At 44.8% G+C, this 1,100,752-nt stretch overlaps 7 protein-coding genes and 2 long non-coding RNA genes across 43 annotated transcripts; 6 read left to right on the forward strand and 3 right to left on the reverse strand.

The window, feature by feature from the left end:
• The first annotated feature begins 233,251 nt into the window (after positions 1–233,251).
• Positions 233,252–246,735, forward strand: LOC308058137. Its single transcript, XR_013925677.1, has 2 exons — positions 233,252–233,346; positions 237,055–246,735. It is a non-coding gene; the product is annotated as an uncharacterized lncRNA (long non-coding RNA).
• Positions 246,736–316,066: 69,331 nt separating this feature from the next.
• Positions 316,067–317,683, forward strand: LOC308058140. Its single transcript, XR_013925681.1, has 2 exons — positions 316,067–316,189; positions 316,322–317,683. It is a non-coding gene; the product is annotated as an uncharacterized lncRNA (long non-coding RNA).
• Positions 317,684–339,970: 22,287 nt separating this feature from the next.
• LOC308058132 (uncharacterized protein) lies at positions 339,971–365,062 on the reverse strand (the record flags this gene model as incomplete). 2 transcript variants are annotated; one of them, XR_013925676.1, is made up of 3 exons in its annotated part: positions 339,971–341,420; positions 341,551–363,076; positions 364,115–365,062. XR_013925676.1 is itself a non-coding variant. In XM_080373521.1 (2 exons), 2 exons carry the CDS (start codon positions 365,060–365,062, stop codon positions 363,035–363,037), a joined length of 990 nt encoding a protein of 329 aa, XP_080229647.1. In that variant the 3' UTR covers positions 339,971–363,034. The 2 variants fall into 2 exon arrangements, 1 of the variants encoding a protein (XP_080229647.1); XM_080373521.1 differs by having other exon boundaries at positions 339,971–363,076.
• Positions 365,063–365,300: 238 nt separating this feature from the next.
• FBRSL1 (fibrosin like 1) lies at positions 365,301–913,077 on the forward strand. 20 transcript variants are annotated; one of them, XM_080373488.1, is made up of 20 exons: positions 365,301–365,604; positions 515,258–515,458; positions 610,484–610,585; positions 621,810–621,845; positions 731,857–731,886; positions 811,530–811,583; positions 853,487–853,532; positions 884,148–884,544; positions 886,117–886,370; positions 890,505–890,992; positions 893,196–893,246; positions 894,167–894,262; positions 897,653–897,724; positions 898,309–898,347; positions 899,198–899,269; positions 900,565–900,697; positions 904,805–904,882; positions 906,729–906,812; positions 907,824–908,064; positions 910,124–913,077. In XM_080373488.1, the coding sequence occupies exons 1-20, from the start codon at positions 365,311–365,313 to the stop codon at positions 911,355–911,357; spliced, it is 4,002 nt and encodes a 1,333-aa protein (XP_080229614.1). In that variant the 5' UTR covers positions 365,301–365,310; the 3' UTR covers positions 911,358–913,077. The 20 variants fall into 20 exon arrangements, with proteins under 20 accessions (XP_080229614.1, XP_080229631.1, XP_080229625.1 ...); XM_080373505.1 differs by having other exon boundaries at positions 890,505–890,665; XM_080373499.1 differs by having other exon boundaries at positions 890,757–890,992.
• A 39,441-nt stretch (positions 913,078–952,518) lies between these two features.
• On the forward strand, positions 952,519–978,363 carry CHFR (checkpoint with forkhead and ring finger domains). 3 transcript variants are annotated; one of them, XM_080373528.1, is made up of 18 exons: positions 952,519–952,658; positions 953,063–953,210; positions 955,274–955,373; positions 962,076–962,185; positions 964,446–964,505; positions 964,655–964,867; positions 965,854–966,069; positions 966,642–966,798; positions 967,046–967,200; positions 967,755–967,917; positions 968,825–968,967; positions 969,392–969,511; positions 969,824–969,907; positions 970,640–970,710; positions 971,688–971,775; positions 971,954–972,061; positions 973,040–973,112; positions 975,527–978,363. In XM_080373528.1, exons 2-18 carry the CDS (start codon positions 953,075–953,077, stop codon positions 975,567–975,569), a joined length of 2,040 nt encoding a protein of 679 aa, XP_080229654.1. In that variant the 5' UTR covers positions 952,519–952,658; positions 953,063–953,074; the 3' UTR covers positions 975,570–978,363. The 3 variants fall into 3 exon arrangements, with proteins under 3 accessions (XP_080229654.1, XP_080229655.1, XP_080229656.1); XM_080373529.1 differs by lacking the exon at positions 952,519–952,658 and having other exon boundaries at positions 952,786–953,210; XM_080373530.1 differs by lacking the exons at positions 952,519–952,658; positions 962,076–962,185 and having other exon boundaries at positions 953,069–953,210.
• On the reverse strand, positions 977,295–1,017,373 carry LOC308058147 (uncharacterized protein). 6 transcript variants are annotated; one of them, XM_080373522.1, is made up of 7 exons: positions 1,016,568–1,017,373; positions 997,574–998,565; positions 991,202–991,253; positions 990,999–991,101; positions 989,587–989,750; positions 985,472–985,717; positions 977,295–984,841 (listed from the first exon to the last, which is right to left on the reverse strand). In XM_080373522.1, the coding sequence occupies exons 1-7, from the start codon at positions 1,017,213–1,017,215 to the stop codon at positions 984,107–984,109; spliced, it is 2,940 nt and encodes a 979-aa protein (XP_080229648.1). In that variant the 5' UTR covers positions 1,017,216–1,017,373; the 3' UTR covers positions 977,295–984,106. The 6 variants fall into 6 exon arrangements, with proteins under 6 accessions (XP_080229648.1, XP_080229651.1, XP_080229653.1 ...); XM_080373525.1 differs by having other exon boundaries at positions 997,574–1,006,742; positions 1,012,053–1,017,373; XM_080373527.1 differs by having other exon boundaries at positions 1,009,800–1,017,373.
• Positions 1,017,374–1,024,094: 6,721 nt separating this feature from the next.
• On the forward strand, positions 1,024,095–1,054,352 carry GOLGA3 (golgin A3). 4 transcript variants are annotated; one of them, XM_080373931.1, is made up of 25 exons: positions 1,024,183–1,024,242; positions 1,025,177–1,025,319; positions 1,026,007–1,026,362; positions 1,029,705–1,029,986; positions 1,030,855–1,030,967; positions 1,031,462–1,032,147; positions 1,033,334–1,033,445; positions 1,035,088–1,035,394; positions 1,036,009–1,036,211; positions 1,036,575–1,036,712; positions 1,037,639–1,037,800; positions 1,038,592–1,038,960; positions 1,040,136–1,040,213; positions 1,041,195–1,041,458; positions 1,041,960–1,042,054; positions 1,042,762–1,042,978; positions 1,043,654–1,043,797; positions 1,044,415–1,044,612; positions 1,045,137–1,045,253; positions 1,045,747–1,045,886; positions 1,046,716–1,046,848; positions 1,047,056–1,047,178; positions 1,047,605–1,047,769; positions 1,048,768–1,048,931; positions 1,049,918–1,054,352. In XM_080373931.1, exons 3-25 carry the CDS (start codon positions 1,026,230–1,026,232, stop codon positions 1,050,123–1,050,125), a joined length of 4,551 nt encoding a protein of 1,516 aa, XP_080230057.1. In that variant the 5' UTR covers positions 1,024,183–1,024,242; positions 1,025,177–1,025,319; positions 1,026,007–1,026,229; the 3' UTR covers positions 1,050,126–1,054,352. The 4 variants fall into 4 exon arrangements, with proteins under 4 accessions (XP_080230056.1, XP_080230058.1, XP_080230059.1 ...); XM_080373930.1 differs by lacking the exon at positions 1,025,177–1,025,319 and having other exon boundaries at positions 1,024,095–1,024,242; XM_080373932.1 differs by lacking the exon at positions 1,025,177–1,025,319 and having other exon boundaries at positions 1,024,096–1,024,242; positions 1,029,705–1,029,863.
• A 138-nt stretch (positions 1,054,353–1,054,490) lies between these two features.
• Positions 1,054,491–1,074,998, forward strand: ANKLE2 (ankyrin repeat and LEM domain containing 2). 3 transcript variants are annotated; one of them, XM_080373946.1, is made up of 13 exons: positions 1,054,491–1,054,692; positions 1,059,676–1,060,164; positions 1,061,124–1,061,315; positions 1,062,576–1,062,769; positions 1,063,741–1,063,929; positions 1,064,127–1,064,249; positions 1,064,627–1,064,693; positions 1,065,329–1,065,510; positions 1,066,932–1,067,038; positions 1,067,911–1,068,104; positions 1,069,042–1,069,759; positions 1,070,308–1,070,439; positions 1,071,481–1,074,998. In XM_080373946.1, the coding sequence occupies exons 1-13, from the start codon at positions 1,054,608–1,054,610 to the stop codon at positions 1,071,701–1,071,703; spliced, it is 2,895 nt and encodes a 964-aa protein (XP_080230072.1). In that variant the 5' UTR covers positions 1,054,491–1,054,607; the 3' UTR covers positions 1,071,704–1,074,998. The 3 variants fall into 3 exon arrangements, with proteins under 3 accessions (XP_080230072.1, XP_080230073.1, XP_080230074.1); XM_080373947.1 differs by lacking the exon at positions 1,054,491–1,054,692 and adding an exon at positions 1,055,282–1,055,345; XM_080373948.1 differs by lacking the exon at positions 1,054,491–1,054,692 and adding an exon at positions 1,055,375–1,055,645.
• Positions 1,074,999–1,075,266: 268 nt separating this feature from the next.
• PGAM5 (PGAM family member 5, mitochondrial serine/threonine protein phosphatase) lies at positions 1,075,267–1,088,253 on the reverse strand. Of its 3 annotated transcripts, none has more exons than XM_080374013.1 (6): positions 1,087,897–1,088,253; positions 1,082,062–1,082,240; positions 1,080,627–1,080,752; positions 1,079,385–1,079,473; positions 1,078,897–1,079,056; positions 1,075,267–1,077,046 (listed from the first exon to the last, which is right to left on the reverse strand). In XM_080374013.1, the coding sequence occupies exons 1-6, from the start codon at positions 1,088,163–1,088,165 to the stop codon at positions 1,076,865–1,076,867; spliced, it is 1,005 nt and encodes a 334-aa protein (XP_080230139.1). In that variant the 5' UTR covers positions 1,088,166–1,088,253; the 3' UTR covers positions 1,075,267–1,076,864. The 3 variants fall into 3 exon arrangements, with proteins under 3 accessions (XP_080230139.1, XP_080230138.1, XP_080230137.1); XM_080374012.1 differs by having other exon boundaries at positions 1,075,267–1,077,015; positions 1,078,923–1,079,053; positions 1,087,897–1,088,249; XM_080374011.1 differs by having other exon boundaries at positions 1,075,267–1,077,015; positions 1,078,923–1,079,056; positions 1,087,897–1,088,247.
• Positions 1,088,254–1,100,752: the final 12,499 nt, after the last annotated feature.

The following is a 1,100,752-nucleotide window of genomic DNA, read 5'->3' on the forward strand; positions in this document are numbered from 1 at the left end:
AGGGTGGGAGGGAGGTGGTGTTTTATTTGTTTTCCACTAGCAAAACCTATTGTAATTGGCAATAAATTAATTTTCTCCAAGTTGAGTTTTGTCCATGACAGTAACTCTCTTTTGAATCGACCCACCAGCTTCTTTATCTTATTTTCTTCCCTATCCTTCCATCCTGCTGAAGAGTGAATGAACAGCTGAGTGTGCAGCTGGCCAAGGTCAACCCACCACAAGAATATATCAAAATTACTGCTTATTCTTATTTATTGCAGATAACGGATTTTAGATGGTGAAGGTTTTCTGAAGTTGGGGAAAATAAGGGAGGCCAGCGGCCAAGTGTGCTGCAGGAATTTCCTTGAGAGCTCAAGATGTTTTACAGAGATCACAGATCACATTATACCTAGCTTTGTGGGGGTCCTCAGGGCAAAAATGAGAAAAAAATAACAGCATCCTTGACCCTATCTAGTCACATTCTTAACATACACAGTTCTATAACTGCTAATGGCCAAACATTTGGGGTGTAAACAATAAAAGTTAACACATGTGGTATTCCCTTGACAGACTTGCAGTGGGGAAATAGAGTCCTGTTATCTAGCTTTGGCTCAGGCCTCCCTGGCATCCAGCTGTCAGGAAGCACAGTCAAAACACACTTGGGTGGAATGAAATTTTCCCCAGTTCAGTCTTCAGATGCATTTCCAAACTTCCCCTTTATCAAAGTAAACCAATGCTGTATGTGTTCGCAAAGCTTCAGCACTATGGAGTGGAAAGTAGAGAGAAGAAAAATAAAAGCAATACTAGAAACCATATTATAAAGGAAAAACAGTGCTTTGTGAAACAGAAGATTATTTTTTTTTTAATGTTAGAACATGGGTTTAGGTGAAGAGCTACATTAATCTTACATAGGATGCATGATTAATCGAGGAGCCAATGCTCTTGCTGGTCAGTGGGACCAGCAGAGGCACAATGGTGTCGTTAGGTGACAGTGTTACCACCTGATACATGTACATTTTCGGTCCTGACAAATGCAGCTTAATGTTCCATAGGACATGAAAACAAATGAAGAACAAGCTACACTAAAGTCCAGCAACAAAGTGAGCGTGGAAGAAGCACAGACATTGCAGAGTAAGAGAAAACAGCATTTTAAAGGTAAATTCAAGTTTGGAGTAATAAAGTGTGGCTGGCACAGCTGTTGCTCAGTAAATTCATTGGCACAACTGACACCCAATGCATTATCATTTATAACGTGATGGTGCCAATCTAGATGGAGAACCTGCCTAAATCAGGTTGGGATCCTGAGCACTGAAGAGCTCTACACAGTGAAAGACTCAGGTAATGAGACACAGCTGCCATGTCATGCTGAGAGACAGGGATGTTGCTGTTGTCAATAGAAAAACCTTACTTTAAGATATGTACTGGATGGCTCTGCCTGGGGATGTTCTGGTTTTGTTGTGCAGGATCCCATCCCTACTTTGATTTCTTCATCCCTTAGCTGGGCTGAGACACAGCATGATGAGAAAACTGCAGCCTGCAGGGGAGACAGGAGCACAAGGCCTTCAAAGCACAGCTTCCACCTGGCTCTGCAGGAGTGAAGTATTTCTGTTCTGGATGATCAGGACTTCAGAAATATTTTCCTCCATTTTCCAAAAGGTAAATTTTGTTTTTAAACTGAGATGTTGTCAGTGTTGTCTATGGAGAGAAACAGCTGTGCTCAGACCTTTGCCTTTCTCTAGCCAAGCATTCCTATGACCCAGAGCTGCAGCATCAAGGAAGCCATAGAAAATGAAAGGTAATGCTGTACTTTTTAAGCCTTGCAATGTGCTGGGGAGGCAGGTCACCTTTGCTATATCGATCACCAGTGAGAGCTATGTTCCCTGGAAGGGAGGCAATTCTGCTGGCAATTGCAGAACCCTGTATCTGTGTATCTATTTCTAAAACAACTACAATGCAGATGCCAGAATATTTGTTTGGAGCAGTCACCGTATTATAAAATTTGCTTTGTTGATGAGAAAGCAAGTCACACCCTAGCTGCATGCTATGTAGCTTAAAGAATTTCTCTAGTCACCACTGGCCCCTGCATGCTGTTCCTTACTATCATGTAACAGCACAGTGACTGCTGACAGTGTTTGTTCCTACTGCTGCACAAGTTTCAAAGCAAAAGACAACTGAGCCATTTAACCTGATTTTTTTCTTACTTATATCAATCTGATCCTGTCTCCCACCACACCTGTGGCACTATTCCCTCCAAGCTCAAATCTGCAGGTGTAATTCCTATGACGCTTTATCAATAGCTATTAACTTCTTTCTATGAGTTTCTAAGCCTCCAATTGACTACTAGGCAACAGGATTCATCACTGCTTCATGTCCTAATACAAAAAAATATTGCCTGTGTCACTTTGCAAATGCTTCAGCTGGCCCTGGCTCCACTCTTCCTGAGCTGAATCCTTTAAAAGTTGTTGATGATGAGTATAGAACTTCTGGCACATGACCAAAATTCTTCTGTACAGTGTTAAAGTCTGTCCAGCTGCCAAGCCCCCTTTCCACATACACGTAAATAAATGAGCTGCTGAGAGCATTTTCAGCCTGTTGTCACTGTATTGGGTATTCCACACAGAGAAAACTGGAGCAGCCACATACAACTCACATTTTTATTTAATATGTATCAATGCCAACCAGTATCTAATGGATGTAATGATTGAATACTGACAAGCATATTTTTCCAGCCCAGTTGTCCTTTGGCAATAATGCCTGACCAAGATTGATGACTCTAATACCAAAGCAGGCAGTTTGTTTGTTTCTTCTATAGGCTTCATTTTTCAAATAGGCTCAGATTTCCCTTCCCTCCTCCAAAGAAAAACGGAATGGAAAATTGTGATGACTACTGAGACACTTATATGAGTTCAGTTGCTGTTTCCTCAGGCCACCAAACCACAAAGGTCAGATTCACTAACATGCTAACTTGGTTTATTCTAGCATAATTCACATGGTTTTATATCAGTATAAAACTGGTCTGTCACAGTGACACATGCAGCTCCCCCGGTGAGGGATTTAGCTACTGGTGTGGAACGAAACCTGAGCAGGTCTGATCGGATCTCAACAGGCACATTTCACACATACTTATCAAGTCCCCACACAAGATTCAAGGCAGTTTTCAAGAATAAAAGAAGAGTGTCAGCAGCGCAAACAAAAAGAACAAACCAGACTCCACATGCAAGGCATGGTTTTCCTTTTTATACTGTCTTTAGAAGTCAGCAGCAGATCCCAAGGACATTTGAGAACAGCAAGAAAACATTGACATGCAAAGCTGAGCTAGGAGCCTTTTTACAGCAGGGAGCAAGACCACAGTGTATGTGACGCAAAAATAAGACAGAGTTTGCCTTGCCTAAGGAGAATCCACTGGGAGGCAAAGTACACTGCTGAATGCTACAGATGGCAATTACCTAGAAAAAGAACATAGGAAATGGGAGAAAGCTCTAAAATAGGAACTCGATGGTGTATTTTGCTCTCTAAGGAGAAACCTGGCAGTGTTTTTTGTAGATCAGTTCTGTGTTTTTAGCAAGAGCAGTTTGGACCTGGCCTACTGCTTAGCTTTGTTGTTGATCATGTAATTTTTTATATGCTTTTTACAAAGGAGTCACCTGTGTTTTGAGGTATGTTTGAAAAATGAAGACACGGGTCTTGCTCTTTACTGGCATAGCAGATCCATACAAGAGAGATCCTTGAGGGCTGGACACAGGAACATATCTGCTTTTCCTGAATCCTACCCGTGGCAGAAACTGCTGTCATGTCCCACTGGTGTAATGATGGTGCCACTGTGGCCAATGTAAACTGAACAGCAACAACAACAAAAAAAAGGCAAGGCAGGGGACTGTCTTCTGTGAGCCTCTGAATACTGCACAGTGAATGTGCACAGGCTCAGAAACCAGCTGCCTCTTTCCCAGCTCCAGTCAAGATGCATCACATATAGAGGCAGAATTTCTTGTAAGCCATAAGCAGAAATAGCCTCTCTCTAAAATTTTGAGTCCCATTTATACAAGATCTTAGAAAGAAGTAGTACTTGTACTTCAGAGCCAAAGAGAAAAAGCAATTGTAGAGATGAGTCCCCAGAGGGATATTTGCTCATCCTTAGCCTAGAGAACTTACTAGTCTATTACACTGTTCCTAATTTGAAACAACGTGTGACATATAGGAAAGGTTATATAGGACTGACCAACAGCAGAAAGTGGATTTTACGCTGAATTAGGTAAGGGTAAATAGGAGCCAGCAGCTGTGTTATACAGTAGATCTATACTGTAATGATCCTGTACTCTTCTTGCAAATCCTCTCCTGAATGAAGCACCACTACACTTACATGCCTGCAAAAGCTCACACAATATCACTACAGCACGCATCTTCAAATAGAGATTCATTTAAGTTTTGAAGAGACAAGCAAGAGATTTCATTCATTCTTGATGACTTTGAGGCATGATTCTCAGCCATGCTTCCCTGATACCATTATGAACATTTTTCATACAACCCACAGATTCTACCCCCTTTCTTTGCCTCAGTTTCCCCTCCAGTTCCCCCAATGTTTGCTGAAAAGTCCTTGATCACCTCACAATCCTGTAATCAAAGACTACAGATTAGACAGAGGCAAATTATAAGGTCTGGATGGAGTGTAAGGACATTTGGTAAATGTCATTCAGAAAACACAAGAGCCACAAAAAAAAAAAAAATATCCCAGACATTCATTGCTCTGATCACCCTTTGCTCTCAGCAATACCTACACCTAACTCATCTGCTTCTTGTTTGCTTCTTATTTTATTGGGAGGTTTTTCTCAGAGCAGAGGTGCCTTTGAGCAAAGGTGGATCAACCAAGAACAAAGTCTTACTTGAGCAGAATCGGAGAGAGGTTAAATATTTGGAAAGGGGGACATCAAAGTAGGGGATGCACCATTAAAATATAAATACACAGAGTACCTTATACAGACTGGAAATAAAACCAAAGCAAGCACTTGCTATGTTATGGATTACTCTAGTGAACAGTGATAGAAACATCATGATGGGCATCATTATGTGTCCTTCACAGACACATAGGCCACATGTATACTTACGCAACCACATTTGTACACAGATGAAACTTGAATTTTAAGGATTGAAACCAAATTGACAACTATATTAATAACAATACTAAACATGAATTTAAGTACAGGATCAAAAATCTCCTGTCCTAGAATCCACAGCAGTTGCACCTAATGCTAAGCCCAGATACCTTTCAAAAATGTCATAAAAGTTAACGTAGTTTTCTTTACTACATTGCAGGATCATTTTGAGTGGAATCAGTCTCAAGACTGCAGATGATAAACTGTAAGTGTAAATGCTGTACAACATCCTCCTGAGATGGAGCACTGTGCAGTACTCCCACGAACATTCCATGCAAGGAAAGAACAACTGACCGCTAGATATCTTTCAGGAACATGATTTGCTGACATTTGTGTTTGAACGCTACAATAACTTTCAATGTTCTCAGGTGCTGTTCACAGCAAAGGATACAAGTAACTCCTAAAAACAGAGAGGGTATTTTCCTTGTCTTTAGCAAAGCAAAAGCTAGTCCAAGTTTTCAAAAGAAGCAGATACCGATTTGATTATTTTTTGCAAACTAAAAATGGCATTGTCACTAGCTGCATTTTCTCTTTTTTTTTACTCGCTTGAGCAGATAGATCACTTGTACCTGTAAGATTCTGGGTTTATTTCCAGCTTGGAACTGCGGCAGGGTGGGGAGAAAGCACTTCCTTCATATCATGATAAAAGGCATAGTCACAAACCACCATAGTTACAGAGAGCTTTGTATACCATGAACTTCAGCTAATTCTTAATAATTCATGTGTATAACACATGCCAAGGGCAGAAAAGGGATTAACCACTTCAATAGGTCTACTTTTTAATTTGTAACCTGGATCAGACAAAACTTTGCCTGGAAGCTCTCCTTCCCCAAGTGCATCTACAAATTTGTTGCTAGCAAAACATTACTGCCCACGCTGTAAATAGCCCAGCTCTGTAAGAATACAGATAATTAGCATCTGCTGTAATGTTTGATAAAAATGTAATGGTACAAGAACATAAAGAGACTCACAAGTCACTGAGGAGAGTGACTTGGATACGGTCCTGCAGTGCTCTGGTCAAAAGCAAATGCATGAAAAGAGACTGGAGAAAAAGAACTGACTTTTGTCAGCTTAGGTAGAAGTAAGGAATCAAAAGGACTAGAGAGCAGCACAACGCTCTCAGGGAGCAAACTGAAAACAGAGTCTTGGTATTTGAACAGTTAAATATTAAGCAGAGGCTGAGCCACTACTGATATTTTCAATTCATTCAATACAAATTTCCAAACAAATGTAGTCAAGAAAATACAGATGAAACAAAGAAATCTTTCTGCTTATCAAATGCATACACAGACTCTTATTTTTTTTTCTTTACTTCACAAATGCTTGGTTCAAATTCAAGATGTACTTTTCTCAGAGCAGTAGGAAAGTCTCCACCATTTCTTATCCTTAATGGTTTGCTTTGCACACACAACCTGATACATATCTATATGGGTAATTCACAGGAGTAATTTTGCATCATTACTGCTCCCATTTGCTTCTAAAGCAGTGACACCAAGGTGTTGAATCACAGAGACCCTGCAGTCATACACTGTATGAAACTTACTGAATCCCTTACAATCCAGTTAGAAGAGGCTCAAGTTAGCATAAACACAATCACAGGTAGAAAGCCTCTATGAAAGGCATGTCAAGGGATATCATTCAAGGTAGTTATGGGTGTAGATCACTGCCTCAGAATCATTTGAACCCTCCTGTCATCAAAAAATACACATCAGCAAAACTCTAAACACTGCTCAATCTGCTAAAATTATCAGTAATTCCCTTAATTCCTATAGATGTCTCCGAACTGGGTCTTGAAGATACAGCTCTCATAAAAGATGACTTTTTCCCTCAAAAAACTTTCATATTTAAAATAATTTGCAAAATATGGGGGTGACATGGTTTCAGCTGGAATAGAGTTAATTTTCTTCTTAGTAGTTAGTACAGTGCTGTGTTTTGGCTCTGATGTGAGAACAATGTTGGTAGGACACTGATGTTTGTGGTTGTTGCTGGGTGATGTTTATACTAAATCAAGGACTTTTCAGTTCCTTGGGCCTTGCCAGCCAGAGGGCTGCGGGGGCATGGGAAATTGGGAGGGGACACAGCCAGGACAGGTGACCCAAACTAGCCAAAGAGGCATTCCATACCATATGGCATCATGTTGAGTATATAAACTGGGGGAAGAAGGAGGAAGGTGGGGACATTTGGCATTATGGCATTTGTCTTCCTGAGTAACCTTTATGCGTGATGGAGCCCGGCTTCCCAGGGGTGGCAAAACACCTGCCTGCCCATGGGAAGTGGGGAATGAATTCCTTGCTTTGCTTTGCTTGTGTGCACGGCTTTTGCTTTACCCTTTTCCCCCACTTTTTCATTTTGATGTTATTATTGTTAGTGTTATTGTTATAATTGTTGTTCTTATCTCTTTATTCTGTTTAAATTATTAAATTTTTCTTATCTCAACCCTTGACTTTTACATTTCTTTTCCAATTCTCCTCGCCATCCCTCTGAGTGAGGAGGAGTGAGCAACTGGCTCCGTAGTGCTTGGTTGCCAGCCGAGGTTAAACAACAACAGGGGGATACAGTACAAATTCTAGGGTCCTAGATCTCCAGATCCTGAGAGATGCCTCACTGTTGGCAAAATAATCGCTGATATATTCTAATCCATCTCTGGTTTTGTTCAATAGATACACTCTCTATACAGTATGGCAGGTGGTGATATCGGGTCATTGGGAACTGTAACTCACAGAGTAACTGGCTTCTTAGAGGTCCTTTCAAGTGATGTTACTATTCTTAGGATATTTTCTAAAAGCTCTTGCTAAATGATCCATACCCTCTACTGCAGCTAAACAATAATTGATTTTTCTGTTCTTTCTAAGCACTGTCCCATTGCCAATATATATTTCTCTTTTAAGTTCCCGGAGCATTTTGTTGCCTCTCCAGCTTAATCTCATCTTTCCATAAACTTACTTTATGAGCCTTCCCATCTGTTTCTGTGAGATGCACGTGCATGTTCTCTATGTGTATCTCTATATATAGCTATTACCCAGACAGGTGTATGTTTGCCGGCTGCACAGCATGTACACGTGGCCTGTCAGGAGCTGCTGTGACAATGCTGTAAAATGAGATTCTGAATCTGCTTCACTGCTGATCCTGCTCCCCATTTAATATCTATGACCATGATGAATTATGTTGGACATCCTGGCTTCTCCTTACTGAACCAGAGCCTGCAACATGGACATCTCTCCCTGGTGTTATACAGATTGTTTGGGGATTTCGAGCTCTTTGTGTGCATTAAGACTCCATTTTTGGCCCATTACTATTCTGGGGTTTATGCTGATAGTAAAGCAGATTGTTAGCATCACATTCTTCTTTATGTGTTTACCAATAACATGTAGTATCAAAATATTAAGCGAAGAATCTTACTGCACTGCCCAACCCTCCTGCTTAATACTAGTACCTTGGGGAGATGCATCTTACACAATTAAACAAAGGTCAGTCTTAACTGGGTTTGGTCCTAAATGAAATGGATCCCCTACCCCTTAAAAAAATAATAATCAATCATTAATGTCCATAACACTAATAAAGAGCCTCATATTGGGATGCCCCTGTGGCTGGCCGTGCCCTGGTTGTCAGGCTCTGAAACCTGCCCTACTACAATGTCCAGGTGCGAGCATCAGCTCAGCAGTTGTGCACGGCCTCGGGAGCAAGAGCTGGTTTGAAGGGCTGCTTTGTCATTGCAACAAGCACAGGATGCAAACCTCACAGCTTAGTTTAATGTTCTTGGGATGGCTTTGTGCACTTAGGTTGGCTAAAGAGAGTAGCAGCCAGCTATCTCCTGCTCAAACCACTGGTCCCAGCAGGCAGCATTGTCTGCTGGTAACCTGTCACATTACATCCTCACAGCATTGTACTTGTCACTGCTTTGGCTAGGGTTTAAAGGGAATGTACATATGGCTTTGCTTTCACAGATGCATTGTGCGTGATCACACCCAACAACATGAAACAGCGTGCATGCACTGCATTCGCAGCTGCTTAATTTTGTATGCATGCTAAGGGTTAAAACACATTGCCAGATTTTGTGGGGTTTTTTTCTGCCCTTTGGCGATTTTTCAGAACTAAGGATGTGTTTCTCTTCTTAGGTTCTCAGCTGGGAATTTCACCTCACTAAGCTCCTGCTATTGCAGGGACCTATGACCTTCAGCATGCCTTTGGGCCCTCCTGCTCTTTTCTTAAAGCACAGCATAGCTGTAGCTTGTGATTTTTACTGCAGGTCTTAAATTTGTGCAGGGAAGTATTTCATGCTTTATGACTACATGAAGCCAGGGAGGATGGATTCTTCCAGACATGGCATTTACCCCCACCCCAATCTCTTTCCAAGCTTGTCTTTCCAGAAGTTGAAAGACTCTCGGTTGCAGTGAACAGCTGAAAAGCAAAAATACTGCTCCTGGGAGTTTGCAAACCAACATGCTTTTCCAGGAAGTGAGCATTCCTCTCCCTGCAGATGAAACACTGCTCAGGATCACCAGCAGAACCGCTTAATCATCAGGGAAACATGCACAGCAGCTCAAAAGAGTCCACATCCTCCGAGGACAGGTCAGGTCCCTACTTCACCAGATCTAAATACAGTAAGGTTAAAGTTAGTGAATGCACACATCTTGACACTTTCCGATGAGTATTTGTAGAAAGGTGTCGTGTCCTCCAGTACTGAGACCAGATTGTTAAATACAGCATGGTGTTCAAACGATTGAGACCCTATATAAATTCAAGTATTCCGTGCTTCAAAACACTGAATTTACCTGCCCCAGAAGGGCAAGGTGCAGTCTGTGCCTGCTACCCAAGGCAGGTTCTTAGGGAAACGTTTCTGGATCCACCTACACTCAAATTTTTTTAAGTCAACACTTACTGCACAGAAAAGTAGAGAAAGAACTTGCAGCCAAAGTACCTTTATTTTGCTACAAGACATTTTCCAGACACCTTCTGCTGTTGCTACAGCTAGCCACCTCAGGTGCCACCAGCCCATGTGCCAGGCTGGCAGCTGGGCCACGTGTTCCTGACAGGCAGCGATGGCAGAAAGAAATGGGGGAGAATCTCATTTACTTACATTGGCCAGACTAAAAACTAGAGCACAGATGGGAAAGGGAGGGAAAGCCATCGAATTATAAGGTTTCCTTTGTTGTTGGGCTTTTCCTTCCTCTTAACAAATTAAATAAAAAGTCTAAAGACTACAGCTTGCATAATTTAACATGTCTGTAAACATGGAACATGCATAATTGATGTTAAACAACATGCTAATCACTTCATAATGTGAATAGAGGGGCAACCTACCCTCAGTTTATGTATACGTAACAAGATGGAAGCCTGCTGAGCTCTGTATAATAGGATATCCCTCCCTCTCACATTTGTGTCTCAGCATGACGGCAAGCCACAGCTTAGGCAGGAAACCTAATGTATTATTTAGGCTAAGCTTTGAACTGAAATGTGTTTCTCTATTTTATATAAATATATATATTACTTCTTCAAACACAGTGATTGATTCTGTCAGGTCACTGTAAAAGTTCCCTACTATAGTTAAAAAGGGGACAGCCACGCAGACAACGTCAGTAATGGGGCAAGAGGCTTGTTTCTCAGTGCAGTGCAACAGACATGGTCCCAATCCTCTTCCCATTCCTATAGATGCTTTGGAAACTTCACAGAGGTCCAAAGCATTATACAAGCACCTACAGCAGGAAGCACTACAAGAGATGCCTGCATAAATGACCTGTAATTTTCTACCTCTGCCAATATCACTGAATCCACTGGGGAGTAAAGTACTGCCAAGAGGATCCAGAGCTGTTACTGCTTCTAAGACCAAAGGCCTGATTTTCTGGAAACTAACATTAACCTTTGCCTGAAGTATGCCAGTGCAAACTGTTTGGAAACAAACTCCAAAATTGTCCTCTGGTGGAAACAGATGTTGATATGCAGAGATCCTGATCTACAATCAATGCTGTTGCAAATATAGAGATGCCATCAACAGTGAGATGGAAGTACCTTTCCTCCAAGCATTCCCACTCAGAATGAAGTAGGTCTGTCTGCTCTCACAGAAACGGAGTACTTCTATCCAGAGAACAGAAGCATTATTAGAGAAATAAGGGAAAGCATCAAGGAAATAAAACCAACAGTGAAAATACATGGAGCAGGAATTGCAGAGGGAGAGCAACAGGCATGCCCTGCTCCAGCCAGCAAACAGCAGGTATCACCAGGAAGCCAGAAAGCTGTGAACACCAGGATGCTGAAAGCAGGTACAGAGCTCCTGTTGACTGCAGAAAAAACATGACTGAGTTTAGGAGTAAATTTAACATGTATTTTATCACATTTTCTCTTCCCAAAACGATGCAGATGGGGGCCGAGTTGGACCAAGAGGTATGGCACAAAACCACAGCAATGAATCCACAAGTAGTATCCACCTAGCTAACACAATACATATGACTTTGGCCTTGTCAAAGGTCTGGCTTTGATTAAAATCAATCTTAAATAATTTACATGGCATTTCATCAAATGCGTGCTGAGTGAGACCAGGGCACTACCAGTGCAATTTGATGTATCCAGGATATGAACCGAGAAGCTAAGGTCATAACAGTGCATTCCTGCTTCTTTCTCCTTTTTTTGGAATCTGCTGTTTAAAGAGAAAACACCAAGTAATTTTTAACCTTGCTCCAGGCAGATCAGCTTTCTCCCATGGACTATGTCAGCCAGATAATTAAAAGACCACAGATAGCCACAAACAGATGTGAGTCATTCTGTTTTAATGGCAGCGCTGTTTCTTCAGTGACAACTCAGAAATTTGATGTGAGTTCCAGCATGCCCAAAGTGTGCTCTCAGCTGCACAAGGGGTAAATATTTAAGGGTGTGTATGTGCATGAAAAAAACCAAGGCAGAAAGAGAAACAAAAGGTTGTATGAAATGAAAGACTGAGTAAAAGCCCTAAAGGAGGTAAACAACATAGCTAAGACCAACTGTACTGAAGAAAAAGTGGCTTTTCTGTTTCTGAAGGTATAGGCATCCCTTTAGGGCGATGGCTGTACTGACTGGAAAGGTTAATGGTGCAGACTAACTCCAGGTTCGCTCCCCCTGCCCGCTCATATCTGTTAGGGTGAATCCCCTTTAACTTGGTTCACTTGGACTTCAACATCTTAAGACATTAAATAGCATGTCTTTACTAATTTGATTAATTTGGAGGTGGGCTCCAAAGCTCTTGCACAAGTCCTTGGACCGGCAGCTTGCAAGGATGCAACCACAACAGAAGGCAGGCAAAGAGCAGCAGAGGTAACGGGAGAAGAGTCTGCACTGAAACATGGGCCATTTGCTGCCAGGGAAGAAAGAGCACAGGGGACACTTTCACTGGGGCTCTGAGGACCTTGGCTGTGGAGTTGCAAAGGGCTACAAAGCCAGCTCGGTTTGCTTAGGTACCTTTGTACACAGAATGTCTCCCAGAGCCATGGGATAGATGCAGTAGCTCCACGTCACCTAGAGGAAAGGCTATAACTCTGTCCACCATCAGTTCCCAGCTTCATATATCAGTCCTTTAAAGGAGAAGAGACATACCAGATACCAAGGTACCTTTGCATTCCCTTCCTATCTTATACCAAGCCTTGAGAGACCAGTATCTCCATTATGCCTAGATCAAAACCAGGGTTTTCTCAGTTCAAGTTAATTCCTCTGTGGCAAAACTTTAAATGAAGAAAGGGAAAATTAAAAAAGAAGGAAACTGACCCCCTGCCCCGCCCCTCCCCCCTCCAATCTTAAATAAGATTTTCAACGTCAGGCTCCTATTAGAGATATCTGCCAGATATAAAGGCTTTGAACTGCAAGGAATTCTCCTTGGCTCCTGCCTCACTCCTCTGGGAAGTAGAAAATGCTACATTCGAGCACAAACCCCTACCTTTACCCGCAGTCCACAGGGAAGCACAAAAATCATGGTCAGGAAGAGTAGGGAAGGTATGATCCTTGCTAGCTGCACAGCAAAGCTTTTCTATTTACAAGTCGGTGAAAGAAACAGAGTGTGTGCACATGTGAGAGAAAGATGCATTACATAGAGGGAGATGGGTGCGAGAATTACGTTGCTGGGAATGAATTTAATCTCTAAGCCAGATGGACTCAAGTTTGTTTATGAGTCTGAACTGTGCTATCCGCTCAGTCCATCTGGCTGATGCTGAAGGGAAGTCCTTTCAGCAGATACCCTGGAAGTACCGCTCTGCTCAAGCTTGCATTTCATCATTCCACATTAAGCAGCCTGTTATCTAGACTAGTCGTGAGGACATCATGTAAAGAAAACACCAAGCTATGAAATCCATCACTCTCTTCCTGATCAATATTAACAATTTAAAAAAAAAAAAACAAACCAACAAAAAACCAGAAGAAAATCTCTTGAGCAAACCCTGCCAGATTTCTGCAATGGTATCTCTGCAAAGTCAAGCCCTGAATCTCATTTATAAAGACGGTACTTTCCAGCCCTCTTACAACTTGCCGGTGCCTTATTCTGGCTGTAAATTGTTTTAGCACACCAAAAGCCTTGTACCACTGCCAGCAGATTTACAGATCTGAAGATCAACAGGAATGTTTTTTCTGGACTATTGTTTGTCCTGCAACAGTTGAGGCCTCCTGACTGTAACCACACTGATGTTCAAGAGGGGACATACAACATTGGACATCCTGCCACAAAGGACCAAGAGCCTTTAGGAGACTGTTCTCACAGATACAGTGAACAAGTAGCCAAGCAGAAAAAAAAAAAAAAAAATCCAACAACTTCTTGTTGGAATGAGTTGCTGACATACAATAATAACCCGGGGTGACGTTGGTACCTTAGCTCATGCTCATGTTTCAGAATGGGATGATGGAGGGCTCACAGCTGCCACAAAGAAAGAGCTACATACTAAACTCCACGTATCTTTGTATTTAGTAAAAACATGCTGTGATACAAAAAGCTGAACAAAGACCTCTGAGAAAAGTTCACTGCAATTTACATTCAACTTAGTTTGGCCACACAAACCTTTAAGCAGATTTTATATTTGGAAGGGAACACTTTAGTGTGGTCAAACTCTCAACCTGCTTACACAGTTCTGCCAATAGAGTTTTGCAGACTAGGCATAAGGAAGAAATTGTTCATGATGAGGGTGGTGAAACAGGCACAGGTTGCCCAGAGAGGTGGTGGATGCCCCATCCCTGGAAACATTCAAGGCCAGGTTGGACGGGGCTCTGAGCAACCCCATCTAGCTGCAGGTGTCCCTGCTCACTGCAGGGGGGTTGGACTAGATGACCTTTAGAGGTCCCTTCCAACCCGAACTGTTCTATGAATTCTAGGAATTGTGTATAAGCCCACACATTGCAGAGCTTGCTGAGACCCTACAAACGCTCCCAGGACAGCTGAACATTTGCCAATGGACGGAGAAATAGGATCTTCCAGAATTTTAAGCCACACACCATACAACAGCTTGGTTGTATGGTCCAGACTCTGCCTGGGCTACCCCACTACAACCTTCTACAGATTCACTGGTGAGGGGCTTCACTTTGTCACAAACACGTTACAGCAAACGGGTTGTTTTGCTACTTATTTTCCACTGGGAAACAGAGCATATCCCTGATTCAGCACTACCAGGTAGGGTTCTTGTCAGAGGGCCTAAAAAATCACAGAGGGCTTCCATAAAGATGATTGAGAAATCCAAAAGATTTTGATGTCATTCACCAGGGAACGATAAGGAAACCCAGAGGAGACAGAGTTACAATTTAGGCCAGCCATCTCAGGCTTCTGGGAAGCTGTTTGCTTGGGAGCTTTCCAAAGCGTGCTCTTCCAGTGCAGATCTTCCTCCCACGACAAGTAAGCGAGCTCTGTTGATGTACTGGACAGCTATGTGGGGAATTAAGGATTTTTGCTGGGTTTTGTTTGTTTGGGGGTTTGGGTTTTTTAGGTTGTTGGTGTTGTGTTTTGTTTTTTTTTTTTTTCTTTTGTTAAATCTCTAGGGAACCTAGAGGATTACTAAAATTAGAGTTCAAGCTAACAGTCCATGAAGGCAGGGAAACAAGTTCTTCCAGAGTCACCTTTCCAATGGTAAGACTCTGGAGTGTGTCTCGCACAAATCACCACCTATCCATTGACTTCAGAGGAACAACACAGCGGGAGGAGAGCGCCCTTGGAATAAACCAGCGCCCTGCCAGCATGCTCCAGTTCTCCAGTGGCTCAGGTGTAGTTTTTAGCTTTGTACAGCAGGGCACATTTTGTATTACTCAAAACAACTTTTCATGGTTCAAACTCCTGGTATAATTACTACTAATAAAACTCGGTGAAGGCACTCAAAATATATCCTCAGTGCTGGTGCCACAGCTTTGCTAGCCTCATTTTTCTTAAGCAATGCAGGCTTTAAAATCCCAAATTAAACAGAATGAATGAACTGAAAAGAAGTACCCTTCGGTTTAATATTTGTTGTTAAAACTGCCTCACATTTAGAGAAGAAAACAAAAGCAAAACAAGAAACTGAAGTAGGGTGAAAGTGATGGTTGTTGCTTTTAATGTAGCAGCGGCTGCTCTCCGCACGGCGCAGCCGGATGACAGCCCAGCGCTCCGGGCGCAGCAGCGAGCCCGCGGGGCAGCAGCGCCACCTGGCGGCCACCCGCGCTGTGACAGGGCTCGCCCCGCAGGAGGGGTCCTCTGGTTTGGGACCGCACCTCTGGGGAACCAAGCTTAGCATCCCCTCGGTGGACCCACACAAGAGAGCGGCTCCTAAAGGACCCTCATCCCCTCCAGCACCATCTAGCACACAGCACAGCTCCCTCTGGGCTTCCAGACACAAGTGGTCAGATTTTCAAGGACAGAACTGCCCCATATCATACCCTCCCCTACTAAGTCTCAGATATTTCTTTTTGGCAACCGGTAGAAAGACTCCTTTCCAGTAACAAGTGAAGAGTTCAGGCTGGGAAATAACAGACATCACACCTGGAGGTGTTTGCCTAACTAAAGCTTGCACAGTACAGCAACCTTTGAGATCCCCAGTTAGCGCTGCTGCCCTTTTCAAAACAAAAGCTTTCCAATAAAGCCATAGCCAGGAACTTTTCTCAGTGGTGACGCTAATCCATAAGTAAATTCTCTCTTGGTAGAAAACTATAAAACTGCTGAGCCTAGAAAGGGTGCAACTGCTGAATCGTAGTGTTTAGATCTGCATCCAGGTCTTATTCTGTATGTTCATCACTAAGTCCGTCAGCTATTCAACACTTGTTTCTCCAGCTCAACTCTCCTGCCTTCCTCCAACTCCCCTCCCTGTTTGCAAGACAATATTGTCACCAGGCCCTGCCTTTAGGCTGCTAAGCACTGGACCGTTCTTCCAGAGGATGCTCAGCAGCAGAACTGCCTCCCCTGTCTCCAGCCAAGGGAAGAAAAAGCATCACAGTAATGATTTTTTACTATAGCTTTACATTTTTTTCCTTTTTCTGCAATCCCTCTCAGCAGCATTTGGAGCCTGGATGAGGACAGAGCTAGGGCTGGGAGTGTTATATGGAAGTCACAATGCTTATGAGTTTAATGTGCTGCACCAAGCTCCCGTTTAAAACTGAGTCTTTGCTGTGAAGACATCTGCTTCATTTGGAGTTGTGGGGTTTTTCTTCCACGTTTCCATGCATCTCATTTTTCTAGCAGTCCCTCTTGCCTTTCAGTTCTATGTCCTGATCAAAATTTCCCTTTATAACACAGTTCGCCCACCCTCCAAAGACATTAACCCACTTCATTTTCTGCCTGCTGGCTAAAAAGATAAAAGGGCTCCCTTTGTATCAGTTTAAACTTTCTCATTAAAGGGAACCAGAGCATTTATGCCAGCAACTATTTACCTCATTATGTAGCTTTATAGCCACATATGTGCTTCGAGTTTAAAGCAAGTGGCTAAAATCCATTCTCTGCTTCTTTCTCCAAGAGAGCGAATGCAATCAATTGCTAATGAGACTCCAAATTCTTCACTTGCAGCAGAGGACAGAACTATATTTACAAGTGGAAGCATAAGAAAAGGTGGAGTCTTAATTCTAAAGCAGACCTGTAAAACAAATTATACAGCCAAGGTTAACTGCTTCTCACTGAGATCGTCAAGTTTGCTATGATGAATATATTGTGTGATCCTCATTGGATCCTATGGACTTTTAAGATGCAGGAAGGTCAGACATACTGTCATTGTCCTCAGAGCATTTGATTTTCCATCATATACAGAGAAAACTGGAACACTCTCAAACATCATCTTGAGCTGCTTTTACAAATGCTTCCTTTTGAGGGCTACAGATACTTACTGAGTACCTCCAGGTCTGAAATAGCCAAATTTGTCAGCTGATTGTCTTACTTTCAGGTGGCCCTGCGTATCAAATAGAAACTTCCCCATCCTCTTGAAGCAAGAAGATACCATCACAAATACCAGTTCTTACTTTTTATCCATCCTCTGAGTTCTATCTCTTGCCAAATAATTGACTGTCATTCCCCCCCCCCCAAAAAAAAAAAATTAAAAAAATGCACCGATGCCTTTAGAAAGGTGAAACTTTAGGTAAAGCATTCTTTAAGTTTCAAATCCCTGAATACAGTCAGAGCAGGCCCGCTATCAACCTGCAGAACAGCTGGTTTTCTACTCTGTTGACTGCATACGGGCTCTTCTGTCTCTTATGTTTTCTGCTTTCATCAGATAAATCTGGTGCTGGAAATCCCATAGACACTACCTTTACTTTAATTTTGACTTAAAGTAGCTAAAACCCCTACAAGTATTAGTTTGTGGTGTAGATGGCATCCATTTAGCCATAGAGCCAAGTGTTTCTAAGCTTATATAAGCTTTACCGAAGCTAAAATGATGTTGTGATCCCTGAAACCCAGCAACAGCACCGCAAACCTGAAAAACAAACGTTTCAGCTTGCAATTTTTTTTTTTAAATGGGTAGGTGGGAGGGATTAAAAAAATCAGGCGTTAAAATCCCCTGGCATAGGAGCACTGAGGGCAACCCCCGGTCCTACGCTGTGCAGCAGCCCCGCGCGCCCGCCCCGGCAGCGCCCCCTGCGGCCACCAGGTGTCACTGTCGCACCGTCAGTGGGGGCAGGCGACGGCCGGGGACTTGGCGCCTCCAGCGGTTCCGCCGGTTGCCACCACCCGTGAAGGGAAACCGCCGCCACCTCACGGCTTCTTTTAACGTGCCAGTTCCACCGGGATGTATCGGGCTCACTCCTCCCGTCCGAGACGGAACTGCGCTGCTCGTGATCCAGCTCGGTGCGTGATCTTCTTAAAAGGAACATCGGCTTCGAGATCTTCTTGTTTAAATATTGATCTTATCTTCAGCACTGTGTAATCCTTCTAGAAACGCTTGAAGAAAGCAGTACCTTACGCTCTGTGCGTGTGTTGTGTATTTTTGGGGGGTCATCTTCTGTTCGCCAAAGCCAGAGGTGTAAAATGACATGGTGTTTGTGGAGGTCTTGTTATCTAAGGGAGCGCTGAGGAAGCAAAGCGCACCACTAACCCCACTGCACACTCCTTAAAATTTCCCCTTGTGTAAGAGTACGAGAGGTGGAACAGAGAGGCATGAAGCAGCAGGGTGAGAGGAGCAGGACTGAAGTGAGAACACAGCACTGCAAGCAGACCGAGGCAGGACACCATCATCCAAGGGAATCTGAGAAAAATCTTTCCAGATTGCTAGCTCTGGGACATGACTCCTCAGGGAAGACACCTACATATGGCCATGGTGAGCAACGTGACAGAACTGGGGTGTGCTCAGAAACAAAAAGTGTTCTGGTGTCAGATCCAGACTATGATGCTATAAAAGTTTAAGACTCCAGACAGCGTTATTCTGAGGCCAGGGCTATGAAAAGCCCTTTAACATACACACAGCCTTGTAATTTTTGCCATGAAGGTTACTTAGACGCCTGAATAAGTCCATTTGACCCTTTTTCAAGGTTGATTAATCAACACGCTGGATAAACATCCCCTTGCTAGCAGCAAGGGCACTTAGTGGTGGAGTGATGTGCCCTCCAAGCCGATTCCAGCCAGGAAAGGTCCCTGTGGAGGCACCGCACCACGGCCTCACCCGGGGCCAGGCAGCAGCTCCGGCAGGACCAGGTCTCAGCCAAGCACAGGTCCAATCCTGCCAGGATTAACCTAGCTCCTCACCTTGCAATTCACCTGCATTCAGTTATTTTAGGTAGGGGGCCAGAATGGCCCTTAAAACCAGCAGAGGTGTCTGCCAGCTCCTCCAGTTGGAGTCAGTTCTTCTGGGTCCCTTTTTACTTTCACAGCCAAGCAGGAGTTAGCTGGTCTCAGCCCTCCGTGTTTCTCCCTGCATAACTGAAGGGAGAGCAGTAATCAACATAGAATGACAGAATCATTTAGTTTGCAAAAGGCCTTTATGATCATCAAGTCCAACCTAGTTGACCTAACACTGACAAGTCCACCACTAAACCATGTCCCCAGGTGCCATATCTATATGTCATTAAATAGCCCCAGGGACAGTGACTCAACCTCTTCCCTGGGCAGCCTGTGCCAGTGCTTGACAACCCTTTCAGTGAAGAATACGCTGCCTTCCTTTCACTGAAGTGCAGAGGAAGGAGGATTCCCATTGCCAGAAGGGCCCAAGGTTGCCAATTGTCGGCAAAACAGCAGATGTGTTCCAGCCACCTAAACCCCATCACATTTGTGCTGGCCGCCAGGACATTCCTTTCCTGTTCCACTCCACACAAGGTCTCTACTGTTTAAGCATAAGGAAGTGATGATCAAAAGACTAATACCCACACTAAGAGAAAAAAATGAAAAAAGACTGAAAAACCTAATCCAGTCAGGAAATGGGAAAAAATGGCATCTCACACAACCAAAGCAACCTAATTGCAACAGACTCGCAAGAGAAAGCTGCACGCAATCTTTTCACAGGGAGACAACTGGAAAGTAATCAACAGATCTAAAAAATGCAATCTGTTTGGAAAGAGAGTAGTTTCTTTTACTGAAGGAAAAACACGTATAACATTGAATTGGAAATAATTCACGCAGCATCAGTGAGAGATCCCATTCTAGCACTTTTTCCCCTGAGGGATACCCAAAAGTGAAATAGTCTCATGCAGGGGTTGTTTCATTTATTGCAAGCTACAACCACTAGCCATGGAGAGCCTAGTGACCACTGACCAGTAGCACCACACAAGAGTTCAAGATGCAGCTGAACAAAGATATTTCTCCTGGACATGAAGTCACTGATCTTAAACCCAGCACATTCTGTAGCTCAAGAATCTCCAGTGGTCCTTATGACGGGCACATAGCTATAATTACAGCTAAGCAGCTGCTTGCTCTCAATCTCGACTCAGTCTTTTTTATCATATGAAACTGCTTCCTATGTAAGTAACCAACTTGACAAACCACTCAGATGTTTTCTCCCTCTCCTGCACTGTAGCCACTATGTAAACGATGAAGTTCTTCAGCTTCAGCATTCCTCCTCCTGACCAAGAAATAGGACAACTGCAGTTGGAATTTGGGACATGGTGTTACAGACCTCTCTCAGAGGCTGTCTGCATGTCCCAGTTCTGCTTTGGTGCTGTGAATACAAGGGGCAGAGCAGCCTCAGCAACTGATTAAAGCAGCCGTGATTTATGCAGACAGTAGACTGCAGCTACAGTAAATAGATTTGTAATAACACAACACGACCATGTTACAGGGGTAGCTGGGGATGAGTTCAAGGCAGGTGTTCTGTAGAATTTATAATCCACATCTGCATCACGAAGCAGCAGGCAGCTTACTTAAAAAGACAACAAGGCTGTGGACAGTCTGAATGGTCTTCTTTTTGTTTGTTTTTTTCATGCAGGGGGTGGGGATTCCAGCCAGCCTTTGCACGGAGCCAGTGGTCCCACTGCACTTCTAACAGGCTTAACATAGGGGAAAACATCTTAAGGGAGTTTGAAGTGGTAATGGGCCATGAAGCATATGGCAGTGTTGTGGCATCTCGAGAGCCATATGCACAGGCCTACAAACTGTCGGGATGTGATACGCTACAGATAATATCCATGATAAATTATTCACTTAACCAAAAATTGTACATCAACCCCCAACAGCTGGTAAAAGCTGGATCCTTGCCCAGTACATTAAGGAAGTTTGCTTCCTCAAAGCTCTACTGTTCTTTGGGGGATTTGAATTATGCATGTTACCATGAAAGCTAATGCTGTACATATGCATTCAAAGTTATTATTAACCTCATCAGGCAGAGAAGGAGTAGAGCAGGCAGCTGTTTTTCTAGCTCATGTACTTAGGATGTGGTGGTGTTTTAAAGGACTTGCTGAGAGCAAGGATATAGGAGAGTTTATTCCCACCCCCCCTCCCCTCCGAATAGTTTGACAGTAGCCAGTTCAACCCGAAGCATCTCCTTCAGGGTGGTCGCTGTCAGCACTCAGCCTCCTCTTCACTACTTTTGTACTAGAAGAACTAAAATAACTTTTTTGTGACCTATGTTATAACTGTGCTGCATCTACCATTTAAGGATCCTAAAGTGCTTCCCAAACATGGGGGGGGGGGGGGGGGGGGGGGGGAGGCTGACCCAGATCCCCCAGGGCAGAGCTGTTACGTTTAGTGACAACGCTGACTCCACTGCAGCTCCTGGAGACCCTTGCTTGAGGGGTACGCCACTGCAGGACTTGAGCTTATACAGCCTGACTGTTACGTCTTCGCCGGCAACCAGGTTAGCAAGTAAGGAATTGGACCTTAAACCTTTGGTACACAAAACCAGAGATGAAGACTCAAAATATTATGGTGCATCTTTGGAAGCTGGAATGACATTCATGCAGATTTTGCACACAACTGCAGAGCTCAATGAGCAGGAGAAAAGCCCAGGAGGGTATCCCATGTGCATCTTTGCTAGCTCTAAATTAGCTCAAGTGAAAACCCAACCGCATGGCTCTCAGTCACCTGTGATACAGTTAATGGGGTCGACATAACAGCTTCTATGTCACCAGAGCACAGTATATTAATGGCAAGAGCCAGGAAAAAATCAGGAGAAATTACAGCTACTTAACCCCTCCCTCCACCCCCACAATTGTCCCTGCTTCTCTCTCTTCTCCCATCCTGTAAGGCAGGATGAAAGTTAAAATGGAGCGGGTTTCTATCCAACTTCATACACAACCACCGCTCAGTTCTCTATCCAGGCAAGGTCCAGAATACAGGAAAACATAAAGGCAGCTTTTTCTCCCCACTGCAATAACTAGTATTCTTTCCAGCCACCAGTTCGCCAGTTCCCCCTTTCTCAGCCTCTCCCGGCCCCTGGGACTGCTTCCCCCATCTGCTTTAGGGAATCGTCTCCTCACGGCAACATCACAATTTTTCCCTCAAGGGCCCAAAACCACCAGGCTCCTACCTGCGATGTTCACACTTCATTATACCAATTCTGAGTTGAATTTATTATTTCTACAGATGCAAAACCAATTCATGTAGCTTCAAAAGCCTCTCCTCGTCCACACCCAGAGTTCACTGGAGAAGCCTAGCTTCCCATTAAAATTACTTTGATTTTTTTTTTTTTCCTAAACAGCTTTAGGTTGTATCTTCAAATACTGCCTGCAGGACTGATATTTTTCTCTTGATCCCAAACAGCAGGAGCATGGCTGCGGCAGGAGCTGCAGAAGGAGTGCCCGGGACAGCGAAGGGAGCACCATTATCTTCTGCCTGGCACACACATGCTCTTGGCATTCATTTTCTGTGGCATCCCCAGTCTCTCCTTTCTCTCCCTTTCAAATATTTTGCTCTGCCAAGAGATTCCAAGCTAGGCTATTTGGATAAATGACCAGCTGGTGCTATAGCACGGAGCGTCACTGGCTAGAAATGGGTCTGGACAACAGTTAGGGGGCAGTTCACATCTCCCAGCCAAATTAGACAAGGGAGGCTGACCAGACATGCTGCTGGGACCTGGAATAAGGTTTTGCAGCATTAACTGGTCTATTCTAGCAGCTGCTAGATAGACCAATAATCTTTGAACATGACTTCTTGGTCTCTCCTTCTTCCAGAAAGACAAGCTAATTAAAAGGGGGTTACAGAGAGATTATGTAGACTAAGGGGAGAATTCTGAAAGGCATACAGAGCTGCTCACCAGCTAGATCTCCCTGAAAGTCAAAGTGAATTAGGCGACTAACTCCCAATTGTCCTTTGAAAAGCTCTGCTCACAGCTTTTAAAGTTTGTCCTCTGGTTAAAAATAAGTAAGTAAATCCAGATTTCTTCTGGCAAAGCTATGCGTTACCCAATACAAATTTCTGATCCTTTAGAGGATCGGTGTGCAATCACTGTACAGCAGTTTTTGGTAGTGCTATTGCCTTATCCCATCCCTCAAACGATCGATCCTCTAAATACAACCCACCGAGCTCCGCTCCATCTTTAGAAAGACATGTCGTACACCGCCAGCACAGCCCCGGCCCTTCGCTGCCTACGTGAGCAGTGTTCACTTCGCTGGTTGTGGAAATGTGACGATTCAATCAACGTGTCCCCAGGTTTCCTAGAGACATGCAGGGAGGCACAAGGCGCGGAAGTGAGAGCAAGGCTCTCCTCCCCGCGCAGCAGATGTCCTGGGAGGCCAAAGCAGCACCTGTTGCAAAGGCAGCAGCTCTTTGCTGCGGGTGCTTCTCCTGGGAGACCCTAGGAGGAATTAGCAAGCCGCTGCAAAAGCCAACATCTCATCTTGAATGTCAGTGTCATTTACACAGCAAATGTCACTTAAAGCTAACAGCAGAAGGAGGTTGTTGGTATAATTCAGCAAGAAGTGGCAACAGCAGCTTAGCAGCTTTTTTCCCACGTATATGTGTATATATAAAAATCTATTTATCTAAAGCTGGATTTAGACTCTGAAAGGTTTTCTAGTGTTGACATCAGAGTGCCAAGCTTGAGCTTACAGCAGTATGATCTCCTGAGCGGTACAATCACGTGCCATAACCCAGACATTTTTTAGGCAGTGTTTCTAAAGATGCTGGCAGTTTACAGCCACTAATTGGCTAAATCCTTGGCAGCTCTGCTCAGAGAAGGGGGCCAGCCCTGTGGGTGGTTCTCAGACGAGATAAACTTATCCATCCATAACTGGACTAAGAATCGTTTGCACATTTTATAATCACTGAGCAACAGTTCAACTCAAATGACAGCCAGTCACCGCTAGTCTGGATTTTAGCTGGGAGCTGGAAACAAGAGAAGTGTTTCTCTCCAGCAGACTTCTGCTGCCTGGGCAGGGTGTCAGAGCTGCACCTCAGCGTCTCACACCAGCCAGCATCCTGACCCCAACACAGCAAGCACAGCTGAGCTTACAGAGGTTCAGACAGACACTTGCACTAGTGTTTCTGATAAAGCAAGGGAAGGGGAGGGAAGTCCAGCACAAAGTTTTTATCCTTCCTGGCTCACAAGTGCCAGGGGGGCTGCAGAGAGCACTGCCCCAGCTCATCTCCCCTCCTGACCCAGGCAAGGGAAGCTGGTGCTGTGCCTGGGGAAGCCATTTCAGATGCTTACTGGGATGACTCTGGCTGTACGCTTTTGGTCCTGAATAGAAAATAAAGGTACCTTCTTTCAGTGAAAGCACTTCTTGCAATCTGAAATTTGTGATTAACGCATTCCTTGAACCACTAAATTGTGTTGGTGTCCTTCAGGATACGGCCATCTCCTCTCAAACTCTTTCATGCAAGAGACTTAGGATGTGTAGAGCAAGCACAAGGACAAGCTCTGGAAGCAGATACAGCAGAAGCGTTCATCAGACAATAGGGTTTTGTAACCATACATACATTTTATTGCTCTAACACAACCCACATGCCTGACACATGCAAACAAGGCATGCACCTGTCGAATGGCAATACCTGCGGTGATGTGCAGTACACTGTCATAATGTAAAACACAGACTGGAGTCTTCATTTTCTCCTTCCTTGACACAATGCAGCTGCACAGAATTGAGACATAACGCGAGAGCCTCATGAATCCACAGCTAAGCTGCGGGAGACCAGAAGCAAATAAATATTTCACAAAGTGTTAGCGCAAGACACGACAGCATAAATAAGTGCGAGGATAATGGCTCCAAATGCAATTTGGCTTAAGTCATCTGTGCTTTCAGAAATAGAAAGATGATTTATTTCAAGCCTGAATGACCTGAGAGGGAAGCAGTGGGCTTTTCTTGGGTTATTTATTTATTTTTAATCTTTATCTTTGACCTTTATGCAGGCAGCAAGGGGAGCAGCAGCAGTGGGTCGCTGACACACTATGTAGGTTACCACTGGAAACATCTCTCAGTGGCCTGACAGACACCTGATGAAGTTAGCTGAGTTGTCAGTGCGGTCCCCAAAGCCCCTTTTGCTGGAACTTGTTAACTGTGTGCCTGTGCCATGGCCACTGCTGATGAAAGCTTTTATATTTAATAGTCCTCAATGGACTTTTGTTCCTTGAATTCATCCGACTGCTGTTTGAGCCACACTCAACATCTAACAGACCCTGCGGGAAGGCAGGCCAAGCCCAGTGTGCACTGCGGGAAGGGTGCTCTCATTTGTTCCGAGCTGCCACCTGACAGCCCCGTTTGACACCCCTCGAGTCACATCCTGGAAGAGGAAACGCACGGTCAGTCCCTGTTCAGATTTCCTGGTTCACTCGGGATTTTACAGCCCTCTGTCGCATCCCCTTCAGTTATTGCTTTCCCCAGAGGAGAGTCCTGGCCCTTTTCTAGATCTACCAAACCCTATTTGAGTCAGAGCAGGGCCCAAACCCAAGCACACCTGTCCCGCAGCAGACATCCCACACATCCCAACAGTGGCAGAACAAGGCTGGGCGTGTTGCGGAGTAAAGCGAACCAAGCTGCCGGGGTGAGGAACGCAACGCTGCAAGCAAAGACTTGCTAAAGCAGTGCCCTAGATCTGACTCGCTCCAAGGTCCAGCTCCAGGTTGGAGGGCTTGGCAATTGCAGGAAAGGAAAAGCATCTTTAATGTATTCCTTATCGCGGGGCTTAGCCTGGTTTCTCATATTGCCCCAGTTCATACAGAATCAGGCCATATAAATACCAGGGTGAATCTCCAGCAGTTATAAAGCCTTCATCAAGTATTAGTCCCTAATCAGAAGCACTGGAATATAATAATGAAACAATCATGAAACTCTGGAATTCACAAAATTTAAGTTAGCACAAACTTAGACCTGCAAAATGCTGCAGAATCAGCTTGTGAAGCAGAGCAGTTCTGGGTTTACAAACGGGTAAGCATGGTGGGATCCCCGGGCACACACATGAATTCCCGTGCATCAGAGGAACGAGTGTGCGCATTACGTATAGCTGCATGCTGAGGTCTGCACTGACTGTTTGGAGCCTGACAGTTCCTTCAGGCACCAGCAGCCCCCCCGGCTGCAGAGGAACCGCTCCCGTTTTCCCCTGAAGTGGCGGGCATTGACCCGCTCCGATTTCACCACCAGAGGCTGGGGGGCTGGCAGGGCACCGCCACCCGTGTCAGACAAACCCCTCAGCACCCAGCCAAAGGCACAGCTGCGCTGGCACCTCCAGCCCCCCAGGCAGCAGAAGGTAAGAGCACCATGGGGGGGGAGGGGGGAGGTAAAAGCCACAAAATGCTTTAGGTCGGAGGGGAGACAAGGGTTACGTGCAGGCAGGCTGGCAAGCAAGGCATTTCTAGGGAGCCAGCTGGAGGAGCAGCGGCAGTCAGCCAACACAAGCGCCCCATCTCTGCCCTTAACTCCCATCGCCGGCTCAAGCTTGCTCTGGGAGGAAGACCCCCATGGGGAAGGCTGTGCTTGGCCCTGCAGCTGCTCTGGCAGCCACCTTTAGATGCTCTGTAAGGTTTGGGGAGGAGGCAGGTTTGAGGAAGAAGCGTGCAGGTAGTGATTCCCTCCTCTGAAATCCCTGCATGACTTGCCAATCGTGCAGCGAACGCCTTAGTGAGCGCCCCAGAAGGCCATCCCTTCGTCCGTCTTCCTGCTTTGAGCGACTGGCAGTAACACATCCAAACCCTAAATATCCCCTAGTCGAAAAAAGCAAAAAAACTGAACCAGTACCCACCCTCCTAGAAGCGCAGTGCAGGGTGTGCGAGCGCGGCATGCCCAGCACAAGCACAGGCTGCGCCTGCCCCTCGCACGAACACCAAGCAGCCGTGGGCAGCGACCAGTGCAGGGCTGACACACTACTGGGAAGCCACCAAAGAGCCAGAGGGCTGCCATGTGCACACCCACCAGTCCGTGCCCGCCCAGTAGCTCCAGTGGCACATGTCAAGGCCATGCTGACACCCGCCAGGCCATCAGGAAGCCAGCCAGGAGGCCAGGCTCTCTTCAGCGCTGCGTTGCTTCTCGAGAGCCATCCCAGAGGAAGCCAAAGCCAACACTTCCAGGGAGGGAAAGAAATGCACTACTGGGGTAAAGGCAGCGGCTTTTACTACCTTGTCACAACCTCCTTTTGTTAACACAGCAAGCGGATTGATGGCCTGACCCTCCAGCAGCGGCAAACCAGCCCAGCCCTGCCGATTTCCGTGGGCTGGAAGCGATATGCCTCGCTGGAGGGCTGTGTCCTCGGCGTTGCAGCGGCAGCCTAACTGAATCCAACCCATTGACTCTGGGGCTGGATGCAGTAACACAACAAACAATCCCTGACTGCCAAGGGAGCGGAGTCAGGCCAAGGCTGGATGCTTCTGCAAATCCTGCCCTGCAGCTATCATAAGGGCTGGCTTCGGCTCAGGAATTTAAGAGCATAGCAAGGGTTAGAAATGTGACTCAGTAAAAATGATGGTCACATTCTCAGCTGGTATAATCTGGCATAACTCCACTGACTTCAAGTGGAGCAACAGCTATTTAGACCAGCTGACAGTCTAATCAAATTACCCTGCTTTGGACTGAGAGAAGGTACACAGCTCTCCGCCCCAGAATGCGGCCACATTGATCAGGGCCATGCACAAACATGTAAGAAAACAGGAAACTGTCCAAAAGAAACTAAAATCTTTCATAAGATTACTATCTAGTTCATATGGTCTTATTCAATTAAATTAAAAATATGCTACAAAAGACTCACACTTACCAAGGACTGTAATTTAAGCTCTCCCTCCTCCGTCTCTGCTTGTGCCCCCTTCCCCAAAATACATAATCTCATCCCCTGTAAACATGTCTTACCTCCATACGCTTACATGGCACCAAGTGATGCCATAAAGGGAACCCAGTTACACCCAGGTAAGTTTTAAGTAGAGAAGGAGCTCCACCCAGGCAAATAGACAGCCAAGACTAATTAGCCCTACCTGAACTCTCTTCAAGTTCAGCTACGCTGCCTTTAGCATCCAAGCTGGATCATTTAAAACCAGCCAGAATTCCCTGTGAAGTCCGTGCTTTACAGCCGTGCTGTTAGCCCCCTCCATGAAGATCTACACAAAGTTGCCTTTCATCTAAGGGTGGCCAACCCTTCCATAGTCTAGTGAGCTTCAGGCTGCCTCACTTGCAGCTGCTTAGGTGGCCTGGTTTTCAAAAGAGGGTCGCTAGCACTTCTCGAATGAGGCTCCTTTAAACCATCTCAAATCCTCAGCAAACACCAAAAACAGACTCTTGCTGTCCCAAAAGGCAGAGCCAAATATTCCACCCTTCAGTGGGAAGCTGGGCAGCCCATCACTGAATTAACATACCATATGACATTCCCTCATAGATTTTATGACCCTAAATGAGGTACGCCACAGTCCCACACTACCCAAGCAGTAGACTACTCTGCCCTAGGCACAGAACAAATACATGTAACAAACTTTTGTCTTTGCCTATTTTCGTCTAAAGTTCCAGTTATCTAGCTTCATCATCATTTTATTTGCACATGCTCATTTCGTCTCCAAAGCTAAGAAGTAATGATGAATCAATGGCAGATTCACCACTTTTAAAACTGTTCTTCTACTTCACTCGCACACATTGTCTTGGTTGTTTCTTTAGGCCCAAGGAGAGCCGAGAACATTCCTGGGGAAAGGACTGCTGTTGGGCTCAACACCTTTGGGTAAAGTGCCCATGGCTGGGGTCGTCAGAACACAGAAGAATACGGAGTGTCCATTGAGAGCTGGTCATGCTCCAAGCAGAGGCTGGACCAGGTGAATTCCAAAGATCCCTTCCAACTTAGATTACAATTTCTTTACACGTGGGTGAAATTCAATCCACTGTAGTTAAGAGTGCATAACGGGAGTAAGACTAAAAGTCTTTTTAAGTGGTACAACCTACCAATCTGGTTAACAGGACAACTAAAATAACCCCAAAGCCCACTAGACCAAATAATGCTCAATATCCAAAAATCAGCTGCACTACAAATATTTTTTTATTCGGTGTCACGATTTATTGGTCTCCTCCCCCTTGAGAGCTTCTATTGACCTCAGATTCACCTCAATGAATCTTGATTTTTGAATGAAAACAGCAGTCAATAATATTTACTTCCTATTGACTTCATCCTCAACAGCACAAGGATAAGTCTGAACTATTCTTGACCTCCCTGTCTCAGTTCTAATCACAGCAGCACGATCCGAGGCACCGTCTTTGCAGGTCAGCGACGGCAGTAACACCCAACCGCTACCCCACCACAAGGCGACAGACAGCTCACGTATCCAGCAAGTTTATTTATGCAGGGAGGCAACGAGATTTCCTGAAATCTCATGGCCAGTTCTGTGTGACAAGAACTTTAGTTTAAAAAAAAAAAAATATCCTGCTCCTTGCTAGTCATCTCTGTTCAATCTATCATCAGGGAGCAGCAGGTTCAAACCATGATACGAAGACTTGCGATGAGCATCTGGCAGTCAAATTCACACTGCCGGAGTGATTCAATCTCATGCCAAGGTTACTGCTGCTGTTTGTTTACACCTTTCCTGATGATCCAGTGATTTTAAATGGAAAAGCTTCCTTTTGCTACTCCTCACCCACTAATCCTTACATCACCAGTTTGACAGTCAGGTATCTTTCAGACAGTCAAAGTCACGGGTTAGCTTAACGGTGACTGACAATGGGAAACTCAAACTCTTCCCAGCACACCTAATGGGAGGGCAGAAAGGGCTTGCCAAGTGCAGAGTTGGTTTTCTGCCTGCAGGACCATCTGTAAACAGCCCTGATAGCTCTGATTCGGACTTGATGGGGCTTAAGGAACATGTCAAAATCTCTTGCAAACTTACCCTTTGCATTTATCAGCAATTTCCTTATCTACTAGTCATGTTTTGATTCTTAAGTTTATTAGACTCTCTCCTTCAAATTCACCTTGTTCTTTCCCTGACAAGCCCAATCATTGCATTGACTACAAGTCTCAGCATTGAACCTCCTCCTACGTTCCCATGAACAGATGCCGTGTGTCTTCCCAAGAGCTTGGTAAGGTCAGTCCAGGTGCATTCTCTACCCACCTCCTAAAAGGCTCCTGTTCTCAGCCTCCCCAGTTCAACTGCCATTTCACAAACTGGAGCTCCCAGACCACAAAACATCTTTGCTCAGCTTGCTTCTAAACCACTTGCTTGGGCTTTGTCTTCCACCTCATCTGCCTCTGCAAACTTCTTGTGTAGACACATTATTAGACTGCCTTTGCAGCCACACACACTAAACGCAGCTTATATTCCCCATCCTTGGTGCCATGGGCTGCAGGCACAGCAAACGTCACTGTCAGGGAACGGGCAAACCCCCATGTCCGGCAAGGCACAGCCATGACAACAGAAATCAGCCACTTGCACCCAGCAGGCACCAGCTACAACAGTCCAATCGCCGGCATTTCCCCCCAGTGCGCTCAGGCTCGGGGAAGCGGTTCTAGGTTACCCCTCATTAGGCAGATGCTCTTTAAATGATTTATGCTTCTCCAGCTTGATATCCCCACTGAAGATTGTTAGTGAAAAGCTCTGTGTAATCATTTATAGTGGGATTTATGATGTTTAGGATGGAGGTGGGCTGTGGGCAGTAGAAAGGCGGTCCCCGAGGGACCCCAGCCGAGGGAAGAGGAAACCAGAGGGGGGCTCTGCAGCCTTCGCTGCATGCCAGGGGAAGCAGCAGAGACTTTAACCATCCCTGCCAAAGGCATGCACATGCAGGGAACACAGGAACCAAGCAAGATTTTGCCTCACGTCGTCAAGGCTGGTGGTAAATGTGGTAATGTGGTTTTAGACTGGTTTTGGCTTAATCTTGCCTTCATTTCTTTCTCTGTTTATATAATCTAAGTTGTCTCAATTACAGTCCTGTATTAAACAAGCAGCCAGTCATGCAAATGTTTTTTTTGGTTTGGTTTTCCACTCCACCCCCATTTTTTAAAAAAATGTTGATTTATTTTCAGGCCCCAAAAAACATCTAAACTAGAAAAACAATGAGATGTGGGGTAAATAGCAAGTAACAAAGTGCACCAGGCTTTGGTCTTGCAACACCAGCATACTCGGGGAGGGGGTGGGGGTAAGAGCTGTTAAAGGCATTCCAGGGACATCTGCCAACCACCAGGACACTCTGGAATTAAATTTCAAGTTCTTGTCATCTTCGTGCTTCCCTATTTCTTCCAGGACTGGAAGGTACAATGCTAGAATACACCCAAAAGACCAGAAACAGCACAAGAAAAGCTTGATAACTCCAGAAGCAGGAATTACTGACAGGCTCCCGGGAACATCCTGAGATTTCCTGCTGTGCATCCCCCTCGATGCCAGGATAATTCAGCTGTTTGGACTTTGCCTACCCAGGCTCACCTGAACCATCTGGAAGTGCCTGCTTCTGCAATCCAAGAATCTCATATTTATTATTCTAAGGCATTTTAATTATCCTTTCTCCATATTTCTGACCTAATGACTACCCAGCGCTGACCCAGTGCACAATGAGACCAGCAGCTTGCCATCATGGACAGGCTAGGAACACATGCTAAAGAAAACTGAATTATAGTTCACCAAAGGAAGGAGCATTATCCCAAAGCACCTTGGGAAGGAACAAGCAGCCCTGCATTCTCCTCCCCGATGTACCCAGAGATGCTGCAGCGCTCTGCTGAGCTCAGTTCTCTGCTTTCTGTCTCAGTTTCTTCACCTGTAAGATGTGGCTTTGTTTAAAAACCCACTTCCAGAGCCTGCTGTGAATGCTCCTAGGGTAGCAGCTCTCACAAGGATAAACAGTTTACAAATCTCTTACAGGTTTTACGCAAAGTAGCTGAGAGACGTGGGTCTTACGGTTCCTCACGCAGCGAGGGATGCTTTCTGCCCTGGAGAGGCCGCAGGCAAAGTAGCCTGGGCAGCCCCACAGCAGTGGGGGGGAACAGCAGAGAAGCGAGCAGCGGCTCCAGACAGCACAGCCCTGCTCAGCACCTTCTCCCAGCACACACAGCACAGGCTCTGTGGTGAGGCCAGATCATTAGCAGTGCTACGACTGGAAACCCGGCTTTTCCACAAAGCCTACAAACACCCTGAGAAAAGCCTTGCTGCTTCCTTCCCACCCACTTCTCCCCCAGGCCAGCTCCACTGGAAAAATGCCATCCTCCCTCCCACACGGCACAGAGCAGGGTTTTGACGGTTCCTGGAAGAAAATGTTTTAACCACACACTTGTACCTGCAGCGCCTGGCCCTGCATGTCACCAAATTCAGAATTAAGTAGCACAGCTATTGTAAAAATGAGTTACAGCAAAAGCTCCTTCATCTCAGTCATCACAAGGGCTATATCCCACTTCTGTTTTGGTACCAGATGGCTCAAGGTCTATTTTTCAACAAGTGATGTCTGCTGTACTTGCTGACACAAAGCCCTTTGAGTTACAAGCCAGATCTTTTCCCTTAATATCTTTTTCTCCTCCCCACCCCCCTCTCCTTTTTTTGAGCTCACAAGTATGTCTTTTCTTAAGAAAAGAAAAAATCTATTATTCTTCAAAGGCCCAGTTGTGTCCTTCATTTACTGAAGTAGTCAAAGAATATTATGGGTCATTTTGTCACCATGGAAACCACAAATAGACCTTCAGGGTTTTGGAGAGGTGATATTATTTTGGAGAGGCCACGTAGGGTTCTCTGACAGAAAATAATAGGGATGGCAAATCAAGGAGACCTTTTATACGGACTGTGTGAAATGCAAAGGGTATCAAACATCATTTCTCTGCCACCGAAGACTACTCCAGGCAGCAGTTTAATATGGTATCTGCTGACAGCTGAGCCCAAATGGAAAATTAATGAGGCAGCATGATATATGAGTCTTTTTAAATCTCATAACCAGCCTCCTTTATAGAATAAAAATGGCCAAATCAGTTTAATATTAGTGGAGAGGTTCTCTGGGTGTCTTTCTTCAGAGCCTTGTCAGTGCAGTGGCAAAGAGACAGTTTTGGTTTATTGACTGTGTAAGCCTAGCTGTTTTCAAGTTTTGGGTTGTCTAAATGAAAATAATTCTGAGCTTTATTGGTTTATCAGAATACAGCAAAGACATGAAAGTCTACGGAACACCCGGGATCTCAGAGGTGCCGTGTCCCACCCTGCGGGACCAGCAGCATGGAAAACAGCCCAAGGGGAGTCCTGCCTCTGCCCCCCACCACCACGGCTCTCCCAATCCCACCCACCCGAATACCCAACCTTGCCATTTCTGTCATTTTAAGACATGCACAAAAAGAGAGACTTCTCCACAGCAACAGCGCGAGCTGCTCTAAGAAAACAGAAATGCAGGAAAATGCCCCGAACTGAACATGCCCCCCCTGCCCCGGGTTACTCCATGCCCACGCAGACCTCCAGTTTCTGGGCGGCATGGAAAGGAGCCAATCTCATCAATTTAAAGCACAAGCACTTGGCCTGGGTATATGCTGCCTACCGCTGCTCCTCCACCTGGGATGGAGTTCTTCGTGCTGTGGAAATCCAGCAAGTCCTCCGCCCGTGCAGCCTGCACCCCCCCGCAGTGCTCCCATCTCCTTTGTCAGGAGCCAACTGAAGCCGGTTGGGGTCAGACATTTTAAAAGCTCAGCCTAGCACTAGCCTATCCAAATTCCTTGAGTGTTGCACTTGTTAAGACTTGTTCTTTTCCAAGTAAAACTCTTAATTGCATAATTAACTAACACATCACCCCCCACCCCCAATTCCCGGGTCAGAAGACTTTCTCCATAGGCATGCTGGCGCACATCCTCACAACCGAGGGCCAAGCTAAAGACCCACAGAGGTGAGAGAAGAAGCAATTACAAACAGAGCTTACACAAAAAGATGTTGTATCTTACCTGGTGTTGGATGAATTCTAAACCTAAAGGGTATCCTGACACTTCAAAGGTTGCTGCTACTCTGAGTTCAGACAAAACCTCAAAGCCTCAAGTTGTTCTGCAGAACAAATATTTCAGACTGTTTCCGTTTAGAAAGAAACAACCACTTCACTGAAGTGTTGGAAAAACAGCTCAAATAAAACAAAGGAGTCAAAACAAACATTCTTTTCCAATCTTTTTTTGCCAAAACATCTTTGAAATAGACACCTTCCTGCAAAACCCTTCAATTGCAGCAGAAGGAGAGCTGCCCTTGGAAAACCGCTGTACAAGAGATGCTAACTCCACTGGGCTCCCCCACGGAACAGTTATAAGCAGGTCCATAACATACCGTCACCCACCGCTGTTCAAAAGTTGTGGATCCCCTACCATCCCCCAGCTGGAGCAGTATCATTATCTGGGCACCTTCAGCATCCAAGCCACCAATAAAACACAGTGCTTTAAAGATTGGAACTTCATATCATTCAAGCAGACAGATCAGCAGTCATCAGACACACAGCACTTTGCTAAAATTAAACCCTCAAGATTTATTTTTTTTTTTTTAAAAAAAGCATTCAACATGCAGCAACAGAAGGAAATTGCTGTAGAGTTCATTTTAGTTTCCCACCTTGTTAATACACCCTGAACCCCTTTGAAATATTACATTGGCTAAGGTTCAAACTACCCCGATGGCACTTGGCCTCTTACAACTCACCCAGCTCCAGCAGCACTGCGCCTCTGGCAGGGAACCACACTGCTGGGGCCGGGGGGGGGCAGGAGGGACTGGGGCTCTCGCTGTCCCACCCACAGCCATCCAACCTCACCCAGCTCCAACGTGGACACCGAGCTGTTTTTCTGGCTCCTGTCCCCACTGAGCTCCATAAGCAGAAGGGCTCAGGTAAGTGTGTGCCCCAGCAGCCAGGCAGGGCAGCAGCACCCAGAGGATGGAAAGGCAGGAGCCCTAACGAGCTGTTGGGCATTAGAGGAGGAATTGGATGAAGCTGTGTGAAAAGGGGTGGGGAACAGAGCATCAGCCAAGCCTCTGTGGTTTCAAAGATGCCCCATTTGATAAGTTTAAGCAGGATCATGAGGGGGAAACAGGAATATAAAATTTAAAAAATAACTTTTCATGATCTCCCTCATTCCTCAGCCCTTTTTAGAGAGCGAATGTTTTGTCTTTCAACAATGCTAAAAGCTTATACTGAAATTAGTGTTTGATGCGAAACAGGCTGAGCCTAGCTCCTGCAGTGCTTTGTGGAACCTTCTGCACCTGTGCAGGGCAGGGGGATCCCCACTTTTGCGTAGGCAGCTTTCTGTCCTCGCCCTGGCCATAGGTGCTGTGAGGCTGCCAAAGTGGGGTGCGGAATTCGACAGGCTCGGCCACGCAGCAGGGAGGAGGCAAGCTGGCGAGGAGGCAGGGCTGCTGCTGCACTAACACTCCAGGCATCAGAAACGTTGGGATGCTTGGGATATGAATTCCTGCTTCTTTACTGAGTTTGAATGAAGACCCCGATTGGTCTCATTTCTATAATGAACAACACGATAGTACCAATAAATGTATTTATTAGCTTAATAACACCTCCATTCCTATTTCATCAAGATGACTTCACCCAGTGGGTGAGACTGAAGACTACGAGGTCATTCGGTGTTTCATGTGAAAATAAAGTTCATTGCCCAAAGCAAGCAGTAAATGTGGAATAGTACATACTTGTTTTCTGTATCATCTACTGGTGTGTCGGTTTTGCTCAAGCTGTAAATGCCCATGGCATTCCAAGCCCTCCTGCACTCTGCAACATTGGCTGCACTGCAGTGACTGCAGTAGAGGGGCTGCACTAGGACTTTACCTGCTTTAACCACCCCCATCCAAGCAGCACCATAGCCTAGGAGCAGGACTCTGCATGGCATGAAGTACTCCCCAGTGTCAGCAAGAACACAGCAGCCCAGGGTTTAAGTTCTTCCTCCACCAAGTACTGAGAGACCTTTTCTTCCCTAGGCTCCCTAAATGCTTTATAAACATTTATAAACAGGCAGAGTGAAAAATCAATGCAGAGATACTGTGGGGAGGAAGAGAAAGCAGGGAAAGAAAAGACAAACTCCATGAAAAATGAAATAGTGCCCATACGTTAGCTACCAGAGGATCCCCTTTAGGGTTTCCATTTAGGCTGGAAAAGACCTTTAAGATCATCAGGTCCAACCGTTAACCCAGCACTGCCAAGCCCACAGCTAAACCATGTCCCTGAGCACCACATCTACGTGTTTTTTAAACACCCCCAGGGACGGGGACTCCACCACCTCCAGCCTGTGCCAGTGCCTGACCGCCCTTTCCGTGAAGAAATTCTTCCTAATATCTAATATAAACCTCCCTGATGTAACTTGAGGCTGTTTCCTCTTGTCCTGTCACTTGTTACCTGGGAGCAGAGACCGACCTCCCCCTCCTCCAGCCCCTGTCAGGTGTTTGTAGGGAGCGATCAGGTGCCCCCTGAGCCCCCTCCTCTCTGGGCTGAACAGCCCCAGGTCCCTCAGCCACTCCTTGCTGTTCCAGGGTTTTTTCCTTGCTCCTCCCTATCCCATGCTTTCTGTGCAGGAGGAAAAACGAGACTTTTTTTATGATGAACTGTAAGAAACAATGTGGTTTCAATAACGGGGCTGTTTTCCCCTCCGTTAAGCTACAGTTAGGTTTGGGGACTCTGACACAGTCTAAGACTTCTGCAAATAACTTCATTCCAGAGCCCTGACTGCTCTTAACCGGAGTAATTAGTGCTTAAAGCCTGGCCTGGAGCCCCAGGGCTGTCCTGGGATCCACTGCCATGTGTCAGTACATCCTGCGGGATTCACATGAGCAGCATCTGTGAGAGAGCAGCAGATGAAGGTGGGATGCAGGCAGCACAGCTCCCTGGCTCTCTGGGAACGGGGCCGGTGGGCAGCCCCATGGTCACTGCCTACCCAGGCAGGAGGTGGCCGTGCTGCGTGGCGGTGGACAGGGGCATGGTGGCCCCAAGCAGGGCCAGCACTGGCACCAGCTCGCTGCGAGCCACTTGCCCTATCTGTTACACCTGCAAATCAGTACTGTGCCCTTGAAGGGTCTCAGGTTAAGGGGGAGAAATCTACTGCCTGGTTACAGAGGGCTTTGACTTCCTTGGTCATTCTTAAGGAGTAAGAATTAATGATCAAGTACCGAAAATCAATTTCATTGCCTAAGAAAGGCTTCCATCTGTTTAGGTGTCCTGGTGCTTTCCCCGACCTCTGTTGGTTGGAACCTCCAGTTACCAACATCAGTGACTCCCCATCAGACGTCCGCTTTACCCCAGTTATTCCCTGAGAAGGGGATCCCTGCACGGGGCAACCTCTTGGCTGAGAAGCAGCTTTTCAGGGACATTATCTATCCCCCACTGAGCAATTCCCAGCGTGGGTTGAGACCGCTGTTCTGGTGCTGCAGGTGGGGAAATGGCAGCATTGAGAGGCAAAGTGACCCCCCGCTTGCACTGTGAGTGGGCGACGTGCCTGAGAATAGACTCCACAAGGGCCATACCCCTACATCACATGAGCTGCTGAAAAGCAGGACTGAGATGTGGCAAAATCAGGAGGGCTGTACAAACACAGAACTGGGATGAGATCGGTCAGATCCCACTGCAGCCTTGTTCTGCTGCCTGCCTTTCTCAGGTGAATTCAGAGACTTTTAAAAAATATTATAAATTTAATAACTCAGCCATATTAAGCTCACAGCCTCCACCCAGCCTAGACAAGACATGATCTTGCCCTGACCTCAGCTGCTGGGAGTTTTACTTTTGTCTTTAGCAGGATCAGCAGCAGAGCCTGGAACAACGACGTTTGCTAGGCACATGCTCGGTGCACCTTGCCCAGGTGCTGTATTTTATGTAGCCTAATGCAAACACTGTTATCTCCCTCACCCTGGCAGACTACTAATAACAAGTTTATACAGTTCATCTTAAACAAATATTGGGAAAGTCAGTCCATACAAGGTCTGCTAAATTGCAAAGACGTCTGTGCAATTGCAATTGATGATACAGTGTTGAATTATACAAAGGAAAAGGTCAATGCCAGTAAGGCTATTTCTCAGAGCAGATTGCATGGAGGTCTCATTTAACACTGCCAACTCCGAACATATGCACTGTATAAAGCAGAGCTTTTATTGTTCTATCACAGGTCCCTAATTTGGCTCTAGGAGCCATCTGCTGATTTAATAGGGGATCTGGATTGTGTAGGGTGGTTTGTTTTTTCTTTTCCTTTCTTATAAACACCTAAAGCTTAGGCATTTAATAGAGAAAAATATTGCAGTGAGATAATCCTCTGTGCAGTAAAAAAAGAGGAGAAATAAATGCATTCAGCTTTGTTTAATTTTGTCTCCTAAGCAACCAACATATTGGATATTGTTGGTACCAAACCTTAAGTGTGTGAAAGTCATTAAAGCAGCCCTTCCAAGACTGCTGCAACTATATTATTAGGAAATTTTAGATAAATTACACTGTCAAGACTGTTAAGTATCACCTTGCGCTTTTACCAGCCACTAATTAAGACTGAAACAGAATGTTAATGCCCATCTTTCTCTGGCTAAACAAACAGAGATAATGCACACAATACTACCTATACTTAGATAATAGGCACAACACCCTCTATACACACGTTCTTCCTATATTTTCCCCTGTGCATCTATGTGATGTCTACGTGACCATTAAAAGCCCGCTGCTGCTGGAATAAGGAACCTTGAAGGGGTATTTCACCTACTAAGCACCACAGCCAAGGTTGGTGACATCTCCATTTATCCTCCAAGGTAACAACCTTAAGGCCGCGCTTCCAGGCGAGCCCTGCAGGAGAAGCAGGTTCAGCAGCTCACCAGGCCCCGGAGCTGGGTCTCTCCGTGCGGATGATCTGCTGGTGTGAATGGATTCAAAAACCCGAGCTGACAGAAATGGACGCTGGACCCAGCTGGGATGGGAGTGCCAGAGCGCACCCAGGATGGCGTGGGATTGCTCCGGCAGCTCAAGCTTCGCAGGCGCCGTGGATAACCCACGCAAGGCGCTGCCAGAGCTGCCCTCCCTTCTGGACCCGGGCGCGAGGGCAGCCCCCGGCCCCGCACAGCCGGCAGCCCCAGCAGCTCTGCTCTGCTCCGCATCGCCCAGTGCAGGTGGTTCTGGTGAGATGGGCCTGCAGTGCCCATCGCAGAGCAACTGCTCCTCCAGCCGGGCAGCACTCCTCAAACAAAAGCTCTGCTGCTGCCCCTTGCCCTGCAGTGCCCAGCTGTGCCCGAGACAGGACTCAGCCAAGGAGCCCTGACCGGGAGGGCTGAATCCGGCGGCTTTCCTATTCCCCATGAGCTTCCACCCGTTACCACAAGGTCATCACACCAGACTCTCACCCCCCTGCCCCCCTAAATAATATTGGTTGCCCCCAGCTCAGTCTTCTTGGCAACAATTTGCTGCTTTCACAGTAGCCATCTTCTTTTGCTTAAAAACCCGGGCTGTGTTTGCGCCGCCAGCCTGAGCCCTGTGTCTGGCCCCGCACAGCCGGACTCGCAATGCTGATGCTGCCGCCTGCACCAGCGCGCCGGTCTGCCTTGCCTGCACACCAGCCAGCCGGGGGGGGACGACTCGAACCCCTTCGCTGCCTCCCCCATGCAGGAATAACCCTCAGCCAGCACCGTCCCTCCTCCTGGCCTGCTCAGCATCCCTGCAGGAACGGCTCAGAGCCCTGGCTGGTCCCTGGGGAGCTGAGGCTGAGCCACCCCCCAGCACCCATCCATGCTGCAGGACAGCAGCAGGACACCAGGAAGACTCCATCTGATGCAAAACTAACACAGTGCCACCAAAACCAGCCCACTTTCACCAGGGCTCCAATTCAATCACGTTCCCTCATTCATAAAGAGTCTTGAACAAACATTTCATGCAAAGGTCTCAGATTTCTCATTTCAGAGGCTGTGCATCTCACAGGCAATTTGGAGAGTACAGAAGAGGGTTGGAGCTAATTGCCTCTAACGGGGCTGCCCCTCAATTCCCTTCCAAATTCAACCCAAGGAATGAGCTGGCAGCCAAGCACTTCTCCAAGACATTTTGCACAAAATCAAGGGCAGTTTCAGTGGTCACACGGGCCAAAGCAGGACAGCATGAATGACCACTGCATGTGACAATTCAACTCACTACCAGGATCTCTCCAGGATCCGCTTCAGTAAACAGGGTTTATCCTTTATTCGTGCAGTTGTTTGCAGGTCAAGCAAGTTTATCTGAGTTATTTCCTTGATTTAAGTTAATAGGTAGGAGCACAAATAAGCAAACAAATCCAAAAAAAAATTGGAGACCTAAAGCTAACATGTTTTTGGTTTAGCGGTAAAGATGAGAGAGAAAACAATTTACCAACCAATTTACTGAAAAGCTACGGTACATCTCCTGCTACTTGTATAATGGAAAGTGCTTTGCAAATGGGTTTCCAGATTTCTCATTTGTGGTGTGTTATGAGCACATGTGGATTTAATATCATGGGTAAAATTGTTAATTAGACAAGAAAAAGTGTGCCTTGAGTTCATAATATCTTGTAATCCAACATGATTCCTTCTCATCCTCAGTCCATGGTTCAGACAGAAAGAACCTGAATCATTTCTGGCACGGGGGGGGGGGGAAGAGGATCCATCTTATCCAACATCAGAATACATCCCAGCTGAAGGAAAAGGGGTTAAATTAGTGATGAATTACACCTGAATGAAAGCAAACCTTTTCAGGTTCACTCTAATTGAAATGCTTCTGAGAAAACCTGAATTTCCCAATAGGGCAGGTGTCTCACAAGATGGCTTGGACCACTTAGATGTGACTGGGAAGACCGGACTTCCCTGACAGCTCTATCCTAATCATGGCCCAGCAACAAATGGGTATAATAACAAATTAGCAGGTGACCAAAGGATAAAAAAAGCCCAAAGCAATTGTGCGTATCCTTACTCTAGAATGGCAAGCGTACTCTTGAGATGTTGCTCAGCCAGCAGCACAGCTTTGCTTGGGGTGTTGCGGTTGTAGCCTCCATAAGTTGGCCCATACAACACAACACCTTGGCAGCTGCTCCACAAAGAGCTGAGCTACCGCAGCCGAGCGGCAGCCAGCTCTGGGAGATGGGTACAGCACAGCAGACATCTACATCCAACTGTCCTGCTTGTGAGCATCCCCATTAGAGCTCTGTCTGCTCCTGGAGCGTGTCCAATTCTCAGGGGAGGATGGTTCTCCATATGCTGGATGCAGAAGACGGTCAGCAGCTGACTGCTTTGAGCACAGAGAACACAGCCTCTCCACCTCAGGCATCTGGGGTGGCCACAGCCTTAATAATCATTAGTTATCCTGTAAGGCATCATTCAATGGAGCCAGCGGACCAGCAGCAGATCCCTGACTCACAGAATGTGACTGAAATCTTGAGGCCAAAGAGTCATTGCTGCTTCTTTGCGTGACGGGTAAAGTCTCCCCCTAAGCTCTCAGATAGGCCCAGCTTCGAGACAAGCCTGTGCAGAAAATCCTAGAGAGCTTCTCCTTGTAGTGGTGTGGATTGCCAAGAACATGACCCGGACCCAAGAAGAAAAAAGGTGGGTGGTGGGGAAAGATACTAACCCTTTACAGTGGTGTAATTCCTGCAATTAGCGGACTGCAAGAAGAAAGCCAGGAGAGGTGGGAAATCAGAGGAGAATCAAGCCTTAGCCGGGGAGCTGGGTCTGTAGGTGTGCAGGAGCAGAGCAGAGAAAGCCTGGTGCAAAACCTGGCACTGCATTCTGGCACTCTGATTGACCTCTTGCAGGAGATAACTTAAGAGTCTCTCTGGTTTTGTTCTTTTAAATAGACGTACAACCCGCTCCAGCTGCTTGGCTCTGGTGCTAGCTCACAGTGCCAAGCCAGACATACTTGGCTTTGATACAAAGTTGGCTCAGCCTTCAAACAAACCACTGCCACATTGTCCTGACGGAACAGGAGCTCCGGAGTGGTTTCGCTGGAGAGGTCCCGGAGCCGCAATGCCAGCGCTGGGGTGCAGCCGCGCACCCAGGCTGAGCGTGACTCAGGAGCAGCCTCAGACCGGCTGGAGGCAACAGCATGCTGAGGAGGGATCTTCCATTCTCAACATCTGTTGTTTATTCCTCAGTCTCACATGATTTGTGACACGCTGAAAGCAAGCAGTGTTTGGACAATCTGTATATCAAACGTGACAACCCATTAGAGTTTGGGTTCATTCTAATTTATTTCAGGATTTTTAGGATAATACTGCCCAATCCTATAGCTGGTCACACTAAAACTGAGGTCTTTGATGTGCTTTACCCATAAGCTCTGCTAATTCCTTCACTCAGCTAAACTTGTGTCATCCTTCCAGGCCAAGATTAGCGGCCAGGCTGAGCAGAGCGATGGGAAGATCTATCCCATTGCTGCAGTTAACGTTAGGATAGTCTAAGCATGGGATTTGGGTGTCTGCACTGCACTCATGGTCCTCTCCCACGCTTGGTAGGATCACACCTTACGCACTGGTAGCACCATGTCTCCCTTCTGCTTGGTATGTGCTAGATATGGGACATGCTGTGAGCAGCAGCCAGCTGCAAGAAGCCATTGGGCTTGGGCTGACGAGAAAGCTAAGTTCCCCCAGCACCGCAGTGCAACAGTTGGCACTGGGCACCGCGCAGCCCAGCCCAGGGCATGGCCGGAGACGGGACCTCGCGAGGGCTGACGGCAGGAGCCGGGCAGGACGCACCAGCAAAGCAGAAGCAGAACAGGATCAGGTTAGAAATACTTTCCAGAAGCCAACAGCGATCTTGCTTTCATCTGCTGACAGAGACTCTGACAACTGTATAATCTGCCTGATTTTCTCTAGTCCAAATAGTATTAAAAATAGAAGTCGTTTAGCTTTTACGGGAGCTGGCCCTAGAGAACAGAAAGTTTAGGAGACAAAACAGTGTCTGTGGAGGAAGACTCCTCACTCTCAGCAGCCCAACAGATCCAGAAAAACAAACACAGCCATCAGAGCGTTCCTCTGAAGACGGGAAATGCAAGAAGGGAGGGAGAGAGGGAAAGAGCCAGAGACATCGCTCTATTTTTAAACACTTGAAAATGGCTCCAGAACTACTGAGAACGGCATGGAAAGCACTTAGGCTGAAAAACTCACCCAAGCACACATCCAGACTCTGACTGACTCCATGGGCTTTGCACTTGAGCCGGCTGGGCAGGGATGTTTTCCTCCCCTCTGGCGGGGCTCGCTCACAGCCCACGAGGGGACCCAGACCCCAGTGGGGGCTGCTGCACTGTCCAGCCTGGCCCCAGCTCCGGCCCCTCTCCACCACCTACCTCACCCCTCTGTGCCCCAGTGACCCCCCTCTGCTGGCCCCAGCGGCTGTCCCCTTCTCCTTCACTTTGCCCCCCAGCCCTCAGAAGGCTGGCACTGCTGCCGTGGGTGCCCCGCAAACCGCAGGGCAGCGCGAGCAGGGCGCTGAGGGCAGAGAGCCTGCGGCCAGCAGAAGCCCAGGAAGGATGGAGTCACATCGTTTTCCAAACTGTGGAGGACTTGCTTGCTGGAAATCAAGGGTAAAATGCTGAGCGATGTCAAAGGATTCAGCATTTCTATTCACTTCCTTAAACTCCTAACGTTATCACTACCATCTGGCAAAATTTAGGAGAAACTTATTAAGATGTGGAGTAGGCTTTTTGAATCATATTCTGGGATTTACGCAGGGCTGGGAGCTAAAAATTACAACTGAGTTATGGATTTCATCAAAGAATATTCTATTAAAATGAAAAATGGAATAACTATCCAGATGCTAACACAAAACAGGTGTTAGGCTTTAAATATGATAGCATTTACTGTTTTAGCCACATTAATATTATGGTTAAGACATACTGTACTGATTACAGCTTTAATTTATTAAATGTCAGTGGTGCAGAGCATCATATCCTTTATTTACACATAGCATCCTTCCTCTGCAGAAGAAAGAAACCAAAAAAAAAACCAAAGGGACTTTTACCAAGCGAAGCTCACCTCGGATCGAAGAGAGCCCTGCGAGATTTAAGGTTTTAACAAACAATGGGATACACAGCTGAACTAATGGCAACGCTGTGCGGGCTTTTATCATTCCAAGAAACACCATCAACCTGATTTAGTGATCCTGCACGGGCAGTGCTGCCTTGCCCCTTCCTCACCACGGCTGCTTGTTCATTTTCCCCTTTTTTCTTCCCAGAATTACTGTACAATTTAGTTTGTAAGGACCTTGGGACCTGCTGGTCCTGTCAAAGCGATGCTGACTGCAGTTACTGGGAGTTGCCTGGGACAAGGTTTCTGTACTGTGAATGAGCCGCCCAGCCCGGGGGCTGCCGGCTGAGAGGGAGTGCTGGGGGCAGGGGGCTGCGGCAGCTGTCAGCATCTGCAGTCCCCTTCTCCGTTCATTTTTTCCTTCTAGTTTGCAACAAAAAAGGCAAGAATTATGATCAAAGGAACACGGTGCACTGCTTATTAGGTCAAGAAGAAAAGGCAAAGACCAAAAAGATTCAACAAAAAGGAATATTATTTCATAAAATTAGAGGGAAAAGGTGTTACGAAATCCTGATGCAGTGGATTGAAAACAAAAAAGCCTCGAGAATCCTCAGAAACTCTGGCAAACCTTTAAACAAAAACCAATGAGATAGAGGGAAAGAGAACAAAAAAGAGAACACACAAATAACCTTGAAAAGAAAAGAAGCCAAGCACGGCCCAGGTGTAAGTTCAACCTGCAGCGAGTTTCTCCATGCGCAGCGGCCCCCCCGGCACAGCTGCTGTTTGCTGACGGGCACCCGGTGCCCCCACACCCCACAGTAACCCCCCCGCAGGGCCCGCCAGCCAGCTCCCCCGGAGCTGGGGTCGATAGCCGCTCCTAACCGCCTTGCCAAAGTAATGTTTGCACAAACCCTAAGAACAATAGCAATAACATTCTATTGTCTCTAGGTTTTAGAGCCACTAAGACTAATGAGTTCATTTATGGCCCTGATGGAAGTAATTAAATCTGAAAATCAAAGCACAACATTCTTGTTTAGTGCTCTTTGAAACCAATATTCTAATGGAACGCTATCAACAGCTAATTGAAGCACTAATCTTGCCCAGGGTTGGGCCCATTGCCCAGATGGCTAATATATCATTTTCTAGTCTGGCAAGCGACATACTGCACTGGCTGGATAAAGCTGCGATTGGGTATATATGATACAATGGAAGCAGAAGAACTTTTCCAATCAATATTTTGATAAAATTGACGTTTAATGTCAACCATTCAGTAAAGTTCTTGCTGAAGTACAGGGACACATCCTTGGCTTTATAAATAAAAAATCTGCTGCCTGATGCGAATAAAAGTTCCTACCAACTGGATAGTAATAGCAACACAGAAACACTAGCAAGACAAATGCCCAGTGAGTGCTACAAGGACAACTGGGAAGCTAAACAGCTTAATTTTCCTCCTACGGTTGAACCAATTAACAAATAAAAGTCACAAATATCTGCCGTAACATGTCCTTTCTGCAAGTTTTTGCACACTATATACTCTGTCAGAGGGAGGGGTGCAGAAGGGTGCAGCCATGTGTGCAATACATCTGACAGCAACCTCTGACTATTGCCACTTAATGTGCTTGGGGGACAGCACGCTGCTCTTCCCAGAACTGGAAGTCAAATGTATCAGGGACCATGTCACTGAGGTTCACATCAAAGCAACATGACTGATATGATATCAAATTAGCGTATCAAATTGCAAACGTTTTTTTCCTGGCAGGTTGTTAATTCCTTTTTTTAACTTAATAATGGGACAGTTGTTGGCATCTGTTTTAGCTATTCAGCCACTGTGGCCTGTTACCCCTCTCCCACTGTCTGTGCACTGAGGTGTTTCCGTGCAATGGTACAGTGCTCATTCAGCCAGACCCTCAGCACAATCCTGCAAACATCAGAGGAGCGGTGCCAGCTTACAGCAGCTTCAGACGGGCTTCGGAGCGTTTGGTGCACTTGGAACAGGGAGTCAATGAAGCAAGATAACGAGAAGAGCATCCTGAAGGTGTCCAGTGATCTGTGCCTGTACTATCTGAAAATGCTGTTTGAACTTCAGCCTTGAGCCACGAATTAAGGACTACTTGCAGCACGTGTTTTCTCTTGTCAAGTGCTGCATGCACCCTGGAGTGTGTGGGCAGCACAGATGCCGTTACGCTTCTGTACTTGGACATGCTGCAAACACCAGTTTTTAAAACTGTACAACTGTCTGTGCAAGCACGCAGCCCTCTCTAGAAGACATAAATAATCTCAAGAATATCCAAGAATATGATATTTTTCCAGCAGGCTGGTCAGAGTATTTCAAAAATAACAAATTTTTAAAAACACTAAACAGGATATGGCTTAATGTCGGTAAAAATTCAAATGCAGCATTAGCTGGGGTCTTAGCAGGAGGCAGCAACTGCTGCCTATCGAGATATGGTGCGGTCTTACCTGAGAAGAAAATCTGCCCGGAGAAGTGAGACAACTAAATGTCTGTGTTCATCAGTAACATTTTTTTAATATTTACATCAAATATTCAGCATTTCTGGCTCTCTACCCTTAATGCACATTTCGTGGCTTTACTTGCTGTAATACAAGCTTAATGCTTAGTTCTAAGCACTAGTAAGTATTTTCCTGAGGTGTCCAAGTTAGAAGTGTAATCATCCAAGGCACCCTCAAGGACAGGGAAAGAGAGCAGCAGCTTCCAAGGACTGTTCAGCACATCTAAGATCTGAATTGCCCCTCTCTGCCTCTCTTTCCTTCCACTCAGACTAGGAGTAGCCTAGGACAAGAGCTTCCCAACTTACACATCACTGAGTAATTGTCCAGATTCCAGATGAACTGGAAAATAAAGGTCAAATATGATTCTTGACCCTTAAAAACTCAAGAGCAATCAAGTGAAAGAGTGAAGGCATGCTCAACGCACCAAAAGGAAGCATTTTTTTTGCAGCATATATCTCAGAATCAAGTAAACACGAGCAGCAGCAAACTACAACTTTGGCATCTGCTAATGCCTCAGGCCAGGTGCCCTGTGAATCTGGCATAACAGACCCAAAGCCCATTGTCCCGTGGCCCAAAGGACTACTGACGCTGCCTGGTCGCTTGGTACATGGGCATTTCCCACCACACCAGGGGTCACTGCAGGCACAGAAGAGTAAAGATGGCATTAAATCCTCACCCTGTGCTCCACTTAAAAAGGCGATGAACTCACATGCCCACCCTGACTGGGGCAAGACGATCTGGCAGGTTCCAGACCTGATACTAACGACATGCCTGTGGAACCACATCTGTAGTGCAAAGGAAACTTGAGAACTAAGTTACAGGTTTAGCAGCCAGGGATGTGATGCTGGTTCTTCAAAAGCCCTACTCAAAACAAACGGAAAGAGTAACATCTCTGGTGGATTCAAGCTGCTGGGAAGCCTTCTTCAACAGGCATAAAAACGACCCCATAAAGAGCTGCTTAAAATGTTTGGTTTACAATCCATTCCCTTCTATAGATTTAAGATGCAGATACTACAAGTACCCAGCACTGGCATCATGCCCCAGGAGCCTTCGGAAGATGTCAGAGATCCATAGGCTTTTAATGGCAAAGCATGTAATTGTTCCCACTCTATCCCAAAATGCTGCGTTACCAGGATACATTTCCCACTAGTTTCTTGTTGCAATCTCCATTTAAGTTCTTAATTGTGCAGAATCATTTCACTCATGCATGGAGAAGAAAACCCACACATGTTTTTAACCAATAATTAAAAGGCATGGCAAGCGATCCTTCAGCACAAGCTCAATACAAAAAATATTACAGCATGCCTGAGAATCTACCCACGGGGCTGAACCGTCGGATGAGGTGTGAGCAGGTCACGTGTCAGGAGCCAGCACATACGTGTGAGCATGTCAGGGAAGGGAGGGGGCAGGGAAGGTGTTGCACAGCCACGCTGCTGAGGTGGGGATGCTGAGCGCCTCGGTGATAGCTGTTAAGAATAATGAACTTGACCTTGTCAAAGGCCGTCATTATGGATAATAACAAAGTTCAACAGCATTATTATTGGATTTCACAACTGTTAACCTTTATTGCTAGAGGGCTAATTGTGACCTTCCTTGTGTCTCCTTCACACCTAATTAGGTTTCTGTTGTAAAGAGATAAAGGAGTGTTTGTATCAGTGGGGCATCTTTTTCTGCAGCTGAATGAATTCATGAAAGAGTAGGATTGTTAAGAGAGAGATGGGGGGGGGGGCGGAATACAGAAAAATGCAGGAGGCATTAATAGACTTTAGAATAAAATCCTGACAGATTCAAATTGATTCTGCTGCCTGAGAAAATTGAGTGCGGAGGGAATTAGATTTATGCACTGTTAAATGTAACTGCCTGGCAGTATCCATACAGAAAGCTGTTAAAATGGTAATCTTTAGAGATGTATGAAAATTGTGTGTGAATAGACCAATGAACCATCACTCGGAGCATGCCTCTTCTAGCCGAATAACACAAGACAGTATTATTATTATTAATAATGTATTACAAACACTATGCATTATGTATGTAATTTAATCACAGTATCTAAATGTATAAACAACAGCACAGGCACTCAGTAACTTTTCTGTGCTTGCGGTTATATATTAACTTTTTCTTTTTCAGGGCCCCCTGAGGGAACAGCGTGTGCTGCCAGCAGCCTAGCACCGTGGGGTCCCGGCCGAGCCAGGGTCCCTCGTGCCCCGTGCCGGGCAGCCCACCGGGCACCAGGGCTGCGCTGGGTGTCAGCGGGCAGTGGGTGTCAGCAGGCGGTGGATGTCAGCAGGTAGTGGGTGTCAGCGGGTGCCAGGTGTCAGCGGGCGGTAGGTGTCAGCGGGTGCCAGGTGTCAGCGGGTGGTGGGTGTCAGTGGGTGCTGGGTGTCAGCGGGCAGTGGGTGTCAGCGGGCGGCGGGTGTCAGTGGGTGCTGGGTGTCAGCGGGTGGTGGGTGTCAGTGGGTGCTGGGTGTCAGCGGGTGCCAGGTGTCAGCGGGCAGTGGGTGTCAGTGGGTGCTGGGTGTCAGCAGGTGCCAGGTGTCAGCGGGCAGTGGGTGTCAGTGAGTGCTGGGTGTCAGCGGGCAGTGGGTGTCAGTGGGCGGCGGGTGTCAGTGGGTGCTGGGTGTCAGCGGGTGGTGGGTGTCAGTGGGCAGTGGGTGCCACTGCGCATGCTCAGGGCAGGAGCGCAGCAGGTGGCCTCTCAGGCAGGCACACCGGGCAGACGTGCGCCATCAGCCAGTGTCTCTGATGGGTTTTTTCTGTTGTTGTTTTAACCTTCTCAGCTGGCTGATGAACCTTCTGAAGGCTAAGCCCTAGCAAGAAGCATGAACAGCACATCAGGTCAGTGGGGGTCCTGAGCTACCGCCAAGGAAACGGGGAATGAGTTTCTAATAAATACATCCATAGCTCAGATTGAGGGGAAAATCAAGCTAGAAATAACTTCTTGATTCCCGTATTTGAATTCAGATCTGTGATTCTTATGCCAGGCTTATCTCTGGCGTCAAAGCAACTCAGAGTGAGACGTTAGCACTGATGATGGGGACAATCACTGATTGATCTTTCAAGATCTGATTTAGATTAGATGCCGCTGTAGGCTCTTTTTATAACTCTAATGGTTGTAACTTTGCTGTATCCGTATTTGGAAGTGCACTCCCTGTAGTTACGGAGCTATTGCAGAACACAGTAAGTTGCTTTTTGGTCTTTGCTTCATCCCATCAAGTACAGGGGGCTGAGAGAAGCTGTAAATTCAGAAATACTTGCAGATGAGCCACACAGTTACTTCCTTCGGACCTCTCTGGTGCAAAGCTCAAGCTCCTCACATACTTTCTTCTAGCATGAAAATGTCATTTCTACACAGAACAATTAATTCACTGAAGTTCGGCAAAGAAGCATAGCTATTTCCCAGGTCCAACCCAATAAAGCATCAGCTAGCACCCAGTGCAGGGGTCTGAACCCAGCCTCTCACATTCCCAGCCAACTCTCCTGTTTGCCACCTGTGTGGTTACCTTGAAAGGCGCGCTTCCAGTCGTTTCAGGAACTTTATTCCAGTTTTGTTCCAGTGTGGATACCAACAGAGTTACTCATGTGGAACTTCTGTTTTTCAGCCACCCTGATGATGGCACTGATGCACTAGTCAAGAAGACAGTGTTCCGTGCTCCACCTTGAACGCTGCGTCCCTATCCCTGCCTGGCATGTAGCAGCAGGTTGCACTTAGCATTCATAAAGAGAGACACTGCCAAGTGGCTTCTCCAGAGAGATGTGGCTGGAGTCAGGTCGAATCCTCCCTACACAGAGCTATAGTTCACACTGCTGCAGCAAAACACAGTAAACTGGCACCTGACCAAGGCACTGAGGGGAATCTCAGCATCTACCCATGGGGCCACCACATCTCATGTGCCCCACACGAGTTCCTCTCTGTTTTCCACTCTGTTTGGTGTTGGAGTATCCACAGTTCACCTTCATCCTAACACTGTGCACAGGTCACAAGAAGTACAGTGTAAATACACACAAACAGAGCATTTGATAAACCAGTACGGACCAGCTAAGGGTGCTTCCCCTGCCCTGGCTTCCCAGAACGCCTGCCACTATCTGCACCGGGACATGACCCACATTGACCCACTGCTGAAAAAGTAATGGGGACAAAGCTTCACCTAACACGAGATCACTTTCCCTCCCTGGCCAATTTAATTTTCTCTAGTTCTTATCTTCATTCTTTACGAAGCAGTACTGAAAATAATGTGCTCGATTTGTAAGTGAGTCACCTAGAGCAGTTTTCTGCTGTGCCTTTGAAAAATAGGTGTAGACCTATGCATTTAGCTAGGAACATAATTCATGGATATCTTTCCAGCTGAGCTAAAATGTGATTAATTTGTGTTGAGTTCACACAAACTAGTAGAGGATTTAATCTCCAGCAGACAGGTTTTTCATTCTACTGTGTCTTAGTAAAGGGCAATCCTTTCTGGTCACAGAGTGGTTGCAGTATTGGGAATTCCTGTTATGAGAGCTTTTGGAAGCTCTGAATGTAAAAATATCATACAATCTACACATTCGTTGGATATAAACTGAAACATAGATTTCTGAGGGAGGTTCCTTGTCTTGAACTATTTAAAGAGCTGCAACTAGTTAAATCGCTCGCTGATTATCTGGGAGAGCAAACCAGCAGAGCTGGGCAACAGGCTTGCTTTTCTTGGAGGGTGTTATTCTCCCAGGCTGGCTCAGCTCCTCCCAGTGGAATTTAAAATGCAGGAAGAGCCCTTGATCCTCCCATATTTGAATCCCATATGTAATTGAGGAGTTCAAGAAAATCTGGTCAACACAGGCTCACGTACCTCTGCTTTTGAATTCCCTGAATTCAGGCATAAATCCCAGGAAAGCCAGTGGGATTATTATCTATGATAATTGTAAGCAAGTTCAGATTTAATCTTAAACACAAGAGGAACCAAAGAACAGCAGTTCTGCCAAAACTGACAACATAGGAGGGGTCTGTGTATACTCGTGTCTCATCTACGAAAACCACTGGTGTAAGAAACTGAACAGACGGAACTAAGAGAAACAAAAAAACTCAGCAACCTGCAAGGAAAAGCCATCCCTGCCCAGCTCCCACCCTAACCCACAGCTGGAGTATGCCCTGCAGCAAGGCTGTTTATATCGGCCCCTGGGAGATAAGGTACCTTATCTACCCCATCTGGTTCCATTCCAGTAACTCCAGAGTCAACATACTCCATCACGCTTCCTGAAGCTGCCAGGCGAGAGCAGCAGGAGTAGACTATCCGCACTTTGTCAGATCAAGGAAGGAGCTTAATAAGCAGAGAAAGAACTTTGTTTTCAAACATCTTGGAGACAGCTACTAAATGCATATTATAAACACAGAAAAATACCAAAACCTCTTACTGGTTTCTTACTTCAAAAGTATCCAGAATGCCTTCCTGGTATAAAAAGCTAGACGAGCTGATAAAAGTCTGTCTTTTATGGACTATCCACTATACTAAAGATAATATTTTTCATGCATAATTGTGGGAAAAATGTCTGGAGAGTAGAGAAAATTAGGATCACAAGTACTGACAATTACTGGCTTTTTCTGCAGAAGGATTTCTGTATTTTTGCTACAGACAGCCCTAAGGCATTCTCCACACCTGCCCGGGTTACACCCTCGGGAGCAGTCACCAGGGGAGTCTAGGACTGATGATAGCTCCAGATACCCAAGTCTGCTGTCTTGTTTCATTCGCAAATAAAAAGGAAAAAGTCCTCAAACATTGCATTAACAGCTTTTCAAACAATCAACAGAAACAACATTTTAAATGTATTTTGGGCCAGCTAGCAAAAGCAAGGGGGAGAGACACTCCGCTCAGGCTAGCATAGCAGCAGGACTTGTAAGGGTCTGAAGGCAGTTTGAAGCCACAGCTGATAAAGGTCCTGGCCACACAGTAGGATTCAGTTTTGAAACCTAAATGCTCACATCCAAAAGAACCTCCAGACCAGACAGTGGAAAAAGAAAATCAAATACACAAACACGAACTGGAAGAAGACCCCAGAACCAGGGTAAAGACTGCTTCACCCATTAAAAGAAGAACTGCCTCCACAGACAGGGTGACTGAGCGCTCACTCAGCTGCCAGCCTGCACTCATTTTCATGTCAGAATGCCACTGTTCAGAATGGCCTAGAAAAGGAGAAAGGAGTCAAAACCCAGGTCAGAATGTGTATAAAGTCACAGTGCAGTGAACGCTACCCAGTCTCTGGCTTATAGCATCCCACCGCGGCGCACAGGGCTGCGCATGGTACAGAACGGCAACCCACAGCACAGGAGCATCTGCCCCGCAGCGCCACAGACCACACAGGTGCCCTCACCGGGAGGAGGGTAGCCCCCCTAGGCCTTCCTGATGCACAGCCAGAGGAGAACAAGACACAGAAAGGGGGGCATTTTGTTTAGCGTTTCATTTTTGTTGAGCAGATGTTTTTTGGGCACCACAGACTCCTGCTTTAATTTGCCTTGTTAGTAATACGGAGCAGAGAACCCTGATTAACAGTTAAAATAATTAACAAGCATTTGAAGTCTTTTTTTCCCCTCTTTGGTAGCATGTGTCATTGTAGCAGATACTGTAGGGTGACTCTTCAAACTGGAGGAAAAATTGGGATATGGTGGAAGCAATAACATATCTTGCTCAGCAAAGCTGGTGAAGGGCAGAAATAACTTCAGTCTTTGAGGATAATCCAAGGCATACTTGGAAACACACCTCTACAGTGATCTACCCCCTCCAAAACCTGCTTTCCACTTCCTCTTCCCAGTCTATCCCAAAAGACTCATGCTTTTAACGCCAGCTCTACATGGCCAACACATCCAAGCATGGCCAGCACCACAGCCCCATGCCCTGCCCCTGCAGGTCTCCCATCCCATTCCAGTGCCCCTCAGCACTGCAGGCTCAGGCTGCCCTCCTCTATCGCGCCTCATGCCTCCACCGCTGCACCATCCCACGGGAGCACCAGCCCTGGCACCTGGCCTTCCCGCAGCTCCCAGTGGGACAGGGCGCTGCCTTAGGCAGGGAGAGGATTCGGTGCCAGGGGATGGGACGGAGGTGGCCTCAGTGCCCCATTGCCACCAAGGCACCCAGCCAGGCTGCTCCTGTGGGGTGGGTGGAACTGCCGCACTGCCTCCCACACACCGCAGCCCAAACAGCTTCTCCCAGCACCTGCCCGGAGTCGGTTCACAGGCACGAGACCCCAAGCAGACCCTTGGGCTGCCTAAGAATATATGGGGCATAAGCTTCCCTTCTCCCCTGCACATCCCTCCTGGACTTTAGGGTCAGGAATTACCCAGCGCTGCCCGCTCATGGCTTCCGTAATCCCCCCCCTCAAATCAACAGGAAAAGCAAGTGCTGTGAGAACGTGCTCAGAACTGCTTTACTGCTTAAATAGGCATATGCAATAATGCATTGACAAAAACATATGGGGAAAATATTCTTCGGTATATTGCTCTGTGGAGATAAGTATGCTAGCAAAAGCAAGCATTATGTTTTATTTACCAGGTCGGCTCATTTTCAGACTAGCTTTCTATAACAAAAGAGTTTAATAATATTGTTGAAGGCAAGAAAGATACCTATAAATAGGACCAAGACCTGTCTGTGGAACTTTTACATGAAACTTTAATGGCAAGAGAAATAGCCTTAATGTATTGCACTTGGCAAATTCTTTATTGCATTTCTGCCTACACTAACTTAGTGTGAAAGTAGGTAGCAGAATCAAGAAAAGATTTCTGTAAGTGTTCATGACTCAGAATTCTTAAGGCTTCTGTATCCCAACACCTGGGTACTGGCCCCTGCATCACCCCTCTTGCTCTACGCTTGGATTCAGGGAACGGGACAGTAACAGCACTGCTTACCAACGCTGGCAGTTACCTGTTGACTCAGTTCCCAACCTCATCCAAGCAGCTCTGCCTTCCCCTAGAGCAGGGACAATTGGACACTCCAGCCAAGCAAAAGACAATATTTTCTCCAAAGGAAAAAAAAAACCAAAAAAACACCAACAAACCCAGCTCAGAGCTTTCTCTAGAAACCTTCGCTCACACCAGTGACCCATGGTAGGGCTCCCCAGAGGTCTACCTCCAGATGAGGGTCCCAGCACGTGGGGCTCAGGAAGGATGCAGCTGCCCTAAAGAAGCATCAAAGTCTCAAGCTCACGCCATCCACTATCTCTATATTTAGACAAACCTTGGCCACACACAGGGACTCCTGGAATCAATGACCCGTTCATTTCCCTTCATCTGTTCAGGTGGCCTTTGCTGTATCTAGTAACTACCAAATCTCCAGTCTATTGAAAATGCAATCTGTCTTCCAAGGCTTTAAAGATTTTTATCTACGTGCCCTCTACACATATACCGTTACATGAAAACAAAAGGGATTTCATTCTGGGCAGTTCAAATGTTACATCTAGCCCATCAGGGATTTCAGGTGAAAAAATATTTTTAATAAGAAATGGTAATTTCTACAACTAATTTCCATTTTTATAATTTCATTATGTATATTACATATCAATTGCCAAATATTGATAACTAGTTTCATTGTTTTCATTACTTACGACTAATAATTATTTTAAGCGCAATAATGTAGATTGCAAAGCCCTTTGTCTCTCCTTCCTCTTCCTTCCCTCCCTCTTTAAATCTTTGCAGTGCATGCAATAAAAGAGCAGCGTGCCTAGCCTGAGACTGCCCAGAAAGAGTCCAGAACCACATTTCTAAACTGCTGTGCATGTTTACATGGATGTCTGAGAAAGATTATAAATATCTCTACCTTTTAGTCATTTGGCTTCCCAGAACTACTCCGGAGCATTTCTGGCTGGTGACACCGCCCATCTGCCAGGCACCTTGGTGTCGTTACGGTGTGCGTGTCTAGTCCCACAGCTCTTGTCTTCCCAGAGGTTTGATTTTCCTTTAGACGTACCCCTAGAGAATGCAGTAGAAAGTGTCACAGATCCCAAATTGCTTTTACTACTCCACAGTCCTGTAAAAGACTGGAATTTGCCAAGGGAGCCTGAGGGAATTCAGCACCCAAAGCCTACTGATGACAAATGGGTTTGGGAGACCAGAACTCTCAGCCTGAAGGAGGACGGCAGTGCTGCTGCATGTCCAGGTATGTCAGAGCAGAGCTGAGAGTATTACCATGTCAATTAATAACTGGCAAGGGGAAGGGCTGGGCAAAGCGTGTTTTCAGCTGGAATTCACAATAGACTGGAAAGCCTTTTGCGGAGGGGCTGGGAGGGCTGTGCCAGGCAGGAGCAGCAGCAGCAGCAGCAGCAGCAGGAGCAAAGGGTGTTCCACTGCCAGGGATCTGCACACCAGCAGAGGTGGCAGGGAGAGGCCGGGGGGGGGGGGGGGGGGGGAGGGGAGAGCATGGCCCCCCAGCCGATGGAGAAGGGACCTGCAACAGCTAATGTGAACCTTGATGAGGACGGCTCGGATGAGCCTTTCTCCTGCCTCTCCCTATCCACGATCTTATTTCATGATCAGAATCACAGACTGTCACTACACCCACAGTGTTTAAAAAGCAGCTCATGCTTCAAGGAAAATCACTTCTCCAGCCAGTACACAAACAGCTGCTTCGGCGCTCAGGCAGCCTGAGAAGAGGCAGGCGATGGCGGTGGCTTGCTTAGTTCAACAGGGGTTTGAATCTCGTGGCCAGAGACGCAAATCCCTTGGGTGCCTCTCTGCAGCACCTTCCGCACAGTTTTTCCTCCTGAAGATTACTTCATTTTACAAGTGCAAAATTGCCTGGTAGTTGTGGTGGCCTCGGTGCCTGAGACCACGCTACAAATAGCTGGTTTCTTCCAAAAGAAAAAAAATAAATAATCCAGCACTGCCAACCATCTTAGCAGCACAGTTAGTGCTGACACCCACCCAGTTTTGTTTCCCCAGCCGCTCAGTTAGAGCAGCCCCCCTGCAGCCCTGCCACCCAAACTCCCCGTCAGGTCCTGGACTTCCCACCCCACCGCTTCTGGCCGTCATGTCAGTGGGTCTCTCCAAACCGCAGGCGTGTGGCTGGACAGCCCCAAGGCCGGGACCGCCGGCCGCCAGCCTGGGCCATGCTGCTGGTGTGGGTGATGCCACTGGTGTTCTCCAGGCGGGATGGCCGTGCCCGGCTGGAGACCCCCAGCCACCGCACCCCGGCCGTGGTGTTACCTCATCTGCAGACCAGGCACATCCACTCGGGGAGAAAAAAAAAAATCACAGGCAATTTGTCAGAGCATTAGCTGATAATTCAGACAGAAATGTTAGATCTTACGGCACAGCTTGGGTCTGCAGGGGAAACATTACCGACTCTGACAGATCCCTGATGACATACCCATCCCCTCGCCCAGGGGCAAGGCTGCACTTAGATACACTGAGGTTTTCATTCCAGTTCCAGAGTAACACAGCAAGTGGACAGCAGGGAAATAAAGGGAGAGAAGGTTTAGAGGAGGAAGAGGGAGCCTGCATGGTTGCCGTTCGGCTTTTCATCCCACTCCCGTACCTGTAGCCTGATTATTCCCTTTAAAACTCACCGCTGGAATTATTACTCAAGCTTAGAAATAAATATTCCTTCGGCTCAGAGGCAGCCATTCCTGCCTACTTAACACTACTTACTCACTGCAATAGCTCAGAGCCCAGATTTAGACAACTCTGAATTCTTTGGAGACTTGATCCAATGTTTCACAGCTATCTTCCCATCACCTCTGGTTTCCCAGCCAGCCGCACTTATTCATTGTCTCTCAGGCAGGGATTTTAAGTGCCTTCAGGTTATTTTTTTTTCTTCTTATGTATATTCATAGCATCCAACACAAAGCTGTCCTGAGCCTTCAACAACAGCTGTTAAGTAGCAAATAATAATAATAATTGGAGCATATCTAATTTGGCTGCAGTTTTCAAATTTGGGTGCCTAAGGAGGCTCGTTACCATTGAGCACGGCTCTGTTCCTAACTCGCTTGAGTTGCCTTGAAAATGTCACCTTTGCAGTTGTATTTAAGCACCTAAAGAAACATCTTCATTTCTGGAAAGGCTGAATACTAATTTCGGTAGAGCTTCAGCCTGACACCCCTGAGCATCAGGATAACTTCTCCTGACAGCATAATTTCTAAATGCCTTCTCAGCTCCTCCAGACTGCACTGAGACCCTCCCCTCCTGGGTTCACGGGGAATATGGCTGTATTTGTAGTCCTCGCAGTGGCTTTCAGGTGGCTGCTTCTTCAAAAATTATGGACAACAGCAATTATTTTAGTCAACCCTAGGAGAAGTCTCCTGGCTTGATTGTGGGCTCTTTATCTGGACTTTCCTTTCTTGATTTATGATAAGGTCTGGGTTTATAAAACACCAATATCTTAGTGGGGGACAAGCACGTCTCATTTGCTTTTTCACCAGAACTGGGCAAAATTTTGCATGTGATTTCTTTTTCAAACACATGGTTTGCCCTACAGTTTGTCAAAATTAAGCTTGGTTGACATAAAAAACTTTGTATACTAACTTGAACTAGTTGTGCTGCGGTGGCTCTGCCATCCTGGGCAGCACCTGCCTTGCCCCAGCTAATGCTCCATCCCCTCCGACAGACTGGACTGCCTTTCAGGCTGTATGTTCCTTTCACTCCTGCCCAGGTATTCCCAGTGACTTTGGGAATGCTGTGTGTGGATTCAGCTGGGAGCTGCTTGACTTCTGGCAGGTGACCAGACCCAGCTGCTCCAAAGGGTATTAGTGTGTCTAAAACAGCACGAAGACTTGGCTGTAGCAGGCACAAGTGCTCCCACAGCATCATGTACCCCATGAACCAGGGCCACAACAAGCGAGAGGGAACCAGGATCCCATTTAATGCCAGACATGTGCCATAATTTAAAGACGACCCTCTCACTTCCCCGCCAGCATACACGATGCAGCTATTAACGTTCTACATGCTAAAGGCTAAAGACAATGAAAAATCCAAACACTGCGGAGGTTAAATCAGTGCATCATTTGACAGGGAACTGTGAGCCATTAACCTTTCCACTGGCACTCGCAACGAAGAGCTGGAAGATAAACACATTGGGTAAGGAACAAATTGGTTCATTCGAACACTATTAATGTGCATGCCCTTGGAGGCCGCATTTATGCTTTTGGAAAATTACACATTCATGCATAATGAAGTGAGATATAGCTCACCGATTGCCAACAGGGTGCAAAGCCCACGATAAGGATTTATAGCAGGTGCCTAATTCTCTAAACATTTGCAAATTAAGTATTTACAAGCATAATGCTGGCTATTTTATTGCCAGTTTAAGTTACCATCATTTGAGCTTTTTATTTTGCACTGAAACTGAGCTGAGCATTTAATATCCATGATGTGTAATTTATTCAAGTATAACTTGGTGATGTTATTGTGGGAATTAGGGCAATACCCAGAAACCCTAATTATGGCACAACTACACAGCAACACAGGAAGAAATCCTCTGTCCTAAAGAACTCGTTCTTAGCTGAGAAAAACAGATAAAGACCACAATATGCTATAAAAACAAATTGAATGACTTGCCCAATGCCACATGAAATGTCTCTTATGGCTGGGAAAAATCCAGGCCTCCATCCCTGCACACCTGGGGCATAAAAGTAGATTCTTTTACCCACTCACAGATGATGGGTGACTCTCAGCCTGAAGATCCTGGGCCTCGCTGTTGACTACAACCACGAAATATACCCCAGCTACTGAAATAACTTGTTTCCTTGAGAAGCTGCCACAGCTTACAAGTGAGTAAATATAAAGGTGTCGAGGAATAATGAATAAAGACAGCATGCATAAGAGATGAAATAATGGCTAAAAGAGAACGTGCCAACTAAATATTCTTATTGTAGCTATTTCCCATGGAACATTCAAGGAAAATACAGGGATTCACTCTGTGGCGAGTTCATAAGAGAGATTTTGCACAGCAGTAAAGAACCAGATTTCATGACGCAAGAGATCCCTTTCAGGCTAATGTTACTGTGAAAACACCTTTTACAGTCTGTGTAAATGAACATAAGCATTTCTGAAAGTCACACAAGCAATGTACACAACTTCTTTCTACAGAAAGACTACTTTTCATACCGCACCATTCTGTTAAGCTATTTAAATGAGAAAATGCTCCCATGACTTCTGCTGAAAGACCACCCCTGGGTCTGAGGGGAAGGATCAACCCAAGGCAGCTCACAGCCCCTTCCTGCAGGTGGAACCCGGAGACCGCCAGGAACAGCCCAAAGCCAGAGAGATGTCACAGCCACCAGTGTGGATCATGTAGGTGACATTTGTACCCAGCACCCTCATTCATTCCCCACTGCTTGGTGGGGTTTATCTTGTTTAACCCTTTTCCACATGCTGCACCATGCACAGATCGAGGGGTGTACCTGGAGGAGCACCAGCTCCTCCCCGAAGAGGAGCTGCCAGTGCTCGCCAAAATTCATCTTGATGTCTCCAATGCTCCCCCTCTCGCCCCTCCCTCCGCAGCTACTGCAGCCCAGCTGGGCCATGGGGGCAGAGGGTTTGCTTTGGAAGGCACCAGTTCCCCCTGCAGCTCCGTCCCAAGGACAGCACGGATGGGTGGGAGCTGAGTTTTAGCTGTGGAATGGCTTAAAACTCAACAAAAATGACGCCCAGGAGGAGGAAGGGATGAAATGATTCACACAGCTATTCTCCTTGCAGGTGGAGGGAGCACGTGTGTTTTTCCTGAAGGGAAAGAGCAGGATCTCTTTCCCTGCCCAAGTGGCCAGTGGCACATCCAACCAGCCAACCTCCTACTGTGGACCTGCTGGTCAGTCCTCTGGCTGGAAGGTAAGCAATTTCTCTGCCTCTCCCCTTCATGTTTTGAGGAGCTATCAGTTTAGAAAGAGCAGAAGAGAAAAGATTATTCATTCATTAAAAATGTGGCTTTGAACCACGCTTGAAGTGATATACCAGGACTCTTGCAATGACGGACGTAAAGGCTGCTGGGTTTTCACTCTGCTGAGCAGCCCTGGCACAAGGAGCTCTTGCTCTTCAGACGTCTGCATGTGCAACAGCCACCACCGACGTCCAGAGAAACGTTCTGCCTTGCAGCACCTAGCTCAGCCCCTCTGGTGTAGGTCTTAGCAGGGAACACGTGCCATAGGGTACGTGCAGTAAGACATTGCAGTGCAGCTCTTGGGTATTTCATTCTGCAGTTAGGCTTCCCTCCTTAGTGAGGGCTCTGCTTGCCCACAGGAGTTTCCTTGAAAATGAGCACGGGCATTGGGCTGAAGCCGCTTCCTCAGGCAATATTCCGAGGACCTTACCTGGTGTGAGCACTCCTCCCACCAGCTCCCATGCCAGTACCCGCTGCTGCTGGATGCCAGCAGAATCCTAAACAAATTAACCTAAGGGACATGACTTCACAAAGCAGATTGTGAGATATGAAATCTCTCAGGGCCAAGTCACCTCTTAGACCAAACCCAACTAGCAATTGTATTTTGGCATCACCCAGGCACACGCGAAAGGAGCAGGCTAGTCTTCGCTGCACATAAATACAGGTCCCACGAATCAAGATAGAAAAATCTGACACCTTGCCTACCATAGGGTTTTTAAAGATGAGGATCAACTAATCCAGATGAATTCATGCCATACCCTGGGAGCCACTAAACATATGAAGTATTTCTAGTCTGCTGGGAAGTGGATAAAATTATATAATTATGGGAAAACTGTTAATGCACAGTGGGTCAAGAAAAAGGAGAGGAGAAGAAGAAACCAGATAGGACTGGAACCACTACTAAGTACTTAAGCTGTTTTCCAGCCAACACTTGCTGAGAATGTATTTTCAAGTTAGCAAGGGATGCAGTTAATAATTGGTGAGTAAGCCCTGCTGCTAAGTGCTGTGTATAGGTTTAGAACAATTGACATTTGTAGAGGTTAAAATGAAGATTCTTCATCCATAAGATGCTACTTCAGTTTCTTCCAGAGATGCTGAACAAAACACACGTAGCTACAATGACAGACTCAGAAGAGCTGTTAACACTGGAGCAGCATCTGAAAGCACCTATTTTTCTGTGAGAAGCTAGGTAAGGAAGCACACACAGGTCTCTTAATTGTTTTCCTTAAACCAACAGTGTTGCCTTTCCATTAACTCTCATGAATTCCCTTCCCTTGGGAAAGGCAGAAATAGAAAAGCAGGCAGAATTTGCAATATTTGAGCTGAATTTGGTGACAAAGTGGATAGGTCAAGGCTGTGTGACTTTGAAGATCCCATCCCTTATCTGGGGCTGAAGCAACGACAGGAGAACCAGTGGAGAGATGGAAAACACGAAGTGCCGTTCTGCTCTTCTGAGATCAAAACATGTTTCTGTCCACTAGCAGAAAGCTCGTGGGCTGTTAACAGGCCTCATGCACCACCCCATAGTAATCCAACACGGTGCCTTGAGTTCCCTCTCTCTAAACCATTCTGGGATTGAAACTGTTCCCATGTTACTTCTTTCTGCGGAGCGCTTGTTTTCCCTTCTGCAGGCACTGCTCCCAGCTCCCTGTCACTTCACAGGCATGTAGGCTTGGAATGGTAAAGAGCCTGAGTTTTAACTACAGCGTGCTAAAAAGACACTCTTTTCTCTCTTATCTCCTCATTTCTTCCATTATTAATCCAGATTTCCATGGAACTTCTATATGAATTCGTGAAACCATCTCATTAAATGACAAAACATTGACTTGGGGCAAAAACTTGAAGTTCGGAGTGTGAAGTATGTGCCATGCATCAATAGAAGAGTTCATGCAGCTCATCCAGGTCAGGATCCATACCAGGAGCACTGCTGGCGGGGTTTATCTTCACTTTCAGGATCTTTCATCCCTGTGATATTCAGATATCTTCACAAACCGAGAACACGCTGAAGTCTGGTTTTGGCATTATTTCAAACTACTTGTTTGACTTTCAGGATAGATACAAGCCAAGATAACCAGCAGTACCCAATAATTTTGTATATTATCAGTTCTAAAAAGCCTTATTTGTCACAGTCAGGGTGCTCAGCACCTGTGACATCCAGCCCTGATGAGACAATTGAGCTGGGCAAGCGAAATCCCGCTACTCATCGTTTTTGAGAAGGGAAGGAAGATTTTACAGCTGGCACCGTGCTAGCAAGTGGAGGAGGAAACCTCCTTCACATGTAGAGCAAATACTTAAAACCATGCGGCATATTGATGGCCACAATCAGACGTTTTTATTAACGCTCTCCTCCCTTCAGCTACATGAGTGTGCAGTCATGGCTTATCACCTGTACAAATATTATTTCTGAGTGTAGCTAAGCCTGCGCCAGGACTCTCTTGAGAAATACGCTTAGAGGAACGAGTGATTTGTCACACAAGTCCTGGATGTGTTTATAGGGAGTCTGTATGTGAAGCAAAAGTCATGAATAAGCACATGATTTTGCAAACAGATCTGAGAAGATGTGGCCAGATATCCATAAAAACTATGCAAGACTGGAGCAGACAAGCTCTATAAAACTTCTGAGGAGGTAAGGATGTGATCTTGGAAAGATCAACAGTAAACTGTCACAGAAAGAACTTTTTTTTTCCTCCTAAAATATGACTTATTTGAGACTTGTGATCATTCTAACCTTCCAGACTGAAAAAATGAGAGCTTTGAGGCTGGCAGAAATGTTGGTCTACCCTGTATTTATTCTTTGCATTACAAACCTTTGCCCACTAAGAAAGATACTTTTCTTGGACCAAGGAGATACATGCTTGTTCCCAGTCATACTGTGTACTTTGACTTCTCTTGTGAATGTGTAAAAGAAACCTGCTTTTATTTTAAATCACAAACACAACCTGAGTGGAGGGACACTCATAAATCAGAGTGAGCATGCATTGAGGTGGTCAGACAAAGTGCCCTAGGCTGAAGATATAACACATGAAATCCAGTGATCCATGCGCAATGGCTCCGGAGCAGAACCCGTCCGCGGGCAAACACACAAGACAGGTTATCCTGCCCACCTGGCCCAGAGCGACACGAATGTCCCTCGGTCCCAAAAGCTGAAAATGAGCTTCCATGAGTCGTTACCCAAACATACAGCTGGGGAATGCCAGCTCCTGCCGCAGCCTTGTGGGATTTCCCCATTAGGAACTGGTGCCCCAGTTCAGCCTGCTGATGGGATCCCAGTGCCAAGCTAACGCAGAGCTGCCCTGGGCTAGGACAGCACGGGGGCTTCCAGGAGCCTAAGTGCTGCCTCTCCCTCCCTGTTGGCATCACCTGAGGCAAGGGCCCATTGCAGCCCTTTCAGCATGCTGCCCTCATCATCAAAAAAAAGCATTTGCTGTCACACTGTCAAGAACCGAAATCCAGACTGGCTTACCCTCCACTTACTGCCAGCCGGCACCCCGCTTTAACCAGAGCTTCAGCTCAGGGTCAGGGTGTTGGTTTTAATTGCCATTTTTATTCTTTAATTTCAAAGCAGCTGGGGGAGGAAGCAAAGCGCTGGTGCAGGCCCCAGCCCCAGCACACCCACCGCCGCGGAATGCCCCAGCCGCCGCGTGCAGGATTCCAAGGCTCCGATGCAGGCATGGCAATGCGCAGGGCAGTGCTGCAGAGCGGGGACAGGCACCCCGACACCTGGGGGACCTCTCACCACCATGCACGCTCCTTCCCATCCAGCTGGAAGGCAACAGCAGGAACCTGTACAAGCCTGAACAGAAAACAACCCCGTGCCTCCGCCGCAAAGCCAGCTGCCCTGTGCTGAAGCAGAGCCAGTTGTCAGCCCCAGCCGGGTTCCGATGGCGGTTACAGCTCTTAATTATTACCAGCCCGGCTCCCTGAATGTTCGCATTTTTTCACAGTTACTAAATAAGTTAATCACTTCATGAACAAGGAAATCTGCAGATGCCTTTGAGGCTTTGTTAACATAGTGCCTAAGCCAGCTTTACACTCTCTTCTAATCCTCTTTAAGACAGTATGAGGCAGTGAAGTAGCCTATAATCAGTTTTTAAGGTTATAGACAATATCCCCACTCAAGCTGGTTGCCTAGAGCAACAGTGCAGAAACGGAATGCTAGCAATGAGATTGGATTACTTGCCTTGTTTATTCATCCATATATATTTATCTTCTGCTCTGCCTACTGCAGACACAGGGATTTTTGTAGCCTGTGCCTTACATGTCCGGATGCAGAGCAGAATTTATGTAAAAAAATGCAGACAGGCTTCAAGAATTAATCTCTTTCCATTTCTGATTCTCTCCTTGCCCTCTCCACCTCAATACCTCAAAGTTCAAAACACTCCCAGAATTGAGATTGCTTGCGGTGTCTCAGCAGCAGTAACAGCCTTCCTACTGCTCTGCAGCCACACGGAGGTGGACAGCCCTCCTCCATGGGCGCTAGCATCACCAGCGATACTTGGGCAGCCTGGACCGCCCACTCACCAGAGCAGGCAGCAGGAGCTGCTATTTCACCTTCACTGGGGACCTGTCCCAGCCTGACCTACGGGAGCCCCCAGCTACCATTTGCGTAAAGTAAATTGCTCTGCATTTGACATCCACTGAGGAGCAGTCAGCACGTGTCCCTGTTTCTCTCAGCTACGAGCATTCTGGCTTCATCGTCTTTCCTTGAAAAGCTGGATTTTTCCCTCTGGCCAAACCCACTTCCCTTTGGTACCTCAAGCTTAGGCATTTAGTTTCCACCAGTGTCAGAGCAACTTGTCTGTCCGTTCTTGCCTGCAGGGGCTCTTCTGATGGACCTGCTGTAACTGGGGGTAAATCCAGGCTCTTCCTCAGAAAACCAGGTGATAGCAAAGCTCCATTACAGATGGAAAAGCCATCGCAATGACACTGAGACTGCAGTCAGTGACTTCCCAGCTGTTACCAACAAACTTCAGAGCTAGCAGATGGCCAAGGAGCACCTGAAGCAGCATCCTGAACAGAAACAGCCTGTGTGCTTCCCCCACCTACTGAAGGTGCAGCGCGGAGGGTTAGAGCGACCCACGAGAAGGTCAGATCAAGCTGCTGTGGTTCAGCTTCCAGAAAGACCTACTCCTACTGCAACAACAAATTTCAGTGGGGTTTAGTATCCCACCAGCTTCTTTGGACATCCCAAAGTGCACAGGGAAAGCTTATCCTAGTGCTGCCATGCTTTTGCTAATCTAAATCTTCTGGAGTTCACACCTTGTGCCTGAAATGTAACCAGTCTCTCCCATGCACAGGCCAACATACCCTTCTGGAGCTTTCTCTAACCTCAGCCAATGAATACAAAAACCTCAGCATCAGTTGTTAACAGTGAAGCTGAAAGGATCTTTTTCACCTCTCACATTCCAGAACCTCCCTGGAGCTCGGCTGTGTTTGGTGGCCAAATCAACCCACGGAACTGGCCTCTGCTGCACGATGGACATCATTTACCAGAGTAGCCTCTCAAAGAAAAAGCAATTCAGCCAGCTTCCTCACACACTTGGAGTATCACACCCTTGCACAGCCCCGTTATGTGGCAGTTACTCCTCTTTATTGCAGGTCAGCAGCGAGGCACTGGCACCTGCAGCTGCTGAGGAGCATGGGTTGCGTGAAGGCAGGGCAGAGGACCGAGTCTCAGGAACCAACACAGAGTTTTCAACGTAATCTGGGACACGTCACTTCATAAGTTGGTTCTTTACTAGTAAAACGGCGTATTCATTCAAGAAAAAAAAAAAAAAAGACTAGAGGTTTGACAGATACTATGTTTGCTGAGAAACTGATTTTTAAAGATGTGAGCAGCAGATGACAGTGGTGCATGGCTGCTGTGAAGCAAAGGGGGAGCGGGGCAGGCAGGTTGCTGCTCAGAGGGCAGCCGAACCACAAGCCCAAGGCACGGCATGGCAGGGCACTGCCAAATGAACAGCCGAATCTGGGGAAGGAGGAAGTGTATACCTTCAGTATTTTCAAAAAAGAAACTTCATGGCTTTTCAGTTTGATAGTGGCATTTTTTGTTTTGGGGTTTTTTTCCCCTCACATTAAGTCACCCGAATGAAGAGGAAAGAGGAAAAGCAGGAGTTCATTAACTCCAAACCAAACCAGAACGTTTTGTTTTGGACTTTACTGGATGTTTCAAGTTGACCCACAATGAAAGTGTTGTGGTTTTCTTTTCACTGAAGAAAACCGGAAAACAAAAATGTCTGTCTTAAACTGCCACGACCCACTCCTGCCTGGAACCCGCCTTTGGCTCCTGCACTGACGCCCAGGGTGGGCAATTCCCCCCACTCCTGCCTGACCGCTGGGACCCTCCACCCCGCCGGGGCCGTGCTGCCTTAGCTGTTTGGGACCCTCTACGACGTGTCTGAGAAGTGTCTCCCGCGGGGGAATCCTGCCGTGTGCCACCTCTCTGCTTTTCCGAAACCCTCAGGAAGTGAGCACCCAAGGGTGGGAGCCGTGCTGGTGCCCGGGCCCCGCGGGGTCCCTGCAGACAGCACCCCCCCAGCCCTGCTGCCCACCGCTCCCCTTAGGCCCCACACTCACATCATTTCCTTAGCCTACTTTCTACTTGTCTGGCTTTTCTTTTTCCTCCCCGAGAAATTATTTATTGTAGGGATTGCCAGTGCTTAATAAACATCCCTCCAAGAATAAATTTGTTTATCTAAGGTATTTTATTATGCTGCCTCAGATAAAAGGGGGGGGGGGGGGGGGATCCTCACCAGAATATTTTTGACTGTGCAAACAGTGGAAAAGTGGTGTCCTTGAGCACAGTTTTCAAAGGGGAGGTTTGTCAGAAGCCATTTCAGCGATTAAGGAATGAGTTATCTTCCAAATGAACAAAAAGAGGTGGCAGTGCAGGCCCTGGCAATTGATCCAGTGTGACAGAGACAGATTTAGGAACCTCAGAGCGTTTTGTTCCAGGGGCTGCGCTGGCTGTCCTCCTGTTTCACCTTCTGTTGTCATCCAGACTGGGTGGCGGGGGGGAGGAAGATGGAAGCATTGTAAATTCAGGTTGCACAGGATCGAGTAGCAACACAAGACAGCAGGTCATGGAAAATCAGGACTTCTGTCACTCAGTGCCATGGTGGTCTCTGCCTCTGCCTCATCCCCCACCTTCTGCTGGTGTAGGAGCCTGCATCTGTGCTGATGAGCAACGCACGAGCTAGCAGATCCGCTACACCAGGCAGGCTCCCCACGCCACAAAGTCATCGAGTAACACCAGCTGGGTCCCTGGCAAGAGCAGCCCTGGGCTGTGCGAGGAGATAATGCAGTGAAAGGAATGCTTATTAGAAGCAGTAAGCCTGGCAGTAGGATTTCTCATCTCAAATATGAGGTTTGCAGCAGTATAAATAATGCATGTCATTTGCCAGCATCCTGAAAATTAGTTAAAGTAGGTTAGGGAGAAAAAAAAAATTAAAAATTGCACTCTGATGCTCTCCATTCAGAAGGACTTAGCTGCTTGTAATGGGCCACTACAAAACAAGGGGACGGTAATTAAAACCTCATTGTCTTTTCCATGAGACTGTGCTAGCAAGAGACTATTTCCCCCGTTGTTGGACCTGGCCCTTCATCTTCTTGTCCTGCCTGGGACATGTGTGGCAGATCCTGTACCTGGCGTGGGAGCAGGTCACCCAAAGGTGTGCCCAGATGCCCCTCTGAGAAGGTGCCTGGAGAGCTGCTGGCCAGGCCGCCGGGGCTGCAGCACCTGCTGGCCCATTGCCCTGAGGATCCACCCTGCTTTGGGTGCTGAACCGCTCACGAGGTACAGGGAGCAGGAGGTGGCCTTCCAAAGCTCTGGAAAGTCTTCACCGAATCGGTGCTTCCAGCCTCCAGCATCCTGACAATTTGCCAGAACTGGCCACTCTTCCCCTGGGCAACTGACAGAGGGGAGAGCCCTCAGCTGCTCCTCTCGCCTCCCACAGCCCATCGGGGGGTCCCACCCCAACCTAGCATCACCCACCAAAGCCCAAGCCAAGGCACCAGCAGACACGTGGGGAAGCTGCCCCGGCTGAGTGGGGAAGGGCCAGCTGAAGCAGGACCCGGTGGCACAGCACGGCATGGCACAGCATGGCATGGCACGGCACGGCATGGCACAGCACAGCACGGTCCCACGGGCGCAGGGTACCACCAGCAGCAGCACAGCCCCAAGGAAAGGCACAGCATAGGCCTGAACCGCACCAGCCGCTCGCTATCTGCAGCGTCTTCAGGCAGCTTCATCTTTGGTTTGGGTGACGGAATTTGCCAGTGAAGCGTTCAATGCCCTGAACGCTGCCGCTAGGAACAGACTTTGCTTTCTGCCCGTTGTTACTCAAGTATAACCAACGTACAGAATAAGCAACAGCAACTACGAAGGAGCCCTTTGGATTCCCTACCTTCATCCAGCAGCAGCCTGAGCACCGTGGGTATAACCAGAGTGCTGGGGGCCAGCGGCTCCCTCTGACTCGTCAAAAGCAATTTCGTTACCAGCAGCAGTTCAAGCAATGAGTCATCTCCTTCAGATCTATCCAAATTCCAGCTCCCACTGAAATTCCCCCTCCCTCAGCTGCAACCCTCTCCCTAATCTAATAATTATTCCGCCAGCAATAAAACACAGCCAGGCCGGTAGAATGCTTCCTTGCTAAAATGCCCCTGTGCACATCAACGACGAGCTCTGTGAAGCTGTTACAGTAAAACTAATATCCTAAAGAAAAATTCGGAAAACCTGCATTTTTTCCATTTAATTTTGATCACCATGGCTGGCTTCCAGTTCCTCTGTCTAAGTCCATGGGCCTTTAGAAAACACCAGATATCACGATAAAATGGTCCCCAAGGAAAACTAAGCAGTAAGTCAGTGATTGCCTCAAATAATCACCATATGCATGGAAACATACATCTTTCTGCATATGACACCAAACCTTTCACTCCTGCTGGACCACACATACATCTTCACAGAAGTTTTCCAGGAACAAACGCCCATCCAAACACGCAGGATACCACTGTCTGCTCCACCGGGCAAGAACATGTCTTCAACACGGTGGCTGGTAGATCTGTCAGCATTACAGGAATTAAAAGCTCTGACTCCATTGCAGCTGGGTTCTCCAGAGACTAAAACTCCTTATGGCATGGGAAACAATTTGACTCAGAAAATACAGAAACATCCCCATCTGGCTTCCTGTCTCTCCTGACCCAAATTTTGGACGCCACTCAAAAACACATCAGGGATCCAGAAAACTGCTGGAGCTGCCTCTTTCCCATTGAAACAAAGCATCCATTCAAAACATGGCACTTCCAGTTTTTCCATGTTACTTCTAGAGTATAAAGTTGCATGAAAAACAAATGGGACCCAGGGAGCCTTTTATTTAAATGAGAAACCTATGGTTTTCCTCTCCAAAACCAAATGAGTCAGCGTAAGAGAGGAGAGATGTGTCACACCTTGTAGGCGAGGCAGGACATCTTCCTCCCAAGTGAGGTTCTGACCACTTTGGCCTCTTCCCTGGGGAGGGCTGTAGGTGCTCACTAGATCCCAACCCTTTTGTGCAGCCAGATTAAAAGTATTTTGGTTGGGAAGCCCTTTTCAACTGGGTCACATCCTCTGTGGAGTTTACCCATTCAGGCTGTAATTTGTTTAAAGACTGAGGAGCTCTTAATGAAGACTGCAGAAAAATGGGGCAAAGCCCCTCCAGGTTTTGCTGTATGTTTCCAACCAGAAGGGAGCGGATAACTTAGGGAGTCAGAGGATGCATTTGACGCCAGACTCAGGCAAGGGTTACAAAACCCCTTTTTATGTATTTTTGAAGGATATCTAGAACCTGGTGTTAATATAAGATAAATGTTAATGCATATGATCAACGTAACTACTCAGTCCATCAGCCACACCAAGCGTGGCAATGTAAGACATCACAGGGGCTGGTACAAACCAGGAGCAAAAGTACTAATCAGAACACCAAAAAAACCAGGGATGTGGCTAGAGAAGCACCTGGTTCAGGTTTTCAACTGAATCAAGCCCCATAAGACTAGCAGGGCAAAGGCATGTTTTAGGATGTATTTACTAACTTCCCTAGATATGTAGATTAGTCCTGAACACGCTGCAGTTCACATCCTTCAAGTGAGGCCACACATCACTTCGCATGTCTTACATCACGAGGCAGAGCTCCTGAACTACAATTAAACCTGCACAGAGTGCTTCACAGTCTTCTGTCCTCTGTGTGTGTGTATGCGTGTCTGTCTGTCTCCCTCCCTCTTGGGATGGGGACCTTGCCTGTATCCCATTTCTGAATGGCACTCAGCATAGTGCAGCCTTTGTCCAAACTGGAGCTTTTCCTGGAGAGGAAAGCACCTGGATTGCATCTCGGGAGGCTGCGTGCAATTGCTATGTCAAGCCTCCCAAGTGACTGTGAGTAACCGTATGTCTATGTTACTTCTCTGCAAAATAGCAACAATGATTCCTCCCATGTCCTTTGCCCATTTCTGTGAAGACTGAGCTGTGCATGGTGACAAGCATCCCTCCAAATGGGTAGATACAGCATCTGGAATAATTCACCTTCCCCACTTTCTCTGCTTTTAAGATAAAACTGAATCACAACAGCGTAGCTGAGTTCATTTTCCACTTAAAAGAGAAGTCTCCCATCACAATATGGTAAAGCTTTGTAACGAATGTGCTTCCTGTGCTATTTAATAGAAACAGCACTCAGGGAAATGCATACCATCATAACTACACACGTTAAAAAGCCATTTATACATTACTTTGTGACAAGGTCAAAAGCAGAGATTCTAGCATTAAGACCAGACACATTTCATAGCACAGACTGTATTTACTGGAGTTGTAATCAGCAGATAATTTAGCAGGCTTTGGAACTGAATATGGTTTACCTTTGACAGGTAAAGAAGAAACCAAACCGGCTCAGTGTGGCTGTGCTCACTGCTGGCCACCAGCCACCCTGAGCTGAGCCAGCTCTTTGAAGCTTTTTCCCTTATTTGCTTAGGGTGCCTGGTTTGAATTTTTGATTTACAGTGGTCAAGTGCAGATTTTTTTGCTTAAGCAGAACAAATAAAACAGTAATATGAAAATTGCTCACTTGTTAGAGTCTCACAGTGAGCAGAGGTGTAGGATTGCTCCTCGTTCACTGCGGAGCGGTTGCCTTATGTGCCCCTACAGCGCTCTGCATTGAGCACAGTAATTACACCACTTCCTTCCCATCTGGGATTCAGTCCAAAGACATTTTACCAAGTAACAATGCTCTCTCTATTCGCCCTCCTCTGAACAGAATCGTATTGTTTAGTTTAAGTGGGCTTCCAGCCAGAAGAAGGTCAATCATAACAAAGCACTGACATTAAGATAAAGCCTAAAACTATGCTTTATGAAAAGCATCCAACTCTTGACAGTTGGCACTTGAGTGACAAGTTTGCACTGGGGGCGTTTCATGTACCTACTTAGCTTTTGTAATTTGGGTGGTGTTCAATTTCACATTTCTGTTTATTTATTGCAAACCACAGAATCACCCTCCAGGTTTTCTCAATTTTCTCTTAAGGAAAATACAATGTTCTATTGCAATTAAGTAAACAAAGTCGGTTTTAACATGCACTTTAAAAAAACATTGGTTTTTAAGCCTTCCAGTGGCCCAGCTTGTTTACAGTTCGCGGTCTCAGGCATTTTCCCTGTGGTCCTCTATATGGTAATTTTGCTGTAGAAAATAGCTGGCACTGTCTGGTCTCCTTTTTTGGTGATGTTTGCGAGAAAAGCTGTCTCTAATAAAGCTGTAAGGGTAAGAGTATCTTTCCAGCTATCACACGCCTACAGATTAATACCACTTTTTTTATTTCTATTTTCCTTCCCTAAAACAGTTCCCCTGACATTTGGTCTAAACTACGCCTTGGGTTTCCCCTCTGTGCTTTGATACACACTTGCCTATCGGTCCTCAGCTGGGTCTCTGATACCAAGCTGGTACCCTCTAGAGTAGTTCTTTGAAGTTCTGCTGTGTCTTATCTTTCAGTGTCTCCATAGCAGAGCACTTTTTGCTCTCCCAGTGTAGGATTAGATAACCCTTCTTGGTTAATTTTCCATCCACTCTAATATAATGGGTTTCAAATTAAGATCCAAGAGAGGAGGACAGTTAGGTGTTTAAGACCCTAAACCAGAGTTGGGGAGATAATTTTTCACTATACTTTCTTGTTTAACTTTAGGTGTGTCACTCGACAACACTGTGCTTCCACTCCCATCTATAAAAGAGGACAATCCTTTCATTTATTCCGCTTCCCACCCCCCTGCTATTCAGAAGGTAGGATGTCATACACAGCCCAGCACCGTGGAGCCCCAGGGTGATCTGGGGTTTCCAGCTGCTAGAGTAATAAAACTAACGCAATCCACTTGCAGAGCATCCTTCCACTGATGTTATGTAGCAGTTATGCTTTCTGATAAATACTCCTGCAGACAGACAGAGCCTGTGTCAAGTTAAAATGTTCACGAAGAACGCCTTCACTGGTTACCACATTGTCACTGCCATCCTATTGCCAAAAGGGCTTATACTGAGAACGAGAACATATTTTCAAAAGACGAGAAGGAGACGTTGTGATACACAATGTACTGGCCAAATATTTAATACGTGCCCTCCTTCAAAAATTGCTCCGTTGCCTCTCGTATAACCTTCATTTAAGCACTCCCTGTGTGCTACATCGTCTAATGTTTTTCCCTCCACCGCCAGTAAAAGAGGAATGAACACCTCAGCATTACAGCTGAAGACACACTAAGACCCAGACTGCTAAATAGTTTAGGGGGCAAACTCCTACCAATGTCAAGTCCTCACCCAGGAGCTACAGCCAGGCGAGAAAAGGGCAAGAGCTCCTGTGGGTCCCCTGGGCTGCTGCTCCATAAGCATCCCTCCTGCCCCTCAGTAGTTCTCTTCTGAAATACTGCAGGGTTTAGTACTCAAACCAAGGGTGGGAAGGAGAGAGAGCTGCTGCATCCGATCAACAACAAGACAGGAGAAAACAAACTCCCAGACGTGGAATCTGTTCAGACCTGTCAGATAAAGACATTTCTGTGAGCTGGTCAGGTTTTGGTAACTGCTGTCAGCGGGTTGAGTGCAGGCTGGCATGTTTCTGAACAAACCTTAGACTTCACTTGAAGTGTGTGTGTTGAGGGACAAAGGAAGCGAGGAGGGTGAACACGTGTGCACCAGGGACACCAGACAACACTGAGAACTGCAGTCCTGAGAGAACTGCCCTCTTCTGCCTCGCGCCTGCCTCTCCCCAGCCGTGTCATTGCCACCGACAGCCACAGCCAGCCCGCTGCGCTGCCGGCATGTGCTGGGCTCTGCTCGCTTTCAAGCAGACACAGAATCCTCATCGCAGAACTCAATGCTGGCACTAACTGAAAGCCCTATCGACAGCACGCGCTACGTGCAATCTGGAGAAAGTGAATCACCCTTCATCCCTTTGTACTGATCCTTCCAGAGGCTGGGCAGGAGAGCGTTAATGGGGTTCTACGTGATGCCTTGGATAAGTGCAGCTCATGGCACGCTGCCTGTTGTCTGCTGGCTTCAGTCCCTAAGCTAGTTAAACTGGTTTAATTTGTCAGAACTAAAATTAACTCACACACACTCTCAACGTTATCTTAATTTGCTAAATTCTACAGTTCAACCTAGATTATCCAAACTTCAATTATCCAAAACTCCCTGGTATTCAAAACAGGGTCAAGTCTCTTGACATCCATTAAGTACATTGGAAATTCCCTCAGTTATCAGAGACCTCATTTATATGAACATATTCCATATCCCCAATGGTTTTCATATAATTGAGGCTGAATGTCAGCAAGGTTTTGACTTCAGGATATTTTGACTGATAATTGAAATTTCCAGAGGTAATAATTATTTCAGTATTATCTTCTGCCTCTTTTTTTTTTTTTCCCCCCCTTTCCCCCTCCCCGTCCTGTGAAATCTCTTTTATGCAACACTCAGTCTGTGCCACCCCCTCAGGCACTTGCAGACCTTCCACATCACCTGAAGCAGCACAGGGCAGTGCCGGAGCCCCCAGAGCCCCCCAGGAGCCCCCCAGCCAGCGGGGAGCGAGGGCAGCAGCACCCTGGCAGTCCCCAAGCACCCCTCCCCTGGGCGGCAGGGTGAGTGGGAGGTGGGCTCAGCTCCACCACAAAACTCACAGTCATCCTCCAGCTCAGTCTCACTGCTGAGTGCCTCTTGGAGCACACGCAGCAACTCCAGCTAAGCGCACGGGAACAGTTAAGGTCTCAGACGCAGATCTGATAGTCGAACCTCAAGCTCTGGAATATCAGGCCAGCGCCTTGCCCAGCACCGCTTCTCTGTGCCAAGGTGCTGCCCAGTGCGAGCAGAGCCTAATGTCTGCCTCCTGCAAGAAGAGATTCCACTGATGCCAAAATATTTTTTCTACAGGTAAAGGTGGACAGAGTCCACCTCAGCGTTTTCAACCAGTGAGACAAATGTCACTGGATATATAGCAAGATGTGTTCAAAGCAAAAATCAACAGAACAAACAAACAAAAAAAAATCAAGTAATATGAAGTTCAAATACTAATGACATGAGGCTTATATAAACGTTGCGAGTCAACTACTTCCTATTACAACTTATTAAAATTTACATTCCATACTTATTTAATTAAAATACGTTTCAATCAGCATAGGTAATGCAAAGTGTACATTTTGCACAAAATTCAAATGTTTTGAGCTGTTTTAACATTTCACTGTTGCAAACAATTTGCATAATATACAAACTGATGATACTGATGTGGTGAGCACGTCCCTGACAGGACGTATTTGTGGATGTCAATTTTGGAGCCACTGGCACCGAGCAGAAAGCATCACTCTTTGAACTTCCCCTGCTCCTCACGTGTGATGCTGTTAGGCCTGGAACAGCTCTGCAGAGCTGTGAGTGAGCACGATGGCGATGCTGGGCAAGGGTTATTGCTCAGGTCTGAGGAGCACCAGCTCCTCACCCACACCCCTAGGAAGGAATGGGTGCTATATGGATCTACCAGAAGTGGAACGGGCGCTTCCTCTAGAACTGCCTCATGATTACACAGGCAAACGTCTGTCTTCATAACATACCAAACAATGTTTTCAGGTTTCCAGAGCTCTAAACACACAGCTATACATCTCTGAGTGAACAGAAAGGCAGTTTGACCTGTAACACACAGAATAATTACAAAGATGTCACACAAGGTGCGATGCTGTCCCACAACCATTAGGCTGTACTGCTGGTCATCATGCCCACTGGGTACACACTGCATGCCAAGAGCCCGAGAAGGATCACAACACTGCCCAGGAGCCATAATGAAACACCTGAATACACTTTATGACCTATTTATATAAGGAAGCATAATCTAAAGCACTAAGATAATTACTGGCTGCACTAACAAATTCTTTGTCAAAGTTCCTGGGCAGGTCACAACGCAGAAGACTCAAGACATTGCTCATCAATATTCCTCTCCCCCTACCTGCACCACCTGCTCCTGATGCTTAGAGCACACACATTGCCTTATCTGTAAACATAATAGTATTTGTTAATTGATTGCTATTCCTTCCACACTGGAGCCTTTAGGAGTGATCTTAAGCATTTGGTGAGTGAAAGATTACCATAATTATTGGGATGGAACTGTGCTCTGGAAACTGCTTTTTTTACTGTGTGCCATGTGCATGAAAAATATGTTCCCCAGCAAACTGAACTGTAGCTCCAAATACTAATTCACATGCTTAAACATACACATCTGCGTACTATTTAACTAACTGCTAGCTTTAGCAGAAGCAACACAGTTTAAGATACAAGAGCTGGTAAGAGAAGGTACTGGTATCTCAGCACGAAATGAGCTGATGTGCAGAGCACAGATTGGAGGTGATTGCAAAAACTGACATAATATGTCACCACCCCTCTCATCCTGATGCTCGTTATCTGTTTGTCCTGCATCCAAGTTGAGAAAGGATGCAAAGAGCAGAGGAGCAATGTGGTGCAATCCATGAACAGCCTGGGCTATCTCTCAGCTCACAGCAATTCCAGTTGATATGAAGTTACTACACAATGACAGCCACAAAAATATCCTCGTTAGCAGCGTTCTAGAAGACGGACATTTTTTTTTTTCTTACAAAATCTTTGGTTAAAAATGGCTACCTTGTCTAAGCAAAAAGCCTTGAGGTAGTAAATTTTCTTGCGCTGTAGGAGGACAGCTCATCCTTCAGTATAAAAAGAAGAGAACAAAATGTAGGGACACGAAAGGAAGCAATAAAAGTAGAATATTAACAACAACAATAAAAACTAGACAAGTAAGGCTGAAAAAGGTCTCACGAGGGAGCCCGGCCCAGGAAGTTTTGGGAAGGAGAAAAAAGGACTGACTGTGCTCTTGTAACGGATTCCTCTTGAACACTGAATCAACCAGCATCAGGAGAGACAAACCATAACGCGCCCTGCTTCTCGGGCTCAAGGCAGACAGCTCCCTTCGGGCGCCTTCTGTAGACCTGCCCAATCACTGTATTTCTGACCCTTTAAATAAAACCAAGCTGTGTTCAGAAATTCTGGGAAGGTCCATGAAAAGGATCCCAGAGCTATGCTTGCAGATTTACTTCTTTGAAAGTATTTCAAGAGAAGATGTGTGTTTCGGTGTTATCCCGAGGAGTCAAACCTGGGCCTCTGGGAAGAGGAAACACCAGAAATCAAGTACTTGTGAAGTTCTAGCAGCTGAGGATCCAGACAGCTGCCTTCAACATATACCCAAAGTCAGAAATTTCCAGAAAGCAAGTAATACAGAGGAAAGTGTTTTCCTAAATTTGTACATTTCAGACAACATGATACACGCATCACCTAGGCAAAAAAAAGCCTTCTGGATTATTTTAAAGACATTGTGTCAGGAGGGGAAACCCAATCCATCCCTCTGAATTGGAAAACACCCTTGCACTCAATCGCACTCGACTGGAGAAAGAATTGCAAAAGCAACTCCTGGCAGACAGCAAATCCGGTTGGGATACAAATGACATAGCAGGGCGGCCAGGAGGCATGGATACTTTCCTCTCCCTTAGGTCAGTCTTCAGCATGTTACCCTGACAAAGCTAAAAAGTATCTTGACTTGCCTGCTTTGTGTTCATAGGCTTTACCAAGCCAAGTTCTGTCCCGGCAGCCCACGCCGCCCCAGCAGGAGCAGCAGCTCTCCATGCCGCCCGTGTGCGTGCCTGCAGTAACCACATTAACCGCAAAGCAAGTTTTTATCTTGTTAAGCTGCTAAGCTCTGAAGTGTTCCGTTTAGTATGGTAATAACAAGGCTGAGTGATAAAGCTTTTCGTGGGTAGAGAAACAGCAGCCAAGATCTCCTGTGAAGGGGACATGCCGTTTGTTTCTTTACACAGACTCTTCTGGATGTGCCAGCACAGACATAAGTCAGATTCCATCGGCTAGGTAACACCCTGGCTCGGCATTAAAGAGGCGCTGGTAAGAATTCAGACCGAGAAGCTGACCTGTCAAACCTGATCAGGAATATCATCTACATATAAACCAACCCGTAAAATAAACCCCACTGTTGAGGTACTCGGATGGGTTTTAATACAGCCAAGGTCTTGTCAATATCTGCAGGAGGAAGTTGCATCTTTCCTGTGTTGGTTCCACATGAGTAGCCCCCTAATGACAACAAAAGCAGCCAACACACACACACCCTGGCGGGGTCCTGCCCCCACCCTGCTCTCTGCCACCCACAAGGGGCCTTCTACCAACCCAAAACACTCTCATCATTCAAATTAGGAGACTGGTCAAGACCTTCTCGCTAATGATTTAGACCCAAAATGAGGGTCATGTGAAAGAGTTCAGGGTCTGAGTAACCTCAGTGGCATCGCTGCCCTTCCCTGCGCACGGGCAATCCATGTCAGTTCCCCACCCCGGGCTCCCCCGGGCTCCCAGAGACCCACCTCCCCTTGTCCTTTGTCCCCAACAGTGCTGGAGCACGTTGGTCTTCAGGATTCAGCTCTTTCTACGGGTCTCATCAATGTAAACTGCTTTTAATTTTTTCAGCTCAGGCCTCACTGATTGGAAAGTCCCATTACAGACAAAAGGCGATGTTCATTTGCAACCTGGTTTAAACCACTGGAAAGTTATTCAAGTATTTGCAGATGAAAGAAACCAGGCACCCATCGCTTCTGTTGCTGTCGCACCCCCCTGCTTCAGCTGACCCGCTTCACCCCGAGGCAGCACCTCTGGACGGCTGCACATCAGTGGTTCACTCTTCCCCACCACGTTCGTGCTGCCTCTCCAAAAGGCAGTTTCAAGTCTAAGCCTGCTTATGACCGTGTCCTGCACTCACAGAGCAGTTTCAAATGAAGTTAAAAAGGGCAATTTCTGCAGCGTTTCTTTGTTTTGGTCACTTGCAATAGAAAATAAAGTAAACAAGGAAAAAAAAAAAACCCTCCCAGAAAAGGTAGAGCTCTGGCTGCCAGCTCCTAATCATTACAAACTGTGCAATTAGTGCTCCTCCAGGCTGCTGTGAAACAGGATCCAAAGCAGCCACAGGCATGAAAGGACCAAGCCCACCATCAGCCTGCTGTTAGGGGTGGGATAGCGTGCTCAGTGCCTGCGCCATGCAAAGAAGATCTTACCAATGTTCCCCTTAGCAAAGACCCCTTTAGTTTGCATAGTGGAGATCTGAGGATCATGATGGGCCCAAGTGATGCACAATCTTCCTTCAGATTCCTATTGCAGACTGAGTAAGGAATAAGATCTTTAAAATGGAGGTCTTAGCACTTGTAATCAGCTCCAGGTAGTCTGCATTTGGGTTCATTATTTTAACATCTCGCTATCTTGTTACAAACCGCAGCATCAGTTGCTAATTTGCAGATAACTGTTCCGCCACAGAAGCCAATACCTTCCATCTCCAATGTCATTGCCCTCTGCCTTTTAAGATAAGAGAAAGTATTAATGTATTTTATTTTTTTTTTAGTTTAATCACTGTGAAACAGTCTTTTGGAGTCATAAATTACACCACTTCTGACTTGCCAGCTTCCTGTTCAACGCCATTTTGCAGCGATGCACATTTCCCTGTACTCCTGCAGAAACCAGAAGTTCAGATAACAAAACGGTGCCAATACCTTCAGATTTAAATGAACCATGTTCCCCTGCAGGCAGCAGAGCTCCCAGCAAGTATACGGCCTGCTGCTTGCATGAGCTCACTTCCCAGAAATTGAAGCTCTGCAATACTGGTCTCCCAGTGTAGGCTTACTCATGTATGTGCTTCTGCCTGATGCTTTTCCAGACTTTACAAGAAAAGGATGTTTTACAGCCCCCAGCTGCCTGCCTGCCAAGGCAACTGCCTGTTCAGTGCATGCCTGGTGCTGCCCCTCAATGGCAGGGACAGACCAGAAGGAACAGAAAAGGAAAACAGGTACAAATGCATACCCTAAAATTGTCGTGGCTCTTCAAAGACTAGCAAATCTGGAGCATGCTCCAAACCGAGTGCTCCAGTGGTGGAGCAAGGCCTAGGGACATCCCTGTGCTCTGTCATGCCAGACCAAAGGCTGGGCTGCTTTGCAAATCTACGGGATGGAAACACTCAGAAGGGTCAAGTGCCTTCATCTTGTTTGTCAAGTGCCATAGGATTTTTGGCTGAAAGCAAAGGGTAGGATGCAAAGACCAAAAATAGCAGGGAATGAACTCGGAATTTTTAATTCTTTTTTCTTTTTTTTCTTTTTTTTTTTTTTTTTTGAGGAGAACTGGGGTCCACAACCCCCTTCAGAAACCCATTGGTACTGCTGCCCCTCAGAGCTGTAGGCACTCGTCTGGGAGAGCAGCAGCTGGTGTCGAACTTGCTAAGCTTGAATTATCGCAGTCTGATCAGCAGATTAGGTGGGATAACAGCTCAAAGCCATAGCTGGCTGTTAGTGCTCGCAAGGGGCTGCATCCCTCTGAACAGCTCTGTATGGCACGACTGGTACCTTAGCTGCAGACAGCTGAGGATTAAACCCTGCAGAGTCCACTCAGCTACCTAGGAGATACTTTAATCTCTAAGAAAACTGACTAAGCACTTGCGGCAACCGCAGGAGAAGCCCGTGAGCTTGGACTCTGCAAGAGGAGCTTTCAAGCCACCACCCAGATGCAGACGTGGGTTTCCATGTAGAAGCCGGCAGGCTCCATCCCGCTGCAAGCCAGCTGGGTGAGGAAGCAAATCTCCATCTTTAACAAGCACAAAGAGTCAAAGTGATTTCCAGCCTCCCCCCCTTACCTAATTCCCACTGCAAAACCTGAACTAGAAGAATAAAGAAAACCACTGCTCAAAACATCAGCAATCCTCTGCTGCAGCAGCTCTAAGGCCCGTGTTCTGCACACAAGGCGTTTGGCAGGAACACAGCAGCCCACTGCAAACCACCCCATGGCAACTTCTTTGGTAGCACCAACGAGTAGATTTGCAGGTGTCTCAGCTCCTTCTTCACACTCACTACTGCTCCATTCAAACACCGCTTGGCAAACTGTGCCAGCCCCCTCCTGCTCCCCTGCCAGGCTTCCCAGCACCCTGGCTCCATGTTCACCGAGACTGGTGCAGAGGAACGCACATGGAGCGAGCTCTGGACCACAGCCTCTTCCCTGACTCCCAGTGCCTGGCATTTCTAGTACTTTTATCAACCAGCTCTCTTTACACACGTCTTTTTAATTTCATCCACCAGAAATACTTTTCTTTCCATTCCCTTACTGTTCTCCATCCAGTCATCTCGACATCACATATTTACTCTTTCTGACCTTGCCACTTTGCACCCTTTCTTCTCGACATCCTTCTAAGCACAGGCTGCTCTCCCCGAGACTGTATTTCAAAGAGCCGTGAGTTACTAGCAGTAACCCATGCTGGAGTTGCAGAGAAGTTTATTATCAGCACCCAGGGTGGCTGCCAGCAGATGACAGACTGCTGAAGACACTCTGCAGGTCTCCAGCACGGTTCCGCTCCAACCCCTGTCCAGACCACTACCGACCCCTCAGGCGGGGAGAGCTCACAGAGCAAGGGAACACATTCATCAGCCTGCAGAAACAGCAGCAATGGGCACTCCTGTCTCTCATTCCCCTCTCATAAATGACAGCTTGATGCCTTCTGCCCACTCTGAAAGGGCGAAGGGGCTGAGGCAATGACCATTTACAACCTCTCTGTTACCTGCAGTGGGTTTGCATAAGGACCGATCTGCAACAACAACCAGAGTGAGTAAAACCCCTAGGTATATCATAAATTCTTAGACAAACAGTAACTTGAAAATCGGACTGTACAAGAACATTTTGGCACCTGCAACTTATGAGGCAGATATTCCAGTATTCTCTTTTCCATATTTTAGCTCCCATTTAAGCTCACTAGAATGCCTATCCTGCCAAGGCAAAGCACGGAAACAAAGGCAATAGGCGGTTAAGTCAGTCGAGTCCCAGCTCCCCTGCAGTCACCAGTTCCCTGCTGTGACCTCAGTTAGCTCCTGCTCAGCACCCACAGCCCGCACCTCGGCACCCTCACTCCAGGCAGCCGGCACACACGCCTCGCTCCCCTCGCAGTCACCGCTCCTTGCAGCTGCTTAGATGCACGGGGGTTGATATGGCTTTCTTTAATTAGGCTGTAGAAAATTAGGGTTGCCTTCTACAAGGGCACTTTCTGGTTTTGGCTGCGATAGAGTTCATTTTCTCCTTAACAGCTGGTGCAGTGCTGCGTTTTGGATTTACCATGAGCACCGCGCGGCTGGCACACCGATGCTTTAGTTGGTGCTGGGCAGCGCTGACTCTAAACCAAGGACTTCCCAGTTCCCCGTGCTCCGCCAGCGAGGAGGGCACAAGAAATCGGGAGGACACACAGCCAGGACAGCTGACCCGAACTAGCCAGAGGGACATTGCACACCACAGAGCCTCATGCTCGGTACATAAACTGGGGGGTGCCTGGGAGCCGCCGATCGTTGCTCGGGGACCGGCTGGGCATCGCTCAGCAGGGGTGAGTGGCTGTACTGCGCATCGCTTGGTTTCTTCCCTTGAGTTTTATTCCTCCCTCTCCCTCTTCTCTTCATTACAATTATTATTGTTGTCATCCTTATTATTACTATTTTTACTTTATTTCAATTATTAAACTGTTTTTATCTCAGCCTATGGGTTTTAGCTTTTTTTTTTGACTCTCCTCCCCATCCCACCAGGGGGTGGGAGGCAGTGAGTGAGCAGCTGTGTGGTACTTAGCTGCTGGCCAGGGTTAAAGCATGACAAGGCAACCCAGAACTAGGGTTACTGCTCAGCTTTCCCCTGATGGGGACTGGAAGGGGTTGGATGTGGATCGCTCCAAGAGCTTCAGGAAAACCTCCAGGTGCAGTATGCAAACACCACCAGAAACTTTGGATGGGAAATAGTCTTAAGCCTGTGATTTTGGCTGGGTCTTTTCTCAATGACTGGGCTGCTGCAACCCAATGGCAGTCCGCAGGAGTTCAGCTGCTAAGGCTTTGAAGGATTTGAGTGTCTGGTGAACATTGCTGTCATGGTTAAAACCTCCCACAAATCAAGCACTCGGCTAAACCTCAGGGGACTTGCACACTGCAGGGCACTGTGGCTTCGAGAATGAAGACAGCAACAGAGAGTGGAGAGAAGGGAAGAGAGGAGAAATTAAGATCTTGGGTATTAAGATTTGACTAACTGGAGGAGACAGGATTATTAAAAAAGGGGAGATGGGAGGCGGGAGAGGCAGACAATTTTCCTTAACCTGCCCCATCCTGCCATTAGCATTTAAATTAAAATGATGAATTACTGAAATAGCCATGGTCAAGGCCTCTGTATCCTCCCCCATAGTAAGAGCCATGATGCGTTGTCATGTGCAAACAGCTCCTTCAGGAGACACCAAAAGACTCTTAATAATGGATATTACAGTTCTGCAATGATCGCAGTGGAAAGCACCCAAAATTACCAGCTTTCTTTGCAGAGTAATTTGTTATTTTAATGCTGTCAACCTGCAGAAATAGATTTATTGTTATTAATAATAGTGATTTGCCACATTTTGCTAGTTAAATTACAGTGCTGTATAGTTAGTTCCACAATAAAGGACTGGAAGTGTGCCAGGAGATTGCTCATAGCTCAGTGTAACAGCAGTTGGCACCGTTCCCATTAAGGCATTAAAATTTGAGTCAGAAACATAACAGATGCAAAACAAAACATGAGGTCGCTCGCGGGGATTATATAAAAACAATTAAAACAAATTAATTACCAGTTATGTTAGTGTTTCTCGGTGTACACGTAGAACGATTACAAATCCATGCAGAGGTCTTTTAAAGACCATAAAAGTCAATAAGGATCCCTGAGGGGCTGCAAAGAAACTCCTGGTTTCCAGCATAGCAGTGGGTTTAGGGAGATGAAACACAGGGAGGCACAGGCTGTGGGACAGGCCCAGCTCCCCGGGAACAGAAGCAGCTTCTGGAGGCTCCCGAGGAAATCCAGGAACAAGGGTTACAAGCGGAGAGAGGAGAACGAGCCAGCCCCTTGGTGCTACGGATGACAGAGCCGGCACCCGAGGCTGTGAGCGCTTTGGGCAGCCCTGCCAAAGTACCCCAAGCCCAGCTCAGAAAAGCTGAACGGGGACAGTGAGATAAACCGGTGTGTCAGTGTCGAGGGGATGCTCAAGGGCATGCAAGCAGGGCAGACTTCAAATGGAGGAACGGTTTGCTGGGAGGGGCTGCATCGATTTTCTCCCCATCTCCCCCTAAGCAAGCCTGGAGGTTTCTGGTCCTTGCAGAAGACTCACTGCAAAGTCTTTATGAGGAACTCCGGCGGGCAGTCCGCCCACCCCTGTTTGTTTCCCAGCCGTCTGGGCCTCTCTTCACAAAAAAAGGAATCAGATTATTGTGTCAGAACTCCTCCTGGCTACCCTGCGGCCAGGGGCAGAAGCCACAGCGCCCTGCTGAAGGAGGGCTCAGCCACTACCGAATGCTGCTGAAGACCTTGTCCGAGGGCTTCCCTATCCTCCTGCTACTTCGAAACTAAAATAGTGAGGGAACACTGAGGGCCTGAACAACGTTCTGTGACTGTGCGGCCCCTGTGACTTCAGTATTATTGCTCCTGACAGCTGCTGTCGTTCCCCCCACTGCCTCCCCACATCCCACCTTACCCACACAGCCCAACAGAACAAGTATCAGAGCTGTTTAGCTGTCCTTTGCACCTTAAACCTGTGACATGGTTATTATAATCCTTGCCTCCCTGAAATCAGTGGGGAAAAAAACTGCCTTTGAGTTTTCCATTATTTCTGCAGCCCTTGGACAGTAGGATCTCCAGTCATGTTGGCCCTCCCCATCCCAGTGGCACAGGCAGAACATGCATTTTCTCAAAATGAACAATTCATCCGGCACCACAGATTTATCTGCTATAGTCTGACCAGCAAAGAAACAATCATTTTGCTAAATTCTTGCAGTTGAGTTTGAATAAACTCTCTCTTAAAACTAAAGAGCATTGAACATGGTGTATACACCTGCTTTCTCAATGGGATGCTCAAGGTATTTATCCATCTGTGTGGGTGTGCGCTACGGCTTTTATCTACAGGTTATTCTGTCTCCCTCTTCTTGACACTGTAGGGATTATGTGCTTTTTAATACATCCAGAACTCAACTTTTCCTTTGGAATATTTACTGGTATTTTGTGAGACTGTAATACAGCATCACATCAGAAACTCCAGGCACACATGAACCAGAGAAAGCAGCAGAGAGGTACAGGTTTCCTTAGGAAAACCACAACTTTCTGCACACAAACATACAGCAGTTGCAGCTTTCAATTTCAGCAAAGTTTCCAGAACTGAAAGAAAACTCCTTGGGCAGCATATGAAATGTTGCCTTTCACTGTTGTTTCTAGTTTTCTATTACCAGGGAAAAGAAAAAGTGCATTGGTATTTTAGCATCTGACTAATGGTGTGAAAACAGTATCTTACTGTTTGTCTCCGAGGAGCAACTTAGTTCATATTCTACCCTTTGGAAAGAAACAGGTATGGAATAATCACACCAACTCTACTTATTGTGCACGTATAACATCTAATATTAAAAAAATCAAATACAGCCTCACTGCAGCCCTCTCCCTCTCTCCCCCATGTTTGCACATCCAAACCATCATTTTTCTTGTTAGTTCTTTGTTAAGCACCATTCATATGCCTGATGCAGTACAGGGGAGTACCCCGTCCCTGCCCTCAGCAGCACAGCTATCTCTTTTTTCAAAAGAGACATAACAGCAGGCATCAAGTGTTCTCGTCAGCACTGATGCTAGGAGGTGGTCTAGATGCACTGCCAGGATTTAGACCTAAAGCCACTCATAATCCCATGAAGGGCTGAAATAACCTGATTTCCTTAAAACACCCCATGTATTTGAGTTAACCTGCAGAAACCTCTTTTTCTGAATTGCTTTAATTTGCATGAATACTGGGAAGGAGGGAGAAAAAGAGGTGACAAAGGACTCCGTGGCAGAGGCCTCCAGGCAGTGACGGACAGGTCAGCAAATATCCTCCACCCCCGTTCAGTGGAAGCGTGCCCTTTCTCCCCAGCTCACATCCCCAGGTGCAAACTGGGCAGCGAGGCAACGACAGACCATGCTTAGTAAGGCAATAGGAAAGGTCTGTTGCCACCTTCTGCAGGACACTTGGGAAGGGAGAAGAAGGGAGTCAGAAGTGGTGGCTCTTCTCCCCTTCGCTGCGAGGAGGCTGGGGTCAGCAGACAAGCAGACAACCCATCTGTGCCAATTTCCCTGACAGTAGAAGGACCCACAGGGAATGAACTGTGGCGTTAACCACAGACCTTCCACTAACATTACGCTGTTTGACTTCGGAGCACTGACAGAGAGACCGGCAAAATACTTAAATATTTGTCATCAACAAAGAATACTTTCCCTCTTGTTTAAACAGTTTCCCCCTAATAATTATCCAAACTAGTCCTGCCTTTTAGAAAAAGGCTTTTTTTTTTTTGTTCAGCTTTAGAAAAAGCAAGGCCTAACCAAGACTCGAGCGCTGCAACAGGAATAATGCACTTCCAGCAGGGACTGCAGCCCCTGCCCATCAGGATGCACTAATGGGAGATGCAAGAGGGTCTCAAGAGAAGTCACGGAGATTTATATCCCTTCTTCTCACTTGAGTAGCACAGGGCAGCTTGTCAGTCAGCCCCACTCGGCACACAGCAGCACAGCACCCTTCCCTGCAGGTGGCATCGCCCTGCGCCCAGCCGTTGCCCACCGAACACCAGCCTGCTGCAGCACTGACAGACCTGGGGGCAAGTCCCAGCACCTCGCTCGAACTTCTCAAGCAATCAGGAATTTGCAGACTTTTGACTCCACCCTCTTCAAAAGCAGATGGAAACCGTAAATATTGATGGGTATCACCAGATGTCACTGTTGTACAAAGTCATCCAAGCTGCATTTCTTGGAGAGCACATGGTAGACTTGCAAAGACACCTTGGGCTTTCCCTTCACCCACCCCCCGCAGCAGGCCAAGAAAGTGTTCTACAGGGGAAGCAGCAGCAACGTCTGCTCTCAGCCATGGATGGTTACAAAGGCAGTTTTTTAAAGTAGAGGCATGCTGGGCTGTGGTTTGGGGAAGGAACCAAAGTGCACCATGACAGTTTTTGTTTCAGGTCTGATATGTTTATAGGGAGCTTTATTTCCTAGTCTTGTTCCCATACCTTTCTTTCTGCTGGAAAGCCAAATTGCAGGGCTGCAACCACTGATATCAGCTAGCAAAGAGATAACAATAATTAATACTTAGTAATATTGAGCACAGAATTTCTTTTGGATGATGCTGCCTTATTAGTTTCAGCAGGGATTCTCTGAGATAATCAAACCCAGGATTTCAGAGTTCATTTGCTTACAGTCTGTTTCACATGGATTTTGATGTACTTCTAAGATGGCTTGGATACCAGCATTCGCTTTCCAGTAATAGAGCATTGTTCCCTATCCACAAGATATCTATCAGAAGAGCAGAGCAGTACCTAGATGAGCTTAGGTTTGAACAAGATGTGCAGGAAGCAGTGGCCTTTCAAAAGCAAATCTGTTAAGGAAATAATTTCAGCTAGGAAAATAAACATAACTGGCACTGCATCAGAAGAGCAGAACAATCATGTTGATCCGCTGAAGGAACACACTTGATGTTTTAAAACAAAACAGATCTGTGCAAGGAAGTGCTTGCTTAAAATATGTGTGTATTTTTATTCATCAAGACACATTTAAAAACAAAAAGAAGACAAAACATACATGCACATCAAGCCCTTCAGCCCGGGCATGCTGCCGCCGGTTTGTTACATATTGCTAGCTATTCCCAAGGTGACGAGTGTTATCTGAATGCGGTTTGTGCAGTAATCCAGAACGAATTATGCATAATAGTTCTTCAGCAAAGTACATTGGAAAAATAAAGAAAACACGCTGACTGATAAATACACTTTCCCACATTCAGGCCTCGCGGTGGCACTGGCTCTCCCGCGGCTCGTGAGCAAAACCCGCAGCCCCCAGCAGCTCACGACTGGTGCTGGCCACAGGGCGAGCAGAGGCGGTGCCGAGGGGACCCTGCTGCCCAGGAGCTGGGGGACAGCAAGGTGGCAACCCCTAGCCCGGTGGCAGCCCCTCCAGCCCGCCAAGGAACACACACGCCCACTTGCTTGACAAGAGGGCGGCGTTAGGAGAGACAGGGACGCCTGCTCCCCACCAGTGCCACACGGGCACCGGCCACAGAGACTCACCAGGGTATTTCTAGGGCAAGCATTAACGGTGACTTAGCCAGGCCTCTGCTTTTCACTGTCAAGGCATTTAAAAGACAGCTCGTTCTGCCACTAGTCCTGCTAGGAAATTGTCTGCAAAGTCTGCCTTTGGCGCTATGTGACTGTACAGTGGTACCCTCGTGGTTACAGGCACTAACGAACCCTGGGATGCTGTCAGCCCTCTCCTCGGCGTGCCAGCTGTGCCTGGGCACGTACACACTCCACCCTTCTCAGCCACACAACTTGTACCAACGTCAGTCATCGGGGTGATGAGGGATGCACACACCTATGTGCGACGGCCACGCAGCGGTGGGACACTGCCACAGGGACGGCGCCCGCTGCCCCACGGGCCGTGGCCATCAAGAGACAGGGCTCGTTCAGGCTGGAGATCCCAGCACATGAGCTGTGCTGCACTGATACCTTTCGTACTCACTGACATTAACATAAGCTGACCCCTCTCCTCACAGCTGCTTTTATATTGGGCTGTTTTACTCTACTCCTCATTTTACAAAGGCAAAGCAATTTTCTATTACTCATCAGCTTCCAGTCTGGCCCAGCTACACACACCTCCGTGCCTGTTTAACACTGCCTTAAGCATAATGAACAAAGGAAAAATAAGGACCAGAAATGAATCAGCTTGAAGGGAGAAACTCATAGGATACTACAGGGATTTGTCTGTAGCCTAGTACAACTTACATTATTTTTATTAATGTGCTGAAAGTAGAGCACAGAGCAAATGGCACATGAATTATGTTCAGATCATTCCAGAATGAAAAGTGTTGCAAAGAGGAATAAAAGAAAAATAACAGGCCTGGGGAAGTTCACAAAATATGGGCATGAAGTAGCAAAGTGATATTCCAGCCAGAAAAATGCAGAGCTAATGCGTACTGTGGAGGCTGGAGAAATAAATCTCACGTGCAACAGTCTGAGGAGAAGGTGCTGGTGAGGCACGGTTGGGGGACCCGGGGCTGGGAGCCGGCTCGTTTTCTCCAAGGGACTAGCACAGAACTGCTGCTAAGCTCCCTCCCTCTTCCCACTATCCCCAGCTTTTCCAAGGGTCACACCGAGGGACACAAAGGCAGTTCAGGCTTTTAACAAGAAAGCACAAGGCAAAGAGCTTTGTGAGCCAGACTCCTTGTCTCAGGCTGCAAACCCAGCACAGCTAGCCGAGGCGAGGCGGTACGCAGCCTGCCGTTGGGCTGCAATTGCCCGCTGCAGGATTTCTGACATTTTCATCTTATACAGCTGGTAGCACAGTGGGAAACAAAATATTGTACTCTGATCCAGTCCATGAGTAGACTTAATCTCTCACGGTCTCTCCCCCTGCCATCCTTTGGTAGTATTTTCTAACATTTTGTTAGCTCATACTTGAGCTCCAAATAAAAAACCCCCAATGGTTATTTTTGAAGCCTCGAGCCAAAGCTCAGTAATGCCAGCAGCGGGGTCAGCTGCAGGAGTTGTGCCAAGGTCACCCAGGCAAGCTGGGGCTGTCGGCAAACCAACACAGATCTCCTAAATCCCAGTCCTACCTGCCTGAACTTTTAAAAATTCTCTCAGTCTGACTTTTTAACATCTGTCAAGGGCTTACAGCAGGGCGAGTTTTGCTGGGGCCGTGAGTATCTGCCCCCTTCCCTCCCTGGAGGCCAGAACCCATATGCACCCAGCTGGCACGCGGGATGCTCAGCACTAGTGGCATCGCAGCTAGATGCTCTTTCTCCAAAAGCATGTCTGTCACACTCGCCTTGCTGCGTCCCTCCTGTCCCCCCCTCCCACCTGCTTCACCAGAAGGAGCCTTTCCAGCTGCTGTCCTGGGAAATTACCATCATCATCATCACCCTCCCTAAAGCCAGGGGTGACCTCAGAGCCGTCCTGCGGAGGCACTGGCAGATTCGTAACTTCAGGAGAAGCCTACCAAGCACGTCTCAGCCCAGCTGCCTCCCCCTCCCACTGACTCACCACCGGCTTGGTTGCCAGCTCTCAGCAGGAGTAACACTAACGAGACAGGGAAGAAAAACAAAAAATAAATCACAGCAGAGGAACGGAGGAGAGCCCAAACCTGAAGAGGAGGAGCCCTTTGCATTTGGCCTTGTGCATGTTGCAATGCATCAGTCTGAAAAGGACCGGGCTTCCAAAAGCCTCTGTGCAAAGGAGAAAAGAGAGTATGATGAGGTGTTGCACATGAGTGTGTAAGCCCTTTATGGTTGCTTCTCTGACTACAGCAGCATGCACAGGTCTTGGACTATGAGGTCCCAAAACGCAGCAAACAAAGCAGTGGAAGAGAATGCTGTGTTTTCACTCCTCACTCAGGCAGGGGCTCTTTTGGAAGGGGTAAAGTTAACTGTGGGGCCCTAAGGACAGAGGACTGGGTTTGCTCCCTCATATCCATATACTCAGCTCTAGAATTGCTAGTGAAAAAACTAAGTTCTAAAAAGCTGAGCAGAAATATGGGATAGCATGCACAAAGCTCAGCCAGAACATGAAAATCTGTCCTAGAGGAATCAACAGAAAATCCCGTTGGCTTTGAGTGGATGAGAATACGTGCTAGGCTGCAAAACAATCCCCCCCTCCAGCCGTCACCAGTTCGCAGGCACGTACAGGACTGCCAGGATGAAGGCACCACATCTAAAAATATGCTAGACACTTTGCAGAGACTTCAAATCACTTCAGCTCTCAATAGGTCACAGTAAGAGCCGGAAAAATCCCCCAGAATTTTCTCCAGCTCATGAAGACACCTTCTTTAGCACTACCGCTTGCACACCGGTGCCCACCAGCGCTCCCACCCCCGACAGAACGCTCTCCCCAGCACTGGCACACGGCACTCGCAGCAGGTCTGGCCTTGCCGGAGCCAGGGGCATTCCTGGCCAGTGGCGCTGGGGCAGGCAGGTATGAGGCTGTCAGCTTGGGAGACAACCAGGGAGATGGGAATCTGGGACAGCGGTAGGAAGAGGAAAGAGAGGGAGAGGAAATGCCCTCCCTAAATGCTGGCACGCACGAGGGCGATGGTCACCCGAAGCCAGTCTTTGAAGCAATTTCCCCGCTGCAACTGCACAGATTTTCTTTTGCTCTCAAAAAAACAACACTAAGTGCCAGTACAGATGAGCAGCACAAGTTTAAAAAATACTAACCCAAGAGGCAGAGCAGCAGTGCTTCCGAGCCCAGCTGCACGGGAGGGTTCCTAATGACAAAGGGGTATTACAGAGCTGGAGCAGCTGCTTGTCTTTGCCTCTGTGGCCCTAACCCCTGCAGAAGGCTGGGAGAGCAATCACAGCCTTTCAGAGCTGGTGATTGGACCCTCCCCTGCCTGCCTGCTCCTGGCTCCTCATCCCAATCCCCCCCCACATCACACCCAGAACAGCCCCTCCAAAGGAAACCCCAGCGTCGCTGCTCTCACAAGCACTGGGGACAGCTTGGCCTCGGAGAGAATAGCCAAGTGTTGTTGAGCGGCTGAAGCACTGACACTGGATAAATGCTGTCACCAAGCCAACAGCAGAGTCATCAGGGGCTAAAGAAAAGAGCAAATGTTTGTAACCAGAGCTGCTGCAAACTTACTGGTTCCTTGCTAAGCCCTAAAAAAACCAAGGAGATGAAAAGTTGGCTTTGCTCTTTTTAGTAGGCACTGGAAATGCCTTGGCTCAGCGCAAACCCGATGGTGTTTACATAGCCTCCCCATTGCCTCCTGCCTGCATTCACTCTGTAAGCAGCTTCTGTTTACAAGCAGCAGGGAATGGGATCTCTGTCCATGAAAATGGATGATGTCAGAGTTAATTAATCCGACCTGAGGTGACACGGCCAGGAGCAGCCACTACGTCTCCCAGCAGGGAGAAGCTATATATAGTTCCTTAACGCGATGAGACATATCAATCATGGAGCAAAGAAAATAAAAAGGCACTTTGTTTTAAGAGCAAATTCTGCTTTGTGATCCCAGGAAGGCTGGACAGCTGAAACGGTGCATGAGAGCCGACAACAGCACAAAATGTGTTTTCAGTGGTGGTGGATACTGGTAGCAGTTTGCACCTTGGAAGAAGGGGCTGTTAGAAGATTTGTGCATCTTTAACAGGGAAATTTCCTTATTAGTCTGGAGGTCACAGCTGTGCAAAACACCCAGCAGCTTTGCTTCCCGAGGGTATGTGAATATTGTGCACAGTTCACGCTGCAGACTTGGCCTTCCCCTGATTTCTCTTGCAAATCTGTCTGAGCCCAGAATGCAAAGCAAAATTCAGTCAAATACCCAGGCAAAGCCACACACAGCTATGAATTTCATGTGGCTCTTGATGGGAAGTCATAAATCCATCTAGGGTTGCCCCTGAATGTTTCTCAAAGCTTCAGGGGACTTTTCAGTTATTTATTCACGGGATTTCAAACGCAAGACACAGCTGAGCTAAGGTAACTCTAGCAGGGTGCTGGGCTTGTTCATGTGCCACTTCCAGAGCTGATGGGGAAAAGCAAAACCCCTCTTCAGTCTCTCTTCCTTCTCACCAATTACTTGTCCAACTCCCTGACCAGTGCCTTCAGGAGGCAATTTCAGCAACCAGTTGACATTGGACAACACGATGACTAGAAGAGGCTGACATTTCCCTTTAACACATGATTTGACTGAGTGTGTTGTAGAGGTACCCAACAGCCCCAGTACGTACCATCAGCAAACACCAAGAAGAGATGACCACTGCCTTGAAAGCCTACAATCCAGCACTGAAGGACAGTATTTAAAAAAAAAAAAATAAATCCAGGAGATGGAGCTGGCAGCAGCAGAAAAATAAAAGCCTGGAGCAGCGGTGGCCACAAGGCAGTGTGGGGTAGGTGGGCGTTAGCCCCCCCCTGTACGCAGTACCCCCACAGCACCGGTGTGCTGCCAGCCATGTGGCTTGGCTCATACTGCTCCAGACAGGAGCGGGAGGTTGGATGCAGCCTTCAGCCCCAAGCCGAGCAGGGGGCCCACACCAGGTGCAGACACAGACCGAGGAAAGAATGGATGCTCAAAACCGAGGGAGTACCAAGGGCTAGTAGACATCTTCAATTCAGACAAATCCCACCAAGGGAACACCTGTCCTTGCTGCTGGTTCCTGCTCCGATCAAGAAAGTGGCCCCTGCAGCCCGAACTGCAGCCGGGAGCGCGGGCAGGTTCATTCTGCTGGCGCTGCCTGCAGGCGCTGGGGCTGGGCTGCAGCCCGCCGAGAGCAGGGCAGGCAACGGCGAGTGCTCCCTCTCGGCCTTCAAACAGATTCATCTATAAATATTGATAGCCCTGAAGATTTAAGTGCTCTGTTTACCCACAAAACAGGTGAAATCTTGGCAACAGCAGAGTACCTTCCTGGAATCGGCTTGGCTTTTATGTGCTTTCCCAGCCTGGGGAGAACAGACCTGCAGCGTGGTGCATCACCGGGCTGCCCGGCCATTGCCACCCAGCACCGACACCGCTGCTGGCTGCTCTGGCAGACCCAAAGCGAACAGCCAATTTGTGTTACAGCATAAACAGAACTGTGGGATGAGGGATTTTCCTGCCTTAGCTGAAGGACAAGAAGAAAATTATATATATAAAAAAATAAATTCAACAACCCTCTGTTTCTGAAGTAAGACTCAAGTGACTGAACACGGTAATGATACAGTGCAGGTGCAGCAGGGATTTGTCAATGACAAACATGTGCAGGAAGAGTGTATGTTTATCCTGTACGTACACTGTGAAAAATATAGCCCCCCATCGGTACCACGCCTGAGCGCAGCCCTGCTCAGCACAGCCCGTGGATCAGGACAACCTGACAGCTGGGTATTATTTATGGCAGCTTTTCCAACTAGGTAGACATTTACAAATCAAAATAACTGTCATCTGTGTTGTCTGAACGCAATTTTTGGTGTGTTTTATCCTTCGCTTTCCCCCACCTACCGTATTATTAACAGCTCTTGGCCTCTGCCTGCCAATTTCTGTCTCCCCGTGGATGTTTTCCTGACACGATGCAGCCCCCGGAACAAAGCCCCTCGCCCGGCAGATGGCACTCAGCAGCTCCCAGGAAACCCACACGCATCCAGAAATCCCTGCCCACGGAGTAAATGATGGGGTAATTGAGATTTTGTTCTGGCTGACACTGTCTCAGTGATGCTACACCCAGGGCTATCCAGGGAGACCTGAGGTGCAGCCCCCCGCTGCCAGGAGGGATGCTGGGCTCGAGTGGGGGGTAGGCAGGCACCCCAGCCCCGCCGTGAGCCCACCCAAGCTCAGGGACAAACACAGCACCTGCTTTTCCAAAGCGGTCAGCCCACGGCATGTGACTGCAAGGAGAGGAGTGGTGGGGTGGGTTTCATGCTGCCCCCCAGGAGGTGCTAGGGCAGCCCAGAGGGGAGGTGCGATGGCCACTGAACTGCCAGCAGGGCTGCGGGAAAGGTCCAGCCCATGGCTGCCTGGACAGACTTCTTCCCTCTGGGATGCTTTCCCTGCAAAACCAAGTGTGGGGCAGGTCAAGGTACAGACCTGGACAACACGTGTAGGAAATGCGCTCCTGGAGCAGAATTTGGCCAGCAGCCACTCAGCAGGGGAGGCAACCTCCCCAGCGCGCGGCAGCCAATGCTGAACTCGCCTGCACTCTCCCCAGGGTTCTCTGTGCAGCCACAGGAGAGTGAGACCCGGCGATAACAAAGCAAACTCCACCTGCAGTTCTGCTTTCCCCCATGGCAGTTTCATTACAGGAATAAAAATAAATAGATAGATAAACAAATAAATAAACAAACCCTCCTCACCTCTCCTCTCCAGAATAAAAATCACCAAAAGGCTGCACAGAAAATTTATTTTTATCCCTTTGCTGCAACAGGAACATGCGTTTGTTTCCTAAAAATCGCATCTCTCGCATCGTGACCCATGACCGGCCTGCGAGCAGTCCCTGCCTTGAGCGGTCCCTGCCTCGAGCGGTGCGCAGGGCAGCGCAGAGCTCCGCAGGCTGCGAGCTGGCGGGGGGTTGCATTAACGAGGGCTCGGCAGGCTGCAGCCCTCCCCATTAGCTTTCTATCATGTGCAATAAGAGCAGCCGTCCTACCGCGCGGCCCTTCCCATTCCCATGGAAACCATTGGTACATCCAGCCAGGAGTATAAATAAGCCTCTCGTATGAACTTCATCCTGCGTGTTATTTCACAACCGTGATGTCTAACACCCTTATGAGGGGACACGGGTGCCTCTGTGTCTGTGGTGCACTGGCACTGTGCTCTTCCTCCCTGTACCAAAATACAAGCCAAGGGAGGAGACAGGGGCAGAGGCAAGAGAGCCCAGGGAAGGGAGGGACCCCATCAGGGGACAGAACGAGACATGGGCAAACACCGCGCTTCACAGCCATGTAGAACAAAAATAGCCCCATCACCAGTTTTAATTGTCCTGCGTGAATTTTTAAGGAACAGTGCTCAAGAGACACTTAAAATGCACGTAATGTAATCTTCCAGAGCCATGCAAAACCAGCCCTGCATCCCCCACTCCCACTGTGCTCCCCCCACATCGGGCAGGCCCACCACCCATTTTGTAACTCCTGTGGGATACTCGGGGTGACTGGGAATATCTGTTCTGAACCCATCCACAAGGCAAGCCAGGGACCTTTGGGCAGTGAGTCCAGCACCCAGTCAGCAGGTTTTGCCTCATTTTCAGAGAGACTGGGATAATTTGCAGATGGTTTAAAAAGGTCAGGTCCTGGGGGACACACACAGCACCCTTACCACTAGTTGCAGCAGTCCATCTTTTACCTACACACGTATCTGCTCCCCCCTCAACCGTCTCCTGTCTTTCCATAACCATTTTTTCCAGGGGAAGGGGGTCTGTCCAAACAATTTCCATGTTTGCTTTACAGAAAGGATTAGACACTGCACAATATAAGATCACCCGCTGCTGCACATCAGGATAAAAACTGTAAGCGCCGTCAGCTGCCACGCGGTACTTCTCATCCCAGACTGCAGCCCTTATGTGCAGGCAGAATTAAACATTAGAAGGGATGGCAGCAAAGGAAACGTCACACTGTTCCAGGGCTTTTTTAGCCAGGTCCCCAAAGCCCACTGCCACCTGCACTTTATCAATTATTATTATTATTATTATTACTGCTAATAATTACCAGATTAAACTCCGCGCAGAGGAACTTTTCCAATTAATTACAACCAGAAACAGTAACAACAGAAGTGTTGCCAGACCTCGATCAAACTCCTCGACGACTCTGTGAACCTCTGTTACAGTGGTGAGCCCCTGACAGCAAGGGAAAAAATCCCTGCTTGACTTTGTTGGAGTAATTTTATTAACTCTGGCTGGTTCTGTTAGTTGACAAAGTGACAGGATCCTGGGGAAAATTTCTCTGTGTGTTTAGTACGTCTTTGGCAGGTGTCAAGGTATATTCTCTGGCTTGTCACTCACTGTGCTGCCCTTTAGATAGTTATTATTTCATGTAATTATGATTATTACATGCTGAGATGCCACCCTTATGAATAGCCTCTGGTTGCTGTCACTCACTGCAATGCGGTGCGGGTGGATGAGTTGTCAGGAAGGAGCTGCAGGGTATGAAATTGCCACATTTCTCTATTTTAAAACAAATAACCCCATGCTTCTGCTGGCCATCCCATTCCACTTACCGAGTGCCATGCTCAGGACAGAAACACTGGGGCAGCACAGACAGAAAATCATCTGCTATGAAGCACCCGTGCCAGAGTCACACAGTAAGAGTGGCCACAGCCCACCCACAAAATAAATTGCGACGTGAAGCCACCAGGCAAAGGAGATTGGATAATAACCCCCAAGCTGCACACCAGCGCTGCACGGTGAATTCCCTGGGGCATTTCTCTTGCAGAGTGGCTTTCTCCTTGGCTGCTCAATTCAAAACGACTTCTGCAGCTGCCCATGCCTACCCTCTGCATGGGATGCAGTAGGGCAGCCATCCCAACCCCGCGCACTCACCAGACAGCCGAGCTGCCTTTTGGAAGTGACCCACACTCCCTTTCCTACAGAACGGGCCAATGACACAGCATTTCACAGCGCCGCCTCAAAACTCAGTTTGTTGAGATAAGCCCCAGTTTTGCAGAGGTGGGGTTTCCATAGCAGACATACCCATAACTCCTGCTCGGGACTATTTCATTCAAACCAAAGCATTTGACTTGGACCAAGTCAACTTTGATTCTTTCCCAGAGGCTGCTACAGAGTCTCATTGACTTGGGCGAGTCATTCCGTGCTGCTGAGGCCCTGTTGTAAAATGGAAGACACAGTATTTTCTGCAAACTCCTTGGACCAAGCATTCCTTCATACAGTAAAGTCTGGAAAGTGCAGCATGAGAAGGCTGCAGTCTTGACTGAAGCCTTTTGGAGCAACTGCAATATTAAAAAAATGCACTTACTCAGTTGATGTCAGATACCCAACACCTCAAACAGTACACAGCCTCCACAGGGAGTTATTCACAATTACAAATAGATCAATATTCATAAATCATCTCCCTACAGCAGCTGAACAAATCATTTGTAATGACTCATTTCCTTGATGAATTTTGCCTCTTTTTCAGTTTGCAAATTATGAGTGAACAGAGTGAGATTTTCCAAATTGATTTCTTTCAAGCCTTTTTACATCCCACGTAATTTCCGAGAACAGTTTTAAGCCTTAGAAGAACTCCAGACCTGGCATCCTTGCCTGCCCGGAGCTCACAGTCAGGCCGCGCCATCGTTAGCAGCAACCAGCTCATTATAATCATGACCACCCTGCCTGGTTTAATGGCACGCATGAGCCACTCAGCTGCTTGTGCTTCTTGCCAGGATGAGTACAGCAGTCACCATCAAGTTTCTAGTGCAAATACTTAGAATATCTAGGTCTGCGGTCCTCTTGGAGATTAATTAAACAAATATTTCCCTTCCCCATGAACACCGCTTCCAGTAAACGTGCTTGCTAAAATATTCACAGAAAGCTAACACAAAAAGAACAAAGCAAAGGTAATATCGAAGCCAGGCATGCTGAAGCATTTGCTCAACTTAATACCTGGCCGGGCTCAGGTGCAACGCTCCTCGCTCAGCTCTTCTCCCATACCTGGGGCCACAGGTGACAGCGAGCACCCCAGCTCATGGGTGCTCCCCTCGGCGCTCTGAGCCATCTCTGTGCTTCGCTCCCTCCTCCCCAGGGTGCAGAGCTGCTGCCAGCCACCGCAAGCTCGGGAAGGATGAAGAGGCACCTCTCGGCCCTGCAGTTAAACATTTGCACCGGCTATGACTCCAGACCAGAGTAGCAGGGCCATGTTGGCAGCACAGCTCTTTCTGCAAGCACAGGGCAGGGTGAGCTGCCGCTGGCACGGACGCTCGGCTCAGCAGCATGCGGCATGGCACACCTCGGACACTGGCTCCAGCCAGCCGATGGGAGAAGAACCCCCACATCAGGGCGATGGTGGGGCAGACATGTGCAGCCTGTGCAAGCTGGCACCACGCTGCTAAGAAAACGAAAAGCGGCAGTGTAGAATTGCAGGCGGAGAGCCCAGAGGATAAGGCTCCCAGCTTCCTTCCAGAGCCAGGACCATTTCGCTCCCCCTGCCCAGTCAGCCCAGTTCCCTTCCTCTGGAGCATCCTCAGGTTTAAGGCCTCGCCAGCCCAGCCACGCTGCCGGGGTGACCCGGCTCCCTCCGGCTCGGGGCCAGCCTGGCGCCCCCAGACTCGCCCCCCGCAGCCATCAGGGTGCCTGGTTCCACCCCACAACCTTGAGATTCGCTCTGCTCCATGGGGGCAAGGCAGATTGATAATTACATTGCTATTGAGATATTCACGTTCTGTTCCCTTGCCATTTAAGCAGACATAAAACATTTTATTATTCTGCTGATTTAGGAACCTGAATTTAAATATTAGAGTATTAAAGCGATACTTAATTAGTTGACTGAATGTTCTCCCTTTTATCAGTGTTGACAGATCTTAATTATAGCATGGGCTGTGAAAGCTGACAGAACAGCTGATGGCAGCAGCACCGCCAGGAATACTAAAGTGTGTCAGAATTACTTGTCTGTTTTCCCCCTTCCCTCTTGCTCTGTTCTCCAGGCATGCTCTGAAGTCCTTGGCAAATAAAGCCAATGCTGCAGCCAAGCCTGAGCAGTATGGCATTTACTCTCAAGGACATGAGAAACTGCTCACCCTTGAGAAAGCCATGATACTCCACAGGCCCAGACTTTCAGAAAAAAAAAAAACCAACCAAACCAAAACACCCCAAATGATGGGAAATTATGTCCTGGTTAATCATTTTCCTATCCACTAATTAAACAGATGTAGGGATTACCGTGGAACAAGAGCGCTGAGGTTACTGATTCAGTTAAGCCCCACTTCAAAATGTGGTTTAGACATGTGGGAATGGTTCTTGCAATGAGACCTGACCTTTAGGTTTTCAGTCGCCACCATCCACGGCACGTCCCTGCTCCAGTGGCAGCGGGGGTGGCTCTGAGGGCTGGCCGTGCCATGGAGATGAAGGTGCAGCCCTGGCTCCCAGGACCCCAGCCAACCCACCTGCCCGCCCGGAGCCAACATGTGGTCTGGGCACTGTGCCGTTTGGTGCCACCCGGTAGAGGCTGGTGGTCCAGCCCAGTGACCCGCAGCCAAGGGCTGTGCTCCTCGATGCACATGCGCAGGGATGATGGCTCTGGCAGGAGGCTTCTGCTGGGGTGAATTACACCTCGCAGCAGCACATCCTTCGACCTTCCTGGGATAATAACAAATGTCCCACCTTCACGGAAGGTGGCTGGCAGCAAGCACGTCTTGAAGAACACATATTTTACCTGCCCCCTGCAGAGGCCAAGCCATCCCCTCTGAAGCAGTATTTAACACCGCTTTGCAGCGGTGGCAGTGACAAAACTTGGCACAGGCAAGAAAAATGAAGAAACAGTAACCTGGGTTTGGGCTACGAGCCCACGAAGGTCGGCTAGTCACTTGTCCTGCATTCCTGATTCACCAGCCCGCTTGCCCACAATCTACTATGAAGCCTAGCCTAGGGCAACACCAGTACCTGACTTTGATTTTATTTTCCTGTCTATTTCTTTTAACACAAATTAGGATTTCTGCAGCTTTATTTAGATGCTGGCATCCTGCAAGGCAATAGCAGTAAAACTCTGCTTTGCCCAGGAAAAACATTCAGCCTCGTCCAGTCCCCAAATGCTCTAAGTACAGCAAGTACTGTCCCTCGACTGCTCAGGCAGGGATGGGGAAGGACCAGCACACTCCCGTCTCATTTCTGCGAGTCTTCGCCTTAGTAACTAGCATAATAGACTCTGTTTACATTATACTGCTTGCAGAAAAAACTGCAATGAGAAATGTGAAGTAAATCAGATAGAAGCAACGTGTTGGAGCCAGTTGTCTAGTCAACTGAAGTCACAATTCCAAAAACAGTCCCCAGACACCAGAAATACAGTATAGTTCTTCAGAGTGCTGAGCGCTGACTACATTTCAGCTCTGCATCCCTGCCTGGAATACTTAAGGGTTATTAAGTTACCCAGATTGATTTTTATTCTGGGAAAAAAATGTGGTAAAAATAGTGAATAAAATCACTAATTTTCATCAGTTTGTGTATCCTGCCTTTAGCTCCTTCCTTTTAAGGCTGCACAGGGAGAGAAGTTTAACTCCCTATGGTACATTGATGTGTTGTAAGTTCTTCCAGCATGAATGATCTCAACCTCAGGAATGATGTGCACAAACACTGCCAGAGCAGAGAAGACAAGTGTGGAAGAAGAGACGCTTTGCTGTCACGATCCAGGCATGTGATGGGTCACGACACCTTTTTGCAGAGTACCATCCACCGCTCGCAGGTGTGCCATGCTGCCTCCTCACCAAAGCAGCACTGGATTCCCACTGCTAGACACAGCTGGAAACAAGCCCTTTGTCTCCCCATTATTGAATGAGGTAAGAAATTACTTTGCATTTAGTATGTGCATCACACTGGGCAGGCAGAGGATCTCTGCACTGGCTAAAGGCACCTCTCACGGGTAGCTAAAGGCTACCTGATGTGGTGGCCACTGCTCCTGCAAGTGCAGCCATGTCCTCACAAGAACAGCAGGACACTTGTCCCCTCTCCAGTGATGGGCAACACTCAGCAGGAGCTCAACAGGGAATGCTGCATGCACTCTGGGCTCCAGGGGATGCCCCATCAGCAGGTTCCCATAAACGCCAATGTCCTTTACCAAAGTAACAGGGGATTGTTTTACTGAGGCTGGCGAACAGCCAAGGCATAATTATTTTAAACATCTACAACAATCCAGACAATCCAGCCGTTCCTAAGCTGGCCACCCAGACCACATCCAGGAAAGCAGAGACCAGGAAGTCTGGAAATCAGCATTAGAAGGAAAAAAATAGGCACGGAGTCCTTTCCATATGACTGTTTTCCATTTAGCATTCGGCCCCAATAGGAACACTAGTTCTTCCATTACTCGTGCCACAATCACAGCAAAGCAACAATCATCGATTGCCCTTTAGTAACAGCTTTGCAGCAGCCTAGCCAGGAGGTCAATTTTGCAAGGTATGTTCCTCAGACACCGTTTCTTACTGCCTTCTGCCTCTGGTGGCCCTGGAAGCCCAACTTCTTACCTTGCGGTATTTCAGCATCTCTGCTGCTGGCTGGAACCCAAATAAACTAGAAAATAATGGACTTAGAAGGGAAGAGAGACGTTTACTCAGCTTCTACTAATAGTCCCCAAAAGTTCAGATGGCAGCTTTGACTTGAAGCCAAATGATTTTTCCAGATGGGGTCTTCCTCCGTCAAGGAGACAAAGCTGGCGTTGTCGCTTCCCTCCGCTGTGCCCTAATTCCAGCTGGGGCTGGGCTGGGCAAATGCCACAATACAGCCAAACACCACACGGAGCGAGCAGTTGATGTGGCCATGTGGGTTTGTTTCAAAGGCTCCTTCCCACCCTCCCCAAACCCTTACCGCTAATCTCTTTGGAAAATCTAGGAGCAGGATAGTGGGGAAATGTTTTGTCTTGCCAAGGCCAGGTTCTTTCCTTCCAGCACCACTGCGTCTGATCGCTCTGCTCTCTGCCTCGGCTGAAGGAGCACTGAAACCGAAGCAAGTTCATGAACTTCTGCGAGCAGGTGCTGGCTCTCTTCAGAGCTTTTCTACCCAGCCGAGCAGCGCTGAGAGCCTGCTGCGGAGCACGCTGTTCGTGTCAGCAACAGCAGATGCCAACAGCCAGCGAGGTGACCGGTGTGCCCACGCCCAGCTTCCCGGCACGTGCGCCGTGCGGAGCAGCCACACTCGGCTCCCCCGGGATCCCTGCTGCTCGCTGCCCACCCAAACAGCCTGGACCCGGGGCAGGGACCGTCCTCACAATGAGTCTCTTGTACTGAATTTAGTGCACTTTTTAGCGGACTTCAGGAAAGAAAAATGGTCCTGGTAACAATTCAGTCTGCAGCATGGTCCGTGCTAGGGGAAGGACCACTCTGAAAAGGCTGCTCTCACCAAAAGCCCAGCACCTGTGGGCACCCTGCCTGGCAGCTTCCTGTGCCATCGCTTACCTCCTGGCTCGGCAGACACCACCGGGACCCATCCCTGGGCTGGCCACAAAGCCAGCAGCAGCTGTGCCACCCCAGGGCAGAGCACGGGGCACCAGGGAGGGCACCCCCACCCACAGAGCACAGCACGCCCCATCACCGCCACACTGTGCCCAGCAAGGCACACAGCCAGGCCTGGGACCTGGCTCGCATCAGGCTTGGGTTTAGTTCAGAAGTTAGCCTAGCTGGGAGCAGGACCACCCCCAGCATCCCCCTGCTGCTGGCTCAGCTACCACCGCAGCGCGGGATCAGCGGGGCCCTCCTGGCTCCTGGCCTCGCCTTTATAAACACACTTAATGATCAGCAATGATGGCTTGGCGGCTTCGCCCGCTTACACTAATGCCCATGTGCTGGAAGGGCATTCTGCCTGCTCGCAGCCAAGCAATCCCCTTTAACAGGGCAGAGATTTAAGAGCTGCAGCCTGCATGGTGCAGCCAGTGCCAGGCACCCCCCTCCCCACACCAGCCCCGCTCCCTGCTGCCACAGAGCTTCTTCACTTAATGAACCTGCCTTCCCCGAGGAGGGAGAAAGCATCAAGGAGAGAGCGCTTCTGGAGGTCTGCAGATGCTGGTTCACAGCAGTGCTTGTCGGCAGGCGAGGAGACACTCCACTGCCTCCCCTGCTCCCCCGTGCAGCAACTGGGACACTGACCGACAGCAACAGGCAAGAAGTTAATTTATCTGGTTGAGGTCTGAAGGGCTAAATGCCGTGGTAGCATCCTGCCCAGACAATAAGTCCACCCACACTCAGGTTCAACACACCCCACAGACTATCCAAGGCAAGAGGCTACAGACAGGCAGTGAAGGAAGAGTTCTGCCCCCCCTCCATCCATCAGGGATACCCTAATGCTTTAGGTGTTATTCTCCATCGGTTCCACAGTGACCCCCAGCCCCAGACTGGTAAAAAGGCAGCAGGGTGCAGTTATTCCACACTGCATTTGTTGAGACTGAGCTGTCACCAGTTTGTGCTGCTGGCGTGGGATTTCCATTTTACATCAGTCACACACACACACCCCCCCCATCAGCCCCCCCAGTTTCACTCATGTGAGGACAGCCTCCGACCACCTGCCTAGAGGATGCTCACTGAGCGCAGCTGCTACTCAAGGACTTCCCTAGAGCCATCCAGCCTCTGTGCTTCAAAGGATAATGTCATTTTCTCCAAGGTAGCCCATTACACAGTCATCCAAAGCAAATCTGGCATGTTACAGAAGAGCACATTTCAGAGGTCCACACACCTGGGCAGCCACCTACAGAGGGAGGGGGAGGAGGAACCATCTCAAAATTGGACTGTGTTTGACAAGCCATGTCTCATCACTGACCTCAGCAAGCCCTTCTCCCACCATCATTGTTTTTCTGCTGCTATGATTACACTGAATGAGCTGTAGCATCTTCCTGGTGTATATTGCCTTTCTTTGGCCACCATCCAGCGTCTGCCCCATGAGTTCCCTTTCTGTCTCCAAGAAGCTGTCACAAATGGAGCCACAGCAAATGTAATACACAGACCACAGCTTTCCAAAGAGTTGGCAGGCACAGCCAGCAATGATAAAAGATCAACAAGAATTTCAAGCGTTGTTTTAGATGCCTGTTAGGCTGAGAGCTCCCTACCTTTGATCACCAGCCATGCACAGTGGGTTGTTTCGTTTCATTTCTTAATTTAATTTGTATGCATATGGTGGCCAAGAGGTTTAGGGTGCCACAGTGATGAGGGCACCAGAAACAAAACCTGCTGCCTGTAGAGTCCTTCCCTCAGTGACGTACAGGCTGAAATAGAAATACAGAGCAGGCAGATCAATGAGCAGGCATGGACTAAACAGGTCCCTCCATGAACCCTGGGGAGAGAACCTCTACTGGACAAGAAGTCCATACTATCACACAAAGGAACGCAAATGCCTCTTCTTCCAGATTTCTTTGCACCTAGGGCAATATTTTTCTCAATATCCATCAATAAAAAGGAGCTACACCTCATTTTCTCAGCACACAGCCCCCGAGTGTGTTGTGTTAGTGCAAAGGGCTTCTCACCACGCACAAAATGGGCCATCCGACCCCCCCCCCTCCCCCCCGCAGCACACCAGGACCGGGCCAACACCCGTTAACCGGTGCGGTGCTACCCGGGATTACACCAGCTGAGGCTGTGACCCCTTCTGCTCAGCTGTAACTGGCATTGCTCAGCCTCCCACTGGCATTGCTCTCGGCAAGCAGCGATAGCTTCTGTCACACTGATGTTACAGGAGCTCACTGTCAGAGGACATAAACCAGTTTGCAGCCAGCTGTAATATCATTTCAGCAAGCAGCACAATAAATCAATGGCTGTAAATTAAGCATTTTGTTTACGTTCCATGCAGCAAGGCTCTTTCCTGGATGTGAAACCAACATTAAAGAGCTCTGCCCTTGGATTCCATTGTATCCAGCCTCAACTGTGCCCAAAGAAGCCGCCTGGCGTGCTGAGCTGGTGAGCGAGCTGTGCCACCCTGCAAGTTTTGCAACAGGGAGACACCCCTCCAAGGGACTGCCCCCAACCTGCTCCGGGCAGTTAGCAGTTTGCTGATGGCTCATGCATGTTCCAGCACTGCCTGTGCTGGCTGGAACGCTCCCAGGGACAGAGAGAGGTCTGTGGCTTTCCTGTGTCTCTCCAGCCGCCCTTGGGAGCTGACACAAAACCATGTGGAACGCCTAGGCTTGCAGGAGTGGGGCAAATGGAAAGGGGAGAAGGTTCTGCTGTCAAGACCCATGCTCACTTGCCGTCATTGCTGAGGCTGCGACAGGCAAGAAACTCTCTTACCACCACTCCCAACCTGGTCAAAAGCAGTAGGGATGCTCCAAGCACAAAAAGAAGAAAAAGAAGAGACACAGAGCCTGTGTGTCCCACAGCATCCACACCCAGCTGTCAGTGGCGTGGTGTTTGGCATGAGGCACTCCCTCCCCGGGGAAGGGTTCACCTCTGCAGCACCCATCACCATCACCTAAGGTACCAGTGATCCTGATCTTCCAGCCACCTCCAGCTGGCCCAGGCATTGCTGCAGACCGCTTCTGCCTCCAGCTCTTTGTGGGACTACTGCCGTGGCCCCTTCCCCACAGAAACGCTGTCGGCCCCAGTTCAGCCCGCAGCGTAACGGTGCTGCCCCTCGCTCCTGCTCGCCCGGTGCGTGAGCAACGAGCCCTTTAACGGCGCTTTTTATGATTTCCTGGTAACACGTCGATGTCTCCCTTCTGGCACTTTACTGCAGGGGTGAGACTCCTACTTCTATAAACCACCAACACCAAGAAGTCGAACAAGTCCCTCTCCCCACATAAATGGCACAGAATAAGCACAGTAGTAATTCATCCACACTTTCAGGTATTTCCACTGCCCCTCCTCTTTTTCCTTTCATCTGAGCTGCCACTTTCACCCCCCCAGGGGTCCCGCTGCACTTGTCCTTCCTGTGCTATCCATAGCATTTGCAGGCATTAAGGGAAAAGCACAGTCAGGAGCTTTGCTGCTATTGTCCGTCTCGCAGTCTGTCTCTACATGGTTTAACCATGATAATCCCTGCTTCTGGGTCAGATGTGGCTCCAGTCACACAGGAGACACATTTGAAAGATCTTACGCAACTGATTTAAGCTAGAGCTTTGATAGCACTTGGGTATCTGGGACCTCGGGGAAACCACGGTATGAGACACTGCATTGACACAAACAGCGGTACCCCAAAGATGCAATGTACGGGCACACACAGGGACAGGCTGGGAGAGTGAACAGAAGCACAGAAACAAGGAGGGGAAGTGATATATGCAGTAAGGGGGGGGGGGGGGGGGAATGTCACTCCGGATGCAGCCCTGACAGCCTGGCCAAAAATTGGCACCTGCCCATGCCCTGCTCTGGTTTGGGGATAGAACTGACATGGGCCAAACCAAAGCGCCAGCAGTCCCGGGGCTACAGGCAGCGGATGAAGCACATACATGCACACACAACACATGCATGCACATGCAGCTGCACCTTATTGCCAGAACAGGTTGTGGCTGGAGAAACAAGCAGCTGTGGCGGGCAGTGGAGGGACCATCAGAGGCAGATGCTTCTTCCTGCCCTGTCAGAGGCAAGAGCGACCGTGCACCCTCCTAGCGGGGTGCTGCGAGCAAGGGAGTTAGTGCAGCGACAGGCTGAGTAACAGCACCAGGGTGACTCTGCCTCCTTCTTCCTCTGCAGAGGGTCTTTTGGACACGGGCTCTGCAGGCAAAAGCCCTTCTGCTCCATGGTTAACACGTGGTTGTGCAAATCAGGCACCTGTGCTTTTCCCACTGAACTGTGGGCTTAGCTCTGGACAAGCAACCCTGAAAGTACCAATGTATGTAATTTGTCTTTCCCCCGCACACCGGTCCAGCAAACATTACTTGTATCCTTCCCTAGATGTGGCTTGAAGGTGACTGAAGCAGAGAGAAATGTTATTTCCTAAATCCCAGGCTGAGGAATCACAGGGCTGCAGCCAATGCACAGGCGTGTGGGGCTGAGCCAGCCGTGTAGATCTGTTTGTTCGACTGTGTCACCCTGGTCCCCCCAGCCTGCCTTCTGCCCAGGAGAGTGGATGGTGATCAATGGCCAGATAAAAAGGAGGGAGAAAGTGAGGTTAAGAGGTCTACACACACCCTGTTTCTTCTGAGTGCCCATCCCTGTGCTGGCTCACAGCACGTTAGGATGGAGAGCCTGTAAAAGGAGTTGCTTCTCCCGTCTATGACCAAAAGCTGGTCGTCTCCCCCACAAAACAGGCAAAAAGCTGTTCGCTGGTAACTCGGCCATGCAGCTTCTTCTCTGTACTTAGAAGACAGCTGCATTTTAACAGCAAAGCAATCCCTGCACTTATTTGTAGTTAGCACAGTGGTTGCATATCCTCTGGGACTGGGGACATTACGTATATGAATGACAGCAATATTTCAGGGGATGACAGTGATAGCCAATATAGACTGTTGAGCTCCCTGTGAGGAAGTATTATGAAGCCCATAAAAGCTGCAAAGGACTTTGCAATTGCCATCAATTTAATGGAGAAGATGCTGCGGTGATGGGCAACAGGCAAAAACCTGAAAAGAGATTTCCCAGCTGAGACAGGAGGCAAATGGAGCGTCGCAGCTAAAGACCAAACGAGGAAGGGAGTGGAGCTGAGGGCTGAACACCGATTCCTGCATACCGAGAGTCATGGCCATAGGCTACAACATGATAAAGTTTCCAAGGGAATTAATTCAATAACTTACCGAGAGGGCTTTGTGGGGGTTTTGTGGTGTGCTGGTTTGTTTTGTGGTGGGTTTTTTTCCTGTGGACTGCTGAAAATTGACTACTATGTAATTATTTGTGAACACATCTTTCCCACATTTCCAGCCAGCTCCGAGGAGGTGAGAAAGCTGTATTTACCCTGTTTCAGGTGCTTTGGCTCGCAGTAGAGCAACTGCGGAGTAAGTCCCCACGCCTCCCAAAGGGAGTGCATGGACCACTCTGACCTCCTCGGCCCCTCTGCAGCATCAGCCCTCGATTGCTCCTCAACCCCCCTACCATGGCGACACAGCTACGCTGCTTCACGAGCAGAGAAATAGCCGGGAGCTGCTAAGCCTTTGTTCATACCTCGGATAACACTTCCATTTCAGAGTGAGGTGGGTACAGGTACCCTGGGATGAATTCAACTGTAAATATTCAGAGTGATTCATTGTTTGGCTTTTCTCTCCAATCTAAATAGTTGGAGCTGTCAAAATTGATCTGAGTTTTATGGTACAATACTTTAGAGAGAGAACAAACTGTGGATTAAATTTGCTGTTGTGGCCTAAAATAGCTTTCAAATATCAACACAGGCAAGATACACATAAAAGAGACTATTTCCTTGTGAAGCAAGGCAAGTCATCACATCTCCATTTAACTGTCTTTCTCCCTGGAGGTGCACAGCAGAAAACCGAACATTTGAGCTGCCTCTCTCTCCCCTTCCCCACCACCGGATTAACTGGGAGCCATGTAAAAATCTCCTTTTTCTCATGAAAAGTCCTTGCTTGGGCCTGGTAAGCTGTCCAGGGTGGGAGCAGAGCTGAAAATAAGGAATGGCCCTTGCTTTCTTATTGCATCATTAGCGTAGTGCTTATCAGAACAGAAGATAATTTTTGTTCGGTACATATAAATGCTCTGACTTCTATTTCTGTATGCTACATCCCCTGCCCCCCAGTAAAGAATAAAAAGGAGTATGGATCACCCTGCTTTCAGGTCCAGGGACGTCCATGGGTTTGCACAGCCCTTTGCAAGCACACAGGCCTCCCTAAAGTGTCAATGATCCTCTTTCCTTTTGCAGTAAGAAGAGCCTGGCTCTGCTTCCCGCCCCCCACTGCAGGGAAGCTACAGGCACAAGAAACTGATGGTAGACTGGAGATGAGCATCCCCAACAAGGAAAAAATCAGCTGCTAACAAAACTAAAGAACAGATAAAACCTTGTCTGGTAACTCTCAGATCCCCAGGATCTGACGTGGTGAGTAGCCAGCCTCTCAATGATTTTCCTTCTGAGGTTGCCACCACACCCCAGTAGAAGCATGAGGATACATGTGGCCCAACTGTATATTCTGATGGGATGCATCACTCATCTGGGGGTTTAACCCTGAGACACCACAGACATCAAAATGCTGCCACGCTGAGTCTGTCAAGGTGGCATCAATAACCTTGCTTCCACCGCCCTTCTTTGGGGTAACCCTTCCTCCAGCGATCCCCACTCCCAACAGATCCCCCTCAGGCTGCCGCTCTGCTGCAGGCAGATGCCGGACGTGTTGTGTTACTTTGTGGAGAGAAAGGAGTGCAACGCTCAAAGAAGAGCCCTGTCCAGAAGGAAAATGCTCGAAAGTTAAAAAGACAAATGAAGAAAATAATTTTTTCCAGCTAGAAAAATATCCATGGGTGATTGTCACTAAAGCTTTCTAAACGTGAGCTACTGCTTAGATGAGAAGCAGTCAAAAGTACGGGTGGGTACTAGTTGTAATTCAAGGCAGTCCACATCCCACTACGAGCACAGAAACATTCCAATTACACGAAGTGCTAGAGGAAAAGATAACATTTTCTTTTGTTGGTTTCACTTAAAAAAACCCAGAAAAAGGCAGTTTCTTGAAAGAAGGCCAGCTTTTGCAGGAGACACCTTCCAGCATTTCATGCCAAAAATATCAAGCAAGCCACTGTGAGGCGATACTATATTGAAAAAGTGAAGAAAAAAAAGACAAAAGCAGCATTGGCAGGTGAAATTTTATGGCAAGGAAATTAAGAATTCAGCACACAAATACACCACCATCATCAGCTCAGGGGTTGTGGGAAAGCAAAAAAGGACACCAAAAAAAAGAAAAAAGCAAAGAATGCTTTCAGGTTTTACAAATATTTTTCATTGTTCTGTTTGGATGTCTCTAGTAAAGCTTTTTCTTTGTTTGAGAACACAATGTAAAAGTCACCAAATGTGCCTTTTACCTTTTAATTCAAGGAACGGTCAGTGTTGGAAGGGACCTCTGGGGACCACCCAGCCCAGCGCCCTGCTAGAGCAGGGTCTCCTACAGCAGGCGGCACAGTCTCGCTCCAGGCAGGTTTGAATGGCTCCAGAGGAGACCCCACAGCCTCTCTGGGCAGCCTGCGCCAGGGCTCTGTCACCCTCAAGGTAACGATGGTTTTCCTCAGATTCAGATGGAACTTCTCGTGTTGCAGCTTGTGCCCGTTGCCCCTTGTCCTGTCCCTGGGCACCACTGAGAAGAACCTGGCCCTGTCCTCTTGGCACCCACCATTAAGATATTTGTATGCATTGGTAAGATCCCCCCTCAGTCATCTCCAGGCTAAACAGGCCCAGCTCCCTCAGCCGTTCCCCACCAGGGAGATGCTCCAGCCCCGTCATCTGTGTAGTTCTCCGCTGGACCCTCTCCAGCAGCTCCCTGTCTCTCTTGCACTGGGGAGCCCAGCACTGGACACAGCGCTCCAGATGTGCCTCACCAGGGCAGAGCAGAGGGGGGGGGGATCACCCCCCTGACCTGCTGGCCACGCTCCTCCTCATGCCCCGCCAGGCTCCCACTGGTCCCTTGGGCACACTGCTGGCCCACGGGCAACCTGCTGCCCACCAGAGCTTCCAGGTCCCTCTCTGCAGAGCTGCCTCCCAGCAGGCCAGCCCCAGCCTGTGCTGGTGTGTGGGGTTGTTCCTCCCCAGGGGCAGGACCTTACACTTGCCTTTGCTGAACTAATCCAACAATTAAGTTCAGTGCTGGATTCACAGACTCCACAGGGTGACTTACGTACTCGGTGGAAACAACCGACCTTTTGAATCAGGTGAGTGCACAGTGCTCCTGCAAAGGTTAGGGGCAGAGGCCAAGGCACACTCCTTCGTTAGAGGACCAGCAATGATCACTTCAGGATAAAGCAATTAATGTTCATTACAGATTGGAGATTTGAAATAAATTAGCCTTCATCCAAGACACAACCGTATTGTGGGTCAGACTAAGAATTATCTGTGCAGCCAGTGTGATCTACTAAATATTGGGCATGAGAAGAGAAGATGGAGCAGAAAACCTAGGTGATAACAGGAAAACATTGGCTGATGAAAGAGCTCTTTAGGCAAACTGCTGGCTGGAAGAGAGCTGGAGCTGTGAGCAGGGAAACTGTCCAGTTTTAAACTGGTGAAAGAAATGGGACATGATGCAACCCCTGCTGAAGAGCAAGCTGCAACAGTGATCCGTCTCCATCTTCAGAATTCCTCCCAATGACCAGGATAAGCTCTAACTGAAAAAAATGCTATGGGAAGATGCTTGTTGCACTTTCATGGCCTCTGTATCCATGTGCCACTAACTCTGGCACAAACAGTGCCTTTTACTGTGGGCTTTTGCTCCATGATGCACAGAGTAAGAGCAGTGCTACAGTGACACAGTAAACCAGGACTAGTGAGCAAACTCCTTGCCCTGCGGCTACAGCGCTGTGACCACAGCTGCATGGACGCCATACCATGAAGAGGCGTTTCTGAGGGAGAGGGGCACATTTATAAAAAGCAACCTGGAGGCAGGAGGAAAGGACTGCTTCCCAAAGCACCAAGCTACTCTCCAGAAGACACACCGAGTCCCGCTGGACTCCCAGCAGCAGACAATTAATAATGTAGTGGCTGGCTGTTCCTGCGAGGGACCCAGGGGAGGCATGCCAGCAGCTGCCTGCTGCTCCATTATTGAACAGATCAGAGAATAAACGTAATCTGTTTTTCCATTTACTTTCCAGGGATTACAGCATGCCGTCTTTGTCTAGAAACTGTCTCCACTTTGCCAGCCTTCCTCCATCCATTTGCATATCCCTGGTCAGTCTCTGGCTTCTGAGGGGCTCCTGACTTCATGGCACATCTCTAGATCTCAGATCTTCTAGCCAAGACACACCGCAAAATTAAACCATGAATGCCTAAGGACTGGGAGAGGAGGACCCAGTTTCACAGGGTTCCTCTGCGGAGCGGGTGAAGAGGAGTTGCAGGTGTAACGGCTTGGAGATACAGCCTTACATTCTTTAAATGAAAAGCAAACAACCCAAAAGACACAGACTGGGATTTATCATTGGACCACAGCCATCTCTCCTCACTATCATCTTCAACTGACAGGAGATGCTCCCACACACAGGATGCAGGCACGGCTCCAGTCAAACAGGGGCAGACTGTCACTTTACTCACTCCTGCTTTTTTTGCCTACCTATAGCAACACCTGAGTCCCCCAGGAAAGAGGGACTTTTGCCTTTTGCTTTACCCAAGACTACATGCTGTAGCAAAGGTTCTGTAACAACTCTCAGATCACAACTGCATCTCTATATGTGCCCAAGAGGGGTGGGTGTGAGAAGACAGACTCTAGCAGAATCCTTCTGAAGGGGCTCAGACGATACCTCTAGCACCAAGAACAACAAACATCTTCCCAGCAGACCACCTTGAGCTGGATCCTTACGGCTGTCCCACTAGCAGATCCTCAGAGCAGTGCCACTCCTGCAGTTTATAAACAAGGCTGGTCAGAGCAAGACTCGGATTTGTTACTGCACTAAGGACAGATGGATGATAAGGGTGACTAATCCCTGATCGCCATCCAAGAGGCTTTTCTGCAAGATCTGGAGCAGAAACATGAAATTACCATTCCCCAGGCTATTTCTACACTATTTGCATCTGTCAGCAGGTGGCACAGGAAAGAGAATCTCATCTCTGCTGCCAGAGGCAAGGAGACCACGGATGACTCTTACGGATACAAGATTTTCTGAAAGCAATCTGTAACTTTTAGGTTCACTGTTTTTGCCTCAGTCCCCCCAGCACTCAGTATACCTTTTCTACATGAAGAAACATCTTAAAGTGTATCGTCAGGAGCTAAAAGACAAGTCTTAATGGGTCTGCACATCACTGCCCAACCTGCAGGCAAATGTTCCTCTGCATTAGAGCAGGGCTATTAGAGGAAGAGACATCCTTTGGAGCATCAGCTGGCGCTTCCAGCACCGGATAACGCTTTCCCTGCAGAGACATGAAAACTTAAGAGGAAAGGAGGAAGAAAAGATGAGAAGAAAAAGAAGAAAAAAATAGATGGAGCCTGCCAATGTTGCAAGATGTGCTGGCGAGTGGGCAGTCAGCTTCTCTCTGCGGGAGAAAGGCTGTGTTATCGCAGGGTCAGGCCTCGAGAACACGGCTGTACTTGGTAGGCACCTTCCTAAATTAATCACTGTAATCACTGCCGGCTGCCAGTGTCTCACTGCAGAGTTAGGTCCCCACCTAAGACATGCTGCCCCGTGACAGGACCCTGGTGTTACAGCAAGGTGTTGTAACGTTCAAGTCTCACCTCAAAGCTGAAGGAGCCAGGAGAGCTTCCTTGCCCACACCACACTAGAGACCATTTAAGAGTTACTCAAAGAGGCTTCGTAAAGGCCAGGGCTGAGAAAAAAAGCCCTTTTGGTACAAATCTGTGACAACACTGACATATATTAACCACGGCACACAAACCCTTCAAACAGCACGAAGAAGCCATTAAGTAAAACCCATCAAAAACGTATAAAACCCATGCTTGCAGAGCAGGAATGGGATGGGGGGACATGTGCAGTGCTTTCTGAATGTCTGGCTGGGGAGGAAATGTTTGCAAAAAGAATGCAAAGACTCCAAGGAAACCATTAAATTTGGCATCGCCACAATGCATTACTAGCGGGGAAGGCTTAATTACACTCTAATTGTAGCCTCTAACCCAAAGTGCAGATCCGCTCCGCTGAGATTTGTACCTGCAGAAGATATGCAGTACTTCTTTTCAGAGACACTTGCCTGCTACACCCTCTCGCTCTAACACAAGAGGATATTTGGTGCCCATGTGCAAGGCACTGAACCAGAATGCACTCCCATCTCAGCATCCTGAAGTTATTGAGAGTCCTTGGAGCCAAACGCCGAAGTGGCTTAGCAGCCATAAGGCAGTAGCAATTTGCTCCCATGCTGTGTGTTCATCTGAAGACCTCAAAGCTCTTTAAAAGCATTACAGTGTCACAAGGACCTTGCTGGAGCCGTTATTAAACTCATTTTTCTGGTGGGTAGATGGAGGCCCAGACAGGATAAACACTCCTTCCACTCGAGGTTGATCAGCTCTGTAATGGCAGCCCAAAACAACTCTTGCTTTTCTGACTTATCCCAAACACTTTGCCATTCCAGCGGTAAGGCAAGGGGACATTATTACAAACTTTTGCCTCCCCACCCTAATTTGCTCTTCATCCCTGTCTGCTTTGGGACAGCAGGAGCAAGAGAGTTACCAAGGCTGCTGGTACCCCTGTGCTACTCAAACAAACGCAGTCACAACTGGAATACTCTGCTCTCCATCTGTAATTGTCATGGGCAGACCACCAGCCTGTAACAGCAGGTTTTGGGAAAGAAGAACACTTGTCACACACCCAAGAGCTTGGCTAGCAAGGCCAGATACACAGAAGAAATGAAACATTTGAGCCATCTTTTTGCCACATTAAGGACACTGATCAATAAAAAAGTTATTTTGAACAGGATAATAGAGTTGTTAAAGATCATTGTTGCTTCTTTAGCTAACAAGTCAGCTTCTGAAAAAATCAGTTTTATATGGAACCTAAGAAGATACATAAACATTGGCTGAGATCACCAGCGAGTGTAAATTGATGTAGTTCCACAGATGGCAGTGAAATTGCCTTGATTTAAAATCAGCTTAGGACTTGAGCACATAGTATTACACAGCACTAAATAATACCCGTAAAAATTAGGGGGAGGGGGATTGGTCAGACTAAACTGGAAGCTATTTAGTCTCCATGACACTCGACTTTCAACATTACCAAGATACTCAGAGTCACGTCTAGGGTCCTAGCTGGCACCACTGATCTGTGAGGTTGTATCTCATGAATCAAGCTGTTTGCTTCAGACTGAAAACAAAGGATGACAATAATGCAATTCTTCAGTCCAGACCCGATCCCCCACTCTGTCCTGCTGAGCCAATCTTTCCCACCCATCACTGATACCAACCAGTCCATCTATCCCATCGCACCGTGCAATTACAGAAGAGACAAGCAAAGATGGATGTGCTCTGGAATACTTTATGACCTGCATTCATAAACAAACACGGGACTTAAGGTGGCAATTTCCAACTTTTTACCTTAAAAAAAAAGTTTTGGGTATTTAATAAACTTAGGACTGGCATCAAAACTGTCCTATCCAGTAGAATGTACAGGGAAGGAGAGGGCCTGAGCACTTGCTTATGCTTAGTTTCTTGTTACAAAAAGCACTGGTAGCCTGCGCCCACTGTCACTGTTCTCTCAGTCTGGCTCAGCCCCTTGGCTTTAGGAGAACATCAGTGCAGGGGCTGCCATGTGAGTCTGACCCTCTGCGCCAGTCTTTCTGGCAGCTGCTCCGTCAGCAGCCAGCACGGGAATAAAAGGATCTCATCCGATCTCAGGAGCTAAGCAGCGTCAGGTCCAGTCGGTATTTAGATAGGAGACTGGTTAGGAACACCAGGTGCTGTAGGCTCGAGACCTAATGGGATGCATCAGTGAGTGCTGAGGGACCTGGGCAATGCCATCCATGAGTGCTGAGGGACCTGGGTGACATCACTCTGAGGCCACTCCATAACCTATGAAAGGTCATGGCAATCAGGGGTGGCTCCCAAGGGCTGGAAGAGTCCAAATGCGTGTATCTTGAAGACTTATATCTTCAAGAACGGCAAGAAAGAAGATCCAGGGAACTACACCCTTGATCTCTGGGGAGGTGATGGAGCAAATAATCCTGGAAAATCTTTCCAAACACATGAAGGAATTTCTCCCCCTGTATTAACCTGCCAGAAACTAGGGGGTGGGAGGGGTGGGCAAAAAGGAGGAAAATGCAGGTTTGCTGCTCTTGCCATAGCTAGTGGTATAACCACAACTGACTTAAATCAGAAGCCCTGCTCCAAAAAGGTCTGTATTGAAACAAATATGGCCTCTGTTCGGAGAGAGAAATAGGGTCTGCTTTCACAACTCTCTGTTCTTTCAGAATTCTCCAGCCTGATCCCAGGAAGACCCTCTGAAGGAGGAGAAGCCTTCAGCAAGATAGCAGACTCCGCAGGGACCATGCGCTGGGTGGGCATGAGCGCGGGCTCTAACAGCAGGGCTAGTTTGCACGGGGAGCGCCTGCTATGCTATGCAGCATCAGCGGTCTGTGGAAGCCCTAATCTGATCAGATCAGATTAAGGCCAGTGAGATCATTAAGATTAGTAGGATTCCTAGGCATAATACCAAGCTCGCTTCCCATGGGAATTAGATAATTCAGTCTTTGATATCTTCCCCTTAAGTTCAGGCACTATATTTCAGCTGCCACAAGCAAACAAAACTGTAGCAAATACAATCAATGCAATAAAAAACCCAAATTTTTAAAAAGGAACAATTTCCTGCAAAAGACCCCCTTACGCTTTGCATGGAAGTGGATTCTGAAGACCTGAGTAATACCAAACCCAGAAGAATAAGAAAAGGCAATGCAGCTGCACCGCAGAGAAGGAAAGCATCTCCTGTGATGCACTGAGGGAGGGGACCGCTGTGCCCGCAGGAACACCTGCCTTTGCCAGCACACAGCCGGCTGGTACCCCCTACCCCAGGCAGGTGTTTTGGTACCAGCCCCCAGCCTCGGCCAGCTGAGGAGGTCAGCAGGCTCAGGAGATAAACCCGCCCTCGCTACCCCTTCAGGCACCACCGGCTCTCAGATATTGTCCTAATTATCTCATGGGTCCCAGAGGTCTAAATAGGGGGTTTCATCTTCCAAAGGAGGAAACCACTTCACCGCACAGGGCAACAGATTAGAGGGGGGTTTCAGGGCCTGATCCTTTACACCAAACAACAGGTAAGTGGGGAGAAGGAGGCCTCCCATCCCTCCTATCTGTTCACTCCTTTAAGCACAGCAGAGGTTTTCAGGCTCCTCCGTGGCTGGTGCCACCGAGCACGGCAGATCAGGCGAGCTGCATGCAGCCCTTTGCTGGCACCATTTGCTGTGCTGCCTTCCAGATGCTTGGCAATCAGCAACTTCCCCAGCCTATAAATCGCACAGGACTCAAAGTGAAGTCTCCTGCCTCCACTCCTGGTTTATTAACCCCATGAGGCATGAGGGGACCTTTCAGAAGCAGAATGACAGATAAAGGAAAAGGTAATAAAGCAAAAGTGGCTCCCAGACAAACAAGCTTTTCTCCCCACAAAGGTGCTTTTGGTCGTATCTTTGAAACATTAATCATAGCTATTGGTCTGTCACCCGCCTGCCTCATCTTCGCCAGCTCTGCAATAGAAATGCACTTTGTAACCAGCAGCAGCTGATGATTTTCTAAAGATCCTGGCACAACCATGAGGGAACAAGCAGCAATGCACCACGTTGTCTTCAGCAAGACATTTCAGGAGCATTTGTGCCTTGCCCACAAAATTCAACTCATGTCCCCATGATCCAACACCTTTGACCAGCTCTCCCGGTGCTGGGCTGTTGAAGAAGCCCCCTCTGCCTGACTGGTAGGAGGAAATCCTCCATCACCTTCAGAAGCAACAACATTTTCACCTTATGTGAGCAACAGCTGCACAGGTGCAAAACAAGAGATGCTGCTATCAGCTTGGCTTAAGGGACAGCATATGGCAGGGTCTGGTGTCACTTCTGTCTCATTCCAGCTATGGTCTCCAGGCAGAGAAAAGTACCCCAACACCCATCCACCTCCTTAGTATCACAGCCCCGTCAGCATGACCATGACGAGGGATGTTACAGTGACCTGTATCGCTAATAAGCTGCAAGGTCTCAGCATTTCTTCACCTTGCTGCCGCTGTCTAGCGAGCGACATCGCACTAATCTGCTTATTTCACCTTGCCTCCGCCTGAAGTTTCCTGCCAACAACAACAAAACCCGTTCCGTGTATTAGGTATGTCTCTGATCACAATCACCCAGCCCCGTCTTACATCCTGCTCCCTGGAGAAGAGAGCCTGCAATGTTTTCCCATTCCATGCCCCAATCTCTTCAGACAGATTTCACAGTAATTGCAGAGCGGAGCCACCTGGGTTGCACGCAGTGCCTCTGCCTCAGTGTTTCTCCAAGGTGCTGCACATTTCCAGCTGTGATCTGTCAGTGGTTGTTTCCATACCCTTCACTTCACCCCTGTATGCAAGCGTGTACCAAGGAGCCAGCAGTAATTACAAGAATTGGGGTCTATTTAATTACCTTCTGACACGATAGCATGACGGCTGCCTTCAAAGCAGCGCGACTCCCGGCAAACGGAATCTAACTGCCAGCAGCGGCGCGGGCCGGCATCGCGCCAGCACAGGTTGCCTCTGTTTGGAGAGGGAAGAGCAGCAAGCTGCTCATTTCCAGTTCGGCAGGGACACGCCGCGTTCAGAGCAGAACCTGCTGCAGAAGCCAATGAAATGCAAAAAGGGAAACTCTGAGCGTGGCCTCTAGGCTGCGGCAGCTTTCGGCCCTGGCAGGCTGAGCGGGGAGCAGCCGGCGGTTATTGCAGAAGGGGGTTGTGTGCCCAGATCCACCCACACGAGCCAGAAAGGTTTGGTTTCACACAGTTTCTCAGTAATCCATTCCTCAAGTAGAGAAAAGGTCTCGTCCCACACAACTTTCCGCTCACTCCTTAGCAGCTGTGCCTGTTTTCAAGAATTGCAGCCTAGGAAAGCAATGGGGAGAGGTGGCAAAACCTGCTCCTGCAGCCCAGAGACCCCCCAAGGGCTCTGGAGAAGGACCCAGACCGTTCACCCACAGCCTCTTCCATGGGAAAGATGAACTGTGAACACCTACCACCACACAGCCTCAGGCGAGGCACCTCAAAGCCCCACGACACGAGGGGTCCCCGAAGGAAACTCCACTGGCCCCCAAGTCCCAGTGTGTACTCACGCACTGGGATACTGGGACTGAGCAATTCCACCCCTGCCAGCTCCCAGCATGCCACTGTGTCAGGACATAACTGCTTCTCCTCATCACCCTTTCACCCTGGATCCCATGGGCTGGGTCTCTGCGAGCTTGTACTCGTGAAGGTCATGGCTCTGCAGAAGGCATCTTAATTTTATCTCCAGTTCAGGCAGAGGGCACGGACCCACGGGGAAGGATGCCCGCTGCCCTGCCTGCCAGCAGGTGACCTCAGCCCTCCTGCTGAAGGAGATGGCTTTTAGCAGCTCTTCTTCCCTAACGAGCCTCAAGTCTCACCTCTGAGCTGTACCCTTGATCCTTTCACACATCTTCTGCCTTAGGGCAAGACATAACTCTCTTCAGAGTTCTTTGGAAACCAAGGAAGCCTAGGTGATGGCTCAACCACCGTGCCAGGACCACCACGGCAGCCTCAGGCTCTTTCAGCCCTGCCTTTGGGGATGCTGGTTCCCCACACCCATCCGCTACAAACCTGCGGTGAGGAGACAGGATGCACAACCCACAAACTGTTCCTCTGTAGAAGGGAAATGAAAACCAAGCAGAAAAATCTAACCACACACTCTCCAGCTTGCCAGGAGACAGCCAGAACACAAGCAAGGAAGGGAGATCCTTCCGGACGACAGCAGAGTCCGTGCCACCAGCTCCGGAGGAGCTGTGGGTGCAGAGCTCCTCTGAGGACAACGTGCTTTGAGTTTTGTAAGTCACCTACGAAATACAGGCCAGCCGTTCCTTGAGAAAGATGTGCTACCATTTCCTCCTGAAACAGAAAGCTCTTCCAGAAACTGTCCAGACATTAAGGGGTTTTTTCATGACAAAAATGGAGTTAGGTGAAAATCCCTTCCCCATAAACCATCCCATGAATTCTGTCCTCGCTTCTTTTCTGTTTCTACTGGTGCAAAACAAGGGAAGATGATGCCTGTCTTCTCCTAAGCTGTTTGCTAGACACATTCAAAATACAGGGTGTTAAGGTTGATTTTGGATGTAAGAATCGATGTCACGTCTCTGTTCTGCAAAGGGCAGTTTCTCTCAGAATCCAGTGAGAATGTTCACATTTATGACTTGAAATTCATTCTCTGGAAAAGTCCTCCACGCTTTGTTTAAAATTCATTGTTTCTTGTAAACTCATTCGCTAAAATATTAATAGAAGGAAAACATATAAAAGGAAGAAATGCAGCTGACAGGAATTTGGTTAAAAAATCAAACCAATGTTCAGGACTTTTCAATTTCCCAGCTCTGGGTTGCATAATTTTCAGTGCACAGGCCCTGCAACAAGCCTGAATTCTAATGCTATTTCGAAAAGAAAAGACATGATGAATGTTTTGGCAGATTCTTGATTTTCTTTTTAGTTCACTGTGAAGATATGATTGAAAATGCAAAGAGACATCATGAACAAAAAAATAATAAAAAAAAAAGAGACAAAGGACGGAATGTTGCGCAGGGGGAGAGGCTGGAAGTTGTGTTTCTCTTGATACAGGTTTGGCTCCAAAGCAACCACAGCCAAGACCAAACGGTGCACGAGACCACTGCCCCTGGTGCTGCTCAGGGGGCCAGGAGACCACTGAGGGAGGCAGCTGTTGAGGCCAGTGCCTGGCGAAATGCCTGGGGGTCCCTCTGGCACAGCTGTGAGTTTTGTGGGACTCCACGCACCGGGGGTGGATGGTGACTGTCCCAGTGACCAACCCAGTTGGTCATCCAGATCCCGTAACTAAATTGCACACCACTGTATGTATTCCCATTAGAGAAAATAAATACTTATGAGCAAGAGTAATAGCATTCTAAGTTGCAGAATAAAAGAAATTGGTGGGGAAGCTGGGAGAGAGAAATGACTGAAGTAGTTATTAATGAGAAACTACCCTGTAATTACAGAGATTACCAATACCCTGTCAAAAGGCAGTGCAGCCACACAGAATTAGCACCCAAACGCTTCCGACAGGCATGAGCTATCCCATAGCCAGAGCTCTCTTTACCACAGGCTTGGCAAGCAGAAGAAGCCTTGGCCTCACAGATGGCATCTGCTCTCTGTCCACGCCCTCTTTCTCTCCAGCCGTAATTCTGAACATCTCCAGCCATCAGAGGAAGTCAGCTGCTCCCAGCCCATAATGAAACAGGGCTAGAACATCTGTGCCACATCTTTTTACAATTATCCTTCCTCCACCTCTCTAACTAATAACAGTTTCATGAAGAATAAACCTTGCTACACCTGAAATACTTTGATACGAAGGGATGCCCTGGCTCTGCTTCATCAGCGGCCACGAGGGCACAGCACCAGAGCGAGCTGCCTTACCGGGCCCATTCAGCCACAGCTATGGGTGTTAAAATACCACCTGTAAGAGAAGCTGAGATGTCACCTGGCAGCACTGGTGCAGGGGAAAATGTCACATAACCAGGGGAAAAAAAAAATAGCATTTGACAACGTAAAGGCAGCAAGGTAGGAGCAAAATGAGAAAGGATCCCAGAAATGCACCCTACTCTATAGGAGACACCACATTATGCCCCAGGACCTCCCTGAATTATTGCTTGAATTAAGGGGACACATGCACACAGGATAAAGATATTAATAAGGATGGAAGTAAAACAAGCAGTGAACCAAAGCTCTCTCAAGGCAATTTCATATGTAAGGAAGACAAACTGAGGGAAACCAGTTGCCGAAGGGGAACAAATGACAGTAGATAATGTACTAGAAGGACTAAAAGTGACCAAAAGAACATATTGTAAATGCGAACAGAGACTTTAAAATAGTTATTTCTCCCTTCTGCACTTTGTAACGTGACTGCATCACACCAAATAAAGGAAAAATGGTGATGGAGAGTATCAAGACCACGTAAGACAACCTGGAAAAATGACATACAGTAAACGGGAATCAAGAAAATAAATAGCAGAGGGTACCTAACTCTGTCTTTATCTAAGGACAAGCAGCTAGCCAAGATCGCTGCAACTCTTTTTGGAGCTGGAACATGAGCCACAGTAATTAGGATCACCGCTACAGGCTGGAGGAGCTAATGTCCCTCAAAGGGACCGCAGCGGTGGTTCCAAGCGAGCAGAGCACAACCACCTGCACTGCAGCCCGGCCATGGTTCAAGGCTTCCTCAGACTTCCAACAGCCTTTTAGCCATCTTCCATCTGCCACGCAAAACTGCTCCCAGAATTCAGCCCCCTGCAAGCATGTCGGGGAAAAACAATTTGACCAGTGTCCCCTTAACAGAGGGCAGAGCAGGGCCGCGCTCAGCACCATCCTCGTGCAGTGCACGACCAGACAGGAGCAGGTCAATGGCACTGGGTGAGCGGCTCGGGCAGTGCTTCCCCCACCACACAGCTGGGAGCAGAACTGAGGACCACCACAGCTCCTGGCTTCCCAGCTACGGCCCCTCAGTACTGTCTCTGGCATCACCCATCTCCTGGCACTCACCTCCCTTTCAGTAGTACAGGTCAGTCTTATGAGGAGCGGTGGGGGGAGCTGGGGGTGTTCAGCCCGGAGAGGAGGGGGCTCAGGGGGCACCTGATCGCTCCCAGGTAAGAAGCAACAGGACAAGAGGAAACAGCCTCAAGTTACACCAGGGAGGTTTATATTAGATATTAGGAAGAATTTCTTCACGGAAAGGGTGGTCAGGCACTGGCACAGGCTGCCCAGGGAGGTGGTGGAGTCCCCATCCCTGGAGGTGTTCAAAAAAAAGGTAGATGTGGTGCCCAGGGACATGGTTTAGCAGTGGGCTTGGCAGTGCTGGGTTAGCAGTTGGACTTGATGATCTCAAAGATCTTTTCCAACCTAAATGGCTCTGTGACAATACGAGCACAAAGCAGCAGCAAGAAGGAGCTCATCCAAAGAGCACTGGGCCACTCTGGTGGGCAGATGAGTGTGGGAACGCAGTGTCTAAACGCTCCTAACCCTTGGTGCTTACAAACAATGGCTCAAAAGAAGACTTGGCATCGTACCACACTAGCAACATACGGGTCATAGCTCCAAAAGGAGGTCAGCAGTGTAAAATACCACCCAGAGCAATGTTTGGTGGTGGTATTAAATTATTCTTTCAGCTCCATCACCATGGTACAAGCCCGTGACACCCAGGAGTCCTCCCCGCTGGGCTGAACAGCAACGTTGACACGTGGATGCCAGCAAAATCCTCTCGCCAACAATGGGAAGTGAATCCCAGCCAGCTCGTTCCTTCCCCCCACCCCAGCCACGTGCACACACTTCTGCAGGTGACAAAACACTTCACGGAAAACCCCAAAATTGCTATCACTTTAGTTGCATGCTTGGAGGGATTTTTTTGCCGGTGAGAAGCATTTGCAGAGACTCTTCCCAGGATAAAAACTCTCCAGCACCAGCTGTGTGCTCCCCAGCAGCTAGCCCCCCTGCGCCCAGCAGCCAGGACGGGCCCCCAGGTACGGTCTGCATCAGCCGAGCAAAGTCTGTATAAACCACAGAGCCATTATCAGGGGTAAAATTAGCTCCTGTTACTGACAGCATCTATCACTCATTCCTACTCTAATCTCTACCAGGGGAAGGATTTACAAGCAACAATGATGAAAGAGAAAGGGGAAGGCAGGGGGGGAATCAAAGCGATACAGAGGGGAGGAAAAAAAATCAAAGCAAAGATAACAAAAGCATTTGTGAGGCTGGGAGAAACAAACTACATTATATTACAGGGTCCAAGGGATCCTTATCGTGCACAGATAAGATTTTCATTCAACATGCTGGGAATTTTTTTTTAACTGCTTAAGAAGATTCAAATGCATTGCAGGTACCTCCAGCTCTATAAGGGTTTTCTTCTAGCCATGCATCATTGCAGCAGCTTGCCTCAATAAAAATCCTAGGGAAACACATACAATGGGAAGCGCAAAGGGACACAGATGATGTAAGAATCTTACTGAATGGCTACAAGGATTAAAGGTGGGGAAAGGTAGAGCCCAGATTTTATGTTGGTGTTATTCTTTAAAAGGTTTATTAACCCTTTAAAAATAGATTATTAAAAACCTATTAATTGCAGAATAATCAGTTGTGATGAACCTAACCCATACATCAATGGGTAGTACGCTATTAGATAGCATGTATTAGTAAATGAGTACGTAACACAGAAATTAATGAGCCATTATGAAAATTATTAAATTAAAATATGACAAGGAGAAGAAAGCAATCTACCAACTGTGTTGCTCGTTAGCTCCCAAATAATCTTTGTTTTGTTTAATCTTAATAAACCTCTTCAGTTATTAGCAGAATTAATCACCACAAATAAATGAAACTTCTGGATGCGCTATTCACTGAGCAGCCCACGGGACAGACCTCTTCCTTCCCTGGAAGCATGCAGCTAACACTAACTCTTCTGGAGTCAAAGACAACTCACTCACCCCCACTAACATCATCCAGAAGAACAGGGTGATTAAAATGTGCCTTTTATGCACAGGTCTCAGAGCACCTGATCGATAATTATTAATGGAGCTGTGCAGCAATCCATTCACACAGCCACTGCAGAAATGATGCTACTCCTTCTGCATCGCCACGCCAGAGGGAGAGCCAGCCCTGAGCTTCCAGCCTGGCTCCACTTCACGTAGCCAGCTGGAGGTGTCAGCGGCCTGCCTGAACCAAATTATAGAGGGGGTATTAAAAAAAAAAAAGAAAAAAAAGAAAAAAGTGAAGAGCCTTTCCCCCATCTTTAGAGCTTCACCATAGGCAAGTTTCCCATGAGTTTTCTCTAGCATTACAGGATACTTCTGCTCCTAAGCATCCTTTGGGATGGGAATGCCTGTAGGATACGGGCTCACGGGAGCCGGGAGGTAGACAGCCCAGTGTTCACAAAACACACCCGCTGGAGCTGCTGCCATGCAGGGTCTCATGATGAAAAGCAAAGAGACAATGTGGAGCCGTCTTGCCACCCGATGGCGTTCCCCTCATTCCTCTCCCTCCCCTCCTGGCAAAAGGAAGGCATCAACATCTTTCCTGAAACAACATCAACATGAATGCGAGGAAATTACCCATTTGCTAAGGGAGGCTATATGTATGTGTGTGTTTTGGGAAGTCTAATTTGCATTTCTGGGCTTCAGAGCTCCCCTAATAGAATTTGCAGTGGGTTGTGAAGGTTGCCATCCCAGCTAATCAAATATAATAAACAGCTCTGACAGAGCAGATGACTCTGCTACAGCACTGTGGTTATCAGAGGGATCGGTCTTAATTTGAGACTCCATTCATCAGCCTTGCTAACAGGATTGTGCAGAGAGTGATATTTGACAGAAGTGTTTTCGAAATTCCTAAATGGAGAGCATGCATTGAGAGAGACAAGATGGATGTTTCCATTACAGTGCCTGTGCAGGGCGTCTCGCCGCCCCCCGCTTCCCACCCAGCAACCAACGGCTGATGGACAGGTGCCCTTATGGGGAATGTGGTGGCCACAGGTTCCTTCTTGTTATGTGTATCTAAAGAAAAATAACGAATTCACTCCAGAGATGAAGGGTGACAGGAACCTGGCAGTAGCTTGTGCCCCTTCCTGCCTGTCTTCACACGGACATGCAGCTCTGCCTGGGGAAGGCGGCAAGGGCAGGAGAGCCCCGAGGGACACGCACACGGCTTGTGCAAGGAGTCAGCACCTTCCTGCAGCCCTCAGCAGAGGTGTTATTAAGGATTAAAGGCCAGAAAAACCCTCTTGATTTAGCAATCCGTGTTCCCTGCAGGCAGGAGCATCATATAATCACACATCACCTTAAAACCAGTTTGGTTTTTAGACCCCACCGCTCTCACTGGGCACCACCACCACTCCAGGTTCTGTCTTGGTCTTAACCTGCAAGAGTGGTTCTCCCCCATATGTCCAAGGAGCAGCAACAACCCCTTTTCAGCTTTTCTTTGCTGGGGTGAATATCCCAAATCCTTCAACCTTCACACATACCAAAAACCCAAGTGACTTTTCTGCAGCCATGCCAAACTGAGCTCACCTTCTCTAGTCACCTGGAGCAGCATCTTGGTACAGCAGCATTAACGCATCTCTGCTTCTACTAAAAAAAACAATTGTTGACGTATTTCAGATTTGCATCAGCATAAACCTCGCCTTGGGAACTCTTCCCCAGGCCTCGATAACCCCCAGCTCCATGAGCTGAGCGATGCCCCCATTCACACCGCAGTGGGACGCGGGACCACAGCCACGGCACAGCGTGGAGCTTGGCACCGGTCCCACGGTGGGTGGGTTCATCCCAGGCAAGTGCCTGCCCCTCGCCACCTCCTCGGGCACCTCCAGAGCACTGCCGCTCTCCCCTTGCTCGCTCCCCGGGGGGGCAGGGGCTCTGACGCACGCTCGGAGGAGCGGGACCACGGACCACGCAGGCAGTGTAACAGCCAGAGGTCAGGCTGCGCCTGTTTGCTTTGAGAAAGCTCTCCCACAGCAGATTAAGCCTGTGATGAGGGGTTAATGAAATACACGTTAATTATCACCACCACCCACCCTAGACCTGCAAGTGGTTTTGAGATGTGGTTGAGAACAACTTCCAGCACAAAAATATGCTCTTTCTTTTCTGCGGAGGTGGAGAGTGGGAAGCCGGTTTCTCCCGCCAGCAGCAGGGGCCATGGGGCAGAGCAGACCCAGGGAACTGCTGGTGGGCAGTGGGAGAAGCCCTGCTCCTGGCCCCCTCCCTACAACAGCCCCTTGGCTGTTTTGTGCTGGTGGCTCCTGGCAAAGAGCAGGGCACAGGAGCAGAAAGGAGCAAGAAGAAAAAAAAAAAAAAAAAAGAAAATAGGGAGGAAGAAATAGGAATGAACAAGTGCTCTCAGATCCATTCATTCAGGCAGAACGTTTTGCCCCCAGTTTTGTAAACAACACAGTAGAAAATGGTGAATCATAGAAGTTAAAGTGGTCCCCTATATTCTTCCCATCCTCCTTTTCATTCTCCTCATCTGGAGCCATTCCCTTTGGCAGAAACAAAGGGGACTGAAACACGCTGGAAAAGGCTTCTCAGCTCAAGCCTACTTGTTCCAGCAAAGACCCCAAACAGCCACAGGGCAGAGAGTTCCTGTCCTGGCGTGAAACAAGAATCACTGCGAATCCTCTTTGGAGACAACCCCATGCGCATGGGATAGTGGGGACAGGTCAGCAAGGAATAGGGAAGGAAATAATTAAAAGGAAAGAGGGAAGCTTACTCTGCAAGTCAAAAACACTGGCGTTTCCAAGTTAAATACAAGCGAAGCTTCTGTCCGCAGCTTCATTGTAACACCGTTGCTCTAAATCGCCTTTTATTCCTTTAATTATGCATGAAAAAACCACACGACCTCCCTGCTCGTGTGCTCAGCCAAGCAGTGGCTCACAGTGCGGAAGGCTCATTATACAGCTTTAGCGGGGCTGAGTGCTCTGAATTATTTAAATCTCCATTAAGCCTCCACTATGGCATATCTATGTGATAAACGGATCAGGTGCCGCTGGATTCCTCCCCTGGCCAACCCGCTCTCCCTTCTCCTTCCCCCTCTCTCTCCTTTTCCTCCTGCAAAACTCAGTCGGAAGGGAGATAATTGCCGAGAGGGAAGGAGTTCGCACTTGTGCTATCAAGTGTTTCGTTGTCATTTAAAAAAGGCCAACTGAGCCAAGTAATAAAGACACTTAATCAGGATTAGCGCTAGAGGGCATGGTAAGGTGGCCAATGCATAACTTGTTTAATGGCCATTTTATTGTTTAAATTAAATAAAACTTAAATCATTATGTTTTACTTAAGCAGTGCGAATGCCCTGTCCCTGTTCCCGCAGCACCGCTGCAGGAGCACACAGAACTGGTGTGTTGCCAGAGCCAAGGGCAGTTGTGGCGGTGGGACTCAGCGCACCCAACGCGGGGGCAATCTATTTTGCCCTCCCTGTCGCCTTTTCACATGCCCACCATCCTACAGGCCAGTGTCACAAGGAGAGCAATGGTCCAAGGAGAAGCTAGGACAGGTGGACCAAGGGATCTCAGAGCACAGTTGAAGTGTGAGGGATTTGCGGAACAGCATTCTGTCTCCAAGAAAAAGGGAGAAGAAGAAAGAAAACAAGCAGTAAACCAAAACATAACAGTCCCTGAAGCTTCCCTAGGAGCAAGATCAAGGAGCGGACCTGAATCCCTGTGAAGGGCAAAATCAGTTGTCCTTAGAGAAAGTTGCCTGTTGCCACAGACCTCTTCAAGCATGAAGGGATGGGGGAGAGCAAGACAAAACCTCTTTGTGCTGCTATTCAAAGCACCTCATCATGGCATGGGCAGACCCACCACCAGCTCCCCCAGGGCAGGATAAACTCAGGTTAGCACGTCTGTTTTCTTTGGTCTCTTGCTGCTAAGGACAAACAAGTCCAGGCACCTAGCAGCCACAAAGTTTGGAAAAGAAATAACAGAAGTTGCAGGTAGAAACACTTTCAGAATACTTTTGGATTGGGGAAAAAATCCTTTTTAAGGGAAAACATCAACAGCCCCTGATATACCTCCTTGCCTATCTCAACACCAGGAAAGAGGAAGGATGGTCCTTCCATCCTTCCCATCGCTGGGGACCAGGGCAGGTTGATGCTAAGCTTGGTGACCACTGCCCTCGGTACCCCCAAGAGTCCATGAGCACAGCACTTCCAGCTCACCAGCAGCGGTACGGCACCTACATCACAAGCCACAGGCACCTGCGGCACAAACAGCCACACAAACACACCCCAGCAGAACAAACCTTCAGAGCAAGTCAGTTCACTACAGCTGGTAAGGGAAGCCATAACCCAAAAATCCAGAAATACAGTTATTATGTTAAATTCACAGTTCCCTACCCCCTCAAAAAAAGCGAACAGGACTTAGCTCCTGTTCAGCCATAAGTTTCCTGAGCGAACGTGAGTCAGTCCCACATCTCCATGGGCTTTGGCTCCTCGGCTGCACGGCGCCGATAAGAGCCCATCTGTTGCCCCTCGCAGCTGTGGCAAGGCCAGAGCATCGCGAGGGGCTGTTGGAGGCCGAGATAAGTGGCCGACCCCCCCCCCCCCCCCCCCGCCCCCAGGCTCAGGAAGCACGTGCTGAACGGGGCAGGAAGCAGGTGGAGACAGGGGGCTGCACTAAGTTATTTGTTTGTGAAAGCAACTGGAAAATGTGCTGAGGAGGAAAGAAAAAGTCTTTGGTGTTAAAAATAACCTCTGCCAGGAAAAAAAAATTACAGGCCTCTTATTTTAGAAGTTTCTCCCCATATTTACTTGAGATAAATGGAGGCAGCGCAGTGGCAGCATTTTCTTAAGACTTGAGAAATAGATGACAGGACTCTAGAGACAGGTTTCTCTCATATATCATTCCCTTCCCCTCCCAGTCTCTGGGGGACATGTTGCTGTGGCATCTTTTACCAAGATTTACAGAGCAGTCATCCTGTCAGGGATGTGAAGGCAGCCTTGCTGCCACAAAACTGCTGTCAAGCCTGCACGGTGGCGGGGAGGCAGCAGCTCACCTTGGTTTCAAAGCCATGGTTTCTACCTAGAGAGGTGACAGGGACGAAGGAAAAGCCCAGCCTGCCCCCGTTAGCACTGCTTCTGCAAGGGGGCTATTTGCTGTCTACTTACACCCCCGGTTTTAAACTTGGTATTTATTTTGCTGCTTTAACAGTGCTTATTTCTTCAAGATGCAGGGAAGTGATTAGAGCCTGGCATCCTGTTCCCAGCTCCTCTCCTGGTCCCCTCTGTGCCACCTCTGGGGGTGGCGGGGGAGAAACCTGACTTCGTCCGCCTCACCAGCGCCGGGGCTGCCCTCTCCCTCCCTCCGTGCCTCAGTTTATCTCGCTTTTGCCAAGTCCCATCTGTATTTTTAAAAACAGTATGAGTCAGCCATGAGTCAAAGTCCTAAAATGCAAGGAACTGCCTTTAAATTCAGGCTGCATCTTAAAGAGGAAGGTGACAAGTTTTTTTGTGTGTATGTGAAATCTCCAGCAATGACCTCTAGGTGCTGAGACTTTCTTTTGAAAGTCTGAGATTGATAGTAAATACACAATATTTACAGGCGTGATTCATCTAGGTTTACACAATAGGCGTCCCTTTTGCCGACAGCTCTCAAGCTAACAACTATATCAAGACAACCTTTTCCAGGGAAAAAAACATCCCATTAATAATGAAGCCAGGATGATAACAGTTAGGCCAGGATGATAACAATTAGGCCAGAAGGGGCACTCAGACGTCAGGGCCTCCCCGGGTGCCCAGCCCCGTGGCTGTGCCGACCAAAGCCGGGGGGCTCTGCCGAGGGCCCCCTCCGCAGCCCCCCTGCCCCTTTCCCCCCCGGGCAGCCAGCGCACCCATGGGCTGCTCCCAGCTTCCAGCAACCCATCACACACCAGTGCCTCGAGATGGATAACCAGGGAAACTTCAGTATTAAAAGAAAACCACTATCAGTTTCTAATGCAATTAACAGCCCCCTGCCAAGAGAGCCAATAAGAGCACTTCATCAGACCATTATAGCCCTGGAGGGTATAGAGAGGCTGCCACGGTAACTCCTTTAATTGCCCTTAATGTTTCATTAAACACAATTACATTTAAACCTAAACTGTGCCATTTGTTGTGGTTTTAATTAGACAAAGGGCAAGATAAAAGGATTGGATTAACCCTCCCCTCCCCTCCCTCCTCTCCCAGGGGCTGGCCGCAGCCTGGATCGGGATTGAAATGGGGAGAAAGGCGGCGGTGGGAGCACGAAGCACACCCCCAGCCCCACGTGCTGGGTGGAGAACGGCCGACTGGAGGGTGGGAAGACGGCACTGGGCTTGATGTCACCGGGCTGCCCCGAGGGGGAGGGCTGAGCAGCGGGCATGCCCCCCAACCTCGCAGCCCCCGCCGCCCACCCGCCTGCAAGGGTGGGAGCTGGGAGCCCCCCCGGTGCCAGAGGCCAGCAGGCTCATGGCTTTGGTCAGTGCAGCTGGGGCTGGGGTCCTCACTGCAGCTGAACCCCAGCTCTGGCCAGGGCAGGGTGGAGGAGGCGCTCAGCGTAGGCAGGAGCTCCAGACAGACACTGGCCTGAAGGGAAAGTGTCCTCTACTATAACCACATGGCCACGAGCAAACAACACTCCTTGAGCGCATGTAGACCATATTTCCCTGTTCTATCTGTGTGAAATCACCTCCGTAATTTCCCTTGTATATACCCTGGTTTGCACCACTTACACCATGGATTAAAGTCCCTCCAAGATTGCCAGCTTGTTTCCAGGACCTGCCCTGGTGGCCTTTGCAAGGGGAGCTGGCAGCACTCCTCTGCCCCCAGCCTTTCTTCCAAGTCCAGAGCTCCTTGCTACAGTTGCAGATTATTTTTTTTAAAGGCAATTCTGCAGTTTCCTTGACACAATGAGTAATTCCCATGGCCACATAACCACACTCATCGCTGATGCCTTCCCTCTGCTAGGGAGATGTGTCAGCCCAATGCTTCTGAAGAGATGCTTCTATGCTGGACGCACGCTCAGTCCCACAGGCTTGTGAAGCCATTCCAGAAACATACACGCACACACACAAAAAAAGCATGCAAATGCTTACTTTAGCCTAATAAAAAGGAAAATCATTTTTCCTTTACAGAATTTATTCAGCACTTGCTTAAATATTGCTTCTAAATTAGGTCTAAGTTTTAAATGCTGAAATTCTGCACCCCAGTTTGACATTGCATGTAGCTCTGGCAAACCAGGCTGCCCCCTCCATCTTTTCTGAGCTTTTCAATGACTTAGAGGAAAAAGAAAAGCAGATTTAGCTGCAGTGCCACACACCCAAATCAGAATAAACTGCTGAAATGCTGTTCTGTTCAGAGATTTATGATACAATTAACATTTTCGTTGGTTTCTAATGACTTCATTCTTCCTTTTTGAAGCTGACAAGAGAGGAGAAATAGCCACGGGGTATAATCAGACTGTCTGCAAGGTGGAAGGGAAATGAAGCAGAGCAGAAAGGGACCCTCTGAAGCAGGCGGGTACCATTATTATCTCTTTGTGGGAGCATTAGCACCATTGGAGGGCACTCAGGCACCACTGGAACAAGAGTAGCACAAGAACTTGAATAGAACCAAGGAGAAGATGAAAAGAATGAAACAGGCACTCAGTGACAGGTCTGAATAGTCTCCTTTGTGCCACAAGACTTGCTGAGATTTTGCTATCGCTTCACAAGTGCCAAAACTCAACAAGTCTGATCCAAAGACTACAGTGTGTCAACAGGAAACCTCCCATTAACTTCAGGGAAACTTAGCCCAAGCCAAGGTGTAACAGATCATGTACCACCACTACAGGGAAATAAATGAAAACCATCTTACAAGTCTCACTACTAATTTTCAGCAGTTTTTCACAATATATCTCATCATCACAGTGTCTACTCACACAATAAATCAATGCTTTTGCAGACCTGCGAGTAAAATGAGGGGATGGGGCAGATAAGAAAGGTGGTAGAGAAAACGTGTGCCATTCCTGAGAAGGAAGCAATTGCAGCAAGAGCAAGCTCCCCTTTGGTCCATTAACACAGCTGACTGTGCTGCAGCAGTAAGTGGTGCCCTCATCAGCCGTGGAGACAAAAGTTTGTTACCTCCAGCTGAGGCACAGAGCAGGACACCAACCAACACTGCAGCAGGGCACGAGCTGTACGCACAGACTGGGTCAGCTCACGTATAGAGAGCGGAGACTTGGGGTGGGAACCTGCCTTTGGGGAAAAAGCTACCAATCTTAGGAACTGCTAGGAGAGAGAGCATCCTTGCTCAGCACGGCTCAGCACCACCAGAAGGAGGAAAGAGCTAGAATTCCAGTCTGAGGCTGTGGGCAGCACATCAGCCAGGCACCAGCACTACAGGCTAGAAACACAGGATTTTGAAGCAGTCAAAAATGACAGAGCAGATTGCAAGCTGGCAACTCCCTGTTACTAGATGTGTGCTTCAGTTGTTTTTTAAAAAAACCCAAAGATTCACAGAGGAAACACATCTTAATGTGTCATTTCTAATTGACTCCATCGTTCTTTTAATTTTCTATTTGCTTAGAAATAAAGCTCTAAGTGTAAGAGCAATGCTGACTCTCTGTCATCCCCACGGCAGCTCCTTTCCTCTCTGCTGCGGTACGGAAAGGAACAGCTCTTCTGACCATTGCCATGGCCAAGACAACCCAACACTGGCATGATGCTGTTGCTTAACAGAAAAAACCCGCAGGAGCAAGGGATTCTCATCAGCAGCGGGTGCCTGCCTGCAGCAAAACTCCACCAGCTGCTGAGAGAGCACGTGCACATCCCTGCTTCTGCCTCCAGGATTACAGGGTGACCCTCAGGTTTGAGCTTTGGGGAGCAAGAGGGAGTGAGGGGCAGGGGGGTATGAGGGAGTGGGGAGAACAGCTGTTAAGCTCTTAGAGATAATAAATTGAACAGCTCTGAAATTGGACCCACAAGGATAAAAGTGATTTTAGTGCCTATAAGACTGACTATAAACTCAATCTGTCAGACAGCAGCAGCTGTTAAAGATAATGGTCCTGGTAAATTTAACTTCCGAACTGCCACAAAGGGACTAGTGTGATGTTAAGTTTCTCCCTTCTTTGAAAGGGGGTGGGGAGGGGGAAGCATCAAAACCCATAAGATCTTAAACATGCATCTCCCATCAGCTAATCAAAAAATCTGCTTTGAAGAGCAAGGATGGGCTGTGCCCTCATGGGGGGGAACAGATCCCCCGGAGGCTTTTAGGCAGATGAATACATCTGGGCTGCTTTGATAGGATTCCACAAATGATACCAAATATTTGCTAATCAGCCAAGGTCAGCAGGGAAAGAAATTACTCTCTGCTCCAAAGCCATGCATCTCCTAATTACTTAAGTCCACACTGTGACTTTTTCATAAGCTCTAGGCAAAAAAGCATCTATCTGGACTACCCTGGAGCAGATGGTGACTCAGCGGCAGCCCCTTCCTTTGGTCCTCCCTTGCCCTGGAAGGGAACGGTCCTTCATCCGCACCAGCCCCCTTTGGGACTGACTGTCCTTCTGCTACAAGCTGCCCCGCTCGCCCATCACGAGGTGCAGCGGGACCAGCCACGCCAAGGGAAGCCAGGCTGCCATATCCAGCATTCCACCAAAAAAACAGGGAATGTTATCATTGTCCCCAGCAGCATCAGGGTCTGGCCCACAGGGATCAGATAGAAATCTCTAGATTGGTAGTGTAGTTCTGCAAAATCTATTTTCCCTGCCAGGCAGGTAATACAGCATGACTGAGAACACGTTTCATACAGAGCACTGCTCCAAATCAGCTACTCACAGCAAGTGTTTTTAATACGACAATCAGAACTACTTATGCAATTTTGAAAAGGCAGCAGGATTTGGCTACAAGAACTGAAGGCAGTCCAGCTAATGTCACCTAACAAAGCAACTACTGCCACCACATAACCATCGCCAGCTTCCCACAGAACAAAGCAAACAGCCCTGGATGGTCCTGGTAAGGAGGAAGGAGGAGGGCTGGCAGCTCCGCACCACCTCATCCCTGCGCAGCTCCGAGCAGTCTCCAGGTCTGCAGCATGCCCACTTCTCCAGCCCCGGCCCTTCCCAGGGCACACTGCAGGGGCACGAACCTTTCCTTAGCACATATTCCCCACATCCCCCTTGCTTCAAGATCAGAGGAGGGTTTTGTCTCGAGAGGATTTCTTCGCAGCTCATTTTTCAGCTGCCTGAGCAGTACTCTTGGACTCCTGCCACTCCGAGGGAAACCTATAGGTGACCCTTGCTGAGGAGACAGGGAAGAAGTGGTTCCTTTGGAAATGATTTTACCCTAATGGGGACGAGATTTCTCATGTGCTTGGCGTAACATCTGTGCCTTGATGGATTTGGGTTTCACTGGAGTGAAGGATATGGTGTTTACCAGAGCAAAGCTTCCAATCAAGTCCTTGGGAGAGGACCACGCAACACATTTGGAGCAATATCCTAGAATTACTTCCCAAGCCAGGGATATTTTAAGGGGTTGGAGGACTGACTCCTTTTGGATGCATCCCTGCAGTACTCATCACTTCTAACCAGCAGTTAAAGAGTGTTGGAAGTCTCAAGTCGGAAGCAGAGCAATGCAAACTAGCTTTAAGCAACTTTGAGATGAAAACTCCTGATTTTATTCAACATTATGGATTATTTATCATTGTTGTTATTACCCAAGGATGTAAGAAGAGTCCAATCAAATTTCAACACACAGAACACCTGGGGGGCATTTCCAGGCACACTAATGAAAGAAGGGAGCACCCCAGACCCCAGCGCATCGCCACCCCACAGCCCCGCTCCTGCAGCCGCCCTCTCCTCAGCACTACCAGGGCAGCATGAAAGGCTGTAGGATTAATCCTTGTGAAATGATTCATCACTGCAACCAGGTACAATACGGCTTCTGTCACAGCTGTCCATTGCTTACCAGCAGCAAACCTGGGAACTTTATTCCCAGGAACACCGACGTTTGCGACTGGAGTGCCCCTAAAGCCATTCCCAGCCATCAGCAGCCCCACACACAGGCACACACCGGCGATCTGCTCCCTCCCTCCCCATCTCTTTGTGCTCTCAGAAAGAAAAAAAAAACCAGTAAAAAGGAAGGGGCGGGGGGGGGGGGGGGGGGGGAAGCCTCTCCAGGCCTTCGGGTTAAGCTGTGACCTACTTCAATCCACACTGCTGTCCATTATTACCAATCCAATTATTCCAGACAGGTTAACTCAGCTTTAATTTATGTCAATCCAATTACTTTTTTAAAAAAATTATTTATTAAATAAAAAGATCGCTTCATGCTTCGAATGATTTATGAATACTGGGTCAACGACCCAGGGAAAGGACTTGGGAATGCTCAAGGTCAAGGTTGGCCTCATGCAGGAAATCCCTCCCAGAGTTTGTGGGGAGAGCATCACTCACCTCAGCGCTCTCCTTTTGTCTTTTAATTGGATCTCTCACACAAGAGCCTATGGCTTTCAGGACTCTGTTCAGTGAGCAGGAATGGTATTCTCGTTGTAAATATGTTTCAGCTGAACTAAGAGGCACTTAAATTAACTAGATCTAGCTGTCTGCTGCAGGGTAATGGGACAGCTGAGCACAAAGCTTTCCCCTCCAGAGGAAAAAGCAATCCAGGATGGACATTTTTCGAAGGCACAAAGGGGAGGTCAGGTGTCTAATTCCCACAAATTTCCACTCAATTCCCTTTCCCAGTCTTGTCCAGAAGTCAGCAGCAGGGGTGTTTTAAACAGCCCTGTCACTGCCTTGACTCCTACCTGCAGTCCCTACACCAGGGCTCCAGCGAACTTCTCCAGGCAGTCAACTGCCTTGTGTCACGGTGGTGGTGAAACACCCTCAGCAGCTGCGCCTCAGCCTCGCAGCCACCAGTGTCAGGACCGCGGCATCAGGGGATGCTCTGTCTGCTCTCTGACCCTTGGGAGTAAGAGATGGCCCACCTCCCTCCCAGCAGGAACTCCAGACGACTCAGTTCAACTCCCACTTCTGCCACTACCCCACTTGGTGACCTTGGCAAACTCCTGACTAACATGTCCTGGGTTCCTCTCCCAGAGCCACCCACCCGCTCTCCCCCCTACCCACCCACCTGGCCAGGCCCGCAGCTCCTGCCAGGGACCAAACAGATTTGAGACCCCACAGCCTTTTCACTGAGTATCTCCCTGGCTTCTAGGCAAGCCATGAGCACAGCTGCTTAAGTCTTTAACATGGATTTCTCAGTTATTTTCCCCCAGTGTTTCCAATTAGGGCCAAAAAGGGTTTGCCTTTTTTTTTTTTTTTTTTACCATTTTTTTTTCCTGTCCAGCTGAACTTTCCAGCTGATCTCAGCTGCTATGGCAGCAGAGTCAGTTCTGCAGATAACTTGGATCCCCGGCTATTTCCAAGGATTTGAGTTAAAACTTGAGAGGTACCTTGAAGACAAGGGACAGCCTCTTAGGTGGGCAAGACCCGGTTTCCCAAGCCCGGTTTGAGCCGCCAGGGAGACAGGCTCCATCGGGCTGGCGCTTCCAAAGGAGCCCTGGAGCAGAGCCCTGGGGGTTAAGGCCACAGAGGCACGCTGAGTCACAGCGGAGAGGATGTAAAGCCTAACTGCATCCAGATGGGGAAATAAAGGGAAGAGAGAATTCAAGGATGAGCACTAAAATCACTTCCAAAAAACCATCTTCCTTGTGGAAGAAGAAAAGGGAAAAAATCACCTCAAGTCAAGAGTGCGATTTTAACAGTCTCCTCAAAGTGCTTCCTTCAGCCCCTGACCTGACCGAACCAAGGATTACCTACAGCTCAGCCTTAGCCAGGCAGTTGGACAACGGGGCTATCCAAACCCATCTCTGTCAAGGACAACACAACAAACCCTCTGCCGCAAACCACGAAACCACATCCAGACATCTGAACACCGAGTCACCTCAGTCCCAGCCAGCACGTCCCTACGGGGGAAAGCCAGGCACTCACCTGGGAGAGCTGCAATGCCTGGCACCCTCCTTGGGGCAGAACCTCCTGAAAGCTATGCCATCCAGAGCGAGGATCCCTTGGTAAGAGGTGGGACATTATCTCAGAAGGGGGATGTTACCTCACCCTTTCTCAGTCTCTTTCTTTTGCCTTGTCTTCCTCGCACTACCCAGTAACTCCAACAGCCTCGGCAGCATCTGTCCCCCATCCCTCCCACATTACCTTGGGAATGGGAATGTCCATTTTTCCCAAATACAGCTTTTTATCCAACATCCTAAGAATAGTTGTCTGTGTGCACACATTACTTGCCATTTACTACATATTGCCATCCTACCCCAATTTTACATGAGGACACAGGAACAGGTCAGTAGGCTACTAATAGGGAACTGAGATCCCAAAGGCAACACATTAAGTGGTGAAGGACTTTAGAACTCACTTAGTCCAAAGTTAAATGCTGGGTAAGGAAAGTGCCAACATGCACAAGCCTATTGCATTATTGCTTTCATCATCCTCAGGCTGTGCCATTCAGAAAGTACATGAGAAACTGGAATGTTGCTGTACAGCTACAATAGGTGTCCACATGCTTCTCTTGAGGACTTTTTGGATGCTGCTTTGTGGAATGCACAGCCCAAATTCATTATGTTCTGAGGCAGTTGTTAAGTTGTCTGAAAACAGACAAATGAAAACACAATGCCGACCAAAAATAATAGCTTTTGCAAAGAGGGATTTTTGAAATTCAGGAAACGCATTACTAAAGCCAGAGAACTTAAATGTCCCCTTTTGCATGCCGCCAAAGCAATGTGGATGGGCTTCCTTGGAGAGAGGGGGGGAAAAAGATAATAATAAAAAAAAATTAAAAAGCAAAATCCGTGCCCACCAAGTTGTTTTGAAACTTCTATCCCAAACACCAAGCTGACCCCTTGGGCTGGGACAGCATTGTTTCCATCAGTGCTGCTCTGCCCAGCCTAACTGTAAGGGCTGGAAACGGCCAGCATTCCCAAAGGGCCACGAGCTCTTTTCCCTATTGTTTCAGGCTCAGCGTTGGGAGAGCAAGTGAAGGAGGAGTAACAGTGACAAACACGAGGGAAGCAGCTGTGTTCACTTTCCCTGGAGCTATTTCTGCCAAGTCTTAAAATAATGCTGAGATCCTTCACCCTCCTCCCTCCACACTTTCTATCACAGGGGCCAGGTTTCTGCCCAGCTGCCTGTGACTTGGCGCTGCACCTCCTGCCAGGGACTCCTCCTGCCAGGGACCCCTCCTGCCAGGGACCCCTCCCGCCAGGGACCCCTCCCGCCAGGGACCCCTCCCGCCAGGGACCCCTCCCGCCAGGGACCCCTCCTGCCAGGGACCCCTCCTGCCAGGGACCCCTCCTGCCAGGGACCCCTCCTGCCAGGGACCCGGTCTGATGGGGGCAGGTGGAAGAAAAAGCCTCGTAGCTCCTGCTGTGAGAAGGCTGCCTTTGGGTGAATGCAGGGGAGAGCTTGCTCTCTGCAAACAAGGACTGGAAACACTTTCAGTTCCAGCCTGAGTATGTGCTGAGGAGCACCAGTCCTCCGGAACCCCCTCCCTGCTCTGCATTTTGAAACCAGTCCCTGAGCAGGCTCCAGCTCAGCATGTATTTTCATTTCACTCATGACACGTGAGTGCTGGTTTTCTGCCCACCCTCTTCAAAAGCAAGAAAGAGAAGAGGAGACAAAAAGAAAAAAGTACAGCAAAAAATGATGCCACTCTCAAGAAATGGCACTTTAGGCAGTCTCCACTACATCAGTAATGACAGTCAATAGTGCCTCCGAGGACTTGCTTTCTTCAAGTCAATACTACATTCTGACAGCCAGTTTATTCCTGGGATCCATGAGCCTCTCTTCCAGATTCAATCTTGCTCAGACAATCATTCCTCTGAGGCTTTTATCCAGCTTACAGATAGTACAGCGATACAAGAGCCAAGCAGGGAAGAAATCTTACTGCCGCTCTGCAGAAATGCACTTCTTCACTAAGTGGCTTTTCTTACCTGCCAGGGTCACCTGCAGCACTACGCAAGTCAGAGGTCACTAGAAACAAAGCAGAGATGCTTAAACAAATACCTCATCCTGGATTCCACGTGGCTTAGGCTTCAGGCAATCCTCTCCTACAGCTTTCCCTCTTCAGAGATTTACCACTGCACCGGCTGGCGTACACATGCATGAGAGGAAAGCCAGGCACAGAACATGACCTTCTAAGAAGAAACCACGATTTAAACTCTGCAAACCTCATTGCACCAACTTGGCTGCCTGAGCCAGAGCTGAGGTGGCACCCACTGACATCTGTCACCAGTCCTGGGGTCTCAGCAAGGAAGGCTCTGGGTTTGTTACAGAACTGCCCACCTACATCACTAAAACATCTTCAGCGAACAGTGCTTTTCCCCAGGCACCAGGGAAGAACACAGTCATCTTTAAAGCAGGCTTAGAGAAGAGAAAGCACATACCAAAACAAGGTCCAGTGCAGCAAGACCCTGCCCTTCACCTGCAAAGACACAGCATAACTGCAATATTAGATGCACAAAAATCCTCCAGGTCATCAACGGGCTTTGCAGAGATCTGCAGCGAGGTCTGTGCCCCAACACCACAAGGCAGGCACTTTGTGCCATCTCCATCGCTGTCCCAGTTTCACTCACACCCTCGTGTTTCAGGAAGGCACATCTCTGCTACAAACCCCGCACAGAGCCCTGCTAAGGCACCCTCAGGAGGGCTTGTTCTGCTGCTGCAGAAATCTGTTCCAACGTGCCTCCTGTCGCGGAGGAGCAGAGGGGTTCCTTGCCAGCTAGGGAGCAGCCTGGGCAAAGAAAGCGTGTCATGGTAAATCCACCCACTGCTCCCAGCTCTGGAACCCCACAGTGGGAACGCCATGGCACAGAGTTACAGTGGTGTTCTCACAGTGCACTACTTTCCTTTCTTATATACCAAAAGCCTTTGATGAGATGAAGGCTGTCCATCGAAGAGCATCTCTCCCATCAACAAAACTTAGCTCTGCTTTATACATCACCATCACCTCTGCCCTCCTCCCTGCACATCCAGTACCCAGTGAAGGAGTTAACACGACACTCACTTGTGCTCCTGTGAAGCCCCATCGTTGGTGATGTTCAGTGTGCAGGTGAAGGCGAGCTTGAGAAACAAGGAAGGAGATAATCCCCAGCACCCTACACCTTACACCCCGGCTGCAGCACCAATATCAGAGCACTACGTTCCTGAAGGCGGCGCTTCCCAGCGTCACAGCAAGTTCACCATCCTGACCCGAGAAATTTAGACCTGGTTGGCGACTAATGAGGTCCAGGGTGGTACGGATTACTGCTGTTTGTACAGCTTTATGGAGGAAGCTGGAAGAGTGCTCTGTAGATGAAATCAGTACATATTTGCACATTAATGTAATTTAACCTGAACTCATTCTATCTTCTAAACCTCTGGAGTGCAGGGAAGACCCATGAGCAAACAGGCAAAGAATATCTTTATTATGGAAAGGCTAAGGTGGCAGTCTATAATGTGCCAGACAACTAAGGCTAGCAGGAGCCTGTAGATCCAAGCAAGAACAGAGAACACTGCAGCAGAAAAATACCTTGAACATGTCCACCATTGTGCACACAGAACAGCAGGATTTCACCTGGCAAATGCAGGCAAACACAGCTGAAGCGGTGTAAGCCTCCCCACTCACAAATAACTTGTTTGCTTGGCCATACTCTTAAAAGGAGCTGCTTTACCAGAAACAGATGTTCACACAAAATCCCCAGAGGCTTCTGAAAATCCCCTGCAGTTAGGAGCTGTCACGATTAGTCTTTTGTATAAAATAATGCCAAGGACTGCTCAGCTCCACACAGGGCAAGGAAACTTTTAGAGATTTTGTTGCCTCAGCCCTCTTCTGCTTGTTCTGCTGATCCAGGACAAGCTCACCTCGCTGGCCCAAAGCAATGACAACAGGTGACTATACTGCTTAGCTTTGTACCAGCTCAGCCTGTCCTTCCACATGTGATGCAGAAGCACAGCAACTGACCTCCAGTGTTCCAGCTAATTCAGAAATATGAGTATAGACTGGGTGAGCTTGTAGCATATGCAGAGTCTCAAATATCGATCGCAGACCCGTGACCTCTCACAAAACCTCCACAGAGATAGCCCTTCAAGTGCAGCGGATTTCAGTGACCTGTACCTCCAGCCAGGCTGTGGCCACCAGCGAGCGTGAACAGCCCCTGGGCTGGCTTGCCCACCAGCAGCCAGACGGGCCGGTACGGGCTACCCATGCATCCCAGGCAGGTGTGCCCAGCCGTGCTGAGCCCCTCACTGTCATTGCTGGGCAGATCCCACATCTGGCCCAGGTGCCCACCCTGCTGTACTCACAGCCCACAGCAAAGATCCCTCCTACACAGACCCCTGTGACCTGCGCTGCAGCCTGCATGCAGGGAAAGCACTCCTCAGCCACAGCACTGCTGCTACCCAGCCCTTCGACCAGAGCTACCCAAGTCAGGGAATCCAGAAACTGTCTGGACCGCAAATACATTCTGCCTGGACCCCTTTGGACTCAGATGCACAGCATATCCCATATGCTTGTGATCCTGCAGTGCTCCCCATGCCACAGCCCCAGCTCCCACCAGCTGAAGCCCAGGATGGTGGCCAGCTGATCCACCGAAGCAAGGGGAACACGCTGCTTCCCACCAGGCTGGCTGCAAAAATACTACACAAGGAGCTTCAGTGAATATAAGCAGCCTCTGGTAAATACCGCACAGGCTTGTTTAGCCTGTGGCTCTTTACACGCACCCACCAGACTCTTTATATGTTCCAACATAGTGTTTCTTATGGAGGATAGTGTTATGCAAGGCTGAGCAATGAAAGCAGAGATTGTTACCAGCTTTAACAGGCTTTGGACCATGCCAAGAACAAGTCCCACTCTGTTTTAGTTGCTTCAGTATGATATCCCACATCTTTTCTATAATAGTCAGATGCTCCTACACTGCAGTCAGGAGCAGAAGACAAATGACTAGTAAACAGACAAGCAACAGCCTCTTTAAAGGGCTGAGAGTACTGCCAAGAATATTTGCAATCTGATTTCATCCCTGCCTCCTTGCCTTCCCTGACCTGTCCCTGGACTTCGGTGTGACCCACCCGGTGGTTTTCAGGCTATGGTACACACATTACTGGAGTGGACCAAGAAAAGCAAACCCACTGACAGGCAGAGATTCATTACAGACCTACACCAAGCCATTAGCTCATTTAAGAAGGAGTTTCACTTTGTTACGAGTCACTGAAAAAAAATTTAGTCTGGACGGGTGATATATTTATTTTAGGAAAAAATATCCACTTAGTTGACTATGACCTAAACATCAGTTCCTCACTATCTACAATGCCAAAGACATACCTGAGATGAAACAAACTTCTAATAATCTCTTTGATATAAAGAGACTTCTGTTGAACAACATGTTGGTGGGGTGTTCCATCCTGGACGAAAAAAAAGTTTATTTACCATTTGCTGCCTGCCAGAGCATGCTCTGCTCTGTGCCAGAGAGTGAGAACTGCAGCCACTTGTCACCTCCACTCCTGCCAGCTGCAATTCCAAAGCGACACATGCAGCAGATTTTTTTGAGGCATGTAACATAACACGCAAAAAGCAAAGGGCTTGAACAGTGTCCCTTGCTGGGGAAGAGAAACCCTAGGATATCAGCCTGGGGAACCAGGGCAATTGCTAGCACGTAAGGCTGCCCCAGACAACAGAACAGGTGTCACACTCCCATCCCACATGTCCATGCATGGTCACAAGGAACCCAGCTGCTATCCACACTGCTCTGCTACACCCAGCTTCACAGATCGCCATCCTGCTTTAAAGGAGTCCAGCTTTAAGGGACACAGATTTCCAGGGGCATTTCTGCTGCCCCCACTGAAGTGACTCTGGTTCTGCAGCTGAATAAGGTCACCCCCACCCTCATTTAGGGCTCCAGGCTGCCGCTCTTGGCAAGACAAATTCACCATTTCCTTCGAATTTTTCCTAGGCTGACTTAGCTCTCTTCCAGAAATGGCCAGTGGAAGAGAAAAGAGAAGAGGTCACTGCCCCCAAATGATGCTCCAGCCTGAGCAAGTACTGTGAACAATGACTAAGATGGCACAGCAGGTTGCCCCTGCTCGGGTACCGCGATGAGAACGGGTCTGGCTGGGCTGGGGAGGGAGGTCACCAGCCCCTGCAGTCACACCAGTTGGTTCATACCACAGCTCCCGTGCGCAGCCCTGCAGCTTCTGCATGCTTGGCACCAACACCGAGAGTCCCAAGAGCACACAGCACAAGCAGGCCTGTGAGCCACGGGAGCCAACGGGGAGGAAAAGGAGGCGGCAGAGGGCAAAGGTTTTATTTTCCAACAGAAAGGTGTAAATTATCGCTGGCTTTAACAGCTTCCTGCAGAAGATGGGGAGGAAAAGGCCGTCTACCACGGCCAATGGCACAGCTGCCGACTCCTACACCTCCAAGGCTCCTTCTAGAAGCACCCCAAACCCAGCCGCATCCACAGTGACAAATGCAGCAGCAGCGCGATTTAATGCCGTCGGAGCCGGCTCCCCATGCGAGCAAGCTGGGCAGCCAGGCTGGGGGTGCCGCTGCGTCAGCCATCCCCAGCGTGCAGGGAAGCCGCAGTTTGACTCCAGTAAATTCTGGCAGTAAATTCCCCTTCTCCTACCTCTGTGGAAGGAGGTCATGCCAGCTGGGAGGGAATGAAAAGGAGATAGATGCATTGCTCCAGGCCAGGAGAGATTAATTAATTAAGCAGCACTTATTAGAGTGAAGCAAAACTTACTTCTCTTGGCCTAATGGTTCAAGGCGTAAAGGGACAAGCCGACTCATCCTCTTGGGCAGCTTGCCACCACCACACAGAACACAGCGGCTTTCAGAGGGGCTCGGCGTTAAGCCAGCCGCACCGCCACGAAGCACAAAGTAAGAGCAAAGTCCCTGCCCCTGCGGGGCTCTGCACGGGGCTCGAGGGCCGTAGGGACAGATGGGTGCGGGGTGTCCATCACCTGCTCCACTCCATTCTGCCAACAGGACGTGAAGTTGGGCTCTCCGCTCCTTTCCTGCCATGCAACCTGGAGATAATTCAAAGCAAACCAGTTCAGCTCTTCCAGTTGTCCCTCATGGGGCTGGAGCAAACATTTCCATGGGCCCGGACTGACACAGCTTTTCTATTTGGGGATTTCCTTTATACATGGCAGTGATCAGGGAAATCTATAGTTCCAGATGAGGCAAACCAAAATGAAAAAGATTTTTTTTTTTTTTTAAGTTAAATTAGAAGAAAAAAAACCCAACCCACAAACTACCATGAGGTACTCAGTGTTGGTGTTACTGAGGTTCTGCCTTCAGTTTCAGGAAGGATACACTCGCATGAAGGCATAAAATTAAAAATAGAGTCTGTGATCTGTGGCTCATCCCCAATTAGAAAATAGGACATTTCTTTCATTCCTGCAAATTGGTGGATGCTTTTGTCCCTTCTCTCTCCAGAAATGAGCAATCATCCCACCCCTTGAGCACACAGACCTTACTGCTAAGGAGGAAACAGAAAATGGTATAATCTTCCCAGAGATGCAAGGGAATTGCCGTGTTCAAAGAGATGCAGCCACCCCAGGAGGAATATCAGAGAGCCTTTACAAGAGGAGAGAGCTCCAAAGAGCAGAGGGCTGGATATCCTGCAGCACAGGCGTTTCAGAAAAATCCCAGCCTTCAAAGCCTCATGGAGGCCGGTGACTAAACACAAGTCTGTGAGCAGGTCCCAGCAATTGCCTCTACAGGCCCTCAGGTTGCTTCAAATGCAGAGCCAGCACAAGGCACTGACAACACAAGCCTTTCCTCCAGCTTTCAACCAAACCCCACCATTTCTCCAAGTTTCTGCCCCTCTGCTCTCCACTGGGGTGCTTTCAGCAGCCCCCCAGGGTGGGCGCTCGCGGCAGAGTGTGCCCAAATGCATCCATGTGCCAGAGAGCTTCCTCCACACCGGCACGGCGTAGACACAGAAACCAAAACGCTCCTACAGGTAGACTCCACCCCGACCCCCAGCAAAGCTACTGGATCCTTACCATGCTGGTTTCATCTTTAACTCTGCTCACCACACCTAGTTTGGCAGGTTAAAAACCCAAGGTGTTTATTAGCAGTCAGCAGATCATCACTGTCTTCCCCTAGATTTACATCTGTAAGCCCATCCTGTATTGAATGTTGGTGTTGCCTTTTTTTTAAAAAAAATAAAAATCTACTAGTAAGGAAGCAAGAGACCACAACAATACCCAGTGGCCCAATGGAAGAGAGTAAGCAAGCTGCATAATGAACTCACATGGCAACATGGTTCCAAGCCAGCAGTCACAGTACTTTACATTTAAATTGTTATTTGCCAAAACAAATCATCCCTTAGTCAATGTAGGTCAAGTTGGTCAGGCACAAAATGCCCCATAAAAATTAGCAGTTCCTCTTTCCCAGGAGCTATGCGGAAAACCATCACCAGATGCTAAAGCAGGCATTTCAAAAATCTGTCATACATCAGTACCGCACGTCTGCCACAATGTAGACAGAGGGTCCCTGAATCTGTCACTATGGCACGTGACACTGGAGAGTCAGGACATTGTTTTGGAGCCAGGGATGCGCAGTGGAAAGCAGCCACCTTGTTGAAGGAAGATCTCCGCCTTCACGTGCCATGCTGCCCCAGAACCTGAGGGGGTTGACATTTGCTCAGGGCTGGCATGAGAAAGGGTGTGTAACCTCTGAGCAATGTCCTGGTGAAATGCAAAGGGCAGGCTCTGCACCCGCAGAGTAACTGCATGCAAATTGCTGCAGGAGAGAAAGCTTTTGACAACCTCGTCAGCTACTAAGACTCAGCAAAGCTGAAGGTTTATCTAGTTCTTACTAGCCCAACAAGATCCGTTTCACTCTTCTGAGTGAAAAATCCGATTTACTGAAGACATGCCAGGATCTCAGTAGCCATGACCGTGGCCTCGCACAGGGTGCCTTTGCTCAGCCAGGGACCTTCTCCACAGAGTGCACAGTAAAACCACTGCAACAAGTGACTCAGCGCCTTCAGAGGGACAATACTCCCGACAGTAAAAGTAGGAGATCGGCACAGCTACTTATGCTTATCCACAAGCAAGACACTGTACTAACTTACACTCATTTGCACGTGAAAATTACTTCAGCATTTACTGTACACATTGGGGCCATGAGAACAACTTTGGAGCTGCTGTTCTGTGGCCATCATACCATACAGTTACACGCATTTCATTACTCATTTCAGGAAAAGCATCCACAGTTGCAAGGGAGAGGCTGAAACAGATGACAAGAGTGTTACATAAACGTTATTGATTTTATTTCTCCAAATGCTTCAAGAAATAAGCCAGATAAACATGCCAACCAGTTTTGCTCAACAATATAATGCATCATTCAGCTTTTCAGCAGAATATATCAAACATCAGCTGTGCATAGCATGTACACATGATGCTGCCACAAGGGACCAAGGAGGGGGAAGCAGCGATCAGATAGAGGGTGCACAATCACTCCAGCAGCAACGCAGCAGCAGCTAAATCTCTCAGAGGCAGCAGAAATATAGCAGTATTCCTCATATGGACCTAACATTCTAAAATATCTCTTTGCCCTGGCTTTGGCTGGGATAGGATTAATCTTCCTGACAGTAGCTGGTGCAGTGCTGCGTTTCGGATTTACCATGAGCACCGCGCGGCTGGCACACCGATGCTTTAGTTGGTGCTGGGCAGTGCTGACTCTAAACCAAGGACTTCCCAGTTCCCCGTGCTCCGCCAGCGAGGAGGGCACAAGAAATCGGGAGGGGACACAGCCAGGACAGCTGACCCGAACTAGCCAGAGAGACATTGCACACCACAGAGCCTCATGCTCGGTACATAAACTGGGGGGTGGCTGGGAGCCGCTGATCACTGCTCAGGGACCGGCTGGGCATCGCTCAGCAGGGGTGAGCGGCTGTACTGCGCATCACTTGGTTTTCTTGGGTTTTATTTCTCTGTCTCTTTTTCCTTTTCATTACAACTATTACGATGATATTTTACTTTATTTCAATTATTAAACTGTTCTTATCTCAGCCTATGGGTTTTAGCTTTTTCTGATTCTCCTCCCCATCCCACCGGGGAGGTGAGCAAGCAGCTGCATGGTACTCAGTCACCGGCTGGGGTTAAACCATTACAATCTTAAATCAGCCTATTTCTTAGCATAATCCAGAATGACACAAGGTTCCTGTTCATCAACACAAGAAAAATCTCTACCCTAACGCTATAATCAAAAGTAGTCACAATAAAGGATGAAGGAGAAGGTATCTTGCTCTTCCCACTTTACAGATGGGAAGTGAAAGATCCAAATGCTTAATGTGGTCACACACAGGCATGCACACACACAAAATCTTAGCATTTTTGTGTTAGAGACAGAAAAAACAATGCTGGGAATGAAATATCAGAAAAAAGCGCAGCAAATACTTATGGGCAGATCATCTGCAAGGGAGGGCGTTCCAAAAAACAAACCAGCTCGTGTGGCCAAGTACGTTGATAATGTTGTCCTTGTTTCACCCACACCTTCTTTCCCCAATATGTCTCTTTCCTCATCAGCTAGAGATCTGATAAAAATTTTACATTAAAAAAAAATCCAAGTAAAATTATGTAACTCACAAGTCTCCCATCTGCTTGGCGCCTGTTAACTCACAAACTATGCAAGTGCTTCAACAGCCACGGCAAGGGGTAGATGGACACGCGCAAAAGCGACAACAAAGAGCAGTTTTGGTATGCAGACCGTCTTGGTGATGATGGAATCTGTTGCTGCATATAATTAGCTTTTAAAGCCTAATGGTTTACTTTTCTGGACAGGGGGAGAAGAGGAGGGTGCTGCAGACATGAAATACTAACCATTTGAATCTTTCAAGGCTTTGGGAACATAGTTTGCTCTTTGATACATCTAGTTCCATAAATCTGAAGACACAAGGACAGAAAAATCAATGGGTAGGAGAGATGGATCGCTCACCTGAATGGAGAGAAACAAGCCGGCTTGTATCCTATTTGCCAATGAGGCCCAAGCAATCTGTCAACATGCATTTTTCAGGGGGAATAATCCCTTTAAACCAGGAGGGAGAAGCCACAAGTACCAAGGACGTGAAAACTTGATGGGAAAGGTAAGGATTCCCCAAACATTTTAGACATCTTTTTTTATTTTAACTCAAAAGTCTTGTTCTTATCTCAACTCTTTCACTCCACTCAAAAAGGACAGGCCAGCACAGGCATGTCACAGCTCCACTGCTGTGTCACACACCAAACGGACCCCCTATGGTTACCCAGAAAAAGACACCCCTACATTTCATCTGTTACAAAAGGCAAAACTCAGCATCAGTAGGCAAAAGTCAGAACCAGCATCGGGGCTTCAGACCTTAATGACAAGAACTTCTTATCCAAGGTTTATGGTGGGACACTCAAAAGCATTTCATTTGCTCCCACTAAAGCCAGGTGCAATTTCCTTCGTGTATTCAGAGCATTTAACATGGGAACAGACTGAACCCTTCTCCTGCCCTGGGGGTGCTTAGCAGCTTGTGAAAAAACATGCTGGAAGAACCATCAGATTCCTCAGGTTAAGCCAAGGGACCCAGCAAAGGAAGCAGGAACGTGGCACACAGGAGCTGGCCAGCTGTCTGTGCGCCCATCTCTGTGGGCCAGGGCTGGGTGGCATGTCCTACTGCCCTGCCACCCAGCTGCGCCATCCCAGCTGTCACCAGCCCATGGAGAATGGGAGCAGCACATGCTTTGGCAAGTCATATGCAAACCATTATCATTCTGTCTCCTTCATGGACCACATGCAGCTCAAGTTTCCCCTCTAGTGACTCAGCTGCTTCACCCTCAGATATTTTTAGCATGCTTAGTTAAGATTTTTCTGCTATTTCCTCACGCCAGAATTTCACCTGTCGCATCTTGCAATCAATCTGCGTGGGTGGTTTTTTTTTTTCTTTCATTTTCCTCTCAATGCATTTTGTGGGCAAGTACCTACTCCTGTGTCGGATGGGGGCCACAAGGAGGGAGCAAAGCAAGCAGTAAAGGACCAGAGATGCTTTTCTTCCTGTTCTTCTGTGCTGACAACAGTTACTGAAATGCCACACCAAAGCCACCCTCTCTGAAAAACTTCAGCGGGTACAAGCGCAGCAGCCCATCTGCTTAGCAACACATGGTGCCAGCAAGCACCGTTTCCAAGCCTCAGGCTGAGGTTTGCAGATACGGTGAAGTCATGTTGGGTTCCCAGCTCCAAAGACAGGCATTCAGACAGGGCAGGGCATGAGTGGCCTTCCCACAGCAGGCAGCTGCAATCCACAGGACATATCCACCTTTCCCTTTTGGCAGCATCACACCCCAATAACAACCTGCTTTATGATCTTGTATCTTCTGTAACGACTTTCAGATGCAGCCTCTTCCTCCGCTCCTTTGTACAAGGCTCACCTGTGCAGGCACACCTTTCCTACAGCATAGGTGGGACCCATCTCATCAGACACTAGCGCTTCCTCCCTCTCCTCACTGGCCATCCATCACGTCTTCAAATGTTCCCAAATGCATTTTGACACCTGACCTGCTCTCCAAAAACAGCTTCATAAGAAACGAGTCTCTACAGCATGAGATACACCTTGCAAGTGTCCAGATACTGGGGTACTACCTGATTTCATGCTCTCCTCCTTCCCACCTCCCAGTGAGCCCCTTCACCTTTCTCAGTGCCAACCTGTCCTCCAGTGCTCAGCTCCCAGCAGCTTTACACCTCTTTCCTGTAGCTCCTTTGCTGTGCTGAACAAGGAACGAGGCCCACTGGCACCGGCCCAGGCCAGTAGCCTGCTGACCTGACACACTGGGTCACGGTCGTGTGTGGGGACATGGTGGTTCTGCTGCATCAGACAGCGGGGCAGGAGCATGGAGGCTGCGCAGGGCAGGCACAGCACAGGATGGCAGCACTGCAGAGAAAGAGGTGTCCAGTGGCTTTATGGGCCCTGACTGCAGGCTTCCTGAAGCATGTCATGCTTGATGCCAGCAGCTGCAAAACTTCACCAGGTTAGCAAAACACAAGGAAAGCTACCCTGCGGGTCACCCTGCAGGTCAGGGTGCTGTAGCTGTCTTGTGAGTCGAAGCACTCTGGGGAAACCTAACAGAAGATTAGCTTTGCTTGAAGACATAGCTTAGATAAAATCCCACCCTAGGAACAGCACATGAACATTTTGCTCAAAAATCCTCCCCAGGATAAACATCCTAGGTGTAGCCCAAACCTAGCATCCCACAGCCCTGCTTTGGCCTGGGAAAATGCAGAAGAGCAGGTGAACTGCTTGACTAAGAGAAATCCTGCTTCTTGGCATTTCAAGTGCAGATAGGGATCAGTCAAAAACCCCACCAAATCAATGTAAATAGATGCAACTGAACTCAAAGGAGCTATGGCTGTTCATGCCAATCCAGGCTGCTCTGCATGGAGACCGACCTCGGACACTTGAAATTCTCTGGGGGTCAAGTGGGACTTCAGAGAGGCTTCTAAAATAGAAGAGGAAAACTTAGTGGAAAGTTAACTAAAAGTCTGTGCCAAGCATAAGAAAATGGCACAAAAGGCCAGAGAAAGTCAAGAACAGGCAGAAAAAAATACAAAAGAGACAGTTAGAAACGCTTGAGCGATCATAAGGAAATGATTTTTTGTTACGTGACCCAAAGTCCTCTGCCATGGGTGCCATACAAATAATTATTAATTATGTTGTTGATTATCTGTGTCAGCAACAGAGCTAATGAGCTGGTTCTTACAGGAGATAAATACAGCTCCTAAAGAGCAGGGCAGCCATTCTGCCAAAAGCAAGTAATTAGAACTATTTCTTCTTTGCTGAAAGTTTGCTTTTTTTTTTCTTTTTTAACCTGAGGACAACCAATACACACGGTAGATATTTGCTATTTAAAACCCCACCCCCTCCACAGTCCCAGTAGACATAAACTGAATTTCCCCTAATGACTGGGCCCAATTAACTGGAACCTGGAGCTCCACTTTCTAAGCAGCAGGGTTCCTCTGTGGAGGCTTGGCCCTGATGGGCAAGAGACATCCAAAGGTTGAGGATGAAAGTTGCTGTGTTTCACTAAGCGTGTACACCATATTGCGGGATGGTTGGCATGGGAACACAGCTCTGGAGAAAACTGTAGTACACGATAAACAGTCTCCATAGAACACAGAAGCAAATAACCGGGAAAATGAAGGGGAAACCCTTCAACTGTCATTGGGAGAGCTCAGCAGATGGAGGAAGAAGGAGCAGCCCTTCCAATTCACGGTTCTTTATCCATGTCTGAGAAACGCCTGCTTGCAGGATTTTTGTCTTAACATTACTGCTTTAAGCCTTCAGCCCACACTGAATTATGTACTCAACCCATTTCACCACCCGGTGTCCAAACCATGGGGATTCGGAAGGAAGTTCCACTTCAGCTGCTGTCATCATTTATCACCTTGAATTGCCACGTGTCTCAAAGTGCTGGTTAGTCCCAGGAGAGAATCTGGGAGGAGGACTGCCCCGAAGGGGCAGGATGAGACTGTCGACATTACGTGGGATTTTTGTGGTGAGAGCCATGAGCAAAATCCTAAAGCTACTTTCTGGCAGTGGATGTTCAGGCCCTGATCCGCTAATTATTGGCAAATAGTTCTACTCTAGTCAACAGAAGTGCTTGTGCAGGTTAAAAAGATACATATATACATGTTTGGCTCAAATACTGAGCAAGCAAAGCAATAAACAGTATCAGTTTAGTTGCCTCTCAGTGAGCGCTGTGCACTGGGTAAGTAACCCCGCGTCCGTACACATCACCCCATCCGCTGCGGGATTTTATCCGGCTGGCTGGGCAGTTACAGCACCTCACACAGCGCCATCGAACCACACGCTGGAGAGGCGACTGGCACGAGGTGGCCCACCCAGAGGTGCCCGGTGGGACAGCCACAGCCAGGCACACACCTGCGTGCAGTGGGAGCAGAGCGCGCTCCCCCGCTGCCCCAGGCCCAGGTGCCCGCAGGCGGGCTGGCACGCCTCAGACCACCGCAAGTCCTCGCTGCGGTTATCTGCACCGGGCAGGGACACCGGGGGCTGCCTCCTAGCATCCCCCATGCCGGGTACGGACACCACCAGTGCAAGCAGGGTCCCTTACAGGCACAGTGGGCGGCATACCCTGCACAGCATCCTCGCTGCAGGCAACTACCCACAGCTGGGAAACCTGGAGGCATTTGAGCACCTGTGTTAGGAACTGGAATTCAGCCTGCAAACACCGAGCTCCAGAACGATCTCCAAGCACGCCTGGCTGCCCAGACAGCCGCCTCCTCCTGCGGGGCTGCGAGGAGCCCCTGGCAGGCAGCCCTATGTGTGTGTGTGTGGGGGGGGGGGTGGGGTGGGTGTAGGCACCCCCCAGCAGCCAGCCCCCCACGCTTACCCCAGCATGCAGGGTCACAGGCCGACAGTTTAAATTTCCAGCTGAATTTCTGTCCAAGCTCACACATGACCCTAATGGGGCATTTGACTTGCAGCTAAGGATTAGCACCTCAGTGCTCAGAGCTAAGCAAAAGCAGCTCTCCCAGCACCAGCTTCACTGACGAGCAGCGTTAACCCCCTTCAGCTCAAACCAGGCTGCAATTCACTCGCCCACACCACCCAAACACCTCACGCTCATCCAGCCCTCCTGTTACATCCTTAATACAGTTGCATAATGATTTAAGATACAATACATATTTCACACGGGGAAGGGATTGGCTATTTTACATAATTAAATTACCACTGCAGTAAATACTAAAAATGGTGGTGTCCCAGTAACTAGGAAAGTCGCCTCGGTGCTGTTTTGCTGGTGCACGACTGATTCCCCACGCTACATAACTTTCCAGCACAAAGCTGAAGTTTCCTTCTACTTCCCAGACATCTCTGAACATCTATTAATAAACGGGAAAGGGTGAGTTTCCTCCTTTTTCTCAGAGTCACAGATATAAAAGTAGTCAGACCCTAAGCGACTTAAACGCCAGGAAGCGCAGTATCAAACCAGGAATAAAACTTATACCCTTGCTTCTGCACAAGGGGGGAAATGGAGGGAGAGGGAGAAGAGGAAGATGATCAATAAGCTTTGGAAACATGCAACTTCTAGCACATGCTTTGCCTCTTCCTTTAACAGCAACATGATTTGCAGATGAAACACCACAAGCACTTCTGGAAGTTCCTTTTTTTTCCTGATCTCATCCAGGGCTGTTGTTCCAGCATGCTGACCCTTCAAGCTGTAGAAAAATTCCTGATCCCAACCAAAGCAACAGATAAACCCCCCAAAAACACCAACCTGGGGATTGGCTCAAGAGGCAGGAACGCGAAGACTCAAGTAGCCAAAGCTGGAATTTATGGGCTTGGGGGCAGTCTGGCTACAGGATGGACAACGGCCTTCTGCTAGGGCTGCGAAAAGTCATTCCTTGTTACCAGCAAGACAGACCAGAACAGACAGGGTCTCCTGTAGACCCAAAACTATGAATTCTAAATACCATCCAGCCCCTGTTGCCCCCAAGCAAAAGCAGAGACACATCTCGCACCAGCCTAGCCCGAGGGCCTTCGGGTGCAGCTTTGCCTGTGGTGCTGAAGCGTGCAGTAAGCAATTAGTATATTTTCAGGCCCTCAGGGAACAATTTTTTCTTAGTTTAAAGAAGAAAGCCCATAGTGCACTGAAGTAGGAACTTTAAAAATCAGCAGCCTGGGCACTGTCCTACAGGAGTTGCTTTACTCAGCCCGGCCATCTGCTGCATTAGCCATGACCCGGAGTGCCCTGTGCCTTCCCCTGCACTTCAGAGGGGTCAGACAAGAGCTCCCAAACAGGCTGGGGGCCGCCCCCCAGACCTCACCTGGCCCCCCACCCCCGCCTTGTTCTTCAGCAGCTGTGGGCTGGGAGCAGGGCTCGGAATCTGGGGTTATTACACATTTCTCTAATGGATCCCCATACATAATAAATTAGCTCATTAATGAATTGATTTGCAGGAAGAGTTCACTGCAGGGGCCAGGAACCCGAAGACACATGCCTACGACTGAACAAATAAGTCACTTCTGCAATATCACATGGTGCGTCCCGCTGGTGAAGGTCCCATTAAATCACCTGGCACTTCTGCTGCTTGTTTTCCATCCCCACCATTATAAAAGATATATGGAAACTGCTTTTGCCTTCACAACTACTTATTTGTGGAGGTCTGGTCTCATTCTTTACAGGCCTTTTCCATTTGGGACTGTCATGTTTGCTGTTCGCATAAAGGGAGTTTGTGATTCTGGCACTAACTTCTGCAGTGTTTGAATTATTTGGATTGCAGCTCATTTGGATTGCAGCTAGGGACTGCCGGTCCACCCTGAGGGCTGCTACCAGGCTGAAAAATCCCAAGACTATGGTGTCTGCTTGCCACTGCTGTCCAAAAAGAAGGACTTGAATCTGGAAACAGCTGCCCTGAGCTGCTAACTGAATATTTCCAGATGAACCCAGGAACGTACCTCCATGCTTCAGCACCGAGTGCACCTTGTAAACAAATACCCTTATATAGGTCTGTGTGGGCAAAGTTAATTATCTCCAAATAGCTTCCAGAAGCCTCAAATCAATTTATGAAAACAAAAATTAACTTTCCATATAAACATAATTACAGTGAGACAACAGTATCCAGCCTGGTGCTACTGCTGTTTTTGGAAGCTGGGCAGAAAGCCAAATGAGTTCATTAGGCAGTGTAATTAATAATGGTTTTCCCCTGCTTTAGGAAGCCATTTATGGTCCTAAGAGGCAAAGGTACTGGGGAAAAAACCCACAGCTAACAAGTTTTAAAAGGTGCTTCTGCAATAATGATGTATTTTAGAGTCTCCATGTGAATATATATCATTGAACGTAAAAAGAGCAGGGAAAAAAAATAAAATCCAAAGAACACTGCAGTGAGATCTGTTCACTCTGCTCAAAAAGGTGCCCCAGAAGACTCTTCTTGAGAAGGAACCACCAAGCTTCTTGTCAAGAGCTGAGCATCACCTATTTCACACCACCAGAGGAATGAAGCTAGCACCACATAACCAGCTTCCCAGCTTGGTCCCCCACCTCCACTGCACCACGAGCCTTGAACAGCGCAAGACCCTGAAAACATGAAAGGAGCCTGCAAGCAAACACCATTTCACGGTTCTGAGCCCAGCAAAACACTGAGAAGAGGTTTCTTTGTTTTTTAAGCAAATCTGATTATTTCCTACCAGCTCTGGATTTCATTCTCTGGTGCTCAGACTACAGAGAGAGACGCGCTTCGCAAGCGCCGATGGCTCTGCCTCTCCGAGCGCTCACTGGCAACATGCGATATGAACTGGAGGTCGTCCATGTGTGAGAAAGCCACATCCATCATCCGCTGTACCACTGAGCCCAGAAAGCCTGTGTTGATGCTACCAAGAAAGTGCCAGTCAGTGCTGACAGATACTGTGCTAGATGATAAAGCTACAAGAGCGCAAGAGCGGAGCCACGTTTCGCTGTGCAGCCCTTCCTGCGGAAGCAGATGGTCGGTACCGCACAATCCACCCAGCATCTAGTTAACGGGACAAATTAAAAGCAGATAAAGACAGCACCCGTCTCACGATCAATATCTAAATATCTAGACTTCTAACAGCACACCCTAACTGTTATTACCTTTCTCTATATCTCTCCGCGGCAAGAGCTCCCCGGGAGCCCTACCCAGCCTGCACACCCATGCCATGCAGCGGTAAAGGCACCGGCTCAGCAGTGGTCAGGTCACCAGCCACCGTGCTGTCCCCCATCTAGCAGCAGCACAGCCACGCCAGCAAAGGCACACAACGGAGCCGCAGGACCTCTGAGAAACCGCTGCCATCTCCCACCGGCACTCCTCCAGCCCCCAGGTCTTGGCCGGCGTGGGCTGCAGCACATGGCTCCGAGCCACACGGGGGAGAGTTCAGGTGTGCGTGTCCCAAAGCTGAGAGGTCCAGCACCCCAGCTCGGCTTCTTACTCTGTTGCTCTGCTTCCCTGTAGCAAAAGGAAAATCCCTGCTGTGCATTGCCCGGCGGAATACACCAAGCCACCGCGCAGCCAGGCAGCCTGCCTCGCAGCACACCACAGCACACCGATGTAATCAGTTTATGAATGGCAGCGGAACCCCTAGATTGAATTACAAGGCAGGTATTCAATCAGGCAGGATGTGTAGCTGCTTTCTAACAGACTGGAGGATTAAGAGAGCAATAGAATACATGCTCTCCTTCCACATGACAGCATCTCCCTCTTCTCTCCTCCCCAGTGCAGAAACTAGAAGAGGCTGTACTTAAGGAGAAGAGGATTTGCAATGCTTGGGACCCACAAGAAGGCTTAGAGGAAGGTTACAGAGAACATGCATACAAAGACATTCTCCTGTATCATCCCCAGCAGAAGGATTATAAAACAACAGTCTGTGCAAGACAAGGCAAACACACCTGAGCTACCAGGAGGAGAAGAGGGTGCAGCTGGAGGAGCTGGCAGCTGCATAATGCCACGCAGCCAACCGCTTGCACAGCGTCTAGTATAAGGCTAAGCAGCTGTTTTTAGCGGAGCTCAAAGACAAGCTTCATAGTTTTTAAGAGGCCTGTGCAGAGTAGAGAACTGCAAGCAAGACAGCCTGCAGTTCACTATTTTTTATATTCCAGGAACATCCAAAGTTTGTTATCTCCAACCGCGTGAAATCCTGTGTGATCAGAAGACAGAAGGAGTCCCCGGTCGAAGAAGCACATCACATGCAATAGAGACATTCCCATTTTACCCATTGCTGCCATTCCAAGGAACACACGCTGTAGCACAGCATGACAAAGAAATAAGGGAGTTTATTGCTCTGAGCCTAGAGAAGAGCCACAGTGCCTAGATGTGGAAGCCACCTGATAGAAAAAGACTGCAGCCTAGTACAAGACAGAGGACAGTGTTTCACATGATGCAGGAAAGAAATACTCTATCTGATGCAGCAGGATTACATCATGTCTGACGGCAGAGGCCCATTGTGCTCTCCCTTGTAAAGGAGGATTACTGTATATCTGATCTGCAAGAAGGATTATTGTGTTTGAAGAGAGTCGGGTACAATCTGGATAAACTGAAAGGCAGTAATACGCTGGTGGAAGGTTTTGCTGGATCTGCGGCGGGGCGGATGGAGTGCTGTGTACCGCAGGCATTAGCAGCGATGCACCCACGCGTTGGGGGAGCACCCCAGACCTCCCCGAGGCGATTTCAGCGCGTGACACCGGTCCCTTTCACCACCAGCCCCCAGCTCACTTGGCAGGTTACTGAACAAAATTTATGCCCAAGTTTCTGGCAGATGTCCATTCAGTTCTTGGCAAAAATATGCCACTCGCTCAATTCTCCTCTTGATTTCAGCCCTTCTCAGTCCCGTCTGACCCAGTGCCTATTTTCAGCCCTTTCCTTGCACATACTTCCCTGTGCTTGAATGACCACTTCTTTTTATTTATAATTAAAATCTTAATTGAATTTGACAGTGATAAACATGCAATGCATCCTTTAAAGTCTTACAGTATATTAACTCTGGGACATGTATGTCGTGCATTCTCCATTATCAATACTCCAATAAACCTCCCATTAAACCTTGTTACAAGAAAATTGAGTTTTCATTGAAATCTACAGGACTGGTCTGTTATTGCGGAACCGTATCAGGGAAGACATCATAGCCAGCTTAACACAACACAAGCCAGGCAGGACTTAGCACACCGGAGGGCATTTATCAAGATATTGACTATAAATCACTGCAACTGGCACTGCAAGGGAAGGCAAAGCTGCCTGTGGGGATCGTGCAGGCTTTATTTTACTTTCTGCTGGGTCATGCCTAGTTTTGTCTTCAAGAGTTTGGTTGGTTTCATGTTTTTTTTGTTTTGGATTGTTGTTGTTTTGTTTGGGTTTTTTTGGATACCTTCCAATCAGGAGGGGAAAGCCCTGTGTCCCACCACCTGGCCTAAAGGCTTTGCATTAGACACCACTTCCAAGCCATGGGGACTAGGTGAGACTCACACCACTGCAGAGCATGCAGCCCAGAGCAGGCAGGTAACCCTCACAGCCCCTCATCTGAGCTACTAGGAGGCTCATACTCCAGTTTGGCACAAAAAGGCACCTCTTGTTTAATATTCCCCCACAAACACACATTTCATTCTTTCCTCTTTCACACCAAATCCTCCTGCTAGAATCCATCCTTCAGGAAAAAAAAGAATTCTGCAGCAAAGCAAGCAGATTTGCTGCACTCTCGGTATTTGACAGAAGGGAGAACAGATTGGGACTCCATGAAGAGTGACTCATTATCAGCAAATAGTTTTAAGTGATGATTGTTTCATCACCACCCACCCAGCTCTTCCCTCCGTCTGCAGGCTAGCGCGAAAACTCACTGCAAGAGGATGACAAAAAAATAAAAATTAGGCAGACGACCTTCCCTCTTGCTTCCTCTCCCAAGACTGAGAGCAGACCTGTCTAAAAAGGGAATGCACAACAGGCTTTGAAAACCTTGGGTTGCAGATTGAGGGCTTAAGGGTTCTCTTTTCTCCCAAAAGCAGTATGTAACATTGTCTCCCGCCTTAACCTATCCAAGGAAATGCTGGAAAACACTTTCAGCTATCTGCCCTTTCCCTGTGCAAACATATGCTGAGCCTAACCCTTGGGGACACTAACACCCTTGCAGTCATTTAGCAGATAAGCCCTTGCTGTAGGATCAAAGCGCAGTCCCAACGTGCCAATTGATGTTGCTGTAAATGAGCATTTGGGATCCAGCAGGACTGGTGCGTGAAGGTGAAGAATCCCATACTACCAGTCAAACACATCAAAACTCCATCAATAGCAGGTTACAGAAGGTTATGGCAGCAAAAATGAAACCCTTGCCATATCACGTTGCTCTCAGCAACTACTTCCAGCAGCGAGCTGCGTTTAGAATAGCTGCAAAGCAATTCTAGAGAGAGAAAGAGGAAAATCACCGCACACAGTCTACCTCGAGAGGATTTTTGAATGGAGATGGCTTGAGGGCAACCGTGTAAGTAAAATGGAGTTGTCTTGCTCCAGGCATGATCGCCCGGCTTCTCCTGTCACAAGCAGGAGAAAAGGAAGAAGGCCAGAGGGAGGGAAAGAAGGCAAGGGACGGGTCAGCCAGCCCCCGTGGCACTGTCCTCCCACCTGCGCAGCAGCCCCCGGGCGGGGCAGCAGGTTTGCAGGCTGGGCTTCCCAGGACCGTGATGTCTCTCACCCAGCTCTCCGTACAATAAAAAGCTGCTTCAAGATCCCAAACGTCCTAAAAAGGATGCTCTGCAGCGAAACCTGCTCACTGAAGAGCTATTCCCACCACCTCAGCAGCCCTTGCCAGGCAGAGGCTGTTCCGTTATCGAGGGATAATCACATCCCCGGGGCATTACCCAACACAAAACGCAGCTGTGCCTCCACTCCTCCGGGTGCTGCTACCTCCATAGTCAGCATTCCCACCTGCCCGAGCACTGCCTTCAGTGCCATTAGGAAACTGTTTGTACCTCTGCGCTGCTGTAAATTATTGAGCAGCATTTGAAGCCCTGGCAGGCATTACTTCATGTATCCAAAACAAGTAAAAAACCAAAGCCCTTTTTCCATCAGAACATCCACTTAGATCTGGATGTTCCAAGAACAAACAAGACTGCCACAAAGTCTTAAAAATTTCCTTGTGATATTAGACACAAACCCACACTGTGAGAAATGGCTCGCAGCTCCTATCATTTGGATATCCAGATGAGCTTGCAGGCATTCTGCATCGCAGCTACCAGCGTGGGTTATTTCTTGCAGGCTGCACATTGCTACCAAAGCTGGAGGCAGCCGCCACTGCCTCGTTTGCCAAGCAGCGATACAAACTTCAAATATTCTTTAACTGCTTTCTTTGTTCTGAGGGCTACCGGCTTCATCTAGTTTCTGACCAGCGGGATTTATAGCTTCTGCTTTCTTCCAAGACTGAGGAATATAAAACCAGGTACAGTGGAAAGGAAGAATTTTGCACATAGTTTCTCCTCCAGAATTTAGTGGTAGGAAAATTCAAAGCCAGATGGTTTTCTGAGGTGCTCCCAGCTACCCGTTGCTGAGCGGGAGCAGATCAGCTCCCCATCCTTCCATGGCCTCCTCCGTGATTCAACCAGAAAAATCACAATGCCATACCAGCCCTTGCCACCGCTCTGTCCAAAGGGACTTTAGAAGGGAACTAAAGATTTAATGACTTTCTGCTACTAGCACTCTGCTACTATGCCTTAAAACATCTCTGCAACACGGAGGTGGGAAGTGAGGAGAGAGAAAAACTGCGGTCAAAGCGACAGAGCCGACCTCCCTGTCAGACAGAGGTAGAGTCTGAAAGTCTCCGTTCTCCAACAACCCAGCCCGCACGAGGTCATGCAAACGGCCACACGGGCCAAGGTCACCCTTAATCTCCGTCACCATTAGCCCTTGTTTATTCTCCAGCCTTTACTCCCAGGAAGTTGAAAGCCTGAAGCAGCGCAGGAGACACAATTCCTTTCCCTGGACACTTATTGCATTATTAAACATGGATTTAAACAAGGTTTTCTATCTCTATGCTAAAATGCTCCCCCCTTTCTTCCCCCTCCCCTCCCCCCCCCTCCTTTTTTTTTTTTTTTTTAAAGACAACTTTGCCTGAGGGAAACCACTCTTTGTTTTGGCTTAACTGAACACCCATTAATTTTATAAGAAGGGGTAGGGGGAAGGGCTTGTGTCTCCACAGATTTATAGTCTTTTCATGCCAACTGGGAAGGAAATTCTCACATGCTCGTGTAGCATCAGACTTCTCCCACAAAGCTCATATTTACAGAAGAATGCAAAGTTCCCCAAGGGAGTCTAGAGGCTGATGAGACTGTGAGGATCTGTTATTTATATTATAACAGTGCCCAAGATTTTTGGACGTTACACACATGGAGGGGAAGACGCAGCCCCTCCCTGACCGGGTTCACGCTCATAGCAAATTATTCACTTTCATGGAAATCAGCCTGGGTTTCACGTGTTTTTCTGTTCGTTCACACAGCCCAGAGGCAACCCGATGCCTATGTCTGGCCACTCCAGCAGACAATGAGCCTACTCATTCGGGTCATAGCTGCTGTGCCCAAACTCGCCAAGCAGCAGAAGAGCCACGCTGTGCCAGATGCACCAGTACACCCTGGAAGGAGCACTGCTGAAGTCACTGGAGCCAATTGCGAAAGAAATTTGTGTGCGATCTGACTGATTTTACGAACTTGTTGAATTCCTGAGAGTACACTGCATCAACCAGCTGCCGACAGAGCTGGTGTCATCACTTCTTCAATCCACAACTGATTCATCGTACTTAACGTAACCCGTTTTCCACTCACGTATGCTGGGAGGCACAGAGCAAAGGAAAGCTGCAGTATGGTTTGCCCTACAGCCAGAGAACACAGTTTTCGTTAAAACTCCTTTACTGAAGGGAAGCAAGTTATTTCACACACCTGAAGGCACCCACCAAGCTTACAGAGCCTCCCAGAATGAAAAGGGATTATACAGACATTAACTTTCCCTTAATTCACTTTGGATTTGGGTAGAAGTGGCTGGTGCAGATACTATGAGAGTTTTCTAAAATACCTACTTAAAAAGAAGAAGGGAGGGTAAGAAACCAAAGCACAGACCATTCAGTCTAAGGAAAGGAGCAGGATAGGTAGGGGAAGAAGGGAAAGGTCTAATAAGGGTCAAACACGTTAACAGCCTACTGCAGGCTGGAAAGTCCTTATCCTAGCTGCAATGCACGTGCGGAACAGAGAAGCGATGGACTTACGATTACAGGAAGGAAAATGCGGATTAGAATGAAAAAAACCTCTTTCTAGCAGAAACAACAGAGTTTGTGAATAGGAGAGACCACGGCGCCTCAGCTTCGGAGGTCTGCAAAGCATTGCTCAGGTGCGCATGGCCCCACACAGGCTGGGGCAGAGGGACTGGACAGCTTCACGCGGTCCCTCTTCCAGTCCTACAATCAACAGAGAACTCTGAAAAAAAGTAGGGAAGAAATCCAAACCATTTCCTGATGGCAGAGCTCTGGGCGAGGCCCATGGGGAGTGTCACCACTACGTCCCAGTCCCTCAAGCACATTCCAGACAGGCTGCAGCCGAATGCCAGAGCTCTGGGAGGCAGCTGGAGCCCACTCAGGGGACCAGCAGAGCCTGCCTACCCATCACTAGAGCGGTGCCGCTGTGTCACCAACACGGATCAGAGGCAGCACAAGCAGAAGCAACTGAATTCCCCAAATCTTGCCCGGGGCAATTCTGTGCCCAGGATTCAGTCAGAAGTGCTCTCAGCCCCAGAACAAATCTTCAGGCAGCTCAGGTTCTCCTGGAGGTGATCTGAACATCCCTGCCCTCAGGGCAGCAGACGAGTGCCTAACAGCTCCCTTTCCCCATCAGTTTTAACTTTCTCTTACCACTTTTAACTTCTGATAGGGAGCAAAGCCTGCTGCCATACAGAGGTTTGTAAGTGATGAACATTTGTCTTTCTGCCTACGGAAAGCTGCCAAATCATAAAGCTCCATCCTGTTTGTAAAGCAAGCCCTGGGGTATTATTTTTCCTAAAGTCAATGATGTCACAGAAATACTACTTGAAAACAGAATCTGAAATTACACTCTTGAGTGCAACACATTCTGGAGTTTTCGTTGGCACTGCTAAAATTGTTCTGTTGTGTTTTTCTGGCACAGGCCATAGTCAGATAATTGCTTGGGGCTAATCTTGAGAAGGCAAAAATATACACAACCAACACAATTCCACTCCTGCTCCATCTTCTATTAAGAAACAAATATTCTCCACAGTGTGAAGTCACATTATCTTTGCCAAGAAACTCTACTAAATGGAGCAGAGTGAATTTGGGGAATGGGGGTAGAGCACAATTTTGGCAGGGCTAAAAGCTTTTGTGAATTATTGCATAGCCAAATTGTTACCTTTTCCGCTTTTTTAAAGGAGGGCAAGAGAGTCTGTATCAAGTGGTCAAAGAGTTTTGCTTAGTCTGAAAGATTTACGAATCCCCCCCATAAAAATAAATGCTGAATGAGGGAGAAAAGGGGGCACCTAGGCTATTTACCCTGCTCTGGCTCCAAGCAAATTTCATAACTGTTCCAGACAAGTTCAACCAGCCATTTAAAGACCTTTCCTCTCCTAAATTTACTGGGTTATAAAAGATTTGCTGCCCAGCATTATTCCACCCTATTTCCAGTAGTGGGAACTCGGTGCCAGGAGCCAGAGCACAAAGCCATCGTGGCGAGGTGGAAAGAAGCAGTGCCAAGTCCAGCTTTCAAGAATATGCTTGCAACACCACCAGTGTAATTGAGCCAGATATTGTGTAATTCATCTAGATACTCACTTTTACTGGCAGAAATAACCATCATCCTCAGAAGACTGGTGTTTTCACTCTGACTTTGCTGAGTGAGCTGCAGCAACTTGCTGCACCTCCTGCACGCATCCAGATATTCCTTCACATGAGTGTCTTCGGATATGTGGAGGAACAGCCTTGCTTAAGCAAAGCAACAGACACAATTTGATCCAATACACTATTTTCAAAGGTCTTACAGAGGTTAATACAGCTTTAAAGGCTACATAGTTAGCCTCTGCCTGTGAAGAGATAGTGTATTGGAAGGGGAAAAAAAGTATATATGACCATCAAACCAAGATATTGCAAGGGTCAATGAATTTGAGAACCAGAGCAGCTAACTTAGATCAAAAAAAGTCATCTATAGATATTTCATCTGTCAATACAACACAAGCTGAGGCTGCCATAAGACAGACCAGCCTCCTGGATTTGGGGTGAGCTAACCAAAGAGCTTGGCAAAACCTGGCAGGTTACACTGATTCAGTGTTTCTGGTTGTGCATGGCAAAGGCCACATTCGTTTTTGAACAGAACAGCAAAAGCCTGCAAAGGAGAAAGAGGAGAACAGTTGGGGGGAAATACAGAAGATGTGAGCTCCCTTTGTGGAAACAGCAGGATGTAAGGTCTGCTTATTTAGGTGCACCGCCAGCGCTTCCAGTGAAACCATCCCATTCTCCAGCAAGTCAAGATTTCCAATTAGAATAGGAGGAAATTCAGCTTCAGATGGCAGATAAATGCTTGAATTATACACAAGCCATGGCAACTTGGGATTCTGGTTTCTGTCATCCCCTGCAAAGCTGGGGATGCAATTTCTGCAAAGAAGTGGAGTTTGTTCAAGACAAGGTTCTGACACGGTTTATTTATTTGCAGTCTTCAGGGGCTGTTTAGCAAGTTCTAGAAACAGGCAGAAGAGAGAGCGATGATGCATTTTGGTGATTTAGTCCATCAAGGAGAATTTGCACACAAACCCACCTTCCCAACAGAGCACTCTTCAGATAACACTAGTCCAGGCACAGCCAGCGGCAGTCTGCTTAGGGCCCAGGAGAAAGCGACGGAAAAAGCTGAAAGCTCTTTAACTCTAAGCACCAGACAAAAAACCACACACACACACAAAAAAAAAAAGAAAGTCCGCTTCCTACCCATCAAGGAATGCTGTAATAATTTAACTCAGAGAAACGTTGCTTCTCTTCTGAGGCTCTTATGGCATTTTGTTTGCAAATACCCTAGTAGTACAGTGATACATGTTTCTCAAATGCCAATAACTTATCCAGGTTTCTCTTGAGCACACCTCTGTGAGCTGGCATCTTCCTTGAGAGCCACAACAGCTCAGTGGCTATCTCAGCATCTCTCCAGAGAGAAGAAGAAGAAAAAAATAAATCTTAACGTGTGCTTTCCTCAGCAATTTATCTAAGGGGACCAATGTCTCCAAGACAGAGATTAATATTTCTAATAAAGCCCACTGATTATCTTCACAGAGCTTCCAGAAAGGGCTTAAAGGAAAATGATGCTCTGCGCTGATCTTTGACTGCTGGATTCCTTCAAGGCAGATTGTTTTCTTACTTCATGGTGTAAAAATCCAGCTAACAACAGGCCCTCTTCTACTTTCTTATTTTCTTTGTCAGGCTTGGGAAAAGCCCAAACCCAGCCACTCCTGCTTTATTTTGGCACCTTTGCTATCGATCCCAGCTGCAGCCAAATACCACAGAGCTGCAGACACAGTAAAGAAAAACCGCACCACATTTAGGAAAACTCAAACCCCAAATCTTCACAGTTTGGGCAAGTACTCAAGTCAGTTTTGTTTCATCTAGAGGTTGATCCTGATTAGAAAGAGCAGATGTATTAAAGAAAATAGATAGATACAGCCTGAGTGTGCAGGTACAGAGGGAACACAGAGGTCAGGCTTCAATCACGCGCTCAATTGCTTGTTTATCTTTGCCCATCTTACACTTCTGATTTCAAATTGGGATAGGAACACAGTGCAGAAAATAAAAGCAAATACCTGGTGATCAGCCTCAGCGCAGGAGCACAAGCTTTAGGAGCCTCCCAGGAGAGCCAGCACTCACACGCTTTGGATTCCTATCCTCCAGGTTCAGACCAGCCTCTGAATCTGATGCCAAACCGAAGGAGAACCCCAGCCAACCAGGGCTAGCTCAGGTCCAGCTGATTATAGTATAGTCCTTGTCAACGATATCCCCACACGTAGTCACCCAGAGCTGCTCTGGCAGAACGCGGTCAATCCCACTCAGAGCTGGCATTACTTAGGTTATCCCTGGAGCGGTAAGTGGCATCAAACCGAAGGCAAAGAGCACCTGTGAATATGCAGCACGTGCCTCCTCTCCCAGCCTGTTAGAGGGTACAGCCTGATCTCTGTCTCACATGTGTTTCTGTTGTTCCCTTAAAGCCAGGGCTAAGAACTCTAATTCAGTGCTGGGAACATATTTCCTCAGCAACACAAATGGGAAAATCCCAGGATGCTGCAGGTCTCACTTCCCCGCTCAGCCACACGTTGTACGAGAGAAAGGTTCCCAATCACGGGGAACCGCACATCCCTCGTGGCACACAGGCTGCGCAGGAGGAAAACAGCATTCTCACAAACATGGAGCACCTGGAGGGCTCCGCATCCTCACTAGAAGGTTTTAGAGATCCTCGAAGGATATAAAAAGGTGGAGGGAATACACTAGTGCAGAATAACCACCTAATACTCAATGAAACTAAGAAAGTGAGCCAGCTGTCCCTGCACCAGCAGCTCACAAATATTTAAAAGGCACAATGAGTGTCAAAAGTTTGCTCCCGAATTCCCTCAGGCCAGGGTTTATCACACAGAAAGCAGATTTTTTTTATTTTTTTCTTCTCTCAGACAAATAAAACCTTTTGCCTGTGGGCTACACTGATAAAAGAGCTCTGCCTTGCAGAGTGAACAAGCTGCCCTGGGGCTGGCAGATGCAGGGAACAAAGCAGCTCAGGTTCACCCTGAGGGGGCTGGAGGACTTGGTACCCCAGCCAGGGAGCAACCTCAGCCCCAGCAGCATTTGCCACCAAAGGCCGGCCCAGCACTGCTCAGCCCTGCTGAGGGTCCTGCATCTTCCCCCCTCGCTCCCAACGTGGGCGGTCTGCATGGGTGCCGTCTTCAGCTGCGCTGGGGTTTGAGTGTTTCAACGAAGAAGGGAGGGCAGTAGGAAGAAACCCGGAGAAGCCTTTATAGCTTAGGAAATCCATCCTTGGGATGAAGTTGACACCTTTGCAAGGCTGGCGTGCAAAGTTCAGCTTCAATGCCAGGAAAGTTCTAGAGGGTGTCAGCCTTTCACCGGGAGCTCCCATTATCCACATGTCACCGTGCTGCAGTCTCACATTGGCATTTCCTCCAGCGTTACAAGGAATTTCACTGCAGATGAGTGATGCTTTCAGGAAGACAGATGTGTGGGAAGGCTGCATAAACAGCCGCGTGGCTGCGCCAGCTAACTCACTGCGGTTCCAGGGGCACAGACCAAAGCCGCTCACACGCCTTTCACACCTCTCACCCCCACAGGTAGACAGAAGATACCAGAGAGCAGGAAGGCCACTGCTTTTGCCTTGTAGCCATATAAATCAAGTAATGGCAACAATCTACATGTTCAGCTGCAGCTGGTCAGGAAGTCCAGGCACAGGTTTTTTTGCCTTGCAGTGTCATTCACTAACAATCAAAACTTTGCAGAACAGTTTGAACAGGTACTGAGCTGGCCAAGCCGAGCGCAGCTTGTTATACCCCTCCCCCCCCCCAGGGCAGCGTACCCATCTCACTTCTGTCAAAGCAAGGACTTGAACCTAATTCTCTTAAATCACTGGCAATGCTGTACACACCACATCACTGTTCACATGTTCACTTGCCTTACAGTGCCATCCTTCTTCCGCAGATGACAGCCAATAGGTAGGAAAAAATTAAGTTGTGTGAAGCTCTACAGCAGGGGATGAAAACAAGAGGTGCCCCAGCCTTTCCATCAGAAGCATCCTACCCTGCCCTGTCTCCATCAAGCCTCAGCCAGTTTCTCCAAGATGAGCACTGTGCTACAGCCACCGAGCCCAGGCTGAGAAAGCGAAGTAGGATCAGTGGTCTCCAGGGCTCGCACAAATGGGGCGGGAGAACTAGACGTCACCATCCGCGGGCTGTTGCAGCAGCCACCATCCCCTGCTGATTTGAGTGGGTTGCAGCTATATAACAGTTTGCTCACCTGAGTCCCAGGGGAGCTTGGTCACAGCCAGGTGACAGCCCTACTGCCGACAGGGAAGGCAGGGCACACAACAGTTGAATCTGAATCCAGCAGTTGGTTTCAGCACTGCCCCGAGGGCCCGTGCCACAAAACAGAGACCTGGTAAGCCTCAGGCTGTACAAGCACAAGGCAGAGGCAGCTCCAGGCCCAGGGCACACATTATTTCAGCTGAAGATGAGGCAACAGGGAAACAGTAAGTACAAAATGGAAGTGGGTAGCGTGAAAGGAGCAGTCCTAGGATGGCAGCCACTTATTTGCAGATTGCATCAACTGAAGAACAGGTTTAAGTCTGAACTCTCGCTGCTGTCAGAGATGCTGGCCTTGCTACATCCCGTGGAAGAGCTCTTGTGCAGCCATTCACTGAGCAAAAATAATCTTTAACAAAACACCCACTCCCTCTTCTAGCACCAAAGTAGCTGCTAGAGAGAGACCAGAGGCAGAGGCACACAGGAGAATAGGAAAGCTTCTCGACTGGTTTTGGTTTTAAGACAACACTGGACAAGAGAAGTGGTCCTGCAGGCATTAACTGGATGACAATCCTGTGCCTGAAAGCAAATGGTGAAGATATTCTACTTAAATGTCACAAACAGGCAGTGAAAGCTGCAGCTCTGACCACCAGCAGGGAATGACAGGATGCAGAAAGGGGGCGAGAAGGCAAGCAGCTCGCAATAGAGGGCCAGAAAAAGGTGAGGCAATCAAAGCGACTACCAACTTCTTGCAACAACATCTGGGTATACGTTTGCTGAATGCACTGGTGACTTGTGTGGAAATCCCAGGAAGATGCAGGGACCTGGAGCAGCGATGGAGCCATGATGTCTAATCTGGGGTGACATCTGCCTCTGGCTTAGAGCAGCAAGATTGTTTTTGCCACTATTGGGAAGACGACTGCTGTAGTAAGGCACAGAGCTGCTCAGGCAAGAAAGCGGTAGTAGTGTGGAGAGAAAGCAGAATTCAGTATGGTTTGGAAAGCTGAGGTACAAATTAGACATGATCTGAAGAGAGTAAAGCAAAATGCTATGATCCTTGTGGGTTACACATAGTGACTAAGGAAGGAATGACACTGTTTGGAGAGAAAGACAAAGCACCTTTTGTGTATCGTGCTGATATTCATGTTGTGGTAAGAGCCATTTGGCCCAAATACCCTCCCGAAGTGGGAAGATGCAGCTGCAAGAACTGGAGAACGCTTCCAGTAACACCACCTGCGAGGTGTGAGAGCAAGAGAGAAGGAAGATGGGCACAAGCAGAGGCACAGGATGAGCAGGTCAGATAATTTGGGCTTAAGACAAAAGATAACTTAGAAAGTCAAAATGAAACGTGTCTGTTTATTGATAGATCTTTGAGGCTGAGCTAAATTTAAAATCAGAACACTGGAAAATGAGACATTCTGCAGAGACGTGGTTATTTGTACAGCTTTGGTTAACACCCTTCCTGGCAGTGAAAGGTGCTTTAATGTGGTAAAGACGGTGCAAGAACATTGCTGTCGTCTGCTCATCATGCCTTACGCAGAGTAACCTCTGCAGACTTTCGCCCTGCACGCCTCTGTGCAGCCCCCACCCCCACAATCAGAGAGGCAGAAGGTTAACCCAAGCACCAGAAGGTCTAAATCATCGGTTGCCAGTACACGCTGGTTACATCCCAACCACCACCCGACACAGAGCAGCCAGAGCAGCCTGCAAAGCCTCGAGGCACCTCAGAGCTCCCTCAGCATCACCCAAGCCTGAAGAAAAGGATGCCCCTTTCCAATAAATCCCAAGCATGCCATTGCAGAGGGTCAAGACAAGCTCCTGAGTCACAGGCTTCATGCTGTCACTCATATTAATGATGCAATGCTTTATTAATTGGAGTTTTCCTGAACAGCATGTGTAGTATCAGTGACACTCATAATTAAATAGGCAGGCAGCATTTTTTTTTTTAAATGAGCAGAGAGTTAATTGAATTCTGGAGTCCCTGTGATCAGCTGTGAAATTTATACCTGCAATTTATGCAGGCAGCAAGAACTAGAGCCTTTGGGGCCTTGTTATTCATCAAAAATAGGCTGATTTATTTGTGCCAAGTATCTCTGTAGGAGGCTCTTGGGCCCGATGTACAGTCACTTTCCTCCAATTAACCTCCCTGGCCTAGAGGGAAAAGAGAATTAGACATCTGTTAAAAGCACAAACCTAGTCTTGAGAAAGTAGGCATATTTCAGTGGAAGCCAGCTCTCATCTGAGTTAACCTCTGGCCACCAGGAGCTGACGAGTTCCCAGCATGAAATATGTCAAGAACAGCAGAGACAAACTATGGAGCTAAAGTTACTCACAGATGATAGGAGGCGGAAAGGACCTGGCACGAGTCAGCTGGACCGGTCTGCTTCAAAGAAAGCGGCCTTCACACTGATCTATTCTGTGAGCATCTCTAATGGCTGTTTGAAGGCTTCCACTGATGTTGGTGCCTTAGCAACTTCTACCCCTCCAACACCTGACTCTTCTTTCTCTTGGCTGGCCCCACAGACAGCCTCCACAGGCAGCTGGTTTGCCAAACTGGTTCATCTGGTTCATCGCTGCTACATGTTGCTTCTTGTTTTATTCTTGGCACCAGCAGCGGTTCACTCACTGCTGTGCCCTGTGGCATACAGCTCATGCAGCCCAGAGACCTGCCTGTCAGCCAGTATTTGGAAAGTCAGTTTTAGCTCCTGAGTACCAAATTCTGAGCTAACAGGTCGTGCTGGATCCCAGCAGGGACAGAAAGGAGGCCATGGAGATAAACAGAATTAAAGGCACTAAGCCCTGCAAGCCCATCAGTGGGCAAAGAGCCCCAGCTCTGGGCCAGCTCCCCAGAACCATGCTGGGGTTCAGTCCTGCCGTGCAGGATGGTAATTCCTCTCCTCCTGTTTTGTCTCTCATCTGTGCAAAATTCAGTTCCCAGGAAACTGTGCTTTGGTCAGCCACTTCTCATGCCACCTCTCCATCAGCTACTGCTCGACCTGGGCAAGTCTGTACAAGGATGGAACTGATTCGCTTTTTCAGGTTCCTTAGGTTGGGGCTCAGCACAAAGCTGCTCAGCACGGTGAAAGCAGGCGTTTCTTAGTGTGAACAATTTGTACATGCTTTCAGGAAACTTTCCAGCCACAGGCTGCTTCGTGTCAGCATCCCAAGGACCAGACAGAAGCTGAGCAGAGGTCTCGAGGACTGGAGCTGTATCTCCATGCTGCTTAAGCCCTTTTTGGACCTCCTCTCTGGACCGACCATCGCTCCAGAGCACCCATGAAACCATACGGTAGAGCCAGGAACCACCAATAATACCCTTGCTCAATGGATTTTCCAGTCCAAGGCAAACTCTGCCAACAACATGACAACATTCTTCTTCATCGCTGAAGCGCTGCACCAACGTGCATTAGCTAATCCCCCTCAAGTGTGTGGGAAATAGTTTGGAATTCTGCAGTTGGCTTTTATAAAAACCTTCCAGCAGAAATGGCTCCAAGGCATAGACAGATCTGCCATGCGGACGTTCTGGAGAGCCCACAACATAACTTAGTTTTGCATGGGAGAAATACTGGCCAGCATTTGTTTAATAATGTTTGTTTTTACAGAGAAATGCTGAGATCAAAATGGCACCTTCTAGTCTCAAATGTACACTAGAACAACACAGCCAAATCACCCACCCAGCTCTCATCCACAGTGCATTGCAGCATCGTGTTTTTATCTTCACCACACCATTCATAGCTATGGGACCTGTGACTTTGGTTGGGGCTTTTTTTTGTTTGTTTGTTTTAATGCTTGATTTCCTTTAAAAGGTTGGAGTTTGGTTTGCATTTTATTTTGACTCTCTTGGATATAAAGTTTACTCTGTCCACCGTCCAGGAAATCCCATTACATATCCAAGGCTGCTGGCAATTGTGGGTGGTCAGCATGACATCTGTCCTGAACGGTTCTTCTCCCCCATCCAGTATTACTGGGTGGTTTTGGAAACAGTCACTCAGAAGAAAAACAAGCAAAACCCAAACACACAAACCACAGCATATACACCATATTGACAGCCCAATTAGCTGTTAAAGATCTATCTTTCCTCATGGCTAAATGCAGCCATTTAACATGAGCAGTCAAGACTTGTTAACGACTCTTGTAAAAATCTTCAGTGATGCCCTGTGACATTGACATGACAAGAATCTATTTAAAACTGTTCGTATAGAAACTGGTTCCATGGGCAAACTATTTTATGAACAGTTAGAAATTCCTTTTTGTATTTCAGCTGGTGCTTGTCTATAAATTAGCTCAAAAGTCAAATGCAACTCCACCACCAAGCAGCTTAGGTGGTGCTTTACAAAAGAAACAGCTTTTGGAGCAGCTGCTCACAGAGGGCAGCCTGGGAGCCTCTCAACAAGGACATTTAGCTCCCCAAGACGCTCATCCCTTTGCAGAAATGCAGTTGCCATGCAGCAGTTGCAGCCTGCCTGCATCAAATAGGATCTCCAATAGCTTAAAAGTTGCTCCAATGATTCTGGAGGCTTGCACAGATCTCACAAGAGTGTCTTCTAGAAGCACTTCACAGGAGCTCAACCACGCTTTAAGGTAGGCTGCTTTCAGCAGAGATCTCAGCAGGTACCTTTGCTCATTAACCAACAGCCCAGGTCGTTTTTGCTGACCCTGGAAATTTCCCATTGGCCCACTGCTAAACACACCAACCCTCAGAAGTACAGAGCTTCACATCCAGCCGCCAACCTACAGCACGCAAGTTCACCGAGCGGTAGAAACGCCACAGTGTATTCTCAGGAAAAGACATCATACAGCTATAATTGCAGAGAAATACGTGATGGGAGTCAAATCCTTACGAGCACGTTTCACAAGTCCACAGTTGGGTAAAATAAAACCCCATAGCAAACCACCTGCTACTGGCCAGGCAGGGCTGCTACCCAGGGGGGTCTCGCTAACACATATCAACCAGCTACCAGAGCGCATGCAATGCCGTGCCCTGGGCTTGAGGCATCTGAGCAGTGTTCGAATGCACTGGCCTTGAGCAAGCTCCGCTAGCAGACGTGAGCTCCTTGCACCAGAGAACTGGGCACCGGATCCAGACTCTGCCAGCCAAGGAGACCTGCCACCCCCGAGCCACCCCCCACCCCGCGCTGGACAGCGAGCACCAGTGCTGGCACACAGGGCTCTCCCACACCTCTGCACAGGGGCTGGAAACCACCTTGGAGCCGCCTTCCAGAGGGTCTCGGGCAGCTCAGGCCCACAGGCTGGATCCACAGGTACATTAGCTACACACACAGCAGAGAAGGCAGATGCAAAAAGGAGGGGGGTTTCAAAGCAGTTCATGGCAGAGGATCCTCAGAAAGATTCTCATTGTAAAAAAAAAAAATATATTAAAAAACCCAGAGAGGTATGTGCACACCTACACATAAACACACTTACAATGAAATCAGAACATTTACTATGAAGTTATTTCCGCAGCCTCTCTAGGTTTAGTCACAGACAAAACCACGGCATCCACCTGCCGCGCTGGATGGGAAGCCGACCCCTCACCGCCAGGAACTGCTTCGGGGAGCGGGCAGAGCCGCGCTGGGCTGTGCCCCTCGCGCCGGGGGCAGGTGGGCACAGCTGGGGTCCCACAGACCCACAAGATGGCAAAGGTTTGTCACAGATCCCGTGGGAAACCTCACCCAGTGGGAACCACGGGATAAACCCCCAGAGGCACCCAGGGACCGGCCACCGAGGAGCGACCCTGAAACAAGGGGCCCTCACCAGCGCCTCGTGGGAGGTTATCACCCCAGCACCATGACCACGCACCGAAGCCCCCCACCCCCCGCCACCAGGGCCACCCCAGAGCTCACCCCAGCCCACGGCTCAACCTGATGGCATCGGGCCTTTGCCGCTCCGGCGGGCGCCTCTGCCCCGGTCCGCGCTGGGGGGGGGGGCGCGGGGGCCGCGCGGCACTGGAGCGGCACTGGAGGAGCTGGGCAGCACTGGGAGGGCAGCCAGCCGCCTGGGCCGTCCCCGCGCGCCGGGGGCAGCCCCCACCCCAGGTGCCCCCAATCAGCTCATCAGCCAGCGCTAACGGTCCGCGGGCAGCTGCGCTGATGACCGTTAATTACGTCCCGGGGGAGGGCGTGGGGCAGCCAGATGGGGGCAGGGAGCCCCCCACCACCACGTGGCGCTGGGGGGTGGGGGTGGGGGTCCGGCCGCCGAGGCACCCGGCGGCCCGCTGGCCACAAGAGGGGGACAGAGCATCGCTGTGCCTGGGCTAGCCGCGCCGCGCGCCCCCCGCCGGGCTCACGGCGGCCGGGCCGGTGCCCCCCGTCCCGCGGCAGCGCAGCCGCTCTGAGCCCGCATGCCCCCGGCTGCCCCCACCGCCGCGGGCTCTGGCTGCTGCGGTGCTGCCTCGCCATCTGATCACACACCACAAATAAAGTTGTTTATTTAAAAGATATTTGAGCAGCTCTTTACCATAAGTGACAAATCATTATTTAATTCCTTTGGTACTCGTGGAAATAACATCAATCAAAGTGAATGCATCTGCTAGCTAAATATGAATGTAATCATCCATTAAAATGTTAACATTTATGAAAACTGTTTATTAAAATAAAGTTATAAGAATCTCATTGTGATTTGATAATCAGCTAATGTCCCCTTAAGGCAGAATTTGAACACTTGATGTTTGGAACCAGATAACATTTTAAATGCCCCATCAGTTTGTAACTCCAGTTATTCTGAACATTATGTGAAGCCTTTGAGCTGCGACCCTGGAGACAGATGGCCCTTCTCCCTCCTCCATCCTTGTCCTTGCCCCAGAGGTGGCAGAATGGGCCTTCCCTGCCCCCGCCTGCACGGAACCCACGCTGGGCCAGAGAGGGGAGCATGCGGGGATCAACTGAAATCAAACCGGGGGGCTCTGCCCTGCCTGATCTGGCAGGGCTCAGCTGGCAGCAAGAAGCGCTGCAGTTAGGAGAGCGTCTTTCCTTGGGGCGTGGCGATACTGGGACATGTTGCCCGAGGAGCACCCTTGGCACCCAGCGGTCTGTGCCCAGGGGGATGCTGGTGGGACCAAGAAGCTGTCCGTCTGCCCAAGGGTGCATGCAGTAAGCAGCCCCACAGACCGCACTCCGCTCTTGTCCTTACACGCCTCCCAGCTGGCACCTCCACTTGGACGTGCATGTTGGCATCCTCTGCCTCAAACCTAGCCCTCTTCCTTTTCTGAGGAGGAAGCAGTTATACATTTAATTAGATAACATTTTGCTGTAAGACAGCTGACAACCATAGGCGGGTTTCACTTTGAGTCATACTTGTAGTGAAGCACATTCCGGGTCTGCCTCCCCACAGGTGACCCCGCAGCTCCTGCTGGGCAGGAGCCACCACGCTCCGTGCACTGAGAGCTTCGGCCTTCCCTGCACTGGGAACTCTTCCATTTAGATGCTGATACGACTGTGAAAAATTCAGTTGGCACCTGTTTGCTACATCTAGCATTTCACCAGGCAGCTCCGAGGGGAGCCAGGCTCTGAGCTCCTGCTCAGCTTTAATCCCCAGGCACAAGGTGGCTGGGACATACACCACCACCCCCTGAAACCTCATACCTGCCATTGTCCTCTGACAGGGTGCAGCTTTGTCCTCAGGTACTGATTCTACCACAGTTAATAATGAATCATAACACATATATCTTGCAACAACTTGCTCAGGAACTGAACTCTTTCAGACACCCTCAAAATCGGTAAGCTTAGTCATAAAGTCCTGTGTTGAAATATCAAACCTCCAATACTCTGCGGGAATAAGGAAATTTTGTATCTTGATCTGGTTTAGTGTGTACTCTTCAAAGATCTTGAGGATTCTTAACACATAAATAAGCACTTTCTCTACAAATTTCTGGGTTTCACTTGAATTTAGTAAACAGTAGCTTCATAATTCCCAGCCAGTTCTGCTACAAAGCCCAAATCACTGGCAATTTGTTACTTATTAGCTTTAGAATGGATCAAAATTCCTTTGATAACCACAAGGAAACTGTGAGCGCTGTCTTTGTCCTGCAGAATTTCCACTATCATTCAGCATTAGTCAAGCACTAATGGACATTAAAAAATAAAGAATTGCTGGAGACTGTAAAAAATACATCATTCCTACTCTCCCATGTGACTGAGGCCTTGAGAAATTGACTGGAATAGTTATAACAAAATAATTATCCTGTTATAGCTGTGCCTGTGTAACTTCTCCACGTGGACACTCTATTCTAAAATTTAAGTGACTTTATTACAGAATAATTACTCAAGGATTTTTAGTCCGGAATGAGGTTCTGCACAGGAGAGTTTTGTCAGTGTGGCTCTGGTGATTTAAATTCACCATACTAAGCAGGTGAATTTTGCTGTGCGGACCCTCAGGAGAGCCTGCCAGCCCTATTAGATAAGACATCCCAACTCCTTATTATCTGAAAATTGAACTTCTGCCCTGCCCAGGGCATAGCATCCTATTTGGCATGCGCCCTCCAACAGGCAGGGCTTTGGCCTCCCAGGGGAATGTCCCCTGGCGGCTCGCAGGGACAGACAGACAGACATCACTCAGAGAAAGCAGAGGGATGTGGCAAAGACAGGGTCACGATTTTCAAGGGTGCTATCGCTTCCATTTGCAAACGTGCACTCGGGACGTCCAGCCTTCCCACCCACCTGCCTACACTTTTGGATAGAAAAAGCACACCTCCCATGCCAAATTCGCTTTCCTTACTGGTGTTCCACTAAATGGGCTTTCAGAAATACGCAGCCCTCACGTGGGTTACAGCTGGCCCTTATGACGCGCTGTGCCCCTCGTGCCCGCGCTGTGCATGCTGCCTCCAGCAGCCCTCTGCCCTGCTGGCTGCCAGCCTGCTCTGGCTGACTCACCCTGGCCACGAATGATTCATTAAAGCCACCGAGGAACATCACAAGCCTCATTCTTTTAACAAGACTTCACACGCCTTCATTAACAAATGTTGTCATGATCTGGGACGTGGAGAGGCAGGGGGAGCCTCAAACCTGGAATGTACAAGGGACCCGTAACCTGGTTCTCATCCCACCAGCCAGCTTCCTGACCCCGCGGCAGAGCCAGGAGCCGTGACCTGCCCGATCCCGGCAGCAGGAGCAGCCCCGGCCGCTGCAGAGACCACCCGGGAACCTTGGGTGCTTCAGGCACAGAGTCATTTACCACGTGTTTGAAATTGAACTAGTGGAAAGATCTTGTTCAGTCCCAAAACACAGCTGAGCTAACATGCAGGAATCAAAGGAAACAAGCAGTCCTATTAACAGCGGGATCAGTGAAGCCTGGTTTGCTGCATATTTGTCTTTCAAAGTTGAGCTCCTCTGTGAATTCCCTCATGCCTAAAAGACTGAATTTGTGCCTTATCTTTGATGGACAAGCGCATTGGGTGTGCACGGCAAGGGTTTGGTAGCCGGGGGGCTACAGGGGTGGCTTCTGTGCGAAGCTGCCAGAAGGTTCCCCCAGGTCCGACAGAGCCCACGCCAGCCGGCTCCCAGCCGGCCCCGCCGCTGGCCACGGCCCAGCCCGGCAGCCACGGTGGCAGCACCTCGGGGAGAGCGTGTTTGAGAAGGGGGAACACCCGTGGGAGAACAACAGTGGGGAGAGGAGCGGGGATACGCGAGAGGGGCAGCTCTGCAGAGACCCGGGCAGGGCAGGGGGCAGGAGGGGCTCCAGGCGCCGGAGCAGAGATGCCCCCGCAGCCCGCGGGGAAGACCACGGTGAGGCAGGCTGTGCCCCAGCCCACGGAGCCCACGGGGGAGCAGACCCCCACCCGCAGCCCCGGGAGGACCCCATGCCAGGGCACGGGGTGCCCACAGGGGGCTGTGACCCGTGGGAGGGACCCACGCTGGAGGAGTTCATGGAGGACCATCTCCCGTGGGAGGGACCCGCGCTGGGGCAGGGGCAGAGCGTGCGGAGGGAGGAGCGGCAGAGACAGCGTGTGAGGGACTGACCCCAGCCCCATTCCCCGTCCCCTGCGCCGCTGGCGGGGAGCGGGGAGAGAACCCGGGAGCGAAGCTGAGCCCGGGGAGAAGGGAGGGGTGGGGGAAGGTGTTTGAAGATTTGGGTTAATTTCTCATTACCCTACACTGATTTGATTGGTAATAAATTAAACTGATTTCCCCGAGTCGAGTCTGTTTTGCCCGTGACAGTGCTTGCTGAGTGATCCCCTGTCCCTGTCCCGTCCCACGAGCCCTTCGTTCTATTCTCTCTCCCCAGCCCAGCCGAGGCGGGTGGTGACAGGGCGGCTTTGGGGGGCACCAGCAGCCAGGGTCAGTCCACCACAACAAGGGTTGAACAGCGTCTCCTTTGCCTACACAATGTGGTATATTTTGTTAATTGTGAAGCCCCAGTCACCCTCCAAAACAAATTTGCTCAAAAGTAACCACTAAGCTGTATCTCTGCTGGAAGCTGTAGTTACCATTGGCAAAGGCAAGCAGGCTGAGAGGACAAGAGCACAAGAATGGGCTTATTTATAGAAGGTCAAGGCCTTTGACTCACGTAGTCCCTGGATCAAAGACTTTCCGGGTACATGGGCAGGTGAATTATAGACTGCTGCAGCACTTCCCCATCTGTCAGACAAGGATAGCATCGCCCCGCTCCACAATGCTATCGTGAAATCTGAGTATAATACTCATAAAGGCATCTGCAGACCAGGCTGGGTAATTTATGTTCAAATCAATTTTCAATGGTAGTAAATCTTCTCATTTTAGCTTCACTGGAGAAAGAAAAAAAAAAAATATTCAGGGAAATATATGTCTCCTTAACAAATTCAATAGCCCCACCTGTTCAGTGAGCAGAAATTAGAAAACACCCAGTTGCCCAAGCGGAAGCAGGTGCCCGCTTATTGCTCTTCAGCAGCACAGGGAGCCCAGGACCAGCCCAGCTGTGACCACCCCTCTCTGCCAGAGCCAAACCACTGCCCTGGCCTTCCTCCGAAAGCACCAGCTTTGGGATCCCAGGTGAAGTCAATTTGGTGGGAAAAGCAGGGCAGCGTGCTCCCCCGGCATCCCCGAGTCAGAGGGATAGCTTCTCCACGAGCTGTGAACCGCTCTGCAGGGCAGCTGGGGGGGCACTGGGGTGGAGGGAAGGGACAAACTGTTTTTCTGTGCAACTCCCTTCTCAGTCTGAAACCAAGCAGAGCAGCCTACATGGAATATCCTGTTTCTGAAGAGCTTTCTTGAAATTACTCCTATTTTCCCCAGAAGTCCTGACATTTCCCATTCTGGACTCCTACTGACACCATAACTGGGATTTATTGTCATGGAAAAAAAGGGTTCTGCAGCATTAGAAAGCAAGGAAATACCAAACACTTTATGCCTTGCAGCCAAGTGTGATCCACGCTCTGTCACAATCGGAGCCAGGAGTCCCACCAACATCAGTGGGGCAGGAATTTCACTCCCGGAGGCCTGGGTTTGGTTTTGTGCCGGTGTTCAAGGCTCTGGGAACGTATGCTTGATAAGGTCAGGCCAGCCTAGCAGGGGCAATGCAACGCACTTCTCCCCGCTCCAATCTCAGGCACAGCCCAGACCGCTCTGTGTGTGTCTGCATCTGAATTATTTAACTGTCCAGCTGGTTAAAAATAGCACACCAGCAACTCCCTTTCCAGCCTTTGACTATTAAATGGGCCATCGGGGCCCAGCCAAATGCTGAGGTCGTGGCCTGGGCTGCACATGTGGACAGGGCGAGATGGATGCCAGAGGGAGAGAGAAGCATGTTGCCGCAAAACCTAGTTCCAGCACGATGATATCAGCCTGTGAAAGAAAAGCAAGGCAAACACAGAACATTATGAAGCTGCCAAAGAAAACACTGTCTTCACAATGAACAAAAGTCTGATTAATTATTAATTGCCTGCCAGCTAATTAGCATTCCCTTGGGCAGCTGTCTACAGAATGCCTTATATTTCCAACCCACCCCAGGCGACATCATCTATGCAAATGGCTTTGGATCAGAGTGAGCAACTGATTTGTTGCCTGAAATAAGTTGTTCCCCTCCCGTCTCCCCATCTCCTCCTGTCACCCCTCTTCTCTCCGCCCAGGGACTTGAGCTCATTACAGTGTCAGCTAAGCAGAAAACATCCCTTGCTGATGAATCTTTTTCCTGCAGTGGTTTTCCAAGGCAGGCAGACAACCCTCACCAGGCATCCCAGTGTGCAGCCCCCCGCCTGCCTGGTGGGAGGGACCACAGTGCCCCAGCCCTGGCAGACCCCTGCCTGCTGCACAGCCAGAGAGGAGGGCAGCCCCCCGGGTGGGCAGAAGCTGGCCAGCTGCAGAGGCAGGGGCCACGTCTTGGCTCTAGAGCACAGGGTGGCATTTAGGGAACCCAGCATCAGCTGATCACAGAGCCATTTAGGTTAGAACAGACCTTCAAGATCAGAGTCCAACCGTTAACCCAGCATTGCCAAGTGCACCGCTACACCCTGTCCCTAAGTGCCACATCCACACACCTCTCAAATACCTCCGGGGCTGGTGACAGCCACTTCCCTGGGCAGCCTGTTCCAAGACCGACAACCCTTCTGGTGAAGGCATTTTTCCTAATGTACGATCTAAACCTCCCTGCTTGTGTTCATCTCCTATCAACGTTAATGGGACTTACGCACATGCATCAAGGGCAAGCAAATCCTTTACGAGAGCAGAAACATAAATTACAGCTATGTGCAGGCAGAGCAAGCCTTCAGCTTGCTGTTTTACCATGCAAAGAAAGATGCAGTTTCCATTTTAAGAACTCAACAGCTTTAATTTTTTTTAAATTTTTTTTTTTAAATAATGGAACAATCCAATGTGGTTGGTAAAATACTGCATCAAAATATGAAAGCATCTCAGTTTACCATCACGCTACTTGGCAAAAGCTATCCATAAACTTAAGCAAACTAGGATACTAGTTTAAGATTACTAGTATCTCCAAGATGCACCTCTCTGGGACTTCAGTATGTTGTCATGCTGTCCCTGCAGTACAGGGCAAATCCCCAAAAGGGTTTGACATTTTCCCCCGAGAACTTCCCCCAGTCTCTCCATTTCACACCCGACCCCCGAATGTACCTGCCACTCATATTCGTTAGACGAAAATGTGCTTGAGAGCTTAACAGGAAAGCAGGGAAAGTTTATAGGGAAAGATGGTGAGGGAAACAAGGATCCACCGCCGAGCAGCCTCGGCTGTCAAGCCCGACACCAGCAGCCAGGCACCCCTGCGGCGGTGAGCTCGCCTGGAACGCAGCCGTGGTCCTGGGGATCTTCCCAACAGCCTCACCAGGGTGCAGACCAACGCTCCAGCTGGAGGGACGTGGGGGAGGATCACTTCCCTTGCGGACAATGCCGGGTGATGAAAGCTGCCATGGTGGTCAGAGAATCCCTCATTAGGGGGAGCACAGGATCATCAGGCCGCAGAGCAGTCTCCAGGTCTGTTTACACATTTTTTAGAACAAGGAGTACTGCATCTAAGACTATGTGTCCTTGCTGTTACTGCAACATAAACGTCATAAATGGACTGTTTTCCTATCCCAAAGCCAGAAGATAAGTGCTGATACAAGACAACTGAGATAAGAACAAGTTGTTTTCAGAGTGAAGGGACATGATCTGTGGGAAGTTCTTTGTTTTCAGGCAAGGAACTTGATCTGCTGAGTAAAAAATAAAAATGCCCCGATCACCACAGGCAAATTCTTACTCTCATCCTACAGGTTTACTCCACCTGCTGCCTAGTTCTAACACTCCACTGTGCCAAGAAGGCAGCACATTAGTCAAGTATGAGGCTGTTAAGTTACATCTCTATAGATATGGGATATAACCCCTTGAAATATATAGGCACTGCAGAGGAGCCGAACGCGGCTTTGTAGCACCCCTGTTAACAGTTCTGCAAAGAACCTGCAGCCACAATGCGCAGCCAGATATTTTATTAGACTACATTTTCCTCACGTACATGAGTCATATAAAGTACATAAACTCATGAAGTCCGACTAAGACTGGTATAAATCAGGGATAACACCACTGAAGCCAATAGAGTTGCACTGGGGTGAAAGTGGCATAAATCAGAGGCTGATCAGGTACACATTTTCTTTAAGGTAGACAGACCATTAAGTGGCTTACATAGACTCCTTATCACATTACAGTTCTGTAAAGTAAATAACAGTCACCATGCGCTGTATATAATGAATTGCAGCCTGTAACATGCAGCAAATGGCCATTTTTTTCTCAGGGAATCTCTCAGCTCAGAGCTCCGGGACCAAAAATAATGGGCAATATTCTCCAGCATTCATGTGTGACATTCCCATTAGCATTAACAGGAGGTATGTGCCCAAAGTCAGGATGTATTCATCAGCAATCTGAGTCGGATATTACTGAGGCTCCTGATCAACGTTCTGGTTTCATCCCCAGCAATGATGCTCCTTGGGAGCAGTCACAGCTCTTTACTCACCTTTGCACAGCACTTGCACAGGAAAACATTTACTCAGCGGCAGGTAGGGCTGGAATCAGAGGGAGCAGGGCAGTCTTGCATCACTTAAATCAATCCCCAAAGCAGCCTTGCTCAGCCTCATGCCGCTGGCCCCGTTCAGAGCGGGGTGCCCTGGTGCATGCACCGAGCACCCATGGCGTGAGGCGGTGTCAGGAATTGAAGGCTGGGCAGTGGCTGAAGCCTGAAGAAGGAAAGAGAAGTGACCCCAAAGTCACAGGGCAGGTCAGAAACAGAGCTAGTGCAGCCACCTCTTAGACCTTAGAGTCACATATTCTGTTACACGCTACCACCTTCCTGCTTTCACGCTACAGGGCTGCACTCCCACTCACTTTCCCAGAGAGTTGAATCTATTGACTTCAGAGATGCTTGCACCAAGCTTGTGCTGGAGAAGGTGAAAAAAGAAATCTGGTCTCCAAAGTGCTGTGGAAATAATCAGTGAAAGAATACAAATCAGTAAACTTACTGATGCATTTTACAACATAAATGCCCAGCCTACCTGTTTTCCTCCCCATAAAGCCTGCTTTCTACCCACATTCACATGTCTCACCATCAGCTGCTTATAATTTTTTTCATTACACTTCAAGACTACTCGAATACAGCCCTAAAGCAGGTCTAACAGGCGACCGAACCGCAGGCAGAGCATGTATGTGTACACAGCTTTGTTAAGGAGAACAAATCGCATCCTGCCCTGAATTACACCTAAGAAGAGCCAGAGGCTGGTTCAAAACTAAATGTGTGCCACAGCGTGTGCGCTTGCTAAGGAGGTCATTAGAACATAGAGAGCTCAAGGAGAGCAGTGTGGCAGGAGAAAATAAATACAAAAATAAGATGCGGTGGAATCTGCACAAGAGAAAAGAAGTGAAAGCCGCCAAAGGCCAGGAAGCACAGCTGTTTGAAATAATTCTTTAGAAAAGAAACAGTACAGCTGCATGCCTTACCCTAAACCCCTGCCTCTGAAAGCACGAACCCTGGCAACGCTGTTCCTGCCCTACCCAAGCACAAGGATCTGGCACTGCAGAGCACCTCACGGAGAGCCAAAGGTGAGACTGACCATCCGGTCCAAAGCATGAGGTCTTAAGATTCTGGGGGTGTTGGCTTTGCAATTTAAAAAGCTGGTTTTAGCAAAGGCTTTCTTCACTGCATTACTGCAGACTACTTGGAGCTCTAAATGCGAGGGCTTAATCCCAGAGTTACTGGCCTGTAGACAAAGTGCCCAAGAACACTGTCCCTACCTTTGACAAGCTGTAATTAGTATAATAAGACAATGTAAATAGCACTCTAACTTAAAGATGACGGGCAGTGATACAATAGAGGGGTCAGGGGGAAGCTAATCCAGAAACTCAGCATGCACCCCCTTAAGCAAGGAATTTGAGTGCAACTAAAAATAGAAGGTGAGACTATCTGACAGCTAAATTGCCAGTGGTAGCTTAGCATGGATTCGGTTACATTGCTCGGCGACCCTCAGTGAATTAAATAGATTGAAATGCTAATGATAGAGTGAATTCCCAGTACAGAGGTAGAATAAAGTAGTCAGATTAGGTTTCAGACAAGGTGAGTTCAATGGCAGCAGAAAGATTAGAGTTTGTTTAGATCAAGGTACAAAGGTAATTTGTCTAGATCAGGGCAGAGAGATGCTTCTTTAAAACTTAGGGGCTCCTCCGCACTAAGTAACACACTGAAATCAGTGTAGATCTGACAAGTTATTTCAGTGACTGTTATTTTATGTGATTTCTATCAACATTAGAACATTTTTCACTGGTCTCAATATACTCTTAATGGCATCGTCATTTATCTCCTAATTAGTTAAATGCTACTCTGATGACAGATGCATGACGGTTCACTTGGGCTGTCACTCAGACTGTACTCGTTTCTTCTCAGCAGGTATTCCGACCAGTGCACAGCTTCAGTGAAACCGTAACCGTGGCATTTATCCTCTTTGGTGTTTACAGGCTTACTTATACCATGGCATCACAGCTTCAAAAGCACACAGAGGTTCATCTTCACCACTCCTCCTAAAGCTCAGGAAGCAATATTGCCACAGAAAGGAGACAGGTCTGATGAAGCATCTGACCTGCCATTGCCCAGACCGAGCCCAGCCACCTGCTTAACAAAATTTAAACCCTAGGCTAATGCTAATGCAAAGCGATACCTACAAAGCACACACAAAAATAATAAGTGACCCTGAAACTCCATCCAGGGTTCACCCATTTACAACAGCCCTGGGGGCTCTCCAGAGTAAGTATATTGCTACATAAATTCCAAGATCAATTTAGTCTTAAATAACTGATCCATCCCTTCCCATCTAAGGTCACACAGCAAGTCAATGTCATTAGATCAAAAAAAACCCCAAACACCACACCTTGAAATCAGCTGCACTATCCTAGCAGTAAGGGCAATTAAAGACCTTATTTGACAAGATAGGGAGCCCAGCATCATGCACAGCTTTAAAAATGAGATTAGGCATCTTTCTAAAGGATGCGTTTCAATTCGCTACCCTTGTAATTTTGGGTAGTTATTCTGGCAAGAAAGTGACATTGCAACTTGTCATTCAACTATCAATCAGTAGTGTCATAATACTTCAGTGTTGGTTGTCTGTTTCCATTACAATAAATAAGAATTATGTATTCTAGTGAAGAAAAAGCAATGTAAGCATATGTAAGGTCGGAGGAGGTGTAACGCCATGCCCAAGGGAGTTTCTTTTGCTGTAGGGCTTATGAAGCCGCGAGCAGGAAAGCAGAGCTCTCTGACACCCATGCTTTTGATCTAAGCACCAGACCGCACCATCTGGTCACTGGGATCACTACTATATAGGAAAAAAACCCAAGAAAATAAGATTTTCCAGAGTGATAATTTGATTTAGGTTTCCCTGTTTCAGTGCCAAGATACAAACTGGTTCCCAGATGGCAGCTGACTCTTGCAGGAGCTGGTCCCTCCACTAGACAGGCTGTGTTTCGGGCAGTCTGCTCCTCCGACACCGCACACGGGGTGGGACTCACCTCTGCCTCCCTCCTCACTGAGGGCAGGTCTTGGTTTAGTCTCAGTATTACTGCAGGAGAAAGCCTGCGTGGCTGGCGTGTGGGAACTGCATGAGACAGCTTTGGTGACTGCCCACTGAACCATCATCTTCAGCATCCAACATTAACAAGAGCCTGGGACCCATCCTCCCCTGCTGTACCCGTGAAAATCTGAGTCACTACAGTCCCTCAGAGAGGCTGACAGCAGCGTCTCATCTGTGTGGTTCCATGCCTAGACGAGATTCAGCAAATGGGTATAATTCTTCACAGTCAGACCCCGATGCACTCTCTCCATTCATAGTAACAGTCCACTTTATGCCAAGTGACTCATTACCGTGAGCAGAGGGAACGTGATTCAACCAGAAAAGTACATGTAATTTGCATAGATTACTTTCTCTCTTGGTTTCCGTGCTGTGGGGTAACAGGGACTGCCTTCAAGACAAAAAAAAAATATATATATACATATAGTCCCATGAGTAATTCTTCACTTAAGTATTAAGAGATAATAGATTGCAAAGACATTTGGATATGGCAGTCTAGAAAAAAAAAAAACATCTTGTGAAGAAGGAAGCCTGGTGTTCCAGTTATTTCTAGTGTTGTGGAAGTGAAATTAAACTAGTGTTTGGAGGATGCTTCAAACACCACTTGTGAAATAAGGAATAAATGTTTCTTTGCAGATTATGGAAAAAAGAAAGAGGAGGCAGCCTCAGGCATGAGTTGGTAGGATTTCAAGATTTGCTTTTCTCCCCTGGCTGGGTGCAGCTTGTGTTTTTGTTCAGTGTGACACCACACTCATCAGCCTCTGGGGAAAGAGACACCACTGCAGGGCTGGAGGCTCCCTTCTGAAAAGGGGGTCGGCCCCTTCAGACTCCCACCTTGCTCTTGGTACTGCACCATTTCACAACATGAAGCTCAACGAGAGCTTTCAGCATTCGTATATCAGACCATTAACCTAAAATAAGGATGTGATATCTCTTATAACTCCGCACTGAAATGTAGTAGCTGCAGTGGGTAGTTTATCATCTCTTTTGCTGAAGCCCTGGCTGGCAGAATCACAATGGGAATAAGCAACTGGTTCCAGTAGTCACAGGGATAAACCCAAACTGCTTACATTGTGCATAAATGGTTTAATGTGACAGGGCACGGGGGAAGCAGAGGATCTGTCAGGAAAAATAAATAGGAAAGAAAATATGACTTCAGAATAACTTACCCCAGGTAAACTGAGCTTTCCAAAGAAGCAGCACGCAAATTATTGGGTTTCAAGAATTTCATCCTGACTCCAGGCAATGTATGAGGCCTCACTTAACAAGCCAAGCTCAAGAAAAACAAATTTGGTAGATTAAGAGAGAAAGGAGGGATCGAGGAGAACTGAAGTGACACATGGCTCACCAGGTAGAGGGCTTATTTTTCAGTAAGAGAGCAGTCAGGCTTTGGACGAGGCAGATAAGCATACAGACTTGAAACCCACACAACCTTTCCTCACACTGAACAACGGCCAAGTTGATAACACTATATTTTAAGAAGCATGCAAGGAGCAAAGCTGCACCTTCTTACTGCAACACAAAGCAGGCACACAAATCCACACAGTCCAACTACAAACCCGTGGCTTTACTCAGCTTTCTATCCACAGGCTTGGATCTCATGAAGCCTGCTCCCTTTGCCTTGCTTTTCTGTTCCTTCTGACCCAGTGGCCGAGAGGCGGTTACCTACCTACAGCTGTGCTGCTGCTGGAAGGGGGGCTTCACCTCTGCTCGCCGGAAGGAGGGGTATGTCGCTGCAGGGGCAGATGAAATTACGCCCTCTACAAGGCACTCCATCTTCCAAGGCATTTTTCTTGAACCGCCTTATATCGTTTTCTTGAATGGTATAAGAAACCAGCTGGAAAATAACAGAAGACAGGCAACAGGAGGGCACTGCAAAGAGGAATAGAATTCAGCGATAACAGAACAAAGATTAAATCACTGTGAAGCATCCAAAAATCAGCTCCACATTTTGACCTGGTTCGAATGCATCACATTTCTAGGAAAACCAGGGCTCAGGAGAGGAGAGCAAATACCAAAATCTTCTCCCAGCACAGCAGTAGTCCCAGTTCCCACAGCCCAGATATTCCCAGCAAACCCATTATTACCCTTCCCATTCTTCATGCGCAGCTCAGACTCCTTTGCTTTCCCACAGCACTTCGGCTGGGCTCCCAGCCACGCCGGATGCGTTTGCTCACAGACAAGGCGCTGCGAGTCCCCTCTCAAGAGGAATCATCACCCAGGACCTGAGCACAGGACCAGGACACAAAAAGAACCACAGCTGCTTGAGAGCCTCCTTTTAAATGGAAAAGCAGCCCCCCATTCTGGCAGCCCGTGCAGCAGGAGAGATCCCCCATGACGAGAGCATTGCTTCCAGCTGGCAGGGAAGGGGGGTGGGCTCTCCTGGGGGCTGGCCAAGGCTCAGCACCTCCTTGGGCACCTGCTCCTTCTTGCTGCAAGCAAATTTCAGCAGACCCCCTTTCAGAGTATGTTTAACAGCATGCACTAAAAAATCAAATGATCCACATCAGACAAAACAAACTGGTGAACATGGGTTATTTTAATGTGAAATAAACTGACCTGCAGCTAATTGCTGGTGTAGGTGACCTCTGCTGCAGCCACCTCTCCAGGATTTTGGGGCCAGCAGATCCATGCCTAGAAATCTCCCGCTGCATTTTGACATCCTTCAGCTTGTTCCACCTCCCACCCGTGTGAGACGGCTGATGCTCAGGGTTCACGTGGATGTTCTTGCCCTGGGAGTCCTTTAGTGGAAGTGGGAGGAATCAGCTCTGTCCCACCTCTACTGCAGAAGGGCCCTACGAGGCACTGTCAAACAGGCACACGGCATTTCTCATGCTAACAGCTCCTTCGCTTTCCCTAAGGAAAAGGTTTCCTAGCTAATTTTTTTCTTCTTGTCCTTTTCAGAAGAGGGAAGGGAGGAGGGGAAACCGGCAACAAGCCCTTATAAGCACTGATATGGCCCTAAGGGCTTCTCCACATTAAAGCTGATACAGCAGCATAACTCCTACAGGCTGCTATTGTGGTTTGTGTTTGCGCTCTCTACTCTTTAATTACAACTGTTGCCGACAACTGTTTACAAGACCACTTGCCGCTCTGTCTTGGAAATCAATTCAGATGTCAACAGTTCCACCATGAATGGGCTTAAAGTGAAGGGGTAAAGGCCATAAACTTGACACCAGAAAGTGTAAATCTCCAAAATAGGAAGAGCTGGACTCCCCAAGGCATGTGACAGGGAAGCCCTGTGACCAGAGAGGACACTGGGGGACACCAGCCCCTCGTCACCAAACGGGTGCACACACAGTGGTTTCTTGTTTTCTCCTGCAACAGTGAAATGAACACACAACATTACTAATAATCTGCTTCATAGATAGGATCAAACCCTCCAAAACATCAAAACTTTGGCTTCTCAGTACTTCCCAGGGCCTTTTGCAAGTGGGCCATGGTTACATGTGGGAGTAGCTGGAGAGCTCATCTCCATCCGAGACCTCCTTGGGCAGAGCTCCATGTGGAAACAGGACTCAAAATGTACTAGGTGAGAGTTTACAAATGGGGAACCGAGGCACAGGAAGATTAATAATAATGATACTTAGCATTTTTTTATTGCTTTAAATGGTCCACACCCTTTTACAGACGTTGACCCCCACAATACCCTGGGGAGAGGTGACTGGCTATTATTATCCTGTTTTTCACAGATGGGGACAAAGAGGCTGAAGTGTGGCATTCCCCTGGCTAAATAGTTGACAACTGGTGAGCATAATTCTGTGCTCCCAGTCCAGTCACAGTGCTCCATATCCCTTACAAAAGAAAATACCATAGCAATTCTCCTTCTGAGATGCCCCTCACCACTGCAGATATGCAGAGCACCCTTAGCCCCTTTGTGGAACCGGCTGGTTCAAGGCCATGAGGTGGCTTCACCCAGCGAGGACGGAGGACTCCTTTCCTCAGGCAGCCTGGTCCCCCAGCCCTGCCCGCCACCAGCGCTCCAAGTGTGTGTCCTTGCTGGTCTCGCTCCTCATACACAGCTTAACACACTGATTTTATTGCTCCAGTGCTTCCCAAAACATTCCTCTCCTTTTCTTGTGCTTTTCCAGCTGAAGGAGGACCACACAGGGCTGGGAATGGGGCTGAGCAATGATTTCTAGGAGGATAAATAGAAAGAAGGGAAACAGCTACTGGGCAATGTTGACATAAGTCTGAGTGGAAATTAAACAGTTTCTCACCAGCAGAGTGAGCTTCTGGAACAGACCTGGGAGAGCAGTAGCTGGGGGGAGGTAAAAATTAAGGACAAAAAAAATCTCCCAGCCAGCCCATGTAGTTTTGAGATGGAGCTTGACAGGTCTGTGCGGGTGGCTGCCTGGGACAGACGGGGTCAGACCTGCTGATGGAAGGGCTCTCTCCAGCCTGGGGCACCCTCCAGCTTCCATGAAAGCACTAAGCTGTAGCTCACCGCTGCCAAGGTTCATTTCTTTAAAACCCCGGCTGCCGAACAAACAAAGCTGGGACACTGAAGTAGTATTCAAGAAAATTGCATTGCAACACTCAGCTCCAGCTCCGTTCCCGGCACTTTGGGAATTAGTGTCTTTATTTCCTTCCCTTTGCTCCTGTGGCAGGGGCTGCACCAGGACAGTCCCACCTTGACGAGGTCCTGGGATGTTTTGCCATAGCGCTGGTCCCTTGCTCCGGTGGCACTCAGACTGCCTCCCCCATCACACCTAACTGCTCCGATTCACTTGGCTCTGCTACTGAAATAAATAAATAGCCAGGGCTTCCTGCAGTCGGCGTGCTCTGCAGACATAGAGCATCGCCTTGCCCTGTCAAGCTCCTGAAAAAGTTTGTCAATGAAAAATGAGTAAAATGTTGGGAACTGAAGTTCAGGGAGGCAGACTCTGTGCTCCCCTCCTGGCTTCCGCAGGGTGCAGGCACTCCTCGTCTCCTCCAAAACCAACGATGCAGTGGGCACGCTTCCAGTCCCCTCCAAAACCAGCGATGCAGTGGGCACGCTTCCAGCCGGGGCAGGGGGGATGCAAGGGCCGGGTCAGAGGCCAGGTCCTCCCTCCTGACCCACGGGTGTCAAAGGCAGCTAAAACCCATCCATCAAATGTGAGCACTTGGTTATCGCAGAGGGAGTGCTTGGGGCTTTGTCGCCATGGGAAGATTGTGTCGGTATCATTCAGGGTATGAACACAAATTGCTGCCATCCCTTGCGGCCCTTCTTCACTAGAAAAATGTGAGTCCTTAATGCCCATTAATTAACTCAAAGTAGGCTTTGCGGGAAATGTGTAGTTTTCACATGAATCAGTAGGTTATATTAAAGACCAGCTCTGCATATTTTATTTGCTGTATGATTCAGCAAAACTCAAGCGTGCACTTAAGTTTAAGCATGTGCTTAGAGCTTGGTGAACTCCACGGAAGGCTGCTAAATTGCTTCAGTGAATTTGAGCTAGACTGTTGTGATTTAGGGACAGGCATCAGCAATCAGAAACTTTCAATCCTTAACCTCACACTGTACTACCAGAACAGTCGTCCTTCCCTTTTGGCTGGAAAACTGCTAGCACTATGAGAATAAATAAGAGTCAAGCCTACAAAAGATTCAAATCTGGTTTGCTTAAAACTCAGTAGAGCTTTGTGGTCGTGGTACAGAGATGTGTGGGGTTTTCTGCAGGTCTAAGTCAGCCCCCCTGCTCTAAGGACAGATACCCTGGTTTTCTGCTTCCCTGGAAGCTGATGCACTGGCAGACTGAACTGCTTTGTGCCAAGAGGCTGTAAGACACTGCCCAGATATGTTGGAGAGCTTGTGAACCTGCTGTGTGCGTTTGGAAAGCACTAGCAGCCTTGGAATGACAAGTTACCGCTATAAAGTTGAGAAAAGCATCTTCTGATCCTCTGTGCTTTTCTGCCTGGATAGCAGCAGGCATAAAGCATGAACCACAAGAAGGCACTTCCCATAGCTCTGTTCTCCTGCCAGAAGAAGCCGATGTAGGAGGGTCCCAGAAGCAGTACAGCACTGTCCCTCAACCCAGGGCTGCCTGGTGGCTGGGGCAATAGACTCAGGCTGTTCCCATCCTCTCCTGCCCCACGTAGCCCTCAAAAGGGCTCCCCTTCCTCTGTGCACACCGTGGCAGCCGCCAGCACCCAACAGTTGCTCTTTAACCTTAATATATGACAGCACTGTGCTGCACTGATGTGATCCTGTAATCGTATCTTCCTACAGACACCCTTTTCATGCAGCTTAAATATTTTACAAATACATGTCTAAGTACAAATCTACCGCATTAACTCTTGTATAGAGGGTACTTATTTTCAGCTAGGTAGCTGGGATTCCTATAAGTGTAATTTACCATGCAGTATGACAGAGCTGGGCTTGAATGCACAGCTTTTACTAGCTAAAATACAATCAAATATGTTACACCATGTTTCACAGATGAATCACTTCTAAACCATGCCTTTAAGTATTGTCTGTCACTGCAGTTCCTTATTGTAATACTTTGTGAGAGCTAAGGAAAAAAAAGAGAGAGAAATTGCCCTTTAAATCTCCACAAAGCCTACCATCCAGAAGAAATTAGGGACATTTGTTCTTGGAGTCAGATGGGTTATGTAAGAGAAAGCTATACACAACAGGTTTTATTGGGATGGAGGTGAGGGGAATGTGTTTTCACTTATTTATTTATATTATGTTTTATTTGAAGAATGTTCAAGGACCAGCTCATGACCAAAGCAACACCTGAACTTGGCAAAGAGCAGCTGTAGTCTGAAGGGTGCAGGCAGCAGCCCAAGCTGCCAGAGAGACCCCAAGGGAGAGAACTTCCCGATACCTGCTTTGAATTAGCTCCCGAGAGGAGAGTCAACAGCATGTGGACAAAGCAGAATAGATCAGGCGCATCAGCAGCAGATGGTAAGGTGTTCCCATATTCAGTAGGTGCCAAATGCTCTGTGCAGTCCTTGCTTCAAAGGAGGACGGACCTGCAGAGAAGTGCTTAGAGCACCAGTCCACAGCAGTCGCAGACAACCTGAGGAGCAGGCAGATTATTTGGGAACTGGCCATACAAGATCCATGCCAAAGACCTTTGAACACTTCCCAACATCTAAAATCAAACTTAAGTATGAAAGACCCAAAGTTATAAAAAGAGAGCAGTAATGGTCTCCAATGGGATGCCTAGAGTCTGGCCAAAGGCTTTATATAACTTCTGCGGCTGGAAGGCACGCGCTTCACTTCTGCTACTAAATGCATCTCCACTCGCCAGATCCCCACGTTTTCCAGCGTTCCCTGGCTTTCCCGTGAGGACCGTGGAGCCAAGTGTTGGGTTATCCCCTGGGCCACTGAGCCCTCGAAGCAGGGCTGCTGAAGTCCTTCATAGACCCAAGAGTTGTTCTGTAGATTGTAGCAGGTAGTTTTTAAGCCAGACTCCCCGTGGGCTCTTCTCTCTCTTCTTTAAAGATGCCACTGAAATAATGTAGTAAAGGCAAAGCCAGAATAACAGGGCTGTCACAGCTGGTGGCCACAGCTGTGAGTTTGGGCCAGAACACATTGTTCTTCCTTCTGCAGATGCTTTCTTTTAATAAGACGCTTACTACTGAGATATTTTCTTCTTTGGGGATCTACAGCACAAACCAAAACCAAGGTCAAAGAGAAAATCCATTTTTTCATTTACCATTTTGGCAGGATAAACAAGAAACCAGGAATGCTTCAGTCCCATCTGACATGAATAAATAATGTCCCTGTTATTCACTGCCTGTCAAAAGTTCCATCAAGCCACAAGCTCAGGTTTAGAAAGATATCCAAAGGCCATTAAAATGCTGCATGATAGAATAAAACTTGACCTTCGGGTTGGAGCAGCTTGGCACAAGCACAGGAGCCTGGCACGCCTGGTGCAAGGGTGTGCATGCACCAACGGCCTGATTCCAGCAGGGACTGTCACTAGAGTGGCAGGTGCCAGCCTGGATGTTAGAGCTCCACAGCCCCTTGCCCACTGAAGATACGATCCAGCACGAATCTAACTGCGGCAACTTTCTCCCCCTCCAACATACTGCAGAGAAGCCTCCTCTCCCGCCAGCCTGAAGGCAAGCCTTGCGGGCATGTCGTCCTGAACCACTGCATTCGGTGAAGGTGAAAAGCCACTGGAGTGTATTCCACTGCCTTTCGGTCACGTATATCTGAAAATAATGTAATCAGAGGAAATAACTGAGTATCAGCTCAGTGCCAGTTTTCCCTGCCACCTTCAAGGAAAAGTGTGATTCAGGATCACCGGAGACCTTTTCCATGCACGGTGTCGGTCCCAGGCTTGCATGCAGATCTGTGCAGCTTGGTGCAGCTTCCCGCTTCACTTCACCCACAGGGTTTTGGTTTTCTGTCTTGAGCTGCACAGCTGAGTGTGTCTCAGTACCAAAAAACATTATTAAGTTAGTTGGACTAGTGCCTTCCTGCACATTTTGTAAACAGTTTGAGACCACAGGGTTTCACTATGTCTCATGACTTCTCCAGAAGGAGAGTGAGTCAGAACTGGTCAGTGAAGAAACCTGCTGTGTCTGGGACCCCCCACTTCATTTGTTTCAGAAGCTGGAAGGTGTACATCACACTTTGCAATCATTGCAGTTCACTTTATTTAGTCACCCCATGATCTGGGAAGGGGAGGCATGGAGAGGTGAGATTTTTTTCTTTTTGGCAAAACCAGAAAAAAAACCCCTAAAACCTCAGAAGTACCAAACCACAGTTTTATGTGAGAACCTTCACAGAGCTTCCCTAAGCGTTTGCACCCAGGATAATTCTGTCTCCAGGAGGCTGTAACACCCACCCACACCACTTTCCATGGAGCATCACCAAGTGCTGGCTCACCACACGCCCCGCCGTGCCTGCAGCCCCACATGGTGCTCCCGCTGGCACAGGAGCTGCCTGCCTGCGTGCCTTCCAAGGCGTGCACATCTCCGCCATGCAAACCTGACTCAGGCTCTCTTTTAGCCCCAGAAATTTATGCATCTCCTCTGTTTTAAGTAAACTCTCTTCCAAGAGCATGACTGTAAAGGTAAGTTCAGGCATAAACCTGTGTAAATTACATGGTTTGAGTTCCCTGGGGACTAGCATAGTTTCTGCGGTCTCTCCACTACTCAAGCTCCCCCATATGTTCCATAATCATTTCCAGCTTCCTGCATGCTCCCTGACTCGGCTATAACTCACATTGTCACCTTCTGTGCTTGAGAGTCCTCGTTGGTAGCTCCCCAGCCCGCGTGGGGACCAACCCCATATCGAGCTCCACATCCCGGGGCAGGAGGGACGAGGTGCCAGTGCCACACAGAGCTCACTGCACCAGGGCCCTGCTCGCAAGCCCCCAAGAACAGAAACCAGGAGGCAGAGGTCAGCCTGCTGCAACCTGCCTGAGGTCAGGCCCCGTCACAGAGAGAGAAAAACCTGTCCTGGGCTTTTAGGTACCTTGTACCAGAAAATATGTTTTGGTTTATTTGGGGACAAGGGGCTGTCAGCTGAGGACACCCGTGTATTTTTTAAGGTCATCCTATCTTACATCCACATTGACAAATGAAGTAAAACTTGCCCTTGCCGCATTGACTTTTCTAAAGATTCGAAATGGACATTGCTTATTGCCTATTGATTTCATGAATGAAGAATGGGCACATGGCATGAGAACCAAGAGTCTGCACTACAAACACTTGTATAATTATGGGAGAAGCACACATTAATGAGGGACCGACTCCACTTTCCTTAAGTGCAAAGCGTATTTAAAAGGAAAAGGCGGCTCCTAGAGCTTTTGAAGTCAGAAGTTGTTAAACAGTCAGCAGCTGGAAATTTTAAATTCCTTCACATGAGAGCTCTACAGATCTGTGATCAATAGGGATTAAGTCAGGCAGGACTTTTCAAAGCCTCTAGCTTCATTAACAGATAGGAAACTGAAATAGCGAGGCACTGTTGGAGATACCTGCGAGACCTCGGTGCCAGGGGGAGAGCAGTGCCTCTGCAGCCCTGGGGCAGTAGCCTGAGCCCTGTACCAGGCTGGCTCATCTGCAGCCACAGAAATGAATCCTAGGTGCTAATTTCCCTCCCTCTGATGCTTGCCTGACTATCTCCTGATCGCATGCTGGTCTGCAGATGTTTCCTGCCAAATTTCTAGACACCCTACTCCTAGGCACGCCGTTGTGGTACGTGTTTCCCACCAGGAGCTCCCCATGGTGGTTGGCGCCTGGGGTTTTGCTTCCTCGCTGATGACAGCAGTGTCTTGCTCCTTGGCAAAGAAGAGGCCAGCCGGACACCCGGGAGGCTGCCCATCTCAGCCACCCTGGGGAGAAGGTTCTGTGGGACACCAAGGTCCCCAGGGGAGGGAGGCAGAGGCTGCGGGAGCAGGCTGACCTGCAGTGAAGGGAGGCTCCCTGGCAGTTTGCTGCAGCCCACATAGTCATAGAGTTAAAACCAGTCCTGGAAGCAAAGACACAGCTGCAGGCAGGCAGAGGGCAGGGAAGACAAAGGCAGCTACTTTGCATTTCCTGCGTGTGCAAAATTTGATGTCCCTGGTTTTATTCCAATAAAACCTGGTCCAATCGTTTCTTATTTTTTTCTTTAAGCTTAAAGCTTCTCAGTCTTCTTTGGGGACCTCAACTGAAGATGGAGCAGGTCCTCTTCAAAGCTCTGTCTGAGCCAGGGTGCCATCATAGGGTACTTCTGCAGGCACTTCCAGAACTCTTTGCAGAACTTGTTTCTGATGCTACTTCAAGACCCAAGGCCTTTAAGTTATAAATGAAGCAGGATTCCCTCTGCTACACATTCATATCACAAAGCAAGTGGACTGATTTTTAGAAAAAGCTCTGTATGTTAAACAGAGGTCAGCTGCTCAGATTTCTGCACATCTGGACCCAGCTGAGTGCTTGCGGATCTGCTTTTTCACGGTGTCTGGTCTTCAGCCCACTGGGCAAAATGGTTCACCAGGTTGCACAAGGCATGGGTTTGCCTGTGCATGCCAGCTCAGCAGGTGGGCACGTCTTCTGCACTCAGTGTGCTGCATTTTTTGTAGCTGCACCACTTGAATGCTGTCGGTGGTACTCTACGAGCTGGCCTCAGGGTTAGGTTGCTGTTCATATGGTGAACCTCAGCCACCTAAGGCACACGTGCACACTCGTGATAACTGAGCAAGCTGGGCAATTAGCAACAGCTTTGTAAGTGAGGTTGAAGAGCTGGGTGCATCACAGAGAAGGTCAAGGACTGCAACTTCCAGGACAGAAGGAGTGAAAGATGGGACGTACGTACTATGCCTAGAGCCTCCGGGACCAGTTTTAACCTCTCCTCCACCACACAGTCTTCAAATCTGCTCACTCTGGTTGGGATTCACTCACTGCCACTCTGCTTAAAGCTCCCAGGCACACTGAATAGCAGTCAAGGGGTTGTGCTCATCCATGTTCACTGCCAACTCTCCAAAATATCAGCCAGCAGCTGGAGCCTGCTCCGGGCGATGACCCTGTTCCCCCTCTACGTACCACTGTACGGCTCCTTGCCCTGCCCTGGAGCAGTGACAGCATCAGGGAAGCCACCTCCATGCTCTCTGAGCACTGCTCTTACAAAATGCCTGGTTAGGAGGTTGCAAGACAGTCTTCACTTGCTCCTGTCACCTGAGGAGCACAAAAAGCAAAGGAGAATTATTGATCTGAATATCTCTTTTCTTTTTTCTTTTTTTTTTTTAATCAAGGAAAAAGAAAAGAAATTAAGATTCTTCCCCTTTCCTGGCAGTTTTCTATTTGAGTATGGACTGAATAAAGCATCAGGTCCTGGGCCCACAGAGGCAGCATCCAGGCAGCAATTCTATAAAAGCAGAGCAAAGATTAAGAGCTTTGCTCTGATCAGATCCAGAAATCAATTTCTTCTTCATCTTGCAGGGTTCTTTTTATTTACCAGTTTTACTAGAGTTATAAATATGCTGCCTTTTGAGGAGGAAAAAAAAAAAAAAAGTCTCCTGCAAAATTAAGAAATCCAGTCCTTTTCTTTTTATATCTAGCAGGTGCAAGCTACCAAAAGAGATTTCCTTCTCAGCAGACACTGCGGTTTCATTTACAATATTTCCTGCACGAATGAGCTAAGCCTTGTTGTTGCCACGTCTTTGGATTTACGATGTGGTCAACAGTTTGTTATTTTCTTCTCTGTCTTCCAATTGCCTTTGTCTCGCTCGGGTGACGAGAGAGGCTGAGGTGAGTCATCTGGCCAGTGGAAACTGCAATGCATCTTAACCAAGTGGCAGCTGGAACCTCTGGGAACCCCAGTAGCGTGTCTCAGCCAGAGTTGCATTTTAATGACAAATCACTGAGATGAACACGGCTCAGAGCCCGAGTCTGTTGTCCCCGGCACAACATCATCGCATTGACTAGCAGAGCAAAATGTTTTATGTTGCTGTGAAAGGAACTGACACGGCTGGAGATTTAATCATTTTGGATTCATCTTAGCATGACGCCACTAGCGCGTATAAATGGAGCGTTTAATGTTTAATGTGCTGTTCTGACTGAGCTGTGACCTTCTCGCGCAATTGCATGTTGGGGATTTCCGATGCCATGTCACTACAAGCAGCATTGCCACTTACAGCGTTTGAAGTGGGTGAAAGCCACACAGCCTGACGGCAGCGGCTCGTCCGAGGGCTCGGCACTCAGCCAGGTCTTGGGACCAGCCTGGGGGTGGCCGGGGTCTTCCTCTGCTGGATTCTCGACCCAGCAGCACCCAGCAGTGATGCACAGCGTGGCACTCCAGGGTGTGATTTCACTGATCACATTGGTCTGTACCTGTTAAATAAAGGCAGAAGTTCAGAAAGGGCACCCCTCTGGTAGTGTGTCACTTTGTTTGGGGAAATAGGACAATCTGAAAAATAAGGCAGCACCAGCTGCAGGAGCCTCCTCTGCCCCCACTTCACTCCGGGTCAGCTTTCCCCAGCTGGAGACCAGAGTAAGAGCAGGCTGGAAGTCCTGCACCCCTGTCAAAGCTTCAGGAGACCTGGATCTCTGCCTCACGTTGTGCAGAAGTAGAATAAGTACTAAAATATCACGGGAATCAAATACAAAAGGGGAAATGCTTATTTTGTGCATACATTTTTCTTCCATTCCTCTCCCCAGCCCAGCAAAATGACAGCCTCCTGCAACATGCAAGCTTCCTGAGGATGCCTTTATCAGCCAAAACAGGGAATATTTGCAGCGCTCCTCTCCTTTCCTCTGCCACATCATTTTTATTGGCTTGCTCTGTTTCCGCCGCATATGCTTCTCACTTCTCCACCAGAGGAAATGAGCAACGCACAGGCTAGACATGAGAATGATGTTAAAGAGAAAGAATTGAAAAGCACTTAATGCAAATTAACCTGGGATCGGATTGAGCCTAGCCACAGCTCCCTAATATCAGCATTGGTTTTCAAGAAGTATCTAAATGCTAGAAGGAAATTTCAAGAGCTGCTGTTTGTACTTTGCCCCAGTGTGGGTCAGAGGATACAAAGCAAACTCCCCCACACGCTGCCCCAAGGGCGCTGCACTGATTCCCTCCTGCCCTGAGAATTAGGTATAATTTGTTGCCTGAGCATTTTAAATGCCAAACCTGGAATGATTTGCCCTAGTCAAACTCAGCACTACTGCTGAGAAATCAGCTGTGTGTCTGAGACATGTTCTTTTCTTTGAACATTCCTTCTCTGTTGCTAAACCTGACTCCGCTTTCAGTTTCTGTCAACTTTCTTGCTTGGGTTTCCTGGGACTGGAATGGACCTTAGGAAACGGCATAGTTCATCTCCTTCCCCGGGGCAGGGCCGGGTAATAAAGTCATCCCTGACAAACGTTCACTGTTCGTAAAGACCCTCCCAAGGTGGAAGTCCTGTGACCTCCTCAGGTGAGCCATTGAAGTGCTTCATAATGGTGGGAAATACATGACACCTTGGGAAAATCTCCATAGTATTACTTCAGTCCCACTCTACCATCTGCTTCAGTTTTAGTAATGATCTCTCTCAGCGTCAGCGAAAATCTCTGACTGTGTTTGCAGGACAACAGCGCACACAGTACCATGGCAGTGAGAAAGCTTCCAGGGGCGAATGGATTTCAAGAGATTTGCTGAGCTTTAGTTGTAAGGTTAACTCTGGATATAAGAATAAAACACAAAGGGCCTGTAAGATATCAGAAGAGCTGAGTTAGACAAAGTGGTGTGGAATGGTGTAAGAGCAGAGAAGACCTGTCCTGACAAGCATCATTATCCGGTGGGAGGCACGGCCTTTTGCCAGGCAGCTGGTGCAGTCGGATGTCAGCCGTTCTGGTCAGGGTGTCAGGGTGGGTTTTGCTACAAAGTAGGTGTCAGCCTGCTAGGACCCTGACAGGAGCTGGCAGCTCACATCAGAGCACTGAACACCACCAGATGAACGATGAGGACGTTTGCTCCTTACTAACCGGCTGAACTTGAACCTGCACGATAGAAGGGAAAACACCTCTGAGTCATCCCGGCTCTGTTTGCTGTTAGCAGCGAGCGCCGAGAAGGGAGCAGCCTCCCGGAGCGCCTCCTGCCACAGGGCCACGTACAAACGGCGATGCTCTGCAGAGCAAGCAGAGGCTGGCTGCTGCGGCCAGGAGTTTCCTAGTGGGAAATGGTGCAGAGCAGAGTGAGGCTCGCTGTGGTTTCAGTTTGCATGTTCCATCAGCTTTCTTCTCCAGCAAGCGCTTGTGCCTGCCCAGTTCTCAAGAATATATGTATTGTGATACACAATTTAACTCCTCCGGTAGGAAGTTCAGCTGGGTTCCTCGCTCAGGCACTCAGCCAACCTGCCCAGAGAGGTTGTTGCACCTCACCCAACGGCTCCCAGTCCCAGCTGTTTCCCGTGCGGAGAAGGGTGGCTCAGGTCTCCAGGGGAGAGGCTCATTTCTTCTTTCCACCCAGACCATTCACACAGCCCGTGGTCTGGTCCCATGTCCCTCAGCCCTCACCAGCTCTGGGTGCAAGGACCCGGGTCTCACAGACTCAGAGCTGGACTGGTGGACCCAGAGCTCGAGCTAACCACCTGGGAAGGGAAAGGGAAAGTCTCAGCAGCACCGAGGCAAGAGACCATAGGCACATTGTGTCCCATCTGCATTTGCACAAGGATGCGGCTTGCAGCATTTGAAAGCATTCCCAGGTTCCAACATGTTTTTTTTTCTTTAAATACGTTTTTTAAAAATCCTCTCTCACAGAGTGGATGTTTTAATAAAACACTATTTGGGAAAAGAATAAATTTAGGATTTTGCTGAGGCCAGAGGGCTTAGATAACACCACTGGGTAATGAAGCATGCTCAGCTAACCTGGCTGCCTGGATGGTCTGTGGGTTTTCCTTTGTCTCCCAGCCAAAACTTCAGAAAACACCTGCAGCAAAAGTTTTATCTCCACTCTTCAGTTTTCTCTTCTTCTCTCCTTCCTCTCCAGCACCGTTTTATGAACAGTTTCTTTCCTTCCTTGCACTATCCCATTTACCAGCACAGCACTGGCTTAATTATGCTACATTTCTAGGACTAGGGTCCCAGCCTAGCTGGAAGGATTTGCAAGTATTATATATTCCTTTTGTCCAGCAAACAGAAACAAGACAGGAGTAGATTGGTGAAGGAGCTCCAGGCTGACACCCCTGAGCTCCTGGCTATGATGGTGCACCAGGACGGGTCAGTTAGGGCAGTTCATCTGCACCGAGGTGGCACTGAGCTGCTGTGTGTCCCCCCGACCATGTGCCAGCACCCACCCCAGCAGATACAACAGAAATGGGAACGGGCAACAACCAAAGCCCAGGTGGGGACTCTGGCTGCTTACCAGCAGCTCAAGGAAACTTTGAGTAAATCAGAGCAGGCTGTGTTGGGCTGGGGAACGCGAGGACACCTGCAGTGTTTGCAGATGGCTCGCAGGGAAGGACGCAGCAGTGCGTACCTGGCTGCAGGGAAAGCCCATCGCCAGCAGCGTTTCACCGGAGAGAGAAAGGAGGCTGGCTGCACAAGAAGCTAAAGCAGAGCCCCAGGCCCAGATGTAGGTTTGGAATAAAGGTGACTGCAGCCTGATGACCCCAAGAAGAGGGGAAAAGCAGGTACCTGGGACTCGTCCTTGATGTAACTGCAGCCCAAAGGTACAGGAACCAAATGGCATCTCAGTCCCAGGTTAATTTATCACGGGAAGAGCAAAAAGACGTGGACAGAGGGTGTCAGAAAGATGTGCAAACAGAAGAGCAGCTGACTACACATACCCAGAAACATCTCTGACATGGGATGCATGTCACTGTACCTTAGAGACTTTTTTCCCCCTGCCACACGGTGACTCTGGACTCCCTTTATAGTCACAGAGGAGAAAGAGGCCCATTTACAGAATGATTCATCTGACCTATTTTAGACATTTACTCTAGCATACAATGACTCATGTCCTTGGGGTGCCCATTTCTTTCCTATAAACAAGAGTCTAGACAAGTAACTCAGATGTAGACATCCACAATTAGATGTCTACATTTGGACAGATGAATTCTGCCTCTAATGTTCAACCAGAAATCAACCTACAAGCTATGCCAAAGACAGCTCTGGTTGATAGCCACGATAGGGAAGAGAAACAGGGTCATTCATTCTTTTTGATGGTGCGTAGCTCCCTGCACAAAACGCTTAGAGCACTAGCTAAAAGATTAACCATCCTGTGAATGAATGCAATAGTACTACTGGAACAGCAGAAGGGACCATAAAAGGAGATTCATTATTGCAACTATTTTTCTAACCTGCACCTGTGTCTAATTGGCTGGTGTCAGATCCCTTTTCAAAGGCATTTGGCAAAAGGAAGCACAAATCAAACCAGTTTGTCATGCAGTCTCCTCTCAGGGTGGGTTGGTAATGGCATGGATGGGCATCTGGCTGTGGGCTTCCACTCTCCCAGACTTGAGAGGCCACAAGAAAAGCTGCTACCAAGTCTCTTGCTAATCCCAAGAGCACCTTCTCCTGCCAGCAGAGCTGGTGCAGTACTTTCCAATGTGGGGCTCTCAGGGACCCCTTGGGTCTAGGGTAGCTGGCAGGATCTCCCGAGGCTTTAGGAACCAATCATCTGGATAAAAAGTCAGGTCAGTCACTGGGAAGGCTTTTTGTTTAGGCAGTTTTGAAGTGTTTCTCATTTCAGCCTGTCAGTCTGATTTCCTATGGCTCATACATTCACACCGTCTGTGTCTCCCTTAACAACTTTGAACTCATTGGGCAATTTCAGCCAAATTTGTCAGAGATACAACAGCCTCAGAGACAATTCAGTTCCTCAGATGTTCACAAAAATAACATCTCTCTTCTTTATGTGGATTCCTACGAGTAATCTCAACTGAACGAAAGGCAGTGACGAGTGCTCAGCCTTGATTAGATGCTGGAGGATCCATGATGGAAAAAGCCATTGCAGATCCCCCAGACCCCAACCCTGGGGACAGTTTTCCTGAACTCCTCAGCAGCCCAGACACACAGCCCCAGAGCAAACTAGGCTCAGTTTAACCCAGCAGCCCTAGAGCTATTTTCCAAGTGCTTTTGGTGACAACCAATCAAAGTTTCAGCATGCAAAGCCATCACAAAGATCATAACCCCCAGTTCTGTTCTAATGTTGCAACTGCAGTTCCAAATGCATAAAAATTCAGGATATTTATCTCACTGAGCTGAGTTTTGGAAGGGAAACGTAAGCACTTTCTGATTTAAAGCATTTGATGGGAAGGTTCCGCAGCAGCTCCTGCCACTGCACCCCTTGGGGCAGCAGCTGCCTGGTCAACATGTCCCAGGGAAGCAGTGTCCCTGGCCGAGCCTGGGCAGGGAGCACGCCACAGCCCTCACTGCTGGCAGCGGCAAGGAGACGTCCCTGTCCTAGGGGGGATCCAGGAGCCACTGGCTACCCTTCCCACACATTGCTGAGTGGGGAAAGTTGGGGTGTTTTACCTGGGTCCCAGTGCACTGAGCTTTAGCCGTGCTTTGTGTCCCTCAGAGCTCTCTGTGTGCTCTGCCAACAATTTCCAGAGCCTGGAGGAGATGCCTTGAGGTTGGTAGAGGCCCCAGGGAAGCCCTCTTGCTTCCCACCGATCAGGGGTGAGGGGACAGGAGGCTGCCGGCACCACAGTCACAAACTCAGGCAGGAGTCAGGGAGCCTTGCAGAGAGGAGAAGCTGGAAGGGGGGTGCAGTTCTCAGTCAGACTGGCGCCACGGGAGCCAGGCTAATTGGGCTCACAGGGGTGCCGTGGCTGGGGATGAAAAGGAAAAGCTCTGTGTCAGCAGGGAAATTTGCACGCTTCTGGGCCAAATTCTCCATGGCTCGCTCCCCAGCCAGAGCCAGGTGTCTGGCTGTAAGAGCAGCACTGCTCCGGGAGCCCAGCGATGGAGACAGTCAATGCTGAGTTACAGCGGGACTTCTACAGGGGACTGGGTGCCATTCACTCTGGGTGCCAAAGGGACTTGCCTGCAGGAAAAGTGCAGCTGAAGAGTGAGTAAAAAATGAACCCTTTGCCCAGCATCAAAGCGAGCCATCGGCATTCCCAAGCCAAGGGTGGAAGACAGCAAACCCATAGCTCTGTCATAGGCGGTGGGAGCAGCACCAAGCCTGTCAGGCCAGCATCAGGGTTTCATTACGGGGAAACTCAATTTTATCAGCCTGTACAAAACCTTGCAACATCTGGGCATGGGAGAGGCAAGAGCTGTGAGAACGAAGACTGAGAGGGAGGAAATCTGCAGCATCGGCTGATTTCCCTTCCCACACCACCCAAAGCTGCAGCAGCTGCAGAAGCCCCTGCCCAGCTCTGCTGTCCCAGCCGGAGCAGTCGTTATGGAATGGCAAGCACAGGGCTCTGGCTTCCTCGCTTACTGCCCTGGCAGGAGCACAACACTCCAGCCCTGCGCAGCCGATGCTGGCAAATTCCCCTGGTCTGCCCCTCCAGCCAGCATCAGGTAATGAGTTTTTATTCTCTGTCTGACCTTATCACTTCCACAAGTGGCAAAGCCAGGAAAAGCCAGAAATAGGTGCTTGCAGAGGCCTGCCACAGTTTTGGCAAAAACCAAAATGGAATCAGAAGTAGGGAGCTGACTCCAAGGGAAGAAGCACATAAAAAGTTCCAGACATCCTGAAGTGCTCAGATGACGTGAAGGCAGGCTGTTGCCCACCCTGAGAAAACACAGATAAGCCAGAAGCCCACCTCTCCTGACTGCCAGAGCTCTGCAAGCTGGAGGAGAGCTCAGCTGCCCCACAGCCAGAAACTCCGAAGCAGCAGCCAGGGAAACAGCAGGTGGAGAGGAGATGCTCTGTCTAGGCACCACCTCTATCATCTAGACACACATCAATCACACAGACATCAACTTATTCTCAGTACCTGTGTTTCCCCCCACAGCACAGCTTCTCCTGCAGCTGAAGTAGCATGAGCAGTGCATCTTGCTACCTCAGTTATTTTAAATGGCCTCTACGCTGCTATCGCAGACACAAACCTCTCTCCCCTTCACAGCCATAATGTGAACAGACGGGACCAAAATCCCGAAGAACACCAGGCTCTCACACCAGCTCTACAGCAATGCTGTTCCATTCAAAGGGACATGGGTACCAAAGTTCACACTGCATTCAGCCAAGCTCTTCCAGAGGGCCACCCATGGCCCAGCACTCCCTGCTCCCAGAGGGCATCACCACCTCTGGTGACACGTTGGGGCTACAAAGCGTCCTTTAAAAACCATATGAGAAATGAGCTTTGCTCAATTAATTAAGCAATGGAAGAACCTGCTGGTGGGGTGCAAAGCTCACGTGCATGTGCACATGTGAGACACCGTGTTTACAACAGGGGCTTTTAAAGGTTTCTTACACACTGTTCTGCTGATTGATAGCTTACCACGGAGCTGTTAACACAGCAATATCCCAGCCCTATTTACAGACATCTCTGCACATTTACTTTGTCACAAGTAAACTCTGCACACAGCAATAAAGCTTAAGGTAATGACTTCTTCAGCACAAAGCCAGCAATTTCCTGTCAGCTTGGTTTACAAATGGCTAACTCTGGGGTTAATTTTCAACTGTGGCTTCAAAGATGGCTCTGCAAAGTGAGGTGAGAGGAGGGAGAAACTCCAGTCTGTGTCACTCTGAGCTGTGACATCCCTGTGCTGAAGGATGAACACGATGGGGGTAATCTGCCCCGTGCTGCTGTGTCCTTGCCCACAGGCACACCGTTTTGTTCTTTTTCCACCAGCAGGAAAGCAGCTGGATGTCAGCCCCAAGTCTCAGCTAACTCCCGCATGCTAATGTTTTAGACATCCTTCTCAAAGCTAACTTCGCTGCTATGCAGCTGAGAAGACAGTGCCATGACATAAGGGGAGACCACAGCGGGTTTGTCCTCCAGAGGTGTTTCCCAGGGAGAGGCATGGAGCCAGGCATCAGCACACCTCCTACAGCATCATGCAGCAGTCCCAGTGTGACTAGCTGGGCACTGTAACTCCTGCCACTGCCAGAGGCACTGCAGCCCGCGGCAGCTCCGCCAGTCCTGATGCCATGCACGGGGGAATGGCATTAACAGCAGCAGAGCAGATTGTTCAGCCTGAGCAAGCCCATGAGTACCTGTGTGGGCTTCAGTGCCCTTCCCTGGAGATATGGAAACAGGACAGTGAAGCTGTAAAGCAACGAGCTGGGCCACAGATAAACTGCACACTCGCTGGCCGTCTCACTGCCTGCATCAAGGAAAACAAGGCGGGTATTAATGCTCTCTCCTGCATGCATCAGCCTTCATGTGCTGAACCTAGGAGCTTAACATCTTCAGCTTCCTTCCATAATTAGTGCAGAGAGAGGATATCTGAGAACAAGAATCTTATTTTAGTTGTTGTGAGTCACCATCCAGAGATACCTATCTTTTTTTTACACTGACCATATAGAAAGATCCGAAAGTAGACACCTGAAACAGATGGTATAAATATGCATTGGAAGTTTGGATATACTGCCCTTTAACTAGGTTATGATGTTCTTCCTTAACAAGGGTGTGAAAACACTTTGTCACACTGAAATCTAAACCGCTGCACCTAGGAGGGCTGTCAGCAGCCCACGCAGGCACAGGGGGGACAAGATGGTGCTGATGGAATTTTTGCAAACCATCTTGGTCCAGCATCCTAATCACACTGGAGAAGAGCGAACTGCTCTGCCCTTGTCTTGGTCTGGGCCTGTCTTGCTCTCCGGCACAGACACCAAACCATGAGAAAACAGCTTTGGATAGGGGAGGAAGGGAAAAGTGAATACAATTTAATTGGTGCAAAAAGGGCCAAAGGATCAAGACCTCTTCTTGGCTTGGTCTTCAAAACGTGGCTCTGTATGTAATGTTCTCATTTTTGGCCATGGCTAAAAGAAGAAGAAACTAAAGATGGAAAAAGGCATCCTCTTGATGCAGTCCAGCACATTGGGAGAGGAAAAACATCAGGGGAAAGGAGCTTCAGAGTTTTTCCATACTATAGCCCAAGGTCTGGGGGCTTCTTTTCCACTCATCATCCTAGTTTTTCTTATTTCTTTCCACTAAGCATCCCTCTGCCTTTTCATAAGAATTTCAGAAAGAAAATCTGCATTGTTTGGAGGAATCCCTTCTGTTTGCAAGAGCCCAATCCTTAACTTTTTTGCCTATTCTTATTTGAGATCTCACTTCTCATTGTTTCACTTTATCTAGAAACCCCTCAGTCTCCCATTTCCATGATGAGCTATTGTTCCCTTTTTGTTTTGTTTTCTTTTTCTACCCTTCCCGATTTACCTTACAGCAAGATCCTCCTTTACCCTCCCAGCTTCCATGAAGGTTCCCTCAGCCCCTTCTGTAAATACTTCAGAGCTTTAGAGAACGAACTGCACTTCAGCTCTGCATCCTCTTAAACAGCTCACTGAATATGCTTCTTGTTATTTTTAAGAATCTGTTAGAATTAAACCCCAGTAAGAAATCTGCCACCGTGGTGGGGGACAGCACATTAATCAAAGACACAGGCCTCTCCCCAGCTGCCTGGGCAGGGCCCAGCCTGGAATTGATAAATTGCACCTGGAGGTAACTAATAAATCTGAGAAGTCATTTGCTTTTTATGAACAAGAGCAGTGGGGGATCCAGCTGCCAAAGGAATTTGGGTGGAAGAAGAGCGGTGCCTGGAGCTCCCGACACGTTTCCCTTCCTATTCCCCTGCTCCCTGTTGCACCTGATGCCCACCCGCAGACCTGCTGCCAAGCAGAGCAAGTCCTGCCATGCTTGGATGTGAAACACTGGAATTAGTCACTGGGTTTTTTTCCATGGCACATGGTGGGAGCACAGCCGGTGCATCCTTCTGCTGGTACGGGGCCACGGGCGGCAGTAGCATGGCCAAGCACAGCATCAGCTGCCCAGGCACGGCTGGCAGCAAGGAGGGAGGGTTGTGCCAGGGTTAAAGCCCTGCCCCGGGACACAGCAGCGCTTCAGCCCTGCCAGGGGCTTTGCGGACAGGAGACGCTTTCTCCATCCATGCCAGCCTGTGGATGAGGAATTTCATGGTTCTCAGTCTCAGTGCAGCAGGGCAGCTCCTCGCCAGGGGCAAGGTGGGCTGGGACGTGATGTCCTGGCACTCCCCAGCTCCTGTCACCCAAACACCGCTGTCTTCCCCATCACCGGTGCCCTGAGTACCTGCCCCACTCCCCACCGAGCACAGGCTCTAGAAGACAGGTATCCTTCATGCCACAGCTTCAATACCCAGCACTGGGGACTGCTGTCTACCAACATCACCATGATGCACGCGCCAAAGAACAATCCCATGGGAAACTTTCTCTAACTATCTAAATCATCATTTGAGTATCACCTCAGAAGTCAGAGAAACGTGTTCCTTACCTTCCTTAGTTGGAAACATTGTTATGATGCCCACATGGTAAAAATCTGCAAAATACAAGATAAATCATTAATTACACACCTGGCCCTAGAATACTGCAACCGATTCTGTCCAAAAGCATGTCGGCAAGATAAACCCACCTGTTACAGCACTGCTTAAAATACCACTTCATGTTTTCTCCAGATCACAAACTCCCTGTGGTAAACAGCCTTTCATACCTATGCATCTCATAAAGCTGAACATATAGCTGCTAGCAAACACACACCAACCACTGACGCTTCAGATATCTAGAAGGGAGGATCAGAGACAGGACATGATCACTGGAGAGATCAAGGCAAGACATGGTTTAAAAATGTTTCTTCCCTCCCCTTCCTTTTTTTTTTTCCCATGTGAACACCATTAGGGCAGCCTGGAAGACTTTCCACAAGAAGCAGTTTCTCCAGAAAACCAAGAATGTGCATGGGCAGTGCAGCTCAGCTCCTGGTGCGGAAGGAGCAGCCTGCTGGCATCCACTCAGTCCATCACGGGAAACAAACGTTATTTCCCCGATACAGGGTGTATTAGGCATTACAGCACAATTTAGACATTGAAACTCAAATCACAATGCCGCATTAAAGCCTGTATTTTCCCACCGACCTCACTGCAGCAGAGGATCAGAAACTCATTTGGAAATGCAGAAGTGTTTGGGGTTAAGCACTCCATGCCGAGGAAGAGGCAATCGGTATTCTGCTCCTGGCTTTGCTGGCCTCTCCCGAGGCTCTCATTCACTGGGTATCAAAAAGGATCTCTGCTTTCTAAATGTCCAATCTCTCTCCAGGAAGGGAGGATGAAGAAGAATCTCTTCTGTACCTGTCAGTGCCTGCCTGGGGGATAAATCTGTCCCTCCCTTTGGGGCATCGTGGACTGGGCTGCTTTAGGTGGTGTGACCCCGCCATGCCTACCGCCAGGTGCAGAGCATCGGGCTACAGCACCCGCGGGGACAAGCACGTACTGTGGTGGCTATGCTGATAGATGCCAGTGAGATGGAGCATTCTGATCCCATTGGCCCAGCTCAGGGCAGCGTCAACAGGAACCACGGCAGAGCTGCCGATGTGGGAAAGCAGCCCTCATCGTGGGAGAAGTACCGCAGAGCCAGGGCATCCCTGTCCTCTCCCACACACAAGAAACCACAGTGGTGCTACGCTGCTGATCCCTCAGTCTCCTGCTCTGAGGATGGCCACGGCACCAAGCAATCCAGCTCGCTCATCCAGAGTGGTACAGAGACACAGCAGATCAGGATGCCACATCCAGAGAGGTCTCACAGTGCTCCTGGGCCACGTCCGACACCCACAGCATCCTTGTCATTATGGAACATCAACCCAAAATCCACCCCCTTGGCCACTAGCAGCAGCTGCAATTTTTTTTGCACCCCCCCCTTTCATAAACAGGGTTGCTCTGGTATTTATTCACACACAGGCTATATATAGCATCAGAGGGAGATTACTTACTGCCAATTACTACGTTAAAGTTCAAGTGGAGCAATGCACTAATTGTCTTGTTATAGCTATTAAAGCTATGTTATGCAAGCAAGGCACTCAAGTGGAGTATCTACATGCTGTATGGTGATACATGAGGTATATCATGATCTGCTAAGAAGTGAGTGCTGATACAGTCATAGCCTCTTTAATAATGTATAAATAATATATTTTATATTATATATAATATTATAATGGATACATATATAAGGAATAGAAACTTTCAAGCTCAAGTTTTGCCTGGAGGATCTGCAAGCTACTGATAGCAACTGGTCTCTCACTGCCCAGCCACCAAAGCAAAAGCACTTACACCATGCTGAGCAAATCCAAACTCTCAAAAAGCACCAAATACAGCAAGAAGCACTGCTCCTACAAAGAAAGGGAGAGGAGACATCTCATCTCTTCCCAGCAACATTGCAACTGAGGGCTGCAACAAGCCAGCCCAAGCATCTTAGTCATCCCTGCCTTCCTGGGGTCCAATCCCTCACTGGAGAGTTTTGGATGTAATGCGTGTAAGGGAAGCCCGGTGAGATTTCCTGCAACTCTAAGCTCTCTCTTGCGTCTTTGCTGGGAGTTATTTCACTGTGTCATGGTGTGCTTACAGGCAGCATGTGAGTTGCTGGGGGGATTTCCAGCTGCGGGGGAGCGAGGTGATGTAAACAGCCCCATGGCTTTCTGCAGCCAGGGGAAGAAAGCAGCCTGCTGTCCCCCTACTTCCCACCATCACAACCACAAAACACCTCCTGGATCCTGGTCAGATGCTTAGCTGGAGCCACCTCTGCTGTTCAGACTTCACACAAAGATGTCAAACTATTAATCGGAGATAAAGAACTATTCCCTCATGGCAATGTTTATGAAAGGCAGGGTAAAAGGACAGAATGAGATAAAGTCAACTTTAAGAGTCAGCTGCAAGGTTTTATCCTCAATCCTGTTCATTTACAAGCTCTCTTATAACTGCTTGTAACGTTTTTCTGTAGCCCCAGTTACATCCCTTACACAACTCCTGTAGCCCACCTCTGCGGTAAGGCATTCACTGGGCAGATACATCCCGAAGCATTCCGCAGCTGGGACACAAGCCCAGCTTCCAAACTCACAGTTCAAACCATCAGAGCGGGGTCTGTGGCTAGAAAATGCCTCCCCAAGCTGGAGGCCCTTTTGACCCAGAAAACTAAAGACCTGGAACAAGACGGAGATGAAGGGAAGAGCATGAAGTTCCCAGCCCGAAGGGGGGGTGCCTCCCCCTCCCACACCATTCGGCAGAAGCCTCCATCCCTGGCACAGCTCCCAGCTGGCAGAGGGCAGCTCTGCCCCCCCACCACCCCCCAGCCCTCCCACGGGCTCCAGGTGTGCTGGAATCACCACAGAGCTGGGGAGCCGTCCCGCTGGTCTCTGGGGGTTGCCGTACGGCCAGGGAGGTTTCAGCCCCCTCCATGGACCAGCAGACACCTCACACTACTGTGGGACCAGAGCAAGGACAAAGATCTCAGCCTTTCTTTCTTGAAAGGCTCCTTTGCTGGTTCAGGTTGAGGACACCAGCAGAGCAAACACCGTGGCCAGCAGCTTCCACTGCAGCTGGCTGGAAGTTTTTAGAGATTAAAGGAAATAACTTGGAGAAAGAATCTCCTTTCTGTGCCAGAAAAGCACGCAGCCAAAAGCTTTTCACTGTGCCGGAGAGGATGAGGATTTGGGGGGCCTATTCTAACACCCAGCGAAGTCAGTGAAAATATTTTCTGATTATTTCAGTGGGCCCAACCAAGGAAAGACTAGTGCTTAAGAAGTCCTTTAACCCTAACCCCAACCCTCCCAGAGCCAGCCTGGTCAGATTCCTACTTCTGTGTTTTTCTGGGGAATTGATTGGGAAGAAGAGGCATGTGAGAGCTGGTTTTCAAAGAATAATCACTGTTTTCTTTCTATTTGAAACTGTGGCTTAATTTTATCAGTAGCTGAGGCTGGTGGAGCAGTAGCTAGCAGCGTGCAGGCTGGCCAGGCTCCCCACGGCAGTGTAGTCCTTTCAGTGTTTACAGCATCACAGCGAAGGGGGGCAGAGCCAGGGGGCTCATTTTGGCGTCATGTTTGATAGGATATCTGAGAAAAAGTCTGAGAAGAAAGCAACATTTTACAGAGACAGCAATGAGAGAGCCAGTAATAGTCAGGTCTACATATGAGCTCCTCTATAAACTATTCAAGTTGAGCTCCAGTCTGGATACATTTTATAGAGGCTGTGCACCATGAAGGCATACTTTACAGCTCTAAACAGGCGGCTTTTAGCAAGGAAACAACACCGCGAGCTACCCCACCAAGTTGTCTCTCTGGTCTCCCCCGGCCCAGGCCTGGCCTGCGCCTCCTGCAGCACCGCGCACCTGGGGTGCCAGGCGGGGGCCACAGAGCCCCCCACCCTGCGGCCGCCTGCAGGGCCGAGCTGGCTCTGGCCAGGCCACCAGCAAACCCAAGGGGACCCACAGCACGTGTCTCTGCCAGCCCTCAGCAAGGCCACCGGTCCTCCCCAGGGCAGCAGCATGGTGCTGGCAGTCTGCAGCCATAGATGGGAGCAGCAGGCCTGTCCCAGCCCCCGCCGGGCACACCAACCTGCACCACCGGGCCATGGGCTCCTCACCAACCCACATCACCGGGCCGCGGGCTCCTCACCAACGCATCACTGGGCCATGGGCTCCTCACCAACCCACATCACGGGGACGCGGGCTCCTCACCAACCCGCATCACGGGGCCGTGGGCTCCTCACCAACCCGCATCACGGGGCCGTGGGCTCCTCACCAACCCGCATCATGGGGCCGTGGGCTCCTCACCAACCCGCATCACCGGGCCATGGTTTCCTCACCAATACATCACCGGGCCACGGGCTCCTCACCAACCTATCCCCTCTAATGAACAGACCTGCAGGTTCCACATCTTTAAGGGGAAGGAAAACAGCAACAAATAGATTAGCTCCACAGATGTGCTGTTAATTATGGGTCATTTAGTTCAGTTAATCAATAGGCAGACTTCTTAAACCAGCTAATTATACCAAACTGCTTCCACAATGAGCAGGTTTGCTGCTAGTTGTTAACCGTGAAGGGATAATATTTCACTGTAATGATAAGCAGGGTCCCAGTCCTCAGACAAATGCTTTGCAACCCCTGAGTTTGCACGTCACTGGCTTCAGTTTAACCCCTTCCATACCAAACAGACTTACAGATGGGACAAAAGGGTGCCAGCATCGTCAGCTTCTTGGTGCCAAGTTATCAGGGTAAATTTCTGGCCATCTCATCAAGTGAATTGTTTGGATCATTTACTCTCCAAATCGCTCCTTGTCCAGGCTAAACAGGAGCTGAAAATTTCCTGCACAGACCAACCAGCTGAACTTCCTGGCAGTAGCCCAGGTAAAACCCACCAATCCAGCCTTTCAGGCTGGGGACGTGGTTCCCTCCTGCGCCTGGCCAGGCAGCCGCATGGGACAGTGTGTCCGGCCAAGGCAGGAGCCTGGGGAGCCAGGCCACATCTTCCCCTCAGACCCCGAAAGCAGATCAGCACATGAAGGAGGAGGTCTAGGCCCTCAGTTTGTCAAAACAGATAAAGGGTCAGGACAACCTCCTGTTATTTATAGTTGTTTAGAAAAAAGAAAGGATTTTGTTGCACACTTGGAGAACTGATTACGGGATTCAAGGCCTTTGTTGAGGTCATCAAATAGTTATTGCAGCAGAGCAAGGTAAGAACTGAGAGACAGCAAAAGTTTGGAGCTGAATTTCCTAGATGTTTGTTTTAACAGAAGAAAGCAATCCGTGTGTGGGGTTTGCTAGCAAACTGCTTTAAGCTGAAGGTAACAGCTTGCTGAGCCAGCGTCCTCAGCAGAGCACCCTCAGAGGTGCTTCCTCAGGCAAGCTGGGGTCTCCACTGATGCCGTTTCAGACATCCCCCACCCAAAGGGCTCCGATCCCGGCCCCAGAGGATACCAGCAGCACTGGCACACCAGCTCAGGGACTGTCCTCAGTGCTTCCACTGACTTCCGAACAACTGCAATGCAAGCCACAGTTCCTGTCTTACTTGTATCCTCTATTTTTATTTCCCCATCTTATTTCCCCTTTTTAAGCCCCATCTACTGTCAACTCAGACCTTGGCTTTTGCTGCTTGAGAAAGTCCATTAATGGAGCATTATTGTAATAACAAAATGCAAATGCAAGCCCTGGCGGGAAGCGTTTGCTAAAAACATATCTCCACGGAAAAGCCATGCTGTTGTAACTACACCAGGATGACTAATATAGCTTGATGCTGTTGTAAAAACACAACTAAAGACAACAAATAAGCTATACCAGTAGTATTAGCCATTTCTAACTGGAGGACGGTTCAACGTGTCAGTACAAGCACTCAGAACAACTGCAGATTAAACCACTGGGTGTATAATTCAGCCCGTTATACCAGCACAAAACTTGCATTTCTGTAAACCTTAGTAACAGAGGAAGCTTGAAATGCGCTGTCTTGGGGGGCACAGCAGCCAACAGCCCGCAGGCTCTCTCTGCCACCTCTGGTTGCATCCCTGATGACCTTTTGGGACCACTTCACTGTATTCTCAACCACAACAGACCTCAGTAGCTACAAGCAAGAAGTTTGTTGCAGGCAGAAGTTTTATATTTGCTCCCCATCACCTCCTTTTTGGCACATGGAGCTGTATTGTTTTAAAAGGGAAGCAAGTCTTAACTTCAATGTTTGTGTGCAACCAGCTCTTTCTAAAATATATTGTTGAAGTGCAAGCTTTATGTAAGCTTTTCAGCTTTAGATGCTGTTTTCTAACCTCCTGTGTTTACTGAAACATTAAAAAGATTGCCATATTGACTGGAAAAACTGGAACACAGACTTACCAGGAAAAAAAAGGTGCTTTGCCAAATCACAAAGTCTTAAAGAAGTGATAAGGTTTGTATACTGGGGTGGCTTGTTAAGCAGCTGCAGCATTTTCTTGTTGGAAAACAAGGTGCTATGAGAAAGGGGTGCAGTTGGATTCCAGGGGAGTTTGGGCAGAACTGCAGGATCAGATTCCAGGCTATTTCCAGGTTTAATCTGGAAAAAACACTATCGAGATTTAAAACCATTCCTTGGTAGTACTATAAGACATCATACATTCCCACATGCAGCTGATTTACTGAACTTCAATGCATCTGCCAAAAGCTGGAATTTCAACTTAGAAACTGGGAAACAGAAGCTTAATAGTTTGTGTAAAAAAAATAAATAACAATAACTAACAACTGGTTTTACCTAGATCACTAGAAAAGGAATATTCCTTTGGGACACATGGTGCTAGATTACAGATGTGATTCACAGAGACATTCAATCAGATGGCGCATCAAAAGCAATGGTAAATTACACGTCTTCAATAAAAAAACCCATTAAGTCATAGATACCTGGCCATGGAAGAAGGCAATTAGACTTCAGCAGTATTTGTTAAACAACAGGCACAAGATGATACATAGTGAATTTTTTGCAATAATAAACATCCCTGGTCATTCATTTTGAAGAGAATAAATCTGTCACTTGAGTGAAAACAATTGACAGCACCATTTATTACCTTGCGTGCTTCAGAATAACAGCACAATTTACATGTTGCCCTTTGGCACAAGGATTCTCAGCTCACTTAGAGACAAAGCAAAAATATCTACAGACCTGGTAGCAAAGATTTAAGCAGCAGCTGACCTTATGTGGTTTATTTAAACTTCTGTAACAGTGCACTCTTGTTCAGCCCCTGGTTATAGGAGAAATAGGTTCTTCTGGAGAATCCACAGCCTCGAGACTCTGAAACACGAAGGGTCATGCAGAGGTCTCTGTATCTGATAGTTCAGAGAGTAATGCTTTAGCTCTGATCCTCCAAGAGATCTCCTGGGAATTAAAGATATTTGGTTTCCTTTCAGAGGCTTTAAAGGGCTGGGTCTATCAGAAAGAAGGAAATTTTCCCCTAGCTCGTGGAGATTAATCTTTGCACTAAATCTCAGGTTTATTTTTCATATAAAGAAGGCCAGATCCTTGGTACAACTGAAGCCCACTGAAAAACAAGCTAACAAAACCCAAGGGAAACACTATGTTACTAGAATAGAAAATGCTCAGCCAACAAATACTCTAAATATCCTAAGATGCTGCCCTTTATAGTAACATCTTTGCAGTATTAGCTGTTGACTGGTGTTTAAGAAGGTTCATAGGTTTCCTATGGCACCTGTTACAAATGCATGGGATGCTCAAATTTGGGATCAATTGCAATGGAGGAGGAGTCTGCAGACAATTTTGGAAAGGCATTTTAAAGAGACAGTTAGCTTCTTGAATCCAACAGAAATATTTAGGTTGAGAGCTAGTATAAGCCTCTATCAAGCACTTCTGTATACTGCAGCAGCAAAAAATTGTCCAGAATGGATCAATTGGAAAATATCTTACACTCACCCTTATGGGATTGAACTGGGATTTCAGGCCTATAAATGGATGCTCATCACAATCAGACGCCGGCAAGGCTTTCTGCCTCTGCAGGGAGGTCTCCACAACTCCAGCACACCGATTCAAGAGCCAAAACACACAGCTTTTTCCACTACAAAACTGCTCAATTGAGCGACGTCCGTTCCAGCTCCCAAAGGTTCATGCTGCTCTTCTCTTGGTGACGGCTCCCCAAAAGTCTGCCGAAAGGGCAGGCCAACACCTTGTAACTCACTCTATCTTTACATGAAACATTTAGAGTGGGCTGTTAGGTTGATTTTCATTTCCCCCCACTGTTTGATAGCACACAGCAAAGTAAAGAGACTGGCCATTTACTAAGCAGCTCTATTATTCCCAAGCACTTTTCTATTCATTGTAAAACCCTAGGGAGGTTAGTACGGCTGGTGGTAGCACTTACGTTCTCAACACATGCCTTGTGCCTTTGTGCCTCCTGCCACAGCATCCCGGTCTTTGTAGAGCCACGAAGAAACTCTCACTCTGAGGTGTCCTATTCTCAACATTGGGACATAGTTATAATAAAGAAAAATGAGATCTTGGGTTTCAGGTACCTTAACAGAAGATTTTAGCCCTTTACTCTTACAGAACATTTGCAAAAATCCAGGCTCTGTCTAGTTTCTTAGCCTTTTTTTTTTTTTCTTTCATCTATTCTAATTCCTGGAGATGCTAACATATAATCAAAATTTCTTTTTTTCCCTTTTCTTTTTTTTTTTCCTAATAGTTGTCACCAATCTATAGTTATGTTGTCAAATAAACTGCTGATACAGGTATATCATTTACTGTAATTTCTAGCAATGCTGAGTGGAGTTTCTTTTTTTCTTCTTTTTATAAAGATTGCAGCATAAAATTCCACCTGACTCACATGTCAGTTCAGACCTCAGAAATACCCTAATCTAAAACCTCCATTTGAATGAATTGAATGACCAAGAAACACACCAGAGGGACCTGGACAACCCTTTCTCCATAGCAGCAGAACAGAAAGCACTGATGAACTACAAGCCCTTATTACAAACAGCAAACATCTGGAGGTTTAAACCTTCCATCTCCAGTAAAGTTTAAGAAATCAAGACTCTAGGGAGTGGTTATTTAACCATTCATTCCAATATTCAGAGGATACAGCTTCTCTTCAGAAAAGCCAGGATAAGACACTGTGGACAGTTCTTGGTTTTTGCACCACGCTCTGCACAGCCAAATGTGCAAATGCCTGGGAACTCCATGCAGTAGGATTTTGGGGTGTCTTTGTTTCCTCCAGGCCAAAAGTGTGTGTTCTCTTCCTCAGGTCTGACACGGGGGAACTGGAAAGGAATTACGCCAGGTCTTGGTATAACTTGATAAGATGGAAGTTAGATCTCCTCACATTTAGAGTTCTCTTAACCGTGCCTGAAATTCTTTATCCTGTTCCCTTCCTTGTCTCGTGCTCCACATCTGCTGCCTTCTTAAGGCAAAACCTGCCAACAAATGAAGCAGCACAGTACCAGGCTTGTGGGGCAAACAGAGGTCACATACCCTCTCTCTCTCTGTGGAGTCTACAAGCAGAGTACTTAGTGTTATTAGCATTTCTGCATGACTGATCAATCCCAAATTGGATATATGGATGCTGTGGACAGACTGATAAAAGTATCATTTATTTTTTTTTCTGAATGGGCTATTTACTACTTACTTGTGACTGCAATAATAAACTGCGAGCTATACTTTGGTGATGTGCTGGCATCGTACTTTGTGATAAGGTTAAAACCATTAGGCAGACAATAAATAAGTAAATATTTTTTGAAAAAGGAAAATTGCTCATGTGAATGCTACAGGAATACTTTAAGGCAAGCTGGACACCTGCTTAGAGAGATGGCATCCCTAAATTACACCCTCATTGCCAGGGCTACTTTTCTGCAGGGGTATCTGAAGGTTTAAGAGTCTCCTATATGTTTTTGGTAAGTAACATAAGACCCAGCTCTACCCACAAAGATTTCACCCAAAAGGCCTTACAACAGAGGGACCAAATGCTCCTTCCCTTTCTCAGACACACTGAGAAATAAGAAAAGGTCCCGTTCTTACACAACTTTCCTTCACAGCTCTCAGGGACGGATGACATCTTTTATTTTACAGACGGGGAGACCAGGTCCCAGTCAGGCTCTGCCAGGCAGCACAGCCTGTTTCCCTGTGTACTGCTGTGGGGCTTCTCTCACCAGCAGAATTAAAAAAAAAAATAATCAGATGAATCACGTTAAAGTTCAGATGACTTTCACTGAAGCCTAAGAAACTGGCTCTAACACCGACATCCACGCACCCTGTCAGGTAAAGGGAAGGCACTGCCTGGCTCTGCCATAGCCGTCTCGGGGCCCTTTGCTGTCCCCATCACCTGCGCCCTGGGGAGCCGGGCAGGCACGTGCACTGGGGGGGGCTTCTCGCCACCTGGGGCCAAGCAGTTGTTCCCGAAGGTAACTACAGGGCCCATCACAGCCCTTTTTTGGTTTTCCCTGTTCTCAAGTGTCTAGAAGGAACTGAAAGAAATTGTGTCCTGGGATCAGGGAAATCGGAGCAGGGCACTGCCTTGAGTCCAGTCATGGCCTCTTACAGTATGAACGCGCCACCTGTTTCTTTAAAATACTCTCTCAGCTTCTTTTTTTCTCGTTTCACTTCCCCTCCCTGCTCTACTCTTTGACACTGCAAATCTCATGGCAGGACCTTAAAACCTGGGAGCCAGAGGCCGGACAAGCTGGGGTCCATCTCCCGCCCCCAGCCCAGCCTCTGCTCCGGCACAGCAGGTGAAGCAGGAGCATCCCAAGCAGGCTGGGATTCACTGCTCCACAGATAATTCCCATTACAAGCAGTGCCCTTTTCAGGCAGCAAGCCTGCTGAACTACACTGGTGTGTCTAAGTTACTTTGCTCCAGAAAGGTCTTCTCCCCACCCCCCCACCACTGGGGAACCATTCGGCAGGGGCTGGGGGTTGGGTCCCACCTGAGGACATCGCTCACCAAAGGAGCAGCACAAGGTCGGACCCTGTGCAAAACAGGGCACCGAATTTCCCTTCTCTGGGAGCCTCCACTTATATCATCTTAAACCCACCAAAATCACAGCCCAAGCCAAACAACCCCCTTTTCACCCAGGAGATTTGAGGTTTGTTTTTTTTTCATTTGCAGATTAACATGGGAAAAAAAAAGCTATTTAAAATGAGGAAAAATATTTCCATTTCAGATGGCTTTACAAGTTGCTCCAAGTCGTTTGCAGCCCAGCAATTTGAAATGTCTGCTCCTGCAAAGCTGTCTACATTTTTTGGCATGGCTTAGTTTTCCTCTGCAAATCCCATGCGATTAATCTGTTCATCAGAAAACAAAAGGCAAACGAGGAAGTCCAGCCACAGCAGAAACATATGGGAATCTTTAGTGAGTTTTAATAGGAACTGAGCTAAACCATGGGTTAACTGAAGACATTGGAACATGTCCCAGGCTTGAGACCGACATGCAAATGCTTGGGATGCCAGATATCAGGAGTGGAGCATAACGATGGACCTTTGGTGTCCCCAGATAGCGATACTGCCGGCTCTGGCTGGCGGCGTGGCTGCGTTGGGCATATATAAACAAGAGCTGTACCCCACAAGCCTGGGTCTCGGGGATTTGCGATGGTTAATTATTGTGGCTGCCCCTGAAGGCTGATCGATAAATGAATACAAACAGGGCACGCACGTACCGACCATATGTGCAATGCATCTTTTATGGGAGCCACAGCTAACAGGCGCGCTGGGGTCTGGCAGCGTGCTTAACGCACCCCACGTGCAGACCACCCACACGCTGCAGCCCATCAGACCTGCGCATGCCAACGAGGGCAGCGCTGCACCAGGGGAGATTAGGAAATCTCCTCAGGAGCGCCTGTTCCTCCCAGCTTCATCCTCCACTGCAGAGACGGCACAAACTGTCGGGGACAATGTCAAGGGAGAAAGTCTACCCGGATCTCGGATAAATCACAGGAATGAGACACCTGGCGGGTCACCTTGCTCAGCTCCCTCAACAGCCATGGCTGCCACGACCGCAAGGCTTTTGCCTCGCCAGTGCGGCTGCCTCCAGCAGCCATCCTGCAAGAGCTCGTTAGCAAAACAAGCCTGTGAGCACCGCTGCTCTCTGAGCCAGACACTTGAATCATGAGATCATAAATAGGGCTGATGGAATCATAACTAAGGCACTTGACAGCTTTCTCTGGTCGCTCTCCTTTTGTCTGGCACAACGGGGAGAAAAGGGGACTTGGAGCTGAAGCAAGAAGCCCACCACACATCGTCGCAGCCTCAGAGTGTTGCTGGGAGCTGCTGACACGCTTCTTGTAGCTCATCATGAAACGAGCTGGCTGCACCCTACCCTGCAAGGCCGAGCACTGCAGCAAGGGACACGTGCCAGCAGCCTCCCAGCACAGCAGGCACCGGGAGCCCACCTGGGAAGTAAGATGGAGGGGGCACGGGATGGCGCCGCACAACCTCTGCTGGGCTGGGTCCATGGTGGGTGCAGGAGATCGTGGCGAGAGCATGCTTTTTGGCTGTAACCAGAAAGTGAGAGCCATAGTAAGTCATCAAAACGAAGGCAACTGCTAAAATCAGCAAAAGCTCAGAAAACACACTTCCTTTCTTCATCCATAAAACAAAATTAACAATATTTCCTCACCTGACAAGGTGAAGCATTTTCGTAGATCTTCAGTTACTGGGTCAGGAGCGTCTTTGGGATTCAAGCACCACATCAGTGCTCAGGGGAACAAAAGCTCTTGCCCCAAGGGGCAACAGGCAGGACAGCTGCAGGCCCGGGCCCTTGGCATCAGGCACCTCTATGAGGATGGGTCCAGGCTGAGATAGACCATCAGCCCACAGGTGATGCCTGTCCCAGCAGGGCCCATGGCCAGGCAGAGCCAGAAACACTCGACAGCATCACTGGGGAAGGAGGATGGCCCTGAGCTGAGCTAGGCTCCTGGAGCTCCTGCTGGGGCCCATCAAGGCTTATCAGTGTCCATCAGTCAAGCACAGGTGAAGCTCCTACACAGTTACCCAAAAGCAGCTGCAGTGAAGCCAACACCAGGGTGCAAGAGCCCCCCCAGCCACAGCAGTCACCCCATGCAAGGTCTGAGCCACTGTGTGGCAGGGCCACTTGTCCCATTTAGGATGTCCTACAGCAACCAGCCCAGCCTTCAATTCAAGGGGCAATCCAAACATGCAAGTGGGTTTGTAACCCATGAGCAGGCTAACCAGAAGGAGAAGATGAACAGCTCTACTACATCAGGTTGTAAGAAACAGGCCTAAAACTGCTGATTAGGGTATTTTCATGAATACCAAATTAATGATAGGGTTTTGGCAGGGAAATTGGTATGGGAGGAGATGGATTTTCCAAAATGTCAGAACATTTTGTTTCAACATTTTTTCAAAATCAAAATGTTGACATTTTACAAGGAAAAAAAACTAATTTAGATTTTAGTTTAATGTTAAATGTAGATTCATTAATAGGAAAACTCAAGAAAATAATCCATTTTGTGTCAAGCATTTTAGAACTTCGCTCAAAATTAATTTGGGGTTAGGACTTGTTTAATTAATTGAACCCTTCTGGAAAGTACAAGTTTCAGCTAGCCTGAAGTGATACAACCCAGTTTACACGTTCAGGCATTGAGATAGAAATTCTACGCTCAAATTAAAGGAAGGTGGGAGAAGATAAACTGGCTTAAAAGAGCAGCACTTACTGAGGCACAGGGAACAGGTTGGGAGGGGGAGTGCAATGTACGGGACTGAACAGTGCAGATCACACGGGGAACATTCTAAGCAAAGAAAATGATGCAGAACTGCATAGACCCCACTGGAAGTGGATGGAGGATTTGTCATTATAAGGCAAAAAGCAGGATGCAGAAGACGACAAGGGGTTTTGCAAACATGTCTTAATCCCCATACATCCTCAGGCTAAGCACAGCTTCAGAAGATATAAATGCTTAAATAAACATGAGTCAATTTATTATTCCTCTGCGTTTCGGATCTTCTTCACCTTCTGCCTGCCTCATTTACTGCAATTAAATGCTTGTAAACAGATTATACCCAGAAAGCTACATTTTCCTGGTAAGTGGCCACCTTAACCTCCTCTGCTTTGACTGTGGCTAATATTCCCCAGGTCACACTATAATCACTGAGTAACGGGACCAAAGTGAATCACTAGGTCACTTGGTTCAGCCAAGCTATCTCCAGGATCTGACCCACACATGCAACTGTGCTTTGGTGATTGCTGTGACAAGCACCGCTTAAACAGTCAGGAAAAAATTATTAGTGTCATAATTCTTAATCTTAACAAATCTTGCATAAATTTTAACAACACTTGCCCTGAACACAGGACACATGCTGCTGTATTAAACTAGCAAGCATAAAAATGAACTCTACGCTCATCTAGTTTTGCTTTCTTGTTGGTTATGGCGTTGTACACATTGTGAAACCAGCAAAGTAGAGCCTACTGTGAAACAGTGTAATTTTCTGGAAACCTAGGCAAACTTCTCCAAGCCGTTCTAAGAACTGGGGTTCAATCATCTTGTTTTTAACAGAGCCCAAAATAAGCTTCATCACAACATATACAGGCAGTGGGGAATTGCACGAGCACTTAGTGGAACCTTTAACAAGACTGACTTCTTAATGTTTTGTTTGGTTTCAGTGGCAAGGTCTGAGCTGAAATATTTTTGACAGGAACAAAGTTTATTACAGCTTCTTAGCTGGGAAGGAGGTTTTGAGGTGGTGTAGAAGACTGTAACGCCACTGAATCAAAGTAGGGTTACCAGTTTATAGTAATTGGTAGTCTTAGTCTGTATTTTGTGTCCTCTTCGACACTGACTCTGTCAAACTGCATTGATTGTCTCTACCAGAAAAAAAATAATAAAGAAAAATAAATACATATATACACACAGGAGAATAAACATTCCTTCCACACTCCGAAGATTTTTCTCTCTTCTGCACAGGATTAAGCAGATCATTTCTCTCCTATATTTGTATATCACCCCTCCCCCCCACCCCCAACCACAAACATCTCTGCAAAAATGAGTAAGAAATGTGAAGTTGTCATGAAAAAGAAATACATTGCCTAAAGTGAGCTTGTAGCACGAGTTTCACAGCTAAGTAGTGTGCCCTCACAGACTGATCTCTCTACATCCCTTTGGAGAAGCAAGCTGAAAATAAAGACCGGCGCTCTCCCCCGAGCCAACGCACCGTGCTTTCCTTGACTGCCTAAACCCCAGCAGCAGAGAGGAAAGGAGGCTATTGCATGCAGTCATTATAGGAAGCCAGCTCTTTGTTTTTACATAATCATCTCTATTCTGAGCTTTATGAAAAACTCATAAAAGGGAAGGAAAAGAAAATCACAGTGACAATGCAACCAAAACTCAAAGATGCAGTGCAGTACTTAGCGGTGTTTACCTGCTCCAATAATTCTGATCCCAGGGCAGAGCGCTGAAGATTAGCTCCAGACCTCATTAGGCAGGATAGAATTATGTGGGTTAACAAAGTAATACTCTTGGCTTTCTTTTGCATTTTAAAAGTGGCTTGAGACCTATAAAATCCCTTTGAATTTTATTAAAAGTCTTCTGTAATCATTTTTCATCCTGCAGCCCAGTTGAGCCGAACTAATAAATTAGCATGTTATCTGTGTGGATATCCATTAGTGCTTCAAATGAAGATTATTAGAGCTAAAAAGCTAACAATGCCAGTTACAACTGGGGAGGAAGCAAGCTGGTCCACTGAGTAACGGGCATGGAGGGTAATGAATGAGGGACACATCTACCACATGAGCCCACAGGAGACGGGCAGCATGAGGGATAGCATCCCCAGCTGCCAAAAGGGCAAGATTGGGACTTCCAGAGCTGGCTGCTAGAGGCAGGGAACGCCAGGCAGGATCCCACTGGGACTGAGTATGTACAAAAGCTTCAGAGAAAGCTCACCGGGCTTACCCTCACTGCACAGTCCAGGCCAGCTTCTGCTCACACTCAACCAGTACCAGTTGCCCACATGCAAGTCCTGGCCACAGATAAACTCTGCTTTTCTACCGAGTTGTCTGCCTCAGCTCAAACCCTGCTAAATGCAAAAAGGCCACAACATGAACATAATCGCACAGCCTTCTGGTTGCTACAGCTTCAGGCAGCACAGCAGCAGACATCTTCTGGAGTGACGCATTCACACTCGGAATCAGCTTCCCCCAAGTCTTTTCCTCTTCTTCCTCACACACGTGATTTCTGGCCAAAATGTCAGTACAAGTGTAATACCTTTTTGCAGTTCTGCAAGGCTCAGACAGACAAACTTAAAAAATGAAGCCAGGGTGTGAAAAACAGGTGTAACATGGAAAGTACATGCTGGGAGATTGTCTCTTTAATAAGCATCAGCAGCAGTGCTCTTGGCCCAAGCGCTGTTTGCTCGGTGCAAGCTGGCAGGATGCTGGCCATGCCTCTTGCTGCCCTCGGCAGCGAGCAGAGAGCAGCGGGTGGTTGGAGCTGGCCCCCGTCGGGGTAACTGGAGCCCATCGCCAGGGCAGAGCTGTCGCAGCCCCTGAGCTCCCCACACCAGTCCCAGCAGAGAGCCCCGGCTGTGCCCAGCCACCAGGCTCTGCTGCTCCCCAGGGGCTCTCTAACAAACCAGAGGACCTGGAGGGGTCACAGTGAAGGAAGGGGGGTGGGGGTGTGTGCACTGAAAGGGCTTTACACAAACACACCCCCAGCCTTCAGTGGGCCTGGCCACCAAACAGGACCAAATGCCTCCTTCGAAGGGAAAGGCACCGTGCAAGCATGCTTCCATCTTCCTGGCCATGCTTCTCCACCCTGCCTTATCACTGCAGGACTCCTCTTTCTCCCTTCTTGCCTGCCTTGCCAACCTCCTCCTTTCTCCTTCTCTTTCTCCCTACTGATATATTTCTGTCCCCTCCTGAAGGAGTGCTTGGGTCACCAGTTGCCTGTGTGCGCAGGACCCCGAGGGCTAAGGCACGAAAGGTGTCTAAGTACGTGTAGGCAGAGGAGTGCAAAGGCAGGTTAATTTACTTTCTCTTCAAGGTATTTTCTGAGGATTTTTTCCAGCCTCTCAACCATCTGATTCCCACAGCCCTGTCCCCGAAAGGGCAGGCAGCCGGGCAGCCCAGGAGCATCCTGCAGGGTGCTGTGCAGCCAGCTGCTGCGCCGCTGCCCGCCTTTTGCCTTCCCCCGGAGCAAACTAATCAAAAGGCAGGGATGGAAGGGAAACGTCATCACACTGCCTGGTTCACTGAACCACAGCAGCTTGGTCGTGCTTCCCCAGACTCTTTTTCTTTGCCTTAGATAAGACCTAGCTCCCTCTTCCAGGGCTCCAGCCACATGTTCACTCCTGCAGCCCCCACCTGCATCACCACCACCCCAACATTAATGAGGACACGGGTCGCTCTTCCCCAAAAAAAGAGCTGAAGCTGCCTGAGCTGAGTCTCATGATATGCTGCCCAGAGTGAATTTCAAGATACATCTCCAAGCTGGCGCTCTTCCCCTAGGATCATACAGGCACCATTTTAGTATGTCTTTATTTCCAGCCTTCCCCCTCTTCAGCTAATTCCCTTTCACCTCCCACTCCTAACCTTTATTACTCTCCTTCTATTCTTTTCTAAGAGGAAACTGTTTCTTTTTACTCTCAATCTCTGTTCCTTTCCTCCTGTCGTTCCCTTCATGTCTCATCCACGATGATATTTTTGTTCGTGCAATAACTAGTTTGCTCTTTCTCCTCCTTCCCGCTGGGCTACTTTGATCTACTGTTCCTCTGTCTGTTTTACACATTCCTTTTCCTCCCTCCAAAGACACATCAGTCTGTTTCCTGTCCCCTCCTCCTTACTCTTCTCTCTTTTCCTGCTCTGATCTATTCTTGCCACACCAAACTTGTTTCATGTACAGACGGCTTTAAAACCTGCTCTGCTGCCCCGATAAGCATCGCAGTAATTGCTGGAGGATACAGCCTGTCAATCCAGTCACCCTAAACCAACACAGGATGCCACTTTGACACCCTGCCCCAGCCATGCTTTATTAAGAAGAACACCTGACTCTCAAAGGAAAACCTAACCCGGGGAGCACTGGGGGCGATAATCCCTTGGTCATTTCAAGTTCAGTCGATCACGTTGCAGCACAAACCTGGAAGAGCTGCTGGGGACTCGTCCCAGTCACTGCCCGGATCTTTGGCAGGAAGGGTGCCAGCCAACAGGAACGGCCTTCCCATCATCCATAATCAAGAAAATTAATAAAATTCATTTGCAGCTTCATACGAATAAGGAGAGAGGAACTTTTAGAGCTGCATACTCTTAGTTAAAATAAACCACAGCAAGATTTGGTGTGGAGCAGCAGGGAGCCTGCTGGCCCCTGCAACTGGAAGCTCGAGGCTGAAAATTACTCTTCCCCTCCTCATGACACCCATTTACTAACGTGTCCCTTGCCCTAAGGGTCTGTAAGCAAGGAGAAATGAGAAAAGTTCATAAATCGTGCTTTTCCAACCTGTGCCAAACACGACATTAGCACTTTCTGCAATGTCTCCTCTCAACGAAAACTCACTCCTAGCTGGTCTGGTCACTTTGGGGAGAAAGCGGCTAAACAGCAAGAACAAATGACACAGGAACAGCTGTGGCATCCCCTCCCCAGACCGAACAGTGCTTCCTCGGGGGCAGGCACTGTGAAACAGGGCCTTCTGCAGCCAGAGTGCTTGGCTACGGAGCACAAATGCCATTTGGTGCCCAGCAAGTGTCCCCTGGGCATTTGGGCAGGCTGCCAGGCTGTGTGCCCAGCTGCCTTACCTCCGGGTTTGATGAGCAGCACTTAATCCAAGGTTACAACAGAGCGTTTTGGCCACTTCAATTCACAAAGCATCATCCCGTGATTTCATTAATGCTGCAGAGCTGTGGGACTGGCACAAATGTTGGCACTCAGGCCTGGAAAGGAGATGAGAAAAGAGGCTTACTTCATTTGTGCTTGTTCCAAAACAGAGAATAAGGGAACAAAGTAACGTGCTTGTTGTGATAGGGCTGGTTTGTCAGCAAAGTGAGCCCGGGTTAAAAGACCCCATTGACAGCAAATGAAACATACTGTTAATTTACCAGAGCATTTGCAATGTCAGTCCCAGAAACCTGGCATTGCTTTCTTTCACCTTACACCGCCATGTGAATCAGTCATTCCCAAGGCGATAACTGCAGTGAAAGCCATGATAAGGCCAAGTTTTCCTGCCTGATCTGCAGCCCTGAATCCTCCAGGCATCCTAATGACAGCAACTGCCAGCGAGCTTTGTGTGCACTCAAGCACCCATGAAATAATAAAGCAACCACAGCAATCTTTGTCATTGTAAAGGTCAGGTGCAGGCTGCCCTTTGCATACCCCAAATCCAAACCTGGTTTGTGTCTGAGTAGGAAAAAAAAATTAAAAATAAAAAAAAAATCAAGATGAAGCAAGTCTCAGCAATTGCTTCACACATACACGCAGCGAGTTTTTCGATAGTAATGGTCTGAAACATTATACCTCCACAATGCTATAACAGCATCACTTAGAGTCATTACATGAGCATAATGCAGTTCAATTTGGCAGCATGTGGTTTGCCTTGTTTTGGGTTTTTTTAGTACAGAAAAGAAGAACTAGAAGCCTTATGAACTTTTGCGAGCCCATACAATCTCACTAAAATATAAATTACCATGCCTAAAGTCAGCTCAATCTTCAGGAAATTAAATTAGACCATTTATTGAATAAATATAGTTATTTCTATATACAAGGGAACAGTTCAAGTACCTGACAAGATCTATTGCCACTTTGACATCCAACTGCGCCTGCTGCACGTGGGCACGGGTCTCCTGTGTCCTAGATGTCAAGTGTATGGCCGTGTCTCAAATGCTCTAGGCCATCTAAAATGTCACAAGACACCTACATGTGGGCACCTGATTCACTCCCACATGCCCCTGCAACAGCAGGTGATGTAACATGATAAATCTCAGTGTGGAAAATCTCTTCCCTGCACAATTCCAAACCCACTTCTGACTGTGAGCTCACAAAGGCCTCAGAAAATTAACTCTTGGTACCAAGTTGATTTAACTAGAAAGGCATAATAAATATTAAGCACTCTATATAGGTATGGCATAGATATTGCGCATGTTCGTGCCTCCCTTTTGAGGTTCTGCTTACCAGTAGTGACCAAATTCTGTCCTTGGACGTAGATTGAAAACCTGTGGACTCAGATCAGACTATTGGCAAGGGCAGCATTCGCTCCTAAACTGAAGTGGCACAGGTTAATGGCGAGGAAAGATAATTTCATTACCTGAATCTGAACAGATCTCGTCATATAAGAAAAAAACCTTAATGCGGCACTGATGGCAAATAGAAGTAGATACCTTAATAGCTATCATCACTGACTGAACCGTATGAATACCTAACAATTGCTGTGCTAGAGAACAGCTCTTGACCTGCCAGTAACATCTCATTTTGAACTCAGCACTAGCCACACACCCAAGTCCTGTGAACCTGGGGAGATGTATACATTGCGCAGGCAATGAATGACCAGCCTTGAGGCTGAATGTTGCCTTATTTGGTGAAAATTGATTAGATTTGTCAGGTGAATAAAATTCTTTATTAAATTTGTCTGGTTGAAAGTATGCCTGCGTATTTTAGTTTTTCATTAGAGTGCCGCTGAATTTGTCTGAAGTAGTTAAGAGCACCGTAAGTGATACATCAGTAACAACTGGACCAAGCCACAGCAGAAACCCCTCAGGAGAATATGCTTTGCCTATGAAACGGAAATCTAAATGCTGCTGGTTTCAATTTCTTCCCTCCAGAGGGGAGCAGAAGAGAAATTAGGCTAGAAAATTTTTTTTGTAAAAAAGAAAAGAAAAACCTCAAAACCACCTCTCTTCACTCATACGCACCCACACCCCCCTGCCCCCAGACACTGCCAGGAGGGACAGCACAAGTATTTCAGGATCAGCTGTGAAGTTCAGCGGAGCTGCCCACTTGCCCTGCCCGCCCCCCCCCCCCCCCCCCCCCCCGGCTCCCCACCACCCTCACCGCACAGAACGCGGCTGACATCCTATGCCTGGGGAGTTCATTTCAGTTGCCCGGGTCTGATTTCTAATTATGATGCAGGATGCACGGTGATAAATTTCCTATGGGATACTCATTATATAGAGCATATGAATGTGCTGTAATCAGGCGTATTTGTTGCTATGGGAAAACACAGCAAGCACGCAGAGCCTTCTGTGTGGCATCTTTAGTGTCCCTGCACTCGGAGTACTCTGATTCCTTGGCAGCGTGCGGCATAGCAACATGTTATCTGGCACAAAACCCAAGGACGTTACAAGTTTCAACTGAAAAACTTGCAGGCTCGTTAGCTCACTGCAGCTTCAAGGGGTGTTAGACTCAATGATTTCCATTATTCCCTTTTAAAGCAAAGGGATCAAAGAAAAGTATCACGGACAGCACGAGGTTGAAAGTGTGACCTTTCCCTCCTCCTTCCTAAAGCCTGGTGTCTTGCTCAGATGTACGTACTGGCCTCATCCGTTTTAGGAGCTGAAATAGGATTGTGGACCATGTGTTCACACCTTTATGCCCTGGTTATGCATATGCTCAGCGTGGCTTTCCCTGTGCCCAGGTAAGGGGGTATTTGCCAGGGCAATGCCCAGGTAGGACATGCCGTGCTAAAGAAATAAATTTAAAAAAAAAAAAAAAGGCAGGGAAAAAAGAAAGAGAGTCACTATGCTTATTAATTAAATCCCCTGCTAATCCCTTCTGCGAGTGGCTGGTGGAGGTGGGGAGGGTGCCAAAGTGCAGTCCTCTCTATGCTACAGAATTAAATAGCTCTCGGTGGCACATGGAAACACTCAGCCCGTTTGTTTTATGCCTGCCTTATTTTAAAACACTTAACCCACTGCCCAGGCCCGCCCTGCGGGGGCACATTCCTCAGGGGCTCACAGGGTCTCCATAGAGAGGAGGGGCGATGGCGAAGCCATCTCGGTCCATAGCCTGCTCTTCCAAAGGGATAGGGAGATAGCACTCACCTCCATCATCTTTAAAAAACATCCGGCTCTGTATTTCGGGAGGCTTTGACCCAGAGACAGCTTTTCCTGACGCTGTGCTTGCGGTGAGATGCGGCGAGCTGCCAGCTGCCTGCTACTGCTGGAGCGTCGGCATGTGGGAAGCCGTCGGAGGTGCTGAGCATCGTGGCTGCCAGAACCTCAGTGGCAAGGCAGGCATCATTAGCAGCGTGCTCCTTACTCCTGCAAGAAAATCAGTTGCAACTCTGGGAAGTTCCTATGCCTCCCTTTGTGGCAGGCAAATTAGAATATATTGTCTGGAAATAAAGAGGGCCAGGCAGGTTTAAGCTGCCATAATAACCACTTCAATGTTAAACGCAGATATAATGAAGAGTGGAGTGGGGTTTTTTTCTCCAAAACAAGAGTTTGCTGTTTGTATTACAGTAGCACCCACATTTCTGCTCACCTCAGGCTGGAGGAGAGTTCTGGTTTGTACTTGTCAGTCCTGCTGTCCCTGTGCCAAAAATAAAGACAGAATGAATTAATTATTTTCTTTTTTAAAGTGGACACCAGTCCATTTGATTAAGTGGCACTAAGCAGGGCTGCCACCAAATATTTCTGTGCTTTCTGTCAAAGGACTAGCTCCTACTTCAGCAGAAGGAGTTTGGAAAAACAGAAGCACATGTATGCGTGAGAGGAGAGCTATTAAAGCCGTCAGGCTCAGAGAGATGCTCTGCCTTCTCTGCTTTCCTCTGCTCCCAGTTACCCACCTGCACCCCCCAGCCATAACGCCATGCTATGAAATCCAAGGATGGGGCTGCCCAAGCCATGACAGCTGCATCTGCAAACAGCCAGAGCAGGACCCCACCAGCCTGTTACAGATTTGCACTTGGTCTTCCTTGAAACAGAGCCACCCTTGCCTGACTCCCCTCTACCCAGGAGCCAAGACCCCTTCGATGGGATGAAGGTGAAGGTGGCACCAGGAGCTGCAGCAAGCTGGCACACGAAGCAGACGTGTTCCTATCTGCAGGCTGGAGACGTGCCGGCCATGCAGCTGTGCCCTCACTGCTGGGTTTGGCTGACTGAGCTGAGAAACCCCGTAATGTAGGAAATCCAAGCACGTGAGTAACAAATGAAGACCTTCCCAGCTGTGTGGCCCAAACACAAGTTAACAAAAAGGAACAGTCTTTCCAGCATCCTTTGCTGGAAACCCACCTGAGAGATGTGGGTCCTCAAGAGGGTCAGTCCAAACTGGTGCTGCTGGTCAGCCTTTGCCAGCCTGTGTGCGACAAGCTGGGAGCAGGTCAGTTCTTATGGCTAATACCATACCAACAGGTTTCCTCACAGTGCAAACCCTCCCATAGCAGCCTGAGAGAGAGGCTTGGCTTTGCTCAAAGCCTGGCTGCCCAGAGAGGAACACACAGCTCGTGAGGGTCACAACCACTTGTGAAGCCCCACAGCATCTCTGCCTTTCTTGTATTCTCATCCAAGCATCTTGGGGTACTCCACAAAATCAGATTAACACCACCGGTCCTGTCGCTTTTGAAACCTGGCAGCTGGGGAGGAAAAGCTAACAGGGCTCTTCCAAGTCACAAATGAGGCGGTGAAAAGGACAGGGCTCTGTTCAGGCTTGCTGCCCCACTGGGAGAGGGGACGTTTCCTCCAGTCCATTCAGCCCTGGCCGCAGCCTCCCAACCATCTCCAACACACAGGCAGAACCACTGCAATGCCACACACACACACACAAAGAGTAAACTGAAGGTAAGCAGGAGTTTCTGCTGGGTTGCCACTTTCCATTAATTCTGAAGAAATCTGCACTCAAAGAAGCTGCGTTTCATTTACCTGCTAGCTCGTCTGGTCTACAACGCAATTTGAGGCGGCACCATCACCCATGTGTTTCTACAGCACTTTGCACGATGCCATCACGACATCCTAGATGGTATAAACCATAAGCCTACTAGCTTCATAAAAATTTACCAGCATCTCAAGCTCATAACTCTCTCCAGAACAACTGCACCAATAAAAACTAATGTCTCTACAAAGAGGCTGTGATATAAACCCAAATTGACAACAGCCCGGTGATTGCCATGCTCCTCAGCCCCTGGCAAGCGGGCAGGTTAGTGGTGAAGTGTTACTCATCAAACTTGAAGGAAAACTATTCAAAACATTCTTGGTTTTGTTAGTGCAGCTTTTCACAATGCTTATGAGAAACTTGACAAGAAATGTGCATACACAATTTCTCAAACAAAACACACACAGAAGAGTGAAATTCCCCTCCTACTTCAAGGGAAAAGCGTCTCATTTGCTGATGCCAAATACTGATTTAAAACACTGACAGATACAGACCACTAAAACTTCCCGTAATGAACTGTGGTTTTCAGTGTTGGTAAGAAACCTCAAAACACAACAGGAAATGAGGCAAAGGTTTTGTTTTGTTTCCCCTACTGTTGCTTATATAAAGGAGAAATCGTTATCGTTTATTGCTAAATCCATAACTCAGAAAAAAAGACCTGATGTCCCCATCCCTCCCAGCCCAGCACAAGCCCCTCCACACCCCCGTGCACACAAGTTCCCGGATGAGCAGGCCCGAAAGCAGCACAGGTCTTGTCATACCAGGTGTAAATGAAAGCAGAAGTTCGACTGCTGATTTAAGGTCTTTCAACTGCTGCTTTTTTGGGGTGAAAAATTGCAGAAAGACTTTTCTTCTGTGTCAGTTGTATCTGACAGGCAGTGCTGCCGTCATTGCCATTGGGGGCTTTGGTTTTGATAGTTTTGGGGGGCTTTTTGACTATCTGCTAGATTTATTTTAATCTCTCTGCTGAGGAAATTCTCCCATAGAAAGTTTTGGAGACAGGATTTTTGTCTTGCCTTTTTCTGCATGTGCAGCCTCCTCACACTTCTCATCACCTCCTTCCCATCCCAGGCTGATGATGAGATTGCAGCCTCAGACAGACTTGAGGAGGTGCGGAGAGGTCAGAGCTTCTTACAGCCATGCGGTCACAGGAGGAAGAGCTGGAGAGTGCAGCAGGTTGCTGTGCTACTACCCCCGTTTCATATGCTGGATAACCGAGCATCAATTCATAGAAGTGAAACGAGCTATTGTGAATCCTCCTCATTTCTTGTCCAACCGTGACCACAGCAGCAGCTATCGGAACAGTACCAGTAAGTACATATTGAAAAATATACCCAAAACAATTACTTTAATTTCTGCCTTTAACCTCTGGACCATGCATCGAGACTTCCCTGACTTCAGTGCTTAAAATCGGTGATGATTTCATGATTCTCACAGATTTCTTCAAGTCTGAATCGAAGGTCGATGCAAATATTTGAGGGTGTACTCCCTGTCTTGGGGACCGATCGCACTTTCGAACTGAGTTTGCAAAAACTTCAAGTATAAAAATCTGCTTTCCACAACACTTTGTGGCTAGAAACTGCAGGCAGATTGTTTTAAAAATCCATAGAAATATTGCAGACATTTCCCCAACTGCATCCAAATTGGCTCTAAATCTGAGCTGTCAGCTACGGGCAGTGACAGCCTGCCCGAGCGGCACCACATGCCCCTGAAGGGAGCAGATGCACGGGGTGCTCCAAAGCGAGGGGGAGTGCTGCTACCCCATCAACAGGATTAACCACAGGCAGCTGAAGACTGTGAAGGAAAAAAAGAAAACACACAAAAATTACCTTGGTTTTGGGGACAGAGCCCAAAGAAAGAGCCGTAGAGATCCCAGAGCTGCATCACCTTGGTAATTCCACCCAAAGGTACCATAAATAAGGTCTTCAGGCCAGGATGCATTAAGGAGGCATGAAGACATTTTTCCCAGGGATAGAGATGGTAATCTCTGCTCAGCTGCAAAGGGCTACAGCTGCTGAATAATTGCTTCAACACCAGTGGTTTCAGAGACAGTTTATCAGCCCGCCCTGCCTTGCCCTTGGAGTGGGAGGTTAAGGTCCAGGGACAGAGATAAATTTAGACGGACAAAGAAATGATAAGTAGAAGGAAGAGGAAGCCCCCCATTTTTTCCCCATTACACTTCTAGTTTAGAGAGATAAGGAGCCTTTTCTTTTGGTCAGAGCAATAAAAGGGAAGCACATTCGCTGTGTTGGCCAGGATTTTCCTTGTGGAGCAGAGGGAGCAGGAGGCAGGAGCTTGGGCTGCCTGATGCCTGACTGCTGCTGTGGCATTAACGGTACCAACCGCCCCAGAGGTGGGCAAAGTCCCTTCCAAACAGGGACTCACCCAATGTAGCTACCCCCTGATTAAGGTGAAAAAATCATTGGTTTCTACTACTGTTTTTTCAGATTGGATGGGAATTCCTTAAGCAAGAAGTAGCAGAGATGTGTCAGCTGGGGGCACAGCAGTGACCTGATGCCACTCTACAGCTTCCAGATAGCCATAAAGCAATGCCAAGCGGTTCAGCACACAGGAGTTCGACTGTGTCTGTTCTGGCCTGAAAGAAGACAACTTAAAAGCATTGAAAATAAAAATACACCTTTTAAACCTGCATCCAGCAGCAGTAAGAGAGAGGGCAGGTAGGTGGGAAGAGCTCCAAGAAGAACTTAACCACCCTTTGTTTTGAGGAGGTAAACACACAGCAGTATATTGTGCTTACACAGCACTGCTGTGCTTAGAAAGTACCTTTGCAGTGGATTCCCCTATCCTAGCAGCAGGACTGCACCCCGCTTCTGGGCTAAAAAAAGTTTTGGAGTGACAGGAGCCTCTTGTCTGCAGGGCACACGGAGCAGGCAGCCACCCGAGGGAGCTGGCAGCCCCCATGCCCTTGCCCAGGACCTCCCACTTAGCTTCATCCCTAAGAAAAACCCCATGGAGGGGCACCTTAGAAAAACATTTTTTAGTAGTTATCCATGGTTACACTTGATTTTGTCAGACAGCACAGCGGTGATGTCATTCTTAAACCACAGTTTAGCATAATTCTTAGGTACCTTGATAAGTCTCATTGAACTCACAGGAAATTAAGCAGATGATTATCTAATCAAGAGCACAAACAGCAATAATTTTCCCTTATCTCCCCATCAACCTAGGATCTCAAAGCAATTTACAGAATGAGTAAGTCAAGGCACGTAGCTAATCTCCAAGGGATGGTACTGTGCCCATTTTACAGGTAGGGAAACTGAGGCACACCATTTCCAGGCAAAGATAAGCATGCTTTCCCATCACAGTGCCAGCACTCATTGAAACCAAGGAGATGACGGCTGAAACGGGAGGATTTGCCTCTTAAATGAAGGGAATAGAGATGGCTCCAAGAGCCTGCGTCAAGTTGTAGATGAAAGCACAGATCAGACAGAAGAGACCTGAAGAGCACCAGCTCCTTGGTGCAATGATGGGTCTGCCTTGTACAGGCACATACTAAAAGTCTCTCTCTCTTTATGAATACATACATATATATATATGTATATATGTGTGTGTGTACCTCTTTGAAATTCATTCTTACATTGCACTGTTGACTTACTGGCCCTCTGCAGAAAGGGAGGGGTGATGGATTCACATTAATGTGCATCCCGGGAAGCAAGCACATCCCCAGGGGAGCAGCATGATTCATTTTTAATGATACTTCCCTGAGTCTGTAGGCCCCATAAGCCAAGAATTACAAGCCTTGAAAGTCATCATCACTGACTGAGCTGTTGTTGGTGAAGGAGGGCTTCCAGCCCAAGTGGGAGTCGTTACAGCAGAGGGATCATTTTAAACTAAGTGACAAGAATATATTAGGGGAAGGAAAATTACACTTTTCAACAACTGAAGAAAATAAAAAACCACTTCCTGCCAGAAATTCTGATTCAGAAACAAGACAAGAAGGCAAATTGCTTCCCCCTGTCTACACTGCATGGAGCAAACCTACACACATAGGTCAGAGGCCTAGCAAGAGCCTGAGGCTAAACTAATTATTGTGATTTGCTCGTCTTTTGTAATTAATCTAGGAAAGGCTTAAGGCTGTTAGCAGCTTTAAAGAAGTAAATCTGAAGGACCAATTAATTAAAAACAGCAGTGCTTAATGAGGACCTTTTGGTTCTCTCATGTTGATTGTTATATTTGTTGAAAGTTAAGTTTCCGCTGTCTGTCAGATCTTGTCTGGTCTTGTAAAATAGATCTTCTTACTTGGTGCTTAACCACTTGACACCGGAACAAAAGCTTTCGATTACAAAGCAATTTATGGGGATTATAATGGAATGAGCTACACCCACGCTCCCTGATTTAACAATCAATTTGAAGCAATGTTCAGTTCAACCAAGAAGCCTTTAGGGACCCTGGAACTGCAGTTGGGACCTTCTGGTTCCTCTCCTGCTGGCCGGACCCCACAGGCATTCACCGTGGAGGAGGGAGGTTGAAGCCCACACCTCAAATCTTCTTTGGAAAACAAAAATACAGATGCAGTTATCCTTACTCAGTCTTTTCTTGAACTGGCTATTAAGTACCCACCTCTCTCTACATTGCCTGTGCAAGTGTAAATCTAGTGCAGCCCCGGAGAATCAGGGCTTGCTTTAACCCAGAAGGGAAACTCAGCTGAGCACCACAGAGATAGTCACAGCTTCATCTCCTTACACATGGCATCACAGAGCCAACATCAAACCCTGTCCTGAAAGTGACCTTGCACCCCTGGGGCTGTTGCTAGCCGCGTCCTTCCTCTGGCGTAAATGCAGTTGGGTGCCAGAGGCAGAAGGAAGATGCTATAGAGGTCACAGCCAGCAGCTCAGAAATGACCAGTTCTGTTTCTGCTATGCTCTTGGGCTTGATATGTTTAAGACGTCTTATGCAATTTTCTTTTATGTGTGGAAAAAATGTTGGTGGTTTAGTTTATTTAATCAGAGCAGCAAGTAACTCACCCCAAAAACATCCAATTGTTTGTTTCTGTTAAGCTGGATCTATGAAGTCCTACCAGCAGAGCTCTGCAGTGGAGGGAAACCTGGACCAACGTGTTACCTGCAGACCCTGAACATCCTGCAGAGAACAACAATATTATTCACCAAGTGAATGAGGCACCTGTCATTAGCAGAGACCAGGACCCTCTGCCTATTTGCTGTACTCACGTAAGATATACAGAAGCATTTTGTGCTGGAAAAGAGAAACTAGGAAAGGAGTAAACAAGCAGGAAAGGAATAAAGATCAGGTTAGCAACTTAGCCCCAGAAAGAGCCCTTGGTGGGCAAAATTGGACTGTTTTTCTTGGCAAGACAGAGCAAACATATCCCTGCTATTCTCTTTCAGACACCTTCTCTGTCATCTCTCCCCACAGCTAGCATTTTTCACATGCAGCAAATTAATTTAACATTCTCAGCAGGCATCCTTTTTAGAGACCAGCCAACTTCCTGATATTTTGTGTTCAGTTTTTATATCAGCAGATCTATTTTAAATAAAAAGCTATGTGTTTTACAAAACACGAGTGCCAGTAACACAGAGGAAGAATGTGACATTTTTCTCCCCAGGATATTTTGACTGACACATGAAAAAGTCTATAATCTTACATAGGCTCAAGCTGCTCATGTTGACATCCAAATGTTTGGTGAAAAAGAGCTTGATTGCCTTCCACAAAAGGTGTAGGCTTCTGATTTAGTCTCTCCATCCCAGGGGAAAAAAAAAAAAAAAAGTGACCTCAAGCTCTTTCTCAAGGTATTTTGTTTTATTCATCTGTCACAAATGCAGCCGGTGAATTGCCTTCCCACTGCCTAACCAAGTCTCCACACAGTATCTTGTTTATTTTCATCACATTCTCACACTAGCAGCTGCTCATCTGAGCCAGCTGAGCCTGTCCCAAAAGCCATGTCAACTCATTGCTCAGCTCGGTGGAAACACTCCCTAGCTCTCACAAGTACTTGTTCCTTAGCTCAATAGCATCCATAACAGCTCCACAGCTGTGATACCTCACCCGTGCCTGGAGATCTACCATCCTTCCAGAGAACCAGTCACCCCCTGCAGAAAAGAAGCATCCGACTCAACCATGGAAGCAACGAAGCCTTCCTCATCCCACACAACCACTGTACTGCCTCATCTCAACATCACTCCGCTTCAAAACCCTCCCAGACAGCAGCATGCAGTCCCCTTGGAGCCTGCTGGAAAATTAGTCAAGCTCCAAACAAGAGCTAGAGCAAGACCTTGTTAAAGTGTCCTTATGGTTCTGTACTTAACTGAGAGCACTCCAACAGCCAGGCAAAGAACATCCCCCAAGGGGTTTACACCAAACACCACAGTGGAAACTCCACGAGCTTCAAGTCATTTTTTCCAAACCGATTGTTTTAAGGGCGATTGGGAGAAACGGCCTGAATCCAACGGCAGCACCTGCAGGGCTGGGAAGCCTGTTGGCACTGGGTCTCGCTGGGGAGAGACCCTCCAAGACAGCTCTGCCTCCCGGCAGTGGGGAGGCAGGCACATTACCTGTGCACACAGGTAGCTAATCTCGCCAGGATTATAAACGAACGGGTTGCAAACTGACCTTTGTGTACATGCGTCAGCATTGGTAAGTTAAATTTATGGCTGAGCCGTATCAGCACATAAGGTGGGAACTAATACATGAAAGTGCAAGGGCTTATTTCTCAGCGCAGAGAGAGGTCGTCTGTCCCTGAGGACTGAAGTTTTGCTGTTGGGAAAGCAGGTAGCTCACCGCTGCATTCATGGACTGGAAACATTGGATGCGTGTCTGTGTCAGCAGGTGTTAGTAGGCTCATACTTCGCTTCTGAGCCACATAGATATTTGGGCAACGGGGGGGAAGATGGTGACTTGTTTCTGGTTCTTCCAGATCCACAGAAGTTTACTGAAGGAGCTGATATGAGGGGGAAGGAAAAAACCAAACCCACTTTGTGTGATCTGTCAGAGCGCAGGTACCTGCCACCAACTGCAGCTTAGATCCTGGCTCTGTACCGGGCTAAGGCAATTTGGGCAACCTGGGAAACTGCAGAGCTAGAAGAGATTGCTACAGAGTCGCAGCAGGGCTAGTGCTCGAAAGGACCAGGGCCCTAGGGTTTGACCGTGAGCGGCTCAGTTTCTTGGCTGTGGTTAAGCCTGAATTTTGATTTAATTTACTATCGGGGGAAGAAAAAAAAATGAAGGAAGAAAAAAAAAAGGTGGGAATGACAGTTCACTGCTGAGCTGTTGAGAAACAGGACTAGCCCAAGGGATGAGGCTGGCAAAACCTTACTGCTTATATTTGACTTTAGTAATGGCACAAATGGGTATTGCTGGCCCCAGCTGGCCCCAGAGCTGCAAGGGCTGGAGCTGGGGAGGGCTGGCTGTTCATATGCGCTCTGGGATACGCTTCTTGCAGAGTTCCTGGTTTAGGGAAGAAAATATTTTCACACAATCTTTCCTCTGCTTAACTCCATGTCCCCCAGCCCAGCACTGCAGGTCTCAGCTCTGACCCATCTGGGCATCGGTGGAGCCAGGCTGGATGCCTCCGCCAGCACGCAGACAGGAGCCCTCCCCTGCGGTTCAGCTTCACTTTCCAAGGGAGGCCAGGGTCTTTTCAGCTCAGAGGCAAGAGGGGGAACTTGAGCTGAGCACTAATATTTAAAGTAACTTGAAGATACTTCTCCTCTTGGCATAAGGTTTCCCAGATCCCAGTTCCCGGCAGATCTCAGCTTGATGCTGTCAGAAGCTTTGCATACACACACGCCAGCCTCAAAAGCCTGGGGAGAAGCATTTCAGACACCCATACCTGCTGAAGTCTGGCAAGAGGGTAAAAGGGACTGACCACAGCGTGCAGCATCAACCTTGGCATGGCTCCCCATCACTGCAACCATCACCAGCCTGGACATCGCTGCAGACCTCTGAAGAGCACTTTAAGAGCAATGGGCTGAAGAACCATCATTACAGCCTCTCCCACATTAAAAGAAACAAAAGAGATCAAGAAGATCTCTGAGGACAATCCACCTCTAACCCATATTATCCCTTTCAACAGTTCAAGCTGAAGATCCCAGACGAGGAATTCCAACCACCACAGCACTTTGTACCGCTACCACGACTGTTTCCCCCTCCATTTTCTTGCAACATAAAGAAAAAGCAACATTTCTAGGCACACATGGATCCACAAAGAAGTCTGGACACCTTGTCCCCATTTATTTCACCTGAGTAACCACAAGCATTTAGGACCAGTCACATGAACTGCTGGTGACAGCTGCCCCAGTTACTTCCTAAGAGATGGTCCCCTCCTTGCAAGCAGGACCTGGGCAACCTCCTTGCCAGGCAGTGTGAGCCTGTACTCGGTGTTCTGGGTTCTGCCTTTTATATACCTTTATAGCAGCACAGGGCATCACACTGCCAGGGAATAAGAAGATATTTTCTCCATGTCAGAGGCCTGATGCTCAGGTCATTACATCAACAGCAGGCAGAGGAAGGGGAGAGGACAGCCCAATGAAGAAATCCCTCCTCCCCTCGGAACCCAGCCTGGCCACACACCAGTTTGTGTCCCCAACAGCTCTACCAATGTTTTGTGTGTCCATGCAGCGAACAGGGTTATCAAACTGATCCATTATAAACCGTGTATAGACAATTTTGCAACCTCCCAAGCATGAACGCAAGACAGGCAGAAGGCTGGCAAGCTGACAGTCACTCTGGCTAGATGGCTTAACAGCCCCTGTCCACAGTGGCTGGGAAAGGAACAAAAGATCCTGGTCCAGCACCATTAATTAATTGTTTGTTTAGTTCAAGGTGGTAAAGACATGGCAGCATACAGCTGCTTTTAAACAGAGGAGGCAGAATCCATGAATATCTGATTAGTTGAGTATTACCCCTCTAGGTCTGAAACTCAGCAGCTCTGTAGGATTGGGATTTTGCATCTTCACTTCAGAGTAGGACCCTGCTGGGAACGAGGGTTCCCAGTGGGTGCTGGAACATTGATCTCAGACTCCCTGCAAATCACAAAACAGAGAAAGAAATTGCGTCCAAAGTTTGTTCTTCCCATAATTCAAAGTATATAACGATCCAGTAAGGTATTCAGGAAAGGGACCTCTAAATGCTGTCTTACACAGGACAAGAACACTTGCTTGGCAGCAATCAGAAAATGCTTGATAACATGTTTGCAGCTGTGTCACTAGTGACCTATCAGTCTCCTCACACATGAAGATAGATGTTGAGGCTGAGCCATTGTGTATTCTTGACACACAAAGGAGAGTACTTTGAAAAGTAGTCCCAGAGCACTCCAGTCATCACCATGAGATGAAGCACAATAAGACATCTGAAAAGCTATGGCAGTTGTTTTATGTCCGATATGTGTTTTTGTGAATAGCAGCTTCAGTAATTTATGTTCCCAGTTGAAAAGCTTTTTGTAGCCTTAATACACACAGTGGTTAACCCTTCTACTCCTCAGCTCAGGAATCTGTACAAGTCACCGAAGACAAATAGTGCTATCCTTGGCTCCATCTCCAGCATCCTTTTCACATCCACACAATAACATCCCTTATTTTCCATGTATGTAGACTAACTGCATCCCTGAAGCACAGAAGATACCCCGAAAAAAGTATCAACACCTGACTTGCTCTACCCTCCTGCCGCCTACCCCTCCCTCCGCATCCTTTATGTTGTTCCTTTGGGGCTCCCTCCTCTTTTTCCTGAGGAATCCATCTTTTACTGTTGCTGCCTGTACAAAAACTGTCATCCAACCCTTCCTGCAAACATTTTGCAAGGGATCAATTGTCTAAAGATCAATTCAACACAATTTCTAGTCTTTCTTGGGAAATGCAGGTGCAGAATGATGTCTACAAATCATTCCCAGGTGCAAAGAAACCTAAGCTGTACCCAACAGCGACTAACGCTTTTTAGCTGGTGGGATCACAAGAGAAATATTTGCAATAGTTTTGCACGTGTGTTCACATGCATAAAATGTAGGCAATGATTAAGAGAATAGTATCAACCAAGAACAGAGTGGGTAATTCCTTATCACAATAATACCAATAGGACAAGAATACTTAGTCTTCCATGCTGGAAAACAAGAAAAATGTCCTTGCCTTGTAAAGGATGCTCTCTCTTGCCTGTGTGCCTCTCTCCACCCCCGAGCTTGCACGGGCCAGTGCCTGACTCTGCGGGCTTGAGGCAATCGACAAAACCTTCCTCGACAGCTATTGCATGGGCACAAGGTGCACCAAGATCCTCTAAGGTGTTCACGTCAGTGGAAAAAAGTGATATAGCGACAAGTTTGCATGATGTCTGCAGCTGCCTCTGTTGCATCGTGCTGCCACTGCATGTCACTGTTAAGACAGAATGGCAATGACTGACAGGGATTTCAGGGAAGGCTGTAAAACTCCCGTGGGGATGGACCCCACAGCCCCGGAGAGCTGCCCCAGGTGGTAACTTAGGCAGCCCCGGTCTCCCAACACCAGGGCAGGGACCTGAGGCCTCATTAGCATTGAACTAAGCTGAAAGCAGTAACAGAATAAAAGCACATGCTTGGAAGAAAGAAAAGGTGGGAAAATAGATACAAGAAAAAGGATGTCAGAGGAAGGGCAAAGAGCAATGGTTAAAAAATCTCTTGCAAGCAGGGTTGAAGCTAAATCATTACCACTGCCAGCATCTATTCTATCAGCAATGAGGTCCTCATGGATTTCATAGTAATGTAACAATAACTATTTCTCCCCCACCAAAAAAAAAAATAAAATCAGTCTGCTCAAAATTAATAGGAGTTAAATAATTCTTGCTGTTGCGTTGGCAGCCTATCAGAAGAACAACTCTCTCAACAGCACTGTAACAGCACAACCTAAAAAAGCCATCATCAGTCATCCCTCTCTGCTGCTGCAGCCGCAGGAGAGCCTTTGCAGGTCCTAGCCCATTTTGGGGTTGCCCCCCTGTGTTGTCTTCATTTCTAGTTTATGAGATCTGGGAGACTCATTTGAGATTAAAAAAAGGACTGAAGATTAGGTGTTCTGTAATTTAGTACTTCCTTTGCCTGGTTTATGTTTAGCAGCTTTTGGCAGAGGAAAGGAACAGCAGCAGCCAAGATGGGCTCTTCCTGCGGATCCACACAACGTAACCAGAAACAAGAGCAAGTCACTTGACTCTAGCCAGCAAGCCAAACTTTCATCCAGGGTCCCCTTCCAAATGCTACACTTGCATTCATTTTGCCATCAAGCCATGTGGTTGTTTAACTAGACTCATGGAAAACACATCAAAAAATAAACCATAGAACAGATCCAGATGTTTTGAAATGCTAAACTTAGTGCCTCACACTCTTCCCTCCTCATCCAGCTTTAAAAAAATTCCTAAAAAACTCAAAGCATTCCTGAGCTGGTTTGTAATAAGCCATTACTTCATACTAAAAAGTATACTTTAACACAGGCTTAAATAATCAATCTTCTAGCCATAAACACAATTACCAAAATGCTTTGAAGGTTTGGATCAACTTCTTAAAAGGATAAAAATTCTTTGCTCTTTCTTATTTTAAATAAGACTCTTGTTTCCAATAAAAGTTAGTGTTCACACTGAAAATATACACACAGAGCCAAGATGATATCCCCGAGTACCAATCTCAAGATGATGCACTAGGCAAAGGCAGCCTGCAGGAAAGGAGGCAAAGGCACTTTGCACCTGATTTTCAGGTTGTTAGGCACAAGGCAGGAGAAACCAAGTTCAACAGCACTGCCCGGCTCAAATCCTGCAGTAAGCACAAGCACACTTCTCCCTCACCAGCTTAATTAGCACTCATCATCCATCCTACTTACAGGCTGTCTGGAGCTAAAGGGCCGTAAGGTACCACCAGCACCGCTCTTTTATTTGCAGTCCTTTTTTCTATTTTTATTTGCAGACATTTACCTCCCATGGAAGTCTGTGTTTCTCAAAGCTCTTCTGGTTTTGAGAGCACAGTTTCAAATAGCTAGTGCCTCCATCGCTGGAGTATCCACTGTACCAGACAGCCCTCACTTGCTCCAAACCAAACAAAATTCCATGGTCCGAAAAAGAAAAGCCAAGAAGCTGTCAGAGCCACCTGCCCTGCCGGGCAGCGGGGAGCCTGCACGCACCACAGACAGCCGTGGTTTCCTTGTGGCTTCTGCAGCAATGTTCCTGTGCTCCAGTCCCTTGGAAGGGAAGATGCAAAGAGCTGAACCACCGGCAGGACCAAGCCCAGCTGTAATACCATGAAAATGGGAAGGAGGAAAGCAAACCTTTGCTAATTCTACTCAGTTCTAGAGTCAGCTGCCATGTGCACATTACTCTTTCCTCCCACTCCTCTGTTTTATTTCCAGTGCAAAGATTTTTTACCTGATCTTGTTCCTTTGGGCTGGCCAGGAACCTCCTCAATTCTCCCCCCCCACCACAAGTCAGACTCATAGTTAAATAACTGCCAGGCCAGAATCAGTTACATCATTTTTCCTCCTTCTTTTCCAGGTATTCTCTAAAAGGTCCCAAGCAATCCCCCTATCATATAGCTTCCTATGGTTTTCAGGCAGTTTAAGAAACAATGGAGATCATGATTTATTTATTATAATCCTAGATGCAATAATTGAAGCCTTACATCCCTGAAAAGTAGTTGAAGGAGGGGCATTTGCTGGATGAATACGCCGAGTGCATTAATACAGCCAGCCTTACGTTCAGCCATGAGAAGCTTTCCTGGGAAAGCCATTAAAAGACTAGGTCACCAGGATGAGACAACCGAGGTGGTGGCCATCCTTTGTGCCTCTCAGGCCCTTTTCAGACTTATTTATGTACAAATACCAAGAATGAACTAGTGGGTCAGCATGCTCGGGTGCTTTTGAGAATCCCCTTAAGGTACTCACCGCCAGCTAGAAGCGCTTCACTAGCTCTGAAGCCTTGACCCACAAGCTCTTCTTTACATATAGAGCACAGAAACCCCACAAGCCACCTAAATTTCCTAGGCAAGGTGTTTCTAATCAATGAAATGGCATCCCTTCAAAATCATCCCCTGAGAGAGACTGAGATCTAGACTGACAGTAGTTTTAATGCTTCAGAAAGAAAGGAAAAACCTGTATTTTTCTAATAAAGCTTGCATCAAAATTGTCATTAAAATGTTGCTAATATCACAAGTTTGGTCCTGACCGTGCATCCTCTCTATCTCCTCTCCCCCACAACCCATTCAGAGGTGACGCTTTATGCAGACTGGTTTGTGGCCAGCGTCAATCTTACACACGTGAGTGAAGATTTCCCCTATAGGTTTTTACTTAGCAAAAAAGCAGCATCCCAGCCCACCTGACAAAACATTTCTTCAGGATCTTGGCCTTTGAGACATATCTTCACTACATGTTGCAGATCAGCTTTAAAATCAGCTCCAAAACATTTGGAAATTATTACAGTCTGCTAGCTCTGTAATTATAAAAAGCTGAAATTACTCTGAAGCTTCAGTTAGAGGAGACTAATACTGCAATTCCTCAACAGAGCCATTTGCAACCTGATTATCAATGAGAGCCTTATGTTTATATCTGTGCATAAACCTGAACCACTGAAGGGCTGGACACCATGAACCACATACCTCCAGGCATCTCTTGTTAATATGCTGCCCCATAAAACAATCTTCTATAAACTAAGAAAATAATATATTACATGCTGGTTTAATTGTTAGTTACAGCTTCCTTGTAAAGCAGCACATATAAGAGGGCACTGTGAAAAGCTGGTATGTTTTATAGAGGAGGCCAGCAAATTATGGCTCAGCTGTATGGAAATGATTAGCACCTGTGTATCAGCACAAAGCAGCAAAGTTCAGAAACCATGATCTCAGCTCTTGGCAGAATGAAGAGCCTGAAAGGTCTTAAGTTTTCCTGGGTAATAAATCCAGCGATTACTGAGATGATATTAACTTCAATTAACTTCCATCATTTTTTTTGTAGCAGCATAAACAATCCTACTCAGACCTTGCACAGTCAGGCACAAGTCAAAGGTATTGCTTCTTGTGGGCAGGGAGAGATGAGCCACATAAGACCTGACCCTGTGACCTGTAGTTACAGGAGTAGACTTGGAGTTGGTATACATGCTTGATCATCAAAAACTGTCATATTTTAGAAGTAATTATGGTAAGAATACTTTCTTTGGTAAGAAAAAAATATTTTTCATTAAAAAATCGCAGCTTTTCCCTCCATAAGTTGTTTGGTTTTTTTTTTAATATATACACATACACAAAAGTAAATTCACTCCACCGGTAGGGGAAAACCTTACAGCAAGTTACTGACAAGTAAATATTTTTGCCAGACATACTAGCAGACTGAAAATACAGTACAAAATAATTCCTAAGTAAAAATAGCAGTTTGGTTTTGGGGGGGTTGTCATCTTCTGGTTTTTTTGAGGGTTTTGGGGTGGTTTTTTTAACTCTGTTGGATTAATTTTCATTACTATTGTTTGTGTGACAGAATGTAAAAACCTAACTATGAGGGTAAAGATTGCAGAATTCCTGTCCCTTGAGTTACTCAGTCCCTCTCACAGGACACTACAACCAAGGGGGATTTTTCCTGAGATGAAGGTGCTGCGCAAAGGCCAGCAGCTGCCCTGTCCGTGAGGGCTGGTGCACAGCTGCAGGGGCTGCAGCCAGCTCACATGCCATGCTGGAAGGCTATTCACTAGGAAATCTGCTGGGCTGTAATATTCACTTATCCTCCATTCATATATGCTGTAATTTGGAATAAACAAAGTTGCTGCTGCGTTCGCAGTGCAGGCTAGAAGCAGGCGGGACCAGCGGTCTTCTCCCACGAACACGCGCGTGCCGCGAGGAAGGGGAAAGCACCTTCCACATCCAGGCACATCTTGCGGGTCTGGTTCCAGTTCTTACAGACGCACAGCCCTTTTCCAGCAGCGGGGCTGCACGGGCCCTGTGGGAAGGCCATAGTCACTTCAGAAGTGACCGAGCTCATCGCAAACCCCTTCGCTAACAGCTACGAACTCCTTCAGCTCAGAGAGCTCCAGCAGACTGGGCACCGCTGCACATCTCCAACTAGACACCACTTCAGAAAGTGTAAAAGCCAGTACTTTCTCCCTGGGTAATACTACCACTTTCACTTAATTAAAATCTTTTAATAGGCGTCTCCCTCTCTCACACCTCCCTGTTAGCAGACATCTTATTCAGAGTAGGAATATTAACAGCATCTTCATTACTTTGATGTTACCCAGAACAATTTAAAAATTAATCTAGTTAGTCACTTCTAAAGTACAATGCCTTTTGTGTTACATTACTAGTTGGTGATTTTTCTTGTAGCCTAATACCCAAGATAGAAAGCGACTGGATATTTGTATATTTTACAGCATTCAGACCTCCTGCACTAGTGTAACCCTGTCTTAAATCTTTCAATCAAAATAATGAAGTCACAGGTATTTGAGGAGGGGGAATAATGTCTCCCTATTCTACATTGTTAGACAAAATTGTTGAAATCACTGGTTTACAGCTCTGTTTATCCCAGGGGGTTATTTCAGTGCCATGTTCTGTTGTTTGGTAGCTTGACTTTGAACCAGAACTGATACGGCATCACAGCAGATGCAAACTCAGCCTGTCAGCAGTAGGAGAAGCGCTCAGATGTGTCACTAAAACAGACTGCGAGATTAATGGAGACTTGAAAAAATAACATTTTTCAGAAGATCTTGTGTGGGGAAAGTACAGAAAAGGATGGAAACAAGAGAGAATATTATGATAAGCCAAAGCCAAACAAACCCTGTTTGCTTGCCTTAAAAAAAGAACAACAATAAAAAACACACACACACAAAAAATTTAGACAGGGTCCTTCTGTCTTCTAGTAAGGTTTCAGAGATGTTCCTGATTTTACCCCACCTTTTCAAATTGTCTGTGTATTTCACCACAGTCACAAAACAACCGCATGCTGAGAAAGTTCATTTAAACTCATTTTACACTCAAAAAAAAAAAAAAAGGGGGCTTGATAGGCTTGATCCATTTTAAGTCCATCCTCATCAAAAGATCAGTACCTGCAACCAGACCTCACCCTTGTCCTGATTCTGAGGAACTTATTTACTGTCAGCTTAAATCAGATCCCCTCGTCCATCTACAGGCAAGTCTTGCTGCCGACCTTGCTGGCAGGACACGTCTCAGAGGAAGAGCCGAGGGCTCTGTCGGGGCAGGGGGAAGGCAGCGGCCCTGGCTGAGACTCCTCTGGCAGCCAGACTACGGATCCAAAAACCATTCCAGCTGTTCTGAATCTGAATTAGCCTAAAACGCAGTCAATGTGACAGGGTAAGAAAGTGTCCCTGGTCCAACAGTCCTGCTTAGAGCAGTTGTGATTAATTAGGCTGCTCAGGACCATGCCCAGGTAAATCCTGAACATCCCTGAGGATGGAGACCCCACATAGCCTCTGGGCCCCAGTCCTAACGTTTGACCACCCTCATGGGGAAAAACAGTTAACAAAACAGTAGCAGCTCTGATATTGTAAGGTCAGTAAAAGGATTTAACCATTCATTTTTTATCCAAGGGCAATCCAAAGCAGCGATGGTGTAATTGCTCTCCCGCCTGAACCCCTGACCTCTGCTGAGCAGGGCGGCCAAGCACACCTGCACAAGAGGGGAAGAGAAACTACGTGGAGAACATCTTTGCTTGCTTCCCATTTGGTTGCTGAGGCGTAGATCATTCCTCTCCCTCCTAGAAAAGCAAGCTGTTGTTTCACTCCTCCGATAAAGCTGTTGGTGTGGCAAATCCGGCATCGAGACACAGAGTTCAACAGTGCAACAGTTCACTGAGTGAGCTGCGAAGCGCACCCGTCAGCAGGGACGGCTCCCGCAGAAGTGACTACTCAACCTGTCTCTATTAAAAATATTCACAAGAGCTGCTTCATCTCCATCGGGTATGTAGATGCTGCCTTCCTCCCCACAGCTCAGAGCAGAGGATAAAACTCTCCAGGTGGGAACTGCAGCTATTCCTGTTAAGAGGCTCCTCAGTGCAAGCTGAACCACACTGTTCCTCTCCGAAAATTTTATCTGGTTGCAGTAATAGAGGAAATTGGCTCCTTCCTTTTGTCGTCCCATTTTGAACAGAAAAATGAAGCAGCAGGGAGAAGTAACCCCCCAGCAGCAGCACAGCCATGTCAGTTCAAGCTCAGCCCCCAGGTCTAAGCCCAGGTTTTTAAAGACAACAGATTTATGGGCTCAACAGGCACTTGTGTCTGCCCCTCTACCCACATCCAAGCACCCAGACAGGCCATCTCAAGCACATCAGACATCACCCCCCTAAGTCCAGTAGGCCCCGCAACACTGAAAGTCATCCCCCCCCTGCACCCCCACCATGTTTTCCTCATCCCTCTGCAGAGCAGCTGCCCCTCTGCCGCCCCATTTCCCCATCTCCGTATGAGGGTACAGTCTCTCCCTCCTGAAAGTAACGTGAGACTACAGTAATGATTGAAAATGAAAAAGCCTATAAAAGTTACAATAATTAAAATTCCACTTTAATTCTTCTGCACAGGGGAGGGAGAAGAGGTCTCCAGCACATGTTTTCCCACTGCCACAACAGTCCGTGCATTGTGTTATAAAATTTTTCAGTGCCATTTATTTTTATTTGGCCTGTGAAATACTTTGGGGAAGGCCTCCTCGTAAATGGCCCATAAAGTTTGACAGGAACTAAACCTCCCACTGTTTTTGTGACTGATATAAAAGAGAACCAACTTAGTTGGCACCCTTAATGCATGTTTTATGGGAAAAGGAAGACTGTCCCTCTGTACAAGCAGTCGATTCCTGAGCAGACCAAGTTCAGTCCTGTAAGCATCTTTTGTGGCCTTTTACGAGGTAAGGCTCTCCCTATAAAGTTGTGGCCTCGCCACAAATTCACTTCCCTCTGGGCTCATCCATTAATAAGCACTTTCATTAAAATTCCACCTTTCTAAGGGAAACAGCCAAGCTAATTTAACAGGAAATTGACTTTCTTCATCACCCTCACGTCTCTGACTGCGGCGACACAAGCCAGCGCTGGCCAAAGACAGCCTGCCTGCCTGCTGGCATTTCTCCTTCATGCGTCTATTTGCAAAAGCCACATGGTTCCTTGCGCTGTCTGGGGGCAGAGGAAATGGGAAGGTCTCAGGACAGTCACTTCGAAGATGCAGCTGCTTTCACAGAAACACCTAGAAGCGATTAACCCGTTGCATCTTCTGCTATCACCAACCTCCAAGGGAGCATGGCGCGGCCCCGGAAGAGCACAAGAAAAATTATGGGAGCAAATAGTGATGGCACTGGGCTGAGGGTTACTGGTCCAGCCAAACATGCAGGGGATGGACAGCAAGAGGAGATCAGCTTAAAAGAGATAAAGTAAGGGACAGGGTCACAGAGACTGTGGGCAGAGATTGGACTCAGCCCACTGCACAATCACCCTCCTGGAGGCGTTAATCTGTCACTAGCAAAAGATCAGCCCTATAGAAATAGAGGAAAACCCCAACCTCATGACACAATACAGTCCAGAAAATAAGTTTCATCAGTGTGCCAATACTTCATGAGCAAAGAAGGAGGCAGAGTTCAACAAACATTATCTGCATCCTGTATATTGGAAAGCTTAGAAGAAATAAGAACTTTTTTGGCTTTATTGTAAAAATCCATTTTATTCTCTTTTGGCTTCCAAGAAAAGCTTTCAGGTGGAAGGCTGTACATAACACCACTGTATTTAGAAATGAGAAACCAGAAAACGACACTGACTCCATCTGTCCATAAAAAAACATAGCATAAAAAATTCCATAAGAATTTATTTTGCATTCTAGTGACGTATCTCTCTGCATTTCACAAGAAAGTGTCCAGGGAAAATGACAGGTTTATTTTTAGCTTTTCTTTACTCTTTGCAGAGTATGGCAGCAGATTGCAACCCATCATGAGTGTCCCAAACTAGGCTGAGATATGCTGCTGAAAAAGAATGGGTTTGGATTGACTGTCATACTGCAAAGATATGGAGATGTTCTTAACAACCAGCCCCACTCCAGCTATAAGAAATTTGATCATATGCATTTCATTCTCAGTGTCACATATAAGTGGGAGATACATTTGTCACTGGATAATACATTCAGAATTAACAAGAAGAACTTGTCAGGTTTTGGCTGCAACCACTGAAGTTAAAGCCTAGAGCGAAATAAACTGTCAGATCAGAGCTTTGTTAAAAGGATTAAACCCATTCTTAAGGGTGGAGCTGTGGGAAAGCTTTTAAGCTTTATACTTACACCTGAAAGGTTTTAAACTGGGATTCTAACAAAGACTGACACAAAACAAATATTTTTAAAAACAACAGCTGATCTGACCTTGCAAGCTGGACCATCTCCGGAATCAGCTGCATTTGAGAACGGCATGCCCAGCAAAGGCTGCTGAGTGGCCCTGGATCCATCAGGCAGGCAGGAATTATTGGCCACATTTTTTGGCATCTGCTCAAGTTGCTGTAGAATCAGTAACTGTTTTGTAAGTTAGTCTCATTACAGACCTACTACAGTAATTGATTTGAACGCTGGCCGTGTGGTAACTCATAAAACTTTGCACAGGGGTCCCAATTCTGCAAATATTTCCTCCTGCACTTATGGGGAACAAAGCACCCTCTGGAAGTCAAAGAGCTCAGCCATGCTCCCAGCATTCAAGCAAGAAAGCATGAGGAGGATCAGACCATTGCACTGCAACTTTTATACCACAGGAAAAAAAAAGTTTTCCTACATTCAATTAATTACAAAATTGCACCGCATGACACCCTTGTGAATGAAGTAGGTGTTACCGTACCGCTGGTTTGCAGTTAAGGAAGCGGAGCTATGACTCAGAGGTGCAGTGAGCTGCTCAAGGTCACACAGTAGCTCAGTCATAAATAGCACCCAGGTGCCCTGCTTTTGCCCAACTCTGAGCTTTCTCACACAGCTTCAACAGTATTTCAGGAGCATGACTTCAGCTTCAAAGAGGTTTTGAACCCACTCAGTGTCTGGCCTGTCCTGCATCTCCTTCACCCAGCCCGCTCTGAACAATGGTGCCCTGTGGTTCATCACCCTCCTTTGCCACCTCAGCTGGTCAAGCCAGGCACAGGCATCTCCCTACCGGCACTGGGGTAAGGAAACCTGTAGTAATGAGCACTGGGCAAGATGCAACAAGCAGCACAAACATAGCAATGCATAGCAAATACCACAAGCTCTGCAGCAGGGAGGCTGACAGACACCAAAGTGGGTGGCTGCTGCTTGCTAGGAAGAGGCTGTCAGGGTCCCCCCCCCTCCTACATGGGTCCAAAATAGGTACATCAAGAGGGGCATCTGGAAGCAAATAATCTGAGGAGGTACCTATAGCAAGTCAAAACATCCTTCTACAGCTCTAGAAAAAAAAAAACCAAACACCTCCTCCCAAAGAGACCACAAATCCAGTTGTCAGGTGAAAGACTCAGCTATCACATGTAACCTGGAAGCAAAAGCTTCCTAGCATCTTGGTAACCTAAGGGCAGGCTGGACAGGGCTTTGAGCAGCCTGGTCTAGCGGAAGGTGTCCCTGCCCAGGGCAGACAGGGTGGGAGGGAAGGAACTAGGCATTCTTTAAGGTCCCTTTAACCCAAGCCATTCTATGATCAATAAAATACAAAGTTGGGTCATTCAAATGCCTTGCAAAGCCCAGGCACTCAGTTAAAGCTATTCAGCTAGCTGAGGGTCAGTTTTTCCTCACCTATTTGGGCTCAAGGCAAGATTTCCAGACTCTAAAATTGTGGGATTTGAGCTTCACAGCACTGAACCCCAAGGAAGAAAGCACCAGCTGCAGGCCCTCTGGCTTTGCAGAGGCTACAATCCAAGGACAAAGAATCAGAACAAGTCTGTGTCACAAAAGTCAGATGCTTATTCTAAAAGTGCCGTAAAATGAACCCAAGTAAGATTAAAGTTTGGCGATTCTGAGAGATGTCAGATAGTATAACATCAATGGCCTGGGATCGCAAAAGCTGAAGTCTAATCTCATTATGATATTGCTACGGTCATCCAGGTATGAGCAAGTCTCTTAAATTCCATGTCTGCCACATGATAGGATACGTCTCTATCGACTTCATCTGGCAGGGTTAAAGTCATCACATCACAGCCTGTTCCACATGCGCCACAGCTGCAAGCCCATAGTGGATAGCCTCTGACTGCCTCATATTTAATGCTAGTCTTTATGTAACAGACATTACTAAATCATCTTAAGAAATGTTTTGGTTTTTTTAAAGCAAGAAATCCTCATTTCATATTCAAAGCCGATTTTCACCCAAAGAGGTTCTTTTGTCCAACTTGGGAGGAAAGGCACTGCATCATCGCACCTTTTCTAGTGATTAGACCAGGCTATGAGGCAATTCTCCCAACACCTTTACTCATTGTGTGCCACAACTGTGCAGTATCACTCCTTGTGTAAAGCTGTTGCTGTGCTGTTACCCTCCCCGCCCCCCCGGCTTTTTACACCAACCTACTTGAGGGCTGGCATGCTTTTTTTAATATTTGAACCTAGTTGTGACAAGTACTGTATGCTCACCGAAATATCAATATACCCCTGGTGACCATCCCTGCCAGGTAATTAGGTTTGATGCTTTCACAAAAATGAAAGCAAATAAAAAAAAAAGTGTAATTATGGTTTGGAGAGCACTGGTCTCAATTTTTCCGTTCTCAAAAGTCCTCTAGGGAAACAAAGAATGAGAGCTATTTATTGATTTCATCCTCCTGACGCTCACACACAAGACTTGCTGGAAAACAGGACCCGACGGTAGAAATCACCACAGTCCTCAGCTCCCCCAGGGAAACAGGGAGGGGGAAGCAGAAGTGAAGGCACTTGAGTTTAAAAGGGAAAAAATAGCGAAGGGATTTTAAAAAAAAAAAAGAAAAAAAAAAAAAAAAAAGAGGGCAACAGTTTCAGCTTTCATTATAAGCACTGTTATATCAACAATGGCTGGGGAACAAAGGAAGCCATTTCCACTAGTTCCTGCTTCAATTAGTTATTTGAACTAGTGAAGATTGTGCCACTTTATCTCCCCCTTGTAACATAATCATTGTATTTTACATCTCATGAGAAAAAAGGCCTGCCAGAGGACGTTATCTGGCTCTGGGTCATACATCACAGGAGATAACATCGTTATTCATGTCAAAAGGGATGATCAAGGTCTTCCTGTTTTATCAGCGATTAGCCAGGAAAGAAAAGCTGCTGCTGCTGCTGCTCTTGGCAGGTAGCCAGGCGCTGGATGATATTGCCATCGCAGTGCAGCCGGCATTGCTCACCGCGCAACTGTGCTGGGCTTTAGAGCCGCACAGGAACCGCTCTTTCAGAGCCATTAAAATCCTGGCTGATAGGGAAGGCGCTGAGCTTTCATTAGCTGGCAGCAGCAGGAGATGGCCTCCTGGAAGAGAGGGTCTGATCCTGCTCCCATCTGCAACACTTGTGCCCTGGCAAGCGCCACCAAGCCCTCGCCGCAGCTCAGGCGGAGGGGAGCTGGCAGCCAAGCCAGGCTTTTAGCAGCTTCGGATGGGCTGGGAGGCACCCAAGTCCCCTGGGCTGGATCCAGACTGCTCTGCTCAGCCCCAGACACCCTCACCTTAGCTGCTGCCATCTCCCTTCCCCCCCTCATTCGCTGTTTGGACAGTTCTCTCTCATTCTTCCCCAGGTGGCATTGCCTTAAAGCAGGGGCTGAGCTCAGCCTCTGGCTCTGACCCTCGCTCCCAAGAGCCTTCCCTTGAGCACGGAGCTCTTCACTCCTGAATGCTTAGCATATTCCCAATTTAAACATCTTGAGCAGTTTACCTACTATCCGAGAGCAACAGTAAAACCTACCCTCCCTACCTCAGCTACAAGCCCAAAGGGAGTTGTGTTCAGTGCCTTATGCCTCAAATGCTAACAGAAAAAGAAAGATGCTGCTATTCAAAAAGTATACCATGTTTAACCACAGAGGTACATTCCACAGTAGCCACTTAGCTTTATGTGCCTGATGCAGGGTTCACTGAACCAAGAAAGTTGTTGCACTCACTCCCCGAGCTCTGGCACCGTATCCTTTGGCACTCACACAGCATCATGGAAAATGAGTGCCCCAGATCACCAGGCAAGACCCATCTGAACAGCTTTCACCCTTCTCCCACTCAACTGGCAAAAGAGAAGTCCATTGACCATTAGCACTGCTGTAAATCAGACACACAGAAGATCATGTGCGTGAGCTGGGTAATTCAAGACCAAATCTGTACATGTTTTGAATGTTGCTAAAATGCAAAAATCAGCAGCATGATTAACAAGCACATAAAGGGCACACAACCTCCTACGCTGGAGGAAAGGCTTCCTTTGAGCATACATTTTGCACAGACCCATTGTGTGGGCTTTGTATCTCTCCCCACATCATCCATCATTGGCCAGAGACGAGGAAAGGCAGACAGGAATTGCTATATCAAAACACTCCAATAGTTATTCCAACTATTTCAAAAACAGTTACTTCAGCTCAGAGCCTAACACACAATTTTGTTGTTGTGGCAGCCAGCCTGAAAGTGGAAGAGTGTTAATAGCAAAAATAAAGTGTGAACCAAAACTTATTAAGCCCTGTGATATGTTAAAAATAATAACAAAAGAAATCTGAGACCAAACGCCATTTCCCTTCAAAGGGAGATAAAATTAAAAATGACTCAGCAACTATGAGTCAGGACAGGAAACTTGTCACAGAGCCAGCGATTGTAGCTCCAGTGGAAATGGGCATGAGGGCTCCAAAGTGCTGCTGCTGGCACATTCATCGTCACCAATGCTGCCAAACGCGGCACGTGACCTGTCTGCAGAGCCACACAGGACGAGCTCACCATAAAGAACTCGAGAAAGTCAGATGTTCCTCCAAATGAGTTATGAAAAGAAAATGTAACTGTGTGAACAAACCGCAAAAATAAAGTGGGTTAAGGCAGCACAGCTGGGGCTCTTGCAGGTCACACAGTTAAACTGAAAAAGAGCAAGAGTGGGGGGCAGAGCTTTCTTCACAGGGGTTGTGCTGAAAGGCTGAGCCATTACCTGCTCCTGGCGCAGATGCTGAGCTCGGAGCAGTGCCTTCCTCCAGCCCACCCAGACGGCTAAGGCGATGATACAGAGCAACTCTCCCCAAATGGTAGGCAAAGGGTGCCCTGAGCTTTCCAGTCCTTCTGAACACAAAAGGACCTGAACTGCAGGACATGTCACCTGGGACCGAGTCATCCCAGCTCTCTTTCAGCACAGCCATGGCTTGGGACTGCCACAAAGCTCATAAACCAGGGCTGGGAGCAGCCCCGACATGCACCAGAGCTCAGGGTACCCCAGTGCAGCTCAGACCCAGGCACTCCCCCAGTGCCCCCCTCCTGCTCCCCACAGCACCGAGAGCAGGAGGTCCTTACTGCCTCTGCATCTGAGTGGCACTCCACGCCTGGGACCAGGGGAAATCTCCACTGGAGTTTTGCTCTGCAACCCTCAGCTGATGTCCAAGCTGCTCATTAAGCACATCACGGGAAGCTGAGCTGTACAGGAGGAAGCCACTTCCAGTGTCAATCACCAGGACTAAGTCAAGCCAGCAGCTGGTCTTCCACCCACAGACATCCTGGGCAAAGTGTTCAGGCCTCATGATCCTCACTCACTAAAAATCATGGGATCCAAACTGGGAAAGGCTGGCAGGCGAACTCATGAGTGGTTTAGCAAGCCCTGCACTGTTCTTTTGGAGAAAGAGCCAGGAGATCACTGTCTAGATAGACAAATTCATAAAGTTTTACTACAGAGATCATATAAGCCCTGCAACCTTTAATAAAGCAATTGTAATTACAGAGGATTATTATTTTTTAAATCAAGCGTTTCAAGTACCAGGTATATAAAAACACAGTTGCACAAGCTGCCAAAAAGGAATCAAGCAAAATATCTAACTCTCCCAGTAATTAACATTCATTAGGGGTAATTTGCATGCAATCCCTCATCAGATCTAGAAATGCCAACCCTGATGAACTGCCCAGTTTGTCCTTTGGGCATACTAGCCTTGCTCACATCCTGTCAGACCTTATATCCGAAGACCTCAGAACACCAGCAGGAAGGCAAGGAACTTGCCACCACAGGAGGGTTCTTACCAAGCGTGTAGCAAACTGCTTGCAGAGCGCAGCAGCAGAAGCTGCAAAGCAAAGCCTGTACCTGAGATCTATTAATTAGCTGATACATCACGAGTGTATTCTCATCTTTCTTTTCTCCTCAAAGGTGGTCCAGATCATCCCTCTGTCAAGTCCTCCCAGGAAGCAAAGCCTCTCTCGCAGGATTTCCCTGCTGCCTCCCGGGCAGCTTCCCACGGCCTCAGCCCTCTGTGTCCCGCCGGGAGCATCGCCGCCCCCAGAGCTCCGGCCCTGCAGAGGGTCACAGCATGGCTCTGGGGTCCCTCCGGGAGCAAAGCCAGAAGCCCTGTGTGGGATCCAACCTGGCAGGGGCAACCCATGGGCAGAGCCGCCCCTCACCCGAGCGGGAGAGGTCCATCGCAGACAACTACTTCTACCAGGGCCCTAGAAAAGCTCTTTGGGGTTGTGTAACGGATACTCAAATACCAGGGAGATGAAATCCATCTGCAAGTGTTTCTCGTGGAAGAACTGTGCTATAGAAATTGTACATACTGCTTCTAGCCAAAAGTGTTATTTTGCATGGGCTGCACCACATGGATATTTTTATTACTACACTTCATAAAATATTTCTGAAGTTTCCTGGAAGATACTGTTTCACATGCCACCAACAAACACAACGTTTGCTCCAAGCAACTCCTGACATACATGCAGAGGAGGAGAAAATTTTTTAAAAAAATAATAAAATCACCCAAAGCCTTTTCAAAAGCCATATCTTCCATGCATTGCAGAGTTGCCATGGCTTGTGATGGATGGGGCCATCACTGGAGTCTGAATCATGCAGGGCTTTCCCAGCAAACCACATGCTCCCTTCCATTAAGGGGGTTTCTTGGATGTCACAAACAACATAGGACAGTTTCCTACATAAGCTTCTAGCTACGCCTTGCCAGAAACTGTCCCCTCTGCTACCTGCTGTCTCCCACCTGCAGTCATTCTGTCACTCTTGTAGCCAAAGTGGAACCAGAAAGAACTCTCCAGGTGGGAAAAAAACAACACTTCAATGTGCTGGCCAAAGTCCTCATGAGTAGTCAGCCCCCTCTACTCACACTTCTCCTCACCCTGTGACTTTCACTTCTAGCCCCACAACAGTTGTACATCAACAGCACAGAAAGACCCCCACACGTTTGTTCCAGCCCAGCCTCCTTGCACAGCCGTTTCTCACTAACGTGGTTTCACATCCTGGATCTGCTCCACAGCATTTTCAGCAACAGCATTTGTGTCCCAGCTCCAGACCTGGAGCACTGCTGCTCCATGCCGCACCACACCAGCAAGGATCAGCAGCGGCAGGGTTATCCCAGTTTCTGAGGGTGGAGGAAATGCACTTTAAAAAAAAAGCAGTATTTTAAATGAATGCAGAGCAATTGTTCTGCTCAGAAGTGCTGCTATTAGGCAGCAGCTTGAAGAAAAACAATGTCTGGTGAAAAAACATTTTAAGTGATGCTTGTTTATTCACTGATTTCTTAGTGACTATCAGCTTGGCATGGGTTAGCAAGGCACATCAGAGTTCTGAAAAATTACTTTTAAGTCTCCTAGTGTGACAAAATAATAGCTGGCTAACACCACAATGACTTTTAAACCACACTTAACAGGGGATATTAATCAAGATATTCCCCAACTTCTAACTTACCGATATTGATTATATCTGTGTAATGAGGATGGATAGGATTTCAATTTGAGACTTAACCCAATTGCTGAAATAATTGATTGGAGATGAAAACACTTCCCCAATTCAGTTACCTTTTGGATCTTTAGAAATGTTGGCTTTGAAACATGTTAACAGATTACTGATATCTCAAAAGATAGCATCCCAAATTCCTCCTTCAGGTTTCAGTGTAGCAGGCATTTCCTCAATGATTCCTTTCCAGATTATTACAAGGGTCTCACACATAAAAGTATGGATCAAATACCCAAGTCTAAGAAGTTGGTAATTTTGTGAACCCTAATTGAAATTTTTACCAGTTACAAAAAAAAATAAATTTGAGAGACTTCAGATAAGCTCTAACTATGTGGAAGAAAAATAATCTACAGTTACTGTATTTCCTTAGGAGCCAAAGAAAGGCTAGAAGGAACCAGAGTGAAAAGAAATAATTATCATAGGCACAGGCATGCAAAATTTCTTTAGTCTGTTATTAAATGATTACTTCATTTGGATCTTTATGATGTCATAAAACAAATTACTAGGAGGACAGGGTCATTGTCCCGTTGTTGCTGGGTAGTGCTGCCAGCACAGTTAACTCCTGCATGGATTCAAATGCAGATACTGGAAAAGAGGAGACTTAACTTTGCAAGTGTAGAAATTGGGGGGAACAAAAAAAGTGCTTATCCATGTCTCTGAAATAGAAGCACAGATTTATCAAGCCCTTCTCCTAAGAACGCATTTGCCAGAGAGCCATAATGCCTTGAGATTAATTATTCTGAATAAAAATCATGGAGGATGACACTAAGCAGTATTGATTCCTTGCTCAGCTGCTGTCCTAGCCTTATTTGTTGCTCCTGCCTCGGATCCCTTTGCCTTTTCCTTTGCTCTACTTTCACCTGGAGTTCATCCACAAAACAGGAGAGCCTAAAACAACTTAGTTTCTAACTTCCTATTTTATCAGAGTTCCCTATAATCAAGAACTTAAAAATAGGATGTTCTCCAAAAACTAAGCTCACTTCCTCCTCTCCCTTTCCTGGTCCAACAGGGGTGGTACAAACCAGTGACACGTGTTCGGGAAAGCAGGGCCAGAAGCACCATAATTTTCCATTCAAAACTAACCAGTCTGGGGTTTATAGATATATTTTTTTCTCTGTTTGTTTTAAGTAGTTCCCCAAAGGCTCGGCCAATATTTAGGGGAGGGGGGAATACATCCTGAGGAGGGAGGCATTTAAGATAAAAGCAAAGATTTGTGCAGCTTCTTTTGCTCAAAACTTTGCATACGCAATCAGTAGCCAGGGGATAATTTATTGACAAAATTTGTGGCAGATCAGACAAGGTGTTTGTGAGATATGGGACTTTGAAAAATGAGGTGCAATTCAGCCTTTGAAATATATCCTCTAACAATTTATCGTAGAGCTGTATCTCAAAACCTACTTGGCCTAGAAACTTCAAGTTTGTTTTATTCAAGAGTCCTTGGCTAGATTCAGTGCACAGGAATACTTCAGATAAGGTCAAAGTCTTATTTACTATATTCTCCCCTCTCCCCCCCCCCAATTTTATTTTATTTTTTTCTCCTTCCTTAAGCCATCAAACATTTCTTCAGTCTGGAAGAAGACTGTAAGAGAGTCTTTGTCAGGATTTTGGCAGGGGTTAGCTGCTCTGAGGGGATGTGGACACAGATATGCTAGCAAAGCTCAATTAGCTTGACTTTCAGAAGACTAATACTTGCTCTCCAGCTAGTCACCGGGCTCAGCACACACCGGGACTCCACTCAGCCCTCCCCGAGCATCAGATGCCAGCACAGGCCGATTTCGCAGGTCTGTGAGCCAAGCTCACCCCACCAAGCACACCCCAGCCCGGCAGCAGCCTGCCTGCGCACCCACGGCGGGGCGGCTCTCCAGCGCCAGCGCAGGAGATTCCCAGGCAGATCTCATGGCATGACAAGGGAAAGAAGAAAACCCTTGGGTGCAACATTTGGAATCCAGGGTTTCTAGGCGCCTCATGCCTCAAATGCTCGACTCCAGCTTCACCTTGGCAGCGCCCCAGCTGCAGCCAGCAGCAAGCCTGCCACAGCCAGCCTTCAGGGGGCTTTGCTACCCCAGACACTCAGGTCACATCCAGGGTGTGCCTGGGGAGGAAACTTCACCAGCACAGACAGACAGTGTCAGTTTAGCCTCACGGTTACACAGTGGGGCAGGTTTCACCCAGAGCAGGAAAGGAAGCTGAGAGTAGAGTTTCTAGAGTTTCATTTCATTGGAACTATTTTTAGAAGAACAAAAATACAAAGCCTGCAACTGCTGAAAGCATAACTTCATCCCAGGCCTATGGATGTTAATTTAGCTTGTTACAGTCTTTTGAAAAAAAAAAAAAAAAGAGAACGCAGAAATTCTACAAATGCTCCTCATGGCACAACTTCTCTACTTAACCTCTAACATTCTGACAGACACCTTATCTCAGCTCACCTCTGGTATCAGCAGCGCTGGCTTCTGGCAGATAAAAAGGCACTCAGGCTCCTGGAGGCAGGGTACCAAAATGAGGAGACAACCACCAACAGCCTCTTGGTACATCAGAGAACATCACGCAGCTTTCCCAGCCAATGCTCTGGGCCGAGATCCAAGGCTTCAGGCTCCTCACCACTAGCTCAAAGGACAGAAACCAGAACACCCCCTCCAGCCCCCTTTATCACTCCCAGAAGTCCTTTGCCTGCCACACCTGCCCCTGGTCTCTTATTTGCCCTGGACCAGCACTGGCTGTAAATTGCCCTCCATGGCAGATGGATCCAATTTCTTTTGACCTTACAATTTCAAATAATCAGGTAGGCTTTTCACCTGCCAGCTACCTTGACAAGCAAATTGATTTTGCAAACAGGAAAAAAAAACCAGCAGGGAGGAGGGGAAGAGAGTGGAAGGGGTGAGGGTGAGGAATGACAAGCCTTTTCCTATCTTGCCCCAGGTGAGTGTTGCAAATTGGCAGCAGCAGTAAGAGAGTCACCCAGGGTTACCATGCAAGGATTTGAGTATTAACAAGCATCCTTGCATTGTTTTCATCCATAATGTATAATTAACCCCTTGGAGCCAATGAGTCTGGCAGTGTCATTGTTAGGGTTGATGTACAAGGCAGCATGGCATGTTACACTGGGAATTCCTAACAGCCCACCATCAAAGGTTTAATCATATGCAATTTATGCCTTCAAAGTTTATTATATATTGGAGCTTGCTGGAACCTCTCCTTTTATCGTGCACCAACATGCAACAAATCTGTGTAATCTCCAGTTGAGTGCATTGTCTCGTAAGTGCCCTTTCCCCATAGAAAAAAAGCAGTAACAAGATATTTTTAAACAGTCTAGACTGTAAATTGAATAGGAGGAGGCGGAGGCTGAGAATGAAAGATATGGATGTAGCTCCTTTAATATAGGACAGCACATATACATAACTTCAAGTCTTGTGGCCGTTTTGGAGCAGCCAGAAGGAAACCTGAATGGAGAGGTTTAACTTTTCTGGGCTCTAAAATGCTCTGTTAAAGATGTATATATTAATTTTCCCAGATGCTCTTACTTAATACCCAGTATACGCCTTGTGCCAGCAGGTAAATAGATTAGCTACCAGCAGAGTCATGCATTAAGGCAGCACTGGGCAGCAGCAGGTTGTCCGAAGGGAACTGCTGGGACTCCGCTGTGTCACTGACGGTGCCAGCTCCGAGTTGCGGTGCCGCAGGGCTGAGCGCTGCACACCTGCCCCACATGCCTGCCCCGCACGCCTGCCCCAGCACTCCCTCCCAGCCTCCGGCAGGTCTGGCAGGAATTGGGTTCTGTTGGTTCATTGACAACGTTTTTGCCTCAGCTGTATTGAACGGGCACATACACATTTCAGCTGGTCTGCAGGCAGGACAAGTAGCTTCTGGCCCGGCTCCAGCCCCAGCACTGCACAGGGCCAGCCCCATGCACAAGACTGATGAGCTGGGCCTGGGGAAAGCCATGAGATCAGCCCAAACTTCTTTGTATTTGAAGAAACAAGAGATTTCAGCCATCAAGGGACATCACCCTCTGGCTCTTTTTTTGCACTGGTGCTAGTGATGGACCTTTAAAAGACAAGACAAAACCCACACACACACCCCCTAAAAAACAGGCATCAAGATTTTCCCATAACAGCTAAGTCAAAAAGTTGGGATTCGAGCATTGCAGAAGATCCCACAAAATCCCAGGCTGGTTAGCAGTGAATGGAGTGAAACTGAAATATCTTTAGTTCCAAATCCAAAAGTTAATCACCCAAAGTACTTACTGGTTTAGAACAGTCTGCTGAGACCCCTGCACCCAGGACAGCCCTGCCTGGGCCACGGAAAGCAGGAGGACGACAGGGAGGGAAAATGCAGTGTTGTGTTGCAGGTGAGGAACAAGACAATTAAGTGACTTGCTTTAAATTACTGGCAAGATTCAACAGCAATGGGGGCTGAATTTAGACCTCATAAACTGTCATCCAAGATCATTGTTATGGGTGTAAAGCTGGCACCCGGTGCCAGAGAAAAGTACAGGGAAGTCACCCAGGAGTCACAGTGTTAGAAACAACGGGACGGCTCCCAGATAACGTATGCGAATAGATCTTCGTTGCACGAGGCAGCAGGGTGTTTTTCACATTATCACCTTTCCAAGGTAAGGTCTCAGTACAGCCAGGGATGCTTCCAAATAGAGAGGCTTTACTGACACCTGTTGTGCAGTGAGCACCGAGCGGGGAGTTTATCTTCGCGGTGGCGGCACGACGGGGGACAGGGACCAGGTTATCTCCATGCGGGCCTTGGAGTGGCACCGCAGCTCCTCCAGCAACCACGGCAAAAAAGAGCAGGATCACATGGCACAACATCTGCTGCGGGAAATGTCTTCTCCAGGGATGACTCAGCTCTTCTGCTTGCCAATCTGCAGAGGAAAAGGATGACATTTCAGATTAAACCTCTTTAAGGTTAATATGTGGAGAAACTACCAATATACCACGAACTATTCCCCATCACATGCTTGTCCTGAGCAGGTTAAGAGGAGTGCTCCTCTCTTGAGGGCCCTTTGGTGTGGGTTGGACAAATGCCCCTCAGGAAAGGTCTGGGCATAAAATGACTCCTGTCTCAGAAGAGGGGGACAAGCCTCTCCAGGCTTCCTCCAACCTTGCTGCTCAGCAAAGGGACCCTAACACAGAGATGAAAGGACAAGTCCATCACAACCATCTCAAAAGACAGGGCTGAAAAAAGCAGCAACTGGCAAGAGACTGCCCTGGGGAGCTGGGTACAAACCCTGATGATCATTCATTTGGGATGGACGCTTTCTTCCTGAAGTCTGTTTTTATTTAAAAATAGAAGAAAAAAATCAGAGCTGGGCTAAGCATCCCAAAGGTGAAGACTTGCAAAATACTTCTCCAGCCTCTGTCCTATCCCATCTGCAGGGCTGACAGTGACTGCCCCAGTGTGGGGAGCACTGGAGGGATCATCCCTCAGACGAATCCTGAGGTAGCGAGCTGCTGTGCCCTGCAGCCCACTGAATTTTTGTCAGCCAGAGTAACAGTGCCCTGAAATCACGGAAAACCATCAACAGCGTTGAATGCTTGTGGTAAAAAAAAAAAAAAAAGTTGCAAAGAATCCAGCCAAACAGGCATATTGCTCAGTTCCCACTCAAACTCCATCTCACGCTTCCCTCCGGTAGGGCTGTGCATCATATCTTTAAGTCTTGTCTAACCACCTCCTTTCTTCCTGCAATATTGTGCTGCGGATGTCTGTGCCGTGCTACCCGGGCTTTTTCCCTGGTGGGTGGGAATGAATTATGTATTCATTGCTCTACAATGCACACTCTCACGGCAGAGGAAGCAGAGGTCATGGAGACATCATTTGCTGCTGCTAACCCTCAACTACGCTTTCAGACTGGAAGGTGGGGTTCCAGCAAATATCCTCGCTTCCCATCCAAACGCCCCTCCCGGCTGGATTTACATCAAAAAGCAAAAGCAAGAGGCTAAACCACCTGATGTAATCAGGCAACAACTGTAAAAGGAGAAGCAGCAGTGGGCTGCTGGCGAGCGTTGGAATGCCATTCATCTCAGCTGGGGCTGTAAGCGAAGCCAGCTGCTGCTTACAGGTGGTCCGGAGGGGTTTGTGGGGACCAGCCCACCTCTCCAGCATTTTATCCACCAGGAGCTGGATCACAGCCTTAGCTCTCATCTTCTGCTCCACAGCCAAGTGTGAAGTCCTCATACCCCTCCTAGGATGGTCAGAAAATGGGGGGAGCTGCCGAGAGGTGGTGAAGAGCTTGGAACCGTGGCTGTGGCGCCGTGCCCTCACCAGCAGAGCACAGTGCCACTCACTGCAGGGCTCTCGTCCCCTCCCCTCCCCTCCCCTCCCCTCCCCTGGCCGCTCGTCCCAGGGTGCTGGGGAACACCAGCCTCTAGAAAACCCAGGTTCAGCACTAGGATTGTCCAGCAAAGAGCTGGCTGAGTTTTCATCATAGCATTATTGGTATGAATAAAGGCAATTTATGAACATGGCAATTGCTTCAGGCATCAGTTATTTTTCAGTGCGTGTTCACTTGCATTCCCCATGATGGTAGGAATGGTCTAAACTTCTGGCCCAACACCTCCATCACACTTTGCCCTTCAATTCTCATTCTAAACCTGATAATTTAGGCTATTCCAGCAAGAGAAGCCAAGAAGAAATCTTAGCTCATCCCTGTCCTAGGTGTAGTTAATTGCCTCTGAGAAGAGACAACCCCACAAAGAGAGAAAAGACAGAGTCTGTAAGCTAAAAGGCCTTATTCTGATTTTTGCAGGCTTCTCACACATACTTTTTCCACTCCTTTGAACAGCTACTGTCACATCAAAGTTCATAACATCAAAGTTCATAACAGAGCCATCCATGCAGGAGCTAATCATGCACATACCTCACAGCCAGGAAGTCATTTGGCTTTAACCTCTCCGTTCTGGGATCCGTGTTAACAAACTGCTCTTCCCAGATCATTCCTTGAATATCCGAGCCATCTCCCTTTACTGTGAGAAAGGCCACGGTTAGTCAAAGAGGTGCTGGGAGGGAGGAAGTCGTTAAATGGAACATTCGGAAAAGCCCATATTTGGTCTAGGACTGGCAGGGCTGCTGTAGCCTGGATGCTCTGGGTGCGCTGGCAGCACCGCAGGCACCCACCCGGAACCCAACCACCCCCCGCGCCTCGGCAGCGGGACTGGGACAGGGCGAAAGCGGCTTTTGTGGGCGTGATTCACTGTCTCCCCTTAAGCCTATTCTGCTGGCATCTGTTAAGAAATCACTGCACATTATTAAGATAGCTCTTAATTGGCATTAACTACATTACACAATTTTTTTCATAGACAAACCAGCTTTCTTTACAGCTGTATAATGTCAATAAATGTGGGACAAACGTCAGCCTCACATACATTCAGCTTAGGAAGAAGTGTGGCTTAAATTCGAAGTGTCCGTCATGCAGAAGGAGACCAGACAGGGAGACTGTACTTTTCCATCACGTTCTGGCTGCTCCCTAAACGTGAGCACAATGTACAGACCTTCAGCTAAGCAGAGCACCTCCTAGCAAAGGGTATGGAAGCTATTAAAGTTTAAAATACAATCATGTGCATGAAAGAGAGGTCATTCCTTCACATTGCTTTGAGTTCAAGCAAAAGAAAAAAAGGGGAAGTGTCTCAGCTGATTAGAATAGGTCAATGGAAAAGGAATAGGAAACCGGGGAGGTGGGGGAGAGAACCCCAAATAACTTAAGATTGCACCAAATGTCACTTGGTGTCCTCACGATGTCCAGCACAAGGAGCTGGCACATCACCTACCCTCTCCCATCCTCAGCTTACCCAGAGAAGCTGGGTTAAGGCACAGTGGGGTTACACACCAGCTTCGCACAGGGGTAAGGTTTTCCTCAGGACTGTTGGCATTTCAGGGTGAAAAATGCAAGACAAGAAGCAGCTCACATGCAGATAACAACCCACCGGCCAGGGGCCGACCTCTGTCCTTCCCCTGCACCGAGCTGCTGGCACAGGGTGCGGATGCACAGGGAAGGGGGACAGGACAGGAACCCCCCCCAGCCTTTGAGTGATGAAAGACAGGGGAGCAGAAGGATGAAATCCACCCCCAGCTGTTCCACATGTGTCGCTTGGATGGAGCAGGTCAGAAGAGGCAACCTGCTATGTTAATGCAAGCAGGACTAATGGTGATGGAGGTGAGGAGCAGCCTCACCCATGCCCCTCCCTCACCCTGCACCTCCACAAAACTTTTCAACAAAGACAGGCATGTTATATTTAACAGCAAAACTCCAGAGAAATGGGGGGGAATGGTGAACCATGGTTCTCCAGGAGCTTCAACATCTACATGTATTTTCCATAAAATAATTCATTCTTAACCTGAGTCTCTGTCAAGCTCCAATGTTGGTTGAGACTTGTAGAAGCAATAATTTATAAATTATGAACAGTAGCAAACAAACAGCTTTTTCGGTATCTGCCATTGCTTGTAAAAGAAATACATGCAAAGCCCCAGGAACCTCGAGGTGTCAACTGAAGAAACATGCTAGTACCAGTTTCCCCATCAATCAGAGTGACCAGCGTGTCTAACCACAGCTCAGAATAGCAGAAAACAAATGCTTCCAACAAGCTGCTCTGTATTTGCTCTGGTGACTAACAGCTCAGGGGGACGGGGGGGGTGAATTTGCAGGCAATTTATGAGTGGGGAAAAAAAAGTACCACTTGGATATTATTCATTGCAAATTATTCATGTTCTTTTTCATGCAAGTAGTCTGTCCATTCATCAAAATTTTTGCTTCATCCAGGGCTGGGAAACAAGCTGTTACTCATTTTTATTTTCTTGCATTGCACTCAAGGTATGATATGTAAGGAAAGTCATATTCTGCTGGTACTTAGGCAAGGGACAGAATTACGGAGCAGCACAATTGCTGGCAGCAGAGCCCTGGGGCTGCAGGCAGCTCTCCTGGGTAAGGGGCGGCACTAGTGGGGTGTGGATCCACCACAGAAGGGCTGTTACCAGCACCATGGGGAAAAGCGAGGCTTCAGCTTGCACCCCTCCCGCAAACACTGGGATTTCTGAGATGTGGTTGGTGGAAAGCAGAGTGCAGCAGCAGAACCCTGCCATCACCACCACCTGCAGCCTTCCAGCACCCCACACCAATGCAGAGGGTCCCAGCACCAGGGGAAGCCTCCTTGCACACAGAACATGGCTCAAAGGTTAAGGGCACGACACCTGCCCTCCGCAAACCCTGGGTGCTCAGCCCTGCCTTTGGGGAGGCAAGACAGGGACACAGTGGAAAAAGCTGAATTTCCTGCTGGGTGGCCAAAAGCACCTTGGCCCCGCTGTGTAAGGGGAGCGGCCAGTGGCGTGCGCAGAAGGCAGACACATGCACCTGCACACAGATTGAGTCATTGCATGTGGCAGGTACCAGACGGGTCTTTGCATGCCTAATTATTCAATCTGCATTTGTGATAATTGCCTGGGCGAATCCGGCATGCAGGCGGGTGTTATCCTGGGCTTGTTAGACTGCTGATATTAAAAAAAAAAAAAAAAAAAAGAAGTCAGACTTGCTTATGCATTCCTGTTTTGTTGTTTTTCCATTTCATTGATTAAAATGTGAGAGTGAATTTAGCCTTAATGAATGTCAAGGACTCTCTTGCTGGAAGTAAAACTAGTTCAGGCGGTGCTCTGCAAACTTCCAGCACCGGGCTGCGCCAAGGCAGAGAGCCCTGACGTGCCGAGCTCCTCAGCCCCAGCGGCGGTGCCGGCGGGGCAGGGCACACGGTGTGAGGATGCTGGCTGCCCAGCACCACCACATCTCAGCCCAGTTCACCCCCCATGCCCAGGCTGCCCGGCGCAGGGGTGAAAGCGGGCATCCCGACGGGAGCGCAGCCAAGCCAGGCTGGCGTGGGGCAGGCGGTGGCCATGGTGCTCGCTGGCCTAGCATGTTCCCAGCCGGCCGGAGGCTCCTGCTTGGCTCTTGCAGAGCGAGGTGTTTACTGTGGTCCTGCCTCTCTGCAGCAGCTGGAAAGTAGGCTGCAACGCAGGAAACATGACATCATTTGCCTTCTCCCAGCCCAAGATAGATTAGCTCCTTTGTAAGGGGAAGCAGTGGTGAGAAACACACACCCCCAGCAGTAAATTCCACTATTAGAGAGACACATTTATTGGGAGATAACAAAAGAAAGCTGCTTCTGCAGTGACTTTTTGGATAGAAAAAAGGAGACATCTATTTTATTCTTTTGAAGTAGATACTGTGGAGGAAATGGCTAGCTCTTTACAGCTGGCTGTGTTTTCAGCTATAGCTTTCCCCAAACCTGCTCCTGAAGCTGTGTGCTATATGAGTCACTCCATCAAATAAAGAGCAATAATAAGTTATTGTGAGCACCAGGCTTTCAGATTTCTCAGTCTCCTCATCTGAAGAATAAAAATTACCCCCCTCCTGACTTCTTAACTTTGTTGGCCAAACTTTAAAGCTGTGGCTGAAAACCAAGCAAAAGTACCGAGCATGCTACTGTAGTGCAACTGGTTTCATGTAGTTCAAAGTCAACATTCCTGGGTTTATTTCCCAGCTCTACCACGGCCTTTTCCTTGCCTTCTTTTTTTTAATTATCCAGCCTTCAACGAGTCATTTGATGCGTTTCTTCTCTGTAAAACAAGCCTGTCCTGAAGGACACCAGAGGGTGCAGAAGTTCACGTGAGCAAATTGCTTTAAATCATTCTTTGATTGTATATAAAGCCAAATAAATGAATAATGAAATCAGTTACTTCTTCCTGGAGAGACTGAAAATTAAGGCAAATGTAAACCCCACCACCCCCAACCCTCACATCCAGCAGGGATTTTAGACCAGAGTGGGAAGCTCAGTGTAACGGCACCTCGGCAAGGACAGGCTGCCCACCCCAAGGTGCCTCTGGTCAGCCTGGCTTAGCTGGGTGGAGATCACCACAGGAAGATTTAACAGGTTTTCTTCATGTTGCGACGCTGGTTTCTGCGTTTTCCCCTTTCTCATCCCAAACGCCCCATCGCACCACCCAGCTCCATCCCCGCCACCCCTCGCAGGCTGGGACGGCTGGGGGCAGCGGGGACCGTGCCATCGGTGCCTCTGCAGAGAGCACGGGCGTTCAGGGCTGCTTTGGGTGGGAGGGCGACCCTGTTCGCAGCAGCTGACGAAGCTCCAAGCTACGCACCCGTCGAGAGAGAGAGGAAACCACCTCTCCCAGCGCCTCTGCTCGCACCGCTGATTCCCACAGAGCCGGGGAGCCTGCCAAGAAGGAGTTTTTTCAAGAGAGCAGATCCTAGCGAGGTCTGATTTCTAGCTGGGAAATGCATTATGCATCTGGTACCTTAGGGAATCGCTGGAGAAGGCTGAGAGAGGCTGGCAGTGGGTAGCTATTAAATATATTGCAGCTATTATTATTATTACTGTTGAGAAGGCAGGCACTAGGATATCATTGAGGGAGGCTGAAGAGAAGAAATATAAGCAAAATACAAGCAGCACATAGGAAATTAAACCATCTTCAGAAAGTAACCTAGGGAAATGCAAAACCAAAGTAGAACTGGCTGGAACAGGCAATTTTTCTGCAAATGTTTCCACATTCACCCCATCACCCTCTCCTCAGCCACAATCAGAGCCCCATTTTGCACTAGAATGGGGTGTTTAAACCTAGCAGAAATCCAGCAGAAGTAAAGGTTATGTGCTCAGTGTGAGGTTTTTGCAGCCAAAAGAGCTCATTGACTCCAGGGGTCCCTGGGTCAGAGATACACTTGTACAGATTTGGTTGGAGTTATTCCGGGAAGAATGTTGGCTTGCTCTCAGCGGCTGTGCTCGTGCAGCCGTGCGTGTTGGGGAATACGTGGCACCACGATACCCTGAACCGTGAACGCTGGTTCACGAGGATCAGAGCTGCCATATCCTTGTAGGACTGTAGTTTGGCAGAGGGAGGAGGTGGTCCGGAGGCAGGAGCAAGCAGACAGCAGAGCAGGCATTCATTCCCTGGTTTTGGCAGCAATACTGCTTTAAATCCAATATTTCCTTAGAAATAAGAATTAAAGCTGTTTTAATAACATCCTTTTTAGAGTCAAAGGCTCCATCCACAGCCCACTGAGGAGGAGGGAGAGATTCCCAGCATGCCTGAGACTCAGCCCACAGCGCATGTTGCTCTCTTGATTTATTGGAGACTGAAGCTCACACTCCCAGGGGATCCCCAGCAAGGAACAAACCAAATTATGGCTGCTACCTTTGGAAATCAGATTTCAAGACAATTAACTACTGCAAAAAGATTGCTGTTTGCATCACAGGCCCTAAAACTGCAGAATCCTGCCTGTTGTTATTCCTCAGAGACAAACGTGCAGTAGTGCACATTTCTGTTAATACAAATAACCCTTTCCACCCACAAATATCCTTCTCGCTTTCAGACCCCCCTTAGCTTTTTATGTTAGTGTCCTAGATCTGCTGCTACCCTAAGAAAAACACACACCAGAAGAGCATCCTTATTATTCCTGCTTGTAAAGACAGTCATAGGAAAGCAGATACCACATGACCTAAATGCTGTACTTGGTGGAAGTAAATCACCACATTCTCACTTAAAATATGACAGCATTCAGGGGCTCATGTCAAAATCTGGATCTCTCTGTGCATGGGGATGTGCAGAGTTCCAGCAGATAACCCCTATACAAAAAGCAGAAGGAAATGGAATAAAGGTGTGTTGAAAGCACCCCTCTATTCCATTTTGTTGAAAGAAGAACTTTAGATGTGTTCCCACTCCTTTCTTCTAAGGAAATCAATGGGACTATTGTCACCATTTTCAAAAGAAGCAAGATCAGGCCTTTCACTGAACGCAGCAAAACAGAAAGAAATACACTTTCCCTTCCCGGGAATACAGCACGCTGCTGGGCCAGCCTAGACGCTTTGCAAAAGGCAGGCAACACAGCCGCCAGCTGCGGCACGTTGGGACCACGCCACAAAGGCCAATTACACGGAGAAAATGCAAGGTACATGGCTTCACAGCAGCCAAGCTCAGCTCAGGTGGCCAAACTTTTCTGGATACTTGGCAAAGCCTTTCCCCATGCCGGGGGGTGTTCTGTGCCTTTCCCCTCCTGCCGTGGCAGAGCTGAGGACAGATGTTTGCCACCCACCTCCCTCCTGCACTCCCTGGGACAAGAAGGTATGTGGAGGCAAAGCTCTTCCCATGCTTCTTTTCTTTTTTAAAACTTTATTTCCCAAGGGATTCCAAAACAAAATCCAAATTAGAATGGAAGTTTCCAAATGGAAATGCCATTTATGCTGAAACACGTGCCACGCTGCAGCACAGACGGGCCCTCAGCAGCTGGAGGTTTGGTGCTGCCCTTGCTGGAACAGAGTGCCGGGCACCTTCCCTTTCACACGGCACATCACCCCAGCAATCTCACATCTGCCACCTCCTATTATTTTTATGGGCTTTTGATGAACGAACCATTGCCTATTTTGTCAGATATTTGCTTCCACAGGACGGCAATGTGTGCTTCTGCTGCAGCTGCTCGGGGAGGGTACGCACCGTGTCCCGCTGCAGAGAAGGGCAAAACCCCGACACACTCCAGCCACGGCTGCCAGCATGCAAGGGATGCAGTGGCTGTCCGGCTGCAAACTGCAAAGGTGCCTGTCGGGTGAGGAGTGCCGTGAGCTGGGCCCCCCCAGAGGTGGCACTGCCGATAGGCGTCCACAGCAGGAGGGTCCCATGGGAGATCCCTCCCAGCTCTCCTCCACCCTCCATCACGATATTCATCTGGTCATCGAGGTGTCACCAAAGGTGGCGGTGAAGGGGCCTCCGAGCTCCACGTGGAGCAGCTCCATGCCTGCTAATGGCCCAGGCTCGCGGTGGGGCCTGTCCCCAGGAGGGTACGGCTCAAACCAGCCCTGCACCAACGGCCAGCTCCATCCCGGCCACCCTGCAGCTCCCCAGGGTTTCCCCAGCAGCTTCCCCCACGCATCCCTTCGTCAGTGCCCCACGTGCTTGACAATGCAAGTTCAACTTTCCTTCATCAGGTCAAGGCTTGTGAAAGGCGACCTAATTGACCGCAGGGTATTTGGTGCTGCCATGTGGCTTGTTAAACCATGCAGGGCTTCCACCTTCCCTCCAAGTGCCTTTGAAAACCCCAGCCCCAAGGTTTCCGTCCCCTTGCTCACACAGAGAACTTGGGAGAGGATCTGAGGCAGTCAGATTTGCTTGCACCAGGTTTTAGAGATCTACCCACTCTGTACAGCAGCATTCTCCCGATGGCACACGGGGTAGAGTGACGTTCCACTTGGTCAAATCCTTTTCCCCTTTTATCTTTTAATTTCCAGCCCTGCAAACAAGTACATCTGCCAGGCTGCATGTAAACAGAATAATGGGCTCTCTGGCCAGCAGGAAGGTATGACTCATTAATTGCTTTACACCACAGCACAGAAAGCCATTGGTGTCTGCTATGGCCATACTCCTCGTAGAAAAGACATATTTGGATTGTATTTTTCAAAAGAAGCTTCTGTGTGCTCTGCCACTGTTTGCTATGCAAATTTTGGTGTTAATTGCACCAAAATGAGAAACATATTACTTAAATCAGTGCACTCTTCAGATGGGCATCAGTGCGTGTGTGTGATATTCTGCCAGATGTTATTTTATTACTGCAGTTTAATACCTAACCATCTGCTTCCTTCTGATTTTGTCATGGTTTGTATTCTCCCTGGGACCTCTTTTCTGTTACACTGGCATTTATCATCTGCATTATGTATTAGCATGGCCAAGTCTAAAGGCTGCTGAACATCCTGAGCACAGTATTTGCGCAGAGAGGTAAATGAGCAGCAGCAGACCACTAAAGTAAGAGCACTAAACTGATGCTCCAGTTAGACCAAAGAATGAAGTTGAGAACAAAAAAAAAAGATAAAATCAGAGCTGAATGTTTGGGGATTAGCTATAGTGATCCCAGCTGAGAGCATGCCACACTGTTGCAAGCACCTTGCAACTGGGACCACCCTGTAGCAAGTACATAATGTTTTAAAGCCTATGAGGGGTGAACTGGACAAAATCTATTTTATTCGTTTATTTGAAATCAGACTTTGTGTTCCTTTCTCTTTCCAGACCACTCAGTGCTGCAAATGCCCAGACACTGACAAAGAGAAGAGACAGGAATAGGGGTTTTAGCTCGACTGGCCCATTGCTCAGCGCCGTGTCACCGATCTGAGCCCAGGCAACTCGAGGGCTCTGCGGTACAGACAGCAGTAGCACAGCTGCCCACACTGTGCTTGCATAAGGGCAAGTGAGAACACAAGGCAGTGGAAAATGGAAGATAATCTTTGAAGATGAATGCTTTCACATTTCAGGAGGGTAGTGCTGCTAACAACAGTTAGGAGAATGCAAAACCCCTTTGAACACAAACGTTCCCAGGTGTTTGCCCGAATTAGACCAATTAGAATTACAGGATATTCGCCTTGGATGTACTCACTCATCTCTGAACTGCTTCAATCCCACCTCATAAACTAAGTTCTTCACTGACTGAAAATAACGTAGATGACACCACATAGCCACTCTGAGGTCTTTATCAAATCTCATTTTTGGCAAATAAGGACATATTTCACTGGTTACGATGTCGGCTGTGAACACCCCCTTGGTACACTTTAGAAGGAACTTCAGTGATTCTCCCACATACAGCCAGGGAAGGGAGGACACCGAGCCAAGTAGTCCAGGGACAGAAAAGTGAAAGCCGCAGCCAGGAAGAAAGATAATCTTTCTTGTTTCTCTTTAATTTTTTAAGACAGCTACAGAATGTTTTTCATTTTTTCAGATCAATTTCACAGGGACATTTTCAAGGGTTTAGCAGCTTACAGATGCCAGGAGCCCTAATTAGCAGCATGGGGGCTGACCACCTTTCCCAGGCTGAGCCTAGGTCTCACATGCATTTCAACGCTCTGCTCCCCTGAGGGAGTGAGACTGTTCAGATAATTCATTTTACCAACACATAAAGCAATATTTTCAATAATTCTGCCTAGTTTGTTGCCACTTTATTGTGTAGTAAGAGATAATGGATAAAAACGACCTGACCTTTTGTTAGTAAAATTCCACTAGACTACACATAATATTACCTAGCACTTCCTATCCTCAAAGCATTGTACAAATACTAAGTAATGGATCCACGTGGTAATTGTCCAGTACAATAAAGAACAAAGAGCAGTGTTGACGGTAAGCGTCGGGAGCACAAGGGTTAGGCCCATCCACAGTCTAAATCCCACTGGTCTGGGGGTCTGCGCTGTACCAGGCTCGTGTCCCTGCGGTGCTATCCCAGCTCACCCAGCAGTGCTGTAACTGGCTGTGAACACAGCCCTGTAAAGGCCGTAAAACAAAACCAGTTGTGTAACAGCAACCCATTTCTGGCTCCCTTTTGGTTAAGAACAAAATTAACTTTCAATTGATTAGGAATTAAAAGCATGACAGGGAATATAACCCAAATGCACTGCTGAATGGACAATGGACCCGAGCAGCAGAAGCTCCTGCCTCCAACCTTTAAAGCTATTAACCCTGGCATGAATTTTTATTTAGTGTTAATTAGGGGACTGGCAGCAAAAATCAATTAATTAATTACATCTCAGATCCACTGGAAAGCATAATGGAAATCAAAGAGAGCTAGATTATCCCGCATCCATGGAGGAAAGGCTGCTGCAGCTGCTCTGGGTGATAGGACTCCTGTTTTTTCTTTAGGTGTAAAGTAGTAAGTGTTTAGACAAAACAAAACAAAAAGATCTGAACTAGATCGTTTCTCCCAGTTGGAAACACCAAACCCTTCCCTGACTTGGCCCATCCATCAGGACAATGTCATCCCTGGCTCCTGCTTTCCTTTTTGCCTCTGGAGCTCCCTGCTGCTGGGGCTTTCCTGCAGCAGCCCTGCACAGCTCGCCTTCCCCCTACCCACTGGCACAGCTCCAGCCGCCAGCTGCCCCACCAGGGCAGGTTACAAGACCTCTGGAGAAATCCAGAAGGTCTCCAGGGGAGGGGTTTCTGTAGGAGTCAGAAGGAGCCAGCAGCACACGTTGCCATCTCCCTGGCCACGTCCCTCTGGAGAACACACACATTTTGCCATTTCATCTATTTCCATGAAATTATGTACTCGGTTTGGGTTTGCTTTGGTGTTTAATGCCCAAGGTACAATTAGCTAACTAACATTACTGACAGTGATTAGCGGGTGCTAATTACAATAGAATTTCTGTCAAATTACACGGTGCATAAATATGGCCTGACAAACTCGTTCAATTTTCAGAGGAGAGGGAGGGCGCCGAGGGGCCAGCAGCGCCCGCACCATGGCAGGCAGCGGCAGGGCAGTGTGTCACCCTGCTCTGCATGGCGGCGTTTGCTGGGGCACGCGGTAACATCGGGACATTACGGTTCCAAGATACGAGAACAAAGACACGAGCAAGCGCGTGCATTTGTGGTGGGCGTCAAGAGCCACCCAGCTCAAGACCCTGCCGCTGCAAGGGGGGGTGTGCCGTAGAAAACACCGGGTTTCACTGCCTGGGGTTTGAGAGCAGCTGGTTAATGAGGGCTTGCATGTCCTGAACCCAAGCGTTTTGATGGAGTTAAGCAGAAGATACTGCTGCCCTCATGGTGCTCCCAGCTGGGCCAGGGCCATCCCGGGGGGGTCTGGGGGGATGAGGTGAAGGGGGGGGGCTGCCGCCAGCCACTCGGCCGCTCGGCCCATTTATCAGTGCCACAGCGGAGAATAAATATTTATAAATGGTGTGTCAGCTCTAATGGGATAAATTATCTCCAGTCATCACATAGATGGTTCAAGATATGTTAAGCTGGTTTTAAACACTTGGTTAAGAAAATGCCAGAGAGCAGAGCTGAAGGGGGAGAAAGCAGGAAAAACCAAAATGCATGAGCACCAAGGACAAAACGCTCACCTGTGCGACTTCGCACCCGTACTTCTTGCCCCGCGTTCATGAAGTGCAAGTAACCTGCCGAAGTACATTAAAACTCTTTGACTAACCCCAGTTTATTGTAAATATTACAGCAAATCCATTGTAAACAGCAGCAAGAGGCTTTTGGGAACCCATTAATCAAAATAAACTGCTCTGGAAAATGCCTATGCTCAGCTTGTTTAACTAGCGCTGCAGCTCCATACTGCATAGCTGATTTCAAAATATACAATTTATTGCCTTGGATGTCTTTGCTCTGAGCTAGATCTAAATTCCTCTGGGTACTTTAACATACAGTTAATCAAAGCACAATGCCACCCCTATCATATTTACAATCTGGCAGGCAATTAGTCAATAATAAATAAAATGCATTGGAAAGACAAATGATATTACTGTGTATGTATCAATGGGCTCATAGGCTCAAAAGATTTATCAGTACCACTGGAGAGAATAAATATTTATAAATGGATGTGTCACTCATGAAGTGATAAACTATCTCCAGTCATCACATGAAGAATGCACATTTTCAAGTTGACATACTTTATTATCTACCTAATCATTTTTCAAAAGGTGTTTTTCAACTTTATTAGCCGTACTTAACAACTGGAGGAACTTGTTATCATCATCACTGAACTGAGGTGGTACAGCAAAGCCCCACTCAGGATCGCCACTGCAGGTTGTACAGAGAGAATAAAAAAACCCTGCCTTTCTCCTTTGTTATCCTTTGGCCCCAAATGTCCTGCAAACCCTATTTCTGTGAGTAGAACCACTTAAAAGAATTACAAAACATAACCTTCCCCCACATAAAAAATTTCAACATTCAGAATGTTTTCATTTCAAATACCATTGATATACAGATATTGGAAACCCATCGGGACTCAGAACATGTCAATTAGTTCTACCAGGGTTGCCTGCTGGGAGGGAGCAGGACTGGAAACGATGGCACAACAGAGTATCTTTCCCTACAGTTGTTTGCTCACCATCCCCAGGAACACGAGCCCTGCCTATACCTAGTCCTGCTGATTTAAATGAGTGACTTAACAGTATCAGAACTAAGTGTGTATTTCAAAACCCACCTTTTTTTTTTTTTTTTTAATAAATATTTAAATAGGAGTGCTTTTTAGGAAAGTAGCTTGTGTTAGCAAAAGTGTGAATGAAGTTATATTTGTATAAAATGTTTACACTCTAGCTGTATTTGTGGAGAAGATTTAAACCAATAAAACTGCACCCACACTTAGAAATATCTGCAGCAATAGCACAGAACAGAGTAATTCTTTTCTGCTTACATCCTTGCAAACAGATCATTAGCTAATGATTAACTCAGTCATATTTATTTATAGAACTTTGATTTTCCTTTTATGTTACTATATTTTACTTTATATTGACTGAAAAGCTAAAGCAATGCATTCTAACACATCTATAGAACTGATTTAAGACCATTAATAATCCAATAACTAAGCTATAGCTTCGAAGGAAAACCAACACAGAACAGGAACTAGGTCCTCAAGTTAGCCCAGCTAGGCACCACGGCCCTGCAAGGACAGATGTTTCCACATCTGCACGTGCGCTCGGCTGTGGTACCTCTGGGTTTCCCTGCCTCGGGGGACGGAGCTGTGCTTGGCTTGCACATCGACACTTGTGAGTAAGCAACGGAAACTGGATATTCTCCACATTTGCAAATCTACCATGCCAGTTAGAGCTGATAAAATTTTAAACGCTCCCTTGAATGAAGTTTTTTAAATGCTGCTGTTGTTATCCCACTCATTTTACATGTGAGTTTGGCAGTGCATGCCATTAGTGAACATTCAGTGTCAACAGTGTCATGATGTTGCTCTTAGAGATGTGTCAAGTACTGTAGCGTGATCTTGTTGCGTTTAAAATTAACCACAGTAGTAAGACTGTGCCAATTTCTTGCATAAGATCCAGAATGAAGCCAGCAAACGCGTCAGGTGTACAGAGCGTGTTTCAAGAATAAACAAGCAACAAAGGACACCCCTTTCTTCTGCTGCTTTTTTCTTTGCGCTGCGCCTTGTCACACAAATTAATTGTTAGGTAAAAAGCCTTTCTTCTGCTCTGCCATACAGAGCAGGCTGCCTCTGCAAGGAGAAAGCAGAGACAGTAGCTAGCTACATGGCCCTGCACCCCAGGAATCCTGCAAGACAGCCCCTCGCAGCCTGGGCTGAGCTGGTTCCTCATTCATTATCCTTCAAAGAAACAAACTTTGGAGGCAGGACAGGAATTTAGGTAAACCACACGGGTTTGGTTAACTAGGAAAAGAGGAAAAGTGTGTTTCAGAAGTGCACAGCCTGGGACATGCTGGCTAACAGCTCTCAGTTGAAATGCACTTCTTTTCCCTGATGTAGTCACAGAGTTTTTCTCTGCAAATCATTTCTCAGTCTAAATCTTCATTTTCTTGGAAACCACATGACTGATGGTCCTCAGCGCTCAAGCTCAAGATAATCTATTGCACTTTAGCTGCAGACTTGCCCACTCAGCATTATACGTGTCTCTAGTTTGCTCCACTTGTTTTACAAGGTATAATACCAGCTTTATGTCCTTTGTAGATGAAGCTTTGCAGTTTTTTTTCCCTCTATGATTCAGACCGGGGGAAAGAAACGCATTTGTTGAATTGAGAAACACTCACGTTAAACTATTCTCATCTTCGCATGAAAAGACTGAGGATGGAAATTCTGAAGTGTGTGCGTGGAACCAGGGCTGTGGCAGAGACCTGACACATCAAAACCCAAAAGTGGTTTGCCCAGGTGGCCCAGGGGCTGGTGGCAGGGCTGGTATGAGACCTGGAGCCACCGCAGCCCTCCCCCATGGCACACCCAGGTTCCACGGAGCGGCAGTGGTCAGCTCCAGTTTCCATTGCAGCAGTTAAAATGTCCCAAGCAAACAAAACACTCACCATAGACTTTTTTTTTTTCTTCCAGTTTGCCTGTGTGTTTCTATCAGAATACCTTTACCAAAATCTGGGTCACGTGAATATTCCTACACCTTACTCACTCCTCAGCGGGCAGCCCCCCAGCACCACGGTGGGCAGCGAGGTCCTCCGCAGGACCTTGTATGGGCATTCTTCTGGGGAATACGTGCTCCTGCCTTGCTTCTCAGCCAGCTTCAGTTCTCTACTGCTGTTGGTGCACCCGCGAATGCCTGTGCTGCTCTGGGGACCGCTCTTCAGCCACAGCCATGTCAAACAGCAGACCTGGTCCTCCTCCTTCTGTGCCATTCCCTACACACTCATCCTTGCGTTGCTGCTGGCTGAGACAACCCAGCTGTGTGTCTCAGGGCACAGCTGACCCTGTGGATAACCGCTCAGCCCCCCACTCACCATTGCCTGCTGAGTCCCCCTGAGCCATGGCACCCACAGGGACCAACGTCCACCACCAAGCGCTTTGATGTCCTCTTACAAGTGGCAGCCCCAGCTCACAGTGGTGCTCCTCAAGTCAGCAAAGGTTTTTAATGGGATGAATATTGCTAAAACACCATCGCAGCATACAGAACCCCTCCGGTCGGTGGGCTGGTGAAGCAACCCAGCAAACAGAAGGGTCTCCCCAGACAGCCTCGCTGCCCGCAGCACAGCCCTCCCCAGGAGGCTTCGGTGAGGCTGGCCACCTTAAAACTCCTGGCAAAACCCCAGCTCTGCTGCTGTTTCACAACAGAAACCGCATCTTCCTAATAACACTTCTTACACAACAGGGGGCCATTACATCAGCGACTGGAAAAACTGCCAGAGCGGGGTCACCCCGGTGCTGGGGTCTGCCCAGAGCCCTGCCGGCACCCGTGTGCCATGGGGCAGCTCGCCCCACGCCAGCCCCCTGCCCTCCCCTGCGGCACTCAGCAGGGCTCTGGCTGCCTCCCCACGCCACAGCACCCTCCTGCCCGCCGGGGTGGAGGGCTCCCGGGGCCACCCTGCGCCCCTGCGAACAAGACCAGCCTTGTTTTCCACAGCTGGGATGAGGCTTGGTTGCTGTCTAACCCGATGAAGGTGTTTCCTAGGGATGAGAATTGTTCTGAGGGCCTGCAATAAAACAAACTGCTGGAGGCAAAATAACAAGATGGGGAGTTCCGAGCTCTCCCAGTGGGTCATCTGAAGTCGGTTCTCTCAAAACAGCAATCTTTCATCCAGCTGTATCTCACCAACACATTTCCAAGACAGATATCAAGCACCCTGCCGCAAATCACCTTAGGTTAGAGCTGAAGTGCCGGGAAAATCTGAGCATGGGGAACAGCGCCTGAGCTCACCTGTGGGAGAGGAGCTGCTCGGGCTGTGAAAGGTTATTCAGGCGTTTAGTGACAGGCAGGGAAATCATCTCTCAAGTCAAGGATTTCTCGGCTGAAGATGGCTGTTGAATAAGCTAGTGTCAAGACTTAGAAGGACATTTGAAGGAGCTAATTCCTTACAGCAGTGTACTATGCAACTGGCACTTTACTTCTAGTAGTTGAGCAAAATTGCAAACAGCTGGTGGATTGTTGGAACATTTTAAAACATTTCTTTCAAGGCACTTTATTGCTTTCTTAAAAATAAATACACATGCCACACATTCCCCCTTTTACAGACACAGTGTATCCCACGGACTGTTTTTCAGCTGGCAAGTTTCTTATTCATCGAAGCAAAATCTGTTCTGATTTCTCTACAGCAGTGGGACTTCCCTTTTCCCCTGCAGCCTGGTAGTCCCTCTTTACCAGGTGAACAAGTGCTTTTGTCTATCATAAAGGAGCAAGGGGTGATCAGAGCACAGTTATGTTGTCATTGTGCTCACACTCCCTCCTGGGGTACAGCCCCTCAGCAGAGCATCCCAGCTCAGCAGGGAACTGACAGGGGGTTTCTAAAAGGTGAGAGGGAAAATCTGATTCCTTTATGCATGAGAGATTTGTTTCAAATGCTGCTGTGAAGAGTCCCCAGAGGCCCTAAAAGCTAAGGATGGATTTTGAGAACTGCGTTCTTGCATGTGGAGGGATGAACTGATGACTGACTGCACTGTTCAATTCCCTATAGCAAAGGTCAGGAACAGAAAGGTGAAAATAAAAATCTCAGCTCACAAATTGTCTCCCTTTGCAAATGTCTTGCCATCAGTTAACTCTTACTGCAGCCAAAACTCCTGCCTGCCCCCAAACCCTTCCTGTCCCTCCCTTGATTTGTTATTGCTGAGAACATAGACATACTTTCTGTCACATCTGTCATCCTCCAAAGTGTCCTGGATCCACCTCCCCTGGATCTGCACTGGTACCAGGTAGCATCTTTTACCTCTCAGTCTGCAACACTAACTGCGGCAAACCAACAGTAGGTACCAGATGGAGACAACCAAAGACAAGGTGAAGCAACCCTCCAAGGCGAAGGGCACTGAGTCAACGGCACACAGCTGCTGGAAACGCTGCGACCAGTGGGGGATACGGTGCTGCACATCATGCATTTTAATACGCCATTTAATTGAATTCATTATGAGAACCACATCCCCACATTATGAATACCATACGGTATTTTGCAGCTGCAGTCGTAACTCAGCTCCATCAAAAACCTGCAGTGGCTAGGAAAAAGCAATAGCAATAGCATGTAACTTTTTCAAAGAATATAGTACAGTGTATGGCTACAGGCAAGTACACGCAAAGTCAAGAATAAAGTCGGGGGCTTTGATTTTCTTATTTTTAAGGGCAGTTTTGACCTATCAGAAGCAGAGATTCTTTTGACTATAGATAAAATTATATATATAATAATTAGCAAATATAAGCACTGAAAGGGCAAGGTCAGTGCTATTAATGTACCTATGGGTATGTGTTACATCAGTGACAGCTCCCGGACTGAACAGTTCCAGGATTTGATGTCACTGCAGGGCTCTGCCACACTCGGTCCCTCTTGTCTTCTCCTTTCTCCACCCTTTCCTCCATTCTCAGAAAACAACTATACGCAGCATCAGAGACGTGTTGGAAACAAGGAGCAAGTCCTCACAGCCCAAGTGCCTCAGCACAGGCACAGCCGTTACTCGGGGTGGCGGGGTCAGTGCTTTGGGAAGTGCACCTCGTAGTCACCATTCTGCCTGGTGACATGTAAAGGCATTGTCACAGACGTCACACAGACTTGCTGCAATGTGTGACATATTTCCATGGATTTCAGCTACCTACGGCCTTACTGAGTACCCCTGCATCCACGTGCCCAGGCAGGAACCGTCTGGTGACTGGGGGGGCTGTCCCCCGCTCACAGGGATGAGATGTGGCACCTCCAGCTGAGTGCTGGAAGGGGCAGGCAGGTGCACGGCACAGTACCCTTTTGACAGCGCAATGGCAACGCCTTCACTTTTCCATCATACAGCAACGAAATGTTTGTAGTAACTTGGTATTGATTACCTTGCATTTCCCCTCTTTCCTACACTACCAGTCTCCAGAGACGTGCCCTGTGTTATGCACACAGGCACACGCTCACCTACTGAACAAAACTCCTGTTTGACCCACACCGGTTAGAAAGCATTGCAGGCAGGGAGCAGAATCCTTTCTCCCTCTTTGTCCCATGATAAAACTTTGTTCAGCAAGCCAAAGGACAAAACAAGCTGAAATTTCAGCTTGGCTGATTATCTGTGTGCCTTTACAGCCTTTTTCTTCCCCCTGTTTCAGCAGTGCAGGTGCTTCCAGCAGCTCCCTGCTGCCTCACCTACGGTGAGGGTCTTCAGCAGGTACCACAGTTCCCTTAAATGAAGAAGGGCCAAACTGAAAAAATTTGTAGGTTTGGCAGGACTTCGATCTAAGGCTCTAGTATGAGACTCTCTGAAGACTGAGAAGGAAGTTTCACAGAATGGGTGTTATAAAAAAAAATAATAAACTGTAATCAGTCTAATTTGATAACCAATTTGTCTCAGCCAGGCTCTCACCCTTGCTTTTGAAATGAATGTTCTTTGGAGACAAATGTCAGCAAGCCAGGCTGGAGTGTGAAATCCATCATAAGCACAGCCACCAGATGTGTTTGCTTTATGAACTTCGGATTTCCTGAACCTCTTGGTTAAAAAGCCTGTGTCTTTATTACTCAAGATCAGGAGCAGCAAATTCAGCGGCTGATGATCAAGCCAGTTATTTCTCGAGAAGTTTCATCAGATGAGGTTATTCATCATGGATTACATGCTCAGTTCCAGCAGTTTGAAATTTTTCCAACAGTTACATGGTTCACAGACTCACTACCTGGATGCAAAATAATCTAATATGGTTATCATTTTCAGGTGTAAATGTTCAGTAACGAACCCAAACTTGTCTTCTGTTAAAGTCTCACAGCTGATCCTATGAGACTTAATCTCTAGAAACATAAACTTCTAATGCAAACTATAAAATTATGCATGTGAGGCAAATCCTAAATCCTAAGCCACACATGTGCATCAGAAAACACTTGATTTATACGGTTGTAAAACTCCTGCAAGAAGCATACACTCTGACTTATAAAGAAAGCCAGAAAGAGGAAGCCCACTTCATTTGCAAATTCAGTGTGCAAGATCACAAGCGACATTCTTGTCTTCTGACTTCCCTGCAAAACGATTTTTAACATCAACACACCAAGCGATGTTGCATACGTGTCCATATTTATAGAACCGGCTGGTATTTCTATCATACCAAGGTTTGAATTTAGCATTTTAGCTCATGCCACCTCTTGCACGCACAGCACATACAGGAGATGCTCCCTCCCCTGGGGGCTCACAGCCTCAAAGGAAAAACTCGGGGGTGAGCAGCTCCCCACACAGGAACGCTGGCAAAGCTCGAGGTGACCGCAGATGCCCCAAGTCCAAGTTCACTACCACGTTTGCAAACATCATCTCTTTAGTCATTTGTTACAAGCACTCATTTTTACAGGAAGCAGGTTGGATCCATATAGGATAGGAGCCTGTTTTCACACACTTCACTCTAAAATCTCCCTGCTGGGGTCCAGACAAAAGAGCCAAGCTGCTCGTCTGTGCCTCCCTAACTTAGTTCCTTACGTCTGGGAGCAAGGGTCATACAAGGCGTTCATTTCACATCCCCACATTCTGAAGCTGGATGCATTCCTCGCGATGGAGAACACGCTCCCAGGAGGAACCTGCCCAGTGGCACAAACACTGAAGCAGACCCAGACTGGGCACCATGACCAGTGCCACACAGGTGCCCACAGCCAGCACACCCCCCCACGCACCCCCAACACCCCTCACACCCCTTGACAAACCCCTGCCTTTCCACTTACCTCCTTTCCACCCTCCGTAACCATTCCTGCTCCAAAGAGCAAGGAAAGCACAGGGGATGCTACTCCTTCTACAGCTAATCTAAGAGCGCAGCACAAAGGCAGACCACGAATTTCCGAAGCAACCTCAGTGTAAATTGATGACCAGGCAATAAACCTGTCTTTAGATAAGTAGAACAGTTTGCATATGCTGTTGTGCCTCACCTGCCTGCTCAGCGAGTCATCACTCATTTCACAGCTCATTTCGCTGACTGTGGTCTACAGGTTTTATCTTTTTAATTGGGCAAACAATACACACCTTGTCTTTACACATAAAGTCCAGTGCTAACGTGCATGACTCCTACAAGTTGGTGGTTTGGTCTTTTTCCAATCAGCTCTTAGTAATGCTGCACATTTAAGGTGGACGTGTTCTCTCTTTTGACAGTTCCCTATCTGCAATGCATATACTCAAATTTCTGCAAAGATTCTGATTCTGCCTGAGGCGAACCTTCAAGAGCCCATGTCATTGCCCATTAAAGCCCGGGGGGCGGGGAGAGCCCCTTTGATTTCAAATGGCTTTGAGAGGCCCAGCAGCACTGGGAGGGGAAGGCAAGAAGCACGAGTCCTCCCTCACTCCCAAGCAAGAGGTCTAAAGCAGATGAAGAGCAGCAAAAATTTAGCAGTTACCCTACTTTATGTGGTTTCTCTGGGAAATGGTTGGGGTTTTTGTTAAATACACAAGCAGCACATTACACAGAGACAGCGCTTAGCGTCTCCCGCAGAGGCCAGCACAGTCAGTGTAGTTTGTACCAGCCACAGTCTTGGCCCGAGGGAGAAGCTCATGCACAGAGCAGACGATGAAACCAGCCGAGCAGAGCAGGGTCCTCCGGCGGTTCTGCTCTCCCGTCCTCTCCCATGTTTTGCATCGCTGGCTCCCTTGGGGCTGTAGGTGCCCCGGCGGGTTGGGACACAGGGCCCGCTCCCTCGGCCCCGGGCACAGGGGGATGCCGATGGCTGCACCGCCACCTCGGGGCTGGGGCTCCTGCCTGAGCTACTGGCACCAGCACAAACCTAGCCACCCGTCAGCCAAGGCCACCGTGGAGAGGACGAGCACCCGTCGCTGCTGCAGCTCGGGCCAACCTGACAGGAGAGAGCCGCCAATAAAACCACCCCCTACACACACACGTTGCAGCATGATCACTTTTTGGCGAAGACATGCCAAATGTAAGGGGGGGAAAAGTGCTGTCTTTGTTCTGGGATGCAAATGAGCATCTTTTATAGAAGCTGAGAAGAGCCCCAACTAACAGAAATTGCGCACTGACTGAAATAAGCCAGGCTGCCTTTCAGATGTAGACTTCAGACAGAAAATGAAACATATCAAAGTGTCTGATTTGACATGGCTTGCAGCTGCAAGGCAAAGCGACTGTCCCATTTTTTTCCCCCGAGGCGAACACTCAAGATTTTCTTGATCTTATCTTTGTCTTTCTATAAGTCTTTGAAAACCATCTGTAGATATTCATAAAGGGTATTTGTGTTTTAAGTAAACTGCAGAAGTGATCTATACTGAACAGATGGAAACAAATCAAAAAGCTTAACAGGACGCGGAAAAACAGCAACACTTAGAAAAATACTAGATATGAGTAGGCAGGTTGTCTCCCTTTGTATTACATTTGGTGTGGCACCGCTTTTCCGTAGAGCTCTCCGCAGCCGGCACCGTCCGCTCTTACCACTCTTCTCCTGTCCTCCTTCACAGGCTGCAAAAATACTTCACAGCTGCGTTGGCTCCTCTGGATGAGCATCCCTGCGCTGGGAATTGTTCAGCTCCTTGGCAGAGCCCGAACACCCACCCAGAGCCCTTAACGCAGCTCCCTCAGAAATAGATTGCATTTGACAGCGAAGGGCTCTGATTTTTCATGGCTTGCCAAAACATTTTTGAACAGATAAGGTGGGGGAGAAAAGTGCTACAAATCAATCCCCAACATACTCGGGGACTGCGCGCTTGTTTGTTTGTTTGTTCAGGATGATGTTTTTTTCCCTGACAGACTATTTCAAAGAAGCACAAGACTGCTTCCTCGGTACCAGCTTTTCATAGAAGACACAGTAAGGTGCAAACCGATGTGTGTTACTGGAGTGAGTGGGCGGTAGTGGGACTTCCTGAGCGCACTAACAAAACCCACAGAGAAAAGAGGAAAAAAAAAACTTCACAAATTTTCCCCGGTGTTTCAGCTGCATGTTCTCTCTCTCTGTTAGTGGGAGCCTCGCGGGCCTGTTTGCGGGAGGATACTGTGACACCACTGGAGAGCATCTGCCCCAGCTCAGATCAGTCATCTTAACCCTGAGCACAAAACACACTTGGGCACACCTTCACCGCAAAGACGGTTTGTGTATCAGCATCGCTCTCGCTTTGCAAAATTCCCAGCAGTGGGTCCGCAGAGGCCAACCCCTGCTAACACAAAGTCTGGGCCACATAATCCCCTCCATAAATGTATCAGTCTCCATCATAAAACTGCACAGGCTCCACACACACCCTCAGACACATGGGTCCTGCACAGCTGTTTCATAGCCTCACCTCGCCAGTGGTAGCAATACCTGGTTTAGTTCCAGCTTACACGTAGTAGTGGCCAGTTTGTACCTTTTCCCCCACCTCCTCTTTTCCTTTCTTCTCTCACCGGTCCCTAAGAGGTCCAAGGCAAAGGCTAAGGTAAATCCCAGACGGGAGATCTGAGGATGGAGAAGACTGTTGGAGCAACATCAAAGCACTCCTCCTGCTTTGTTTCTGTAGGATGTTACATGACAGAAGTTCAAGATAAAAGCGTGTTTCTATTGAGCTACTTAATTTATGATGAAGCCAAGGCACAGGTTCTACCTTAAGCATTTCAGAAGGAGGATGTTCTTATCCTGCAGCCCCACCTGGTCCCCAGGATGGACACTGAGGACAGTCCTGTCCCTTTGGAGTCCAGGATCACACTTTGGTTGGGCTGCCTAGACACACAAAAAGGGCAGGAGGACGGACCACTGCCAATGAGGAAATGGCAGGGTATGCTCTGACCCCATGTCATCCTTCCCTCACTGAGGTGTAAATCCAGTGCTTATACACCACGGGCTGCACTCAGTGCAGACCCAGATGAGTTCCTGCTGGTGAGAAAGGCAATTCATCTTTGACTTTGCAAGAACTGAGCAGGACAATGCCAAAAGCATCTGAAAACTTATTTCCCCTCTCAATGCCAGGAGGCAGAGCCAGAGCAAACCCTTGACACCCCTCCTCTCCTTCGGCATGGGGCCAGGGCCACAGGGCTCCAGTGTGAGCAGATGTGGGGACGGCATGATGCATGGGCAGCTGTGGTGGGAAAGGCCCTTCAGCTGACCATGTCTGCCCACCAGCCTCCGGGGAAATCACCGTGGTGTGTTACACACTGTTTCTCACCAGCTCGCTTAGCCATCACCCAGGGAGAGAGGGGCTCGCTGCCCTCCGCTCAGCTGCACTGCCTTCTGCGGGAGGGACCAGGCAAAGACCGACCTCCCCCTTGTCCATTAGGCCACACTCATGAGACCACGTGTGGGTGACATCTGCAGCTTTGTCAGGCTGAATACATTCTTTTTTCCCCCGGGCATGGACCTCAGCCACCTACAAGCTCTGCCTCCTGAGCAAAGCATGAGGCATCCCATGCTGTAGCCCCGACGGACCTTCGGTATTTGGATCCGTGTAAGTGCAGATTCCCAGTTCTATCCACCTACCAGCCTCGAGAGCCTCGCAGGCAAAAATAGAGGCAATACTGTGAGTGATATTTTTAGAGAGGGAATGCATATGTAAATTATTCCCCTGAAAATGTCTCTGTGCGTCAGACTCTCCCCTGATTCAGAGAACATCCCTTCTATCTTTTCCTCAAGTACATGCTGCGTACAGCGGAGCTTAACATCCCAGGGAATCTGGTGGCAGAGAAGGTTACCGCAAAAGTGATTCATCTATCACATCTTTCACAGCTTCGGTAAACTGGAACAGTGCGAATTTCTCTGCCCCCAGCCTGGCTGCTCCAGAGCTCCGCGACTTCTCTCCCATTCACAGCTTCCTGCGCGTGCAGCGAAAAGCAAGGAGCGCTGCTGGCTCCCTCACCTCCGCGTCCCCAGTGCCTGCCGTATGCTTCCTGCTGCGGATGCCGTCAGAACCCAGACAGGCCCATCTGGTGGGAACACTTCCCCAGGCGGCGGCTTAGAGGCTGCAGAGCCATGTGGCTCTTCGCTGGTGCGGTGGCGAGGAGGGCTAGCAGCCCGCTGCGTACACGAGCCAGAGCAGCTCGTGGGCCACTCCTGCATGGAGACCATCCCGCCGGCAAGAGCTGAGCTCGCATCGAGGCTGCTCGGCCCCCAGGCAGACTGGGCATCCCACCCGTGCTCAGCGCTGGGGAAACGGAGCCTCCCGAGAGGAGGAGGCACTCGCAGCCACCAAGACTCGCAGCTGTGTTTCTCTACCCCTCACACTCACACCCTCCATCACTGTGACCTGCCCAAAACTCCTCCGGTCCCAGAGGCCACCCAGCAGCGAAGGCAGGGCAGGGACACAGGCACCAGCCGGCACCTCGCCTGCGCCCTGTGCTTTGGGAAGTAAACAGCACAGAGCCCAACCTTACGTTCGATCACTGTCCAGAAGCTATTAGGAAGCTAATTAAAATGAATAGATCACTTAAGTATTCCAAGTTCATATCCGATTAATTCAACAGCACAAGATACAGAGAGAAAGACAAAGGCTGAAGAAAAGGCCAAGGACGGTACGGCGATGTTCCGCGGTGCGGAGCCCCCCGCCTTTCTTGTAATACAAAAGATAAGTCTGTCTCCTGGCTTATCTAGATACATTTGTAAAGATTAAAACCACACTTCTTTGCCTTTGCATTCTGCTGTAAATGATTAGCCGTGGTATCATTAAGCAGGGCGCTCCGCCAGCCTGACAGTTCTGATTTTAGCCACGGAGACAGGGAAACGCAGAGCGAAAGCTGCTGCTGCCTGCGTGGGACGAGGCGGCGGGCAGGGCACGGGGCACACGGTGCCACGCGTGGGCAGCGGGACAGCCCCGGCTCTGCAGGGCAGGCTGGCCCCAGTCCTGCACCGGGCAGGCGGGGGGAAAGAGCATTTTCCTGCCTACTGGCACTGCTTGGGAATGGGGACAGCAGTGGCCGGGCACGGGGTAGCTCCCAGCTGGGGCAGACCTTACCTCCGAGAGCCCACCCGCCCAAGGCTGCCTGCGAGGTGGCGGCGGCAGCCTCCAAAGCCTTGGGCAGGACTTGGGGGGTGCCCCCATGGAGAAACCCCTGTCTCCAGGCACATCCCGAAAACCCACCTGGGCAGGAAGGAATGACCTGCTGCAAGAGAGGAGCCGGGTAGCTCAGAGGGTGGGATCACAGCACCTTACAGACCACTCTGAAAAACTGCTGTGGGGCATCCTCGGGGGCAGCCCCACGGCCTGGAAGGCTGGGGTGTTTCCCTGGTGCAAAGATCTGCTCGCAATGGTCCAAAACGGGGCCCAAAGGAGAAGAAAATCCCAGAGCAGCTATGGTCCGGATCCCCACCTCCCACCAAGGGGCTGGTGCTGCCTGATGGCTCTGAAGTCCCACGCTTCACAACTCTTCCAAAATGGCATCTCGGGCACCGCTGCAGCTCTCCCTCCCCCCCTCCCGAAGCCACCCCCGGGTCAGAGCAGCTCAGCGACAGGCAGCTGCTGAACCACTCCTGTGCATGTGCCCCGACAGCCTGCGCTCAAAGCCTTATGCTTTGGAGCTCTTCAGCTTAAGAAAACCAAACCCAAGGAAATGCAATTCTTTGTCACATTCCAAACCACCACAAATTAATGTATCGGCATTAAAAGACCATGAAAAATGGGGTTAATTACAGAAACAATGACCTTTACATACAGCAGCTCAGGCATGGGCTGCTATCATACATCATGATGTTAGGAAGAGCCACTTACTGACACACAACAGCAAATAATAAATAATAAATCCATCAACCTAAATTGAACCTTGTATAATGTACTCCTGACAAACCATAGATTAATTTGCCTAATCCATCAGTTGCTAATCCCTCAGCCCCAAGAAACGCGTGCAAATGCTACAGCTCCAACATGTGAGTCTATTCATGGGGGCACGGTGGCCCAGGTACAGTCGCCCAGAAGCCCACGGAGGTTCTCACCTTTAACAAATACTGCCAAAGCATTGCAGGCTCCACACGCCAAAGGCAGGTAGCTGGAGCATCAGAAGTTCTGGATTTATGAAGCCACAAAAATAACAATCAGGTTTTTATATCATCCGTAACTAAGACAATTATACTAAAGTTGGCACACTGTTTGCACTCCATAAATAGTAAACGCTAATATTCAATGTTAAAGGAAACTGGAGCTGTAATCCATAGCAGTACATTTATACAATGAAGCTCCTTGTGTAAGAGTTTGAACATTAGGATGAGGCCCTTGATAAAAGGAGGAAATTCAGGGGCTTTTTCAGGTTTCAAATGTATTTTAACCTGAGGCCGTTTAGGGTTTTTTGGCTGTAGGAGAGGTAACACAGCAGACCTCAGGAGCTGTAGGTGGAAAAAAAAACCAGCGGAGGTGGACATGCCCACCTTCCTAGAAGCGCTGCAAACTGGCAGTGTCCTTCTGTAGCCACTAAGTGCAAAATGGGCCCAGAAAAAAATAGCTACTGGAGATTAAATGCAATTAAAATCTCCCAAACTTGCTGCAGGAATCAGAAGCTGCTGCATCAAACTCAGTTGAAGGCGAAGATGCAAACCAGCGCCTGGTACCGAGCTCTGCAGTGGGGGAACAGGCAGGCAGGCGTTTCCCAAGCACCCTTGCTATTCAGATCCACCAGGCCTCCCAGGTTAAGGGGAAAATTTGGCACAGGATTCCCAAATATTGGAGAAACACAGCAATGCTCCCCCAGTTCATACTGAGTGACAAATTCCACAGTGGTGGTAGCTGAAATATTAATTTATTAAAACCATTATTAGACAGAAGGATGCCTACTATAACACAAGAGCTGGAGAGCTGTGTCCAGATCTCAAGAGAAAGTCAAGATACAAACAATGGAAAAATTTTCCCTCCTGAAACATATTACTCCAAAGTTAAGTTTTTTCCCAATGTTATTGTCAAATCTAATCTGTTCTTTGCAACACCGCTTGCATGCATTTGCTTTAATTGACAAGTGGCACCGTGAAGTGACAGTGCCCAACCTGCCAGAGAGCTGCCGTGGGACCCTGCAGTTCTTTTCCATTCAGCATGAACCCTCCCATGCTCACATGCAGCCGGTGCATCGCTGCTGCTCGACCCTCACCGAGCAGGTGGGTGTGGGCACGCAGGGCTGATATAGCCTTTTCCGACATATGCACGATGGGTGCTGCACTGTGAGGACACCTTCTTCTGGCATCAATCCCACACACAAAAAAAACCAAACCCAAACACACAAAAACCAACCACCTTGAAAAGCATTCCAGAGACAGCAGGAGCAGTGAGGACAGCAGGAGGGTCGACATGTTTTGCTGTCATACCTGGCAGCCAAGAGCAGCGACTCACAGTTACCCTGCCACACCGCAGAAGTCTCCATCCCCAAGCACTAAATACAGTTTGAAGGAATGAGCTTTCAAATCAGCAAGGCAGGAGAGCTGGGCGGAGGATGGACAACACCTGCAACGTAAATTCAACCAAGGCAGGACCTCTGGTACATTTCAGCAAGAGGGCAATGGAGTCCTAACAAAGTCTCTAGGGTACAATTACAAAGTATTAACACATTTGTGCATAATACATGCACTAACGGCTGAAAGCTGGAAACCATGGGTTAATGGAAGAAACCACCAGAGTCACCTATGTCAAATGCATATTTAATGCTCTCGGAGGACAACTATGCCAACTGCTCAGCAGCCAGGAACTCTTTCTTAAGAGCTACTGTCATAAGCTTGTGATCTAGTTCATAAATAATCATCAAATGAAATTATTTATGGATTTGCTGAACTAAAGCTTTCCTACCTCTGTTCTTCCTCCAGCTCCTCCTGGATGGCTGGGAGAGGAGGGCAGCGGGAATGGGGATGCAGCGGAGCACAGCTGGGCTGAGGCCACTGTGCACAGGTTAAGGCACACTTTGCTTTGCCAAGGGCAGCATGGACAGCTGACCCTGGCACGTGGGGACCCAGGGGATGGGGCCCATGGGAGCACCCCAGGGCCCTCCTCGGCTCCCAGCGGCCGTGCCCACATCTGGCACCCACCCTGGGCTGGGCTGCCTCCACCCCTCACAGCATCCTTCAGGTCCTAGCTTTCTGGGAAAACACATCCCCAGGCAGTGATGGTTATTATCTAGATAGTAATCTCAAAAATCCCAGTCCATTTTCTACAGTTATCTCTTTACTCAGAAAAGCGAGACTGAATATAAACTGACACACTCGAGTGTTATATGATTATCGCTATATAAATAAATGTCATCACATTTAAATCACAATCTGATCTAACTTTGAGGTCAGCCCTGCTTTGAGCAGGAGGTTGGACTTCATGACCTCTAGAGGTCCCTTGCAATCCAAATTATTCTTTGATCTGGTGACTTTTCCTTAACAGAATTTTCTGTCTCCTAACAGAATTAACCTATAGCAAGCCACAAAAAAAAAAAAAAAAAAAAGTTTAATAACAGGGACTTCCTGCTTTGAAGCTGCTTTGGATTCAGAGCTTTAGGGGAGATAAGTATATTTAAAAGGGATCGCAGACTTTAAAGGAGGGCACAGGATGCAATCCTGCAGCAGGCTGCACAAGGCAGGCACCCAGTTCCTGTGCTGGCACGACTGTTTTCGTACACGTTGCTAACTGATTTTGCAATGGCATTCAATTACCTTTCATTGCATGGAAGACGCAGACTTAAAGAACATGCTGTGATGTATTTTTTCCTGTTGCTACACCCTGAGTTTGCTTGTCGTGATTTGCAGGTTGCCCTCCTCTTCCTGGGAGCACCAGTCGGCTCCCTGCAGCATATCTGTGTGACATTTATAAAAACGTGAGGCCGGGTCAGTGCTGCGGTGCAGAGCACCCCTTGCCAAGACATGCCAAGAACCGCCTTTCTCATGCCGAAATCAGGGGGGTGCCAAAACTACCCCCCACCGGGTCCCCTGCAGCCCTGTCTGCACCACAGCAGAGAGCAACCCTGGCAGCTGTGAGAATCAAGCTGCACTTGTGCTAGGCTTTGATGTTCCCAGGTGGAAGGAGCTTTAACGGTGCAGTGGAGTGTTGTTTTTACACAAGATTTATCAGTACAGTTAACATACTGCCACAGAACTGCTATCTGAGCATGCCCTGAATGCTAATCAGCACACAGAAGACACGCTGCTCTGCAGGTACGCGCCAACACTCACCTTCAAGGAGCTTTACACACATGAGCTGGGTGGGTCTCACCCCTGCCTCCTGACAGAGAGCTCAGCTCTGTTTCACAGGGAAGGGAGAGAGGCATGGAGGTCATGGATGGGCTTTGCCATGGCCTTGGGAGAGAAAGGATTCAGAAGAGACTTAAGTATCTTATTTTCACACAGACATTTATGTAGGGCTTATACATCGCACTACCTGGATGAATGCTGCACTCCAGCGTATGAGACTTTTGGTGGGTTAGGATATATTTTACCCTGAGCTGTGTAATTTCTCAATATCCAACAGGATGAGCTGCTCTGTAAAACAGAGCTCTCAAACAGAAGCTTTGTGGAATTTTAACAGACACACATCAATGAATCCCCACTGATATCCTAGGGAGATCAAACAGGAGGCTAGAAAAAATGTAGGGGAAAGCATCTGGGATCCTTTGGGGGAAGACTATCAAAGTATCCTAGGAAAATACAAAGCTTGATTTGGTATCAAGAGGTCACCCAGTCCAGTGTTTCTCAATCTTTAAAAAATCACTCAACTCCTTCATCTAGAAGTCGCAGAGTACCCCACACACTGTTAGCACACCTGTCTTGCAAACCCAACCAACATTCGGATCCGTGCTGAAACACAGGGGGAGGGGGTTCCACTCCCATTTTCTTTTTTCAGATCCTGCATGGTTTATTTTTTCTGAGTTATTTTATGAGCTGCCCTGTAGGTGCTCCTGGCCTTACCTTCCAAAATCATAGGTCCCATCAAAGCCATCTGTGCCAGCCCAAGACACAACACCCTTCCCCTCAGTACCTCCTGTTGCAGCACAAACTAGCAGACTGCAACAAGGCTTTACTATTGGTCAGATTCTTCTGTCCATGTTTGTCCTTCCTCCAGAAGTCAGACCACACAGCTCCTCCTCCATCTGACCCCCAACACACACTCCTCAGGGCTATTTAACCACTTAGCAGGAACGAGCTACACCTGCACATCATCCATGTCAATCAACCCACTGCCTCTGAGGCAAGGCCACAGCTGCATGTTCTCAGTGCTGATCAACCCTCTGCCTTCACTCCTCTACAACCACCCTGCCCCCCCCCCCATCCAGCAGCTCACCCAGCCAGCCAGGTTCGGGACTCCTCTCCTTTGCCGGCCTCACCTTTGTGGGCACTGCACACGGACATCCTCTGGTGTTGCCTCATTACGTGCTTTTAAAAATAGAGCATCCCTTAATACACCTCTTGTCAAAACATTCCCAGTTTCTTCCAAGTAAAGCTGGGATCAGTAAGTCTAACAAAAGCAAATGGGTCTGACTAGGTTTGCAGAGGAGGATTGCTCTGAGATACCACAGTCATCCTCAAAGCTCTGTGAACAGCATGTTTAACAGATCCAGCCGTGCCATCAAACAGAAAAGCCCAGCAACTCAAATTCCATGCTGCCAACCCTTGTAGCCTGTTACTCTGCCCAAATTCGAGCATCCGCGGAGCTGCCCTTGGCTGGAGGGAAGGCTTACGAGCAGGCACGGAGACAAAATAATTCATGGAGCCTCTGTACGAGATGCTCCTGACCTCACCCAGAGCCCACCCCACCTGTCCTAAATCTCGGTCCAGGACTATGGGCACAAAACCACCTTCCCATCAGGATCCACGTCCTTTGGGATGACCAAGCAGGTATTTTCCCGTATACAGGCACGGGGAAGCAAGCGTTTCCCACACCTTCCCCACACCGCCTCCCTGGAGCAAACCCATCCAACTTCTTTCTTAACTACATGAACAGCAATTCTGTGTGGCTAGTGTACGCAACTAATGCACCAAGGTCTGTTTTTTGTTTAAATAGCTGTGAAAAGCACTGTGTGTGTTTTACCCAGAGATATATTACACTTGATTAGGCGGTGCGCTGGAGCGCGAATGGTACAACAGGAGACGGACGTGCTTAACTAGCGGTTTCAGCCTGCGCTCTGGTATCGGGAGGTCAAGGGAAAGATTAACTATATCTGACTGCCGTGTCAAAACACTCAACTGGAGCATTTATAAACCCGCAGAACTAGTTGCCTCAGTCAGCAGAGCAGATTTATTTCCCCCTGCGCAGCCCCCGGCACAAACCAGGGCAGTTCCAGGGCCGGGTTTGCTTTCAGCTCCTTCCGAAGGGCAGGGGCAGCGCAGAGGCTCGGAGGGAGGAGCGCGGGTTTCAAAGGCTGGCTCTTCTCTTCAGCCAAAAAGAAAATCTAGGGGGAAAGACGGACTTTCTCAGTCACTTCTGCTTATGGGTGACTCACAGCCAGGTAGAATTCAGCTCTGGAAGTCACCTGTCTAAATGCTATTTTAATAATGAAAAAAAGAAATCCCATTTCCCTGCTCTGTGACAGGTGTAACGTACGCATAGTAACTTCTGTTCTACACCCAAATGTCTTCTGAAAAAAAGTCCTACTTTTCATATGTTAGGGACATGTGGTTTTTATTATTCTACAGAATTTTAGAAATGTCTTTCTGTGCATAACAAGTCAAAGGCAACCCCTGAAGACAGGTTCCCAGAGGAGCCCTCCCATTATCAAAATCATCATCTTGTCAGAATACCATGTTTTAAATTCACAGTCAGATTTGGAACTGTACACACAGCTCCTGGGGTGCAAGTCCAGTCCTTTCCATCTCGCCACATCACCACTGAAAGGGATGGAGCGATGCTGAGGGTGAGCGTAGAGCTGCAGCACGCAGCCACAGGGAATCCAAATTTGGACAATTGGGACCACCATTAAAAAAAAAAACAAACCACACACAAAAAAACAAAGCAGCAAAAAACAAACAAAAACATCCCACGCCACCATAAGATAGCTGTAGCTTTACAATACATGTGACTAAAGGAAAAAGTCTTTGCTACCCTTCTACTCCCCAATCCAATAATACTTTCTCAGCATGCAGGCTCAATTCTATAAACTTTTTGTCACCTTAGATTGCCCCCTCTTTCCACATCAAACTCTGTGGCCACCATGTGGTATGCAATGACAGCTAGTTCCTCCCCTATTCCATCTACAGTTTCAGCATCAGTGTCAGGACGGGAGATGTCACCGGCATTTGAAGAAAAGAAGGTGCCAACAGCCCGGCTCAGCCTCCCGGGAGTGTGCCTGTTCTACACCGAGCGCGCTGCAGGGGCTTTCAGGAGCCACTGCTGCCCGCGCTCTGTAAAAGCAGCAACGTTTACGTATTTCAAGCCTGTAAAGAGACACCAAGCCTAGAAGAACTCACCCTGCAAACCCTCCTGTGTGTTTCCTAGCATACTCCAGGCCGCGTGGATCCTCAACTCAAAGCAGCCGTTGTGCGAGGGCTCCTCTCCCCTCCTGGAGGTGCCCGTGGTTCCCTGGCAGGAGGCAGCAGACAGGGCTTCTCCGCTTAAGTCCCAGGAATATTTCTGGGTTGAGACCGTCTGGGTAAACCAGATGCTTCAGCACCCTGAGCTACACTGCAGGGGTGCAATTTTGTTTTTAAACTGCACTTAGCAGCGTTCTGACTTGCAGGTTTCACTTTTTAATAGTAAACACATTTTGTTGGTGCCAGAGAACATTTCAAAGCATTTCAGCAGAGTCCTTTTACCTTCACAGCCTGGGGGCACACACACTGAAACAACAGCTGAAATCCAATTACTGAGGAATATTCTCAAGTGCATTTCCATAGGTAATTTGTTAGTCTGTTGGAACATGCAAAGTGATTTTTCTCCACTTCTTGATGCTGTACCTCGGGCTCCTTGGTTGAAGATTTCTGTCCAAATTACACAGTAACTACCACCAAAAAGGAATCTACATGACTGCTGCCTTCTCTGGGGGAGCAACCTGCCAGCATCTTCCAAGACCCAGCCCTTGTGTATGGTTTGACAAAAAATTCATCAGCCAGCCACATCGTGATGCCTGCTACCACCGGAGCTTCTCATTGCCCAATCAGTTTGATGCATAAAGACATAAGAAGCCTAAAAGTATTTTTCCTTCAGCATCCCGTTTATTGATTTAGCGAAGAGCTGACACAGATGTACAGTTCTAGAGACAAGCCGTAATGCAATCCCTTCATCTGCTGTCACTCAAAATCGCACAAGCTGGCTGCTGCCATCAGGGGAGGGGCGGACGCTCTGCTCGTTTTGGGACTCTCAAATAACGTAGCCATGTCCTCATATAGCAACATACTCGAGGAGAAGGCAGCAGCCACATGGATTCCTTTTCCCTGTTAGCTACCACGCGATTTGGGTCTACATCCAACACCATACCCCACGCACTGGGTGCACACAGAGATGGCCACAACATCCTTCACTTCTCCTTGCAGCTGAGCAAGGACCGTGGCACAAGCCAACCCAGAAGCCAGCACTGCAATGGCCCTGCTTGGGTTGCTCGCACGCCCCGATGGTGGGTACCTGCACCCCCAACCCAGGGCAGGGACCCCAGCTGGGTCCCTCCCAACCAAGTCAGTAACGTCTGACAAGTTCAAAGCACAAGCTTGCTTCCAAGGGAGGCAGCGTGAAAGCACACTGTCCGCTCCGTTCCCCAGCCAGCATCATCACTGGTAAGATGTCATTAGAAACGGGTCCATTTTCAGAAAGAAGAGACAAAAAATACAGAGACAAAGTTTGGGTCAGAGTGACAAGGAACATAATCAGAAAAGAGCATGGATGAACTGCCTGTGAGTTCTACAGATAATTCAGGGCAAATTAAAGCATCTGAAATCCTACTGAGAGCCACTGATTTAGAATTATGAAGTTAACTTACAGCAATCATTTTCTATATGAAAGCAATTACGGATGGGTTAAAAGCTTCTGTTATTATAGATTGTGTATGGCTGCCACAGAGGGTTCAGTCTCCCAGGATGAAATTTTAGCCTTCCTGAAAAGCTACTACATCCTGTATGCCAAATCATGCTCACCCATCAGAAAGTCATTGAACATTATCCATTTTATTAACCAATGCAAATGCAGACAGCCAGGGAGAGGTAGATAGGAAAGATCCTGCTTGCCAGTAAAACACATACACACAAATCACCATGGTTCACTTCCCAAAATAATCACACAGGCTCAAATGCACAGCTGTGATGAATGGCAAATTTCCAAGTCTTAATGCATCAGAAAGCAGAACCGTTGTTTGAAGTGGTCATCTCTTGAAGGGAAGGGAAAAGTAAAGGGAAAGCTTGTGAGAAACCTGCAAGTGCGGGGCCAGCCCCAGGAACAGCTTGGCAGTGCCTGCAGGAATGCCACCAGCCATGGTGACAGTGACCTCCTCTATCTGCTGCCTCGCTGGTACCGGGGCAGAGCCCCAAAAGCATCTCCAGTGGCAGCTCACAGTGGGGTGCCCCTGCAAAACAGGGTGATGGTGGAGAGCAGCAGCCTGGCTCCCAGCTCAGCCCCACTGGCAGAAGGGACCCCCCAGGAACACTGCCTGCCCTGCCTGCACCCAAGCCAGCCCCGGTCCTGTGGCAGGTTCACATAGCAACAGCTTGCAAATGGAGCTGACGAAACCACTTACCAAAACAATCTATTACACTGAGCCTCTTCCTTCTCTTTATTCTTAATTGGGCCTTATTTCTTGTTTGGTGTTTTCTGTGCAGTTAAGCGAGTTGACAGACCTTTTGTTTCTGGAATGAAAATGAGATTTTGACTGCGCCGTGCATGGCAATGAGCTGAGCGTGTGAGGGTACCTCCATCACGCATCCTTCAGGGAGGAGATTTGGAAGAGGGGAAAAAAATCCCAAAATCAACCACCTACCCAAGACCTGGTGGAAACCTTTCATACACAGGTGATCTGTCAGGAGGTGCAATAGCATCGATATTTAGATTTCTCCTGCTGCAAAGGCCACAAGAGCAGGAGGGGCGTGCAGTGATCGGCAGCCTGGCCCCGCACCAGCCCCTCGGGAGGCAGGGAGCAGCCTTGGGCACCGCAGGCATCGTTAGGCTAATGGGGCAGGGAGGCACTTGCTCCCCAGGGGCCAGGAGGGGCTCGATGGCTAGCATGGATCCATAATTGGTGGTTATAAAAAATGAGATTTAGTAGCTAAATTCAGAGGGTTATAATAACAGCACTGAACTCAGCAGCGTCAGAAAGGCAATGAGAAAGCAAGGCTTTCTGCATAATGCATGAGGGGAACCCACAGTATTGACAGCACAAGCTAAATGCTGGTTACAGAGAGGCTGAAGGCAGAGATCCTCATTGGATTCACCAGAGCCCGAGTCCTAATGAGGAGACAGAGCAGCTCATCCTCCTTACAGCGATACTCCACTCCTCTTGCTCACCCTGGGGGCGCGTGCAGAGAGGTTCTGGCAGGAGGGCTGCAAGCCCGCACACCGGGACCCCTCAAAGATATTGCTGTGCCCTCCTCCTCATTTCATTAGGGCAAGAAAAATCTCTGTGTGCTACGCACATCCAGCAGTGCTCCTGCGTAAAGGAGACGGAGGGTCCTCCTGGTTTGCCAGGGCTGTGCAGAACCTCTCTGGCAAAGCACAGTTCTGGTACTGCCCGAGCAGCACAGCACCCTCCCTGCAGCCTGCAGGCAGCTCGAGGTGCTGGTTCCCTGCACGGGTTCCTGGCTCAAAGGTGAAGGTGGCGAATAAGTGAAACAGGCTTCCCATTCCTAGAAATCCCCTGCTAAGGTGGACTTGGATTCAGGATTTCCCTATTCCCACCTCAGCAGCTCTGTTCAAAGAGACATGTCAGGGGAAAAACCCAAAGCTGGCCATAAAAATTGATGAATGATCACTGGGAAACAACAGGAGAATAAACTCAATCTTTTTCCCTTTCTGCTCATCTTTTCTATAAAAGTTTTCCATGGCATAGCCAACACAAGAAATTGCACCTATTTAGCGGTATTGATCCAGCTTACTTCAGTAACAAACCACATTAAGTTAAAATCAATATCAGCCACTCTTAAACTGATTTAGGAGTGTCCACACAAAGGGGCTCACACCAATTTAGGCAGATCTGTTTTGTAACCAATTTAGTTAAAACATGCAATCCAGGGGCTGAGCTGTGCTCTGAACAGCCCAGAGGCATTAATCCTCAGGGTTCAAAAGCATTAATTCCCAAGTCTCATCGATGGCTCTCAAGGGACGGGACAGGAAAGGTTAAAGTGTCACTGACCAACGTCCATCTTCCTCAGCAAAGCACAGAGGTCTCCCTGGCTCCCAAAGCCAAAGAGCTGGGGAGAAACCTAAAGACCTCGGAGTTAATTTATTTCTGCAGATCAAACTTTGCATTAAAAAAAAAAAATATTACCAAACTGAAGATGCTGGAGACAAACAGATCAGAAAGCTACGTTTTATTTCTCCCCCTGGAATATTTACTCCATGAGATACATGCATCGCAGATAACTTTGCCCACTATAAATCCACCAGCACTGTGCTTGGCGGTTCATTTTGCAGCAACATCCAAGTGACCAAGGTTAGGAAATGTAACGCAAGAGAGAGTTTGAACAGGTTGTGTATCACAGCAGCTCAGCTGCATTTTGACACCTTTTGCTGGTTTAATATCTAAGGGTCTGTGCAGATGCAGAAGAGGCTTGAGGTGAGCACTGAGGAGCAGAGCACAAGTTGTGTCATACACCATGACATCATAGCATCACAGGCAACCCTTTGAGCCAGGCTATAAATCTCTTTAACAAGGAGGGAAAAGAATCCTTACTTCAAAGGAGGTGAGGTGTTAATGTTTAATCAAGTGTAAACTCAGGGGTCTCCATGAGACACAAGCCCTGGCTGCCAGGGAAGGGCCACAAGCAAACCTGGTGTAACCCATCCTGGCCAAGGTGGGGGAGCCCAGGCCCTGGGAAGTCCTTCCACCCCTGTGCCTCAGCCCCAAAACGTTAATACATCGTAGGGAAGTCAGTAAAGATGACCTTCAGCTGGTGCTTCAGAGAGAAACTTTAGATAAAGTTTGTTCAGGACTTGGGGATTTTTGGAGCAAACCATACCAGGCTGCAGCAATGCCAGTTCAGCTACGTGAAAGGAGAGAAGAGGAAAGCGGGTTCCCGCTCCCACGCTTAGTTGCCATGATGTGAGGGAAAAATTATGAGGTCTGTTTGGAAAGGTCCATTGGTGACCAGGAAAAAAATGAAAAAGGATTCCCCTGCAGTTTTACCAAAACCACCACAATTTGGCTCTTCCAAGAGGCAGCAGGCAAAGCTTAGAGCTCACGTGCTGCTCTGCCCACACCAGCTAACAGCACAGGGCCTGTCTCCAAAGAGAGGGGAGGGATGTGCCAAGTGCATGAGCTCCCAGCACGTCAGGACTTCAAGAAATCCTTCAGGAAATAAAGATAAAGCCCCAGCTTTATCTTCTTGCAATGAAGATGAACAAAAGAGCTAGTTAAAAAAAAAAACATAAAGCCCCAAAATATTGCCTTCAGGGCTTTTTCATACCTTGCAGAAAATTAGGGCAGTGTTATTTGTCCAGTTTAAAACCAGACCTTTATGTTTTAGTTGTCCCTGGGCTCATGGTGGTACCAGACTCGGGATGGTCCACAGCACGCCTGCACCATGCTGCCAGGCCAGCAGAGGTAACTCCCTACCAAGTCCTTCGACCATGAAAGCCACACCACCTCTAGTCTCCAGACCCTGTTAATTTATTTGTCCTCCTGCCTCCTTCCTCCCCGCTCCTTCCCTGTGGCGCGGGCAGCATTTCCCATCCTCATCCATTACCTTGGGAGACCAGGATCAGGAACCCACTGAAAACCCTCCATAAGGCAGATGCCACACTCGGTGGCTGCTCATCCACCTACAAAACAGGCATCTTTTCACCTAAGCTGCTTTCACACTTGCTCTTCAGAAATGGTTTAAAGTTTAAGTTTCAGGCTGTAATTCTGCTTTGTGATATTCTGGATACCTGGAAAAGACTTTGAAATAATTTTCCCTGCTGTTAGGATGTAATAATTTTTTTCAAAGAAAGATTCAAGAGTCCTACACTTACAGTGCTGAATTAAGCACAGGAATGCTTTGGAAAGAGAATTAAACCTTTTTTCCTTTTCAATTTTTTTTTCTTACTTTAAATTCTCAGGTACTTAGATTTAGCCTCCATTGTTCCATAAAAATACAAGGAACAGTCTTTTCCCAGAGAATATAAGGTAAAGAAAACATCAACTTCCACACTTTGCTGCTGGGTATAGAGCATCCTTAAAGAGGGACGAATCCTGCTGAGATATCCTGCCTGGGGTCTCCAAGAGCAACAGGCACTTGGGTCCCAGGAGCTAGGCAGTTTGGTACCCACACTCCAAGCTCCAGGGCAAAGGAGTCCACCTCGCATACCATCGTATCGCCACACAAACTGTTCTCAGCACCACGAAGTGCTGAAGCCCATCCTCATTCTGGAAGCAAATACCTTCGGGTAGCGTAGCCATCGCTGGTCCCCAACATGACACTGAAACTCTTATTTAACTGTCAAAACGCTCACAGTCCTGCTCACCCCAGGTACCACAATAGGAAGAGCTGGCATCTGTCATCAGGTTTAATACGTCAGCTGAAAGGCCAAGCCAAGACTTTGTGAGCCGGAACGCATGGTGACAAATTTCAGATCAAGGACACCGGCCACGTGGCTGTGATTGCCATCGGGGGGTGGGGGTGGGTAGGGAAAGCCAGCGTGGAGCTCGCACAGCCGTTCAAGGCTTTCTCTGACACAGCGAAGGAAAGAAAATCCCATCTGGTAGGTGCTCTGATGCAGGGAAACATGGATTAAGAGGCTTCCTCTGGTGAGCAACTACTTTCCAAATCACCAAGTCTAAACAGAAAACCCCACACTCTTGTCAGCACAAAGCCCACATTTGTAGAAGCTTCTGCCACTCTAAGGAGCATCCTCCCTGCCAAACACCCATGCCAACTGCACTGACGGTGGCAAGAGGGTGATGTTGAGCCCAGTCTCTTCTGTTTAAGCACGTAACATTATAACAGGAAGACTTAAAACCCAGTTGCAAAATACGCTGCGTGCGGTGACAAGGAATCCATCAGTTTTCACTGTCTAACCCATGCAGGCAGCCAGGCTCCCCTCACCCCACCAGGCCCACTCTGGAAGGGGCCGCTACATGGCATAGGTCACTCCGTTCCTGCTCTGCTCAGAGCCGCAAGAGCAGCAGGAATGGAAGAAGCCTGCAGCACTCCAGACCACCACCTGAACCCCCCACCAGCCCTTGTGGTACCTGCAGACAGCCCTTAATTCAGTTCAATTCTCAGAAAATGCCACAAACCAAGTCATCTTTGTGTTATCCCAGGAGAAAAATTAAAAAAAAAAAAAGAAAGAAAAAAAAAAAAGATTGGGGTTTGTGGTTTCAAAAGAAGTGCTTAAGCGCCTGTCAACCACATCCTTACGATCCTTTCAGCTCTCCATTTCTGACAGGACTTCAATACATTTTAAATCTTCTGTAGCCCCCTTAGAGCAAAGCCTCACCCCGGGGCGCAGGCTCCCTCCAGGTGCCACAGGGGCCGGTGCCCCCATCGCTTCCTCCCCTCCCCCTCTGTGGGGTCTGACACCACCAGTGCTCTCCCGTTCGGCACGGCCCCTGGAACCGCTCCAAACGGGGCGGCCAGCCAGGAAATTTAAGTCAAAGACTAAAAGAAGAGGCACTGCCAGGCTGCGGAGCAGGGAGGAATGCCCCTTCCCGCTGGGATCCAGGCTGGCGGCACCAGAGGCCACCGGTGAAGCAGAGGCTGCACTTGTGGGCACGAGCCCCCTGCCCACCAGCCCCACTGTGCCCTACGCTCGCTCCCTCAACCTGCTGAGCATCCTCAAAGACACAAAAGCTCACATCTGCCCTTAAATTCACGCTGGGCAAGGAGCCAGCAGCCTGCATCCCCCTGCCCACACGCGCGCACCGTGCCAAGGGGGTGCCTGCACCCAGGAGGAGCCTCCGCGAGCCACCAGCCCCCATGAGCCGCAGTGGTGGACCCCACCTCTCCTGCCACATGGCCATTTGCCAGCCCAGAGAACAGGGACAAGGCGAGACCACGGCTCTGCCACATCAGCACCCACTACGGGCGGCTCAGGCCAAGCCCTGGGAGCTGGGGACAGAAGCCCCCCACCCCCGGACCCTGTGCTGTGGCCATCCATGGCTGGGGGTCAGCAGCCAAGGGCAGCAATCGCCCCAGGGGTGCCCACTTCTATTTGCAGCGCTGCCACTGATTCAGCACCAGAGATAAAGAAAGTGGCTTTACCACATCCTGGCAATATGGGGATGTAAAAAAAAAAAAAAAAAAAAAATAAATAAATAAATTAAAAAGCCATTAACTAAGGTTTGTTTAATCAAGATTTGCAGAGCACTGAGAGATACTCAGGCACCATTAAGTGCAGACTAACATCATCACGCACTAATCACCAAGTGTCAAGATGCACAGGGCTGCCTATAGATATAAAGAGGCACTTAGCCATACAAAATCCCCCCAGGCTAAGCACCTCATTTACACATCTCGGAGCCGTTTCATTGCTCCAGGAGGTACCTCTGTGAGCACGGGGGCTGGATTCACACAGAGATGCAGTGCCTCCAGATGGAAGGCCTGGGGGTTTGAATGCACCCAGGACAGGGGCTTTGGCTGGGCAATACGCAGCAGGATCAGGCCCCTGCCATCCAGGGGCATCTTCGTTCCTCAGGGTGCTTCAGCAGCTGGAACAAGGCACCAGGGGAAGCGCAGCTTCTCCAGCCATCCTACCTCAAGACTGAATTGTCGCTTCTCTTTTCCTTACCTTCGAAGCAATAAATGCAAGAGAGGATTTATTGCTTTTTAACAAGTGCCACAGAACATGTATTTCATTAATTTACACGGGAGGTAGGGGGGAGGAGATGCCAGTTCAATAAATTCTCCCAGACTATTGCTTTGAAACAAACAACTCTGCAGATCTGGGCTGTGGATGTCACAGCAGAGGCTTTTATCCAGATGAGCTATGCATTCAACAGAATGACTAAAATGCTTCAAGAAAATAATAAAAAAAAAAAAAAAAAAAAAAAGGAGAGAGGGTGGAGACAAAGAAGCTGCTCTCTACAAAAGGCAACGTATCACTGACATGTTGTTTGAACTCCCAGTGGTGTATTAAAAAAATAAAAATAAAACCCCTCTGAACCACAGCTGCATCCTTCGCTTGCACTGCTGTGTTATTTTAGCTTGGAGGAAAAAGCGACATTTGTTAATGCCTTTTTCTTCTCTCTTCCCCCCCACCCAGAGAGGAAAAAGTGTTTGTTTTTCTTACGCCCAGTGTTTGCTGTGGGGACGGTGGGGCTCCGCTCCCTTGGGACAGGACAGGAGAGAAAGGGGAGAGGGGTGGCTTCAGGGCGGGCTCCTTCCCATCTGATTTATGGGTGAGGCTGGAGCAAACACAAGGGACAGCCCCCACCCCCACCCCACCCCCCCCAGCACAGCAGGGCTGCAGATGTGAACAGTGAATACAAAATCCCGCCTAAGCCCACAGCATTTCTATGACAATAGAAAATAAATAGCTCCATATTTGTTTATTTAGTTAACTTCTGAGGGATTCATTTTGTGCTACCGAAGAAGAGGAAGCGGGGATGACATGAGGGTGGCTGGGCGGCCCCACAGCCCCGCTGCCGACACTGATCCTTGACACGGAGCTCAGTGCCCCCGTGGCTGGTGGCTGCGTCACCCCAGGGAAACCCGCAGGGATGCGGAGCTGGCCCTTTGCTGCCTCAAGGCAGCCAAGCCACCCCAGTTTGAGAGCATGAAGTGCCCCGAGCTCAGGGGCAGGTGATGCTCCTCAGCCACCCAGGCACTCATAGGGGACCCAAGGCACAGGGGTTTTGCCCTGTTTTGTGACCGAGGACCACCAGCTGTCACACCCACACGTCTACACAGCACCAGCAATACATGACCACATTGTCAGCCCCTGGGTGGGTAGGGGTACCCAACATCAGTTACTCAGTGTCCAGGGGCACCCCAACACTCACGCTGCTCCCTGTGCATTGCCATTGTAGCAAGGACACAGGAGCACCTCTGTCCCAGGAAGGGTGGGCTGGGGATAGGATGCAGCTGGGATGGGGATGCAGCTGGGACGGGGAGTGTGATGGGTGCTCCACACATCATGAGGGGAACCCCCTTCCCTGCACAATGTCAGAAACCGCAGCACAAAAACTGCTTTAAAGGAACAGAGGCAGGAGGATGGAGCAGTGAAACACTGACCAAGGCTACCCAGTTGGTCTGTAGCAGAGCCAGGACAAGAAGTTTTATCTACCGGCACCCTGGTTTCCATTAGATTCTGTCATGACGACTCGCACTTTAATTACACAAAGCTTCAGACTCCCCGAGTTCCATTTTGCCTTTCCATTTCCTATCCCTCCTCTCTCACAGAAAGCAAACCAGAGGCAGACAAACACCATGTGCGAACGCAGCCTTGCCCTTGCCATCCAGAAGAACGTATCAAACAAATCTGACCTCAGTAGCTCAAGCACATACTGTGCTCGCCCCATGCTATTCCAAATGCATTTTATCAAGACCAAATCCTTTGTTTGCACACCTATCTCAGATCCAAATCAAAGACTTCACCTTTCCTTCTGCTAAAACCAAATCAGAAGCACACAGTGAAGGTAGCTGTCCCTAGGCTGGAGGTGAGCAGACAGCCACCAGTGCTCCAGGCCCACCTGAGCCTCATTTCAGCAGGACTCAAGTTGCAGACAAATTGCTGTCAGATTTACTGAAGGTACCTAAATATCAGGCCAAGCAGCAGGGCACTGGGGGACCGTCCCACACAGCCCCAGCAGGGACACACCAACCTGCTGGGCAATGCTGCTCCAAAGCTTCGTGAAACACTCACTGGTGCTTTAAACATGTCCCGTCCTCCACCAGCCTCTCCAAAACTAGATGTGTTTCCTCTAAACCAATAAAACCAATATACCTTGGTTTTGTTTTTTTTTTTTTTTTTTACATCACCACCAGAAAGCGAACTCCATTTAGACCCTCAGCCCCGCAGCCAAGGGGTTTCCGTGGCCATCCAGGCCCATGCCCCCCCCAGGTCTGCATGGCTTGTGGGCACAGGCAGCCGCTGTCCTCAGCAACCTCTAAAGGCAAATATTGAAGGTAAGGCTTGCAGGCGTTTATTTAAACAATTGGCAAATACATGACTCTTATCAGAAAGTTTTTCTGTTTGATCTGTTTTACCATCAGATAAGAGTAAAACCAGAAGGTTTTGCTAAAAACTCTACAAAAATGCTCTTCCCCCCCCCCCCCCCAATCCAATAATTACTTTTAAAGTTTTCTAGTTATAAAGAGAAGGGAATAAATCTTTTTCTTTTTTAAAAGATATTTTCGGATGATTTCCAGACTTGCTTTTAAAAATCTTCCCACAAATACCGATGTTTCTGCTGCCTCCAGTTTCTACCATGCTCATCACTGCAGTATCTAAGCACCTCACAAATCTCAATTAACCTCAGTCATCCTGGGAGGTAAAAACATATTAATAATCCTGTCTCAGATATGGATAGACCAAAGCAGCAAGCAAACGAGGCTAACCTTTCACAGCCAGCACACCGCCGGAGTGGGGAGGTGTGCAGGGGCTGCAGGGCTCCACACCCCCCAGCAGGAGCATGACACAGAGGAGCAGCTCTGGGAGCTGGTGGCAGAGCCAGTTCAGCTGGCTGTTCAGCCTAACTGCATCTTAGTAGCACCACTGAAACATTTCTGCTCAACAAGATGCAACACCTGAACCACCAGATCAGTTTTTCCAGAAGTGCTGTGTGTGTCGAACCCAAAATTGCTGCACTTCAACCCTAAATTCAATCCTACAGATTTCTTTGCTCCCCAGCTTTTCCTGTGCTCTGGTATGAGTCCCATCACTGCTCCCTCGTAACTTTTACTGAGCTGATCTGCACCAGATCTGTAAGGTAACAAACTGCTGTTATTCTAATTTCACAAGCAAGGACTGGAGCACAGGCAATTAATTTGGTTAGCTGCTATCGTGAGCATCTACGGCACAGCAGGGAGAGGGACACCCCAAGTCAGCGGCTCAACTTAACATCCATTCAGCTGTTCTACAATTCCCCTGAGATATCAGCTGAGATTTGACCTTGTAGCTACTTGAGCAGAGATAGGGAGCTCTAATACAGCCTTCAAAGAGGCAGTATTACATGGCTGCTTCCTATATCTCACAAAGATAATACTAACATGTTTTTAAATTATGCATTATAAAAGAAGGCAACGTGAGATTAAGGCTACTCGTACTGCCAACAGAAATTTCCAGCCTTTTCATAGCAGCTTTGTCAGAGTTTAAGGCTTATAGAATTACAGTTGCTCTGCTTTAATCCCCCCCCGACCCTCTCAAAAGGCAGTCTCCCAGGTTATAAAGCCACCTAAAACGTAATGCATGTTACTTACTCCTGCCTTCCCAGGAGCATTGGCAGCAGGGACTCTCCACAGCCTTGTCCACAAGCGAGAGGGCCCGATCCATGACAGCCTACAGGCAGCATCCCCCCTCCCGGGGACACACACCTGGGCAAGGCATGACAGCATGGCAGCACACAAAGCCCACCCACTTACCCCCCTGCAGCCCAGGCCAACAGCTTCTTCCACCACCCACCACAACCTCCCATCCTTCCTCTCCTCATTGATTACAAACAAGATACATCCCAGCCAATTAGCTAATAATTAAACCTAACTTCCAGGGCTCAGAAGCTTTTAGGGCACCAGTTCCCAAGATAAGACTAAACCTCCTTCCAGCCGGTAACCTGTACATTTTAGACAATTTTGCCCCCGAGCAGCTCCGCTGCCCCTCTCCCGGCTGGGGTGCTGGGGCACCGGGGCTGTGATTTCCCCAGCCCGCTGCCACGGCTGCTCCCTGCCACGATAGACAAACACCACTGCGAGGAACCAGAGCTCTTGGTCCCCTGCCAAAGTCCCTTCCCCTCTGCAAATTGCCCGGAAGAAGGTTGTGACACCAGCCGTTGCACTGCCTTCTTTTTCTTGCCTTCTTTTTTTTCTTTTTCCTTTTTTTCTTTTCTTTTTTGCAACCCTGCCCTGACTCCTGCTGCAGTCCTGCCCCCCTCCCCAGGCCAAGCTCTTTGCAGCTCCCTGATGGCTGATCCATCGCATCTGCTGCCTTTGCAGGCACTCCCCTCTCGCAGGGTGTGTGGTTTCCCTCACCTGCTCGTTTGACACGCTATAAGCCTTCTGTTTGCTAAGCTTAGAGATTATTCTGCCAGCCAGGAAACCATGTGAGACTGGTGGCGAGACCCAAACTGAAAACAAAACTCGAGACAAAAGCGCTCGGAGAGACTGCAAAACTGTTCAGATTAACAGCAGGCAACAAAGAGGCTTTCACAGGCAGGCCGGCGGCTCGCCCTGCCTTCCCTTAGCTGTGGCTGCAAAATGCATTTGCTGATCTCAGGTGCCAAGGGGGGGAAAAAAAAAAAAAAAAAAAAAAAAAAAAAAAAAAAAGAGAGAGAGAGCTTCATCCAAAGAGAAAATCCTACCAAAACTGCCCTTTGGCTGGGCTGGGCTGGCACAGCCAGAGCTGCTCTCCCTGCCAGCAGCCACGGTGAGCTGAGCCCCTGCTCCCCATCCTCCCCCTGCCCCAGGGATGCTCATTTTTATTTATCCCTCTGGAGAAACACGTGGACGCATCATGACTTACATTAATTGCCTATGGAAGAAAATCAGTATTTCCCTGTTTTTTTTCTCTCCAGCGCTGGGGTGGGATGGCAGCAAAGGCCACGGGGCTGATGTCCCCTGGCAGCGGCAGGCGCCCGGGGAGCGGTGGGAGCTCAGCCCAGCACATGCTGTGTGGGGCGGGATGGGTAATTCACTGTGGACGTCGGTCAGCAAGATGTGACCGCCTCCAGTTAAAAGCAGAAATATGTTAATAAGAAATGTGCCTCTGAGTCACGATGCTCCAGGGACCAGTGGTGTACTCTCATCCACCAGCCTTGCTTAGGGACTTTCTTAAGGTCAGGATCTGGGCTTCAGATTGCCCAGCTGTGAACAGAATAAACACTTGGTCATGTTTGCTCGCTCAAGCTAAAGGTGAGTCACTCATAATAACTTTCAGAAGGAAAATTATATGAGTAATACGTTGAGAAAAAAGGTATGAAAAATACAGAGGGAGATTTGCTAGGTATTGAATAATCATGAGCCCTCACAGGATCACGATTGTCCCAGAGAACCATCCCTGACGCTCACCACCACTTGGCTGCACGGCTCTGCAGTGTGCTAACCCTAACATGTTCTGCAAATACATTTGTGTCGCTCAGCCCTATCTGTGTTTAGAGAGCGTCTTGGAGAACACATTAAACACTTCAGCTGCTAAAGCAAGCGTCAGCGCCGTCCCAAGAGCCTCTGAAGTAAATGATGTCGTTAACCACATCATGGGAATACTCGTATTAATCTCCTGGCTCTGTGCAAACCTGCTTTGTTACACCAGAGCCACAGGTGTCGGAGCCGGTGTGTTGGCACATTTTCAGTGGCTTGCAGCAGCCGGTGGCGGGGAGAGCTGCAAGGCCGGAGCTGCCACTGGCTCCCGCTGAGCTGCAAATGGAGGAGCAGGCAGGAGATCCTGGCCAGGGCTCCCCACAGCCAGCACCTGCCTCTCCGCCCGCGGCATCTCCCGGACCCTGTCAGACTCCTGCCGGCCACCGCGCTTCCAGCCCGGCACAGCAAAGCCGGTCCAGCGCATCCGCATGGGTGGCTGGGCCCCGGCCCGCTGCCATCAGACCAGGCAACGGGAGGCAGAGAAGCTCCTGCTGCTGGGTTATCCCCCTGAGGCCGCATAGGAGGGGAGCACATGGAAACCTGGGTCCTTTTTGAGGAAAAGACCTCCCAAAAGCTGTTCTTCTGCAAAGAAAGTGTGAAAGGTGTTGCACAGGGGTCAGAGGACCCATGACACCTCGGGGCTGGTGTCTGCGTCTCTGGGGCGAGGTGTGCCCATCAGGAAAGGCAGGGGACAGAGGGCACAGAGCATCAGCTCAGCCGGTGCCCAGGCAAAGCACGAACCGGCCAAGAGCCCCAGCTCAGGGCTGCACGGTGCTGGGCCCCACCACCCCTGGCAGCACCGCCTCTGCCTCGCTGGCACCCAGCTCTACGAGCCCGCGTTTGCTGATGCTGCCTGTCCTGCACCCTGGCAGCACCATGTCAGGCAGGCTCTGCACCTCTGGTGGCAGCAGCAACGGGCCCAGGTGAGGCGGCAACATGCCCGCAGCTCTGCATGGTGCTTGGGGTCGCGATGGCGCTGCACAGCTCCCCAGGCGCCAAGCTCAGCCCTGTGGGGAGCAAAGTCCCAGCACGAACAACTGCTGTGGCACCAGCACTACAGCAAGCCCAGCGAGGCAATGTTATCGCTGCCAAGAAGCAAAATAGAAAAAGGTTTCCATGGCTATTGTATCCCATCAGCTCTTCTAACCTCTTCAAACAGAACTGTTCCTTGAAGGTTTATTGTTACTATTAATGTACATAAAATGCATCCTTCTGTGCCATCCCTTGTTCCGTATGTCAGCCCACATTTTGTGCATTTTCTGCACAGACACAGAAGGATGTGCTGCACTTCCAGCTGGCACCCCGGGCAGCTGGACGAGGGCAGCAGCTCTTGGTTTCCCTGGTCACCATCCCAGGTTAATGCCTGTGCAAGACAAACTGTTGTCAGAAGCTTTAGGGGAAGTCCCTAGGGAAAAACCCTTTGGAAGTGAAGGCATTCACTCCTAGATGGACAAATAGAAAGCAGGCTACAGATAACCCCAAGGGTGAGCAGAGACCTGTGAGGTCTCTGAGACCAAAGCCCTGAGAAGATGGAGGGCAGGCAGAGCTGTCTGGGTGAGCCTGGCCTCGGGCTGGATGCCATAACCCCCTGCAGCCAGAAGTCCCTGCTGCTCCTCCGGTACAGCTCCTGCCAGCCATGCCCCGGTCCTGAAGGCTGGCCAGATCCTGGAGCCGCTCAGGCACCAGCCCTGCACATCAAGCCCCGAGCTTGCTGGCATGTTTAAGTGTGGATTTACAGCAAATTAAAGCACCGTGGGGGGCTGGGAGACAGCCGAGCTATGGGTGCACATGTAGCCGAGCATCTCTCCAGCCCCAGGCGCAGAGCCGCAGGTGCCCCAGCCGGGTGGGGGCTCCGTGGCAGCGCGAGGGGCTCTGCTCTCAGACATCAGCTTTTCCTCGCTGCCTTTGTTACTTTGCACCAGGAGAGCTCGCTAGTGCTGCTGGGCAGCAGGACTCCTGACACGGCTATAATGTAATTTTGCATGTGTTAATTTCATTTCTTGGCTTTGCTTAATATCAGTTATTATTCTGCTGAGATCGTAACTGGCGACGGGTGAAGTCGGTTCAGAGAAAACAACCAAGCCCGTGCCTTTCATTTCCCCTCTCCTCCCAGCTGTCGTGACCTTTGCCCATTATTAGAACCAAAATTGAAATAAGCCTTTTCTTTCTGAGGCACTGAAATACTCAGCTCTGAGTCAAATTCATGGAACAAGGGAACTGATTCAGACAGCCACAAGCTATTGTTTCAGTTCCACCTTAAAGCAGTCCCAGCTCCGTCAGCTCTTTTCTTTCCTCCTTTTAAAACGCAGCTGGGAGCAGCCTAGTAAGAGGCCAGTTGACACTGGGGATGGAGGCGCTGGGCTGTCCCCTGGTCCTTCCAAAGCCCCCATACCCCCCCGAGAGCACCGTGGCAAGCAGCGACACACGTCTCCCACACCGTCCTGCCCAGGCAGGGGCTCCCTATCACTCAGAGGACAGATCCTGTCCATCTCCACCTTGCTAGGAAACCAGCACCATGCTATGGCAAATACTGGGTGGGTGGCTCCCGAGGCACAAGCTGGTCCTTGGAAGAGGGGGAAATCACTCCATGGTTTTACTAGTGCCCCAAAAAGCCAGCAGCTGGTACTTTATCCCTAGACAAGTGAAGAAGCGCCACTCGAAGGACTGCTCTGTACAGTCTCACCGCGCTGTACCACACCTACTATGAGCCACCACCCTGACAAACTCTGCTTGGGCACAGTGCAACCTGTGCAGTTCCTAGGTAAGTGCTAATTGCATCGGCATAAGCATTTTTCCCAATCTTGCCATGTTTCTGAGCCACAGGTTTGTACTGGTACAGAGACCTCAGTGTAGCTACACCCATGCTCAACTCCTGAGAGTAGGTAAGCCAAGCCCCTAGGAAAAAGGCTATTACGGGTTCTCTGAGTCACCATGTGCCTTCTCCAGTTGTACTTAAACCTGATACTGATCCATACTTTTGTTGAAAGCAGATATTAAGTAGATGAACAAGTAGCTGGGAAGGCACTTTAAAGACCTTTTCATCAAAGGTAATTTCAAAATATTTTCCAACTCTGCATCTTTTACCATATATATACCACCCAGGTTTCCAGGGGCCTTTGGGGTAAGCAGATCAGTGTTGTAAGGAAGCACCTTCCCTGCCAAAGTTTGATATTTGAGGAGCTCCTACTTGCAAAATAACACAGGCACCTGTTGTTTGTTTTGGCAATTCTGACATTGCAGCGTTCCCATAGACTCCACACACATGCAGTGGCTCTGGGAGAGCCCTTGCTCTCGCTGCTGGAAGAGATAGTGTTATTTAAATTAAAAAATCCTCAAGGTTTCTGAGTGGTTTAGCAAAGACTGCATGGAAAAGTTACTGTACTGTGCAACTGTCAAATAGTTGAGATTCAGGGCCAAAGAAAGGCCAAGCAAGTTGTCTGCTCTTGCCTTCCTTGGAAGGAACGCGTGCTAGCCATGGCCACGGCTGAGCACAGCTGCTGGTAACAGAAGCACTTCTTGACAAGGAAAGGTGGGATTTGCTTTTGGAGCACCCTTTCCTATCCAGTCCCACAGAAGTCTCCCAAGTAATGTGGGACCTACCCATCCGTTAGGGGTTTTATGGCTGTCTACACATGGGACATGGTTCATCTCAGGGCCACGATGGGCTCAGGTCAGAGTGACGGTCCAGATTTGGACATTCGAGGGGGAATTCAGAAAGCTGAGCTGTCCTGCCCAGCTTTGGCGATGCTGTTGGAGTGATGGCAGGTACAAGGGCTCTGGGAGGCAGAGCAGCCTTCAAAGCCAAGCAGAAAACCCTAATGCAGACAAAGCTCATGCTGATTCTGGAGCACGGGCATAAGGTTTCTCTTCTCCTTAGTACCTGCTGTGGGTTGTAGTTTGAAGCCAATAGGAGATGCGCCCACACAACCTGCTGGCAAAACAGATAGAATCCAGATACAAACCAAGCTTTAAGACCACTAAGAGCTAGTGCTGGCACACATGTGCAGGCTAAAAGATGTGTCGGTGCAGGAGCCTAGATCAGGGGCAGGCACAGCGACTCAGCACCACACTAGGGAGGATGCAACAATGTCTGCAATGAGGCTTTTTATCCTCTTCCAGAAAAAAAGCAAACCCATGGATGTTAACTGCAGAGTCGTGTGAAGTAACAACCTGTTACCTTAACACCCAGCTTCTTGCCTGAAACATGTTTTGTTTTGCTCAGTGTTTGTGCAGAAAAATTTTCAGACACCCCAGACAGTTGTGATTACTCACCTTAATGTTCAGCATTTATCCGTATCTATCTCACGGTAGTTAACATACGCAAGCCAGCCAGGCTTAGCAAATCTTTGCCCTTTTCTACATTATTGATCTGACATTTCCTCTGGAGTATTTCAACTGAGAATTAAATTAACGCCGTATCTATGGACATTACCTAGTTAAAACAGACCAGCTGCATAGGCTGGCACACCCTTTGTTTAGTCAACCAATTCATGAAACCTTGTTGTTATTTCTTAAAAGTGGAAGATGCCATTAGCAATGCTAATGCAAACTACCAGACTCATTACGCCTGGCGCTCTCCAGACAACCCTGAAAGAGCTCCCTCCATACTACCGAGGCCTCGCTCTGCAATTCCCAGGCAATAATAACGTGTTGTTTGCTTTTCGTTAGACTAGACGTGTTCTCAGGAGTAGATGCGCCTAGCCATTAACTGTGTCATGGCCAGATGTACCAGCCCACTGCTGAATCTGGGGCATCTCCAGGGATCCCCTAGAACAGCCCCGCATTGGTCCTGGCACCAAGGAGAAGGCAGCACAGGTATGAAAGGCATTGTCTCAGCTCTTTCCCTCACTTCTCACATTCTCTTTTCAAGCTTAAACTGTCAGGCCATTTCCACAGTTAAATATTCATTTTCCCTTTTGCTTTTATGTCACGGAAACGCCATCGAAGGATCAGCAGGAAAAACAAATTACTTAGAAAACACTGCTTGGCCTGAGGAAGAAGTGTCCTCAGCACAGACTCAACCGCCTTCCTGGATTTACAGGGCTTTCTTTGGTATTTAATAAAGATTGCTGTTCTGACAATAAAGAGAAACATCTGCTGCCTTGTAAGTGTCTGGCCTGCTTTAACAGCCTTTATTTTTCCTTCTTAAGAGAACAGTTTGGATTGATTAAGACTCAAGCAAGTATTTTATACCTTGATACATCCCCAGCTTGTTGAAATCTTACCTGAAGTCTTAAAACCAAAAACTACCAAAAAATACTCATTAAATGAAAGTCTGGAAGACACGTGAGGGCCCTGAGACTTCAAAGAAGTACTTTCAAGGCTAAAGACTGGATCTAAAGACCTTTATATTGCTCCAGCCACAAAGGAGGCCTTCAGATGGGGTCTGGGCAATGAGCTGTGCTCAGGCTGGGGCTTCACTCGCACAACACTCTGCTGCAGCCGAGGGGAGTCCCCGTCTGTGCACACACAAGCCTCCTGCAGACTAAATTGGGGTACAATCGCCAGGCTTTGACTCTAGCTGATCTTCTACTCATCTGAAGAGCAAAGCAGCCAAGAGCTACATGCTTTAAGAGATGTCATGGGAGAAACTGAGGCTGCTTCAGCCCCTGCAGAACTGGGTCTTCAGACTAGAACAAGATGACTTTTCAGTTTGAAGAATGATAGCAAACATATAATAAAGAAAGCAAATCCCAGCTGATGGTTTTTATCACATATAAAGCTCTGAACAGGAATCAGTGCAGACTTGTTGGCTCCAAGCATAAAATACCTGTAGGGAAATAAAATCCATGTGCCACGTGGATTGCCCTGGGTTATTCCTCCATGGAATACCTAAAAGGAAGTTTTTGCTATAAGATTTTGCTTGCTTCTTTTAAACTCTTTTTACTTTTCATTTGCAAAAAGAAAAGCTGCAATAGAGGATGATAAACGTTAATATCAGTATATGCACTGTGCTGGGTAAAGACACGTAGCATTCAGACAGATGATGGCTCCCTGTAAAAGTGTTTCAGAGGAGAGATCGGGCTTAGGGCTGGTTTGGTGCTGATACATGCTCCAGGTTGCTGCTCTGCACCCTGTCAGAACTAGTCATGGGACAAGGGATTAAGCACACTCAGCAAGCGTGTGCAGCCTCTGAGCCATAGTGAGAGACAGTCCTCATGCTAAAAAATCATCACCTGAATAGTCCTGCTCAGCAAAAAAATCTTCTCCATTTCAGAAAGAGAGAAATGATGCGTTACACTTCCTCGCACAGCTTAGCTGATGTGGTTTAGGAATAATCCACCTTGCTTCTGCTATCAAATACATAAATATCCTTGCCTCTATGCACCCGAAGCTTCCAGTTGTGACAAATTGTGTAGTATGTTTTCTAATGGGGGCAAAACACACACTGGGGATTAGGCTGGGACCAGTAAACTCCTTCCACTTGTAGGATAAGAGATAGTTAAAGCTGAGGTCTCCAGAGGCAGGAGGCAGCTGCATTCCCTCTGTGCTGACCAGCTACATACAGCCACCTCCAGCCCCTCTGCACTATGAAACCCTGGGCAGACCCACAGCCTGGCAAATCGTCTCCCACCCACCACAGGCACCAGCCAGGGACCACCCTCCCCCAGGCCCTCTGTATTTTGTTTTCCCCTGTGTTAGCAGGGACATTTAATTCACTCCCCCGTCCTGTAGCTTAATTCTGAAATTGCATTATAGGACTGGAGAAGGGCACAAACCAAACCTCTGGAAACATCATGATATCCAACCACAACCCCCTTCTCTTTGCAAAGAAGAAATCACTCCAGGTCAGCTTCTGCCCAGCCAGTTTATTCAGCCAAGACAAGAGAAATGTCAGAGCAAATAATTGAGGAATAATATGATAAAACACAGTATTAGAAATAACTGCCTTTACCAATGGGCCTGTGAATGAGATGTGCTCGGTGTGCTGCATATGCCCCACTTGCTGTCATTTCTTTGCTCTGAACAGATTTGCTGAAGATTTGAGCCCTAATCTGTGCAATATACCATTATCTACAGTGTTTGTATTTGTATGCTGATCTTCTGTGGTTACACATAGACTTTGGCTCCCACGGGGACTCCCTAACACAATATTATCAAGTCTGTTCCAAATAACTGCACACTAGCTTTTTACATAGAGAAGAGATTTTGGTTTTCTTTTTAAAAAAAAATTAAACAAAGGCAACTGATTTTTGATGCATGACCCTGATGCACAGCCTGGACTTCAGAACCACAAAGCAAAGGCATCCACCACGTTTGCCAAAGGGCCTCATCCAGGTGCCCAAAGCAAAGGGCACCGTCACTGGTCACTGCTGTAGAAGCTCACCGTCACTGGTCACTGCTGTAGAAGCTGCAGGAGGGTGTCCACCCCGCAGCCCTTCCCTGGCACCGCCAGGCTCCAGGCTGGGGAAAGCTGGTGCAGCACCACATAAACTGCGAGCCACGCTCTGCGACCTGGCTGGCAGCGCCTGCTCACATGAGCAGACTTCATGATCATGCCATAACTCACACACTATTAAGGAGACAGTCAAATTATGCTGAGCACAGAGCAGATCCTCCGCTGATGTAAATCAGTGAGAGTCCTTTCATACACCAGCCCAAGATGAGATGTCTCTGAATCACTTTGTACTGAAAACGCAAGAAGCCAAGCACAGACCCTACACTGTTACCAATTAATGTTTCGGTTTTTAATATGCTCAAAATGAAACAGTCCATGTCAGGAGTTTTATCTTGAAAGGGAAGAGCACCTGCCACTCCTATGGTCACAGTCTCCCTTTTCCTTTATCTCAGGCTTCTGACTCCTTAATCTGTTGTGGAATGTCATTTAATTAAGCATTTTCAGGGTTCACTCTAGGCCGTGGGATTATGCTGTAAGCAGGCAACGCTGGCCTGAAGTTGCAATAATTAAGGCCACGAAGGACAGTTTGGCACGTTGTCTAATCAGGGAGCCAACATAAATATGCCAGAGCTGGTACTAAGTATTTTCATGGTTGAAGCATTCAGACATACTAGATGGGGTTTCCCCTAATCATAAAAGGAATACAGAAATAAAAAAAAGTGCATTTTCCCATTAAATTAAAAAGGAAATAAAAACATTAGAAACATTCTTGACACTACAGCAACTGCACAGTTTATAACTGGGATTCTGAACACTAGAAATAGGAAGAGCTGGCCAGCATATAGCATCGCTGCCTTCTGTGCCCCAGCTCCGAACCAGACCCCAACCTTTGGACTTGTGAGCAGCCCTGCATGGTCAAACCCTCTCACTAAGAGGACTCTGCGGTTGGGCTGCCCCGAGGGAGCTGCCAGCATGCCACCAGGGCCAGCTGTGCCCATCCCCACCCAGCAGCTTGCCTTGATGCCTGCTCAGCTGAAGAGAACTGTGCACCAGGACTACAGCTGGTGAGCACTGGTGCTCTCCACCAGCTCCACAAAGCAGTCCCTTCCAGCCCAGGGTGTCCTGGTGAGCGGAGCAGCGGGCAGCCGGGTCCTTACAGCACACATTGGGCAACCTGGGTGAAGTAAAAGACGAAATGGCCTCCCAGGGCCCAGGGTGTTCACTTGCTGTGTACCTCTGTGCAGTCCTTCACTGCCCATCTCTAGGAGGCCCAAGGGCATTCATGGTTTGCGTGAGGCAAAACAACCTCGTCCTCCCACGCTGCAGATAACCAGGCATTTCTTGCATTCCTGCCATCACGTCTTACCTTCAGCTCCAGCTGAGCCGCCCAGACTGCTCCGTGGGCATCATCCCTTCTCCTAATTGCTCTCCTTTCAATCTCTCCTGCTCCGGTCCTGCGCTCCCCACCATGGATTGTACACATGCAGACAAATGCCTGTGGAAAAGAACAGAAAACCTGAGCATGTGAGACCACTGCCCACCTGTCAAGGTTCCACACTGGTGATAGCCAGTGGCCACCCACCAGCCAGTGCTGATACCCACCCACTCCCAGCCTAGAGTTCATACACGGGCAACACCTCCAGGCATTTTCCCCTGCTCCTTACTCCTCCCATGGGATGGGAATTTACACAGTGTGATGTTTCTTTTACTGATAAACCTGTCTGCTTTCCCAGTTTGCTTGGCCTTCTTATATGCTGACAGAGGTTTGTTTTATCCTTCAACATGCTTAAACACAGCAGATGAGTACAACAACCAGCTCAGCTATCTGCTTTAAAGTCCGTATTACGGTTATACTATGAATGCTAACAGAAATTTCTTTAAAAATTAACAACTATGACACTGCAGTTTTGATTTCAAGGGCTTCTATTGTTTCCAGTATTGCAAGACATGAAAAGTTCATATAATGCAGTAAAAGAGTTCAGGCCATTACAAAGGAAAGGGGGAATGATGCATTCAATTTAACCAATGTGAATATGAAAGGAAGACAAAAAGGCTGGTTAAAAAAAAGAAGCGACAAATGTGAAAGAGCTGTATAATCTAGGCATAATTGGTTGCTTAACTGCAAATTTTACAGGACAGGGAGACAACTGTGTGCCCCCTGATCGTACAGCACCTAGCAAAAACAGGGCCTTGGGTCTCTTTGATCAGATGCATCAGCAGATCACACAGCTGCAATTCAAATGAAGACTTGCAGAACCCAGGTCATTCTCATCCTTTTATGTGCACCTGAGCAAAAAGCAAACCAGACTTGAAATAAGCAATATTCCCCGGTTTTGTTTTCTGCCGAGCAGGCCATGGAGCCAATAGCTTCAGGGCTGTGAAAGCAGCGTTACATCCCCCAGTGCCTCCTCATTATAAACGTCTCTTGAAACATGCTCAGTGTCATATCCATTTAGTGTCAGGTGACAGGCATTTTCTTCTGTAACATTCATTTTAACAGTGGTATTATTACTTTTACTTGAGTGCTTTGATTTAAGCCACAAGAGATGTCACAAATTAGTGTTTACAAAACTTAACACGAGGGGGCTGTCAGTACTTGCTTGAAGACAAGATTTAGATGGTTGAGACCCCATTGCGGAGGCAGCAGACTAATTATAGGAGCCGGGGTACAGAAGGATTCCAGACCTAAGTGCCACCTCAAGCAGAAGTGAAATGAATGATGCTCTGAGTTCAGCTCAGAGGCACACTGGAACTGAACCCCTGCCACCCTTGCCATTTGGTTTTTGTTTGTGTTTTGTTTTGTTTTGGAGGGAGGGTCCCCCCCTTTGTTTTTTACACACAGTGCAAAAAGGAATTAAAAGAACAGAGTGACAGAATCCAACTCAGCTTGGTAACCGCTCCATCTGCTTACAGCAGCGTGCATCCTGACGCTGCCATTAGATACGTGAGCACAGTTAAACCGTGAGCATCTCTCAGCTGACCTTACTCATAAAAAAGCACTAAAGTTCCGTGTTGCAAGTGAACAGATTCCAAGATGGCTTGAATAAATAAATTGCTTGGCAATTCAAGGAGAACACACAAATTCTTCCATGTCTCAAGATTTCACTGGTATTACCTGTTAGTTGGGAGATTTTGTTTTCTAGCAGTTAGCTATCCAAGTGGAAGAGATCTGTTTTGCATTTGGGAAAGTCTGAAAAATATATGTAATTGCTATGACTAATAAACAGTCAGGAGAAATACAAATTTTCTAAAAGTATCATATTCACAGTCCTTCAGAGTAGTACAGAAGACGACAGTGTGCAGAGGAATGCAGAGTATCCCTTAGAAACACGGCTCCCCTAAGAGGCCCTTCAGCAGAGCAAGGTATTCCCGTGTTCACCATTAATGAACAAAAACCTGCCACTAAAACCACGCTAGCATTAATTCCTCAGCTATGAGGAGTTTTATACAAGTGTAGACTTCTTTCTGAAATGACCACACCATCTCAGAGCCACTGATGCAGTGGAAGGTCCCATCACAAATCTCCTCTCCAGCCTTTCATCATGATTCATTGCACCATTCAGCACAAATCACAAGCTACAAAATTGCATTATCAGTACAGCTCTTTTTAATCAGTTCAAGGTACTGATGTTTAAATATTTCCTGCACTAAGACGCAATTGCTGTTTAGACACGGGGTTTGCCTTTTTTTTTTTTTAAAGAAATCATTATAACATTCTCATAATTACTTATCTCTCAGAGGAAGATAACACAGACACAGCTGCTATTTCAAAGAACATTTTGTACATGTAGCTTGAACAGTCACATCTGAAATACAGCAGAGATTCTCTCTAATTCGGGAACCTATTTATTGCTGACTGCGTTGTGTGACAGCATCACGGCCTTAGTTACACTTGCAGCAGAGGTATTCATACACTGTGGCTTGCCTAAGGACTTCTTCCTCTGCTGGGCGCCCGTTCAGCAAAACGTTGAGATAGATGCTTGAGATCATGCTCAAGTGATTTACTGAAGAGGGCTGAGTGCCGCTGTGCTTACTCTGGGGAGCTGGTTTCCTCTAGATGTTCCTCCCCTTATTTCTCCCACCCAGCCAGGCAGAGCACCTCGCACCTGCCCCACCAGCCACCTCTGCTCAGCGTGGGTGGGTGCAAACCTCAGCACCCCCCCATGCTCGCCCTTCGAGCCACAGACCCACCTCTCTAATAGGAAACCTCAGGAAAATATCCATGTGGTAGATAAGGTCACATAATGCTGCTGGGGTCAACAGCAATCTCTGTCTATCTGGATTTTAAAGAGGAAATAATGACCTTGTGTTGCAATTGAGTAATTCCCCTGTCCACAGGTAAGCCAGCGCTTCCTTCTGCCTGTAAAACGGGATGTTGCTTCCCTGCCTGACAAAGCCACACCAGCAAGGCCACTGCTCTGGGCCAAGTGGCCAGGACCAGGCCAGCACCCACTAAGTTTTATTACCAGTGGTACATTGACTCCCACAGCGTCCCCCACGAGCCTCTCTCCTACATTTGAATCCCCTTTTTTTTTTTTCCTGGGTGCCTGGCCCTATCCTGCCTCTCAGCCCAGCAGGGAGGGGATGCTTTCCAGGAGGCTGCACACCTGCACGCAGCAGCATCCTCAGAGAGTGTCCCCAGAGCATCTCCCCTCTCCCACCTCCCCAGGGAGCAGGCTAACTCCATATGATGTGCTTTAATGCAGCATCTGCTCTAGTGAGTACATTCGGAGGCTCTGAGATTGCAATTCACATTTCAATCAGTGATTAGAGACCCCTGGAGCCTTCCAGAAGCCAAGATTATCCACCACTTCGCAAGTAATTCATTGGCCTTAGTCTGATGGGACCCGAGATACAGATCTCCAACTCCATAGTACACACTCATCAAGGCAGGACCTTGCCCATGTGACCAAACCCTTCCTCTCATCCTTTCCTGCAAGCAGGAACAGAGCTAAACACGGTGCCCAAGCACCAGGTTTGGGAACTCCCAAGACATGATGGGCCATCAAGATCATCCATCTTCCACGCAGCACAGGCCCACAGGGCTTCCAAAAATTGATGCTGGTGGAAACCCAGAGGCACCTCTTAAGAACACATACCTCCTGACATTACTATTGCTAGTACCAGAGAATCCACCAGTGCTTGTGTTGTTCCAATGGTTATCTTCACTTTTAAAAATGTGCACCCTTTTTCCCCTGACAGAAAGCTATGCCAACAAATTAGTCAAGCTAATCAGCACCCTGACTCACTACCTAACATCTAAGAACAGGAGAAAGAGATGAGATAAAATATATGGGTAATAGAGGTTCTAGAAAGCTACAGATAAAAATACCCTGAAAACTAGGTTAAATTACCAGGAAGATAAAGCACATTAGAAAACAGGAGGATATGAGTCAATAATTTACATTTCAGAACAGTTACTCAGACATTTACAAGAGTTTTCAAATGCCTGTCTCCCTCATCCCTCTCCAAAACTTGACCCTGACAATGATCCCTGGTAATTTCCTCAGAAATGAAGTAATTTTTACAGTCTCTTGAAATTTTGCTATACAAGAACATAGCAAACAAATGGGAAAGGGAGAAATATCGGGTTCAGGGTGGGATCCAGGATCTCACCCAATTACAGTTGTTGCCACCAACACAGTGTAGTCGTTACCCACTACTTATAATTTAAATAAACTCCTAATGCAGTTCTGTTGCTAAACATTGTTCTTAATAACACAAAGGCTCCCTGACACCGTTAACACAGCTGGACCGCCAGCTCAGAAATGTCAGCTTTCTCCCCTACATTGTGCAAGTTCAACTGTTAATTTTGACAACTGTTTTTTAGTGAGATGCATTTCTTGCAGTGCAAATGCATGCTGACAAATCTGGGGCCCTCTGTGTATTTTCGTAAATTGCAATCCATTATGCATGTATATCTTCCTATAATGATATGTTAGCTTTGCAGTTGTAATGCAAGCTGTCCAAGTATCTGGTGGGAACATTTAATAACAATAATACTTTGCTGAGGATAACACAGCTACCTCCTTTAGGTATTCCTAATACACTCTCCTGGATGAGTTTTTTCCCCTGATATATTAACAGTTTAATAGTACACAAGTGAAAGCAGCTAGGTGGTACGGCAATAAAAAACTGCCCTGGCAGCTTACAGCCTCTCTGCAGAGGAAGCAGAACATTGACATGTCTGCAGTGGTTCCCGCTGGGATCTTGCTGACAGCAAACGTCATGAATCAAGACAGTCCTAAGAGGATGCACAGCTCAATTACGGCACACTGCTCACCCCAGAGTGTGGCTTGAGGGCCTGGCCACATGTCCTGAGGATCTGGGGGCTGCGATGGGTGCACTGAGCATGTCCTTCCCGCAGGGAGTAATCGAGGCTATTGGGAAGCATTCCCTTCACCTGCTTTCCAGCACTACAAAGAAAAGTCGTCCTTGCTCTTTTAGATGATAAACCTTTTTTTTTTTTTCCTTCCATTTGGCCCAAAAATATTCTGAACATAAAATCAGCAGATCCTGATGCAAAGGATCACATCTGTCCCAGAGGGGACTGACTGAGCACGTGGGGTATGCTTGAGACAGGGATGCCCCAGAACCGCTGCACACCTGACACAGCACTGGTGAGCCTGGATGCTCACTGTGTCTCAGGATCGTGCCTTCCACACTGCTTCCGAGTAATTCTGCACCAGCAGCTGAAGCACTGCTTGCAGTCAAGGCAGGCCAAATACTCTGGGCTGCGTTTAGGCCTGACCTAAACTGAGATAGGCTTGCATCACTTGGCTCAAGTCTGACTTGGCCCTGGATGCGTATCCAGTAAATCATCTCCTGTCAACAGGACAATCTTCCAAAGGACTTCGTGGTAGTCTGGCGGCACACGCCCTCCTTCCCGTTTCAGTGGTGCTGGCTGTTCTAGTGGTTCTGTTGACCTAGGAGAATATCTGGTGACAGGTACGATCAGCAGTGCTTTGTCTTACAAGATCACATTGCTAAAGTGCAAGTCTCCAACAAACAGCCAGTCAGCACAGAGCTGCCCTCCCCGGCTGGAAACGCTGCTCCGGTCCTTGCCCAAAGGCAGCCCGCACCCAAAGTGCCGAGCGAGCACCTGACCTCCAGCCGCAGCCAGCACACACGCAGGAGTCAGCTCTCACATGAGCTTGCAGGGGTGTGCTTCAGACCCAGAGGAGAGGAGATACAACACAGAACTGAGATCTGTACAGTGCACAGACCTATGTACTTAAAATAACATGGTCAGGCAACGCTGATCCCAGGTGCAGGCACACACACCAGCCCAGGGCCAGGGAGAGGAGAATGGACCAGGAGAAAACCCCAGAAAATCCAGCTGACTCAGCCATTCAACAAAGTCAAGTCAGAAGCTTTCCCAGCACAAGCAAATTTGCAAAGCAAAAAGCAAACACCAGCGTGGCAGATTCAGCTCTCAGCAGCAGGCTGGAAACCTGGCTGCCCCCTCTATTTAGCACCACAGCCTTCTGCTGTGCAGTTATTCAACTTAGCCTAAAACTTCAGGAATATCTGGCTGTACCCAATATCAAGGATTCTGTCAGAAAAAAAATGAGACAGCAGTTTAGTAAACCTCAAAAAAAAATTGGCAAGTTATGACACACAAAAAATCCACAGTGAAGCCTAGACACCAGATAAACAGACCAAAGAGATATTTAGACACAAGCATAATTTGTAATCCCATTCATTTCACAAGAGTTGCTCCCTATTTTAAATTATACAAAATAAAAATAAATTATAGCATCTAGAAAGAGAACCTCAGGAAGTCATTAAAACTTCTGATGTTGGTTATAATCAAGAAAAACGCACACACGTAGCATGGAGAGGGCAACTCAGCAACACGGGTGATAGTTCCCTGGGATTTATGAGTAGGCTTGGTGTGGGGCAGAGGGAAGTTTCCCCCAAAGCTCTGCATGCATACGGTATGCAGCAGCCATGCAGAGCTTTACATGACAGCCTAAATGCAAATAAGAATCAGAAGTTCTCATTTCTTCTAAATTGCTCACCCGTTTTGTTCTAGCATACAAGATCTGGAGTGCTATCAAACATGTATCAAGACTCCAGATACTTAAATCTAGAAGAAATTAGGACCTGGACTTTGTAATCTCAAATCAGTACCTCCTCCAGCTACTGGAACAGTCTTGATCTTAGTTAAAAAGCAGTTTGCACCATCTGTTACTACTGTCAAATTTATTATTATACTATTTGGTTGTATTGTATTTTAAAGGACTGCTTCATAGGAGAGATGAAAAGCTCACAGTGGAAAGACTTAACTGACATTAGGGATCTGGATCAGGCCCCTGGTGAGTGGAAGAGATTTAATATTAATTCTTAACTTTCCTATTTGAGCATGACATGCCCCCAGGCTTGCTGCTTGTCTTAGCAGAATCACTATCTCCTGTTTAGGCATGACAATATTTGTCAAGTGTAATGCTCATTAGTCTGCTGTGTGGTCAGGCTAGCAGTGTATAAACACTCCAAAAGATCAGGTAGGGACTAAAGGTCTGCTCTTTGTGGTCAATTATAGCCATCAACATTAATGATGTCACCATGGAGAGCTATGCAGGGAGAAGAGAGAGAAGTGCTTTTCCAAGGTTAGGCTTGACAACGTACGTTGGCTACAAGGAGCTGGCAATGAAAAATGTAGTGTGCACCTCCAGCCACTCTCTAACCCTCTCAGTGATTTATTTCAATAATAGTCTAGTGGCTTCTTTTCTTTTTTTTTTTAATACCTGAATAAAAGACAAGCTTTCTAACCTGAAGTGCATTCTCTTGTATTCTTCAGAATTCACATTGTTGATGATACTTAAACCTGATGTTTAATCAAAGAGAGAAAAAGCAGCACAGGGGCTGACGGAAGTTTCCTACCTCTGCCTTCATTTTTGACTCTACATTTTCCCCCCACACCCTAGGATTTCCCACCAAAGCTGAGATTTTGACTATTTGCTTGGAGTTATGTTCTATGTGAACTGGGAAAAACAATGTTTATTTTCCCCTGTCTTTTTTTTTTAAAAAAAATTATTATTAAAATGGGGCTATAGGTTTGTAGATCTCTTTAAAAGTGAAGGGTAAAAAATTAACTTTAATTCTTACAAACGCAGAAAGACTTAGCAATATTTAAAAATACTCACCAAAGAAAAAAACCATCACTATTGCAAAACTATTGATATGCATAATCATCCTCAGCTGGCAACATCCCACTTACTACCAAAGGAGAAGGACCACTCATCAGCCCTCTGCTGCCAATCCATTGCAGGGTAGAGCTTCAGTGAAAGCATCATCAATGAAAGCAGAAATAGCATGAGCTTCTGAAAGCCTTATATAGTTCCCTGAGCCTGCTGGAGCACTATAAATACAAACGAGCGTGAGACAGCAACAGCATGTCCTGAAACCCCACTGAAATTTGGCATAGGCATAACTGTCTCGATGAAACCTATCCATAGAGAACTAGGTAAGCATGGATATTCCCAATTAAAAAAATAAACTTGAAAATGCATGGTCCAGCCCCTCCCTAAGCAGGAAATTACTTAAGCACATGCTCAATTTTAGGCAGAACTTAAAAACATGTATTTAAGTTCAGGACAGCTTTAATGCTTTGCTGAAGGAGAACTGCTGTGATCAGTCATCATCTGTTTAACCTATGATCACTGATTTCAATTTAATCGGCATCTATCACGCCACCAATTCCACGTAACAGAGCACTAATATTGGGGTCCTGGCCATATTCCATTCATTTAATTGCATTTGTCAGCCTAAACAGAACCCTACATGTAAGGTTACGCACTTGTCCACCAAGCAGACTGCACAGCAAACAGTAGCATGCAACATCTGATGTGTTCTCTAAAAAAGAAAACCACATTTTCTGTAAGTGAGGTGTAGCTCAGTAATTCAAACTCTCAGCGTCCATGAAGTCCTGCAATCGGTTTATGCCTGCTTTGTAGAACTGACATTTGCTCGTTGCTCTAAAGCCTTTTATTTCTCTCTTTTCCTTTCCAGCATGTGCTCTTGTACTTATCAGGGTACCTACAGTATTATTTAGGTTGCTGCCTGCGATATTTTCAAGCTACTAGAAGACAGTTTCTTAGACATTTTCATAATGTTTTGAAATGCTGATGAGGATTTAGCATTAAAATTAATGGCAGCCAGCCGTGGTCTTTCAGATGTGAAAGACTGTGCAGTATTTTCTGGGAAAAAGAGGGGGAGGGGGGGCAGTGGGGAAAAGAATGGAGATATAAATAGCCAGTCTTGCTTTTCTCCAGGCAGGATCCTTTTAATCATGTAAAATAGATTTTAAAGATTAAAGACTCCAGGCTCTGTTCTGCCTTTGCTCATGTCTCGTATCACCAATTTTTTTGTATGTAATTTGAATGAAAAAGGACACACATGGTGTTTTTATTTGCATTACCCCAAACTGGAATTTCCCCTTGAAGAACATAGCCCCTACCTCCTCTGCAGTGAGGAGAAAACCACCACACCTGGGTGGAACAACACAAAACAGAAGAAAAACCAATTCCAAATTGTTACCCTACTTCTTGGACCTGGAACTCTGAATTTCCCTGAGATTCAATTTAGAGCTACACCTTATAAGCTGAAAAGGAGGCAGAAGAATTACTGGTCCAGCAGCTATATCTGTATATGTATGAGCTGCAGTCCCAGATTTCATCCAGATATCATCCTACTTTACACGAGAAAATCTGAGCTAATTGAAACAGGAGCATTAGTGCTGGGAAAAGTGGCTGCACTGGGAGGCAAGAGATCTCCCTGTCCCTGTCAGAAAGTTCAGTGGTACCAGGGCTGTTCTGGAAGAACTGCCAAAGGTGCTGGGCAGAGAGGAAAGGCTCAGCCCCACAGAGATAAGGTCAAAGTTCTCCTGCAGGAACAACGTGACCTGACATAAAGACAGAGGAGATACTGGGAGGACAGACTAGGCCAAAGAACTAAAGATCTGGGGCAGAACAGACTTCCCATGGCCATCAACAGTCTGCTGACGGAGGCTTCCTTCTCCTGCCACTGGCATCGTAACCCCTGCTTTGCCACATCTCTCCCTCTCACCAAGGCACACAACGCAACAGCAGTTACATCTAGGCACAGGTCAGTCTTCACTCTTAGATTTAGTTTTCTAATGCAAGTTGCAATCAATTCCTCTTACACGCTGACTAAAGCATCCTTTCTCCGCCTTACACCCCTCAGACTTGCAGCTATAGTCCCACCTGGTTTCCAGCCATGACTCTCTCCTGGAGCAGGAAGTGCCTTATCTCCTCCAAGATTCTGAGGCCAACAAAAATCAATGCTGCGATGTATTGATTTTATTATTTGTACTTAGTTATACTTGTCAAATGAAGTACAGGATATCTGGATAATTCTCTTTGATTACATTTATAAATACCCAGATCATCCTGACTTTGTTCCATATGCGAAAATATCAGTGGCCTCATCAGCAAAAAACATGGAGCCTTCCTTAAGGGACCACCAAAAGTCATCAGCTGTGAACAAGTATTCTTTCCTATTCATAAGCCAAAGAACAGAAAGGAAACAAAGGACACTGTTCATCAGATACAAACCAATAAATCTTTCTAATGACATTTGGAAATCACCTGGAAATCCTGGCCAAACCTGGTAGTTTTCTGATGGGCTTCATCTCCATGGGTTTGACAAGGCAAATCTTGTATTCCACACAATGACTCTGCAATCCATGTGGCCTATGGAAAAAGAAAGAGATATGCAAGAGCAGAAAAGCAGCATCTGAATGTAAGAAGCTGTTGTCATTCTACGCTGTGCCTTCTTGTTGGGACAGTATGGTTAGAGTGAAAATAAATGCATGCAGCTCTATTACAAGAAAATAAAACATGGCTGTAATTGAAAGACTTTGTCTTGACAGCCCTGGAAGTGAAAGTTCACAAAGCACACACAGTGTGGGAAGCATCAGCATAAACCTCCCACACATGCCTCCACCAGTGCAACCAGGGGATAAGGGCAGTGTGTTCCCAGTCTCTCAGCCTTCTTCTGCCTCTGCTGAAAATGGCCACCAGTGTTTTCAATTAATTCCAGGTGGTTTTGTACCACAGGCACTGATCCCCTTGGAGCTGAACCAAAACCGCTCCCCTCGCTGCATAGATAGCACACATACTCCGCTCTCTCCCAGCCTGCAGATCTGTTTCAAGGTCCTGACCCTAGTTTTTAAAGCCCTTAATAGGCGGGGGCCTAATGAACCTTGGAGACTGCTTCTTGTTCCACAATCCAACAGCTGTGATTGCTCTGAGTGAGCAGGGCTGAGAAAGCTCAGGGTAAAACCCCCCTTGCTTTCTGCATCCAGGCCTCCCGACACCAAAGTCTCATCCTCAGACCCTCATCTGCAGTCCTGCCACAGCCTTCTTCACTATTGCTGCTGCAGTATTCACTAAAAATTAGCACAAGATAAAGAAAAGCTGCATTTGAGAAAAAGTAAAGACATTTCTTCAGGTCTTCACAGAAAACAGTCATGGTGAGACCATGCCCCCAAGAGCAAAGAGAAAGGGACACTTTTTCTTAAGTTATAGAAAAGTAGCGTTGGGAAACAACTTGAGCTGTGAATACCTCATCCCTGTTGGGCTATAACAAGGGCAGCTCAAGTACTGGAGACCTGAAGAAGCAGCTCTGCAGTTAATAGGACCCACTGGTCCACTTCACATCCAGAGCAGCACAGCCAGGTCCTTGCAACGTGACCCTTCCTAGCCAGTCTGGGCTGAGGCCATGGCAGATGAAAGCAAAGGCACCACAGTGCATGGGGAATCTTTAAGCTTGGTTAGGACCAACACAATATGCAACTGAAAGAAGAAATTCCCCATTACTGATGGATTAGTGCTCCCTGGTTTGCTTACCAGCCTCTTCTCGCTCTTCCACATGCAGCCTGTGCTTTTTCTGCTATAGAACTATGAATAGAAATGCAGAATTAGCCTGCATCTCAACACTGGTTTGAAAGTTTGTCTGTATCTCCATCCTCCTTGCTATTTCATACTTTAATATCAACTTTAAAATAGATTAGAGACTGATGAGCTGAAACAAATCCAGCTCATTACTCCTACAAGCACTAGCACAGCTCTTCTGCTAGCCTTCCTTCTCCTTTGATTCCATCCTCCCCTTGCCTCTGTCTTCACCACCTGCACTGTCCCTTCAAGCATCAGTGTAAAGCACTTGCTCAGCCAGTGTGCTGAGCTACAGCAGGGTGCTCGGAGCAGGCACCCACACCTTCCAGTAACCCACCAAGTACAGCATATGCTGAAGCCCTTGTCTTGCCAAGCACCTCATCCCACTGTTCCTAACCATTGAACTCCAGCTGGTCACATTGGGTCCTTTTAAACATCATGTTCATCTGCTTTCATATCCTGCTCTGTTTTGTAAGTGCAGGTTCCTTCAAAAGAATAAGCAGTAATCACTGCAGCCACACCTATGCTGGAAATGCCTGAGCAATGATCCGTAGGTCATGCTCACAAAGAAAACAAAAGCTGTAAAGAAATAAGCGTCCATTCATTTTGAATGTTGGTATCTGGTCCTTTTCTTCAGCAGGGACCTGATTCTTTGAAGCACTGATCTGCCGTATCCCCTGAGGGACTTGATTTTCTTCTCACACATGCAAATATAAATCAGAAGTCGCTCTATTGAAGCCAAGTGAATTATGCAGGTGTAACCTCAATGTGACAGAGAGGGCTCATGGATGTCAACAGAGACTGGAACAGGTGCCCTTTCATTTTTCACATGGTGATTTTTCATTTTCAGCCACTTGGTTTTGCACAGCTACAATAGCACATATACAGCTGTGATGCAACAGGACAGGATGGCTGATATTTAGGAGAAATCACACGCTTAGATCAATGCACACTGCAGGTATTCAGCTGGAACCAAATGTGTTGGAAGCAATGTAAACCCCAGGGGGCTTGTTCACTAATCAATAAACACAAGGAATGTATGCCACTGAGTTATTGCTGCAGTGTTAATTGTAGCTATACAGGTTTGTTGCGTTGGTTGGTTGGTTTTTTTGGTTTTGTTGGGGTTTTTTTTTTTTGGCATTGCTAAAGAAACAGACATCTTCAAGAACTATAGCTTTTACAAAACAGACATGATATGAAAAATACATTTCTATTCACTTATCTGATGTTTTCAACTTTAGGAAAACATATAACCTCATTAGAAGCTCTCAGTGCTGCCTCATGAAGGAGAAAGGGAAGTTCGTAGTGCTTCTAATCCCCTGGTTTACCACAAGTGACATTTAAGCAGTCACCTGGGGAAAAATCCCAATGGGAGCACTGACAAAGCTTACCATTTGAAAAAGGTCAGACCTCCTATTCTTGTTCTGAATAGATGGTGCTGACCTTAAAAACCTCCCACAGTCTCAGTCCCCCTCCTCATAAGCATATGATGGAGCAGCCAGCTAGGGCAATTCTACCCAGGAGGAGATGCAGGCTATCATTGCTCTGCAGAATTTTCTCATTCCTTGTTTTACTCTTGACAAATTACAGATAACTCATCTTTGAGCAGGTGCTCAGGAGCATCAGCAGCAGAGACAGCAGTGTAGGAGCACCAGACAGGGCACAGGCTGCAGTGGGGAAGAGAGTTGCCCCTCTCCAAGGTGACTTGTCTTGAAAACAGATAGCAAAAATGCAATAGCATTCAAAACCCTGCTGGACAGGGCATTCTGTGTAAGTGGGATAGAAAAAGGGGAATTCACAAAGACTAGCTTTAACCATAGCAATTCAGAGCTGGAATTGCAGTTTAGCATCTCTGATTCAGCCCCTGGAAGAGCCTGTTAGATACAGATACTGCAAAAACTAGTCTTACTCAGCTGAAGTTAGCTTTGTGAGACCTCTCGCAACTCATCGCTTATGTAGAGAAACAAAGGGCAGGCAGATGGAGAAACAGTATTTCCACCCTGCAGATGGAAACTAAACCTCTGGAACCACCTTGAGCACAAGGTCAGGCAAGGATCTCAAAGCAGAAGTCAAACTCAGATTTAGTGAGGTTCTAGCTCAGGATGTTAATTGTGAGTTCATCCTTCTTCCTGACATGATCCTCTTAGCCTGATTCTGTAAGTGTTGTGGGCTACACATGCTAACTCCTCAACTTTACTGAGGATTGTCATCCTAGCACCAGGCTAAGTAAAGCTAGCACCATGCCAGGTAGCTGGATTTGAATATAGCTCTCTCCCCCCCTCATCAGTACAACTATCAGAGGCTGATCCTCCACATGGGCTGCAAAAGAGTAGACTTCCGACTGAGTCATCCCGTGGGATGAAATAGGACAGCCCACAGTGGTAATCCCAAATGCTGCAGTATGCTAGAAAATCAATCCCTAACTGCTGCAGTCATGAAAATACAATAAACATGCCCTATGATTCCATTTTTAGTTGCTTTTCAATGCAGTACTGCAGTTTGTCAGTCTTTCTTGTCCCAGCTGGAATAGATGAATTGCTGATGCTTTTTAGGACCATTGGCAGATGAGCACAATAGAAACATCGCTCAGATATTGATGACTAATGCACACAGAATGTTTCCAAAAACTGTGTTGCCATCACAGCTAAACAAAGTGTACTAAATTAACATTCACATGGAAGGAGAGGAGCTCATTTTGGCATATTCAGCACTTAAATGAACCTATGGCACCACTGCGAAACTCAGCTGAAACCTAAAACTGGCCATGGTTCTCTTGAAAGTTTCATAGATCTCCATAACCCTAACTCAGGTTTCAGGTTGGCAACAAAGCCTGGAATATCTCACAGGGTTTGGGATTTCATTATAGAAATTTCTAGCAGCTACCAGGAGAGCTTCTCTTGGGTCACAGACCTACAGACCTCTAGATATCATCCTCACTTTAAAATATTGTTGCCTTTCTATAAAAATTACATGTGTTACTTGTAAGGCACAGTCTAGTTCACCTCAAAGCTCACAGAAGTCTTTTACCAGCTCAAATGGATTCGATCAGCTTCTTCATGGGAAACCTGGACAGTTTCTCCTTTAGGACTGGAAGTAATCTGCTTGGGTATGGCACAAGCCAGCGTTGACCGGCAGAGGCAGAAAACCCTTGCAATGCCTGAAAACGAAAGCACAGAAACAGAACCTAATTTAGACTGAAAAAAAACAACACAATACCCAACGAACAACAACCAACACATCCAACAGCAAGAGACAATGGAGCTAACAGACTGACTAATAAAGCAAAAGGAAGAGCCCTCTGTCTAGAGCAGGATTAAGTAGATGACTCATGAAGGAGTTCTGCTGCTGTCATCTCTGACTAAACCTTACGCTTAAGTCCAGATACAAAATGATCTGACTCAATGAAGAGTTAGAGCAGAGGGAGCCAGCACTCCCAACTCCAGTTCCCCGCTCTCTCTGTCATTTGAGCACTCCTACACAAGTAATCCTTCCACTTGAAAAACGATAAGCAAAAAATTTTTTTCCTCCCTGTGTGCTCTTAGACTTCCTATTATGACAATAACAAAACTTATAAATGCAAAAGCAGAACATAGACCATTTCAAGTCTGAGATACAACGCTGCTTGTTTTGTGGCTGAAATAAGTGTCTAAACATCTGCTGCTTCTTAGATACTTTGTGAGGATTGATGCTCTAATGCATTTAGGACTTGCCTTGAATACTTTTTTCTAAACCCCTATTCAGGTTATAGTTTGTTCTTCAGATACAAATAGACAAACAGAGTGGATCCCAGTATCTCTGGCTGTGTATTTAATGGTATTAAACAACACCACCCTTAGAGCACCTTTTTGTAAGGATTTTGATCATCTTTACTCAGGTAAAACTTCTATTGACTCACAGTGTGCTTTTGCAATGCCATCAAACAATTAAGAACCCTAGATACTGACTTGTACTTCATAGATAAATACCTATCATTCTTCTTCAAACAAGAATATCACCTCCGTGCTCCTGGTTATCCAACTGCTGAAAGCCAAACAGGGTGGATTATATTTTAACAACCTAGCCTGACACACACTGCTTGAAAGCTCCCTTCAAACAGACTGAATCCATATTCATGAAATTAGTGAGGGGGGAGAGGGGAGAACAGGAAATGTCCTTGAAAATAAGAGAATAGTAGAATGCTTTTATACATCTCATGGATTTCTGTTTCATTAGATTAGGGAGCAGTGCCTTTAATGTAACTAACATGTGGCAACCACAGGGTAACCACAGTGAATAAATCTGTCCTGCAGGAGGAAGCTAAAATGCAGCAGGGTTTGCTTCAACTGCGAGGAAAGAATCAAAAAAATCTTTTTAGTCCTGGTTGCAACTGGTGGTGGGGGGAAAGAGAACTGAGAATACACTAATAGTGACATCTGAAAACAGAAATATCTCAGCATTTGTGGGTGGGGGAATCAAACAGGTCCCAGCATCCTGTCAGTGCTCCTGCTCACGCTCCAGATTTGTTCTAACTGAACAAAAGCAAAGTAATAGATATGAAAGGGAAAGGCTTGAGGTGCTCTTAAACAAGATAAATATATTTAATAACAGCAGCTAATCATAACACATTCAGATATCACACATTTATGTGCAAAACCCATGCAAGCTAGAGGAATTGCAGTAAGGCTGTGTGGTTCAAATTACCCGATTGTTGGGAGATCAGTCTGTTTCACTGCTCTCCTTCAATATTCCCATCAGGACTGCAGCTCCTTCACTTTGTTCCCCAGACAGCTCAGCATTTAACAGATGTCCAAAGTAAATAATGATCATTTGGTAGGTTTGGGGAATAGAAGCTAGATGGAAAAATCACAGTCTAATAAAACAATCAAAAAAGTACCAGCACATTATGGGACATTTCAAAATAAATTAGGATATCTTTTAAATCTCTACACAGTAGTGTGTATTTTAAACCAAAAGACTGTATGTCATTGACTTTCCCCTGAGTAATCTAAGCGATGGGGCTCTCTGAGGTGCAGTAATAGGATGTAAGTGAAGAAGTGAGTATTATTTTACCCATGCTGTGATAATCTAAATGCATCACTGCCCAGCATCATAAACTGTGAAGTGAGAAGTATGAACAGTACTTTCAAAACCCCCAAGCATTTGGGGATTGCAGGAGAGGGCAGGGGACGAGGTCTCAAGTAAGAGGGAACGCAAACATTTAAAACTAAAGCAGAAACAACATAATATTGTTTTAAAATCTAAAGAGCAAAACTATAAAAGCTTGCTTTTCACCTCTCCAAGAAGGAAAAAAAGCAAGGCAGAGGTAATGGCAAGAAATAACATTGCAAGCAGAGAGTGCAGTTCTTAATAATCAGCAGCACTTTAAAGATCTTCTTGAAGTTTTGCGCTGAGACACTATAATTAAGGAAAGAAATCAAGGCTTACCAGTTACCATCTGTCTGGAGCAGGGAGGGAGCCAATACTATAGGCTCTCTTCCATGGAGTAATGCACACTGCAGAAGTATTAGGAAGAGAAAAAAGTAAAAAAGCCATTACAACAGCCACCCTGTAGATCAGGCACTGTTTTCCTTCTCTTTCCCAGCCAGCCAGATGGGGTTTCTCCTTCTCCCCTGGGAGCAAGCCCTGGGCACAGCCCCCTTCCCGCAGCCAGCCACCTCTGTGGAGGACAGCCACCCCTTGGATGGAGCCTGGCTGCCTCTGCCCAGTATCCCACCACCCACATGGGGAGAAGGCTGCTCCAGGCTTCATTTAAAATTCTGTCAGGAATGGGAAACCAAGCCTTTAAACTGCCACTCACACACAGACTGGGGTGAACAATGCAACCAGCTGAGAGCAGGATTATTTAAAGGGAGATTCAGCCCAGTTCCATGTTGTGCCTGAACTAATAAGGACAAATAAATTACTTTTAAAGCATCAAGACAGAGAAAAGAATCATTATATATGATTATTTTTAAGAACTGTTTTAACATCCTTTTCAATGTGAACTGTGCAAGTTAATGCTACATAAACTGAGGAACCCACAGAGGTTTGTTCCTCTGCTGGAAAAGGATTCTCACACAGATTTGTTTCCCAGGAGATAGCTGTATCTGCTTACCTACCTGCATCCTCCACAGTCCACCTAGAACCAATGCAGACACTGCCCAAATAGGGCACACAGCTCCCTCCTCCTCCTCCTCCTGGTTTGCAAAAATATTCTGTGTGTTGGCCCAGAGACAACTAGGATCAAGGAGCAGAAGAGTCACCGAACACGCCATAGAAGGAAGCTACATCTGTTCCTCTGCACGAAATCTGCAAAACAAAAAGGTGGCAACTGACAGTCACATGCAACTGTTTTCCCATTTGTAAGTTACCCACCATGACAACTGTAAGCACTTTCACAAAAACTGCACCAACACAAGTGCCCTATGCAAAGCTCCTGCTCTTCTCCAGAACACCCCCTCTCTCCTCCTCACTTTAATTCACACTACAACAATCCCGTGTTGCAGGCTCGCATTTATTTGCGGGTCATTCCCATTTAGTTTCTTTTGCCTGTCATTTTTCTTACACCTTCCACAGAGAAGGCAGATAACACTATAGAGAATTTATATGCCAGTAGGACCCAAAGAAAAATCCAGGTACAGCTTCAGCAGGATATATACCTGCACTGAAAAAAACCCTTATAGACTGATCTGTGAGTTGCTCCCAAATTACTAAGGGTGATTGGATCTGAAAAACATAATAGCTTTGTACACCAAGCCAGTCCTCCTTTGACTCCAAATGCAAAATTACCATTTTTCTGCTGAAAGGGTGATTTCATGCCATAACTTGCACGACTAAGGTTTTCAGAGAAGACTTTTGTTTAGATAAGGACAAGAGATGCCCTGAGGCTTGTATTGTAATGTTATATGGATATATAGATAGAGAAAGAAATTTTTTGTTGAGCTGAGGGAGTGGTGTGATTTTTATCTGCATGATTACTTACTGACAGACACTGGGAACAGCGAGATTCTTCTTGACCTTTTTTCACCCTGCCTGGTTGAAAACTTCACAGCCAGCCTGCCTTTGCAGCACCTGCGTACCAGGGGCAGCCCGACCTGCAGCTGGCTTCTTTGTGTGCCCACCGTCATCTGACTGGAGACTGTGCTATCTTTAAAATAGAGCTGTTGCCCATTTGAAACCCAATCTACAGCTCGGGGGGGGGGGGGGGGGGGGGGGGGGGGGGGGGGCGGTAAATAATATACTGATCTGGGGCTGACAATGGTCCCAAAGGAAAATGGCCAACAGAAAAGCTTCTTCTGTGCTGGTATTTTTAACAGCTCCTGGGATCTGGGATTTGCCCTCCACTTGCATTATTAAATAAGCTTGCACTTGCATTGCTTTTGATGTACTTTCAACCTCCAGCTAGCATCATCTGCCTTACAAAGCAGCCTGCACAGCTCTGGGTACACCAGCAGTTGGATGGTCACCAGGAAAGCATTGTACATGCTGATGCTCTCCCATGTTTACCACTTCTGTGGTGGGTGTAGTCCCTTCATGAATGCATGACAAATAGTGGTCTGATAGCAAGTGGTGCTGCAGGGATATGATTAGCTCTCCCAAGGCACTTCGGGAACGTTGCTGGAAACCACATTGTGTGCCTTGTCTGAGGCTATTCACTATTCTTCTTCTTGTCTCTTCTACTTGAGACATGTTAGACAATCTTCGTTCAGATTACTAGACAGCTGTAAAACTACCTCAGCCTAAAAATTAAATTCTCAACAATTTCTGAACTCTAAGAGTGAGCAAGCAAGAGATTGGATGGTTTTGATTCAGTAGTATCTAAAACAGATTCACTACAAGGATAGCTAATCACAACTATGAAGCGTTTTCATCCGCTGATCTCAAACCAATTCTGAAAATAAAAAGTTGTTCCCATCTTACAGACAAGAAAAGACAAATGAAGTAACTGGCTTTTCAAGGTATGACATATAACCTTCAACTTCTGGCTGAGGAAAGCTGCAACAAGGCAACAGACTGTAGTGCAAAGACCCTGACCTGCTTCCTCTTCTACAACCCACTCCTGTCACCGCTGGAGCCAGCGTACTGACCCAGGACTGCAGTAGTTTATTGACACAGACAAGCAGCACACGGCTGGTCTCCAAGTTTGCAGCTCTGCATATTCCCCCTGGCAACTCATAGCCCAAATCAGAAACATTGAGCTTGTCTTTGAACACAAACATAATCTCAGGCTCAACCAACTGATTCTCCAGCAGGAATATAAAGAAGGACAACAGTCAGCTACATCAGTGAACCTAAGCCATGAGCAAGTAGTGTAAATGGTATGGTATTTTACAATATTGACTGTCTTTTTTATATATATATATATACATATATATATATATATAATTTCATGGAATACTTTGTTTTGTTCATCCATCTAAGCTTCAAAAGACAAATTGAAGCTTTCTTCTAGCCAGAAAAATAGCAGTGAGTACACGTAAGTGCAACAACTGTAGTTTAAGTGACATAATGCAACAGTACCATTACAAAAAACACCTGATATATGGCAAAAAATCCCGTACCATATTAATTCAAGTAAATGGGCTAAGGGAGTAGAAAAAGAAATATGAAAACAAGCATGCATCCAACATGTACTCTTATTTTAGAAGCTTCAAAACATTAAAGAAATATTTTCCATCAAGTTTCATTGCTAACAACATTTGAAGAACCCTCTTTCAGCAAAAGCTGACAGTTTGAAAGGTTTCAATTTACTTTTTTTCCTCCTACTTTTGCTTTTAAACTACCCATGATACAGCACAGCATCACAGTGGCACTGTGTTAAGAGGATCGAATTCTCTGGTACTTTAATCTTAAAGATTCTTCACACTTTCAGCCTTATTCTTATTCAGCTACAGGAAGGGAAATAATCTGCCTTGGATTTTACTCCACATTTCAAAATACCAAAACCATCCAAACAAGAACTGCTTGTGTACAGGGCAAAGTCTTTGTTTTGACTGGCACCCAGGAGGAATTATGACATACTATCATCAAAGCAAACTGCAAATTATGGGGTAAGCAAAACAAGTTTTCTCAGTTTTCCAAGTCTTCTCATCATACAAATATCTTTGTAATTAAGCAGGTAAAATCTATAGGAGTTATAACCTTGGATCCAATGTAGGTTTTTTTTTTTTTTTTTTAAGTTAACTACAATCCACACAGAAGATGTTTCCCAAGCGCATGAAAAGCACATGCAATTTTATTATGTATATACTTTTAAATAAAATTCTATCTGATTTTGCAGACATGTATACACCTAACAGAAGTATTTAACACATTCACATCACAGACATGTGCAAAAATGCACTGTTCTGCAGTGAAAGTACGCATTTCCTTCGTACAGTTCTGTATAGGAACTACTGCTGTCATAATTTTCATCTTAGCATTGAGTCTTGTATTTGTGCCTTGGAAAGAGGCACTTCAAGAAGTTTGAGAACCAAGCTAAAGTTATTAAAGTTTCATTTAGCCCTAACACTGCATGGAAACCTTTGGGGTGATTTTTTGAGAGATGTTTCTTCAGGAAAAAAAAAAGAGATGGCACAGCTATGTAGTTATTAAACACAGATATTAAAGCAGTTTGAATTTGACATATTTCTGCAAGCTTCCTTAAAAACTTACCAAAACTTGGAAGATGTAACAAACCAATCTGAGTAAGATATCACAAGATAAGCACTGAGCACACACCAAAACTGAGGTCTTTGTGAAAGTCATCATCTCTTTCCACAGCATTTCATCATCTTGACAAGACCACTAGGGCAGCCAGATACTGTCACTGTATCTCCAGATGAATAACGTAACAGATAAGGACAAAGAGTGAAGATTTTTAGCCAAAACGCAAATAAGAAATTCCATATTTTCAAAAGTCTGGTTTTCATCAACTTTGACCTCAGTTGGTTTCTTACCTCTCAAACATTTGCTTTTCATAATCCCACTGTTCTAACAAAGCTCCTTTAAAGTCCTCTAATCGATGTGTATTTGTAAAGCCATACAGGTCCTTTGTCAAAGCTTCTATTCTAATCTGGGAACTTTAATTTTCGGAGAAGCCAATTCCTTAGTGGTGCGGAAGCATCGAGATGAAGGTTCAGTGAACTCAAGGTCAGTAAGCCATGCATTTCTTTTGACTAGTATTTGTTCTTGACAAGCAAGCTGCTCACAAATCCCTTTTGCAAGTTTAAGGCTCTGTGTAGCCTGCAGAGACAAAATTAGAATATAAACATCTACTCACTAGAGAAAACAAGGGAGTTATTGTCACTGTAAAGAAGGAGACATCTAAACCATACCCCCTCTGCATTAATTCCATTATTGTGCACAGGCAAGCTGACAGTTATACCACCGAGTAAACTGCAGTTATCTAGTCAAATGATCATTTAATGTTCTTTATTTTACTTTTTCTAAAGAAAATTGATTTCTTGCTATTTATGTTCAGGGTATTTCATTGTGCTGTGATTATAAACTAGACTGAATGCATTTCCACTGACTCCCTGCAAAGTGTGTTTTATAATCCTTCCTGTTTGTACAATGCAAGATGTCTTTTTTAATTGCTAGTCTTTTTTTTTTTTCTTTTTCTTTTTTTTTTTTAAGTAGAATGCATGCTTGTTTGTTTACTCAGAAGCTCTGAAAGAGCTAGGCTGGACTCCAGCCTCTAGACAAGCTGCTATGAGATATGGAAGGAAATATCCCCAATAATGATGTTTGCTATGTAAATGATGGAACCGCCCACAGCCCATTAAACTTCATCAAGGCTTTGCAGATATTTGAAGTTTAACTTGTAACGACAATTCCTAGGGTAGGTTCTGGGTCATAATTGTCACTTGTGTCACATCAGGTGTTCTCTTCTGCTCTGTTGTGTGATACAGCACCCGACGGCCAGCAGCCAGGCAGGGGACAGGTTGGCAGCTGGGGTTTCCAGCCCAAGCAGCCGGTGAAGCACAGCACCGCTGGAGCCGGCAAAGGTCGCACAGCAAAGAGCACTCGGACTGAAACCCACATTTCCAGAGCCTTTCTCCCACACAGCAATTATCCCTGTATCTCTGCCCTGCTCTTCTAGGGCACAGAAATAACATGAGATGACAAGAGAGGGAGTGCTACAGTAAACTGTGTTAAAGCTGATGAAGAGGCAAAGGCATGGCCAAACTGCAGCCGGGCAGCACTGCCCCGCGTGGGACATGGGCACCGCGCCAAGTGGGTCCCGGCCACCCCAGCCCCACCACAAACACTGGGAAGGGCAGTTCCTGCTGCTGTTAAACAGCACCAGGAGAAACGTCCATATTGCAGGAATCAGCATGCAGTTTAGCAGCGGATTTTCAGGTTTTTTTGTGCAAATTACTTCATGTTTGAGGAAAAGAAGTGATCACTCACTTGAGAAAGTGCAAACTTTCCAGCTCTCCTCAAGTACTGCTAATGTAATTAGTTTAACCACCCCCAGGTTGAGAGCCTTTTAAGGACAGACATTTAGGCACAGGTTTTGAAACGTGTTCAACATCCTGTGATTATTTTTTTTTCCTTTCCTTTCCACATCTCAGTATGTAAAACCTTATTGCTGTGGAAATAAAGGTGTGAAAAATCAATCAGGGACCTCTGCAAGCTATTAAAAACCTAACATAGCATTACAGCTTTACCACCAGCACTCAAAAAGAGGCTCTCTATGAAACGGTGTGGGAAATATTCCACGACACAAGGATTTTGACAGACATACAGACTATCTTGAATAATCCAGCAACTATTTACCTAGAAAACCACAGTCACTTTCACAAATACATAACTCTATAAATATTATTTTACTGCTGATGTTTTACTATCCTTTCTTGGTAAAAACACTGCACGTAAAAACGTTTGTTTGGAGGGAGGGGTTGGACTTCATTGTCAATATCATTAAAAAAAAACAAAGAAAAATGTAGGGGGAGGTTGTTCTCACCCACTCTTCAATGCCTGTTTGCCTTGTCTGTGACACTATTTATTGCTTCTCAGATATGAAGAAATACCTTTCTCCTGCTGCCTGCTTTCATTCCAGGCGGACAGTGGGGGAGCAGATGAGGAGCCCTGGGTGCTGCGTGGTGCAGGCAGGACAGCCCTGTCTCCAGCAGCTTCGCCACCCAACACGGCAGTGCAAGCGCCAGTGAGCAGCCCCATGACATGCAGTGGGTAAGGACAAGGTGACGTGCTTTCAGTGGGAGTTCAGATCTCTGCCTCCTCCTCAAACACCTGAACACCTTACCCAGCTGTCATCCCTGCATTCCAAACACTGTCCTGATCACTGTACCCTGCTGTCACTTCAAACCTGCAGCTATGGGACATTTGACAAAGAGCAATTCCTATACTAGCATCTTACCCTAGTTTCAAAGAACATGGGCATAAGTTTGCATTCCAGTATTCCCCCTGTTAGTGCTGTAAAGACTGAAAGACCTTTTCTACTTGACTCCAGTGAAGATCTGTAGGAGGCATCCTTTTGTCTATCTTGCAGCCGGATGCACTGCAGACCCTGTATCAGAGATGCTACAGTCCCAATCACCTATAGCATCCACCAGACGACCCTGAAACACTCAGGAAAAGAGAGATCTTGGCAGCTGAATAGTTGACAGTACCCTCCCACCCTGCTGCCCCCAGCAACAAGGAATTTTCTTGGCTGCCCATACAGAAAATTCATGAAATCCGCAGTGAATAGCACAGAACAGAGGTCAGCAAAAATACAGGAGTCACTTCATCAGCACAAGTGTCATCCCTTTGCCTACAGTAAAAAGTAAGTTCATCACAGCTTAACTCAACAGGGACAAATCTACATTTGAAAGAATGAAAAGCAAATAACTCACCTCAATCCAGTCTTGCAAAACCCTGCTCTCATACTTCCCAGCTGCCCAGACTGGAGAGTGTTATGACACCTTTGCAGGACGCATTTAATCAGCAGCATGACCTGACCTGTTCTACAGGGAGAGCCCTTTATGTACGCTTTCCAGCTCTGACCTGTGCTGCAGCATTGCTGGAGCTTACTCTACCGTTACAGCACACTTTTCTGTCACAGGAGACTTGTATCCTGTGTGGCATGGGCCATTAGCTCTCTCTGAGCTCAAAGCAGCACTAGCTAACTCCAACCACCTCGGCCACACTTCTCTTTTGGTTAGACAGGAGCACACTAGCACTCTAAATAGCGCCTTTCAAATTCCCAGCTATGCCTTTTTAATGGATCCTCCTTAAAACAACAACAGCTTCTAGAAACAGACTCTTTGCTGGTTAGATGTGTTTCCCAGAATTCTTAAAGGCAAACAGCTGAAGAAGGGGTATGCCAGACGAACACATTAAGCTCTGCATGAATGTGTGCATGCACTTTATTTTGTAGACAAGTCATTAGCAGAGCTATTTTCCAGTCTGATTAAGAGGAAAATCCAAGAGTTGTAAAGTTGAACTTGCAGGGCCTGATTCTCTGCTGGTTCATAGAATTCTACGGAAAGTTTCAGCTAAAGCAACTGTAAGACAATGCTGCGTGAGGACCAACCTCACCAAAATCACCAGGACCTCATCCATCAGCTTCAAAAGACCTAAAAGACATACCATCTCATTTAGTGACCATGATAGTGGAGCTATTCCCAGGAGAGGTCAAATTGCAAGTGAGAACTATGGAGAGCTGTGAGAAAATTATTCTCCCAGGCTTTGGTTTGTTTTAAGGAGAAACCTTCATATCTTTTGGCCACAGCTCCACTTCTTCCAGGTTTGCAAGGAAGTTCACATCACTGATGGCACTGAGCTCATGTAAGTGTCAGTTATTTTGGAGTCTCTCCAGAGAGGAATATTTTGACAGTCATATTCTGTTCATTATTCTTCCAAGAGAGGAAATACACACGTCGTTATCTAAAGGAATACAGTCAGCCCACCATGCTCTTGCCTGACTGGCTTACTTATCTTGATAAATACCGGCTAAGATCAGGACTTAGTGCCATTAGATGTGTCTAAAACATGAAGCTGTCATTACTGTGTCAGCACCAAGGATTGTTTCCAACCGTGATAATGGTGAGGCCACAATTTGAACAAAGACAGATTTTACTCTGAAATGGCCTACCACACCAGCTGGTTCCCATTACAGCACAGAGACCTTTTGCTCATGATTATGAGCTTCACCATTATTTTTTTTTAATTGGAAACCAGAAATATCCTCCCCATCTATGACTCATATTGGACCTAGCAAACGGTTTCCTCATGGTTAGGGGCTGGCAGAGCTGACGTCTGCAACAGCTCAAAGATCTGTTTGATCCAAAGCCTGAAGAACACTGGGTTCAGTGAAGAGCTCCAGACTGCAACCAGCCCTGCCGCACAGACCCTGCGCCCTGTCCTCCCATGCTGCCAAAGTGCCGTCAGCAGCAGCACGTGCACCACATATGTTGAGTTAATGAAACACGATGTTGATGCAAGAACACATCTTCTCCATACCACCTTTCTGACTGGTCTTCAAAGCACAGGTCAGCTCTTAGGTAAGTGATTTCATACCAACAGTGAGACAAGAAGAATTCAAATTCATTCTGACCCCACTCAGCCCAACATTTAAGCAAAATACTTAAGTACTTCCTTGTCCAAAAACACACTTAAGTATGTGGCTTAATTTATAAAAGGTAAGCAAATATTTATGTGCTTTGGACTGTTGAACTGGCAACTATTATACCAACTGCTATATATGTATATATAATTATATATAGACAAATGTTGTTAAAAATATTTCTATACCTGGTTTTAATCTCAGGTTTTAAGGATTCTCAGTGGGTTTGTAGAAATTACATAGCCCTGCAAACAAGCATAATTACATATATCATTCAGCTTGCTTTCCATTTTTCCTCACAGAGATCCGTCCCTGCAAGGCAGCAACCTGTGCTTTATTCCCCTAAGCCAACACCTGAAGCTGTGTCGTGTTTCTGTTCCCATCAGACTGAGTGCAGAAGATTTCACATGAATGTAGATTTATGACTTGCTGCTTGAACATGCAATGTCAAGTGTCCCACTGAGTTTTATTGAGTTGGCTGTGGCAGTACCTACTACCCAGTGCAGTATGATCACTTCAGACTTTAATCCTGCCTAATCCTGTTCTACAGGGTTTCATATTTCCCCCCTAGCCTCTTTGCCTGACAATTTTGGCATCTATACCACACACATTATGTTACTTATATTGAAAACCAATCTCAATCTCTGGGCATCTCAAAGTTAGGACTTCCGCTGAACACAGGGCTTGTCTGAGACCCAAGCAGCAGAACCTTGTATTCCCACCCCTGTGTTCTGTCCAATCTTACCTCAAAATACTTAGATTTGGTTGTACTGAAAGCTTCCCGCATTTTGCTCAGCATACACTTTAGTTGGTGGCATCTCTTATTTATGCTCCATTGTAATGCAAATCGTTTGCAGCTATTCAGCATAACAATACAAAGATTCCAGAAGAAGCAGAAATCATATGCCTTCTCTTTTGATTTTTCCCCCTACAGCAAAGCAACAAGAGTTAACTTACTGTCCCTAAAATACAACCAGTTCAGAAAAAAATAACGTAATTAATTTCCTAGTAAAAACATGCAGCATTAGATGTAATTTGGAGAATAATACAGAATTAGATGTAAATTTCGTTAATTTAGAGCTAACCTGGCTCTAAAGGGTTATATAGAGCTTCATCAGGTAGAAGCTTGCCTTTTGCTTGAATAAGAACTGCCAGTTTTGGAGCAGGCACTGGACATCCTCCTCCCCCCCTCCGTGCAAGGGAAGTGCTTTTTAGGTGACCAGCCACCACAGAGGCCACAACTTTGTTGCAATTCTCTAATTGCCACGTTTAACATTTTAAAAAATGTTTTGCTTCCATAAAGAAGGTAATCATGCCTGTGTTTGTTCTAAAATGGGGAGAGACATGAACCCACAAAGAGCACAAGTCTTAAAGGGGAGACAGTAAGATGGTCTTGTAAACAACTTCCAGCTGAGGCAGTGTATCGCACACTAATACTCTAATCCCTAGAAAAACAACAAGGTTCCTGAAAACAGTTATGGGCACCGCAAGGTGATAATGAACTTCACAGACTGCAAGGGCATCATTTGAAAAGCTAGATATGTATCTTAAAGCTGTCTTTGGGGCAAGTATAATTAAGCAAACCAAAGAGAAAGACAAATAACCTCAGAGAACCAGGTCCTTGTTTGGAATACAGCAATTTATGATCCCAAGCAGGCAGCAGTAAGGAAGGAAATTGTTAGTTGCTACCCTGACAATGCCCGACAGCCCACTGTTTCAGGTAAAACATGCAAAAGTATCTTAAGGACCCACCAGAAAGTTTCAAGTGGGAAGTACCTGTGTCTGCATTCAGTACAAGCTCCCAAGCCACAAGGCTGTCAGTACAAGACTTTAGGCTAAAGCTTTTGAGAAGCCTCTGAGACAACTTGATTCCAACCTCCCCCACTGAATGACAATAAGATCTGGTAATTCTCTTTTGGCTCTGAAAACTGGAGTGTTTCAGGGCCTTTTCTTTAAGCTCAAAGGGTTCGAGAGATTCCTTGAGAGTGGTTTTGGAGCACCTATATAAGAATCTATTCACTAGGTAATGCAAAGTTGTTCTCACACCTTCCAAGATATACTTGGAGCAAACCACAGGAGAGAGGAAGGATGGCCCTCTGCCTTCACTGCTAGCTGGGACAGGGAAGTCAGAGTTCATTTCCCCAGTCTGCTACCAGCTACAAGTCAGACTTCCTCTTTCTGCTTGGATATCTCATCTGTGCAGCTAGAAAGACTGTGCTAATAGTAGTCCTTTACCTTCCAGACTACTTGCAATTAGCTACTACAAGCTTCTCAGTCCCATAGAGGTCTTGAACTGCAAGTGATACAATACACGACAGATGAGAACTGGATGGATTTTACCATGAAAGCAGCTGTGGATATCTTAGACAGGGGTTGAATACAGTTAACACACTCCAAAATCATTCTGCTATCATATGTTGTCACTGTTCAACAACTAAAAAATATGGATATGTATTTTTATGCTTTCAACGTTCTTCTTTTGACAAAGCACTTGTACTGAGAATTTTGGAACGTTGCTACACTACTCTTACTTTGTTCAAGTGTCCCTTGTGACAACCACATCCTGGAGTGTATTAGAGTTTAAAAATAAAGCAGCAAGATAAGCAGTGGCAGGAAGATAGAGGAATTCAGAACTTTGAGACTCAGAAGAAAAGATATTTCTAATCTCTGCTGAAAATATAAGACAAAGTGGATAAGGCAGACAAGCATGAGGAGGCTGTTACAAACAGGAGGAGAGGCTGGAAAGAGGGAAAGGAGGGACAGCTTCTCACACCAGCAGGTGAGCTTGATAGTAAGATGAGAGAGAGGTCACAGCAAGACAAGTATAGCAAGCAAGAAGGGCTCCAGAGAGATACAGTCTAGAAGACAGGTCAGGACAAGTCTATGTCTATGCTTTGCTTTGTTCTTATTTTTGGCTTTCCACATACCTTCAAAAGGAGAGATTATCAGATAAGAATTGATGGGACACCATTAAGACAGAAGGTTTTTCCAGCTCTATTGTGTGCATGACATTCCTTCCGTTCTGGTCTCCAGAGATCTCATACATCTGGGGATGTAATTTGAAAGCACACACACAGAACTACATGGCTATGCTGCCTTTGCTTAGGAATTTGATCAAAGGTGCAATTCAAAGTGGGTGTTTAATAGCCTCATAGTGTTTCTTTACCATGAGATTGTCTAGCCTAGCCTGTAACATACACTTTTGTGCTATCAACAGGTGCTGGGAAGCATGCCAATGTCCCTTGTCTCACCAAAAGCTTCTGCCTTTCCTGATGGTGTCCATGCACTGCAGCGTAAAGGAATTCTAGACCTCCACTGCTGTATGGCAGGAGATTCAGCCACCTCTGCTAAAGAACAATAATTGGTACCAGATGCTGCTTTCCTGAGGGCTAACTCTACAAGAAGATAATATATTGGAAGCAAAAGAAAGTCTATATCATAGCAATGCCCTGGGAATTCAGGAGAGATGTAAATGGAAAGGCTGGTTTCCACTGCAGCAGTCAGAAATGCCATATTTCTAAAGGTCAGAAGAATCTGCATAATCAACATGGGAAAAAAATATTGGTGCGCAACAGTTGGAAAAAAGAATCAGCAACCATAGAGCTGTATAATAGCATCACCAATAGTGCTGCCAAGGTGAAAGAGGACCTGATGTTGTTAACTTGCTGAATACGTATTAAGACCCTAGCAAAAGAGAGTGGGTTAAAATGGGAGGGAACTGTTGTTCTAAGATTTCAGCTGCTCTTTTACAGGAACCTACCCATTTCTCTCTTGTCTGTACTTTCTTTCCATTCACCTTCACACTGCATGATTTTCTAACAGCTCCATTCTCAAAGCATTTTCGAAGTTGTCCACCATACTCACTAAATTTCAACCATTTATGCCTTGCATCAAAATTACTTTAGACTGCTCAGTTGTAAAGAACCTCAAGCTCTTACAGTGCCACGTGGACTCAGGTGGACAGTACTGGAAAACTGCTCAGCACCCACTTTCTTGCAGAACTTCTCCAAGTGACACACTCATGATACTCAACTGCCCAGCACACATGCTCCCAACAACCCACACTACGAGCTGCTTCCCTCCCAGCAGTAGGCCAAACAGAGGACACAGGAAAAAGCAGAAGCTATGACATGGCTAAACATAGGGGGCATGGGAAGAAGCCAGGAACATGGCAAAGATATGTATAAAGGTGTCAGAGGTAGAGGGAAGTGACAGCAGGGACGCAGGGAAGATGGGACAGCTGAGGCTACTGCAAAGGAAAAATCATAGGGAATATGAAAAGGCTGCTGAGATTGCTGCAGTGAAGGAGCACAGAAGAAATTGGTCAAAACCCCATTGCTCGCACAACAGCTCCTCTATTATCGTTTAATATTCAGTGCTACTTTATAGCAGCAGGATATCCCTGACTCTTCCTCTGCTTTGGAATGTAAATAGCAGCTGTCTCTGTATTTTGTTGGTGCAGAGGCATGCTGTAGGCATGCTCTGTCTGTGCTATCAGCAGGGCCTCTCAGGAGGCAGTCAGGAGAAAGCCTGGTTTGTTAATCTTGACAGGGCTTAGGAGAGAGATCAGATTTGAACAGTTCAGCATTAACAAGACTTGGATAATTCTAGACATACAGAGAAGAGCTTTAAGTACCTAAAGGAACCCTCTTGGTGGTGATACTCAGCTGCTTATGGAGGTAGGCAGGAGCAGTAAGGATTATCCTTTTGGATTTAGGTACCTAAATTCTACTTCAAGTTCCTCTTTAGGCACCTACTCCTTTCGGTAAATCCAGCACTCAAAAAAATCACTGCCCCTTCTTTTCCCTATCCGTGGAGCAATAGTTAAAAATACCTGACTATCTGAATAAATCCAGGCATCCTGGAGCCTCATTTGTTCTTTGTAGCCTTGCAGCTGACTTCACTACAGTAGGGCAATATCCTACAGAAACTGGCAACAGTGCAAGGAACAAAAAACTACAACAGAAGAACTCAAAACAAACAAAAAAAACCACCAAAAAATAACAAGAACCAATCTACTTCTGACCTAGTGAAGTCAATCACATCATTGCCGCTGACTCTGGGATTACCTTTGGGTTCCCATCAAATTGACCACAACTACATAACTGAGGCTTAGAGGGCTAGTCATCTTTTTTCCCTTTTTACCATAATTTGGCCCCAAGAACCCCTTGCAGGAACCTTTTCTAATTTCTTCTCTCCTTTACAAATTATAAAGGAGTAGAAATACCAAGATCCCCTTGCTAGGAACCTGAGGATTCCTGCGGAGCTTGTTTCAATGTAAATCTCCTTAGTAACGAAGGAAATGGAGGGGGGGGAGAGAAAGAGGAGTCTGTACAGAATTTGCAGCCTGCCTTTCTAGGGGTGTTTGCTGCCATGCTGCTCCAGAGACAATTCAGCCTTTCCCCTGTCAGCACCCCTCACTGCTCCTAACTTCTGGCAAAGATCATCCAAAAGGAATGTTCTTTTTTTCAAAGTTCTCAATGAGGTATCAGCTGTTCTTTAAAGAGATTATGGTGGGAGCATTCCTAGCACATTGACTCCACTGTGCAGCCAGCCTTGTGATTAAATGGCTCAAAGGTGGTTTCCAAGGATAAACTGTGCCAGGGATGACAACATTTCCTCACCAAAGAGGGGAGAATCTAATAAAAAATAAGGATAGAGGAAAACTGCTGTAGCTCTACAGCTATTATTAGTGTCTCAGAGCATTGTCACTGCTTTGCCTGTGCTGTCAGATGTCACTTTGCATCAGTTCTGGGCAATGCTCAAAAGAAAAATGGTGGAACTCATTTAATTCTGCAATGCATGACTGAACTCCACAGCAGGGCCGCACAGAGGGTTAAGTGACCTCTTAATGTTGGTGGGAGCACTGCTCAACAAGTTCAAGTGGGCTCTCCAATAATTTATGCAAACACCTTTTTCCATAGGCTGGCAATTTATAGTAATCCAGCTGCTCTCGCAAAGCATAAAGTAAGTACTTAAAAATGAGTTGCAGTACTCAGTCCTACTGTCCCCTGAAGCAGCTCCCTCCTGAACTGGCGAGCCTAATGGGTAAAAAAAAAAAAAAAAAAAAAAGGACAACTGGGGTAAGTAAATGACAAACATATAATGGACACTCACACTTTTGAGCACAAGCTGCGCAATGTTTGGAACCCAAGTCTGGGCCCATGAGCACCATACATAACGCAGCAGCAAACGCAAGCGGCAATAGCACAGCTAAATCCCTACAGGTACCTTCTCCAGCCAGATGCTTTTCTGTATTCCTTCTGCTTATTGGAGGACCACCTTTTTTTCCCCATTTATTCTTCAGTGACAGCTTCTTAGGATAAAGCTGAGCAACTTTGTCTCAATGAAGAATTTGGCACCCAGCAGATGCTGACTATATTTTTTTTCTGCCTTGAAGAAACAAGGTATGAACATTCTTTGCACTTTCGCACAAGGAATCCAGATTACCACATGCTTTTTTACTGCTCAGGATGACTGAATGGTTAAGTTTGTTTTGCTGACCATGTGGCAGTTTACTTTGAACTATATGTATAAGCAAAGTTCATGAGAGTTGACACAAGACCTACACTCATCCTGCAGCATTCTCATTACACACTTCTGAAGGCCTGCCTTTCCTCTGAATGAAAACCACATCCACCAAGAAAAAAAAACATAACTAGTTTTTCTTCTGATTTTAGTCACCTGCCAACACACTTTGTTTGCTACAGAAGCACACAGTATTGTTTAACAGCTAGCTAAATGCAAGTTAAAATGGCAGCTTCAGGGAAAAAAAAAAAAAAAAAGACAAAAAAACCCCCAGGTGTTAGTGATTTATCAAAGTGAACTGATATCACACCTTAACATTCAAGCTTTAAACAGATCCTGTATTCTTGAGGTGAATTTGGGGAAGCTAATTTAACTCCTCCTTTCAAAACATCTATTAGCTATTCAACACACTTGATGTGACTGGGAGTAATGTCATGCTGACGGCTGCAAGATTTCAGCCAGACTTGTAGATCAGAGTACCTGATGGATTACACTTCTAAGTACCTGCATAGCTGTGAAGCTCAAATTGACTGTCTGATAGTATTCTTTGTCCTACTGCAGTGGAAAACCTGGTTTTAAGGAAAACCTTTCACTGTTTTGAACACAGCGTCCAAATCTCAGAACAAAAAGAACTCTTCATTGAGGAAAAAGGGATTTTGGTGGTTATTTTTCCCAGAAGACTACAAAAGACAGCTGTGTATACGCACATGCTCTGATGTAACATTAGGAAAATCAGAGACAGACTAAAGTCATCTTTGTATACACACACCTGATTCACGGAGAGAAGTTAATGCACTGGCATGAATTCTCTATGGCCATCCTAGAGGAGGAAGGCAGCTGTGATAGTTGCTTGCTGAGACAGATCCCACAGCTCCCATTTCATCAAGGGCTCTGTCCTCCCCATCTGACAGGCACCACCCCATTACAAGTTTATTACTGGCCTTGTCCTGCTATTTTGAGAGTCAACTGTTCCACTAAGCATCTTTTTTCCACTAAAACAAGTCAGGAACAACCTCAGAACCACAGGAGAAGGAAAGAAAAAAAAAATTCAGGCACAAGTCTTTGACCTGATAAGTACCACTGGGGAACACTTAGGTTGGAAAGCACAAAGTTTAATGATCATCCAAAGATATAAGTGTGGAATCATCTGAATTCCAACGTTAGGACTGAATGCTTTGAGACTCAGGCTCCTTCATTTACAAGGTCTGAATTTGTATTTTTTTTTAGCAGCAATGCTACTGATAATGCTTTTCCCCTTCCCCCAAGAAAAAGTTGTAATGTCTTTTTTAATTTGTTTTCTTAGCCATTACCTTCGAGCTTTTCAGAGTTTCAGAGTGACACAGAACTAAAGTTTCACTGACTTCAAACACCCGTCCTTCGGTTTAATGACAGTTAAGGAAGCTTGAGCAACAAGCACCCCCAAAGGCTACCTCAATCCAAGTGTAAAAAAAAAAAAAAAAAAAAGAAAAAAGAAAAAAAGTGTGTGTGTGAAGTACATGAAGTGCATCAGAAGTCTGCCAGGCGGAAAGCAAATGGCTGAATTCATAGAGTTGGTTCCTGCTTACAGAACAGCTGCTCAGCCCCAGCTATTTCATTAGCATTGCTCTAAAGGGTCCTAGGGACTTTCTTTTTGAGGTGTAGGCAATTCAGAGAGCTGAAAGATCACTGTAATTTGGCCTCTGAAAAATGAGTAGGTGTTCACAGTTCATTTCCCAATAGAGAAAGTCATGCTCATCACAGAAGCCATCATCATGCACAGAACTAATAGCCGCCCTGCTTGGCAGGCACACCCATGCACATTAAGGAAGCCTTGCAGCACACTAGCTTTTACCACGTATCAACAAGAGACTTCAGTTGGTTAGCAAAGCTGTCGGTAAGGCCTATTATTTTTCCACATCTACAATCTGGTGAGAAAAATAGAAGTAAGTAAATACAAACAACCAGAACTAGGCTCCTGGAACCATAAAACAAATTCAAAACTACGAACCATTCCCAAAGAAACCCCCTGCTCTCAGATGAATGGGAATAAAAACACACTGGCAGAGTCCTAAACACAAAGAAGAAAAACTCAAGGATACGGGGAGAGGATGCAAAGCTAAATGTTGAGTAAGTGGAACCAAACATGCTGGCGCTTATCTGAATGACTAACATCGGCTGTGGTCAAAGGTCAATGGTTGGATAGGACTTGGTATTTTCCCGTTCCTGCTGCAAGCAAAGGAGAGTGCAAGTCCTGGGAACAACAGCACCAGCTCTTGGGATTCCAACAGTCAGGAGCCTGTGCAGGGACCCTGCCCTAAACCCATGCAGTCTTAGAAAACCTCAGGGCCCCTCTAGAAGACCATTTAGCAACTGACTTCTGCTTGGACATTGCCAAAATAAACTGAAGTCAAAATTATACATGGCTGAGTCCAATTTCACCTTGATTAGTATTTACATAACACACAGGGAAACACGAGAAGAGCGCATAAATAATGTACTGTTTGTTGCAAACCTCTCAGAGGAGGGTTCTCAGCTATAGTATTGATTCTCATGCACACACCAGCTCACCATGCAGAAAGCCCAAATCATCTTTTCATGCACAGAAATAAAACACAGGTTGGGCTGCAGGCTGGTGCTTTACTAAACCAGTGGGTCTAGCAGTCAAAGAGCTGCATTCTGGATAAGAGCCTTATATGGAAAAAAACTAATGATGAGGAGTTTCCAGATCTGGTTAATTGAGGAGATATCCTCCATTTCCTTAACTTCTTTCCTTCTAGTGGACTTGACATTTCTGATGACACTGCAGATCTAGAGGAAGGTGGTTGTTGGATTGTTTTCCCCTGTTAAGGTACCACCGCTTGGTACTTGGTACGTGAGGGCCTCCAAAACAAAACTGTTACCTAGGAATGACTCAGTACCATCACTTTCTGAGGTGGCTGCACAATACAGTATTACTCAACAGGCACAGAGTCTGTTCCACCTGTGAGAATAAAGTAAGAATAGTTTCTCTTCCCTGTTCTCATTCTTTTCTTGTTGGAGGAAGGGTTTAACCTCATGCCCAGTCCATATGGGTAAAGGTGGAGGGCATCTGGACATTTCTTCTTTTCTACACCTTGGTGAACACTGTTAGCAAAATAATTCCAATACTTCAACTCATCTGAAGACATATTTCCACTTCTACTTTGCCTACTCTGGCCTTACTGAAAATCTTTTTTTTTCTGAAACATCCCAGAACCCCCTACCACACTGCTCCCTAAAGTCAAGCCTCAGCCAAGCAACAGCTATATCTGATCCTAGTCTGCAGCTTGCTAGGTCCTGGTAAGCCATCTGTAGACCTTCAACTCACTTGATGAAAAAAGGTTGAGCGGCAAAACTAACAGATGGTTGGAACCTACGGTGTACCTCTGCTGGTTTACAGCCATAAAGCAAAGTAGCTGAGGATATCACTATTGGTAAGAGGCATCTGACGGGCCCAACACAGCAAACATCCTCTGGGAAGAGACTCGTACTAAGCCGGCAAGAGAGGCAGCTCAAAGATTCAGCATTACTGTTTTCCTGATGCATCAATGTCTCATAAGTTTGCAGCAAATGAATGTCATTCTCAAGCATACTGTTAGGAAAGATTGCTTAAAATTAATTAGCTCAGTAACAATGGCCTGTCATTATGCTACTAAGTCACCAGCATGAGCACATAAGTTACAGTGACAGCTCAGGGTATAAAATAAGTGCCTTTATATTGAAATTTGCAAAGTGTCTAGCAGTCAAATGCCAATCTATTCACTTCTGGTAACATTGCATAGTTTCTTCTTAGCAGACTGTTCCAAACTCCCACACAAAGGCATGACTTATTTTACTACATAGAACTCTTTCTACTTCATACGCTGACCGTGCCCAAATTTAGAAAGCTTTTTAAAGTGTATTTATTTGTACAGTGTTGATTCATTCAACGTCAGGTTGAACATGAGATTTAGAACATGACATTAGAAAAAGCTGAAGGTAATGGAAAACAAAAATCCTCTCCTGACTGAATTACCTAGTGATGCATGATAAAGCAAAGGTAAGGACCGAATTCTGAGGGGTAAGAACATCAGCAGTTCCCACATTCGGCACTTTACAAGATTTCCCCAGCAGAGAAGGAAATAGTTATTGCTATAATCATTTCATAGTTCCAGTCAGCTGCATTCAGTTGTACTGTTATATTCCAATGGCAGGAAAATGGAATACAGTAAACTATAAATATCTGTCAGAATTCCTTTGAAAGGACAACAGTTAATTGCATAGCTTGATCTCCTGCCGTGCAGAGCTTGCATTTCAGGTTAGAAAAGTACAGATTGTTATTGATTTAATTCTCTTCAAACATGTGTGGTATAAAACTGTTCAGAAGACTTATGGGGGAGAAATATATGCTTCCAAAGGAAGTCCTACAGCACAGGATTGTGGCGGGCTACTTTCTTGTAAAATGCTTTCTGAAATTCAATACACCCCCTTCCAAAGGCCCTCACAGTCCCCTCATAAATTGAGGGTCCTTGCTTCCTTTGCAGAAGTGAAATTAAATCAGTGAATCAGATGAAGAACAACAAAAGATTAGCAATAGTATGAGACACATGGAAAAAAATAGTGCTCTGTGTTAAGAATACTTCAGTCCTTATTACACACTCACTCTTAACAGCAAGTGATCCATTTCAATCTTTCCTGTTTTCCTTTCATTTAGCTTCCAGTTCTACCTTTCTCTTTGCAAAATGACTCCAGGCAGCCAAGCCAACATTGTAACTACTGTATTTTCCTAAACATCTTTGAATCCGCTTCTGATTTAGTACATGCAAAGTTGGTCTGACAACCTAAAGGCATTAAGACATACGACTGTGCAGTACTTTGTTAAGCTGTGTCCATTCTAGGAATAAAACCTCCATCACAGCCATCGATACAGGACAGGGTGAAGCCCTGTTTAGCACTGTCCAGCTCACCTACTTTCCACGAAGGGTAACTTGACCCAGTATAAATTATGTAGCATTGTGTTTTTGCCACACATTTGTGTTTAGCCTGCTGCTGGTACAGAAGGGCTAATACCCCCCCAGTGCAGAGAAGCCTTTATTAGCCAGTTACATAGATACCAGTAAAGCCCTTGCTCCTAGATACTGTAATTAAGATGACCCATCTTCCTGATGGTTGCTTTAAAGAGACAAAATATTAATGGAGGAAATACTGCAGAAATATTTTAGCACCTGTTTATCATAAATAGCTGACCACGTGTGAAGTTACATTTGCACACTCTGCCAGCATTTGTAAAAGCACACTCTGGAAGCTGTAGATTGCCAGATGTATCTTCTGAAAGTTAGTTTTTACAGGCTTTCCCCTGAGTTTTCAGGCTTAGAACAGAAAAACACATTTAAAAGTCTTAATTCTCAGGTTTCCCAAGGTGGATGGTTGGGGTTTGGGCTATTTTTGTTTGTCTGAAGAGGTTTTTTTTCTTTCAGCTATTAGCTGATTGAAAATATACACTGAGACATTAAAATTACTTTAACAAATTTAAGGGTGAAATGAGCACAACCTACAACACACTTGGAAGCAGAAGCAACTTCTACCCAAGGAAGATTTCCAACAGTTGCAACGGTTGCACGTAATAAAGCTGATTGAGAAGATTCTCACTTTTATTCACCCCTAAATACCATGTACCGCACAACACACTAAGCACCGAAGGTGGCTATACACTAGCAGTATTCTATTTGCAAGTAAGAGAATCATTAAATAGATCACTGGGCCCAACAGGATTTAGGCATACCTAGCCAAGCAAGTCATAATACCAGCTACCGATCACTATGCTGCTGGGCCTGACAACAGACACGGCAGTTTTCAGACTTCATGCACACGAAGCAAGCGGCAGCGCATACCCTGTGAGCTTACAGCCTCCTGAAATCTGACCCAAGCCAATGCAAATCCCCGGGTAGAGCATCAAACTTCATAAGGCTGCAGGCAGGAGTTGGAGCCTGCCCACATGGAACAAGTTTGACAGCTAGAACCTGAGGGAGATCAGACAGGCAAAAATACAGGCAACAGCTTAGGTAGGAGAAGGGCGGGGAAAGTTTTACTGAGATGAAGTAGGCAAGAAAGAATCTCTGGAGGAGAAAAAAATATTAGAAGATTTAAGATAACAGACAGTAACAGCAGACAGGATGCAAATGGGGAATTCTTCCAACAGATTTTTACCACACAAGATCTCGGGAAGCATTTGTGCTCACCACCGCATAGGTGAGGAAGATAGCCTGCTGAAGAAGTTAGGGCAGAGGAAGGAATGCTGGGGTTCTGCCTCTGTATCTCCAGTTCCACAGTTAAAATAAGGATAAAGCTAATAAAAACCTGTCCTGAAACAATTTCAGGAGCTAAATAGAGTATATACAGTCAAGTAAAATTAAGCTGTTGTTACCATCACCTTCTCTCGCTTGCGAGGTCAGATGAAAAAGATGGTTTCTCTGAAGAAAAAAGGAGCATTGTAAGAACTACAATTACCCATAAAAACATAAAACATCGATATTAGACTATTACAGATAAACTTACAGACAGGCTTGATATCCTCCTTTTTCTTATTAAAATTCCCTCCCCTCTCATTTGCCCACTCAGACAGACGAACCCTTTCTCACACACCGGCGTCATGGCAGCGCAGACCAGCCGGGAGCCAGGCGGTGCTGTGCTCCCCACACACCTGCCTGGCAGGAAGGGCGAACACCCCAGGTATGCTGCAACTGGTCTGGAGGGGCTGCACCTCCTACCCCCTGCTTTATGTCTTCTCAGGCCAGCAAAGTCACCCCAGTGTCAGCACATGGAAGCTGTTAGTAAACAAGGGGAGGGTCAGATCCAGCCCTCTAGGTGTTGATTGCAAGCACACACTTTCTCCCAAAGGCAAAAAAATAAAAAAGCGTACTTGAACCCGTAATGCAGATAGGCTGAAGCTGATTTATTGGGGTGATTTAGATCTGTTAAAACAAATTTAATTTTGAATACAATTTTATATCAATTAACAGAGTCTCACAAGTGTAGCCATTAAGGAATCTCTTTCCAAAACCAAAGCCAAATATTCAAGATTTATGAGACTGACTTGCCATATTGGAAGTAACTAATTATTCGTAATGATTCTTTGTACTCTGACAGTGATTATGCATTTTCAGTGCAAATGACCATGATGAAGCAAGTGGTAAAGGCAGCCCGTGTTTTTCAGAGGGATACCAAGCAGTTAAGACCTGATCGTTTTAGCAAAGTATTGGGGTAGCAAGGGGAGAAGCAACAGAAAACGGCTGAGCCCAGCAATGCAAAAACCACCAGCTTATTTAACATCTTGGAAGCATGTGAGAACTGCAATGAAAGCCTGTGATGTCTTTTTATTGCCTTAAGCAATTTTGTATTCAGTTTATTTATTCTGACCTTTTGGGCGTCCCTCCACCTTGGACATGAGAGTCTTTAACCGAGCAAGGCCTCACAGATTCAGCTGGCAGCGTTTGCAACAGGCTGCGGAGTATGCTTGGGGTGAGGGGAACAACAGAGATGTGGGGCCTAATTCTCATTTGCACTGAAGTTTCTCCACCTTGCTCTGATGGCACAAGACAGGGAAAGTACAACAGCAGGACAAAGCAGTTTTCAGCTCTACAGGATGAAGGGAACATCTCTGGATTACTCTGCTCTGATTAAAGTCCCTGGGAATCCGAAAATGATAGTTAGACAAGGACTGGGTAGATTTTCACATCGCCTCAGGCTACAGAGAATACAAAAGCACTGCCTTTCACTTCTTTTCATAACTTCCAGTCCTGCCCCAGACACAGGAACAGAGTAACTGAGAACAAAGTCCCTTTCCAGTGAGGTGTTCCAGTGCCAGCAAGGTTAACGTCCAGGGGCAGGCTCGTGGCGTGAGCAATGCCATGTTTACCTCTACGGCAGCCGCTGTTCTGATGCTGTACTCGCTCAAGCTACGAACAAGGGTCTCATTTTTGATCCTCAAAAAGCAAAGGCAGAGCAAGTTGGTAATTAAAATCTGCAGCAGCATGCGATTAAAATGTTAATGTCAATATTGTAATCAAGGTCTGACTCACAGGACAGCTGGTAAGAGACTTGATCTGTATTGCTTAGCCCCAGTCACCTGATGCAGACCAGGGTTACAAAAAGGTTGTGCCCCATCACATGGCAGGGATTGGCATGCACTGGCTCATGTGGCCAGCTGTAGGCTGGGTGCTGAAAAGAGAAAATTAGATCAAGCACAGGTGCAATATTGGTAAGCTCAGCTACGCCTGCACTCCAGCAAGAAGAAAGCTTTTCTATAAATTTCCTTGGCATTATCTAAGCTGCAGCAGTACCCGAGTGTCTCCTATCCACCTGCAGTGCTGCTGCTAGGCTCTCCTCCTTCCTTGTCTTGCTAGCCCGTCTCTCTTGCTTCTTTTGGAATGTTCTGTGCTAGTTTCTATCTAGCTGAGTTTTATCCATTTAAGCCTGTGGTAAATTTTGCCTGGTGTTGTCTAAGCACCGAAAGAGCTATAGTCTGCAAAGCTTCTTTTCAGTAAATTCAGGATTAATGAAGAAGGCCTCTCTATTGTTGGAATGTCTAATACAATTATGAACTGAATGAACGGACTAGGCAGCAGTGGAGGGCTCCCAGGTTTGTGGCAGGGAATTGTCTGCTTTAACATCCATCTGTTTTCATTCCCTCTGATCCATTATCATTCACCTAGAGTTATAACATGATGAATATCATTGTGCAGAAAGCCATTTGATGCTGGGGGTGGGTGGGGGGTGTGGGGGGGAAATCACTGTAGCTCTGCCTTCTATTGAAAACGTGAAATTGCCTTGGTGGAAGGAAAGGCATGACTGATTCAGAGATGCTGTTTCAAACAGAGGCATCCTTTCACATGCGGACTGTTTGATTTTGTTAATTCCTTTGGATGACCCTTTTGCTGCATCCTTCAACAAAAATGTAGGTATATACAAAATTGGGGATAACCACGGATAATCATAGTGCTGCTGGATCTGTGGAGTTAACTGGGGGAAAAGACAGAAACTGAAGTCACAACTTTCCCCAGAAGGCACCTTTGGTTTACGTTCACAGTGATGCTAAACTCCTGTACGTAAACATGTAAGCAGGATGAGAATCTTGATGACCCTGCTGACAGGAATAAAAAAATGGAACGTTACAGGCAATTTCCACTGTCCTGGTCAGCAAATTTGGGAGTGAATAGGAGAAAAAAAAAAAAAAAAAAAAAAAGGAGAGAACTAGAAATGCATATTAATGATGGAGGACCTAAAACACAACAGGATGGAAGTGAGCACTACTAAGGGAAATGTTAAAAAGTCCCCAGCTTATCTTTTCTAGTGACTTTCACTTCTGATGTACTTATAAGTGACATAGAAATTACCTTGTAAACTAAAGGACTGACTCACAAATGTAAAAACAGCTTGCTGAACTGAGTGTAAATGCTTTTTTCTAGAAAGTGACTCTTAAAATATTGGTAAAGCAAATACAGTTGTTAAGCTCAATCCATTGTTTAACTGGGTATATCTTAACTCCAGATCTTTCATTAACAACCACCCCCTAGATCCTGGTTATAGCTTTAAAGTACCATACATGTAACAAATTATAGTACTGTCCCTTAAAGAAATGGGAGAGAAAATACCCCGCTGGAAATCCACAGTCCAGCAAAACCCAGGGCAGATAACTGTCTGACTCCCCACTAGCCTGTAATTACCTAAGGAAGTGGCTACACTTAGCCAGCTTCCTTGTTTAATTGGCACGCACAAGATTATAGGATTTTATTAGGACACAAATGACACCAATATGAGTGTGATTGAGGCATGCAATGCATGACCGGCTATTTGCATGAAGAGGCTTTGTACTACACATGGGATTTCTACATTTGGTTTTAAATTGCTTAAATTTAAATTATGTTTTTGTGCTACATTTTAAAAGGATGGTATTTATTTTAGCTCTGTTTAAGTAAGGTAGGGCAAAGCTGTCACCAGGCACCAGAAACCCTTCTAAAAAGAGCCTGTCGGGGCCAGGTGGAAGGAGGCTGATTTTTGACTGCCCCCATTACTACCATTAGATCAGGAATATAAGAAAACTGAGGGAAGGTGGGCATTGCGGCCCTCACGCTGAAGATGTCAATGGGTGTGTTAAGACACACAGCCACCAACCTGCTGCTGCTGCTGGGGGCCCCGGCTTGAGGAAGCCACCATCGCTGGCGAAGACCGAACTGGAACGCAAGTAGGAGCAGGTGGCAGGAGTAATTTTTGGCTTCCCTTACTTCCATGGCTCCACTGAATCTCCTCCATGGATTTTTTTTCCCCTTGCTTATTTATGAAGCTCAGTGGACTTCTTTAGGTTTACTTCACAACTTCCTTCTGACTTCTCTCGTGTCTAGAACTAGGGGCTACCCCCAGGGAACGGGAAAGCAGCTGAAGAAGACATTAAGGAATGAAGCAAAGCCATCAAATGGCGCAAAGCCAGCCAGGGCTGAGGAAAGGAGCACCCAGGAGCGATGGTAACGTGCAGCAATATCTGGCCGCATGCAATAAACGATGATAACAGGAGGATTACGTCCCACTCCCACTGCGATACGTGGGCCAGCCAGTGCTCCACGCCGGGACCCTGCCGCAGGCACACCGCAGTGCTGTCCCCAGGGCTGCGCGCTGCCACCAAGCCGGTCCCCTGCCCAGGGGCAGTGCCCATGGCCCGAGCCTCGGCCGAGGCGGCCTGGGGAGCGGCCCGGAACAGCGAGGGAGCCGCAGCCGCACGGAGGGGTGCGGGCCAAGGGGGGCGGGCGCGAAGGGATTCGGCCTCCACCCCATGGCGTGGGCCTCGGCTCTCGGCTGCTCCGTGTCCCACCTACGGCGCCGGCGGCCGGCTCCTGTCTCAGCCCCAGCTCGACCTCCTAGCGTGTCCCCTGACCCCCAGAGCGTCGCCTTGGCCCACCCCTGGGCTGTCCCCGCGCCCCTGGGCTCTCCTCAGCCCCCGGCCCACCCCTGGGCTGTCCCCGCGCCCCCGGGCTCTCCTCAGCCCCCGGCCCACCCCTGGGCTGTCCCCGCGCCCCCGGGCTCTCCTCAGCCCCCGGCCCACCCCTGGGCTGTCCCCGCGCCCCCGGGCTCTCCTCAGCCCCCGGCCCACCCCTGGGCTGTCCCCGCGCCCCCGGGCTCTCCTCAGCCCCCGGCCCACCCCTGGGCTGTCCCCGCGCCCCCGGGCTCTCCTCAGCCCCCGGCCCACCCCTGGGCTGTCCCCGCGCCCCTGGGCTCTCCTCAGCCCCCGGCCCACCCCTGGGCTGTCCCCGCGCCCCTGGGCTCTCCTCAGCCCCCGGCCCACCCCTCGTCGTTCGGCCCCCAGCGCGCCCCTCGGATCGCCCCTCGGCCCTTACCCCTGCCTCATGTCTGACCCCCAGCCCATCCCTCAGCTCATCCCCCCGGCTCCTCCTGACCCCCGGCCGTGCCCCCCTCCCCTTCCCGGGACGCAGCCGGCCCCGTGAGGTGAAAGCGGGGCGGGAGCCGGGCCCAGGGCAAACTTTGGCGGGCGGGCCGCGGTGCCCTCGCCGCCCCGCTGAGGCGAGGCGAGGCGGGGGGGGAGCCGCGCGACGGCGGCGGCGGGGCGGGAAGGAGGAGGAGGAAGGGGGGGGGCCGGGGGCACGGCCGGGCCTGCGCCGGGGAATGACGCGCAGCTGGCAGCCCTGCTCATGCGCGGCCGGCCGGGCGGTGCTAGCGCCGCGTCCCAGCTCGGGGAGAATGGGGCGGCATCCGGGCAGCGCCGACTGAGCCGCTTCTGGGGGCCGGGGCTGCGCCGCGCCGCGGGCGGCCGGGCTGGGGCGGGCGGGCGAGCGCCATCCGGCAGCGGGCGGCGGCGGCGGGGGCGCCGCGCCGCGCCGGCGGGGGGCTGCGAGCCGCCGGCGGCGCCCGGCGAGGAGGGGTCGGCGGCGGCGGCGGGCGGCGGCGGGCGGCGGCGGGGGCTGCCCAGGGATTGTCTCGCTCCGCTCCGCGGCAAGAAAGTTGGGCGGCGAGCGCGGCGGCGGCGGCGGCCCCCCCGGCGCGGCGTGCGGCGGCCGGAGCGGGGCCCCGGAGCGGCGCTTGCCCCCGGGGAGGGGGCGCCGCGCCTGGATTATCCCGAGCTGGGTCGAGCCTCCTGGATCTGCCTCTCTTCCGCGCCGAGTGAACCCGAGGTGTCCTCGTCCTGATCCAGATAGATCTTCCCCCCCCCTCTTTTTTTTTTTTTTTTCCTCCCCTCCTCTTCCCGTCTCTGCTTTTTTTGGGGGGGTGGGGGGGGGGGCGGGGGGTGGAAATTTGTCAAGGTCATTCCGTGGATTTAATATTTTTTGTGTGTGTGTGCCGCTCGCCCCACTGCCACCGCCACCCAGCCTTGCTCTGTGGATTACCATCGCCCTGGATCCGAGGGTCTGAACAGCAGGATTTTTGTTGTTGTTGATTTTTTTATTATTTTTTAATTATTATTATTTTTTTAAGGGCTCCGGGGTTTGGAGAGGGGAAGTGGTGAGTTGGAGGGGGGCGACTTTTCTCCCCCCCCTCCCCGTGCCCCCCCGCCCCCACCCCCCCCCGCGCCCGGCCTTCTCCTTTATTTTTAATTATTATTATTTTTAAATTTTTTTTATTTGCTGCTTCTCCGGCAATGGATGGGAAAATCCGGCAGAGCCGGAGGTCGAGGTCGCAGCGGGACCGCGTGCGGCGGCGGGAGGCGGCGGCCCGCGACCCGCGGAACCAGAGCCCCTCCTCGGGCTCCGAGAAGGAGCCGAGCCCCGGGAAGGAGAACGGCGGCCAGAACTGCACCGCCCCGCGGGGCCCGCCGCCCGCCGCCCGCGCCGCACGGCCCCCGCGCCGCCGCCGCCGCGAGTCCAGCTCCCAGGAGGAGGACCTGATCGATGGCTTCGCCATAGCCAGCTTCAACACCCTGGAAGCCCTGGAGGTAAGAGCCGGGGGCGGGGGGGGGGGGCTGCCCTCCTGCGGAGCGGGGGCTGCGCCGGTGGGAAATGGCAGGAAAAAAATAATCGAAAAAAAAAAATGAGAAAGGAAGCGCGGCGCTTTCAGGCTGCTGAATTTTGCAAATAGCAATTAATGTGCATTAATCCTGGTGTCAGCCCGGAGGGCTCTCGGGGCTGCGGTCAGGAGGGTGGCGAGGCAGCCCGGGTGCTCGCGGCCCCGCTGGCGACTTGCTGCCCCCTCTGCCCAGCCCCGCGCCCCCGGCTCCGGCTGGTGTTAACTACCGCTTAGGGCGAGTCAGATGTTTGTTTGGGGTTTTAATTGGCTGGCGGAGGGCTGCAAAATATTCCTGGCTTGTTGGGATGGTCCGGTATTGTTGTAAATGGTGGAGCAACCCCCCTGCCCCCTTTCCTGCCCCCCCCCCCGCCCCCCCCCCCCCCCCCCCCCGCCTCTAGGAGTTTGTGTTTGGTTTGCCAAAATGTTACTTTATCTGTCTCCGGAGATTGTTAGCAAATGGCTAGTGTTTGACATTTTGTGGAAAAGAGATGTTTAAATGGATAATAATCCCTTGGTTGTAATTCCCATTTTTGAAGTAATTGAACAAATTCTTCATCTCTTGTTGACTGTACATATTTTTCTGGTGTTAATAGGCTGGCAAAAAATATTGCTTGTCTAACTTATTACAAACAATATTTGCTGAGCAAATACTGCCTGCCTTGTCTGAGCTAAGTTAGGCAGAGCAGGAAATTTAATATTTTCAGAGGGGCATTGACAAACTAACTTTGGCTTTTGATTTTTGTTTTGTTTGTGTATGAGGGGAAGAAGTGAGCTGTTGAGAGAAAGCACCCAACAAGTCACTTGATGGGCATCATAACTTGAATTCCCCACTAAATATAAGCAACTGGTGCCTTTTCCTGCTTTCTTTGATGCACCGTGGTAAAAACGTGGGCAAAGTTTTGGGTGCTGTCCCTACTTCGGATTTCCTATCACTTGTGTATCTATTAACCCGCGTCCCAGTGACTAAGGGGTTCTCTGCAGGCTAATGAGTAATCCCAGGTTTGCCCTGGGATCTCTGGCATCTTTGCCCCGGACACTGAGGTCCCACTTTGGTCATGGGCTTTGTTTCCCCCTAGCCCACCCTGCCCACCACGCGGGCCTGTGGGCTCGCGCTCTGCTGGTACCCTGGCTGTCAGGGACTTTTTTGCTGGTAGAACCAACTTCTCAAAGTTGTGGAGGTGGTCAATGTGCTCCCACAGAGGTGTCAGCGGTGGCCTTGGCCATCTGCCCCAGTGTCAGAGTGGTGGAGGCTGGGCACTGCTCAGGAGGGGTGCTTAGTCCCTGAGCAGTGCGAGGCATGTGGGTACCTGCGTGGGAAGATGATTTGTGTTGGCTTGGCGGTGGCTATTTCTTGGCCTTGCATGGCACTGTTTGTGGGGGGTTGCCCTAACATGAAAGCCAACTACCTTGTCTACGCAGAACCGATAATGAGCAAGCAATCCGCTTTCGGGTGCCTCTGCAACAAGCCATAGACCTGTCTGTATCTTCTTTTTTTTTTTTCTTGGGTGTGCTCTTAGTCAAATATGGATCAGCAGATAGGTCCAATTAAACCCCGAGTCTCTACTGAGCTGTCGGTGAAGAAAGTAAAATTCATCTTCCTGCAGAAATTTTCTACCATGATGAGCACATTATCAGGAAATAGAATTCAAATGATAGTGCAGTCCCTCCAGGGCTGATGGGGAATGGGATTTTTGTTATCGAATCAACCAAACTGTAACCTTGATAATAGGGCACACAAGGACAGAAGGTGACCTTAAACTTCTGCCACCCCAAAGCATGTCTGTCTGTGGAAGCACTTATGTTTTTTCTTTTTTTTTTTTTTTTAAATATATATACAAATGTCTTTCTGAAGCCCTCCCTTTCAAACTCCTGCAAAGTGCTTCAGTACCACCTGAAATTAATTGATCTCTACTGTATTTACTAGCACATAAGAGAATGCGTGTACTTTGGCAGCTTGGATGGTAGTTGGTACCTCAGAGGGAGTAGCGTGAGCAGAATTCACCTCTTTCTTTCAGGCGCTGAACCAGGAGGTATGTTGTAATTCCAGGTTCTGGGAGAGCCCTAATGATCGTGGGCATTTCATAACTCCCAGTCACACTAAAACCAAGAAAAAGATCTGTGGATCTTTCCCCACAGCCCTGCCTTTGACCATGGGTGATACCTGGCAGATTTTATGCAGCAGCAGGGGAAGGGGATTATTAAGGCAAAACTACTTTATAGCAGTATTTGCCCATGGAAATGACTGAAACAGCATGGTCACTTTGTGTGGTGTGGAGCTGTGTTTTTAGTGAACTTTACTGCAACAGGTGGTTTTCTTCTGCTTTGGAGGACATCTCTGTTTCAGTGTGTATTTGTTTTTATAAGAGGACTTAAAATCTGCTGTGATGATATTTAGAAAATAAGTAAGAATCTAAACCTTCTGTGTTTGTGAGGGGGGAGAAAGAATAAAAGTGAGTACGCAGCCTAGGGACAGTACTGAACTAAGAAAGTCTCTTTTATTTAGCTTCTAATCCCCAAAGGAGCTCTTGTTGCCTATGTGGTTGTTGATTGTGATACTTTCTTGTGGTGTCCTTCTAGGTTTGTTTGTCAGTTGATGTTACAGTGATCTGTGATTATGTTTAATAGGCTAGCTAAACTTTGGACTTCCCCTTGGAAATTAAATTTCTCAATGGTTAGGCAGAACTTCATGGTAGAAACACTTGGGAGAAATAAGGTGGTTTTTTGCCTGGTTTTCTTTTTGTCTCAAAATATTGTGAATTCACTTTCCCCACTGAAGAAAACATTCCCCAGTTGTGTTCCTGTAAATGAGGGTGCTTTACAGAATAAATACTATCTTCCCCCCCCCCCCCCCCTTTTTTTTTTCCTTCATATTGGCCTAGGATATGAGCGATTAAGGTTAATACTGAGGGGTGGCTTTATGAATTCTCCTTTAGTTCTTTGGTGTGACTTTTAAGCATTCTGGATTTTGATTTAACTCCTGTGGCAACATTTCCTTTGGCATTTGTCATCTGAAAATACTGCATCTTGTTTGGTGATGCTTTCTGAATCCCCTATCCTACCGTTTTTCATGTAAAGACAGAGTTGATTATATATAAATATTTTAAATTAAGGGGGGAAAAAAAAGCCCACAGACAAACCAGCAGCAGCTTCTTTCTGTGCATAAGAAGTCAGAACTTCCCCTTTCCCTTCCTTCCTCTGAATCTTCTTGTACAAGTCTGGCTCCAACTCGGGTTATGTGCATGTGTGTAGTGGTGGTTTGGGTTTTTTTTGTTTTGATGTGTGGTGATTTTTTTTTTTTTAATACCCAGCCACCAAACACAACTTTGGAGTTGGCAATTTAGCCCTGACCTGCTGGTGTGAGGTGGCCAGCAAGATGGGCAGCTGCTGGAAAGCCATCAGGTGATGGTGCTGCCCAGGAGGTGGGTCCCATGCTGGGGTCAGGAAAACTGGCGGGCTGAGGAACGGGGGATTTCTTGCTGCCTTCCAAAATGAATGGTATGTATGTGAGCATGTGTGTATATTCATTATGTTCAGATGAAGCTGCTAATTATTCTTGAAGGTGATTGGTGAATCAGAGCGAGAGAATCTAAATGAGTGAGTCGGTAGTTGAGGGCTCTCTCTGATCATAGCTGTTCCTTTCAAGTATGAAAAACAGCACTAAAAGGGAACTTCATCAGAATGTTAATGAATGCGATCTTTGAGAGCAATTGTTCTCCCAAAGTAGTTGGAAAGACAAGGGGTTGTGTTTTCTTTTTGGCTGTTGTTTATCATTTTTAAAGATTCCAGCAAAGCTTTGGAACACTGTATGGAAATTTTAAGTTTCCTGGTGTGTGTGCGTATGCATTTTTTAGGAATGTTTAACCTATTTATAGAGTCTTGTGGAGAATCTGCTCACAAGTGTGTGTGGAGCAATGCATTGTACAGATGAAGATCCCCGAGCTGAGAAGAGGCAGACCTTGACTTCATGGACGTTGTGTTGAGGTGGAGATGCTGCCCTTGCTTGCTGAGTTAGGGCCCGACTGCATCTGGTTGCAAACCTTAAGGAGATTAACACTTTGCCCACTCTTACTTTTGCTCCTATCCAGAGGTCTGGCAGTGCTAAATGGCAGCCCCTTCTCTGCGGCTTGCATTTGAGCATAGCAGAGTTCCAAAAGCCTAATGGTGACAGTAGACTTCTGGACAGAATCCATAAGTTCTTCAGCTGTTATCTTGATAAGGCTGTTTTCACATGTGTGTTGTACACTATTCTGTTACTGTTGCTCTGATCTCTCATTGATAAGAAAACCAGTGTATTTAACTGCAGCTTCCTGTTCCAAAGGTTTTGTGCTAGTTCCACTGACCCAGCTATGTAACTTCTCATTTATCATTGTATCTCTGTATGTGCAGCTTAGTTTTTTCCATAGCTAGTCTTGTGTTTTAAAACAAGTTTCTAGGTATTTAAGTATTTTTCCCTTCTACTTGGTTGTCAAGTGATGGTGTATCAAGTTAGTGTTTCTGATGGCCGATTATTTCTTTTAAACAGTGCTCTTAACCTCGGGAAAGCTAATGATTTTCTGGATGGTGCTCTAAAGGCTCTAAATGCCTTTTGGCTTTCCTGAAGGCTTGCTAGTCTCCATTGATTTGTTCTCCTAGCTGGTGATTTCTTTTTGCATCTTGTCTGAAGCAGGTACTTAAGGTATTTTTTGTTGTCGTTAAAGAATAAGAGGTGGTTAATGCAGAGCTGAAAGAGAGAGGTGAGCTCTGGGAAGCCTGAAATACCTGCTTGGTTGGGCCAGGAACCCGGGGAGCTGGGTTCCCTGTAAACCACAGTCGGGTGACGGGCAGCAGCGAGGGGAAGGATCCAGTTCTTTTGTTGGAGTTCTCCACCTGGTCAGTAAATGCTGTGGGGACCACCAGGTGCGTTGTGTGCAGGAGGGCACGCGGGTGCAGCCCCTGGCCGGGGCGATGCCTGCAGCTGAGCTCCGGGCACTGTTAGTGCTGCCATGGCATCAGAGAAAGGAAACTTGCTTACCTCATACTTGGCTGTGAAAATCCCCACCAAGCTCAGGGGTCACCCTCTTCCCCACCTGAGGTCTCATTTTTAGCTCAAAGTGCAGTTGACCCTGCCTCATCTGGGTTTTTTGAAAGATCTCTTGATATCTTCCCAATTTTTCCAGAATAGTTGCCTGTAGCATTACTGCTCAGCCTTTCTTCAGTGGTCTGAAACCTGGGGTAAAACATGAGATGAAGCTTGCTGAAATGTCAAGTGGACCAGCAAGCACAGAGAAATGCAGAAGGTAAATTATAATTAAGAAAAATATTGAATATATCATATTTAAGAACTGTAAGGTACTCGATTGCATAGGTAAGATTTTTTTTTTCAATAAAAGGGATGTAATAAAGTTAGTGTTCCACTTTACCGAAATAATAGATGATATTAGATCCAATTTAATGTGTGCTTGCGGTAGTGCATTTGACCTCTTGTAAGAACTGAAAACTTTACTGTCCTTTCAGTATGCTAAGAAGGTGCACTATTTATCTCAATTATTTCACAGAACGAGACTGACTATCACAGTGTCACTTTCTGGGAAAATACCAGTGTGAACAAGGGAGCTGGGTAGGATGAGGTCAGCCTGGTGTATTTCACTGTTTCCTTGATAGATTCCTGCAGAAGGGCTGATAGAACTGTACCTTTTTAAAAGTTCAGGGTACAGAGGTACAATACCCAGGTTGGAGACAGTTACACTGATAGAAAGGTTTTGGGGTGAAGGGTTTTTTTGGTTGCTTTTCTTTCCCCCTCTTGGGATACTCCTGCTTTCTGTTTCTTGGTGTGAGGTGTTGAAATCTCCAGGCACAGCCACTGCAGGCTGCTCCCCCTGCACCAGGCTTAACTAGACCTGGTGGGTTTTGCGTACATATAGATCCTAAACCCCTGTGCACCTTGGCTGGGGAAAGTGCTACGGAAAGGTGCTTACTGCTTCAGCTCCTCTAGCTTCTGCTCTTTGTCCTGGTGATGCAGGTTGTGGGGAGCACAGGGTAGTCTGTAGTGCTGCGGCAAGTACTTGAGAGCGAACAGTATCAGCAGAACTGAAACGCTGTGTCCTGCTTGATGCAATATTTTTTTAAAATAAAGATTTGAAATACAGCCTGTAGGACGTGCATCTTGGTATCAGTTGTATGTGAACATCCAGCTGTAAGTGAGAACAATTTCCAATTCACTGCACTTTAATGCCTCCAGTTTATCACGGTAAAGGTATAAAAGAGTTTTATGTAGGTGAAGTGGCTCTTGCTGTTTAAATATCTTCTGGCTCTGCTGTGTTCAGCACAACGGGGGCTGTGACCGCTTCAGCCGTGCTCCTTACAGAGAGAACAGAGTTGGTAAAACAGTGTTGTTTTACTGGCCCTGTTCCCTCTTCTTGGAAAATAGTGTTTTCCAAAACTAATGAACTACTAAGAATACTGATCAGATGCTGAAAGGAAGATCAGTCTTTATGTTATTAATCCAAAACATTTAAAATGAAGGAGACTGTTAAACAGCTTCCAAGCCGCCTAGGCAAAACACGACCTGTGTGTAGTTGTCAGTCCAGTTCCTCTGGTGCAAGCAATTGTGAAAGCTGGGCAGGTACAAACTTCGTGCAGGCTGCAGGGCTCTCCTACCCTGTGCCCAGCCAGGCCAGGGGATGTGTCAAGCCCTAATGACAGGCAGCTAGGTGCGTGTCAGTTTTTGTAGCTTGATAGTTTTGTACTGAGTGACCGAGTCCGAAGTTCAGAAATACCTGGTGAAAAGGAGCGTGGGGGCAGCTAAGTACATTGCGCTTGCATGCTCCAAGATGAATGGAGAGCGTTTCCTTTGTATCCCTGTCTTGCTTCAAGCAAAAAAGGGACTAAACTTGAACAAAAGTTGCATCTGCAAGGTCAGTGGTTGGCATGGATAAGGGGATTGAAGGGATCAAAATGATTTCCCTGTGCTACTGGCTGCAAAACATGAGCTTATGGCACCATTCCTGTCTCTCTCTTTGTGCTCGGAGCAAAGCTTTTTTAATCTTGTGCTGGCTATCTATAGTTGTGCCACACAAACATGGCAATTTGAAGTAAAATGTTCTATTTTGGGGACTGCCAGACACTGTCAGCAGGGCAAAGGAGCTGCTCTTGGGCTCTTCTCTGTCCAAAGCCTGCCTCAGTCTCTTCTGAACAGGTTGTGTAGAGAGGCATTCAGAACAACAACAAAATATATATAGTGCACTTGTGCCTGTAATCTAAACGTGAAGTTTATAGTCTCTGTGGTTGGATATCATTGCATTATCTTCCTCTCCAACAGATGTTTTTTCTAGCTTCGTAAAACTAGGGCTGTAATTGGTTGGTGGGTTTTTCTCCAATTTTAAATATAGATTGATTTCCTCTGATGCTAGCATATCCCTGATCTAGCCTGTACTTAGTGAGGAGATGCCTAGGTCAGGAGGAAGCGTGCAGCCCAAGTTGGGAAACAAATGACAATTTAGGACTTCTGGCTACTCAGCGGGCTGTGGTGACGGACACCAAGCTCATTTCTTCAACCCTTCCTTTTGGTTAGTGTGGCTGCAGTTTCTCTCCTGGTGTAGCTCTTGCTTGTACAGAGGCGTTTAAACCCCGAAGAATTCTAAGAGAAGAAGTGCCTCAAACCTTACAATGCTATCGGGTGTATCAGCTAATAAATGTATTATTGCTGCTGATTTTTTGGTGGCTCATAAATGTCTCTTGCACTGCTGTCAAAGAGGACGTGCAGCTTCTTTATTCCACTTAGCCTGAGCACATACTTGCACTCAGGGGGAACAAGACTCAAGATAGTATGCAGCTAAGAGATGTTTATGGAATCAGTCAAACTTGATATAAAATAATTATGGTGTTTTGACAGCTTGTTAATAACTTGCAACCATTGGAAGAAATGGAATTACGGCGTTCTCGGTCCTTGATGGAACCTTGGCATTTCTTTCAGATTGTAAAATTAAAGAAAAAATGTGAAAGCCATTAAAATAGTTGGATGTGGTGCCTGGGAAAAATGATGGGCTGCTTAATTGAAAAAATGCTTCGTTCCAGTTGAAGTTCATTGCAGTTCAGTTCTGCCTGCTTCCCTGTATCCGTAATGGAGGGCGAAGGGGGCTGATTTCCCCCAGAATCTGCCTGGGAGATGGTTTTGGGTGTCACTTGGTTCTTCGTCTTATCTGTGAATGAAGTGGAAGGAAATCCTAGCAAGCATTAGACATGAGAGAAAAGTCTTGTCACCTGTAATGACTAAAATCCCCTGAAGTGTTGCCAGCGTGTACTTTAGGAATCATATAATTATATGATTATTGAAAGAGACATAAAAGACCTCATGGCAAAAACCTTAGAAAGGGGGAGGGAGGGAATCCATATGCAAATGAAGATACACAGAATTTGCTCTCTCTCTCTCTCTCTTTTTTTTTTTTTTCCCTCCCCCCCTAGTTATTTTTCAGTCCAAAGCTCAGTAATTGCTTTTATGGGGATTACTTAATAAAACTGGGGCATGCAAAGGAGGGAGAAACTGTTTATGCCACGTCACAGGGCTGGCTGTCACAGAGTTGGAGTAAAAACGGGGTTTTAAAAGTAAAACTACAAAGTGGGTTTTCTGCTAACAGAAAATAGCTATTTGTTGCAATGTTATCCTACAATAAAAGTGTTTTGTGGTCTGGCGGTTAGCAGAGGGGTCCGGAAGTTGAGATAACGGGGTTTTCTTTCTGACTCTGCCACAAGTTTCCTCTCTGGGCTCCAGGCGAGTCCTTTCATCGCCGCTTGTCACCTCTGCCGGTGCCATTGCTTGGGTACCCGGTGGGAGGCTGGATGTGCCGCTCAGGAAAACTCATGGCACCCCTCTGACCTGAGGGAACCCTCCCCCTGCCCTGGTATGCATAACCTGAAATGCATGATGTGTTTGTGCCTGAGACGATGGGAGAGCCTCATGAGAGTGCTGCTCGTGCCATCAGTGCTTAGGAGCCATGGCAATATTCCCTACTTTGCCGTGTTAGGAGGTGGGGGTGTGCTTGTCCGTGGTCAGATGCTCCCAGGGATGGGTTTTGTGTGGGGGCGAGCACAGCACGCCGTGACGGTGTGCATGGCTGTATGCTGGGTGTTATGATGGGGAGCAAGTACATGCATTTGAGTTTTCTGGCCTTGTTTGTCACTTCACTGGCTTATAGCCAAAGTCAAAATCTTCTTCCTTTGTGAACTGCTAGTGAAATGTTTGCCCCCTGCCCCGCCTCAGGTTCCTGTGTGGTGTGTAAGCATCTTTCACATGGGATGCACTGACCAGTGCAGTGCCCCACTGAGTGTGCTAAGCTCTGGGTACGCTGCAAGTGGAAATTTAGTATGGGGTTTTCCTGAGCTTCTCTAGCTTCTGTGTCCTGCTTAAGTTAAAATACAGGCCTTGTCTTGGGGCTTCTTAAGTCCTCCTAGCCTTCATGAGTCCTTACTGATGCTCCGGACTTACAAACATTCTTCTCATAGAAGCACTCATTCATGTATTTACTGGGAAACTCTCCTGATGTGGAACAGACCAGTATCTCAGGGGAGCTTTTGTTGCAAGATAGGCAAAATCCTCCTTCCTTTTTTCTGAGACTTAACTAAAGCACTTGATGCATTTATAACAAAACAAACAAACAAGAAAGAACCCCCCCCCCCCTTTCTGCTGTTAGTGTTGAGTACTGAATATTTTCAAGATTTCTCCAGGAAAAAAATATACCGTTTACCCTGGTGTTTTAGTTTGAAGCTAAAGAATACCAAGTTGTGATATGAGTTAATTAATGTGATTTTTTTACCTGAAAATGACAATGACTTCCAAACCAGATGGATTCTATAACTTGCCTGCTATCAGCTCATCTGTCAAACTCCACAGATGTCTGTACATTCATTATAACATGCACACGGTAATGTGGTAATGTTGTTGATTACATCAAACGAACTGATAACCCTGTTAACGCTCTCCGGGCAGCCCCCGGTGTATGTTTGGTGGTGAGAGCAGTGGGTGGGGGTTTTCTCTTTGCAGGCCACCCCTGCAGGTACTAGGTGGGAGTTTGAGCTGAGCTACTGTCTCAGATCCTTTCCATTGCTGTGGAGATGGCTGCATCTGTGGCGTCAGCATAACTTGTGTAGAGAGAACCATTTTGAGACTACTTTGATACAGGCACTGACGTTTCCGATGCTGTTTGTATCAGGAAGAGGGTTAATGAAACAGAAATGAGAGCCTCTGGGCTGCACATGGTCTGTAACTTGATTTCATACAGCTCATGACTTTTCTTCCACATCATTGGGTGACACTAAGTCACATAGGGTATGTGACTTAGGAATTAAATTTTTAGCTGCATCGAGGCAAAAATGCTTGCAGGGCTTGATTGGGAAAAGGTTCCCGTGCTCGTTACTAAGTCATCTGTACAAGTTTTAGGCTTTTGCCAAAAAAGATCATCTTTTTAGCAGCTGTTGGATAGGAGGTTGTCTAGAGCCTCCTGTTAACATCAAACCCGATTGCCTCAGAAAATGAGCTTGTGTTTTGGCAGGTGTAGGACATGCCATTTCCAAAACAGAGGTTATGAACTGCTGTAACAGGGTCCTATGTAAACTAATGTAAAATCCCAGGTGATGCCTCAGATAAACAACTATATGTAGTTTGTTTTCTTGGTAGGCTCCCAAGAGTTACTTCTGAAGCTGGTCTCTTTTTAAAAAACAAACTGCTTACACAAGCTGTTTCTCAACAGAGCATCTTTGGTTTCTTAGCTTCAGCCATCCTGTGTCCTGAGGAATACATTAATGGGTTGTGAAGTCGCTGAGCATATTGCCTGGCTTTCCTCCACCCGGGAGGAGCTCAGGGTTCTCATTGCTGGGCTGATGAAGTTCATGGTCTGTAGGCACACGTTGCTCTTGTGCCGCAGCTTTGAGGCAAGTCATGCTACTGGATTTCTCTTGATTTTGAAATCTGTTGTGTTGCTTGGGTGAAGCAGGCACGTGTGGGTTTCCAGGGGAGGGTGTTCAGGCCTCCCTGTTGGGACAGGAGTGAAGTCTTTGGTTTCCTGATCAGTGCTTCCTCGTCAAAATATATAGGTGGATTTTCTTTACCACTGCCAAAATAAATGCTGCAGACAATCCAGGGCCAGGAATGTCACTGTCATCAGGTTACTGAGTTTCTGCCTGAAGGTCAGCTAGCAGGTGATTGTTACTAAAGACCTGTTTGCTGATATGTTTGTGGTCTGTGCTCACACACCAGGTCTGGTTGTGTGTCTTCGGTGCAGTTTTGGCATAAAGCTACGTGGCCCAAACGGGCATGTTTAATGATACTTTTCAGTAACTTTGTAAGGTCGGCACAACCTGTAAGGATATTTATTTGACCTCAAAATGGACAGGGTGGAAGCTGCTGGTGTTATCTGCGTTAAGGACAATGTACTGGTCATCAAAAATAGAGTTGGTTGGTTTACTTAGTTTCACGTGCGTTGCCAGAAAGATGCGCCCTTCCTTTTCCACACTTCCATAGCAATTGGCAGGTTTTGCTGCCGCTGCTGGCTGTGGTTGCTTGGAGATGAGAGGTTTGTGCACTGTACCGGCAGGACCAAAAGACAGTTGGTGCAGGGCGGCGTTGGGAAGCAAGCAGGGCATGTGGAGCTGCTGCAGTAAAACGGGTAAGCTCACGTGCCAGCCCCAGGCTTCCACAGCCCAGTCTGGTTTTCAGGAAATGCCAGATCTATGTTGAACGGAAACGAGCAGCAAAAGCTATCGGGAGGCTGCTGGTGTGCTGTGCTGCCGTGGGGCTGGGAGCCAGGGGGCATGGCTGTCCCCACCACCTGCGGCCCCTCGCTGGGTGGGCATCTGTCACCCCATGTAGCCAGCGCAGGGGTGGCTTTGTGAAGTGTGGCGAGATGCTGTAATGCAGGGTGTGCTTCAGTGCTGGGGCTAGTAAGTGGGCTTCTGGTAGTGTTGCTTGCAAGTAAATAAAGCTTGCCTTCATTGGGGGTATTTCTTGGTTTGATTTTTGTGTAATTCTGGTTTTCTGCTAATTACCAGTAGGTGAGTTTTCACTGTTTCTGTGTGCTTACCTGGGCAAAAAAGGAGCAGGTACCGAGGAGGGGGAATAGATTCTTGTCTCAAGCAATAGATGAATTCTTTTTGTTCTTTTGCATCGTGCTCCTTTTGTGCATGTGTGTTAAAATTCCCATTCCCTGTTTATAAATGTTTAGCAGATGAAGTCACTGGTGTTTTTCCTAGTATTACCTTTGTGATGTTCAGAACATAAGCAAAATGTGATTATTCACTCGGTCTCTGCTGAATACTGTAGGAATAATGAGTCTGTGCCTAAAGCATAAACCCAGACACAAAAAGCATGCCAATAAGAATACAGACCTGGGGGAAAAAAATACAAAGTGTAGCTTATTTTACCAATTTTACTGGAGCATCCTTGTATATATTTTGGGGTTGGGAAGGGGTTAATCATGGTGCAAGGCTGGCCTTTCTGATGTCAGGGAGCAGTGAGTGGTGTGAACTGGGGTTCTCCCCTCATGGTGGAGGGATGCTCTGGGGAGAGTGGCAGCTTGTGGCAGTGCAGCTTAACTGGTGTGCTTCTGGAAGCAGGGCTGGAAGTGAAAAAGCATGGGGGTAAAAAAAATCAGCTGGCTTTGTGTTTTCATGGTGAGCGAGCCTCTTCCAAAGGAGTAAATGCTGCTGTCTTGCAAAGTATTCCTGGTGCTGGTGAAAGGAACAGAAATAGGCTGGAGGTTTTCCTGACTGGTGAATCGACATCCCGTTGCTTACATTCCCCAGGCAGCTGCCAAACTAAAAAAATTCTAATGTCTTTTCCTGGGGGCTGCAGGTACCTTTCAAGAAGAATTTGGGTCGCAACTGAATTGCAAGGTAAAATCTTTGCAGTGATGTACAGAACTTTTTTTAGTCTTTCTGGTTCTTCTAGTAATACCTTCTCAAGCTTTAGAGCTGAATGAACTTTACATATCATCTGTGTTTAACAGCATTTAATTTTTCTGTTTTCTGTTTTGTTCAGCCTGAACAAAGAAATAGTGTTTTGTTCTCTTTAGACTATGTTCGTTGAGATGGTTTGTTGCAGTTGAAAAAGAGTGAGAGTTGAGGTGCCTGGTCACTTAGTGATACTCCTTTTAATGTTGAAAGTTCATCCTTTGCCCCCACTCTTCTTAACATAGATTTTCTATAGAGCATCTAAAAAAGTATGTCTAAAAGACCTAATTGGTGTCGATATTTCAGTATCTGGGCTTATTTAGCTTTTTTAATAAGGCATCTGGGTATCAGCACTAAATGTGAAGAAAACCGAACCTATACCCAAAGTGAATGCATGTAATTTTAACTGGGGCTGAGGGAAGAAACAACCCTAAAACTTCAGGTTGAATTATTTCTTGGTGCGCCGCTTGTCCTGCGTTCAGTGTGCCCTGTGGAGGGAGGGAGGGAGGGAAAAATGGTATTTAATTAGTGCTTAAGTAATACCTCACTCGGCTTTATGGTTTTAAAAAAATCTGCCTAGGCAAACACATCCTGGCTGGGGTGGATGTCTGTTTGGTCAGTATTGTTTTAAGTCTCATAAAGCATTGTTCACACCTTCTTGGAATATAATATGGGAATAAATGGGAAACCCAATCTCCTTAGCACTGCATGTCTCACAGACAGGCCATGCTCTGATACAGGGATTTATTTCATGCATGGTGGCCTAGACACGAAACAAATGTGTAGAAGAGGGAATTATGTAAAATTGAAAGTGACAATTATGCAAACATTCCAGTTGAGGAAGGAGTAAATTCTCTTTTTCCATGTGCTTGGCTTCAGAGCTAACAAGTAGCCTCTTGGGGTTTTTGGTCTGTGTGTTTGTCATATCTCTCTCATCTTGGCTGCTTCTTGTTTCATTTTCTTTTTTTTTTTTCTTTTTTTTTTTTTTCAGTGTGACCTTATTTTCCCTTTTGTTCCATGCAGTCATTCAATCTTTGTACTGTGGGGTTTGTTTACCTTGCCAGAGAAAACGTTAGCACCCTTCCATTTAGGAGCCTGGGGCTGCTGTCCTCAGCCCCTTGCAGCACAGCACCCCATCCTTCGCTCCATACACGGCTGCAGGAATATGGTGACTGACAGGGTCCAAATCCCTTTATTCAAGTCTTTCTCTCTTCCTTTTTTTTTCTTTTTCTTTTTTTTTCTCCTCCTTCAAGGGGGGGGAAGCTGGTAAGGGAAGAAACAAGCTGTGAAAATAGCTCTGTATTTAGACAGACACCCTTTCGCAAAGCTAAATGACTTGATCTTCCACGCTGCTGGATAATTCCCACGCTTGCAGAAATAGGGAGAGAGGGAGCAGGGAGCTGGGGCTGTGACCACTTTAATCTGACATAAGTACGTGTTTTTGCTGAAGGGGATGGTCCTTTCCTGCCATGGCTGCTTGTCCCGATTACCTCCCTTGTGCCAGCACAGGCATTTATGCTGCCAGGAAAACTAATTCCCTGGTTCCCTGATCTGGCTCACTGCACAGCCACGCAAATGCCCTTCTGGCACAGGCGAGGTGGGATGCAGGGCAGGGGGGGGATGTGGAGCGGCTGTGTATTGATTGAAGAAGCCCTGCGAATATGGCCTGAGCCTTTGCAGCAGGATTATAGTTACATGTTCTTCCCCTGATTTAGGTCATCTCCTGATTTGGGGGTTCGCTGAAGTGAATGGTGTAAAACGATGACAGTGCTGGAATGACTGGTCTCAGTTAAGTTTGTGGAGTTGGGATGATGTTGTCATATATGGGTAGTGGGGGTGGCTGAGGGTAGAAGGGATAACTTGGAAAGATAAAACCTCACTTGCAATTTAATTGCTCTGAAACCTTGTTTCTACCTTGTTTTCACTGATTAGTTTCAATGTGACAGGGAGAAAGAAGAGACAAGCTTTTGTTTGTGCTTGGTCGGGTGCTTGGAGTGGGTGAGGTACCTAACCTTCTTGATGGCAGAAGGTTAAAAGTAGTTCACTCTGTAAATGGCATTTGTAGTTCGGCTCGCACAAGACTCCCTTCTTTTCAGCCTTCTGTTCTTTTTTCTCCAACTATTTTTCTATGCTCTATCCTGTGCGTGTATTGTATAAAGAAGTCTGTGTTGGATATTAAATCCAAAGAGTGGGAGAAGAAGCAACTCTTGTCATCAGTGTTGTTTTCCCTGCTGTAATCCCATGGAGGGATTGAAGAAAGTGTTGGGAGGATAAGATCAGTGTTTGAGCCCAGCTAAACACTGGCTCTGCCACAGAAAATGGTTTTAGTGGAGGCTGGTTGTGTAGGGAGGGTGAGAAAATTGCGCGTAAATTGTGCAAATTTCTAAATAAAAAGCATTTAATTGCATTAAAGGAGGGGGAGGGACCCTCTTGTGTGCACATCGGAGACTTCAGTGAGCGTAAGTAACCTCTGTGGCACAGTAGTCATTGACCTTGTCAAATCATGCCATTGGAGGTCATGTGTGGTGAAGAGGGTTGCCACAGGGGATTAGTGCATCTGGGCAGAGGGTTTTTACATTTGAGCTTGCATGCCAAATCCCATCTGCAGCAGTGCGTATGGATTCGTCAGAAAACGCAAGGAGAGAGAAGATGGGAAAGCACCTGCCAGAAACGCATGGGAGCAACCTGTCTGGAGCTAGGGGCTTCCCTGACCCCAGCTGCAGGAGAAGGGGCAGCTGGTGACGCCCTGCACTCCCAGCTCCAACAAGAAGATGGACTTGAAATTTAACTATAAGAAACCTGCAAGCTTCCCTTGGTCATCTCATAAAATTAGGTAGTCTTGGACACAGGACTGTCTTTTTGCCTTGGTTTCGCCATGTGGTTTCACATGTACAGATGTTCTATTTTGTTCTGCCTACCAGCTCTTGGTTTGGTATGAGCAGGTACGGCTTTGTGCAGGTGGGGGGCCAGTTTGCTTATGTACTTTTTGAGGTCAAGCACATGTGTTTTGGGCTGAAAATATAAACAGAAGATGGAGTTTTGTTAAAAATCTCAGAAAGTAAGAAATGAGATGACAGTGGTGTATTAAGTTGACTTACCATTTACTGTCTAGATCAATGAAAGTATTAGGCCCGTTTCACAGGTGGGAACACCTGAAGCATACAGAAAGCAAATAATTACTAGCAATTGAACCATTTGCTCTGTGCCTAGAAGAAAGAATATTCAAGGCTTTAACTTTCTTGCTTTATTGAAGTGTTTAATAGAAAGCTTGCTGGCATGGCCTCCTTGGAGTAAGCATTTGAGTGTGAGGTTTTAGACAGACCTGTTCTGCTTTACCTTCTATATTCTTCTGCAATTCTGCTTTAGTTGATTGAATTTCATATCGCACAAAGAAGGCATTAAAAGAAAATTATGAATACTCCCAGCAGAAAAAAATCTTAGTAGGTAAAAGTGGCATTGAAGTTGGAGCTAGCTGATCTTTGTGTTTGCCAATAAGGGATATCGTTTGTCGCTGATTTCCATTGCCTCCTGGATGAGGGGAGAAATGACTAATGCTTTGCTCCTGCCTTAGTTGTGAGGACCTGGCATAAAGCTGGTTGTAGTTACTGAAAGGCTAAATGGTGATGGATTTTTGTACTTGTGCTGATTTTTTTTTTTTTTTTTTTTTTTTGATAGGCAGGAAAATTTGAGAGTTCTGCAAAGTTACGATTTTTACAAAGTATTGTTTGAGTAACATCAGGAAAAGGATGCTGAAGGTCGGTTGTTGAAGGTACTGTGTTTAGGAGAGCGTACCCTTCCTGATAGATGGTTGGGCTCACCAGTGCCATTGGTGACATGCAGCAGGAATGCAACCCACGCTGGGGTTTTTGCACTGGTGGCTTCTAAGGCTTGTTCAGAGGATACACAGTTTTTACAAGGATGTGCCTAAGACTGCTGGGAATAGGTGGGGGTTTTGTAGTCACCTTTAGAAATTGTCCCTTGACTTCCCAACCGGGGACTGTGGGGCACAGGTGAAAGTCTGGTTTTGCTGCAGCAGGGATGGAGTTTTGGATGGAGCCTGGGTTTTCCTGCTTCATTAGAGTACTTACTGTACCGTATTGCATCCAAAATACTAGGTGAGACTTGGAGAATTAAGTGGCACAATTATGAAGCGGAGCAAAAAAACACTTATGTGGTGGCTGTGATAGATTAGTCATTTTGTACCTCCAAATAGCCAATTATTCCTCTGACTGGCTTTTATCTGGCCAATTTGCATGTGCAGTCATGGTAACTGGTTTGCAGATTAGGCATAGGATTTCACGTGGATCTGATGTCGTGTTTTGGTCTTGTGCACTTGGTGCTCCCTGGAAGCAAAGCGCATGGATGAGGGTTTCTGTGTAACCGATTACCGTTAGCTGCTCCGTATTTTTCAGTCTCAAAGCCTTTTCATACTTGAAAGAAACAAGATGGCTCACACTTACTGTAGCCTTCTTTTCTTTCTTTTTCTCTCTCTCTCTCTTTTTTTTTTTTTTTTTTTTAAAAAATATCTGACAGGACAATGTAAAGTGGTCCCAGCTCCATAGAAGCTGTAGCACAGATCTCATTTGTATTGGCATTCTCAGCTGCATAGTTTGAGAACACATTGTTCGAGGGCTGGGAACTCGCTGGAGCTGCAGTGTATTTCAGAAGAGATGTGAAAGGAGGAAAAAAAAAAAAAAAGGAAAAGAGCTTGAGGAAAGAAGAAAAAATAAACTGAAGCAGCATGGAGTGACCAAGGGTGAAATCCTCCCTCGCTGAAGCCAGTGTCAAAACTGTGTCTTCACTAGTGCCGTTTCCATGTGTGCTCTCTGATTTTTATCTTAATTCCACTGGTGGGCTGAAAATTAACAAATGGTACTAGATTTAATATTATACACCTGGAAAGCCAAGTGAAATCTTAATTTGAAGAATATTAATTATTTGGGTAGCTGAATTTTGCTAGTAGGTTAAATATAAGCTCTGTTTTTGTCAGGGATTTGTGTCAATTTAGCGTGCTGTGGACTTTGTGGAATCTCTGATATGAACAGTCTTTGAAGTGGAGAAATGGTCTAAAATATTTGCCAACAGCCAGCCAGCTTTTTAAAAGCTTAGTTCTCTTCAAATAAACAAGCCTTTTTTAAAAACAAACAAACAAAAAGCAGTTTGCAAGTGCAGGAATAACAAGATACTTTTTCGAAAGCCGTTTTTTTCCCCCATACAGGCTCCAGCAACTCAGCTGTAGTTACCTTGGTCTCCAGTGCTGCTGAAGACAAATTAAGCTAATAAAACAGTATCTCGCAACATTGTAGGAAATAAATTAGTTAATCTGTATGCAAGTTTCTCGCTACGCCAAATTTAAACTGCTTAAGCCTTGCGTCTTGATGAGAGGTGGATGAGCTTATGGATATGACCTTTCCAAGGGTCTGTGAAACAGTGCCTTGTCAGGCATTGGGCAGCCTTCTGGCTTCACAGAACATGGACTGTCGGTTGAGAAGTGTTTCAAGGAAACTATATATTTATTTTCTTGTGACAACTTCATCTTTAAGCTGACAATAGATTTGTATACTAGAAGGTGGGCTCCAGGGAGGCAGTGGTATCCGCCTGCCTCTGCAGGGTGTTACCCACCTTTGTTGGTAGCTGCAGGAGTTTCTTGGTTTGCATCATGTATTGGCCATGCACTAACTGCAGTAAACTTTAAGTGCATGCATGGCCATACGTGAGCATACCTGTTTTCTCTCTTCCATGTCCTTAAAACAGTTGGACCTGTTAGGTTTCTTGTAAACCCCTGTTTGTTCCTTTGCCTGTTTTGGGACTGACCTCTGATAGCGCTGTATGTTTGGGGTTTTTGGGACAGTCATGTAAAGACTCCTGGTCTTGCATAAACCCGAAAATAATTACAGGTGCAGAAGCACCTAGTTTAAGTTCTCTGAGCTGTTTAAAGTTGTGAGGATTCTCATGTCCTGATTATGGAATGTCAGTGTTTCAAGTTTTATTAAAACTGGATGTGAAATTTAATTTTTGCAAGTACTTTCTCTGCAGTGGCTGCTCAAGAGCCCCTCCAAAGTACTTTGAGCACAGCTGGTGGGGAAAGCAGCTGGAAAAATCAGAGATGAAAATTGGGGCATGTCACTTTTTTCCCCCCATCTAGGTAAGTTATTTAATCTCTGTCCCTCTGTTTCTCCTGTAAAACAAGGATAACTTATCTCACAGTACTTCTACTGCTTAGTAGTTGTAAACCATGCGTGCAGGATCTTTTTGATAGGAAGTACATTAAGATTAAAGTACATGGTGTTTTGTTCTGAAGAGTTTGAGGATGAAATTTATAGGCAACCGTAAGCTGTGTGTTTGTTTATGATAAAACTGGGAGATGAAGTATAAAGGAACAGAAGCTGGTACTGGCCGTGTAAGTTGCGGCTTTACATTAGAAACAGGCTCTTGTTTGTGGTGATAAAGGCAAGAAATCTAGTGTATTCTACTAGCTATGAATAGCTACATGGGGTAGAGCTTTTCACTGGGTAAAAATTATCTTATTCTCAAATCACTCTCACCTGTTCCTGTTAAAAGGATCTTCTCTCCACCTGTTCAGTAACTGTGAATTTTTGTTACTGTAACAGTAAGAAGTGTCTTTTGCCGCTGAACATCCTTTAGCTGTTGCTGTTCTCTCCTCTCCGACCTTTTTCTCTATTCTCAGGATTTAGATTGTGAAATCCCACCCCACCTCACCCCCCTGGTCCTTTGGTTTAATCAAACAGAAAGTGCAGACAGCAGCATAGCGGGGCAATAGGTTGCTCTCGATGGTTTTATTTTCCTTCATAACTGTTTCCTGTGTCTCCTTGGTTCTGTAAAACGCTTGCAAATTCATCCTTTCTCCCGAGCTTACCCAGCTCTGGCATCGCTGGCTGATGCGGCTGGGACTGCTGAAGCACGTGAGAGTGCCTTGCAGAGCTGCCCAGAGCAGATTCCTTCCCGTGCATGCTGCCCTTGGGATTTCTGCGTCTCATCTTCCGGAGGTCTGCCAAGTGCAGTAGAAACACTGCTGTACATACACTGTACAGCAGGGTTTTTTTTCCACCCCCAGCTCTTCTGGATGTTGTGTAAATACTTGGGGGGGGGGGGGGGGGGCGGGGCAGGCACAGGGCTGAGGTTTGTGTGGATGCTGAAGAATTTTGGAGGGGGAAATTGGCTTGGTAGCCTTGGGGTATGATTTTATAACCGACAGCTGGAGATGCCTCTTCACTTCTGTCTAATGGGTCCGCGCTGTCTTAAGGCGTTTTGGTGACAAGATTCGAAATTGATTTTTAATATTCCATGAGGGGAAAGATGAAAGACTGAAAGACAGTTTCTCCTTTAGACTGTACACTTGGATATTTCTGGTAGTGCACCTGTGGCTTGTTCTTTATGTCCAGCCCCTTCCACAAACACAGTTCATCATCTTGTTGTGCCGTGGATTGTTCCCTGGTGGTTTTGAACCAGAAAATCTCCTTGGCTCTTTATACTTGTTTGGGGGACTTGTTATTAATACTGGGCTGCTGGGGTCAGGTGTCCTAGAAAGTTTTTCAATGATGTATCAAAATAAAAAACTGAAGGAAAAAAAAATTAAAAAAGCAAAAGCACCCAGACCCACCCAAATTGCTTAATATATTTAATCAAGATTGTGAGCAGTTTGCTTCCCCAGAATTCAAATTGTTGCACTGCTTAACCCGTGATGTGGATTAAATATGCATAAGAGAGGTTGTGCTAGTGCAAACCTTAGGTCTTGGGAAACAAGAGCAAATTATAGTTCAGGCAGCTGTGTGAAAGGCTACTTTAAAAAGAGCAGAGGGCTATGTTACTGGGGTCATAGCTGGAATAACCAGGGGAGTTATGCATGGAGGTACTGTAACGACTGCTGCCAGGGCTGGTCTGCATCCCTCATAAGTCCTTGTACTTAAAAAAAACAAAACAAACAAAACATATTTTTTTTACATTCATAGTGTGGTATTAACATGTTTGCATCAAACCAGTGTGAGTCTAGGCTAGGGCACCATCTCTAGACCCTGCTAGAGCTCTAGATCACTGTCTAAAGAGGGAATCTTGCAAGGACAGAGGAGCAGCAGGAGGAACGTACTCCTTTGGGACTTTACTCCTACTACGTTGCTGATACCCTTTTAATAAATCCCAGCAAAGAGGAGCACAGTGCCTAGCTGCAGAGAGGCGGACAGTGGTGGCTGGTCCGTGGGTCAGTGTGTGTGGGGTATATACATGCAGTATATTGTTACTGGTCATTTTACTTGTCCTCTGCCTCTTGTAGAGTTCTCAGTCTCTCTCTGCTTTCCATGTACATCATAGATGGGGAAATTGCAGGGAGAGTTGCACAAAGCTGCCTTTCTTGTCATTTCTGCTTAAATCTCACGTGACAGTTGGACAGAAGCTGTTTTTACTGCTTGAAGCGAGGGGGAGGTGAAATGGGTGGTGGATTTTTAAAGAAAACTATATATACTTATTTTTCCACATGCAGGCAGCTTGTGTTTGTGGTGGTGTGGGCAAGGAAGCACCTTATTATTCAATCTGGATTGGATCTATAGTGGAGAGAGAGCTCGGCTTCCTCCCCAGTACAGATTCATCCCCCTTGCAAAGTGAGTTTGGATGCCCCTGTGAGTTACAAGCCTCTTCTGACAAAGGGGATTGATTCTGCCCTTCCTTCCCGACAGAGAAACTGGCTGCAGCTGGAATGAGGGTGTGTTGTGCCTTTTTATTTCTTTTATTATTTTTAATTTCTCTGCCCCCACCTCTGCTTTTAGTGGGACGTTAGGTGCAGGGTGGAGGAGTTTCTAAATCACTTGAAGTCCTTGTGACAACACTCTGGGCTCCCCCAGAGCTGGCCAGCCAGGGCCAGTCATCGCCCCTGCGGTGTGGCCAGACCCAGCTGGGCTTGCACTGCAGCCTCAGCTGTTCGCTCGCACAAGAATTGGAAAAAAACCCGCAACTGAACCGTGACTGGGATTTCCTGGCTTGGGTGCAGGAGCTGCAGGAAAGGGCAGCACTGTGCTTCCTGCGCTTGCTGCCACCCGCCCGCGCCCCTCCGCATGGTGGGCTCTGCCTGCTGGGGGTCTGGGGGCTTCAGGGCTGGAGGAGCACGCCGGGCAGCATGCAGACCTGCCATGGTGGAGACCTGAAGGGCAGTGAGCTGAGTTACAGTAAATATTATGATAATGGAGAACTAGCCTTTCTCACCCCCCCCCCCACAGCTGTCGCCCCCTTTGCCCTGAGTCTGGGGGCTTTCAGGAGGAGGGGGGCTGGCGGCTGGTTCCTGTCTGCTAGGGAGCGGGCTGGAGGTGAAGGAGCCTGGATAAAATATTGAGGCTACAGGCCAAAAGCAGAAGGGGAGCAGATCGCCGTGTGCCCGAGCTCCAGGCCAGCAGCCTGCCATGCGGCGGTGCGAGGACCAGCAAGCCGAGGGGAGGGCTGCTCACCCAGGGGTGTCCCAGCCAGGTCCCTGGGGCCGTGCTGTAGGCAGCAGGGCTGCTCACGGCCTGTGGCTCGGTGCAGGGTGTCTGTCGGCCAGCCCTCTGGCCACTTGCCCCGTTCCTTGATGCTGCGGCCAAAGCAGCCTGAGTGTGAGAGGTGGGAGCAGCCGGGCAGGGTAGGGCAAGGGGGGGCACAGTGCTGCTGGCCCCGGGCCCTCCGGCCACCACCGCTGCCCCTCCTGTTGCTGTTGCAGCAGTGAGGAAGGAATCAAAGCTCTGGTTCGAGGCTGTGTTCTGGTCACGTGCTCTTCAGGATTACTGTTAGGGCTGGCGTGCTGGACCACAGGGGAGAAGGAGAGGAGCAGCTGGCGTCAGGTTGCCTTCAGCATGCTTGCCCAAGAGGTGTCTGGTCCCTAACTGCAAATATTTAAAAACAGATTTACTTCCTTGTTGTTTAGATCTCCTCGTCCCTGGACTCTGGGCAAGATTGGGTCAAAATCTGAGGTTTTATTTTGCTGCAGAATCTTCTTTTCTCTCTCCTTTCTGGCACTTCTTGCTTGTTGCCACCCTGCCTGGCTGTTCCCTGGCTGCTGAACTCGTCGTTCTGCCGCTTTGCCGGGTGTGGAGATGCTGGGCCGGGCTGCAGCTCACTCAGCAGGCTTGGGCTGAGCAGGGAGCCCACCCTGGCGCGCAGGCTGCCAGCGGGTAAGGCTGCACCAGGCTGGCATGTGTGTTCAGCAGGAGACACGGTGTGCTGCTGGCGCTGGGAACAGCCGGGAGAATGGGCACCATTGTTTGCCAGGGGATAATGTCTGCACAGTGGGGAAGTCAGCTGGAGGCTCTGCACAAGGGAGTTGCAGTGTGCACATGCAGGCGGCACGTGAGGCCCTGGGACAGCAGCTCCTGCCTGTGTGTCCTGCTGTGGTCCTCTTCCTTCTGCGGGGGTCAGGCACGCTTGGGCAAGGCCGGCTCTGCTCGTGTGGGTTGGCTGCAGTCCTGCGTACGCAGGATCTAATACGCTATTTAATGGGAAGGATGGATAGTCAATTTTAGTTTGATTTATTTTAAGTTGCGCTCATGTATGCCAGAGAATGCAACTTAGAAGAGGACAAGGAATGAAGGTCATCTTGCGCACACCCCAAAAAAGCATGGCAAAAATATATTTCAATTGCACCAATTCTCTTTACTGCTGTGGCTTTATTGCACTGGAGGGGAAATGGGAACCCGGGGGGAGGTGTACTGGAGAGATGGCTTTGTGGAGTCCAAGGGAAAAATAAGTTGTCTAAAAGCTTACAGTTACTTGTTAAAAGTCATCACCTTCCTAGCCCTTGCTCGGTGTCTTTATCCTGTTGTTTTGTGTGTTTGTGTTGGTGGTTTTTGTTTGTTTTGTTTGGGTTTTTTTCATCAATCTTGTAGCATTTTTTTTTCTGGCTTATTTACTGGGTGTAGGTGTGTGGTAGCTGTCGTTTTCTTGCAATCCCATTCTCCCTGGTCATCTAAAATCTTCTTTGCCAGGAAGGAGCATGGAGTAGTAGAGACACAGGGACGTGTGAGTGAACAGCAGGATGGGATTTAAATGTTGTTGTGTGTTTTGGAAAATGGTGATCCTTCCCCTGAAGGATGGAGCTCTCAAACCGGAATGTGGCAATCCCTCTAAATTGGACTCGACTTTCACTGGGAACTATAAAACCAGCAAAATTTCAAAACCTTTTGCTAATGGCTTACTGAGTGAAGATCAATAGCGATGCTGAGAGGAGCCAGGCCTGCAGAAAGAGCATATAATGCAAGCTGCCTGATTAATTTGCTCTAGAGAATAAAAGCCTTCAGAGATGAGAACAGGGTATATAATAAGCAGTTATAGACTTCCTATCCACTGAGTAGAAAATGTTAACGTCTTCAGTCTAGTAAAGTTTCCAGCATTAGTTTTGTAATGACATAGTATGTTTAGTGTGAGAGGGAATAGTCAGAGTATGGACGAGGCCCCTGCCTATTCCTCTGCCACCTGAAGCCACCTTAACTTCTAATCCATCTGTTGGGCAAGCACTGGAAAGGAGATGTTAGCCTCAGAACTGCAGTATGTATCTGCTCCTAATCCTCGGGTTAAATTCATGATTTCCATTGTCAGTGCAGGAGTTCAAATGGTTCTGACTGTAAAAAATGTGAAGCTGTTTTCTTCCTTTTTTGGCAGTTGCAGTCTGTATTTAAAAATGCTCCTTCTTCAGGAGAATTAAAGAGTCATTTCTGTTCCCTGAGTCGTGTTAACCATCTTTGTTGGGCAACCACATCTGGGATGGGGCATGTCGTGGGTGAATGGCTAGGTCCTGAAGCTAAAGATGGGTGGTAAACAAAGAAGCCATTAGAAGTTGGACATGTTTGCTTCTGAAATCCTCCTAATGCATCCTTCCCAAGCCTAGTGATTGCATGCTCGTGGTGTTATTTCAGTGCTGTTGCATTTTCTTCTTGATGGCTCAGGTTAGAGAAAAGTCAGTTTTCTAAAAGAAAAGAAATTTACTGTTTTTTTGCACGCTCTCCTTTTGTTATGATGCCCATACTCGGACCATTGCTGGTGAAGAAGGGAAATCAGGAATTTTTCCAGATGGGTTTTGGCCAAGAGAGTGGAGTTAATGTCTTCCTTCTGCTCAGAAACGTTTCTTAATTGCAGGTGTCCAGAACTTGCAATTCGTGTCCTAGTGGTACTTCAGCAGCAAAGATGTGTGGTGGTGGAGTAGATCCTGGAGTGATTACTTGGGCTTCCTGTAGGACTGTGTTTCCACAGGGAAGAAAAATGTTATCATAAAATCTTGTTTTCTTGTTTGTTCTCAAGCTACTTAACATGCATGGTTTATTTTTAGAGAAAACAATGTCAGCCAGATTTGTGCTAATTGTTGGCAACAGTATGTTAGCCCCTCAAATGCTGACAGGGAGACAATGTTTGGTGATTGCAGCCATGCAAAGCTAAAAATGACTTTAATTAAACAATCATGAAGTATACTTTGCAATGTAGGAGTTGGACAGTGAGGTTTTTGCTTTGGAGTTTTATTTATGTAGGGTGTTTTTTTTTTTCATTCAGCTGATTGCAGGTGTTGTGTGACAAATTGGATCTTGTTGTGTTCTGCCTTTAATTATTATTCCTGAATATATGAAAAAACAAAAACCTGTCATCTCTGAAAGGGTGACAAGTTCCTCTCCTTACCCCCAATCCCCCTTTGCTAGCACTGTAGTTACTCTACTTTAATTGCATTTATTTGTGTGTGGTGGTTTTTTTTTTTTTTTTTTTTTTTTTTTTTTTTAATTTACTGTATTAGGGTTTTTGGTGCTTCTTTGGTTGCATTTTGATGGGTTTTGGGTTTTTTTTTTTCCTTCTCTGAATGTTTGAAGACCTCAGCTCACTTCATGGGGCTGAGACTCAGCTGAGTGACAAGCAGTGATTTTTATTTATTTATTCCCTCCCCCCTTGCTTTGTCTGTGGAAGCAGAGCAGATTGGGTCACAGCTTTCCTGTGGGCCACATTGTGGAGTGTGGTGTGGACGGGTCCCTCTGCTTCCTCACGAGCTGCCCTTCCTGCCTTGGGTCTGGGGGGCTGGCAGGTGTGTGGGCTCCACTGCCTCTGGAGAGTGCACTTTGCCTCTTTTTGTTGTAAGGAGGAAAAGGCAAACCCTGTTGTTTAGACTTGTCACTTGCTCATGGTGGAAACTTCAGGGACAAAGCTGTACTTGATGCCCGTTGCTTCTTGGCTGTCACTGGCACCTTGGCGAAGTGCATGCGTCGCTTTTGAAAGCCGTTGGTCATAGTTTCTCCCACAAACCTGGGCAAGATGAGCAGCCCGCTGCCCCAGCCATTGGGATGTTTTGAAGATGCCAGGCTGGAGTGGGAAACGTGCTGCAAACCAGCAAACCTGTGAAACCAGCCTCTCTTCAGGCTGTGCTTGTAATGGCCTCGGGCTCCAGCTCCTTTCAAGATAGAAATCAGCCCTTCTATCTTTTGCTACAAGTGCGAAGATGTTAGTGTTGTGTCAGACATGCTGCACAAAGGGTTTCTGGCTGCTGCCAGCCTGCCGGTGGCTCTGTGTGCCACCAGCTATTTGCTCTTTTTGCCCAGAATTGAACAGCACAGTGCATTTCTTGCCCCAAAAGTGTTTATTTTCCTATATTCACCTTGCTGGCAAAGGCTGACAAAGGTGGCCAAACCCTTTTTAAGGTGGGACACGGGAACAGAGAGAAGTGATGGATGGAGCTGGGAGGCTGTTTCTGGCTGCTTCATCTGTTTGCTGTAGGCTTTCACTTTTCGGCAAGTCGCCTGTAATTCACTGCACCATCACCCAGCTTTGACTTCCCTGTAGTGATTTGTGGTCGTGGCTTTTCAGCTGCTGTGCAATGTTGTATGCAGTATGGCTCTCTTGTTTTGCTGATTCCTCTGCTCTTTTTACAAGTAAGGTGGCTGCTCAGTTATACAAATTGAGTATATGGTATATCTTGCATACAAGTTGAGTAGCAGCCCCTCAGAAAAAGGTACTTGATGAGCATTAAATGGCTGGATATTTGGCAAAAGGAGGTTAAAACTGCTGTGGGATGCCTAGTTTCAGCAAAGAGCGGCGTCTGTGTCATCGGTGGCCTTTTGATGGAGAAAATCAGAGCAGCTTGTCCTTTTGGGGCTGCAGAGGCAGGAGCAGTGCAGCTTTGGTCACCCACACTTGAAGCGTGTAAGGTGGTGATAACGCTCCTGGCTGAAAATTCAGTTTAAAGTAGCTCTGGAAGGGTAAGTCTGTGTGGAGGGCTGGCCTGTGGAAGTGTAAGGTGATACGTGTAAGATTATGTCTTATAAAGCTTGAAGGAGAAGGAGAATAAAATGTTACTGGAGGCCAACAAAGTGGAGGATAGTCATGATATTACTGATCATCGTTTCTGGTTAGTTTTGCATATGGACAATGGATTTATCAGGTCATCCTTTTGAAATTTGTTTTCTGTCTCTATTTTTTTTTCCCAATGAAAAGATTTGCAGTTTTTATTTATTTATTTTATTTTAACCTGATATGTGACCCAACGGGCACCTTAAATCATGTTTCCCTGGCTCACAAGGAGTTTGGAGAATGCTCCACTGGGTGGTGGGGTGGTGCGGAGGAGCTTCCTGGTGTTTTGCAGTGTCTTTGTCTCAGGGACGTTCAGAAATCCCTAAAAGCCTGGCTTCATTTGGAGGAAGAGGAGCGTTTGCTGTCTGAGGACACACAGGTAGTTGCTGTGCAGCTGGTGGAATTACCAACTGGCTAATTTGGAAGTGTACTTGGGCACCATGTGGTTTATTGTCAAGTTTCATTATATTTTCACAAAATCTTATTAAGGAAATTTGGAAAGGGGAAATAAAGCCCCACATGCAGGAATGATAAATGTTCTCCAAAGTAATATTATTAAATTTATTTTTAATTTAATTTTTCTTTGAATTTGTATATGCTTGTAGAAGTTGATGCTTCTGACTCTGGGGAGGTTCTTGTTAACAGACCTGCAGCCCTGTTCATGGCAATTGCAGTAAATGAATTTTAATAAATACGAAATTATGATTCTGTTGCACTTCCCCTACTCTATTGAAATACAACTGTGATTTGGCCTGAAACACACCTTTTTACTTTTGCTATATATAATAATGAGGCTTACGGGGCTGCGTGGTTTCTTTCTCTTTTTCTTTTCCTTGAGAAATCAATTATGTATTTTATGTGATGCCAGAGTAAACAGTGCATTCCAGAGCAGAGTAAAGAGCACAGCAGCTTGACTCAGATTCCAGTGTTGCATCTTGTCTACCTTAAATCTCTAGCCATTTTAAAACCACTTAGAATTAATTATCTAGGCTTTAAAGCTCCCGTCTCTGGCTCCTGCCTACAGTAGCCAGCCACAGAAAAGAGGACTTGGATATAAATAAATGGTGTTGCATTGCATTCTCTGGTTTTAAGACATCTTTTTCCCTTCGTTTATAGCCTTTCAAGTGGAATTGCCTATTGAAATGTGACTATTGGTGTTGAATCAAGTGGCAGGGCTCCACGAGGTTTCAGAGAGCTGTGCAGTGACAGTGCAGAGGAAATTAGGTGTTTCAAAGAACTGAACAAATTAGAAGGCAGAGTGCGCTTCTTATGGCATATTAAAACAGCATGGTTTTAAAGGGTCTTTGAACTTATTTTTCGGTGGCTGAGTCAGAAACGTGCTGTTAAGCTTGACAAAACTACACTTTCCTCTTTTGTTTGCGTGCATTGCTGAGTCAAGGGGAAGCAAGAAAGGAGATTTGCTATAAGCAAGCTGGCCTAAAAGCTAAAATCAGTTGGGTTTGTTGTTGGGGTTTCCTAAATATTCTGTAGCACTGTTAGCATTGGTCATGTATTTCTTAATTCTTGCTTTGTTGTGGTGGTTATTAAATCATTTTGCCAGCCACAACTCAAAACACTTTTGCTCCAGTGTGTGCTATTGGTCACTGCAGGGTCTTTCAGGAGGTAAATGTATTTGCATAACACTTTTAGAGCATCTTCATCACCTTTAGCAGTTTGCAGTTCTGTATGTTACTACTATAAGATAAGATTACTCAGTAATGATGGCTCAGTTAGTTCTGCCTCTGTCCACCGGTATCTATTTTTAATTTAAAAAGTGTAGAGCAGGAGCTCTGTAAGGAGGGTGTTAGTTCCCCATTTTGCTTGTGCATGAAAATGTGCTAGGGGAAAAAATAAAAACCAACCAGCCCAGGAGAAGGACTTGTTTGTAGTTGGAGGAGTTGGCGGTGCTGGCTGTGCATGCAATGCTGTGGTCCAGCTGATCCTGGCAGCAGGCGAGAGAAGCCTCCCCTGCTTTGCCCTGCTGGTACAGCTGACTTTGGGGACCTGGCAACGAGGTGGTGTACCAGGACTGGGGGGATGTGGTTGTTGGCACGGGGAGCTGGGGAGAAGGTGTTTTTTGCAGAGCTAAAGGAGATAAGGGGATCAGGATGGTACTGGTGGGAGTGATGCGTGGCAGTCTGCAAGGGAAATAGGTGGATATTCCTTAATTTGCACGACCTGAGTCTCTGCAAGCGGGCAGGCATAGCTGTTGGTATCTATAGGCTGGAGGTGATTTGAGGTTCACCTGTGTTTGCATGGATTGTGTAATAAAATAAAAAGCTATGTGTCCCTGCAACCCAAAAAAACCCCAAGCCAATCCAAACTAAAAACCCCACCAGTGCCTAATGAAGATGGGCTGTTTGAAGATTTTGGCCCATATTAAAAACAGCTGTCAGTATTGTTGGTAAATAGATGATTCCCCAGTAAAAAGGGGAGAGCATCAGAGGGGGAGTAGCAGTGCCAGTGGCTGGGGAAACGCTGGCAGCAGGATAGTGCTGTGTACCTGTTTTGACCTCTGTTATCTCTCCTCTTATCTTTCCACTAAAATGCCAGGCAGCCTGCTGTGGCCATCTTTGATCAAACAGCTTTTATTTTCATTCTTTATGGTGAGAAACTGCTCCACTTTTAGTAACATAGTGGGTAGAAACAAACTAAGAAACTACTTGGTTGGAGGAAACATAGCATATCCCAATTAGCCAGAAGAGGCAAGAAGAAAAACATTGAGAGCAAAGCCCAGCAAGCAGCCAGGAAAGCCGGCACTGTTTATTTTTGGCAGGAGTTGCTGAATGGAAGCTGCTTGTAGTTAATGCTGTGGTGGCAAGGCGCAGCCCGGGTCAGGTTACCGCTCTGATTCAGTAACCAGTAAATGGTTTTTCTCTTTCTCTCTCCTCTTTTTCCCCCCCTTCTGCTCCTTTTGCATAGACCTTTGGAGGATTTCTCTTTTCCTCCCTGGCCCTGGGTGCCCCAGGAGGAAGATGCTGGGGTGATGAAATAATTCCCAGCAACCCCAGCAGCTTAGTAGCTAATGCACATTGGAGAGGAGTCGAAGTGTATGCCTGTTGTACTGATCCTGACACCGAGCTGCTTGTATTTCTAAGCACTGCAGCAGCAGGCTTTACAGGGAGAGCCACACCGGGCCAGTACAGTGAACTGGGCCAGTATGGCTTTGGCAGAGGGGGCAGGAGCTGCTGAAATGGCTTCTAGCAGTGGCTTTATGATGTTGGATGGCCACTGAGATCCAGAGTCTGTACAGAGATCCAGGCCAGGCAGGTATGAAATCAGCATGCGTACAGTGTATTAAATAGGTCATGCATGTCTTGTGATGCCAGAATTTGATCACAGCAATGTGTAGAAATGGAGGCTTTTGATAGGAATCAAATACCCTGTTGAAAGATAGATAGAGGAATTCCTTAGAAAACAATTGGGAGATCTGCTGGAAGACAGAAAATGCATTTGCAGGCGGGTGGGAAAAGCCCTTCCCTTTCCCTGTGGATGTCCTCCACTGCTATTGTCTCAGCACGCTGTTGTCTGTGGCAGCTGGGTGGCTGTTGATTTCCATGCGGCAAAATTAAATCAGGAAAGATGAGAGAGAGAGCTTCCATTGCCTGCCAGAGCTGATGAGGGATCTGGGAAGCTCAGGCTTCCTTCCTTGTGTTGAAAGTGAGGGTTAGGTACCTCTTCTGCCCCAGGTGTTATCCCCCCCATTTCTGCAGCTGGCCTGAAGGCACTGCGTTCAGGCGGTGGTATTAAGCTCATTTTCACCCAAGTTTGCAGTTGTCTGTCCACTTTTAAAGCGTGTCGGTGCAGAAAGAGGGCATGCCAGGGTGCCTAGGGCAGTATGACGCCAGAAAAAGCTCTCTGTAGCTCTTACTGTAGTTGTACAACTGGCCAAATCTTGGGTAGCCTTTTAAGAAGTACAGCCAGAAGCATGTGCGAGTATAAATCCTACAGTAAGTAGTAAGCATCGCGTTGGGAGAAGAGTTGTTTTCCTGTGCAGCTGCCTGAAGATGGCTTCACTCTTGGTGGCAGTTTCACTTTCCAGGATGCTGGGTGCGGGGTTGCATGGGGGGTCCCTTACCCCAGTTGCATGGGGGACGTGTGTGGTCTGGGTGTGCCGTGGGGCCAGGTGAGCTTGTGGACCCTGTGGGTCTGGCCAGGGGAGGACTCAATACCACAGTGTGTTGCCAGAAGGACTTGACCTCCAGGACAAGGTCTCGAAAATTGCCACAGGATGAAGCAATTTCAAAGTTACTTTGTTTGCTCTTCTCTGGAATCTTAAAAAGAGATAAAGGTCAAACTGAAGAAACAGCTCAACAATGAAACCCAACCAATTGTTCTCCGAAACCCAAGCAAACAAAACCACCCAGCCAACCACAAAAAACAAAAAAACCCCAAACCAATTTAAAACTACCACTGTTTCTTTTGAGGAGAAAAAAACCCAAGTGTAACTTGTCTACATTTATAGATGAGATTTACTCCTCTTAAGACAGACTATGGAGCAGAAGTTTAAATACAATTTTGCAAAGTAAATAGTTTCTCTTAGTCTTCCAGTGCAACCACTTTAAATACTCATATTCCTCTTTTTGCAGTTCCTGGATTGAAGCAGCAAAGAAAAATCCACCACCAGCTTCCACTGAAATGGGAGCGGAGATCTATTATCTAGCTCACAGTCTGGTGTTTTTATTAATACCTTTTGCTGCAGTGTTACAGTTCATTAACACCAAGTTGGGAAGTTTTAAATCCAGACAACAAATACTTGCTAATTAGAGTTAATGGATAGCTTGTTGCAGCTGTAATCTTCTGTTTTCCTTTAATGACTTAAAAAAACCCCAACACACCCACATGTTAAGAAGTTGCTTTTTGTGTGGCAGAACTATTGGAAAATTGGTCATCTTCTGGCAGGGAATGTCACTGTTGGTTCCCCCCTCCCTTCTCCCTACAAATCAGTGATTGTAACTAGTTTTCTGTGTGAGGTTTCCTTTTTGGCAACTGCACGAGAGTTCAGATACGAAATACAGCGTTTACATTTCTGTATGGAAGGGCAAAATTGAGATGCATCGGTTGTAGTGATGGAGAGCCCCACTGCATTTTTCATATTCCCATTTAGAGAGAAGCAAAGATTAGCTGCAGCTCAGTCATCCTGCAACAGTTCTGGAAGTAACTGAAAATCCATCTAATTGCTAAGCCAAAAAACTAATAAAAAGCACATATGTGCAACTCTCACAAAGGAGAGCAGCTAAAGATTGGAAGGCTATTGTAATCTTATCTCAGTGGGGAAAAAATTAAGGATTTATTTGGCTCAAGTTATTCTCTTTGTCTGCATAGCTGTCTGATGAGAATCAGTAATGGCCATCTTAGTACAAAACTGGTGTTTGATTAAATTCTCTCCCCTTTCTCTTTGGGCACTCCCTTGCGTTGCTGGGTTGGACTCTCCGTAGCTGGTCTGGGTGTACTCCGTCCTGGTGGGCTGGCAGAGCGGTGCTGCTGAAGCTGAAAATTGAGGATGGCTGTGCTTGGGTTTCAGCAGCCTGGAGGAAGCCCAGGTGTGCCTGGAGGGTGGCTGGGCGCTTGCCCTGCGGTGCTGCGGGCAGTGTCCCCCCGTGCCAGCAGGCTGGCACCAGCAGGACTCAGCTCCTGTGGCCCTGGACTGCGTTCAACCCACCTTTTGTTAGAGCTGCTGAAATATTTAAGTTTTCCATAAAAGGACTAACGTTTCCTATATGCCTGTGTAGCATCCCCTTCGTGTTAGTACTGGGATGATGAATTGCCTGTTCCCCAGGATTCGGAACTCTGGCCTGTTGAATGATGCCCTTTACATACTGGAGGCTCTTGCATTTTGAGGTCAACCTGACTTGACTACGGTCATGTAGATGTCAATAGTGACACCTGTTTAATACATGCATTGCTGACTTAAACTGCTTTGGTTGTAAACTAAGGAAAGGAAGGTTAGAGAGTAAATAAATACATTGGTATGTTTCCTTCAGTGTGCATACCTGAGCCAGAGCTGAGTGTCCAGTAGTGGCAGCTCGCCGAGTGTATTCATTTGATTTAAACACATTGGCAATGCTCCCCGTAAGTGGTGGGACTAAACACTAATTTGAGTATTTGAAAACTGAAACAATTGGCCTTTACTACTGGAAAAAAAACTTGAATTATATCCTTTTTTAAAGGAAACAAGTTGAAGCTGTAGATGGAAATGGTTGGTCTCTGTTTCTGGAAAAACCAATGCACTGAGCAGTAACCAGCAGCTACATTTGTTCCTTTCAAAGCATCTGCTGGAAGAGCTGACTGGGAAGAACCGTGTCGGAAATACTTGTGTGAGGGAATCTGATGCTTCTAGCTGGGTACACAAATACTCACATATTTAAGAAATGAATTTAAAGTTTAATAGGCAAGCATAACTGTTGGGAAAGCAGATGCACTACTCTTAGTTCAGCCGAGCAGAGACTTCTCGCATGTTTACGGTTAAGGAAACAGGAAATCCCATGGGAGGTTGGGGGAAGTACTTGGAAACATGCTGTGGCTCTCTGCTGGACCAAGGCTAATGTAGAATTCCTCCTTTTTTCTTTTTCTTTTTTTTTTTTCTTTCGCTTTTACTAATATTTTGTTATCCAAAACCCTAAATATTGCATGAAAACTGTCCAGGAGTGCTTCTAGTTGATTTTCTTATTCACAAAGTTCTGGAGCAATTCCTAGGTTTTCTGGTAAGCTGTTGAAATGACTCTCATTTTACAGCTGCTAATGTAAATGTTGCTAGTGAGACAAAAGAAGAATTTGCTTTACTTGGAGCTTGGATGGAGCAGCATGGTGTCCCTGAAACATCTAAACCCAAACCCTGGTGGTGTAGTCCATGTTCTCCCCACACACATGTTGTCCTGGGTCTCATCTCTGAGCTTGGCTGCAGCTTCCATCTGAGCTGAGTCAGGAGTTACCCCATCCTACTGCCTGCAGCCCTCAGGACATGCCATATTTTTAAAAAACTATATCTATTTGCCATATATTGCATTTATTTTATGAGGAGGAATAAAATGTGCTACAATGCTTTGTCCTGTAAATGAGTGTATAATCTTTTCATTCCCTTTAGCAAGCTTCCCCCACACTTTGGAGCAGATGGGGGATTGCCTAGCAAGGCTCAGGGAGAGGGCTTGTGCTGGCCACTGCTCAAAGCACTTTTTGGCCTTTTGAAAGTGGAATTAAGACTTTAAGAAATGGTGTAGTTTGTTGGCAGAAAACATCATGACATGCTGTGTTTTCTGTGAGCACCTTACCTCATTTCTTTAGCAAAGATTCCAGTTCTAGAGCAGTGAACCCTAATGAATTTGAGTTTTCTCTGGGCTCTTGGTTGTAGGGGTTACATGCTGTAACTGGAGAGACGGAGATGCCTGTCAGCTGCTGTAGGAGCAAAACACAAACTTCATCATCAGGCGTTAAATTCAAAACAGCGTGTGTTATGCTGAAATAGTGCTTTGTCTGGGCACGGCTCGGAGTCAAAAGTAGATTGAAAGTGAGCTCTGGAGCTGAAATAAGTTCCAGAAGGAGGAGTGATTTTTTTTTTTTTTTTTTTTATATATATATATATATATACACACACACACATTATTTGCAGCAGGTAAAATAGAGCTTCACAACTCTTACTAGTTTCTTGTGGGTTTTGAGTTTGGTTTCTGTGGGGATTTTCTTTTGGTGGCAGTGGCACACGTTCTGGAGAAGCAATAGGGAGCATTAATAATCGGGACCTTGGCTAGCTTTGCTTTCAAGTAAGCTGTTCGTGAAGGTCATCATATATACACAGATGATACAACATGTTTGGGAAAACAAGAGGGTGTTCAACTGAGGCAGCAAAGTGCAGTTCCTATTTGAACTCCTCCAGCAGAGCCTCACACCTGCAAACAAGCCCAGGGCCCTGCTGTGCTTGCTTTGCTGTTGACAGGGGCAACTTCTTCCCCAAGGAGCTTGTAGTCCACGTGGGTGAGCTGGTGTTCTGCCCTTGCTTCCAGAAGGAGAACAAAGGCATGGGCTCACTGGAGTGAGTTACCTGCCATTGCACATTGAACTTGGTGATGTGATTTCCCTGCCCACCTGCTCCATGGAGACTTCCCTGCATAGCTAGAGGTGGGTCAGACTTTTGAATATTTTTTTTTTTTAACCAATTGCATTATATTTGCAGCAAAATATTATGGCAGAGGCTTGGTGGCTGAGGTTTGCCGTGTGTGTGACTCCTTCAGACTTGCTTCTGGAAGTGTGTCTGAGGTAGAAGGCAGCAAAACGTGCCTTGCAGCGAGGATTATTTCCCTCCCGCCTGCCTTTGAACAGGTTGGGTTTGATGGCTGAGGAAATGACGGTCTGACTTGTCTGTAAGGTCAGTGGGATCCAAGTGCTTTCTGTTAAATCTCTGTTTCTAATATTTTCTGAAGTTTTTGAATTCGGTCCAGTGCTCATTTCCTAGTTTGTCAGGAAATTGTTTTGCTGCTTTATTGAATGAACTGCAAAATAATTCCGAGGAGGGGAAAATGTTTTAGGGAGAGTCTCAGCAATGCTTTAGCTGCTGGTGCCTGGTAAAACTGTGTAGATCAGAGGTATCCATCTAGCTGCTTTTATCCTTATTGCTTTCAGCAATGATATTAAATTGATTCTCAGGCAACTGGAAAATGCTAGGTTGAAGTTAATCAATAGATGCACAGCAATATCTCTCCATTCATAGCAGCAGGGCCCTGGCTGATGGAGGAGCTGCTTTAGGTTCGTGGAACTCTTGAGTGCAGCAGGGGAAAAACTACTGTGGAGTTGTTCGTCCTCAAAAAAATTGGTGGAAGGTTTATGAGCTGGGTTGATGATCTTTTCCTTAAAGCCTCCTGGGCTGTGGTTTTAATGTTGGGTTATGGCTGGTTTTGGTGTTGGTCTTTTGGACATGAGTCTGGCCTTCCAGCTCTGTGGCCAAAGGATGAAAAACAGCCCATAAGGAACTTCACATCTTACATCAGTGTAAGTGACTTGTAATTTATACTATTATGGAAACAAGATCTCTTAGTTTTCCTCTCCTTGGTATTTACTTTATTATGTGTTCCCTGATAGTGTCCCACCCTCTTGCTGCATAACTTGTTTTCCTAGAGGCTGGACCTGCCTCTTGTTCAAAATATCACCAAGCCAAAACTAAATAGCTTAGCTCAGATTAACTGCTAGAAAAAGTTTCTGCTAAATGTGTGTAGGAGGACAGAAAGGGAGAGGCTATATCCTGGCCGCAGAAATCATAAGGTAATTTCAGTAAGTAGTAAACTTCTTCAATAAGTTGATATTAAGAAATGTGAAAAAGTGGCAAAATAATAGCGCACTTTCAGTATTGTCCTCCTTCTTCTCTGCACTGGCCAGACTTCTGCTGTGCCTGCCAAAGCCCAAGCTTCATATAATAGATGCTTTCTTAAAATAAAGCTGTATTGAAAACCAGTGAGAGGCTTTAGTGATACTAAACCCCCACCCAGATATGAAATGCTCAAAGAGGTTTTTGTTTGTTTTGGGCTTTTTTTTTTCTGTTGTTGTAAAACTGTTAATGTGACTGGAAAAATTAGGAAAGGGGATGGAACTTGAAAATTTCTTTTAGAAACACCCAGGCTTTTGATGTTTTATTGCTGAAGTGAAAGTGGTACTTCTGAAGTGGTGCTGCAGAGCCGGCTCGGGGTCCGTCCCCGCCTGGGCTGTGTACCAGTCCAGAACAATACGCGAGGCCGGTGCCAGCAGCTGGTGCCAGCAGCCTTTTAAGGCAAACCCTGGCTGAGGACAGCCCAGGCATCCTGCACCGAAGCCCCTCCACAGGCTTAAGTAGTCCCCAAAGAAATGTCCCCTTTGAGGTGCCCATGTGTGGTCTGAGCCACAAGCAGCTGTGTGAAAACCCAGTGAAATTTCCCCAGTTCCTGCTGCAGGGAGGCTTTTGTTTTTGCTGTATGGCTTGGTGGATGGGCGCTGTGGGGAGGGTGTGAAATTCCCTCCTGATACCACTTTTGGAGCGTGCGGGAATGAACTTTGCATGGAGGCTTATGGCCTGTGCAATGAAGTTACTTTCCCTAGAGGCAGTGAAAACAATCCTGAAATAGAAGCTCGATTAGATAATATATTGTAAGAATTTTTGCCACAAATGTAGCTCATCCTGGGCTTGCTGGTGTGTAGCATCCTCCTCCTCTCTGCATCTCCCGCTTTCCCCTCTTGACTTGCAGCTGGCTGCAGCCTTGGATGGGAGCTGGTACAGCACGTCAACTGGTAGAGTCAGCAAAGCTGGTCTCCGTCTTCAGCACGCTGCCACGGGTGATGTTGGGAAGGAACACCTATGTGGCAGTGAGGTGGCCCCCAGTTTCCTCCCAGTGTCAGCCTGAACGGTGCAGGTCTCTGGGCAAACACCTGGGGAGCAAGGTGTGGCGCCGCAGGAGAGCTCTGCGGTGTGTCCATACCAGGCAGTCCTGCTTACGTGACATAGTCCTGTTTGTAAAGCGCTACAGCAATCCAAAAGTGTGTGCAGTAGCTTTGCCTGTTGTATTGCTCTAGGTAAGAGTTCTCTCTGGGCTTATCTCTATCCCCTCTAAGCAGGGACGTGTCAGACCTTAATTCCCTTCGGTCTGTGTCATTGAACTGCAGCATCTCATTTTATCCCGTTATACAGAGACTTAAGGAAGATATAGCCATCCGAATGCTGCAGGAGTGCTGGGGTTGGACTTCAGTGGTGCTCTGGGAGGATCTGTGTGAGCCTCTGATGTGGATTTTTGGCACTTCTTATCAGTCAAATGGGTTTCTGCTCCATCTGCTCACAGGCTCCTCTGTGAGCTGAGCCCCGGTGCTCATGCTCCATGAATAAAGAGCTGCTGTGTTGCTTCTGGGAGCCTTAATGTGATGCTGGGACAGCTGTCTAATTTGTCTTTTGCTCTTCAAGTTAGTTCTCAAAATTGAAGAAGTCTGAGCACAGATTTCATGACGAAGGAACCTTGTATATTACACAGAGGCTGTTTTGCAAGAAGAGTTCATTGCTTTAGCTTCTGCAGGACGTTGCAAAGCAGAGGCAAGGGGTGTGTGTGTATATATATCTGTATGTATATATGTACATCAATAGAAATATATACATAGCTCTGTGTCTGGTGGAGTGTGGATGCCCCAGGTGCCTTGGGATGCTGCAGAATTGACCACGGTCCATTGCTGGTGAAGGTGCAGAAAGAGGTTTGTTAAGCTGTGGCCTGAGCTGGTGTGCAAAGTGTCTCAGATAAGTGTGCCTGTGGGCTGTGATCAAAAGAAATATCTTACTTTTTCACCCTTTTTTAACTTTAAAATCAGGTGAGCTGGGTTTCACAGAGAGCTCTGGAATTTGGAGCTGGCTTGGACATCTCTTAGTGTGAGGTTCTGTACTCCTCTTGCTGCAAGGGGAGGGAAGCCACCAGTATAAGGGTTAATTGTTTGATAGGGTTAATGGCTCTAACTATCAGCTCACTTGACCTGGTGGTCCAGGTGGCTGCTGGTCATGGTGTAAATGAACTTCTCACCTGCAAAGAATCATCACATTAATTCTTGCCGAAAATAAATGGATCCTGCCTCATTCTGCCCAGAAGACATGCCATTAGCTGATGAGAAAGGGGTTGTGCTGTTCCAGCATTGTGCCCTTTCATCAGCTCAGGGGTCACAAATTTTAATTCAGCCTCCAAGAATGTTGGAGGAATTTTGCAATCTTTTGTTACTGATACAAAGCCCAGAAGAAGTTCAGTGAGAAGGCATGCTTGGTTGTCCTCCAACGAGACACGAGTTAGGTCCCGCTGTCGCTGCCTGTGGTCTGTAAACATCTACAGAAGGCAGGCAAGTTGAGTTGTAGTAGGAGCTAGGCTTTCCTAGACATGTCCGATAAATACAAAATACTACTTCCTTCTCCCTTTTGTCTTTGGTGGCTTGGAGATCCAACTTATACATATTTGTTGAAAGTAAGTATATTTATTCTGAATAGGTATGCCAGACTTTTTTGTTTGCTTGAACTCTACAGCAGGAAAGACGAGCCCATATCCTACTCTCCTTTCTCTTCTTCCTGATGGGGAGAACTTACCAAATGTGAACTTACCAAAGACAGAAGTGCTCTTCTCTCAGAGTGAGAAGCTCGATCAGTGCAGATAATATTATTATAATATAATAATACATTATTTTTTTTTAAAAAAGCCCTACTATTGGAATTACAGTGGAATATCTGGCACAATCTGAATTACAGATTGCGTAGTAAAGGGCATTGCATTGGGAGAGGCTTTAAAGATCAAGTCCAGTTCCAGGTGAGAGATGTACTTCTGGGTTTCCTCTGACCCATGGAGCAGTTTGTAATAGTGGCTTTCCTTCGTCTGACTTGCCCTGGCTGTGCATGTGCTGTACAGTACGCTGCTGGACTGTAACTGGCGCAGTAACACAGTACTTTGCCATAGGAATCTTCACACAAGCGCTGGTGCAGTGCTGCTGTGGAGCTGGCAGACGTGGGCTGGTGGGACTGATGACTTCTTGGGTTTTTATTTAGTGTTATCAGAAGGCTGAAAGAGAAAAGAGCCACTAATATCTCTTGAAGCAATGGCCAAAGCCCGAGGGAGGGAGACTAGCGGCACACGCAAATGTCATAGTTAAACACTTAATAGGATTTGGGGGATTTTTTTTTTATCCCCCCCTCCCCTCCAGATGGATTCTCTTAATTTTTCTGGGGTCTCTATAGAGCTGTGCCATTCTTCAGTGAAGTTAAAACCAATTAGGACAAAAGTTCTGACTTAGACTTTGAATTTTCAAGTTTAAACTAAGTTACAGATAGCTTTCAAGGTCAATATGTGGTTGCATGCTATGAAATTTAATTGATATTTTTCTTCCCTAAAGCATCGATGTATTAGCAGGCAGCTCATCACTTGCATAGAATTCCCCTGGACATCATTAGATTTAACCTGGGATGCTCTGTCTCTGAAGGACTTGTATTCAAATTTTAAACGCTTTCTTTTTCTAGAAATAAGCGATAAATTCTGCTTAATGTTTCCAGAGTGAAGTATGCACAGTGAGCAATAGAGGAGGAAGAGGCATTTAAGTGTGGGAGTGCACACACGTAATACAGAGCAGAATGTTTTAGAAGGAAAAAGATAGGGGAGCTGAAATGAAAGCTTTTAAGAGCAAAACCAAGAGTTTGAATGCATAACTATCACCAAGTTAGAAGCAATTTTATATTAAAATATCTTAATGTAAAGTATCAGCATTGTCATTATTGTGCTTGATAGATGGACAGAATGCTTTGAGATCAGTCCCAAGCGTATTAGCAAATGTATGGAGAACAAGCACCGTTTGTCATCAGAAGAGCATGTTTTGGGGGATCATGTAAATCACATGAAGTTAAGATGCAAAAAGTGCTTGCCCTTTTCAGGGATTTGGACTTTTATCAAGTTTTGAGTGGAGCATCTCAGCAAGACATTTTGGATTATTAATCACTTTATACTTAAGTCCAAGTTTTTCATAGCTGATGAGTTTTTTTCCAGAGTGGACAGTACCTGGACAGTGTACGTGGTATAATAACATACAATAACAGAAAAATGATGTGCGAGCCAAACGCAATGTGATTCCGATGCTGGACTCTGTCCTATTTATTCCTGGCAAGAGATCATGTACCATAAGGGAGCGGTGATGCTTCCAGAAATCTGTGGCACGTGATGTGTTTTTCTTCACTGAGGCACGAGGCGATGTGCCATGAAATGTCAGCTCCCTCTCTGTTTCATAAGCGAGTTTGTTCGTTCAAGGGAGACGGCAGCATTTGTAATTAGGAAGGTGAAATTGCTAGGAGGAGCATCCTGTGCCCTCTCCGAATGCAGCTCGAGGTTTTGTGTGCGTAATCAGATATATAATGTAATCTGTATTTATGGTGTAAGTTAGAGTGAGCAAAACTCTGGCCTGTGAGAAGCTGGAGAGCAGAGGGCTTTTATTTGCTTACACAGTCAAGTGAAAGGAACAATATCTCTTTTATGTTGATAGCCAGGATTAAATTATTCTTGGACTCATTATTAAATGAAGCATATGATTAAATATTGAAATGAAGACTATTATTTTTCATATCTGCATTGGAATGAGGAAAAGAAGGAAAAAAACCCCAACCCATACGGATGAGTCAGTTCCTGTATCCAAAGCAGTGGGGGAGAAGGGAGCTGTTTCCATACAGACGCTGAATCCTGGATTTGGAGCCTGGTGTGGAGGAGATGTTTATGTGTGACTGGGGTGTGTGTGTGTGCGTTAGTTGCTCCTCATCGCAGCTGTGCGGGTGGAACGATGCGCCTTTTGTAGGTGCATCACGAAGACCATCAGTGCTCGGCATCATGCTGTAGGAGCTGGTGCTGTTCTCAAAGGGATCCTGTCCCTGGGAGCACTAGGAGATCGTGATCTCCCAGAAGACCCAGTTTGCTGCTGCAGACTTACATATGTGTGTACCTCTTAAAGCAATGCTGGCTCAAAACGTACATGTAAGGGGATAAATAAATAGAGAAATAGTTTGTTGCTGCTGTGGTAGGTTGTAGAGATCCCGGTGAGGCTGGTGTGGTGCTAAATCCTGCTCGACAGGGCTGTGTTTAACTCTTGCTGTCCAGGACAAAAAGGAAAACAAGCTGATTAACCCCGAGCTGCAGGAGCTGTGCTGCGGGTCCTCAGCTCGCAGGTCACTTTGCTAAAGCCCCGTGAAAGGCTGTGCAGAGATTTGAACCCATTCTTTTGTTCGTGGTATGCTTATGTGTATGCACGTAAACCAGACAAGCCCCCCCCCCCCCCCCAAAAAAAAAAAAAAAAAAAAAAAAAAATCTTGCAGCATATTTCTGCTTTCGGGTGGGAGTGAATGTACTTTGCTGGTACAAGTGCCTTTATGTCGAGGAAGCTAAATTGGTAAAAGTACACTCAAGAGAGAGGCGTGGTATTTCTAGAGAATTAAGAACATCATAAGGGATAGAGACTGGGAGAGCAGGTGAAATTGTCAGGCGTGATTCTCATCTGTTTAGGCTTATCATATATAAATCAGTCTGACTGAGGAACTTGGGAACCCCAGACTGACACACACACACAAACTCATATGGGCACAGAAAGTGATGTTCTGGTGATTTGTGTACTACCAAATGTCCTTGTAAAACTTGCATGTTTCTGAGTTACTAGTTATACAAGAAAATAAAATGCTGTTAGGAGTGCCTTGGGTGGCAGCTGTGTTATGTTATCAGCACTTCATAATGGCCGTGGTCTGTCCTGCTTGGTTTAGTTTGGTTTCTGTATTCACTCTTCCGATAAGGTGGTTAAAGCAGAATGACCCTTTTTCCCTAAATGAAACTAGAATTTTTTAATTGATTTCCCTGACACACTCGCAGTTCTTGAGGAGTTTCCCATGTGCAGTTACTGGCCTTTTTGACTTTGTTGATTGAAAAATAAGAAATGGAAATGGCAGCGGAAATCTGTGGGTCAGAAATTGTCTGATTTGAAATTCACACCACATTGTGTTGCACACGACAGTTTGCGACGTGAGCTGAGTGAACAGGAGAACTCCACGCTGCTGTGGTGTGCCTGTGATGGGCTGCGGTGTGCCCGTGATCGGCCCCACTGCTGGAGCTGTGTCTCCCCTTGCATCGCTCCTGCTTCCCAGCAGCCGGCTTAGAGCCGGAGCGTGTGGGAAACGGGTCTTTTTCCCAAAGGTTAGAAAAGCTAAGCTCTCTTGACTCCAGCTACAGCAAAGCTCATGAAAGTTTGCTGCTTATGAATAACATCCTTAGTGTCTCTGTTGCTGCCAGTTCTCAGAGGTGTGATTTCGGCGACTGCTGCTGCAATCCCGTGATGGCCTGATGGCTCCGAGCTTTTGATTTTACTCAAGCCATCGCTGTCCCCTCCCGTGCCTTCATCCACTTGGTCTTTCTGCGGTCTTCATACTTGTGCTTTTCCCTGAAATGAAGAGAAGTGGCTTCCCAAATGGTCACAGGAGTTTTTCAGTATGAATGAAGCCATATTAATTGCAAGACAAACGCGAGTGAGTAGCACAGCAATACTTGTGTTTGACAAGGCTTCTTTTTGCAGCTATGGTGTATTAAAATGTACTGCTGCTCTTGCAGTTTGTTGCTTGTTTGCTGAACTTTCTAGTTCAGCTATTAGAAGTATTTAGTTTATTGCTGCGTTGATGGTGCTATTAATAGTTTAACTTGGTAGGAATGAGTGGAAGTTGATGCAGAAGTACAGGTAGGCCTTACCCAGGCTCCATTTTGTTATTTTTATTAGTGACAGATGTATTGTTGGCATGCTATCCCACACAGCTGAATTGCATCAAACTCCTCATGCTCTTGGAACTATACTTAAAAAAAAGAAAGAAAGAAATTGTTCGGACTGTAAAGCTGAATTTTAGATTGAGTCTGCTGAGTTGTTTGTGTAATTTAAAAGTTTATCCCCAACTTGCTGAGCAGGGTTTATTAACTGGATTTCAGTGAAGTGCAGTGGCAATAAACCTCACGAATGACTTGGCATTGGCTTTTGAACTGTTGGTGGGCACAGGACATCCCCGTGAGGGCGGCGAGGCGCTGGCCCAGGCTGCCCAGAACAGCTGTGGGTGCCCCATCCCCGGCAGTGCCCAAGGCCAGGCTGGACGGGGCTGGGGGCACCCTGGGCTGGTGGAAGGTGTCCCTGAACCCCCTGGCAGGGGGGTGGGACTGGGTGATCTTCAAGGTCCCTTCCAACACAAACCACTGTATGATTCTGTGCAAAGCACAGCCGCTGTCACATCACGGCCATTACCGAAACGTCCTGTGAGACAAGTGTGCAGAGTTGAAGTTTTCTGTGTGTTTTCCTGCACCTGGGACCTCAGAGCGTTTGTAGCTATCCAAGGACTATGTGCTGCTGTGTTGATTCACATCTTTAAATAATGAAACCTGCCATGGGCTGATAGCATCGGTTCCAAACTGGCAACTAATGGAGCAGATCAAATACACCGGGGATCCTCTGGTCTTCCAGAAATTAAAATTTTTGTTACAGAAATGTGGAAATGGGAGACTATTAATTTTGTTCTCTTGACAGTTGTTATTAAGTCCTACTTATTGTGGTCTCAATTCTTTTCAATTTTGACATTTCAGTGCACAGGAGATCTGTGGAAAAAAAGCCCAGCCACTCTGGAAGTTACTGACATATCTGAAAACGTTTTAAGGGGGGAGACTTGGGATTGTTTCTCCTGCATCTGATGCTAAAATGTCCATAACAAAACTGCCGTTAACAGTGCTGAAACGTGCACCTTTGCAGCTTGCCTGCACTCGGTCAGACAGCAGTGTGCTGTTTATGCTGGAGCTTCCCCTTCTGAAGTATTCATAGCTGTAGGTAGAAGCAGAATGTTTTTGCTTAGGTGCTAGCACCATTTCTAGGTGGAAAACGGTGTGAAGAGGAGACCTTTTATCTGAGTCTGCGGTGGGGATTTCCTATGCATGTGTAAGCCTGAGTTGGGAAGCCATAAAGGGGAAGATCTGGAAGATAAGATCCTTTTGCTCCTATTAATGCTTATAGGAGGCTTCCCAAGATGCTTGCAGCAAAGAGCATTATGGATTTTATTTTAAAGCTATGTCACATTTAACTTCATTGCTCAACTGAAAATATGTCAGTGCTAAATCAAACTAAACTTAATTTTTTTCCCTCCTGTTTCTGCATTGCTGGTTTGGTCACTAGATATAGAAGATCAGCAGAAATCCCCCACCATTTAAAAGGATTAGAACTGGCTGGTGAGATTTTGGCTGTAGAATTAACTGGTGGGAGCAGTTTTACAGTAATAATGCATAGGTCAAACACTGGGATGAGTTGTGCGGTCCTGTATGGAGCAGAGCCAGGTGCAGTGGTCCTTCTGTAGTCTTGCCTGCTCAAAATGTGCAGTTACGCTTTGTGTTGGGCTTCGCATTTTTGTTTTTGTTGTTTTCCTTCTCACGTGGCACTTGTGTTTCAATTACTTCTATTGCCTTGTACCTCCTTACCTTTCTCAGTCCAAGCAGCCCCTTTCTTTCCAAGCATAATTCCCCATCTGATTTGCTGGTCGTCCCTCTGGTGTGGAACCTGTTCAGCTGGTGATAGTGATTAATGACCACAGCAAGCGTGCTTGTCTAAACTCTTGTTTTTTCTGGCACGCATGCACAGATTGAAAGGCTAAGGGATCTGGCAGGCCTCACGACGGCAGCTTTTTGGGTTTGCTATGTTGCCTGCCACCACTCTCATACTTGCAAAACTTTCTTGTGTTTCTTGGAGCAGTAATGTGGTGCTTATCTGGAATGGTGTGGCGGTGCGGGAGGGGAGAGTGGGGCAGGTGGCTCTGGCCAGGAGAGCAGAGGTGGGAGAAGGATCCCCACTGCTGCTTTGCTTTTCTGAAAGTCTGTTTTCTGCGTGGCCCTGCAGCGTTCCTGTTCCCCAGGCAGTCAGTGGAAGGAGAGGTTCAAAATCTTGTGCTACTAGATCCCGCTTTCAAAACTGGCTGAATCTGATTCCTTAGCCCTCATGGGTGGGTTTGGGAAGTTGATGGGTCTTGACTGTACCTGGGTAGTCCTTATCCTTTTAAGTCTGGACCTTACATTATTTTGTTAGAAATGGAAATGAACCTTCTGGGTTTGATTTATTTCCTGGAAGTTTATCTTTTTATTTGCAGCTCGTCTTCCCACTGACTTTTTCAGTACCATCAGTAGACCTGACCGAACAGTTCTGTTATATTAATCCAGGCTGTTTTTGACATTGGTATTAAGCCAGGATTTTTAAAGAGAATGCCAGTCAAACTGACTCTGGACAACCTTTGTCCTCCTATGACTGACTGACTGTAATCTTTGCTCTGAAGAGGCCTGTGACCACTTCAGTGGGTGCCCTGTCGGTCTGTCCTGCGCTGGCATTTTCTGGGTCCGTGTATTGACTGCCCATGGCAGTCACTAATTCACACGCAGCGTCCTTCATTTTGAAGGGCTACAAGAATATGTTTTCTGTAACACAGTTCTGGATGTCAGGGAAACTCTCGGGAACTGTCTGATGGAAGCAAGAGAAAACTGAAATGAGTTTAGTAAAGTAAGTGTAGCCTTAGGTCACTGTGCAAGGTGGAGGAGACCACCTTATCCTGCAAGGGTGAGGGCACTCGTCTTGCTGTCCCTGCAGGTAGTGTGTCAAGTCTTGGGGAAAAAATACAAGTTGGGAAGCCGTCCAAATTTCCACCTTTCAGAAAGTATCTTGCAAAAATGGCTCCAGTAACCATCCTTGGGGGTTGGCTTCTTGTTACTGTTGGGCAATGGGGGGTGGTTTGGTTTTCAGTTTGGATTTTAATTGCTAGTCATCTGAAATAGGGCTCCAAATCTTCTCTGGCTTGTGTTAAAAAAGACCTGCCCTCAAAAGTGAGTAATTTTCTGGCTGTACTTTGCTTACTATATGTGTGAGCCAGAAAGAGCTCTTCACTTGCAGCAATCCAACAAGCCATCTGAAGAGTGAAGTTTCTGGTGATTTGAGTGTCTGTCTCTTGATGTGTATATTGAGCCAAATCTAGAACTGCAGCTTTTTCGGTATAATGGCAGATTGATGTACACTGTTTTTGTCATAGATGCTGCTGTGTTTAGGGACTGGGCAAGGTACATGCACTTCAAGTGCAATATTAAATATCACTTCTAAAACAAGATGCTAATTTGGGTTAATGTGTCCAGTTTCGTAATTAGTTTTAGGGAGAAAATCCTTCTAACGAAACACTGTTTTACATTTCAAGAATTATCCTGAAGTGAATAGATCAGCAGAGATTTTCATATCCAAAAATATGAATAACAATTCGTCTTACTAGACTGCAACGTTATTTTTTAGGAACGGAGTGTGTTGGCTAAGGCATGGAGCTCGGGAGCTCTGAATACAGCTAATATTATCAGTTAGATTTTACAGATATGAAACTGAGGCAAAAAGTAAACAATTTGCCTGAGGTCAAATAAGAAATATATGACAGTTACTGGTGTCTCCTTATTCTTTGCTTGCCTTGTCTGCTTAGAATTTGTCAGAAGCTATTTTTCTTTTCCCCAAACTTTTTACAGCACCTAGCACACTGATTTTGATTTAAGCCTTTATTTAGCCTTTGATTTAGGAGTACAGGAGCTACTGCAACATGGTAATGCTGAGCCCTTGGAGTCTCTCAGCATGTAACGATCATCATTTGGACAGAAGTAGCAAAAGGATTGAAAATATTCTAAATCCTTTCTCATGCTGTCTGCTGCCTTGCTAGTAAATTCACAAAGCCGCTATGATTAAAAACTTGAGAACTGGTGCACTCTAATTAAAAGCGGTAGAAAACTTGAAGCTTTCTTTGAAGGGCCGCAAAAATCCAAAGGTGGCTTTGGAAGCTGGTTGCCAGCAGCAGAGGCAGGTGCCACAGCACCGTGGTGGGCTGTGCTGCCAGGCAGGATGTGGTTCTGCGCTGGTCCTACCTGGCCACTGCCGCTGCAGCTCCAACCGTCGCATTCTGATTTCTCAGCACAATAAAGATCTGAGTCAGAAGCATCACAGTTTGACCACATATTTTTACACAGCGCTGCAGTGGGTCACTGACTGTGATGTGGTTGAGTTACTGAAGTGAAGAAGGAAGCGTTAGTAAAAATAAAGTGCTTTTTGCTAGCATCTCGTCCATGGAAGAGGTACACTTGCATGGTGAGAGTCTGTTTAGTGGTTCCAGATTTAAAAACAGTTTATCCTTTGCCTCCAGGCCCAAATTCACTCTATAAACTGATGTGGTGCAGGAGATGTGCTGCTCCACTGCTTGCTCCTGCTGTCGGCTGGTGGCTCAGGGCTGTCCCTGCTGCGCTGCAGGCTTGGCGTCACCGACGGGATGGGGAGAAAAGTCTAGGTACTAAGTTTTAATGAAATAGGACCGGTGTTTCATTAGGAGCAATGGGTAGCTGAAGTTTTCGCTGTGACTGTGCAGCCGGATCTGTGCCCAGAAGCTGGACGATGCTGGAGCTGTGGGTGAGGTCATGGGGAATGCTGGAGGCTCCCGTAGTGCTCAGCGTTGGCCATTGCCACTCAGAGCAACAAAGGCTTTCAGTGACTCTTTGTTGAAGGAAATAGAGGTAAACCAACACCGAGCTGTCCCCACCCCTCCAAACATCACTGCGCAGCTTTAACCACAGTGCTGTGGTCTCTTTTAATTGGGTCTACTTTTCATTTACTGAAAGACACATGATTTCTGATTGGAGTTGGTGCATAGCGTCCTGGCTGGGAAGGACTATGCTGAGGAAATCCCCCGATAAACTCTGGCTTCTTGGCCGTTACCCTGAGCTGACTAGTGCTGAATGAGTGGTCTCCGTCCAGCAGCAGCCAGGGGGAAGGCTCTCCTTCCTGGACCCATCCTCTGGTTTGCTTCATAGTGCAGAGCGCAGCGGCTGCGGCAGGTCCGTGGGTGGCTCGGGGCACAATGGGGTGACTCTCTTTTAGGGTGCAACACGCTGTGCTTAAGGGACATGAGAGTCCAACTGTGAGGACTGGTGCTTAGCCATGCCCTGGATCCCAGGGCAGCACGAGACAAGTACCCTGATCTGCTGGAAGCTTGATTTTATTAAACAGTAATCAGCAGTGGATATGTGAGCATAATTTACTGGGTATCAGAAGGTCTCTTTAAACGTTGCACTGAATTAAAAAAGAAAAACTGCTATGCACAGTTTTATTGTTTCTTTATGAAATACAGCTGTTGAATTCTTATTTTCCCTTATTATATTCACTGTCCCCCAGCCATTCATCATTACAGTTCTCTGGAGTCATGATTGCTCCCTAGTCTCCAGTATTAAAAACCCATCAGAAGAGTCCAGTTGGAATTTTCCAAGCACGCATGGCATCTCAGCATCACAGTTCTCATTAATTTTTGTGACATTAAGGGTTGGGATCCCACAGGCAGTCTTTTGGAAATATTTAGTTTCCATGAAGAAAAAAGCGGTGAGGAAATTTTTGCCTGCAAACTTTTTTTTATTTATTATTATTGAGTGAGTGGAAGCAAGCACTTCTGTGGTGTGAAGCCGTTTGTGGCAGCTCCCCTCCAGCAGTAAATGGGAGCTGGTGGTGTGGTTGGGAGCCCATAGCTGGCACACTGAATGCTTGAATTAAAGCAGCATCTCTGCAGGTACATATTTTAAACTAAAATATTACAGCAAGTTAAAACAACTTTGGCAGCATGTGCAAATTACTTGGCAAAAGTGTTAATTTCCTTGTTAAACGTCGTAGCAGAAAGGGCCTTTGATCCCAGCAGCCTGTTGGGAGTCCTTCCTAATTGTTATCAAACTATCCTGTAGCTTTAAACAGATAAGACCTAATTAGCTAAAGTGGTGTTGCGATTTTCAAAATAAAAAGTGCCCTCTCAATGTTAGGCACCTGTGTTTCTGCTCTTTCAGCTAAAATTACATATTTGGCGCTCTGCCCAACGTATGACTTCAAGCGAGGGTTGGTATCCTGTGGCAGTCGGTGGCTTCCATTTCCCCGTGGCCCAAATGCAACATACAAATGAACCCCTTCAGGTGGGAGTTAGAATTTTAAATGTTTTTAAAGACAGGAGTATGATTTCTTTTTTTAAATCCTTTGTACTTGTGAAAACCAAGAGGGAAAAATTGCATCGATGGAGTGAGGTCTGGCTTCCTTGCCTCCATATAGAGTCTTCTCCACATCGAAAGATCACTTTAATGACTAATCTGAAATCTCCTTTACTGCTTTTACCCCCAGGCTGTTAGTGAGGCCACCACAGAGGAGGAAGGAGAGGGAGAGATACTGGAAATGCAGTTTTCTTCTGTCTCCTTCACCCATCTGCTCCCAATGGGAAAACTGAAGCATTAAGGATTTGGTTCGACACCTGTTAGGTTACTCAAGGAAATACAAAGACTTTACCAGATGTTTAAGAAGAAACATATGGCAGGCAGGGAAGGCGAAACTGTGCCAATTTGTCTGTTTAATCAATCAAACTTGTAACAATCAATGCTATTGTCCTTACCCTTAATAAATAATTGCTCCCATGAAACACTGTTTAATGCAATATAGAACTTCACTAATTGCCCATTACAGTGGGCAGAATGAAGGATGCAGTAGGCTCCCCTTCTTTCCCTTCCTGATGGTACAGAGCTTTTTGGATTTTTCTTGCCCCATGTTTTTAAGCCTCAAACAAAAAAAAATCGATTCTAGGAATAGATTGAATCCTGATTCCTGACCACCTGCACAGTTTTCAGAGGTCACTTTAACTTTAATTACAAGGGGTATCAGGGAAAGTAAAGAATAGATGTTTAGTTTTGCAAGGTATTTTGTGAAGATGGGTGTTGGTTCCTTGAAGTTCTGAAGCTTAGGTTTCTTCTTGTTGTTTTTTTTTAAATTTATTTTTTAAAAATTTATATAACACATATATAATACCAACTTTGTTTTCACCACAGGTTACCACCACTGATTATGGCTTATCTAGAAAAATAATGTTGCTGTAAATCCAGAGGAGCTCCTCTAGTGTGTGATCTGGGTGTAAAAGATGATGGTTTTAAGTGGTTTCCTGGAGAAACACTTCACACCAGCTCCTGTCGAAGATGCTTTTAGTGTGGGTACCTTCAAGGATTGAACCCTGAGCATTTCACCTGTCCACTGGTACCCTGACTGCTGCATCCTTCAGACTTGGGCCATCGACTGGAAGGAAATAAGCAGTTGAGGATGCTTTCTCAGCCATACAAATGCGAGCATGTTAGGATAAGCAACTTGTCATTAGAGGCAGGGCACAGTTCGGTTCCTGACGTTATCTCACAGTAGTATGCCTTCTGTCGCATCGTAATGATTAATCACAGCCTTGTACCATGTGTTACCAGGCAGCCTGCATTTGCTTAACAGTCAGTAACTACTATACATACTCTGCTGGCTTAATCCCTAGTGACTGTTTTCTAATGCTAACAGTGCTGAACAATGGGATATCATGACAGCTTGTGATTGATTCTTCCCGCTACACCCCCCCCCCCCCCCCCCCTTGCAAAGAATTGGGAATTTCCCTGTTTGAGATGCTTACTTAAGCTGCCCTTTACTATCAGTGCTTAAGCACTGCACTGATTGCTGCCATTATTGAATAACTTTTAACTTTTCTATAATTCAGTATTTGGCCAAGTTGAAACTAGGAATATCTCCTTTCTGTAAGTTTGCTGTGTGCTTGTGAATTGGTTGTTAACTAAGTACTAGGTCAAGCAGAGGGGAGCCTCTGGAGCTCAGGTGGCTCAGGTTTGCTTCAGCTTGTCCCTCTTCAGGCATTGGAGAGGGTGAGGGAGGCTGAAGGATCTTGTATCTTTAAAAAGTCTCCATTAACATCCTTGGATAACAGCTCTGCAGTCTTTTGTTCATTAAAATGCAGATGGAACTAGTTTTGTTCTGTGTGGGAAACAAAACCCAATTGTCACAGTGGATATACAGTTTGTAAAAGGGGAGTCAGGGTTTGTCTTGGTTTCTGTCATGGGAGTTGGATGGGGGAGCTCTTCTCTATAGGCTGTAGTAAAAAAATGATTTTTAAGGCACTAAAGTCAGCTGAAGACAGTATTTTTCTTAATTCATACCTTTTTGTTGGCGGTGTGCAAAGTGCTACAATGAAAAACTTGTTTAGACCTGTGCAGTGTACATTTAGCTAACTCTTTGTGAACATGACGATTGTTGTTAGGTGAAGCATATGCTGGTCCCAGTCTAAATATTTTTTTTCCTCTATTGGCTGATACTGCATTAATTCAAGCGTCCCTTTGCTGCAGCTGGTAAAGGCAAGTGCTGTCCCTGCCGCCACAGAGGGGTGCGGAGGCTGTCCAGCTCAGCTGCCGTAGCACTTCGTGCCTTGGACCGGAACACAATTATTAGTGGAGGAGTTAGTTAAAAGCACCTTTGGAGAAAAGCTGAAGTTCTCGGTGGAGTGGTCCAGTCTGAATGACTTAAGGCCACTTCTCCGCTATGCTCTGCACTGCTGTGGCTTGATTTTTCTGGGAATGAAAGACACCAGGAGGTGGAAGGAGATAGAACTGTGTGGCCTCTCCTTTTTCCCCAGCCTTATGTTACTTTATGCTTTACATTAGGGGCTAAATTATACCCCTATAGAATATTTAATTGTTTCTCCCCCCCCTCCCCCCTTCCACACACACTTTCTGGGTGTCTGAAGTAGTCTGAAGCAGGCTTTCGTGCTTTAATCCAGATCACTGGGATTTGCTTATATATCAGATGCAAATCTCTTTGCATCCATAATCCTTCTTTATGAACTGTAGTTGACTTCTCTGTTGATTTTTTTTTTATTTTCTGCCCTATCTCAATGGGTACATATGTTCCAAGGTTTGAATTTTTGAAAAGTGCATCCTGAGCGAGTTATGAGACAGATCTGTGCTAATATGGTTTGACAGTCTGCTGCGAGGTTTGGAGGAGGATTGTGCTAAAATACAGTATCTACCCTGTCTAAGCTCTTGCATTTTCTCAGAGATACAAGGATGAGGAGTTTGTTCCTGCTCTGAAGACCGTTTTTATTTCTTCACCAGGCTTTATTTGAGACCCAGAAAGTGCTATGGGCTGAGATGATAAAAACTTGCTCTATATTTGCTTGTTGAAGGAAGTATAAGGTGTCTACAGGGCTTGAAAAGATGTTGAGAGTGGGGGTGAGGATGAGGGTAAGGAGAGGCTCCACGCTGGAGCAGACAGCTGGATCGTGGCTACTGCAGCAGCTTGTGCATCGCTTCCCGTGATGGGTGGTCCCTTGTGTTTATGAGGCTCGCCTGCGGATCCAGGCAGAGGAAGCAGGGTTGAGGCTGTGGCTTATCCGGTGTAAATGGGATCCGAAAGTGTTACATTTCTGAGTTCCCAGGGAGAATACAATGTGTTTCAAATCTGTAACCATTGTAATGGAGAAAAGAGGAATTCAGTAATTGAAATTATTCTGAATATAGCTGGATTTAGAGTAAGTATTAAGTAATTTGCAAGACAGTGGAAAACATCACTTCCATGCTTGAAAGAAGAGCAAAGATGAAGATGTCTTGGAGTCTGATTAATTTGTGATCTGATGCCTTGCTGCCCTTTGCTATGGAGGAAAAGAAGTCCCTGGAATGACTTATTAAATTATTAGTTCTGTCTTTGTGTAGTCAGCTGATTGCAGTACAGTAAGTAATTGTGTTGCTATTGCTGTTTAAAATTGCAATATGATCTGGAGTAGAACAGATGTATAACAGAAATAGGATAAAACTTAATAGCACCAAATGCCATGATTAGAGACTGAAAACAGAAACAAACTGAGGAACTATGAGATGCAGAGAGACAGAACAAGGTGATTGTGGCAATTGATCAGGGATGACTAGTCCTCTGGGATGGGATGGGATGGGTATGGGAAGGACAGCAAGTGCCACCAGGCAGTATCTCCACTGGGGCTGAGGGAGCTCAGCTGGAACATTGTGCTCCTCTATCATATTATGGGTCAAAAAAAAAAAAAAAAAGTGAATGGAAGTTAGAATAGGCCCCCTGAAGCGTGTGCAGATAATTGGTGGTGGAGGTGGTAGAAGAGGTAAGCGCGGTGATTCCAGAGTGTGGGCCAGAGAGGAGACACCATTGATGGAGGGGATTTCAGGAGCCAGAGATGACTCTGAGGAACAGGCTAGAATTACAGTCCGTAAGTTAAGTTTTGGTTGGAAAATGGATGTTTTAATTTGACGAGGAAAGCTGGGCAACAGCGGTGTGATGGGAGCAGTGGCAGCAAGAAGCTGCTGATGAAGCTGTGGAGGTGGCTGTGGGCAAGGTGGTGGTGGGATTGCAGTCTGGTGTGTGCTCCCCCTGGGTCGGGGGTAAGGTGACACACAGCGTGGTGTCTGGCTCTTGGTGCAGCAGTGTGCTAGGTGGCAGGAGGAGGGCTTCCCACTGCTTTAAAGTTCAGTGAAATACTTCTTGCTGTCAGGTGCCTTCTAGTGTTGCCTCCTTGAAAGGTTTCCCTTAGGGTGCTTCAATTCTTTTCCCTCCCTTTTCACTAGGGTGTGTCAAAACCTGCTTTTTATTATTAAAGCATTTCTTGGGGCTGGGAGTAGCCCCTGATTTAAAAAAAAAAATAAAAAATTTTTAAAAAATCTTCTTGCTGCTATAGGAAAGTTTTAGCTGCTGCCTTCTCCACCTTTTGCTGGCCATTCCCTTGTGGTACAAATAGTGCAGTTCATCTCAGTCCTTCAGAAGAGGTGACTTAACACCTTTGGTGTAAGAAGACAAATCGTGGGTTTAGTATCTTCCATGTGTAAAAATCTATCTTGTGGACGGATGTGTTAGGACTAAGGAGGGACATCACTAGCGTCTGTCATAAAACACGGGGACAGAAATGGCTCAAAACCGTTGTTCTTGCTGTGGTAACTGTGATTGTGTGGATGATGTAGCACTAAATAATCCATGGATTTGGGAAACTGAGGAGTCCCGCTTTCCCAGCAGGTGATCTGGTAAGGTTGGTGGAAGTTAAATCTGCGCCCAAACCCCTGCAGTTCCCCAGGGCTAGGGGCAGAGGCACGTAGAGCTGTGGAGCTCGGTGCTGCCGGAGACCTGCTGCAGCCTGGCAGAGGTGACGGGAGGGGTGTCACCCCCCTTTCTCTGTGGCTGGTGGCTTCCAAGTTGGGGTGTAAGCAGAGACTCGTGCCACAGGCAACCTCTGCGCAGGGGAGGCTCACCTTGTGTCCAGGGTGAGCTTCTGCAAGGTGGACTTCTGTTGATCAAACCATGCTTGGGATTGGGTTCAGTCCCTCCTGTTCTGCTGTGTTTGTGAAGGTGCAGTTTGATTACTTTGTCTAAATAATCTGCGTTTAATTACTTGTAAGGAAAAAAAAACTCTTCTAACCCCAAGTATCAGTAGTGATCCTCATTCTGTTTTTTGAAGTAGGTACAGCAATATGGAACAAATCTATCCGCAGCTGTGCTTAACAGCATCTTCCGTGTTTGGTGCTTTAATAATAGGAAAAGAAAGATAAAAAAATAATGTATTTTTATCTTTGCTAGTATGCACCTAATGAAAAACAAACAAAAAAGACAACCAGATTGTAGTAGCAAAATATGCTTTACTCAGTGTGACCCTTTTATAATGGTTTTCCTGTCATAAGTGTAATTGCTGATGCTTTGATACATCTACCACTGTGGCTTACAAAAGTTGCAACACGAATATAGAAAGGATGTGTAATAAGACTTGCTGTTTTAAAACCATCACATCTATGACGATGATTTTTATTCTTCTGCTGTTCATCTGCATGTTCTTGCATCGATAGGGAAAGCAGGTAGTGACAGCGGCTTGTGAATACGTACAAGGGTGGTTTGGGGTTAGTACAAGGTGAAAACATGAAGTAGTTACCTGAGATCTATATGTTTACATGCAGCTGCTTACCTTTTAAGGTATATAAGTTGTTACATTATTTAAAAGCCAACTTTTGCTGTCACGTTGTTGTAGGACAATTTCCTTGTGCTGTGACCGCAGCAGAGGTGCCGACGGTTTGCCAGTGGATTGTCATTGCTCAAGACCCCTCTGCTGAGTGAGGGACTGCTGTGCCATTTCCCTCTGACACGCGGTTTTATCTCTTTCTACCTGGTGGGGGTCCAGCCTTCCTTCCTTTATATACATCTTGCAAGATGCTGTACGAATCGGAGGAGGTTTGGTGGCAATAAGCTTGCTAGGATTTCTTGCCAGGATGGGAGGAATTGATCATAAACGTAAAGAGAAGCTGCTCCTTGACGGCACTGTCCAGGGGCGACCGCAGACATAAAGCTTTGTAGCCCAGTAATGCGCTTGGGGCGAGACAGCAGCATTTATCCCATCTCCTTGGTGAAGAGCTTAAATGACGTTGTTTCTAATTCCTTTTCTGGAAAGTGTGACTCTTCCCGCATATTTATCCCTGTTTGTGGAGGGAGCGGCTCCCACCGCCGGGGAGCTGCAGCGAGCAGGCTGTCAGTTTGTGAGGCAGAGAATTGAATCAAGGCACTAAAACATGCCACTCCAAAGCTGTTTAAATCATCGTAATGCGAATTATGAATTTATTACAATACATATTACCTCAGGGGACAGAGAGGGAAGGGAGATCTGAAGGGGCTGTTTGTAAACATGTAAAACAATAAGTGTTTCCTGCATTGCCGCCGCGACAGGGAGCTTGCTGGCTGAAGTAAAACTGAAATAACGCGTGTGTGCAGGCAGTGGCTCACCTGGGGCCAGATGGCTCTCGGTGGGTCAGGCAACAGGCTGCTTAACAAAACCCCAGAACAAACCGACAGTGAAAAACAAACAAAAAAAGAAACCAACAATTAACAGTGAAAAACTCCCGGTAGATTTGAAGATCACTAATTTTTATTTTTACATCCTACCCCCAGTTTGTGTGCCAGTGTTGGCCATCTCCCCCTTCCCATCTCTCCCTCCCCCGCCCCCTCCCTGGGAGGCTGTGCCCACCCTGGCAGTGTCCGCAGACCACGAGACCATGCAGCACTGGGTTCGCATCCTGGTTTTCTCCCCAGCTGTGGGTGGGTGGTCTGAACCCAGCAGGATGCTGGCAGCCCCTGGCACTGTGTGCCTGCTGCCGCTGCCTGGGCTTGTGGGGGGTTGGTTAGTGCCAGTTGGGGTAAGGTTTGGAAACCTTGGTGAGCCCGAGCCCCTCGCTGTGTCTCTGGGCTTCGCTGCGAGCGTGTGAGGGGCAGCTCACGCCGCAGGTCTCTGCTGAGTGCCCAGTAAGCCTGAACAGCGCATCCTTCTGCTGGCTCTCCTCCTGCTGAGGGTAGTGCATCGTGTAGCCCGTGCAGCAGTGGGCTTGTAAAGTGCAGTGAGTTTTCCTAAAGTGCTGAGAGATTTCCTGGAAAACATTGGTAGGGCTTTCGCCGGCCCAAATTCCTCGGAAATGGATTTTTGGTGCTGGGAGAGCCAGGGTACGGCCGTGCACTCTGATGTTCTCCACACAGCTGGTGGAGCCCGAACGTGAGCTCCTGCTGGGAGCCCTGTGCCCTGCCAAGGGGGCCAGGGCTCTGAATGCCACAGGGTGCTCTGTGTGGAGCAGAGGCGCTTGCCGTTGGAAGTCGTAATGTGTCCTGTGCTTTGGCTGAACCGAAGAGGCAGCTGAGGCTGGAAACCCACAAGTTCACTGGTGCTTCCTAAGGCTGGAGAAGAGAAGCGCACATCTCTTGGGGAGCACAGCAAAAAGTATGTGGACACTCAGCATTCCCCTAAACAATATTTTTGAGTGTGCGTAGCGGTGGTTTTGTTCTAGCAGCAGTGCTGGTCTTTGGTGTCTGGCAGCAGCAGCTGCAGCTGTGACTTCTCAGATGCTTTGAAAGGTGAGAAGAAAATCAGCTGCCTTCCCACCTTCAGGTCTTCACTCCATCGGTGGGCTACCTGCTCAACAGTAGGCGGGCATCCCCAGTGGTGCAGAGTCCTGCTAGCTGCTGCATACAGTTTGTTGGAGAGCAGTGGTGGGATAATGAATTTTAGTCATTACTGACCAGGAGAACATAACAGAGGAACCAGCAGCTTACAGATAGATGGCTCTGTAACTTTTGCAGGCTTCAAGCAAGCTCTGAAGGGGATGGTGCTGGTGGGTGTGGAGGTAATGATTTATAAGGTGGAGAACCTAAACTTAGTGCAGGCTGCATTGCCAGCATGCTGGCCGTCCTTAAAGGACTCGTGAATATGCTGCATTGCAAGACTGCAGCGATTTGGCTGAAAGCTATATTTAGCCTATTTATTCTTTGTTGGTGTATAATGTGCAGTTCAGTGGAAAACTTGGTCTCTCCAAAAAGGAGATTTGAACTGCAGTCAAGACAGGGAAAACACCATCTGTCTAGAAAACGTTTTTCTGAAGTGATTTGAAAGGGAAAGCTATAGGTGCTAGATATGCGTGCATGTTCTGTCGTTTGCACTTTGGATCTTTTTGTTTAAAGTTTTCTTCAGTGGTCTTCCACCCTTTAGTTAAGTTTTTAAAATCTTTTTAAGAATCTCAGAAAAATGCACTTTGTAGTTCAGCCTTTTAGACAAATGTTAGATTAAGACAGTGGCTTTTTTGTTTTTTGTTTTTTTTTTTTTTTTTTTTTCCTACTTACAGTGAGCCACTCCGGTGTTGGGGTAAAAATCAACTGTTTGAGTCGATTATTCATGTCAGAAGCACCTTTAATCGTTGAACAAGGATTAGCCCTATTGTGTTAAGGAAGAGAAAAGAGCAACAAATACCGTCTCTGTTTTAAAGTGCTTACACTTGGATTAAAGGTTTGCAAACTTAATTGGTCATCTTGAGCAGCAGCAGGCTCTCCAGTGGCTCCCAGCAGTTCATGCGTGCAAGGAATACTTGTGCTGTGCCTTGCCAAAGAATGTGTGCCATCACTTTGAAATTGGTTCAGGAATTCCCTCTGGGAGTTGTCCCTAGCCAGAGATGTACTCCCTCGGGGGATTTCCTGCTTTTAAGAGACTAATCTAGCCCAATCGATGAGCCCCGAGCCTGTGGACTTGCTTCCGCCTCTTTATCTGAGCAGGGCTCTGCGTTGACTTTCAAGGGCATGGTGTGAGGCTTTGTCCTGGAAGTTTTGATCCAGAAAAGCCTAGTCCATGATTTTTAGGCAAAGAAAGTTGGAGGGGAAGGGTTTTTTTGGAGGGCTTTTGGTTGATGAACGGTTGATATCAGTTGGGGAAAATTAATTGAAAAAAGGGCACTGTGTGAATGAGGTAGAGTAAAGGCAAGGCAGCATCTTCTCATGCATTAGCTCTAGAAATACAAAGACTTTAAATGCTACTTGATCTTAAAAAAACAGATCTTAATTATTGTCAGATTGTTGAGCATCATTTGACTAATTGGGAGATGCAGCTGTGTGTCGCTTGAATGGCCCGTCACGTTAACCCGGCTGGATGTGGCCCTGAGCAGCCTGCTTGGGCTTCCCTGCGTCGTCGTGCCGGGTTGGGCCTAGCCGGTGTGCAGAGGGCCGTCCAGCCTCTGCTCTTTGGTGGTTAAAGCAGATACTCAGTGTTGGGGATTCGAGCTGATCACCTCTTCACATAGTTAATACAGAAGATGTTCTGATGTTGGCTGGTGGGGAAAAGATAAATTGCTAGCTTTATTGCATATTATATTTTCTAAGTTTATACCTAAGTGCCTACATAATGATACAGGTATCTTAAAATACTGCTGTCACATGACTGCACAAATAAATTCTGGGTAGACCATAAATGGAACAAAATTCCACCTGTTCCTTATGGGTTTAAATAAGCGAAGAGCCTTTATGCAGATAAGGTTTTCTTAGATAACATTTTTTTAGTTTTAATAATGTTATATATTAAATACTGCTTTTTATGGCTATGCAGTATCTTTTTATTCTGTTTCTTGGGTGTCTATTCATCTGTCTCGGTAATTATATTTTATTTCCTGGAATTATGCAATCCATCACTGTTGGGAAGGGCAGGGTGGTTAAGGGTTGCTCTGAGACTCATCAGACAAATGCAATGTATTTCTGGCAGTTAAAATTGTATCCTTATTAAAGTTGCGAAATTTCTTCTCCTTACCCCTTCCCAACTTCCATGATTTTAGAAAACCGTCATAAAAATGGAAATCTCAGTTTCTTACCATGGTTTTATAAACTTCAAATTTGATTTCAAATAGCCTGTGATAAATACTTTAAAATGAATTCTTCTTTGGCTTTGATACTTCATGCAAATGTCAAAGAGTCTGGCCATAATGATGTTTGATGGCTGCCTGGCTTTTCTTGCTCTGGAGACTTTCTGTGGGAGAGCTTGGGCCATGCTGGGGGATGCTGCAGCAGCCCAAGGGCAGCGTGCTGGCTGGGGAGCCCTGGACCCTGGAGTGCACCTGGGGTAAGTGCTGCGGGGAACACCTCTGCACTTCGGGGTGAAAAACAGAAACCGGAGCATGGCATGCTTTTTAAACAGCCTAAGTTGCACATGATGGCTGTTAATAACCAGTTTTAAAAAATAAAAATAAAACAAAAAATCCAGAAAGATCCCTTAAGTTACTTTTTTTTTTTTTTTTTTTTTTTAAGAATGTACCTTACTTAACATATGCTATAAGGACTGCAGTAAACATTTGGGGGATTTAAGATGGGAAGTGCAAGGGGCTGCAGTTTTTGGGATACACTTTGGCATTTCGTGGCCTGTATCCACCTCTATATCATACCAAAGTGGATCTGTACCTGTTTGGCCTGGCAGGTGTTGGGAGAAGGTGAAGTAATTTGATTTTGATGCAAGAGATGCTTTTTGGAAGTCAGTGTCAATTTAATGTTGCTGTAGAACCACAGTTCATTCACGCAGTCTAACCAATATGTTCTTGTGATTATTAATCCACCAGCAGAGTCAGGCGCCTGGCTCACCATGGAGCAGGCTACGTCCTAGGAAGAAGCATAAAAAGCCTTGGAGGGGGGGAAACAAACCACCAGGGTCATGACCTGAGAAAGTCACGGTGATCAAGGTGAGCAGCAGGAACGCTGAGGTGCTGGTTTTAGTGTAGATCTGCTCTGGTGAGCTCTAGTGCTTTGGAAGCCCCATTCAAAATCTGTGATCTAGACAAGGCAGCGTTTTGCCCCAGAGTTCAGTGCCCTGGCAATCTGATCCATGTTATTCTACTGGGGGGAAAAACAAACCTGAGTTTTGAATTTGTGATGCCATGGTGGCTTTTTTCCCTACCTTTGTTTTCTCAGGGTGGTGAATGTTGGGCAAGCAGGTGTTGTTCTCTGGCTGTCCTTCAGCTTTTGCCATGCACAGATACTCACGTGTCAGGCTGGGTATCAGCGTAAAAGTACAAAACTATAAATCACAGAGGCGCGGGGATAAACAGGAGAGGCTGCAGGTGTGCTTCACTGCTGAAGTCTGTTCAGTCCTTGTAGCTGAGGGTTTTCTCCTCTTCCCTTTTCTTCCTCAATGGTTAAGCATAAAGGCCTTGGGCTTTGCTTCCACCTCCTTGAATTCTTCAGAGTGCACATCACAGTGTCTTTAAACAGTGTGAGACATGTTGGGGAACTGAAGGAATTAGCGGAGCTCTGGGATTTATTGGCAGATTGACAACCTGATAGGCAAGCTGCCTTTCTTCTCTGTTTGTCACTCTTTGATACTTTCCTTTTCACCCTCCAAGGGGAGGGAGGGAGTCCCACTGTAACACTAAATGTCTTCAGCATTTCTACTCTGCAAAACGCTTTATCATGGTTTAAGAGTTTTGGCGGTGGTTTTTTTTTAAAGTCTGAAGTTCACCTTATCCTTAAAGGTGCATAATTTACCAGGCCTCTTGTGATAGCTTTGTGTCTTGCAGAGAAACTGAAATGGGAACTGAGCTCATTAAAACTAAATTAGTTTAAAAAAGAAAAAAGTTTCTCCTTTGTGGAAATGCTTGCAACTAATATGAAAGCCTAAGACGCTGCTGCTTTGTTGGTGTGAGGCTAGAAGATGAGGTGATGTCTCGGGAAATGGCCTGTCTCTCCCGATCCGCGCTGAGCGGAGGTGAGTTTCAGGCCAGATAGGGAGAGGTTGGTTATATGTGTGTGTGGGGCTGAAATCCAGTTTTCAGCTCTGGTGTTTCACGCATTATCTTAACCTCCCTGTGTCTCCTTTCCCAAGGTTTTCAAGAAGGGTAACAAAAACTTTTTCTGCCTTTTTGATTTAAAAGCTGTTTGCATCTAGGAGTGCTCTTTGTGTTCATACGTACGGTTTTACTGATCGCATCGATGCACCACCGCTGTGCAGCTAGCCTCGTAGCCTTGCCAAAGTTTCCATCCCTAAAACTGGGGCACGTACCACTCGCAGCAAGTTATTTTAACCTGTGTAAGACGGCACGAAGTGTTGACCCTCCGTGTTAGTTTACTCTTTCTCCAGCCGTTGCCAGCCCTGGCCTCCCCCAGGCTGCAGCACGGAGCTGAGCAGCCAGCCAGTATTGCTTACCCCGGATCCGCTGTGTGCAGCAGATAATGCCTCAAAGCTCCTTCCCCCTGTGCATTTAAAGTACACAGCCGTATTAGAAGATTAAGTTACTTTGAACGCGAACAGCTCCCCGTATTGTAACTCGGGCTGTTTTTCACTTTGTTCCACTTAAGATATTGCCAAGACTCACTGTGACTTTTTTCCCCCTGTGAAGTAGTTCAAGAGCATAAAAATCATTCGGTGCTGGATAATACCGTAACTGTGGGGCTGTTGCTGTTACCTTTAATGTATTAGGCAGATGTAATTTTTCTTGACATTTTGGAGTTCAGGTGGGTTGGTTACTGTGGGTTTGTTTGTGGGTTTGTGGGGTTTTTTTGGGGGGGTGTGTTATTTCAGCTACTTATTTCTTTTGTAGAGCTGCTTTGCTGCCTGGCTTTGTACCTCGCCAAACTGTCAGATTAGGAATGAATACATTTGGTAGAAAAATTAGACCATTAATTCCTCAAGATGTTTTTAGTGATACTTCAAGATCTCAATTTGATAGAAAAGACTGGTTAGAGAAGGAAACCATCTGATCACTTCAGATTGAGCAATTAACTACTTAACAGCTGGAAAAAAGGTTGGAAGTGATGTGATTCTTCACACCAGCAGCACTTAGCTATTCCATGCACAGTTTTAAAATGCTTTGAACAGGAGATTAGTATCTTGCTCATTTTGCAGATGAGCAAACAGAAGTACAGAGGGGAGATGAATAGGCTCAAGCAGCAGGTCAACAGCAGAGCCAAAAGAATGAATCCTGGCTGTCTAAATCCAATCCGTTAGAGCCGAGGCAATAATGTTTCCCCTAGGATTATTTCAGCTGCCGGTACTGACAAGGCCAAAATTTTGAAGGGTTTTTTGTTTGTTTATTTGTTTGCTTTCCTGGGTTTTGCAATTTTTTTTTTCTTTAATGTGTGGGTGTCTGTGCATGAGATCCTCGGAGAGAGAACCAACTTCCCCAAACCACGAGTCCCCACAGTTCAGGCTGGATTGCAGCACATGTCATCTTTGCGCAATAATAAAGAGCAAAACCAAAATGCTGCTTTGCACCCTTGTTTTAAGAGAACTAGTTAATTGAGCTTTGGACCATTACTGAAACCCAGCTCAGTGTGCCAGTTGGCTTTTCCATACCCTGGGTGATACTTTGCGGCGGGTCGAGCAGTGGGAGCGGGGCTGGGTTGCTTTATGGCAGAGGCAGCCAGCTGCGCATCCTGCATGGCGCTGAGTGCCGGGAAACTTCCCATCCTCCTCCTGTCTCTCCTGCTGCCTGTGCTGGGGCAGATTGGCTTGGTCTCCCCTGCCTCCATGCTCCTGCGGCTCTGATCTGATGTAGCTATTCCGTGGCACTGATTCACCCTTAATCATGAACTTGCAGCTAATTTGGTGTTAAGAGTTTGGCTATGGGAGTTCATCCAGGCTCTGCTTCTCAGTCAAGAAGTCTTGCTGTTCCCCTTGCTGTGTTGTTCTTCAGCTAGGTTTAAAATATATATTGTCACTGGCATTCGAATCCATATCTGCTCCCAGCATATGCTATTGGCACAATACCAACAGATGCTGTTAAGTGGTATCAAATCTTAAAGTGCAGCTATATTCTGAAGTGTGACTCTGTGAAAATGGCACTGTAGGGTTCCTCCTGTGTGTCTCGGTGATTTACACATTAAGTTCTCTTAAAAAGTAAAAGATGTTGGTTGTTTTTAACAGTCATCTTGATAAACTAAACCTGTAATTGGAATTAATTTCGAGAGAAATGTTGGCAGGGCTGGAGTGGGGCTGGTGGATGTGGCTTGCTCCTGTCCTCCCACCCTCTCGCCGCAGCTCTGCGGTAGAGGGGCTCTGGGGGCTGGGAAGGGGGGTGTTCGTCAGTGCCAGAGCATTCGGCCTGCTCTTGCAGGTTATAAATATTTCCATTTTGCTATTTAATAACATGTCGGTCACGCTCCATTTGAAACTCTTAAAAATGCAAAATCGATTTGGGGGGAATAGAAATTTCAGAAATGTCAACAAACAATTAGCGTTGTCAAGAGGAGTTTTATTAAAAAAAAAAGTGAATGAAGGCTGAGTTAATATTCTTCACTCTTTCCATCCTTACTCTCCTTTTGTTTGTTTGAGATTAAATGATTATAAGCAAACTTACTGCACAACTGACTCTTTGCTTATTGTTCCTCCTCCTGTGAAGTGCGGTGCCATCTGGCACATGGACAAGTGGGGAAGATCGATGGCCAACAAAGAGCACCATTCATTTTCTCCTACCAGATTTGGACAGAAAGCAAATGTTTTTAATCAAATCTATATGTTTCTAAGGAATATTGGCTGCTAAAAATTTGCCAGCAGCTGAATTTTCCCCCCTTCCCTGCCCTGTGAGAATTGTATCCTGCCAGGCTAATTCATGGATGGGACAGTATGGATGCTTTTCCTCTTGTGCATAGTTTTCTTTTGGGTTATCAAGAGAGCAGCAAGGTAAAGGGCTGTTGGTGCTGAGGAGGGAGAAACGTGGGAATGGTTATGTGCTGTAGTGCAAGTAATCTTAAAATGTAGGAGTATAGTTCTTTTAATGGCCTTGCAATGAATCATGCAAGACAACTGTCTGAACAAAACACACAGTTGCTTTCAGTGAAGCAACCAAAACATCAGTGGAAAGTTTGCTTGCAGTGGTTTTTTATTTTGCAGAGAAAAATGAATGATTTATGGATTCCCTCTACCATCCCATCTTCTCTGAATAATTATACAGTCACGGGATAATACAGGAATTCAGGATCCATGGGTCAGAGGGAATTCAGCCTTGGTACTCAGCTGTGGGAGGGAGATTCAGCTTTTCCTGGAGGGGAGGGGGGGCTGGCTTGTGGTGTGGAGCAGCTGAGCTGCAGCATGCTGTGGAAACCTAGATCTCTCGGGTTAGGGAGCTCAGGGGAGGCAGTGGGGAGTAGTTTGGCTTCACTGGAAGGGGAAGGTCATTAACTGCATGACTCCAGAAAGGAGGCAGTTAAGGAAGAGATGATGAACATCTTTAGGATTCAAGGAATATTGTCTCTGATGTTCAAATATTACTGCAGGTGCTAGCTGGATGCCAGCCGTAGCTGTGTTTCTTCACTAGGCACACATAATGAGAGGGGCTTTTGCTTTATGCTAAGATACAAAAAGGGAAAAAAAATTTGGCCATTTGAATATTAAATTCAGATGCCTTTAATAATACCTATAAATTAATAGGATTTAATGCATAGCATTCAAAAGTATTGTAAAGAGGATGTGGGAAATGTAAAGATAAAATGGATTTTGTAGCACTTTATAGCTGTGGAAAGAAAATGATTTTCATTTTCGTTTTTTTTAAAAAACCTTTTTCCCTTTGAAGTCTAATAATGGAGTTAATTAACTCTAAGCACCTGGATTTGAGGCTTTGAAAACGATCCTTTCATTGCAGTGTTACTGAATTTTCTGGAAAGTTGCATGCACAGGTACACAGCTGTGTCCAACACGCAGAGGTGTGCCTGCGGAGGGGGTGGCTGTAGCTCGGACCGCGAGACTTGAAGAAGGACCTCTCTCTCTTTTTTTTTAAAAATATTGGAAAGTTTCTGCCATTATAAAACATGATGTCTCTGATAAGTCTCTTACGTCCTAGTTTCCAGGCTGGGGAGTCTTGGCAGTGCTTTCCCCTGCTAGCTCTCATCTGCGACTTGAGTGAACAGATCATGCTGCTGCTGCTGTGGTGTGGAAGTGCTGGCCCTGAAGCTGCTGAATGGATGCTCAGACCCTGTGGGTAGCAGGAGCCTCTTTCGTTGGTGTTCACTCTGCAGCCAGAGCCCTGTGCCTCCTGCTGGGGGAGGGCACTGGTGTAACCTCGCTTCGGATGGGGCTAATTTCAGTGTTTAGTATATTTTGCATGGTTGTATTTTTCTTAAAAGTCATCACTTCTTCGCTCCTCTGGATCAAACACAGAGCTACGGATACTTGGCTGTAAGGTGCCTAAGGGTTATCAAGGCCAGTGCTGAGATTGCCTGGTCCCTCCTGCTTTGCTGCGGTGCTGGTAGGAGGCACAGCTTGGAACTGTGCTGTAGGTCTGACGCCGGGTGTCCTGGGTGGGAGCTGGGGTCCCCTGGCCAGGCGAGAGCGGTGCAGGGGCTGGGGTGGCTGTGCCAGAGGGGAGGAGAGGTGGCTCTGCTGCACAGCATTTGAAGGAGAAATAAAACCAAATGAGAGAAGGGTGTGACTGTGTTGACACAGAAAGTTTCCAACTGTTATATTTATATAACAGTTCAGAGCTGAAATTGCTCTTGAAGCAGGCAGATTTATATCCCTTCCAAGCCTTGCTGCATACTGTTCCCCTCTTTTCTTCTTGCCACTATAAATCTGAATGCTCTTGTTGATACAAATATTCTGTCTTCTAAAGAATTTTCCTAAAATTTGTGGGCACTGAATCAAGTCTCATGGGCTTTGCATTGGGTGATTAAGTCTTTTCTTCATCAGTCTTAAATTTGCTGCCTTCTAAATGTTTCCTTGCTCCTTTTTTACATAACAGGAAAATATCAGAAGAAAGTGATTTCAGATACAGGGACATCTGGCATTTGTGTTTGGAAGAGTAAGCTTGCGTTTCTCTGCTTTTAAGATGGTTGGTAGAACAAAAGTAGCTCTGAAGAGAGGGATACGGCCAGGAAAGGCTTCCAGGTGGCAATGTGTATATTCCTTTCTCCCTTAAAACACGCTGATGCAGCCTTTTGGCTCGACAAAAGTGCAAATCAGTGGCAAAACTTGAAAGCTTTATTTTTGCTCTCCTGTGAATCTCCACAAAGACTTCAATAAATGAAGGCAGTGGTACTGCTAAATGCCCATGGTGCTCCTCTGGGGACGCCCCGAGCCATTCGGTCCCCAAGAAGGTGCAGAGTCCCCACTCCTTGGGTCTGGCAGTGCTGTGCCAGGCTGGGGACAGCCCCCACAAGTGCTCCGTGGGGTAACCTGCAGGACTTGAGTTTGTTGAGGGGCTTGGTTTGATGTATGAGAGCTGAAAACATTCAAATATTAGAGCTGTGGAGAGAGGGCTCTGGCAACCTTTGTGCCCTACAGAACCCGTGGATGGGCTGGGTGCTGGGGTGTCCCCCTGCCCTCTCCAGACTGGTGGTAGTGGTGGTTTTCATGTCTTAAACATGTACTTACCCGGCAGCGTGGCGAAGTGAGATGATGTGCAGCCTGTAGAAGTGAAGGAGGGGGCAGGCTTTCCATTGTCTTCAGTGGGTTGTGGATTAAGTCTCGGGAGAATAATAACATCATGGTTTACTTGGCAGTCACAATGCTCTAGCAGTGCTGTCTGACTGCAGACACTAAACTGAGCAAGTTACGGAAACCATGATAGCCCTCTGCTGAACAGGAGGAGAGTCGCTCGGATGTGAAAGCAATCCATTTTGCATACCGTTTCTGTGGGGAACTTTCAACGGGGTATTTTGACATATGGCTTATGTGTAGATGAAGTGCCAGACCTTAACTAGATAAAGGTACAGTTAAATTTTCAGTGAAATCACTCGGGGTGAAGTATGGAATCTTTTCTGTAAGTTTCCAGATAGGTACCTGTCCGCACCTTTGAGGTGCAGAGATCTGGCCCCGAGTTGCTGGTTGTGTGGAGGTGGGTTAGCTGGGAATCATGAGCGTGCTGTGCTGTGCGGGGCTGGGCACCAGAAACATTCCTGCCGTGAAGGTTCCCTCGTTCACAGTCTTGCTTGGAAGCTGGTGGTGTGCTTTGTCAAGACCGGGGAAGGATGTTCTGTGATTTTTAAGTTGATTTTTACAAACGTACTGCACCGTTTCCCTGTTAAGGGTGTGCTCTTGCTGATCAGACCTGCTGTCATCAGAAGTCTGAGTACTGGTTGAGGAAATGCTCTGGGATGGCTGCCGAGTGGATGAGGTGGCCTCTCAAGCATCAGCATGCTTCCTGCAGAGGGGTGGAAGTGGAGCGGTGTTTGAATATTCATACAGGTTTGGTTTCCAGCATAGCCTCCTCCTTGCCCATATGATGGGGGAAGTCTCCTTCCTCTGTTTGTTGAATCTGCTTTTCCTTTATAAATCTTGGGTAGCTTTGGAATCAGAAATGTGAAGGGTGTAGGCAAAGCAGCAGCACTTAAATAATAAATATCTTCCTTAACCAGGACAGCTACATGTGAATAGCATGGATAACAACTACTTCTATTGCACACCACAACATAGTCAGTCTCTCTGACATCTTGTTTTGATATCACTGATCAAAGCTATTTGATACCGCAGAGAAGGAGTTTCTGATTGCGGACCTTTCCAGCACAGGCCAGCTGGCAGGGGAGACCTCGGGCTGGCACAGGTATGTCAAGGTTGCTGGAGGAGTAATGCACAGCAGAGGGGTTTTGGGGACATGGAAGAGAAGGCAGGGAGTCAAGTCTTGTTTGCTTTATATCTTTCGGCAGAATTGCATATTGATTCTTGAAAAGCGAAAAAGAAGGAAAAAAACCCAAACACAACAAAATAGTACGTGCTGCCATGGGTTACCGCTGCCCTGCGTTTTCCTGGCTCTGGTGCAGTTCCCAAGGCAGGTGACTGAGGAAGAGCAAGCAAGGCTGAGCCAGGGGCTGATCTGTGCTGTGGGTGCAGGTCTTAGTGTCGCCTCTTGTTCACTGTTAGTTGAGCAGTTTGAAGCAGGAGCAGAAACTCCTGAGCTGTCTGTCCTCTGCTGGCCACCAGCCTTCAGCGGAGCCCCTCAGGCGAGCTGGGCTTGGTCCCTGCAACGGAGCACTGCGATGGGTGCGATGGAGCTGCACTGCAATGGGAGCTGCCTGAGCAGCCGCTTCCTACAGTGCAGGAGGCAGCTGGTGGCCGGGAGGTGAGTGCACCTCCCTGTCATCCACGCCCTCACATTGCCTGTTCTTCCTTCATGGGAGCAAGTCCTATACCCAGTAACACAAATTTTTTTTGTTTTGTTTTTGTTTTGAGCTCAAAACAGTGGATGAATCCCACTAAGCATATGAAATCGTGGAAAGGGAGTAATTTTTGTTATTTGAGTGGAAATGCTTGATGTGTTCAGCAGGAAGTGTTCTGGTGAGGCAGCGATCTTGGGCCTCCGGTGTGATAGCGTCAGTCTCTGCATGAGGCAGCAGCATGTGGGTGGCTGTGGCCAGCTTGCTGACGGTGTCTGTCCAGCTAGCAGGTGTGTGAGCCTCTGTGTTGGTTTCTTTCTGATGTGGATGGCAATCTGAAATAAATATATATAGCTGTTTTTAAAAAATGGGGGCACAAAAAGGCCATTGTGTTGCATGCTTATTTAAAATAAGGCAAGGAAGACTGAACAACCAGTGTTTTTAAACCGGAGCAGTGCAAATCCTCAAGGAACCCAGTGGTCTGATCCTCGGAGGTAATTAGTAGGTAGCCCTATTAATTATAATGGCATCTCTGAGCCATTAAAGCCTGGCTATTGCCTCTATATTTTAAATATTATTAAATGCTACATACTTTAAGTACTTCATTGCTCTCATTTAAGAAAAAAGTTGGCTTGTTCATTGGGTGCCTCGTTTAAAATTATTTTTATTTTTAGCGCCTGTTGGAAGATGGGTATGCTCTTCTGGGAGGAAAGTTGCTATTAGGATAATTGCACTCCTGCACTGCTCACAGCTTTCAGGAAATCCCTTCAGTCTGTGCTGGGTAAGAGGCACCAGGTGATAAAGATGTGTGTTGATAATCCTTGGCTTTGAACGCTTCTCCAAAAACAAAGCTGTACCACAGCACAGCACTCAAGTGATGGATGCTGGAAGTGTCACACGGTGTCACAAGAAGTCATTTGGCACTGGAGCAGGGAAGAGTGGTCCTGCCTAGTTTTAACAGCCTTTTAGTTCTCTGGCTGGTAGGTCCAATTCTTGGGTGGCAGAGGCTGGTTTGAAAAGATCTCCCTTGTCATTTCCCAAAGCTCTCGCCTGCGTGTCCTGTGTCTCCTCTTACTCCCTGGCTCCCCTCCAAGCAGGAACCCGGGATCTAAACTGAGTTTGTGATACATGGATTTAAAAAAACTTGGAAAATACAGCTGTTCTGAAGACCTGATTGTGCGTGGGGTTGTACCAGCAGCTGAAGAGGTCTGTGCACAGAGGTGACGATGGCTTTATGAGAGGCGAGCGTGGTGTGGCCAGCTGCCCTTGGGCTGGGGATGCGCTGCGTGGGAATGTGACCCCTGTCTGGGTGTGGGAGTGGAAGTGAGGAGAGTCCAACCTTCCTGTGGCACATGGTGGCACACGAGGTGAGATAAGTTAGAAACCCAGGTCTAGTGATTTCTTTGAGGAGGCCCTGGCAGCATGTCAGATCACAAAGCTATTCGACATCCGTGGTGCAACATTAATTGCTTTTTGCACGGAAGAGATTAGAGCATTTCCTGGGCTTTTTATTTATTTTACCCCTGGATTGTCCTGGGTGGTGGTGTGAACGGAGCTACCTGGGGCCATGCCCTAGAAACACCTGGCTGCCTTCCAGCTCGCCGCTGTGTGCAGCGGGGTTGGCTCGGCCATGGGACCCTGTGTGCAGAGCCGGTCAGTGTTTCCAGGTGTTTTTAGGGCATGGGGTGAGCCTGAGCACTCTGGGTGTGATGGATAAGAAATGTTTGAAAGTGTTGCCGTGTTAAAGGTGGGTGGGCATGGCATGAGTGAACATCCTCATGGGAGGGAGGAACAATGAATCGTGGTGGCAGCATGTGTGGTGGCCAAAAATTTTTTGCAGAGGGAAACTGCTCAAGTGTTGATCCTTTTTTGTACTTGCTTCACGTGTATGTCCTGCGGCTTCTCCCCAAGTACCTACATCCTGCCACACCTCCCTTTTACTTCAGCGTGTGTAAACTGTTTCAAAACTTGCCTATTCTTTCTACAGTGAAGGTTGGGGGAGAGGGTAGTAAAACTAAGCCACTGCCATTTCCAAGCAACCTATTTGTTTGGCATTGAAACTTAATGTTGCTTGCAGTTTCCTGCCTTTACAAATGGCTGTTAAAGCAAGAAGTGAGCCATCTCGTATGTGGCTCCGAGTGTGTGTCTGCCTTTGCTTCCCACCCTTGGGAAGCAGGCTCCCAATGCAGTTTACATGCATTATGCCAGCTGGTTTTGTTTCAGTGTAAAACCCCACCCGTGCTGTTACTTTCCGAGGGATGCATTTTGAAGGTAGCTAATACTGGAGCATCTTTACAGGCTCGCAGCAGGGTGCCGAGTTACTCCAAGATGCTGCGCTCAGTGTTGAGCGGCCAGGCACTCCACCGAACGTGTTGATTTTAGTCGAGCAGATGTCTGTTAATCTGTGTGACGGTGGTGGGCTGACCCTGGCTGCTGGTGCCCCCCAAAGCTGCCCTGTCACCACCCGCCTCGGCCGGGCTGGGGAGAGAGAATAGAACGAAGGGCTCGTGGGACGGGACAGGGACAGGGGATCACTCAGCAAGCACTGTCACGGGCAAAACAGACTCGACTCGGGGAAATCAGTTTAATTTATTACCAATCAAATCAGCGTAGGGTAATGAGAAATTAACCCAAATCTTCAAACACCTTCCCCCACCCCTCCCTTCTCCCCGGGCTCAGCTTCGCTCCCGGGTTCTCTCCCCGCTCCCCGCCAGCGGCGCAGGGGACGGGGAATGGGGCTGGGGTCAGTCCCTCACACGCTGTCTCTGCCGCTCCTCCCTCCGCACGCTCTGCCCCTGCCCCAGCGCGGGTCCCTCCCACGGGAGATGGTCCTCCATGAACTCCTCCAGCGCGGGTCCCTCCCACAGGTGCAGTTCTTCACACCCTGCCCCAGCGCAGGTCCCTCCCACGGGTCACAGCCCCCTGTGGGCACCCCGTGCCCCGGCATGGGGTCCTCCCAGGGCTGCGGGTGGGGGTCTGTTCCCCCGTGGGCTCCGTGGGCTGGGGCACAGCCTGCCTCACCGTGGTCTTCCCCGCGGGCTGTGGGGGCATCTCTGCTCCGGCGCCTGGAGCCCCTCCTGCCCCCTTCCCTGCCCGGGTCTCTGCAGAGCTGCCCCTCTCGCGTATCCCCGCTCCTCTCCCCGCTGTTGTTCTCCCACGGGTGTTCCCCCTTCTCAAACACGCTCTCCCCGAGGTGCTGCCACCGTGGCTGCCGGGCTGGGCCGTGGCCAGCGGCGAGGCCGGCTGGGAGCCGGCTGGCGTGGGCTCTGTCGGACCTGGGGGAACCTTCTGGCAGCTTCGCACAGAAGCCACCCCTGTAGCCCCCCGGCTACCAAACCCTTGCCGTGCACACCCAATACAGTGAGAAGGTACCTTGCTATTCTGTCAAGCACAGTGTAGCGGACAGATGTTTGATGAAAGCACTGAAATATTTAGCTGGGATATTTTTCCCCCTGTAGCTGAGATTGCTTGTTGTGTCTATTAATCTTTTACAAGACTTGCAGCTGCTCAGGGGTGGATTGTTTCAGGCTTTTGACAAACTTTGTGTCTATGTGCATGGTTTAAGAGGTGATATAATGAACAAACATGATGTGTATAGGAATAGATCGAATGCATTAAGCAGATGAATTAACCCGTCAGTCGCTGAAAGTCTCTTCCAGTAGCAATAAATAATAAAACTACAATCTCCTTTTCTTACAGGTGTTGACCCCTCCCTTTCAGGGGCATCTTTAGCCCCTAGTTTGTATTATTAAGACTTCAATTGGCATTTCATTAAGAGAGCTTGTCGTTTTGTATGCACAACCTTGTAAAACCTGGATGTAGTGTTGCTCAGTAACACAGAGTGTCTGTCCTGCTGTCCCTTTCCTCCTGGTCTCCTTATTAACCCTCTTGAGTCGATCTTACGTTGGGTGAAGCCCTTGCTGGGTTCATAGAAGGGAAGAGGAAAGGCCAAGAGGTAGTTAACCACTCATCCAAGTTAGCAGCTCTCTTGTTTTGAAGAATGTATTTTCAGCTAAGACAGTACCTCTCTGTATCGCTTAATTCTTCTGCATAAGTTTCTAATCAGAGCCACTTGTTTTTTTCGTCTTGTAACAGTTACACGTGATTGAAACACCATAAAAGTCTTGGATAATGTTGCAGATTGAAAAAGCAAAGAAACAACGTACACGCAGAACTTTTTTTCCCCAAAGGAGTAGTCTTGTTCAACAGTATTTTATACACTGTGTTGCAGTTCAGACAAAAACCCCTCCCTAATTAATACTTAATAGGGATTAATACTTGTAAAGTAATTAAAAAGCTCTTTGAAACACATTTTTTCTTTTGCTGCTACTGACTTAATGGCACATAGGTTTTTATTCTAGTCTGCTGTAGCCTGCTTTTTTTTGAATGTTGCAATTCTGAGCTTAAAGTCCAGTATTGTCTGTTGAATATTTCGTGGATGTAATCCAGTTTTTGTTTTCCTTAAAATTAGTTGGCTTATTAATTCCCCCTTTCTCTTCTCCATGTGTTAAGTGAAATGGGAAATTGTCACATAGAGCCATCGAACTTCCCCCTTCTCCACATAGATAAGTTATTCACTCTGCCTTTTTAGAAGAAAGAGTAACGCCGGTCTGAAAATAATTTAGCATAGGTGGAGTTTTAGTAACCACTTGGGGAACATTTCAGGGCAATCCCACGGGATGATGGTGCATGATGATAATTACGCTTTAGCAGAATAGGCCTATTCGATGAGCAGCTCAAGCTCAGACACTTATATCCAGGCTGTGCTTTAAGGTCTGGAATTAATTCAGTTTTAACAATTAAGTTTTCTTTTCTGCATATTCAGATTTTATGTGCAAGATTAACTTGCTTAGTCTGTAAAATTCACTAGATGTTTTCTGTTTGCATGAACCTGCCTGGTTTGAATGATCTTGCTCATGTCACAGAAAGTGACTGAAGTCCCAGCGATGCCTTTTCTGAGTAAATGTTCTCAGAAAATGTCCTCACTTAATTGTAATCGAAAATTAATTGTTCAGCTGTCTGTCGTCTTTTTTATGCCTCACGTATTCTGCCCAGTAACATTCTTCTTCTGTATGATTCATTAGTCTTCAGATTGCTTAAAAATATCCTGGACAAGGAAGACATATTAGCAAAGTCATAACTATATTGGTGGATGAAAATCTCTTCTCAATTGTCTGTGTAACTTGCCAAGATCACATCATGCGTACAGAGAATAAATGAGTGGGCTTGTGAATGAGCAGGCTTTTGAAGGTCTTCTTTTGTTAATCACTACCAAAATTGGTCAGAGAGCTTACAGACTTCCAAGAAAAATCCAGTGGATGTTTTCCAGAATTTTTATCACCTTTTACTCATTGTCATGATGCTTTTTTAATACAAGAACTCCTTGTTGTTCACCTGTTCCTCCTGTGTAATCTATTGTTCTGGACCTCAAATCAGTTGTCTCAATGCATGTAATAGCTCAATAGTCTTACGTCTTGAGGGCTGCTCAAGTCAAGTAAAATAGAGTAAACTCTTTAGAGGTATTTATAAATTGCTGTATTAATCTTGCCAGATAATTACAGATTTGCAGTGGTCGGTTCACCTGACACATGCATCTCCCTCGTGGCACTGCTGCGGGGCAGTCCCTGGGTGCTTACTATGTAATAATGAGTAGGATTTTCTAAGTCATTGGTTTTGCCTGAGAGGAAGAAATCCACAGTAGGGAAATAGTGATTCTTATTTGAAGCGTAATTATTTCATTGTCATTTGCCATGATTTTCTTGTTTTGTGAATCAGGCCCAGTTGAGGGAAATCATCCCGTGGAAGAGGGATGGGAAGAGAATCCCAGCAGAGATGCTGTGTGTGTGCTGGAGGGCTTGGAGACTGACTTACCGGCTCTCCTCCGTCCACTTGGGAAGGGCTCCTGTGCTAGTGGCGTTCAGCTGCTTTTGTGATGGATGAGCAAAATGGGGGGGTCTTGACTTTAGGGGTGAACGATAGAATTGACAGAATTTGTCTTAAATGGTGAGCGGGGTTGCATGTGCCATTCACGCAGAACACTGTGCAGCTCTGAATGCCATCGGTTTGCTGCACCGGGGAAGGGCAGGAGGTAGAAAAAAATCTTGGGGACCTGAAGTGTGACCTCAGCCCTATTTATATGCATTAGGTCTCCATCTGTTCTGCAAACATACATGAGCGGGCGTGAGTCATGGCACCATGGTCAGCACTGGCTGTGTGTGTGTCCCTGTGCGCAGGATTAGTCTTCAGCTGACACGGCTGGTCAATGGATCTCACTTTGGCAAAATAATAGTGCGTGTCAGGCTTTCCTTTTGGTTGCCTTCATAAGTTATTATATAGGACAACCAAACTGTCTTTCTAAATATGGTGAGATTTAGTACAAGGAGTACTAAAGGAGTACAAGGAAATTAAAATGGAAAGCATAAGCAAGGCAGGCATTTATAAATGATTGAAGTAAATTATACTCACTAGAATGAGCTGCAGCTGTGACAGCGATGTTTCTTTCTTCAGGTAAATAACATTACCCATCATTATTGGTTACACTAAAAGGCCATAATTCCATGTTAACATGCCTTATTGCAGCCTGATAAGTCATAGCGTAATCTCCATTACCAGACTGCCCATAAATATTAGAGATACGTGGTACGGGGAAGGTAAGGAATGAAATCTGGTTTTGATGTGGTAGTATCGGCGTTGGCTGGCCTCTGGCAGGACAGAGCTGAGTCATTTTAGATAAAGCAGTTCCTATAATGCATATGATGACTTTCCTTTTTGGTTAATGAAGTATAAAGCTGTATTACCACTTACCACTTTTTTTTAAAGAAAAAAATATTCCCCCCCCCCCAATACCTTTGACTTCTGCACATGAGGAAATACAGACAAGTTTCAGCTTTAAGGTTGTGAGCGTGTTGTGGTGTTGTACCACAAATGCAATAACACTGTTGTTTTCACTTCAGTAAGTTACTGCTTTTTGTGGACAATAAAACCGCAGGCTGTTGAAATTATATGGTATAATAGTGGAGGCAAATCCACATGCTCAAGTGATCCTGTGTGGGTTTGACATTTTATTAAATTGATGAATAGGTAAAAGTTGGCTTTTTTTTTTTTCCCCCTTGCTGTTAGAGATTGAGAGAAAACAGAGAAATACAAACCTTTCCAGTTAACTTTTCCTAGTAAACATAATTGGCATTTTTACCTCTTACCAAAGCAGTTGAGGACGTACATCCTTTTGGATGGTGTGGAAGTAAACAACACTGTAGACTCTTCAGTTTGAACTTCTTACCTTTTGGATTCACGGTGAATTTCAACCACTGTTTTGTTTATTACAGAAACATTTAGACTGAAGTTGAAATCAATGGATTAGCTTTGTTTTGTGATCCTTTCAGAAACATCGCATGCCAAATCCACTGAAACAGTTTCCATTGAAAAGCTCAATGCGTTTTTTTCCTCCCTGTTCTACATGGCAGAATGTGCAAGAGCAGCGTTTTATTTTATAGTAAATATAGTAATATTTTAAAGTAACGGGAGTGGAAGAGAGAAGGTTGATACTGTTATGTGACTGACCACAGGTGACTGTCTTCCCAAGTCTGTTCCTTAAAGTTGTAATAAAAAGAATTGTGATAGAAAGAGCAGCACAGATACCTGTCTTGGACAACCTCATCTCTGGGGTGGGGTGGGAAAGGGAGCGCTCTCAGCTGTGTCTCAAAGGTAAATCATTTTGGGCTCTCACGGAGCAAAAGCTGACTGATAACCAGAAAAATCCTGGCTGCGAGAAGGGGCAGAAGAAACTTGATGCAGGTGTGTGAAGAAATGAACGCGGAGCAGGTTAGGCACGAACTCAGACAATGCCTGTGGTGGCACAGTGGACGCCGGGGCAGCCCATCTCCCCCGGTGGCGGTGACCAGCCACCCTGCCTTTGTGTGTGTGTGTGTGTGTGGGGGGCATCGCACCAACATGAGGATAGAGAGACTTGGGGAGTTTTCCCTGAGAATCCAGAAGCATGCAGAGCATTGTTCTGAAGTCAGCCGTGGTTTTACAGAGATAAAAGCGAAATTTATTGCTCTGCCTTGTGTTTTCCTCTGATTCAGGTTCAAATTTTGCTGTTTTTTATATTGTTAGCTGTTACCATCCTTGCTTTCAAAGCTTGCTTTCCCTGCCTCGGATTTATTGAGGGAGCATGAGAGAAAAATGAAATGAAGCAATATATTTTGCTTGTTGTCTTGCTGTCAATTGAATCTTAGTGGTACCATTAGTCATTTTATGACACTTTACCTTCCCTGGGTGAGTTTTGCTTCCCCCTCAGTGTGTTTGGCTGCATTTTTAAACATTTTTTTTGTGGGTTGCCATACATCCTGAGACTGGGAAGTGTGCTTTTTATAAACTCTGTTACTTTTTTGAGCTTTCAAAGCTTTCTTTCCCTCCCCCCCCTTCTATCAGCCTGAATTTGTGAGAGCTCTCCAGGGCTGGAAATGAGCTTTATCTTTGTTGACACAATTAGTTGGTTCACGGTGTGAGCGTGGCAGTGGCTGTACGCAGGTCTGGTGGAATGCAATTACAGAGCAACCAGAGATCCCCCAAAGGAAACCTTAGTAGTGAAGATGACTGAGGAATCTTTTTTTTTTTTTTTTCTGCAGAGCTCCGCACTGTAAGGGTGTATGTGACAATCCCAAAGCTTATTTTACTTATGCGAGCATTCAGAATGATTGCCTTTGTTACATTCATCTTGGCAGCATCCAGCTCTGCTCCTAACCAAGATGATTGCTGTCATAGATGCTCAGTGAAGCTACTAGTGAAGTCCAGGAGACTTCACTCCAGGTGGGTAGAGCTGGAGCTTCAGCTGAGCAGAGTACACTCCGTGCTTTCCTACCCCTTCTTTCCAAAGTCCAAGTACAGCAGAAATTTTTAGTGAACCTTATATAGCTTAAGAGAAACCGAAGTTTCTTTTCTGTGGGTGGAAGCTGTGGAGTTCTCTCTGTGTGTGTGCATGCAGCTTATGATTCCTATTAATAACAATTGGTTTATAAAATGTGGTTACTGGAATTGGCAAGCATGTATTGGCAGCGAGGCAACTCAACAGTCAAGGAGCTGAATGCAAGCAGCAGGCTGCTAATGCACCCCTACAGTATCTTTGTTTGCGCACTTTTAAATTACTGTCTTTGGGATACACTTGGATTAATTGCCTCTTGGGTTCAGCTGCTAGAAATGTGAAGATCCTGATAGCAAATAACTAGTTGACTCGGTAGTTGTATAGGTTAAACCAGAAGTTTTAATTTAAAAATTTCCAGTGAGAGAACTTTTGCTGAAGACTAAGTTTACAGATCACAAACTGGTTCTAGAAGCTGACTCTGCTGGTTAGGGGAGTGTTAAATATGTCCCTAATCATAACAGTTTGATTTTGATCATTTCTTATTGTGATTGTTAATCTGCAGCTGGACTGAAAAATATTTCTGTAAGCCTTTAGTAAATCACAACTAAAGGGCAAGTGGCGAAGAATTCAAGAGCAGAGAAAGAGAGCATATGGTACAGTCAAATGGACTGTCTTTCTGCCCAAAGTGAAACTGCAGGCCAGGTTTTTTTCTGTCATCTGTTCCCACACATCTCCCCCAGCTTCTCTAGATCTCACCTTTCTTGAAAGTAAAACTTAATTTTTTCCCCTGTGCTCTCCCCCAACTGAATCAAACCACTGTCTCCCCTGGTGTGAACCCACAAACTGTGTCTCCACAAAGTGCAAGATCAGGCCAGTCCGGAAACTTGGGCTGTCAAGTTCAATTTAAAGAAAGAGGTTTTTTATTTAATTCGGTTTCTTCAAATGCGAACATCAGGAAGACAAGCCAATGGTATCTACCGCATTATTGCTATGTTGTGTTTAGGGTTATAAAGCTTACTGTAATCCTAACACAGACTGGCATCTGTTTTGTTTCAGCTTTAGTGATTGAAAATTACCAAAAAGCATCGTACCTATGAGGCAGAGTCAGATAATGTGGGGGGAAGGGTTATCCAAGAAGCCCACTCAACATGGGACTGTTACCCATACTAAAATGTCTCCGTGGGTGACTTGGATGTTGGAAAGTGTCTTGCATGCTGGTTTGTAGGAAAAGTCTTTTGAAAGTAGAGAGTAATTTTATAATTAGCCCTTAAAATTACATGGTAGTGAAAACTTGGGAAACATTAAAGATCACAAACATTAAAGCATCTGTTTTATATTTTAGCTATTCTTGTCTTGATCCTTCTTGCTGCCCTCAAAAAACAAAGTGAAAAAGATAATGTGCTTTGAGTTAGTGTGAGGACTACTTAGAAGGGTAAGGATGATTAAAAGCAGCTACTGAACCGGCCATAAGCACAGGCTCTGGGAATGCTCTGAAAGGACAGTGAGTTATTTTTGCACAGTCAGAAGCATGTGTGCGTTGAAAGGGCAGATTTCATCTTCACTGCCTTCAGTATTCACCAATGTGAAGTTTGGTCCAGGTAACATCCTTTTCAAACATCTGTTGACACAACAGTGACACCTGTACAGGATACAGGGCTTTCTGTCTCTTAGCATGAGCTTTGTGAGTTCAAGCAAGTTGAAGGCTTGCTAAAAGGGGTGTAAAACTGTTCCCACTCTTGTTCTCCACTTAGATTTTTCTTTTTCCTTGTGGTGAAAGCCTGTTGCTCAAAAAGAGACAGAAAATAATGACACTGGAATAAACTGGTTTACTAAATTACTACAATTTAATCTTGGTTCCCCCTACCACCATCACCAGCTTGTTTTCCTTGCTTAGAAGCTGGTAATTGTTTAAGGGTAAATCCATCTTTTTTGGTGTTCTGGTTGCCTGAGTTCCAGGTACACAGCTAGTGTACGCATGCAGAAATCCTTCTTTTTCAGACATGGGCATTCTGAACCAGCTCAGTTCCTAATTTGAGCCCACTTAAGCTCAAACCATTTGAAGTGTTTTTAGAGCTTGTCCATGGGAGATTGCATCTATTTACTACGTTATTCTAAAATCACACCTTTCTGTTTAAGTAGGTGGAACTACATGGCTTGATCAAGCCTTACAATTGCCCTCCACCTGCCAAGAATGCCTGTGTCCAGGCAGAGTTGCACCCTGAAGCTCTGTAGGCTGGAGCTGTTTGGGACTTCATTTCTGTCTCTGGTACTTGCGAAAGGGCTTCTCGGCATACAGACATATGAAGCGTTTTCAGCATCCCTGTTGATAATTGACTAGACTGACAAGTCATGGATCAAAAACATTCAGGAAAATCAATTTAGCAGTCTTTAACTTTGTATTGTAGAGGAGGAAGATACAACTTAATTGCTTTTCCGTAATAGTAGAGGTGTTTTCAAAATTGTGTTGGAAAACATTTGCATTAATGTTTAGTCTAAACAGTGTTTAAGGTATTTTCTATCTAATTTCTTCTGCCTGTATAGACTTTATTTTTAAATGTCAGTTTGTTTTTCTGTAGAAATTAAGTGTAAGGTGATGACTAACATCACAGCTTTACCCAACAACTTACATATTTGCATATTCCTAGGGCTTTCATTCAAACAAACAAACAAAAAAAGACTAAGTAGGAAAACATCTTTTTGGGGAATGCATTAGTGAAAGACTCATAGGATCAGCAAATGTGTTGTCTTAAGAATTGTAATTTTCCTATCAAATCCATGTGGGTTTCTTGCTTTTGTTTGGGCTTTTTTTGCCTCTAGGGAGTGTCTACGTGGGACTTGGAAGCCCAGATGTGCCTGAGCTCCAAAGGAAAGCATGGAATGGCTTCATGCCTTCTGGAATATATATCACCTGTGGAGAACCCAGGGCCATTAAGTCCTCGTTCTGGAATACCTAATGGAGTAGGCAGTTTCTGGCACTGAAGAGAAAAATGCAAACCAGCACTTTTCCTTGGGTCTGTAATTGCACACACATGGTGATTAGTCATGAGAGAGAGGCGGGAGTGTTGAAAGTTAGCTGTGAAAGTTGAGCCTCTGGTATGCGGCTCCTGCCTGGGGACCTTGGTGCCCAGCAATGGGCATGGCCTGAGCCCAGTGGCGCAGCAGAGAGCCACCCCGTTGGGTTTGAATCCGTTTTCTTTTTGGCCCTGACACGGGCTTGTGTCACTTGCTGAATGTGCGCTCAGGTGCTCGGGGTTTTGCCACGAACCTGGCCAGCACTGTGAGGCGCAGCCCAGGCAGTGGACACTTGATACAGGGTACGCCACGGTGCCAAGGCTTGGTTGTGTTTGACACCTTGTTGAAAGAGCAGCGAGATCTTAAAATTATTGATCTTGTCATCATGGTACTTTCCTGCCTCTTGACACCTTTATGCCCATGCTACTTGCAGGAGTATTTTAAAGCTCTGAAATGTTAACACTTGTAGTTTAAGTATCTCTTGAAAGCAACAGCAAAATCATGTATTTGTATGTGACAGCCAAGCAAAACTAGGCTAGTGACATCTTCAGCCTAAAATTTGTTCTTACAGACTTCCTGTATTCTCTGAGTTTGGAGAGAATTTAAAAAAAAACCATGCTTTGCAGGGAGCTCTTTTATTTATGGGACTGTGCACCATGCTACCTGCTGAGCCGGTCACTGGCCGCTGGGACATGAACCTGTTGAATTTATTTAAGGTGGGTTGTTTTCTGACTGCTGGCCTGCTCAAACCTCTCAAATCCACAAGCTCCTCTAATGTTGCTTTCAAGCAAGAGTGTGTAACAGATGTACCTCATCTTTTGCAGGGTGGTCTAGACTGTCATGGTGGTTTAGGAATAAAATGTATTAATATTGATGTTCATAACAGCACCATTATTATTGGTGTTATTTATTCACAGCTGCTTTGATCCTCCTCTCTTTAGCCTCAGCTGCAGTGCAAGGGGCACCATAAAATTCTTGAGTTGAAGCCTTTGTGGGGAGGGGGGAGCCAGGGGCAAAGGAAAGTTCCTCTATGCAAAACAATATAGCACATGAGGGTGATTTCTGCTGGGAAAAGGTCAAGGGAGGGGAATGGGAAAAAAAGATAAAATATCTTTGAGGCCAAGAGTGCCTCTTTGTTTAAACAAACTTTTGTAGTTTGAAAAAAAAATTAAATAAATCAGGTTGAAAGAGGAGAGGGTACAGTGAAGGCAATTGGAGGGTGAAAATGAGAGTTCAGCAGCACAGGCATGAAGGTGTGCCAGTCCGAGCTGGGGAGGAATTGATGTGCCTCCAGCCCAGGCAGCCAGGTGGAGGTTTCAGACTTAACCAGAGCCGTTTAGTTGCTGTGGCAATCGGTGTCTGATGCTGGCCTGGGAGAAAGCCTGGGTTTTTTGGTGCATCCCCTGCCTTCTGAGGGCTGCAAAGATCCCAGCTTGCATCTGTGTTGGGGTGGGGAAGCTCTTAAATGAGCTTGCAAGTAGAAATTGTACCCCAGTTTCAAAGGGACAGTAAGTGGAAAAAGCTCTGCCTGACCTGCTGGTATGAGAGGGAGCTGTATTCCAGGCAGACTTTTAAAATACATATTTCCAATACATATTCCCAGCATTTATAAGAGAGCATGCCCTGAGCCAAGTTATGATGTTTCTCAGGTTTTTGTTCCCAGGGCCAACCCACCCTCAATGTTCATTAGCAAATAAAAGGCGCTGCAGACCCACACGCTTGGCTAGCAGTACCCCAGCCATCTTGTTAGCATTTGAAGTAATAGTACAGCTTGCATAGATTTCCCAGGCAAGCTCAGTAATTTTATGTTTGGAGAGTTGGAGCCAACTGGTCCTACTTCCAAGAGAAACACTGTGTGTTCACCCACTTTACCATTAAAACAAGAGAGAGGAAAAGGGTTTGTATGGCTTGTGTTTTGTAGTCTCTCCAATGGGCTGCATAACTGCCCTCCCGAAATTTCTTTTACGATAAAATAGTAGCTTTCAACTTTCTTCTTTTTGAATTCCTGTAAAAAAAATAAAGTGAAAAGTAGTCACTGAGGTGCTAGTACCAGCAGAGGGAATTCAACCTTACTTGGTGATTAGCTGTGTTGTTTGTCGTTACCTTTTGCAGAATCTTCTAGAAGTATTCAAAATATTACAAACTGGACGTTTAGAGGACTGCGGCAATGACATGGCTTCCGTACCCTCAAAAAGGGATGGGCTGTCTCCACCATCTTTTGAGCCATAAACTTTGGGTTTATGAAACGGCTGGGGGGAACTGGAGGGTTACTGGTAGACTAAGGGTTTGAAAAGGCTAAAGGGGAGGTGAATGTGCTTGTAGCAGCCTTGGGGGATATCGATGAATGAACATCTGGTAAAAATTAAGGATTACTTACTGCAATAAAAAAGCAAAAGGCAAGGTGGCTAACAGCCCGGAGATGGCTGATGATGTAGAGAGGATTACATTCTGCAAACTGCACAGAGATCTCTCCTGCTGCCTCTACCCTGAGTCTTACAAGCCTAAATATAGCACAGATAGTACCTACTGCTGTTTCTCAGGCTTTCCCCAGCCTCATTTAAATAGCTTTTCCCTAGACCATCGAGCATCTGCTTTCTAAAGCCCTAACCAGCACTGTGAAGTGGCCTGTGACTCTCCAGGTGATTCATAAACGTGCATTTTGTTTAGGTGGTCAAACTGTGATGCGTTTTGGGAAGCTTATCATCACAAGAGGAATTTTCAGAAAATTGGATACCTGATTATAAAAAGGACTAAAGATAAGATTTTAAACTGGTGAAAATAGCCATTTGGTATTAAAATAGCTTTCTTAAACACTGCATCCTCAGCTGATTGGTCCATTTGGTTTCTGGCTTTCGGTTTGGGTTTATGAACTTTCTTGATGCTTTCTTGGCCTAATTTGTTTCAAATCACGATGAGTCTATGTGTGTTTTATAATGCAGCAAAGTTAATTGTTAAGGAACAGGAGGTCTGGGTTTTTAAGGAACTTGAAAATTTTCTAAAGAGCTTAATAAATAATTTTGGTAAATTGACAGTATTCTCCATTAAAACAAATGAGAGAAATCATGTGTTCACTGCTGTCAAGTGTCAACAGTGGCTTGATTAATGCAAAGTAATGTTGTCTGGCTCATTGTTTGTAGCTGTCCATAAAACCTTGAGTTTGAATGTGGGGTTGTACATTAATGAGCTAGGCAGCATTTTTCACTCTTGATGAGTGTCCAGCTTCAGATTTTGACTGCTATTCAGGATCTGGAAAAGTGAAGGCTAAACGATTTGATTTGGATATGCTGTCTTTGCAAGGGAGAGAACATTCTGTTCTTGCAAGTGCTTTTCAGCAAGGGGTTTTGCTTTGCCTGGTGTCTTTATAGAGATGGCACATCATGCTTCAGCCCAGGGCTTGTACACCACCACTGGCCCCTTTGCCTAAGCAGTGCCCCACACACCATAGCTCTGTGCCACCAGCCCCGTCCCGCTGCCAGTCCATAGACTGGTATCTCAAGAAAAGTTACAGAAGTTCATCCAAGCTTGTGCTTCATGATTATTCTTTTAAAGTACAACAGTCCAGAGCCACTTTGATGGTAAAAGCAAGCCACAAAAATGTGGCTTACAGGCATAGTTTAAGAGTTTAGTGGCAACGTTTGACATTTCATATACTTTTTTCTGAGTAAACTGCAGAGCATTGTGCTTACTGCTAAGCAAGTGTAGAGTACCACAGAACATGATTAAAGTAGTCTTTACATATAGTTGTAGAGTTGCATGACTGTAGTCAGATTTTGTGCATATAGATATAATTTCTGTAGTTAACGAGAACTATTTCGCTGGAAGCTATTTCTACTGAATGATGGCCTTGGTCATTTGGCATATCATTCTGTGCTTATCAGAAGAACGTTCTGTTTCCTGTACAAGATGGGAGTTCTGCCTCATGTCAGCAGTTTTATACGCTGTCACAGAGCAAGCAAGGTTCATGTGTGGGTACTTGGTCATGATGCACCTGAGCTGGCTTTTACAAACCTAGCTGGGTAATTATTTGGGATAGTATTTAGTGCCCCAAGTGTACGATGTGCTTGCCAAATACAAGGAAAAATATTTTCTCTGAAAAGCATCTTTCAGGTGCACTGTGTGTAATCCCTATTTATTTCTAGTCTTTCTCACTTTCCAGCTGATCTTTGACCAATTTAAATAAATTGACCTTTGGGGTTTTTGAGATAGAAAGGAATGAAGATGAGACTGAAATGTCATGAAAACTGTTGGGTTGACTCTAGGGATCTCTGCACCATGTTATCTTTCCTTTTATCTAAAACTCTGTTCTGATGTGCTTTGATCTTCGAGGATTTTTAAAACATGCTTTTCTTATGTGCAAATGGCTACTAAAAAGTTGACAGGTTCACAGCATGTGTGCTGTGTAAGGCGCTCTCAAGACTGCTTTTGATATGTGACTATACCCACAAAAAAAATAGCCTTGAGCACCTAAGCAAGCTTACTTTTGTATGGTAATACCCAGGTCTTACACAGTGTGTTTTGTCTCTGGGTATTGAGGATTTTTAAGGAGGTTTTTTTGTTTTGATTTGGGTTTTTTTTTCTCCATTTTTCTCATTTTACATTAAGGTGAGGGAATGGGAACTTGGAAGTAGTTGTTTAGGTGTGGAAGTGGGGAGAGAGAAAGAAGGAGTAATTTTCATTTCTAGGAGGGCTGGGGAATGGAGACACAAATAACAACTGCCTTGCCTGAAAACCCAGTCTTGTAGTCTATAGTATTGCATATGTTTTTTCTTCTGGGCATGCAGGCCTGCAGCTGATGAGATATGTGATGTCTGGTGTTTGGTTTACATGAACATTTATTTTTATTTTGCAAAGGCTTTTAGTATCTCATGAAGACATGTTTATTGTGCTTTAAAATCCAATTTTCCCTTGCATGATTTTCAGCCTCTGGAGTACTTTTAATATCTCAGTCAAAACGAAAGCCTGGCCTCTCCGTTTGGCTCTGGCAGACATTACAAAGGCTAAACAAAGGAAAAAAATATCTGTGGAGCTTTTCTATTTATTTGTAGTGCAGCCTTATTTGTGTTCTGGTGGAACAGGAGTATGGTGTAAAACTGCAGTGCATGCAGTACAAGTGGTGTTGGAGGAGAAATAGGAGGAAGGGTATTCTCTCTTTCTGAGCACATATTTAGACTATGCATCCCAGTAGCTGAACGTTTTCATGTACTTGACTGATTTCTTGTAAAACAAGTCTAGCTGACAGCAGTATTCTAAGGAATCTTAACTGGAAATGGTCATGCAAATTACTTGGCACCTTTCAGTGACCAACAAAGCCATTAACTTCCTTGGAGAATATTGAGAGGAGCATTAATTAAATCAACAGGAATGGACAGGAAAACAAGTGGTAGATAAGCAGCTGTTCAGAGAGAAGAAAAAAAAAATTCATCACACAGGACACGCGATTTGTGGGGAAGAGGGAGATCCTTTAAATACTTGGATAGTCGTGTCCAGTAGTGAGAGTCCCCATCTCCAAAGTCTTTCCAGCAGTCTCTCCGAAGGAGGCTGAGCTCAGGGAAGCGAGCACTGATCATGGTGACCCTTCTCTGCTAATGCCTTCCCTCCCTGCCACCTCCTGAGAACTGGCACAGCTTTCCTGCACCAGCAGGCATGTCTATCCTGCCATCTGTACTGCATGCAAAGAGGCAAAGGTGCCAAATTTCAGCCAGGATCTGGCGAGAGACTTGTGCTGTTTGGAGTGGGAGACTGAGCAGAACTGGAGCTCCTCCCCACACCTTCTAGCATGCTTTTCTGTACATTGTGCTGCCTGCTCTTCTGGAGTGTGTCTGGATGGCGTGGAGTAAAGGTGTTGCATGTAGCCCAGAGCTGCTGTATGGTTGGAGTGAGGATCCCTTAGTTCATTTAATCGAGTCAGGCAGAGCAAGGAACTCAGTGAAGAGGCAGAGAAGAATCGTGATGTAGTGAGGAGAGTTACAGCCCTGGTATGATCTTCTTTTGCTCCTCTTCACCTGCTAGCAGTTGACTCTGTTTTTTCCCAGTGTGCTGCTCAGAGCTGCCATAAACTGCAATCAAACCTAATCTTGCCAAAAGCAAGTTAAAATGTCAGAATGTTTCTCAAATCCTGTTTAAAACTACAAACTTCAAGACACTTTCCTCCCCAGTATTTTCTCCTCCTTATTCTTCCTTCTCCTGTGATTCATGGAGTGATCCTGTGCTCCTCTGCATAAAAAAAATGCAAGCATTATGTTCATAATGCGTAAGATCACACAGAGCTACTTTTTGCTGGCACATTTGTACAAGCTGCTATTCTGCATATTGGAATATTTTCATGCTGGCTTCCAAAATTCATGAGCAAGGGCAAGCTAGGTTTTTGTGTTGGACAGAAATCAAAGGATCTGGAAACGTAGCCAGTGACTGTAGAATAAAAGCAATTATCACATGCAACAGTATGTAAATGTGTTTATTAGGAATATGTATGTCCCTTGTTAATGTGTATCTTTGTGCTGCAGTATCTTTGATTCTGACAATGGTCTTGTGAAACATAATAGCGCTGGTTTTCCCATTTTGCAAAGCTTCATCCTAAATAACTTCCCCTTCAAATTAATTCTCTTGGCCCTCCTTCAGACATACTATTATTTTCTTTTCTTACCAGCCATCTAGTGATGTGGTTGACCTTGGTTTTCATATCCTGCAGGCCAGATCAACTACTTCCTGAAAAATATTTGACCAAGGGGAAATGCAAGGCAGCACAGATATTTCTGACGTGTTCTGCTTTCTGCACACAAGCTGGATGGTGATGAGGCAGGAGAAGTTTGTAGAATAGCCTCAGAGGCAGCTGGAGCAGTGGGCATCATCAGGAAGTTCTCTTGGATAGTCGTGTACGGCCTCTGTGTTTAAAAGCAAACAGCGCTCACCCTCCCCCCCAGTAAACAGAAACAAGGTGGTGTGTATGTAGTGGGCAAGGGAGATTTACTCTGCCTAGGTAAGAAACAAAATGTGACAGCTGGTTAAAGACACAGGTGGTGCAATGCAGGGGTACTCTGTGGAAACATTTTCTGAAACACCGGGAGAGCTTTTGTTGTCATCTTTACCTTGAACCACATCTGTGCAACATCTGTTGTTTTAAAAGCACATACCTGTCATGAAGTATACATAATTAAACTTAATTTCATTTGAAACTCTGTTTAATTTCTTATGATGACTGCACAGGCCGCTTTTTTCTTCTGTGATGAAACTTTGTTTAGCAGCACTTAAAGCAAGCAAGTCAAACTTTAGACAAAGTGCAAGAGCAGGACAGCTTTTGGCCTTGAAAAGAGGGGTAAGATTTCTGAAGAAAACACCTTCCACTTGTTAACAAGTTTCTGGCAGGAAAGATTTCTTCGTGTCACAAAGTTTGTCTGATCCAACCAAACATCCCATTCATGTAGCAGTACTTTAAAGGGAACTGAATGGATGATCTGTCCCACAGTTGCTGCCAGAGCCGGTGTGAGGTGAGGGGTGCGCAGGACAGCCTCTCTGTACCTGTCTCCTGCAGCCCCTGGACTATTGCCACCAAGATGCAAACGTAGCGTAGCGCCTGCCAGCGTTGTCTCCTTTCCAGCTTGCGAAACCCATCTTGAAGGCTGGAAACAGGAGAGTGGTGAGCTCAAGCCAGAGTGGCTTTGGGAGAAAGGGGAAAGTAAATAAAAGGCGCAGGATGCAGCTCAGGATATCAAATCCCTTCCTTCCTGTGCGTAGCGGTGCGGGGACTGGGATCTGCGCAGCCACCAGCGCTCACCCACCAGTGACGTTCCCAGCAGCTGTCATAATGTTATTCTTTTCAGCAGCCTCTTTTGTTTTTGTTAAGAAATCGGTTCAAACATTGCAGCCGTGATCCTGTGAGAGGGAATTACAAGTTTTGGCAGCTGGGCTCCCTTCCCCCTTGCTGCGTTACCGGGCCTGGGCCTTGGCTTCTGCCCACAGTGCGGGTGGCGGGGCCGGGGTGCGTGGCCATGGCGGTGCCCTGGGTGAGGCAGCTGCAGGCTCCCCTGCTGGGGGGGGGGGGGGAGCCCTCTAGAAGCACTGAAGGCTTATTCTTGCCTCAAAGGCCAGGGCAGGTTGTCGTGGGGCCTCATGCTGGGGATGCAGCGGTGCTGTCGTGGGCGCGGGGGGGGGTGCCCCGTCCCCTTGGCACTGCCGCTCCAGCCGCTGCCCGAGATGGGGACGGGGTTAGCAGAGAGGCCCCGGGAGGCTGGCTTGCTGCTGGCTGCCTCCAGCGTTCGTGCCTAGAGGCGGGTGGGGGCCTGCGCGGGTGCCCAGGTAGTGGGGCCGGGGCACCCGGCCGCACCCGCGCGTGTCGTAGGGCTGGAGAAGCCTGGGCTGAGCCCCCGGGTGGGGCGCGGCCCGCCGGAGGAGAGCGGAGGGCTTGGCGGGGAGCTGCGGGCCAGCGCCGGCCCGCCGGAGAAGAGCGGAGGGCTGGCGGAGACTGGCCTGCCGGCGGGAAGCTGAGGGCCGGCGGGGCCCCGGCCTGAGGCGGCCGCTCCCTGGGGCGGCTCCGCGTCGCGCTCAGGACAGGGAGGGAGGCTGCAGGCCCGGCCCGGCCTCCACGCCTCCCCGCTGCAGCAGCGCCCCCAGTTCGCATGTCCCTGTCCCCAGTTGTCGTGGTTTAACCTCAGCACACGGGACGTAGCTTCTGTGGTACTCTGTCCCTTCAGGGGTCCTGCTGCCAGGCAGTCTCTGGGCCGCTTTGCCTTGGAAACGCGGTGAGTCTGGGGCCCTCGTGCCGGGGGCTGTGGGGAGGAGAGCAGCGAGGGGCGAGTTGGAGCAATGGCTGGGCTTGAAATAAAGTTTGTGAGGAAAAACTGAAGAAAATCTGCTAGGTTTATGCTTGAGGATGAAACTTGGAGCATAGATATGCCTGTAGGAGTGGAGAAGAAGGAGCAGTGCTGAGAAATTAAGGCCTAAAACCACTGTGGGGGTGGGTGGGTGGAGGCAGGTGCGTGAGGTAAAGCCCCTGAGCCCGGAGGGCCAAAACCATGGAGCTGGGCAGCCCCGTTGCCCCTTGCAGGGGCTGGGCAGGGCAGTTTTTCTCAGGGCTGGTCAGGCCCTTTGTAGGTCTGGGAGGCTGTGCTGTTCTGCAAGATGGCGCGGGTTTGAAACAGTCTGCCATACTTGCAGCAGCTAGCTGGCTGCAGGCTGTTAGCTGCAGGCCAGGGGCACTGAGAAATTGTTGATGAAAATGAAAGCACAATAAGGACACTCAAGTCAGCTGGTAGAAAGTGGAAAAAACAGAAGGGCAAAAAAACCACAACCAGGAGAGGGAGGTTGCGTTGTTTCTGTTGGAGCGACACTGCTTCTGAAGCACGTACTGGGCATGGATGCTGCGCTTCTGTGACAATTGCAGATGGTCAGTCTCTGGAGACTTTTTTTTCTTAACACCCCCCCCCCCCCCCCCCTTAATTTCACGTGAAAGGTCATGGCCTGATGTGGTCATGGCTGATTTGCAAGTCCCTGCCTAATTTTCCCTGGTCAGGAGGGTTGGGGATGGTTGTGCTTTCAGAACTGTTTGCTCAGGGCCTCGGTGTGACTCCAGGCTACCTGCTTGTTATTCATACTGGCAAAAATGGTTCTTTGCACTTTTGCCTGAAGTTAGGTTGTGATTTTTCTTGGTTTTGGAGTGATTTGCCTCTCTCCTGGTATAATTTAGGCAGGGGAATGTAATCAATCAATCAGCATAGTAATTGCCTGTTTAGCATTGATGACAGTTGAGAGATTGCCTTGGATTTAACAAGTCCTCTCTGGTGGAGGCAGAGTTAGGAGGTCAGCACCCTCTGACTGCAGGGATTCACTCCCTGCAGGACATAAGGCTCTTTTTTGGGGGGGATGCAGGGGGGAGAGCAGTGCAGTTTAACTTGTATTGCTTGTTGTAGTGTCCTTGAGGAGAATGATAGTGGTGGGATTATGGCTGTCTGCTTGGTTTAGCATGTCATCATAGGAAATATTTCTAGGAGAAACCATAGTGGGATGATGGTCAGTTGATCTCTTGGGTTACTCAGAGATTTAAAGGTGGTATTTGCTCATCTCTGGCAAGGTAGCATGGGGGATGTCATCCAGAATTTTAGCTGATAGGGAACGTGGTTTTGTAAACTCTTCTCTTGAATATGTTTCTGAAGAGGAAGACCAGTGCATTGAAACAAAGGGAAAGGACAGCTTGCCTGTATGACACATAGAAGTCTAGTAGTAACATCAGTTGGTAAGCAGACTGTGAAGATTATTCCAGGTACAGTTATACTTGCTATGATATAGTTTTCAAAGTCACTGACTTGACTTTGTTAGATAGCAAGACTTTAGTGGGTTTTGGTCAACCTGCTGTTCTTGTTCATCTGCATAACATCGCTGTCTGGCAGATGTTTACAGCACTGTCCCAAAGTCCCTTTTCAAAAAGCAGTAACTCAGATAAATGGCACTTCCTGCGGAGAAGCCATTTCAAATCATTGGTCAGTGAACCACATAGTTCTGCTCCTGTAAAACCACTACTTCTGTTCATTGCAATACTAGAAACATGTTAAAAATGTACAGCTTTGTCCCCTTTTCCCTTGACAGCTGCTATGTGGTGATCCCAGACAGTTAACTTACACTGCCATTATCAGCGGGAGCTGGCTGCTTGTGTTCAGCAACCACCAAAACCTCATATGTTTTTCCAACAATTTGATTTTAGAAGTTCTCCCAACAACAAAGTAATGATAAGATATGAAATCGACCAACAGTGCTTGATGTCAAGACAGAAAAATAAAAAAATGAAAAGGTCAGTAAGTGGCATTAAAACGTAAAATCTAAGAGCACATAAAAACAAACAAGTTTTTGGACAGGAAACATCAGTGGAGTTGAGCATACCAGAAATCTGAGCTGTAGTCCAGATGCCTGCAGTTGATTGTGTCCAATTAAACAGGGGGCATGTCTCATCGGTAAGCAGTTCTCAGTAATACTGGTATGAGTGGGTTTGTGTTTCTCATTCCCACACACGTGATGTGCTGTACCAGCATAAGGTTTCTAAGATGGCTGAGAAGCTACACTAGTGGAAGCTGTCTGGTTCCCTTCCCCTTTTCAGGCAATTGGTTGATCCTTGGGTAGCAGTGAGGTGTTTCCTGAAATCTCAGTGTCATTTGTGCCAGTGCAGCATAGTCTCCTCCCCTGGTCTGTTCTCTCTCTCTCTCTGGTGTTAATTCCTTCTGCCATTCTCCATTTCCTGATCTGAATGGATGTTGAAATAGTTGTGCTGCCACAACTTGCAGCAGAGAGTACACAGTGGCATGAGGCTGGGCATGAAGTGGGCAGTAGAAGAAAGGGAGAGAGCATGACAGGAACTGCTGTAAGCCGCTGTTACTACCAAACACATAACATCACAGGACCACAGCCTAAGTGCTACTGAAATATTCAATAAATATTCAACAGCAGAAATAAGTCCATTGTGAATTAAATAGAAAATAGTTAATGCAGGTTTGGACATCCAGTTGGAGGGTGTCTGTAGCTTGCAGCAGCATTGCTCTTTACAATTGAATGTTTTACTGCTTATTGTTCAGACTTCCAGTGGAAGTTCGATACTTGCTTTCAAAACCTGTTTAAAGACAGTTTTTCAACTATTTAGAACATTAAAAACAAAACAAAAAATCCGAGAGATTTTTACTGTCATCTAAACAGAGGAGGTAAGCACATCTTAAACTACTGAGTGTCATTAAAAAGCAGCTGATGAGGATCTGACTGTGGGTCGTTGCATGTTGTTATGGTCATTGTAGCATCTTTTTACTGAGGTATAGAGTTATACATCATCAGATAGTGTACAGAAACTAAGATAAGATATGGCTCCAGAAATTACACTGAAATGCTGCATCTAAACCAGCCAAGAAGAAAAGGATAAATTTTGTCAGGTCCCTTCTCTGAAGACTTTTTAGAGCCCTGGGTTACCTAAGAAAACAAGTTGCCAGGTTTCCTACCTGGCTGGCTCCTGGTCTGATCAACTAGGGCACTTGCTTTCTCCTGTCCATCTCCAAAGGCTCTCCGTGAACACCAGATTGCAGAGCAGGTGCTATGTGACTTGCTTTCTAGCGAGGTGATGGAGTGCCCTTGCTTGTGTTTTGCAGCAATAGTTCATCTGTGTTATAATTTAAGTAGGTTCCTTGTTACCTGAGAAAGTTAAAAAAATCTAACAACCCAAAAATCAAAACCCCACCCCGTCTCTTTATCCATCCAATTTTCACTACTGTGAAGTAGTTGGCACCACACTGCATGGCAGTATGAAGCCATGCATTGCCAGAAGGCTGGCAGGTATTTTTAGCATAGCCTGTTTGGCAAGGAAAGAGAAAAGTGTCCCTCTTTCCCCCCTGAAAGGAACAAGGACTGCAGGCAATGGTATGGGTGGATGTCACTTTTTAAAGTCTTTCTGGGGTAACTGGTTGCCTTCACCTATTGTTTGTAAAGAAATGTTTAATGCATGGATGCTCCAATTGCCACAGCTGTCTTAGCTTTTGCCTTTCACTGTCTGTCCCTCCCTATTTTTTCCTCTCTTTGTCTCAAATTAGCGCCACAATTAAAGTGTGAAGCCTGCTGGCAGCTAACTAGTAATTACTGTACAATGAAAGAGAGGAACATCTGTCAAAGCTAGGACAAGATAACAGCTGTAATTGATTGGAGCTTGACCACCAGCAGATGGCTGGGGCCAGTTTTTAATAACCGATCACAGCAGTGGTCCCTGGGATTTAGTGTGACTCTTCTGAGGTGACTGTCTGTGAATTACACCTGTTCAGAAGCAGCCATGCAAGGCTTCATCCTATTGCTTTCTTCATTTGATTTTACTTATTTTTAAATCTACGCTCACCTCTGAAACCATACCAGAGAGCAGCATATGCTGCTGCTCTCGCTAGGCACGGAGTAGCAGGGAAGAGCGAGTGAGGCACTGGAGCTGCAAGGGATGGCTCGATGGGAATTGGCAACACTTGGTGTTCTGTGGCACAGGAAGTGCCTCCAGTCACTGAAGCACTTGCGAAGAAGCACAGAAGCAAGTTCAAATTCATTGCAAAACAGAGGGATCCCTTCAGAGGCAAGCTTTTATAAAGCAAATGAAAGGGAAGCCATTTACTGCAGAATATGGGGCTCTTGCATCACTCTGAGTACTTGCCCTGTGATTGTAGGGTTTGGTGTCCTGTGTGTCATTGTCACCCCACCCCCCACCCCCCCACCCCCCTTCCCAATTCAGAGCTCCTGCTCTCATCTCCTGTGTTGTGCCTTAATGGCAGAGTTGACAGGAAAAGTTTTGAGTTTATTACAGTATCATAATTCATAAAACCTGCAGACTAACTGAGGAATTGTAGTTGTTTTCACTACAATGTTGGCCCTGTATTTGACTGCATTGTTAGGCATGTCTGTGGCACATTCTCCCCTAAGCCAGGAAAGCTGCTGAACAGGTACAGAATGAATAATTTGGAGAGAAAGCTGTAACTTCTGTTACACATAATGGCAGTTGCTTTGTGGTAGCGATAAGACCTGAGGAATAATATCTGTCCATATTTTGCAGTTTTCCTTTTCTGGTCACATACACATATACAGAAAGCACATGGGATTTTCCTTTTCAAACCCGAAGGAGTAAGTGTGTGTGGTGGGGAGGGGTGTGTGTGTGTGTGTGTGTGTAGTTGGGGGAATCTTCTGTTGTTTTCCATGAGAAAGCAGAATGTCTCAATGTAAATGAATTGCAAAGGCTGGATGTGAATCCCGAACTCCACAGAGAGCCTGAGTAGCTGCTGCCATTCAGCTCTCCTGGTGTTCAGTCATAGGGTTAATTGTTAAATAATTAGTGCTGCATTTCAAAGGCAATAAGACAAATTAGCTCAGGTATCGTGAGCAGTTTCACCTTGCACACTACCCTCCTCCCATCCTTGCAGTGACTCAGTTGGACAGAGCTTCTTGGGTTATTGTGTAAAACAGCAGCTTGTTTTAAACAGTGCAATCCGTCATTAATTCAGCTAATAAATCACAGCATAAGAACAAGAGTCTTGCAAGATTAACATCTACAATCAATTGGGAATTACAACATCGGCTTTCATAGGCAAAGCTGATCGTTAAGTCATGGAAAATTTATTACCTTACAAATCTGCTTATAATAAGTGTTGACTTGAAGCCTTTATAGATTGTACTTATTATCAGATATTCACAGTTTTTTTGATGAAAGGTTAAATAACTACAGTTGTTGTGCTCTGCGTTTTCAATTACAAAAAGGGATGGACAATTTTCTAGGGTACACTGAAATTTTTGTAGAACGATCCTATTCAGGTATGCAGTTCTGGTGAATCACAATCCTTTTACCGTGACAATACCTATGTTAAATGTCAGAGGAGGCCAGAACCATCTTGTTAAGTGTTCAAACAAATCTTCAAACCTTTTTTGCTGGTGCAAACTGAAGTGAGGTATGTTATTTTTCCTTTGTCTGCAGTGGGAGAATTCTGTTGGGGCTGTTAACACCATCATTGTCAAGGCTTTCATATCCTGTAATAAGAAAAGAAAGTCTGTGGAAGTTTCCTGTTAAAAAAAACATTAGATATCTATGCAAAATAGAACACAGTCCAAAGAACATATGGTACAGTGAGTCCTGGACCTGTTGTGTGTGTTTGGAGCTTTCTCCATCCCTAAAATTAAGCACCTGCTTAAGTGAGAACAGAAATTCTGCACCTGAAGTATCAGTGTAATTTCTATTCACAATAACCAGAAGGTAGCAGGACGGTGTGTATGAGATATTAGGTTTTTATGATGTGGAGAATATGTAGTCTTAAATTTAATTGAAAGTGCTACTGGATATTGCAGTGGCAACTCACCCTAAATGAGATTGAACAGAAGAATCCTGGAGATAACTAACAAAGTTTGTTGTTTTTGTTTTGTTTTGTTTTTTTAACTTGGATTTTTAATAGTTGCAGCATTTAAAAAAAAAAAAAGTGCTGATGTACAGATATGATCCTGGTAATTAGTCGCTTAGCACCTGTTTAGGTGTGTAGGAGCCATTTCCTGCCTTGTGGACAGGGTGCTTCTCTGGACTGGAGTGCTTGTGAAATGCAGGACTACAGATACCTGAAAGATCCTACCCCTTGGTGTCTGATTTGGAAAGACCCCTCCATTATTTATTTATTTATTTTAAGAAATCTGTTGTCTCTTGATGTATAACCACCCTATTTTTTAGTAACAGAAGAGCTACAGCTTAAGCTGCAAGCTGGTGAAAAGGCAGCAGTCAATGAATTAGGTGCTCAGTTTTTAGGTGCAGAATCCGGAGCCCAGCTTGGTGGAGGCTGAGAGAAGAGGTGATGTCAGCATCTGGGGTGCGTGCCAGTTTGGTGCCATTCATGCTGCACACCGGCCTCACAGCCATGCTGGCAGCGGACTCCAGAGAGAGTGCAAGAAAGTGAAGAAATGGAGAGGGAGGGCAAAGGATGCAAGGAAAATAGTTTTGAAAAGAGAGAAGAAGAGAGTGCAAGTGCAAGAATCAATAAATTAAGAAGAGCCTTTATGTTGTGTGGACAGGGTATAGAACCAGCTGGCACTACCTGAAGCCCTTGTGTAGCTTCAGAAATAATTCCCCCAAACCTTCAGCTCTGTGCCTTGTTGGTGGCGCCTCGGGGTTAGTGTCCTTTTGCATTTATATGCATTCCAGAGCGGTGGAGACATTGGCAGCCAGCACACTTGACATGGAGAGCCCCTTTGTGCTCCTGAGCAGCAGGTCAGGGAGTGAGCAGAGTTTGAATAAGCAGCCCTTGCGTCTTCCTGTGTCTCTCTGATCCCTTGAACAAAACCAGCATACGAAAGGCAGTAAGGCAATGTGAAGGCCTCCTAAATGTCACCGTAATGTCAGCAGCACTGGGAGCAGAGCAGCCTCCAAAGAGCAGAAAGCTTTGTAATATTTATAGAAACAGAATTTGTTAAAAATACATTTGCCTGTTACAGTTCAACCTTTTGGAGTCCTCACTCCTTTCAGCTCTGGGAGTGGGTGGTGGGTTGAGAGTCTCTGCATGTGTTTCAGGCAGGGATCCTAGCAAATGCTAGAAATCTGAGAGTCTGGTAACTTTGTAGACTAGGAACAGTCATGGTCCTTCTCCTGAAAGAGCTCAAAGTCTTTTGAAATAAGCCTTTGGTACTTTTCTCCATGTAAACATGAAGGGCTTCAGGACTGGTTTTGCATTTGCAAAACAGGGGTAAATGTGGTACAAAGTAGATAGTGACTTGTCTCCTACCATACAATAAGTCAGCAGCAATATGTGGGGTTATCTGGCACCCTGTCTCTGGAAAACCCTGTTTTGGGACTCTGGAACCGACTCCTGAGAGCAAAGCAGACCTGTCTGCTTGTTTTTTCAGAGCCTGCTGCCTCTAGCTGCACTATCATCATGGTGTCTTGTCACCACGATCACAGGCGCATAATGCTTTTATAGCATAACAAAATGGACCTGGAAAACAACCAGGAAATGCTGTGAAATTATCCTAGATAATATCTCTTGCCCCATGTTGCACTGGAATCCCAGCAATGGCTCTGCTGTTCCGTGCTTCCTGTCAAATAGCAGTGGTGTGTGGCAGCAGGCAGGCAGCGTTTATGGCCCAAATGGTCAGCAGTGTTTCCTTGCACAGCCCCAACCTGTTCGAACAGCTGGGAGATCTGGTCCATGTGTTGTGGGGAGCAACTTCTGCTGCTGAGCATTGGTGAAAGCACTGCCACTTAGAAGCATCAGGCTGGATCCTCACCCAGACTGGTCACCTGAAGTCACAGGCTCCCATGCAACAGAGAAATTATTTCCTTTAGCAAGGAAGAATTGCTGTTTCTCCTCTTGGTTGTTTCTGTTGTTGCTGTTTGGTTTGGTTTGTTTTTTCTCTTTTCCCTTGCTTTTGATTTCTTACCCTGTTCCTAAGGGTCAGTGCTTCTCCAGCTTAGGGGAGCACCCTCTTTAATGTGGTCAGTGACCACCACATCCAGGGCTGGTAAAAGACAAATTACTGCTTAACAAATGCTGTGAATCCCTCTCCTTTCCTCCCCCTTCCCCCATTTCAGCTCTTAGTTGCTTAAATTCCTGATGCTTCTGGCAAGCAGGAGTCTGGAAGTGCATGGCTTTCTGATTTCCAGGTTGGTGCTACGGAAACCTGGGCTTGCTGTTCCCATTTATCTGAGCTTTGGTTCAGTGAGGTGGAAAAAATACCTCCAGTCCTACAAAGTCTATATTGTTTGGTTGATCAGGCAGCTGCTGTGTTTTAGAGAGCAATCTAAGAGGCTAGATATGATATATTCCATTGGGGGAGCAGGAAATAATTCTTTTGTTCTGTGTGTTTGACATTATGTAACATTTCCTGGTACCAGATTTGCTACTGTGCTGCCCGCCTGTCACTGATGTCTTGTGTGTAGCAGCATGCTGGTAGAGCGAAGCACTTATTGCCCCTACTTGTGCAAACCATATGTTTCACAAAGGCACTTTCTCCCTCCCTCCCTCCCCACTATTCTAAGCCAGAAAGGTCCAACAGAACAAGTTGGTCCAACAGCTTCTGCTTGTTTCCCTTCCCTGCATATTAAAGTAATTGAAAAAGGCACCACTTTAGTATTGTGGACTGGAAACTGCCAGAGCTCAGATGCAGAACTGAATCACAGCAGGCAAACCCAAAACCTGGGCAAGGCAGCTGGCTGAAAGTGGTAACCACATGAGCCATCCTGGGTCCGGTTAAATCTGCCAGGTTTTGTGGGTTAACACAGTAATGGCTGGTCTTTAAGTTCCTTGCCCCCTCCCACCATCACTACTCACATGGGAGCTGAAAATGCAAGGGAGTGAGCATGGCCTTTTGTTTTACTGGCTTGCGATGGCTGCAGAGTGAATGGATGGAGCAGTGCTACTTAGCGGATTAATAGTGTTTCTCAGCAGTTAGTGGGTGCTTTGATTACAGTGCTTTTTTTCTTTTTTAATGACCACTTGACTGCAGGTGGGTGAAGAATGGCTTTAAAATGTCTTTTTAAAATTGCCTTCAGACTCCACAGAGAAATATAAAATTGTACTTTTTCACCTTTCAGCAGAGCTCTAGCAGTGCTGTGTTACCTACTTGTGGCACATAGAAATACATGTACATTTTTGATATGTCTCTTTTATCAGTTTCTTGTATGTTTTTTTCCCTGTGGGCAACTAAATTATGCTGGAGGGAGGAGGGGGAGGAAGATTAGTGAAGTGAATGTTTATCTGTCTTGATTAGTGCCCTGTTGACAGAAATGATTTTGAGTATTTGCTGCACAGTAGTTACTGTTCATGTAAATCTTTTTTTTTTTTTACCTGAATTTACATGTTTATTTTTTACACTAAGTTATGGGTGCATTCTAGCACAGCTGGCTATTGATTTCACTTTGCAACTAGACACTTGGTGTTTTCAGTTTGGAGTTTTTGGTTGGTTTTTATTATTTTTTTCCTGCTTTCTCCTTTTTCTTGTCAGTCATTTGTCCTCCATTTGCCTGCAGGGTTCCCATAGGCAGTACTTAGGGTACAGACTGTGGTGGGTGGAAGCAGGGGAGCCGAGTTCTGGGAGGAAGCTGGGGTCACCTGTTTTTGGAGCACCGCCAGTAGAGGTTTAGAGCTGCCGTGCAGCCCTTGCTCATGAACATAGTGTGACTGTACCCAGGGTGGCTGCAAGGAGGCTTCAAAGAAAGAAGGTGGCAGAACATGCTGTCTGTAGAACTAAACAAGTACCCATTCTGTGTCAGGGCCTCAACCCAGTATGTTATCAGAAGGTAGAAAAGAAACGATGGGCAGAAGGGCTTGAATGCTGAGGAAGAGCACTCCTTGTATTCACTGGGGTTTTTTGGAAAATTGTGCTAACCTTGATTCATTAATCCTCTGGTGCACATAAGAAGTTTTGTAGCAAATGTTCAGCTCTTCTGCAGCTTGGAGAGGAAGTAAAGTGTCTCATGGGGTTTGAGGGGATTTGTGGATTTGTTTGGATCTTTTACTGTGTAAAAGCAAAAAAAAAACCACCCCAAACAAACCCCAATGCTCCACCCCTACCAAAGTACCCCCCCCCAAAAAAAAAAAAAAAAAAAAATAATCCAACTCTTCTGTCCTGCAACTTTCTGGAGCAGGTGCTCAAAAACTGCTGTGGGCTTTGGCTGGGGAATGACAATATGCTTCTCCAAGAGCAGTATGCATTAAGGTATGGTATGCACTGATGTCCGGTGCTGCACACTCTGGTACTGAAAAATATCTCCCCTTCAAACCTAAAGGTAGCATTTAGTGTAAAATTTTCTGCAAGAGCCCTTTTGCAGCATTGTGATGGAATACAATTGTGCAGCAAAGAAAATGGAAATTCATAACAATGGGATGTTAATATATGAAGAGGTAGTTTTCTCCACACACTTAGATAAGCTGTCCATCCTGGGTTTAAGTTGTCCTGGACCCTAGTGGCTGGTTTAATCTCATTCTGACTCTAAAGTGAATATAACTTACATCCATGGATGTGGAAGTTTACCATAACTAATGCTTGCAGAGTGCCTTGAAATCCTTACATGGAGGATACCATAATAGGTGGCCTTTTATGCTCTGTGGTATTGCACTAACAACCTCTGAGGATAATCCCTGCCTGTCCTGTTCTCTCCCATCTCCCCTCTGTCTGCTTTGGGTTTTTAAAGAAATGTGGCAGGACTATTTCAATTTTGAACAGAACTGCTCAAATCTAGTGTGAAAAACCGCCTGCCTCCGTGGTTTACTGACTCCTTGGGTAATGTCCCTTTAAAGCAGCAGCTGCTGCCAAGGTCTGGACGCCGTGGTCACTAAATCATTTAGAGCTGCGCTGTAGCTGAGGGCTTCCAGCTTCGCCTTTTGTTACTGTCACACAGTGGGACCTGGAAGAGAGCCAGGGCTGCAGGCGCCTATTGTGCAGGAAAGCCGCACATCTGCAGTAGAAGACGAAAACTGGATGTCAGCTGCCAGAGCAAAACTTCTCAAAAGTGATAGCGTAAGACCCTGAAAAGGGGGTCGGCAGGCAGGGTTGTGTTTTGTTTTTTTTTTTTTTTTTTTTTTTTTCTCTTGGTGCAGCCAGGCTGTTCCAGCGTGTTTTGAATCCTGATCTGTTTCTGTGGTTTTAGGCTCTACCTTTCATTTTGGTGGAGGGGATGGTGGTGGTAAGAGAAGCGTGGCCAGAATCTTTATAACTGTAATAGACTGCAACAAAAGGTCTATTCACTTCTTGATGAACCAGGGATTTACGTGCATTAGTCCCCACTCTGCACCGAAGGGGGAAGACTGCCTGATGAATGGAGAAAATTCCTCTATTCTGTTAGTCCCTCACTTCACCTCCCCCCCTCCCCACACCTCAAGTCAATCCGTGGTGTCTGACAGGGCTGTTCAGTAATTAGGAATCAGCAAGCTCTGTGCTTGGGTTATGGTGGAATGACGTGTCCCGGCTCTTTGCTTTCTTGAATGTTCACACAGAGCAGCAGGAGTTCTTTTATTTATTTTAGCTTTCTATTAATTTTAATTTTCAATCCAAATGTGTGCAAACATACATTAAGTAGGGATGGGTTTACATCACAGCCCAAGATATTTCTTACATGAAATTTGTATATAATGTGTATATATATACAGAGAGAGGTAGAGTACAGAAACAGCATGCTCGTCTCATTAGCGCAGTCAGAAGTAAGTCTGAACATTTATGTTGTAGCACTGCCTGTGAGATTTTAAAAAAGGTCTATGTTACTGGATGCTGTAGGAATGTGTGCAGCCTGTCTCAAGGACAATATTTGCAATGGTAAAACAGTGCATGATAACAGGGTGGAGTAAGCAGAAGTGAATGAGTTTCAGAGCTTACTCAAAAGTTCCAAGCAGAGCTGGATTATTTTCCTTGATTCAAGAGAATAACTATTTCTTACAATGTATTTCTCTACCCATCCTACCTCCCAATACTCCCTAAAGACATTTTTCCTGGGAGATCCTGAGGTCAGATGTAATCCACTGAGTTAGTCTTCTCTGTGGAGTGTTTCAGGGGAAGGACTGGACTCCTGCCGGGCACTGCATGCCCAAAGCCATCACTGGGCAGCGTTGTTATGGTGGAGACTGTGTGGAGCCCGGCCCATTGCAGAGCTGTTTGTGAATCTCTGTGCCTTGAGCTCTTGATCAACACTTGAAATAGCTGAAGCTACTGATGCAGAACATATTTTCAGTAGTGTGGAGGCCAAACTTGCTATATAGCTGAGTTTTTCTGAGAGCATGTGTTGACTGGGAAGGATTATTTGAACTAGCAATGTGTCTGTATTATATGTCGTGTAATAACAGAGGAAAACACCAACTCCTGTGGCATCCAGCCCCTTCCTGTCAACTAGTGCTGAAGAGGTCTCACCCTTGGCATGCACTCTAGTCCTTTCGTGCTTGGTAGAAGTCTGGTGGGGAAGGATAGGAAGAAGTGTGGCTTTCCTTGAAAAACAAAGTGGAGGACAGGAAGGAACAGCTGGTCTGTAAGCAACCTTCTACTGATGCAAATATATTTTCCATTAAGACACAACAGAGAACGTGTACTCACACTAAGGGAAGAGCTGATGCTGTAGTAGTCACACTTTGGGGCTGGAAAAGTGTCTTTATGCTGTTTCCATAGCACTCTGCTTTGGGAGCTCCTTTATTCAGGCTTATGCAGGCTGCCAAGATAAGAATATATTTCTAGGGACAAGGGAAAGACTCAGGTTCTTCATTCCTACCACAGTCAAGTTCTCTGAACCATCTCCTTGGGCAGGCATAGAAAGAACCAGATTTTTGTTTCTTCTTGTAACGTTTAAGCATGACCCTGTGCTACAGTTCATGAAGTCAAAGCTGTGAATCCCCGCTCCCCTGAGGTTTTCTACTAGCTGTCTTCGTCTCTGGGATCATATGCCAAGAAAACTCTGGATTTATGAAACCACAGCCTGACTGGATTATGCTAGCAGTATACTTGGAAATGCAATTGGTCTCTTGAAACCAAAAATAACAGTGCGCTGTCTTTCATATGGCTCTCATACTGCTGATACAGCTAATGATTATAGAAGATTTGGAAAGAGTTATAGCAAATCATAAAAATAAATCTGAACTGAGGTAATAATTCAAGAGGAACCTTTGGGAAGTCTAGGCACGTCATGTTTTCTTGATTAGAGGTCACTCAGTCTTCATACTTTCTTGCTGTAGTCAGTTAATTCTGTACAGCCTGCATGTTAGTGTCCTGTATCTGGTCTAACTGGACTGAAATTTTATTTTTTCAAGAGGTTATGTGTTGTAGCACTCCGTCAGTCTGCTTTTATAGTTACTGACTGCTGTAGTTGAATTTTGGAAGGTGGGTTAGTCTTTTTTGCTTCTGTATACCTTCGGCATAGCCCACCTGCAGTACAGATGAGTATAGCTGTATTGGGTATTGGCAGAGACATTGCAGAGGCACCAAGGAGTGCAGCGCAACAGGCTGATTGCTTGGGGTGTAGTTGGTATGGTGGTATTTTGGTTGCAGACATGCTGCCATGGTGCCTAAAACATCAGTTAGAAATCTGCTAGGGGAATGAGAAGACTGATGCTGAAATTGGGGATAGTAGAGTCTACAATGGGGTTTGATTTCTGAAATGGCCAAGTTTTATCTTGAGGATCATCCTACTGCTAACAATGCTTAAATAGGTCTTAATAGGCAGGAGTTTGAAACAGGAGCTCCCATGAATTACTGGTTTGTTCATATTAGCAATTGCTGGCCGTGGGAGGGGGTGTGGGATGTACGTACTGGTGGTTAATGATATGATGGTCCATAGCTGATACTGGCAGCCAGTGTCTTCAGATTATGCAAATGACCAATGCATTATTAGTGAGGCACTGTTCAATTTTTAATGTAATACATGGAAGCATAGTGATATTACTGCCATTATTTAATTAGAAAGTTGTCTGGGTAACCATTGCAATCCTACTTTGAATTTTTGCATGTTAATAACTGCTTTATACAAAGTTGGGAGTGCCCGGTTTTAATAACAGCACGTGTAAATACTGTCTTCAGATTGCTGAGACCTTTTAGCAATACTGAGGGGAGTGAAGCAGTCTGTATACAAATGTTTAAACTTCATTCTGACCTTGTAAATCCTGTTTTCTCCCCAAGTGCAAATCTGGTGCAATGCAAACAGCAGTGCTTCAAAAATAACCCTAATTAGCAATTAGCTGCAATAAATCAAGCTTGGATGGTGTGCTCAGTGCTGTTGAATTTGATACTATATTATGGCACAAGTTGTGTAATAGACATTTAACTGTTTTAGCTTGTATCACTGCATTTCTTGCAACAAGTGAAATATCTCATGTGAGTTTCAGCAGCAATTTAGTTGATCGTATATACACTTCTCGTTTAGTGGAGACACGCTTTCTGCATAAAGATAACAGATAATCTTGGATAATTCTGTGCTTCTGGGGTACCAGTGTCTTTATTGAGCATTAATAAACACAAAAATCCAGTCATTCTGGTTTCCTTCTGAAATGCATCAAGTTTAAATATAATGATTTCTGATATCAACCAGCAAAAGCGAGAGTCATTAGAGGGATCTGGGGGCTAATTGGCCTTGTAAAAAGGCAAATGGTATTTTGATGATGTTTTAACCGGAATGATGAGAAGTGCATTTTTATGACCCTAGATACATGAATTTTCTGAGGTCCTTTAAAAGTAACTGAAAAGCTATTTGACATTTTATAACATGGCCCATGCTGTTTATAAGTATTGGAGATGTGATTCTTTTCTGAAAACAAGAATCTGTGTTTTTGAAGAAAACCTTCAGTGGTTCAGGATCTGCTGGTGGTCTCAAGTGTAGAAAGATGATAATGGTCACCACAGCAGCAATGAAATGCCTCCTTAGCATGAAATTAAAAAAAACACTTTTAGATTTAACATTTTTATAAATTGGTTTTCATTTTCCATAGCAATGGAGGTTTAATGGACCTTTCTGTACAGCTGTAGGGTTCTGGCTGTGTGACTGCAGCAGCTTGGGGTCAGTAAGGAATGGCAAAACTATTCCCATCCCCTGAGCCCTTGGTAGGGAATTGCCCTACAGCTGCTGACTCCGAGGCAGCGGCTGTGAGTCAGTCCCACAATGATACCGTGGAAGTGGAGTGACTAATGGATACTACACCAGCAGATTTTCATTCCTGTGATAGTAATTTAAGGGTGGAGTTCATCGCTTTCAGTGGGTTTTTGTGGTTTTGGATTTTGTGTGTGTTTGGGTTTTTTTGGTTGGGGGGGGGGTGGTGGTTTGTTTTTTCTTCTGGCTAGCTTGGACATTTATTGCACAAGTGAGTTCTTGTTTACTTACTTTGAATATGTCATTGAAACTTCGTATCACTGTTAGATTGATGTTTTGATAATGTAAAATCGTTTTTTGGGGGAGTGTGCCATAGGTTTTGTCCAATTAAAATGTCAGTATAATATAAAAAAATAAATACTGATGAATCAATGTCCTTAAAAGAAGTGATATTAATAGAAGTTTATATTTTACTTAATGTTTTTGTTTTGTTCAGCACTTCTGTAAGCTAGGTAAATATTGCTGTTAGGCATCTGGGTTAGGTGCTGAGACTACAACCCTTTTCCATTGATTCCCAATCTCATACCTCAGATTATGTTGACTAGATTTATCTTTGTTTAAATTTGCCACAATATGAGCAGCGTGGCCAATGGGATATTCAGGGCCTCTAAAATGACCATAATTCGTCTTCTGACTTGGTGAGAAAATGTACTTTCTTCTGTTTAAAACAGTCAATGCTATATTATTGTGCAGGAAAATATAACATTAGTGTCATTTAATCCTCAGTATATTTGAAAGAGAGTGTAATTATTGGTACTGATTAGGATGGTGGATCCCTAATTTATCACTAGCTATGTTCTCAGTGTAGTTTACCTAGTTACATTCTTAATTTTTAGCTATGCCTTACAGAATATTCTTATATATCACTCTTCAATTTATGCATGAATTGTGCATTGCTGAAGGTGTATGGAGGTAAAAATTGTATGGTTGTGTAATGAAGGGGCAGAGAAAAGCAGGGGACCTGAGGTCTGATTTTTTGTAGTTGCAGGAACTTGCGGTGACTCTGTGCTCTAGTGGGTAAGGAAAAACATTGCATGATCAAGTAGCAAAACTGACAGTTGCTTTTTGTGACTTAATGAGTTCTGGTGAGTAGGAAAAAAACAAAGTGCACTTGCAAGGAAGTCCAATACATACTCTAATTTTCGATGTACAGGTGGGAAGGCTTTTTAATGGGGTGAAATCCATGAACTGGAAAAGCAGAACAATTTATGGGTAATGCTTTTATCCACGTGCAGAGAGAACGTGTGTGGCTTTTAATTTGAAGTAGGTGCTTCTTCTGGGACTGTTTTTAAATCTTCTGTTCTCATCATTCCTTACTGTTTCTGCTGAGCTTTCCTGTGTGTCTTTGCTCTGTTGAGGCCTGTTGGAACTTTGAGGGAAGGCAGATGCTTTCAGGACAAGCTGCTGTTTTGCTGGTCCAGGAGGTGTCTGTGGTACTGACTCCAAACAGGGTGGCCTGCTTGGCAGGGCACCAAGGTTGCTGGTGTGTCTTCCTGCCCTCTGTTGTACTCTCGCATATATTATAAAGTAGGTTTGCCTGAATTTGTTAATCAAATTATATTCTGTGCAATAACTGAGTCTTAGGATTTACATGAAACAAAGAGGAGTGTAGTCTTTCTCTGTGTGTTTTAGGTGTTCTGTTAGAGTGCTTTGAATTTGTATGCAAAGACCTTCTCAGTCTATTTTGAAGACAGGTAGTTTCATTTAGAACACAACCTGAAAGGATGCTGGGTCTTATTCAAGTAATAAATGAAATCCCTTAACAACTCCAAGCTTAACCTGGAATTTGCGTTGTCTTCTTCATAATCTTACTCCACTCATAAATGACTGTATGTCATGTAGTAGCAAAGACGCTGATAGCGTTGTCAGCACCAGCTGTCCTCTTTGCAGCCGTTTCTTGTACTGAATTATTTACTACTGGGATTTATGCTATGTATATAGTGTAAAAGTTTTATCACAGCGATTGTGCATGTAAACTAGTACTGGATACAGAGGTGGCTTCCGATGTGTTAGGAGGGAAGGACTTTCATTTAATTGGTTTTATCTGTGGCTCCAGATTTATTAATTCTTTTTATCTGTAGCTTAACAAACAATCATTCTTTGTAATTTGACATATTATATGGCTGAGTAATTATATTCTAATTATGAAATCCCTTAACTGCAAGGTATATTTTCACAAAAGGTTTGGGTCTTTTATTAACTGTAGGCACATTTCCATGGGATCTTATTTTCAAATGAACATAAAGGTTTCCAGACCTGGAAAACTTCAGCTTCATAATGTGTTTCTTATTGTTCAGACAGTGAAACAGGAATGATTAATGAAGAGAAGAATGGAAGGATTGAAGGACAGCTGTTAGCCAAAAATCTTAGGTTAGTGCTGTTAGTGCTTTCAGTGCAGCCAGCAAGGATCATGCTACTTAAACTTTAGCTGACCTGAAAGGGAGGAGGGTATCTGACTCATGAAATTACAAAGTGATATATTGAAAAGTAAGAAAGAGATTTAAGTAGTTTAATGTACCTGTGATTAGCCTCTTTTTGATGACTTTTCTGGATGTCTATAATTCAAGAAAGTGCTAACGTGCATCCATTAGGTGGCTATTGCACTAGTTCACTACTTCTCCAAAGTGAAAGTGAGCAGATGAAGTTTTAAAAAAATTATAATACAATTTGTTAAAGGCTTAAAATGTAGGGAGCACTAGCCAGGACTGTCAGCAAAAGCATGGTCACCATGCCTCTTAGGTGGAGTATCTGAAGTGCTTTTCTTGTAGGTTTAGGACACGTTGTTCACTGGTGCTTTCCTGGGGTATTGTTGTGAGCTCAATTAATACATGTGCTCAGTTACAGTTGCCTCCCTTATATTTGTACAGATTTTTTCCAGTAATCATGTTGTTTGAATGTTCATTGAGGTGACAATCTTGTCATCTTTCTGCTGGGCAGTTATCTGTCAAGACTGAAAGTGCTTGAAGAAAACCCTGACGTGCTAGTAAAGCCAAAGGTGCCTGGTGTGCTAGGTCATTTTTAAGGAGTTTGAAAATATTAGCAAATGCACAAACCAGCAGTGTTATATGCTTTGCCAAAGCAAGCATTTGTTAGTTGCCAGCTATTCCCTACTACATTAGATATCTTCAGGGGAGAAATGCCTGCTGCTGTGTCCTCCTTTAAAAGGCTGGTGTAAAGGCTGCATTATCTGATATTAGCAAAGATAATATATTGCAGAGATTAATATTCTTTTAAAATGTGTTTCCTACAGATGATGTGTCCTGATTTAATTGTAATATAACATCTTGCATCTATTAAGATCTGGACTTGTTATGAGATGCTGGACACATTCCCAACCATGTAATTTGATGCTGAATTTTGTTTGACAAACAAGGGTATGTAGGTTGCAGTTGCCACAGTGCAAGTGGTACGTAATAAATCACAGGTGTGGTGCTTAGCTGGGGACTGCTGAATTGTTTCCAGTAGTCTGCGGAGTATATTGGGGGGGGGGGGGGGGGGGGGGCGGGGCGGGGCAGGAGGGAAACAGCACGGGAAAAGCCTTAGTGCCATTACTGTGGGTGCGTATAGGGACTGGGAAGCCAGTTGCATATTTTCACCTTTATGGGAGTTAATTGTTTTTGGTGGTGGTGACAGTAGGATAATACCACTTTTTGTTTAGCTGTCTGGATAGATTTCTAAGAGTTGCGTGGCCTTCCATTTCAGAGAGATGAAGATTTGTTTTCTTGTACTTGAGCCATGCTAAATGGACATTAAAAATAAAACTTCTGTTGGTGCTTGGGACAAGATGAGGGCAGATGTGTATACAAGCCTTGCATGTATACCTGCACAAACTCGGGATTTCTTAAAGTACTTTTGCCAGGGTAAGCTTTTAAAAAACAAGTGTGTAAGGATTTATTTATCCAGTAGTCTTCAGGCAGAGGTACTCAGAGATGGATCCCTACAGAGTCCATAAAGAAACTGCAGATCGTGGGTAATACATATTCTTCTCTGCCAGAGGAGTTCAGAGGGGGAAAATGCATGGTCTGATCCAGAGGTGAACTGTCCTTTAGTATTAAAATTGATGCAATGAAGTTGTCCAGTCTGGATTTGGATGGTAGATGTTATTTCTGTTTAAAATTCTGTGGTGTGTCCGTCCTCAGGAAGAGTGTTACTGCCTTGTTAACGGGAATTCTGCTTCAGTACCAGTGGTAGAATTTGACACTTTGGAGACATCCTATTAAATGCTTTAGGGAATAGGTCGTACATGATGTGTTCATTTTCTTAGTACAATTGCCTATCACCAACGCCATTAAATGCACCATTACCAGCCATCTTATGTAAATGATTTTTCCAGTCTTTTCTCTTAGTTCAAAATACCCTTTTGGAGGGCTCTTGATTAGTTGAACTCATTTTGCTCAAAGGTTAGCGTGTTAAATTGGTATTTGGTTTTCATTAACCTGTGGAGTAATATTTTGTCATTAGCAGAGGCCTTTTGCAGGGTCTTCATCATCATTCGTTTCTTGTAGCTAGGAAAAAGCTTTGCTTTTTCTTCTTTTCTATCCAATTCATGCTGTCAAGGATGCTGCCTTAAAAAAACAACTTGTCCTTTGTATCATGTAAGAAAAAACTCCGTGGCAGCATGTTAACGCAGAAGTGTACTGTGAAGTGGGTTCAGTTAGCAAGAGCTCTATTTCATTCTGGAATTTTTTTAGTTAGTATTTAATTAGGTTTTGGCAAGGTGTTATCATTGGAATGGTTCCTTAAGATAAGAGTATTTATTGCTTTGCTGACCGAGGCAGAGTTGAGTGTTCAAAAATAACACTATAAAGAAAGAAATCTGGGGAAAATGTGGTGGTTTTTTTTTTTTCCTGCAGTGGCAGACTTTCAAGAGATGTAGACTAGAAAACCCAAAATATACTGCTAAGAAAGGAATTTTTTTCTCTTTTTAAATGACTGCTTGCATGTATATCTGCAGGAAGGAACATAAAGGCACCATTCTGAACATATGGTTGCAGTAGACTTCTGAATAATGCTCGGACTATCTATTACCCTGTAATTTCTACCTATCAAAACTGCATTGTATTAATATGACTGATCATCTTAGGTGGTTCAGGCATCTCCTGCTCCTGTTCTGCCCAATGCCTCATTTTGAAGTACAATCATGTTTCTTCCCTTTGATGCATCTCTCTCCCTCATACCAAATTGATAAAAGCAACATATTTGAACATAAATAAAATTAATGGAGCAATAAAACAAAAGAAATTGTATTCCACTAAATCCTCTCTGTTTGCTTTGCTTAAAAAACCAATATGTTACTCTAGGGATAAAAAAAGCAGCACAAGACAAGCTTTGAATCAAGTGAGTTCCTCATGTGCTTTCCATCTCAAAAGAAGGAAGCATTCATTGAAACACTTGCTGGAGGAAAGCAAAACCAGCAAGTTAAATTGTGGTGCCCAAGACTGACAGTAGGATATGGAGTGAGACTTATTCCAGTGCTGAACAGCAGTGAGAATTGTTGGAGAGGAAAGATGACAAATTCCTGTCTTCATGGAAAATGTGAATGATGCAATTTTTTTCTTGTAGGCTTGAAATTCAGCCTATTCATAATTTATTATTTGTATTAACTCACCAGTTCTGGCTGCAGAGACTATCTTGGGTTTTGATAATAAAAGTATATAATATTTTAAGTATGATTTCTGTAAGTTATTATTTTAAATAATACTGCTTGTAGAAAGATGTGTGACAGTGGGCAACTTCCCCCACCCCTGCTCCTTGTTTTTAATAGTAATTTCACAATTGGATTATGTGCCTCGAGTTGCAGCAGGAATCATATTTTAGCTCAAGTGCTGCAAGTTGGCATCATCTCTTAATGAAAATTGGTGACCGTATTGATTTCAGGAGCGGCTGTATGGCATTCTCTAAGGTCTTTTAGCTGTGAGACTGTTCTTCCCTCTTACAGAATCGCTCTGATATGCTTGATCTCTTCAGATAACTCTATTCCTCTGATCTTCCTGCAAAGACATTAATTGAACAACTGTACTAAGGTAGAGGGAGGGAATAAGGATATTTCAGGGTGGCTTCTTAAGAAGAAACAGCAGTCACCCTCTGAGAGAGGGCTCAGAGGGGTCATCCTGCTGTCCTCAACTGCCTCTTGAGATGCTACTGGTGAGGCAGACCCAAGATTTGTCCTGGAGGTGTACAAGTGAGAGGAAGTGAGGATAAGTAGTAATTTTTGAATGCTGTAGGAGTCTGGATTTTCTGTGCAAAGCTTTGCTGTTTTAAAAATTATAGAAACAATAGAACTATAAAAACCAAAACTCACTCTTACCTTACAACCAAAACAAGAACAGAAACAACCCTATCTATTATGCTTCATTAAACAGGGATTTAGAAATCCCCTTAATGATTTTTTCAGTTCATTTACCAAAATTTTGTTGTCCTTTTTTTTATCTTTTTAGATTAAATTACATAAGTGTGTTATTACATTTGAATAACAGCAAAAGAAAATGGAACCTGATTAAGATTTAAATTTCCTGAGGAATGTCACATTACTAAAACAATCAAGTTTTGTATTTTGAGGTGTCACAGTATTAATGCACACATGCCTTAGTGTCTAGGATATGAGTAATGTATATTAAAATTCTGTTTATAAAATAAGTTAAGTTGGTTTGAAATGGAAAAAATATTGTTGAAGCTCATGACCTAACAGAAGTGAAGGTTTAAGAAATCTGTTTTTCCTTTTACTTTTTAATCTCATTTGTAATTGTTCTGCATTTGCCCTTTCACTTCTGAGAAAGCTTTCACTTTTTCCATGCTAGTACTGGCACTGACAGAAAGTGCAGAATTTGTGTTTTGTGTTGCAGAGGCCTTGTCCTGTCTTCATTCAGCAGTTTTAGGCTTTCTGCTTAGGCAAGGTAAGCAGCTAGTTCCTAAAACACCAAAGATGATGAGGATGCTGTCACCCACCCACCCACCCCTTCCAAAAAGAAAAGAAAAAAAGTGTGCTAATGAAGAACTTGGCAAACAGATCTAAATCAAAGCCCAGAAAAATATTGTCTTCAAAAGCTGACTGTTCCTCTCTGGAATGAGCACCAAGTGAAGCTCGTGAGTTTCCTCAACCTTAATCAGTTTGAAGCAAGATGTCATAAAGTAATTGAGCTCAACTTAGAAGAGTCGCCTGGTATTGTTTCAGGCCAAACTGTCAAGAGCAAAGAGTGGAGCAATGGCTCACTGAATCTAAAACACAAACTCCCCTTTGATATCTCCACATTCCAGTTTAAAGAGCTCTTAAAACTGCCTTCTTGTGTGTCTCTCAGCAGCACTTTGTGGGTGAATATATTATTTTAAAGAGTTTGCTTAGGGATGTAAATATGTGCTTTTTCTAAGTTGAGTGGCTCTGTCTCCTGTGTTGGAGGGCTGGTTGCAGAAGCCTAGACGGCTGCATCATCCTGGCTGCATGGCAGAGAGCACAGCACGGAGCGGGTCCTTGAACCGGGGCTCCTGGCTTCTCCAGGAACTCAAATAGCAGCTAACTGAATGGGAGTCTTCAGGGAGGGGCAGGGGGAAATGTCATGTGGAAAATAATTTGCAGAGCAGACGCAATGCATCAGTTTTTCCTTTTGCCACACTCCAAATTTACTGTGTCTTTGGGTGTGTTTTTTGTTGTTTTTTCTGTTTAACATTGCCTTTTGAGAACACAAGGCTTCCTCTGGCTGAGGACTGAAGCTAGGTCAGCTTAAAAAAATAATTAATTCTTAAATATTAGGCCAAATTATATAATAGGTGGTTAGATGAATCTCTTGCCTGTGCAGCATGCAAGACATCCTTGGTTAGCCATGCAAATAGGGCCTATATTAGTGTGCTGGGTTCTGCTGTCTCCTCACCCAGCTGTCTGGTGTGCTGGAGCCCTTCTGGGAGCATTTGGCAATTAATGCTGGAGCTGTGTCAGGTATGACTCTCCTGCTGCCACCCTAAACCGATGGGAAATGAGAGTGACTTCAGGAGAGTGAAAAGAGGGAGTGGGACACATGGTTATTGACAGCAAGTGAGGGGTGCAGGGCATAGGCTGGCATTTACACTGCATAAGCAAGTCTTGGCATGTGACTTAAAAATTTCAGAGTGCAGATTGTGATAGGGATTGCTTAGAATAAAGGGTTTGTGCCGTCACTTTTTAGCTTCGCTTGGAGAAAGATATACCAGCTCTTGCTTTTATTGGTTTTATTCTCCTTTAAACTACTTTTGGAAAGGCAGAACCAAAAACTAACTTGAGAGCAGCCAGGAAAGTGAAGCAAAACAGTTGCAGGCTTAAGCTTTCAGCAGGAACAGCTGGCACAGGCACGTGTCCAGGCAAGTGACATCTTGACTTGGAAAAGCACATGCCACTTCTCTTTGGTGTTATGTTGAGATCCTGGGGCCAGTCTTGAAGTTTTGAACCCTGCAGAAGTTCCTCTGATGCTGAGAGCTGAGATGGGCAGGATCATGTTCAAACAGCTCCATCTATTTCTTTCCCCCAGGGTGCTGTTTTCATCCATCTCATGTCCCTGAAAGGGAGAACCTAATTTTTTTTTTTTTTTTTTCTTGCTTATTCGGAAGAAGACGGAAGGGACTGGGCTGTGTGTGTGGGAAGGCCAGGTCAAGAGAGAAGGGCTTGGTAGGTGGTGTGATACAAAACAACAAAAGGGAACATACTCCCACTTCAGTGGCAGCAGAGCTGCTTATCTGTAACTGTGCTCTTATGTCTGTCACCCCTTGTGACCAAATTATTTCAGCCACTCACTGCAGAGTGAAAGTGGATTTTCCCTTTCCTGCACGTCTTCAGCGCAGAGCTATGATTTTGTCATATTGGTGTACTTGATGGCATATCATTGTGCTTGATAGTGTGTAGGAATTAGCTTATGAAAGTGTGCCTTCAAACATAAACGTGCTAGGGACATTTAACAGTATGTTTGCTGTTCAGCAATGGAATGTGATAAGAAATAATTTTGATCTGGGGTTTTCAGAATAGTAACTGCAGGTGAGACATATGAATACCCCTGAGAAGTATTTTTTCGTGAAGAATCCTTATTTTCTCCCTCTACCTTAGTACAGTTGTTCAATTAATGTCTTTGCAGGAAGATCAGAGGATTAGAGTTATCTGAAGAGATCAAGCATATCAGAGCGATTCTGTAAGAGGGAAGAACAGTCTCACAGCTAAAAGACCTTAGAGAATGCCATACAGCCGCTCCTGAAATCAGTACGGTCACCAATTTTCATTAAGAGATGATGCCAAGAAGGAAATTAGGTGCCTGATTCCTGTGGGTGTTTGCTGTGGAGTAGTTACACAGGTTTAAGTATACTGGTGAATTTAGTGATGCAAGCTGTGTGGGATCCCTGTGTGAATTCAGTTGTGTATATTGCAGTATCACTATAAAACACCTTGTTTACATTACTCCGTGCTCAGTAATGTAAGTTTTACTGGCAAATTCTAGTATATTATTACCAAGCTTAGACTTACCAAGACTGTGGATGCCAAACAGACTTCATTGAAAACTGGAGTTTAAAAAGTTGTGAAACCTGATCACTCATGTTCAAGACTTTCCTGTTTTGCATAGACTGTTTCATTGTCCTAGAACTGGTGTCTCAGCCATCACACCTTCCCAAGCCTTCTTGATCAAAGCTTGCTTCCTCCAAAGCACAGGTTCGTGTCGTTACCAGGCAGTGCTGTCACAATGTCTGAGGGAACATTTTAGCCTTTTTAGCCTAGAATCTGTGGATAATTATCAAGGGTCCATAAAAGTTGATGAAGAAAAGCAAGGTTGTGTGTGCCATGGAGCAGTGGATGTATATGAAAATTCTTAAGGTGTCCACTGGAAAATTGGCAAGAGATCACAGTCTGAAAAGACTGTAAATTATGACTTTATTAATCCATCAAGCCCTTTACTTTTTGTAAGATTTTGGGCCAAAAGTAAAGGAATACAAAATCAGCTGTTAGGAACTAAATAATCCCCTCCCCTCACACGTGTGCACTCTGTTATGAATTTAGACTGAACCCATAATACCATTTGTATTTTATATGTGTGCTCTTTTCCTTATTTCTTTCTGTGTTGACCAAAAAAACCTTTCATGGGAGTTCAGAGAATTTATTTTAAATGATGTATTATTTACACAGTGGTAATGGCTCCTTTGTGAAGATGTCTTTTGAAACTTTTTAGCATGCATATTATCATTTAAATTCACACACAGAGACTATTTAAGAAGTGTATTACAGTATATATATGTATTTAGGGGCTTGTGTATATTATTTTATCCTAATGGGTAATCCATCTTTTTGCTGTGTATTTAAGGACACTTAAATCCATGGATTATTCAGCAGTTGAGCATGCACACTACCTTTGCAAGCTGAAATTCAGACAAAATGTTACTGTGTTTAAAAAGAAAAACACTCCAAAAAAACTTATATTAACTTTTCTTTCAGTGGTCTTGGGCAGGTGTATCCTCGATAAGATTCAGTCCATATGTATTTTGCACCTAGAGCTATTTCCTTGATATCAGAAAACAAACAAACAAAAAAACCCCTATCCCAATAAAAAGTAGTGCTCTTACTCCTCACCCATGTTCTCTTTGCATTCCCTTCAGGCTCCAGACAAACAGGGAGGGACGTAAACAGTTTTGAGAGAAGGTTTCTCTTAATTCTTAGCAGTAGCTCTGCCTGCTGGGAAGAGCAGAACAGCATTTTCTTTGTCAAAGCTGCCGCCACTTGAAGTAGTGGGAATTGGCAGGTTTGGAAAATGTTACTTTATGAAGACTTGATTTTCAGGCTTCAATCTGGTCAGCCTTTGGATGGAGGAGTACCAGTGACAAGCTTAGTTCTGATCTCATTTTGAATGTATGTTTTCATTGAGACCAGGAAGAAACATGTTAAGGCTTGCTTGCCTTTTATTTATTTATTAAAACAGCCTACAAAAACAGAAACGCTGACACGTTGCAGAAAACTTTGCTGTCTAGAAATAATACAAATTCTGCATATCTCTCAGTTTGGTTGTTAACTTTCTCAAGTGCTAACATGCTAACATGAAAACAAAAAAAAGAAAATTTGTTCTCTGAAGGATTTATCTGCTTCTGGGGCAATCTTGAAATTTAGATAACTTATCAGTGCTGCTTGTTCTTCAAGGAACACAAAGCAGCAGCTTGCAAGCAATAGCGGTCTGATACCTTGTTCATATTTAACAAAGCGTATCTTCGTGTTTCGGGTGGGTCAGGCTTGTGAAATAGAAACATACAGGCAGAGAAGCAAACTCCTGGCAGCCAGTGAGGCAGCTTTTTCCCTTGCTAAATCATCCTTTGCACAGAGGAACAGTGTGTTCTCCTTGGGACACTGCCTCCCACCTGAGTAGCTACTTGGTCTAGGCTTTCACTGGGCTTTTTTTTTTTTTTTTTTTTTTAAGGGTGCTAATCCACAACAGCTGCAACTGAATTCAGAACTAGAGTAGTGGCTGTAATTCACTAATTTTTCTTGAAAGAACTGTGACTATTTTTGTTCTGAAGTCCCTTCAAATATTGGGTGAATGTGGGAATGGTACAAAGGTTGGCAAGCAGCTAAAAGAACTGGAATATAGAAATTATTTCTGTTCAGTTGTGGCTGCAGAACTTCAGTTCATCAGCTGTGTGCAGGTGCAGAGGAGCACCTTACAAGCCTTGGACAGCAGCCTCTGTGCACTGCCTGCAATCCTCCTAAAATCAACTCTTTGATATGCAAAAAGGAAATGGATTGGATTCAACCATCCGAGACAAGGCAGTTCAGGCAATGAACGCTCAGGCAGAGAATGCAAGCGTGCCCTGAAGAATGAGCCACTTGTACCTACTGAAGTCAAGCAAGCAGATGTCTTTCTGCTCACTTGTACTCCACAAATATGGTATTTGCTGCTGTATAAACAGCTATGCAAGCCAGTTTCTAAAGTATCTTTTCATCAAATGGCACAAAACTGTTAATCAGCACAATCTATTTCAAGGAGGATATGCAGCAGAAAGAAGGCAAAGCAGTAGCTTTTACTAAGTCTACAGACCTGGGACATGGCCTTAGCCAAAGCTTGCATTGGCCCTGTGTAGATGGGGAATTGCATTTGCTGCCATCTGAAACACTGGAACTTGGATCTGTGTAGTTTTTCTGGGTGTTTTTTTGCCTGGGATTTTTTTTGTTATCTTTGTGACTATGCAGTTTTCTAATATGCAGGTGAACCCCAAATTTCTGTTGGTGGCAACAGCGGGACTACTGTCTACTGTCATAACAATGTTTTTCAGCTCTAGGCTGGTACTATTAGTCTACTCTGAACCGTAGCCAGACCAGAACAGACCATCAGTCCTGGTGATACGGGCAAATGCTATTCCCTTGGAGTCTCTCCTTCCTCTCTTGTTACTACCATAGTTGAACTTAATGAAGGGAACACCCAAACTAGAAGTCACTGTTCTGCTCTTTTGATTTTTGACTTGAATGCTGAAATTAACTTTTGATCACCATTTTCATATGCCTAATTCCATGGAAATGTTAATGTAAGATAGCAAAGACATATACATTTTTCAGCTCTCGACCAAGTAATGTATGGGTTTATGTCTTGCAAAGTGCTTTAGGTTTTTGACACCAATGTGTTATTTACCATTTTCCCAAGTATCTCATAAAGCAGTGGTGAGTGAAGAAACAATGATATCAAAGCCTAAAATGTCAAGCTTTTGACTGTCTTTAATGGGTCATTTTGATGACTTTTTCCAAACTCCAGCTGTTCTGAATTAAATACTGTTAGGTAGATGTTACAGAATTTGCTTTCTGCATGAGCAGAGGGAATTTTTCCACCCCCACTTTTCAGCCTACTATTACCACTACAAGAGGCTTGTCATCCTACAGTTCTTAAGGAAGCCAGATTTTTGGCTTGGGTTCAAACATATGTTTCTCTGCTGCTGCCTGTGTGCTCTCTGATCTGCCATTGGAAACCAGTTTTAACTGATGCTCTTCCCCAAATCTCCTTCCCCCACTCCTGAAACGTTGCAAGCCTGTATGAAGTGTGACTGGTGGATTGACAAGAAAATTCCTGTCGTCTCAGACCACTGAACTTTTATATTTTATGGCGACGTAAGAGATTTATCAATCTGTTAATTTTTTTTTAATTATTTTTAGTCTATAGCAAAGTTATCCTAGACATCAGGAACCTTTACTAAAAAATAAAGACATTATATTAATAGCAGTATTATTATTATTATTACTTAAAGATTTAATGGAGAAATGATAGAGTGTCCATCGGCAGCAATGCATGAGTTTCAAGGACCTGAATTCCCATGTTAGCAATTTGTACGAGTTTGTGATGCTTTCTAGTCTGTGTGAGTGTGACCTGCATCTAAATGAAAGCAGGTGGTGGAGGCACGAAGTGGAAAGCACAGTGTTTAAATGTATAAAGACTGGCTGCTCCTGTGGGCAGACAGTGTCCTGGGACCTTTGTGTTCTCAGCTTTTGGAAGTTTTAATAACCAGTTTGGGAGAGTAGTTACAGCAGCAGATGCTTTGTCCTGTGAATTTGTAACTGTGCTGTGCTCAGATTGTTTCAGCTTTTAATGAAGTGTCACTGAGAGGATGCTTAGTGGGGTTATTAGAGATGAGTTGTTAAAAAGTACCTCTATATGGAAGTGGGGGGAAAAAAAGTGAAAAATCCTCCAAACTTTTGACATGGCTGTGTGAGAGGAGGCTTAAAACTTGGCGAAATCCCAAGTCAGCCAGCTGAGGCATGAGGGACAGAGTAGTTAGTGCTTTGTATTTACCCAGGTAGGAAATACTAGAGGATTTAGCAGCTGCTTAGTTGTGTGAAGTTGAGGTTTATTATAAGGTTTAGGTAGTACTTTTGTTTGTTTGTTTGTTTGTTACAGGTAACTTCAAATATTGCATGAAAAAAGAAAAAAGACCACTTCCAAAGTCCCAGTGCTCTATAGATATTTTTCTTTCCCAAATTACAGAATCTCTCTCCATGCAGGTCCTGCATCTGTAAATAAACCTGCTGCTTCTGCCTGCTAATCAATTGTTGCAACTTGCAGTTGGTGCTGCTGGGGTTCTTGTGCTGCCCATCAATCTCAAATTTGAGGTAGGATTTTGCCCTGACACTTCACTGCCAGCCCTGCAAACCCAACCCTTCGGGCCACTGCAAGAAAGCTTTGTTGCTCTTGTTCCCCAGTGGTGATAAACACCTCCACTGTGGACACTACGTTAAAGTAATTGCAGAGGACTTGATCCATTGCCTAAACTCACACTGACTTTACTGAGCTATTTCTCACCCTGATTCCTTTAGTCCTGAATCTGCACCTTATAATGGGAAGCAGTCATCAAACAGACAAAATCATATAATCAAGAAACAGTAAGTTAAAACTTACAAGTTTTAAATCTAGGTCTTCTCCCAAATTTGGGGAGTACAGAGTGGTATTTGGGTCACCTTTAGCAGTTTTTAATGGATTTGTTTCAGCAATCAGAAGAACATACCTCCTTCTGCTGTAGCACGTATTTGCCAGACTGTGGAGTTCCCTGGAGCCCTTGCCTTACCTGTTCTGGGCATCACCTCTCTGTTCCTACCTGCTTGCTGCTAGCAGGTGGATTACAGCTTAATCTTCCTGTAAGGGCTGAAACAGCAGGAAGCATTTGTGCCAAAATCAGGCATTTTCAAGTATTTATTTATTCAGGGCTAAGGTTTCCAAGAAGACATGTAAACATACAATAGCAGATGTAGGTATATTGATATGTTTTCATAAGGCTTCAAAAATACTTTTATAAGTAGATGTTGGACGACAGTTATGTGCTTTGTTGAAGGTATTTGAGAAATGTTGGAAGAAAGCAATTAAATCACGCTTGGCTTTCATTTTTTGATTGTGGGTTGTTTTTTTTTTTTTGTAAGAGGTATGCTTTGTATGTGTCAGTAAGATTTGTACATAAACTGATACAGTTCCACAAAATATGAAATTTTTGCAACAGAAAAAAGCTGCAGTTATCTCTTCAGCCTTTTATTCAAATAAACAATAGCGTGCATAGTCCAAAAATTTTGCTAGCAGGCAAAACCCTGTTTTTACTGATGCTGAGACAAACAATGTTAATTATATCAAAGAATCAACCACGTACATTTACCCCAGATCTCTGCTTGAAAACTCCCAGACTGACTGGGGGGCATTGTTTGCAAATATGGCACTGTTGTCCATGGGTTCCTGCAGTTTAAGTGTTTTCACTTATTCTCTTTTGATCACCACTTCCCACCCACCCCTTTTTTTTTCTTGGTTTTGTTGCTGTCGGTGTTGCCTGTGGCCAAAGGTGGGGGCTGATTTAAGGGAGGATTTTTGAAAGAAATAAGGAAAAACATTTTCTAAATTATGTCAACATCTGATACATTTTCGGGGCATCTGACATTTCAAGATAGAAGTGGGGTGGAAATACAGTGCTTCAACAGGCTCATCACAGTGATTTATATAATGTTATCCTTGCAGTTAAATGCTTGGTCTGCCAGATGATGCAGTTGCATGCTTAGATACATTTTCCAAAACCTTAATTTTTTCAGTTTTGAAGGAATAGTAGTAACAATTAGATTGGGAAGAACAGAAATAAACATCCATTAAAACAAATCCACACTCTTGAACTCCCAGGAGTGAGTTTCGGCAAGGCCTTGACAACTTTGGTTTTTTGGCAGTATCATGCCACTGAGTTGCCTTCGGCAGTGGTCTGTCAGACTTCCGGACAGCAGCAGCAGCTCTAGCTGGCAGACTTCACAGCTAGTGCATTGCTTAGACTTAGAGTGAAGGGCAGGCTTTCAGGGAGCAAAGAATGTGGATTGTCTTCATGAAGTCCTCCGCAGTAATGAGAGATGTTTGTTACTGAAGAAAACTGTCAGGATTTCATTTGTGCCTTTGGTCTAAATTTGAGGATTAATTTAAGTGTATCTCAAAAAAAGTGGAAGGCTTTGTGGTTGGAAATATGGGTCAGGGAGGAAAATGGAAAGGACTTGTTCAGGAATCAGAGCTCTTGACTATGACAAACCCTTGTCATTTTGTTCCACTGACCCTCTCCAAGCCTAAATAGTAATGTTTCCTTCTTCCAAGTGCTCGTCCTGACTTGACCTTTCTGCCTGTGCTGATAAAACACCATCCAGGTTTTATCTCCCGGGTCCTTCTCATCTCTTGATGGCTTCAAGCCTCTCATTGCTGACCTCTTTGGCATACATACACCTTTCCTTTCTCTGCCTCTGCTTATGTGGTTGTTCAAGATGCAATTTAGACATAATCTTTCTGTCTCGTCTCTGGCTGTGCTATCCCATGGCTTCATTTCATTAAAGAGAGGAAGGGGACCACCTTCAGAATTAGTGAGCGTGAGTAGCAGGCAGGAGGTTTGTCCTACAAAGGTCTGAGTATTTGCTGAGTGGCGAAGTCTCTCTCAGCTGAATCACTTATTCGTTCTTCTGTTTCCTGACCTGCCTTGGTTTCAGGTGTTCTGATATCAAAAAGGCTGGTTACTCTACTGGTGGCAGTACATTTGCTTTACCTTTAACCTGACAAGCCATTTCTGCTCCAGGGCATGTGTAAGAAGAATTAAATGCAAACAGTCAGAGTCCTCTGCAGGTTAGAGACAAGAAAGATAGTGCAAAGGGATTAAGGATTAAAGGTAGAACAGCCATAAACTGGCTGGAAGGTTCATTTATGCACTTGGCTCCAACTAGATAAATATTTATGAGCAAAGGGAATGGATGGTTGTAAGGATGCCTGGGGTTTGTATAAGCAGAGCAAATACAACATTTGTGAAGATTTTGGCACTATTGACATTCAGATATATATATATATATATTTTAGCAGTTTGAAGGAGTTAGGAGCACAGATCCCATTAAAGCCCTCGTTAGCTAGATATTTATGGCCACTCCAGTTCTCTTCTAAAGTTTGAAAAGATTGTATTTCATGGTTGAGCTGTACTTGATCTGCTTTTCATATACTTTTCACTTGCTTCTCGTTGGAGTAAGTTTTCTATTAATGGACTTTTTCCTATAGTATGTGTATAATGTTCTACCCTCAGTGCACAGTGTATTTTCAATTTATTGTGTAGATGCTAAGAGAATAAGTAGTACAAGGTGAGAGGACTCTTTGACCTGGGAATTTGTTTTTGTAAACAAACAAAAAGGCATTCAGGGGAGCAGGAAATATGTTGGCAATGACGGTGAAAGGAAGATTCTTTGAAACTGAGGTGATGACACTAGTCCAAATTACAGCTAAATTTCAGGGAGATACTGGGGTAAAGTCTGCAGGGAAGTGAGGCACATTTATTGTTTGCCTTCAAGTATTAAATGATTATGAGAGAGTATGCCTGCACTTCAGTGATTTGATGCTTTGGCTTCTTGACTGGCAGCAGTCATTTGTGTAGTCTCGAGTGTCTAGGTTGGATTTAACCTGCCAACTTTTGCTAGACAAGATAAAGGCTTTACACTGACGTGGCTAAAAACATTGGCAAGCATCAAGAAAGCTCATTTATATAATTTTTGTGATAAGTAGTCTTATGAATATATTCAGAACCTCATTTAGCAGAGATGAGTCAAATCATCGTTGCGGGAATGCTTGAACAAAAATTGTGCATGGGGCAGACACAGTTGTAGCACTTTCAGAGCCATTACTGAAGCTAAAAGGAAAATAAGGAGCTTTGCCTGGCCTGTATCACAGACTCGCTTTAAGAAGTCCTCCTGACTGTTCCTGTCAGGCAGGCTAAGGTGCTTGTCAGTTCCAGTGACACAAAAGCCAGCCACTGAAAAATGACACAGCCAAATTTGCCAAGTACTTTCTTTGGTGTTCCGACAGTAGTGGTGGAGAAAATGTAAGGAAGAAAAGTCCCCAGTGAGAATGCAAGCTCCTTGCAGAGCTGTCAGCTTCTCCTGGGCTGGATGTTGTACTAAAGCTCCCAGTCTGCTGCTGGGACCCGCTCATCCAGGCTCGCTGCCTGCTTGCTGGCTTACTCCTGACTATTCCTGCCAAGTACAAAGAAAAGCAACATTCTCCTTCAACTCTGGGATGTGCTCAGTGGTGGGGGTAAGGTGCTATTCAGACTCTTGTTACTAATAGGCAGTGTTGTCCATGAAACTGCCATTTTATATTGATTTCCTACACCCCTGTGTGAATTTATCATTAGCAGCTTTATCATGCTTGTTCCCATGAGAAATTTCAGAATGTCACCCCTGGGAAGTTTATCCAGGGCTATCTTTTTAAAGCTTTGGGAAATGGGAAGGGGAGTTTAAGCAGGGATTTGGTTTCTCTAGATGTGGAGGGAATTAGACACACCTGTTCTGCAGCTGATCTTAGGCTTTCTTTCTGGTTAAATTTAATTGTATGCCTTTTATTTCCATCCTTAGTACAGAACCTCAGCACTGACAAAGACGAGTCAGTCACAACCTCACTGTTTTGTAGGTGAAGTTGCTTTGGTTTTTTTGGTGTCATTGATCCATTAATATTACCTGGATGCTGTAATAATACTTCACATTTCAAAGGCACAAAATTTATTCAGCTGGATTCTCTATCAGATGGGGTTTTGTGTCATGGTAAACTTGTTGAAGAATTGGGTTGTTAACCATAAGCATTCAGAGACCCCAGTTTGGGTCATCAGTCATCATAAGGAAGGACAAAACCTGCTAAGACAAAGAAGGATGTGCCTCGCTCCTGAGTCATCCCTGTCTTTGTCTACAGTTGAGGCTTCACAGCAGAGCAGAAATCCTTTTACAAATGTCTCACTAGTGTAGAAGATAGGCATCTTTGTAGTACACAGAGGCAGCAAAAATACATTTCACTCTTTTTCTCCCACAGGCTGTTCAGACCCCTGAGTAGCATTTAAGGTGTGTCGTTTCCAGATCTTAGGTTTGGAGTGTCTCAAGATCAGAGTTATTTTAAAGGTTAAGCTACGTGTGATTTTGTTGCCATCAGGAGCACTTCTTAAAGAATAAAATTTGCTTTGATTGAGAACTAGCAGCAATCTAAGAGACACATGGTAGAAATTTTCACTGACTTCTGTGTTCTGCAAGTGTGGTGGTGCTGCTGGGAGGAAGAGCAGTGCAGTGGCAGGCACTGGAGTCACTGGGATGAATTCTGAGTCTTGGACCAAGAGAATTAAACTGTGCGTGCTTAGGTATTGTACTGTTTCTTCAGAGCATACCTTGTATCCCTTTTCTCATGTTCGCTTGTCCATCAGGGACTTACCTCTAACAGGGCTTTTAGAAATACAGTATTGGCTGTGGCTTGGCTTTTCTAAGCAGCTTTGGAGTGGCAGAAAGAGTTGGCAATGATGATATGATGATATTTTGATACAGAAAAATGTAATTTAAGCACAAAGTGGGGAGCGTGAAGTCAAGTTGGTAGCAAGTGGAGGTACTGGCTGGTTTCCTGATACATCATTTTGTGGAGATGTCAGAATAGGGGTACATTTAATCACTGTACCTCATCACCTTGTCTGGATGACCTCCTGCCCCTTCTCCACCAGAGCAGCAAGCCCTCATTTACAGTGTACAGTTTTCTAGGATTTAGAAGCAGCTATGGAATAATCCCAGAAAATAACTTTTATTCTTACAGATCAGCAAACATACTCCTTTGTTTTCTTCAAGTAGGGCTACAAAGTGTGGTTGTCCTGTGCGGCTGCATGCTGTGGGTGGGGTGAGGCTTGTAGCTGCATGGAGGAGCTGGCTGAGCTCCTGCTGGGGCTGCTCAACTCTGTGTAAGCAATGGGGCACGTCTTGCACGGTCTTGTAACTCTGCCGTTGTACTCATTTGGAGTGTTGTTCTCATTGCACTTAAATCTCCTTGCATTACAGATAATCTAATTCTATCATGTTAGGATTAGGGGACCCCACTGAGACGAGTTAAGAGGACCAGCTGCTCTGTGCTTCAAAGGCACAACCCTGGTTTGTCTAATCTGGAAAAGGGCACCCTATATAACCCTGAGGAGTTTCTTCTGGGAACAGGAGCTTTCCCTTCCTCTGCTGGATGTGCTGCCAGTGCTCCCCCCAGGCATGCTAATGTAACAGGTTTGCAACACCACCAGACCTGCAGCTTTGCTCTCTAGAGAGACAGGGGCAAAGCAGGTAGCTGGGTGGAGACCCTTGGACAGTTAAAATGAGCTTTAAGCTATCTACATAGTAGTTGGTAGCTCTGTTTTCCCCAGCATCTGTTGCAATCAGCTGTGGAAGGCCCAGATATTTGGTTTAGTATGTTTTAAAGTTGAGTGGTTTTGTTTCAGCTTTATTATTTTGTTAATGCAGATATTTAATAGCAGCAGCAGCATGAGAACTGGTTTCAAAACTAACTGGAAGGTTTCAAAATAGGGCAGGCAAAAAAGGCAGCTTCCAGAAGGTATTTTTGAAGTCTGTTCTTAGCATAGCACTATTTAACTTCTTCAATCAGTGACCTGGAGGAAAAGAAAGAAAACTATTACTCATAAAGTCCTCAGATAACATGCAGATTAGGTGGAGTGCAAGATAAGGAACAGGACCTCAGTGACTGGGACTGCTTTGTGAACAGTGTGTTCTGATAGAATGAAATGCTGTACTATGGAGACAAAATGAGGGCCCTTCTTGTATAATGAGATGGAGGAGGGATAGCTGTCTCCTGAGAAATGGCTATCCTGAAAGAGGCTTGGGTGTCAAGACAGATAACCATCTGAACTTGAGTTTTCACAGCCTAGCTGTGGCCAAGATTGAAATCCTTGAATGTATAGATGGGGAAATGCTGAGTTGAGTAGGTCTAAGATGGTTATATAGCCCTATATTTGGCATTGGCATGAGTGTAACCTGAATACTGTATACCATCCTGGTGCTTGTGGTTCAAGAAGGATGTTTAAAAATTGGAGAGACTTCAGAAAAGTGTCATGAGAATTGTTAAAGAATCAGAAAATCTGTCTTGCAGGGAAGGGCTCCAGAGCTCTGTCTGTTTTATTGTAGGAGGGTAAGGGGTGACATGATTACAATTTATAACAGCCTGTATAGGGAAGAGAAATTTGATAATAGAGAGCTCTTCTGTCTGGCAGTCAAAACTGTAATGAGATCCAGTGGCTGGAAGGCTGTAACATTGATACATTTAGACTAGAGATAAGCTGCAAAATTTTACCAGGATGAATAATTAATGACTGTAGCAGTTCATCAAGGGTTGTGATGACTCCTTCATCTCTGGATGTCTCTGAACCAAACCTTTTTAAACAAGAAGCTGTGTTTTAGTCTGGGATTAATTCAGACAAGTCCAGTGGTCTGTGTTGTCGTAGTGTACCTGCAATGAGTTTTGAGGTAGTAGATTTTTCTGTTAAGGCAGTATGGGGATGAATTCTGTCCTTATTTGCACCTGAAGAGTCAATGCTTCTGCCAAGGTGTGTGAATTTTAAGAGTGCTTTGTTCCCGTTGACATTTTTCTACGTTGTTCTCAAAGATCACGAATGGTTACAGCTTGCAGGTGCTGCTACAGCTCTTGCTAGGAAATGTATACCAATGGGAAGTGGATCCCTTTTTTTCCTGTCATGCTGCTGCTTCTCAAGATTCAAAACCATCGGGAAAGCAGCATTTGCTGTTTTTTCCGGGATATTGCAGTTATGCGTTTGTAAGCTGATGGATGCTCAGTAGGAACTTTTGAAATGGAAGAGATGGGGACACTTTAGCACCTTTGATGCATTGGTCCCTTCTGTTTGCAGTGAGGAGGGTTTGTATTGAACTACACTGATGTATGTTTGTGCTGAAGAATTATCTTGGCCTTCACTTTGTACCTAGCTGTATCCTGCCTGCCTGCCTCCGTGTCCAGCATTTCAGGGGAATACATTAGCAACTGACATTAATGTTGCTGAGAAAACACTGTAATATAGGTGCATTAAAATCGCTAGGGCTCTAAGCACTCTAATCTCTTACTTCTTTATGAGCTTGGTGCTTGTTTTGCTTATATGTCACCAAGTGGGTCATGACTCAAATTTAGCCAGCGCTGTTATTAATGCTGGAGCAAGTCTTCAGCAGGCTATTTTTAGCAGTCAGGGCTGTTGTTGAGAGCTTGCAATTGCTAAAAATGCCTTGGAATGATTTCACAAGCGATACTGTCTGTGGTGGAATTTGCGCACCAGCTGTCTGTCTTCAGGCCAGTTGATTGTGTTGACACGTATTCCCTGTGATTTGTCATCTCTGACTCCCGCTTTGCGATGGCTGTGACAGGCGTGCTATCAGTGTCTGATGGGAGAGAGTGAATGAGGGGGTAAGTGACAGCAGCAGCCTCATTACTGACAGCTTGGGAAACGCTGAGATTGCAGAGAGGACTTTGGCCTTTACCGATACTTGATTTTTCCTTTACCACCCCATCTCATGAAGCATGCCTCATTGCAGCCATCTTCTCCAGGAAGTATCTGTTCGCAGCTGAGGTGTTTTCTTGGATCCCCTCAGCAGTATTTTAAGCATTTTCCTGACTTCAGTGGCTTCCTCCACACAGAACAGTTGCTGAGCTTTATTTTGTTGCTGACGGTGGTCTTCTGTCCTAAGGCAGTGGTCTCATGTAAGCCAAATTTCTGGAGAGACGATGCCCCAAGGAACAAGGCTTAAAGGTGGGACCATTGAACAGTGTGGTTCTGGGTTTGACTTGGCTGCTGACTTCTTGTGTAGTCTGATCATGTTTGATTCAGTTTTCCCATCAGAAATGGCAGGATAAAGGCAAAGTATGAGGTTTGTACATGAAATGATTAAATTATTAAAATGCATTACCTACTGTATATCCTGGGTAGCTTTTAACCTGCAAAATAAAGAAGACTTGATAATAGTGGTAAGTGCCCTTACTCCCATAAACATAATACTACACTGCTGACTATTTTCTTAGTGAAATTACTAGTTCAGTTAGTGAAGTGAAAGGGTGTTAACTCTTATCCAGGGTTTTCAATGTGTTTAAGTCATGGAAGCACAGAATTGTGACGTGCCTTTGTGTTTTGTGGCTGAGAGGTGAATCAAGGCTTCTGTGTTTAAATGACTATGAAATAATTTCAGTTTTTCTGTTTTATAACAAATCCACTGATGAATGCAAACAGTACAAAACTTTCAATTCAGAGATATTCAGAGCAACTATTTGCTATTGTTTCTTGAATTATAATCTGAAATACCCCACCAATTCTTTTGACGTTACACATGTGAATTTAAAGTAAGTGTAAAAATATGCAAGGAAGGCAAATAGGCAGCCAGTAATGATTTATAACACTGTAGTCTTTTTACCTCCAGAGACCTTGATTCAAATCTTGGCCCAAGTCTGAAGAGGAAATGAGTTTGGTTTTAGACTTATTCTTAGTGGATTTTTGTCCACATTACAAATGATGTGTGGCTTATCTGGCAGTCAGAAACCTTCTTTGAGTAAAGGCTGAATTAGAGAATATGTTTTAATAAGGCTTAATGGGGAGATGTGTCTGTCTGGATGAAGCTCTGACCAGTTTTGCATCCCTTGGTCTTTATAAGCACTGTTTGGCAGAAATTAAAAGAAGGGGGAAGAGGGAGACATAAACCATTAGTAGGGGGTGTATTCGTCGTTTGCTATAGAAGAAAGCACAGTCTCTCATCACGAGTCTGTAATGGTGCTTGTACCATCTTGGTTTTTATACATAATATTGTATTTGTGTTCTTAAGCTCATGAGTTTTGCCACATGAGAGAGCCTCTGTTCTAGCACAAAGAGATCTTTTTCTTTCCATGTCAATCTGAGCCAGACACAGAGTTGTCTGTCCTGAAGGTGAAGGGACTGCACCAGCAGCAGTAAGTAATGCTTGTAAGTCCCATGCACATGGCTCCTAAATAATTCAGTTGGCAGGTAGCTTGCACTTCCACTTGCTCTTTAAAATGAGTGTGTTACCTGAGAGCCTGCTTGAGGCTTTTTGGTTCTGAGTTCTTGGAAGTGATTTCAGAGGGGAAGGTATTTGAATTGTGCCTAAAAGAATTTATGCCAGAAAGAGCTTTTGGGACAAGAACTGTTTGAGACCTTAAGCCATGGGGGTGCTGCTGCGTCACATTGCAAAGGTGATGTGGAGGGCTGTCAGTCCCAGTCCCTGCAAGGGTCTTTGTTTCTGGCTGCTCAACAGCTGGGTTTCTTTGTGGACAAACTTGCTGGAGAGCCTAGATCTGTTTTCTTTAGTGTGCACAAAAACTGGGGGGAGAGAGGAGAAATGCATCACCCTCAAAGGAAAGATATCCTTCTTAGCCTAGCTGTTTGAAAAATGACTTTTATTTCCTTTACTGTTCCCTTTGCACCATCTATGTTCTTTTCTCAGTGCTTTCCTTCCAGTGACTTTACCTATTTTTATTTTGGCTGAAGGTTGAGATTAAGTCCATGTGTGTGGACTGTGCAGGTGGCCTCAAATTACGTATTTCAATGTTAGGGAAAGGTCCCAGATTAAATACTCAGCGGAGCAAGCAGTGAGGGGAGGGAAGGTAGGCAGTGAAGGTGTCTTGGACTGAATGAACAACTTGTCAAAAATTCTGTGATGCAACTACCTCTGCTGCCAGGGAGGTGAGCATGGAGCTGTTTTGGGGATTCCCCTGACTCTTTTTGTCACTTGCTAAATTTACCTTGTGGTATGAATCCAGACAGTTGGTGCTGGGGAATGAAGAAAAGCAGATTTAAGAAGTTGCTTGTTAGCAACTTCAAGTTGCAGTTTTGCAACTGGTTGACTCTGCACTGCACTGGGATCAGAGTGGTCTAAAGCTGTTTGGATGATTGGTCATGTTTAAATTTTAACCTATTAATATGACTGATCTACAAACTAGTCATTTGTACATGCTGCCTTTAGGTTTTTGCAGGTCATTGTGGCCCAAAGGTTCGCTTCAGACATATGTTGGTGATCTCTAGGAACTGACCTACCTGGGTTTTTTCTTTCAGTTGCTGGACAGAACAAATTTGAGTCCTGTGTTTCTTGAACTTGGATATGTACTGGTTCATTTATTTAACAGTTCATACTCTGTGGGTTTGTCTGCTAGGAGGTGGTGTCTGTGACGGAAAGAGAAAACAAAGTAGTATTTCTTAACTGGTTAATGTGAAGGTAAGCGCATCAGGCATTCTAAAGCGAGTGCATCTGCTGCTTCTAAAACAGTCTGTGCCATTCAGTTATCACTATGAATCTCTGAGTTTATGCTAATTTATTGGTTAATCCATTTAATCTGTTACAAAGAGATTCAGACCTGAAGTTTTGTGTATTGTTCTTTTATCCTCCCTTAAAATTAACATCTTTCACTCAAATCATAAGGCACCACGACATATTCAGAGCATCAGGACTTTTTGGTTCCTTTTGATAGAAGGATCTTATAAAACGATGCAGTGATAGAAGTTTCTTATTTGGATTTCTAGCCACTTAATACAAGTTCTGACTGATAAGAGTGACTGGAAATAAGTGTATACGTTTTACTGCAGTGTCCTTAAATATCCTTAACACTTGAGCAGAGGCCTGTGAGTTTATTTAAAGAATATGGGAGCATTTGGATTTGGTGACCTTTTTCAGTCAAACTCTGGTAGAGCTTTCATCATCATCTCTTTTGAATGAGATGATTTGACCTTTATTAGGAATTTAAAACCTCTGGACCCAGAAGAAGAATCCAAAAAATCTACTTCTTTCAGAGTAATTATAAGTATGTAGATAGATATAGCAGTACTATTTCTTTTTTTAATTGGAATAATTTGCTCTATGCAAATATGTGCAGATTCTCGTCATTAAAGCAGGCTCAAGTGAAATAAAATTCTTGGGGTGGTTCTTGTTGAAAGTAGTTGCAGAACACTAATTTTTCACAATATATCAGGTTTTGTCTTTATTTTCTTCACAGTTAAAATGCTTCCCTGTGGAAACCAGGTGTAGGTAAACCAGCATGGCTATTTACACAGATACCTTAAAAATATGCATCAGAAGAAAAGATAGTCTGTGGCACATGCGTTACTGTGCAGGATCAAGCTTTGCAGGCAAAGATCCATTTTTTTCCTCATAAGGAGGTTACAGGGGTCTTAAAACAATGAAATCCTGTTTCTTCACTGTTTTCTAGGCCCAAACACAAGGTAAATCAGCTACTTTGCAAAAGTATTCTTTGGAGGAGAGAATGAAATCCACACTGCTGAGTTGAGTAGATTCAGCTGGAGTAGATTATTTCTTCTTCCTCTGCTGCACACAAGTACTTGGCTTGCTTGTTTTAAGTCTATAACCCTTAATAAACCCCTTAGTTTTCACGTGGTTAGCTGTAATTCACAGTTCTCCTTTTTTATTTTTTCCTTCATCTCTGTAACCAACAAGCTGCAGTAATCCTTTCTGTATACACATATTCATAATCTGTTGTTGAAAGTATTACCCTTCGCTTTTAGGGATCAGATCTCAAAAGCAAGGGTTTGGGATTCTCTCTTTTTCTTTAGATTGCTGTAGTGGCGGTTGGTATTGTGGCTTTTTTTTTCATGGGATGTAGGATAATCACTCTCTTCCTTAGAGTAGTTACTTAGCCTGCCTTAAAACTCTGTTGCCTGACATAATGATTTTATCTTTGTAATGAGGGGTTACTCTTAATAGATAAGAGACAAAACTGGAGAGACTAGGGATGCAGATAAATTATCCCTGTAGGATTCTGCTGCAGTCACTGAAGGTGATCTAACTGTGATCAATTTATAGTTTACAGTAATCTATCAAGTTATGAGCTGCAGAGGCTGTGAGCTGGATAAACTCTTCTCTGTCAGCTGTACTTGCAGAGTGGTAAAGTCCAGCAGAAGCACAGGGAGGAGTAAGATGATAGCTCTTTCAGCCACTGTAATTAAATCTAGCAGAGATGACAGATCCAGAGCATTAAGGACACACTTGTGCATCATTCAGTGCTGAGACTCACACAGCTAAAGGATAATCCAGCTAGGTTGGTGTGCTGACCAGTACTTTGCTCACGGGAGAAGCATCCAGTTCAGAACACCTGCATGGCTGCTGCAGTGCCACAGATGTGCCAATTTTCCATGTGAATTTCGCACCTTCTGTTACACAGACTGTTGTGGTGGCGTGCTGTGGACGGGGTGGCTGGCTTGAAAGGAGGCCACTGCGCTTCACAGTCCTGTGATACCGGGCAGCATAACCAGCATCGCTCCAGCCAGTCATGAAATTGTCCTGACCAAGCCCCAGACTTTCTGCCTTTCAGATGTTGGTACTCCAGAAGCCTTTTACTGCCTGTCTGGCAGGTGCTAGTTGTGCCTGAAGCCTTGGGAGGAGCTTTGGTACTGGTTTTCCTGTGATGGTCCTGAAATTTCTATCTCAATTACTTTCAGCTGCACTTCTCTGAGAACTGTGATTCCACAGTACATGCTAAATTGTTTGGAAGGACTACATATGCCTCAGGATCGAAATGCAACAGGAAACGTCAGCAGCATGTCTAAATAAACATCTCTGTCTCTCTTACAAGTGTTTAGCAGCTCTGTTGACAGATGTTTCTATAAAATGTTAAATACTGTGCTTTCCAAACCTCCAAAATGTTTGTAATCCAGTAAATAGAAAAGGACAGGGAAACCAGCTGTAAATAGAAAAGGACAGGGAAACCAGCTGAGGAAGTTGTGTCAAAGAACAGCAGAGCCCGAAAGATTGGTGGCTTTTCAGAAACAAGAAGTGAAATGGGGTCCTGGGAATTACTATTTCATTGATAACACTGCTTTTTAACATTGTTCACTACTGAGCTGCATTGTTTTAGCTGTGTAAGAGTACAGAAGGCAATAGGGGTTGGTTTAATGCAAGTAAGGGGCTTTGTGATTGTTATGTGAGTTTAATGTATCAGGAGTGTCTACATGCATTTCTGTATCAGTAGCCTGATGTGTTTGTCTACCAAATTTTAGAAGTGCAAAACCAGAATAGAACTTAGTGTGGGGTTTTGTTGTTGATTTTCCCCTCGTGGATCCCTTGCATTGTCTTAAAATGTTAATTTATTTTTCTAATTATTTTTATTTTGGTGTGCTAAGGGGAGAATGGGCTTATTCAGCTGACAGAATACGACAACACTGTTCTCTGTGTCTTCATTTGTTCATCACACAGTGTGTTTCTACTCAAGCTCAGGGTATTGTTTGTTTAAAAACTTTTCAGTGACTTTGCTGAGACAGTCACAGACATCTCATCCTCTGCTTCTCAAATTCTGCTGTCTCCTGCATGGTGTCAGTACTGCTGTCTCTGTGGCTACCTGCTGAACTGGGTCAGCAAAGTGGTCCGTTTCACTGTGCTGCTGCCCAAAGGTTTGTGCTGGTGCTGTCTCAGGGGCTGCTAAAGCTGTTTTAAATTGTCCCACAGGTGACTGCATCATCCCTTCAGCCAGGAAGGAAGGAGAAGGTCTTCCCCAAGGTCCTTCTCAATAGGCCAAGGCATAGATGGGATGGGGAGCCAGCATGTCACTGCAGAGCACTGGCCCTTGCACCAACACCTCAGTGGCCAGCAAAGTCAATTTGTGCCTTAATTCTATGGAACTGGGTGCCTTAGAGGCTGGCACTGGGTGCCTTTGAGGCTCCCTGGGTGCTTCTGCAGTCTGTTCTTGTTTCAGATGCTTTAAATGCCAGACTTTGATACTGTGAAGTACCATAAAGTAAGATTAGATAAGGGGGAGTTGCAAGTGTGTGCTGAGGGCAGAGCTCGTGCAAGTTGCCTAAATGAAACCTTTGAATGGGGGCAGCAGTGGGGCTGTTTCTCTGTGCCTCTGTCCTCCTGTTTCTTGGCTCTGCGAGGAAGCACTGTGCCAGGCACCATGGCTCCTGCCTGAGGCAGGTGCTGGGGTGCTGAAACCAGAGGTCAGGTGTTAGGGAGTAGAGCTGGGGGAAGGTACTTCACTGGGAGTTGTCTCACCTGCATAATTGAAGAAGGGATAATTGGCTTGTTCTGTAAAGCCAGCTGATCTCTGAATGAAAAGCAGGTCGGGTTCAGAACAAAATTTGACTATGTTGTGTAAAATAGTGGGTTTTAGAAGTGTTTAAATATTTCTTTTCCTATCTGTTTTACAGTTGCCAACCAGATTTGCTACTGGCTTAGAATATCAAGACCAGGGCAAGGGCTTAACTCCAAAACTCTTAACTCCTGTTAAGTTTGGCCTGTAAACCTTAAGGCCTTTTTTTACAAGAGCTTATTGTTTGTTTGTTGCAAGATGTACTTACTTATTTGTTCACCTGAATTGCTGGAATAATAAGAAAAAAGAATCAAGGTTAATTCTTTGTTGTTTGTAATAGATGTAATTTGGTTTGATAGCTGATGAACTTCCAGTATTCTAACACACGCATGAAACTTTCACAATGAGTTTTTGAGGGAATTTAAAACAAGGATGAAAGATTTTCCCAGTGGTATCTTTGGAGAAGGCATAATAAACGTGCAATCTATCAGGATAGTGGAGGATAGCTAACACTAAAGAAAAATGACTTTTTAATCTTCAGAGTTCCCAAAGACTCTATTCTTATTCACGGTTTCTCATTCACCTGATACTTCTTTGTCAAACACCCTTTTTGTGCAGAGGAAGTGACTTTCTGCTGTGCTTGTTAAAAACTTAAACCATGTACAGTTTTCAGTCCTTATCTGCAGTGTTTTGTACTGTAATGCCAAATAGGAAACAGTCAGAAGGACTTGTGTGATCCTGTCAAGCATCGCAGCAAAGAGGAAGGGCACAAAACCAACTCATGGATGTCTTCACTCTTTAAATGAAAGAATCAAGAATGGTATGTGGGAGTCTGCTGGGCCTCAGTATTTGAAAGTGACCACCTTGATTTGCCCTGTCGCTCTGAGTCATCCCTACTTGGCATGTTCATGTTTTTGTTAAAAGATATGTTTTGCACTCTGTGGCTTTGAAATTTTGAATATTGAGGAAGGAGGAATTGACACTTAAGTTGTGTTTGTGGTAGTGCTTTGTGTTTCCCTCAGCTTCCCAAATACACGCTTTAATGTGCTCCAAGGAAAAAATAATTCACTGTGTGTGGAAAAAAATACTGCTCTGAGGCCCAAATCAGTGAGAGGACCCAGGGGCATGGATAGTTAAGAAATTCCTTTGAACTCATTTAATAAGGGAATTGTTTAGATTTCAAGCTTTAAATCTGAAACAGGATGATTTGGGAACCTGTGAACACATTTTTGGCGACAGTTTCCTCCCAAATGACAACTACAATTTTTAAGTCCCTTTTAATCCCCCAACCTTGACACAGCTGGGTTCTTGGTGTGTCAGAGGATTGCTCACTTGAACAGACTCTCCTGTTGGATCCACAGTGGGATGGTATCAGGCTGGCCTGTGTTTGCTTTTGTCTCCGGGTTTTGGGATGATAATCTTCAGGAAGAAACAAGGTGGATAGGTGGGTCTGTGTTTTCTTGAACTGTAATAACCGTTTTGTCAGATTCCTCAGCGATTCCTGGGGTTTTTTGAGTTGGCATACACTGAGTTCATGATTGTTCTCTCTTTTCCACCACTGTGACTCTCCTTAGCTTGGTGGAGTTAACAGCTGCATAAAACCGTATAGGTGAATGCAGAATTGGATGTTAGATGTGATGTGAGACTTCCCACTTGTTTTCTTTGACAGATTGCTATTTGTTCTGTTACCTAAATATTCTCATTTCCTACTGCCAAATCATCACTTAAATGCTGGAAACTGAATCCAGAATAATCTGTGCATTGTGTCCTCGTGGTGGGAGAGAAGGAAGGAGTGGTCTGTGCCATGGCTGGGAGGCCAAGCTTTAAGAAGTTCTAAGCCGTGGAATAACATGTTGGTTTTGACTGCTGTGTGATGCCAGGAGAACGTCATGCAAGAGTGAATGTAAAAACAGAGGTGGAAAAATCAGGCTTTTAAACTCGGGGATTAGCTCTGGGGCAGGGGGGGAAATATGATACCCTCTGCTTCAAATCCACACCAGGAAAAGCATTCTGCATGTCTTTGGTTTGGGGTTTTCTCCCTTTTTTTTTTCCTTTTTTTTTTTCTTTTTTTTTTTTGTACCATTGGCAACAATTTCTACAGGCACAACAAATGTTTACCCGGATTTCAGGTATAAGAAATTCTCAGCCCTTGCATTGCCTTGAAGTCACTTAACTGGCCTCGTGTTTCCACCATGCTTAGCTGGCTTTGCAGACTCTGAAGCGATTTAAAGTCCGTGTTGCTGCACTGATATGTCACTTTATCTGTCAGCCAGGAGTCTCTTCTGGCCTCTTTGTATACATATGCCCATGCTAGCCAGATGGTGCTGGATTTGGGTGCCATCCAAAGTAGCGCATTAGAAAGGCTAGGTTATGTGTCATATTTCAGAAGCCAAGAAGAGCTGCCAGTTCTACTCTTTTGGTAACAAACAGCTTGACTTAATATATTGATCATGTTGTCCTTGCTATTCTCAAGCTGATTTTATCTAAGACACTTGAAAGGATATAAGGTTGAAGCTGTACAAATCCCACCTGTTGCCTCCTCTGTAACTAATATTTTGTGTTGTGTTTGCATTTACTGTGTGTCCTAGAAAAATCTGCTCTCTACCACCAACATGAAATCCTTTCTTGTGTCAGAAGGAGATTTCAGTGTCATTTGACTGTTGGTTCTCCTGGAGCAAGGTAGGAACTGGGAGATGTAGATTCTTCTAGATTTGCCAGAGGACTGATGGTTGATTTGGGGCAAGTTGCTTTTTATTTGTACATTTCTCATTCTGTAAAATGCAGATTCCCTTTGTGATGTGCCTTAAGAACTGCTAATGAAAAAGGCCTTGTAAAAGCCAAATGGTTATTTATAAATTATAAAAGAACTTTCCCTCACCTTCTCAGCATGCTGCTTGAATTTTTTTTGCTAGAGGAAGACGTTCCCTAATGGGATGTGAAAGCCACAAACCTCATCTGTATCAATAGCAGGGTAGTGCACGGAGAGAGAGAGATGGAGGATGAACTGCCGTTAAGGCACATGTTAATTAACATAGCCCTGCACTCCCCAGGTTGCTGCTTCTGTGGGTGGATCTTTAAGCTGACTTTTCTGGGTTTTAAAGCCTTACTATTGTCAGTCTGTGTCTGTAAGGTTTGAGAAGACATTTGCTCCTGGCATCATTGCAAAAGGGATCGTGGTTTCTCAGTCATCTGCTCTTACAGATTCTGCTGAAACCTGAGAACCAACACTTAAAATTTTGCTCAGTCTCAGTGGGGACTTTGGGAAATCCATACCCTTCACTGGAAATAAATACCTGGAAACTCCTGTGTTTTAAACTCTTTTTTGCTTTAGTGAGCATTTTTGGTCTGATGTGTGAAATTTCACCTTCTGCACTTCTGTCTCCTTTTTGAAATGTAGTATTCTTGATATTGCCTTTTTATCTGCAGGTTTTTTTTTGTCAAAGCAGTCCCTGAATTCCTCGACAAAAGCTGCTTTATGCATAAAAGCAAGATTATCAAGGGCTACAAGAGAGATGCTTTGGCCCGTTGGGTGCTGTGTTTGGGAGCGGGGCCGAGGCACTCAAGAGTGGGAGCAGCAGGATTTTGCAGATACTGGCAGCACTTTGTCGCTTAGCAACAGCCTCCCCAGATGGAGGTGGCAGAGAGGATGCCCATCCCGGGCTTCACACTTGCGTGGGGTCACGCTGCTGGGGTGTGATGTGCCATGGGAACAGGTGGGCACCAAGAGTCTTCTGGGTTACCACTGTGGTGGTGAGAGTTAGAGCTTTATTAATAAAGAGTAGTTCTGAAATGCTTTTGCAGCTCTCTTTCATCTTGAAAGTTCTTTGTATCATAACACCCTTGAGAGACGTGCTGCAACTCTTACCTGATTTTATAAGGGCGTTTTAGAAGAATTTTTAAACTGGGTATCTCACGTGCGGTCACTTTGAGAATTGGTGTCAGAGCCTGGTTGAGAAATCGGGATGTGCTTGTTCTTCATTGCTCGTGCTGTTGTAGCAGTGAGAGTTGTTAGGTAACGTGTGTGTGTGTGTGTGCGTATAATATAATTACCATGTCAGCTTTTCTGTTTCTGGTTATCTACATAAGGAAGCAGATAGCTGGTGGAGATGTCAGCTGTGATGTGGCTTATTAAGAGCTACAAGACAGAAGTAATCACAAGAAACCCTGCTTCCATTCAGGCTGTTCTCCAGAGTCTCTGGTTGCATCTGTTCAGTCTTAACCCCTCTCACATTGACTGGATTTCTTGGTTCTTGCCAAAGGTTTATGCCCATTTGAACAAATAAATACTGTGTGCAACATCTGTATTTCTTGTTCTGTGATGTTTACTATTGACAAGGTACTGTGAAGAGTAAATGCGAAGCAAAGTTAAGCCCTCAGATGTGAATTGTGAGATGTACAAGGGCTCTTAACTAATTTGAGTGGGGTGGAAGTTGCTGCTCTGTATCATGTTTGAATTCCCTGTTGCATTTCAAAATTGAGGTCTAGCAGCAAATGGAAAACTTTGCATGAATGCCCCTTTTTCTAGTCTCTGACTGGTAAAGTCTTCTTCCAGACAGGAAGAAAATGGGTCCTACAAACTAGTCAGCCTTTGGTTTCAGGTCTGTGAAGTGCAGGTTAGAGGTTTCTGGATCTGAAAACTAAGCATTAAGAGAAACTCATAATTTAGCATGGGTTGAGGAGGTGGTTGCAAAGACGCCCAGCTTAACACTGCTTGGGTGGGGGAAAATCCAAATCCTCTAAACATAATGGAAAGAGAGTGGCAAAGCAGATGAAAAACTTGCACCACTCGCTCTGGATTTGGTGAGACAGCAAGGACGAGTGATTGACGGCACCGGCTCTGCTGAAGTCTTTCTCTGCAGTGGGTTATTGTCCTGTCAGCTCTGCCTGCCCAAGGCCTTATTTGACATGCTTGGATAAGTGGATTGCATCATTTTGATTCTGCACGTGTTCTTCTCTCTACAGCTTGCTGGTTTTGTTCGCTCTTGAGCTGTAATTGTCTCCTGTCCTGGTGGAGTATTTGCTTGGTTATTTCTTCCTCAGTGGCAAATGAGATTAACCAGACAAAAGTACAGAAACTCCTTTCTCTGAGGAACATTAATGAATGTGCTGATTTATCTGTTCCTTCTTGTATCACATGCTGCAGACTGATGTACCCAAGAACTGGCGTTGTCATTTTTCAGTCTCATAGAAGTCTGTCTTCCCATTAGTGCTGCTCTTGCCCTCTGTTTCTGGCTTTCAGTTTCATCTCCCAGAGGAAACTGGGATGAAAATGAGAATGAAATACGGGTTTCCTCTTTAAAAAGAAAATAAACGAAGCCTTAAGGGCTTCCTATTGGAATGTGATGGGATTGGACTCCTATCTCTTATCCTTTGAAAGTCCCAGCTGGAATTATTTAATGTCAAAGCATGGAATTTCCCAGTGTGAAATTCATTGCTGGCTAAGGATGCACTGGGGATTAGAGAGACATCACTTTGCCAGGGTAGCGTTGCTGTCACTGCAGGAGACCTCACTTGCACAAAGGGACGTTGCTGGTCTGTCCTGCTTCAAAGCTGAATCTTGGGGATGAGATTCTTCAATTCCCATTGAGGTTACATGCTGTGTGACTGACAGCTGGATTTGGGCGGAATAAACCAGAGTGGGTAACACTTTGCATTGCCTGGGAATAGAGAGAAAAAAATGAGAGGCAAGAGCAGAACATAATTTACTGATTTTCTTGCTTGGTAATGGGGTAGTTTGCTAGTGCACTTTCAGAATTTCCCTAAGACCACTTTGCAGTTGGGTGATTTTGCTCATTTGACTGCATGACAAAAGAGTCAGATTGGATGATTACAATGATTTCTTGTGGTCCAAAATTAAAATAAAATAAAAATCTATGGTATGGAAGCCTGATGTCTTGCAAAGCTTTAGCTTAGGTAACAACATTCTGCTTAGGAGTAATCTCTTAAGTTTTGGAGTAGCTACTACAACTACGACAAAGTAGTTGTATAAAGAAAAAATGGGAGTATATTCAGACAGTACATTGGGTAACTACTAAATGCCTTCCCCCCCACCCCGATCATAGATGATTATTTTAAGTAGGCATCAATGTCTGTATGTTAGGGATCTGTAAAGCACTTAAGGAAAATACAGGCTGATAGCTGTATGTGTGCTGACTGGTGTGGTGTTAACAAGGTGCAGCACTGTTTCTGAGACTCATAAATCAGCAGTTGTTTAGGTGATGGAGGGAGAGAGAGGAGCAACTGTCACGTTAAAAGAATAACCTTTCTGGCCTCTTTTTCTAAACTGTTGATCTCTTTATAAAAGAGGATTTGCCCTGCTGTTCTAATAAGAGTTGTAAAATAATATATGTGTAATTAGAATTTAATAATGATTTCTGTGACTGGATCTACAACATAAGCTGTTCAACTGATTGTGTAACCTTTGCATTGTGTTCATTATCTAATGTTGAAATAACAGCTGGAAGTTGAGAGACTGACATGTAGTTTTAAAATTGCAGAGCTTGAAATTGCTGCTGTCTGTAAACATATGAAAATCTATTAATGACCTTTGAGCTCTCTGACTGAAAATGTTTTGTAACAGAATACATCAAAATTGCCTGCTACTATAGTGTATGTTTCGCCTTTCTCAGCAATTGCCTAGAATACAAATGAATATTTCATTCCTGACTCAGATATTAGCTATTTGGAACTATTCTAGAAAGCCCTAAGGATATAGGGAAGCATTTGGTTGCTTGTTGTTTGTTCTAGCAAACCAGTTATAGAGGAGCTATGAGCACGTGATGTACTAAGCCACTCGACGTGGGAGAACAGAGCTGCTGGCGAGACTGACAGCTGTAGATCTCTGTTGTACAATGCATTTCTCTAGCAGCGTGTTTGAGGATGAGCAAGAGTGATGAGGGTCGCACAGATGCACTGTCCTGGACTTTTCCATAGTGCATGTGACATTTAGATGTTTAGAAAGGCATTTCTCTCCTGCTAAAAGACACCTCAATCAGAGTTTTCCCCTTAGGTTGTAGTAATATGCTATGGGCAGCTGTTCCTGGAGATGGCTGGCTTCTATGTATTTCTTGTTCTTGGATCATTTATATTTATTCTTTTTTGTTTCCTAGCCAGAAGTAACTACCAGAGGACTAATTATTTAATACACGTTCTAGACCTCATGGCAGCTGAAGTGAAAATTCTTGCCTACCACTGAGGGCAACTGCAGATATAGTAAAAAAAATGCCTCCTAGTATCGTAGTGTTTAAACACAAATTAATTTATCATGCAGCACCAGGGATCAGGATATGGGTGTTTTTTCTTTTGGAAATTCTCACCCCTGCAGTAGTTGGCAGAAGTGAATTTGTGAACGTTCATCTTCTTTAGTGCAGTGTTCGTTGGCTCTGTGCAAGCTGTGTCAAACTGCAGTTGAAGCTGAGCTCCCAGACTGCTCTGCTGTTGCTGAAGAACATTCATACCTCTGTTCTGGAGTGTCTTGGGGAATGGCACCCTTCCTAGGAGGGTGGTAATAGAGAGTGTAGGCTGGAAGCAGAGTCTCTAAACGTCCGCAGCTACTTGTAGAGTGAATGTGTTTGAGGGTGTCACTGTGTGGGAGATTCGTCTGAAGCTTTCATACTGTAAGTGATACAGCCTTAAGAGCAGAACATTTTCATGTCTATGTTTTAAAAGTATATACCGTAAAATTAGTGGAGATGACACATGTGGTTGGATCAGGAATCCTAGAAAACAAATTAGAACTTTGCATTTGTATTTAGTGGGTGGAAGCTTTGAATTACTTAAGAAATCAGGCCTCAGGTTCTTGAGTTCATGACCAGGCTACCTAAGGTGCGTCTTTTAAGTCTCACGGAGGAAGCTATTCGCATGGTGGTCAGAACAGGCATGTGTGGTTGCTGTATACTTTGCGCTGTGAAGATCAAAACTTTTGATACAGAAGTAGAGATGTAAGAGACCAACTGAATCCCTGCCTTTGGTAAATGAGCCATATGCCCAGCCCATCTGCCCAGCCAGGTTGGCTCAACACCATTTCCAGAGTCCAGCGCATGGAAGCATGACATTCGCCTCTTCCCCTTTTGTTATTAATTTGAGAGAGAGCCAGTATTTCTGGGCATTACTGTCCATAGTAATAAATAGACTGGAAGCTGCTTTTACTGCGCAGTGCCTTCCTGTTTTTTCCTGACTAGTTTAGCTGAAAATTGCTGATGGTGAAAGCATCCAGCTGCTGTACCAGTTTTTGTGCTGGTAGGACCCTCATGCCTTTTTCTTTGGCAGCTTGGGGCCAGCTGGTGCAGCTGGAGACTGGGGCTTGTGTTACCTTCCTGGCAAGATTAGAAATGAGTGATGAAACGGCCACATCTGGCTTCAGGCAAGGAGCTGCTTCTTCAGGTCCTAATTCTGTCACTCAATGGGAGCTGTTTGTATTCAATATGAGTGCCTGTTTAAATAATCTGGAGAGAAGGGGAATTAGTTCAGATTAAGTGTTTAAAGGCTGCTCTGTAAACAAGCTTGTGATTGCTGCCTATCAGCAGCATGAGCCCAGCAGTGTCACTGAATTATCAGCACACTTGAGGAATGTCTTCCCAAATCACTGGACCTGGAGTGTGTGCATGACTGTGCTGCTTACTTGCTGGATACCATTCGGCTTCAGCCGAAATGTACTTCTACCTGCTGTGAAAGCTGGGCAAGTTGGCCTTGTGGTGCACGAACAGCAGCACCTTTCAGCCCTCCTACAGCCTGTAAAACCTGGGCAGGCTGGGCTTGCAATGTGCCTCATTTCATCTACCTGAAAATGGTGCCCCCGCTTCCCTTCAATCATTTAAGCTCCCTTGCTCTCTGACACACTTTCCACTGACAGTAATTCTGTGAGCACTCATTGGGCATTTACTGCCATCACTAGAGGAAATACTGATGGCTGAAAATGGGATCATTTCCTTTCTGATGGACAGCAAGCACCTGTGGGAGTTTTAATAGCTGTACAGTATGTCTGAAGTAAGTAGTGAGGAAGACGGGTGCAGTTCTCTGCAGTGAGGCACCCGCAGGCTCTGAAGAGGAAATTGGAGGAGAGGGAGAAAGCCACGGCTGACTTCCAGTCGAGCTTGCAGAGTGCAGCTTAAAACAGCAGATTTTGTGTATCCACCTCCCCGATGGGTGATGATGAAGAGTTATACCAAGAACATGGACGACCATGTGCTCACATTCATGCATATTCCCTTGACCTCTTACAAAAGAGAAAGTATTTGCTGTACACATTCTTACTTTTGTTGTCACCTAAATAACTGTTAAGCTCTCTGTTTCCAGATACTTGGTACTACTGTGGAGGCAGAGGACTGTTTTTTTTCTTCAAGTAATTGAGAAGGAAGCGAACAGCAAGAACCACTTTCTCCCCAACTTTTTAAAACAGTTACTGCTCAGCACTTTATCAGTATTTATTCAGGCCTTGTGCAAAGAAAGAGCAATCAAAGCCGTCAAATCATTGTGGATTGAAATGCATTTAAAAGTAGAGTGATACTGACCGTCCCTTTTGTTTTTGGCTACATTATGTTGAGGTAACATTTGTCCAAGGTGTCTCTGCTTGGTACAGTGTCTGGAAGGTCCTAGCAGCAAAGGTCTTAATTCATGGGAGATGTAACAAGTGGGCATTTAGCAGAGTACAGGCAGCTTGCTCTTCAGCTCTGACAGGTGACAGGAATGCAACCTCTGGTAATAAATTTGGCTGTTTCAATTACAATGAGTTTCTTGGTTCATCTACTTTAAAGTTAAATCATGTATCATAAACCTGCAAACCACTGGCAGCTTCAAATGTCTTAACATTTCCAAAGCTGTCTTGTCAAAAAGTCATCTTATTCTTGAGCTAAACACGTGACAGGGTCATAGCAAATGTGATGCATTTTAAAAAGCAAGACCCAAACTCATCTGGAATATGTCAGCTACAAAAGGAGAATTGCAGTCTAAGGTTAAACAAGCAAGGATTTCATTTGCAGTCATTTTAATTGATATTGATTGCATTGCTTGGATGTGGGGTCAGAGCAAGAAAGTCACTTCACATCTAGACTCTTTGGGGGGTTTTTTCCCTCTAAAAAAGTTGTAGTGGCTTTGGTGGAAAGGCTAGGAGCTTGAGTTACATTTTTAGTGAAGTTCTCAGTGGGAGAGAAGAGAGGGCAGGAAAGTAAAACAAACACAAGTGTGTGTTATATTACAGGAGAAGTGACAACTTCCCCATCCATGAAAATTGCAGCCAGCCGGCTGGAGATGCCAGCAGAGTGCCTCCCAAGGCACTCTGAGCTCTGGGGAGGTGAAGCTGGGCTGGCCTGCTGCCAGGTGGGGCTTCCAGCGAGCCTCCTTTCCCTTTGCTGCCCTCACTGTGTACTTTTTCTACCCCATAGCTCTCTAGAGCAAAGCTGTCAAACAACTTCTCCTCTCTCACTGTTCAGGTACGCTCCTGCTCCTTTTTTAAGATATTCACTTGCATTTGCAGCCTGCTCACCACATTGAATTCAAATGTGATCATCTTGGTGTGGTCCTACCATACCCTCCGGTAGAGTTACTTCTTATCCCATTCCTTTTTTCTCCCCTTTTTCTCTCATTATTTACCTCATTTCATTTGCCTGTTGGCTGCTGATCTTTTCATGTACTGGCTCCTGTTCTTGCAGTGGTCTCTCTCTCTCTGGACCCGTCTTCAAATCTGTGCCTTTAAAGTTAATTCCTTTTGTGTATGTTTGTCATGTGTATTTCCAATATTATCTTTCCATTTGAATTACTGTCTTCTGTGTCACCTTTATGCAACTAAATGGACAGTAGATTTTCCTTAGTAGCGGTCTGGTCTGTATTTGTAACGTGCTTTGTCTACTTAGAAAGCACGAGAATATTCAGTCAGCATTTGTTTCTACATTGCTGTTCTATAAACTGGATATCAGGTCAATAGGAATATTTTAAAAGTAACCTAACTAAAAATAAATCTATTTAAGTTCCTCTCTGAGCCAGGATCTCTCCCAGAACTATTAAACAAACATGTTTGACAACCCTACTGCTAATTGCATGATAAAGTTGATATAAGGATAGATGCTGCTTAGATCCTCGGGGGCTTTTCCATTGCAATTTTGCTGAGAGAAGCTGGAGACAGAAACAGTGACAAGCAGGGTCAGTTTTAGAGGCAGCAGTGGCTTGGTTGGTGGTTTGGGTTTTTTTTAATTATTTCCTTTGCATGGATCCTTCTCCTGTTTGGTGTTCAGTGGGATATTTCACATTCCCTTACTTCAGGAATAAGTGCTGCATTGAAGAGTTGTGGAGAGAGAAGCTGGAGGCAGTTTCCCTTCTGGGAAATCAGCCCATATAATCTGAAGTCGGCAGAGACAGGCTGGCAGGAGCGGAATGCAACCAGTCCTTGGCTGCATGTCTGTCTGAGCCTTGCAGTGTCCAGTGGGCCCTGGGGACAGGGGATTGTAAATGGACTTGATTTTGCACCAGGTTGCATTTCAAACTGAAACTTGAGGTCTGAGGGTTGTTATTTTATTAACCATAGGTGATTTTTTTGTCCTGCGCACACCAGCAGCACACTTGATCTTTTTCATTTAGCTGTGTGGGTTTTACACTTTTTTCTTGTTCTTTAAGTGTTTCCCATGTATGAAAGGTATTTACAACCCCAGCTTCCCCCTACATGCTTTCTGATATCTCAAAGTGCTGTGTAAACTCAGAGGATTATGGTAGATTTTGAGCTGGCCTGAGCAAACAGGCAGTGGTTAACTGCAGCCAGTGGATGACTCTGGATGTGAGCTTGCACCAGGGTCCTCTAGAGCTGATGGTTGCTTCCTGATCAGACAGACAATGTGGAGTCCACTGTGCAGAAATCTATTGCTGTAGCATTTTAGGGGTAAGAATAGTCTCATTCCAGAGCCAAGGGCTGTGCACCTTCATTATTCGTAGCTTTATTTCTAAACTGAGCAGTGTGCCTTGGTGACAGAAGAGAAATGGCTTTTCAGGGAGGAGTCTTCCAAGTGATTAAGGATGTTGCCAGCTCCACCACAAGCAGAGGTGTAATTACTTAACTTTGGGTTGGGCCAAATAGTGGTGGTGGTGGGGGGAAAATCACAGACATTTTTATTATGGACTTTCAAAATTTGTTGCAGAGTCTAGGCTGAGGTCTTTGCCCGTGCATCCTCACAGCTACTGGTGTGCAAAGTATTTCAGGTAGAGCAGCTGGAGGAAGTACCACAATTACGTTTTCCACTGAAGTGTCCCTTGGTATCTTGGTACATCGAAATAAGCAAATGGGGAGATAGAATCTGTATGTTTCATGGAGTAACTACCAGGAGAGAGGCTCTAAAGAAAGGCCTAATTCTTGCTTATTTGTAACCATGCAGCCAGTTAGAACCATCTGCTCTCCATCTGCAGCCCAGACAGACAAGGGGCTGCAGATGGAGAGACTGTAGCCTGCCCTGGGAAGGTGTGAGAGAGATTCCTAAGTGAGGACAGGTAGGAGACAGCCCTGGAAGCAGAGAGTAGTAAGGAACAAAATAGTTTTGTATGTTCTGGAACAAGATTTGGCAATCTCCTTCCTGGAACCGAGAAGAGAGAATGGGCCTGGATCCACCAGCCTTCCCTGGAGGAGGAGATTTACTGGCCCTGACAGCAAAGGTAGCTAGGTCTGCTGACGCCTGGGTTGGGCAGAAACCACAAGGCTGGATATGGAGACCTTTTGACTTCGGGGCTTGACTTCATACACTGTGGCTGCGTGAAGCCCTAGGCTTTTAAATGATGCGCAAAGGGCAAAAAAACCTGCTGGTCTGGGCTTGTCTGCGGGGAAGGCTTCAGTGGAGCTGTTTGTCAGAGGCCGGTCTCACCTGCCAGCTGGGATTTCTGGATTGAAGTCAAGGTGCATCAATAAACGTTGGTTCACTGTAGTGATGTGCTTTATATTCTGTATGTGCTTAAATTTTCCAGCTATTGCCTGTGCACAAGCACAGATGCACGTCCAAAAATAGTAAGCTCTTGTGCTAAGTGAGGTCCCCAACTTGGAGGTCATAAACTTTAGTAATAGACCAATTGCTGGAAGGCTCTTTTAAAAGAGTAAATAGAAAGGAAACAAAGGAGGCAAGGACAGAATCCCCATTAGCCCCCTCCTGCTCTCTGACAGAGGCTGCAAAGAGGTCTGCATTTAGCAGCATAGAAAATAGCCCCACTGTCACCCTCTGTCAGAAGGGAGAAGCTGAGTTCGGTGTCCTGCGCTCCCACAAAAAGCAAAGTCCTGTGAGCTGCTTCCTCTGCTGAAGTGGTGACGAATGGGACAGTGCAATAGGCTCTCTTGTCATGGGGCTGAGAAACTTGGCTTCTTCCCTGCAGCTGCCCCAGATGTGCTGCAGAGCTGAGGATGCTTCCCTCCGCTTTCCTCCTGCCAGAGGCAAGCAGCAGCCTCAGCTATCAGGGCTTGGGTCTTAATTCACGGCTGTTTGGAAAGTGCTTGAGATTCTTGGATGCAAGTGGCACTACAAGCGAATGCATTATTTCCTTGGCTTTGATCCAGTTACGACTGTATTCCCTGAATTAAATTTGCTAGTAGCTCAGTGATGAGACAAACCTTAAATCTCCAAACAAAATGGGGATAAAAAGCTAAATTTCTAAGTAGGGAATTTTGTAGGATTCAGCAAGGGGAAAAACACAGATTTGCAGACTAGTCATGTGGTGAATTGTCTAAAACCTGCAGTGAATGTGTTGTGGGTACTGAGGGAAGACTTTCCCTAAGGCATTAACTGAGGCCCAGTCACCGTGTGAAACCAGTTAGAATTTGAACTAAAATGACCATTTACTGACTTTGAAAGCATCCTTAAAAGTGAACATGACACTGAGCTGAGCCAGCAGCGCGTTATTTGCTGGTGCTTTCAGGTGGTGGCGTTCCCCTGCCACAGCCGCTTTCTCCCTACCAGGGGCTCATGTTTCCTCATGCAGCACCTTCGGTGCCTCTGCTGTCACGTTGCAGCTGCATCTGGCTTTATGAAGAAGTGCACATTTTTTGGTGACTTCTGTTCCTAATGTTTTGCTGAGTGTCAGTTAACAGATGTCATTTCTATTGCACTAGTTTCTGATTAGTTACTAAAGCTCAGCGTTTTGATTTCTATCTTAGCAACTTCCCAGTAAATAGGACAGTGTGACCTTTAAGTGACGTCTCGAACTGCTTCTTTTAGAGTGTTATCTTAAAGCTAAAAACCAAAGTGAGCAACTAAACACTAACTGGTATTCCTTGTTTTATCACCTCACGGAGTATAATGCCAGAAAATAATTTTCTTTGCTCTTTCACTACTTATGGCCTTGGCAAGCTGAGCTGTGTTCTGGAGACAGTGCTACTTTTAGTTTTGGGGTGGGGGTTGTATCTTTGGGAGTTTTGCAACTTGCTGTATATATGTGTGCTTTAAGAGGAGCTGCTGAGCATGCGGGACCCCTGTGTAAGGTGTATAGAGATTGGGTGCTGGCTAATTGTCTTTCAGCCTGGGTTGGAATAGGAAACAGCTGTACGTATTTTATCATCATGATTCAAATTTCAACGTCTTTGTGACCCTGAAGTGTCAGTGCATCATCTCACTTCACAAGGAAGGGTAACTTTAAGCAGTGAGTAATTTGGAGTGGAATCAGCATGTTGCACACTGAGGCAGTCAATTCACTAATTAAACTAGAGGGGGAGGAAGTAATCTAGAGCAATCAGCAGGGCATTTCATCCCAATTCCTAATTTTCTTTTTTTGTTGGGCTTTAGTTTTTGAGAGACTAGAGAGCTAATGATTTTCATGAGCTTTTTTGCAGTGCTGAAAGTGTGTGTGTTGTCATGAGTGAGTTGTATTGCAAACTCCATTCATGTAGGATACAAATATCCATGATGTAATACCTCGAGTCAGAAGTGAGGCATTTAAAAAAATTTCTGTGGCTGAAGCTGACAAATTTTGACATGGTAAATGGTGTTTTTAAGGTATCTCCTCATGTGATGTATTTACCTTGCATAAAAAATAATTGGGATAGAGATTCTATAACACATTCCAAAAAGAGTTTAGTTTTTACCCTTGAGCATTTAATAAAAGGCACTGAGGAAAAAATTTATCTAGCTGTAATGAACTAAGATCATTGTGACTTGGCATATTCTTTCTTAAATGCTTTCTGTGTGGTGTGTGTAGAGGGAGAGGTTGATACATTGTCACCAAGAGTTCAGCTTTCAGCCCTCAAAGATGCCAGAGATAGCAGTAGTAATTCCCTTCTGTGATCTCATTTCCTATGTTAATCATCATGACATGACATACTCTTAAACTGACATACTTTTAAACTTTTAAACTGTGCTTAGGATGTACGTTATAGTCCTGATTCAGGGCAGACACTTAACACTTAGAAGTGTTCAACCTCTGTTATGTGCTTAGATCCCATTGATCTTGGCATGCTTATTGAATGCGCGGTAGGCTTTAGAAGTGCATTTCTCCATATGAATGCTACTGTGAATCAGAGACTGTCAGGCCCAAGGGGGGTCTGATATGTTGCTTTCTGAGATCAGAAACAAACCAAAATAAAAACCACCTCTGTTTCAGTTGAACAGTTAAAAGCTTTCCTTCAGGATGCTGATTTGTTCATGTGCTGTTGATGTATGGTTCCTGAATTAATCTGAAGAAAACTCATTTTCATAACCAGTACCAGCATCTCTGAAATTAATGAAACACATAGCCTGGAGAGTGTTCATCCTAATCTAATCTAAAATTACTGTTTGCATTGTGCGTGCCTAATTATTCATCTTAAGTCATGTCTGGAAAGAACATGCTGTCTTGTTTGTGCTTTTATTCAATATTTATACTGCTTAATGCTTAAAAGAAGTCTCAAAGAACCTAAAGAACTTATTTTTTTTTTCTCCTTCCTTTACAGAAGGACATGTCGCTAAAGCCTCAGGAGCGGAAGGAGAAATGGGAGAGGCATCCAGGAAAGAAACCTAGAGAGTCTGAAAACTGTGTGTCTGCTGAGCCGAGTGAAAATGGCCATAACAACGATGCTGGGAGCTCTGAGAGAGAGGCAGAAAGAGGCAAAGAACGGATGAAGAAGAAACTCCCCTTGAAGCTATCCAAACAGGTAGGGAAATTATTTCTCCTCTGAAGTGACTGCATTATGACATTGGCCACTGTGAAGTGTTGTCCTGCTGCTGTTGTTAATGTAACTGCCTTCTCTGCTAACTGTGCTGGCGAAAACAATGTCTCTTAAGAGACTTCTGGCCAAGTGCACAGGTCCTGTGTTGGGGGCAGGTTTCATAAGCTAAAATGGAAGATGAGGTATACTAGCTAATCTAGGAAGGAAGGAGCAAACCTCCCTTGTATCCTGCAACTTTGAGACAATGTGGTAATCCACACCATAGGTTTATGGCTCTTACACAAATAGAAATCATCAGTCGGATCATAGTTTTCTTTGGGGAAAGGCGTGCTTGTTATGTGCACCTGGGAAGTTGCAAATGTGAATATGTCTGTCTCATGAATCAAGTTCATGTGCCCCCAAAACAGTATGTTGCGAAGGAGAGGCTATTCAAGTATTTTAGAAGTGAAAAGTGAGTTTGGAGGAAGTTGTGCTCTGGGGAGTCTTTTCTCTGTGCTCTTCTAAAATGTTGTAGAGCATTAATGAATTAAGAGTTGTCATGCTGGAGGGGATGATTGTGGAGACTGCCACCTGAACCACAGTGTGTACAGAGCCAGGGAGATGACAAAGAAGAGGCAGTATGGCTAGCAAGCTATTTATCACTTAACTGCTGCTCCGCAGGGGGATTTTTGGCGTCCAGTGTACTTGACCCTCCAGCATTTGTTCTGTGCTAAGTACACTGATGAAAAAAACAAACAAACCACATCTTCTGTTCTGTGACACTAGTTCCGTATGCATGCCAGACAACGAAAGATTGAATTGTCCAGTTATTAGACATGGGTTTTTTCAGGCTTTAAAAATTTTAGGATTTGAAAGGATGGTTAAAGTTATCTAATGTAACCCCCAGCGTAACTTCACCACCACACACTATCTTTTGTGATTGTGTTGTAGCATATTCATTCAGAAGGGCTCATCAGGTTGTATATTAGAAATTCTAATGGTCTGCTCATGGCCGCATTCTTCTGTTGGCTAATTAGCAGACTTCTGTTTTCTTCCTTTTGATTTAAAAAAAGTAAACAGTTGGATTAATTCCCTGCCCATGGCAAGGGGGCTTGGAATGGGATGATTTTTAAGGTCCCTTCCAACCCAAACCATTTTATGATTCTATGAATTCAATACAAATGACTTATATAAAGATGTTAGTACTTCTCTGCTTGTAAACATTTAGGTAGCAAATCATGTAACCATGCACTCCTACTAAAGTATTTGCCAGGTTTGTTTTCTTTTAACTCCCCAAAGTGATACCAGATGTTTTGGTTTTAGACTCATCAGTATGTATGTAGTTAAAATATATCAAGTTTCTTGTTTGCTTTTGATAGTAGTTGAGTGATGGGGTTTCAGTTCCCCCTTTGGTTACGAATGCAATGAGTTTGTGCACAAATATTCACTCTGTACAAATAAAAATGACCTTTTATTATGGGTGAATAGATGCACGTTTTAGTTTTGATGAAAGTTTGAGCAACTAGGATCCTTTTCTTGTAATCCAAACCCACAAAATGCTAAGCATGTATTTCAAAAGAGGTCCCTGGCTTTGGTATAAGATGTTTAGAAGCAGTAGTGCTGGATGGTTATTCCTGCCTGCTGCTTATACCAGGATTATGGTATTGTACTTCTTCAGCTCCTCTGTCTTTGTAAAGATGCTGTTGTGTCAGGGTTTTTTATTTACATGAAAAAGGCCCAAACATGAGTCCAGTGACCCTTGCAAAGTATATGTAAAGCTGGCTCACTTTCCACTCTAGCCCCTGGAGTAAGCTTACAAATGCTTATGTTGGTGCAACTGAGAGTGGTGCAGTTGGAGTATGGAAACAAGGAGCGCTGCAGGAGGTCATTAGATCTCGATTGCCACCAGTCTCTCTAACATGAAAGTCTGGCTTCAGTAAATACTGCCTTTCTACAGGTGTTAGTTGTTTCTTCAGGTCTGAAATTACGCTTCAGGGGGTTCGGTACATTTCAGTTATTTACACCGTTGTGGATATGTGAGGCTGTGCTCTGCTGGGCGGAAGGGTCACCCTCTTCCTGGAACTGGGGTGAGCTGGTTCCTCACCAGCTGCAGAGGAGGAAAGGGTTGCTGGTAATGACATCTTCTGCAGGAAATTTAAGACTAAGTTTCAAGTAGTTGTGGCCACTAGGGATTTTGTGATACTTCCTTAGAAACCTTTGGGATAGGAGATTTTGTTACACTGGTCAAACTCCAGTTTCTGTAATTGTATGTTGCTGCCTTAGTTTACCAAATACTTAGATTATTTGTGTTTCAGCTCTGAAAAATAAGGACATGATATCTGTTTCTTCTGGCTAGGATTTGGTTGACATCAGTGATTAAACAGGATGTTTGCCTCCACATTCATGAAAACTTGAATGCAACTTTCATTGTTTAATCTTCACACACACACGCAGGCACCCACCCACTCACCCACCCACCCCATAAGTAACAAACTCCAAAAAGAGCAAGGAGCTTGCACAAAAATTATAAAATAAATCCTGTAATGAGTGACTCATTAATAAGCTCTGCCTCTTTAAACAAGTCACGCTTAGAATTCATCTTATATTGAAAAGGGAATTTTTTGAAATACCTCGTGTTATCCTGGCTGATATAGTTGTGAAAACCAGACAGATCTGCAGGTCTGTAAGGCTGATGAAAGTAGCAGTAAAATCTAAGCCAGATAAACCAGGCTATTCTTAGTTCAAACTAATTATGCAAATGATACAGACAAGTTCAATATTTTTTTATTTTTTTTAATAACCACAAAGTTCACACCTAGAATTCTGGCATATCCTGCCAAGCTGTCTAGACAAATCGGCTGTAATATTGACTTTCCTGGAATTTGGGGGTGATTTTTGCATCTCAGGGTTATTAAACATAGGTTTATACCTAATTTGGAAAGCTTACTGTAATTAATGCTGATTATATTGAGATGTTGCTTAGAAATTACTGTTCAATTTGAAGCTTTCCTTATACTCTCATCCCTTCTCTTCACAATGCTACTGAATTGTCATCTTCTTTATGCAGCCTCCTCTAATAAATCAAATTGGGCATTATAATTATGGCATTCTGCTAATCCTTGTAGAGAGGTGCAAAGTGGTAAGCTGATTTGAGTGCCAGGTTGTCTGCTTTGTTTAGAAAACTAGATTAATTCTTCACTCTTTTTGACAAAGCATCCAAATCACTGTTTGCTCCTGAATGGTTCTTCAGTACCTCAGAGTATGGGGAGAGGGTTGCAAAAGCCAGTCAGTCCTTTCCAGCCTATTACTCCAACTGTGTATAAAAATCATTCAAACACATTTATCTCCTGTTGTAACCAAGCAGAGGGAAAAAAAGGGCATTTCAAATAGCCATAGGTCCTTTGCCCAAAGATTTGTCGGGATTTGGGACTGTTTTCAATGTATGTGCGCAGAGAAGGGTGCTGACTTGAAACTGGTGCTCTACGATGGGAATCCACAAACCCTCTCACAGTCATCAGGGGTACATCAAGGAATGAGAAACTGTTTAGAACTGTGATGTCTTTCAGTGTCGCCAGTGGCCTTGCAGTGAAGCTTGCCCCTTGGAAAGTGTGTAGTTGCTTCCAACATGATAGCATTTGCTGGAAATTGAGTCATTGTCTTTTTTAAAAGCCAAGACTAACCCAGTGGTTTGTGGAAGGGAATCCCCACTACAGCTGCAGACAGTGCCTGTGGGAGACAGGATTCCTCTATGCTTGAGTGTATAATTCGCTTAGATGAAGTAAGAGGTAGATACAAGATGAAGCCTCTTAGTTCCAGTTACACTTCCTTTGTTGTCCTAAGTAATTCTTCTAGTTTTTGGAGTTACCCTTTGAACTTTGAGTCTTTCGCCAGCCTTAGCTGAGTTGGTTTTCTCTTGTCTGGGTTTCTTTTTGGAGTTGTTTATTCTTCTGAACATCTGAGCAGTCTGGGGTCACCCTGGATGTAGAACAGTGGAGTTTTTCTGATTTTTCAGGACCCATTGCCCTTTCTGTACGTAGAATAAAAATGGGCTGACCTCTTTCTGAAGAGTGTTGGGGCTAATAGGAGAAAGTTGCCCCTGTTTCGAGTTGGTTTAACCTCATGCTTTGTGGTTAGTCAGCTCAGGAGCATCATGGTATATTGAATATGTTTAGATGTTAAATACGGCTGTAATAACACTCTTCAGCAAATAGTCATTTGTCATGGAGATGAGTGTCTTACACCTCCTCCTTCCTTTTCTCACTCACTGTTTAAATCACCCAAGATGAGGAAGAGTCTCAAAGAAGCTGAGGAGAATGGGGTGGTGTAGCACGTATTTTGTGCTCATAAATAGCATGCTGGGTTTGGAGCTTGGGAGGCAAGGGCAAGAAAGCTAATGCTGTCAGGTTGCTCCAGAGGTGTTGACATCTCTGTGACTTCAGCAGAGCTTCCTGGAGGGAGGGAAAGCAGAGTTAATTCCTGTGTTTCATTTGCTCCCCAGTCTTTGTCAAACTGCTGAGGATTATTGATGATTAATGTATATTGTTGCTGTGGCTCTTGCTGGACTGGAACTGCTAAATTATATTAACATGTTTGATTACCTATTCATCTTGGTGGTTTTTTTTTTTTTTCTTCTGTGATGCTCATCAGCACGTTATCCAACGTTCATTGATAAATATACCACCACACCACCCCCCTGCCCCAGGAGAACACTGCTCTGGGTTACTGCTGATCTGAGTAAAGATGATACACTAAGTAATTTTCCATCCTGGATGCACATTGTTTCTTTTGATGTCTTGGTGAAAATTGATAGCTTGTCTTCAAACAAGTTACATACTCTTGGCCCCATTGTGTGTGTGGTGGTGGTACTGAAAGACCACGGGGCTTTTCCCAAGGTAGAGAGAAGCAGTCTGGGAAGTCATCTGGCTAATGCAATAACCTTGTATGGAAAATTCCCTTTAGTATCATCCTGCTTGTGCTGACAGTTGGGCAATAGGAACACATACCTGTTTGATTCTTATTTGTATTTTTCCAGATAATGATAAATGGTAAATCAAAAACTTGAATGTGCTTTTGAAGCCACTGGTGGGCTGGAGGCAGAGCCTTGTCTTACTGATGCAGAGTTCAGAGACTGAAACAGACCTTTCTTAGCTGAGGTTCATCAGCCACGTAGGAGAGTGAGTCCAAAAAATAACCTTTGGAGTCTTTGTCAGTAGACCAGAGGACAGGTATAGATACGCCTGTCCTTCTGTGTCTTAATGATGTAGCATTTGGAAGCTGAATTGTGTCTATGAGGGTCTAACTATAATAGCAATTTATTCTATTACCTCCAGTATCTCAGGCTATTAAAAGCAAATGATTTTTAAAAGCAAATGAATTCTAGGCAGCCAACTTACCAAAAAAAAAAGAAAAAAAAAAGGGGGCCTTTAGTGTGGGTTTTGGGGATTGGCTTGGTTTGGTGTGTGCTGCTTTGGTGTTTGCATTTCACTGCTTTTGAACGCTGAAATTATACAAACTGGTTTCTTTTTGTTTCTAATTGACGTTAGCCTTTTCATTAGCAGATATTGTTATTTAAATGTTCTTTGAAACTAAACAACAAAGCAAAAGGAAAAAAAAGTCCCATTTTCTTTTAATCAGGAAAGTGTTGCTTCATGTGTTGCTTAAAACCAGGATCCATTTCTACCTTTGTAAGTACAAGAATTTACAATTTGGACATGAAAGCTCTGTGCCAATTAGTTTTAAGTATGCATTTATGATTGCTGGGAGAGTTGGGCTGTTAGCATAGCGTGAAGCCTCTCTGCCACTGTCTCCAGCCAGGCTGTCTGGAAGCCCAGGGAGGTGGCTTCGCTGGGTGCTTGGATTCCCTCCAGCTTGAGGCAAGGCCAGCTGTGGCAGCCTGCTCTGGCCAGGCGTGGTGCTCTGGCCCAGCAAAGCCTTCACCAGCACGTGCTCCTTGGGAACATGTGGACAGCCTCCCTGGCTTCAAAGCTCTTAATGAGGTTGTAGTGCCCGGGGCCGGCCCCGGGGGATTTCGGAGGAGGTCCTTATTTCCGGCTGAGTGGGGCTGCACGGCACAGGCACAGATGGCCTTGCCTTGCTCTCTCACGCTAATCTGCGAGTGCAGAGACTTCACAGCTGCCTGGGAAACCACTGGGGACTAACGGTGCAAAGTACTGAAATGGGCAATACAGTATTTAGTCATTAGGTTTGCTAATCCAAGGCCTAAAATCAGCCTCATTTCAATCAATAGCAATCTGTTTGCACTGTCAGGAACTAATTTAAAAATCTGCTTTAAGTCCTGGTTAGGCACTTGGTATTCTGTTTTCTGCATCAAAGTAGAGGGGAAGCAGTGGGCATAGCACAGCAGTGGCAGGAGGAGAAAAATCCTTTGTAAATAAATAGTGGATGTTTATTTCCCAAATGAAACCCTGCTATTACAAAGTGCTGCTGTTTTTGCTAAATTTATCCAAGAATTCATCAAGATTCCTGAAGTGGCTGCAAAGCCCAGTCTGCAACAGAGGGAGAACTTTGTGGTATGTTTAGTTATTTCAATGTTTCTTTCAAGTGCTGTATGAACCTTACACAAGATTTGCATTGTAACTGTGACACAGGTAAATTCATCACAGCATTGCAGCCACCTTTTGAGAGCTATGACACAGCTTCTGTAACAGATCTTTGTAACATACTGTGCTTCAGGAACAGTGGTGCAAAATAGTGCCATAAAACCACTGGGAGCTACGGCAGGAGAAGGCCTTTGCTTAAACTGGAAAAATGTATTTCAAAACCTGCTGCAGTTCTGGTAGGGAAACATAAACTGAGGAGATCATGTTTATTAGAACTTGGGGAGGAGCATCCAACTGTTTTAAAAATAACACTGAAGCATGAAACAGAAGCATATACTGGATTTTGCTAGACTGCAAATACTGTTTTCTGAACGGAGTGATGTAAAACGTGTTTTGGCTGCTGAAAGCGTTACGTATAGGAGAACATAGCTTTTGTCTTTTTCACTGATGCAGTGAAATAGTCATTCACTTGTTTGGACCAGTGGGTTCCCCTTTTGTAGCTGACCCTCACTTGCCCATATTTCTGCTCCGTGAGCCCCACTCATCTCTGCTCTTGTAGGACTTGTCTGATCCTTCCAGAGAGGCTCAGATGACTCAGTGCAGCTGCTTGGTGTGCCCCGGCCCAGCAGTGCAGCTGGGGGATGCTGGTTCCCTGCTGGGTCAAGCAATGTTTAGCTCATCTGGACCAGCACCTTTACTGCCATGGGCTTCAGTTGGGTGGGGACCTGCTCGGGGGTGGCAGAGCAAGTGGAGCTTAGGTGGACATGAGGATGGGGATGCGGTGCCTTGCCACATGCACTCTGCTCCTTGCTTTTTATTTAAGGATCATAACGCTGTTATAATAGTATCGACCCTGCTGTGTTCAGAACTGGACCCTGAGGCTTCGCTTGCAGCACTGGCTTCAGCCTTCTTTGTCCCTGCTTTTCCTCTTCTCCAGAATTCCCATCTGTCCCCATTCACCTCTCCCACTTAACAGCATTTGGGCAACAGCAATGTGTTCAGGCCTCCAGATGGCTGCTGGCACTTGTAACACGTGTTAGAGCAGGTTTAGAGAGCACAGTGATAAAAGCACTGGGTGCTACTAGTGCTTTCTCTGCATTGGGACTTCTTGCACTACCTCCAGTGAAGCTGAACCGCAGCATCTTCAGAGACCTTATTTCTCCATCTCAGTTCCCCATCTGAGAAGATGCGATAGCTGCAGACCCAGTGAAGGGTGGCCCAGCAGACGTGGGTGACTCGAGGCGCACACATTTCATAAATGGAGCAATCTGGAGGAAGCCACGCAGAGCAGCTCTCATCTCACAAGAACAGTCCCTGGCAAACATGGGCTTGCAAACAAGACTTGATCTGACATTCCTGGTGTTTTGAAAGTTAAAAAAGGTCAGAAAATTCAAGTGATAGGAAGATAGTTAAGCCATACTGCTGCAGTGCAAAGCAGAAGTTATGTTGTATGCTCTGTGTTTTAAAACTCTTGCAGGTCACCTTTAACTTCTCTGCCTGCAGTTAGATGACTGCTAAGGACCTTAGGTCACATTTGCTTAAATATAGCCTCAGACAAGTGCAGAATAAAGGGGAACAAAGCAATCCTCTCTTCTCCCTGATGTTCTGTAAGTAGCTGTGAATGAATCTCATTACAATGGCTTCTTTTTGAAAGGGAGAAATAAAAAGGAAATTTCATTGCATACAACTTATGTGGCATCAGATGCTGTAAAAAGGTTGCTGGTGGTCATTGGTTACATTGTTATAAGGAAGAGCTAAATGGTTTGTAATTTAGAGAAGGGGATTTAATTACATGAAGTAATTTACAGGAAGCTATAACCACTTGTATCTTTTTCTCTGTTGAATTTAATTGGTTGACACAAAGCACTCTTTCTTTTCCTTCTTCCCTCCCCCCCTTTTTTTTTTTGTTTGTTTGTTTTGTTTTTGTTTTGTTTTATTTGTGTATTTGCTTTTGGAGAAGAGAAGGCACCAAGATAGAGCACTTCTGTTGTATCTCGTGGTTTTAGCAAATTGAAGAATGGAGAAACACAATACTGTTTGAATAGTGCTCTGGCTCTGGCTACTCCCGGTTATGTGTGCTGTTTGAAGCGAGTCAGAGCTATGGCTGGAAGTTTATCTTGACATCTTTTCATGACATTGAGACAGCACACATTCCAGGTGTCTTATGAGACAACTATGTCTGTGTAGAGCCCTTTTTCCTGGGTATAATGCAGATGCTGCAGAAAAGGCTAGGATCTAGAAGCAGCTGAAGCAGCTGTGGCCTTTTTGCATGTTTTTTTTTTTCTGGCTTGGACAAGAAGTGTCTAAAGGGTTATTCCATCTTGATTTAAGCACTAGCTGCCTAATATTTTAGCTAGCTTTGCACAAGGGTTTGGGGTCTGTTACCTAATTGTAGCCCCTGTTCTCGGGCTTGCACCAAATGTCTGCAATAAAATACAAGGCCTCTGAATGGCAGCAGGTAGGGTATGATTCCTTGTGATCATCCCTGTAATTTTGGGGGTGATCACAGGTACTTTTTTGTGTGTCTGTGAAACAAGCATAGTAAATGCAGACGGACAGTATTCTTCCTCTCACATGCTTATCAGTATAATAATTAAACCATCTGTGCAGTTCCAGTCTAAATCTGAGCTGATTTAAAACAAACATAAAAATTACATCCCAATGTCACTTCTGGTTGAAGCAGAATAAATATCTTTTTCATGAGATACTGTTACTTTCAACACGCAGAATTTTTCCTTGCTTACTGTGGGCCACAGACCTCCATTTGTGCAAAAGACTGCTGGGACCGACGCACTGGGAGCTGTAGCAGAATCCCTTCGGCAGTTGCCAGTCTTTGCCTGGTCCAGTTCACTTGGTTTTCTTCATGGCAGTGTATCAGAGACGATGCTGTTTTCCACCTCTCAGTTGCTCTCACTTCATAAACTGCACCCTTGGGCAGTGCTGGCCACATCCCTTGGCCTCTTTGCTGTGTGGATTCTTAAGGGAGCTAATTTTCATACTTCTGCCTGATGGGTGGTTTACATGAGCTGTTGAGAATATACGCAGCTTGAGTAAGCACATTTTTGGTTTGAAGACATCTTTTAGCTAGAATATGCACTTATTTTTTCCCCTTTAGTCCTTCAAGCAAGGTTACTAGTAGCTATACTGGTAAATGTCATTGCACTATTTGTTTGGCAAAATCAGTCTATGAAACCTGTGCAATTTTTGTAATGATTTGTCTAAAAAACCCTGAAGAATTAAGTAAAGCCAGCAGGGATCTGTGATAGATTTAAAACTCTTCCAAGCTTACTGGGTGGGGAAATCCTAAGGCATAGCTGGATATGTAAGTATCTTTTAACACAAGAGTTGAAATATGCCCTGTCTGTAGACAATTTCTCCAGCTGTTAGCACTGTAAACAGATTCTAAAGCTTTTCTGAAGTTGAGCCTTGAAATGAATTACTTCTATTGTTTAAAAATCCTATCAAGGAGGATATGTAATATGTTAAGTTTAAAAATGATAGGTATAAAATCTTATTATCGTTATATGAATCTTGGGGTTTTTTTGCTGGTGGTTTTTTTTCCCCCTTTTCCTTTCTGGTACCTTCCTCTCAATTTAATTCATTTACAAGTGGGGTTGTTGAGATTATAAAGTATTAATTGGGTAGCTGTTGGATTCAGAATGTTACTGTCTAAAGTCATTTACATAAATATATTCAGTTTTTTTAATTTAAAAACAATCTTTCGTCTTCACCCTTCCTTTCACATTCCACTTTCTTCTGGTTAGAGGTTTTAATATGGGCCCTAGGGAAAGCACAGGCTCGATTCTTCCTTCAGCTGCAGATCCAACGCAAGTTAAAGTTGAAGACTAGTAATAGGTTTCATTTTGCACTCTGTAATGTTTCCTCATACAGCCCTCCTTGGCTCATTGACAGTGAATAGTAAAAACAAGGAAAAAACCTTTTCCAGGGGAAACCTTATCCGCTGGATTAATAATGCTAAAAAAATCCAAGGATGAGGTAGCGGCTCAAGTAGTGGATGCTGTGCAGGGCAGCTAGAATAACAGTGCCGTGATGAATAGCCCTCTGATGCTGTAATATTGCAGCCTCCTGGAAGGTGCTGCTGGATCTCATAAAGTTCTCTTTCTGTCTCAAAACTTTTTGACTTGCCATAGGGCAGTATTTTGTAATTTAACATGATGTTTATTGGCTGTATTGTCAGTTGTAGGTATCTTTTTGGAGTTAGTGCCTCAGTGCTTTAGGTTTGAAGATCGAGAAAGTTCAGCTGGAAAGGTAGATCTGTTGTGGAGTATATCTGCAGCTTTACTGTGAGGAAAATGAATGTGCTTTCCAGTTATTTTTCAGCTTGCATGTAGCGATATCAGTGTATAGGGGTATAAATGGGGATGACACGAAGGAAGAGTCATATTACAAGTGTTGCCTGAACTGAGGTTTTTTTAACTGGTGCCTCGTTCATACATGTGCTATTTCTTCCAGGTGCCATGCTGCCAAAGCCAATAACATGAAAATAAAAAAGTTATTATTTGCTTCCCACATAGGAAATAATCTTAACCGCAGAGAAAAAATTCTAGGTCCACAAAACCTGAACCCCCTTCTGAAAACCTGAGTTCAGTGTTTTCCCAGCACACATCGGTGCTCTCCTGTAAGAGGGGCTGGCAGTGTGGCCGAGTGATACGGGGGACGTGGTGGCATAATGGCTGCATGCCATTTTAGATTGCTTCCCCATTTTTGTCTCTTGCTTTCCTTGCGACTGGCTCATTTTGTTCATAAAACAGCTTGTAATTGAGTGTTCGACAAAGAAGTGTTTACAAGCAGTGTTTCTTGTGCGTAACTGCCTAGCTGAGGGGAATAACAATTTGGGTCTGAATTTCAGCCTTCCTTTGTCAGTGTTGTATCATCGTCGGTGGTGGTGCTGTCTCTGCTTAAAGAGAAAGATGGATTAAAATTGTTTCAGGGTATGGCAACAGAGTGGGAATGCATGGTCTTTGAAGAAGCTTGTGACTGTTCCTTGTGGCCCTTGCTTGTTTTTTGTTCATGTCTTGGTTTTGGACCACACCAAGGTGTGTGCTAATTCCCATGTGTGGTGACTTCTGGGTTTTAGAAGGTGGAGTCTGCTAATTTAGGGGGAATTTTATGCAGGTCATATGAAATGTAAAGATTGGAGTTTTGCCAGGGTTTAAGCCTTCTCTAGCCATTGTGTGGAGTGAGATGCTGTGGACAGTAGCTGTTGTAATCTGGAAACATGTTTGGAGTTCAGCCTTCATGGGTGAAAACCTACAGTGCAGATGGGACCTGTGTTATCAAAATAAAAGTCTCATTTAGCTTTTGCTCAGAAAAGAAAAGGACTCTAGGATCAAGCTTTTTGGTTCAGGCGGCTTGTGGGTGTTTCAATTGTCCATGCCAAAACCCTTCTGCAAATTATGCCAACTGGGCAGGGTGTGGAGGGAACAGAAGCAATGAAGTTATGCATGAGTAAGGAACAGCTCAGGCTTTATTTAGACCTATTATAGGTCATTTGCAAAGGTTGCTCTCTTTTTTTTGGGTGGGTGGTGGTGGTGGTGTGTCTTTTAAAGGGGCTGCTCATTCCCTGTTCGGAGGAATTACCATGTTTAATCAGAAGTGATGGGAATCATGGCATAGCGAGCAAGCAAAGACAATCCCAAGAATCCTCTGCTAATAGCTGGAGGCTCCCGGAGCTCCAGCCTGACTCCAGGTTGTGGGGCTGAATAGGGCAGTTCCCATTAACGTCACTGCCAGTCTGTGAGTAAAAGCTGCACTAGAGGTGAAAATAAATCGCAACACATGAAACAAAAGTCAAGAACTTGGGCATGAGTAACAGTGGTACTCAGCCATTTTGGCCACTGAGATTAACTCCTTCCCTGCTGCTTGAGTGCAAGCAGCAAGTGATTTCTGTAGCAAGTTACTAGTATCAAGCCTGCTTTTCTGGGTATAGTCATTACTTAGTGGTCGATACTGATCTGTTGAGCAAAAAAAATAGATAAACAGTCACAGCTTTACTGACAAATTAGGAGTAGGTTGATGTGATAGCTGTACTGCTAGGAGCATCTCTGAATGAGTGTTATTGCTTGTCAAGAGTGCTTTGACCATAGCAATATACCGAATTGTTAAAATCTTGTATAAAGACAACCACGTGACACTTGCATCCAGAGTGCCTTTTCTTTGTCATCATGCAAAATAGTTTTGCTAAGGCATCTTCCCATTCCCCTTAGCCTTATTCTGAATCACCTTGATGCACTGAGTAGCTTGGTAAATAAACAGTGTGTTTTTATAATCCTGTACAAATGCTGGTCTCTTATAGTCCCTTGCAGCGAGATATTCCCTCCCTGTTTACCTGACCTGTCAAGAGCAGAGGGAGAAGAAAAATGTCTTTGTGACAGCCTTTTTTTTCCCATTTACAGAGAAGCAACAGAATAAAGGGATTATTCCCCCACCCCCCCCACCCCCCCAGACAGTCTACCCACAGCAGCAGCACCAGGGACCGCTAGTAAATTGATCGAGGGACACATTTGACCTTAGGGCTGCTTGTTAGAGAACATTGTTACAGGTACATTGTAATAGCAGATGTAATAAACTCTACATTGTCCTAGAGAAAAAAAAGTAATACTGTGTTTGGTGTGTGTGTGTGCACGCGCATGTGCGTGTTATGTACTAGGAACTGAACTGTTGTCTGGCAGCCTTCGGTCACCTCAAATAGGCATAACCCCTAAGGCAAAGCCAGAGGCAGGCGAGTTACGGAATAAGTTGTGTGGAAACTTGATAAAAATACCTGGTTGTTCCAGTTTATTGAAACTGATAGGACAGAGAAGAATTGGGTTTATGAAAAATTATTTCAATTGCAAAATGAAAAAGAAAGTGTGAGTTGTGTCTGTAAATCAGCAGTGATGTAGACCCTGGAGGCTTGCACTTCGATAGGTCTGCCTTTAGCTGGAAGAGGAGCATTCATGTATACTAGGCTTATGGTCCTGAAGAGCTTGGACCATCCTGCTGATGAGGGCTGGGTTAGGAGGGTGCAGAAGTGGGAGCTCTTACAGACTTGTGAAGTCTTTCAGTGAGAGCCAGCATATTTTTTTTAAAAAACAACAACAGAAAACAAACCAAGAGTAGACTCTCTGCTACTCAAGTCTTGTAAACACACATAAAAAAAGATGCTCTTAACAAGAAATTACCACCACAAGGATTCCATTAGCTGGGAGCCTGAATCCAAGTGACTTGTTGATACAGCGTACTCGTCACTCACTTAAGCATTTACATAAATTTCACTTACCAGTACCTCTTCGTAGAATAAATGTGTTTCTTCTATTTTGATGGATCCAGGCAAATAAAACGTGCAAACTGTTGCAAGGTGTATGTTCTGATCCGTCAATGGGACTCAAAATAAGATTTTTGCTTGTTTTAGAGGCTTCCTTCTGTGGCACCATGTGCTTATTTTCATAATGATTATTATATATTTATTTTGGCAGAATGTCTTTAATTTACAGTGGTAATGACGGGATTTTCTACTGCTTCAGCTGTATTCATTTGCAGAATGTAGAAAATGGAGACTTTTGCAGTATTCAGCACCATGTGACTTACATTGATTAGGTATATCCTGCCGTTCAAAGACCAGTTAAGATGTGCTGTAATTGCTTAAGGTGTATCTGCTAAAGGCTTTTTCAGTTGTTTTATGCAACAAAGGCTTTTTATACAAGTACAAAATGAGAGCCTTTAGTTAATTCCTATTTAAGTATTGACATACTTGTTGACTTGAAGGTTGTTCTGACAGAATTATGATTTAATCAGTAAAAGTCAATCTCTTCCTTCTGCCTATCCTCAAAATTAGCTGTTTCCAATGCTAAACTATGTATGTGAAAATAAAAATTAAACAAGTGATATGATCTTTTTCACTATTAGATACTGACTTTCAGCTGGTAGTCACTCCCTGAGGAATTAGCTTCTATGTGGTATTTTTATTTCTGAATTGAATAGAAATCTTTGATCTTTAGCATGATGGTAGTTTATATCTGACTTGTTTTTTTTTCCTGTTTCCAGACACTGCAGACACATAACTTTCAAACCCTTTTCTTCCTCCTCCTTCTCCTCCTCAAAAAATAACTCTGGGAGAGGAGGAGAGGCTATATTCTTTCTGTATTCTTTCCAATAGTGCTAACTGGCGGAGTTGTTGAGGTTAAAGGATTTGTGCTACCAAGTTCTGCCACTGGATTGGTGGGCAGCGGGGTGAATTACTTAGCCAACCTTTGTCTGCTTATCTGTAGCATGGAGATGATAATTTTTACTTTTTAAAATACTTGCAATGTACAGGAGAAAACTAGTAGAGGACATGATTATTTTATTGACATACAGGAAAACGCGAGGGTGTTTTTTCAACCTAAAGGTGGAAGGGAGGAGGTCATTGCAGTAGGAGTCTTGGTAACAAGATTTAAGGGACTGGCCTTAAGTTTTGAAGCATCGTGCAGAGACTTGGCTAGATTTGGAAACAGCACTGCCACATCAGCTCAGAGCTGACCCAAAGCACGATGAACTGGTTCAGATGGAGGACATCAGAGAAGTCACTCCATCCAAGCTAGTATTTCTGCATCATGCCATGTGAATGTGCCAGATCAGGTGCCGAGGATGGATGCCAGCTTCAGTTTCCAAGAGCTTGCTTAGAGGTGCTGAGCGCTGTTCAATAATTCAGTCCACCAAGAACCTTGCAGAAAGCTCCAGCAATTGCTGGGGATGATCTAAGGCTGGTATTAATCATCATCTCATGATTGAGTACTAGGTGTGAATACTGAGGGTGTTTCCAAAGTACAAACCCAGGGAAGGATCTTGATAGCAAACTCGCTGGGCCAGTTTTCTAGCCTAAGCATTTTCTTTTTCTTAATTATAAACCCTCCAAAGGTCTTCTAGGGTGAAGAGCTGGTTAGGAATACTGAGTGTATAATTTTGTGGTTTTCTGTCTTTAGTAACTGGCTTCTTGGGCAGCTTTAGGAAGGAATAGATCCACTCACGTGTGCTTGAGAAAGGGCTCAGGTATCTATTACTCTGAAATAGCCCCACTTAATTATGCAGCTTAGAGTATGAGACATACATAAAGCTGATTGCAGTGGGCTAAAAAGGGCTGTCAAAGCCATGGCTTGCCAAGAAAAACGTTTTCTGCAGTTCAGTACGAATTCATCCTTTTTAGTTTTTTCAGCAGTGGGATTTTTTTACATATTTAGCTCAGAGACCCAGACCTTCACATTCAGTGTGGTCTTCTGATCCTCCCTGGAATGACTGCCAAAGAGACCCTTGCTTTTCTCTCACTGACCTCAGGTGGGAAGAGGCAAAAGGAGTTGTTAAGGTCCAGCTAGGTGTGAGGGTGATAGATATGCTTCAGTGGGTTTGGCATCCAAAAGATTTTCCTTAACAGAAGACAGGAGGGGAATAGCAGCTGCCAGCAAGTTGTGTTGGCACCCTCAGTGTTGGTGGGTTACATTCTGTTTTCTGAATCTAGCTGGAGAATATTCCAAATTCCTAAAATTCTGCCTGTCCAGCAAAATCCAGGGGGACTGTGGCATTGCTAGCCATGTGAATGATTGCTTAATTTAGCAACAAGTTATTAATACTCAGTAGCATAGGCTTCAGCAGAGAGGAGGAACAGGAACGTAAGCCCACGGGGATCCAAGCTTGTTAACCTCTGCTGCCTTGGGCTCTACTACCCTGTCTGTGTGCTACCTGGAAGGAAATCATTGCAGGAGCATTCGTCCATGCCACAACTGAACCTTCATTTTGCTTTATAGGTGTTCCCTTGGAGTTGCTCATGTGGAAGTGGGACAGTTGGGTTTTGTGTGAATGCGAATGCATGTGCACGTCTGTCAAGTTTACTCTTGCAGCTTAACCGTAATTCATTACATAAAGCCTGTTTGTCACACATGACTTAAAATATCCACAGGCCAGTCTCATGTAATAATTCCAGTCCATTTCAAATATGGCTAGGCAGGGGTTGCAGTTTACCGAAGACTGAAGCACAGAGGGCGAATGTGGATTATGATGGGAATCTTGCTTCTAATCCGGTGCTGTAGCTGCCTTGATTGAAGCACCAGGAGGTCAAGTGACTTGTTAAAGGTTGCACAGTGAGGGAGCAACTCCACTGACATTTGATACCGGGAGCCTTCTGTTTCCCAGTCTGCTGCTGATTTACACTTTCATCCTCCAGTACACATAACTGCTGCTTGAATTAAGCTGTGACACATCTTCACATCAGTGTAAAATTATTTCAAGTTAGACCTTGCAAAGGGACTATCATTCCTTCTACAAACACTGCGCAGGTTTAGTCTGTTCCTACCTGGTTCATATGCTAGATCAGCACCACCGACTAATAAATTACAATTATTGAGGTATCAATTCATCATGTCTCAGCGATGGTGTTGCCTGTTCCACTGCATTGACCGAAGCCCTTTGCTAGCTGGCTAATGTACTGCAGTTTTACTCTTTCTTGTCCCGTAATGATGGGATCCCTTGTACCAATTTGAATCCTATTAGATTGCAATTAATTTCTCCCTACTCCAAACTGAGGCTGAGTCAAGTGCTGTTCAGTGTTGAGCTTACCACACAGATATATCACAAGGGTGAACTGCTAAGAAAGAACCTACCCTGAGCAATTTTTTAATCTGTGCCTCATGTTCCCCATCTCCCCTGATTGCGGTAATTAGCAAACTAAATTCATTGCTTTGGGAGCACCAATGTGAGCAAGTGAGGAGAAGAAGAATATAACGATGCTTTAAGAATGAATATCAGAAAGGGAAACAGCTGCAGAAAGTTGGACTTGTGGGGGAGAGATATCTGCCTTTAGATATAAAAGGTTTTTATTTGTGCTGCAGTGGGATGTTCTGCTGTAAGACTCGGTGAGCTGGCTTTGTTTCGCAGTGTGTCATTTACTGCATGGGAAGTCGTGCTTCAGGAAGCATGGAGGCCCCCGTTCAAGCTTTGCTTCAGTGTTCTCGGTACAAGGTGCCTGGGCAAGGTTAGTGCTACGTTAGGATGGTTCTTTCATTGTCCACGCGGGTGCAGACGAGCCTGAATGGGCACAGTCGTTAGGCTGGGTACATTGCCAACTCCTCTCCAATGGGGAAATACTCAGGGCCTTGGGAGTTGGTGGGGAAACGTATAAATGTTCTTCCTAAGCTCTGACTCTATAAATATCCTGAGAATGCCAACACACAGTGCAGTCACCTAGAGTGTAGTAAAAAGTAAAGCTGCTCCACTGAGGAAAACTGAACAAACCAGCTTGGGGCGAGGGTCTGTATCAGCGCTTCTTGCTTGTCAGTGCAGTACTTGAGCTATGCTTTTAAAGCTAGAGGAATATTTAAATGTCAGTGTGCAGCCATAAAACAATAGTTCTGTTTTATGATTTAACCTCAGATTTCAGAGAAGAAGAAACTTGACTGCACCAGCACAATGCGGTTTCTAGTGGATAAATTGATCCTTGAAGGCAAAGTAGGTTAATACTAGAAGGAGATGGATTTAGAATTTGCCCTTCTCTGTGGTTTCTATAAACTGAGGAGTATTTCTGGGCTCTTTGTTGCTCTGGCAATTTTCTCTTGGTTGGATGATGACCCTTTCAATAAGTGGTCATCCACATCGGATTTTTCTGACTCAGAGCTTAAAATACAGGGGGTTTTATTGACTACAGAATTCCCATACTGTAGCTTGACCTCGCTGTCAGCTTTCTTTGGAGACTATACAGATATTTCGACTAATGGCAAAAGAAGCCATTCACCTTTTAAGCTTGCTTTTCCCTGGCTCATAATCTGCATCTGAGTGAAATATAAAGAATTGCTTATCTCTTATCTGTAAAGCTTCAGTAAGCTCTGGGCTATGTGTGCGCTACTCAACAGCTGTAACGCAGCTCTGCCAGATGCTCGGAACTGCCACACCACTGCCCTGAGAGAAGCAGTTTTTGGGGCGGGCAGTTTTTTAAGACAACGTGGGTATGTTCCTTTACTTTTTCTTTACTTACCTTCCTTTATTTTTACTTCTAGCCTATTACGGCCCATAGGGGATCTATTTCTTGCCGTAGGTAGTACAAGAGATTTAATCAGATTTGCTTGTTTAAATAATCAATTGCAGTCTTTCTGCAGATTTTTGAAGTAGCTGACACCATTTCAAAATGAAGGTGATACTAGCTGTCCATACATGCCAGACACATAAGTTGTATTTTGTATTAGCGAGAAGCTGATCAATGTTTGTAGGGCATTTGGTGGTGAGTTTTGTTTGCTTACCCTTGCATATTGATTCTGATGAGCTATACTTGAGTATTAAAGTGGGTTCAAGCCACTAAAGACGGTACATGGTGGATTCTTGAGAGCCAAGCAGGGGCATGCTTTCAGAGCCTGTTTTGAAAGAGCACTCTCCTCAAGGAGAGAAACCTATGTTAGTTATACTTGCAGAATATTTTGTATTTGCATGTATGCTTTGAAAAGTTACTGTCTTTCATTAACTTATGCTTGCTGTCACATATTACATTATGAGCCTCCTTGGTGCAGTAAAACTTTCAGAAAAGAGAATGGATGGAAACCTAATGTAAATCCAAATGGGGGGTGGGGGGAGGCATTACATATTGCTATTTGCAACTTGCATTTGAAATCTCATGTTATATTTGTTCCAAATTTTGTTGGCCCTTTATTGAGAATAAACAGTGCTCTGGGAATATTAGCACAGAAACGTTACCAGAGATAGCGTATGAAGGAGAAGGCATGAAAGAGGGGGGAGAAAATTTTGGCTGATGCAAATAAAATAAGAAAGCTTCTATGAAACTTAAATTCTATCATTTAGTTTGCCAGGTTGAGATGGCTTTGTCTCTGATTTTGAGGCAGGTGCTCCAAATGCCATGTGCTGATTTTTTCCTTTATCAATTTCAAGTCATTTGTTCTACCGCATATATTTACTCTGTCTTACTCTGGTAAGTAAATGGCTAAAATAATACCTCTAAACATGTATTTTTGTAATGACTAAAAAGTTTATGTTTGTGTCTAGCTATGGTTTTCGGGTCTTTCCACTGGAAAGAAATGTTTCACCCAAATTTACACTACATAAAAATCCCCTTTGTGTGCTAACACAGTCATACAAGGAAGAAGGGCAGTTTATTGATTACACTGCTCAAGTGGGTTAAAAAAGGTGCATCGGTCATCTATAGATTCACATATGACCTCTGGCAGATTATTTTGAGGTACTTTACTCCTTAACTATGTCATGTCTAAAAATGTGTTCCTATTACATGTAGGAGTTGCAAGTTGACCTTTTCTGACTGTTAGGTACCTTGGTATTGATGAGAGGCTTGGACGGTATATAATGGAAACCATTCTAACCTTGCATGTGTTAGTAGCTGGAATTTGATTTTCAAAGATTACTCTTGGAATAGGCCTAATGTAAAGCTGTTAAATCTACATCTCACATTAAAAAAAAAAGTAAACACTCTTGGTAGTGGGTCAAGGGTGCAAATGGCACTCTGGACCCTGTCAAAACGTTGTAAAATAAAGCTTGAAAAAATGAAAGTTTTGAGAGCACCTTGCTAGATCTGTTTGTGTGGGGTTTTCATGCTGGGCTTCTGCTTTGAATTGCTCAGTGCTGGTTAGTAAAGGAGAGGTTGTGACTTTACAGCTGTGTACATGGCCTGCAAAAACTGTAGGGATTTTTGTCTATACTTGAAAGATATCTCTCTGGGTGATGGATCCCCTGCTTTACTCTTTAAAAAAAGAAAAAGAGATGCAAGCGGATTAGGACCCTCAGCCTAATGTGCACTCAACTGTGCCCTCTGCAGTGAGCGGTACTTCTTGGGAAGTGCAGTGGGGCAAAGATAAGCACATTGAGAAGAAGCTCCAGTGAAGCAGCGCATGGCCAGGTCTCCGTTCAGGTTCTGGGCTTTGAATGACGTATTTCCCCACCTTGGCTCCGTATCTGCCACCTTCTCCTTCAGAATTGCTTTGTGTTACAAGCTGCCCCAGTGACTTCTGTGGCTATCTGAGTCTGACTCTGTGAGCCAGCTTGCAGTCAGAGGAGTTACTTTTATAGTTTATGTTTCTGGATGATCTGGCCTGTGTTCCCCTCCTTGCAGCTGTGCCTTCCTGTGCTCTGCCAGGTGCGTGAAACAGGATGTTTCCTAATGTGCACTTGATGGTTTCTGCCTGTATCTCTCCAGTTGGACAGGGTGCAGTGGTTACGCACATTGGTTGCTGACCTTTTGAAATGCTTGGCTCTTCCAATTGCTTGATTTTTTTGTAAGTACTATATCTCTGCATAAATGATCTTGTACAACTTCTACAACACATGAAAGAGTAGAGGTTAAATTGAAAATGAGGTATATCAGACTTCAGAGCACAAAGATAAATACATATTTAAGTTGAAGTTTAAATGAATAGTTCTTGTGAATATGTGCTAGTGGATTCAGAGGGTAGTTTGTTTTTTTAACCTTAATGTATTCCATTCTAGCTGTGCAGATCTAATTAGTGCTAGCAGCACTGAAAGGACTGTGGCTCTGTCAGTTGTGTGGGCAAAGCATGGAAGGCAAAAGGAAACCAGATTCAACGTTGTTCTGGTCTTTTCCCCCATTTGTCATTAAGCTTCATTCATCTAAGTCCTGTCAACTTGATGATGTTTTCCATTGGTGGCCTGGCCAGGGAGGCGATTCTGTATGCTGCATAAACCCAGGACATCAGTGTTAAGGGTGGGCTCTCCAAATATACAGCAAGATAGTAAAACTTGATTTTTTCTTTGGGTTTTTTCCTTTTTCTTTTTCTTTATGACTACTTCTGAGCTACTGGTTCTTTGGGTAAGTGATACATGTAGAAAATAAGTGGTAGCCAAGCTTGCTTTGTCTTCAGTTGCGGTTGGTTTTTTTTTTTTTTTTTGCTAATGCATCTTCAAAGGATGTGACCATCTCCTTTTGATCCTCTGCAACTTGACATGTCCAGTTTGGTTTCCTACAGAAGTAATAGACTTTGCATAGATCTGTTTGTGCTCTTTTAAGGGGCCCTGTTTGGAAAACACATCTTCCAGAAAGGAAATTTTGCAAGAATACTGCTGGATACTCTTACAGTAACGCACACCCTGTGAATATCCTCAAAGTGCGGACGTATTTACAGGTCAAAGACTGCTTAAAAAAGTGAAAAAGACCATTATATAATTTAAGAATCAATTAATTATGACTGCTGCATTATTGTAACGTCAATCAAAGCACAAATGTGTAGCCTAATAGGAATTAGGCCCATGGCTTTCGAGAATTCCAGTGTCTTTGTTTTGTAAGCAGTCATAAACTGCCTTAAAAGGATAAACTGATGAATGAGTTGGGTTTTGATAATAAGGAACAGGAGTCTTGCATGCTGGTTGTTCTGAGTTACCCAACCTGATGTTCAAGGTGATGATATTGCCCTGAAAATAGATCATACTTCAACTTAAAAATTTTTAATCTTTATACTTGCCTTTTAGGTAAGTAACTTGCAACTCCTGCAGCTATGAGGGCTGCTAAAAATGCTTTATTAAAGGAAGAAAATTTAGATTTTTGGATTGCGTGACTCCAGGGGATTGAATTTGAGAAAAATCTACTAAATATCTGAAGACTGCCAACTCTCTTGAGTTAATGAATGTGTTCTCCTATCACAATGGTTGTGCTTCATTTTGCATTATAATGTTGTCTAACAGCAAGTGGCACTTCTGATCCTTTTGTAATTTCCAAGCAAAATGCTGTTTGCAAAATAAACACGCTGTGAGTTTCCTAAAGCTAATATCATCAACAATAGTGAACTGCATAGCTAGGTCAGTTCTTTGGTGGAATAGAGATGGGTAGGTTCTCTTCATAGCTGTTGCACAGATGTGAGTCCCAAATTGTTTTCTTCCTTCCTTAAGCTTTAGCAAACTGAAGCTGTGCTGTGTCGATTTATTGCTGTGCAGTCGAGAATGAAGCAAAACCTCTCCCTACTTTGCTGCTTTTCAACACAGTTGACAGTAAGACAAAGCAAAATTGCTGTGCTGCTGTTGCTAGAGCATTTCTCTGGTGGAATGGCCTGAGGACTGCTACCACACGGCATGGTTTGAGCACCAGCTCAGGACGGATGGAATTGAACATTTCTCCTTTGTATGAGTCCTCTTTAGGGAAGGGGGGGAAATTTACTTAACCCCTGTTGCTATGGACTAATATATAATTAGAATAATAATAAATAAATAATATAATACAAATATATTATATTTTATAGTAATATAATAAATGGGGGACAGCGATGCTGTGACCTGGCGTTTTTTGGCCACATCTTTTTATGCTAAACCACCCAGGCCAGAAATTCATGTAGCTGTAGCAGTAAAGCTTATATAACAACGGGCCAACTTAATCAGGATGCAATCAGTTTTCTTTGCCAAGTTTGAGTTTCTTGTCCAGAGAAGCCTTCAGAATTTAAGGGGAAGTGTCATTACTGATCGTACTTGCTCGTACCTCTTCACACGTGCTGTGCAAGTTTTTCTGCCTTGTGTTAATGAAATACTTCCTTGTTTAGATTAAAAGCTTGAAGCTTGAGTGCAGCACACAGTTGTTGGTAATAATTGACTAGCTACAGAATTTACCTTTTGTCATTGATTTCTTAGTCTTCTGCTGAAAAGTTGAGAGTTACTATTGTAGTGTTGCAGGTGGGAAAACCGAAAGGAGGCTCATGATGAGTGCTGGATTAGCTTTGGGCACCCAGCAAGCAAACAGGAGGGTTAGAGACAGAGTCCAGGTCCCCTATATTCTGTTACTCTGATGGACTGCATTTCCTCACTGTTATGAAGCCTGCATTACAAGTGGAGATAACTTTTCAAGAGGGAAACCACAGGAGAGCAGTCAGCCATACAGTGGTATTTGAGTTTGTTCCTACACATGGGTGATAACTGCTGGTAGTTAGATAGCACTGTAGGAAAACTGCGGGTAAACGTTGATTCATGTTTTTAAGGGTATCCGCTTTGTGAGCGGGGGAGGTACTGAAGTTGTCTCTGTGCATGTGTGTAGGAGGGATATTAAAGATCCAACTTGTCAGGGTGTAAATTCATGTCTGAATGAAGAAAAGAGAACACTCGCATTATGGTTAAATTCCCGTGGTGCATCAGTGATATGACGACAGTGATGCAAACCTAATATGAGGTTGTGTGATGCAGAGGAACTAGAAAGGAAACCACAAAACCCTACTGTCAGTGCAAATGAGAGCAGTAGCAGCAGTGAAGATTCATGTCTTTTGAGAAAACTTCAGTCATAGGTAGTGTAGGAGTCATGCCTACAGGTCAGGATGCTGGACCTGGCAGGCTGTTGGCAAAAACTGATCAAAACCACAGTAGTGAACGGCCTCAAAAAACTTGCATGTAGTCAGCTGAACTTTCTTGGAACAGAAGCTGTAGAAACAAAAGGGAGCTAGGACAAAAAACTAGTTAGCAGTTGTCAGCAAACCTTGACAGAGTGGTGCTTATATTTTAGGCTTCTGTTGTTCCTATAGAGCACATGCCTGTGCACCTCACCAGCACATCCCGCTTGGAAAGAGCAAATGGCCCAGGCACTCCTGTATGCAAGGCCTGCCACTGGCACGTAACTGCTCTATGATATCTTTTGGTGACTTAGCTAAATATTTATGGCATGAACCACAAGCCACCCAAGCCAGTCAGACCCAGTCTGGAAGAGCTGAAAATATGACAGCATGAGTAAGTACCGTTTGAGAGTATCAAAGAGCTATAATAATGTGGATAGCATTACATTAGAAAACCAAGGTGGGAGGATTACATGAAAGCAAAACACACAGACAGGCCCCAAGGGGAGACCATCCACCACAAAGGATAATTTCCTACGGGATTCAGACCCAAGAGCACATTCCTCTGAGGCTGCTTTAAAGCATCCAGGCAAAGACATCTAAAGAGAGAGAAAAATTCATAATGCTTTTTTTTAAACAACTTTGTGTAGCTGGAGCAGATGCAGCAATGCCTGATCTGCAGCTCTAGCCTTTCGTCTGGACTCCTACATGTTTTTCCTGCCTGTGATCTCCTCTTCAACCTAAGGAGGATGGTGTGGGGTTGTTTGTTTTTTTTTTTTTTTCCTACTTTCCTTCAGGGATAGAAAAGGGAAACATCTTCCATCTGTGTTTTGGTTTTGCTTTTGCTATATAGGCAGTGCTGCAGTCAGAGCCATGGTGTTCCCTGGGAATTGCTTTGCCTTTGCTGGACAGCATGGCAGTGTTACTGCGGCTTTGCCTGCAGAACTGTAAGGCTTTTCAGAGTGTGTTCAACACTTAGCCCTGGTGGTTTACAGGCCCAAATCAGACCCAAATTCAATAAACAGTATTTTTTATCTCCCCCTGCACCAAGTTACTTGTCTTGGATAATGTTGTTTATAGTCCTTTCCCCTAGACATCCTTTGGAGTAACTGAATCCACGCAAACTTGTATATGTGCCTGTACATGTAGTATCGGCATACATTAATACAAAGGATAATATACAGTCTTGGACACAGCAGGTTTAGACTCTTTGCAAAGCTGTTATGCTGCTTTGCGCTTTTGTGTGTGTGTGAAGGGCTGGGGGGAGAATGCTAGCTGCATTTTCTCCCTTTTTGTTCCCCTCTAGTCCATGATGGAATCACAGCAGAACCATGAAGTTTGGAGGTGCTGCTGTTACAGACACAGTGCCCTGGCAGGAGTGGATGGAGGCTTGGGGGGTGTGTGTGTGTGTGTGTGTGTGTGTCAGCAGAACACAGAGGGATCTGCATGCGTGGGTTTCTGTGTTTCTGTGCAGAGAAAAGCTGCAGTGCAGTTTGTCATTTCAGCTTTAGGCCTCTGGGAACAGACTTTTATTATGGGGAGTGTGCTGGGGAAGGAGCAGCAGCGTTTTAAAAAAAAACCAAAACCCAAACCACCAAGAAGCATCCAGTCCCTCTGTGTGACACTAAAATATTCAGAGAAATATGTGGTCTTTATGCAGCAGGCATCCTGAAACAAGGCATTGGCACCTCTGTAATACAGAAACTGAAGCAAGATGTTTGGAAAAGACAGATAGACAGCTGGTTTGTGCCCAACTTGTGGTTGCATGTAATCCATCACTGCCAGGCCTGAAAACAAGCAGGAGCTCACAGCCACTGACTTCCTGGCACTGTGTCTATTCAGCAAAACCTCAGTGGTGGCATGAAGTTTTTCAGGGCTGTTGAGAGACGCAAACAATCCCTTCATTCTCCCTGCACTGGGGAAGCCGCTGGTAGGTGGAAGCAGCTGAAGTCTTTGGGCTGCTGCAATCCTTCAGGAGCTGGGAGTCAGATGTGTTTTTGCTTGTGATAAGTTGGCACTGACGCACTGGCTGGCTGGTGGGATAAGGAATATTTTAAGGGAACAGGTGAATGAAGCAGCAGGATTGGGCTTGGAGCAGGTTGTTGTGTTAAAAAGTTTGCTCAAACTCACTATTCTTGCAAAAAAATTGTTGGCTAGCTTTTTCTGTTATTATTATTCCAGAAACCTGTAATCTGATAAAAATTCCTTCTGGCTATAGTGCCAATATTGATAGCTTCTGCTGCGCCCTCAATGGTGACAACAGAGCAATTTATGGGACTGTGCAGTTGAGCGCTATGTCTGCATTAAAATACCTTTTTGCCATGAGTTTTGGAACCAGTTTGCTCCTTGTTACCTCCTTTGAATTACAGAATTCAAGTATGACCACCGAGCTTTCTCATAGCTTTGGTGAAGGCCATAGCTTAGATATTCACAGTCATGTGTTGTGTGTTCATGTGTGAACCAAAATCGGTGGCTGTGAAGATTGTCTGGGTGGTTTTTGTTTTTATAAGGACCATAATACAGCCTGTAGTACTGTGTGGTTCAGAGCGTGCTGAAGGCAATAGAAAGGTGCCTGTGGACTATGGAGGATTTGGAATCCAGCCAAACATCATTTCATTGCAGATTTAATGTATTTTCCTTAAAATCATTGCTACTGAATATATGTTCAAGCCTGCTAGTGATTAACAACCAACAGGGAAATACACTCGTTTCCCAATATTGTTAATGATTTACAAGCTGGTGCTGATGTGGGGAGGCATTTTAGTGCTGGGTTTACACAGAATAGGATGGGTGTGTGGTGCTGACTTCAAGTATCTGGTATCGACAGTTACAGCTTTTGTAAAATAACAGCAAAGATATTACAAAATTGTGTAATGAAATATCCTACTACAAGACCTAAAGGCAAACTATGGAACATAGAAAGGGCCTAATTCCACATTTTTTTGCTTTTGAGTCTAGACTTCAACTTTTAACACGGAGTTCGTGGTGCCTCATATGGTTCCTCTTGCTGCTTTGCGTGGGCTGAATAATGTGCCCCTTCCCTGCAACAGACGAATAAAATACTTGAGTAATTTATCGTGTAGATCAGTTTAGCTCTGTTGACTTCAGTATAACTATTGATGTATTTGGGGTTCACTCTTTGTTGTTTCAAAAGCAAGTCTCTGGGATTTGGGGTTTGATTTTCCCCAGAACCCTCCTCCCCAGTATATTATTACAAAAATATTGTGCAATCCTAGCAATCTTCAGTGACTTCGTTGCATTTTATTTAAGCGTGTTTATGACAGCTTCTCCTGTTTTGGAAAGATGGTTGGTAATAACGTACATTCCAGTAAAACTTGACACAAACAAACAAGCGATTCTGCAAGAAGTCCTGCTCAAAAAAACACGGTAAAAAATACAAAGCCTATGATACAGTGTCTTTTCCCTTGACAGTAATTGTTCTGCTCTTTGTATTATCTTACACAACATGACCACACCACCCGCTGCTCTGACTTTTGAAAAAACAAAACTGTTCATCCATGAGCCAAGAGGAACCAGAGTGATTCTAAATTACATAACTTGTAGAGGAAATTACTTGTTCGGTTCGGCTACTTACAACTGAATGAGCTTCTTTTTGTCTGCAGTGTAACATTGATCAATCTCTACGAAATTTCTATTACCCACAGGTGTCCCCAGGGCTGTTGGTAGAAGGTGAAATGCCAGATGTGGATGCTGGTGGGTCCAAGTGCATGCTGGTGGGGCCCTGCTGAGTTGTTAGTCTCTAGGAGAGTGTCCTGGTAGGCATAGGCATAGGATTTCATAGCAGGAAACATGGGGACAGGCCTCCTGGTATCTTTACTGCCCTAAAATAGGCTGACTGGCCTTCAGTTAGCTACATGGTGCTGCCAGTCTGAAAACCACATCCCAGCTGTATGCAAAAGAAGCAGAATTACAGCAAAACTGCAGTGTTTGGTCTTCCCAGTGTTTTAACTTAGGACAGATGTGTGAGTTAGTTGATTAATACATCCTTTTTTTCATTTCTGCTTTTTATTTAGCAGTTAAGAGCATCTCAACTCCCAGGGTTTTGCTGGAAAGTTCTCCCACACACACTGTCTTATCACACGTCCTCCCTCATTCTCACTTTGCATCCACCATGAAACGACAGTTTCCCAAAGGGGAATTCACCTTAACAGTTACTAAGTTGTTTATTTTGCTGGGTCCCTAACACCCTGCGATTCCCCTGCAGACAACTGGAGGATTTAATTTGTGATATGTCTCCGGTGGTCTGTGTCCTGCCTTTGCAGGGGATGGATCATGTAATCTAATAGGTGGTTTGTTGCTTTCCTCTCAAAGTGATACAGTCATGTTTCTGTTGGAATATGGTTTCAGTTTTTGAGGATAATGAATGTTAACAAATCACTGCAAGTGAAAATAAAAATAGAGAAGGAAAGTAGGTGAGATACCACTGTAAGCTTGGCTTGTGCTTTGTGGATCTTTTTTTAATAGCAAAAAAAGTGACATCAGCTCTGCTGCAGGCATGAATTAAAGATGAGAACTTAATAAAACTTGTTGGAGGGGAGAGGGAGGAAGGAAAGTGGAGCGAAAGCAACGATGTCTTTATTTTTAAGCAGACAGCACCACCTCTGCTTCAGCTTTTTGAGATGGCGGTGGAGAATAACAAAAAGCAATATCCGAAGTGGTCTGTGAATCACAAGTGCCCTCTGCTGGGAAAATACTGCATGAAGGAGTGTTCCCAGGCAGTGTTTCGAGCTGATGCCCAAAAGCTTAATTACCCTCTTTTGCTGGGGAAGAGACTGGATATAATCCAGGATGCTTTCGGCAGTTGCCTTTGCTCTGTTACATGCCCAGTAGGGATTGCAGTCTGAACATGTCACTGGGTATTGGTGGAGTCTGTGATTTCATTAGGGTTTGACATCACGTGTGTGTGTGCGTGGTTGCTCAGTCACTGGTCTGTTCATTATGAACAGAAAACACATATTTGCATTTGCAATGTTGCCACATGAAAGATAAGAATCTGGGTGAGAATGCTGTGCAGATAACATCAATCTTGGCAAAGAAACAAGCAGTAAAAAGGGGATGGAGCTAGGAAGGAGCCTTCAGTAGCCCTGATTTAACTCTTGTTTGTTTTACGTGAGCAACATGCAGTGTCAGTGCCAAGTTACACACTCCTCCAGCGAGCCCTTGTTCTTCCAAGGCTCCAGACCTCAAGCACAGGCATTTCCTAATTCTGAACCTGCAGGCAATGTGGTTGCCACGGTAGGAATATTCATGCGATCTCTGCCAGTGACTCCGGTGGTTCCTGCTTCTACATCTTCCTTCATCTCTTACACGGGTCTGTACAGAGCAGGCTTCAGTGGTGGAGAATGAAGGGCTATGGGGAATAGATCGGTATGAGTGATCATAAAGTATGTCAGAAGGTAAGTGCTTAGATGTTTCCTGTAGGTGTCATGGGGTTCTGTGGGTGTCCAGCCTACCGGCCAGCATGGCTTTTGCAAAGTTGTTTGCAATCCGGACCTTCTTCAAATGTTGGAAGAGTCTAGGTGCTGTCTGCACGCAGGTCCTGAGGCACAAACCCATTACTCTGCAAAATTAACTATTTGCATGCAAAAATATGGCTTTTACCAGTTAGATCCTTGCTATAAGCTCAGCTGCTGGCCTTCTCCAGCTAGATGTTGCTGTTCTGATCCCTCAATCCACTACCTCTGAGGAACGCATAGAAGCACAAGCAAGAAAAATCAACAAAGAACAACAAAAATTCAACTAAAAACATCAACGTAAGCATATAAGGTTTCAGCTGCTCAGTACTCTGTTCTGAGCATCTTTAGCAATTTCAGTGACAAGAGCTGTTTCTTATCTGAAATAATTTATCTTCACATCTGGAGCAAAATCATGTTATTTGTCATCACAAAAGACTTTTAGTAGATGAATAGTCAGAGATATAAAAATAGCAGAAATCAGAGTGAATAGATAAACTGAACTTAAAAATACGGTTAGTACTAATATGCTATTTGTGCCCCTTGGGAAGAGAAGCTGCTGTATGATGCATCATGTTGATGTTATATAGCATCAAGGAGTGATATTGATGAATTCTGAAGGAAGAGCTGGCCAGGGAAGGAGGGAAATAATCCTTGTGGCTATGAAACAAGCTTGAAATCCTCAGGGATTTGTAACGGAAGCCTTTTTCCTCAAAGGAGCTGTAGAGCTAGTGTCCCAGGTTTCACTGTGCTGGCAATGGTTGACTTTGGCAGGCAGGAGTTTTTCCTATAATTGTCCTTGAGAAGCCTTTGATTGTTCTGCCTGTGCTTGTGGGTGGGAAGGCAGCTTTATTTAAGGAGGAATAAATATTTATTATCTCAGAGCGCTTGCCGCAGCTGCTGCTTTGCAAAAAGGTGGTGGTTTCAGTTAGAAGCGAGTCATGCAAACTCTGTGCTTTTATGAATTTGCACCTGCTGAGCTGCGGTTTGGGTTTGAATGCCTCTAGAATCTCAGAGGTAAAGTTCACCAAAAGTGGTAAGTTTTGACTGTCTAAACGCGGTGAATTATTCATTCCTTTCTCCCAGTACCATTAATTTACCACCTAGGCTCCTGCCTTCACTCTGAGTGGATTTCTTAGTAAATCTGGCTGACATTTCAGGTGTGCAGCAATCATTTGACCTGTTCTCAGATTTGATTTCAGAAGAATTGCAGAGCTAAGTCTTGTCATCCGTAATATCTGTGAATTCAGACACAAGGATTTTTGGTGCCCAGTTAAAATAATATATTGAATTGACAGGGTGATTTCTGTCTCTTTCTATTTACAGCTAGAAATAGAAATTTTGAACTATGTGAAATGCCTCTGTTTGGTGTAGAGAGCTGTTATCTGTGAAACCTACTGACAGTTAAATGTCATATTAACTGTTAAAGAGTGCATGGTGTGCTTGGTAAGATGGTGGACTTGAGTCAGATAAGGATTGTGCAGGAAGTATTTACATGATACATATGCTTTTAATGGTATTTGGTTGCTTAGTTAATGGATGTTTGTTGGCTGTGATCACTGCCTGTGTTGGCAATTAACACTGTCGACAACTTCTGGATCGAGAAATTCCTGAAGTGCCCTTTTAGGAGTTGAAGGAATAGAGAAACGTACTGCAGACAAAACATGAGTTCAAATGCCATGAATGCACACTTTCTGTAATTGGTTTCCTTCAGAAGTGGGGAATTTAAGTGAGTTTTTAATAGCTTCTTTTTAATCTACTCCAGTTTCTTCCTGTCTCTCCATGCACGCTTCCCAGAGGGTTTTTTACTTCTAACGTAGAACTTAGAGATTCAAGTCAACCCTTCCAGGTAGTGAATGTGAATCAGAAAAGTGAGATTAAAAAAAAAAGGGGGAGGGGGGGGAAGCCCCTGTATCGTAATACTATAATGCTTATTTCTAAGTAATATTTGGTGCATTTGGGAGGATGGTAATATTTCCAGAGGGATTTGGTACCCAGTTCAGAGCCAGGATATGGTAATCTTCTAATGGAGAGGCTTATGCTAGGCTGCTGAAAAAGGCACCTGCTGGTGTAAGCTTCTCTGGCATGGTGTCCTTAGCCCACACGTGCTCTTCCTCTTCCCTTGTGGAAACTTTGGAGAGTCTGTGTTTGTGCATGCAAGATAGAGGAGTCATGTCTACCTCTAGAAGGGAAAAAAACAGCAGCTGGCAGTGCCCAAGGGGCAATACCAGCCTCATGTCACAGTTCTTGTCCCTCCCAGCAAAAAAGAGCTTTAACAGCTTAGTGCCCTCAATTGTAGGTTAATTGGGTGTGGGCTTGGGTGGGTGGTCTCGTATCCAGAGCGAGCAAAGCAGAGGTGATGGAGAGGAATGGCTTCAACAAGCAGTGTCAGAGGCTGCTGGTGTGTCTGTAATAGAATTTTGTTTCTTAATGCACACTGGAGTTTCCTGGAACAGGTACAGGGAGTGCTTTTAATCGCAGCACAGGCATCAAAGTGGAGATCTGCACCCAGTGATGGGAACATGCACAACTGAAAGTTGTGTTGTTTGGGGTTTTTTTAATGGATTTGTTTCCTGTGGCCTTCTCATCTGGAAAAGCAGCACATTGCTTTCTTAACACCTTAGTGAAAGGGGATACATTTCAAGGGATTGATCCATTCGTTCAGAGTATGTGTTTAGTTGACAAATCAAAGGAAACCCAGCTGAGAGAACTGCCTTGCAATCTCAGCATGGGTCTGACGTGTGAAGTGAGGTCTGTAAAATGACTCCTCCTGTTAATTTGTCACATTAGCAGGTGGGGGGGCTGTACGTGATGCAGAGTGTTCCCTTTCTGTTGTTCCCTATGTTGACGATTTCAAAATAGCCTCTGCATAAACAGTCCCTGAAGGAAGTTGTTCCACTTGTATTTCTCATTTTTGCACCTTATTCCCTTATTTCTGCTTGAAAAAACAACTGCTTGTCTCTGTGTAGAAAGTAACAGATCACAAAACAACACGTTGTTGCTCTTTTCAGCCTTTCAGCATGGGATTCCTCCACAGAGTAGGTTTAACGTTTTAAAACCCCTAAAAGCTAAAGCAGAATGTGCTTCTGTCTCTGCCCCTTGCCAGGCAAGCGAGGGCAGCCTGCAGCTTCGGGGTGTGTGCTTGCTGGGGTCAAACTTTCTTGGCTCTTCCTTCCAATAGTTTTCTTCTTTCCAGTTTCTAATTAAATGAGGCCATCCTGAATAGAAAGGAAGGCCATGTACTCTTGGTGTGTGTCTTGTTGGTTTGTTTTTTAAAAAAAAGTACTGAACTTTTTTCGTATTTCAATAGCGGTTTAAAAAAGAAAATAAAAATTCATACAATGGTCTTCAATATTTTGATCGTTATTCTTTTCAAAGATTTTTTTTTCTAATAAGAGGTCCTGCTGTGTATATGAAGTTTAATAGCGTTTCATCATTAAAAAATAAACTTCAAGTTAAATTTTAGGAACTTCCTCTTACAGTGAAACAACAGGTTTTGCTTGTGATAGAGCATTGCAAATACCAATGCTTTCCCACACCTCCTTGGACACATACCTTGCTCCGCAGCAAAACATGCAGGCGGGCAGGCAGGGAGGAGGGAGTCTGAAAGGCTTCGTTGCTTTGTTGGACATTGAAATGGTTGAGATAGCATCCTGAAGTCTATGCTGAAGTTCTTCTTGGTTTGGATGTTCAAAATTAGCAGAACATAGGTCTTGCAAAACACACTGTAGGTCTCCTACTAAGCTGCACTGCTTCTGTCCACACTCCTGACCCTCTCTCTCCCTTGTGTTGTCCCATTGCCCTAAGTTCATCCCTGCTGGTCCTAGCTCTGCTCCCTGGCTTCTCCTTTCTTAAGCATACTGCCCTGTGAGAAATGAAGTGTCCAATGAACATCAGAGGTGTTCCATCAATTAATCTGAATGAAGCCACATCATCCAAACAGTGTCAGTGGAACAGGAGTTCGCGGGAGTACCTGGAGTTGTCATGTGCATAGAAAGCCTCATGTTTTGGAGGAATGGTGGTCATTTACCAGAGGAATCCTGGAAAGTGCAATGAAGAAAGCAGCAAATATAATGCTAAGTTTAAGCATGTTTGAGTGTGAAAGCAATTAAGAAACTTACCTCAGATTGGCTTCTAAGCATAACCTGAGCCAAAAGTGTTCCTGGAGTACCATTTTACCTATTGATATCTGTATGGGTGAGCAGGGGCTTATTGACCTTGCCTGGATGCCTACATCCTTGCATGCTATTGAACATGAAGGGCTGGTGAGAAGCAGTCCAGCTGGTGATTTGGTCTCCTGCTGGTTGAACTGGTAGTGGCAAATATTCAAAGATTAGCAGCGTTGCGATTTGCAGAGTATTTCCCTCCAGAGGGGAAGGCTGCTGCCTCGGACCTATAGCACATCAGTGAAGTGCTTCAGCACACCTTCGTGAGCAGGATCGGTGCCATCAGGGCATGGTTAAAACAAGACACTTAAACCCTTCTAAAGCTGCTGATCATTGAACAGAAACCTGAGCTCAAGAAAGCTATTAATATGCTAAACTGAACTTGTTCTCTCAGTTAATTTTAATGCAAATAACTTTATTTAAAATTTATGCTGGTAAGAATTGGGAAAAGCTTTCTGAGAGAGGTTTTTCCTTGCTGTTAGAATAACTTCATCCCAGGCTCTGCCATGAGACTTCATGTGGCAGCTCCCCTTCGTTGGAAGGTTGCCCCAGGTGACTCACGGTTCATGCACTCTTGTAAGCGCTGTTAATTTGTGAGGTTTCAGTGGTTAGACTGAGCTGCTAACTGGGCTCTGAGCAGATAATGAGGTCAAGCAGGGAAGAGAGGGAAGAGTCCTGCAGGTTCCCACTTGGCATTTGTACCCAGGTTGCATGTTTTATGAAGATTCTGTTCTAAAAGCAAAGTTCATGTAAAGACATCGTTTTGCAGAGGTGATTTGTAATACGTGTCCAAACCTGAAAACAGACCTAGTTGTTCATGCTCAGTGCAGTACTGCTGTTGAGATCACTGCTGTCATGCTGAAATGCAAATTCGCTGGTGTTTGTTTTGGATCATTTTGTGCTGCATTGGAATGAAGAAACTACTCAAATGCTGATCCTTCTTCTTTCAGGGTTTTTACAAGGTAAGTCGTGACATTAGTAAGTTGAAATAGCATTGTGGAATGGCACTGCTTAGAATGCTTTATAAAGAAAGCAGATTAATGAAGCATAGGAGGGTGCAAAACTAGATGCAGAAGCAACATTGTCATGTATTCTGTAGCTGGCAAGCCTCAAATACACAATAGTTGGAGCAGTTCGCAAACAATTGTCTTCTATATTTTACTCTAACCAGCTCCCTGACTTTGATCTTATGATAATCTTCATATTAGAATTGTATCATAGAGGTCCCAGGTTACACAAGGAATTTTATATCATTTCTGGGATTTGATATATCCAGTACATTCACTCTGAAAGTTTCAAATACAGTCATTCAGCATATCTAAGAAGGAAGGTAGCTATGAGTATCTCTTGAGAGGCCCTCTTTTTGCATCTCGATACGGGTGCATGACCCTACGCTCTTCAGAGTTGACAGGAGTGGAGCCTTCAGTGGATGTTAAGTCAAACCAAGAGTTTAAGGAAAGTCCCTCTGTTTCTGGCAGCACACCAGCACTCCTGTCAATTTAAGCTTTTCATGTAATGCTGAATTTTTGCAGAAGTTACTCTACTGTTTAACTTCCAGGCGGTAATTTCAGTGGGACTACTGATAGCGTATAAAGTTAAGTGCTAATATAGGATCAAGATCATCTTTAAATCTGATCCCTGTGGGCCCAGATACAAACAGTATCCTGCAAAAGGGAACCAGCAGCGCTGGTTCTGGTCTACAGGCAACTGCTCATTCATAGATGAATCAGAAGTTACTTGAAGAAAGTACGTCTTGAAAGAATTGCTCTTTATTTCTGAAAGCATGATATGATTTAAGCAGCTGTCTTATTGACCCAAGGGAGCAAAACTTCTGTCTTTTTTTTAATAGACTGATGAGAACACGCCTATTCAGTAATACTGCAGATAGCAAATGTTTCTGTACTCTGCAAAGTCTGTTGGGTGAAGGTGACCATGGTAGTCATAAGATGTTTTTTTAATAGCATACCATGGTTTCAAAATACGCTTTTACACTCCCTTGACGCATATTTTTTAGGTGCTTAGGGTTTCATTAACATTGTAGTTATATTTTCAGTTGGATTTAATTTGCATACAGCATACTTGCTTAAAAAGGGTGTGTGTGGCAGAGTCTTTTGTTGCTTTTTGGGTGATGGGTCTTTCCTCCTGAGTTGCACAGAACAATGCTACGTTCAACTGCAGCTGGGTGATTAGCAGAGAAATTCAATATTGCACTGTTTCACTTTCCAGTAACTTCTTTCAGAGGGGAGGATTTGCATTGTGGCAACCTCCTGTTCTGTAAGTGCAAATACATGTGTAGTAAACAGATCACGCTGTGACTGGGTCTTGCCCAAGAAATGTGCTGGATGATGGTATAATTTTTTTAAAACATGGAGTCCACACTAGGAGACAAGACCATGCAGTTGGCATGCCTGGGTGTGAGAGCTGAGTGGGGTACAGGGAGGCTGTGGAGGTCTTGAAAGTGAAAAGATGCTGTTCATGTTTGGTGTGATTAGAAACAGTTGACTGTTGGAGCGATCGGAGGGCAGGGTGCTCAGCTCGGAGCAGGGAACCTTGCGGCAGACCTGCAGTGACGGCCAGGTAAAGGGCACCAACATGGCTATAGCAAGGGATGTGCAATGCAGTCCTGGGCAAGTGCTTCACCTGTGTGGAAAGAAAAGAGAGATGTTAGTACAGTGAGGCAGAAAATGTTCTAGAAACACCTTGGTTATGGGAACACAATGTGGGCTTTAAGTTGAAAACAGTACTTTGCTTGTAACAGGCTGGTGCTGGAGTTCAGTGGCAAGAAGAGATGCAGAAGAAGAAAAAACATTATTTTAGCCATGGTGAACTCAAGGCAGTTGCAAGGCACAGAGACTGAGGCATCCGCCTGTGCATGGTCTCTGTTGAAACTTCAGCTGAAGTTTGCTTGCAGATGGAGTTACCCAGAAACTGAAGTGACGAATAATGAAGTGGTTAGAGAATAGCTGTGGAATGTTAGCTCCCTGTTAGCAGCGCGTGGTACTCTAAGCTAGCTTTGGAGTCATCCTGTTGGGTTTACAGGACGCACAGGTCTGCAGAGGCACGATTCAGCTCCCTTGCTTAACTAGCCAAGGCATGAATGTGTCTTTTCTACCACAAGTGGTGGTTCAAGTGCCCTATTGGGCTCTGTGAGGAGTGTTGCGCTGCCCTCTTCACCCGCTCTGGGGAGAGCTTGGAGAGCAGCTAGTTGCATGGACCACTTATTCCTGTAAGCCTGTCCTTAGGTCTGGGCAGCTGGGCGCGTAAGGAAGTTTGTACTCTGTTTTGTCCAGGAACCTGCTTAAATAGAGTGGAAACGGTTATGTTACCAAAAAAAAATAAAAATCTGTATATAAAAAAATTCACCTACCTTGCAAAACCCTTTGCTATCAGTGTTATTTATAGGTAGCATATCAGAACCCCTTGTAAGAGATGGGAGCTGATGACATTAAGAAAATTGCAGCTTATTCTTGTTTACATTGAACTGCTGATGCCTAGAAAATAGAAGAGGAAGCTTAGCTCTCACCAGCTGAAGTCATAGTGCTCGTTAATACCAGGTTTTGGATATTAAAGCATGTATCACCAAAGTAAAACTGTGGCAACCTTGTTCTGTTTGCCTTGTTTGTTGGCTGTTGCCAGATGATAGTCATAGGCTACTACAGCAGAAAACTCAGAAGACTTTCTTCTTTCTGAAAGTATAACCACTTTCTACAGCCTTCCTAAGTTTTAATTTAAAAAAGCATGTAATGATTTTGGGATTGAATCCAATTTCATATGGTGTTTAAATTGAGAAATAAAATTATTTCCATCAGGCTTTTAGTTCAGGGTTTGTAACTGCTGGATCATTTCCTTTTTCATCAGTTTCTGAGTTTTGAAATGGATTATGAACTTTAGTGAAATCATTTAGAAATGGATTTCATGCGGAATAGTTAATAAATGAATAGCACAGCCATGTAGTGAAATGAGTCTTGTTTGCATCTCAAGCAGCACAAATTTAAATAAAATGCAGGGCTTTGCATAACAGCATTTGTTTTTAATGGCAGCAGTGTTTTTCAAGCCACCTCCAATATCCTTCATTTTTCACAGGGATATCTTTGGCAGCAAGGAGGATTTTCAGGGCCTGATTTGAGGTACATAATTGGAGCAGTAAGGCTACACACACAGAGTGTCACTTAATGGATGAGGCTCATTTAATTGTAGGCTGCTCAGAAATAACCCAAGAAACACTTCACTGGTAGCTAATGCAGAGGTGTAATTAGACTTCTACATAAGTGTAATTAGGCTGATTGCATAGAAAGAAAGAGAGTTCATAAGGTTTTTTAAATGTGTGCAGAGTCATTTTATTTCAACTGTCTTGTCCCTAAGCTTCTGCCATATTTGTGTTGAACATAAATAAATAAGTACATTGCTGTTCAGCTAGTGGTTACCTAGAATCTGCTGTCCTTCCACGGTGGGGGTGGGTGGGTGTTTTTAAGTGACCCTCTATCATAGCTGTACCCAAGCCCAGGTGAGGCTGAGCTCTGCAGTCAGCTGTGGGCATTTAAAAATTGGGGGGAATGTAGAGTCGGGGGGTGGAGGGGGCAAGCTGCATATCTTTTAGACAATGTCCTAATGAGGTGGTGGTATTCTGAGAGTAGATGACACCCTGCTTATTTCTAGCTTGGTTTTTCTATGGGAATTTGTCTGGTGCAATCAGGTGTGTGTGATTTATTTTTTTCTTCATTCCTTCCTCTGTCCAGTAACTTCTAAGTTGGGTGACTTAAATCAGGTGGGGAAAGTCCAACAGACCTCTTAAAAATGAAATGTAAGCAAGTGTCTGAGGGACACTTTTCCTAATGAAAACCAGCTTCAGCTGCAGCTTGTGCCACCTTGCAAAGTTGCTCTGCAACACATGATTGAGGAGCAGGATGCTGGTCCCTATGAAAGCAGGCTTTCTTGGATCGGGGGCTCAGTGCGAGCACTAAGGGACCTGAATATGGGTGAAGGAGCAGTTCTTTTTGTGTTCTCTTATTCCCAGCTATGTTGCAACTTCCAGCTTGGTTGACTATGTAGTTACTTCCTAACCTGAAACCAGTCACTGCAGGCACTGAAACTGCAGCTGAATGTGGTTTAGCTCAGGCCTATGCACAAAGCAGTGGGACTTCTTAGATCAGAATAAAGGTATGTGTGATGCCACCAAGCTCCTGGACACAGCAGCCTTGCTGAGAACAAATCATTTGCCTCAGTGTATCGCCGCTGGTCTTTGATGGTTTTGCTTTTGTGGGGGATGTGTGTAAAATGAGTGAGAAATCAGTACTTCGAGATATTTTTCTGAAAAATTTTCATAGTGCTGTTTTGCTTTTCTTTACATTTGTTGACAAATGTGCTGGTCAGCTACACTGAGTAAATTTCAGTCATTCCCCTACTAGTTATTTATCCAGTATACTTAATGGAAGCCTAAACTAATCTTTAGTGGGCTAATACTATAGATTCAGAGAATTTAAATTTATGCCTTATTTTCTTCTAGTATTGCTTAAATATATTTTGTAACAATATTTTATACTAATGTCCTACAAATAGCAAATACAGGATGTAGAAAAAATTACCCATTTCCTTTGTTTTTGCTTTCAAATTGTTGAAATAACATAAATATTGTTTGTGTGTATATAGGTACATATGCCTACATGAATTTTAAATTATCTACTTAAATGTTCTTGGAACTCAGTGTATGTTTATCTTGTATTGGCCTGGTATCAACCCAGTTAGCTCCACAATGCTGACACTTCATTCTTTGCCATCAGAAAATCACCTTTTGGCAAGCTGTACAATGGGACAGAGGTTATTTAAAAGATTAGCACTTGTATAGAAATCTCTCTATTTGATTTGAAATGCTTCCTGCATTAATGATTTTCTTGCAGTTATCATCTTTAGATGGAGTTGTTCCCTGGGAGTAGATTGTTATACATACTCCATACAGCACTGAGATAAGATGGCTACTGGTTTTACAAGACTGTTTTTTGAGAAATACTGTCTAGGATTTTTCTACATTTGTTTAAGTAGTAGTATAGAAAAGAAGAATGTTTGCAGTAATCAATAGTTGTTGCCAGTTGCGAGCATACAGAAACCCAGAGGAAATGTAGCTCTGAATCAGGAGCATAAAATACAGGACAATTTCAAGCAGTATCTAACAAGGGAAACTATTTCTACTATGAAAAGCAAATGTGCTGCACAGGTGAGAGACACTGAGGGGATGCTATGGATTTCTTTATATCAGTGTTAAACAAAAAGTGAAAAGCCTTCTGGCTGTATTGCATAGTCTCTGGATTCTGCATAACTGATGAGTGGAGATAAACTGGCAGCGTGAAATGCTTATGAGCTGATGTTTCAATGCAAGAAACCCGCATTTTAATCAAACATGTGGGCTGTGTCCCTGTCTCTGCTCCCAGCATCCCAGTGCATGGCTGGCCCAGAGCCCTCCCCTCCAGACTAAGGGACAGAACTGTTCTTAATCATAGCTTTGGAGAGGATGAACTAGAGGCAGATGAATTAGTAGCTAAGTCAGCTGTGGATTGGTTCATCCATATTTCCCAGTTACTTCCTTTATTATTGTGAGCAAAGTTAGGGGAAGTCCCAGCATCATTTTTCTGGGTATAGGTATGTAAGTAACTTCTGTGAAAAATGAGTCTCACAAAGAAGTATCTTAAGTTTGCTAATTTATATTTCCACACTAGAGTATCTCTGAATACTTTTGTGGAGTAAAGCCCAACATATGGCTCAAAGTTGATTATAAAATACAGACACTTCTGTGTAGGTATCTGGCTCCATTCTTTTCCCTGCTTGGTAATGACCGTAACTGTTCTGTCTGACAGCTGTGCAGTGACTATACAAAATGAGATGGTGGATCTAGTCCAGCTCCCAAAGTGCCAGCATCTGCACTCATTGGCTCCTTTTTTCTTTTGGCAGTCCTAACTGAGAAACCAGTGATTAATTCAGCAGAGAGAATGAAGCTGAAGTCTGACCCTTAAAGAGCTGCCGCTGGATTAGTGAAGAGGCACACTGGTGTATTAGGAAAGTTCATACCTTCAGGTCTCATACTGTGTTGTCTTGTGTGTAAATATGACTTCGGCATCTTAGAACATCTATGCAAGAGCAGGGTCAGTTCCTCTGAAATTTCTGGAAGCAGTGGTGACCTGCATCACAGTGGAATGTCCCACAGGGTTGGTCACCTCTGTTACAGGCTTTGTAATTCTTTGGCTGAAAAAACAGAAAAAGAGGGAGGAGTTTCCATAACTAAAGTTAGAGCACAAGGAAACCAGATTGGAAGAAGTCATGTGCAGCTTGGAGAGGAATTTGAAGCAGCAGCCAGGGATGTGGTAAGAGGAGGTACATGATATGGAATGGAGGGAAGAGGAGGATCAAATCTCCTATATCCTGCTGTTGTTTGTGTTGGATTATGTGCCTGTTGCTGTCTCCTGCTAGTCCGTTTTGCTCCTATACAACTCTTAATTCCCAGCTTTTCCCTTCTCCACTCCCATTTTTGTTTGTTTTCCTGATTACCGTGGGTTGTACTGAGTGATGAAAAAGCAGGGCATCACATGCCTTGCTACTGGATAGTATTCATGCCATGTGGGCTCAAAAAAGAGCTAGAGGCTTTAAAGGCATTTGGCAAACATTTATTTCCTGTCTTGAATTTGTCACATTTCTTAAGCAGAAGGTTCCTTACCAAATCCTTAAGTCTTGCTGCTTTCAGAGGACTTTTGGCTTCCAGTTGTTTCCTCATCAAAGATGGTAGGAAAGAGTATAGAAAAGCGCTGCCCTGAGTTGCTGTTACAGACTGGTACTCGCAGCTGTTAAGCTGCCTTTAGCTGAGGCTCTTGAGCCAAATGCAGCTTGTTCTGTAGGTTTCTTAAGTGGTAGCATTTATTATCTGCCAGGTGCTAGTAAGTTGTGTAATTACAACTGCTTGTTTGTCTTTGCCCTCTACCTCAGATGGCTTGTCTAGGCCTCGATAAGTGAAGAAACACCATCTGGCTGCTGCTGCAGGGTGCTGGGAGATTGCCACTTTGCAAACCTTTAGAGCTGGAGTTTTTTGTGGTGTGGGTTTTTTTGTTTGTTTGGTGGGTTTTGTGTTTTGGGTTTTTTTTGTTTTGGTTTGGGTTTTTTATGTTTTAGAAGGCCTAGGGAACCTTCCAGGTCTGTTTTCTCTGTGTTTCTTTCTGAGCCAGAGAATGTCTCTTGCCCTTTTATTTACAGCCACTTGCTCTAGGCATGTGTTGTCAGCGTTAAGTGTTAAGAACTGACATAGCTTTTCAGGGTTACTGCCTCCCCAGTCTCCTGGCAATTCGGAGGAGAGTATCCTGGTGGTAGCTCATTGAAATGTCTGACAGAGAATTGTTTTCCTGAAATGGGTTCAGATGTTATGTAGCTGATCAGAGTGGGGAGATGATTGTGTTTCCCCACCACAGAGATCACATAGGTCTATTTTCAAGAGGAAAACCCCATCTTTCATGAGGTGTGTCTGTCATATGAGAAGTTATGTGATAGCAATTCAAATTTGACCAGGCTTTTAGGTTTAAGTTAACATTTATACCAGGAGGGAGAGAGAGGGAAATGGATCCAGTTGCTATTACCAGGCAGAGCTAAAGGTAGCAGTGAGTCAGCTGGGGGAGCAGCAATATTTGAGCAAGTCGATTCTCATTCCTCTCTACCTGCTCTGCAGATCCATTAAAAATGTTTTTTTTATAAAATACCTATTCTCAATCTAATGAGATACTGTCTCCATTGCACCATTTATCAATAGCTGCAGTGACAATAGGTAGTGTTAACTTCACAAAGCAGATGTAATAAGATAAATGGGAAAATTGCTCAGGACGCAGGGGTTAAGGGTGAGCTCCGTGGGTGGGAAATGTTTGTGCTCTTTGCTGTGCCTTTTTTTGCAGTCATGGCTGCAAACCACCTCCACGGGTTGTTTTTCCCCATCCACCCTCCAGTGTGGAAAAACAGGATATTATTTTCCCTTGAGAAATATCAAGTGTTTGAGGCCTCAGTCATTTGCTGGTGTTAGAGGCTCGTGGTGGCCTGTCTGTGGAGGAACTGGATGATGAATTTGCAAGAACATGCTTGAAATACAGCTCATGCAGTCCTGAGCGGCAAGTATCTGTAGATCTGCTTTCAGGCTTCTGTGGTGTGAGGATTAAAGCTGGCTTGGAGAATGACAAATCTGTTTTGTTGCAGCTTCGGAGTTTCAAAGTTCGTTTTGGCTCAATGTTGCAACAAGAGGAAAAGTTCTTGAATGTTGTTTGCAACATAAGCATGTGTTGAAACACCTCATTTTGGACAGAATCAGTGTGTATCAGCCATTAGTATGTAAAACGGCTGAAGACAGATCTGTGTTGGAAGGGAAGAGAACATGCAAGTGTGGATTGTATTTTATATACCTGTCCTTTTTCTTTAATGTAGCACTCTTATCATCAGTCAGAATAACATTCTTGCTTTGCTGGCCCAAAATAGCCACCTAACAGCCACCTCCAGAAGGAGCTTGCTGCTGAACACTGTATGGGGTACACTTACTGTATATATTTTTGGAGCAAGGTCGTATCTAGGCCCTGAGCTGGCCCTGCTGCAAAGCACTCCTGCCTTCCCTCCGGCTGGCTTGCTTTCTAAGGCTTGCTGCTCCCTTGCGGCGGGACAGCTCTAGGTTAGGATCCTAGTAAACTGGGAAATTTTTTGTTCTGGTTGGGGGTTTTTTGTTTTCCATTTTTGGGGCAGTTTGTTTTTAGCCAAAACCCTCAAAGTTTTGACATGTTTGATCTGACCTGGTTTCCTGATGTGCACCATCACTTCTGCTGAGCAGCAGTGGCCTGGGGGGGAAGGTTCCACACTTCTGACTGCTGTGTTGGCTTGTGTCGCAGTGAAGTATATGTGAAAATACATCCCTAAGGTTGCAGCACACACCAATATTTTATACTCATTAAACTTTTGAAACTGAGAGATTATTGATATGAATAAATCTTGACAGGATAGAGAATTTAGAGGAGAGGAGGATAAGTTACATGTAATAAAATAATGTATATATCTGTCTCCAACCACCAAGCCCCGATATTCTTCTTGGAGCTGTCTTATCCAACTGCAACAGTTTACAACAGCTAAACCAATCATGGGCTGCAGTGTGTGATTGCAGGTTTGTGATGTGAGGATTTAGTTAAGCAATACTCTTCCACTATTTGTAGACAAAACCGCCTGCAATTTTAACAGTACATTAAAGAGGTTTTAGTTTTCAGGCAGTACAAGCTATGACAAATTAGCCTTCTTCGATTAAAATCAATAATCATGCAAGCTAAATAAAGGATTTAACAGCAGGTGGGTGGTCTAACTGGTAAATTGATTTTCTTTGGGTATAGGTGAATGTGCATGGCAGTACCTCCATCATTAAATAATCTCTGTGATGAGACACACAATCAACTTTATTAATGTGACTATTCCTGTAGTCTTCTAACATAAATCAATGCCTTCTGGAAAACATTGTATATTTGGTTAGAGAGCTGTTAAAGCAATATATTAGAAAGCAGTTTACTAGTCTTTGCCAAGTGCATTAAAAAGTGTGTTGAGTGTAGAGGAGTAGTAAAAGTTCATACTGTCCTTTTTATAGTAAAATCAAAATAAAGTTTACACAGGTTTAACAAAAAAAAAATATCTACAGGATTAACATCTTCCCTGTGTTGGTGCTACTGTAGCTTAAATGCGTGATCAAAAACAATGCTGTATTGTTTTAGTGGCACAACTGAACAAAGTTCTGAATACTTCACATTTGCTAATTGTTTTCAACTGTGGAAAGATCACAAAGTGACAGAGATATTGTGAATCAAGCTGGTTAATATTACACTAGAAGTGATAAGATAGGAGACTGAAAAGTCCCTGAGTCTTTACCTTCCTTATCTCTTATCACTCTCCTTAATAGTTATAGTTTTAGATTAAATAACCTCTCATATCATAATAATTTACATTTTATTGGTGCATAATACAATTTTGCTTCCTATTGTCATTTATTGAGCTTTCAAAAATGTCAAAGGTCAGTCAGTCTTTCTTTTTTTTTGGTGCCTTATGGCAAGTGCTTTTCAGTTCACAAATAAGAATATTGCTACGTAAATGATACTGGATTCCACTTTCCTGATCAAGTTTTATAAGAGAATAAACCAGAGGAGAGAACTGTAAATCTAACAGGTGGGATTAGAAGCCAGACATGTTTTATTCAGGTGGTTGTTCCTTTCTCTGTGGCTCCAAGAGCTCATTCCTCACCTCAGTTTCCTCCTCTGCAAAATGGAAAGAAGACTCAACCACATACCTTCCTTACTGTGGCTCTAACTGCTAGTTAAACATTTTTAAACGTTTAGGGGATGGTAAGTCCTCAGTGTTAATAATTAACCTGTCTCTATAACTGTCCTGTAGAGTAGCTGTCATTTCTCTGACTTTCAAGTTTTTCTTTTGTTCTTACTCTTTATGACTTTTGTTATTGCTTGTTCTTCACTGCCATGAGAATATACTTTCACTGTCTAGCGGACAGTGCAGGGTCATGTTATCCCAAGTAATCATGGACTCTGGTGTTGTGGGAACTTCAGCTGAAGTGTGTCTGGGCTTTCTGTGGCAGTGAAAACAAACCTGCTTAATTGTGGCTGACTGTAGCTGAAGGTGGGAGACATAAGGGAAATGGTTCTGGTCCTGCCTTCCTCTTTAGTTTCTTTGTTGTGTGGGTGCAGCCAGAGTGTTTTGACTGCTTGATTTTGGTTTGGTGGGGCCATGGAAGGTAGAAGCATTTTGATTTTATTACTTCTTATCCTTTTCCTGATCTTCCAACTTTGTTTTTGGTAGGGGTGGTAGTTGTTGTTTACAGCACTGTGCTGTACTCGGAGATCCCAATTCTGTTCTCAGTCTTTGTGTTAACAAGAAACCACTCTTTAGTTACCTTCCTGGAAAAAGGAAATATGCTCTAAGCTCCTTTAATTGCTTAGAGACTGATTCTTGCATGTGACAGATCTCCATCTGAAGGAGAATCTTGAAGTGCTCGATGACAATAGACTCATCCTCCTACGGGAGATTCTGCAATGTAACGTCCTGCATTTTTAACAGCATGGGTTAAGTCTGTCGTTCTCGTCTGGCATCTACTGAGTGCAAACATCAGCCCTGGTTTTCCTTCACAAGTGTCCTAGCCACCACTGAGCACCAAACATGTTTTATCTGACTGCTTTTTAATGCATAGGGAAGCCTTCCTCTTCAAATCAGAAGAGATGCTGCTTTAGTTTCCTTTGCAGTCTTTCAGAATTCCCTCTCTGCCTGCGGTGGCCATGCCACCAGCTCAGCTGGGATTATTCTGCCTCCCCTTTTCCCCTCCTTCTGTACCTTCAGCTTAAAAACCGAGAAAAGCCATGTCCAATGAAGTTTACAAAACAACACAATTCTTCACTGTGCAGCTTTGCTAGTGTTATGTTGTATCTCTGGACTGCAGACATAGCCCTTTTAGGGAGGGATGCTCTCTGCTGAGATGTGTACACCATCTGGTGAGCCTCTGTCCTGGTACTGGCCTTCATCTGCTGCTGTGCTGCACACATTAATACCAGTAACAAATGAGGCTGTTCCTCCCTCTCCCTGTGCTTGCAGGCTCTTGATGGGCTGTTCTCTGCTCGACCTCCTGATGCAGCCGTCAGGCAGTACTGATGGGGGGTGGGGGGTGTGTGGAGCTTTTGACACAGGACATCTGTCTGCTATGAACTGGAGAGCAACTCATTTCACGTGAACAGCTTCCCAGCTGTGCAGTACCTGCCTGGAGTGGAAAGGTTTTAGGTTGTGCTGGCTATAGCTCATGTTGAGCTGCTTCATCTGTATTCCAGTCTCCTATTAAAGTGTAGTAAACCTGTGTTACTGAAATACCAGTTAAACTACATTGACTAGTGAATAGATATGAACTAGTTCATGTTTTTCTCTTTGGAAAAAAAGCCCACAAACCCAAAACGTTAGCTTCTCTATAATTACGGTCTTAGAGACTTCCAAAGGAATAGAATAGAAAACCTATTGCAAATCCTCTACCAATTTGTGAATCATACTCGTATTGATAAAGGAACATACAGTACACAGAGCATTGAGCTTTTAGTTTAGGGCGTTTAGGATGACAGTTGTGGTGTATGATTCTCCAAATACAAAACGTGTGTAATAAAAACATTTCTGGAGCCTGTGGAGTTAAGAACACAAATGGGAACAAGAGTTCTGATTCTCAGCTGTTCCAACATACAGCAGATGGTTAACTTGCCTTCTAAATCTTTGCATAAATTGGGTAAATTCTCAGGACTACCCGTGATTTTTCAACCTGTTCCCAATTTTTTGAGCACTAGTAAAATAATAATTTCTAAATCAGTTCCAGGCTGTGGAAAGGGAAGCATTTTGCAGTGGTGAAAAAGCCTGAATCAGAAATAAGACCTCAGATTTTGACTTGCGGTGTTTTGCCTACTGCACGTTTGTTTGCTAGAAGCTGGGAATCCTGGCCTTGAGGCGGCTGTGAAGTGAGCTGTTTAATGCTTATTGTCTGATAGTCTTCGATGAAGTGCAGTATAGAAATGCTTAGTCTTGACATTCTTCAAATTATCCTAGCAACACTATAAGAAATAATGTTATTCTAAGTTGTCCTTTCTTGTAGTATCAGTATTAATTTCAGTTTCTCTGAATTTTTTTGTTCTCTGATCTTTCACAGAATCTGTTTTGCTTTAGTGTTTCTCATGCATTTTCTTCTCTTTGAATTCCTCATGAAGGAAATAAATTTGCTGCAGTAAAATAATCTTAGTACTGAAATAATAGGTATATTAAAGTATGAATTACCTTGGTGGCAATAGAGGACAGATTTTTATTACTTGCTTATCAGGGAGGGTTTGTGTTTGAGTTCACTGAGTTGTAAGTGCATTATACTAGAACTAAACTTAACCTGGCTTGGTAACGACAGCATACATAGGTAATCCATGAAGACAGTACAGATCTATATGGCAATGATTTTTTAAAAAAAATAATGAAAATTGGAAGTGCTTTCATGTTTTTTGTTGGCAAGGAAGTTTTCATTATTATTGAAAGAATACATTGAGTAGCTATTTTTAAAGACTTGATGAAATGAAAAAAAAACCCAGCTAATCAATAGGAAAGATCTTCTCGATTGAGACCATTCCTAGTCATCCGAGGAGGACCTCAGAAGGAGGTGTGGTACCAGGAGCTGAGGTAGCAGGATGCTCCTCAGGGCAGAGCAGATATCCCATGCAGCACGTTCAGCAGCCCCCAGGTATTTTAGGTCTTGTTTACAAGGAGAAATGACCTGAAAGGGCTCACCACATGGCTCTCTTAGCAGTTTACCTTAATTCAGTCCAATAAAGTGACTCCTTATCTGAAGGAGTATCACACATATAAATTCATACCCTGCTTCAATTTGTAGTAATTTCTGTTTGTATCAAAGCTGTAAGAATTGTGAGCAGCAGTGGCCAAGTTGCACTTGGGCTGAGCAGAGAAGAGTAGTGTGTGCTTGGCTATGTGACAGCAGAATAGTAGGAAGATGTCTTTCCAGCTTGTAAGAGTATTATGTTGATTACCTTTTGTGATGGCACAGAGAGAAGTGAGTTATATGCTGTCAAAACTGGGCAATATCACTGCAGCAATATGGATAATAGTGATTAAAATCAATCTCTGTTTGTAAGTACAAACGAATGTTTCTTTTTTCAGATCATACAGCTCAGCAAAATAAAGTGTTGTCAACAACAGGTTATAAACCCTACATGTTTTATTCTTAGATCATATCAAAAGTAGAGAGAAATAACAGACCACTTTACAGGGTAATTCTGTTTTTCAGGTTAATTTATAATATCTGATGAGATAGATGTGTTAGAAGGAACTTTCACATGTCAAGATTAGGAGCATGGATTGTAGTAGTAGTGTTGTTTAAAGTGGTGAGGAGTTTGGCTGCTCCTACTGAATTTTTTTAAAAGTAATCATTTATCTAGTCCTGTGATAGTATTGATGGCTACTTTGTAATCTGAAAAACCCGATCTGAATGAAAAGAAAAATAAAATCAAGAGGATCTCTTGCTCGTGTTGAGTCTTTGCTGGCCTGTTCCTTGGAAGCAGAGGAGACCTCAGGTACAGTTTGCTGACTGTCAGTGGCTCAGCACCTTGAAATTCTTCTGATCCTGTTGAATCTAGGGATTTACTTGTGTGAATGTAAGTATAAACACTTGCATTGAATTTAATAGCAATTATTTAGAAAACTGTGAATATAACCACACAGGAAACCTGCTTCTCGGTATCTCTCTGGCTGCCGTTTATGTGGCTGTTGTCCAGTGCTGCTGCTGTAAGCTTATGGATGGAAGGTGATCTAATGGCATCAACTGTTAAGCAACAATTAATGAAATGATTGTTAATTAAGCCCATTTAAGTTACAAGCAGTAAGTTGGATCAATCTACTGTGTTTGAAGGAGCTTTTGTTACCTTACCAGTGAGAGAGCAAGGCTGTGGTGTGGTACGTAACAACCACAGGAGGAGGAATTACTGTTTTTATGGATAAATGTGCTTTTTGAAGAGAGCTTTAATAATTGTATTGGTCAAACAAAAATAATCTGCTTCTGTGTGCTTCAGAAATGCCCTTGTTCACACAACCTTTTGTACAAGCAATGTGAGCTAGTATTTTTAGACAGCTGATAAAAGGCAGACATAAGGGAAACTGAGTTCTTCCCTAATTTATTACCTTTTTTCCTTCCATTTGTTAATTTGGTTAACCAAATCATTATTTGGCACTAACAGCAGAAATTGTCTCCATTGATGGAATTTAAATGTGATTGCAGTGACTGTGCAAATATCCCCCGCACAGAAGCACGCCACGCTTGCTTGTGACGCCTCTTGACCTTTATTTTGTTGCTGAAGTGCAGGAAGCCACGTGTGAGCAGATGCGGGATGCAGGAGGGGGCTCACATAAGGTAAACACTGCCATGTCAGGCTATCGATTCCTGCAGGTGGGCACGAGTGAGGGCCTCTGATGGCAAAAGCTGGGTCGATGGGATATTTGTCAAGTTCAGCAGGGTTTTGTAGGGGATTGTTTCCATGTGTTGTGCTCTAAAGGTAGGCTTTTTCTTTCAAGGGCAGACAAGGAGGAAGTAAGTCTGCAAAGTCTGAGCAATGTAGTTTTAATTGAAGTCATACATCTTGATGGAGCAGAGGTAAAAAGGAGGAGACCATATGGTGTAACCTTTATTTTTGTTAGCTTCCCTGATAATCCTTTGATTTGATAAGAAATGTTGCTCCATTGGCTGAGCTCACAGGGTGCAGTTGTTCTCTGATAAGCATGTGTTTACTGTCTGCCATAAATGCCTGAAGTGACAGTTTATGGCAAGTTAGATTGGATGTTTTAAATGCTGAGTGGATGTATCATAACTGTGCTTTCACAGGCGGGTTTGCTGTGCGTTTGGGTTGGTTGAAGGAACACGTTAAACTGTAATGTTTATTTGTTCTTGAAGCAGACCAGTTGGACCCCGGCGTAACGCACAGTCCTTGCAAATATTTTACAATTTAGACTCACTTGAATACAATATCCAGCCCCAATTCCACCTCCCCACCCCCACCGAGCCATGGAGGAGGAACACAAAGATGATGTGTATTTTGGTACAATCTGCACATCCTTTTAGAACTAGATGATCTGTTTTGTCCCCTTGTGTTAGATACTCATGCTATCTGGATCTTAATGTAGCCTCGTTTAGAGCAATATTCGATCACATCAAAACTTTCAAACCCAGTAAATTAGTTAACTTCTGTTGGGTTTCCCTGATGCTAGAGACCCACTACTGTCCCCATTGGAGGTATTCAGGAATTTTAAAATTACTAGTCTTCACACTGGGAGAGAAAGCAAATAACTCATCAATCTCTGGGCTAGTGAAGGATGGCATGTTATATTTATATGTCCTGTTCCTACTTGAGCTGGGTAATTTTTCTGAAACTCAAGATATATTTTATCTGATTAAAATCTGAAGACAGTCTATTATTTCTATAACCACATTTAAGTCTTGCAATTTAAAGAAATTAGTTTGCATTTCACATGTCATACACAATGATTTATAGAGGAAAATGGGTTTCTGCATCTGTTTTGTCTCTTGATTCATTAAGTTTTGATTGAAGAAATTTTTTGAAATAGGGTGTAAAGGAATTTTTCATCCCTAGTGAAGGGATTTCTTGGTTTTTGCAGCATCTGGTTGGATTGGGTTTTTTGGTGTGGTTTGTTTTTTTTTTTTTTTCCCTGTGTGCATATGCCAAGAAATCTTTAATTCCCTTTCCTGATTTTGAAAGTTCAACCTGAGGGAATTGAGCAATTTCTCTAGTTTACACCGATCACTTTCTGTTGATACGAAGCCAACAGCTCTGACACACAGTCAGATATGGCACCACAGAAGGGGCCCGGTTGCAGTTTACTCCAGGAACTCTCCTTTCGTTACTCAAGTAACTGTAGTAGCTCTGGCTGTTGTTTCTGATGCCCTTGCAGATGCTGGGTGTGCCCAGGGTGACTGATTGCACAAGAGCCGTGCTCGGCGCCCCCGCCTCACTGGAGCTATGGAAAGCCAGGAGTAAACTGATCTGGTTCTAAAACTGCTTTGCCCTGTCTTATGTACATAAACATTATGTGATACAGTCAAGTTGCTCCTTAGCTTTAGAGACACAGGAATGTGTTAGTAGCTTACTATCTCATTTCTGCTCCAGCATAAGGAGAGAAATAATCAGGAATTGTGTCAAGGCTGTGTCTGGTGTGTCCAGAAGAAATTGCACCAGATCAACTGATGCTTCTGTCCATTTGAGGTAGCTGGTTTTGTTTTGGTTTTGCATGTCACTTGCCAGCTACATTTAGCATGAATAAGTGTTTTCAGATGTCCCATAAATCAAAGTCTGGCCTGATGTAAAAAGTCTGTTATGAGCAAAAATGGAGGAAAGGATACACTGGATTTTCTGGCCAATGAAAGATTTTGGAAGAGGAGACACTGAGCTAAAAGGCTTCTGAGCTAATCCTGCCTTGTGACATGTGGGTGAGATGTTGTAGGTGAAAGTCCCACAAGGCTACAAATATTTCTGTTGTGTTACACCCAGTTACACCAGGGCCGAAGCTGATCCTGCCTCATGTTTGCTTCCTTTGATTTCCCTCTCCTTTCCCACACACAGCTTGTGACAGATGTAGCCACCGCTTTTAATGATGGACCTTTGTCAGGCCAGGGAAAATGGCCACTTGAATTCAGAGAGAAAATAATGATCCTTTTGATCAAGCAAGCTGGCGTTGGTGGATGGGCTGCACAGGCCAGAGGGGGGAGAGCTCAAAGGGCACCTGCCCGTAACACAAGCGATGGCAGGAAGCGCACCCAGCTGTAAGAGAGAGAAATTGGCCCTGTGTTTGGAAAGAATAGAGGAAGAGAGATTAGAGGTTAAACTGGAAAGAGTGTTAAAATATTCTGGGTGTATGATGGCTGTAGCTGTGGATTTAAATTGCTGAAATTACCTTGTCAGGATGCCTTATCGGCTGCTGTTCTAGTGATTGTTTGGTTTAGATAAGAACTCGAGTGCGATAAAACCTTGATAACAGTTTAGAGATGACAGCGCTTTTGAAACTGCTGGCACTTGCTAGGGGCTCACTGAGCTGCTGAGAAGCTCTGGTTGGATTTATTCCACTGCATTTTTTTTCCCCTCCACCCCTCTTCTTTTGTTTCGTATTTCTGTTTAAGTGCTTAAGCTCTTGCTTTGGATCGTCATTATTTTGAGACACGCAGCCACTTCTGAGCACTTTCTGGAAACGGTGCGTATGTGTAGAGGAGGTGACCCGTGCTGAGGAGTGGAAGTGAATGCTGAGGGGAAGAAGAAAAACAAGGTACTTCTGTGCTGCTTGCCATCTGATCCAATTTACGTGCACTGAGCTGAGCATAGAGTTTCAGAAGCTATGAGGATATAAGAGGCTGGGTTACTCAGTGTGCTTGGTAGTATTCTCCTGCTACTTCCCAAAATACAAAGTTCCTGTAAAAATCTGTTCGTTTATGACAATTAATTTAATGGGGATGTAAAATAGCAGTCCTTAAAAATCTACCTGATGTTTGTGGCAGTACGTTTATGTCACTTACACTAGTTTTGACTGTTATATTTTGGGTTTTGTGATGTGTTTTTTTCAGATACAGGCTAGTAACAAACCTCCCCCTGACCTCATCCCATACGTGTGTGCTGTTTGTACAGGGACAGAAGAAGGATTGCATAAACCAGTGTGGTATTTTTGTCTAATTCTTATTGAAGATGATTTATGTGGTATGGCCTTATTTTGGTTCTGTCTTTCTTCTAATAAATCATGCATTTAGCAGCTCTTGCACTTCTGAAAGTGTGTGCCGCTTAGATTTTCAAAATAATTTAAATTGATTTGTTTTTTATGTAAATATAATTTGAAATGAGGAAGCAGGGGAACTATAGAATGCAGATGAACAATAGGAAAAACACTGAAGCTGTAGGACTATAGTTAGAAAATGGAAATTCAGGATGAATTTTCATGATGTTCTTTTTAGTGGTCTTTGCTTTCTGCTCATGCTCATTAGGCTTAATAGTAAAGCAGTGCATCCCGGCATTCCTTGTCTACAAATGGGGTTTTAGCCTGCCCAGCCAAAGGATAAACTTAAATATTATGAAATAAGCATGGGGAAGAAGTGTCTGTTGAGATAATTACACATCTTGTGTATTAATTGTTTTTACAAAATTCTGAAATAATCTCTGTCTGGTCACAGCTAAACTTTTCTTGGTTTGGTGGGCAGCAGAGCACTTTGCATTACACCACTTCCATTCTATCTAAAAGCATTACCTTTTTAAACAACATACAGATGACTACATGGTATTGCTGGCAGAAAAGGACAGTTTTAATTCTCATACTGGGGAGCATTGTAACATACTGATCTGTAACAAATGCTACTGTTATTATACGAGTATTAAGAGGAGTGTCCTGTTGGTAAGACTGGATCTCCATCTTGCCTTTTGCAACGTTGTGCTGCTGCGTTTACCAGACAACCTATTTTTGTCCCGTGATTATAAGGGTGCAGCTCTTCTTGGAGCTGTGTCAGGCAGGGCATCAGGTTTGCAGCTGCTGAACCTGGCAGCTATCTAGCTGGTGAGTGTTTACAAGTTGTTTGTTTTTATCTTGCATCTGTAAGGATGGAGAAAATATTATTTGGGACAGTATGTGAGGAAGCCTTCAGCTGCAGCTTTCAAGTACATTTCTTTACCTTCTGGGCTGAAATGTATGCTAATGTATTGACTATTGAGCCCCTGCATTGAAGTTGTTGAGGAGCTGCATGGTTCCTAGTGCTGTTTCATCAGACCAAGGAGCCTTGAGATGTCAAGGTGGTTGCAACTCGTACCTACTTCCTGTAGTGTACTTGGGTTTGTTTTAGCATTTTGTTGTGGTTTTTTTGACGTGGTGTTTGTGATGAACTGTGTTTCTGTAGCTGACTGATTGTTTTTTTCTTTAGTAGCAAATGTAGTGTATCCTCTGTTCCATCGTTCAGCCTGATAACACACTTAAGTGTGTTCTAGTTGGCACAGGAACAACATGTTCTACAAAGTCCACAACAAAACTTTGGACCACATCAGTTTGACTATCTGGGGATATGTAAATAATTGCAACACAAAGTACCAGGGGAAACTGTACTCTGGAGTAACCAGACTTTGCTTTGTTGTTGGTTTGGGGTTTTTTCCCCCTTGTTTTTAACCTGAAATGCCTTTTTTCCCCCTGTAATATGAGAGGAATCTTTTTGGTAGTTGACTGACTAAATGTACGCCCATATATGTTTGCAACTGCTGAAATACATCACCGAAAAGCACCAGTAAGAGAAAATAGCAGTTAAGAGGCTGATTGTTCTGTGTATTGGTTATATCTAAAAATATCAGTTTTACGAGATCGCTGTGAGCTAAAATTTCTTTGTTTATATGTGGATAAGAGCATATACATAGCAAGTTTCTAGTGGGGCAGCATTAGTGTGGAAGCTCTGGAACAGATTAATTTTTGAGATTATGAAGATTAGGTTTCTGATGTGATGATAGTTTGTTGATTTTTGTATTACTTAGGTAGTCACACTGGAGACATCCTGAGAGGCATGGTGTAAACCATCTCTAGCTCTAGAAGAGATGACACTAGGTAAATAAGTCAGTCAAAATTGGAAGAAAAAGAATGATCAGACTCTGTTTTTAGAAATACTGGACTAAAGTGTACGGTGACTATGTGATTTTCTTAGGATTGTACAGGAGGCCTGTAAAAGAGTGATTAAGCAAAAGATGAACCACAGCAGAAATATGACACCGAACTATTTGAGTTATCAAACCTAATCAAATAATAAGAATGAACAAATAAGCTACACAACAACTGAGATGCTTAATCAGTACTGGGTTAGATTCCTCTGATTGCACTGAGGCACTCGTGGGCTATTTTTTCAAGTCTGTATCTGACTTGAGACTGTACACTTTTTTTTTTTCTCTTAATGAAAGCCCAACATTTCTTTTGTTCCAGCAAATTTCAGAACGTATCTCACAACAAAACAAAGAGCTGGCAGCATTGCCTTTCTTGGGGAAACTGGAAATACCCTAGGCTTTCTCCAGCCATACTCTTAATTTGAGGTTTAACGCTCTGTTAATATCAGCCCACACTTGCATCACTTGAGTAGATGTGTGCTGGGACTGGTAAGAGCAAGGAGTAGCTGGCTACAGCATTGTGTGGGGATGGTCAGAGCCTGAAGCTTTCAAGAGGGCTTGCAAGGGGAGAGCTGGATGGCTTTTACCACCCAGGTCAAACTATGCATGAGAATTGCAAATGAAACCCGATGTGAGCTGCCACAGCAATTCTGTCTGTGTGGAGTGACTGACAGCTCGTTCATCTTCCATCAGAAGATTACAGTCGGTGGCTTGGGTGAAAGTAGTCCTTGTGGGTGTCCTTCCTTCAGGGTGCACAGAGCTCCTGTGGATACAGTCTCGCTGATTCCTGTGCAGTAAGTTAACAAAGCTCTGGTGGGGCATTTCAAAGAATTATTTGCAAAACTCAGAGGTTTCACTTTTTACCCTAAAGTTTCATTTTGAATCTCAGCTTCATTTCAGGTGATGCTGAAAGTGAAACTCAGCTACCTCTTCTGTACTGGAACAGTTACGTAAGAAAATCTCACAAATCACGTACCGTTTGTATGCAGAGCAGTAGGATAGGGAAGACATGATAGCTTCTTCAGAAGCATCTTGTGGAGAGTTAAAGTTCTGCAGCCACAAGACCTAGATGTCCTTGCTAAATTTCTTTGTTGCTAATCTTGATGTTTGAGGGGTCTTATAGGAGACATGAGCTTACTGTTTCCTTCATTACATTCTTCTTCGGCAATTACAAGGTGACTGCATCACCTCTTGTGGTTTGGTGCTAATGGTGACACGACACTCATGTCCCTTCCTCTAGAGCCTGACTTTGAGTTACTATTATACAGAATATTTATATCTCTTATGTGCAAGTACTTCTGTTACTGTTCTCTACCACCAAAAATTCAGTAACTTGAATTACACAGAGCAGCAAACATAAAGGTTCTAATGCCAATCTGTGTTGTTAATGTGGACCGTAGGACCACATCTGTCTGAAGGAAAGGGTGGTGACAGAATTGCATCCCCTCAGTTTGCTCATCTTCCTTTGTATGTGTGTGTGAAAATAGAGCATATATACAATGATGGTCTTACTACTGAAACCACAGTACTGTTCCTAAATGCATAGAGGCTCAGAAGTTAAGACTCCAAAGACCTGATTTGTGACCTGCTGGTCACCTTTCTCATGTCTCTTAAGACGTGAACAATCTTACAGTAAAAATTAAATGCAATTACAGCGCTCAGAAGAGCTTCAAAGTGGTCTGGCTAATTTTGGGGTTGAGTCTGACCCCAGAAGTGGTTCAGTTGCGTGGGATGTCAGGCTTGCATCTCGAAGATTATGGCTAAACCACACCAATTTATTTAGCTGCAGTGAAGAATTTGAATTCTTCTGGGTTGGGTTTTTTTTCCTTATAACCTCTCAAGAAAGGCAAACTTTAAGCAACCACACACAGCTGGTGTTTCTAATAAGACACAGATGTGTTTTGGGATCTCTCCCATCTCCTGCAACATTTAAATGTAGATAAATAGAACTTAATCAGCTATAAATAACAGCATGTCATGCCTGTGGATCACTAACCTTCTCTGGGACTCCCACAGGACTAGGGTTAAGCTTAATTACTTCAGTCTACTACAAACAACAGAATAATCGGCTGTTGGATATTGCATTGGGAAGGTGGAGGGAGCATAAAGAAGCAAGTCAACATCCATAGCCAGTGACACGATGTTCCGGTGCTCATTGTAGGGTATGTGTAATGTTTTGAGACCAATGGGATTGTTTTATTCCCTGTTTTGGATTCAGTGCACTGGAGCTTTAATGTCAGTACTACATCTGTGAGTGTTCTAAAACCAAATAAACTCGAGGCACCTATGAACTATTTTTTTTCCCCCCTCCTTTTAGGGATAGCTGCTCAGATTTTCTGGAATAAAAAGGTGGTGATTGTGACTCTTTAACCTTATTGTAGGTGAACAGAAGTTATTCCTCTGTGGCCATTGCATATTGCTAATTTAAGAGGGCGGATTGGTATGTCTGGTCTGGAGTATGGTGACCACAAGCCACAGGCAGTTCTCCTTGTCTGGGGGGTGTCAGTGTCTGTCAGCTTCCAGCAGCAGGATCTGGGTGTCTGGCCAGGCTGGCCTGCATGGGAGTGTGTTAGGGAGCTGCTCTCTCCTAGCAGCTTTCTGCTGAAGCAAATGTGAGACAGATGCTGGTGCAACCACTGAGACCCATCTTCCATCACTGCCAGCTTCTGCTTTTCCTGTCTGGGCATTACCCAGATTACAGGGATCACCTGTGCATTCATCAGCTGCTGTGCATCCTATGGTATATAAATACCATAGGTTACCATGGTTCAATGATGAAAACAGCTGTAAAGGCAGTGCCATGTTCATATAGAGAGTTGTTTGTTCTCCTCTAGTACTCAGTGCAGACTACTGTCATCTCTTGATCCTTTTTGAAACATAGTCCTTCAGTCTCTTGTCTGCCTCGGTGTGATTGTCACACCTCTTGATGTTGCACTTCAGCTGAAATACCTACAATAAGCAATCACTAATAAATTGTTGTGACATGCCAGTTTGAACAAGATGTCCTTTGAACTTTGGTCAACACACGGCCAGGTTTCACGAGTTAGCAGTGCCCATTGCCATCACTCTTCCAAATAGTAAGCCATGACAAGGGAAACTGTAATGTCCCAAACTGCACAGTTGTTCCCTTTGTATTGGTGTGAGTGAAGTACATTTTTGCTTAGTACGTTGATATGTTTTTGGTTAATTGTCACTTTTCTCGAAGAGTGCCAGTGAGAAGGTACTTCCTAGACCTTTTTCCTTGTTAGCTCCTGCTTTTGCACGATAGTTAACATAAATGGGTTTTGTGATTTGCATAACCTTTTCCCAGCTACAGTAAGTCTGAGCTATATATTTGTTTTTTTCACAGTAGACTCGATTTACAGCAGTTATCCCTGCCCCATGTATCCACTCCATGGTACCGCAAGTATCTGGCAGGTAAAGCTGGGCAAAGCCGAGGGTGATTCAGCCAGGAGATGAGGGCAGTCTTTACAGCTCTTCTCAACAAAAGAGCCTTGCAAGGGCTGTCTGAAAGAAAAATGGCAATGCTAATGCTTTGGCGTTCATGGTTTGATGTGTGGTGTGCATTACATGCAGCTGAACAGCATGGAGTCTGGCTTGGGCTTCACTCAGTGCTGCATGGGTTTTGGTGTTGCTGCTGTCCCTGCACCCCTGTTCTTTTCAAAGCAAGAGCAGGTATTGGGGTGTACAGTTAACACAAGATTGCTTGTTTGCTTTTTCTCTTTTCTCATGTCCCTGTATGCTGCATTTCCTTCTTGGAAATGTAATTAAAACATTTATGAGGGGGGAGAGCCAGCCTGAAGGGCTGCCACAGTGGCATGGAGGCAGTCTCGCTGGGGGAGAGCTGGCCTGCAGCACTGCCCGCAGCCCTTTCCCACACACAGTCCCCTGCTTGTTTGATTTCCCCTGCTGCTGGCCAGGTTCAGGAAGCCAGGGGAATATTTATTTATAAGCTGTCTGTACAGATGTTTTCATTGTGGTTTGTGGTGCATTGGTGCCACTTAGTGGGGGGAGAATTGAATTGACAGCTCTAACAGTGCAGGGGAAAACTAGGCGAGCTGGGTTTCATATTCCAGCCCCACCTCCACCCCCCCAGCAGTATTTCTGCAGTTCAAAGACAAATTCGAGTCTTATGCTAGCCACAGAGCTGCCATGGGTACTGGAGCTGGCTGTTGGCAGAGCAGTGCTGGCAGGCTGGACGCGGGCTGACCCTAGTCCCGACAGAGGAAAGCTGCACTGAAAGCGCTGCTGAATATTAGGCTAAATAGTCTGGCTTTGCTGATAGAAAAAGTTAATCCAGCCATGCCTTGTGTTATGCAAGGTTTTGGCAGGCTTAAAAATTATTTTCTCTGTGTTATGGTTTCCACTACTTTAGGTGTAACAGGAAGGATGATGGGATAGGATGGTGTTAGCTCAGATTCCAGTTTTGGAGGAGCTGCTCTATACAAAATGTTAACAGTGTTTACTCAGAATCATTTAACTGGATTTTCTATTTGTTTTTCCCACAGAAAGGCCTGTGGGGAAAAACCACAATCATGTGCTGTGATATTTTTAAGCAACCTATTGCGCTCCCCCAAATAAAAGCTTATGGTTAACTAATGGTACCTGGAAAGAGGCCTGGATGTCTGCTGTTTGCAGTGACAGAAATGACCATCAGCCACAACGTCTGTGTGAGCCTGCAGTTTTGTTGCGAGGTTGTAGTGGAGCACGTTGCCCTCAAAGTGCCGTGCAGCACCCTCTGTTCTGTATGTGGGGGGTGCAGTCGTGGAAAAGGTTCTGTGTTGTCAAGATCTTGTGTTTGATTGATAACCTGTGTATTTTTGTCTCATTTAGGAAAGGATGCTTTAGGGTGGCTTTTACCTTGAGTTGAATTAAATTGTTGAATTGCTTTTTTCGACTTTTTGCACATGGGCTCCTTTGTTGAATTGTTTCTTTGTGTGTCCTCTGCCAGGCGTGCAGCGGGCAGCGTCCCAGGGCTCATGTGAGTCTTGAACCTGGCTTTGCCACTCTTCCACATGGGGAACTGCTGCTAATTTTGGTGAAATTTCTGGGCATGGAACAGTTACGCTTTCAGTCCTTAAGAAAACATACCCTGACCAAGGATCATGCTTACTGGCCTTAGTCATACCTAGTGTAGCTTTCATCTTAGCTAGTCCCATTACCCTCAGCAGGAAAAGCAGCGCTTCACCGAGGTCGGCAGGTCCCACCTACTGGAACGTTTCCTGGAGGCCCTGGTGCACTGCAGTTCTCTTGGCTCCTACGGGAGGGAGATTAAAGCCAGCGTGGGTGCGTGTCCTGGCATCACCTCTCCGTAGCTCGGCGTGCAGCTTTACCTTCTGCACGCTGCCTGTGGCACACACCGGTTCCTTCCAATTTATGCAGCTGCCAAGCTGACAGCTCCCAGGTGATACGTGCAGGGCACAAATTCTTGCATCTTCTACCTCCTGTTTTGAACCCGTTTGTGTCTGTCTTGCGCTCTCACCAGAGGGCACTGCACAACATGTTGCAGCCTAATAAATAACCTCTTAACCTGCTTAGCTGCTTTATGCTTGGTGCCATGTTTTACAACATTACCTGGAGTCCTTGAATGCTGGTTCCCATGGCAACCTGATGTAGCATTTTTATTCTTTATTACTATCACTGTTTTATTGCTGCCTTGTTCAAATGTGCTGTCATCTTTATTTTGCCTGGGTGTGTGTACGAGCCACAGATCTGTTTCGAAAAACTATATTATTAAACAGTTTAGTGAATTTGGAGAAAGGGTGGTGATCTGTCACTGTCAATTTTAATATTAAATGGAGAAGCACACCATAAATGGAAACAAACTATAAAGAAAAACAAACTGGCAACCCAAATGTTAATATAGACAGCTTAGGATACTTCATGGAGGTGCAAATAGTTGGGTAAAAGCAAATTAGTAGGAGAAATACTGCTTCTGTAGGGGACCACTATAGTCTTAATTTCTGTGAGAGGGCATACTGACAGTGTCCAGATGTTCTTAGGAGCAGGTTTTGGCCAAAGACAGTCACGGGAGCAAGGACCTAAGTTATTTTAAGGTGCAGCTTGAAAGATTTACAGATGGAGCTGTATGGCCCCTATAGGGAATAGCTAGATATTAAGCTGGTAATATGGATCAGGCTGTAGATAACTCACTGCACCGTGTTTATGCTTTATCAGTCCTGTGGCAACAAGTCCTGCTTCTCTGCAAGGGCCAAGAGAGGTTTCTTCCTCTGGGCTTGGTGATAACTGGGCTTCAGGAGTAGGGGCAGGAGAATCACCTTTGCTGAAGGGCTGGAGGTGGAGCTAGAGGTGGGTGTGCTGGTCCTCCCAGCCGGGTCTGGTGCCTAGTGGCTAAGATGAACCATTGACAGATTTGGTGTTGGGAAGGAAGGTGGATTCCTGCAGGTGGGGTTAACAGGGACCATGAGGAGAGGGTTTGCTTTCCTTCTGAGTGGAGGGCACAGTCTGTTCCCTAGGATTGTTTGGGGATTTTACCTAAAACATGGGGTTCTGCTGTTGCAGGAGATAATGGGTGATAGTAGTAGTAGGGATGATGGGGATTTGGAGGAGCTAAAAGGCATTTCTTTTACAGGCACCTTCAGGAGAGCTGCCAGGATTTAGCCAGGGTGCTGGCAGCTCCCTTCGGGCTGGGAGGAGCCATGGGACAGCCTGGCTCCCTGCAGGACATGCCCTGCTGAAGCCTGGCTAGCAGGGGCTGTTTGGGGCCAGCTAATCACAGCTGACAGCGGGATGGGATTTTTCTTCAGGGCAAAGGCTGCATTTCTGGGAATGGTGAAGCGGAGTTAAAGGCAGGGGGATCTTGTGCATACAGGAGCCAGCTGGCAAACCCCAGATAACAGATATCTTTCTAAGCACATGTTAGGAGCAGTGCTGTTTTCAATGGCTCCCTTGTACACACTGTCATCTTCCTTCCCTACTCTGAGTATTGGGGGCCGCTATAAAAACATTTGCTTTCTTAGCTCCTCGGTCTAAATCACTCATTCCTATTGACTGCTACTGTGCAGCTAAGCATGGCAGTAGGATATAAGTATCCCCTGTGCAGAGAGAGGATGTTGAAAGGACTGGGGTCAGGGCTGCCTCCTCGAGCCTTTAAGGAATGGAGAGGCATCATTTGGACAGGTATAAATTATCTAGAACAGCGCACAGAATTTTAGACCCTGTACTTAAATCCTTCATTCTGTCTTGTGCCAGCAGCAAGGCGGATTCTGCAGCCTTTTCTAGAGACTCAGATGCTTTGGAGAAAATGTCTGTCCTTCCAGAAAAGTCTGAGATTTCCCCACCCCCCCGCCCCACTCTTCATTCTTTGCAAATTTGTCTGTTTTGGGGTGATGCTATATAACAGGACAGATTTGGCTGTGAGACTTTGGCAGGGAAATTTCTTCAGAGTACTTGAAGTACACACTTGTTCATCTCCAGAACCCAAAGCAAAACTGGTCTGTAAATTGGAATTCAGTCCTTGGTTGGGAAATTTAGACAATTGGTCTACCTGGGCAGAATAGGTTTTCTAAAATGAAAATATTTCTAGGCTGCCAGAGTGCTGATTAAGAACAAAAGTAGGGAGAGCGGCATGGAGAAGAGAATGGGTTTCAAGGAAGCTGGTTGCAGTCGGCTCAGCGCTATGGCCTTGGCAAGCTGCTGGGAGTGAAAAGGAATTTCAGCAGACCTGAGAGTTTCTTAGAGAAGCAAATTTAATGGCACAAGTATGAACTCCCTTAATGGAGAGGACAGATGGGAAACGTAGTAAGAGATTACTTCAGCGAAATCATGGGCTCTTTAATGACCTGAAACTCAAAAGCAACATAAAAAAATTGGAGAGTGGGTCAAACTATTGAGAGCAAATTTAACGTGAGCGTGCAAGGAAAAATGAGAGGGCCAAAGTCCAAATGAGCTACAATTGGCAAAAGACATAAAGGGCAGCCAGAGGGGTTTCTATAAATGTATTTGTAGCAAGAGCTCGGCCGGGGAATGAGTGGGTCCACTGCTCGGTGAAAAGGAAAAGCTCTCAAAAGATGGAAGTGAGAAAGCAGAAGTGCCGAATGACTTTTTTATCCTTTCTGTTCTTCCTGAGAGGGTCAGCTGCAGCCTCGCAGCCAACACACCATCAGGCAAGAGGAAAAGAATAGGTCTGAATACCTAAGTTAGCAGGGCCTGGAGGAGTTCAGCTCTGGGTAGTTAGAAAACTGGCTGAAGTGATTTCAGTGCCATTAGTGATAATCTTTGAAAACCTATGGACAAATGAGGCTTGAGAAGACTGGAGAAAAGAAAACTTAAAGGGTTATCTTTAAAAAAGGGAGAAAGGGAGGAGCTGTAGGCTGGGAAGCCTGTAATGCCAAGAAATTTTTATTTTATTTTTTTTTCTCAGAAAAGCATGATAAAGATGATCACGTTTTGTCTAAGCACATAAAAGGCAGCAGGCCCTGGAACAGCTGGAGACCTGTGGCTCCTGCAGTAGTCACCACTTCCATTAATACTTGGATGGCATACTAGAGAGCACAGTTATTCACTTTGCAGGTCATGCTAAGCTGAAACAGGTACAAGCACGGCCGAGTTCAGGGCTAGGATTCAGGGAGATCTGAAATAATAGAAACGGTCTGAAAAAAAATAGGTTACAGCTTAGTAGTGCTAAACAAAGAAGGAATGAACAACTGTAAAACACCAGAACTGGTCAGGTACCTGTTCAGCTAAAAGTTATAAAATAAAGTGTGTGTGGGGTGTTTCAGGGTTACAGGAGATCACTAAATATCCCTGGATCTGCAATGCCATTTTGTTATAGGGAAAAAAAAAATATCATCAGGACATAAAAATATGGCTTATTATAAAATATGCAAGGCATTCTGCTCATTTAATTCGGTTCTGGTGGTGGGTACAATATGTTCCATTCTGAATGTCACTGTTTCAAGGAGGATACTGGCTATCAGAAGAGAAGTTAGGAAAAATTTGCAACAAGAAGGCTAGTTAAGTATGGGGACCAGTTTCCTTGGGGAGACTGCAGTTGAAATGAAGCAAGAGTACCCTCAGGTGATTTTTCAGCCCAAGATACTTTTATTTTTTTTTTAACCATCCTTTTACCTCATAGCAGAAAAGCTAAGAGATTTATTCATGCCCAGGGAGTAGTAGTGGTAAGTAAATGAAAATACAGAATTCCAATTTAATTGGAAAAAAAGATAAGCATTTTTTGGACATGACAGTAACCAGTAAGACATGAGATTTTAGGCATCTCATGAGAGGACTGTGTACCTGGAAGCTGCTTTTTCTTTCTTCCCCCTGTGCCCCAGGTAGTCCAGCTGGATAATAAGAATAAAGGTTCAGGTTCTCCTTGTAACTTCCAGTTGCCTAGGGTCTTTAAGATTGCTAAATTTGAAACATCAGCAAAACTGTAAAATAGTCTTGTGTTCTTTGTGTACTTGAAAGTTAAATTTTCTAATTTTATTCTGTGGTTTGAATGTTAGTGTGACAGTTCCCTAATTTAAATACTGCTGGTTTGCATGAAATGCTTAAGTATGGTGCCTGGAAATGCCTCGGTCTGTTGTTGATTTTTTGTATCTCCCATCTAGCTCTAAGGGTGCTTGAAGACCCATAAAAACCCAAATAGACAGAAATTAATACCAAGTTCTTCAAAAAGGAAATGGAGAATATAAGTGGTGTCTGGGGTGACATCAACATTTGGATCCCCTCTTTCAGTCTGAAATCAGGCTTAAGATGGAGATGAAATAGCATCCAAGAGTTTTCATGACAGGAAGAGTCTTCAGACATCAGAAGACTTTAATTATGGGCAGAGTGATTCATTCAGTGGTCGGCATCTGTATCTCATTAAAATATGAAATCCTTCACTGTTTCTCCTTTAAATATGAAGGTATCCCTGTTTTATCTTTTTTGGCCTAGCAGAGCTATATTTTATGTCAGATCATTGCGGCGTACCTTTCGAGTGAGGCTGAGTTATGTGCAGATTATTTAATGCTGAAAATGTTAAGCAAATGTAATTCACCTGTGTCGCTTTCTCCAGAATCTTTTCTCCTTCAGCAACCAAGCGCAGCAGAAAAGCAGCTTGAAATGAAATTGGAGGATTAATTTCAAATTATTTGGGGAATTGGAGTAATCAATAAAAATAAGCTATTCTTTATGGTTTTTCCTACTAAGCTCTAATCAACAGCTGAAGATTTTCCTGAAGCAAACTATCTCAACAGGCCCAACGCAACTCCTGCTAAAATTGATGGGGGTGGGGGTGGGCGTGGGGGAATCTCCCTTGGACTTCAATGAGAGCAGCCTGCTTTGAACTGACTTCTGTTGTAGTGGGGAAATATGCATTTTGTCTGCAAGAGATTGACCATAAATACCTGTGCAGATGAATACATCTGCCAATTGGTGCAGCAGTATGTACCTGCATGAGGGTCAAGCAAGATAGTAACGGGTGAAAGCCTTTTGTTATGCCTTTCTTTCCCCCACACCACCAGAAACAAACTGCTAGGTATATTTTGGATCAATAAGGAGGATTTTCAGGCTAAAAGGGTCATAACTTGCCAGAATTTCCCCATTTTTTCCACCATCTTGCTCTGATTTTGTAGACTTTGGAAAGAGAGGGTGTGCACACAGAGAACTTTACGACAAATTAAAAGCAATTAACTTTTCCAGTTTTCTTACATCAGTTGTTATTAGTGCAGGGGCTTTCTACTCTACTGCTTCTTTCCAAAATGCATTAAGGCTGTCAGTTGTAAAATGGGGGCATGAAAGCACTTTCTGCATAGGGTTATGAGCTGGTCTGTAGTGCAAATTGCTCTGTATTCTCCCATCATGTTCAGTGCCAAGCACAAATTGCATTTTAAAAGCAATGTTTTGTTTGGCCAGCTTGTATTAATCTAACTGTATTCAGCAGCTGTGAGGTTAAATTCTGGATTGCGAGTTGGCTTTAGGGTTTGAAAGAGAAACAGAAGCAACAGGTTTCTCAGCCTCGCCTGTGATAAAGTGATGCAGGGAAGAGTGGGAGAGGAGAGAGCATGGAGATGCCTTAATTTCTCAAGGGCAAGCACTTAGCCACACAGCCATTTGTCGCTCTTCAGTGGGTGTTAGATCTGCCCAGAAATACTGAAAAGAGGGAGAACTAGGTGGAAAGTTGGGACAAAAATATATAAGGAGCTGGAAAGAGGGCTGGCTGCCAAAATCTGTGGTGTTACAGTTGGCCCCCAGCTTTGCTCCTTTGCTTGTCTTGGCACTCTAGTTGCAAGACAAATATATTTGTTTTACTGTTGTTCATGAAATCTGGCTGGCTGCGTAGCGAATGGTGCTAAGCAGTAGGGAGACTTCATCTCATGAGTCATCTGTGAATGGGGAGCAGGACGGGAGGGTGATGGTTCGGGTCATGTAGGCTGGGACATGGGGTTTTCGATGCTTCATTTCATAAGCGCTTCAACAGTAAGAAATGGCCACAGGATGAAGCCTTCTCCTCTGCAGATTTGGGGCAGTGATATTCTGCTGGTGTGGGACTGGCTGATAAAGCAGAGAATTTGGGATGAACCACCAGTAGTTTCCTGCTGTCCCAAGGGGAATCAGGTGTGTAGGGGTAGGAGGAAGAATGGTCGGTGGTTACAGCATCCTGATTCAGGAGATTAAGCCTCCTTGAAGCAGCAAAGAGCTTGAGTTCAGTCTCCAAGCCTTGTTCTTTATCTGTGTAACAGAAATCACACGAATGCCCAGCTTGCCAGAGCACTGTGAGGATAAATCCGCTGAGGACTCTGAAGTGCTCAGATAAATACCTGTGAGAGCACAGGGAGACATTTGTGCTTGTATGAGGGATAAGTGCTTTATTAGTAATGACCCGGAAAGGACAGAGCTACTTGCAGGTATAGTAGGCACAAGCAAGTATCTCCTGTAGTTGACAGGCTCTTGGTATAAATCATTTGTGGAATAAATGACACAAGAGAATTCATGCTTCCTAGAGGAGAAGGAAAGAAGTCTTTTCTGAGCTTAATAAAAATGAAAATTTAGTAATGGATAATATGAGTCTAGAGGGGGTCACAGTCTGCTTGACAGGAGCTGTAAGGTCACAGATTAAGTAGGTACCCAATTTGGTTGCAGCAATATACAGGAGATTATTGAAGGAAGATGCATCCCAGGAATCTCTCCCACAACAGCAAGATCTGGGGTAGCTGTAACTGGTTTTGCATGGCAGAATTCAAAGGGATTATTGCAGCAGAAAACTAACTGGATTTGACATCATGCCTTTAAAACAGCTGGGGTGGGTTCCAGGGTCCTCCTCTGTTGAACTCTTAAAGGTCCCTGTAAAACAGGGCAGGAGGAGCTTGCCTGTGCTGTGCCAGCCCACAGGGTCTCACGAGAACAAGGCCGTGCTTCCAGCATGATCCCAGCTTACAGGGAGAGGGTATCCAGCTCCCTCCGTCATGCTTCTAGCCACATGTTCCCTTTCCTCCCAGCCAGCAGCATATGTGCTCCTAACTGCTGCAGAGAGCTCAACCAGCCAAAAGCTAACATGATTTAAAAAAAATAATAAATTTGTTTCTTTTGGGCTAATTTCCTGAATTGTCTCACCACTTAGTCATAAAGGTACTGGTGCAAGAGAGAAGGTGGGAACATATGGCTGGGGGCAAAGGGAAGAGCGGGAATTGGTTAGCTTATAACTTCCATCAGCTAAAGCTGCCGTGGGACTGTCACGTCTGGCTGTTACAGCTCTGTCTCCCTGAAATGGAAGAAATGCATCAAACCGAGGTCAGGAGTTCTTTTGCATGTGGCAGCACACAGACTACTGCTGCTGCTCCGTGGTGCCGCTCTGTCTAATCTTCCCCCAGGTGTCAAGCACTATCAGCATGCGTTTTGCATGGCGTGGTCCAGTGAAGGAGTGTTGGAGGCAGCATCCTTCTCGTGTTCTTCCAATAACGGGGTCAGCTGAGGAGCAACAAGCAATTGCTGCTGCATTGCAGTGGTTGCAACCTAGAAGAGATACAGGAATGTACCTGGACAGCTTCAGTTGGTGAAAAAGCATGAATTTTAGCTCATTAAACCACCAAGCCTCCAAACATTGTAAAGTTGAGGTCAGTAGCTGTAAATGGATTGGAAAGGAAACACAACTAGCTGCTGCTTGGTTTTTGGAGTTCCTGCGTGGAGGTCCTGCAGATGTTCATCCTAGCAGAAGGCCTCCAAGTTGGTGCGGTTCATCTCAATTGGCACAGGCTTTACTCTCCTGCAGTGATGTTCCCTGGCACTTACTACTTCCTACAGTTAAAGATGCTTGAGAAAAGGTCTCTCTTCTATATAGCTATCTTTTCCCCCATTGTAATAGTTTAGCCACCTTCTGCTAGTCTAATTCCTTCTGCTCTTCAGAATTCACATTTTTCAGGCATATAACTGCTACCAGTTATTTTCCCCACTGTGATCACTGCAGAGCCAAGTTAAACTTAGCATGTTTTAGAAGTTTTCTTTTAAAAAGATGTTATTTAAACTCCGGTAGTAAGTTAATTTTTTATTATTATTATTCCAACAACTTCATTAGTGCCTAAAAGACAGGCCAGTGTACAGTACTGAGGTGTACTCGTACTGGAGAGGTGCTGTTCTCTCCTATCTCCATGCAATGATGGTTTGACTGTATCCAGCCAAAATTTTGGTTGCCTGGGTGCTTCACTTTGTCATGCTGTGTACCCCTGCCTAGATTGCTTTTTTTCCTCACTGCCCTGGAGGTCTGTCCACGTAAGGTGTGCTGATAGTTCTTGAGACACAAAGCCACAACCGGCTACCTCTTGCATTACTCCGCTGTGTAGCTATGTTGATAAGATGCTTGCTGGCCTGGTAATCTCACAGCTAAGCCTGGGGGTTTGCAATTCAAGAATGACGCTTTCACTATTGCCCTGAAAACAGAAGCCATAGAAGGAATTAATTTGGAAAGAGTTTCATGTAAAATTTTTATGTGCCATCCTGCTGCCAAGATATCTTGCCAATTGGGTGGTAGTAGCATGGTTTTTAACTTCTCTCTCTGTATACAAACAGGATGACTTAACCTCTTCTTCTTTATCCCTGAACAAAAGAAAAAAGCTGATGATTCGAACAGATGTTTTGCAAATTGGTAGCTGGCACATGGTGCAGTAGGGAAGCAGCTTGGTCTTTGAACAAAGCTTTGTCAATTGCCCTTGGTGGTTCCTGTCTGCATGCTACCTCATCTTGTGCCTACATGGGTCCCTCTTCCAAAGGACAGAGGTCACAGAGAGTATCCAAAATGAGAGAAGTTCACAACAGAAAAAGCTGGCAGATGGTGCCTGGTTGTGAACAGTCCTGTCGAGCCCGCAGGAGGATGGGAGAAACAGCATCATGAGCCAAGCTTTTGGGCATGGCGCTGGGAGAAGATGGCCTGGGTGCTGATGGTGGGAAGACAGCGACAGAGAGGAGGAAGGAGCAGCGGTATGGGGACCTGGAATTGGGCGGTGTAGGCTGGACAGAGGGGCGGTGGGAAGGGGGTTGGTTATGCACCGCCAAGTGAGAATTGGTGCCAGGTCGGTTACAGTGGCTTCAGTGGCTCCTTCTTTGTGCAGCGTGAGCAGGAAGCTGGTGCTCTCCTAGGCCTCCTTAATCCATAGAAATTGCAGCAATTCAGCGACATCATTTTCTGAGTACACATAGTTAAACTGGTCTAGTCTGTTAGCGTGAGCGCTCAAATTGGTTTAAGAGTGGCTGATACAGATCAAATGTATTGGAACTAGCTAATTCGAGAATGTCTGTGCAAGGGGGTTACGCCAATTTAACATCATCAATTCAGATGCCAGGAGTTGTATTAGTGCAGTGTTTGAATGCAGACCAACAGGGAGAGCAACTAGGAAAAGGCTTGAAGAGGCATTTGTCACTGAAACAGTGTGTAAAGGTACTAAAGTTAATAAAATCTTTGTGGTTTTTTTACAGCAGAAAATTGTGCTGTCCCATCTCACAGGGACTTGATCTTTCAGGGCAAAGAAGGGACTTCTGTTTTTTTTAAGGGAAGATTGGAGGAAGTGCACGATTCCTGTATTTTATGCTTGTATGGCCTAAAATCTTACAGAAAAATTCTCCCAAAAATGCAGATCTTAAGACTTTGAGAGATAGATTTGGGTCTGGATGACAATCAGGTGTCCCAGCATGTGGGATTATAGACTAAAATGAAAAATTAAGTATAATTTTTCTACACATGAGTGGCTGACATCCCTCAAGGTTGCCATCATGCCTAAGTGAAGTTGGGTTTTTATGCAGTTCTTCCTACACTTGAGATATGTCTTGCCTTCCTCCCCCCACTCCATGGTGTTACTGTGCTTCCTTAACTACAATTAAAATGTTGACACCTGGCTTGGCTCTGCAGATTAGGATTTGATTTTCTGTAATTATATGTTATCGCTCACATTCAGTAGCAATTTTACCTTCTGTACAGTATGATAACACTTATTAATTCAATAAAAGAAATCAATTTGCAGGCAATTTCAAAATGTAACACCTTGGTAACTGAGTACTAGCCAATCAGATTATGCATCTGACATTGTGCCTTGTCATTTAATCAGTAATGGGTGATTGCAAAAGCAGATATATGTCAGATGTTAATTAAGAATAACACAGTTTGGGACCATAATGTTAGCAGTGCCTGTTTTGTTATGATGCTGTGCTGAATATAGCTAATATTTGACTTGCACTTAAGTATTATTTACAGTAAATGGAACGATAAGGATATTTATTCTGTCTCTATGTTCCTACAGATGTATTAAATTTTCTTTTTAGTCAGTGGAACACACTGAGTGTTAATGGACTGCTGCACAGTACGTGTCTGTGTATGGGGGATGTGGAGGTGGTTTTGTTTATAGTGAACACGTTCCATCTTATCTTCTAGAAAGTTATATAGTCTTTGCTTTCCTGTGGCTTTTTTTTTAATCTTCTTGAAGTGTTTTACTTGGCATCTGTCAATCGGCTCTTTCCATCAGGTTATTGTTAGTGTTGGAAACTGTGTGAGAGTGGTGGGTATGTACCACCTCCGTGTCTGCTGCCCCCCACCTCTCCCTCCTTGCCCCAGCAGTAGGCAGCAGGTGAAACGTGCTTGGGGTCAGTGACCCTGCCCGGAGGCTGCTTAGCCCTGGGCAGGTGACTGGTGTCACCCTCCACTCCATTTGCACCTGCTGTGTTTTCCCCTTCAGGACGGCTCTGAGCTGTGACCTCTTGGTTGCTCACAAGGCTTACACTGGAGCTTGTTGCCCTCCTCACTTTGGGCCTTCCTGGGGTCTGTTTGATCGGGACTGACCACGTGGCCTCTCCTGACCTTCAGCTGCAGTTCAGGGCTGCTTGGTGGCTGCTTGGTGCCAGCAACTCCCAGTGCTTTCACTGGTGAAGAAGGACATGCAGAACCTGCCCCTTAATTTTAGATCTTTATTTTTAAGACCTGCTTCTTCTGTGTGATTAGGACCTATTAGTCCTGTTAAATTAAGAAAAGAACAGGTGAAATGTGCCTGAAACCGACATTTCAGTTTAGCCAAATGTTATCATGCTGACACAACCTTCTTTCTGATTTGTAATTAAGTTAGAGCCAAGGCCACCAGCTATTAAATGCTACAAAGCAGATGTATAAGATGCAAGGAATCTCCAACAAAGTTGTAAACTTCAATTAGGCAGCACCAGCCCAGGGTCCTGAGCTTTCATTGGACACTTACCTAATTTTATTGTAGCAGCAGCATCCTAAATGAGCAGCTCTGGGGCATAGTCTATTCATTTAACAGTCTACATATTCATTAAATCTTACAAATTGGCATCAGAGTTTTGTTTTTAGCAACTTATTTGTTGAAAGAGGGAGGCATGTTCAGCATTAGATCACTTACATTTTCTGTTTGGTAAAACACTTTCATTTGGAGCCCGCTTAGAATGCGGCAATTCCGATGAGCTGGGGTAAATTTTCCCTTTAAAGTGATTCACTAATGGCTGATAAAGCAACACAGAGCTTGTAAAACTATTTGCTGTGAAATTCCAGCAAGGAAAGAGCTATCTCTTTTGCCTCACGATATCCTTGATTTCAGGGAAGTAGAAGGGTTGCAGGTGGAGATGGCATCAGTAGAGGTTTCCTGCTTTTTTTTAACAATAGTCTCTTTTCCCCTCTCTCTATTTTACAAACAGACAAATGCAATGTTCGTTTGCCTATTTATATATTTTTAAAAAACATACTTAGCTGTTGTTTCCCAGAAGAAAAAGGTCCTTAAAAATAATGTTCTGTGTGATTCTCTGTATCGTGATTTCGTACTCGGTATTCCAGGATGGGTGCTTGTTTTGGCTTCTTTCGTCAGTGTCGCTCTATTTAATTGAACCGGTCAGAACTTCAGTGATTTAAGCAGAGCTCTGACAACTCACATCCTGATGTGTGAATCTTGGCTTATTACTTGAGTGTGGCTTTCTTGAACTTCTAAGGAAGCAGGGTGTTTATTTTCAAATGTGCATGCCAGCGATGAAGCAATCCTGTATTTTGCAATAACTAATGAGTACATCCAGACAGAGCCCAAACCTTGGAAACTGTCATTTTTTAAACTGTCTTGTTACACTGAAGTTTAGGAATTACCTTGTCCTTTCAAGAGGTCTTGTTGTGCTAGGTTATGTATTTCTATAATGAAAGATAAATATAGCTTTAATTCTAGTCTGGAAAAGGATAAGTTAAGCTATTTTATCATGAGAGTTTTCACTTTTAATTTGGATCTTACTGCAAGTTTTCTCAGTGTCCTTAAGATAGTGAAAAAAGGTTTCTCGTGAGCAGCCTTTTCCAGTAGTTGACATTCTGCTACTTTTCCTGTCTGCAGGGAAATCTAAGACGACTAGTGAAGAGTTTCCAAACTGTCCTTCTGCAGAAGGAAAGTGATGCTTACAAAATCGTGATGGATTAATCCATTTATGATAATACCTACAGATTTCACACCCAGAATGGTGAAATGGTAAATAAATATTGGGTGTCGAGCTAAGAATGTAAATTTATCCCCCAGTAAATGTTTTGAATAAGTTACCTTATCTTAAGAGCTTTGTGTTTGCTGTGTGAATTTTCTCAAGGGGAAGACAAAGATCACAAAACATGGAGTTGGTTCAAGCTGGATTCCTTGATATAGAATAGGATCATTATTTCTTTCTTCATTAGCTTCTTGTTTTTAAAAGTTGAAGAAGAGTTACCCATTTTCTAGTCCATAGCATAGCAACTTGTAACAGTGCTTATTTTTACCAGTGTCTGCTACTTGTTATGTACTTTGTACTTTCTTCAAAGACAACTGATAAAAAGAAGGGGCCTGTTACAGTAATGGAAAACAAATACATTCTTAACCCTTAGTGTTTAATTACTGCTTCTACTGAATAGGAAAATTATCTATATATAACTGTAATATAACTTCATATGATTTATATAACTTCCGGAAATCAGACTGAACGCTCGGGAAATACGTATAAAGTAAAGCACCCTGCAGATGCAGTGGGCAGAGGCAGGGTTGTTGACTGACCCAACGTGTTTCCCGTAGTTCCTCCTCTGAAACAGGGCCTGGGTGCAAAGCATGACCCTGGGGTTTTCCTGGCAGGGTGTGATTGATAGACAAGTTGATACTGAAAATAATACTGAACCACTAAAAACAGGTCAAGCTGCTGGTTTATCTGTGATGCAGGAGACTTGTATTTATCCTTTAAAAAGGATTTATAATGGGTTTCTCTGCATGTTTGTGCATATTGAAGGAGAAGCAAATCACAGGCCGCAGGGTTTGATCAAGCTGGGACAGAACAGTGATTTTTAAAAGGCAGTGCTGGCAGAAGCAGTGAAAATTTTATGAATGCACAAGTAACCTCATGTCACACAGGGATTACTCCTTTAATGTGTTTATGCCTTTATCAAGGATGGCATGGCTTTGTTGCCTAGCTATATGGCATTAACTTGCTACTATCTGAGAAATAATACCCATTAGTAAGTTCTGACTTAGGTATTTATTTCCCATGTTCCTTATCTGCTGTAAGTTGATATAAATCCTTCTCCTGCCAAGTCAGAACATGGATGAGCTTCCTCTGGCAAAAACTGATACTGCAGCTTGTCCTCTAGCTCTCAGGCCTCACGGGTTTAACATCAGTGGTTTGACCTTTTCCCGTTCAAAGGATAACGTGAGCATTGCTATCTGTAGAGATGCATGATGACAGAGTAATCATACTTCTGAAGATTATCATGCTTTTGGCAGTTACAGATATGCTCAGTTTGTGAGGCTGACTTTAATGACATTATGGATAACTGGCTTTTATTTAAGAAAAAAATGGGGGTGGGAGGGTAATAGTAGAGATAAATGTGCCTCAGGTTAGAGCTACCGGGTAGAACTTGGCTGTGTCACATATGGTAACCCCTGGGCTGTCCTGTCTGCTGGACAACCGTCTTATGTTTTGCTGGATAAGCAGATGTCCTGGAGAATTGGGGATCACTTTCGTGGGCCTGTTGGCAAGAGTCCAATTTGCTCTTTGACATGGAGGCTTTGCCTCTGTTGTGTCTCCATATGTGTATTTTCCGGCCCAGGGATTTGATGGAAATGATGGGTAGACATTGAGATGAGTGAACCTCTTCAGGGTCATGTTCTTCTGTGAGCAGGTAGCATTGCACTGTCACTCTTGCAACTGGTCACTAACTGAGTGTTTATAAAGTTATATGGTGAAAACCATCAGGATTACAGAGCAGAGAGTCTTCACCCAGCAGGACCTATACATGCCAGTGAAACCTGAACTACTCAGCTTAAAAGATATTTAGGAAACACTTGTAAGTACATATGTTCCTTTCCTGTATTTAAATTTGGCTACCACCTATCACAAGTTTTGTTTCAGTGGTTTCATGGACACTAAGAAGGTTTGCTAAGTCTGGGGAACTGTCTGTCCTGTATCAGTTGTACTGACTTAAGTAACGCATAATCAGTTAGAAGGCAAGTAAAATTTTGATCTGTAATAAGCTCTGCACTTCAACAAATAACATTTCAAGACTTCAGCATTCTCAAATAGATTTGGAAGGATATAATATAGATCTTAAAATGCATGGCTGATTTAGTTTAAGCTGTGATATTAAAGATGGATAAACCCAGAAATAAGCTTTTACTTTCAAGGTCATTATTTCTCAGTTCTAGGTCATTTGATATGTTTGTCAGCATACTACAGGCTCTGAGAGCTGAGTAGCTGCTTAGCCGTGGTAACAGTTTTATTTTACCCCACCCAGTATTGCTGCTGATTAGTAGAGTAAAACCTGGCTTTCAACCACAATGTATGGGCATAGAGACACTTAATGGCAAAACTGGAATCTCTTTCTGTTGAAGCATGAGATTTGTCAAAGAATACTGTAAATTTATACCACGCTAGTTCAGACTGGCTCTTTATCACCTGGTTTCTTTATACGAAATCAGAAATCTATCATTGCACCAAAGCAGTTCATTTTAAGGCAGTCTCTAGGTCTCCCAAGCAGATGGGAGAAGCTTGGGTTGAATTAAAACCATATTGTGAAAGGTGGTCATTGTCCTACTCTGTGTGTGTTTCCTGAATTTACTTAGGAGGATGTTTAGGAGGAGAAGGAAAGGACTTGGTATTGTAAGATGTCATCCTGGGAATATAATCACTAGGATCCTTCTTTCTTTAAGGGATCTGTGTACCAGAGTTCATCAAATAATTAAAATTAGTCCTCAAAATGCTGACTGTGGCATAAGTATTCCTGTCTCAGCCATGCAAGGAATCTGTCTCTGGCCTTTCTGCCAGCACCCCTTCTTTCCTTTCACTTACCCTTCCTATCTGTCATGCTCTGCAGCAGTGTGTCATTACTGAGATCTCAGTATGTTGCTGAGAAGATACAAGGATTCTGGAAGAACCAGGGAAAAATGCCTGGGGATGAGAAACAGTATGGCACTTGGTAGGTTACAGCAGTAAGTAGATTACGTGAAGGGTCATTTGCTGTGAAGTACCTGCTGCGGAGTCTGTCCCCTACTTAGGTCCCACTTAAGTCTTTACAATGAGGCTGTCAGAGGTCTTGGTGTGTAAACCTTGTGCTGGACCTCTGCGTGCAGCTGTAGTTAATCCCCAAAGTGGGTTCCAGGTGGTTGTTCTCATCAGAAATGTGGGGAGAAAGCAATTTTGTGGGAAGATCGGAGAAGGCTCTGCATTCCCACGCGTGACAGCAGCCCTGTGGTTTTTGGGCTGTGTAGGGAAGGAAGAAGGGTGGTGGCTGGGGGGGAGGTTTAGAAGAGCAGCAGCAAAGTTAAATCACTTCAGCTCTGCTTAGGGCTGTAGCTAAAACTTTCAGAGATTTGAAGTTCATGTGACCAATCTGAGAGACTCCCCTGCCAAATTCTGTGATGAAAACCAGAGCAGATGATGTCAAGGCTCTCTTACAGATGTCCCCTGCACAACCACCGCTGCTCTTGGATTGATCGTACAGAATTAAAAAGCCTTCGCGGCAGCTAAGCAGGGGTATGCGTCTTTCATAGACCACGAGCTGCTTACATGGTTTATACTTCCATGGTATATCAGGAACAAAGAAGCCTGGGTACAAAGCCTGTTTGAAAATTGATCCTCGGTGAAATGGGAATTTACAAATGTGGCATGTTCTTCTCAAAAACAAAATTGAGCTTTACCCATATTACTATTAAAGTATAAAGCTTTAATTATGCCCTAAATCCACTGCTTTAGCTGGGGGGCTCACATGATTAGCAACAAGAAAAAAAAAAAAGCATCTGGAGAGGCTGTGTGGTGCCATGTTTTCCCATATGTGAAATTTTATACGGTACAAATTATTAAACACCAAACCTCCGGAGAAAGATTGTAATGAAAAATTTAGCGCTGCCCCATCAGACTGCGACTAATTTGCCTTTTGACTAGATCTGAAAGAACAGAGGGCTGTGCTGGGGGTAATCCTTGATGAGTAACTGGCAAGAGGAAACTAGTATTATAATATAGTGCAACAGGAGCAGCAGTGTGACACTCCTGTGGGTAGCCTCACTGAGAGGCAGTTAAGGTAAAAATAAAGAAAAAATAAATCACCATTTTCAATTAGGGGCTGTGAGAGTGTACCCATTCTTTCTATTTTTGGTTTGGCCTCAAGCTCCCAATTTTCATCTTGCAACGCTTTGTAATGAAGATGTACAGTAGAGAGGAGAAAGGAGACCTGGAATGGATGTTGTCTGGCTCATACGTTGGGTGGTCCCATCTTGTTCATGCACGTGGGCATATGCACGTCTTCTCTCACGTGGTCTTGCACCTTTCCCCTACCCTTCTGCCACTTAGACCTATTCCCCTGCTTGGGGCATGCTGGCTGCTGTACTCTGTACTCAGATTCTGAAACATTCAACCACGCACGCTCTAGGGCTTCAGATGTGAGAGCATGAGCAGCTGTTCAGGAGCCCGTATTGCACCAAATGCTGGCACAGCTGGGTTGTGGGATCCCCCCGTCTCAGCGTCCTGCACTCTGAGCGCAGAAGAGTAGGAGATGGGGCAGGTTCTGGCATACCAGAGCTGTGTTTTAAGTATCTGCACAGATGGGATGCTCTTCTGAAGTACACCTTCAAGCCATGAGTGGGAGGCATGTCGTATCTATGCTACTGCTCACATCCGTGCCACTGCTTGTCCTGGCTGCAGATGCCAGTGGTCCACTGATGGGGTTTATAGAAATATGCAACAAATGGTGGAATGTCCCTCTGCCTTTTTTACATTTTTTTTTTTTTGGTAGAACAACATTAGTTAGCATTTTCTTTAAAACTGTTTATTAAGTTTCCCTTCCACTCCCCCGCTTTTTTCTTTTCCTTGCCCCCACCCTCCACCTTTTCCTTTAAGTTTGGCCCTGCAGAATGTTGAAGACATGTATCAGTTTGGTAGGCAAAGCCAAAGGATGGTAAAGCTAGTCTGATGTGACCAGAGGCACCTACCGAGTGATTTCCTGTGATAAACCGTTGTTATGATGTGCTAGGTCCTTATTGCAATTAAATTCTTCCTTGCCAGAGCAGCCTGCGTCATCACAATAGTCTGTGGGGGAACTGATGCAGTTGCAGAAATAGGCTGGGTACTCCAAGGTCACCTGCCCTTTTCTGGCCTTTTTTTCCATGTTTCTTGCTAACAAAAGAAAGGCTCTGTGTGACCCCATGTGCAGTTTATGTTGTCTTGTCATAGCTGGAACATGATTTTTAACAACAGAGAAGTAACCTTGTCATGTGCAGTGTGTCCACTGAATCCCCAGTTTCCTGGAGGAACTACTTCTCCCACCACCCATATGTTCATGTTTGCCCCTAAAAGCCAGGGATCGGTTTTGCCTGGATGTTTCAGAAGGAAAGGGCTGTAGGCACAAAAAAAACCCTCCCCACCAAGTCAGTTGAAAATCCAGATTTTACAGTTTTTAAGTCCAAGAAAATTCAGCACTGGCAGATTGCTCTTGGCCCCTGCCTGGCAGGGTGTTGATTAATAATTTGAACCTGCAAATCCTCTTTCAACTTCTGTGAAATCTAAATTGTCCATCTGAGGCTTGCTTCTTTCAAAACAATTCTACTGTGATTTTCACTGCTAGCATAATTCTTTGTAAAATAGATAACCCTGTCAGTGGCAAAGCTGTGCCGCACACCTGGAAGGCAGCACAGCTGCCTGAGTGCAGGCGTACAAATGTGGAGAGCAGGCGATAACTGGAGAAGATCAGAATTTAAACTGAGCTCAGTTCAGATATATCCAGCTATGTTCCACTTCCTTTGTGCTGTACCATATGTATTTGTCTCTTTCAGGAGGTTTTTTGGGGTTTTATTTAAGGCTGAAATTTTGAGGGTAGAACAGACAAGACTGGAATCTCAGTGCCTTTAGGAGTCAGGGTACCCGAGGCACTTGAGAAAATCTCAGCTTTAGGACTCACTGGAAGATAATGGTGCAGCCACTTATTCAAACAAGTCACTGATCCTGCTCCTGCAGATGCATTCTGCCTGTGGGCAGAAGGAGCTGTTACTTCTTTTTTGGGGATAAAACAACAGAGGTTTCTGAGATGAGTTATGGGCTTTTCCACAGGTGGGCAGTGAGGTGGGAGCATGCTGGTTCTGCTAGGTGGGTAGCTTTTTAGGAAGGACAATACCAAGCGTTGACAAACGTGGCATAGTTTGTGAACTTACCTTGTTAGGAGATGCTTTCATGTTTTATGCTTAGCTATTCTGTTTCCATTTTGGCTCCTTTTTTTACGGTTTCAGGAAAAGGATATAATTTTACTCTTGCATCAGTGCAAATCTATAGTAATTCTGTTAATGAAAGAAAAAAATACCCACATGGTTTTAGAAACCGTGGGAAAAAGAATCACCTCTGGTGTTTTTGAAAAAGGACCTCGTTTGCCCAGTAATTCAATATTGCTCTATCATCTCAATAATGAGAGTTCAGCTCGTAACGGCAGCACATTACAAAAAGGGCTGTACGATTTAAACATGTTGTAAATCCAACTAATAAGTATAAATTGATTTTTAAGGGGAAAAAATGTGCACAAAACTAGTCTTTTACCATACGTTTCAACTCTACCAGAAACCTTACTTGAATGGTATTTCAATGTGCTTTACCTATTGTGTTGCAAACTTTTTCAGAGGCTGTCAAGTCGTACTAAAGCTTTTAAAATACAGATGGTGGTAAAATCCCCAGTGGAAAACAGACTTCTATTTCAAACTTCAGTTCTGTTTTTTTCTGTTCTAGTTCATAGCAGATTTTGACAGATCAGAAGAAATATTCACAGCTTGATGCAGCTGGATTCTTCTTTGGCATGAGCAGAAACATCTGGCCCCAAAACAGCGCATTTTACCAAAGGGCCAAAATACATGCATATGCATCTGTTGTGCTAATATATTTTCCCGTGAACTCAGATGTTAATTGCTTTGTTTTGCCAAGACAACAGTGTTGGTTCAGTGAATAAGATTATTTCCTTTAGCCCTCTGTTAATGGTTTCCTTTAGCAATAACATTGTTTTAAATAGGAAACTGTCAGGTACCTCGTGAACAGCAGTAAGGTAAGGTCTTTTGAGCAAGGATATTTGTAGTGTAGTGGCATCTAGACATGTGCTGTTATATTGAATTTGCATATCGACTGAGACAGCTATTAGCACAAAAGCTCCATGTGAGACCAGTTTTACATCTCTAGGAGACATGTTCAATTTTTGCATCGTAATTTTAGAGGCTTTTGCCATTCCCACTCGCTATTTCTAGTGTCCCCTCGCTGCATATCTACAGGCAGCAACAAGGGAACGTTAAAGATCTGAATAATTGCCTGCTTATCTAGCTCCACCCGTAGTTCTGCCTTGGTGAATTTTGTTATTCTGGGCTTTGTTCCTTCTCCCATGCTTGCTCTTACAGAAAGAGCTACAGTTCAGAGAAGTCCTTTTGCTGACTTTTGGCCTCTGGGTTGAGCTTTCAGTTTTGCTTCCCCTGGTTATAGAAGTTCTGGCCCCCACTGCTGCTTGTAAATATGGCGTGACAGACCTTGGTCATTTCCCAAATCTGTATCCAGGGTACTTTGAAGCCTCCTGCCTTTAGGCAGCACTCAAACACAGGTCTTTCTGCCCAAAGTAAAACCTCAGTGTATCATGTATCGAGAGCAGTCCTGAATCCCATTGTATCTTTCCAGTAGCAGACGCATGCTCCCTTACTGCTCTTCACAAAACCTTCCTATCTGATGGATTCAGTTTCTCATGCTGTATCTCTCTGCCTCCTTTTACTAAAATACCTCCTTTGCAGGGGCAGGTTTCCCATTCAATATCCAAAAAAGCAGCAATTACTTTTTTTTGCTTTCTCAGCAAGCTCTACTCCGTTAACATTATACTTTCTTTCTAAGAACTATTTACTTACACATCATCCAGGGAGAATGATCTTGTCGTTAAGATGCAAGATGGTTGCTGTTATAAGCTGCAGTGCTTTTAGCCATCCAGTTTTCTCTGTAGTTGTAGTCCAAACCTTATCGCAGGCCCATTGCGTGACATTCCCAAAGTCATCTGATGTTTTCCTTCCTTCTGAGAAGGGATGATAATAGCACCTGCTGCGCATCCTTGCTGTTTAAACGATGGGTATTTGCAGAGTGTTGGAGATGCTCTCAGGAAATATTAGTAGGATCACTAATAAATGTATCTTGCTATTACTGCGTTATACTCTAAGGTGCTGTTTGTTTAACTCTAGACTTTCCCACTAAACAGAGAAAACAGACGCTTATTAGTGTTTAAAATACCTTTCTGCACCAAATGTGACAAGGAGAATAAGCATTTCCTGCAGCTAAGACCATTCTTGTGGGAAGGACTGCAGCAGTCTTAACTTAAGTGGGCTGCTACTTTAATTTTGCTTTAAAAACTGCATGTTCCAGTTCAATTTAGACTGAATCATAACTTATATAACCTGTACAAAACTAAGGTTTGACTTAAAGCTGGATAAACATGCAATGCATCATTTACAGCCATTTTAATGAGCTTCAAATCAGGGTTTTATTTAAACAAGTGGACTTGTTTCTTTTGGTGGTTGATGAGTGTTTGTGCTCTCTGTGAAAGGACACAGGCGCAACAGCTTGCATTTCTTTGGGGTTGCGTTAGGCAGGTTTCCCCTCCTCGGAACCCAGCTCATCCCCAAGCACAGCCTGACTCCTTTCTGAAAGGCATCAGCACAGCTTTGCTCTCCAGAATCAGTGGGGAGAGGATGTCTTGCCTCATGGACAGCAATTCTGACCAGCTGGATAACCTTCCGCAGGTGGTGCGAGTATCTGCCTCATGGCTACTTCTGCAGTTTGTCCTTTCAGCTGTAGCAGGATGCAATTTACGTATTTGGAGGATTGTGGCCTTCCAGCTTCAGGGAGAGGTTTACTCTTCAGCAGGGCATGCCAGTGGAGGGTGTTCTTTTTTGTCTGTAACCATCACGAGAAGAGTAATCTGAGCGAAACAGTTTGGGCTTGGATTTTGAAGGCATACAAGTCAGGAAGAACACTCAGAATAAGGACACCTGAGTTAGCTTTTCTGCCATGATGGAAAACACAGTTTGGAATCTGCATTCTGTTTTTCACTTAAAATGACTGGCTGAAACACTGTAGCTTTGTGTCTGAGAAACTTTTAAAACTATGCTTGAAGGGAATATATAGTCAGTGCCAGGCCACTTCTGTGCTGCACACCATGAGAGTACAGCACAGGCCAAAAAGAAGCATTTTCCTCCACCGTAAATTGATGTAGTGTTGTTACACCTAGGAAGAAGGTAGTCCATCTTTACTGAGCTTTCTGTGTTTTCTTGACTTCCTCACATCTTTGGGTAGTGCACTGTGTCCCTTGAGGATAGCAAGCGTCAACCAGCTATTTCACAGAGCTCTGGGCTTACCCGAACAGCAGTGCTGCCTTCTGAAAGCTGTTTCCCCTTCCTCAGCTGCGAATGTTAATCTCAAAGTTCAGCGATCATTAGCTAAAATAATTGTCGCCCCTTTTTAGTTATTCAGGGCTGAAAATTACCAAAGGGCTTCACCTTAGTTGCTTCAGCTGTAATTAGTCTTAGATTTTTGTTTTCTTCAGGTTGTCAAACAGCAAACAGGATGTCCTCTGGGCATTGGGAGGAAATTGCTTCTGTGTTTCTTTGTGGAGCTGGTTTGCTTGCTCTGGTAGTTATAACACTCTTCTCTCAAATCAGAAAACTTGTGGTGGTGGTGTAGGATCTTGCAGCATTACTGAAAGTTTCCTTGACAACACTAATGCCTTGACTGATCACAACCAGACAGCAATGATGTTTCATCAGGTTGCCTCTGCCTCAAGCGCAGAGCCAGGGACCTGCTTTCCAGACCTGTAGAGGTGTAAGGTTTGCTCTGATTTTTGCCAGAGTGGCTTGGTTCATCTGCTAGTGCAGGGAGCCTGAAGAAAATGGCTCTGGTTCTTGTTGGGACTTCACTGAAGCAGCTGTGGTTTGCTTTCCGTTGCCTGTGGGTGACAAGGGACGGCTGGCTGGCTGGGGGAGGAGGACTTCTGCTGGGGAAAGGACACGTCGCAGGAAGCCTAGACAGAGTGCAAGTCAGGGCTTGGGAGGATTTGAATTACCAGTAAAAGCAAATCATAGGCCTCACTAGAACAAGGTAGAAGTTGGAATAAAAATATTCATGGAGGTGTGTGTGTGGGCTGTCTCTCCTTTGCTAAATTCATATCATACGTTGGCTCGTGCCAACCATCCATCAGTTCGCGCTGCGTTGAAGTGGTGGTTCTCTTGGCTTCAGTGCCAGCTTCTCCCCCAGCTGCTGCCACGCTGGAGCCTTCCTTGCTTCTAGGTTCTGTGGGGTATTCAGCTATAACAGGGATGGGATTGTGGGCTGGTTTGTGGAACAGTTGAAAATGTGCAATATTAGCCCTGACCCTGTGTGTGTGAAAGACTGGTTGCTATCTCCTGTGATTTAAACTGTGCCACTGTAACTTCACCTTAGACCAGTGCTGGGCAAAAAATCTGCTTGGGTCTCTGTTTGGCAGCCTGTTTCTGCTGCGAGTGGGTTCCCTGCTCAGATGAACCTAGGCCAGGGTGTGAGCTCACAGCTGTGGCTCTGCTCAGCCCTCTGATCCTTAACAGCAGTTTCTGCAAAATTCATCATTGCCTGGGCAGCCTTTGTATTTATTTCTTCACTTAATTTCTTTTTTTTTCACTTTAGATTATTAATTGCATGTGTAGCTTTATCTGGAAAAAATTGCATGCAATTTATGCATGCCTGCAGTAGCGTGTGTTTTATATATTGGGTTTATAGGGTTGGTACTGATTCCTGAATTAATTTGAACAGCAAATTGTTGTTGTATCTGCACACAGTATGTCTTATCTTTTTTTAACATGTATTATATGACATGCATCTGGTGGTGTTTTAATTGTATTATTGTGGTGCCTCAGAGTCCTAGTAATGAATTTGAAACCCTACTTTACTAAGCATGGGTTTTTCACATGGGACACTTGGAGGGTTTGAGTGAATTGTTGAGTGAGAATGTGGATGGTTTGTCACTGCCTTGATCTACACACAAGAACCCACAGGGTTTGCAGGCTGCCATTACAAAATCCTCCTTTACTGTTGATCAGCACCAGGATGGTAACTGGTGTGCCCAGCTCTAAGTAAGGAGAAATCTGCAGTGCATCACACCTGGAAAGTTGCTGGTGATTTTTGCTGTTTCTAGTGACAGTTTGATTGATCTCCGTGTTCTGCCTAAGAACGGCTTGGAGCAATGGCGAACAACTACTCAGTCTGTACCACAGATTAGACTGTAGATGCCACGGATTGTCCATTCAGAAGAGCTTTGCCTTGCTGTCTTACTGGGGAGGCTGTAGACCAAGCCAGCCTTCCAAAAATCATTACTGTCAATGCTGTATCCAAGAGAAAGTGGTTTCTCTTTCCTTGCTCGGGGTTTGGATTAGTTCCCTTTGGTTGTAGCATTATGCTGGAACATCATACAGAGGTGCTTGTCCACTGTGACCCTCACCGCTTTCCCCGAGCAGCTGTGTTGGGCAGCATAGTCTCTTTTCTGTAGTAGCTGCAAGCAGCCACCTTCGTTCCTCGTCCTCGTAGTGCAGCTCTGCTTTGGGATATGTTTTTTCTAATGAGGTGTGTTTTTCAATGAATGCGAGCTGCTGCCTAAGACTGCCTTCCCCTCCTCCTCTTTATTTCTGAATAGGTATTTTTGGCATCTATGAATTTTATCTGCAGTGGCTTTGATAATATTTTTCTCGGATATTGATGGAACTATTGAATAACTGCAAGCCTTGTTTAAATCCTTTTACCTTCTGTAGCAAATATTAGTGATTATTTATTGACACTACTTTTTGATAACTTAGCTGATGTTCCCAGCTTAAAATATGCCTTATTTATATAGTGCTAATTTTTATCAGAATGTTTTGCAGTATGAGTGCATCATGGATCCGAAATGTATCATATTTATCCAGTTCCCTTTTCAACCAAACTTTACAAAGAAATGAAACCAGGCTTATTCAGGAAAACCTTATTGACTGAAATAGTTTAATTCAGTCAATTGAATCCAGTACTGGGGTTTTTTCTTCTGTTCAAGCCTGGTATCTAGTTTGCCTCTAGCTGCCCAGCCAGTCCTGGTTGCTCCTTTAAAATATTTCTCCAATACCTGGCATCTTTCTGTTTTCTGAGTGGCTATTCCAACATCTATTAAACCATCTGGCTGCACATGATCTCCCATTCTAGGGCTTGTGCAACAGGTCTGGACTTCGTTCTCAGCAAATGTTGTCTAATACCTTCCTTCTGTTATCAGAAACAGAGGAATGAGTCTGTTTTCTTCCCAGGGACAAAGCAGAACTGCATCCAATGTTTTGCTTGTCTGATATTGTTAGTAATGTGTTTACTTTGCTTTTGGGGGTCTTCTCTGACTAGAATAACTTTTGAAGGTTATCATCACCTTTTATATTTTATTCAAAACCCTTGCTTTTGGTGGGCAATATTACTAGAAGAGAAATACTGTAGTATACGGAGGCTTTTTGTTGTTGTTGTTGAATTTCCTAGTGTATTTTGAAACATCTCCTGCAGCTTTGGACAATTTAATATGTATATTAAATCTACTTTTGCTTTGAACATCACAGCTGTTGATATTAGCCTTTAATAGATGGTATCTGTATGCATCGATGGCAGCAATGTTAAAGCTGTCAATTCTGATTGCTTCCTACATGGTGTTTAAAAAAGCATAGTGTAAATTCTGCCTAATTTACTCAGTTGGCTCCAGCTGAACACAGCTCTCTCCTTGCTGAACGGGTGCTTAGTTAATCATACCTCTGTCCTGCTCGGAGTTACTTCCCTTACAGTGACCCTTTGGATATGGTCAGCTGCACTGGTGTTGGTAGCACTTGATGCACCTGTTGTAAGAGTCCTGAGCTGATCTTTGGTGTATCCATTTCTTTCCCATCACCAAAAAAAATGTGCAAAATCAACTTCTCATTTGATGCCTGTTGGATGGCATTTTATAACTGAGAATCACAGGGCCAAATCACCTTAATGTGAAACTTGAAGCTACAAATCTTATTTTGTAACTCGCTCAGAGGCTTTCAGCTCTCTTCATAGAGTATTTATTGGACTCTATCCCTTTAGACCTGTCACTAAATTAAAGGGTAGTTAGGGAATCCTATTCTGGCGGAGCATTACAGCTGGTGCAGCAATTATTAGGTGCTGTCTTTTTGCTGATGGTGATTATGCCTGTCCCTTGTCCCGCTCTGGTTTCACTGTCATCTCCCAGCTTTACAGGCTGCTTCTGCTCAGTTACCAAGTAGTGTGTGTCTTGTTTGTTGGTTGGTTGCTGTTTGCCTACAGATGCTGTCAGTCATTTATAAACACAGACTAAGGTGCCCCATTAAGTTTATTTGATTTCTCAGGGTTTCCCTCACTGCGGAAGTGTGGGGAGTCCTGACTTTTTTTCTCCAGCAATTGCTTATAGTTTGCATTCACAATGCGACCTGATAAATCATTGCTGGTGGTAGGGATGGGTTTGTGGCATATCATGCTGGTTTTAGGCCATAGCCCAGGCATCTCAAAACTGTATGTGCCCTGTGGTGGGCTGACCCTGGCTGCTGGTGCCCCCCAAAGCCACCCTGTCACTGCCCGCCTCGGCTGGGCTGGGGAGAGAAAACAGAACAAAGGGCTCGTGGGTTGGCATAAGGACGGGAAGAGATCACTCACCAAGCACTGTCATGGGCAAAACGGACTCAACTCGGGGAAAATCTGGGTCTCTGCAGAGCTATTCCTCTCACATACTCTCACTCGTTTCCCTGCTGTTGCTCTTCCACAGGTGGTTTCCCCCCCTCTTCTTAAATATGTTATCCCAGAGGTGCTACCACTGTTGCTGATAGTCTTGGCCTTGGCCAGCGGTGGGTCTGTCAGAGCCCACACCAGCTGGTTCCAAGTCAGACATAGGGGAAGCTTCTGGCAGCTTCTCACAGAAGTCATCCCTGCAGCCCCCCAGCTACCAAAACCTTGCCGTGCACACCCAAGACATTACCCCTTTGTCCCTTGTCTGCCCCTCCAGACAGCCCTGAGGGCACATGGGTGCTGTCCCTTCAGCCTGTTGAGGCAGGCAGCTTTTAGCTGAATGGGTCAGGAATGCTGTTTACCCTTCACCAGCCGAAGTCTCGCTCCTGCACGCAGGCTAGCTAGCTGAAACCTAAGCAGGTCTGTGCTGACACAGTTTATCATTGATGTATGTCAAACCCAGATTTTCCCAGCTGTCTCCTACCATCTGCCAAGTACGGCTGGGGGCACACAGAGTGCAGTTTGCTATGCAGGCCTGATGGCAGCTGTAAAATCGAGCAGTTTTGCCTGCTTAAGCACCAGCTCTTTTCCAAAATAAGCATTAGCTCTCACATCGCAGTGAGCCTCCTGATCCTGAGAGTGCAGGCCATCGTGGGGAAGCAGTGCCGGCTCTGCTCTGCAGCCGAGGCCACCTGCCAGCCGAGAAGCTGTGAAAAATCTTTGCGGCAGTTCCAGTGCATCAGTTGAGCTGCAGAAAAGCCAACCCTGCTACTCCTTATGGCCTCTCTGTGCTGGGCACTAGTGAAAAAGGCTTCTCCAGTCCCTGAGGGCACGCTGCCCGAAAATCGTGAGATCAGATGTAGTTTCTCTCTGGTTTGATATGGCACCAGACATGGAGAAGGGTCTCTTGGAGAGCTAAAGCTGAACTCCTTACAGGGTGTTACCCTGGCTAATCAGAGCACCATATAGCAATTCTTTCAAAAAGTGTAAAGGCAGCTGACCACAGCAAATGAGCTTGGGTTTTCATTTGTTTCCAAAAATGGAGGGTGACCCTCATGCCTAGTTGCAAGCATTAAGATGCAAAGTAGTTTGTTAATGAGTAATTAATGTTGCTCCAGTACCTGAGAAACTAACAATAGCTTTCGAGTATCTCGATTTTCCAGTAATAATACTTTTTATTACAGTAAGTTGTTGTACTTGCCTTCCTGGAGCAGCTGACTCTTGACAGCCTCTAAGCACAGAACTCCTTTGCTAACATTAATTCAACCTCTCTGTATCCCAGAGAGAGGTAAAAATTAAGCACCGTGTTACAGACTGCTCAACTGCAGTACAGGTCATTGAAGTAACTTATCCAGAGGAAACAGGTAAGCCAGGATTAGAAACCAGAAGTCTGCGTACCAGCTAAATGTATAAACGCTAACCTTCTAAACATCATGTGACTTCCTGAATGAATGTTAAAAAAAAGGACAAATTTCCTCCAGTGTTGTGACACTGCTGCTGTTTTCTTCTTCATCACCGTAAGTAAAAATGGACATGTCATATTTAAAATGAGTTATAGCTGATCGCTGATCACAGCATCCACAGCAGCACCACCCAATTAGAAAAACTACTCTAATCTAACCTGATGCTACTGTCATTTTTTAAAATGAGTCCTACTTCAATCATAAAATCCTTAGACCATAACATTGCTTTCTACGCCATATGTCCTTATTTAGAGGGAAAAAAATGATTGCACCCTTAATTCAAAGGGAACGTTTCCCTCTGAGCCAGAACTCAATAAAATGTATCAAAAAAATTGTGGAAAAGGGCAAGCAAAGAAAATCAAATTGCAGCGTGTGAAACGATTTAAGGAGGGACCTGGGGAATACATAATCTCCGAACTGCCAAGTTAGAGCAAGTATAAAATATACAAACAAGCCTGATATTTTTCCCAGTTGATCTCATTATGAGGTATGCTTGGGATAGATAAATTTTGTTAGAATGCATTAAGGCTGGATTTTCAAGGAAACAAGTCAGAAGTAATGCGTTTAGCTGATTCCACCTTGTTTTGATACATGGGCCTTTTCAGGTTTAAAGAAGTACATTTTTAAAGCTAAATGGTTTGTTTTGTTTCAAGCATTAAAACCAGAGGCAACTGGGTGACTTCCCCCCCCCCTTCTGTAAAACAGACATTTGTAATTTCAGCGTGCTCTTTAATCATTAGGGTAGAGCTCTGTGCAGTATGTTTCACTGCCACTTATTGTTGGTTGCTTAAAATACACTGAACTAGCCTTGAGTGCAATCCCTTAACAGACTGTTTCATCCACAAGTAGTACTTTTTCCAAGTCTCCAATATATTTTAATTAAATTGTCCATTTGTATTTATTAAGGCAGTTTACTGTCTCCTGCTGCTGAAAGCTGCTACTGCTGATAGTCTACCAAGAGAAACATGAGCTTATCTGGGAGCTGATAATAAAATGCGAGCATATGTTAGCAAGAAAGTCTTCCCAAAATACTGTTTAACCATCATTTTCATGTTTGTTGGGAAGGGGACGGGGCATGCAATTAGTTTTGATAAGATTTTGAAACAGTTGTTGTTAACGATTCTTGTAGCTGTGGGGATTCATAGTCTTTGTTAGTATGCAATGTCTCAGCAGAAAATTTTTCTTCCTTAGACTGACCCTATAGAAACAGTTGAAAAAGGGTGCTGTGGCAGAGCAGATGATAAAGTCATTACACACTGATGAGATGTAAAGTGGCGTTCAGCAGCATTAGTTTAGATAGATGAGCACAATAAAGTGGATTCATCCCTATCTCTGGTGATCTGAAAGCTTGGACCTAAACTCTGGGACTTGGATGCCTCTCAACTGCACCTACTTATCTCCAAGTAGCTTCTGCCAAAATAGATTTGCCATGAAGTCAGTAAATCCTAAACCTGAAGGTTGTGTTTGGTCTGTCCGTTCTCTCGAGACAAATGAAGGTTGATCTTCACAGCTCTAAAAAGGAATTAAACTTTTTTTCTCAAGAAGTTAACATGTTCCTGAACGGAGGCGGCTAGGCTCAGTGCTGTGTGGAGCTCTTTGCCCTCCCTGATCTGGAGGGGCTGCTTTGTTTTTATGGGACCATTCCCTGCTCCCAGGTGTAGCACAGATTGGGTGAGTGTCGTGACTGCCATTCCTGCCAGTGCCTGTCCACTGGTGGAGGTGAGAGGATTAGTGGATTAATAGACCCATCTGAGCCACCAGAACGGGCATCTCTGAGATAAATATTTTAATTACGTCTCTCCCTGAGGGCACTGTTTTCTGTCTTGCCTTCAGAACAGCGCGGAGGGAGGTTGTTGGGAATTTCTTTTCCCATTGTGTATGCACACAAGACCTGTTTTGTAAAAAGCAGGCATAAACCCAAGCAACGGCAAGAGGTTTAAAATCAGACTGCTGTGACTTTAAGAGTGAGAAAAAAAAACTGTTAAGGAAGGAAAATAAAAATCCCACAGCCTGTTGTAGCAGCTGTAGCTTCAGATCGTGTGGAAAATGAAGGCAGATGATTCAATTTGGCCTGTGCCCCGAGTACATTTCCAAATGCTTCTGTGTGTGCGCAAGATAATGAACAAATATATTGAGATGGCACAAGATCAGTCCGAGTTTGCCGCTGCACAAGCCGTGGAGCTCCCAGTAGGAGCGCACTAGCTGTGCTGGGTTAATGGGGGTGAGGGTCGGGAAGCCCAGCACCTTTCAGAACAACTTAAGAAAAGAATTTGTCTCCTTTTGCCCCAGGCTCCCCGTGGCACTCAAATGGAGCTTCTGATAAATCGAAGTGTATTTATTAATAATGAGCAGGGGCAGCGTGCTCGTGATTTGAAAATAGGTGCACCAAATAAAAATGTGCTTTCCTCTGACATCGGAAAAGCTTAAGTAAATGGAGAGCAAGCTGATCTATTATGATTAAAAAGCAGGGCCTGAGAGTCAGCGTAGTGGTGATGAAAAAGCCCTTTTAGGGAAGCAAGACCCATTCTGCCCATTCATGTATTCCTCCACCCCTGCCCCACAAGGAGAAATAGGGAGGGGGAAGTTGGATGGGAGAGATGAAAAGGCAGCAGCAGTCCAGGATAGCAGAACTGGACTTTAATGAGAGCTGGAGTTATTACCGGAATGAGTTATGATAGTTAATCATGCTACATGATGTCCAACAGCGCAAGGTTCATAATTCTTGGCTCCGAACGTGGCTTGGGACTGTCCGCAAGCACCTGCAGCATGCAAATTGATCACGGCCTTACAAACCCTCTGTACCTTGCCCCCAGTCATTCCCTGCTGAGCCAGCCCAGTCTGCAGCACTGGCCCGCTCCCACGGACCTGGAAACGGCGTCTTTCACGTTCTCAAACACGGATCTGTGGTTTCTGGCAAAAGCTGAACTGTAGCTATTGCAGATAGCCAGGACTGCCCATCACCAGCCGTTCTCCACAGTGTGTGGTGCTGCCAGCTGTGTTATTTAACTTGCGGGAGGCTACACTGGTCTGGTTTTTAAGCAGCCTTGGGTTTAATTAATGCTTTTGGGGAATTCTGATAACTTCAGTGGAGAAGTAGGCTTTGCCTGAGTAAAAGCTGAGCACCTAATTAATGTTTTAGTGAATACTTACTGATCTGAATGTCTTGCTGACTTAGGATTTGGATGAGGACAGGTTCTGGCCTTTGGAAGAGGTAAATTACCAAGTAACTTCAGTTGTCCCCATGTGCCTCTTTAGTATGTTCCAGCCTAGCTGTTCTGAAGCGACAGCAGTCAACCTACGTTTAAGACTTAGAGATTCCCTCCCACCTGCCATGAGCCCCGAGAGGTGAGGCTGAGGAGCACCTTTCCAAGGCGCACTCTTGCCGAGCTTTGGGCATTGGGGTTATTTTGAGACTTTCTGCTTCTCAGATGACGACAACAATATTTTGAGCCAGACCTAAAGGCAACACGATCAAACATACTTGGATTTGGCCCACAAATGCTTCTACCTGCTGTTTCCCCAGTCTCTGTTTCAGCTCTGTTACTGTGGCTGGAACACACCGTCTGGCAGGGCCTGGAGAGGGGCCGTCGCTGCCGGCGGAGCAGAAGACGGCAGTGGGCTGAGTGGCTCCAAACAGGCAAAGTCATGAAGCTGGGGAGGGCGTTCCTTCCTAAACACTGCTGGTTAGTGATTTTAATGCTTTTCTGTAACTGTAGAAGGGCAGCGTTTTCCAAATGGGAAGGCAGCCTCTCTCAGCTGGTCCTCCCCTTTCAAGCCTACGTTCAGACAGGTTATTTGGCTCCTCCACCTGAGGTATTTAATAATGATGGCTGGTTTGCTCTAACGTGTGTGTAGGTCTCCAGCAGTAGGTTGTACAAGAGAACAACATACATAGCGTGTTTTACGTATGAATTTGGGGTGTTGCTTGTCTGGGTCTGTGCCCAGGCAGCTGTGACATCCCTGGGCTGGGGCTGGCAGCGCACCTCGCCTCTGGCCCAGGGAGCCTTTGCAGACTCTAAAAAAGCAGTAACTTTTCAAAGGGAGAGCAATAGTAGTTTTTATAGTAAAGCTCAATCAGGGAACATGGTCGGGAGGAATTTCAGCAACTCAAGGAAAAGCACCCAGAGAAAATCACTAGAAATCAAGCAGCTAAGCCGAAAGCAACTTTGGGAAAGAAGCTTTTGACCAGTTTGCTAATACCCAGGTCTGCAGAGAGTGCCCATGAAACCAATGCATCCATTTAGCAGAACAACTTGTCCTCCTAGTTGGGTCCTGCATGTGGCTCATTAGGGTAATTACTGATGAATTAAGGCAGCTTGGCTCAGCACTCAGGCTGCGGGTGTGCGGGCTCCCCTGCTGGCAGGCAGCAGGTGTAAATGAACAAGATCTGTCAAAAAGGCTGATGACCCTCTTAATTCACAGCAGTAAACTGGGGACAGAGGTAGTGCAGCAAGTTTAATAATTGATATTTACTTGGAAAGGTTAATGGCAGCAGTGATGCTTCTAATTCGCTTGCCCATGCAAGACCTTGTCAGGTCAAATTGTCTCAATTTGTTACTGTGGGTGTAGGTGTAGCTTTCATTTAATGAAGTTTGGAGAAAAGAAACAGGTGGTGTTGGGAGCTGACTGTAACTCAAGAAAAACAGCAAAAGGTTCGAGTACGGTAACAGGTTGAGTGAGTCTGTGCTAACTTTAAACAGCTGGCAGTTTAGTCCTTTTGAATGAATTCTGGGGAACATTTGTGCTTGGGAAGGTGAAAGGATTTGGAATGGTGTAATTTATATTTCCTTTAATTTGCAGCCATCTAGGAGTTATTTAGGTCAAAAGTGTAATAATTTTGACAGGCTTTGTGTTCCTAGGTGGGAATGGTAGGGTTATGGATCAGAAATCAGAAGTCTGTAGAATTCAGTGGGTATTTCCATACTGTATTTAGGGAGATTGTAATTCTGTCCTGTAATAATTAAGTGGTTCCTATTTAAGGGAGAAACAAAGCCCCTGCTGCGTGTCTGGAAGCTTTGAAATTGGCTTTGCATCCATGATACTTTACATCCATGAGTTTCAGAAGAGCTGGATGAGGACTGGGGACCAGTAGAGCTGGGTTTTGAGTAAGTGTAGGAAGATCCAGATGACGGAAGAAAGCTGGTGCTCCAGTATTTTTGAAAGGCTGTAATTAATATGGGGTATTATCATTTGTCGTATTGGCTTGGCATCAATCCTAGGAAAGATAATGGAATAGCTGAAATCATAGTTGGTTAATAAAGACCTAAAAAAGAATAAAATAAAACAAAGAACAATCATTTTATGTATTTAGAAAAAATATGTTATCAAATATACTTAATTATTTGTGGGATTACAAATCTGATGGATAATGGCCACGGTATTGATGTAGTTAGTTATATTTCTGTGCTTGATGCTGTTGGCCTTTTTATTAAGGAACCAGACGACAATGTGGTTTCAACACAGTGAATTCTAAGTGGATTGTTTCCTGCCTTTATACCTGATGCTGGTAGTTGCGAATGCAGGCTCACTGTTGGTTGGAAATGTTTCTAGCAAATCCCAGCAGGGATTACCTCTCGTTGCTGTGTTGTTTGAACATTTTGATGTAGGAGCAAAGATGAAAAATCAGTCTTGATAAAAGTCTGCAGGTGGGCAACATATTGGAAAGGTGGTTTACAATGAATGAGATAAGACACTGATGCTGAGAGTGGTGGTTGTGTGATGAGGTGGCCATGAACAAATTTGTATTTCTAACACTTCAATGTGGCTGGGTCTAAAAGTCTTATCCTGAGGAAGAAAGTGTATTGATGAGGTGCAAGGTGGCAGAAAGGCATGCAGAGTAAGGACTTCAATCAGAAATGCACTGTTGCTTGAATGTGAGCATGATCCTTTCCGTGTTTTTTTACTGCACAAGGCTATACAGGGCAGTGTGCTCCAGACGGGGTGAGTACTGGAGCTCATTCTCTTATGTAGTATCCTGAATATTGTGTTAGAATATGAACAGACCGTGGGGCACTTACCTGGCAGCGATACCAAACGTCCGTGGGTGTGTAGTGATCAGTGAGCTCCCGGGGCTCAGGTTGCAGTGCCTGCCCTGGGGCAGCGTGCCCACCGAGCAGGGTTCCTGGTGCTGCTGTGGCAGGGATTTTTGAGCGTGCTAGGGTTGTGCTGGAGCACCGTGAGGAAACCCTGCTAGATACTGAGACTGCAAGGATATAGGACAGAAAGAAACAAGGGGATTTTATTGCCATTAAAAGTACCAATTTGTACAAGCCGACATTTTAAATAGCGTAATTTAAATGGAACCAAACTGATATGAATAGAACCTATTAATAAATTAAACACTTCTTTCCACCCAATATTTCACAAGGGAATTAGCAGAATAATTTGTTAGTAAATGAGCCCAGGAATGAGGCTGTGAATGACATATCTATCCCATCCTTCTCCTCCCCCTGTAACACTCTTTGCAGATGTAAGCAGAGAGTTGCTGTGATTTCAGACATTGATGCCTCTCACTTACGTACAAACAGGAGCACAACTTCAAGAGAAGGAAGAAGGTTGATGTAGTGGTTAGAGAACCAGCCTTGACTGTAAGAGTTGATCGTGCTCTGCTTCAAATTGTGCGTGTTATCTCAAGCAAGTTGTTTCAGGCCAGTGTCATTCATGGTATTTAGGCACCTGGCCGTCATGCCTGTACCGAGCTCTCTGTGCACTCACTGGGGGTGGCCCCGAGACACGTCTCTGGACTAGGAACTGGAGACCTGGCCATTGGGTCAGCGGTGCTCAGCAGCAAGCAGCAGTACAGAAAAGCCGGTGTCACAGCTGGGCTTTGCTGGTAGCAAAGGGTGGAAGCAGTTTGTCAGTCCACCTCCTTCTTGCATTGGGCCCTAGGACTTCGGCACAGCCTTGCCTGCTTCCAGGAGTGCTAAAAGCACCTCCTCCCTCACATGTTAGTGAAAGGGAATGCAGGCACATGCGGTCAAGCACAGCTTCAGAGAAGCCCCATGCATTCCAAAGCATCCTCTCCATGGTGCTGTGGGCGTAGGAGCGAAACATTGACTAAACTGCTGTCGGCAACCTCGGGAACAGGTGGCAGAGCAGTGCTTGAAAAATCTCCTTTTTCCCCCCTCCTTCTTCTCCCTCTAGATGAAGGTCCCTACAAGCAGAAGTGGCAGAAATAGCGAGGAAGACAGCATCAGGGAGGCCACAAGCTCTCAGCGGAGCAGCTCAAGGGACCGTCTCAGTGATGTAAGTACCATTCAGGAGAAAGCATCGCTTCATTGCAGCAATTCCCGCTGCTGACATGGCTTTTCATAAATCTTGCTGAACAAATGTTGGCATCCAGAGGTCACTGTGTAATAACTTTTTTATGTCATGATTGAGTGTTACGGCATAAGTGGTTGTGCTGCCTTGCAAACACTATAATCGTGGTGCAAATAATATGATAAGCAAAAGATCAGAGATGGGAAAACAAAATGGAATTGTTATTCCTCAGGGAAAAATGGCTTGATGTTTTGTTTTGTTTTCTCGAAGTTGTGTTAAAAAGCTTTTTACAGTATCTTTCGGTTTAGCTACTGCACATAATCACGTAGTTTGGGTGCAAAGTCAGTTCATCTAATTTTATGCTTCCTGCCTCCAAGATATGAAAGGTTTTTTGGGGAAAGCTGTCTTTCTCTCAGGAAATTTGATGGTACATTGAGTGAAATGTTATGATAAAACAAAAGCAAACGGTGCCTTAGTGTGTAAACACACAAATGGGCTTTTGAGTCACCAAGAAATCAATGGCAGTGCTGGGATAATTTTATATGAAGGCTTTTTGTGTTAGCAATTAGCATTTCGCCTTCATTAAAACATGATTTTTTACTAATTAGGACCTTTCCCGTTAGGAGAGATTTAAATGAAGAACAATAATCAAACGCTGGCACGAGCATGTCTGAAATATTAAATTTGCCATTTCAATGGCAAGCCACAGAAATCCCAGAGCGAGTGGTTTTCATGTTGAGTTCTATTAATGTAAAATATGCTTCATAACTAAAACCTGTCACAGAAAACGGCTCACACCAGCTAAATTCAATTGGACAGTTAATTTAGCTTTAAAATTGAAAACACTACCTCCGCTTCAGGATGCAAAAGGAAGCGGGGGGGAGAGCCTTTGATAAGTGTAATGTATTTGCTATTAAGGCTTTCAGAGCCCATTCTACAGGAGGAGAAGGGAAAAAATGGCTCCCACAAATGTGTTTAAAAGCTGAAAGTATTTATTAAAAATGTCAGCAGAAAAGTGCTTTTGGCAGATTAAAGCGGGATTCAGCTTGACAGCTCTGACAGGGAAATGTGACGGGGGAAAATTCTCTCTACATGTTTGGAGTGTGAATGGGGCGCTGTAAACAGCCAACGCAGTGGGAGGAAGAGAAAAATAACGTGTTCTGTGATGTGCTTCCAGGATTGTGAACCCACACGCCGTGGTGGGGAAAGTCAGTGAAGGGGGGGGGACCTCTGGACAAATCACCTTGCTGTGGGCCATCTTTGACTGTGTTATTAGTCAATAATTATTGTAATTTTATGTATACTTATATTTATGCGATTCTCTCCTTCCCCTCCCCTTGGCCACTGGTGACAGGTATGTGAGCAGGGGCACCGGGTAGCATTGCTGTACCATAATGTGGGGCCGCGGGAGAGGAATAACATGTTCAGACTTGGTGATTAGCGTAGGTCAAAGCGTTAAGTGGTCTTGGAGACTTTTCTTGTTAAGCCAATGCACTTCCAGTTTTTTTCTCCTCCGTTTCCTTTGCCTCCTACGTCGCAGGCTGAGCTTGTAGGAATTGAGTCTGAGCGCCTAATTCCTGCAAAATCTTCAAAGCTAGTTCAGCAGCCAGCGAAATTCAGTGGGAAACAGGCACTCCATTCTTTTTCCGTCAATGGGGACATTTGGGCAGTGCCTGAAGGCCAGGGCACACTTCAGAGCTTTGCTGAAGCTGCTCTTGTGACCTGGCAACCCGTTGCAAATGAGAATTTTTCAAATTAGTAATTAAACAGTTTGAAAAGTAAGCTTCATGAATCACAGAATGCTCTTCGTTCATTATTTGACAAGTGCAATTTAGCTTTAATCACGTATAACGCTTCCTTGTGTGCTAGTAAATGTTCTGTAGTCTATTTAGTGACTGTCAGAAAGTCTTAGAAAGTCCCACGGGTACAATTGGATGGTTTTCCCCATTTGCGTGTGAAGGAATAAGGCAGCAGAGTTTTTCTTTTTGTAGGGAGGGCGCGGGGAAGGGGGGAGAAGAAGACAACATGCTACAGAGTGTCAATTCCTGCAGGATTCTCTCTCCAGCCCTGCCAGGTCCCTGCACAGCTCTGAAGCTGTACTTCCCAGCGTGCTGTTTAAATAGATGGTGTGTAGCTGAACTGATGCAACCCCTTACATGTGGCACTGAGGATTAAAAAGCCACAGGGCAGTAGGGACGTAAAGGGAAGGCAGGGATGCTTTTTCCTTGTGGTTAGCAGTTACAAATCGAGGCTCTAGCACGTGGCTGTGCTGGGGTGGCTGCCTGTCCTTGCAGATGGAATCGCTGTGGCAGGAGGCACCTGGGCTGTTTCTTGCTCTCCTGCTGTTTCTTGGTGCATTTGGCCTTCGGGAGTGGTTTTCGTGCTGCTTTTCCCTCCCGTCTCCTTCCCCATTAACTTGGGCGAACAATGGAGTAAATGAGGCGGGAGGTGGCAGGTTTGGCTGCTGTACGGCAGCACACAGCAGGTGTGGTAGGAAATACGTGTATGAAATGTGGGGTATAGTAGTCAGCATTGCCACCTTAGGAGCACTGGAGTCCTCCCCCCAGCTTCCTTGTCGGTCTCCATTTAGAAGGCACTATTATGAGCAGCTTAGCTCCTCTGGGAGGCTTGTTCCTTGAGGTTACTTATTCAATGGGACGCCAGCAAGTTGTTCTTTATTTACATTAATGCATGGCATTAGTCTCTAATGGACCATGAAGTCGAGAGGTGGCCTGGTCTGTCGTGGAATAATTGCACTCTAAAGAAAACTGAAGCAAATGATTGATTATGTCTTGCACGCACACACACACAGAGCCATCGGTCTGTCCACAACAAAACCCAGAGCATTTTGCTGCTGCTTTGCCATAGTGAAACTTCAGTGGGGAGCGAGTGCTACAACTTCACAGTAAGACAGCAGTTGTCTTTTATAGTACATCTTCCCAGACATTACACTGAGTGCCATTTATTATGGGTCATTGGGGGGAAAACAGTGCTTATTGTGATCCAGTGAAATCATCTCTGACTGCAGAGGTTTGATTTGTTGAGGCTGGTCTCTTCTTCGGGATGATGAAACTCCGGAGCAGAAAAACAGAGTTTTAGCCCAGGCTTGCACCGCGGATGGTGTGGTGTGGGGGAGGGGATGGGAATTTGCCTCTTGTTTATGTTCCCAGTGTTGATGTAAAATTCCCTTAAAATCTACTTCAAAGCTGACATCCCTTTTACACATGTACTCTCAGGTCTTCTACGACCAACACAGAGTCAACAGCCTTTTTCCAAATGGGATTTTCCTCTGCTGTCTTTCACAGGGAGGTAATTGGAAGTTGCCAGAGAAGTAAGAGGCAGATAAGCCATATTGCTGTTTTGTTGTGTTGACCCAAGGAAAAGTGGAAGGCTTGGGCATTTTGTTTTGTTTTTTCCCCATGTTCCGTAATTGTCCTAATCTCTTCTGATGTCCTGAACAGTCCAAAAATCCACACAGAGCCTTGTATAATGGCTTGAAAAAAAGGTTTTTATCTTTTTCTTGACCCATCAGCTTAAGAACTGCCTGCTTTTTAATGGATTTTCTCCCTCACTAAATTGAATGGATCGTCCCTCATTATCATTTAAATAGAAGCCTCACTCCCTGTGAACATGGAAAATTTGAATGTGGTAGTAGAGCTGTGATAATTTGAAATATTCGGAAGGTGGGGGCAAGGAGGGGGAGCAGGCGGCAGAGTGCAGAATTGCTGAATGTAATTGTCATGGATTCTCAATTTTGTTGCCACAAGATGGGAAAATAGACTAATAATTGTCTTCCAACCCTAGTAGAATAGTTGCCCTAGTTAGCTGAAGCTAACACTCTAATTGTCATGGGGGCACAGAGATGAATGAGGATGTATGCAGGGCACAGCCAGGGCTAAATTGAGTGATATACTAAGGCAAAGAGCAAATTGGCAATTATTGGCCCAGCTGAAAAGGTTGGCAGGTGTGCTGCTTTCTCACGAGCCCTTAGGGGGAAATTGGAAATATAAAATATCGACCATAAATACTCACTGATTAGGAAATATGTTGCAAGAGGTGCTGGCCACTTAAGAGTCAAAACTCTCCTTTTCAAGGGGTTGGCTTCAGCTGTGCATAGAGCCAGCAAGCGCTGCTACTAAGTTGTTCAGAGCTTTTTCCTCGCATCCCCCATCCCCCAGGCTATCTTTTCTAATTTTCCATCATCCTATCCTCGTATGTTTGTTTGTTTTTCTTTAAACATAATAAAGTCTTTTAGGAAAGTCTTTTAGGAAATGCAGAGATTTTCCTTTCTTTAAATGGTCCTTGATAAGTGTTTAGCATATTGTATAGACTGGATATAAAATTCTCTCTCTGTTAGATGAATACAAAATAACTTCTGTGATTTCTAATTCAAACAGTTCACTGATCTGCTTTTCTTTGTGTGCCATCACAGGCACTATCACCCCCTTCCCTCCTGCTTTCTGTACCACGCTTCCCCTCCTGGGGCAAAGGGATTAAAGCAGCAGCAGGGTACAAAGCTGCAGGTCTGTTACGTGTGCCTCAGGCTGAAGTTCCTTGCCAGAAGCATGATCAAACGAGCCTCTGAAGTGAGAATTGGACCACAGTCACACCACAGGTCCATATTTATCCACTTTGCAAAGTCTGGCATGTTTGGGATGCCTGGTCTTGGCTCTGAGCAGGGCAGTGGTGGGACAGCATTGCCTGGAACAGCTCTCAGGCCAGGAACACCTCGGTGCGGTCGGGATGTTCCTGAGCACGATAAAGGATTTTTTTGGAAGGCCTGGCATGGCAACGTGTAGACTGCAAACTCTTTGTGGCACATGCTGTCTGTTGTTCCCTGTGTATCACACATTGGAATCTGGTCTGCAGCTTGAAGAGTGCAATAAAAGCATTGTAGATCTTAGCGAAATAAAGATAGCAACAGGATAGTTTTAAGACCCCTCCTCAAACCGTGAATCTTGGAAACTGGTTTGCATATACATTCAAAGATTATGAAACCTATCAAGTCACGTTCTTCTGGAGGCAGAAATTCACATCTCTTCAGCATGCTGTCTACTTTTTATACTACTTTGTGTGTCTTGAAATACCACACGCTTGCATGAAAACTGCTGCAGGAGAAATTATGAGCAAAGTTGTAATGACTTGCATGGAGCTTCAGGTACTAGAGAAAGAAAGTCTGGAGAAGGTTTTGTGAAGCTGGCTGAGGGATGGTGGTTTGAATGGGAGCAGCACCCATGCATGTTCTGTGCATTTTGGAAATGTGAGGGCTTTTATTGTTGTTCCTGGTTAACTATATGCAGTTTGTTCGCTGGTTGCTGGCCAGCAGCCATCTTTCCTTCTGCTCTCTATGGCCATCAGCTGCAGGAATCTAAGTGTCTTGGTTGGAAGGTGTTCTGCAGCATATCAAGTCAGTTACAGATGTTTAGACCTTGTGTAGTTTGATGTCTTACTGAACTGATTTTGCAATATTTCCAAGCATAAGCCCCTTTGTTTATCCAGCATAATAAAATAAGTGAATTAAAGAAGGAACACATTCACGTTTTGCATGACATCCATATCATTCATCATGCATTGTGGTTATCTTGTCAGGTCCTGGTTTCTAATCTAAGTGAACATCAGATGCACTCTGTGACCTTTGCCAAGTCAATTGAACTCATTGTATTAACAGACAGGAGTGGGACTGTGGAAATTAATTGTATTAAGAGAGACTCTGTGTTAAGGTCTGGAATATCTTCTGCCGTTGGCCCTTTTTGCCCTCCTCCTCACTTGCTCCTCTCATTCCAAGACACTTGAGTTTTATAAGGGACTTGCTTGCAAAGAAAATACTAGTATTCAAAGCTGAACTGATATTCTGTTGTTGAATGTTCTCTAAATGACCAAGTGGATGGGTAAACATGCATGCTTCCTTGTGCCTCAGCCCTGTCTGGCTGCAGAATTGAGGTAGCCAAGAAATAGTGGAAGACAGGTGCAGCTGAGGTGAGTTTTTATCCTGAACAAATGATACAAAACATAAATAAAAATTCATTCTCTCCATATTATTGACTCTGCTGAGTGCTAATCAACAAATCAGGCTTGCGTCGTTGGGCTGTATGAGGAGTTTGGGCCTGTGGTTTGGCAAAGCAAGGCTGGGCACTCAGCAGGAGCTGGGAAGTCTGTCGCGGTTCCCTTCTCTTCTGCGGACTCCACCGGTGTCACTGGGCACATCTAAGTCTTTCTGTGCCTCAGTTTCCACACCAACGTGGGGGTGGCATTAATAATAGTGCTAGGAGGCTCTTTTTGGTGACTGTCCTGTGCCCACATAGGAATAGCTCTTTGCCCAAAATGGCGGTTTCAGCAGCTGACTTGGAGGTATTTGATACACTTTTGGTTTCAGCCAGTAAAAGTGGCGTATTTCAGAAGAGCTGGAATGAACTCTTGATGTTTCTGGGAAGTGTTAATTTACAGCTTTTAGTCAGAGGAGGGAAGTGAATGCTAATAACAAGAGTTAATTTGATGGTGGTGCTGTCATCACCTGCTTTTATCTAATTCCCTTATAGTTAGTTCATATATCAAGAATGCTTGCTAAGATCCAAGCTGAAGCCTGCCTGACCCAGTGAGAATGGGGAGTTGTCTTGAAATGCCCTATTACCTTGATTATTACTGCATTTTAAAGCCCTTCTTACTGTCTTTCTAGTTCAATAAATAACCCAATAGCTTTAAGAAACCAAACAGAGGGTATCTTGATTTGTTTTGTATTGTATTGTAAGAACAGCGGAAGGCCATGCTTTTATTTATACCAGGGAAATAACTTTTCCTGTCAATTTAACAGATACTCTTGGAAAACCTGCTGAAGGTTATTGGTGAGATTTTTGTCATCGGGTTCTTTTCTAAATTGTAATCATGGTGTTTATCAGGAATAAAGGATGAAATCTTTTAAATACAATCACAGATTGCAGTGTAACTTAAACTTTCAAGGACATTGGTGGGGCGATAGTGGAGTCTTTCAACAGTAAGATTTTGTCTTTGCTGCCAGAAAGGTGTATTTTTTTATATCCAGAATAATTAACATGAGAGCTGTCCCAGGGTAGAAATAATTCACTCTGTGACATAACTGAAATGTCTTGTCTGTGCTGTCTGGTTTTGGTTTTAACCTTGGGTTTAAAAGGAACCAAAAATCTTTAGTTGTAAAAGAGCATATCATCTGCAAAATATTATAAGCCATTTATCTTTATGCACAAATGCCATCCAGCACTGTAGTTCCACTTATGCATCATTAAATGTGCAGATCACACTCTTTTTGCCCCTAACTAGTAACAGCCTCCCTTAGAAACCCAGGGTATTCCAGAGAGTGCTGAAAGGGGCACCAGGGGCACAGAAGCCGGTGCTCAAGCCAAGCAGAGGGCTTCTGCCCTCCCCGAGGGTCTGCTCAGGTTTGCTTCGCCTGGCAGCTGCAGCCAACAGGAGCAGCATCTGCAAGCGCAGCATGGGTGTGCCTGCCGCAGCAGCTTCGCTGGCAGGCTGGGTACCATGCCTGCTGGCCCCTGCCTGCTCTGCTCTGGGCGGGCAGCATTTGGGTTGGATGGGCATGTTGCTTTCCCCACGTCCTGCTTCTGCAGGTTGGGTTTTGCAGATGGGAAGGCTTTTGGAAAGACATGGCGTGGCAGCTGTTCCTGCGCCTGGCTGCAGGGAGTTGGCCAGCTGGGGTCATGATCCTCTGTCTTTGAATTTTGTCTCTGACTGCATCTTTCCTGCCTGTGATGCTTCCTTCAGGCAGCGTTTGAAGGCCAGAGCTGAGCCTGCTCGGGCTCTGGGTTGTAGCAGTAAGAGCTGGTTTGGGTTTTGGTCTCACGTGAGCCAAAGCTACGAGGCCGGTGCAGGACTAACATGAGTGTGGCTAGTTGGGTACCGCGGTGACCATCACACCCTGCTGCATGAGCTACCTTCAGACAAGGAGAAAACTGACCAAAATAGCACATCAGACTGTTTTGAGAACAAGAACTTTGTAGAGGGCTGTCATGTTAGTGCTCCTATTCTATAGGTAAGAGCCTCTGTTAGTCATTCCAGCTGAAGGTTTGCCCCAGTAACTGCGCTTGCCAGACAAGCACTCATTCATAGTCAAAGGAGGTTTCTTCAGCTTTGGGTAGATGCCAAGTTAAACTTCCAAGATTTCTTACATTTGCAGCCACAATTGATTACTTTTCTCATAATTTGATCTTGATATAGAGACATATGGATTAAGCTATGTTTATATCAACCCCCAAAGATTTTTTTTCTTTAGGAACATCCATCACAGTTGCACACAAACTGTTCTGCTCTGGCACTTGTAGCTGATATTAGCTGGGGCTTTCAACGTTTCTACGTGTGGCAGTTGGTACGGGTCCTCATAAAGAGCCCACAGTGTTCCCAGTTAACCAAGAAAGCACTAGCGGTTTGTTAGATGTGCAGAAAAATGCATGCGAACGGCTCTGGAGAGTGTGGGACGTGGCTGTGCATAAACCTAATTGTTGGAAAGGATTTTATGAGTTGAATCCAAAGTATTCACCAGTTACTAACTTTATACATGCAATAAAAATTCTGAGGGGGCAGGAAACCCACACTTCCCCCCCCCCCTGATTTCCAGGAAATTTAATGTTAAAACTTGTAAGGAAGGAAGAAGTTCTTAGATGTGAAAAATGCCAGAGTAAATTGCCATTCAGTTTTAATTATTTCTGATGTAACACTTCATTCAGCAACTGCTTTTATTGTTTTCTACTCAGTGGCTTTAAATCAGTGGTCTACAGATTCCTGGGGTTCTTGGACAGCTTGGGATGGCTGAAAGTTACCTGAGAAAAGCAGGTCTGTTGTTAGCATGTTTGAGTTTGTTGTCCAAGGGTCTGCTACATCCCAGGAAAATATTTTGGGTGTGCACAAGACTCAGAGATTGAAAATAACTGTTAAAGTGAAAATGCTCTGAGAGGCTGTTTCTCTAGAGAGAAGCTTCTAATGAAACCTCTTGTTTCTCTTTTTGATTATTATTTCCAATTTGTTAGACCTTGTCAATCTTTGTTAAATCTAAGCTGAGGAGGGGGTGGGGCGTGAGAACTACTACCCTTTTATTACTCTCTTCCTCCCACCTCTCCAAGCAGGTAATTTGCCCTCTCCCTGTTTCTGTTTTCTTTAGGTGAACTGCCTGATCAAGCTATCCAAAGTGTCAGAACAGATAATTGTGTTCAGCTGTTCAGCATACTTATGTAGATAGCAGGATATTGTTATTAATTTTTTTCTATACAAGGCTGAATTCCATGAGTTGTTTGGGTTTTTTTTAGAAGTATGAAGAGGGGGAGGGATAGGTTTGTCTTAGTTTCTCAAAACCAGAGATAAATGCTACCAACCTTCATTTTCACCAGTCTGTAGCTTTATTTCTGGGCAGTTTACATTAACGAGGTTTATTAGTAATCCTCTACTTTTTTTGTAGTGTTTGAAGGCAGGGGCCAAATCGATGTGCAGTGTGCAAAAGGTGGAAAGTTAAATGCTGTCAGAGGTCTGTTATTGCTGACTCGGACAGTGAAAGCTGTCCTGTTCTTGCAGAGCAGAGGTCTCCTGAGCTGCAGCAGGACAGAGGTGCATGCGTTGCATGCCAGGGATGGGGACTGGCACCCAGTCACACACACAGTGGCTGCAGACCTGTGTGTAAGATCTGTGAAGAGCTGTGCCACAGCCTTCCTTCCATCGGGCACCCTGGTTCCTGTGCCAGCTGGTGAGAGGGTTAATGGGGAGCCCTTCCTCCAGCAGCACACTCACCTAATTGTAGGGCTTTGCTATTGTCTCTTCACTTTGGAAACTTTCCTTTGTGGGCACTTGGCGGGGAAATTGCGTCTCTGGTGTCTAGGGAAGTTGCAGGGCAGTGGCGCAGTGTGCATGGGCAGACCAAAACAATCGAGTCTTCCATTGAGTGCAGGAGTGTGGAAAGGCTTCTGCGTGTATCTAGGTATCTTCTGATCAAAAGGCTTGCAAACTGGTAATACAAAGGAACTGTTATCCTATCGGTGGAAAATTACAGGTATTTGCAGTAGCCTGCAATCAGTTTGCATCCATCTCTGGGAGTATTGTGCTGTTGGACTGATTTAGTAAAACGATAACTTCTGGTGCTGCTGCAAAAACACAAACAATCCTCAAGATCAGCCTGCAATGATTCGGTATTTTCGTTCAGGCTCTGGTACCCACTAGAACATCAGTTTTGGAAACGGGACTGTTAAGACTCCCTGAATCTTGCTTAATAAAATCACATAGCAAGAGCATCATGATTATAAATCACACTTGGAAATTGGCCTGCAGAGTACTTGCTGGGTCATGTGGTATCATATGCCACCACTGTTCCCGGCTTCTTTTTAATTTCCGAAAAGAAGGCATATAGCAGCAGCTGAAGATAGAGGTGGAATTCATTTAGCTGCTTTGAGAAAGTAACTGCCAGCAAAAACCAGCAGCTCAACAGTCTTGAGTTGTAGAGAGAGGAAAGGAATCCGAGTGACTGGGGATGGTGTGATGCAAAGGAAAAGAACCAAGTGATTTGGCAGCGTGTGAAAGAGGTAAGGATGTGGTAGAGAAAGGAGCAGGAGGAGCTGAAATGAAGAGCAGGAGTAAACAATGTAGTTTAACTTATTCAAAAGGGACAGAATGCTTATTAAAGCTCTGAGAGATGATAAATTAGTGCTTTGCTGCTATTGTTGTTTCAGATAGAGTTGTCATATGGTAATGCTGCGGCAGTGAAGGCTGGAGGCTCATGAATTCAGAGGGGAATGGAAAGTGGGATATATGGTTACATGATTGAAAGTTGGAGTTGATGAGGCAAAATGTGCAGTCCTGATTCAGGAGAGCGTCCTTACACGTGTGCTGTTTCTCGGAAGCTGCCGTTACCTGCTGAAGAGAGATGGTTCAGAATGCGTGCTCTGCTGCTGTGAAGACATACCCCATGCTGAGAGCTTCTGCCTTAGCTGGGAGGTGCTGTCGAAGCCCTGCTATAGCTTATGAAACCCTTGTCTGAAATAGCCCTGGAGCCCTCACCTGGAAATGCGCTTTTGCTGTTACTCCTGTGGCAGCGCACAGAATGTCAGAAGATCATTTGAGGCACTCTGGTTTTGAAGTTTTCCCCTAAGGAATGCTGGGCTGGGGGAGGGAATCGCAAATTATTCTTATCTTACATTACACAGAATCTCTTGCATTACTTACTGTGGCATATTGTTTCCTCCCACAGAGTTCTGCTCAATCGCTTTCAGGAAGAGGCTACTCCGTAAGTCATTTTACAGCTAATTCTTTCACTTCTGTTGATGTTGATTGCAGAGGTTTACACTACCTATTGCATATCCACTGACAGGAAAGAAATGCAGAGCATAAAAAATAGGGTTAGAGTAAAGGTCTGTTGTGCACCTGGCCAGGGACAGCCCTGACGTGTGAGAGCACATTAAGAGTCTGGGGGCTTCTTCAATTTAATTTTATACTTACAGGGAGGGTTTTTTCTGTTGTTTTATAGTGGATTTCTGCTACATAGTCGCCTCCTGAGAATTAAAAGTCTTGAGTGGGGAGAGTTTTCAACACCGATGGGAGATGCTTCCCTCCCCTCCTCCCTCCCCCATAGAGTTTTTCATTTGTGCATTAAATACAAGAATCGGAGACAAAATTACTCCATTTTAAGAAGAATGATGACCCTCACCAGTGTGAACAAAATAAGTCAATATTCTCTTATTTATAAGCTCTGAGTTATACAACAAGCTCTCTAGTTTTCAGAGGAGGTTGTTGCTGGTGTTTTCTTTGCAGGAGTGCCATAGGTGCCAGCGTTCTGCAGCTGGTGTTACAGGGCCAGGACACGCCTGCTTGTGGATGCGATGTAACAGTGATGTTTAATTAACCATTTCTGTTTACATGTACCTTGTTTGTTTGTGCAATAATGACATTTCTTCATGTAGAGGTGGTACAATTGTTTATTGATTTGGGGTTCCTTTGCTGTTCAGCTGTCCCAAAAGGCAGGCACATACACTTTACCGTATGCATTAATAAGGAAATAGGAGAGGCTGTGAGTGGCTTAGCAATGTCAACATGAAAATTCCTCAAATGGCGTTATATCTGACTCTCGTAACAAATGTATAGTGTGTACATACACGTTATGACACCCTGGTTGTTCAGCCAGTAAGTCAGGTATACCCTCATTGCTGGTGCAGAGCTTGTAGAGGAAGGCGTATGCAAATCTGAACGAGAACATCCAGCTAACGTTCCTGCCTACCCTTACTGACAGTAACTGCTGGTTTCACAACCTCTGCCATGATAAAGTTTTGCCTTCTAGGTGGATGGTCTTGAACACCTGTTTCTTACCAAGAGCTGTAACTGCTCACTTTTCATAGACAAGAACAAAGGTGGATTTTATATACTTCAGGACATTTATGTGGACACCTTGTAGACTTTTTTTTTTGCAATGATTGCATAAATTATTTTCTTTCAATAATTCATGTTGTATGTTTAGAGTTGGAAGATGGGACCTGTGAGCTCCTACCTGGTGCTGTATGCACAGATAAAAAATGCCTAGGCAGGGCAGAATTTATGGTCTGATTTCATAACAACACTGTCACATGCTATCATGTATATTATCAGAAATTCATAATACAAGATTAAGTACATTTTAATCATAAACCCATTACAAAATATCATATGACTTAAAGTCTTACGGTTTTAGTGAAATAATGTCACAAATTTTTAGACAGTAATGGCATGTCTCCTAAGTATCCTTCTGTCTAAATCTTCCCCGTATCCCAGGTGAGTATCATTACTTAATTCACTGAGTGATGAGGAATGTTTGCTGTAGGACCAGTTGAGCTCTGCTTCCCAAACACACGAACAGTTGGATTCACCTAAGCTTCTGAAGGCAGATGCTGTATCTTCTATTTGTCTGTAAAATGCCATGCATGCCCATGGCACCACATAAATAATAATGAGTCATCTTCACAGACTTTATGACTGAGGGCATGGTTTGGGAATTAAACAATTTCCCACTGGCTATAACATAGGTTGCAAAATCTTAATGGAAAAAGGCCAAAGAATTCTTTTTAGAGTCTCAAGACAAATAAATCATAGGACTGTTTTCCTCCATTGCTGTCTGTTAAGAAATTTACTTTTGTCTCTCAGAAATGATTTTCAGGAAATTTCTAGCTCCTTCTCTGTGCATGTGTGGGGACGAGGTTCTGTTATTTAGCCAACCCATAACTTCTCAAGGGAGGTAAGAGCTTTCTGCGTGCTGAGGCAGTATTTTGAGATCGTGAGTAGCGTGAGCCGGGGTTGCTTTTCCTTATGGGTTGTCATTTTCCCTATTAAATTGCCTTCTACCTTACCATGTACCAGCTGTTGAGGCTGACCGTTTCCCTTAAGACTCCAATGCTGCTCTAAATTGATTTAGCGTAAGGCAGAAACTATCACTTCCAGCACTGCCAGACCTTGCTGGCCCAAACCTGCACTGGAAGCCTGTTCTCCCAGGTGGCAGAGAGATGTTCAAACCACCAGTTCAAGACAACTGGCCCCAAACCAGGGGTTGTCCATAGTATCTTGTAACAGTTTTCATTTTCTCATGAAAGCAGATGTATATGAAACATTAAGTCAGTATTTTGGCTCTGCCCCTGTTTACATCAAATAGGTGGTTTGCCAGACATGGTTGAAAGTATGATAAAAAGTGGCGCTAGCAGGAGGCATGATTCTTGTCTTGAATGTTCCTCCTGGTATCTGTGCACAACTTGTCTTGTGGAAAACTGTCACTTGCAGGATGATGATATATATCGTTACTTGGTGAAGTTCTTGTACTAGGTTTCATAAGCAGCTGTTCAAATACCACAAACTATTTTGTGTGTGTTCATTTTTAATTGGCTCGTTTCGAATCTGCATGCTTCACCATTCACTTGTTTCAGCTGCCCTTGCAGAGCTGTCTGCTTTCAGAAACATTTGTAGATAATGCACATTTTAAGGAAATGTGCATTTGCAGGAGGAAGACTTAAAACCTGTGGTAGTAAACTTGGAAAAATCTTAATCCAAGGTTCAGCTCATCCAGCTGGGCTGCACAGAGAAGGCAGGCAAGGCCTGTCTGGGCAGTCGGAGCAGGCTGATGTTGAAAACCTCAGCAAACTGCTCCTATGTAAGGTACAGACTCTGGAGCTAAAGTTAGGAAGAAAACTAAACACAAATAATAACTCCTGAGTGCTGAATATTCCAAAAACTTCATTGGCTTCAGGCTTCCCATGGAACATTAAGTCCTCAATAAGGACCACATAACCTCTGGTTAACTTCGGCTGCACCTAGATTTAAATTGTAAATGCTACTCAAAAGTAGCGTTAACAGTGACTGGGCACATAGTTTCACAGTCTTATCTGTAGATATTGTGGACAAAATGTCTTCTAAATCTTAAAATCTTACTTCCCAAAGTAAAGTTTTGAATGGTGTCTAATTGGATAACAAGACATATCTATGTTTGTACTCTATCTGCAAGCTCCTTATCTCATCAGTAGCATGTGTTTCATATCCTTATCTTATTAAATGTATACTTCCGCTGTGCTGAGAAATAGAATGCTAGTTTGTTTATGGAGGTTAATATCTTATTCCCTTTATGACTTGATGATTACGTATGTGTGATAAACTACTTCAGCCATTTGTCACACTTCCTGCACACACAAATGAGATTAGTGATTTTAGTCAGAAAGGTCTGTCTGTCCTCTGAGCAGACAAAACAGATTTTCTTTTTGGTAACAGGATGAGAGACCTGACTACCTGAAAATGCACTGATTTGTTAAAAAATACGCAGAGAATTAGAAACTAGCTGTATGTTGAGGTTTCTGTGTATCACTGATACATACTCACCCTGCGGACCATTTTTCAAATCTATTCCTGACAGTTAAGTCAACTTAAGGCCTACCATAGTTAGAAAGTAGTTACAATGAACATAAGATCAGTACATACAGTTTGTTATTAATGGCTAAAAAGTTGCAGTTGTTTATAAGGTTGAGCACATTGTACAGACAAACCCCAGCTGCAGTTGACCTTGACTCAGTTTTGTGGAGAACACTCAAAAGGATAGAATTGGGAATATGTGGTAGCTTAAAAAAATAAACAAAAAACCTCTTCCAATGAATTATGTAGTTTATTTATGGAGCATCTGTGCAGCTGTTCCTCTTCTGGAATGGAAGGGGCTAAAATGTGGGAGTGAATAAAAGAATAAACTTGAAAGCATATGGCAAATGGATAGCTAGTGAGCCAACCTGTCTGAGTGTACCTTGGAACAAAAGGACAGGAGGGTGAGATGTCTTTGTTTGGTTTTATTTGTTCTTGGAAGATTATTTTTTTTAACAGAAACAGTAACATACACTTGGCAACACCAGCAGCTGATTTTTATTCTGAGCTTCTGTAAAATATCAAAGTCTTTGCAGCCTAGTCAAATCCCTGGCAGCTCATCAAATTCTGTTGATTTTACATCTTCCTTGTTGAGCGCCGGAAACCGGCGTCTCAGATAACTTGGGCTGCAGCTCATGGATAGAAAGAAACATGCAAAACACCATAAGGCTTGCAGAGACACTTGGGTCATCCAGCGTCAACTCACTGCTATCTGCCAGCCGCCTTTCCTTCTGCTTGGTGACGTAGCCTGAGAATGACTGTCTTGTTCCCCAGATGGAGCTGGAACCTGAGGTGGCAGAGGCAAGCACTGGCTAGGTGTAGAGCACCCTGAGCCCTGCTGCACCCTCTGCCTCTGCCCCAGTCTGCGCCTTCCTGATGGTTTCTCTCAAATTATGATGTTGATTTCTGGAACAGGCTTTCCAGTTGCTGGTGATGGTCTTTACAGCCTTCCAGGACTCCTCTCCTGTGCTGTGCTTGATGTTGCTGTACAGCAGGCTGTCACACAACACAACTGCCCGTGGCCACCTTACCCTATTACCGTGCTGAGATCTTCATAGCTCGTACCTGTGAGCACACTTGCTGGGACAGCAGGTACTGAGCTGTAATTCACCTGATTTACAGCAGGGAGGTAGTGTCCAGTGCAGTGAGCTCAGCGGGAAGGATGACAGCTAGGGGTGATTGCACAGTGCTAGGTAATTATCAGCCTAGGAACTGTTGACTCTTTGCACGTTTATATACCCTCATATACCCTGTAAAGCTCTTTTCGTGGCCTGTTTTAGTTTTGTGCCAGCTCGATGCACTTCTATGAAACCCTGAAACAGATGGTCCCTGCTAAGGAGGCTGTTCCCATGCCAGAAATCCTCTGTGCGTGCACAGGCAGGTTCACTGTTTCAGTGTAATGGTTACAGAAGCTTGCCTGAAGATCATGCCAGCAGCACTCACCTGATCTGCTCTGCGCTTCAAGGATGTTCTTGTGCTCTTAGGCTCGGGGACCAAATTGTTAGCCTTGAAAAAGCACCTTCAACAGCATCTTTTCTGTACAGAGCTTAAGTTGGTACCACTTCCTACGTGGAGCATGGTCCAAGAGCCCAGGTGATGGTTGCATACCTTGCCATCTTTGAGATTGCCTTGGAGAAGCTGGTGTCGTGAGAAGGATAAATTTCTAGGTAAAGTTCAACAAAATTTTTGCTATGAAGCATATAATACTTCTGCTAGGGAATTCTGGAGTGTGCTTCAGGTCACGGGTGTGGAAGCATGCTCAGTGACCGGGGGCAAACTTGAATTGTAACTAATGGGGTTTCTCCACCTGCCGATCTGTCATACGCTAATGAAAAATCTGTAGGTAGGTAGCATTTCTTAGGTGGGCTGGAAGATTCATTGTATGTTAGGACCTCTGATAAATTAGCATTTTTCCTTGCCAAAAATCAATATTGGAAACAGGGCTCTTGTTATGAATCTAAAAATCATTGAGCTGGAGCCAAAGTTAAATGATAAAAGTGAATTTAATATGTATTTCCTGTGATAGTGTGCCTGTGGGCTGGCAACATGAGCAAGACTTTCTGGACAAGATTTATGAATAGGGGAGTAATAATTCCAAAATAAGTATCAATCTCATTTTGCCTTGATGCCAAGTATAAAAGAGGGACTATAATTGTCTTTTTCTTCTGGACAAGAAAAAGAATTGCAGATACATCCCCTTCAGGTGGAGCAATACTCTGTCTTCTTTGAAGACAGATTATGTCTTCTTTGAAGACAGATACTCAGTTATAAAGAGAAAAGAAAAAGGGACTATAATAGAGTGATGTGGCCTGTAAGAGCTATGACAGCACAAAGGATATTTTTTTTAAAAGGAGAAAAATAATAATATGTAATAGAAACATAATGAATTTTGAAAGGATTTCTCCCTCTTAAGATAGCAGGAATTTTAAAGCCATGATTATAATGCTGGATGTCAATCCAAAGCATTTAATTTCTTCTGGGTTTCTTTTCACGTGTTCATGAATAGCTTCACTTTACAAGAACTCTCCCCGTGCTTGAATTCACCTGGACGAGCTGAGTTCACTGAATAAATGAAGAGTTTGTTTGCTCTGCCGGCCACGCGGGAGGGAGCCAGGCTGCTGTAGGCTAGCTGAGGAGCTGGCCTCTTGGCTCCAGAGGCTGTCCCGTAACTCGTGAGCTCAAATGCTGTTGAGTAATTAGTGCATTTATTATTCTAGATCTGTGGGATCTCTTGAGGGTTTTTGAAATGTCCCATGAAAAGCATAAGGAAGAGTACAAACGTAAATAAGCTACATGCTTCAGCTTTAAAAATACCGAAGTCCATGAACTTCCTTGCAACACGTTTTCCTTTAGAAGTTCCCTTTTCTGAGTCTGTTTCTTCTTAGATGGCCTCTGCTTTTAATTAGGATGAAAAGTCTCATAAATTTTCGCTCATCTCCACAGCCATAAAGCAGGCACAAAGGGCCCCCTCTGGCTGAATTTCAGGCTGCCTGAACCAGTGGCCCTGGCAGCAGGGCTGGGGGCTGGGAGCAGGAGGGGATGACACCGATTTCCGTAAACCCCGCAGCCGCCGGGGATGCACAGCCAGCTGACACCGCAAGCCCTTGAGGCATGGGGCATATGACTTCTGTGTGATTTTCTTGCCCACGTTTTTAATCTTCCCTGCTATTGCCCTTGGCTCGGGGTGGTGTGGGGAACAGATCTCTAATCTGACTAGAAAGATGATATTGTTATACAGCCGCATCCCATGAACTTCCCAGTGTTCCTTGGCTTTTGGGGTAGGATAACCTCACTGTCACTGGCCTTGCACGCTAAAATGAAGAGTTGTCCTAAATCCATCTTGAATTCACCAGCCTGGAAAGGATTACATCCTGCTAAAGAGGAAAGGCAAAGGATTTTGAGAATATCTGGTCTTTATTTCTGGACCTTTTTGATTAAGACTGTCCTGAGGCAGTTGTGTCATATATATGCTGTAGCTTTCTTTGTGTAATGGGGCAAGGTATTTGCTTGTCTGTCTCAGCTCTTCACATCATTATTTGCTCTCATAGCTCTCTTCTTACAGTCCATTGCTTTGTTTTAACTTTCTTTCCTTTCTCTTTACCGAAACCAACAAAAAGATGATTAAAACAGGCAGTTGATTAGCATCAGGGCTACTTACCTGATGAGCACATTGAACAGGGGTTAAGTGTGGGTCCTCCTGAGGGGTTTGCTTTTGATTTTTCTTTAATTCTCTAATAGCCTTGTGCCATGAGAATTAGTAGTGCTTGGGTTTTGTAACTAGAGAAGGGGTTAAGAGAGCCCATTTCTGAGGCTGCGGGAATGTGCTGATGTTTGTGGTGCTGGGTGCTGCAGTAGGTTCCTCAGAGGACATTCACGGCAGGGGTGGGGAGAAACAAGGGTTCATACTCTTGTTTTATCACGTATCTCGATGTCCTTGCAGAAACCTGCACCCAAAATCACCGAGTGTAAGGGAAGCAGCAGAGGAAATAACAGCGCCACGAACTCAGAATGCTGCTACTCGGAAATAGAAGACAACATTTTTTGTTGGCCTTAATAGTAGGTGAAAAACAGACACCAATGACAAGGGATCAAATGCATCAACTTTGTGGGTGTTAATGGCATTAGCGAACACCATCCATCATCTTAAAGTATTATAAAATTAAAAATATTTAATTGTGCAGCTCAGTGGAATACCCTGTTGTACTTACAATCACGGACTCATTGCTTACCAGTCCCAGAATGGTTTTCCCAGTGTTAAACTGTGATGAAATAAAGTGGTCTAGAGGGGGTAAGTTATTTGGGTTGGTGATAAACTTGGACACTGCACATTCAGAGCGTAAATAAGATTTCCTGTAGGTTGGTGGTCTTTACTCAATTTCATCACTTGCATTTCTTCCTGTTCTCCTTTATTATTATTTTTTTAAAACTGGGATATGTTATTAAAGACTAAAGAGGTATCTTCAATTCCTTCCCTGTTCTAGCTGAAGACAAAGATGTAACGTTAATTTAAAAAAACCACAGATGCAATCCTAAATCAGATCTCACACCAAAGAAAGCTTTTGGTAACATGCTGAAGGCGTGGTGGCTTTGCTGCGAAAACTGTAAATGGTGAGGAAATCTGCTGTAGGCTGAGGTTTCTCTTGTTCTCACTTCATGTTTCAGCCTGGCTGCAATGTAGCTGGCTGCTGAAATGTAAATATACTGGGGCATGTAGTTGCATCTGCAGTGAAGAGGCAGCACTCCTCCGTTCCTGGGGGGTGAGAGAACAGAGAAGTGGCACTGTGCTTGCTTCTCTAAGAAGGTGGTGCAGGGAGGAGCTCAGGGTTTCTGGGCTGCCTTTCTAGGAAGTTAAGGTTAAGCTGCTGCTGCAAGAGTAAAATTGTTGCTGGAGAGACTGGATTTCTCATCTGTGGTGCTTGCTTTGCTGGCGGAGGTGCATTTAGATGGAAACCCTGGTCAGCCGTGTGAAATGTTTCCTACACAGGGCCAGTGGTTTTGCTTCCTTACACCTTGGCATTCAGCATTGCAGCTCCTGGTGGTTGACTGCAGCCCGTCACCATGACTTGCTGGTAATGTTTTAGAAAGGGCGCTTTCTCCTTTTTATAGCAAATAAGTACATGAAACTGTAAGAGACTCCTTACATGATGCAAAAGGACCAACTGCAATTCTAGAAAGCTAGAGAATGCAGGGCAAGGTCAGAAATGTAAGCTAATCCACTATGCTTAACTATAACTATGTATATGAGATAAAAATCATGCAGGGGTGGGAGACCTTTGCGATACCATTTGGCAACTGGTAGGGTGAAGTACTTTCTGCTTTTTCTTTGGCTCTTTTGTATTAAATGGCTTTAGGGAGGAAGTGGTGTAATTCTGAAATTCAGGCATTGCCATACCCAAAAGTTGTTTTAAAACCAGTTATCAATGAGACTAATTTCATGGAGAAATTTTTAACTTGCAGTTCAGAATACCCAGTGTTTCAGCTTAGTTTTCAAGGGATTGTAGCTGTTCTGTCATTTTTCAGCTCATCACAGGTCAGGAATTCAAAGGCATTCAGGCTGAATAAAACAACTGTTTGTCGCTCCGAGCTCTGCTTTGTTTTTTGTTGGAATTGTCTGCTTCTGTAGCACCTATGGTTTCATTACTTTTTTTAAAGTTTGGTTTACTAACCTGCTCTTGGAATAGATACAACCACCAAAGCTGCTTTTTAATTAGCCCTGTGGTCCATCCGGTGTGTATGTGCTTGTACATCTCGGCTGTACAATGTACTTGCAATAAAAGGGAACAGTCTGCCATAGAGTCTTGTAACCCTGAGGTCAGTTTTGAGCTCAAAATTGCTTTTGATTATGGCGTTAGAATGTGTCTCAAAAAAAAAAACAATAAAAAATCCAGCAAGCACTAGTGGTCCTTATGTGGTGCTGCTGAGTTACACACTCAAATGGTATCACATCTAGATTTTAATGGAATTAACTGCTTATTTATAGATTCTTTCAGGATGCATTACTGTGCTACTGGTTGTGAATATTCAGTTTTGCAACCAGAATGATGGAAAATTGGCATACGGTTACATCACTGTGGACACATCTGCAGTGGTTTCTACAGGAATGTAGCCTGATTCATGCCTTTACCATCTGCATGTTATCTCTGTGCTATTTGTGATGGAGAAGACTTTGTGTGCCTGAACACTTATGGTCTAGATCTGCAGTATCCTGAAGAGTTTTCTTGTCTGATTAATTCACCACATGTGATCTGCAGAAAGCCTCACATCATTGGCCGTCTTTGAGGAACGTGTTAGGACTGTGTGGATGCTAGGTGCTTGCAAAGTTCGGTTCAATTTTGTAGACTGGTACTGTGCTGTCTGTAAGCAGAAAGAAGTTTGGGGTTTCATTCAGAAGCTGTTGGGTGTGGTTCTCAGGTTTTCTAGACGAGGTCTTGCTAGATATTGGAATGGTTTATGCTACCCTTGAAATCAGCTAATCAAAGCAGGACAGTGTTTGGACCTATTGTAGCATGTAAGAGTGCTGTAGGTGAAGGATGGCGTAGACTGCTTGATGTGTGCTTTTAATTCGTGCAGCATCATACTCATACCAGCTGGTAATTACAAAAGGAAAAAAACGGTTACATCGAGGTGGGTAGGACATATACCGGCTTTAATAGATGGATGAAACACTTTCGTCAGCTGCAGTGGTTAACTGCTTTATTTTTCTCGTATCACATACATTGTACAAATAGCTAGAGCTGAGCATGTAAAACTGTAGCTGTTGACTGTGGGGTTTCACTCTACCTTCGGTTGCAAAATATAGTTTAATAATACTTTTCTTCAAAATTATTCTTGGTGAACTGATCTCCAGACATCATTAGATCATTGTGACAACTGCTAGAACTCTAGAAGTGATGTCCCATTTTGTGACCGAAGCAGTGTGCCCTTCTTCCTGCCACCAAATGGCATCAGTGGAGAAATTTCTTACTGACTTCCCTAGGTGAGGACTGGGACTTTCAGGCTCTGGGCAGCATGAGCAGCTGAGAAGCTAAACTTAACAAGATACTTGTAATGAACCAAAGATTCAAAATTTGTTCTCAAAATCACTCGTTTAAAAGGGTTTTATCTGTAAGCATTCTTCATAGCAAAATACAAGCAAGGTGTTGACACAAGCAGGATTGTGAGGCTCATCATCAAAGCTAGATCAAACCTTCTTTTCCAGTTCACAGAGCACATTTTCCCCACTGTATTCGTGTTGCTCTTCCAAAGCTGCGTAATAGCATCCAGGCCAAGTAGCACACTGGTTTAGAGAAAAAGAGCTTGAAGCATGAAGATTAGGATATCACAGTGAAGATGCCCAGGGCCACTAAACAGTGTGTAACTGGCAGGCATCGAGTTGTCACAGGTGGAGGCGGTCGCAGACTTCTACTAAGAGTCTTTCCCTCTCCCTAAGGACTTGCTGTTCACTGAAGAGCCCTATTTCAGTTCATTTCTAGAGAGCCAGGGAAGAGGGTGGGAGAGAGTAGTGAATGGTCCCTTGAAAAAAGAGTCAGTAACGGAGGCCACGTGAGATGCAGTCTGATCTGCTGCAGCCCTGTTTCCTGCTGAAGATTCACTTTGAGGAGGTTGTGAGAGCACTCAAGCAGGAAGCTGCAACTCCACCAAACAGTTTCGCTATCAGTGTGTTATCTGTGGTCATCCCCCCCTACAGCTTGCGGCGAGCTTCTGGTTAGCAGAGAGAGACACTTTGAGCTGAGCTGGCATCAGTTCCCACCTACTTAATCAGTTCGGTTGTGAGCTGTGTGGTTAGCTTGAACCCCCTGGTTGTCTTGTGGATTGCCAGTGACAGGAAGGTGGAGATGCATTGAGTGGTTCAGACAGGAATAGCTTGGTTATCTGATGGTCACCCCAGAGACTGATAAAATTATGTGAGCTCTTTTCTGAGAAGACATCAAAAAAGCAGAAACTGTTGTTTCTAACCACCTGAAGAGTTTACAACGTCAAGGGAAATTTTGCTTATCTTAAAAGCCTCAGAACTGTTAACCCGTCTTCACCGCTGCAGACCACAGCAGTGCCTTAGACTCTTGGTGCATGGAATGAAGCTAACAGACCATCGCGTGCAAAGCTGTAAAATCTTATTGAGAAAATGTTATAGTTCAGATCTTCCAAAATTACTTTGGCACTTCAAATTTGGAGGTGAACAACTTGAAACATATGAGAGGAACCAGTCTTTTCCGAGGGAGCATGCTCCATACTTTTAGAAAACTCGGCCTCTTTGAGGCCCTCACATTGTCAGGAGTCCGGGCGTGAAAAGGGATGAGTCACTTTTCAAAGTGTAGCCTGTTTGCTGAGCCCAGACTAATCTGAAGCCAGAATGATGGTGGCAGTGACATGGGCTTACAAAGGTTAAAACAGAGAAGGTGGTCCTATCCTCGGGAGCACTTAGGGCACTTGGTTGGTTTTTTGACATGTATTTGCTGAGCAAACCTTGGGATTAGCATGGACAAGCTTCAGAGAGAGACCTTGAGCAAATCAGGTTTTAAGTTAGTACTTTCAAAGAGGCCTCAGGCAGGCTGCTCTGAGCCTCAGTGCTGGCGTTTCTCTACCCTTAAAATGGGTGGTGGTACTCATCTCCTTCGTACCTTGAGGTGTACAGATGGAGAGTGTTCTACTGAGTATTTTGTAAAGCAGGTAAGGTAGTTCTGAGCAGACGGTCCACCTAATTTTTGTGTCTTGTGCCTAGAGTACCAGGAGCTCTGGACTGCTTGTCCCGTGTCCCTGTCTGACCATCCATCTCCTCAAACCAGGTGGCTCAGCTTCTGTCCCCCAGCCCAGCTCCCTGTGCCACAGGTGCCCGTCCTGGTAGTGGCTGGCATCCTGCGGGTGCTGCTGAGCAAGCACGGGGCGGGCAGTGCCCCATGCTGGAGCAAGGGGCTGGGGTGTCTTACACCCCTGGGGGCTGGGTCCCATGGCCAGTCCAGAGCCCTTGCACCCATGGGGGCCATCACGCTAGCGCTGGGGGCTCCAGCTCCTTCCTCACTGCCAGCCTTGGAAAAAAAGCAAAGGTGGGCTGGGCAGCAGGGCTCCAGCAGCACAGCCTCGCCCTGTACCTGCACATGGTCACGGCTTCATACTGAATTTGCACAATCTGATGGGTGATTTGTAGCTGTAATGATCGCCGTAATGAGATCCTGCTTGTCTGTTGGTTTTGTTCAGCTTTTGAAATAAAGCCTATGTGTTTGTAAGGGCATGTGTCTGTACAGGAGGCATGTAAGATGCTTTGTCTGCTTGCGTTGCTTGGCTCAGCCTCTGTCAATGACAGCCATAACAATCAGTGCATTTTTGACTCAAAGCTATTTCCTTTCCTGGTGCGGATTATGTCTGGTATGCATAACGTGTTAATTTAACAAAGCAGTTCTTTTGATACAGCTTTAATTTTTTAACAACAGCTTGGAGGCAGTGATGTACAGATTATATAGTGTCAGTTTCCCAATTAAAGTTTTACAGGAAAATATTCTGGTTTTGCTTTAAGCCTGTGTTGAATTCTTCCTTCTGGCACTTGTGCAAATGGAAACTGTGCTATTGCAAAGCATCCATTTGAAACCTTGAAATATTTATTGAGGCTGCATTGAATACTGAAGCAGGAATCTTCCTGTAGGCTTGTGGTGTCTGTCATACACATATATTTTGTAATTAAATGTCTGGAAGCTTGTGTGTGTGCATGTGTGGTTGGTTTCTTGTGTTTTTTTTTCTTTCAGGTTTTGTTGTTGTTACACTGCTCTTACTGATAAATGTATTTAATGCATCCTTTTTAAGAGTTCCTATGAAATCTTATCCAAGGCAAGACCACATCTTTGATGTATAGTGATGAAGCTCCTACTAATTGTTGTGCAGAACACTGAGGAGGTGGCTAAACTGCTGCCCTTCCTAGAACATCAGACTTTGTGAAGATCACTCCTGTGGCATAACATGCCTGTTTGGAGGGTATGGGAGGGAGAGCACCTGAAGGGACTACAAGAAAATAATTAATTCTTAAAACACTACCCACAAACTGAAAAATGTTATATATATAATTTTTCCCCCCCTCTCTTTCCCATTCTTCTTCTTCACAGCCCTTTGTCTTGGATGAAGTCAGGTCAGTGACTTCTCCTGTTTGTATCACCTGGAAGCAACAGGGACTGACCATAAACAATGCTGTTGGCCTAGGCAGGCCTGCGACCAGAGTGTGCTCCAGGGGCTGCGACGTGTGGAGCTTACGCTGAAACTCAAGGGGCAAAGCAACATAGCGCTGGCATTAGGCAGGACTAGGAGCCATCAGCTCCAGTGGCGACAGAAGACGCCACTGTGAAGCTGCAGAGCCAAACACCTGATGGCATCTCCCTTGTGCCCTGGTCTCGGGTGTCCTGGTGACGCTCTCAAAGCAGTAGCCACTACTTAGTCTGCCTCGGAAGTCTCCCCAGTCTGGAAGCTGTGTCATGACTGGAACTAGAGCATCAGATACCCAGGTTAGATTAACCTGCAGCAGCATTAGTTATTGCTCAGCTTTGCAGAGGTGTATGGTTAGTATGGAGATCTCTGCAACTGCATCTAAACCTAGCCATTAGTGGAGAAAATCCAGCTGCTTTACTGGGGAGTGAGCGTGATCTCTGAACCTGTGACAACCCAGCAGGCTGTGGCTAGGGCAGGCAGCTTCTCTGCCTTCAGAATGTGCTGAGTCTGAAATACTCACTGCTGCCAAAGTGCCAAGGAAGCCACCTGGCCCACTTTGAAACCAAATGCTGCGGTCTCATGTGTTTTATCACTTTCCTTGTTTTCTCTCTTTTTCTGTTTGCAACCAATCTCTTTGGATTATCCTACTGCTAGATAATTATGATTTTCATATCTACATTTTTTTCTCAAGCTTGGCTGCACTATTTTTGGGCAGCTATTTAAGACTATTATTTTTTAAAACATATTGTGTCCTTATTTGCATATTTGCATTTCAGAACAAACAATGGCACTTCTCACAGTACATCATTCTTCAAATATTTTTCTTGACAAGTAGAATTTTTTCAGGCATGCCAGAATCAGCTTCATTATATGAATCCTATTTATGGGTCCTATTTAGAGCATTGGAAAGGAGGGAATTAAAGGGGCTGTTTTCACAAACACTGTATCTGGTGCCATGTGAGAAGGTAGGGTAAGAACTGGTTAATATTTCAAGGAAATCAAAACAGCTCCCTAGAAGAAAGGCCTTTGTTTCTTTCTTTCTTTCTTTCTCATCAATGTTTTTTCTTAAATTCTCTGTGTTATTTCCTTCATCAGACACTGGTACAGAGACCAAGGAGCTAAGCAGAAGGGCAGAAGGCCTGGGGAGCTGGGCTAGGTCTGCAGGATGACGGGTACCATATAGAAATCCTTAATAGACTCTAAACAAGGTGAACACACAAATCTGTTACATTGCTGCAGTATGACGGGCCCTTGATACATATATGGGGGGGGAGGAAGTGTTTATGGGGGAAATAAAACCAAAGCATTCATTATCAAAACGAAAAGAAATTGATTCTGCAGCAGTGATTTATTTCAGTGACTTTATTTGTATAATGGCCGATGATGTAAAGCTAATCATTTTATCTGGAGGATGTTAGAACCAGCTGACAGTCTCCACGTTACTGGTGGGCTTCCCTGTGGCTGGTGCAGCGAGCACAGGTGGTGTGGGCAGCATAGCCTGGCAGGGTCCCACTGCATCCCTACACATGGGTTGTGAAGCATCTTGGGGGAAGGGAGGAACGGTAAACCAGCCCAGGGATTTTTGGAAAGCGTTTCTGTTGGGTTCCTCAGCTGAATGATGGCCACTGAGCTATTGGGCTGGCAGGAGTGATGTGGCAGTTGCCTTTTGGAACTGAATGCTGAAATTTGAATACTCTTGCAAGTACAAAGGAAATCAGTTCCTCGGGAGCTTCCAGTACTACTGTAGCACTGAAAGAGAAAAGTAGTGGAAGTTGGTTTAGGCAATGTAGTTTAAGTGAAGTGTACATGTTCAAACATGCATGAAGAGCAATGCAAATGAACTTTAGATTAATCTGGTGTTTAGGAAGAAGGAGTTTGGCGTGTGTTTGAACTGAAGTGTCCACATGCTTCCCATCTTGTTGGCCCAAAGCCCTGTGACACACTGTGCATCAGCAACTTGCTCTTTAAAGTTTCTGTTCAGGTGGTTGGGTCAGCAATCAAAACAGGTTCACTGGGAAGATCAAAGAGGAGGGCAGGTTCTCAAAAGAGGAAGAAAAATTAGAAGGGCAGTTTGCAGTTTCACATTAATTTTCTTCATTGCTATACTGGTCAGCCAGGGAAAGTGAGTAGAATATGATTGCGTGAAGGGGTTGAGTAATGTCGAAATGTGCAGGAACAAAGCTGCTGCGGGGGCTGCCTGCCAGCTCCTGGGTGCAGGGCCAGTGGGGCGGCTCGTAATCTCTGAGCTGGACACATGGCTCGGTGTCGGACCAGCACATGTGGCACCTCCTGGTTTTATCTAGGGGTTGGGGGTGGGGGGGTGGGGAAGGAAGGGGTCCTTGGAGTTTTTTGCTTTGTTTTACTTAAGGAATGGAGTGTGAAAGATCTTCTACAGGACTAGTTTCTGCTTCACCTCATCGATGTTTTACACCTGATCTGATCAAAACCTTATCTCTGATCTGTCTTTGCCTTGGGCAAACATCCTTGTGGGTATTCTGTTCAAGTAGCTCTTTACCTCCGCTGGCCTGGGACAATGCCTGAGAGAACAGTAGGATATTTTTTTCATCTCTGTCAATGGCAGCAGTAGGCAGTTGCAGGAATGAAAGCCCAATATATGGAGGGAGGTGGGTCTTTGCCAGCTAGGCAGGACCACAGCACGGCTGTGGCTTGTGGCTTTACTGAGCGTGGTGTTTTTCACTCACCAGTACCTTCTCAAGTTGATTGATTTTGTCTGTATCTGCTTTAAAAGAAATTAATTCTTATCAGTGGTTGTGAAACCTAGGGCAAACGTCATTGAAAATAAGCCTACAATGGTTTGATCAAGATCTCATGAATCGAGGTTTGCAGACGTTTACATGCTGTGAAGCTTGAAGCCCAGGTAGGAAGGATTCTTAATTAAAAAGTTGCATTGTGAGGAGCCAGATTGAGAACTTTGTGGAGCCTTGCCGTTGGCATCTTCTGAATTCAGACTCATAGTAATATGCATTCAGTATTTTGGGGGTTTCAATTTGGTCAAAAGTCTGTTGGCCTTTTACCCAGACCTTCTTTTATAATGGTAGGTTTCTCTCATACCTTGCTTAGAATCTTGTTGGTGGTTTTCAGCCTCTTCCAGTTTGCAAACACCCTAAGAGAAACACCACTGAAGTGGCAGAGCCCTATATTTTGAATTTAAGGCCATCTTGACCACAGGCTTGCTTTTCTTAGCTACCTTTTTACAGCTCATTTAAGAAGTACTCAGCAAAGCTGGAGGTCTGATGTCCCAGGGCTCAAAACCAGTAGCTTAATGCAGTGGGGCCCTGTTTCTGGCTCCTTCCTCTGAGCGCTGCTGTGGCATGAATACCAACTGCAGAAACCACGTTTTACACAAATTCTGTTCCATAAAACTGTATCTTCAGCATCAGCGCAGACTGTCTGCCACCATGGGCTTTCATCCTTCCGACAGGAGCTGGAGCCAGATTTGTCTGGGTACTGTGGTGGTCTCTGACATGTATTTGATTCTGTCGGAGTGTTATTTTGTACACCACGGCGCTGTGAGAGTTGAAAATTATTCTGTTACTCAGGTAGACTTTATAACTTGGTCAGAAAAATCGCTTTCCAGTGAAACTCAGCCTGAAAGTCAACATGTTGATTAGTCACTGAAGTGGCCTACAGTAGTACGATTTGTGGATTATTTCACAATATGTACTTTTCTGGTTGCTTGCACAAATGTAATACAAAAGTTGCTTTTATATTAATCTTTAAAGGTGCAGCCTTGAATGCTTACAATTTCGGCATCCTGAATGTTAACCAACAAAGGAAGCATGGTTTTCTGTTCAAAGCCAAGAGGAGGAGACAGGAGGTCTGTGTTGTATTCCCAGCACTCCTGTAATCTGGCTGTGGGATCTCAGGCGTGCTGTTTGCTGTGCCCCAGTTCACTCGGCTGGGGCAGGGAGACCGACCTTTGGGGTGTGTGGGCAGCCCCGCTTGTGTGAAGGCTTTGGTGGTCAGTGGGATCTGCTGGTGGAAATGCGTAATGCTGTTGGGAGTGCAGGAATCTGTGGCTTTAAGAAGTTACCCCAACGTTTAAACGTGGCATTTCTTCCGCTTTCTGTCCAGGGCTGGCGTCTGCCATGAATGTCTTCATCTTCAATATTATTGTCCTCCTATTACATTTTTCCATTTTGCACACGGGGGGCTGGAGGAGACAAGGCATTTCAGAATTGGTACAAGCACCAGGTGATGGTTTGTCCTTGAATCCCTGCCATTCCTCTTGGTTATCCTGATGCGTGAGGTTACCTGTCCCTGAGAAGTTCCTGCCGAAGCCCGGCACGTTGTGTTACAGATGGCCCCTTATTAACTCTGAATTTCCCCAGCTTCTCTGCTTTTGCAGGTTTGAGTGAGACGGCTTGATGTTACTTCAGAGCCATCCTTTTGATGGCTGGAAACGATAATAGCCTGTGTCATCTGCCCTTTAGATGGAGGGGTTATGCCTCGTCCTTTATTCCTCTGCTCTCCCTACAAAACCCGTCCCACAATGCACCCGAGCCGCTCGCAGGTGTTCCTGCGATCTGCCCTCTCACAGGCACCGCAAATTAGTAACAGAAGCTAATGGCCCAGCATGCGGCCATCAAAGGGCTGACAATTCCAGCCTTTCCAAAGGGCCCTTTATGTCAAAGCCCCCCACGAGACCTGTCCGGCTGAAAAGACTATTTGTCTGTCCCTGTGTGCGGGCCTGCTGCAGCGCTGCGGCCGGCTGCCGGCCTCACGCTGCGCCCCTGACTGTTGCTGCTAGCAACAGATAAAAATCACTGTTAACCACAGCGGGGCCCACAGCACATCAATCATCAGGCCCAGATAAAGGCCCCGGGCCTTTGGCCCTATCCTTCGGTTGTTTCTAAATAATTTCCAGTGGCTGAGCATGCTATGGTGTAGGCTGGGTAATTCAGTCCAGAAAACTTCATTTCACTAAAAATGCTTTGATTTTTTTTTTTTTTTTTTTAAGGACTGTTTTTGTTCAAATAGATGTTTGTTTCGAAAGGGGGAATTTAACTGATGAAAGGGATGCCGTGAAAGTTCAGAGTGAGAATAATAAATAAAACTGTGTGGTTAAATGTAAAGTACAACCAAGCGGGCGGCCAAAAAGAATTAGCATTTACCAGGAGTAACAAAGCAACTTTGCACTTTAGAAGACTCCTCTTGTGGCCTCAGCATGGTTCAGCTTCCTGAATTTATATATATTTAAATAGAGATTAATCTTTATATATGGATAACGTCATTTCTACCACACCTTTATTGAAGAGATTTATAGCAGGCTATCAAATTACACTTTTAATACAGCCTAGTTGATTTTTTGGTAGCAGCAAATCATATTTGTAACTCCGAATAACTAAACAAATTTGACAGTAGCAAATTTTCTCCTTGACACAGCTAATTCTTCATCCTGTCTTAATGTTCTGCTGTAAAGCCATAAGAAATTGTGATGCTTAGAGCCTGACAGTCATAGGTTTTGTTCTTGCCACTTAGCCATCCTTCAAAGAAGAAACCATTGCAATTTAAATTGAGGGACATCACAGGCTTGATAGCAGGGAAACACGCTCTGTAGATAAGCCCTGTTTTGCAACCTGGCCGCCTTGTACTGTAAGAATAGAGTAGGTAGGGTATAGTGGAATATTGAAGGTAAAATCAAGTGTTAGGTCGCAAATAAAACCTCTGTGGAAACCCTAAAAATTAAATCTCAGTCAGCCTGCCTTCTGCACAAGCATCTTTGCATACTAATTGCATGGGCCTTTGTATTATTGCAGATACTAATTACCACTAGTTCTCAGTGGGAATTGGACACCTAATTCTCTAATGCTGCTTTTAACCTCCCAGCTTACAAGCCTTGCATTTCAAGGCACCTCAGTCCTGCTGGTATCTTCGGCGTACAGGCTTGATTCAGCACACGTGCACTGCTGCTCTGTAGGTGACAAAGAATCTTCCCAAATTTTGCAGCGTAGGCCACATTTCTTGCTTGGATCTGATCATGGACTTCAACCACAGCTGGCAAGGCTGGCTGAACAGCGATTCCTCTCCGAGTCTGCTGCAGTCATAACACAGAAGCTGGTTTACTTTACCTTCATATTGCTTGTAAGGCTATGCTTAAGCTAAAAGGGATGATTAAAAAGAGTTAAATTCTCACCTGTCTGCTGTTAATGGGAGCTGAGCCTTTCCTTTCAGCTTGGCAGGACTTCATCCAGAGTGCCCTAACAAAGCACTGAGCTTCTGAAATATGACTCGTTGCTTTGTGGAACCTGGTATGTATTTCATACTTCACTGGATGAGTATGATATATATATATATATATATATATATATATATATATATATATATATGAAGAACTTGAGAAATTTTCTGTAGAAACAGGAGAGGCATTAGTCTGACAAAAGATACTCGTGCAATATGTTCTTCAGCGTCTTTTCTGAAAATAAAACAAATTTTAAGATTGATCCTGTTGGATTTTGAAATGGGCAACAGTAAAATATTTTTTCAGCGGGCAAGGTCACTGCAAACACTGGCATCAGATCTGAACAGTGTGCTACTACCCTGTTTTCCCCTTCCGCCTTTTTTTTTAACTCCTATATAATGTTGCCTAAGAAATAATGCAGGGAATGACAGAGAAGGGTAGGCTTAAATAACCCTGAGGGTGCTTATCTTCCTTGGCATTAACTTCATATCCACATTCATTATGTGAATGGGCCAGAGAAACTGTTTCTGTGACAAATTGGAGTGCAGGGTAGGTTGAACAGACTCAGTTCAATTTTAGGTAATGGTATACAATCATCTATATGGCGATGTGCAATGCATGGTGTAGTCCCTCATTTAGAGAAGTTTGAATGCATAAAGCCCTATAAGAAACACTGTGATAACTTGGTTTCTTATTTTTAGGAAGGAGTTGCAGTGTATACAATTAGCGCCTCCATTCCCTCCCCTCCCTTCTTTTAATCACACCAGTAGAGCTTCCTTGCATCTCTAATACTGCCTTGTCAGGGTGGAACTTCCAATGTAGCTGCAGCGGCAAGAAGGATGGGGAGCACATGAGAGATCCTCAGGCAGGAGATCGACAGACACATTGACATAGCCATTATTATTCTGTGGCAGACAGGATGGGTTACCCTTCCATCGCACCGCTGCGTGCATATATCAGACAAAAGACAGTTTCAATTTGAATGGGAAGATGAGTGGAGTTGGTACTCTGCTGCGAGCAGGTACTTGGGCAGAGCGGCCTCCAGAATCTTAACTAGCATGTCTGATCCTTGCTGTACAGCGTGGCTAGTATTTTGCTGAAAGGTTGCTTGTGGAAAATGTAACAGCACTTGTTGATAAATGTTCTTCGTGCTAATTGACCACCATGTTTGCAGACAGATGCGCTGACCTAGAGCTGCCCACATGCTCGTGCAGATCCCTAAGATGGGCTAATTAACTCCTCCATCTTCATTTCCATGGCAAAACCCACTAAACAGAGTTATGCAAAACAAGTGAAAGAAAACATTGGGCTGCAAGGAGGAGGAGACCCAGGTTGCATATAATTTGTGTGTTAAGAAACAGCCGATGCTGGGTATCTTCCTTTGGTGGGAAGACACAAAATTTCCTCTTTAATGGGTAGAAGAGAGTACAATAAACAGTAAGGAATGATCAGAAAGTCAAGACATTTTTTGCCCTACCAATTTTTACTTTATGTCATTTTATGGAATTAAGGCTCTCAGTTTGTTAGTAGTAATGGCATTTTTTTAAATTTTAGTTGCTCTCAGTAAGCCAATAGTGGTAGCTTTGACCTAGACTTAGCACAGAGTCTTGTTTGGGCCAGACCTAGCAGATGTTAACCTTGGAAGTCGTTCCTCTGAAGCTGACCGGCTCACGCAGGTGAGCAAATGGGGTAAGTGCTGAGCCGAACTTGGGAAGCTGCCGTGCCCTATGTCGGAAGGCATCCTCCAGTTGCTCACGGCGGATCGTGCAGGCTCTGCACTTCCTAGGGCTTTGAGTCATGTCTGGAGGCAGCAACTGTGAAGGGCCACGAGGTGCTGAGCCTATGGTGGCATTTCCTGTTCGGGGCTGAGCTGGTACAGAGCACAAATACTCTGTGATACTGGCAAAAAACATGTTGTCCTTGTGTCTTAACGGGATGCCGTTCTTGGGATGGAAGAAATGTGCTTTTTGTAGGACTTAGAAGGCATAAGACAGTTTCTTGGTTCTCTATGCAAACTAGGCTGGACTTTTGAACAGCATTGTGAGTTATAAACGGCAGCTAGTATGTGTTTACTTAATCAGTTGGTCACAGACCTGTTGTAGATGTCGCTCAGAAGTGTGCTCCAGCCCCCTGTTAGTTCTGTTTATTTTTCGTATATGGTGTAGTGTCCAAAGGGAGTCCAGATCCTTCAGGGCTCTCTCTGAAAGCTGCTTCTAGATGCCAGCAAAACCAGGAAGCTTCATCCTGCTTTTTAAGGCTTGTCTGGTAGGTACACTGTGGGAATAATTGTAATCGCAGTGACCGCTGTTAGGCAGGGGGAGGTTTACTTTGATTTTTTTAATTAGATACGGATCTGCTGGTGACATTTTCTTCCATTTGTGTTAGATTGATGCCTGACTTGACCTAAATGGTTCATAACTGTCATAACTTTCTAGTGTTACTGCCTTAGTTTAATGGTGACCACTGGTTATTGTATGCTGTGCATTACCCTATCGATCGCGATACTGCTCAGCGTTTCTAATTATATGAGAGGATGAGACAATGTTGTTGTACCTGGCATCCTTCCAGTATGGGTGTGCTAATGTTGCAGCCTGTCTTGCCATTTCTTTGAACGTGGTGTTGATCCCACTACCTTGTGTGTTTAAATTATTGCTAAATTGCAGTGTTTTGAAGCCACAGGAATAGTGCTTAAAGAACTCTTCTCATAAAACAGCTCATTAATATGTGTGCTATTCAGGGTTTGCCAAAAGTTTTGTGGTCTGTCTTGCCTCCTCCACTCTTCACTCCTCTCCACCATCAAAATGTCTGCAGGAAAGCGTGGGCAAAATTCATTCCCCTGTGGCTGTTTCAAACTACACAGTGCGGGCTCATCCTTTGATCCCTCCTCATGACTTTATTTCATTATCCCTTAAGTATAAGGAGGAAAGTTAATGACATCATAAAAACTAGAACTCTATAAAAGATGTTTCTGCTGATTTACTGCCAATGTACTAGCAGCATGTCATATAACTGCCCATTAAAGATGGTGAGTTGCTCTCCTGCCTGCAGCTTTCCTTATCACCAGCCCTTTTATTTATGACCAGATTATAGGGATTGGGTGTGCACAGTAAAACATAAAACTTACTTCTATCATGCATATAATTAATCCTTTAATTATGGAATTAAGTTGTATCCATCCTCCTTTTTTATTTAAAAAAGGTATTATTAAATATTCCTGTTTGTCTGCAAAGAGCTTAATGTGTTGCTGAGAGAATGTAGTCCGTGGTTCCTGGTTGTGCCATATCTGTCTTTCCCTTCACAGGCATTTCCTGAACAATTCTGATCAGTGAAGAGGCTGAGAGAGATAATGGAAACTTCCTTACTTAGCTAGACAAAATAAACATTTTCCTCCTCGAGGAAGTTGAATTTGGTCTATGGAAACCCTGATCTTGCTTGCTGACTTCTTAAACTTCCAGCACTTTATGCATCCTTCCTCCAGCCCCTGAGGCTACGTAGGCAGCTTGGGGAGCAGTTATTTGAGACCACGTTTCCCATCACAGAATCTATCACCACGCTCGCTGTAATGGCTGATTTGTCTGGCCATGCAGCTTTAGGCTCTTGCTTTGTGCAGCATAATGCATGTGATCCTCTCGTACCCTTCCCGTTGGGCTCGGTGCCTGCTGTTTTTTGAAAGAAAGCTTGCCGTTTTGGCTACTAGTAAAGCTTCTGAATGCCAAACGCCCCCTCCCTCCCACCTACAACTCTAGATACTTCCAGATAAGCTTCATGTTCTGAAGGCAAGGCTTCTCTTAAAGTATCTTGAGTTGTAGACAGGGGTGGGGGTAAGGTTGGGTGTTCAAAGTGATTCATTGCTCCTGAGCACCTTGGCTAGTGAAGTTCCTTGTTTAAAATTAATTGTGTTCTTTGTGCATCAGGCATGTTCTATTAATGCAATCATAATGGCTTGCTTGCTAGATACTGGCATTGGATCTCAGTCTTGGCAATGCACTGTGATCAACTTTATACATTATTAAAAGCTGTTTGCCTTTTTGTCTTTTACCCAGTTAGTTGTTCTGATTTCATTTTGCTGATCGTGAATTGCTGACAAAGAATAGTCATTCCTCAAGTGAAAAGCAAGAACAAAGCTTTCCGTTTGTGCCTTCTCTGTTACCCAGGCTTTATATTAATACCTACGTAGCTCTTGAGAACATCTAAGAACAAATGTTCTTTAATTCCAGTATGAATTGAGGATTTCCATGCGCGGTGCTGATAGGCTGTCATGGGGGGACGATAACGAGGGGGACACTGCCCGCTCCGCGGTTGTTACTTGTCTCAACTGGGAAAATCTCTCTGATGGTTTCAATTGTTTTGAGCCGGTTTCCTCCCCCTCCTTCCAGGAAAGAGAGGGAAACGTGATGTGTGATTACATAAGCTTGTTTTTACTCATGTGAGTGATGGAATAGGAGAAGTTCCAAATGAGGAAGTCGTAAAGAAAAATAATAAAGGAAGGAAGCAGTGAATTAAGCTCCCAGAGCTTTGTTTTATGGCTGTGATTTATAAAGAGGTATTTATTTATTTCTTACAGAAGGAATTCCATCTCTGCATAGAGTAATACGTATAATAATGTTTAAAAATAAAGTATTACTGTGTCCATACTGGACTTTGGCAACCTGTGATCAGCTCACAGTCATTTTATTTAAGGTGTAGTAGGTATCTCTAAGCTGATGACAGCACTGATGCTGAAAGACTAGGCAATAGACAATAGTTTATTTTTGGTATATCCCCATTTTCTGAGGAATAAAGAACAGCAAGTACCACACATGTTCTGAGGAAAAGGTACTGAGCATGAAAGACATCCTTAATTACAAAACTGTTTTAGTTGACCTGATGGCTTTAAATGACGCAGTACACCACTGTTGCCCTTGAGGCAAACCTGGCACTGTATAGCTCCGTAATAGGCGGGTGTTCAGGTTGAGTGGGGTCCTCCCAGGTCCTGGGGTGTCCTAAGCCCAAGATTCAGAACCCGGCCCATCAAACAGCAAGGGAAGCCTTTTGCATGGACCTGGTTTTAAGTAAAGGTGATAGTATCTCAGTTCATTGGCTTAACGAGAAAGGGGCTTCTAAATCATAAAGGTTAGATATTCCATGTATGTGTTGGACCAGGTATTCCAGGAGCTCCCCTCCCCCTGCCTGGGCTTCCAAAGATCCTGTGCTCATTGAAAGCTTAATTAATTAATGAGTAATCAGTTTTCAGCTCGAGGGTATCAATTTGAAGGAAAAATTGATTTTCAAATCCAAATGTCTTGGACTATTTATATTCTGAAACTACTGTGCATGTCATAGTCCTATTTAGAAAAGTGTCCAACTCCACTCAAGGGCAGGCAGCCTGAGGAATAAATTAATTTTTACCCATCAGAGGATGAGTATTACAGAGAAGCTTTGAATATCAGTATGATAGTGAGAAGGAAGCTTGTGATTTTCATACCTGAATTGAAATTGGTGAAGTATTTAAAATGCACATTTCATTGCTGCCAGACATTTACCTAGCATGAACATTAATAGAATGAGAGGGGAAAAAATTAGAGGTTCAACAATAATTCGAAGTTCTCTGTTTATAATGTGAGAAATCATCAATTAATTCCGTACCTGGAATAAAACACGCCCTAAGGCCTACCATCTGCCCACGTTTAAACTTGAAGATAATAGATTTGGAAGAGAAGTTTGTAATTATTTGCTAGGTGGTTCTGATTAATTTACAAGGAAAATTGCTAATACCGATAGTGTATTACCCTGGGGCCAAGTGGAAATCACAATATTGCAGAAAGGGATAACATGTAAATGATGGCTTGTGCGTTATCTGTTAGGCTGATTGGACAGTCTGGTTATTTTTCTTAAGCCACTAATGGGTGCATATAAGATTAGAGTGTGCTTTGGACAACATCACTATAATTCTCACCTAACAGGCTGTAGAAAATAGCAAGTAAATATACCCCAGTGGCATTCTTAGAAATTAAAAATGCTAAAGGCTAGATTATGAAATTATAATAGATACACACCAGCATGGCTGCGATCAGAATCTTGCCTCGTAGCACTGAAAAAATACATTTATGAAGGATCTATACTAGAAGTTTTGCAAATTATCATATAGGGAATGCATGCAAGCAGTCTACTCTGGCAAGCACACGTGTGCTTTAAAGACATACTGAAAAAGCTGTTGTAGAGTCTTGCATTAAATTCAAATTGAAAGAGATGTTACTGGACTAGAGCCCAGTGGGTACGGAAGAAGATAATTTATCTGGAACTCTAAAATATTTCATTTTGCCTGCTGTTTACTCACATTGGAGAACACTGTGGACCTTCTGTGCACCATTACACTTACAGCTGCACGATTAAAGACTGACCTTTAAAAGGAGTGTGAATTCTGTCTTGCCAAGGTACAGCTGGTAGAGCCAAAGGCATGTGTGATGTGCGGAGTCCTGTGGTAACAGTAGAAAATGGTCAGGTGAGGCAGAAGCCCCCTGTCCCCCCTGCTGCTGGCCGGAGTGGCTGCCATCAGCCTTGCTGCTTCTCCAGTTCTGTTCTGCTCCTATGTGGTTTACTCAGTGGTGGCAAAAGCCGAATGAAGAAGGATCCATTAGGATTCAAAGCGTTATAGGTGGGTCTTTAAATTTGGGTAAAACTGCTTCATCCATTTCTAAGAGCAACAACCACCCAAAAAGTATCTCCTTCCCTATGACAAGAGTTCTCTGTCCATGTGGATTTACCAAAAACATATCTCCCTGCAACTCTTCATCCGCTGTTGTCTGTCCCCCCTTTACCACCCCCCTAAATAAAATTTCAACACAGCACTCGATATGACAAAGATGAAGAAACTTAAGCAAACCATTACTGGTAAGGTGGTGTTTGCTTGGGTGGGGGGTGTAAGCAGTAGTCTTGCTTTTTCTTTTCTGTGATCTTTCTGCTGGCTCATACTGAAATGCTGTAGGGATCATTAGCCGTAGATGTTATCAATTGATGCCTAACAACTGTATCTCATACATTGTTTCAGAGACTGTAAATTTTCACTTTAATGGAAAAAAATGTTGCACATATGCATAACAGAAGATTTGAGGCTTTATGCTGCCATCAAGTAAATAGGTCTGAGGTTCACCTTCATGGGATAGTCAAACCATTCACTTCTCCTCTCCCTCTCTGAAAAGTGATGCAATTCTATGCAGCAAGTGAGACACTTAGATTGGGAGTGCAGGATGGCTGGACATTGGTTATGGAAATGGTTGTAGGCCAATTCAAATCTTCTCCAAACCTCCCTTTAAATGCAAGAATGAGACCTCTGCACCACGGCAGGGTGAAATCACAGCTGCCAGGTGAGGTGGGCATTAGATTTTTTGAAATGTCTTTGTTAAAAACCTAATGGGTTTTGTTTTCATTTACACAGAATGTTCTTGTATTCTGAAGTACAGCACCTTCATGACCTGCTTTCAGTAAATAACAGCCCTTGTGCAGCAGCTCTGGACATATTCAAGAGAAATAATATTACCATGAGTGACATTTTTGCTGGATATAGAAATTACCAGCTTTGAAGGAACACAGTAAAAATTTAAGGCTTTGGTGCTCATTCTCAAAGGGGCATCTTGCCCCATACCATCAAGATTATCTGACGTTCAAGTAAAGTAATAAACAAACCCAGTGTCTTTAGTTAAAATAGGAAATAAATGTTGCCTTCAGCAATGGAGCACCTTGCTAATTTTTTATTGTAAGTGATAATTTATATTCTCATGTTATCCTGGAGGATTCAAGTGATTATTGTCTTAAGGTAAAATACAGGTCCTTGTACATCACCGAGACAATCTCAGGTAGCTGGGATTGACCCAGAAAGCAGAGCATATTGGATCCATACACGCAGCAGTTCGCACACATACCCTGGTGACTTACACAGCATCTCCCTCAGTTTCATCAGACCAAATAAGTTATGAGCCTTAAGCCTCCGACAGCCTGCTGCATTTTTACAGGGAAGAGGTATCAGTCATAACAGAGGAAACAACAGATTGGAACAGGTTCTTGTTTTCCTTTTCTGTTTCCCCATCTTGTGTTTGCTCTCTCATTGTCGAACTTTCCCTTACCTCATCCCTTCTGCTGTGAGCTCTCCTCGCTGCCACTCATCTTTAGTCTTGATAACTTGCAATATCTGTGTTGTGCTGCTGGATTGCTGCCATACTCTGGTGTAAGATGTCGGTGAGCATCCAAAGCAGTCAGTCGATCCACCCTTCCCGAGTGCTGCTGCTGTGTGAGCCAGGAAGCCCACCCTGATGCCCCTGCCTTGCCCCCGGGATGCGGCTTTGCCCAGGCTGAGTGTGCTGCTGGGGGGTAGCTGGGGGTCAGGGACAGCTGTGTCAGTGTCGGCACTTGCAGTGACACTGGCAGGGATCTGGGCAAGAATTTATTTCCGTCATCAAGTGGCTAATTTAGAGGAGAGCTGGTGGGCCAGGGAGAGGAAGGGTCTTGGCAGCGTGCAGAGACAGGTCCAGGATGCAGGGTTGTCCCCACCAGCTGCCGGGCTCTGCGCTGCGGCTGTGCTGCACAGGACTTGCATCTGCCTGGCAGAACGCTTGGGAGCTGGGTGCTGCAAGAGGGCGTCGCATCTGCTTCCTCCTGCACAGGCTTTGGCAGTAGTGGTTCAGTAGTGATTTCCCCTGATTTAATTGTTTAGACAACTGTCTATTTACCGTCAGTATTTACAGAGCTTTCATTGAAGCTAAACAGACATATGCTCTTTGTCACTGTCGTGGTGTCAGGAAGGTTGCAGACTCTTCATTTCCAGCGCTTTCTTTTATTGTCCAAAAACTGCTCTGGAGAAACTGGGAAGGGCTACCTGCCAGTTGCATTGTCTTGCCTGGATCCGCTTAGTTACACTTCAGCCCGTCATTTTCAGGGAGTTTTATCTGAGCATAATGTATTTTTTTTTTCCTCTGGTTACTTTTTAATTAATATCCTGTAACTGCTTCAAACTTGGGAGGAAAGTGGTTTTTGATTTCTCTTTTATTGGGTAATTTTAATTATTCACACCATTGACTTCATTAAGTTAAACCACCATAATATTATGTGTGAAACCGTGATCTTTAGGAAAAAAAATTATTCCTACTTTTTTGGAAGCAAAATGGCTAAAGTGCCACCAAAGCCAAGCATCCCCACTGCAGACAGAGGGATGGTAGATTGCTCTGCTGTGTCCTGATGGGTGATGCCCACCGTCCTCCCTCCTCTGCACTGACCCAGAGGATTAAATACAAATTGACATTCCTTAGTTCCTGCTTCTGTTTGTATTTTGTCTTTTCTGTTCCATGGCTATGAGACTAAACCAAAGTGTTGATAGGCACAAAAGGGGACATTGGAAGCAGTGTGGTGGGATTGCTGTGTGATTATTGATGTTCATTGTCCGGTGGCATCCTGAAATGCTGGTCACTGAAAGACCTTTGCTTTAGCAAAACACTTAGCTTTCAAACTTGAGCGTCTTAATACAGAAAGCTCTGGTCTTGGTTATGTTTCACAGCATCAAAATTTAACATCTTCTAACTAGCAGAATCGTAAACGGCCGCCTGTTGTTGTGAAATTCACATTGTTGGCAATACTGCAAATGAAAACAGGAAAATATGGTACGAAGGAGCATTGTTCCAGCAACTTCGATGCTCCTTCAGTTGGATTTATTTACATGTTGCCTGCAGATTTGGTTGGGTTTAAGTTCCTGTTGTGTTTAGCAATTATCCTTATTGTGGCAGTGTCTAAAGATCACACTTGTGTTACACGCCGAGTCCTGTGTTGTTCAGGACTGTGTTGTCCTAGTCAGTTCTGCTTAACTTCAGCCACTGGCCATCCTGTCAGTTTTTCAAATTGGCTGCCAAAGTCATTGGCACCTTTTCATAATTGTTTATATAGGTGCTTATCATTACAGAAGTACCAGCATCCTCTTTTCTTGTGCCAGTGCATGTGGGGCACAGATGAGATGTTAAAATTAGTGTCGTCCAGGAACCAAATAACCTCTGGTCCACCCCAGACCCAGTTCAGAGGTGAAGTTTTTACAGCCCTCCCAGGTGGATGTGCACCGAGCGGGCAGCTTCGTTTCTGCCAGGGAAGGAAGAGCTGAAGGTAATGATTGTGGCCCTGGGCGAGGTCCGTGGTGGTGGCAGGGCTCTCTGCTAATACAGCCGTACGCTGGCAGCGGGAGGGCAGAGGGTGACAGTCCCGCGTCCCCCAGGCGAGCTGCCCTTCTCCCTTGGTCGCGCAGGGGCCCCTCTGACCCTTGCACTGTTTCAGACGTGAGCATCTCAGTTTAACCCCAGCACTGCATCAGTAGATAATCACGCTGTAGTACAGCTGTATGCTCTCACAGTTATCTGCTCCAGCTAAGTAGATTAAAACGTTTTTTTAAAAAGTGATGGTGGGAGCTCCTGTCTTCTGTAGACGGGTTTTGTCTTTTGAAGTAAAATAAAACTGAGAGCTGCAAATTGCCCATTAGTCATGTAACAGGTCTGGTCTGAAGTACCTCTGGGTCTGGTGCCCTGAAATCCTTTATCAGCCAGGACAAGAAAATTAGGCTTTCAAGCTAATTTGACGTTTAAATATATATATAAACAGGCAAGTAAGTATGTCCAAATTAATCCTTGAAAAGTGTGTTTTGAACTACGGAATGTTTCTGTCCTCGCAGAATGACAGTTAAAACATTGCTGTTAAAGTGGTAAACGGAAATTTCAGTTGCTTGTCAAAACAAGCAGCGCTTTCCTTCTGCAGAGCGTAAGATGCCGAACAATAGGCAGCACCTTTCAAAACGGCATCTTCATTATACAGTCAGGTTTCTAATGTAATCTTTTCATACACGAATAGTGTATTATTTCTCCATAACACTTTGTAATAAGTGGACATTAAATTAATGCTACATGGCAATGGAATTCCTGCAGAGTTATGTACTACCCTGAAATGAGTGCCAAAGGAATTTGGTGTGATTAAAAGGAGACGATGAAAGTGGAAGGAGGTGGGTACTGATGGCTTACTGCAGGCGCCTCAGCTGAGCTGAAAATAAGAAGACTGTTTGAGGGCTGCAAGCCTGAGGGAGGGCTAAGAAAATCCACAAGCCCAAACCTGAGCTTGAACCATAAACGTTAGGACATTTTCTGGCTCGGGTTGTTGGGAAAATGATTAATATTCTTTGTTACATTCTTGAGACTTTAATTACTGAAATACCTTTGTCGTAGGTGTGAATTAGGCTCTGTGGATCAGAGCCGTGGGAAGCTGTAGCCGAGGGGAGAGTTTGCTCCCGTGTGTCATCAGAGGGTCCCCCAGCTGTCCTGCCAGCCTGCCTGTCACACTGCTCTGCGGGGACCGGGCTGGCTCCGCTCCTGAGGTCAGCTGGGCACAGCTGACAGGGCAGGGGGCTTCAGTGCCCACTTCAGCCCGATAATGTTGGGCCTTGTTCTGCCAGGTTTGCTTCCCCTGCTATCTCGGTCTGCCCCGTCCTGCCCAGCATCCCGCTCCGGGCGCAGCACAGGCAGTGCGCAGCCTCAGCTGTGCATTATGGGAATGCCACCCTGGGAGGCTGTCGTGTAGCTCTCTGCTTTTCATGTGCTTAGAACCAAAAAGGACAGGAGAAAATCGTAGTTGTCTGATGTCTGTAGGGAGATCATATCAATTCCTTAGGAGATCTGTTGACAAGAGATCTGCTTTCCTCCTACTCAGCATACGGAGTTGCAGCATCCTGATGAAATGTATTTTTACGAGGAAATCAGAACCAGGCATGAAGAAGAAAGAGCAGCAGCATTTGCTGTCATCTTGAACATGATGGGGTCCCTTGGGTTTTATGTCTACAGAGAACAGGAGGAAAAACCTGCGTTCGTCTCTTCCGTACAAAGCTGAATTAAAAGTAATGGAGGGTCTTGTCTCTCTCCATTCTCATTGCCCAGCCCATTGTGCCGCCTCTGAAAGTACCAATTTTAATCCAAGTGAGGACTCAAGAGCAGCATATTCATGAAAAAAATAATAGATGTCTTTGCCATGAGTATTACTAAGAGCCAGTGGCAGTCAATAGGCATTTTTCTGGTATGCTACAAAGCAGTAGCAGATAGTTAGTAGAGCAAGCATCCTGTATCATCATCCCTGCAGAGAACAGAAGTAGCAGACAGTTTCCTTCCTTCATGGCAAACTGACTGTAAATGAAGTCTTCTCTCTGAAGACGTAGCAGAGGCCAGATGGGAGAGGAAACCTAACCTGGAGTGTGCAGGCGGCATCCCGCTGCTGACTTCTTGGAGGACAACAAACAGTCAGAGGCGGTCTTTGACCAGCTCAGTTGGTGGTAGGTGCTGATGAATAATTGGGCAAAAGGCAGTGAGTGCTGCTGTGCCGTGCCACCAAGACGTATTTCAGTCTGAAGCAGGAGCCATTTTCTCGTTGGTGCAGCAAGAGCTGTGTATTCCAGTAAGCATCTTTTTCTCTCCTGGGGCTGCAGTGACACTGGCCCTGGGGGAAGCTTTGAGGCTCATCCTTTCCAATAAAGAAAGTGAGAGTTGAATAGTTCAGTACAGGGGAGTGCAGCCCTGTTTGTCTAAAGGGATGGTGATTCCTGTTCCCAGATCTGATTTATCACCAATCCTTACAGGAAGAAGCTGGCATCGTATTTCTGCGTAGCCTCTGAGTGCAAGCTGTGGGAGCAGGTGTGTAATTGCTTCCCTGTTTTGCTGAGCTGTGACCTTCCAGAAAGAGTCCCTGCACTTGTGCAGTGCTTGGTAACATAGTTCTCAAAGTCAATCCCAAAATCACACTTCTGTTTGGAGTAATTATAAAAATAAGTTTCTTTAAAAATAAATAAATAAAGCTCATCCTTGTTAGTGAGTGCTACCTGAGGCTGTCAAATAGCCACGCTGACAGGCTGCTCTGTTTCTGCAAAGCTGTCTGTATCCAGGAGGGTGTAATGTGCAATTCACAGGCTTGGCTGCTGAAAAGAGCTGCAGTCTCCTCCTGAGCAGATGTTACTAAATCTGTCTTCCCCGAACCTTTGTAAAGCCTTTTCAGGTAACTCATCCTTCTCTCTCTCCTGTTTGATGTTCTGAAATGCATTTATTTTTTTAAAACACCCATATTCAGCCAAGAAATACTACAAATAATTTAGATAGCATAGAGCTTTTTCTTCTCGGTGCCTTAAAGTTAACAATGCCTGCCAATGGTGTACTCTTGGCAAATAAATATCAAGAATAGGGTAGTCTAAAAAGGGTGTCTCAGGAAAGGAAACAGAGATAGACAGAGATACAAAGATAAGCAGTTACAAAGAAACATCATGAGCTAATTATTCTCAGTGCATTATCAGAGATGAATTGCACACACGTCATGTACAGTTACCTTCCTGAGAACAAGAAAGTGTAGATTAGTAGCAGGCATATCTGGTAGGCCTTGATGGTCCGTTGGACTGGTCGATAGCATCAAGTCCTATCTTCCTTTTCTCTAGATTAAAATAAAAATGTCTTGGAGTTTGGTGGCACCTGAGCTGGCGTGAGAGCAGAGGCAGAGCTCTGGGCCAGCCTCCGTGGGGACTGCTAAACACTTTCCGTGACAAGTTTGCCTAACTTCTGAAGCAAAGTATTACTGGACAAATAGTAACAGCAAGAAACACAACAAACGTTACTTGAAAGGGTTTGGATCAGCAGGGTTTTTGTTTTTTACCGTGTGCTAGTAAACGCAGCATATTGTGAAGGCAGAACTAGCAGCGTTTAATACATACTGCATAGCAGCTCCTCGCTGTATGTCTCATAAAAGGACAGTGTGCGTCTGTTTAGGGCTTCAAGAAAAGTTTCTTCTTCCCAGTGTTTTCCTTAGGAAGTACTTTTGCCTTTCGTGCTAAATTATAATATTTTTGTTTCATGCTGAAGTCTGAGCTATGTCCATGGAATGTTCCGAGCCTTCCACCCTCCCCACGCGGCTCAGCCCCGAGCTTGGGTGGCGTTAGGGCTGCACACGAAGCAAAGCCTGGGGTGGTCTGAGCCATGTGCTTGCCTGCCCTCCTCTGCCCACAGTCCATGTGAAAGTGAAAAAGGTGCCGTTAGCAGCCTCAGTGTCTTTCCCATCAAAATGGCAGTGCTCTTCATGCTGCTAGTTGATTTTCTTTCCCTGTACCCACTCGTTCGCTTTCTGACATTCCCATGTCCTGGCTTCCATCTTTCCGGCTGAGGCTTTCTAGAAGGATGCTTTTATAACTTACAGTGCTGAACTAGGGTTGACGATGTATGGGTTGTGTTTCTGGCTGTTCAGTGAGATTTTTCATTTAATTGTCAGTAGGTCCTTTAACTTTTCTAGTGTAGATCCATGAGACACCGAGCTGATAAATCCCTGTTGGTTATACTGACTTGTCCCCTCATAAAATGGGCTCAACTTCCCTGCTTGAACAGGTGACATTGGGATAAATTCTTTGTAGATGTCAAAGACTTTTGTGGAAGGGAACTGTGAAAGGCTAAATACAGGTAAGCTAGGAAATAGGGTGGGCCTGGGAATCCGGGGTGTATGTTGTATTTCCAGCTCTGCTGCTACCTTGCTAAGATGACTTGATGACCAGATTTTGTAAAACTGAGATTCTGAGCTTTATAAAACGAGGTCGTTTGAATTAGACTGAGTGATGAACTTCCAATCAGTTGCCAGTGTCGTTAATGCTGTGTGATGCAGGACGTTAATGAAGTGATGCAGGATGCTGTACCTACGTAGCTATTATTTGTGGCACAAACCGCATTGCCACACACGTTGGATCCTGGTTCGCTACTTGTTCTCCAGCCCCGGGGGAGGTGCAGGTGAATGAAGAGCACCATGGCTCCCCGCTGCTTTATCCGAGGCTGTGCTCTCTGCGCTGTGGCTTGGGAAGGAAAGGTCAGGATGGTTCATTGCTGCTCTCAGGTTTTTTTGCTTGTAAATTTATGATTTCTTCCTCTAAATCGGCTTGAATTTCAAAAACCAATGGGCCAGACCTTTAGCTGGAGTAAATTGTCATAGCTCCACTGATCTCAACTGAGTATGTCAGCTCCACCAGTGAAAAATCTGTCCTGTTAGCTGAAATGATTAATGTACAAAAACATTTGATTATCACATTTGTAGTTTTTTATTGTTTTAATGTACTGTGACAGTCTTTAGAAGGATGGTAGCTCATGATTCAATTATCCTTTTGTCCTTTTAGAAAAAAATAATATTTTTTTGCTCTCTTAAGGAGAGAGAGATCTCTCTCTTGTGTTCGGAATGTTTGTTTCATAGTGACAATGCTTTGCAAATGCTGGTGAAATCCTAGCTCCATGGGAGTCCAACAGGATCTTCTCCTTTATAGTTATCACTTGAAACCTCTACCCATAACGGCCGGGTTACGGTGTGTACTGCGCCTGCGCATTATCCGCAAGGAATGCACGGTGATGTGGGAATGCTGGTGAATTTGGGGGTTTGATGCAGTAGAGCAGGTCAGCAGCTGGGGTAAATGGGCTATATTGTCTGTATTTCACACCAGTTCAGAATCTGGACCAAACTATGCAAATGGTTGTGGAAAAATTTTGATGTAACGTAATACTACCTCTGTGTCAAAAGCAGTTGGGCTGATTTGATGAAGACTATTACAAAGCTCTGTGTAATGGGAGGGAGCGTGTTGTTAAAGGAGGCTGCATCTCCTGTCGTACTGTGCCTTGTGTAGCTCCAGCCCTTTCCCTCCAGACCTGAGTTTGAGTCAGGAATGACAAAGAAAAAATTGATAATTTTATGCTTTGATTTCTTGTACACAAGGAAAAAAAGTCATTTTACCTGTGCTTAGCACTGGGAGGAAGTAATTATTCTGGTTTTATGCAATACCTTTCCCCACACTGAGTGACACAGGGCATTCGTCATTTGCCGTTTGACCTGGTTTTTATAGAACATACTTAAATGCAGTTTAATTTCATCAAGATTTATTCACAGTAAATTTCCAATTATTACTCATGTCTTAACGGCTTCATCCAGAAAGTTTGAAGCTTTTCCCCAGCATATCATCAGATGTTCTTTAGCACTATAAAATTAGTTAGAAAGTAATTTTCTTAATTTGGTTTCTTGCAACCAAATAAATGAAAATCCATCTCCAGCTGAAGCTGCGGGATTTAGGGTTTTCCTTTATTAAAGAGAAATTATAATCTATAAAGTAGGGATGTGGCAGGGGACGAATATTAACTACTAAAAGGCTTATCTGCCATAATATCTTAGAGATGCTTCGGCAACTAGTGATTCCCCATTGACATTTTTTTATATATTTTGCTTGCAGCAGGAAATAGGACAGCTCTTATATATCCTAAGGAAAAAACAGAAGATTTGGTTAAACACCATCTCTTCTGCATGACTCGTGACATGCTGGAATAAAAACAGCAAGGACCCTGATTTAATGTAAGTTTGACACCAATTCAGGGAAGCATTTAAGCATTTGCTTAAGTATATTCTTGTTCAACAAAGCACTTAAAACATGCTTAGCTCCAGGCACTTTCTTTAAGTCCTGTTAATTTTAATGAAATTTAAGCATGTGCCTAACTTTAAATAGATGCTTAACGGCTCAGCTGAGTGGAGTGCTGCGTTTTAGATACGTGACACTGGTATTCTTCTTTTTCTGGTGAAAAGAGAAACAATAATTCCCCATGGATACTATTACTGAAAGACATTGAGACGTGCCGTGATTGACTGCAGCTAGAGGGAGCAAAATAACATACCACAGGTGTTGCTGACAGAAGTTGAAGTGAAATTAAGACTCCACCTTTCAATCTGCTTATGAAGATAGCTTGCCATTCCCATCCTAAGGCAGATAAAATTGTGATAGCTGGATATGATACTAAACATACCCCAAACACAGCTGTGACAGAAATGATTTATCTAAAGATCAGTCAGCAGTCCATCCTTTGATGGCTAGTCCAAGCCAAGGTTTCAGGAAGCCTTTAGCCATGACAGTGAGCAGTCCAAGCTTCTAGACAAGAAACTGGAGAAACCCCTAGGGTTCCTCCTTATTTTAGCCATGTGACTTTTTTTTTTTAACTGGAGGGTGCTTGCAGGTCACTAGGAGTACTGCATTAACAAATACACAAGCCTGTTGAAGCCTGACCCCAGATCTGAAATTCCAAGCTCCTCCAGAGCCTTGGGTGCCTTCAGTCTGAGCAGAACAAAGCTCAGATTTGATCTCTCAGGCTCTCCCCCAGAGTCAGTATTCTCGGTATCAACCCTATTCCTGTTCTGATGGAAGAAGGTCCTGTCAATTTGCTCCGTCATTTGTTTGTCACATTTTCCATGTGTTGTTGATTGACAACATTATGTAAGCTGACCCCAAGCCATTTCCATAGGCACAGATGATAATCGGGGCACCCAGCAGCCAACATTAACCATGCCAGCTCACTGTCTTCTGCAAAGAAATACATAAAATGTGATAATGAGTAAATGAAGTGTGAAGGCTTTCCTTCCTCTGATTTATGTGCAGAAGTGTTTCTAATTTTCCTGATGTTATCTCCCTTTACAGGATATAATTACCTGATTTACTTGATTGCCTTCTGGGAATATTTTTTATAAATTGACTTAAAATTGTTTATACTGTTGCAAACTGATAATTTCATAAAGTGCCTGCTAATCTGCTTGAGTTGTTTGTTGTATTTTATTTTGTATTATTCCTCTTTGCCCTTCATTACTTCCATTTGCAGTTGTTATGGGAAGTTGATAGCATGCTTTGGACTAAGCTGGAAGTAAAATAGCTTGTCAGGACTTTTCATGTTGTTGCCTCGACATACTACTAAGAACAGACTACCATACTTCAGTTTACTGAACTTTCAAGATACATGACAGCACCTCAGGTTTTAAGAAAAGTTCTCCCTGTGCAATATGGTGCTTAAGATCCATTGTATCATTAGTTTGGTTAGCTCAAACAGCGGTTGGTGAGGAGTCCTCTGACCTCACCTGTTGTAAACTCCTAAAATCTGAAGGCTGGGACTGAGCAGGAAAACACAGTTCCAGTGTCCTCAAGGGCACTGAGGAAGGGAACTTCAGGAGCAGCTCTTGGGCTCCCTTGAATGTCTTGACTAGACAACAATCCTGTGATTTTTTACTTCCAGTCATTATGTGGACACAGGGTAGTGGTTTATCTTTTGGAATACATAAAGCCATTTTTGGGAATAAACGAGCAAGGATGTTGAAAAGCATTGTGTTGGGTTTGTATTTTACATTCCTAAATGGTTTGGAGACATAATCCTTGTGGGAATGCCTCAAAGGACTTTGTATTTCCAGAGAGGAAAGAATTTCTGGAGATACTTTCTGTGCCCTTTATCCCACTGCCAAGAACTGGGTGTTTCTCCGTGGAGGTAGCGATGCCTCCCTGGTACTGCTGCATATCGCTCGTTTGGCCCAGTATTTCATCGCATCCTGGCCAGCACCTGTTCCAGGCAGTTTCACCTGCTCACCTCTCACACTCCACCTCTGGCTCTCGCTTCCATCTTTCATCCTGTTCTGCACTGTGCCCGTTACCCTGGCACGGATGCACCTGCGCTAGGGAGGGGCCAGAAGCAGAGATGCTTCCCAGTGTCTTGGGGCCAAGCCTCTGTGAAGAGCCAGGTGGAACATGTCAATGGACACACCGCAGATCAGATCATGGGTTGTGGTGGTGTTTCAGTAGCTTCTAGTGTTTTTATTTGGCGTTTGTGACTGCAGATGTGTTACAGTCAGAGAAGAGCTAATAACTGCTTGGTGGTGTTAAAGAGAGGGATAATTATGATTTTATTTAATAGCTCCTCTAACATGCTGCTCTATCCTATTACCGTAAACTGAGCACTAAGCGAAGTGAAGAAGCCTCTTCGTTATTCCACTTGCTGTGTTTATTGTTATTGTGCACGTACCCCCCTGCCGGAGATGCCTCTCGGTTGATAGCTTGCATTTGTTCAGTGATACTTTACCTCCAGCACTCCCAAAATGGCATCTGTTGCCCGGAGGCCACATGCTCCTCCCGTATAGGCAATTGTGCGATCTGTAAATAGCTATTAGACTGGCATGGCCTAAATTAACTGCAAATTGACAACTCAATTGTAAAACAAAAAATGACCTAGTAATTAACAGGATATTTCCGTAAAGGCATAATTACCATTTAGCAGGGCGCTATTTGTACTTTCCTTTATTCTAATAAACCCCTATTTTTTTTTCCGCTCTTCTGCCACAGAAAATATTATTGTTCCAATCTTTATCAATTTTTCAAGCTGACTTTAGAAAAATAAATGACGGTGAGTAAGTAGTCGGTCTCTGTCCTCCCCTTCCCTCTCCTGTAGGGAAGAGACAAGTTTGTTTGTACTGAACAACCTTTCCTTAGCAGGGGTTTGGTTTCTTTGTTTTAACTTGGCGATAGCATCTTCACTGTTCTCAAAGTTAAAGGCCTTCCTCCTTTTGTCACTTACAATCAATGGTGTGTTTGCCTCTCCGGGCAGCTCTTCCCCACCCCCTCGTCCCTTCTCCTCCTCCAGCCCAGGGAAATAATGGCACTGATGAGCTCTTATCTTTTTGTCACACTCCTGCCAGCAGAGGAGACAAATTGATTTATGTATGTGGCATCCTACTCCTGATAGTGCCATAATTTACCACTAAATATTGCTTTGACACAATAGTTTTGTAACAAATACATAATGCATATTGCTCTACTTTCCCTCCACCTCAATCGGTTTTTGAATTAATGGAGTGAGACTCCCTCAATTCAGAGGAATCTCATGTCCAACGCCTGCGTGGAGCTTCGCAGAATACCAATCTGCCGCCTCTCCTCTTTCTCTGCTTAGTGTCACCTTGAAATGAAGCTGGCTCCCCCATTAGGTTTTTTTCCCCTTCCTTGCACTGTCAAATGAGGCGGTTCTTCACTCCTTCACAAGGAGCGATGCTTTACTCAAAAAGGCCTGACTTGATTTATTAGATAAAGAAATAAATTGTGCAAAAGGCTGGAAGGCTTTGCATGTCCTTGCACAGAGCTGAGGTGTTACATGGCAGCTTGCAATCGCTGGTTTCATTAAAGTGGAGCAACACACTTGGAAATGCAAAATCCTTTTTTGAATAGAAAGGACAGGCTCTTTCTGTCTGGCTTGATTGATATACTGCTTCTGTCTCCCGTCCTCCCTGCCACGGAAGAACATAACCCACGAAAGGGATTCTGCATCCTTAGTAATTATTCGGGCAAGCAAATGGTTCAGTGCCGATTTATATTTTTTTTTAACAATACTGTCCGTAACGATTATATCACTAAAATCATCCATGTGTTTTCTCATCACTTGGTTTAAGAGCAAAGCAAAAGAAGAAAAGGTGAAATTGGGAAGTAGAGGGGTTGGATGCTTTTGAAAATACGTGGTGTGAAATGCTGGAAATGAGACGGCCTGGGCCTGGCTGGCAAGCAGGAGGGGCACGATGACGTTGTTTCCTGGTGGTTTTTTTTTTTATTCCTTTTGCTGATGTACATCAGACTTCGGTACAGTTCTCCTCAGTTAGCCTTATGGGTACTTTAAAAAAAAAAAAAAAAAAAAAAGATGAGGAGAGATTACTTTTTCTGTATTATTCTGTAAATATTTTGAAGTGCAAGGGAAACTGTGCTCCCGTGGCAACATTTGAAATTATTCTGCATTTGTGTGCGGAGCAATCTGCTGAGGCTAATAGGAGCCATGTAGCTTTGCCCCAGAGCGGTCCGTAAGTTGCCATGATTTCCCAAGCCTGCAGACAGGATGAACCCCCTGGAATTTTTATATTTTCTGTGCTGCCCCCTTTCTCTCTTTTTTACTTGCCATTTTCTTCTTTACCAGCCGGGGGTAGACAGCCCTGAGATGTGGAGGGGAAGTGTGTGGAGCAGCTGCTTACCAAATCCATCCGTAACACAGGGCAAGCCCGGCAGGGACTGGAATGTCACATTTAAAGCCAAGCATTTTGCACTGGTTCCTGAATTCAGGTGTCCTACCACCTCCCTTCTTGCAGTTCAAAGCAACCATGCACCTGCTTTGTGGCAATTACCCTACACTTACGTGCTACTAATAATGGCTGTTTGCTCCCTGCAGGTCTCATATTAATTTTCAGTCAAGCTACACTATTGAAAGAGAGGAACTTCTGAAATGATTATGGGTTGTAAACTCTATCTGGCAAATTACTACATATTTCTAGCACAGTTTCAGTTGTCAGAGATACTTCTCAGCCTGTATGCTTCCAAATAGTCCTATCAATTATGTTTCTTTTGATGTCTGAGTAGAGCTACTGTCAGCTTGCTTAGCAGTGGTTTCTCTTTTGCTTTTGCAGCTAGCTTGTGGAACCAAGTACGAGAATCCCAGGGGAGTCTGAATCCTAAACCAGTCATAAATGCAAAGTTCTGTTTTGTATGATACTTTATTTTCTAGCTGTGAGAGAGGTTATTTGCAGGCAGTTCAGATTTGAATTTCAAATGATTGTGGAAAATAGAGATGGAAAAGACAGTTTGTCTAAGTTTGTCCCCTTGCAAATGATCGGACTGTGCCCTGCCGTACATGTGCAGCCTGCTGATGGCCAGAGCAGCAGACCTTCTGCGGGTCCCTAGGAAGGCTGCTGAACTCTTGCAGCCACTCTAAATTGTCTTCTATTTAATGAACCTCCTTATTTTTCCATTAAACCCAAGCCAAAATAACAGCCTTAATATTTCCCCTTTTTTTGACGTCTACATGACTCAATATATTGTTAGTTGCAGTTTTTCTCGGCTTTGTTTTAACGACAATGTCCTTCCACTCCAGCGCTGCATTCTTGCGTGGCTATCGCTGTCAAGGCCTTCTTGTTCAATCCATTCTGTTATAAGTCATGAGCAGGTTGCTTCAGTTCCCTAATTATTTTTGGTGTTTTATTCTCTCCAGTTGAGTAACATTATTGTAATTCAGGAAGGTCTGTAGCTGACCGTGGTCTTCAAGCAGTGTCAAAGCTGTTAGACACAGAAGGATGGATTCTCCTCTGCTCTGTCATGTAATGCCTGGTCGTACGTCACAGTGATACATCGTTACTGGAAGTTTTTTAAGTCAGCATATTGCATTGGAAACGTGTGACCCAACTAGCTAGTCTTAACTAAGCCTGATATTAATGCTTGTGATTTGGAAACGGAAGACAGCAGTCTGGCAGCATTACATGTATATATCAAACAAGGTCTGGATGAGCAAAGGAGCAGAATTTTGTGAGGCTACTATAGGTGTATGCTGAGAATGTGGGACCGACTGTAAACCCTTCGATGTTTTAACCAGCTTTTACTGTTGCCTGTTTCATGGTTTTATTGTCTTCTCTCTGTTGGGGGAAGGTCTATTGCAGCATGTTTGGTTTGTACCATTTTATTACTTGAACCCAGCAACTGCCATGTTGTCAGATGCTCATGGGTATTGGAAGGGATGCTGTTAGATGTGATTACTTCAACAAACTCAGGAGCTGGTGATCTGTCATTACATGTGGCCAAGAAAAGGTGTTACCTTGAGCCCAACAGCATTTAGAGATGTGTTTCTTTCACCTTACTGTTTCTTTCAACTTCCTCATTTATGAAATGCAGAAAGCGGTGCTGATGAGAATTACGTGCAGTATTTAACAAAGACAAGACTGTCAAGTAGGAGATTACTGCGGTTTTCTTAAATCTCTCTTCTCCTTGAAAATCGTAGCATCAATTTACTATAAACATTGCCTAAGTAACCAATACTGAGCCAAATCCTTCCATTCCTCTCTTGTCTGAGAAATCCCTTCTTAAATTGCTCACTAAAATTATAGCATTTAGGGAGAGGGAAATAGCTCACAGTCATCAGCATTATCTCTTCAATCTTAAGAATACCAGTGCCTTACCACTCAGGCAGTTGTTGAGCAATTCATTTCTCTGCCTCTGTGCAAAAGGAAACAAAACAGCTGGGTGCCTATGAGAAACATTCATTATAATGCCAGAGTAATTAAGAGGTTCTCTTAAATTATAACTTTGCTGAGCTTTCAGATGTTCCTAAAGTAGGATGCCTGCGAAGGTTGCAACGTACAGGCTACGTTATTGTCAGAGTCAGTTAATTACTGTCCTACAAATCAGTAAAGTTTCGAAGAGGAGCACTGCTGGTTGCTGTTAGTTTTGTGTGTATTTAGAAGCACAACATCATGGAAGAGAGCGAAAATGAAGGCAGTGAGCATTTCTTATGCTTGGGAGGTTTGATAGGATCTACACTCCTCACACAAAAAAGATAAACCTCTTGCTTTAAACCCTGTATTTGCCTGTATCTCCTCCTCCAGTTCCCTTTCATGTCCAGGAACTAGGACTGAGATTTGATTTTGCCACAAGAAAAGAGGCAGAGTTGGAAACCGCTGCTTATTAAGCAAGTGGTTCTGGCTCACAGGATTACTGTGTGTGACTGCAGGTAATCCCCAGTGAAGATTTCAGTGGAGCTTGTCAACTAGATCCGTAGTTGTCCCCAGAAGAGTAATATGGATGACATTTACCTTTGTCTTTTAGAGTTAAGGATACACGTGTATGCTAGTCTCTCTGATTTCTCCAGTGTTACCGCTTCTGGCTGCTGAAGACAGTCTAGATGTGTTCCTGCCCACGTGGTTGTGTTAATTTTGTTTGAAATTGTACTCCAGATCTCAAGAATCTGAATTCTAATTGGCATCTTTTAAAATTAATAGCTTTCTGAAAGCAGCCTTTCCCATTTCTCACAGTAAAGGTCTCCCTCCTTCAGTACGAGTAAGGTAAATAAGCTTGTTCCTCACAAAATGGTCCCGAATTTGGCACATGTCAGGGAATTACCAAGCCTTCAAAGTCCAGACAAACAACAGCTAAGGTATTTGTGCTGTGGTTCATGGCCACCTTAATATTTCCAATCAAGGGGTACTGACAGTTCAAGTACAATGCAGCCAAGTGCACTGTCTAATAAGGTTGTATAATTTTGATATAACAGCCTAGCCCTGTTGTACTATTAAAGCTTTAAAATATTAATGCTCGTTAATGGTGTCACTCAGCCATTTTATATGATTAGTTTTAAGTCTCTCTTGGGTAGGCAAGAAGGGGAATTTTTAATGAAATGTTCCCTGCTCATCTGACCCGCTGTATTACTGCATGAATGCCATTTTTATGAGGCAGGTTTATGACGTTCATTACTCTGCTCCTTGAGCCACTTCATGGCTGCTGTAATTTTTAAAGAAGAGATAAAAATAAGTCAGTTCTTTCTTTGCAGTCAAGAAGCTCTGCATTCTAGCTTTGACCTTTAAGCTGTCATGCATGGATTAATCACATTTCAGCTGGAGATTGTTTTAGACTTAATACTAGTGGTGGACTGATTAGCTTACTTGCCTTAGTGGCTACTTCTTAAGGAGGTTTGTCAATGATTTAGACAAAAAAGACATATTCCAAATAGTTCTCAGTTTCTAACCTGCCAGCTTTGTGTGTGTATGTACATTCACATAGGTATACTTGCACATGTCAAATCTACGTGATAATGCATATATTTTGTATGCAGATAGCCTTAGTACCGCAACCACGAGTTGCTAGCATGGAAAATAGTGAGTTGAGCAGCACTGGAACAGGAGCCAAAATTCCCGAGTCCCACTTCAGAGCTGTAACTGGAGAAGCTTTTCCTTTGGGAAAGAGAAAGAAACTTAAAAAAAAAAAAAATCACCCCAAAACATCAGCATTTGCACAGCTGTTTCCAGGTGAAATGGAGTCATGCTCTCTACTGTAAATGGGATCAGAAGTTTAACTGCAGCCAGCAGCTGCGTACAGAAATTTGGCAGAACAGCAGCACTGGGCTGCTGCTGTTATTAGCAGCAGTGTAAGGTTTATGACCTTTGATAAGCAAATCTGGTGGGAACACTACAGTGAAGTACCTAGGACTGGCAAAACCAGGGTATTTCATGATTTAGTGATCATTTAAAGAAAGTTCTTGAAGTAGGAAAATACAAAAGTGATGCCTCGTTCAGAATCACAGGGTGGGAGAGGGAACTGTGCCGTTGGAAGTTGCAAAGAGGTAAGGAAAACCTTGAACATGCAAAGTGAGAAATTTAAACATCTGAGCAATCTTTAACTTTTATAATGGAACGATTGTTTTCCTTTTGGTGTCAGAACATTCCTGTAAGCACTGGAAAGTACGCTTCTGCCTAAACCAGATGTTTAGAGGATGTAGGTGTGAAATCACGTAAAGTCTTCACTTGCGTAGTGAGAGCTGTGGTATTACACATTAAGTAAAGTTTTTAGCCAGTATGTAAGGTTTGCATGCATTTTCTTGTTAAAAAGGTCCTGTACCTCGGTGTAACGTAGATCGGTGTAATATAGACCATGAAGTAGGTCAGCAGCAGCTGTTGGGAGAAGACAAGAAGGGTTAAGTCACTTGATGACCCTCATGCTGCCACTGTGCAAAGCATCAAAGAGCAGCTAGTAGGACCATGGCAAGCGTTCAGATGGAGAAATAGAGAAATGAGAATGACAGAACAGACTAGAGAGTCACAAAGCTCAGTCTAGGTCTCCTGCACAGAGCAACACAACACCCTTGCAATGTGCTGCAGTGTGGAATAAATAGAAACCATAGCTTGTCAAACTGCAGATAAAAGGCTCCCTTTTACTGGGGGTTTCAGGGCGATAAAATAAATCATGACAGCAGAGTCAAAGTAGTTTGTGCATTCAGCTAGAAGAACCCTGTGATAAAAATAAAGCTGCATAATACATATTATGTAGACCTACTTTACTGTTTGATACTTGTGTATCAATGAAAGGTGAAGATATTTTGTTCCAGCTTCTGTATTTTCTATTTGCAAATGGCTGGGTGTGCTTTCTCCATGATGCCATTGTGTTCATGTGACCTCCTGTGAGCTTTCTCTCCCCCAGTGCCCTGCTACCTGCCTCCTGTTGTAGTGATGTGGGAGGTAGGGGGTTGAAGAAATGCCAATACAATATACAGCTGAAATTTTGCTAAATACTGAAGAACCCTTGTTTTCATTTGTGACAGCAATTTGAGTAACATTACGGTGTGTTATTGCAGTACATGGTATTACTTAGCAAAATACAAGGTTCTAAAATATACTAATTTAGAGTCCTGGTTGAGAAACAAACGTATTATGCATGCATACATCTGCTTTTACTAAAGTGACAGGTACTAACTGTGCTGCTCTCCTCTTCCATTCACCTTTTTAATATGATTATCTGACTGTTTCAACAGAGCATAATTTGAAGAATGGATTATATACTGAGCATTCTTAATAAGACATGATAAAAGAGTAATTCATTTACTCCTCCCCTAAGTTTCACATGAGCTGAGTGAAATTTCTGCCAGTGCTTCTTTTGTGGAAAAAACAAAAATCATTGGTGCTGGGAATTGGTCTCAAGCATCCTGATTTCTTACTTACCTTTATAGGTAGTGAGACAAAACGTGTTACAAATATTATCACATCAGTTAGGTTAAAAGGAGGAATGGTAAGATTAATCCTGTTTTATGGACAAATGGAGTTGTTCGTACATCCCACCCATTATTATGAAAGATAGCATTAAAATAAGAAACCTGGAATTCCCTTAGCTCGGCCCCTTTCCCCTAAGGAGGATGTTCAGAGCAACAGGGACGGCCTTGGTGCAGCTGGGGATGAGGTCAGGAATATGATACTTCTCCACTCAGAGCACAGACCATCCTACCTGTCATCGTCCCTTGATGACAGTGTTTAACCACACCAGCTCTTGGTTTTGAAGCCCTTCTAGCTTAATCCTGACCCTTCTTTGTTTTGGGGTTTTTTTTCTTAAAAATGATGGTGCAATGATTTCCTCTAAAAGTCAGCAGCTGTAACCTTACCCTTTTCTCACTTTACCTACCATCGAGATCTCGGTAATAAGCTTTCTCAGGAAAGGTTATGGAAGAGGTGAGATACGTAGACAATCTTTTATTGGACAAACTGCTGTAGCTGGAGAACACAGACAAGCCCTTTAGGTCTGGAGCAGAAATGTCAGACTTCACGCTGAGTGCAGCGTGGGAACAGGTAAATGGGACGAGCTTATTGTGTTCTTCAAGCACCTCTAGTCTTATTTAAAAAAAAAAAAAAAAACAAGTATAGGGAAGCAAAACCAAATCCAGCTTAATTCATCTTGTTGGAGGCTTGTGATATGGCATGGTTTTCTCTTGCTAGGTGGTTATATGTTCTGGGAAGGCATTAGGGATTTCAGGCAAACACAACTAGGCCAAGTATGTGCCACGTTGTTCAAAGCTCTCTCAACTCAGCCTCAGCCTGGGAGGGATCAGCTCTTCATGCAAACAGAGTAACCTTAGCATGGGCAGGGAGGTGGCTTAGTGTTAGTGGCACAGAAAGTACCTGCTTTGCATGCTGAAATACCTGTTGTCCCACCAAAATGCCTTTTGACCACACTCCTCCCTGACCGTAGTAGCTTCTTCCGTGCCTTATTGGTGCTGTGGGATCTGTACTGGAGTGCTGAACCTGAGACAGGTGGCACCGCATTACAGTGCGCTTACGGGCTGTGGTTAGATATATAACAATGTCAATTTAATGGAATTAGGAAATCCATACTAAGTGAAATTGGATATGCAAACCAGCCAAACGCCCAGTCCTGCATGCACAGTCTTTATCTACATGTTCACTTCTGTGTTTCCCCAGTTGCAAACATTGTACAATTTTTGTGGTGTGACCTCAGACCGGGTACTTACCCTCTGTGCCTCATTGCCTCATGTCCAAATGCGAATGTTGACAGTATTTGTAAAATGTTTGATTCTTGTTGGGAGCTTTGCAAGGGCAGCTTTCTAACAATTAGTTATGTGACCTATGTGTTTTTTATATGTACACTGCGCTCTTATCATGGTATGAAGACTCCTAAATACCTTACAGCACATTGTATTCCCTCCGCAGGCACCAGAAGAGAAACGTGTGTCTGTTTTGCCTTATGTATGACCCTCCCAAGAGAGTTAAGCAGTGCAGGTTTTTACAGTGTCGTGGACGACACGAGCAGCAGCAAAATATGTCTTCAGAAAGACAAGTGGTGTATTATTGCAGTCCCTCCCTTGTCTGGATTCTGGAGTTGCACTCTCCAAGGGATCCTCCCTCCACAGATGAGTTGCCTGTATATGTACCTTACACTTACACATGCTCATGAGATGATTCCAAAGGCTGACTTTGTTCTGTTACTTCCCACTTTCTAAACAGAGCTCATCACCCCTTTCCTCCAATAAAATAGTCCTGGAAGCGAAGCTAATTGTGGTGGCCTTCCCATTGAACTGTATATCACACAGCTGTCTCTGAGACAGCTATAAATTCCAGCATTTATGTACCCGGAGCTTCCAAGTATCTTTAGCTTTTATTGAAAAAGGCAACATTAAATTACAGAGTCTGAGCAGATCTCCTCCTTTCCTCCCACCTGGCAAGAGGCTGCCCTGCATTTCTATGTTGTGTGCTGCGGACGAAGCTTCCACAGACCTTTGATGGATTCACAGTTGGTCTCCTGAGGTTATGGGTTTTTTTCCATGATTTTGAGCGTTTACCAACACGTGGGACCTTCATTTACATCTGCTCTCATGAATACACCCCATATCAGTACCTCACTTTGAAGGACCAGTAGGAAGCACAGTTCTGTGTTGCAGTAGATGAGCTCTTATGCTAAGGCACAAAAAGCAGAAGTGTTGTCTTTGTGGTGCCGGCACCTATCAGCACACTGCTAATTAACTCGACGTTATTTATACCTCACTTCTTGAAGTCTGGAACACAACCCTTCCATTTTAATTTGAAGCCTAATCTTGAAGCTGAAAGATAAAACCAAAACATTGCATTTGCATGTAGATATCTGTTAGGAAACATTTTGGGCAACAATTAAGATAGAGTACGAGGAGGGGAATTCCTCATGTGGTGTGTCTTTAAGGAAGCACCAGAAGATTATTTTTTTTCCAAACTTATGGTAATTTTCTGGGCACTCTGTATTTGAAGCAGCAGAGATGTGGCAAGCAGCTAGGGCTCATTTCGCCCGTGTTTTCCTGAAGTCTGTACCATTGTTGTCTTTTGTGGCTTTCCTGCTTTGGCCAAGCATTGTATATTTTGGATTAAAAAGGACTTAAATGTCCATTTGGCAGTGTCTAGAAAGAAATTAGCCTCTGTGGACCAAATGGCTGGAAAGTGGTGTTCGTGGTGCCGCCAGTACCAGTCACTGAGGGCTGCTGTAGCCAAGGCCTCTGTGTACTGGAAATCTTTACACCAGTCATGGCCAGCGGACCGTTGTGTGCTCTTGTAATGCTGGGAGAGATCCTGGAGATGTTACATGCCTCGTAGGACTGTACCTCGTGTAGCGCACTGTCTGGGGACGCTGTCTTCTGCCCAGTGAGTGCCCTTGGCGGGGAACACCTGTGCATACAGTGGGGGAAATGAGCTTGGCCGGTCCGGGGTTGGTGGTGGGTTTTCTACCTGTTACTCTGTGTCACTGGCATTTTAATTTGCATTTTATTTGGAGCTTTAAATTGTAGACATTTTGATCTATGAAAGGTGCTGTAGAAGAGAGTTCTCTTTGTCTACTTTTTTTCTGAGTTTTATTAATGTTCTTCTTAGGATTAGTCTTGAGTATAATTAACTAAAAGTTAAATCAAATTGTCTTTACATGAACATAGCATTAATTTGCTTAACTAGCTACGGGGCATTATTATTTGTTATCAACGTGAGCTTTTTTAGTTACTAAAGAGGCAGAGTTTGTGCATGATGGCAGGTTAATGAAAGGTGCACTTGGACAAATGGTGAAATTTTGGGGAAGACAGACGGTTCTAATCACTTATGCTGTAAGAGCTGAGAATATGTGCAAATCTGTAATGTAAAAAAGGAGTAAACCACTGCATTGAGTAAGGCAATGAACTATGCCGACACACTGGGATGTGGAGGTGTTTTAATACGTTGAACAAAGTTTTGTCCACACTGGTAACAATATGTGTGACCTCTTGAGAAGGAAGGTCGAAACAAGGGGACATAGCTAGTTTGTGTTAATGATAAGATTCTTAATAGCACAATGAGGAAAATGTTACTGAACGTTGTCCTCAAGAAAGTGATTACCTGGGATTTCCATCCTGCCAGGGTCAACTGATTCTGCTGCAAATGCCAATTTGTACACCTAAAGAGGGGTGAGGTGTAGCCTCGCTTGGTTTCTGTGAGCTACGATCATTGTCCACAATGCTGTGGTGGGCTGACCCTGGCTGCTGGTGCCCCCCAAAGCCACCCTGTCACCGCCCGCCTCGGCCGGGCTGGGGAGAGAGAATAGAACGAAGGGCTTGTGGGACGGGACAGGGACAGGGGATCACTCAGCAAGCACTGTCACGGGCAAAACAGACTCGACTCGGGGAAATCAGTTTAATTTATTACCAATTAAATCAGTGTAGGGTAATGAGAAATTAACCCAAATCTTCAAACACCTTCCCCCACCCCTCCCTTCTCCCCGGGCTCAGCTTCGCTCCCGGGTTCTCTCCCCGCTCCCCGCCAGCGGCGCAGGGGATGGGGAATGGGGCTGGGGTCAGTCCCTCACACGCTGTCTCTGCCGCTCCTCCCTCCGCACGCTCTGCCCCTGCCCCAGCGCGGGTCCCTCCCACGGGAGATGGTCCTCCATGAACTCCTCCAGCGCGGGTCCCTCCCACGGGAGATGGTCCTCCATGAACTCCTCCAGCGCGGGTCCCTCCCACAGGTGCAGTTCTTCACACCCTGCCCCAGCGCAGGTCCCTCCCACGGGTCACAGCCCCCTGTGGGCACCCCGTGCCCCGGCGTGGGGTCCTCCCGGGGCTGCGGGTGGGGGTCTGCTCCCCCGTGGGCTCCGTGGGCTGGGGCACAGCCTGCCTCACCGTGGTCTTCCCCGCGGGCTGCGGGGGCATCTCTGCTCCGGCGCCTGGAGCCCCTCCTGCCCCCTGCCCTGCCCGGGTCTCTGCAGAGCTGCCCCTCTCACGTATCCCCGCTCCTCTCCCCGCTGTTGTTCTCCCACGGGTGTTCCCCCTTCTCAAACACGCTCTCCCCGAGGTGCTGCCACCGTGGCTGCCGGGCTGGGCCGTGGCCAGCGGCGGGGCCGGCTGGGAGCCGGCTGGCGTGGGCTCTGTCGGACCTGGGGGAACCTTCTGGCAGCTTCGCACAGAAGCCACCCCTGTAGCCCCCCGGCTACCAAACCCTTGCCGTGCAAACAGGCCCTTTATAGCTGGAGCTGGCAAAGGACACACTGCTCTCCCTTTCCGTCCCTGCCTACAGTGCCTTGGCTTTGCCCGTGCTGCTGCGGTCTGTGCTGCTGGCTGCAAATGTTTCTGCTTCCATTCCTGGGATGCTGGCAGAAAGGGGCAGCAAGACATTCGTGAACAACACAAGTAAAATGGAGATGGGACATCAGTCCTGCCTTGGGATCTAGCCTGGCGCGTGCCTGCAGAGTGACTTCTTCCTTCCACAGCCATGAGATCCCAGTATTTCAGGAACTGTCTACTAGAGGCATTTTCATTCCTACAATGTTAAATTGTGCTGTATTTCAGTTGTATGGCTGAATCATGTAAAGCTTCATAATTTACGTTTTGTTGAGCTAGATGTTTGTAGGTCAAGCTGCACGTATTGGTGAGTACCAGTCATAAATGTGTTTTTTTTTCTGTAACGTGAAGTTCTGCACTCCACATGCAAGTAAAGATTTTGCTGTAGCTGCTTATTAGTAATTATCGTCACTCCATATCCTGTGTTGTTTCTTAAGCGTTCTGTTGTTGCTTCATAATTATGTTTCACCACTCAGGAAAGTAGATGTGCAGTCAGAAAATCCTCTTTTATATTCTTTCCCAAATTACATTCTAAAACTAAAAATTGTAAGTTAAACTGCATCTTTAGCTTATATTACTGTTCTCCTATCCCGTATACCGAAGATGGATCTTTTATTTAAAGGGGTTATAGACAGGTTAACTGACTTCTGACTTAGTAAAAATGCATATTTCCCTTGGAAGTCCTAGATTCTAAAACTGATTCAATTGTTCTAAATTTGGAGGAAGCTGTGCTCTGTTTTCCCTTTAGAGCTCTCCCATATGCTAATGCTTATTTTATATCATAAATATGCAGTGACAGCACTCGTGGGTTTTCTCTTTTTTCACACCATACATTATGTTACATGTTTGAGAGCAGAATTCATCATTTACACTCTTGAGTGACTGGAAGGATGCTGAGTGCCATGCACAAGTTGTTTGGGTTGTCCCTGACAGATAATGGTGGCAAATGCTTGCGCGGGGTGAAGGCAAAGGCTGTGGTGGCTCTTGGAGGATCTACTTAATTTCTAGTTTAGGATTTCTGACTAGATTTTAAATGTACCTCCATGATTACATATTCTCCATTAAAAAATCGAGGTCGGGGGAACCCAAAACAATAAACCAAGCAGCATGAAATGAGAGCTTGGGCTAGAAAGTCACACCAGGAGGCAGGGAGAAGGGGAGGTGGGAATGGCCAATGTGAGCCGTTTGCTGTAGCTTCTCTTTTATTTCCAGTACAACAAGCTGTAGGTCCTCCTTCCAAAGCACTTGTTTAATTACAGCTTCAGGAACATAAAGCCTGTTATTATTTTAACGGAAGGAGCTGAGACTGAAATGAAACTGAGCTGGGCCCATGTCTTTTCCTGGCAACTTGTAATTTCATGGATGGAAAAAACACCTGTTCAGTGGGGAATCTTTATCATTATGTTTTAGATTTGCCCCTTAATTTATTTTACAGTCTTTAAGCACATATACAGATGGGAAGCAATCACGTTTAAGGCCCCTCCTCGCTCTGTCCCTAGGAATTATGATGGTGATGTCACTTCTTCATCAATTTACCACAGGCAGGCTTAAGATTTACCTGCGCAGGAGGTGCTTGCTTGGGAGCAGGGGGAGGATACGGGAGCAGGCTCTCCAGCGTGCTGGGCACAAGTGATCTCCATCCATGGGAGAAGGTCACCTGCAGCTCAGGGACCAACAGTGCCCTGGGGCTGTGCACCCTCATCAAGATTAAGATCTTGATCTTCAGCTAGAACCACCGACTCAGAAGTTATAAAACCTGGGCTTTTCACTTAAATAGTTCAAAAATAGTAAATTCAAAAAGGGACATTTGTGTCTTTGTAGGGTGAATTAAGCAGCGTTTGGTTTTACAGGTGGCTGCCTTTCAGATGCAGACCCCAGGGCAGGCTCTGAGGACGTGGTGTTCCTCGGTGGCAGTGGTAGGCAGGCAGGCAGGCGGTGGCAGCCACAGTGTGAAGGTGAGCTGTGCCCGCGCAGCTGCACCGAGTGTGAGACTTGGAGCGTAAACAGGAGAATTGCCTGGAGCTGGCGGTTGGAGTCGCAGCCATTAGGCTGGAATTGAACGAAAGCAGCAAATCTATGAAGTGCTGAAAATGGTGGTTTGGTTCTTCGGTCTTTTTTTCTCCAGAGGAGTATATGGTTATGGTTTTTATGCTGTAGAAGTAGAAAAGCGTGAACGTTGAACTGGAGTGACCCTCTGCAGGACCAAAGACAGCATCTGGAGATGAAGGCTGAACCCAGTTTGCCTTGGAGTGATTAGCTTGTATTACAAATCACAAAACGAGATAATGTGATCATGGGGTCTCCCCAGCTCAGGGAACTGCTAATGGGATACAGAGATTGCCACTTTCACTGGTCTGCTCAAATCAGTATCACTTACAGACTGTAGCTACCGGATGGCAGCTGAACACTCCAAATGAAATGCCCAGGGTGAGAGACGCTGCGTCCCAGCTGGGTGGCTGCTGTTGTCCAGCATCCTCAGCAGGGGCTGCACCTGTGGCTGGGCTCTGCTCTCCTCTGAAGCATGCCTCTTCACCTGGGCCACCACAGGGAGCACTGGCACGGAGCAGCTGCGGTAGTCCCGAGCTGGCTAGCACGGACATGGCCACATGGCACAAGGGAGCAAGAGCCTCCCATGGCATGTCAAGAATTTTGTGCCACTTTTCCAAGTTCTGGCACTAGCAACCTTACAGGTACCTCACAGGCAATAGGTTGTGGTGCGGCTGTGCTGGCGGTGCCCTTCCACAAGCAGGGTTGGTAAGGCAGAGGATGGTGCTCATCATAGGACAGCTGAAGCGTTGCTCTTCTAGCAATTTGCTGTTAATAAATACACGTAAAAATTGAACCAAGCCAGTATCAATGCTACCTGATGATTATTTGACTCCGCATAAAATCCTTGACAAGGAGGAGAGTAATCTGTTGCAGGGGGAGAGCAGGGAAGCTTCTCTTCTTTCACCTTCCCCTCCTTCATTCCTCTCTTAATAAAGAAAATCACTTTTCTTTGTCACCATTTTAATGATTCCCAGGGCACTTCACAGCACAGACATAAATCTGTAAATCAGCTCTCAGAAAGAATGAGAGATTTCTCTAAATCACAAAAGTATGCTGAGCTCTTTGTAAATCCCCACAACAATGTAATTGCGGTTCTCCCATCATTATGTGGAATGTTTTTGGTGGCTTGTTTACAAGCTAAATAAATAGCTGTGCAAAACATCTGGAACCACAGTATGTCTTAGAAGGCTGCTTTTAGCAGAGCTTAGAATCTCAGTTATTACTGGTCTTGAGTCTTTCTGATTTGATTGGGATGTATTAATAGACTGTATGGAAATATTTGCCTGAAATATGATTAATGCTGTTAATTATTCATAGTGAGAGTTAGAATGATTAGTGCTCTATGGAAAAACTATGTTGGTCCTTTCTGTATGTTAAAAAACCCCACACAAAACCAAGGCATAACTTCCTTGTGCCTGGGGGTACCGCTGACCAGTTAATGTCAGCTGCCTGCAAGTACAGGGCCTGGGGTGAGATGGGGGAGGACGAGATGTACAGGGACATTTCCCAGAATCTTAGGAGGGGCTGCAACCGGTGAACTCTTGGGATCCCAGTGGTTTTGCCTGATACGCTTTGTACTGTGGAGCAGTGGTGGTGTGGGGTTTTTTTTAACCCTGTAAATACATTTGTAAAGAAGAGAAGCTGAGATGTTTAAAACTCAAGCAAATCCACTTGATTTGGCAAGTCAAGTTTTTTAATAGTAAATAATAACAATAGGCTGTGGCAGGCAGAGTAGTCTCTCCTGAAGTCTTGGCTGAAGCATCGTGACTAACCCTCCGCTGCATCCATCAGCTCACAGTAAGTTAACGTTTCTCAGCTACAGAATTTTCAGTACTGATTTCGAGCTTTGGATGTTTAAGGTTTTGAGCGCAGTGTTTCACATCCCCTCATGTTTCTGCAAGCCTAGCAGAGCAATCCCGTTTCAGCAGGCTCTTGGAGCTAGGTGGGAAAGCACATAACGAGGGAAATGTTTTCCTTTGGTCCAGGAGGAACATGTTTTTTCTCAGTCTGTGATTGACTGTTACCTCCATATGTTCCTCTGTATTACATGCTGTTGGGTGGGTGTTTGGGTTGGTGGGAGGTAGGGCCTGGAGAGAGGTGGCTTCTGTGGCCATGCCTGCGGGCCAGCGTGGCTGGAGACCTGGCCCTGGCCTGGGGGTGCCCCTGCGCTCTGGGTAAACATTATCGTTTGAGTTCTGCAACATCCAATGTAAGTTTTAGTTCCAGCACTCATGTAAGGACTTAGTAAATCAACATGAAATGTATGATAGTTACTGTACTGGTAAATCATGTTGCCTGGGTCATTGCCCACATTAGCCTAACACAGTAGCTCTTGTGATTTGTATGGGTTGTCAGTGCAGTGCTGCGTCTGGTACAGGGCTCTGCGTTGTTCTTGGACCCAAAATGAGATCGTGACTAGGCTGTCCCAGAGAAAAAAATTTCCCTGCGTTTTGGGAGCAGTTGCATTCATCTAAAACGACTGTTCAAACCCAGAGACAAGCCAGAGTGCAAAACTGTACAGGGACACGATTAAAAACTTGCCAAAGGGAAGGGCAGAGAGGTGCTGGGGTAGATCACCGCTCTCCCAGCAGAGCAGGTGGGAGCCGATCCTGCAGAGGGGAAGGGGGATAGAGAGTCCTGTCCAGAGCCATGGTGCTGTGAACACTGCGGGGTGCTGAAGTTCTTACCACGAATCCCATTTAACCAGTCAAAAGCCAAAGCTGGGTAGCCTGGAGGCTGCTACTTCTCACTGTTTGCCTTTTTTTTTCTGGTCACATGCGGTGAAAAACGATTGACCCAGAAACCTTAAGTACTTTTCCCTATCAAGTATTTCGGAACTGTTGTAGCATGCTCGTGGCCCTGTGAAAAAAAATAATAAACTGAATAAAAACAAAACAACTGAGATTAATATGTGATTAAAACAAGCTTTTCTAGGCTTAGCGCTAGCTCTTCTGCTGGTTGTTGAATACAATGGAAATTGCACTGTAAATTTTACATGCAACATTGAGAAAATAATACTAACAGTATGTTTGATGGTCTTTTACGCTGCAATTAACAGGGAAAGATTGCTTTGGGGAAGGGTTTTCCCTCTTAAATACAACATTTCAGGATGGAATAAGGCTTTGTTTACTAGTCTGGTATTGAAACGATTACTTTGAAAGCATGACTTGAGCAATCATGATTGCCTCCTGCGGTGAAGGGAGAGAGAATGAAATTCCCATTTCTAACAGAGGAAAGTCTCTTTCCTTGTGTCACTTGAAGGATCTGTTGTGCTCGGCCGCATTAATTGAGTACCACTGATTTCAAAAGTTTTGCTTTTCAGACTTGAGAAGAGCTGCACCAGTTGTAAGTTTTATGAGGAAAAATCTGTTCTAGAATAGGCCTAAAAGGGAAAAGAAAACATGTCTGCCTGGGCTGGCCAGCTGGCACGGGCCTGCCTCGTAGTAAAACGGGTAATTTTCAGCCACATGGGCCAGGGAAGATCCAGAGCTGGGCTTTTTTCCTTCCTTCTTTCAGAAGACTTTGGAGACTTCTAAAATAAGCTGTAGTTCAGTCCAAAAAAATAGCCACTCGAAAATCACTTCCATCCATGGCCAGGGGTATGTCATGCTGGGGTTTACTGGAGCTCTGTGGAAAGCCTATGCACTTGTCAAAAAAAAAAAAAAGAAAAAAAAAACACAACAAAAAAAAAAAACACCAAACCCAAAAAAAGGGGGGTGGGGAGGGAGAGGGCGTCTACCTCATCTCCTCTTTCTTCAAACCACCCCTTCTTTCATGCACCTTCCCAAATCTGTCATAAAAAGTATCCCAAGGTGGTTGTTAGTGAGCTCCCCTCATGAGAAATGATTAAAGCCAGATGAGACGGAGCCCCGAAACACAGTCCCTTTGTTAGAGAAAACAAAGGCCTTGGTAATTGGATTCACATTGAGTGAGGCACTTAAAACAGCAAAGTAACAAGAAAAATCTGCCGGGTTATGTCATAACTGCCAGGGTGGGTGTTTTGTTATTTTAAAAGAGCATGACCGTCTCATTTTTTTACTAGCTTAGTCTGGTATATTGAAGTGGAAGATGAAAAAAAAAAAAATATCCCCAATTGTAACATATTTTATACAACAGACAGAGAGAGTTTGGGACACAGAAAGCAATGGGATACGAAGCAGGTCACCGTGCCGGTGCAATAGCTATAAAGCAAGGAGCTATTTTTATCTGTTTGCCAACGTTGCAACACATTGCATAGGATGTACCTTCCGTGAGCCTTCGGCAGGGGCAAAGAGTCAATCCCAGCGTATCAGTCATCCTTAAACCTCATTTGTTTGGCTCATGTATAAACTATTCAGCTTCCAGTTGGCCTGTAGAGTCATTTTCCATAGCTCGGGAGCAGGCGTGTACTGATGGGAACTAGTTGTCACCATCTTCTGCTGTGTTTGGGGAGAAAACTAATAAATACCAAATTGAAGGGAGACCTGAGCTGTCTTACGGATTTACTGCAGAAGTGCGTGTCTTCCAGACCTTTTATCATCGATTTTGCTCTGAGCACTAACAGTACGAGGAACAGCTGAATATGCCAGGTTATCAGGTCTCCAAAAAAACAGGTTGGTGTTACTTACAGAGGTGCTAGTGAGATCTTGCAGGAAGGATGTGAAGTGGCTTTCAAGAATTGCTTTACACTGTGTCATGGCAAACAATTTTAGATTTAATATGCAAATGTCTGCCAAAGAAAAGTATCTGGTTTGGCAAAGACTGATTTATTCCATCATAGGCTCCAGAGTAAAAATAAAAACAACTACAGAAAAAAAATCTGCTCTGAAGATCCCAGCGCCTATAAAAGATTAGTCTTAAGAAGAGTTAGCAGAGTGTTGAAAAATGTCGTGTCTTGTTTTCCATTGAAACTTGGCTGGCAATCTTGGACCGAAAACTCAGAATCACATAGTCTAACACCCACAAAGCTCAGCACTTTTCAGCTCAGATTAAAACACTTGTAGTCGTCTGCTTTCTTGCAGCAAAGGTGTGATACGTGCAGCTCCTGGGAAGAGGGAGCATTTGATTACCAGGTCAGTCATTAGGCAAGGGGTAATATTCATTCCTCACTTCAGAGCGGGTGGAGATCTTTTTTTATTAAAATTTTTCAAAGCCCTCTTGGGGATTAAGGCACCCAGTTTCCATTAATTTGAATTAAGCACCCAGATCCCACTGGTAGCTTTGTAAAAACACAGCTTTCCTGCCTCACGGTTAGCGTACCTGCCGTTCAGAGGGTTTGATCTGGATCCCAGCATCCCCAGCAGGAGCTGTAGCTCCCAAGCTGGGGAGGAGACGTTCACCATGAGGACACAACAGGTTTTGCAAATGTAGTCAAACTCATTCACTTTATCAGGCCACCGAGATGATGGATAGCTGAACAATGGGGGGGGTGTCTTTTTTTTTTTTTGTGGGAAGGGGGGTAGGGTTGCTCTCCTGTGAAGTGGCTGAAAGAGCTGCGGCTTTTGTGCTTCACAGAGTGTCTGTTTTTCCTCAACTGCATGGTCACTTGTCTGTGCTCTTGGTGCTTCTTCATAATCTCTGTTCAGACCTGAGTCCTTCTGGAGGTCTAGCAGCAGCAGCCTTTCCCTGCGCTGGGCTCTCTGGGCTCGCATTCAGCCTGTGGCTTTAAGCTGCCAGGGAAAGAAAGACAAGCTATCTCTGTAAGACTAAAGAGTTCCCCCTTCATTCTTCACTTAGTTGTGAAAGAACAAAAGGGCTTTAATTCTTCTCTTCTTGCCCTTGCTGACTCTGAGACAGAGGGAGAAAACTACCAAAGCTGCTGTTGGACTGAGCTGTGCCAGCATTTGGAGCCTAATGTCTCCTTTCTGTAAGGCCCTCATGCCTTGTTGCTAATCTCTGAACTGTTTCTTCAGGGATGAACAAACCTTGGTCGCTGAGTGTGAACTGGAAAAAAAATAAATGTCTTAGGCTGGTGCTGATTTTGCAGAGCTGTGAACGGAAGCTGGTGTGTTCCACCAGGGTATAGAGCTATTTCCCTCCTATGCATGTGTTGATGCGTCTTTGCTCAGTACAGGCGTGATTTCCCAAGACTTTTCTGGAGGGAACAATTGTGAATACAACTCCAAAGTCCTAACTGAGCCTTTGTATCTTAGATCTTGATAGGGTTAGTGTGATATGAACTCAGCCTAACCTATAAATCAATTTGACAATTGCTCAAAATTGGCTGGGGATAACCACTGAGACCCACTTCTGCAGTGGCTGCAAATGACAGAGCTGCAGAAGCTCATGCACCGGGGGAGCGTCCAGGGGTGCGCAGCGATATCGATGGGCTCTCATCTGAGAGAGGCAGATGTAAGAGCAGGACTAAGTGCTCAAGCCTTTGGACTGTCTTCCCACCCTTATCCCCTGGGATTCAGGTGTGCCAGGCACCCCGTCAGTGTGTTGAAAGTTGAGAAGGCATAATGTATTTCCATACCAGCCCCAATTAGAAATACCAATGGCAGGATAATAAGTAGTTCATCACCTAGAATTGTTCTGGGGAGGAGGGAGCCACAGCACTTCTCGTTGCTGCAAACCCATTCCACATTTGTCTCCAGTCAGGCTTATTGCTCACAGAAACCTGAACTGCCTGTAATGCACCAGATGTGCAAAAAGAGCAGCCGTTCCTCTTGCTATCATAGGCAGCCACACTTACAACAACAGCGACTTGTGCTTTGATTGCTTGTCTAAAACTAAAATTCAATTATGCAGTGCAGGCAGGCTTTGCTGTGACACAGAGGGTTAGAAATTAATGTTAACACTGTTTCTGGTTAAGACTTTTTGTGTTGATAAATAATTCATAAGGCAGTTAGCTCTTTGAGTCTGACAACACAAGAATATATTAATACAGTAGACTCAGCTAAAGGTCAGCCCTGAACAGTGAAGCATCTGAGCCATCTTTTATTCATTTTCTGACACAGACTCATTAATTATTACCGCATTTGAAGGTCTGCACGGGAAAAGTGCTAATGAGAAAAAGGATATTAGGTTTGATATCTGACGCTCACTCTTTGAAATGACTTTAGATTAAAAAAAAGAGAGCGGAGAGAACAATACAAAACAGGCCAGGTAAGACCTTTTTCTTTAATAAAATCTAAAATTAAAAAAAAATAAAAGACTAAAGATAGAGTTGGGAGACATAATTCAATCAAAAACAGACACTGCTGGGTTGCAAGTTTGAATGGCTGATGGGTGATGAAGTTTCTAAGAAACCATTAATATAGGCATGATTAAAAGATGGCCTTTTTTTAGGTGAGATGTAGTTGCTTTGAATTGTGCTTGTTGCCTTCAGGTTTGTTTTCCACATTTGTCATCCTGGCTGACCATTTACCTTCCTACACTGTTTACGATCTCCACAGGAGGATTGCTCTGGCTTTCTGCTATTGTCGCCTGATGTTTTTCTGTACTATGCTGGTTTAAAATACCTTACAAAGCTTACCTCGATACACTCATCCATGCAGCCATCTACCCCAAAAGGAGATTGATACTTTTCCCCTTTAGTCTGGTTTCCTAAGAACACAGGATTTATGCAGTCACATCTCTGTCTGTGCTTCCGCCATTCTAATCATGTTTTCAAAGCCCATCAGCGAGTTGGTCCGTCAGATTTGATGGAACAATAAACATCTCAAAACCAGTAAATTTCTCACAGTGTTTGTGGGGAAAAAAAGAAGGTAACTCATCTTCAGTATCCCCACTAGGAAAAATGTTGAAGCTTAAGCTTATGCCTTATTAGATATCATAGAATTTGCACAAGAAGAAATTCTTAAGCGCAGGCCAAAGGCAGTGGGTCCTCGTTAGAATTCTGCTTGGGAAAGTGTCCGTAAGGTACAGGGTGTGAGCAGAACTCTGTTTATCCATAAGACAAATGAGCTAGCCTCATGCTTTCGAATTCATTAACATAGGTGCATCTTTATTAACGAATGTGCAGGAACCAGATCTTTAGTGACTGCTATAAATCAGTGCAGTGCATCAAATTCAGTGGGACCATGATGATGCCAGCTTGGAGGTTTGATGTGTGTTTGCAACTTGAAAAAAATACATAACTTCCAGCTCCTGGACTTCCAAATAATGGCTCATTTTAAACACCAGGTTAGAGTCAGGCCACCAGTATACCCAGTAGTCTTTACTGGTTACGGTGCGTTTCGGTGGAGTCACTCAGGAAATACAGTAGCTCGCAGAACTGCACTGCTAACATTATTTTGGTCTGTGAAACATTTCTTATTTACATGGTGCAGCCTGTGTTTTGAAGTGATACTATGCCTGTGAAAGAGGTGATCTAAGATTTTATGTGTGCTGGTAGATAAGGGGAAACCTGTCTTGTACAGGCAGAAATAAATGATCTATTTTGAGTTTCAATTAGTCTTACACAGAAAAAATGTATTTTCTTTAACTAAGTTGAAACCGATGCTTTAAAAATAAAGCTTTTCTCCATGCAATAAAGTTGTGTGAAAAGGTACACCCATTATTGATGTGAAAATTGAACCACTCTGAAATGCAGTTGTAATACGGTGTGTTTGATGTAATAATTGAAGAGAAGAGAGCACAGGAGCCGAGACCAAAACTCTGCCCTTAGCTTTCATGCCAGTGTGTCTTGGCACTGCTCAGTGTGTAGGAGGGGAGAGCCCACTTCTAATACTGGACCATAATTCAGGGATGCTGTGCTTCGTCACAGGTAATACCATCTGCCTGGAGGAGTTCACAAAAACATCTTGTCTCTTCACACAGTAAAACATTCTCACCTTCAGAACCTGATTGCAAACCTAGAACTTCCAGTACAGTGTCACCTGCTGCAGAGAGTGTCTTAGACTCCTGCAAATAAGTACATCTGTTTGTTGAAAATTACTAGACTGTGTTTTCTTCCTAAATTAAGGCAAAGTTCAAAAGTTTTAAGGTAAATCTTACTTATCCTCGTTAAAAGTCACCTGATCTTTCAAGAAGGCTTTGGGCTACGGAGCCCCACTTCTTCTCTGCCCATGGGTGATGGCTGCTGGTGAGTGTGAGAGATCATTCCTTTGTTAAGGCATCGGCTGAGTAAACAGGAAAACTCTGTTTACTAAACCAGTGAATGATGTTTCAAGGCTGTGAAAATATTAGCATGTAATGTAACATCTCTGGAAATGTAATGTTTGCTACAGCTGTGTATAAATTTGTTTAATGGGTCTCTAACTCACCATCAGACTCATAAAGGCAGCCACTGTACAGGCTATTAGGCTGCAGTAACTTAATTGCTCGTTAATTGGGTAATTAGTGCTTTGTTTTGCTTTAAAGCCTAAACACTCATAAAAAGTGAATTAGCTGAGTAAACAAGAATGGAATTTTCATGATATGCTGTCCCAGTTATTGCACATAATTAATCAACCTTTTATTATCATTCCTTTCCCCCCACCCCCCTGCTCCTGGTGACTGCCTCAGGTAGGTTGAGTAAACACCCCAGTTCAAGCCCCAAGTGAAGTGCCCCAAGTGTATCTTACTAAGCTGAGGCCAGCACCTACATTCCATGGTAAAGGGTGGTTTGTGTCCGGCCACAGCCAGCGGAGCTGATGTGCTGACCCCAGCACTGCTCTCACCTCTCTCCCCCCACAGAGTAGAGGGGTTCATGGGCAGGGCAGGGCTGGGACCTGGTGGGGCCAGGTGGCTCTTAGGTGGGAAGTTGCACAAGAAAGGACTAATTTACCTCTTCCCATTTCCCAGCGTACGTGGTGTTCAGTTCCATAGCTCAGACTAATCTACCAGAAATGTAAATGAAAACCTAGCAGCCTGGAAAACTGGTTTATTTAACCAAGATGTGTATTAACCTGAAACTATTGCTGTACTACTTCAGGTATTTGGGCAAGAGATGGGCCTGCAAATGAAGTGCTTAGCAGAAAATGTTCCTCCCAGCTTTAACACTAGTTCAACTAAATACTGGAAAAAGTTCATGGAAAGTCTGTTTGCACCCAACTATTGGAGGCTTGACTTGCACTCCCAAACAGGATCACAGCCCCCTCATCCCTGCCAGGGGCACACGGAGCCTTGTATGCCAGAAGGATTGCAATTGCTTGCACTGCTTAAATAGTGAGCATCCTTAATTGGGATTACAGCCTTTTGCTCTAACGAGCAGTTGTAGTAGTGCTGTAGGTGCTCCACGGTGCTCTTTCTTGCATTGCTGGGCCTGACTGTTTAATGATGTCTTAATTGGCTTTGAGAACTCCTCAAAAGGAGGAGAGCAGGAGAGAAAGGAATTGGTGTGTATTTTTTAGATTTATTTTTGCTTTAGAGAAGATTTTAAAAGGACAAGTGATGTGGAATATTACCCTTGTAGTTTAATATTAAATATAGAATTGTACATGTGGAGGACATTTTGGTTCCAAGCTAAAGCAATGGAGTTGATGCTGGATTTCCACACTGAAGGGACGTTAAATATTTGCTGGTAGAAGCAAATGTCATAGTTGCCTGAGCATGCACTGAGTAAGGCTGAAGGATTTGGCTTACAAAGAGAGCACAAAACGCAATTAAAGTGAGTCCTAGTAACTTTTATATTTGGCACTTGTGGTCAAATGTTGATACTAAATATAAGCAGAACTTTACTGTAAAAATTAGACCTCTTTTATTGCAGAGCAATTGAGGTTTTACGAAGAATGGCACCAATCCACAGAGACTTTTTCCTAGCAAGCTGATAAAGGGAACAGCTGCAAAGCTTGGTGCGTAGAAAGCTTAAGTTAGAAATCTTTGATCTGGTTAAATATATGAAGTTAACCGCTTTTATGCAGCGCATTTTCCAGATTCAGCACTATCTATGGTTGCTTTCTTGGCTGCGCTCTACTGTCATCAGCTAGTGATGGGCTTGCTGGCCTGTGGGAGAGCAGCAGGCTGGTCCTTCCAACCTCGCAGGTCAGCTGCGGGTGGCCCCCTGGGAGCAGGGTATCACAGGGGGCTGGGCTGGGGGTGCTTTCATTTAAAGCCCATATGTCAACAACGCCCAGAAGTCTGCCACGTGCATACTGCTGCAGTAGAAGAGACTGAAAGATCGCAGTGGTTAGCTGTGGTCTGGCTGGGGGTTTCTAGCATCCCTAATACCGGCTGACAGTGGCACGGTGATTGCATTGATCGTGAGTACGGCTGGAGCAAAAGGAAGGACTGCCCAGATTTAGGACATGGGCGCATGGAGTTACGCTAGCTGGATGAATTCTGTGTTGATTGTCTCTTGAGACTTACAGACCTGGCATTTCTTGAAGTCGCTAATTAAGGAATAAATACTCCTTTTTTGTTGACTGCGGTAAGTCCACTAGACCATCACTTACTGTTTTTATTTCTTGAGACATTTGACCATAAAAAAACCTATAAAAACCTCAGGAAAAAGACTGGCTGCTGTTATGAAAAGAATTAGAGGAAAACTGAATGAGTGATCTTAATGAAAAAATTGAGGCTATTTGAAGTACCTTGTCTCTGTGCTGCACTTTTATTATGTATGCTGCAAAACTCCCTACAAAAATGCTGACTTTAAAAAAACACGTGTGAAAGGTATGTAATTTTTTCCATGTAATCTTATACCCTTGCCATTTTTTTAAGTAGCATTCCAGATAAGTTTTGGAGAATTGCAGAAAATGTATTCTATAATTTGTACTATTCATGTACTTTGAAAGTTATTTTTCCATTTTGCAGAGATTTTTCCAGTCTACAATGAAATACTGGCTCCTCCAAAACTGTACTGGAATTTTTAACATTGGCTGAAGGTACACATGCCTGGGATTAACAACTTTCAGCCTTTTTTTATGAACATATATTAAGCTCTATGTAAAATATATATTTCTACCAAATAACAATTTATCATCTATTAATATGCAGGCTGCAGCGTCTGGCACATGCTGCAGTGAGTGGACTGCAGGTTTCCCGGTAAGCGCTGTTTGCTTCTGCGCATGAAATACATACAGCTGCATCCATCCCAAACGGGGTGCAAATTTGTAAAGCAGACTGCTGCCGAAGTGAGGCAAACTTGATTTATTGTTTCACAATTGCGTAAGTTCTGCTTGTGTTTTGGAAACTTCACTTGCTCAGTAGCCGCTGAGAGGGGGAGACAACCCGGTAAGCGCCAGCGCTCGGCGAGTTGGGCGCTTTCTGTCTCTCTTGGTGTGCTAGTCCATTAGCAGCAGGCAGCATCCAAACTGGAACCCCTCCAGTGAAGACAGTCTTCGAAAGTGAAGTTTCTTGTGGTTTTTGCCTTTGATGATCATGCAAATGCACATGCTCACACACATCTCAAACCAAGTGAAAGGCAGGTTTCAGGTTTAACCTGTAATACGTTGGCTGAGTGACAGATCCTCGCTCAGGAGCTTTGTTGCTACTCCACTTCCTCTGTTTTTCAGGGCTGTATTTTCCCTTGTTCATTTGTGAATCGCCTTCCTTGAAAGCGTAGTTCATAGTGGAAAAACTTTCTAGCTGGATGCCGTGTGTTCCTTACCAAAATGGAGCTTGAGAAAAAACATGAGCACTGACGGAGCTGGGGGTTTTGTTACCTGGAAGCTGGCACTAGCGTTTTGTCGACCAAGGGCTCTAATGGGGATCCGTGACGTTCCTGGAAGGCTTCTTGTTAGATGTGGCCATCTAGTAATGAAACCAGAGAGACTGCAATGGGGTGCAGAGTTAGGTGGAAGAGTTGTTGTCAGTGCATCACCTAGATGTCACACAAATGATGGGGTGGGATTCTTGTTTTTTCAAGCACCCTCCCCTCAACCCTTTGGACCAAACCAAGGAAGCCAAAAGGCAAGTGTGCAGACATTTTTTCTTCCTCCAAGCTCTTCTGCTGTGATAGAGTGGTGTTCGGCTTGATGCTCTCAGTGTTGTTATTGCTAGTGTAGTAATCAGGGTGACAGTCTTGTCGTGGTGGCGGTTCAGGCCTCTGCAGAGAGTCCCACCTCGGAAGGAAGGCTGTGACACGGTTTGGCAGCTGCCTCAGTGTCTCTGTTTCAGGGAGTTTTCAGAAAGACTGTAAGGGATGATAAAGGCTGACAGAGAAGATCAAGCTGATAAATAGACGGAACATTTTCACAGGCAAAACCCGGCAAATCTGAAAACAGAGCCACAGCAACAGAGAGATTTATGTATTATGTATTGAAAAATACAAGCGTGGCATGCTTTGTAAATGCTGGATCGCCAGCTCTCCTGAGCTGGGGTTTACAGTCTATTAAATTACTCTGGGCCACAATCTGTTACAATAAATCGTTTGCATAGCACCTTTGGAGCACACTGCCAAGCAGAAAAAGAGAGACAGCTTTTCCTCTGAAAAGCTGACAGTCTGGCCCGTGAGGAGTCACGGACGGGGCAGTGCTTCGGGAGGGAGCAGACGGGAACATTATTAGGAGGGGGGGACAGCAGAAGAGGCCTTCCCGGAGGGGTGGTTCTTTATAGTGGCTGTGGTACAGAAGAGTTGGCACTGTTGGGGTACCTGAAAGATGAGGAGGGGAGAAGATGCTGGAACTTGTTAAGAAAAGAGAGCAGGAGGGGACGTCTGTCTTCTAGACTACATGGGATAAAATGCATTGCTGCTCTGAATAATGCCCTCGTTTAGCTCAGTTGTGTGATGGATTTGAAGCTTCAAAACATGAAATAAACTAAGGGCCTAGATAGCCTAACGCTGTTATAAATTTTGAAGACTTGGTTTCAAATATGATTCAGGGGCCTCAGTGAAATGCGTTTGGGGATCTCGGTTCCATCTCTGTTGGGTAATTGCGCACATCGCAGAAACATCACATCTTGGCATGAGGCTGGTGCTCTGCCAAATAGAGGTTCCAAGGCTGCAATAGCAAGGGCAGCTGCACGTTGTGATTTAGGAATGTTGGCTGGGACATGTAGAGGCAAAGTCCACAAAGTTTCTGCCTAGAAAGCATTTTGGGAAAAAGAAAAAAAAAAAAAAAAAGGAAAGAAAAGAAAAAATATCTCCAAGTTAATACTCTCTTATGGAAAAAAGCATGTTGGAAAACAGGCAAGTACTTTGTGAAATTGCCAGTGCCCCATTTTCCTGGGTTATAAAACTTCTGGCAAATACATCAGCTGTATTCCCCTCCCCCTTCAGATTACATGTAGTGTGCTTGAAATATTTTTTTAACATTCTCCAAATCACAACATTAAAAAGGAGGAAAAAAGTCTGAGTACAATCTACTAGGGCAAAGATGAAATGCTGGCCTAATGCACAGCAAGCAGTTGCATCCGTTCATGCTGCTGTTCTAAACCTCACGGGCGCTGCCTGGTTGTGTCCCCCACTTGGGATTACTGACATTTTTCTCTGTCATCCAAAAATACAGAAAAACTTAGGCTGCAAACATCCTCAACTCTGTTTGAGTAGCTCTAATTTACATGACTTAGGTAAGCGTAAAAAGTGAGAAATGACCTTTTCAACATGACTTCAGATATTAAAGCGATCTTACAATCTTATTATCATGAGAACATTTCGCAGAGTATTAAGCTCAATAAATTACCTTTTCCCCAAGCTGCTAACCCTCGATCCCTCAGGGGCAGCTGCAGCAACGATGTTGGTTCACGGCCTTCTTATTTTAGCTGAATTGCTTAATTGGTATGTGTTCTACATCCCCGATTGAGTATTTGGAGCACAAATGAAGGTTAGAACCTTTGCGCTAGTTATCGACTGGAAGAAAATTGATTCACGCTCAGGAGTGCAGTTGGGAGACGATTCACAATCCTCCCTAGGAAGGAAAGATCCTGCTCTTTTCTTTTTCCCTAGATTTCTTGCAAAGGTCACTCCAACTGAACACCATCATTTCTGGTTTGGTGGTTGCTTTTTTTTTTGACATAGCATATCACTGCTCGAGAACCCGAGTTTTAGTTTCCCAGGCGTGCTTGTAGCTGAACATGAAATTGCAGTACCCTGGCTGCTGGCCTTCCCTCTCTTTGTCTGCCCCTGGGCTTTGCACCTGCCCCTGTTGTTCTCCAGGAGACCCTGCTGGGGGGGGGACATCTGCAGAAAGACGAGTTCTAAATCCACAAGCATCCTCCACCTTTGTTGGGTCCAAGAGAGGGCAAGGGAAGGGTTGTGGAAGAACATCACCGTTTCAGCTCCCAACCTCAAGATGTATCCTATAAGGTGACTTTCCAAGGATGTGTTTCAGTTGTGCTGATCACCTTGAGTTCAGTGAGTGAAAATAGTCTTAAGTAAAGGTCATTCAAGAGGAGGTTCAGGAATGCCAGAAACTGACAGTAAAATTTACCGAACTGCTGTACTGAACAAATTTAAATAAAAAGCACGTGCCTTGTATTGCCTAATAATTGTTCTTTTCTTTGCAATATGATCAAGCCCTTCTATGTATCAATGGCTACAAATGCCTTTGTTTTTCTGTGATCTTTGTAGCAGGAACCTGAGCTTTCTTGTGGCCTGTATTAATAGAAACATCAAAATAGCATAGATTCTGCTTTCTTTTTAATGTTCATTAAAGGGCAAGCACGTGACTTAGCCAGCCTTAGCAAGATTCCCTCCGGCTCCATGAGCATGCCAAAAAGAGAGACAAGGCAGCCAAAGCAAGAGGCATTCCTGGACTACAGTGCATGTTACACATAATCCAGAAAGGAAATGGAAAGAAAAAGCTTAGAAGTCAGACAGACACGGAGGGGGCAGCAGGATGTCAGCTCAGCATGTTGACATGCCACAATCTGTTAGCTCAGTCTCATTAATACGGAGGCCAGTGAGAAAAGAGATAGACGGGATTGGAGGAGGAAATTTGGCAGCATCAGATAAACCCAGATACAGGTGGTGAGATACCATGAGATACTTCCTCTGAGGAATGTTGTAAATTCAGAATGGAGCTCAACTCCTGAAGTCGTCCACGAGGAGTGTGCAACTGCGAGTGTTCTGTTCAGTGGGTGGTCACTAATCGAGAATTGGTAGGTTTTCCCCATTGCGCCAAGGAACAAAAATACAGTAGAAATGGTGATTTTTCTATAATACGTGACCAGGTGCTATGAGAGAGCACATTTGCTGTGACACATGTTGCCTCCGTAATCCATTAAGCCCGTGGGCTCTGCAGAGTTTGTTTGGAGGGACTTTTGGATATCATCCAAGAGTCAATAGCTTTCCCAGGCACTGCACAGGCTGGGTGTTTGTAGAGGCTTGAGTGAGTGAGGCTGCTGATACCCTAAAGGTGATTGCAGCGTTGGCTGCTGTCTGAAGATACATAATTGCCATAGTCTGAAGGAGCATATGGAAAGGCTGGAAGTTTTTTTTATTTGGCCACTTGCCTTTATTTCTTGTATTTTTTAGCACCCTGTGCTTTGATTGAAAGCCTTTTGATATCACTGAGACTCTTAAAATTTGTGATAACCGTCATGATAGTTTAAATATATAAATGCAGATATCCTCTTGTACTGAAAGAGTGGTTTAGGTACTTGCATACCAAGTCCTGTGGAAATCTAACAGAAAACAATCCACTGCTTGGAATGAAATATGGAAAGTTATTTGCTGTCCTAGTAAACTGTAAGGTAAAAACATAAAAAAACCCTACAAATTCCTGTCAGCATTTGGAGGTGGCAACAGTCTGTAGTTCTGTTCAAGTCCTGTGGACGTCTCAGTTTGTCTGTGGATTTACCCTGAGTGAGTTGTGTATTATCTTTATTTTAACACAGCTAAGATTTCAGAGCCAAAGTCAAATATCAGCATGATCAGTGACTGACCATAAAAATAACTAAATGGAGCACTCCCCTGATTTTTGGCACTTCTGAAATGTTTTTTCTTTGTATTGTTTGGAAGAGTCCCTTGGGAGCTTCAAAATGAAAATGTTTCCTTATGTTTTCTCTTCCATTAAGTCTGATGCTAAACTGGAGGGTTATTCTGGACTGTCAAACTGTTAGTGTTTGCGTTTCTTTGTTTTGGCATTTTTTTGAGAAAAGAAAAAAAGCTTTAAGAAATTTCTTTTAAATTCTCTTGCATCCCACACATGTACAGTTAAAACAAGATTGGAGACGGATCGTGGCTTAGGCAGAAAACACAGTATTTGCTTCATGTGTTGCAATACTTACAGTACTGTGCTGAGCTGGTAGAAACAGCACATAGTCAGGCAAATGCCTTCTTCTAATGCCACCACACATAGGGGCATGAGGTGCCCACCTGGCTGTTGTAGGTTGGTCCAGTTCTCCTACTGTGTGTGCAGGAGGTGGAAATTTCACCTCTGTGGAGGAGATCCCCTTCCCAGGGAGCAGTAGGCACAAGGGCCAGCAGTACTTCCCCAGGGTTTTCCCAAAGGAAATTCTTCAACCGTGAGCGTGTTGGGAGGCACAGGGCAGAGGTGCCATGATCTCATGCTGGAAGCAGAGGCGGTGAACTACCCTGTCCCCAGCGCGAGACCCTCCTGATGATGGACACAGCTCTCCTGTGTTGGCTTGGTGGCAGGGAAGCAAAGAAAACCCAGCTCTGATCTGGGTCTTGGAAAGTGGTTGTCAGATTTCTCTCCTTCCAAAATAAAAAAATAGGTGCAGACATGGATTTTCTGTGGTCTAAACGTATTTATAACTCTTCTAATAACCCACAGGGTTATTCTGACTGGGTCTGTGCTGTGACAGGGCTGCGGTTCATTCTGCCATTCTGATAAAAGCAGCATAGTCCTTAAACCACTTGAGATCTCTCTTCCCAGAAAAGAAAATATGTTTGTTATTAGGCTGTGTAGGGGAACATAAATAATTGTATTGGGAGTGAGATAATATTTGTAGCTTCTATTTATATTGTGAATGCTTGCAGCAAAAGGTCTAAGGAGCAAATGAGCAAATACCTTCTTTTTCCAGTGTCTATATCATGTGCATTGTCTGTGATACCAGACATTAATTCTGTATCTTAAATGTTACAGAAAAGCTAACTGTAAATATGTCAACATTCTCTTTGTCATCCCAGAACACTCAATAATCTCTTAGATAACTTGGATGTAAGGCGGGGAGTGCTGTAGCAATAAGATCCAAGGCTTTGAACTCGATTCAAAATTGTATGGAAACTTAGTGTCATATGCAAGAGTTTGATGTTCTTACAGTAAGTTCTCGTGCCAAAGGGACAAGCTCCAGTATTTTATATTACTTGGGTTTTTCTGAGTGCTGTACGCTTCATGCCTAATGTGCTGTCTGTTCTGTGAGCTACACAACAGCAGCGCCACTGCAGCCCGCCTTCCCTTCCCTCCTGTCTGCGTCCTTCGGCGCTGCCTCTGTTTCACCCCAGATTTTACCTTCTTGTACGTAGACCTTTCACGTGAAGAGAAAGCCATTCATGTGTGAAGTTTCCAAGCTTTCTGTCTCAGCGAAAATGGCAAAGTGGTGGCAGCTTTGAAGGTCAAATGATAAAGGCATGTGACACTGTGGGGACCATTGGGGTTTATTTCCACCTTCTTGAGACTTGGCTCATTCAGTGGTGATGCGTCTTCAAGTGCCTCTTCGGGGCAGGAGCCATCGTCGTTAACTTAATTGTATTAGTGCAGGGGTGAGAATGTGTCCCATCTTTCTTGGCTGTGTTTTTCCCTTGTGCCTTGCACTCTGTGTGCTGCTGTCACTGAAAGGAATAGCCAAATTCCTTTAAGGCAGAAGTCCCAGTTGTTCCGTGAGGGAAGGGGGCGAAGCAGAGGCAGCACGGATTCTCGGCGCCTTTGAGCAGTGCCCAGGCTGAGCTGGGAGCAAGAGCTGCATGGGCAGGAGGGAGCAGAAGCCTCCAGTTCTCACCCTGCCAGTGCCAGGCTGGCAAACCTCCCTGCTGGCAGCCAAGCACTGGGGGCAGCCTCCTGTAGAATTTCCCAGCCTGGAAAATCTTCTAAGAAAGGAAAAAGAGTTAAAACAAAAATAGGGAATACATGCCAAATGGCAGCCAGGAAGCAGAGTGCAGCTTCTAGGCCAGAGGCCAGCCGAGCCCGAGCGCAGCGGAGCCTGACATGCGGTAATTAGTTGTTGTGGGGAAAGAGCCCGTTGCCTTGCAAAGGAGTGTCAGACATCAGCCAGTATTGGTGGCGGTGGCGTTCTTCAAAAGGAAGGAGCCCTCGAAGTCCCATTCTAGGAAAAGCACGTTCGCAGGGCAGAAGGGACAACTTTTTAGGAAAAACAAGGCAAGTCAACGCAGAATTTGCAAATGTAAAATTCTGATTCCTCAAGCCAATTTTTTGTACCATTCTTTCATGTCCTGGTTTCTCAAAACAACGTTTAAATTTCAGGATGAAAGTGGTCCTTGTGGTGCAGAGAGCAGCCACGGAGGTGTGAAATGGGAGGTGCCTGGGTGCCAAGCAGGCTGAGCACGGGGAGGACGTGTGGATGAGCGATGCTGAGCAACCACCTCGCGGCCAGGCTGCAGGTGATCAAATACATGTGGCTAAAAGCTTTACGGCGCTTTAAGCCAACATAGCAAAGCTGAATATTCTTTCAGAAGAAAGTAGGTTTTAGGGCCAGATGGAACCAGTTCCTTCAGCCATACATTATGGTGTTACCCAAGCCAGGTAATTTTAGTCTTTTGATCTGGTAGCGAGCCCAGTAGCTTGTGTTTGACCAGTTCACATCATCTGGTCTGGATCAGACAACTTTGAGCAGTGGTGTACCACAGCAGCTAGGCCGGCGGCTGGGGCAGGGAGCGCCCTGAGTGACTCCTTTGGGAGAGTAGCTGGACAGGTATCTCTTGGCCTCCTTTCCTGGCGTATCACAGCTGTATCCAGCCTTTCTTCAGGATGGTGCAAATCCACCTTTTTCTTTCTCCTTTTCTTCATATTTCATCCGCAGCGGTGGCTCAACATCTTACACTGGATTTCTGAATTTGTCCAGCATTACTGTTCCACTGTTTCTTTTTGTAAGTTCTCTATTTGTCAGGAGTAAAACCAATTATATTACCGATAAATCTCTTCAAACCCAGTGAAGAAAATTTTGAAACAACAGAGACTAGCTTATAGTTGTGGTGGCCCTAGCTTTGGCTTACAGCAAAGAAGCCCTTGGTCCAGCATATGAAAAGATATGTAATTCTAGTTTGTCTTCTGAAGCTCCTGAATCATCAGTAGGGATTCCACTCAAATGTGGAGGGCAAGCATGGACTCAAAAGCTGTGAGATTACTGGGGATCTCTTTTCTTGGAAAGGGTGGGAGCAAAAAGAAGGCACAGAATGTTCTCCTAAGCTTTCCCAGGGAAAATGGTATAGTAGCGTTGTCAAAATACACATGTGGAAGGAGCGTACTCTTAAGACCAAGGCATTAGAGAGGGAACTCTTGGGTACAAGATACATTTTCCCAATAGATTCTCATTGAGTCCAGTTGTGGAAAAAAGGAGAATGAGTATGAGCAAGGTGTGCTTACGTCTTCTCCGCTGTGCTCTCCTGGTGCACCTTTTTCGACGAGTTTCTCAGCTCAGACCTTCGCTGCAGCGTTAGGAGGAGTGTTGTGCTTTGAAGCTGCCTGGTTTACATCATCAGCCAGGCTTCCTCAGGGTGGTTGTGTCACTGCTTTTCTCATGAAGTTACAGTTACGCAAAAGCCATTTCTTTTCAGTGAGTTGAGCAAGTTTCTTCCTCCGGTTTCTTAGAAGGATAACGAGAAGCAGATGATCGGGTTGAAGCAGGAACCGAGAAATGTTTATTAACACTTGCTTTGAATGTGTTTTACTGCAAAAAATCAATATATATTTTAATTGCTACTAAGGAGGGAAGAGTGACTCACTGACAAAATTCCACTGTCTCTGTTGGGTGGAGTTTTGGGGGTTTAAGTTTGTTGACATTAATATCATTCGAATTGCTAGTTTTAATTAAACAATCTGACACTACTCAGAAATTTTGTTTCTTTAATGAAAAAGAAGACAGATTTTGCAAATGGGTCTTACCCATTAAGACCAGGATGTAAGTTTATCAGATTAAAAGCACACTGTTCTTAAACGGAGGTTGGTTGTTTTGAGCACGTAGCCAGCCCAGGTCACTCAACCACAGAAGTCTTTTCAAAGGTATTTAAATCGGCAACGCAGCCTAACACAAAGAACTTGCTTTTGTTTCTGTTTTCCTGACAAAGAGTTACATTAAATGGGGGGAGTTATCAGGCCAAATCTTTGTTCTCCCAAACTTCTGTTTGGAATAGAATAAATTACAGGATCAGGTTCTTCTCTAGTCATTGCTGGATTTGGTGATTGTGTAACTGAATATGAAATTGTGACCTAGTTTTTTGGAAGTGGTAGAATACACAAATACAACCAAAGATTTCTTTGATGTGGTCCTTTTTTGCCGTTGTAGTTTTTAAACATACAGCTAAGCTTTTGCTAAAAACCTGAGAGGCAAAGGTGAGGATTAGAAACCAAAATGCTTGCCCTTGAAAGAATGCTGAAGAACCCAGATTTGCATGTGTTGAGGAGATTTGGAAACAGAGGACTATTTGGTGATGGCTTTTTCTTCTTGCGCAGTACACACCTGAATAGAGAAAGATACCACATTCACATAGTGTAAATGAGAAGTATGTGACCAGGGAGCTGTAGCCTCCGTGGCAGCTGTGGTCTCATGCCTGTCTCAGACTCCCATGTTTTTTAAATAGTTGCATTGATTTCTGGTTTTGAGAGGTTATTGGATACCTGGGCGATAAGGTTTTTTGGGTGTGAGGACTGTGTTTACTCTAGAGGAGCTTTAAGTGGTCAAGAAAGGGAAGAAGAGAGTAAACAGTTAATGCTTTCAGGAAACAGACTTCAAAGTTTGTTGTGAGAGTAACATTCTTCCTCCCTGAAAGTTCAGAATGCCAGAGTCTAAAAGCCACTCAGTACTTCAAAAGCAAATGTATCACAGTAATGCATAACCTTCTAGATAAGGTGTCTCCTGCCAGCAGGAAAAAGGAAAGTAAAAGTGAGTGTGTCTGTGTGAGAGAAAGGGACAGAGGCAGGGTGCGGTGGGCAGGTGGGTGTTACAGCTGCAGGAGGGTCCTTCCCCAGTGAAACCTGAAGCAGGGCTGGAGGGGGAGCCTGGAGCTCCCGGGCAGCACTTGACTTTATCCCATCTCGCCGTATTCCTCGTGGCAGGAGCTGTGAGAGTGCGAAGCTGTTACACCTCGCTGTACCTCTGTTCCTGGTCGGTCTCGCAGTGTGGAAATTGCTCTTAGCTACATCAGAGACTGTATCAGCTCCGTGTCCTTGATGTTCCCCAGTATTTCCAGTCCTGTTTCGCAGAACTGTGTCTGCAGCGGTTTCAGGATGCTCACCGAGAGCACACAAGGAGCATTTGGCAAGTGTATTGCTGCATGCAGATTTTTTTGGAAAGCGAGTCAAAGTGGGAGTAATCACTTTCATGAATCATTGTGGTAATAGAGAAATTCTCTTCTTTATTGACCTGTGTAGCATGGCACTGATATCAATCAGTACTCTGTGCGGCTACGGGAAGCCTTATGAACATCATTCATTCAAGCAATAAACACCAAGAAGAGCATCTAGGCTGCATTTCATACTAGTTGCAGCCTTCTTGGCAAAGGACTGTCTCTAATCCATTGCGACTGTTCGAAGTTTCATACATATATTCATTATTGTTATTCCCCAATCGCTGCAAAGACACTTTAGCTGTTATTTTCCCTATTAAAAGCATCATTCTCCTCCTACAAAGAGAGTAAAGCATGTTGCCAGCCAGGGGCTGATGGTCCAGCAGTAGGTGTGTGACAGCAAACCCTGTGCATTGGTGGAGAGGGACTGCAGGGAACGACCCTTGCTGTGAGACCAGAGTGCATGGCGCCAGCCCTCGCCATGGCTCGCTGGCGGCGGGTCTGTCAGAGGAGCAGGACTCTGCCTTCGGCTCCGCTTCCAAAGCTGCTGCAACCTGGGTGGGGTGATCGCTGCTGCTGCTGCTTTAGCTTTGGAGCAGCAGGAGGCTTTGGTGAGAAGTTGGTGCGGCACCTAGCCAGAGCTTGGGGAAGAACAAATGGCAGAGCGCTTTCTGGTCCTGCTGCATCACCAGCTAGATAGGTGGGCTGGTAGACAGACAGATAAGGATGCAACTAAAAATATTTCCTCTGTTCAGGCTGTAGCAATTAGACTGCCCTTCCCCACTGGTGTGTATCAGATAAATGCATAAAACCATACAGCTTCATTTTTCCTCAAAGGCCCATGTACACTTGGATATTTTGTACCGTTTTCAGTAGCAGCACAGCTGCACCGGGGCTAGTGAAGTCCAATGTTCATGTAGACAAGGCCTATTTTATCAGTGCACTTGCAGGTTTTTTTCATGACATTGTAGTACAAACACCTGAGCCCCGTCTGTTTTCAGATACACGGCTGTTGAAAAATGAGTGTAATTTGTAGTGTAGCAGGGACCACGGCGAGCGAGCTTCTGGGGCTATAGCAAATACCGCTGGAGAACGTTAAGCAGCAATTTGCTGTCTCCTTGGCAGGAAGTAGGATGTTCCTGAAGTGTGACAACATGTCTGTTTAAATTTTGATGAGATGCAGGTTCACAAAAAGTAATAAGGGTTTGTTAACCGTCCCGCGCTGTTTGCTGCAGAGGTGTCTGTTTTCAGAGTCGGCTGACGGAGAAGGGCGCTCATCGGCCAGTGCCGTGACGTGCTGCTCGTTCCTCGGATCTGTTCCCCCTGTATGAAGTAAAGGGACAGAAAAGTGTCACTGGCCACTGCGCATTTTTCACAGTGACCGTTACCTCGAAAATAAGCTATTCTTGAGGTATGCACTGGAAAGAGTCCTTAATTAAAACTCAGTTGGAATTAGAGCCTGATATGGGCCAGGCAGGTGAACGGCACTGCAGGGAGGGGAGGCTTCTGGTATTTTATGTGTTAATTTGTTATAAATGGTATAGGGCAAGCCCTGTCCTTGCCTGGTTTCCAGGGCTGATGCTGTTCCAACCTGGCATGGGATTTCTGTGCGCTAGTTCCCACCTCCCTTTGTAAGGCGGCTGTCCTGGCGCTGGAACGGTCCCTCTGGAGCAGATCTGTTCTTCAGGAGCACGGTGGGGATGGCGGAGTCCGGCAGGGCCATCCTGTGTGCTTATTTGCACAAGGTAGAAAGTGAGTTAATAAGGTAGCTCCGTTTCAAAGCCTAGGTGTCTTTATCCACTCTATGTCTTCTGCTGGGAAATGTTAGCAACATTTACCTTCTACTTCCTCAGATGTCTGAGATTTACTTTGGCCTGTTACACATTTTTCGTTTGTGTAAAGTACAGTAAAAGCTGCAAACAGGAAGGATGTATGTGATTGCCTGCTGGTTATGAAAGCTCCCATAAACGCCAGCTTGGAACAAAGGGAGCACTGAAAAAGGCAACTGTAAAGAAGCAAAGGATTAATTTTAATGCAGTTTAGAAATTCCGGCAACTTTTTTCTGAGTGTAGAATAAACATTTTAGTGAATCGAGTGAAACAATCTGGAGGAAACAGGGATTTGTGTTCTTCTTGATGGAGCTGATCCAATTTTTAGTGGAAATTATCCTTCAAAGCTTTACTGAGGCCCAGATTTGACAAAAGCAGCTCTTCATATCAAGCCTGTTCAGATGGATCATTGTTCGTTATTTGTGTTACACGTTAATGCCTAGTTGCTTCAGTCAAGATAGATGTTCTGCCATATGCAAGCACATATTAGAGACAATCTTTGCCAAGAGCCTTCTAGATACCTGAAGTGGGGAAGGAGTGTGGGAGAGGAGGGGGAAGGCAGGCTGGATGACAAACACAGTACCAACAGAGAATGTGATTTCAGAAAAACCAGCCTCCACCGAAAGTCTGTGGCAGAGCCAGTGTAAAACCAAGCTTGCCTCCCCACACATCTTCCTCTAATAGCCCATCATCCATGGACCCCCAAGACATTTGATTGCACCTGCCTCTTCCTTATATGCATTTCCTTAGCTGGGAAATCACACTGTCTCTGAGCGTGATTTATTAAGGCTCAAATGGAAATGTCATAAATAACGGGACCTGACTTGGTGGAGCTGTGCTGCTGTCCAAAGCGCCGACATAAAGAAGGGCACAGCAGACGCAGAAGAAGAGTGTCACCTTCACAGCTCAGTTTCTTAGCCATTATTCCTGGACTTAGCAGTAGGCTTAGGAGGACACCTAATAAAAACATCGTGACAGTAGTGGATATACAGCAGGCCAAACGCACCCAGTCAGTCTTCATTTGATTCAGCATCAAATACAGTCTACAATTTTTATCTCCGTCTCCTCAAAGCAAAAATAAACAAATACAGATTTTCCCACCTGTTATGCATTACTATACTTATCCTGTGCAATTGAATCAAAAAGAGATGAAAAGAGGGTTAATTGCCATATGTCAGTGTTTCAGATTCCACAGATTTTGGAAATTATGACGCTATTCAAAAATTGCTGAAGATTCAGAGATAAATATTTTGCTTCTCAGGAAGTTCACTGTCTGGACACATCCCATCCCTCCAGCACGTGAGACCTGTGCTGAAGCAGTGGCCCGTGCGTTGCACCACGCTCTTGGGTGGGAAGGCCAGCCTTTGGGAACAGGGTCGGTCTGGTAGGCGTATGCCATTGCGTAGATTCAGTGGGCCAAACTCATCACTGGATGTTTTGCAGTTAAGGAGGTGAGACAGCAGAGCGTTCGGCCTATCTCTTCAGAAGCAAGGATAATTTATTGTGACTCCATTGCCTGGTTCCTAATGCGCCCCAGGGGAGGTCTGCACTCAGCCAGACGTGGCGGTGTGTTGGAGCACTAGAGACAGTTTATCTTTCACTAAAACATCCAATCTTGCTTTTCAAGTGTTCAGAGGTGCTCTGTTGTTCGTGATAGACTGCCCCATTCCGACACCTGCCTGCCGAGTTTGGCAAGAGGATACATCTGCCATATCAGCTACTCTTCACTTCTTTTTACTCCTATTAATGTAATTCTTACACATCTAGGAAGACAAAGCCCAATAGCTTTCATTTCTGTAACTTTTTATTCCAGTTTTAGAAAACACAACAGCGGTGAGTGAACTGAACCCACCACAGGGAAACTGAGGCACAGCTAAACCTGGTGGTTTGCTCGAGACCCAGGTGGTCTGGGGCTGGGTTTGGAGCTGAGGTCTCGCCTTGGGATCTCAGGAACTCTCAGACAAGCTGAGAAACTGTTAGGTACTGCAGGCCCGTGCAGAGGTTTTCAGATCTTCTTTTGACCTTTCTTTCCTCTGAAGAACGGTGTGAAGTCGGGTTGCTTTCACGAGATGTGCATAAAGAAGACAGCTGTTGCCAAGCTCTGAATAGACCTGATTAATCAGAGGTATCCACATCAGGATGTCATCTGCCTTGTGTGTAATTTGGAGTTGTATGTTTTTAACTGTAGCACACCTGAAAAACCTCTCTGGATAATTCTCTGTAAGTCTTCTCCATCGATCATATGGAATTTTTCAGCTGAAATCTGCTTTCCATTTACTTTTCACCTTCAAATTGCGGTTCCCCAAGGTCCTTTATAGAGAACTATAAATTGTAGATAGACGTTTTTGATTCTTTTTATTCAAGCTTAATATCTTGCTCAGTTAGTGAACCCTTAGGAATTGCCGTGTGGCCCCTTATAACCGGGGTGGTAATAAAGTGGCGGATTTGCAGAAACCCTATAAAAATGTGTGCAACGGTAAATTGTATTTAGGCTACTACTGGGGAGAGAGGCATGAATGTACAATTATGAGAAGGATGTCCCTGAAGAGAGATTTCAATCCGTTGCCATAGTCTAAATCCTCTATCTTGTGGTGCACAAGGTAATTCAGGCATAGAGCAGAGGATTTTTTTTTTTTTCTAAAGAGATTATATTACCCATCTCCTCTGTTGATGGATTTTATTGCACAGGTTCACTGAGAGTTTTATTATTGCATTACTTAATCTGTTTTTGAGGTTCCTGAAACATTTTAAATATAATAATGAGTTCAGCTGTATGCCTGCACATGGCTCCTCTCAATCCATGACCAGGCAGAGCCCAGGCGAGCCAGCCAGCCCGGGACCCGGTGCCCAGCGGTGCCCAGAAGCAGGCTGCTGTGGCCGATCCCTCAGAGCTGATTCCCTGGGGAACAGCATGAATATTAAGCAGACTCGTCGGATAGCTTCAAAATAACAGATTCCAGTCCTTTGCCTTCTTGCAAACTAGGGCAAGGGCGAGTGATGACGAAGATGGAGAGATGGCTGCGGGATGTACCCGTGATTGGCAGCCTGCTTCTGCCTCTGAAGTTTTTTGTGCCACGTCTTGTTTTAAAAGCCAGCTGCTCAGATAATGAAGTGTCATTAAGAGGCATGACACTTGTCATACTGTTTTAAAGAAGTGTTGTGGTGTTATACAAAAAAAAAAAAAGTGTTCCAATGTAGAAAATCATGGTATAACATTCTTCTTAATGGTGTGATAATGTGGAGGACAGTCTTCTTTCTCTTCAAATAGATAAGAACTTTTTGCTAATTGACAAGAGTTTTTATGGTGTCTTAATAGGCCTGATTTTAGAGGCTTTTTTTCATATAGGAAACAGGATTTTGCTTTCCTGACTGCATAGCTTTTCTGTTGTTCTCGGAAGAGCAGGAGAGGTAGCTAAGTCTGCTGTAATAGCTCAGCATTCATACACTATGTTTGCTAAACCAATCTGAAAGCAGCGTGGGAATACACATCACTATTGCAGTGAATTCCCATACTGCTAACGTCAGAAATGATACAGTGTTTTGGTAAAAGAGCTGCTTCCACTACTAGCAGTTCCAGGTTTCTGATGCCAATTATTAGACACAAATGAAAAAAACCCAAAAAAACCCAAAACTCCTTCATTTTGAATTTCAGTTCAAGTTCAGACATGGCTAAAAGCGCTTTTCCCAACAAACTTTCTGTGGTGGGCTGACCCTGGCTGCTGGTGTCCCCCAAAGCTGCCCGCCTCGGCCGGGCTGGGGAGAGAGAATAGAACGAAGGGCTTGTGGGACCAGACAGGGACAGGGAGAGATCACTCACCAGTCACTGCCATGGGCAAAATCAGTCTTGACTCAGGGAAATTACTGTAATTTATTACCAATAAAAATCAAATAGAATAATGAGAAAATACAAACTAAACCTTCTCCCCGGGCTCAGCTTCGCTCCCGGGTTCTCTCCCCGCTCCCCGCCAGCGGCGCAGGGGACGGGGAATGGGGCTGGGGTCAGTCCCTCACACGCTGTCTCTGCCGCTCCTCCCTCCGCACGCTCTGCCCCTGCCCCAGCGCGGGGCCTGAAGGGGGATGTCACAGGAGTGAGAGGAGGCAGTTGCAGCCTGGTGTCCTGTGCTGGGGATAATGCTTCAGCATGGTCGGCTGAGAGCTTTGCTGAAGAGCCTCCAGAGAAGCCCAGACAAGTACATCTTTACTTTGAGCTCCAGAAAATATTTTCTTTTCTTTTCTTTTTTAATGAATTTCACTAAATTCACTAATGAATTTAGTGAAAGTTACCAAACTGAAGCTCTGATGGCAAAGACCCATCCAAGGCAGCAGTCAACCACCGTGCTCTACCGGCAGGTCTCAGTTAATCTTACTGCCCTTCGAAAGGAGACGATAACTCCTCAGGCTTTTACCTGCTTCTTATTTTTCACTGAAACTGATATTCCACACACGAGTTATGAAGATGTTTATAATAAGCTAACATCTGTTCACAGGGAAGCAGTGGATGCATTGCAGGTAGGCAGGTTACCCATCCAGCTATAAACACCCCCTGAGCTGTGAGCTGGAGCGCTGCAGCTGGAGTGACTGAGCCACCCCGCGCACTCTCCCGAGGTGTCCCGGGGCCATGTCAGGCTGTGGGCTGCAGGGCAGGTACTGCCAGGGCAGAAACAAGCCCCTGGGCAGCTGTGTTCCATTTCTTCTGTGGCTTCATTTTGCTTTCCCAAGTGGGTACGTGGTTACCTGCGGCAGCACAAAGTTCTCTCAACAGTAAGAGTTTTCTGCACGCTGCAAGGCTTAATGAATCCAATTTGCAGCCATTTTTTTTTTCATTAATGGAATCCTGCAGTAATTAAGTAGAATGCATGCAAGTGCAGACTTTTAACAACTTGGTGTATTTTGAAGTAGACCCTCAAATGAGCTTGCTTCAAAGTTTGTATTTATAACTTCTCCAGCAACGCTTAACGTAAGGCAGTAATGCTGGGTAGTCTCTCCAGATTAAATCTTTTTTGGTGTCTTTTTCTGTGTTCTTAACCCAGTGAATGGCCTGGATCTGGGGTTTAGGATCTCGCATCTGAATGTGGGGGTGAACTGAAACCATTTATCCTGCTATGAAGATGATCTAGCAGCTGGATTTGAAAAGAGCTGTGTCTCAACTCTGTGAAGCTGCTTTATTTTGTAGTACATTGAAAACAAATCTGCTTTGTTCTTAATCTTTTTTCCCTTCCCTTATAACTAAGATATGGTGTTCTTTTTCTGTTACCTGTGCCTTGCAATGTTTCTGATGCTGGTGAAATAGCAAGTATCAGGCTTATATGTTCAAAAATTCCTTAGGGATTACATTCAGTACAGCCAAGGCAGCCCGCCTGTGTCTAGTAATCTGTGCTATAAGCCACATCCATGAATGAACAAAACCCTGGATAGCCAGCTGGAGACAAGGAAAATGTTCTACTGTTGCATGGCTGAGGACAGTTAATCTGGCAGCCTTCGTTAGTTGATTCTTAGCTGATAATGAGTCTCAGTAAATGGCCTGCATTCAATATAAACTCCTCTGTGTGTTTGAATGTTTCACCAGTCCACAATATAGTTTAAACTTTATGCTTCTAATTTTACTCAATGGAAACCAGATGAAATGAAAACAGGAATAGTCAAAAGAAAACACTGTGTTTGAAATACAGGCCTGTGAGCAAGGAAAAACCCTGAATTTTTTCTAAACCCAGATGAGTCACTAACCCCACTGTAAGACATGCCTAAATTGCTTGAGTACTCTCAGTCTTTTCTTAAGCTCAGCAGGAAGAGAGTTTAAACCATGATAAAACTGACCCTGCAGCTGCATTGTTTTCTTGGGTAAATAAGCATGGGATGGAGGACACCATGACTGGAAGACCAAAATGGTGGAGATCTGCCACGGGACCATTTCGCACGGCAGGTCAGTCACGGTTCCGGTGGCTTTGCCTGGTTATATTCGCTCCGCTCAGCCATCAGCCACGATCAGTTCAGCTGCATCTGTAGCGTTTCCTCTCTGTGGTGGATGTGTAGGAGGCTGGATTTTGGTTCTCATGAAAGCGAGAGAGCGAACGGCAGCCCAGCACGGCGCGTGGAGGCCCGCACAGCCTGCCCAGCCGTAGCTCCATGCCTCAGCGGTGCTGGAGCTGCCCCGGCTGCGCAAGGGCCAGCGGCGCCGCCACGGCCTCCGCGGGACCAGGCGGGCCCCTGCTTCAGGACGTGCTGCCAGAGGTGAATCTGTGATTATGAATCTTATTTGCATTACTAGTGAAGACAGATCGTTTTTTCAACCTAGATCTTTAAAATGTCCAGATTAGATATTAGAGCAGTTTAAACATATTAGCAAGTAATAAACAGAAATAGACCTCTTAAATGAAAGAAATCTGGGAACAGACATGCTTTAAATCTTCTCTTCTTCAGAGAACGATTTTTCCTCTATAAGTTCTATCTCTTCAATCAAACTTTATCTTGTAGATTGGATTCAAACCTGAAAAATAAACACACTGGGTAATAATTTAACAATATGCAAGCGAAGGGAGATGTCGCAAGGTATGAGGGGAGAGGGAGTCTGCGGTTTGGTGCCATCAGAGTTTCCCCTTATACCCAAGGTAAATGACTTCTTAAATGGCAAATGATATACCAGCTTTGTTCCTCATCTACTTTATGAATACTGGGACATTTTAATTTTTGCAAAGCCACTTCCAGCACTGTTTCAGCTCAAACTCTCCAATTCCAGGAGTATCTGGGAAAAACACAAGGGACCCACTGTCTGAATATGTACGGTATGCAGAGTCATTAGGCCCGTCTTCTCCTTAGTTACAGGATTTCTGCTGAAGTAGAAACCAGATTGGTCATGCTGGTAGTACTGGTGATTCACATGTAGATGCTTTCATTGTTAAAAGTGGAGCAAAGTGTGCCGTTTGCTGTGTCTGCGCTGTGTCTGCGGCTCCAGCGTGATAAATGTTTTGGGCCAGGAGCAATGGACAAAACGTGCCCTGATTTACCCTGTAATGTTCTCAGTGAGAAACTCCAGGGCACAAACCAAGCTACAAATTGGTCAACCTGAGATACTGATATGAAAATCTGCAGGGCACTTTCCTGTAGTCAGAACTTCTCCTTTGTTGCATTAGCTGCTCTGTGGTCTAACAGATTTCACCTGCAACTTTGCAGCGACATGAAATGAAAGGTGGCACTTCCTACCATGGCAGGAACAAAAAGGAGTGCAAGGGAAGAGCAGGCAGGGGAGGGGACAGCTTGGTTTGATTTAAAACAAACAAAGAAAGGCTTGGCAGGAGTGAAAACTCTGAAAAAGTGGTTTGCAAAGGATTCATGCTAGGTGATACTTAAAGCGAGTGGTGGAGCCCAGACACTCATTTCAGAAGGAAGCTGGTCAGGATCCCAGTAACCCCAGTGGGAGGCTGTACCAGTGGGAGGAAACTCAGCATCAGTATAGGAGTGACCCCTGAACTCTGCTTCACTGTTCCCAAATGCAGTCTCAGAAGTCATTACAGAGGTGTGTTTATTTTTTTTCTTTTTCATATTGGGGTTGCCACAGTGCTGCATGATGAAGAGGTACAAGCTAAGGTCACAGGGGCAGCAAATGGATTTTGAATTCTTCTGGTTTTGTATCAGGCCGGGTGTTTTCTTAGGAATCACAGAATGTTGTTCTGCTTGGGTCATGCTGGAATTGGGCTCAGACTGGCACCAGAAATCTGACTTCCAAAATGCTCCACACCCAGTACCGAATTCTCTTGACGGGTCCAGCAAGCACTGGAACAGCCATGCGTGGCTGGGGTTTGCCAGTGTAGGCTGTCCAGAAGACATGGTGAGCACAGTGTCAGCTTTAGGAAAGTGAAAGCGGTAATCTTACATCAGCTATCCATCCCCGCTTGCTGCTCCCAGCAGATTTAGGGTGCAGCTGAGAGTCCATCCTCACAATTTTGCTGGTAAGGCACGTATCTGAAAGATATTTCCTGCAAGAAAAATAAGTGTCCCAGGTAGAAGATTGTTTGCTTGGGGAAGTGCAGCCAGGGAGTGAAGTGTGGAAAAGAACAGCTGGGAAGAGCGAGCTTGTGCCTAGTTGCACCCAGAAGAGCTGAGAGGGGCTGGCCGGGACAGCGGCAGTGGAAGGTACCAACACCAGCAAGAGAAATAGCTGCCAGGTTCTCAAGTCATAAGCAGCAACGTGGTGTTACATATGAAACTAAGCTATATGAGCCAAGCACAGGTACAGGAAGCACCTGCAAACCATACAGACTAAGAAATTTTGGTTCTAACGAAGAGTCTAATTTGAAAACAGTACTTTGGGAGAGAATCCATATACATGTGTGAAACTTCAGCTCCTGAGGTCTTAAACACTGACATGATTGTGAGAGGTTTCTCCTTGTTTGTTAATATTTTTAGCTGAAGGTTCTCGCCTAAATTCAGGGGCTTAGGTGTATGTTAAATCTGCCTGTTTGCCAAAAAGGCTTTCTGAGAAGGGAGATTAATTCAAACATTGCCTCAGATTCACAATTCAGGCTTCTCACCTTGCAGTGTGTTCTGTGCTCCTGCGTTGCCGTGTTTGTGTGAAGACTGGTGCAGGCAGAGCACACAGGCGATGCATGCAGCTGTTACCTTTGTCCAATAGTCTGTATTGTAGCAGAGGTGGTATGTTGAGAATTTTGATGTAGAGTACTTTTTAAAACTGTGGGGCCATGGATTAAGGAAGGTTTTGATTTGAAGAATGATTCTTAGTGACTCACCTGAGGGATTTCTCTTTATTAAACTAACAAGGAAAGAAAACATTGAGTAGTTCAGACTTCGAAGACCTCATCAAATACCTGCTTCTGCTATGGTGAATTTGATTAGGTAAGGGAAGGAGTTTCACATGATCCCAAAAGCTTTTGTGTTATACTTGTTTCTTGTTAGTCCACTAAACGGTCTTATTCTGCTCACACTTGATCTATGCCTGACCTACATGCCAGCAAACAGCAACTCCTCTTTGTAGCCTTTAAAAAAAAAACACCTCAGCTGAGGTTTAATAAAGGTACAGCTAACTTGCAAAACATCACGTGTCTAAAGCCAGCTACTTGAAAAGAGATTTTATATATTCTTAGAAGCCATGCCAGGCATAGTGGGATCTTTCTTCCCAGTTAAAGGGTGACATTTTGGACTGCACAGTGTCCTGATAAAATTTCAGTGACTGGCAAAGTTTCCCTGGAGCTCATTGTCTGACTGTCAGCACAAAGGTACGTTCTGACCATTTTCAGAGTGATGAGCGGACCTCAGCTTTTCTTGACATCAAATGAGCCATCTTAGTTCCTATATTATGGACAAATTGGTGTTGTGAGTGCTCTGTCCTTAGGAGGATAGGCATTTTAGTCTTCAGTTTTTATTGTAAACTGGGTGAACGATGCTGGAAGATACTGTTGGCCAGTGAAAATATGTTGACAAGGTCACATGTAGCCTATAAAATTCCTGTTGCTTTTAGATCCAGCTGACAGGCATCCTTTAAACATGAATATAGCTGTGTAACCTTCCCAAGGACCTCCGGAGCTGAAATATTTGACAAGAAAACTGAAGCTCAACACCAAGGTCTTCCCTGCTCATGAATTTTTCATGTCTTTGTTTGAAAAATGCTAGGCAGTAAAACCTTCTCGTTATCTCTGCTGTAAGGCACAGTAATTAACATTCACACTGGAAAAAAACCCCACCAAAACAAAACAAAACAAAAAGAACTGTCTTGTTTCTGTTGAAGCTTAATTGCTTTGTTGATTTTATCTTTTGGGTTTGTGTGTGTTGGTGAATTGCCCCCACTCGCACTTGCACTCTCTTCTTCTGGTTCTTCCTCCCTCACCCTTTCTATTACAGTTCCCAACATCAGTCTTGTGGAAGCCCAGAAAATGGAGACCATTGGCTACAGTCAGGTGGGGATTCAACCTTGAATCCTGCATCTTCCCATGAAACAGGATCAGTTAGCTAACCCTGCAGATAGTTGTTAATGCTCTCCTTTGCATCTAGGTGCTGATAAACTCTTTTGTCATGGTCGGTTTAATAAAAGCGATGGCATCTTACTCTCGGCACCCAAGACTGCAACAGTTCTGTGCAGCAGTGACTCCATCCTCTGTGCTCTTCCATCCTGAGTTTGTATCAAATTGATACCCTGTATCACAGTTGTGGAAAAATCTTCATGTTTGAAGTTACAGTCAGAACACATCTTGTGCAGGAGAAGGGTAAATAGATTGATACACACTGGCATGTATCCAGACATGCCTGGCTCTCACACTGGTATCCCAATAAAATATTGCCAGCCTGAAAATATGTCCTTGGGAATTGTCTAAAATTTGTCTAAAAGCTGTTAAAATATGGAAAAGTATTTGCTGTCATTAAAGGGAATCACCTTTTTCTGATGCGAGCCTTGGCACATTCCAGGTGGCATTTTTTTTCTCAGGAAACAAGACCTGATGCTTCCCAGGGCTGCGCTTGGCAGTTCCTTCTCTGATCTGTACTCATAAATAAATATGACCAGAGAGAAGGCGTCAAGATCTCTATTCCTCAGTCTTTCTACAGCAGCTGAAACGAACTTTTCATCTCGTTAACGTTCCTCATAGCCTGTGACAGCGGCTTTGAGTCACCATTACGTGTTTTGGTAGAGGATTATGAAGATCAAAACCTCTGTGCAACTGTTGTCCACTCCTGCCAAGCCCACTGTCTCTTCCCACTGAGCAAGAGAGAAATCAGGGTCTGAAACCAAACAGCAGATGAATAAGCTTCTTTGCAGTATTTATTACATAGTTACTGTGACTTGTTGAAGAGAGGGATGCGTGGATCACCACAGAGCAGTAGCTCTAGACTGTTACCCCAGAGCCAAGCCCAGGTCTCTGCTCTCCGGTGGGACTTCCCTGGCTCGGGGGGTGAGGCAAGGGGCATGCAGCAGCTCTTCGGAGCCCTAAAGCTCTCAGAGACCGGGAACCCCAGCTGCCATCCTCCTCCCCACTGACCCAGAACTGTTCTCAGCCCAGCTGTAGCGTCATTCCCACACTACGCTTCAGTTTCCCAACAAGTTTTTAAACTTCTTGGTGCTGGGAGCTGCTTTCAAATGCACCATCCAAGTTGCAGTGGCCCGAGACACTGCCTCTCCCCGGTGACTGAGCTCACGTGCTCTATATACACGCTCACGCCGATCTCCGGTGGCGGTACCCATCTTATGCGCTGCAGGCAAATCTGGGACTGTAAGTGTGAATGGAAAGATAACGGTATAGTTTGACTTGGCTTGTTTGGATCAAAAAGTTATGTGTTGTGCACAAATGACAAATTACTGTAAAGTAATTAGTAACTCGTTGTTTTTTACAACTCATGTTGTAAAGTAACACGATGAGTTTTAACTCATTGATACGATAGCAGGAGCATAGGAACAGGTTAACCACTATTCAGCTCTCTGGCAAACTTTCCCAACCCCTCATTATTAGCTGGTTTATCAATGAATATCTGAGCAATCTTTCTTCCTTCTTTTTTTTTCTTTTTTTTTTTTTTAATGGAAAATCCTGAATCTAGTCCTTACTGCTGCTGAAAGGGAAATGAGTATGCTGATTACCTACATGCCAGTTGCTCCATCAATTCAATGTAGGAAAACAATTATAGTTTGAAAAATTTACAGTTCATTTGCATTAAGAGAAAAAAAATCTTTATTCAAAGATAATTATTGCTTAAGAACTCGCTACAAAAATACCAATGGATTTTTTCTTTTAAAATATTGTTTAATATTCATAACATGTTACACCGCAGAAAAAGTACATATACCTACCTATCTGTGAAAGGTAGGGCTTGGCAACAATAGATGCTGTTCTAGATGGGAAGTACAGAAAGCTTTAGCTAGGATAACGGTCATTATCATCTTTAGTATTATCATTTTATTCCTCCTTAAACTCCGAAGTAAATTGAACTCAGACTTTTCAACAGTTGAGAACCTGAGGGAGTTTAATTAACCCGTTCAAGAAAATTCCACTACAGAGTTTAAGACTGATGAGGAAAAATTGAAGTATTTTAGTTGATCAAAGCACAATCCGTGGAACAAAAGCTTCTGAACATATTTTTTTTAGCCTCCCCTAGATGTTGAAGAGCATTAAGCCTTTAAAGATTGTCATTAATGTATGTCAACTCCCCCACTTTCATTTTCTAGTGACTTTGAGCAGATGTAGTTCACATTTATAACCAGCATGATCTTCACCATCTGAACATTCATGATTTTATGAAATAAGACCCTTGAGACATAATGTTTTATTCCCTCAGGGTGAGACGTACCCATGAAGTGACTCAGATGGAAAGCTTGTATCTGTTACACTGACTAAACTTTCTCTCTGTGGTGGCACCAGGACTGTCACATCCGTGGGTGGCGTGGTTTGATTGGCAGTACCATTTTGAAGGTCGTTTTGCTCAATGTATTCAAAGTGAGACAGATGTGGCTTTTTTTTTTCCCCCAGTTCTTACTCTGATTAATTGCCTCATTCAATTTCAACTCTATTGCAGTTCAACATTAATTCAGTAGGACTTAATAATGTATTCATTTATGATCTTGCTTGTGCATTAATGACAATGATTTGCTGTTTTTTTAATTATAGGGATCCATGCAATGCGTATTTTACATCCACTTACAGGAAAATGCTATACACTCTTGTTCTTTTATGTCAGATAAATTAAACACTCAAAGAAGTGCTGAAGTACTTTATGAAATATTTCATTCTAAATATTTGCTGCAAAATATGTATTGCTACAGACGCTAGCTTTAAAAACACTTGGAAAAGATTTGTATATACCTAGGGATTACATCTTTTCCTACATTATGTGAGCGATAGTCCTAGACCTCTACAAGAGCACACTACAGAAAAACGTGCATCCTGCTTAATAAGAAAGTGCCTTTGTTTCATTTTAACACTAATTAGGAGGTTTGCTTTGTTTTGGCTTTCTTCTGTCTCAGTTATTTCCAGTAATTCAGGCTTTGCAGGATGAGTGGTTTCATGTGGTTTCTGCATCATGACAATATGCCTTCTAACCACCGGGCATCTCCAGCGGACCCCTCTGTCCCCGGCCCCCAAGTGCTGTGTTTGAAGTCAGCTCACAAAGAATTTGCAAAGCTTGAAGTGCAACTGCACGACTTTGGCAGTGGCTCTAAGTCTACATATTTTTTGTATTACTGGGACTTCCCTTGCTCACGTTTCTTACTCCATAAAACATACCATGGTACAAAACCGATTTTTGTTCTCTAGGCCTCCACGGCTACTTCTGCATCGTAACGGAGATCGAAAGTAAATATTCATGTGTGGAGTATTTCATTGTTTTGTGCCTACTGTTTTGGTACATTTCATCTTTATTTTATTTCAAACCCAAGGGTAAATAACCATTGCATGCAGTCTCTGCTCCTACAGATACGGTTATCCAGTCGTACTTAGTACTTATATAAAATTAGAGCCACACGTCCTCCCAGCGTGGCGCTGGGCACGGCCGCCTACTGGGACTTTCGTCTGGATTCAGACGTGGCTGGAGCTGAAAGTACTAGTTTGCCTGGTAGTCCTTAGCTGGTTACCAGATTGTGCATTAACAGTTTTCCTATGGTCATATTAATACTACACATGGTTCCTGCTAGCATAATTACTTAGTGTAGCTTGAAAGGTCTGATCACCTACCGCTAAAATGACACTTTAATGGGGATTACAGTTTTCCAGCTCAAGTGTTCGGTAGCTTTAATTAAGCAGGAAAAGGCCAGATCAGTAGCAGAGTCAACATCTCCCTGCTGGATGGCATTCTGTTTTGATCCCAAGCTCTATATTGGTCCCATGTGAGTGATGTATTAGGATGGCCTTTTTGCTGTAAATGATTTTACATATTCTGCTCTCTAATAAAAAAAAGAAATTTGGATGCTGTGAGCTGAATATTTTTCATCTGCTGCAAATTTCATTCTTTCCCTGCATCATGAAGTCCGGTTTCAAAATTTCTGATGAAAGCTAGAGAGGAATTCCCTCTTTTCTCTTTTTCCTCTCTCCGGTCTGAGGCTATATCTTTTTTTTTCCCTTGAGCATCAGACTAAGTATTTTTTTCATTCTCATTACTGCAGAATGAGTCTTGGGAAGATATTTGTTTATGTTCCGCGAAGGTCATTAGATTTTGAAGTTTTGGTTCAGCAGATTGTTACATGTTCCTGAGCTAAGATATCTCTATATCTCGTGAGCCTATGGGAGTATTTCTGGTGATGGTAGAGGGAGGTGAAGCAGTGTTTTTCATATAATTGCCAGCTATATCTTTCTGTCTTAAGTATCTTCATCTGTCTGTCTTAAATATCTTCACTGGGGCATTGAATTCTCCTTCTCTTTCTCGCTCTTATACATTTGTTTATCCACTTGAAATTTAAAGCATTTCTTAGTGTCTCATGGGTTCATCAGTCTTTGGACAGTTAGTTTAAACTTCTGCATAGCGTTTTATTTACTGATCTGTATTGCATTGGGGCATCAAACCAGCCTAATCCAGAAATTCTAATTAGCACTTCACATCTTCAAAGCATTGTACAAACGTGAACTAATCATATATTAATCATGCTGAATTTTATGTTGGTTTATGTATTCTCTCTCATGTGCTGTGCATTACAACCTGTCATATTATAAGCCATAGTATTTGAGAGGTGAGTCCAAGTTCTTCAGCTTTGTGTTCTTCAGAGGAAAGGCAGTTGTCTAAAAATAGCTCCTACTCCTTTTCTTCATTGTCTATAATATTTGGTACTATCATTAGTCGTTTGAAAAACGACTGTCCTTATTTCTATGGATTGCCCAATGATGATTGCCCTAATCTGCTTACTCTGGTTTCTGCTTATTGTGGTTGTTGATTCATTTAGCTGTTTTCTGTTGTTATGTGGGCTCTGCAGTTGCTAAATAGCATGTAGTATTGGTTTTATTTAAAAAAAAAAAAAAAGTGTAGTGTTTGTGCCAAAATTGATTCTTCTTCTTCACTAAGCCCATTTAATTAATTGGAATCTCCCTCTCTCTCTCCTCTCTATTTGTTTCTAAATGAAATAGTAAGAAGTTTTTAGGATACCGATAGTGGGTCATTTAATGAGTACATTAGCGCTATGCTGGGGCTGTCTGTTCTAAATGCAACCCTGTTGCTAGCGCAGTGGCTCTGATGCACATCTTGTCAGGTGTGACTGAACTGCAAGATCTACTAAAAATAAAACCACAGTAGGTTTATTTTTAATAGTCACTCCTTGAGGAAAATAAGCAAAATTAATTGTGAGGAAAATTAGCAAGAGAGCATCTAATAAAGTGTCCTGCTCTCACGCTGCAGGTAAAGATTTAGAACCCAGTCCTATGGGATGTGAATTCCATCACATCCCACCACCTACAGGTCATTGCAAGAGCTGTGCCCGCGTGATTTCCAAACATCAGACAGATCCTTGTGGAGCAGCATTAAGCACCATAGGTTGGTCATGAGCAGTAAGTAGAGCATCTGAGGTGCCAGGGTGTTTGGTGGGTCCTCCAGGATCCTGTAGGTTTTCAGGTTGATGAGCGATTCATGCTGGCTGTGCTCAGAGGAGTACTTCTGATCTATAGTGCTGTTAACCCTAGCATGATGTAATTTGCTTAGACATTACCATGCTAATTACATGCTAACTTTCCATACTTATCATGTACTATACCTCCCGGAGGGAAATACAATATTCAGAACAAAAAAGATTTAGAGTTCATACACTTAAAAGAATGCATAAAAGTTTGGCAGGAACAGAGTATTAAAGTGATATATCTTCCTAATAACGAAAATAAGCAGTATTCTGTTGTTGCTGTAGGAATTCTTCAGTCAACCTTGGTTAGTTGTTTGAAACGTGTTAGGATGATGGTTCCCACTCAGACATTTCATTTATTTGTCATCTTTTTTTTAGAATGGAAAACTTCTGAGAACAGATTGTGCTGAAAACTTTCATGAACTAATTGCAGAAAATACAAAAACGTCGTGGCATACTAAAGTTACAAATACACTTACACTTTAGAGCAAAACATGGTTTTTGTTGGCATTTAATGGCCTAGTAGTGCATTTCTTGAAGTTACATTAAATCAGATCAATACAATAAATGAGGAAATACACCACACTGCATTTTTCATGCACGTCGTTGTCCTCAGAGGTCACCAGATAAGCAAATAAGAAAGTGATTTCTCATTTCTTATTTTCAATGAGCAATTACTAGTAATGGTGAAGTATATTATGCATCATTACTTGTTCAGTGTCCTTTATTAAAAAAGGAGAAGTGTGGAGGTTTAATGAAAGGTTTTGAGCTAGCCAGAAAGTTGTAGAGATAGAGTGGACTCGGTTCCAGCAGATTATTTATGAGAAGTGGATATTATTACACGTTTTCCTCATCAGTTCTTAGCAGTGTGTTCTCAAAACAGGACTGTGTGATGAAAGATCTACTTCAAGAATCAAGATAATCGAGGCACGGAATCACACAGCAAATTGTTGTTCAGTTGTTGTTCTAGTAAAACTCAGTCCTTGCTTGCACTCTTCTAACCACTTCACTGCTTCCAAACCCCCCAGTGTCTGAGCAGCAGAGAGAAAGAAAAAGTGAATGTTACCAGTAACATTTGTAAGAAAATTAATAGGAACTATTTTATTAACTTCTGGTGCGGTACAGGAGTACCTTTGTACCGTCGTCGCTGGTGGAGGAACATACAGGGTACAGGAGCAAACATCCAGCTAAGGTGGCTTATGTGCAGAGCAGTGTCTCTCGTTCTGCTTCACTAATGGTAGCTATGGCAACCTCAGGACATTAACTTATGCAGTGATTGCAAGCCGTGAGCATCAAAGCAAGTAATTAGGGAGACAAATGGGAAGTCTTGATGGATTCTTCCATCAAGATCAAAGCTTTATATAAGTTTTTCATTAATTTGGGCACAAGCACTGAGATTATTTGTATGTTCTATTAGGCTATCAATGGAAATTGGGACCAAAGCTGGATTGGTTTGTAGTTTTTCAAGGAAGGGCCGCTCAACCCAGTCAAAACCCTTTGTAACAGCAGTGATAGTAGATCAGGAGTGTGCTGGTTGAATCAGGCCACTGGAGTAGTCAGCACACTCCTAGATGTTTTCAGCAGAAACATAATTGTGCTAAACTTCAGTTGTCCTCATCATTACCAGGAACATTAATTATAACTCAAAAAGTTTAAGAATGCAATATTTAATTGATAACGTGTGCTTCTAAGGATTCATAGGGTTAAGGGATTCATCTTCAGTATCTTCAAATCAAGAATGGAGGAGAGTTGCTGGTTGAGGTTTAATGACCTGTGCTGTAGAGATGCTCTGAGCTGATGGACTGTGGTAACTTCTGGCTTTGTTAATGAAAGAAACTGGGCAGTGTAAACCCTGTGGGTAGCACGAAGTCCTCAAGCAATAGGGGACATGGCAAACCATCTGAAGAAACAATGAGTAATTGTAATGTAGATCTTTACACAAAACTTTGGGCAAGTTCTCTCTCTATGGGGAGTTTAGAGTGAATCTGCAAATGGCACGTTTTATGTTTTCCCCCATCTGCGTTTCAATAACCATAGGCTATGTTTCCCTATTTCCAAGACTGGCTTTTCTGAAAGGTAACTTATCTAAATTGGGCAGGAGCTTTCCAGATCAGTGAAACTTCCACGGCACTTCATTGAGTATAGCGCTTCATGTAGGATGCAGCAAGAGCCCCTAGAGCATCAGTAACTTCATTTTGTTGGGATTTTGAGGCAGGCATTAATATTTGGATTGGGCTTTCATTTTTAATTGATGAGGGAAAAGACTATCTGCCTTTCTTTCCTTCTTGATAACGCGAGCTTCTCTTTAGTAACTTCAAACACCCCAATTCTTCAGTTAAAGGCGAATTAAGTTTTCCTGTATTTCAAATTAGCTCTCTGAGGGTGGCATCAACTCTGTTTCTTTTATGTTTAAGTCCCAGTTCTTTAATCTGTTTCTAATACATTCTGTTCAGCAATTTTGCATTTCTGTTTTAGTGGAAGCAATGCTGATTAATTCCTTCTTATGACATCTGTGGCTGCATCCTAGATTAAACCTACTCTAATACAGAGCCTATCATTAAGTGTTAAATATTCTTGCAAGGCTACTTAAATTAGATTCAACATCAGTGGATCATTTAGTAGAGAGTCGTTAATTCTCCATCTTATGGCAAGGCCACATTCTGGTGATGCTTTTAATCACAAGATTATTGAGGTATGATTTGAAAGGGATATGCTGCCCATATTTTGCCTTTGGGCAAATTATGAAAGGTCAAGTTGCCAAGGAAACAAAACTAAGATAACATTACTAATTCCTGAGTCCAAGAGCTGTCTTTCCTGATCATATCAATTGCTCAGCATACATGCATAGGAAAGATACCAGATAACAATATCTCTGCCATTTAGTTCAACAGAAATTGGCTTTATAATTCTTGTTCTTCTAGATAGCGTTCGTAGTGATGACAAGGCTCACCAGAATACTTTGCTTCTATAGAACTTAGAGATTGGTTGGTTTGATAGTTTACAGATACGGTAAACATTCTAGAAGGGAAAAGAAGGAAGGGTTGGGTTAGGTTCAAAGGTAGCTGCAAACTTAAGATTTTACCAGTTTTGACAGTGTAATTTACAGCTCTTTAGAGAACCCTCATGTTCATGAAGAGAAGAGCACTTGGTAACACAACTTCATTAAGGCACCTCAAGTTAAGCCCTTGGAATCGCAAAGCCCTGAAGTTTTTCTTCTATTCACAAGCGAGACCAGTGGCAGAGCCAGGAAGAACTCCCCAGTACTTGCTGCTATCCAGAATGTTGTGCTTCCTCTTTTCCTGTTACTTTCTTTTTTGATTTCCTATTCCAGGTAGGAAGCAGTAGTATTGGATTGGCCCCAGTGCAGGAAAACTTTCTCCCTTCCATCCATATGCGTGTGTGCAAATAATATGTCTGTGTATCTTTGTGTCCAATTCCTTGTCCTTCCTTCAGACGACTCCTGAAAAGGGAATCATTTTGTTCCCTGAAGTATCAGTATCTGAGATTGTGGTAGATTCTGAACTGTGCTGTGTCGTAGGGCACTGCATAATGAATACGACCCTGCCAATCAAGACACTCTGTTTTATATCACTTATTACTAAATTGAAAATGGTGTTTTACTACAGCAATAAAGGGCTGGTACAGCACGAGGTACATTTTTATACAACTCTATGAACTTTGTCATTGAAAACATTATAGCCTTGAATTTGAGAGCACAGTGGAAGGCAATATAATTTGATTACCTATATTAATCAAGTAGAGTACAACATATAAAACCAGTAATGCATAAGTCTGACTGGAGCCAGATAACCCTCTTGTGCATCTTAGAAAGATTTATTTTCAGTAATATAATTCATTTGACATGAAAGTATCATAATTGCAGTAGCTAGGAAGGATTTCTTTTTTCCTTTTTTAGAGAAAAAAAACTATCACGCTTTCAAGAGCCGCTTGTTCTTTTAAAGCTCTGCTTACTGAAAATTGAAAACAAAGATCTGTTCTTGTAATTGTGGCAATTTTTCATTAGCCAGCTGAGCTAACAAAATGGTTTGTTTTGAATGCTATTTCTGCTTCATAAACGGAAGTGTTAGGTCTGAATTTAAAATTATTTTTTTTTTAATGTCCATTGATTAGCATGAGACCCCGTCATTCTTGACCTGTGCTGCTAAAAGCTGGCCAGCAGCTCTTGAGCTTTCAGTTATCTGTGCAAGTACTTTGCATAAATGCTGAGGAGAACCTTCCCACACTCTAGCTCTATGAAAAGGCTTTAAAGCATATTTAAAGACACCTAATTACTCTGCAGTCCATGAAAACCCCTGTTGTTATTATGTGTGCAGTAGTGACACATACCAATAATAGCATTATCATGAATCGCTGTTTATACATTTTATTGCTACGTGTGACTGCAAACCACACGTGAGTTGGTTGGTGTATCACAGCCGATAGAGAAAAAATCGCAAGTGAAAAAAGAACTGCTGGCTGTGCTGCACTTCCCGTTGGAGCAGGAAGACCTATCTACTTCATAGTGGCAGTGAACACAAACTGAGAGGAGTTAAAACATCATGGTCAAGGTATTTTCCAGTTTTCTAAACAGATTTCACGTTCACCTTTGTTCCTGTTAGCCTATTAGAAAACAAAAAGGTTGTATAGTTCAGTGTACTCTCACTCTGTGACAAATACATAAGTTTGTTACATCTAATTATTAGCAGTTTTATCGTTGTGCTAATAATAATGGTTACTGATTAAAGGTGATAGATTTCATTCCCAGGCACTGTTTGTAGTCCCATCATCTCGTTATCGGCCCACAGTGTACTAAGTTGTTTTTTCCATTCTTGCTCTTCAGTCTTCTATTCTTTTTCTCTTATTTCCCCTTCTGTTGAGATGTTTCCTCTTGCTTTGATTCTCTAATCACTCCAGTCTGAATTAGCCATACAGGGGACTGTCACTGCTGAGGAAAGACTTTGATGTATTGGAGATTGCATTCGTAAATGGCATCTATCCACACAACTGAGCATTTCCACATCAGTTCTGGAAGAAAAATACAAATGACAAAAAAATCAGTAGTGACAACAGAAAACAGAAGTGTTCTCAAGCCTGTTTGAAAAGTTTCAAGATAATGTAGCGAAGGATACTTGCATTCCCATCTTTCAACATCTCCTACCAGCCCTTGTCTTGATCTTTGAGGTCAGTGCTGGTCAAACTACCTTTGCAGTCTGAAAGTAGAACAGTGAGGTAAGAGGCTCCATCTTGTAAATCATTACGTTTACATCAATCATTGACATTTTGGGGGCTGACAAGAACAAATGGGTATTTACAGAAGTTGGAAGAGAGGAGCAGATGCACTAAGGTAGTGGGGAGCCTTAAAAATTTCACCTGAAAGAGCAAATATATTTTTTAAATAATTGCATAATATTTAAAGATTTGTCATTTATTGGTCCAAAGAAGTATTTTCCAGGTAATGGCATAGGCCTCGAAGCTTTTATGTTTAGCTTTCTCAAGGCATAATTTTGTAAGAGCGAATAACCAACTACATTGTTTTCTTACCGAATTAGCTTGCAGCCTCTGCTATATTCCTTAGATTATATTGAAGACACGCAAATGTATGCCCTAGGCAACGCATGTCCTTCACTTCCAAGACTTACCTACTTTAATATTTTTAAGATATAAATGGAATGAAAGTGGGGAAAAAAGGATTTAATTTGCATTGTATTAATGTTAATGGCTACTGCTGGAGATTTTCGGGGCGGAGGGGAAGGTATGTTTTTACTTTTCATATTTAAAATCTTTTTTGTTTCTGTCTTGGTGACTTTCTTTGTTCCAGGGCAGCTTGCCTGTGGCAAGTGGGGCATCCATCCCTCAAGGTGTATTTTAAAAGCAGTGGTTGAAATCTGCAAGCACATGCTCTGAGAGTTTCCTTGGAGGAATAGGTCTTCTGTAGATGTCTCAGTTCTTGTGCTAAGTCTTTTACCTGATTTGAATTTTAATGTTCAATAATGCAAACATTAATGGTAGCTATTGTGAGCTCTATGTTTTCTAGCCACAATGACATAAGCCTTGCTGTAAGTTAAATAGCAGAGGAATTGAAGAATATTAATTATTATATTATTTTGTGTTGTAAATCTTGTCCCCGACAGCAACAGGGACTTCCCTTCCTTGTGGCAAAAGGCATTCAACAAAACAAAGCAGCTGATTGACATAACCTTCCTATGTTTATTAAGTTAAGAATTAACTGTACTTCATCTTACTGATAATGTATGTTGAGAACAGAGTAGGTGCTTTAGATTGTTTTCCAAGTCCAAAGTTCCTAATTGAGAAGTGTGCTAAAATACTGCATACATCATCATGGTGGTGTGTTTCAAAGTGTATAGCCCGTCACCCCAGCTGGATTAAAATTGGCTTTAGCACACTCATCCTGCCAGGTCCAGAGCAAATGGTTGCAAGGCACAGTGGAGATCTGCCCTCATACCTCAGTGATGCCAGCTCTGATTCTGAACTTAATCTCCACTTCTGAGTGTTCATGTTAGACATTTTTGGGTGTCCAGCTTGCATTTGAATGGAAAAATCTGTGATACGTTTAGGGAGGAAGTTTGGAGTCATCAGGTGGATGTCTTCATGCATAGCCTGGCACGTTCTTTTGTTGCTGCATCACTTGGACTTACAGGGAGAAGTAAGGAAAAAGGAAGTTGCCAGCATGAGAAAAAGTGTGTGTGCATGTGTGTCTGTATACATAAATTAAATGTATAAATGAAATAAAATAAACATTCATATGAATCAGCTGTAACGAACCACAGCTAGTTTCATAACCAGAAATCCATCACTCTCATTCTGGAGGGTGACTGTTATTAAGCAGGATACTGAGGTATTAAGAAATGCATTTCCTCCCAAGTTCCATGCTGAAATCCCCTCTAACAGCTTCCCGCAGTTAATGGCTCTGCACTGAGGGAAGACAGTCATGCATGTTCTCCACTAAATAAATATGTAAATGAAACTTCCAGATTCACATACCGTGGCGTCAGAGAGCTGAGAATAACTAAATGCTTTCCATTAGAGCAGGGGTACTTTAACAAATCCAGTTATTTTGTAGTGGCCGAGTTCTTTTTGGTGACTTCATAGTGACGTGGACATGGCATAGTAATGGACTAGATTTGCGGTCCAAATAGAAGAAGAAAGCAGGTGGTTATAGTAAGTGGGGAATTACTGGATGGATCATTACGGTTAAAGTGGCTTTTGGCTATATCCATATTAAGTCCTAAACTCATTCTTAATTTTAAAGAAAGCTTATAACCCTCCCTCCAAACTGCAAGAGCCTCTCGTTGTAAATAGGGGCTTTAAGCCACTTTAATGCTGTTGGACATATCCTGTCTAGGCATCCTTGCATTAAACAAAATTAGGATTGTGCTGTGCAGTGAGTCATTATGAATCCTCTCTTGGTTTCTGCTCCTCCCTGGAGAGCATGAGGGACCAAAGCAGCTGGGGCAAGGGGGTCCAGGTAACTAAGCCAGGAGGCTCGTGGCAAAGGGGAGGCAGCAAGGCAAGATGTCTCTTGCAAGCAAATGGCTTTAGTTGCAGTTTAAAACTGTAGAATAAGAAAGTAATGGGTGTTTCTCTGGCTCCTTAGCGAAAAGCCATCTACAGCACTGAAGCTGTAATGTCTCCAAGAGTGTCTGTTTAATGAAAAGAAAGTAAGTGACAGATGACATAATGCCCAGGTGAGAGGAGAATGAAAAGAACTTGTGAGCACTTCAGAAAAGAAGCAACCTGCATCTCTTTTCTTGTCAGAGTCTTCTCCATTTTGTAAATAGGTGAAATGCAGTGTCAGCCGTTCAGCTATGCGTGCACTGTCCTTTCAGTTACCCAAGCATGGCTGTAGGATCGCACCACTGGAGCTGTGTGGAAATGAGTTGAAATAGGAAAGAGGTGAAAAAGCTTCAGTTTGTTTTTTGTGTGGTCCTTGCCAACATTGGGCTAAATTTGGCCGGTAATTCACGTTGCCCCTTGGTATAATCATAGGCGTTACAAGTGAAGATGGCCTCCTGCATTGTCCAATCTCTCTCTCTCTTGGCAAATGCAGGCTGAAATTAAGCATAAGATTGTATGTGTGCATCTGGCTGTCTTTGGGTTTTCCAAAGCATCCGTCCCATGGGTACCAAGATTCTGCAGCCGTGTATATAATGAGTCAATCACAATCAGTAAATTGACTTCAAGGCAGCTATATCAATCTGCCGTTAAATACTTAGAATGAGTCCAAATAGTGAGGGGGTGGGGGGAGAAAGAGATTATGTATTGAAAGAGATATAATATACGAAGATCAATCGATCTGCTTTTTCCTAACCATAGAGTAGAACAGATTGGTTCTGGAAAAGACATCATTAAATCATCTAAAAATTATGGAAAAGCATGATACTGGTATATTTAAGGCCTAAAGTAGGAGTTGTAATATGGTAAACCATACAGAAAGCCTCTCTAGAGTGTGGTACAAACATTGCTGTGTAGATGGCATTGGATGCTGACTTTTCTATTTTTAATGAATGCATCTTTATTAAACGCTTATGTAGCAACATTCATCTGTGTAGACCCCAGTATAAGATTGCATTATGGAAAGGTATTTCTACCTTTCCTACCAAGGGGAAGGGCAGGGGTATGGGAAACCGAGAGAAATCTGGTGGCTCTTTCAGCTTTTTCAGGATGGGTTGGTCATTCTCCTGTGAACTAGGTCATTTTTAGACATGTCTTTGAAAGTAGGTAGCTGTAGATCTCAGGGAATAATTTGTGATTATCCCTTTTTTCCAAAAGTGCTTTCCTATATATAGGTGTAATAAAAAAGAAACCATTTTCAGCATAAAAGATGTGCTTGTCAAACCACAGCAATGATTTTCTAGTTGCTGGCTTTTTTAGTTGTGCAGCCTTCTAATATTTCTGCTTGAATTCTTTCACGACAGAAGCAAATGAAAATTACACCGTGGTTTTTAGGTCTCTGTTCCCTGATTTTTGCTTGTCATGTCATGAACTTCTTCGAAGCAGTGAAATGGCAGCCCATCTCCCTGAGAGCTCTAGACAGATTTCTAAAGTTGTCTTGTTAACAGCTTGTCAGAAACCTACATTTCAGTCTCGCTGAGTTTATATCATGCAAAAAAAAAAAAGTTGCTGGAAATTATGATTTTTACAGGTTCTGACATTTTTCTAAAGAACTGAAATGCTCAAGGCTGCTGTCTCCCTTAACAGGCTGTGCTGTTTTGGGTAATATTCTGCGTTGCATCAACTGAACATCAGAGCAACATTCAGTTTCTTCCCTTTAACATGTTCTTTGAATTATTTAAGGTGTTTTGATGTTGGCTAGAATTTGTAACAAAGTCCTCCAGCTTTTATCCTAAAATATCAAAAAGGTTGAGATTTTTTCCTTGCCCCCCTCCCTTTTCTCCCTCTTCCCTAACCCTTCCTCTCTCCCTCCCCCCGCTTTTAATAGATCCTTGCATGGATCATCAGGGGACTTTCTTTTATGTTGTACAGCATGAAATGACTTAGTCAGGGTCTTCCTGATTAATTTATGAGTGCTAAGGAAAAGGGAAGGGGGGAAAAACAGTCCTTGAGGGATTGACCCTAAGCTGCAGCAGATCAACTCAATTTTATGGAATGAAAAGAGACTTAAACAGTATTTTTAGCATCAGTTCCTCGACCCGCAGAGGTAGGGAAGATCCCTGCGTCTGGCAGGCTGAAGCAGGGTGAGAGGTACCCATTTCTCCATGTGGCTGATGGAGAGGGGTTTGGCTCTGTCGGAGGCACCGAGCACTTTGAGAGTTAAAGCTGTGGCAGATTGGTGGATTAATGTGCTCTGCCTCCAAGGGACAAATGCTCTTTTTTTTTTTTTTTTTTCCCTTTTTCCCTTCCACTTGCTCCCTCCTTCCCTACTCTGGGCTTGCAGATGACAGCTGTTGGTCACTTAACAAAATGTCCTCTTGATTGCTGCTTCACAACAGGGGCCCCCTCAGACCAAACAGCACATAGCCCGTACAATGCATCACTGCCCCTCAAAATTAGTTATACTGCTCAGGGCTATTCTCAGCTGCCATAGCTAATACTCTCTTGCTGTTCTTCTCTCTCCCCCTCGCCCTCCCCCTCCGAAGACAAAGGCTCAGCCTACACATCTGTAGTGCTCATAACCTCCCCCTTCCCCCAGCCAAATGCTGAGGAGAGAAAGGGGGGAAAAAAAAAAATTGCTGCCCTGAGGCTCAGTCTGTTTCTTACAGCTCTACCCCGGCACTTGGAAGCCTGAGCTGGTCTAGCCATAGGGAGGCCCTGACTCATTTCATCAAACTGTCAGGGAGGCAGTGGAGCTAAGAGGACTCTGCTGCCTGGGGCAAGTTCAAGTCAACATTCGATTTCCGTCCTCCCCCCAGCCCCCGCCTTTCACTTGGACACTTTCTGCGCTCTGGATCTAAACTTCTCCCCGAGCTGCAGCAGCTCACAGCTTCTTGCCAGGAGGAAGGACTTGTGGGACCTTATAAAGGACACAGTGGCAAAATTGCTGCAATAAATCAGTGGCCCTCTGACACTTGGCGGTAGCTTAATGTTTTGGCACTTTCTTTCCTGTGTATGCCTCAAGTCCCATTAGCAGGCTTTTCTGTCAGTCTGGCTCATGATAAAACTCTCTCTTCCTATCATCTTAAGCAAGCCCCTGCAGACATGAATCCGATGCCAGACTTAATAGGAAACAACAGCCTCCCCCTGCACACACAAGTGCGCATCCATACGCGCTGCTGCTGCGAGCTGCTCCTGGGAAGTTAGCTCAGAGGATAGGGAGAGGGAGGAAGGCTTTTAAAAATAGGCTTGATTTTACTTCGGCCTTTAAAAGAAACATTAACAAAACAATATTTAAGCCTAATGCTTCCCCGAGCATTGCAATTAAAAGAAAATTCAGTAACTAAATATGGTTGGAAATAAGATAGCAGTAACATGGCCATCATCTGCGACAGTGCAAGTTGGGTGTGCCAATTCCATAGGTATCTACACTGTTCATATATTCTGTGCAACTTTTTACATATATATTGTACCCTGCCAGCTTGCATTGTAATATTATACACTGTATATTTAATTTTTTTGCCTCGTCTTCTCTCAGCCTTACACTTCCCCACACAATTTTAGCTGCAGGTAGACTGGTTAGATTACATGTCCCTCTGGGCTGGGATCTGTTTTTTTCACACAGTTAGCTTAGATGTCTATCACCCTCTGCTTAATCATAATATAAATAATATCTGTAGGTATGTGTGTTTGTGTGCAAAGGAAAAACAAGCCTTTCTCCATTAGCTGTCTGGGCAGAAACCTGTAACTTCTGTGCCGTGTAGTGTCTGGCACAATGGGGCCCTGTAGCCTTGAGGCTGTGTAGGGACGACCTAGATCATAAACCTCTGGGTTTGGGTGGAATAGGAGATACCACGTTTGTGTGAGTAAGCTGAGGTGACTTCTGTGCAGTTCTCAAAAGCTTGGAGGATGTGGCCCTGTTTCAGATAACAGTGCTTCTCTGCACCTAACCGATGACATAACACCCAAGTGTTGCCAATCTTGTTGCAGTCTTGTGAGATTTTGGTTGTTTTTGTTTTCGTTTCTTGGAGCTCTCATTCCTGGCATGAGACAGTTTCTGTGAGTATCTGATTGCATGCTAATCAACGTAGCGCTTTTATTATGTGAAGAAGAACTGGGTGATCTGGGAGTTAAAACGTTGGGGGTAAGAAATGAATTAAAGGATGTTTTCATGGTTCTTAAACTCAACGGGAAACATCCAGAATCTCAATACAAACAATTTTAACATAGATTGCAAGGAGCTGGGTGCCAGTAGAGGTGTCCTGGAGCACAGAGCCTACATGCTTCTTCTGCTGATGCTGCTTTTTCTGAAAAATCTATGCATAGATAGATCCAGGCCTCCTGCTGCCCTTCTGCACTCAAAACCCCTAAACTTCCATGGTTAAAATGCTCTGCAGCTGTGCTGATGGCCTGAACACTGTGGCAGGGCCAGCAATGACACTGCCTCTGACGCCAGGTCCACCAAAAACCCCTGTAGGGGAGGTCTGGCTTTATGTGCAGTGACACAGGCCTCTGCAATGTGCATCGCTGTTACGTGGGGTGACCTGATCTCTGCTCGAGTGTCAGGTGAACCACAGCGGGTCACGTCCGTGTTCCCCATCTCGACCTCAGCCTGCCTGGGATGCGGGAGGGGTCAGGGGGTTATTTTTCATTCAGTGCAGGCAGGTGGTTGCACCTACGTCTCTGCCCTAGGAGAAGGCCCTTCTCCAAATACGGCGTTGCTTCTGTCTTACCATAGCTGTGAGTCCATCTTTCTCCCCTGTTTCGATGGTTCGTACAAGCAAGTGATGGAACACGTCATAACTCCTTGCCTGGTGTGGAAGGCATGGTGGAGGGGAACCTTGAAAGGTGAATTTCCACCTCAGCTGCCAAAAAAAAAATAAAAAAGAAGCAACAGGGCCTGGTCTTACACGTGTGGGAGCCCTGTGTCTGCTCCCTCAGGCCTGTTGGGTGCGACAGGGGCACCGGCGGGGTGGAGGGGACTGGGGGAGCCGGCGGGGTGGAGGGGACGGGGTCATCACTAGGTTGCTTGGGTGGAGATGAGGAAATGGCGGGGTGAGGCCTTGCCCTGGCACACTGGCACTGAGGGGGTGCTCCTGCTCGCCTCACCCCCCAGCCGTTTTTCTGACTGGAATCTGTCACTGAGAGAAATGGTTTCCCAAAAGGGGCACAATTAGAGGTCGGCTTTGCAAACATTCCTGCTGGAATGGAGAGGCAATTGGCACAACCCAGTGAATAATCCTTTTAGGAGCCTTTATGAACCCTGCACAATGGCTGTTTACAGTTTCACTTATAGACCAGGAGTGTTAACAGGCCTTTAGAAAAATCCAGGTAATTGAAGCTTTTGTCTTTCAATGAGCCCCCATAGCTGTCAACAGTTGCCATTCTCCACATTTTCTTTAACTTTTCTGTTTTGACAAGGGCTTTTGTCCCCCTGACAACAGCTGCGTGGGAGGCGAGCGCTGGCCTCGCAGGAGCAGGGCCTTCGCAGGCAGTGCCACCAGCCTCCTCCTCACCCAGCCGGACTAGGTTGTCTTTTAAGGCACAGAAAAATCCTCTGATTCATACTAAAGTTTCTCTAGTGACCTCATTATTCATTTAAGCACCCCAGCAGTGCAGCACAGCAGCCCCAGTCTGTCTGTGTTGACCCAGGGCTTTGCAGGGCGGAGGCGAGGAGGCTGCCAGGAGCAGACCGCCGAGACTGAAGGCTCTTACCACAGAAACTGAACCAGCCCTTTGCAATCATGTTTCTAACACCACCACGCCGAAGGGGAGGGGTCAGCAGCGGTTCTGGTTTTCGCACATCTGTCTGGGCGGATTTGGTTTTGTTGTCATTATTTTTTTCGGTGCCGTTGCATGTCCAGAAGCCTGTGGGTTCCTGTTTCTTGACGCGAATGTCGGGCCTGCTTCTTTAAATGAAAAGAAGAAAACCTAAATTAATTCTGAAACTTGAGAGTTTTCTCCACCAAAGCTGGCTTTATTTTCTTCAGAAGTTGGTGGGACATTAACATGGGTTGGTAGCCACGAGTCTCGAGCTCTCCATTTTCCACGATGCTGTATGTTAAGCAGAAGTCCAAATTTTAGAAATAATGGTATGTTAATTCTTCCCCCACAATCTGTCATCATGTAGACCACTTAGTAGCTTTGGGTCGGTTTGGGACTTCATTCCCAGATGAATTATGATGTGGAGTTCTGGTGGTTTAAAAGCCGTGCCACTGGAGTCGAGGCAGGGACAGTTTGTGTGCCTGAGCCCCACGTGGCTGGGAGAGGTGGGAGAAGACAGCTATTTCATAAGGCAAACAAGAAATTATGCAACTTGCTGTCAGAAATACAGTTTTTAAAGCACCCATCTTGCAGTCTCAGCTGCACAGTGGGCTCTGCATCCACACAGAGCTGTGTTTGCATGTGGATCTGCATCCGGAGCCCCGCTGTCTTCTTCAGTTGCAAGTCTGATGCAGCCATGATTAAAGTAAGGAAGATGTTAGCTAAAATGAAACAAATTTTTTTACTGTCCTTTCCATTTTAAAAACAATTAATTATGGAGTATTTACAGATCCTGAACGGTGTAAAATGTATCCTCAGAGAGCAGACATTTGCTTCTTTGGTATGTCTGTTCATAAAATTTAGCATGTGGATTTGATGGTTCGCTGGCTTTTTGCAACTTTCACTTACCTACATATGAGACAAAGTTGCATATTGATACAAAGCAAAATTAGGCATCTAAATAAAGCAGTTCTGCACCTTTTAGTAATGTGAACCATCAGTAATAGGTTTTTATACTCATTATAGGCATACAAATTTTTGAGGTCAAATCTGTATTTGACAAGAAAAAGCCTGCTCTCATTTTTTTAAATATCATAATGCAGTAAGAAACAGGAAGGCAAATTTTGTTACAAAACCAGAGAGCAAGAATAAAATACTACATTGTATTTGAATAATAATGGCTACTAAAGTTCCCAAGATCTGTTTGCATCTGCTCTCAAATATTTTTAGGCTAAAATTATTAAGGTTTACAGTACTGCAGTTTTATTGAGCCAGGACTCACAAGCAAAAGCATCAGAGTTTTAATGATAATTTTGCATGTTTTCTAGTCAATATATTTCTGAGTTTATTTGATTTTTTTATTACATCAGTATATCATTCTTTAAGTCTGTGTAAGATTTAAAATTTGTATTGGTGTTGCCTAAGCATACAATTTTAAGCAACACAGGGCTGAGTATGCTAAGTAATTTTTATGCCATTTTGGTAATAGATGTATTTCCATTATAACATGCTTTAATCTGAACTGTGCAGGTTCAATCACATCATCAAAATATTCTGCCTCTAAAATTTGAGTGTGCAGGTTGCATGAGCACAATGATTAAAATGGTGACTAGGATACTTTAGTGTAGAGCAGGGTTAAAGAGTAAAGTAACGTGGTCTTTGTGACCCACTCAATTATGCTAGTCATCTGGGGGGAAAGCACACTCCCTTGTAGCATTCTGGCTTGATTTGAACACACACACACACACACACACACACGGTGGAGGTGAAAGGCTTCCCTTGAGTCATCCAGCATTTCTCAGGAGCATGTAAATAAGAAGTGTACTGCTCTGACTGCATCTTCCCCCAGCCCCAGCCTCGTTTCTGATGAATGTGTTGCTTTGTCAGCATGAATTAGCACTGTCTTGAGCAAGCACAAATGCAGCAGGTACTAGGGCAGCCTTTGCCCAGCCAACCTGTTTCAGCATGTCTTAGTGGTGATGGACAATTAGTCCCATTCCAGACCCAGAGCAGAGACTTCTAATTGTTTGTGGTTATGTGGCATGGGTTTGGGAGAGTCAGTAAATGGTTGATGATGATGATTTATCAGGACTGATTTAACTTTTGAACTGAATATCCAGTTTGTGAAAAAACAGAATCTGTGTTTCCTATAATGTTCATGAAGTTCAGTGATGGAATAAATGCCCCCCCAAAAAGCATGAGCGGCTTACAGAGAGGTGTTTGCTAAAGACGTGGCTATCTGATCTTCTTGTTCCATGCAGAAAGTAATTGGCTAGGCTTTAATGTGTTTTGCTGGCATTAACACTGGTTATTCCCATAGGACTTGCCCACCCACCGCTTCCCAGCCCCTGCAGAGCAGCATCCTGCCTTCCTGTAATTTCTTCCTTTTTGCTTCAGGTTATTTTTTTCCCGGGGTGGTTACAAATACAATTAGATCTGTGCGCGTCCTTCTAAACAGTGGGATTTCTCTGTGAAAAGCATGCTGTGGATCAGGTGGGGCAGCCTAAAACAGTTTCAAAAGAAAGAGAGTTCTGCTTAGTTAAAAAATATAGAAAAACAGGTTCCTTAAGCTAAGTGTTTCCACTGCTTCCACTGCATTAAATGTAAATAAGGAGTTAGTTGGGAAGCTGAGCAACCTTCACTGCAGAATCACCATCGGAGACCCGATCATGGTTCTTCATGTGCTCAGTGTGTTTCAGGGAATTCAAGAGTTAAAGTTTCCTCAGGTATTTGGACTCGATCATTTCATGTGCTAAATAGAAGACTCACCTCTCAAAAATCTGCAGAAAACTAAGAATGTAGCAGCTGAAGTTTCTGCTTTGTAACTTTAGGATAAAAAGATGTGACAGCGAAGATCCCCCCTCCCTGCTCCATGAGGAGCAGGATCTGGATGAAATGACCAAACAGATCTATTCCTCCTTTTTACATTCATGACACCGAAGCATGCGCGTGCACAGGGACCGCTTCCACATTTGTCGCTTGTCATCACTGGCTTGCAGTCCCCTCTGGTTGAACCAGTGAACTCAGTAGGGTGCTGCCAGTTATGGAAACCCACCAGACCAGCCCCGTCAGCAGCTGGCTGAAGGGGAGAATTCCTATTGGGCACAAAAGCTACAAAATACACTGTCCACCTTCTGTGAGTGTAACAGGCACCAGGAGATTTAGTTTTGCTCGCAACTGTAAATCCTTCTCAGCGACAGCCAATGAGATGTGCATGTCCTGAAATGGTCAGTGCTCAAGTTATTTTTCCATCATTTGTGCTGTGAAAATAGAACATTCCATTTTCAGAGGCTGTAAGAGATTACACTCTAAAACTCTTTAAGTAAACACTTCCTCTTGGGATCATGATCTCATTCAAACTAAAAAAATGTACCAGAATTTATGATGTATTTTAATTACTATTCTTGGTACCACTCATTAAACTAGAAATTGATTGCCAGTTTCACAGTTTCCTTGTTAGATGACAAAGTGCTTATCAAGGTGAAGCAATGCAAAACTGTTACTATAATATTCCACAATTTGGGATGATAAAAAGGCATGCTTTTTGTTGTGGCATTCATGTTGCAGTTGTTACTATAATGCGTTGCTGATTGTCTTTTTTGTTTAAAGTTTGCTTTCCCCCATCCAATAAGAGTATACCATATTTTTGTATGAGAGAAATTGGCTTTGTCTAGTTTATGCTAGCAATCTAAAAGGCATTACTGCAGACATCAAAAGTGTTTTTCATTGAACTGAGAACATCATAAACAGCTATCCTAAAGATTTAAGAGGATGATGCTAAAGATCCCTATACATAAAGGTGTTTCTCAAAGTCTTTTTCTCTCTCTCTAATCCACAGTGTGACAGCGAGAGTGATATTGACGATAAGGTAAGACTGAATTTTTTCTTCTTTCATGTTCTTCACTAGCTTGGAAATTCCCTCATAGTCAAAATAAGAATGAATTTGAAAATAATATTTTTCCTCCAGTCTTCCTGTCAAATTTAAAAATATCTAGAATTGAATGAAAAAGCACTGGATCAGTTACTCTGTGGTCTTGACTAGTTTTTGTTTACAGGGAAGAAACTCCCATTAACATAATAGTCTTTCTCGATGGTTACGTGAGCGTTTGGTGAGACCCGAGTCATAGTGTTAATGCTGGTTCAGAGGAACTCACCTCCAGTAACTTGACAGGAGCCCATATTTTATTTATTGTAACCTTTGGAGATGTCGATTTTGTAATCAGTTTAGAAGATGGGACAACCAGTACCTACCCTCAAAGGCAGTGTGGTAACTGTCAAGGAGTGTTTTGTCATGCCGCATGCATATTTATCATGGAGCAATGATTTTTCTGACCTTCTTTTGAATACAGAGGTTGGTCATTGAAAGGTTGTAGTTGTGTGGTTTTGCTTAGGGATTTCTTGTTTCACCTTTGCAAGGAAAGCAGAGAAGTTCCACTACATTGCAACAGTTGCACCGTGCTTTTAAGCATCAAATGTATAAAAAACTTGAGTATCCCTTGCTGACTTCTCTTCTGGCAGATCAAACTTGGCAGTCTCAGATTAGGTCTTCATCAAACTTTTATTATATTTTGGCTGTCCAGTCTCTTGCATTCATTCATGAGAAGCTGTGGCACGGAGGTTTCTACTGGATCAGCATTACAAAAGTAAAGGCTGACTTCAGATAGCCCTGTCTCCTTGGCAGCATGCTTGGCTGCAGCCATACATCAGAGGTTACTATGAGTTCAAGAGACTACACTAAAAGCTTCTTCTGGTTAAGTCTTTTTCTTTTTTTTAATACTGTTAGAGCTTGGGAAGCATTAAGGTTTCTTCAACTTCTTTTAAAAATCCCGTCAGATACCAAATATCCCTGGAGTATAGAAAAAGCTGTGTTTTGAGATGAAGGCTTGATTGAAGAGTGAAACATTTTAATCATATATGTTGGATAAAAGATACTGTACATGTTTTTGGTTTTTTTTATTTCATACGTGCATATCTATGTATAAAGTCAAACCCTGAAACTGCCTCACACCCCCGCCCCAAGTTCTGTTTCTCTACAAGGTTGCACAGCGGCAGAGCAGATGGTGAGGGTGGAAAATTATTCCCTAGAAGCTTAGATACCATGGGGTTAAAACATTTCTTAGACTGCCCAATCAAAGAAAGTAAAAGCAATCACTTAGAAAACTGTTTAAAGATCTGCCAGTCAAACCTCAGATGAAGTTGTAAGTGACATGTAGTTTTATTATACAGCTATGCTATTAATGATTATCTAAATTACACTGGTAGACCCAGCTAGCGGCATTACATCTGAGACTGACGTTTGTTAGATTAGGTTTGACTTCACCTTGTAGAGAAGAAATTGAAATCTGAACAACATTGATTAGCTTTCAGAATGTGGGATCTGAGGTTACCTTCAGAGGAAGCTGCATTGTGTTTGACTGGTAACTTACTGTCCTTTACAGCAAATGAAAGGCTATTATAGTGTTCCTTACCATTAATAATGGCATTTCTTTACATATCTATAACTGTAATTTGACCTTCTAGGCTCACGTATTTCCCAGCTACCTTCTCCTTAAGGTGACTCCACCTTACTAATAACATTTCTTTTCTTCATAAGGAGAATGGCACAAGATCATAATCTTTCTCTCTCTTGCCTGATCTGTCGAGACATAAGACATGACATCGGTTCTATTAAATAGGTCTCTGGAATTAAGTAGGGTTGCTTTTTTTTTTGTCAACAAAGACATGTAAACTCACCAAGGTTGAAATGAAGAGGTTTCAAACCTTTCATGGGGATAATGTAAATGCAACATTGCCTTCCAGTTGGGGAACAGAAGGGCAGCCTGGTGCTCTCTGTTGATTCCTGACATACTGTACTCCCCTGGAAACACATTCAATATTTGTCTAAAACTTAACCTGGCTGATGCAACAAGGAGCTATAAAGATATTGGCATGAATGTCCTGAGGGATTACACTGAAGAGTGCTTTTCCCCCCCTTCCATGCGTTGGTAAAATGTATCTTCCAATAGTACTCTCTGGCTATTGCAGCCTGATGGAGTATTAAACATAGTGTCTAGCCCAGCATCAGGCTTCCCGAATTATTTGATGGGTCGGCTTCATTTCACAGCACTACACAACAGTCCTGCTTTCCTGCTTCGTCAGCAAGAAGCAACTTTCTCTAGGTACACCTACATGCTGGCACTAATGAAGGGAAGGGCAGAAATTACTAATGTACTTCTGATTTGCATAAAATTTTTTGTTTGTCATAAACAGCGGATCACTGTCATCTGCATATAATTCATGAGGAAAGCAGGCAAAAAAATAGTTCATGTACAAGTATAAACTGAGTCACTGATAGAGCTCAAAGCAAAACTGAAATTTTCTACCTCCTACTTCTCTCTCTGTACCATGCTACTAATTATCCACTATTTATTTAGTTGATAGATATATGGGCTATTGAGCTCTTAATGTTTTAAAACATAGACGTTACAGTAAAATTAAGGCTTTACTCTCACTGCATTGAAAAATATAAACACGCTCCTGATGGTTTTGGTTTTTTCCTTGTGCAGTGTCGTGCAGGACTCCAGGGGAGAAAAGTAATTGAGCATAGTCAGTCATACATACGGTATATCGGAATCAAGGAGCATTACTTTAGTGCAAGATACAGTTTCACAGCAGATTGTGAGAGTGTTTCCAAACAGTGCGCTGCTGTTTTTAATAATCGGAGAAGAGGAGCTCAAGGCTGGGGACTTGTCCATCCCATCCACTTTCTCAGAACTGTCTCTGGCCAAGTATAGCCTTTCACTTCTGCATCACTGCTGAAATCTCAAAGGAAGTAAGTGGGATGATACTTTCTCACACCTATCATTCTGTCACCACATGCTTCTCAAAGAACTGTTCAAGATACACAAACTAATAAAGTGAGCTGTCCAGCCATTTAAACAAGCGAGAAACTTAGCAAATCATGCGTTCCCAGAGATGGAACTGCAAATCCTGTTTCTTTTACCGCGTGTTCATTGAAGGACATTGGTTTGGACTCTGCAAGTGTTAGGAGAATTGCAGGGTAGTTTGTTGGAGCTGTGGAAATGATAACGTGCTTTTTGTGAGGGAGGAGGGAGAGAAAGGGAGTTAGTCTGATAATTGTATTACACTATCTCTGCACTGTGCAATAGCTGCGATGTGAGGCTCACGGTCCATAAACATTGTTACTGAAAATATATACTTCCTTTAATAGCAACAACAGCATTAACAGATAGCAATTACCCTTCATTTTCAGGAACTATAAAGTCTCCATTAATTCAAGATTTATGTAGTTATAGCATTTAGCACAGGAATAACACCACAGAGAATTGGTTTATACACATGTAATGAGAGAGCTTATGGCATACTTTAGTGAACATTAACATAATAGAGTAATATAAACCATCAACAGTTCCACTTATTGTCTCTTACCTGCTTTAGCATCACTGTGAAAAGTGGCTAGCAGCTTGGTAATGTGCTCTGTTAAATGGTGTTCTGCAGAAAGCCAAAAGTCAACTTGTGTAAAACAAGGGAATGAGTAATCTCTGCTCGTTACTCCAAAATGTTGCTCTCATTTTTTTAATAACAGTGTTCAAGATTGCATTTAAAAAAGCCTGTTTCTTTCTTTAAAAGTAATTCAGTGTTCGTGTTCTTGCAGTCTTGGACTTCCGTCTGCTGTGTGTGAAATTGTGGGTTATCAGTTTAATTACATGGCCCTGCAGTGTAAGTGAGCTCTCCAAACCAAGGATTAGGGATCAGGCATTCCTTTGTTTAATGTGGTGCTAAGTAAGATGTACAAAAGATGATGCTGTATTCCAAAGTTGAACCAGTGTTTACCATATATTTGTTATGTAGTTCGTGTTTGTATTTTAGTTATAGTAAGCAACCCTTGAGACAGGTAAAGCTTATCCAAGATGGAAGCAAAAAGTTTGGAAGTCAGGTTTCTCAAACAGTGTTTTCACTCTACTTTCTGCAACAGCACAGAGTGTTTGTTAGGCCCTCCTTGTGGTGACACGAATTCAGCCTTGCCATATTTTTGTTTGCTGTGCTAATTTCTAAGTCCCAGTAGGTGCAGCAGCGTGCAGCAGCGCATGAGCAGGTGCGATTTAGCACTTGGTGCGTGGGAGAAGAGCAACACGGTAGTGCTGTGATGCTCCACCACGGGCTGGGTCCCCGTCCTGCTATGTGCTGTATAGAGGCACAACAGCTCATGGCTTAAGGATGAGATTAGAGTGAAGAGACTCAGATAAATGGGGGTGTACTGTTAACAGCAGCACTGGTTCAGTGTGTCAGCAGCCTCGTTGTCCAGCTTTGGGTTTGTAGGTATTAAGGTAAAAGGGAATGTTTAGGAGGCATTTGAGAGGCAAAATTCGGTAGCTTTATGAATAGGAAATTATTCTATGTAGCAAAAGGCACAATGGCTAATTAGTATAAAGGTACTTATTTGAAAGTTTGACCAAGGGGTGACTGAGTCAGACCAGTGAGAGATGAGAGTTTACATAAATACTGAGCATCAGTGTTGGGAAGAAGAGGTGAGCTGGGAAAGAGTCAAAACGTGAAGAGTGACGGTTTGACATTTGGGAAGCCACAGACAAGGAAAATGACCTTGCAGCAGCTTTTCCCTTGGCACAAGGACACAGTTATGTGGAAAGCATAAGATGGTACATGAAAGGGGAGGTAGTGGGAGCCTGACCAAGAACTCACTTGTGTGGATGAACAGAGAATGCTCATCATGTTTTAGGGGAAAAGGACATACAGGACTTAAACACAGGTTGTCAAGATGTGGGGAGTGGAGTCAGTCAAAGAAAGCACTGAGCAAATGGCTCACATTTGATTTTGTAGTGTCTGAAAATCCAATCTGAAAGCTTCACTTGATTTCCTTCTTGACCATTAAGTAGCCTTCCATAGTTTCTGCATTTTGATGGATTTCCTCTAATTTTGTGTGATATCTGATTATCTGAGGAATGTGATTTTACATTTTAGTCAAAGCTGTGCGTAAGTTCAGAACAGAGCAGTGGCTTGAATGGAGCTTTTATGAGTCTTGTTGGCATAAGACAAGATGATGAGTCTTGGCAGGGTGAGTGCAGGTTAAAGCAAAGGTAAACTCTGCGGTTTGGGCTCTGTGGTGCATGCTGTCCCATCAGCACTGCATCTAAAGTGTCAGAAGCATCAGCAGTTCTGCTTGATTGTATCCACTGATGCCCAGGCTTACATTCTTCCATGGGTCAGATTGAATACCTCAACACACACAAAAGGTTTGGTTTCCAAAGCATACAGACCACCTTACAGCCTCTGTATCCTTGGCCTTTCCCACACCTGTGTCAAAATTAGTTGGAGATCTTTGCCTAAATCTTTGGCAGCAGCTGACTTAATTTGTGGTTTACTACTCCTGACAGTTTATTGGGGAAGCAAAGCGCGCCTTCATCTCCAATAATAAACAACCCACCCGCCGACACTTTGACAGACTTAATGGTTTTTTTATACAAAAATGGACAGACTTAATGTTTCGACTGTAGCGATCATCTGTCCTGATCTCCTTAATGAAATTAGATTAAGTGCACCTGGGAAAATGCTGAGACGGCACATTGCCTTCATCACCTTCCTTAATTTAAAACCAATTTGCGGGGAAAATATCCTCTGAAGCTGAGGGAGGCAGAGGGAAGGGGGAGGGAAGGGGATTTTAAAATCTATCTGGATAGCTACTGGCAGTTTTAATTCCTTTCCCTGCTGGCAATGTGAAATATTAACAGCCTTAAGAACTGAGATTTTAAAGACTTACTAAGCTTTTTGCCTTTCTTAAGGGAAAAAAAACCAAAACAAAATCTTTACCATCAAGATCACATATAGGGACAAAGGCTGGTACATGCTGGGGCAGGGCAGAGAGGAGATCTGGCTGAAATATGAAAGTGTTGTTTTCCAAGAGCTAAACCATGTTTTCCTAAGGTGCATTATAGCTGCTAGATGTTGGTGATGCTTGCTGTCTGCTGTTACCTTGATAATGATTTAGCTGTCCAGGAAAATAGTAATTTGCCCACATAGCTGTGAAATCACCTGCAATATGTAGAATATAATGTGACCTGAAAATGATTACAAATATTCCTTGGGCTCATTCTGAAGAGAGCAAGAAACATGTCTTTTTAATTAAAAATAAAATACTGCGAAGAATAACCTCAGCTTCTTTTTTCCATGAAGGGTGATTCCTATTCTCTCACTCTGACTCCACTGATTGAAAACACGCTAACAGTTAGCTCAGGGTCTTCCGCTGGGGAGGCGGTCAGACAGCACAGTAGCCTGTGATAGGCTGGAAAGGCGCTTTTTAGCAGAGTTTTAAATGTTTACAGCCTTTGCCATTTGGACTATTGCAGTGCAAGTTCAACAGTGCAGTTGAATTATCCATCTCCTGTCTCAGATTTCACTGTTGCTGGAACAGTAGTATCCATAATTGGAGATGCTTTGCTTCATTTGCTTAGCCAGCTTGGTTCTTCATGAAAGCCTAGGTTCTGCAGAGATGTCCACCTTGTGTCTGGCCACTGTCAGAAACACCCTGAACCACACCAGAAACAAAGTCTAGCTGTAACTTGGTGCTTTAGAAATGTCTTGCAGCAGGCTTGGGGGGTGTTATGGTAATCAGTGCACACTCATCTTACTGCAACGCCTACTGGTCGCCACTCAGAACCTCAGTCATGGTAACCTTAGAAGAAAACGTCATTCAGAATAACCATGTTGAAAGTCCCCATTAAATTATATTTATCAGTGAAGATGGGGTCCGATTTTCAAAAGTACTCCTCACTCTATCAAAGTTAGCAGTATCTGTGGATGTTCAGTGCATCCCAAAATCTGTTCAGCCATCTTCATCCACTTGACTGGTCCTATCACTGGGACTCCTTATGTAAGTGGGAGTTTGCATGAGTAGCCCAATTGCTGTCAATGAATAATTTAAATGATTTAAGCCTCAGACATGCAGCTTAATAATGAGAGAAATCAGCCCCATATGTCCTTGTCCATAAATGCTAGAAGATGGGGACAAGTCACTTTTAAATGGGATTCATTTATTTTTAAGTGGAATCGTGATAAGTGTTTTAAAGGTAATCAACCATGTGTAGCTATCCTGAATGTTATAAATATAAAAGAACATTAGCCTAAAATTGAAAGAGATCCTGTTCATACATAAACTGAGTTAAGGGTATCATGCAAGGATAAAAGTGCAGAGTAAAAGTGTCTGTTCATTTTATTAATTGCCATAAAAGTGAGTGCAGTGGCCAGTGTGTGTCATACATGTCACTATATGTTATGGACACAGATCCTGGTTACTGAGTGACTGCAGTCACTTATCCCCTCTTTAAATCTTTAGATAACCTCACCCTACCCACAGAAGGTGAAGCAGAAGAAAGCAGAATTTCTTGTATCGTGGTTATTCAGCTTGTCCCCATAAAAAGACATTGTATATCCCACTGAAAAGGTCTTGCTCCTGTCCTTGTATTTTTCATCTCCCTTTTTTGTGAAATGTGAGTTTCTTGTCCTGTTTTTCAAGATCCTGCACCACAGTACCTTTTCCCATGTCTCTGACGGCATCACTTGCACCTCCTCTGCTTTGCCCGTGCTGCTGGCCTCTGGGCTGTAAGCCACCGATCTCGCATTGGTGGTTTTCTCCATGAGATCAGCTGCCTACAAAGACTAATCTGTGGTTCTTCCCCACAAAGCCGGCCAAATGTTATACGTAGGATGGTGTGCATTTAGTGGTAGTTTGTATTTACTGCAAATGTTACATTTTAGGATCCATAAGACAGAGAATGTGTCCTCCCATGGAGGAGATGACCTAGCATTTCATGGTCACTCCTGGAGTACAAATAACACAGAGAAATTATTTGTAAGCATGTTTTATCCAAAATCTGTTAGGAAATCAAATAACCATCTTTATTAGCATTTTCCACTGAAAAAACTGAGGCTCGGAGAAAATGCAGCTTACTTGCAGTCCCACAGTGAATCAGTCAGAAGTGTGTTGTAGGACACACATTCCTGCTCTTGTCCAATTCTGTGTCTGACCCCTCTCCATGAGAGTCTGGATGGTAGACTGTGCTGTCTCAGCCAAAACTAACCCTTGGACATTTGCCCTCTACGCCCTAACTGTCTCTGCTGGTGATAGATGATTCCTGAAAAAATAATTACCTTTAGCTGAACTGGAATATGTTTTAGGTTTGCTTTCTTAAAAAGTCATAAAGCTTTACATATTACATTGGAAGTCTTATTCTTTCTAAGGCATTAGAGCCTGTTTTCATAACTTTATCAGAGGAGTGTCTTTTTAAGGTGGTGAGAGTATCAAGATGTTTTTTGGATGGCTATTTCCTTTGAACTCTCAATGTACAGAGATCATTTGTGCAACTGCAACAAATTAAAAGGTGACTCCAGAGAGGGAGAGCAAGGTTGGAAGAAGTGTATGTGTCTGTGTTCAGTCAAAACAATCATAGTGGAATTGTTTAGGTTGGAAAAGACGGTTAAGATCATCAAGTCCAACCATTAACCCAGCACTGCCGAGTCCACCACTAAACCTTGTCCCTAAACACCGCACCTACGTGTCTTTTCAATACCTCCGGGGACAGTGACTCAGCCACTTTCCTGGGCAGCCTGTTCCACCCTTGCAGGTGAAATTTTTCCTAACAGCCCATCTAAACCTCCCCTGGCACAACTTGAGGCCATTTTCTCTCATCCTGTTGCTTGATACTTGGGAGAAGAGACTGACACCCACCTCACTACAATATCCTTCCAGGTAGTTGTAGAGCATGATAAGGTCTCCCTTGAGACTCTTCTCCAGGCTGAACAAACCCGGTTCCCTCAGCTGCTCCTCCTAAGACTTGTTCTCCAGACTCTTCCCCAGCTCTGTTGCCCTTCTTTGGACATGTTTCAGCACCTCAAGGTCAGTCTTGTAGTGAGGGAACCAAAACTGAACACAGCATTCACAGTACAGCCTCACCAGTGCCAAGTACAGGGCAACAATCACTGCCCTGTTACTGTTGGCCATGCTGTATCTGATACAAGCCATGAAGCTGTTGGCCTCCTTGGCCACCTGGGCTCACTGCTGGCTCATATTCAGCCAGCAGCTGACTCACAGCCCCTGGTCCTCTCCCCCCAGGCAGCTTCCCAGCCACTCTTCCCTGAACCTGTAGCCTTGCGTGGGGTTGTTGTGACCCAGGTGCAGGACCCAGCACTGAGCCTTGTTGAACCTCATGCAATTGGCCTCAGCCCATCAGCCCAGCCTGCCCAGATCCCTCTGCAGACCCTTCTACCCTCCAGCAGATCAATACTCTGCCCCAACTTGGTGTCATCTGCAAACTTACTGAGGGCGCACTCGAACCAGTCCTCCAGATCATTGCTAAAGATATCAAACAGGACTGGCCCCAGTACCAAGCCCTGAGGAACACCATTTGTGGCCAGCTGCTGGCTGGATGTAACCCCATTCACCACCAGTCTTTGGGCTCGGCCAGCCAGCCAGTCCTTTGCCCAGCAAAGAGTATGCCCATCCAAGCCTTAAGCATCCGGTTTCTCCAGGAGAATTCTGTGGGAAATGGTGTCAAAGGCTTTACTGAAATCTAAGTAGGTGACATCCACAGCTTTTCCCTCATCCGCTAAGTGGATCACCTTGTCATAGAAGGAGATCAGGCTAGTCAAGCAGGACCTGCCTTTCATAAAGCCATGCTGACTGGGCCTGATCACCTGGTTGATCTGTATGTGTCGCATGATGGCACTCAGGATGATCGGCTTCATAACCTTCCCCAGCACCAAGGCCAGACTGACAGGGCTGTAGTTCCCCAGATCCTCCTTCCAGTTCTTCTTGTAGATGGGAGTCACATTTGCTAGCTTCCAGTCGACTGGGACCTCCCCAGTTAGCCAGCGCTGCCGCTAAATGACTGAAAGTGGCTCGGTGAGCACTTCCATGAGCTCCCTCAGTACCTGTGTTCTTAATTACCCTTAGCCTTTTGAAGTCTGCAGCTCTGACTTTGTTTCTGCTTCAAACATCACCATCAACAGCCATCAATGGCTCAAGCACTCAGAACCTGGCTCATGGCAGGACGATAGGTGATGTGCAGTATAAACCAGGTGGAAGGGTAAGATGCCTTAAACGTGAGTAAAAACTTGGTTTTGCTTAAAGTTCAAAATAAATCTGACATATAGAAGGAAGGAAATGGGCTGTGTATGAAAGGAGGATAACAGTTGCCCTTCACATTGCCTGCCCACAGAGTGGGGCACAGGCACATGCTCGTCCCAGCACAGACAGTACTAGTGGGGACCTGCACCAGCAGAGGTGAAGGAGGCGGCTTCCTGCATCTTCACCCATGTGCCATGAGGGGGCTACCACTGGCAGTTGTGCAGGTTGCCCTGCGCCCACCGCAGCCCTCCGTCTCGTGGAGGTCAGCCCTAGTCGTGCACTGCGATGAGAAATGAACACTTTCAGCATCCCCTCTCCAAGCCAGCTGCTCCCTCGAGGAGTGGGTTACTTGGTACTTGCAGTGTAGGAACAGGCATGCGGGCTCCCGTTGGGGAGCAGTTGAACTTACTTTGTGGTGGTGTGTTCATTTCATACATGTTTACAGGAATGCCAACATAGGCTACAGCTACCTAAATTTATGGGGGTGGCTTTTGCATCAAATAAATCACTTTTAGGAGACATATCCCAGTGATGAATAGTCCTGCTACCAGCTGTGGGCAGTTGTTCCCCATTGGCCCCATGGAGGAAAAAGTGGCAGAGGGAGTAGGAAACTGCTCTGGGTGAGAAAAAGGCTGATGCCACTCGCACTGAGGTGCTTGTAGTGTTCCCTGTCCATATGGAGAAGGGGAGAAGTATGCCTGCCAGCTAGATGAATAGTTATTTTTAGTAGCACTGTAAAGTCAATTAGAACTAAAGCAGATCTGTATTGAAAGTTAATTTGTATTAAGAATAGCACTGCACTAGCTACCACTTTCATTTGGAAGCAGGTGCAAGTCCATCTGCGCTGCTTGCTTTTAATGTGGTCCAGTGTAAAAAAATGATGTTTTTAAGCCATCTTATTAGCTTCAAAAGTTATTATATCCCATCTTCTTAGCAAGTCGGTAACATCACTGGTGTTGAATTGATTTGTCAGTACTGCCAGTTTGTATTGCTGTGAACGTAAAAGAGGCAGAAGTAAGGACAATTCTTGCCCGGGCAGTCGTACAGTTTCCAACTACAATTCTTGGCTGTTGAGCTGGTGAATGTATTCTGTATAAAAGATACATATGTATACATCTGTATAAAAGCTGTGCTTGAAAATGTTTGAAACAGGACTGTAAGCCCCAGAGTTCATTAGACCTAGTCTGGATGTTAATTTCAAACTTTCCTCCTCCCTCCCTGCCCTGTCTCCTTTTTGCCATCTCCCTGCCCTGTGGTTGCCTTTCAAATCAATACCGTTCTGCACGGATAAACAACACAGAATGGATTGAGTGGAGGTACAAAAGGTGATGTTGTTACCTGCCTCTCGACGCAGCACTCTTCTTCCCTCTGTTCAGCAGAATGACTGAGTAATGCTGAAGTCGAATTATGTACCTAAGTCTCCTCAGCATCAGTTTAAATACATGCTGAAGTATGTACCACGTGGGACGGCGCGTTAGATGTGCCCCAGTGCTGTGCTAAAACAAGACCTTGGGTTTTCACTCACTCTCAAACATACAAAGCCTACCAGTGCTAGAAGCATGTTTGGAGTCTGGGGTGTAGTGGCATGAGCAACCATTTCTTGTGGCTGGTTGCTGAAACTTGCTGTTCTGTGACCTTCAGTTGTGGCCGTGTCTCAGGCTTGTACCTTAGGCAAAATTCCCATTCGTCGTGCCACTGTAAAGAGCAAACATTTTGGGGGCAAAATAACTCTGCGCTGAGAATCAGATAATGTAGTTCAAGTCTGTGGCCTAATTCCTCTGATGATGTTGTTTAAAACATTATTTTCTCATTACCCTTTGTGAGCTGAGCTTCAGAGCTCTCCATTAAGAATAACAGCAGTTACTTGAATTAATTGGTTAGAAAACATTTCTTCTCTCAGCCATGTTCCACAACAAAACCTGGGGAAGCCAAGACAAATGCTGGCCCAAATTTGGAAGAAGTTTTGTTTAGAGGCCTGAAGCTTACACGTAGCTCTGCAGACACACACACACATACGTGGGTCTGTTGTAACTGCCTTGGTTTTACAAGAAAAGAAGCCAGGCAGGCTGCAGGGCTCAGAAACAGTTGCTCGCCAGATTCTGATTTATTTGACAGCCTCCGTAATAAAGTAACTATTTGTCTAACTCTTCCTGATTAGTCTGAAGAGGTCTGCCAATCTGAAGAGGATTGACTAGTCAGGAAACCACTGGTATTTTGGCTTTTTTTTTTTTTTTTCTCCTTAAGGGTTGTGATATTATTTGCAGTAATTTCTCCTTTATTAAGTTTGGCATTTCAAAATAATTCACTGCTGCAATGTGAACATTTTCCACATCAACCATAAGTCTGTTACGGAGAAATTTACAAAAACAAAATGACTTCATATTGCTTGCAGATGTATTCTGTAAAAATAATTGTTTTTCACTAGATTTTAATGTTTCTAAGCCTTTGTAAACATAATGCCTAAATACTTTTATTCAATAAACGAGACCCATTCAGTAATTGCTTGCACATTTGAAGTCCAGTAAATAAGGAGCAGATTTCAACCAAAATCTGTGTATCATTTAAGCTGCTTAGGTCACAGCCCTAGGGCAGAAAAGAACTGGTGAGAAACTTGTGTTTTCAGAAGTGGAGAACTGTGACTTCAGAAACCAAGACAAATAAGCCCCATTTCTCTTTAATTAGTGGATTTCTGCTTATGGGCCAGGCTTTCTTTATTCTTGGTTCAGTAAGGCTGGGAATTCAAAGGAGGCTGACGATGTTAAGCATTCTGTTCTCTGGACTTTCTTTATAGTCTGAGGATACCAAAGTCCTTCAGGCTCCATTGGAAATCCCATCACACAAACCCACATTTTTTCCTTGAATGCATTGTTTTCAGGTTGGAAACACCATTGTGCATAGAGCAAATGCACGTACACATGTGGAGGAGAAATTGTGGCTGGTGTCACTAACTGTATGCCTTGGGTTTATGTGTACTAGGTTTAGTATGTACTGATTTTTAAAAGCCAGCAGTACAGAAGACCTCGTTGAAGCTAGGAGAACCACTCTAGTAAGCATCTTGTGGTCTTAGGCTTGGGCAAAATGTCAACTTAAAACAAAACAAAAAAAGAGTGCATAAATAATTGGATATTGCTTGTCATGCAAGAAAAATAACTTACAAAGCAAAGTAGAATCCAGAAATAAAATTGAAATAAAAACAAAACCAAACAAATACCACATGTATTGTAATTCCTGTGTGAGACATGTTTGGTGGAGTCCTTAAATCAACCAGCTTACAGACTGCGTTGATGAGCTCTCATCGTGCCTTATGAAAGTTAATACTAAGTGAAGTATTCTCTGTGGTGGTTTGTTTTCCTCTACAGATACTTGCAAGGCATGGAGACCTTTTAGTGGAATCAAGGAGGGCAAAATATCTCAGACAAGGTGGTTTAAAAGATGGTGTGTTTGGACTTTGTTACCTTCTGTTCTCCAGACACTGTATTCTCATGGGTGAAACTCTGGCCTGTTCAAAGGCAGTAATAAACTATCTTTAATTTAAATATAACCAAGATTTCAACTAGTATCAGCAAGAGTACACCTCGCTTCCCCTTAGGCCACTGTGGTCTTTTAACACAGAAGTATAGGTAAATGGTGGCTAAGTAGCCTTCTCATTTGATAAAGAAGGTGGATACAGAAAAAGAGGTGTCATCTCTCGTGGCACTAGGAGTTGCGGGAGATGCAGTGGGTCACACCGGCTGCATTCCAGGTGACAAGCCATGAAAAGCAAACCATTCGAGAAAAACCGGCTTTGTATGTGTCATACCTGAATCTTTTGCTCGTGTGTATGACAGCGTGCTTCCCTGCCATCACAGATCATCTACATCCAGCTTGCTTTGTGTCTAATTCCTTCTCCTTTTCCCCCTCCTATCCAAAAGACAACAACCCTAAAACCCCGTAAAGCTTTGCAGCTGTTTTCACACATAATTAAATCGTCCTAGGTAATCCTCACCCGGTGGCCTTTCATACGGCGGTGGGGGAATAGCATTGGAGCCACCGCTGTGATTTGATTACTGGGATTCCTGTGCGTATCAGCTGCTCCATGAAGGCAGCTGTGATGTTTCCAGGGCTCGGAAAAGCTTCGCTCAGAGAAGAGCCATTCCTTGTTCCTCATAGCAGCTGCCTCTGCCTGTAGGAGGTGAAGGAGACGTGTAGCAGGGAGAATAGCTTTGGACTGTACCTGGCTGGTGCCTGTGGCTTGGATGGTGTCCAGCTTGTAGCAGACCCTGCATCCAGTGGCACCACTAGGCACCGAGGAGACAGACAGTAGTTTCCCCTGCTGTGGAAGCTGCCTTGGATAGGCTTTCTCATGGGCAGAGGTCTACACACATCTTTGACCTGGGCAGAGACATTAAGACACAGCAAGGTGAAAGTTGTGAAGTTATACAACTAGAAATAATCCCAGGCCCAAAGGTGTAATCATCCTTGTGTTGAATTAAAAGAAAGGAGTGTAAAACCAGGCGGACTTGGTCAGAAGCATGACAAAAACTCTGTGTGAGTTATTACAAGTGCTATGGCATTTCCTCTGCCTGGAGCTGATCAAAAGCTCTAGCAAATGAAACAAGCCTCTTACATTTTGCACAGCTTTGTAACTTGCATGGGGAATCGTGTCTATTTGAAGTGAACCCTGCCTTAGATACCTGTTTCTCACTAATACAGCACAATTTTCTGGTTTGTAAGCTTCGTTGGGGTGTTAAGCAGCAGTGATTACTCAGTTCCATTGCATCAGAAAGGCCCAAAGTGTTTTGGGAAGCACAGGCTGACAAAGCGCCTGTCCCTCAAAATTTTGGCTCCTGCACAAATTCTATGGGCTGTGTCATATAACTGTCCAAAAAATAAGAAAACCCAATTGTTTTAATGAGAAATCTTGCCTGTGAACCCTTGCCTGATGAACCTCTCTAGTCATGCTACTGTGATCCTTCACATTTAGAAACTCCCTTACTGGTTTTGGCTTTATTTATTATTTTCACATGGCCATAGATGTGCCGGCTCTTACATCTGCATGCCTTCCTCTCCTGTGCCCTAGCTTTTGGGTCTTATTTTATCAGATCCTTCGTGTCAAAGTATAGTGTGAAAAGCATTGAAGAGAATGAAATAAAGGGTGTTCAGAAGTGCCCCTTGAGCATCGAGAACTACAGGTTTCTTCAGGAATCTGCAGAGGCTGTAGCATTTTTCAGAGCAGGAGAAACCTGCAAAAGTGTTCTTTACACCAAGAAAGTCAGGAAAATCAGTGTAACAAACTGGGGAATATCAAAACTTTTTTTTTTCCACTGGATAATCTCTCCAGGGATTTTTATATACTAAGTATTGCCATGATACGTACTCTTTATATGTCTCTCAGCACACAACACCACCGCTGAAAGCACTTCCATTCACTTGTTATCTAATCTCTGTCATCAGAGGTCAATGGATACAGGCCAAGGTCCTCCCTTGGCTTATTTCCAAGCAAAAGCCCTGCACCCTTTGAAAGAGCCTGTTTCGAATGGTGTATAAACTGGGATTTGCCTCACACATGGGCTAGGAATCCAATTTCTTCAGAGCTTCTGTCGTGGATCTATTTGCAAGAGACTTATGAACCCTTGTTGCAGAAGGGGCTGTGGCTTAGATGCTTTGATAGTCAGTCTTGCAACTCCGTCATTGATCTCCGAAGAAAGCTCTGTTGGGTGATGCTGGAAATGACCGTTGTGTTATTTGCTGTATCAAAGCCCCCAGGAGCTCTGGCCAAAGACCGTATCCACACTAGGTTATTTACTTCACAAAAAACTGTCCCTGCTCCAGGGAGCTCATCTTCCAGGGAAAAAGCGAGAGAGGAAGCCTGTGCTCTGAAGAGGTCCCATAAGCCAACATGGTAAGCAGTGGCCTCATCATACCCAAGAGACCTATCTGCCATCAACAACGTTGTCATAAAGGAAAATTTTGGGGAACAATGAGGCAGCTCTGTGGATGTTATTAGGGACCTCCTCTCAGGAGTGGGGGGAAGCCTGGAAGAAAGCATGGGCCGAGGAGTGGCTGTGGGAGACTGGCCTCGACCTGTTCTCCTTTGCAGTTGGGTGTGTAATTGCTCTCCAGCCAGCTGGAACCCGATCAGAGAAGGGGAGATGCAAAGGAGAGATGCCGTGTTTTGTAATAGCCTCAGTTACTAGAGGAAGAGAGGTTTGCATCGTAAGAAAAACGCCCAGGTTGATAGTCTATCCTATAGTCTGACTAGACATAAATGTATGGAGTAAGGTCACATCAGAGTAATTGGATTACCTAATAAAAAGCTGGATGTGGGTCTGTTACAGACAGGGAAGGCTTGCAGAGCACTCCCACTTTTTTAATTGCTGCTTTAGCCTGCTGGTAGGAATGGGGAGGTATTGGAAAATGACATTTACAGTAGCAGGTTCAGAGGCACTGCTCATGAATCAGTTTCAGTGCATCCTCTGCTCCAGTCTGTGTCATGCAGCAAGGATTTTTTAATGAGTATTTTGTTTGTACCTATGATTAATTCCTAGTGTTCTTCTGAAGCTGCCAAGGCAAGGTAGAAGATGCTTGTCTCTGTGTGTTTTTCTAAGTCTTAAGTTCAGGGTTATTTTCTAAAGGCAAGATGAGTATGGAAAATCCTGTCCAATCTCAGCACAACTTTTTTTCCTTGAAATGGCATTTGTCTCTGTCATGTGCAGCTGACTTCATTCTCTGCTAGAAGCTTCTCACTGACAAGCTTTATTGTCATCTTGGATACACAAATTATCCTTGTTTATTTTGGGGCAGCTTGAGAGACATGTTCTCTTCATTCTTCTCAAAGTCACAAAACATAGAGGTCTTTCCCACTCTTCTGTAAACAGGACACTAAGGAAAGCCAGATGTTAAGGTTGTCTTACGCCTTATACCATGAGTCTCTGCTTTCATGTGCCTACGATCTGGCCAGACTTCATCACTGCGAATTTCTTTGTTGAGAATCTTCTTCACACTGAATTATTTGGGTAGATTTCAGCTGAAATGCTTCAGCACAGGGTGATCTTCCACTTCTCCCCCTGGCTGCCAGAGGAGCGGAGAAGATGGTACTTGGCAAAAGTGTGTCCCGTTTACGCTTATAGCTTTTTCCTGTTGGCATCCAGCCGTGTGGAGGAAGGTGGCAGATCCCGCAGGCTGGATGTGTGGGCCTGATGTGGTGATGGGGGGAACCAGGGCCTGTGATGGGTTTGCTGAGGAAATGAGGGAGCCAGATTTTTAAAAGAAAAAGGGGTTTATGACACAACTAAAGCATGCGTGCAAAGGAGAGCTAAATTAAGGTCGTGTGGACAACTCTTTTTCTCTTATTTTTTTTTAAATGCTTTACTTTGTATCCTTAAGCATTTATTTTTGCCATGCCTGGTTGTATGGCACTTGAAATGAGTGAGACTATATAAAAAGTAGTGTCAATTTTTGTGAGAGCCAAAGATCCATCCTGAAGTGAGAAGAAAGAAAGTGTTTATCAAATGCCTGTGTACGTTTTAGGGTGCAAACAGATGTTCTCTATGCGAAACATGGGTAGAAACAGTTTAGTAAAGCTTTCTCTCCTCTTTTGCTGCTGCTTTTAGGGATGTATCAGCCTTTCAGAGATCAGGTTCTGCAGATCATACAAACCATTGTTTTTTCTTAACAAGGTTTGCCAAGCTCATCCCTGGTTGTAAACCTTTATTTCCTGTAATTTAAACAAATGATGCATTTCAGAAGTGACTCAGTTCCTTAAAATAAAGATGTATTTCTACTAGCTGGCTAAATGGAAGCCTTTCCCAAAGCCTACCACATGGCCCATAATGCTGCATTCAGTTCTTCTCTCACCTTTTCTCTGAACACTTCTACTATCTCTTTCAAGCACAACTTGAATCTGAAGAAAGTGTTTGCGTAAGTTTTCAAACCACTGATATTTGAGTGGGCTATGAAAAAGGAAAGCAGTTTTTTCTAGGACTGATGCTGCTTTCTAGAAGATCAGGCGTGTGTTTGAGATGATCTCTGGCTTTGTGTCTATACCAGGGTACTTAGAAAAATTTATTCGAGTCGACTAAAATGTTAAAGCCAAAAGCCAAGTGAAAGCAGATCCACATGGAGGTTGCATTTGGGGTGTAAGTGGCATTGCATTACCGAACTGGACTGTTAAAGATGTAAAGCTGATTTGTGTCGTAGAATGATTGTAACTAATCTGCCTTGTTGTTGAACCTTTACTTGCCTTCTCTTACCTTTCTTTACTATTTCTGTATTTTGGGTATCATAAGGCTAGTCTGAAGCTCAGAAAGCTCTGACTGTTGCCTTTAGTTAATAGACATTCTTCCATCTAACCTGTCTAACTTGCTGTCTGATGACCCATTAAGCAATTGTTTTTAATTAGCAAGCTAACTACTACTTTGCAATGCAAGGACTAAAAAAAATATAACACTTAATTCAGCTTCTGGAAAGTGTAGGTTAAATTATTTGCAATGCTACTTGTAAACTTCTTGAGTATATTTTTTAAAAGTGGCAAAGGTTTGTAACTGACAGCTTCCTTGTTTGTACTGTACTGTACTGCCTTTGGAAAGCGGTGAGAAAGAAGAGGATGTTTGCTTCTGTTTGAAAAATCACAAGTTGGGCAAATTGTTGTCTAGAAGAGAGTTCATCAGATAATTGTGGTCAGCCAGAGATTTGCACAGGCCTCAGACACCTGCATAAGAAGAGTTGCAAAACCTGTTGTTGGAATGAATGACATGCAGGGACTCTACCAAAACTCTCCTTAGATTTCAGCATAAGTGAAAACAAATGTTCTGCTGTAAATATCCCCCAGGTGAATACGTTTATTCTTTTCACAGCTTTGAAACACGCTTCAGGCTAGAGAGGCTCCCTGGAGAGGGAATTTAGCGCTCTGAGCCAAAGGTCAGGGTCAGGTCACTCTGCTCCATTTGAAATTTGGCACCTAGGTACATATGGCAACTGCATCATCCCAGGGGCTAATTTGCCAAATCAGATTGCATCCTCTTTCATTGCTGTGTGCCAAGGTCTTATGTCAGTCTTCTCCCTGCAAAGCTGAATGCTGAACATCCAAGACCTGCTTCTAATACCAGCCACTTTCAGCAGCTGAGCTCTACTGGAAGAAAACCAGAGCACACCTACCTGATAATAAGAACAACATTTACATAGTGGTTTTGATTTCAAAACTTTATTAAGCATCAAAGGCAAAGTTGTGCTTGACCCTTGGAGGCATTTACAAGGAACTCTCTTCCTTGCTAATAAAGAAGCACAGTGGAATGAGTAGATGGAAATCACAGCCTCCGTAGAGGCTAGTGCAGACCCTGACTCACAGCCTCCCTGGGGAAGCCAGTGCCTCCCAGGAGTTCCCCAAGAGCTTATAATCAAAGCACAGATGTGCAAGAGAAGGAAGCAGAGGCACTGGAGAAGGTAAATGGTAAGAAAAGAGGTATCCAGGTACACTTGTTTAGCTCGGTACAGAATCCATGATGCTGTCAGTGTTATCACACTTGACTCAGGTTATTACAAAGCCCCACGTGGGATGCCATGGTTATCTTTACACTACAGGTTCTTGCAGCTTAATTAGGTTGGTCTGGGGTAGGATGAGATTGGCAAAAAACCCTGCTGCACATACAGTTCTGCTGAGAAACTAGTTTTTTCCCGGTGCGGCTTTGCTTTGACAGGTTTTGTTGCTGGGATGCGTTGCATGCAGTGTTTCACAGTCACTGGTATTGATACATATATGTTGTTAACAGGTCCTAAACCTCAGTGTTCTTTGACATCCTTTCTTAAAGACAAAAGAAATGATGCACAGAAATTAAACAGTGGAGGAACTGCAGCAAGTTTCTGCCTGTGATTATACTGAGGTTTGGGATGGTTTTATTCCTGCTTCTGTACCCAGGCAGCTATGAAAGGCATCTCTGTTGTGTCAGTCATCTGGATGCACTCGCTTTTGCAAATGCTGGGGCAGGGAGGCCGCAGGGAAGGGCAAAGGAAATGCTGAGGTAGAGAGGGAAACTTCGGAGAACCCAGAAGGTGCGTGCTGGAGGCTTCAGCTTGCTTCAATTAGTGGAAGTCAGGGTGTACCTCCTTCCCTCACCTCCCTACCTTTGATCTTTCTTAAAGGTGTAATGCTAGAAACAGATTTAATCATGATACAAAATACCTGGGAAATGCAGCCTGTAGCTTTTATGATTCTTCTCCAAAAAGGGCCTTGGAGATTTTAGCTTTTCTTTCTTCTAGCCTTGGAGATAGACATGTTCATATAACCCTGCTGTTTCATCATTTGTATCAGTAACGCGCTTGCTGCCAATATCCAGCATTTCCTGATACAGAATCCATGCCTAAAAACTGCTAGCTCTGAGGGCTTTTCGATCCCAATGATTGTTTTCTCTGCGGACGCCCGGTGCGAACAGTGGTTCTGGATGGTGTATTCCCTGCCGGATAATGGTGCACCCAACCCTTTGCCCTCTGTTTCTGCTGAGCAGTCAGTTGGCCTGATTTGTAGTGCTCTCCTCTGCCAGTGCTCTTTTTTCTTCCCCTTCTTCTTGTTTTTTAACATGACAAAAGGTTCATGCGTTTAACCTTTAGAAGCATTCCAGTTGGTCTCTGTTCCCCTTGCCAAGAGGATGGTGATGTTTCTGAGTAATGAAGTCTGGGAGCAGGGTGGGACTTTAGACCACAATGTTGTGTTTATCTGCTATGATATCCTCACCGCAGTCATGCAGTTGGGAGGAAAGATAATCTTGTATTTCAAGTGAAGCCTCCTAGAGAAGAGATAGAAATACCTCTCAAAAGAATAGCTGACTAAATACCCATTGGTATTATGCTGTGTCCAAAAGTCAGTGAGGAGTTTTTAGCCCATCGAGCTACTGAAAGCAAATGTGGGCTGTGTTTTACTGTAATTCAGTAAAATAAAAACAAAGCCAAAATGTTTTGTAAAAATCAGTCTTTGATCTTTCCTAATGCGCAGCCTGTGTTAGTGGTCACAGCTGTCCAATTCTCTCAGCCTGTTTCTGTTCTCCCTGATGCCATTTTTACATTGGTGCAGTTTCAGTGATGTCAGTGGAGCGGTTCCAGATTTTTACCAGCAGTTTGGCAAACCCCATATGTTTAAAAATCATGAGTCAGACTCCAGAAAATAATGTGATTTTTCTTAGAAATCATTATTCAGAACAATGCATTGAATTAGGGGTATGTTTCATAATCTGTCTTTTAATGTTTCAGCTGATGGGTCCTTCTCATCGTATCTGAGCTTTTTTTAGTGTATCTGTGAGGTCTGGAAGATTATTTTGCAGTTGCCAGTGAAAGCTATGACTCCTGCTCAAGCACAGGACTCCTGTCTGGGCAGTACTTGGAGGGGTCTCTTTTCTGGCCCAGGCTCTGAACATCTACATGCATATAAAATGCGATAATTATCAACATGATCAATAACCACAACTTTGATCAACATAAACATCAATATAAGAGTCATCAATAAGTCATATTAAAATTCTGAGTGTTGTCAGCATTGCATTTTGGTAAGAACAGAGTGCCATTGACTCACCTCTCTGTTGATTTATTTTTACCAAGTCTATAGGCAGAACACAAAACTTCCTACACTAATTGAGTTTGGGTTTAGCTTGAAACTGCGATACAGAGAAGGTAGCCAAGTGTTCAAGCTCACAGTGAGCTAATATTTTATACTCATGGTTGGATTAGTTAAACTGCTCGGCAGGAAAGCCTGTGTATGTATGCACTTGCACAGATCTAAACAATGCTTCCTCACATATATATATATATATATATATATATATATAGGAAGCCAGCCAGCTACTCCATTGATTACAGTTTTGTCTTTCTGTTGCCTGTGCCTTTTATCATTTATTTGGAAAGTTAATGAAAACAAGCTTAGTACAAGGAAAAGCACCCAGCAGAGCAGCCATCAATGCTGCAGAAGTTTCTTCTTGCCTGCTTATAATTAATGCCTCTTCCAGCAGAGAGAGGCTTCATGCGGCAAAGGCAGCCAGCATATACATCAGGCTGCTGGAACAGTGATTATTGATAATGGCTGGGAGGGAAGGCTGCCTTCGGTGGAGAGAAGCCAACATGTCTTACCTTGTATCAAGGAACGTGTGAAAGCCATCATTTTTTTTAAATAGTTTCAAAAAATCAGTATTTCGACTTCACCGTCCTCTGCCACATCCACACCAGCAGCTTTGAGCGGTGTTGGCTATGCTGTACGGCTGGTTTGAGAGATTTCAGATGTATCAGAAGACCAGTCTGGCATGCTTGTGCACAAAGGCCACCTGCGTTGCTTAAAAACAGTGAGCAAATGGGTTTTGGGAAGGGCAGAAGAACTGAGTATGGTGTTTCTGCGCAGTGTAAAGCGTGGACTGTGTGAACTGGAATTAAATATGCATTGAGCTTAATGAGGAAAGCTGTAAGCAAAGCAGAGGAGTGATGGATGGTGGTCGCCACTGAGGTGGTCATGCAGATCTGGAGTAAATGTGGTACAACTCATACTGGTTCATGGCACCAAACTCACAGCAAATTCCTGCAGCTCTTGGCCCTGGGCTTTGGAGACACTGCCCCACACATCGGTGCCTTCAGCTGAACTCAGGCCAGGGGTTTTCTGCCGTGGGATTTTAGAATTTCTGTAGAGATGGTGAGTTAATGACCCAGCAAATTAATTGCTTCGTGAGGCTGAATTAATAATAGACATTCTCTTACCCCATTTCATATTACATACAAACTCACCACTCAGCATCTGCAACTAAACCAGGCAGAATTACAAAACTGGGCGCATTCCCTTGCTGAGCGTACTGCTCTGACATTGTGGGATGAGTACTCAGTTAATATTTTTAGTGCTGTGCTGAGGACATAAATTGTGTCAACAGCAACTGAAGTTGCTGGAAAACTTTTTGCCCAGTGACTGGGAACAGTGGTTGATAATGATGAAGCCAAGGGCTAATGAGAGTTCTCTTTGTCAGGTTAGGGGTTATGCTTTTCTTGCAGAGTGAGTGCTGCATTTTAGTTGATACCTACCTGGTGTCTGGAGCAAAGAGCGTTAAAAGCTCTGACTTAAATCCACAAGAGCAAGAGGAGAACACATTTGACTGAGCGACCTTATCTGCAGAGAGTGTTGTTGGGTTAAGACTTTGTTTTCTCAATACACATTTCTTATGCTTGCAGCTCTACTTTTTTGATCCCCTGATAAAAAATCACAATGTCACTTAATTGCTTGGCATGTTTTCCTTTTTGCAGATTATTAAATCAGGTGGTTTAAACATTAAGTGCAGGATACCACTGATGGGCCTCTGTTGAGCTACTGCACTACTGGGAGAGATACCTAGAGATGTAGATACATGTTTTCAAGAAAAAACATTTCTAGGAGGAGTTAGATTTAATAGTGACTGCTGTTTAACCTGATGTGTGGTTAGATGGCAACTGAGGCTGATGTAAGCTGGTGCTGCTGTGGCCCCTCTGTCTCAGCCACACGCTCCCCCTGGCACTGCCGCCACCCTGTGTTTGTTCAGTGAGCTGGTCCAGTGAACTCACCTGGTGGAAAAGTTTGGGGGTTGTATGGCTTTGCTTCAGCTGGGTCAGCTCTGGACTTCAGTGTTATTTCACAACTACTAGTGCTGGCACTGAGTAGGAGAGGCAGCCAGGGAGCCCACACTGTTTTAAGCTCCTGTGGCAGAGCACCTAGATATCAAGGATGGAGGAAGTTTGTTTCTAATCAACCAGTCTTACATTTCAATCAAAGAGTTTAAATTTATACACATAAATAATTCATGCACTTATTATGCTACACATTCAGAATGCGAAACGCACATTAACTTGTCCTTGTCCCATTCTAACAGATCTGCAAGTGTGATCATCCCTGTTTTATTAGGGGAAAATGATACCAAAGGTGAGATCCTGGTGCATTAAAATTGACAGCAAAATTCTTACAGACCCCAGTGCAACTTGATTTTCACTTGAAATAACTGAGATTGCTGGCCTTTGCTCTTAAAGTAGTAGTGGCACTCTTTCTACCTCCAGAACAATGATTGTGTCACAGAGAGGATATTAAGGTAGCAGATATGTAGCAGAAATGAGTGAGTGTGTCATTGCCTCAATGCTCCCAGCAATTAATAACCCCACGGGGATTTGAATGCAGCATACCTGCAGTGCCATTTTTAGTCCACAGGGCAATCAATGCCCCCTCTCATCTGAAAAAACACAGATCAGTGTGATCACTAATGCTTTATGCTAAAAAATACATCCTTGCCACTTACAGAAGGGTAAGACTTAAAAATAAGCTTGATTGTGATCAATTTTAAAAAAAAAAAACAAACCTTTGTCTAGTTCCTGAAAGAATATTTTATACAATATACATGAATAAGGCTTTGGCGTGGGGGAAGGTATGTGCCGCTCCAGTTGCTGCTCAGTTTTGTGCTGTTCTAATTAATTTTATTTTTTTGCCTTGGTGAGGTCTTGACTGGTTATTTTGCAGTTTAAGGAGTTTCCATTTCCATTTGATCGAAGATACAGTGTAACATTATATGTAAAAATTGTATTGCAGCAACTGTCACCTGAAATGTCTAAAGCAGACTCCAAATCTATATGAATAACGAATGGGTAAGTCTTTCAAGTCTTACAGATTAGCCATGGTTGATCCATCTTCCCCTGTATAAAGCTCCCCTGTTGTATGGCTGTGCCTTCTTACACTTCAGCCTCCACATTGTTAGCAATGCACTCACAATACAGACCACACATCACTTCTCCTGACTCCTTAAAAGCAGCTGCCTGGGAGAGGGCATGGACCTGACACCGTGTCCATGCATTCCTGGCCAGGCTGCAGGTGGAGCTGGAAGCCCTGCCCGACATAGGGATTGTCAGGCACTTCCCTTTGTAGGGCTGTTGTCAGTTGCTTGTAGCTTTGCCAAGTTTAAGCTGTTGGAGCTGAAATTTTCCATGTCATGTGTCTGGCTGCAGCGGATTGCCTTTTCTTTGAAAGTTCACATAAGAAGATGTGGCTCCCTCAGAAAAGAAGATGGTGGGGGAAGTAAATTGATTTGGTCATGTTGTAAGCACTTGCAAGTAATTTGCTAAGAAACTTGCACACTTCCATACTTTGGAGCAAGGATGTGAAATTTGGTGGGGGCTCGGCCTCGTGTAAGACAGATGCCTTTTGCTATCTCTACAAAAGTTGCATCAGATCCAGCCAAGCCTGAATACCCCTAGAAGTATCAGTTTGCACATTCTAAGGGTTTTGGAAAAACAAAGTCCTCATGGCTGTATCCGTAGGCTTTTTAAAGGAAAATACTATTTCCTAAGTAGTTTGCTGGATATTCAATATGAGGAATTTCCCAAAAGGCAACCCCATAAAGACATGTCTTCCATCAGGAAAAAAATGAATTCTCAGAATCGCTTAGCAGTCAAGATCACAAGAAACCCCAAGTGTACTTAAAGGGCACCTGATAAGATCAGTGAAAAAATACCCGTTGCCACTGCTTGCCTTTGGAATGTCATGTAAATCTGTCTGCACTTGCCTTTCACACTTTTAATTGAAAACATAAAGGGGTGGGGGGAGCATTTGAGCAGATTAGCTAATTGATTGATTGATTATTTACAAGGAATCAAAATTAGAGGGACAATGATGTCTTTTTTAGAGAAGCGTCAAGGCAAATTATGTGATTATCAGGTTACTCGACCCACAGTTTGACATGCACAACACCACTGCATCCATTTGTACGCAAATCATGCATCAGGGTTTTTTCCTAAGACGTTTTAAAGAGAATTTAACATGCCTTTCTCAAAACCACAAAAGCAAAGCCATAGTGTGTTAAGAGTGAAATATTTAACTCTGGCAGCAAGCACTTGTCTACCTCGTTGATGCCGGTAGAGGTTTCAGTGCAGCATGGCCACGGTTTTGCTGCATGTGCTGGGGCCAAATCCCTCTCCTCCTTGCTTCTGGGCCAGAGACAGGCAAATGAAGAATGTGTGTTAATGTGCACCATATTCTCAGCCATCTGTTGACCCCATCTGACTTGCTCCTGCCTGTGCCTGTGGGGCTGCTCTCTGGGGAGAGTTGGAAAAGGTCAGGAGGGCACTCAAGCCTTGTTGTAAGCTGCCGAGTGGCAGTACCATCTGTAAGGCTTTTTTTTCCCTCTGCTCCAGTTCCAAATCTGCCTTATTTAGGGCGGTAGGCAAGTATGTTTATATAATTAGTTTATCCTGAAAAAGCCAACCCCCACCCCCAACAGTCAGCAGTCCCGTCCCGGCTGGATCAGACCCACCAAAGGGAGGGACCTGCAAGTTCATTCTGGTTGTGGTGTTTGCTGACAGCCCTCTAAGCCCGTGGGGATAGGTTGGCCAGAAGTGATTTCTTGCAATGAATGGTGTGATTTGTGCCAAGCATTATGAGACCATCTTAATATTCACATATTTAAGTCCTGCAAGTAAGATTGCCAGTACTTTTGTCTGGCGATGGGTAGCTTACCTCTTGGTATTTTGAAATTTAAGCACCTTTCTTAGTAGCAGGGCAAGTTCTCAAATGCTTCCCCTGGTAGCATTCACTCTTGGATGACTGTTACGATCTTGGCAAAGCAGAGATGAAGGATCAAGCACAGAGTCTGGCCTCCTGTCCAAATTGCCTTGATTTCTTATCTCCGAAGCAGAATTATTTTGCACAGATCTTGCTGTTTCGTACATTTCCCTTTGCTTTCACAGTACTATTCCAATTAACGCCATCCTGGGGACACATGAGCCCAGTGTAAAACATCGTCACAGTGTTTGAGAGTGGGTTTGAGGATCGGTTCTGCACATATAAAAAACTGTCAATACATAGTCAGGCTTTTAAAAGTGGTGTTTATAGCTCCATAATGACTCTGTATCTAGGTCTTGAATCAGAACAGGGTGTGGGCCCTTTACAATGTGAATACAATAACATGTATTAAATAACATTAAGAAGTTACCGCCAGCACACAGTAGCCAATTTTCCAATGTTAATACCTGAGAACAACAAATAGCGAGTGGGGCTGGCCAGGCTGGTGGCCTCGGGCCAGCTTTTCCCAAAGCAGGTCTCTGAAGCTGGCCTGGCTGGAGGTGAGCTTGCTGCGTGGTGGGGCTGAGCCTTTACAGCAGCCAGCACCCATTTCCTTCCCCTCTGGGAGCAGGAACCCTGGCTGGGCTGCCTCTGCAGCACCCAGGGCAGCCTGACCTGCTTCCCCACCGCTGCCCTTGGGTGGCTGGATGGGCAGCCAGAGTGTAGAGACCCTGATGTGAAAGTGTTGATCTAGATCCCTAGGAAATCCTGTTAAGCAACAACAGAAGTGCCTGGGGCAGGGGAAAAAAAAATCTGTCTGCTCTAAGCTGTGGCCCTCTCATTTGCATGCAACATATGTCCTCTTCGTTTGCATGTCAAAATAACCCTGCCCCAGTTGCCTCAAGCAAAGAGATTAGATCTGGGGAGGAGGCTTACATCAGGAAAACTTTTAGCACAACAAGGAAATTCTAAAAGAGTAAAGATAATTAAAAACAAGAGATGAAAGCAAGCTCAGTCAGCTTGCTTGACATAGCCAAGTATCTCCCAATAATTCAAGAAACCTCTCAGTATCCAGAACTGTCCATCATCCACCCTGTTTTCCCCTGCCAGCACGATTTGGCATTTTAAAATTAAAATTGTTGTGCTTGTCCTGCTGACTCATATGTTGTGCATCTCTTTTCTGTCCAGATTTGGGATGAAATCTTGGCCCTGTGCTGTAAGCCTGTGTTGTGCAGGAGGTCAGAGCAGTTAATCAAAATGGATCATTCTAGCTTTATAGCATAAAAGTCAGTTAAGTCATTGGCAAAATTCCTGCTGATGCCTATAAATGCAGAATTCGAACTATATAACCCCAAGATGTCCAAACGGCTGGCTGTATGATTCTTTCTCTGAGTCCAGCTCTTCTGTTTAGAAGTCCAGAGCTGCTCTTCTTATTTACTTTCCTTTTTTCTGCATGCGTGCCATGGATTTGAAGTGCTCTTTTTTAATGACAAGAGCAAAGCCTTAATTCTTGGGAAGAAAATGTGGTTTAATTTTTTTTTTTTTGAGTGAAATTGAATGAATTTAAAATACCCCTAATCCATTTGTTACCTTTTTTGCTGTGAATTTTCTTTTACCTGTGCAATAAAGGGAATTTATTTTTAATAGGATCGAGGGGAAATAGTCTAGGATCAGTTTGCACCATATTTCTGCCTACAGCTAAAATCTCAAATCTAAACCATAAACCCTTCAAAATAGTGAGGAGGAAAGGATCATTAATAACCCGAAAACTAGTTTTGAGATTCACCGTAAGTACATTATCTGTAAAGGCAATGCATCAGTTACACTGACTTAACAATTATAAGCAATAAAAATAAAACATTCTGTGGGTCGGAGACAAGTATAAAAGCCTAAAACGTGAATTTTAGGATTTTCTGTAGTGACGTATGTGGCTGTCCAGGGCTGCTCTATTCAGGGTTTCTGCATGAAGGTACACCTGCTGCTTAGCACCTCACCCCAGCGCTTTGTTGGAAGCTCTTGCTCCTGCTCCTAGTTAGCCCCATCACTAAAAAATGTAGTCAGGCTGCAGAGCTCCCTGCAGCACCGAGGACGGACTTTTAAAACAAAGGGTGGTTTGCTGAAACGCAGGTAACCTACCGGACCTTCCGTTTAGATGAGTGCTAAATAAAAGGAAAGCTAGCCTTGGATCAAATGCCCAATTATCTTTGTGTCTTCTCTGTGGGCTGGGAACTCTCCATGGGACAGACAGAGAGAGCTCAAGTAAGTTATGCAAACGCTATTGTGTTAGACTTGTGTAAGGGCTAAATCATTTTAGCCTCTGGGCTAAATCATTTGATTGGATGGAAACCATTTAAGATGAGAGTGGTTTTTTACTTGAAATAGTTTATTCCCTGACCACATTTAAGTAGCTAGAATGTTTTGCTTGGTGGAGTGTGTGACTGTGGGGGGTGGAGAGCAAGGAAAAGGGAATTGGGACTCATTTTTGTGAATATCCCAAAATAGCCCAGATGAAGACAACCCAACCTGAAATGTAAGAATTCCCAGAGGCTGCTTGGTCACAGGATATATTTCCACATTGTATTAGAGCAATTCCCTGAACTGGAGAAGACAGAGGCAGTACTGGCTGACTTGTAGTTTTACTGCCCGGTTGTTTATTAGCAATCCTGCTGTGCAAAAGCATTGAAGAAATGGGAGTTATTCAGAGGCAACTCTGAGCCAGGCTTGATTGTTAGCAGCTTTAAGGATTTGGCTATTAGCTGGTGCGTTCTGTGGCAATGGAATATTGTAAAAATGTTTATATAAAAAAGTGCAAACGTCAAGGCAGTGTGTGTGTATGTGAATACCTCTTCATATAGTAATGGTTCTTAGAAGCAAAATTTACCAGAAGTGTAATAGGACAAAAAGTTACGCTGGCAGTTCTGCTTGGGTTTTAATTTACTTTGCTATAAAACAAAGTCCTTTACCCTACACTGCACACCAGGCCCAAATTATAGAGTTTGGAACCCCAGAACCGTCTGACCTGACTACTGATGCTCAAGTAAATTCTTTTTATTGTTGCCATGAGGTTTGCAGTGGGCTGCAGGATTGTGCCTTGAAAGTACATCAGTGCTTTTAGGGTGAACTGGTGTTTTAGGTCGATCGGTAGGAGCTAAATTGGAGCTTTCAGCACCCACTAAAGAGATGGAGGTAATTCTTTTTCTCTTTTTCGTCAGCAATTTGCACAGCCATTTCCAGTAATGGGGATTGGACACATCACAGTTTGGGGGCCAAGGGTGACTTCAACAGCAGAGCATGAGCGTGGAACCCTTTATCTCTGTCACACCAACTCTCAGCTTCACCTGACTGCTCTGCTGCTCCTGTCCCCCAAAATGGCCACCCTTTTTGGACAGCCGTAGAAGCATACATTAATTAAAGCTATTGTTACACAGCCAGACAGTTGTATTCATCCCAAGCCTGCGCTTGGTAGGTTTCTGAACAAATGCCCACTCTTACTGTCTCTGCCTGTTTCCAGGCTTGGATAGCTGTGGTTGCATCAGCTCACACTCTGAAGGTTATCTATCCAACCAGTAGGATTACGAGGGCAATATATTTCTTAATGAAAATGTTGATTCTGGAGTACAGTTATAGGGTCATTTACATTATTATGCACATAATCTCCACCATAATCTCTTTCAGAGCAGGGGGTCTAGAATGACCTTTTAAGGTCCCTTTCTCTACTGCATTTCTATGATTCTATGAAGTCCTTGCTGAAAACAAATAAATGTTATCAACATTCCTATAAATAATTCATTTTTTAAATCCACTGGTCATTATAAAATGATTGGCATAAGTAATAATCTGTGTTAGGGATGCGAAGGAAAGCAAAATGATAAAAAGCCTCCTTGATGTTCTGCTGCTGTTTGTTATGTTTTTGGAGGGAAGGAGGGGTCTGTCAGACCTCTAGCTTCGCCCTCAGAGGACCTGGGCTCCAGTCCCTGCACTTCCACTGCTTCTTTTGTGGTCTTGACAAGTCACTAGTGGAAGAGTGAAACACTGTTTTTGGAGCATCTTAACTGCACTTCAGCTGGCTGCCCTTCTGCTCCCATCCCCCAGACCGCCCGGACTCACACACTAATCCAAACTGTCCGGACACATTCAGCCAGTTCTATCCATCTCCAGCCTATCCTGCTTCTGTTTGGCCTTGAATAGTTTTAAAATGTACTGCTTAGCTACATTTTGATTTTTCTAGGTTTCTAAAGGACCTTTGCTTTGCATTTCTTGTTCCAAAAATTGATTGTAGAAGGGTAGTTATTCTATGCATAGTGTACCCCAAAGTCATCTTGCTTCTCCCTCTGCTGACTGTCATCTTCCAGTGACAAAGAGGCAAGTTGAGCAGCTTCCAAGTAAGCTGCCTCATGGCTCGAACACATCTAACCAGAGACTGGGGCTGCAGTTCCATTCTGCTGGGCTCGAGTCAGTGGACTGACCGCAAATACAGGGCTCCGTTACACCCTGGCTAACCGTACTGCTGCGTGGGGACAACAGTAAAAGCAAAGAATAAGAAATAAAGCTGCTCATATTCATTTGGCTGCAATAAATGGGTTTAAACCATAATTCTTTGGTTTCCTCTGTAGACACTTTTGAACGCTCTCCTTATAGTTATTATTTTTAATCCCTGTGAACTCACAGCGTGGGCCAGACGTCGGTGACCATGGTGGCGTGGGTTACACAGCTCCTCGAAATGCTGATTTTGAATCTCACTGTAACTTAACCAAATGTTGCTGGTGGGCTCAGATACATACAATTAGCTCACTTAAAATGATGCCTCCGGTGTGCTAAGACACTTAAAATTAGGACCAGAAGTTAGGCAGTTAATCTGTAAAGCTCAATAAAGCCCCCTGTTTCATCCAAGGGTTGTCAGAAAATTCGTTCCACATCTGTACAGAAAAAAGCGAGGTGTAAACTGCCAAGAACCATTTTAATGATGGCTGGAGAAAAAAGCAGCCAGATGGCAGGCTCTGCTGTGGCTGCGGTTGGTATTTAACTGCTTTTTTATTGGAAAAATATGGGGTGAAAAATTGTGTGGGACTCATTAGGCAGCCTGCTGCGATTCTGATCAGCTTGCCAATCTGTTCAGTGTGGCAAAGATCCAAACAGCCATAAATTTTTAGCAGCGGCTTATAATCTATGACTTGGAGCTTGTTAAACCTTCTCTACTCCCCCCACTTTTGTACATGGCTTCGTTTGGGGGTTTTTTTCCCTTTTTTATTTTTTTAATAAAAGCTTCAGGGCTCAAGCTGTGCTGAAAAAAAAAGGGGGGGTAAAGTCTCTCACAAAAAGCTCCAGTGAATAGCAAGTCTCTTTGCTCCTTCTCAAAGTAAGACTCCATAACACAAGTTTAATTTTCCTGATCCTGCGTATTAACTAAAACTTTTGGTGTGCAGCAACATCTAAAGCAAGAGAGTGAGTGGTATTATCTTTTCATTGGCATAGCAGAGCAGTGGAAATCCTCCTCATCATCATCCTCCTCCTCCCCTCTAGTAATCTTCTGGGGGAGCAAGGCTGTCCGAGGAGCAGGTTGGTTTTGCGGGCAGGCAGCTCCGCAGTGCTTTAGCTTTTAGCCGAAACAATCCTGAAGTGAAGAATATGCAAATTTCAGAATTTCATAGCTAGGAGCAAAGTGTTAGGATCACAGCACGGCTGGCGCTCAGGGGAGACGGTAAACTGCTGGCAGGGTTTTAATTTTCCGTCGTAGTGGTTGTCTGGATTCTGAAGGATTCACAAAGGATCCTAAGAGGAAACTTAAAGCTTCCTTTTTCTTAATATTTGCATATTACAGAAATCGATCTCAGACAAAGGAAAAAGAGGTTTTAGAGGCTGCTGTGACATGTTTCCAAGTAACATACACAGAACTATTGATCTGACCACTTTTACGGTGATGGAAAATAAGCAGCCAGCACTCCTTCATGGGAATATAAATATTAGTTTTGAAAGATTTATGGAAACCAGCGGCCAGCAGTGGTATATATGGTCTCTCGTATATGTGCTGTTAAAAATACCAAAGTATTTCTCAGAAATCGCCCCAAGTAGTGAAGTAAAATTATAAGCTATGGAGTTTTGATGCTTAACTGAAGCGTTACTACACTGTAATATTTTTATGATGGTAACACTGAACTCGCGCACGCATTTGTATCTGTGCGTGTACACTGCATTTGTGCTGTAGGTTCAAGGTTATTTCAAGATACTTTAAACAGAACAGCGAGCCAGTTAAAAAAAAAGTGTATGCAGATAGATCGGTGTGCACAATTGCTGTAGAGCTGTATGCAAGTTAGATTGCAGTCACAAACAGCTAAACCGACATCTTTCTTGCCTGGCCCAGGCAGAGGTGTTGACTCCTGCAGTAAGTGAGTGGGGCTTCAGCTGATTAACTTTGATGTTATGTGCAGTTTTGAATATGGAAGGTACATTAAAAAGAGCATCTGTATAACCCAAGTGTTAATGATTTAGATTTCTTTTTATTTGAACTAGCATTTCCAATAGCACGTCCCTTCTCATTATATTGTAGGACAACAGTGCAACAGAAATAGAGAAAAGTTAGCAGACCTCCTTGCAAATGCCAGTCAGTTTGTTTCAATACTGGCCAAGCCTTCCTTAGCTAATTATTTGAACCAAAATCAAAGCCTGCATGGATGGACACTCTTCTGGTTATGTCCAAGCCTATGCGTACCTATTTCCCTCACCTTCTACTAAGCACTATGGCATTTCTAGCTACTAGGTGATTTCTTCTAGTTGTTATCTTTGTCTAAAGCACACATGTAAATAGGGAAGAGAAAAGGTTTCTTCCTTCCTTTTGCAGAATTTATTGTAAAGAACAGAAAAGAACGGTGTGGAAAAGCCTAGGGAGGTTGTCTCATGTTTGCTATAAATGTAATGCAATCAGGAAGTCTTTATGTTGTGAAAGGATAAATGAGCCGATAGTGGAAACAAAATCCAAGGGTGCAGTGATCTACTTGAGGTCTTCCTCCCCATTTTTGTTCTGCCAGTGGGAATATTTGTATATTACTCTTGAAAGAAAACCTGCCTGTTTTCTTCCTGAAGTAATAATTTGCGACATATGAAGGACATTTTTTATTCACATTGACTCGTCTGTGTTTAGAGAAAGTTGGGTTTTTCCTTCTCCCAGTACAGGACTTAGGGGTTTGGGGCTGGGGCTGGTTGTGGGATTTTTTGGACATTTCTGCCACTTGGACTGAGTTTTCTTTAAACAAAAAGTTGAATCACACCTCTGTCTTCCCAGCTGGCCTCAGACTTTGCAAAGACAGACGATTTTTCTTCATTTCCAGGAAACTGGTTTATTCCTTGCCCTCCCCAGCTCGGAATATATACATTCATAACACAGCTCCTCCCCATGAAAAAGCTCCTCTCGCCCTCCAGCACACGGCATCTCCTTGGAGGTGTTGAGAGGACTCTACCCTTCCGTTGCCACTTTCTTGTTTCTCTTTCTGCCTGTCTGTGGGGTGTGTAGCCATGAAAACAGCCTTATCACAGCCTGTCTAGCAATAAGATCCATGAATACTTCGGCTGTTCCCCAGGATGGTGTGAGCACAGCATGCCTGTCACTCACAGCAGAGCTGGGAGGAGAGTGGCAGGGTGGCAGCCGAGTCACTGAATTTTATTTGATGTGGGAGGAGGCTGAAGAGGGACTACTGTCGTGTCACCGAATCTTGTAATTTTACTGCAAAATGTTTCCTTAAAGGCGCAGCTCCTGGAATTCTGCAATGTGATAAGAAATCTTGACTTTCACATGCAAGAAATATTAATCCATGCAGTCACTAAGGAGACTTGGCAATAGAAGTCACCCCACTGCAAAGTCAGCGAGCAAATTAAAGGAATGCACGCTGTATTTATTAAATTGAGTTTTCTTCCTAACTGTTTTGAAACGGATTTTCTGATTCGGTGGGGAGAGAGGGAGGAAGACAAATGGACAGAGATTGATTTGGGTTTTCTGCCCTTTGGCGGTTTGTTGGAAGCAAGAATTGCCAACACGTATGACTCCAGCAGTTTCCACTGGGAAGAGCTTTTCCTCCTCGCTTTGAACAAGTATGGGATCTTCCCAGATACCACTCATCTTGCCTTTGTCTCCAGAGGTTTCCAGAAAAACTGGGCTGTGATTCTGTGAGGTGAATGCTCCATATGGGGCAGATTCAGCCTCTTCCTCCTTTGACCACCAAGCAAGCATCAAATGGGATGTAGGGATTGAACTCAGTTTGGGTCCGTAACCTGGAAAGGAGGGACCAAGTCTGCTCGTAGTTTTCCAACAGGTGGTTTTTCTTTTTGCACTGTATAAAGCGAAGTGTCCTCCTAGCCAGCCTCCTCAGTGCAGGATGGTGGCTGGAAGGTGATGCCCCTCAGAGCTGTGCCGGTGGCTGCAGTCGGGGTGGTGGGCTGCTGAGCCCCGTGCTGGGAAGGGGAGCCCCCGCCAGTGCAGAACAGGTTCCAGCTTGGCACAGCCATGCTCCCATCCAGGTGCTTGCCAGGATCATCACCTGCTGCATGGGCTGTGGGTGAGCAGTACTGCTCTCAAGCAGCATCTCCAGGACTAAGTCTTTGGGTTAACAGATGGACAGGAAGGATTTTTCTGTAGTTGCTATTATTTAAAGTGCAGTGTGGATTCCAGCTGGCTGTATTTAGTCGGTATCATTTTTTTCTGTGCGTCATCAACGTACAGAAAATGTTTGCCTTATTTTAAATGCCATGTTTCTATACACAGCGGCTTTGTGGAGTTACAGTGCCCTCACCAATGCTGAGGTCAGCAGCCCCTTCCCCGTACCACCTGCATGAACAGACTGCGTTAACAGCCTCACTTTATAAGATGCTCTTTTAAATAAATAAAGACAACTCCCAGCTGATACTAGCCCTTTACTTGCTAATAACACTCAAGTCCTTTTGGCTCTCCAAAACCTCCCTGAAGAGAGGGGATTCTGCATTAAGCAACTTGTTCTGTCAGGAGCGATTCGCTCTGCGACAGGTCTGGCCCACGGAAGAGATGGTTGTCATCTGTGCAGCCTCTGCCTGGGGAGGGAGAGACACGATAAATGAAACAGATTAGTCATCTACAGGAGGACCTGATCGTCTGTCTTCCCAGATCTCTAAGCTTCCAATGGAAGATCTAATTTTTCAATAACGATAATTCAATTAGGAGGTTTTAATTAGGGAGTTGAAGCTGATTCCCTCCACCCCTTCCTGTAGCTGCCTCTGCACAGAAGCATCCGTGCCGCTCCATCCCCACTTCTCTTTTATTTATTTTTTTTAATTCCTAATCATCCTGATGGAAGAAAGCAGGGAAGGGGGAAAGATGATGAAGGGAGAAGAGGGACATAAAAAAATAAAAGAAAAAAAAAAAACCACAGCATGTTGTGTCATTAAAAAGTGCCTTGTATTACCCGGGAGCTTCTCCATCTGCTTTCGGTGGGCATCCCAGGAGGACTTGGCGATTATGAAGGAATTCTCGGAGGCCATTACTGGGAAGAGGAAAAAAGGCTTGCTGCAGACAGCTTAATGGACTAATTTGTAACTGTGAGAGCAGGAGAAATGAGTTGTTGGCCACGTTTTAATTTGACAGCGAGTGGCAGAACGAATGTGAAATGTGATGAGTGAGCAGGCGCGTTCATTTTCATGGTGCTCTTTACAAGGGCCTCTTGGCTTTCCCGTGGGGCCTGTCACTATTATTTTTTGCCTTCCCCACCCGAGTGAGGACGGTGGGGGCAAAGTGGTGGGGAGGTGCAGGGGGTGAGGACAGGTTGGAGGAGGGGAAGTGTGATCAAGCAAACAAGGTTCAGGATCCTATTTTATGCCAGTACTAGGAAGACAGGAGAGGAGAGGCTAAGAAATTAGCAGTGTGTCTTAACTCTTTGTGTGATGAATGGGAGGAAGGTACCCGATGAAGAGCATTTTTTCTGTATATAGTGACTTCATTGTCATCTGCCGTATGTGCAGCTCCACTTCTTGTGATCCACTTGACTAAAGATCATGGGTGATGCATCACCAGCCAAAGCAAACTGGAGCTCCTTAATAGTCTTGTAAAGCTGATGTGCACTCGACCCTTACCCAAAATTTGGGTTCTCACTACAGGCAGAGGCTGTTGCTCGCCAGTGCTTCTACAGACATGCTGCATCCCAGAGACCTCCTCAGTGCTCTGATGCTGCCTGGCCTTACCCGTGCTCATTGGGCCATGACATTAATTCAGGTGGTATCTGACATGGAGCCAGGGAAGTGTAGAAATTACCGCCCCCGTTTGCTGCCCCTACATTTAAACCCTGATAGCTATCTGATGGGGGGCTTCAGCAGCCTCCCCTTGCCCTCAGGTGCCTCTGGGCACATCTCTCATACTTTGGACTGAAGCTCCTGCCTGAGGGCAAGGGCAGTGCATTGCCTTGCCAGCATCAGGAGGGCTCTATTCCACACTGAGGTTTTGTCAGATCGGTTGTTCTTTAGCTTGTGATGGTTAAAAATCGATGCTTCCCTACCCGGAGGCTATAATAGAACAGCTTGTATGAACTGAGAGATAGGTAAATAAGTGTGGTTCTGTAGATGCTACCTTCTTGGCAGCCAGTGTGCACCATAGCTCCCCATCATACACTGTATTTTTTTCTGTTAAATGTTCTTTACTGAAGCTCACGTAGGGGGAAGAAAATCCAAATTGGCTTCTCTGTTTTCCAGTGGGTTAAGCTGGTTGTTAAGTGGTATGATTAAAAAGAGAAAAGACTAATTCTGCCAGAAAGCACACATGGATTGGTAATAGAATAAATTGATAGATATGAGCCGAGATGATTATTTATGGCTGTCTTCCCAGGCTGCAGTACCAAGGTATGATCGTGCCATAAATTGCATGACAGTTTCTTGCCAGACAGTAGAACAGGTATCATCTCACACCAGTGATCGGTTATAGAGGTGGTCTCAGGGCGTCTGTATAAAAACCAGACAAAATTCCAGCTGCCTCGCATGGACTCCTGCAGGTCACAGCTAAGCACTGTATTGGGGGCTCCTGTGTGGGGTGCAGGATGTGCTGCGTGGCCCCTCTGTGTCGTGTCCTGGTAGAGGGACCACCTTGCAGTGCCTGTGAAACCTAATAGCTACAGTTCAGGGGAGCCATAAGCCTTCCATGTAGGTTTTACAAAGCATCTAGAAGGAAAATGTTCTTTTTTCTGGATTATGGGAATAGCAGATGAGGAGGAAGAAGATGGAAGGACCTTCTGTGTTTCTGTAAGTACCTTGGCAGGGAAGAGAACATGGGGTATGAAGAGGTGCATGTAGGCAGTGGATTTGCTTTGCAAACACGGGAGTGTTTTTTCCTGTCACGGGGTGGGTTGTCTTCTTGGAGAGCATTGGCTGGAGCAAACTGCGGTCTGCAGTGCGTTTCCCAGCACTGTGCCTGAGGAGAAGGGATCCTGCTGGATCCCAGCTCCGAGCACTGCGGGGCCAGGCTGGGAACAGCTGCCCATTGTTACTGTAGCCCGGGGGAGGATATGCCGAGTCTAGTCCAGACCTGACAAGTCAGCAGAAAGATTCCCACTGGCTTCAGTAGGTTTTCCTTCAACATTTTTATTAGATCTGAAGATTTCCCTGAAAAGCAGCATGGATAGGGCGCTGCACTGGGACTCCTGCACTATGGACTTGCGTGGGAATCCTTGTGCAAGTTCCTCTTCTTTTTTTGCTAGTCTTGATTTTTCAGGTTTCCTCCTTTGAAACCTGCACTCTTTATGACTTGTGGGAGGGTAGAATGGGGAACAGCGTTACCATGTGTCTTGTTTGTGTTGGTGTTCCTGGGGGTCTCATTCAGGCACTGCCATGTTATTACCAGCAAGTGGCCTGAGCAGAGGAAGGGGAAGAGCTCCGAGTTCCCATCTCCTTTCCCCCCATTGACTCCCTCTGTAGCTTCAGACAAATTACTCGTGCCCTTCTTAGCTTTCTCATCAGTATAATAGGACTGAGATACAGCTTGAATGGGTGTTACAGTGGCAAGTAGCGTCCTTTCAAAATAAAAAGTACTGCACTTACACTGCCGAAGACAAGCAGAGAGCTTTCATTCGAGTGCAAGTGTCACGTACAGGCTCTGCCAGACGGGCTCTGGGTGTTGCAAACGGGTGCTGGCCAGTAGCTGAAAGATGCTGCTCTGAACAATTTTATCGGTGTACTGAAATAAGATATTTTGATTTAAGTATGTGTAGATATAATATGTGTTTAGGGTACATACTGCCCAAATTAGGTATGTGCCCAGTATGAATTCTGATTTCATGGGTGCTGATTTTGTATTGATACAACTCTGTGAGACTCGAAGAGAAAGGTGAAGTTGAATTTCATTGTGATAGTTGTATATAATCTCTGAAAGTCAATATCCAGCAATTAACTCGTGAGCATGTAACTGGGGCTAATATTTGTTTTCTTTTTGCTTTTAACAAAAATACAGGATACATTGAAACTCTTCTCCTTATGGCTTTCTCTTTTCACTGATATTTGTCACTGTAAGAAATATTCTTTGAAAAGGCTTTCAGCCCTTTTCTGTTTGGTTGGTTTTTACTGTAAAATTTTGCATGTGACCTTAGAAATGTATACCTACCCTACTGGGCTGTGTATCTGTTGGCTTTTTTTTTTTTAAGAACATCTGCAAATGATACGTACAGTCCTCATGTATAGAAATCTGACCAGCAAGTTTAATAGTATTGGTTTGTTCTGCAAGATACAGCAGTTCATCATCCTCCGAATGGTGGGTCTGGGCATCATTTGAGAGACACTTGAGTGAATTTGATGCTACCTGAGTTGGATTACGAGAATGTATTTTTATTACTGCTGATGGCTAGTACGCGACATCCAACTCTCCTTGATTTTCTAAACATTTCTTTAAAGATAGATTAACCTGGTTTGAAATGTTCACATTATTGACCTTAACTATATGTAGCACAGGGCTTTTAAAATAGGGTGGGAGAAGACCCAAGAAGACAGAAGTGTACACTTGGTCATGGCATGGAGAGAGGATGGAGACTAAGAGCAGGGAGGTGATTTCCCCAATCAGACAAAATGTCAGCCTCGTGCCCCCTTAACTCATCAAGCCTCTGCTCTTGCTTTGGTGTTTTGATAGAGGGTGACGGGCAGGGACAGTTTGAGTGCTTATTTTCATCTCACCTACTTGTCGTTTCATCTCTGTCTCTTAACACTGATCTCCAGAAGGGAAAGCATTGGGATTCCTCCAAGGTGTCACCCAGCCCCAGGATGTGATCAGTCTAGGACAGCAAGGAAACGAAATATAAGGAAGACAGAGCGTGTATTGCTGTATTTGTCAAGAAGACAAAGTGAATGGAATCCATGTTGCATCCAGGACTTCTGTTCACACCTCGACCTGACCCTTTTGAATCTAGAAACACAGCCCTCTGGTTTCAGTCCTGAATGCACAGACATATGAATGGAAACTGAAATTCCTAGATAGCAGCAGGCAAGACCATTTGTTTACCCAAGCCATGACCTTACGTCAGGGAAGCCCCGCTCACCCTGGGCTGTGAAGTCCCCTGTAAGCACATTTTCAGGGCTGGAGAGTTGGGATTAGGGAAGCTTCAGGCCATTTCATTCCCAAGTCAAATCTTGATTTTAAGGCTTGTGTAGACTTTTGGGGTCTTGTGCCCTGGGTCTGTGGTACCTCAGAAAGCAGAGACGGAGTTCAGTGGTTGTCTAAATCCCTGCCTTAATGCAGCTTTTCCCTTCTCAAGACAGCAAGGCTCCTGCTGCTGCCACTGCCGCTTGCCCCCCCTTTTACCTTCCAGCTCACTGCGTCTGTTCCTGGAGGCCCCGGGAGGCTTTAACAACCACTAGATTGTTAGTGACAGTCAGACACTTTAACACTTAAAGTAGAAGGTTTGATTTAATCACAAGGCTGTCATTTATTATTTGTCTGCTGTGTTCCGCTGGGGCGCCCGCTGATCAACTGCCTGCTCCCAGGAGGGCATTTTTTTTTTTTTTTGTTATGTCTAAATCCTCAATACAAATTGCAGTGCTCCTAGATCTCCCAGCGGGACCCATTACCGCCTGTGGGGCATTAAGGATCATTAATAGTGCTGTCAGCAAGCTAGCCAGTTGGTTAGCTTCTCATAAATAGGAAATTAATCCATCTACTTCATTAATAATGCCGAGTGTAGCTATTTTGTTGCACTTGATGTAAGGGGCCTTGTGTTTGTCTGTAATGTGATAAGACAGGACTCCAAATTAGCATTGAATGTCTGATACAAGAGTGCAGACTCAATTACTTAGTGGAAAGGTTTTTGTTTTGGTTGGGGTTTTTTGTTGTTTTTTTTCCCCAAATGTCTTTAAAGTTCTTGAGCAGCAAGAAAAAAAAACACCACTGATTTTGCTCCATTATTTGTATTTTGCAGGTTCTCTTTCCATTGCTTGCTTCTGCTTTTGAAGAATAAATTGTTGGGGAGGGAAACCAGTGAGTGAGAAATGGGGACCACACCTGGCAGGAAACGCAAAATGCGTTAATTAGAGACACAGCTAACTAGCTGTGCTCATCTTGCCTTCTGTGCTGAGGGTTTGAGGGGGGTGGGTGTTTTGCTTTTTACTTGCATCTATAGTTAAGGAATCATTACAACACTGACAGGTGTTATATTTCATTTTGTAGGAGGAGGAGCAGTAATAGTATAGGTTAAAGGAGAAAATGAGCCATGATCAGAGTCGTCCAGCCTTTTATGAGAAAATCATTTGCCTACCCGGCAAACGCAGAGTCCCTGATGGGTGGTATTGGAACCACTCAGAGGATGTGAAGAATTCTAAGTACATTTATCTATTGCATTTCTAATTAGTTTTACTCAATGATATCTAGGCACCAGAAACAAAACAGAGAGTTACATGGCAATTATCCATAAAAGTACTTCATCCTATGCTTCTGTGCTGTTCAGATCTTCCTGTGTTTCCTTCCTTCCTCTAACTTTCTCATCAGTGCGTGGGAAAATACAAGTAATTTTTCAGCCTTAATTATTAAAGAAAAGCTTTTCAAGAAAGGAATGGTTTCCCTCTTGCCCTTGAAACACTGTACATTTGCCTTACTGTACTTCAGCCTCGTGAGTTTGTTTTCAGCCAAGCAAACAACAAGTTCAACTAGGATGACCAACTCTTGACAGAGCTAGAGTTTGCAGTGTGGGGAACCGCTCAGCTTCTTGGGATTTTTATCCAAAGCTTTGGGAAAACTTTGCTGACAGTCGTCTTTGTGATACTTGAAGAATTTGCTTTTACTCACTTTTGAGCAATATGCTGTTAAATAGCATATAGGGGAGGGTTTACAAACATACAACCGTGTCAGGTCCCAGCCTATGTCTGGGGCTTCAAGGCACTGCCACAACATAAATAATAATCATTGTAACTAATTACTGTTTGGGCATTGGGGAGGGAGAGCACTTGTATTTATTTTTATAATGGGACGCAAATAAACTTCTGAAATATCAAGAGGAGGGAGGAAAGAGCTGCTGTAAAGTGATGAGATAAATAGATTTGGAAACATTCCAGTTCTCAGAAGCCAGTAGTCTGGAATGGGTATTTTCTGTTAACAAACTCTTCAAACCATGTGAGCTGTGCTGTATTTATTTACCTCATTCCTGCAGTAGAAATGCATTTTCCAAAAGGGGTGTGTGATCAAGGAAGTACCATGCAGCACCAGGGATGATCCCAACATTCAGAGGAGCTGCAGGAAAGGATTTTGGGGATTTCCATCCCAGGCAGTGGAGGTAGTAATTGGGTTGTTTGTGTTAGATACATGTTGCACTACAGTGCCATCTGGGAAATGGCTCTGAAGGGCAAAATATACAAAAAAACACAGGAGACATAGACCCTATCTCAAAATCTGGCTATGGGCGCCCTCAAACTTTGCAAATGTTCATTGTCCGAATTCCAGTGATGGCTCTGAATTTCACAATTGCCCTCTAGGATAAGCAAGAACAAAAGGATAAAACCAAACAATTTTGAATGTAGAATTGCACTGGAAGGGGAAGGAGGGTTCAGTGTTGGAAATTCATGTATATGAATTGTGCAGATTGGCTCTCTTTCCAGAGTTTTGGGTTTTTTAACTGCCACCTTTTCCTGTTTGGAACTCTTTTGCAGTGTACAGTGAGTAGCAGTCACAGCAAAGTGCCTGTCTCCATGTCCCCTCACCTATGTATGATTAGTGGCAGTGGTGCCGAGAATCCAGTGGCCGTAAAAAGCCCAGCTGCAGCCAAAATCCTAATGCACTTCCAATTCCCAGTGCATTAAAGCCTGGAGGAGTCTGCTGTGTATTATCCCAGGCTCTGTCCAGTTTCTCTAGAGGTTTTCTGGTGCTAAAATCTTTGCAAGCATTCTTGTCAAATGCTTAAAGCTTTAAAACTTAACCTCATTACACTGCAGTTTATTTCTGTATTGAAGAAAGGAGCATGGGAAGGAGCTTTTCCCTGAAAATAAAAAAGTCCAGCCAACATAAGTTAGATGCTTTGGAGGTTCTTTTATTGTAAACTACAGGAAAGGACTTTGGCAATGTGTTGAAATTGTTAGATTAAAGCTTTCCCCTCCATCACCCCCCATTCTGCCATTAAAGACCAATGCTGCTGTAAACAATTTATGGCTTTCTTAAAGGAAGTCAGATAATCCTGGCTGATTTGTGGCCATTCCTTTATTGCCTTGCCAAACTCTGCTTTGTCATTTCTGGTTGGAGGAGAAAGCACACACAGCCACATATGTTCAAGTTTCTGACCTCATTTTGACTGTTATGAGAGAGTAAGCACATGTGTCTTGGGGGGGGGAAGAAAAAGTAAAAAAAGAAGAGAAGAAAAATCCTGGAGTAAAAGAAGAATAATTTCCCTAGTAATTATGTTTTTTTAAGAAATGCGGGGTGTAAAATATACCATTAATGATTTTACAATCACTTGACCAGTCAGGCAGGAGAGCTGGCTGACCCAACCTACTAGAGAGCACTACTCCACATTAGTGTCAAAATGGATGTTTAGTCGTGTGCAGCCATGGTGAAATTGGAAGTGGAAAGGAGCCAATGCCTCTTTCAGAGACAGGGGAATAAAAAACCCTCTCTCTTGTTTTACAAATCTCTCCAGGGATGATGAAAATGGCTCTCTTCAGCATCCATCTCCTGCTTAGTTCTAGATCAACACATGTGGTAGGAAAATGTGTTTTGCATAGATATGTCATGGCTTCAGAGAAATGTGAAAATAAAAGGGGCACGTTTCTCCCCTCCGCAGCCCTCCTCCTCCTGGCATTTTGAGTAATCATGTTAGCGATTAGTGAATATTTATTGTTATAAGCAGAGCTTGTAGTTGTGCGTATAATGACAGTGACCAGGCACGTTTTGTGATCAGATGTGGTTTGCAGCAGCCTGTGTGTTTTGCCCATGACTGTCTGGTCTGGTGTGTAGCTGCAGCTTATTTGGAGGTTAAACTGCTCATAGCTCTGTCAACAAAGCATGTACAGAAAGACCGGGATCTAAAATAAATAAAAATGAAGAACCAAACACCAGCATAGATACAATTTTATCCACAAGAAATCCTGTCATTGGTTCAGCTTGTTCATTTTTAAGGATCTAGTTTTCTCTGGTCAGCAGAAGCTGGGTCTCCATCTTCAGCAGAGGCTTCCTTGGTAGACCCTTCCCAGCATACACGAGGTCTAAGCTGCAGGTGTTCATAGAAATTAGAGTTGGAGAACATCTGTAAGGTCACTTCATCCATCCTGCTGACAAGATAGCATTTTCTATTTAAATGTATTTTCCAGTTCTCGTCCAATTCAGCTTTAAGTGTACTGAATGACAGCTTCTTCGCCCCCCCTTAGGAAGTCATTCCAGACCCTAATAGCTCTCACAGTCAAACAGACAGCTCTTTTGCATGCAAAGCCTGGTTCTCACTTAAACTAAAGGTCATTCATACCTACTGTGGCCCTGTGAGATAATATATAACAAAAACGGTATTTTGTACTTGTGTTACATTCTCCTGTGCAGCCGGAACAGCATTGGGTGGCCTGAACATAAGTACGGGTAAGACCAACAGAGCCTAAACTGTCCTGTTCTTCTTTTCATCTTCTCTTATTCCCATCATGTGTGCGCTTCAAATAAACATCCCACCTTAGTTGTCCACCAAACTGTACTTACAGGACAGGTTAGAGGAGAGATTTATGACTGTAGAGTAGATCATCATCTGTGGGATGGTTTTGCTTCTGCTGGAAGCAGTGGAAGCATGGCAGTATTTAGGAGTTAAAAATTTTCAAAGCACAGAGCTTCTTCCAACCTGCAGTTGCAAAGTGTTTCTTAGGTATTAATAACGTAGTAAATCTCATATCTCTGATGTGACCTATATGAGCTTTGCCATGAAACAGACGATGCAAGTGAGGTACAGAGACAGATTTTCAAGACCTGTCCTCTGAAATACCCACTGCAAAAAGTGTTGGACACTCAATACTGCTGTGACCGCAGGAGGCTTTGCAAATGCTCGGCTCCCCTGGAAGTTGGGCCAGAGAGGTTGCAAGAGGCATATCCAGAAATTCAGGGACACAGAATTACTGTGCCTACTTTTTTCTTAGAAATTGTGATTCTGAGATCTGTGTCCAGAGCCATATGGCAAGTCTTCGATGAAACCAGATTTCCCACTTGCAGGAATCTTCATTCTCAAAACTTTATAAAAACCAAGGATATCGAGTCTTGCACCATAATGGTGAATTCCTTCAGGAAAAGACTGTCAGTTCTGAATCTGGAGGGATTTTGAAAAGCTGGTAGTGAGGAGATTCTGATTTGTATTGTTCGGAAATGGCTGCAGTGGAGAAGACCTGCACTGATTTTAGTGCTGCTGTGCTGCTACGTACTGTTTACATACCAGCTCCATTTTCCTTTCTTTCTCTTTCCTTCTGTCCAACCCAACAGCAGACTAGACTGGAGGTAACTCAGTTGTAAAACATCATTTGACAAACTGTTAAAAGCTCTTCTAAATGGAGCATCATCCATGTTTGTGGTGGGGTTGAGATGATTATGTTATGAAATGGCATTCGATGCAGAACAAAGTGTTGCCACAGCAATAATTTCCAACATCCAGCTCTAACAATAAGTCATCCCCAGATCCTGACCACAGTGGGACAGGCTCTTTGTTCACAGTCAAAATGAGAATTGTGAGACTGCAACCCCACTTGTCTAAAGCAACAGCTGTGGCATCTCACCAGCGTTGTATTAATAAGGAAACTCATAAGAACTTACATGGCTGAGTCATGTCTCCAGCATGCTGCGACCACGCTCCTGAAAGACGTTGAGCTGGGCTTCTCCTTGGACGGTGTCAGCAGTTCTCAGCCACCAGGCAGAAGGGAGTCTACCTCCCCCGGGACACAAGACCTGCGGAGTGAGAGCTGTGCTGAGCTCTGCCACATCACAGCTCTCCCTGGGAACACCTCAAATCGTTGCTGTGAATGCACACTTAGAGGTGGCTCCTTTCTCCAGTTTCACCATCAAACTGGAGTTGCGTAAGCCTGGGATAATACGGCTGTAGGTTCTTACTACGTCCCTTCTTCCTACAACGCTGGTGAATAAGCTGGAGTTGTTGTGGTGCACTCTGCCAGGTGAGGAGTGCAGCCACGTGAACCTGAGGCTTGGACCTCAGGATTCCCTGGCTCCGGGTTCTATGATCAGCCTCCTTGACGTCACCTTCACTCCCATGAGACATCTTTCCCCTATGGCAAAATAATTTTATTTTCTTTTTTTAAGTATTGCATAGTAAAGGGGCAATGTTGTTATAGATTATTAGTAATAAACATGTCACCCTTGAAGTATATATACTTTATTAGCTTCTTCCAAACACAGCCTATTTTTCAGCTGGTTATAATTTCTCCCACTTATTCTTTCCTTCATAAATTTTAGAAGACTTAATATGTGCATGCCTACAGCAGTGAAAATAGCCTTTGAAGATATGTATGTACCTTTTTTCAGCCCGTTTTTGAAAAATGCTTTATTTTGTGTTTAGAACAAGTGATTTTTTGTATTGTTAGCAAGGAGGACTTTTTTTGGTTTTAAAGTCATAATCAATAGCAACTGCAGAAGAGCCCAGAGGACTCTCAGGATTTGTAATGCCAGGGAAGCCTAGATAGGCTTTTGTGATATGATTCATTGATATCCGATGATGGTTTAACTTAAATGATAAAGGAATTTTCCCTATCATTCTGTGTTTTGGTGGTGATGTTCCACATCTTCACTGGCTTATATCTGCCAATTTCCACTACCCACAGAAAAAAAGAAAGAGAAACAGTAAATGAAACACCAACAAATAGGGTTTTTTTCAACAATTTCTGTCAACTGCCAGCTTCAGCAGCGGTTGTTAGATCTCTTTAAACTGCAATCTCAAGCAGGAACATGAAGAAATAAGCGTTTGGTGCCTTCTCCAATCTCGCAAAGCTGTTGCACCACTGCTTGCTCTCTACTGGTGTCTGTATCCAGAGGTGGTTACTGAACCCATTTCCCCTCATTTTGGGTTGAAATGACTGAACAATCCCATGCTGCCTCTTCATTATTGACACTCTGGATTAATCAGGCTTGTAAAATTCAACTGGATGTGAAATGCTGCAATTAGGCTTCAGTAATGTATGTGGTTTTGACATGAAATCGTTTCTGGTTTTAATCCTGTCCCTTCCTACTTTGTCATATCACAGTGCTCCTAATCTTTGAAAATGTAGTCATTCCCTCTGCGCAGGGTGGGAGCTCCGTGTTCCCCTCCAGAGCCAACCCACTGCAGCTCGGTCAAGGCAAACCCCATCTGGCTGGTTTATGAGCGGCACTAATGGGTCCTCGAGGGACCCCATCAGCAGTCTCATCCAGGACGCGATGGCCGCAACACAAATCTCCAAGGGAGGTGGAGGCGGGTTCTAGGAAGAAGCTTGGGATGAGCGGGGGCACAGGGAACAGGAAAGCACAGGGTATCTCTGGGGGATGGAAAAATTATAACCCCCACAGCTACTGTTGTCCTGTCTCTCATGAACTCCAAACAAATGTCACTGCATCATCAGGTCAGAAGTCTGCACAAATAAATGTGTGTGACATGTTTTTCCTCTCCCGTGTTTAATGTCTGCCCAGTCGATAAATAATTATTAAGCAATGATATAAGAGCTGCACTCTCAGAAAATTCAAACTTCAGTTTCAGGAAAATGAATTAATCCAGGAAAAACACCTTTGTGCAATAAAGACTTGAGAAAGTAAAATGAGATTGTGGGCTTTCTTTCCCCAGGCTTGGATATTGCTTTATCAATACAGTTCTGTCAATAAACTGTGAACAAACGCAGGCCTTGTCAGATTTACTAACTAATCACAGAAAAGTGTTGGCAGGGCTTAAAGGATTGAGTGACCAGACATAGTAACTCATTTTAAGTGTTCCTGCTTGCTGCATTTTTTTTCTATTTTTTTTTCCTTTCCCGATCCCTACTTTTGCTCTCTTAAGTGGATAGGACAGCAGATATCTTCATCTGGCACCTTCTGTCATGCAGAAAAGAAAGATATGCAAATTTCACAGATTCTGCTTGTCTTCAGCCTAGTTCTTGAGCCACAACCACAACGATATGTATGTGCATAAATAATGTCACTCATTTAGTGCACCCAAATCTTTACAAGCAGATATGCATATGATGCGTGCGTGTTCTGTCTGTGTAAGCATACTGCGCGGTAGGTTTTTAATTGAAGGAGCTCCACTGGGTGTGATGGCCCTACGGTGGTTTCCACCCTCCGCTTTAGTGGAGCTGTTCATTTGGGCTCTTGATAACAGGTTTTCCTTTAACTGAAAAGATGAAACAAGTACATTGGAAATGCTTTTTTCTCTTTCTCTCCATAATTTCTGTCATGAATTCCTCTGTTTTTGCTGTTTGTTCCCTGCTGGCAGTTGCCATCTGTAGCAATTTTTCTTCTGCCAGAAGGATTGGCAAGCAACTCCCTCCAGCGCCCACATCAGTGATGCCTGGGCGACAGCCCGGGTGCCAGCGAGCTGCACTACCTCCACCTCTCCCCATCCTCCCCCACCCACACGTTCACACACACACAGGCTCAATATGTCACTTTTTGAACAAAGCTTTGCTGCCAGTGGCCTGAGGTGTCTGTCAGCCTGCCATGGGATTCCCGGGGTCCAGCCATGGCACGCCTCTCCTGCACCCTGAGCACGCCCCGAAGAGGGAGGACTGCATTTTCCTCCACCCGTTTGCAGGCATGGGAGCAGTGTACTTCAGTATCGCCTGCTAGAAGGACTGCGTGGCTGAAGCAGTATGTAGCTACAGTTCAAATTTGCTTTCCGTTGGGAGATTCAGACCTAAAGTTATAGTTAACAAAGTTGATAGCCCCTGTTAGAAATGCCGCAAAGCAATCATCACAAAAAGAATCCTCCCTCTGAAAGACTGGGGGTTTAGGTTCAAGGCATTAATCTTTGCAAGAGTGAGGTGACTGAAGTACGAAAATTTTGTAGATCACAAGTGTGTTCTAAAAGACAGTGTGTTGTCAAGAGAGGGAGCAGATCCTTCATTTTCTGAAAAACGCAAAATAAAAGGGTCTTTATTGCAAATTAAAAATACTTCTATATGTGTGAAGGTTATAATGGTTATTAACCTGCTGTTTTGCCAGTATAATTTGAAGGATGGAACTAGTGTTCTTTGTTTCAAGGCAAATTTGAGATTATTTGTTGTAAAGGAATATACCTGTGTACGCATACACACACAAGACACGTGTTTGCACATAGACTTGCTTCATTTGAAGCACCCATTCTGTATTCCTCATGTCCAAGAGGCTGCCTCATCTTGAAAGAAGTTCAAAGGCAACTCATAACTCAGTGTGGCAGTGGAAGTGACCTGGCAGCTAGAAGATGCGTTGGGGTTATCACAGCTGCCATAAATATCTCTGAGAGCAGCAAGGAGCTTGGAGCGGTGGCTTGGCACATGCAGGGGCAGGAGGGGCAGGCAGAAGCCATCTCGCCTTGAGTTTGTCTGAGTCGGGGTGAGCAGGAGGGGTGTGAAACACCCTGCTGCCAGGTAGGGCCCTGCAGCGGGGCAGTGAGGACCCTCTGGGTGCTTACCCTGCCTTCCCCTGCAGGCCGCACCCGCAGAGGGTCCCTGCTGCGATGCAGCTTTGGCGATGGGCAGCGGCCAGGGCTGGTGTTCACTTGCCCACCTGTAAGCACATGCGTATCTACCTCCGTGCAACGACAGTGAGAGCAAAGCGGTCTGTTGCTTCTGGAGCTGGCGGAGTAATGTGTGCGGGAGGGAGCGGGGTCTCTGGGACGCTGGGGCTGGGGATCTGTGGCTCCGAGTGAATCTGCCCTTGGGACAAGCGGCTGCGGGTCTCTCCGGACCTGCATGTGTCAGGCCTGGGTGCAGCCCCCTGGGCTCGGTTAAGCCCCGTGCCTGTGCGTGACCCGAGGGGGGGATGCGGTGCCACAAACCCCGTCCGTCCCGCAGCGCTTCCCTTCCATTCCGGAGCCCCCTGAGCCCCGTCTCCGGCTGCGTTTCACAGCCGGGCTTTCCCCCGTTTCCTACAGCCCAGAAGGACCTGAACCCGGCTGCCTCACAGCGCCGGCGGGGGGAGCGGGGGCACTCAGCGCCCGGTGGCTTCCCCAGAGCCTCTGCTGGTGCAAGAGCGGTTTCGGTGGCTCGGGCTCTGGTGGAGAGACTGAGAGCCTCTCTCTCCCCCAGCTGTCAAGGAAACTCGAGGAGGCATTCAAATGAGAGACACATGGATGTTTATAATTCACAGTTTTGCCATTGTTGTCACCAGAGATTTGTTCTTCCTGCTTGGTGAGGGGAAAAAAGGAAGGATAAAATTGGTACCATAACATGGCCAGACATAACTTGTTTGAAAGATGGGCCTCCAATTATTTACTTAAGGAAATAGTGGGAGATTTATTAATAACCTCTGGCGACTTAAATAGCTCTAGTGATTTCCATGTGTGACCTGAGGCCTCAGCCTTCCTGGCTGATTAGACACGAAACTCAACTAAAGAGCTGACCTGGTTGGTTTCAAGTGCTCCGCTGGTTAACTCCCAGATGTGAGGCCGAGGAAAAACAACGTCTGTCAGAGCCATTATGGAGCACTCCGCTACAACAGATTTAATCTTGCCCCTGATTTCAGAGGAAACAGTGCAGTAGGAGGGCTGAAGCTGTAATGAACTCTTAACACAAAAAACTATTCTCTTCCATGCATCTGAGAGTGAGCAAAAGTCCTCATCTATCACTGCCTGCGCCGGCAAGTCTCCGCTGCTGTTTGTGGATATGTCACTTTTTTCTTCTGGACAAAAAAGGACCCCCCTTTTTTTTTTTGTTTTATATATATATAAAACCCAGGATATACTCTATTTTTTTTCTGTCTATGTGTACCAGTATTTCCTGGGGCTGGTATGCATATTGCTGCTGGATGGTTTTCCCAGATGTTGTCTACATAAGATAGCTGGTGACCCTGAAATATCTCTTAGGCTTTACGTCACCACAACAGGATCTGCTCATTCTCTTTGTTTCCCTCCTAATAGAAGCTGCCATAGGTTGGAAACAAAACCCTTCCTAAAAAAATCACCAAAGAACCCTCTTCCTGCCTTCCCATCGCCTCCAGATAAGTAGGAGAAAAGTATGCCACGAGGGGATAAGAAAAAAATGTAGAGCAGAGGGGAAAGTTTGGGAGTGGGGACCACTGATGCTGTGTATCTTGCTGGGGTCATCACAGTGATTTCAGCTGCTTTTGAACCCAGGGTAGGCAACTTCCCACAGTTTCCCATCTGTTGCCAACTGACAGGGATGAGAAGAAATGTCAGTGCCATCACTTACGGACTTTTCTTGGGACTAAAAGACAAATTAGGGAAAGACAATAAAAATCGAAATGGCTAGGACTGCATTAGCGTACTATAGCATAGCTATGCTTGAAATTAAGGGGATGTTCAAATACCAAATGGCTGCTGGTATCTTACCTGAAAAAAACTACATTTGATACAACAAATTGAATAAAATGGCACTGAAAAATAATTTAGATCTACTTTAAAAATATGCTGATGGTGTGGAACTGGTTGCTGTGTTAGCATTCATGTTGACACCTGGCTTCAAACTGGCTTCAGTACTCAGGTCCTGCTCATGCCTTTTCTTTAATTTTGCAAAATTTATGACTAACAGAAACTGAAAGAAACAAATGTTTGTGTTGTGTATAGATGGTAGCTTTAAAAGGGGAAAAAGAGGCTTACGTACTTTTGTGTGATTTATAAAGCAAGCTAAAGGCTGACAGAGGAAGTTGGGGGGTTGGTTTGTTCTGTAAATCTTGGTGATTTTCCGCTAGACATCTAGTCGTGCATTGTCCAGCAGACTTACGGAATCCATGAAATTACACATCCTTGAAGGATCTTCAGATGAAAAGCTTGAAAGAACAAAGTATTTTTACTCAGGCTGTTTAGGCTTTCTGCTGCTGAAGTTTCTCCTGTTAGAAATGCAGTGGATAAAGTCTCAGTAGGTATATACACATATTGTTAAAAAAATATTTTGCAAGATCTTTGTACAGCACAAGGTTAACAAGAAAGGCACAAACCTACTTTTTTTTTTTAAAAAAAAAAAAAAAAGCATTTTCTAAGAATTACTTTTATAAGGCCTAAGAAGTAAAAAAAAATCCTGACCTAGGCATTGTTTGTATTCACAGTTGTACTGGTCAGTAACTAAGGACATGATTTACATCATTGAGCTTAAACTATGCAAAACTCAGCATGGACATTCATCTTTCTTTTTAAACCAGGATTAAATTGATTTATCTTGATCTTAATTTAAATTTAACTAGGCTTAAATCAAATTGAATTTGAAACAACTGATGTAAGTTTTGCCACACATTAGCAAAATTGTTTTTTAAACCAGTGGAAATTTGTACATAGACGGGATGTTTTTGTGAATTAGGCTATTTAATTAATTACTTGCCTCTGGCTAACATTTAGCCAAGGATTTTGGTTCATGACTCTTTCAGTATGCCTTGTGACAAATTCATACAGGTTAATTCCAAAGCTGTAATTGAGATAGGAGGCTAAAGAACATGATGGAAGAACTGGTGCTATTTGGGGGCTTACAGAATGTGAAATTTAAGCTACATCTGGGTGCGTGCCATTCGGGACTTGGTTGTGTCGTGGTCGGGACTAGATTTGAGCCATGTCAAGTATCACAGGTGTCAGAAAATGCTTTGTTTTTAAGGGGAGGTCTTGGGTTTTAAATGAGATCTTTTTCTGTGCCTTACCCCAGCTTTTGGGGAATGAGGGAATGCATTTAGATCACATATTTAAGCTTCACAGTGCTAGAAATTTATCATTTTCTGTTTCATCGAGCACCAAGATTCTCACAGAATTACACTTAGAGATGGGCCTCAAGAAAAGCACCAACAATCATAAGGCTCAAGAATTGCACTGTAAATAAGTCTGAGAAGGAGCGCTAGACCTCAGAGTTATGTCTCTGTGCGCCTGCACCCCATTGAAGCAAACTCCTCCTGCATAAAATGCCGTCATAATTCTACTTTTGCAAGACATTTGGACACAGTGTTGTTTAGATTACTTAAAGGAATACGAGTCAAGAAACTCTGCTGAATATGTTTGGCTGTTTCACCAGAATTTGATCAAAAGAATAAACCAATAATAGTACAGCTGCATGATACCAATAGGAATAAACAATTTGTTCAGTTACATTTAGTGTCTTCTTTGGATCTCCTTTTCAAGTTGGGGTGGCAAGAAGTGCAAGATAACTTGTTGCTGAAATTAATAGTAAAGCTTGGTTTTTATTGGGAATCATGGAAAACTTTTCAAGATGTGAAAAAAATAGCAGCGTTTCTGCATGCTACCAAATTCCCTGCTTTGCAACAAATTTTAGAGCTTTGTTCAGATCCAAATGTTGTGTAGATCAGAGGAATTACCATATGGGGATGGTTTGTCTAGCATGGAAATCCCTGCTCCATCAGTGGTCAACAGGAGATGCTCAGGAAGGAATATAAGAAACAGGATTGTACAGGGTGAACCTTTCCCCGGTCTTACCCTCCCCGCCGCTGACAATCAGCACTTCAGGAACTTCCTGAGCCAGAGGTCGTATCTAAACCATTGTGTTTAATGGCCACTGGTGGACTTATCCCCCGTGAATTTGTCTAATCTTTTTTTTGAACTCATTTATATTTTGGCCTCTGCGACATCCTGTGGTAGTGAATTCCACATTTTAATGACATGTCATGTCGAAAAACTGCTTCCCTGTGTTTGCTGTAAAAAAACAGTTTACAGGTTTCGTTCAGCAAAACTGATTCCACTTTAAGTTAAACATCAAAATTAATCACTTTTCTGAAGTGAGGTCTTGATTCAAAGCTGTCTGAAGTCAAGAAGCTCTGCATTTATTTATTTTTTTTTTTTGCAGAATTAAAAGCATTTTAAGTCTCCAGACTTGTTTTACACTAGCAACATATTTTTCTGTCACTCAGGCAAATTATGTGAAAGAATTTGGTCATACTACTCAGAGAATGGATTTGTGACTCTTACAGATAATTCACTTGCTGTTACTGATGGTGTTAGTAGTAAAAACCTACTAATACCCATCCTAGGAGTAGAGTGATAGCCAACATATGGTGCTAACTGAAGCCCCTGAGCTTCCTCAAAATTTCATTGATAGCAAAAAGCGTTTGTGCTGGAAGTAGCATCAGCCAAGTGTAATTTGTAGTGGAGTATGTTTTACTTCGTTTTGACCACTTCAAACAAGCACATTGGACTGCCTTGCTCCAGTTCTTGGTGACATTTCAAGATTTCAGTCAACCAAGAACTGGCCCGAGAAGTGCTTTGGGGCTGGAGAGGGAGCAGATTTGGAGCCTTTCAAGAGGAAGGAGCACACTTCTGTTTCCTACTGTGTCATCCTCCCAGCTCAGCTTCCCTCCCCTCCTGCGCAAACAGCAAGGCAGCACGCCTGGGAGTCCTCAGCGAGCTGCTGGCTGCAGCCAGAAGCCTGGAGCTGGCAGGCTGAGCACTCGCTTGGAGTTGGTGGGTCCCTGACAGCAGGCGTCCTCTCAGAAAGGCAAAGACAGGGAAAATGCAATGAATAACCAAAATAACACAGCGATCCAAGTGTGAAACGGAACATCGGCCGCCCCCTGCATTGATGGGATGGAGCAAGGCAGGATGTGGAGGGAGGGTGAGGGGGCTGGTGGCTGGCCAGCAGGTGGAACGGGGGCAAATCTACAAGATTTCTGGCACACAGTCCTCAGAGAAAGGCCACTGCAGAGGATTTTTCAGGAAGGATCGGTGCATTTGACATTTCTGTGTTTTATCCAACTATTTAGTGTAATAAAAAAAATTAGCTCTGCCTATAAATCTCATCCTGTTCTTATGGTGGTACAGAAGGGTTTACTGGAGAACCCTGGTAAAAGTGATGAGGAATTGTCGTTCAGCCAGCAGCTCTCCCTTCATATTGCCAGGTTGCTGGTATCTCCACACAGGGCTCCCTTGGCTTTTTCTAAAAGGGAAGTGTGAAAAACCATGCATCTTTCCACATTTTTTGCCTAAATATTCCATCTCCTACTAGTCTCTAACTCTTAATGGTGGAAGTTTTTCATGCAGCTTCAGGGGCTACTTGAAGATGAGCCGAGCTGCAGAAGGCAGAGCTTTCCCACAGCTGGTCATCTCATCGCCCTTATGCCCCAGGAGAGCTGGAAGGAGAGCAGGGGTTTCGGTTTAGGTGTTAGTATCAAGAGGTTTAGTTAAATCTTTGCCTGTACTGTAAATTTGTTAACATAGGTGCCAAAAGCTAAGAACCAAAATCCATTTTTGAGTTTTTAATTTGTCTTGATTTCCAGAGCTCCTTATCTCATATTGACTTGGGTATCTAATGACCCAATTCATCAAGTAGTTTAAGCATGTCGCTAATTTTAATCAAGTGCGTAATCCCACATTTAGTTAGGCACAGGTATAAGTATCTTGCTGAATGAAAAATGGGTGTAAAGCCTAATTTAAGGCAATTCCCTGCTTGAATATGTTGCCTTTGTTCTTCATGAGGAAAACGAAAAAAGGAGTATTTTTGTAAAGGGACGTTTTCAGGGCAGCCAACAGATCTTCAGTGTGGAGCCAAAAATCTGCAGGCGAGCCCTTCCCCTCCAAGCGCCGTCTGTAACGTTCGGTAGCTGAGTCTCTTCCGAGCTCCTCCTCATCTGCTGACCCTCGCCTCCCTGACATCTATTCCCCTCGCCTAACAATGACAAATGGAGTTATAATATTGGTTGTTGAACCATAAGCTGTAGATAAATGTGCTTCTGAGAACCACCATTAAGTCCCTAAATGGATTATATATATTTGGTTTAGAAACCTAATATTTAATATTAGTGTACTCTCCAGCGGTTGGCTTTATTTCTCTTGATAATCTGTTCCCACTCCATTTCCTTTTAGATTTCTAACCTCATTAAACCTTTCATATTGCAGTTATTTTCTGTTCTAAACAAAATTAAAGACACACCATCCCCAGGTTTTAAGAGTCTAATTTTACTCCCAAACTGGAGAAAACACAGAGATAAACATTCTTTTCAGTGATGAATTTTAAAACCGCTTTACGAGTCAGCTGGAATTGCTAACCATATTGAGGACTGTAAAAGTCTGTGAAAGGCAGCATAATAAATGATGCTTGAAATGGCATTTGTTGTATGGGAGTTCAGATGCTTACATGGTATCTTTCCCCTCTCAGTTTTGTATAAAATGTGAAGATGTATCTCACGTCATTCAGTACCTTAAGAATTTATAACATTTTGCTTCTGGTCTGATTGTCTGCAAGGAATCTCAGTTACCAGCAGGGTTCCTTAAATTCACGTGGCCAGGAGAAAGCGGTGTCTGTGTAATACTCTGCTCCCAGTGTGAGCATTAAACTGTTTTTTCTTGATTGAGGACACATTTCTTCCTTATCATCAGGCACTTTGGCACATTGCTTGTTTTGATATATATAAGTATTGCACTCTGCCTTACTAGACACATTAAAATTGTGTTTGACCATTCTTCTTGTTATACAATGCCCTGGCCCATACAGTGGCTGCTTTAAGAAAAAATGCAATATATGTGGTGTTGCAAAGAAATCTGCAGGCTGGAGGAGGCTCTGAAATACATCCTGTATTTGCCCAAACCCATTTCTCCTTCCCTTGTTTTCCTGTAAGGCCTGCAACCTCTGCCAATTATCAAATAGCATTAATGACATCAGGTCAGGGTGATACACTTCATAGTCCATCTGCTCCTTCTTGTTCCACTTCCACCAGTGTCATACAGCTGAACGATGACATCACATCAGTGGGTGGCATTCCCATCGCAGCTGATGGTGATCCCCTAAGTACAGGATCATGGCTTCACTGCAGGGTCGAACAGGGCTGCAGGCAGAAGTAGGTTTCCATTCCAGGAGAAAACTTGCTGGTAGCACACAGGTTTTGTTTTGCAGGTGAAGTGAAACCTTTCTGTGAAACAGCTGAATAAAATCCCGCCTGCATTTTCTTGGGGACTGCAACAGTAGCTTGCATAGTTTTGCTACTTCTAATTCCTGCACCAAGACCTGCGGTCTGAATACTAGCAATTAGCACTTTGCATCTTAGAAAAAAACTTGTGTTCCCTTTGCCTCAGGGCCGGGGAGATACTGCTGCAGGCGGGGAAGGTTGGGGCAGGGGCAGGGTACCCAGGATACTTACGCTGCACATCAATAGCTAGAATTACTGCCAGTGGCTTCTGGCTCCCTGTCCTTTGCTCATCAGTTAGTCTATAGGGTGAGAGCTAACATTTTAAGGATTTAAAATCAGAGACGGGGGTCTCTGCAATTTGCGGAAGCTCTCAACATGCCACAGGAGCAGGCCCGGTGACAATAGGCATTTGTCTGACATAGAAAAAATGATAGTGAAAATTGGCTGAGCAGTTTCTGATCACTGAAGTCCCTGCTGATAGCTTTGTGCTACTCTTGTTCGAATTCACAGTAAGAAACAGCGTGGTGCTAATCGCTGAGAAGTTCTGGGAGAAGGCTGGTCAGCAGGGTGCTTACATGAAGAGTGATGTGATGAAATGATAGGGAAATAGGTCTTTATCCTGACCCCTTTCCTCTCCCTTCCAATTGTGCAGAGCAGTTAATGATGACCAGAAGCTTTCCTGGCAAACTCTGCCTGGCAGTTTTGCTAATTGACATTTGTTTTCGAGGGTTCAGCATCACTGTCTTTAATAGGATGCTCTTGTTGGGTCTTGGTCGTGGCTGTTTATAAGGCCCCCACATTTATGCTCTCCTTCTGTTTTCTTCCACCATACATAATGTCATTTTGACGAGGACAATGTCCTTGAGTGCACCGTGTTGCAAGAGGATGTGTTATTACCACAAGTCTATTTTCAGCCAGTTCCCACCAGGTTTATTACACCCTGTGAATTCATTACGCTCCTGCTCACCTGTGTTAGAGACATGACAGTGTTGTCATCCTCCTTTCAGAGGGCAGGAGCGGGCAGCTGAGCTGCTCAGTTTTAAGTTCTAATGGCTGCTTATTTAATACAGTTTTATCTTCACCCACCCATAGCAATCATCACCTTAAATATCACCTCCATTGTATCTGTTCTGTTCTCTACTGCTGAACAAATCGATGCACCTCTGACAGTCAGAGCTTGTGTGAGTGTGCGGGAATCCTGAGGAATCAATCGCGCCCAGGTGCATCAGAGGGGATTAGTGGCTTTCCCTGGGGAGAAGCGGCTGGCGATACTGGCCCCTGTTCTCATGACTCAGCAGCTCCACTCCCATTTCCCATTTCAAATACAGAGCAGCAGCAAGCTCTAAATCTTCCATGCCTGAGTGCAGAGTGGAAAGCCCAATACAAAGTTACATTTCACTTTGCAGTGACAGATGGAAAGCCATAATAACGTCCCTTTCTTCATGATGAGTGACGGGTTCCCACAACGCAGGATAGATGCGGAGTGCCACTGCAGAGGCGCAGGCACTGCTGGGAGCTAGATGCTCGTGTGAGAATCCAACGGATGATGTTTGGTGTCTCGCCCTAGGTGGGAGAGTTGCCATCTGTTCGGTGGTGGTGGTGTCTCAGACTGTTTACACATCCTCTCCGATACCCCAAAAATGCTGGGGATCAAAGCAGGCAAGGGCAGCAAAAGCCTTTAAGGTAATCAGTCTGGGGTAGATGTCAGGTTAGTAGGAGGTCAGGGTGGGAAAGCATGCTTCTGCTCCATTGCACAAGCAAGGGAGACAAAGGATTTTAGATGTGGGGTTGGTACTGCTCACCAATATTAAATTTGCTCTTAGGTATTGATATGGGGCACCTGCATCAAGTGACACTAAGCAGCCATCAGGATGAGAGAGACAGATCCTTATGACCATAAAATAGTGATAATCCTATGCCATAATGCTAATGAGCCTCAGTTTTTCAGGCTTGCCATATGCAACCCCCCTGTTGGCTTCAGTAGACACTACCATATGTGTCAGAGGTCCAGGATCACACTTTTTTTCCCATTTCCCATGTTGGAAGAGACTCCTTTCTGCAGAGAAAATCTGCAAGTTTGCCTGTAGGTCAAAATAAAAAGGTTTTCCATCAAAGGAGCAAGTTTCCTTCCCGTTGAGCTCACTGGCACTTTCAGAAGCTCTTCTCATTTATGTCCAACGTGCCAAGTCAACTCCTGGTGTTCCTGTGTCTGAGTGTGCAGTGGATGCTCAGCATGCCTCAGACTGACTCTGCAAGTTGGGAGCAGATGTTGGCTCTGTGACAGGTCTGTGTCAGCAATGTGTTTTGATAAGAACAGACTATTCCCAGCTGGTTCCTGAAGAGTTTTTCTCCTCTTCTCTGCTTTCCTCTTCTCTTGTTTTGAGCCCTTCTTCGTCAGGCTCAGAGCACGCATTCTGAAAAGATACACCCAGCTCTTTTCCTGATGTTTTATTTTTTGCATCATTCATGTTTTGAGGCTTTTTTAAAACACTGTCTTTCACATGGTTGGGAATCCCCCAAATTCAGCTTTTCCCTCACCGACTAATTTCCCCAGAAGAAAAGACTGCATTTCTTTCAGTCTGGCAAGAGCATGGAGAGATGCAGTCCCTGCTTAATGTAGCTCTGCCACCAAAAACCCAATAAAAATCCAGATTTAACACAGTTAGCTACTTCCATTCTGGGAGCTCTTGGTCTGCAGCCCAGGGCTGAGCTTTGGTATCGCTTATCTGGGCGTGCTGTGGGAGATGGGCACAGCTGAGCCCAGGGAGTGTCAGCAGTGGAGAATCACGTCCAAGCGGGAATGCATTCCCTGCCTGCAGCCCAGCAGTGCCGTCAGCCAAACCATGGTTTTCTGTCAATGTGTTACTGGCCTCCAAATAAAGACTTGAAGAGGCGGAAGCTTGTGATGTCTCTCTAGATTAAATGTGGGAACCGAAGTTCACCCACTGCTCTTCTTTATCTTTGATCAGATTCGGCGTTAGATTAATGTTAGAAGGCTGTTGCATGGGTTGAGATAATTCTTTATTCCACCTCCACCTTCATACATCTGCTTACCTGGTTAGTTGTGGTTGAAAAATCCTGCAGTCCCTTATTTTAAATATATATGACATTTGTGCTGTCTTGGCAGGGCAGGAGCTCTTTGCTGGGCCCACACTCTTAAAGGATGCGTCAGAACCACGTCAGGTCGGAGTGCCAATAGCCACCTTGGAGGCTCGTTATTGAAGCAGTGTGTGATTGTGAACTAGTTACTTTACCTCTTTATATTGTGAATCTGTAAAACCGGGGGGGCAGTAGAACAACCTCTTGGAGCTCCAGACAGTTCATGTCCACTGTATTCTCTTGGGTTACGGTGAAACTGCGTGAGCCACGCTGGCGCAAGGAGCGCTCCTCCTTTACCAGGAGGCTGTGAGACCTGGGCGGTTGTTCACCTACTTTCTCCTCAAGTCTCAAAATCCCTGCAGCAGTTTCTAGGCGAACAGGGTGTTTGGGGACCGTGTTGTAATGGGAAACCTCTGTTTCCCTTTTACCCAGGACTTCAACCCTGCAAAACAATCGGCTCTTTCCATTGAGAGGCAGTGGTATCTAATCAGGTTTCACTCCTTTGTTGTATCTATTGATCCTCAGCAGTGTAAGATGCAAATTGCCATGCCTGACAGGATTCAGGGTGTTTTATCATCAATGGAGAGTAATTATCCTTGGCTGCACCAATATTGGATTGTTAAACCCCAGGATAATGCACAAGGTAAAGACATTTAGAAGGCAGTCCACCTTGGGGATTTGTGTAAATGTGATGGATAGAGTGAGAGCAGGATAGCTGAATTACAGCCCCAGGGACTGACAGCTGCATGGGGGTGTAGCCTTGATAATCCTTACAGAGAAGCTAGTGCTGCAGTTGGTATTGAGACACAAAGTGTGTCTAAAGCTGTAAGTTTCCCTTTCTGTTTAATCCTTGTAATGTGTATATGCTGAAGAAGAAAACATATGCAAGATTTTGAATGGATTCTGTGCGCTTGCAAGACCGGCCAAGTAACTTCTTCTGTTCATTTATCTAACCGTAATTCAAGCTTTTCATGTGAGCATATTTTAGAGGCACGAGGGTTTTGGGTGCTTATTTCTTTGTCTGTGGATTCCAATTCAATACTAAAAGCAGAATTATAAATTAATAAGTAGGAGATGCTCTTCTTTTTTCCAAGTATCTGGTTAACCATTGCATATTCTGGTGTATAAAGTAGTTAAGCTTTCTTAGCTGTGGGGAGAAGATGTATGTCAACAGAGATGCCATGTTAGCTGACTAATCCTCGACTGATAGCAGGAAACCTGATAGTAGACTCAGGGAAGAAAATCTCTTTTTCCAGAGTTATCCGTATGAGCTGAGTGTTATACCTGTCACTTCTTTCTTAAACCAGACCATTTCTGTAGCTGCAAAATAAATAAGACCAGAGATATAAAGAGGAAAAGGAGTGTTGGTGCCTGAAAACTCCTGTTGAAGTGGATGTTGAGGGTAGTTCCCAAAGACTGTCAGGCTTCAGATACAACACTCAACTTGCAAGCTGCGAGTTCTGTTAACATTTTTTAATGGTTTTAGTTGCAGTTCTTTCTTGTCAAGCAACTCCTTGTGTTTGACCAAGGCTGTGACTAAGATCAGCCAACTTGCTTGGCATGCGAAGCATGCTTTATTCTTGTTGGAGCTGCTAAGGACATTGAGGAGTAAATGCCAGAAACTTAAGCAAATAGCCCGTGCTCTACCAGAACTGCGCCAGATATTGCAATGATGTGCAGCTTTGCGCTGGCAGCACGTGCCCTGTGCTGCCATGGAGCCGTCGAGGTTACTGTACTCCAGTGGGATTTTTCTGACATCCTTCACAAGCGCCCCTGGCTGCTTCATTTCACACGTTATCATCAAAGTGTGCAACAAGCTCCTTACGTCGCTCCATACCTTCAAACAAGCAGGATAGGGTTTTGCTCTGCAGTCAATTTTAACTGCAGTTTTGAAACAGGAGAAAATTGAGAAAGATTAAGAAAATTGTCTCACATACCTATGCTGTTTGTCATATTTTTAAAAGGGAGCGAATCTCACAGATGTTTTGATTGCCAAGTCAGAAATGCACCGCTCAAGGAGGGTGGAGTCTGGGGGAAGTCATGTCAGGGGGAATTGGCACCACTCTTGCCTTTCTTCTGCCTGTCAAAATAGCCCCCCCCCCAAGCCAGTAGAGGGTCTGTGAATGCAGAAAAGCGGTGCAGTAGGAACTGATGCTGGTGTGGGCTTCTCCCCCCTGCCCTTGGCTGCTGGAGTAGCCCAGAGCATTAGGGATGCCCTCCAGGGCAGTATGTGCTGCTGGGGGAAAGAGCCCCATCCGCCCTGCGTGCCAGCACACCACTGAGCTCTGCCAGCAGCACCCGCCGCCCTGCGAGGTAAGCTTGCTGCTGGCTGCGAGCGCAGGAGCCCCACAGCCACTCGGGCAGATGCTGCGAGCAGGCAGCCTGGAGCCTCAAATCCGTAATTGGCTCCCTGCAGCACAGCAGCTCCCACTTCATCCCACGTTTTTCCTGGGAGACTGCAGCACTGTTCCTCCGGTAGTGCCCTGCCAGCCCACGGGCAGCCTGGCATGGGACAGGCATGCATTAAATCACCCGAGTGGCTTAGGCATGGACAGCCTCAAGAAGAAGCACTTACAGATTTCAATATGCATCTGCTGCTTTTCTGCCCGTGCTGCTCCTGCGCTGCAAGGGAACGGTGGGGCTGCTGCACACCGTCAGAATTTGTGGCCGATCTCTGGAAATGTGAGTGTATGTAGGGCATTATCTTTGGGGAAATATTGTTGTGTGTTCCCTCTGCCCCATAATCCCTCCTTTTTTCCTAGAAGTGACTCAAAACTGTGTGGTTCTGCGATTGAAATTCACCACGGCTCTTAGAATTCTTTGGGATGCAGCGAAGCAGGTTTCTGACCAGCTGACAGGCTTTCTCCGCAGCGCTAACCATTGCTCTCGGCGGGGTACAGAGAAGTAGATCCATATTGTAGCTTCTACTTATGAACCAATGACAAAATTCCAAACACAACAATCCTGGAGTTTGGGGAACTTGAGATCTAGACCCCTGTTTTGTTGCAAGGCCTGAATCTTAATTCTACCAAGCCAAAAAACGTGTGAGATGAGGGGTTTGGCCCTCAGATCAGGGGAGACACCAGGTCAGAGCCAGAGTTCATGGCTCAGACCTCTCATGCCTCATGGCGTTGTACCATAACGCAAAGCTTGCAGAATCCTGTGCTCTGCAGAGATATTTTAGGTGAAGCATATATGAGTGGAGGATCAATACCATATGGCATGCGTGTTAAAATAAAAACATGCATGCACTTATGGCTGTATTTGCTATATTCCACACGAAAGTAGTTATTTTTTTTTATTGGGAAAATTGTTAGATTTGATGGCGGTATGTAATTAGTAGTTTGCCAGCAATAATTACAGGGCTGTGCTCCAGAATAAATGATGTAGCATTCCTGTGCTTATAATATGGTATACCACAAAATAGGAGTTGGAAAATTGCAACATTGCTGGATCATCATATATCTGACATGTTGGAGGGTTTTTTTTTTTTCTCTGATAGTTTATGAAAAATAGTAAGTATGGTGCACTGTGAACCAAAAGGCTTTCTTTGTTAAATTAACCACAATTGCAACCACAAATTACGGCTTCACAAACTATAGATTTAAGACTGGCTTTTCATAAATAGAGCTTCTTTGTGTTTTAACAAAACATACATAAAAGAAATGGAGCTGCACAATGATGCCAAAGTAGCACTTTCAAAGTCATCAGCCCATTCAAGTCTGTGGAATACAATCATAATATTTGTTTAAAGTTTAATATCCAGAAAGGGAATTGACAGAAATCCCATAAGCTTAACACAGTTCTGATATAGTTTGTGTACCTTAATGAAATAACATCAAGATAGCAACCTTAAAAAGATAGGTTTGTGCACATTTGAAAGTTTGTATACATTTGAAAGTTTCATTTATCTATGTGAATAATTGGTCACTGACTAAGAAAAGGTTCTGCAAAGTGAAGCACAACAGAAAAATCCGTATGTGGATTATTTTTTTTACACATAGCATGTCCATATATGCGAAGGACCCAAGTCTTTCAAAGCAGAAGGAGTTATGCCAGTTTCTACCAAAGGTAAATTTGCCCCAAAAGAGTTTTCTCCAATGCTGGGTGATTGCTGTAGATTTCTCCAAGTTTTAAAATATCCTACAGATTATTGGCATGTTCTTCCCAATTTTGAAAGGCATACTTTTGGCAGCAGCAAACTGAGGAGGGCCATGTGTTAACATCCTGCAATATGTATTCCCACATGCTAAGCTCTCGTACAAACGCAGTTTTTATTGCTGTTGACTTCAAACAAAGATGCTTTGACATCTAAAGTTGTATATGTTACAGATGCAATGCCTAGCTATACTCATGCTGTATATTTTAGGATGAGCTGGCTGTGGTCCCAATTATGCAATCAAGTATAAACACTCCTAGGATACAGGGCCCCATACGGAGAGTCACTTATCAGTGTTGCGCTGTGTAGTGCTGCACTGTAACATCTTGCCGTGTCTGATATTTTGTACTCCAACTCATTTGCACGTTGTTGCTTAACACGATATATAAATAACATATAGGAGCAGGCAACATTGCTTGTCTTCTGAGTTCGAATGTGGAACGAGTATTGTTTTAACGTATTGCTCAGTCGCTCCCAAATCCACAGCCTGAGTGTCGCCCGTACAGGGTAGCAGGCTCGCTGTTTACTTTCCCATTCCATACTTTCTCATCCTTACACTGAAAGCGAGAAGGAGGATAATATTCCAGTTAGGAAGCATTTCTAAGGGGGAAAAAAAAAGTGTATTTATTGGCCAAAATCTTTTGTACTAAACAGAGAAACTGTGGTTTAAGGCTCAGTACTTTGAAATGGTGGTTGGTGATTGATTGTTCAGGTTTGCAGCAGTAGGTCGGTTTTCTGGGGAAAAGTCCTTAGAAAGCTGAGTAAATCATTCTTCTCCTTCCACTGCTGTCCTCAGAAGGAAACCAGAGTTCTGCTTTACTTCTGCGCCCATCTTTACGAGAAACCTGAGCCTGTAAGAGCCAGCTGGGGCTATCTTCTGTCTTCATAAAAGCTCCAGGTTTAGTCCTGGCTGCTGTAACAGCTGGGTGCTTGGGGTGGGAGGGAATTATGCACCCGCTTGCACTTGGATTCCTCCACTGCCGTTCTGTTTAGACTTACCCCAACAACAGAAATCCTGCCACTCCTTTCATTTGCATCCAGGAGATAGTCGGGCAGGCACTTTTGACACACAGACGCACCCTCTCATCCCTTTGGGGTCCCATTTGCAAGGTGGTTGCAGTGGGGTTTGCCAGGAGGGGGGTCCGGGAGGGCTGGCAGGTCTGTGCAGAGATGGGGGACCCCAGGGGCTGCACCACGCTGGTGACCACACCTGGCAGGAGCCCTAAATGTGAGTCTCACCCATCTCCTTGTGTTTGCTTTCTTCAAAGATAACTGGATTTGTGGGTAAGGCTTTCACTCCTGAAGCTGGCAGTGTGTACAGGAGTTCTTGTAATAATAATTAGCTGTAAATATTTTGCATCTAATTCTGAAAGGTTACTTCAAAGAAACATTTCTTCATATCACTTGGGATCTGTTCTTCTGTTGAAATACACATTCATGAGTGAAGTACTGCAATTACAAGGATGTTTAGAGAATCACAAAGGTATTTATTCTTGTCCTGGCTAGTTTATAGTAGCAAAAATTGCAAGTCGAAAGGCTAAGAAAATATATTCTAAAAACAAATGTGTAATTGTTTTGTTGAGAGTTGGAGTCAACAGTGTTTATTCATGAGGCTTAGCTGCCCCAGGCAAGAGCAATCAGACTGGAGGTACCACCTCCTGTATCCTTGTTCTCTTTAATTGGAGCCATAGCCTTGGATGCCCTGAGGCGAAGGGCCGTCTCTAACTGTATTCTGCTCGGTTTATGAACATTTGAAAGTGCAGTGGAAAAAAACATTCTTTTGTTTAGACACTTTCAGCCTTCCCCTCCCTTTTCTGTTCAGCAAGTGAAAATTGTATGTCAAAATTAAGCTCTTGAGCAGCTATAGATTTTGCAGGGAATGTGATACCCCAATGGCTAGGTAGTTTTGCGGCAGTGCTAGGCCTAGGAGCGGAGCCGTGCCAGCGGGCGCAGGGATGGGGAGCTGCAGCTGAGCTCCTGCGCATCCCACAGCCCACATCCCACAGCCAGGCCCGCCAGGCTCTCGGCAGCAGCCTGGTGCACTGTGCTGGCCCACCGCGCTCCCTCTCCGGGCGCACGCGTTCTCCTAAAGCAAATCAGAGCATATTTTAAGTTTCACTGCAAATTCCTGTACCACTTCCTTTCTATTTTTAGGCGCTGGTGAGGGTACCTAGCGCGGCTACCAGCCTAGAGACAGATTCAATAAAAGATTCAATAAAACTTCTCTCCGGCTGCCTCCCAGCAGAAGCCCAGGTGGGGGCACGCGGTGCAGGAGGCGGCTGGCGTCTCTTATTGAATCTCGCCCTGAGTTTATCCAAGCTCTTCCTGAGTGTTTTTCTACTCTCTCTGCTGTAAAATCCTGATTTCCTCATGACATCTTTATGCAACGCTATGGTTAAGTGCTTTCTCCTTCTATTGTCAGCACTGCCAGTCTCAAACTGCTGGAAGGTTTTAGCTCCAAAATAAGAAGCCTTGTCTGGCTCGGGGTGCAAGGAGAGTCCTCCACACTCTGTCCAAGCACCAGTCCAGTCTGATGGAGTCCTGTCTCAAGGGAGGGCTCTCCACTTGGGACAGATATCGGTGGTAGAGCGGGTGGCTGTGATCCTGCAGCCTTGAGTCAGACTTGAGTGAAAACGATAGCCACAGCCTGTCTCATCCCATCTCGTCTCCCCTCCCTGCGAGCACTGCCCCACGCCCTGGCATCCCAGCACCGCCAAGAGATTAGCGCAAGCTCGGTACGGAGTCCCTTGGGTGGTCTGCGAGCACTGTAAGGTGTGGGGGTCAGATAGCATCTGGGAAAGATGTGAAAACCAGAATACACCCTATTCTAAGTTTGCTTTGACATTGCACCAGTGCGATACCTGGCCATGCTGCTCCGAGAGGGAGAGCTCAAGCAAGTAATGCCCAGTGCTGCCGTCTCGGTTTGCACATTCGAGGGCCGAACCGAGACTGCTACACACACATCTGAGATTGCACCCTGCGTGCGCCACCATTGCCCGTCAATCCCCCGCCTTTCGGGAAGGTTGGTGGATGGTTTCCACTGCTGCTGACCCTACTTCAGGTTTCTTCTGTCCTGCTTCAAGCCAGCTTTGGCCCCTGCTGTGTCTGCCTGCAGTGGGAGGCAGGTAAGAAGGGAAAGGGACAGCATGACAGGTGATGGATGGGATGGGTCCTTGGCTCTGTGAACACTAGTCTGTCACTCGCGGTGACTTGGTGCTGGTTCATCCTCCTCTGTAGGGCCGTGCGAGTGGAGGTTTTGAGCTCTTCTGAGCTCTTCCAGGGGAACAGCCTTTCATTTGCCACATCTTCTTAAAACAGAGTTACGGAGTGGCTTACCAGGTATCCCAGATTTTCTAGGATTCCAGTCATATCATTGCGGCAAATGCCAAGGCTTTAAAAGGCAACTATTTATTTAGTTATTTTATGCGGCTGGCAAGGCTTAGGAGCCGTCACTGAATGATATCGACTCTAGTAAGAAGTATGACATAGCTCTGGAGACTTTATCTAAATAATTACATGCTTTCTGGAGTGCAGTTTTCAGAGTTGAGTTATTAGATTTAAACTTCTGGTCTTCCTAGGAAAACACCTCCCCTTCCATCCTATTTCATTGCCCCTGATCCAAGGTTGGACCGTCCAGAGGATGGCATAATATTTGCTGCATATTTGCCTTGATGAATGGCTAATTCCCACTGGGATCTGTGGGGGTTTGCTGTGCACTGGGGACAGCAGGCTGCTTGGCTTCCTTGCCGAGAATATTTGTTTAAATGCAGCAAGTCCTTTCTCCAATGTTGTCTTTGCAAAATGTGGAGGGGTGAGCCTTTTGATGTTTGTATTTACAGTGTTTTCACATCTGGATGTCATTTGTGACACAGACTCTCCTCCTTTTTCTATCCCTGTGTCTTCCTGTAAAATTCATTTTGAACATATAAGCTCATGTGGCTTTAATGTGTAGTAGTCGGTCGATGTATTTAGCAGGCCTGTAGTAGGCCAATAAAGAGGTACCTTGGGTCATGCTGTGCGCTCTTGTAAATTTATCCCGAATTAACCCTGATTGGCATCCAGCTCCCCTGCTGTAAAGATACAGATGTGCGCGCTCTCCAACATCTGCTGTTTCATGAGGATCTGTGCCATAAATCCACAAACCCTGGTGACCTGAGCCTGGGTGGAGGGTTCGGGGATGCCTTTGCTCCTGTGCTGCGCAGTCCGGAGGGCTGGCTGGGCTGGGTACCTGCCGGACACAGGTGGCTGTGCTGCTGGCAGAGCCGCAGCTCCATCCACGCATTTGCACAGGAAAATCTCATTGGTGTTGCAAGAGGGTGTTCTCCTCCCGGAGCAACACCAGGATAAGGCCTCCGGTGTGAATCCTTTGCGTGGCTCCCCGTTTCATGCAAGCGGTTTGAATATCCTCGTCCAACAGGTTTCTTTGGGGCTTGTATTAATTCAGCTTCGTCTTTTAAAATGCAAACTTGGGCATGGTGGAGCAGGCTCCTCCAGCTGCCTTTACTTGCAGAGGGAGGCAGGGGAAGGAGATCAGTCAGAACAGCCAGCGTGTCGCTGCAGTCCTGCAGTCAGCCGGGATGCAAAAGGAAAAACATACCCATCAATTTCTAAATGTCAGCGGAGATCCCTTGGAAATTATTTATTGTGTCTGCTGTCGTATTTAATGATTTAACAATATACTAATAATCATAATATATTAACTTTGTGTAGTGATATACTAATCAATATAAAATAATGAACACATCTAATGGGTTTAATAGTATACAGATGTTTACGGCCTTTCTCCCTGAAGGTTTGCAGGTAATTTCTCAGGGCCAGCTGGAAACCCTGCTGCGGGTGCTCCGCTCCCCCGCCCGAGGGGCGGCCGCCACGCCGGGGGGACACCCTGACCACTGCAGAGCAGCCGTGCCAGGGCGGGCGGGGGGCTGCCGGCCAGGGGGCTGCGCGGGAGGGCTGCGGGGAGGGAGGGGGGGGCAGGGACTCACCCTGTCCCTGTGAATCAGGGTTACTGCAGCAGGCACTAACCAGGCGTGTCAGGCAGCATGGATCGTCGGCCCCTGTGGCCATTGATTAACCATTTATTAAAGCACCTATGAATCACTGCAATAGTAATTATATTTTAAATATACCTACTAACAACTGTTTTGCAATGTCAAAGTTAATCACGATTAAACATTTCCTTTGCTTTCCTCTTCTCCCTCCACCCGGATCCAAATTCCCTGGGGGTCTGAATGCATCTCAGGGACACAGACGGCTGCAACTAACATGAAAAATAGAGGGAGAGGCGTCCAACCTCAGCCCATCAAAAGATTGGAGTGGGGAGGGAAGCATGCACGCACGCGCACATGTGCACACCATGCGTGCACACGCACACACATGCCTGCATGTTCAGACAGCATTAACACACACTCCGCGTGCTCTTGGGCCATGTGCATGCACACCCCCTGTGCACACAGGCTGTGCATGCAGAGACCGCACACACCCTGTGCATACACTGCCACTGTGAGTGCCCAGAGAGTGGCTGTGCGCGTGCACACGCCCTCCACGTACACCGACACGCAAGCTGTGCAAACTGTGTGTGCACATGATGTACACACCCAGGCCACACATCAGTATAGACTGTGCACACACATAGATGCTGTGCACGCGCAGACCATGTGTGCGTACACCCAGACTGCACACACAGGCTCCACGCGCACGCTGACCGTTCGCAGACACAGCTCAGACTGCACAAAGCTGTAGGCTGTGCACACACGCACACCCTGCACAGACTGTGCACACACCCTGCACAGAGCACGTACACACACACACTGCAGACCATGCACGCACCCTGCACAGACCGTGCACACACCATGCACACACACCCTACACAGACCGTGCACGCATCCTGCACAGAGCACGCACACGCACACACTGCACAGACCGTGCACACGCACACACGCTGCACAGACCGTGCGCACACACACCCTGCACGGTGTGCACACCCCCTGCAGACCGTGCACGCACAGGCCGTGCACACCTGCTGCACAGACGGTGCGCACGCGTTGCACAGACCGCGCACCTGCACACACACAGGCCGCACGCCCCCGCCGCGCGCGCAGGGGCCGTGCACAGGCGCGTCCCGTGCGCGTGGGTCTGGGCCGCGTTCGCGCCGCACCGCCGCGCGCGCACCCCGCGCGCGCCGCCGCCGCCCGGGGACCGCCTGCCCGCGCGCGCCCGCCGGCGGGGCGGGGCGGGCGCGGCGGGGCGCGCGGGGATCGGCGTCTCGCGGCTGGATTGGTCTGGCCTGGCGGCGGGCGGGCGCGGGGCGGGCGGTGCTCGGCGGGGCCGCGCGGGGCAGTCGCGCCGCGGAGCGCCTGAGGAGCGGCACCGGCGGCGCGGAGCGGAGCGGGTTCGGCGCGGTCCCTCCCGTCCGTGTTTGGGAATAATGGCTGCCGAGGCGTGAACCGCGACAGGAGAGCGCGAAGGAAAGCCGCCGCCGGGGGAAGCCCCTGGATGGGGCCGGGCTGGGGCTGCCTGCGGCGCTGACCGTTCCCCGTCTCTCCCTCGTCGGACGCCGGCCGGAGCCGCTGCTTTTTCCTGGGTTTTGGCTTTTTGTGTGTGATTTTTATCGCCTTTTTGCGGCGCGTCCGTGGGCTCCCGGCCCCGCCGCGTGTTCCTGGCCCCGCCGCGGCCCCGCGGTGATGGACCCGTAGCGCCGGCAGCGCGGCGGCTCCGGGGCTGAGCGGGCGGCGGGGGCGCAGCCCGCCGGGGCGAGGCGGGGGGGCCGCAAACTTTGAGCCCCGGGTTCGGCCGGGGGGGGGAGAAGAAAAAAAAACAGGCCGGGGGGGCACCAGAAAAAGAGGGAGAGGAGGAAAAAAAAAAAAAAAGAGCCGCGCTGCCTGCAGCCCGGAGGGAGCGGAGAAGAGGAGCGAGCGGCGGAGGACTGCGGCGGGAGGAGGCGGCGGGGGCCGGCGGGACCCCCGGGGCACCTCCGGGCCGGGCGCCGCGTTGTGCCGCTGCGGGGGGCCCCGAGCGGCTCCGCACCGCGCAGCGCCCGCGGGGACCGCCCGGCCGCGCCGTGTGGATTATCCCGCGGGGGCCCGGCCCGCCGGCGGGGCTCGCCATGGTCTGCGCGCCGCGGGGTAAGTACGGCGGGGCGGGCGGTGGGCGCCCTCGGGCCGGGACCCGCCGGCCGCGCTCGCCGGGGGCAGTGTCTCTCGCACCGGCGGCGGGGGCCAGCCGGGAGTTGGCGGCTTTGCGGTCGGGCGAAGGAAATCGCTGTGCTTTCCGCCTGGTGCGATGGGTTGTGTGCGTGCGGGTTTTTTGTGGTTTGGTTTTTTGTGGTTTTTTTTTTTTGTCTTCCTTGTGCCTTTTTTCGGCACAGCCGACGAGGCGGTTTGATTTTTTCCGACCGCGCCGTTCGCTGGCTGCCGGCCCCCCCAGCCCGTTCTGGGGGGGCGGCCCCGCGCCCTGTGCCGGGCGGGCCGGGATGCGGCGCGGCGGCAGGCACCGGGAGCTCTCCGAACGGAATTACGGACAAGGGTGTTTGTGGTTTTTTTTCTGGAGGGAGACCGGTTGTGTTTAAATAAAATAACATCTTTTTTAAAAAGCGAGGAGCTGCCGGGATGCGATGTGCTCCCAAGCTGCTTTTTTTCACCCCATTTCGCACATTCCTCCAGTGCGACCGCATCCCTCTTCCCACCCCTCCGCCTCTCTTCTGGGGGGGGGGGGGGGGTGCGTGTGTAATAAATACCGGATCGTTGCCTTCCTCGGGCGGCAGGTTGGGGCCGGGTGGCTGCGCCGGGCGGACCCGCTGTGCCCCCCCGCCCGCCCCCTCCCCCGGGGTGGCCGTGGCGGCTCCGGGGCCGGTGGTCCCTGCGGCGGCGCTCGGAGCCGGCTCCCGCGGTGCCCCCGGGCAGACGGGTGCTGTAGCGGGCTGTCGCGGGAGGACGGGGCTTGGCTGGGATCGCTGGCTATTAAAAACGGTAACAAACTCTGTAGCCGACGGTTAACACCTTCGGTGCAGGCCAGAGCCCCCTACTCACGAAGAACAAGAAGTCTCATAATGGTCTGCGTGGGGTTTTTTCTTCCCTGCGCCTTTTGGCCTGAGAAATACCCGTCCGGCTCCCCCAGCCCAGCAGATTGTGCTGCTGAAACGCGGGGCGGCTGCTCGGGCGTTGTTCTCGTCCCCGCGTCTGCTGCCGTGGCCCTCTGCTTTAGCTTGAAAGAAAAATTTAATCCAATTAAGAAATTAAACCTTGTGTGTTTAAAGTGACAAATTTGAAAAGGGGAGTAGGGGCTGAAGTAAGATTTCCAGGTCACTGGTTAACCAAAGATGGTTTGCAAAAAGAGCTCAGGAATCAGGCGAGGGCAGAGAGAAAGGAAAGAGAGACCTTTTTAAATGGCAAAGGCTTGTGTACATCTCTCTGGAATTTAAATTGTTTTTTAGGCTTGTAAAATCTTCTCGAAGTTGCGCATTTATCTCAGGAGGCTGCTTGCTAGCTAATCTTCTCAAGGCATGTCCTGATTTTTTGTAACATTACAGTATCTGAGGTCCTTTTAACCTAATTTTGTAACAAAGATAATTTCTTGTTATGTAAGTTACTGTTCTGAATGATTGCTTTGGGTCTTGGAGATCGTCCTTAACCACTCTCCCCTGTGCTGCGGAAACTGGAATTATTTACTTCGTTATCAATTCTTGAAAGAAATCCTCGCTCAGTTGGAAAAGGCTGCTAAGGTATTATAGGAAAACAGTCTTCCCGTTCTTCTTTCTAGAGAGTTAAATCTCTGGTCATCCCTGATCAGAATTTACTTCAGAGGTTTATGTTTATGTATAAATCCGATTTTCCCCACATACAGACTTAGAAGGGCGAGCTGCTTGATTTATACACACAGCATTAACTTCCTACAAGTGGCAGACTTCTAATGCTCTCTTCAAGAATTTTCTTCTTTACTGACAACAGTTCCCTAAAACTGCCCTGTACCAAAGCCAAAAGGCACTGGCTTGGGCTGCCTGGTTTTCTCTTCCAGAGGAGATTAATGCTATAAAACAAGGAAGGGCAGTATTGTATTTAGTTGGATACTGAGATTTTGCTAGTGCAGAGCTGATTTTTTTTTTTAAATTGTATTTTATTTGGAAGGTGGGTTATTCTGAGTGAAACCTTAAGCCTTGTTTATCAGAGAGGGGCAGTCTGTTCTCATAAACGAAGGAGCAAAATATATCCTAGTGTTACTGTATCGGGACATGCAGTCATCTGTTGGACTTTGTGGCCTGTGCTGGCTAAATCGAATAGCAGCGTCACAAGTAGCTCTGGTATTTTTAAGTTAAAAAGGGGATTGGAGTATGCTTTGAATTCCAGTGATAAACTGCAGATATTTAGCAGTAGCTAATATTTATTTTGGTCTGATTTTGCAAGAATGTTGTGATTTGAAGTGTTAACTTTCAGTAAGGGGTGCAAATACTAGTGTTTGCTGTTGTTGCTTTTTAAACTAAAAACTGTTTAAGATGTTTAATGGCGATACGTGAACAAGAGTGGCAATGAGAATGGACGCATTCTTCAGTGAGCCAGCCTGTGCTGTGTGGTACTTTTGGAAAGCACAGATGTGTATGTCATTTTCTGCCTTAATTTTTTTTTTTTTCCCTTTGACTCCCAGCATCCTTGTGTTGACTGACCCATGATAGCTAGGAATTGTGGTGTCTGGATACATTTGAATATGAAGCAGCCTTTTAAAAGCCCATCACAGAAGATTCAGTCAAGTAAAACTATTTGTATCATCAGAATAGGAAATGTAAGCTGGTTGATTTTAATGACTTTATGAATTTACAAGATCTGAAATCAGGCAGGTACAAGAATGTGTTGCTTCTTGCTTAACAGCAAGTTTGAGAGAAGATTGGCATTCTGCATCAGAAATGGAAATTTTAGGGTTTCTTGCAGTCTTTTATCCTCCTGAATAAAGATGAAAATTCTGAACTAGGTAAAGAAACATATGGTTTTACCAGAAGTGATTTCCTAGACTGATCAATTACTAGGAGATGTAATGAGAAATATACTCCTTAGGGAGAGGAAGGAGGGATTGCCATTACATAATATCCCTTGGGAGAATTTCTGTATCGCATAATGAGGTTGGTGATGGAGCATTTGGGGAAAATGCCTATGGATAGGAATTTGTTCTTCAGATTTCCATGAGCAAAATGTATTACTGAAAGCTTGTTAAAAGTAGTACTGATATGGTAGTAGGTGGGTGCTTTGCCTTTATACACCTCTTTTGTTCTCTTAACTACTATGTAAGAGATTAGGTAACCATAAGATTAAAATGTCCACAAAATGAGAGATGCTAGTGAATAATTCCCTTACTTACTTAACACCAAGGGTAAACTATTAAGGGCTTACATTCTGTTCCAGGTTTCATTACACTATTTCTGTTTATCTATTGAAAATAGGTCCGAAGGAAAAGAAAATCTCTAGCCTTAATAATTGTGTAAACACAAATGACTTTATCCTCCTGCTGGTGAAAGTGAAATATACCTAAACGTGTATATGTGATGTGGATTCAGTAAAACTTGGTAGCTGGGTACGCGTTTTCAAGAGTTCCTGTAACATCCTAAGGATCGCCTAGGAGCTGACTTTCAGATGAAGAAAGCACTTTTAAAAGTGACTTGAATACAGCCTTACTTTTTTAGTAGCAGTTGCCTTAAGCAAGAAAATAATTTGTTTCCACACACCTGCCCTTCAGCATTTTTCGTGCTCAGAGGCCAGAGCGGGTGGTTAGCCTCCAGGATCCCAACGGATCCCAACGCCAAGCTGGCCGGCTGCGCCGCCTGCGCACGGGCTCAGAGGTGTTAAAACCAACAGAGGGAAAAGGTGAACAATCTTAACACCTCTGTCACTGCTGGGGAATTTGCCTAATTTGAGCCTCTCTTTTAAAATCTGAGTGCTGGTGATTCTAGCAATTTTTCAAATGGCTTGTCCAGCTTTTGTCCCTTGAGTTACAAATGTGTTCCAGCTTTGCGGGTTTCTCTGGAAATCGCCGCTGCAGGGATTCCAGCAGCCGAGGCGGCGCAGTGACCCCTGACGGTGGCTCTGGTGATCGAGGCAGGTTTGCACAGCTATCACTATTTTTAGGAAGTTAAAGGTGCGATGGCTGTTTTGAAGTCGAGGCCCCGATTCCAGCGGTTCATGGACACGTTTTGCAGTATTCTGTGTGCCACCCCGTGGCTGCCGGCGCACGCTGCAGCTGGTGAGGCGCGGCTGGCTTCTGCAGGACAGTCCCAATTTTAGTGTCCTCTTGATGGTTTTATTTTGTGTCTTGGTTTAGTGTCAGTTATCTGTTCTGATCCCCCTAACACTGACTCGGTTGCGAGATCCTGGTCCTTGGACATGCAAACTCACTGCTGACCAGTGTGGTGTTGCTTTCAGTGCTTGTGGCAGGGCTTGGCTTTCTGAAAAGGTGGGAAAATGGTGCTGGACTTAAGCACAGAGAGTTTGCACAAAGGAATCAGTGACATTTCTGCACCCTGTAGAAAGGATTGCCGTCAAGGAAACTGAAAATCTTTGTGGCTGATGCTGCTAGAAGGACTTGATCGCAGGTGGTGATGCTGGGGTGGTAATCTTCTTTGCTGCCCTGTCCCATTACCCTGCCGGAGTTTTACAGGTCGTGACCCCTGCATTAACCATCCCACAGGCGCAGTTTAGCCTGAGAGCATCTCTCAAGGTAGCTAATGTCATTTTAAACACTAAGAATGGCAACCTGTGATTGTTGGTTCTTGTAAACTTAAACTAGGATGGTGCTGTTGGCATAGATATAGAAAAATAGGTTCTCCAAAATAGCCACTTATACCTTATATGGCTGCATTGAAAGGGTTAAAGATAAATAAAAAGTGCATTCTTTAATAGTATAAAAATAAACCTTACTTTTTGTTGGGTGGTAGGAGAAGAGTTGGAGTTTACGTGAAGACAGCTTTTCAGGGTGGCTGTGTTGTTACCAAAGAGATTTCTAGGTTGCTAACAAAATGAGATTTTTTTTTCAAATATTTTTTATTTTGAAAGTACTCAGCCTAGCTTATGTTCTTGTGGAAAGACCATTACAGTTAAATTGCTGTGGAAGGTAGCTTCATTTTTAATACTGAGTTGAAGCAAGCTGGATCCGTTGTTTGCTGTGGTGTTTCTGTGGGGGGTAAAAAACATCTGTACGTGGATGTGGTTTCTGCAGTAACGGTTATACCAAAAGAGAATCAGGGACATAAAGGCTGTAAATCTTGGGTTTTTTTTCCGTGGAATAATCAACAATAAAAAGCGTTCAGGCGATTAAGATGCCTGCGAGTAGATCCTTACTCCAAAGCTGTAGGTTATGAAGTTGTAGTACAGTCTGCCTTCAAAATGGTTAGAAATCCGTCATAAATATCTCTTTACCACATACCTTCTATCTCCCTGGATGATTGGCTTTCTAGCAAAGCCTTCCATAGAGGGTGTACTGTAATCCTTTTACATTACTTCTTCAGTGCAGATTACGCAGCAAGAAATAATTAGGAGATTAATTTTCACCTGTCACTGCCAATAATAGATAACCTTGATACAGTGACAGGGCTAGGAATTTGGGGAGCGGAAAAGCATTTAACCCTGTAGTGATTGCTGCAGGGACCAGGCAGAAAATGGTTGCCAGATCATGACCTCCCTGCTTGCTGTCACGAAAAGGGGGAGACGTGTTAGTCTTTCAGCTTCCTTGTCTCCTGCGAACGCTTTGCCTTTATCCATGAACGTGTGCTGTAAAATTCGCTCTGTGCCGCAACGGTGCCACACGCGCCTCGTGCTAATCAGCCCGGAGCAGACGTTGGAGACCTTTGTAGCCTAGTCTTTTAATTCAAATGCAGTTCTGTTGCTTTTCATGATTTCAATTCCCAATCTGACTGGTATTCCTAGTCTGCTAGGGAAAGGAGCAAACTAATGAAGATGGCTTCATTAGGCAGCACGCAGTTTAGCCCTTACTTCTCTCCAACAAATGCAGCTGATAAAACATCCCAGAAGTAACTGTGCTTTTGGTCTTAAGAGGAAGCGGAGCTGAGGTGTTTCTGCTCCCTTTCAAAATTAATTACTAGCTCGCATCAGGCGAGCTTAAAAATGGAGACTGCGCTCTAAGACAGTGAAGGTAAATGGGAAGGAAAAAAAAAAGCCACTCTTCCCCCTCTGCTGTAGTCGTTGGTGTGTTTTGTTTTTTTCTTTTGTGTGGAAGTTTAAATCTACAATCTGTTGAAAACGTAATGGGAAACCAGCCTACAGAAAATGCCATTATTCATATCATCGTGAGCTCATTTATTTTATCTGCAATAGTAATGATAAGACAGGCTGCTTGGCAATGCTGATAAGCTGAGAAATATCTTAGAGCTATTTGTAAAAGTTAAAGCAGATCTTGGTACTGAGAGATAGGGAAACTGATGAGCCTTTGGGCAATCTGCAGAGCTGAAAGCTAATAAAGATTTTAATAGGAAGGCCTCATTAGGATTAGGGAGAAGATCTATTATCTGGGATTTACACAACACAAACAGTGAGGCAACTTTAATTTTTACTTCTTTGTTCATTAAATACTATTGCGGAACATGAAGCCTTTTAAGTGATCTGGATCTCTTTGTACGTTCAAGGAGCCATCGCCAGCTCTTGGTTGAGCAAAGACGGAAGGGCAGGTTGTGCAGGAATTTGTTTGCCACATGAGAAATGCCAGTAAGCCATCATATTCGGGGGCCAGGCACTTTTTGGAGGTGCAGAAATGAAGTTGTTTGCAGGTGCCTGGGTGGCAGGGTACTTGGCAGCATCTTTTTTCTGTTGTGAACAATGTTTCTGATCTTTTGGCCCTGAAGAGGCCATCTTCAGAAAGAAATGTAACATGTTGCGGTTGTGCTGGTTCTCTTGGTGGTGAGACTGAGACAGCATTACTGGATAGCTTGTCTGTCCAGCAGCCTAGCAGGGTGCTAACTCCCAGTCCCCCAGTGGTGGCTTTTTTATTAGTTGTGATCACCACACAGATAAACTGTTCTAGCAGAGGAGCTGTCTCCAGTGCCACTGGAGATGGCACGGTAGGAGTACGTGCCATGGGTGACCTGATTGAATGGGTTGGTAGTTACACGACAGGGTCGGTTTTTAGCACCATGTGCGTTCTTACATGTGATGTACAAAACATTTGCTTTTGGGGGACCCTGAGTGTGTGCAGACACCTGTCTCATGGGCTCAGCTGCTTTATTCCTTGCACTTAGCATGTAAGGCGCATGTAAGCGGCTGAAAGACAGTTATATTTAATATTTTTTCTCAAGGACCATCCAGACTTTTTTTTGTGGTTAAATTGAATTGTAAAGCAGGAAGAGAAGCCATGCTGGAACATTCTTTGGTTTGTTGTCAAGGGCCAAGTCATGTTGTAACCTGATTCTGCTAACGTACAGTTTAAACCCTTTCTACACACAGCCGATGAGATCTAGCTGAACCTCTAATGCAGATGAAGGGGTTTGTTATGTGATATCCCTGCTGGCTGTGAAATGTCACTTGTGTGACCACACCTGTGTTTGGGAGCTGGCTGGTTTCTTCTTTCGGTGGAGCACAGACCCATACAGGAGTCTCAGCTTCTCCCCTGCTTTCATGGCACAAACCAACTCCTCCTGGATCAATTAACCCTTGTGGTAACTACAGTAACATTGCTTCCATGGAGGAGTGCTCTTTGGAAAGTATCTTCTTGTATTTTCAGTTGTCTTTAATACAGTGTAGCAGCCAGAAACCAAAAGGGAGCGCAGCACCACAGCCACAGAGAAGTCTGTTCCAGAGCATAGTTTGGGATCTGCTGGTTTGAAGCAGTGGTTTCATAGGGCCTACAGCGGATAGCGTAATGGTGTAGGTAACTGCAAGTATTTCACCTTCCATGTGCTTAAGGAACTTGAAGCAGCTGCAGCTGTAATCCCCTCTGTGGAGGCAGATGGGCAGGGCTGGGGGAAGAGCATGGCACCTACTGCCCAGGGCAAAACCACGTTTTTGCAGTGGGTTGGTGTTGGGTTATTGGAGCTTGTTCGTAACGAGTCACAGTTTATGTCGGTGAACCACCTTGGCCTCCTAAAGAACTAGCGCTATTTGCACATAGCATGTTGCTCCAGCAAGGCTGCCATTTGAGAAGTTTCTAATATTTATGTTTGATATGAATGAAACTTTTTGTTTTGTCTGTAGACCGCAACGGAACTGGAGCTGACTCGTATCAGGAGTGCCTTGATAACAAGCAAGGTATGAGATCAAGTCTCTCCAACATGGGCACTTGGGACTGATATAGCTTGATTTCTTGCAGCTGAATTGGTTGCTGTCTCTGTCTGTCTCACTCTCTCTGTTTCCCCTCCCCCACCCCCACCCCAGTTTTGTTCCCCCTTCCCCCACCACTGTCTCCAAGCCAATTCACTGTTAACAGTTCCATGTCAGCTAACCTGTTAGCTCAAGGACTCATTACACATTTGTGATAAGGTTTCTCGTGTCTAGCAGCCCAAACCCTCTGTTATTAAGGGAAGCTTGTAAAACAAAAGTAGCATGTGCACTTGCTTGCAGCTGTCTTCTTCCTTGAGGTTTACTTGCACAGCCAAGCAGAAAAATACTAAAGTAAAAGTGGAGTTAAGGGAAGGCACATGCTGGGCTGGGTTACCTTAGTGCCAGACATCCTGTTACAGTTTGTGTGCTGACATGCTGACTCAGCCTTGTCCAGCCTGCTGTCTTCTCCTGTGGTAAAGTAGGTAAGAGCTGGAAAAGTCTCATGTGACTTACAAGGGAGTGATGATGGTGAAGGAGGAAACTGTTATCCTATTATAAACATGGGAAGAAGAGTCACATCAGTAGAAATGAAAATCTTAAAAGTATCTCAGAAACAGGACCCAAAGGCAAGGTTATTGATTTTGTATTTAGAAAAAGGGTTGGTGTATTATGTTCTCTTCAGATGTCCTCTCTGAAAACTGCAATCAGAAGTGCTACTCCATCGGTGTAGCCACGTAGTGAGTGTTGAACCTTCTGGTAATCAGGGAGAACAAGTACCCTTCAGTCCAGAATTGCATTCATTATCAGCTACAAGAAAGAGATAAGAGGAAACGCTTATCCTAACCAGGTCATAGGCATCAGTTATATGTCAGCTTTTTACCCTGTTGTTGACCCCAGATCTGTGACGGTAGCTAAAATTGCTGAAATTCTGACCTTCCTTGTGTAATTTTCTAAAGTAGTACCGAGAAACAAACAAACAAAAAAGTCTGTCCCAGTTTTGGTGCTTGGTTGGGTTTAATTTTCCACTGGTGTCTATGCTTTCAGTATCCATCAGTCAGTGTTACATGTGCTTGAAGTCAAAGCTGCCGTGGAGTGCATCCCTCTTGCTGTTGTTGGGTTTGGGGTGGGTTATTTGGGGGGCTTGGGGTTTCTTTTGTTTGTATTGTTTCCCTCCTCTGAAAAAAAACCCCACCAAAATACCCCACGTTGTCTCTCTGGTGACCTTTAACTCATCTTTTTTCACTATTATTTTTTGCTGGTTGTGGTAAATACCTAATCATTGCTAAGCTTTCATTTCAGAAGTTACAACTGGAAGACTAATGTGGAAGAACTGTAATCAATAATGGCTTTTTTTATTAGATTAAGTTTAAAAGCCTTCTAGACCAATGTAATTCAGGATGCTTCTTTGATAGATAGTTTGTTCTTAGAGAGAACAGTTTTTTCCAACAACATTTTACTGGTTGGCTGGGGGGGTAGGGGTGTGTGTGTTCCATTTGGCATTTTGTAGAAAGCAACTGAATTTCGGGGGTTTTAAAAAATAGTCTTCTCCTTTTTGGAAACCAATTGCAGTCCCTTTGATGTGCCAGTTACCCTGGTTTATCTGACAGGTGGTATTAAACGGTGTTATATCCATCGCTTTGATTTGTCTGTCAGAACCCTAAATTTTTCTTGCAGTGTGTTTTTTTGATGGATTTCTTTGACTTCGTTAACATGTGAACAAGCTGTATCATTACAAGTGCTTTCAGTCCAGTATGAGTTGGATCTGGTGTGGTTAATTTACCATGTCTGTGCTACGTCATCATATTTAAAGCAACAACCTTTAAGAATGCAGAGGTTTAAACGTAAAAGTACACACAGTAACCTGTAGTCAGTCCCTTACTGTCCAGTCCGCATTACATTTTGTGAGCATACAGTGGAGTTGAATCCACCATTTGCAACAATTTACAGAATATAAAATATATGGCTGGCACCAGACACATAATTCTGGTTGCTCTCTGCTATGTTCAAAACAAAACACTGCCAATGGCTGGAAGTAGCAGTGGCTCTTTAAAAGTACTAAATCTTTAAGCTATGTGAAATGCAATTGCCATGGCTGCTTTTTATAACAGCATGCTTGTCTCCTAGAAATTATGCTATAATGAGGCTTGGTTTATATATTTTACCCCTTTCCTCATTAAAGTGCTATCTCTCGGAAGAAGCGCTTTGTGTCTTGAAATACTGCGCGGTTAAAATGAAGGCAGGTTTATAAGGATTTAATGTACTTGGGAGCCAAGGTTTTGCAGCTTTATGGCAAAGATGTTTTAACAAAGGGCTTTATGGTAAGGGTGTGCTGTATTTTAGTCAGGCAGTTGCTCAAGGGAAAATTTTCAGTGTGAGCACGTCACAGCAGCAAGGAGAAATTCAGAGGGAAACAGGCCTCTCGGATCCAGTCATCGTCTTGGCTGATATTAAGTCTTAATTCTTTGCAATTTGAAGCCCTGCATTTTTTTTTTTTACCTCTTGGCTCAAGGAAGACAAAAATCTTGCGCCATGTAATTGAACAACATGCGCAGGTCATTTAGGTTTCTCGTTCTAGTGCTCAAGGGCAGGGTGCAGGAGAGTGTGCCCAGGACAGCCATAGGTGGGATTGTTCACACCTTCTCAGCATGGAGCTTGCTTTTTCAGCCTTTTATCTCCAATACTCAGCATAAATGATACCCTGAAAGCAAAATTGTGAGTGTTTGGGGTTTGGAAGTGAGGAGGGCAGCAGTTTGGAGCAGTTGCCCATCCGCTGCTGCCGAAGATGCATCCTGGATCTGCCTGTTTCTCTGGGATACAGTTAATACCCCATGGTTTCCTGAGAGCCAGGGTGTTCTGCCATGGAAAACAGGTACAGAATTACAACCAGACACAGTTGTTGCTGGAGCTCCTTGATAGGAATTCACCATTACTATAAATAAAACAATTCTGTTTTAATGGTTAGGCAATGAAAATCGCTTAGCTAGGGCCTTGGTGGTAGCCAGGAAGACATAACCTCACATCTTTGAAACAGTGCGCAGAGAGATGGCCTCGGAAACCGATTCAGAGTATTACATGTTATCATTTGTAGCGCCTTCTCTTGTCTGTAGAAAATTGTGGTTTACTTTGCTTCGGCCATTTTCTGTCCATCCCCATGCCCTCAGCTGGCAATGGGGGTGGCGCCCTACTGGGCTTCAGCTTTCCCAGCAGCTACAGGTTCCTGCCGGAGGAGCCCGATACCTTTTACTTCTCCAGTGTTCTCTTTGCAGAGTGTCATGGTTCTGTATTACTTCCCCACAGATGAATTAGTTGATGCTTTTCCAAGATGAACATGGTTTCATCTTTCTGATGGCACTATTGACTTCCTAGGACTCTATATTTCTTTCTGGTATTTTACACCATGTCCTAAATTCAGTACTGCTTATTGATTTTGTTAGCTCACCTGTGGAGGGAGGATGAATGTAATTTGGAGCAACGTTCGGCAGCAAGGATGGAGGGTAATTAATCTTGACAGTGATCAAAATCTGGCTGCAGTTGAGGCGATTGCAGTGCCTCTGTCCCAAGATTATGGAGGACTGAATGCGCCTGCCGCGGGTTTGTGCTGTGAATGGATCTCAGGCGGATTGCTGAGCAGGTGTTACAGGTCTGGGATGTCTGCAGGATCAGGCTTGGTTTTGAAATAGTGGCCGTGAACTGAAGAGTTTTCATCCTGTTACCAGTCCCCTGGGCCGTGTAGTCCCAGCGTGTGTCATCTGCTATTAGTCTTGATGCAACCAATGACCTTGTTTGTGTGAGCACATTAAACACAACATTAATATCTGATTTGCCTACTTTGAATTCAGACAGGCTGCAATCAATCACCTGAACTCTTGACAGTGAGTATGGCTGGATGGGCTAAGGAGAACAAGTCAAATGCATGCTTGGGCCAAAACTCTAGGAAACTGGAAAACCGCTTGTGAGCCTCTGTAGCTGGTGTAGCTGCAGCAGTTGGGGGAAACACGTTCTTCACTGGAGAGGAGAAGCTGCAGGAGCAAGAAACGTGTGGTCTGTGTAGAGGTCTGTTCAGCCTACGTCCTGCCAGGCAAATACCAGCATGGTAAATGAGAGTGCCAAGAGGCACATCTTGGAAGATATTACTGTGAGAAGTTCTAACCTATTCCAGCTTTTGGATCCCGGTTGAACCCCAGCAAGATTAGTTTCAGGATGGCAAAGATGAATTATGAGGCAGATAAATAAAAATGGCAGACGGGCATGGCTGGATTGAAAAGTGCGGTCAAAACAGTTCTGTCACTGAAGATGTTATTTCCATTAAATGTTTTGAGATTTAATATTGATTTCAGTGAAATTACCCTTGAAAACAGATTTCCTCTGAACCTTGATTTTTATATATTTGTTCTGGAACAGCTTTAGGAGGTGGAAAAATGAAACTTTTGCTTCAAACAATTTTTATGTTTTGAAATCGGCTTTTTCACTGTATGAACAGTGAAACAATTTTAAAACATTATTTATTATTTGTATTCCAGTCATGTCTGTGCACTCTAGTTATGGGCTAAACATCATTTTGCTAACCACAATGCTGACGGGGTGGGGGGGTCAGTTTCTGCCTGAATAAGCTTTGGTTTTGTATTTCTGACTGGGGCTGCATTGATTGCCAGTGCCTATTTAAACAACAACAAAAAAAAAAAAATCAAACCAAAAAAAAAACCCAACAAAAAAACCCCAACCTTCTCATTTTACAATATGTTGGCTGCCTTTTTGTTTAAAGAATTATAAATACATCAGCAGATTTTCCACAAAAACACATATGCTTTCTTCCTGATGAGCGTGATGACGCACTGAGAATCCTTGCAAGAGGCCTTGAATCTCCTTCAAGTAGAAGATAGTGCTGAGGTTGGAATTGAAATTTTAAATAACTCTCTTCATTATAAAAGATGCTGGTGGGGCCTTGTTACTGAAGAATTGCCATTTTCTGACTAATTTTTTTTGCCAGCATGGGAACAAAGAAAGAAAGGAGGAGGCAGAATAAAAGCCTGTGTGAGTGTAGTACAGAGGCTGCAGCTCTCTAAACTGGTAATGGTATCTGGAAGGAGTCCAGGCTGTTGTAAATATGAACTTTTGTCAATATTCCCCAAGCTTCTCCGGACTCTAGGGTGGGCTTTATTAGCTGAAGGTCACACCATTGTGCTGTCTCCCTCTCCTGAGACCTCTGATACCTTCCTGAAAGGACAGCCCATTATCCCTGGGCTTAGAAGCCAGCTTTCTCTTCAGTGGCGCTGAAGCTGATAAGCTTAAGAAGCATATTTCATCCCCCCACTGCTGCTTTCAGGAGACAAACAGTGTTTATCGTTCCTGATTAATTCCAGTTGAACAAAAAAATAAAATAGGCATGTGTGCACAAGTGCGCGCACACACAGACACAGAGTTGATGGGTTTTTAGGCTGGTCTTCTTGCATAAGGTCAACTCATTGCATTGGCCGCAGCGAGCAGCGTCTGCTGCTGCCTCTCTGTTTTTCCTGGGTGGTGTGTCCGAAGATTGATTTAGTGACATGAGAGGATCCTGGGCTGCGATCAGTGGAAAGAGAAAGGGGTGGAAAGGGGGACTGGGTAGCAGCAGCCTGAGCATCGAGGTTGGAATTGATCTGTGGCAATTAAGCGTTAAGGTCTGTGAGAGCAGGACCACCTGCTGGGAGAGTGGCTTTCCATCACCTGCGAAAGATGAATGGCCTGAGGAGAGAGAAGGGCAGGGACTTTGTACTCAGCTACCTGAAAAGAATCATAAAAACACAGTGTATCTCGCTTCTGTGTCTTGCAGCCCTGCTCATCACAGCTAAATCCCTTTGCTGGGAACTATATGCAAGAGAGTTGGAAGATACAGTAGTTGCTTCTACTACTTTGGTTTCTTCATTTCCCGCTTTGGATCTGGCTTGAAATTTGTCAGTAGGCACCTTGCTGACTTTCTGGTCACTTACTGTTCCAGTAGGAATATCTCCCATACATGGCTCCTAGCTTCTTAGGGTTACTTTTTTCCTTGTAATGAGATTCAGAGTATAGAATAAGTAACAATGAGTAACACATGCGATGAATAATGTGTTGTCCATCTTAACACACCTGCAGCTCTGTAAGGGGCCCAAGTAGCATGCCCCAGGGCTGGGGCATCCAGGGCAGGCGAGCTGTGCTGCATGCTTCTCTCTGGCATGGCCTTGCTGTGTAAGACACCTTACCTGCCTGTGCCTGAGGTATTCAAGTGGAAAATGAGAATATTGGCACTGTACACGGTCCTGTTTGGATGACCGTGCAGCTGCAGTGCAGGTTAGGTGTTTTGCGAAGAGCTCTGTTTCCTTCAGTTTTGTTGTTACACTTGCTGAGGTTGAGGAGTGAAAGAAGAGATTGCACGTGGCTGCAAGGAGCCTGTTGATACTTGGACCAGAGGAGATGATACTTCACTCCATAAACCTCTATAATTTTTTCAGCCTTTTTAAAAAAAGGTAAAAATATTTGAGAGCTGTGGTGTGTGGATGGCTTTCTCTTGCTTTGCTGTGTGCTGATGTTGAACAAGTGGGCCCCGCCAGCAGGTAAGGGGCTTCACCGCTCTGCCCCCGCCTCTGTTGCAGAGCTACATCAAACACCCGCTGCATTTGCACCAGACAAAAGCGAATCAGCTACTTAGTGTATATTGCATCAAATCTTTGTTTTGCTTGCCACATGGTCTATGTTTAAGCCAGATTTTTGGTACTCGGGTTACAACTTAATTTCCTTTGCCAGAACAGAGAATGCAAAATATTAAAAATAATTTTACAAAACTGTGTTTACTTCTTACCAGTGAGAACCACGTTTAAAGACAGATTTTGCTATTACAGCTCCAGCACTAGTGTAAACAGGGTCTAATGCGAAAGTCTGTGAAATAATAGGGCTATTGGTCATCTTTGGGGTAAAAGGAATTTCTGTAACACATTTCAAACCAGAATAAACCTGAAACTTCAGATGACCAAACATAACTAGCACGGCTATTTTAAAACGTCTATAGTAGCATGAAATGGGAGTGGTGGGCCTCTAATATTAGTTTCTCAAAGATAAACTGCGCAAGCCAATGTGAGTTGGGGGCACTTACTTTTGTCTTGTGCATTGGATTAAACTTGTCATTCTTCACATAAAATAGAATACAGTTAATTTTTAGGTGTAAACATCCTTAAATATACCACAGACACCTCTTTAAGGGAAAAGTAGATTTGAGAGAGAACATTACTTTGAAATCTTCTGAAAGATTCTGAAGCTATGTATATGGCGCTTTCTCTAGATTTGTTAACATGGTGGAAAGATTCGTATTAGTTCAGTGGTGCACCACAGACTGCAGAAGGATGCATGCTTGCTTGGACCCCGATTATGGTGATAAGTGAACATTAATGTGGGCTTGGCAGAGCAAGCTCTTAATTTGCCTTGAAATGGAGGGGGCAGAAATGATCTCATCGGACAAGGCGTCTTTGGGCTGCTGCTCACCGTTAGGTATGTCATAGACAAGATTTATTTACTCAGTGTGGATGGATTATTTCCCTTTCCCTCCCTGAATATGGCCTGTGGTAGCTGTTAGCAAAAGAGCTTTCCACCTCCTGTATTGCAGGAAGCATTTTAGCTCTTGCTGAAATGTGAAGCTCCCTTCCTTTATTAAAAATAAAACCACTTTCTCACATGGCAGAGTGATAATAGAGACTGAAATTGGACCGATAACTTCATAAAAGAAAGAGAATTTTTTTAAAGACAAATCATGCATGGTAATACCTCCATTGTTCTCTTGCTGTGTTCTTTGTATTGCTTAACTCCCTGTGAACAAAGAACCCATAACTGGAATTGTGAAAATAATCCAGGCATTTAAGTCAAAACTCAAAAGGCCCTTGGGAATCTTGTGCAAAGGTGTGTCCTTGAAATGGTGGTTTATGAATTGTCCGAACAGGTTTGAACATCCTGGCCCTGAGGAAATCTATGGGAATTTTGCCGCTGACTGCAGCGGGGTCAGGATTTCACACTTAGTGCTTTGTACGTGCTGCCAGGCATTGAGCAGAGCCTCTTTCAGTCTTTGAGAAAGTCTGACTCCCTCCTCACAAGCAGGCGGGAGATTTTCTAGTTGGTTGCACTTGTGAGTTCTAGTTAAGGGAATTGCTTTTGGTCCCCCCATCTTTGTCACTTACTTAAATAAACATGCAAACTGGAAAAATGCGCTTGCTCGAGCTTCGGCAGCAAGTACCTCCTCAAGGTCTCACATTACTGATCTAGAACTGACACTGCTTGAGTACGTGGTTTTAAGCCAAGGTTTAAGCCTGCTTAAATGAAACCAGCTGGGCAGAGAGATGGGAAACGTTGTTCCTAGTTACCATTCAGATGTCTGAACCCAACTAGTTTGAGGTATGAAGGTTCAGTCTGTGAGCTTGAACACAGGTTGGTACAGAGGTTGTATTGTAAATTGAAGCAGTGAGTACTTCTTCACCAGTTTACTGCAGAATAATGTGTTTTTAAAAGTTCAGGTCTATCCAGGGTCAAAGTTACTGGGAGAAGAAGGTACTTAACCGAACAGTGAGGGAATTAGTCTGAAATTGGCATGCAGATTCAGCTAACCAAGGCCCTCTGAAACCAGCATGTAGAAGTTAGCCCTGTTTGAGCAGCAGGTTGAGCCAGGGGACCTCTCAGTCCCTCCCACTTAAGTGACCCTGTGGTTCTCTGGTTAGAAGTCTCACGCCGGCCAGGGTATTTGAGCCATCCACTGGACCATCTGACTGACCACTGTAAACATGGATATCATCTTCCTCTGTTACGCCGCAGTCCAGGGAGAGGAGAGTCACCAGAGTTGTAGCAAATTCACCTTTGTCTTCAGTCTTCCAAATTCATGGTGTGGTGGCCGACAAGACATTAAGAGCTATTATTTATGGAGTAAACACTGTATATAATGGAAGAAAAAACCCAAAGAAACCATGATCCCAAAAAACATGATCCAGGACTCCAGGAAAATTGGAACATGTAGGTTACCTAATCTTAGTTCTCCATCAAATGAAAACATTTAGGAATACTTACAAGAAAAAACCTTCTAAGCTTTCAGCCACAATGTCCTACAGAGCATTGCCAACCCAAAGTGAACCCACCAAGCACAACAAACTGATTGCTAGTGAACTTGTTTGTAATTAATGCTACTAGAACTTAGATTAAAAATGGGGGCTGGGTGCCCCTTGTGTTACTATCGGTAGTTGAGAGGGTTGGAAAGCTACATCCTGTGTGGAAATGTTGCAGTGGCTGAAAGATTGTCTAAAACTTCTTCATGTTTAGCTGTAGTGGAACGTGCAAAATTCCCTGAAGATGCCTAGAGAGACCTAGCCATGGTGTCAGTGGGAGTATGTGTTGAAAGCTGCTTGAGAGGGGGATGTTTCTCAGAATAGTTTGCAAAAAGTAACACTCACAACCCAGTATGGACAATTAGAGAACATTAAAAGTAAATGGGTTAATTTTTCCCAACTTTTTCTTGCCCAAACACAGCTAAAAGACACTTCAAAAAAAAAAAAAAAAAAAAAAAAAAAAAAAAGAAAAGAAAAAAAAGGCTTGGTTGTTCCTCACTGTAGCTGTGTCTTGAGGGCTTTCCTTAATGAGCTGTCTCTTTCTATCCAGTATGGAAAGAAAAACAAAAGAGTTAGAGACCTTCCTTTGTCCCCATGTGATTTTAATCTGATTCATTCATTCCTAATCATCTTGAAGGATTATAAAAGCAAAACCTGTTAAATCTTGGTTCTTACTTCTTTTCTTTCTCTCCCAAACATCATCATTTGTTCTTTTATCATGTTGCATTTCTTTACCCGTGAATCAGCTGCCTTTTAATTTTTTTTCTATATAATGAAAGTCGGGTGGGAAGGGAGAGGGGCGACGGGAGTGCTGCTTTACTTTGATTCATTTGACACACGAGTGTTCCTTGGCCTTTCATACCGAGGAGTGGATGCAGCTCTTGAACGAATTGGACCTACTTGTTTGCTGGCCTAGGCCATCTTGTTATCCAGCCAGCTGTGTTTTGATCTTGGAGGGCCGTTTGAAGATTAAATTGAGACATCTTTTGTTACTATTAAGTGCAGTAATTAAATCAGCTCAGTGTTATTTAAGTGTGGAAAATGTCGCTTCACTGGCCCATGGGTGCCTGAAGTTGCCATTAGACAGCTGTGTTGCTTCCAGTACTAATGATGAAGAGGTAGGAGAAAAGAGCCAAGTGCTCTCTAAATAATTTTCAACTCTTTCTGGGTTATGCTGGATCCCCTCCCCACCTTTTTGTGTGACGTTTCTCCCCCGTCTCTCCTCAATTCATGAAGGACAAGGTTTTTGAGAGGGAGCTCAGGCTTTGGCAGGTGGAGAGCTGGACGTGAGTGCCCTGCCCTGAGCAGAGGGATGGTGTGAGTGAAACGTGCCATGGCATGGCCAAGTTCCCCGGATCGGCAGCTGCTGCTCCATCTCAGAGTTTGCAGGTTGTTGGCTCTGTGACCAACAGAGGAGGCTGAGCTAGCGGGATGGATGCAGTAAATGAGCAAAGTTGGCTGCTTCCCCCCCGCCCCTTCCTCGCAGGGGGCAGTCTGCCAGTCAAGCCAAGCACAGCAAGTACATTTGTTCCCATGAGGGTCATTGTAATACAATTTGCTGGTGAGGACTGGCCTGACTGTGAAGCAGTGGCACCTGGGAGATGTGAACTCTGGCTTAGGCCAGGGCTGGTATCATTCAGAGGTCACCTGGGGCTTAACGGGGTGAGAGTCAGTTGCCCTTACCCGTCCCCCTTTGCCTTCTGCTTGCCGAGCAGATTGCTTGGAGAGAAGTGGCTGGAGGTGATGATCGGCAGCAGGGAGTGGGGCAGAGAGATGCTGGAAGAAAAAGCGAGATCCTCAGTGGGAGAAGCAGTTCTTCGGAGGTCGAGTATGTTTTGATGCCAGGTTAAGTTGCGCAGCAGTATGGGTTCACTGCTACTGGCAGCACTGGTCGCTTGAGCGTTGCCTTGCTCTTCCCCATCGTGCCCTTTAGAAACCCCGTCTTACCTCCCGCGTGCAGCTGAACACACAACTTGCTGCTCTGGTGGTTCCCACAATGAAATTCAGCAGCGCTCACGTCTTGGTGGGGGAGAGCAGGCAGGACTGCGGACAGCCCCGTTCAGCTACCGTGCTGCCCACCGGGGCAAAGCTGCGTGCTCCCTCCCCGAGCCCGCGACCCAGCCGTGTCCCCAAGCCTCTTGTTAAGTCTGTCCTCCTGCACGCACCCGACTCTCTGGCTTCCATCTCCAGTCATTGCCCAGCAACATCTATTTGCATTGCTTTGTACGTTCTGTGTTTTATAGAGGGGGAAGTGTATTTGCACTTCGCAAGTGTTTTTAAGCTGTGGCAAGGGCAGAAGTATGGCAGATGGGTGGGGATGAGAGAATCAGAAGCATGATGAATCTGTTTTTCTTACCTTGTTTAAAATTGCCTGTTAAAATTCAGCAGCCGCACCTCCGATCAGCCTAATGGTGTCTGCCATGTTGCGAATACACAGTCATTAGTTGGTCCAATTCATGCATGCTGAGGTAGGAGGGTGATGTGAATGCAAAGGAGATGGAGAGAATAGAAGTTGGGGGGGCAGAGGAAGGAGGGGGAGAAGCTTGGTAATACAGTGACAATGAAACATACGGTAGTCACACTGGAAAACTTTCTCCTTCATTAGCAGGGATCTGTTGAGTTTCTGCTCACATTAGGGTAATTAACACAAGTACAGATTGTTGAACATCTGTGCAGTTTAACTATATGGCCGGTTCCCAGGCTTTAAACAGGGCTGTGAGGAGCCAAATGCAAAGCAGTATGAAAAGCCCACACACTATTCATTTTACTGAAATTAGCATTTCTGGATGAAAGCTGATGTTGCACGTCGGCTATAAATTTTCTGTAGTCTGTTGCCAGGTTGGCTGATGATCTGAGGTTAGTGTTTGTTAATAATTTTTTTTAAATTGTTACTTTTAGTATTCTGGAGGGGAAGTTTCTATCTCACTCTTCCTTTTCTTAAAAGGCAAAACAAAAAGCAAGCAAAACAAAGCATCTGGGTATATGACATCTGATGTGCTTCTATCTTTTTCCAGTGGAAACCCAGGAAGGAATTGCTGGTTCAGCCTCCGTCAGGGGCTGCTGGCTTTGTGGAACCACCAAGGCTTTTTGATATTTCTGACCAAACTGTGGTTTTAATTTTCTAGGGAGGCTCTGTTTACGATGTATTCTAAAAAAAAAAATGCAGAGTTTTGTCTGCAGGATGGTGGTTACACAGGTGTTGCTTCTCCGCACATCACTATCCCATAACTCTGTCTGTGTACATAGGGTTACCGATATAAAGGTATATCTCTATTTGTGGAGAGCCTTCTGCACTGATTATCCCAGAGGACAGTTGTTCTGCTGTGGCATCTTAAGCTTCCTCCTTGCTCGTTTTTACCTCGCCAGCTGAGAGCATCTGGGCCACAAGGCTTGACAGATTTTTGGGCATAATGGCCAGCAGCAGCAAGTTCTCTGCAGAGGGCCCTTCATGCCACCGCTGTGCCTTGGTCCATCAGAGCTACTGCTTGCTGGCCTTCAAATGATATAGCAAGACCACTTAATACTTTAGGGTTTTTCGGTCTTTTTCCCTGTGTGGATAGGGACGGGCCAGTTTTTCCTTAAATGGATGATTCGTGAAGCCTTCTTCACATTGGTTTCCTGGTGGTGATTACTCATGGTCATGTTTTTGACAGTGGATTTTGAGGGTCTGTTCACTTTGCACCTAGGAATTTTCACTGGGAAGTTCAGACCAATGGTTTCAGCACATGACCATCCACAATTTTCTCTTCTTTAGATGATTTCCCCTTGTGACTTTTTCTGTCTTTCGGTGTTCTGCAGCGTTCCCAGTTGTGCATTGACTCTTGGGTGTTCTGGCTGTACCTGTACTTAGGCCTATGAGCAATATAACTGCATACCTGAATACACGAGCACACCTGGGTTTGTATAAAATTGAATCAAATTTGTACCATACTAGAAACTTCCTGTGAAAGTGGCTGTGCATTGCAACCAAAGTTCTGAAGGGTGTGCCAAGAACCATAAAACCTTGTAATTCAAAAGTGCACTGTGCAGAGATCCTGTATCATAAAAAGATTTGCATTTTTTCTTACTAATGTTATCTCTTTCAGATACAGATTTTAACATATGCTGAAGTTTAAAAAATAAAAACAAAACAAAAAAAACCCCAAACAAACCAAAAACTGACCAAATTTGTTCCATGAGTGGAATTGCTGTAAGGTGGGTAACACAGCTGGGACATCAAGTCATGCACCATGTTTGTCAGGAAATTTTAGTGGAGATGACATTTATGTATGAACATAAAGAAGCCTACCAATGTGCGTAAAAACAATAATCCTTATTAACACTGTTTTGTCTGCTGTTTTCACTAAGCAAAAAAAATTTGTTCATGGTGGGTTTTTTTAGTGTAATCCCTATGGACTGATGTGAATAGAGCTGACCTTTGAAACCCTATTTAAATTTTGAAAGGATTGGGTTTGTGTTTTTTTTTTAATTGGGAAAGGAAGGAGCTCAGTGGCTGGAAGGAAATGTAATTCTTGCCAAGAGTGCAGTGATTTGGTCCTTTAGTTCATCTTCAGCTCCTGCTCTGTAATGACTTACACTCCAGCCCAGAATTTAGCTTGACATCATTTGAAATTGTTGGTGAAATTGTTGCCATTGCACCCACCAGTTCCTCCATGGTCTGCTGGCAAACATCAGAGCTTGCAGAGCTTCGTATTCTTTGTGACCAAAAAACCTTCTGGGACCAAAATGCAGTCTTCAAATTCAGTCCTGCAAATGTCTGGGCTTCAGGAGCACTATCACCCACATGCCTGTAAGACAGTCCTGTAAATACTGTGCTCAGTGTTCTGTCATTGCAGGATCACTTTCTAGGGTGAAGGTGTCCCCACAAGACAGACTTGCTGAATCATGTAAAACTGTGTTTAGTTAAGTATGTGGTTTATTTTTGAAGCACAAATTTAGTAGATCTAGTCCAAAGGGAAATTTGGGCTGGCCTACTTACTCTTGTAACAGTTTTGCAGATAGTTATTTGTGTGCACACCAGCTTAGGTAGGGAAAGAAAAATTGTGCATACCAGCTTAATTAGGAAAAGAAAAATTGTTTGGGTGAAGTGATTATCTACATTTGATTTCTTACCCTCTCCATAAGGATGTCGGAAGGTGGCATGTTGTCTGGTAGCAATGAGGGACATGTAACGGATGCTTTCTGAGCTATACAGGACGATGACAGAGGGCGTTTGCCCTTTCAAAGAAGGGTATGCAGTGAATGGAGCATTGAGATTTCCTCTGTGGTGCTCTTGCCAAAAAGATCCTGACCGTTTGGCTAAGAGATATTTGTTTAAGCCTAAATATTTATTTATTTATTTATTGAAAAAAGAAAGTAAGGCATTTTACCTGGCTTTAGACGATCGTATCTTAAACCAATGGAGTAGCCACATATAGACAAGTCTGAGGACAGACCAAGAGAGTGAAAGAAGGAGGAAGAATTGTTGGAAGAGACTAGATTCCGGGGGAGAGAGGGAGTTTCTTAGGGACACTTCCCTCTTCTTGAGTATGGGCTACAATATTCAAGAAGCTGCAAAACTGTATGGTTGGGGTGGGGGAGTGCTGACATTTTGTGTTAAGAAGATTGCTCTGGCAGTTTATGTAAATGCAAGTATCAAAATGTTCTCATGCCTTGTTTGTTGTTCTCTGTGCTGATGGCAAGAGGGTTGAGGAGGGCCATGCTTACAGGTTTTTGAGACATGTTAATGCAGCTTGGTACAGGGAAGTCCAACATGAGAAATTTTTTTAAATTAACCACACTGTTTCTGTTTTAAACAGTTTGGCTTTTTCCTGGACTTGATGATAGTCGGTGTTAGTTTTAGTATTGGCAGAATTGCGTCAGCTTAAGTTGATGAGGATGTTCAGTCTTACCAAGGTTAATATCTGTGCTCCTTAGATTTGTACCCCATGTATCTTTGCTCGGATTTTATTTGGTCTCATTCTAGGAAAAAAAAAAGCTCTATACAAGAGAGTCATGCTCAGGAACAAAAATCAGTATTCCTGTTAAAATAAGCAGACAGACCTTGCTTATTTTCACTAACTACTAGGCAAACCAATCACCTATTTGGGTATGTGGAACTGACCATGAAATTGAAGCACTGCTATATCTGCAGGTACACTGCCAAAATGAAACAAGATTTTCCTTTATTAATTCCACTCACTCTGCCTCAGCCCTACTCCTTAAGAGTATTTCCTACAGACTGGACTTAAAATGGCCTTTCTGTTCCTGAAGAGCAGAAAATGGCAATCCATCCAGAGAAGAGGTTTCAGAGTTGTGTAAGATGGCAAAACTGTGGCTGGTGAAACAGAGCTGTCAGCCTTCAGTTACGTGGCTGTATCTGAGACTGCAAATGCTGATTTCCCTTGCAGTGAGACTACTTGAACTGATTTGTCTAGCAGGTTTTTCCAGCATGTACACTGTGTATCCCTCCCTGGCTGGGAGGGTGTAGGGCATGCATTGAGGAACTTGAGGACATAATTTTGAAGGACTCCTAAAGTTTCCTTGGAGGTTTCATTTTATTCATCACTAAGCTAACTTCTGTGAAGCAGCAAGTTCTCTTGTTCTCCTACATGATCACTTTGAATGGGTAGTTGCATTTATTTAAATACCTAAAATAAGCTCAGAGAACTTGAGACTAGCTTTAGCTGGGCTGCATATCCTCAGCCACCTCTCAGACCTTTATCAGACCCCAAACTGGGTGCATCTTGCTAAAATTGCGGTTGCATGGTTGGAATTATCTCCGTTGCGTAGATGGGAACACCGAGGCAGATTTGATATTACTTGCCCCAGGCCACCTAATGCTGACAATAGACCACACAGTCCCTCAGCCTCTTTCTATGCCAAAACCATTCTCTTGTGTATGCCTATGGAAAACAGAGTAGCGTGAGTGAAGAGTGGTGTTTGTGGTGATAACAACGTGTGTTGCGTCCCAAAAGGCCGTCGGACAGTGATGGATACATTGCTGTGAAATTAAAATCGCCAGGAGATGCACGGAAGGGAAGGCTAAAATGGTCGTTGCCGTGCTCATAGGTGGACGAGGAGCACGCAGGCAGCGAGATGAAGGCGGCAGCGTTAGCTGGGTCCGTCAGCCCCTGCGCCAGGCAGCCCATTTGCATTCTTCCGTCAGGGAGTTGGAAGCTGCCACGGAGCAGTTTATGCTCCAGCCTGCTCTGGCCTTGAATTATGCATGACCAATTTATCATGCCCCCAGCTGAAAAACTAATTGTGTCCCTGGGATATATTTACTAGAAATTGTAGTTTGCTGTGCTGGGGTCCCCAGAGTGTCCGGCAGAGCAAATGACTGGGAAGTCAGAGCATGTTCAGAACAGGACTCCTGGCTCCACCGGAGCCACCGCACAGTTGATAGATTTTTCACTTCGATTGCCTTTCCAAGGGTTCCCCCCCCTCCTTCCTATTTTTCTTACACTGCATTACACTTAATCGGGCTGCAGGAGACCTTCCAGTAGTCTCCAGTATTAAAAAGCACACCGACATGCCTGAAAAAAAGGCAATTTATTCAGGAAATGCCAACCAGGTTGGGGGGAAGGGGGCTGGTTTATTCTGTGTGTGGTTTTTCTTTTTTTTTTTTTTATAAGCACAGTGTGGTTTCCTGTAATGTCTCCAATTACCGTGAACGTCACCTCCCTCTCGAGATCTAGAGTGATGAGATTCCCTAATTATTGTCATTTGAATGAGAGGTTGGGAAGGAGAGGATTTCTTATCCTCATACAGAGCTCGTGGGGTGGGCTTAAGCTTGCAAATGGTATTACCACCGGGTCTGGCAAAGGAGCATGGGATGCCCCAAAATGAATTTCTCAGTGATGAAATGCCAACTGTCAAACATGTATCTGGCTGTAAACCCTCTCATAAGGTAGAGCTAAGCCATAAAGATTGTCAGTGGGGGCAAGGTTTGAAAGGGAAGGAGGTATTTCACCAATTTAATTAATTACCAAGTTCAGTCTGTCCTCCCCCGCTTGTCACAGAAGATGTCAAGGAGTTAATCACAATAAAGGAGTCAACAGCAGCATGACTTCGGAGGCATGAAGAGCCCTCTGGAATCTCTTGCTCCCTTTTTGTTGTCCTCCTTGTTTGACCCAGTCCGGCTCCGCCTGACAGGTTTGCAGGAGGAGCCCACATCCCTGAAGCCAGCAGGAGCCGTGCCAGCTGCCGGCCGCATGGCTCCCCAGGAGGCTGGGGGCTGCAGGCTGGGACCTGGAGGGAAGGGGCTGTTCCTCTGCCACGGCAGGCAGAGAGAAGCCTGTCTTGAGGCCGTGCTGAAACGGGCTATAGGCTCCGTAGTTGGGCTGTGCTCTCCTGCCGCTTTAAATGGGATTCAGTGCGTGTCCTCTTGGGACGAGAGCTGTAGGAAGTTAATCGGGCTGGAAGAAAGGTGCTGCAGAGGTGCTTCCTTAAGTGAATTCAAGATGTATGAAGTAGTTTGTGGAAACTATCGCCAGCCAGTATGTTGCATGGGAAGTTGAAAGAATTGAAGGTGGTTTTATTTGATGTTGTTTCTGATTGTCACAGATCTGGATCAGCTTTTAAACATTCAGAAGCTCTCTACAGCTTCCTTCCTTCTAGTTCTCCAAATCTGTATTCGTCATCAGTTCCCCAAAAAGATCTGGTGAAAAGATTTTGTTCAGGTGACTACGCATCTTGCTGCATAAAAAGTAGAGCGGATCTGTTGTGTGATGAAAACATACTCCTTTTTGCTGAAATACGTGGTACAACCAGCATAAGACGAGATCTGAAGCTTGTAAAATAGTATTGGAGAAAAGGCATAAGCAGGTTTTTCCCTGAATGCAGCTAGCCAGAGCAAAACCGAGAGTACGTGGTTCAAGGCTGACATGGACAACCAAACCAGGAGTGCCTGTACTGCATCTCCTCAAACCCTGGTGAACTGGAAATAGACGTGATTCTGTGAGATGATGTCCTTCTAGGGTCCAGCACTGTAAGATTCCTTTGCTCCCTTTAATCTGTTGCATCTACTGATTTTCAAAGAGCAGTGGACTGGTTGTGGAGCCCAGCAGTTCAGTGGGTCTCTCTTCAGAGAGGCAAAGGAAATTTCTAAGCTGAGTTCTACAACATGTTTTTCTGGAGGGTGTTGTAGCGCTGATGAAATTACTGTGCTTTTTGAGCAGTCGGGAGAGTGCAAGAAAGACAGGCTGGGCGATATAGGATGGAGACCACTTTCATGTAGCAGCAGTTAGACCATTGGGGAAAGGGTAGGACCAGAGACAATGCAAATCACAGGATCTTTTGTTAGTGTCTTTTAGCTGCAGTGGCTCGGTGTCTGGATGCGAGTCCAGGTTAGGCTCCTTTTGCTGGTGGTTCTTACTAGCTTGTTAATGATCTTCCTAGGTTTTAAGTGCCTACAAATTTGAGTTCTCCGATAACTTGAGTTCAGGGCAGCTGTCCTTGGTAGGGTGTCCAGATTTCTCTTAGGAAAATCTTCCATGTTGTGTTCTCTCCCAGCTCTCCTGTTCACAAGGCAAATAACCCCTGGCACTGTGGTACCTTGTGGGTATTGCTTTTCCCTGAACCTACCTCCTAAGCTCTTTCCAAGGGAGCTTGGCTGGCTGGCAATTGACAGCTTCTGAGTGGCTCTACTGGTTTTACTTCCTCTGTGTTATTACTCAAGTACTTTTGGCTTTGCTGGTTGTTTTCAGTCTGTTGCTGTGCTGTGTTTGAGGTGCCTGAGCTGTTTGGTTTTCTCCCACTTGCTTTGCTGCTGCTGTGGCTGTGGTGGGATGAGAAGCTGCAGCACTGCTAGGAAAGGTCAGGTGCAGAGGAACCCACAAACAAGCCACAGCGGCACCCAAAAGATGAAAATAAGGTGGTGGAACTGGGGTGAAATAGAAGTCAACATCTATTTCTTAAGAGGCTACGTGACACAAGCTGACCATCCCCTCACCTTCCCAGGTTTTTTCTCACCCAAAGATCCTGTCCTCCATCCTTTTCTTCTTCCTCCTCTCTCCCTCCTGTAGCTGGGATATACTTCAGTGTCAATTTTCATTTCCTCCTGTGCTTAAAGTTACATAGCGAAAAATGAGCAAAGGGGGCGGGGGGGCATACAGGCTTTCTTAATAAGGTGATTTTTTTTTGTTGTTGTTCATGCTTAAGGGTTAAGGGAAATTACGCTAACATCAACTACAACTTAAACATAGTACTTGCTACCACAGTTTCAAGTCGGTGTGAATGTAGTCAGCTAAAACATCATTCTGGCTTTGGAACTGGGGGTCGGGACGTGGGGTGGGGTGTTAGCCCCATGTCCTCAGCACAATGTATTTCTAAGTGTTAACGTGTTCCTCCTAGTCAGGAATGAGGACTAACAAAAATTGATAGGGGAAAGGGGGCAACAGTCATGATAAAAGCGTGGAAGCATCGCTGGAGACATGGGCCCGTACAGTGGCACATCCATATCCCTGGCTTAGGCAGCTGTAGAGGAATTCTGAGGGGTATACGGGAGAATAAACCTTGCTGCTCTAAGAAATCCTGAAAATGTCCCTCAGAAATGCTGCAAGTATTCGGAGGCTGCTGGAAGTGTTCCAGTATCGGAGTCTTTGTCTCCATCCATCACAGGCACTGCCATCTTTGTGCCCCCAGCTTCAAACAAGGGCTTCATGCTGTCCTTGCAATCTGCCTTTATGCAGCGGAGTGTGGAGGCTTCTAATTACGAGGCCGAGATGCGCGGCGGGTGGGGAGGCGTGCTGTGCCCCACAGCCGCGTACCTGATTATCCGTTGCTGAGGTCGTTAGAAGGGTTACTCCTGAGTTTAAGCCTGCTCTGCAAGACCCCTAATTATATGCTGCTCTGCAAGTTGCATTAAAAAGAAATTGTTGAAAAGACAAAGGACAGAATAACATTTCCTCCCTCGTCTTCCCCTCTCTCCCCCCCTGCAACACACACAGACACACACTCCCCCAGCTCTCCCTGCTGGGCCCAGAGCTACTTCTCACGCTTGAGTTGGTGCAAGCTCTGATAAAGCCATTGAAAGATGCAGCAGGGAGACAGAGCGCTCCCAGGGACAGAGGGAAGCAGAAGAGGAAGCCGAAGTAAAATGACCCCCTCCCAGGTAGATACAGCCGGGCACTGCTTGCTGAAGGAGTTGCCCCACAGAGCAGAATTAGAGAAGAGATTAACCGTCCTTTATTGTTTTGTTTCACTTCCTAGGGAGCAATGTAATGTGGTTTCTTCCATCGTGAAAAACCTGCTTCAGCTGGAGCTCCGGGAAGCCTGAATCACTATAGATAACACATTCAAAGTGCAGTATCCCTTGCACATGCTGCCAGTTCTCATTTTAATCTCCCCAGACATCAAAAAAATTAAAATGTAAAATTCTAAGCTATGCAGTTGAGTGACATGAAGGCTGCACTCACTGCAATGCAATTTCCAAATCTGGGACATGCACACATGTGTCCATCCCTGTCAGAGATAACAGTTTTATGTGTGCTTTCCATGAGCCCATGAAGTGTACCACTAACAGAGATAGAGAATTGAATGGGTTCTTCATTACCACATGTCTGGACTACTAATGAAACTAAACCCGGGTCGGTAACAGTAGCACTAAATATTTCCAGCGCTTCTTGGTGCGATGGTAACATTTTCAATTTACGGTGGAGATTATTATAGGGGTATCTGCGGTACCAAGGGTAATGCTTTTTCAAGATTGCTATTTCAACGGGTGGGGGGGGGTTATTAGTATTTGCGTTATAGTAGTACCTGAAAGCCTGAGTGACAGACCAGCATTTCACTGCACTGGTGCCATACAAACATAGAGGGGAAAAAAGGATTCTCTGCTGCACACAGGGGTTTTTTGAGATGTGTCTATGGGGTTTTTTCATTGCTTTTGTAGATGTAGAGAAACTCATATTTGAACAGGAATTTCAAAGTCAAAATGTCAAAGTTTGAGTCACTTCTGTACTGGAGAAGCTTGCTGACTCTCATATTATACTTTGCTGTAATCGGTGAGCTTTACACCTTGCTCAGTGTCTTGAATATCTCAGTTGTAGTGCTCCATTGTATGCTGCTTATCTCTTACTAGTTTGTCTTCATTTTATTTTGGTGTGCAACACTGAATTCACTGCCCACCCAAGGCACTAACAGCAGGGAAACTTTTGCTCCTCCTGTCTGATGTGATTTTTTTTTTGTCCTTCCCATTTTTTCATGTGTTCAGTTTGTCTTAGTGAGGAAAGTCCCTTCAGCAACCTTTCTTGGGGCTCTGGTTAGGGCGGCTGAAGAGAGGCAGTGATGCAGCCGTGCTGGCAGCACAGCGTATTGTTTGTGCATTTGTTGGCACTCCCCTGAAAGCGCTGGGTTGAGCACGGGGTGTGAGGTTGAATGCACTTCTCTCTTGGTCACCTCGCGCTCACTTGTGTTTCTGCCTCCAAGGCAAGGTCAGAAACCACCAATCGATAGCTGTCTTCTCTTGTTTTATGTTTTTAATGTGAACTCATAAGCCTCTCTCTGTGTGTAAGGTGAAATAATCCCAAACCTTGAACCTGATAACCCAAAACCTCAGTGCATCAGCTTGATGAACCCCTTTGCTTTCTTATGTCCTGCTTTTCACTGCTGCCTGTTGAAAGATGTCTTGGGTGTAATTCCTGTGGGGCATTGTTCCTGCCTACTTACCTGACAGCAGTTTGAAAATGGCCCTTATCCCACTTGCAGTGTTATGTGGCTTTTATATTCTGGCAAGGTGACATGACAAAGATAGCTGCCTTGAAATTACTCCAGAGAGCAAAATCTTTGTTTCAGATGGTATTTGGAGATCTTCCAGTCATGCCTCATAGTTTCATGGCATCTGTGTCTAAGACTGTTGAAAACCTCTTTGATTTAAAAATGTCATATTGCTTGAGCTGGGACTGTGATCTCATCTTCAAGCCGGGTGCAGGAGCACTGGTACCAGTTCAGCCAGTGGTGGTACTTTCCTTGTCTTGCACACTCTTCAGTTAGCGAGAGTCGCTTGTTGGCTTTTCATTTTTAGTTTTGTGATATCTCCCTGCTTTAAAAAGTGCAAAGAGCAATCACATTTTTTGCATGCATGGTTTGTTGGTTTCTTCAACCCCAAAGTCCCCAGAGTCTGCAAGTTGAGTAATTTTTCTGCTGGCACAGACTTGTGCAAGAGGCATTACTCAGAGATGGCAGATACTCTTGAGGCTTCGGCCGTGTGTTGTTGAACAGTCTGCAGAGTCTTGCTCATTTTGTCAGTTTGGAAATAAAAGAACTTGAAATCTAGTAGTAGTGAAGATAAAAGTGAATTTCATTATAGTGCTTTTCAAACCTCAGGACATATGCAAGACAACGAAGCAGGCAGCATGTTCAGCTGTAGCTCGCTTAGCAGAAGTTTGACACCGTAACCCATTTCATTGAGCGGATAAACACTGGGCATGAGCAACTGCTGCTTTTGAAAGACAGCACTGTGACTTCCATCTGGACAGCTGCCAAGGAGGGGTGGAAGGGACATAGTGCTAACATCTTGCTTGAGCCATGACACCTTTAATGTGATCATTTTCCCTGTCTCAGAATCAAAAGTGTCTAAATTCTTGTCATCTCCAAAATCTGGCTCTCTGGTTCAGAGGCCAACTAGAATGCCAACTCAGACAACCCAGATGTGGCTCTCAAACCTCTGATTGGGAAAGGCTGGCTTAATACTTACTATCTTTTTTGGGGGTTTGTGTTTTTCCATTGTTTGTTGGAGATGTTTTTTTAAGTTTCTAAACAGGTAAGCACTGGCTGAGTTCAGATGCACAGTCTGTACTAATGGAGGTGAACCAAGAGAACTTTGATGGAGCTGTATTTCTTTATTAATTGCTTTACTGTTAGAAAGACAAGATCTCCTGGCCTTAGCCCAGGTAGATCTGAAATATCTATCAGAAGACACTGCAGTAGCAATGCAAAAGAAGTATGCTTGCACTTATAGGAGGTGGTGATAAAATGCACCCAGGAAAATGCAAGTGTTGGGCTGATGCAAGACACAGTCCTACAGCTGGTGTTGATATGCAGTGACCTTGCGTGCTAGAAGGATGTGCTGTCATGCATCATGACGATGATTCCCCCCTGGACTGCTTCATTTCACACAAATTAACTTAATACTTTACAATGGCTCTTGCAAATTTACGTTATGATGTGTTTGTGGCAATGGCCTACGTCCACTTCAGTTCATGGTGTGGTGAAGTGTATTGAAACAACCTGGTCTGCGAGGACCTGGAAGGACCAGGGGAGCAAAGGAAAGGATACAGGCAAGATGATGAATGAATGTTGGTGGTTGTCTGAATTTAAATGGAGCCTTTTAGCTGCAGCTTCCTGAGCAGTTGTGATTTTTTCTATTTGAAAAACTCAAGGCAAATCTCTTCCACTCTTCTAAAGCTAAAGAAAATGTTTGTATTTCGATTGTGTTTATATTTGAAATAAGGGATGAGCAGGTGGAAGAATGTGACTATTTAGTTCAGGCTTTATGGAAAGAGAAAGTGTGAAGTGACTCAGAGTCGAAAGGTTATGAAGTGAGAAAGAGGTAAAAACAATAGTCTCTTATTCGTGCCTTCCAGGTAGCCAAGGTTTCTGGCCATCCAGCTGCCACAGCCTTAGGACTGTGACCAGACCTGTGCATGGAAGGTTTCCTTTTCTACCATTTTATTAGTTGCTCCTCCAATCTATCCCTTCCACTCTTTAGGACCAATATTGGGCAAGTACATTTAAAAAAATATTGTCAGTGGCTGCTGCTCTGCGCCTTGTCTTCACCAGCACTTGTGCCACGGCTGTGACGGGCAGAGCTAGACCAGCAGAGAGCCAGCATAGATGGGTTCAGCAGAGATTAATGCCAAACACGATTGCTGCTAGCACACCATGAGAACCCCCTGCGAATGGAACAGGATTAAATCTGAACCTTGCAAAGATGTTTGAAAACCAGCAGAGCGGGTGGCTGGAAGCTTAACTCTGCACGAGGACACTTTGGAGAGCAGAGAGCCACAATAGCAGTTTCAGTGCCAGCTTTGTCCCAGCTGCCAGAAGGGACTTTGTCAGGGAAGTCCTTTACCATGGCACTGGTCCCCCAGCTGCTGGAACAATTGCTTGAGACCACTGGCAGTCAGCACGATTAAAGCAGCCTTCAGGCTGCTTTATTTTACACAGGCAGTTATCCAGGTCCAAGGATTGGCTCAACCTGGAAAGATGTAGAAGGAAGTTTGCCATATTGTGCCCTTCTGCACTAACTCTCTTCTTCGTCTGCGTTTAAGGATCCGGCCTGGCTTTTGGTTGATCTGCAGTCACCCCAGGTTGCATCCGTGAAACACTCCCACTACCCCTAGGGTATTGATTTATGTGACAAGATAGATCACTTTTTTTCTTTCTACATAAAGGAGACATTTAATTGAATTAATTATCTAATTTATTGCCTGGCGAAATGGGATTTTAGCTGTATGAATTAGTAATACAAACCAAGAGCACCCTTAAAACTTTAACCCCTTTCCTTTCTCTTAAACTGTGTCGCAGCTGTTAGATCACATCTACAAAGCACGAGTAACGTGGCTGCTGGTAACGCAGTTACTGGTCTCGTGTCAGGATGGAACTGCAGGAACCAAATAAGGCTGCTTGCTAATTCTTCATTGTTTCTTCCTTAGGCCAGGTAGAGCCTTCCCTTTGCCTCTGTATTTTTAAAAAGGGGAGCTAAGAGGTATGTTTACCAAAATGGATTTTTGTCCCGATGGGAATGGCCCTCTTATGCTTTCCTCTGCTTTTTTAATGTGAGTATGTAAATATATGTAAATGTATACAGGGGCTTGGATTTACCCTCTTCGTCTCCCCCCTCCCATGTATAATGTATGTGTTAAACACGTAATCATTAATCAACTTTGTGGGGAGTGGAGACAGGAAGGGCTCTTTGATGATAGATGTATACTTGTGACTGTGCTTGTATGCGTATTTATTAGGCAGCAGGGTGCTATCAAAAGAAACTCCGGGTCCCCAAGGATAAGAAACAGCATAAGGAACAAATGAAGAGGGAAAAAAATCCAGCCCCTCTTACTGTAAAACCCTCTGTCTTCTACCATCTGTCTCCGTTTCTGGAATGAAATAAATTGGGGAGAGATCTTTGAATGAGGTGCTTATTTGCAATGCACAGAAACATTAATGTGGAGCAGAAGCAAAGTTACGGTTAACGTTGCCTCTGATGGCTTGGGAGTGTTGGAGGCAGGATGACATTATTTCTTTTGTCTGTACATGCTGGAAGTGGTTTAGAGCAAAACAGCCTTCAGGTTATTGTGCACAAGCGCAACTATTTCCTAGGTTTTAATATCATGATTGATGTTATGGAAGGCACAAATTAGAAGTGGTCGTTGCCCTGCAGTGTTCACAATAAAGACAACAAAAACTACAGTGGTTCTTTGTGAGTACCCAGCTTAGAACATGCTTCAGGCAGCTCTGTGTTGCTGGAGGAGGACTTGAGGCACTGGAATTACTCCTCTGGAGATTAAGGTAGAGGTGTAGGAATTGACTTCTTCATATGTCTCTTCCCGTGAGATACAGCAGCAAGCCTTGGGACCCGAGAGCTTGGATTTGACACAGGAAACGAAAAATTTCCTTGGTTGTGTTTAAAGAGGAGCTTAGTCAATCTTGTAGAGTTGTGCGTGTGATCTTGCACAAAATTGTGTTGTCCAAAATTATAAAGTTGGAATAGACACGTTTGGGGGGGGGGAATTAAAAATACAAATTATTTAAGTGCCTTAGATTATTTTTCGCTGTTCTTGCCTAGCTTGTGCACTTGCAAGTGCCTATTTTGAGAAATATCTAGTAAAATATGTATTATTAAGTGAGCTTAAAAAGTGGCTTTGGCTCATACAGAACTGCTGCATCTTTTGCTTTGTGTTCTTGCAGAGCTAGGCAGGAGACACCGAGGTCTGATTAGAAGTGCTGAAGTGCATAGGAAACAGCAGTCCCGGCTCCATCAACCATCTGCTCCAAGTCCAGCAATCAGTCACCAGCCAGGGGAGCAGGGGAAGGAGTTGCGAGTGTTAGTGGGGAGCAGCAGCAATGAGAAATGAGACTGGGAGGCAAATGGGAAAGAAAAAATCCATTTTCTGCAGTCTGCCCGATGCAGAGAAGCAGATGGATTGGCTGCAGCATGCCAGATCTGTCAAGGTGTATCTGGTATTATTTTAGGAAAGGAAAAAAACCGGTAAAATCTCAGGAAGGGTATACTCAACAACAGGTATATACATTTGCTTTGGACTAATCTAAGTTATCTTTACAATAAGACAGCAGCTTAAATCCACTGTGGCTATTTCTCTCCATTTTCTATTTCTTTCCTCCTCTCATTTGCCAAAGTCAGCACTTCCAAATTGTTTTACAGATGAGCTGAAAGCCACAGAAATTCAGAGCCTCATCAGAATTTTCCTAAACTGTTGGCTGTTCAAGTCTACATTTTTAGTCTTGGAGGCCTTTCCATCATTTTATTTTTCACAGGAGAAATAAACAAGGTATTGGTTTAGGAAAGTGCTTCAGCTACAGTGAGATTAAGCACATACATGGAGCTAAGTGTTTGATCAAGTGCTTTTCTGAATGCACTTTCTAGAAAATTGATGCCCCTTCTGCTCTTGCTAAGCTAATGAGAAGATGCTGGGGTCTGATCAGAGCCTTTTGTGCATTTTCAAGATAGTGTCTCTGGAGGATCATTACACACATGCCTTTGCATTGAGTACAAAGAGATTGTCACCGGGAAGGTGTTAACTCACTGTGTATTAACATGCAGGATTATTTTGCCTCTTTTTTCACCGTAGGCTTTTCATCTCCTTACTAAGCAGGCACAGTCATGTCTAGTCTAAAATCACAAAGGTTTCTTGTAACATTGTTATTTGTGTTTCTAGTTCAAGAAATGAGCTGTTAGCTGTTGTGTGACGTTCAGAGAGAGGTATGAAAAGGGCACTGGCATCAGCCCTTGCCACTGAGAGGCCAAGGGAAGATCAGCCAGGACCAAGCCATGGGAGCTCAGCACTTGGCTCCTGAAGGTGCAGTTGTCTGGAGGGGTAAACAACCTGACAGCTGAATAGAGCTGTTGCCGTCTTGGCAAATGAGCACATAGTTAGCCAAAGAGCGGTCAAATACAGCTTGTTCTCCTGCTCTTTCCAGAAGCATCTCCTGTGCAAAACTGGTGGTTGAACACACACACCAGCGATGTTCCCCCTCTTCCAGCTGGGCCAGCTTTCTTCTGGCCAGAGCCGACCTGGCCCTTTGGCAAGCCATGTGTGTGAGTGTCCTGGAAACTCTTCAGCTGGTGGCTGAGCATGGCAGGCATCAGCCAGTGACTCAGAACATCCCCCTCAGACATCACCGTGAAGGGAGAAGAGCAAAGCCAGGTCACCGGTGCTCTGCTTATTCACAGGTCCATGAGCAAACACAGTAGAAGGTTTTAGAATGCAAAACCTCTGGCAGACATCTGCCGTTCACCACAGGCAAGCGAAACCTTATGGGTGAAATCATATCAGCACATATGGAAAATAAATGTGGTAATTGCCCTGCAACTATGCCTTATTGTAACAAGTGCCGTTAGATGGACTGTCTGCTGGAGTACACCACCTTCCCAGTACGATGCATGCATCTAGAGTTCAGCCTTCCATCCTTCTTGAGACTTGCCAGACTCCAGATCTAGTAACTTTGAGCACGCAGAACCATGTTTTTGTTGAAAATAGTTGGTGACTGATAGAAGCCAATAACTGGGAGATGTTCCTTACAGTTTGTGCATGAGGAAATGGCCTGTTTTTGTGGTCAGCAGTTGGCATGGTATATATTTGACTGCTTTAATGTTTTTTGCAGCCCCACCCAGATAGTTGCTGTAGTACAAAAGAAATAAATTTGGAAGAGCTGCATGGGTGTAGCCGATCACATATTCACCCTATTAGCTTCAGCTGGCTTGTGGAGTTCCTGTACCCAGAACATTGAGAACACAGAGCTTTTTGAAATAAAACTAGCTGTTCCTTATGTCATAGCAGTTCATGTCTGTACAGATGGTTTCTCAAGTGGAATTGCTAGTAACATCATCAGCAAAGGCTCTGAATGATGTTTTTGGCTCATTTGGGTTTGGGGGATTTTTTGTTTTGTCTCTCTGATTGTATTCATAAAGAAAAAATGGCAAAGAAAAGAGCCAAGGGAAAGTCAAGAAGCATTGTACAAGAAGGAAAAGATTATAGCAGGGAGGCATAAAGTATTGGAAGTGAAAGACGATTCCCATCTATTGGGGATTTTCTCAAGAATGTGAATGTACACATCTACCAGAAGAATGGGAAAAGAAGGGCTGACACTTCGTGGGGTTCAGACAAAAGAATATAGATCCTTGTCCCTTCGCATCAAGTGGTTCATGGAAATGGAATTGTCCTGTCAACGCAGGGAGGGAGTTCCTGTCCAGAATGGATCACAGCACGATGGTGACTGTAAAGAGGTGTTCTCTTCTACTACCTTTCTCCACAGGGCATTTACCTGAAGAGCATAATTAGGATATGCATCTGGAAAAACACACCGCCAGGCACAGATACAGTAACGCACTAGAGCCCAGGTGTGTTTTAGTCTACTGTGGACGATGGAGAAGAAATGAGATGAGCAGTGTCAAAACCTGCTTCCCATGAGCTCTCTCTTCCCATTTCTACTTTGGTTCACGCACGTACAAACCTCCTTCTGTAAGGGAGAAGGTTAGGCCACGAAAGAAGTTTGATTTAAAAGAAAACTTGGAAAAAGAGAATGAAGGCCTGGCGGGTGAGGACAGGAAAGGTTTCCGTGCTTTGGTCGAGGGCACAAAGAGGTGGGCAAATCTGCTGGCGTGGGGTTTGTCGCGCGGCTGTTGGTGCCACAGCTGATTTCTCAACGAGCCGGGAGGTGGTGAAGGAAGTTTGTTGTTGGCAGAGTTAGTCTGAGATTGGGGAGGGTGGTGAGATGCAGGAACTGAGACTCTTTTAGGTTTTTTGGAGACAAGGATGAGAAGATTGTTTGTGAAAGCAACTGGAATGGGGCATGGAAAAATCCAGGAAGGCTGTTTTACCCACGGGGTGAAACTCTCTTTGGTTTGGACTGTAGCCAGTGGCACAGAGTAACAGAAACTTTCGGATTCGTGCATCTGCTGCTTGGCCAGTCCTCACTGGAGACTGTCAGGGCAAATGGAGCTGCCTGTTCTGGAACCATTTTAGCTCGAATCAGCTCCCAGAAGACGGTTGTTAATAACTCATGTCTCACCAGCCCTCTCCTCCATCCCTCCACTCCCTAAAAATTGGGCTGAGAGACTGTGCAGGAATTTGGGCTCTCTCGGGTAGGCCGGCACAAGGCGACGGGCTCTTGCTGAGGTAATCTGCTAAAGCCATTGCTGTTGTGCAGAGCAGCCACAATTCAAAGCGCAGTCGTGTTTGAACACTGGACTGACTTTTCTGTCTATTTTAATGCGTTAAACAGGGCTGTGCATTCAGCGGTTATTTGTATAAGCATTCTCCAGGCATTTGAAAAAGACTTCTGTTTTCCAGAAAAGAGGAGGAAAGAGGCCGGAAGGGACTACGTGGGGCAGGGTAGGGACAAGCGATAGGGGAACAGCCGAAAAAGAGGGTTTGGGCTGAGCTTGTGTGTGGGTGACTGTGGGCAGACATGGTGCTGCACGTAGACTTGGTAGGGCTCCCCCACACCTGGTATTAAATCAGAAAAAAGCCTTCCACCTTCTGTTGCTGGGAGTTATGCTCTTTAGAGCCGAGTTCGACAGTTGTTATTGCAATTTTGTGGTGCTCTTTTGATTTACAGCTGTTTTTACGACCATTGAGACAGCCACAAATCGAGGAAATCTCATAAAACAGAGAGTAAACGTCTCCTTCACAACCCAGGCAGAGTTTTGGCATCCGTGCTTATTCCATAGAGCAGGATGTGTAAACAATATTGTGTCCCCTGAGTGGTTGATATCAGTACGGTTAAGTGGTAACAGCTTGAAAAATGCATTTCTCGTATATTAGCGGTAAAACTCGAAATGGGCCCCCAGGCTAAAGTAAATTGGTGACATTTTGCAGCAGAAAGGGAAAAAAAAAAAGGGCAAGGATTGGAAATGCGGAGCCCCAGCTTTGAAAGCAGTGGGACTGGAGCCAAAGTTGGATTTATCTGCATTATTGCAGTACGGAAATAAATGGATCCACCACACTTGTTGCAAAGCATATCTAATTGGGGAAGACAGATTATATGTTGGCTGCAAACAGTGGACTGCCCCCTTCACCACCTTCTTACGCAGAAGATGAGGTCAGTTAATGCCATATTTAATCAAAGTATAATGATGAGAGCTTCTTTCTGGACTTACTGTATAGCACAGGAAAAATGCTTGGTGCCCCTTTTCTGTAAAAAGTAGCTGAGTGCATTTCACTGCCCTTGAATGAGTGAGGGGTAGGAAGCTAAATGGTTTGCAGATGTGAACCATAGTCTTTCTTCCATATTTTTTCCTTCACAGCCTCTGTTTGTAGGGAAATTTATATGCTGTCCTGGTTCCCTCTTTTTAGGTGTTCCTAATCCCGTCTGTTTGGTCTTTAAATACTACTGCACCCTGCGGTGTGCCTTCTGTTGCGGGCGAGGATGTCCATGTGCCGGAGCAGAGCTGTGGGGAAAAGCTAGTCCAACAGAGACGTTTTTTCCCTGAAATGCAGAAACACAGGACATTAGAGAGAGAAGGGTTGATGGGCAGCTTGATGATGAAGTTAAAAGAGTCAATCTGATAGACACTGGAGAGACGGCTTCTAAAATTTCACTATGTTTCAGGATCACCACATTCGTATTGTTCACCTAATGAATATTTAATGTTTCCTTCATGTATAGAGTTGCTGTTACCCGATTGGGGTGACTGGAGGTATCATCGCCCTGTAGCTTCTTCGTTTGATTACGCGTGAGTCTGCTGAATGTGATGCGTGGTGGTCCAGCCCAGCTCAAATGAGCGTGTTGTCTGTTCGCAGAGGAGAGCTATGAGAAGACTGTCTGCTTCACAGAGCCTGGCGGGGAGTGTTCAAATAAAAAAGCTGTCATTCCTTTCCGGGACTAATACTCAGGATCTGTTTGCCCATTTCTAATTAACCTAATGGATATTGTTAAAATGGGCACCTGCAAGGGTTCGTAGACCCATAATGCAGGTGGTTCAGGAAATGGTTTTCTCATTGGATCAAGAGAGGAGGAGAAGGCAGATGGCCCTTCATTTTTGTTTGATGCTGCTCTGCAGTGCTGTCTGAAAACAGCTAGGCTGAAGATGTTGAGTAAGGCTGTGGCAGCCCTCTTCTGAATTTCTGCAATTTCCGTGGGCAAGATGGGAATGGGCATTCCCCGAGATCACACACAAGCCCAGCACTGTTGGTGGTAAAGCTGCAGTGAATGGCATTTTTATCCAGAGGTCATTTGTTGAATTGTTTGCCGGTGTATTAATAGAAAGGACTGGGCAGGAGGTGGTTGCAGTGTTTGCTTGTGAATGTCTTCTCGTTGGTAACATTTTTCTTAAAGTTTTACCTTCTGGAGTCATGTTGCTGCATGAGAATCTCAGCTTACATATATATTACACTTTAAAGGAAAAATCCAGCTGTGTCTTGGTTGCGAGGATTAAAATTGAAAACTTAGAAATACAAATGAATGTTGGCAAATGCAGACAGATGCCAAATGTGGTTTCCTTTAAAGATGTATTGGTTTTTATATGGGTTGGTGTGAGTCCGTTTGTTCTTTATAATTATTTTGCATTGTCCTGGCACAAGCATGAAGCTGGAGAGCTGCAGCAGGTACTGACACTGAGGTAAAGGATGAGCAGTGCCTGAACCATCATAGTCCACTCGAACAGACAAATCTCCTAAATCACTGTGCTGTTACGATGCGTGAAGTGCTCGGAGGGGGCAGGGCCCGTGCTGCTCCAGTATGATTCATGCGACTGTAATATTCATCTCGTAATAGGAATCTCTCCTACACGTAATTCTGGTGGGATTGAAAATTTCCCAGTAAACCTCTTAGCGAGGCTGCTGAATTAAAAAGAGGAGATGCTCCTTAGGTGGTGAAGCCTGCCTGAACCACATGATCTCTGCAGTTACAGCAGGAGCTGTTCCAGCCTGCTGATGCTCCCACATCCAGGCGCATCCTTACGCTGGGTATCAGATGCTGGTGGGCCAGCGGACCCATCTAAGGAGCACTCGGTACCTTGGGGTTTGCCTGGGATTTGCCCTCACCTTCAGTGTGAATGCATCCCGCACACTGCAGCTTTGAGGGAAGGCAGGGATGTGTTTTGTGTCCAAACGGAGTCATTTTCCTCATAAAAGGGGAGCTCACTTGAGAAGCCCCATCCTCCTCCTGGATTGCACAGCTGTGAAAGGAGTGGACCTGGGAAAGAACGGTGCTTTTGTGCAGCACAGTTATGTGTTTAACATAATAAATGTTTATTGTCCTCTGGAGCAAAGGAGCAATAGGCTAAATTATAGCCCGGGGAGGGAAAGCTAGAATCATGAGGTATAGGCTGTTAATTATCTTTTTTTTTAGCTGTCATAATGTACTGGCGTTTGCCTGCAGCTCACCCCCTCCCACTGCTCCATTACCTCCACCACCGCTATCTCTAAAATATCTGCCTCCCGTACCACTGTGCCCTCCTCCTCTCTGGCCTCCTGCTCTTTCATTTGTAAGGCATCTCCGGCCTCCGGAGAGATTTGTGACTTCTCTCCCAGCAGCCGCTTACGGTGATAAAGGCCCTCAGACTGCCTCTCTCTGATTAATCAGCCCTCGTGCAGCCTCGATAGGGTGTTAATTTGTAAACTCAGTGGACAGGCAGCCGTGATAAGCCTCCGCAGCTGCTGTGTGTCTGCCGGGGGGATGGGCAGATAAGGCTTCAGCCCTGGGACGCAGCCAAGAAATATTTTGGAGCAGTGAATTAGAAACAACAACAACAAAAGAGCCTTCTGCAGAGGCACTCCTTTGAGGTTGCTGCGGGTAATACAGCGAGTTTCAATAGCAGCGGACAAGAGCCGCCTTCCTGATAAGCTCCCTGACCCCCAGCCCAGGAAGGGGCCCTGTCAGGATTGCATCCCCAGCTGGGGATTTCTGGTAGAGGGATGTCCATGTGTCAGGATCCAGGACAGGACGACGGAGTCTTCTCTGGATGTGATGTATTTATTGCAGTTAGCCTGACCCTTTTCAGGGAATTTGATGCTGGTTTGTTGGAGGGCTGTCTGGCAGGACATGTCACTCGCAAAAAAAGGGATGGATGCAGAGGGTGTCCAGAACAGCACCAGTGTCACATGGTTTTTGAGTGTCCCCAATGGTTTGCTGAGTGATGTGGTTCACATAAAGTGCTATACAGTGTTCACTACATAGCCAGCGTACGGATTAAAGATGAGAAGATAGCATTTCCCCTAAACAGCAGACCATTCTGAGTGGTCTGAGACCACAGAGTATTGCAGTTGTCCGAGAAGTAGCAAAGTGTGGTGTTAAGCTTTGAAATACCTAGGCAGATTGGAGCAGGCTGCAGTGGTGACAGGCATGTATTCCGCTTATCTGTTCAAGGGGGTTATATCAAATGTTTTTATTGTGTTCATGCAATTTACCCTTTTTTATTGAATCGATTATGTTTTCTTCAAAAATTGAGTGGAGGAGATACTTCGCTGAATTTGTATCAGCTCTTTGGTTCAGCTGAATCCTATGATTCTGCCATCGTTGGCCTCCCTAATTGTTCTAATATTTTCTGACAACACACAACAGACCATGGGAGCAGTTCCTACCCTGTCTGCCAATGCAGGTTGTTATTCAGTATGCTTTTGAACTGCAGCAATTCTCAGACGGACAGTGACCTTTTTATGAAATCAAATGTCTTGCAAAACCCTCCCGGTCTCTGAACTGTGATTTATAGCCATTTGTGTTGGAGAAGGCTGCAGGTGGGATTTGGGTGACATGTAATTGGTTAAAAGATAAAAAAAAAAATGAAGGTTGCCCTGCTGGTACAGTGATGGCAGGAGCTACAGGAATGAATTGCTTGGCAGTGCAGAGCCTGGCCCTCCTCCGCCCGCCCTCCTCTGTCAGTTGCCAAGTCCTGTCTGGCAGGCCATTACAATGATAAATGCAGGTAGCTGGCAAAGACCACAGCTGAGAGTTTGTTCTAGCGTGCCAAGCCCTGCTTGGCATTCCCAGTTGGTGCCAGCATTTGCACTCTTACTCAGTTTGACGGAAACCAGGACATGAGGTGTGAATTTATGTCCGCATCCTTCCAGGAGAGAGTTGGGATAATGAAATGCCAAGGCAGCCCTGGGAGCAGCAGAGTAATTTGGTAGGTACCAAACAACAGTCTGCCACCTGTCATTTGCAGCACAGTCCCTGCTCTCCCCCATCACTCTTCCTACAATGCAGCCTTTGAATTATAAGAAGTTTTAGGTAGTTCTGCAAAGAGAACTCGCCATTCCATTTGATTTAGTGCAAATAAAAAACTGTATCCCAGCCAAATAGATAGTCTGGCTAGATAGTTCCAAGCTGTAATGACAATAATACAAACTACTGTAGCAGTATGTTACGTAGCTTTCCCAACCTTTCCTACTCATAGGCAGGTTTTCTCCTGCATTTGTAGCAAAAGCTAAATCGGTAATCAAGTCTGTGGTTGCCTAAGTCAACGTCTGGTAATGGAAAAATTTAAAATGTGGAAGTCCAGGCTGAAAAGCCTGCCTGTTCAGCAGGGGGATTGGCTCTCGGGAAAAGACATGAGATCTCTGAGGTTTGAGGTGTGTAAAAACAGATCGCATAAAGCCCTTTTATAAGCATATCGTGGAGAATTGTTTTTCGCTGACTGGGGCATGTATCAGTTGCCCTTATGGTGGGCACGTTGCTGCCTCTGACCTGTGGCAAGAGGTGCAGCCTGATCGGTGACACGGGGAGCGGACTGCCCGCTGGATGCCGCTCCGACCAGCCCTCCCAGAAGCTATGCTGGTGGTGCTGTCCGTGAACACAGAAGTGAAAACAATCCAGTATGAGAAAGAACAGGAATGTGGACTTCACATTCTGCTTTTTTTTTTTTTTCCTGCTGACTGGAACTGGCACTGGCACTTGCTTGGTTGGAATAAGCCAGGATGTGGAGTGTACGAACATGTAGCAAAGGGGAAACCAGTGCTGGCTAGACTGGAAAATGGCCAGGAGTGTACACTCAAGGTAGGGTTTAGTAGTAGTTTGGGAACTGAGGTTTGAGGGAGGAGGATACCCAGGTAAGGATCAAGTGCACCTTAATTTAAATTGGGACATGCAGACACAATAACATCGAGCAAGTATTTTGGCTGGGTTTAATGAGGGACAGCTGGAAGTCTTCTTTTGTGATCAGTGTCTCTGCAAACAGCTGAGGGACCTTTTGCAGCTGTATGACCAGCCTTGGTGAGGCCCTGGAACTCCCCAGCTTCCTCCCTTCTCCTCCTTTACTAATTTTTTTCTCAGTGCATGTGTTTGTTTATTTATTGGAGCTGAGCTGGGAAGGAGAGGGAGTTTGATCTTTTCCTTTGGGAGACAGCAACTGCTCAGAGGAAGATGAATCATAAAGCATGGCTAATGGAGGGGATAGGAAGGGGAGAACTCTGGGCTGTAGCCATTCTCCAGGGGCTGGAGGGGTGGTGTGAGAAGAGAGGGAAGTCGAGTTAGCCAGCCTGTGCCCTGGGGCTCTGATAGCAGACATGCTGTAGGTCAGGCATCCCGCTGCTTTCGGAGCATTAGGTCACCCTTTGTCACAGTGAGAGGCACATCTGTGCAATAAGCCAGCAGAGCACAGCAGCATATGTTTAAGAATTACAGTTGCTGCTTAATCTAAACTAGTTTAGTCTCTCCCAAAATGGTTGTAAAGCAATGAGGAACATGCTCTGGGTTCAAAATGGTGTTACTTTGAGCTTGTCACCATGCTGCCAAAGGAGATGGTCCAAAACAAAACCATAATGTCAAACTTGCAGAGAAGCTTGGCTCCTCATTGCCCTGCGCTAACTGCATCAGACTGTATACAGCATTTCCTTCGGTGCCTTCCAGTCGTCACCCGCTCTGCCTTCCTTTCCGTTTGCCGTCATGTAAATTCAGTTTAATTCAATGGTGAACTGGGACCAGTGATCTCTGGTTCTAAGCTCTCTATGGCCTAATTTAATTCTTTGTTCCCGGACTTGTGCTAGCTTCTCAAAGGGGCTGTTGCAAAAAATAGTCATGGTTATATAAACTGCTGAGAGAAATAAGCGTTCTTGGAAGAAAAAGTGACGAAGAGAGCAGTGCACTGTGAAAGGCCCCTTCCAGGACTGTCACAGTACTGAATATGCATGTGCTAAACGAATGCAAGGTGTGAACCTAAACGAGCGAGCGTGCTGTTGTATGGAAGTACCATCCCAGAAGCATTTTGTTTCTAGTGGACCTTCTGTAGAGTGAACTTCCATGCAAGATAGAGAGGATGCATCAGTACCTCCCAGAGATGGCCTTGGATCAAAATTGAGCTAGAAGTTATCTGGGGCATTTAAGGCATTGCCATTTCAGTAAGGAGTGCCTGTTCAGGGTGTTTGTTCTGCATGTTTAGCTGTGATGTGTTACAGCGTAGCTAAAGGCACAGCTAAACTTTTAAGATTGTTGCTGGAGATCTGTCTGGCATTCATTCTTCCTTGGGGAATATTATTTATTAGTTCTTATTTGCATTGGACACTGACAGGCAGAAGTTCGTGAGTGATCCTGACCATCAGCTGGAACCAAATTTTTCAGAACCACCTCGTCACCTTTCAAGTATCTAAATGGATTTTCAGAAATGCTCCATAGGCGGTAGCTCCGGTCAGGTCGGTGCCCCAGGGGCAGCTGTGGAGTGCTGAGCCCTCTTGAAGGACCAGCCTGTAAATTCCATATGAAGATAATCACAGAATGCAATGTGCATTTGTAGAAGTCCAGTGTGTATCCTGTTCCCTCTTGCTTAATCCCTTACACAGCTGGGTTGTGCTGTGTCCCAGCCAGCTGTGTACCGCGATGCTGGCTTTTCCTAGAAGGTGTCACAAAAAGGCAGTTCGTGTATGTCTTACTCCAGCTTTTTTTTCCTGTGATGGTGGTGCATGAAATGACTGATTTTGTTTTGTCATCTTAACTGAGCTGTGATTGCCCTCCAAAAATAATCCTCATTCTGAAGAGACCATAGGTTCCCTTGGAACGTCCCCTCACAATGCAGGCAGTGTTACCCATGGGTTGCTTCTATATTTTTGAATACTTTCTTGGTCTTAAGGGTGAATTTTAGTTTGTTTTTTGTGTGCATGTGTGTGATGTCTAGGCTCCCCTTGTACCTTTTCATATGTATCAATTTCCATTTCCTATAGAAGAATCACAAGCCAAACAATACCTTCCTGTTTTAGTTACTGTTCTCATGTTACTGAACGAAGGGGTCTGGCATGAATGACTTACAGAATCAACTGGAAGCTAGTAAAGCAATACTGACGTGCTGAAGTTCTCCACTAGACAAGCGATCAAGTGGCATCGGAGTGGTGGGTAAAAGCAGGGGAAACAGATCAAAGGGAAGAATGAAAATTGATCCAGAATGTTCAGGTAGTGTCTGTGCTTTATGCTGAAAGTTTATCTAGGCATATTCAACACTTGTAGTTTGAAAATCTGGAGAAGGGTTTTCTTGTGAGCTTTTTAATGGTTGCTAAGTTCAGTAACAGTGTGAAAACAGTCTCTTGAGACTGGCTCTTGGCTGTCTAAAAGATAGGCAGGCATCCAGAAATAAAATGTAAACTATGTTTTGCTGCGTCCTTTTGTGCCTACTGTACTGGACCCAGATTTGGAGGGAATGCTCAGCTTTTGCACCGTGCAAAAACATGCGTACCGGGTCCCTAACACCACATGCTTGTGCTCCTTGTGAACCAGAACAGCAGCCTTATTAGCAATTTCCCAGTGTCTTGTGATCAGACACCTGAAGTATCAGTTTGGATCTGGTGTTCGGTGCTCCAGGAGACTGAGTGAAGATCTGCAGAGCCTCTGCTGTTGGTGATAAGGAACAGTTTTATTCCCTGTTAGCCATTTTATAGGCTACAGAGAAAGGGGGGGAAGCAATTACTGTGAGGCTTGACATAGTTTATAATGCTGTCTCTGTCAGATGATGTTGTTCTGTTATATATAATCATTAAATTATTAATCTGTGAGAGCTCTTACACCTTTCAGCTGCCTTGGGTTAGTGGGAACCAGGATGGATGAGGCTTGGACTTCATTATGCCTGGCTGTTCACCTTCGAGGCGAGGCTGTGTGACACCCTTTGTGGTTACCACCTTGCGTTCTGAGGAAAAAGCTGCCTTCGCTAAGCTTTTAGTGCTGAAAATTGAATCAGTGTTTATATATGTGCTGGGTTCAAGGGGAGGAAGGATGAGGCAAAGCAGAATAAGGTAGAAAGGTGGTTTTTCTCCGCACTGTATTCAGCCTGGTTTCAAACTGTCACAGAACTGGGTGGGAACGTTCTCCCCTTAGATCTGATGCAGAAAAGAAAGAAAATCAAAATGGGACAGAGGATTGCTAATTTAGTTGAATAAAGCACAAAGGGGGACCTGCAAGGCTTGCTGCAGAGCTTAGTGTGTCGGCAGAAGGGTGCTGGGCCTTAAAAGTTTCGGCAGGGAGAGGCTACCTCAGAAACTGCTGTGCTCTGAAAGCATTTGTGTGTTTCTTGCTTTGGGGACAGATGTGAGGTAGGCTTAAAAGCGGAGGTTGTGACTGGGGCTGTGGGACTGTGCAGGCAGCAGCTTTATGACAACGTGCCTGCCCGGGGCTCTGCCGCGGTGCTGGGGGAGGTGGGCAGAGATGCACAGGGAAGGCCAGAGGTGGCCGTGGGCTTCGGGCTGGGGGTGGCTCTGCCCTGTGCAGCAACGCGAAGGAGTTCGGGGGCAGTGAAAGGCTTGAGGGGTGCACGGAGCTGTGCCAGCTGCCCTTGTCCCTGAGGTGGCCCTTTGGATGGAGACAGGAGGCAATGGGGGAGGGGGGGGGGGGGGGGGAAATTTCTCATTTCATTTCGTAATTAAAAGAAGTGTGATTTCCTGGGATGGCTTGAACCTTTCCACATAAAGGAATCCAAATGCCTGGTTTTGCTCACAGGGGAAGAATTCCACCTTTTTTTTTTTTTTTTTTTTTTTTTTTTAATCCCTTCTTAAACATATGCAAATGATTTGCTTGAAACAGCAGAAAATTTGGGAGGGGACTTGTTTTAGCAGATGCGTTGGTTTGCTGGATTTTTTCACTCATTAGTGGGCTCCCTCAGACACATAGGTTTTATTGTATGCTTCCTTTAAAGGGTGACTGATGGAATTGAATGATGTATTCAGGCTCTTCCTCCCCCAGCTTCCCTCCTGCCTTTACAGCAGCTCGCAGAATATCCTATAGCACAGGCGTTCACTGTTTCAGAATGGTGCTCATGCCAAAAACTGCTCAGATCTGGAGCTAGAAATCATCAGAAGTGAGAGCAAAAGTTACTGTAAACTCTAGGTGTGAAGGTTTGTGTCTGTAAACTGTGGCTGTGATGTTGAAAACACTGCTCTGTAAATGTTGACTCTGCTTGTTGAAGGCGGTGCCACATACTGGTATCGGAAGACTGAGCAATAATCCCTGTGTTTTATTTTCCTTTAAAACTGAATTTTCTTGCTTGACTTCCTTAAACATTGTTTTTCTATAGTCTGGACGTGTAGCGCTGCGGTCTTTAGCTCACGGTGAAGCAGTGCCAGTCTGTGTTAGACCCTCGGTACGGAGCTGCCCAGACGAGTGAGCTGGCGGTGGGGAGCAGTGCCAGTGGGACCCCCCTTCCCGGAGCAGGTGGGGTGCGGGCGGCAGCTTGCCCCGCACAGCACCCAGGAAAGGCGGCTCTCGCGAGCGGCCTCTGCCCACCGGGCTCCTCTGGTGGGCTGCACGCCCGCGTCAGGAACTGGCACTTAGGATTTGTGGCTCAGCTGCCGAGTTACTGCTTGGGCTTTAGCGCAAGGCACGCCCAAGTTTCGTTGCCTATAGAATGGGGGAATCTTACTGATCCACCTGCCACATGTCCTAATGCTTGTGCGGTGCTTGGAGGCTAGGTCCTGGCTTTGTGTAAGCTGTTAGTATGGGTGAGCTCCAGAGCCTGCAGATGTGTTCTGCATCCGTGGTGACTTTGTGTTGATTACAAGTGAAAAATCTCTTAACAATGGGTTGTAAATTTGGAGTTGGCTGTCAAACGTTTTATGCACCACTGTTGTTGCTGCTGTGTGACGCTGTTACACTGTCTTTGCAAACCAGCCTAGGCAAAACCTTGTTTAATCCTGGTTCTTCCTCTCTTTAATCCATGCAGTGAAGGGATCGTGCAGGTAACTGATTTTCCCTAAGATTTTAGGATCCTTTTGCTGAGCTGTGTAATGACCATACATGCCACAGCTACACCTGCAGCTTTGTCGTGGACATGATTCAGAATTTCTTTCTTATGTGTCTCAGCCTCAACGTATTTTTCATGTTGTTTTCCCTCTCTTTTTTATGCATTTGCATTAAGTAAGACATTCAGTGCTTGCAGTGCCACTTTCCTTAGAAATAACATTAAGAGATCACTCTTTCTTGCTTCTTACTGTATCTCATGCAGATCTTCTTGCATTTTACTGTTTGTTTTTTTCCTTCTGAGTCGTCATTTAAAATATATAACAACGTAGTACAATTCACAGTGCTCTTTATCATGCAAATCTCCCAAGGCACCTTAGAATAAAATAAATAAAATAAAAAAGAAAATCAACTTAGTTCAGCCAGGTGTTGAATTAATGCATTGTTTTTAAAGCAGAGCCAGGGGAGAAAGTCTTTTTTCACTTTCAGTATCTTTTGCTCTTCAGCTTTGTACTTCACCCCATTTTATTCATGTAGCAGTCAGTGCCAAAACGTCGATGATATTTTCAGCTATCTTGTAGATGGTAGTAATGTTGATCGTGCTCCCTGCTCCCAGACCAGCTTTGATTCTGGAGAGGCTACTTGCTATTTAATCAGATAGCGAAGAGGAAAAGCTTATGCTGAAATAGGTTGACTGTTTGATATCAGTTGGGGGAGGGAAGGAAGCTATCAAATTAACTCATAAAAGCTTTATTTACGATGAATGGAGTTTTTTTCCCTGTCTGTCATTATCATCTTCTCTGTAACCCAGTGACCCTGATTATCATGAAGCTGTTTACAAGGTTTAGGTTAATTGGATTTCTTTAACTATTTCCCAGAGCTGTGAGGAGCACAAATACACTGCCGTGGAGTTCAAACAGCATAGTGCAACCCAGTTTGCAAGGAGACGGGCTTCTTCCAAGAGGAAGTCATTTTATTTCATACTCAACTAAGTGCATAGCAGCATGTACCTATCATTTGGCATAATATTAAATAACACCCTCGTTCATACGGATGTGTTCAGTTGCAACTTGTGTTTCCAATACACAAATTACATTTTGCATGTTCAGCAAGAAATGAGCTTATTTTCAACGAGAGAGGCTTTGAAATGTTTTTGGTTCTATTTTTGTTTTCTTCAGCTTGATAGCAGTTTCACCGGTTTTGTTTTTATATGAGGAATCATGGATAAAATAGCTGTGCATTGCATGGCTGCCTAAATAAACGAGACAGGAGGATATAGAGGGTGAGATCAGGACAGGACTTGTGTACGCTTTGCTTTCATCTCCTTAGGATGCATGCTTGTTCTGTAATGGCACAACATTGCACCCTCCAGGTGCCGTGTGTAATAGCAGGTCTACAGATAGCCGACTTGTTTTATGAGCTGTGTTTTTGTCAGCAAACCTTCCTAAATTCTCCTTTAGTATTACTCACGCTCTTTTTCTCCTTCTTTTTCAGGCTTCTGTAGGCTCTGAGAAGCTGTTCTCCCCTGCAGCAAATAAAGGTAAGTGATCTGGAGAAACACTTCCCTGATCTTAGAGCAAGAGATTTGAGCTGTGAATCCGTATCATGCGAATAGGAGGACATTGGTTTTGCCAGCGCCTTTGATTTTGCCACACACATTGTCATAAAGATCAACTTTACAGGCTTGTGATGATTAAGCTAAAATTTAGAGCTTCATTGTCTCGGTGTGGGGTGGGACTTCTTCCCTACCGGTTACAAATGTCTTAGAGGGAGGGATTACTGACAAAGGAGAAGTCAGCCTTTACTGTAGGGGATATGCTCTTCCCTCTGATATAATCAAATCCTCATTTCTTTTAAACAAATCAATATTTCAGTGTTATCTGTGTTATCCTTACGAGGGCTGGCACATCCCTCTGCTGCCAGCGCGCACAGAGCGTTTGTGCCTGTACATCTCAGTTCTCCAAAAGGAGGTGGAAGGTGCTCAGCGCGTCGCAGGGTTTCGGCTCCCGCTGTTGCTGTTAATTGAGAGTTACCTGTGATGTGTGCCGGGTGTTGCTAAGAGACTGCGCCGTTCCAGATTCCCCTTGGGAGGTACAGTGACAGATCGCTAAATACACCGAGCCCTCCTCCGAGGGCTCAGTACAGCCGTAAAAGTGGGCTGCTCTAGTTCCATGTGTTCCCGGGGATAATCTCACGGAGATGGAAACTGGGCAAAAATACTGACGAAACAGCCTTGGAGAGGGCACAGTGTGGAACATGATGGAAAGCTTTGCACTGAGAATGGTTCCACTTTATCGTGCAAGGAGGTTGGTGGCGTGGCTCTGAATGAATTGTCGGGTTGTGTGGCTCTTTGCAGCATGCCCAGCATTGGGCTGAGAATAAAATCGGTTCAGAGCAATAATGAACACGAGGGACAGGCGGATACCCCAAAGAGGGGAGATGAGGCCCATTAATAGGAAGTGATGAAATAACCTTCTTGTGTTATTTCAAGAGGGCCAAGAAAGGAATAACTTGCAGTTGTGTAGGAGTAGGTGCTGGCCATGGAAAGGCGTTTTGGTGGTTGTGTGCTCCATCACCTGGATCCAGGCCCAGTTTATATCTGGGCTCTGTAGCAGCAGTAAGTATTAGGAATTCTCTTTCCTTCCAAGCTTTGCAGATTTTCAATGCCAAATGTGGAAACCGATGACAAGCCCATTATGTTATTACATTTGCAGATATTTTTACAAAACTATGCAGCTTTATCTGGGGGAAGGAGGGAAGTTTAAACAAATGGTGGGGAAGAGCATTTCTCTTCTTCCAGCCTTGGCTTGCTGATAAGGCAAACCAGATTGCCCATACGGCACTGCCTCAGCAAAACAAAAATCTTGCCATCCAGCATAAATGCGTGGCACATAGATCTGCTGGAGAGGCTTATGTTGAAGCGTTAGCAGCTTTGTTGGCTCCTCCTTGTGCTGAAGCCTGAGATCCCCCACCCCGTGGTAGCACAGAGCAGCTCAGCAACAGGATTTTTCAAAATACCTCCCTATCAGGAAGTTAAATGTGTGAATGCCTGTGAATTTGCTGTCTTGAAGTTTGTGTTCTGCTGTTTTTATCCATGTAATTAAGCGTGTTCCTGTTTGGTTTGATGTGGGTGTAGACATTGCCAGCGTTGTGAAGCATTGGGTTCAGATCGTGGTTCTTGACTTGGGCTTTTCTTTTACCCTGGCCCTTTACCGGTGGAGCTTTGCTGATCAGCACGGGCTGATGGCAGGCCCGCTCTGCTGCGGGCTACCTCTGCCTTTGGCACTTGCGTTGAGAGCTGAGAGAAATTTGTCTCAGTGAGATTTTGTGCAGAAACCCAAACAGTGCTAATTCTACCCCTTGCCCTGTTATCACTCCCACGATGCAAGAGCCAGATTTCTCTCTCGCACATGCAAATGAACACCGCCGCGACACAGCTAGGCTCTGTCGGTGATGCCATATGGCCAGGAGAAAGTGACTTTCAAAGTGTTGTGCTTAAATTCCTTTTGCGAGATAAGAGCCTTGATTTAAGGCCACGTTCTCCAGGGCTGGAGCAGTGGTGGCTGCGCAGGGAGGGGATTAGCTCAGCGCAGTTTCCTGGTGGGCACATGCATGGCACGGCACGTGCTTGTCCTCTCCCATGGGCATTTGCACTGTGCCCTTCCTCTGTAAACACTTGCGGCCTTTTTGGAGAGATATTAACTAGCAAACATGCAGCATCCATGCTACAGCTTTTATTGAAGGTAACCAGGCTTTTAAAACACAATAAAGTGGATTCATTGTCTGGTGCAACTCCCCCTGTGCCCACAAACTTTCCCTGGGGATGTGTTTGGCCCTGTGTATTTGTTTTATGCCGTAGTTTATCAGCAGCTTAGCAGTGCAATTAAGTATTAAGATAGACAGGTTTCGCTTATTTGAGGCTGGAACAGCTGTAAAACGTAACCTTTGACCATATTTCACAGCTCCACAAAAGGCTTGAGGAGCAGCATCCTTTGTCTGGGCCTCTCTGGGTGACGTTGGTCTTTGCCCCCTCCCTGCCGGGGCTGCGGTGGTGCTGCTCCTCCTTTTCACACCAGTTCATCTGCAACAACAGATGCATGGCGTAAATGTCCACTTTGGGGACCAGTCGCTATTATGCAGTGGAGAGAGGTGTCCTGACCCAGGGTGACCTCAGTAGTCACAGCTGCGAGATGGGCTGAATGGGGCACTTTGAGCTTCCAGGAGAAGAGGAGATTAAAACCTAAGGAAATAATAATTAAAAGTAAAAGCAGAGAATCCCTGATCTTCTCTGCTGACAGGTCTTTGTTTTCTGATGCAGAAAGCATTTGTTTAGCCAACTTGTCACTGCAGCACAAAGTTACAAGGGCATTTGCTGCCAAGGGCCGGGTGTTACATCCTCCTGGTGAATAAATCAATAAGCAAATAATAAAGGTCTGTTTGCTCTCTCGTGCAGCTCCTTTCTCCCACAAACCTCCCAGCCAGTCCTTTGCTTTTTCTGAAGGGCAAGGGCCGTGCAGGGCAGCAGAGGCGCAGGCGAAAGCTGAATTGGTCCCTCTCCCCAGGTGGGTGGGTGAGGCAGAGGGAGTGACGGGGCTGACAGGAGGGCAGATGTGCGGTGGGTCTGAGGAGGTGAGAGGGACGTTCACTCCCACGTCGCTGGAAGGACCTCTGCCTGCCTGCCGCGATGGTATTTTTAAGAGTGTGTGGGGCAGGATAGTTTGTATTTTAAGGACTTGAGCATTGCATTCTCACTGTTGGCTCACTCCTGCAGCGGCCTTCCCCGATGGGGCTGCTGGAGGTGGCTGGGCTCTCTGCCACCTCTCCTTGCCCCGGACCTGCTGTGGCTCTTTTTCTACCACAGTGATGTTGCAGCTGTAGCCCAGGCGACCTGCTGAGTCCCCAGCATTTGAACCCAGGGCCACTGGGTGGGTTAGGGTGAAATGAGCATCTTGAAGTAGGTGTTTCCTAAATGGCTTTAGCGTCAGTCGAGGGCCCTGACAAGGAGAACCTCCGTCGCAGGTGAGCCGGGCCCTGGGCAGGCCCTGGGTACGGAGGTGACACCAGTGAGATGGAAGGGGCAGCCGGGAGGTCCCAGGTCCCAGCTGAGACACTGTGGAGCAGCCAGACCTGCACAGCCGTGTCTGCCCCGCAGCCCAGGGGGCACTGGGCAGCAGGGGGTAAGGGCTTTGAAGTTTGCTGAAGCCAAGTATGTTGCTCTGTCCTTGGATCAAGATGAAGCTGGACACGGAGGGAGCTGTGTAATCCATCTGTCTGGTGGCACGGAGCAACTGGCCGGGACCCAGCTTTGCTGCAGACTGGCGGGAGCCTCGCTCAGCTCCATGCCTCGATTTCCCCCTCCTGCAAAATGAAGACTACTGCTTGTCAGCCAAGTGTGCTAAGAGACTTAATTAATGAATGTTTATCAAGCGATTTATCAAGAGATGCTTTTAATGAGAGATTCCATAAACAGTGCAAGGCTTCATTTTCATGGCAATAATAAATGACAGTGAAAATAAGTCTTATCCTTCCCCCGCATATGCACCTCCCAGGAAAAAATGATTGCTTACCCTCCACTCTCACTTCTCCCTGGGTTTCTAGGCACAGGGCTTTGAAGTGCTATCTTTCATCATGAACTGTACACATCCTCAAAGCTGTAAAGCTCACAGCCTGTGTCTTATCCCTCTGACAAGAGGGAGGCAAGCTTTCTCGGCATGCAGGTCATAATTGTCAGCCATGGGATATGCCGCAGCCACCCGCCCCAGCGGGCTAATGCAGCTTATGGTTCTTTGAAGTTCCCTCCCTTTATTTTCTGTCCTCTTGACCACAAAACTGTGCCTTGGGCCAGCAAGAGAGATTTCTTGTTCAGAGACGACACTGAGCTCTGACAAGCACATGTGAACCAGAGAAGAACCCTTGTTCCTCTGAGATCACTGCTCCATAATGTTGTTGCCTTAAGGGGACTGTCTCTCCTTTTTCTCTCTACTGCTTCTCTTCCTTTTTTTTTTCTTTTTCTTTTCTTTTTTTTTTTTTTTGTTTGTTTAATTCAGCACTAAACTGTCACATTAAATCATTTTAGAAGCTGGAACTACAAAACCTCCAGTGTAGGACATGATGTTAAAAACTGATGGTTATTACTGTGAGAAGGGAAAGGAGGGGCAGCAGGGCAGGAGCAGGATGGGAGGGCAGCAAGTCAGCTCTCCAGGAGGAACCTGCGAGTGCCCAGTGAAGCAGAAAACAACCTGAACACAGCTGAGCTCAAAATAATGTGCTTGGCACAGGTTTGCAGCAGCACAGCTTAATGGTTGCTCAGTGCTGACAGGGGAATCAGGAGCCCTGTGTCTCCTGTGCTTGCCCTGCTGCTTGTGCTCTGCTCAGCCGCTGGTCCTGCCGCCCTGGCCCTCTCTCTCCAGCTGTCAGGGTCAGAGGCTCCCTCTGGCTGGGACAGCATCCCCCGTAATTGGGTCCCACTCTCCTCCAGGGCCTCTACCTCACTGCCAGGATATAGGGCTTTCCATCACAAGGGGGTCCGCACCGACACAGAGCAAAAAAGCCTCACAGCACCCAGTCAGGCAGTTAGCTGTATTTTACAATAATGGAGGTCAGGAGAGATACCGTAAATTTTCCCGGCTTTCTTGTGTGGGGTCCACAGCGGGGGTATGAGATGCAGGAAAAGCAGAGGTGCATCCTGTCTCTTGATCTCAGTTTTATCCCTTGGTTCTGGTTACATTTTGATGAGGTCACCATCTTGCATGTGATTACCTGCAGTCAGTGAACTTGAGGAGGAGGATCAGTTCCAGCTGCATCTTTGGACAAGAGTCCGCTATAATTACAGGCATGCAAAAACTTCCACAGCAGCATCTGTAATAATAAATAAGTAATGCATTTATTTTGACAGCAACCACATCGCTATGATGTATACAGTGCTCAGGATACTCTGCAGCTGCTCTACTCCCTATGTTGCATCTTCTGTGATTTTATTGCATTCTTACAGTATTCTGTGTTTTTCATGAAATCCAGGCCCTCAGAGGATTGTACAGAAATCTAAGCTTTAATTTCATTTCTTAAGCAAGACTTTAGTCTTCCTTGGTACAGAGAAGAGCCTGGAACTCTGCTTCTTCTGTGCTTCAAAGCTAGCAGGCAGTCAAGAAGAAGCCCAGATACTTTGGGTTTAATCTCGTTTTAAAGATGGTTTGTGATTTGTAAATGTTTAGGCGTTTGGCAGTACTGGATACCCTGACCTACTTGTAAATCCAGCATGTGAGTCCGTCCCAGCATCCTCTTTTCAACAAGTTCTATCTAATTCTGTCACTGCCTGGATAAGAACATTAGCTTTCTAGCATACACAGATATATAATTACACAGTGGCCTGAGAAGGAGGAGGACTTTGACTTTCAGACACTGTGGGTAACCAGGATAATCACCCAAGTCACAGCCAGTTAGCCACATTTCAAAACAACACCGAACACAGAAAATAGTGCAATAAATGTTGTCTTTCAGTCTTGCAGTTTTCCGATTTTGCAGGCTCTGGAAAGCTGTCCGCCTTCTCTTTGGGAATGGGAATACTCCCTGTCTCCCGTTAGGGATGTTGCGTGTGTTTACCAGGGTATAACCATCCCTAGCCATAGAAGCTGTCTGTGAAAATACGATGGACAAGTCAGAGGGACCATTCACCTCAACCACACTGTCTGGTTAACTTCGTAAAATTCAGTTAGATTGCAAAAGTGGATAATTTATTACCTTCAGCACAAATTGTGTGTTGTGTACCTCCCCAGGTTAGAGCTGCCTCATGCGAGCAGGCAGGTTTTGCTTGCACCGTTTGCGGTGCGGTTTGCGCAGCTATCTCCGGGTTTGTCTCCTTCAAGTGAGCCAGCATAGAGCTTTCTTTGTAGCTTCAGGCTGCAGCCAAGCAAGTTGAAAAGTTGAATTATAAACATTTCCAGGCCTTCTGGTTGGTATCTCATGTTTTGTTTTGTTATTTTAAGGATGTGGGGTATGTTGCTGCATTCCTGTCAGTGGGATTAGAATGAATAGAAGCAATACTGTAGGAGATAAAATGTGTTTAATTATTTATTTGAGAATTACAGACTGAAATTGCTTTTTGATTTAAAGCATACAAGTCATGGCTATGTTTTTGGAGTAAAGAGAGGCATGCAGAAACATATATATGCACAATTACCTAGGGTAATGTAAGAAGTCTCTTCGCTCAACTGCCCTTCCTCCGCAGAATTTGTTCATTTCCTTAAAGATTTTAAATTTCAAATGCGGCTTTGTTAAGTATCACGGAAAGCTTACTGCATGCTGTGCCTTGCCCACCAAAATGTAAATAAAATAAATGAAGTCTTCGTTGTATAAATGTTATGAAGTGGGTGGTTTATTTTCTTTAATTATACTTTTTATTTAAAATAAACTATAAAACCAAAATAATACATATCCTGAATGGGCCAGCACAAACTCATACTGATTGAGTAGGCACATCTCAGCTTTTCTCGGTTCATGTGAAACTAGATAAAAGGACCATCAAACTGTAAATCAGGAAAAAAGAAAGAAAAATAAATCCTTCCAGATGCATGTAGTAGTTTACATTGCCTAGACTTTTAAATGATGTTTGAAAGATTTCATCTTTTTCCTTCGTGTTTATAGTTTGCTTATCTGTTCTGGAGTAGCAAAAGCCGAGCTGGTAGCTCTCAGTAGTGTTTCCAGCTGCTGTCCCTCACTGCAGGATGCTGGTCCAGGTTGTCTCTCAGTGGCAGAAGGGTGCTGTGGGGCACTGATGGTAAGAGCAGCAGTTGCAGCCTCCACAAAGCTATTGGCTCTTCTCGATTCTTCTTCTAAAATACCTCAGAGACATGTTTTATTCATGTAAGATTTTGTAAAGCTTCAGTTTCCTAGAAAATTAAACGTTGGTATAAACCTGATCCCCCTCTTCATGTGGACTAGCAGTGCGGTGCAGGACGAGTGGAGGTGCCCGGACCTCTGGTGCAGGTCTGAGCACGCTGTGGCCACCACATCCCCGTGCAAATCAGGCTTGTCCCTCACGAGGGAGAGTCCCCTGCACCCCCCTCGACAGGGAGGTGCTGCCGGAGGTGCGCACCCACGCTGTGCACAGCCTGGGCTTGTGCTGGTTTTCCAGGCTCTGCGGTGCTCCTTGCCGTGGCGTGCTCCACCCCACGCTCTGTGTTTCTGTTTCAGTGGAGCTGTGTGACAGGTGACCGAGGGGCAGCCACCCTGTGCTGGGTAATAGCCCATTAGGGACTCCTGCAGACACAGTAACCCCCTGCTCCGTGCAGGTCACCGGCATAAAGCAGGGCAGCGTGACGATCGACAAGTAATTTGACAAGGCGATGGGGGGTAAGGAGGCTGGTGCAGAGGGGAGCTGGAGCTGACCCCAGGTGGGCTTGTGTTTCCTTCTGGGCAATCAATGGGGGTGATCAATGAGACCAGGGCGTGCTGTTTAATTGCAAATGGATCTGGTTACTCTTTTGTGTGCAATGCTGGCAGGGTCCGTAAGTCCCAGCGAGGCCCCGCATCCAGCAGCAGAGCCTTCAAGGAAAGAGGATGCTGTCAGCATCGCACTCCTCCTCCCTCTCCTCTCGCTCACCCCCACCACCACCACCCCCCGCCGATGCTGAGGCCTTCCTCCCGGGGCAGGGACAGGGACACGTGGCTGATGAGCAGGACCCTGCTGGCCCAGCCAGCCTGTGTGGCCAGCAGCAGTAGCCCATGCTGTGTTGCTGTTTGCAGGCTTTTTGGTGGTGGTTGGTTTTCTGGTTGGTGGTTGTTTTTTTTTTTAATAGAGATATATAGATCTATGTTAGCTTCGTTTGAAATCGCTGCTGTAAGTGATGTAGCTCTCCAGCCCTGTCCCACGGGAGGGGAGGAAGGAGGCCAGGTTCGGGGCTTGCTTTCAGCCCACGGGGCTCCTGCTGTTTTCTCCTTTAATAACGGCGCAAGCCCTGCACGCATGTGCTCGCCACTTCTCTCACCTCCGTGCTTCGCTGACCATCCTTCCTGCTAACAAGGGCTGAACACAGTTCCCCGTGGAGCCTGTTAATGTTGCTGCTGAGCTGCCCGGGGACTCGCAGCGTGAGGCTTTCCTTCCATCTCTGCTGCTCTCGCGCTCGGTTCAGCCAGGTAAAGCCATACTGACTCCATTGAATTCACGGTATTTATTTGGGTTTACACCAATGTATAAGAGAGCAGGACTTGGCATAGTGCTTGTGTTTGTGTGTCTGTGTTTCTGAAAAGGATACTTGTTCTGGTTTGTTGGGGTTTTTTCCAAACAGTAAATATTTTCTTGTAAATCACTGGGACAGAAAAGTGACTGCGGTGCTTTTTCGTTCATTTATTTGCTTTAAATTGATGTCAGAGTCTTACAGGAGGTAATAGGAAATTAAAATCTTTCTATATATTTTTTTTAACCGTCCTGCAAAATTTACTGCAGAATTATATCCCCACACTGGGATTCTGTCGGACAGTTCAAAAAGCCTGTGGAAAGGTTCTCGTTCGCTGTTAAATTTTAAAAGTGATTGAAGTAATTTTTATGGAACTCTGTTAAGTTTCTGAAGAAACATATTGGTTTCATCACTAATAAATTCTTTAAGGCTTATCCATAAGGGAACAGTCAGACTTCCAGATCTCTCTCCAATGAAATGGACATTAGCTTTTTGCCCTGTTGGAGATACGTTCTCAAAAGGTATCAGCAAGGTGAGTGGGAAACCTGGGGAAGCCTCATTGCATCCAAGTACATCATCTGGCACTGTGGGGTGGTGGGTTCTTCACCAGGCAACCCGCTAATTTGGGTGGAGATTTTAGAAAGGAGGAGTTTGTTTTCAAAGGTGAGGAAGTAGATTGCAGACGGATTTATACAGATAAATCATGGTGTGAGGTTAAGCTTAGACCCCAGCATCTGTTTCTGAGCACTATTGTGTTCAGGAGAGGCTGCAGCACTGGAAAAGGGAGAGCGCAGCCTCGAAGTCCCTGTTTCTCAGGCACTCCTGTTGCTTTCAAAACAATATGAAATAATGTGTTCACTGTGCTTTTCCACTGCATCCAGAAAAGCATGCAGTGTCTTCCTCCCAGTGAAAGGAAAGTATCAAGCTGGCTTTGTGCTTAACTTAGCACTCACAAGTGCCTTGCGTATGCGAGCGCAGAGCCACCTGATGAAAAGCAAATGGGCTAGGAGGGAAATAAAATTGTGTAATTGCCAGTTTCCTTCAGTTCCGCTCCCTCTCCCGTTTTGCATAAAGGAGGCTATTTAAGTCTCAGCTGGAGTGAGGTTTGGTAATAAGCAGACGTCTATGAACCTGCATCTGCTGATGATATCTACTTAGTTTATTCTATATTTCCTTATTTATTGGTGACCAGTTTTGAGAGAGACTTTCTCCTGAACACTCCTTGTCTTGCGGTGTGAAACCCATGGAAGAAGTTTGTCCCTTCAGGTCCACGAGTCCTTGTGACATCTTGGTAAGTGTAGGACCAGGCAGCACGGCCAGAGATCACGTCAGAGTGTGCAAACCCACCTCAAACTGCATTGACTTATGAATGTTAAGCTGCAAAAGCAAAGCCAGAGCCTGCTCCCTGGGAAGCTATCCACAAAGCAGGGTGGCAGAAAAGGGCCAGCCTTGTTGGAAGAAGCAGCTAACATTTTAATTTTCTCAGTACTGCGTGATCTGGCTTCCAGACAGCTAAGCTGTCCCCAGCCAGTTGCTTTCCTACGTGGCTGGCCTTCTTTGGGCACAGCGAGAGGCGCTCACGGTACAAGGTCTGCAGAGACAACTTGATTTAATACAGGCTTAGTGGCTGGAGGAAGAAATTTACAGTATGAGCATTGAAAGTTTATACAATAATGAACGTTGTCATTATTTCTATTTATTGAACCGGTCTGAGCTAGAAACTTGAAACCAACAACTAGAATATGTCCATCACGTTCTGTACTGATCAATTTAATAACCAAAGTGGAGCAGATCATTTTATACCTTTCACTGGATCAACGAAAAAATTCTCTGAGCATAATGTACCTTTTGGCCTGAAATATTTCTGCGTTACAGGCCAGTCTCTGGACCCTTTATGTCATTCCAGCAGTACACGCTGTAAAGCAGCCTTAGACGTCTGAGGACTCCCCACTGACAGTGGCAGCATAGTCAGCCAAGCTTATAGTCCTGAGGCCAGGGCAGAAAAGGGCTTGATTCCAGTGGCTGTGAGCAGCAGAGCACCTTCTTGCAAGCCGTGCAGGTGGGAGTAGTTCAGACACTCCAGATGGTGGTGTGAGCTGTACCAGGAGCCTAAGATGCCTATGAGGGCCTGTCAGTCATCTCAAGACTGGTCCAGTGAAAAATACTGCCTGGGCTACACCACTTGCAGTCTCCCCCAAGAATACCATTGTTTTCAACTAGGAATAGGCCAGCGTGGCTACATCTAGACCCAGATTTTGAAAATACTGCTACAGAAGCTCTCCTTTGCTCTCGTCCCTTCCCCTCTCCTCCAACAGTTGAAGAGGACCGGGTCCAGGTTTTTGGCTCAGACCCATGCCTGCTGCATACATTTCCTCCAGCAAATGGACACAACTATAAACCTCTTTCTGCATCATTTCCTGCAGGCCAGTACTAAACTTGCCACCCAGGTGTCCCCGTGTAAAGCCACTTCTTGCTGAGTCTGCTTCTGTTGCTGCTGGCGGGCTTGTCTTTGCGTGCTCACGGCAGGACTCCCACCACAGTGTGTTAATTTTAAACAAAGAGTGCGTTTTGATTTGGGAGGGTCTTTCCCATCAGGTCATATCAGAGTTTCTCTTAAAAGGGAAGGCTGTTTTTTGTTTTGTTTTATTTTCCCTTTTCCCCTCTTTTAATATGATCCCTGCAATTTTGTTTTCACTGAAATATTGACTGGCAGCATTGCAAATTGCCTGCATGCAGGCAGGAGCTTGCCAGCACTTTCTTACTCAGCTAGCCGTCAAGGTTGTGGATTCCACCACGAGCAGTGCCAGGAAAGCTGTTGATCAAAAATATTCCTAACATCTGTGAGTCCTCTCCATCCAAATGAGATGTAGTTACATTCTCCTTTTCCCTGCTCTCCTTCCAAACTGTTGCTTCAGACACCTAGAAAGCCCTGGTTGCAAATCATAAGCCGATCTCTGTTTGATTTGCAGCTCTGTTTCCAGCTCTGTTGAAATCCAATATAAACTCCAAAGTGCCCTTCCCCCAAGCATAATACGTCAAAAACATCAGCCTCCAAGCAGAGAGCAGACAGGGGTGCGTTTCTTTGCCCCATAACTCATTTGATCCAGATGCCGTCCCATGCTGTCCGTAGCCAACAAGGAGAGTCTTGTGAGAGCGGCAGCGGGAGGACACAGCTCAGGGCAGCCCCCAGGCGTGCCTGCAGCCTCGCGCACACGCGTGTGAGAGCACACACGTTCTGCCAGCGCGGGGAGGGGACGGGGGGCAGGCAGGGGAAAAGCCTGATTTCCCTTCCACCCTGTTCCTGCCACCACCACCAACTCACAAGCCAACTATTAAATAATTAACGTACCCAGTGGGGCAGGAGGAATCAAAAGCTGTTGTGTTCCCAAGTTTTCTCTGGCTCTGAAAGGCACGGTTCGCTGTGTATTCTGGCACCTCGGAGCGGGTTTTCCTCCCTCCTTCGCCTCCCCCTTATTATCCCGTATGTGTGCTGGAGAGGGAAGTGGCGTTCCCAGCCCAGCGGGGGATGACTGTTATTTCAGACTAGCAACAGGGGAAAAGGAACAGCCTGTTGCCTGATTGATGTTTGTTTTTTGTGGACAGACACCAAAGGTTCATTAGAGACGGAAGGTTTGGGAGGAGGCGGGGGGGTGGGGTGGCGGGGGAGGTGCTCGCTCTTAAGGAACTATTGTACCCCTGTGCACTAACCTGGGTCTGCACTTTCTTTGACTTCTGTGAATGTCTCAGCTGTACCGTTTTGGCCCTGGCAACTTTAGGAAAATATACACGCCACAGAGGTTTCAGCGAAAGCTCTGCGATGAGGGGATCGGGGAAAAAGGAAGGGGAGGAGAGAACAATGCAGTAGGTTTTGCTGTAATTAATTTCAAATGTGCTGCTCATCTGTTCTCCTCGGGTTTCAAAGGCAACGAGAGGAGTTTGCAGGGCTTTTCCTACCACATCTGCGTCTTTCCAGAGGTGGGGATGGGAAGACGTCTTTCCTTCCATCTGACTGGTTTGACCAGTCTGGCAGCGTGGAGCGCTGAGTGCAGCACAAACCGATGCTGAAAATGATGCGCTGTCCAGAGGGGGAGAAGAGGAGGAGGAGGGTGGGTGTGGAAGAGCTTCTCTTCTTACTTCGTTGGGTACGTGAAGCTGGAGAGACCGAGGAGGTTGGTATTGGGTAAAGCAGGTTTCTCTGCAAAGAGTTAAAGTAAGAGCACGTGTCTTTAAATAACAAATGTTATTTGCTACCGTTGTTGGTCCTGAAAAGCTTCCAGGTTACGGTGCAGGTGAGCTGTGTGGTTACAAGGCATTTAAAGGTGTGGGTCAAACCCTCACTTAATCATTGCTGACTTCGCACCTTTGAAGAATCTTCTCCCTTCGTATATTGTTTTGAGAACCAGTAAGTTCGTATTAAACCTTTGGTGGTGCGGCATCTTGCGTAGAAACCGCTCCTTGTGGTGGCTGTTTCGCAGCTCTGTTGGGCTGAGCTGTAGTGCACCCAGCACAGGGGCTGCCGGCCGCCATAGGGCACCGTCCTCATGTCCTTTGCCTTCAGGGCTCAGTATCTATGAAGCCACATGATTGCGGCAGTAAAGAGAAAGAAAATGGACCTGTTAGATTATTGACTTTACACCCTTCAACAAGATACCCAGATGCAAATTTGATAGCCCTATGAATCTTAGCCAGAAAAATCAGTAAAACAGAAACTTAAACTACTCTAAATTACTGTTAGTGCTTTAACAGCTCTATTTTCAAATTGCTCTTTGCTTAGAAGCTTGCACTGAACCCTGGAGCTGGTGGATAATGACCTCTTGTTTAAACACGTGGCTACTTTATGATCCTTAGCTCTTAGAAAAACCAACCTCAATATCGGGTGTTGAATATTTCTGAAGTTTGGCCGTAAGGAAAATATTTCTACAGCATGATTGAAGAAAGTGTTCTCTTTTCTTGTCAGAAACTAATTTGGTGCAGCCACAACATGCTGAATACCCTAGAGGTACTTGAGGTGGGCTCTTGTTTGTGATACAGTCCGTCTCCAGGATGCCAGTGCTGGTATGTGACTAGTAGAGGCTGACCATATAGTGATACATGTTTCTGTGGTTCTTTGGAAGGGATGTAAATGCTGCAGTGGTGTTTCAGACTGTAAAGGCGTATGCCAGGTTTTGTAGCCTTACAGACTAAATAGACTTTCTGGCACTGCTGTGGGACTAGCTGCTGGAAAACTGTTCAGTGATAGATAGCATGTCACCAGACGTACATGCAGACATAGCCAGCTGCTGCGCACGGGGAAGGGTGGGCACATGGCGTCTTGAAGTGACCTCAGCGCAGGTTGTGAACAGGCAAAATTGATACGTAGAAACAAAGAAATGGAGAGAAGCCCGGAGCTCCAGAATGAGGCATATCTGCAGAAGACTGCAGGGACTTCAGACCTATTTGTCTGTAATTACTTGTGGAGGAAAGGGAAGTCACATTTGGAGAATATTCAAGCCCACCACCGCACCCTCTTTGAGAGAAACCCATATGAGAAAGGAGGGAGGTCTGAGTCCAGTCCAGGTTTAATTTCCTGGTCCTGCTCCATAGGAAGAAATATCCCTTCCTTTTAACTCTTGAACAAACAACTGCATTGGCCACATCCAGTGGAGCGCCCCTTAGATCACATCCAGATAAACCTGGATTCCAGCATTTGCTCTTAGCCATGGGTGTTTCTGTACCTTGTGCTTGCCAACTAATACAGAGAAGGAGCAGTACCTGAGGTCTCCGCAGAAAGCACATCAGTTCCTCTGCCTCCTTGGCTTGGGTCTGGGTTGGGGACCATATCCTAATTCCCTGCACACAGGGAGCAGCCGTAACAGCACTTCGGAGCATGGCAGGGGTGCTTCGAATTCTCGCTCTCAAGTCTTGGCTGTGTCTTTCCAGCTTGTCACCTCTCCCTTCTTCAGTTTTGACGATAGGGGAAGAAGAAGGGCAGATGGCACAGCTGGAGAGGGGTGGTGGGAGCAAGCTGCTGTCCCAGGGCTGCAGTTCTTTCCCAGCCTTCTAGGAGAGCTGCTGTCTCCAGGTGCCACACAGCAAACCCAGCTTTTGCCAGCTGCACCCTGGAGGTCTTTTCCTAGTTAGACTTCTTTACATGTCCATTAAAAGGCAAGAGATCAAGTTATATTGTTAGCCTCAGTACGTTGTGATGATTCTCTCCAAGGCTAAGGATCACAAAGTTATTGTAGGGGAGGGTTTTGTTAAAGAATAAAAGCAAAGCCCCAAGGACAGTGTTGCAGGTCCAGCTTTTTGATCTAGCACAACACTTTGTTCAAGCATTGGATGGTTTCCTTATATTGGAGAAGGCAGAGGCTTCTGCTGCTTTTGTAAAGCTAGATCTCAAAATCCAGGGCAGAAGACAGCCTTAGCCCCTAGCCTGGCCCGTCAGGCTCTGGGACTGATAGGACGTTTGTAACCCCCCCACAGAGCAGGCAGAGCCACCCCGCTCCTTGGCACCACGGGCATGGGAGGGGGCAGGTGCCCCACAGCTCTGGTGCTGGGGTGCCGAGGGAGACACCAAGGCACACGGAAGCGGCAGATGTGCCTGCCATCCAAATGACTCCCGTGGATGCTTAATAAAACCACAGGAATCAGAATTTTCTTATCCTTTTATTAGTTACAAATGATTTTTCTCTCCTTTCAAGGATTCCCACCACCTGTTCTTCCAGTCAGCCGGCGAGGTTTCCTTTCGAAGCCCGTCTTGCTCTTAACAAGGGAGCAGGGAGGGCTGGGGTATTGCAGGAGCCTGGACCGCTGAGGCTTTGCCTCTGGAGAACCACAAGGGAAGAGCCAGAACAGGGAATGCTGTAGGGAGGTATTAAATGAGGCCCTTTTGTTTCTCTCCTTGTAGAGCATAAAAATGCCCAAGGCATGAATACTCTGTTCAGATTACTCTTGAACATTTAAATGTCTGTTCTGGTAATTTATGAAATGAAGGGGTGGGAAATGCCTTGCACAAGGAAGAAAGGGGAGACCTTTACCAGCATCCAGCGCTGGTGACGGGGGAGTTGCTCTGTGCTGCTCGGGAAGAGGAGGAGAAGGTGGATTTATCTTGTGGATGCAGGAAAGCTTTAGTCCCTGGAGATGCGGTGTGGCATCAGAGGGGCCAGCTTCTCCCTCTGTGCCTTTTTCTTCCATTCAGGATGGGGAATATCCGTGCTTCCTTCCCCCCACTCATGGTTGTCTTTGGTCTTAGAAGCAACTGGGATTTTTCAGAAGCGTGCAGCACCTAGCGTAAGGGGAACCTGGCTTTGCTCTTAACAAATCAATGGGAAGAAGTATAGTCATTCAGAGCAGCCACTGGGAGCCTCCGGCAGCCTGACAGCCCCGGGAGCGCAGGGTCTGCGGGAATGGCCCAGCTCCGAGCCAGCCTGCCTGCAAAACAAAGGGCTGGGGAGAAGGTTTCTTAAAAGCACAGGAACACCTACTGTCTGCAAGGGATTATTCCGTAATTTTCCTTGCTTTCCCTGTCTATATATGAAATAATGGGTGCTCTGTCCCTCCTGGCCTCATTTCTTTTTGGTGTGTGCGTGTGTGTCTGTGTGTGCGTGTGTGTGCACATGTGCACATGTGTGTGTGTCTGTGTGTGTGTGTCTGTGCATGCATGCATGTGTGCGTGCGTGTGTAGTGTGATAGTCCTGTCTACCGCCCCGACATGGACCGGTGGTACTGTTTCCCAGCTTCTGGCAGCAAGCACCTTGCCTCTGTGTAACATGGAGAGGTGCTGTTACAATTTTGTTACACCCCCGAGAAAAGCAAAACAGACATGGCCATGGAAGTACGAAGGCAGGGCAGAGGGCCGAGGATGCTGTGAGGTGTTACATGCACTGCAGCCCAGCTGGACAGGTTTGCTCGCAGTGTCCCACTCCTGCACCGCTCTGGCGTAAGGGTCCTTGGACCTCCAGCATCATCTGTGGTCCTTGTTACAGTCACATCGAAGAGCTGAATGGGGCTTACCATTTCCCTTCTTGTTACAGCAGAAAATGGGTGGAAAGGCAAAATGCTAGATTTAGGATTAGTATCCCTACTTCAAGGCAAGGGAGGAGGAGGCTAAAATGGAGACATGTTAGAAACTGATGCCCCTTCTGTTTTGTCTGTAATTGTGGTTACGTATCTGTGTAGGTACCCCACTACTGATAGTGCGAAGTAAATACAGGTCAGTTCACTGTTAGCATGAGGAATCAGGAGAATGGTGTGGTATTTATTACTTTCAGATATTTGGGCTAGAGGCTTTCATGCTGTCAGAGCTGAGTCAAACTCTGAGCCAGTTTGCATGCAACATATGTGATAGATTTTGCAAATTAATATGTTAATGTGGGAGGAGATGGTTCCATGAAACTAACCGCTGGCAGTTTGGAGTGTTGTCCTCAAAAACAAAACCATATTGTGTCCTCAAAAACAAAACCAGTGGCACCAGAACTTGGATTCTACCCATTGAGAGATGAGGCATTTCATTAGTAATCGTTGGATTGATTAACCATTTGGGGTCCATCAGAACAAATGCATTTCTTAAAAGACGGAGTCCCCTCTCTGCAGGGATCTGGTATTTAATCTCCAGGTAGTTTAATATGAGAAAAGCTGCCTCAAAGCATTGCTGAAAGGCTGAGCTGAGGACCTGCATCATCGCTGTCAGTTGTTTGTGAGCCTCTTTGGTGTGGAAGCTATAAATTACTTCTAACTGCTGAGATTTCCTATCAGTCACAAATACTTGCGATGTATGAGCCTTGCTTCATGTAGAGGGCAGCACTCCTCCAGCCTGTGGGAGCTGGAGTTGATGGGGAGCTGGTGGCTTTGGGTAGAGATGCAAAAGCTCGGTTCTGACTTTGGAGAGGACTGCTTGCCGGGAAATAGAGATATAATGAGTGAAAGATGTCGTCTGCTGTGCTAATGTGGAGTGGAAACTCTCAAGAGCTAGCTTGGACCCCGCTTTTGCCTCCTAATGTGCAGGAATCTGGGATTACGGGAATTTGCCAAACCCAAGTTGCTGCTTAGCACTGGGCTTCTGCTTGTTTGTGTTTCTGCTGTTTGGAAAAACCATGACATGGAGATGACTTGAAGGAAAAACTTAGAGTGAATTCAATAGAATTGTTGGTACACATGGCAAACATGTGAAAACAAGAATATGAATTATGCAGCAATTACTGTCTTGGAAAAGTGTCTGCAGGCTAAGCCCAGATACTTGTCTCTTTCTTTCACCCAATACTGAAATAAAAATGTGCAGCAGTTTTGTATGAAACTGTTTCTGTGATCATCCTTACAGGTATCTGAGTCTGTACTTGTTTGCTGCCTAGGACGGAGGTTAGTGCTGTGGCAGTGCCTGCCCAGTTCCAGCTCGGAGGGTAACGTGGGGGTTGTGAGAGTTGTGCCTCTGCCTGGGAAGTGGGAGAGGACAGAGCCGTGTGCTGCTGGGCTCCCAGCAAACTCCTGTCACCAGGAAAGCCAAATACATCAATTAGTAGGGCAACGAACGCTCTCCTGAATAACCGTCCCTCACTACGGTGATAGTCCTCGTGGACATCAGAATCGCAAGTGTCTTCCGTGGCCTGGACAACCGGCAGCGGCAGACACGGCTTCCACCCAGCAGCCTGGCAGAAATGGTTGTGCTTGTGCCAGACAGTTACTGCAGAGCCACTCCAGTGATGTGAGGGGACCACAAGGAGCCAGCGGGAAGAGGAGTGTAGAGCAAGCATTTGGGTTTACAGGTCTTGAGTTATTGTTTCAGGCTTTCTGCACGTTCAGGCTGGCATCGCAGCAGTCCATGCAGCCATGCACCATCCGGCACCCTCCAGACTTGTAAGATTTCTTTCCACAGCCTTAAACCATAAACCCTCATGTAAGAAAACATTCAAGAGTACCTTTTCATTAGGAGGGGGTGCTTCCATTGCAACATACAATACAGTGTTAATCCGTTCGATCTTACTAAATGTCAGATCTTATGTTATCCTCAAGCATATCCAGCACCAATGTATTTCCAAAATTTCTACTGCCTAATCAAGAATTTGCACTTCATTAAAGCAGAGAACTGGAAGGAGCTTCACAGCTGCATTTCACACGCTCTGAGATCATGCTGAAGGAGTTTGCTTTCCGCAGTGCAGTGTTCTATCCTTACTGTATACCAAGTCACTCTTCCCGTTTTGAAGGAAAAGCTGGTCGTCCCTCACATTTTCCTTCTGGAGCATGCTGCAGAGCTTTCTGTTAGATGCAGCTGCATTCTCAAAGTTTGTCTCCTGTCGAGCCAGATGAGAGTGAAAAGATTTTTCTGAAGATGGTGATGCTACATCTTGCAATATGGGTGGAGCAGAAACACAGTTGCAATTTCTCAAGTTAGAAACAGAAGAAAAAAGCTCCTCTATTGTAAAACTTCATTATTAGTCACTAATACATGTGATTGAACACCTCATGTGGAACACAGCCCAGTTTTCTTGATCTTTATGGTGGGTGTGTTTAAAGGAAGAGTGGACTTTTTCAATCTTAAAAAGCAAAAGGCCATCTGTGGCTTCCTGATGCTGTTTACAGACCTTTTTTGCCTGTGCTGTGCTTGTCAGTAGCTGTATTTATTCATTGCTCACTCTCTGAATTAAACCGTTGAGGCAGCTCCTGACATGCTTCTTCCAGCACATCCTTTTGGAGTGACTACTTGGTTGCCATAGGGACCAAATCCAAAGGGCACACACCATTCAAGTAAATGCTCCCTGATTAACAACTTGCAACTTGTCCCTTAAATATTCTAATTATCTATGATGCGACTTGAAATGCTGAATGTATTCAGTCTGATAATTTCAGTATCTCAATTTTTCTTAAGATGCTATTCCAGCAGCTCTAGAGCTGGATTTTGACCATGTAAATAGGAGTGAGGTGGAAGACTTTCTTGCTCCTGAGCTTGCAGGAAAAATCTTCCATTTTTTCTTCATCTTGACCCTAGATTATCAATAAAGTTAATGGGAAGAGAAGCTACCGTGTAACTGCCATCAAAATGGAGGCAATTTAGTGACAGCTGAACATGTTGGTTTAGAGTAGCAGTGTGTTGCTGCTGAATCTGAGGGATCTGCCTGGAAGATGCTCCCTTGTGCCTGGGCGTGCGGAGGGAGGGCAGTGGGAGGCTGCTGGTTAGAAAGCGCTGGCCCCACTCCACAAGCACTGAATCTCAAGCGTTGCTTTCCCAGATCATAAGCATATTAGTAGTAATGTGGCAACAGTTACTGAAGTGTGAGGGCTGGACTTAACAAATAAAATAAAAAAAAAAGCAGGGTTTTGCTAATATGTGTATGGTCAGTCAACTTCTTTCAGTTCCTGTTTAGCAGAGACTAAGTAACCTTGCAGCAGAACTTTCCATTCTCACAGCTCCAGCCATAACATCAGGTATTGTTAGTCAAGTCACCGAGGTGGTTCTGTCTGCCGCCCTTTGATATCTTTCAATTCTGACTTCGCTCAGCCAGAAGAGCAGCGCTGGCTTTTCAAATACTGATTGTGCACAGGTACAGTAGATCTTTTTCTGCAGTCTTCTGACACCTAGCAGGGAGCACCGCAGTCTTAAATCCATTAGAAATTATTACTGTTGTCTTTGTTATCCCTGAAAATTTAAATGGCTGAGTTCAGCACAGAGCCTCCTAAACAAAGTACAGCGTGCTGAACCAGCGGGGCTGGTAGGCACAGAGCGTGCAGGGAGCAGGCAGGTGTGGTGGCTTAGCTTTGGCACAGCTCTACAGGTGAGGTTCCTTCTGTGGCACCCTCAGTCCTCTCTCTCCACCACAGCCACAAGTTCGCTCTGCAGCCGTGTTTGCTGCACGTCCCTCCCGCCTGCTCCTGTAGAAGACATTCACAGGCTTCCTGGGCCACACAGCCAGCTTGATGCCACCGTATTTCCATGAGACAGGGTCTGCCTCTAGCAGAACCTGCAGTAGCCTTCAGGTGAACCACCGCTTGCTCTTGCTGACGTTAGCCGAAGTCTGCGAGCGCTTCCTGCTTTGTGCCTGGCACTGCTGAGGCCGGGGCCATCACAGGTGGGTTTCAAGCAAATCTGGATCCCATTGCCACTCTACATCGAAGCTCAGTGGTTTTGAATGGTGAATGGTGCCAGTGAGGGGCCTGATGGAGCATGTGCAGCTTGGCCTTTGGCTTCTGCAGGAAGGGGATCCCACACGCTTGTTACCAGCAGTTCTCTGCTCTGAGTAATGCTCGCTCCTTGATTTAAGTGGAGAGACGTGATTCTTTGTAACCTTATGTATAGACTCAGGAAGGGGTGAAGATGAAAAGGGTTCTTTCCCTTTAAAATTTTGGTTTATATAGGGTTCTCTCCTGCCCTGAAAAGCCAGCTTGAACAGATATGCATCTATGCAGGGGCTGAATTTGGGGGGGGGGTAGGGCAGGATGTCTGTGTGTCTGTGTGTGTTAAAAGGTCTATCGTGTGCCTCTGTGTTTCCAATAAAGATGTTAGGAAAGCCAACCACGAGCACAGAATTTGATGCCAGTGGTCATCTAGAGACAGATGAGCTCTCTTTCAGGAGATGTGTGTAGGACGTTGGGTTTTGAGCTGATGTAGTTCACAGGAGTAGCACGTACCGCATTCCACGATCTGAGCTTTCTAACTCCAGTTGCCATCTCCGACCTTTGGGGAGGAAGACGACTGTTGCTTGGACTCTTTCTGTCCCTGCTGCAGTGGGGAATAGATAATCTCCCTCCCTCCCTCCTTTTTGTAAAAGCTACTTGCGTGTTTGGCAGTGGAAAGCCACAGTGTGGTCCCAGTCACACCACTGCCCCTCTACCTGCTTGTTTGCTTGCATTGCCTGGGTTGGTGTCATTTTTCCATGGGTATGCTGAGCTTTGGCCACGGCTGTTCCACACATCCCACAGAGAGCTGGCAAGGGGAAGGAGCAGTAATGTGACACCCATCGTAGAGAGGAGCCAGTGCCTGCAGGCTGCAGGGTATGGTATGAACTCATCCTGATTAGCTCCGTGGTGTGGCTCCATCACCACTTAACTGGTTGCCAATAGCTTCCCTAATGAAGGATGATGGATGGCGCTTTGGGGCCTGCTTGAAGGGGCCAGCCGATGAGAAGCAAGGATGCGTGCAGGAATACGGCTCTCACCTGGAAAGGACGTGGGAGCTGAGCTGCACGGCAGCACTCAGAGAGCCTGAGCACTGACGGTTCCTCTTTTCCTTGCGTTAGGACAAGCATCAGTTGTCTTCCAAGGCAGAGATGGGAATTTCTGTGACCCTGCGTATGCTTGGCTGGTTAGGGTAATCATCTCCTGTTCCCAGCAGAGATGATCTGGTGTTTGAGAATGTTCTTTCTTGCCTTTTTCTGGTTTTGGTTAGCAAGTGAGCTTTCTCAGCCAGCCGCTGACTTAGCTTCTCCAGGCTGGAAGGTCTTAAAGGTCATTCGCCCTCCTCCAGAACAGTCTCACTTTCTGATTTTACTTTAAATGATTCTTTGGGAGTTCGGAGTTCTCTGATGTCATTAAAAAAAAAAAAAAATCAAAACCTTCATAAGACTCTGCAGATGAAACAAAATTGTTGTCTTAGCCCACACAGGGTATTATGCAGCCTGGCAGATCCCTTCCTTGTAGCAATAAGAAAAGGATTTGGCATTTAACCTCTTGAAATTAAACCAGAGTGTGAACTTCAATAGTTCAATCTTATCAGGGCTTTGCTAGAATAACAAATTGTGAAAAAATGTAATCATGTCTCCAATGTGACCTTGGCAGATCTGCCTCTGTGATGTGAGAGAGATTAGGTAACTCTAAGCAGATGTCTGTTTATTTTGAAAATAATAGTTATAATTTTTTTCCGCAGTTTGTTTGCACTGCCTGTGAAAGATATGACAGAGAGAATTGTGGTTTGCATGGAGCTCTCTGTAACAAGCTGCTCTATTATGCCGAGCAGTAATTGCTCTTGGAGGTTTGAGTTATCGATCTATTGGTGGGGGTTCAATTTCAGTGTAAAGACCTGTGTTCATGATTTAATTGGAGTGATTAATAACTCCCTCACAGGCGAGATGGGAATCGATATGGATTTCAAACAGCAAAAGTAGTACATTTTCTCCTGTAATGTAGTAGTTGATGGTTTATTATTTGCCCTTGTTTGACTAATTAAAATCATAAGATTCCTTGGTATATAGCAGTTTTGTCTGTTTAAAAGCTTACATCTGGAGCTGAGTATTTCTGCTTACTTTCTGGTTGGGGGATGTCTTTCTAATAGCTTATTTACCTTGTTGCTTGTCTGTCACTCAGATTAGGTGTACAATATGCCATTGCACATTAAAAAAAAAAAAACAACAAAACCACCAACAGAACAAGACAAGACAAACACACCTTTAGTAAGTAACTACAAGAGGCTTTAGTAACATTTTATGGCCAGGGTGGCTCCTGCGTCACTGGTTTTTAGGCACCCAGCATCTGCTTGGGAGCAAGGCTGAAGAGATTTAACCCTGCAGCGTTTGATCCACCATTACAGCCCTAGATTAAAAGCCTGTATGAAACTTTCAATCTCATTACAACGCCAGCATCCACAGTAAGTGCTTTAGCTGCAAATCCAGTTTCAGCTTTGCATTGAAATGTTGCCAGAAGCAGTGTTGCTAGGAAAATGCAGTGTGACTTACTTCAGGGGAGTTTGAATGGTGATCCTTCTTCTTTATGCTCTGGCCCCAATCCTTGTGTTTGGCACCCGTTTTCATTCAGCTCCTGCAGCTTTGGAGTGTCATCATGCACGCTTACAGCTAACATGCCTGGATAGAGCATGGAAAGCTCCCAAATCTCTAGGAATAAAACATCCCATTAAAGAACCATAAAGCAGCAAATCAGCATCCAGTCCATAGGTCTTAATGCTGTTGCTCTCGGGTTCTGGGAGAGGGGGTTGGATCTTCCTGTGCTGCAAGCTTTCACAACAAAGGCTTTAATCTACACAGTTGGCGAAGGAAAACATTTAGCGTAGTGGTTCTGAATTTTCTTTTTGATTTGCAGAGTCCAGTAAGCTTTCTAGTGCAAGTACAGATGCCTATATGGCAAATTAATCCCAATGACAATAGACCTTTTCAATTAACATTCACAGACATCTCGAGATATATATGTGAGCCACAGACTGAAAACACTCATCTGGATGGAAGTGTTCTAATTTGAAAGAAATGTTTCTTTAGGAAATCTCTCTTACTGGTTCTGGAAATACTGGAGTAAATGCAATTTTGCCATGCTTGCCCTTTCTGTTGGGTGAGAAACCATAACCATACTGGGAGTGTAAGGAACAGGGCTGGAGTGGTGGTGCAGATCGTTGGGTGGTCGGGGCGTCCCCAGCCTCGGCTGCATCAGTGTCACTGGGGGGGAGGGGTGGCCAACGCGTGGACAGAGCAGGCACCGGGGAGTGCTGCGACGTGGCCATGCAGGTGTGGGGGGAGAGAGGAGCTCTCTGCTCAGGTGTGCTCCTCACATGAGAATCGTGGGGCATGACAGCCCTTCGCTGTCAGGAGTCCCTGCCTTTGTGTTAAAAACGTGAGATGCTTCCCTTGTCATGATGTTATGAAAATGACTTGAAGATATTTTTTATCTTTTAAACTTGGGTGTTTCAGAAAGGGGGGGGGGGGGGGGGGGGAAGACACCCTTGGAAGTTAATTCTGAAGACCAAGCTGACAGCTTTTTGCCACTGTTGCTTTCTTCTAGGTTGAAAGGCTGAAGGCTCGTTACAGCCCCAGCATACAGCAATCTAGCAGGTTAAATGACTTGGGCAACAGAGTTTATTAAAACTGGCAAGTGCTCGCTCCAGTTCTCTTCCTGATAGTCAGGGCTGTCTGGGAGAGTAATTGATAGTGGCAGCTGTTCGGAGGGTGTTTCAGATTGTGGCAAGACGATTTGACTTGACAGACAGCTCTGTACAAATGAACTGAGTGATAGGGGCCGGATCCGGAGCAAGTTGCGGAAGGAGCTTCCCGCAGCGGCCCCGCTCGGGGAGCGAACAAAGACCCTCGCCCTGCACACAGCACGCCCTCGGCCGGGTGCCCGCATCAGGGCTGGCATCGGTGGGCTGTCCTCCCTGGGAGCGCTGCAGCCGTTTGTGGGAAATCCACCAGAGCCTGTGATGTTCCGAGCAGCCCATCCCGCAGGAGAACATGTTTTTGACACAACCTAACGTGTGCAGTACACTGCTGTCAGGTTGGAAATTTGGCCTTTGCTTTAAGGCAACGTTAACAATGGTTCACATTACACACCATGGAGCCTTTCAGACAATGTGTGACTCCCAAGTCTTTATTTCTTACCTTAAGCTGATTTTCATTAAAATAGGTGGAGGAACTTGGTGCCCCATATGTTGGGTGGCTTCTGTGCTGTAGCTTTGCTTGCCTTACCTTTGCAGACCAAGCTAATCATCTAATGTCTTAAACAGTGCTACCCTCCTAGAACGCAATGAAAAAGCCATCTATATAAGAGCAAAAAAACAGCTAGGGATAAAGAATTAGCACTTAAATATTGATTTTCACTTGTAAGCACTCTACCAGTGTCAGTGCTATCACTGCCGATGCAAAATGCTTTATTCTCTCTTGTGCTTATATTGTTGCATATCCACAATACATTATGCAGCATTCTAAAAGCTCAATTTAAAAAAAAAAAATTACTGACGTTCACTGACTATGTTCCTTTAGTTATTTATTTGTTTTGACCTAGTGCTGTAAAATTTTGCTCTTCAGTACTCATTCCCTGTGTTGATGGTTCAAAACTCGGCTCTGGGACTCATCAACCAACTCTGAAATACTCAGCTTCTTGCCACATACGTCCCTGTAATTCCTGTGGTGATGCTTTTGCAATGTTTCTTGCTGGAATTATAATAGGGAGCAGAGTTCATCCTAGCCAGCCTGGCCTGTGTCTGTTTTCAAGGATGTGTATAGGCTGGATAGATAGGCTGCAGATGGTGGTGGTTGTGTTTCTTGGGAAATTGCCATTGCTAAAGATGTCATTGATGGATGTAGGAGAGGAATTTCTTTCTCACATCACCCCATCACCCTTGCTGTTTGAATACAATGAGGGAGACTGCAGAAAGACGTCTGAATGACTCCACTTTTCTTTTTTTCAAGAGACAAAGGAAAGGCGTGCAAGCAAGATTAGATTATTTCCAATCACATTGTACGTGTGTTGACAGTCCCCTTTCAGCAGGAACCAGCAGCTTGCAAAGAGCAGGAGGCAGGGCTAGAACTGCTGTTGCCCTAAGTACTGTTTGTATAACACGGTAACTGCTTATTGGAGCTCTCAAAGCAGCCTTTACATGTTTAATCCCTTGCACTTGAGCTACTCTTAATCAGCTTGAAAGCAAATTCCTGTTACAGAAAGGTTTAATTTGTGTCTGGGACTTTCAGTATTGTATTTAGCCTGCAATGCTGTGTAGTTAAACACTGGTGAGCATGTCAGCCTGTGCAGCCATGGGAATGGGCAGTGCATGTTTATCCTAATAACAGATTTTGAATTCTCTGGGGTTGCATATTGGATCCATGCTGATGGTCTTTTAGGTTCAGGTAGCTCCTTCTGAAACACACTTCTTGCAGCAAATTCACCTGTAGTTGTTTTTGGGGTTTCCCTTAAGCTTCGACTCTTGTTTCTACAGGTTTACAGCAGCAGTAGCTAAAGCTCTGTGGTTTTTAAAGTTTTTAAAAGTTTGCATCTTTACCAGGTTAAATTGGAATGGGATGTAGCCCAAGACACAGGGACGTTAATATTTTGGAGCGCTCCAAATGGAAAACTAGCTGATCAAGGATGCAAGAATTACTAACCCCAGGTTGTTGTTATTTCTCTTGTTAGAGCAGTTTCAGCCCTTTCTTCCTCATCTCTCGCACTCAATCATCATTCATCCCCGTGAGATCAAGACATGTTTCACTGTCTGTTCATTTAAGAAAACCTCTCAATGGAAGAAGTCCAAAGTGTTTGGTTAGAACATAAACAAAGTTGGCATGCTGAAAAGGGGTAGTGCTCTGCATGGTGGAGAATGGCAGATGTGATCCAGCCTTCCCATAGCATGGCTGAAACATGAATCATTGCAAATGTCAGATTTCCTGTGAAGGGACGAGCTGAACTGACATGCGTTCAGGTTTAATTAAGGTTGAATTATTGGAGCTGACTGTCAAGTCTTAGGCAAATTGACTCAGCCTGTTATCATTAAGCATGAAAATTACTCTAGGACTTGGTAAAAATAAACACATTTTTGCCTCTAGAACATTGTGGTATGGTCTGGTAGGTCTGTTCTTTTGTCAGGGCAGTTGTGCTCAGCTCCATGGGTCCATCTGCTCAGAAGGGCTAGAATAGGAGCTGAAGTACAGAAATTTCTGAAAGGATCTCAGTCAAACATGATCCAACTTGCAAAAAGGGAATATTTGTTTTCTTTCCTTGGGATATTTCCGTATGTGACCAGCAGTCAGCCTGGTCAGTTGGAAGGAACTTGGGTGCACAGGAGTGTAGTTCCCTTCAGTGGGGTATTCCAGCATCATACAGAGAAACTAGAGTGTGAGATCCTGATGAGAATGGGCAACATCTCTTGTCAAAATCATTAAAATGAACTTTCTGAGGGATTTCAGGGAAGGTAGCTCAGAGACTTCCATGTGAATGGAGAAGAAAGTCTTGAACTGGAGGCTTTTGTGATAGGTATCCTAAGGACCTTGCTAAGTACCTAAGAAACCAGGTAATTATATCCTTCAAAGTCAGTGTTTCTTTGGTTGCACAGAGAAGATGGCCTCAAAATTCACAGGTTTCTGGAGATCTCTGGAATATGGTTAACTAGTGACTGGGTATTGGAAACAGGCACTGAACAGGTAGAGGTAAGTGTTGGTAAGAAACAAATCCAGACCCATGTCTTTTCTTCAGTGTCAAAGCACAAGTAAGTCACGGGGTGGCCCTCCGTGGAGTCAGATGAAGTGAAGGGTCTTAAGTCTTCGCTTAGGAGCGCCTTTTGCATTTTCTGGAGTAGTGAGATGTATGGGTATATTTCCTTCGGGGCATCTGTTCTCCATTTTGTCCAAATCCATTTTACCAGAGACTTAAGTGAAACACCTAGGTGTGAGAAAAGTTTCTTTTTCAGAAAAGTTGACTTTCAAACATCAGGCAGGCCTCAGTGCCTGCAGTCGCTTCTTCCTGTCATTTCTCTCCATGGTTTTTCTTGCCTTTGTTCACACGGGTTCCCTTCCCTTCACCCATTGCGGCCCACCCTCAAGTCAGCCATGTGAAGCAGCTTCTCTCTCATACTGTACCACAGCCATTAGAAAGGGAAACAGAAAAGTCGCCAGAACACCAGGATTCACCCACCGTCCTTCCCGTGTGGTGGCTGAGAAGGCTGGAGCGTTTTGCTGTCTCACATGCTTCTCCACACTTGCCCATGAATTCACACCGTATCTTGCCCTTCTCAAGGCTTCTGCTTTTGCACAGCATGGCTACAAAACGCAAGAAGATACTCACAGTCATGCCTGTAGCTTTTCCAGGGCAGGGCGGGGAGGCATATGGATATTTTTATTGTTGTCAGGAGCAAAACACAAAAATATTTCAGTACTGCAACCTGGGAGATGCAAGTTAGCAACACAAATCAGTCATGCGCCCCTAGTACTAACTAATATGACCAGGCTGCCTGGTCAGTTTGGTCAATAAGGGAGCATGAGCTTTTTGCTTTGAGAAAATTACAAATGAGAACTAATGCTGAAACTACAGGGAATCGATAGTTGTACATAAACGTGGTCAAACAGCTGCTTTTAATGCAGGACTTTATTGATTTGTTTTGGATCTAATTGACTTTTTACTCAACTAACTTTTGTGGTGCCAGTGTGTTTTGAATACACACCATTAGTCTACATTGCCTATGATTACACAATATGATGTTTAACTCTGTAGGAGGAGGCCTGTTGGATGGAAAGAGCTAATAGGCTCTCAGGGAACCTATGCTCAGGAATGAAACCCAATTGCTTTTAATGGGTACCTCCTGAAAAAAAGTGGGATCTGCCGCTGTGAATGCACTTCCTCCAATATTCACGGTATGGGGACCCCTGGCTTGACTAGTCAGTGACAATTTTTTCATTGTGAGTAACAAAATCTGAGGGTTATTTACAAACATAGGTGGTATTATAAAAAATAATGGTGCACAAGAGTGATGAGGATTTGATTTTAGAAATAAATTCTTTGTCACTCTAAACATTGAAACCAAGTCTAGTTACATCTCAAAACCAGGGTACCTGTGATGCATTAACTCATATTCAAAAAAGAAATTCACTGGAATAAGAATTATATTTGTTGTAGGGAGTGATTTAGGACCTCTAGACGTTGTTTCAAACATGTAAAGATGTGTAAGATGCTGGAAAGTACAGGGTTGATCATACTTGCTGCCAGCCAAAGCACTGGTGTTTAGAAAGGCTTCTGTTCCTGTCATCTGTGGGTTTGAGGCCACACGTCTTCAACTTCTTTTCATATTCTGAATTTATACGTATGTCGTGATGGATTGATTGATTGATGAAGGAAATGGTACAATGGTAAGAGTGCAAGCAGAGCCAGAAGCAGTGTGGGAAACTGCCTTGTATCTCCTGGAAGGAGATGCCAGCACCATGCGGGCATTTTCTGTACAGAGAGTGAGCTGGTGCGCTGCAGGCTCTTATTCATCACTGGCCTCTCATCCAGCGCCAGCATGGTGCTGCTCAAGCCATTGAAGCAGCAGCAGTGAGGACTCTGGCCTCGCATAGGCTGTGTTCACAAACGCCTGGTTAGAGCGTCTGGTGGCCAGAATTAGCTCGCGCTGTGCGTTGTGTGTTATTTCCACACCTCCTACATCAGGAACTGGCTCAGTCCTTTGATGAGATGGGAAAATTTCAAAGGTGGAATTTGTGTGTGAGGGTGTTGGGAGCGTGTTAATGAGTGTAGGTAGCATCTCTTGCACGTCTGCAAGCTGGCTAAACACAAACAACCCCCAACACGTTTTGGTGGACAGTAAAAGCATGTGTTCTAAAAATCAGTTGGAAGTGCTGTGTGTGCATGTGAAATACAGGAAACAATCTTGTAACCCATGAACAGCTTTTCGTGTGATTGTGGGTACATGGGTCCCCTCAGTTGTCTTTGACCTTTTGGATACTGCTTGATCTGAAACACCTGCTCTTTCCTCTCTTTTTCCTTTCCAGTCTTTTAACCCTTTGGGCTGCTTTGTTTAGCTTAATATCATAGAAGGAGTAATTCTAAATGGAATTTTCACCATAGGTGCGTTTTGCAAGGTCACAGTGTTCCTGATCGTTTTCACTTGCTGTGCATACAGGTGTGTGCAATACTTGGGGTGAGCAGGACTACACTTGGGTGCTCACTGCACTTCTGACTGGATCTTTCCGGCCTTCTCTGTTCTGTTCTTCCACACAAGTGTGTGGCCATGGGACAGCAGCATCAAGGCTTTGCTGCAGAACTGCCCCATCCTTTGCTACAGGAAGATCCCAGGTAGCCTCCTCCCTAGAAGCCAGGTGGGGTTATCATTAATGATTAGTGCTTGGGTCAGGGTGTGCTGTACCTGGAGTTGAGCCTAAACACAATGTAGATTGCCTTGAAAGAGCGTGGAGAAAATGATATGTCTTGATGATGAGGCTTGTGTTCATGAGTTCGTTATCAGCCTTAAAACTTACATTGGGCAGGAAATACTGTAGCAGTAACTTGAGACACGTTCATACTCCTACTGTACGTAACCTTGGGACACTGTAGAAGTCATAAGGCCGTATGTTCTTTGTAGTACTTGTTCATTTAATGACAGCTAAGTCTCTTACACACGTGCTAACAAGTTCTGTAGACTGGCCGGTGAAGGACAGCGGAAGGACAAACACACGAACACACATCCATCGTGTAGCAGCAGTGCTCCCACGGTGCTCCCACGAGCTGAAACATGACTTGTGTTTTCTCAGGCATATGTTCTACCAAGAAGGGAAACAAATGCAGCCCTTTCAGTATGCACTTTGTTGTTTTTCTCGTTGCTCCATAAGGTCCCACCTTGAATGACAAGCCAGAAGCAAAAGCAGCCAATGTCCCAAAGGTGTCTGGGCTAGAGCGAAGCCGGGAACTGAGCACCGACGTGCCCTTCGCCCTGCCTATCCCCAGCCCCCAGCCAGTAGCTGCCGTTGTGACTTCTACTTCCTCAGCGCCCACGTCAAGTGCCAGAGCAAGCCCACTGTTGAAGAAGGAGCCAGTGATTTCAGCACCAGCACCACCAAGGCTCACGCCTCAGCCGCAGCCTCGGCCACAGTCACAACCTCAACCTCGGCCACAGTCGCAGCCTCAGTTAATACCTGAGCTTCGGACCCAGCCTCCGAGTCACATCCCTCCACCTCTCAATTACCAAGTGCATCACCAGGTGGCCCACAACGGACTCAATAATATCAGGTAGGGGAAAGGGATACTTGTGACATCTTGATGCTACTGCTGGGCTAAAGCTTGTTTCAAATGGGATGGAAATTGCTGGGAAGTGAGACAAGAGCACTCTTACTGTCTGTGTGAGATGCTCCGCATTTCAGGTCTTGGACTTCCTGTGCTGACTCCACAGGCTGGATTTTCCAGCAGTGGTGGATAACTGCAGTTGAAACACGGTGATAAATGCTCCCTTTCTGGGACAAAGGCATGTGTAACTGTGGGGTAAAGTTCCTTTAGTTCCAGTTTCTAGTGGAGTTTGCACTGTCTTGTCTGAACCAGCTAGTTCTTGCCTTAGAAATTTAAGGTGGTTTGAGTTTGAGCAACTCCCTTGTTTCATATTCAGAAAGACTCTGTTGAAGTAGGTTTGTTCGCAGTTATCACAGGTTTTTGTTTACCAGCATCAAAAGAGGAATATCTATATCAGAAAATGTTTGTCGCTTAGAGTAGGGCTCCCGTGTAGGCTGAGAAATCTGCTTCACTCTGACATGTTCAGATCTAGCAGGAGGCTTATCTTCGGTGTTTAAATTGCCTCCATCCAGGAAGTGGGATGGGTGAAAACAGTGTGGATAAAATGTTTCTAGAGAAGAGTTTAGCCAGTCAACTGGAACCTGTATAGTCTTTTTGCTGAAGATACATTTTTTTCTTTGTATAGAAACATGCCTTGCCTCCCAAACCAGAACTAGGCTAGTTTAAACAAGATGAGAAAACGGATTTAAAACACAGTATTTGGCTGCACAAGGGTCAAAATATGAATACAGAGAGCTGCTATTAATGTGTGTTTCATAGTATCCTGCATACTTAAGCTCTGTTGTGGTTTTACCCTGTAAATGACACCGTAGTATCAATTATTATTAATATTTCAAACGAATCAAGATATCTGAGGTTTAGTTTGCACGAATAATTGATATTGTGGGAATTACACTAACTGCAGTAATAGTGCCTTTCACTCCACAAAACTTAGACCGCCTGCAGTGGAGTAATAATAATAGAAGAAGATGTAAAATGCAGGATTATTATGAGAAAAATTTGTTAACGTGGCGTGTGTTTGCATGGTTGTATGAGTGTAACTACAGCATGCACAGCAGATAAAACTTGGTCCCAAAGTCACTCACAGCGTGCGACTGTGAACCCAGAGTAACAGAAAAAGGAATTAGAGTAATTGTGTCATAGGATCACAAGGACACGCATGGCCACTGCAAGGTCATCAGAGGCTAAATAAAGGTGCAAAATCAAGCTGTCTCTGTAGCCTTCCTCAGTATCTCATGGATAGCCCTTGAGGATTGTAACTCGCTGAAGCACCAGAGGAAACGTCACCCCAGAGAGCGCAAGCCCCTTCCTGCCCTGTTGGAGAAGTTCATTAAGATCTGTTACTGTCTCCACTGCCATTAAGAGAAACAAAAACATAAGCTTGGGGAGGTCAGTGTTACATAGGTGTGTTGTTTCTGGTAATGTATTTCTTGCACTGTGTCAGTCCCGTGTTGTAACACACTCTTTCTCTCTCTGTCTCTCTCCCCCCTCTTCCCCCCCATGTTTTTCTCTCTGCAGCCGGAGCAGCAGTGCTAGCAGTGCAACAAGCATCAGCCTCCCAAAACACCTTCCCCTCTCTCCCCAGATTCCTCCACACCATTCCTCCGGCCCAGCTCTGCCCCTCTCCATCTCTAATCTTGCTACCTCGCACTTCTCTCTCAGATCGCAGACCCAACACCAGCACCATCCGGCCATGTTCGCCACCCCACCCACGCTGCCACCTCCACCAGCGTTACCTACCAACAGCCTCGTGATACCAGGTCACCCTGCAGGTAGGTTCCCTTCTTCTTCCAGGGCTGATCTGCCATGCATGCACTGGAGGGTGTTGAGAGATGGGCTGGCTGGTGGGCAGATAAAGGGACACAGACCCACCCACAGGCAGTGTGTGCTGGAACTGTGAGAGTGCTCGTGAAGCAGGTAAGAGACCTGGATGCAGTTTACCAGATGAGAGATTCTAGAGAGAACACTGTAGCTTCCTATAAGAAGACTTCAAAACAAAGTTTTCAAAAAAAAATTTCCTTTTCAGGGCATGATTTGTCCAGTGTGGCATTCCACAGTCATCAGACTTTCTTTAGATTAACAAAGGACTGATGTACAGTTTGCCATTCTCCCCTTCTTTGTCCCCACGCTCATGACAGCTGCTGGGGGTAGAACTGACTTGAAAAAAATGTTTCTAATCATCCCAGCACGTTGTTCTAGCTGAACACCTATCCCCTGCTCTGAGCCTTCGGCAAGCAGCACATCCTGCTGGCAGAGCAGGATCCTCTGCCTGCGGCAGCAGAAACTCTCCGTGTGCCCCTGGCTCCTTGGCCTTTCTGTCTGAGGCAAAGACAGCTTAGCTGGCAGGCTCTGCTGTTGAGCTTTCACTATCTTTGCGTCCTTTTAAAAAGTTTCCTTTGTTCACGCTGGCCCCCATTCCATTGTCACTTCTGCCCTAAATGCCCTGTTTATAGCTTATCCATTAGCCTACAGCTGTCCCTGGAAGAGACCCTGGCAGCTGGAGACTTCCCTGTGACTTTTACTTGCTGGGGCCTCCTTTTGATCTGGCATTTGACTCCACAACTAACTCAGCAGGGATTAAACAGGACAAGTATTTTGCAAAAAATGTGCCCTCTGTTTCCTCTGAAGCCAGTTAAAGGAATAAGAAAAGGGCAGATTTGCTGTGGAAAAATCTGATGGTCTTGCATCCCCTCTTCTTCCAGGAGCTAAATAATGTCCCGTTATTTGTAACTGCTGCTTTAAATGAAAGAAAAATGTGAACTGGTCCAAAGTGAGCTCTCAGAACGATGATAGACAAAAGTGCCCTGGGTTCCTAGCCAGAAGCAGAACCACACAGGCCAAAGCTGCTGGCTTTCACAGGCCCTGGCACCATCTAGAATTTCAACCACATGGCGGGGAAGATGTTGGCAGCACTGTGGGAGACCTATTCATTGCTTCCTCTGTTAAGGCAAAGGACTACTGTGATGGGGACTTTGAAAGTACTGTGAAAGGAAATAGCAGTGCGCTCACTAAAAGCATGATATTGCAGTCACTGAAAGCAAGTATGTTTTCACCATTAACTTCGGGAGGTACAAGATCAAGTGACCTATTCACATTCAGCAGCTTGCCAGGAAATGGTAACAGTCTTGCTCCCACTAAAAGGATTTCTCCTGCAATTTAAGCAGAAGAAGCCTAAGTTAGTGGAGGGAAAGGTCTGGGCGTCTAACCCTGCAGACAGTGAAATGCCTCTTGTCTGCATTATATGAAATGCCTGCAAACTGGCACATCATAAAATCAATACAGAGCACTGCAGAGCCAGGAGCTTCTGTTGTCATTCACATAAAAGTTTCTTAAAAGCAAACAATATTGCTGAGCAGCCCTGAAGAGCTAGGATCCAACTGCGGCTAGCAGCATAGTTCTTGCTGTGCCGTTCAAGTGTATGTGCGCTCTCTGTAAAAGCACCAGCTTAGAAAAGCCATCAGAGAGGGTCTGGCCCTTTGAAATCTCCTTTTTGTCATCTTTCTCTCCCCCCTCTTTGGAGGAAAAGTGTTCTTCCTTTAAATTCGGCCTGGCACACTTGTTGCTCTTGCCAAGAAGAAAAGCAGAGCTCAGAGCTCCTGCATCCACTGATGTACAAACTCAGGTCCCTGAATAACAAGAATGCGCTTCTGTTGGCATTTCTTCTCTTTGAAACCTAAAGCTTGTACAAGTAATGTATGAGCAACCCTTGTGTGGGCTGCTGCCCTCGACTCAAGGGCACCAGGGCTGGCCCTGATGCAGGATACAGAGAGGAAGCAGCAGTCTTTGTGTCTTCTCTTCTGAACATGAGGGTACCCAGCAACACTGGCAGGACAGACCTTTTTCTGCCCTGCCCACCTCGCGTGTGCGCACAGAGCAGTAGTGTTCGGGCGTTCAAAGGGCTGCTCAGTCACGCTGCTCCTAGTTGTGTTGTTACTGGCCAGACCTGTCAGACAAGGCGTCACCGGCAGGCACAAGAACTTAGTTCTGATGGTAATGTTGCCCAGAGCCCCTCACGGAGCTGGGTTATTACTCGGTAGTCCCACCCTTACTAGGAAGCAGCGGCTCCTCCAAGCACTCCACTGCTTCTCCAAACATCTCCCGGACTTTTCTTTTCCTGACAAAGGCCAAAGTTGTGGTACAGGGCTATGGGCTGGAGCCAGCTGCAAATCTATCAGTCTGACTTCAAGTCTCTTAAAGAAATTGGATATCAGAGCACTTAAAACTGCCAACTCGCTTTTATCTCTCCCTCCAGAAAAGTGGATTATCTTGATGCTAACAGAAGGATTCAGTTTCTTTAAGTCATGCCAAATTTAAATGCGTAAACACACACATATGAAATCACACTCATACTCACTAAAGAGGTTAAGTTTTGGACCTAAAGTGCTTTCAGCCTAGTTGGTTTTTTTTTTGTTCTTGTTTGCTTGCTTCAAGGAGAACCCATTACAGACTCCTTTGCTTCAGTGCCGTAGGCTTCAGTATCACAAGTATATATACTTTCTGCTTTTGTATTAATTATTATAGAAATTTTAGCAGTACACAGTACCTGCTGTTAGCAGTAAATTTATTACTGAAAAGCAAGTGGATTAGGCACCCAAAATTTGCTTTCAAAAGTGCCTTTCAATAGGATGTAGGCTCCTAAGTGGTAGCAGAGACCTTGAAGTTCCCCATCAGAGTGCCCGTTTTTAAAGATCTTAACCATGTCACTTCAGAAAGTGACTGATTTAGACATTTCTAATATTACTCTAGAAAAGTGAACTAAAAGAAATGCCTGCAAAACATGAAATAAAACTTTAAAGCACATGTATTCTTTTGCCCCTTTATATTCAGTGCTGTAGGTTAAAAGAGGTGTTAAACTAAAATAAGTAGATTCATGTAAATTCAGAAGCAAGTGGGTCAGTCAGGACTGAGTGTGTGTCATCCACAGCTGGCGACACAAGTTGCTCTCAGCTTAGAAAATGTGTAATATGGTGGGTGCTGATCCCTCTTTGAAGTTCGTAGGCAAAATCACAGATGGATTTAATTGATACCAGCAGTTACGTTGGGAAAGTGGACGTTTGTCCCTGCTGTCCTCAGTCATGTCATTTCTGAAGTGCTGGTATTTTCCATCACCCAAAACCGCGTTCAAATTTAGTGCAAGTTGTTCTTCCAGAGGAAGATGCTGAGAAGAGGTCGTATGGTGGGACATTTTGTTTCTGCAGTCGTTATGACCTTCATGAGATCTGGAGCCAGTTCAGTGTTTCTCCTCTTCCCACTGATTCCTTCTCCATATTTTCTCATACGAGAAAAGCCTGGAGGCAGGGACAAAAAATTACAAGTATAGCCTGTTAGAGATTGAGGAAAGGACTGCTTAGTATTTAAGGTCTCAAAAAAAAACTTAACTGCAAAGAAGGCCACAGCTTCTAGGGTGGATGTTCCTGTGCATGCCCTGGGTCTGAGAAGGGGAAGGGTGGCACAGGGATCTGTTGAAAAATGGCTGATGGAGCAGGTAGTTTCCAGCCACCCAAATCCATTATTTCATTGCGTTGTAGATCTTGTCAAAATTTTCCCTCTTGAGTACAATCATCTTAAGAGTTTAACACACACATTAGGCCGCCATCCGTTTTCAGTGTACAGGTATGCTGCTGAATTTCCAGCCTCCAAAGGGAACAGGTCAGTATTACTCATTTTAAAGAGAGCCACTGTCCTCGAGGGTGCTCCCCAGCATCTTGCTGGTGCGGGAAGGTCTGGCCACCGTTCCTGGAGGCATCACGCTCGGTGCCGTGGCCTCAGGTGCCAGGGAGGAGGAGTAACCGTCGGAGCTGCGCTGTGCGGGGGGCTGGCGGGCGGGGGGCCGGGGGCGATGCTTGCTGATGCCCCCGATGATGTTTTCTGCTGTGATGACTCATGGTGTTCTCTCTTGTCTTTAGATACCAGCCTGTTGATATCATTCAACCAACCAATCATGTATTGCCAGCCTCATTCGGGGATTCTGATTGGTACTTTGTCACAGGCATCTCTCTTACCTCCACCAATGAGTCCTCACGTAGAAAACCACCACAGCATGACCTGCAGAAACAGGGAATGCCAGGTGAATATTGACTCTTTCTCCTCCGTCTTTGTGGTACTCACAGGCCCACGGGCCTCTGTGTCTTTTTTTTTTCTCTCTCTCTCTCCTCTAGATCACGAACTGCTCAGGCAAGAGCTGAACAACCGGTTTTTGGTTCAGAGTTCGGACCGGGCCGCTGCCTCACTTGGCCCGGTGCCGCTGCTGAGAGCGGAGTTTCACCAGCACCAACACACGCATCAGCACCAACACACCCACCAGCACACATTCACTCCTTTTCCATCCAGCTTGCCCCAGACGCCGCTCATGCCGCCCTCTGCACCTCCCATGGTGCGTACCCCAGCCCAAAATGTGAGGATAAGTAGAGCATCTCTGGTCAAAAAGCCTAACCTGCTCTTGTCAAACAAAACCCAGTCCTCTTCATTTCAGCCAGGCGTGCTGTCCCTGCTCTTCTGATCTGGAGGCCTGGAGAGACAGGCCTAGTACTCCCAGAGGGACCCCCTTTCCATCCAGAGCCTCCACACCCAGCCTCTAGGTCCCCCACGCTGCTACCTGTGAGCAGATACCTGCACCCATGAGACAAGTCCAGAGTCCCTTTAGTTTCCCTGTTCGTGTGTCCTGCTTGTGTACTTCTGTTCGCCCTTTCCCAGGGCCAGGTGCCATGATACTCCAGAACACACCAACGAGGATGCCATGCCACAAGATCAGTGGCCTCCAGCACCAGGCGCAGTCCCCACAGCTGTTCCTTGTGGGGCAGACTGCGCTTGCTTACCTGGAGCTCTCACCGTAGTGCAGCATCTCATCTGATGCCAGTTTTGTCCCTCTTCCTCCTAATTCCCTATTCTATATGGATTTTGGCTTTTATTATTCGATCACATCAACAAGCACTAATTTGTGTGTGGCTGGTTCTTGTGGGAGAGATCCTCCTGGCCGTGTAACAAGCGTTAGCATTTTGCCATTGAAGTTGCTTGCAATGCAATGGGACTTTGCTGCAGCTGTTACAAAATTGTTAGAGATCTGCTACAAACGCCTTTTGTCAGTGCTTTAAAACACACCCTCTCCCCGCTTCTGGCAATTTCTTTGTGAGATTGAAAGGACAAGATTTAGCATTTTTGCCCCCCTCTCAGTTTCACACTGTCCAAAATGTAGAAACAACCCTCTTCTGCTAAGTCTAGCAAAAACTAGGGGTAGCACTAAAGCAGCATTTGGGAAGTAATACCAAGATCTCAAGAAACATAATGGTTCTCACTTTTCTTTCCCACTGCTGACTGCCCGATGACATTCTTGGGTGTAATCTGCTTAGCAGCAAGACAATTAAAAGTAATACCATCCACCCCAAGTCCTGGCCCAGGTGTTTGCTCAGTGTACTCGTGTGTAAACACCTTTCCTTCTTTTCTTGGTCTGTGTAAAACAATCTTGAAATTTTTCTCAGAAACCTCCTGTGTTATTTAAGAATCCTGATACCCGATCCCAGGAACAGCTCCCTCCCCTCCCACCCATGCCCGTTGATGTCAGCCGTCATACCAAAAACAGCTTGCAAGGCTCTTTTGTTATATTTCACTCACATCTTCTTATATTCCACTAGATCAGGTCTGCTAATCCCAACACTAGAGAAGAGTGTTGAAATTTACAGCTGCATGTGTTTGGAAATTTATGGTATTTACACTGGAGGGGACATGGCTCCAGTAATAACTGTAATTAATGAAATTACAAATCTACTCTCCTGCACAGAGGAGTGTGAAACAGCAGCTGACTTGCCAAATAAGCAGCTTTTCATGGGGTCCTACAGCTCCCTTCCCTGCCTTCTTCCCTCCTCCCTCCTCCCCAGCAGAATGTACATACTGTTCAAAAATGCAATGTATATATGCTTTTTGGGTTTGCTTCCAAGGTGGTACAGGGCAAATGGTCGTAAAAATAGATACGGGGCACAGGCTGCGCACATGGAGGTGTTAAAACCCCATGCTGGAATGGAAAAGGTTAACCATCACCTTTTCTCTGGGGCACTCTCTCTTTATCAGGGGAGGGGGAATATATCAAGATTGTGCACCTAAAGTGATCTAGCCCTTTTCCAAATGATTTTGGCCCTTAGAGGAACCCAGAAAATGGGGAATTGGTATTGGTTGCCCTGCAGTAGACATTGGGTCAAATAGAAAACATTCCCTACCTTCTAGTCTGTGGTCTCGTTCAGCACTCCAGGGGCAGATCCCAGATCTAGACCTGAAGCTGAACTTCCCTGCGTTCCACAGCGCTGCAGATATCGGGACTGCTCTCTTCAGAGTGGAGGAACCTCTTGATGTAGTGCCTGCAAAACGGGGCTCTGCAGTGAGGCTCGGCAGCTCCCCACGCGACCCGGGGGCTGGCACCTTTCCATCTCCGTTGGCTTTGGGGAATCAGTCAGTTCCTCATGAGCGAGTATGCAATATCCAGCCAGTTCTGCTCCGTTCAGTGCTGTACAAACGGGCTATGATTATTTGTCTGTGTTGAAATCCTGATGTGTCCGCTACTGCCGAAACCAAACTCACCTGTTGTTTTTTTTTCTCTCTTTTCTTTCCAGTTTGACAAGTACGCTCCCAAATTAGACAACCCTTACTTTCGACATTCCAACGTGAGTGCTTACCTTTCTAGGTGGTGTCTTTGTTAATGGTTCTGTTTGCACTTCTTTTGCTTGTTTTCGATTGATAGTATTGTGAATCATTCATTCCTAAAGCTCTTTTTCCATCTCAATTTTTTTTTTTAAGGTACAAAGTTTTCTGTGGGCTTTTTTTGTTTTTAATCTTTGTCTACTGCATTTTTGCTGCTGTGGCTCTATTGCTGTGCCTGGGATGGCAGGGAATGCGCAGAAATTGCTAGATCAGTGGTCACTGCAGTATCTTTGCAGCTGGTGCTTCTCACAGTGCAGCAGCCCGGAGTGCATGGCTCTTTCACAAGATTTTGCTCAGGTCACAGGAGTAAGTCAGACTGGTGGTTTTCTTCCTGGTGCTCCCCACTGCTCCAAAGCACAAAAACTACATGTTCTGGGACTTGTAAGACTGCTGTATGTGCTCAGGAGAGGCCTAAGCAAAACTTAACCCAGCCTACACAACTACAAGGTGGTGTGCATGCAGCCTGTGGTTAGTGTGCAATGCAGCATCTTGTGGTTCTTTTTTGCTTTGAAAATTAAAGCAGGTCACATTTCAAAACAGGATCAATGTATTTGCTACTGCAGAAAAATGCAGAGTTAACGAAAAGTGAACATAAAACCAAATTATTCCAATTCCTCTAAAAATGGTGAATGCTCTGTGCTTCTTGCAATAGTCCACAAATTGTAAAGGCACACTTGTTCAGCACTATCTAGAAAATGAATCTGATGAGCGCATTTTCCAAGTTTTGGCTTTGCTCTTAAAAATTTTGAAAGCAAATTGAGTGTGTATTTTCATTGTGGCACTCGTTCAACACAGTACTATTTTTGTATGTGCCAGGCTTGGCACCTACCTCCATTATTGTTCAAGTTGTCCTGTGACATAAGCATCTCTTTTTCTTTTGTAGTTCTTTCCAACCTATCCTCCAGCAATGCCTGGAATGCCACCCATGCTTCCACATTCAGGTCCCTTTGGGTCACTTCAGGGAGCATTTCAACCGAAGGTACAAACTTCTTCTTCTGAAGGCTTTGTTCTTTTGCTGGGAGAGAAACTGTATTCAGAGTCATGTCTCTGGTGATTTTGTAGTACATGATTTAACTAGCAGAAGTGCAGCACAGGGTTGGAAGCAATCACCCCACAGATCTGTGAGCATCCTCTGCACAAAGCAGCCAACACTTCAGCAAAAATTTTCTCTTGGCACTACAGATCGTTCCTTGGAAAAGGATATAGTGGTTCGCTTGGGAGGTCAACTGAAACTGGAGTAGAAGCATACTGTCACATGCATTACTTGATTGAAATATTTACAGCTAATAATAGACTGATGAGTCCCAAATCATTTTATAAATTTAATGGTCTGAGATTGCAAAAGATGAACTGTGTTTATTCCCAGAAAAAAAAAGAGAAATTGACTGTACAAGTGTGGGAACAATAGGGAGAGACTGCTGTAAATGGGTAGAGCAATTTGAAGGAGCTGAATTTTTATTCCCAGCTCCGACACTGTCTGACCTTGGGCAAGTCGCTTAAATCTTCTGTTCCTTAGCTTCCTCATCTTTAAAGTTATCTTGCAGTGGGTTTTATAAGAGTTGATGAATGCCTGCAAGCTTCTTTGAGATAGTGTGTTTGAAGGGTGCACTGCAACTGTAACTACAACTAGCACTGATGGGCATTTGGAAATGTTACCATGTTAACTACCATTTCTGATGAATTCTGTGGTGTGCACTGCTTTATTTTTCCTTCCAGACATGTTTGTCTTTTTATTAACTATTTTTAAATAAACAGAAACTGTGAAATCTCTCCATGCAAGAAATAGGCATTGTATCTATATAGTATTTGTTTGAAAATGGAGCACTTCAGTTGTAAGGTGATGTGTCTAGCTTCCTTACATACTGTGATTTTAGAGATTCCTTACCTTGAACTATGTTTCTGTAGAGCTGTGCTACTGTGTTACAAGATTTGAAGGACCTACGGGGTAGCCAGGCCATTTCTGTTTGCATTTGGAAGGTCGTTTCCATAACCATAGCAGGCCTGTGGGGTACGCTTCCCTCAGTAGTCTCCCTGACATCAGTGGAAGTCAGTAATTAGCAGCTGCTGCAAATAAGGCCTCTTACAACCTTCCCACCTAAAAATTTCTGTAATGGAAGCTGGAGTATTTCTTCAGCGCCCATTGAATCCGTTACAGTATTTTATTGTCCGGATACATCATAAATAGCAAAGACTCTAAAATGGCTCCTTTGAACAGGAGTTCTGTAGGTAGTGGCTCCAGGCATAGAAGAGGAGCAGTTGTATCTAAGCAGAGGGAGCAAGAGGGACGGAACATAGCTCTCCCTTGATGGAGTTTGTCCAGCAGTGTTAAGTGTTGCTATTTGTGCAAAGGTTGCCAGGGAGTCCCTACAGACCCCAAGTTGTCAGCTGTGAACTCGATTTTCCAAGAAAAGGAGCTGCACAAATAAGGTGGAATTGGCAGAATTTTGCTAATGTGAAGATAGGGCTCAGGTTTGCCATAAGGCTACTTACTGTTAACGAGGAGCTTCTGATACACCGATAGCATGCTCTCCCAGTTTCCATCTTCATTACAGAGCTTTGTAGATACCATCTCACTGTAAAATACCATTAGACCAAAGAGAAGCGGTTACACAGTGAGAAAGGATAAGTGAGCACAGACCCTTTACATTTTTAAACAATTCTTAGTGCTGTATTATAACTTGCTTTTAATTCATTTTAATGATAGAAACATAGAACAATTTCTAGCTTTGAGTTTAAGCAGTGCAGAGTCATGCTTTGGTGCCATGGTTAATCAGCAGCATCACTTGATCTCTAGACAGTGCCGTATTTACATACAATTACAGTCTAACACCTGAAAAAAAAGAGAGTTAGGTTGAAAAATGGATCTGCTGCTTTGGTGCATTATTTTCCAGTTTCCTAGAGGAGACAGAGCTGCACTGCTAGGCAAAGCCACTCTAGTCATCATTACTACATCATTTTTCCATGCTCTCTCCCTCCCAAGCTGAGTAAAGCCTTCATAATCACTGCAGACCTGATGATTTGGTTTTGGCACACTGAATCCAGCACTTCTGGCTTTCCAAAGCAGAGGTCTTGGTTTTGTTTTTCCCCTTCCCGTGTCAGTTGCCTACAGCTGTGCATGTAAATCCACTGCACATAAATCCAGGCTGATGGTAAACTTCTCAGAGACTTTCCCAAAGGCCATTTCTCACAAGCTAAGAACTTGAAAAGGTCAGAAGTACTCCGTTTACTTTGCTGGAGGAAGCACTCACGTCTTTCTCCAGGGGACAAAGGGACAGGATGACACCATGCTATTAACGTGTTGTGATCTTGAAGCTCTTGCCTGTATGATAGCTGTAACTTACGTGCCACCTTGTATATACCTCAGCTGTCAGACAGGCCCTGAGAGCACAGATCTGCCTGGGGAGTTTGTTGACTTACCTACACACTCGCACAAGAATTCTCTTCTTAATGAGTCCGGAAGTTACGTAGCCTTAGACAAATTAAAACCTATCTTTCCTCCCACACCCATGATTATAGTCATGCCTTGTACAGTTTGTTTGAAATTGACTGTAATTTGACCTAAAATGTGAGCGAAGTAATCTCTTGGGGAATGAGGTTTAACCCCTCTGCACTCAGCTGCATGGAGGCACCAGGTGCAGTTGCTCTGGGAGTGGGAGATGGATGAATGCCAGAGTGAGAAAACGAACGAGTTCTTGGGGATCGTCTAGAACAGGGCAACAGGTGGGATCCGGAGGAGGAGGAGGAACAGGGATTCATTCAATGAGGTGTTTAATTCTTGCTGGAAAATGATGGGATAAACAATGCAAAGCTATAAAAGACCCACAAGCACCTTCTAAGGTTTCTTACTTTGCCTTGCCGAAGCAAATAGATGGGCTGTTTACATTTTAGCCATTGTGTTACATAGCCCCAGTCAGAGAGGGGCCATGGTCCAAGAGGTGGAATATGGGACTAGGATGCTTGAGTCATTTTGTTCCTGACTGCTGTGCTGGTTGCTGCCTGAAACATGGAGGGAGTCTCTCTCATTCTCTCTCTTACTGCCTGCCTGGTTTGTCTAAAGAATAAGCTTGGGGGTCAGGGACTGTCTCTTTCCATCCCCTTGCATACTGCGTAGCACAATGGGGTTGTGATTTCAACGGGGCTTAGAGGTGCTGCTGTAATACTGTTACCGCTGCTAAGTAATAATAGATGACATGGTGGTTAAATGCTGTTGGCTGTCAGTAAGAGATAACATTTAGCACTAATGTAGCAATATGCGTGTTCAAAGCACAGTACAAACATGGACTAATTAATGCCGTTAACATCAGATAGAGATGTTAAACATACCACTGGTACGATACAGTATTATTCACGCTCTATTCTTGTCTTTCAGACTTCAAACCCTATTGATGTAGCAGGTAGACCAGGCACGGTCCACCATACACTGCTGCAGAAGACTCCAGGGGTAGGCAACAATATATAACCTTCCTTTCAGCTTATCTGGATTTGCAGTAAACAGAGTGATTGCTCATAAAAAAAAAAAAAAAAAAAAAAAAGCAAGCAGCTGGTGAGCAAATTGGCCTTCTAGACTTGGAATGTGTGGTCAGGACAGAAGTTCTTTTTCTGGTGAGACAACAGTAGCCTCCACCAGGCGTGAATACAAAGGGATGTATTGACTTTTTTAAACAAAGTCAGAGGGAAATGTGGCAGGAAACCCCTTCAAAGTCTTTCCCCTAAGCATTGCTTGGAGAATAGTTTTATTCGCTCCATTTCAGAACAATTACAAGGTTCAGAAAAGCACTGGCACTGTTAAGTTGCTAGCATGAAGCTGCTTTGTTTATCATAAAATTCTGCTGAGTTTGGTGCAAGGAATGAAAGAGAAGGTTTAAGCCTTCTTTAAGCCTTTTAGGTTTCCTGTGTCACAGGGGACTTCTCTGCACCATTGCTTTCTAAATGCTTTTACTGGTTCAGAGGAAGGAAGTTCCCCACCTTTCTGTATATTGGCTAGTTTTAGAAAGACTGATTGTTTTATTTCTGCTTTTTCCATAGGTGTCAGACCCTTATAGGCCTCCAGTAAGAGTAAGTAAGGTTTGTGGGGGATTTTATATGCATATATATACACACATACACTTCAAATACTGCGCATGGGTTTTTGAAATTCGTCCAGCAGAAAATTTCATGCTCATCCTTTATTTAAAGCAAAATGTCATAGTGAGCTCTTAGCTGCTTCTGATTAATAATGTTTAGGTTGAATCCCAACCTTATTTTGCATCCATTTATGTGCATTAATAGTTCACATTATGAAGTAAGGGTCACAGAAATAAGTGACTGTGAGCACAGGCAGACATTCACCAGTGGCTTAGGTCAATGTGTTTTGTGTTTCTTATGTTCCACAAAAACACCCTACAGTGAGTACCACAGCTCAACTGAAAAACAGTAACTCGTTCGGCTGTGGCACTGCTCATCTCTGGCGACTGTTTGTCCATACCCTTTTCCTTCCTAAATGCAAGTAGCCATAATAACCACGCATGACTTAGCTTGCAGTGCAGCAGGGATGAATGAACAGGGTTCTTTTCGGAGACGGAACTGTTAACTATTAGTTGCTTTCTCTCAAGCATGGCTTACTGTTCTTTGCTGCCATTTATTTCAGTTTATGAAGAGGGGAGTGCACGTAGGAAAGAACAAGGCAGGTATCTCAGATCTCCATGAGATGAGGAAGATATCCCACATCGCACATTCCTCCCGTTTGTTTCCTTCTTAATTTAAACATCATCTGCTGCAGTACAGAAAAAAATGTTGATCACCTATTGTGCTGTTTTAGCAATCAGCCTTCCTCATTGCTTAGCTACCTGTTTGACAGCAAGGGAAATGAAACATTCTATCTGATGTAGATTGCTAACGTATAAATTAATCTAAATTCTTGTGCTTTCTACTGCAGAAACCTGGGAAGTGGTGTGCCGTTCATGTACAGATCGCCTGGCAGATCTACCATCACCAGCAAAAGATAAAGGTAATTCAGAGAGTTTCTGGAACAAAGCCATTTCTTTGGGCTTATGGATTATATTTTAGTGAGTAATGAGCAGGAAGCGGTTACTGTTGGTGATTCTCGAGCTTGCCTACATTGATTAACTAGCACTTTCAATCCTTCAACATTTATTGTAGCAACTGTAAAGTTTACCTGAGGGCAAAGGAGTGGGGTTGAAAGGTAGCAAAATGAGCAGGAGATACTAAGTGCACAGCCAGAAAGAGATGAAGAAAGGGAGAGGGAGGGCAATTTGGTCCAAATTCATCTTTTTTACAAAGCATAAATGTTTAATGTCAATTCCCTTTTGTACTAGTACCTCCTGTGGAGGAGGTAATGAAATAACTGATATAGTGAAGAACATATTACAAAGCAGAGAGCAGGCAAGTGGATTGATCGTTGCTGTGTTAGAGTCTGTTGGCCTTTCTGCACTGCATTGGTGATGGGCAGAGGGAGGGGGACTAAAACTCAAGTGGTAAGAAGACGTAGGTACGCTGGGGTGCTGTTACAGGCTCCATGTTCCCTGTGGCACCAGAGTAGCTGATAATGGGACTTCTGTAGTGTTTCTTTTTTCACAGCTCCTGCTGTAGTCTTTTTGTCCCATTAATGAAGACTATTCAGTGCTTAAGTAGGTGCGCTGTAAGTAGTGCCTCTACAAGTGGTGTATGTCCATTATTTTTTTTAAGCAAATACATCTTCTTTAAGCTATTGAGAGATTTAGGTGACTTTGGTGCAGTTCTGACCCTGCTGACTTCTATAGGGGAAGGATAAAAATAGCCTCTGGAGAAGCCTCATAGTTTTTATCCTTCGCCTGTTGTCTGCATGCTGAGCTATATGAGCTGCAGGAAGGGCATAGTCTAAGAGCATCTCTCTCTCTCCAAACTGGAGAAGCAAAACAGACAAGTCCATCACCCAGCTCTCAAGACTTCTGTCGGCAGCTTTCCGCCTGCAGAGTATTTTTTTGTCAGGCTGAGAGCACCAACTGATCCTGGGGTGCAGCACGCTCAGTGTATCATGTTGCATGCTCCACTGTGTGTGCTGAGGGGCTGAGAGCTCACTTCAGACCTTATTCATGTGGATAAGGCAGGCAGCCGAGAGTCTGTGAAGCGAAATGGCCTTACAGATGCTGTCAGAGCATGACTGTAGTACGTGACCAGAGACGCTGCTGTCACTCTCACTAACTCTCCCTGGCAGGGCTAAGCAGGAGTGAGCCTGAACTCCCTGTCTTTTTCTCCCATAAAAAAGGAAGTGTATAATAAGATTGTTTTTATATCATTTGACAGCAAATGCAGCTGGATCCCCACAAGCTAGAGATAGGTGGTAAACTTGACCTGTTCAGCAGACCTCCTGCCCCTGGAGTGTTTCCAGGCTTCCATTATCCACAGGATCTTGCCAGGCCTCTGTTTTCTACCACAGGTAAGGGAAGATCATCTTTTGTTGAAAAAAAATCAAACAGTTTATGTAACGTGTGTCTCTACAGCTACATATGCCTCCAAAACTGAAGCAAGCAAGATTGGTTCAGAGGGGTGTAGAGGCACTGGCCACTGTTGTGACCAGGGCAATTGGAGCTGCTGGTCTGGGTCCCGCGGCCACCTGCAGCGCAGGATCCTCTGCACATCTCTGAGCGCAGCTGCTGGCTCATACATCCATGTGTGTGCAGCTGGTTCTTATGTGCCTGATTATTTAATAGACTATGGATTTTTAAAAGCAATTTTGACAAAACACTTGAAAATGTTTCCATTGCACGGGACTGGAAGTGGCCCTGGTCTCTTTCTTGCTTTTGTATTAGCCATGTTGTTCTTCTCAGCTCCTCCACTCACTGAGTTTACATTTGTTTTCTGGAAACAAGGGATTTTTGTAAAAGGAAAACTTCAGTAACAGCACTGAAAATATCACACAAAGTGTATTTGTGAAGTGTTTGGTTTTAAATATAAACCCCCCTATGTGCTACACAGTCCAGCAATGTCTGAGGCTTAAAATGGCATACTGAATTTTTTAAAAAACAAAGAATTAAATACAGTTTACATTGATGAACTGCTTTCCAATCTGTTGGAGAAGTAATTACAATTAATGCAATTACCAAAGTGCAGTAAGCTTCACTGCGCTGTTCTCAATGGCTCTGACCACAGGAGACTGCAACTCTGACATTCTGGTATTGGAGGTAACTGTAGATTCATGTGGATGTCTGTCTACCAGATGTTTTTGATCTGTTCCCAGGCTTAATTTTCCCCTAGACTTTTTCAGATTTTCTTTCTGTGTTAGAGATGCTAAGGTAAAGAAGCTAAAGAAGGCAGCTTCTGAGGGAGCAATATCAATTGATGAGATGTAGCTTAGCTCTTTATGTAATTAATTGGCAAATAATGTAATTCTCTTTCCTAATGTTATTCTAGTTTTATGATGCAATATTGCACTCGCATTCTTAAGTCAGTGCAGACGTGGTCATATTCAGCCTTGGTTCAACCCTGCTGAAATGAATGGGGTTAGAAATGTTTTGAATTCTGTCCCCAGAATTTTCGTGACAGAAAAGCAACAGATGAGGCTCAAGCTGAATCCTCCATGAGAAATGGATTTCAAATGCAGATTTCAGCCTTCAGGAACTCCACCAGTGGTTCTGTCTGTCTTTCTGCCCTTATCTGTGGATGGAAATTCTTAAACATTAAATGCATGTTTCTGCCACATATAATCAGTGCTGATACTAGCTGTACATTGTAGGATGCTACCTGCATTTTGGTCTCTGTAAAGGTCCTTTATAGTACAGGGCCAAGATATTTATTGCACCTGCTTGGATGCATAGGCACAGCTTATTTACAAACCTCTGTCTGTTTTCCTTATCACCATCCTCAGTCTGTCCTGTGTTGTCATTACAAGAATCTTGTTTCACATATGGTTTTGCTGCTGAAGGCTGTGTTGGGCAGGGTGTACCCTAACAGGCAGAAAAGCGCCAGTCCAGTTGGTATCCTGAGCTTTTTCTCTTAAAGATGCAAGCATGGCTTGCTTTTCCATTCATAAAAGCAAGAGGGGGAACAGTATGAAATAGAAATGTTAAAGAAGGCAAATTAATAGAAAACTTTCACTACAGATAAACAACCTTAGAGCAACTTGTCTGTGAGTATATTAATCACAGGAGCCATCACACGGTAAATCTAGGTAAAGAGTGCTATCAAAGTGAACAAACATTGCAGCAGTAATATATAGATGAATAAATCTTTTACTCTGCAATATCCGAGGCATTCTTTTCCCCTTATCGAACAAGCGTGCAGTTGATGTGAATCATTGGTTCTGCTGCATTGCCTAGTTACTGTGGGAGACATAAGTTATCTTAGGGCCACCTGTCTTCAGGACGGATGTTCAGCTGCCTGGCAGACGCTATATTTAATAACTACCTGACAGGCTGCAGTGCCGCTCCTGGCTTTCTCCGGAGGATTTTTTATTATCAGCCCGTGTAGTTGAGTTTGTAAGCCGTCTCCTTTGAAGAAATCTCCCATCCATTATACACCTTCTGAAATCTTAAAGGATTAGAAAGATGACAGTCTCCATCCGTCTTGAAGCATTGGAGCAGTCAGAATGTTTATAGATAACTCCAGGTCTCATTGCTATGGTCTCTCTTAAGTTTCCTCAACTCATTTTCTGGCTGCTTAGGTTTGTGGTGCCCAAGCTGGTGAGGGACATGTAGCGCTGTCTCCCTCTTCAATTTTATAGTCTGCTTGTGTTCTGGACACATGAGTGCATTTTACGACCGTCTGTTGTTGGGCAGTGTCACCAAAAAAAGACAAGGTCAGGGACTGGGCAGCACCCCTGTAAAACACTGTTTGGGCTGTGTTAGGGATACAGTTTCTCCTGTGCATGATTATTTTTTTTCTCCATTTCCCCCTACTTTTGCTATGAACTTCTATAGTGCTATCAGCACTGATGATACATAGTGGAAATGTGCATGTGTTGATGTGGCTTGAAAATGAAGGGCAGGAACTTAGCAGAGCAGGTCTTCCACTGGTGGGATTCATTCCTGTGTGCCACAGACAAGGCAGAAGTCTTTGTGGTGAGGGTGACAGGAGAGCTGGAGTGCCAGCTGAGAGGAGAAGGATCATAACCCTCTATTCTATAAGAGAAAGTTATCGCTTGAGAAAGCATTGACTGGGTAAGCGGTTAGTGAAGAGCCCATGTTCATGCCCAGTATGGCTGCTGATGTTTGCTAGAGCTGGCCTGTTACTCTTCCCAGTATTAAGGGAAGTTAACTTTTTTACTAACCAAATACACAAGACAGAAGCACTGAAACACTTTATTTAGATGTTGGTCTATTTTGCGCAGGACTTAACATGTCCTTGGCAAAGTACTGCTTCTGTCGTTGTGTGGAATTATTAGTTTCTAACAAAATGAGACAGTTAATGGCAGGTGTGGCGGGTTGTGCTTTTGGAAGTTGTGTTTGCATCAAGCAGCTTCTGAAAGTTATGATAGTCACTAATTCTGCTTTGTCTGCTGTAGTGAAGTACTGGCAAGGAGGAGACACCAAAAGGACATTCATAGCTTGAACAGTTGGAGAGGGTTGGGCTTGTCAGTGTAATACTGGAGCCACAGAAGCGTTTTGTCACACACATCTGAAACATAAAAACATTCAAAAGTTGATTTCAGGTGCATCCTGAAAATCATCTGTGCTAATCTTAGAGTGTGAAAGCCAGGCCTGTGATACTGTCCAAACATACCATCATTTGCAAGATACATGGGGGTTAATGTTCCTCCAGAACCCACATATCCCAGTGGCAGGTGACACCAGTGCTTCTCACACTGCATTGCAAGCCCATTCAGGTTTGCATGCGTCTGTCTGCAAATGAAGCAAATCTCTCATTTTCTGCTATGAAAGGAGAGCAGTATTTTCTGCATGAGCCTGGTCCACCTTGAAATACAGGGCAGGCCTGCTTGTTTCAGCCCATTCTTGCCCCCTGCCTTAACCTAATGTAATCCAGCATGCTCAGCAGTGGTGTTCCTTTCCCACGAGGTAGCATGGCGCCGTGGCAATGAGCAGTGTCTAGCAAAGGGGAATAAATACCACAGGGGCAGCCTGTGGATGCAGAGACAGATGTGAGAGCGTAGATGGAGCTCTCAAGGGAGAGGCATGATTGATGTTTCCTGCGTGCCTGTCATTAACTGGTGTTTCACATAGACTCTAATCAGTCACTTCTGAGCACCTTCTGTCTGGGCCCATAACCTGAACTGACCCTTTTTAATATAAACACAGAGTAATGACTGAAAACGCCAGACAAAGAGATGCACTGCCTTATTACTACAGGTGAGCGAAAGGCTCAGTGCAAGGTCTCCTCCTGCCTCCTAGTGCCCACAGACCCCTTTAAAGGGCACTCAGAGAAATCCTGCCTGTAGCTCACTCAGCTGGGGGGGAGTGTCTTCCCCTGTCTTTGCTATCTTTAAATGTGCCTGTGCCTTTGCATCTTGTTCTTGAATGTGACGGCCAGGACCGTGGTGTATGCAAGCAGTCACTTGTCACTGAACTAAAAAGGGACCTTGTTCTCACAGGTGCGACACATCCAGCTACCACCCCTTTTGGTCCTTCACCTCACCACAGCAGTTTCCTGCCTACTAACCACTTGGCAGGTAAGTGTAAGTAAAACCCTGCCTTCACCTTTAGACTTCTGACCCATTCCTGGCTCTCCAGTGTGGTCCTGCCTTGAGGCACTGTAGCACTAGGGGAAGGAGAGGCTTTGTCTCAGGAACCAGAAGATGGCCAGCTTCTCACCTGTGCCAGCTGCCCAGCACATCCCCTCTGCTCTCCTCCAAAGGAAAGGGGCAGAATTAGCAGACCCTCTCCTGCAAGAGAAGAGGGCATTGCAGAGCAGTCAAGGCTGTCACTGCGGGGACACTGCACAGGAGCTGAAATGTGACCTGTAGAGCCCGTCTGTGCCGCTGAATGTGCGCAGGCAAATGGGAGAAATTTATGCAAAGGCACCTCGACCAAGCCACAGCTTAAAATGGGCTCCTCCCGTACCGTTTCCCACCTATGAAAGTTCTTGGATAGGTTCTTTAATAAAGTTCAGAGAACAGTTGCTGGCAAATAGCTGTTCTGCACATTTTGCCAGCCTTTCAGTTTCCTAATTGGTAGTAAGTAGAGCCTGATTTTCTCAAATTTCCTCATTTTAGAAGCTCACAAGCAGCTCATTGCCAATTAAAGTTCAAGCTCTGTTGATTAATGTTTTAGTAACACTCATCCAATCAGTAAATGTGGCATGCCACATGACCTAGTAGACTTTTTTCTGTTGTAAACACCCAGATTGACATCAGTTCCTGAATATTCTATAAAAATTAACTGTATCTCTACAGAGTCACTCATCTACTTAATATCAAAGGGGAAGGGCATGAACAGCTTTTCAAAAATAGGCAAATAAGCGAATAGCTGTTTGCTTAAAGATCCAAGCTATTTGTGCTGTTTGCCTCGATATTTTAAATATAAGAATATCCATGAGGAAGTGGAGAGCAACACACCTCCTGTAACATGCCAAGTTAAAGACTTTAAAGGGACAGTCAAAAAGCTAGTGGGCAGGAGGAGTTGTTTAGAGAAGACCAATAGGAAAGAAAACAAGTACACTGGTATGATTTAAACCATAGCCATCTGTGCAGAAGCCATAGCCAGACTGTGCCATAGCCAGAAAACCATAGCCAGACTGTGCAGAAGCCTGAGTCAGGCTCTGTCTGCTCAGAGAGGAACCTCTTCTGATGACGGGTGCCTTTAATAAAATAAAAAAAAAAAAAGGCAGGATTTTTTTATAAAGACAAATGCCAGTAGCCAAATAGTCAGATACTTGACTAGGAAAGGCAAGATTCATCTTTTGCCTCAACGGATACAAACCTTCCATCCCTATGTAGCTCCTAAGACTATGCTATCATTTCCACCACCACTGGGACTAAGGAAGCTGTTATGGGAGAGGATTTGGGCACACAGAGGCCAAAGTTAGTTGGTGTAAGGATGGATGTGTGTAGCAGTTAGCTTAGGACTGTCTCTGTGCACTATTACAAAGAGGGTAGAAAGCTGTATACAGAAAACAAGAGGGAAAGAATGCATCCCCTCAATATGCTGACTGAGGAGCCTGCTGAGGTTCTTCTTTCAAAGCAATTGCAGTGCTTCTGCTCTTAGTACTGATAAGGAAGGAGAGTTATAGCTCAGCAGCAGCCACCCTAATTTCAGCTATTAGACCTTAATTTCTAGCTCCCCTCTGAGTGGCATACAAAAGTTTATTACAGCACCTGTTTGCAGAGTGAGCACTGAATCCCTTCTCCATTTTAACGTGATGGGAATTTTCTGTGCAAAGAACCTTGCAATGAGAAGGATCAGCTTAAAGTCTGGCCTAATCCTACTTGGATTCAGACCGTTAAGAAGGGGAGGGGTGCGTTTCATTCTCCAACATTCTTGGCTAAATGCCTGCTAAATCCCTGTTTGCCTTTCCAGATCCATTTAGCAGGTCAAGCACCTTCAGCGGCCTTGGGAACTTAGGCAGCAATGCCTTTGGAGGATTAGGCAGTCATGCTCTGAGTAAGTACTGGCTGGGTTACTGCAGACAAACATCCCTTCCAGAAAAGCCACATGCTAATATTTACAGCAGCTGGTGGTAGTTTTTAAAGAAGTTTAATTCCTAACCTCCATTCTCCTATCTGAAAACACTGCACCTAAGATTTCCAGGTCTCTGCGGTGGGAGCTTTTCTGCATGTCACAGACATCACTAGCTGTGCTCTGTGTCTCCTCACTGCTGAAGGTTGGTGCCTTGTGTGCTCCTAGGGGTACCCAAGCTGCAAGACCCCACTGAGCTCTGGGACCCTACGGGCATCTAAAGTAACACCCTTCAACAGTGAAGATGCATAGTGGAACAGCTATTGATACTTCTCCTAATTCAGCGTGTAGACTTCCTCTGTAACAGCTGTCTGAAGTTTAAATTACCTGTATAAAATTCTTTTACTTCAAAAACATCTTACCTGTAGGCAAGACATGCTTGAGAGCCACACATATGAGAGCATGCTTTTGCATCTCATGGTGCAACAGGAATCAGCTGAAGACTGATGGAGGAAAATCAGGTGACTGTTCTGAAAAGCCTATAGCCAAGCTCTATTTTTTACACACACATACATACCACCAAATAGTCTGGTTTCTTTAACAAAAAAAGTCCCTGAATCCTCAGCTGCAAGCAGCTGATCGCTTGTAACTACCCAGAAATTATAAAGTTTCTGCCAGTGAGAGGAGCTGAGGAAAAATACTGCTTTTGTGCTGGAACCCTTGCTGGGGTGGGGGGAAAAGAGGAGCTGGGTATTTTCAGTCATCTCTGAGTTATTCAGGTGTATAGTTAAGGCTTCCTCCACCAACAGCCTTAAAAGTGCTGGTGGATCTTACACCCAGTCTTGGAGGTATCTGTATCCATCTGCTAGTAGCTCCCCCTCACCATTAAAAAGTCTTGGAAGGACAGTTCTGGTCGTGATTAGCATTGTGAAAAATGTGTATGTAATTACTTGGTTTGAATTATTTTTAACTCTTCCTCCCATGCCATTTTTCTAGCTCACAACAACATTTTTACTCACAAAGATGGCCCAAACCTGCAGAATTTCAATAATCCCCATGAGCCATGGAACAGACTCCATCGGACCCCACCGTCCTTCCCAACACCTCCACAGTGGCCCAAGCCCACCGATTCAGAGCGAAGCTCCTCAGTGACAAACCATGACAGAGACAGAGAGCGGGAGCGAGAGCCCGAGAAGAGGGATCTTTCTCTGAGTAAAGATGACAGAGACAAAGAGAGGTAAGCAGGGTGTGCTTTTCAGCGCTTCCTTCTAGGCCTATTTTTCGTCCATACTTTTTTCTGATTTTTTCCAATCATAAAATACTCTTCAGAGCAAAATGTTGCTTGTCTTTGAAGCAGCCGCTAAGCCTCTCCCTCAGATAAGCACAAGTACTAGCAGTACAAAAAAACCCAACCCTTTGACTTTTAGGATTTGTCCTCTGTGGAAATATGGTAAGCCAATCCCCACTAGTAGGTTAATAAAAAGCACCAGGCTGAGGAAATGAGTGTGTCAGTGTGTTTTCAGGGTATGCTTGGTTGTTTTCAGTGCAGCTGCTTTACAATTGCTGTATATTCTGAAATCATGAAGCTAGCATTGTGATGGGGCCTTTGGAGACAGTCATAGTTCTCATTAACATAGTTATGCTGATGAATTCAAATGTTAGCTGGACATTAACAAGATAAAAATGCAAATGCCTATATCTGGAGCAGCGCGCATGAATCCATTAGCAAAACTGATTTTAAAAAATTGCATTGTAACCCTTATTAACTATGACAGGACTGTATCACCTGGACTGTAAATCATTGTGTTGGCTTCCAGTTACATGATTTTGAAGCTGTAAAGCCCTTTATATTTCAGAGCCTGGCTGTCTCTAACAGGCAGCTACTTTGTAGGCAATAACAGCCTGCAAGACTTAGATGTGTGCATCTGACTAGTGATAGGGGGTTCATAGTTTTCCTGGAGTGCTTTTAATGGGATCTTCAGGCAGTGCCTGTGAACAAGATGATGTGGAAGCAATAGACTGAAAATCATCTTGTGTTAAATGTTGAATTGTCTTGACACCCTTGCATGGACAGTCATTCAGATAGGAAGCTTCCTTCCTGGCTTTAGTGTAATTCATTGGCAAACCAAGGTTACTTTGCTCTCAAGAGGGGTTAATATCTCTATTACATTTCTATTAATTCAGCTTAAGCTGTCCCCAGCATCCCTCTTTGGACATGGTTTTAATAAACCGCATCCTTGACCAGCAGTCAGGACTACCACAGAGGAAGAAATCTGGGTTAGCAACTGTAATCATAAGGGAGAAATACTTACAGAATTCCCGAAAACACCTCCAGCTTTTGGCACTCAGGTTTACAGCTCTTCAAAGCAAACCTGGCATAAAACTTAGGCATCAGTGAGCCTCTCAGCTACATAATGTGGTTCTCTCAATCACACCATCATACTTTGCATCTAAAGTGTCTCTCATTCAGAGCAAAGTGCTTTTAAATGTTGAGCATTATTTATTCCCCTCTTTAAAAAGGTGGGATTAACTGTGACTAATTGGCTTGCTCAGAGATAGAGGTGCAGTTAGAAATGTAAAACCCTCATGCTTCTCTTTCTAAACCATCCACGCTGTCATCAAACTCCTTGTTCATCATAGCAGGTCCTCTTGAAACGGAGGTCAATTACTCAGTTTCATGGCCTATTCCAGGATTTTTTTCCTTAAGCACCTAGCTTACCTGCCCAAACTGCCAACCACAAAAACTCTCCTGCCAGCTGCATAGGAAAAATAAAGCATCATGTTGTGACTGCTTCCAGAAAACAAGAGTGGTTTGTGAAGGACCTGCACACATTTCTGTAGGCTTCTGGTTTGTGTGCCTGGATCCACATTTTAGGAAAGGAGCCTGAGTTAAGAGTGTTACATCCAAGATCATTGTCTGGCAGCAAGGTGTATGTATGAACAACAGTAAACTCTTTCTTTAAAAAAAAAAAGGGCTGTCTAGAATTCTTCTTTTCCTGCATTTCTCAGTGAAGCAGGCTTTCTCTTAGGGTAAATATACCATTCTTTCAAATGCATTTCAAATTTAGTCCTCAAATTTGTGGACATTTTAACGTTTTGTTCTAGGTAGCATGTAAAGGCAGGTAGTGCACATCTTTTAGTTAGCATCGCAGCTATAGCTGATGCTAGCATAGCTTTTCAAACCATTTCCTGAGCAATCTCAAATTACACAACTAGGCACAGTATAATGCATGTCCCGCATCACATGTATGTTCATTCACACAAAACCAAGGATGTGTGTTCTCTCTTTTTTACAGAGACCTCATGGATAAAAACAGACATTCAAATAGATCCTCACCGGCATCGGCTCCAGTGACACATCAGATAAGCAATCTCATCCGCAGCAACAGCCAAACCTCCAGTGATCCCATCAGGCAGGTTAGCCTCAGTGAAAGGGAAAGATCCAAAGAACCCGAGCGAGAGCACCCTGACCGGCTGAGAGAGCCGTCCATAGCAGAACACAAGATCAAAGAGAGCCGTTCCCCAGTGAAGGAAACTCCAAGCCATGATAAGAGACCCTCTGAGGACAACACAAAGCCAGTAATCCAGTCTGTATCACCATACAGCAAACCTGCACTAAGTGAAAGCTTGAAGCTCACCAATCTAATGAGCAAGGACATGGAGAGAAAGACAGAACTTCCCAGCGACCTCCAGAAGATTAAGAATGACATCAAAGTCAAAGAGGAGAGGAAGGAAGACAGTGATGTGCTGGTGGTAGGCTCTGAACCTTCACAGCACTCTCGATCAGTGGAGCATCCCCCACCGCCAACTTTGCATGGATTATCATTGCCTCACTCGATGGCTGCCTCTATGCCCATCTCCATGGGCAGCGTGCACCAGATGAACAACATGAATGTTCTGGACCGCAGCAGAATGATGACCCCGCTCATAGGCATGAATCCTTTGTCAGGAAGAGAGAGGCTGCCACATCCTGGATTTTCTTGGGACCCAATGAGGGACCCATTGCGAGATGCCTACCGGAGCTTAGACCTGCACCGTCGAATGGACTTCCAGCTCCGGACGGATCCTATGCATAGGTTCCCTACCACCTCTGGATTTTACGACCATGAGCGTTCTTATAGAGACAGGGAGCCACATGACTATAACCATGAAAACCTTCTTGAAGCCCGCCGAGAGCAGGAGCGGTTGCGGCAAGTGGAGGAAAGAGAGCGCTTGCACTTACGGGAAGAACTTGAGCGTGCCAGAATGCACCACTTGCACTCGTCCCCCATCGAAAGTCACCTGGCACACGTGCCATCCTTCATGCCTCATTTAAGCGGGATGCATTACCCCAGACTGAGTCCATCCACTGCCATGCACAATGGGATTTTAAATAGGAACCCACCAACTGCAGCGCTGAGCGCCCCGCCGCCTCTTGTACCAGCGAGCAGCACCAGACCTGCCTCCCCACGCAGGACTACTCCACTCACAAACTCAGAGTCCAGGGACTATTCCCCCTCTAGGAACCCCAAAGAAGTAGAGGCACGATAGTCCCCAACATTGAATTTTAAACTTGCCTGTATATAAAACAAACAAACAAAACAAAACAAACAAAAAAAAAAAACAAACAGAAAAAAAAAAACAAAAAACAAACCTTTTACAAAATGCACTGCTGTAAACTTTTTTTTTTATGTAAAATTTGTAGAAGTTAAGCACATTTCCATAAATAACGGGGTCGGGGATGCAGACTTTCCAACAAGAAGGTTGCTGAGAATGGGAATTTAATATATAGGTATTGATTTTTGGTTTTGTTTTTTGTTTCTGTGCTAAAAAAAAAATTAGTTAAAAATATCAAGTTTGTACATTTTTTCCCAAATGTGAGAAACATTTTTAATGGATTTGTATTTTTTTTAATTTTGTGCTCTTTATTCACTTAAAAAAGAAGAAATTTTGCTTTTGTTTTTAGTTAAATTTGCATTTTAAAGGCCTCAGATCCTTAAGAAAAAAATACCCAGGGTTTCTTAAAAGTATTATTTATGGAAATACTGTAGTTTTACAGTCCACTGTGAGGTTCCCTTCTGAGGCCAATTGATCACTTACCTTGGTACTTTGGAACCGAAGTTACAGATATATATTAAAATAATAATAATAATAATAATGTACAAAACTGTTTGTTTTTTGCCTTATTATATTATGCAGAAATTTAAGAGGAATTTTTTTTGACTTCTTGTTTTAAACAAAAAAAAAACAAAGAAAACAAACTGTAAATATTCTGTTAATATAAATGTACACCAATATTAAATTCTTAACATAGGTAGACTTTATAAAAATGGTTTCTAGAACCACTCTGGTTATTTGTTAACATGGTTACAACTCATACTCTTGTCACAGTCAGAAATTCACACTCAGAAAGCTAAGTACGGCATATATACTTCAACTATGCAAGAACTTGGAGGCAGATCTTAGTGGATGTTGGGGGGAGGAAGGTTTAAAAAAAAAAAAAACAACCCAAAAACAACCAACTCGCAACTATGGAGACAGAATGGAAATGGCATGTGAAAAGGAAGAAGGATGCTTGTGTTTAACAAAAAAAAAAAAAAAAAAAAAAAAAAAAAAAAAGAGAGACTGAATTTTTTTGTACAAACACAAGGGACAGTTCGTCAAGGAAAGAGAGAGACACACGCTCCTGGAAGGGAATTTTGGTTTCCTACTTTTCAAGCTGGCAAAAGCAGATGGAACTGGCACAGTACCATGCGGCAGACCCTTTCCTTATTTTTTTTTTCCTTTTTTTTCTCTTTTTTTGTGTTGTGGGCAGGATCGCTGGCAAGCAAGGACAATTTTCCGTGGACCCCTTGTGCTAATTGTGCAGTGTTCTTATTGGAATCTGTATACAAGACAAAGTAGAATTTTAGGAGTGCAAACAAAAAGTCTAATGGTTGATTAAAAAAAAAAAAGAAATTCTGATATATTATCTATAGTACATGAAGACCATAAGCAAATGTTTGTTTCAGTGTGGTTCTGCCTTGAACTGCTTTTTGGCATGATTTATTTTTTATTTCCAATTTTACTTTTCATCCATATGTAAATTTTGCCATGTTTTACTTGCTGTACCATCCCCCCTCCCTTATTTTATTTTTCAGTGTCCATGTTTTATATATCCTGGGCTTTTTCTCTCTAGTTAATTCAGCCATCCGCTACTATTTTCTTGGCTCTGTAACTCTTGTTTCCCCCCCCTCCCCATCCTCCCCCCTGCACCCCCTGTAATTTTAAACATTCAGTTTCCTTGTAGATCAATGAAGATAAATACAACATTGATTTTGGATGAAAAAGGTAGTTGAGTGTTTGTGTGTCATAGCTAGTGCTGTTAACTGGGAGGCTAATGGTTTATTGACGGTGCTTCAGCGGCCGGGAGGAGGCAGCTGGCGGAATGGGTTGGTGCTGGGAGAGGGATTTTATTTTGTTTGTGAATCTCTCCCAGCAGAAGGAACACGGCCCATAAAATGGTTCAGCGGCAGTAGCTGTGGCAGTCAGGATGTGGGGAGGAGAGTGGTGCTGCTGGGCTAGGCGGCAGCCTCCCAGCCTGTGGCCCTGGCACAGGGGGCACCTCGGGCTCTGCGCCTTGTGCACTGGTCTGACAGTCTGCTGCTGAGGGAAAGGAGGGCAGAAAAGGAAGCAGAGCCTCTGTGCAGCAGCTTGTTTGAAGGGATCATGCTGCTGGCATTGCTACGGGATGGTTATCGCCCCAAGCACTGTTCTTCCATGTGCATTTTCATTTGCTTCCCCAGCTTTTCCCGTAGGCTGAGAGCAGACATCTGCAGGGGAATGGAAAAGTGCTCCAAGACCCCTCGCTTGCAGTAACTGATTTAACAGTGGGCGACTGTGCTTTAACAGCATGTTACAGCTTCTGTTTTTAAGTTTGCGTGTGACTAAATTACCGAGCATAAAAAAATAAAATGAAATAAAATAGCAGGGTCCTTAATCTGATGAAAGAGGGCTTAAAACAAAATAGGCATTAAAAATCAGCACCTGCTCTCCCAGCTGAAATCAGAGGAACATATAACACATGGTGGAAATGATGTGTTGGACTCAGCATACAGATACTCGTAATGCTGGCTCAGGGGGCTTGTAATTCTCTCCTGGTGCCGTTGTCCAACATGGCATCTTGCTTGACACCACCTCTAACACAGACCTGCATAAACGAACCTCCCTGACCTCTGTTAGAGAGAGTCCATAGCTCTATCTTACCAAAGCAGGTAAGTGCAAGCAAAGGGGTTGTTACTGCACGCTTCAAAAAAACAGAACAATGGACTGTACCCTCTGGAAGCATTTGGTCCATGTACGGCTTAAAAAGTGAGCATTAAATCAATGCCATGCTCCCCTGGCATTCCTGAAGGATTGCTTATTGCAGCCACACCAGTGCCAGAAGAATTCATTGTGACTGATGTTGTGGCAGTCTGAATATTAAAGAAAATCAGCGGTTTGCCATTTACTGTATTAGGAGGCATTTCTCTTAACGCTTTCGCAGGATGACCCATCAATAATGCTGCACTACAGTGAGATTCCTGCAGAATTATGCAGTGCCGGGTATCAGCCTTCTCACAAAATGGTTCATCATGATTAATGGTATTATCACCTAAACAGAGAAACTAATTAATTCAGCCTTATTCCTTTAAGCCACCCCAGCTGAGCCGCCTTCTGCTAAAAAGAACTGGTACAGAAGGACTTCCTGGGTTTTATGCGGTTCTACCACCGTGGAGCTTTCGTTTTGTGCAGTTTTTACCATTTCTATTCTACTTTCGGCTGTCTCCCTAGAGACTTCCCTCAGTCACCAACAAAGGGTGGGATTTAGCAAACAAATGACGGTAGTAGGAAGAGGATGGGATTTGTAAGGCTCATTGCTTGCCTCAGGCAACCTATTTTTAAAAAGATGCTCAGGAAAGCATAAGGAGGGAGACCAGCTCTTGCACTTGTGTTACCTTTTGTCCGAAACGTGATGCCACGCACCACTGCAGCTTGGTGGGATGAGATTTGGCATGCAGCCGCTTCAGTTAATGGGGGCCAGTCTTAAACTGGTAATAACAATGGACAAAATAACCAGGAGATCATGGAGTGAGGGAAAAAGCCAATCTGTAAAACTGTAATGAATCCTCAGATTACTTTTAAAAAATATTAACTTGTTTTTGATAAAAAGATCTAGCACTTCCCTAAAAAGCAAGCTTTATTGCCTAAAATAAGCATACAGGAGTTGTCCATTCCAGCCTTTATAGACACCATAAATATTTAGTTAGTTATTGGTGACCCCATGTTAGACAAAGGGTTGGGCAGGGGAACCCAGGGACTTCACAGCCTCAGCTGCCACCATGAGACCTGCAATGCCATCATTGCTCAAGTCCAGAGGAGGGAAAGCACAAGAAGCCAACTAGGCAGAAATGCAATATGCTGAGGGCTTAGGCAAGGGTGAGGCATACCTTTGCTATGGGCAAGCTAGCAAATGCCAGAATGAGAGACAAGGTAAATTGGTGCACAGCTCAGGCTCGAGTTGAGAAGTCCTTGGTGGTGGGTAAAACAGGGTTTGTGTTATCGTTGGCTCACACTGAGCATAAAAGGAAACCTTTCCTTTACCTCCTTCAGGAAATTCTCTTTTGCTGCAGTCTTAGGAAAATAGTTGTGTTGCAGTTCTGACGGGGTGATTTTGGTAACGATCTGGTGAGTGACCAAAAAGACATTGCCCATGGCTGAAACATTGACTTCCCCACACTGGGGACTGTGGGGTCTTTCCCTGCATACCCCCTTACAGACCTTTCCCCAGTGCTTCTTGGTGTCCCCTTGCACAAGCAGTTTGCTTTGGGAAGAGTCTAACCAAGGAAAAGACAAATGGGGCTTTGGCAAGCAAATTTAGCACTTTTACCGAAATCCTGGGGAGCTGGCAGCCCAGGGCTTAGCTGGGAAATGCAGTGCTTTGGGAAGAGTGTGGTGTCGGGGCTCAGCCTTAAATGGGGCATCACTGCAGGCACAGCAGCAGCAGCTGGGGGAGTCCCTTCATGTCCACCCACAGCCAGCACAACAGCATCCCCCTCAGAGCCCACAGCTCTTTCATACCACTAAGATGGAAATTTCATCGGGAAATGCCTTTCCCAGTAGCACACTGGGATGTGAAACTGAATAAAAGCAGGGAGCTGGGGAGGGCCACAACAGGCCAAAATTACAGGCTACCATTTCTGAACATAATGGGGGAAAAGAAAAATGAAATGGTGTTTTGAAGTTTAACTTGGACAATATTTTTCCAAGGCCTTTGAGGGATGTGTGTGTGAGGAAAAAGGGTTGATCCCCCTCACCCCAGCCCCTGCTGCTACAGCACAGCTGGAGGCCTCCCTACGGCAGCGGCTGGGACCTCCTTGCAGGTGTCCGCACCACAATTTCTTTGTCTTCTCACAAAAAACCTTCCGCTCCATTAACCTTCCCTAATTGCTGCATTTATCATCAGCCATTTTCTGCTTGTTCTCATCCTCATTCAGTGAGGACGTGTCAAAATAGAGATACACCCGCGGTCCCTCCCGCCGATGAAGCTGTTCGGCAGGCACCGGCTGCTCAATTGGCCGTTTAGCAGAAGGTCCCTCATTACCGGCTCGACAGTGGCTTGTGTGTCACACAGATCACAGCAGCCGAGCCGCACTGGCCAGGTGTCAGGCCCTTTGCACGGAGCCTTGATAAATAGCTGAAAGGAGAAAAACAGAGGACTTATTTTTTGACACAAAACCCAACCAGCTTCATCCTCCTCCTCCAACTCCTGATAGGAATTCATGCAGCAAACTGCAGCTGCCTGCAGCAGGGTGAAGCCCTTCACCTCCCCTCCAAAAGCAGTTTGAGGAGCAGAGGATGTATTAGACACCCAAAGGAGACCGGGCCCTAGCTGACACCCGCGTCAGCCCCAGTCACACACTGCACGTCCTTGGCAGTGGCGGGGGAGCTGTGCAAGAAAACGGCTGCAGCCCAACCAGGGCAGGCAGGTTTCTGCTGCTGTTCTGCAGAAGAGCTGTCTCAATACAAGGCGGCATATTTAACTATTCCGCAGCATTTGCTCACCATTTTATCAAAACACTTCTCTTAATAAATATTATTATTTCAGGAAAAGGAAAACCCAGTTAGACACTTAAGGAAGTGGCCAGCTTTCCATAAACACCCCACTCCCTGCCACAGCCTCTCCTTCTCTCCAGCACTTCCAGCCAGTGGAGAGCCAGCGTTCAGCGATGCTCCCGGGCTGTGCCAGGAGTGGTGACATTGCTCAGAGAAAATTGCAGAACTGGAGAACTTTGTGCAAGTGCAAATGCAAATTCAAAGTGCTGGCCAGTGAGAAACACAATGGTGGGGAACTGGTTTGGGGAAGCTTTTAGGTTTCATTATTCAAAAACCTTTCTTCTCATTTTTTGTGCTATAAAATAGCACTCCAAAAACATTTGACTCCAAAAACCCTGAGACGAGAGTGATTTTTGAGAGAAAGGCAGTTTGTTGAAATAAGAAAGGAATGAATAATTTTAACTTGAGAGGAAATAAGCCCAGCTGAGCACCACATCAGAACCTTGTGCTGGGTGAGACCAAGCCTCAGAGGGCTGGGATCTCTTCCACATTGGCTTAATGGTACCAGCAGAGTGCAGATGCTGGAAATTCCTTTTTTTATTTGTACCATGAAGCAAAGATCCTCTTCTATCCCATGTTCCTCTATGGCTTGGAAAGTCCTTTCATCTGGGTCAATGGCTCTTAAACGGAAAAGCAGGAGCCACTATCACCTCTAAAATCCTTTCTGGGGGCTTGCTGAATTACCATCACAGACATGGGGCCAATGCAGTGCTTTGGAAGGAGGATGAAAAGATGTAAGAGTGTCTCCTTAATGGCTTGTTGAATGAAAAAGGTGGAAGAAAACTGACCTAAAGCACTTTAGGTTCCCCTCTGGAATCTGCATTATTTTTTGCATTTCACCAATATGAGCTACAAGCTGCAAGCCTCCTGCCTGCTTTTAAGGACGCATTCAGCCACTTGTGGGTGGGCTCCCACAAACCCCATTGGGCTGCAGGCAGCCATACCATGTCTACCAGACAACAAAGGACTAGCAGAAAGAGAGAATATAAGTAAGCAAATTTCCTGCCATGTCTCAGTAACAAATAGCAATACACACCAAGGCTGCTGTGAAGATCAGCTGCCTTTCCACCTGCCTGATAATGTTGATGGGTACTGGGTCACAGGCACTGAGGGCTTCAACACCTGCTGTGGAGGGAACAAAGGAAAAGGGAGAAATTTTATGGGCATTTATTTTTCAGATCTAAGATGGCTCAGGATTTTTGCTTTGGTAATGGACATCTAAGAGACTACAGCATGTGAAAAACATCTGACAAGGGAACTTCATCTGATTGGCAGTTTGCACTAAGCCCTGTTGGACAGGGGAGGTGATAGTACCGCAAAATATACTGTTATAGCTTCCCATTAAAAATTACACCTTAACTCTCAGCACATACAGCCGATAGCCCTGAAGAGGCTAAAAGCCATGCATTGCTGTCACGGTGCTATACAGGCTAACCATGTGTCTGCAGCTGAGAAAGCAGGGATGAAAAGCAATCCAGCTAGTCAAGGAATTAATTCAGCTGGTGGGGATGGCTCTGGAGGTCACACTCAGCCAGATTAGCCTTTCCAAGAGCTCAGCATTTTCTACCATGTCCTACAGAGTTGCATTGATCAAACTCTGCAGAATTTAAAGGTTAAGCCTCAGGCACAACCCAGCTACCTTCCAGTCAGATACAGGATTGATACCACTTCTCTAGCCAACGTCAGGGCACAGGGCTTCCAACAGCACATGCCCAGGGCACGGCAAAGCAACAGGAGGAACCAGATCCTCTCCCACCCGGATCTGCAAAATCCACACTGGCCTATTTGGACCATTACTGACAGATCCTATGGCAAAGACACTATGGTTTTTCTGCACCCTGCCTCCAATGTGTTCATTGGATGACTTCACACAGCCAGGCACAGCCAAAAATGTGCCTCTGTGAACTAATGAATTGGTTTAATTGTCTGCCAAACCTGAGAGCAGCCAAAAGTAACAAATTAAAGTTTACAATCCTGTGGTCTCATTTACAAGGGGATAATACAGCAACTGTTTATTTTGTGAGATGTTGGAGTGAGGCAGGAGAAAATTACAGCCCCTATATAATATTAATAATAATCATCATCATAAAAATACTTTTAATAGGAAACACCGATGGTTGTTTTGCTCCATTAACTTGCACTATTGTTTCAGCCTGTCTGGCTGTCGACTCAGCAGGGCAGGAGGTGTTGATTCCCCAGGGGTAAAACTGGCTTCACAGCCACAACATCTCACAGCAGCTTCATGCTGTGGTTCGAGAGTTTAATAATCACCGTGGCTGCAGCATGGCAGCATCCATGGGAGGATGTGCAGGGCCAGATGATAATTTACAGGGTCATGGAATGGGAAGAGCTCAAGGGGAGGAAGGAGATGCCAGGGTGCCTGGAAGCTGCTGGGAGATGTCATGGCTGATGTCCCCAGCCCAGAGGGGACAGGCTGGGGAGGGAGGTGGTGGGAGCAGCAGCTCTGCACTTTTTGGAAGATGCAGAAGCTGCACCCTTTGTGAAGTCAGCATGGTGCCGAGGGGGTGGAGTTGCAAGATCAGCCTGGCGTGTGCCCCAGCACTCACCAGCAGCCATGCTCCCGAGGAGAGAGAGCCCAGCAGATCCAAGGCTGTGCAGGGCTGTGTTGCCGCTGCTCCAATACGTGCCCCAGAAAGACCCCACTGACAATTTGCATCAGCGCATGGCCCAGCGGGCAGGTGGCTCTGCTTCTGCACCACACCTGGACAGAGGTCCCTGTGCCATGACGCTGCCAGGGCAGGAGAAGGAGCCTCTCAGGCTGGCGATGACTGTAAGCCCAGCACTGCAGGCACTGGCATGGGCTCTAACACCACAAGCCAGTGACCAAGTGAAGCAGGTGGCGAAGTCTGTGCTGAGCGTGGCTAATTTCAGACTTTCAGCCAATTTTTAGCCATTGCAATAGAAGCCCTGGCTGCATCTTCCCTCATTCATGGGCTGCCCAGTGCTAGGGCTCCCATGGAGCTCTGGCACCCCATTCCCTCCAGCCATGGGTTCTAGGGAGGTGGGGGTTTGCAAGAGGGGCTTTGGGATGAGGGAAGGTCCTAAATACAGGAAAAATGCCGTAACTGACTATTTTTTCTGCAAAATAGATGAGGCCCATAGGAAGCACAGCAGCTGGGTGAACGGCTGTGTCGCCAAAGGCAGCTGAATGGGAATGCAAGAGGGGGAAAAATAAATAAATACGTCTATACATCCCCATGAAATGAATCCCTCCCCATTCAGCCATTTCCCTTCATTTCTTCCTTTTAGAAGCAAGGTTATCAGGTCTAACATCACATCCAAACATTTCAGCACTAGCATTATAAGGGATGCTCCAAGGTCAGCGCCTGCAGCTGTAAACTCATTAGTCTTGTCTTTTGTGACAGAAGAAAGCCTCTTCATTCCTCTCTCGCCCCCTTCCCCCCTAATTAAAATTAAAGTATTTCCTGGCCAAAAGTCATTTCTGCATTCATTCATCTCTATTCTTTTCTGTTTGGATAAACCACCCTCTGGTACTCCGAGGGTGTTATGTATACAAACTATAAACTCTTAATGGTCCTGCAGTGTGTTATGACTGGCCTAAAGAGCTAAAGCAGGCTCTGAAAAAAGTGGTTCTTGGCAACGCTGTATATGGAGTTCAGGCTCATCAGTCATATGCAATTAGAGATTAAAAGTGCTTGATGGACTAGAGGGGAGACCAGCACGGAGGGAGATTAGGAATGTAGGAAAGAAAAGGCAAACAAAAGCTTTTATCTTGGCACAGCAGTTGCTACTACAAAAGCAGCGATGGAGAACAGTCCTGGTTTTCCAGAGACACACACAGCCTTTCCAGGCTCTAGGGCCCAGGCGTTCAGATCACAGTGCCCCATCTCCATCACGATGACCACCCACATCTCAAGCAGGGCAATGTGAGTCCTCAGGGACCACAGGGGCCAGTTGCTCAGGGAGGGCACAGGAAGGCCAGGCTCAGGAGGAGGCTCGGGCCACAGCCCAGGCTTTCAGGATCCCGTTGCCAGCTGCCCACAGACAGTGCCTGGCAAACCCCCGTAGCTGCAGGCAAGGGCCGATCTGCCCAAAACAGAGGCACCTGGGAGGCATCAGCAGCCTGAAAGGTTTATAGGATGGGGAAGGAACAGCGCTTATTCTTTCTAGAGCAAAAGGATGTTTCCCAGTTGGGGTCCTGCTGCTTTGAAGGGGAGTATGTAAATGAAGTGGTATGTAAATGCTTTTGAAATGTTTGTGACCATTTATTTCCTATGTCTTGCTGAGCATGGGGGCTTACGACATAATGAAATGGGCCGTTGAAGCAAGGCAGCTCCCTGCTGACCACCTTGCTGCCTGGGTGCACCCAAGCACAGGCAGGAGCACAACACAAGAGGTGAAATAAGCAGCTGGGATTGGCAGGGACTGTTCTCCCCTCTTCTCTCCTTTCATACCTTCAGTCTATGCAGCCTCTCCAATTTTGGGCATGCTTAAAACATTGGGCTAATGTGGGCTACAGGGGAACACAGATACGCTTTTTTTGCCAGTACAAAAATTTGTGGGTTTGCAGTCTGGAAGAATGTAAACTTTTTTAGGTTATGCAGAGAGAGCTCAGCTGATCTAATGTTCAATACACTTTGGATGGGCCCACAAGACAATGCATTTCTCCTTGCAGTGAAACACAGTTGTTTTGTTAACAAGTGTTTGAGCTAAGAAAATGCTTGGCCCTCACTGGAAGGAATAGGCATAAATGAGCTGGGTAGGGTATCCTTGACCCCAAGCTGAAATGCAGACCAGTCACCAAGGATTAAGCACCCTCCACGCCACCGCAATAGCTGCTGGAGGCTTTTCTGCTCACCATCAGGACCTCAGGGGTTCAGAGCCCTTTGCTGGATCACTGACTCAGTGGCAAATTAGGGGAAGGGCTCCATCAGCTGAGCTGCCAGTGTGCCCTGGCAGGTCTCCTGTGGAATCCCACATAAATGCCTCTTTATCTAGGGACTGGATACTATCAATTGCTATCTGTAATTATAATTGTTGGTATAATATGCAGAAGTTGAATTTGGTATAACATAGCAGTGCAATACAAGTTACGATCTACACTTAAAACTTTTTACAGTAATGTCAGACTGTAGTTTTCAAGACGCAGCCCATAGTGAGGTGGGGGTAGGTCTTTTCTCCCAAGTAACAAGTGACAGGACAAGAAGAAATGGCCTCGAGTTGGGCCAGGTGAGGTTTACATTGGATATTAGGAAAACTTTCTTCACCAAAAGGGTTGCCAAGTATTGGAACTGGCTGCCCAGGGATGTGGCTGAATCATTGTCACCGAAGGCATTTAAAAGATGTGCAGATGTGGTGCTTAGGGACAGGGTTTAGTGGTAGATTTGGCAGTGCTGGGTTAACAGTTGGACTTGATGATCTTAAAGGGGTCTTCCAACCTAAACAATTCTATGATTCTGTGAAACAAGGACTAAGAAACAGCTTAGTCTGCAAAATTGCATGAGACTTCAGCCCTTCTTCTCTGAATCTTCAAACACCTTTGTGCTTTGTGTAGGAAGAAGCTGTGAGACAGCTTTTCTGTGCACCATGGTCACTGTAGTCCAATAAAATGTTTCCTATAGTCTTGGGAGACACAGGTGAGACTAAGCACTTTGTGACCTTCTTGGTGATGTTGGCTGAGAGTGTCAACCCTTGAAAAACCAGGAGGTTTCCTTCCTTTCTCACCACGGCACACCTGTCCTTCCATTCATTTGCTTTTCCTACCCACAACTGGCAAGAGAGCCAGGGAGGCACTTTGCTGGCCCAGTCTGAAGGAAGGAGCTGACTCTTTATGGAGTTTTGTTACAGAAGTCTCAATCAGCCATTAGAGGTTCATTTAAATGGTTTTTCTTGAGCATTAATAGGCTACGGTAGTGCATTCATAGCCAGCTTTCCTCAGGTTTTGCAGAAAGTGGTATAAGTGGGTTTCTTCAAGTATATGTGATTGCTTATAGCTGCTGAAGTTGATTTGAATCACTTGCTGCCAGGCTCACCAATTTAGCCTGATAAATTGTGCATTATTAAATGGGGGAAGGGAACAAAGCTGTGTTCTCCCAGAGAAGAAAATGGAGGATTTTTTATCAGTGAAGAATGATTCCTCTCATCAGCATAGCCTGAGAAAAGCCATAATGAACCATTTGCACTTGAGAGGAAAAGCCTTCAGTCTACCATATTCCTGATCAGTCCTCATGCTCAGAGATTCAGATATGAAGAGTTCTGCCCAGAGCCAGCCGTGAGAACAGGTAAATCCGATCAGCAGCACTACATGTGTAGCTAAGAGTATGCTTGTATCAGTGCTCCTTTGCCACTCATTAGACATCAGTCCTACCCTCTGTACAGCTGATGGCGGCCCTGCCTTTCTATACAGGAGCACTTACTGACTGCAGACTGTGCATGGAGGAGGGATTCAACCCCTTGCCCCAAGCATTAGTGCTTGCTGAAGAAACAAACGTATTTGGAAAGCTTTCCTCTTTGTGTTGGATAAAAAGCATCTGCCATGCAGGAAATAACTGTCTGACTCTTTGAGAAGCTGGTCTTGCTCTCGCCCACACAAGCTGCTTGCCAGTCAACAGGCTCACTGGTGATCATGCATGAGGTCATGGAGTCAGTGCTGGAAAAGAGACTGGTCTCTATTACTGCAGTAACGAGAATACGGGTTTGGACTGATATTCTGAAATGCATTTTAGGTGATTTCAGTCCAGACAGCCCAGCCTCTGACCTCAGCTGCAACAGTGACTGGGTATGCAAATAGCCCACTCTGTTTGGATGACACTGAAGTATAATTAGTGTTTTTAATATACTGCATAAGTATGAGGCTTGCTGGATCCCACTGATCCATCAAGACTAGCATCCTGCTTAAGTGTCCCAGCATGCATGGGGCTGTATAATCAGGGACTACACTGAGTCTTCACGTAAGCACCATGGTTATTAATGCATTGCCGTGCGACAGCCAAGTCCTGTGCACAGGCTGCGTGCTTTGTCCCGCGGGACTGTGGGCACCGTGCATCTTGCTTTCAGCCTCATGGCCTGATGGATGGACCTGTGTTAATGAGCTCCGAAGGGAACCACATGGAGCCCTCCTTGCTGGAAGCACAAACCTCTAAGGGAGGGAGTTAAAAGGGGGCAAAAAAAGAACAGTAGAGAAAAGGAATAGACTCCAGATAGCTCCTTTGGGGATGTGAAGGTTGTGCTTGATTAAAAGCAGTGCTTTATGAAAATGTTATTTGTTATGCTTGGAAGATGACATTCAGTGCAATAAGGGTGTACAGCAAACCTAATGTGCTCCCTGTGGAAAGTGCTGGGGTGTGTGCCTGTGAATGCATCTTATCCTCTTGTCTTTGATCCCTTCTCTTCAGTAGCTCAGTTTTTCCTCCTGGTACTGGGAGGTTCCACTTTCTTCCAAATATGTAGGCATCCTTCCTCCATGGCAATGTGCAAGCAGTGGTGCAGAAGAGGTCTTTGATGAGAAGATTCACAAGAGCAGAGAGCTGCAACTGCCTCTCTGGGACACATGGATGACTGGTATCAAAATCTCAACCCTCAAATCCTATCCTGAACTCTCAGGGTGTATTTGTTTTGGATGCTGTCAGCTTGGCTACACCAGCACAGCTGGAATGAGCCTTTCAGAAGGTGATGCACAGATCTATTTCCAAGTAGTTTGCACTAGACTTTGTCTGGACGTGTTTGGTTTTTAATGCTTTCCCAGAACACTTGTAAATTTTTATTTCTGCTGAGAGCAGGAGAAACTAGCTGCTGTGCACAGAATAAAGTTGATTGTCTACAAAGTTTAATGCTGTTTTCTTGCTCTATTATTTGGCCATTCTGTGTGCAAAACTCTGTTTTAAAGCTCACTCAGAGCTCCTGGGCTGTGCAAGGAAGAGAAGGGGGAAAAGCTATTTCTCTGCTTTGCCAAAATATACAAAATTTTATGTACCATGATGGAAAGTTAAGGTGAAAAGGGCTGGATCTGAGACAAGAAACATTTCTTTAATTTTCTCTACTTTTTTTAACAGGATTTGCTGTTGCTTTGAAAGCCTCCTGCTATTTTACAGGCAATAAAAAAGAGAGACTGAAAACATTTATTTCCTGAGACTTGCTCATTCCTTGAGCTCTGTTAAACTGAGCATGCCTAGCAAAGAGAAGGGGCGGCATGAGCCCAGTGGACCCTTCATCCAGTGGGGGAGACCAAAATTTTCCTGCCTGGCCTGAATAACTGAAAGCTTTGTTCTGCTTTGCAGCCCTTGTCCTATGCCCTGTCCTGTGCAGCCCTGGGATCCCCCAAGGATGGGACCTGCCTCTTCAAAGCCACACAAGCTCCTGGGTGCTAAGAGGGCCATGCAGGCGAGGAGGCTGCCACTTCATTTTCTACACTGGTGACTGATCTTGGCTCACAGGTAAGCCAAAAGGTTTTACACAGCCAGGTGCTGGCTGACAGCAATAACATCCCCTTGCTTGGCCAACAATGTCATCTAGTGCCCCTCCCATGGCCTGATAGGGGCTACAGGTACAGGTAGCAACAGATCCTTAGGCCTGGCCCATCTCCCCAGCCCAGGGAGGCACAGGGTCTTTCTCCTGTGGCACAGTCTGTGTCCAGGGCTCCAGTGGGATGGTGACCCTGTGCTTGGCTTCTCCTGGTGAGTCTCAACTGTGGCAAATCCAGGATATGGATGTGGAGGTCAAAACCTGCAGCTGCATGTTAGGGTTCACTGACCATTTCAAAAGTATGTGCTGTAAATGAGAGGATGTGTGAAATAAAAAATATTTTCACATGATTCTCATACAGTTTAGCCTTCCTTTGACCTACAGCTTTATTTTTACTTACTGCCATTGTTTTTGGCTGAAAATTACAAAGCTGAAAGAGCATCTGTTCCAAATAATGCCGGTCAGGCTTCTGGATAACAGCTCAGCAGCTTCCTGCCAGGAGCAGTTGCTGTGGCTTCTCAATTACTCTTGAGATGTATTCGATATTTTGGGGAGGATAAGGGAGTATCATGAGGAAGATAGGAAATATTTGTTTGTAGAAAGCCTAGATACCAAAGGCCCAAACATCTGAACTAGGGCATGTTTAAAAACTATATAGTTCAGATTAAATTTTGCAAGGGGAAAGAACATAATACAGTATTTAAAGAGCACTAAACAAAGATTAATTTTTTTAAAAGAAAAATTGGCTTTTGAATACTAAATGAGTATAAACTAGGTAAACAACTAGGAGGCATGTATACTTCAGGAATCCAGATCTTTTAATGTCTAATGATACCCTCTTAAGTTGCTGTTTTTTAGATGTGAGCCAACTTCTTTATTTGGTTTTGATAGGGAAATGTCCAAAAGTGAGTTTTCTTCAGCTCATACCAGGGCAGATATTAAAAAATTTCTGAGTTGTCTTCAGTTAGGAAGGTAATCCTGCTTGCCTGCACACCTGAACCTCAGAGGTGTTTTTTTAAATATCCTGTAAAGCCTTGGGAAAATGCCCTCACTGCAGCTGATGCTTTCAAGCCTGCCTGCTGAGCAGCAGGGCAGCTGACCTCAGTCTGCAGAGCTAGCCAGCAGGTTTGGCTCTTCCACGGTAGGCTTGGCTTGGCTTTGGTTGTACTGGTCCATTTGCCTGCCACACAGCCCTTCCCTCAGCAGAGGTGGGCAGGGTTTCTCAGGCAGCAGGAGGAGTGCTGGCTGGCACAAGCAGCCCAGCTACTTGTTCTGGTATCTCACTTGCTCACGAGGTCACTTCAACAGCAATACACTTCTAACTCCTGTCTGTTTAGGCTAGCCAGAGTGGGATCTCTGGTGGCTTCATTCTCCTTCTGGCAGTGCTGCAGGGCAGCTGCTGGGCTCCTGCCAGCCCCTGCCCTCTCCCTCCACAGCCCTCCTGTGCTGAGCTTTCCTTCCTGGCCAGGGTTCAGCAGCATGTCTCATGTTCAGCCAACCCAAATCCCCCCGGGTGCTTTGCTATGATGTTTTTGTTCACCTGTCCTCCTAAAATGATTGAAGGCTCAACCTTGTCTGTACCATTCCTCGTGAATCCATCGGTGTTGACCTGTGCCCACCAGAGGCACGGGGCTCCATGTAGACCTTGTGTACCATCTGCCTTTCCTTTTAATTAAGTTTTATTTTGGGCAGAGGACAGGGAGGCAATCCCAGTGGCTGGGCAACTGCACCACTTCATGCAAATGGAGGAGGTAAGTTCAGCTCCTGAGAGGCAGCTCAGACTGGCACATACTTACTGTCCTGATGCTAGTGAACATCTTGTCCCCCTAAGCTGCACATCAGTTTTACTAGAGGCAAAACCAAAGCTCCCCATATCCTTATCTTCATATTCTTTTGACAGCAAATTCTATATCGTAGCAACTTCAGAAATTACATGATGGAAATTTTCTGTTTGCATGTGAGCAGGTGCCCTTTCACACAAGCAGGGCAGTGATGAGATGCATGCTACCATGTACACCTGAGCCTATTATTTTTTTCAGTCCTGAGTTTCAACAGTTTTAGTGTCTTGAAATTTCTAAAAATACAGAACAAAGCCACACCCTGACTTGGGGGAGAGGGTGGTAAAAATTAGCTGCCTGGGTTTTTTTCCCCCTTATCCACTCCAAGATATTTATTAGCAAAGATGACAGATGAGTACAGCCACAAGTTGTACAAAAGTTAAAATACTAACATTTAAACAGAATAAATGGGTTGTCAAAGTCTGGCCATGCTCCTGCTAAGGTTCTTGGCTTCAAGTGACACAATCCTAAACTGAAACTTCCCTTTTAAGTAAGAAGGGACAATGGCAACAGCTGCACCTTTGTCATAGCCCAGTGTCTCATTGCTGAGTTTATGACTTGAACTCTCCAGCAGCAATAGCTGGAGGTTACCGAGCCTGCAAGCCCAGGGATTTACTGCTGGGATCTTGTGTACACAGATCCTGTGCTGGTCTGTGTTGCTGCCAGATGGAAATACACAGCAGGTTCCTTGTGTTTCCTGGGATAGGGTAGGAAGATCTGGGTTTGTTCTGATTTACTTGCCTCCTGGTTTCTCTGGTATCTTGGATGACTGTTGCTTGTGAACATGCCTGCAGGTTTCTGAGCATTATTTCTCTGCTTTAATTTAGTTCTGATTATTCCCTATCTCACAGTACTTTTCTGTTAACTGTTCTGATAGTTAAACAGGAGATTAAATGGAGTAAGAAGTTATTACACTGAAAAAAATGAAACTTCTAATTTTTTTGGCTGAATTCCCTTGACTAAATTATGTGGGGTTTTAATTTGCTATAGCAGGTCCCCAGGCTCTCAACTAACGCTGCAAAATGTTAATGGTTTCTCTCACTTCCCTGCATTCTCCCACCCACCCCCACAACCAATATCATGGTCTGTCCATCCTGAGTGGTTTGGGGTTTTTGTGTTTTTGTTGGTTTGGGTTTTTTTCTTTAAAGGCTCTGCTTTCCCACTGTAATAATATTAGTGCAGCTCCATTAGTACTAGCACACATGGGCCCTACCGTTACCTCTAGGCCCTCTGAATCTGTACCCTAAACTTCACAGCATGCAGATCATCAAAGAGGTGATAAGATTAAGTCAGCCAGATGGGCACACTTCACTCAGAGAAGGTCACTAATTTACACTTATGTGTAAAGAATAAATATTTTCTTGCAATCATATTACTAAGCCTGAAGGTAGACAACTGAGTCTTTCAAGGATAAAACTGATATCGCAGTATTGGGCTATGGAACAGTACTACGAGAAGTGAATTCCTGGGATTGGGGGTGGGGGTGGGGTGGGGGGTGGGGTGCAGGCTGAGGCATGCCAAAAGGTTTTGTCCAAGGTGGATGCCTCTCATCTGGAGTGTTTGAAGTACAGGAATAAACAAAGCTTCCCTGGCAGAGACCAGTCGTGAGGTAGGGACAGGCTCAGGGTGGGAGAAATGCTTCAGAAGTTGCTTGCCCAAAGTACAATCCCCCATTAATTAACAGGAAAGCTTCCATGTGCTATACATTCCAAGAGGCTTTGCTTGGCAGCCCTGTCAATCATTCCCAATGCACTCTGAGAAGGGAAATTTGGGCAGTTTATAATTCTTTGTTGCCTGCTGTGTACTGAGCACAGACTTCTGCATCTGCCCTGCTGCCAGCATACCAAGCAAATGCTTTAGTGGGGCTATTTTGCTTTGTGATGTGGGCACGTGAACAGCTGGCAAAGCTAAGCCATATTCCTCCCACTCCCATGTGCTGTAGAGGCCAAAACCTTGCTGAAATGTTCATTTTTCTAACATCCTGCAAGACACGACACAGCCCTGTGTTCTGGGGCCCATCATGCACAAGCCAGCTGCAGGTGCTGAGAGGGCAGATTACAACAGGATCAGTTCAAATCTTTGGGTTTATTCCCATACCAAAAAGCTGACAAACAATTCTCCCCTGAGTTTTCCATGAAATGAAACTCAATGTTCACAAGGCAGTGAAAAGCAAAAAAAAATAAAAAAAAAAGGGGGGAGGCGGGACGGTGACAACTTGTTATTCCTCAAACCATGCATTATAAATGTAGGAAACCCACAATTAGAGTTGCACTTGTAAGGCACTGCTCAGAAAAGCCTAAGAAGAGTACACACATAAAAAAGGTGATTGCATGGGTTTGACATCCAAAGCAACCTTAACCTGACCCTGTAGTGACCTATATCATGACGACAAATTTGTGATTTAGGCCTGATTACTTCAAACTGAGCTTTAAAGAGCTAATGGAGCAGTGGGGGGATTTTTTGTTTTGTTTCCTTGTCCCTTTGCTGTGCTGCTGTGGCAGTTTCTGTGTGAGGCAGCTGGACAAAGTGGCCTGGAGGTGCCCTGCAGCCATGGAACATTTCCACGGGGACACGGAAGTTATCAGAGCTAAAAGCAGGAGCTCGCTACCACTGTCACAGGGTCAGCTTCTGCATGCTGTGCCACTCCTGCAGTGTATATGGTACTGGGGTAAGGGCGTGCCTGATGTAACTGGGATGCATTGCTGAACATAGAGCTAAATCTGCAGTTAATTCAGTGATTTATAGGCTGTGCCAGACCCTGCACCAAAGGCTTCTGTGCTTTAAAGGAGCTGCATTCCTGCCTCAGTTTCTCCCCCACTAGTGCTACACTAAAGCTGAACAAATGATGCAATTGCAACCTTTACTCTTCAGGTTTTGGGCACAAATGTGAACTTAAAGAGGGGGCAGCTGAGCCAGCTCAGCTACCAAAGCATCTTCTGCTGCTGTAACCACTGCCTCGTCCCAGAGAACAGCCTTCTCCCCATGCAGACCTCAGTTGTGGGAAGGTGGTGAGTGGCTGAATTCTTGTGTCACAATAACTCCACTTTTGTTACTTGAGCTTGTTTGTAGCCTATATAATCATAGCAATTAGATACAACCACTTTTAGCTTCATAGCTTAATTACAACTAATGCACATAATTTCAATTAATTTTAATTATATGGAAAATATGAAGAGTCTGTTACTCCATTGTTAAAATCATTTGGGACAAACAAGACTAAAGTACTAAATTTCGTAAAGGACCTAGTTATTAATTTTAACTCCCTAATGAATGGATGTGTCTCTAAATTCTCCAAAGATGTAGTCTCTTCTTGAAGAGTCAGTGCTGTCAATTTATGGATATTACTGGCTTGTACAGAGAGATTCCGTCCCAGCTTTAAATGCAAAATGGAAACGCCCCATACTGCTGTCTCAAGCACTACTTTTACAGAAGTTATTTCATACTAATCAAAAGTAACCACCTTCAAATTAACATCCACTGCTGCTGAAATATCACTGTATTGACACTCTTCTGACAAAAGTAAATGTAGGCATGACCACTTACTTGGAATAATTTTAGCTTCTAATTAATCCAACAATTTTCTAAGGCACTGAAATCTACCTCCTACTAGCTCATTTCTATTTAGTCTTTGAAAGAAAATGTTTAATGCTCCTTGGGCAAGTTTGGAAAGTCTTATTTATGATATGTACTATTTTTATCTGCTCTTATAAATACCACTCCCTTAGAAATAAAATGTTTCTGGAGTTTGCTACATTAAAAGGAAAAGAAAACATAGCACAAACTTTGAGTCGTGTTTTAAAGCATAAAAGGGTTTATCTTATCTAGAGCAACCGGTACAGGATAACCAGTGTTATCTTATCAGCACATATTGATGTCAGGGTTTAAAAGGACTTGAGGCTGTTATGCTACACGGAGCAGAACTCCTACACTGATAAACACTGATAAAGCTGCAGTGCTCTAATCTAAACTACACCTTTTTTCTGCCCCAAATACACATGAGAAGAGCCAGAAGCTTTTTTCCTAGCACAGCACAATCCTCTGAGTAAGGGTGGGCTCCTTGGCCCACTAGTGCTGCTGGGGAAAGGTCCCTGAGTGTAGCCAAGGCTCACACCAGCCTCAAGGAAAAGACACAAAATCCATCTCCAAGCTGAGCTTTGCCCATGGCCATTGCCAGACTCTAGCCTTCTGGGAATAGCCTGAACCAAAGGTTTTTGTCATAGGGTTTTGTCAAAGGGTGATGTTCACGTGAGACGGCAATGAATGGGCTTAAAACCAATTACCTTCTCTACGTGGTAGCAGCCCACACTTGCACTGCTGACTGTACCAGCTTCAACGCTTCAGCAGCCTGGCTGGCATCATGTGTAATTTCTTCAGGAAGGGATGTGCAGCCCTAAGGCCTTTGCTTGCAGAAAAAGAGACACCCACAAAGTGAATCAAGTCCTGCAAAGTGAGAGCTTGTCAGGCGTGGGATGCAGGCTGCGAATCCAGGTTGCATACATGGTTTCTTCTTGCTCGAATAATGTGGATGCCAGTGACTGATGTTAACATAATCTTCCTGTGTTAAGCCATTGAATCAGCCTTCTGGAGGAACAGTGTGGATCCCAATTAACAACACACTGACCTAAGAGTGCCCATGCTTGTTAGAAGCATGCTAACAACCACAGGGCCCCCACTGTGCCCTGCACAGCCAGCTGCTGCACTCCAATATTGCTCACCCACAAGAACACCAGGCTTTGGACGTTGCCTGCAGTTGGCCTAGGTTTGCCTGAGGGAAGGGGCTTCTCTCCAGGCTGTGGTAAGGGCAGGGGTGTGACACTGACAACATTGAGTATGTTGGAGCCAAGGGGAAACCAAGTCATGGACAAGGCCCCTGCATCACTTCTGTCTGCGCACACACCTTCAATGGGAGCGGTGCAGTGCAATGAGGCAAAGGGCAGAAGGATGTACAACAGAAATAAGGATGTACAATACTGTTAACCAACATGAAAGCTTATAGCAAGGACCAAAGTACAAGGCTGAGATAGTCACGCTGCAGATGTTCAAAATGTAGTACATAGGGCACCCGCATAATCTATGCATGAACTCGGAGCTTGACACCTCTTGCCTGCCTGTACAATTCCAATTAAATTTGGGTGCATTAATCTCTCTGTTCTTAATAGAAACTCACTTGCTTGCTCTCTCTCACCTCCATTTTCTGCCAGCTGCAGATAAAACACCCAGGCAGCCCTCTGCTTATTTGATCCTAAGGTGAAGTGATCAAACAAGCTTGCAACCTCACTAAAGGATCACACAGAATGAGAAAGTGGGCTGCAAGGCAGACTAGTGAAATTGCTTCCATTACAGCTCCAAGCATGGGCATATGCTGTCTTGGCAAGTTTCTTTTACAACAAGCCTAACTTTCCTCCCTTTTCCTTCAGTTTTGCTGTGGTGTTGATGTCCCTTTCTCTAGGAACTCAGGATAAAACCCGACACTTTGGAAACATGGCAGCCTTTAAAGGCCTGGTGTTGCACTCTACCACAAGCTGCACCAGCTTCTTTTATTTTGGTAGAGCTGCTCCATCCAGCTGTAGATGTCATGACACATACGGTATAACATACATCCTCTCTGTGTTACCTTGAGCTGACAGAGTGTGATTCCCAGCCATGTGGCAGCAAAGCAGTGGCTCTACAGTCCTAGGGACTAAGATTCTGCTCACTCTTGCCGCACTTTTTAATAAACAATAGGTGGCAATTTTACCAATTAAGCGTGTGGGGAAGCTAAGAGTTTGGATCAGATGCACACAGCAGCTGCCACAGCATGACTAGGCAGCACAAAGAGGCTTCAAGCACTTAAGCAAGACAGAATTATCATAGCACAAGATTAGTTCAGATATCATAAAGCACTGTTCCGCTTCCAACAGCTCTCCACCAGGAAATCTCCACCCATCCCTGCAGTTAAGATCTGTATCTGTCTTGCAGTGTTAATTGTGCTGGCCTGCCACTTTGCCATGGTTTATGCAGGCAGCCCAACTTAACAAACCTGGACAGTAAGGGCATTCCAGTGCTGGGGTGGATAGTCCAAAAATGAATAAATGTTAGTCATGTAGTTCTACTGAACCTGTGGTTTAAAGCTTCTAATTGCTAACTTTCATCTTTTACCAGCATAAATAATAAACGTGGCGTGTTCCCCATTTTCCATCACCACCACATTATTAAAGCAATAAAACAATTTCAAAGGTGTGGTTATCATAAGCTAATGGCACCTCTAGGGGATTAGTAACACCCCAGGAGACTTCTTAGTCTTAAAAAAACCCGATACCCCCTGTCAGTCTCTATTAGCTCAGTTGTGTGAGAGTGTGTGCACAGAGCTCCCTGCTCATGCAATGCCACTCAGCACACAGGACAAGTGACACAACTGCAGGCATAATTAGGTCAGAGTATGCTTCCAAGCAGGCAATTAAATAAAAGAGAGCAACCCTGCAATCACACACAGCTCAGATTATGTATACACACAGGTAACCCAGCTGCAGCTTTTTTCAGCCCAATTCAGAGCAAAGGGAGAGTATCCCCTCTTATAGGAAGAAGTGGGGAGCAAGTGCTGCCATGCACCACCAATAGCATGAATGCAAAGAGCTCTCCTTGCCACGCACCTGAGAGCATCTCCTCAAGATCAGGCTGGTTGGGAGGGAGTAGGTGACTTTGAGAGAACCATTTGCCTGCTTGGAAGCATCACTCCATGGAGTTCTGCAAACCTGTGCTGACAGCAGAGAGGTCTGTGAAGATGAGTCTAATGCCTGCCATACCAGGTGATTTGGGAGTACTCCCTACACACAACTACTTTGTGGATACTCCTCCCCTACCTCCTGCCTCCCCACAGTCTCTGTAATCTTGGTGGGACATCGCTGAGAATTACAGTAGTTAGTTTAGTTTTAGTATCTGCTGGGGCGTTAAGACCAAGCCATTTAGCACATCAAAACAAAGGTATTAGCAAACAGACCTTCATTTAAGGTAATTATGCACTAAGGAGATTGCCTTATCTTTCATCTCCTGTTTATTTTGCTAACAGTCACCAAGATTCTTTAAGTAATACCTTCACTGCTATCAGTTATCAAAGCAATGATGGAGGTGGAAGACAGCTGAATGCACTAAGCTCTAACACAGCAAAAGCTTCACAGGGAGGAGGAGGAGGGACAGCTGAATAAGGGTGAGAGAGGAGGGCTGTCTTTGTCTGTTGACAATGCCAAGCTGGAAGCCCTGATCCTACAAGATTTTGCACAGCCTAGAGCAGGGATGGGATTTGAAAGACATATGCTGCATTCTGTCACACCATGGAGGCTTCAGGTGAGCACAGGCATTTGCTAATTGCTATTGCAAATGATCACAGTGAATCTTCAACTCCCACTGTGCCCACACTTTGCTATCATCCTCAGTAAAGATAAAGGGGGCAAGGGTGGGAGGATCTAGAGAATGGGTGTAAGCCAAAATGCAATGGTCTCAAAGATCAGTATCGGGCTAAGCAAGGTCTTTAGGTAGACATTTCCATCCTCCCCCACATGAAGGGTGTATTCAAAGTCTGTGGCTGCCAGCAGAAGGTACCAGTGTGACTAGTGCCTTAACCACATCATCCAAAAACCACGCTAGGAACTGAGCTTCTTGGTCCCACACTCGGCTTTAAAATAACAACGGACAAAGGAATCTTAGGAACGTTTAAATGTCTCTTTCCACCACAGAATGGCTTAGTGGCAAAAAAAAAAAAAAAAAAAAAAAAAGTCATGTCAAAGTAACACTGAAGCAATGGAGTGCTTGAGTTTGGGGAGAGGTATTGCAAACTGGATCAAACTGGATAGTGTTTGTTGTGATTGCTGTGAGGACCTAATTGGTCAACAGGGTAATTGTAGAGGTAAAAGTCCTCTTACTGTGACTCATCAGAAGGATATGCTACCTGGGTCCTGGTTCTCAAGTGTGTTCAAAAGAAAAGGGTGATGAAATGTCTTGAGAGAACAAGACCTCAGAGTAAATCATACTGCAGTGCTCAAATTGCAAACCTATCAGGAATAAGAGTGAACAGAACATGTAGAATTTGTCTCTCTACTAAGAAAAGAGAAGAGCAGAGGGAAATGGAAGTAGCTCTCACCGAAAGCAATGCTGGGATATGAAAAAAAATTAATGTGTGCTACATAGCTATCATTGCTTTACCAGCAGGGAGCATCGCAAGTTAGCACTAAACATCCTTCCTCACTTCTTGGCCAAGCGAAGGTGTACAGACCAGAAATGTGGTTTCTCCTGCAGTCATTGGGATGCACTGGCTAGGCACTCTGGGCAGTTTTGCCATCTGTATGTCCTTCAGTGTAAGCTTTCTCATACACTTTAAAGAAAGTGAACTTTAGGGCTGTGGTAGCCCCAGCTGCTGGCACAGCCTTCAGCTCTGCTATCTGTTCAAGACAGTTTGCACAGTATTTGACCTCAGCATCAGGGTCAAAAAAGCAGCATATGTGGATGCTGATGAGGGGAAGTGTGTTTTGGGGACACAGTCTACACATGCTTTCACCCTGAATTCAATACACAGATAAAATGAGGGGCAGAAAACTAAACCCTTTAAAATTCATTCACCATCTCCTTTCATTCTGTTGTCAGACACAATTGTTGTCATTCAAAATTTATTCCTTTTATGGGCATATTTATAGTGTTATGTCCATGAATTAAAGGACAAGAAACATTTTCTGCCAGTTACAGCTCAGCAATGGAAAACTGATATTATATAGGCAGAAAACGGGGTGAAAATTAAATATCCAAACAGTTTTCAAACAGGAATCAATAGTGGTCTGGAAGTTATTGTAAGCTTACATTTAGTAAAATAAAAGAGACACTAAGGGGAAAGTCTCTTAACATTCAGAAGTTAATGTAACTGTGGCTGATAAGCAGAACAATTGGGGAAGTTATTTTGGTTTTTTATAGCTTTTTCATATGTGTCTGATGGAAATGGCAATTTAAATCCTTCTGGATATTGGCACAATCATGCAGATGACAAAATCATGAACTGTAAACAAAGGACTGCAAGAAGTGAATGCACTGCGTTACAGAAGGACGTCTAAGAATGTGTAATTCATTCATGGTCCAATACAAAGAGTAAATTGGGATACCAGAGCACTTTGCTGACTGCACTAAATGGGGAGATTTTGAATGCACCTGGAGGAATAATACCAAAAAAGGACCTAGATAGACTAGAAAGCAACAAAATATGGAGATTTAATGTGGAAAACCTGTAAGTAAATCTGTCTAGGGAAAACTAATCCAAAACACAGATGTTCTCCTGGAGAGAGAAATCTTGAAAGCAATCACATCAAGGCAGACAAGGAATGACAACAGAGTTAATGGTAAGTCCCTGATGCAACAGGCAGCACAAATCAGGATCGGGAGTTTACTTGCGTGTACTGACAGCCCACTGTTAGCCACTGCTCGCTCCTGGGGAGCGCTGCTGTAATCTCTTGCTTGTGAAATGCTCAATCTAGCAGTGTGATCAGTGGAGATAACAAATTGGAGGCAACTCTAAGTACAACAGAATTATGACAAGCGCAGAGGAAAAAACCTCATATAACACATACCACCGCTGGGGTAAGGTGTAAGATAGGAGATAAGCCCATTAATACTGAAACTGAAATATTAAATGTTCCATTGCGTGGCGGATTTAAAAACTAAACAGAAAACCAGAAACCTAGCAGCAGATCATCTCTGTGTTGCAAAGTTTAGGGTGTCCTTTATCATTCGTCTTAAAATTTTCTCTTAAAAACCTGCCCATGACTGATAGACAAAACTCCATCCTAAGGCAACAACAGAAAAGGCTCTGTCTGTGCCTTTTTCTTAAGAAAAACACTCTCTTCTTAAGAAAAAGTCACTTAAGGGTAATTAATAAAACCTTCAGAAATTTTATTCGGTACTCAGAAAAGGAAATGTTAACCTTTTCCAGGCAGAAAGGCTGCAGAAGACAGCCGGTGTTGGCAGTTCCTGGTGATGACGAGGCCAGTGCTTTGGTACTGCATGCAGAACTGCAGGTGCATGTGGCCTGACAATAGCTTGGGCACAAATGCAACTCTAACATATTTTGCTGCCTGCAGATGAGTTTTCCTGTCCTATATTGTCTCCCACGGATACTATGGGTACCAGGAATGAGCAGGTTAGGCTGGGCAGCAATGTACTGCTTCCCATCCGCAGGAATACGTGTTGCGGTCAGCACTAACCAGCTCTGCTGCTAGCTGCAGCTTTTATTTCCAGAGATGGATAAAATCCAATTTGGGAAAAGAGGTACTTGGAGGCACAGGTCAACGACAGCCACCGAGGAGCATTTCTTTCCACGTTTTGACTAGGGGACCGCCTGAGGTCTTAGAGGGGTTACAGGGAAGGATGCAGAGAGGCGTGCAAGGATGCCGAGCGGTGCTCAGGGGTACCCACCCCCCGGGCTCCCCAAAGGCTGCCTTCCCACAGCTGCTGAAGACCCACATTGCCATCTAGTGCCAGAGGAGCACAAGCACAGCTGGGAGGCATTGCCTCCGCGCCGCGGGGCCAGCAGCGCCGAGCCCGGGACTGAGCCACTGCTCGCTCTGGGATCCGTAACTCCTCTCGCTGCGGCAGCTTAAGACGGAGAAGTGAATCTTCCGCTATTCTGCCAAACCCAGTAAGTCCTGTGCAACCCTGCCATAGGTCCCGCTTTGCCCCACGGGTGCTGAAGGGCATAAGAAACATGCAAATAGCTTTGCTTCAGCTCAAAACATTATAGCTACTAATGATCTCATCATAAAAACGGTGCAGCTGAAGTGAGGTTCAGCAGTGATTTAAGTATCTAATATTTATATATTTCCATTGGGGTTTACATGCTGAGATACCTCCTACCTACATAACCTTCAGCCTGGCTGCTGCAGGTGCTAAGCAGGGCCAACTGAGGTGCAGGCTTGGTGCCCACAGGAGCACAGAGATGCTGCAGAGGGCTTTGGTTAGGTATTAATAAACTGTGACTGTTCCGGTGAGAATCGGGGTGTTAACCTTATTGTCCTGGTCAAGATCCAGCTGGGATAGCTCAGCTCTGCCAGCTGTGGTTTGCCTGCAGGGAGAGGGCAAAGGGAAGGAGCAAGGCAGAGCAGGTTGGGTCCTGCCCATGTTCTTGCTGCAGACACTGCGCGTCAGTCCTGGTGGCATGCGGCTGTTCCTGAGCGGTCTGGAACAGCTGTTGCTCTCCACCCAGAGGTGATCACATTACAGTAGTAAATATCTACCTCCAAAAGAATAAATTGTAATTGCAGTATTTTCTGTGGCATCTTTTCATGCCAAGCACTTTTATATACACAAAGGCATGTACTCGGTATTTTTCATGGGACTTCCCATCGTAAGAGATTGAACTTCAAGGTGTTATTATATGTGCTACAAGAATACCTAGAAGCCTCAAGTGAGACAAGGGCTTCACTGTGCTCAGTAGAGTATACACATTTAATAAAACTCAGCCTTGTCTGTACAGAGCCAGCAATATGATTGGGATGGGACATAGAAGTGAGCAAGCAAAGTCATTTGCTCCACATCATAAAGCAGTTCCGTAGCTGACCCAGGTCTCCCAGCTTTCAGCTTGCCAGCCAGTCTTTTCAATGTAATGTTGTACTGTACATGGTGGAGTTTGTTTATTTTTCAGGCTGTGGTTATGCCCTTCTAACAAAGGACTCCCAGAAAAAAACAGCCCCTTCATGGTTTCATGGGTTCATTGATAGAAGAGAGACCCTGCTCACTTGATTTCCCTTCTCATGCCAATTTACAGCACCACTTGGCAAGGATGCAGAGAGCTGGCACACTGGGCTGGAAAGATTCATTAGTGGATCCTGAAAACTATACCAAGCAACTTGTTGACAGAATACAGTTAGTAGACTTTGACAGTGAAGTGGCAAACTATGACCAGCAAGAGCTCATGGCTTTCCAGCAACGTAGATACAAGTGAACTTTGCCACGGCAAAGATGAGGTGTAGAGGAAGGTCAGCCTGCTCTTGCCACAGGAAGGGTGGCTGGAAAACCAATGTTTGAGGGCAAGTGTCCTCTTTGCATATCTTGGTATTCTTTCAAGATACCTCATAAAGAAAAAGCCACGCAGAATCACTAACCTCAGTTAGTGTACTAACCTCACTGAAGTGTACATTGCTCTGAAAGTCACCTGTCAGGCAATGGGCAGCAAATGTGCTGCTTTGGTAGCTGAAAGTTTGTGTATGTTCAGAGGACTGGAAGAGCATTTAACCTATAGCCCCTTAAAATGCTGCTGCCTGGCAAGACAATATCCACTGCATCAAACTGAGGGCTTGTAAGCAGAACATCCTTCCATGGAGAGACCCAGTCACTGTAAGATCTTTCCCCCCCTAATACTAGTATCTCAGTGAAATCTCTCTTAGGCCCGCTGTGGCATAACAGATCCAAGGAGCTGCATTTTCTCTTGGAAAGAGACAAGGTTTTGTTTAGAAATACTAAATCTTCATGACGTTTAGTCTCAATTTCTGTACAAGCTTTTGAACTCTGCCTTTCTGATGCAGATGAAGGACCAGCTTCTTCCTCAGTGTAATTCTGCCTAAGCCCATGCATTTACACTGAGGGTGAATTTTTTCCATAAGATTTGTGATTCTCAGGCAGAGGCTTATTGACAAGCACTGTGCTGAAGATATTTACATTCAGCAAGGCTCATAAGCCACTGAACATCTGTTCTCTCGTTAGCAGCCTCCTCAGCATTTGCCCTGTAGGCAATAATCTACAGGACAAGTTTCCCAGCACCTAAACTACTATAGGATAATTCTTTAACTAAATGGAAAGCAAAGCCCAAGGCCCTGGGAATTCGCTTTTGTACAATAATCTTTTGTGTGCGTACAGTGGAAACCAGAGGATTATGGAGTCAAATGATGAGAATTCAGGTCAAGTGAGATTTGGGGCGGGGGGGTAGGGAGGAGAAGATGACAGAAGCACCAGTGGGAAGGTAGTGATCCCAGGGGAAGTAACGTGACGCTTGCAGATAAGCCTGTTCTGCTGTCACGGTTTAATTTTATACATCAGTATTAAAATTTCTGAGCATTGCCGAACATCAGCTCTCCCTTTGCTGCATAAGGTTCTTTTCTGTTGTGTTTTTTTCTTTCCTCTAGCAGCTGCATTATTTTGGAGTATCTCTGTGTCTCAGTTATTTTCTTGTGCCTTGCCTCCATTTTCTAGCTCTTTATTACTTTTTTGCAACCTGAGAGTTTGTGTGTTTAAATCTCCTTCCTCAATTCAGCTCCCTGTTATTTTTCTCATTCTTGCACACTTAACCTAGATCAAGGATTTCAAAGATCCTCTAGATACACAAAGCAATTCATTTATCTCCCCTGGACATTTGCTTAATGGAAGGAAGGAAGGAAAGAAGGAAATGTCATTAAAGAAAAGCACTATGAAAAATGTGATGCTGCTTTTTCTCTTTCTGGCAAGGGATTGATCTGGATATCCCCACCAACACCCAGAAACTGTATTCAAATGCCTGCCTGCTCTTCCTACAATGCAGAAAGACCCAGCTGAATCCAATCAACTGTTTAACATGATCTTGGCTGGTGTAGGTTGTTAAGCTGAATGGAGGATGTGACTGCTGAGAAAATAGTGGAATAGAAGATGTTAAATTAGACATAGGTGGAAGCAAAGGAGAAAACAGCATCCAGGAAAACTCGCAACTCTTTTGCAAAACGAGCAGCTGCACAGCTCATCTGAATGTATGGACTTTTCTTATCTTTTTAAGAAGATAGGCAATATGGCAGAAAGTTTATGTTCTAACTGCGGCAGAAAATCTTGTCTCAATTACCATGTATTTGACCTGGAAAAAAAATACCTTCTCTACTGCCTTTGTGAAGTCTAACATGCTAAGCAAGACAGGAGTAAGCCACTGCACAAAGCAGCTCTGCTTTCTGCTCTGCAGTAGTGGTGGGAGCAAGAGTTTCAGTCTGTAGGTATTTGGACCATGAAACTGCTGCAGGCTGGGAAATGCAGGGGTCTTTGTTGGGTTTGGGTGGTTTGGTTTTTTGTTACAGCATTTTAACACTTCCAGGAAAAGAGTATAAGAATCTGTCTGGATAGGAAATCTTCATTTTATGAGAGCCACATATGATTTTAATTATGAATTTATTCTACTTATCATACCATACATTTACTCACTCTCATGTTACTTGCATAGGTGCTAAGTCCTGTCTAAGTCAGCTCTATGCACAGGCTGTATCACTTAAGAAGAAGAGGAGATACAAGCACTTTTCTTCCTAGTCATCCTCAACAAGAGAATATAAACTTAAAACCTCTCACGGGCAAAAGCAGAAAATACTTTGTTAGTGCTTGTTTGGTTGAGAGAATGATGAACTTCTAGTCTAATAAATAATGTATATTATTGTCCTAAAGAATGACACAATCCTGACTGTTGCAAAGTCATATGTGTCAGTAAAGGCCAGAACTAAGGCTGTCCAAGGAATCATAATTCAGTCTTCCTCTGTGTGTGTTATGAAAGTTCTGAGCTGTGTGCCTACATACGTTTTTCTTAATACTTTTGAGAGAGTCCATGTTCTTGCTCTTTTTCCATTGCATCCCATTTTCAATTGGTTAGTTCATATGTTCCAGATGAGTACAGACTGCATGATAGGCCAGGGAGGGAGGCAAGAGGGATAATATAAGTCTTTGTGGGGAGTAACCTACAGTTTGGACATCATATTTTAAAAGTGCAGTACAGAGTACAGATGTTATGGGTTGTATTAGCTTAGTCTGCAGGGAACTATATCCTGTATTGGATGAAATGGTTTGACCTCTTCTATTGAAATGCTAATGTTTGACCATTTCCTCCAGCAAAGTGAGTCTCATTATTTTTCATTGTAGCCTACATTTACCCTTCCTCCAGTCTATACCACCCTGACCCCAGTTTCTGCTTTTCAAATATGTGCTTAAAATTTGTCTGCTATGTGATCGTTTTATGAGGTGATACCATGAAGTATAAGTATGTGTTCCAGCTGTGTTAGTGACCCTGCCTATAAACCAAGGAGGTTGGCTAAACACACTCTTGCCCTCCCGCTTAATGTGACTCAAGACAAGAAGATGCAGTGATCCAGAGTGCAAAAGTGAGAGAGAGTGAAAAATCCAGATTAGACCCTGCAAAAAGGAAACTAAGTGATACTGACTTTTTATCTCCTTGTGTCTTCGTGTTGACACTACATTAGGAAGGCTGACATCAGATATCCCTAGAGGCCCAAATCCAATTTTGAATCAAATGTAAAAGACCAGCTTGTAAAGGCCAGGAATGAATTGGTTCTGCCAGAAGAAAAATTAACACAGAAACAAGCTTATTTCCAGACAATCTACTGAAATAACTACATGATGCCTTAATAGGGATTGTCCTTGTCTGTTGTTTGTGGGTTTTTTTAAACTTAGTGAAAGTTCAGGCTTTGAAATGACTGATCTGTATAAGGAACACATCCATCTCCAGATTTGTTGCATACAGTAATCTGTAGTCAAGATTGCTAACTTTAGTTAGCATTGAGATGGGATGCCCTTTTTATTCTCTCAGTCTGTTTTAACACTAATCCCTGAACAAATACTTACAAGAGCTAAACAGATACGTCTGTCCTACTTGCTTCTATTTACATCTGTGAGAAGCTGCAGTGATTTTGTGCCGCTAAGCTGTCATGCTATTTCTTAGTGCCAAGTTCTCATATTGCTGCAGTTCTAGGCCATTTGCTCTTGCAGGAGAAGATTTAGGTCAGTGGTTTTTCAACCTTTTTGGATTTGTTAACCCCTAAAAAATTTACCAGCAGTAGTTAGTGCAGGCTCCTTTAGGAATTTCACATATGTAGGTTGCTGTCTGGCACATACGAATTTGGTTTTTCTCAATCACTTTTTTCAAAGTCTCTATAAGTTTTCCATGGGCTTGCCGGGTTCTGCAGACCATAAGCTGGAAAGCAATGATTTAGGTGAGCTCTTGAACCATTACTCCTCCACATATATGCTGCTATAGAAGATGAGAATGCCATAAAATGAGTAACATCAAGGCCAATGTTTTGGGGGTGTTGTGACTTTCAGTACTTTAGTCTGTCAAACCTGAACGCAGGGTGTTTAAGAAACCAGTGTTCACATATGAAAAAACATATGGTGATGGTGTACCAACACCCACATTGTCCCAGTGGCTTTGGATGCTGAGCTGTGGGTGTTCAAACAACCCCATAAATCATAATTGGTTGCCTCCAGAGCTTTAGCTGTCAAATTATATATGCTTTTTGGCTTCTCCATGCCTAGCCCAAATAAGCAATATAATTTCTTTAGATTGCAATCAGGCTTAGGAGGAAATGTGGGATAAAGTCCATGCATAAATCAACTGCGCTGCTTTATGCACCATATCATGAGCACTAGTACTTCTTCAGAACCCATCAAATCCTCTTTCCTGGCTGAGGGACTGCTAATAGTAAGCAACACCATCTTTACTGCAGTGGGCTGAGCTCCTTAGCCTTTCTAGTCCCACTATTTCTACAATAGCAGAGTACTGCATCTTCTTCCACTCATCACTTTGCTGCTGGTGTACTGGAGGAGAACAACATCCATCAGCTTAGAAGTGAGGAAAGACTGGTGTTAATTTGCACTGCTATAGTCCCTCCATGCTTAAAGTATTGACCAGGTCTCTGCTATATGAGGTTTAGCACGTGTGAAACAGGAACAGGAATAGTACAAACAAGATAGTGTATTAGCCTATGGTCTTGGCATGCCATCTAGTCACCCAGTAATAGGTGCTTTTGTAGGTATCACAGGGGAAAAAAAAAACAACTCTGAAGGATGATTATTAACTTCCATAGCTGTTACAGAACATTCCTTTGATGGAGGAATGGCAGTTTGGGAGAAAAAAGCATATAGTAGTTGTGGGGGAAATGTAGCAAAGAGGTGATACAGACTGGTAATGTGACTAATCAGAGGTGATCTCTGACTCCCAAAATTGAATTTAAGACAATAGGCTGGATGGATATAGGTCAAAATGGGTCTTGGAAATTAAATAGTTTTTTTCCTTGCTGCAACAGAGAATGATAAATCTAAGGAGGGATGTAAATAGAATGTGATCTGGTCAAAGCAGGGCGCTAGCTAGGAAAAAGAATGGGTCAAGAAATCTAATGACAAAAACAGAGGAGAAAATAATGCAGCAGAGAAGATGCAAAGAGAACCTAGTTAAGAGTTCCAGCTGCATGGAGAGAGAGAAAATATCATACATCTGTTCTGTCATACCGTAAGAAACTATAAATGTGGATATTTTTTGACCAGGAGGGCCCAGAACAAGGTCCAAGTTGATGACATCTGACTTGTATTTCCTCTTCCTCTCCTTTACTTGGCATCTGTTGAAAACCTACTGTTCTCTAGCCTGAGATTGATCTCAAGGTCATTGTTTTGATTCTACTCTTATCCCTCCTGCCAAGAGGTTTATAGAGCTTGGTGTTCTTTATAATGAAACTATAGTGCCCATCAGCTGATACTTCCAGATTTTCAATTTTCTTTTTGGCCTCCTAAGGATTTAATATGAAACCTTCCATCTCACTGTCCATCAGAACTACTGCTCCTGAATTATGGCAGATTTCCTCTTAATATCCACAGCAGGGATTTTTAATAAATCAAATACAAAATAAAAAATGCTACCCCATCCCCCAGGGTTGATGGATCTGACTCCCTGCCAATAATAAGCCAGACAAGATGTTATGGGACCTTTTGCTTTTGTACAGGATGTAGAAAACAGACTTTTCCTTTTCTCAGGAGGCAATTCATTGTAAACCAGGTTAGTGTGCAAGCTTGCTACTCCAAAAGTAAAGCAAAATAAAAATAATAATGTGTCTCTAGAATATGGCATTGAGAGAAAGCAAGGAACAAGATGAAATGTTCCATTAATCCCAGTGTCTAGTCTGAAGATGATGCAATTTAGGGCATGCTATCATTTACAAAAACAATTACTAGACTTCCAGGTATGTACTACAGGTGGTATCTAATTCTTATAATTACACAGTGCAATATGTAAAGTAAAAATAAATCTCATTAAACATCTTGACTGTATGTTGCTTAGGCTGCTGTTCTATCAAACTGTGATTTAAAGACCTACCTCAACAGCTTGGGAGGAGGAACTGTACTCGGCCTATTGTTCCCATTTCCTTCAGTTACCTTTTCTGCCTCTGCATTCCCTTTCTCCATATTCAGCTTCAAAAAGGATTTCCCCCCTTTGTACCAGGGCCAGTACTTCCTGGTGTTGTTGTATAGCAAATGTACAACCCATTACAAAGAGATTCAGCTGAGAGGGGATCTGCAAGGCAGAGTATCTGGACAGGTGAGCTGCTTCCCCCTGAACTCCATCAAAGTGTGCTCTGCTTCCCGCAAAAGAGCTGAAAATTTCCAGCACCTACTCTCCAGCAGGAAGACTAGGAAAGTCTTCCCACTGCAGCCCATTGCTACAGCTCCCTACATGGTCACAGACATCACTCCCAGCATTCAAGGTTTTGATTCATTAATTCATTTTGCTTCCACAGGAATTCAAAGTTCTGCCTGATCTAGACAAGTGATCATATTTTCAGCTGATGCAAAGTTGTTTATCAGTGATTGCAGTGATACTCCACTGCTACATGCAAATGAGAATTTAGTGAGGTGATTTTTTTGCAATAACAAGCATCCCTTCTGCATCTCGGTGCAGTGTTAACTGACAGCCCTGGATCTGAGATTGCCCAAATAATGATCAATATAATATTTAGGGGTTTTTTCATTCTGACAGTGTCCACACTTACATGATGTTACAGATTAATTATGCTGGTTTTCACTGCTAGCGTTGGTTTCTGTTGCTAATCTCAAAGTAAGAAAAATAAACTTGCATTTTGAAATAAGAGGACAAATTAGGTATATAGTAGGGATTTCATCTTTTATTATTTGAAGTCCTACAGAAGTTTTAAGTAACTATCCAGCAGAGATGTTACTGTCACACAGAGGATAATGAGGCACTCTTTCAGTAATATTTCTAATGTGGCGCGTGAAGGATCCAGAATAGCCAGACTGTGTGATTATTTTAACTGCTGTGTAGATAAGAGAAAAACATGAGCAGTGAATTGTGGAAAAGGTATATATATTATTATATTACTTCTCAACAATTTCCTTTTTCTCTTGCTCCTTTGACTGGGAACAGTGATTAAATTGATTTTTCTCATGGAGTAAATAGACTTCCCTAAGAGTAAAGTGGTCACTTGTCCAAAGCAAGGTTTCTGTTTTAAGTGCCAGTGAAACTTCTCCTCTGCTATAATGATGTTTACAGATATGCTACTTGGGGCTGACATTCCCTGCAGACCTGTAGAAGACCTGATGATATTCCTGACCATCTTTTCTTCAGCTTTTCTGCATCATTTTAGTTCTTGTGTCCAGGTTTCTGCCCTTAATCATAAGCTGGTTGAAGCTACATATCAGTGTCACTGCATTTGTAACTTTTTCCCTCCCCAAGGTCTCTTTCTTTCAAAGGCTGAGATGGATGTATTCCTCCACTCAGACACTCTTAAAACTCTTTTCCGAGGGATGTGTCCTACCTGAACTCGGCAGAGAATGTGCATGACATTAATTGTAGGACCAGTCAGCACTGCTTCTGACTTCAAGAGAGACTCACAAGTGAACAGCTGAGAAGTTTCATTTTAAACACTGGTGCCTTTGGCTCAAGCTGAAGGTACAGTGAAATGTACAGTATGGACAGTTGTTATGTCCTTGATGTGGATAATTCATAATTTTTTTACTTTCCAGTGGTGTTAATTTGGCACCCCCTGGAGGAAATATGTTTTAAAACACTTAAAGGAAAGAAATATTTTAAAAGTCCCTTTTGATGCAATTGATTCTCTAAGTAGACTTTAAATTTTCCCAATTATCTATGGAGAAGAAATCTTTGCAGAAATATTCATGTAATTTTTCTGTAGGCAGTTTTTCATCCTGAGATAATACAGGCAATTTTTTTTCTTCCTCAGACTAAACATGTCAATCTAAGATTGTGACTAGGGAAGTACTAGAGAGTTTCTCCAACATCATGAATTAAATGATCAAAAAGAAAACTCGGAATATCACCTACAAATGACAAGAAGAACCATTAAAGGGATCCATTTGAATCTGGCCCAAGATATATAAGAATCAATATATATACCAGCGTGGGCTCATGCCACATAAAATGGGGGAAGACCTTACTGTAGGACTGTGCCTAGATAAAGAAAACAAATCTATGTCTTAGGAAACCTAAGGCTATTAGAAATACTTCCATTTTGCTAATCAAGTGGAATTGCTTTCTTTGTTAGACAGAAATTACCATCTGCTGGGCTTGCAAGCTAGCTAAAGTGTTTGATGCTCAGAAACTAAAGTATGCCAAAGGCAAAAATTTAAACTGCTTTGCCCCTCCAGGCTGCAAGAAAAGAAGGATGTAAAAAATGCCCGAATGTGTATTTACACAGTTTTAAAATTATATTTGAATGTAAGAAAATAACTGTATGTCAGTCATTTCTAAAAAGAAATGTCAACAGGTTTTCCCATTTTTATCATTTGTTAGGTCTCTGGGAAATACCTGGCTGCATTTACAAAGGGGTTTCAAAGAGAACTGAGAATGTTGTTTAACAGTTGCATCCAGTGAAGCTAACTTGTGAAGTGTGAACAATAATTGCATTATTTTTTATCTATGTTTGTCAGCTGAGTGCAGAGCAATCTCTTCATTGTTCCTTCTACCTCAGCAACAAGTTCAGCTGGGGTCGCTGCTGAAAGGAACTTCTTCCTGGGAACTGCATTGTTTGATTAGCTCCTGTGTGCATGACTTTGGTGAGTTGGTTTTGTTCGTTTTCCTGGGAGGTCCTCTGAATTTCCCAGGGAGTCCTTCCTTTTGACGTACTTAAACCCATTGCTGCTTAACCTTGTAACTCATGGGCAATTCAAAGGCTTTGCAGCAGACTAATGAGGAGAGTCACAACACAGGAACTGCTATGCTACTTTCCCCTAGATTAAAAGTTTTCCAAACACTAGCAGTGGTCAGTAATGGATGCCTGTATAAACAGCATAAGAAAAAGGACATAAATGATACTTTTCCTCTTCTATTCCCACGTGATGTCCTTGGCTGTCTTCCTTTCTCTACCACATAATAAGGAGGAGATCTGGGGCTGGCTGCCTAACTCAGAATATCCTTCATGTTAGTAGTGCATTCTCATTTACAGCATGGCAGGACTGGGATATCAGTATTTAGAAAAATGCTTGACTAAAAGGCTGTCCTTGGTATGTTTTCTTTTGCACTACAAAGTTGTTTTTCCTTACCCACAGACAAGCAGCCTGCAATAGGAAACCACAACTGAAGATGACTGTATGATAACATTACTCTTGCTGGCTTAGGATGATTTTTAAATACTTTTCTTTCCAGGCAGAACACATAATTATTAGTTTTATCATGAAGCATGTTTTCCATGTTGTATTTGCTCGATCTAATATTAAGAACTTAATATTACTTTCACCAGAGGTGAAAAAAATTGCAGAGAAAATTAAGCAGCATCAGTCTTCCCAAACATTATCTATCACAGGGTCATAGAGAGCTCCAGACAGTAATGCAATACAAAAACATTTGAAATTTTATAGTAGGATTTGAGTAGCTGCCTTCAGGTCCTTTTCAATTGGATTGATTTCTATGTTGTTTTTTACCAGGAACTCCTAAATTTCTTTTGCTAGAGCTGGTATCAGAGGTGGCAGTTTCTGGCTTGTATGCATCTGCATCATGGAGTATTTTGAAACCACTGGTATGTATACTGCTGTTGGTAGGGAAAAAAATAATATTTGTAGCTTCTTTTTCTCCTGAATCTAATATACATATACCTACACAATTCAGAGCCTGAAAACGAATTCCATCTAGAATGACCTAGATTCTAGAAAGAAAGAAGAGGGGAGGTATACTGCTGAAGAAACATTAACTGATGGAACAGATGCGAATGACAGACTCTAGAAAAAGATCCTGTCCATTCTGCCCAGCTCAGGAGGGTGACAAATACAAAACAGCCCTGTTGAGGGATGGTTCTTTTGAAATGTCATATAAAACTACCTTGAGCTAGGAGGGAAGTGCTGTCGGTTTAACACTGAAAGCAGTTGCAGCAGTCTGCTGTTCCACTGCACATAGCAGCAGATCAGTACATCTCTAATTATTATTTGTCTGGCTGGCTAAGCAGCGCAGCATTTAAAACCTAATTTGTTGTATAATTTAATTTTAATTGAGTCTCCTATCCACACAGGACTCGTTAAGCTAGCTGTATGTTTCACTTGCTGTCTTTTTACATGGATACTGTGGGAGAGCTGCAAGAGCTGAACCAATCATTTGCTTGCACTGTGCTATCACCGAGGTGCAGTAATTCCTTGGTGCGATTGCAGAGGGATCTCTTGGCAGGAATATTTGGAAAATATGTTTTCTCAATGCCACAATATAACAAAACAACTTCCTCCCTCAGCTAATGCTACGGTTTACACAAAAGATTTGGTTGTCAGGCTTTTAGTTGCATTTCCCATGTGCTGATATTTTCCTCTGCCACTCAGAGATAACAATTACTAGACACTGTGAGCAGTAATAAAAATGAAGCACCATGACAATGCTTTTGAGTGATTGTAACTTCCACTGAAGCATCTCTCTTTGAATGTATAAAAGGCACTAGTCCTCAGTGAGGACAAAGTTGAAAGTAAGCTGGGTATTTTACAGACAAATCCTTTTGGAGGAATGCAGACACTCAGGCCTTGAACCATTTTTTGGTAGTATATTACTAAGGGAAGAGTTATAGACTAAGGTCAATAATGCAAAGCTCTTAAGTACATGCATCAGTTTTGACTTACATGTCTACTTACGTTTTCTGCTTAACTGGGGCCCAGGCGGCTGAGAACTGTGAAGCAATACTGTGCATTAAGTATCAGTTAAAACTGCAGATCCACAACACTTCTGTATTTGAATATTTTTGCTTGTATCAGTAGTCCCGTGCAGCTCTCTTGCGCAGGCTGGTACTGGTGTGAGATTAATGTGGGCAAGGGAATCTAGAGGGTTTCCAGGAAAGGTTAAGACAAAAGCAAAATCTGAGAGCTTAAGCCTGTGAACTGAGTATCAAAGCAAAGAATTGCAAATTATTTTGTTTTCAGTGTTTTGGTTCTGGTTTCATACCTTCTGATTTAATCCAAAATTCAAAATCATTTGAGTGAAGGGGGGGGGGGGGGGGCAGGGAAGAGGCTTACTGCCCCCATAGATGTTGTATGACTAATTTAAAAAGCTAACCAGCAACCAGAAGGGAGATCCAGGATAGCTCGGCTTCTTCCTCCTGTTTTAATGAACATAAAATTGTTCAAGTCCTTCAAATGAATGTGCTAAATGAGCAAGTATAGGGTTGCTACTGATGTTGTGCAAAAGGCCTACAATACTTTTGCCTAAGAAGCCACTTCATATGGGGTGCTAACCGGCCTAAAAAGATTATGGTACAAGTGGTACAAATGCCCCAAGAAAAAAAATATTAAACAAGTATAGAGAAACAGGCAGCTTGACAAGGGGTTAGCAGTGATAACATTTTACACAGAGGGAAAGGGCTACCAAATTTCAGGTACTGGCTTTCTCCATAGCTTTCTGGGGGGCCGGTTATGTTACCTGGTTTGGATTAGGCTGTGGAATCCTTGAAGGCTCAGACAGAGGGAAGATGCATATGAGAAGTTCTTCAGCAGACTGTGAAGAAGCTCCAACTCTCTGGCAGTGTCTGGCAGAGGAAAGGCTGCTGCTGGCTGGAAAATGGCCGGGCCCAGCCGAGCGGCCACAAGGGGCAGCTGCCTGAGGAGAGCTGGGCGTGAGGCGGTGTGGAGGCGGGCAAAGGCTGCTTGAGGTGAGCTGGCCGTGAGGCAAAGGCCGCCTGAGGAGAGCTGGCCATGAGGCGGCATGGAGGCAGGTGAAGGCAGCCTGAGGAGAGCTGTCCGTGAGATGGCACAGAGGTGGGCGATGGTTGCCTGAGGTGAGCTGGCTGTGGGGCGATGGCTGCCGGAGGTGAGCTGGCCGTAAGGCGGCTTGGAGGTGGGCGATGGCTGCCTGAGGAGAGCTGGCCATGAGGCGGCATGGAGGTGGGCGATGGCTGCCTGAGGAGAGCTGGCCGTGAGGCAATGGCTGCCTGAGGAGAGCTGGCCATGAGGCGGCATGGAGGTGGGCGATGGCTGCCTGAGGTGAGCTGGCCATGAGGCGATGGCTGCCTGAGGAGAGCTGGCCGTGAGGCGGCATGGAGGTGGGCGAAGGCAGCCTGAGGTGAGCTGGCCATGAGGTGAACGCCACCTGAGAAGAGCTTGCCATGAGGTGGTGCGGAGGCGGGCAAAGGCAGCATGGAGCACGCGATGGGGGGATGGGACCGCTCCACGGGACTTCACACCGGCCTAAGGTGGGAGCAGGATGAAAGCAAGGGAGAGGTGATTTGTTTTCAGTTATTTTGGTGCTCTGAGGTGGCTCCCAGTGAGATGGCAGTGAGAAGACCAAGTGGGGAGCCAGGGAAGCAAGGGCAAGCATGATGGCCCCTCAGAGGCTGGGAGCACGGGCCCTACCAGTGCAGGGCCACAGGAGATGGGGCTGCCATTTGGGAACCGATGAGATCTTTCCACTTGCAGTTTCAGGGGGTTTGTTGCTGTTTTGGGTTGGTGGTGGTGGTGGTGTTTGGTTTTGTGGGGTTTTTTTTAGCTAGTTTCTGTGTATTGTAGAAGAGGATATTGAAATGAGGTGGTTGGTGGGGCACAAAGAGTAAACTGACCATTCTTAAGGTGCAGAAAGCTCCACTGCTCTCTTCTGGCCCCAGTAACTGCAGGTTTTGGTTTGTAAGAGCCTTCCGATTACAGCTGGGGCTGCCCGCTCCGGGTGCCAACTAGCCACCCACAGGCACTGATCCTGCCTCGGTGTGGCGGGAGCTTTCTTGCTAAAGCATGTCCCTGGAACAGCAAGTATGTGTTTTTATTTAGCCGCTGCTTGCAAACTAATAACTCTTCAACGTCGCAGAGTTAAACGACAATAAGTTTTCCCTGTATATGACCGATTAAACGACCTCAGCCGGCGGCCGGCACGCGCAACTCGCTATGAGGCGCTCGACCCGCCCGCAACAAAGATGGCGGGGAGCGCCTTGTCCCGCTGGTGAGCCGGCCCGTACCCAACATGTCCGCCGAGGCGCCTCCGGCGCCCAGGCCTCGTTACAGCACTCTTTTTCCCTATGTAGGGCGGCTCGGCGCGGCCTCGCCGGGAAATGCGGCGCTCTAGCTTGCGTGGCTCGGTGGCGGAGGCCGGAAGACCCGCCTCTTCCCCGGTGCGTTCCCTATGGCCGCCGTGCGCCGCCTCCAATGGCAGGCCTGGCCCTGCCCAGTCCTGATCAGCTGATGGTGGCAATGTCTGTTGACAGGAGCCGCCTCGGCCGCGGGACTGGGTGTAAGGGCTGGCGCGGGGGGGAGGGGGCGCCGGGCCGGAGGGGGGCGGGCGGAGGCGGCGGGCTGGCCGCCCTCCTCCGCCGCCGGGGAGAGAAGTGAGGGGAGGGAGGGAGGGGGCAAGGCCGCCCCAGCCCGCTCCCCCTCTGGCAGGGAGCGGCCCGTGGGGTGGGGGCGAGGAGAAGCGGGTGGGCTGGCAGCGGGGTGCCGAGTGGCCTAGGGGGAGGGCTCAGCGACTCCACACAAAAGGAAGCGGGCAGGGCAGAGGCCGGGGGAGCCCCAGGGGAGTAGGGGGCTACGGCGCGCAGGGCCTGGCCCCGCGAGGGGGAGGGGGCTGCCGGCTCCGAGCGGGCCCTCTCCCCGCCGGGTGCTGTGTGATGGGGTTTGGGTTCGCTTTGTTTTTGTCAGATGTGAATCCAAATGGAGCACTCGGAAGGAGGCGAGCAGAGCCAGCAGCAGCAGCAGCCCTGGGGGAAGCTGATCCGGCTGGGTGCTGATGAGGCAGAGCCGCACGTCTTGCTGCTGAAAAGAGAATGGACAATTGGTCGGAAGAAAGGTGGGACAGGGACACGCTGCGCTGGCGCAGGGCGGTGGCCGGGGGACAGCAGCGATTCCCCCCTCCAAGCCTTTAAAATTGGGTGTTGGACTGGAACTAGTTGGGTTTGGTGCTTTCAGCTGCTGGAGTCGCTTGCCAGGCCATCCCTTATTCCTAATTTACCTCTTGGCTCTGTGTTCTGTGATGAGAAAGTTTTACACTGACGTTTTCTTTTTTACCAACTTGTGATACATGCACGTTTAAAAGTGAATATGCCTTTCAGGTTGTCTGTAAGAGTTTGTACAAACAAGAAAAAACGATTGTTGATTTAGAAGAGTTTCTGTGTATCAGTCCTGTTTACATTCTCATTTTGTTTCTGTGGTTAAAATAAATTGGAACTGCAATGCAAAATGCTTGTACTTCACAGAAAAGAAAACGCCCACATAGATCCCTTAATTCTTCTGGCCGCATAAAGATTGCCAGCAAGTACTGAAAGTTGCTCTGAGTGAATTTGAAAGTGTTATTCCCAGAGTCTAGGGCTTTTACTACTTGCCTTTATTTTAAAAGTTTTCATGCTTACTATTTAAAATAATCATTGCAATATTTTAATTTTTTTACTTTGCCCTGACACCACTAATTTTTAGTTTCCTGTTCATCAGTTCAAGCTATTTGACTGACCAGTCACATTCTGTAAATGGTCAAACCCCAGTTTTATGAGAAATTCAGGTAATGTGTTGTAGGAAAAATGTGTTGCTTGTTTACATTTAGATTGCTTATCATTAACTAAGCTGTAGGTAAATTCTTCAAACTGAGGTCTAATTGAGGATTATCTTGCAGAAAACAGATGAATTTTTGCATGTTCTGTTGCTTCCATAACTGTTTGCTAATGGATTAATAGAATGAGCGGTTACAAGAGTATCAAGCTTTGGGTCATAAGTATTACTTAGAAAATCATGAGGAGTTTTAGAAATGCTGATTGACAGCATTTTGTCCTTCCTGCTCCCATGTGAAAGTCTAGCTCCACAGAATAGAATGGAAATGTTGGCATGTTCCTGAATAAAATTTAGCCTACTTACTTTCAGTGGGCTTCCGAGCATGACAAGTTTTGTGGCAACAGTTAACTCTGTAGCTGTTGATTGCTTCTTGAGTAGTAGTAGACTAGTGATAAACTGTTGCCAGCATGGTAGTGGCTACTAGTTTACTTCTGGATAAGTTGCTTGCAGACTGAGATTATAGATAGAGTGCACCCATAGTGTGAATAGGTAGAAGTGAAGCATGTTTGTTAATTATAACTTTTGTGTAAGCAAGTGCTTTGAGTCATTTGCGAGAGAGGTTAGTGGGGAACCTTGAGCGTTCCCTTGAACGTTCAATGTTAAAATGAAGTAAAACCACTAGATTTACTCAGAGCCCTGGCATCATAGGTAGGAAGGTTTCTGTCATGTCAACATTGTCATTACGCTTCTGCATATCCCTAAATCTTAGTGCAGGATTTTTAATCCCCTTTCAGCTTTATTAATGTAGTAGTGCTGTCAGCAGAGATGAGGAAAATTCTCCTATGTAAAAACAATCAAAAGAAGAAGACTTAAAGGTAGAACAGTGATATTCTTATTTATTAACCATTGGTTCCTACTACTTTCCCCCAATATACCAGAATCAAGCAGAAGTTAAATCCGATGAAATAATATTACACTGATGTGGAAAAAGAGCTGGATGCTCAGTGGTGTATGCCTCTAGGATTTAGATTGAGCTTCAAGTACGTGTAAATTTATCTCTGTACCACTCTAGAACAAGTCATTGTGATTTGATTTCCATCTGTAAGGTCTAGGATTGCAGTGGGAATAAGGGAACTAAAACATCTTGAAGTGGTTGAAACAAGCTTATATCAGCACAAGGGGCTATCTCACCACTTGTATTTATGTATCACATACTAGACTGTGTTGCTGCCTGTATACCAGTAGAAGTTTTGAACTATTGCAGATGTACATGAGTCATTTTGTTGTGCATTTATAGTCATGTAGAATGCTGATCTGTCTGTGTAATGTGTATTTTTAAGCACACTGGAAATTTATTTTTTTTTTTTTTAGGTTGTGACTTATCTTTCCCTGGCAACAAGTTGGTGTCTGGAGATCACTGTAAAATCATAGTGGATGAAGAATCTGGTCAAGTGTCATTGGAAGATACAAGGTTGGTTCTTCTATGAACTTCTACACTTACCTTTTTTTATAGTCTGTGAAGTAAAATCTTGTGTATTGCTCAAGGCATCAGTGGTAAATCCTCTTTTTTTTTTTTTTTTTTTTTCTTACACACACACACCCCCTGCTTTTTCATTTTAGGTTGGGGTGGTGGGTGGCGGTGGCTCTTTCTAAACACTTTTTTTCCTCTACAAAGTAATTCATAGTCTACTGGATGAAAAATGCTGTTGACGTAGTAGTTTTGTAGCATATTTCTTTAGACTTGTGAAAAAAGTGATGCCAGCATTCTGAAAAACTCTTAAGCACAAGTATGCTTCATTTCAGGCACTTATGTAGGGAAGAAAATACCTGCAGTGGTGATCTCAAAGCATGGAATAGATGTGGAGTAAAAATCTGTACTTGTTATACATCTTTCTGGTATTCAGAATATCTGTAGCCCATATAGCATAAGTACTGTAGTAGTCTAGCAGTTGTGGTGGGCATATCAGATGGAGATTAGAGCCTATTCATTCTAATTTAATAATATAAGGTGTTTGCCAGATTTCTACTATTGATACTTCAGGTTTTGTTTCTTTTTTTTAAACCATAATAATTATTTTATTTTCTGGTGTTTCTGTGTGAAGTTGGGGGTGTGAGAACTAAAGGTCTTCAACATAGAAAGATAGAAGCACATACTTCACTGGAACTAGTGTTAAAACGCCAAGTAGTGGAACTACTTCTAGTATATGAAGTTTAATTATGTACTACTTCATATACTGAAGGCCAGTGAACTTGCTATACTGGTGAGGCTATTTCCTATAGAACTCTAAGGCTACTGTGGGAATACAGATAGCACTGCAGGGGTTCTGGGTAGTTTCCAATGGATTTTAGTTTGTTTTCTAGTTTCCTTTATAAAATTTGAGATGGGAATTTGAATGCAAGAATATTTCTTAGGAGGAGACTGTAACCTTCTTCAAATTTTCATCTGCTTAATTTTTGACAGTTTTTTTTTTTTTTTTTTTGTCTAAGATTACCAAAAGCTTCTGGTTTATTAGATTTCAAGAACTCCATGCATGACATTTTAAAATGTTTCTGTAAACCACATTCTTTTTCTGCCAGGTTATTGCAGTCAGTAGAGAAACAAATAACACTTTTCTGCCAGCTCCCCCCAATTTCTCATGTCTGGAAAGCATTTTACCCAAAGATGAAGAAGGCACTTCAAAATACATTCATGTATGTACATAAAGAGGAAATTTCATGTTTGAGGTTTTGAAGGTTATCATGCCGAATTCCTATTCCAACATACCAGAAGGCAAATATATTGTTCTGGTAGGGTTAGTATCAAACACCTGCTGAGCTTTTGACAAAAATCCCCCCAAGAATATTTTGGAAAACCTTTGAACTGAGTGGTGTGCACATTCTAGAGGGGCACTGGCAGAATGTATGAGCTTCAGTTGATGTTTTTCTTTCAGCAGAATTTTGGCACCTCTGTTCCTTTTCTGTCTCTTCATCAGTTAGTAGGTATGTTGATATTAAAAGGAGTCTTTTTTGAGGGTGAGGAACTCCCAGGTATTTACATGAGCTTTGAATTTCTTTTTATTTCCTCAAGTAAAATAGAACATACAGAATTATTCAGGTTGGAAAAGACCTCAGGAGGTCACTTTGTTCAAACTCTGTGAAAGATTGACCACCAGCGGGTTTGGACTAGGTTGTTCAGGGTTTCCTTAGTCAGGTCTCGAAAACCTCCAAGGACAGAGATTCTGTAGGCTATCAGGGCCCTTATTCCAGATCTTAATTATCCTCACGGTGATTTATTTTTTTTTTCCCCTTGCATCCATTTGAATCTTCCTAGTTTCAATATATGACCTTTGTCACCTCAGTAAAGAACTTATCTCTGTCGTCTTGGTAACTTTCTCATAAGTACTGGAAGGCTGCTATTGGGTCCCCTGCTGACCAGGCCTCCTTCTCCCAGGCAAAACAAACCCAGTTCCCTTAGCTCATAGGTCTTGTGCTGCAGCCCTCTGGCCATGTCAGTGGCTACCTGCTGGACTTACTTGAGTTTGTTCAGATCTTCTTTGTACTAGGTGATCCAGAACTAGATGTAATATTTTAATGTGGACTAATGAGTTCCCAGTAAACGGGAATCACTTCATATTCAAATAATCACTTCACTTGAGTTTCTGACTACACCCCTGTTAATACAGCCAAGTGTGCTGTAGACCTTAATCACTGCCAGGGCATGCTGCTGGCTTAAGTCTAGGCATAAGTCCAAGGAGTGTGATCTTATGCTTAGTCATAAGATCCACCAAGAATCCTCGCTGGTTGGTCTCTAGCCTGTACTCTTGCAGGTGGTTATTCCATCCCAGGTGCAGAACTTGGGGTTTGTCCTTGTTAAATGTCATGACGTTGAGGCAGCCCAGGTCTGCCCCTGCCAGCTTGTTGAGAGTGTATTTCCTCTCCACTTCTACGTTATAGCTAGAGAAAATAACCAGGATAGGTCCTTGGATCAGTCCCTGGGAGGCTTATACTCCCAGAAGCTGTGGAATGGAATGCTGAATGTTAGGGAAAAATATCATGTTCAGCTAGGAAATTGCTTATAATTGTCATTCTCCAATGTTATCCCAAAGTTCAAGATGCTTCAAGTGACAAACCAGGCCATGTTTGCCTACCATGGCAGTCTCAAGAGTGTAGCCGTAAATCTAAGCTTGAGAAACCATCCCTAGTTTCAGTTGCATGTAGCTGGTAGAGTTGGTTTAGACTGATGTCCTGATAATACAAGCTAGAGAAATGGTGAGTGATGCAGAAACATTGCTGCTTTTTTTTTTTTCCCCTACCTCCCACCTCCCCCAAGGCAGAAGGTGCAGCCAGCAGAAAACTAGCAAAGCCAAATTAAAGTTCATTTTCTATATGATATATTCATGAAAAGGTGCGGCTTGTTACAGTGGTAGTGTAATAGAAGGGCTGCACCTGTGGACTACTACCAATTAGCTGCTTATACATGTTACGCTTCTATGTATCTCACAAAAAAGATTAAGATTCTTTTAAGTGTTCTCCTTGCCTGTGAGTCAGTATGAAGTGTGGTTACTGTTTGCTGAATCAAGAGACTAAATGGTTGATACAACTACTTGCAGAAGACTGTTCTTCTGGGTCTTCCAATGTCTGTGCCAAATACCAGATGAACTCCAAAAAATCGTGCAGGCTGAAAGAAAAATTTTGAATGTTTCAGTTGGCAGTACAGATGTCCAGAGTCCCAGAAAAATACTGCAGTGTCAGCTTTTTCTTCTCCGAAGTGGAAAATAGTTTGGAAACATTGCTGTGGTCAAGCTCAGATTTTTCTGGTGAAGAGGAATGCATTGAAGGAGGCAGCTAGTGTGGGACAGCTGAACTGAGTGGACTTTGTTTCTGTATTGTAGCTAAACCAAAGAATATAATCAGATATGTGTAGACAGCTAACATTGGGGTTTTTTATTTCCCTGGTAGCGTAGTGAGTTCTTGGATTTACTTTTGGGAAGAATTACCATAAAATTTCAGGTGGAAGCAAATGTGTAGATAACTCAAAATTATTGAGTAAATAGAAGTTTGGATGTGACAAAAGCCAAGAGTTAGCAAATAGTACAATAAAATATTCACAGACTTGCCCTTTTTTGGGGTATGTTTCGGCTCAATTTTCCAAACCATGGGCTAGTTGCTTTATACTGCTTGAAAGAAAACAAATTATACAAGCTGACCCAACACAGTGGAGGCAGTAGTTGGCTTGCCCTAAATAAAAGCAATTGTAAGATTCTCCAATTTTAAAACTAAATTTTAAATGCAACTAAGGTGATTTTTTTTTTAAGACCTCCTCTTGTTGTCTTCTACATAATTTTTTTTAGGGATTCTAAGTAGTAAGTGATGTTTCAGAGCAGGAAATTATTTACACAAGGCTGATATTCATGTGACAGGCAAGCAGATATTCCTTTCCATGCGTAAATCGGAGGCTGATCTTCAGCTGGTGCTGGTGTCCTTTTTGTTACTAAATTCTCCGGACCCTACCAGTGAAAATTATTTCTGTGAACATTAAAAGAATGGAGGATGATATGGTACAGGAGGGATTCTGTAACTTAATAGCATTCAAAACTCACTTCTGTTTACAGTGTTTTTGGGATAATATGCATTTAAATAGCAGATAACTGTTAAAACTGTTAACCGAGAAGCTTTACCATAAATTACATTCTTTTCCTGGATGGATGCTAGTGATTTCTAAAAAGTAACAGACCAGCATTTTTCTAGGAAGTATACCAAAGTATCTTAAAACACATAGATCATTCACTCACTTCAAAAGTAAGTCTGTTCTGAGTGAAATGTAGCTATTCACATCAATTCTGCACAGCAGTTGGGATTGGCAAGTAAAGGTAATATATGATTCATTAATCAAACTGTAGGGTCATCGACCATATTGGAAATGAGTCAAGGCCTGACTTTTTTTTTTCTTCCACTCTTCAGAAAAGTGACATTGGGACATTTTGTACATCGTGTTACAACACAGACAATTTATATCTGATAGCACTGTTTGTCTGCACCTCAAAAATTATACAGCCAGTTGGTATCAATTCAATATTAAGTCCTAATGAATGGCCTTCATGTTTGGGATTCTCACTGTACTTTTAACTTACTTTATGGGGACCCTACTTTAATTGGAAACATCAGAGGAACGTACAAATGTCAGAATTTATCATGTGTGTCTGGTTAAAAAATACCCACAACACTAACCTGTTATGTCACCGTATCTGTTAAATGCCTAACTTTTTTTCCTCTTTGATTATTGGCTTCAGTTTGCTAACGGATTTAAGAAAAACTTATGGTTTTCTATGTTAAGTGGTATCAGTTTATTCCTACTTCATTTGGGTCCATGGATGCCAAGTAATTCATCAGTCAGCTCTCACTGAAGTCTGTATAACTGTGCAGAACTGAAAAGATGTGGCTATTTGTAGTCAACTTGACAATTAGGGTCTTGGGTATCTATTTCTGCAGCTTATCTTGTGAGACCAAGCTTGAGTAGTTACTAGATGTGTGATGATTCTGGGGTTTTCCCTTTTTCAAAGAATACCTCACTTGAGTTACTGCCCTTGTAGCCATCTTGGAACTTGGCAGTTGGGACAGAACAGCTTCATAAAATGACCATAATATGACTGACCAAAATTGTTTTTTCCTCAGAATTGCTAAATTTTGACATTCTCTTAATGATGTCTCTGTTCTGCTGGTTCTTTCGTGCTTATGTGTTTCAAGTTAGTCATTATCTATATGCCTGAGGTAAAAAGGCAAGCTTTAAATAGTGTTCTTGTTTATAGGAGAAGCTTGAAGATTCTTTAATTGAGCAAATACCAATGTGACCCAAAGATTTTTGTTTGTTTCTTGATGTTTAAGTAGCATTTTTATTTTTTTGTATTTTGTTATTTATGTTGGATTAGTTGATTAAACCATATAGATAGGGAAAGCAGTTGCAGAGGTGAGAGCAAGAACTGATACGTTGATGAAGACTTGCTGTAGTGATTCAAAAGGGCTTGCTTTTCCTTTTGACTTTTTGATGTAATGCTTTTGACTCTGTCCAAAAAGGTCACCAGTATGAAGTTCTAGTTTTCTTTCTCTGTGCATGTTACTAATGACAGGAAATTTTCCCAGGCTGCTTTTTATAAGAAAAATTACAAGAAGGAAAGGCGCTTATTTCTAAAATAACCATCCCTTTCTAGACTCTAGAGACTAGAGAGAAAGTGGGCTGTTTGAGGGAAGGCTGTGTTGTGTCCTGGGCACAAGTGGTGGCCTCCGGGAGGTGGCAGCAGAGGTTTGCTGTTACTTCATGCAGCAGCATGCTCTGCTGAGGGGAAAAAGCAGATTTTCATTTATATTTGGTACTAATTGCTGAGATTTTGAATGGCACAAGTCTGAAATGCTAGAATGCTGCAGCCCTGAAAGAGGCTTATTGCAACAGAGCTGGACTTATTCAGTACTTGAACAACCTGACTCAGTTACAAAACACTAATAGCTTGTGTATAAAACATCACCCATAGTGAAGGAGATACCTCCATTAATCAGCAATGCTCTGCATTTTCCTCTTCCCCAATTTATTTTCTTCCATGAATCTTGGAGTTTTTATCAATATAAAAATAATTCATTCCAACTCATCTTTTAATTATGTATAACTGGTTTTCCACCTTACTGACTTCTCACTTTTGAGTTACAAACAGTCCAACTAACCTCAGAATTTTAGTTTTTTTACTTTGAAGCAAGAGGAGAAAAATTAATGCTGCATGTCATCCCTGTACTGTACAAGAAAAGTTGCATTGTCGCAGAAAGTCTTAGGAGGTTCCCAGTGTTAATTGCAAAAATGTAACCTTGAACTTTTTGAATAGGACTTCTATTGTCCTTTCCTGTTTTATACTTAAAAGGTGGACATTATCATACAGAAACAATAATCTAAGTGTTCTGAGACACTGGCCAAAGGTCAGGGATCTTTTGTCTGTCTATCTGTTTGTCAGCTACCATCTCTTTACCAGTAACTACAAAGGAGAGCTTTGATGTCCTAGTAGCTCTGTACTTCTGTCTTTGGGAGAAATTTGTTATTTGTTTCTGGACTTTTTTATGAGTCAATAGTTTTTCTTCATCAAAAGTATCTTGTGTTTTCTCTTCCTTCTAATTATGAAAACATTTGTGGTAAGTTATCTTCTCTTTCTCTTTACAGTACTAATGGAACAGTAATTAATAAACTGAAAGTGGTTAAGAAGCAGACATACCCTTTACAGACTGGGGATGTGATCTATGTTGTTTACAGAAAAAATGAGCCAGAGAACAGTGAGTAAATGGTATTTTTAAATGGCATGCTTAGTAACATTTTGAGTTATGAGAGAAAAGAAATATCAGTACAATTAAAACAGAATTACTCAATTTTAAGGCAAATAATTTGCTAATGTTTAAAAATTAGTCTCTCTAGAGGAAGTCATGGATGTGCCACTTTTTACAGGGACAAGTCTGAGCAACTGTCTGAAATTAAAATGTGCCTGGAAGTAATTTTGGAGGAACTAATGCATGGAATGGTAACTAATGATGACCTGATCACATACCCGATGTTTCTTTTAGAAGTCACATTGCTGGGGTAGTTAGTGATACTTCGTGTATCAAATTGAAGCAATTTTTGGCACCAGAAGGAAAGGCTGCAAAAGGGTTTTGCATTGGTGATTTTTTTTCTTTTAAAAGAGGGAAGAGACAAAATGGAGTGGGAAGATGGGGAAAGCCCTATAGTGAAAGTAGAATTAGTAAACCTGGAATGATATTTGCATGGTCTTAAAGAAGAATCATGCCTCACATGCCTAGAATTCTTTTCAGGAATTCCTTTCAGGGTGATGCAATTGAAATAACATAATCGGGGATTGTTTGGTTTTGTTTTTTGTTTGGTGTTTTTTTTTTTTACATTATTTGCATCCTTCCGTAAAGATTTTTAATAAACCAAGCTACTGTTGAGCAGGAAGTAATGTTCTTTCATGTGTTAACTTGGTAGAAGTCAGGGACAAAGGTCCAGATGTAAGTGCTCAGTTTTTGCAATGGAACAAAATTAATGAATGATCTCATTAATGATCTGTGTCATCTGTCTTAAAGATGTTCATGAATGATTTGGAAATAACTATTCAGGCGGCAGAATTTTCATTTCATACCATTTCATTCAGTTATACAGGATGATTAAATCCAATGCTGGCCGAAAAAATTTACAGAAAGAATTTAGTTACTCATTATTGCAAAATAACAGATGGAGTTCAACTTTGATAAACGAGGGGGAGAGAGAGAATGGACAAGCTCTTTTTATATATGTATTGTTGTGGCCCAGCTGACTGCTCTGTCTGTTAGCATGCAATTCTTCTAATAAGTGTGAAGTGTTGTAATATTTAAACTCTAGTAGAGAGCACTCACTTCCTGGGAACGACTTTTGATGAAAGAGACATTTGAAATGTTCGTTCTCATTACTGTACTTGATAGCTCTGAAGCGGAACTTTAAGGTGGACAGGCTTTGTATAGTCATAAGCTCCCCTATTATTGTGAAGATAATTGGATGTACTGGGAGATGGGAGAGTGTAGTATTAGGTATGTTTAGAGCATGGTATTTATGCTGTCTGATGTAATTGTTGCAAGAAGCAGTGATAAGCTATATTTGTCTGTCTGTATGGCTTGTTTATCTCACAGATCTTTTCTAAGATGATACTATTGCAATCAGTGCTACTTGGAGGATTTTGCGAATGTTCTGGGTACTTTGTAATGATCTGAATCACTGATTTCTATTTGGGTTAACAAGTATCTGAACTGCCAAGCCTCCAGTTTTGCTTTTTCAGCTTCTCCATCTTCAAAGATAGAGAGAGTTTAGATTGGGCATGCTTACTTGGCTATTCTGAGTAGTTCCAAAGGAGACAGTACTCTAACTTTTGATCAGAAAAAGGGTTGCTACGGATGAAGAGAGTCTTACTTGCTTCTAGGTGACTGGAGATGAAAAGAAGTAGCGTTAGAGGAATCTTTGGAACAGCATTAGGTTGAAGTAAGACGGAGAGGAAAGGAATATGATCCTGTTGGATTTATTAATAAATACAATTAGTCTCTGGATGAACCTTATGGCATGTCTTAATCTGTATTTTTGAGAGTTCATCTATCTTACAAAGAAACGAAATAAAATTGATTGAAGACGTTGAGAAGTGAGCTCAGAAATAATAACTTTCTTCGAAGAACTATCATTCAAGTATCAGTAAAAATACAGTTTGTTCTGACACGGAGCAGATTTTAAGTTTAAGAAATTATTAAGCCTCCAGTTCTATGGCTGGCACAAGTTAAACTTCAAACAAAAGCTGCTCTGCCTGGTTTCCTGAGAAGAAACAATCTTGCTGTGCTGTTCCTAATTGCCTCCTAAATAGGAGTATTAACATTGTACTATAGAGGTGACCCTTCCTTTGCCTCTTCCATTGTCACATACTTTGGGGAGGCAGCCACTTGTGAATGGAAGTTGTTTATGTGAGATTAAGCTTAGTGAATTTTTGTTTATGGGTTCTGATCAATATTTTTTTTTAATCTTTTTCAGATGTTGCTTATCTTTATGAATCCTTAAACACAAAACATGATGCAACTCAAGAACCAGTAGGTAAGGAAATAATTCAAGATCCTTGAAGAGGAGCTAAGCTCCAGTGACTAATTTAACCCTCTTGAGAGAGTTTGATTCCTTGGAAATTTGAAGCCGTGATGTGGCGACTGTCACAGTTTTTTCTTTGCTTTTCCCCCTTCCAACTGTAGAAGTTAATGTAGAAAACCAATGCCATGTGACCAAAGATACCTCAAGTACAGGAAGAAGTAATGATGAGACCCGAATTACCTCATCGCCATCAGTTACTCAGTCTTGCTATGAGGAACCACAGCCATCTACTTCTACATCTAACCTCTTTAATGCTTCTTCTACCTCTCTTATTGAGTCTGCATCTGTTCAGCAGGATAATCCTTCTACGTCTGGTAAGAACTGTGTCAAGTATTTAGAGTTTGATATCCCATCATCTGTTACTGCAGATGAATTTTAACAGATTTATCTCTTATCCCTGTCTGGGTCTTTAGCGTTTGTTTTGTAAAGTTCTAGTGAAAATACCAGGTGGATATGTGCATTTTAACTTTTTCCCTATGAGCAGGCAGGGTAAATCCTGGTGGATGAGTAAGGCAATTGTGAGAATTGCTTATGCTCAGAAGAGCAGAAAATGCATGCAAATCCCAAACTGTTCTATCTTTACAATATGGTTTTGTAGTGGAGCACTGGTTAAAACTTAGCAAATCTATGTGGCGCATATAACAAAGTAAGTAGGTATGAGTGCTTGTGTTTATGCAGTCACTCCAAGAAACTACTCTTAATTGTTGCTGTTACTGCTGCCAGTCACCCGTCCCCTTTCCCTTGCTTAGAACTCCAAGGATGAAACACACCACATGCGTCCCTAGTCTAGTATCTTGCATTATGTTGGCAAGTGTAATACCATAATGCTGTGTAAGTCTTAAAATAGAACTGAAACAAGAACGGCTATCTAGAAGATGGCATTTGTCAACAGTTCATTGGGACTTTAAACATGCTCCTATGAAAACAAAGTTTTGCCCTCTGCTGTGATTCTGACCTGTTACATATGATCAGTATTGCATAAATCCTCTGCCTGACATCTTTGTCAGGAAGACCTGGTATGGATAATAGCCTTATGAATAAATACTCTACAATTGAAAGAGGAATGGGAATTTTAAGTAGGGTTACACAACTAATAACTTGTTTTTTCCCAGGTCTTCCAATTAGATTAGCTTAGAATGCATTTAGTATATTTATGCAGACATTGCTTTTTTGCTCCACTTTTTCCTGTTCAGATGTTTGGATTGTTGTGTGTGCATCATCAGTGTTTGAGTACCTTCTTGTTTTCACATGTCCCATATCTGTATGCAGTTATGTTCACGTTTCTGTTTTTATTTTGCAGGATCACAATCCTCAGTTTTCCCTCCTGTGCCTGCTTTCCCAGTCTTAGAATCTGAGTGTCTAAGAGCACTGCATGATGAACATGAAAAGCTGGATACAAATACTGAAACTTCCGCAATCCCTTCAGAAATCACCGACAGAGAAAAAGCAGAATCAGATTCTCAGACAACAGGGGAGGAGGAAGGTTTGGAACCTGCTAAGAAGAAACTAAAAGGAGGCTAGTATACTACAGTATTGTGCAATCTTCCCTGCATGCTTTTATTTCAATGTTATTGTTGAAAGTTAGTTTAAAAACTTTATTAGAAACTTGAAGTTATGTCTGTTTTTCATAGAAACTCAGTGAGATTAACAGAAACTTAAGGATCTGTGCTTTTTTAATTTATTAATGTGAAATAAATCCAAAACGCACACACGTCAAACCTAGAAGGTCTCAAAAGGTTATGTTAGTAGGGGATAAGTAACTTTTCCTCCTTACAATGTTATTTTATGTTTGTTAAATAAGAAAGGTGACACTTCCCTCTCATTCTGCCACACCCTCTCCCCCAAGCTGCATCACGTCAGCTGTCATCAGTTCTTCAGTTTTCTCCTATTGACTTGATTTCTGGTCCAGTAGAAATAATGTCTCCAGTAGCAGAAGCTGTCACATGTAAAACAAGAACCTTCAGTGGGACCATTGCCAGTGAACAGTGAATCAGTGTATATATTTCTGGTCTTTTTTTAACACTTAAATAAAACCAAATTTTAAAAAGCTTCAAAAACGACATACTGTGGAATCTTCTGTCTTTGTAGATGAAGATGCTTGTCCAAATCTTTCACCAGCAGCTCCAAGTGAATGTGTAATTAAAATTGGATCTGAAGATGCAAAAACATCAAATGTGAAACCGGATAAGATGGAAGAAACATTAACTTGCATTATCTGCCAAGAACTGCTGCATGACTGCGTAAGGTATGTATGATTGACAAAAGCTCTAATCGTGGTAATAATATAAGAAGTTCAGCGACAACTGTTTCAGAAGGCCAGGATATTTAGGGTTTTCACAAGCCCTTTTGAGTCCCCTTCCACCCCACCCCCCAAAACTATGTAGTCATATCAATGCTAAAGAGTTTATTGAGTGTTATAATTGTGTCTGAAAAATGAAAGATTTGTGTTTTGGCTCCATTTCTTTCATTGTTTTCACATTTGTATTTTCCAGCTTGCAGCCTTGTATGCATACTTTTTGTGCTGCCTGCTACTCGGGATGGATGGAAAGATCTTCTCTGTGTCCAACTTGTCGTTGTCCGGTAGAACGTATTTGTAAAAATCACATATTGAACAACTTGGTTGAAGCTTATCTGATTCAGCATCCAGGCAAGTTGAACAGTGTGTGTAACAGAATCTGATGTATTTCACACAAGCTGCGTAATTGATATATGCACAAATTGTTGTCTATTAAATTCCTGTTTTCTCTGACATGGCTGTAAGAAAATAAATGCATTTAATATGACAGCGTATCTTGTAATGTTTCAAATACCAAGGGTGATTTAATGCTATAACTGAGTATGCTAAGAATTCTTAATTTTATTTTGCTACTTAATCATGAGAAGGATATCAGCTTTATCAAATAGGTCACACTGACTGATTAGGCCATCTAAATTCAAATACTTTTGAAAAATATACTTGAATATGGATTTAATTAACTTTGATCATGGCCTCTTGAAAACAGAACCTAAGTTGCCTGATACTACACTTCCATTAACAGAGAGGGGAATTTAACTAAGATCTTCTAGAACTCTGTTACCCAAAAATAAGTTTTATGGAAACAAAAACACAATAATCATAACTGTGTTAATAAAGTAGGGTGGAGATAAGGGATATTGAGGTGTTCTTTTGTCTTGAAATTTCAAATTTGGTTCTCATGCCAGATAAATGTCGTAATGAAGATGATGTACGTAGCATGGATGCTAGAAACAAAATTACTCAAGACATGTTGCAGCCCAAGGTGCGGAGATCTTTTTCAGATGAGGAAGGAAGTTCTGAAGATTTATTGGAATTGTCAGATGTAGATAGTGAATCTTCAGATATCAGGTATGTCTATTTAAGTTGTACACTGAATTAGATTTACTTATGTTTGAATGCACAAACTGACAAACTGAGCTAGCTTCAGAAACACTGTTACTGCTGATAGTGTTCCCATGATCATTGCCAGAATTATTCTTATTTTTGTCTTCAGATAAGCTTATCCTTAAAGTAATTATCTTGGCAATTCTGCTGGTGATCCTACTGAACCTTGAGCAGTCAACAAAAAATAATTAAAATCAGGAGTTCCTAGAAGTCCAGCAAGATTCGCTTTATGACCGACAGTTCTATCCTGAGTTGTGCAACAGCTTCATGTGAGATAATGTGAAATTATCTTTTCAAATTACAAATTGGCTGTTGCTTTAGAGAAAACAGGGTCCTGGCTAAGATCTTGTCAGGAGATAAACAGTCCATGACCCTATGAGCTGTGATGATTGTGCTTGCTTATGTGTCTGGAATGCTGCTTTCACCAGGTTTATGGTACTGAAGCAGCTGATGCTTGGCTTAGGGATTCCCAGGCACCGAAATATCTCGTCTTTATTTCCAGCAGCAAATGTTTTTTTACTGTATGTCTAGAGGGAAACAGAAGAACTCTTTGTGTAGATAATTATTCCAGCTTTGTTCCTCTTTCTTGTTCCTCTTTCTTTGTTCCTCTTTCTTCTAGTCACACTGCACTTTCTTTTTTTTTTCCCCAAACTACTTGGGGAATACTATGAGTTACGAAGTTTTTATCTTACAACTCCAGCAGTCCTCAAAACTGTGAGGTACTGAGTTATGTAAACTTCCATATGTTACTGGATGAAGAATTTCCAAACTTAAAGTTTGAAAGTATGACCAACCCTGTCTAGCACAGGGATATGAGTTATATTTGCATCTGTTGGGTGTGATTTCGTATGACCTTATTTTACTCTTTCAGTCAACCATATATAGTATGCAGGCAGTGCCCAGGGTATCGAAGACACTCTGTTCCAACTCTGCCTGGCACAGGCCAAGAGACAGAAGCAGGAGGAATGCAAGCACTGGGAGATGCGCCATCTACATCTGCCAACTTCCCTGCAGGTCAGTGTCATGAAATCTTCTCAGTAGTGTGATACCAAAATACTATAACTAATACACCCGTTATGAATTAAGCAAGCTTACTCTCATAGTACTGCAAGAGTAACGCCACTTCACATAGGTGCTTTGCAGGTAACATGAGACTTGACCATGTTTTTTCTGTAGTTTTCCAAAACAGACTGCTAATGCTTGTTAGTTCTTAAGCTGTTCTACATATTGAAATATTTTACACGTGTAGATAGTTTAGAAGGCCAAATGCCATTTTTCTGCGCTCTCTTGATCTTTATAAAACCAATACTGCTTGCTTGTTACTTTCAGATTTTTATGTTGCTAATATTCGCTACGATTCCTTGCCCAGATTGCAATTGTGTACATTCTTCAGTCTACCTTTTTTTTTTTTTTCCCCTCCTGTTTGTAACTCATCTAGCTGTCCAGGAATATGTATGTCCTGCTCAAGGAAGTCATGTAATATGCACCTGCTGCTTTCAACCAATGCCTGACCGAAGAGCAGAGCGTGAACAGAATCCTCATGTTGCTCCTCAGCAATGTGCGTACATTTTTTTTTTTTTCCCCAATCTTGGTTACAGAAATAAAGCTCTCTTTATTTTTTATTAAACTTAAGTTTAGTTTGAAATTTCTTTATTTCAATGTTCTTATCTGGACTCTTGTAGTGACAGCATGAAAGATTCTTCCTTTACAAAGTTTATTATTTTTCTAGAGAATATATTTTAAATGAGAAAGTTGTACTTTTTTTTAACCAAGTTTATAAGGGCTGTATTGCTACTGATTTATAAGGAAAATAACTGTTGACTTTCATTGTATGCAGGTCCTTACAGGGATTTTCTTTGTTATTTTACAGGTACAGTTTGTCTGCAACCCTTCTGTCACTTATACTGGGGCTGCACTCGGATGGCATGTTTTGGCTGTTTGGCACCATTCTGTGGTATTGTGGAATAATCTATTTCTTATGAGCCTGTTCACTTTGCAATAATGTCTGTCTGTCTTGAACTTTAGGTAATTTAAGAAATAATAGTTTGTAGCACAGTTGTGCAGAAGGAAACAAAGGCTATGTCCTCACATCAAAAACATTAAAAATTCTTGAGTGGTATGTGTCTTAACTCTGAGAGGAGTTAAAAACTTGTCTTCATACCATATTGGGCCTGAAAACTAAGCTTGTTGAGCACAATGTTTTCCCTTATAAAAAGAATTACGGTGTATTTCAGCCTAGTTGTATAAATCGGTGCAAGAGCACTGAACATCTGATGTTAACTGATTGGAAAAGGACGTTACCCTCTTAAACACGCAGACTTCTGAAACTCAGATTTCAGAACCTTTCAGAAGGTTTTAGATACATCTTTTTAATAAATTAGAACAGTTGACATTACTTGCTGCAGTTTGCAGATAATCGAATATGCTTTAATAGCACTGTTAATTTGTGCAGCTTAGTAGTAGTGTTTCTGGACTAAAGGTGAAATTGTAAAATCTCAGTATCTTGCCTTGGATTGCCATGGGAACCTACATATCCCATGATTTAGTATATATTGAATGCAGTCATTTACTTGGTGCTCACGCAAGTTTGTGCGCATTATTTCAGGAAACAGAAGAACCTTCAAAAACGTGCTAGGGGCATGGGGCTGGGGAAAGAAATAGTAACTTTTCTTCTTGTTCTGATTAGAAATAAATCTTGGTGATAAGTGTTTAGATGGAGTCCTAAATAACAACCACTACGAGTCAGATATCCTCAAGGTATGTTTAAAAGTCATTATGTATGATGTGTAATAATAAATGTACAAATTTTAAGATGTACTTACTCATGAAATGATAGTGATGTGCTGCCTAACAGTTACAGTGGCAGCATTATGTCACTTGCAGCACCTGATTCTAAACGGCAAATTTAATGAGCCCCAGATGTTCAGCTGGACCAAAGTTACAGTTACTGTGTCTAGATTGGGAGTATTTTGGGGGGGTAATTTAACTCTTTCAGTCTCTGGGCATCATATTCTAGAGGTGCATTCCATTTAGTATTGGCTATTCCCATACCACCCAAGTTAACAACAACAACAACCACTTTCATGCAATCCCAACGTTTAACATGTATGTCTGACAGGTGCCAAGAAGGCCTAAATTCTAGACATAACTTCTGAATTTCAGTTTAAACAACTGATAGACACACTATAGAATTCAGATATGTTTGGTTCTTAAATCATAAAGGAATTATACTAGTATAAAGTATTTGTTAGGGAAGCCAGTTTCTACAATCTAAAGTGTAACATTCAAAATATTAATTAAGAGAAAAATAATTCACTAAAAAAATATTAGGAAAACACAGCTTGTTAAATATTTGTTCTTAGACAAGTTAAATTTCATGCTAAGTTGTATGGAGAATATTTTTCCCCATACCATAACTGGGTTATCTATATTAGGTAAACTGGGTGAAATCTTGATTTAAGGTAAATGAGAGTGTGAAAAGAATCGATTTGCATTCTTTAGGCAAAAGCAGGGATCTTCTGAAAAAAAGATACTGAGTCGAAGGTTTTATTGGTGATCTGAAAGTATCATGCTAATTAAGTTAAATATATTTTAGTTTTTACTTTATAATCATCATCATCCCATTTTCAAAACCTAGTTAGATCTAAATTTGGAAATATTTGAGAGTAAATGGCTTGGTTACTCTGTAATGATGGACGTATTTCTAGATTAAACTCTGAAATTTGTCTTTTCAGGATTACCTGGCATCCAGGGGTTTGACGTGGAAAAATATGTTAAACGAAAGTCTTTTAGCTCTTCAAAGAGGAGTTTTTATGTTGTCAGGTATGTGATATGTATGTTCATGTATAACTCTTTATATATGACTCAGTAATTTTATCAAGAGGTTTGAAGTTTTGTGTACATAACCAGTACTATCATGACATTTTTGTTAAATCTGATTTCTCAAGCCCTATAATGTTATTATATATTGACATTATGTACAAACTGGTTTTCTCCCCAGATTACAGAGTTACTGGGAACACAGTGCTTTGCTACTGTTGTGGCCTTCGCAGCTTTCGAGAACTTGCCTACCAGTACAGGCAGAATATTCCTGTTGCTGAATTGCCAGGTGGGAATTGCTTCGCCCAGTAAAGGGGAAAAGATATTTAGTGTTACAGTCAGTTTTATCCCTGATTTTTTAGCACCTTCGTGCAGCCCAGTGCAAATCTCTTTACAAGATATAATATGCCAATTGCTTTACTTCTTGAAAAGAGGAATTCAGTAAAATCCAGAGTTAAGTCAACAGGAACTTGCTGTAATTTAATTTATTTTCCCATTTAAATACATAAAATTATGCACCTCCTGAACAATTTCACTTTTTACCAGCTCTTACCTAGAAAGAAGAATGTTTTCATAAATAAATTGTAAATCTGTTTGCATTTACAGGTTTAATATAAAATAACATGCAAGCAACTGTGCCTCCTTCAGTCCTAAATCTGTTGGGAACAGAAGCTCTTCCAACAGTGTACTTTCAAATGTGGCTTTTGTCCCTCTAGTTCCTGTTGTTAGCAACAGCTTCCCTATCTTTAACTGTTGAGAATGCTGCTGCTGCTGTGCATAAAGAGAGACCATCCGTCTACCTTGTTTCTCCTTAGTATTGGTTTTCATTTTAGTGTAACGTTGCCTGCTGGGCAGCTGAGTTATAATGCATGTATAAAGTGGGGGGAAACGAACAAACTCCATGCAAATTAATCCATTTTTCTTTCGTATGGAAACATATCTAGACATATACCCACTGTCTTAAACTGTAAAGTCCAGCTTTATTAAACTAAATGGTAAAATTTCACTTGACAGCACTGAGAACCAAATCCTTTCATCATAAGTTTATGTTAGCCTGATATTCAGAATTAATTTTTTGTCCTTCATTGTTTGCTTTGTTTCTAGAAAGGTAAACCAATATATTTTACAGCCATTTCTTGCCAGTCGTGTTTTGTTGCTCTGCAAAGCCTGCTTTGATGAGTAACTGCCGTTAGCAGTGACTTAATCTACACCACCCTATTTAATGACTTTTGTAATAAACATAGTATTTAATTTCCTCTTTTTCTAGTGACTGTCACATCACGTCCTGATTGCTACTGGGGGCGCAACTGTCGAACTCAGGTCAAAGCACATCATGCCATGTAAGTTAAACAATTTAGAAAGTGGTTTTTGGTTTTGTTTCTTTAAAAAAACAAACAAAACCCAACAAAGATAAAACCACCAAAAAAAGCCCAACCTTTGAAAGTGCCAGAAATTGCATGAGTAACACTGTTGCAGCATAAGCAACATTGGGTGAGTTTTGGGGTGTTTTTGTTATTTTTGGTTTTAATGCAACTTTGAAATGAGCCCTTTGTGCTTATCAGAAGGGCACCACTAGCACTTACAAATTGACGCAACCCATTGCTGACACTTCTTGAGTCTCATTTTCCACCCCCAACTCCCCCTTCATTCCTGTTCTTCTCCCACTGAAGCAGCTTCTCATTTGCTTGTGTCTGGGTGCTGCTGAACGCTGTATATACAATAATTAGCCCTGTGTGATTTCCACTTGAAACTGCAACAGACTTTTCTAGTGAAGTGCAACATACTTTAAAGGGATAAATTGGTGGGAATAGTTCGCAACAAGAGAAGCAAGAGAAGTTTGGAACGTGTAACCTTAGAAACCTGCTGTGGCTTAGCAGTTCCTCATGTTTTGGAGGATTTTCTAGGCCTTATTTATACCTCTGACCCAAGCAATCTGGTGTATGATGAAAATCAAATACTGAGTCTGAAAAGAGATTAACCCTCTACTTTACAAGTGTTCTGATACATCTATGGGACTTGGACTCCTGGTATCTGGTCATTCATGAGAAATGTCCATCCAAAATAAATCAAGGTCCTTGATTTAAAAAAAAAATCACCCCACTGATACCCAATGCAATTTCATTCTTATGAAAAGATGCATGTGTGGTAAGACAAATACTAAAGACTTGTAAGACAAATACTAAAGACTTGTAAGACAAATACTAAAGACTTGTAAGACAAATACTAAAGACTTGTAAAACAAAACAAAAATTATCTACCTAAGAGCTAACTGATTCCAGGGAGCTTATAAAAATGCTTCTTGCTTTAAGAGCAGTTCTCTAAATTCTCAGTGCAATTTAAGATGGAGGAGCTGTTACATCTTATTGAGAAATGGCTTTAATGAATAGTAGGTTCTGCAGTAACTTTCTAATGCTGCAATGAACATACACACTTAGCGTAAATTCCTTTAATATTTCAGGTACTATGGGTTGAAAATAACCAGTCTGTAGAGCTCAGGCAGGCAGATTGTAAAAAAGACTTGTAAAATATTCATGCTCAGTGTCTTTTGGAAGTTGTTTTGTAAAATTTGTAAAATAATTCGGGATTTAAGTTGGAGATGTAAGTCAAAGTACCACTGCTGTCTGTAACTTCACATTACAGGACTGTCTATGTTTCCAGGGGAGATTTTGTTTTGCAATGTTAAAGAGTTAATTCAGTATCAAAGTACCAAACAGTTGTCTTTGTTCATATTGTGGTGGATAATTCCATCTAGAGCAGAAATGACTCGGGGGGATGGGGTGGGGTGGGTGTCCTTTTTGTCGTCTGCATTTTTCTTTTTTTTTCTCTTTTTTTTCTTTCAAGCATAGCTGTTCCTAGAACATTACTGGCTGCTGGTGTAGTTCCTAAAATTCATAAAAGCAAACAATTCTGTCATACCACTCCTAAAATGTCTTATTACTTCTTTTTTTATTATTGAGCTAAATTGTTTTGCTAAGTAGTTTGGTTATGTAAGCAAGGTTTCTTTCTAATCTTTGTTCTAATTCAGCAAGAGGGAGAAAATTTATGGTCTCACATCATCTCTTCCACATGTATATGTATGTACACACTCAATACCCCAACTCCTGTTTCAGTTACGTATTGAGGGATGCGTAACACAAGTAAGAGAAAAAACAAAGAATTAATAATGAGATGTTTCTGAGAACTGGAAGGAGGTGCCTCCTACATAATTGTGTTGACTGTTTGACTCATGAAGATAGGCTTGCCTTTCCCATAAAACCTAAATATACAGAATGAGGAAAAATTCTTTTTCTTTCCAGAAGAAGATTCTAAGCCAGTAAAAGAACATGTTTATGTTGAAATGTATTATTAACCTGGTTAATTCTAACTTCTGATGACTCATGTACTGCTGTCTTCTAAAAATTACTAATGTCTCACAGGGCAAAATTAGTTCACTGATTCCTGTTTTAATTGCCTTCTGGGTTTCAAGTATGCAGAATTACAGAGAATTGCTTTTAATAACAGGTTTTCTGTGTGCATAATAAAACTGACAAGGGTTAGGCAGGAGAGATGTTGAAAATCCTGCTACAGATAACATGGTAGTAGAGTATGATCTCAACAGGTTCTGAAAAACAGAGATGCTGGTGTGTTAATACTCTGCTTTAGACTGTTTAATATTTAAAATACTCTGTGAAAGGTGCTGACTTTTTTGTTTTGTTGTTGACTGACTTCTGGGAACTTTGTTACATTTTAATACTTTTTGGTTTTTTTATTTCAGGAAATTCAATCACATTTGTGAACAAACACGATTCAAGAACTGAATACTTGTAGTCTGTAGAGAGGGGACAAAAACCCGTTACACTGCTTGTACAGTTTAAGGTTTCAGGGGATCTTCTCTGTTCCCCATAGCAGGGAGTCAGTAACTTTTGCATCAGGTAATCTGGTGTGAACTTTTTAATTTGTAGAATTTTACAGCTGTACATGAATAAGGTAGATTATTACTTTTTTTTCAAAGAAAGTCCAGCAAGCATTGCATTCCGTTCTCATGACTACAGTGTCCCTGTATCACTTCAGTGAAGAACACAAACGGGAATCACACACACAAAAACCAGCCATATCTTGGGAAGACCTAAGAATAAGGAGTGTATTTGCACTACTTGTGAAGAAACTAAGAAAAATCCTTAGACTTAAAATAGAAATGTTTTGTAAAAGTATCTGATGGATATTTCAAGAGCCATTAATATTTAAGAAGGAAATTGTCAGTGTATATTTGTAACTGCATTTTGCGGTAGTCTGATATTTTGTCGCTACCCATTGCATTTGGGCTAGAAACCACATTAATATTCACTTAAAAAAAAATAATCCGTCCATTAAACAGCTGTTTCAACTTAAAGTTTCTTCCATATGTGCCGTGTTATAGTGGAAGTAGTTACAGTTTCTTTTCTTAGTTTAGTTGTGTTGATGTTTTCATTCACATTAAATTACAAAAATAATTGCACAAAAATTTGAAAATCAAATTCAAAGTTGGGGTAGTACTTGAAGCAGAAGAGACTTCTGCTAATATTACTTCTGTAGTGTTTTATATCAGGAGACCAAACAGTGCTTTTGAGATAGAGCAGCCAGTAGGACACACTGGTTCATTTTTTGTATTTCTTTCTTGGTTTGATACCATATGCTAAATATGTACCTCTGCCATGCAGCTGTTCTCTAGCATGCATACACTGGTGAAAATGTAGAAAAAGCTATAATTTAAAACAGAATATAGCAGCTTTACTGGAAGGAACAATCTTACAGAAAATAATTCAGTTTGGACAAATTGTAGCAATATGGAGGCATTTCTGAGTAGGAATAGGGATGATGAAGGGGAACATTGGTGTCACTGACATAAACGTAGATTTTATTTTCATGCCTTCTGCAGAGCTCCTTCAGAAAATGCCCCAAGCATCATTTACAAAAAAGAAAAAATCCCAACACGACCACCCACTCACACAAATTGATCTGATCTGTTTCTTCATAATCTGGTAGCTAATGTTGGCAAACATCAACTGGGACCAATTTTTCTTTTTCATCATAGCTAGAAGAGCGAAACAGAATGAGAAGAAAGCATACCAAGTTACCTCTGTAGATACCATGTTTTTAAGTATGCCTTATTTTGTGAGGAGGATTTATACTTTGATGTTAAAAAGTGTGCACACAATATCTTGTGATATAATGGAGTACAAATGATGCAGCACATCGTGTCTACTGGTGTCAGTGAATTAAACAACTATTTCCAGTAATGCACATCTTAATATGAATGCTAATTAGAATGATGTATTTCTGTTTAGATTTTTATTTTTTAAAATAGCTGTCGCAAGGATGGGTCTGTTGACCATGCCCGTATGCTATTAAAAATACACTTTGGTGTGGACTTCTCTTCTTAATCTCTGGGCATTTTCTCCTGTGAGTAGGATTGAAATTGGATCTGGAATAATACTTGAAACTTCTTTTAACAACAGTATGTTTCTGTCTTTTAGTATTATTAACAATGTTCTGTTGCTTCTGTATTTGTATTTTATGTTTTGATTCATTTTTTTTTTAATGGTTATTGTATCTTCTCAGGACAACCATTCCCAGTTGTTTTTGATCTCATTTTCATCTCTGGCTGTGCATGTAGCAAATTGAGTGCAGTTGTGGAGATCAAGCCTTTGCACATTATATGCAGAAATGTGCTTTGCATTCTCATTCACCACTTCCCACACCCCAGATGGGCTTTCACCATAAACTTGTCACTGTGCTAGTGTTCAAGCCTCTTCTGCTGAATTTTTTTTGTTGGTCAAGAATAACATGTCTACAGTACTATGTACAACCTCGCTTGCACTTACTCAAGTTATGTTTGTATAGGGATGTATTATGTGACTTTAAGGAAAAAAAGAACAGGGGGCAGGGGAAAAAACAAACAACAAAACTCATCTATTTAACATCTAAACTACCTGTGCAGTAGAAGTTCTTCAAATTCCTTTTATAAACCCTTCAAATTCCTTTTATAAACTCCTCTTCCTTTTCCCTGTTACAGATAATTAATCTGCCTTTCTATGCATATAGGGTTGCGGTAGTGCAATGGAATGAAGGGATTTTTTTGTCATTTATGTTACCAGGAAGAGATGAGAAATTAACTTGCAGATGGGGAGGGTGAATAAATCCTGATCTTTATATGCTCTTAAGTAAGTAAGAGTATCTGTCATGGGTATTACATACTCTATACATTAGACCTTTTTAAATGTATGGTTACCAGGTGATAGTTAATGTGATAAATGTATGAACTATGCTTGGTGTTATTGTTTAAATACTGTAAAGGTGCAGCATATTTTTAACCTGTCTAAAGCACACCCCCACCTCCTTTATAAGAGACGTTTGGAAGCTGAGCATGAAATGTGGTAGAATAGATGTTGTAAAAACCAAGGTGATTATTATAGGGTTTGACATAGTGGTGACCAAGGTTTATAGTGTCTCTCTTTGAGAAAGTTCTTTTATAAAGAAGGTGGAGAGTAGTTCTTCCAGTTCTCTTTTGTGACTTATTTTTTCCCTGAACTAAGAAGTTATTGATTAAAAAAAAAACAAAAAACAAACAACAAACCTCACTGAACTTGTCTGTTTCTGTTTCTTCTGTGGCATGCTCTCATACCACAGAAATGCTTGTATGCAACACTTGCTAATACTTGGTCAAACTATTAGCTATTTGAATGTTGAGATTTTACAACTAAGTATCATCCCTGAACTTGCAGTAATTGAGAATGACATGAGGTTTTGTATCTTTCCAAGAAATTCTCTTGAACTTTCTTAGAAGTGTGAGATGATAGGATTATCAGTATCTCTACAGGATTTATAACAAATAGAATTCATTTTTGTCAACAAGATGACTTTGAGATGCTAGTAAATAAAAGTTTACTATTTTTAAAAAGAAGATACTATTTTAATTTCTTGCAGTATTATAAACACTGAAGTGACAAACGCACAGCAGGCTAGAGAAAATGATTGTCATATTGTGTTCATCTTGACAGTGATCTGGTTTGTGTAAATGATAGGTATTCAAATGGCTACTACTAATAGAACTTATTTGGAATAGAACTTTTCCCTTGCTGAGTAAATAGGATGGGGCACAGACAAGTCCTCCTATCTGAGGTGGAGTACAGTGATGGCAGAGTTGTTAAGCTTCAAACTCCAGTTTAGCATCCTAGGATTTTTGCACTGCTGCTGTTCCCATACTTGAAGCTGGATATCCTTTAATGTTGTAGCTAATCTATATTGCTGTTCTTAAACCAGCTGTCATTTAAAAGATATTCAGACTCAAGTTATGTAATGTATAAGTGAAAATGCAGTGTTCTTCTGTATGCCATAAAGCTGATAGACCTCAAAAGTTGTAATGGTTTTGGCTTGCCCTGCACCTAACGTTGGTGGAATTAAGTGTTTTATCCTCCATTATGTCAATAAATGACTTGTAACTAATTTAGTTTTAGGAAGCTGCTGATTTTGGATTTATGTGATAAGGGATAAGATCTGACACAGCATGAGCTCTTTTGAGCACTTCCTCTGTAAAGAATAAAGAAAGGTGGTAGCATGATTGTGAGAAAGAGTGCAATGTATGGCCTTTTGCAGCTGGTATAGCTGACAGCATACTAACCTGAACAGTCAAGTGTTTATCTGAGAGCCCACAGTGTATCTCCAGTATTTGAATCCGTAACTGTGCAGGATAATTTGTGTTTAAGCTCTGATACTGTTTTCCCTTATTTAACAGAAAAATCTTGATATTTGATATTCAAAGATCAATCATGAGCTCATTCATTTTGCAAAAGCAACCCCATCCATTTTGTATCAATTTCTAGTCTTCGGTACAACTGTGTAGTGCAGATGGCTTAGCCTACAGCAAGAGCTTAGGGAAATAAGTTGATTCAAGTAAAAGGAGTTAGGTATTTGAGAAGAGAATGCTTAATTCTAAATTATGCTCTGAAAATCTGGTTTCTTATGGCCTCTTAGAAATTTTTGCTGGAAGGGGGCCTTATTTTTTACAGTCTGCCCTCTAAAAATAAACCCACAGCCCTGTGTTACTGGAAATAGGGAAAGGATCTCTTGATTTTTAAAAAGAATGTGTGGGGATTTTGCATTTTTTCCACATATTTTATCTAACATTCTTTCTGCATGATGTTTGGAGGCTGAAATACCACTTACACAATTCCAAGGAATAACTTCTGAAGAAAACTAATTATACTATTTCCCACAGCAATGCTTAATATGCAAAGATTGCTTCTAAATCTGCTTTTCAGGTCATCCTTCTTTTCTTCACACTTCACCATTTTGACTTTCAATGAGGTAATTTCACCCTTAAGCTCATTAGTTTCCATAGGAAATGAATTATAAAAAATGCTAAGTGTGCCATAGGAGGTTTAACATCAAAGACATTTCTAGACAGACCATGAATATATGTTGAAGCCCTATTTGGTCTCTGTTGGGTATTCTTTTCAGTGCTGCCAAGTTTCAGTTGCTTGCTTTCGTTAGGTAAGTGTTGGCTTAGGACTTGTTCTTTTTTTTTCTTTCCAATCCAAATTAATCTTGTTTAGAATAAAATCTAGTAACTGACTGGACTATTTGAGTCAAATGTGTTTTGTTATGGCTTATGTGCCCTCCTCATGAGGGGGAAAAAAAAACCACCAAACAATTGTGAGCTGGATGCTTTGTAGCAATTGCTCATAAAGAAAAGTTAGACTTCTGAAAGGAAATTTCAGTTCATGTTTCTGCTAAGAAGTTATAAATGGATTTTTCCTGCTAAATGTTACTCTGAATCCTCAAAGTGAGGATGCATTAGCTGCATGTTAAATCTTTTGGATTGTTTTTCCATTGAGCCTCCGTTTTCAAACATTTTAACTACCTGACAGTAAGAAACCTAGCACACAGCGTTCTTCTCAGCTTGTATAGCTTCAAGCTATTATTTTAAAGCTCTGTTTCAATGATGACAAAATAGGGAATGCCCACATATTTTTGTCCTATTCAATCTACCTAACACATTGGCTAGAAGGATTGCCTAGTGTATTCCACAATATTAGTTTTCAAAAAGTGAACGTTATTCAAATTCACATTTACTGAAAAGAATACTCCTGTTTGTTAGCTCCATAAGATTTTTGGACCTTTTTTTTTTTTTTCCCATGCAATTGTGATTGAAAGTGTTTTCCTCCTCTTCAGCAAGTGTTTAGCATGCTTATCCCATTTGCTGCTTAGTTACAGTATGCAAAATAGCACAGTGAACTGACTGCCTTACTGCAAAGGTAATACTAACTCCCAAGCCCATGCATGAGTTATGAGGTTTTCTGTCATTAAAAAGTGGTAGCATAACTCTCACAAGTAATATAGCTGCTAGAAACAAAATAAATGCCATAAGTAATATGACTTAAAAAGTAATCCTAGTCAATATTTAAAGCTGAGAGTATTAGAGCACTTCATTCCACCCAGAGCTTTCAGAATTTCTGAAATTTGTGTTATGGGTTATTTGAAGAGTATGGATAGAAGCTGTTTCTGTTCCTGGGGAGGTGGGGGGGAGAATTTCAAAACTGCTCCTTCAGCTGTGAGAGGAAGAAAATACTTCATAAATTCTTTCAAGGTACAAAATAAAACACAAATACCTCTTTAGCAGTTAATTTCAGTGATCTGCCAAAAAAAAAATCACCACCAAAACCCCCCCCAAAACAAACAAACAAAAAACCCCAAACAGGTCAGGAACTGAAGTCTCCTGTATGTCATACACGCGGCTCTTCAGGGCTGAGCGAGCGCTTTGTGTACCTGCAGCACGCACCGGCTGGCGTTGGGCTTCAGGGTCTTCTAGTGGCAGAACACATCACTTTGGAAGAGTTTGGTGCATCGGGCACATCTGCTGGGAAGGAGCAGCACTGTTCAAGATGGATGTATTCTTCAAGAGGCGGGCCTTTCTCAACATATATATGTATATAGTCCATGCTGAACATATGATACCTGATTTAGTGTTGCATGTATAACTGGTTATATACTGCTACAGCAGGCAATGCTGGAAGAGGTGCATGGTGTTAGGATAAGCAGTATATATATGAAAGGAAATGCAGATTCCCATGGAAACCAGCCTCTGGCAGCAGTCTTCACAGGTTTTAAAAAATCTGTTCTTTGGTTGCACAGCTAGGTGGTAGAGGGAGTCTGTAAACAACCACCTCATTATCTCAGTGGGTTACTGAGGAGGAATCAAACGGGATTTAACCCTTGGGGTTTGCTGACTGAATGATGCAGCAGCTTTAGTGCTCTTCCCATCACAGCGACTGCTAGGGAGGTTGCTGTACTGGTGTGTACCACACCGTGTACTAGGGCTCTGAGACAATCCCCATACAACTTAGTCTTTCAGCAAAATAAATAAAACAAATGTAATTACATTGTAGAAATGAATAGTTAAACATGCTTTTATTGAAAAAGCCACTTTTTCCAGCCCTTCAAATGTAGCTATTGTCAATAATTGGACACAAGTACTTTTCGAAAGTAGATTTTAGCACTTAAATCTTCAGCAATGTAGTAAGTAACAGAACATTGACTCTGAATTACAAAGTATCTGAATTTAATGCAGTGGAAGTTATTATTAGAGTACTAAAGACTTCCAAATATTTTCTTAAATTATAAATATATTAATTCTTCCCTTTGAATCATGTAGCATTAATTTAAAAAAAAAAAACCAACAGCAAAAAACCCAACAACAAACTTGGCTCCAGACTCTTGTGCTTCAAAATTACTCAACACGGTCTGGTAATAACAAATGCAGAGACTTGTTTGCTGTGCGTGTTTGAGTCAACTGCTAAAGGGCATATGTGGTTTTGCTTTCACTGGTGCCAGATGCAAGGCTTGTATGTCTACGTAGACATGTAAACACACACGAAATAGAAGGCAAAACCTACAATCTTGTGTTGCATATCAGACATTAATAGGTGGCAAATGGAAGCTGTAATAGCAGGTGAAATCATAAAAAAATCAGTTAAATATTTCAGGAATCAGACTTAAATGCATTCATATAGAAGGATTAAGATAACTTAGTGCAACACTGTAGCTAATACAGGGGAAGACTTGTACAGAAGATTTCTTTCTGATACCTGTTTTGTGACCTACTATTGCTTTAAAACATTGTGCTGTGTCATCTGCAAAATACAGCTTCATAGAGAATTTTTTTCATTTAAGAAAGCAAAACAATTCTAAGTTGTGGGCTGAACATGCAGGAGTCTCTTGCAAAGATAGGAAAATAGCCAGGAGGCAATTAAAATACTAATGGGGTTATTAAAGGCAATAGGACTAGCAGGCTTCCCTTTGGTTCAGTGTTCCATTGAATGCTCTGGATTTGTAATCAGGGAGGCACAGCCACTTAGTAGTTCATTTCTAAAGAAAGTGAGCACTCAGAGTTTGCCCCAGTTAATTTTGTCTTCAAAGTCTTGCCTGCTAAAGGAAGGGAAATAGTTCTATAGTCAATGTGCGTTACCAGCAATAAATAGCTGGTGGATAGAGGATCAGAGCAGCTGCAAATATCCGAGTGTTGGGTGCTGAAGACTATTCCTAGTATTTCAGTGTTTTTGTACACATGCTCCTGTTGCCATGAGGAGTCACTTAAAAATGTAGTGAACTGGGGTGTGTTAAGCCTATGTAGATCTAGCAATGACAAAGCTACATTAGACCTTTACAGAACTAGCATCCTGTATTGGGTTGCCTAGCTTGTCTGTACACTTCTTTCTCTAAAGAGTTAGGATAAGAGATAATCATGGTCTTTAATATTAGAGATGCTAATGCTCGGTAAACTTTGTGCTAGAGTGCAGAAGTTATGAAATGCTTAAAATAAAGTTCAAAAAGCTGTATGCAAACATGCATGATTGAATTCTTACCCTTGGCTTGGTAAGGCTTGGATTGTACAGGCATAGCTATAAACAGAATTGAACTCATATCTCCCAACTGAAAGGCTCGAGTAATAGCACAGTGACAGAGGATTTACACTTCAGATATAAGCCGTGACGTAACCATCTCAGATGAATTTCACTTCTCATGCCAGAAAAGGTTTTCTGCAGGCTGAAGTACAATTTCAGAGGATGCTTTCTTGTATAAATCACAACAGAATTTCATGCAAAAGAATGAGGTTAGCGAGCATAAGGGAAGATAGTATTTCTGCTGTGTTATGTATCCTCGTAATCTCAATCCCAACGGGTGGGAAGTAAAGACCACTGCTAAGAAAGTTGCATCCATCTGTGACTGCCACACTCAACTACTTGGCACAGCTTCTGCTCTGGTCACACCCTTGTTGCCTCTGCTTTTGTGAACTGATCTTTCAGTCTTTCTGAGGACATCACTGGACTGAAGCTTGGCACAGCATAGGAGCAGCTAGAGTATCACAGTTCTGTGAGGTCTCAGTAGTATTAGCATTTATGGCTGATGAGCTCTGCTGGTCCCTGGAAGAGCTAGGGGCCTTCATGTGAGCTTTGTATAAACTAGGGGATTTCACCCAAAGGGGAAGATTTGAGGTGAAGCTGGCAGAACTGCACCCCTCGGCAGGCAAAGCCACCAGCTGTTTGTCTGGCACAGCTGGAGCATACACAGCATTTTGCTCCGACAGATGATCTCCGCATTGACTGAGATGTTCTGCTAGGACCAGAGGCTGCTGATCATCTCCTTCTTCAGAAATAACAAAAACCGGTTTGTTTTTATCTGTTTCTACCATAAGCTCCTTTGTTCTTGAACTGTTGACCAAGTTGATTTTCATTGGGTTGGAGCTCTCTAGGTTTTTGGGGCTTTGGCTGTTAACTGGAGATGCTGCCCCTAGATGTCTTGAAGGATCCAAGGACCTCACATGTTTGCTGTCAGGGGAACTGGCTAAAAATCCAAAATAAGGATTCCCGAACCTGGATTTCTTCAAATTGCAGGAGCTTAGCTTCCGCTGCCTTTGTGCAGACAAGCTGAGGGGGTATGAGGCATTGCTGACAGATGAACCAGAATAAACTGTCTCTGATGCTCCCTCTATCTCAGTGGCTGAGATTACCTTTCTGGTTGGGACACCTTGGGATCTTGCAGCTGCAGGAAAACCCTGCACAAAGTAATAATGCATTAGTAGACGTGCCCTGAAAAGCAGCTGAGAGACTTTGATCCCAAGGGAATTACAAGTTAAAATGCCTGGTGATGTTAGAGGTGAGATGCGTTCTTTAGCAAAAACCTATGTTATTTCCTTGAAAAAGAAGAAACGTCTTCTATTAGCTTTGTAACAAGCCGTTGGTTTGATGATTACAGTCAGTGAGACCTAGGTATCCCTCCCACACCTACGGATTCCTCACAATGCAATAGTAATATGTCAGTTCAAATAAATTTTAAGGCATAACCAGGGGAAAAAAGGGAAGGTACCTGTCAGAACATTCAATGAGATAATCTAGTCTGAAGGCACTTTTTAATGTTTTTTCTGGACAAGGTATCATTTCTTAACCAGGTGCTAACTGCTGGGAAATACAACTGCTTAGCACTTCAGGAAAGCCTGAATAAATGACAATGTATTTAGGCAAAAGAGCTTCCCACACACCAGGCGAGCTGGACTGACACGTGTATCGCATTGTGGCTTGGAGAGGCAAAGAAACAGGCTGAGGGGGAAGCATGTCCTGCCAGCGGGCAGCTGGGTGCTGGGTGCAGACCTGAACCACCATGTCCTCCCCCGCCTTGCAAGACTTACGCTGTTGTCAACCAGCTTGGTGAAGGGACTGTTGGTGGTCCAGCTGCACCATTTTTTCTGTAGCTGCGGTATCGGAGCCAGGAAGTCGTGGAAAGTGCGGGCACTCCACGTGCGTTGTCTGGGACAGTGATTTTCCAGCTGGACATTCCCCTTCTCAGCAGCGTCTGCTCCTGCAGCCATGCAGTCAGGGGTCAGCCACTCGGACACAGAGGCTGGGCTTGTGACACTTCTTTTTAGGTTTTTGTCCTGAGAAGAGTAGAGAACGTTTACAGCATCTTTCGTCGAAAGGTTTTAAGAACACTTTTAAAAATACACTGTTAGTGCAAGAGACCAATTTCTTCAGTGGTTGTCTTCTCAGGACAAGACACAGGAATGCAGCTGCTCCTCACTGCTCCTCCAGCGTGCTACCTGAAGTCTGCTGGCATCCCTGAATGAAAGCTTTACCTGGCTTCCCTAGCTCCAGGTTTAATGCTGAACTGGGAAGTTTCAGTTACTTAAGAAATACAGTCCCACCATGCTCACTAATAAAATACGTCAAATATCTACAGCTTTGTTTTACTGGAGATAGCTGGCAGATCATAGTAAACCTCACTCTGAAACATAATTCCTCCACTCCCCTTGGCTCTTGGAAGGGTCCAGATGTGTCTGTCTGGGGAAACAAAACTTCAAAGGGGATGGGACTTGCTGAAAGCAAACCAGAAGCAAGCAACAAGAGAATCGAAGTCTCAAAAATGCACAATTCAGGAGGGAAGACTGAAGTAAGTGGTGCTCTTTATCCTATGTTAGGGAAAAATTAAGGAAATCAAAAGAATTAAAAACAAAGGGAATAATCTGTTCTTGGTGTCTGTGGTGAACAGAACAAGAAGCATGAGACCCAGATTGGAGCCAAGATTTTCATTTCACATAAGATAGTGCTTTTCAGGTGGAAAATGTGCTTTAGCAGTAGAACAAGACATCCAGACAGGTGTAAACTTGGCATGGTTGGAAGGTAAGCCCATGTTAAACCATTGTTACCAGCCCTGTGTACAAGCAGTGTTGACCTAACATGGGAATGAACTATAGATGACTTCTAGAGATCTCTTCCATACTGACTTTATATGTTCTGATGTTGCATTTAAAATCACAAATTTTGTCCTTAATATAGATGTGGGTTTAGAGCCTGCAAAGTTAAGGGATCCCTGACTGTCCTATGAATCTCCTTTCATTCTTACTAATACTTCACCTGTTATTTATATAAGCCTCCTGTTCCACAACTCCATGTATATTTTTAATTTACAGCTGTGCCAATATGGTTGTCACGAGAAGAATGCAAAATCCACGTTCCCAAAGTTTCCATAGTCCTTAAAGACTTAAAAGTCTGAAATAAATCCCAGTGTCCTGGATTTAAAAGTCCTGAGAAACCAGAAACTTGTCATTTGTTATTTCTGAGAAACTGAATCTCTCAAGTTTCTGCAAATCAAAGAAACTATTTAGTTAAAATGTCATATTGGAAACAAACGGGCAGAGAGGCAAGAAATTAGCTACTACAGCAGAAAAAAAATCTCAGTAGGAAGCCAGGCGAAGCTTCAGGCTCTGCGTAAATTTGTTTCAATATTAAGTTCTTAGTCTCAGATTTGATTAAAGTAACGATCTTTATTTATAAGCCAGCTGTCTTCTCCTCAAAAGCCTCTGCAGGCTGCCTTAGGGTTTATTATTCTAGTAGTATTATGAGGACCTCCAAACTGGTGCAAAAGATAGCCACTGGTTTTGAGATCGATATACTGGGGGTAACCGTGAAGGTGAATAATATATTTTCTAGATTTTTGGAAATGTTTTAGTAAAAAAATGTTTCTAAAACCTCCATGACAATACTCAAACCTTTGCGTCTGAAACTTGTAATGTCTGAATAGAGGTCAGAGGTCATAGTCATAAGTTAGGCAAAGGCTGAATGATGGCTTAAACCAAAGAGGACTTAGAAAGCCATGACCCTCCTGTGGCCCTCCTGGAGGACACTCCAGAAGCCACCCTGCCCTCCACTGCCTCACGCTAGCCCACACACAGACACGTGTGTTTGCTGTCCTGGCTCTTGGCTCCTGACCGGGCGATCCGTTTCTCCAAATGGCTTTTAGAAGCTAAAAAGCAAAAGCCAGTTTATCACTGGCTGCCGCCCAGCAGAGCTGAGGCTCATGCTCCCCAAGAGCACAGGACCAAGTGACCAGCCACCATTTCTCAGCAAAAAAATGCAGATAATTTTTTTAATGAAAGCTCCTTATAGCTTGCTTTGTCTAGTCAAGCATTTTGGGCGAGGTGAGTCTGATGGCGTTACTGTACCATAAAGGCTCAGGATTTCACACATCTTTTCACATGAGGATAACTTATTAGCTCCTGCCAAGAGAGCGGCTACGCTCCAGTGGGCAACTCATCCCCTGGCCTAGTGCTGGCCACAAGAGCTACGCACCCTGCCCTCTGCAGGGCTCAGGCTAAAGCCAGGAGCTTTCTGGCCAGCTGCATTTTAGACCCTAAAAATACACATTTAGAAATTAAACTGTAAACATGTTTATTTCTAACATCCAGTCACCCTGAGCAGCAAGTGGCCTGAGGAGATCAGCTGGAGGGCAGGTTTGTAATTAGCCTGCTGTGCTCAATTTCCACCCCACTTGGAGATAAGAGCCTTCAGCTGTGGGGAAGGACCCAGTGCTTTTAAAGAGGCCCTGCCACCCTTTCTAGGGGTTCTGCTCTTTAGGAAGATGGGTTGAGAGTATTGTCTTGTGTGTGTGCAGTATGGCCATCACCAAGAAGGAGATGCCTCCTGAGTTAATAATATGCTAAATTACTTTAATTCTTTGAATTGCCTTCACTTAGAACTGTTTTAACATGGTGTTTTATTTATGTATATGCAGATGTCTCCTCTGATAGGTTGCTTGCATAAGGGGTGGCACAATAGAAGTCTTTTCTTTTAAGTGTATTTGTTTATTCTGACTAGAGCTGGAGGAAGAGGAAGGAAAATGAGTTTCCCTCCTGCCTAGAAGCTGTATTTGTATGTGACTGCCACGAGGTGAAGCTCTCTCCACTGGAAAGAAGGACAAAAGGAGTGCAGGTGTTCCAGGGTGCCCCATGCCGCAGGAGGTAACACCTTTGGGCAAGGGCTCCACAACCGCTTTCCCTTCTTTCTTTAACTGTCTGTGAATCCGTGTGGCTGGCTGGAGGAGAAGCTCAGTGTATGTCTTACCCTAGTGTGGAAAAATCCTGAGTAGCCTGGCCTCCTGGCTGATTTCCTAGTGGAGTGCAGGGATATGGAATGCTGTTGTTTTGGAACAGTTACCGGAAGTGCTACATGGCCTGTCCTGGGGCACCTGAGCTCCTTGCACTGGTTATGTGTTCCTACTCTTGTAGGGGAAAAAGAGCGTGCACTGGTGAGGACAGTACTGACCTGGAAAAGGCCTTTGCATGAACATGTAATGGATGTGCCTGGCCAGGTACCGGGCTGGGGGGGAGGGGCAGCCAGACCTGAGCCCTCCCAGCTGTCCTGTTTCTAAATGACTGGCTGCCCGGGGGGTGTGGGGGGATGGAACTGAAGAGAGAACTTACAGAGCTGACTGCAGTTTCTGTGTGTGTTGGAAAGGACACCGGTGCTTTCACTTGAAGTGCTTGGGTTTTTTGCAGCATACACTGTTAATTTTCATAGCAGCCTAGTGAGTTAAATAGTTAATGAACTTTCTGACCAGTTGAGAGGCTGAGTAACTTCCCTATAGCACAGGTGGTAGTGGGCAGGAGCAGGTCCAGTTCCCCAGGTCCTCCCATTGCTACACATGGTGGTTTTAGTGGAATGTCACCTTTGCCAGTTACCATGTCTCTGAGGGCCAGTCCTACTGCCTGCTGGCAGGCTCTGCATTGTCAGCTAGCAGAGCCAAGGTGGGCTTCTGTGCTTGCTCTTCCCAAAGCTGGGAAAATACCAGCTGGGGGATCACAGCCCACATCATTCGATGGCAGCTCAGCTCAAGTGTTAGGAGAACCACCTGGCTCAGTCACTAACCTTTCTGGTGAAGGGGGCAGTAAGTGTCAATGGACAGATGTGACAAGTGCTGTCCAAAGAGGATGTCCCATAGCCTGCTAGAGATGCTGAAGAGCATTCCTACCTGTAATCTATAGGTGGTAAAGCTCAGGCCACTGGCCCCAGGTCCAGCAGAAATAATGAACACCTCATCGCTCCCGGTCTCGGTGGTCACTGCGGATATGGAGGAGGGCACATCTGGGTCCGTGTCCTGAGGAGACCGTTCTGTGCTGCCTCCGTGGGAAGTGACTGAGGGGGGGAAAAGGAAAATCAATGAAGACTGCTTGCAAGAGTCCCAAACATCTGTTCCTAACTCCTCCATGAAAAACCCTCCCCAAGCAAACCAGAGCAAGCTTTGGCTGTCCTGTCACACCAGCCAGAACACAAAGCAAGCCAACAGCTTGCTCTCCTGCAATGGCAAGCTTCTGAAAAGAAACCGAAGGGGAGGAACACCCTTGGGTCTGCTTTCTAGTAAAGACAGACCCAAACTGAAATCCCTTCTACTAAACACACACAGTTGTGCTTCAGATCAGAAATTTGCGTATTTGTTCAACTGCTTCCTTATTTGTATTTAATCACCTCCATTAATACTGGGAGCTGTGCTTTTTGCTTGAGCCCTAGAGATGCTGCTCCTGCAGGCAGCCTTGTGCTCTGGGACTGCCACTGGGGTGTGTGCCTGTGTGTCCCCCCAGGGCCTGTACACCTGGTCCAGGCTAGGAGAGCTCTGGCCACAACCTGCTCAATGATTTTTGTAAAGGAGGAGATGGGAAACTGTCATGGTTGGGAGAACAGAATGAGCTTTTGCAAAGAGATCCTTGTGAGAGCTCTGTGTGTAATGGCTGATGGTTTAGTGGGAAACTGATGGTGTGGAGCAGCTCCCTGTTAGCCCCCACCAGCCAAAAGGGACACTGATATGACTTGCGTGTTGTGACTCAGAATTGCAGTGAGGGACATCACCTGCAGCTTGGCTGGGGCTCCCTTGTTCTGGAAACACACTGTGATGTAAACATCATCTAAAACAGTCCCATCCATAAAACCCTTCAGAAAAAGTTAGCTCTGGGAGTCAAAGCTGACCAAAGCCAATGAAAACATTATAAAACCCATCCTTTCTGGGCCAGGTCAGGCACAGGGGAGGTAAAACTCTTCCACAATTGATGGAGCTTTGTAAGTTGTTTGTAGCAGCCTGAACCTGACACATTTGCTCTGCTAACCCAGTGTCGCTGCAATGCCATGTGCTATGACAGCTTTTGTTGGCAGTGTCGTGGAGCTGTGCTTGTGCCCACTCCTTGCCAGGGGGATCACCCTACCAGCGAGGGGGGAGAGCCACAAGGGATAGCTCACACAACAAGGGCTCTCTGCTGTGAAATGGCTCCCCAGCTGTGCATGGGTGAGATGGCGATGAGGACTGTAAGGAAGGAATGATCTGATTAACTGGCCTGGGGCTACGGGGTGCCCTGACCTGCTGCGATGGTGCTCCTGCTGATGCCCCGTGCTTACCCGCCTGCTCCCGGCTGACAGAGTGGTTGTTGTTTTCATTCTCCCGACTTGGCACCACCAGCTGGAGCTCATTGATATCAGCGGCTGAGTTCTGGATCCTGTTCTACAACTCAGAACATGCCCCAGTAAACATTGTCAGATAAACAGTGCAACAGCCAATATGAAAGAGAGAAACAGAAATTGCTGAAGCCATTAGCACTAACCTCCTGGTCACTGCATGCGTTGGATGAGCTCCTTTTGGGGCACGTTCTCTGCCTGAAAAGGAGAGACAGCAACAACAACAAGCCCACGAGTGAGTCAAAGATCCACAGAAGGGAAGGTCTCAGCTGTGCTCATTCTGCAAGGGGCACCCAGCAGGTTGTGAGCTCTCCTGCCTGCAGGAGCGTTGATAATACTTGCCAAGGCTCAGGGCAACAAGGCCTGAAGGCCAGGGGAGAAAATTACGTGCTTATGTAGTGGGAAGTCAGCTGAAGAAGGGAAGAACCTGCTATCTTCTTCCCATGATCACTGCGAAAGCAGGAGCAGAGTTCAGACCTTTGCAAAGCCCCCCCAGGCTCCCCCCTGCCGGCTGCTCCCTCACGGCAGTAACCCAACAGCAAGACCAAAATCCTGCCTTTGGTCTGGGCAGTGGCACCATCCTTACCCTGTCAGGCAGAATGTTTCATCTGCAGAGCCAATATTGTGTGCTGGGTTATATTTAGCAAGCAGAGAGCATCAGATGTTGTTCGTTTGTATGAATGTTTTATTAAAAGACAGCGCTAGAGTAGATGATGGCTGGGCAGATGTACCCCTTGGCTGAAGGGAGGTGAAAGCACGTTCTTAACCCATTTTTTCACATTTTTACGAAAACTGACGTTATGAAACAACTAGTGTTGTTTAGTGTTGTTTACTTTTGGATGAATAAGATTTAAATATGTCACAAAGAAAGGCTGGCGGCAATGAATGCAATGATGACTGAAGCGTGTGTGTTTTGTCTTTGTGTGCAGCAGTTCTCCATGGGACAGTGTAGGGACACATGGAGCATTAAGGTACTGGCCAGCAAGGATGTGACCCGTATTACTGGTCTCCCTACTATCTGTGCTGGTGGCTCGCATTTTTCCTCTTCTTGTTGGAGGGGTTGGCTTGTTTTAAGGCATTTAATTTCCTCTGTACAAGTTTGGGGGTTTTTTTGTAGTCATGTGTTGAAGCCAAGATTTCAAGTTTTCAGTCACCATTTCATTCCTGTTTGTTTTTAAGAATGGGGTCTCAGAGGCCACCTGATGAGGCTGGCCAGGAGCCGGTGTCTGCTCCCTCTCAGGCACAGTGGGTTTCATTCCTTCACCGTATCATTGGATCTCTTAAAAAAATGCTTGTTGGTTGACAAGGGAATTGAGGGAGGAAAAAAGACCCCATGATGCACTCACAGCACTATTCCCAGTGAATAGAGAGAAGAGTACAGAAAAAGGGGAGAGCGAGTTGGCACTTGAGAATTTAATCCAAAAGCAGTCCAGACAGATCACTATTACCCCAGGAGGCACAGTGGCATCTGACACTGCCTGGGCTTCTCGGGGGAACGCGGGGCTAAAGTCGGGGAGACCCTTCCTTAACGCACTGGTTCAGGAAAGGGAAGCAAGGAAAGGCTTCCAGATAGGAGTGGTGTTGCCGTCTCAAGCAAGATCAGACAGAGTAGGAAATTCTTCAGAATGGAAAATGTGTATGTAACAACTTCCCCCACACACCCCAGGAGCTCTCATTGGGCACCAGAACCATTTCAGCAGGAGTGACCTGACAAAACATGCCTCAAAATAATGAATTGGCATGGCGATCAAGGTATTCAGGTAGATGGCGGGAGGACCATCTGTAATTCCCTGATTTCTCCACATGGCATTCATATTTTTTTTAATCTCTTCCCCTCCTCCCAGATCTTTCCTGCCAAAACCCATGAGAAAAACTTAATCAAATCTGATATATTCCTGTGAAATACTCTTGTTTCAAATAACTGGCATGTTACAAGCAAATTTGTTTAAAATATTCCCACCCAGGGATTAAAAAGCACAAAGGAAATGTTCTTCTCTAAGAAAACACAATTTAGCACATACTTCTTCCACACTGAACATCAGGCACTGGCAGCCCAGTCTTTTTAGTTATCTGGATGGTCTCATTTTGGGGTTTATTTGAACTTTTAGCATGACTTAAATGTTTGAGTTCTCAGAAACACAAAAATATGTTCCTGGGATTCTTGTATACAGCTGTCCCACTTACAAGATATTCATATTCTCTGGGACAAAGCTGGAAAGATAAAAGATCCATTTTAAAAGTATCAGCAACTGACAGCTATGGATAGACAGGGCAAGTTTTGCATTAAGAAACTGAGATACCTTATGTTCGTTTGGCTCCTTTCCTTGTCATTCTTTATAAACATTGTGCTCTACAATATCTACATAGGACACACCACAACTGCCTTGAAATCCGCGCTGCAGTTTGGCAGCATGAACCGAAGGGAGAGTAACGTACCCCTGGCAAAGATGCTTTCTGTGTGAGTGTGGTAGAATAAACATGAATACAAGAAGGAAGAGTCCTGTTCCTCCAAGGTTTAAATTAGGATTAAAAAAGGGTAACTGGTTGAAATCACCGTTTTAACTTTTTCTTCCCTCATCACACTTTGGGTATTGAATATCTGGTTTCCACTGAACAATTTAATTTACTGTTAAAAACTAAGACATGCAAAGGATAAGAGTTTCTAGATTTGGCCAACAATTTTGATGGGAACTTGAGGGTTTGGTTGGGTTTTTTTCTTCTATTCAGAGCTGCTGTCACAGTGCCTGGAGAAATGTGCTAGCTTGCAGGACTGGGGATCTTAGTCTTTTTTTAGCTCATTCTGTAGTTGGACTGCCTCTCCCGTGGCACGCTGCAGCACCTTGCCACCAAGGGGACCAGTGGTTCATATTGGTGTGCAGCTCATGGGTACAAAACAGCCAACATGCAACCACACCAGTTTCCACCATTTAAAACAAGTTGTAATTTTTTTTAGAAAATATTGCTTCAAACTTCTCAAGTAAACAAAAACGCTCAAGTCTGTTGGCAGCTTTGTGAGGGTGATCCTGTGCTCCCTGGCAGGCAGCTCCAGCTGGGTCTGGCTGTCTTGGGTTTCCAACCAAACCAGCCTGACGTGCAGAGGGACAGAAACGGAGGACACAGAACAGGCAGGGAATGGTTTCTGGGTTGTGTCTAATGTGAGGATGGCAGAGGAGAGGTCTGCTTTTAGCCCAGAAGTGATGAGGATTCTCTAGGAGGGCATTATATGACAAAGGATGAGCTTCACCTCCAGGTGATGGTCGGGCTGCAGGCAGTGACTGGCAGGGCAGCTTGCATGGAGAGAGGTGGCAGCACGTGACAGCTTGATGAAATAGCTGCACGTGGAGGGGGTTGTAATTGGAAACAGGTCATTGGCAGGCTGTGCAGATGTAAAATGCAGTTGCAATCCATGGGTTGCAACCATCGAGCAAAAGTCTGACTGCATGGGACAGGACTAAAATTAAATAAGGTGGACATGTCTGTTGTTCTTGGGTCTTGGGAAAGAAAATAAAAAATACCCCATTACTTGAGCCAGGCCTCATGGCCAAAAGTAATTAGAATTATTGGCCAACTAACAACTGAATCTTTCATTCCCTCCCCAAGCAGCAAACAAAAGCTGCAGTGTGGCAGAGACTTGGAGTTTCCCCAGCGAGCTTTGCCCTGGCTGAATGCAATGAGCCCAAGCAGACACTGCTGACGACTTGGTGCATTGGAGTGGCAGTAGGTGCCAAGCCCATCCCGGGCCATTTCTACCCCTGGCAAGGCAAAGCCTGCTACTTTTAGCTGAGCAAGAGCAGCAGATAGAAATGGGAGGGAGGGAATACAGCTACACCTGGTACCAGAGAAACAAATAGAGTACGAAGAGAAAAGGAAGGCGAATTTACAAGGCTGAGAGATTGGTTACTATTAGCATCCTTTGCAATGGCACGCTTCAGCCAGGATGAGGTTTGCCATGCCTCAGAGAGCTGGTCCCACTTCTGACCATGCTGCATTGGTAAAGCATCTTCCTTTCTCCCCTCAGCCCGCTCCTCACCACCCTGATGCTTTCCATAGTGAGGACAGGCTGTGGCTAACACACATCTGGCACCTGATTTCAAGCCCCTATTCAGGGCAAGAAGCATAAAATAGAGCTTGGTGGGCTCAAACTAAAAGAAGTTTAGATGTGCTTAACGAACTCTGCAGTCTTTTTCTGAGCTGTATTAAAACCCCATAGCTGGGAAGTATAGGCAAGCTCCGACCAGCGCCAGCAGTTCTGGGGCCAGAGACCAATATCCTCAAAGCAGTTAGTGCAGTAAAGAGGGGGGGAAAAGATGCTTCCAGTGCAATACAAGTGAGGTTACTTGGCACAGGTCATGGCATGGCTTCCACATGTGTCAGATCTCACTTAAATGCTTCATGTCTGACAAGAAATAAGGTATTGTAATCAAGGCCTCCCTGGGATAGCATGCAGGCAATGTGGGCATACAGCAGGAGAGTAATGCTCTGTCAAGAGGCTACAGGACTAGGGATAGTCTCCATTTATACACAGTCAATAGTTGACGGAGGTACGTCTTCCTTTTTTTTTTTTAAAAAAAAAAAAGTTCACAGAGCAATGAAAAGGCATGAATGCCACTGTAAAAAGGAGTGAGTGTAATCCTGGTCCTGCACTGTAGGACCCCTGGTAGGAGGTGTTCACAGTGATCAGCACATAAAGATGTGTATTGGGGAAAAAAATATGTTCCTTTTTTTCTGTTGGTTGGCAAGAGCAGAATATTACATTATTTTGTAAACATGTGACAAGCAAAAAGACAAACTGTGCATGTGAGCAGCATGGTCTGACTTTCTAAACAGGCTGCGCAGAGTAAACTTCAGCCAGTAGAATCTCAGATTGCCGGTGTACTTTTTGGTTTGAATAATACTCTGCTTCATGGATAGTTACAGTGAAATTAAATAGGGGTAATGGAGCAAGAACAGCCTACTCAATTTGTGTATCAGCCTAGACTGCTGCCATAGTGCAGGGAGCATGTTTCTGTCTCTCTTGAAGATTGGCGAGGGTATAAAAATAAAGTATTTGGTATCTGGAAGACATTTTCCACCAGACGTTTTCCTTTAGAGCTAGCAAAAAATTGTTGTCTAAATAAGTGTTCTGCAAGCTCTTTAAAAAGAAAAAAGGCTAGTTAGATGTAACACATGCAAGTTTAACTCTTACAGCTATGAAAAGCTCAGACCCTGAAAGCAGGAATTTCTATATACTGCAAGAGAGATTATATTTAAGCTTCGCCACCTTGCCCACATTCTCTTGTACCCAGTGTGATGGCCTATATTTTGCATTTATTCATCAAGAGCTAGAAATGCAGCTTCCAAAAGGCCAAGGAAAACAAAGTTCCTCTACCGAACCAGCCTTCAGGGTTGGAGGATGTGCAATAGCTGAGGCAGGGGATGCAGGAGGGGAGCAGCAGACAGACTAGTTGCACACTGCCACGGGGAAATGAAGGCCACTACTAACACCCAGTCGCCACAGTGGAGCCCTGCAAGGGACAGCATTGGTTTTGGTTTACCTGATATTTTCATTGAAGTCAAAACATTTGAAAAATAGTTTCTTTTGACAAAAGCCCAGGGAGCTTGGGCTCTGTTTTGAATTGGTTGGAAGGGGAAAAAAATAATAATTTTCTACAAAAAAATTTCACTAAGGAGTTTGTAAGAAAAATGTGAATGTATGCTGAGGGGTGGAGAAGCTGTCTCCTGGTAGATATAGAGAAAAGAAACATACAAAATAAAAGCAACTGCCTGGAGAGGTATGATTTTGTCACTGGCTGGGTTTGGCTATTTAAGCAGTTAGCTTCGGGACCTGGCAAGCAGCAGCCCAGCTTGTGAGCTCTCTTGACTGTGACATTCAGATGACATTTGGGGACAGTCACAGGTACTGCAGCATGGCTCTGCCCTAGCAGTCAGAGATGTGCAGATGACTGCTTAACACATGAAGTGCATTGACATTAAAATGTCGGCACAGTCTCCTGGATAAAACATGCTACAGACTGGAAAATATTCCTTAATCTTAATTCTAACTGGTAATACTTTTGTTGTTATTTACTATTCTGCAGAGCATTAGCGATGGTTAGAGTCAGACTGTGGAATGCCTGTGAAAAGCCGCAGTGGCTGCCAGCTCAGCTGGGGACAGTTGGGGAAGGGTGACCTTTCTGGTCTGCATTTATCCATTGGCCAGGCAGTGTCCCAAAACTGAGGTTCAAAGGCACCACTGCCATTGAAACAAAATACTGCCTGAGAATGTCCTCACCCCTCAGGTATACCTGCAGGAAAAAGAAAATAAAGTGGTGGCACAAGAGCTGTCAAACTAGGAAAGGAAACTAAGGAGCCCAGGGCAGGAGTAGTGGCTAGCATTGATCCTCTGGTTCAACAAACTTCACTGCATTCAAAGGACACCAAGCATGAGCAGAGCAGAGCAAATGTAACTTTGTTTTCCCATCTTTTTCCTGTATGGATAATACCACGCGCTTCAAAGGCTCAGATACATGTCATCTTACCTGCAAGCTATGCAGAGGGCAGAGAGCAAAGCAAGTGCAAGGAAGACGATCCCTGTTACAACTGCCAGCATCGTCACATTTTCTTTTCTTTCCTGCCTCACAGCATCTACAGTGTTAGGTTCGGAGATGTTCTTGTATTCGAAGAGCATTGCAAAGCCTCTGCCCCGGTCCGTGGTGGTGATCAGTTCCATGATAACCTCAACCATTTCCAGAGATGAACCGAAGACCATGGTCTTGTTTAAAGGTGAATTTGGTCCACAGAAGCGAGAGGAAAATGTGATGAGATCAGAAACATACAGCACATCATGGGGACAGACATCCACCGCTGACTGCGGGCTGGAGGAGATTTCCATGGGCAATACTGTTGTGGGAAGAGTCCAGCTCTCTACTGTAACTTCATCTCTCTCACTAGCAGCTAGGTGGGCGAGCAAGACTTTCCCCTTCAAATCTTCTTCTGTTTCCAGGCCACTGGTGTTTTGCCTCCACATTGTGGCACTACCAGCTACAGGGAACGGCAGTTCTGGTTGAGCCTTGATACTCGCCTTGGGTTCCTTCATCTGCTTTGACTGGTTTTCTTCAGATGCTTGTTTGGCTTCATCTTTTTTCGAGGCAGTTCCTGGAAGTCCGTCCAGGTGACTAGCAAGGTCCTTTGAGTCATCTCCGGTGCTACTCAGGTTCTGAACCACCTTTGACATCCAGGTCTGGAGAGAAGGTTTTGTAGTGTGGAGAGCAAAGTCCAGGTTTTCCTCAAGAGAAGGCATGTCCATATTTCCTGTTTTAGCAGGTGCTAGAAGGCCATCCCAGGGGGTTGGGGTTTCACTAGAGCTCTCAAAAATGTCAAAGTCAAAAATCTCCAAGATAAGATGGGTTCTCATGGGAATGAAAAACTGCCAGACGCAGTGTGTCCCTGGGTAGTAGTTATTTGGAAAACCTGGTGATAAAATCAGGCCTCTTTCCATGGATTCCACCACTGCACCACAGGAATAATACACCTGGGAAATAAAACAAATAAGCATACATCTTGCCAGAGATTATATACAGGATGCAGCCTGCTGGACCTACTGAAGGTCCTATTCTTTTCTTTCCCTTCAAGGAGGTAATATGAGAGAGTCTTAAGGAAGGGGAATTCATTAAGCTTGTATAAGTCCATCTTCTGCTTTCCCACTTGGAGTATTAATCGAGTATATTTAACATAGAAAGCCAATCTTAGAGACTACGGGAGCATGTGCTGAATGATCAGCCTCCACAGAAATTAACCCAGACAACTAATTCACGTAATTCTCACTTTCTACTACTGATCATAGTAGCATCCATTTCTGCTGTTGGCTAACATACCACTTTTTGATGGCACAAACACATTGTCCTGAACAGCTGGTTGCATGATAAAAATCTTAAGAAGCTAAAGGAAAATCTGTCACCCTGGCATCTTGAACTCTGTGTTATTTTCATTGCAAAAACATTTTTTTTTAATTTAAAAAAGCCCCTTGCATTGATGATTGCCCATGATTCATCCATCCAACTCATCTTCTCTTTTGAAGACATTCCTCATATTTACCTCAATAAGCAGCAAAATCTAGGTGGTTTTGATTGGGTAAATTGTTTTCTCTTCAAATGCAAAGTCTCTCAAAATAATGATAGCAGACACCAGCTCTCACTAGCAAACTAGCAATCAACATGCATTTTACCTAACAGCAACAGTCCCATGTGAAAGCTGCTGTTTCTTGCCTCCCTTTAAATAGCCTTCAGGCTCCGAAGAGGAGGGAAGCCCGTAAACGGTGGCACTAGTGTGCCACTGCTTCTCGAAAGGTACATGGGGCTGCTTTCACACACTGTATTTACAACTACCTTCTCCCAAAGATGCTCTCACAGCCTTTTCTCAAGATTCTTTCATAAATTTGGAGAGCACGGAGTCCTGTCTGCACCTCAGGCAATTGTTTTTGAAAAGGGGGAAAAAATAACTCAGAAATGCTTAGGTCACAAGCCCTGTCTAGGAGCATGAGTTTACAAGCATTAATTGGAAAAGAAAGCGAATGCTTTGGGTTTGGTGGGGTCTTATTATTGGAAATGATTAGTCGTCTTGGTCTGTTATCTATTTAAACACAAAGGAAGCCTGGCAGTAGAACAAACAAAGCTTATGAAGTCCATATAAAGCCACAAAGATCAAAATACTCCAGATTTTTTTTCCCTCTTAGTCCCTCCCCTTGGCTCATATTGAAATGGAAAGGGGAAAAAAAATACAGTGTTAATTGTTAAACGCCCTTAAATAAAACCAAAAAGCCAGACTTGTTCTGCAAGGCATGACCTCTATGTTTCAGCAGGTGCTGTTCATATTCTGAGTGATTTTGGGGTGAGTGGCAGGATGGCAGTAGAAAAGGACCAAAAGAGCAGTGTGGGTGGAAATTGTATTCTGTGTTCAACTTGAAATCCAGTCTGACTTTCAAAAATGTTGTTTTTGAAAAAGCTTATATTATAGTGGAATGAACTATAGGCTTCTCATTTAAGGGACCTGGGATGGAGGACTTGAAGGTAGCAAATCTTCAAAAAAAAGTGTGAAGTCTCAAGTGGAAAAGAAACTACATTAATGTGTCAAATACATATTATTCTCTGTGTAATGCCTTAGGAGCTCCACAGCATGTAATACCAAAATAAATTAACAGAAATACACTGATCTTTTCTCTAGGAGGTAAAGTTTTGGGGTTTAGTCTGAATTAGCTAAGTCATGGTAAAAATCCAGGTGAAAGTAGCAAAACTTTATGTCCATTTAAGGGGCTACAGATCCTAACATTTAGATCTGTTTGCTAATACACATCAGAATTACAGATACATTTGTCATCACTTGGATTTTACTGAAAACTAGCTGATTTCCAGTGAATACGCTCCTCTTCCTTCAGGGAGAGGGATAGCTACTATGCTTAGAAGAAGGGAAGAGGGCTTTTTTGTGACTTTTCTCATATTCCTTTCCTCTGTTCCAGAATACTGGTGCAGACTTGCCTTTGTCACATGCTAGTCTTTTAAGCTCACTTTTAACTAAGATATTTGCATAGCAAGAAACAGTAAATAATGCCTAACATTTTGACTAAAATATATACCCAGATTTGGAGCCAGAATGTGCACCAGAGCTTCTGCTATTGCGGGGTGGTACTCCTGGGTGTGGGAGGATTACAGATTGGCCCAAACCTCCCTAAATTGGCAATGATGGAGGGTTGAGATTTTATTTTGAGGAATATGTGAACTGATCTAGTTGCCTTTTTTCAGACACTGAGAAGGCACTTGGAGGCGTTCGCAGCTCACCTCTACTACCATAAGACTTTGTTAACACCCAAAAGCAGCAACCATCAGTTCAGTGGATCCCATGGGATTAATCAACAAAGTGCTGAATGGGTAGGTGCATCCCCCCCATAAATCCCTCAGCCCCGCTCTCAGGATAGGCTGGCTTTTCTGCCTTCATTTTCACTGGAACCTGTCATCATCTGAAGAGAGTTATCTTTCAGACCCTGTGTACATCCAAGGAGTCTCAGATCCAAACTCAAATACCTCTTGTTCCCCTACAAGCCACGTAGCCACCAGTTGGCTGCAATATCCAGCTGAATCCCAAAAGGTACCTTGCATCCTCAGGCCCAGACGGGAATAGAGCGGGGGGGAATTTGTGCAACATGTGCATTCCAGAAATACGGCTGAAAGGTCACGGCAGTGGGGGAATTATTCATTTATTATGGCTTGGGAGACCAAAAAGATTCAAGACTTGCTCCGAGACCAGGGGGAGAAACCCACAAGGGACAGGAAATGCAAGACAGATCCAAGGAAAGGGAGGGGAAAGGATTTCTGATGAATTTATAATCCACAACTGAATGACTGAAAAAAATGTTTAGTTCATTTGAATCTCCCACTATGAAGGCTGAGTTTCATCAATTAGACACAGATGTTCCCCTCTGCAGCAAGTTACAGACTTGTGGGCTTTTGACAGAGGCATGCAAAAAATCTGGCACATTTTTAATCTTTGCAAATGGTAGGTGGTTGGCTTTTTAAAAAACAACACTTGATATATGCCCACACCAATTAGGTCAATTATGAGCAGGGATAACCAGATTACCAGTCCTGTTCATCTGCTTTTCAGTACTTCACACTCCGGCTAGGAGTCCCAAACATTTAAAACAGTTGTGTTGGTCTGAACCTGCAGCCCGCTGGGGTCAGATGTCCCCTGCCTGCCTTCTGATTTGGAGTAACTGGGGAAGAGCATCTAGTAGGTTGCAGAGAAGTAGTAACCCAAATCTCAGCTGTTGCTTCTTGCCCAGAAACACAATGGCTGGGTATTTCAGAACACATCAAGGCATTGCATTTCCCCTTTTCACACTACATAGCCAGCTCAGAAGCTTTAATCTGTGCCTGTTACTAAAAAAACACCCTATTGCCATGCACTCACTCAGCCTCTCCTGTGCTGGCATTTGGACTCTCTAGATATGAGTAGTTAAGACTGTTACCAGCTTTGAGCTACTTATTTAAGATATGCATATGTAAGGAGTTATAAGGCCCCTACACCAGGAACCACAAGGCTAAGGAGGACCCTGCATTAGTCCCTCATAGGGGATTCTGGCAGTGGTGCCCTAATGGTGGGACGAGTGTTCTGCTGCCCTCTGAAGCATAGGTCTGCAACAAATCAGTGTCCAATGCAGTTGTAGAGAGCCTGGGAGTTTTGCTGAAACATAAAGCTGTGCTGGGTTGGAACAGATGTGGCCACCAGTGGCTGCAAGCCATCACTCAGAGATCTCACTGCAGGCACCAGCGCCTGCTTCCCAAGGAGCATCGTCTCTCAAGGAAAGAGCAAGCCCTTGATATGCAGGGGTGAGCACAAAGCCAGCATGGGATTTCTTCAAACTGGGCATTATACACCAAACAGCAGTTTGGTTTGAGAAGTTTGAGAATCAGGTGGCACTGGTAAAAAGCAGAATTCTCATGCAGGAAAGGGGGAAAAGAATTCTTTTGGCCAGATGGGAGTTCATTATAAGGCCCAGCCAAGTATATGAACAGAAAGGATCGGAATAATGTAATCCTCAGCTCTGTTCTGTGCTTGCACAACACCTACAAATGTAGCCCCCCATTATTCTAGTAGGAACATTGTCACGGAATCAATGCATTCTGAGGGAATCCTGCTCACTACGAGAATAATTTAATTAACACCCTTTCTTTAATCACAGTGCCAAAGAAGGCACCAGACTAGAGCTAGATCAGAGGCAGGTGTGGAAGCAAGCTCTTCATTTTGCCAGGGCAGGACAAGTTATTGTGGCAACTTACATCAATGCCAGGAGACCCTCCTCACTGCTTCCACCCGAGCCATGAACGACAAGTCATGGCAGCCTTCAGCTGGCCCACGAGCGCTCCTCAATGATGGCGACCAGCCTCTGTCCCAGTCACTAGAAGCAGGCAGGGCTGACCTTCTCTGGCTTCTCTGTCCTGCCTCCAAGAGGGAAATGCTTCTGGCATGAGGTGACGCTGGGGGCCCTGGGGAGTGTGGGGAAGATGCTGTGACATGTAGCTGGTAAGAGGAGGTGACGTGGCCATGTGGTTTAGCTTGTAAAGACATAAACCCTGCTGGAAAGAAGTGGGAACGAAGTGATGCAAGGTCCTGGCTAGGGAAATCCTCAGCCCATTTGTGCTCGTAGGTTTTGCTGATGCTCAGAAAGTAGTAGTCACGACAAATCTTCTTCATTCATGTTAATGCTGGTTACAAGGAGCTGGTGTTTGCCGCATCCTGGAGGACGCTGTCTTGCTTTCATCTTAAAGACTGTTTGTTTATAAAGTGTATTTATTTCAAAGAAGAGGAAGGAGGACATCCTGTCCTGATGTTTGTCATTCCTCTGTGAGCACAATCTCAGATTTTCTGGTTGGGACCTGTCCAATGTAGTTTGTTTTCTTTTATAACGTACTCACCCAAGAAATAGCAAATTCTCTTGGTGTGTACCCAGAGTCAGAGCAAAAGCCTCAGCAAAGGAAACTGGGAGGCACACAGCTGAGCCACTACGTTTCCAAGACATCCTCAGAGGCCAGGCCACACTTCCTAGAGATACCCGGTTGCAGGCTCGCATGGAAATGATGTGCAAAGATCATAACCTACTTTGCCCCCTTATTAACGTCTTGTGCATGTAGTTCCTGTGCATTTCTCACACGTATTTCCAGTTTCAGACAGACTTAAAAAGATCACTTCCACTTCTTTCTGGAAATGACAGAGACTGAATGATGCACTACAGTTTAAACTGACTGAACATTTAAGAGGTGCTGCATTTATTTGTCTTTTCAGGAACAGATATGTATTGTCTCCTCATCCAAGTTAAAGGGCTTTTTGGTCTTTGCTTGAAGACCGTACTATAAAGATTTAATACTAGAATAATACATGAAGGTGAGGATGGAAGCTGTTTATGCAGACCTTAGGCTCTTAAAAAAAAAATCACTCTGAAGCCAAAATACTTGGTTACGACCCCGTGCTTTTGACCAAAAGATTATTTTGTTTTGTCCCTTCCTGTAAAATATCCCCACTATATAAATGATCCTTTACTAATTTATTTTTTTTAAGAGTAGGGAAGCGAGAACCTCTCCCCAGGTAGATCTTTTCTGCTTCCTTTAAAAAACAAAACACACTGCAGCTGCCTGGTGCCAGAGCAGGACTGCCGGTGGCATATGGCAGTTCTACAGTAGCCTTATCTTGTCTGCCTACAGCTGATTCAACAGCAGCCACAGAGGTATGCAATTAGTTTCTGGACAGAGATGGATGCAGTCTTAGAATCCAAGGTTGTTCAGTCTGGATGACTAAATTTAGTCATGAGCTCACCATAGTATCGGTGGAGTGAAAATCCAGCAAGCTTTATTTAGGATCTCTCGCCCCTCCAAAATTAAAAACATCTTATGTGCACACATGCACACACATGTGTGTTTCTTTCAAAGAGTTGGCAATGCTTTGAGACTACCTCACCAGCTCCTTCACATTTTATTCTGCCCCAGGGACCTCTTTAAAGCTCTGGCTCCACCAACATCTTTGCAATCACTCAAAACACGCAGGGTGAGGTATGGTATCTCGCTTACTTCCTCCTGCTCCCCTCCAAGCATCAGAGGTTCATTCTGAGTTAAAGTTCACTTGGACTCACGAGGAGACTTGAACAGAGCCAGCCACCTGGGATGAGATACAAAGTGGCCCAAACATTCAGCCAAAGCAGAAAAAAAAGCTCAACTTTGGGTTTTAAAAAGAGAATGAGAATGAAAAAGGGAAAGTGGTCACTCCACGATCCCAGCTTAAGGGGGTAAACCAAAATACAAAGTCTTTGCTTGCTGACGTGGCTGGAACTAGCTGCCAAGCTCCCAGAAATACAATTCTTGTGGTTCCCAGTGAAAGCCCCAAGTTCTCCTCTCACAGTATTTCCAAGTTAGTGAAGCCTGAGCTTTTTGGATGCTTGTCAAATACAGGATCTGAGGAAAGACTATCCCAAGAGTAAGCTACAAAGCTCCAGTCTGCTAGCTTAAGAAGTGACCACACTTACTTCACTGGCTGACTGATCTAGAGATCAAAGCTGGTAGGACTTTTTCCAAGTGGAGGACAAAGTTAATCGGAAACTTTATAAAATTAGCCCTCTGCTTAATTTTGCATTTTCAACTCATCTTTGCACAGAAGGTTTATTTTCTTTCATTAGCGTGAACTAGATACAGCAGCAGTATGTTGAACTTATTTTTCCCCCTGGCAGTACAAGAATTCCTGAAAGTACCTTGGAATCACTGTTTCCCCCTCCGCCAAATTGCCTTTGCTGTTAAAAGCACAAGGCAACAGCAAAAAGGGAGAGTTGCTTGTCCTGTGTTAGGGCAGCTCTTCAAGTAGCTCTGGATGGTTGAAAGTAGCAGACGGGGCAGAAGTAGATCAGGACATTGGATTGACAGAGTATAAAAAAAGTTGCCAACATTTTGCTTAGTTATTAGGAGAGGGTTTTCCCTGTTGTCTTTCTCCAGTCCTGCACACGTGCTTTGTATTCCCTCCTTGCTCCCTGAACACATTCACATTCACAAGCACTGATCAGGGACCAGTTGTGGGACTCTCAAACTGGCCCAAACATACATTTGTTTTTAATACCTTGCACTCATGTTTTTAAACAAAGGTCTAATATTTCTTGAAGTGCAACCTGCTGGATTTAAGTAAAACCAAACCTGCCTTTTTTTCAGCAGATGCTCTGTTATTTCAGTGGTGGGTAACAGCATTTCCACCACATGAAAGTGATTATGGATATGACATTTCCATGCTACAAGTCCTGTTTTCAGAAAAGAACCTGACGTCTTATATTTCTTCTTGGCACGCCTCAGACAGCTTCACATGGCTCTGTTTTCACAGCTATCACCAAGTTTTCTGATGTTTTTAATGGTTTACAGGACATTTGGAGAGAACAAATATGCAGGTGGGAAGGGAAGTAGGCTATCAAAGCCTGTTGATGCAGGAGACAAGGAAAATAAAAATACTGTCACAAGAGTAGGGGAGGGAAGCAGGAATGCAGTGTAGCAATTAGAGCAAAGAATGCAAAGTCTGAATGAGCCTTGAGGACTTGGAGGCCCAAATATGCCTCAGACTGCGGGCATGCTATTTTCACTTATTCTTCCCATATGTGACTTTGCTGCAGCTGAGCCCTGAGCTCAAGCATCACAACAAGAGTGCTTGGAAGGTGCTGCTGTATTTCACTGGAGAACAGACAACTCCCTCCTCACTTATTTGGAAAAAAAAAACAAAACAAAAAACGATCAGGGAGGATGGTCATGTTTGCATACCCTTGGACAAAGGCAAGTAGGCTCAGTCAGTATGACAGAAGGCTGGCAGGGCTCAGGGTATCCTCACCTGCTCTGGTCCCCGAGGCCAGCTCCCAACGCCTGCCAGTAGCTGCCACAGCTTGAGCAGCAGCCTGCCAAAGTGCAGCAGCCCATTGCCACAGCAAACCTCCGCGAATCAAAGCAGCTGCAGAAGAAGCGGCAGGAGAAGGTCAGCGAGCTCATTAGAGCCAGGAGGCCGGGGCCCCCGGCCACACAAGGTCCCAGCTTCACAGCTGCAGTGTGTTTTGATACCTGGCCTCAAGCAGATTGCATAATTGCACCATGAGGTCACCATCCCTCCTCCTTGATCCTCTCCGAGAACAGGATGCAGGGCAAAGGAAAACTACAAGAAAACAAACATGGGCGCTCGGACAACCACCAGGCACAGTGACGCGCTCCAGCTTCTGCGGAGAACAACAGAGCTCCTCATGGATCTCCAGAGATGCAATGCCTTTTTCTCCTTACAAAAAAATGCTTGTTCCCAGCGACACAAACAGGGGCTGTTTTCCAAACAATCACCCATGGAACAGCACAGCTTTCCATAGCATGATCAGCAGTATATGCTGTCTGGGCATACATTGTAACTTGACATTTTGTACTTGCCTTTGGAGCACCTGGAGGAAAGGCAACCTAATGCTCTGCTGCTTTGGGGAGGTTCAGGTGAGAAGCAAAACCAGTTTATTCTTATTCAGCCAGAGATGCCAGCCTACACTGTAGTTACAAGCAACAGGCAGAATTTTCTGCAGTGGCCGCAAATATTTTGAGTACCTGATGCAAGACTCCTGTGTAAGGCCATGAAGGAAGATCACCCAGCTCTGGATGTGGGGCTTTGCTAGCTAATCTGGCTCACCTGCCTCTGCAGACAAAAGCCAGAGTTGTGTCCTGCAGAGGGAAATTCAGAGCAGGAGTTAGAGATGGTCTTAAAAGCCCTCTGAAAGATTATCTCCCCCTCTCAGCAAAGGTGGGACTTTAGGAGGCTTACTGGCTAACTCAGCTTTCTAAAGGTTCATAGCTGAAATCTCATGATACTGAAAAGACAATAAAACCATTCTTGCTCTTTTTTTCCCTGTGTCCTAAACAGGCAAAAGTTTTAGTTCTCCCCTTTCAGTTCTTAAGACTGAGTTGGGTTCACCTACGAGACGTCTCACAAGATACAGCTACATTAAGTCTGGCTAAGCAAAGTTCTCTCTCCTCATTCAGTTCTTTCTTTGATTTAGATTTTTAAGGCTAGAAAATCTTATGATTAATAGTTTTTCTCTGGGCTTGGCAGCAGCCTGGCAGCTTATGGGTACATTTGCTATCTGACAGCTTCCCAGGCTGAAGTTACCACCCCAGGAGTAACACTGGCATTCGCTGATTACTTGGTAATTGCTGTATGCCAAGGTGTAGACACGCTCGTTAAGTGGATAAAATACTGGTAGGAGTGTGAAATACAGATAGAAATGCTCTGGGAGAGACCTAGGCCAAGGCATAGGACATTTCCTGTTTTTTCTTTGATCATTGACACACTTACATCCAAGTGCTTCTACTAGAAACTAAGTGACAGGTCTTATTCTTCATCCTTCACTGCAGCCCCCCACTGCAATATTAATTTCTTCATCATCATCTCAGTCTGAAAGGGACAAAAGCCAGATTGTTTCTCTATGAAGTGATTTGAAAAATCTATTTAAAACATGCAAATCCAGTGCTTGGAAAGACCCACTTGACTAGGCAGTGTTCCTTTGGGGACTATAACTATTGCAGTCATCAATTAGAACTATTTTAAGCAGAAACCTGTCACTAGTATCTCATAAATTTATCCTGTAACAAATGCAAGTGAGACATCATTATGAGAACAGTCTGAACATTGGTTTTCCCTTTTCATCCCAACATTAGCCTTTTACGGCTAAGGAAGCACACAACATATCTAAGGTAACATCCACCAGGGAGTGCTAGAATTCACATTCACAACCAGCTTTTTTTCATGGACTTTTCAGTAATCCTCGCAGAGGACGGAAAAAGAAAAAGAAAGAGCTGACTCTTGTGACTGGACACTCAGGAGACAAATAGATTTTCCAACAAAGATGTAAGCTGCCATATCAAACAAGATCCTTCATCCATACAAAGCTGCTACCCCTGTTCTAGGGTTGTTGGTTGGTTGGTTGGTTGGGGGGTTTTTTGGTGGGTTTTTTCCCCAAAAAAATACCCTCATTCAAACATACAAAAAAATGTAAAGCTTTAGAAAGAGGAACAAAGGCATCATTTAGAGTGTCTCCTCAGGCAAATAATTGTGAATATGATGGGACCATCATAAATAAAAGTAAGGCAGTGTAATGAAGAGTTCAAGATGCCACGGCCATTTGCTTCAGGGTTTTAATAGGTCAGCATAGGTCTTTTTTCCGCTAGCGCAAAATCTCATTAACAAAGTGTACACAACATACCATAGAAAAAATTAACAGTAAACGATAGGGTTGGTGGGAACTAACAAGGGTGATGAAGGAATTTCCAGAAGATCAATCTGGTTTTCATTTTCTATAAATTGAACAGGCCAAAGCAGCTCAAATTAAAGACTAGAAAACATGGTCAGATTGTTTGAACTGCTTGGTAACCAGATGAAACATATAACAAAACAAAAGCTATAGCACGGCAGTAAAAGTTTGCTTGTAGAGTTCAGTATAAAAGTCCATTGAGCAACTTATGTATGTTCGTAGGAATCTGTAAAACTAGTGTTCCCAAATTAACTTTATGTATATAACCTCCCAAATACGTGGGGGAGACTTAGATAATGAAATCCATATGCAGCTTAGGTGCCCAAAACCACTTTGTTTTGTTTTGAAAGTACCAGAAACAGGAGAAAAGGGAACTGAAAGGCAATCACATGGAAATTTTGCTGGCCACTTCCCAGGAAATAAATCTGGATCTTTAAAAGCAAACAAAACACACACATATACGTGTAAACTGGTCTTGCAAAAAAGCAAGCTGTTTGCGCTTGGATTTCCAGCTGCATGACTCTATTGTTTCATCCAGACACTTCAAATGTTTCACATGTTGGAAGTCAATTGTACAAAACATATGGGGAAGGAAACATTCCACATGGGAAAGCCAAAACCTGCAAATATTCTGTAGTGCCACTGGCATGCTGCAGAGCTGTTTGTTACTGCAGCTCTTCAAGACCCCGGTCCTTGTTTCACTACATGTCACTAGCAGGTGAGAGGGCTTATGCAGAAGACCCAGACAGTGATCCTTACAAAGCAGAAGGAAAGAAAGCACAGAAAACCCCTCTCCCTTTCATGCAATATTAGTAACCAGGCTTCTAAATGAGCCATTGCTCCTGCTGAGGCAGGGCATTCAGAGGTCTGTTACGGTCTGAATGCATATCCTTAGCTTTGGATGGTACACAAACAGCAGCTCTTTTCCCCACCTCGTTATTCCGGGATTAGTCTCCTCCTGTGCACTCTGCAAAGGGAAATTTCCAAGGCTCCACCTTTGCCAGGATTTCAGAGAGCAGGATGCTTGTAAATTTTACTTTACTGCCTGCATAAGGAGAGACCATGAGGGCACAGCAGGGAGGGTGTGGGAGAAAGCAGAAAAAAGTATCACAGATACTGCAGCCAGAGATAAAACTAAGCACTGGGTTTGTTGTTACAGGGTCCCAACCGGTGAGCAGTTTATTTTTCCAAATAAATCTGCTTCGCAGACATCCTTTCTTCTTCCCCATTCAAGTTTCAACCAGAAAACCTGGAACAAGTTACTGTTGATTTTAGAGGCAAATCAAAGTGTTCAGCCTGCTAGGCTTGCATTTATAGTTAGTCTTGATGAGCAGCTCCTTGGGGCTCTTGTATTCAAATAGTGAGCTCTGGGATTCACCTGAGCTGCCCACCCATGCAGGTCTGTAATACAGGCTCAGGACAAGGGGGTGCGCAGCCTGGGCTTCCAGCCTCAGTTCTGACAGTAAAGGCTCCACATTTTAAGTCAGTTCCAGAAAAAAAAAATAATCCCTTTAATAAGAATTTAAACAGCCATTCATAACAGTGGAACGTTTACTAACTAAGACCAGGAAAGGGCTGGATTTAGGTAGAACAAGTGGATTAGATTTCCCATTGCTAATCCCAAATTAAGTACAGTACAGAGGAGGCGCACCCTCCTCGGAAAGGCTGAGCAACTGACTTTTCTGGGATTGGTGTCAGGTTGGACTTTCAGAGGCATTTCATCCCGGCTCTCCTGTAACCAGGACACTGTCCTTACTGGCACCCTTGGCACCTGGCCCTTGCTACAGTCCCGCTCCTCCTTAACACAGTAACGAAAGGCAAACACTACAGGAACAGATCAGTAAGAGATCAGCAAACTTCCAGAAGTCCCTTCTCCAGAGCTGACGGTAGTTGTGAACAGAGGCTTCTACCAGCCCATTTTGTTTGGCTGGTTTGATGTTGCAACCTGGCTGCTAATATAAAGAAACGAGAACAAAACACTGGATGAAAAGGAGATAGCACAGCAGGTTATGGCTTGCATGTGGCAAATTTGCTTTTGTTCTGCCACTTTGAACACCACCCAGCCCTGCTTTATATTGAAGCATAATGGGACTGCCTGTACTCCCCCAGGACCAGGGATTTCACATAACTTAATAGTTTCTGTAATTAGATATTTGTGAAACTCTGAAATCCTCTGATGAAAGATGCTGTAGAGGTATTGTCTACTCTTCTACCATGAAAGGACTCCACCCAAACCCAAATACAGATGTTGTCCTCAACGTACAGCATTACTAATCCAAGCCAGTAGTACTTGTGGCCTGATTTAAATTCTCCTGGAGTCCCAGATGACTTCTGTAAATGCCAGTAGGCCCCAAGAATTCTAGAAAGGAAATACTGGCAAATTAGCCTTCTCTTCTCCCAAAATTGGAACCTCCTTTTCACTGGCAATGATGTGAGTAAGGATACTCTAAACAAACCAGAAGGTCATTTGCTGCTGAGAGCTTGTAATAGGAATTGCGATGTTCTTAACGCTGAGTTTGAGCGCCAAAGCTGCCGGTAAGGCTTTTTGCTACTGCTGTATAATTGTTCCACATATTAATGCAAGACCCTGTAGTGCCCCATCCCTACTCCACCCTCCTCCTGCCATGGATTTGTACAAGTAGAAGAGGATTATTTTTCTATTTAGTACTTCCCATACTCAAGGAAGTATTTGAATGCCAATTTGAATATTTATTATTTATAGGCCTGAGATATCAGTGCATAGACTGACCTTGTAATAATAAATAGTGTGTAATGGTAAGAGTTGCTACACCAGACCTGGTCTAGCTACACTACTGCTGGGTAGCCACTCTCTGGTACCAAACATGCCATGAGTTTGGGGTCTTTTAAGAGAAAAGGGAGGCAGGAAGAGAGAGACTTGAACATTTTACCACCATTCCTGGTCTGTCATGCAAAGATGCAGATGGGGAGAATAGTAATTGTTTGTTGGTTACCACAGGAAAGTTTGTTTGCTGGGTCCTTCTAAACCAGTGCAACAGGTCTGTTTGCTTCAACCTACTTAGACAGTAAAGAAACAAAAATGACTTCAGCATTCTCATCCCGAGGATGGTTGGCATCTCTAGTGGTACTGCACTCTTTTAGCTCCTTCCCATAAAGATGACCCACACTGTTCCAGAAATCTTCTGCCACTGGCTTACTTCTCTTACCTTGGCTGCTGCTTCCATTGCTGGCCTTGGCAAATGAGAGAATCATGGTTCAGCTCTACAAAGAGAGAGTCCCGTGTGCTGTGCAGGACTTGAGGCCAGCCTTGTCCATCTTCTCAGCTTTCAGCTTCTTCAGTAATTAGAATTATCAGGACTAAAACACTGTGGACATTATTGCTGCTTAGCGTGAAGCTAACAAGAGAGCGCCAGATTTACAACATTCTGGCCAGACAGAGGATTAAAAAAAAGTTACAAATCATTGCCCAGTTCCAGGATACGTACTCCAGGATCTTATTTCGCCAGAGACTCCACGTGAACTTTAGCCTCTAGGAGAAATCCGCCTGCATTTTTCTAATTGAAATACCAGTCAGACCAGTGGCGGGATGCAAACTAACATGCATGAAAAATAAAGGTTCAATGACCCAAATCAATTATGTTTTAGGGGCACTGCTCTGGACTGAGTAGGAAATATTTCAAACAGGAAAAAGAACTAAATAGGATCATTCATTGAACTGACCTGGAAATGAGAGAGAATTTTGGTAAATAAGAAGTTCAATGTAAGCCAGTTTTATGTACCAGCTGTAGTGGATTAAAAACAAACCAAAACCCAAGCCCAGATATTTCTTAGACTCAACTAATGTTTCAGATTTCACTGAAGTGAACAGTGCAGTAAAACAACGCAATTCTTATCCCTTCCTTGAGCACAGGCAGTGTAACAGTTTACTTCCTGACATTAAAAAAGAAAAAAAAAAGCAGTTATGGAAATCCTGAAACTGCATCTTTATTGAAACAGGACAACCTGCAGGTCTTCTCTATAAACTAAAAATAATAACTTCAAGCAAAAACAACTTCTGAAGGTCAGAACCAGCTACTATGGTTGGATTTTTAAAGCACATACACTCAAGCCAGGGAGAAACAGCCCCAATACTGCTTCAGAATATATGAATGTAGCTGCTCCCCAGGTTGGCCAAATGTCCAAACCCTCCACACAATAAATATCTGCCAAGGTACATTGTAAACACATAGGATGCAGCTATGGCAATTAATGAAGAGACAAAGAAAATAGGAAAGACCTATCGTTTCTCTACTCCCAAAGGACACAGTACTTCCACAAACAGCAAAGAGATTAATAGATATTAAGCTCATGGCCATCAGAAGTTTCAGCTTCTTTGAAGCTGCCTTATTTGTCTTTACCAGCTTTGTTTCTTGAGAAAGAAAGGCAGCCTGGGGTGCACTTACAGTGCTTCACAGGGAGTGACCTATAAAGCAAAAGCTACCTGGACCTAAAAATCCCATTAAAGTCTTACTAAAATAACCCACACACCTGGCAGCAGCTGGAATTGGAACCAGATGTGCAGTACATCTGGTAAGAATGGGGCTGCTGCTAGCAAACACTGAGCCATTTGAGTTACATACTTTTCTAGTCCAGCAATTCTCTGGAAAGACTTGATAAAAGTTAGATATTTTGCCTCCACTTTTAAGACAGAGGTTGACCAATAACAGTCCTATTGTGTGTCAACGTAAAACGTTTCAGAATTTCCATAGCCTCCCCCCGCAATCAGAAGTGCATATTTTGCTGCTCCAGTTGCATAATTTACTGATTCAGCTGCATGCTTGGTTGATCTGGTAGGAGACCAGTACAGTAGCTGAGATTCTGGATACATTGCCAATTGTGCAGCATGCTTTGTTGATCAGGGCCGTAGAATTTAATAGCTGAAATTTCATACACTTTACTAATCAGGCCACATTCTTTGCTAATTGAGGTGCATATTTTAGTAGTTGAATATTTTTTTTAATCCTTCACTGATCTTGGGAAGGATCCTGCTCCCTCTGAAACCAGCGGGAATTTTGCCATTGTCCTCACTGGGAGCAGGACTAAGACTTTGACTGGAGGGTCTAGGATCACTGAGATTTCTTCTCTTAAAAGGAACTGGAAAGGCTTGATTTTTTTTCTTTAAGCCAGCAAGTGAACAGAAGAATAGCAGATGAAGGATGGCACTGGCATAGAGACCTCCTCCGTAGGGATCTGATTAAAGGGATAATATTTTAGGGACATACAGAGACATAACTTTGACTACATTATTCTTTCATCAGGCTTACATTCTTCCTTCAGGATAAACAAGCCACTTATCTACATATCTTGTTCCATCTGATACAGACATGCAGGAGGAAACATCATACACCTTATCTTCAAATTTTCTTTCATTTGATCTGACTCCTGTTTTTATATTGCTGTAGTACTCAGTGAAGGATTCCAGAGAGAGCTCTGCTTTGCCACAAAACACATTTCAGGCATCCACACTACCTCAAAGCATCCCAAAGTTCCTCAACTCTTGAGTGGCAGAGACCACCTTCCTGGATGAAAAGAACAACTCAGTTTCCTATACCGCATGCAGACTTTGCCCTTGCCAAGGGAGTTTCTGTTATGCTTTTATATTGTTAACGCTATGCCAGAAAGACAATGCATTTCTTCTAAGCCTTTGAATACCTTTTTTCAACTGCCAAATTGAACTACATTTGAACCATCAACTTAGAGTGGGATGTGTATTTTTTTACTAGCATAGCAACACTATCAGAATGTAGTCAAAAAAGATAAAAGTAATGAAGCCTACGCAGCGTAGTGCAGTCCCTGATGAGTGAGGAGCAAGTGCAACTTACTGGAAAAAAAAAACAAAACAAAAACAGGGAGCAAAAAATGTACACACACATATGTTTGCACACACAGATTTCACTGCCACATTTAGGAGGGTAAGCAATAGGAAATGCCTTAAGTTTCATTCTGCAAAAGAAATTGTCCAGTATGTTAAAAGGCTACAGACAACATGTGATCAAAAGAATAATTGACACAGCAAGAAGTCAAGTCTGGGAAAGTATACAGGATGCTGTTGGTTCTTCATTAAGGACGCAGTTTCTTTTCTTATAGTGCTGTTGGTCAATGCTTTAGTTCAGTTACTGCCTGAAGGGAAATCAAACAGTCCTGATTTCAGAGTTAGAGAACAACAGAAGTTGGGTAGGAATCATAGAAAAGAGAAAAATCAAGCAAAAATTATACAGCTTGCTGATGTATTCAGTGTCCCACCATGGCCAGGTGCACCCAAAGGCACACCACACAGCCAACACTCGGTCCATCTCCTGACTATACGGGCAAAGTTGGAACAAAACTAGCACAGGAAGGATGTAATAGCTCAGGGCAGCAAGCAAGTTATGTAGATGAGTAAGAGAAGTATGCAGCTGTGTGAGGGTAGGTTTGCAGGTTCGGCAATGCAATTCTGAGTTAAAAGAGAAACCAAAGACAGAACCTCACAACGGCACAACTCAATAGATTTGAGTGTGCAGTTAATATGTAGTACTAAAGTGCCAGCAACATGGCTTAAGACGTTCTCACTGTAGCTATCTTCACTAGGATGCCAGAGTGAGAGAAAACATCTTCGTTTCAACCACAGAGTTCTTGCTGTGTTCGTATGTGCTGTAGCAGGGACTGGTGTATCAGGCAGAGTTACAACGCTGTTTTCCACCAGGGAAAGCAACCCTCCACCTTTTTTATTTATATATATATATATATACACACACGCATTAACAAAAGACAAGAATGTATGGAATACTATTTTCTTATACTGTAGTGGCTCATGTTTTATAGATCTAAGAATCCGTATCAGAAGTGTCAAACCTTGCTGCTCTCAGGGTCCACGGGAAGAGTCCCGCTCACTTCGGCGGGGCCGGGGCTGCTCACCCTTCCCAGAGCAGAGCCACTGTTCGCTCCGCAGCTGCTCCTAGTAGTGGGGTACTCCGTGCTTCCTCCTCTGCCTTTCCATCCCCGCCCTGCTTCCCCCAGTGCTCCCCCAGCGGCTCCCAGCCGGTGCCAAGAGCCCTGCCCGCCGAGCTGGAGCTGTCACCGGTACCGTTTACCTGCTCTCCGTACCACGGGCAAGATGCACGGGCCCGGCGAGCGCGGGGAACGTAACACTGCGCACGGTGGCTGGGTCGCCCTCCGTGTGCCGGACTGCCCCCCGCTAGGGCTGCCTCCGGGCGAGTGCTCAGACTGCTGCTGGCTGGCCCGTTCTGTCGGTTTGCACCGGCCCTGCCCCGGGTTTCGGGTCTGGCTGTGCGGGAGGGGAGAGGGTGATCCAGGGACGGGCGTCCGCAGCATCCTGCCCCCGGTACCTGCGGGGCTCCGCGGCGGCTCGGCAGCCAGCCCTAAGGGGCCGCGCGGCGCCGGCCGCCGAGCGGGCAGAGGCCGGGGGATGCCCGCAGCGCCGGGCGACGAGGCGGCGCAGCCGCCCCCGCCCCGGCGGTCCCGCTGCATCCCCCCTCCCGGGGGCCGCGGCGCATTCCTCGGCCCGGGAACCCCGGGAGCCCCGGTACCTGCCGTGGTCCCGGCGGATCTCCCCCGCGACGCGCCGAGCCGCGGGGCACTCGCTCCCCGCCGCGTTTGCCGCTGCCCGCCGCCGCCGTGCCCGGGGCGGGCGGGGCGGGCGGAGGCCGCCGGGGTTACCTTGCCTCCCGCCCCGCCGGGGTTACCTTGCCTCCCGCCCCGCCGAGGCAGAGCGCCGCGGCCGCCGCCAGGACGAGCCCCGCGCCGGGGACGCCGCGCACCATAGCGCGGGTGCTGCGCCGAGCCGTGCCGTGCCGAGCCGAGCGGAGCTTTGCGCTGCTGAGCCGCGCCGTGCCCCGAGCGGGCGCCGCTGACAGCGACCCCCCGAGCCCGGCCTCCCCGCCCCTCGCCCCCTCCCCCGGCCGCTCCCGGCCCCTGCCCTCCCCCGGGGGGTCACCTGCGGCGCGGAGCTCGGCGGGGCCCGGGCCGGGCGCTGGGGGGGCTGCACGGGCTGCAGGGGGGTGGCGGGGCCCTGCCCGAGCCCCCCCAGTGCAGGCAGGGCCGGAGCGGGGTGCCCAGGGCTGTACCCGCTCCGGGCGCGGGGGCCGGGGGCAGCGCCAGCCCGCCAGGCAGCTGCTCGGGGGGCTCCTGCTGCTGGCGGGGGGCAGCTGGCCCGGGCAGCCCACCCGGCCGGGGCTCCTGCCTCCCGCCGGGCCCCGCCGCCCCCCGTCAGTGGAGCGAATTATCGGAGGAATGGGAAATAGGAAAAGGGCTCTGGTCTTTCTAGCAGGAAAAACCACCCCAGTGTCATCCGAGCACGAAGCAAAGGGCAGGGAAGGAACTTTCCCGGGCATTCTAGGAGCCCAAGGAGAAGGAGCTGCACATAAACTAGCAGCCAGGGTACGGCAGCCACTTCACCCTTTTGGAGAGCATGGGAGGACAGGGGATGCGCCTTGTTTCTGAGGCAGCTTTCTGGTTTCCGAAGTGAGACTCCCACCCACCCACCCCCAGTTGCAGCAGCAGCAGCAGCAGCAGCAGCAGCAGCAGCAGCAGAAGCAGCAGCAGCAGCAGCAGCAGTCACCCCACCAGCCCCAGCAACCAAAAATGATTCTGTCCTTGCAGGTGGTGGTAAACTTATATTGCTAGCTGCAATTCATTCTTCTATTCTGTAGGAAGAGTTGCTATTACCTGTTTTAAAAGTATTTGACAAAGTACTGTGGTTTTACACTTGGAGCTGCTTTTTGGGTGCTCAGGTGCCCCCTCACAGTAAGCAGCACAAGCAGCCCTCCAGCTGTCTGGCACGGGAGGGGAGTCTGCCAGACAGGAGGGTGTTTGTTACAGCGTTTCTTATACCTTTCCCCCAAAATTCTTGTGCTGGTCACTACTGGACAAGGGATGATGGGCTAGCCAGGCTGTTGGACATTGCTGGCACCCCAGCTCCTGAATTCCTCTTTCCCAAAGAGCAGATTAACCTGGTTTTCAGAGAGCAATGTAATCTATGGAAAAAAACCTGGATAATGCCTTCAGCTGGTATCCAGGTGGGTGCGTACATAAGCATGAAGTTGGAGGACTGGTGGCAAAGAAAACTTTTTTTTCTTTTTCTTCACAAATGCACCAATGTACTTTGTGTTTGGCTTTCCATATTGTCATGTCATTGTGTAAACTGGACATAACATCTTGAATTTATACCTTGTAATGAGAGCGGGAGAGGCTGGGCACAGGCACCAAGGCAGCAGCCTTGCACTGAATGCATGCTGGCGCTGAGCTCACGTGTCAGCCAGGGCTGCTCACCTACTCTGGTGAGCAGTTTGATGTCCTGTCTATAGAAAATAATGCTTGACTCCCAAAGAGATGACACACACATCCATATATTCCTTGCAGTGCTTGTGAGATGAAGCTGTTTTATTATACAAACAGGGGACACCTGGAAAATGATTAGCCCAAGGCTGAGAGGGAACCAGGGGCAGGACTCTAATGGCTCGCTGCCATCTTGGACCATGCTGCCACCCTGGAAATCTGCATTTGCTAATGTAGAACTAGCCCTTCGATGGAACGGCACGTATGGAGTATCTTGATAGCTTAATTGGGTTGTTTATACTTCTTGCACTGAAGGCAGAAGATGCAAATAATTCTTTGTGTGGCCAATTCTTATTTCAGCCTTCTCTTTTCAGGGCAGATTCTGTGTAAATGTTGTTCCAGGGCTATGACCTTGTCAGTTATTTACTGTGATTGTTCATGTTCACATTTACATTTTGCTCCTCCTGGGTAATATTTCTTGGAGTTACCTGTCAATTGAAAAAGTATATATCATAGAATATATAACCACATTGCATCTATTCTGAATAAATGCACAACCCAGGACACTTGGCATCTCTGGCAGGAGGGTTTTTTGAGAGTGAAGGGATTTTTCCAAGCAGAACACTTCTGCCTGAAGGGCAGCCTGGTCTCTGTAGCATAGCGCTGTGGTGCATTGCTTTTCTTAACACAGTTAAATCTCAGGGCGATATCACCATAAATGTATGTTAAGCTTTGAAAAATCCCTGAAACAAGAAATCCATTTTTTTTCCACGAGGCTCTGTGTGACAGAAGTAAATACAGAGATTCCATCTGCTGTTTCCTTATGTTAATGCACAGTTGTTGAGGACATAAGTCAAGAACTTGCTGGCAGAATAGGGTATTCAAAAAGTGACTTTTTCTTCACTTGGACAGGGCTGGAATAGTAATATAAAAATATCTAAATGAAAGAGAGAGAATATGCCCAAGTCTAGCAATACAGTGCTCTTTTTTTTTTTTTTTTTTTTTTTTTTAAGGATCTTACATCCCTGTTATTTGGATTCCTTTCCAGGGGTCATCTGCGTGCAGGCACCCGTAATCCTTTCGAGCCAAAGAGGCTGCTGTGTGGACTATGTTGCTGTTCCAAGCTGTAGACCTTGAGCATGTAGCACAGACACAAATGTATGCTGATTTCTCATGTTGTGTTTGTTCTTGGCCTCACAAATTCTGTCAATGTGTCTTTGTTCCCTTATCTCCGCTAGCAGGACCTGTCCACACAGCACTTCATCCCTATGGCTTAGCAGTGACATAGCATCTAGAATTAAGGATCAAACTTAACAGTAGTCTGCTCATAAGCACTTTCAGCTCAGCTTGGTGACCCTTTCAAACCAAAGTTCTTACAAAGATTATGTTTTGTATTCATGAGCTCCCTCTGTGAGCAGGTAGTGGGACTTTGTATGGGCATGGACAACTTCCTGCACCACACAGCATGGAAGACCAGGTCTCAAAGGTGTCTTAACTGCCCACAGAAGGTAACAGCCATGAAGACAGGCTTGCAAGTGGTGCACTGAGCCTGCAAGCAGGGCTTCTAATGCCCCTTTCCAGGGAACACTTAGCTGGTGAGCTACCCTCCCCCAGTGTTTGGCCCAGCTGCCCATCAGACAGCTGTGCAAGGCAGCTGAAGGTAGGCCAGTGATAGGTTTACTGGAAGGCTCAAGAAAGGACAGAATGGCAAAAACGACTTCGCTTCCTGCTTACTCTTTATTCCCTATTTTACACTCTCTACAGCCCCACCTCTTGCACAGGTCCCCCACAGCCCAGACCAGCGTTGTACCCCATGCCTACCATGCATCAGGAAGGGGTGATGCAGGTGCAGCTGTGCACATCCCTGAGAAGGCAAGGCCAAGCTTCTTCCACAGTTGTTGAGATGTCTTTAAGAAAGTAAATGTCCTGTTCTCTGTGTTGAGCTTCCTGTTGAAAAATTCAAGGTTTCCATGCTCTTTTTGGCAAGTTCTTCCAAGGGCTGGCCGATGTTACCTACTGTTGTGTGCCACTTTGAAGGCTCTTGAAAAGCTGAAGCAAGCACTATGTTTCAGTGGAACAGTGACATTTATGAAGTTAGTGGACAGGACTTTTGTGTGTGTAATGGCAGCACTTTCTTAACCAGTAGCCCTGGGCTGGGAAAGTAATTTCCAGGAAAAAAAGAAGTAGAAACTTACTGATTCCAGGCTGGCAGCAAAAATCTTTTATTGTGGGAAAGCTAAGCTTGAAACCACTAATAGCCGGTAATTTCTATCCACTCTCTCTCTCTCTTTCACACACAGATACATGGAAAGAGAACTTTCTGAATTAATTTCCTTAAATATGTGAGGCATCCTGGTACCAAAAGTAACCCTCCTCGCCCAGGGAGACTATAGCGGAATGCCCCCCAGAAATGAATGCAGCTCTTAGCAGTTTCTGTTTTTCAAAACAGCTGGTGTGACCAAACTGAATCCATCTTTGAACAGGAGGAGGGCACTGGCAAGATACTTTCAGTAACAAGGCCTTAAATCTCGGTTTATTCTCTGTATGCCAGAGGTCTCATCTGCAAACTTTCTGGTTACACAACACAGCTTTTTATGCTTTCCCAGCCTTCTTTTACATAGAGGTTGATTAAGTCCATTCTGAGCTACGTTGTTACATCAGACATGCCACAGTTACATCTGAGTGTCTCCCCAGTTTATAGAAATGAGTCAGGAAAGTAACGTACCCCTGCTAGAACACACACACTAAAAATTGCTTAGGTGGAACACTGTATGTATGTTTCACATAGATAAAATTTGTAAGTAAATAAAATATATAAGCAAAATACTAAGGCAGTCTTCAATATTCACATTTCTGGAGACCTAAATTCTAGTTCCATAGTCGGTATTTCATATAAAATTATTTTTTTCCTCAGTGGCTGTGAGAGGAGAACTGGATGCCTGAGCCTCATTACAGTCTGCCAGTAATAGAGCTATTTATATGTGGTTAGCACAGGTTTCTTTTTTAATGACATTTTTGTAGACTGAGTGAACCAAATAATAGAAATATGTAAGCAGAAAAACAGGCAATAAGCACAGGGAATTGGCACATGCTGTTGTCAGTGGTTAGAGAACAAGATCTCTGCTAAGGAAATATTTAGAAAAACATGTTTGTAGCTATAATAGTTGTAACTGGAAAGCACCACACACAGGCTCTCTGCTGTGCAGAGAGTGCCACCCTCTGCTTCTGCAGAGTATGGAGCTTTTCTCTCTTATCCGACTCCTCCTACTAGTGCAAATCTCACACACACAGGGTGACTTACAAGAATACCCTGCTGTAGGTAACCCTGCAAATGGTCTGTCATTCCCTGTTAATTTGAATTGTTAGCTCAGCTCTTTAATTTGGCATTATATGCTTTTTTTTTTTTTCTTTTTGTCAGAGCAAAGATTAATAAATTTTCCTTCCCCTTCTAGGGGCAAGGCCCTGTGGGTTCCTGGAAAAGGCAATTCCTATTTAGGTCTGAGAGAGCTTACTTGAAGAGAAGGCGGCATAGCAGCTCCTGCATGCAGCCTAGTTGCAGGGTAAAAGAATGCTGTGGCTTGCTGTGGTTAAAGGACTCATGGTACCTTCTGATTTTTATATTTGAAGAATAAAAGAGTGCTCTGCAAAAGGAACTTGAATAGACTTTGGCATAAGCCATGGGCTCTTTCACTGCTGGAGACAGAGACTGCAGCTTACACAAACAAGTCTCCTGTGAATTTACAGGAACCCCTGCACTTAAAGGCCTCATTTGTGTCAGTGTTTGACAATTTTTCTGGCTTTTTAAACAACTGCTATGACATTCTCCTGTTGTGCTAAAACTTATGTTACTGATAACAGATATTTTTTGGTATGAAAGATTCTCTTTCTCATTCAGGCAGCCTGTTTAAGCCTGCTGCAGCTTTGTGGCATGCTTGGGTGGCAGTCTCTAAACAAGTGGTTATTCTTACAGCTGGGGGGCTTGGTGCCATGTTGCAAACTAGTAAGTAAAAAAGAGATACTTTGGAGCTTTACCCAAGCAATAAATTGGCCTAAAGAGACGGGATCAAGGTCAAGAAGCAAACATAGACAGATACTCCAACTGAACAGCTACATTAGTGACTCAACAGTTCTTAATTTGAGTTCTCTCTGAGAGGCCAAACTCCAGCTTCTCACATTCTTAAAAGAAAATCAAAGCAACAGATTGAACGAAGAGCAGGCATTCAAGTCTTCTTCACCATATTGTCCTTGACATCTTCCGTGGAAGAGTATCCAGCGAAGATCACTGCTAAAGAATGTGAAACACTGGTTCATACGCGCGAGTTCTGAGGGGTTCCTCTCAAATCTCAGCAGAAGCCCATTCGGTTGGCGTCCCTCTCACTCAGTGCTCCCGCACCCATACACACCTTACGTATGGTTTATAAGCACAATGCCAAACACGTGCATCCAGCCAAGAAGGTCAAACTTCAGTTCACGTTGGTGCTGAGCCACAGCCTGGCATTGCCCGCTTGTACAGGCACCTGGCTCAGGCAGTGGAACAGCAGGGGGCTGCTGTCCTCAGAATCCAAATATACTTCTCCAGACCCTTGTGCAGATCCCTTACTGAGACTGTTTGTGAATTTGTGAAGAGCAAAAGGTGTTTCAGTCAGTAGAGTCTCTAAGAAGACAGTGCTGAGGTGCATGCTATGTAGTCCTACTTGATCGAGGTCATTTAGTGTCTGATCATCAGGCTTGCTAGCCTCTCATGTCGTGCATTTGCACTTGAGAATAGCTCTCTTCCTGCATTAGTCTGTCATGTTCTCTTCCAAATCATGCCTTAAGGGCCACCTCTTCGTGCTGCGTGCAGGAAAACAGGTATGTCATTAGCAATATGCCAGGACCTCGTTAACAGGCATGTCATTTAAACACTTCGGACTGGCTGATGCCTTGGGTTTAACTGACTTGTGGAACAGCCTCACGTCCTTCTAGAGAAACAGGTTCAGGTTCATATTAAGGGTAATTTGGACAGGTTGATAAAAGAGGAATACCTGGGAAAGCAGACTAAGTAAGTTTACCTGGCAGTTATATTTAGGGTAACAATATGATGTTAGAAGGCATTTTCATTATGAAAATAAAAACGTTCAGAGTATGCTGAGTTCAGAGTATCCTGTCACAGAGCCGTCTGGTTTCCCATGCCCGTTTACTAACTGGCGTTCTCATCCATGGAGACTCTAGCAAGGCTGGGAGTAAAACCTACCACCTGTAAACTCTCCAGCAACACTAAGTAATGGCAGTGTAACAAGATAAGCCGCTATACTAATGGAAAACAAAACAAAACAAAACAAAACAAAAAACCTAGAAAAGCAAAAACCACCCATGTAAGTGTAGAAGCAAACAGCTGTGTGAGGTACCAGTGTGGTGGCCCTCTGGGAGCCCGGAGCCAGAAACACACTGAAAAAAAAGTATTCTAAGAGCCGATTTATGAGGGAAAGGGCATCAGAGCACTGGAAATTGGCACTAGCGGAACACGCCACTGAACCCCGCTGGCTGTAACCCAGCAAACGGTGGCCTTGATGCAGGAACCTGAGTGACCCAGATAACGAGAGCTGCGAGGGGGGCACCGCCTTTACGCACAGATTTAGTTTTTAATTGACGCACAGGTTTCATTTTCCATTATGCAGGTCAGCCGGCGGCCCCGCCCGGCCCGGGACGCCCCCGGCCCCCGCGCAGCGGGCTCCCCTCATGGGCACAGGCCCCGCGCCGGCGTGACGGAGGCCCGGCCGGGCGGCGGCCCCGGCGCGGAGAGCGGCTCCTCCCCCCCGCGCCCGGAAGGGTCCGTCTGCAAAAGCCGCCGCTCACCCGCGGGCCGGGCGGCACCGTCTGCCTCTCGGCCCGCGTCAGCCCGCCGCGGCTGCCCGCCGAGGGGCGCGGGGCCGGGCGGGGCGGGGGCGGCGGGGGGGCAGCGGCGGGCCCGGTCCTCGGCGGCGGTGGCGCCCGGCCGGCGGGGGAGGGAGAACCGCGTTGCACCGCCGCGCCCTCCCCGCCCCTTCCCGGCGGAGGCAGCGCCACGTCTCGGGCAGGAGCCGGGCGCCAGGCGGGCGGCCCCAGGTCTGCGGGGGTCTGGCCGGGCAGGGGGTGGCGGGGCGGGCTGGGGGGTGGCCGGGCGCTGCTTCAGGGCGGGGGGCGCGGCCGGGGCTGCCCACCCTTTCCGCGGCCGAGCCGAGGTGCGGGGAGCCGCCCGGGCTGGCCCGCTGCGGCCCCGGGCCTGCTGGTGCCTCTGCCGGTGCCCCCCGGAGCCCTGGGCCGCGGCTGGCCGGGCGGCTTCTGGGCTGTGGCCGGGCGCCGTTGCCCTCCTGGTTGTTGGTGTTTTAGGTAAAATCGGTTGTTTTCCTACAGTTCCTTTCCTTGTGAGGCTGCTGCTGGGTTCCCGTGGTGTGTGTGTGTGTTTGTGCCTGTGCTCAGCTCAGAGGTACAGAGAGACTTTGACGCCAAGGTTCACCAACCTGTAATGTCTGGGGATGGCTTGCACAGGGAAGGCCGTGGCTGGGTGTCGGCAGGGGTGCTGTGGCAGGGATCACAAGCCGTCCACAGGCTGGCCAGCTGTGCCGAGGTGCCAGCAGTCCCAGCCCTACTTGCTTTTTGTCTGCAATTCCTCTTTGTGGCTTGCAGTCTCTTCTGCCAGGAGTCTTGCTGTAAGCTTTATTATCCAAAAAAGCTTTTAAAATCAGTAAGAAATCACAGCGAAGGTATTAATCTTTCTGTTTGGTGGAGGTTTCTTTTTTAGAAATGTGCCCCAGGTTTCAGGTTCCCTGCACGGCCGAGCTGCTGGCAGCCTTGCGCTCGCTGCTCAGGAGGTGCCTGGTGCTGCTGGGTGGCCGGCCCTCTGGTACAGCAGTAGTCCCACAAGTTCTTTGGGGATGTGGAAGGGATATCACTCAAAATGTTTGTGTTCATATAAAAATGCAATGAAAATATTCCTGACTTGACATTCTCCCCGCAGCCCCCTCCTTTTTTTAATTGGGGATTTCTTTACCTACTACAGAAATCAAAACTGGGGTTTCTGTCGTAAGAGGAGCCATAACGTTTTGTAGTCTGTTCATTCAGCTGTCGGTAGCTATTGGAACAAAATTTAAATACTTGAAGTGACAACAGCTTCTGCCAGATTGGCTGGGTCTGTAACCAAAGGTAGGATCTGAATGCCTGGAGAATCATTTGTAAACTCTGTCTGCTGTGTTTGGAAATCCTCTTCTTGACACACCATAGGATAAAGCTGCATTAAACTGCAGCCCAGGCCACATTCTAACTGCCAACACATGCTGTAATTAGTAGCTCAGGCTCTGTACAGTGATGTGTACTCGTTGTTTTGCAGACAAGTAAACGGTAATGATGTCATTTAATTAAAAAATAATTCTGAATTCCATACTGCATTCTAACTAAAGCTAGTGAAACTTAGATGGGGGTAGGTCCTTGAATTGGGAATATATGGTATGAAAGCCCAGGCTGTACTTTACAGAGCAAAATGTTTCTCTGTATTCTGGTTCACTTACTAAAGCAGAGGCCTAAGAGGCGTTTCCATAAAGGGGACAGTGATCTTAAATCAGTTGTCTTGGTGAATATTATCTTGTTGAATTATTACACTGGTGTATCAATGCTACTAAAAAAAAAATGATAAAAAAAGCTCTTAAACAGATCACTCCCTATACACGAAAGCCAGATACTTGGTTGTGTTTCGTCTTCTCTGTTATTACCCCGTGTCCTGGTTCTGTGTGTCGAAGTTGGGCTGGTGGGTGATCTGTGAGCACTGCTTTCTTTTTAACTCATGTTTTCAAAGCCCTAAGAAATGTTTGTAAATTTGCTACGTTTTGTTTCTAGAGGATGCGGCTCTGTGGTGACAGCTTTGGCTGTGAGCTGTTTTCATGATCTCCTGGAATTATCAGCTGCCTGCTGCACACCAACAGCTGTAACACTCAGAACGGTGCTCCTGTGTAACATCTTGATGCTGTTGTTGCTGATGGAGAGAAACAGGACTTGGTAGTTCACCTGGTGGCAAATTATTCAGAAGAAAAACTTCCCAGGGATCTGGATTGTTTTTACCATGGACTCCTCGTCTGTCCAGCAGGACATTCAGTTGGAGAACAAAAGCAGCAATGTGGCCCCTAGCAGCTCTGGAGGACACTTGGATTGTAAAGCCAAGTCAGAATTGCCGGATACAACAGATGAAATGAACAGTAAGTTATATCATATGCACCATATAATTTCCTAGTCTTACCCAGGCTTCTCTACAACTATCTATTTTGTTGTTCAGGTGATGCTGAAGTACTTTTTTCCCAGAGGTCAGGAACTTCTTGTACAGCAGTTTAAAGCAAGTTTGGTGAAGGCTGTTGTTCTGTGTATGGGAAAACTGTCGTCTTTTGTTGCTTTTTTAAAACTTATTCTTTCAGAACAAACCCATGCTATTAGCTTAGGTACTATTGGCTGTCAGTGGAGTGTGTGTTGTTCAGGGTGTTACCCTCTCTTCTGATAGTGTTTCCAAGAGTGTATACCTGATATTTTCTGGAACTACAAGTTATTATGGAGTAAGCTCATGACTGGAGTACTTTACTCTAGCAAAAGAAGTTTTCCTAATAAATTAAATTACTTGGACAAAACCCAAAATGTACTTTAAAAGTCTCTTTAAACTTCCATTTATGGAAGAGAGATGCTGGTATGTACTCCCCAGATTATCTCAAAATAACTTTTATATGTAGATGAGCTCTATAATAAAATAATCATGCAGCTGTTTACAAGAAAGTTAAGAGGCTGATCTGAGTAGATTATAGAATTAAACTTAGCTTGGAAAGGGGCCTTTGTGGGTCATTGAGTCCAACCTCATGCAGAGAGCACTGCACCTGAAGCTAGGTCAGGTTGCTCAGGGCCTTGTCCTGTTGATTTCTTTAAGTCTCCAGGGAGGGAGGTTCAATAGCCCCTCTACCTATTTAAGTGTTTAACTGCTTTCATTGTGAAAATCTTCTGAGGATATGTTGGTGTATAAGAATACGGTAGTAGATGGGTGGAGGAGGTGTATATGTTGCAGCTGCGTAGATACACTAAAGTACAGAGGTTCCTAACGTAAAAGGAGGTGATCACGTGATGGAAGTTGTTGGCCTTCCACCCTCCTCTTGTACCGCAGATTTGTCATCTTGTCACAGGCAAGAAAGCGGAGGCCTGAGACTTTATTTGCATTTCTTATGCTGCCCATTATCAGACTGGCAGAGTGTAGTTATATGATGATTCATTCGTCTTTTATGAAGTTGGAGATCACACCTTCCTGTCTTCCCCTGGGTTGGATATCGTCCAAACAATTGAATTGTGACTTACAAATAAGTAGTGTGTCTTTCTACTGTTTTCAATCTAATTGCATCTCCTCCCGCACTGTTCTGAAAAGACCGCAGTTGTATTGACACTACTACAATTAAATTACTTTAGTTAAGGCATTGTTTAGAGTCCGAGTGGCTTGTGGCCTCAGGAAGTTGCTGGGAAACCATTCCTCCAGAATTTTGCTCCAGCATCTCTTTTGTATATGTATACCGCTCGTGGTTGTGAGGATAAAAGTGTAAATAAAGTATAAACCTGGTGCAGTAATAGGTACATTTCCTGAAAGATGGACAGAAACAGTATTTCTGAATGTGCAAAGTATCTTCTTACTTTGGCTTCCTGTGGCTATTTGTAGCACTGAAATCTATTTTAAGTTTGGTTTTTACAAACTTTTGGTCTTAAAATACCTTAAACTCTAATGACTGGTTAGCCATTAAAAAGGCTGCCCTGTCTTTGCTCCTCCTTTGCATCCTTGTTTGCCCCCATCCCTGCCTGCAAGTGTGTTTGTGACCACACGGTGAACTGAATCAGGCTAAAATGGCCTGAAAATGTTCTCTGCGTGACAAATAAGATACTCAGAAGTGGTTTAATTCAAATCTTTAGAGAGCTGATGGGTTTTAGCAACCTAAGGCTGAAAACTTGATTTTTACCCACATTCAGTTTTCTCTGGGCTGGTTCATTGTACAAACATCTGTGCTGGGTGAAAGGAGGATGCACCACAGAGGTGGGAACAGATGGTTAGGGGTGGAAATTTGTCTTTCCCTCTTTAAATTACTCTGAAGTGAAATTTGACTGCACTTGAAAGGAAACCTCTTGCTTTCTTCAATAACAAAAGGGAAAACAATTAAGAAGTTCTACCTTCCTACCTGTGACTTTTTCCTATATGGCTGATTTAATTTCAGGGTGCACTTTAATGTTCTCCATATACATGAAGGATAATAGCTTCATTTTTTAATTGTTTTGCTTTCAGAAATCTGTAGTGATTCATTATAGGAGAGGGGGTGTAATAGCAGTATATTAATGAGCTGGTCTAAATCAGTAAATAAAGTTCTATTGAATTGTTGTAATCAAGTTCCTGGCTACAGAATATTTCTGCATATGCATGGGAGGATCTGTTTCTCAGTTCTGGTTTGTTTGGTGTGCCCCGCCCCCCCCCCCCCCCATCATCATCTTTGAGCAGACTTCAAAAATACCAAACTGCTTATTCAAGTCTGTAGCTCTGAGAGAAGGAAAAAGTAGAAAGATGAAGCTTGATTTTTCCAGTTGTAAATGCTTTGTGATTACAATTGTTAAATATTTTCAAATATCTTTAGGAAAAAATGAAACTTTCTATATTATTCCAATGAGTTCGTTACTCCAGTGATACGTGGTGCTGGAGTGAACAGAGAGACAGTGGCTATTTTAGTATCCTGCTCATTTGAGATCTATAATAATGCATTTAAACTTAAATACACAGTTTTGTTGCAACAGTAGTTTCATAAATATAAGTATTCCCCTGCTGAGTGACGTAGAAATATGTGAGAAAACCTCTGAAGTGTTAAACTGGTTTTGAGATGCGTTTTATTTTTTTTTTCCTGATGGAAAAGAAAAATCCAGTATTAGTAAGCAGGGATTAGATTGGTATTAAAGTGGTTCTTGAGTTACCTTTTAATTGGTAGATTTATTATTTTGATACATGTGACCTTTGCTACTATATTTTTGATAAAGGCATCCTATTTGAAAAAATGTAACCTCTCTTTAAAATGGAGAAACTCTGCTTGGCCCAGGCTGGAAGTGGGGGTGACGGATGCTTTCTCCCCAGTGCCCAGCAGCATACCAAATAGCTGAATTATTCAGCATGGCCCGCAGTTGGTGAGTCTTATTTGTAGTAGGCTGCCACTCAGTGTGACACAGATCATGTTACTTACACTCAGTGTTTCATGCTTCTAAACCCAACAAGATTTAAAAAACCATGTGAGGTTTTGAAAGTATTTTATGATCGCTTTTGAGGTCCTGCTTGAAGGCAACATAGTAAAGCAAATGAAAGATACTTATTCTGGTCTTTTTAAATGAAGAATCAAAAGTCCTTTATGAAGTTCCTCTTGCCAGTTGCTGCTGTTAGCAATTTTCATATTCTTACAGTCTAAAGGCAATAGTGGGTAGCACTGTATTTGGGTGGAGGCGTGAAGATAAATGGTGCGGCTTAAAGCAAGGCTCAGTGAAACTTTCTTTTCCAGCTACCGGTATTAACATCAACGAAGTGCCAAATGAAGTGGGAAGTCTGGAGATAAACAGTGAAGTGGATGCCTGCCAGAATGGGCCAGAGTCGCTCTTCCCTGACTCTCCTGTACCTTTTGACCCCACCAGCAGTGCACAGGGTCAAGAGTTGTCCCCAGGTGTGACTGGTTTCCATGACAGCCTAAGGAAGTCTCAGGGAACTAGTGCTGAGGGCATAGTTCTTAGAAAAGAAGCTTTGCAGTCTCTCAAAATAAGTCTTCCCATGCAAGAAACTGAATTGTGTAAGCATCTGTTTATGGTGGTGCCCCTGCTTTCTCTTGCTGCATAAAGCTTTTTACTCTGAGCCTGGCTCTAGAATCCTGTAACATCATTTAAGCTTGGACTAAACTTCGTTTTTGCAGTAAGCTTTTACTTCAGAACTACAATTAATTTTCTTTCAGTAAATCACCCTCTGCTGCAGCTAAGGCATGTGCCTTACCATTTAAAAATTTTTCTTACGCTGGAAGGGACTCTATGCTTTCTGGGGCTGAAGCTATTCTAATCTTCTTGATTATTAGCAGTAACAGGTGACAAAAAAAAGCAGGTGATTTTAAGCGAAGTAATAAAGGGGGTTATAGGAGAGCAATAAAGAGGAGAGAATGGGTAAGCTTTTATATTAAGGTGTCTAATGCTACAGGAGTTCTCTGAAATAATGTTTTTTTTTAAATCCTTACTATGGGAAAGATTTGATGTGACTTAACAAAAAGAAAGGAAATGTCTCGAGGGAGCATCTTGCTCTGACCTGTAGGAAATGAGTGGACTGTGTAGGTCTTACTTAGTTTTATAATTGTAGTGCTGTCATGAGTGCAGGACAAGTGAGATTAAATGACAGCAATAGTTCTAGTCTTGCTGTGTAATCTCTGGTCATGTATATGTGGAGGAGCTACAGCATTTGCAAACTGAGTGACAGAAATATGCAGGCTTTATCAATGCTTACACAAGGATATATTAGAAGAGGGTATTCTGAGGTGCATGCTGATGGGCTTTCCTTGCATTCCTTGCTTAAGCATGAAGCATGTTGCTGATGGTAGAAGGGGCTTTTTCCTTTTGCATCAGATTTGCCTGTGTTGGAGCTTCCTGTTTGACTGTAAAGATACCTTTCGCTTACAGGCTCAGTGGAGTCTTCACTCCCATTAGAGAAAGAGGAACAAATAAGACTTCAAGCAAGAAGACGGCTAGAAGAACAGCTCAAACAATACAGAGTGAAGAGACATCAAGAAAGGGTAAGTGTCTTGTTGAGAAGCTTGAAAACTTTACCCTTTCTTTGCACTAAATTATTATTTTCTCTGCTCTAAATGTTCAGTAGTTTTCTCAAATGTGAGAAAACATTTTTTTCTTCTGGATGTGCAAAATTTGGTTCTCTGTTACTTCATTGGTAATGTACCGGTTTGTGCTGCTTAAAATGCAGGGGGTGGGGTTGTGGAGCGGGGGGGGGGGTGATCAAACGCAAAACTTAAAGTAACCTAAATGTTTAATTTTTCCTATATTTTTCAGTTAGCTTTTGGAGTCTACCTTGATCATTTCAACATGCATGTACTGAGCCTTGATAGGGTTGATTGCTGATGTAATTTACCTTGTTTATAAAATGATGTATATATTTAAATATTAATGTAAAAATGTAGACCTTTACATATTAAGTTCTAAAGCAAAATAAGTCTTTGATGCTAGTCCAAATGTAAAGTTCTGGAATTTATCATTGACTCTTTGCTTCTTTTAGTCGAATCAGTCTATGTCCAAAACCCGACCCTCCAGCACCCTAGATCCTGAGCTGATGTTAAATCCAGAAATCTTGCCAAGAGCTAGCACTGTAGCAATGACAAAAGAATACTCCTTTTTGCGGACCAGTGTCCCCAGGGGGCCAAAACTGGGTAGCTTGGGGCTTCCGGCATCCTCAAAAGAGAGAAGAAATTCAAAATCTAGGCCCAGCAAGATCCGGTCCTTGGCTGACTACAGAACTGAAGATTCAGGCTCTAGAAACACTATTGGGAATTTTGTGGCTACTGATTTATCTTGTGGGACTCTGAAGCAAAGCAGGAGCGGTCCAACATCGATTGTTTCTGAAATTAGTCTACCATCTGACCTGGATGATCGAATAGAAAATTCCTCCTTAGCAGGAGACAGCGTTTCAGAGATTGATGGGAGTGAAGTGGGAACGAGGCTGGATGGAAATGAGAGTGACAGCTCTAACTACAGCAGTGTGTCAGGGCTGTATAACAGCTTACAGAATGCAGAAGGCAAACAGGGTGTTCCGTATACAATAAACGGTCGGAAGATACATGCAGATGCAATGGGACAATTTCCTTCCATCAGTGAGGTGCTGCAGGCTGCAGCAGTGGAGCATCAAGCCCAAGAGCAAGAAGTTAATGGGGAAGTGCGGAGCAGGAGAGACAGTATTTCTAGCAGGTAAGAAAGATCACCCTACAGTGAGGCCGTTCCTAGGCATTACGGAATAAGCAGCCTAATCCTCCTCCCTTCTACTAATTTTGCATCCGGTTTTAACTTAAATTCATTGTGATCAAATCTGTTTTTAACTTACAGATTCTAAAAGAAACTGAAAGGTCCCTTTGCTTGCGTACCTCTTTACTTTAGAGAAAGATATTATTGCCACCGGCAGTGTGTTTTAAACATACTGCTAGCAGTTGCTTCTGTTTGTATTTACTTGTGAAGCAGACATTCGTTCACTGAATCCCTGATGTGGCATTGGTCTTTAAAGTCTGAAAGTGTGGAGTTAACAGACTCAGCAATACTTATTACTGTCCTTTTCCAGAGCTATGCATGTACCTTTCAGACCTCAAATAGTGATGAAATGCCAAGGGTCTTGTCTATACTCCTCAGCCCTTTGGAATGAGATTTACTTAGTCTCACAAGCTTTTGTGTATGTGGTAGGTATTAGTGTGATTTGGTAAGCAAGTGGATGAGTGGTAAAGCCCTTAACAATGCAGTTGTGTTTTTTATCAGTTGTCTGTGGATGCATGTTTTATACATGCTAATTTTGAAATAACTTTTTTTCCACCTTTTGGAATAGAGTGTAATGCCCCAAGGTGTTAAGCTAAAATCAATTGTCAAAAATTATTCTAGCTTAGTCTTAATTCTTAAGGTAATGAGAGATGAAAGATCTTTTTTTCTGGACTCCTTCGCTGTACATCAGGGAAGGAGCATGAGGAATCCCTTATATCAAATACCTGTTCTTCCTTCTTTTGTAGCATCTGTTGGTATTTCTCAGGCAGTTTCACATTAAAGCAGACAATTGCAGACAATAGTTGTAGAGGTTTTGTGCTCCCATTATGTCTGTTTGTCTGCTTATAGTGGGATATGCAGATACAGAACATCATGAAGTCAACCATTACGCTTTGTAAAATAACAAATAAATGGGTGCCACAGTAGATTCTAGTTGCTGTAAGTATAGGAAACTAATGTATAAAAACCTTAGTGTGAACATAATTTCTGGATCCATCATAAAGCCAGAAAAAAAGTCCTAAATTCTAGGTCACACGTGGAGTCAGAGTACCTCTTCATTTCAGCCTCACTGTTTCACTAGATGAGTGTTGTATTCTAACCCTTCAGCTGTGTGTGCTGTCTCTGTCTCCAGTGTCTCTATGGAAAGCTCTATCGCAGGAACGCATGACGAAATGTTGCAGGTTCTGAAAGAGAAGATGCGACTCGAAGGGCAACTAGAAACACTCTCACTAGAAGCTAATCAGGTAGAAAATTCATTTGAATTTCTGTATTTAGCAAATTATAGTAATATGTTAATTTTCAAGAGTCTTCAATTCACTAGTCATTAAAACTGGGAATTGTGTTTTGTAAAGACCATTGTAGAATAAGGTACTTTACAAGGATGCTGTGGTGGGTTGACCCTGGCTGGAGGCCAGGTGCCCATCAAAGCTGCTCTATCACTCCCCACCTCAGCTGGACAGGGGAGAGAAAACACAACAAAAGGCTTGTAGGTCGAGACAAGGACAGGGAGAGATCACTCGCCAATTACTGTCATGGACAAAACAGTCTTGACTCAGGGAAATTAATTTATTACCAATCAAATCAGTGTAGGGTAATGAGAAATAAAACGAAATCTGCAAGCACCTTCCCCCCACCCCTCCTTTCTCCCCAGGCTCAGCTTCACTCCCGAGTTCTCGCCCTCCTCCCCGCCAGTAGCGCAGGGAAACTGGGAATGGGGCTGGGGTCAGTCCCTCATACGCTGTCTCTGCCGCTCCTCCCTCTGCAGGCAGAGGGTCCTCACACTGTGCCCTGCTCCAGGGTGGGGTCCCTCCCATGGGAGATGGTCCTCCATGAACTTCTCTGGCATGGGTCCCTCCCATGGGCACAACCCCCAGGCACAGCCTGCTCCAGCACAGACCCCCGCGGGGTCCCCAGCTTGGGCTCCTCTCCATGGGGCCACAAGGTCCTGCCAGGAGCTCCTCCAGTGTGGGCTGCCCATGGGTCACAGCCCCCTGTGGGCACCCCGTGCCCCGCCATGGGGTCCTCCCAGGGCTGCGGGTGGGGGTCTGCTCCCCCGTGGGCTCTGTGGGCTGGGGCACAGCCTGCCTCACCGTGGTCTTCCCCGCGGGCTGCGGGGGCATCTCTGCTCCGGCGCCTGGAGCCCCTCCTGCCCCCTTCCCTGCCCGGGTCTCTGCAGAGCTGCCCCTCTCGCGTATCCCCGCTCCTCTCCCCGCTGTTGTTCTCCCACGGGTGTTCCCCCTTCTCAAACACGCTCTCCCCGAGGTGCTGCCACCGTGGCTGCCGGGCTGGGCCGTGGCCAGCGGCGGGGCCGGCTGGGAGCCGGCTGGCGTGGGCTCTGTCGGACCTGGGGGAACCTTCTGGCAGCTTCACACAGAAGCCACCCCTGTAGCCCCCCGGCTATCAAACCCTTGCCGTGCACACCCACAGCTGCTGAAGAGGATAAATAAAAAGTTAATGAAGTCCTCAAAGTCTTTTTTTAAAAAAAAGTCTGGGTTTTTTTTTAATTAAAGTAAAATCGAGAGAGATGATAAATCCTGAGTAATGCTAGCACTGTTTATATAGCTGTATTTCCACTTTGTATTGATTGATGGTATGACATACATAATAGAAAGCATTCTTCCTCAAAATGTGGAAATACATGTCTTATTGAAAATCCTGACATGGTTACTGAATTATAATCCTATATGTCTTGTCTGTGCTTTCTTCTGTATTTTCTTTGATATTTGAAATACCTGCTAGGTCACTTTGAAAGAGTTTTTTACAAGCTAGTGGTCTTTGCCGTAGCAAAGCCATTTTGTTGGGCATCTTCTTTAGTCAGCCATTTAATGTATTTTTCTCTTAAGACTTGTGCATTTTGATTTATTTTTTTTTTCTGGATACTTTCAGGCTCTCAAAGAGAAGACTGAGCTACAAGCCCAACTTGCAGCTTTGAACATGAAGCTTCAGGCGCAGATGGAGCACAGCCAAAACAGCCAGCAGAAGCAGGAATCTCTGAGTTCCGAAGTGGCCACATTAAAGCAGTCTTGCTGGGATCTGGAACGAGCGATGGCTGACCTGCAAAATACATTGGAAGCAAAGAATGCTAGTTTGGCTTCTTCAAATAATGATTTGCAGTTAGCAGAGGAGCAGTACCAAAGACTCCTGCTGAAGGTTGAAGATATGCAAAAAAATGTTCTCACCAGGGACAGCACAGGTGGGATTATGTAAATATCAATCTTTAAGATTTGTTATGCCATAAATCATTTAATTTCAACATAATTCTGAAGTCCAGGAGGAAGAAGGAATTTTGTTTCCTTGATGTCATACTAATAAAATGGTCTGAATTTTAAGATGATTGGTTTTTATTTTGTGTCACAGAAGTGCCGCTATTTACAAGCTGCCACTGCCAGCTTGGAGAGGGAGGCATGATTGTTTAATCTAGTAACTGTTTGACAGTGGACTAATGTTTTTTAGAAAATTGTACAAATACTGGTTTGCAATGATGACTCTACGTGTCAGGATACCTGCTTCCTCTTTTTTAATTAGTTCATATTTTCTCCCTCTAAGGAGCTATGAATGTTTACAGAAATGATTTATTTAATTTTGCTTATGACCTGATACTTTGAATTCTGGCTCTTCCCCTCACTTTTGCATGAAAAGCCAATCTTTATGTAATTAGGCATATATGGCTTTTGTTCCAAAAGAAAGAAAAGAGGGGGGGAAGAAAAAAAAAAGAAAAAGCTACAAATATAGCAATAATCCTTGAAAAAAATGTGTGCATAAAAGTAGAACAATTAAGTGCACTGTCTGAATTCTTTATTTTTCTAGTTCATGATCTACGACAGCAGTTGGCTTCCTTACAGAGCCAGCTTCAGAAGGTGCAGCTGGAACGGACCGCGCTGACCAACAAGCTGAAGGCATCTGAAACGGAAATCACATCACTCCAAAACGTGCGGCAGTGGTACCAGCAGCAGCTTGTGCTAGCGCAGGAGGCCCGTGTCAGGCTGCAGAGTGAGATGGCCAATATACAGGTATTATGATTTACTTGCCTATAGGGCTGAGAATCTGTTCTTTATGTTAGTTGTATCCAGGGGACATTGTTTATAAGCTCAGACAAGGGAGCCGGTCTCACTTCAAGTGGAAAGCAGGAGTGAATGGTGATTTGTTTTTCATCATGAGGTGTTAGTTAGCATTAATGCTGAGCCATAAATGTAATTAAAGCACTTGCCTTCTGTGGAGGAAGATCTGCAGTGCCATGAAAGTAGTAGCTGAGATAAGGGAGAGATAGATTCAATGTGATTGTTTTGTTTTTTTTCTGAAACTCTTAAATTTGTTGGCCAGATTTTGACTGTTGATATTAATCTGTGATTTATTTTTTTTTCCCTTCCTTTTAGGCTGGGCAAATGACCCAAGCAGGTATGTTGGAACATCTCAAACTAGAGAATGTGGCGCTGTCTCAGCAGCTGACCGAAACCCAGCACAGATCCATTAAAGAAAAGGAACGTATTGCAGCACAGCTGCAAAATATTGAGGTAAAGTTGTAGGTGACCTTCACGAATTATGTTGTGCCTAGGTTTTGTATTTAAGTTTTGCAAACTCAAGGCTATTCCAGCAAAGTAACATAAAATTCTTATGAATTGATTCAAATGCTGCATTATAAAAACAATAACTATTTCGGAGCAAATAAATTTGCATGACATGACAAGCAGTAAGAGGGAGCAAGGCCATATGTCTCCCATTCCAAGGTGATAATTGCATTTTCAGCTTTGGTATTTGTTTTTCAAGGTGGATATGAATTTTCTCCCTTGCCTGTTTATGAACTTTTTCAAGAGAAAACTTAATTGGAAGTTAAACTAAGTCAGTAAAGTGCTGCTTAGGTGTGTGAAATTGCTCAGTACTCAGTTTGTCCTTCCTGCCCTCCATTAAGAATAGACAGGTGAAATCTGAAGTGCAGTATATTCACTTTCAAAGCACTTGGAACCTTAATTCCCATTTAATTTCAGTGACATTCCTGCTTCTAAGTCTGAAAGGGCAGTAAAGCAGCAGGTTAGTGGAAGCATCCCATCGCTGGTGTTACTAATAGCAGTTGTATAAACGACAGAAATTGCTGTTTCCTTGAGTAGCTACAGCATCCAAGGAATCTCTTGTTTTAGAATTTTTCCAAAGAGCTTAATTTTAATAAAGATTTTTTTCTTTATGTCTGTCTTCATCAAATTAGAAAGGATATGATATGATTTAAGAGGAATTCAGATTGTCATAAATATACAGGACATTCACTGTTATTCTAAGGTGTCTGAAGTGTATGAATGGGTGGCTTCAGTGAAGACATACAGATGCATAAGGCAGGCATCAGAATTATTTTTGCTTGTGTCTTTTTCCCTAGAAATTTTCTAACTTATGTTTCCCCCTCCTCCTCCATGGAAATTGTAAAAGTTGATTCCTTGGTTTTTCTGTGCAGGCTGACATGTTAGATCAAGAAGCTGCCTTCATGCAGATACAGGAAGCTAAAACCATGGTGGAAGAAGACTTGCAGAGAAAACTAGAGGAGTTTGAGGATGAGAAAGAACAGCTTCAGAAAATGGCTGATTCTGCAGCAACATTGGAGCAAGAATTGGAACAGGTAGACTATTGTTAGGCAACTTCCCCAGGGTTTCAAGTGGCATACTTATTTGGCTGAAAAAACAATAGTAAATAGATACTGAGCTTTAAACTTTTTCTAGAACCTGAAAGATTGTTGCAAAAATGAAGTCCGTGTCAAAGTCGCTCTGTCCCAGGTGAAAAGGCTCGTTCTTTTTCACCCATCTCAGCAACAGTATTCTGAAACTTGAGAACTACTGCCTTATAGATGTTGGGGGTTTTTAGTGAATTCAGGGTGTGATTATTCTAAGTATAAACAAGAAGTGTAGATCCATGTTCAAAGCTGTTAGGCAGTCAGGATATCATTATATAACTTACAGCGTAATATATCTGCACTTTGCTACAAGAGTCTTGCTTTAACCTTGTAACATTACAAAGGCAGCAAGTCAAGGACTGGAATGAGATGAAGTATGTGGTAGCTCGGTATTATATTCCATGTAATTATATGGCATTATCATTAATAACACTGAATTTACCTGGTATAGCTAGTGTGGATGCATTTTTCAAATAAAAACGTAGAATACTGTGAATCTTAAGAATATTTTAGGTTTGTCATTCTAATCATTGCTTAGCCTGTAAAATTACAGATGCTGCATAAGGCAATCAATGCTATTAATACAGCAAATAGAGGTGGCCAAGGAAAGTTAAGATATTTTCACCTTCTGCTGTTTTCTCCTAGAAACTAAAACACTAGTCAAAATATTTTGATGGGAGTGAATTTTTAAAGATAACTTTTGTTTTGTACGAATTTAATCTTAAAATACTTCTTCTCAGGTCAGGTTGACTTTGCATCAGCGAGATCTGCAGCTTGAATCTTTACAGCAAGAACACCTAGACCTAATGAAGCAATTCACTCTGACCCAAGAGACGTTGCACACTAAAGAGCAGTCCCTGGATGACCTGCAAACACAGTATGATGAACTGAAGGCCAGGTTAGAAGAGTTCCAAAGTGACGCTACTTCTAAAGATGACATGATCCAGTATTTGCAGAATGAGAAGATTGTCTTGGAAGTAGCTTTGCAGGCAGCAAAAGCAAGCAAAGAACAACTTGATGAGGGAACAGTGCGCCTTGGAGAAGATAGAGAAGTAGCATCAGAAGTCTTGGAACAACTGAGGCAAGAAATGGCAATCAAGTCAAGCCAGGTAATGAATCTCTAAAAGTATCTTCTTTAAAGTAGCTGTTGCAGGGAAGTATTGCCACAGGCCCATGACAGAGGCAATTACCATGAGGGGAGGTTGGTAGTTGCAAGATTCAGCTAGTGGGAATATTTTAATCAATTCTGTCACTTTTCCCTGTTGGTGAACTATCTGACACTTTACATCCTGTTACATAATTGGTGAGCTTACAGCTTAATATCCCTTGGAATCTGTATGTGCTTATGCATTTGTGTGGGATGGAATGGGAAGCTGGGGTTAATTGATCTTGTTCTGTCTGTTTCCAAGAGCCACCATCTTTCAAAAATTTACCACTTTTAAAACACAATAATTTTGAGTAGATCACATGTTTGAAGTAATTTTTCAGCACACCGCTTTTCTATAGCGTTGTGGCCCGAACATCTTCCTTATGCCATAATTTGGTCTTGTTTAATTGTGCCTTTCTTCTGGAAACAATATACCAGGGTTTGCTTTTGCGTAGTGCTGTGTACCAGTTGAAGCTTTTTTTCTAGTCACATTAGGCTTGTTGTTGTAGAGTAGTTCAGTATGTCCTTAATGTTTTTGTAGCTGCTGCTTTAATTTAAGGTGACTCTTCCTTTCACACTTTCATTTCATAGTCATGTATGCTGTCTGTCTTTTAAAGCATCCAAGCTCCGTAAGAAGAGCTTTCTTACTGAATACTAGTAACGATGAGTTTGTGGTATTCTTTAGAGATTTCTTTTGAAGATAATAATGGGACTTGATAGTATTACCAATAGAAGTACTGATGAACTATGGAAGTATATTTAACATAAAGATTGGGTTTTTTCCTTCAAAGAACCAGCTGGTTTCTTCACTTGATCATGTATGTGTGAACAGGTGCCAGTGGGATACAAAATGTTTACGCTAATGGCGTGTACTAAAACAATGGCAGGATAAGGGGACTTGATGCATTCCTGAGAGGGTTGACAAAGCTTGCTACATGGTGACCTGTGTGAATGTATTTCTGTATAAAATGTTGTGTTATGTAATAGAGCCGTTGAGATGCCTAGTCAGAAATGGGATCCTCATTAGGTTAAGCAATTGGTGCAGGCATAGCAAAAGATACTGTCACTGCTTGAAGTAACATAGAATATGACATTTGGCATGTACTGCCACTTGTTTGCTTTTTTTCCTTCTGGCAGGTAGAGAATCTGCAACAAGAAAATGCCAGCTTTAAAAAACAGGTTCAAAAAGTGAAGGAACAGTTCCTGCAGCAGAAGGTAAGCAAAAGCAGACTATTTCAAAGAAATAAACCCACGGAATATACTTTTTTCGTTTACAGTGAAGGCATGTACTTCTGAGGGGTTTGTGAGGACATGAATCAATTTTCTGTATCAAAGAACTTTGACATAATTATATAGTTTCTATATTTTGTACAGTTGATTTTTTTTATCTGTAACTAATGTAAAAGCAGATCCACCAACAAATTCATGCTTTCACTGGACTTCAAGGAGTTTGGCAAATGATCCACCGTATAAAATCTCTCTCTGGTTTGTTGATTAGATGTGCTGTTGCAAAAGCACTCGTGAAAATTTTCAAGTGTTGTCATTTTCCTGCAGCTTTGCAAAGTGGTAGTTGCTTCAGTAATTAGATTGAAAATAAGCACTTTATTGCAAATTTTATACTGAATTACAGTTCTGAAACATTAACTTGAAATTGATATGCCATCAGTGTTGCATATATTGCCTTATGTATAGGGTGGCACCATTAATTTGCTGCTTGATTGCTTATTAACCTGATGCCAAAGGTGGTTTTAGCTTGTTAGGTTTAAGTTTGGGAAGGCTGTTTGAACTGTCAGCCATGGTTAAGCCCTTTTGTCATGGCAAAAGTTATTAACTGTGCATGGAATGATTAACTTTTTACATTTAGTTTGGTTAAAAAAAAGGCACATAATTAGTGCAGTTCCATAAAGAATGTGACAAGTATCTCATACTGCTATAAATGCTCTTACTCAAGAATGTCTTTTAATGAACTGCTGATACATAATGGTATTTGATGTCTGAGTTTACATAAAAATCTTTGAATCAGAGTAAATATGTGACAGAAGATGATGCTGGTTTGTATTCTTTGACATGTGACATGCCCCCCTCCCCTCCCCCCCAAATCAAATAATATCAGTAAATATTTTATCATAAATTACTCTTACGCTTAGAAAGTTGTAACAGAGTTGACGTTGTCCTCTTGAAACTCTTGTGTCCAAGGTAATGGTGGAAGCTTATCGAAGAGATGCAAGTTCTAAGGACCAGCTGATTAGCGAACTGAAAGCTACAAAAAAGCGGCTGGACTCAGAAGTGAAAGAGATAAAACGAGAGCTACTGAAAATTCAAGCTGAAAAACAGTCACTTGAATCTGAACATTCAAAACTACAGAAGGAGGTATCTCGGGTTCAGCAGCAGATGGTGGAAATAGAAAGTCATCTTCAGTCAGTGCAGAAAGAACGAGACGATATGGAAACACGTCTACAGGTACGGAAGGTGTTAAGCTTTGGGCTTTTAGTGTGCTACATCCAGGATGCATTGCTATTTCTATTAACTTTGGAAATAAACAGAATGACCACCTGCAAATCAAGGTTCTTGGTCACATATTTAATATTGTCTATAGATTTGAGCATATACCTACCAAAATTCCGTAAATACATCGCCGCTTATTAGCGTCTCAAAGTAAGTGGGAAGAAGCACACTACAGAAGCGCTAGAGGCATGATGTCGAAGCAGTTTCCATGGTCCCAAAGCAAACTCCATCTGAGAACAAAGACTAAGCTAGAACTCCAGTCATACGTGTTATGGTGGTGGGCACAGAGGGAAGAATTAAAGAAGGGAAACAGAAAGGAGATGGAGAACGTTGGAACAGTTTATATTTAGAGATGGAAGTTATTTTGAAATTTTATGCTTATTCTTTTATAATCCAACATGCAGCAAACGTGCTTTTGTTCTTACACTCATGGGTGCTTTTTCCCTTCCTATTAAGTCCTTGCAGTTCGATAAGGAACAAATGGCATCTCTTGCTGAGGCAAATCAGGCACTAAAACAACAAGTAGAACAAATGCAAGAAGAAGCAAAAATGTAAGTGTTCTTTTAGCACAAGCAAAGAACTACAGCATTTGGTTTTCATATTAATCTTTTTAGCAATATTTTCCTATTCCCTAGTCTTTTCTTTGGGAAATTTAAGTAGTCAGTGTCATATCCATGGCAAAGTGTTGGTCACATGCTACACAGGAATTGCAGCTTTTTCTGTGATTCATTTATGCTTGTAACCAACAGTCTCTGCCATATAACATACATACTGGAGCTAATCCTAATTACCATTCACTCAATTTTAGCCTTCAGTGGCTAGAATGCTGGCATTAATGAGAACCTGGGGTTTGGGGTATTTTTTCCCCACTGATGGTCACAGGGTTTTTATTTTACCTGACATATCCACTGAAGTTCTCGGGTTAGATTGGATACTTACTCTAAATTCTGTGTTGTTTTAGAGAAAGTAGTATATCTTCTTTCATGCTAGAGTTTTAGTAATTCTGACAAAGACCTCTTAATTACCCTATTTTCTTAGAATGTTATCAAGTCTTCAAGAGGGCCTCAAGAGAGTCATACAGAGGGCCAAATTGTACCTTACCAACTGATGGCTTTCTCTGATGAGATGGGTGACTCTGGGACAAGGAGAGAGAAGTGGATGTTGTGTTTTCTGGGGCAGTGTGAAAAATTAATCTTTTAGTCATGTGTTCAGACAGTTTTTGGTTTTACCTGATGTTTTCTCTTTTTTTTCACTCCAGGGCCATTACTGAGCAGAAACAGAAAATGAAGCGACTAGGGTCGGATCTGACAAGTGCTCAGAAAGAGATGAAAGCAAAACATAAAGCCTATGAGAATGCAGTTGGCATTCTTAGTCGTCGTCTACAGGAATCTCTCGCTGCAAAGGAATCTGCTGAAGCAGAGTTGAGCAAACTAAAAGCACAAATCACTGATGGTGGAAATGACCAGATTGCTCAGGTATGCAGATGTCTTTTAACGCTGTTCGTACAAGGGCAGAGCTATCTTGTTATTAATATAAGTCTTGAAATACTATTTTACACTGAAGTGATCAAAATATTCAGAACATAAAGCTAGATAAGAACATTTGTCAGTGTTCTGAGCAGAGAGAAGTTCCTTTTGCAAAAAGGCAAACCAGACTTCTGTTTGGTTGGTGGCTTTTTTTGGTTTTATTTCACTTGCATCTTTCAGGTCACCAGTTGTAATCCAAGGTCAAGAGGATGATCAGCCTTTGTGCTAAATTTTCTGATTAATTGTTATTGTTGGTTTGGTTTTTTTGTTTGGTTTTGGGGTTTTTGTTGTTTGTTTTTTTTTTTTTAAAGGCTCAGCATCTGAAGATTTTCCAAAATTCAAACTCTTACTGCATTTTTCTCATTGACAGTTCTTCAGGGTAGCCATAACTTACTCATACATGTTATGCCTGTGATAAGAAAATTAATTTACTAGGGGAAGCTCCAATTCTTTGGACCAATGGAGCAAGGTATCAAATATACTAACAGCAGTAGCTGCATGCAAGGGTGGAAAGCACCTCATTTAATACTTTCTAGAGAAGTAGTTGTTTTTTAAAAAAACAACAAAATTACTTCTGTAAGACGGGTGATATATTAATCACACTTGTGATCCCTTTGTCTTTAGGAAAGGATTCAAGCTCTGGAGACGGAATTGCAAGCCGTTAGCAGCAGTAAGTTGATGCTGGAAAAAGAGTTGCAAGAAGTGATTTCACTTACCAGCCAGGAGCTTGAAGAATACAAAGAGAAAGTGCTGGAACTTGAGGATGAGGTGATTGCTTGAATTTGCATGGTAGATCGGAAGGTGACAGTTATAAGTGCCCAAGAGGCAGGGAGAAATTTTAGTACCGTAATTTTATTCCAGCAATGCAGGAAATCAGAATCTTACATAGGAAATGTAATGTCAGTGACACTTGCTAATTTTGCTGCTCAGTGCCAGTTCTTCATGGTTTCATGAATCATTGTCATATAGGGGGAGAGAAAAGTAATTCCTGTGTTAGATTCCACACTGTCACAAGACAGTGAGAATGTTTGAGTCATTACCTTCTGAAAGTTTTTGGAGTCATGGGTGCTCAGTGATTTTTTTGAGGGCAGAGTGCTGGTGTTCAGTTGTAGAGTTGCACAAAAAAATTACATGTATCAGCTACTCTTGATCTGCACGTGAACAGTACTCCTGGATTCTGCTTTCTAACAAGCATTTTAGTCTTCCAAAAGGAAAAAGTACCCAACTGAACCAATTTTAGAATGTTCATTTAAAAAAGAAAAGAAAGAAATCACACTCTGGGAAAGCAAGACCTTTAATGAGTTTAGCTCACAGCTTTTTTTGTGGTAGTAAGCTGGAGTTGTTTGGGTTTGATTGTTTGATTTGGTTTTTTTCTTCGGCTATAGCTTCAGGAATCTAGAGGCTTCAGGAAGAAGATAAAACGTTTAGAAGAAATTAATAAGAAGTTGGCGCTTGAACTGGAGCATGAACGTGGAAAACTTACAGGTCTTAGTCAGTCCAATGCCGCTTTGCGGGAGCACAACAATATCCTCGAAACAGCATTAGCAAAAAGAGAGGCAGATTTGGTACAACTGAATCTACAGGTATTTGACCTTTTGATAGAATATTTTCAGAAAGGAATTAGCTCATATTTCTGATAACAGGATGTACGCATCTTCCTCATGATAGAAAGTTGGTGCATTTTCTCCGGAACCAGGTCTCCCATGTGTTGTGTAACAGCAGTAATATAGGGGGCTAAACAAGAGACCAGAAATGAGACTTTGCTCTAAACGAAGCTCACTCTTTTGGAAAAACACAAATCACACTAAAATATTTGCAGTAGTGAAAGTGTGGCTCACTGAAGTTGGTTGGAACATGCAAACTGTTACATATGGATTCATTGAGATGAAAGATTTTTATGCCAGTAGTAATATGTTCATGGGAATATAAGCAATGAGCTACCATTTAACTGCAGCTACTTGGGTACCGTGAGGAAGGAGTTACCGGTGAACAGCAGAGGGAAGTTTTGCAATCCCTGCATAGGCTTGTGTTTGTATTTCCTCTGCTGGCAATTCTGGTCTTCCAGTGAGCCCGCACAAAATGTGTGTTTTTGTGTGATGTGATGCAGGTACAGGCAGTCCTGAAGCGGAAAGAGGAAGAGGATCAGCAAATGCAACAACTTATTCAAGCTTTACAGGCTTCCTTAGAGAAAGAAAAGTCAAAAGTTAAAGACCTGAAGAAGCAGGTAATGTCTCATCTTTTGTTTTATTTTCTTAAAAGGGGATTTAAATATAAGTATTTGAAAAGTAACTTGAAACAAAATCTATGCTTTATAACATCCTGCTTCCTGCAGGGTGTCTGTCATGATGGCCAGTAGCTGAAAGATCAGTTGATGTCTGTCTCTTCTGTTGTTCCCGGTGTTAAGCATACTCATTGACTACCAGGAACATCTCATTATGACTTGTAATGCATGGGACACATCCTGAAGTGATGACACTTCATCCAGAAATTCACAATGAAGAAGCAGTCTGGCAAACATACTTCTTCCGTTATATATAGTTACTAGCTGCCATTGGCATTAATAAGGATCACAACACTAATAACACCTCTTTTTGTCTAAAAAAATTAACAGTTGCAGAACCCCCTTCTTGATTTCTTTTGTACCCCTTTAGTCTAGTTCCTTTTATGATTCACCTACAGTGATGATACAAAGAAAAATTGCTTTTTTTCTCTTGTAGGAAGCAGCAGCCAAAGCAGATGCAGCACATAACCGCCGTCATTACAGAGCTGCTGTGCTTGAGCTCAGTGAAATCAAGAAAGAACTACATGCCAAAGAACTGCTTGTGCAAGCCCTTCAGGCTGAAGTGGACAAACTGCAGTAAGTAAATGTCCAAGTTCTTAGAGAATAGTAAATAAAACAAATAATCTGAAAAAGGCATACATTAGTGAATTTTTGGTTTTGTCAGTCTGGAATGGATTATGTTCATGCTCAGCTGGAGTACATTTCAACATAAGATGCATGTTAGGATTCTAGGTGAATACTTGCAATTTTCTGTCTCTTCAAAATTGAGATCTGAAGTGCCCTGTGTTTAGGTTTCACCATCTGCTGTTTTTACCATTTCAACATGGATTTCTACTACTTCATGTGACTAGTAAAGATTAACACTTCATATATATACTATTATTCTTCTCTCTTTCACATCCCTGGGGAGCTACATAGAGAATGATTTTTGATTGTTGAATATATTCCATGACACATTCAAATTTAAATTTATTTTCTTGTATAGAAGATAATTTCTTGTAGTTTAAGAAAATCAGATGTACATGAGCATGGATATAAGGTTAACCCTGTTCCTCCTAAAAGAAAAGCAAAATTGCGAACAGGTTTTTTGATTTGGTGTGTTGATATTTTGGGTTTTTTTTTTTACTACATAATCTATTGTTTGTAACTGGACTATTACCAGTGCTCAAGGAATTTTACACCCCACCCCCCCAATATATAATGATCTATTCATGCATCTGGTTCCTATAAAATCTTCTTGTGATTTAACTCTTGCGAATGTGTTGGCAGAGCCTTCAGTAAAAGCTATAACAAACCAGGTTCCATGCACTGTCCTGTCGTTTATGGTTACACAGCTAACCCAGTGAGGTACTTCTTTTAAAGGACAGATTGAGTAACTGCTGTGTCTGTTAATTCTGCTGTGCAGGGTAGAAGATGAAAAACATTCCCAGGAGGTATCACAGTTTCAGGAAGAGCTGGCAGAAGCCAGGTCTCAGCTCCAGCTTCTGCAGAAGCAGCTGGATGACAAGCTTAGTGAACAGCCTGTAGTAAGCCAAGAGGTAAAACCTGCACATTTACTGTGTTCATCCTTATTTGTGATGCATGGTTTGACTTCATTTGTCTTTTAATTCAGCATTTTTTGATGAAGTGTTGCTAGGTTTTCTTAGAACCAGGAAAGGTTCATGAGACAGTAATATATTTCTGATTTTGTGGCTGATTGCAGCTATATATAATTCTAAAGACACTTTCCCCCTTCAACGTGGTAGGTGGAAGACCTCAAGTGGGAAGTAGAACGAAGAGAAAGAGAAATTGAAACGCTTAAGCAGCAGCTGGATATGAGTGAACAGCGCAGTCACAAGGAGTTAGAAGGCATGCAAGTTGTCTTGCAGGTATTTAGTCAGTGGATGTTCTGATGGATAATGGTTATTGCTGTAGGGGGGTAATTAAAACAATATTTATATTGTTAGAAGCATAGTTATACTTTCTGATACTTTAGAAAATACATTTTTATTCATAAAAACTTATTCACAATATGTTCTGCAGTGTCTCTACTTTTCTCAGTTTTACTTTGACTGTGGAGTTAGTGCCTTATTTCCTTGATCTTATGACATTAAAATAGGCTTCTGCCTTTTTTTTTTTTTTTTTTAAATAATTTCTGTTTTCCACCAGGGCAAATTGGTTTCAAATAACAGTGTTTCTATTGTTTCTTTTTCTAATTTCTGCTGGAAATGGAAAAAAATGATAAAAACATTAGTTGGCTGGAACTCTTGTACGGTTTCCTTGTTTCATGGTGATTCTCTTCTTTTCCCATTTAGAATATCAAGACTGAGTTGGAAATGGTGAGGGAAGACCTGTCAGTGACTCAGAAGGATAAGTTTATGCTGCAAGCTAAAGTGACTGAACTGAAGAATAGCATGAAGTCGCTGCTGCAGCAGAACCAGCAACTGAAGTTGGACTTGAAGCACGGCAAGATGAAGAAGGTATTTAAATAGGAAGAATGCATGTTGTACGGTACTGGAAAATACTCCAATAATGCTCTAAAATTGAAGTACCAGAAAACACTCTGCTGCAGTAAACCTGGTGAAAACTCTGAACTGAAATGCCTGCTTGTGATACAGACTTGCTGATGTTCTGGTATTTAAATGATAAATATAGGAAGATTTGCAGGTAAAAGTAACTGCACTGATCTTGACTTCCCACCTTTTACTTCAGAAATCTTTGTGTTTAGCGTATTCTCTTACATTTACACTTTGACATAATAAAGCAAGAAAGGTAGCACTTAAATAATGAATCATGGGTGAATACGGAGTTAATATCTTCTTATAGTTTAATACCTTCTTAATGTTCATGTCTCTGTTCTCTCCATACTGTCTAGTTTTTCATCCTTCCACAGTTCTAAATGGTAACTATTAGTGGTTTGAATTTTCTGATTTGCTGCTATTACATAGAAAATTAAGCAATAGTAGATCTTTTGCTTTTTCCCTCCCTGAAGTAATTCTGTCACTTAGTGAGACAGATATGGAAGCCTCCATTTCATTCTTTCAAACGTTGGCCCTGATACCTCATCCGACAGGTTCCAGAATTTCCAAAAGTATTCCTTTGATTGTACTTAACTGATACTTTTTTTCCCTGAACTGTTCCCTTAACTATACTGAAAGAATTTGTTGTGAAAATCCAAGTAATTTGCTTTATATCATTCCTGGTTTATTTCTTTAGTAGAGAGTTCTTGCATAGATCCTTCTAGATGCTGTTTGTTTACTAAACAGCATGGCTAGCAGATGACATGAGGTTAGGAACTTTTGCTTGTGATCCATGAGACTTAACAAGAATGTGCTTCTGATTCTGGCTCTCTAATGCATATATGTACCAGTAGTATGATGTGAGATACTTTCTATGTGGTGAAAATTACACTGATGAAATAACTTAATTGAATTTTTGGCTCTTTTTTTTTTTTTTTTTTTTTTTCTCCTTTAACCAGAGGAAGGAACTGAAAGGAGAGAATAACTCTTCAAATCCTGTGACTCCAGTCAAGATTCCTGATTGTCCAGTGCCTGCTGCCTTGCTGGAAGAACTGTTGAAACCATCGACAGCTGTGAGCAAGGAGCCTTTAAAAAATCTGAACAGCTGTCTCCAGCAATTAAAGTATGACCTGTTATTTTCAACCATATAAATAATGCTAAAAATGTTTCCAAGAAACCAGCTGCCAGCTTAAGGAAAAAAGGATTTGTGAAATGAATTCTTTTCCTCTTATTGGGACTATATTTAGGAAAGTAGGATGCTCTGTCATTTTAAGTGCTTGCTTATATGGTAATGAAATAGGGAAAGAAGCCTTTAAGATAAACTAGGCAAAAGGTCCATCCTAAGTCACACACAGGAGAACAAACCAGAAACAGCTATTTCTAGTTGTTCTTGCTGGTGGAGAAGCTGGTGTTTCTCTCTTCACAGCATCAGAAAGGCTGCTCGTGATTTGAGCCCAGGCAGTGTGTTAATAAGAACTCTCCACAGAGGAAGTTCTTTCTGCCAAAAATAGATTTTCAGATTTGCCCTTAAAGGTTGCACATGAGATTCTTAGCAGGAAAGCCACAACTTCAGGAAGATGGGGAACTCTGGTTATTGGGAGAACTGAGCTGCTATTACCACCTCAGTTGATGTTTGAGGGGGAGTGAGCCTGGGATGTTCTGTGATCCTGTACTACCAGGCTGGTCACTTTGTTAAGCTGGTGTCTGACTAAAGTCATAATGTGTTTATCTAGTTATTTTTCTTTGCTGTTTTCCTCGTCTCTAACTCCCACGTTGTCTTTTATACCTGCTTGTGTACCACATCCATCAGGTTGCAGTCACTCAGTGCCTTTACTGAGGAAACAGTGCTGCATCATCCCTGGCAATAAGTATGTGCAGCAAAGGAGTTTCTGCATTGTTGCCCCTTATTTTTGAGTTAAGCATATTGTGTTTGTTTTGCTCTTAAAGACAGTTCCTAAGGTTCCTGCAGACTTCTTTCTTTTGTGTACGGCTATAGCTTAGATAGTCTTGGAGCGTCAAGGATCAGAAAAGTAATTCTCTCACCTTGCATTTAGCAGTTAGCTTTCTGCTTGTTAATTTTTGCTTTTTTGTTCTCAATACTTTCAAAAGGCAAGAGATGGACAGCCTTCAGCGTCAGATGGAGGAACACACCATTACAGTACATGAATCAATGTCTTCGTGGACTCGGATTGAAGGACAGCTAATGGACCTTACTTCTGCCAGCCCTGCAACCGCATCAGAGCAGCAGGAGATTGCTACTGTAGATGAAAAGAAACAGAATTACAGTGTTAGTGACAAGGAAGCTTTGACACTATAACCTCCTTACCAGTTGTCTTTCTTCCTATTGCTTTAAGTATGTAAACAAATCTTTATCAAAATTATTTATTTATTTCTTTTTTAAAAATGGTGTTCAGAATTGTGCTTTTGCCTGTAGAAGCAAAGGGCATGGTTTTGAGAAACTGGTGTAATATTAAATGAGGAACATGTTGTTCCAAGGGTTGGTTTGAAACGTTACCATAATGATTCTGTCATGTTGGGGGCTGCCAAGTGGTAAATCTAGCTCATTTGGGGGTTTAGTAAGAGATTCAGATGAAGGTTTAAAATGAGATCAAAAGGAGCATCTGGTTCCAGGTCTGTATTTGTTCAATCTGATTGAGTTTGTTAAGGAATGACTGTTTATTATGTAACATCTGGATTGTGGTGTGGTGAGTTGGGGTTTTTTTGGGGGTGTTTTTTTTTTTTTTTTTAAATGGGTGGGGGCGATGGTGTTTTCTACCATCTTGTGTTGTATCCAAATCGCAGGGAAAAGTTCTGCTCATGTTCAGCCATTAGCAGTGGTTGAGAACTGGATATTCTGAGCATTCTTTCTCCTCCCTCCTATAATCTCTTATTCTTGAAGTTCAGATTACAAATACCTGTATTTAAAGAGGAAAATTTCATTTGAAGCCATTTCTTGTTATGAAGGTGACCTCTAACCTATAGCAAAAGAAACAAGACTGTAAAGACGAGCAATGAAGAGCAGTATGTATCTTTGGCAGACTTGCCTGGGATGTTTTGTGAAGTATCAGTTTTTCTCTTACAGTCACAAGCCAGTAGGGAGCTTTGCTTCACTGCACAAACACTTCTTGCACCTTTTTAGGTCAACTTTTGAAGTAGACACCCTTGAAAAAGGTATGTGTGTAAAATAAATATATATATATATGAAAAAAAATCGTAATTTTCTGACTTTGAATATCTGTTTTAATATGCTTATATACTGTAAGCTAAGGCTGACATGAGGGTTTTTTTGTTACTGTCATTGTTTTAACGTTACATTTAAGTTCGCTGGTTTTTGACATACTGTACAAGTGGCTTAGGGAAATCATCCCCTAAAGCCAGAGCTTTTAGAAATGTAATTATTTTTACTTTAAAAGACAAAGTATAATGCCTATAAAATTATTATTATTATTATTATTTTTATTAGCTTTATCTTCTACTACATACTTCCCCTACTTTTTGCACCCCCTATTACAAGGTGTCCACCATGAATGGAAATGTTGGTACTGTGGCAGCCCCTCTGCAGAGCACCTTGACTAGATTACTATTAAAGCAGCCCACTTTAGATTCCTTCACCTTTAGTCTCATTGCTCCATGTGGCTTGTAGTGCAGCGATAAGCCCGCCTTCTCCTCATGCAAAGATTCAGCGTGGAGGTACTGCTTCACCTAATGTGCTAAGTGCTAAAGCGCAAATCAAAATGTATGTGATATTATTTAGAAGATTTAGTGGCAACTCCTGTATTAGCATGTTTTTGTCTTTAAAACACAAAGCAGGTCAATTATATCTGCTATTGTTTGGCATTTTTAAAAAATATACTAAGTACAGGTAGATTTAAGTGGCTGGGGAAAAAACCAAAAATACTAGTTTGTGTATTTTTCCAAAGAGACTGTTGCTGCTTTTGGATGGGTTTGGTTGTTGGGGGGTGGGGGGGATTATTGCATTTTTCTTAGCAGCAAGGCAAAAAATAAGCAAATAAAAAAACCCAAACCTACCCACATTTTATCCTAAGTCTGATTTATCATAATTGCCAATTCAAGCCTTAGTCTAGTTGGACACTTTGCATTTAGTCTCTATACTGACTGATTTCATGCCCCTCAGCTACTGGATTTTAACTTACATTTTATTTGGATCAAAGTCAAGTGATGCCAAAAGTCAAGGTTTTGAAATCTGTGAAGGAAGAAATGTGTCAGCGTTGCACTAGGTGCTGGTGTCCATCATACAGAATGACCAAACAATTCAAAGAGAAGTCAAAAGCTTTACAGACTACCTTAGACACGTTAATGTCTGCATACTCCCGCAGTCTACTTTGCAGAGTAAATTGTACTGATTATCTTGCTGCTGTCATGTTCTTGAACTAGCCTGTATGTTAAGTTCAAAGAAGAAAAAAATATGCAGTATTGTTAAAGAACAAAATTAAAACTACGTAATGAATAATGTATTTAGTACAAAAAAATCCTGAACATTTGATAACTTTTTAAATGAAGTAACACTTGTGCAGTGTTAATGTTGCTGTTCATTTTAGTAAATACATTGCCTACAGTTAAGAATCCATTATGTTTTAATCTCTTAAATTTGGCAGTGTTGTATAGATAAAGGTTTTATCTAGTATCAAAGAAGCCAGAGTTGTTAGAAACCTTCATAGTTCTTCAGAATGTGTGCTCTCCTCTTCTTTTGTATCAATAGTTATACTTCATTCCGTTTTCAGTGCAGTGCTGCATTTTCTCACTGGCTCCTTAAAAAGACATCTGAGCTTGTACAGTGAAGTAGCTTTAGATGCACATTTCTCCTTTTTGAAGAAGAGGGAGCTGTTGTGAAGTGCTCGGATTACATTTCCCCATAGACCCACCTGTCTCTTTCTGAAAGTACCTGGGCCCTAGGTGTTTTCATGGTATATTCACCATGTGTTTTTTCTATAAGCAGAAGCACCTGCCATTTACGTTAAGGAAGGGCAGACGGTGAGACTTGAGGGTCTAAATCTGGTGAGGTACTAAGTCAATTCAGCTGTGCAAGTCACTGAGGAAGCCTTCTAGAAGGAGCATGCAGCATGTGATGAAAACAAAGTGGTGGGGTTTTTTTTGTTTTTTTTTTCTTTAGGCTCATAAGCTACACTTCTTAATTATCAAGAGAAATCGTTGCTGGTTTATTAAACAGCTTCACCCTGAGGCTGAGCATGCTCACTCTATCAAGCTTCAGGTCTCTCCTGTCCGGGCAAAAAACCAAATGAGCTGTAGGAATGAAAACTGCCTCCCTTTGCCTGTCACAGCACTGCCAAATACATCTGAGGAAAATCTAAAGAATTATCTCTTAAAATATTTTTATTTTCTTTTCCTTTTTCAAGCACTGCAACAGAATGTATTTTCTATGTCTGTTTCTTCAGTGGTTGCTACCTACTAAACCAAGTCTTGTTGATGAAGGAGAAATGTCATTCTAATGTGAGAATGTTTCCCAAGCAATGGAAGCTGGTAAATGCTGCAGCATTACTGTTACAGATGCTGCTGGGGTTTTTTGAGGACTCTTGAATAATTGTGCATTTAAAAAAAAAAACGCAAAAAAAACCCAACAAAAACAACCAAAAATGCAACAAAAACCAGCAAACCCTACAGTGGAAAAAAAAATACTTTATTGAGTCTCTGGTGTTGATGAACATTGCATAACGCTCCATTCTGTTGTCTTCCAGATTTCTTGGAAATACTTGTGCACTGTATTGGGATCAGCTGAGCCCTTTATCTACTTATGCAATGGGAGAATCTGGTCCCATACTGTTTATTCAGGCAATATCCTAGCTGAAATCTGTGGAAATTTCACATATGTAAAAAGTAGAGTAATATCCAGAATGAAAGTTCTAGTGCTCATATTTTCACAGATATTCTCTTTTAGGGGAGTGAACTGCAGTGGCATAAGTGTGTTAGTGTTTGTTAGTGTTAGCTATGACAACATTAAAGGTGTGCTGGGGACAGATAGTATTATTAATACCAATTTAACTTAAAGATGACATTCAGTCCTGGTGATGCAAAAGCTCGTGATTATAAATTTTATTAACTTTGCCAGGGAAGTGTGAATAGTTGCATGTGACTTACTGTGACCGGAGCCTTTAAATATTTTCATGTGAAAGCAATTACAGTCAAAGTAATTACTAATGCTCATCAGCTGGCATCTGATCACTCTTGTCTCCTAATAATATGTAATACTTCAGTCATGGGCAGTAGGGCAGCCTAATTTCCAGTACAGATGCACAGATTTCTAGGGGAGGGAAGGATGTTCTGGATATTATGAATGAAATCTTGTTATGTTTTCCACATGACATTCAGTAATGTCTGCTTAGGTGGTACTTGTAAAGATAGAAGTTAATAATTTCATGTTCTTGAGTGGATAACCCAGGGGATGGAGGAGTTACACTATGTACAATTAATGTTTATGATCATACAAAGCATGTTGATTATAAAAATAATGTGCATAGGGATTACTTTAAAAGTTTTGTGCAATAAACTATTTTTGGTAAAGGGCTCAGTCTTGTTTCTGCTTTCAAAAAGAAATTGCTGTAACTTTCTCTTGAGTTTTGAACATGCTGTGTAGCCACCTTCAAGGAAAAAACCTCACTTTTTTGGAAAGACTATGTTATTGTATATTGATTTTTCACACATCTAAAATTGATTGTGCTTGTGTTTCCGTTATGCTTTTTCTCAAGTTTGGTGGACAGGTCCGGAACAGCATAATGAGTGTCTCGCTGCCAGCCCCTGCAGCCCGAGCGCACAGAGTGGGACGATGCAGATAGGTCACCTGGATTCCGAATTAGCCAGCTGCGGTGATGAGGAGACATCACTGTCCCCTACTTGTCACACTGAACAGGGTGAGTGAAGGGCCGCTGCCAGCTCCCCCGGGGGCCGCCGTTTTGTCTCATCATGTGAAGCAGCGGGCGGCGCAGGTGTGCTGCTCCCGGGAGGCAGGGCGCTCGTACCCCAGGGGCGGGCTGGCCTGCAGCTGGGAGCGGGCCCTAGCGCCCTGGGGCTGCCTCCTGCGTGTCTCCCTTCTCTGCCAGCTCGGCCAAGGGCGCTGTGGTGTTTTGAGATTAATGCTTGGAGCGAGCCTTCCTTTGTGCAGGGCTTGTGCGACCTCCCCCGGCTGTGGGGGGCAGCAAGATCCCGCCTGCCTCGTCCCGGTGGCTGCAAAACGGGCGCCGCCGCTGCGGCGGAGTTACCGCGCTGCGGCAGCAAAGCTCTGCCTGGCTGACGGGCCGAGGCGCCTTCCTAGCCGCCGCGGCAGCCCGCCGGCAGCGGGGAGCGGTACCCGGGGGGTAACGACAAGCCGCTGGGGGGCGCCGAGTGGGCGGCCCTTCGCGCGCCATCGTCCCCTCCCGCCGGGCGCCAGCAACGGCCCCCCCCTTCCCGCCAGAGAGCGCCGCGCGCGGGGCGGTGCCATCCCGTCAGGCAGCGGGGCGGGGCTGCCGCGCCCGCCCGTCAGGCGGCGGCGGGGCGGAGGGACGGAAGCCGGGAGGCCGCTGAGGTACCGTCCCTGCAGGGCGGGCGGGGAGTGCCGGCGTGCGGGACGCGGGCCGGGGCATGGAGCGGTGGGTCGGGGCCGCCGGGGGCTGGGGCTCCCTGTGGGAAGCCGGCTGCGGCCGCTGGCTGGGCTGGGAGCTCTTGGCCGCCTGCGCGGTCATCGGCGCCGTGGGCTGGCTGCTGCGGCTGCTGGAGAGGAGGCCGGGCGGCCGCGAGGCGCCGGCCGCCATCTCCTCCCCGGCCCCGCTCTCCTCCTCGCCGCCGCTCTCTGCAGGGAGCCGGCGCCGCCGTGGGAGCCGCTCAGGTGAGAGACGCGGGGGGCGGCGGGGGGCTGCCTCTGGCCCTGCGGGGGGCCCAGCGGGCAGCGGGCCCCGCCCGGCGAGGCCTGCGGCCGCTCGGCCTCCCGCCCCTCCTGCCGCCGCGGCCCGGGCATCTCCCGCGGGCGGAGCTCGGGGCCGGGCCCCGCCACCCCGGGCCCCTTTGTCATGGGCGGCCCCGCGCCCTGCCGCCGGCCGCCCCTCCCCCGCGCCCTGCCGGGGCCCGCTCCCGCGGCTGCGAACGCGCTGTCACCCCGTTCCTGAGGGATCGGCCTGGTTTCCCCCGCCCCTGCCGCGGCTTTCCCGTAGGTTATTCCGGATCCGCCTTGCAGGTCCTTCAGCCGCGCAGTCCCTAGCCGTTGGCTAGTTTGGCAACAGGCAGCACAGAGCACCCGATGGCATAGCCACGGCGGCGCTGCCACGGGCAAATCCTGGCAGTCGGGGCACAACCAAAGGCGAGATGCTCTCTCACTTAATTCCTCTCTCGAAAAAAAACCCCAAACAACAAAAAAGTCTCTTCTCTTACATCACATATTTATCGGAGGATTTAATGACTAGTGGAATAAAATAACATCACGGTCCTTAAAAGTCAGTTGTTCGTTCTCTCGTGGTGATAGTCTTAATTTTTTTGGAAACAGATTCTGCTGTTTCATGCTGATGTGGTAAGACAAGGGAAAATGCATCTCTTACCCGTTCTTCCAGATGTTGATGTGGAAGAAGTCTCGAACGTGTAGTTGTGAAAGCACTTACTGATGTTTATAAAGCCACTAAAGAAGGTAACTTGTTAGACCTTGTGTGCTGAACTAGAAGAGGTAACTGCATCAGTGGTGGCTGTGCTCTGCATCACTTGAAGTTACATAAAATGCATTTTAAGGTTCAAATAACCAGTTTCTGCACCTGCATGCAGCACATGATTGAAGGACTATCTTAAGACTGGCAGTTGCTCTTTGTCAGGTTTGCAAGCCCTGCCTTTTGTTTTGGACAGATCAGGATAGGTGATGTGGTTAAAAATTAATAAATTTTTATTATCTATGTCAGCTGAAAACTTGATGTCAGAACACACACATGTTTTGTGAAAATTCTATGTTGTTATTCCAACATTTTCCCTGTTTCTACAGCAAGGTTATTGTAGAAAACTCTTGGCGATAACAGTAGCTCCTAAATCAAAGACTGATTTCTTCACTGTTGGTCTGCTTTGTCATTTCAGTTGTTGATTTAGTTGTGCCTGAGTTACAACGGACACATGAAATAAGTGCTTTTTCTTACATAGATGAGGAAGAAAATCTTAGGTGCTAAGTTCTATCAAAACATGATACCAGAGAAAGCACACCGTCCCGACATTTTTGACTTGACCACAAGCTAAGAAGAAAGATTCTGTGTGTGCCTGCATATTCTTATATATGTGAATTACACATATGTAAGGGTCTGCTCTTCAGCAGAATGATGGTGCTGGTTCTGAACCCTAAAAACAGGAGCATGTCCTGAGTTAATTCTTTAAGGCGTTATGTTATGTTGACTCTTGAAGTGTTTTCAGTGGGTTGTTTCTGCAATAAACTCCCTTGCCTCTGATTTTTTCATCTTTGTTATGTTTTTTTAGTTAAGCAGTCTCAAAGAAAATCCTTACAATAGCAAATTTTGATATTTTTATAATTGACCTCAGGGCCACATTTTATCCCTTGATTACAACATGCTGGCACCAAATCTATTTTAAAAAAACAGGATTAAGAACCCAAAATACGTGAGGAGATCTTTCACATCTCTCTCTGTGGTCTTGTGATCAAGTCAGATAGTCGTAACAGCGAGGTTGCTTGGAGGTTCAGGAATCATAAGGGAACTAGAATACTCTGGGGAGGTAGCTCAGCAGCATCAGCTGTGGTTTTACTGCAGTTTTTTTTTGGTTTTTTAAGCTGCAATACTCTGCATTTCCCATCATTTCAGTAAGGTTCCTGTTAATATTCATGAAATATTCAGTGACTGAGGTATGTTCTCTAACCACAAGATGTTTAAAATCGGACAGTCATGAAAAAGAAACAACTCTCAAAGGAAGCAGCCCTCCAAGAAAACAAACCTCCAACTCATGTAACTGTCAAGTTGTAATAATGTTTGAAAACATACTTGAAGCTTGGCATTAACATATTTTTCCATAGTATTAGAAATGTAATATTTTTGAAGTTAGATTCTAATGAAGATTTTACTTGGCTATATTGACTGTTGCTCAAAGTTATTAAAACTGCTCTTTTATTACTGTATAATAATGTTTAAAACTGCTGTGTGTGTTTGGTTTTTTTTAATATGTGAAAAATTTAGTTCTTTACCAGCTTGATCCTTGCATAATTTAAAAGGCAAAATTGTCGTGTCTGTTTTGTTGATGTATTTTAGCAATACATGTGGAAAAATAAAGGATTTTGACTATTTGTGAGGCTATGATGAAGATGCAATTTTGGAATTATTTCTGAGTTTGTACACTGAGACAAAATGAGTAATTAGGATTCAGTACTTGGAACGCTGCATCCCTGCTGTGTTAAGGTGCAGCCATTCACTGTCCAAGCCTCACATTAGTGTCTGAGACCAAGGTTCTTGCCCATCAGAGTGGGTGTTCTGACGTGTTAATGACTGCTCGCACACCCTGCTCATAAAGCAGGAGAGCTCATAAATTATGGTCATTCCTCATAACTGCCAGTGCATCCACAAATGGTCTTCTGAGGAAATTTGACTTAAAATTACAGGTGATAATGACTTCCTACCTGGGAGATTGCTTCCTCCCTAACGGAGTAAGATTAGGAGTTGTGTTATTCCAAATCTAACATGATTAAAAAAATAGAAATCGGTTCATGTGGAAAAGCTGCAAATGTGTGTTCTGGTAGTCTTAAGTCTCATAAACTGAGGCTGAAACCTGGAATTGAAAATAAAGTACTAAAAATGCCATATAAGCCTATCCAAACCAGTATAACACAGAAAAGGGCTGGTGACGAAGGAAGGGTCAGTTTAAGGAGGGGGTGAAAGCAGGCTGAAGGAATGTGACAGCCTAGTCGTTCCTGGCCTGAGGCTGTTCTTTCAAACTGGTGTACAGCAGGAAAAAGTCACAGCCTTTGTGGAGACACATGGATGCAGTATCTGATGAAATAACGTTAAAGCTTCCTATGTTCTTGAGCTGCCCAAATCCTGTATTTTTCAGTTGTGTTTTTCACAGTAAGAAATTTTGTGTTGGCATCGCATTGGTTTTAGTATCTTCTTGCTGACCAGTGCACAAGCTGTTAGTGTGTGGATTAGGTGACCTGGGGGACTTCTGGTATCATACCAGGGAGAAGGATTTTCCTTTGAAAATGGAGAAATACTTCTAGCTCCCACTTGTTGTGGGAGAGGGAACTGTGAAAAGATCAGCTGTTCTTGTCTTCTGGTGTTTGCTCTCAAAATGGGGGCTGGGAAACAACATGTTGTGTAAATAGTTCCAGCTTTGTATCATAGCCAGAGGTAGACTCCCATGGTTGCTGCATCATACTTACGCCTTATACTTTTGTCAGGTAGAAGTTCTTACGGAAATAATAGAGTGCTGTGCTTTTAGCTGTAGGTGTTGCCTAACTGGAATCTCTTACTGGGGCTACCTAGTCATCATGTTCTTGTATTCCATGATGTGGACAGATCGTGCCTTTCTTGGCAGGAATCAAGTATTTCTCAGCCTGTCATACATTTTCATGCGTAAATATTCTGGATTGATTTTTGACTTTTAAAGAAATTTGTAAAGGACAAATGAGAATAAAATGTAAACTGTACATATCTTTCAAGTAGTTGTGAGAGGAGGAAAGTAACTCTTGGTGTAAGCCTCACAGTTTAAAAATGTTTTTAATGGGCTGGTTTGAAAAGTATTTTGTCTTCTCTGCAACTGCAATAATCTATTCAGAATCAGAGAAATTGTTATGAGACACTTTTTTTCCTTGTTTTTAACACAGTTTTTAAATAGCAGAAAAAAGTAGTGTTGTTCTTTACAGTTTTTCTCTCTGTCTTTAACCTTTCCTATAGGTGAAATAACAATGGATGCAATATTATCCCGATTGAAGCAGCTCACCCCTGATGAGCTTAGAGAAGAAATTGTAAGAGCAGGACTGAAATGTGGGCCTATTACCTCAACCACTAGGTTTATTTTTGAAAAAAAATTGGCTCAGTCATTGTTGGAGCAGCAAGGAGCGTTGGAGGAAAAAGGATCTGCTGCATCAGAGGAGGCTTCTGGAAATGTCCCATCTGATAGCAGCCAGACAGAAGCACAAACGGGTTTGAAAACTGTGGCAGTGAATCACAACGGTCATGGAAGCGTTTCCGAAGATGTAGACTTTGGGTACTGTGTAGGTCTGAACCCTCCAGAAGAAGACTCTGTGATGCACACAAACTGTTCAGCTCCGGTCTGTGGAGCAGGATGTGTTGATTCACAAATTAGTACTCGGAGCCTGTCCAAAGATCCTCCACTGTTCTATGGTGTTTGTCCGGTTTATGATGACATATTGGCAAGGAATGGTAAATATTCATTTCCTTTATTTCCAATGATAAACATTTTACAATCATGTCTAAATGGGTCTTCTGAGGTGTAGAAACAGTTAAAGACATTCCAGGTGTTCTGCAATAATAGTTGATAGACATGAGGATCCCCTGCTCCGTGTAGCTCAGCTGGAGAAAATTATTTCCTACTGCTACTCTGATAGACAATCCTGTGCCTTTAATCCCTCTCATGAATAAAAAGTAATCCTACAAATAAACAACCGAAGACCTATTTATACTGTCATCAGTTGAAGCTTAAATGATCTTTTCTAACAGATTTTGTGCTTTCTTTTCTATCTTCATGTCAAATGCTATCTAGAGGCATCAGTCATTCTTCACATATTGATGAGTACTGCAATAAGGAATTATTAAATTACCTAGTGTCAGTATTACAGTAGCGCATAAAGGATCTTTTACTCTGAGGCAGTGCTAAATATTCTTTCTGATAAAAAGTATATTCAGATATCTTAATTTGAACAAGTTAACATTAATGCAAAAGGAGAGGAAGGAGAAGGATTTGATTAATATCTAAGGTTCTGTGTGGAGGTCTTAATGTTGTGACAGTGGGTCACTTACACAGTTGACTGTGGGCGGTAGAACATGGAGAGTAATGCAGGGTGAATAAGCTCTGAGTTTGCATTTCAGTCGGGATGTTAAACACGTGCTTGTTGGAGCTGGCCCATCTGTTCAAAAGGGACATTCAGATACTGATGGGTACAAACAGCCAAACACTGTACACACGTACCACCTGATGTTAGCTGGAGTGTGTAAAATTCTTCTATCAGAGAGAGAAATTTTAGAAGGAGTTTTGATTCTTTTGCCATGTTTGGTAGAGAAACAGTTTGTTGAGGCCAAAGCTGAAAGAATTTTGTAGTCTGTTTCTAGGACCAAATCTGAGATTGTTGGAATAGCTTAACTTTGATTGTACTTTGTTGCAGAGAGAATACATGTTTATGAAGATAAAAAGGAAGCTCTCCAAGCGGTTAAGATGATTAAGGGTTCCCGTTTCAAAGCTTTTTCAAACAGAGAGGATGCTGAGAAATTTGCTAAAGGAATCTGTGATTATTTCCCATCTCCAGGCAAGTCCTCTTTATGTTTGTCTCCAGTGAAAATGGGACCGTTTAACAGAGGTAAGTGAGGGTGGTCGTCTGTGTACAGTAGATGCAATATACAGTCTGTTAACTTTTTCTGAGAGAAGCAGCAACAACTTAATAATTAACACACTAGTAACAGCAAAAAATTGCAAGGGTGAAGCATCTTAATAAATGAAGTCCCTTTAGAGTGGTGGTGTTTAAGATAGGCTGTGAACAAATGTTAGATCATAGCTCTAGAGCTTACTCACCACATAAAATTGCTGTATAAATAGATAGGACAACCAATACTTAATTATATTTTTTCTGTGAAATAAGTTAGAAACAGGCAATAAAAAGCATATCTTAATTTTTTAAATTCAGATCTGGTTCTGTTTCTGTATAAAATGATACTGTCACTGGAGAAGTCATCCTTAAAGTTAATTGATGTGCTTTTCCAAGAAAGGAGCACCAAAGTCTAGATACAGAAATAAAAAAGAGAAGTAAAGTATGTTGGAGCCCTGCTATTTCCTTTGTAAAGAACTTCCACAGAAGTAAGTCAGAGCCCCAGCAACCTATGGAAAGACTGCTTTTTGTGTTTTAAAGCATAAGGTTTGGCCTTCAGTGTATGGTTTCTATGGGCTGTGTTACGATGAACTGGTTACTTTTAAAAGCAGTTGTCATTGTTCTGGTTTGCATGAATTCTACACAAAAAGATGTTGCTATTCTTCTAAAACTGAAATGTTGGTAATGGCCTGCATAGATGTGTTGCTTAGTAGTCCATGATTATATTTGGTAGGATTTGATTTTACTCATGGACTTCAGGTTTTTCAGGTTTAGTAAGACGCTGATAAAATTGCACAGTATATTAAAACTGTACTTAATTGTTAAGTCAGTTCGTGAGTTCAGAAGTAAAATGGTAAACACTGATCATATTTCACAGTGTTCCCAGTAGCTAAAAGGACTCAGTAGTCATAGAACTGCAAAAGCAATTTTAATATTCAGAAAATTCTTATTTCTTGTTGAATTTTGCTTTTAAGTTTGGATGGAAGCAAGTTGGTAACTAAAATTCACTAGTCCTTACTGAAGTCTGAAACAGTTTTACAAGATGATTAAGTTATATTCTCCTCCCTCCCCATTACTAACTACTAGTATTTTTAAATGTCTTGTCATTTGCCTCAATTTTTTTTTACCTCTGTACATTAAAGAGCCCAAAGTTAATACATATTTTACATTAAAAGCTTATTTTTTTGTCTGGGCATGAAAATAGTGATCACTGAGAAGAATGTATCTAGAAACATGTTACTTGTGTTTTGATAGATGGCTTATGCTCCCCCGAGACTGAAACTGCTAACAAGGAGAGAGCCAACAGTTACAAAAGTCCACGTACTCAAGATCTTACTGCTAAACTTCGGAAAGCTGTCGAGAAAGGAGATATAGCAACGTTTTCAGAACTTATTTGGAGTAACCCGCGCTATCTGATTGGGTCGGGAGACAATCCAACAGTTGTACAGGTAAAAAAACTAAAATGGAAAACCCCAATTTCTGGTTTAGTGACTCAGCTTTGAGGCCTGACAAGCAGAACTGGAAGGAATGTTGTTTCCTACTCTTCCTTCGGGATACCTTGTCTCCCCTAGTGCAAAGTTTCTGACTGTTCATTGATAGTAGGTGAAAGCTAAGAGAAACACGGCAGTTATCTGTCTTGGGTAAGTCACCCATCATAACTGAGAGCTGGCTTTGCCTCAGAAGAGCTAAAGACACTAAGTATGCAGTTCTTTAGGGGAAGAATAGTTTTATCCAGTAGTAAAAGAATACTCTTGTCTTCATGCAGTATTGATCTCCTCCAATAAACAGAATAATTGTAAGGAACGGGGTAGTGCCTAGGCTGTAACAAGATGTTCCTACAGCACTGCCTACCTAAGCACCACCGTTCCACTTCAAAACGTGCTCTGCATCTGCAATCCACCTGTAAGGTATTGGTCCGTAGACGCTGGCGATCTTACTTTGACAAATGACTTCTATCAGACCAGCTTTGTGAAGTTGTTGGAATTTTGTATGCAGTATGTTACAGCAAACTGGATTTCATGTATACACACCCATTTTCCTGCTGTTTTTGTACATTGAACTTCTGATCTCCTTTTATTCTGCACTATTTTAATATAGCTTCTTTGCCACATTTTTTTCCCAAGATGTGAAAAAAAGGACTATAGCTGAGTGTAAAAATAATTTTGTTAATTGTAAGAATAATGTAGGTATAAAAATGCATGTCTTTACGATATCATATAATTCACTGTTATGTGAATAGTTCTGAACGTAGTTTTGTAAATATCTTTTCCTGATAAAATATTAAGAAACAAAAATGTAAAGACTCATTGTGGGAACCTTTGTATTTTCACTGTTAAATCAGTTAAGCGTATGGGTGTAAGAAAGCTGTTTAGATTTCAGTTCATTCTAATGTTTGTCTTTTTCTTTTTTTTTTTTCCAGGAAGGGTGTCGGTACAATGTCATGCATGTTGCTGCCAAGGAGAATCAACCTGGTATCTGCCAGTTATTACTGGACACTTTGGAAAATCCTGAATTTATGCGACTTATGTATCCAGATGATAATGACACTATGTTGAAGAATCGCATCCAGTATATTGTTGACCTTTACCTTAATACACCAGATAAAATGGTAAGATTTGAATATTTGCCAGTTTATTGTTATTACGGAAACAACTGGAAGGTGTTAAGGATGCGTAAGGGAGAAGAAAAGAGAATAGAAGGGGACATTTCATTTATGAGTTTTGTGGGTCTCAAAATAAAATACGTGGGATTGACTTTATCATGATTCCAAGTGCATGTGAATTTCTCCCTTTTTCCCCTCTGCAGGGATTTGATACTCCACTGCATTTTGCCTGCAAGTTTGGGAATTTGGACGTTGTTAATGTGCTTACCTCACACCCCGCTATTGTAAAAAATCCAAGAAACAAGTATGATCAAACTCCAGCAGAAGTAAGTCTCTCCATGTCCACAACAACCCCCCAAATGTTATGCCTAATCAATATTTTTCAAGTTCAAACATACTGCCTGTTGTTGATAGAAGGCTTGTAGTAAGACACTAGTGTCATCATTAGACCGTAAATCTTTGATTAACATTAAAAATATTTTATGTTAATTGTATCTGGAGAGAAGTTCTAGATTTTATGATTCACTGCCTTTTCTTGACAGCATCCATTTTATGGATGTGGATATATATTAGTGGTTTGTTCTGCTGCACATTAGAAGTACTGGGTAGAGGCCAGTAACAGGACTATTCAAAAAGAACACACATTGTAATTGATTTGAGATTGATGTCTTATGCTTTTTTAACAAACAAATTATATTAACAGGTCGTTTGTGAAAGAAGCAAGAATAAATCTGCAGAATTGAAAGAAAAACTAAGAGAATACTTGAAAGGTCTGTATTCAGTGTGTTGTACTGTATCAGGCCTGTATTTTGCTCTTGGCTGTCTTCTGTTTGCTTTCTGTAGCGTGCTGTGAAAACCAAAGAGGAGCTCTAAAACTGACAAGGGACCTAAAACTTTTTGTCTTGTAAACTACGTGGCCAGAGCCCTTCCTGTGTGGTCACGAGGTTATCCTCATGGCTCTGTGGTGTAGGCACGGCCCTTATTTTGTTCCGCCAGCCTGAAGCAGAAAGTTCAATCTAAAAGCAAACAAAAGACCTTTACAGAGCACGAGATTTATTTGCCCACGCTGGGGAGTCGTGTAATTTCTGTGACACAGAACTTCCGCTGTTTTGTCATGTGTGGGTTTAGGCATTTGCAAAAGCAGGTTTTGAAATTTGTTGAAGACCCTTAGCGAAGGGATATATGGATCACTGCAGGTATTTTTGTATTTGAGAGGGAAGGGAGATGTACTAAAATACAGTCTGTAAGCAAGCAAGCAATATTGAAACAGTGAGTTTGAATTACAAGTAGTTTTATTCATGAAATAAAGTCAGATGCTTAAGTGCACGGTGTATTGATATTCTAGGAAGAAGCAGCAGGCTAATGTAGCAAAGTTCTTAAGAAAGTTTTGTATTATTTATTTTAGGTCGATACTACGTACCACTGTTGAGAGCAGAGGACAATTCCTCAGCTCCTGTAATAGGTGCGCCGTGGTCGCCCGATCAGATAGATGACAGCCCCCAGAGAACTTTACCTAAATACACTGGCAGCCCCAAAGACCCAGTGTTGTCGATAAGAGCTTTCGCAGGCCCCATGAGCCCCTCAAAGGTAAGGAGAGAGCTTTGTACGACTCAATGCCTATTTTTATCCTTTTTTATTAATGAAGAACCACCCATGGTTCATTGTGTGGTGTAGTTTGGTCCTGTTACAGATTTTGGAGCCCTTTTTCTTGAAGAGGTGGATCTTCCTATAGAGAAGGAGACACACAGAAACGTGTAAATATATTTTATTGCTGAAAACAGAAACCTCTGGTATCAAAAAGAAAGTTGTTTTCTTTTTCCTATTGGAATCTATTCAAAGAGCACTCTTTGACAGACCTTTCATTGTCTTACAGATAATTGCTCTAACTTGCTAATCTGAAACAAAGGCTTTCCATGTGGCTACGAAACGGGTTTAAAAAATTCTTAACTATGTCTTTATCTCATTTCTAGAAATTAACATTGGATGTTAGAAGCAGTTTATCACCTCTGTTTGTTGAATTAACATTAATATATTTTTCTAAATGGGAAAACTGATGACCAGGTAGTAGGTGTTGGGGTGGTTTTGGAAAAGTATTGATTCTGTAGTAGAAAAGCAAAACCTTCCATTTTTAGGAAGGATACTTAGATACCAGTTAAATCCATTATAAACTTACAGGCATTCTTTGACTCCTTTGTTTAATATGAACATGCGGGAAGTATGACAGCTTTAGAAAAGGTGAATAAATGCAGTTGAGGACTTCCGATCGACTGATGCTTGAATTCTTCAGGACTGAGTTTTACCAAATTGCTTAATGCTTTTTCTTCTAAATGATCTTGTTTGTCAATTCTCTGTTCACCTGACAGAAGTGTAAATAAATTTTATGCTCTGAAAAATTTTACTTAGGATGCAGACAGTGCATGATTTTGATTGCTGACAGATACTTTTAATGTCTGAATGTAATTCTTAGTCATTATTGCTGATTCTTGTCATAGAGAGTTTGGGAGTTTGCAAAAATCCATTAGTTGACTCCCTTTAGGAGGTCAAATTCAAACTTGGAAATAGCCAGAAAAAAAATTTCTAATAATGGTAGTAAGCCTGTGGAATTAAATATATACATATAAAAATAATACCTTTGCATCCTAGAAACCAGTGACCATGGCAAAATTACAAGACATACTTCTGTTTTCTGCTGTACACAAATTAAAACCAGGCAGCATTGGTATCTGTACAGTTTACTTTAAGATGGCTTTACGTTATGGTATTACTCTTTTAATAAGTAGTTATGAGATCAAAGTAACCAGTAATACTGGGAGGAGTAACTTTAGATCCAAGATGAGATTTTTCATAGCTAGAGTTGAGCAATACTTGTGGCAAAACTTCAGTTGTTTAGATGAGGATGGCACACAGCTGTATGTCTTCTAGACCTATAGGCAGACATTTAGCCAGCACTGAGTTAACTTCATATTCTGTGGGGGTAGGTTTTTTTAATTATTTGGTTTTTTTTAAAGGCTGAAGAATTTCGCAGGCTTTGGAAGACTCCACCTCGAGAGAGAGCTGGCTTCTTTCATAATGTCAAGAAATCTGATCTGGAGAGGGGTGTCGAAAGAGTTGGAAGGTATCTAAAAGAGTATCAGTATGAAAAATTAGCAACAGTGCAATTGCAAAGACAAATTGCAGTGCAAAAGACTTGTGCTGAGAGTACAGTTGTTGCTTACCGATCAGTATCTTGGGGCAAAAGTTACTGGCAGAAATACTTTATGAAGTATATTGTAGTTGGATTTTAACTGTGTTTTTGTGTAAACCAAATGGCTACAATGTGAGACCTAGCTTTATTTCCAAAGCTGAGAAAGCTATTTTAACTGTTACTGATGGTGGGTATAGATAGCTTTTCTCAAACATGGACTTGTAAAATGATGCATAGCCTACTTTCGCTGTCAAATCGAGAGGTTGTCAAAAAGTGCAGAACAAAAAGATCCTAATACCAGTGTGCTGGTCTGTGAAGCTGTGTGTTGTGGTATGTGTCCTTGCTGTTAAAATACCGTGTATCAGCAAGACACAGAAAAAACATACTTTTTTAAAAGCAGATTAGAGTTCTTCCTTTGAAAGAACTGCTCATGTCTTCCTACCTTCTCCCATTCCCACACGGAAAAAGCTACCGAATGGAGAATCGGTCACATTACGCCTGCATCAGTGGGGGTTCATCTCCAGCTGATGTTTAGATAGTCAGCTTGAAAATAGCAATACGTGTGGTGTTAAGTGTAAGAATAGTAGATTAAATTTGAGAAATGTTCTAGAAGGAACCAGATGATACTGTGTTTGCTAAGGATGTGTACATGGCTTTTGTAGACTGTTGATTGTTGCGAAATTGTGTTGCCTAGTTGCACGTTTGTACTCCTATTAATAGCCGATAATATGTGTTCAGAAAAGTTATTGTCAAACTAATAATTATGTCTTCACAAATGATTCGTTTTATTTTATTTATTGCAGGGAGTTAGCTCATGAACTGGGGTTCCCGTGGGTTGAATACTGGGAATTTCTGGGCTGTTTTGTTGATCTGTCTTCCCAGGAGGGGTTGCGAAAATTAGAAGAGTACCTGAGTCATCGGGAAATGAGCGAAAAGGCTCAGCAAGAAACAGGGGAAAATGAAACCTGCAATAGATATAAAACTCCACATCCTTCTGGTAAGAAAAGGGCAAATGCTATAAACAACAGGTTGTACCTAGGGAGAAGAGGGAGCAAAAAAGCACGGTGCCCAGGGGAAGTAGTATTTCCCTGTTGTGGTTGCTGTTATTAATGTTATCCAAACAGCCTGATTGTGCTATTGAAAAAGTAGCTAACAACACTGCGAATGCAGGAGGATTAAAACAGACCTCGTTAGATGTTCTTTATCTTTCATACAAAGTACTTCATTTGACTGTAGCCCCCAGATGAAATTTCTGTAAGGAAGCCTCTATCTTCAGTATGTCTTTACTCAGAGCACTTGGGAATTTGTCTCGAGTATAGAATTTTGTAATCCACAAATATGGAATAAATAACTTGTTAAAATAAAAGAGTAATTCTTTATAGCTGAGGGTGAAAGACACACTGAACAAAATCCAGGAAAGCTTTTGTACCTTTTTAGGCCACTGCTTGCCATGTGTTTATGGAAGGCACACGCTAGTCCCCAATCTTTGTGCTCCTTCTCTCCTGTGCGATTCTGGATCTGAAGGGGCTCTGGTTCCGGGATAAACCTGGCCTGCCAGGACCCTGAAGGATAGTCGTCGGGCTCGTTGTCAGCCTTTGTGCTTTGAACGAGATACAAACTTAAGCTGTTCTGGATTAGTACCATTTTCCTGCTCTATTCTGCTTCATCATGACTTTGTCCTTTGTTGCTGGTGAAGGACTGAGGTGGGGAGTGTAGGAAATACAGTTCTCAAATGGATATAAAAGGTTATTTGCAAAAAAGGTAGAGCCGCAATGCTGTCATTTTGCATTTGTAGCTTTAGTTAGGTTAGTTCATGCTGTTGTGTAAAAAATGTAGAAAGGGCTTCAAGAAATAGCATAAAGCATCCTACTTTATTTGATTGGCGTTCTGTTGAAAGTCTTTTTATGTGTTGCTCTTCTTAAAATTGTTTACAGGCAAGAGTAAAAAGTGCTGCAATTCTATTTCTGTTGGTGCATTTTTGGATGAGGAGGATGATGACATGAGCTTAGAAGAAATTAAAAACAGACAAAATGCAGCACGGAATATCAGCCAACCTATTGTGTCCAAAGAACCCAGCATTGACGCGATCGGAGATGCTGAGTGCGATATCTTGTCGATGGAGCATACAGCAAACATCATAGAGACGTCGGACCACCCCAGGCACTACGAAAAGGCAGCTTCTTCCAGCAAAAATGGATTTTGTAATCCTGTGTCCAGTGAAAGGGTAATTAGTGACAGAACGAATTTGCATGATGGAGATGAATGCTGTGTGTTACCTGTTTGCAATTTAATGTCAGAATTTCAAAGCCTGTCGTTCCAAGAACAAGAGGGTGCTGGAGAAGCCAATAAAATGGCTGAAAAAACTGAGCACAAGAGAATTCTGGCTGAAGGAATGAGTCAGGTGAGAATGCCCAAGGACCATCTGGATAAGACCTGCTATGCAGTTTCTCCGGCAAGTTCTGAGCTAAGTGTTACAGGTGAACCTGGAGAGACCAAGCTAAGGACAGAACACAGAATACCACTAGAGGAGAGACTGTCCGTGGAATCTGGAATTCGGACTAACGAGGCACAACGTCAAGAACTTTCTTCCCAGAAATTTATTTTGAAGGTTTCATCCACAAATGACAACCCTAAGCAGTCATTCCTGCTCGGGTAAGAATTGTCTGCCTTAACATTTATTTGCCTTTTGGTTTCTGTATGCAAAACACAGTGTTTTTTATATCATTAACAGCAAGGTTGAGATGATGGGATACTAAGCAACACTAGGTGCGCTCAGCCTTGAATGATCATCTTAAATGCTTCACTGCTTGTACAGTAGCTTGTACAGTTCTCTTGCAACTAGGTAACTGAATACATTCTCTAAAACAGGAGAAGTCTTTGTTACCAAACAGTTTCAGTTAACTTTGCTGTTTACCGTTCATCCGACAGGCTCGTGACTTCGGGATGAGCCTGATTTAGAGTAACAAAGTGTTTACTACACTCTTGGGATATCCTCAGATTAAATTTTCAAAACTTCTATTTTATGAGACTGCTGTCTAATAATGGAGAGTCATTTATGTGTGGGCCTGCAGGAAAAAGTTCATAGAGAAACTGCTTATGGAGGAGCACAGGCAATTTGTTTGCTTATATCAAAAATAAATGTTTTGGGTTTGGGATGTTTTTATGGCCTGAACAAATCCATAGTTCTCTTTATATTCTAGGGAGTGGCCGTCGAAGCTGGACAGCGATGTCTTCGCAGCCATAGAAGCAGTAGAGATCGATCCACAGAAATACCCGACCATTTTCAAATGGAAACAAGCAGTGGAGTCGTACTCCTCCTCTGACAGGCAAAGGTATTTCTGCAAATTCAGTCGAATGAGTTGAAATAAAATCTTCAGCGGGTCAGCTGCAGAACGTTGCTCACAAAACCCTTGTTTTAAATATTCAACTCTATTAGCTATTCGTGGTGCGAAGGCTTGCTCGGTCAGGCCCCGTATGCTGGCAGTGCTACCTCTGCCACAGGCAAAGTGACACCCGAGAGTGCTCCGTGTGTCAGGTTTTGACTGCAAAAGTGAGATCTAACAGTAGATACCAGTAAGTCTCTCAAGAGACAGTTATTTTCAAAAGCTTTTCAATAAGCTGTGTGAGTGCATGTCTTTCATAGTTGGGGGTGGGGTGGGGTTTTTTTACCTATTTTTAAAACCCTTGTAAAATATCTTCAGTTTATAGCATGTTTTCTGTGGTGGCTCATCTTAAGAAATTGCCTCACTTATAAAAGAAAGAACTGATGCTAGAATCAGCCTTTGGTTATTCTGCATTCTTTATTGTCTTAGTTGTCTTGTTCAAGATAAAATTTAGAGAAAAAGGAAAGTTTTTTACAGAAAAGTGTTTTTAATTTAACAAAGGAAATACTTTGCTTTTGAATAAATTTTAGATACTATTTCTCATTGACTTAAGAAAAGCCTGACACTTAATATACAGAAAAACGGTATTACTGCTGTGGCACCCGAACACCAATACTATTTTTAAAAGGCAAGGGGAAGTTGCACTCAGCCACAGCAGCAGCTGCACGCGGACCCAGATCAGGTCAGCTTCAGCCACGATGCCCTTTTCTAAAGGGGGCGGTGGACTAAAATTGCCCCGTTGCTTCACAAGCGCCCCTTCTTTTCTTAACGGTTATTTTGGAGCAAATGACATCTTACTGACAAGGTAGCATGTCTGCATGTAACACCGTGCGCTGTCGCTGGTTCTTCTTGGACCCGTCTCTTATCAGTTAAGATTTTTCCCTGCTGGTGCATTATTTCTGAGGTCCACCAGCGGTACTGAGCAAAAGCACTGCTCTCCTTATTGCAGCTTTCTTATCAAAACACAAAACGGCTTCTCGTTTCTTTCAGTTGGCCAAGTCCAGCACTGAAGGCAACATTTAAGTCCCAAACCATCGCTGCTGGACTTCCACATGCTTCAGGAAGAAACAGCCCCGTACCAGGAAGTCCAGGAAAATACGGCAGTGCCGCCTCGTTCTCTGCAGACCCTGGGAGTCCCGGGCGCTACAGTCCGGCTTGTGTCAACCACAGGCTGTTAAAACTGCGCCATTTTTCAGAGCCTCCTGCCCACTGAAATACAATTCATCTTCCTGGAACTTCAATAATATTTTCATTGTTAGAGTGGAGGAAAAACCGACAATGTTACTAAAGTGACATGAGGTTCGTATTTGGCTATTTATTTTTCCTCAATTGAGGACAACTGTATGTTAAAAAAAAAAAAAAAAGAATATATGTCTTTATGCCATATTCAGGATAGATTACTGGTGATATGCAAGAAGTTAGTGACAGTCAGTGCAGTTGTCCAGTAGCTATGAATTAACCCTTGTTGCCAGTAAGGCAGCCTTTCCCTAGAAATGGAGGTATTTACTGTCACCAGTTGTCATTATCGTGATGAACCTGTTAGCCCTCAATTGTGTTTCTTCTGCTTGGACAGTCTGGAGGGAGCACCGCACCAGCGCAGGGAAATCCTACGGAGGGAGCTGAGGGCAAGAAGTAAAATGTTCTTCCACTTGCAGGGGGAATGCTCAAGGTGAAAAGCCTAAAACAAAGCCTGGGCGAGGAGGTGACCCATTTCCAGTGCTGAGTGCGAGTGTGAAAACCTGTGTGTAAACAAGGGCAGTGGTCAGAGCCAGCAGGGCGGGCAGACAGTGGAATACACACACACACACACACACACACACACACACACACGCAGTTACATACATGTGTGTACATATGCATGTATTTACACAGAAATCCTTCAGTCTTTGCTTGTTCTGAGGATGTTAAAAATGCCGTGATATACTGAGTGCTTTAGTAAAGGGGCACTATAGAAATGACTAGTATTCCTTTAAATGTTAGTTTGAAGATTAAAAAATATGTAAAAATTAGCTGGTCTTTTTCCCACAGAAGCTTTTAACATTAGCAGATTTTAATAGTTATTACACAGAAGCACATCAGCAATAATTTCAGTGAATTTACCAGCAAGATACCTTAACGGTCCTTTGTAATATCTTAGTGGTAGTGACCCATAATGTGGGTCCTTATTTCCTGGCTGTAAAGAGAGAGAGGAATAAGGACTAAAAATATTTTTATTGAAATCTAAGCTTTTACTATGTCTCTAGTCTTGATGTGGTAATGAGTTTTTGTTACAGCAGTCAATAATTTTATTCTTTAGCCTTCTGTAAGAATGACTTGTTTCGACAGCACGATGCTGAGAGTGAGGAACTCGTTTCAAAACTCAGAGTTTTCCATGGCAAGCATTGCTTGCAAGGCGGCTGCCAGAAACAGAGGTTCTCGGGTGTTGATAGCTCTTTAGTAAAAAAAAAAAAAAAAAAAAAAGAATGAAACAAAACAAAACAAAAAATAAAAAAAGAAAAACCTATCAATGGTTACAAGGTAAATCTGAGGAGAAAATGAGAATGTGCCGAGGCTGTGCTGGTAAGAAGGGCTGGATTTGCAGTCGGGGCTGGCACATGGTACGCGAGGGAGCCCGCAGCTGCCCTGGGTGCCGCTGGGGCAGTGGGGCAGGTGGCCCGTTCCCAGCGCTGATGGCCTGATGGCCGTTGCATGCTGCAGTGACTCTCTTACGCAAACTGCACACCATTCAGTAGGTTCCTGATTTGGTACAAACCGAAAAAACTGCACTTAATGCTTTTGCAGGCTTAATAGTGCCTTTTGTAACATAATTTTTTAATTAGTTTTTTGTTCTTTTCAAAGTTTTTTAGAAAAAAAAAAGTGGCATCCACTTACTAAGGGCACATAAAATACAGTTTTTCTCTAGGCTTTCTGAACGGAATGTATTTTCATGTGTGTCTCTCTCTCTCTCTCTCTTTCTAAGTTTGATTATTTGGTGTGATAGCTCTCCGCTGTGGGAGAGTATTCCTATTTTAGAAATTATTTTTAAAAAAGGCTTACTTAGCTCTTTATAATTAAGCCTATTTCCAATGAGCTGGACATTAGAAAGAGCTCCTTTACACAAATGACTGTCATTCAGTGATATTCCAGACAACTGGCTGGGGGTGCGGGGGAGGGGGGGTGTCATTCTTTAAGAGAAAAACAACCAGCCCAACCATAACTGCTGTGTTACCAAGTGTATGGGCTTTTTCGTAAGGGTTTTATTTGGTTGGGGGTTTTTGATGCAGCAGGTGCTGTAGTCTCGAACAACTTTTTTAGCTCCCAAATTCCTAGTTTTACTTTAAAGGGTTCGTGGGTTTTTTCCTTTGGTTTTGGGGATATTTTTTTTTTAGTTTAGCTTTGTGATTTTTAATAATTTAATGTAAATTGTATTTTTGTCATTCTGGAGAAATCAGTCCTATGATGAATAATTGCCTAATACCATGTTAAAGCCAAATCTGTGTGGTAGGGAAGTTGCTGTGCATGCAGCTGCCGTTTTCCACCTGGGTCCCTGAGCTGTCACACGGCACCTTTGCCCTTTTGATTGAAGTCTGTTACAGAGCCGGGAGCCTGATATTAGCACTCTAGTACTTTGTCCTTTTTTACCTTTATTATGCTTTGCTTTCTTTTTTTAATATTTAAATGCATAATACTGGTATGTACATGGACAGACACACACAACCCCACCCCTCCACCCCCCCAGCACCACCACCAGGCCCTTGCCTTTCACTTTGTAATTTGGTTTTGGTTTTGTCAAGGAATTTATTTTTTTTTTAACTGTGTTATATAACGTGCATTAGTCCAGCTGTATTGCATCCTAACAATAGATTTACTTCAGCTATTAAAAAACCCCCAGCAATTTATATAGCAATTTGATTGTTCATGATTGCAAAGAAAGCTCTTCCATGCCAAGCGTGTGGAGAAACTAAATCACATTGATATTGCCTGAATTGTGTTTTCCTGGCCAAAAGCTCACTTACAAAGGTGCAGGAGGTTAGTTGCGTTGGGGTTTTTTTAATTAGCTGTGTCATGTTAAAAATACAGAGTTACCCTGCTTTCTATTAAAAAATTAATTAGTAGCTAGAAGTGGCACACTGGTTAGCGTATAGGCGTGGTGCTAAGTAGCTGGGTTGACACCATGACTCTAATTTGTCAAATCACTAATTTGCCCAGGCCTTACTGACACAAATGCAGTGTGTGTGTGCGTGCACAGTAATTATGCCACTGAAGAATAGTCTCAATATGTTTGAGAGGGGAAGTCACAATACTGTAAAAGTTATGTATGTACTTAATTTTACATTTCATACTTCCCTCCTACAACTGAAGTGTCACTGAAAGTGTTGTTAATGTCTGTACATGTGCAAAGAGGTGTCGTGTCCCCTCCGGCTACCCACTGATAACCTACCTGCTGGGGGGTGGGGAGTAGAGGGCTGTGTATGTGAGCAGATATGTGTATGCACACACAAATAAAAATGCACAGAATTTTCATCTTACTATCTTTGGCGCGGCTGTTGCACGTGGTGGTAAGTGACACAGGCCTGTAACTCCTCTCTTGTACGCGTTTTCTGTAGATGCTGCTGAACTCTGAGCTGGCTACTACCTCACATTTACATTTCAGATACTTGGGAGCTGAAAGGACAAAGCTGGTAAATGTCCGGTGGGCTGCCAAGGCTGCCCCGCTGGCAGAAACCCAAGTCCCTGGGCCAGCACTTCAGCCGTATGTTCTATAGGTGACAGTCACACAACTGAAGAGACAAGAAAGAGCAACCAGTTATTTTATTCAAAACTTTTAAAAAGTTAATAGACAAAAACTGGTAAATTACTCTCATTGTGTCAATGAGAGAGACATCACAATGGTTTCCTCTTGCCCCCCCAACTTGCACTAGACAAGGATCATGTTTTGTTCCCCTACTCACCCCAGTTCCCTTGAAATCATCCTGATGTAGCAGTCCGGTATTGAACTGTGTCACTAGGTTGTGTGCCACAGTTGTGCTTCATCCAGCTCTGACAGGAGCAAGTTTAGGGTCTCATCAGTGTTCTTGGTGGTGAGAGAACCTAACAAGTTACTTACACTTGCTATCCTACACAGTATGTGCTCTATCACCAAGGCACACTATGCATACAGGGTGACATTTTTCAGCGTTCCAGGTATGACGTGAGGCAGCTAGGTTACGCCACCGGTTCAGGGGCCCAGCAGGCACCCTAAGGTGAAATGCACACGGGCCCTCCCTGGTTCCTGGCCACCCGCTTTTTCCCTAGCACCAGTCCAGCAGTGTCAAGAGCTGTGCAAAGGAGCCACCTGAGGTGTCCTGCCCGACACCTGCACTATGCACCTGGCCTGGACAAGCCACCCCACCAGTATTTTTTTCACCATTCAGGCACCAGTAGGTTTAAGCAGCTGTTTGCCCCAACACCGCAGAAGCTCTGACACAAAGTACCACTACGTTGAACTCAGTGGCTAAAAGCAAGGTATCAGCAAGTACAGATCACTGGGAGAAAGCACTCCAAAACCGTCAGTCAGTCAGGGACTGGCAGCACTTTCAGAAGATCGCTGCTTTCCTTTCCTTCTGTCTTACTGCTACAAACACCTCCCTACATCCTGGTACAGACCACATTTTAGTTAAAGGCTTTATGAGACTGAATAACGTTCAGAACAGCTTAAAAGTACTTCCTGAGGATGGAGGAACACTTAATAGAAGCAGCAGTTAATTCTAGCACCACAGCTCCGAGGCAAATGGGTTTTGACCCTCTTTGCTTTATGCTGGCAACCTCCTGTCAAGAGTTTACATGTGCTTTTGGGGGCAGAGGGGAACAACGACACAACATAAACACACCCTCAACAGCTGACAAAAACTGAAGCCTTATCCCTTTGTCCTTTGAACGGCAGAACGCCCTGTTCGTCACTCCTTCTGCAGGAGCTGAAACAAGCTGTCTCGCCTTCAGTTTTAGCCGCAGTGTGACACGAGGCTGTTCCGTCCAGTTCCCACACCAATTGCTTTCCTGCACAAGAAAAACATCCACAGGCGCAAGCTTTGGTTACAGAAATTCACGGTGGGGTGGGGGGACAGTCAGTGCTCTTGCAACAGCTGAGCAAACATTCAATCTCTTTGTATTCCACAGCTCAGCTTGGAGTTTTGGGGAATACTTGAGGACTGGACAGCTTCAGGCTTACAAAGATTTCTTCTTTTCTGGACTGAAAGGCAGATATGAATACGTATGAAGGAGGCAAGGGGCTAAAGGACATTTTAAGACAGGATCACACCCCAACATAACAGATAAAAATCTAGTGGTACCATAGCTGAATGTACTAGTGCAAAGAGACTAGAGGCAGCTCCTGGACAGCCGTCAGTTTTGCTCATTCAGGTGCGTGTGATTTTATCTGGAGGCATGAAACCTGTGTCACCCAGTGTTCGAAGTGCCACTCTTCCATTCGGACGTATCACCAAGTGAGTTATACTGCCATTGTTAAGGGACATTCGCAGCCAGCCTTCCGGGGGGAACTGCAATGCTCTATTGAAAAAACCCACAAACATATTATTCATTCATGAACAGTTATATTAAAATGAGCTCACAGCATCACCACCTGTTCCACATAAGGGGAAGGAAAGAAAGAAAAAAATGAGATTGTCGGTCATTCTGCAGCTTGCATGCAAATGCTCCACAGTCAGCCTTGGAAAAAATATTCCCTTGTGCAACTGATATGAAAACAACAGTGCTGGACGGGACCAGTGCCAGCAGCGCCCTTGCATAAGCAGAGTCCAGCAGATGGGTATGATTATTGTAGCCAGGATTAATTCAGATCAACAGAAGGTAGAAGCTATAGCGTAGTCAGGTTGCTGGGAGTGCTCTGAGCAACCTTGTAACAAACAGGACCATAGACAGCATAGGTTTAAGTCAGTCACAGACACTGCAGCAACGCACACCCGCGTGCCGTTCCTGACAGGTAGGGAAGGGCTCACCGCCCTAGTGGCTGCCTCCACGCGCCAGCGGCACAGGGGCAAACAGCACCTTTTATGCACTACTTCGGCCTTATCAACACGGGTAGGTACAGAACAGCAGCAGAGACAAGGATTCATTCTAGCTGTTCACATCACCTATGGAAGAAATTTACCACAGCTACCTTCCATCAGCTGTGTTGTTTCCCAGAAGTGGTGAGAAAAAGCGCCTTGTGCTTTTTTTGTAGAAATACAGTATCGTAGCTAGTCTCAGCTATTCTAAAATTCCTAAACAAACAGCCTCAGGAGCTCAACCAATTGTAGTAAACAGCTGTAAAAAAATCATCGTGTTGTCTCAAACATCTTTTGCCTCAGATACTGAGGAATAACTCCTTTTTGGCTCTTAGAAGAGACTTTTAAAAAGGCTAAGAAATGAAATAACAGCTACAGTCAAGCTCTAGATTCAAAGGGAATGCTACACGGTCTGTGTTCAATTGTGCTATCAGACAGCCTGGAATAGAAGGCACAGAAGTGAAGTTAAAAAGAAGAGGGAAGAAACTGCAAAGAGAAAAAACTTATTTCAGAAAAAAAGTATTTCAGGAAAAGCGTAGGCCAGCAGCAAGATGATCTTTTTTGGCACAGAAAAGAGTATTCTTTTTACCTGATCAATAACTTTAAGTATAGCAATTGTGAAGAGCTCTAAAGCAGTCCACTGAGCAGACAGGCTAGCATTTAACTAGCTCAGCTAAATAAAGCCAACTGAAATTGTTGTAGGTATTGATCAGATTAAAGTTTAATCACATCTGTCCTGCTCAAGACAAATTATCTTACAGACAGTGCTTTGTTGATAGGGAAGAGGAATAAAGCAGACTCGGCTGACTAGATACAGAGACAGGCAAAGATCCAGAACTATTTTCTCCTTTGTGAACAACCTTGATGTTAGCGGAAAGATCTGCTCTCCCCTTAATCCAATACTGGATGTATTAGTGTGTTTTTGCAGTAACAACTTGAACATAATATAAAAATTTCCGTTAGTAAAGAATTCCCTAAACTAAATCAATCTTTCATTATGTAAGATCAAATTCGTATCACCTCAAAAAGACGCATCCAGTCAGATGCTATATTTGTTGCCTTTTCCAACAGCCTACACAGGCATTGTCCTCGGGTTTATGGGAAGCACAAGCGTATGGTATTAAAGAGACTGTTCAGACATACAAAAAGGTTTTGAGTCTCACCGATTCAGCCATTTTCACTTTGGAACTAGAATCAAAAGTGTTCTAATTCTCAAATGTGTCCTGTACCTGCAAATTAATCCTGTGCTGAAGCTGCAGAACCAGCTGCTCACAATACAGGCACCAATCTCCAGCTGCTTCAAACCAGCCAAATCACATCTTCTAGCTCAGCAGTGCCATAACCCAACACAATTTCAGTAAAACTATGACCTCTTAAACACCACCAATTGACATGCAGCCCAACACATACCTACACACAATATAGCGGATCACGTTGGCATGGCAGACAAAGATCTCATAGCTGTCTTCTTCCTGCTTTGCGTCAGCTCTATGAATGAAGTTTCGAAAAGCAGCCTCAATTCGAGCTCCATCTTCGTAGTACTGCTAACAGCACAGAGTTCAGAATTAAATACAGCTCAGAGCAACACGTGCCACTGCCTGCCTTTGCAGATGGGCTGCCACCTTCTACAGAGTTCTTCTTTACAGAGATGCACACCTGAGGCTGAACTAATAGTTAGGGACTGTCAAGTTATTTTAACTGTCCTGTACACTTACTGGGGAGGAGAAAAGTATGCAGTTATCTAAGGTGTGTGATAAAAAGCATCAGGTACAGACACTGCAAGTTATTACTACTGTCAACATGAAGTATACTTAAAAAAAAACCCCAAAACATAATAACTGAAGGAAAAAAAATAAAATATCTTAAAGTTACCACAGCTTCTGGTTTCCAGTGAGAGACCGGAGGGTCTGGTTCTATGGGTGCTCCCTCTCTCAGCAGATCAGTACTAATTTTTTTGACTCCTGAAATATTAAATACACATTCAGAAAGGACTTATTACTTCACATGCCACTGCAAACAGGCTCACAACTCTACGATTAATACATTTTTCATATTCTATCTTCAAGGAAGTCTTCCTCTCCACCCTAAAGACCATTTTAGTCTACACACATCCTATCAAGGGGTGTGAATCTCTCCAACAAAGCTATTCTGTCATCAGCAAAACAAAGTTTATTCCAACTGAGAACAGCCAAACCAGCTTGGCAAAGCAAGTTGAGTCTTCCCAGCCTGCTGCACTTGGCAGAAACGCATTAGCAAGGATGTTAATCTAAAGATGTATGTCAGTTAACTCTTACGGCTAATTAATGTTAATGCTACACTTTTGATATTTAATATTTATTATTATTTAGGCCGGGGGGGTTGGTTTGTTTGGTTTTTTTTTTTTGTTTTGCTGGTTTTGGGAGTTTTTTTGAAGCAGCACATTTAAGAAAACAAACACAGAATGATAAGAGAACTGACATTCAGCCAGTCATACCTGAACATCTACTAAAATACCAGACAGAATTATGTATAGTCAAATACCTTTAGTTCAGATTCTGGTATGTCTGAACAGCAGGAGAAAAAAAAACAAAATGAAAACCAACCAGTAAAACAAAACAAGACAACCAAAAAACCACAACCACCCAAACCCCCTTATAAACAAAGCCCTCACGTTAAAAAAATCCCTACACCTTTTTGAGTGTGCTACATCTTCCCCTGCACACAGGACAGCGCAGCACACAGGAAGGGCCAGTTAACTAGCCCAGCAAGAAGCATCACCACCAGAACTGGTGTTTATGACACCCTTCTCTCCTGTGCTGCTGCCCACAGAGGCTGAGGACTGAGCCAATCCTGACGACCTGTGACAGACTGCTTTACAAAAGGTGTAAAGTGAAGAGCAACCAGCAGAGCTCCCCTACACAGCAGCACATGCAGGTAGCAGCTAGTCACTCAGAGGGGCAGGCCCCTCTGTATTTTTAAAGATGAACTGGAAACAAGCAGAATTAGGGTTGTTAGTTTCACGCAGGGCTGGAGGTTGGCTAAAATAACATCTTGACTTTAAGGACAAAATTAAATTTTTACTGGAAGCAGTTTTAAGGATCAGAAGACAATGCAAAATTAAGGGAAGACACTCACCTGGGAGATGTTTGCTTATAATTTCAGTTGTTTCAGTTGCTCTAGTCATGGAGGAGTGGATAATCTGATCAAATTTTAATCCCAAGCTTGCCAGTCTGCGTCCAGTCAGTTCAGCCTGCTCTCGACCTTAAAAACGATACTCATTATATAAATTGGTGACACTCACATAAGCGCCTCACACAAACTACCAGAAAAGTTGTGCAGTAGACATAAAAGGTCTCATCAATGTCAGGTTTTCTTCTTTTCAAAAAGTAATTGGAAAAATTTTTCACCATTCATTTACTTACTCAGACCAAATTTATTGGCTGGACAATTTCTAGTTGTATTTCCATAAGCAGGAAAAACTCAGTTTTTTGTTTGTTTTTTTTTAATTAAAAACCCCCACCCAAATACACATCAAAACTTTATTCAGAGACTTTCACTAAAGTATTCAGTATCCCTGCTAGCCCCATCCCAAGGGGGTCATTTCCAGTTAAGAGAGAGCGCTGACCCAAGCCAGCTGCCACCGCTGTTCAGGACAGTGCTGAACAGATCCACTCAGACCTGATGGTGCATTTTTCATCAAGGCCACATTGGCTTGGAAAGTTCAGAACCACAGCACGTGGGTATCCTAGGGAAGGCTTTACTCCATCTTTCAGGTAGGTAGGTGAAAAGACAACAGTCAGTAATTGACCCAAGGCACAGGATGAGACAGGATTAAGACTATACCTTGTTACCAGTTTAAAATAGCACCTTGGTCCTGAAATTAGCATTTCACTCCTGTTTGCACACTGGTGCTTAGGACTGGGGGGGAGGAATGTGTTTACACTAAACATTTGGCACCAGATTTCCAAAGCATCAAGCAGCACAGTGCAATAATAATTCTTACCCCCTAGAAACTGTTAGCGTACATCTCATCAAGAAAGTGTCTGATTAAGCAGGACTGATGAGCAGTATTCCCAGAAACAGTGCTTATTAGCAAGAGTGAGATATATTTTATGAATTAACACTCCAACTGAAAAGAAAGTCCAAGGTACTTTTTTTCCCCTTTATAAATCAGCAAACTAACAGAAACCTTTTAAGAGAAAGCTATCCCAAAGTCAGTTATGGAGCTAAGTTTACAAGCCTTAGCCCTGCGGAATTATGTCAGCCGGCATGAAAATCTGCTCAAGCAACCTTAAGATAACTGGAATTTTCCTTTGCAAAGCTCCTTTACAACTGAGTGTGTTTAGAACTCTATAAAGCACATTTTAAGGTTTGGATTTAGAGGATCAAAAATGGAAAAAACAAACTTATTCACGACATCTTTCTGCCACAAAGGATCCAGAAAGTGGATTAAATTTTGGCAGTGAGACCCAGAGCAGAGATTAATTACTGACCCATACTCATCAGGATGGCAGCATGTGAAAAGTAATTTTCCCAAAATGCAAAGTACAATGCTTCTAGTAATACGTACCAAGTGGGGTCAGAGTTCTGTCTTTATCAGCCCGGCCATCCAGATTATACTGAGAATGACGGATAAGGAATATGTGCCTGGTGGCTTTTGCCTTGCAGTGATCTAAGCGCGAGGCAAGTTCTTCTTCCCCAGTTTCCTCATTTTTCTTTTTCAGATTGATAAGAGCCAGTGGTTCACGTCTAAACAAACACAATTAAAATGTCGGTTTTAGATAGGTGAAACTAAAAGGCAGAGGAATTTTACAGATGGGTAGTCTTGCCTTATTTCTGGATACAGTTGAAGTACTAAAATTGACTATTTAGCCATCTATATCGCAAAACTGATTCAAATCATTGTGCTAGAGCTATAAATAAAAGCCTGCATTAAAAAAAAGTTAAAAGGTGTAACTGCCACAAATAAATTTGCTGTTTAGCAACAGCTATCTCTCAGTTGATTCTTGGAAGAAAAGAAGAAAGCAACAAACGCAACAGAAAAAGTTAAATCCTAATACACAGAGATGGTGTACACTAAAACATAGAAAGCTACTGTCTGTCCATCTGTCTGGACAAGATTATAAACACTAGCACACTTTATACTCAAATTCCTTTGATTCAGTAGTTGTTCTTGGGATTTTCACTGATTTTCAAGCATATGGGATTTCATGATTTCCAGGTATAAGGGTAGGTTTTTGATGAGAAAAATCTAACCATGAATGATACCCAGGAAAAGAGGAACAGGTTTTGACCGATCACAAAGGAAAGAAAATGTTCTATATCTAAAAGGCCCTGTGACAACACCTATAAATTTTGCACTTTATCAATCATGTTTACATCAAATAATTAAAACACACTCCCCCCATCCAACAATATCTTAAGAAAGGCTCCAACTTTCTTCAGTGCACATTGAGAATTATTCTGTGCTTTAAACTAGGTCATATCAGGTCTCTCCAGTAACATTTTTTTATCTTTCAGATTTATTTTTATCCTTTCATCTTTGCTACCACTCTCCCCACATGCCACTTTAATCTTTCTTCCACTTTGTCACGTTGCACACCAGTATCCCTTTCCTGCATACCACAACCGTTCCTCTTGCACATCACCCAGACAGTTGACCCGGTTCCTCAAAACAACACCTGTCACAGTGGATCTTCCTCTCCCTCCCCAGTGTCACAGATTAGTGCTACAGACTTCCCGCTGCTGACACCAGCACTGCACTGTCATCATCCACCCTGTCCAAACCTTCCACAGATCAGTCTTCTGGTCCCCTCTCTGCACTGATCCTCTACCCCATTAATACAAATCCTTTTGCTACAGTCTCTCCTCCTCAGAACTTTTCCCTTGTTCTCCTACCTAAAGAACAGTCAATTTATTTAATTAATACCAGACCTCACTTCTTCCATTATTATAATTAAACTTTTTTTTTTTTTTACATAAGAATTTTTTTTAAACCAAGAGTGTAATTTTTGTTCAGTTTGAGACGAGGTCATCTGGTCATAGAAAACCGCTGCTTCACATACCTATTCCTACAGTTCACAAGAAGACTGGCTTTACAAAGCCCTGCATCCATCTTGCCTTAGTAAAGACATGATTTCCATTAAACACTGAGGCTCAACACATTCCTTAAGCTCTTAACAAGGTTCAGCAAGACAACTGATTTGAAGAATCAGTCAGCAATATAGAGGCGAGCGGAGGTTATCGTTATTCAGCAGCGCTAGGTGCATGGGGATCGCTCCACCAAAGTCATGCACACCGAGGGGACTTTTCAGTCCCCCCTTTATACAAGCTACTCATACCTATTCATTAGTTTTCCAAGAAATTGTTTACATATTCATTACAATTCTGAGAATTCATTTACACATCTTGTGCCTGGGCAGTGTCCTTGAGGAGTTGTCTCTGCGCAGACTCTATTCCTTAGCGGCCATGTTTAAAGTCTCCATCTTCACCACGTTGCATGTACAACAGGAATCTAAGACAAAATGTCCCTTCTAAAGACAACCAACCCAAGGACTTAGCAGTCTGTACATCTGTCATGTGGCAATAAGGGTCCTTGGACATTGATTTAAAGAATCAATCACCAATATTTGAGTTAGCGGAGGTTATCTTTATTCGGCAGCGCTGGGTGCATGGGGGATCACTCCACCAGTGTCATGCACACCAAGGGAACCTTTCAGCCCCTTCTTTATACAAGTCACTCATGTCTATTCATTAACTCATTAACATATCTCACACCTGGACAATTAGCATATTCCTATTCAAGGACCTGGTATATCTTCAAGTTAACAACATTAACATATCTCCTGCCTGGACAATTTGCACACTCCCTATGTCATCCATTCAAGGATTTAGTACATCCTCAAGTCAACAATAAGGGTCTCCTCAGATAAACATGAGCACACCGTTCTTTAAATAAATCATATATGGCCCCCTTTTCTAACAACTATTGTAAATTCTTTTACAACTATAAAAAATCACTATGCCCTATGATCATTCTTTGACAGCTCCGAACAAAACGTTGAAGTAATACACATATAAGTATTCCTAAAACTATTACAGTAAGTATTATAACAAAAGCATGTTTAACCATCATGTAAAACCTGAAACCTGTTCCATATCTTATGGATATCTGTTTCAATTTGATTACTTTGGTCTATGTATACATCCAGTAATCATTCCACCCATCAGATTGGGAACAAGTGTTTTGCCCTGGGTTTCCAGGACATGCTCCCCCTGTCTTGCTTTGAGCTTTCCAACGCAGTTATTATCACTTTTCATAAATATTGTGGTGGTTAGGCTTAATATTTGTAAATCAAATCTGGGACCCAAGTCATATGTTTTATCATCAAATAAGCAACATCCTCCACCATCGTCTGGCTTTTTCCAAAAGTCTGGCCAGGTAGGCCATTTGTCATCAAGATAATTCCAGTTTTGAGAGGCCATCCCGTACAGGGGTGTTGCCAGGCTTCCTTTAGGAAGAGAGGTACATATCCAGCATTCCTTAGCTTTGGTAGCATTAACAATCATTTGCAATGTTTGAAGACAGGTATTGTTTACCCACCTTCAGTTTCTTAGATTCCTGTTGTACATGCAACATGGCGAAGATGGAGACTTTAAACATGACCGCTAAGGAATAGAGTCTGCACAGAGACAACTCCTCAAGGACACTGCCCAGGCACGAGATATGTAAATGAATTCTCAGAATTGTAATGAATATGTAAACAATTTCTTGGAAAACTAATGAATAGGTATGAGTAGCTTGTATAAAGGGGGGACTGAAAAGTCCCCTCGGTGTGCATGACTTTGGTGGAGCGATCCCCCATGCACCCAGCGCTGCCGAATAACGATAACCTCCGCTCGCCTCTATATTGCTGACTGATTCTTCAAATCACATTAAAATTTAAGCAATAGTCTAATAACAAGAAGTTCCATTGCTCTTTCACAGGATACTTCTTTTGATTCAGTAAAAACTATACTGCTGGAAAGACACATTAGGAAAATAGAAAAAACACCTGAAAACTTAAAGTACATTTGTCAAGTAACATAGGGATTAATTCGTCCTATGGCAGAAACACACAAGAAACACCTGAGTGCAAGTCCTGCTCTCTCCCCTCCAGCACCTCTGAAGTTACCTGATGGTAACACATACTTGGAAAAGCAACAGATGCTTTAACAAGTCATGAGAAGTTAATCAAGCTTAACAATATTTTTAGCATAAGCTAGTTTTAGAAAGTTTAAGAGCAGGAAAACTTTTAATACTGCTAAGACTAAGTAGGTTCGTTTAGGCCACTGGAACTTACAAGCTGACAACTGCAGTTTTCTGCATTCTCTTACCAAAAAAAACCAACCCACCCAAGACCATAGCTGGTCAGAACTTGCCAAAAAGCAATAGCAATGTCAGGGACCATCTTTAAACCAAATTAAAACAAAAGTATCACTTAATCCATGACAGTGCCCTTTTCACCTTTTTTCCAGGAAGCCCTGCAGTCACTGAAATGTAGTCAGCCTGACAAATGTCTTAATTCTTGCAACATACTTCGAAATCCAGATATTTCTAATAAACCTATCTGCAAGCACCACTCAGAAAATATAGGAAATTACCTGAAGCCCAGAAATTTTGTCAATAATTCAGAGCTTGTTTTTTTTCCCCTCCCACACCAAGCTTCCCAGTTAACAGAAGCTTAGTTAAGAACAGCTTTCAGGTAAAGTATTTTACATGAATGAACCTATACCTAGCCTTCTCCAAGATCTGAGCTGTACAATTCCTGTGCAAGCAGCATAGACCAATTCAGCATCCTAGGTGTAACATCGTATCAGATCAACAGGGAGTCTGAAAACAAGACACTTGCATTCTTTTGTTTCAAACTTGAAAAGCCACCAGTTGTTAAGAATACTGCAATATCTGGTTATTCACTTGACTTTGTAAATCATTCCCTGCCCCCAAAGAGAAGCAGTCAGACACTCTGTGTATAAGCCATTTAACAACTTTACATGTTACAGGTTTTTGCCAACGTCATCCGAAAATCAAAATTAAGATTTCAATGAGGTGTAGCCAAAGCCATATCACACCAAATGGTAGACACTAAGCACTAACTGATCTGTGATAATACACTTCTACTGTTTGCACACTATGATGAACAGTGGTATTAACTGCTATTAGCTATATTTGTTCAGGCAATTGTGACAGCTACATCCGTTACAGTACAACCCCTACTTCCTGGTCTGGAAAAAAAAAAAAAGTTACAGGAGTCCAAAAGTACTTTATAATCCCTGAAGAAAATCTACCTTTCAGCAGAACCAGACAGGGAAGGATCAACAAAGTTAAGCCTGTTAAAAAAATAGCTTTAGTACTTCCCTCAATATAACTGTGTACCCAGATGTAAACTTGTTTAATTAAAAGTTACGTTTTTATGATCTGAGCGTACATAGCCCTGTTTATATGAGCATTTGATTCTGTAGCAGCATCACAACAATCAAAATGGGATGCATCATACAATAGAAATCTGTTGGCGCTTAAGTTTGGATTTACTGTGATTAAACCGGAGCCTGACATAAATCTCCCTGGGGAGGTAATTCTACCAGACGGAAGCTAAATGAGCCAAAGCTCAATACAGATATTTGCACATTCTAATTAATCAGAAAAAAAATGTAGTTAACCCTTCGGGGAATGCGTTTCAACACTATGAAGAACACAGCTAAGTTAGGTGCAAAGCAACGTTGCCTTCACAAGGATTGAAGAGCAGTAACGCGCAGTTTCACGGCGCAGGCCTACCACCCGCCTCGCACGTGTATTTGAAATACGGGAAAAGCCCAAGGGCACCGTCATCAAAGAGCAAAATCCCGGTGCGGATGCAGCGCCGTGCCAAGGCCCCGGCAGACCCGCTCCGCCCGCAGCTCCCACACGCGGGGGCTGCTCTGCAGGGGGCACGGAGCGCCTGCAGCGGCGGCCCCCCACCAGCGGCCAGGCGCCACAGAATTCCAACAGTTTTCAAGGATTTTCAAGACTATTCAAGAATTTCAACCCTATTCTGCTTTGAGCGCTTTAGCACCTACAGTTTTACCTGGAAATGTCTCCCGACTAGACGCCGGGGGGCGGGCCTGCCCGGCCGCCTCAGGGCCGCCCCCGGACCGTTCCCGCCCAGCCCGGGCTCCCCCCCCCACCTTCCCAGCCCCTTCCCGCCCAGCCCGGGCCCCCCTCCCCCGGCCACCCCGCCCCCCTCTTCCCGCCCAGGCCGTGCACCCCCCCGGGCACTCACCGCCCCACACGCGGCTCCGGAGGGGGGAGGCTCTAAGGGGCCCCTCCCGAGACCCCCGGGAGCGGGGTCCCCACCCATGCGGGCAAGGGAGGCCCCAGCGCACCGACCTGTCCCAGTTGCTGTCCCAGTAGCTGCCGGTACCGGCGGGTCTCTCGATCCAGCCGGGGGCCGGCGGGCAGGAGGCGGCGGCGGGCGGCAGCAGCAGCAAACCCGGCGGCGCCGCGGAGGCGGGTGTAACGGCGGTGGCGGCGCTCCCTGGCCGCGGCTCGGCGTCCCCGCCGCGGCCCGGCTGCTTGCCCACGACGACTGCGGAGAAGAGGACGGAGCCGCCGGCCAGCCCGCAAGCGGCCAGCGCCAAGGCGCGGCGGAACGACATGGCGCGGGCGGCGGGCCGCGTGCCCCCTCAGCCCCGGCGCCGCCCGCCGAGCGCCGCGCAGCGCGCGTCCCGCCCCGCCCCGGACGGAGCGCGGCGCGGGGCAAGATTCCTCCGCGAAGGCGCCCGGGGGGGCTGGGGCCTGCGGCCCTCGCGGGGGCAGTGACCCCTCCCCACCCGCCCTCAGCCGGGGCACTCGAGCCCGCCGCACGCCGGGCCTCGGGCGTAGTTAGCGCGGAGCCCTGAGCTGGTTCACGCAGGGACCCGTCTCAGAGCCAGCGCTGGCTTCCCGGCAGCGGGAAGCGGCAGCCTGGGCTGGGGAAGGGCAGGTGGCCCCCGGGGCCGGCTAGCGGGGGGCGCCCCCCGCTGCCCTGCACCGGGACCCCGCCCGCGGGAGCGGGAGCGCGAGCGCGGGGGGGCGCTGGGCCCCGGTCAGCCTCGGTGCTGCCCTCGGCCTCGCAGCTGGGGCCCTGGGAAGAAGCGGGACGGAGCCCCTGTTTGCTGAGCTGACACCCAGAATTCAGCACCAGTTTCTACCTGTGCCTTGCAGAAATGCTGCTGAATGTGGGTCTGGGGGTGCCGGCAGGCCTTACAGATGCCATTATTCAACCTTTGCATATTGAATTATACACCCTTATCACTCCTGTCCACCTGTTGGAGCCTCGCCCCCACACCCACGCTCCCCACACCACAAGCTGCACTGTGTGCGTTACACCCCTACCACTCCAGCTGGATAAGGCCCAGCTGGGTTCCAGCTGCTGTGAGCAACTCTGGCACACCTGACAGGAAAGCCTGTCCCTGCCGAAGCACAGGGAGCTGATCCTGTTCTGCGTCGCCGTGCTGCTAACAGGCTCCTGCAGCTGCAGGACCCACAGCAGGACCACAAGGACACTGTGCCAGCCCAAAAGACGATGAGCTTTCTGCTAAAGGACTTCAACCACGTCCCAGCCTTCCCAGCTGAGTGGCTTTCCGCTGCCCACCGCTCCGTGTCTCCGTCTCACACACGCGTGGCACAGGCGACAAAGACACATTGCACAGGTCCTTGGGCTCTGGGACATCTGACAGATCAGCAGTGGCTGCCAGGGGTCAGACAAGTGAAACAGGGACCCTGGTGAAAATATGCTACAGACTAGAGGTTTTTTTCTCCCTCCTTTATCCTTCTTACCCGCCTTAATCTCTATATTTAAGGTCTTCCACTGTTTCTTCTTAGATAGCTTTGAAATTTTAATTTGATTATTTTTCTTTAGTTTATCTCAGGAGTATTATCCCTTATCATAGAGGCAAGCCTGTGTATTTATACTGTGTATGTTCTTTCTTACCAAGAGCCCAGAAGCAAAAAGTCTTATTTTCAAAACTTCCCATCCACTTGTAGCATGGTTCTTTCCTCCCGTTCTCAGACTCCTAGCTTCCTGCAAGTGACTTGTACATATTTTTCCCCCATAATGCCTTTTCTCTTTTATCCCTCATAACACTCATTCTCCATTAACTGTCCCACTTGTACCCTACCTCTCCCCCTCCAGCCTGCCCTCTAACCCGAACCCCAGCTGCTGTATTTGACCTCCAACAACTCACAAAGGAACAAACTGCACCCGATACCATCAGTCACCTGGGGTCAGGCTGGAGCTGTGTGGGACTGATACTACAATTCCTGATAAATCTCTCAATGGCTTGAACTGAATTCTAAAATCAGATGGTTCAGTTTGAAATGCCAGTGCAATTCAAGGTGCATCAATTGCACAAATAATCTGACCCTTGAAGTCAAAATCCCAGTAAAGACTCAGGCAAGTTTCCTGAGTGAGTGACAGTGGCATCAACTTACACCAGGGCTGAACTCAGCTCACCGCTAAAAAAGTTTGAGGCTGTTGTTAAGCAACAGTCAAAACTGCTTCCTCAGCAAAAATGTATCACTGAACATCTGCGCAACCTCATTGCACTAGAAAATGAAAATGGATAATATTGATTGTTTGCCTCAGTGCTGCATTTTGGATGTCATTCTTCGGCAGCAACACTTCACCATCAGAAATTTCCTGTGCATATGCTCACATTCTGTTGTTTATTTTTGCTTGGTTTAGGTACTAATGCATTTATGCAATTTATGTGCAAAAGTCTTTTGGGATTATCTTAGCTTTTACTCAGTCAGTCCAAAAATGTTATTTTTAATTAGATTATGTTTACCATTTTGTAAAACTTGCAATACAATTAGGTTTAAAAAAAATCTCTTAAACCAATTTTTTGAAAGTTACGACTAGCTTGAATATACACTCCTGCATTACATTAATTACTACTTAACTTCTCAGTCTTTGGGGGTTTTATATATATTTATATTGCTGCTACTGTAATCCAGTTTTATTGTGTTTTATTTCATCTGTGAGCAGAAAATCCATCTAAGAGGATAACAACCTACTGATGGTACCCACTAACAGAATTATTCTGCTAGCTAAAACAGAAATGCTTGTGCTACCGATGCGATAGGTCCAACACTCAGGTATGATTCCCAGGGAGTTATCCCATTTCTGTGGTTAGATGCAGAAATACCTTCAAGCAAGGTGCCCAAGGTTAAAGTGGCCTCTGAACTATGTTGTGACCAGAACAAAGCAAAACAGAAATTAGAAATCCAGTACGGTTGACTGAAGAGTCAGTACAGACGCGGCCTGACAAATGGTGTTGACTTTCCCCTGGCAGGCAGAAAAACCTAGTGGCAGCAGCAGGAGCAATGGCAGCCCTTCAGGGTTAACTTCACCCCAGCAGGAATACGAAGAACTGTTTTCTCTGTGGGACCTGGATCACTACAGGGATGAGTCAGTGTCTGGATGTTTTACATTAGCTACAGGGAGAGCAAGGGCAAGTCTACAATTGGCAAGGAAAATTTATGAACTTGCAGGCATTTTTTTAAAAATAAAACAATTAGAGTAATAAAAGGACAATTGAAACGACGAAAATGTGGGTTTGAAAAGCCTTTTCCATGACCCCAAGTGCATTTACTCACCATGTATCATCTTCCCAATATAAAATAAAAAAAAACCCCAACAACCTGAAAATTTATTCTCGAAGGAGACAAAGAAAGAGAGAGAGAAAAAGGAAACATTATGTCATTTGATCCAAATATATTCAGCCATATACTGCGGACTTACTGCTGGCCTTCTTAAAGGAAATATTGATGTCATCCTGGCCTGCTTCGGACCCAGCAAAATTTGAATGATACACTAGTTTAAACTTTTGGGTTACAAAATGATGCTACTTAAGCTTACTTAATACTTTTTTGTTTAATAAACCAAGAAAGAATAATGCTTTTAGGCAACTTTAATTTGTATAACTTGACCAGTTAAAAAAAAAAGATTCTGAAGCAGATACTGGCTTCCTGACCACATCTGACTGCATCGCTGAAGGGTAAGCACAACCACACAAGTACTGTGTTGGTTAAATAATAGCACAAAATTTAGGGAGATTTTAGCATGAAAGAAAGTCTATGTATATATATGTTTGCAGTGATTCAGGCCTTGAATTTAATCTAGGTGTGGTGAATCACCCACTAGAGGATCCTTCAGATCTCTTTTGACCATAAACAAAAAAAAGAGAGAAGTTCATTTAGGATGAAAGACTTGCCCTCTTCCCCAAAACACACTCTCTAAGAGTATATTAGAAACTAGGCTTCACCTTATCTAAAGCACAGAAAGTCTTCATATCACAAAAGATTGATTTCTCAATTTTACACTCACAGTCACCAACTTTCTAAATGAAGTAGATTGAAATGTCTTTAGTAACACTGGTAAATGAAGTATTTCAGAAATAGCTGTAAGGAACTGCTCTTCTTTCCCATGACTGAGTGTCTTAGCTTACTCCTTTGGTAAGGAGCAAGTCTCTTTAGTACACTGTGACTAAAGTCTCATTAGCGCTAAGAATTTTTTTAAAATCTCCTTGCAAGGTCTTGTACTTACTAAATTGTCCCAAAATGGTTGAGACTGCAATGACAGGATAGCTCTACAACAAGTCTTGTCTTCTGCATTTTGGTGTTATGAAGCCTTGCCTCTGATAGAAAGCACAAGAAATGAGCTGCTGCAGAGGGCAACAATAAAAACGTCTAGAAAGCTCCTTCAGGGGTGGAGGGTTACTGCCCCATCTTCAGTAGCTCTTGAATCACGTGAGTGCATGCCCTGAATGGTACAGGGCATTGGAAATTTATGAAAATGGATGTCACCCCATCACATATAGAGTATTGTGTTTTCAGATTTAGGTGTCTAACAATTTATTATCAACAAGTCCTCAGTATCACGGCTTTCAGTCATTTAAAACCAGAGGGTTTTACTGTACCAAACACAAACATTCGGAATTACAAATCAAAAAACACACCAAAAATACATTTGTGAAAGACCTAAAAAAAAAAGTAATTTCTGAACTGGTAAACTAGTTTTATTAACACAGTTGCTAGCCCTTTCATTAAGTAAACACATCCATTTCTGCCCCTGAGGTCATACTCATGAAACTAAGGGTTTATAACAGCCATACTAACACTACATTATCTAATGTAACGCTCTAATAAATACTGATGTATCACGCCAGAAGGGTTTAATGTGAAACAGATGGTCTAAGGAATGGAAACATAAGCAAAGTATTTTACTGTAATCACTACCCAGGAAACAAAAGGGGATTTGATATTATTGCCTCAAGGACCTCACCCTCCCCCCAAAAAAGTTTTTGTCTTAGATAATGGTAAACTTGTTATTTTGCTAAGGAAGCACAGGTGCTGCTAATAGCTCACAACAATGAAACAGAATTCAGGCATACTTGTTGCTTTTGCAAAGTTCAGCTGATCTGTCTTTACACCATTTTCTTTACTTTTTTTTGGTCTGTTTTAGAAAGGGAAATAAATTTGTAGTCGTTATGGACTTGACAGTGTTGGCGGCTGTTGCATTTGATACTAACAGTCACTACTAAGAGCTTAATACCTAGGCACTGCAGTCTATGCCCTAAATCCAGCTATGCTTTTAGGTGCACTGGCAAACCATTGAAAGACCTGATCTGCAAAATTCACTTAGCAGGAAGGAGAACACTCTGCTTGCAAATCATTTGAAGTACTGTGATGGACATAATTACACAGTTCAGGAGAATTCTAGTTTTAACGTTCCATTTAATGCTTTACAATAAATATAAAAGCAAAATTCTAGCTCACCCAAAATACCCTTTCCTATCTCTCTGTCAGGAGCTATTTCAGGTATTCCCTGCTTCAGAAAAATCACCCTAGGGATAGAGCTTGGCACAGGCTGTCTAAACCCTGCTGTTCCTTTTTTTGGAAACAAGCATTTAAATGCAGTTTTTCCACATACAAGCTGCATTGAGGCTGTGCAGGCAAAACCCTAGGATGAAATAGTTTTTGGGGAAGTGATGCTAACTACAAGTCTGGAGAACCTGCAAGATAGTCAGCCACGTATGTGACATTCTTTGGTGGCGATGCAGCAGAAATAGGAGCTGCAGCTCCAATTTAGCTAGACGAGCTTTCCGAGCACCACTCCCGTTACAGTGAGACTAAGGCCCAGACCAAGCAAAGCACTTGCTTAGACTGCACCTACTTTTAAATAAAGGAATCATCTTTCTAAGACAGTGAACCTTGTCAGTATTGCGCCAGTGTTTAGAAGCCCCGCTTTTTTCAGGAGAAACAATAAGCTTGACACTTCTCTCAGATTTGGAGGGGTTTGGAGAGGGATCATTTTTCTATTTCAAGCTTTTCTCTGCAATGCTGAAGACATTTTTTCCCTGACCTTTAGTGAAAAACTCAGAAACTCCCATAGTCAAGTATTTACTTGAGACTTCAGGAGCTTGGGCCCTTAAAAATCCCAAGCATTGTGAGATCAGTCCAAATAGCTTGAGAAGTAAGAGAAAAGTTACTGGGATATTCAACTGTTAAAACACAGATGTGTTTTTAAGTGTCTTACTACACATTAGTCACACTATCTAGTAAACTTAGTATAAAGCCAGGAGCTAAGAATTCTTTAGTATTAATTGCTATTCTCTTGACTTACTGTGTGACAAACACTTCAGTAAGAAATGGCCTGAGAGCATTGTCCTGGGTGCTCTACAGAGACTGGGTGAGCACAGGCTCCTTTCAGACCCTACATGGATAAATTTCATATTGCGTTCGCTGGGTTTATGCCTCTAGGGAGAATACCAGTGGAAATATCAATTTGTCCCGGTGACAGTATTTCTCAAGAAAAAAGGGATGTAACGTACATGACTGATGAGACACAGAAACAGCCTTGCCTCTGCTGACAGAGATGATGAGCAGAACATCAGACTGGGCAGTGCTGTCCCCTGCCAGCATGGTCGAGAGCTACTGCTTCCAAGTAAGAGGAGTTAGTACAGTTTTCTATGTCTGTTCAGGGTTCACATTCACCTGAACACAAAATGTTCAGGACTGAGGAAACAGAGTCTAATCTCAGTTACAACAATCAACACCTGGATCCTGTGGAAGTATTCCAAACTTCCATTGGTGTAACTGGGCCCTGTCCTACAGCATAACACACACACTCCCACAGCCTGAATTTCCTAGGTGGGAGCAGCACATAATGATGTTACTTCACCTGAATATTTTTTTTTCCCTTCAGTCAACAAGTAGAAAATCACAGACAGCATCTTCTCATATTATGATACCCATTTACCACACGTATCATCTTTCTGTTTCATTCCCAACACTAATAAGCACGGGACCTAATTATCCTAATTTATAAATAACTTTCTTCATTCTGTCTCTGTGCAACAATGCTTTGGCAGGCATCCTCAGCCGAAGATTTGAAATTATGTCCCTGCCAAAAACTATTGCTGCTGCTGAATCACAGCACACACAGTTGAAAGGCAGTGGTTGCTTTTATAAATATCTGTGCACATACATACATATATAGATGTATGTGTGTGTGCATGTGTGTACAGCAACTTGGAAACACACATAAATCAGGCAAAATGGCATGGTGGCTTTCTCTATTCCAAATGATGTTACTGAGCTCATTCAAATTGCTGCTAATGTATTCATGCATTTCCTAGGGAAATTTTAAGGACCCTTGGGCGAATATCAGTTTTCTCTATTGAACTAGTCTGACCACCACATTAGCTTAAGCTACCAAAGCCACCAGTAGTAGGACTCAAGTGATGATTTTATTCTTGAGCATGGAATTAGGCAGTTGTGGAGTGTCCAAGGAACTAGGCTTTAAAATCAACTAACGTCAACCCAGACTAAAGAGAGCACTGCTTTCGCATCCCAATGCAGAGGATGGCTAGTGGCAGCAGCAGAATTAATGCTCTGCTAAAGGATACCTTTGTTGCATTTCTGTTGGTTTTCACAACATCCTGCGGCAATTTAATCTCTGCTTTCTTGAAAGAGTTCTGCCTTGTGTTTTCATTATGCTTTTTGGTAATTTAATGTAGCGCTTACTGTTTCATGGCCTGTGGGAAACAGAGATGCTCCTTTCTCTTTTGCTTCCTCCATGGCATTAATTTTGTCATTTATCAGCTTTAAACCAAGTGGGTTCAAGAGAGAGTTCTTGATGGGAGATGCTCCAGAGAGAAACTCTGAACAGAATTGCTTTTCTGTCCTAACTGATTTGCCACTAGTGCTTTATTGTTATAACCTGGTGTGATTTATCAGTGATTTTGCTTCAATAGGAAGGAATGCATGAAAATGACTTAGCTGAATCAAACTACAGGTTCATTAGCTAAAATAATTGTTGCTATTAGTAGGAATTTATGCAGAACTCTTTTTAAATTACTAGCAAAACCCAGATTCAGCAGCCATTGCTGTAGCAATAGCTGAAATACACAGTATACATTTTATACAAGTTTTTTGAATCTGTTTCAGATCTTCTATAACATTTTACAGCCGCAAAATGAAAAGTAATAAGCAATTTACTGCTGCTCCAGATTGAATTTATGTTTTGTAATTAATTTAATATGTCATATAAAACATAACTTTGAACGGTAAACTGGCCTGGAAAAGAAAATTACAGATGTTTTCTTTTTGCTAACTTCAACAACTTGGGGAGGGGGATTACATTTACAATGCTTCACTGTGGCTTTTTTACAGTGCATTTGACAGACACATGGCATTGAAAGACTGGTTGCTGCCTAAAATTAAAAAATACATTTTATACTAGAAGTGTCCCTCCAAGATAAGTGCAGAGGAGTGTGGAATTACCAAAACCTAGTGGTTATCTTGTGGAGACAGAGACCCATCTGAACTTTCCCCTGCCAGCCTGCTTTCAGTACCCAGCCAAGGCTATGAAGATTTATGTTATTACTCTGCCTTATGTAGCCCTGCCTACATTACAACCTTCTGTCTTTCTGCAAAATAATGACAGAAATCCATCTAAGGCAGGAAGAAGAGATCTTCTATGTACTTAACAGCATGCTGCCTGCCCCAGCCAATCAATCCTTCATGCTGATAGAAACAGGAGGAAATTTTTCTTGCCAGCAATAAACCCAGCTGCCCCTTCCTGTCTTTTGACACTGCCTATTCCCTTTCATGTCAGCCAAAGATACTTCTTTTCCCTTTTTCACTACCTCTGTTTCCTCTTTGACTTGAGCTAGGGACTGTAAGAATGCCCTCTGAAGTCCCACACCTCTGCCACAAGGCATGGTGTCCATATGGTCATCATATAGCCTCTACTAAGCAATGCCCTGTTGCCAACAGATTTCAGATCTGGTGCCAAGGAACAGCCACATGACTCAACGCTGGAAGTCACTTAGCAATTTAAATCCAGAGGATCTCAACTTCTGTGTCATACTGGAATACCATCTACCAAGTGTGACACTGTGACCTTGGGAATGGCACACAGTAAGTCAGTGACACAGCTGGAAACAGAAACTGTGTCACTGCTTCCCAGGTCTGTGCCTCACCCTGACTGGGTGGCAGGTAACACATCCTGATTGCCCAAGAGAAGACCACAGAAGAGCTCTCTGCTTAAAACAGCTATGTTTGAGCTAGGAGGGAGCACAGACACACTGTACCTAGAAAGACACTTCACGGGTCTCTGCCTGAGGCAGGCAAAGCATTTCTGGGTGCACAGGTTGTGTTATGACTCCATCCAACAGCAGGGTGCTCAGATTCCTTCTGCTGATCAATCTCCGTGGGTATAAATAAAAATAAACCAAAACCAAGGACAGTGCACGCCAAGTCTCTTGTACCCAAAAAGGACTCTCTCCATCATTTGTGACACAGTGCTGACATGCAATTCTGCAGCATCCAGGGCTTTAGATGTATATGAAGATCGTCTGTATAGATATCTCTAGAATTTGTGTAGATATAATTAAAGAAAAAAATATTTTCAAAAGTAAATTAAAATGCTCATAAAGAATATTATAAATTCTGTAAAAAATGTGGGAGAAGTACACTGAATTACTATGGTATATTTACTTATGAAGGTTTTACAGGTTTTGAAAAAATTATCTATTCTGTGCTTCAATATAGGTGGAAAAAATATATTTATTTTGCCATTACAGTTAAACAAACTCATGCAACCTCTGTTTACACATGGACACATCTAATCTTCCTATCCCTTAAAGCAGAATGTGCTTGCCTGTGTTAAAAATCCCAGTGATTATTAATTTCTAACTCTTTCCTGCCCCTTTATTAGAAAGGCAGTAGTAAGTAAAAGACCATACTAACAAAGAAATTATTTTGTGCACTAATAGACAACATTATTCCTTCTTTGATAATCTTCACGTACTATGAATACATTATTGTAGATAGACACATATTTCTGCAAAACATTAAAACAGACACAAAAAAGACAGGAATTAATAACAGTTTTCTCATGGCAACGTAGCACCATTAGTCCTTGCTCTTAAGAAAAAATGTAAAAGGCTGTATTTCTTCAGCAGCCCACAACAAGTCAATGGCTGCAAAACTCAGCTTTCGCTGTGTTCTCTGCCACAACAGCACATTGCAGTGTCCCCCCTTTTGGAGGTCACTCCCAACCTACAGCTATTTATTTTACTGTATTTCTGCTCAGTAATTTTAGTTACCATTATATATATGCACAACTATTCCAATAAGCAGGCAGGGAACAGTGGAGTTGCTTAAGGCAATGAAGCATATGGTCTCTTGGAATGAGGATTGTGCTGTACGGGTATTATGCAGAGGGTTTGGATTATAAGGAAGTATGCAGGATGTCAAGGGAACGATCAAGGCAGAAATGTCTTGCATATATTTACTAAAACAGCTTTCCAAAGTCAGTGTGTAAGACCAAGACTATTGTCAGCAACACCCATCACACAAACACCCAAAAAACTTCTCCGCAAGAACGTGACCTGGAGTGATGCTTTCATTTGAAGTTAAATATGCCCTAAATCTGCCCCACTGATCCTGGATACCTATGGGATGCATCTGCTTGGCTCCAGCTACACAGCTGATCGCAGAATGATAGGGTTCAAGCCTCTCACAAACACAACACATCTGTGAGGTCAGGAAGTTGCATCCCCATCTTACATGGAGTGAAGAGGCATGGAAAGACGTACAAGTCATCAGTAATTTGTATGGAGCCAGGAACTGCTGCCAGAATGCCTGGAGCCCATTCCTGTGCCTGAAGTGTAGACCGGGTTTCCAGCTGAACATCTAACTGGTACATCTCTTACTGACTAACACTGGGAAACTGCCAGCAAGATAGCAGTGCAAAGCATGTGCATTTTGATAGAGAAGATTGTGGCCAACAACAGAGCAGTTTGTCTGTATTATGTCTTAGTGGGTCTGAAAAATTAGTCATGACCAAGTACCACCTAACTACTTACTTCTCTGTTTTTAAGTCTGTTATTGTAGATACCTGCCAATGAGACAATAAGGGCTGATCCCAAGGCCAGATGGATTCATAACATTCAGGCTGCAAAAACAGGATCATGCTGTTACTGAATTTACTGAGACTCTGCAGTTTCTACAAGGTGAGTTTTTTCCATGAAAAAGTAGCATTGGTTTGTATTTATTAAAAAAACAAACAAACAAACAACAAAAACCCTTCCACCATCTGTTCAAATGACTGTACAAGAGAGAAAGCTGACAGTAAAGCTGTACTGTGCTAAACCACCTGCGCCCAGGACTAGAACCAGACTATAATGCCATTTTATGAGCTTCCACAGTCATCCCTGATCCAAAGATCCCCACGTGTTCTGCACCTACGGAACTGAAAGAGGCTTTCAACACGTATGCTCCATGGCAGGGAGGTGTGCTTTGCAACTGGCACACACAGGAGCCATCCAACTCATATCCACTGAAGCAGTGAATGCAGTAAGAAACCACTGCCCAGGAGCCACTTACCTGCACACCGTGTGCAAGGACAAGCCAGAGGGCAGAAGAGCACCACGTTGCTGCTTCACTAATAAACCCAAATTCCCTCTTGCTGCCTGCCACATGAAGACCATTTATGTAAGTTCTCTGTAGTAGAGACAGAAGCTTCATTAGAAATAGAGTTGGCCCAAAAATGGGATGTGTTCATGAAATTCCACTTTCCCCTTTGTTCCCTGTTGTGGGAAAAAAGATTACAAGTACTTGATTTGCTCCAGGTTAGAGGCTTGAAGTCCTAATGTCAATGAACTATAGGAGTGAGCTAATTCCTGTGGGTACCACTCCCAATGGCACGTTAAGTCTAACAAAGCATCATTAAAGGAAAAACTACCATTCATGAGCTTAATGTGTTGTTGTGCCACTCTGAAAACAGGAATTCTCATTTTAGGTGTGCATCTCAAGTATTCAAGGTTTGTGATTTTGGTGTTGAAAGCCCTACACTGAGTCCTCGTTGCTGACTGTGTGTGATGACATGTTTTATTGAACCCAAACTCATGGGCATGCTTTGGCTCCAAAACAACAGTGCTAACTAAACAACAATTCTTAGTTAGTATGGAAGGTTACTTTTTCCCTTAAAGTGTTCCAGACATTGCCCTCCCTCCAGTTATTCAGACATATCCTCCCCATCATTTCTTTCAGTTACCACTGAGTTTAGTGGGAGGTTTTCACACAAGCAGACAATGTTCAAATACATCCTTGAAAACCCTGTTCTTACTCCATCTTGAAGAAACAGATGGATAGTACAAGCGTGCATGGAGGTTAGGAGTTTAAAGGTGTGAAATAAACTTCAGGAGGTAGTATATGGTCCCCATGGTTTTTACATGGCAGATGCTTTACAAAGTCTGCTGAAAAGGTTTTTTGAATTACTTGTATTTGTAAAACTGTCTTATTTCAGAAAAGGGATATTTTTTAAAATACAAGACTTAACTGTGGTACCCCTATTATTGTAAAATGCAACTAAACTAGAAAAGCTCATGAACTGGCAGAATCTGCCGCATAAATTATGCTGTGCGCTTCTGCCATATAATCTGATCAAACTGGCCTATGCCCACAAATGCAGAAATTACTTTGATTAACAGTCATAGTTAGATAGACAGAGTCGATAGACAGAATATCATAGAGTCGATAGACAGAATATCTTAACACGGTCTAGAAATATTGGTAAAACTCAGCATTGCCCACAGTGCTCACATAGCCTTGTATGCTGTCCATCTCAGGCCAGATATATTCCAGATCCAATGCCATATGGATAGGCTATGTTAGTGCTTTAAGTTCC

The sequence above is a fragment of the Falco punctatus genome, assembly GCF_963210335.1.
Source record: "Falco punctatus genome assembly, chromosome: 1".
In the NCBI taxonomy this organism is placed as follows: Eukaryota; Metazoa; Chordata; class Aves; order Falconiformes; family Falconidae; genus Falco; species Falco punctatus.

Coding starts and splice junctions, on each gene's coding strand:
- ANKLE2 (XM_080373948.1), top strand. CDS start 1,055,402: ATGGAGCGGTGGGTCGGGGCCGCCGGGGGCTGGGGCTCCCTGTGGGAA. Junction 1,055,646..1,059,675: donor CCGCCGTGGGAGCCGCTCAG/GTGAGAGACGCG, acceptor CCTTTCCTATAG/GTGAAATAACAATGGATGCA. Junction 1,060,165..1,061,123: donor TGACATATTGGCAAGGAATG/GTAAATATTCAT, acceptor ACTTTGTTGCAG/AGAGAATACATGTTTATGAA.
- PGAM5 (XM_080374013.1), bottom strand. CDS start 1,088,165: ATGTCGTTCCGCCGCGCCTTGGCGCTGGCCGCTTGCGGGCTGGCCGGC. Junction 1,082,241..1,087,896: donor TGGGACAGCAACTGGGACAG/GTCGGTGCGCTG, acceptor GTGTTTGTTTAG/ACGTGAACCACTGGCTCTTA. Junction 1,079,474..1,080,626: donor TATAAGCAAACATCTCCCAG/GTGAGTGTCTTC, acceptor TTAATATTTCAG/GAGTCAAAAAAATTAGTACT.
- GOLGA3 (XM_080373930.1), top strand. CDS start 1,026,230: ATGGACTCCTCGTCTGTCCAGCAGGACATTCAGTTGGAGAACAAAAGC. Junction 1,035,395..1,036,008: donor TCTCACCAGGGACAGCACAG/GTGGGATTATGT, acceptor TTATTTTTCTAG/TTCATGATCTACGACAGCAG. Junction 1,047,770..1,048,767: donor AGCACGGCAAGATGAAGAAG/GTATTTAAATAG, acceptor TCCTTTAACCAG/AGGAAGGAACTGAAAGGAGA.
- CHFR (XM_080373528.1), top strand. CDS start 953,075: ATGGAGCACTCGGAAGGAGGCGAGCAGAGCCAGCAGCAGCAGCAGCCC. Junction 966,799..967,045: donor CTGCTGCATGACTGCGTAAG/GTATGTATGATT, acceptor TGTATTTTCCAG/CTTGCAGCCTTGTATGCATA. Junction 972,062..973,039: donor TCCTGTTGCTGAATTGCCAG/GTGGGAATTGCT, acceptor CTCTTTTTCTAG/TGACTGTCACATCACGTCCT.
- LOC308058147 (XM_080373522.1), bottom strand. CDS start 1,017,215: ATGCCCGGGAAAGTTCCTTCCCTGCCCTTTGCTTCGTGCTCGGATGAC. Junction 998,566..1,016,567: donor TCGGCGGGGCGGGAGGCAAG/GTAACCCCGGCG, acceptor TTTATTTCCCAG/GTGTATTATTCCTGTGGTGC. Junction 984,842..985,471: donor CCAAGCTGGTTGACAACAGC/GTAAGTCTTGCA, acceptor TACTTTGTGCAG/GGTTTTCCTGCAGCTGCAAG.
- FBRSL1 (XM_080373488.1), top strand. CDS start 365,311: ATGGATGGGAAAATCCGGCAGAGCCGGAGGTCGAGGTCGCAGCGGGAC. Junction 610,586..621,809: donor CAAGGGACCGTCTCAGTGAT/GTAAGTACCATT, acceptor TTCCTCCCACAG/AGTTCTGCTCAATCGCTTTC. Junction 899,270..900,564: donor ATCACCAGCAAAAGATAAAG/GTAATTCAGAGA, acceptor ATCATTTGACAG/CAAATGCAGCTGGATCCCCA.